Source organism: Mustela putorius, unplaced genomic scaffold, assembly GCF_011764305.1.
Source record: "Mustela putorius furo isolate JIRA1106 unplaced genomic scaffold, ASM1176430v1.1 tig00003845_pilon_pilon_pilon, whole genome shotgun sequence".
Classification (NCBI taxonomy): domain Eukaryota; kingdom Metazoa; phylum Chordata; class Mammalia; order Carnivora; family Mustelidae; genus Mustela; species Mustela putorius.
Window position 1 is genome coordinate 78,077,131 of NW_025421998.1, and position 982,836 is coordinate 79,059,966.

General features: G+C 38.9%; 6 protein-coding genes, 3 non-coding genes and 4 pseudogenes across 34 annotated transcripts; 4 read left to right on the top strand and 9 right to left on the bottom strand.

Annotated features, from left to right (window-relative positions):
* Positions 1–710: 710 nt before the first annotated feature.
* Positions 711–821, bottom strand: LOC123387128 (annotated as a pseudogene).
* A 9,156-nt stretch (positions 822–9,977) lies between these two features.
* Positions 9,978–186,881, top strand: PTPRZ1 (protein tyrosine phosphatase receptor type Z1). 4 transcript variants are annotated; one of them, XM_004741884.3, is made up of 30 exons: positions 9,978–10,516; positions 68,292–68,357; positions 103,639–103,818; positions 105,975–106,126; positions 109,229–109,324; positions 109,825–109,891; positions 117,551–117,708; positions 117,861–118,011; positions 127,343–127,527; positions 129,012–129,138; positions 136,450–136,496; positions 139,996–143,581; positions 148,358–148,502; positions 155,581–155,672; positions 158,337–158,422; positions 161,324–161,344; positions 161,523–161,619; positions 164,739–164,821; positions 166,104–166,238; positions 167,033–167,167; positions 168,720–168,883; positions 170,708–170,843; positions 172,294–172,440; positions 178,445–178,538; positions 178,855–178,928; positions 180,606–180,734; positions 181,526–181,672; positions 182,963–183,105; positions 184,056–184,191; positions 185,931–186,881. In XM_004741884.3, the coding sequence occupies exons 1-30, from the start codon at positions 10,459–10,461 to the stop codon at positions 186,069–186,071; spliced, it is 6,978 nt and encodes a 2,325-aa protein (XP_004741941.2). In that variant the 5' UTR covers positions 9,978–10,458; the 3' UTR covers positions 186,072–186,881. The 4 variants fall into 4 exon arrangements, with proteins under 4 accessions (XP_004741941.2, XP_004741943.1, XP_004741942.2 ...); XM_004741886.3 differs by having other exon boundaries at positions 139,996–140,995; XM_004741885.3 differs by lacking the exon at positions 161,324–161,344.
* A 10,442-nt stretch (positions 186,882–197,323) lies between these two features.
* On the bottom strand, positions 197,324–248,944 carry AASS (aminoadipate-semialdehyde synthase). 3 transcript variants are annotated; one of them, XM_045062920.1, is made up of 24 exons: positions 248,812–248,944; positions 241,621–241,845; positions 237,713–237,889; positions 234,554–234,638; positions 230,976–231,043; positions 230,729–230,875; positions 229,740–229,818; positions 229,486–229,613; positions 227,971–228,119; positions 226,432–226,554; positions 225,957–226,068; positions 216,443–216,502; positions 216,217–216,284; positions 213,700–213,821; positions 213,385–213,511; positions 210,878–210,988; positions 210,676–210,784; positions 208,958–209,098; positions 203,432–203,599; positions 202,096–202,191; positions 200,402–200,517; positions 199,625–199,713; positions 198,970–199,146; positions 197,324–197,764 (listed from the first exon to the last, which is right to left on the bottom strand). In XM_045062920.1, the coding sequence occupies exons 2-24, from the start codon at positions 241,828–241,830 to the stop codon at positions 197,646–197,648; spliced, it is 2,781 nt and encodes a 926-aa protein (XP_044918855.1). In that variant the 5' UTR covers positions 241,831–241,845; positions 248,812–248,944; the 3' UTR covers positions 197,324–197,645. The 3 variants fall into 3 exon arrangements, with proteins under 3 accessions (XP_044918855.1, XP_044918857.1, XP_044918856.1); XM_045062922.1 differs by lacking the exon at positions 241,621–241,845 and having other exon boundaries at positions 248,812–248,834; XM_045062921.1 differs by lacking the exons at positions 241,621–241,845; positions 248,812–248,944 and adding an exon at positions 239,129–239,286.
* Positions 248,945–316,453: 67,509 nt separating this feature from the next.
* LOC101682234 lies at positions 316,454–317,892 on the top strand (annotated as a pseudogene).
* A 57,690-nt stretch (positions 317,893–375,582) lies between these two features.
* Positions 375,583–378,910, bottom strand: FEZF1 (FEZ family zinc finger 1). Its single transcript, XM_004741882.3, has 4 exons — positions 377,803–378,910; positions 377,434–377,568; positions 377,060–377,192; positions 375,583–376,630 (listed from the first exon to the last, which is right to left on the bottom strand). The coding sequence occupies exons 1-4, from the start codon at positions 378,601–378,603 to the stop codon at positions 376,272–376,274; spliced, it is 1,428 nt and encodes a 475-aa protein (XP_004741939.1). The 5' UTR covers positions 378,604–378,910; the 3' UTR covers positions 375,583–376,271.
* Positions 378,911–393,398: 14,488 nt separating this feature from the next.
* On the bottom strand, positions 393,399–918,577 carry CADPS2 (calcium dependent secretion activator 2). 21 transcript variants are annotated; one of them, XM_045062923.1, is made up of 32 exons: positions 918,125–918,577; positions 793,032–793,145; positions 729,411–729,743; positions 705,579–705,659; positions 697,499–697,735; positions 692,502–692,623; positions 648,135–648,246; positions 624,142–624,281; positions 577,524–577,590; positions 554,914–555,022; positions 553,689–553,889; positions 549,965–549,973; positions 544,366–544,502; positions 541,921–542,108; positions 520,653–520,754; positions 514,893–514,956; positions 511,137–511,260; positions 509,153–509,173; positions 485,126–485,229; positions 483,464–483,472; positions 472,625–472,781; positions 458,647–458,788; positions 458,402–458,521; positions 453,567–453,722; positions 451,664–451,811; positions 450,970–450,984; positions 445,334–445,408; positions 435,198–435,281; positions 435,059–435,091; positions 421,191–421,298; positions 399,763–399,867; positions 393,399–394,399 (listed from the first exon to the last, which is right to left on the bottom strand). In XM_045062923.1, exons 1-32 carry the CDS (start codon positions 918,461–918,463, stop codon positions 394,229–394,231), a joined length of 3,927 nt encoding a protein of 1,308 aa, XP_044918858.1. In that variant the 5' UTR covers positions 918,464–918,577; the 3' UTR covers positions 393,399–394,228. The 21 variants fall into 21 exon arrangements, with proteins under 21 accessions (XP_044918858.1, XP_044918860.1, XP_044918863.1 ...); XM_045062925.1 differs by lacking the exon at positions 549,965–549,973; XM_045062928.1 differs by lacking the exon at positions 509,153–509,173.
* LOC123387098 lies at positions 439,497–439,600 on the top strand. The gene has a single exon (XR_006601460.1). It is a non-coding gene; the product is annotated as a U6 spliceosomal RNA (small nuclear RNA).
* Positions 470,137–470,272, bottom strand: LOC123387122. Its single transcript, XR_006601479.1, has one exon.
* LOC106004346 lies at positions 612,765–614,204 on the bottom strand (annotated as a pseudogene).
* Positions 613,908–615,052, bottom strand: LOC106004652 (annotated as a pseudogene).
* LOC123387108 lies at positions 649,975–650,081 on the top strand. The gene has a single exon (XR_006601466.1). It is a non-coding gene; the product is annotated as a U6 spliceosomal RNA (small nuclear RNA).
* On the bottom strand, positions 747,337–750,522 carry RNF133 (ring finger protein 133). Its single transcript, XM_004741879.3, has one exon. It carries the CDS (start codon positions 748,877–748,879, stop codon positions 747,749–747,751), a length of 1,131 nt encoding a protein of 376 aa, XP_004741936.1. The 5' UTR covers positions 748,880–750,522; the 3' UTR covers positions 747,337–747,748.
* RNF148 (ring finger protein 148) lies at positions 751,175–754,017 on the bottom strand. The gene has a single exon (XM_004741880.3). It carries the CDS (start codon positions 752,257–752,259, stop codon positions 751,348–751,350), a length of 912 nt encoding a protein of 303 aa, XP_004741937.1. The 5' UTR covers positions 752,260–754,017; the 3' UTR covers positions 751,175–751,347.
* Positions 918,578–982,836: the final 64,259 nt, after the last annotated feature.

A 982,836-nucleotide genomic window follows, 5' to 3' on the forward strand; every position in this document is an offset into this window, starting at 1 on the left:
CAACTTCTCAAAGAGTGACGGAGGGTACAGGTTAACATTTGGTGAACTGTTTCAACTTTAACAGTGGAGATGTATGTACTTTTGCCCTGAAAGACTGTAGAACAATTTTCAACATTCAGAACCTAAGATAGAAAAAACAATTATCAAGGCATTATGCAATCATAAAACAGTATACTCTACTGATGTTCTCTATTTTCTTTCTTTCTCTTTCTCTTTTCCAAATTTTGCTCTGTGTAGGAGACATCTCTATTACACACCCCTGTTTGTTTCTCTTTTCCTTCTAGGCAGATTGGAGAGCCAATGGGCTGGAAGTGAAGTGATACACGTCATGTCTGTGTTGAGATATTTAAGTTGGCAGTGCAAGGCCCCACCAGCACTCTCTTTCCCTGAAATTGTAAAAATGCATGTTGAGAAGCAGTTGGCAAAAGCTCAAAGCAGACTGGACTGTCAAACAACAACACTCAAGGCAGACAGCCTGGACAGGTAGACAACCCTCAACTGGCTTCAGGTGAGCAAGAAACAAAGCTTTGTCTGTTCACAGAGAGTTTAATTTTTTGTTGTTGTGACTGTATTATAACCTTGCCCATCCTGACTGATATACTCACTATGCATAACCTATTTCTCCATTTTGGTTTTCATCTTAAGTTGCCCTTAGGCATTTCTTTCTCTCTCTTCTCTCTCTCTCTCTCTCTCTTTTGTTCTTTTTCCCACATCAAACTGGTAATGTGCAGAGGTGGTAACAAGGTTTGAGGGAGGCACATGTCACACAGTACCATGAATACCCCATCACCCAATCATCACATTATGAACTACAAAAGGATCTATCCATAGGCCTTTCTTCACCCTACTAAAAATGTGCTTGATCAATCCTCCAATTTCCGTGTGTCAGACATACATATATGAAGAGGTACAGGCATAAACACGATAAAGAACCAGTTTCTTTGGAATATAAAGCTAGCAAGAATCTTGTCGACTCTGTCTGCACCACGAATCCTCACTAGGTGATAACAGTAAGTATTGCGCTACCGTTTCTTGAGAAAGATGCCTTCCTATGACTGACAATTCAAAGTAGGGTAATGGAAAAAGCACAAACACTGGAACCAGAGAAACTCAGTTTTTCATTCAATTCTACTACCACAAGTTCTTTGATTCTGAGTAATGCTAAATTCTTGCAGCCTTGGAAAACATCTGCAAAATGGGGAATGAGACATCTGATTTGTGGGGTTTGGGAGTGAGTAAAGATAATGTACAGGCAAGAATATTTAACATAGAGTTAATGGTCAAGAGGATAAATATTACTGTCATTATCTGTTTTCTGGTAAGATTTTGGAAACTTACCAGGTGGTAGGGGCCTCGGGTTAGAAAACAAAGTTCCTAATGATATTCCCTTGTTCTCTAGTTTTGATGTCTCCTTCTGCTCAGTTCTCCTACACTGATTTCCCAAATTTCTGCAGGGATTAGTTCCCAATCAATCTAGATAGGTAACCGAAGAGAAACAAGCTCGTACAGCAATCCCCACTTCTCGGCGGGAGAGACAGTCCAAGCCCCCTGGTGCCTGGACAGTGCTGAACCTTACCTAAGACTAGGCTTTTCCTGCACCTACACACCCATGACAACGTTTATTTTATCAATTAGGCACAGTAAAAGAGTAACAATAAGTAATAAGCAACGAGAACAATGATAAGAGACTGTAATAAAAGTTACGTGGATGCGGTCTCACTCTTAAAATCTTACTGCCCTGTACTCACCCTCCTTGCGAGGAGGGATGATAAATCGCCTCCAGGAGACGAGGCGAGGTAATGACCGAGCGTCCTGACGTAAAGTTAGGCTTCTTTTGACGTTCTGCCGATTCGTCAGAAGGAGCATCATCCATCTGCAGACCCCGGTTGATGGCTGGGAAGTGAAACTGCAGAAAGAGAAACTGCAGATAAGGGAGAGTTACTGAATTCTTCTCACGCTAATAATAGGTTTTTTTTTTTTTTCTGGGTTTTTTTTTTTTTTTAAGATTTTATTTATTTATTTGACAGACAGAGATCATAAGTAGGCAGAGAGGCAGGCAGAGAGGGGCGGGTGGGGGTGGGAGGGGGAAGCAGGCTCCCCGCTGAGCAGAGAGCCCAAAGCGGGGCTTGATCCCAGGACTCTGGGATCATGACCCCAGCCGGAGGCAGAGGCTTTACCACTGAGCTACCCAGGCGCCCCTATTTATTATTTTAGAGAGACAAAGAGGGAGCTCCTGAATAGGGGGAAGAGTAGAGGGAGAAGCACATTCCCTACAGAGCCAGGAGCCAGACACAGGACTCGATTCCAGGACCCTGGCATCACAACCCGAGCTGAACGCAGAGACCCTCAACCGACTGAGCCACTCAGGTGCCTAATAGTAGTCTTTGGGCAAACAGCACATTGGAATTCCTGAAATGGCATGTGCTCTCACATCACACGTTGTTCATGTTACTGACACCGACTTGCGGCAAGCTTTGTGGAGTGTATTATGTATCCGGAAAGCAAAGTAGGAACACGTCTCTGGCCATGTAAGGCACCGGTCTGAGTGTGGGAAGGAGTTACTTGGCATAGGATCTCTTGATTGTCTTCAGGGAGAGGTGGTGTAGATTAATAATTAAGTATATGAGTTCATGCCGGAGGTCTGTCAATTACAATCTATGTGACTGGACAAATAATTTTGCCTCGTGTTTTTTTTTTTTAATGAGATTAGAAAAATGGTAATGTCACACACCTTTTGCTAGGGGATTGAACAGTTACATACAGCATCTTTACAGCAATGCTCAGCACCTAGGTACGATGTTAGTGTGGCTATAATCACTATTGGGTTAAAAGGAGATTCGGTAGAGGGTTGATCATAGTTTTCTAGAACTTTGATTTATGTTTACACCAGCTTCTCAACTGCACTTTACCTGAGTTATATCCTTTCTTATGAGAATAATAAGACAATCCTCTAGGGCTATGGGACTTCTCAGCTTCTATTCCTATTTCTGCTCTTTAGAACAGAAGAAGCTGTCTAGAAATAATGCAAGTAAAAGTGCATGCTTATCGGGAATGGCCAATGGCAAATGTCAGGGTTTTGTAACAGCCCAGAAATACAGATATTTTTTAACTCTCCAAACTTAAAATAAGTACAGGCCAAATACTGCCACTGGAAACACTGGGGAAATTTTGAAGTTCTCAGGCATGGCTGGTCTTCTGCTTGAGTAGAATCAGCGGAGAAGTTAATTGTGAAGGAAGAGGAGAGGATAAGATTATAATAGGCTAGGAATGCATGGGGGTGTTCTAGGTCTTCTAGCCACATTGTCAGTTGAAGAACAAAAACTACCCGTGTAAGTTCTAAGTCACGCAAATACATATAAAGTCTAAGTCTGTCATCAAGGGAGAGGGGAATGCCTCCTTAGTCTGAGGGTTAGTCTAAGTTAGTGACCAGGAACTGACAAGGGAACATCAAGGAGCTTTCTGGAACCTCGTTATAAGCAGCCACGAGAAGCAGTTGGTAGAACTGGCCTAAGAGCTGTCCTTCTTTGACAAGTTAGTTCATATATTTAAACATTTATTAATCACTGGCTATAAATTCCAGCCCCACTGATTATGTGAAGCAACAATGATAGAAACAGAATAGAATTTAAGAGTAAGCTATGGAACTTAGTGACTGATTAGATTGGAGAGGTGAGGAAAAACAGCTAAGGAGACTTTTCAGTTTTGTGGATTCTAGAAAATATCATTTGGGGAGGAACGATGAGTTTTTAGTTTGGGGTGCACTGTAATTGCAAGGTATTAGAATGTGATTTTTCTTACCTTTTAAAGACCACTATAAATGGAATAAGGAAGGCAGAAACCTAATGTTAGTGCTTCAAGAGAAATTGGAAGGTAAGGAAATGGAGATAATGATTATGGTCTATTCTTACAAGAAAATTGTGAAGGAAGACACACCTGGTACTATAATTATATAATGAGACATGCAGCAAAGGATTTTTTTTTATGAAAAAAATAGTTTAATAGCTTGATGAGAAGAATAAACTTGGAGACAGAGATTCAAAGAAATGATGGATCATTGGCTCCAGAAGAGTTGGGGTTCAGATCAAGTTTATAAAGAGAAGGGAAATCTCATTATTTGGGTTTAGAGGAAAACAGAATTTTTTTCTACAAGGGAAGGGAAGGAAAGAGATTTGTTCTGGGTCCCTAAAATCAAATGGAGGGCTCTTAAAAAGAGATCATATTTTGGCTAAAAATATAGACAAACAAAGTGGTTTTTAATGTCAAAAGTATAATGGATTGTCTAGAGTGGTTTTACATTATTTTTGATTGGAGATAGGCAAGAAACACCTAAATGACTAATTATCAGAAATGTTTATACATTTGAAATACAGCAGCTCATTTGAATGACCCAGTCCAGTGCTGATTTTCTGATCTGCAGAACTTGTTTTACATGTTTGCTTTCTACTCTAACACCATCTTGGAGATTTTTCAAAGACCCAGAGAGCAGACAAATATTGATTTTAAATTAAGCTTGTTGGAAGACTTGAAATCCCATGCTTATATCTGGTAGGGGGAAGTACATTTTCACCTTTAAGTGGCAAGGAAATCGAAGTAGCATTTAGGTTTTTTAAACCTAAATTCAACCATCTGGGCCTTTGTAATGTAATACAAATTTGAAGACACATGCCCTTGGAACTTACTTGAATAATGGAGTTCAGATGATGTTGTTGGGGTAAAAGAAAAATATGATTATGCTGTTTCATAATAGGGATGGTTGTGAGGTAGGGAGAAGGGAGCCAGATTTGTAGATGTTGAAATATCAGTCATCATAGGACCAGCACGGTGCAGAAGAGGAATCATGTCTTCTAAAGAGTACAATGAACAATTACCTTAACACAACCAACAATTAACAACATGGCACATTTCTGACTTACATTTAAGCAATATTCATCCACAAATAGTTTTCAAAGTGTATGGTTATGTTTTGACTATAATTTTAATTTTAAACTATTTTAAAGTGAGAATACATAAAATATGAAAAAAGATTATTCTATTAATATACAGAGGAAGAATTGTGCTGAATCTTGTACTATGCTAAATCTTTCTGACATGGACAAAAAATGATTCCTACCTTTTTGTATTTTTATTACAATTTTAATCACTGAATTATAGACTTTGCACACGATAAGTTATTTTGTAGTCGATCAAAATAAGACACTAAAAGGCAAAGTACGTAATATACCTATGGTATTCTCTTAATCATAGTTATGCTTCTTTCAAATGGACTCAGACGACCACATCACACTCAACTCTAAACTTATCACCAAGTAGCTTCCTACCAGTTTTCAGCCTAGGAAAATGCAGAAATGGGCCATCTAACTAAACTCCTGAGAGTCATCGGGCAGGTAGGAAATAATTGCTTATTAGGTAGAAAGTTACTAGTAGGCCAAATCCAAATAAAAGGATTGACTATGTTACAGAAAGTAAAATTACTCTGAACTCTTTTCAGAAATTTCACTGTAAGTTTCCATAAGTAAATGCCATTGTGTCTATCAGAGTGAACAAAATTTGTTAAGATACCAAACACAAGGTAAATCTATCTACACAATCTAAAATACAGAGCTTCAAGTAACATGATCTCCTTCTGACAAACATCTTATAATTCCAGAAACTGTCTTTTGCTTCAAAACAAGTAACAATTACTTTCTCAACCTGTAAGCATTTAAGCAATCCAACCTAATTACGTCGACTCAAATATATTTGTCAGTGACAATGAATAAAAATAAGCAATAATGTATGTGAGTCAAACAGGAACAACTTGTTACAACCATAGTATAGGAAGTACAGATACTTTACTTCCCCTTTAATTCCATTTTTTATTTAGTGACTGTACAATATTCTTAGTTTCCTAGCACTTTTTTTGAATTTATGAGCTAAGCAGATTCTGCAGAGAAAGTACTCTCCTTCTTTGCCCATCTGCCCCTAACTTTATTCATATTAGAGATACTTTGGAAATAATTTGTAGAGTAAGGAAACTAATGGGAAACCTGGACATTTCACAACCACAAATGATTAGCTCTTACATTAGACAATTCCCAGACACATCAAAGTGAGATGGTCAGCTTTAGCAAATAAAAATACAAGACACCAGTAATTAAGCTTGAATTTCAGATAATAATTTTTTAAAATAAATGTGTCCCAAATAGTGCATGGAGTGCACTAAAATATTACCTTGTACTAAAAAATTATTCATTATACCAAAAATTGTTCACTAAATATAGTACATCATAGTGCGCTAAAATTATTTTGTACTAAAAAATTATTCACTTTTAACCAGGCATCTTGCATTTTACCTGGCAATCCTCCACAGAGACATTTTGTAGTAGCAATATCTTTTTTTTCCTATTAGACTGTGTGTTCCTTTATGGTAGGGATGGAGTAATTCGTACTTGAACAGTCAGCCCCTAAAGCAATGTCTGATACATAATGGTTATACAATAAAAATGTATTGAATGAATGAATGAATGAATGAATGTAAAGGATGAATTTAAAAGAACTGATATTGATAGATATAAATATTTACTTTGTAGCTTATTTTGTTGGCATAGCTCAACAAAATAACTATTAGTGGTACTATGAAAGAGTGAAGCCAGAGTTGCAGACCCAGCAGAGTTACCACTTTAGCCAACTGGTATGAGAAACAGCACACCTGCTATTCTCTTTCTGGCTACAGCTGTGGCTGTGCAGTAAATGGAAATGGACATAACCTTTCTTTTATGCCTGTGACCACTGGATGCCCAGCTGAAACTTTGGCTACACCTGAGAAAACCACAGCTCTAGCCAAAAACTAAGATGAAGACCCCCCTAGAAGATCCACATCTTCATTTGCATATTGGAGGATTAAGGAGCTTATGGTGAAAACTGAAGAAATGAACAAGTCTCCCATGAATTGCCACTGGCTGATTCTGGATGCAAGTCACTCAAAAAATCCCAGATGAGACCTCAAAAAGCAAGATTTCCTTCCATTCATCTATGCAACCATCATATTGATTGTATCCTGGTTTGTTATTGTTTGAGGGGAAGAAAGTATGTCCCAGGAATGTGCAAAATGCTTGCATGTAAATACAAACTCTCAGGACTGAGAAGTGATTGACATGATAGAGCATAACATAAATTAACTTTACCAGCACTCGTGCACACACCCACACACAGGCCATGCACAGAGTATAAATATATATTTTTAAAAGATACAATTATGTTTAAAACTTATAGGATATATATCTTCATATTTTTATCTGTTGATATATGGAAAAATAGTTAGATAAAAAGATAAATAAATCTAAACTCTGAATAAAACCATGTGGTTTTCAGGTTTATAACTTTAACTCACAATGGCTAATGCATATTGACTATGATGTGTCATAACACAACTCCGGAATGATCATGACCCCCAATAAAGTTGTGAAATGTGAGATATAATATGTTTTTGTTGTTCCCGCCCTTCTGATACCTTCTCTTCTCCCATACTTGGACTGTTGCAGTGACCTAATTTTCTAAGGACCTGAGCCTCTGGAGCTTCCCACTCCACCACCCTCCCCAGGACTATCAGATCCACATTGGTTGGTCCTCCAAGTCCATTTTCCATCGTCACTCAGTCACATGGAATTGGTTGCCATTCCTCTCCCTGTACAAACCTTAATAGCACTTTGACCACTCCCCAAGGTGACTTTTGTGCCTTTCCAGGTAAATAATCTTTTTAAATATGGGAATGAAATTAGCAGAAACCACAGGATCTACCTGCCCCTTTTACCAGGATAGCCTTGATTTCAACAGTATCTTTGTTTTGTGATCTAGCTCAAAAGAGTGATTAGTGATGTGACGTTTTGACCAAGTAAGGGGAGATGGGAGGATATTTGTTATTGTTGGATTCTTCTGGAAGGCTGCTAGCATAGACTTGATCATTGAGACCACTTGGAACACCATGCATGCCCCTGAGCAAGCCTACTTTCTAAACAACTGAAGTTCTTGGAACTTCACTAAGTAAATATAGTGCATCATAGTGCGCTAAAATTGTTTTGTACTACAAAATTATTCACTTGTAACCAGGTATCTTGTATTTTACCTGGCAATCCTCCACAGAGACATTTTGTAGTAGCAATATCTTTTTTTCCTATTAGACTGTGTGTTCCTTTATGGTAGGGATGGAGTAATTCATACTTGAAGTCAGCCCCTAAAGCAATATCTGAAGTTTCTCCTATGTTGGAAGTTTCTCCTATGGCTCTTTCTTGCTTATTACTTCAGATACCATCTCCTCCGCTAGGAAATCAGTGTTTCCCATAGTCTGACTCCACTCAATCTGCTCAAATTTAATTCACACTGTTTTTATAGCTCATGATATCTGCTTTTCACTTCCACCTCCACCCCCAGGTACATCAATTTTTCTCCTGGCTTGTCCTTCTCGATTAATTACACATCTCTAGGAAACCTTCTCTGCCTACTCCAGCTCATGTTAAGGCTTTCTTTAAGCTCTCAGCACGTTTCTAGTTAATATCTACACTTTTTGCTAATGGTAGCAAAAATTTTCTTCTTAGGTGGAAACTCACATGAGCAATCATCAATCCCCATTATAACGCTTAGAAAAGTTACAGCATTTTTATGATAATTCGTGGGAAAAACAAGATCAAGGCTCAATTCCTTAGTACTTAGATGTACTCCTGAATAAACATTCCAGACAGATTTGAAATTTGTTATTACATGGCTGTAATCAATTCCTGAAGCAACAGCAAATGACATCATTAGCTCTGAACATTCAAACTAGTGTTCAGAGGCTGTGTATTTTAGTGAGAATTGGTAGTAATACTCCAAATACATTCAGAACTCAATTTTGTGTGTGATAAGCTTTCTTTAAATATTTAAGCTGAAATACTATTTTAGAACCAAGAACAGGACACAGGAGTACACACTGTACCGATAACCTACATCAAATGGTTCCTAAGAATAAGGGATAATTCCAGAACCTGACTTTCAATGCCTTACAGTGGATTCCTAAAAGGCTCCAAATTCGGTCTTACATAAGTAGAAAAACGTACTTAACGCCTAAAGGATATATAAATGAAAAGCTCGGAAAAGCACACAGATTTTCAGGGCTCTGGGCAGTCAGCCTCATGGAGGATACCCGTTGTCTTATCTTTTCATTTAGGCTTCAGATTAATCCGACAAACATTTAGGGTACACCTACTGACTATTTTGCCTTTGTGCTAGGAGCTGGGTTAGAATGATGAATAACGCGAACTCCCTGCCATCAAGGAGTTCAGTCTAGTTAGAGAGACCACTATAGAAACAAGCAATACGGCGTGACATTTCCAGCTCTGAGGCAGCAGAACGCAGGTGTTATAGTTCTTGTGTATATCCATCAATCACGCAATTAAAAAATCTTTCCGTGCAACCCTGTGCGAGGAGTTACTTGGGTAGTGCCCTCTGGGAGGAACATTCACGGAGTTGAAAGTTCCTCCAAGCAGCTGTGCACAGCACGACAGTTTGACTGGAGCCTGAGGAGGGGGCAGGGTCTCACTGGTCACAATCAGGGCCGGAGATTATTTGCAGTCAACTGCCCCAGAGGTAATGGGGTTTGGAACTACTTTGGTGATTTGGTAAAAGAAAGAAAACCGAGAGGGGAACCCAGCTTACCCAGGAGCCCCCACCACTTGCTGATTGGACCCACTTAGCATCTGCAGGAAGGACAACAATAAAATGAAAAAAAAAAAAAATTCCAGGAGTGAACCCCAAAGGTCAATCTCTGGCTGTGCGGGACAATGGGGGTCTGGCCTCCTCTTCTCTTCCCAAAGGGTGAAGGAGTCTTAATGAAGAGACATTTTCTCCGCGAAGATTCTAAACCCCAGCGGGTTCCACTAACTCCAGAGCAGCGAAGCCACCGGCAGGGACCCGGGGAGGCGGGGGGGAGGGGTGTCGCTACGTAAAACGCTACTCTGGGGCTGGGACTCTGAGCAACAGCCGTACCCCTACACCCCTCCGCCCGCCGCGCGCGACCCCGGGCCGGCTGCACGCTCCCAGCGGCGCGGTGCTGCGCCCCCGCCCCCGCCGAGCCGCGGCGCGCACACCCGGGCCGGAGCGCGCCCCCGGCACTCGGCTTCGCCGCTCTCGGAGCGCTCAGACCTCGGCCGCAGCGGGCAGAGGAGACCAACTCCCGCGCGCCCGCCCGCATGCGCCTCGGGTAGCGGCACCGGGTTCCCGCGACCACCGCGCGTCCTGCTTCCAATTATTCCCGTCTCAGTCCCTCTGCTGGCGCTCTCTCTCTCCCTCTCTCTCTCTCTCTTTTTCAGACACACTCACACACGCACACACACACAATCTCACACCAATCTATACACTGGAGAAGAAAACACTTCCTTCGCGCCTCCTCCCTCCCCACCCCAAGAAGCCGAGCAGCCGCGTGGTGGGGGCCCCCCGGACCGTCTGGAAATGCTAATCCTAAAGCGCTTCCTCGCTTGTATCCAGCTCTTCTGTGTTTGCCGCCTGGGTGAGTGATCAGACCTCAGTGGGGTTTCATCTCCGGGATCGTTTGGGACGCGGTGGGGGGGATTGGAGAGCCTTAGGTGCTTGCTGCCGCCGCCGCCATCTAGCAAGGAGGGGAAACGCACGGTGGGCTGAGGATCCCACGGAGCTGGCGGCGCCGCGATGGGTGTCAGCGGCTTGGGAGAACGCACCCCCTCCCCACCTCGCACCTCCGCCACCTTCTGTCCGCCCGCGGGGTGCTGGGCCAGAAGAGAGCGGCTTCTCATTCTGGGTTGCTGTCCGCACAGCTCTTGTCTCTCCTGTTTTGCAAAGTGTGAAAAGAGCCTTTTAGGTACACAGAAGAAGAGAACTACAACCAAGGTGCGGGGCTACGTCTTAGATAATGTTTTGCTTTTAGATTCATTATGAGCTTGAATGAAAAATACACGTGCCCTATGCGAGTTACACACACACACACAAGCACACACGCACTCCCAAAAGGTAGTAACAGGAACAAGCACCAACCTGACTTTTCAGTGTTTTCCTGTACTTTTAATTTAGTCACATTCAAGTCTGGGCAGTTAGGTTAAAAAAAAAAAAAAAGTTTCAATCAAAATTTCTTTCAGTGTTCTGCCACTGCTGCCAAAGTCAGAGGAAAGCTGCAGGTTGATGTGTTTATTCATGGATTCGTCTTTCGTCCACCACCTTCCAGGTTACACATTCAGTAGTGAAATTGTGCTTTGAAACAGCCAGTCAGAATTATTTACCTGGAATGCAGATTCAAGTGTTCCAAGTTATTTTCCAGAAGGATTGTAATATTGGATTTTGACATTTTATTTTTAAAAAATCTTTTTTCCTTCATGAAGATTTTCTATTACGATGGACTATAATAGGTTTGGAGGTATTGACCTGAAAGTTAGAAAATGTATCTTAACTTGTGAATACACATATTTTTCACTCTTTTCATTTTGAGGATCCCAGGTTTTTTTTTTAATTTTAGATTATTCATTGTAGATATTAACCTACATTTTTATTCAATATAGATGGTGGTGCTCTTGGCACAGTAAGCTTTACAAGGAAAAATCATCCTCATAGTCTAACTATTGAGAGTTACATTTCAAATATGGTGATAATTGCCACCAGCCCCACCACCCCGCCCCCCGACACACAGATACATGGACATAATTTAAATTCTGAAAGCTTTACAAAAATACTCGGGGGTGATGTGATACACAAGGTTGACATTTAAGACTAGCAGGAGAATCTGGTCTTGGTTTTCTCTAAAACCACAGAGTTGAATCTGGGGTGTTGGGGGCCGGGGGGAGTGGGGAAGACATTTTTTGGAAGTGCTGTACACGTCAAATACACACCTGTTGAATCTGCATTTCTGTTATAGATCTATTTTAACAAGGAAGCCAGATCCTTTTGTTATTTGGATTATTATTTAAAATAAATCTCACCATAGTACAGATATAAACCAGAGAATATTGCTTTGTATGCCATCCAAACTACTGCTTTGAATATATTGTGAATTTTTTAAAAATTGAACTATAATTTGCATAGCACACGGCTCATCTTTTTCAAGTATACAGTTCAGTGGGTTTTAATATACTGACAAAGTTGTACAACCATCACCACTATCTAATTACAGAACATTTTAATCACCCGGAAAAGAAAATCTATTAACAGTCATTCCTTATTCTCTCTGACCCCAGCCCTGGCAACCGCTAAGCTTTCTCTTTTTGTAGATTGGCCTATTGAGCATTTTTATATAAATAGAATCATACGATATGTGGCCTTTGGTATCTGACTTCATTCACTTAGCATAATGTTTTCAGAATTCATCCCTGTTGTAACCTGTATCTGTACTTCATTCCTTTTTGTGGCTGAATGATATTCCATTCCAGTATAACATGGTTTGCAAAGGCTTTTCTCAATAAAGCATTATTTATAACCTATTATTTTTGGTTATACAGATTTTGATTTATTGGGTGTTTTCTTTAATGCTTTGATGATATAAAATTTAAATGTAAAGAATGAAATTGTTTAATAGTATTACAAGTTTATATAATGATATTGCATGTAAGCCTGTATTAGAACTTAAAATGTGCTTGTGTGTGTGTGTGTGTATGACTGAGAGGTGACAACTTTTGTGTATCCCTTTCCATTTTAACAAAGTTGACCTCTTACATTGTTGTCCGCATGTTGACCAAAGGGCCTTGTCCATCTCAAATCACATGACTATCTTGATTTCAAGATAATATGTTTTGAAGCATATTATCTACAAATAAAACATGCAGCCTCCATTTCAATTATTTCTCCCTCAACAATTACTGTAGCATTTGTAGATATATTTATTGCTCATCTTAAGCATATTATCTACAAATAAAACATGCAGCCTCCATTTCAATTATTTCTCCCTCAACAATTACTGTAGCATTTGTAGATATATTTATTGCTCATCTTCAGTATTCCTGGGGCCCATGAGGTGGCCTGGTACAGGTAATAAATGCTCAGGAAAGGTCTGTCAACTGAGAGGTACCATGTTGGATGAGCTCTCCAAGACAGTTTAAATGAACGTTAGGCTGCCATGCTTATCATTATCCTGGAACGAGTTGCAGCTTTCACTAAGGTGTTCCTTGTTAGCAATTAAGAATGAGTTAGCAGTTAATGACTTTACCACTTTTTGTGTTTAAGATGTCCTGATGTTTTGAACTGGACATATAGACCAATTGTTTCTTTCAAATAACTCTCCAAATGGGGAAAAAATAATTAAAGTATTCGGACTGGCACAAATCCTTTCTTTCCAAATTAATATCAAGGATAACTGGAGACTAAAGAGGAACAAAATTGTTTTTGGTTTTGTTTTTGTGGGTGGGGGTTAAATATATTTTGGGTCCTTCTGTTTGGGTAATTCTGTCTGGATTGGCTTGTGGTCTCAACACTCTTCGCCAGAACGAGCTAGATCATGGATCTCACACTTGAGTAAGCATCAGAATCACCAGGAGAACTTACTAAAACACGGATTTAGGAACCCACTCCTTAGAGCTTCTGATTCGGTAGTCTGGGATGAGGCCTGAGAATCTCATTGTCTAACAGATGCCTAGGATATGGTCATGCCATTGGTCCAAGTCCATACTTTGACAACTGCTGAGCTAGTTTGCATTTAAATGTTAACAAAGTTTCTGGATTACTAACGAGGTTTTATAGTGGACTTGATTTCCGATACCCAACTTAATAATATTTTAAAAAATTCTATGAGTTAGACACATTGAATGTTATTCAGCTGAAGGCGATGCTGAATCAGAGACGGAGAAATTGAAGATGACTCCAGGATAATTCCCTAAGGGAATTTCAACCTTCTTAGAATAATTAAGAGGTTTTCTACTAGGTGGAGAACTAATCTAATGGCATTGCAACTCTCATTATTTAATCTTGACCCACTGAACAGGTAATAGGAAAAACTGCAGTGGCTTTCCTGTAAGGAGGCTTAACTATGAGTCATAGAGGAGAGGTAGGTGTTTTAAGAGCTTTTAAGGAATAGTTTCTCTCAACTAATGAGAATTCAGCATCTTTGAATTAAGGGTGTTATAGCCTTGCAAGGTACACTAAATTTAAGTCTTTAAACACTGTTGTGAAATATGTAATGAATCAGATTCTGAACTTTTAGGTCATATCTTAAACTGCTTTAAGGAACACATTAACTACAAATTATACCCAATTCTTTTGCAAGAATTAATTGCTTAATTTGTCCTAAGTATGGAAGCATCAGAATCCAAAATGTTGTGACTCTCAGCTTGGTCTGTTTATTCTCTGAAAACAAATTGTAACCAGGAATAGAAAATATTCATGCTTTTTTTCCCCAAGTAATAACTAGTCTCCATTCAGAAAATTAATTACTTTTGATTTGCAGAGTAGCAATTTTCTTTATTTCATCTGTCTCTCCTTTTTATGTAGACTGTACTTGCTTTCATTTAGGGAAGTTTGCCAGGATAAATCATTTTATTGACGAATTCATTTATGTTCTCATGTCTGCACTAAATATTTGGGAACGTGCTTAAAATTTTATGTTGTGGGAATTTTGCTTCTGGCAGAAATTCAGGTTTTTCTGGAAACATGATCTGTGTTTCCCCATTCCCCTTACTCCAACAAGCTTTGAATTCTGTCTAACCTGGTAGCTTTGCTTGACCACCCGTTTACCAACCGTTCAGACTGTGGTAAGGAAACGGAACCCCCTCATTCAAAACCAGACGATCTCGAAAGAAGGGCTTGGTCAACACAAGCTCCTCTTGTGTTTTATTTCCATTTACCATCTACTCAGTGTTTGCCAGCTGCTGAATATTTTATGTACATTTCGTTCTCCCCCAGACTGTTGGAGGTAGGTGTCTTCATTTTACACATTTTATGCCTGAGGAAAGTGAAACACAGAAAAGTCAAATGGCTTACCTAATTTCACACAGCCTATCTTAGTCTGTGCATTCCTTCCGACTCTCGAGCCTGAACCTTTTCCTCTTTTCTTTCCTAGGAGACCAGTTTCCTGTTTGGAATTTACTAGCTTGCTTCCTAAGAGATGTGATGCTACATTGCCCATTCCATGGGCTTTCTTGCAGTTCTCTATTCATGATTTTCTTCGTGTGTTCCCATATTTTGTTTTTCCCCCTTTAAAAAACAAAAACAAAAACAAAAACAAAAAAAACTAAGGCATAGTTTACTCTAGAAAGTGTACCATCTTGAAAGTTCTGACAAATGTGTGTGGTCACTTAACCAGCGGGATCCAGATGTAGCACGTTCCTGTCCATAGTATTCTAACTACTCTTGGTACATGTTTACTGAGTGCCTGACATCAGCTAGGCAGTAAAAATTAAGCAGTCCTAACATTCATCATGCCTCCAGTCCGGCTGATCTGATTCAATCTCCACAGTGAAAACCCTCCTTAAATCTCACTTTTAAGATACTTTCTACATTTAGAACTAGTTGAGAATAACAGGCTTTCTGAAATATCTCTTAATGTGTTAAATATCTTAACTTTCAAATATTTTAGAACGTTTCCCACTTCATCAAGAAAGCCTGTGGTGAAAGTCAAAGTCAATTTAAACAAGACATAGACATGTTTAGATTGTGCTTTCAACTTTTAATGTTTTATTGGGAGTGAGCCCTAGCCCAGTTTCAGGTTATGAAGTAAATCAGTTTTTATCCACGTTTGTAATTCTTCTGAGACATGTATAACATACTGTTATAGGCATTAAGGGCAGAATTATTTGATCATATTTCAAAATTCTAAAATACTTATATTTTGGAACTATGATTTCTAATGCCATAGCCACTAGGCATATGTGACAGTTCAATTTTAAGTTTATTAAAGTAAGTTAATTCAGTTCCTCATTCACACTAGCCACATTTCAAGTGCTCTGTGGTCATATGTGGCTTGTGGCCACTGCATGGTGTGGAGAACATTTCTATCACTGCAGAACATCAATTGAACAGCTATTTTAGGATCACAAAAAAGTGGATAAAATGTTGAGTGTTAGTACTGACGAGAAGTTGTCAACAACGAAAAATGCTTCTAAAGTCATTAAAATTATTTAAAGTGTTGCATTACTTTTGTCCTGTATTGCATCAGCCATATAAGAACCACAAAGAGGTTCTGGTGGCCTTGGGTAGAGAGCAGCAATAGAAGAAGAAAATTCAGTGACCGCTTGGTGGTCTTTATGGACTCAGACTTCTAGTTCAGGAGTGAGGGTTCTGTCCTCACAGCTCACGTCCCACAGTTTGTTCTAGCATTCACTCTATTGTTTTTGTTGTATCTGTCTGTCTCCCGCACTAGACTAGCTTCATGAGGGCAAATACTTTATTTCATTCATCTTTGGACTTAGTATTCTTGGCCTTAGCACCTACAGACCATGCTTACTAAATCTTTAATGCACAAGATCATAGAGAAGTCTGTGAAGCTTCTTAGCAGGACCTTTTTGCTGTTGGGATCAGCCAGTTTCCTCTGGTCTTTCCTGCTTCTGATTCTTATCCTGATCTTTTGAGTTAGGTCCACATTCACCTTGACCCATCCATCTTTAATGCCACTTCTAATGGCACCAGGGCTTCTCTTTCTTTGATTGTCCCATGAATGCACATGAGTATCACATAGATTCAGGAACTCTCTGCATGGAAAATAAAGTCCCCATGATTGATACTGCATGTGTAGTGACAGGAGCAATTTTGACATTTAATTATAGATGTCTTGATACTGGTGAAGCTTGGCTATGTCCCAGGGGGCAGGGCATCAGGTCAGTGCATGTGTGCACACATGTTCACCTGTTACAGAGGATAAGATAGTGGGGGTTAAGGGCTGGTCAGTAATGAGAAACGAAGTGTCTTGAATCCATGCAGACTGTATTTTCAGTCAGTCAACTGCCCAAGACAGTTCTGGAAACTGGACAAGGGACAGGAAGTGCGGTTTTATCATGTGGCTATGCATGCTTTTAGAATGTGTCTATAGTTTTATCATTAATCACGGAGATGATGTGCTGCGCCTAGCTTAGCCCCGCATGTGGATGTTCAACAAATATTTGAACTGAGTTGAATGCAAACGGAACAGATAATGGGATGAGTTAGAAATCCTCACAGGAGTTAAAAACAGAAAAAAGACTTGCTCTTCTATTGGGATATTTGCTTTTTCTCTCACTCACCATCCTTCCTTTCTTTGGGGGGATTGTATATGTGTATGCCTTCTTTATTCCACCTTCACTTTCTTTAAGTATGAATCTAAGATTAACAACATGGATGGAACTAGAGCATATCATGCTTAGCGAAATAAGTCAAGCAGAGAAAGACAACTATCATATGATCTCCCTGATATGAGGAAGTGGTGATGCAACATGGGGGCTTAAGTGGGTAGGAGAAGAATAAATGAAACAAGATGGGATTGGGAGGAAGACAAACCATAAGTGACTCTTAATCTCACAAAACAAACTGAGGGTTGCTGGGGGGAGGGGGTTTGGGAGAAGGGGGTGGGATTATGGACATTGGGGAGGGTATGTGCTTTGGTGAGTGCTGTGAAGTGTGTAAGCCTGGTGATTCACAGACCTGTATCCCTGGGGATATAAATATATGTTTATAAAAAATAAAAAAAATTAAAAAAAACAGCAACAACACTCCACATTGCTCAGCATCTTGATGAAGAGTTTGATAAAGAGGAGACTGATACTATTTGATACCATTATTTTAAAATATTTTTACTGTGTTAATATAATTTGGGGAGCTTCATAGTTGACATTATTTTTTTTTTCTTTTGGTTCTTATGTATTGATTGAAATAATCTCTACACCCAGCCTGTGGCTTGAATTTACGACCCTGAGGTCAAGTCACATGTTCATCCAACCGAGCCAGCTGGGCATCCGAGTAATTAATACGATTTTTAAAGTATGGGTTAACATTTCCTTCTTCCTAAAAATTCTAATATGTTAAAGTGGGCAGGTTGCTTTGGATTCTTTGGGGTTTTTCCTTCTGATACTTGGCAGAGATATTAGAGTAAATTCAGTTATTCAGGGTCCTTGTTAATGTGAACCTTCTGGTCTCATTCAGTAAGCATGGGTCAATTTATGTACACATTGGAGAAAGATAAAGCTTTTACAAGTTTCCTTGGAAATATAGTCTTCATATATTTGTAAAGAATAATTTATTAATTAGCAATAAAGAAGGATTTTCCATTAAAATATCAATAACAATGACTACAGATAGCTTTCCACTCTTGGAGTATTATTCTTTCCTTCTCTTTCTCTGCTTTTCCTGTTAACATTTACTCCATAATTTTTCTGTTCTTTCACCGTCACTGACTGGACCGCTTGTTTCTTAAATTCTGAAGCTCTAATATATTTAACTCAAGATAGGGCTTGATTCTAGACCTTTCCTCTGAAGTGATCAACTCAATACCATGAATAGGAATAAAAGAAAATGTTGCCATTTTAAAATGACCTTTTCTGGGATGCCTGGGTGGCTCTGTCAGTTAAGCATCTGCCTTTGGCTCAGGTCATGATCCTGGGGTCCTGGGATCGAGCCCCGTATTGAGTATAGGTTCGGTGGGGACCCTGCTTCTCCCTCTTCCTCTGCCTCCCACTCCCCCTGCTTGTGCTTTCTCTCTCTCTTTCTCTTTCTGAAAAATAAATACATCTTTAAAAGAAAATTAAATAAAATGACTTTTTTTAAAGCAGAGATCATGATCACCACTGGAGTCCTGATTGTGTGATTATCATAACAAAATCCTGCCCAGATATAAAGAACTTTCTAGATTTTCTCATGGTTTTCAATCACATTGTCATCAGAAAATTGAAAGTGATTTCCGTAGGGACATTTTCACCCTCTTGGATTTCTGGAATGGGATATATAAAAGGGACATTCCCCATTCCCCTGACACATGACTTGTACAGACTCTCGGTCTGCCCATAGGAGCATACTGCACGTGCAATATGGTTGTTGTGTTTGTTTCAATGCAGAAAAACAAAGTGATCACCACTGATCTCGGTCAGTGGTTCACAGTCCTGGCTGTATTGTGGAATTATCTGGTGTCGTGAACTGAATGTTTGTGTCCCTCCCAACTCCTGTTTTGAAGTCCTACCACCCAATGTGTCTGGAGTTTGGAGGTGGGGCCTGTGGGAAGTAATTAGCTTTAGAGGAGGTCATGAGAGTGGAGTCCCCATGGTCGAATTCCTTTCCTTGTAAGAAGAGAGAGACCAGAGCTTACTTTCTCTGTTTCATGCGAGGACAGAGTTAGAAGGTAGCCATCCATAAGCCAGGAAGAGCTCTCTCCAACTAGCCCCTTGATCTTGGACTTCTTAGCTCTACAACTGTGAAAACGAACATTGTTTAAGCCACTCAGTTTACGGTATTTTGTTATAGCAGACCAGGCTGACCCTGTACCTGGGAAACTTTTAAAACATACTGATGTCTAGGCTCCACCCTGGATCAAGTATATGCGTGAGTGCAGAGCCCAGACATGAATATATCTTTTGAAACTTCCCAGGTGATTACAGAGTAGCCAAAGTCTGAAAAACCACCATTCTAGGTCAGCCTCATGATACTGCTAATCTTAGTTCATTTGTCTTAAGGTAGAGATACTGGCAAGTTTCATGCTGTCCTAAAACAAAGCTAGTGCCACAGGACAAAGGCCCTGGAAGATTTCCCATCCCTCTCTCCTCTTCTTGAGGCAGTTTCAGTTTCAGGGTAACCTTAGAAGGAGGAGTATGGACTACAGTGGTTGACCTCATAGCCTTTGCAAGCCAGAGAAACTTCAAGAGGCCAGGCGTTCTTGGAGTTGGTCCAAAGATGGGAGTCTGTGAGGACGTGGGACAATAACTGAACCAGACTCTGAATTGGGAGGCAGTTGGCATTTATCAGGACATGGGCACATGACAGCTTTTATTTTGTCAATGATGCATATTCTTGTTGTCCCCTTGTCTTGTTTATTCTCTTTCTCCATGTAGAATTTGTTAGAATCAGAGTCATTTTTGGTTATGTAGTAGATTCAAGATTTAACTGCGTTCTGGGAAGGTTTCTAGGAGGAGATGGGGTTGGATGTAGACCTTGCAGGGTGGCTGGGTAGGGCACTAGTAGGGTGGAAGGCATGGAAGGGTATTAGTGGCAAAAATAACAGTATACATAGAAGCATGGACTGGGAATGAGGGTGCTTTTTAGAAGGAGGCAAAAATTGGGAGACGTGTATACTAGCGGAAAAGTACCAAATAGTAGGAAGGATTTCCTATGGCTAGTTGAAGGGTTTGGAGTTTGGAATTTATCCAGTACATAGTGGGAGACTCTTGAAGCATTTTGAGTCATGGGATGACTTGAGTTGGTCTCTTTATTTTAGGAAGATAACTGAAGTATCAGTATAGGATGGCTTAGAGCAGCGAGACTGGGTCTCAGGAAGCTCAATTAAAAGGCTTTTACCGTGTGACAGTCAAAGGGAAATGTGATGGATCATTTGGAGACTTAATAGTATCATCTTTATATAACACTTCAGTGCTTAACAGATACTTTGAAATGCATGATCCCATTTGATATTAGTGAAGTTGGTGTAGTTGCTGGGAGTTGGTGCCACTCTTGGGAGAGCGGGTCATTGGTAGTCTTCAAGGGAGTGTCTTCCCTGGAAAGGTGAGGGTGTAGCAGGGACCACTTAGGGTCAAAGAAATAATCCAGGAAGGAAAAATAGAGGCAAGAAATATGTGAAAGTCCTACAGAAGTTGATAATTGGGAGAGAAGAAAAGAGAGAAATAAAGGTGGGTAGCTTGAAGATTGCTCATTTACTGAATGGTAGAACTCCAGGTTTGTTACCAGAAGATGAAGGATTTGAAGCTAAACATTTCTTCTGAACTGATTAACTCAGGGCTTTGAGAATTCATAAGAAGAAATAGTGCCACTTACAATGATCTGTTTTTATCTCTTTTAGTAGAGGTCTTAGTGATAACAACACCACCAAAAAACCCAACCTTTTTTCCCCTAAGTTTGTGAGGAATCTTGAGTATATTCATAGTGCCAGCCTAATTTTATCAAGTCTTATCAAAATTATTTACTTCACCTCTAAAATTCTTGTATTTGTGCTCTTAAAAATGAGCAGCAGGTACCACTGAGGCATTTCAATCAGCCGCCGGCCAATAAATAGGCTTTCTTAATATCCACAATTTCAGATTGCTTGAAGGTATCATATTCCCACTGCATAAACTGGTATGTTCGTAAATTGCCTGCAACTTGTATTTTCCATAAAAGCAGTGCAATGAAAATAATCCACAGAATAGGCTTCCCAGAATTCTTAAAATTGATTTTAGCAATTTTTTTAATCTGTGAAAAATGCAGTCAGATTTTGTTATCTACTTTATGTCTCTTAACGTATATTAAGGATATGTGAAGTGATAAATTAACAAATCATTAAATTTAGAAAAGGGATAAAGTGGTAGCTGTCAAGAAATAAAAATGTTGGCATGTATTAACTTGTGTCATGAAGACACATATCTATATTATGCTATATAGAAGTTGGATGCAAGACTTTAATATATAGACCTAAATAGATTCTTAATGAGTAATATTTGCTTATGGTAGTTTCCTTTGCTGGCTTTCAGAGTGAGGAAATGACATTTGATCTGTATACACACACACACACACACACACACGTACATATATAATGCAAATATATGATATAAACAAAATATAAATATGTATTTAAGTATTTTTATATATTTACATGTATATATGCATATATTATGTATTGTATCTATATGCATATATATATATACTCACACATAAATAAGGATATATATGTATGTTTTTCTACATCTCAGTGCTTTTATGCGTTATTTTGAGCATTAAAAGATTAAATCCTTTGGGAAAATTATTACTCTTAATGGTGCAGATTGTCCTGGATGTTTTTGACCTAACTTTTTCTTGCCTCCAACATAAAGAAAGGAGAGGCGGAAGGTCTGCTTCTTCTGTGAGCTGAATCCAGTGCTTTCCTTCTTCAAAGAGGTCGAGTCTGGGTGAGATCAGTGAAACTTATTTCACCAGATGATTGAACAGCCACTGTGTGCTTAAAACTGTGCTTGGACTTCGCTGGATTTTTCTCTTCGAGGAGCTAATCTGGTTACAGATATTAAATGAACACTGGTGGGAGCACACCAGGATAGAGAATAATGAAGTAAATGTTAGACTCTGTGAATCAGTTTTAAGTCTTTGGAAAGTCGTTAGGGGAGGCCAAGATGTAAATTCATCTTTAAAATGTCTCTGTGAGCATATGAGCATCACTTCCACCTTTTGAACATGGAACGTTTACTGTTTCGTTCAATGATTGAAGCCTCTTTTGTGTTCTCTCTCACACACACGCCTCCTTTTTTTTGCTCCATGCAAAAACAAGAAGATACATCTATATTACTCATTTTAGATTATTCACTCAAAGAGAAGCTTGAATCCCCAAATTGGTTGGATTTTGCAGCTCTAATCTGAAATGCTTTAAACCATTCTCCTCACTACCCTACACTACCACATTCAAAATAATACTGGAAGCAGCAAAATGTCCAAGTAAAATGTGCAAGTTAAAACACTCCTCTTGTGTGTTCAATTCAACACCTACTGCTATGAAAATGTCACATAATTTCCATAGTGGAATTCTGTCCCAAATTGAGGCTTAATTTTGGTGGTGGCAGCAGCTATTTTGTGACAAAGGTAAACTCGTGGTGCTAATATTTCAAAGAATGACTCGATATGCATATGATTCTTGGCTAAAAGTCTATCAAAATGGGACAAGAATTTTGGACAGGGATGTCAGTGCTGTCTGCAACATGGATTCCTGGAAAGAAGCACAAAGGATAAAATGAAATCACTTTTAATTAGCCAAGAATGACTAGCACATGTTGCCCTGAAATCCTTTAAGACACAGCACAATCTGGGCGCCATCCATCCCACCAGAGAGATGGCATGGTCCGTCTCATCAGCCTTCTTTCTTGCCTGTGATTCCAATTTATTTTCTTCCCAACCTTTCATTGCATTTTAGCTATTTAGTATTCTTGGCAGAAGAAATCAACAAAACACAAGATGCTTCTTTGTTCCTCAGTAATTTATTCAAATTTTTATACTAACCTCCACCCCCACCCCCGCCCCAAAATGATAAAACAGTATTCCAGTTCCCTGTCTGGCAGGAGCTTTCCAAGGCTGCAGCTTCTCTCTCTCTCCTTCCCCTCTCCCTCCCCACCCACCCTTTACATATTTTAATTAGAGTTTTACAGCATCTGTCAATTTGAAAAAATAAAACAACTTAGTTTTTACAAACATGATGAGAGATTAAGTCGTATTAGACTCAATGGCATTCAAGCAGGTGAGGATTCAAAATTCTGTAGCCTGATAATCTCTGCACTGATGATAATGGCATTTAAAAACCCTTTTCCTGTGAGACAGGTTGGGTCTTCTCTGAATGCAGGCAGAGCAAGTATACCCCTAGTCACCCAGTTTTCCTTTAAAGATACATGGGGAGTGCTGGTTAGTTTGTTGGTTTTTTGTTTTTGTTTTTGTTTTTTTTTTAATGTGAGGCTTTGAGACTTTAGTACACAGTCTGCTGGAGATTTGTTTGGGTGACTGCATTACTGGAGAAAATGCACTGAAAATAGGTCATCAAGAAAAGATTGATATAGACTTTCTTGTGTGGAAGTAATTATGCTTGCTTATTGCATTCTGCTTACAATCCAGTATGCCAGACTGTGCAGTTTCAGTGAGAAAATATGTTCACATATAATCCCAGTTAGGGTTTTTAGACTGGAGTTTAAGGTCCCACTGTTTAACCCTCTCAAGATTCTACTGTGGTATTCAATAGTAAAGAACGGAGAGTTTTTGCATGTTATGTATGTTCTTGCTTAGTTACCTGTGAACCCTATACACACGAATTCGTTGGAAAGTTGCATCTTATTAAATATCATCCACACACATGTACAGAGCCAGGAAAACAGCACAGACACATCCCTGTCAACCTAGGAAATCCTTACCAGCCTGTTCTCTTGCCAAAATGTATACAATTCAGTAAACACACTATAGTCATTACGTGTTTGACATAAACTATTGCTTGCCTCAGGCCAATGTTAAAAAGGCATTTTGCCAAACTGAGGTTTGCTGGAGGTGGGGGGGGTGGTACATCGGAGGGAGGGGACAACTGGTGATGGACATTGGGAAGGGCATGTGATGTAATGAGCACTGGGTATTATATAAGACTGATGAATCACAGACCTGTACCTCTGAAACCAATAACACATTATATGTTAATTAATTGAATTTAAATTTTAAAAACATTTAAAAAAAATAAATCTAAAGGGGAAAAAAAGGCTTTCGCAAACTCATAGCATTGGATATTGGAATGCTTTTAGGAACTTGCATCTTAGGAGAAGGACTTTTCCTCTTACATGGTGTATCCCTGTAATTGTCAGAAAGAAGTTCTTCTGCAAACTGACAGGTAATGAAACACAGTAGAGGAATAAGGGTCTCCATCCATGGAAACCATTAAGAAAATAATGGTTGGGATTTTGTGTTGTTTCTACTCATCATTAGGAAGGACCCATAGGTTCATGTCATCCTTGATGTCAGTTGATTTCTTTACAAGGGTATACAAGGTCCTTCAAAACCTGAACTCTGGCTTCCTGTCTCGCTTGACCTGAAAGTCCACATCCATCCTCCTTTCATTTTGGCTCAAGCCTTTCCTTTTTCTTTGGTGACTTGTGGTCCCTTGCATTCCCCCTTATCTTTCACCCCGGCTGTGAAATCTTCACTAGTGTATCTCTGTTCTTTGCCAGAAAAGGGGAAGCATCACTCACCTTATATTTCAGTTGTTTTCATAGCTCTCTTCCCTGAAGGAGTCTGTCTTCAGAAAGAAATGCACTGGGCTCTAAAGACCCCTGTCCCACATAGTAGGTGCTCAGTGAATACTTACAGCATAAATCAGTAAGTGCAGTGCCTTCCAACGCAGTCACTTTTCAAAAACAGGAAATCCGGTAGGATCTGTCCTGTCCAATGTGAAGTGTTGCCGCCACCTCAGCCCTCTTTAGCCGAAGAAACTTGGGATCGCGTTTCCAGCATTTGGAATTAGAATTCACTTCACCCTCAAATTCACTCAATCCCTCTTATTTTAAAATGGTAAACTAAAAGTAGGTCAATCAAATTACATTCTCATTTTAACAGGTCCAAGAGTCTATATAGATTTTGAACTGAATTGGCACACGATCATGGACAACTTCCTAAGGGCTTTTCCTCTTGGCATTCAGACTTTGAAGAAAGAAAATTAAGTGATTGGAATCGAGTACAATAGTGAATACAGAAGAAGGGAAGAAAGATGACTGTGGCCAGAAACATGAGAGAAAGAGAACTATAAGTTTCTTTATCCGGAGTAGCGGTGGGAGAATCTACTGGTTGCCCTGCACAGTGGATACACCATTTCTGTGGCTAAGTTTTCCCTATGTTTCCTGTCAAGCCCGGGTTTTCATGAAACAAAAAGATACCGGATCCTTCTCGCTAACACCTCCTCATCCCTCCAACACTCCAGCCTGGGCCAGCCAAGAGCATTTCTCTCAGTTCCTTTTATCCTTCTTTTATTTATTTATTTATTTATTTATTTTGCCAAGAACAAGATCTGAGATAACGTGAGATCCTGTTTGATTCAAGCTGGGAGAAAGCGCTGTATGTGTATTTCACAGCAGCTGGTTACCTGTCGCTGTCAATCGCTCCATTGTCAGAATTTTTCTTGTGGATCCAATGCATCAACATTTTTGAACGGCAGCAGATCTGTAGAGTAAGGCTACTTTCCTTGGAAAAGACACCAGTATTCTTGATACCGTCAAGCTTTTAAAAAAAAAAAAATGCTAGAAAAGCAGAATTATGCTCTACCCTGTGGGGAACCAAGAGGGACATTCTAAAACTACGTCTTGTGACAAGAATCAGAGTTTGTTCTCTTTGGACCACTGGCCTCGTTGGCAGCGTAGTTGGAGAGGGCACAATAAGACAGGCAAAACATGAAGAGATTATGAAGAAATAGATGGATAAAAACAAGAGTCACGATGGGGCCAAGGTTTAATGAAATGTTATAGAAGCTAGCATTCTATGCAATAAAATAATTTACTTAGGAGACTAATAGGCAGATAAAAATTATTCACACAGACTTCTTTGACTTCCCAATTCTATGGATAAGAAGGGTGAGAAACCCAATTCAGGAAAACCAGTCCTGGTTAGAATAGGACAAAAGATGCAAGGAAATACATAATCATGATACTGAACAAAAAGGTCATTATTTTAACTTAGTGCATATTGTACTAATATTGAATCATAGATGACTTAAATTTTTTGAGGGGTGCCTGGGTGGTTCAGTGGGTTAAAGCCTCTGCCTTCAGCTCCAGTCATGATCCCAGGGTCCTGGGATCGAGCCCCACATCAGGCTCTCTGCTTAGCAGGGAGCTTGCTTCCCTTCCTCTCTCTCTCTCTGTCTGCCTCTCTGCCTCCTTGTGATCTCTGTCTGTCAAATAAATAAATAAAATATTTTAAAAAATAATAAATTATTTTGAAATGTTTGTTTTAACATCTCCAGGACAAAATGGAGTCATTATAATTGAAGAAATACAAAATTAAGAGAAAACATCACATCTGAGGAAAATAATGATAATATGCAGGGACGCCTGGGTGGCTCAGTTGGTTAAGCGGCTGCCTTCGGCTGATGTCATGATCCCAGCATCCTGGAATCTATCCCATGTCAGACTCCTTGCTCAGCAGGGAGCCTGCTTCTCCCTCTGCCTCTACCTGCCTCTCTGTCTGCCTGTGCTCACTCTCTCTGACAAATAAATAAATAAAATCTTTTAAAAAATAATGATAATATGCAGATGTTTGATTAGAAGATGCTGAAGAAAGAAGATGTTTGTTGAGCTAAATAGCGATGCTTGGTAGAATATTAACCAGGCTATTATAAGTTTTAAAAGCTAATATTTTATTGTATAATAGCTAGAGGCAGCAATGTGAGATCTGATGAAGAACTGACAAGTGGCCGTAAGCCATGATTAAGATTCTTGTGGGACTTCCTTTGGGAGAATCAGATTTTAAAATACAATTACATAGGAAATGAATTAAATTATTGAAGCACAGACAAAAAAATGGGTGGATTTAACATTAATTTTTAAGGGATATTATATTTTCATTCTGCTGTTTAAGGAGACTTTAACTATTTTCATTATTTAAAATGAGGTGAAACATTCAGTATGAGAAGCCTGGCAAAAAAAAAAAAAAAAAATCTGCCATTACAGTCATGGTTCTTTGGAAGTAATATTAGTCATCCAGTATGTGTAGTCTATGTTTTTGGAAAAGCATACTCTGACTCCAGAAGTTTTTGGTAAGAAATTGTGGATGGCTCAGTTGGTTAAGCATCTTTCTTCAGCTCAGGTCGTGATCCCAGAATCCTGGGATCAAGTCCTACTCAGCGGGGAGTCTGCTTCTCCCTCTCCCTGCCACCCCTGCTCGTGCTCTCTCTCTCTCTCTCTCAAAAACAAATAAATAAAATCTTAAAAAAAAAAAAAAAAGGAGGAAGAGAAAAGAAAAGAAAAAAAAAGAAATTGTCTTCTGGGCAAAAGCAGCATTCTGTGAGTGACTCTGGAAGGACTTCTTCCCATCGTGACGCAAGGCTCTGTGTGAATGCTTACAGCTAAAGCTCACATGTTTCCATATGAATCCAAAAGAATCCAAAAAAGAATTTTTTTCTTTTTTTGTATTATATCCATTCACAATTAAAGTGTTGGTTTCAAATTATTAGCTTAACATATGATAATACGCATTAATCAGTAAATGTGGTTAAAATAATGGGTGTTTGTTCACATACTATTGTTTTTACCATTTAACAAAAATTTTCTCAACTTCTGCTCCTGTTTCTCTCCTTCCACTGACAGCTGAACCTTTGAAAAGTGTTTTCTCTACTCACCATCTCTATTTGCTCTTTTCCCATTTGCCCTTGAACCTTCTCTAAACAGGATTTTGTTTCTACCATTTCAAACAACTGTTCTCATTAATCTCACCAGGCTGTCTACATTGCTACATCCAATAGTCCGTATTCATGGTGCTCATTTTATTGATCTATGAGCAACTTTTGACAACTCTCTCTTTGTCTCTGCTGACTCTCTGTCCTCTTGGCTTCCAGAAAGTCGCACTTGCCTGGTTTTCCTGGCTGTCTGACTGGCCACCTCCTTCACTTTTGCTGGTTCCTTCTCATCTTTTAACCTCTTCATGTCGGAGTCCCCGAGACTCATTCCTTGGGACACTTCTCTTTTCTGTCTACATGACTCACACTGCTATCGCTTCCCTATAGTTGGTACGTGAGTGATTCTCAAGTTTGTATGGCTAGTCCAGGACTTCTGCCGGAATCGCGGTTACATAGCCAACTGTCCCCTGCTCAAACTCAGCCTGCCCCAACTTGATCTCCCCCTCTTCCTCCACTGCAGTTCCTAACTTCCTCTGGCTTCTTTCTCTCAGCAAATGACAACTTCACATTTTAGTTGCTCAGGCCAAAATCTTGGAGTCCTTTGGATTCTTCCTCCTCTCTCACAGCCTACCTCTCGTCCATGGGCACACTTCAACGTGTCTCTTGGATTATCTTTTCTCCAGCCACCACCGCCATCTGTCCAAGCTGCCACCACCTCGTACCAGGGCTGATTCACTAGCTCTCCACTGGCCCCGCTACGTTGTCTCACAAATCAGCCAGGGTGGTTTTGTTCAAATGTAAGTCAAATTGTGTCACTCCCCAATTTCCTGCTTCATTCAGAGAAAAAGTCCTGATCTCTACAGTTTTCATGAAGCCGTGAATGACCTGGCCCCTTGTTAATTCTCTCACGGCCTCCCCTGCTCCACACCCTCGTTCTAGCTTCACTGGTCTCCTTGCTGCTCCTCTGGGCTGTGTTTTTGCCGTTCCCTCTGTTTGAAATGCCCTTCCCTAGTTCTTCACGCGCCACTTCCTTACCCTCTTTGGTTTTCATTCAGTGTCACTTTTTTATTGATCACTTTGTTGTAAGCTTGTGATCACCTCCCCCTACCAGATGCCTTCTGTCTACCTCCTTTTCATTTTCTTCCTTGTGCTTAACACTTAGGTATTTTCCTAAAGGATGTTTTTTATCCCTTCTCCTTAGTAAGCCTCAGGAGGGTCTGTGTCTTTGTTCGCTCCGGACCCAGTCGCTAGCACAGTGCCTAGCACAGAACAGGAGCTCAGTGAGTATTTGTGAAACGAATAAATAAATAACACAACCCCTATTTTGTTTTGTCTCGTTTGATTTTCCTTGAATTCTACTTTGGCTGGTGCCATCATGTCATTCTTTCATTTGCACTGTCATGTATTTTTTTTAAGATTGTATTTATTTATTTGACAGAGAGAGAGATCACAAGCAGGGAGAGAGGGGGAAGCAGGCTCCCTGCTGAGCAGAGGGCCCCATGTGGGGCTCCATCCCAGGACCCTGAGATCTGGACCTGAGCTGAAGGCAGAGGCTCAACCCACTGAGCCACTCAGGTGCCCCTGACTGCCATATTCTTAAGCTGTTCTTTTATTGTGCACATTTCATGTATCTTTCCATTAAACGACCCTTACATGTCATGTAGTCAATTTTGACTTAATCTGAAATCTCAAGGTTTTTTTTTAAACATCTTTCCTTCATCTTGTATCATTCTATCATATTTATGTTCCCTCATGGTCTACATCCTCTCTGATTTTTGTTTTATGCACTGTCTAGACTTCGCATTTATCTTTTCCTGGGTCAGATTTTAAATTCTTCTTTCATGTAACCAGCAGAATGTTTTAAAACCTTTTCTTCTCTGACTGGCCAGAGAAAAACTGTTGCTCTGAATCCTTCACCACAGCAGACATGAAATGCATTCCCCACCACCAACAGCCTGTTTCCCTCTCCCCCAGCCGGCTTCCTTCCACTTCTCTGTGACTGGTACTTGGTGTCAAAAATACAAGTAAATATATATTAAATATAGAACATTGTTATTAATATACAAGTAAATATATTTAAATATAGAACATTTCATTTTTTTAGGCTTTCATAATTTAGTTCAGCAAAGAGCTAAGATACATTTGGAATGAGTACTTCATATGCCTCAGAGGTTACAGTTTTGTTGTTTTATACTGATTTTATCATTCTTTGTTGGGTTCCTCCTGGATGTCATTGTTTAAAGGAGACTTGGGTGACTTGTCTTCTGTACCTAGATATATACATTAAAATCTCTTTTTTCTTCACATTTGAAAGACAACCAGGATGGGCATGAAATTACTTGATTGCAACCTTTTCTTACAAAACATGCTTTCTAATATGATAGCCCTTAGTGTTTCTGAGAAAAGAGTAAAAAGTTCCACAAAAGACCCCTCCTTTTCTAACAGAACTGCATACTTGACGGCTGGAAAAGAAGGCAGGGCTGCTGGGAGTGGAGCACCCTGGTTTCCTCAGAACCTAATGCCAGCTGTCAGAGGAGGGGACACAGACGTCTGATTGGTTGAGACTTAGATCTGCAGAATGTATCATCTCTCCATTGTCAAGATATTTAAATACATGAAAAATTATGTATTTGCAGGGCGCCTGGGTGGCTCAGTCAGTTGAGTGACTGCCTTCAGCTCAGGACATGATCTTGAGGTCCAGGGATGGAGCCCCAAGTCAGGCTCCCCAATCATGGGGAGTCTGCTTATCCCTCTTCCTCTGCCCCCTCCATCCATTTGTGCTCTTTCTCTCTCTCTCTCTCAAATAAAATCTTTTAAAAAATCATGTATCTGTAGCACAATACTTAACATGGCTATTTCACAAGTATTAAATTTGGCTTTTCTGTGTCACCATTTGAAAGGCAAAGTCATTCTGCCTGGTAAGTCATGGAGTTCTACAAGCATTTCTCATACACACCCACACACATAAATGTGTGTATACGTGTGTGTATAAATTTCATGTAGTAACCCAAGAAAACAATCCAGCCTTTCTGATAAGGCACTTGGGATTTGCCCCAAATAAAGATAATAATCATTTTAAAACTTTTCAAAATGTGCTAACCTTTCAACAGTGTATAATATTTTCTGCATGAGAGTGAGTTTCCTTGTTCTTTGCAAATATCTATTTCGTGATTATGATATTATCATTGCAAATATTCAGAAATTGCCTAAATATATACAAACAAGGGTCCCCCATAATTCCATCATTTTAGTTTACCTCTTTCCTGACATTCTTCTATGTCCATACGTACACAGACCACACACAGAGAGGGCAAGAAGGAGGAAAGCATGTGTTTTAAACAGGTTTGCCTTAGGGGGCGCCTGGGTGGCTCAGTGGGTTAAAGCCTCTGCCTTTGGCTCAGGTCATGATCCCAGGGTCCTGGGATGGAGCCCTGCGTCAGGCTCTCTGCTCAGCGGGGAGCCTGCTTCCCTTCCTCTCTCTCTCTGCCTGCCTCTCAGCCTACTTGTGTCTACTACTACTGTCTGTCCAATGGATAAATAAAATCTTTAAAAAAAAAAAATGTTTGCCCTATACAAATGGCGTGTGCCTTTTGAATTTAATATATAGCGGATAATTTGCCATGTGATTTTAAATTGCTGAATTAGTTAGAATATAGTTTTATTATGCAGGAGAAACCCCAAGCGACTGTGGGACCCAAACAAGAGTCCTTATCAGTCTTGTCCTTGTCAGTGCAGACTTGACGGGGCTCTTTCACGTCCGGTCATTAGAGATGGTTGGTGCCACACAAGGTCAGAGCCCAGAGTCCTTTCATCTTGTTCCACCATCTCTGGGGGATTATCCTCTTCCCTGTGTCTCTGGTGGTTCCCAGCCACGTGGGAGTTCCAGCCGGCGGGAAAGGCAAATAGAGAAGTGGCATGGTCTGCATTTTTCCTTTAAGGATACAGTATGGAAGTTGAACATTTACTCTGCCAAATGTACCTATGTTTCCACAAGGGAGACCTGAACATTTAAGGTGTCTTTTGGATGGCTGGATGCTCAGCAAGACATTTTGCTACTGTAGGAGAGGGGGAGAATGATTGTTGGGGGGTAACTAACAATCACTGTCAAAACAGTATTTCATTCAACTGTGTTCTGACCAGTTCTTTTGCCATAATGACAATGTATTAATGAACATTCTCATAATTCCATATCCATTCCCTTCTTAATATTAACATCTTAATGATAAGCAAGATTTTCTATTTATCAGGTGCTAGATAATATGCTAATAGATTATATACGTCTTCTCAGCTGAATGTAATAATCCTATTAGGCAGCTACCCTTCTTTATCCTCATTCAGGGATAAGACTGTAAGGAAGTTGAGAAGAGTAAGCCTTGTGTAGGATTCATAGAAAGGGAAATGAGGTGTTAAATAGCTTAATCAAATTCACAGACTAATAAATGGCTGATTAAAATGCAATTCAGATCCAGGACTAGCTGACTTCTGAATCCAAGTCCTAATAGCTACTGTCTAAATACTATTTTAGGGTAAACTATTGGAAGAAAAGGTTCTACCACAAAGGTGTGCATATGTCTAAAATTGTTGATGCGGACTGTCAGACTGCCCTTGGGAAAGCAGGTGGCATTTGGTGCTCCTGTCAATAGTGGATAAGAGGGTCCCTTTGTGGTTAGATATTTAGAGGATTAAAAAAATAATAATAGGGGCACCTGGGTGGCTCAGTGGGTTAAAGCCTATGCCTTTGGCTCAGGTCATGATCTCAGGGTCCTGGGATCGAGTCCCGCATCGGGCTCTCTGCTCAGCAGGGAGCCTGCTTCCTCCTTTCTCTCTCTCTGCCTGCCTTTCTGCCTACTTGTGATCTCTGTCTGTCAAATAAATAAAATCTTTTTAAAAAATTAATAATAATAATAAAGGAAAGGAAAAAGAAAAGAAAGAAAAAAAGTCCTATTTTTGTTTTAGTTTACATTTATTTATTGATGAGGAAGGTTAAACACATTTGTATTTATTATTTATTTTAGTTTTCTTTTGTTGTGTTGTCTTTGTACAGATCTTCTGCTCTTTTTCCCATTAAGAGTTTGTTCTTTTGCTAACAGAGTACTAGAATTCTTTATGTTATATATATATCTGTATCAGATTTTCCCCCATATCCTTGGATCTTGATATACTCCATTGGATTTGGGGGGGAAGAGTATATTGTTTACATTCATTATTGTTGTTATTTAGCTTCTAGACTAATTTTGGGACTTATCATTCTGAAAGTGAATGGACTCTAAAAGCGAAAAATACCCTAAATGTCATTATAGCCAACTCTTCTTGCAAGTTATTTATTTATTTATTTATTTATTTATTTATTAAGCTTTTATTTATTTATATGACAGAGAGAGAGAGATCACAAGTAGGCAGAGAGGCAGGCATAGAGAGGGAAGCAGGCTCCCCTTCAAGCAGAGACCCCAATGTGGGGCTCGATCCCAGGACCCTGAGATCACAACCCGAGCTGAAGGCAGAGGCTTTAACCCACTGAGCCACCCAGGCACCCCTCTTGTAAGTAAATATTTTGGAAATTATTTTAAAATTTATAATAATTACCAAATTATTACCAAATAATTTTAATTTGGTAATTATTTTAAAAAATAATACCTCTCTCCTAGAATGTGGATGGAAGTGAAATATATTCTTATATGTCTTTTATTTGCATAAGTTGATTCTCTCCTTTATTTAAATATCTTTATCTGTTTTGAGATCTAAATGCTTAGAAAAGTTATGTTACTTCTCTTTGAAAACAGAGGATGCACTCTTGGCTTTAGGTCCCATAAAAAAGCCATTGGCCTAACACAAGTCTGGCTGTGACCCCTAGTGAGAAAAATAAACAAGACCTGTGTCTCCTTGCTGTACTCCTCTAGTCTGTCTTGTTATGCCCCCCACTCAGAGTCTGCGGGTGTAGGATAATCAGATGGTATTTTTTGGAGACAGGTATTAGAATTCTAGTGTAAGAAAATGAGAGACTATGGACTCTGAAAAACAATCTGAGGGTTTTGAAGGAGCGGGGGTTGGGAGGTCGGGGTACCAGGTGGTGGGTATTATAGATGGCATGGAATGCATGGAGCACTGGGTGTGGTGCAAAAATAATGAATACTGTTATGCTGAAAATAAAAAATAAAAGAAGAAAAAAAAAAAGAAAATGGGGACATGTAAGAAGTTGACATGTTGGGTGGGATTGATCCATAAACTGATTAGAATTCTTTCCGACATTTACAACAAAAATAGCAGTGCTCATTTTTCTTTTTCTTTTCTTTAGGTATTTATTGAGAGATATATTAAAAAATAGTATTTTTTTTTAAGATTTTATTTATTTATCAGAGAGAGAGGGGGGAGAGAGCGAACACAGGCAGACAGAATGGCAGGCAGAGGCAGAGGGAGAAGCAGGCTCCCCGCCGAGCAAGGAGCCCGATGTGGGACTCGATCCCAGGACGCTGGGATCATGACCTGAGCTGAAGGCAGCTGCTTAACCAACTGAGCCACCCAGGCGTCCCTAAAAAATAGTATTTTAAGGACATGTGAGCTATTGGCAGAGAGGAGAGATTTTTATATATTGCATGTTGGAGTGAAGGCTTTGTGTGAGAAGTTGTTTATATTAATTGTATCATTGCTGTACTTTCATGAATGTTCTAGTGTTGCACATGATTAATCGCAGAAGTAAAGACCTCTTGGTCTTTACTTTACTTTCTCATTCAAGAGTCTTCGTGAGGACACAAACGGACTTTCTGAGGATAGGATATACAAAGAACTATCAATCTATAGTTTGCATACCAAAAAGTTTTAAGAAAATAATTTCTAAGACCAGGTCTTTCAGACACCCAGACAAATCTTTAAAAAAAAAAAAAAGAAGAAGAAGAAGAACAAGTTTAGCTTAGCATCTTTCTTCACCCTTGACTTGTTCTTCTCCCCCCCTCCCAGATATATAATGCTTCAGGCTGCGCTTGGAAGGCCAGGGTCCACTCTTGCTACACCTTCTCTGGGTCCTTCTTGCCAAGTGTTTTGGCCTTCCTAATTAGTCAGTTGTTCTTCCTCTTTTCCCTATGAAGTCTCGTATTTCTTTTTCTTGACTACTCGGTTGCATATGTCTTCACTGGTTACCTGATCAATATGCTTAATTGTAAATAACCAAAATTAATAAGGACATACATACACTTTAAGAGAGAAGCACATTAGCAATGATGATTCTGTAATTGGTGTAAGTACCAGGTAGTATGTTGGAGGGGTTGAGGCATAAGTTGAGGTGGAATGTTTTCATTGCTCCATACCTATGCAGCCAGTCTTTTTTCTCTATTGTTCATTTCCCTTAATCTCCAAATTGGCAGTCGATTTATTTAGTAATCAGCATTGCCAGTGAAGGGAGACATCAGCTTAACATTTTCATTATTGATAATAACCAATTTTTGAGACATACATGGGACCAGACACTTTGTGTGTTTCTCATATAATTTATAATGCTGTGATAGACATTACTGCTGTTCTTCACCTTATTCATCTTTAGCTCCCTTAAATGCATACCTGGAAGGTGGTAGACCTAAGGTTTGAACCCAGTTCTGCTGATTCCAAAACTTCTACTTTGAACCCCTGTATCATCAGTAAACATGGCTTTACTCATAATAGTGATAGGAATTAATGTTTGAAATTTCTTAGCATACACAGTTCAAAGCACTAATTCCCTTAGAGAAAAAAATGGAATACTATTTTTTCCAAAACCAGAATCTGGAGTTTTTTACATAGACACTTTTGGTTTCAGGCTTTACTGCTGCCATGGTGCTTTTGGAAGTACGGACATTTGTCATTGTCATTCTTCTACCTCCCTTTGTGTATTCCTCTCTCCCTGGAGAGAGGGATAGCCCTGGAGCACAGCGCAGTCTGGTGTCTCTGTCACTGCCTGTCTTACACCTGTATTTCACCAGGATCCCTCCGTTTAGTTAGCTTACAAGGTCTTCCTCACTTTCCTCACCCAGAGGGAAACCTGTCACCCTCCTCCTGCCTGTCTACAGTATTCCTTCCTCTTGAGCTGTGCACGCCGTCTTTCTCTGCCTCTTTCACAAACAACGTGCAGTGGATATTTCTGCTCACTGGATAAAAAGTGCAAGTGATCCACAAACACTAAGCAATTGTGTTGGCCAGAAATACAAAGAGGCATGATGGTATGTATAAGGCAAAGTTATCCATTTCCTGCATTTAGTATTCCTCATTCAGTATTCAATTAGAGTTTTTAAACAGTTGTCATTTCCCTTGGGTTTTATGGTTGACTTAGATCAAGGGGAAAAAAAGAGAGAGGAGGAGAAAGAGGAGGAGGAGGAGGAGGAAGAGGAGGAGAAAAAGAATTTTTTTCCTCAGTAAGTGGGAAAACAACATTGATTAGTGGTATATTTGATAAAGTAATAGCAGGGGCGCCTGGGTGGCTCAGTGGGTTAAAGACTGCCTTGGGCTCATGGTCCCAGGGTCGTGGGATTGAGCCCCTCATCGGGCTCTCTGCTCAGCAGGGAGCCTGCTTCCCTTCCTCTCTCTCTGCCTGCCTCTCTGCCTACTTGTGATCTCTGTCTGTCAAATAAATAAATAAAATATTTAAAAGAAAAAGAAAAAGAAAGTAATAGCAGAAAGTAATAGCTGAAAATGTGTAGAGTCGGTACTGAAAGAGTGAGCTACTTAAGCATTCAGGGACATCCAAGAATATGTGCAGCTCTCACAGATTTCCCCCTACCTGTTGAATTCCCTCCAGAGAAGATCTCCGTTAACCGTGAAAGTATTTGATGGATTTTTCTCACGTTTTGTGTGGTGTTGTTATGAGACAAATTAAAAGAAGCAGGACATAGATGTTTCCCTCAATCCCAAAATGGTATTGTTCCCATACATTTCAGAATGTGTTGTCTCTGCAATTAAAGGAAGTTCTTGGAAGTCTTTTAATCTGCTGTTTTGAGTAATTATACTATACATGTAATAGCGATCATCTCTGGCATATTCAAATAGTAATTTCCAGAGCATGAGAAACTGCAGCTTGTTGTCAACCTCTACTGTTTTTGTTTTTGTTTTTTTTGTTTTGTATTTTTTTAAAGATAGAGACCACAAGCAGGCAGAGCAGCAGGCAGAGGGAGAGGGAGAAACAGGCTTCCCCACTGAGCAGAGAGCCCGATGTGGGGCTCTATCCCAGGACCTGGAGACCACAACCTGAGCCAAAGGCATCCGCCCAACCAACTGAGCCACCCAGGGGCCCCTGTTTTTGTTTTTTTGCATAGTGTTTTTCTTCCTTAATAGTGGCAAGTTCAATTTTATCACCATACTCCCTTTGGGTAGATGAAGGAATATTTTTTAATGTGTTTCTTTTGAGTAAATTGAGAAGTCTTTCCAAGAAGTGCCACTGATTTATTCATCAGAACAAGGTGAATGTTCCTCAAAGAATAAGCACATCTTGCTACAAAGGGAAGTATTTTGTATACTTATAATCTACCAAAGAGTGCAAAGGAGCTGTTGGCAAGTGGTTCTGGTTGGTTATGTTTAGGAGAGAACTAAGGCGGAGTCTATGTGTGAGAAGTAGAACTGAACAGCTCAGGAGAATTCAGGAGGAATTGCTAGGAGGTGACACTGCAGAAAGAATCCAGAAACCCAGTCTAATGCTTCTGTTTATTCGTTATTGTAAAGATGCAAATCATTGTTGTATCTTAAATTGTCTTAGATAAAACCTGTCATCACTGCTTTCTTCTCTCTTTCTCTCTCTCTTTCAGCTTGTCTTACCACTCGAGTTCCAGAGTATTAAAAATTCTTAGCCTCAAAGGCCCTTCAGTACTCTTGGCTTTCATTGGACTGAAACAGCGGGGTTGAGAACGTATCTCCATTTTTCTTCCTGTTCTCTGCAAATCCTGTTAGGCATTGCAATTCGCAGCCTGATTCAAATTGATTCCATTTATTTTCAGCCATGACTCAAAATGTGTCTAAATTCCAATGCTTAGAAATCTATTCATAAATGATTTCCAGATCTCTTAAATACGTTTTCTGCATTTGCTTTGCTTTCTTTTTTTTTTTTTTTTTTTTGGACAGAATTGGTATCTTTATAAGAAGAGGAAGAGATACCTTACAATTCTCTCACTCCACATATACACACACACAAGAGGAAAGGCTGTCTGAAGACACAATCAGAAGGCAATATTTTACATATAATGCTGAATATGTAGATGATAAATTCTGCTATCTGTACAAGTTCACATGATGTTAGTGAAGTTTTGTTTTATTTTCAAAGTTACTAAAAGCTCAGATTTCATTTGAATGGAATGATCATTTAGAAACTTGATCTAGTTTCTTTCAACTCTCTCCCTTCTGAGAGAGCTTAGATCCTGGAGCTCTTAGGAGTTGGAACTGAGGCTAGGAGATGGTGGCGGCTGTCGACCCGGGGCAATGGAGACCCAGGCCTTTGCCCAGGCAAGGACCAGATCTGGCTGGAAAGCCCTGAAACTCTGTACAGGCCAGGCCCAGGCTGTGGAGCAGCTTTCAATGGGAGCTTGACCGATCCCCTGAAGTAGTGTTACATGGAGCATAAGGATTGAGGGTTCCTTTCATGGTTTATTGAAGACCACACTTGGGACCTGAGACAAGAGAGAGCTTTTAAAATGCAGGCAAATTCCAGAAATATCATTTGTGACTCAGGACCTAGTTGTGTGACCACAGTGACATCTGTTTTGTTTACCCATCTCCATGGGTAAATACTGGGACCTGCACTGATCTTGGAACAGACCCAGACCCATTTTCTGAAGAAAATTCTAGGGGCACCTGGGTGGCTCAGTGGGTTAAAGTCTCTGCCTTCAGCTCGGGTCGTGATCCCAGGGTCCTGGGATCGAGCCCCACATCGGGTTCTCTGCTCAGCAAGGAACCTGCTTCCTCCTCTGTCTCTCTCTGCCTGCCTCTCTGCCTACTTGTGATCTCTGTCTGTCAAATAAATAAATAAATAATCTTTAAAAAAAAAAATTCTAGAAAAAGCTTGGTCGATAGATACTCTCCTGGCAAAGTCTGGGTAGAGATAAGACTGAGGCAGTTCCGAGTTCACTGAGGGGGTACGGGAAATAAGAACAAGCACTGAAACCTGAGAGACAAGTGTCAAGAATCCGTATTTGGTTTACAGAGTGCAGAGGTCAGGCTTAGGACCTGGAAGGAAGGAAGAAACATGACCGTGGAGAGGGTAAATAGAAGGGGTGAACTGAAACTAGATCCACACAGTCATAAATATGAACGAGGTCAAAGCCTTGGCAACTCAGAAAACCACGACAACCCAGGAGAGGCCTCTCACCCTTCATGACAGACACAAACATGGTGTATCTCTGATTCCTTTCTCAGGGTCCCAAGAGGGTCACTGCCTCTTCTGTGAAATCGTATGGTTCTGATGTACCTCCTATTGTTTGGATCCCATTATATAATAATTGTACATTTCTTTTCTTGTTCTGGGCTATGAATTTCTTGGTGCCAGAGACTAGTTCACCACATGGCATAGGAGTGATTCTGAATTGTCAAAAATACGTGGAGAGTATCTGTATCTGTTTGTAGAGAAAAACAGCCGATAGCCTGATACGTTGGTTCATTCTGGGATATAGGTAAGGTTAAGCCATTGTGCCACAAACCATTTAGATGTCTCTGCCTGCTCTCAGTCTTTGCATTGGTGGAAGGGCATGGGAATATACGAATATACCTAGCACCAGAAGGTGTGTTTATTTTTTTGAGAGGCACTATTGTCAGTGTTTGAGATACAAAATGAAGATGATGAAATCATTACCTGTAAGGTCTGATAGTAAGCACGATGACCACTGTTTCTTGCACATGACCCTCGTGTTAGGCACTACTAAGTGGTTTTCATTTTTTTTTAATGTAATTTCACTTTAATGACAGACCAAAAGCTTTCTTGTATCCATTTCACAAAGGAAGAGGACGTATAGAGAGGTCAAATAACTTGCCCAGTGTCATGTAGCTAGTAAGTAGGAGAGCTTGGACCAAAGTGTCTGAACTCAAGGAGAAGGGAGGATCTCAGTATAGCCCTGTGTATGCATCCCATTCTCTGTTTCTAATATTTACCACCGTGCATGCCCTTAGATTTTGAGTAATGCGTCTTTCTTAAGAATGAAAGTAGTAACAGAGAGCGGTATTTTAAGAAGTCCCTTCCATAATTCAGGCAAAGACATGATGCATGCCAGTAATCTTATTTTCATGTTCACAACCTACTCAAAGTGAGAAAGCAAAACTAAAAATAGGGATGAGGCAATGTAATGTAAAGTTCCTGAGCAATATAATAAAAGCTAAATTTAGGTAAATATTATTGCAAAAAGAGATGTTCTTTGTTGAAGTCGTTAGTAATTGGGAAAACAGAACAATGAGCCCATAAAATCCTTTCTGTGTGTTTCTCCCAGGATATAATAGAAAACATAGATCATTTTTTAAATGATTCCGTGAATATAAAGGAATTGTAGAGTGACCAAAAAAATTGTAGAGTGACCAAAAAAATGTTTCTAAAATTTGATGAAGGAAATATTTCACAAATTAAACCAGAATTTGTTTATAATTAGGCTTTTGAAAAATTTTTTTAAAGATCTTATTTATTTATTTGACAGACAGAGATCACAAGTAAGCAGAGAGGCAGGCAGAGAGAGAGGAGGAAGCAGGCTCCCCAGCGAGCAGAGAGCCCGATGAGGGGCTCAATCCCAGGACCCTGGGATCATAACCTGAGTGGAAGGCAGAGGCTTTAACCCACTGAGCCACCCAGGCGCCCTGGCTTTTGAATAATTTTTATTGCAGGGGAGTGTTTTTAGAAAATACCAGTTACTTGGCCTTTGACTTCATTTACTGAAATTGTTGTAGGAATTATTCTGTAATGCACACCAGAGCCTGAAAGATTCTTTTGTCCTTGTCATCTGTCCTCCTAAATTTTCTTTCACCTTTTCTAATTCAGTGTCACGAAAAGGTGATTATTCATTTCTTTATTTTGTTCATTTATAAAGATTTATTTGTAATATCCTTCTTGCATTCCCACAGTGAAGCAAAAACCTTAGAATATCACTTTCTGTATTTCTTCTAAATTCCATAACCACGTAAAAAAATCAGCAGATTTACTTATTAATGTGGGAGAAAGAAAAACTAGAGCAGCTTCTCGTAGATTCCCTGTTTTGAATGCTCTGTGCGTTCATTCCATACAGAGCACTTATTCGTGTCAGGCTCTGGGACTCAGTGCTGGGAATACCAAGGAGAACCAGACTGTCCAGTCCCTTGCCACAGCAGAACAGTACTATTGAGCATACTTTCTACTAATACAGTGCAATTATGCTAGCATCACTTAATTAAGGTTGGGCAACTGTTCTTTGTGGCTAAGTATCCTGTAATATATTGAATGGTGTTTTTAAAAATGAATGTATTAATTTGATAAGAATGCATACGTAGTTTTTTTTTTTTTTTTCTGGCAGGTATGACTTTGCTAGGACTTCTCTAGTTACCACTGATCAGTTACAATATTGTTTACTTACTTAAAAAGTCATTATCATGCTCATATTTTTTAACCATGAAAAAAATGGTTATGATAGACTTTTCCTGTTGTTAAAGCACAGATTTCTGTTTTGAACCGTCAAAGATCACTAGATTTTGAGACAAGTTGAAGGAGAGCGAAGGTTCTGTGGTTCATTTTGGAGTAAACTTGTAACTCTTGAGTATCAACTCAGTGGGGTACAGATAAAGGCATGTTTCTCTTTGATCACGTCATTACGTCCAAGTAGGCTAGGCTGAATTTCACTTTCCCATCATATAATGACATCTTGGGCAGGCTCCACAATTTTCTGGTCACTCTTGATTTTTAAAGGTCCAGTTCTGTTTTAAAAAATCTATTTCAAACTCAATGCCAACCCCATCTTTGACTCATTCCTTAGCTCAGACCTGCAAAATGTGAAGGATAAAGGGAGATTTAATCCACCCGTTAGCTCCTTTCCCATCCTCCCTCTTGAACACTGCTCTAATCTGAGAATCACCGAGGAGGAAAAAGAAAGGATTATTCTAGGAATCCTCTCCTTGTTAGTAGTTGCTCATTCTCCATGCCCCCATGGGTGGGGCCCAAAAGCTGAATCTCTTTTGGGGCAAGTGTACATTACTTTGCAGGCTTCTGAGGGCTTGCACAGATCCTTAATATGGGAGACCTGGGTTCAGACTGTTGTCTTCCTCCCATCTAAGCGTTGGAACAGTGATCCCACTCTTCCTTCTGGGCTGTCCTCAACAGGCAGGAAGCCACTTGAGAGGGACACCGGAAAAATGACTCACCTTCCCTTATCTCCCCAAATCCCTTTTCCCCTGCTCAGGGGGGAAGTGGAAGATCAACACACCCTTTTTCTAAACATGCCCAACAGACTGAGAAGCTTGGAGATCTATCAGTGAAGGCTTTAAGGCATACACATTTAACAGAATAATACAGAAAAAGTAATCTGTAGTCGAAGGATGGCTTTCATTTGGATTTCCATTTTTACCTTTTTTCTTCAAACTCTTAAGGTCCACACACCTACTGCTTTTGTGACTTAAAGACTGGAACGCAGGTAATGTATTTCAGAATAACTTTCAGCGAAACCTTGAATTTAATTTCTTCTGCTTATTTTATTATTCATTTATTCATTTCTTCAACTGATATTTAGAGAAATCTGCTATGTATTATATCTTTGTTTTTTTTTTTTAATTTTATTTATTTAAGTAATCTCTACACCCAGCTTGGGACCTGAACTCACCACCCCAGCAGCAAGAATCACAAGCTCATTGGACTGAACTACCCAAGCACACCTATATTTCTTCATGTACTGGTTTTGTGGTCTCATTATGTTCTTAGATGACCATAGGTAATATAATAATTGTTTTGAACTTTAACAATTTTTTATCCATTTTAACACAACAAATAATTTTAACTCTTTGTTCCCATGAAGCAGGAAATGTATTTTAATTCTTTACTAATAAAATTTTAATGACATAATAATAGAAGATACTCAGATAATTTTGTTCCTATAAGTTTGGAAAGATAGTTTCCAAAGTTTCTAGAATTTGGAGAAATAATTTTATAATTTCTAGAATTTATGGTTTGGTGTTATAAATAATGAGAACCTGACTTCGGGAAGGAAAACTAACTTTCATGTCAAAGCTATTTTGATAAATGCAAGCACAATTTGTTCAACTACTTAGAAAAATAACTACATTATATAATCTATAATATTTCAGTTTTTAATGTACCTAAGAACTACAGGTTGGTACTTAGCTTGACTTTGATAGATTGAAAATAATTTCATTTTTTGCTGCTTATTAAAGTTATTTAGTGTATTTAAAGATTTTTGAAGTGAACTATGTTTCTGTAGATACATCTAGCTTTAAAACACTTGATCTTTTGCTGATTTGAGCTTTAGTATATACTTTCATGTTAATTTAGCCAAAGACACCATAGATCATTTAATTCTGCAATAAGATGCTGAGAAAGACATTTCCTCTTGCCAGGGAATTGCTGATATTTGTGATATTTGGGTATTGCTGATATTTGGGTAGAAACAAAGAAAAAATTGGGAATTGCTGATATTTGTCACTGGGTAGAAACAAAGCTGCTTGAGTTCCATGTTCTATAGAAAACCAACAGCTGGAGGCAGCCCCTTCCCCAGAGCATATAAAGAGAACAGAGTCTACTGAGGTCAGTTATCACCCCCCCATCCTTCACATTACTTTCTAGCCTTTGTGAGGACAGTCCTGGAGGGAGAGAGAGAAGGTGATTCCTGGTACTAGGCTTGCTGTTAAGGATGCTTCTCCTTGGGTCACCTGGGTGGCTCAGTGGGTTAAAGCCTCTGCCTTCAGCTCGGGTCATGATCTCGAGGTCCTGGGATCAAGCCCAATATCGGGCTCTCTGCTCACTGGGGAACCTGCTTCCCTTTCTCTGTATGCCTGCTTCTCTGCCTACTTATGATCTCTCTCTCTCTCTCTTTCTCTCTCTCTCTGTCAAATAAGTAAATAAAATCTTTTTAAAAAAATTTTTTTTTAAAAAAGGGATACTTCTCCTTACTTCCCCACCTCAGGCTGCAACAAAACCTTATAAATATGGAACCCAATCATTCAGAACAACCTGTGATTTCTAAAAGAAACTAACAGTCACAACTTTTATCCTGTGTATTTTTTTCTTGGAAGCCATTGGAGGATGTGCTTCAGTACTCCACCAAAAACAAGGGAATGAATCAATAAGGGGGAGTCATGAAATTCAGGAGACCAGGGGTGTAACCAATGGAAGAGCGATCAGAAGGAAAACCTGAGGATGCGGAGTGGGCAGCAATCTATGGTGCCATCATTTGGAACAGAGGGATTTCAAAGGAAAAAATAGAAATACTGTATGACCTACTTCATTGACCACATCAGACAATGTTGAAATCTATAGGTGCTTTGGTGATCTGGAGAGATCTTACAGATTTGGGGAGAATTAGCAATTGGTACTGAGAAAATGAATGAAAATTTTTTGAAAAGGCATTAACTGCAGGAGAAAGAAACAGCTGATTAGAAAGTGTAATCATAGTGCACTACTTTGCTTGGCAGTCATCAGTATTTACATAGTTTTAATGCTGAATATTCTAAAAGATGATCTCCATAGCGCCAGTTTGGAGAGGATGGAGGGGAGTATTTCAATTGGAAGATAAACACATCATCAAAATTAAAAAAAAAAAAACTTTCATCAGAATAAAAAGCCAATATATAATACTTAAAATTTATAAGATAAGAAATCACAGTTAAACTGTGACAAAATTATGAAGTTAAATTACATAAGAGATAGCTGTAATGATGAAGGTTAGTTGGAAAAAAGCCAGACAGGGACCAGGGCCACCCTCTTCCCCAGCCCTAAGAGAGAACCACCCTTAAAAGGATTTTACACCACCCTGGAAGGAGCCCAGGTTATAGGTAGATGGCAAAAACCTGATTGGATGACAGGCGCACGGAGGGTTAATCGGATTAAAACAGTCCACCAACAAGCCCCCAAAAAACCCTAGACTTAGAAACTACGGTGGCAACCCTTTCGGGCCCCCTGGGTCTTGGAGAGCTTTGTACTATCACTCAATTAACTTTGTGCTATCATTCAATAAATTTAACTTTGCTGCCCACCACTCTTGGTCTGGTCTACCTCATCATTCTTTGAAGCCTCATGACCAAGAACTGCGGGCACTTTTAAAAAGGAAAAGAAACCTTTAATAGTAAGAGTTGAAAATTGTGGTCTCAGGGAAACGAGATGCGAGAGGTTGAGTGAGGTAAAGTAGGGCTGTTTCTCATTCTCAGAACTTGACGTTTTAAACTACATTTATGGATTACTTGATAAAATCAGGTGTTTTTTTTTTTTTTTTTAAGAAAAAAAATTTAACTGTGGTAACAGCTGGAAATTTTTAGAGTAGGCGAGAATAGGCCATTTTTGTCTTTTCCTTTTTTTTTTTTTTTCAAAAGATTTATTTGCTTCTTTGAGAGAGAGAGAGAGAAAGAGCGTGTGTGCGGCGGGAGGGAGAAAGGCGGAGGGAGAGGGAGACTCCCAAGACTTCTGAGCTCAGTCTCACAACCCTGAGATCATGACGTGAGCTGAAACCAAGAGTTGGATCCTTAACCAACTGTGCCACCAAGGCACCCATCCTAATTTCTGACTATTCTTCTCTGCCCTTTCTCTGCCTTAGCCATTCTGGCTCCTTACTGTTCCTCAGATCCCCCTGGCAGCATCCTGTCTTAGGGGCTTTGCACCAATGCTAGGACTGCCCTCCCCTTAGGTATCTGCAGGTGCACTCACGCATCTCCTTCAAGTCTTTGAATGGCATGTTCTAGCAAGGCCTTCCTTGAGCATCCAGTGTGAAATTGTATCTGCTCAGTCATCTGCCTTATTCCGCTCTAATACTTTTCTCCAGGGCACTTACCACCTTCTTAAATACTATATGACTAACTTTCTTTATTTACTTTCTGCCTCCCCTTACTAAAATGAGAGCTCTGCAAAGACAGGATATTGATTGGTTGGTTGGTTGATTGTTTGGTTTTCCACCAAAGTATCCCGGGTATCTAGGATGTGGGGCTCAGCACGCAGCAGGCAATCAGTATATATTGGGTAAGTGAGTCCATTGACTAAATGAAGAGATTGAAGGAAGGCAGGACAGAAAGAATGGAGGGCTGGACAAAACAAATGACACTGGTAAGGAGGCAGTTACAGTAGTTCACAGGCAATGGTGGCAGTTTGAGTCTGGGTAGAGGCAAGGTAAGTGGTGAGAAGTAATTTGAAATAGGTTTTGAACATGGAATTGACAAAATTGTTGGAAAATATGTAGTATGTCTAAAACCAAATTTCAGCAAGTTTGTGAGAGAAAATACCTGAGTAAAATACCAGAATACTAATATTTGTTATTAAAAATGAACAGCATTCATAACCATGCAGAAATGAAATAAGAATAATTAAGTTATGGGGCGCCTGGGTGGCTCAGCTGGTTAGGCGTCTGCCTTCAGCTCAGGTCATGATCTCAGGGTCCTGGGATCAAGCCCCACACTGAGCGCTCTCCAGTCAGCTGGGAGTCAGTTTCTCCCTCCCACTCTCCCTCTGTGCTCTCTTTCTCTCTCTTAAATAAATAATATCTTTTAAAAAAAGATTAATTTTTACTTAAATCCATGGAAGTTCTGAATTCGGAATGAAAGAATGGTATAATAACTTAGCTAATAACAACAAAAAACTTTTGTCAAAAGTTTTCCAATACATTTCTTAATCTATTTAGCTTGGATGTATTTTACAAAGATGATGACTTTCCTGCTTTAGGAAGTAAAAGTTCATACCTAAGGTTAATGAAAGGTTGGACTTATTATGGTCTTTTTTATTAAAAGGGTCAGTTCTTATTGATGACAATTTAGGGAAACAAATTATTACCTATAACCATCTATAACATTTGCTTAGAGAAGAAAGCCTATACATTTCTTGATAATTGTATACACAGTTATGACCTACACTGATTTATTAAACTGTGAGATAATTAGAAAAAGATCCTGTTTTCATTTTGACTATGTAAATGAAAACACTGATTATGGATTAATGTGATTACATTATAATCAGCCAGTTTAATAAAATAAACTCCTTCGTTTTGTTTTTGTTTTTGTGGGGTTTTTTGCCCCAAGGATAGTGATAACTAGTATATATACCTTATGGTTTTCTTTCATATGAAGAATAAATGCTCTAGGGCGCCTGGGTGGCTCAGTGGGTTTAAGTCTTTGCCTTCCACTCAGGTCATGATCTCAGGGTCCTGGGATCCAGTCCTGCATCGGGCTCTCTGATCAGCGGGGAGCCTCCAAACCGCCCCCACCCTGCCTGCCTCTCTGCCTACTTGTGATCTCTGCCTGTCAAATAAATAAATAAGTTATTTAAAATAAAGAATAAATGATCTATATTGAAAACATACACAGTATTGCCTAAATTCTCATGCACACCCTGAGCAGATAGATATCCGCAGCAACCCTCCCACTATCTCTGGTTCTTAACTTCTTCCTTTTCTTGTCCTTTCATAGTCCCTTCCTTTTCTGGAACCTCCCTCTTCTGGAACCTGGGTAGCAGGGGCTGGTAGGAAAGTGGTAAACTTTTCAAGGCCTCTTCAAATTTTTCAAGCCCCTGCCAAGGGCTTCTAAGAAGTTTCAAAGTGAAAAGAAAAAGTTACAGGGGAAGTAATCCCATTCTCAAGTGTTTTGCAATATAAACACAGTTGTTTTCACAACCAACTGATTGTAGCTTTTCTTCATGACTGTCCCTTTCAGGACCTAAGATCTGTCATCTCATGTGTCATACATCCTATAAGAAAAAGCATCTTCCCCCGTGTGTGTGTGTGTGTGTGTGTGTGTGTGTGTATAAACTCTTATATACACACATACATAAATACTTTTCATTTTAAGGAGCTATTCAATATTTCGATAAGCTATTCAATATTTTAGGCACCTCAACCACTGGAAAGCAGTCACTATCATTATCTCAGTGACAAATCCACACAGAAAGAATTTAATGGTAAAATTCATTAAAGCACTATTAAAGACTTGGTAATAAAAAATAGAGCTATTTTGGAAAGGGAAATGTCTGTTTCCATGTTATATTTGAAATAGAAAACTATAATGAAACATTTTTCAGTAGTATGAACACAAAGATTCTTTTATCCATAAAGGACTAGTTTATAATGAAGGATTTCAATAATTGAATAGAAATATTAGATAAATTTAAAAAAAAAACTTGCCAACTCTGGAGCGAGTATGAAGGAAATTTTATATGTATTTTTAAATTTTATATATTTACTTTAAATAGCAGCCATTTTCCATGAAAATAATGACAAGGCAAAGTTTGCATATTGTTATCATTGTTGTATCCACTGTTCTTCGAGAGTAGTCAAGTACGGGAAACAGAAAATAAGGGATATTTATAACGTTGATAATGTGTTTAGCACTGCTTTGCTCAATTCTCTATGCAGGGATTTAAAAAAAAAATAATTTGTGTTAAATATGTATTGAGCACTTATTCTGTGCCCGGTACAGAGAGGATCTAAGGATTCACTGATTTCTGCTCTTCAAGTAATCACCAGACAGAAGAAGTAGAGCCAAGTATACATTCATTGAAGGAGGGTGACAGCTGCCATTACAAAAGTATATGCAAGAGCAGATGCTTAGTACGTTTGGTCAAGAGGAGCCAAGGGAAGGGAAATTTTTAGGGTACCAGATTTGAGTGTGTTTTAAGAGCCCAAGGAAACAATCCAGTAAAGAGGGAGAAAAGTTCAAGAAATTTTGTAGGAGGCAGTAGGATGGGAAGGTGTGGGGACACCTTCTTCTGGGGGAAAGACGTCTAGGAGTGAAGCTAAAAACTAGTTATCAAGTGGAGAGAAGGGAACTTGCAAAAATTCCTATGCAATGGCTTCTGTTTTCTCGGTGCTAACAGGATGCTGGGTCAGCACCAAATAGCAAAGGGAGAGACTCAGCACAGTCCCTGGAAAATATTGATGACTAGAGAGAGGTAATAATTACAAATAGCAGGGAATAATCCTCTGTGATTGTAAATCTTAAATTTTTGTAGTTTATTTACCCAGTGAATATTTCTTGAATACTACTGTGTGCTTAGTTTGGGTACTGATCATACACCAGAACAAGCTAGGCGCATTTCAAATTCTCGAGGAGTTCACAGCCTGGCACAGTAAACAAATATCAAAAAAGTTATTACACAAATTATTGTTCAGTAATAATTGTGAGAAAGACTGTGTAGGACTCCTAGAAGAACTTCTCCGCAGAAGTGATATTAAGATGCTCCATGAAGGATGAGGAGGATTGGGTGTGGGAAAGGAGACAGAGAAGGGAGACAGTAGAGATATGCAGGCAGAGAAGTGGCTGAGCAAAGGCCCTGAGGTAAGTTGTTTGAAGGTATTAGTGCCGTGCTTCCCACCTGTGATGCCGCCATACCTGTAGCAGGTGATGAGTGTGCTTGATATTCATCTGTTCAGTTCTAATGTGCTACTTCTGCACACTGCAAAATTATCGTTCTCTGAGTCATGGCATGAAAAAGTTTGATAAGCTCTGCCTTGACCCTGAAGCGTGTTCATCTGTATCACCAGCAAGATGCCTGGAATAAATGAGGTATCTGACACTTAATTTGACACTTTTCATGTTTACAATCATTTAATTCATTTATTTGGCAAATATAAATTTGATAAAGTGATGCTAAATTTACCCTGTGCTAATCTGATAAATGTCTCCACCCAGATGGCATGTAAAATGAAAGTTTATTTTGGGATTACTTACAAAGAGAATAAGAATTCTTCTACCTTACACAATAGGTACGGGGAAACTTTTTCTCTCATTTCCTTTTCATTGAATACTGTCAGTACAATAGGATAAGACTGAGCGGAATTTCAAATTATTAATATTTAACCAAAAGAATCCTGAATTTATTTACACAGACTCAATACATTCAGGAAATTATTCATAAAGTTTGGACGAAAGTAATCCACCTCCATTGCTTGAAAACATTGGCACTGTTGCCGGAATTATCCAGCTAAATAGACTCTATTTATTTTTAAAATTGTGTATTTATCTTCTTTACCTCTCTCTACAGTGCCTATTATTAAAAAGTAAAAACCTGGCATTGCTTTTCTTAGCTGCAGGTTGTTATACCCCTGTGAAATCATTTATGTTTACCACTGTCTTAAATCATTGGTTGGCGGTTGGTTGATATTATCTGAATCTTTAAAGCATCACTTTTTTTTTTAATTTGCATAGAAAAAATTTTGAGTGTACGTTAGAGCTCTGGGAGTGATTTTGCATTGTCCCTTACAAAGGTGCAAATCGTTTAAGGTCCTAAGTAAGTAAGCTCCATGCATAGAAAAGATCCACTGCTTTTTCTTCTTGTACCCAAATGTAAACTTCTGGAGACCCACCGAGTGTGAAAGGCATGGGAGTGTGTGTCCATGGCAATTTGTTAGCTGTGTGCAGGAAGTTACAGAGGCATTAAGCCATGAAAAGGATCAATTGTTTTTGTGAAAAATCCTCAAGACATGCCTTGAATTCAAAGAATCAAGTTCATTAAAATCATAAATCGTCTACTAATCTTTCTTTTTTTTTCCTTTTTGCTGAAACATCCTTGCTGGTCAGTGACGTTTTAGAGACCCAAAGAAACAATAATGATTGAAATCAGAACATAATAGGATTGTTGAAATCCATGGAATAAAATCTTCAGTTCCTTTTCTTCTTGAAGAGTTGTTACAGGATCCTTGCTGTACGTCTCCAAACTGTAGAACTGACCCCTGTGTGTGAGGTTTATAACTTTCATTCGTTTATTTACTCATATGCCAGGCACCGTTCTGGTTTGACACATTAAAAAAAACCCTGAGGTTTTCTTGTTGTATCTTAAAGCACTGCTGCTAGGTCTTCCATAAATAATTCAGTGGATTGGGCATTCAGAGCAACATTATAGGGGCGCCTGGGTGGCTCAGTCGGTTAAGCATCTGCCTTTGGCTCAGGTCATGATCCTGGGGTCCTGGGATCGAGCCCCACATTGGGCTTCCTGCTTTTCCACTTTCCACTGCTTTCCCACTTTTCCTCAGTAAGGAGCCTGCTTCTCCCTCTTTCTCTGCCCCTCCAAGCCACTTGTACTCTCTCTCTCACTCTCTCTCAAATAAATAAATAAAATCTTAAAGGGGGGGAAAAAAAAGAGCAACATTATACAAGGGACTAATAAGATAATGTTGGTTCCTATTTGATGTTGTTCCTCCCCAGGGAACTGGGGGTCGTCTCTCACTCTTTGAGGAGAGATGCATAAGCAAGGCCTACCAGGGCATCACAATACACTGCCCACAGTCTCCTGCTGACGGATGGGGCTGTGTGGGGGATAGGAAAACTGTGTCAGGGTGATGGTATTCCCAACAGTTTTCCTCTGTGGACCATCGCCACAAGTCACCAGACACTCCTTGATCAGGAGGGAACCGTTCATTCACTGTGATAACTAGGGGGTTTCAGTGGAAAGCGAGGGCACCGTCTCAAGGAGTGTGGCTGGGATGTCCTTGGAAAATGCCAGACTTCTTGGCCTGCTAATGCGTCTTGCTCTGATACCAGAGAGGCTTTGGGACATTCCATCCTCACAGGAAATATTCCTTCCATTTAAATGTTATGTGAAGCAAACATTTTAGTTAGGTGGAGGTACATAGATACTACTTAAAACTGAAGGAGCTGACTGTGTGAGCTGGTTGTTTTTTTGAGGTTAAAAAAAGTAGTTTAAAGGAGTTCTTATTTCAGGGGCGCCTGGGTGGCTCAGTGGGTTAAGCCTCTGCCTTTGGCTCAGGTCATGGCCTCAGGGGCTTGGGATTGAGCCCCGCATCGGGCTCTCTGTTCAGCGGGGAGCCTGCTTCCCCCTCTCTCTGCCTGCCTCTCTGCCTACTCATGGTCTCTCTCTCTCTCTCTCTGTCAAATGAATAAATAAAATCTTTTAAAAAAATAAATAAAAAATAAAATAATTATTATTTCAATAATTTCGATTTTCTTGTCCATGAGTTTGAATGATGTGTTAAAGAACTTTAGACATTATGTTGCTAATTTGTGGCCTCCCTTGAAGAGGCCCTGTTTTGTTTTTTTGGTTTTTTTTATAAACATATAATATATTTATAACCCCCGGGGTACAGGTATGTGAATCACCAGGTTTACACACTTCACAGCACTTACCATAGCACATACCCTCCCCAATGTCCATAACCCCACCCCCTTCTCCCAACCCCCCTCCCCCAAGCAACCCTCAGTTTGTTTTGTGAGATTAAGAGTCACTTATGGTTTGTCAGGAGGCCCTGTTTTATTTAATCTGTGCAACCCTAGTGCATGGAGTTTAATAAAAGTCACTAACTGCTAATTATACATGACATTCCATTTGGCATCATTCTGGTGGAATGGGGCATTCTCCAGAACTGAATTTTTTAAATAACTAATGTGTATCCTCTAAAACACAAAATATTTGTTTAGAAATCTCCCCAGTTTATGATTAAAAAGTCTTTCTAAGATAAAAATGGATTTTCCCACTTTGCTAAAAATATCTTTAATGTAATGTAACTTTTTAAATGACATCTATAAGGGTATTCTCAGCTGTAATAATTCCTTAAGACACCATTGAAGAATGAATGTCATTTTTCATGTCATGGAAGAGTCCATTACTATTCTTCAGGTTCTCTTTTTGATTTGTGATGGTTGTTGGGTCAACTTCATCAGCCATCTGCTGTCACTTTTTGATGCTGTTTGAATTTCTTGCCTTCACATTAGTTTCCTATATTAGATCTTTTTCTGTGGGATAGTCTTTGTGACTCTTACTTTCTTCTGGATTCATTACACACACACACACACACACACACACACACCCATAGAGAGAGAGAGAGAGAATGTCAAAATCTAAACCCCAGGTATTGCAAATGTGATATAAGGGGGAATCAATGTACTCATTTGCTCCGATGCTATTTCTATAACTATTCATCTTTTGAAATGAATTGATTTCAGTTTACTTAAATGAAAATTGTATATTATTGATTGTTTCTCCTTTGGATCTTTTCAACTAGATTGAGTATGTTACAGAGGAAAACTGACTATATTAACATAGCGGAAAAAATGTGTTCTTCTACTTGTATTGAAATTCAGTGAACATACTCCTGAAAGTGTCTTCATGTAAAATGACTCGCCACTCCCTATTTGTTGGCAAATTAAGCTTGTTGTTTTGCACAGAGAAGAATGAATCAGTGAAATTGCTGAAACTGGGGGGAGAAAAGCAATAGCAGAATGAACTCTAAGTGAAATGCAAATATATAATAAATATATATATATAATTACTTACTTATATGTATAATTACATATCTAACATATATTAATTAATTATAAATTAATATAATATATTAACATAATGTATATGGACTAATGGCTATATGTGCTTTATTCCAAGCATATGTTAATATAATTATTATGCCTATTCTGTAGGTGTAGGAATTGAGACTTAGAAACTTTGGCTTGCCCACAGAGACGGTAAGCAATACAAGAGCCATTTTAAACAATGTAATCAGGTACTAGCTCACATGGGACATAAAAGAAAAGATAGAGAACACTCCAGTCTTAGCAATACATTAAATAACCATTGTTCATTTTAGAAAATTATTTGTAAATAATTTCAGCTTGCTTCCCAGATGAAAGCATTTTTGTTTATGTCCGTATACAGTCTTATCCTTTATAAACACATTCAAATTAATTAATTTGAATTAATTCATTTAATTCATTCATTCATTAATCAATTAATTCATTTGATTCTAAACTCACCGATAGAGGAGGACCTTATATTTCAAATAGAGGAACTGAGATGGCAAATGACTCTTCTGAAGGTCCACAGCTGGGAATTTTTAAAGCCAGGGTTTATATTCCGAGTTCTTCTGGCCCCGTCTCCCATACCTATCTCTTTTCCCTACGATACACAGCCCTTAAGAGTATCACAAAGGAAAACCAGCTTTGGTTTTCCAAAGCTGGTTTTGGGAGAGCCACCCTTGACTGGAGACATTGAGGCATTACAGGAGGCAAGTGGCTATCAACTAGATAATGTGAATGTAAAATCTTTAATGAAATGTTAGAACCACATGTTAAAGACACAAGGTCACTGATTATTCTGCTCTTGACTTTTCTTTCTATAATCCATATTCAGTCAGTATGACCATTTAAATAATAAATATGGGAGAAGAGAAAAGTATTGTTTTTAGACAAAAGTTTACCATGGTTATACTTTATCTTTTTGAGGGGGGAGGGGCAGAGGGAGAGGAAGAGAGACTCTCAGGCAAACTCCAGGCTGGGTGTGGAGCCAGACATGGGACTCCGTCTCACAACCCTGAGATCATGACCTGAGCTGAAATCCAGAATTGGATGCTTAACTGACTGAGCCACCCGAGTATCCCCCATGTTTATGCTTTACACTTGGAGTAGCATGTGGAGCATTTCTTTATAATCAGAGATCTGTTCAGTCACTCCATTGTTTTCTATTGCAAAAATTAAGACATCAGTAAAATATCATTCCCTTGAAAACAAAATGGGTATCATGAGATTTTATTTTCAAGGTTAAATCAGGATGTTTTTGGCTAGACAAATGAGAGGTGACCAATTAAACGTTTTCCACCAAAAAATATTTGTCGTTAGTGAAATTAATGGCAAAAGTTATAAAAGTCACAAAGGTATAAAGTCACTTAGGTGTTTAAATGTATATTAAAGAAAACACAAGTTTTATTTCAATATCTCAAGCCTTCATGATACATCATATGTAAATCCAAGGCTAAATCTCTTCAATAAGAAAAACACCTTTTCTTTTCCCTTCAGGTACAGAGGTCCTACCCTTGATCTATTGTAGGATGTTCTTTTTTCATTTAACCAGCACGGTGAGCACATCAGACACTGCAGGAGTATGTTAATTATCTTGAGGTGTCCCAGTGGCCCAGTAACTTGAGGGCGAAATGCCAGCAGAGGCCTGGTTGCTGTCCAGGTTGAAAACACCGCATTAACTTGTTCAGTCTCTTGACATCTTCACAAACAGAAAGGTAAACCTGGAGAGAAAACATATTCATTCCAACTGAGTTAACTGTTCCAAAATAAATAACTTCCAACCTCTGGCCAGCCATTTGTGATTGTGTATAAAAAGTAATTAATGAGATGCATTCTCCAAGGCTATTAATTATGTACTAACAGGAATGCTTTTTAAATACTGTTCCTCTGAGTGCAATGAACCTGGGCCATCTAGGCAACCTAATGAGCATCTTTGAGCATCTGCCGCTGCAGAGAACTTTCAGGCAAAAGTTGGGAAAAGCTTTTGCAACAGTGGTCGAGTAAGACCCAGTAGTGTCATTGGTGAGGATAGGTCACCAGGGCAAGACTTGAAGATGAGTGTGTTGTGATTGATGGTTGAACTGACTCCTCTTTTTTAGACTTTGGTGGTTCCCAGAATGAGCATCGTGGAGACACCAGTTTCCAAGGAGAATGCACATATCTACACGAGAAAGATAAGAGAACACGTAGGGGATGCTTTACAAAGAGTAGAGGCATGGTGGTGGTGGGAGTGGGAGGAGCAGGGTGAGGGGCATAAAAGTATCAAGCAGAAGAAGGTAAAGCCAAAAAACTGATCCTGCTAGCCAGGATGAACACCCCTACATTATGCCAGTCAGTTCAGCCACTAGGATTTCCACAGTTTCCACTCACTTCAAATAACTTTTACAACACAACAAATAAGAAGATGCGTGATATGAAACAAGATGGGATCCGGAGGGAGATGAATGATAAGAGACTCTAATCTCACAAAAACAAACAAACAAACAAACAAACAAAAAAACCTGAGGGGTGGGGTGGGGCAGTGAGAGGGGGGTGGGGTTATGGACATTGGGAAGGGTATGTGCTACAGTGAGTGCTGTTAAGTGTGTAAACCTGATGATTCACAGCCCTGTACCCCTGAGGTTAATAATACATTATATGTTTGTAAAAAATAAAAAAATTTAATGAATAAAAAAAGAAGATGCATAACAATTATCACCCAATAGTCTAGTGATAATGAAACATCTATACCAAAAAAGCAACCATGTAATCATCTTCATACAGTTATGAACAAAATCAGTGACTAATATAGGTGACTGCTTATCAATTAAAAGTCAGTAAATTAAGGATGTCATCAAAGCATTTAATTCCTTAAAATTGGTATTGGGGATGGTGGTTCTAAAATGAAGAACTTGAAGGCCTGGGTGGCTCAGTCGGTTAAGCGTGTGCTTTTGCCTCTGTACATGATCCAAGAGTCCAGGGATCTAGTCCTGCATCACGCCCCCTGCTCTACGGGGAGTCTGGCACTCTTTCTGCCCCTCCTGCTCATGCATGCTCACTCTCTTTCTTGCAAAAAAAAATTTTTTTTAATCTTAAAAAAAAGTCCTTTTAAAAAATAAAATAAAATGAACTTCTTTAAAATGTAAACAATATGAACTTCTAAATAAAAAATGATCTTAAACTGCCTTAAGTCTTATGAAACAAGGAAAATATAAATATTCTGAAAACTTTGCTTTTAAAAGTGTATTCATTTTGGAATATAGCTAGGAAATTAGATGATGGTAGTCTCTTTATGTTTAATTAAAATTAAATATTATGGGGCGCTTAGGTGGCTCAGTCATTAAGCGTCTGCCTTCAGCTCAGGTCGCAATCCTGGGGTTCTGGGATCAAGCCCCACATAGGGCTCCTGCTCAGCAGGAAGCCTGCTTCTCCTTCTCCCACTCCCCCTGCTTGTGTTCCCTCTCTCTCTCTCGCTGTCTCTCTCTCTGTCAAATAAATAAAATATTTTTTAAAAATTAAATTAAATATTATGTTTTTCACCATTCACATTGTTCTTGGAGGACTCAGTTCAACATTTGAATATAGGGAATTGTATTTTCCATCTGCACTGAGGATCCTTACCTATCTTTAAGACTAGTATCTTTAAGAATAGTATCATCTAAGAACCAGACAACAACAGTAAACAAATAAATAACTTGGTAACTGAACAAGCATATGCTGTCCATATGACATGAACATCACATTGTTTTTTTTTTTTTTTTTTGAATTTTGCTTCACTCTTGAAAGAAAAAGGAAATACTTGAAAAATAAATTCAGGAAGTGATATGAGAGAATATAAGCACGTATTTTACGAAGAGTGCAAGTGGTTTAACATATGCCCTATCTTTTGTTACAGTATCCTTGTTAGCAAACAGGAGAAAGCTGTTATCATTTTATAGTTGTAGATAGACAGTTGTTTGTCCTAGGTCTGGACTCAAAGGGAGAGTCTAGATTTCTGACCGTAAGAATTAGTGAAAAGAGGCACCAAATACTGATACTTGTTTATAGTTTAAATTAGATCTACCATGCTTACCCTGATTTATCTTTGAAAGCCTGAGTAGTCTTAATGAGCAATGGCATGTGGCTTAGTTCGCTTATAAAATATATTGGCAAATTGAAAATATTTTAAATCATGAAAAATCCATTTAAAAATATCAGTCTGCTTATTCAAAGAACTGTTTCTTGTAAATAAAAGTTTTCTTTTCCTAGAGCATTAAAAGAAAGTCTTAAAAAATTAAAAGACAAAAATGAATTTTCAGTCAATACCCTGCAAAGTAGTCAAGAACATTTTTTGACCTTGCCGGGACATAGCTACGTAGAAATCAATTATAACATAGGATCCACACCTATTTCAGAATAGGTTGCCAACCCATAAAGTTACCAGATTTGCCTGCTTAATGGATAGATACTTATATGGGCTTAATTTTAGCTTAGCAAAAGAACATTGTTTTAGAAATAAGGCACAAATAAAAATGTCTCTTTATTTTTTTTTTAAAGATTTATTTATTTGCTTATTTGACAGAGATCATAAGTAGGCAGAGAGGCAGGCAGAGAGAGAGGAGAAGCAGGCTCCCCACTGAGAAGAGAGCCCGATGTGGGGCTCTAGCCCAGGACCCTGGGATCATGACCTGAGCTGAAGGCAGAGGCTTAACACACTGAGCCACACAGGCGCCCCATAAAAATAAGGCTTTTTCAAGGTTTACCCCAAAATAGATGATTCATTCACTCTGATCATCACGGCCTATAGGATGATCTGTGAGTTTGCTGCATTAGACAATGTACGGCTCTTGTGTTTCATTTTCTTAGGAGCCAAAATGCTCAGCCATATGTAGACTTGGCTATGATTTCCTAAACTTAAGTTAAAATGTTGTTAATACTAACTACTGCATGCAGTCTCTTGTGAATAGGAGAAGCTTTTACTGCAAAATCCAAAATAAGAAATGGAGCCACCTGGGTGGCTTAGTGGATTCAACATCTCCCTTTTAATTTTGACTCAGGTCATGGTCTCAGGTTCTGAGCTCGAGCCCTACCCTGGGCTGTGGGTTGGGTGTGAAGTCGGCTTGGTATTCTCTCTTTCTCTCTCTCTCCCACTCTCTCTGCCTCACCCACATGCACATTTACTCTAAATAAATAAATTAAGAAATAAGAAATGGAAAATGGATTTTTAAGTTTTTCTTTACCCCGTCTTCAAATGTTTATATATTTGTCTCTAATCTATTTGACTGTGGAATCAGATATTCCTTTAGAAGTGCATATACACTTTAAAATTTTTTTTTAATTTTTAACTAACATGAATTGGTAAGATACATTGAAAGCATAAGAACTTATGAAAAAAGTAAAAACCACTCCCAATGGCACTACACATAGAAATTTGCATTTCTAAACAAACAATAGATTTAAAATTGTATCATAACTGTTGGTAATGTTTTATATCGTGTGACTTTCTCCACATCTATAGTATTTTGAGACATAATTTTAATGAACTTATGTTATTTCATATTGTGAACAGTATGTAATTTATTTAACTTGCCCCACTTTTTGTGCACGAACATATTTTCCAATTACTGACTTTTACTTAAACTATTGTAAACATCTTGGTTTATGACACTTTGTTCTCATCTCTTAATATTTGACAGCATATTCCTGGAAATGAAATTACTGTTTCAAAGATGAAGCACTTCAAGCCTCTTGATAATTCTTGCTACAGCTTACTTTTCAGAAACTCCATACTAGTTCCTACTTTCACCTTTCGATAAAGGAATGTCTCAAGATATTTTGGTCATTATTGAAAATTTAAAAAAAACAAATAACACTAATAAAACTTGGCCAGTTTCATAGCTGGAAAAGATACTATCTGAGTACCATTTTAATCTGTTTCTTTGATATCCACTAAAGTCTAACAGTTCTTTATAAGTTTATTAATTAATATGTCTGCATTTTTAAAGCTTATCTGCTTGCATATTTTCCTTTATTGATTTGTAAAAATTCTATACGTTTGTACTATGTCGTATTTATTTGATGCATTTTAGCAGTTACCAATAGCTTAACATTTGTAATTTGCAGTTCATTAAGATTTTTTCTGTACAAGTTTTGAGTGTTGGTTAATCAAAGCTATAAATATTTCCTTATGATTTGTTTGTGTGAAGAAAGGTCTTCCCCATTTAACAATAAATTAAGCATTCACTTATATTTTTTCCAGTAGTTTTGTGTGTCCTTTTTTATCAGTCATTTTAATCTGCTTGGATTTAATGTTGATGTATGTATGAAGTGTGATTTTTTCCCCAAATAACCAGTGTCCCCAATGTTGGTTGACCTTTATACTTTCCTTATCTGACCATGGTATTTCCCTTATCTTGGATTAAACTGATATCTATCGTAGGTCCGATTTTAGTGCTCTATGCTTTGTTCCATTGATCTGCCTGTCAGATTGTCTTTTCTAACTGGTTAACCAAGCCCCATTCTTTCACTCTTTTTCTAAACTTTCTTATTGTGTATTGTTTTACATTTAGATTTGTATATAAGCTTTAGAATAATTTTGCCAATTAAAAATACCTCATTGAGATCTGACCGATATATCCATTCTATGGAAAGAACTGATATTTTCCCCGTATTTTAGCGTTCCCATCTAAGGATAGGGATGGGTCTCTTTATTTATTCACATTTTCTTGTATATTAATAATAGTTTATATTTTTGCTTATTTACGCATTTTATTGGTGTTTTATGCTTTTCAGAGTAATGTTAATGGAATCCCATCATGTTCTCTAATTAGTTATTTTAGCATGCCAGTTGTCCAGAACTTTCCAAGTGATCCTAACCATAGAGCTATGGAACAGACATCCTTGTCGTGCTCCTGATTTCAGGGAAAGTGCAAGGACATAAGACTTTACAACAGAAACATTAGTTATATTGGCAAATAAGAGCACACTATTATTGTATGGGTAATAATATAACAGTATAATAATACATAACAAATATAATGGCACATTATTTTTGTAATTTGATAAATTCCATGTTTTCTATCCACTTTTATCCGCTTTTTCCTATACAGATTTGGCTGTCTGCTAGCTCAGTATTTTTAGCTCTTTTTCTAATAGTTGTTTTTAAGCACGTTGTTATTTCTGTCTCTGCGGCCATCATCACTATTTTATCAACAACTGGGTTTTCTCTTATGGTGGAGTAAATTTACTGCCATGCTATAGCAATGAGTTCGTGCCATTTTAGTGTTTTCTTGGTGTTGTGGAGAAGATGGATAAGGGGAGAAGAAGGTGGTCCTTAATCTCCTACAGACTTTATTGTCTACATAAAGCTCATACTAGCTTAATGGGAACTTTCATTCCTCATATCATTTAAGGCTAAGGAATAAATTTTCTAAGATTAAATCAACTTTTTATTTTAATATCCCAAAGCAGAGAATTATTTAAATGAAACTCTTATGCTGGGAAACCATATTTATTAACTTGAGAAGATATCAGTGATTTATCATTAGATAGAAAATGTGGGTCAGCAAATAATTAAATGATAAAATACAATTTCTGTAAAGTGTAAATTTTCTATAGTGCATACTTGAACATCCAGAAAAACATACATATGTAAAAAATGGTAAAGAATGGTTACCTTTAGGAGACCGGATTATATATGATTTTCAAAATTATTTTTGCTTATCTTTGTTTTTCTAATTTGTCTGAAAGAGGCATGTATTATTGCTCATGTGATCAAGATCCAAATTATTAAAATGTTTGTAACAGAAAATACCTCAATTTAGGAATATAGACAAATCATATCAGGTCAACATATATATCTAAGTATTAGAGGAAAAACACCGGCTGCTTTTCCAAGACAAGCCTGTGAAAAATTTTGAGCTTCATTGAAGTTTTGAATAGGTTTTGGTAGACATCCTGTCAACTTACAAATCCTCTCTGTGAAAGCATACACCTCTTCAGTGTTAAAGGACAATAAAAATCTAATTGCTTGCCTCTAAGCTCTTCCTCAGTCCTATGAGAAATATGTATTTAATTGGATGTCTGACTATTAAAACAAGCATATGGAAGAAATGGCTTTTGCTTTCTTACATCGTCCATATGCTCAGTGTTTCCATCTGCTTTGATAATTTTCCATTCGACTTTTTGTTCATATAGTGCCTCAAACACCTACTTTTTTCATCTCTTTAACCTTATCCTTGAATAAATCACTTGGACTCTAGAAACTCGTCTCTTCCCAGAATTCCCTGTCCTTAACAATGATTTCACGTGCTGTTGTCTTTGGCAGTAAGTTACAATTTAAGTTTCGAGACTGTAAAAAGTACTTTTATTTTTAATCCTTGGTGGAGGGGAGAAAACCAATAAAACTCTTCTTCGAACACTAGAAATCAAAGGGCATTAGAAAACAACTTGGGGGAAATTAAATGCATCTGTTTTAAAAGCAGTATGTTTTTAGGACATTCGGTTGTATCTGAAGTGACTAACAGTAAATATGCTTGAGCTGTAACTGTGTCCTAAACAAGCCTGTCCTTTGAATTACCATAATCAGCTAAATTATGTTTTGCAAATGTCTTTGCATAGATACCAGAGAAAAGTGTGTATTCCAGATAGGTAAAGACAGGATCTATTAAGACACAGTTTGACAGCAAGCTAATGCTTAACATTTGATGACAGGGAAATCCATAGAGGACAAATCTGCCCGGTGTGATAGTATAGACTCTATCCTATATGCATGGACAGATATAATTTTACTTGGAAAGTTTGCCTCCATTCACCAGACAAGGTTTTGGGTGAGATCACTTGGATCCTAAACTCAGCTCTCCTATCAAACCCAAGGAAACATTTGCAACAGAATATCTGCAGAAGTAAAGAAGCTTCCATAGCCAGGTTCTGTGTCCACATGGGTTCTTCAATCAAAAGCTGATTCTCTTTGTAAAGGAACGCCTATTTTTGGTTTTATCTTTTGTTCTCTGAGAGAGGTCTCTTACGGCTTTTTTTCAGTAAGAGACGGTTGTGACTGCCATGCTGTCAGCCTCTTTCATCACAGCCACCTCAGTCTTGGGCATGTCTGTACCAAATGATTTAGTGGATGATAACTGCTCTGATGCCACTATAAACAGTCTCCAAGGCTTTCCAAGCCCTTCTCCCAAGTGGTCAGCAACTGCTTACCTTTCTTCACCCACCCATCCCCAGCTCTCTCCCTTCAATTTCATTCATTCATTCATTCATTCATTCATTCAATAGTCTTCCTTAAAATTTTGAAAATATACTTAAATATGAATAGACACACTACTTTTTTTTTTTTTTTATCAATTCAGCAGACTATCTCCTTTCCTTTTTCAAAAGAAATCTAGGTTAAGAGGCAACAGGAGGATGAAGGCAGAAAGTGTGAAAATTGATGTCACCCTTGTATCTTGGTGAGCTGTCACCAAGAAGTCCCTGATGACCTATATACAGACTACACAGGAGAGCCCAACTGGCACCTCAAACTTTCGGTTCCACACTTTGCCACTTGTTAGTGCACATGCTTTTCCTCCACCTGGAATGTTTCTGTCCTTCTCCGCAAGTCTGTCAAAGTGTTATTCAAGGACTTTAAAAATTCATCTCTAATTCTGCCCCTTCTCCTCTGCCTTGCCAGAGTTCTATCATCAACTAACATCCTTTTCTCGTTCTCGGTAGTTCTTTAGTGAAATATGCAAGTATCATTTATGACAGGAAAGTCCATTTTGAGAAATCTAGTTTTAAATCCTCATCTTCAAATGTTATCTGTGATTAATTTCTACCTGAAGTTTCTTTTTTAGAGAACCAGTCTATTTCTTCTCACTGTCATGTTTGGCCACATTATAGCATTAAAATGTGTGTGTGGGGGGGCGCCTGGGTGGCTCAGTGGGATAAAGCCTCTGCCTTCAGCTCAGGTCATGATCCCAGGGTCCTGGGATCGAGCCCCACATCGGGCTCTCTGCTCTGTAGGGAGCCTGCTTCCTCCTCTCTCTCTCTGCCTGCCTCTCTGCCTACTTGTGATCTCTGTCTGTCAAATAAATAAATTAAAAAAAAAAAAATGTGTGTGTGTGTGTGTGTGTGTGTGTTGTCAAAGTACTGTACTCAGAGTACTCTAGATTATAGAGTAGGATGCCTGTGAAATTATTAATCAACATGAAGCAGAGACTTTCTTTAGGGCAAATTCAGAGGCATTTTTATAATTCAAAAATTTTTAATTTTTTTTTTGTTTTTTAATTTTTGTTGAATTTTAGGGAGTCTCAAGGTCCAACAAGGGGCTTGAACACACAACCCTGAGATTAAGAGTCACATGCTCCACCAGCTGAGCCAGCTAGCAGCCCCTATAATTCAAAATATTTATAATGATATTTTTAGTAGGAAGTAAGCATCCAGATTTTTTTTGCTGTTGTTTTAAAGAGAACTTGAGCAAAAAAAAAAAAAAAAAAAAAACGAAAGGAAAAAGTAGGTTAATCTATATCTTCTATGTGGTAGACTTTGAATTCCATTATCTGAATGTAAGGAAAAATAAAGGACACACACACACACACACACACACGCATATTTGCATATCTGTAGGTGCTTAAGGTAGGAATAAGATGGAATATGTTCAAACAGGAACACTTAAGGGTGCCTGAGATTTCTTCTAATTTTGGTAGCAGATCAAAAGGCCACTTCATGAAGAATATTTTTTCAGAACAAATTTTAGGGTAGCCTTAAGAAATTTAATAATGTATATTTGCTTGTACATTGCACGTACAATTCATTCCTGAAATTTCTTTTTGAGTTTTATCACTACAAAACACTCACGCCAGAACAGACCTGACAAATACTTTTAAATTGAAAGAAACAAAACATGAAAGTGAAAGAAACTAAAATTCACAGAAACCACAAAAAACATTCTATATTTCATCATTTTAATTGATTTAAAAACATGTAAGCACTTTGATAGTTTTATTTTATATAGGATTTACTGGTTTTCAAAGTATATAATACAACAACAACAAAGTGAAGCTAGCTTCTTTTTTCTTGTTCATTGAAGCTATCACATCTCATCTATCAGACCTCTAAGTAGAATTTTAAAAGTGGGGTACTCTCTCACGCCCAAGGACTGTGTAATTAGCATATGAATGTGCAACGGATTGTTTGAAGTAACAATTAAAGGAACAATACATAAAGGAATTGAAGAGAGCTACCAACACCTGGGAATCCTGTATTGAATAAAGCTTTCTTAATGTAAGTAATTAAAAACCAAGGACAAATGCTCATTGTGTAGCGATAAAGCCCTACAAGGAAAGCTAAAATCTGCTGATATTTTGCTGTCATCATTTAGACCAAATCATTAAAACAAGAGCTTACAGTTTTATTTATTTCAATGGATTAGCTGTTAAATGTAGGTTTTGATCTTCAAAATGCACTTGTTTGACAAAAATGTCTCGCTTTTAAGAAATATTTATATTTAAAATATATAATAAATGACAATACATGTTTTCCTTCTGGCCAGTGCAAAATTTCAGAGGAAAATTTCAACTCACAGCCAGGTCAAAAAACATATAATCAATTCTCTATAATTTGTTTGTTCAGTTAATTTCTTCTGGTTAAAATCCACGCCACTGTATTGTTTTGTTTTACTTTGTTTCTCTTGAAAGCATACATATTATAAGGCTTTCTCTTCAGGCAAAGCACCTTAAAAGAGTAACCAATCGGTCAAGATTGTCAGGGATCCTTAATATTGGGGAAGGCTCCCTGAAGTAGGAGCCAGAGTCATCCCTTATTGCTTCCACTTTTCACTTACTAGCTGTACAAACCATTTACATTTTGGCTGCATGAATTACCTTATCTCTAGGAATTATTTTTTTGTAGACTGGTAAAGTCTCGGTCAAATGACCTTTGAGCCCTCTCTAACATCTAATTGTGTATATTTCTTGATCATGAAGAAACACTTGCTCCCAGAATTTAACCTTAAATGATTATCATTTTATGTGACAACTGTATTTGAAAAATAAATTATGAACCTAATATTACTTTTTAAGCAGAAAAACAAACATAGGCTTGAATATTAATAGTGATATTCATAGCGGCGCCTGGGTGGCTCAGTGGGTTAAAGCCTCTGGTTTTGGCTCAGGTCATGATCCTAGGGTCCTGAGATGGAGCCCTGTATCCCGCTCTCTGCTCCGCAGGGAACCTGCTTCCCTTTTTCTCTCTTTGCCTGCCTCTCTGCCTACTTGTGATCTCTGTCTGTCAAATAAATAAATAAAATCTTTTAAAAAAATAGTATTATTCATAACAGCCAAATAGAAGAAAAAAACCCGCGTACCCATCAGTTGATGAATGGCCAAATAAAATGTGGTATATCCATTGTCGAAACAAAAATTTCACTGGAGAAAATTAAACAAGAGGGTTGCTTTATTCAGGGTTGTTGCAATGAGGAGAGAAGAGAGAACCGAGTCAGAACTCAACTTTGATGAAGTAGAAGGGTAAATTTTTTTTTTTTAAGATTTTATTTATTTATTTGACAGAGAGAGATCACAGGTAGGCAGAGAGGCAGGCAGAGAGAGAGGAGGAAGCAGGCTCCCTGCTGAGCAGAGAGCCCGATGCAGGCCTTGATCCCAGGACCCTGAGATCATGACCTGAGCCGAAGGCAGAGGCTTTAACCCACTGAGCCACCCAGGCGCCCAGAAGGGTAAATTTTTTGAGGGCTGATGTTGAGCCTCCATGAAACAGTAAGGCATGATATTAGAAGGTGGTCATAGGCCATTTGTTTGCTAATTGGCTTTAACCAAAGGAAATATAAATTCATATTTTCATTACAGGAGATAGTTTTTGCACCTTGGAGTAAGATACCCTACCAGAATAAAGCTCCTCCCCTTACACAGAAACTGGGACATAAGGGTCCTATTTCCTGTCAAAGAGATGGTTCCCATGTCCTTGAGTAATACATTTCTGGTTGTAAAACTGGCACGTGGCTATTTAAAAAAAAATTTACATCTCAAAGAGGCAGAGAAGGTAATGTACAGTTATAAGTTTTCTAAACTAAATGCTCTGAGGTAAGGGGGACCAGCGGCCTAGAGTCCGGAAGAAGCCTGCCCAAAGTTTAATCAAGCTGAAGAAAACGTTAAGAGCATCTTGGTTACCATACAATGGAGTACTATTAGGCAATCAGAAAGGATGAATTACTTGTATATGCTACAGCATGGATGAACTTTGAAAACATTAATTGTGCTAAATTTAAGAAGCCAGTCACAAAAGGCTGTATTGTGTGATCCTGTTTGTATGAAATGTCTAGAATATCCAATCTGTAGAAACAAAGTAGATAGTGGTTGTCTAGACTCGTAGGACATGGGGGTGGTATTGGGGGTGGCTTGGGGCAGCTAAAGGTTATGGAGTTTCTCATGGGGGTGATGAAGATGTCCTAAAATTGTGGTGATGATTGCATAAGTCTGTGAACATACCGAAAAACATTAAATTGCATACTTTAATGGGAGAGTTGTAAGATGTGTAAATTATATTTCAATAAAGATGTTATAAAAATAAATATATGCTATAATGTGCTATACAGGCAATAGAATATTTACCTATATTTATGAACAAAGTTTTACAACAAAAAGAAAATCCTTATTACTTAAAAGTAAGTTTTGGTTTTGAATGATCTGTAGATTCAGAAGATGTATTTCTGATAGCATATCTGCTTTCTAGCTTTTATGAAATAGTTTAGCAGTTATTTATTATCATGCTGTACTAATCAGAGAGTGTATAACATGGGTGAATGGAAAATAATTTCTGCAGTGTCCTTGGATATTTGCATTCCTGAAATTGAGAATTATCAGTACAGAGGAAAGCAACTGTGTAGCAAGAATAAGAAGAAATAGAGAGTTTCTTTTCCCAAATGATGAGGGAGATCATACCTATATTTAAATATAGGGATAGCATGATCTGGTTTAAAATTCTTGTATTCAAATGAAAGCTATATTGATAGAAACTCCATTTATGAATAATGTTCCACACCTTTATTTGTAAACTAGCTAGTTATTCTGCAGCCTTTTCTACAGAATGTTTTGTCAACAGTGATCAGGTTTTAAATCTAGCTCACAAAGATTTATTTTGCCACAGTATAGCTGAACTGGAGTGGTAGTTTTAGTACAGCCTGGGCTTAACAGGCAACGGCACAAAAAGGAGGACGAGTTACCACATCCCAATTTCTTGAGTGTGGGTGTGGCTCCTGGCAAAATTTTGAATTATGCAGAGTAAAACTTTGGCTTCCATCCATTTTCCTTTCTGTCTCACTTGCCCTATGTTCTGATCTAGAATCACTCTCTTGGGGTCCTGAGGCATCCACTTTTATGATGCCTGCACTCCCCACTGTATTACCTCACTTGGGCATCTGGGTTTCTCTAGGAGACAAAGTCACCTACGCGGTTTAACACAGCCTTTCTCCCAACCAGCATTTACACATTTAAATTCTCATTTTCTCAAAGTGGCTAACTTCACTTTTTGGCAAAAGGAAACAAATTTTGAAAAAACATCTGGGTATCCTAGATGCACTGATGGCTCAAACTTGGTTTGTAAACCTTAAAGTATCTCTAATCAACAGGATCTCAGATATTTGACTTAGGGAATGCTGTAAGAAAAATTTAGAGATAGGACAGATGGTTCTTTCTCACCCATCTTTCTTTGGGATTAACCCCCTCTAGTCTGCTCCTGCTTTCCTCAGAATATTTGCTTTGTCCCCAACTCAGCTTCAGGATTTTTTAAATGTGTCCCCTAAAATTTATACTACTAACTATGAGAACAGGAACAACAGAGACTATAGTGATGGTGGTTGGCATTGAGAGGAGTCATTGGGAAGGTGACATGGGAGATAGTAATTCCGGAGCATCTGTGGTATGAATGATTTGGACATCTGATGTATTTTTAATTTGGACACCTATATTTTTCTACCCATTGATCAATTGATTTTTCTTGGTTGTAGATTGGGCTTATGGATACTACAGACAACAAAGAAAACTTGTTGAAGAGATTGGCTGGTCCTATACAGGTAAACATATATTGAGATTCGATAGAAATTTTTATTGTTTTGGTATCTTTTTATGTGTAAAAGAGAACTTTGTAATTCAACACATCGTTTTTGCTTAGCTTCATGGATATTCAGTTAGATTAATTAATAAAAATATATTACAGGCAAAATGATTTCTAGTAGACCATCCATTATTAGCAAATTTGGTAGTGTAGAGCATACTGGGATCAGACACCTCTGGATTTGAATCCCAAGTCAACATTGGCCTAACCGCCTTGAGAAATATACATAACCTACCTGAGGCTCAGTGTTTTCATCTGTGAAATGGAGGATTGTTCAGAGCATTAAATGAGATCAATGGAGTTGACATAGTGCCTTCTTATCAATACAAAGCTCTAAATCAATGTTACTTGCCATTGCTGTTATGATCACAGTAGTGGTTGTGTTCATTCATTTAACAAATACTGATGAGATTCTTGTTTTCCACAGGGCTTCCTTCTAAGTTATTTCTGCTGAATTAATTGGAAATCAGGGTCCAAAATGATTTTTGTATGATTGCCAAACTTGGTTAAGAGCATCATGAATCTCTGAAGTTGGCCTAAAATGGCTACAGTCAAGAATTAGGATAGCAGAGGAGAAGCTCTAGGCCTGATAAGAAGAGCCCGAGGCAAATCTAGATGGCCTGTGACAAGCCTGGTGACTTTATGAAACAGAGTTGGGTATTCATTAGAAATACGATTGGGCTGATGTGACGGGATTACAGGGGCTTTAACTTGAGCCTAGCCAACTTGGACTTTATTTTACAAATGAAGGGCAGCTGCACAATGGATTTAGTAGATAAGCATGCATTTCTTTTCTCTCTCTTTTAATTCTTGCTTTAAAAGTAGTGAATGTTGGGGCACCTGGGTGGCTCAGTTGGTTCGATGTCCAATTCTTGATTTCTGCTCTGGTCTTGATCTCAGGATTGTGAGTTCAAGCCCTATGCTGCACAGAATGCTTACTTTAAAAAAAAAAAAAAAGAAGAAGTAGTAAATATTCACTGTGGAAAATTTAGAAAATACAAGCACCAAAACAAACAAACAAACAAACAAACAAATAAATAAATAAAAATCACTATTCATTTCATGGCTCTTCACTTAAAGAAAAAAGGAATATTCCTTTCAGGCCAGTTTTTATTGTATTATATTTGTATATCTTATATGTAGAATTATGTATCCACTCTACTCTAGAAATTATTTTGAACATTTCCTCATTTCAATGATGATTCCTAATGGTCATAATCCTTAAGGTATGCCTAATATTCCATTGAATAAATGTTTTCTTTTTGAGCATCTATATTTTTAGATATTTAAGCTACGATAAACAATGACAAATGGATGAATAGTTAGATGTGTGTTATTTGCATGTTTCATACATATTATTTTAATTTTTATTGTTTATTAGAGAATCTTTGGTAGGCACTTACTAAACAGAAAAAAAAATAAATGCTTTCAACATTCTTGATACTATGGTTTAATTGCATTTTAGAGAGATTATACTAAGTCAGTGGCTGCCCCACTGAATACTAACCAGGATTTAATGATTTTCATTTTGAAAATCTTCACTAATTTGATAGGTTAAAAAAATGACACTTTGTTTTAATTTGTTCTGTTTGATTATCATTGAAATGGCAAATTTTATGTACTTTCATATATAATATAAATAATATTTATAATAAAAGATAAGTATTATATATATAATATATATATCATATATACTTTGTAATTTTCTATCTGACAACTATAACCTGTTTTGTATTTCTTTTTATCCAAAATAGAAATTCTAGTATTTTCTTGGAGTTACAGCTAATTTTTGACCCCCCATAACTACAAGAATCGTATTAGTTAAGATTCTGAAGGCTTGGAGTTCATGCCTAACCATGGAAGATGGTATCACAATGGCCAGCACCGTGGTTCTCCTGGAAATTACTTGCTGTTGTCACGATCTGGGCATTATTTATGCATCTTCCATTCCCCCAAACCTAGAACTAGAAAGTGGACCTAGAAAGAGGGAGGGTTAGAGTTCTCACCACCCCAAGCAAGGGCCTACATGTGGAGTGGTAGAGGCACGCGTTTTTTGGCAGCCCTGTCTCCTTGAGCTGCTGGATGTGCCCCATCAGGTCAGGAGAAGACAGCAGTCTTCCCAGGGGGGTTAGGCACATGCTGTTGAGTGTATCTTAGGAGGAGGCCACAGGGCTCTTCCTTTTAATGGACTAGCTGTGTTTGGACATGATGCTTCTGGAGCAAACAGGATTTCGTAGATGGGTCTGTGCATAAACAAGTCACAATTCTTTGCTTCATCATCAGGTTCATCCTCCTACTTATAACTTGGGGCCTCCTGGCTTTAGCTCCTTTAGAGGACAGTCTAGTGATCAAAGGGATGGACTCATTAAGAAGTGCCATTTGGTGGCGGGGGAGGGGGTAGAGATTGTAGGTCTCAAGAGGGGATATTCCAGAACGGAGGTGAGGGTGAAAGCTTGTCAGAATTTTAAAGAATGGATTGCTCTTCTTACGCTGGTGCTTCTTGCTGGGTTGGAAGATTATTCGTTCCTAGAATATTTGAGGATCCTAGGAAGAGACTAGAAAGAGTTTCAGGGGAGGACATTTTACAATTGCTTAGCCCAAAGTGAGCATGGTTGAATTATTTTGTCTGAATTCTTAGAGTGTCAGAAAGAAAACAAATGAAAGCCATTATCCAAATGAACACATCTCTTCTAAGCAGATCACAAGAAAGCCAGGCATTGAAAATGTGGATGCTTTGCCATAAATTTAATATCTCTTTTTATTTTTTAATACAAGTCATCAAAGCTTGATAGTATTTTTTTTTCTTTCTATACTTATTATTCCACCTAGAAAATGAAAAACCATATTAACTGTATAAAATTTCAGGATAAATTAGTTTTAAGATTCTTTTTAAATTTTATTTAATTAATTTATTTATTTTTAAAGATTTTATTTATTTCTTTGAGAGAGAGTGAGAGAGAGAGCATGAGCAGGGGAGCAGGGGCAGAGGGAGAGGGAGAAGCAGACTCCCTGTTGAACGGGGAACCCAATTGGAGGGCTCGATCCTAGGACCCCAGGGTCATGACCTAAGCTGAAGGCAGACACTTAACCGACTAGTTTTAAGATTCTTAAATTTAAGTAATTTTATGAATGACCCAAGTAAGTTTGTTTTGACCAGATTTTCGTCCAAGATCTGTTCGTAACAGCTTACGTTTTGGGCTCTGTGTTTCTGTTCTTGCAGTATTGTTATCCCTTAAATTTGTCAGATTAGCTGCAGTCTCAGAAGGAAGGACTTACCCTTGAATATTTGTACATGTATTATTCGATTAATAATAATTACTAAGAAAATCATAACATCTGTCTGTAAGAGAGCTCATGGCTTTACCCTAAGCCATTTAAAAATACACGGCAAATAGCCAACATTATTGAAATGGAATCATTACGGCTAAGGTTGTTTGTGTAGGATTTTGCAATTATGTGAAGAAACAATGCAGATCCTCTCTGGCTATTGAAGGGGCGGAGAAACAGTGGCTGGAAGGGGAGGAGAAGGTATTTACTCATTCAGTTGTGTTTTTTAACATAGGTTAAAAACAACTTTTCTATTTGGGACGTATGCTGTAATTATGCTGGGAAATGACAGGGTTGGTAAATACAGCCGACTATCCCATTTTTAAAGTTATTACAGGAAGGTGAGCAAGGTTTGTTTGTCACGCTGCTATAAGAGAGTGAATTATAAATCTGGGAATGTCAGCACTAAAATCTAGTTCTTTCCATAGTAACTGCATTTAATTTAAGGATTTCAGAAAATGAATTTCCTTCCTATTAACCTTAAATTTTCTGTGACAATGCTTAAAAAAAGACAGTTCAGTGAAAAAAAATGAGTCATTTGGTTTTTCTTTTTCTTGTTTCTTTTTTGAAATCATGAACACATAGCCCGCAATTACATGAGATGCTAAAATTTGCCAGAGAATGGGCAAAATGGGGGAAGGGGTGTGGGAGATACAGGCCTCCTGGTAAGGAGGAATAAGTCACAGGGATGAAAGGTACAGCCCAGGGGAGATAGTCAATGGTTTGTAATAGCATTATATGGTGAGGGATGGTAGCTACATTTGTGGTGAGCTTAGTGTAATGTACACAGTTGTCGAATCACTGTGTTGTACATCTAAAACTAAAGGGATCTTTTCTGTCAGTCATACTCAAAGGCAATGCATTTGCCTTCTGTTTGTGTTGTTAGACCTTTCTAACTTCAAGCAGTAAGATCATCTCAAATGGAGGGACTTCTACCGCTTCCTCCTAGAAGTAGTCTCTATTGAAATATAGTCTTTAGTTCCTGGACCTTAAAAAATATTCTGTTGTTTCCTCTCCAACATACATTAAAGCAGCTTGAAATTGAAAATTTTCTATTGATGTATCTCAACTGTTCTTAAGCCTACACACCTTTTAAAGGTTAGCTGAAGAGTCCCATGGGGTGAAAGCAGGAAGTCACTATTAGACGGGAGTCACTATTAGACGCTGGGCTGAATATACCAAAGTGCAAGAGGCTTTAAATACTGAATTTATTCTGTTTCCTTAAATAGACTATTCTGTCTAAATAGTATTTCCATTCCAAGAAGTATATAGACTAGAAGATACTACTTACGGAAAACAAAAGAGCCATAATATAAGGTGGTGTATAATGTGATTAGATGTTTGGCATTTATTTTTGGATATAGTTAGGCTTAGTGTTTTACTTCTCTCTCTCTTTTTTAAAAAATTTTATTTATTTATTTGACAGACAGAGATCACAAGTGGGCAGAGAGGCAGGCAGAGAGGGGGGGGAGAAGCAGGCTCCCTGCTGAGCAGAGAGCCCGATGTGGGGCTCGATCCCAGGACCCTGAGACCATGACCTGAGCTGAAGGCAGAGGCTTAACCCACCGGGCCACTCAAGTGCCCCTCAGCACTCATTATATTAAACAGACTGTTCATGTCTCATTTCCAACTTAGGAGTGAAAAAGCAAGTTCCAGAACTCTACACATAGCATTATGTCAGTTCTGTAAAAAACCATGTATTTATACAAACACAGAAGAAAGGACTGGAAGGAGACACACCAACCTGTTGACATGGGTGACCCCTGAAGAACGGGACTATGGAAGGCCATTGGAGCCGGGAGATTTTCACATCTTACTCTATGCTGTTTGGATGGTATTAATTTTTTTATAAGTTGGTCAAAACCAATGTTCTCAATGTACGTAGATTAGTTTTCTGAGAAGGGCAAGCTAGCTTAACAAGAACCACAGTACTGTGTTGTCAGTAGTCAGAATGTAGGGCTGCTTAGCTGCGTGGAGGTAAGGGGGTGTCACAGACCTCAAACCAGAGCACAGAATGCACTTTGCAGCTGACTTCCTGGACATCACTAACATCCCAAAAGATCTGGCTACACCACTGCTGTGTAGTTCAGTTTTCTTACCAGTTAAAAGCCTAGGACATTAGGACTACATGTAGGGCTTAATGTCCTTGTACATAAATCAGATACCTGTTTCAGAGGAGATCTCCTTGAGCACGTTTACTACAAATCCAAGTGATAATGATTTGACAGGGTCTTAATTTGAGCCTAAACAGATTAAACAAGTCTGGGTGTATCTGATAATCTCATGAGAGGATTTAGGAGTTGACTGGCTTGAATGCGTATATTAGAGACAGGTATTTCCTATCATCTGTATATTTTTAAAAGTTTAACAAAGATTTTATATTCTGGGCAAACTTTCACTAGGCTAAATGTGGTAAGTAGAGCGTGCCTCACTGCAAAAATTGAATAGAGTTCAGTTAAATGATGTAAAATTCAGAATTTATTTCGATGCAACTCTCACTTAGTATAGAATGGAAAAAAAAATACACAAGGCTGCAGAATAGCATCACAATTAAATAATCATTGCTAAATTTATCTAATAGTAAAACTGTATACTCATGAGTATTTCCCAGCGAGTAAAGCTGGAATTGCCTAGATTCTCTGGTGCAGACTCTTAGCCGCACCTGCCGACAGTGTCTAGTAGAGTTGGATGCATTGGACGTCATCTAGCAGCTCAGAATGAGAAAATCTGTTTCTCCTTCTCTCTGTGTGCAGACTTCTGGGTGTGTGCCTGGATGTTCACCTTCTCTTTTCTGGACTTCCTTTGCCTCACTCTGTGTTCTCTACTCTGGCGTGCTCTAGTCCATCAAACACATCTTTCAGCAAAGGAAAAGGAAAAGAGAGGACTACATGGTTCAAAAAAAAAAAAAGTCCAAGATTAGGCTACAGTTTGTGCTGTCACACAAAGTTCATTTAAATGTTTTCAACTTTTAGGCAAAATACCATTACAAATATTTTAAGGTGGCCTTTGTCACCCTTCTGTTCTATGACTCAATAAAGGCAAAGTGCAAGGCTTACTTAAGGTTTCTTATTTTTTTCTGTATGGTAATTCTGACTCTTCAAACCAAGGATTTTTAAAGATGAAAAATATGTGACTCATTTCTTAAATGCAGAAGGATTTTTTTTATAAAGTGAACTATATTTTTATGACTGAAGCACAGAATTACAATAATGACCTTGAAATATATTCAGATCTGTTTAAGATTCATTGACTTTATTTCCTTTTTCCTTTGAATATATCTATATGGTTGTTTCTCTACCCTGCTACCTATGAATCCTAAGTTTCTGTTTTCACCATGAAGTGTGTTTTGTTTGGGTAAGGCACCCCTGGACTGCAGGACTGGCATGTTTCCTGGCTGGAATGCACAGAATCCTACAAGTCCTCCATGGCTTCTGCCATACCAGCCTGTGAACTGTTGTAGACTGCAAGGAGTTTCTTAACTATCATAGCATATTCTGGGACGCTTTTTAAAAAAAATATTTTATTTATTTGACAGAAACACAGCAAGAGAGGGAACACAAGCAGAGGGAATGGGAGAAGGAAAAAGCAGGCTTCCCGCCGAGCAGGGAGCCTGATGCTGGGCTCAAACCCAGGACCCTGGGATCGTGATCTGAGCCGAAGGCAGCCGCCTAACGACCGAGCCACCCAGGCAACCCTGGGACACTTTTGACAACTGCTCAGGGTCATTGCTCAAACTATATAAGCCTCAGATTCAGGGGAAAGGGAAGGGAACTCGAAGCCTATTTAAAGTTAGGTTCAAAGAAGTGTCTGATAACCTAGGGAAGGTGTGCCAGATGGACGCCAGAACCTAAAGAGAGGCCATAGGGAGCCCCTGAGAGGCAGTTATTATGACTGGGGAGGAAACCTGGCAGCAGATGCTGAGAGCAGAGCCATGTCCGGGAGAGCGGGTTCCAGGTTCCCTGTGATGCTCCTGGTTGCTTTGCTGGGCCACTCTCCACCCAGAGCCTCCCTTGCTCTTAAATGTCTGTAGTCACTGGGCTGGGAACAGAGGCCTAGCAACTCCATTGCGGGCACCTTCTCAAAGAGCTTGAAATGAGAAAAGGAGAACCCTGGGGATTCCCAGGCCGACACAGGGGGCTGATCAGCGGGGTGCAGGCATCCAGTCCAGTCAAGTGGCTGCCATGGCCAGGATGGCAACCGATGGTCTAGAGCCAGGAGCAGCAACCTTGGACTTAAAAATCAGATTCTGACCTACATGGGCTAAACTTTATTCCCTTAGCGAATGCTATTCTGGTCTCTAATTTAACAGAATAACTTGTGATGACAAATGGAGAAAGAGGAGACTGTACCCCTGCTGAGGACACCAAGCATGACTGGACTCTCTAGATGACTTTCTGATGAGTTTCCCCCAGCGATGAGCTCTACAAAGTCTTGAGTTCTGGGCCATTATCTTAATGAATACCTAAAGTGCCAATTTGCTATATGTTCTTTCCCCAGGTGAAAACCACTGCATTTATTTCTGATTATAAGAATAATACAAGATCTGGGGCCCCTGGGTGGCTAAGTGGGTCCTGGAATCGAGCCCTGCATCTGGCTTTCTGCTCAGCAGGGAGCCTGCTTCTCTCCCCCTCTCTCTGCCTGCCTTTCTGCCTACTTGTGATCTCTGTCTGTCAAATAAATAAATAAAATCTTTTAAAAAAAAGAATAATACATGGTCATTTAAGAAAATATCATATCTATGTAATTTATATAAAAATACACATTGACTTGCACATAAATATTTAAAATACATGAATATGTATACATATATATTCACAAACATAAATATGATGTCAATATAACAAATATATATATGAATATTTTAAAATGTATTTGTGTGAATATATTAAACATACAAAAATTTTAATTTAGGTAAATATAGATTTTAGATAGGTAGTTAGAATTTCATCCTTCAGAGATAACTGCTATTAATGTCTTCTGCTGGGGAAATACAATTAAAAACATAATCCCCCAACCCATAAATGTTCTTTTTGAAGATAGTAGAGAAAGAAAACAGTTTTATTATTGAATAAGCATTAAACCAGAATGTGATACGCGTTAAGACAGTCCACTAAGAGATTGCAGAAACAAAAGGCGTCTCACCCCCTTATATAGCCAACCAGATACAACCCATTATATACATGTTTTCCAGATAAACAATGACTGTTCTTCAAGAAGAGACTTGACAGCAAATTTGGTCACACATAGTTCATCCTAACCTAATTTTAACCTGGTAATTGGAATGGCTACATGGGTTAGTTTACTGGCTTTCTCCGGAAGAAAAGCAAACCTCACATTTTTATGATAGCAGGTAGCTTTGCAACTTGGAACAAGGCGCCTGCCAAAATTAGACTCCTACCTTTCCAAAGAAACTAGGAGATTGGGTGTTATCATCCTCCACGTTTACACTTCATCCAGGATGGCTCCCCGGTCCTTGAGAAAGATATTCCTGGATCATAAAGCTGACAAAAGACATACCAAGTTCTCAGAAGGATTTCTATATATTTTAAGGAGAGGCTAAAGTACTTCGGACAGTGATAATTTTCTAAAGTCAATGCTCTACGAAAAGGAAGGGGAGAAATCTCTTCCTGATATTCAACAAGGAGAATTATCTCTAATTTTTAGAATCTATTTGTCCTTCCTAATTTTATCCTTTCTGACATTATATGGCTTCTTACTACATGTACTGCTCCGAGACCTGCTTTTATCTTAATAATAGTTTGTGATTATCTTTCTGGTATTGTAACCAAGTCTAAGTAACTAAGTGTAGAGGAAACAGAGAACGAGGCTCCTTTTAGAGCATAGTTTTATTTTCTTCAGTGTATCTCTATTCCTAAAGCAGACCTCGTATGTAAGTGCCCAGTAAAAGTTAGTTTTTATCCAGATTTGTTCAGTCTCACTAGGACACAGAATTAATTTTACCTGGGAGGAACTGTGATTAGTAATAACACAATTTTAGAGAACCCAAATCTTTCTTGCAATAGATAGGGAAACACAAAAAATCAATACCATGGTGTGAGGTCAGAGAAAGTTCTAGTATATGAGAAATAGCTACTGGAAAACAGGAAAGGCTGTACTATAAAGCCCTCTGCTACCTGGAAATAGAAGCAATAAGCAGAGCCACCCAGAATCGGCATCAGAGCAAATTCAAAAAGTTGGCATATGCCCAACTAGATATTCTCTAAACTGGGAATGACTAATCTAGCTTTTTCATAAGTGTGTTTCCTGACCTCTCATATTTCATAAGCATCCCTAGGAAGAAAGAGCCGCTTGCAGCAATTTTTTATAGGTAACATGTAGTTTTTCATTTTCAAAACCCCAGAAGTTTGTTCTAGAAGATCAGTTACATTTATGGATATAGTGCACTCCCATATCCTTGAGAAGATTTTTAGGTTTAGTTAAACTGTGTTAGAATGTGAAGGAGTCAGTTTCTTATCACTTCCCTGACTTGCCCCCTACCTGAAATAGACTCTATATTCTTCAGTAAAGGAAAATTTAAAGTTTTGAGGTCATTTCTTTTAATTATCTACTACTGAGATTATAACATGAGCCAAACACTGTGCCAGTCTCTGGGGATGCCGTGAAGAATGAACAGTCACAAGCATGCCCAACGACAATGATTACAAAGGATGATAAATGCCTAGTGGTAGATGGTGGTGACACAAGGTCTAGGAACGCCTACATAGCTTAAGAGGTTCAGGGATGGGGCTCCTGGGTGGCTCCGTGGGTTAAAGCCTCTTCCTTTGGTTCAGGTCATGATCTCAGGGTCCTGGGATGGAGCCCCGCATGGGCTCTCTGCTCAGCAGGGAGCCTGCTTCCCCCACCCCCTCTCTCTGCCTGCCTCTGCCTGTTTGTGATCTCTGTCTGTCAAATAAATAAATAAAATCTTTAAAAAAAAAAAAAAGAATTTCAGGGACAACTTCCCAAAGAAAAGTATTCGAAATTGAGATAAAGTGTGAGGGGGTTCTAACCCAACAGGGGTGAAAGATTATTCCAGGTAAAGGGGCAGCTTTGCTAACCTGTGAGGTGAGGGGAAAATATGTAAACTTCTTCCTGCCTTTAGACAGAAAACTAAGGGTGTGATAAGACAAAATTCTTAGAACTAATTCTGACTTAGCTCAGGTATCCTTGAGCTAAGGATATCCTAAGGATAAGCTAAGGTATCCTTATCCTATCCAAAATTCTGGGTAATAAAATGTACACTGTATTTTGAATGAGGATACTTAAATTTTTAGTTACTGACTTATTTGCGTTAAGGGATATTAGACAGGATTTTACAACAACATTTTAGTTAATAAACCAAAGAAGAGGAACTAGTGAGAGAGACCAAAAGAGGTGGGTATGAGGAAGGGGAGACTTTTCAGAATCCAAGTGGGAGTTTCCAGCAGACAAGACTAATCAGCATTATCACATGACTCCACAGGGAGTTCTCAGTGAAGTAAAGGTTGTAGGACTGACCACATTGTAAGGAAGCAGGTTTCACTGGGGATTCTTTTGCTAGTGTGTCTGATGAAGGACACACTCTAGGGCTGGACTGTCTGAATGCTTGGCTTCAAATCTGGACTCCATAGATTTTCCCTCCTGTCAGTTTCCCCATCTGTAAAAAGAAATAATAATAGTACCCACCTCAAAACGCGCAGCGATGATGAAATGAGGTAGTATATACAAAACACTTAAAACAGTGCCTGGCACATATGAAGGGATCAATAAAGGTTCGAAAGTCAGACGAATCTTCTATAGTATCAGAAACTTATTTGCTATCAGGTTTATATCCATCACACTATTACCTTTCTGAGGTCAGTTGTGGTGATATTACTCTCCTTTTAAAATTCCTTCCATTGACTCCCCGTCATTCATACAGAATGAAAAATGGACTCTTTAGTCTAGCTTATAGTGGCTCTTATGATCTGGTTCCAGCCCACACATCCATCCCCCATAATCTCCTTACCCTTTGCCTGTTGCTATACCAGGCTTTTCTTTACTTTTATTTTTTTTTAATTTGATTTTTTTTCATTGATCCAAGATTCATTGTTTTATGCACCACACTCAACGCTCCATTCAATACTTGCCCTCCTTAATACCCACCACCAGGCTCACCCAACCCCCCACCACCCTCCCCTCCAAAACCCTTAGTTTGTATCTCAGAGTCCACAATCTCTCATGGTTCGTCTCCCCCTCCGATTTCCCCCAACTCACTTCTCCTCTCCATCTACCAATATCCTCCATGTTATTCCTGATGCTCCACAAGTAAGTGAAACCATATGATAATTGACTCTCTCTGCTTGACTTATTTCACTCAGCACAATCTCTTCCAGTTCAGTCCATGTTGATACAGAAGTTGGGTATTCATCCTTTCTGATGGAGGCATAATACTCCATAGTATATATGGACCATATCTTCTTTATCCAAAAGCAGGTCTTTCTAATTGTTCTTCCCTGTTTTGCCTGAGTAACAAACCTCCGTAACCTCCTTCAGGATGTCAAGCCTTCCTGATTACTCTGCCCCTCAGGGCTGGTGGGTATCCATCACTTTTGTGAACTATCCCTGTGCCCTCCTCTTGAGTACCTAACACAGGAACATGGGCAGTCAGTGTTTATGGCATGAATGAACAAAGCTGAGAAGACAGAGTTTACATTTTGCAAGTGTAGAAACAGAGAAATGAAGTCTCTTGCCCAGAAGCACCAAGTGAGCAGAAGACTTACTTGAACCTGGGTCTTGGTTCCCAGCGCTCTTTCCTGAGAAGCCCGTGGGCGCATCTCATTCCTTTGTTTCAGGGATATGGCTGATAACATAAGCACGACGCTGTTAGATTTTTGAACTTTTGCGTAGATATTAAAAAATGTTGACCCCAGAGCCATTGTGTTTGATATGGTCTTTTTTGTTGTTGTTTTTCTTGTGTGTGTGTGTGTGTGTGTGTGTGTCTTTTCAAGGAATTGTGTCACTCTTCAAGGAATGTTTGAAGAGCAGCCACTCCTGAAAAGTGGGAGCCTGTTATTTCATCTCTTTGCTCGTCCATATCTTCTAGCCTGTCTACACCAAACGTGTGCTCGTTTTATAATCTAGCTGAAGAAAAGAGAGCTTAAATGTCTAGTTAATATAACATAAATCTATTTGAATTAATTTTTATTCCACGGGGGTTAACAAGCGGGTTTGCCCTGCAGGAAGTCTTCTCATCCTCACTCTGTAAAGGTCTTATGGTTTATGTATCCAAGGGGCCTATATATCTATGTGACCATAGTAGGTGAACTTCTTTCCTTTCTCTTCTTTACATTATCAGTAATAGCAGAAATACGGTGTTAGTCATCTGTACCCTGAAAGGGGAGATAAATTATAATTCATGTGGAAAGAGATGATATTGCCTTAGAAAAATGGTCATACGATTGTACATTTGCATTTCCCCTGGACTTCACCTCGCCAGGGTTCCACAGAGGGCGCTTCAAGGATCACACGACTTGAGTTTCTTCTCTGTTATGGCACATAATTTTCATTTCACAATCTGGAATCATTATTCCCGTTCAGTGAGAATCGATTTCTCATAGTTGACTGTCTGAATCCCTGCCAGCTCGGTCCCATTTTCTACATCATTTTCCAGAAAGTATAGTTTTTTTGTTTTGCTTTTTAAGTCAGAACAATTATGCAGGTAACCTGTAGCCTTGATATGCCCTCCAAATTCTCTTCAGAGCGGTCGCCCACCCCTAGAGCTCAAATTCTTCTCCCAATTGATCTGCGATGTTGCTGACCTGTAGATCAAAGTAGTCCCCACCCCAGTGCACCATTTTCTAAGTGCGTCTCAATGGACATGAAAGAGCTCATTCTCTTTTGAAAGGAGAACAGTTCAGTTCGTCTTTAGAGAACAGCCTCCATTGTTTCCTTTTAGCAGAATAATTACATCTCTAATTTCTGTGGAGATAATGAAGAAAGAACACATCCCATTTTGGGATGTGTTTATGTGGCTTCAGAGTAGATGAGAAGAGAAGGTTCTATGACTTTTAAGTATGATCTTTTACCCCCCAAAATGTGCATGTTTCAGGAAATTACAATAAGTCTCCTACTTCTTCCATTTATGGTGATTGCTTCTTCATGTTTAAGCATGAGAAAGAAAGCTGGATTTAAAATAAAATCTAAGCTCTACTGATGTGTTTTTATGCCATCAACATTTTTAAAAGTAAATTGAGTAGAAAATTAAGTTCTGGCATATTGTGCAAATTCCTCTAATGTATCTGGCCTTTGTTTAATCATTTATGAGTTATCACTGCAAGAGAGTTATATAGATTAGATACCACAGAGATCTAAGGAACTATATTTATTTGATCCTAATTAATATTTGGCCTTAAGTAGACAATCATACCACTTTCCAATTTCCTAATGTTAAGCAATTAAACAGCAAGCAGCTGTTGGCCAGATAAATGTTAAACTTTGCCAGATATATGCAAGTTTTTCACCACATCTGGACTATAGTAGGATTAATTAGAAGACATGTTGAAAATTCACGTACCTTAGATTGTATGTTCTAAATAATCATTGAAAAATTATGTTTCCCGGTGTTAAGATTCGTGCTAAGTTATCACAGATAGTTCTTTTTTTTTTTTTTTAAAGATTTATTTATTTATTTATTTGACAGAGAGAAATCACAAGTAGACAGAGAGGCAGCCAGAGAGAGGGGGGGGGGGGGGAAGCAGGCTCCCTGCTGAGCAGAGAGCCTGATGCGGGACTCGATCCCAGGACCCTGAGATCATGACCTGAGCCGAAGGCAGCGGCTTAATCCACTGAGCCACCCAGGCGCCCCTCACAGATAGTTCTTTAGTGCATGTTTGCTCACAGTATATGAACATACGTCAAGTAAAAATAACTTTTGTAACAATAAAGTGCTGGATTAGTAAGGAATTCTATTTTCTCCATTGGAGTGCTTCTAAGCCTTTACATTTTGCTCCTTTGAAAATGAAATCACCAAAGCAGCAATTGCAACAGTGAGGAGTAAAGGGAGCAGTAAGTGTTGATGGTCTGTAATCTAGAACAGTGGTTTCTAAACTTTGGTGTGCATCAGAATTACCCAGAGAGTTTACCAAAATAAGATTGCTGGGTGTGACTTACAGGATTTCTGATTCAGTAACTCCGAGGCGGAGGCTACAGATTGAACATCTAGCAACTTCCCAGGTGATCCTGGTGCTGCTGGTTTGGGAACTCTTCCTTTGGGGGTGTCCAGAATCTACCCCAGTCTCTCCTTCCAGTGCTTTAATTGGTGGAGTGAATGGAGGAATGGTAAGAGTCATATACTTAAACAAATTAATATTTGTGAAAGCGCTTTAGTTCTCCAGCTGTGATGCGCTGATGCGAAATGTGATGGCTTCCATTCAGTGTATAGTCATATTACATAATAGTGCTAGTTTCAAAACCCGCTATCTGTATCAGCAAAGATGTGAGGTCATTGAATAACGGCGAATACAGCTTCCATTACTTTGCTTATCTAGACAGGGGCCGCTTTCCCTGCATAGGGAAGTTCCTGGCCTACGTGGGTCCACAGGGAATCCCCTCACCAGTGAGTCTGGTTGCAAGATCTCTTCACCTTGAATTATTCTAGACACATTCATCTCAAGCAATTTGCAAGGAACATTCTTTCTCATAACCTTTTTAAAATCACTTTTTAGGGGCGCCTGGGTGGCTCAGTGGGTTAAGCCTCTACCTTCGGCTCAGGTCATGATCCCAGGGGCCTGGGATAGAGTCCCGCATAGGGCTCTCTGCTCAGCAGGGAGCCTGCTTCTCCTCATCTCTCTCTCTGTCTGTCTCTCTGCCTATTTGTGATCTCTCTCTCTGTCAAATAAGTAAATAAAATCTTCTAAATAAATAAATAAATAAATAAATAAAATCACTTTTTATTACCTGGCTCCCAAAGGTCCTGGGTCCTGGTGATAACAAGATTATCAGTTCTTCCGTCTTTCTTTCTTTCTTGTTTTCTTTCTTTTTTCTTGTTTTCAAATTCAAATTTCAAATTATAAAGTGTTCTAGCCCTCCTAAACTCTCTTGTTAATAATGACTTTCTCCACGTTTTTTTGGCTGTTGGTAATATACATTAGTCCTACCTTCAAAACTGTTAAATTGGATAGAAATATTTCTGGACTTCTTTTTAGTAACGGTTGTTATCCATTCATTTTTCTTTTTTCTTTTCTTTCTTTCTCTCTCTCAAATATAAATCTTTAAAAAAAAAAGGTCTTATGTTTGGCTCACCCTGCCTGTGACAATTCCATCTCCCAGTACTTGTTCTCAGATCCTGTTTTTCTGGCTGATGAACTTCACTCTGGTATGTTACTAAGAACTCATGCGTTCATGGAAGCCCTTTCAGGGAAGATGTTTACCCTTCAGATTACCTTTATAGGTAGAATCCTTAGAAGAATAATTTCATGAGAATTTCAGGCAATGTGTCAGTTTGTGAAGGGGATAATTTTGATCAGCAAGCCTTTTTGTGCCAGTCAAATCATACCAGATAAAAGAATAGTTTCATTTTTTTTTCCGACAAGATTGGACATTTTGCTTGTTATTTCATGCTTAAGTGGCTTTCTAGAAGCCATAAATCAAAGAAGTTATTACTGCCTTATAGTTTCTCTAACATTCGTCACTCTTTTAATGTGATGAGATTTCTATAGTGAGATTAAAAATATAGGTGTGGAAAAGATGTTAATTGAAGTTTGGGTTTCGATGAGGAAAATTGGAATCAGTCAAAATGTCGAAGACTAGAAGAGGGGGTGACCATACTGTGTGCGTGTGTGTGTTTGTAAGATAAATTACAGCAGATTCTTCCTGTGGAAACCATGCAGCCACTTTAAAAAAAATGTGGCAGTGATCTCAGAGACATTAGTACTGAGAGACAACAAGTACATCATATTGACATACTTAACATGATCTCATTTATCTAGAAAAATAAGAAAAATGATTATAGGTATATACACACCTATCGCAATATAAGTGCATGGGCAAAGATCTGGAGCTCCTCCTCTCTTCTTTCCTTCATTTCCCTTCCATGTGACTACTTCTGTCTTAAAGCCATCAGGAGAAGCCAGGCAAAACAAATGCCTTTGGCCCAGGAATGGGCAATGGTGGCCCAGAGCCAGGTGCCAGACTCCAGGCATGATGAAGAAGGCTCCCACGAAGGAGGACTGGCCAGGGCGGAGTGTAATATAGGAGGGCTACTTGGGGTGGGGTGTGGGAACCCACATAGGGTGAGGAAGGTGTCATCTGGAGTGGTGGCTTGGCATTAATGGGATATTCCATGACACGGAGGGAGGCAGATGTGCACACTAAGGGTGGCTTGTGGTGGAATGTCAGAGCAAGGTCACGTTTAGAAGGGCGTGAGGGCGAGGGGAGCCCTGCGTGGGTGTCAGAACCTGACAATGGAGGCAAAGGCATCTCCACAGAGGCACCATCCTTGCAGATGGTTCAAGAAAAAGAAAATGCTTTCTGTACTTGAACCTTTTCTGTTAAGTTTAAAATTATTTCCAAAAAAAAGAAAGAAAAAGAAAAAAAAAGGTTATACAACAACCAGTTAATAGGTGGAGGTGCTAGAAGTTCATGTGTGTTGTCTACCTTGGATTCAGCTGCCTTTGCTTTGGTGACTCCAAATATATATATATATATATATATATATATATATATATATATATATATATATATATATATATATTTCTGAGCTGAACAACATTGACCCATAGATAGAGACATCTCTGTACCCCTATTCAGCAGGAAGAGATATAGAAGTTAAGACTCTCCAGTCTCCAGGACCTTAAAGATGTACAGGTCAGAATTGTTCAGGGGAGAATGATGAGAAGAACAGACAAAAGGAAAAGTAGCTAAAATTAAACTCCCTTACCATGTGCAGCCCATTCACAAATACTTAAAACAGGCAGAGTACGACCTTCCTCCCCAAATTCCCAACTGTCTAAATGTTAATGTTTTGCTGGAAGCAAAAAGCAGTCTTCCCTTAACAATAGCCAGGCCCCTAGGATCCTGCGAGTCTCCTTTAACATACAAAAATCCTTTTGGAAACTTCCTTTGTCTTTGCCCCTCCCAACTTAAAAGTTCCTTTCTGCCCCCCTGGCCCTGTCCCTCCTTGCTTTAAGAAGACCACGTTTTTTGTACCAGGAAGAAAATAAATTATAAAAAATAAAAGAGGAGTAGCTGGTGAGGAAGATTAAAATGGAGGCTTTTGCTGTTTTACTCGTGTTGCTCTTTTCACTTGAAATACATGCAACTTTTAATTGTTTAATTAAAAAAGAGAAAAATAATATCATAGAGCCTGCAAATGTGTGCCTACCAAAGCAGAAATTCAATTAGTTTCAACTATTGAATTACCGTCTAGTTTTAATTGAAAAACAAAGATAATTGAATTGGTAATTCTACATTGAATTTAATGATTTTTCTATAGAAATAGTTTGGATTAGGAAATAATACTGGAGCCTCAAAAATATGTCATTTAATGTGAGCGGCCCTTTATTCAAATCTGCCAAGGATTCTAACCGAAATAAATGAAAACAGGATGTTGCAGTGAGAACTTGTTTTGTAACTCTTTAAGACTTTGTTATTTAGCCTCTGTTCGAAGAATTTTGTTTGTCAGGCGAAATCCAGACTAAATTAAAATGATCTGCCACAGTTACATTATCATTCTGGGTTCCAAATAAGTGTTTTCTTTTCATCTGCATACGGAAACTTCCTAATACGACTGACTGGGGCACATGAAATGGAGTTTTATGCTCCATTGATCTGGATTCTCTGTAGCTGCTTAGAAATATTTGGAGCGTTTTAGTGGATTTATTCATTGTAGTGACCACATTTCCCCTTACCTTTGTGAAATGCATTTTGCTGCACCTTTTAGTTATTCTAAAATAAGAATTCGTTAATCTGCCTGCTGCAGAGAGCACTCTTGAGAACTAAGAGAAATGATAAATGCTCACAAATACCAAAAAAAGTACTAATTGTAGGTGATACTCATCAGTGCGTTCAGTCGGTAGTAGTCTCTGTAAATAGAACTATTGACAGAGCACATAAGGTACCTGCTCTGATTAAGCTTGCATTCTATTAGGGAAAGAAAAACAACTAAGTAAGCAAGGTAATTGCAGAGTATGAGAAGTATGATGAAAAGAATAAACACAGCAAAGTAAGTAGGTAAGAGCTTAGCCGAAGTGGGAGGGCCTTTCCAAGAGGGGGATATTTCAGCTTTAGATTTGAAGAAAGGAGGAGCCAGCCGGCGACGCACAGGGGAATGCGTGTTTCAGGCAAGGGCATGGCAAGTGCAAAGGCACTGGGACAAAAACAGAGTGTATGGTTGAGGAAGATTGGAGTGTGGTAAAATGGAGAAAGTACATAACCCCTTATTTTGTGTCAAGCATTGTGCTAATGGTTTCCTCTGTCTGAGCTCATTTAAGCCTCATAGTAATCCTATGAGCCTCATCCTATTATGGTCCATATTTTTAAGTGGGTGATACTGATGAACAGAATGGTAGAGAAACCTGCCTGGGATTCGTCAGCTGGTGAGTGCTGGGGACTGGATTTTCACCCAGAAAGTCTGACTTCAGACCCCATGCTTTCAGCCTTAAACTATGCTATTTCCCAAAGAAAGCATCATACAAAAGTAAATCATTATTGGTATTACTATGATAAAGTTCAGTTACCTTTTATAGCTTAAAAAAAAACCCATCTATATTTCCACCTTTCATTCCCTAAAGAATGTTGTGTCCTGCTCCATTTGCGAAGCTTTACAAAGAAATGTAGACAAATTGGAGAGTATTTGGAAGAGTTAGTGAAGAGTCTTGACCCATGTGAAGCAGTGTGACTCTCATGAAAAAGATGAAGCTCCCGAGACTATTTGTCTCTTTGTCACTATTCATATATTTTCAAGGCCATTGGGTGGAAAAATAACTAAACATTTTGTTGGCTCCCCCAGTAGATACAATTTGGGGAGAAATTACTTTTGGAGAGGAACTTACTTTCATAGAAGAAATGACTTCTAGCATCAAAAAAACATCTAAAACTGGAATAAGCTATGCTGGGCGAGATCAAGAAAGTCCAACATCAGAGGCATTTAAGCTGAGGCCAAAAACAACAACAACAACAACAACAACAACCTGTTAAGAGTGTTGTATAGAGGATTCAGGCAATCATCGGATAATTGAACTTAGGTGGTTTTTCCCAATCCTGAGATTCTGTGATGGATTGATCAGAAACCATGAGAGTCAGATGTGGCAGAGCAGGGCATGGATGACCTCCAGTGCCAGATGCAGCTGAAGAAACAAAGTAAGATCCCAAACAGGAGGGCTCCACTTAGATATGGAAACCCCATTGTCTTCTCTGGTTATCAAGGGGATTGGTGATCTGGGGGGACTGAAAAGCTGGAGTAATCCTGTGTTAGTGAATAGACACTCAGCTTTCTACTCTCAATATCCTAAACCAATCCTGACACTCCAGGGAACAGATGCTATTTAATGTCTTTCTTAGATTCACCTGTAATTCTCAATGCATTGATTTATCTATATGTCTTCTAGACCTTAGGTTCAGTGAAGGAAAATTCGTATTTTTGTTTTCAGATCTAGAGTATTAAGAAAAAGTAACAGACAGTAAGTAGCAAGCCCTTACAGGTCCAGAGCATTGGATCAGAAAGTCAACTTGGAGTTAGAAATGTATTTGTGGCCAGCGTTCACTTTCCAATTACCCACCAAGGTCCTAGATGGTGCTCCTTGAAGAGAAGACTAAATCACAAAGTACATTTTTCATTTAGAAGATTATAAAATCCAAGTGTTTCAGTAAAAGACATGATGAGTTGTGATAGAATTAGGTCTTAGATCTGGAAGACTTTCTTCATTTGGTGTTCTAGAGTTCTACCAAATGAAATTACAGTGAACTGGTTGAAAATAAATGTGTATGCTAAGGCTGTTTGTCAATTTTTATAGAGATATGGCTTAATGTCAACTTCTTTGAAATTCCCAGTTAGATTTCATAAACACGGAATAGCAGTGGCTTCTTAGAGTTGGGATGATTATAACCTCTTTGCTACCTACCCCTGAAGAAAAACAATGCTTTGTATGCAGTACTTTTGGTATTACTAAACTTCTTCAAGTTTGGTGTTTGAGCAGTGGGAAAGAGTGACTTATTTGAAGAACTTCTTAAATGTGACTGTCTTGAATACTTTCTAGAAGTGGTGTTTATTATTCGGTAGCAGCATTTGTGAAGATGTGGTATTGCATGAACTAAACCAGAGCAAACAGGAATTGGCTCCTCTGAGAGTGCATTGTTGACTTGCACCTTGCTCTTAAGTTGGGCCGTCTTTCATTATCAGATAGTTAAAAATGTCTAAAACAGATGTCAGCCAGCCTTCCAGCCTTTCAAAGATGTCGGTAATGCTGACTCAAAAGCCATTCTGCCTCTTCATTCCCTCATCTTCCACTGCCTTTGTAAATCTTAAACTCTCTATAGGCCTTCTATACCTTCTCAAGGGGTTTCCCGTCTCTGTGCCTGATTCCCTTCCTTTGGCCCAGCACTATGCAATCAACCAAGGGCAAGGAACCTGCTCATCCAAGAAGAAAATCTACTGGAATCTGTCATTACTGGAAAGGTTGTTAAGGAATCTTCCACTGGCTGGGCCCAATTTAAGATACATTTGAATCCATGCAGTTTTACCTTTATTTTGCATAAGAGATAAAACCTTAAATAATCAATTTATTAAAAATCAAATATACTTGTCTTGCATGACAATTTTATCTTTATTTGGGATTGATAGTCCCTTGGCAGGGACTCATACCTTCTAGGTTAAAACCCTTTCTCTTCTTTAGCCTTTTTGATGTTAGATAGAAAATAAGTCTGGTAAAAAAAATAACTCAAAAAGAATACCATCATCAAGAACTCATGTTCCAGGAGAGCCTGTGTGGCTCAGTCGGTGAAGCATCCCACACTTGGTTTTGTCTCAGGTCATGATTTCAGAGTCATGAGATGGAGCCCCAGGGACGCTTGCTAATTTAATGGACTATTGCAGTAAATCTCTTTGCAATGTAAATTGGTTGCCAGCTTGTTTTATCAGATTTACAAATTGCCATGGACTGGAATTATTTATATTCAAAAATTTTTTTATTTAAACATCATCGGTAAGAAATACATTAAAAAAAAAAAAATGAAAGAGCCGGTGTTTGGACTTTTGTTCTTTTGCAGGAGTTTCCTGACTGAGACTAATCAAAAAATAAGTGGAGATTTGAGAAAACAGAAAGGCTGGAAACATAGCAATAGTCTCTGTCAGTCTCACAAGCTGCTTGATGCCATGTTTTTTAAAAACCACTATAAATTATGATTCAACTTTAAGATTTTAAGAACCAAGCAATAAATTTGCTCTTAAAAGAGAAGTTTGGTTTCATTGTCACTTACACACTTTTGTTTTCTTGTTTCAGGCTTTTAATTTAGGTGATATTTTTCATTATCTATTTCTTTTATATTTCAGAGGTTCTGTTTGCTCTCCCTTTGGACTGTTTATTACAAATTGCTTGTGAAGAAATACATTTGAGTTGTCATTTCCCTTAAATAATATCCTTAAGAGTGTCTGTCTGTAGAGTCCTTTCCCTTGCTGTGGAAGGACCATGATACAATATAGCAAGACTGAGGAAAGGGAATTTTTGCCAAAAGCAAATAGACTCTTAAGATGACTTGAATAAGACCATGCCACCTGCAACTTAAATCCCTTCCAAAGCCCAGCAGAAAAAGTTCAACCTCCTTGTCCTGGCATTCAAAGCCTTTACATGTACTTGACCTTAACCTCTTTCCTTTCCCTAACTTGTGCCTTATATGTCAGCACGTAGAACCCCCTACTGCTCTTCTGAAATAGCCGTTCTTTCTTTTTCCTGTGCTCATGCTGCTCCCTCTTCTCAACTTTCTTCCCACCTTTAATTTGATAATACTAGCCCATGGTTAAGACTTATCTCAGGCATCTTGTCATTCAGGATGCCTTCTTTGTCTTTGGTCCTGTCTCATTCAGAACAACTCTTTTGGGTCCCTGGAATATTCTGTGCATATCTCTGCTCTTGTACTTACTAGATTATATTCTAATTCATACTTGAAATGCCTTGGGTCCTAACTAGGACTTGGAGTTCTTTTTTTTTTTTTTTTAGATTTTATTTATTTGTTTGTTTGTTTATTATTTATTTATTTGAGAAAGAGAAAGAGCACGTGCATGTGAGTAGGGGAAGGAGGTAGAGGGAGAAGCAGAGAATCTCAAGCCAACTCTGGACTGAGTGCAGAGCCCGACACGGGGCTCCATCTCATGACTCTGAAATCATGACCTGAGACAAAACCAAGTGTGGGATGCTTCACCGACTGAGCCACACAGGCTCTCCTGGAACATGAGTTCTTGATGATGGTATTCTTTTTGAGTTATTTTTTTTACCAGACTTATTTTCTATCTAACATCAAACAGTCCATAAATATTCGATGAATGAGTGAACAAATGAACAAATAAGAGCTGTATTTAATGGAATGAAGTTTTGACGGGAGATAATTCCTGGTGGGAACAATGGATTTATGATATTTACCCACAGGTTCTTTCTTAGTCCTTGCTTGTGATGGTGCATCTGGGAGATTCGACTTCTGAGAGTATCTTGTGATAGATAGCATACAGAGAGGAGGAGCTGATGGTTTTGTACAGGAAGTAAAGCGGCTTCTTTGGTCTTACAGACAGTATGCTCTTTAACCAAAAGAGTGAAACAACACTATAGGAAAATTGGTTTGGAGCTCTATCACAAATAGATGGATATCAGGTTATAGCCATGCCTCAGACTTCAACTCTGAACCCCCGGTCCTCACAGCAAAAGTAGGAAAAAGACAAAGAGTTGTGGTTTTTGTTGTTGTTGTTGTTTTTTATCTTCTATTGCAAACCAAGGAGTAATTTCTGGGGCTCTTTTTTTTTTTTTTTTTTTTTTGATTCTGCATTTGTGATGTCATCAGTAGTAGCCAGACTATCGCAACAAAGAAATCTCTCTCTGTGAGTTTCTCCTCAATCAACATTGAGGTCAGTTCGTTAACAACAAATGCTACACAGAAATCGTGCAATTAATCAGCCTACATTGCGTTCAGTCTCAATCCTGAATATTAAACGGGGGACTGGTTTGGAGAGGATCAGGCAAATATAAAGGTCATAGCATTAATCACAGAGTTACCTAAACCCTCAGACTTTTCTTTCTTTGAGAAGTGGTGGCTTGTGAAGCGATGAAGGAGCAACAAGAAGTTCCCACAGTTTTTGGTCAGTGTTACATTTCAACAAGGATTTTTCTGATTTTAATTAGTTAAATATTCCATACCAGCCTCTCACAGTAGAAACACTGTAGCATGGGACTTCTTGTCACTCTTATCATTTTCTAACTTAAAATGTAAGATGGCAGAAGATGCTGTGATTGTAACTGTCAAGTAGCTTTTTTTTTTTTAAAAATGACCTTTCCTGGGGTGCCTGGGTGGCTCAGTGGGTTAAAGCCTCTGCCTTCGGCTCAGGTCATGATCCCAGGTCCTGGAATCGATCCCCACATCGGGATCTCCGCTCCGCAGACAGCCTGCTTCCTTCTCTCTGCCTGCCTCCCTGCCTACTTGTGATCTCTCTCTCTGTCAAATAGATAAATAAAATCTTTTTTTTTTTTAAAGATTTTATTTATTTATTTGACAGAGAGAGATCACAAGTAGGCAGAGAGGCAGGCAGAGAGAGAGGAGGAAGCAGGCACCCTGCTGAGCAGAGAGCCCAATGTGGGACTCGATCCCAGGACTCTGAGATCATGACCTGAGCCGAAGGCAGCGGCTTAACCCACTGAGCCACCCAGGCGCCCCAATAAAATCTTTTAAAAAATGACCTTTCCCCATATCAGATTTGAGATGGGGGGGCGGAGCTTCGGGTTCTCTGATCTTGAGGATTCCTTCTCACCCACGCTCCTGTTGGCTACTACAGGACTGCAGCTCCCTAGTCTCTGTGCTTGCCCATCAGGACTACTGAACTGGGGAAAACAAAACACACAGGGACACACTTTCGAGAGGTGCCACTGCAAGTTCATGGCCTCCCCCATCAGCAGAGCCAGTGGGTGCCTTCTATCAGTCTTATCTGCCCATTATTGCATTCTCCACGATTTTCCTCAAGCCCAGTCCCCTCCCTGGCTCTCCCCGCACAGCGGATGATCCTATCTCCCTAACAGTTTTCTTGAGAAAATAGGGAAAGGGGGTAAGGAGATTCATATATCCTCCAGTCCATGCACATATAGTATCTCATTCAGTTTGCACAGCCTGAGAGTGAGAGATTATGATCCCTGTTACAGGTAAGGTCACAGGTGTGTGGTGCCTCTAAAAAGCGGGCTCCACTCCCACGCTTCTTTTCCTTGCATGTGATGTGATCATGCTTTACAGCGGAAGCTCTGTGCTATGAACTCTTTTTCGTATTTCTAAACTCTTAGATACAAATCCGTATTTCTTTGGTAATTGTTTTCTGTTTCTTTGCCTCTCCTCCATCTTCTCCCCTTGCGTGGACCTTGATCACGGACCTCCCTTAACTTCAAACTCTTTCTTGTAATCATTGTATCCCCTTCACGCATCTGCATGCTTGAATCTCTTTCTGCGTTAAAATCCATTCCACACACCCCTGCATCTCCGGATGCACCCCGATGATTGTTCTTTCCTCCACAGGAAGCTTTTAGAAAGCATTTTCTTAACTCTGCTTTGTCACCTCCAGTTCACTCTTGTACACACTGCAGTCTGAATTCCAGGCCCATCATTTCACTGAAGTTGTTTTGTTCCAGGAATATGAGATTTGCAGTTTAAACAAAATCACCAAATCCAGTAGTTACTCTTCAATCATGATCCTTCGGGCTCTCAGGTGCTATGATCTCTACTTCGGGATAATCTCTCATTGTTGAAAGGATCCTTTGTGACATTCCCAACGTCCTTTTCTCCTAAATTCGCAATTCTTTTCCGGGCCATTCATCCTCAATATCTTTTGCTGCTGTCCCCTCCCCTTCTGCTCCTTCAGTGTTAGCGCTCTCCAGGGTCTTATCGTTGATCCTTTACTTCACCTGTCAGCTCAAAATGAAATATATCCACATCCATTAAATTACCACCATAGAGAGAGACAGATCAGAAACTTACTTCAAAGTTCCTGTTTAAAATTTTAGGACTTTTTCAAGTTAGAAAAATTCAAAATGATGCTGTTCCTCAACCTCTACCTCTAGTCCTCTTAATGGCTCCCAGACCCATATTTTTTATTGCCTCATGAACATCCGTGGGCATCGCAAAGTCTGTAGGCCCAAAACCAGATGCAAAGTCTTTCTTTCCATCCGTTCTCACAACCAACATTGACTGATGCTGATGAGGGAGCAGGAGGCTGACTGAGGACAAAGCAAAAGCTGGCACCTTGCACCCCCTCTCCACCCGCTCCCCTCGGTAATGTGTGTCACATTCCTCAGGGCCCCCTGACCGCCATATAGTTACCTTGCAGAGATCACAATCCTGTAAGACAGCAGTCTCCCAACTATCTTGATGTGAATGGCTTGCCAAAAGACAACATTGACCAAGCCTCCAGACCTCTGATAAGGACACCTAGTAGGCCCTCTTTAGCATACAAAAGCTCCGTTGAAACCTCCCTTTCCCTCACCTTCCCCCAACCGCAGGGTACGTAACCTGCCGTCCCTCACAACCCAGGGCAGCAGCTCTTTCTGCCCATAGGTCCTGTCCCCGTGCTTTAATAAAGCACCATTTTGCACCAAAGATGTCTCAAGAATTCTTTCTTGGTCTTCGGTTCCAGACCTCAGCCCACCAAACCTCACCTAGGTTCTAGAACTTCATCGGTACCGTTGTCCACCCAAGTGTGCTCTGGTCAGAATTTTGAAAGTTGTCATCCTTTGCTCTTCTCTTTTGCTCACTTCCAAATAAGAATCCTTTAAAATAGTCCTGAATCCTCAACACAACATTCTGCTTTTAGTTGTTTATTGCATCAGCTTGTAACCTCTCCCCCCCCATACAAATTTCTTGCCTTAAATAAATTCTTCTTTACTTCTTTATAGGATTTATTTCATTTTCGGATTAAAGCAGTGGTTAATTGTGACCTTTTGTGAGCAGCATCCTCTTGTTCTACTTATCGATTTCATTTCCACCCACCACAGATTAAGAGTAATAGTATTTACTCTTCTATATTAAGAGTAATAGTATTTTGCTGTGTCAGTGTCCTTAGATCTTTCCAGTTTCTATTTTTATCTTTTCCCTGTGGTCTACAAAAACCCAAGTTTATTGTTCATTGCATTATAGAGCAGTAGTTTTTACTGTGAATTGTTTTTTAGGGTTTTTTGTTTGTGAATTTTGGATTTTTCTAACTTGAAGAAGTCCTAAAATTTTAAACAAGAACTCTGAAGGAAGTCTCTGATCTTTCTGTCTCTATTTATACTGAACGTCAGTTAATAATTTCTTTTTTTTTTTCCAAGAAAAAGTTATGCTATGCTCAAGCTACCATCTGTCACCATACAGTACTATTATAATACCACTGACTATATTCCCTGTGCTGTATGTTTCACCCGTGACTTCTTCCTCCATTACTAGAAGGCTGAACCTCCCACTGCCTTTCCCTCCTTTGTGTCCATCTCCCCCCCTCCCTTCCCTTCTGGCAACCACCAGCTTGTTCTCTGTATTCATGGATCTATTTTCTTAAATATTTTAATGCTTAAGGAACATTTGTGCTAGCATTTTTCTAGATCAATTGGTATCTACCTTCCCTGACATGTCTCAACTGGATATATGGACCAGGCTTGCCAAGATTTTCTGCTATCCTGATGTGAGGGTCCCATCAAGACAGAAGAGAAAGGAAAATGAGGTCTTGACTAAACAGCTTCTCATTCTGAAGTTGTTTGCATTTGATCTGCTTTCAGTCCAGTTCTAATAACAACCATTATCTATATTCGCCAACTGCTTTGCTCTTGGGAGCCCCAGAAAACCTCTGTTTGGCCAGGAACAGAAACAGCCGTGCTAATGTGTGCATGTAAATGCATCCTCATTCTTGCTTCCACCATGGGAAGTTAGCTCAGACATCCTTCTTTGCTTTTAGTTTATGTGATGACATTTACTGGTATGTTCTTGTTTCTTATCTTTGAGGAAGCCCCCTTTCTCAAGCAGATGACTGCAGCATCTGAAAAGTGTCTCCTTAAATAAATCATCTTTCCTTTGTGCTGGAGTTCTAAGTTCTGTACTGAATTTTCATTGATAATAACACTGATTTGTTTCATTTTTATATTGGATTTACCTGATATTTGACCCAAGTCATTCACTACCAATAGCTTTATACTATTTCAGTGACTTATATTTTGGTTTTTATTAGATTCTTTAGCATATAGGAAGGAAGCTCCTAGTAATTTATAAAGCTGCAACTTACAGTGTGTGGAATTTCGAGTGGAGTTAATTCAAGGCAATTAATAATAGATGCTACAGTCCTAACCACACTCCACACTTCAATATTACATTTCTATCGGCTCGTTAATATTTTTATATGTAAATATGAAGACAGGCAAACATTTTCTTACATCAAAACTGGGCTAGAAAAGTAATTCATTAAGATTAAAAGAAGTATATATTTTTATTAACAATTTTATGGTCTTTAAAGAATCAGTTCTAAGTGTCCTATTGTTCAAATCTTGGTAAACATCAGCAGTTTACGGTAACCTTAAAAAAAAGTAAATGTTGGGGGGCACCTGGGTTAAAGTGTCCCATTAAAGTGTCCAACTCTTGGTTTCAACTCAGATCTGATCTCAGGGTCTTGAGGTCAAGCCCCAGCTCGGGCTTTGTGCTTAGCACAGTCTTTTAAGATTCTCTCTTTCCCCTCTCTCCCTCACCCTCTGCCCTCAACCCCCCTGCTCGCTTACTCTCTCTCTCTCAAATAAATAAATCTTTAAAGAATAACAAGTAAACGTTGGGATTTTTATCATTTCTAGGAATTTTCAGTGGCTCTCTGCTCAATACTTTACCCAATACTATAATTATTATAAATATATGTATTAAAATTATTTTATCCATTTTTCTGATACTGGAAGGTAGGATTCAACAGGAATAATGCACAAAGAAAGCAAAATGGTTTTTTCTTTGAATTTCCTTTCATTTTCATCCCTTTCTCACTTTCTTCTCCAAATATTAAAAACCTGCATTGGCTTTTTGTTGTTGTTTGTTGTTGTTGTTGTTTTTAACTCATTCCTCTTTATTTTAAACTTTGGTTTTCTTCGGTTGATATTTTTATACCAGGTACTGGTGGACTAATATTTTTCTACACAGAATGTATTTAAAACTGTGTTTCAAGTTAGAGAGCTCATTGGTCAAGATGTGTAGTACAAGAACACCGAAGGGTAGGTAACTGCAGAGATCTTATCTGAAGTACGGATTCATTCGAGAAACAATTATTTAATCCCTAAGTGCCAGATTCTAAGAAAGGTACTGAAATTACAGTGTGATTAAGAGACAGACAAATAAGTATAACAAGGTGTTTTAGCTGCTCAGGCAGTTATCACAAATACCAGGGACTAGTAACTTGTAAACAACGTAAGTTTACTTTTTATGGTTTTGGAGGTTGGAGGTTCAAGATGAAGGCGCTAGTGAGGGCTGCTTCCTTAGATCACTGTCTTTCCACAGTAACCTCACAGGGTGGGGGGAGGGGATGAGCGATCTCTCTGGGATCTCTTTCATAAGGGCACTAACCCCATTCAGAAGGGCTCTGCCCTTGTGATCTGATCGGCTTCTAAAGGCCCCATCTCTGAGCACCATCACACTGGGGATCATGTTATAATTTTTAACATGAAATTTGGGGCATTCAGTCCATTGCCCAGGGATTCTGTAAGAATGAAGACAATAGAAGATGCGTTTGAAATTGCCCCAGATTAAGAAGTGTCTCTGTTTCTTCCTTTCCCGCCTTCCTGCTGACTTAATCTAATCTCTCTGATAAGGCAGCTGTGAGCTCCTGACTCTTCCTGAGTCTCTGTGCTTCCCATTGGCCTATCTGGGGACAATTGATCAATCTGCCTTTCCTCTCCTTCTAGAATTGCTTGATGTCCACGCTTGCTCATTGGACCAAGCTAGATGGCTCACTTCTTTCTGCGCACTGCCCGAACTTTTCTACCACCCTGGTTTGATCTTGGTTCCTTCTGCCTGTCAATATTCTATGTTTCCCTCAACGCCTCCATTATGTGCTTTTGATCTCACATTTATTTCCATCCTGTCTACTCCTTTAGGCATTTGTCTACTTCAGACTTCACAGGCCTCCCCCCGCCCCCACCTTCTGGAATGCAAGAATAAACAGACCATCAAACAAACGTGAACTCCTGCAGATCTCCCACAGAGTCTAGAATTACTTTCCATTCTGTTTGGAATAGAGAAGGCACAGAATGTAAATATTGAATATATTCATTTGGTGCACAAGGACTATATCACAAGCATTTTATTTATTTCTGCTATGTGCCAGACTCAAAGTTTGGCAATACCATATAGATGAGTTAGATAAATTAACAAACAAAATACAGTCTGTGAAGTGCTCCCATAGAGGAAAGCAACAGGAAATTTATAGGAATGATACTAATTCAGATGAGGCAATATGTGGATGAAAGAATGTATGGGTATGTGAATGAGTAATTTATTTTAATTGTCTAGAGCTGACATTTAATACTCTGCAGTCTTCTATGGGTAATCACCCTGATAATCTTCTGTTGCAACCACAGTGAGTCCTAATTTCTCCCTTCACAATAGTTGCTAATAACACTCAGGTGGATACAATCTAGTTCTAATGAATTCTGTCTGTACACCTGCTTCCTCAGGTACATCAACCTGCCTTTAACCGCTGACGTTTCCAGTTGTGACATTAAACCTATTAATTTGGAAATTTAAAAAATAATGTTTAAGCATAAGATTAATCTAATATTTCATTATTAAAGATAGGTAAAATCTACTTAGTGTTTCTTTGATCTATGCTTCATTCTTGTGCACAATTTTAACACTTCATTAGTTTACCTCGTTTAGCTTTCTACTTATAACGATTTGAAACAACCTTGTTTCTAGAGTCCTTTGCAAGAAGAACCTCAAGTTATTATTTTTATGAACTTTTTCTGTGTTACAGACTTTTGCCGAAAAAACTCTGGATTTTTTTTTTTTCATTTTGGTCTTTTAATCACAAAAATTCAAAGGTCTTTGTTTTTTTCTTCTTCTTTTTAGTTTGTTTGGGGTTTTTTTTGTTTTGTTTTGTTTTGTTTTTGAGTGGGTGGAGGAAGGGGAAGTGCTGGAGAAGGAAAAGGTCGGAGGAAAGCCAGGTGGGAGGGGTGATGACTCAGTCAGGACCCAGTGCCATGAGGCGGGTGACCCTGTTCTTAAAGGCAGCCCTAAGAATGGAAAGGTAAGGGGTTCAGAAGGAGGCAGGCCGCCTGTGGGGGGAGATGGCAGCAGAGCGCGGAAAGGGCTGGCAGGACAGAGGGCTGATTGGGGAGAGGGGCTGGGAGGTGGGCGTGCGCCGAGGTTGGGGGCGACCCAGAGGTGAACGTGGGGTTCCCGGAGCCTCGTCCCAGCCTGCAGGATTCCTGGCCCGAACCTGCCCTCGCCTGCCCTTCCACTTCCCCGCTGCCCTTCAGGAGTCTTCTTGAATGTGTACTGTCCTTGGCACCGTGATCTAGTTGGTGTGTTAAACTGGGTCCACACTCAGTGTAATCATTTGATACACTTCAAACATAATCCAGTCACTTAGCATTATTGGGATATAAAATGTCTAAATTTACAGACCTTGAAGTTTATTAGGACTAGCCCACAAAGTTGTCATGTCATGAATGGTCAAATATGACTTACCGCTGATTTTAGAAATGTTTCTTTAATTGTTTATTTATTTCTGTTGACATTTCATGTTAGATCTCTTTGAGGTTTTACACTTAGGAAACAAAAGCAATGATCATTTTTTATTTGTCTGATTTTAGGCATTGAGCCAGTATTTATGGAACATGTACTATGTCCCAGGCTTTTTTTTATTTCTAGCTTCTGGGGTGTGGAAACAAATAAATAAACATAATATTTTAAGAGAACAAAAATAAAGTAAAGAGAGAGGATTGAGAATGACCAAGGGAGGGAAGTGTTTTTTTATGCAGGACATTCAGACAGAGTCTCCCTGAAGAGATGCATTTGAGCAAAGACCTGATAGAAGTGGGAGAGTGAGTGAGTGGGCCTTGTGGGGAGGGTGGGGGGGTATTGGGGGGTTGGGCAAAGCAGTCCAGGAAGTGTTCCTGGAAGAAGTGACAGCAAGTGCCAAGAACCATGGCTTCCCACGCTCCAGGGAAAGAAAAGAAGCCTGTGTGACTGGAACAGAGTGATTAATGCTGGGGGCTAGGAAATGAGATGGGAGAGAATAGGAATGATGGTATCTTAGAGAACCTCTTGGTCCTGGTAAAGAGCTTATATTTTCTTTTGAGTGGAATGAAAGGTATTAGAGGGACCCAGATCAGGAAGTGACACATGATCTGATATATATATTAAAAGTTTACTGTAGATACTAATTGTACTAGTTTTCTGCATAACAAATTCCTACAAATTCAGTGGCTTTTATTTTATTGTTTTAAAAGATTTTATTTATTTATTCATTTATTTATTTAGAGAGTGCAAGCAGGGGGAGGGGCAGAGAGAGAGAGCGAGAGAGAAACTTAAGCAGACTCTCCATTGAGTACGGAGCCTGACACAGGGCTCCACTCGGGGTTCAATCTCACGACCCTGAGATCATGACCTGAAAGGAAATCCAGAGTCAGACGCTTAACCGACCAAACCACCCAGGCACCCCAAATTGTGTGGCTTTTGAACACATTTATTATCTGCTAGTGTCCATGGGTCAGGAGTCAGAGAGAAGGGACTACTTAACTGGGTCTCTGCTCAGGGTCTGCTAAGTCTACAGCCAGGATGCTAGCAGGGCCATGTGCTCCTGCACGGCCTAGGGCTTATACAGCTTGTCGACAGGAGTCACTTCTTTTTTTGCAGGATTGAGATCCAGGTCCCCGTCTTTTGTTTGTTTGTTTTTGCCATCTTTACCATTTTTTCCACTGTGGTAAAGAACATAAAATTGTCTATCTTAGCCGTTTTTTAAGTATACAGTTCAGTAGTGTTAAATGCACTCACACTTGTGAAACACATCCCCAGAACCTTTTCATCTTGCAAATCTGAAATTCTGTACCCATTCAACAGCTTCCCCTCCCTGTCTCCTGGTAACTATTCTGCTTTCTCTCTCTATGAATTTGGTGACTTTAGCTACTCATATAAACGGACTCACACAGCATTTGTCTTTCTGTAACTGACATATTATATGTTTGTTTTTCTGGGCTGTCAGCCTGGGAGCGCTCTCAGATCCTAGCTGTATGTACCCCTCTTCCAGCCTCGCGGCCTACTGCTTCAGAGCCAGCAGGAGAATCTCTCACACTTTGAATCTTTCTCTCCTGTCTCCAATTTGCTGTGACTGAGCCTTCTGTAACAGAACATTATCCGCAGCAGGGACTCCCATCACCTTTGTCATATAACGTAACCCAATTAAGGGAATGACTATCCCATTATATTCACAGCCTGCCCACCTTTGAGTAGAAGAGATTAGACAGGACCTGTACAACCGAGTGTGGGAGTTGGCCAGGGGCATCTCAGAATTTTGCCTACCATGTAGGTGGAGAACGGATTTGGAGATGGGGGACCAGAGAAGAAGCTGGAGACCTATTAGAAGGCACTGGAGATGTCTAAGCCATTGCTTCTCAAAATTTAATGTGTATATGAATCTTCTGGGGATCCGGTTAAAATTAGATTCTGACTTAGCAACGTTAGGATGGAGGCCTGACGCTCCCTAACAATCTCCTAGGTGATGATGATTCTGCTTGTGAGATAGCAAGACAGAGACAGGCTCACGGGGAACTGTGGCTTGGATGAGGCTGGAGACAGTCGGGATGAGAAGCTGGCTGATAAGGATATAATTTGAGAGTCGACCCAAAAGGGCTTGGTGGGAAGGAACCAGAGGCACGGGGATGACTTTCATGTTCAGAGGATGACCGAGATCGTAGGAGGAGTTTACTTCAGGGCAGAAATCCAGGTGTTTAGTGGGGGATATGCCAGATTCGAACACACACAGAGATGAACACTAAATGATGTGGGAAATAGCAGGCTTATTAATCATATGCAGTGTTACTAGACACTTTACAGTGTTTGTGGCACCACAACCATGAGACTCTTCCTAAGGGTCCTTGAAAATTTCTTGCAGCGCATTAAAAAATGTAAGCAATACAAAGGGTCTTGTTGGTGCATGTGTGGTTTCTCCGCTTCTCTTGCACTGACATTAGTGAAGCAAACAGTGTTTTCTTTCCCGCGTGCCAGAGTTCTTTACAGTGAAATTAACATATCATTACTCAAATCATTAAAGCTGTTCCTGGAAGCCAAAATATGCACCCCTGGGCAAATTTAAAGCATACCACATTCCAGCTCTCTCTAGGAATAGAGCTAGATTTTAAAATAAAATGAGTTTTCAGCACCTATTGATTTTTGTAGATGCTCACAAGGAGATGAATTACCTCATTTTTCCTGGCTATCTAGGCCATTTCATGGCATGACTAATTAACATTTCTTTCCTGGGCCTAAATTATGCAAAGTTCACTTTGTCACTTTGCATGGAAGTGAAAATCTTCTCTGAAGCCTTTATCAAAAAAACAAGATGGCAGAGTCTAGGGCTTTGTGGAGGATAGGCTTACTTCTAATTTCTCTAAACATTAACCATGTAAAATCGTGGCTTTACCCACACTCATTTTCTGGTTTTTGTTTATTGTTTTTTAAGATTTTATTTATTAGAGAGAGAGAGTGAAAGAGACCCTATGAGTGGTGGGGAGGGGCAGAGGAAGAAGGAGAAGCAGACTTCCTGCTGAGCAGTGTGCCCGGAGGAAGAGCTTGATCCCAGGACCCTGAGATCACAGCCAGATCAGAAGGTGGAAGCTTAACTGACTGAACCACCCAGGCGCCCCACCCAGACCCATTTTCTAAAAGAGAAGCCTTTGAAAGGGAGATAAGCCCAAAACTGCTACCACCCTGTTCTTGGGTGGGATCGCGGGAGACAGGTAGAAAGAGAAAAGTTTAAGACTTTTAAATAAAACATACCTGTTCTTTGTGTTGCTTGGGCTCTAGCTAAGGTCATATCCAATGACAAGGTTACAAGAGATAACCTTCATTTCATAACCTTTATTTCAGGTAGCATGAAATAAAGGCAGCATAGGCAAAATCTTTATAGAAACCTTGTTTTCTGTTTCATAAAACCTGGTAGACTTCATGACCAAAAAAAAAAAAAAAAAAAAAAAAAAAAAAAAACCCAAAAAAAAAGAGTGAGAGAGAGGAGGAGATATTTCAAGGAGAGCATGGTGATTATGTTTTTATAAATCAGACCCTGAGCAGATGACAGTTAAACCAGATCATTGAAAGGCAGGGGTGACAGAAGGTCTGAAGGAAACGACTCCCATTGAGAGTGCTAAGGAAGTCAGAATTTAACACCTGCCATCTGGACACATTTCAGTCTGGAACCTGGGCTCATCCAAACTACCTGATACAGCCGTTAGGCTTTCTGTTGATTTGGAAGAGTCTGATGGCTAAGCAAAGCCATTGTTGAACCCTGAACTTGACATAGCTTCTCTTTTAGTCCTCTTTTTATAGTGTATCCCAGTAGAGCCCAGAACCCATACCCATGCACATTTGTTTAATGAACTGATTCAAAGAGATTCCATTTTTTTCTACTATTGTATCTATTTTTATGGAACATATGAGCAACTCTATAATATAAAATGTAGCTTTTGCATAGTAATTTAAGAAACTAACTTCTTACTCTTTCCTTTCCTTAGGAGCACTGAATCAAAAAAACTGGGGAAAGAAATACCCAACATGTAGTAGCCCCAAACAGTCTCCTATCAATATCGATGAAGATCTTACCCAAGTCAATGTGAATCTAAAGAAACTTAAATTTCAGGGTTGGGATAAAACGTCTTTGGAAAACACATTCATTCATAACACTGGGAAAACAGGTAAACTGTTTGCATTTTGTTTGTGACTTTAATATGTTCATTGGGCTTACAGTATGTTTATATCAGTTTCATTTCATTTTCATGTCCTTCATTTTATTTCATTTCATTTTCTTTGTGTGATATTCTATGAACTGCATAGAAGCTAAAGGTAGAAGAAACCAAATAAAACACAGTAAATGGGAAGTTTCGATAACATTTTGAAAATGTGTATAAGAATAAAATGACCACAGTCATCACATCGTATTCTTCAATAATAAAACAATAATGATGCCTCCACCAGAGGGTGTGGTAAAGATAATGCAGTATACAGCTTATATCTTCCATCTCTGGTTAAATCACTTAGTTAATCAGAATTTCCTTTTCTTGGACAACGTATTGGCTCTGGTTGCTCAGCAGTCATGCTACATTCAATACTAGGGTACAAAAAAAGGCAATCATCTATAATTAAATATTAACAAAGAAATCAGTAGCATTTCTATATAGAAAGTTTAAAATTATATACTGTCCTTAGGAAGCACTCTGTAACTGCTTTTTTTAAAAAGACTGTCTTTTTTTTTCTAAACATGCAAATTATAATACCATAAAAAATTCCAGTGAACAGTAGAGGGACAAAATAGTCTTGAAAAGTAAAGAGCATTCCTTCTCTGATACCATATTTTAAATAAAATTGTATGTATATCAGGAAGTTATAGAATAAAAACAAACTCATAGGAAAAATATTCTAAGTTATAATAGGAGTTATGTTGAGTGGTTTTATCATTAGTGAATTCTTTCTCTGTTACTGATATTTTGGTAATGCAATTATTTGAATGTAGTAATTTCATTTTAGGTCCCATAAGGCTAAGAATTTTTCTATATCAGTTCCTGATACATAATAAACATTCATTGTTTCTCAATGAATAATTAATAAAATTATTATATATTGTAAGATGTTAATTAAATTCATAAAAGCATGTTGTCCCAAATCTTGACATTTTCATTACCAGTTTCGAAGGATGTTACAGAGATGTAAAGCGTGTAACCTCTGCTTTATTTTTCTTAGTGGAGTGTGGTCAAGGTCAATTTATCCTTAGAACATGCTTTTTAGGTTCACTACTGGCACTTTAAAGTGGAACTATGAATTGTGGAAACTTTAGCAAATTATTTAAGCTCTCTCTGATTCAGTTTCCTTATCATTAACATAGACTATAATGGTATCTCTTTCTTCATTGTGTGAAGTTCTATAAAAATCAAATGTTTAACACATGTAAAGTACTCTGTGAAGTATAGCACATTGGAAGTGACCCATGAATGTTGCTGTTGTGCTTGTTGTTGTTATTATTACTGAGGGAAGTTTAGACCTTTAGCTAGCTAGCTGCAGTGTTGGATTCAGTCCCTAATGAAACAAGTGGTTCCTGCCTGATAGAACAAAGACTATTTAAATCTGATGGAGAGACATTAAAATCTAGCATAAGGCTCTCAAAAGAAACATTAATCTTTAGATCATTTGTAAAATAAAGTCAAAATATCTGCTGTGGAACTCAAATAGGAGAGTTTAAGATTCTGAGTTGCCAAACATCACATGGCCAAGACCCATCAGTGGGAATGGATTTCCCACCTGCTTTGCCACGGTGTGGGACAGAAGTTCCAGAGCCTGATGAAGCCTGGGATGATGCTTGCTTGTAGGGATCAGGACATGGGACGAAAACACCTGCCTAATAAGGAGTAGGAAGGGTTGAAAGTGAGAAGTGGGGGGCACTCCCAAGAGATGATTTCTCCTCCACTATTCTGTTCCTTCTCTCTTTGCTGTGTCCCCTCACTACCATCAAATGCCTTAGGAAAGCAGAGCTCTGGGGTAATGGCAGTCTTAGCACACCAAATGGAAGAGGGCAGGTGGACTGGCGTCTTCTGCTGTTAGAGTCAAATCGAAGTTTGTTTTAGTTTATATTTGGGGCAATAAGATACACAGAATGTATTTTGCAGAGTTACAAGTTCAGCTTCCAAATGGTGACTTCTTTTGTATTTATTTTATTATTATGATTACTTATTATTACTATGTTATTTATTTATCAAATAAATGACTTTCTTAGTGTATCTTTGATAGGAGAAAATTTAGTTGAAATTTATAATTTTGATTTTCTGAAGCATAGATACAACTTTGTGTTTTTTCTTTTAAGTGGAAATTAATCTCACTAATGACTACCGTCTCAGTGGAGGAGTTTCAGAAGTGGTGTTCAAAGCAAGCAAGATCACTTTCCACTGGGGAAAATGCAACATGTCTTCTGAAGGATCGGAACATAGTTTAGAAGGACAGAAGTTTCCACTTGAGGTAAGTCCCTGGTTCCACTGGCCACTGTTTCATTTTCTAAATCATTGAGATTTTATGTAGCATATAATTTGATTAACTTCTAATCCAATTTTATAATTTATAGTTATATTTTGTTTCTTGTTTAGCATCTTCCTTTTTCATTAGACTAAACTCAATAACGATCATACTTGATTTTCCACTTCCTGGCAACTCAGAGGGCCACCCTGTAGACATCTGACCAGCAAATGCTGATGAGTGAAGAAATAAATGAAATTCCTTCCACAGCTCAGGAGGGGAAAAAAGGGGAAATTTTATCAATTTACTGGAGAATCAAAGAAATGCTAAATAAATGAGAACATTTTTCAACTTTAAAATTGGTTATATACATGTATATAATTCTAATAAATAATGAGTATGCAGTAAAACAAACACTTTCATACATGTGTGGAAAGAGTATTAAATTGGTAGTTTGCTTGTTTTTATCCAGAACTTTAAATGTTTCATTCCCAATGCCCACCATTTCCACTTTTAACAATTTAGTCTAAAAAATAAGACATGCTCAAAAATGTATGTGCCAAGATTTATTTACAAAAATAACAAAAAGTTGAAAGAAAAGGAAATGATTATAAATACATTATGATGGAAAGGCTCCTGGCTGGCTCAGTTAGTAGACCCTACTATTCTTGATCTCGGGGTTGGGAGATTACTGAAAAATAAAAATATATTTTAAATTCCATTGGGATGGAATATTACAGGTCTTATAAAAACCGTATGTTTGAATAATTTATTTACACAAAAATTCATCAAAATATATTAATGGGTTTTTCTTTTTTAAGATATTACTGCTTTTTAAAAGCAGGATGTAAAATAGTATGCACAGTATTTAATACTCTGATTTTGTGAAATGTGAAAACTAATTAAATAGTGACTGAGGGTCCAGAGTCTAAGTTGAATGGACTAGGTTTGAATACTGACTTCACCATTTAGGTGTTATAGACGTAACGTTATACAAATATTTAATTGACCTAAGCTTCCGTGTCTCGCTTGTGAAATTGACATAAGAGTAGCACCTGCCTTATGAAGTTATTATGAGGATTAAATGAGAGAGGGAATTATTACTGTTGTAAAAATAATTGAGGGAAACCGAGAAGACATGAGTAGTGATTTTTCCCTGGGTGATGGCATTTTAGGTACCTTTTCTCCTATCCTTTAAAATTCCCATGTTTTTGAAATTATTTATAATAAAACTGTATTACTTTTATAGTCAAAATAGTTACTGATAATAAAAATAAGACAAGTGAATTATCTGTTAAAGGACTAAAAATTTTTGATGTGGATAAGCACATTCAAATTTATAGTTTATAAATTTATGTTTTTCAATATATTAAATATCCTTAAGGAGAAGCACATTTATCAAATTTGGTTTGTCAAAGAAATAGAAGTCAATCCATTAAACATATAACATTGTCACTTCAGGGAGTTTGCTATGTCACAATACTACTTATTGAGAGCAAAGAGGAAAAATCAAGAAAAACCCTAACAACAAGAAAAGCCCTAAACCAGCCAAATAAATGGTACAGAATCTGTGCATTAAACCTCAGATATTTTTCTTATTTAAAAAGCCTCTCAAGTTCTCAAGAACTTGAATCTTAAGAGGGATTGTTTGTTGCTTCTCCTTTTTTAAACTCTCTCCATGTAATTGTGCAAGCAGCAGAACTCGGGGATATCCTTGACTTGGTCTTTTTTTTTTTTTCCTGGTCTCCTGCATCCTACAAGGAGGTCTTCTCAGTTCTGCTCCTAAATGATGTGGGAGGGCAGAAGAAAGTTCAAATTACCTTCGTCGCTAACTTAGATTGTTAAATGTCCCCCAGCTGGTCTCCCTCTCTCTCTAGTCGTCTTTTCCTCCATTCTGAGCCCCCTTCCCCGAAAGGCCTGCCACCTCCCACTCCTGTTAAGCGAAGTGCATCCAGTGTTCTCTGACGCTCTCAGGAGCAAAGGGTTGGGACTATCTCATGGGCTTCCTGGCGGGGCCCCTGCAGCCCCGTCTCCTCTTCTGTCTCACGTGCTCAGCCGCAATCACAACCAATTACTTCCCGCTTCCCACAGTTCTTCTTTCTGGCCTACTGGCCCCACTGACTTGAACATACATTCACCTCTTCTGCTTTTTCATCGTTCAGTTTTTATGCTGCTTATCCTTTAGGGGTTAGTTGAGCAGTCCTTTCTCTGAAAAGGCTTTGCGATCACCCAAGGCAGGAGCCACTGCCATTCTCACAGCAGCCCAACACCTGCTGTTTCTGCAGTCATAGCCCCCCAGCCACGCATTGGTCTTCACAGAGGCTTTCTGCTCTCCCCTTAATTATTCTCCTAACTAGCTACATTACCTGATTTCCAAGCTCATGACATGGGGAGCACCGAATTATAAGCGAGAGTAGGAGCCATTGTCAACAGACACATGGGCTGAAGTAGAAATTAACAAGGAATATAGTCCGGCAGGAGAAGAGGACACTTAAAATAAGGAACTTAAAATTCTTCTTGGTATCTTTTTAAAAAGACACCAAGTGAAACTCCTTTCGAGTTTTACTATTAATAGCATGTACCTGGGGGGTGCATCCGCTCTCACTTCCTCTCCCTCTGCCCTGCCTCGTGCTCTCTCAAATATATAAATAAATCAATCTTTAAAAAAAAAAAAGAATGCAGTATGATAATGTCCAAAAAAGGTAACTCAGACCCTCAAGAGAGGTGTGTCCCATCAAAGAATGAAACCATATTTGAAAGAATTCCAGCAAAATGGTTAAAATAACATTTGAGAATTTATAACATTAGATAATTGTTCTAGTGTATTACTACCCCAGTATGCCCTGGTAATGTCAAAGTGGCCATTTCTCTCCCAGATGTGTCTAACTTTGCATTTCCCTCCTCACTGAGGATGATAAGTGATAGTAAGTACAGTTGTACATACATGGAATTCATAAAATATTTTGAAACTCTACAGAATATAGGATTATACAGTTTACAGAATTTTTCAAATAGTATTTACTGAATTGATAAATTATTTTATTGTCTCTTTGGTGACTTTTGTGATGTCTTTGTGTATGATAAAGCTATCATTGTTATATTTCATAGATGCAGATCTACTGCTTTGATGCGGACCGATTTTCAAGTTTTGAGGAAGCAGTAAAAGGAAAAGGGAAGTTAAGAGCTTTATCCGTTTTATTCGAGGTAATCATTATATATAGATTTAATGCTAACTTAATTTCTTCTTTAATCACACGATGTGACATAACAAGGCATATTTTTTAACAAATACAAGTGCTCGCAGGTGGAATAAGTTGTGATCATTTTCAAACAGAACCACTCCTTGGCTGGTGTGTTTTTAAAAGGGGACCCTTGCATTCATTAATTGGGTACGTCACTTCCAGCTGGAGCAAATGGTTCCGGGAGTGCGCAGATTTGCTTATGTGTACATGCAAAACATCATAATGATATAGAGCAGAGACTGGGAATCAGCATTTTTAAAGTGTATTTTTCGCAGTGGAAAACTTCAAAGGTAGCTGTTTTTTCTTTATTTGTTTTTATCTTGCTGTGGGGGGGAAAAAAAGTATGCCTTGGGAGGATTTTACTTTTGGAGACTTAAAATGGAATTCACTAATCTTTTCATTTTATTGAAGAGTTAATCAAATATTTTATTCCATTCTTAGAGTGTCTCTTTTCTTTAATAGGTTGGATTAGAAGAAAATTTGGATTACAAAGCAATTATTGATGGAGTCGAGAGGGTTAGTCGTTTTGGTAAGCTGTTTGGAGAAATCTTTTTCTTCCAGATTTCTGTTTCAGATGCATATGAATTTTTATTATATTACAAAAATCAGTAATTCCAAAAGGAGGAAGGAAGGACCTTTTCAAAGAGGACCCATCTTTTTATACAATTTATACATGTCTCACTAAAGAACATTTTATCCGAAATTTTTGTCATGTAAAAATCATAAAATGTCAGGGCGCCTGGGTGGCTCAGTGGGTTGAGCCGCTGCCTTCGGCTCAGGTCATGATCTCAGGGTCCTGGGATCAAGCCCCACATCGGGCTCTCTGCTGAGCAGGGAGCCTGCTTCCCTCTCTCTCTCTGCCTGCTTGTCATCTCTCTCTGTCAATCTTTAAAAAAAAAAAAAAAAATCATAAAATGTTAATGTAAGTAGGAAGTCGAAGTTTTCTAGTTTTATTCTTGAAAATAATCTAATTACATCGTGCATTTAAAATATGTTTCTCTATGTCAGGTGCCTGGGTGGCTCAGTTGGTTAAGCGTCCACTCTTGATTTTGGCTCAGGTTATGAGTTCAGGTCTTGGGATAGAGCCCCAGTTAGGCACCATGCTCAGCGAGGAATCTCCTTAGGATTCTCTCTCTCCCTCTCCCTCTGTGCCTCCCTTGCACTTGCCTACATGCACATGTGCACACGCTCTCTCTCAAATAAGTAGATCTTTAACAAAATAAAAAGTTAAATGTGTTTATCTCTTCTGCCTGCACTATCCATTTGTTAAAGACTCTAATTTATAATCTGAAACCAGTTAATTTTATAAAAATCATGTCTTAAAGTGAAAGGAGAATTGATACTCGAGTGAAAACTTATTTCCTGGTGGTTTCCTCCATAGTCCCTTCGCTTTACCATTATGACAGGGGTTTTTTGAAGAAGGCAAACACTTACACAGAAAAAAGATGCCATGTGCTCTGATACTGTTCTGCCTACTATGTCATGGATCTTGTCATTTGCCACAGCGAATGCTTGTAACAACATTGGCAAGAGACAGCAAACCTGTTATTATTGTTATTTTATCTTTCATAAGCATCCACATACGCAGTATTAATGTGGCCCTGAGTTATTAACAAAATAAGGATTATTCATCTCCAGGAAGCTGCAAACTCCTAAAATTGGGAACCAAATTCATATAGATCCTTTTGGAAAGCTAAAGCCGGGTCTAGGATTGATTCATCTTTGTCGATCACATGTAAGGACCTTAACTGACAGAGCTTTTCAGAAGTCAGGAATTTCTGAGCTCACGCAGCGCTGCTCTCATCGGGTTTTTATGAAAGGTACAATCGACGCAAGATAGAAGCTGTTCTCTCCCTCCGTCCATGAGATTGTAAGGCTCAGCACTGAATGCCGAAACCACTTAATCTTTCCCTCGTTTAGTCAGGTGGATTCTGTCAAGACTGAAAAGAGGCAGCTGGCTTGCATTCCTACACTGAAACTGGGGTAAAATATGAAGCCTGAATGTCCCCGGGCCTCGCATCAGCCTGTGGGCCCAACGAGAGGGGTGTTAACACTGGTTCGTTAGTCCCGACTTGGGGCCCTGAGGCATCGTGGCCTTTTCTTCTCGAGGCTTCTTCCGTGATTCCTGGGGCTCTCTAAAAGGGTCCTCTGAGGATCGTGTGAGCTGAAGAACCACTTTGCTCATGTTCTTCGGCTAAAGTTTACTTGTTAATATTGACTCTCTGCCAACCATTGAGAGAGACCCTTCATCAGAGCCCCTGCTGCCACTGAACAGCCTCGCTGAGAATCTGGATGGCCGGCAGCGCGCCTCTGCCTCCAGCCTGGCTCTGCACGTGGAAGCAGAACGTACAGTCTCGCCGCCTGCCCGGGAACACACCCTCACTGGCCTGCCTTCACTCTGTGTTCTGTCTCCCCACCCTGCTACTTGTGCACCAACTTCTTCCTCCTCTTTCACCAGAAGATAGAATAACCCTCCCGGTGTGTCACCTCACCCACTAAATACTTACTATTGCGACATATTTGGCGAGGACACCTAAGCGTCTACCGCTGGTCAGTGGGAGTGGAGCCGGGATCGAGCTCCTGGTCTGCCCACAGAGTTGTTCCACCACATTGTGGAGATGTGTATTAGTGTCAGTTTGATTTGAGTGGTTGTTAGATACGATCTGGACAAACTAAATAAGTCCTCCTCAAGGTAAATGTTTCTATTTTGACAGCTCTTAGACTAAATCTATTTCAGAGTCTAGAAAATCCGCTCATGCCCAATAAACGGAAGGCTTCCCAGTATCAGCCCTCAGCCATTGCTGCTGGGAGCCAAGGGGACTGAAGGCAGAGCTTCTCTGTAGGCAGGGACAGCGGAACTGTAGCAAAACTCCCAAACCCTGCTTCATATTCTCCATATAACGTGAGTTGTTCAGCAAACCACACTTCAGCCATCATCAGGGTTACAAAATCTGTCTCATTCCAGTGTGGGCTGATTACTCATTTCCTATATTCCTCTCCAAGAGACAAACCCATTTCCTGTTGCTTCCCTCCCTCCAACCTTTCATTCCCTTCCTTCCACCGCACCTGCTCTATGTTAGGCATTGTCCTACCCTTGGAGCGGAGAGAGAGAGAGGGTGAGGTTGTATCAATACAAAGAGAGCATATTAATGTCCCATAAGCAGAGTCCAGAGAGAAAGAGAACTGTTGGTTAAATTCTTTCCAGTCACAAAGGAAGAAACACACCCCAGGTAACATCGTCGGTGATTCTCAAATGGGAGTTGTCCTTAGAATGGTTTCTGGTTGTTTCTTTTCTTTTTTCTTTTCTTTTTTTTTTTTTTAATATTTTAATTATTTGACAGAGAGAAATCACAACTAGGCAGAGAGGCAGGAGGAAGCAGGCATCCTGTGGAGCAAGAGCCCAATGTGGGGCTCGATCCCAGGATCCTGAGATCATGACCTAAGCCGAAGGCAGAGGCTTTAACCCACTGAGCCACCCAGGCGCCCCACTGGTTGTTTCTTAATTACAAATTCAACCCAGGAATTTGTATACCGAAAAGCCCTCTCAGACGGCGTTGACATGGCACCATCTTAAATCTTATTGTCCTAAGTAGGAAGAGTTGTCTTTTTTTAAAAAAAAACTTTTTAAAATTTAAATTCAATTAATTAACCTATATTATTGGTTTCTGAGGTCTGTGATTCATCAGTTTTATATAACACCCAGGGCTCAATACATCATATGTCCTCCTTTAAAGGTTTTTTTTTTTTTTTTTTTTTTTTTTTTTTAATTTACTTGACAGAGATCACAAGCAGGCAGAGAGGCAGGCAGAGAGAGAGGAGGAAGCAGGCTCCCCGCTGAGCAGAGAGCCCGATGCGGGGCTCGATCCCAGGACCCTGGGATCATGACCCGAGCGAAGGCAGAGGCTTTAACCCACTGAGCCACCCAGCCACCCCTTCCCTCCTCCCCTCCTCCCCTCCAGCAACCCTCAGTTTGTTTCCTCTGATTAAGTCTCTTACGGTTTGTCTCCCTCTATGGTTTCTTCTTGTTTTATTTTTCCTCTCTTCCCCTAAGATGCTCTGTTTTGTTTCTTAAAATTCCACAGTAAACGTTGGTTTTAACTATTTAGTGGCTCATGCCAGGTGCTTGACCCTGTTGTGGTCTTCGCCTTTATCTCCTTGACTCTCTCCCCACTCATCTTCCCCCTCCTGCTCTCAGCAAGCTATAAAAGCGGAGCGCTGACTGACTGGTTAGTCACCAGCGTACGTTCAAATGAACAGTGACTGAATGATCACAATTCAGCAGCATCGAGTCAGGTGTGATTCTAGCCCGTGTTCGCTCACAGTACTGAGGTGATTCAGATGAAGCAAACGTTTTTGCTAGACACAGATTCAAAAAATCATCTTATTCCAATTTTCACGGAAGACGGGAGTCTAATCAAAAAGCTCTACTGTAACTGAAAAGTCCTGTGTTATTCAAGTCAGAAGACAGACATTTAGGACATGTATGTAAATGACATATTATTTTATTTTCATTTTTTTAAAAAAAGATTTTATTTATTTATTTGACAGAGAGATCACAAGTAGGCAGAGAGAGGGGGGAGGCAGGCTCCCCACTGAGTAGAGAGCCCGATGCGGGGCCCTATCCCAGGACTCTGAGATCATGACCTGAGCTGAAGGCAGAGGCTTTAACCCACTGAGCCACCCAGGTGCCCCTGTAAATGACATTTTAAAAATAAGATACAAAACAGTTAGCATTTCAAGAAAATTCTCTATTTCACCATCCCTATTCAGGTCTCACCTCTCCCTTTTCTGGCCTCTAGCTTTCCTGGTGTCATTTCATTTCCCGCCTAATTTAGCAGTGAGTCAATGTTTGGGTCCTTACTTAATTAGTATTCTCCACATCCACATTTCCACAGAACATTTGTAGGACAAATTTTGTCTTCAGCAGAAAAAAGAAACAATTGTAGCACACTGATGATTAAAGAGGTTATTTAATCACAACATTTTTCACATATTAAAAGCATAAATCTGAAAATGGGAAATTCACGTATTAAAAATATTTTTCTCAGTTTCAGGGAACTTGAATCCAAGTCTGAATTCTGATCATCTCAGGATGATTAAAAAGAGAGGGGGACATACTTTTGGAAGTTACTAATTAATCCATGAAATGGAGCATAATCTGAATTTTCTAATGGATTAAAATTAGATTTAGGTTGTATATACATGACATTATCAATTCGGCCAAGCAGATTTTTAAATTCAGACTGAAAGCAGTTATCTATAATTTTAATTATTACCAGCATCCCTCCTTCCTTCAAGAGTTTCTGGATTGTAGAAAAATGGAATTTTTCTTTTCTTTGAGGCTTTCTGGATATGTCCAATCTTCATGGAGTTTAGAGCTGAAATTAAAATAATATAATATGGAAAGTGGATTAAAAAAGACTAACATATCCCAAAGGCTTCCCTCTACTTTGGGGTTACAACGCTGGCTGCAAGGTTAAATCAACAGAGGATGCTTTCTTGAAAATGTAAATGACCAGGCCCTACTGCAGGAGATTTAAATTAATATGGTCTGGGGTGGGGTCTGGAACACTGATTTGTTGTTCTGTTTTGTTTTGTTTTGTTTTGTTTTTTAAATCTCCCCAGATTATTCGAATAGGGATGCAAGTGTTAACCTGCAGGGGGTTCTGGAATTTCGCAGTTCTTGTCTTCTTGAGGGAAAGAATTCAGTCAAGAGACCCAAGAGAGTTTTGAAGTAGCAAAGTTTTGTTTTTCACTTCGCAAAAATCGACAGTACACCCCTGAGGCAGAGGAGCGGGCTGACCCGAGGATGGGTGGAAACAGGCTGAGTTTCTCACTGTGCCCTTCTAGGGGGGTTATCGGGTCTCTTCGCTCCCTCCCATCTCATCATTATCCGTCCACCCTTGGACCCTACTTGGTTTCCTCTGCTCCCACTTTTCCCCACCGTTTAATCATTTTCCCCTGAGCGCCTAAACTCAACCCTGGACCGCAATGCAAAGGGTATTATAAAGATATTATAATAGCGTCAGGGTTCCTAGCGGAGGTGGTCTTTCGGAAGTGCGCATGCTCCTAGTTGAGGCGGTCCCTGTAGCAGGTGTGTCCTGCTTATCCGTCTGTGCAGTAGAGCGGGAGGGGTTGGTGTGCGAGGGATGGGGTGGTTCCCTGGGCGGAGGAGACCCCTCCTGGTCAGGACTAACTGCCCACTCTAACAGAACTGCTCTGCACGGTGCCAAACGCTAAAGCTAGATTAAATTGGATTCAGAGACTACTTCTTAATGACTTAAGTCTCCTGGAGGGAACAGAGGACATGCATTGGACTAGATAGAACAGGAAAACGAGTTACCCCCAGATCTCGCCGGCAAGCAGATTGCTGCTGAGACGAGTGAGGGCTGGTGCACAAAAAGCTACGTGGCGAGAGGACAGTGCTTTTGAAAAGTGCCGCGGGAGAGGTCCAAAAGCAAATACGGGACGACTTAAGGAGAAAGACTGTTTCAGAGTGTAAGGCCACATGGCCTTCGTAGGAAAGCTCTACTAATTTTTTAATAGGGATTTTCTATTCTGGATACAAGATAGAAAATAAATATTATTGTATCTATAAATAAAATCTATTTATTATCCTATATATTGTATCCAGAAGATACTTTCCACTCATCTTACCATTTATTTCCTTAATAGTAGCTGTTGATAAACAGATCTTAATTATCATGTATTAAAGTTTGTCACTTTTCTCTTTACGATAAACACTTTTTGTGTGCCATTTCAGAAATCTCAGCCTACCTTATGGTTATAAAAAGAATTTTCTGTTTTCCTCTAAAAGCTTTAATATTCTGTTCACATTTAGATCTGTGATCTATTTAGAACTCACTGTTTTAACCTTGTGAAGTAGGGAACCATGATTCTCTTTTTTCCATAAGGATATCCAATTGATATATCACTGTTTACTAAAAAGGCCCTCCATTCCAACTACATAATAATTTCTCCTGTCCTAAATCAAGTGACCATATAGGTATGGGTCTGGGTTCCCTATTCTCTTTCATTAATCTCTTTGTCTATCTTTGCATGAATATTTCATTATCATGATCTCTATAGTTTTATATAACAGATCTTCCTACCTGTCATGAAAGTTCTCCAGTTACTTTGCTATTGCTCAAGATTGTCTTAACTTTTATTTCCATTACCATTTAAATTTTAAAATCAGCATGTCAGTAAATACACACACATACGTACATGTACAAAAGTCTCTGGGATTTTGATAAGATTTGTTGACTCCATAAATCAGTTTGGGGACAATCAACACCTTCACGATACTAAATCTTCCTATCCATGAACTTGGCATTTCCTATCATTTTAAGGTTTTTTCTAATTCTTTCAAGAAAATTTCATAATTTTCAATCTAGATGTTGTACACATCATTTGTTAGATTTACTTGTATTTGATATTTTGTTGTTATGAAATATATTGTTTTAAATTTCATTTTTTACTGATTGATATTGGTACATAGAGATATAATTAATTTTGGTATATTGATCTTATGTACAGTGACTTTACTAAATAAATTTACTAATTCTAAGCCTGTAAATTCTTTTCAGTATTTTACATGCACAATCACGTATTTTTAAAATACAATGGTATCATTTCATCATATCCAATCTTTATGACTTTTTTCTTTTTCTTACTATATTGTGCTGGCCCAGTCCTCCAGTTCAGTGTTAATTAGAAATGGTGATAGCAGGATTTTGTTTTGTTTTGTTTTGTTTCATTCTATATCTCTAGGGGGAAATCTTGCCCAATAAGTCATTTTTAAATATATCATTTATTATAGGCTTTGGAAGATAATCTTCACCAGAATAAGGTTTTATTTTTGTTTTCTTCAAACTAATATTAAGTCTTCTCAAATGATTTTACTGTATCTCTTAAGATGGTTATATGATTTCTGAATATCTTTTTTTCTGAATATCTTTTGTATTGAAAATAATCTCTCCAGCCTCCTGCTAGTGTAAAGTTGTACATATAAGGAAATTCAGAATATGTTGGTTTTATCACTATTTTTGAATATATCTAAAATATTCTTAAAATTTCATTTATTAAATTTATAACAAAACCGATGTCTCTGTTTCATAGAAGCTTTGAACTTCTAAGTTCCAGTATTGAGATTCCAACTGAGATATATGTTTTTACTTCTTTTTAGGGAAACAGGCTGCATTAGATCCCTTCATATTGCTGAACCTTCTACCAAACTCAACCGACAAGTATTACACTTACAATGGCTCATTGACATCGCCTCCCTGCACAGACACTGTTGACTGGATTATTTTTAAAGATACAGTTAGCATCTCTGAAAGCCAGGTAATCTTGGAATTTCAAACAAATGCAGAAATTTGAAGCAATTTAAAAATAATTATTTTCTAAGCTTTACTACTGAATATCTATTTTAAAGCACTTACAGATGCCTTTGAAGCAGATACGTTAAATTGTATGTTAAATGATCTTTTTTCCAGTTGGCTGTTTTTTGTGAAGTTCTTACAATGCAACAGTCTGGTTATGTCATGCTGATGGACTACTTACAAAATAATTTTCGAGAACAACAGTACAAGTTCTCTAGGCAGGTGTTTTCCTCATATACTGGAAAGGAAGAGATTCATGAAGCAGGTATGTATTGAAATATAATTTTTCTAACACTTTTATAGATTCAGTGTTATAGGAAGTAATTGCAGAATAATGGAAAATACAGAAAACAGATTTTTAGAAAAATTTGATTATTAGCTTTATAGCTTTAGGTAAGCTGTTTTACTTCTCTGAATCTCAGTTACCACATTTATAAAATAACGTTTAAAAACAGCTGTTCTGGGGCACCTGGGTGGCTCGATCCGCAAAGTGACCTTCTGCTCAGGTCCTGATCCAGGATCCAGACAGTAAAATCTGCATTCTGGGATCAACCCTCATAGTGAGCTCCCTGCTTCTCCTTCTCCCTCTGACCCTCTCCGCTGCTCGTGCTCTCTTTCTCACTCTGCTCTCTCTCTCTCAAATAAATAAACAAAATCCTTAAAAAACATTAAAAAATAGAAATAAAAACAACTGTTCTTGGGGGCGCCTGGGTGGCTCTCTCACTTAAGCCTCCCACTTTTGTTTTGGCTCAGGTCATAATCTCAGGGTCGTGAGACTGAGCCCGACGGCGGGGTCTGCACTCATGCAGCCTGCTTGAGATTCTGAATGAATGAATGAATGAATGAATGAATGAATAAATAAAGCTGTTCTTCCCCACACATATAACCCCATTTTGCAGGTGAGAAATACTGAGATTCAGTAAGGAAAGTGATTTTTTAAAACACATAGTAATAGATGGCAAAGCCACATATGCCAACCTCCAAATTCATGTTATGGTGTTTGTGCTAAGAGCTCTAGGAAATGAATGAATAAGGGGCAGAGGTGTACAGAGTTTGGGGAGATCACTTCTGCTTGGGCTGGGCAAGAGCCTGTCTGAGAGAACGACATTTGAGCTGAGTTCTGGCGCATGATTGAGGTTTTAAAGCCTTATCTTTATGTGGGCAGCTCTGAGGGGAGAGCGTAACACGCAGCAGTGATTGAGAGCAAACACACTGAATCGTTAATGAATAAAAAGGGAGTCTTTTTTTCAGTTTTTCTTCAGGGGAAAAGAAGTTTGTTAGGCCCAAGCATTGGAGAGGACACGAGGGGCAAGTCTCCACACTGCCCTCAGTGTCTTTTGAAGTTGACCCACAGTCAGAAGCCTTTGAAAATGTCCAGAGGACACGATCAGATGCATCTACTGACTTCTCCTTTATGGTTTACACGGAGCGTGTACTGGTTGATGAAAGAAATAGGCGAAGTGGCCTTTGCTTTGTGGACTTGAAATATTTCCAAGGACATGGGCTTCTTTGATCTCAGCTGTACAGTGAATTCTTGGCCATCTATAATATTAATCTAATAGTCATCTGCTTTTGAAGATTAGCATTAAAACAGCATGCTTTTATTATTTCAATGTAATGTTTGTGAGAATTATTTATCCTTTAACAACAACAACAAAACAGAGCACAAGATAACAGTGATGACTAAGCTACATTTAACATGACCATAAACTTCTAATTGAATTGTCTCAAAGTGAAGAAATTTCATTGTATTTCTACCAGCAATACTAAATACTATAATATTCTGTCTGGTAAATAATAGACAATTGTTTAGGGGGAAAAAAAAACCCAGCTACACTTAATCATCTCCTTTTAGAAAATACAGTAGATCAAGTAGCAAATGAAATAAGTTTGTTTGGGGCGCCTGTGTGGCCCAGTGGGTTAAGCCGCTGCCTTCGGCTCGGGTCATGATCTCAGAGTCCTGGGATGGAGTCCCTCATCGGGCTCTCTGCTCAGCAGGGAGCCTGCTTCCTCCTCTCTCTCTCTGCCTGCCTCTCTGCCTACTTGTGATCTCTCTCTGTCAAATAAATAAATAAAATTAAAAAAAAAAGAAAGAAGTTTGTTTGTTTTTAGATTTTTGTTCATTTATTTGACAGACAGAGATCACAAGTAGGCAGAGAGGCAGGCAAAGAGAGAGGAACGGAAGCAGGCTCCCCACTGAGCAGAGAGCCCAATGTGGGGCTGGATCCCAGAACCCTGGGATCATGACCTGAGCCGAAGGCAGAGGCTTAATCTACTGAGCCACCCAAGTGCCCTGAAATAAATATTTTTATTTGCTATGTACTTTTGTCAATTGTATTTCATTAAAACTCTTCGATGGCTTTCCACTGACTCTAGAATGAAATCCAAACCATTCAACATTGCAGAGCACTTCCTAGTCAGGCTTAATTCTCTGCCACGAGCTTCCTATTCTTGTACCGAATGAACTGCCTGATGTCCTCTGAAGATGGATGACCAGCATCTCCCACGTTACATATTACGTGCTATTTCCACCACGGCATGTTCTTCCCACCTATCTCCACTTGCTTGCCTCCTCCTCGTTCTTCAAGACTCAAGCCAACTTTGCATCACCGAGTCTATCTCTGAGTCTATCTGAGACCATCTCTGAGTCTATCTCCATCCTCATCAAAAGGGATGGGCACTCATGAAGGTCATGGCCACAGAGTACAAAGTCAGTGATGCTCGTCTGGTGTCGTGTCATGTTCTGTGCATCTGAAGTGCATAGCATTTGCCACAGTATGACAATTGTCCATTTACTTACTCGTCTCCTCCATTGGACACTAAGCCCTGTAGAAGAAGTAAATAAGTCTTTACCTCCATTGAGGAGCTAACATAATGCTCTCATTCACCAAATACTCACTGAATGATGGAAAGAATCCATTTTCATATAATAAAAACCTAGCAGGGGTGCCTGGGTAGCTCAGTTGGTAGCGCATGCAACTCAGTCTCAGGGACTTGAGTTCAAGGCTCATATTGGTCATGAAGCCTACCTTAAAAAAAAAGAAAAAGAAAAGACATTGGCCTTTTTCACAAACTGAAACGATTGAATTCTTAGTTTTCCCATCATGAGTATTTGCATTCAAGAAATCTTTATTATCTTTTGCCATGGGTATATTATGATGGTTTTCTTCTTAATAGACATATTATCCCACTTCTACTTTTGGGGACTAAATTTAAGAATAAAAATTAAGGAATTGTGTTTATGTTCAGGATTTAATCTTTATTAAATTTAATATGAAAATAAGTTTTTACTACATGAACATTATTAAAAAGGCATGAAACACAGAAAAACACACAGGAAAAAATTAAAATTCCCTGTAATGTCACCACTCAGACCTAACCACTCTAAGGATTTTGGTGAATATCCTTCTAGGACTTTCTCTTAAATCAAAAATATATTCTTCTATCTCACAGAAATGAGACTTACTATCTATATGTTTGTTGATTTTTTTTACTCGATGATACAAATATATTATGCACCATTCTTAATTTTGTGTAGTATTCCATTGTATTGTCATAAGAATTTACTAAACCAATTCCTCAATTTTGAGGACACTCAAGTTTTATTTATATAGTTTGATTTTATAAATATCTAGCATCCTCATTTTGACTGGGAGTGAAGGGGTGACATGAAAATTGTCACAATTCAGCCTTCAGTAAATACATTGTGGAAAAATATATTTTGCAAAAAACTTTGCAAATAATTGCAAAAAACGTGTGAGGTCTGAATGTCTATGTAAGCTTCTTGAGGGTAGAGATTAAGCCTTATTCATTTTTGTATAGCAGGAACTCAATGAACTCAATGTTCCTGTATAGCAGGAACTCAATGAGTGTTTGGGAATGAATGCATATTTTACCAGCACTTCAGTCCTCTATTTTTGCATTTTTTAAAAAGATTTTATTTATTTATTTGAGAGAGAGACAGTGAGAAAGAGCATGAGAGAGGAGAAGGTCAGAGGAAGAAACAGACTCCCTGTGAAGCAGGGAGCCTGATGTGGGACTCAATCCCAGGACTCTGGGATCATGACATGAGCTGAAGGCAGTCACCTAACCAACTGAGCCACCTAGGCGCCCCTATTTTTGCATTTTTATGTAGAGCTGCCATTTATTAGAGATATTTCTTTTTGGCACGATGGAATGGACACTGACCATTCTAAGAATCACAGAATTTAACAGAATCTTAAAGGAGTTAGTAAAAACTGTCTTTTAGATAATGAGGAGCATGTGTGAATCACCATAAAAACACAGCATGAGTGTAAAGTAGGTGAGGTTCAAGGTAATCTCATATTTCCCAGGCACCAGATGCTTTCCTGCTGCCTTCTTAGCAAACCTCTCCCACTAAGAAGCAAGGACATCCTGCAGCACAGCGGGTTTTGAAGTCTGGTAGACTTCTGATGTCAAACCTTGCTGGCCAGTGTTTATTTGTTAAATAAAATTTGTCAAGTTATAGGACGCCTGGGTGGCTCAGTGGGTTAAGCATCTGATTCTTGATTTTGGTTGTGGTCTTGATCTCTGGGTCGTGAGATTGAGGCCCCCCCTTCGGGTTCAGCGCTCAGAAGGGAGTCTGCTTTCCCTCTCCCACCGCACCTCCCCCCTGCTCAGGCACACGGACTCAAATACATAAATAAAGTATTAAAAAATTGTCAAGTTACTTCACCTATAAAATTAGAATTAAAAAGGCCACTTTGTTGTGAAGTTTAAGTGGGCTAAAGTTTGCAAAGCAGTACAGTCCCTTAAACATAATGTGTCCCAGACTTAGAGCTATATTAATATAATGTGTGTATATACACACTTGTGTGTGTGTGTGTGTGTGTGTGTGTGTGCACATACATATGGGGGCAAGCAATCACAGCAAGTTGGGGGTGCCATTCAGTTTTCCATGTTTAAGGCTTTTGCTTGTTGAATAAAATCATAAATGCAGTTCAGATCTCATTTGCTAGCCTTGCAATATATTCAATGCAAATTTTCTTTTTCTTTTTCAAGATTTTATTTATTTGTTCATGAGACAGAGAGAGGGGGGAAGAAGCAGACTTCCCACTGAACAGGGAGCCTGATGCGGGACTCGATTCCAGGACCCTGGGATCATGACCCGAGTCAAAGGCAGACACTTAACCGTCTGAGCCACCTAGGTGCCCCAGTGCAAACTTTCTTTAAAAAAATAAAAAATAAAAAATATATATATATAAAATGCTTTTCAAGACAGATTTGCATGAAAGAGTGTCCCTGTAGCCTAATATTGTATTTGAGCTGCGAGAAATTTTCTGTACTTTCCTGAAAAATGTCATGATGAATTAAACATCAGTAGACTCACCTTCTTGAAGGTCAGTAATTTTAAGTAGCATTCGTTAAGGTCACGTGAATGTTAACACTGTGCTTCAACTACTGCAGAAAAGCGACCTGAAGATTATTTACTTCTTAGACGGTTGTATATTTTGTTGATGAAGTTACAATGTGTCCCTAGAAAAGACTGACTGAATTAGGTAGAGTCTGAAAGATTCCTTTTGGCTACTTGTCTAAAGTGAGTAATGCAGTCATTGAGAGGTACAGATCAATGGCGGATCATTTCTAGTTATTGTTTTTAACATTTGTGGCAATGTTTACATGTAGTTTCATTAAGATCTGCTGCTGCCTGAGGGGAAATCACAACCTTAATATTGGTTGTCTTCTGAGTCTGTAAATCTTCAAGTTCTTTGTAACGAAGTCATCAAAACACCTGTCTCAGTATTTTTTGAATTAAGGCTCGTCCACCTCAAAGGAGGATATGGTGGGTTTATCAGTGTGTATCACAGAGTTCTTTTGTCTTGGGCTGTGTTGAACTGCACCAAACGTCTGCTCATTGGGAACTAACTGGGTAAAATCTAGTGACATCTTAGGTGATTGTGACCTTTTCTCTGCCACTCCCCAAGAATCACCATTTTGTCTTTTCAGCTGCATCCACAGTCTTACCCTTAGTCCGTGGAGCTAAGGCTGGACCTTCTCCATCAGGCAATCTGTCCTTCCTCTAAACCAGGCACTTAGAACAGCAAAGGTGGAAAGAGCCTTGTTGTCTCCCTTGGCCATCAGCATCAACTTTTGTGCTTGGCTGAGAGACTTGTCACAGCTGGAGTTGTCTATATGCTCTTCATCTGTATTTCTCCTTCTTTAGTTTCCTTTTCTTTTTCCACGTTTTCCTTTTCCCTTTTAAAACTCAGTGCTTCAGTCTTTGGTACCCGCTCTGCAGGTCTTGTGTGTTCCTCTGTGCGGCGCATTCACTCTCCATTTAAGCTCGCAGAAGTCGTGAGAAAACACATGACCTGGTATCAGCTGCAAGTGTGTGAAGCTTTTACAACTCTTAAGTGGCAAAAACGTGTAATTTTGAAAGCACAGCCAAACTTGGTCTCAATGGCATATTTCTTTTACAAGTTTCCTTTGCATTCTTTTAGAATGGGGTCTAGGACATAGAAACTCAAAGCACCCATTACATTTAATAGCTTACTAAATTTAAAGGTTAGCAGCTGTCATAGGACTGAGTTTCCTAAAGGCAAGAACAGTGCCATCTTTATTTGTATGTCCAGAGTGCCTGGAACCAAGGAGATGAGCATTGAATGTTAAAAATCGGTTTTGAAGTCAGAACACTTATAGCTCCCTTAAAAAGAAAACCACATCCTCGTTCTTTCCATGTGAACAGACTTTGCATTTGTACTGAGGCACTTACTTGTATTCTGTGTGACTTGACATGGACCCCAGATTTGTCACAGCCTGGCTCATTGCCAAGGGCTGCAAGAACCAGATTCTCCTTCTTGGCCAGTGTTCTTGAAAAAATCCATCACTGTGACCCAGATCACGTGCAGCTTGTGGAAAGGAATAGGGCATGGGATTTAGTCTTAAAGAAAGAAATGAAGACTCAGTATGGATCTGAACTCCCCATAATCAAGGAAATTATTTTTTTGTTACTGTCTTATTATATCACTCAGTAGCTTGTATTTGGTGTCTGAGTAAATGTTGATCTGGAAAAGCCTTCCTTCATTTTCAGTCCAGATGATGTGATGTATAGAGTATATATCCTTCTAATATGATAAGCAAATTTTAATAAGAAATATATAAGGTAAACCTGGAAAATTTAGTGCAAATTAATAACTTATTCCACGGTCATTACCCACTTTTTTGTATGAACACCAAGTAGTGTATATGAAATGAACTAGATTATTATTTTAAAAAATCCATTCCTACCTTATAGAAAGGCAGCCCTTTGGCAAGATCATAAACAATATACAGAAGTACCGGTATTTCTCTTGAATACGTTCTGAAGTATATTATCTTTTTTCTGGAAGATCCCTATTTCAGCTAGCATCTAAAAGATAAAATTCAGCTGCCATTTTATAACATGTTGCTAAGCTATTGATTATCACAAAAGAAACATATAAAAAAGTAAATTTCTCATTAAAATGTGAAATCTCAACTATTAAACAAATTACCTGTAAGCTCTAACATATTTATAAAGCAGAAAGCTAAGGAATAATAACTCAGTGACAAGGAAATACAAGTTTCTTTTTAAAGCCCTACTTTATATTAATGCTGATTCTTAAAATTTGAAACATCTGCTGATTTCAACTATTAAGGCGAAATAAACACAGACATCCCACCAAAGTAATTTTCTGCTAATTAGGCAGCAGTCCTTTGGGTATTTTTGCAGCTAATAATTTTATATTTTCTCGAGAGATTTTTGCTTCGTGTGCATGCATAAAACTTTAATGCATTTTAAGATAGTTTCCTACTCACTAAAAAGAGGGATTGACTTTTGTAGGACAAAATCTACAAATGATATTGTCCAGAATTGCTTTCAACCTTCTAAAAATGAGCACGGGGTTCATTAGAAGCAAGATTGAGGCAATCCTGTTCCTCCAATGATATAGCTCACGTGAGTAGCGAGCTCACTTTTGAGATGCTCAATGATCTTCTGCCATCTGGTGGCCACCAAAGAAGGGCCACTGGACAGAGTGACAACGATGTAGTCTAGACCTAAATTAGAATGCATTTTCTTATTCTACATTCATGCCTCTTGAAGAATTCATGTTTTTGGAGAATTATCCTCTTACTCCGAAAGGAACACCTCACCCTAAATCCTTAATAAACAAACTAAAAAACCCGTAGTTTTTACAGTGAATAGTCCTGTCTCTAATTCATATAAGATTATACATGTATTATTTAAAGTATATATATTCATATTTTTCTGGAACATTTATATACCATTGCTGGCATAACATACATAGGCTAAAATTCCTATTATTAAATACTGTAGATACAATTTAAGTTACAGTTGACGAGGTCACTTGTTAGTTTTGGCTGCCCTCTTGTGTTCACAAGCGAAACTACAAGTTAGTATAGACAAAAGGCTTTTCGGTCCCATTCTGATGATGCTGTTGCAATATTTTCACTGAGTCTTTAGCAGTTGACCATTGGTTGACTTACGTTAACTGCATGGTCTCATGTAGTGTCTTTGTAACTTCAGGTATCTCCTGGAAACAAAGCTTAGACTCTGTGAGCATATCAATCTTTAGCTTTAGAGAACTTTCTCCCTCTCTTTTGCCAATTTATCTGGCCTATGAAAAGATTATACTTATTGATTTGCTCCATTAGCACAATATCATAAAATTTTATAATTTTCATCCTCATAATTAGCCCAAATTACCACAGTATGAATGTATTTCAGAAAGTATCAGAATACTCTTTTTGATGGTATTAAATCTTTGGCATGATTCCCAGCATGGGCTTGAATTTGCTGTAAGAAGTCCCTGAACGATTTTCAAAGTATTTTTTCAGATCAGTCAAACAAATCTCCTAATTTCCTAAAATTAATTGCTTAATCTATTTAAAAATGCCAAAGTGGGATTTTTGTCCTCAGTTTCAAAACATACAGAAAGGATAGTTTTAGTTGTTCTCGTATGGTTTTCTCTGATAGAGAATTTTACATTATTTCCAGGATTTTGAAACAACATAATGTTTGGCAATAGACCCTGTGTTATAATTTTAAATGCTCTTCATCCTGAGCCAAAGATACCTGTCAGGTACCAAACAAGAGAAATAAAAACATCATGGGATTGAAGATACCCTTTGAATTGGCATGCCAAATGTATTCAAGACAGTGTTCTAAACAATAGAGAAATAAAAAGCTGTGGCTCTTCTGTTTATAACCTGCTGCAAGATGCAGGACCTGTTCAGGAAAAAATAATATAAGAGAACATGCAATTAATGCAATAGTAGTGCTAAAGCAAAACGTACAGTTGAAAATGACACAGCTCACTTCACATTGATCAGAGCATGTGTAGCAGGAGGGAACATTCGACCTAGACGTTTCCTGAATGGGAAGGTAGGAAGCAGATAAAGGAAGGAGGGAAGGAAGAAGTGTTTCAGATCTACGAAATGGCATAAGCAAAAGCTCCATATTGGAGAAGTGTTAACTTTTTACCTTCTGTTAAAATAAAAACACAACAAATTTTCGTAGAATATGTGTTTTTCCTTGTTAAAAGGCTAGAGGCTGACATTGTAATAATAACTGGACTTTTTGTCTCTCTCTGAAGTCTGCAGTTCAGAACCAGAAAATGTTCAAGCTGACCCAGAGAATTATACCAGCCTCCTTGTTACATGGGAGAGACCTCGAGTAGTTTATGACACCATGATTGAGAAATTTGCGGTTCTGTACCAGCAGTTAGAGGGAGAAGACCAAACCAAGCATGAATTTTTGACAGATGGCTATCAAGACTTGGTAACTACGAAGATCAGTTGTTTTGTGTATTGATAACATTGTGGTTTAATTTCCATGGAAAGAACTTAGAAGACTTTAATTATATCATGTACTGATAGCACTAGAATTTAATGTTCAAGGTAAAAATTAGAAATGATTACATATTGTTGCCCTAAACTTTGTGTGAAACTCTCCAGTGCAGAGGAGAGGAAGCAGAAACTATACTAAGGTCAAAACTTACAGGGAATTACACTAGGTTCTTATTTGTCTTCAGTTACAGAAAGGTCCCAGCTTTGCCAACAACAGCATTATAGAGTAGACACTTATACAAGACTTAGGACCTAGAGTTCCTCTAGGGTAGTCTCTCTTTACAAATAAAGGGACTCAGAGAACAGTTAAATACCTTGACTGTGATCTCACAGTTGTGGAAATAATTGAACCTGGAATCTCAGTGCTCTGATACTGTCATATATCATTGCCCCACCATACTCTATCAGCACGAGAAAATAGAGTAGGGGACTCTTTGCAACAAATTCCCAAGTAACAGATGTGAAGTCAATTGAGTTGGAACTTTTGGAATCTGAGGCAGATTCCAAAGGAATCTGATCCACTCCCTTCTCCTCTCCACCCACGCACACACACTAAAGAAAATAAACTACAGTATGAAATAGGTGAATCACTGTATTATACACCTGAAACTAACATTGTATATTAACTAACTGGAATTAAAATTAAAACTTTTTTAAAAAGTTCAGGTTCCTTCTGTGACCTGATTAGCTCAGTATTAAACTTTGTCTTGATAGGGAAACATTGGCCATAGATTGGGATCTAGTTGAGAACACCTTATCTGGGTATGGCCCTAGGAGAGCCCCAGTGCAGGCCAAAGGCGTTATTGAACTGTGCATTCACACAGCTGGAGTCCCACCAGGCCGAGGAACCTGCATTTAAACAAAAACTGTCCTTGATACCATGGTGTTGAATATCGTATGGAAAAAACTGATAAAATGCCTAATGACTTTTTAATCCAGGTGTCTAGAACAGAGATATTATGAACTATGCATGTCATGCAATTTTGAGAATATGCGATTTTTTCATTTCATAATGATGTTAAGAAAATAATAATTCTATTACTGTTTGGCTTATATATTGTTATGACAAAGAGATAGATTGGTTTTTCATTGTATTTTTCACATTTGCCCTTTGCAAATGGTACATGTTTATTTGTCTAAGATATTAATTTGTAGTTTAGGGTACTCATTTAAGAATCTGATGAGTTCTAGTTGAAAATAAAACTTTCTAAAACTAAAATTGATTTTTCAAAACAAACAAAAGCGTAATTCGCAAATATCACAAGTTCAATTTAACAACATTGTGGTTCTTCTTAGATTAATAAAATATATTTTCCATTAACAGATGAGAAAATGTTTTCTAAATTCAGATGTCTGTTATGTAAGTGTCCTGTTGAGAATAATACATCAATATAACTACTGACATCTTTCTTTTAGGGTGCTATTCTCAATAATTTACTACCCAATATGAGTTATGTGCTTCAGATAGTAGCCATTTGCACTAATGGCTTATACGGAAAGTACAGTGACCAGCTTATTGTTGACATGCCTTCTGATGACCCAGGTAAGTCCCCTGTTATGCCTTTATATCTACATCAATTGAGGCTAGTTTATTTAGAGGATACAATGGTGCTTTATCTCTGAATTTGTATTGTTTTGGCCAGAAGGCAAAATGATTTTTTTTTTTTTTTTTGGTCTGGATCATCAGCTAATTTTTTGAAGCATGGAAACCATTTTCATTCAAAAGATCTGGTGTAGGACAATAAGTAAATTTATTCTAAATGTTGACATTTTCTGTTTGTGAAATTTAAGAACAGCAAAATCTGTTGTTATGTCTGTAATGGTCATCAAGTGAAAATACCCATGTAAATGTTAAGACTTCTAGTTTGATAATGAAGAATTGATTTCATTTGTGTTCATTTCCTTTTTCAGCCCCCAAAGCATTTTGTAGTAAGTATATACGTGATCATAAGATCATGTGAGGTACTTTGACATATCTATACAAAACATCTAATAGTTTGTCTTGGGTCCTTTCTTTTTTCTTTCTTTTTTTTAAATGATATGTGTATCTTAGGTATTTTCACCCACTTTCTATAATTCTGTGTGAAGGGGTTAGAGTGCTTTCCTCTTAGTTGGTTTGCCAGGATTGTTTCACAAAGCGAAGCAAAGATGTTGCTTCTAATTGTATTTTATTTGCATGCATTTTTCTATAAGTATTATGGGAAAATCTTTTGATCTAAAACCTTATGCGATAATTAAAGAAAGTGCAGACCATGATAATTTGACAATTTACAAATGTATATAATTAAAGCCTTCCTTTTGTTAGCATAAACAGTTTTAAGGTAAGAGAATGGAATTATGTATGTATGTATATGTATGTATATGTGTATATTTATATACATATAGACCTCATGCTTATGCATATTCATAAATACATGCAAACGTGCATACACAAATGTAAATATTCTGTGGTCATCCTATCATACCATGAGTCAACTCACTGATATTTTTATACATTTTTAATGGATGGTAATATATTAATTAAAGCCTATTCCAGTTTGATGTATTGAAGAAAACACTGGTATGCTGATGAGCCTTTGTGGTCTCCATGATACAGCAAGGACTTTACTCCATTACAAGCTTGTTCATGGATTACCTCAACTGAGGTGTTCTCACTAGTTAAATTTTTAAGCTAAAGTATGTTTGTCAGAGCATTAGATGATAGATTATGTATCCTCCTAAACTGTAGGCTGCAAAACTTGCCCAGATATTTCCCAGATTAAAATGTGGATGGCTATTGACTATTATGACTATCATGATGGCAGTGTCACTATTTAATATTTCGTAGGGTCTGCCTCATGACCTGGGTATAATGTATTGTTTTTATTTAGCATTGATTTTCAGAAAGAGGTTATTGTTAAACAGAATGTGAGCTCCAGATCTTATGGAAACTTGAGCACCCAGTTTATTGGCCCGTTAGCAGTTATCCATACCGTGCACCCCCACTGGCTGTCCTCCCTCCCCAAAGTTCCCCACATGGATCCACCCAGAAAATGACGTGTTTAACAGAGCAACGTTGACTATATTGGGCCAATGTCATATGGGAATTGATGAAATCTGGCGTATAAAAATCCCCGTGAATGCTGTTGTGTATTTTAGGGTATGAATTATGTTAAATACATTCACTTAATTTGCTACTGTCATTTAATTATACCACTCTCATTTCTGCCCATAAAACAATTTCCCAGGAGTTTACAAAAAATAATTACTTCTAGCTATTTGTGGCATGTCTTTCGGACTCTATCCACCCTGTCAGAATTTTAAACTTTAGGAATTTTTTTCTCTTTTTATGTTGGTGAGATGCTTATTGCATAAAGAAAAACAGACTGAATGTTTATTTTCTGCAGAAGTGATTTCTGAGTGCTCCTGTCCAACTGAGTCTCTATTGGCCCAAAGTACAACATCCTTGTATCATATGTAGCATTTATATGTAATAACAAACATTGTAACTTGATTTCCATTTATTCAAAGGCTGAGGACACTGTTGTGTCCTCAGATATGAGGATTTATTATGAGATATGAATTTGGGCATAGCATTTAATCTCCATGGATATCTCAGTCCCTTAAAGCACTTTGTACAGTAATGATGTTTTAGTAAAAGATGGTATTTGATTTGATGTTCCACTATGATATTCCTCTTCCAAGCTAATGTTAAAAACTTACATAGGTTAGTCCTTAATTATTTCTACCAAAAAGCCCTCCGTCAAAAGCCAACTTACCCAATATTTGGGGTCTTCTTATTTTTCATAAAGAAGACATTTGTTCTTTTAGAACTCATTTTTCCTGATCTAAAAGGTGGTAATGGCATTTCAATTCATATATTTCCAATTTGTTATTAAAATTACATTATCTTAAATATTGTTTCTGTGGTAAATATATCACAGTAAAAATCTTGACCAAAGTACTCTCTTGTGGTTTAGTGTGATGATACCTACAAGATTTGTGAGTTTTATGATTTATGTGACTAATGGAGATATAGGTAGCCTTTGAGTTTGCTGCTTATTTCATCGTTTTTATTAGTACCATTTCATCCTGTTAATCATGTTGTTCATTAACTTAGTACTATTGTAGTGTATCCTATTGAATTATATATTATTATTTCAGATAAGCTTTCTTCTAAATACTGTATGTAGTTTTTTGCTTTTGTTAAGAAGAAATGAAGGAAGTCATTTTATAGTTGCCTCATTCTTTCAATGGTAGATTTCAAATATTTTAATCCATATCCATGAAAGAAAACTCAACCTTCCAAACTGTGAGTTTAACTTGGGCTAATTTGATTGTTGTTTGTGCATTTTAATTACACTTGTGTACCGCAATGTCACCATAAGACTAGTGGCCATGAAACATTACTACAAATTGCCATTTTCAAATACATGCATAAATTTATATTAAGAAACAATTTGATTTTGTCCAGGAAATCTTGTTAAGTTAAACTGAAATGTATATTCTTTGTAGAAAATTATATTTATGAATAAGTAATTCATAAATATATTTATGTCATTATAACTAAAATAATTGTGTCATTTCTGCATAGAGTTAGTTATTATACAATTATAGAGGAAATTATTTAAGTACATGTTGTAGGGCCTTGATAATTGTATGTGTCAAATTTAAATGCATGGTGAATTAGATCAACACATTTTTCTGTTGTTGTATGCTTTTCAGTCATATTATAGTTGTGTTTGTTCAATCACTATACATTTGTCCTTGCTCTGCTGTACCATCCTGTGCTATGGGTGTTATTATATAATAATATTTGAAATCACAGTTTGAAGAGATTGCAGTCTACATTGCTTTGCCCTTTTGCACTGTGAAACTTGGCTTCCTTGAATTAAATAAGCCTTGCCTGCCAACCGACATCAGTGTTGCTTTTTTGTGTTATGGAATATTATTGTGTGACTAACATGTCCTTTTAGAAAACTTAACATTACATGTGCCTCCAAAACCAGAATGAACCAATTGCTTTTGTTCAGTTATCACACTTAACGTGAATTTTAAGTGTTCACTAGAAAGAAAAAATATTAACCATCTTTACTGTTGGACATTTTATAGCCTGTTTGCAGTCTGTTTTGAGACGTGAACGAGAAGACTGTAAACTAGTATAATTTTAAACAACATAATGTATCAGTATTGCCTGAATCAGGTCAGTGGCTACTGAAACACCAGTTGTTTGTGAGGAAGCAGCCGGCCATGAGATCTTGTGCCCATCACCAGAACGACACCTTGGGTGCTGGGAACTCTCTGAGTTAGAAATATGACCTCAGAATCTCCAGGAAGAGAGGAAACATTTTCTAAAATTATTTTATTTCCAAATTGTTCTGAAGAGGCCCAGGAGCAGATTTTTGGACTATAATGGGGAAGAAGTATTCCAGGGCAACCCCAGAATTTTGGTCAATTTGAATAATCAAATTGGAAACCAAAACGAAGATCCTTCAAAGTGGGTTAATACTTATAGATATGAAGTCATCCACTCTTGGGGTATTTACCCATGACAGTGCCATGAAGCAGAGAGGGATCCAAGGACTGCTTGGAGCCATACATTCTGCCCCTCGGGCCTAAAGCAGGCCCAGAGGAAATGTCTCACTTCTTATAGGGGTGAACCGTAAAGCTAGTTTTTGTAGAACTCATTGATACTCGTCAGGGGAAATGACTGGGTAAAATCATATATTCTAACTTATAAGAACCCAAATCCTTATAGTCAGTTTGTGCTGTGGTGAAGGGATAAAAATAGATCCCATGCAATGACATACTCTGAGAATATAGAAAGAAAAGGAAGTCTGTCCTCAATGTGGTAATTATACATACCCTACCCCAGCCTTGACAATCAGTAAGAAAATGTTTTTGCCCATTAGAAATATGAAGTTAGGTAAACTTAGATCATGGTTTGCTTGCTTGTTTTTTTTTTTTTTGTTTGTTTGGTTGGTTGTATTTTTTTTTTTTTTTTAGATTTTATTTATTTATTTGACAGACAGAGATCACAAGTAGGCAGAGAGGCAGGCAGAGAAAAAGTGGGAGGGGGAAACAGGCTCCCTGCTGAGCAGAGAGCCCAATGTGGGGCTCGATCCCAGAATCCTGGGATCATGACCTGAGCTCAAGGCAGAGGTTTTAACCCACTGAGCCACCCAGGTGCCCCATGCTTGCTTGTTTTTGATTTTTTAAACATTTCCTTAAGCCTGTTGAAGAGAATGGATTATCACTGAGACTTTTTTCCCCACAAAGACAAAATTTTTTCCCACAGAGAAAAATTGACAGTATCATATAAGTATCACTAGCAAATATTTGTTAAAACTTGCCCTTATTAATATTAAAATATTTTAAAAGTACATGAAAAGGTGTGACTCCATTTAGAAGCATTTCAGTAAAATTATGCATTGTGTTACAGGCTGAATTTGAAGGCTTTCATATCCATGAACTTCTCTAATTGTAGTTTATAGAAAATCATATGAAGGTTCTTGTTTGTCTTTTACAGTTTCACCGCATCCATCCCGTCTTTAAACTCACCTGTACTGATTTCCTTGGAGGTTATAGAGACACAAATGTTTAAAACTATTGAAATCAGTTTAATTTTAAAACATAAAGAATAAAGAGCATGAAAAATAGAAAATGGAGAACATTAATGATCCAAATAAAGGATCCAGACTCTTTCATGGTTGGTTTTAACAAGAAAGAAAAAAAAAATAGAGTATTGAAATTTAACTCAGGGCTAAATTAACATTGTTCAGGGTAAGTAACTTTGAGATAGCCGAAGAGTCAAAGGTATTAATTTTATCTAACTTCTCCTGAGAGGGTGAATCACTTCTCAATTTTTCTTGACTCCTCTAAGTACAATCCATGCTTAGGACTACGTGATGGTCTTATATTTCTTGCTTTCTTTCTTTTTTTTTTTTTTTTAGGGTCTTACATTTCTTAATGCCTAGAAATTTTCTGATAAAAATAAACTCAAAAAAGTCTGTGGGTTTTTTTTTAACTTTTCCGTATGTATATTTTATTTTATTTTTTATTTTTTTATTATGTTCCATTAGCCAACATATAGTACATCATTAGTTTTTGATGTAGTGTTCAACAGTTCATTAGCTGCATATAATACCCCGTGCTCATCACCACACGTGCCCTCTGTAATCCCCATCACCCAGTTACCCCATCCTCCCACTGCCTTCCCTCCCATAACCCTCAGTTTGGGTCCCAGAGTCTAACGTCTCTCATGGTGTGTCTCCCTCTCTGATGGCTTCCCGTTCCGGTTTCCCTCCCTTGCCCTGTGATCCTATTCCTAATGTTCCACATCTGAGTGAAACCAAATGATAATTGTCTATGATAATTGTCTCTTTCTGACTGACTGACTTCACTCCGTATAATCCCCTTCAGTCCCGTCCATGTTGATACAAATGGTGGGTATTCATCCTTTCTGATCGCCGAGTAATACCCCATTGTGTATATGAACCACATCTTCTTTATCCATTCGTCTGTTGAAGGACGTCTCGGCTCCTTCCACAGTTTGGCTATTGTGGGGGGATGGGGGTATAAAGGAAAGAAAGGAAGCCTGTGTTACAAAACAGGCCTGGATGTGATCAACATTTCATGTTAATTCACTTTGAAAACTTTAGAGCTTATGCATTTCCCGGGAGGATACTTAGAGGTATAAAGCCTAGAACAGAAGCAGCCTTGGGATAGTGAAGAGCATGAATTTTGGAGATGGAGTGAGATGCTTTAGAAGCTTTCTTGTAATAATGCTCAGCTCAAGCTGAAGCCATTGCAGCCCGGATGAGGCGTGAGGAACAGTGCTTCTCTCGTGGGCCCCTCCGTAATTTGGCATCGGGTCTAGATTCCTCGTTGGAGAGAGAACCAGCTCCTAATCTTTCCTCACATTTGCTGACAGGTTCTGTTTCCGGACTGAGATATCCATGTCCTGGAGATAGACTGATTCTGGTCATTGGGAACTGCAGGCTTGAACGATCCTGGCCAATGCGTTGTTTGCGTAGACAGCACTACTGAGTTTCCCTGGGGAGGAGGGCCTGGAGTGACTCTGGCCAGTCGTTCCTGTCCATTTGGTGTGACACCCTGTGTACATATATATTAGCGTGAGCCCAGATTCACAGTAGTAAAGGAATCATGTGACCCTCAACCAGAAGAGGAACTGAAGGAATAAGTAGCTGAACAAGAAAATAAATCGTGTCAATTCTTTTTTGTTGTTAAGATTTTATTTATGTATTTGAGAGAAAGAGTGAGCGAATGAGAGAGAGAAAGAGCACACATGTAGAGGGAGAGGGAGAAGCAGGCTCCCCACCAAGCAGGGTGCCCGATGCAGGGCCCGATCCCAGGATCCTGGGATCATGACCTGAGCTGAAAGCAGACGCTTAACCGACTGAGTCATCCAGGCGCCCCTAAATCCTGTCAATTCTCTCCCTAATCCCTGGCATTGGCCAAACTATCAGCCCTGCTAAGGATGAAGCTCTACACTGATGAAAAATTATTTCAGTTTTTTATACTCAGTAATATCAGCCTGTCTGCCTCTCCCTTCTTAGCTTTACTCCCACACAGAGGGGAGGGGGTAGGAGAAGGGAGTTGGAGTCGAGGATAGAGATGAAGGTTTTGAATGCAGTTTCAGATAGCTGTGTGTAACAGTCTGTTATGTAGTGTTCAGTAGTATTGAAACCTAAAATCTGAAATTTTTATTTTTGGAGATTTTGTATTTTCAAAGCTAACAAGTCTTTTTTTTTTTTTTTTTCCTCTCTCTCTCTCCCCTTTCCATCCAAAGGTAAACCTGCAGGGTTGGAATTGTTGGATAAACATTTTAATAATTTTGTTTTTGATTTCATAGAACTTGACCTCTTCCCTGAATTAATTGGAACTGAAGAAATAGTCAAGGTATTGTAGCTATTTTTATATTAACATGTTATAAAATTAAAAAGTCTTTTTTCAGTTATTGGTTAAGTTTCAGATGTTCCATCAATCAAAGTTCGTGATGCATTATTCATCGTAAGGTTAGCTGCTGAGCTCTGTAGACGGCCACGTAATTGATACACAGGATTCTTCCCTGGAAGAACTTTGATAGAATCATAAAAATAACAAAAAGTGATGATGATGAAAAAAATGAACTTTAAAGATAATTATAGCATAAACTAAATCTATAATTTAGAATTTTTTCAGTGTTCAAGTTTTTTCTGAAAGACTAATATTTAACCATTTCTTAATATTTCTACAGATTATTTATAAATACTTTAATGATTGACAGATTGATAATAAATATGAGCACAAATACAAGTTGTATATGTTCTTTTGCCCATTCAATATAAATAATTGTGTTTGGATTATTCATCTGATGGGTGTCTGTTGCTAGCATAATGTCTTATATGTAGGTATTCAAGAATATTTATAAATTTTAACATCGTCTTAGTTTTTAAAATAGAGAAGATATTGTGGATGCACCTTCTGTTTCATCCTCAGCCAAAATGTACTGTTCATCCTAACTGAGATTATATGTTAAATCCAGGTGCTATTCTTAATGTCGTATGAATGTATGCATATGTACACGTGTGCATGAGGTCACAGAGTGTGGTAACTAATACTTCCATCTGGCAATAAATGGCAGTTAGACTGTGTTCTCACATGTATAATTGTCTCAATAATTTACATATCTTATGGCACTTCCCTCCTGCAAAGGATTATTTTACCAAAGTGAGCCATCTACCCTTCAACAAGAGTTCACAAAATTCAGCTAAGGGTATCTTTGTGTGTGTGTGTGCATGTGGATAGGTGTCTACCCAGAAATGATCACCAGGTTGCAGACTGACAGCTTCTCATAGTATCTTCACATGGCAGAGAACAGAGCAGAAGAAGCAAGCTCTCTCATGATTCTGACTATAAGGACATTAATCCCATTCATGAAGTCTCTACCCTTAAGACCTCACTTAATTTCAGTTACTTCCCAAAGGCCCCAGTTCTACTACTGCCACCTTGAGGGATAGGATTTCAGCATAAAGACTGGGGGGAGGACATAAATGCTTCGTCCATAATACTAGTCACTACCATTGATTCATGCAGGCGTGAATGATGGAGGTTGGCAGATTCCTGGAATGTATCTGTAATGGTTGCTAAAACTGAATTTGGAAGTGAATAGTTTGGGGGATGTTTCTTAGATTGCCTTCAAATAAAAATGCATTACTTTGAGGGAAAAAGTATCTCCAGCATGATCAAGGCCTTACAGTAAAATTTTCTAAGTGGAAGCTGTGAAGAATAACGGGTGTGACACAGTTCAAAACCATAGTGGAAGAGAGATTCACAGTAACTCTAAGAAAATGTAGGGAGTATACATTAAAATATTTGTGGTTTCAGGTATGTATAAAGTAATCATAGAGAACGAATAATCTGTTCTTCTTGAAATGTTGACATGAGGTCACGTGACTTCATAGGTAGCATTAATAAATGGTGCATCATTTTCACCACATTCTTTTTTTTAAGACTTGTTTATTTTAGAGAGAAAGAGGGAAAGTGCGCATGCGCGAGTGGTGGTGGGGGAGGGGCAGAGGAAGAGCGTCTTAGGCAGACTCCCCACTGAGCATAGAGCATGGTGTGGGGCTCGATTCCATTACCCTGAGATTACAACCTGAGCCAAAACCAAGAGTTGAGCGCCTAACTGACTGTGCCACCAGGCATTCCCATCTTCATCGGATTCTGAGAGTTATCTGAACATGGTTTAAGATTCAGATTCTTTCCATGATACTGGTTTAGCTCTTACCAATTTGTACTCTGTCAGCTTTCTTCTTTTAAGAGACATGACTTTAAAAGATCTGATCAATGACAGTGCAAGCGAACTGGCAAAATCATATCCCACGTGGACTAAAAAATGCCATGTCTTGGTATCTTTTGCAGTTTCATTTTCTTTCTTTTTTTTTTAATATTTTATTTATTTATTTGACAGAGAGAGATCACAAGTAGGAGAGAGGCAGGCAGAGAGAGAGGGGAGGAAGCAGGCTCCCTGCTGAGCAGCGAGCCTGATGTGGGGCTCGATCCTAGGACCCTGAGATCATGCCCTGAGCCGAAGGCAGAGGCTTTAACCCACTGAGCCACCCAGGCACCCCTGCAGTTTAGTTTTCTAAGCATATGATTAGATGTATTATAAAATGCACAGTTAAAAAAAGAAAAAAAAAAGAGCAGAAAGCATGGGTCTTGACTGACCTTTAGCTGGAACGCTCCTGGGCCATTACAGGGAAAGGTGTTCCCAGAAGATCTGGGTCACCTGAATGGTGTTTCTAAGGAAAACGCAAAATTAAATAACTAGTGCTAGAAGCATACTTTGACAATTTGTCTTTAACAAAATGTCTGCCCAGGGGGGCGCCTGGGTGTCTCAGTCAGTTAAGCGTCTGACTCTTGGTTTGGGCCCAGGACATGATCTCAGGGTCCTGAGATCAAGCTCCCTGCTTGTCTCCTCTCCCTCTGCTCCTCCTCTCCACCCTCTCTCTCAAATAAATAAATAAAAATTTTTTAAAAAAATAATATATGTTAATTCATTGAGTTTAAATAAAATAAAAAATAACTATAATAAAATATCTGCCTATGTCTTGAGTGGAAACATTTATTTATTACGTTTTTAAAAGATTTTGTTTATTTATTTATTTACTTACTTACTTATCAGAGAGAGAGACACAGCAAGAGAGGGAAGGCAAGCAGAGAGAGTGGAGAGGGAGAAGCAGGCTTCCCGCCAAGCAAGGAGCCCAGTGCAGGGCTAGATCCTAGGACCCCAGTATCATGAGCTGAAGGCAGATATCCAAGGACTGAGCCACCCAGTAGCCCCAGAGTGGAAAATATTTAAAACAAAATGAAAAACCAAAACTTCTTCTAGTCTTAAGTCTTCCTTTTGACATTAATCCCATTGTGAGGGGTTAAAAATTACGATTTATTCTGAATGTAAACAGTGAAATATTCTGAATATGCAGCTCATTAGATCTTTGAAATAAATTGTTTCACTTCATATTATGAGAAGCTAATTGCTATTCAATTTGTTGCTGGGTGAGCTGAAAAGAGAAACATAATACAAAATAAGTACCATTTTAAGTAACACTATCAATAAATAAATTATAATGCACCTTTCTTTCAAAGCTGTGGTACCTACTAATTTAATTACTTTCACAGCATTAAAATAAAGACAGTCATAAATAGGAAGTTTTCATTAAGTTTAATGAAAACTAGTGTCTGTAGAACGTGGATGATAAAGGTTATAGGATAGAGACATGGCTTCTGTGGGATGGTGCTTTATGAGAAGTTTCCACAAGTGAAGATGAACAGTATAATGCAGTATAAGCTTTATTAAGAAGTCTTTTTTTCTTATTTCCTTATGTTCCATTAAATCTTGTTTGCCTTTCAAAAGGAGGAAGAAGAAGGAAAAGACATTGGAGAAGACACTGTTGTGAATCCTGGTCGAGACAGTGCCTCAAACCAAATAAGGAGAAAGGAACTCCAGATTCCTACTACAACAAACTACAATCACGTAGGGACTAAATACAATGAGGCCAAGACTAACCGGTCCCCAACAAGAGGAAGTGACTTCTCTGGGAAGGGTCATATTCCCAACATATCTTTAGATTCCACTTCCCAACCAGTCACTGGATTAGCCCCCGAGAAAGATGTTACTTTGACTTCTCGGACTGTGACTAAAATGCCACCTTACCCTCTGGAAGGCAGTGCAGCCTCTTTAAATGACAGCTTGAAAACTCTTCTCAGAGTTCCACAAATGAACTTGACTGGGACCGTGGAATCTTTAAATACAGCTTCTATAACGGAATCTCAAGAAGTATCTACTGATATCAGTGAGGATGAGAGTTTATTGACGAGTTTCAAGCTCGATACAGGAGCTGACGATTCTTCGGGCTCCAGTCCGGCAACTTCTTCTATGCCGTTCCTCTCTGAGAACATATCCCACGGGTATGTGTTTTCTTCCGAAAACCCAGAGGCAATCACATACGATGTCCTAATACCAGAATCTACAAGAAATGCTTCCGAAGGGTCAGCCTCTTCGGGTTCGGAAGAATCTCTGAAGGATCCTTCCATTGACGGAAACGTGTGGTTTGTTAGCACCACAGATGTGGTAACACAAGCCGACGCTGGATCGGGCAGAGAGAGCCTTCTTCAGACTAACTACACCGAGATACGTACCGACAAACCTGAGAAGACAGCTGAGTCTTCATCTCCGGGCCCGCTGGTGTCACAGGGTGCCCGGGTCACAGATCTGGAGATGCCACCTTATTCTACCTTTGCCTACTTCCCGACTGAGGTAACACCTCACGCGTTTACTCCATCCTCTGCGCAACAGGACTCGGTCCCCACTGTCAGCTTGGTACAGTCGCAGACGACTCAACCGGTATACAATGGTGAGACACCTCTTCAACCTTTCTACAGTAGTGACGTCTTTCCTCTAGTCACCCCTTTGTTGCTTGACAATCAGAGCCTCAACACTACCCCCGCTGCTTCAAGTAGTGATTCGGCCTTGCATGCTACGCCTGTATTTCCCAGTGTCGGTGTGTCATTTGACTCCACCCTGTCTTCCTATGATGGTGCGCCTTTGCTTCCATTTTCCTCTGCTTCCTTCAGTAGTGAATTGTTTCAGCACCTGTACACGGTTTCTCAGCTCCTCCCACGAGTTACTTCAGCTGTTGCGAGCGATAAGCTGTCCCTGCATGCTTCTCTGCCGGTGGCTGGGGGTGATTTGCTGTTAGAGGCCAGCCTTGCTCAATGTTCTGATGTGACGTCACATCAGCCCACTGCTCACGCTGCTTCGGAGACCTTGGAATTTGGCGCTAGTGAATCTGGTGTCCTTTACCAAACGCTTATGTTTTCTCACGCCGAACCACCCAGCAGTGATGTCGCGGTGCATGCACGTTCTTCGGGGCCTGAGCCTTCCCGTGCCTTATCTAGTCAGGAGGGCTCCCCACACTTCTTCACGGTGCCCCGCAGCTCGGCAGTCCCCGTGCATGGTTCTATGGGTGTCTCTCTCCCGGCTCCCCCGTTTAGCAGCCCTAGCCACGCTCCGGCGCCTCTGTCTTCGTTCATAACCCCGACCGCGACCGCGACCGCGTCCTTGCTGTCACCTCCTCCTGGCCCCTCCGGGGATGGGGAGTGGTCCGCAGCCTCCTCCGATAGTGAATTTCTTTTACCGGACACAGATGGCCTGACAGCCCTTAACGTGTCTTCACCTGTTTCTGTAGCTGAATTTACATACACAACATCTGTGTTTGGTGATGAGAATAAGCCGCTTTCGAAAAGTGACATAATGTATGGAAATGAGACTGAACTGCAGATTTCTTCTTTCAGTGAGCTGGTGTACCCTCCGGAAAGCACAGCCCTGCCCGACCTGTATGATACCCCAAATAAGTTGACCACGTCTTTACAAGAATCCCCTGTTTCCTTTTCTAGCACAAAGGGCTTGTTTCCAGGGTCTGTCGCTCCTCCTGCCACTAAGGTTTTTGAGCATGAAATTAGTCAAGCTCCGGAGAATACCTTTTCGGTTCCACCTGCCCATGCCGCCTCTCGAGCGTTCGGTGACACTTTGCTTAGACCTGCGCTCAGTGCGAGCTCAGAGCCAGGCTCCTCTGACCCCGCTTCTAGGGAAACATTAGCTGCTTCAACTCAGCTCTTCCTTCACGAGCCCTCGGCTCCTTTCCATGCTGACGTGTTGCTGCAGCCCTCCATTCAGGCTTCTGGTGTTGACTCATTGCTTAAAACCGCTCTGCCCCCTTTGCCTAGCGAGCCACAATCGATCGAGACCCCCAAGGTCGATCCCGTTAGTTCTACGGTGTTGCGTCTCCTGGCCTCCAGCTCTGCTTGGAGCGAGAACACGCTGCTCGCTACGTCTGTGCCTGTTGCCCATGTACTGTCTGCTTCTAGCACACACGCTGCTTCACCTCAAGGTTTAACCATTTCTTACGCGAGTGAGAGATACTTTGAACCAGTTTTGCTTGACGGCAAAAGTTCCCAGCAAATGGTACCTGAGTTGTTCCCAACTGCCGATCTGGAGATGAACCAGGCCTTTCTCCCGAAAGGAAGGCATGCGTTTGCTACTCCTGTTTTATCGATTGATGTGCCACCAGATACGCTTATAAATAAGCTCACGTATCCCGATGATGATTTCACCTCCAGCAAGGGGTCTGTCACTGACGAGGTGTCAGCTGGTAGCCCGGCCGCTATCTCTGATACACCCGTAACTGCCGCTCGTCCTGTCCCTTTAGGAAGTGTGTATGTTTCCGTTCCAGCGGTTCCTCCCATCGAAGATGCCTCTGTCCCCACAACCAAGTCGCTGTTCCCTTCTCAGACAACTTCTGAGCTGATTCAGAGCGCCAGATCTGACGCTGATTCGGTGGGTGGTGGTGACGATGGTGATGTTGATGATTATGATGATGATTATGATGACAGAGCTAGAGACGGCTTATCCCTAAATAAGTGTATGTCGTGCTCCTCCTATAGAGAATCGCAGGAAAAGGTCATGAATGATTCAGACACCCAAGAGAGCAATCTTGTGGATCAGAATAACCCAAGCTCATATTCACTATCTGAAAATTCTGAAGAAGAAAATAAAGTCCCAGGTGTCCTCTCAGCCAGTCAGACCGAGATGGACAGGAGTCCCGATAAATCACCACCAGCAAAGGTGCTGCCCCAAAAGCCCAGTGATGGAAAACAGCACAGTGACCTTCAGACGGGTAATGCCCTGCTTCCTTTCACTCCAGAATCTGAAGCGTGGGCCATTGTTGCAAGTGATGAAGAGAGTGGATCAGGGCAAGCTCTCTCAGATAACCTGAATGATAATGAGACCTCCACAGATTTCAGTTTTCCAGACATTAATGAAAGAGATGTGGATGGGGTCCTGGAAGCAGTTGACTCAGAAATCACTCCCGGATCCCCACAGTCCTCGACACCGACTGTGACTAGCAGGCACTCAGACGTATTCAACATTTCAGAGGCAGGTTAGTTACGGATCCCAGGGATAGACCACGGTGTGGTGGTTTTCTTCCCCCAAAATAGAAAAATCACGGAAGGAGAAATTTGGTAAAGTGGCACATCACTTTGTTATTTTCATCAAGACACTCAACAAGGCCATTTACAGTTTTTTAAAGTGTGATTTTACTCATTGTGAATATTCAACACGTTTTGGTTAGTGGCTAGTTAAACACTTTTTATTTATTGTCAATTTTTCATATTCTGCAAGATGCTAGTTACACGCGGGAACAATTATGTGTGCGTAACGCATTTTTAATATACTGCTTTTTAAATGATAGATTGGAGTGTGCTGTTCTGAGACAGTTTTAATTTTTATAGTCACTTATGTTCTAAAATAAGTTGTAACCTAATTTCATTGAATTATAAAATGGATTATTAAATTCTGATAAGTAATATGTCATAAATACCTCTCTGACCCACCCCACAGTAAAGGTATGATAATTTGCCTATCCACCTCAGCCTGAGGACCTTTAAAAAAGCTCTGTTGCTGAGTTTTGAGAGTTAGTGGTAAAATTTTTATTTTTTTTTTAAAGAACATTTTAATTTTTGTAGGTTGTCTTTGTTGGATTATCTTAATGTTGCCTAAAGAGGGCAGTGTGAACTAACAAGATACTTTCTACTTCGTACTTGTGTTTATACACCTTTCTAAGAAGTTAGATAACGGTCATTAATATGCAGAGTCTGTATAGGTATTGTATGACAAGATGTAAAACACTAGAACATTTTCTGTAGACATGCATTTCATTTGTTAATGTATCTTATGCAAATTAGTTTGTTGGCCAGATGTTTCTTCGAGTAGATTCCTTGCAACCTATATATTACAGATGTTTGCTTTAAATGCCAATGGGGAGGAGAGGGCAATTCAGTGCCATTAGGCATAGGAAATACTAGATCGTTTCATTGACTTGATCATAAGAATTTTATAATATGCTTTTATTAAATTTTAAGGAATTCTTTAGCGATGAAAACATTTCATTCTTAACATAGTAAGTCAAAAGATAGGTTCAGGTAACATCTTGCAATCTTATTGCATAAAAGCAGATATGTGCAAGCCAGATCAGAGAGATCAGTCTCATTAGGATTATTTTTCTCTTTGTTATTTCCATCCTTTCTGTTAGTCATGTATTTTTTTCCTTCAGTCAGTGCAGCAGCAATTAAAAGTTTGTACCTTTTGATAGAGAAGTTTTTCTACATTCTGACTTGATCCTATTTAACATTGCATTTCAGTTTAAACACACTCTGATATGTGAGAACGAGTAATGATTCTACAGGTCACTATATTCATTAGTGTTGCCATATACGTAAATTATTATCTGGCTTCAATTATAGTACTGTTTTTTTTATTTTTATTAGATTTATTTTAAAGACATATCAGGAATTCATCCTTTTTTTTCTGTCTTACTAGGTAGTGACATCATGATTGCATCCTTGCTACGTTATGCTTTTACGGAGAAACTATATTGCAAAATGCCAACCCTAGAATTATGAATTCAAACTTTGTGATCTCTTATCATTGCACTAACTTGATTAATTATTAAGAGTATGTTCTCCCACTGATGAGGAGAAAAACAGTAGGAATATAATTTCCAGTATCATCAGGTAACTTAATTAACAGCATAACTAAGATCAGACAAGATTAGGGAAGAATTCTTGCCTGCTTTTAGAACTGTATCTACAAAAAATCATCTGTACTCTCTCTTACAAAGTAATGGAATATGGCTCTTTATCAAATGCGTACAGACTAATTCTGAAACTTATTATTTTATTATGTACTTCAAGAATGTAGGATAATTTACAATACATGTTCCCTAAAACAAAATAGATAAGGCAAATACAAGTATCTGCAATTTATGAATGCATAAGCTGAGACCCGAGACACTAAGTTACTTGATTTAGGTCCTGTAGGAAGTTAACACAAAACTGAGACTGGAATCATGTGTTATTGGTGTCTGTCTCTTGGAGACTTTGCTTTCGTTATCGAGGACAATAAAATATACATAATGCTTAATTTGTCATACCAAAATTATACTGTTTTATTCTAAAAATGTATTTTAAAGAATTAATCTTAACTTTGTTTACTGATCATCTATCACTAGATTCTTGTCTTATCCACATAGCTACTGGACCATATTGAAATAGGTCTTTTAGTCTCAGCTAATGACTCTAAAGATCAGTACAACTAGTTGTTCCTCATTACAGTATGTAAAGCAACCAGTTGATTGTACTTCCTTTTTTATGAATATATATTTTTTAATTTGGGGAGATATATTTTATTTTTTATTTATTTATTTTTTTAAGGTAGTCTCTGCACCCAACCTGGGGCTTGAACTCATGACCCCGACATCAAGAGTTGCATACTCGACCGACTGAGCCAGCCAGGGGCCCCTGATTATCTATACTTTCATGTGGTATCTCATCTTGAATAAAAAACCTAGGTTTCCTAATATGTAATTACCATGGGTTTATCATTCTAACTCCTCAGTGAAAAGGTTTATTTTAAAATCAGATGTCCCAGAGAACTTACGAGTAAAGTCTGTTGCAAGTTTATGTTGTGTGCATGTGTGTATATAGTGCATGTGTATAGTATGTGTGATATATATGGTAATTTGTTACATATGTTACGTGTTATATATCTCACATAAATGTCACATATGTGATCAGACCTATCTCATATATGTGTATGCGCATACATATACACAAATGGTATATGTGTCTCCATGCATGCATGCATATATATACACATATATACCTATATACATATTTCTATAAATATTTGTGGTCACTGAAGACCACCGTAACTATATAAGCTCACTTTGTATGTAAATTAATGTACATTATTGGTTCTCAAACATGAATGTGGATCAAAATCACCTGGAAGACTTGTTAAAACACAGATTGCTGGGTCCGACCCACAGAGTTTCTGTTCAGCAGCTTTGTGATGGTTGGCATGGGGCCCCAATTGGCCCCTGGCAATGCCGATGGCAATATTCTAACAAGTCCCTGGCGATGCCGATGGCAATATTCTGGGAACCACATTTCAAGAATGACTAATGATATTAACCACCATTTGTAATTTCTAGGTGCCCGGGACTTTACTAAGTGAATTAGTTCATTGTTTAGCCACAGAATTTCCATTGAGGTAACAATCATTTTAATAGAAAAAATGTGAAGACAGTTATGTATTGAAACAAGATGCTTTCCTAAATTTTATAAAGAAACTTTCAGTGCTTTCACCATCAGAGTTTTTAGGCATCTAGATGAGCCTCATCGCAGTGCGTAATGACCAGAGCATCTGACTGACAGAATAGAAGCTGAAGTCTGGTCTCTCTCACGAGAGTACTAACTACAACTCAGGGAGCAGTTGATTTACAATATTCCCATTTTTTATTCAGTTTTATGATTTTTAATCACAGCTTTGGATTCTACTGTTTTCTAGCAAATGCATCCGTCATTGAGAACAAATGTCTAGGGAAATTTGGGTGTCATTTGTCACAAGAAATGTATCAGTGGATTAAATTCTTGACCTTTTCTGTTTCATTTTTCAGGAGGAAGCTACCATTTTAAATCTTAAGTTCTCTGCCGATAGATATACTTCAGAGTTGTGTTGAGGAATTTGTTACTCTCAAATGTATCCTTAGATCTTTAAATTAAACCGATTCCCTTTGTCTCCTATCACTAAAGTGAGAAGCTTGGTATAAAAGCACCTCATGTGCCAGGAGCCTAGAAAGCAGTGTAGACTCCCATGGGGGCACTAGGTAGTTCTTCCCGACTTTCTGCAGACACTAAGAGCACTTTGTCGCAGTGTCAGCATCTTGTGGCAGAGCCGTTCTGATGTCCAGTTGTCTGGGCTCCCCACTGCCCACGCTTCACAGGAGAAGGGAAGCATTGTGACTAGCCACAGATAATCTGAAGTTCTGAAACTCTTTTGAGCAACCTGGAAGGATGGCGCCCATTGCAATGATTTTGAAATCATTGATATCGTGTGATAATGCATGATAATGCGTCCAACTGGTCACAAAAACAGTCATTTGTTCTCTTCAAAATTACCCAAAGACAGAATTTAACCTTTTCCATAATTTACACTTGCATATTGGGAAAGAATTTCTTCCTTCCATCTATGTATTCCTTCAGTTTGCATGCAATAGTATTATTTTTGATAGAGAAAAATAGTTGATAAGAAGGGCATTCAAAGTGACTCTGCAAAAGCAACCCACATTTAAGTTTTTAATAGTTTTTAATAGTGGTCTGGGTTGAATGGTTATCCTAATGTAAGAAGGGTTATCCTAAGATTCCCTCTTTGTGAAATTATTCATTAATTATTAATTGCTCTGAACTACTTATTTAATTGGAGGAGTAGAAACATTAAAATTAAGTTTGGAAAACCAAAACTATATATGGTGCAGTAAGTAGCATTGTTTTTCCTGATCATTTTATTTAAAAACTGGACAGTCTTCTTATTTTAGTAGTTCTGTTTTCCTTTAAGCAAGCTTTTCAAGGCAGTTTTATGCTCATTTCTTGCCACAGCACCCATACCTAGATGCCAGTCTCTGCTCTGATAGCCTGACTTCCTTTTATACTTTGTTTTACTTAAACTGGCTTGTAATTGTAGACTTGCTTTGTGTCATAGATTTGAAATTGTCAAGGTAAGCAACAGCAATGAAGGTTGCAATTGCTCGGTTGAAAAATGTTGTGACTTTTTCTTAAGCTTAAATATCAACTCTCTCAATTTTCTCCGACTACAGAGGCCAGTAATAGTAGCCATGAGTCTCGTATTGGTCTAGCTGAGGGGCTGGAATCCGAGAAGAAGGCAGTTATACCCCTTGTGATCGTGTCAGCCCTGACTTTTATCTGTCTAGTGGTTCTTGTGGGTATTCTCATCTACTGGAGGTAAGTTGAGTGCTTGTTCTAGACATGTGTTTCATAAAGCTTAGATTTTGCCTGTTTTTTACCTGAAAGTTCTTCAAAGCGTATTCAGAATTCATTTTACTTGAGAGCGCTGTTAATTTAACTATGAATAAGGTGATTTTGTAAATCCCGAGACATAAAAGATTTGACTGTTCTTCATACTTCCGTGAAACAAAGTTAAAATGGAGGAACTCTGGCTTCAGTTATTATATAATCCAGTATTTTGGCAGCATACTTTCATATTAATCTCATTAACATTCAGACATTATCATGACGTTTAACGTAAATCTAAGCTTCTCAGCCTAAATGCTCCAGCTGTTAATAATTTCAAAAGTTACTGTTTCAGAAAACATAATTCTTGATATAGTAAAAACATAGTTTATTTATAATAGGATTTTATCACATCAAACCTCATACTGATAACCAAAAACATTTTATGATTACATAAAAGTGAAAATCAAGTAATTAAAATATGAATATAATGAGAAAATAAAGTTGATGGCTCTATTAAGATGCATGGAATTTAAAAATTAATTATAATTTGCCTTGGGGATGAAATACAGCTTTTCTATCATTGATATCCTATTAAGACATTTAAAGGACAAAGAAAATTGCACCCATCAGAAGCTTCCCTTCCCATAACAAGCAGAACACACTGCAAATTAGGGAGTTTACTGGGGAAACAATGAAAGTCAGTAGAACTATTATAACTGTCTCTAAGAAAACAAAAACTTTATGACAATATAAGGAATCATAGCTTAGTAATTTCTTCCTATGTTTTAAAAGAGAATTTTGTTCAAAAGTTTTATAATTAATTCCTTTCTTTGCAACATCTTTCTATGAGTTCATAAGACACTCTTTATGTGTTATCCTAAAATTGATTCCCTCAGTTTATTCAAAAATATTTACCGTGTTTACTATTTCCCATGTGTGCAGTACGATGTTGACTACTATGGGAAATATAAAAAATGAATGAATGAATGAATGAGTGAGTGAATGAGAGTCACTATGGCTGGGAAATTTATGCTATTGAAAATTTTCCATGAAAAATTTATAACATACTATATCAATGAAAAGCTAATGGGAACAGTAGTCAGAGAACAAGGGATCTTGATAGTCCCAGAAGACAGCCCCAGCTGGGTAGGACGCAGAAAGTGGAGACAAAGGAGACCAGCCTTCTGGGCAGAAACACCGCAGGCCGGAAGGATGGAAAGCAGGGGGCAGCAGGGTGTGTCTGAGACAGTGAGATCTGGAGCATGTCATTGCATGTGGTTGGACATTGGTTGGCGAAGGTAGAATGTTTCCATGACCAGCTGTATTTCATCTCTGACTACCTTGACAGAAAAGAGTAAACTGCAGAGTACAGAGAACAGATCATACTTTTGTTATCATACATGAGTTGGGAGTCCGTTTTGTGTAGAACGTGATGCAAACAAAGCTGGTTTCTTCACTGATTCCTGTAATTGCCAGTGACTCTTTTTATGGAAGATTCCGTGCTCAGCAGAGTAGCATGAACCCCGTACACAATCCATAAATGCTTGCTCAACAAGAATTCATATTGCTTTTCTCCCTACTCCCCACTAAGTTTGTTGGCCAAACTTTTTACCAACACTGATTTTGTGTTTGTTCAGATTTCTGGTTTCTATCTCATCTGATTTTCCCTGCCAAACCAATTTTTGAAGTTAATTGGAATTAGAGTTAATTTTAAAAAATAAGTTGGAAAAAAACCCCAAATTATGCTTCATTAAAAATGGTATTCTAATAAATTTCTAATAACAATTTCAGATGGTTTGCCGTTATAATGTTGCAATAATTAGAATGAAAATTTTAATCTTTTTTACTTAGTATTTCAAGTTTATTTTTTGCAAATTTGAAAGTGTCTTACTTAATATGATTTGGCATTTCATGGAAAATTAAAATCTGTAATGGTTTTTATATTTTATTCATAATGGGTCACCTCATCTGTGTTATGTGCAAAGAAAGGATAGAAATTACTGGTTGAAAATATTAAGTTGACTTTCGCCAATAAGATGTTTCTCTTTTCCTTGCAAATAACACTTTCTGTACCTTGAATTCAGTGCATTAGCTTAAAATATGAGCACTCTGATGATTTCATGTGTATATTTTATATCTCTCTATCAAACAGTTTGATAAAACCTGTCACTTGTTTACTTATCTATTTAAAATTTAACGTAACTGCCCTTGGCACATCCATTTGAAATTAACTCACTTCAAAATGTAACTTTTTAGATCAGTAATACACCAGGGATATTACTTGGTGACACAAAATGACAATGTTAGTGCATTCTTCAAGGTTTTTGTGAGATATTCAAATTCTGGTGTAGACCCATATGCTTTCGCTAGCCAGTAAGAAAATGCTTTAGACCTTTGTGGAAAGAACAGCCTGTGGAAAAGTTACAAAACAGAATGGCATACCAACAGAAGTCCTAGTAGTAAACAGTCCTTATGAGTTTTTCCCGAGCTGATATATTTAAATGTTTTTCTAACCTAATTTCTTAGAAAAGGTGATATAATGGGTCTTTTGTCTCTTTACCTAACTCGAGCTGGTCCCCTAAGTTTTGAGAACGAACGAGAGGTGATAAAATCTGAGTCCCTTTCCCAGTTCTGCCGGCATTAGTTCTATGATCGTGGGCACGTCACTTAGCCACCTAGAAACTGGTTTTCCTCTCTCTACCATATCACGGGAGGGTTCATTAGATCATGTCTAAGATTGCAGTCAGCCCTTCTTTAGGATTTCTGTGATGAATGCAGCATAAAGAATAAATATGGTTATAATTGTATAAGGATACAAAAAATGGAATTATAATTACACATTTCTAGCTTTTAATTTTAAGTACTTACTGTGATGAAAAGGTGTAAATCAAATAATCAGATTAACATTGATTGATAGGACCTATGTCTACAAGTTTAAAACAGTCATCACTTTTTTCATCATGGCTGAGTGATAATTAGCAAGAGACATAGTTATCAACACTTAGCACATAGACGTGAAGACATTCACTGCTTATACAGAACAGATGGACTATAGATACTGAATCTTGTCATACATTAAATAATATGCCTTGAAATTATTTTCCAGATGTTTTAAGGTAGAATTTACATGAGCCAAATCGTTAAGTTTCTAAGTTGCAAAATGACTCCAATATGGAATATTGTCAAAAAAGTTCTTTTTAAAGAAGACAAAGGACAAACTTTTGAGAGCTTTTTAAATAGTTGGAACCTAAAAAACACCAAAGGTATAATCAACAAAATAGCACTCTATCAAAAGCAGTATTGAAAAAAACTTTATGTGGACAGTTGCAATAATTGGCTTTGGGAAGTGGGAAGACAAGCAATATGAGTTCTCTCTTGATCTTAAATTTGAATTTATGAGTCTCTAAGGAGAGCCACCAATCCAGAATGGAGGCCTACCAGTACCATGCTGTCTCTATTAGAAAGTCCCTTCCTAGGTGAAACTGCACAATACAATACACTGAAGCAATATATTTTTACCTTCATCAAGAATTTATGCTACGTATTTTCACTTTTCCCACTTACAGATTTTTTGGTATGATTTCATAACATTCTTTGGTGGCTTGTTAATACAAGTAACACCAACGGGCCACACTTAGTTGCTGGACCAACAAATACTTGCTTATATAACTAAAAAAGAATAGAGTTGCTATTTACCCAGGTCCCACAATGAATATTAAATCTATTAAACCCTAATGCCTGTAAGTTTTAGTTTACCTTTTTCTGTTCTGTGAGGTGCTGCCTTCTTTCCGTTTTCTCTGACCCATCCTCTCTCTATGCATCCATCCGTCCATCCATCCGTCCATCCATCTTCCTCTGGATACATATATTTCACCGCTCCCTTCCAAATGTTTTGAGATTTTACGTTATCCCATTTGAGGCCCAAGTAGGCAAGAAGTCTAGGATGCAGCTGAATAGCCTATGGCTAATGGGGTTTAGTTACTCCTGGAAATCCATCTAATCATTCAACATTTAACCCCTTGTACTCTTGGTACTGTAAACGGAGCATACACTATTTGATTTTCATAAATCAAAAGACATGGGCCCATCTTTTAAAAACCATAATGAGTATACAGGCACAAAACAAGTATATTGCAAAATAATAATCCTAACTAACAATTAATTTAAATTTTTTTTAATTATGTAGAATAGAATTCAGAAAGCAAAGGTCAACCTTGGATTAATTGACCATATTTTTCAAAACAGTCTTTGTGATCAGTGGAGGTTTGTGTTGGGTGAAGTGAAAAGAGAGAAACCGGAGTACTGGAGGCTACTTAGAAATGAAAAGCTTATTCACAGAGAAGATACCGCCAAGCTGGTATCTCAGGGAGATGGTGTTTGCCTGGCATATTCACGAGTGAAGCGTCTTGGTCAGGAGAACCATGTTTAAAGCAGGGTATAACATAGTGAGGACAGGACAAGGCATGTTCAGTGATCTGCAACTTGTTTGTATTATTGGAGCGTAAACTTCAAGGAGACAGTCAAAACAGGTGAGGGCCATAGCTAGGTAGCATCGAAGTACTGAAAGATCTTGGGTGCCAGTATCTAAAAATCTGTCAAGTACAGAACTTGAGCCAATATATCAATGTAATAAGAAGATAGATTTTTGGCTTGATACCAAAAAAAATATCAACAAGTAAGAGGCATAACAGTGGAATAAAAAAGGCCTTCTCTCTGGGTACCACTTAGAGGTACTTAGAACGAGTTTTCAGTTAGTCTGAAAAGGAAATATCTAGCAGCTAAAGATGACTCATAGAGGAGCGAGGTTCTTGTCACCGGTGATAATCTTTCTATGTCAGAGAGATTCTTAGATCTGTGATCTTGCACTCGGTCCCTTGAGACATTTTACCACTTTAAGATTCATTGAAAAAATAAGCAGAAACCCGTTTACCAGCTTGTGTGACCCCATTGTAAAGGAATCAAAGAGATTTAACTGGGATCTTAAGAGAAGTATCAAACCCAGTGTTTTCCTATCGGTGTGGCAGGACCTGCTACTTCGGCGGTTGCACAAATAAACCAAGTCCCCCGCCCCCCGCCCCCCAAACTGTAGTTTCTGCTCCGGTCTGTCTCAGTTATGCTCAAACGCAGACTTCCAGCTGGGTAGTTCCTTTATCATGAGACCTGTGGCCCTCAGCCCTCCCGTTCTTCATAGTCTGCTGTACTCTTTCCACTTTCCAGGATGACCTAGCTCAGGTCCCTCTGACACTTGATGCCACATCCATTCATCTTCCCCCTACACCACTTGTTCTCTCTTGAAGACGTTTCTATGTTCTCTTGATTATCTGTATCCTCTTTCAAAGGCTTATATGATCACAACAGAGGGCTGGTTTTTACAACACACATCATTGCTTTTGGTTGTTGTTGGTTGTTGTTTTTTTTTTTTTTTTTTAGCTTGTGATATTAAGGTTACAAATAAACTACATAATTTTTTACTACTCATACTTATAGCAGTGAACTCCTTGAGCAAATATTTTGGGGCACCTACCACTTTCAGATGGGGAGACACCTACCACTGCTCTTTGCACTGAAGACTAACACTGCATTTAGACAAAGCCCCTTGCCTTCGTGTGGCTTACATTCTGATGAGGGCAACTAAAACCATGTCAGACAAATATATAAGTAGGGAATTTTGGAATGCGGTAAGTGACACAACGCCAACAAAAGGGAAGATAATAGTGACTTGGAGGCATGAGCTGGTACTTTTAGCAACATGGTCAGGGAAGGACTGTCACAGGAAGTGGCATTTGAGCTAGTGCAAAAATGATGGGAAGGAGGCAGGTGACCAGAAGGAATGTCAAGAGCCAAGGCCCTAACGTGAACTGATGGGTCCTCTTAGACGGAGAAACAGAGGACCAGTGTGGGCCTGGGCCTAGTAGTGGGGGGTGTTAGGAGAGGACACCCCGATGTAGGTGGGGGACCAAGTCACAGAGGGTCTTATAACCCTCGCTGAAGTAATCAAATATCATTCTAATTCCATGGTGAGGCCACTGAAGAATTTTATGCAGGGAACTGATTACTGAAAGAATTTTACAATTGAGGTGTGTCCTGTAAGAACAAGTGTTATGTTAAAGCGCATTAGAATAAATATCTTGTAGCTTGAATCTTAAATGGAAAAGGAGATTGGCATTTTTACCCAAACAGATATTTCTATTTAAGCCTAACCACTCATGAATAATATTTCAAATAAATTAAATGACCCACATCAAAGAGTGTCATTAGCAGTTCTAATTATCTAAGTTTTTTTAATTAAGTATGGTTTGCATTAGTTTAAAGCAGCAGTTGGTTCTTTGCTCTTCTCAATAGTGTGTGGTGTGCTCTTACCAGATGTTACTCTTATTATCTGAATGAAAATAGATTCAGGTGACATTGCAGGTCATAGTTGTCGTTGATTCCCAATATATTCATTCTCAAAACCCTCGTCAACAAGGCTAGCATCTGTTGGAAAGAAAATCACGCCTCTTTTTGGTTATAGGCTCATTATTTCCTCACTTTGTTCTGTCGTTACTGCATTACCATACTCACAGTGCAAAGCTGTCTTCCTTTTCCATCAAAAGATTACCACTGTGGAATTACATCTCTGCATAGTCATAGCTACCTTTTGCTAGCAGCTGAATATGCTCAAAAAGGTAGAGTCACTTAAATAGTGAATGAAAAAAGCTTTAGGCTTTTTTCCACTCCAGTCCAGTCCAAGGTGGCGGGACACACTGGTAGGTCACAACCGTGGGAGAGTAACCAAGGTGTTGAAGTGTCCTTAGCCCGGCAAAATCTCACTGGGTGCCAACCAACTACAACTTCAATTGCCATCTCTGCTTTCAGCGTGTCTGATAGTTCCTCACACGGTGGCATCTGACACATGTAGAATTGAGATCCATTTGGAGATCATAAAAGTCTTTAATACTTCGTGTTTTGTAAAATAGAGATAGCTTTCCATTTATGTTTTAATTCTGGCAACTTCTGCCATAATTTTCAAGCAGCTCAGAAGGTGTCTTATGGCAGCTAGTAAATAAATTGCTTTTTTTCTTTCCAGGAAATGCTTCCAGACTGCACACTTTTATTTAGAAGACAGCACATCTCCTCGAGTAATATCCACACCTCCAACACCTATCTTTCCAATTTCAGGTAATAGCTTCAGGTGTGACCACGAGTAGCAGTAGCGGCTAGATGTTGAGTGAAAAGGATAATGCAGGAAGGTTTGTCCTGACTGAAATACTTTGCAAATGGCTCTGAAGGAGATGCGTAAATACTTCAGGTGCCCAAAGCATTTATTACTGCCATGTACCAGGCATTAAGGTTTCTATCTTATTCTCATTAATTTTGAACATTCTTAACCATATAGATGATATGGCAAAATAACTCAATATTCAGGTATAGTCTGTTAACCATAAACATAGCAATAAAATATTATTTAGGAATAAGGCTGACCTTCAGTCATTTCTAGTATTTTAGTGGAAACCGGAACCATGACAGTCAGACTAAACCAATGCAGTAAGGCTGCATAGGACAAAATAACAAAGATAAGGATAAAGCTCAGTTTCTTTCCCATCATCTGAATTTATGTGAGAAGAGTTTCCTTAACTACCGTAGGGGGAAAAAAAATTATAAAAAGAAAAACACGAGTGCACAAAGAATGTGTAATTGCCTGAAATTCTGAAAGTCACAATGTCAAACAGTTTGAAGACTGTCTATTTTTAGCAGAACTTACCTGGTTAACAATATTGAGGAATTAGCCAGGGTCATTTTGACTGAGACATCCGTTGACCCTCGAGTTCACCCTGCTAAGATCACAGACACTTATTTGATTAACATTTTATAACATTTCAGAATGAAAAGTGGTAACAAAAAAGGAACTGCCTAGAAATATGTGAACCACGGATGAAGCTCTGGAGGGTAGAGGATAAAACAAAGACACAGAAAACCACCGAACCAGGGAAAACAGAAGGAAGTCTTTTTAAATTGACTGAGACTCTATATGTTATTGGTAGAGGCCCAAGTTCCACAGGATGTTATCTTCTGAAATCTTAAGATTTAAAGGACATTTTAAAAAAAGAGAGAGGGAAGCACTTTCTGTGTAATTTCAGGGGGGCATAGGAATTAGAAGTATTTGGCTTATTTCTTTGATGCACTCTGAGCCTAGCCACCACTTATTTCTGTTTTTCTAGAATATTTTAAAACTCTGTACCGTTATTCTAGTACAGCACACTTTCTCATTAACACCTTCAGAATTCTGAGGTGGGCAGCTCTCAGGTGTCTGTTGCATTTTGGTTCCCTTCCCCTTCATACCTCGTCTACAGACGCCGTCAGCATGGGTAAGCAAATTAACATGCTATCACCCCAAGTCCCATATCGGTAATTATTATCAATAAATAATCCCAAATCAGGACCTTGGCCAGGAACTCCAAGAGAAGCCCCTGTCTTGCTTCTCATAAGAGTTGGGATCAAGGGCATTTCCTCATGTCACCTGGGCTGCAGGTCACCCAGAGACCTGCCTTTTCATGTAGAATCAGAAACTAAAAGCTATGTTAGTCTCACTTGCAGACCAGTTCGTGAAAGAAATGACCAAACCACGTGACTGTAACTAAAAAGTAGTCTGTTTGGTTGTGAAAAGAGGTTCACGGTGCAGGATAACATCTATGGGATTGAAGGACCCTTTTGAGAAGAGCTAATGATTTAGATGTGACAAGTTATTTCTGTTTTCTTGTCTAATTATAAAAGCTACTTCCAGGCAAGATCCTTAGGCAGATGTGAAAGCAGAATTACACCTTTGTCTTGTGTTTCTCAAGCTTAACTGGCTAATTCAATTTTAGTATTCAGGTACGCTTATCTAAGAGAGAGAACAGATGGAGCCTACTTTTTAAAAAAATCAACAAATTCTTGGTAACTGAAGCTTAAAAATATTAAATGGCCTAGATGCTGAACATCTGTTGATGTAAATAAGTGTTTCTAGTGAAATGTGTTTGATATTTCCTTGTCAGAGAAATCACTTGTGAAATTGCATACTGTGAACCAGTAATATGTTTAATCTAAGAAAGTCTTTCCAGAGGGGTGGGGGAGAAAAAAACAGAGCCAGTAAAATAATTTGGCCCCTTCACAATTAATTAACAGATCCAATGACTTTGTTTACATAGCATATTTTCAAGTTAGAGTTCTTGAAATCTTACATATTAAAAGTCCCAAAGGTTTTTGGCATAATCCTTAATGAATAGTCTGCATATCAATGTTTTATTTATAGAGAGAAGGAAGAAATGTTTTCACATGTAAACATCTGACTAACTGTAAAACATTAAATTATGTAATTTTATAAAACTGAAATTACACTATATATTAGGTCTAGTTCATGGTAAAATTGAAAATATTTCTACTTTTTTTTTTTTACTCAGAAATCATATTCATGTTAAATGTGTTAACAAAAATGCAACTCCTACTCATGTTAAAGAAAGTTACCCAAAAAAAGATGCACTCCCTTGATAAGATGTGACACTTTGGTGGTATTCATTATTTAACGTTAAAAACTAATTCTTGTTTCTTCAGAGTGTGAACGGAAAAGAGATTCAAGATCAAATCAGAATTATAAAATGCAAGTTATGATGGATAATAAATTTGGAGGAAAATTGATCATTGTCGCTTAATGTTTCATTGAAAGCTGTAATTACCTTGGGATTGTAGGAATAATTGAACTTTGAAGCTGTTTGAGAAGAAGTCACTTTATAAATTGTATAAGTGAGGGGCATATTCTTTTCTGTTGAATTATCCTTTCCAAACTAATTTTTTTTTTAATTTACTTAGATGATGTTGGAGCAATTCCAATAAAGCACTTTCCAAAGCATGTTGCAGACTTACATGCAAGTAGTGGGTTTACTGAAGAATTTGAGGTATGATTTTAATATGCCTATTTTAAATAATATGGAAAATAGCAAATTTAAAAGATTAAACAGTAGGCTATTTCTTGACTTAAAGACTATTTTCACTTCTAGGAAGAATATTAGTTCTGTAATCACTTATGTGTTTAGATGTGTTATGGTTACCGTATAATTTAGAAAACTGGTTTTCCATTTTAAAAGCCAAGTTATTGTTGTAGATAAAAAACTGCTAATTTCCTCCCATAAAGTACAGAATTCCACTATTCCTCTTTTAACCTGAATTAGTAACACTGACTCCTTTTAATTTTTAAACTATATAAATTATACTAAACTACTAAATTTCATGATTTTCAACCAAAGTACATTTAAACTCTTAGTTGTAAATATTACATCAGTATAAATGCAGAAGCATTTATTATGCAAGGTCTAATAAATATTATTCAAGGTAAAGTCCCATCTTATCCTCAAGAAAATATGCATTTCTAAAAAACATTTGAACTGCACAATCAGTAAAAGTTTTTCTAGTAATATTCCATAAAATGCTTTTCATTAGAAGAGGCAGAGAAATTTGCTGCAAATTTATCATGGCCCACTAAACTATCAGTTAATTTCAAAATGAGGAATCATAAACCCAGAGTTAACAATGACAACCGCACAAACATAAAAAGTTACCATTTTTGAGCACTCCCTAATATGCCGGTCCCCACACTAAACTGCTTCTATATTCAATCTTCACCCAGCTCTGGAAGTTGATTTTTATTTCTGTTCATATTAATGATAAAAATCCGCTTCCGTAGAAGTCAGTTAACAACTCCAAAATGGCAGAGCTGGGACCCTTATCATGATGAGCCTTGAGCGATGTCTAGAATCAATGAATCATTATACTGTACACCCGAAACTAATATAACCCTGCATGTTAACTCTACTTCAATTTAAATGAAAAACTAATTAATTTTAAAAAATAGCAGGGCTTGGGATTCAAACCTGGGTCTGTGATTTTCAAACATAATACTTTCCATTCCACCAAACAAGGGATCCTGAGCCTCCCCTCCAGCCCCTCCCCTCTAGGAAACATCACATTGCTTTTCTGTCCACACCACCCCCACAACCCAGAAGTGTTCTACGGACTTCCCTCTTCGAAGCACTTGGAGCTCTGATCCTGATCAGAGGGTGTCCCACTCTCTCCCTTGCACCCAGCAACTGCCTCCCAGGAGTCACAACAGCCAAGATATGTTTAGGGAAGGAAAATGCCATAAATTAGAAAACTTTAAGAAATCAAAAGAAATAGAAGTGAAATGTGATACATTTTCACTAAATTAATAATAATAGAAGCCAATTCATAATTTTTTTTAAGAGAATTGATTTATTTATTTGTCAGAGAGAGAGACTGAGAATGTGAGCACAAGCAGGGAGAGCAGCAGGCTCTGCTGAGCAGGGAGCAGGACTCGATCCCAGGACCACGGGATCATGACCTAAGCTGAAGGCAGACGCTTAAACAACTGAGCCACCCAGGCGTCCCAAACCAATTCATTTAATCTTAAAAGAAATCTCAGTCATTGAGATAGAAAGCAGTATGAGGTAATGACTAAGTAAAATGGAATAATATAAAGAATTACATATTTAAAACATCAAATTATTTTTTCTTACCATAATAGAGACCAGAGGGTAGGTGATGCCGTGTTAACTTACAAAAACTGTTAGACTCGCATCAAACAAATCGTAATTGAAAGAGGGAGAATGTGTCAAGGAGGGGTTTCATTTTCCAGATGTTAAAAACCACAAGGAGAAATAGACAATTTATAATAAAAGTTGCTGATAGCCCATGCACAAAGGCAAATTCAGAGTTTTAATGACTATAAAATCGTTTTCAATATTATTTATCAGTTCACAATAATTAAATTAATAAAATAACCACATTTTTACCACATTTTACCACATTTTATTCTTAATTCCATTGCTTTTAACTCACAGTCTAATTCAAGAAAACATTTCATTAACTTAATAATTAGCTTAATAACTAATAAAGCTATGCCTTTTAAGTGGTTCATAATATTAAGTTGTATTTAAATCTAGAGTCAGAATGGCTAACTGCAAAAAAGGCCTGAAAAGCTTATCTATAGGAGGTCTGGGCCATTTGCCGATGAGTCAGATTCACGTTTGGGTTATATGCTTTCTCAGAAATTATAAAGCTTTCATGTTATTATCTTAATACTAAATAATCGTAAGTTCCTACGTAATGTATTTAGATAGAAAACATCTCTGAAAAGGATTTTAATTCATTTAAAAAAGATAATTGGCAGAAATAATTTCTCTGAACCCCTCAAAGTTTGAATTAAAAAGAGGTCTACTAATTAAATATGTTGAAAGTAATGCTATCTAAATTTTGTTTCAAAATGATATAGTATATGCAATTTAAAAATTTTTATAAGAATTTTTAATGTTCTGACAGCTCTAAATCTGTTACAAACCACCTAATAGGAAGCTGTTTACTCTTTAAAATTGCTCAAAATAAATAAAAAAATGTGTCACTAATTCAGAGTTTCAAATAGTGCTATAGTGGCCAAATAATACTGTATTTGGATATCAGCAAATCCGATTAATGCAACAAAATGTGTCATCAAATATATGGTGTTTCCCATCTGCATTTTTTATATTCATATTATTATACCACTGTCCCCTTTTAAAAGTGTTATTGTTTTTCCTTTTTACATAATTTTAAGGTTCCCAATTGTTAGAAGTTTTGATTTGCATGCAACTGTTTGAAACATTCCGTTTTGTTACAATTTGACAAATGTATATATTGCATGATCATAGTTTTCCATTGTAAACCTAATATGAACGCTTTTTTTTCTCATTTGTCGTGTGCTGTGGAATTTGATTTCTTTACTTTTTTGGCATTCATTCCCTCATTAGACACTGAAAGAGTTTTACCAGGTAAGGCATTATTTCACTGCATTTTATTTTAGCCAAGAAATAGTTATAACATGTAAAAAAAAAAAAAAGTGTTTTGGGGGATAGCCTGATTTGTTTGTGTTGTCTTCTATGTTATATTTTTAAGGCACTTTGTCTGCAAGGGTAGGTGTTCAAATGTCCTACGTACCTTTCTTTACAGGAAGTGCAGAGCTGTACTGTGGACTTAGGTATCACAGCAGACAGCTCCAATCACCCTGACAACAAGCACAAGAACCGGTACATCAATATCGTTGCCTGTGAGTGTTTTCTCAGCTCTGTCCGGGCTCTGTTAGCGTTGCCAGTCTCAGGGTCTTCCACGCTGTCCTCACCTCTGCCAGAAGACCTCGGTAGCGCTGTTCTCGGACCTGGGGATCAGGGAATCGGGCTTGTGTGAGCGAGCACGTGGCATTAGAGTCCTCTAACTGAATTACAGCCTGCAATTAACGACAGGTCTCCTTTAAACAAAACAAACTCCAACTGTAGTCAAGGCACTTCTTTAAGCCCCGTGGGCTCTAAATCTGTTCTTAGGGTCTCGCTTGTCCTTTCTAGTCCCGAGTCCTGTTTTCACTTGAGATCTGTTTACTTCTAGGTGAATTTACTAACCCAATAGATTTTCTTTAGAATTTATTTTCCCTTCTAGCCTTTTCTTCCCTTTCTTGCCATTCTTCCTGGGGTCTTATAAACGGCGAGTTGTTCTTTTTTATTTCTGCTTTCCCTTTATTTCTTGGCTGTTCTCTCTCTCTCTCTTTTCCCTAGGAGCAGCTGTCTCTTTCGCTTAATACAAATTTATCTGTTTTTTTCCCTATGAAATTTACCGTATTTTTCCATCTTACAGCATCTCATGTTTACTTATGTTCGCTCTTATTTTCCTATATGGTCCCCTCCATCTCTAGAAATCCATCTACAGCCCCTCCCCCAAAACTCATACTCCTCTCCTTCCTTACGGTGGGCCTCCCTGAAGCCTATGAACACAGTGTTACCAGCTTGTTTATTTAAGTTCTGGTTCCATCCTGGAAGCCAGTGAAAGTGAAATTGCACTCCTTTTTTTTTTTTAAGTTTTTATTTAAATTCCAGTTAGTTAACACACAGTGTGATATTGGTTTCAGGCGTATAATACAGTGATTCAGCACTCGCACACAACACCCAGTGCTCATCACAAGTGCCCTCCTTAATCCCCACCACCCATTTAAGCTATCTCCCCTCCACCTTCCCTGCGGTACCATCAGTGTGTTTCCTATAGTTAAGAGTCTATTTCTTAGTTTGCCCCCCCCTCTCTTTTCTTCCCTTTCCTCATTTGTTTTCTTCCTCATATTCCATTTATGAGTGAAACCGTATGTATTTGTCTTTCTCTGACTTATTTTACTTAGCATAATAATTTAGTTTCATCCGGGTTGTTGCAAACAGCAAGATTTCATTCTTTTTCTTGGCTAAGTAATATTCCTGTGTGTGTGTGTGTGTGTGTGTGTGTGTGCGCGCGTACCATTTTTTTCTTTATCCATTCATCAGTCCATGGGCACTTGGGCTATTTCCATAATTTGGCTATTGTAGATAATGCTACTGTAAACCATTGGGGTGCATATATCCCTTTGAATCAGTATTTTTGTATTCTTTGGGTAAATACCTAGTATTGCAATTGCTAGATCATAGGGTAGTTCTATTTTTAACTTTCTGAGGAACCTCCATACTGTTTTCCAGCATGGCTGCACCAACTTGCATTCCTACCAACAGTGCCAGAGGGTTCCCCTTTCTCCACATCCTCTCCAACACCTGTTGTTTCTTGTGTTATTGATTTTAGCCATTCTGACGTGAGGCGAAATCTCACTGTAGTTTTGATTTGCATTTCCCTGATGATCAGTGACAATGAGCATCTTTTCATGTGTCTGTTGGCCTTCTGTATGTCTTCTTTGGATAAGTGTCTGTTCATGTCTTCTGCCCATTTTTTAATTGGATTCTTTGTGTTTTTTGGTGTTGGTTGTTGTTCTTTATATTTTTTGGATACTTCCCATTTTATTATCACATTTTCTTAAGCAGTTTGGATAGTTGCTGCTTCCTTTCCACAGGGATGACACAAATTTTTATTAGAAGGGTTTGGTAGGACATTCTGCTTCATGTTTGTCTTCCTCAATGGAAGCAGCTTTCCTGGCTGCACATAAAAATTCACCGGCTGCTTGGACAGGGTGAGGTTGTTTAACTCTTCCCTCTGCAAGCTAAGTAGAAAACACCTACCACGGAATTCAGAAGGGGATGGACACTAACATTTGTTGCACACCTTCTATGGACCTGACTCTGTAAATACATGATTTCATTTAATCCTTGAAATGACCTGGCACATAGATAATCACAGTCCTATTGTAGAAATGAAGAAAATTTACCCAGTAATACTTCTCTAAAAATTCTAGAACCAAAATACACCAAAAAATAGGTCAGCCTGGCATCAAACCTATCTTTCCATTGCCATATCTCGGTTGCTGCAGCCGTTCCCTGCTCTCCGAGCTGCTGTTGTCCTAGAAGCAGTAATAACCCAGGATGTCTCTCTACTGTCCCAGTTTGGACTGTAGTCACTTTTTTTTTTTATATTCATGTCTTCATTCTTGAAAAGAATAAATAAATTCTGCCCCATGAAACTACCAATTTTCCTTCCAGAAGCACTTCCCTTTCTTATTATGTCATTCCTCCAAATGCATATAATTTCTCTGTAGAACTGAAGTTAATCTCAAAGTCCCCATTTCAGCTCATTTCCATTTCCACAGTTCACCGGAGTTACCGTCCTTTCGCCGGACAGCCATTCTCCTGCCTCACTGTGCGCAGCAGCTCTTTGAGGTTGTGCTCTTGAACAAGCTGTTGGCTAGAACCCTTTACAGAAACTTCCCAAGTCCCTTCTACTTCCCTCTCGACTCTCTCTTCCTCCACCAGCCTCCAGTTCGGGAGTGTATAGGCTGCCATCCTTCCTTAGCTTTCTGAGACACCCTCCGACACGCTTCTCTCCCTCTCAGTGGCTCTCCGCTGTTCACAGCCCCAAGATCCATCCTTAGAAACGCATCTAAGACGCCAATGTCACCTTCCAACCTTTATGAATATGTTTATTATCATCCCAAAGCCACACAATCTCTGTCTTCAAGTCCCCCCTCATGCTTTTCACCTCCCTTGATGCCCAAGCGTTTTTTTCTGGACAGAAGTCCATGCTCATGATCTGGATTAGACAACTTGCTGAAGGATTGGTCTTTGTCATCTCCGTATTGCCATAAAGCCTATGAAAAGTAAATTATATTTGCACTTATTTTAATTGTATTTGAGGTATTGTTATGTAAACATATATGACCTTCATGCTGAAAAGTAGTCCATGGTATAGTGAAATATTTTCTTTTTCTTATTACAGATGATCATAGTAGGGTTAAGCTTGCACAACTTGCTGAGAAAGATGGCAAACTGACTGATTACATCAATGCCAATTATGTTGACGTAAGCATGCTTCAATTGAAACATTTATGAAATTGTGTTGAACTATGAGTTTACTATACCACTGAGTTCTACTTACATGGTGCTTAATGCATGGGTTGTATGATAGATAATAGAAGATGCAAATCAGCAATAGGACATTCCATGGGTAATGGATTTCCGATTGAACCTTGCCCTGCTTCCTCTTGTGGGTGAGAGGTCATTCAGGTTGGAAATGAATGTTCAAGGTAGAATGTTTATATATGTTTGGATAGGTTTAAAACTCCTTAAATGTGAGGGATAGGACAGCCACTTATTTTGAATGTCCCACAGTTCCCAGCCAAATATTGTCTCGATAGCACATGATCAGCAAATCCTGATGGAGAGATTCCCAAGGCAATCCTGGCCAAAAGGCAAACATGTGATCACTAAACCAGCTATCGACCTTATCATCTCTGGCACTTCTCAGGATACCAAGTTATGTGGGACTTATTAGAGCTCTCCGGGGACCACAGACCACTGACTAAGTTGACTGGTTTTTCACTGTGATCAATTGCATGTCAGAAGAGCTCAGTTATTTTCCTGACCTGACCTCGCAGTCTAGCTGCCTTCGAGTTCAGTCTGTGTGGAACAGTTAATTCGAAGTGAGCACCACATAAAAACATACAGCAGATTTGGTAGAGGCAGCCCCCCCTTGTTTCCGGAGGGTGAAGTGTGTGCATCACATCCAACATGGGCTTTGGGGGTTAGAACCAGTTTTGCATTCCACCCTGTCCCTGAGTGGCCAGGAAAGCTCGGAAAGCCGCTAACTCCCCTGAGCTTCTCCCCGTCTCCAGATCAAGGGTGATGCTTCCATTTTGCAAGGATTTGGGTAAATGTCTGTAAAGCATCTGGGGTGCCAGTGAGAGCTTGGTGGAGGGTAGCTGGCAGTGATCAGCCCGGCTCAGAACCAGCAGGGAGACGGGATTTCCCAACTCTGTAGACTGCTGAGCCGCAGATGCCTTTCAAAGCATCACAATTAAAGACCCGCGTAGTAGATAGACTTAGATTAAATGTACTTAGACTAAAGGTGTAGAGAAGAGTGTCTGTATCAAAGCAAAGACAATTTTTTTTTTCCAAAAGGTCGTAGTTAAAGAGTTGCTGTCTTTGCTAGTACTACCAAGTTTCTCCACCATTGCAGGATTCTTTTTTATGGTTTCTCTTTATAGAAGAAAATGTACTGTCCTTAAAAGCATATATATTGAACAGCAAAAATGGTAGAGAATCAGTAATTTAGTAAAAAAGTGATTGTCATTTGTTTCTTTAGGGTTACAACAGACCAAAAGCTTACATTGCTGCCCAAGGCCCACTGAAATCCACAGCTGAAGATTTCTGGAGAATGATATGGGAGCACAACGTGGAAGTTATCGTCATGATAACCAACCTCGTGGAGAAAGGAAGGGTATGTAGGTAATCTATTATCTCATCCCCCAAATAGTACTCAGAAGTGCTTTAAGTTGCTTTTAATAGAGTCAACATCAGGAAGCAGCAGAAGTTAAGAAAGCTAATCAGGATTCCTTTCTAGTAAGTACGACAGCTGAAAGGAAACTTAACGTTGTAGGATGGCAAGTTTCATATAAATCAAGCTATCTGCTATTTATTTTTTTTAGTATTTATTTATTTTTAGTAAAAGAGGGAGTGGGGGGGCAGGGTGTAGGGGAGAGGGGGAGAGAGAGAGAGAGAGAGAATCCTTAAGCAGACTCCCCACTGACCATGGAGCCAGATGCAGGGCCTGATCCTAGGACCATGTGATCACCACCTGAGTGGAAATCCAGAGTCCAACAGTTAACTGATTGAGCCACCCAGGCGCCCCCTAGCTGTCTGCTACTTAAATGCATTCTTCATACAGTGAGAAAATGGGGCTGGTTGCAAAGCAGTGCAGAGTGAAATAGATTTTAATTCCCTGCAGCTGGATTCTAGTTCTGCTTCATAGTGACTCAGTACATCTGGCCTCCCTTTCCTCATCTGAAAGGGGAAGTTTGGACCAGATCCTTTCAAGTCTTTCAGCTCTGTAATTCTCTCCCCAGTCTCCCTAAAAATCCCTAAAACTCTTTTCACATAGAGAGAAAAGAAACTGTTTGGAAGAGCGAGGGAGTCCATTCCTGTCCCGCTGTTAGACTTCTGCTGATTTCAGGGACAGCTCTTACATCGAGCATCTGAAATAGGGAAATAGCATCTTTACTTTCTCGTTTACAGAGAAAATGTGACCAGTACTGGCCTGCTGATGGTAGCGAAGAGTATGGGAACTTTCTGGTTACTCAGAAGAGTGTTCAAATGCTTGCCTATTATACTGTGAGGAGTTTTACTTTAAGAAACACAAAGATAAAAAAGGTGAGTCCACAAATGAAGGACATCATCAGTTGAGTAATACATCTGGTGTTTTTTTAAGTGAGCCGGTAGTACAAGCAGACAGGCAGAAAAGGTAGAGAATTAAAGGCATTAAGAGTTCTTATCACAGCCACATCTCATCCTCAGAGGCGTCTGCGAGGTCCTAAGGGCCCACCAGGGCTTTAGAGCCACACTGGTCATGGTGCCGGTGGTTGCTGTCAGTGTGAGGCAAAAATGAAGGTTCCTGCTCCTCGTGAGAACTGCACCTCCAACTAAAACTACCACAGATGGAAACAAGGAAGGAAAGAAAAACAATGACATAAATCAGAGTTCTGCAGAGAAACGTGTTGTTGTGTGTGTGTGTTTGGTATGTGATGGACATTGAGAGAGAGGTTTTTTTCTTTTTTTAAAGATTTTATTTATTTATTTGACACAGAGAGAGAGAGCACAAGTAGGCAGAGAAAGGAGGAAGCAGACTCCCTGCTGAGCAGAGAGCCCGATGTGGGGCTCGATCCCAGGACCCTGAGAATATGACCTGAGCCGAAGGCAGAGACTTAACCCATTGAGCCACCCAGGCGCCCCGAGAGAGAGATTTTTTTTAAGGTTTTATTTATTTTATTTTAGAGAGAGAGAGTGTGTGTGTGAGTGGGAGGAGGGAAAGAGGGAGAAAATCCCCAGCAGACTGTGTGCTGAGCTTGGAGCCCAGCACTGGGCTAAATGACTCGGAGATCATGACCAAGAGTCAGACACTCAATTGAGCCTCCCCGCACCCTGAGAGAGAGAGATTTTAAAGGAATTGACTTCACGCCAGAAATTCAGGCAACATTTTTATGTTTTAATCACAAAGAAAATTCCTTCTTCAGGAAACCTCAGTCTTTATTCTAAAGGCCTTCAGTCAGTTGGAGAAAGCCTACCCACATCACTGAGTGTGACCTGCTGTGCTCAAAACCTATTAATTTAATGTTAATCACACCTAAAAAGTACCTTGACAAGGAGGAGCCTGTGGCTGGCTCAGTCAGTAGAGCCTGCGAGTTTTGATTTCAGGGTTGTGAACACCCACATGGGGTGTAGAGATGACTTTTTAAAAATAAAATCTTTAGGGGCACCTGGGTGGCTCAGTGGGTTAAAGCCTCTGCCTTTGGCTCAGGTCATGATCCCAGGGTCCTGGGTTGGAGCCCCGAATCGGGCTCTCTGCTCAGCAGGGAGCCTGCTCCCCCCCCACCCCCGCCTGCCTCTCTGCCTGCTTGTGATCTCTGTCTGTCAAATAAATAAATAAAATCTTAAAAATAAATAAAATAAAATCTTAAAAAAAAAGAAGAGAGAAATCCTGATGGGAACCTCTGGCATGACTGGTATTTGGCCAAACTACTAACCACCATAGGCTAGTCCAATTCACACGTGCAAGTAACCATCACGAGCGACCGCGTATTTTTGTACCTCCCTCTGTGCCACCGAACTCCGGCTGCTGTTCAAGGACCGGTGCGCGTGCATGTGTGTGTTTGCGGGCGCGCACCTCCGCGTGGGCTCCTGTGACCAGCTCTCTGAACCCTTGCAGGGATCCCAGAAGGGACGACCCAGCGGGCGTGTGGTTACACAGTACCACTACACTCAGTGGCCCGACATGGGGGTGCCGGAGGACTCGCTGCCCGTGCTGACCTTCGTGCGAAAGGCGTCCCACGCCAAGCGCCACGCGGTGGGGCCCGTCGTGGTCCACTGCAGGTGAGTCTCAGAGCCACGTTTCAAAACCCACACAGTGGCTTCTGCTAACAAAGAGGGAATCGAGGAACAAAAGTTTTACCAAAATCAGGATGATTTTGTGGAGTGAGGGCGGTGAGAGTGCATGCCCATTTTCAAAAGCTTTGACCGTTAGGACATGATATACCAGACTCAGAGTTTGATTGCTGAACATTTCAAGGCACCAGATACTTTTTTATGATGTTTATTATTCTGTTGAACTGTTGAATTGGATTTTAACGTATTAAATGTGTGAGGCAGGAGGAACAATGTTTTGTCATTAAAGAAACGTTTATTACGACATAATGTCATAGGATAAAAGTGCTTGGGACATTCTCTTGTAGAGTTGTTATGTCAGGTTTATATGAGAGAAACCAAAAGGCACAGAGGGTGAAGAATTTGGCAAAATACTTTTAAGTTGTTTTTAAACAGTTTGGGATCAAAATTCTTTTCTCATTTTTTGAGTTCTCTCCAATATATTAAGGTGTTATCAACTCATCTGTACTCAATTACTTTATTTCCAAGGCTAATTTGATGAAGAGATAGAAGGATATTTCAGACAAGGAGAAAAAAATGTGTCAGAGGTTTTAATCAAATATTTTTCAGTTAAAATAAAAATAACAGGGCACCTTGGTGCCTCAGTCATTAAGCGTCTGCCTTCAGCTCAGGTCATGATCCCAGGGTTCTGGGATCAAGCCCCGCATCAGGCTCCCTGCTCAGTGGGAAGCCTGCTTCTCCCTCTCCCTCTCCCCCTGCTTTTCTCTCTCACCATTTCTCTCTCTGTCAAATAAATAAATAAAATCTTTAAAAGAAAATAACAGTTAACATTTCCTGATTGTGTGCCAAGCTTTCTGACCACACAAATCAAGCTGATTTCTATGTACACTATTTTTATCAAAGCGACGTGTGTTTTTACAGAAGTAAGTGTTTTCCTTTGATAAACAGCTTATCTGACACATTCTAATTATCTATCTCAGGAGTTATCCTCAAAGTTTGAGAGACCTATCTTGAGTTTTTTCATCTGTTAGCCTCATGATAAGCTGAGAGAAGGAGGAAAATGCAAGAAGAAGAGCTCTGAAGGTCAGGGATTGTTTCTTAGCAAATGGAGGAGGACCAGGGTATTGTGAGGAGCAGGTGCTAATTTTCCACTCTAGCACTTCCTACTTGTCGGGGATTTGAAAAGACTCCCTGTCTCTGAATTCCGTCCCTCCGGTAGAGGCTTTGAAGAAGTCCATAGATAATGGCCCTTTAGAAATGACTGAAGTTATGCTTTATTCCTCACGATCTCCCTGAAACGATATTTTCAGCTGAAAGCCTTATCAAATTCTTTTTCCAATTAATGTGAAAACCTTTACACAAACATGTCTGCCCGGCAACACAGACCCAGGACCTCTTCTTTTCAGAGTTGGGTGAAGCTGATGCTTTCATTTTCCTCAGATGAAGTGTCTAGTTGCTGGGCTCTGATACGGAATGTTTGCATTCTCTATCCTATATGATGATTAATAAATGCAATTACTGAAAACCTTAGACTCTCGAAGGAGTGAATGAATGAATTAAAAATCTCCCACAGAAATAGGCTGTTTTACAGTTTGACCTGTAGCCCCACATTAGAAAGCAAACAATTCGTTACTTGAGGCATTGTGCTTAACAACGAAACCGTTTGGTTTGGGATTGCTAAATTATGTATTATGTGGCTCAGTCGCTTGGGGAAGAAAATCATTTTAATTTCCAAGATAGCCAGGAGTGACCTGTCTTCAAATGTACCTAATGCTTGACGTTGAAGCGGTTCTTGCTTTGCGTCCTCTCCAGCGCCGGGGTAGGAAGAACGGGCACGTACATCGTGCTAGACAGTATGTTGCAGCAGATTCAGCAGGAAGGAACCGTCAACGTGTTTGGCTTCCTAAAGCACATTCGTTCGCAAAGAAACTATTTGGTGCAGACCGAGGTATGAGAAAAAGGATCCTTGTTCTTGTTGTTGTTGTTCTTCCCCTCCCCCAACGAGAAGGACACTATTTATCGAAGGGCTGGAGGTGTCACAAGATGCTAAGCCTGGATGGACCAGACTTTGTTTTACTGGGTTGAGTCCTCTCATAGGGCTTCTGTATTAAAGTACTGCCAGGTGGGGGTGCTGACAACAACGGAAACGTCCTGCCTTACAGTTCTAGGGGATAAAAGTCCAAAAGCAAGGTGCTGGCAGAGCCATGCTGTGTCTGGAACCTCGAGAGGATGATTCTCCCCGGTCTGAGTTTCTGGTAGCCCTGCCTGTTCTGGGCGGTAGCAGCCTGCCTTCTTTCCGTCTCTGCCTCCATCTTCCCAGGGCTGTCTTCTCTGTCTGTGTGTCCAAATTCCTTTTTCTTAGAAGAGCGACAGTCACTACCTCATCTTGACTAGTTGCATCTGCGGCAAACTTGTTTACAAACACGGTCACATTCTGAGGTCCTGGTTGGGGGTGGTTAGGGCTTCAACATGTCTTTTGGGGGGACACAATTCAACCCATGACACGAGGTAATCGCAGTATATGTCCTAGATGGACCAGCTACATTTTGTCTATTTAGTGACCAAAAGGGGAATAACTCTGAAATGACACTGATGACAGAGAAGATTAAAAAAAAAAATGAGTCAGTGGATCAGGTAGCGCCCCTCCCTGGTAGCAAAACCTCAGATTTTTCCTGAATATAGTGAGTAAGTACATTCACTTTCATATTTTAGAAGTATGAGTTATGCTTAAATTATATCCCTTTTTAAGCCCATATAGTGTATATGATGCAGGACAAAAGTCTGTATATCTGTATTTTTTCCTCCTGTTTCTAAATAAAAATGAATTTAAGTTGGAAAGTATGTATGGCAGCTTGAGAGCAATCAGAGACAAATGGCCATGTGGGTGATAATCAAACCAAATAAACTTCATTCCATGGAAGAGATGACACTGTAGTCAGATTAGACCAGGGAAGAGTCCCATACAGGAAATAAGCGACAACTATTAAAAACTGTACGTAAAAGTGCAGTACGTTATATAGGACTGGCTAAAAGGAGACTTGGAATGGACAGAAGAAGAAGACCCATGAGAAACACAGAATCAGGAAAGTCCTCATGCAAAACATGGAAGCAGGTGGCAGGTTTGAAGGCTGGGCAGAGTGCATTGTTTTCTCTCTTTCCCACCAATGCCAATACACACGAAGGAAAGAAATGAGGGGTGAGAAGAGTTGTGTTGTCTCTTGACTGCTTCCTCTCCTACATCTGATTACCTGCCAGGTCCAGTAAGCAATCTTCTGTGGGTCCATCCCTGCCATTATGTAGGACTCTTTTTGTCCATCAGTGAAAAATATCAAGTTTTGTACTTCAGTATGTTTAAAGAAAACCTGAAATAATGTTCCCCTTTGTCATTGTTTTGCCAGGAACAGTATGTCTTCATTCACGATGCTCTGGTTGAGGCCATACTTAGCAAAGAGACTGAAGTGCCAGACAGCCACATTCATGCCTATGTCAACACGCTCCTCATTCCTGGACCAACAGGCAAAACGAAGCTGGAGAAACAATTCAAGGTGAGTTCTCTTGGAAGCCTCTTGGATGCTACCATTCAATTAAGTGTTCCTGCATCTTCTTATTTGAGTTGACAAGGCCATGTGGGTGGGTTCAGAGCACAGTTGGTGCAGTGCCTTTGTGGTGTTCTTTATAGTGGGCAACAAAGCCACGTGGTGAATTTCAAGGAGAATCTTAATTTTGACTAGCAAGAAGAAAAGTTCTCAAGAACTCTAGATTAATGTTTGCAACGGCAAACTTGGTCCAAGAAAGGAGGACACAGAGCATAACAGAAGGGACAGGCAGACCTCCTAATACAGACTGCAGAAGTGCTCTTTTCCCTTTGAAAAACCCAGACCACTTCACAACGAGTGATCCGGCTCAGGCTGTTCATGCCACTCGTGGGGAAAATTCTGTCTCACTTGAAGGCTCTAGACTAGAGAAGAGGCCACCCCAGAACAATAGCTCTTCAACCCCAATTTCTCCCACCTACCTTGTTACAAGGTAGTGAGCTAGAGAAGGGAGTATGTTTTGTTCGATACCATACCTTCTACAATCCTAGTTCTCTGGCTTCCAGAAATCTGTCAGCAAAGAATTCAGAAAGTAGATCTTACGGGACCCTGTAGCTATGCTAGGGAGATTTGCCTAGTTGTGGTTTGCCCACAGAATGGATATCCTAACCTCTTCCTTCCCAGGATTCCCAGAGAAACAGGGCCAGTTTCTGAAGAAGGTATATCTAGGAAAAAAATCGAAGGACCCTGGAAAAACCCAGGAGAGTGAACAAAGCTTGAGATCTCAGGGTGGTGGTTTTCATCTTCTCTCCACCCTACAACATAAAAGATATTAGTCACTAAGAATTCCTTTTGATTTTGTGTCTATCAGTCAGCACCTCTTGTGCCTTTGGAGAAGTAAAGAAAGATGAGAGGTGAATGCTGTGCTTTGAACCTCCCGACAGGAAGATATAAATGTTTTTATTCAGCAAAGCTTATCTGAGTGACAACGGAACACTGAAGAAAGAGAAAGTATGAAGTTTGGCTTCCAGAAATAGATAATAAAGGAGTATAAAACATAAACATTAGGTTGTTAGGATAGCTTTCTTCTAAATTAAAAAATGTAAATTTTTTTTTCATTTTCAACATAATTCTTTTTAGCATGACTTACCCCTACGCAACCGCGTAAAAGAATTGATATGGCTTATGTTAGATAACCCAGGATCAAAATGGAAAGATCAACTCTGAGGCCAGAAGCTTAATTAAGAGAGGGACATTTGACTCTTTCCTCTTCACGCCTAACTGCGGAGATACAGAGTGTGTGTGTGTGTGTGTGTGCGCACGCGCGCGAGCATAAGATATTGGTCATTCAGGTTTCTCCACAGATACAGTTCCTTGAAGTAAGTTACATGTCTGTTTATTTCTGGGTATTTATCTGCAGAAAACAAAAACACTAACTCAAAAGGATACCTGCACTCTTATGGTCACTGCAGCATTATTTATGGTCGCTAAGATATGGGAATAACCTAAGTGCCCACTGATGGATGAATAGATAAAGAAAATGTAGTGTATTACTCAGACATAAAAATATAATGAAATCTTGCCATTTGCCACAAGATGGATAGACCCCGAGGGCATTATGGCAAGTGAGGTAAGTCAGAAATAACTCAGGGAAATAAGTCAGAGAAAGACAAACACCATCTGATACCACTAATATGTGGAATAAAAAAAAAAAAGTTCATAGATGCAGAGAAAGGACTGATGGTTGCTGGAGGCAGAGGGTAGGGGATGGGCCAGTTGTGAAGAGGGTCAAGATGTACAGACTTCCAGTTATAAAGCAAATAAGGCACAGGGATCTAAGGTACAGCATAGTGACTATAGCTAATAATACTGTATTGCATATTTGAAAGTTGTTAAGTGTGTAGATCTTAAAAGATTTTGTAGCTATGCATGGTAAAGGATATTTATTAGACTTATTGTAATTATTTTTCAATGTAGACAGATACCAAATCATTATGGTAGACAACTGAAATTAATGTAATATCATATGTCATTTATACCTCATTTTATTTTTTAATTTTTAAAATTTTCTTAAATTTAATTTCAGTTAATTAACATGTAGTATATGATTAGTCTCAGATGTAGAGTTCAGTGATTGATTAGTTGTATATAACATAATGAGTTGGCTTTAAAAAAATAAAACAGAGATTACTTTAAAAAAAAAAAATTAATGGAAAGAGATCCCTGGCCGTGGGTACATGGGGGAGGAGAGATTACTAGAGGGAAAGGAGATCCTGAGAAGGGGCAAAGGGGCGGGATTCAAGATGAGGGATTGGGGAAAAATGCAGGGACACCTAAATGGGTGTGGATAGCAGGAAGTGTATGGGCTCCAAAGCTGGAGACTGAGGTAATTATTAATTCTGAGGTAATATTAATTCTGCGGCTTCTATTCCCTGTGTGACATAGAAGGGGTGGGGGGGTATGTGTGTGTGCATGGGCATGGGGTGTACCTGGGTGTTTGTACACATATTCTAAAATGAAGATGTTAAATAGCTACTGGAGGCGGAAGAGTTAATGTCAAGCAATCTGTACAGAGCTAACCCTATTCTCAGCACCTAATCCAGTCAAATTAGAAATTGATCATGAAAACCTGCCCAGAAAAGAATTCAGATATTTGGACAATGAAAATGTTCTTTTAAATAATTGACCTATTACAGAGCCAATTATAAAATCTTTAGAATTTAAGGTCAACAGAAGCATTACATGGCACAACTTGTACAATACAACTGAAGTTGTATCTAGAAAGAAATTATAGCCTTAAACAATTCATTTGAGAATAAATAAAATAAAAGCAAATGAAATAGGCACATCATGTAAAAATGAGAAGAGAAACATGGTACACCCTAAGAGAGAGACAGAAAAATTTTAAGAAAATTAAAGCTTTATTAAATTAAATTAATATAGATTAAATTAAATTAAATAGAAAGTTAAAGTAATTAAATAGAAACAGAGATGAAACAAAACCAGATGTAAGTTCTGTCAAGACTGTAAAACAAAGAAACCTGTGGCCAGATTCATGATAAATGAAGGAGAGAGTACACAGAAATAAATATTAAGATAAAAAAACAGAGATGTAATTATAAATATTTTAGAAGTGTTTTTTCTAACTTAAAAAGCATAGTATGAACATATTTGTGACAATACATTTGAAAACCTACATGAAATAAATTTTTTTTTAAGAAAAGTGAGCAAGATATACTTACAAAGAAATGAGAACTCCAACTAGACCAATAACCATTAAATAAATTGTATCATTGGCCAAAAATCTCACCTCCAAAATAAAATCTGAACTGAAATAATTACCAGACTTTTAAGGGGCAAAAAATTCCAAACTCTAGGGTAAAATATCTAGGTAGAAAACAAACCCATCTATTTTACTGGAATAACTTTGGTACCAAAACTGTACAAAGATAGTATAAATAAGGAAATGTATTGGCTAGTTTCATTTATGAACTTAAATACTAAAATTCTATTTAAAAATATTGGGGTGTTTGGGTGGTTCAGTGGGTTAGGCATTTGCCTTTGGCTCAGGTCATGATCCCGGGGTCCTGGGATCCGGTTCCCTCCTCAGTGCGGAGCCTGCTTCTCCCCTCTCCCTCCCCCTCCCCTGCCCATGCTCTTTCTCTCACACTCTCTCTCTCGATAAATAAATAAAATCTCTTTAAAAAATCAGCAACTCAAATCCAGCAGTGTGTTTTTCTTTTTGAATATTATGACCAATTAGGGTTCACAGAGTTTGTTTCAAGAATGAAGTGAAGATTTAACATTAGAAAATATGAACAGGGCGCCTGGGTGGCTCAGTGGGTTAAGCCGCTGCCTTCGGCTCAGGTCATGATCTCAGGGTCCTGGGATCGAGTCCCGCATCGGGCTCTCTGCTCAGCAGGGAGCCTGCTTCTCTCTCTCTCTGCCTGCCTCTCCATCTACTTGTGATTTCTCTCTGTCAAATAAATAAATAAAATCTTAAAAAAAAAAAAGAGGACCTTTCATAGAGAAAAGGTTTTAAAAAAAAAAAAGAAAAAATATGAACAAATTTAGTTACGAGAATTGTATAGCCCTCTCAAAAGATGTAGAATACACAGTAAATAAAATTAAGTGCTATTCATAACAAAAACTCTTAGTAGGTTAGAAATGGAAGCTTTCTTCATCTTACAGTGGCTAAAATATATATGTCACACACAAAATTTAAAGTTGGAAATTTTCATAGGTTAAAAAAAACAAGAAATGCCAGCTGCTGACATTATTAGTCAACATTCTACTGGAAATCAGGTTAAACAAAAACAATGTATAGAAGTAGAAAAGAATTTGCAGATGATACACTTGTCTATATAGAACATCAAGAGAAACAAAAGTGAAGATATTTCTTATTAGAACTCAACTCATTACAGGTCAACAAGTATATATGAAAAACAATAGCATTGTAACTCATTAGCTATCAGTTGTTAGATAAAATGTTAGAGCAAAAAGAGCCAATTCAACAACCACAGCAAAGAGAAACAAAAATTCTGTGGTCTCAAAAATAAATTTAACAAAAGATGCAATGAATGTGTAGATGAAAAAACTATAAAACTGAAATGAAGAGCATAGAATTAGACCCAACAAATGTAGATACAATTTTCCTGAATGGAAATATTATGAAGATGTTGGTTCTCCTAAATTAAGTATAAAAATCAGTACCGTACCAGTCACATTTCCTCGAGATTTTTCATGGGAAATCATGAAGTGATCTTAAAATTAACATTTAGAAAAGTAAAGAGCAAATACATCCAAAGCAATACTAAAAATAAAAAATAAAATAGAAATGTGTTATGCAGGTATGATATGATATGATCCACTAACATTGAAAGACAAATCAGCCAGAGGAACCATGCATATGTGGAAAGGGTTATTGGGTAGATAGGACACCATAAATCAATGAGGGAAAGACAGACTAACCAGTAAGGGAAATTGGGACTGTTTCCATGTGGAAATAAGTAAAATTAAGTTCTTACCACACCTCAAACACTAAAATTATTCAAGATGGATTAGTACCTAAAGGTAATAGCAATGTTTTATAACTATTTTAAGAACACGATCAATATGTATTTTTAAGACATCAGGGTAGAAAAAGACTGCTTAAATAAAAACATAATTTGCAGAAATCTTAAAAAATTATTTGGCTCTGAGTGTCTCTGTGATTAAAGAGAACAAAGACCTTAACAACTTTTTAAACAGATTATAGACTTACATTCAAGACATCAAAACCCTCTACAAATTAATAAACGATAGTGAAGTAGAAATACAAAAAGGCAATCATCAAAGAAGAAACCTAAATGGCTAACGAATGCTACAATTCACAATTTCACAGTAGTGAAGAAAATGCAAATCAAAACCATGGTCTACCACTTATCATCTATCAGACTGTAAAAAATTAAATGCTGATGACTCCTAATGCCATGTGTGGGTGTTAAGAAGCATACAAGAGATGCTCATTGCTACAAAGTTTAGAAAAGCAAAATATTGGAAATAATCCTGACATTTGCTAGTTGGGGGAATAAACATCAAATAGATTATTTGTGACATGGAGTACGAAAAGAACGAATGAAATCCAACTATACACACACACACACACACACACACACACACATATATATACATATATGTATACACACACACACACACACATACATCTACACACATCTCATGCAATTTACCCCCAAGTGCAGTGTGAGATGTAAGTGGAAGGCAGAGTGCCCACCTATAGAGGAAGCCATGGGGAAGATCCTGCTAGGGCTGGACATCAAACTAGAGGACGTTCTGTGCTGCTTCTGGCTCCCCTCATGTAGAGAACATCGATGTGCTAGGGAGTAAGTTCAAGGAATTCTTGCAAAACCAGATATAGGCATATTCAGTATCTTAGCTTGGTTTCTTGGTTGGGTCACATGTGTGTGTGTTTGGGTGACTTAAATAATCTATATTTTTCCTTGACTTCCTTTCTCAGCTCCTGAGTCAATCAAATATACAACAGAGTGACTATTCTACAGCCCTGAAGCAATGCAACAGGGAAAAGAACAGAACTTCTTCCATCATCCCTGGTGGGTTATACTGAATCAGGGGGGGGAATAAGTCTTTTTTATAATAGAAGCTTTGAGGCAATATGACAGTATTTTTACATCTTGAAGTGAATTGATTCGCTCAGTATTTTTCTAATTTTGCCTGATAATGTATCTGTTTAAAAGGACTCTTAAATCCTGAAGTCCATCTAAAAAATGTAAAACACATAGAAAAACTACCTTACAGATCAAAGACACTCAACTTGAGACATGCAGCTGTGCTTTGCAATGTGGGGGGTGGGGGAAGGGGTATGGAGCCGTGAGCATGGTGGTTCATGATGCATGTTCTGTGTTCCAGTGGAAAGATCAAGGGTTGGCATTTCATCTCTGAGTGGGGAAGGCACAGACTACATCAATGCCTCCTATATCATGGTAAGTCAGAGGAATCACTGGAAAGCTACCTACCAGCTTGTGCTACCAGAACCCAAACCAGCATGGGCTTCCTGAAGCAGTGGCTGCAGATATATATAGGTTAGCACCACTGGTGGGCGGAAGTCAAATCTAATGGCCGCAGACCACCACCTGTACGAGCAGATAGAACAACAGCATTCCTTGATGTTTTTATGTGTGCTGGGACTGGAGAACCCTCAAGCAATTCAAATCAGTAAGTGCAGGAACCAAACTCCCTATCAAGGACTGATGAGAAGATAGAATGCGTCCACTTAGCCATCTAAGAGGCTCCATTTCATTTACCCTGAACAGACCCAGGACAGGGCAGCTTCAGAAAAGCCTGTCTCCCACCATAACCCAGGGATGCAGAAGTATTGACCCAGCAGACTGGGCTCATTTGGAGACCAGGATTTCTAAAGACACAATCCTTTCCTTCTGTGTGTAGATTTTCTATGAGGAAGGGGTGGGTGGGTTTAGTGGGCTGTTTTGTGCCCATCGTTTCCATTTCCAGTCTTTCAGTCATAGAGCTTGGCCTCAGAGGAAAAGGTTGTAATTCCCATGCCAAAATCACTGTTCCGTTTATCCAGCAAAGAAAACATATAGCACTATTCAATTAGAGAAAGACAGTTATCTTATGATCTCTCTGATGCGAGGAATTTGGGAGGCACACCAGGGGGTCATGGGGGGTTGGGAGGGAAAATATGAAACAAGATGGGATCTGGAGGGAGTCAAACCATAAGAGACTGTTAATCTCATGAAACAAACCGAGGGTTGCTGGGGCGGTGGGCGGGGAGGGATGGGGTGGCTGGGTTATGGACACTGGGGAGGATATGTGCTCTGGTGAGTGCTGTGAAGTGTGTAAGCCTGACAATGCATAGACCTGTACCCTGGAGCAAATAATACATTATATGTCACAAAAAAGTAAAAAATAAAAATAAATTTAAAAAATTAAAAATACAGACTATTTAGGACTATCCATGCAGAAAACAGGGAGATGTGTGGGCGTGGCATCTGAATACATGCCACATCCAATGAGACCATGGGAAGTAGGGACAGGAACTCAGAGACCCAGAGCAGAAGAGGTCAATGAGCCATGGTTTTAGTGAGCAGCAGCATGGAAATCATGACCAATCCAATCGCCCCAGGTTCCACGTTTCTGCAGCAAAATCTGCAGAGTGCCTCCTGATTCCTCTCCGATGGAGGAAGGCAGGAACCCAAGGGGGTTCTGTTGTCAGTAGGTGTATGATCTGGCATCTTGCCTTGGGACTTGTGGAAACTGAGAAATATAAACCCCCCTCCGGATTTCCATTCTGTCTAGTGTAGGAGACGTGGTCCATGTGCCATCTTGGTAAGTCTGCTCCTAGACATGGTAGCTAGGTAGACTTGGGCACAACATGTAACTTCTTAAGCCTCAGTTTTTGTCACATAGTACTTCTGTGAGACGTAGGGGACTCAGGAAGAAGAAAACGCTAGTCCTGTGCCTGGTGTATAGAGGCATATAGAGTGCCTTGTAGACATCAGCTATAATGATCACGTTGTTATTTACCGACACAATCTAGAAATAAAAAGACTCCCTTGAGTTAAGGTCCATTAGCTTAAACACATATTTGGAACATTTAAAGTCATATGCCAGACTCTATCTTCTTTTTGGTTTCGTAGGGTTACTATCAGAGCAATGAATTCATCATCACCCAGCATCCTCTTCTCCATACCATCAAGGATTTCTGGAGGATGATATGGGACCATAATGCCCAGCTGGTAGTTATGCTTCCTGATGGTCAAAACATGGTAAGCCCCTCGCCCCCAGTGACTTTTGGTACTTGCCTTATAGGAAGTAGCAAGTCACAACACCCAGAAGGCCAAGCATACCAACAAATTAAGTAATTTTTTTCGGCTAATTAACTAATGTCACTGGAGTTGCACCTTGTCTATTATTGGGCCTCATTTGGTTATGTCACCTCCCAGGTCTGACATTGTTGAATGACAGTTTTTAAAAACAGTAAGTTGAAATGAACTTACATTTAAGTATTCTGTGATACTGCTGAAGAAAAAATAGAATTGCAACATGCCGTCAGTCCATATGCTTCTGTTTACATTTAAAAAAAAAAATAAAACTCGGGATATTTGGAGAGTCCCTCAGTTTAAGGAGATCTATAGAAGTACAAAAAAAAAAAAAAAAAAAAAGGCCTACTTTGTTCAGGCTTTGGACATATACTTAACTGGGAGATTTATTTCTTCGCTCTAAAGTTAGACTGACCATTCCAGATGACACAGGAAGCTGCCGAGCTCTTAAAATCACTTGAATCTTCTCTACTCAGTTATCGTTTACAGAAGTAACAACTTACCATTGTTACTGATGGGCTAAGCTCAAAACAACAAAGCAACAGTTTGGTTTCTTAAGTGCGATATTTTATTCTCCGCATCAAACTTGTGTAAGCCTCAGTATTTGAAGGGTATGTTTTGAGATCCAAAGAAAAATTCGAGTTGAATTTTCTGTGTCAACCAGTTAATTTCATTTCGCAGTCTGACCTATTAAACATTTGATGAAAATCCTACTTCTTTGTTATTTAATCCTCTAGGCAGAAGATGAGTTTGTTTATTGGCCAAATAAAGATGAGCCTATAAACTGTGAGAGTTTTAAGGTCACTCTTATGGCTGAAGAACACAAATGTCTGTCTAATGAAGAAAAACTTATAATTCAAGATTTTATCCTAGAAGCTACACAGGTATGGACATAATTGACAAATTTTCATCTTAAGCTTTCAAGTATGTTAAATATATGCTGGTTTAAGGGTCTTCCCTAGAAATAAAAAGGAACCTAATTTCTTACAAAACTGATTACCCAAATAATCAGTTTTACCTTACTTTTCACTTTCATTTTGAAAATCCTATAGAATCATTTAACATTCATCGCCACTGAACTGCACCATTCACACACGGGAAATCAATGATTTCTCTTTGACTCCAGAGTAGTTCTGACAGAACTTAAATTGAGAATAAACTCAGTAAAAAAAATAATAATAATAATTTCATTAATCCTAATTCTCATGTTTTAAGGGAAATTTTTATCTTGAATTCTTCTAAGTAAAATGGGAAAAATATTATCTACCAAAGTGAGCTTACTGCTTTCTACCAAGAGACAGTGTGTTATAAGTGAAGAAGCGCTCTGACAACATGTGGTATAACGAACTAGGATCGTTTTGCTAATTCTTGGTTATCTGCAAGGCAGCAATCTGAATTCCTTGTCAAGAATTCTTCTTAGAATTCTAGTACAGTACATAATTTATTATACAGCTACAGTAAATTGCTAACACATACTAATAATAGGGAGTAAGGCATGTGAGATGCAGAGTATCCCCAGTCGGAGAAAGGTTAAATCATGTCTTAGATGATTTCAGTGTTGCACTTTACTATACTGGAGTTCTGAAAGTGGCAAACTGTATAGAATTTAGGTTCCGTCACTTATTTCCCATGCAGCATCTGACTGAGTCCACTTTAGGAATCTGGGGGTCGGAGGTCGGAGGGCTCTAAGGCCACGCAGCCTGGGCTAGGCCCTGATGCGCGAACCGGCAGACTGGATGTCCTTCCCCCTTGCCAGCATCTTCCCGCCCTGTCATAGAATCCCACCGTCCCCTCCACTGATGCTGGTATTTGTAGGGATCTATGCTATTTTTAAAACAAATGTGAACACTGAAGATGTCTTTTTTGTATCAAGTAGTGGCGCAGAGACATCTTTGGTACATGGTTTCAGAGTTCGATTACCATCATGAACTCACCAATAAGACTTATTTTTAGAATGAAAAAGAGATTACATCTACACATGGGAAATGAGGCATCACAGCAGTTTCTTCCCTCCAAGACGGAGGATGGGCCGTAACCGCTGCTGTTCCCCCGTGCGTGTGATTCGGTTTTATTACCTTCCTGTCATTCCTGATTTCCCCAGTTATTCCACTCGTCATAAACTGTTTCACCAATAAGACTCTTCTAAAAATATTGATCTTTCTCTCTTCTTACAGGATGATTATGTACTTGAAGTGAGGCATTTCCAGTGCCCCAAATGGCCAAATCCAGATAGCCCCATTAGTAAAACTTTTGAACTTATAGGTATTATCAAAGAGGAAGCTGCCAGCAGGGATGGGCCTGTGATTGTCCATGATGAGTAAGTTCCTCTCTGCCAACTCTTTCACGCCTGAGCACTGTCCAAGTGGTCAGATAATTGTTTTCTTGGTACTAACATAATGCTCTAGGCCAATTGTGGTGACTCAGTCAGGGGAGATGATCAGCTTTTTAAAAACAAGGTTAATATAGAGTCCGTTGTTTTGTTTTGTTTTGTTTTTTCACTTCTGTTGGAGCTCCTGTGGAAGGCAGAAGATGGGTACCTGATCACAGGAATGCGCTCTTCCCTTTTACGCTGAGAACCCTTTGTGTGATGAGTCAGTGTTTTGGCACTTGGATTTTCACAGGTGCTAACCAGAGAAACATTTCTAAGTTATTGACGTACCAGATAGGATTAAAATTGATACAGATTTTATTTACCAGGAACAGCAATCTGTCCAATAGATCTTTCCAGGCTCCTGTTATGAACAAATAAAATAAAAGCCTATGCTAGGATTTCATGTTATAGATATATTAGATATTAGTTATAACTTGTCAGATCATTGTGATTTATTGCCAGCCCCTTCCAGAGTATAAAAATAAATGTAGGGGTGCCTGGGTGGCTCAGTGGGTTAAAGTCTCTGCCTTCAGCTCAGGTCATGGTCTCAGGGTCCTGGGATCAAGCCCCACATCGGGCTCTCTGCTCAGCAGGGAGCCTGCTTCCTCCTCTCTGCCTGCCTCTCTGCCTACTTGTGATCTCTATCAAATAAATAAAGAAAATATTAAAGAAAATAAATGTATAAGCAAACGTTAAACTTCTATAAAGGATCCCGTTACTAATATCATGAACACTTGCTAATGTTTCAAATTAAACCTTAGTTCTCTACAAGATAAAGAGACTTTTCATTAAAAATTTCTGTGTTCCCACTACGAAGTGGTCAAGGCTTTGTGAGTTCCAAATGTGAATGTTTGATGCATCTGAATGGAGTCTTTGTCCCTTCCCTTTGCTTCAAGGCATGGAGGAGTGACGGCAGGAACTTTCTGTGCTCTGACAACCCTTATGCACCAACTAGAAAAAGAAAATTCCATGGATGTTTACCAGGTAGCCAAGATGATCAATTTGATGAGGCCAGGAGTCTTTGCTGACATTGTAAGTAAAAGAACAGTGAACCAAACTTTCACTGTTAGAGTGCTGCTTACTTTCTAGAGGCTGCCAAAATCATTTTATCTTGTTTCCAAAAAACTCACATATTGACTCATAAATATTACCAGGTAGTATCTGAGCTGAATTACAAGTTAATCAGTCCACAGTCTATGGAACTGGAGTAATAATAAACATTTAAAGTTTATCTTCCAGAAAATGGATGGATAATTTTTTTTTAATTTGACATGTCTCTTTTTGCAAGACTCACCATAATTCTGAAAAATACCCTCAGTAGAACCACCGACTAATCCAACTTACTCCCCAAAATAGTTACCTTGAGGCGGGGTTCAAGTTCTGGAAAGCCTGAGCACAGTCAGAAGACAGATCTCGAAGACTTAAACATTGTAACTGTTTACTTTTTTTCTGAAGCCGAATTCAATTTTGGTACTTAACATGTGGCTAATTCCTGGGTACTTTTTAAAAAAAAAAAAATTTTATTTTTACTGAATCTTTTTTTTTTTTTTTCATTTTTTAATGTCCTATTAGCCAACTGGGTACTTTTAAAAAAGATAAACTTGTACAATCAAGAAAGACAAGTCTCAACTCTGAAAATAATTTGGAAGTTTTTAATATCGTAGAAAGAAGGGTTGGAAAGACCATAGGGAACCTCATGCAAATGCCCCAGCGGGAGACCCGTAGGTGGATACAGTAGTCACAGACACAGCTCCGGCTCCCTGGTCTGTGGACATATAAGGGCCCACCTCTAAGGCTTCATTCAGTCCAGACCAGTTGGCCAGGAAGCACGGTAACCCTTGCACACACTGCACTTCAGAGGAGCACTTATTAAAAGTCATTCAGGCCAGTTGAGTTATATCAAGCTGCTCCTATGTGGAATTGTTTTCCAGAGACTGAACTTCCAGCTGGCTCATGAATGCATTGAATAATGCACTGATTCACACGTGGGCCCATAGATTTTCCACTATGATTTTCCACTACTGCCTCACATTCTCTGCAACTGCCTTTGTCCCCACCCCCAGGCCCCCATAACCACCTGAATTGGCACCTGTAAGAGAACTCCTTATTCTTCTGTGTTTCTACTCTGAGACCATAGCAGGGCGCACGCTCACGTTTGCTCACAGCAGGGCATAGGACGAGGCTGGTAGAGTATGAAGAATATTTGGTAAAAAGAGGGTCTGGTATAAAAAAGAAGAGAAAAAGATTCTGCATGAGCCCCTGAGATGACAGTTCAGTCCTTTCTGGGACCTCTCCATAAACAGAGAAACCCAGTGGATTTCACCACAGCTGGAGAAAGGAGAATGAGTAAGTTATGATGAGTAAGGCTTATTATGAGTAAGGCTTATAGGTGAGTAAGGCTTATGGGTAAGGCTTACAGGTGCCTCGTACCAAAGGGTTACACTCAAGCTGATAAATCAGAAACAGTAATCTGTCACATCACCTTCTGGGTCCATGACAGACATGAGTAAGAATGGAGCGCTTACCTTTGCCAAAAGCATCTTGGCCAATTTTCTAGGTCAATGAATATTGGCTACCTGAAAAGCTACTTTAAATTTCATCTGAAAGAGATAGTAATGTAGATTATGTATCTCTGCAGCCTGCAACAGACCCCTTAACACAATGCCCTTCCCTGAACAGGGCCAAAGCGTGACTGAAAACATTCCTTCTTTTCACAAACGTCTGTCTTCAGTGAGCCGCTTGTTTATAACCTCACATTCTCTGTCCTCCAGGAGCAGTATCAGTTTCTCTACAAAGCGGTCCTCAGTCTTGTGGGCACGAGGCAGGAAGAGAATCCATCCACCTCTCTGGACAGTAATGGCGCAGCACTGCCCGACGGAAATATAGCTGAGAGCTTAGAGTCTTTGGTTTAGCCCAGAGAGAGGTGAGGGGAACCCTACCTGAGCATTGTTTTCCTCTTTCTAAAACTGCAGTTCTTCTGTTATCTGTTTACTTTCCGTCACCTGACAGTAATTTTCATGACATAGGATTCTGCTGCCAAATTTACATCATTAACAATGTGTGCCTTTCTGCAAAACTTCTTGTAATTCACTTCTTGTGTTTAAACTAAAATGGTTGAATTTTACAGTATTTCTAAGAATGGAATTGTGGGTTTTTTTTTTTCATATTGATTTTAACAGAAAATTTCAATTTATAGATATTAGGAATTCCCAACTACAGAAAACATGTTTGTTTTTAGTGTCAAATTTTAGCTGTATTTGTAGCAATCATCGGGTTTGCTAGAAATATAACTTTTAATATAGTAGATTGTAAATAAAACACTCCGTTCCCTCTGATATTCAATGTTTTACAACTGCAGTATTCACCTAAAGTAGAAATAATCTGATACTTACTGTAAATACTGCTCTAGTGTCTCCATGGACCAAATTTATATTTATAATTGTAGATTTTTATATTTTACTACTGAGTCAGTTTTCTAGTTCTGTGTAATTGTTTAGTATAATGATGTAATTCATTACCTGGTCTCACTCTACAAGTCTCCTGATATCCTTTCATGTTATCTCAGTAATTAACTCTGTCTTAGCATGTGACTTTAACTTTTATGGAAAATAGAAATACATCTGTTTTGAAAGATGTTTTTATGAGAATAACACCTTACCCAACATTGTTTAAATGGTTTTTATCCAAGACATTGCAAAAATAAATATAAATATTGCTATCGACTTGCATTTGTTTGTTGTGTGTTGTGCTGGGGCATGTGTAGCAGAAAATTGTAGACACTGGTCCCCTTTGGATGTTGAAAGTGAAAAAAGATGGATGGAATGCAGCAGCAGAGAGAGCTGTGTTCCCAATCTGTGCATTGAGGCACACAGGAAACTCACTGATGCTGCACAATTACTATGATTAACTAATTTGGACCTAACTACTTACCATGTACCAAGAAATGTTGGGAAACTTTTGTCTGGAACCAAGCTGGGACTTAGAATTAGGCAGATTTGCTTGTCAGGGGAAAAAAAAAAAAAAAAAAAGCTGACTTGGAAGCCAGATGAATTGACAAAGACCAGGAACTCTTAAATCCCCAAGTGGAAAGAAGGTAAGATGCCCTATGTTAAGGCAAATTGTCGGGATCCAAAAGCTGTGTGGAGCTAAAATGCAGGAAAATGGAGTCAGAGTGACAGGCCTCCTGGGAGACGGGAGGCAGTTCCTCGCCTCATCTGGGACGCATAGCACTGCCTGATGAGGAGGGCACTGGGCCTCAAGAATGCCCAGAGCAAGAGGTCAGGACAAGTTTCCTTTCAACTCATGGCTCTCAGAGTATGTGCCCAGACCAGCAGGAGCAGTCAACCTGGGAACTTGTGAGAAATGCACATCCTAGAGCTCCATCCCAAACCTAACATATCAGCAACCCTGAGGCTGAAGGTCAGTGATCTAACGCATGCTAAAGTTCCAGAACCGCTGCTCAATAACAATTCAGGGAGCCTCTGGTTTCCTTAAGCACTATCAGGAAATGGTCACCAAATCCTTCAAATAGAACGAAAATTAATTAACTTTCCTTTTAAAGCAACAGTCATGAAGAGAAGTGAAACAGGAAAAGGCTCAAAAATAGTGTCACCAATCACATAATGTTGATAAGCACGGCTTTACCAGGCATAAGAAAACAAAATGTGCAGCTTTCTCACCTTCCCTTCACCTCACCTTCCCACAAAGTTACTTTTGATTTCTTGGTTGCTTTTCTGACCTTATCTCCTAGTCCTCGTATTTTTATTCTTTCCCTCATAAGCCACAATGTTTATTTTTTTAAGATTTTATTTATTTGACAGAGATCACAAGTAGGCAGAGAGACAGGCAGAGAGAGAGGAGGAAGCAGACTCCCTGCTGAGCAGAGATGCGGGGCTTGATCCCAGGACTCTGAGACCATGACCTGAGCCGAAGACAGAGGCTTAACCCATTGAGTCACCCAGGCGCCCCAAGCCACAATGTTTAATCATAAGCTGATCTGAACCAGGAGTACGTGTCACCTTAATTATTTTGTCTGTTTCTCCCTGGGCCTTTGTCCCAAGAACACATACCCCTTGTGGGGATATGGAATTTATTTTTTGCCTTCATGATTATTTATCAATAAGGTGCCTTGTAGAATCTCTTCCAAAGCAATTATGCAAGTAACATGTACGGTAAGTCAACATTTCATAGACAAAATCTAATTAATATACCAGAACTAGAAGGTCCATCACAGTTGCAGTGTGACACTCCCTGAGAATTTATGGCAGCTCCTCCTTCAGATGTAATTAATACAAACATTTCATACATACGTATTCTACTCATTATTCCAGCATAATATTCTTCATTTTCTTATTTCTGATCTAAAACTCCCTAATTTGTTAGCATATAAAATGCCTGAGACTATTTCTCTAATATTCAGAACTTGGAAATTAAGATCTCTTTATATGCAGATCTATTTTTAAATATTTCATTAGAATTGAATTCCACTTGCAGATAGAACACAGAATCAGAAGTACTAATCATTTATTGGATTAAAGTGAACTTCTTAGGGAAAATTGGAAAAATCCACATATTTGTCAAAATAAAACACATTTTTTATTATTATTATAAACCATGACTGAATATCATCCACTAACTTGCTAATTGCAAAATATTCTGGTGCATCAGAGGTCTTCTCTTCATTAGTACAGTATTAGAGTGTTAGAGTAGGTGGTATTAAATGGTAACGCATATAAGTGACACATTATACACCAGCTTGAAGAAATTAGACATCCTTCGCATTAAATTAGAGTTAGTCAGGTTTTCTTTACAGTAATCATTTTTTAAATGAAAAACAAGATATGAAAGTGGGAGTTAAGAACGGCTGTGGGTGTGAATTGGAAACTTCTCATCGCGTACACAACAATAAATTCTGGCTCAGTCCATCCGTGGTGACACATTCTGAGCAGGCCACAAGAGACACAGACTGACCTTTGAAAAACTTCTCAAATGTGCTAATTTGCAATACGTTCCTCTCCGACTCTGGAGGTGCCATTCAGCCTATCTCTCAGATTCTTACGGTCCTGCTTCAGCCTAGAGGAGTCGCCTCAGTTCTGACTTAAACACAGAGAGAAATGAACAGATGTAAGACATGTCTTCCTTGCTGCTCATTTGTTTAAGGAAGCCATATACCCAAAACTATAGCATTAAAGTTCCTAACGAAGCTTGTTAGACCAGAAAAGACTTTCATGGCACATTTACTTCAAGTAAATGTTTTAATGGACTCAGGAAGTTAAACCTGCCTTTCCTGGACTTTTTAGAGAGGAAATGAGAAAGCTTGCACCTTTTTTCATTACAGTATGTCCAGGTCTAAGCTCATGGGGAGACATAAAAAGGATTTGAAGAACTAGTTAGAGAAAACATAAAATGGTTAGAAAATAATTAAGGTCAATGAGGAAAGATTGATAATTGGGATCATTACCATGTCTTTGCAGAATCCCCCCACATGCCACTATCCTTCTAGGGTGCCTTTCTGTGGCAGATGGCCTTTTCCAAAAATAGCTCAACAGTACCTTCCATCCCATGTATGACTTTTTGAAACCCATCCCGTTAAGCAGTGGCGGTCTGTGGTCCCTCCCCTTGAACGTGTATGGACTTGTGATGATGAGGAAAGTGATGAGATGTGACTTCTGAAGGCTAAGTCTTAAAGGGCAATGCAGCTCTGCCTAATTCCTTTGGTATGTTCGCTCTTAAAACAGTGCCACCATGCTGGGACAAAACCCTGGCATCTAAAGATCCGCATGGAAAGAAGCCAAGGTCCTGGTCCCCTGCCCCAGCCGAGCTTTCGGCTGACAGCTAGAACCACCTTGTCAGCTATGGGAACAAGCTGTCTTGCAGGGGATCCCCCAGCTCCTGGTCGACACACCCCAGATGAGACTGTCTGGAGCAGAGATAGCTGTTCCCCTGAGTCATGCCCAAACCGCAAGCTGATGAATAAAATAAATGACTGCTGTTTTAAGCTACTACATTTTGGGGTAGTTTGTTATGCAGCGATAGTATTTAGAACACTTCTTACACTTCAAAACCAAAAAAGCTGTCATGTACAGTCCCCTGACTCCATTGCAGTTACGGGTGTGGGTATGAATCACATTCCAGCAAATTCAGGGAGCCATAAAGTCTGGCAACATAGACAATACTGTTTACCATGCACTGTAATGTAATTTTAACCGATTTATTATATATTTGCCCATACTTCTTGACTATCTGGCCACTCTCAAAATACAATCACAAGATTTAGAAGATAGAGATAAGGCAGAGGCCATCTTCCTACGTTCTTTGACCCCGCTGATAAAAGGAAGCAAGGTTGTAGAGACAGATGTGGCTCTCTGCAGCCGAATTCCAGTGAATTGAGTTGAGAACCAGTAGCACCCATGACAGGACGACCAAGTCCTTTTTTTAAGAGATAGAGACGGAGAGTGTGAGCAAGGGGAGCAGGGAATGGGTAGAGGCAGAGGAAGTGGGAGAGAATCCCAAGCAGATGCCATGATGAGTGTGAGCCTGATGAGGGGCTTGATCTCACAACCCTGAGATCATGACCTGAGCCGAAATCAAGAGTTGCATGCTCAACTGACTGAACCACCCAGGTGCCCCTCGACCAAATACTTCTGATTCATGCTTCCCAATACATGGGCCCCAGCTATGAGTGTAAGATCTTGCTCCTACTGCCTTGTATGTCTTTCTCTTTTAAAATGTCTAGGGTAGTTTCTGTTTCCTCTTTTAAACACTGATTCAGTAGCCTGGAGAAATATCTACATGATGTTCTTTTCTTTTCTTTCTTTTTTTTAAGTAACCTCTTTCTTCAGGTACTGAGTGGCCTCTGGACATCTCACCCTCTCACTCTGTCCTGAATCCCTCTCAACCCTGGAGCCAAAGCTAACTTTTAGAAGCACAAATCTGACTTTACCAGCCTCCTGGATTATGACTGACATAATCTCAATCTATTGTGCCACAATGATTGCTACAGTTGGGGCTGATTCAAGTATCACAAAATGATGCCCTCTACTCATCCTTGTGCTTTGGGGAAATTTCAACAAGCACTCTAAGAGGCAACAAACGAAAGAGAAAAATATGCTTCTTCAACATTACTAGCTAATGTTCAAAAATAGACTAAAACTGCTTTATATACAAGCAGAGCTTATAACCACCTTCCCTATCTACACTTCCACCTCTACCACACCTTGCCACCATATTGTAAATATGTCAGCACATGTACATATCTCTATATACATATATATATATATATATATATATATATATATATATACACTACTACATGCCAGACCTCATGATGGGTGCTAAAGATATACTGGAATCTTAGTTTGAGTTCCCACAGAAGCAGGCCCTGAGACAATGTTTCAAGGACAAGTAGTTTATTTGGTAAGTGATCCCAGAAAATGTAATTAGGAAAATGAGTCAAGGAAATATCATAATCATATTTGTACCTTTGAAAGACTAATGTGTCTGCTGAGGAGAATGGACATTGAGAAAGTAATTCTGGATGAGGCTAGCTGTACATGCGTAGAAAGACAAGGATGGATTCAGTGGAGAAGATGAAGAAGTCCTGATTTGCTGAATATGGGAGTAAGAGAAAGGAAAGCATCAAGGGTTGCATCCCGAGCAGGAAGAGGATAGTGGTCGCCATTTCCTGAGATGGGCAATGAGGAAGAACTTCTTTTGGGGGCAATTCCTAGACTGGCCCCACTGAGAAACACTAGTTTATACTACAAACTCTTGAATCAACCCTAAGTTTAAGAAGTCAGGGAGATACCCCAACAAAGATATTGGTAGGTAGTTGGATCATACTCAGCAGCTCAGATGAGCAAGTTGGGGATTCCCTAGAGATAGTGATATTCAAAGCCACAGGGTGGGATGCATACATCCAGAGAGAACATACAGAGGGAAAGAGAACAGAGGCTGGGAAAGAACTCTGAAGACTGTCATCCTCTAACATAAGGACAGATGAATACGACCCTAAAAAGGACCACTATCCTCATTAAGCTTTTTACAGATTGAACCATTTGCATAATGGTTGCGTAATTCCACCAACATTAAATTATAGACCAGAAACTAAATGGAACTACTCTGTGCCAGGCAACATTTTTTAGTTTTTTTTTTTTTAAACATTATTACAGTATTTTAGTAATCCATGCCCCTCATCTTTTCTCTTGATCTTCTGTTTTATAGTCTATTCCAGTTTTTTCCTCTATCAAATCCCATTTCATTTAAGTATTTTCCTTTAAGTATTTTCCTCAACTTAAGAAGAAAAAGCTCCTTTTGTCAACAGTTTTCTAATACGACAAGCACGGTTTTTCTTTATTGGAGTTATTGTGTTCTGATCAAGTATGGGGGCTTGCTTCACCCTGTGCCAGCTTCACCAAGAACCTGGCTTAGAAGTAATGAACTTCAAAATGAATTGAAGCCAATTGCTGGGCTGCTGCATTAGTTGTGCCTGGCAACAGCCCAGAATCATCTTCAATTGCACAAAGGGAGGGGCAGTATCAATGAGGTTTCATCAGGTTCAAGGCTGGCAGTGGGATTCTCCGGGTTGATGCAGTGATGTAGCATATTTTATCAATCAGCAGAACACTGGAAGGACACCAGAATCTTTCTTTTACTAACCCAATAAAGTAGAGGGTCAGAACCTGTCAACCTTCAAAGTTAGGACTCAACACTGTTTCATAACTCTTGTTAATTAATAAAAATTTAAAAATCAGTGTTAGGACTAAAACAAAATTGGAAAAAGGAAGTTAGTAGATGAGCTGTCAGTGACTAACAAGCATTGCTCTAAAACAGGGAGCTTTCCTCACTGGGTCCTTCCCAGTGGAATTCATGTCTGGTAAATGTAGTTTCACTGCAGACAATCCACAAATGTAAAGCCTTGTAGAGAAAGGTGATCGATACAGTACAGAGAATATTGGCTACTTGTGTGGTTGTGCAAATTGTGCACTGCACCTAAGGGAGAGCTAATCACATCATAGGCAATGAATATTATGCCATGTACTTAAATGATCAATAATGACGGTAGTAAAGTGTTTGTTCTGATAGATTACATGTTTGACAATAATTTTTTGACAGAAGTGTCTTGAGAAGAAGTGCCTTTCTCCAATTCTCAAAAAGGCACTAACTGGTCCAGTGGTGGTCCTAATAACCCACCATAAGAAAGGTTTTATAAATTAAAATGCTTTCCAAATTTTATCAAGTATTTTGAATGACTTCAAATGATCAAATTTCCATATTAATTCTTGTCATCTTAGGCAAATCATTTAACGTTGTGAGACACATTTTCTCTTCTGTAAAATCAGCGGCCCAACCAGGTGATTATTCTGGTCCTTTCCATTCTACTGTTTTAAGATTCTTATTATGGAACAGAAATATCTATAGTTTGTTTGAGCAGCACGGATCCTTGAGGATTCTTCCAAAGGTATCCAAATGATTGAAAAAAAAAATCTCTAAGCTAAAATTTCATTGAACATAAATGTCAGGCAAAATGTTACCGCAGAAGAGGGAAGAACACTAGTTTTGAACATCTACGAGATACCACCCTTTCCTTTACATTTGCTCATTCATCTTTATCATCATCCTACAAGTTACAGTTATCCTTATTTTATGGAGAAGAAAATAGCTCCTTTATCATAGAACCAACCAAATTACTCTTTAGAAGCTCCTAGTATCCACTTTGTCTAGGACAAGGAAAACCGGAAAACATATATATGGATTCTGTATGAGAGAGACCAAAAGAGACCTGGAAGAAGTCTCCTATAATGGTAGGGCCAAGGGTTAACAAACTATGGCTCAAGGGCCAAGTCTGCCCGTTGCTTGTTTTACTAGAACATAGCCATGCCCATTCATTTATGTAGTCTAGGGCTGATTTCCCACTACAAAGGCAGAAATGAGCAATTATGGCCCCTGCTGGCCTACAAAGCCTAGAATACGTTATATCGAGCCCTTTATAGTAAAAGTTTGCTGACCCCTGAGCAAGCCGTGTGCTTATAACTATAACCTGCTCATTCATCCCCAGATCTTACCACCATCACCTTCATTTTTGAAAACATTTTTTGAAGATTTATTTATTTGACAGACAGAGACACAGTGAAAGAGAGAACACAAGCAGGGGGAGTGAGACGGAGAAACAGGCTTCCCACTGAGCAGGGAGCCCGACGCTGGGCTCGATCCCACGCACCTGGGATCATGACTTGAGCCAAAGGCAGATGTTTAAAGACTGAGCCACCCAGGCGCCCCTCATTTCTGAAATTTCTGCTAGAAAACTTATTGAGAGCCAATGAAGTGCGTGATTACATCCATCTTTACTCAAGCTTACTGACATTCCTTTTCTATCACTGACAGTAGACTAGTTCCTTAATCATATCTCCTTTAGCATTCATTGTTATTAAGAAGCCAAACCAGTTAATTAAACTGAGCACTCAACACTCTTCCCTCACTCACCTGAAGTGCTAGCTCCCTAGTTCCCACCGCATCTGGGCATTGTTCCAGATTGGAGGTAGAATCAACGTGACACTCCTATTTCCTGACTTTGTTGAACTCAGGGTTGTGATTTAAAAAAAAAAAAAAAAAGTGCCATAACACAAATATTTTTACTTATTAATATTGATCTACATATATTATTTTTGACAGTCAGGACTAGGCCTTCATCAACCTAGATCCTTTTCAAATATCTTAGCTGTTTTCTGAACTTCTTTATACCCCATGCATAATACCTGCTTATTTCAAGGGCAGAATTCGTTCCATACTAGGATATGTGTATAGTCCTAGAATGGCAAACAAGGGTTTATTCTATATTTCAAAGGAATATTTAGTTCATATTTTTCCCCAAGGAACAAAAAGTTTTTTATTTATAATCATTTTATAACTACTTGAGATATAATTCATAACCTATATAATTCACATGAAGTATACAGTTTAGTGATCTATATACTTTGTGTAGTATATACACAAAGTTGTGACACTGCCACCTCAATCAACTCTACAACATTCTTATCACCTTAAAAAGAAACCCCAATTCATCAGGAATCAGTCCCACTCTCCCCCAAACCCCCAGCTTGACTATCTGGACAATTTCATACAAATGAGATCATACCATACTGTGGACTTTTTGTCTGGCTTCTTTCACTTAGCATAATCTTCTCAAGGTTCCTCCATGTGGTATCAGAACTTCATTTCCCTTTTATTACCAAATAATGTCCCATTGTATGGATATGCCACATTTTGTTTATTCATTTATTCGTTGATGGCTTGTTTTGATATTTTGTTATTGTGAATAAAGCTGCCATAAACATTAACTTACAAGTTTTCATGTGGATGTATGTTTTCATTTTTCTTGGGTATGTACCTAAGAATGGAATTGCTGGCTCCTATGGTAACTCTATGCTTAACTTTTTTTTTTTTAAATAACATTTTTTTTTAAAGATTTTATTTATTTATTTGATAGAGAGAGATCACAAGTAGACGGAGAGGCAGGGAGAGAGAGAGAGAGAGAGAGAGAGAGAGAAGCAGGCTCCCCGCTGAGCAGAGAGCCGATGCAGGACTCGATCCCAGGACCCTGAGATCATGACCTGAGCCGAAGGCAGCGGCTTAACCCACTGAGCCACCCAGGCGCCCTATGCTTAACTTTTTGAGGAACTTCTGTCGTCCCAAGTGGCTACATAATTTTGCATTCCCACCGGCAGTTTATGAGGGTTCCAATTTCTCCACATCCCCACAAACACTTTCTATCATTTTCATTATTAACTATCCTGATGAGTATGAAGTGGTATCTCATTATACGTTTGATTTGCATTTCCCTGGTAGCTCATGGTGTTGAGCATTTTTCCATATGCTAATTGGTTTTGTGTATCTTCTTTCGAGAGCTGTCCATTCACATCCTTAGTCCGCTTTTTTAACCGGCCTCTTTGTCTACTTATTAAGCTGCAGTCGTCCTTTATGCAGGTTCCTCCCTTACCTGATTCATGATTTGCAAAAATTTTTTCTCATTCTACGGGTCGTCTTTTTGCTTTCTTGATGGTATCCTTGGAAGCACAGAAGTTTTTAATTCTGACAATGATGTGCAATTTATCTATTTTTTTCCTTCTATTGCTTGTGCTTTTGGTTTTAATTACTTGAGAAACCATTGCCTAGTCCAAGGGCATGAAGACTTCCATCTATGATTTCTTAAGTTTTATGGAGTTTGCTCTTATAATTAGGTCTTTGGTCCATTCTGAGTTTGTTTTTGTATATGCTGTGAGGAAGGAGTCCAACTTCATCCTTTTGTACGTGGATATTCAGTTGTTCATTTGATGGAAAGACTGTTTTCCTCTATTGAATTGTCTTAGCACCTTTTTCAAAAATCAACTTGACCATAAATATGAGGATTGTTTCTGGACTCACAATCTATTCCTATTTTTTTGTGTGTGCTATGGTAAATTGAATTGGTTTTGTTCCCCAGTATCATTTTTGTTTTGTTTACTGATATTATATAGAAACATAATCAATTTTGTACATTACTCTTGTGTTCTGCAACTTTGCTGAATTCACATACTAGTTCTAATATTTTCTTAAAGTATTCTTTTGGATTTTCTCTGTATAGGATTATACCATCTGCAAATAGAGATAGTTTTATTTCTTCCCTCCAAATCTGGATGTATTGTATTTCATCTTTTTGCCTAACTGCCCTGGCTAGACCCTCTGGTACAAGTTGAGTAGAAGTGCCAACAGCTTCATTTTCTTGTTTCTGATTTCAAGGGGAAATCTTTCAGTCTTTAAGTAAGTTATGATGCTGACTATGAGTTTTTCATAGCTGTATTTCATCAGGTTGAAAAAGCTCCTTTCAATTCCTAGTTTGTTGAGTCTTTTTTATTACAACAGGGTGTTAAATTTTGTTAAATGCTTTTTCTGCCCCTAATGAGGTCATCATGTGGACTCTGAATTAATCCTATTTTCTTTTCAAACACTCAAGAGAAAACTATAAAAAATGTCATTTACTAGATAAATCATAATTTTACCGAAAAAACATAAAACAGAATTATTGCAAAGGCTTATAAGATGGGTAATCTAAGAGTATCTAACTGAATCCATTTGAAAAATACAAAAATATAACTGTGTGAAAAAATTTTTCTTACTAAAATGATAAAAGTTTATCTGCTGATCATAGGAAAATATATTCTTATAAGAAAAAAGTTGCACAATAAATTAACATACAGCACAATCATCACTTTTGCATACACATGAAAAAATACATGTAGAATTATTAAAGTTTTCTTATAATTACTGGCATCTCCTGCTCCCGATGTTTTCATATTAAAATAGAGACTTACATTTTAAAAACATCATTGTATTGACTGACTCAAAAAATATCAAGCTTTGTATTTCAAAGTAGCACATTAGCAAGTAGGTTTGTTGCACAAATGTTCAGAGCTATGTTGCCTGGGAAGATAAAAACAAGATATAATTCTTAATTACAGTTTGATTGTGCTCTGTGTTGTATATATAATGCCTTCTGCTTTAATTCGCTCCAATATTGGTCCATAGATGTCCTTTGAAAAGGGCCCCATCAGGCCTTTAGCTTTAATTTCACCTAGAAGAAAATAAATTTGTAGTTACCATTTTAGAGGTATTATTGAGGTTCATTTCCATAGCAAGAGTCTCCATACCCCAAACAGGGAAAGGTGTTAACTATAGATTGAAAGCAGAGCTGGACTAAGGGATAGTATCAGAATTTGTATTTAACTGTATTAACTATTGCCAAAATGATCAGAGAATCAAGTGAATCAAGAGTAGTAAGAGAATCAAGTGTAGTAAAAAAGAAAAGTAAACCTAACTTATCTGCTTTATTTGCTGATGGTTTAAAAAAAAAAAAAAAAAGGCAAAACACCAACAGAATGAATTAAAACCAATCTGATTATCTGGGCACAGGCTTTTGTCAAGATGACCGAAACAGAAAGTCTGAGTACTTTCCTTAAAGCCCGTGATGACCTCACCCCTCATCACCTCTTTACTCTGGTTCCTCAATAACTAAGTTATTCAATCATTTAATCAATATAAGGTCATTTAATTTGATATTAGTTGATATGCTATTATAGATACATTTTTTTCAGTATTTCACATTTAGTTGCCTGATGTTGTTACTCCCTTCACACACTCACAAGGACCAAAAGAAGGATTATACTCAGAGGTAATGCTTAAAAGGTACAGATGACCTTAAGGGGAGAGGCAAGAGTTGAAATTTGAATTCACTTCATTCAAAATATTTATTGAGTGCTGATAACATACTGAGAAATGAAGATTAATAAAACATGGTCTGTATTTCTGGGCATCTGGAAGCAAATACCCTCTGCTCTTTCAGTGTTAGCACCCCTAAAATATGAAGGGAAATGAAGGGAAGAAAGGAAGAGTTACCATTGCCTGGGGCATCATGTATGTGGTAGGAGCTTTATGTATTATTTCATTTCAGCATCACAAAAAAGCCACAAACTATGAATTTCTATGACAATCCCCATTTTAAAGACAAGGGAGCTCTAGAGTTCAGATATGCTGAGTAACTTGCACTGCATCACGCTGCCATCTTGTGAATGAACTGAGCCAAAAATGGGTATAACTCTAAAACCCATGGCTTTTACTCACCATCAGGTGACCTTCCAGTCAAGTCAGTACTTAAACTTCTGAGACAGCTCACTTTTAGTGAACACCAGTCTCATACTCAGGAGTAATTATTTGATATCCAGGCACTGAATGACTTGGGGATGAATGGAGACAGAGTCAGATCTCCAAAAAAGAACTTACCATCAAGTAACATTTTGGCTGCCATGGCAGTGGGTAACCCCACAGTTTTAGCCATGGCTGAAAAGCCATTGATGTCCCCATAAACCACAAGATCGATAGTTTTATTTTCCAAATGTCCAGAAGGATGTCTGATTCCAAAACTGTCTCTCATCACAATCATATCTTTCTCTCCAGGGCCTTAAAATGAATAAACAGACATTCTTAAATGTCATTATCATTACAACTCCAATAATGAAATTCTTCTGCTCCCATCATATGTGGTCCTTAGACAATTATCTATACTGCTCTTTAGCCCAAAGGCCAAGAGAAAAACTCAAGAAATGATAACTCTAGCCATGTTCCCTTGTCTAGGTTGGTATCACTGTTGCCAGGCTATAGACATGAAGGTGCCCACTCTTCCCCCAAAAATGTCCCTTCAGCATTTTCCTAATGCATTAAAAATATTTGTTTGTTCCTTTCCTATACCCCCCAAGTTCATTCCTACTTGATAGTTCTCTTATTCTTCCCTCAGGAAAAATAGCCCAAGTGTTCTTTCCCTCCTAGCATACTTCCCCATCCTTACTGGTTGGCTCCAGCCCTCCCCTCATATTCACTAGTGGCGCTGACTGCTTAGGATGCTGTTTCTGGGATGTGTAGCTAATACCCCACAGCCTACCATAGGAGAGTTTCCTGGCCAAATGCTTGGAGAGGGCATCCACCACAGACTCTGCTTGAGGGACTTGTTCATCCCCAAGTAAGCCCAACCTGAGAAGCACAAGAGGTAGCTGTGTTAGGTGAAGTCCTACACAAAATCCCACTTGGGAAGAAGAAGGGAGCTCTTTGGATTTTTATCCTGACAGGGAAGAATCACAAGATGACAGTCCAAGTTATAGGACTCTCCTCACTGTAAATAACAGTACAATAGTAATGTTTTAATCTTTAGAATCATCAGACACTGTCCCCCAAAGGCAGTGCTCCCTGGAGCTGAACTGACACACTATAAATTCACACTATTGTAAAACTTCTCATGAGATTAATTTGCAGGTTAGTTCTCCCACATTAAGGAGACCAGCATAATGCGCCAAAGCTGTGTGAATGAACATTTTAAAGTAGTTGCAGAAGACCAGGAGAATCTCCTATAAGGGAGAGAAAAAACATCCCATGTTACTTGGGAACTGAGGAGTCAAGTGCCTCAAAATAAGCATTTCCCAAGTTATAACTGCCACTGAAGTTCTCTCTTTATCTACCTTTTATCCCCACATGAACACAGTATATGCAGCAATCTCTCTACAACAAGCCAACATTAGAGCAGCAAATTAATCAAAGACAATGTAAAATGTCTGGTTCTATCTTGACCCTTTTTGACTAGAAAGGGCTGAAAAATCATTGATCTTTGTATTGATATTGAAGGAATTCAGTATTTTGCTCTCTAAGTCAACTGGTGGGTACCTACCCCTCAGCGGCCTCCAGCTGGGTGTTGTCTCTTCCTAGTTTCTCAAAGACAGCTTCCTTGAGCACATCATGCTTGGAGGAGGGGGAAATCCCAACCAGATCACAAAGGAGTTCTTTCTGGTCATAAAAATAGAGATAAAATTCTAAGTTCCTAATAAATAATCAGTTGAGAAATTATTGTATTAAGACATCTGTTCACAAAGGCACCTCAAACTTTAAATTAGAAATGACTAGAAATAGTAAACTGTAATACTTACACATACATACACACACGTCTACACACTCACCCATCAATAAATGATATTCCAAACAGTTTTCAGCAATGAAAATGGATCATAACATGAAATCAATACTAAACAGGTGGCACCATATTTACCATCACGTCCTCTCCATTACTTTTTCACCCATTCTCCCTCACCTTCCAGTAGTCCATTTCGGTCAGGATCAAGTGGAAGGGACTCATTGCTACAGTTACCAGTAGCAACCAGAGTTCTTTTGTAGGTTCAAGAGACGAGAAAGACCTTGCAGATAATAAAACCTCAAAGCAATAACACTTAAGCTATGATCATAGCTTTTTCTACTTTCTAATTGAGACTTTTTTTTCCAGGATTTCAAGGGGAAAAGTTATGCTCTTGATTAAAGAAAAACAAACTGGTTCACAGGCCAAATTTGGCTCATCACCTGGTTTTGTAAAGAAAAAATGTATTAGAAGACAGCCGTACTCATTTATGTATTTGTCTATGGCAGAATTGAGTACATATGACTTATGAAGCCTAATATATTTACAATCTAGTCCTTTACACACACACACACACACACACACACACACACACACACAATGTTTGCTAGCTCCTATTCTAAACTGTAGCTACCAAAATACTGTGACCACCCCCCTAAGAACACCTGTAAAAACCCTCCCAATCCAGCTGCCTCGAACTCGAAATTCACTCTATAGATGTTTATTCACTCCTGTCCAACCTATATATTTATGGAAGGTAAAAAGAATTGGAAGGCTCTCAGATACATGGAAAACTGAATCTAAAGCAATGGTTAGCAAGAATGCCAAAATTAGCAACACTGATCTTTTTCTCCTTGTGGTGAACTGCAGGCATTTCCACTGGAATACGAGCACACTGGTTCAAGTTGGATGACCAACTATTAACAGTTAACAGTAGGGGAAGCTCCGCTTTACGTTTAATTCCAAGTCTTCGAAGTCCCTTCCAACCTGGAGACTAAGATTTTAATGCAACACAAATACGGGCATCCATTCTATAACTGAAAACTCAAATTACTCATGGCTAAAAATGACCAACAGAGAGAACTGATGGGATTTGGGGATAGGGAGTCCAGTCTGTGATGCCGCCAATAGCTCTCCTGGGCTATCAGTTGTAGGAGGCCCCAGTGTATCTCCTGTCACTGGGTGACCACTGTGGTTGACAAGTGGCAGAGCCCAGAGCCCAAATCCATCTCTTCTCAGGGCTGAGGAAGGGAGCAATCTAGCAGTACAAGCTGCTACAGGAACTAAGCCCAGTCGGTGCGGCCCATGATCTCCCCATCCTTCCACAACAAGGAAAGACCAAGGGTTTGGGAGGGTTAGGGTTTATCTAAGCCACAGGTACCTTTGCTAGTCCAAACCCAAGTGCAAACCTGAACATTTCTGAAGAACTGCAAACATGTAATTCTGGAGTCACTCACCCAAGTGAGAGGGCTGGCCTCAGGTCGAAGAGCGGGAAATGCATTTCTATTTATAAGACCCAGTTTTACAAATCCATTCAAAGCTTTGGCATACCCCTAAAACAAGAATTATTAAGTAGAATATGAAATATTTCCCTTCCACGAAAAAAAATTTAGAAGTTTTATTGAAAAGAGGGACCTGTCCTTGTAACTCATATAAAAGACGGGCTGAAAGTAGTCATCTGACTTGCTTACTGGACGCAAACATCTCGTGTTTAGACCAGAATCAAAAGTGTCACAGCAATTCTGCTGCTTTACGTAACAGCTCTTCAAAGACTCAGATCTTTACTTCTGTTTCTGGGCAACATGGGAGGGGTATTCCTGGCAGCAGAAGTGTAAATGTCCTCCTATATTATGTACTTCCAGTTCAGCAGAATAGTATTTACTAGAACAGTTCCCTCTCTTATAATGGAAGAAGGAGCTTGTAAGAATATTAAACTCCCCCAAACAGATAAGCTATTCTGCTGATTAGGAGCCACTATCCTAATGCATAGACCAGGCAGGGTAAGAGGTAGGAATCAGAGAGCTTCTTCTGAAATCACATGAATGTGAGGGAGGAGAGTCAACTTGTGACCCGAGAATGGTGAGAGAACCAATTTCTGTTGTTGTAAGCTACATGGTTTGCAGTAATTTGTTAAAACAGCCCTAGGAAACTATTACACTGATGGTCTTAAACTGGTCATACTTGTTACTACTCCTTTGTCATTAATCCTTAAATGTGTGGTGGATATTTGTGCTTATGCTCCAAGAATCTACACCCCATTTTGTGGTAAAAACATTTTAAGATTTTCTCTGGGTAAAATGATGCTGACTACATCTTCAGTTTTAGGGACATGAAACATAACACAAAAGCTAATTGCATTTTTTATCCCACTGACCTCATGGGCTAATGAAACAAAGATGGTATTTTTAACCACACTTTCTCATTCTCACTGGATTTGAACCAAAGAGACTGGGGATGCTGCCATCACCATGCCATCACGTAGAGCCTGGGACTGTGGTCAGCACTCAAAGGAAGAGATAAGAGTCTCCATGAGGTCACCTGACCCCAATCTTACTCCACCTGAAGGTGACCCTTCACCTCCCCCGCCCCCGCGGCCCAACTCCTCATTAGTCAAAAGCTCTCTTTTGGCTCAGGCCTTCCTGAGTCGTCTCCTAAAACCTTCGCTCAAAAAGTCTTGAGAAAACAGACTCCAACCTGGTTTATTATCTTATTTTGATTACCAAGATAAATTAAGCGTACATATCACTTACATCAAAGCAGGAAACATGTTTCATCTCAAATACAGCTGCTTACCTTGTATCTCAGCGTCCCCCGCAGCAAAGTGTGAGCTGATGGAATGCCATATATCTCGGCGTATTTTGTACTGTCTCTGTTAGGATAGCCTTCCAAATTCAACCCGGGGAAATAATCCATGGGAGTAACCGCATCAAGAAAGGAGATGCCCCCTGCAACATTCACAACCTGAAGAACAATGGAAAGGCACAATGGAGTTACAACACTGTGCTCCCCTCAGGACTTAACATGGATTACTAGGATAAAAAATAAATCAACATTTTAAAAGAAAGCAACAGAGGATTTGAGAAAAAAAAGCTAATGAAACTACCATAATTGACATCCCATACTCAAGCTATTTCACTAACGACTCAGAAGGCCATGATTCTCCCAAGCTCTAAAATCTGACTTAAATCTGGTAAGATGTCACTGAATTATGTCTCATTAGGGGTTTGCTTTTAAATAAACAATAAGCTCAAAGAAACAGACACATTTAAAAAGCTGTGCTCGGGTAACAGTGGCATCTTCACTTCATTCTCCACTTACACACCCCTCTGAATGCTGTCTGTTGGGCACCAGTCTTGTACATGTCTGTCACAGCTCACATAAATGGGACACCTACCACCTATGTGCCAGGATCACACTCATTGTGGAGGGAAGGAGAGTGATGAAGTTGCAATCTCTGTCTTCACCCCATCCTTCATCCACTGAACACACATTTACTGAATGTCCACCAAGTGCCAGCTGGGCCGGAACAAGCGCGAGGAGCTCGCGGCCTAGACTAGTCAGCTTACAGGCGTATGCTGGGGATGGCAGTGGGAGAGACGTCCCCTTACAGGAAAGACAGCATAGGAACAGACCACGAAACTCAAAGTTAAGTGCTACCCATGGTCTTACTGCTGCTGAGAAATCAATTCCCAAGCTCTTCTGATTTCTCAGTAATCCTCTGACTCACTCCCTCCCTAATCTCACACTCAAAAGGCACCGAAGCGTGTTTTTCCCTTTGAGTCTGATGAAAGGACTAATGTGTTCTTTGGGTGTGTGAGGTTTATGAGATGATGGAAAACACCTTCGTGCGATCAAATTAGGGCTGAGAATCTGGGGGCTGCTGGCAGAACTGGGTTTGTCCCTCCTGCACCACTGGAAACAGCTTCTGACCATGTGTCTGTAGCTGCACAGAACCACGAACAGGAGTCTGCTAGAAGCTCAATCCCATGAGCCCTGGAGCTTATGTATAGATGGGTTCTGCGAGTACGTTGTCCTGAGAGAGGAAAAGGAAAGAGCTGTGGAGGTGGCTGCAGGCCCAGGAGGGATCAGGCCTTGGTGGCATGTCTGCAGTTAAAGGCTTAGGTTTGCAGAGCACCAAGCCCCACTACAACTCCAGGAGGGAGAAGCCAAAGGACGCCAAGGGCTTCTCATTTAACTTTCTTAGGAAACTCTGCTAGACTGCACAGTGAACATTTCCAGAGGGACCATTTCTGCCCTAGTGCTTTCACACTCATCTCTTCTATCAGAATAGTAAAATTAAAAAAAAAAAAATCTAGCAAGAAGGCAAACGTTAACTTTTAGGGTCTCCACATACATCTCACTTCTAGAACTCATAGCAATTCTAAAGTTTGCTTATTTGTTTTTTACTTATTTGGAAATAGTTTTAAAGAAAAATTCAGTAGAGACTACTATATTCCAGCACCTTACTAATCAGAAATAAATCAGCTGGATCATAAGTTTATCATGAGATCCTTGGAAGAAAAGAGGGAAATACCAGCTGAACAGTAATGATTCATTTTGAGATTGACAGCTGCCAAAACAACTTGTCCTCCAAATTACTGGGTAATCACTGTCATCTGGCATCAATACAGAGTTCAATACAGAGATACAATACAATTAATACAGAGATACGTGGTGTATCGTGGGGTTCACGAATAAGCCCTATCCTGTTTACTATTTTATTAATGGTTTGGATGAAGAAAGACATATTTATTTATTTGGCAGACAATATGCAGTTTTTTCTTACTCGACAGTGGCTCACTCCCAACACCTACTGTCAACAGAAACAGTGGCCCATTACCCACTGTGGCTGCCCTAAGTCCAACTCTTCCCACACCCACACGTCTCCCAGCCACTGACTGACAGTAAGCTTGATTGATAAACTGACAAAACATTTAAATAAAGGAAATACAGGACTCATTCTGTGCCTGGTGCCCTATATACATTACCTTTAGTTCACACAAACCCATTTTTCAAAGGCGGAAACTGGGAGTCCCCCAGAGGAGGATGTGAACCTGGTCTGACTCCAATGTCCATGTGCTTTCTACTAGACCATACTGTCCCCCTAATTGTGCTTATTTGTGTATCAGGATTTTGAGAAGGTTACTCGTTGACCAGGTGTGGCATTCCAGATCACGACACCAGTGACACACCTGCAAACTGCACTCAAAATGCACTGCAGGCAATGGAGAGCAGCGGCTCTTCCTACAAAGGAGGGCTGGGCGCTGCCCAGGTAGGAGCAGGCAATGGGAAAAAAGCTACAAAACCTATCTCAGGGTTGTGTTTTCAGAGCAAGCAGGACCCGCAGAGTATTTGTTTTACCAGGAGTGGCTTGGGAGTGGAGGCTGAAGGAGATGATGGCCAAGTTCTTGCCACGTCGCTCCTCAGTGCCACCAATGTCCCACTACCCTCGGAGAGGACAGAACTAAAATACGTGGAAGGGAATCCTAGTTGCTAGAAACACCATCAGAAGTTAGAAGTTAAAAATGGTGCCAGTGGCTGGAACAATGAGCTACATCCCAGATCACAGGCCACAGCCTGAGTTGCTGGAAAAGTTTAAGCCTTCAACTTTAAACAGAAACCAGAGAGGTCACCTGACCCTCCATCCCTGAATCATATGCTGCTCCGTGGCGGGGGTGACAGTGGCAGCGGGATGGACGGACAAGAATACAAGAGAAGCTTTAAGAAGTTTAACTATCTGGGTTGGGAGACAGACAGATGCACTTGAATTACTGAGCGAATAATACAGCATCCGGAAGCTTCTTACACACATACAAAGTGTAGGAGTCTGGACAAAAGAATAGTGAATGGGGGCTGGAGTGGTCAGGAAAAGCTGCATCCACAAGAGGGAACTCGAGTGGGACCTTGAAAAAAGTATCATTTTAGCAAAGCAAAGCAAAGCATCATGTTTTCTCTCAGCCTCCTCCGCAGTGTCAGGGAGATGCAAAAAGCATTCCTTTTTTACAAAAGGAGTTTGGGATAAAAGGGAGAAACTTCAAATTCAATACACACAACTTCTGCTGCCTGAAAATAACCTCTTGCTTCTCCTGAGTACTCACCACTATCGATGTCTTTACATAGCTAATTTCTGCTGGAGACTTAGGCCCTGCCGGAGAACCCGCTGTTGGGCAGACTGCCATCTATGGGAGCCCAGCGGCCCCACTGCAAGGACCCCACACGGCCTTATCTTCAGACAAGGAACCCAAAGCTAAGAGAGATTCACAGATGGTTCTAGTGCCACCCAGCTGGTCATGGTAGAGTTAGAGCACAAAGCCAGGCCCACTAACATCAAAGCTCCCACTCTTCCTCCCACGCCGGCTGCACTCTGCTGACCCTTCCATGCTTATCCCTTTCTCATTGATATGGCTTCCTGAAAACAAGCATTTGCCCGATGCAAGCAAGAATGTTCCCTGCATTCACATGTTAGTGTACACCCAATACGGGCTAGTCTCTTTTTCAGGATCGCTAAAAGGAAGGAGATGAAGCAGGAGCTGAAAGCAGGAAGATGCTGCTACCCGTGACAGGAGGCAGAAGTGGATCTAAGGATGTGCTTTGTAGAACATCAAGACTGTTTCAGGCCCAAACCTTCATGATTCTTAGAACTGAAGAACTGGGTGGGATATCGGTAGCCACATCACCATCAGGAGTTAGTGCCCAGTGGACCTTTATCATTGCCCGGACTTAGGTGGTGCCATGAGGAATGTCAGCACTTGGACCAGCACTCAGGGGTCCTGGTTCGTATCCTGAAACACATGCATGTCTTTCCAGCATCAGTGTCCTGCCTGTTTGCTAGTGTTTTAAGTGCAGCCAGATACGGTCCTCCAGTTGCTAAATCAGCTCTTCTCAAAGTCAGCTGCACAGCAGAATCATTTGGGGAGTTTCTGAAGATCCCCAAACCTAGGCAAATCAGCATCTCTGGGGATGGGCCCAGTCCTCATTATTTTCTAAAGTGCTGGTGAGTCCAATTTGAAGTTAAGGCTACAACATACACTCTATGCATTGTAAGCACAGAAGACCATGCCTGATAAGAATGTTCACTTCGTGTCTTGAGAACTTCTTTCGATTTACTCCTTTGAACACAAAATATGTTTAAATTCAGATACACTGGGAATTAATAATACTGCTGCTTGAATAATCTTTGTAAGACACACAGCTGATTCCACCCTGCACCACTCCCTGCAGGGCTAGGGAGAGGTGAGGTGCCCAGAGCACAAAATTTCAAGAGAAGCTGACAGTCCAGTTACACATGTTCTTCAGGGGAATCCTTCCTTATAGCTACAAGCATGAACTAGGAAGGCAAACCGAGTGCTCTGGGCCCCACCTGTGCCTCCTGTGGTCTCGGGGACTGTGGCTGAGTTAGCCATGCTTCCTTCGCTTCCTACTGAGTTGGCCAGGCCACCCACTGGGCGGTCGCAAGGATCAAATGCAGTTGGCGCTCAGCAGCAGGGAGGCCGTGTCCCTGCCCACCCGGCACCTGCTTACCCTCCCAGGCTGAGCATGTCTCCTGCTGCCAACTTTCTCCCCCAGCCCCGCCAAGGTCACATCAACTGCTCTTTCCTTCGTATCCCGTGGCACTTTAGCTCCCTCTAGAACTTCTCCCACTGGAGCTTAGCCGTTTATCCCAGTGCGTCTTACCTCCCATGAGGTAATCTGGTAAAAGAGAAAACACTTTGGGATTAGTCAGACCTGGGTTTGAATCCCAGCTGGATGCCTGAGCATTCTCTTCGAGCCATGGCTTCCTGACCGCAAAATGATGAAAATTACACTGAATGCCAAGGGCTCTTGTATTCTGGCACATAGCAGCTGGGAAAGAAAGTTAGCTTCTTTCCCTGATCCACTAAACCCTCCATTCCAAGAGCCATTCCAGCTATGAGTCCTTCGAGGTCAAGGACTTCGTTCAGCGTGACCACCTTTGGCGCCTTGCACTTAGTAGGGACTCAGCGCATATTTAGGACCCAATAAATGTTTGTCCTGCTGAAAGAAATCACAAGACAACCTGTATTTATACATGCAGACAAGCTGAGAAGTAAATTTTCAAACTGCAGGAAGAACTTGGAAGAAGGCGAAGAAGAAAGAATGAGCATAGGCTTTGCTGGGAACAGCCGGCAGACCACACTAACTGGAACAGACAAGACCCACGGGGAAACATTGGTGGAGGAGAGAACGGAGGACACAGCACAGCCAATAGCAAAGGCCTTGGTTTCAGGGAGGATGAGTCTGGACTTTCTGAGACAGTTACTTCAGGTGTCTATCTCTAAAGCTTTGTTGGTAATCCTGTACCTTTCCATTGAGCAGGTAGGTGGCAGGCTGTGTTATGTTCATCAGAACTCCCACTGGACTCCAGCTGAATTTGTATCTCAAAGGATTGTCTGAATGTTCAGGGGCTGGAAGCCCACCACAGTAGGAAATGTAAGATTCAATCTGAAAATAGGGATGAAAGACAATGACAGAAATGGGATAAATGAGGTGAACTTGCTGCGTTTTTTCCCTGACATTTACAAAGGCTTTCAAAAGCCTTTCTTAAAGCCTTTAACCCTTCCTTAAAGCCAAACTCTATTTATTAAGTCAGTTATATTTATATATATACATATCTGTGTATATATGCTATATATGTGTGTATATATACATAAAATCTTTAAAAATTTTGTAAATATTTAAAAAAAATTTTTAAATCCACTGGAGATTATGACTAATATTTTGCTAGTTAAAAATCCAACTATTAATTCAATTCTGCTTGGTCAGTTCCTCCTGACTTTTGTGTTCAAATGATACATTTGATTATAATTTTTTATATATTTGTAATATGTAGGTATAAATAGTATTAGTAAAGAATTAATAGACAATATAATTAGTCTTTATATAAAATATAATTCTAACTAATTTGATTCTATATGTGATTGCATACATGTTACATATATATAACCTAAAGTATTTAATCTGACTCACCACATTTTCCTTCTCATGAATAAAGGATACTTTATATACCAAAGACTGAAAATATTCCAAAGAATTTTTCCCACTTTTAAAAGTTAAGCCTTTATCCATTCATGGATGAAGAAGATATGGTATACATATACAACGGAATACCACTTAGTCATCCAAAAAAAAAAGAAAGAAAGAAAGAAAGAAATCTTGCCATTGCAATCTTGCCATTGCAATTGCCATTTGCAATGACATGGATGGAGCTAGAGGGTATTATGCTAAGCGAAACAAGTCAATCAGAGAAAGACAATTACCATATGATCTTACTCATATAGGGCATTTAAGAAACAAAACAGATCATAGGGGAAGAGAGGGAAAAATAAAACAAGACAAAATCAGAGAGGGAGACTAACCATAAGAGACTCTTAACTATAGGATTAAGAGTTTGCTGGGGGAGGAGTGTGGAGGCATGAATGGGGTTGCTAGAGGGGAGGGGAGTGGGGGGATGGGTAACCGGGGGATGGGCATTAAGGAGGGCATGTGATGTAATGAGCACTGGGTATTATATAAAACTAATGAATCACTGAACTCTACCTCTGAAACTAATAATAAACTTTATGTTAATCAGCTGAATTTAAATTTTAAAATAATTAAAAATAATAAAAAACAAATCAAGTGGGAAAAAATTAAAAATTATTGTTCTTAAGGCTACTTTAAAAAAGAATTAAAAAATAAAAATCAAGCCTTACTATCTCCAAAAGCTGTCTAAAATCTTTCATTAAAACAAATGTTATAGTAGCATCTATTTCTCTAAAAATCTATTGTTAAGCCTTGGACACTGTTTTACCACATAGATATTTCTGCAGTTAAAGGATTTTACTAGAAACTTCTAGTCAAAGTATGCGTTAGAATATAGCAGCTTCCTTAATTAAAATTATAAGGAGACTATTCTGTACATAAAAATCTGGACCTTTTAGTATTTTCCTAAATGGAAAGTATTTAGTATTTAGTATTTTAGAAAGTATAAAGTACTTAGTATTTTCCTAAATGGACCTTTAGGTGTAAATTGGGCTCACCGTGGCTCCCACTTCCTTGGCCTTATCTATAGTTTCCATTGCCAGCATATGATCAAGACCAGGGTCCAATCCCAGTTCACCAATGACTGTGATGCCAGCATCTTCCACACTACAACAGGCAAGAAGGGGAGGGAGAAAAAGTTGGATATAAAATAAAAATAATGCCATGGAGCTAATTTGCTGAAAATGACTTGAAACTTACCTCTTTTCTAATTCTTTTAGTGCTGGTGTGATGTAGCTTGCAGTGATCATGTTAACTTTGCTTGTGATGCATGCCTTCGCCACAAGAGGATGCAATGCGTAAGGCAACAAGCTTAAAAATAGAGAAACTAATCAGAAACTTTCCCAACCCTACCTTTCAAAGTACCTTGAATTGAACTAAAGCTGAGACATCACTCTGATTATTCTCTCTAAGTGACCAATGACTCTTTGAGAACTACAGAATAAATTCATCCTGTTATCACATTTAAAACCCTCCACAATTTGACCTTCTCCTAATTTTTCCATTATTCTCCCTCTATCTTCTTCATAAACCATATATGGGAACCAAAGAAGTTACCATAATTCTCCACTCACAGTCTGTACTTTTCCAGCTCTGGAACTTTACTATCACTGTACCTTCTACTTGGAATATTATGTCCACCCACTCACCCCCAACCAGGTCATACCCTACTTAAAGAAATGTCTGAAAAGGCATCTCCACCAAGAAGCTCTCCCAGATTTCCCCAAAGCCAGATATTCTTCTGCATTCATTCAGCTTTTTCTTTGCAACATTTGATGGAATTTATTCCATTCATCCTTATATTTCTATGATTTTCTGTCTTGGTTCCCCTACTAAAAGAGAAGGTTCCTTTTCTTTTTCTTCCATATTTCCCAAATGGTTATCAGGTTGATTAAACTAAGTCAAAGTGACCCATATGTTACACTACAGAGTATAATCTAAGAAAGTCCAAAAAAGCAAATAAGCTTTAATGGTACTGACCAGTGTAAAAGCTATTGAAACGGTTAGAAATCTATATGCTAAACAAAAAATGAAACTGTGTTCAAAATTTAACTTCAATTCGGTTTTCTTAAAGTCTGGCTTTGGTATTTTAATTTGGCACTAGGACTACACAATCACAAAAAATGAATTTCCATAAATGTTAATATAAATGAATACATTCATGTTCTATCCAAGGAATAATAAAACATCCTGTCAACTGCATAACAATATTCAAGTTCCACGAGCTTCATAGTACAATGAAAATATAAATACAACTATAAACATGATCACACTTTATCACTGTATTCGTCAAATTCATCCTGCAAACTTTTTTTTCGAGGCCATCGCTTTGCTAAACTTCCAAACTATGCACGTATTAACAGATTATTATCTTGTCATATTTTGCTTCGGATTTAGTTTCAAATGTGCCTTATAATGTTTTCTTTTTTTTTAGGGAAAAAAAAAACAATGTTTTATTTAGGTACCTATATGTGGTGAAACAAACTCCCTTTGTTTTATTCAGGAGGCTAGAACATTCCATTATGAATCATAATCATATCACTGACAGGCAATTTACTGGGTCACCAGTAAATTCTTGCTGCATAAAAATTATTGCACATTAAATTTATATAAATAGAATAACATTCTAAGTGCCTAAAGTGAGCCTATAATTTAAATACATCAAGAAATATTACACAACTTTCCTACTGTATGTTTTTGAAACCTATATTGTTTTTTGTTTCTTCTTTTAAAGTAGGACATCACAGAACTTCCTCCAAGATATCATTTCAATCTGATATAACTATGAAAGTCACCTAATTATGGATAAGCAGGTAGTTTTTTTCTTTCATCTTGGAAAAATTATATTCTAACAATAAGTGACTATTCTCATCACTTTGGTATTTTAAAACCCAGTTTAATTACAGCATACCCTCATGTAGCTCTGTACCTACAAGTTACATCTGCATTTTTATCAGTAGTAAACACTATAGTTCAAGATCTGTTCCTCCAATAAAATTAAAAATAGTCATAAGGCTAGAGAATCTACTCATTTTCACTTAAGCTTTATAAGTCCAAACAACAAAAGAGCCACCGAAATATATGAAACACTAATAGTTCTGACACACCAATTCCACCTCTAGATAAATATCCAAAGGAAATGTGTATATATGACAACCAAAAGACAAATACTAAAATGTTCATAGCAACACAATTCATAATAGTCAAATTCCAGAAACAATCTGAATATCCAACAGTCAAAGGGATAATGAGGGTATATTCACACGATGAAATGATACATGGCAATGAGAATGAATAAACTATAATTACATGCAACAACACAAAAAACTCTCACAATCACAGTATTGCAGAAAGAAGGCAGCCACAGATTAGAACATACTGAGTTGTTCCAATTGTACAAAGCTGAAAACTAGCAAGAATTAATGTACGCATGAAAGGCCAAGATAGTGCTTACCTTTGAGGGATAGGGCTACTAGTGGAAACAGACACACGGAGGGCTTCTGGGGTACCGCTATTCTGTTTCTGGATGTGGATGATGGTTATGAAGTGGGTTCACTGTGAAAATTCACTGAACTATATACACTTATGATCTGGGCATATTTCTGGGTACATACTTCAATTGAAAATTTACTTAGGAGAGAGAGAAAATAAGGAGAGACATAACAATAACAACAATACATGGCAATCATCTCTTCCTAGATACTAACCTGATGACAAGATCCTGTTTTGCCACCAAGGAGTTCAACTTCTCTTCTTGTTTACTAATGTCCACGCTAATAGGATTAATATTATATTTCTTGCCTAACTGTTCAATTTGGTTCTTCATGTCAGAGCCTATTTCGAGGATACGAAAGTTCAGTTTTTAGATTACGCTTCACTAGTCAGAGAGTAAAACACATTTTAACATCTCCAAAAATAATTTCTCAAAGTTTAGAAAGAAGATAGTCATCTAAAATTCACGGAGTAAGCATGCACTGAAATCAGTTTCCCTTCTTCTTCTTTAAAAATCAGGGCTTATTTACCTACTGTGATTTCGATCTTGTTATCTCTTGACAGATATTCCAACACAGGTTCAGATACATAACCAGATCCAAGAACCAAGACCTTTTTCTTGGTGCCCATTGAAAGTGACTGAGCAAGTTCCCTATAAATAAAAGAGGGGAAGGGGAGAAGAACTGAGTAACAAAAACATATTTAAGTAACAAAATCTTGCTGTCCCACAAACAAATCAAACCTTAGACTATGAAGCAACATTTCATATAGTAAGAACCTCAACAGGAGTTCCCCAGACCAACACTTTTCATTAATTATTTTAGATTTTGTACAATGATTAACAGACCTGACTTCTCTGAGGTATACATCCATAGATTTCCATGAATTCCCAACCAATGGTGAGATGCACATGAAGGACCACTGCCTGGCTTACCCACAATTGAGTAACATGGTTTCACACTTTATCCTTCCAGGGGACATGATTCAAAATCATGCCAGGGGCTATGCATCAGAAACCTTACTCCTCACAACAATTTAAGGGGACAACCATCTGAGAAGGAGATTATTATTTGCCACATCAGGTATCGTTTTGTCATTTGTCATTAGGGTCACTTGAAAACAATTAAAACCAGACTTTTGAAATCACAAATGCCATGGGTTAAATATAAAAATTTAAGATGAATTACTAGGCAGGATTTTAATGCTTGCAACAATTTATTCTGTTGGAATCTGTCCCTTCCTGACAGATTAACTCTCTGCCTTTCCTACAAGCTATGGCCTCCAAAACCATGACTATCTTATTAATGTTCAACAAACTTTGTCTTAAATATGGAAGATATTCATTAAAACTCTGTTCAATCAAATTCACAGATATCGATGCAAGACCATGGGAATGGCTTGGTGCCAGGGACATAAACAGAAGGCTCTGTTGTTGCAATCTTTTTGGGCAAGATGTCCTCAAACTTTAACCTTTCCATTAATTCTAAGTGAATAAAAATAAATTTAAATACAAAATGTCCCTGTTCCTCTTCACCCTCAACACTCATATTACTGATGAAGTGAGTCTCCTTTAATCTCCCCTCCATCCATTTCACCTGACAGAAAAGAACACAATTATTTGTTCTTGTATATGTTTTCTAACAACATTTTCTATAGTTTATGTAATTAAACTATATTCTTTTGATGTCCAAAAACACAATGTTCAAAATACATTTTTTAAAACTCTCTCTTAGATTTTAATTCCGTCCACCCCATCAGCTATTTCAAACACTCGAAGTTAATAATCACTTCACTAAGTGATGAAGAGAATATTCACATAAGGCAGATCTTTAAGGTAACTTAAATTTCCTTTCAATATATAATCCTCCTTATCGGTCTCTTGACAGAGATTCCACCAGGAAGGAACGTTGTAAGTCCTAGTAGATTTGCTGCTACAAGAAATATGGTGTGTAAGAGTGAAAACATCATCATGACCAGTCATGTTAGACATGTTATTAGGATTAGTAATATAAGAGATCATCAGATAGTAAGAATCAAAAGATACAGAGAGTTATGAAAAATGAATATAGTAAAGTTTCCCCTATAAGAAACACTCCTACAGGACTACAGTGCTAGCCAGTTTAAAAAACAAAAACAAAAACAAATCTCTCTTGATATCTTATGCCAGAATATTTCACCAACACTTCAAAAGTAACTGTAAGAAAACGAACACAGATGGACAAGCACAGCAGTAGTATACTTGATCCAAGCAGATCTCTTTATTTACTTCTTACAGATAGAAGAGCTGAGAAAGAAGATAAGGCAGTTTGTTCGCTTCTTTTTAATTGTCCCACTCTGGTCTCTCCTGAGACTTCAGTGCATGGGTTATTTTGTTAAATGTGAATAGACCAATGGAGCAGACATAAACATAAATCAAGTACAATCAGCTGAAGAGGACCAGAACATTCCAAAGAAATGTCAATGTTTTCAAACTCTGAGTAGTAAAATCAATTAAGGAAACAAGGGCCTTAGCTAAGTACCTTTCTAAGAGAACTATTCTCTAGGGTACATTTACCACATTACTGTTTGGCACCTTCCTCCTAAGAACTCCCAGGGAAAACTGACCTCTCACCATTTTCTTTCTTCACTACTTCTCTTCATTTCTAAATAAGAGACCACTTGCCTAAACATTATACTAAACAAAATAGAGTCCAAACCCTCAACTAAAAATCAAACTGAAAGTACCACAGGAAGGATTAGTGTGCTTATTTTCTTTGAGAAAATAGCTGATATTTGTATATCAATATACAAAATGCTAGCGAAAGAACAAGGGGTTACCCAAAAGACAACTTTTTAGACTCCTGCTTGCTTACACCCAAGTCCACAACAGGAATTTAGCAAGCCAAAATGATGTTCAGAGAAAAATAATTCCCAGTGGTTTCAGCTAGTCACATAGTTTGGATTGCCTGTATCTAAAGACATTTTCAAAATTGTGTAAACCTAGTATCATGAACTCACAAAGAAACATTTAAAAATACTAAAAAAACCAAGATAGGAACAGTGCTTACCTGCTCTCTCGGAGTTTCTGGATATATTTATACTTATCAGTCAATACACCATTGGATGTAATCACTGCCTAAATGTGTATGACACAAGATATTTTAGTGTCCATATATTACACCCACAACAGGGGCTCATGTAACAAAGATGAAGAGAGGAAGGAAAAGGGAGAGAATGAGAGAGGATGGTAGTGGAAAAAATACAACCATGGAAAAAACTATTTTCATAACTTACATCTCGCACCACAGGAGAAAAATTCTGACTTTCAAGAGGCTGTGTGGCATCTGATAATATCTGAAAGGAAAATGAGACTGGTAAGAGACAAATGACATTGCAGAGAAGATCTTGGTGTTTATTTCCATATTAAAATATTAGTCAAAGGAAAAAAAGAATTTACAGGAGTTTTCTGAAGATCACTGAATACAAATAATTGGTAATTGAAGTCTACAAGCAATGAATTGTCCCTCAAGAAGCTACAATTTCAGCACAAGCCCCAATTTTAAAACTAAAACTTGATTACAATCATCTTTGCTTGTTAAAAACACTAAATGGTTTATCTTTTCCCAACAGTTTGATGTGTCATACTGAACATGCTGGCAAACATCACCATAAGTTTTACCCACTCCAAGGGCCTGAATCCCACCCCAAAGGTTCACACTGTTCTATCAGAAGAGAGAATGGGCCTTTCAGACAAAAAGCCGTTAACCCTGCAATAGGGAGTCTCCCTCAGGTCCCTTCGGTTCTAGTATAGGCACATCAGCATTTCAAAAGCATGGAGATTCCCATTATCTCACAAGAATGAGTCCTGTGGAAAACAACAAAAGCCACATCTCTCAGATTAACACCCACCATCCTTCTAATCCTCCTCTTTTCTTCTAAGGTATCCAACTCCTGAATAGACTGCCTAGAGTAAAGTTCATGTCAGTTAGTAGTATTGCTTCTGATGGTCAGGACCTTTGGATCAATGGGACAACCATTCCTTCCTTACCCTTGTGGGTTAAAGTCTAGAGTGGTCACCCAGCTGAGAAAGAGCAAAATTTACCTACCAGATAATGGCAGACAAATATTTATTTACTGTATTAAAATAAGTATCAGGGGCACCTGAGGGGCAGAGTCAGTTAAGTGTCCAACTCTTGGTTTCAGCTCAGGTTGTGATCTCAGGATTGTGGGATAGAGACTCCTGTCGGGCTCTGTGCTCAGCATGTAGTCTGCTTGAGATTCTCTCCCTCTCCCTCTGCCCCTCCCACTCATGTTCTCTCTCTCTGTAAAACAAATAAGTAAATCTTAAAAAAAAAATAAAACAAATATCAAAACTACTTTCATGTGTCTAAAACATACAACACTTATGCTATCTATTCCAAGCATATGGGCATTTAAAAAAAGATATCTATCTATAAGACCGGTAGAGCATCTTTGGGGAAGCTCATGGAATTGGCACAACTGGTGCCCTCCACTGCTTCTTTCACCCAACCACCTATGACTATTCCCTCATCAAGCTGACTCCCCCACCTACCAACCCCGCCTCCTACCAGGAGCCATCAGCAAATAACAACATGTGATTCGAATTTTACTTGGCATATGCCTAAACTACCGAACTCTTATATATCCTTCCATTTTCTCTGTTTATACGTAATTCTGCGGCCTTACTCAGGTCTTTCTGAGTCCAGGGGAACTACCTCCCACCTCTCTCCTTCCATTTATCTTCAATCTAAAACACAAACCTGATTGTTTCTTCTGTGTCTATTTAAAATAATCCAGTAGCTTTCTAATACCCTCAAGATCCAGTCTCTAGTTCCCTTTGTGGCCCCCAGACTTTCCTACAGTCTGTCTCTGCCTCTCCAACCTTAATTCTCCCTTCTGTCTCATACCCAAAACTCTAGTCCTATCAACTAGACTAAGGCTCATCTGCATTAGCATTCCCATGCCTCTGTACTAGAGCATGCGGATGCTTCACATGCGATGCCTCTGCATGGAATTCCCACTCTTCATCCTCCATGATACAGCTGAAGAACTGCCTCCTCTGGGAAGCCGTTATCAAAATGCGCCCCTAAGCAGACTGAAGCTAAGAACTGCACTTGGCATCCTGCCTGTGCAATAAAATGGTAAATATTCAATAAATATATAAATGGATATATGCAATAATTGCATGGATTTTTTCCCCCAAGAAAATGAAATAACTATCTTGAGTCCACCCAAAGAAAAGCAAACAGGAAAGACAACAAAAGGCTGCTGAATGACTGCATTTAACCTGCTGGGGTTCAACCATGACAAAAGTGCAGGCACAAGGGTCCTTGTCACTTTCACATATACCACCTTTGAGAGCTCATCACTTTTTCCTAAATCAATTTCAAGCTCTTTATGCTGGTATCAAGACCCCTTCTAATGTAGAACCAACATACTTCCCTTTATGTACCTTACTTCACAGCTCACAGAAACCCTCTGTTAAATTAACTCCCACCTTTGCTCTCCTGTCTCCATCACATGCCTCTTATTCCCATGCAAATGAACAGATCCTATACATCTGTCAAGAGCCAAATCAAATGTCACACCTTTCATAAAACCTTTCTGGACTTTACCGAACAAGACGGAGCCTCTCTCTCCACAACTTCATTAGCATGTTCCTAATGGCTGTTGTATTCCACCTTATGGCAGGGTTGCACACTTGTCTCATCCCTTCCTAGACCTCATGCCTCTATAGATCAGAAGGTGTATTTTAATTTTCTTCATCCATATGTGTGCCTTGTTCCAGCAGACAAAAAATATGTAACTAATTCAAGTGAAACAAACTTCTCTATTGGTTTAGAATGATAGCCTTTAATGCTACAGGGTCTGAACCTTATGTCAAAAAGGAAAATCTAGGGGTAAAAGACAGTGCATATACTTTTTTAAAAAAATATTTTATTTATTTGAGAGAGAGAGCGGGGAGAGAGGCAGAGATGGAGAAGCAGAGCCCCATGAAGGGCTCGATCTCACGACCCTGAGATCATGACCTGAGCTGAAACCAAGAGTCAGATGCTTAACGGAGATGAGCCACACAGGTGCCCTGATGGTGCATATACTTTAAATACAGTTCCCATACAGTTATCAGAGGAGAACACAGACAACTTAATTTTTTTAGTGGTAAGCAGAACACACGTATCGAGACTACAATATAAAGCCATAAATTTTCAAAAATGTCCAGTGCTTAAAGACTGTGCTGACAAAGATGCCCCCAAGACAATCCCACCACACTGTTCAGAGGACTATCATGATGTATAAAAGGAAAAAGGTGTGACAATTTAGAGAAGCCAGCTTAGTCATCAAACATCTAAGCAATATCACCTGTTTCAGTCTGATCAAAAACCTCCAACACTTCACTGTCAGATAATTTTAACCTTCTCACATTGCCTAAGAGTCTATTAACTGCCAGTTTATGTAAGCAAAAACATACCACCTTTTTAAATGTACATTTTCTCTCCAGCAAAGGTGAATTCGTTTTTTCAGACCAATCTTCCCATTGAGTAAAACCAGGTAAAATGAAAAGCCTCAGTTTTTCGCTTCAAAGGGTAGATAAGACTTTTTTTGCTCTAGGGAAAATAGTGGAAAAGGAGGACCCTAAGTTCACCTCTTACCACAGACACAATTAGATGACAATCACATCAATTTAAATAACCCAGAAAATGACTTTAAGACTGGCGGAACAAACTCTCCACAGCTAAATGAAGAGAAGGTGCTACACTGAAGAGGGTAGGAAGGGCTGAGATGAAGGGATTTGAAGGACTTTCCACAGGAGGGAGGGACAATACAGGCACAGGGAAGGGAGAGAAACAGACTTTCACATGGGGAAACCCACACAGGAAAGATGAATCCCCCTAATTTTTGCTTTTAAAACTAGAAGGACTGAATTTTATAGCTTTTTACAAGCACCGGTACTTAAAACCTGGAACTTTAAAAATCTACAGGATTTTTAAATCTCTGGGAGAGCGCAGAGGCCAAGATGAAACTGAGTCCCTACCCTTAAAGAAACAGCATAAGAAAAAGCCCTACTGAGATATAGTACAGAAGGAGCAGTTTTAAAAATGCCTGGGGTATATGGGAGGAAGATATGTTTACTAATCTCTGAGCATGTGCTGGGGTGCAAGGTTCCATGAGAGACTTCTCCAAGAATAAAGAAGCTGGCCTGCACTATTTCCCTGCCCCACCCCTCAGCCTAAACACATGCCACAAGCTGAAAGCAGCAGAGGACCTACACTCCTACCTAACTTGATAACAGTGTGTCTACCCGTGTGTTCCCCTATGGACACACTCCCTCAAGCCAGACCTCAGCTCAATGTCTCCTCCCATGGAAGACCTTTGCAAGTTTTGTTAACACCCCGCAAGTGACCCAACAGTCTTCTGCAGATCAAACCCCTCTAATACACTCTTGGTCTGAGCCCATCCAATACAGTGCCATAAGACCGCCAGTATGCAAGCAGCCCTGATGGACCTGCACCACTCCAAAGTGATGCCTGCTCCAGGGAGAGGGACAGAGAACTACACACACCAGTCAGACTGAACCTCAGCAGTGGGCTGGGGACAGATAGCTGATCTGAGAGCAGGCCCCACTTACCCACAAAAGCTTTACAGAAGACAAAACAGGGAAAGCAACCTACACCTCAGTGCTACTGCATCTATGGAAAATGCCAGGTCTGACACAACTTAAACCCAAGGCATCCCCAGACCAACCTATTAATGTCACAGGGACCAAACATTGCCCATAATAGGCAAATAGGGCCATTGCAGATGATGACTGGAAAAAAAAGTGTCTCGGCCACAATAGCAGAGTGCACACAGCACATAGAGGAGACACCCCTGAAGTACCAGTTCTGATGTACAGGGAACACAGCACTGCAGGGCACTGCAGGGCCTCTTCTTCATAAGGCCACTACTTTCCAGAGCAGGAAATATAGCTGATTTTCCTAACACATGGAAACAGACACAGAGAGTTACACAAAATGAGACAGAGGAATATGTCCCAGATAAAGAACAGGACAAAATCACAGCAAGATACGTAAGTGAAGTGGAGACTACCTAAGTAAGATGCTCTTGAGGAAGGAGTGGAGGGCTCAGCGCAACCCTTAACAAAGAGAGAGAAAACATAAAAGAACCAATCAGAAATGAAGAACTCAATACCTGAAGTTAAAAATACACTAGATGGAATAAATAGTGGGCTAGAGAAAGCAGAAGAAAAGATCAGGGACCCGGCGAACGGAGTAATGGAAAACAATCAACCTGAACATGAGAGAGAATAAGTAACAATACAAAATAAAAACAGCCTTAGGGAACTCAGTTACCCAATCAAGTATAATAGTTATATTACAGGGATCCCAGAAGAAGAAAGAGAAAAAGACACAGAAAATATATTTGAAGAACAGCTGAAAACTTCTTTCTTCTGGGGAAGGAAACAAAAATCCAGATCCAAGAGACATAGAGAATCCCCCAAAAAGCTGACCCAAGGAGATCTGCACAAAACCACATAATAAAATGGCAAAAAGTAGTGATAAAGACAGAATTTTAGAAGCAGCAAGAGAAAAGAAAACAGTTACATATAAGGGTAACCCCACAAAGCTATCAGCAGATTTATCATCAGAAACTTAGCAGGCCAGAAGAGAGTGGCATGATATATTCAGAGTGCTAACAGAAAAAAACCTGCAGCCAAGAATTCTCTATCCAGCAAGAATATAATTCAGAATAGGAGGAAAAATAAAGTTTTCCAGACAAACTAAAGGTAAAGAAATTCATGATCACTACAACAGCCCTACAGGAAATGTTAAAGGAGACTCTTTGAGTGTGAAGGAATGACCATAAGTAGGAGTAAGAAAAGTAGGAGGCATAAGAGCAGTGAAATTAAGTATATCTATAAAAATCAGTCAAGGGACTCACAACATAAAAGGATGTAAAGTACAACTTCATGGACCTAAAATGTGGGAGGAAGAGGAGTAAAGAATGGGTTCCAACTTAAGCAGCCATCATTTTAATACAGACTACCATATGCAGATGTTATATACAAACTGAACAGGAACCAAATATCAAAAATCAGTAATAGATATGCAAAAAAATAAAATAGAAAGGACCCAAGATCACCACTAAAGAAAGTCAACTAATCATGAAAAACCAACAGCTAACATCATACTTCATGGGAAAAAAATGAGAGCTTTTCCCTAAGGGTGCGAACAAGACAAACGTGTCCACTTTCTCCATTTTTATTCAAGATAGTACTGAAAATACCAGCCACAGCAATCTAACAAGAAAGGGGATAAAAGCCATCTAACTTAGTAAGGAAGAAGTAAAACTTTCACTATTTGCAAATGACATCATGCTATATATAGAAAACTCTAAAGACTGCCATAAGAACTGCTGGAACTGATAAATGAATTTAGTAAGGTTGCAGGATACAAAAATCAATGTACAGAAGTCCACTGCATATCTATACACTAATAATGAAGCAGGAGAAACAGAAATTAAGAAAACAGTCCCATTTACAATTATACCAAAAGGAATAAAATATCTAGAAATAAATTTTAATGAGGAAGTGAGAGACCTATACTGTGAAAACTATAAAACACTGATGAAAGAAACTGAAAATGATACAAACACATAGAAAGATATTTCATGTTCACTGATTGGAAAGACAAGTATAAAATATCCATACTACCCAAAGCAATCTTCAGGTATAATGCAATTCCTATCAAAATACCAAAAGCATTTTTCACTAAAGTAGGACAAACAATACTAAAGTTTTAGTACAATACAAAAGATAGTACAGTACAATAGTACAATTTAGTACAATACAAAAGACCCTGAGTGGCCAAGCAATGTTAAAAAAGAAAAACAGGGGTGCCTGGGTGGCTCAGTTGGTTAAGTGTCTACCTTCAGCTCAGATCATGATTACTTGGTCCTAGAATGGAGGCCTGCATTGGACTCTCTGCTCAGCGGGGAGTCTGCTTCTCCCTCTGCCTCTCCCCGTGGCTTGTGCTCTCTCTCACTCTCACTTTTTCTCTCTCTCAAATAAATAAGGAAAATCTTAAAAAAAGAAAAAGAAAACTGGAAGTATGACAACTCCAGATTTCAATGTATAGTACAAAGCTGTAGTAATCAAAACAGTATGGTACTGGCACAAAGTAGACAACAGATCACTAGAAAAAAAGAGAGAGCCTAAAAATAAACCCACAATTTTATAGTCAATTAATCTTTGACAAGGGAGGCAAGAACACACTATGGGGAAAAAGTCTCAAACAAATCCTATTGTGAAAACTGAACAGCTACATGAAAAAGAATGAAACTGGACCACTTTCTTACAACATATACAAAAATAAACTCAAAGTGGGCTAAGGACCTAAATGTAAGACACTAAACCTCAAAAATCTCAGAAGACAGCACAGGGAATAATTTTTCTAGCATTGGCCATAGCAACATTTTTCTAGATATGTCTAGATACATTTTTCTAGATAGGCAAGGGAAACAAAAGCAAAAATAAACTATTGGGACTTACATCAAAATGAAAAGTTTCTGCACAGTAAAGGAAACAATCAACAAACTAAAAAATGGGAGAAGATATTTTTAAGTGATCTATCTGATAAAGGATTAGTATCCAAAATATAGAAAGAACTGATATAACTCAACACCAAAAAACCCAAATATTCCAATTAAAAAATGGGCAGAAGACTTGAACAGACATTTCTCCAAAAGAAGACATACAAATAGCAAACAGGCACATGAAAAGATGCTCAGCATCAGTCATCTGGCAAATGCAAATCAAAATGACAATGAAACAGTACCTCACACCCAACAGAATGGCTAAAATAAAAAATACAAGAAACAACAAGTGCAGGAGAGGATACAGAGAAAAAGGAATCCTCTTGTACTGCTGGTAGGAATGCAAAATGGTACACTTGCTATGGAAAACTACATGGAGGTTCCTCAAAAAACTGAAAATAGAACCACCATATGATCCAGCAATTCCACTACTGGGTACTTACCCAAAGAATATGGAAATACCAATTAGAAAAGGTATATGTACCCCTATGTTTATTTCAGCATTATTTACCATAGCCAAATCATGGAAGCAGCCCAAGTATCCATCAATAGATGAATGGATAAAGAAGATGTGGTATAAACAGATATGTGTGTGTGTGTGTGTGTATACACTCATACACACACACACACACACACACACACACACACACACAATGGAATATTATTCACCCATGAAAAATGGAATCTTGTCATTTGCAACAACATGAATGGAGCTAGAGTGTATACAGTGCTAAGCAAAAGAAGTCAGTCAGAGAAAAACAAATACCATATGATTTTCCTCATATGGGCAATTAAAGATACAGAACAAAGGAACAAAGAAAAAAAAGAGACTCTTAACTACAGAGAATAAACAGATGGTTACCAGAGGGGAGGTGGGTAGAGTGATGTGTGAAACAGGTGATGGGGAATAAGGGTACACTTTTCACGATGAGCACTGAGTAATGTACAGGATTGTTGAATCACTATATTGCATACCTGAAACTACTGGAATTAAAATTTTTTAAAAATAAGGTAAAAAAGACTTGCTCCACCATAATTCTGGGGAAGAAAACCCAAAGAGATGAGTCTAGCATCTGGCATGACCTTTCATGGGTATGGCAGGAAGAGAACCTAGAGCAACCACAGCCTCCAGAATGTGAGTGGAAAATGCCAGAAAGGGCAGACTCAGAAAAAGCAAAGCCCAACTTTCATGTGAACTCTGTTTAAATCTCTGGATAAGCCCCCAAACTGAGTGTGTGTAGGTAAGCAACCCAGGTAAAGATGAAAGAACTGAATTTTTATTTGAGCTACCCCCAACCTTAGATGAGGCAAAGTGTTCAATTTAAGTCTAACTAGTCTAAGTCTAACCTCTGCTAATTAAAAAAAGAGAATCAACCCCTTCCAGGAAAATGTAACAATCTAGAATCTCCACAGCGTAACTATTCACATCATCCAGGATACAATCCCAAATTATGCAACTGGAAAAAACCAGAAAACTATGATCAGACCCATTTTTAAGGAAAAAGACAATCCATAAGGCTCAACCCCAAGCTGACATGGAATTTTGGAAATATGATGCAAAGACTATAAAGAGACTTTTCTAACTCTGTCCATATGATAAAGAACAGTACACTCAAAGTGTATGAAAAGATAGAAATTCTCAGCACAGAAAGAGAAGAGTATGCCTAACATAAATACTGAAATAAGAACACTTATTTCTGGCAAATGAAATAGCATTTAGATAACACAGTCTTTTGGCAGTCAATCACTGATCACAATGAAAAATACAGGACCAGAACAAAAGCTGTCACTTTACTAAGCATTAGTGACAAACATCCAATAAAATTTTCTGTATTTCTGATTTTTCAAATCTGTTCATCACAGCACAGTAAGAATGTTCTAACATGAATTGACCTAGACAGCAGAAGAGTGAAAAAAAGGAAATCTTATCTCAATGTCATGAACATTCTTAATAAAATATGCATAATGAGAGATAAATTCAATTATAATTAATCATGAAGGCAGTTATATAATCATATTTCCCATAAGACAAGTAAGCAGAATATATAAATGTATGTCTATAAAAACTTTTGAAGGAGGGCTGGCATTTCATTTTACAGCAGATTTCTTAGGTATTGGAGACCAGAACATTCCCAAGATCCCTCCACAGTTCTATTTAAAGCCACAGAATTGTGGATGCTACCAGTCAGCTTACCATTTCTTCAACGTAAGGGTAAAGCATGTCTCCAAAGTATTCTGTAGCTTCAATCGGAAGCTGTGCTGGCAAATTGTCAATGGAACACATCAGAATCCCAGAACCTTCAACACTAGGAGAAGCAATACGCTTTATTCAGATGTATAAAATGTTATTTGTAAGCTCTAACTTTTCCAGGTGTCCACTCCATTATGTGTTTCATAATAATTTATAATTGTGTACCAAAGTATAAAAGAAAATAAGCAAGACTTTCTTCAGCCACCCATCTCCCATTTAAATATAATTTACATGTTTTTAAGTATTTGAATTTGCATGTAGTTTTTCCTACCATATTTTTAAATATATTTGAGCAAAGCTCTGGATATTTGTATAGCCATCATAAAAATGTAAAACATTGAGATTTTAAACTACTACATCAAGGTTAAGTGATGTATTACCATCTACCTCTTGCGATCTGCAGCCTTAGCAAACTCACCTGTCATGAATGATATGCTGGTCTGCATCATACATACAAAAGGGATGTTCTATTGTCGTACATTCAGTCATAAACTCTATAGATCCTCCTGTGTCAGCTGAAATGTCACATATCGCCACAAGTCTGAAAATAACATGAATACTCAGATCAGAGCATGGAACTTCTCAACAAGATTAAAGATGAATGAAAATGAAAGGTCCTTGAACAACTTTCAGTGTGGGAGCCAAATATTTCCTGGGCTCTTCAGTTCTTTTTCCTACAGTTCACTGTTCAGGACACTGTATTCTTCTAGGATATGGACAATCTTCCCAATACAAGTTTTAGTATCCATACACAAAAGTAAGAAGAAAAAGAAGAGCAGGTGAAGAAAAAAGGAAATCAAAGTGGAAAACCCCATCCCTAGAGAAATCATAAGAAACAACCTCGTTAAAATTAACCTATTCAGCCAACTCTAAATAATTTATGAAGGTTTGATTACACTACCTCCACCCTGCTTAGCGGCACAAGGTTTATTCTAAGGGGGACTCTGCATGACCGAAGACTACAGAACACACAAATACGTTGTTCTTCATACAAGGTGAGGCCAGTGTGTCCCATCAGAAGGTTTGGAATTGTAGGTAACTTTTTGTATCATGGAGATAGGTCTGTGCCTATCTAGCCACATAAATCTCCAGAATTATGAACAGAAATATCAGCCCAGCTTTTGAAATCCTTTAGTGGTTGACCAAAAATGTCCTGCCCAACCTCCAACTACCACTTGCCTTTATAAACCCTGCACTAGAGCTAGACTGTTAGACTCGCTGTGTCTTAAATTGTGCTTTGGTGGTTCCATACTTATCAAGCATCAATCCTATCCACCTGCAATTAATTCTCTTTCTCCTCAATCTTCCCTTTCAAGGCTTTGCTGAACCCAATGTTCCTACTTTCTTCTAAATTCTTGAGCTATTTATTGCTCCTAAGTATTCCCTTGGCATTTACATCATGCCAGCTGCATGCCTGAGGGTAGCAATCATATTTTTTCTCTATACTTTAGCTTAGCAGAGTGCCAGGTAGATGAGGTATTCACAATTTACTGTGATTAATTGATTTATTTATTGACTAATTATGTAATTCAACATTTAATAATTATTTGAATATAAACTGTATGTCGGGCAATGTACTGGGTACTTGTCGCCAAAATAAATAGGACCCCTATCCTTAAGATTAAATTTTAACGGGAGGGAAAAAAATAATAAACATAAGAAAATAAATAATCATGAATTTCGGGAAGGGAAAAAGTAACAGACTAGAGAGAGATGGGGAGAGGGACATAGAAGATCTTTCTAAGGAGTTTACCTTTGAGCTTCATGTAGAGTTGAGAAGAGAGTTTTAAGAAGAAGGAAGGTGAACTGTCAAATGCAGCAAAGAAATTGAGTGAAATAAAGCAGACCACTAGTCTTTAACGGTCAAGTCCTGTGTATGTGAATCCCCTGTAGATGATACCCTAAGAGTGGGCTCTGCTGCTGAAAACTGCCATCCTTACTGAAGTAAAGTGCTTACTTGTGCGGTAATGCAGGGCAGCCTTCCACACCGGCAACAGAGGACTTGCCTGGAACCAAGAGAGTCTGGACATCTTGGCGAGTTAGCAGACGAGGGGTGTTTTGCTCCCAGTAGATTCCGTTAATTAAACAAGTTGTATAGGGTGCAATCTGTAAAGCAAGTGCCGACTTGAACAAGATAGGCAATGGCAAATTTCAAAGCAGCAGGCTGAAAGAGAGCTATCAGTAAAGTTCATGAGAAATAATTTAATATTACTTCAAACTGACTTTATTATTTGCCACATCAGTGGTCATTCTGGGAGGTGAGGACAATAAATACCCACCCAGATTTCAGTGTAGAATTACTCCATGAAAGATAAGTCTATGAGCATAGATATATTAATATTTCTGTTTCCTAAGGTAGTGCATGGCCAAGAAAAGGAAAAGGACAGAATCAAGTGACCTAGCCCTCTATTTCCAGCTCAACCACCAGTAGTGTGATCTACATCATGCTACTTCAACTTCTCTGGTCTCTATTTTCCTTACCTGCCAGACTGGGATAACATGTACCCCATTCCTCAAAGGAATGCTGTGAGGACTGAGTCAGATAACATCTATAAGCTCCATGGACAAACGTGCTACACACATGTATACATGGTAACTAGGTCATTATAAATTTTAGGAGGCATCCAATCACCAATATTTCTGTGACTGGGGGAACAACAAGGGATGGGAATGTACGAGATTTTTAATTTTTCAGTCTGAAACTAGTTTCATAATTTTTCTTTCCCAAACATCTCAAGCATTCTCAAGCTACAGGTAAAAGTCCTTCTCTACGACATGCTCTACATGCCATAACAGCTGTATTTCATACCAGAATCTGCTATCTTACTGTTCAAACGTATTTCTGAACTTTTTATTTTGAACTTTTTATTTTTTGGTTTGCTGATTTTGAGGACGACTTCACAGTGACTCCTACATACATACATTTTTCTTCTTAGAAGATACAGCCAGTATGTCCCCATCAGAAGGTTCTGTATTATAGGAAACTTTCTGTACCATGGGGACAGGCCTGTGCTTATGTAACTGTGCTGTTTCACTCTAGTCCTCTGTAATCAATGCCATGGATTCCAAGACAACTGTCTGAGGTTATGACTGCAATTTGTGTCCATAGAAGGGATGACCCTAGGTTGAGATGAAACCTCATAGACATTGTGCTTTGCCAATTGCACTGACCAGTCCAAGGTAAATACAGAAAAGAGTATTCCACAGGAAATGATTTAGAGTTATTGGGCACATGCAGACCTAAAGCAGAAATAGAGATATTGAAACTAAGGGCATACCCAGCAAAACCACTAAGTAAAGCCCGCTCCCAACATCAATAAAAGCCAACAACTTCTAAGGCCAACCCAAAGGATTCACAAGTCAATATGGGGAACTGAAAACCACTATATACATTAGTAATCTCTCTCCTTGAAAACAGCCTAACTATAGCATATTAGGAGCAACGAAGTGAGAAGCTGAGTGTGATACTCACGTCAGTATTAAAACGACTTATGTAGTGCTCAGGGTATTTGTCATACTCTACAGGATCATACACACCATCTGTTTTCCTGACAAGATGATGATGGCGACTTAACACCGTCCCATACACTTTTCTCAGGTCTTGGAGAGGAGAAAGAAATTAGTAAAGTAGGTGACAAATGATAAAGATTTATGGTGATAAAGTATTATAACACAGAAACTGTTAAAAACAGTAAAAGATACATACAGTCATTCCCCTCCCCTTACCTCCATTTTGGGAAACTTCTTTTAATTCATGTGGTTCCACATATTCACAAGGCAACTCATTGAAGATTTCTTGGGCTCCCTGTAAATAATGCATGAGTAAAAATCTAAAAATCAATAGGAAAGAAGCCAACATGTTTTCCTGCAAAGATTCCAATTCACTTTTCCCACAATTATTAGCTCCATTTGTCCTGCCCAGAGACGAAGTGTGCAACACAGAAGTACAGATAAGCTTCTTTCACACAGCCTACAAACCAACTTTTATTCCAGTAGGAACAGCATCCATTGGAAGGAGCTTTCATTTTTTTTTTTTAACTAAAGTTACTCAGAGTAGACACAAAGGTGTTTAAAAATGAGGGCACAATAAAATATTTCTATTTACTTTTTGTTTCATTGCAGAGCTATTTCAAGTGACAAAACTGTATTTCCTCTGAAAAAAATCAGATGCCTATCTCACAGTATAATACAAAGAGTGATGTCCTATTAGTAATATGTTTTCATTGAGAGAAGATCCCTGCAGGATCACAATCGCCTTCTCAAAACCATCCCAGAAGGAAGAAAAAGTATGAATTCTGATCCTGTATTAAGCTTCCTAAAATCTTCTGGGCAAAACTTCAAATCATTTTTTAAAATTTACATCCTGTGCTCACTTCCAAATTTCTGGCTATCTTTGTGATGAAGGTAAAAGAGATCACCTTAAGAACAGACCTATGTACCACTAACAATGATTTATTTCTTTAGAAAGAAAAAGTGTTCAAATACTGTGACAGGTTGGAGTCAAACGACAGCAAAGAAAGTTAAGTTTGGACCATTACTGCTCTATACTGGGGAAAGGTTACCTAGGTAAAAAAAAAAAAAGTACCAAAAACAGAACGCCTACTCATCCAGAAGCAAGGCTCTGAGATGACCAAAAATGTTCACATTCCTTGGGCTAGTTTCAGAGTTCGGGCTGCTTTCCAGAAAGACTTCCTTAGAAACATCGAAGAAGTTACCTTAGATACATTACCAGTCCCTGTGAACACAAATGTTAAAGGCCCTATCGACTTTGGCATCAAACCCAGAGATATTTCATAGCCAGCATCGCGGACAGCTTGCACGGCCTGGCTGCTGTTCCTGTAGTTATGGGCCATGCCAATGTGCTGCAGGCAAACACACAGGAATTAAATCAGTCAACTGCCTGAGACATTGTCCAAAAAATGATACACATTTTCCAAAAAATGAACAAAATACACATCTCACCATAAAAGGTGTGTGATGTCCCAAAGCGAGGAGCCTTAGCCCCATTCCGTGTAAAATGTTGATCATCCCTATTGCAGAATCAGACCAACAGAAAAGCCATCAGTCGGGGGTTGAAGCTGCTCTCCCCCTCTCTGCAACCTGCTCGGTGCTCTGATGAAGCACAGACTGCAGCACCGTGGATTCGGAAGGGGCCCAGTGGTCACCGTATCCGTCCCCTCCATCGTCTGCCATCGAGAGCACTACGCAGCGGCATCCCTGTCTAGTCCCTTCCACTTTCAACCCTGGCAAATGAAAAGTGTCCTTCTTCTTTTCTAAGGTTATTCTCTCCACCTTTGCTCCAAATTCCATGCGGGGCTCGATCCCATTCCTTCTCTAAGGAATTCACTTTGGAAATTATTCCTTTCACTGTCCTTCCTTATTGGCTTACTGTTTCTTTTTAAATTAGCATACACTGTATTATTTGTTTCAGGGGTACAGGTCTGTGATTCATCAGTCCTACACAATGCACAGCCTCACCATAGTACATACCTTCCCCAGTGTCCATCAGCCAGCCACCCCATCCATTCCAACCCCCTCCCCTCCAGCAACCTTCAGTTTGTTGCCTGAGATTAAGAGTCTCTTACGGTTTGTCTCCCTCTCTGGTTTCATCTTGTTTCATTTTTCCCTCCTTCCACTATGATCCTCTGTCTTGTTTCTCAAATTCTTCATATCAGTGAGATCATATACTTGTCTTTCTCTGATTGAGTTAGTTGTCTTAGCACAATATACTGGCTCACTCTTATCAACATTTAAAGACACTTAGATTCCTCTCAAACCAAAACTAATGAACAAACAAATACAATGTCAGCACTGACCTTATGAATGCCATTGGCAATTTTAGTTATCTAAATAGCTAAACTCAGGGAACAACTGTCAGATCTTGACTTACCTGTCAGTGGTATCTGGCAACGTGGAACCCTCACTTCCCCAAGGATCCCTAACTTGAAAATTTTCATCCTACATTTCTATAGGTACCTCTTCTCATGCCCATTTCTTTCTGTATTCTCTGCCCTTTCCTTAAGGTCCTTTTTAAAAATTAGCTGGCCTCAAGATTCTGTCCAGGGACCTACTCTCTTCAATCCCTATATTTTTTTTTCCTTAGCTAATTTTATCCAGTCCTAAATTTCAAGTATTCTGTATACACTGATGACCCCAAGTCTGTATCTCTAACACAGGTTATTTTATTTCAAGACCTGATCAACTATCTTAACGAATTTCTCAGTTTGGACTCAAATAGTTAAAACTCAGCATACCCACAGCAAAGACCTCAGCATCCATTCTCCTCTTCTTCTTTTTAGGAACAGAACTTTCCTTCTCTGTATCCCTTCCAAATGTTCTTTGATCTTTTTTCTGAAGTCAACTTTTTTTTTTTTAAAGATTTTATTTATTTATTTGACAGACAGAGATCACAAGTAGGCAGAAAGGCAGGTAGAAAGGGAGAGAGGAGGAAGCAGGCTCTCCGCGGAGTGGACAGCCTGATGCGGGGCTCGATCCCAGGACCCTGAGATCATGACCTGAGCCGAAGGCAGAGGCTTTAACCCACTGAGCCACCCAGGCACCCCTGAAGTCAACTTTTAAAAGAGTAATTTATATTCAACAAAATGCACCAATTTAAAGTGCATGGTTTGATAACCGTGAACATATGTATGCACCCGTATTACCACCAACATAACTGAGATATACAATATTTCCATCACCCCAGTCAATCCTCTCCAGCTCTTTGCCCCAGAAAAGTACTCGTTTTACTTCTCTCTGTACAGAGTAGTTAATTCTACAGTTTCATATAAGTGAAATTATTAGTATATACTTTTTTTATGTGTCTGCTTTTACTCAGCATGTTTTTGAGATTCACACATAATTCAGTGTAGTTTCAGTATTTATTCAGTAGTTTACTTCTTTTTATTGACAAGGAGCTTCCATTTTATGGGTATATCACAACTTATTTATCCATTCTTCTGCTGATAGACATTTGGATTATTTTTACACTATTAGAATGAAGCTACTAGAAATAAGTCTTTGTAAAAAAAAGTAATTCATTTCTCTTGATAAAAGCCTATGAGTAGAATTTCTTATGTACATTGATATTCAAGTTTTTTATTTCTTGAGTTGGTTTTGGTCATTTTCATCTTTCAAGGATTTGTCTATTTGATCAACACTGTCAAATTTATTAGCCTATTCATAATATTTTCTTTCCCTTTTAATGTCTATATGAAATATAGTGATGACCCCTCTTGTATTCCTAATATTGGTAAATTGTGCCTTTTTCTAATCAGCCTAACTGGAGGTCTATTGATTTTAGTGATTTGCTAAAAAAAAAAAAAAAAAAACTAGCTTCTGATTTCATTGATTTTCCCTCTTTATTATTCTTTTCCTTGTATTTGCTTTGGGTTTAATTACTTCTTCATTTTCTTGCTTCATAAGATGGAAGTTTAGATCACTAATTTGTGATCTAAATTCTTCATTTCTAATAAAAGCATTAAATGTTATAAATTTCCTCCCAAGCACTACCTTATCTGCACCCCATAAATTCTGGTATGCTGTTTTAAATTTTCATTGAATTCAACGTATTTACTTATTTTCCTGTGATTCCTTCTTGATTCATCAGTTATTCAAAAATACATTGTTTACCTTCCAAATACCTGGAAATTTTCTAGGTATCTAGAAAACATCAACTTTATTATAGTCAGAGCACATACTCTATGATTTAAAACATTTTATGTTTATTAAGAACTGTTTTGTTCTTATGGGCCATCTGGGTGAGTGGCTCAAGAAGCCTCAATTATATCAGAGTAGCTGATGGTGTTTTACTGTTCTATATTTCCACCAATTTTCTACTTGTTCTAACAATTACAGACCTTCGAATTCTAATCTGATGTAGAGTTATAACATGAAGTGATGTTTCTTCAACTAAAGAAGGCTCAAAGTACTAAGTGGGCCAAAAGTCAAGAGGACTTTCCCCCCAATTCCAGTTCTTATCCTTTCTTCTCTTGATTCCTGCCCCTCTATCTTTTCCCTCTCTTTCCCCCCTTTTCTTCTCCTCCACAACTTCTCACCACCAAACTGACCTCTCCGAGTCTTCCAGATAGAGCTACCTTCAAAGTCAGATCCTATTCATAGTTGTTCTCCTTTTCCCTGCTTTTTCTTTCTAACTTTTGTAATAAAGATATGTAATGATTTACTTTTTTATTCCCCTAATATTCATCACCCTTAGCTGTATCCCTATGTTTATTTTTTTTTTCTTTTAAAGATTTTATTTATTTATTTGACAGAGAGAGATCACAAATAGGCAGAGAGTCAGGCAGAGAGAGAGGGGAGGAAGCAGGCTCCCTGCCAAGCAGAGAGCCCGATGCGGGATTCTATCCCTGGACCCTGAGATCATGACTTGAGCTGAAGGCAGAGCCACCCAGGCGCCCTCCCCATGTTTATTTTTATCGGTGGAAATGAACACTTCCCTGCTCTAGCCATAGAAAAAAAGAAAACACAGTTACTTCCCAGGCAAATTTAAAAAGTGGGTGCTGTAAAAACCCTAGCATACCTACCTGCCACACCTGCCCACTGTCCAAACGCCACTACCCGTGTTCCTCTATGATCCACCATTTTCTCGTAATCAATAAGTCGGATTTCCTGAAGAAAGGATAAAAAATTTTCACCCAGACCAACTAAGCTTAATCTCAATGAGTAAAGCATATATATGAGAAAATAAATATATCACATTTCTTCCTCTTATAAAATATATCTTGACTTTGTAAGTTACCATCAGGTGCACCATGAAATATCCAGAAAATGCTGGGTCACAAACTACTGATAGGTCTGTGATTAGAGATGGTCCCAGTAGGGTGATAAATGCCCCCTGAATGTGGTCAATAAAATTGGAAAGGCATGATTTCCTTTACGTTTTAGGCCAGCACAATCTACATATCTATCTACAGTCCACTCATCCCCACATCCTTCCCTCTAGTCTCAAAGAAAACAAGTCCCTCCCAAGGCTAATCCCTGTAAACTGGATCCCAGCTTTTCCCCATGTCTTCCAAGACCACGCTTTCCTGCATTACCCCTTTGTACACTGCTCCTTCCTACCTTAAAAATGACAACACCCCCTTCTCAAGTCCATACACACAAATCTCATTTTCTCTCTCCCTTCCACCTTCCCTCTTTGTTCTCTCTTCATCCTTTTATAAGTAAACTTCATTTACAAAGTAGTACATGCCACCTGCTTTTCATTTTCTCACCTTCACGGAAACCACATTCTTCTGTCTTTGGGAATCTTCCCTCTCAGCAATGTTTTATTAACTCACATTAAAAGCTACTGATATACTGTAATTACAGAATGTCTTAAATAGTCACTTTATCTCCTCAAAGAGCATATGATTTTTACCATGTGCCTGAATATAAGAATGTTTACTATTCATCCAACTCTAAGTAACTGGTTACAAAATACTGCCAAAAAGCAGTTGTTTTTGTTCAGTTCTCTTGTAACAAACAAAAGTTCATGTAACAAAAAAGAAAATCCTTCCTAAGTACTTTTATTTATTTATTTTTAAAAGATTTGTTTTTAATTTATTTGATGGATAGAGATCACTAGTAGGCAGAGAGGCAGGCAGGGGCGGGGTGGGGGGTGGGGGGAAGCAGGCTCCCCACTGAGCAGAGACCCTGATGTGGGGCCTGATCCCAGGATCCTGAGATCCTGACCTGAGCTGAAGGCAGAGGCTCAACTCATTGAGCCACCCAGGCGCCCCTCCTAAGTACTTTTAAAGGAGTTTATCTGCTTAAGGTGAAACCTTTTTCTTGTAGCATTATTTACATTAATTACTTTTTGAGTTTGTTTTTCAAAACCACTGGGAATTCACTAGCAGAGGTCTTGTAAATTTGAAATGATAGAATGTATTCTATAGGCCCATACAGAACACAATTTCCTCCCTTCCTTTTACAGTTTGTGAGGTCTCCTGTCCTCTGCCTATCCTTAGATTCTAGTCTAGTTTCTAATGCTCTAATCTAGCATTCTTACCCCAGGGCTTATACCTTGGACTTCTCTATCTACACTTACTGCCTACCCTCATCATGTCTCCCAGTCTTAGATGCCATCAAGTCTCTAACAACCGCAAATATGTATCGGGAGGAGTCGCCTGGAGCTACAAACTCATTATCAATGGCTCCCTCTTTAAAATCTAATGTCTAAAGTCTGAAATCTGCTTAGATGTCCAATGGACCAATTAAACTCAGCAGCCCTAAACTCGACTCCTGTCTCCTGGTGGACCCACCCAAGCCTGCTCCCTCTTGCAGTACCATCATCTCAGTCTGTGGACACTCCTTCAAATTGCCCAAGCAAAGACCCTGGACTCCTCTCATTTGCTCTTTCTCTCATATTCCACATTTGTTTCACCTGTAACTTCTGCAGGATCTGACTTCTAAAATACAGTCTTTGTATCACCACCTCTACTTCCACACTTCCACTCCCTTGTGCAAGCTACTGTCATTTGGAACCTGGTATCCATACTAGTCTAGACTAACAATCTTATCAATTTTCTCCTCCCATCTCCAATATTATCCATACGGCAGGCTGAATAAGCACTTTAGAACATGATTTACTGGGGCGCCTGGGTGGCTCAGTGGGTTAAGCCTCTGCCTTCGGCTCAGGTCATGGTCTCAGGGTCCTGGGATCAAGCCCCGCATCAGGTTCTCTGCTCAGCAGGGAGCCTGCTCCCTCCTCTCTCTCTCTCTGCCTGCCTCTCTGCCTACTTGTGATGTCTCTCTGTCAAATTAAAAAAAAAAAAATCTTTAAGAACATGATTTACTAATCCTCCACTCAGCCAGACCCACAGGACCTTGCACTAGTATGCTCTCCGCTTGGAAAACTCTTACCTGACAGATATGACTTGATCCTTCACATCCTTTGAATTTCTGCTCAATGCCAAATTTGCAGTGAGGCTCTCCCCGATCGTCCTATTTAAACTATCATCCACCCACATTGCCCAAAACCCCCCTTTTCCTTCTGTATTATATTGATGTCCAACACACATATCTCCAAGTGACAGATGAGATATCTTATTTATATATTTATCATCTGTCTCCTCCCACTAGAATGTAAGCTCTGTGAAGACAGAGTTCCTTTATTGCCACTGCAGTGAAGAAGATCAGTCACAATGCAGACACTAAGTATTTGTTGAATTAATACTTTAGAGTTTTTGTATAGTACTTATATCTCAAAAAATGATTTCTTCCTTCATGAATGATAATAAATGTAAAAATAATTCCCAGTCCAGTTCTGGCACTACAGAGCTGTGCAACCTCAGTCTAGTCACTTCACCTCTCTGGGCTCCATCTGAGAAATGAGGGAAGTGGATTTTTTTGATCCCCGAAGCTCTTTTCAGCTCTCAATTCTACTTGGTAGTATCTGACCAATTGGCATTATAAAATGCTAATCATTTGGGGGGAACACTTTTATCATTTTTTTTCCATTTCAGTACAAAAGGAATGAAATGTTTGGTTTCTCTTATTAAATTCCAAACATGCACAGCAGAGAAGCCCTAAGAGCAGCAGAACTATTCAAGCACTAATTCACAGATCACCTTTCCTACTGAGGTGAATAACATGATGTATTTCCTACATGCTGAAAGGAAACTAAAACTCCACTTGACATTTAAAGATAGAAAAAAATACTCTTTCTATATTAACATTTATGATTACTGGTCACTAATTACCTGTCTCAGAATCTCATCCAGCAAGCCCATATTGGCCTCCTGAGCCTTTATTGTGTGGGAGAAGAATGCATAAGTCTTCTTAGACATTAATTTTTCCTCTGGGGGTCTTTTAACTCCCAAAATTAGACAAGCTTCAGAAATATCCTCCTGAAGAATGCCACCAGCTTTGACATATTCCTGGGAATGCAATTTTGGTTAAAAGTTATTTCCCTAATTTGTTATATTCTTATTTTCTTTAATAAATAAGTGTATCAATTAAAGGCACAATCTTTTGAAGGCATAAAATCTGTATGGATCAGAACAAATAGTAGAATAGCTACTTCTAGTATTTTACTTTCTTGCTGAAGATCAATTTAACAAGTTTGACTTTTATAGCAAAAAAAATTAGAAAATTCACCACCTACTCCTATTTAAGAGCAGAGAATACTGTGTCATAACTACTAGCACATATGATTTTAAAATATTTGTGAAATGTATATTTTGTATCAACAATGCACTGAAATGTTAAATGCAAAATAGCAATTTACTACTCAGGTGTATTTTGAAAAGAAAGACATATATCTGCAATATTTACTTTTTACTTTTCTTCTTTTCTTTTTCTTTCTTTTTTTTTGGGGGGGGTTCAATTAGTATTTATTACTGCCCCACTCCATCCAGCAGACTGTGCTAGAGATGAGATGGTAAGACACACTAAAAAGGCAGACAACATCCTTCCTATAAAGAAGCTCATGAAATACAGTAAAAAGAAGTTAGGAGCATAGTAAATGAGGCTGAATTCAAAAGAATTATGAACAGCAGAATCTAAGTGATACATTAGTTTAATGGATACTGAGATAATTCCTGGGTGAGATTATCAAGGAAATATGAAACTTTAAAGTAATCTAAAAGGCTAGGTAGGATTTGGAGAGATGGGAGATGCAAGGTGGTAGTATCAGTAGAAAGAATTGAAGAAATATATACAAATATGGAGGCAGGAAAGTAAGGAGATATTTAGGGCATAAGGGATAAGTCAATTTGGAAAAGAAGACTATTACGGTGAATATGGTCTTTACTGGATAAAAAATTAAAATCATCATCAACATTTATTAATAAATTAGTAGTTGCTTTCCTAAGCTGTTTTCAGGAATTATCTCATATAATTTTCCTAAAACTCCCATGAGGTAGGTATTATTATTACAGCCATTTAATCAATGGGAAATCTGAGGCTTACACATTTAACTGAGATTGGGTATCTAGCACATGGAGGCAATAGAAGTCATTTCAGACTTCTAAATAAAGGGTTAGCATGATCCAGGCAGAATTAAAAGAGCATCAAAAGTGGCAGCTGAATAAGAGGAAGATGAATCTAGTTAGGAATCTACTTTAAAGGAAACTACAGATGGACAGATACTACAAGAGTGAACATATGATTCATACCTGGTTTCTTTGAAAACAATCTATTTGTCCATTTGTAGTAGACTGGTTAAATAAATCACAAATCACGGAGTAATTATGACATTAAAACACAGCCATTAAATAGAATGAAGCGGATCTCCATGAACAGACAAGGAGTGAGTTCCAGGACATCTCACTGACTAAACAAACAAGGTAAGATAGAGTATGTATAGTTTACAACCTTCTATGTAAGACTAAGGGGGAAACTGAGAACACACACACACACACACACACACACACGCTCATTTTTACAGAAAGAAACATAGGAATAATAGGTCAGAAACTAATGACAATGGTAAACTATGGAGAGGGTAGGAACAGGATGTAAGGGATTAAGATAAGAAGACTTTCTACATTGCATCATTTTACATAGTTCAAACATTTGAAACTTTTAAATGTTTCACTTATCTTAAAAACATAATTAAATCAAAAACGATTTAAAGCAACCTTGAAAATGTATAGAAAAAAATATATAAATCCAACTGAATATCACATAGACAATATAACTATATAGAAAGAATAACTCAAATAACTTTAATACAGCAATCTGAATATTCTTTGTGAGATATATTCTAAAAGCAGAAACACTTTGTTTATTCAAAAAATACTAAACTCCATTTAATAGGTTTATTTTTTTATTGAGGTATAATTGACATACATTATATAGTTTCACATATACAACATAATAATCGATATTTGTATGTATTGCAAAATGTTCGCCAAAATAAATCTAGTTAACATCTGTCACCATGCACAGTTGCATAAGAACTTTTAAGATCTACTCTGTTAACATTTATAGGTTTATTGTTAGTTATAATAATAGCTATCATGATTCCAAAACTATTTTATGTATAATACAAGATAAAACAAAAAGCATGCCTTAATATTATAAAGAATTAAAATTTTCACTAGTGGAGAAAATATATGTAAATATAAAATTTTAAGTGTTTTTAAGAAAAACCTGCAATGTTAAAAATTTTAGTTTGAAATATCCGTATGGATTCATGATGAAGTAATATAAAGTAATATATACTATATGTATGTGTAATCTTATTTCTTAGCTCTATTCACTAAAAGTGCTAAGAGAAACAATATCTCAGTAAAAATAAGCACACTTAACACCAGATATCAGATCTTGGTTTCTATATACTAAAAGAAATCAGAGCTCCCTGGTGAGATAGTTGACTAATCCCAGGTGCAGGGCAAAAAAAGCACAAGGTAAGACTAAGACCATTTGTTGGTGCAGGAAACAAGAAAGCTGAAAGATCAAGTGCTCCAAAGGACAGAGGAGCACCCTTAAAGGAACCCTCTATCTCGAATTTGGGATAACTGGGACATTAAAAAAAAATGGTTAATAGATTATCATACATTAAATGAAAAAAGTCCATACAGCCATAATGATACTCAAAAGAGCAAGACAAAAAAAGTAAGGGCAATCTCTTTTCTATAGAAGAAAATCAGCAAGTAAACTTAGAAGAGTGAAAAGGTCAGAAAATCATCACTTCGCAAGCTTCCGTGTTAAAAATGATTCAGGAAAGATCATCAACGTATCCTAACATCTTTAGCAAAAGGTAGCTGAGAAACAAACACAAGATTCACAGGTCTCAAAACATCACTCCGCAGAAGACTCAGTAATTACAAACAGAAAAAGGTATGTAGAGAATGGAGAGACCTGGTGGCAACTACCTCAGCCAAGTGACCACGAATTCCTAACCTTGGGACAACCTGGTATTTTGTGTCTGATGTGATAGAGTGGAAAGAACACGCACCACCTGGGAAATATTTGTATCAGAAGTGTTTTAACCTGAATATAATCGCCAGTAACACCCAAAGCAGACCATTCTACAAGTCAAGTAGTCTGGACTCTTCAAAAAGAGTCAATGTCTTAGAAATAAACAAATCAAAAGGGCGCGCAGATCTAAATTAAAAGAACTAAAGAGACATAACAATAAATGCAATTAACCTTAATTAAGCCTCAATTAAAATAAAAGACCATAAAGACATTTGAGAGAATGGGGAATTTGAAATGGGCTATGTGAGATGATATTATGGAATTACTATTTTTTTAGGTCTGATGGTTATGCAGGAGAATGATTTATTCCCAGGAAATGTAGTAATGTGTTAGTGGCCTTAGGCTCCCCAGTCCTAGAACCAGGGCTGCACATGGACATAATGACTAAAGGACATCGCTCCCTTCTAAAGGCAATTCCTCTATCCCTTACCTGGAGAAAGCACGGAATAGGGTGGAAAAAAAAAATACTTAACTCATTAAATTCTGGACTCAAGTAAAAATTCTAACTAGAAATCTCATTATAATCAAAACAAAGGAATATCATCATGTGGTGTTTAAGTACATTGGCAAACATTTCATTTTTATTCAGATGTTCCTTGATTTCGTAAACATTGCATTTTTACTCGGATGCTCCTTGATTTTCATTTTATTCCCACATATTTAAAAAATAAGAAATATTTACCTTGTCATGAATGGCTCGCCTATTGGAAGGCTGTATTAGGACTTTGTATCCCAGGTTGGTGATCCCTTTGATGTGCCGGGGAGCCAGAGGCGCCCTCCTCTCCCAGGCATTCACATCCTCCCTCCTCAGGGCCACCACCGCTTTGTGGTGAAGCCCTTTGGAGAAGCTGAGCCCCAGCCTGCCCAGTTTGGTCCTTTGTACTCGCAGCATCTTAAAACCTGCTGACTGTAAAGACATCATAAGAGAACAGGACAACAAAGGCAGGAGGGCTCACAGATCATTTCTGGTCTCCTGAGAAATCTGCTGTAAAATCCAACCAACTTAGATATAACTGAGATATAACAAGATAGAGAAAAGGGGAGGGAAACCTTGGATGACGTGAAGAGCTCCCTTACCCAACAAACCCAAATTTCCACAAATGAAGTTATTTCCAAAATAAAAATGTACAGAGTAAATTATAGGACACTAGCCAATATTTGCCAAACCAAAAGAGTTTTTGAAATATGTTTCGTCAAACATGTATTCAGCACAAAAGTTTTAAGCATGTTAACCTATGATGCAAATACAAAAAGATAATTTATGCCTATTTTGATGGCACAAAGGCTGGAATCCTTTAATCGTGTGCAAGATTTTTGACAATCCAGCTCCAACCTCTTTGGAGTTTCATCTCAGACCATTCCCTAAACTGGTGCTACTCCAAGTGTGTCTGGCAGCCTGTTGGCAGTCGGTGACCTGCTCTTTACGGGTCCTGGATGAGCAATGCACAGAAATAGAAAGGGAGTTCTTGGAAACCTCTATACCACATGACCATTTTTCTAGTAATTCAATGTTAATGAATTTTAGAAAAGTATTGGTCCTGGCAGATTGGAAATTTAAGAAAACAAAACAAACATGCTTCTCCATAACAGGTGTTGAAAGGTTAAGAAGCACTGTCCTAGCCCCCCCCCCTTTTGTTGCTATAAACATGCTGCTCCCCTTTTCAGGGTTTCCCCTCCATACCACTTCCTCCTGCTATTATATTAAACCCAGATCTGCCTCAACCAGTTTTCTGCTACTCCAGATTGCATAACTCATTTATTCAATCAAGAAACTGAATAAACAAGGGGCTTACTATGTGCCAGCACAGAGTCAAATTTATATAGATTTTTAAAGCATAAATATCAAACAATAGTCTGTCCCTCTTCAAATGGTTACATATACTTGATAATTTCAGAGGATAATCTGCTGGATCATTTCAATGCTAAGCCTTAGTTTTTTATGTTTAAGGTTGGCATCAAAATACAAAAATTGAATTTCACGCTTCTAGAAATTTCCTACCAATCACTACTAACATACACCAAAATTCTTATGAACACATTTCTGTTACATCAGATTGCAATCTCTACACCAGACCCACTTTACAGATGGGGAAGTTCTGTCTAAACAGCGGCATATACAAGTGGATTTTCTGGGAGCAACTACTTGCCATTTGAGATAGAAAATTTATAGGTCAAGTCCCAACACAACAGACTAAAAGAACAAAGCAAACAGCAAGGAGATCAGCTAAGAAGACTTTAGAAAGAAGAAGGACAGTAAGAAAAATGATGCACACAGCAAGCAAACACACTGATAAAAAAAAAAGCAGCTCAGGCTCTTTCACTTGGCCAAAATACTAATGAGCAATATTCTGGTAAAAGACTGCTATATACACTATCTGATTCTTGTTTTTTTTATACAGCTTTGTTTTTTAAAATTCGTCTTTTTTTTTGAGAGAGAGAGAGAGAAAGCTAGAGAGCATGTGTGAGCAGAGGGGAGGGGCAGAGGGAGAGAGAGAATGCCAAGCAGCCTCCACACTCAGCACAGAGCTCAACACAGCTTTATCTCACCACCCTGAGATCATGACTTAAGCAGAAATCAAGAGTCAGAGGCTCAACCAAAAGAGCCACCCACGTGCCCTTATACAGTTTTGTTTTTAAAAGATTATATCAGGCCCAAACTCAAGCCCAAGTCCATAGCACTCATTCTTCCCTAAACCAGAGGAAAAACTGCAAGAATACCATAGGACTTAAATCCCAATGGTTCTTAAATAAAACCAATTCCAAAGATAAGTGAGTTTTGTTTCGTTTTGTTTTTAACACACAGATAAGCCTAGAAATGGTCCCATCTTTCCCACAGGGCTCTATTTCACATACTGTAGGTGACCAAGTGACCCTGCATCCTCTATTCTTAGCAGCAATTCTTGGAGCCAATATGAGGGAACACGTTCAGATAATTTGGTGTCTCTCCTCCGCCCAAACTTGATTTATAAGCACTGCCTCACCTCCCCCAGTGACCATCATCCCACCTCTTCCTCCCTACCTCCCTTGTCCAGGATAGGGAATATGGTGTGGAGACACAGACACATACACACAAATAATACACACATATATATTTGCAAAGGCAGACTTTTTTTTTTTTTTTTTAAAGATTATTCATTTAAGAGAGAGAAAGAGAGACAGGGAGGGCAGAGGGGAGGGAGAAGAAGACTCCCTGCTGAGCTGGGAGCTCAACTGGGGACTCCTCCCAAGACCTGGAGATCATAATCTGAGCCGAAGGCAGCTGCTTAACCACCTCCACCACCCAGGTGCCCGGCAAAGGCAGACTTTCTATGGAGACTAGAAAAGAAGCATAGCAGGGAGTAGATCCTCTCGTTTCTTTGGGAAGCTGCTTTCACTTTCACTTTTTGTAGGGAATTCTCAAATCATAATTCTAACTTTGTTTTTAAATAAAGATAACAATAGACACCATGCTAAACACTATGCTGAACACTTTCCAGACATTATTTCATTTCCTCCTTGCAAAAACCTTAATCAGTAGATACTATTACTATTTTCATTTTACAGGTGAAAAAACTTAACTGGAATCTGCCTGGAGCTGCTGCTTCTAAGTAGAAGCAGGATTCCTGGGTTAATATTTAACACTCAGGATTTTTCTCTTAGCCAAAGCCTACAGATCCACACCATGTAGATCTGATGTATGTTAACTGCTGCCAGCTCATTTCTGAAATAAATTAGATTCATATGGCCTCGACTTTAAGTGATCAGTTCTCTCCCCAGCATGGGGTGCTTCTACCGATCCCTTTCCTATGGGCCACGGAAAATCCTTCCTGAGTCATTGCCAAGGTAAATTCTCGGTTTCTGGGTACTTAGAACAAGAGATTTAATTGCATCAGGTATTAATGCGTTAGTAATTGCTTGAACTTCGAAATTTGGTCTCAACGTGGTAAATCTCCAGGCCCACAATTCATTTCATTCTAAGGTCATCAAGAAACTGCAGCAGTGAGGATTTCTTAACTGTTCTTAGAGCATGGTGGGTGTCTATTTCATGGAAATGTCTAGGTGGGCTGTGTTAGATTTCCCTGTCCTGAATTTTGTGGGCCTTTCCAAGAATATCAGGCAGTAAATGTGAGGTATATTTCTGGCAATGCTTTCAGTGAAACAATGCATGAAGACCCCTGGTTTACCTACTGGTTCTAGTGAGATCACTTGTCAGTACTAAGGACAGTTTGTAGGATGAGCGAGGAGGAGGTGGGAAAGCAAGAAAAGGAGATGAAGAGACAAAGAGCGAGCTAGGGAAGATAAGGAGGAGGATCAGAAGAAGAGGAATAAAGGGTAGAGAGAGAAGTGTCACATAGCAGAGGGAAATAACTTCCCCTGCCAATTTCTAAACAGTATGTTTCCTTCAACACATAAAAGGCCACTGTTCCAAATAGCACGAAAATGAAATTTAAAAGATTCTTCTCTATGTTTTGTAAACCAAGAACAGCACTAAGGTATACATTTTTTTTAAGGTATACATTTTTTTTGTTTGTTTTGTTTTGTTTTTATTAATTTTTTATTTTTTATAAACATATATTTTTATCCCCAGGGGTACAGGTCTGTGAATCACCAGGTTTACACACTTCACAGCACTCACCAAAGCACATACCCTCCCCAATGTCCATAATCCAACCCCCTTCTCCCAAACCCCCTCCCCCCAGCAACCCTCTGTTTTGTGAGATTAAGAGTCACTTATGGTTTATCCAATTAAGGTATACATTTTTAATCAGGAATTTGAAATAACTCTAAAAAGTCACGGGAGTATTACAGTGAATTGCACAGGCATGCACTGAGATAGGAGGACGATGAGTGGATGCACTTAGCAACAGAACATCTCTATGATACCACCATACCACTCTTCCCATCTTTCAATGGGGAAAAGACTTAAGAACATCTTTTAATTTACAAATTATCGATCTTTGCAATGTATTCATGACAATGTGCCCCAGGGAGGACATCTTTAAATGTTCTTGGTATTTTCTACCCTTTTCAGAAGTGAAAAGGAAAATGGTCATTAGAGATAAAGATGATAGATAGATAAATAGATGGAGCAAGCCCAGAATTCCATACATACCCCACCACTTTCTTTCAGTTACTATGAAATAAACTATGATCACTGATTGTACCACCATCCTAAATCACATGAAGGAAGCAAAGATTTTGTGAGATGTATTCATAAAAGATTATATCTAAGTAAAAGCTGCCTTCAAGAGCAGAAGCCACAGCTCCACCATGAGTCGTGACCCACAATACATATTTGGTTTCCAGACCATAATAATCCCAGAGGCCCAAAAGGGTTCCAAATTAACAGAACACCTGGTGATGGCCTAGAACAAATCCAAATGCCTCCCAACCCCAAGGCTTGCCAGAACAAGCCTTGGGCAAGCAGCAACACCATCCTCCAGACTTTCACTTCCTGTTGCATAGGTACATTCTTTTAATGCTTCCATGTTAAATTCCTTATAAAACAGTTAACCATATGTTAAAAAACAAACAAAAAAAACAGCAGACTTGGGGCAGGAGGAATCTACTAATATTAATTAATCTGGTCTAAGAATATTCATGTTTTCAAGCAGCTACTCAAAGTCATCCAAAGATCTCTAAAACCCATGACTCTTCTGGTCTTTAGCCCACAAATTTAGTATCATTGAGATGGACTGCAAAGTTAATTTTAAATTGGACTCTAATCCAAAAAGTTTACCTGCTTATTTGTCTTTTTGCTAAACTATGAATGTTTACTCTGTGACCTTGGTACATAACTGGGCCTGTTTGTGCCTCATCTGCAAAATGGATTCAGATTAGTATCTACCTCGGAGGGCTACTGTGAAGTTTATCTGAGCCAATATGCACAAAATACTGAGTACTATCTTGCACACCATTAATACTTAATAAATGTCAAGAAAAGAAGAAGGCTCCAAGCCTGCTTACTCCTTGAGGGGGGGACAAGCACACCACTAACAGAAAACACTACCTTCCCTTTCTCTTTGTCACAGTGTAGTAAAACCTTCACAATGGCTCCACATTGACCCCCTCCCTCCTTCTTTTCATTTGTCAAGGAAAACAAAATGGAGCCCGGTAAGCCCTCTCCTCAATTTTACCCTTCAGGCCTCGGTGTTCAAAATATATATAACTTAGCATTTTAATACAGTATTTCATTAAATTTATAACACATTTTTCATATTTTAGCCCTAAAATAGGGATGTATTTTATTATGGATGGTATCTTAGATTCAATGAAAACAGTAATGTTATTTCCTATGCCAAATGTACAGTTTCTTAATTCCATAGAATTTTCTTGTGATCTCACCAAAAATACTTGCCACTGTATGCAATGTTATTTGTATAAGATAATTAATAAGGGATTGTCTGGAAAACTTTTCTGTTAAAGGAGGACTGCACACATGCCAAAGGTCACTTCCAAAATCCTGAGCTGTTAAGGACTGTTAAGGCTTAAAAGCTTGGGAGTGGGGGAGGAGGCGGGTAAAAGGGCTCCACTGCAAATAAATCCAAGTAAAGTTCTGATAATGCTGATACCAGTAACAAGTGAGACTGAAAACAAGTATGATTTTCTGGAGAGTGGTAAAATCACTAGGGCAAATTGGCCTAAATCTTTGTCCTCTAACTCACTTTGCAGAATGGCCACAAACTTTACACTGCCAGAAGGTCATATACCCCTGGATTCACTCATCTATGGGGAAAAGGCAGAGGGAGAGTGCAAGTGACAAAACATACACGCAGAGACAGAGAGGCATCTATGCAAAGTGCTCCTGCTAACTTTTTATTTCTACCATAAAATATGTGAAAGTTACCGCCTGAGTAAATGACCTTTCAGTCCCCTGAGTAGCTACATGGGCATAATTATAGCCACAACTTCCCCACATTCTGATAACTGATTGCCCACAATATCAAAAAATGTCCACCTTTGTTCAGGTTACTGAATGCTCTCTCTCCCTTCCTTCTTTCCTCTCTCCAAGCCCACCCCACTCCCACTCCCCTAAAATCAGTGTCTGAAAAACACATCACTTCTGGAAGTTGTTAGGGCATTTAGCGCAACTCAGTCAGGCAGAGGAACTGCGCCTGCTTGTGCCCCTTCCCAGCCTAAGTGCTCACACTGGACACGCAGGCCCCACAAGGTCTCAGGAGTTGCTGAGTGCCCAAATTTCTTAAATCTTCTTTGTCCGTTAGAGTATAGCCAAGCAACAGCAGTATGCTGGGGGCGGGGGGAGTGGGAGGGGGTGTTGGTGAGAGGAGTCCCCACCTCAAAGAGAATGACCAGCCCGAGATGGTCAGGTTCAAGAGTCTGTGATCAGAGTTTGTCTAAGCAGGCCAGAGCTGGAAAAGTCGACCGGCAACCGCATACAGAGAAAGCTGGGGTTAAGGGAGAGGGCTGCCCCCCAAAATCTCCATCAACCACACCCCGCCGCCAGCCAACCCAAATAAATATACAGTCCGAGAATTAACAGGGTGTTCGTTCTGCAGCTTCCACATCTATCCTTTATTCCCCAACGACTGCTCCTGCTTCCCCGGCCAAAAAGAGAGAGAAAAATAATAATAATAATTGCCATCCCTTGCCTTTGCTATTCAAAATTCTAGGACTGCGCTGACAGCCCTCCCTCGCTCCAAAGGAAACGCTCGCAAGGGAGGCCGAAAAGCTCGCCACCCTCTCCCTGGGCCGGTCCGGGAAACCACTGAGTTGCGCGGAGTCGCCGAGTGGCCCGCGGCGCAGGGCGTGGGAGAGGCAGAGCTCGCCCGCAGCTCTCGGAGGACAGTCGGAGCTCGCGGGCGATCTCCAAGCGCATCTCGCCGGCTGAGCCCACCGCCCGGCGGCTCAGCCCCCTCCGGGCGGCCCTCCTCACCTCGTCCCCGCTGAGGTGCCGACGGGTCCCGCCACCTCCGAGCTCCAGAGAGGGTAGGTTCCGAATTCCCAACCGAAATTGGGATGCGGGCCGGGAGGAGGAGGTGTTTGCTCAACTTTTGAGGACGTCATGCCTCTTCTTCCCGCAGCCAATCAGCGGCCGCCCTGAGGGAACAACCTTCTCCTGCGCCAATCGTCGGCGCTGCCAGGTGCTAGGTCATGCCCTGCCCCTGCTCCTCCCCGAAAATCCCTCTGCCTTCTAGATCTCTGACCTGCGTGCGTCCTTAGCTGGGGGCATCACGTCCTTCCAGGACAGTTATTGACCACGTTTGTAACTGTCCGTAGCAGAGGACAGGCGGAAACGCAGGAGGACGAAAACAGTCCGGGCATTACACACTAGAGAGGTGTGTGTCTCTCCCGGAAAAAAGTTGTGAGCTCTTGTGTATTACGTTTGTTTTAGCGATACACACTTTTCAAAGCATTTCACAGCTTCATAATAAGCCTGTGAGGCCAGATGACAGTTCCTAGAACAGTTTTAGAGTCCAACAAACTGAGACTACCAAATTAAGTGTAGTGTATCTATATCCAGTGAATATTAAGTGTAGTAATATTCACATCCAGTGAATATTAAGAATCTATGTGGCAAAGTCTACTAGTCTTAAAAAGTCCTCAGTGGCCCTACAGGGACAGGAGAAATGCGCTTCATAAAGACTAGCCTCAGTGCTAGAGGCTGAAGAAATGCCAGATGCCCATCTGTGGTCCTTCTAGGAAGTCAATGGCCTAACGGTAATTGTCCCTCCTATTCTCATAACTTTCTCCAACAGACTTTTCTTATACCTACCTTTTCTCATACCTACCACTGAAACAGATGTGTTTCACCATGAAACTCTTGTGTCAATAATCTAGAGCCTAGAACATTCTTATAAACTCCAAGCGCAGAGAAAATTAAAATCTTTTCTGGAAGCTGAGACTGTCCTCTGTATCTCTAGATTCATATTCCTAATGACTCCTCTACAGCCTTCCCTTTGTATTAGGTTTCCCAGCTCTATTCTTGATGTCACCAGCTTCCTAATTACCACTGAGCCAGGCCTGAAACACGAAATTTGCTTCAGTTCTTCCTCCATCTGTCAACCCTACCTCTGGTGTTGACTCCGACCTTTAAAATCCCTCTGTGATCTGTCTCACCCAAACCCCTTTTATGCACTGACTAGGTCATGTTTCCTTAAGCACACAACTCTGATCATCTCATTAGCCTGAGCAAAAGCCCCTGGGACTATCCACTATTTGTAGACCACTGCCCCAAGTCCTTCACACGGCATGTGATTTGCTTCAAGATTCGGCCAAAATCAGCCATCTCAGCTTTATTTCTATGGTAGAACCAGCCTTAAACTGACACTGAAAGACAATCCGTGCTTTGCTATATCGCTAAGGGTTAGGAGTCTGAATCAGAAGCCTTAATTTCTCCCTCAAGTGGTAAATCATGAGGAATTTACTTCATTTTCAGAAAAGCCCAGGTTCCCTTATCTGTTAATAGAATAATAATAGGAACTACTTCGTGGGGTCATTATGAGAATAAAATAAGCTGACATCCAAAGTTCTCTGCCAAGTGTCTTAAGAAACAGACAATTATTATTTCTCTCCCCCAGTATCTCATGCTGTCCACTTTTCTGTAATTCTCATTTACAAAAATGTCCACCTCTCCAAAACTAATCCATCCTTTAGGGTTCAGCTCAATGAAGCTGTCCCTAAATAACAAAAAGATAAGATCTTTCCCTTCTCTGTGTCTGCCTCTCTTAATGTACTTACCACTGTTCTCCTTATACAATAGCCATTTGTATCAAGCCTATCTCCGTCCCTTACCTGTTGTCACTGCCAGCTCACAAAAACCTTAATAAAAGCAATACATATGTGAGCTATATATATCCTTACTCCTTTTTTCCCCATTTTGCTTCTAACACAATACTATGCATGTCGTAGATCAGAGTCTCAGAAGGAAACAGATGGCACAATCCAACCGAGTAAGTTAGGAGACAGAGAGGCATGAAAGGAGTAAGTGTGTGCAGCAATAGAGGAAGGCAACAAAAAGATGCTGCCCTCCCTCTCACGCCCCAGGGACTAGCAACAGTGAGAAGTACCCACAGGCCTTCATGTGACCGGGTAAGGGATGGACACCAGAACTCAGAAAGAGCTCAGAAAGAGCTCTAGCTAAAGCTATGGGGGAGTGCCACTTGATAGTGGTGGCTTTAAGCCATCACGGAGGGAGCTGCCTAAGAACAAAAAACTCCACCTAGAGGGAGCTATCTAAGGCAGAAGTCAATAAACTTCTTTTTGCAAAGGACCAGAAAGGTCTCTGTCACAATACCTCTGTCATTTGGAGTGTAAAAGCAGCCAGAGACAATACTTAAGTGGATAGGCATGACTATGTGGCAACAAAACTTTATTTATAAGAACAAGTTGCAGGGCAGATCTGGACTGGGGGTCATAGTTTATAGACCTCCGGCTTAAGGAATGAATAACCTCCCTTCATTCTCCTATCCTCCCATCTCCCGCTGGTGCTGTCTACAAACTGAACACAAGAAAAACCAGAGGGCTGATGCAGTCCACAAATGTTAGTCCCTCAGGGATAGAGCAGGTAGAGAAGGGGGCAGAAATTCTAGAAGATTCCAAGGAGAATATTCAGCAAAAAAAGGAGTTCAGCAAACGCTTGTTGAAATTAATGATTCATATTGACTGGTTACTGTGATCACTCTGCAAATGGTTGAACACTCATGGGAAAGCTATCAAACTTGCTTCCCTGAATGCATGAATTTGGGAAAGGGCCCTGGGCCATGGTGACTCCACAAAGGACCCATGAGGCTCAGTCAGCTTCCCTCCTGCTTTACTTTGAAACCTCATCACTTCTGACCTGCCTCCACCTTGAAGAAATATTAACCTGGCCCAAATCCCTCCTGTGTAAATTCCAAACTACTGTTCAAATGCTTATGGTATTCAGGAATTTTGCAAAGCATGTGAATGAGAAATACTGTTCTTAAAATGGGGAATTCAAATGTTTTTCATCATACTAATATTTGTTATAATAAATATGACAGTTCTCATAAAGAGGAAGAGCAACACATGAGATTAAAAACAAGACTTGGATTCACCCCAAGCTGGCTAGCTCCCACAGTCAACCCCTCAGACACCTTCAGTATAGGAGACCCCTGCCACCCATGTGGGGTGCTAAGTTGACACTCCTAAATTGGAAAGCTTGTTTGGGGGCATTCAAGCTGCCTCTCTTTCTCCCACCATCTTTGGCTTCTCTCTTCCCTAATTGTTCCTTACTTTGGTTCTGTCTTTCCTGAGACACTATGAGGGTAGTTAGGCATCTGAACACTGCAAGTGAGCAGGACCTAGACTTAATCCCTCCTTTTCCACTCACTAACAAGCTATTTCGTCTCTTCATTTTTCTTGTTAGGACAGTGGTATATATCATAGAGTTCTCAGAAAGATTAAGTGAAGCATGTTCTCAATATATGTGAACTATTTTTAGTGCTTACTATTTTATTCTGTCTTATCTTCTCCTTAGAATCCACTCTCGATCTTAAGTAAACTCTGCCATAAAGAGAAAACCGATGGATATTTGGAAAGAGGAAGTGGGAGCAATCTAGCGTGCAACTAAGTTTGCTCTATTTTGCAAGACTTTATATTTCTTACGTGAATGGCAATTTTTATTATATTATCTATAATCGTCCCACCCTAGTAAATTATTCTATTACAAAGACAAGTTTCTTGTAGATAGTGCAAAATCAAAATTTAAAAAAAAAATAGTTTAAGAAGGCAAAGTTTCTAAATGACAATTACTATTGTTGCCTCCCCAGTTATCTTAGGTATGAAACATACCTTCTTTATCTTCAAGCAATTTAAAACTCTGATCAAGTAAAGCAGAAGCAGGAACCACCCACAGATAAACCGTAATTCCTGCAAACAGGCTCTGGATGGAGATAGAGATGACCTGGGTCATCCTTTTATAAAAAAGCAGAGAAATCTAATTCCTAGTTTACCTCCTCCACTATTAGCAGTCCTTAACAAGCATTCCTGACAAAAATAAAATTCAAGAAAATGGAAGTTTTCAGCAGTTCCAGCATCAACCTTTACTGGTTTTTAATGTTTCACAGAGTCATCCAGGGTCTTGGCATCCTGTGAGAGTTACGCGTGTGTAGGTGTACCTCACTGCGTGAGTTTGCTGCCCATCATTGCTTGCTTAGTAACTGGTATTAGAAGTCTACTAGGACTTGTAGTTTTCAGTTACATACCACTGTATATTATAAATTGGTTCAGAATTATAAGTTATAATAATATTAGAAAATTTGAGGAATGCAAATTTTGGAGTATATGTCCCTGACAAATGATGGACCTAATAAATCTAAATCAAGGAAGAAAACCCAGTGCTTTTCCTCTGAGTCTTGTCTGAATGAAAGTCTCAAGAGAAAAGGTGACTGAGGGACTGAGAAAAGACTGGAGAAAGAAGGGAGGAGGTCATCAAAGCAAAAATAAAACCCAAGTATAGTTTTTCTGGAGTACTTGTAAATGTAATTAAGCCAGAGACAACTAGCAGGCCAGGTTCAGGAGTCAGGACCTTCTCATTCTAGTCCTAGTCCTGGTGAGGTACTGTATGAAACCAACCTCTTACTGTTGTCATCTAACCATAGAACTAGGAAGGAGAAACACACACACACACACACACACTCTAAAATTTGTGGGTTTTTGCAATATAAGAAGTAACAGCTAAGAGAAATAAGCTCAGCATAGGCAAGGTCACAGCAGGAAGCAGAAAATCAAGTGCAGGAAGCAGAAAATCAGGTGCAAAAAATGTCCAACATTGAACTGACTTTCATAATTTCCATTTGTATAGTTACTCATAAAAATGTAGACAAATTTCAAAAGAACAGAAAAAGAACACCAAAGGAGGATATTCCTGTTGGATGGTATACTGTTGACATGGCCCATGGTAGGCACAGGCCTTTTTGTCACTATCACTTACTAGTACCAAAGGACCCCAACCCTCTGAAATAAAACAGATAAAAGGCAAAAGACAAGAATTTACAAAATAGCCATACAAAATAGCTGCCCAGACTAATATACATAGACTAACTCCAAATGTTTATTAGGTATTTTGTAAACATTTACTTTAAATAAACACTTCCCTACCCTAAGAAATTAAATGCCCGCAATGCCAAAGATCTGTCAAGACAAACACCACACCAGTGTATAAACTCCTAGGAGTCAGAGACTCGCTCTTTGTCTTTGGAATCCACCAGTGTCTACTGTTCACACCACACACACCATGCTCAAGGAATCCATGCAGTAACGTGAAAGACATAGGCCTGGACCACCGGTGAAACAGGGAAATGAAAAGAACAAAATGAGGGAGAGTGGAAAAAACAAGGATAAAGAATGAGGTGAGTGAAGGGGGCCAGGCTTCCAGCAGAGAATTAAAGCAAAATGTATTCACTGTGTGCAAGTCCAGTGCAAGGGAAACAAGAAAGAGCCGCCATTGAGAATAGGAATGTATTTCAGAAAGGGAAAAAGAGTCAAAGGTTTTGTGAAAACACCCAAATCTTAGAGTTTCTCTACTGAATTTTAAGAAGGGAACTAGTTTGGGGGCACCTGGGTGGCTCAGTCTGTTAAGTGTCCAACTGTTGGCTTTGGCTCAGGTCATCGGCAGTGAGACTGAGCCCCACATTGGGCTCCTTGCTGAGCTTGAAGCCTGCTTAAGGTTCTCTCTCTTCCTCTCCCTCTGCCCAGCCACTTGCTCACACTTGTGCTCACTGTCTCTCTCTTAAAAAAGAAAAAAAAGAAGGAGGAGAAGGAGAAGCAGCAGCAGTAGCAGCAGCAAATTAGTTCAGGAAACCTTTCACAGCTAGCAATAACTTCCGCTCCTTAATACCCTTCTTTCTAGGGCACAGGCTGCCCTTGCCTCCTTACAGCCTCAGCCTCTTTCTGGCTGCTGGGAAGTCTCCTTGGCTTGGCTTGTGGAAGCATGGCTGTGCTATCCGCTGAGCCACAACGCTGAACCTTCTCACCTGAAAGGAAGGGAACTGCGTCCCTAAGCACCTAATGGACTTCCACGCCTTTATATTGAGTTGAATAATGTCTCCCCAAAATTCATGTCCACCCAGAACATCAGAATGTGACCTTGTTTGGAAACACAGTCTCGGCAGATAAAATTAAAGTAAGAGTTAAGATAAAATCATATTGGATTCAGGTGAAAATGCCATGATAAGAGACAGAAAAGAACACACAAAGGCACAGGGAAGATGGCCATGGGAAGACAACACCGAAGACTGGAGTTATGCTGCGCCAAGCCGAGGAACCCTAAAAGCACCAGGAACTAGAAGAAGCAAAAAAGAATTCTCTCCTTCTCCCCCTCAAGACTACAGAGGGAGCATAATGGTGGCTCCCGAACTGTGGGCTCTGGGCTCCCGAACTGTGAAATAATAAATTCCTGTGGTTCTCACCCAGTGTGTGGCACTCTGCTACAGCAGCCCTAGGAAACTAATATACTTGCAAATCACCAAAGAGCCAGGCTGCCATCCACTGTTCGGGTGATTATTCGTGTACTACTATCTGAAGACACAAAACAAAATCATACAATGAATAAAAAATTGTAAGATTAAATAAAAGATTAAAACATACAATAACCGCATAAGCAGGAATTTAAAGTCAAGATCACTTTGTTAGATTGATCTTTGAAAGACTATTTGCTCTAAATGTCTAGAAAAACTGAAGTTGACTTAGAGCTCCACTGTGAGCTCTAAAATCATTTTGAAATATAGGTACAATGAAGCTCTTTGATCCTATTTTTAGAAGACCTCTGCCAAGGGATTTTGGAGAAAAGGCCTTATCCCTTCAATTTCTACAGACCCATTTAGCAAGAGTACCTCACTTACAAAAACCTGTGAAAAGAAAAGTGGTGGAAGCAAACTTGTTTTTATCATTTCATTCTTGACAACTTGTCAGTAACTTACGCTCCCTCATTAGGTAGGCTGAAAAAAAGCTTATCAGAGAAATGGTGAATTCTATCTTGAAAACAGCATCAGTGTTACTATAATACATGGTACACTGGGCACAATAACCCCCAGAATGTGAGAAAGAAGTCAGAAAAGTATCACCATCGAATGAAACAGACGAACAACAGTAAAAAAGAAAGAAGTGGCCAAATTTAGAAATTGTTTTTTAAACAGGTTGCTTAAAGACTAAGAAATTTCCCAGCTCTTCTTTAGGAGACCCTGTTGTCTTCTCATGAAGATCTCTATGGGATACAATAATATAAATGAACTGTACCTTAATTGCTTGTTTTCTGCCTACAGGAATAATGTGATTAACAGAAGAGCAGTGAGATACATGGAATCGAAAAAAAGGTAAACAGGATCTTGTGCAATGACAGCATGTCCTCTGGCCAAGCCAGCAGAATGTCTATGTCCCTACACTAGAGACACAGGGGTAGATCCAGACTTAGAGGAAATACAATTTGGAGGACCTTCTTTTGCTTGCTTGCTTTTTTTCTTTCTTTCTTTCCTTTTTTTTTTTTTTTTTTAAAGTAAGCTCTACACCCAACATGGGGCTTGAACTCACAACCCTGAGATCAAGAATCACATACTCTATCAATTGAGCTAGTCAAACCTCCTCTAGGGACCTTTATTTTTTCTTTTCTTTTTTTCTTTCTTTTTTTTTTTTTTTTTTAGATTTTACTTATTTATTTGACATAGAGAGATCACAAGCAGGCAGAGAGGGGGTGGGGAAGCAGGGTCCACACTGAGCAGAGATGTGGGGCTCGATCTCAGGACCCTGAGATCATGACCGGAGCTGATGGCAGAGGCCTTAACCCACTGAGCCACTCAGGTGCCCCTAGGGACTTTTCTAATATAAAAGGCAAAATTGTGAATTCAAAATTAAATACAAAAGTAAATATTTATACAAAGACAAGAATTCACCATGAATTATTAGAGACTTGCAAATTCAAGTCCCATTCTTCTGAAATCTCTTTAAGCAATTTACCAAAAATGTGTCTATAAAAAGTCTTCTGGCTTCCCCTCTCAACCTAGAACACACTACAGCTCCCAAGAGTTCCCAGCACTTACATTCCTCACGTACAGAAGGGGCCAAAGCTGGAGGGTTTCTACGTTATGTTATATCTACCTCTGTAGAAGGTTGCATCCAGACTGTATCGTAACACAGACTTCCCTGAGCAGGAGAGAATGCACTGTCAAGCGATGGCATGTACTTCTAATAGCAGATTAATAATAAACAGACATTTTGGCTTTCAATCTTTTTTGAGTTCAATCTGCATAAGATAGTCCCTAAGAACAAAAAGTGCTGACAACAATGAGGGAAGTTGAATATTGGGGCTCCTAGCAAATAACAGCATACTGAGATTCATAGTTGGCCAGCCAACCACACTGAATTTTTGACATCTTTACCAGTCCCACCAACTTCCAAGACCATATATCCACTTAGCAAGAAACACTTGATTCTTCCCCTTCCCAGACACACACACACACTCCTCACAAGATACAGCTCACTTCATTCCCTAAAGACTATGATCTTGGTTTAGGGTGAATTTATATCTAATACAGTGGTTCTTGCCCTTGCCTGTGCATGAGAATCATAAATAAGAAAACAATTCTGATAACAATATACAAACAGATTTTTTAAAAAGAGTAATGCCATTGGACCAAGGGATAAACTAGTGCCTTTGTTAAAAAGAATCACATCTTGCTTCCCTGGTCCAAGGTCACAGCAGTGCTGTTTATGACATGGAATGGTAGAGAAGGGATGGGCTAAGAACAAGAGTTAAGTTTCATGCATATTTCATTTGCGATACTACAGAATATGTCTAGCCACAGATATCTTGTCACCATGTACTGCAATTACATTCATGCGTGTCTTTACCTTCTGGTATACTGTGAGCTCCATGAAATCAGATAATGTATCTTATTCACCTTTATAATCTTGGTGTCCATCTCATAGCCTACAATACAGAAGGAGCTCAATAAATAGTTTATGAATGGATGAACAAATACACAGACATATGAAGTAAACAAACCAGTGTTTGATTATCTGTTTAGGAACTGAATCATCTAGACTGAAGCTTTTCCGTGCACTAGCCAAGCCCCAGAGACAAGAACTCTGGCACCTGAAGCCTTGATGTCTGGAAACCCTGATTCTCTCATTCTGTCTGCCTGGTCACCAGATTCTCCCAAAGACTACCTTCTCTTAGAGTCTTCACTCCCCTACTCCACATGCTCATCAATTCACACCACTACTCCTTGCTATTACTCTGTAATGCCAATTGCTCATGTAGAATGCCAGCTAGTTACCTGCCCATATTCTCTGTATTGTGTTCTGCCTTCCAAGCTGCATGTCCCCTACCACTTGTAACTGTGTCCCAATGCCAATGGCCCTCCTCACCCAATCCCTCTCAATTTGTCCTTCTTTCCATGGTGTATCAGTCCATGTACTAGCAGGAAGGAAATGGTAAGCACAAAGGCTATACCTGAAAGGGTTTAATGGAAGTATTATTTAAAGAACTATAGACCAGAATGGCTAAAATTAACAAGACAGGAAAAAACAAATGTTTGCAAGGATATGGAGAAAGGGGAACACTTTTATACTGCTGGTGGGAATGAAAGCTGGTACAGCCACTCTGGGAAACAGTATGGAGGTTCCTCAAGAAGTTAAAAATAGAACTATCCTATGACCCAGCAATTGCACTACTAGGTATTTACTTCAAAGATACAAATGTAGTGATCTGAAAGGGCATCTGCATCCCTGTGTTATAGCAGCCCTGTCCAAAATAGAGCCAAGATGTCTATCAACAGATGAATGGATAAAGAAGCCTATATATATATATATATATATATATATATATATATATATATACACACACAGAAGCCTATATATATATATATATACACACACACACACACAATTGAGTATCACTCAGTCATCAGAAAGGATGAATACTTACCATTTACACTGACGTGGATGGAACTGGAGGGTATTATGCTGAGCAAAATAAGTCAGTCAGAAAAAGCGATTATCATATGGTTTCACTCATATGTGGAATATAAGAAACAGTGCATAGGATCATAGGGAAGGGGAGGGAAAACTGAATGGGAGAAAAACTTTGAGAGACTCTTAACTATAGGAAACAAACTGAGGGTTACAAAAGGGAGGGGTGGAGGATGGGGTAACTGGGTGATGGGCATTAAGGAGGGCATGTGATGTGATGAGCAGTGGGTGTTATATGCAACTGATGAATTACTGAACTCTACATCTGAAATTAATTATGTACTACATGTTGGCTGATTGAATTTAAATAAAATAAATAAATAAATAGATATGGTCAAGGCTAGGAGGAGCAAAAGGCCTAGAGAAACACCCAGGGAACAACAATAGTGGGAAATCATTGTCAACCCCAACTGAAGAGGCAAGAATAGGGAGCATTGTTGCCAGAAACTGGAAGAAGTTTGGAGCCATAGAAGAACTGCTAATAGAAGCTATAATCTTAGAATACAGCCTCTGCCAAAACTGTGGCCAAGTAAGGGTGGGAGAGGGGAAATAAATACTTTAACCTCTTTCTCTTCCAACCTTCCAACACTCCATGGCTCTCTTCCTTCAACCAACCAAACTGCTCTAGAAGCCAAAGGGCAAGGGGACACTTGTAATGGAATCCATAGAGGTTGGTGGTCTAGGGCACACAAGGTGAAGGGCATGGTATGAATCAAGATATGGGTGGGGGGAAGAAAACTGAGAGTAACCAATACAGTCCATCTCCCTTTTGCTACTCTGATCCCATCACAGAGAAACACAGTCTCATCAGCTACAGGCTCATTGTTGAGTGATGTCAGTTATGCCATACTTCCTACTGGAACCTAAACTGTAATGTTAGCCACCATTAGCACTCTTCTTATAATGTAAGGGGAAAAAAAAGAAGAAAACAGTTAATGAACTTAAAACTAGCTTCTACAGTGCTCTGAAGCTGGTCATAAGACCTAAACTGATAACAATAGCTTCCCTGTTTTATCACTCATTTCCTTGCCCACTACCAATACTTGACAGTACAGAATATCTTTTTTTAATTTCAGTATATTGACACACAATGTTATTTTAGTTTCAGGTGTACAACATAGTGATTCAACTTCTCTGTATGTTATCTTACATATACAACTTACATATAAAACTTACATATACATATTACATCTTACATATCATACATCTTACATATACAACTTATATATACAAGTGCAACTACCATCTGTCACCATACAATGCTATTCCATTATCATAGACTATATTTCCTATGCTGTGCCTTTTATTCCCATGACTTATTCACTCTTTAACTAGAAGACTGCATTTCCCACTACCCTTCCCCCATTTTGCCCATTCCGCCAAGTCTCTCCCCTCTGGCAACCATCTATTTGTTCTCTATATTCATAGATCTGATTCTGCTTTTTGTTTGTTTAGTCATTTGTTTTTTTAGATTCTACACATAAGTGAAATCACAAGGTACTTGTCTTTCTCTGTCTGGCTTATTTCACTTACCATAATACCTTCTAGGTCCATCCACATTGTGATAAAGGCTAACCTTATCCTTTTTTAAAGCTGTGTAATATTTCTCTCTGTGTGTGTGCGTGTGTGCGCATCTGTGTACATACCTGTCAGAGTGACTAAAATAAAAGACACAAGAAGTAAGTGTTGAAGAGGCTGTGGAAAAAAAGAAAACACATACACTGTTGATGGAAATGAACAGAATTCTTTATCTACTAAGTTAATCAAACATCCTTTACTGCAAATTCTGAGTCCTTAGTATTTCTGACTTTATTAAGCTATTGCAATTTCTCACTAACTAGTGCTTTGAGCTGGGAATTGTAGAGTTTAGGTCTATCCCTTTTGTACACTCTCCAAAGCAGCCAGAAGTGTCCAATCCGTTTCACAATTTAATTTCATGGTTGCCACGGCAACTAAGTGCCACAGTTATTTGATCTCTCTTTAGTCCCCTCCCGGTATTCCATCACATCCTACCTTCAATAATAATTTGAGTAATGTGATGTCATCACGTGATACAGTATATCCTATTTTGCCCCCCAAAGGAAGTTCTCCATACACTCTAATATGTGAGCATTGCAATCCTACAAAGCCACTTTGAGGATCTGTCTCCTGGGGTCACTTCTCAGAACAGTATCAGCCATGGTCTCAGTAGAAACATGATAGTTCACTCAAAGAGTCCCTCAGCATTTTTTTCTTCCCATACTCCAAACTTTGGCAAGAATATCTCATCAACCCAACAAGAAAACTTAGGGAAAACTCTGGTGATGCAATCCATAAAGGTCACAGAACAAGTCAGAGAAACCTGGAGGATGGGTGGGGTGGAGCAGTCAGATAATAATGAGACATTTTTTAAATGGTAACTTAATGTTATTTTTGTAAGTTGTAACTCCTGAATTATAAAATTTAAGCTTAAGAAGATTTTTAAATCTTCTTTAGTGGATAAAAATATCAATATCTGTTTCTTTAAATCAATTGATGTATGAGACTACATGTGTATAGAAGACACTCTCCGTTCTAGAGGCCTGGGATCCCACTATCTAAGTCTGTATGTTGGCAAACCATAAGAGACTCTCAACTATAGGAAACAAACTGAGGTTTGCTGGAGGGGAGGTGGGCAGAGGGATGAGGTAATTGGGGGATGGGCATTAAGGAGGGCACTTGATGGAATGAGCACTCAGTGTTATATGCAACTGATGAATCACTTAATTCTACCCCTGAAACTATTAATACACTATATGTTAACTAAATTGAATTTAAATAAAAAATTTTTTTGAAAATCCATTTCTTAATGGGAAGATTACTTGGCGAATGCCAACATGACTTATAATTATTTTCCTTTGATTATATTTTCCTTTTGAGGTTTAATGAGTTGAATAATTTGTTGGTGCAATTTTGTTAAAATGAAATTTATCAGTTTTAGAATATAATTTTATTACAAATTATATTTGATATAATTACAAGTAGAAATATTCCTTCAATAATACTGTACGTGTTTGCCAATGCTATTTAGAGCAAATAAAATTACCAGAGCAAATGTGACCTTTTTTAAAATTTCTCATCACCTGGCCAGAACGCCTTTATTCCCACCCAGTCATATCCATTTCATAGAGCCAAAAACAAATCTGAGGAAGAGTGGGCAAAAACCTTCATTTCCTGCATGTCCTTCTCTCAGCCTCTCACCAGCAACACCTATTATTGCTTCCCATAAACTTTCCATTTTGGATGAAGGAGAGGAACAGGAAATAGGTGGCTTGTGTTCAGGCTTTCCTGTTGTTGCAAAAATAAATAGATTCATTTCAACATATGTATATTTAAAATTACATTAGCATGATTTAATGACTCTTGTGTATATTATCATCTCAATATATGATGAAACTAGAGAAATGACATTTCCTTTTTTCTCTACTTCATTATGATCACCAAATTTGTCCAGGGTCTGTCTCACTGAAGCTTGATCATGAATATTGATGTCTTGTGCCATGAATACATTTTACTGTTTTTATTGATAATGTTACTTTATTGATAATGTTAGCTTCCTTGCTAGCATCTCTATTACAAAATACCATAGACTGGGTGACTTAAACAGAAATTTATTTTCTGGGCACCTGGGTGGCTCAGTTGGTTGAGCAACTGCCTTCAGCTCAGGTCATGATCCTGGACTTCCAGGATCGAGTCCCGCATCGGGCTCCCAGCTCCTTGGGGAGTCTGCTTCTTCCTCTGACCTTCTCCTTTCTCATGCTCTCTCTCACTCATTCTCCCTCAAATAAATAAATAAAATCTTTCTAAAAATTTTATTTTCTTACATTTCTAGAGGGCACAAGTTCAAGATCAATATGTCAGCAGATGGGATTTCTTCCACGGCCTCACTCCTTGACTTCTAGGTGGTCAGCTTCTCAGGGTATCCTCACATCCTTCTTCTGAGCTGGTTCACCCCTGGTGTCTGTATGTACTAATCTCCTCTTTTTATAAGGCTGCCAGTCAAAGTGCCTCATTTTATCTTAATAGCCTCATTTTAACTTAATCACCTCTTAAAAGTCTCTTCAATAAATGGTGTTGGGAAAATTGGACAACCACATAGAGAAAAATGAAATTGGACCATTTCCTTAAACCACACATGAAAACTCAAAATGGATGAAGGACCTCAATGTGAGAAAGGAATCCATCAAAATCCTTGAGGAGAACACAGGCAGCAACCTCTTCGACCTCAGCCGCAGCAACATCTTCCTAGGAACATTGCCAAAGGCCAGGGAAGCAAGGGCAAAAATGAACTACTGGGATTTCATCAAGATCAAAAGCTTTTGCACAGCAAAGGAAAGAGTTAACAAAACCAAAAGACAACTAAAAGAATGGGAGAAGATATTTGCAAATGAAATATCAGATAAAGGGCTAGTGTCCAAAATCTATAAAGAACTTATCAAACTCAACACCCAAAGAACAAATAATCCAATCAAGAAATGGGCAGAAGACATGAACAGACATTTCTGCAAAGACATCCAGATGGCCAAGAGACACATGAAAAAGTGCTTCATATCACTCAGCATTAGGGAAATACAAATCAAAACCACAATGAGATAACACCTCACACCATTCAGAATGGCTAAAATTAACAAGTCAGGAAATGAGAGATGCTGGTGAGGATGTGGAGAAAGGGAAACCCTCCTACATTGTTGGTGGGAATGCAAGCTGGTGCAGACACTCTGGAAAACAGCATGGAGGTTCCTCAAAAAGTTGAAAATAGAGCTACCCTATGACCCAGTAATTGCACTACTGGGCATTTACCCTAAAGATACAAACGTAGTGATCCGAAGGGGCACGTGCACCCGAATGTTTATAGCAGCAATGTCTACAATAGCCAAACTATGGAAAGAACCTAGGTGTCCATCCACAGATGAATAGATAAAGAAGATGTGGTATATATACACAATGGAATACTATGCAGCTATCAAAAGAAATGAAACCTTGCCATTTGCAACGACGTGGATGGAACTAGAGGGTATCATGCTTAGCGAAATAAGTCAATCAGAGAAAGACAACTATCATATGATCTCCCTGATATGAGGAAGTGGAGATGCAACATGGGGGGTTAAGGGGTAGGAGAAGAATAAAAGAAACAAGATGGTATTGAGAGGGAGACAAACCATAAGTGACTCTTAATCTCACAAAACAAACTGAGGGTTGCTGGGGGGAAGGGGGTTGGGAGAAGGGGGGTGGGGTTATGGACACTGGGGAGGGTATGTGCTATAGTGAGTGCTGTGAAGTGTGTAAACCTGGCAATTCACAGACCTGTACCCCTGGAGATAAAAATATATTATATGTTTATAAAAAATTTTTTTAAAAAGCTTATCTATATATACCTTATATGAGGTATTAGTTTATAATATCACATAATATGCATCCTTAACTGCTTGTTACATGAACTGTCAGTAATGTAATAAGTATAGCTAATGGATATATTGGTATTAAAATAAGGAAGAGAAAGATAAGTACACAATATTATTTAGGATCCAGTTGATAGAAAATTAAAGTAATATCAAAATGTTCCATGTTCCTGGATTGGAAGAATAAATATTGTGAAAATGTCTATGCTACCTAAAGCAATCTACACATTTAATGCAATTCCTATCAAAGTACCATCCATCTTTTTCAAAGAAATGGAACAAATAATTCTAAAATTTATATGGAACCAGAAAAGACCTCGAATAGCTAAAGGGATATTGAAAAAGAAAGCCAACGTTGGTGGCATCACAATCCCGGACTTCAAGCTCTATTACAAAGCTGTCATCATCAAGACAGCATGGTACTGGCACAAAAACAGACACATAGATCAATGGAACAGAATAGAGAGCCCAGAAATAGACCCTCAACTCTATGGTCAACTAATCTTCGACAAAGCAGGAAAGAATGTCCAATGGAAAAAAGACAGCCTCTTCAATAAATGGTGCTGGGAAAATTGGACAGCCACATGCAGAAAAATGAAATTGGACCATTTCCTTTACACCCACACACGAAAATAGACTCAAAATGGATGAAGGACCTCAATGTGAGAAAGGAATCCATCAAAATCCTTGAGGAGAACACAGGCAGCAACCTCTTCGACCTCAGCCGCAGCAACATCTTCCTAGGAACAACGCAAAAGGCAAGGGAAGCAAGGGCAAAAATGAACTATTGGGATTTCATCAAGATCAAAAGCTTTTGCACAGCAAAGGAAACAGTTAACAAAATCAAAAGACAACTGACAGAATGGGAGAAGATATTTGCAAACGACATATCAGATAAAGGACTAGTGTCCAGAATCTATAAAGAACTTAGCAAACTCAACACCCAAAGAACAAATAATCCAATCAAGAAATGGGCAGAGGACATGAACAGACATTTCTGCAAAGAAGACATCCAGATGGCCAACAGAACATGAAAAAGTGCTCCATATCACTCGGCATCAGGGAAATACAAATCAAAACCACAATGCGATATCACCTCACACCAGTCAGAATGGCTAAAATCAACAAGTCAGGAAATGACAGATGCTGGCGAGGATGCGGAGAAAGGGGAACCCTCCTACACTGTTGGTGGGAATGCAAGCTGGTGCAACCTCTCTGGAAAACAGCATGGAGGTTCCTCAAAATGTTGAAAATAGAACTGCCCTATGACCCAGCAACTGCACTATTGGGTATTTACCCTAAAGATACAAACGTAGTGATCCAAAGGGGCACGTGTACTCGAATGTTTATAGCAGCAATGTCCACAATAGCCAAACTATGGAAAGAACCTAGATGTCCATCAACAGATGAATGGATCAAGAAGATGTGGTATATATACACAATGGAATACTATGCAGCCATCAAAAGAAATGAAATCTTGCCATTTGCGACAACATGGATGGAACTAGAGCGTATCATGCTTAGCGAAATAAGTCAATCGGAGAAAGACAACTATCATATGATCTCCCTGATATGAGGAAGTGGTGTTGCAACATGGGGGCTTAAGTGGGTACGAGAAGAATAAATGAAAGAAGATGGGATTGGGAGGGAGACAAACCATAAGTGACTCTTAATCTCACAAAACAAACTGAGGGTTGCTGGGGGGAGGGGGTTTGGGAGAAGGGGGTGGGATTATGGACATTGGGGAGGGTATGTGCTTTGGTGAGTGCTGTGAAGTGTGTAAACCTGGTGATTCACAGACCTGTACCCCTGGGGATAAAAATATATGTTTATAAAAAATAAAAAATTATATTAAAAAAAAACAAAAAAACAAAAACAAACAAACAAAAAAAAATCATTCTTTGTGTTTTCATTTAGGGAGGTAGTCTTAACAGGATGTACCATCATCACTTTCTTCTAATTTATTGCCATCTTTGACAGAATTACTTTGCATTAGTGTTGAAGTTAAAATTTGTCTTATGAAGTTATAATTTCTATATCATTTTGACGATTGACACAAATATATTTAGATTAGAGAGATGAGGGTAATAGGTTAGCTGAGATACAACGAAAAGTTTTCTGATTCTATACATAAACTTTTGTTGTCTGAAGACCTTTTGATATTCCATCTTGTCTGCCTCAGGAGAGAAAGACCTTTTCCATTCTTTCTCACCAATAGCTTATTTTCTGTCTTAAATGTCTCTTATTTGAGCAAATGTAAGCCATAGTCTTTAAGGTTTCAAGCTTAAAAAAGAACACCAACAAGCAAAGATAAATAAAGAAATGAAAAAAAAATGCCTAAAACCTATAAACAACACCTCAACTATGTTAACAAGGCAGAATATAAAAAAAAAAAAAGTAATATCAAACTAATACTTTTATTTCTTATCTATAAAATATTGTGGAAAATTTAAATACTATATTCAATATAGTATATATATACAATAACCCTTAGTTTTATCTGGCATTTTACTAATTTGACAATAAATGTATAAAATGGTTATTGAATTTATTTTCAAATCATTTTCTAATGAAGTGTAGTTTTAAGTAACACCTATTAATGTTTATAGCTGTCATGTGATCAAACTATTTTACAATTGAATTTAGCATTCATTTCAACTAATTTGGTTTTACCTTGTTGTAATTTCAACATGATACACAAAATCATTTTGTCCAAAACATCAGATGTACTATCTTTTTCATTTATTTACTATGGTTAGCATATGACTCTGTGGGATTTACAGGTTATTTTAACAAATTATCCATAGTTACAACAACATGGACTGTCAATATACTTAAATTTTGTTTCAGTTTCAAGCATCAGCTTTTTACATATAACTACTATTAGAGCTTTTTTCCCCCCAAAATACCATGTTTCTTTCTCAATGTAATAATAAAGCAAATACAATAAATATCATTTTATTAGAAAAAAAAAGTCTCTATCTCTAAATACAGTCACGTCTGAGGTACTAGATGTTAGGGCTTCCAACATAGAATTTTGAAGGCACACAATTCAACCCGTAACTGATATGTTTATACTGCAACATCAGCCTTGCACTGTGTACAAGCCATATTCCTCCTTCTCTGTCAACACCAGGCTAACATTTACCTCCTTTTCTTTCCTCCTTGCACTGACTGACATGCAGTTCTTATTTTGAAAGCATATGATGACAGCCTAGTAACAGGTAATAAAAATAAGACTCTAACCCCATGCCAATATTTTTATAACTAAGTGATTCCAGAAAGGTATCAATGTATCTCAAAAGACTAGAGTCTGACTCTGTAGATAGTAGAGAATCCTGGGGACTACATGCTGAGGTAGTGAAGAAGAAAAAGGGTAACTAACAGAGTATGACGTGAAACTAAAAGGGGCAATACAAGGGGAATTTTAATGTAAGAAGAGTAAGAGAGTGTTTGAAGAAGTTTCCAAACCAAAGTGTAGGCAGTTGAAGAGACTTTTCAATTTTCATGACCATTGACATCGCTGTGTCTGGACACTTGAAAAGCAGAAAAAGAATGTATAGGCATGAAAAGCAAGGTTCATATTGATAAGAAAAACAGTGCAGTGCTACAATCAACAGAACTTTGAGGATGCCTGGAAACCAGGGGAAGACAGGGAAAGAATCAGCAGAACTGAAAACAACTGAGTAGGAGGATAATGCCTACCACAGCAGACAGAGTTGAAGAGTTGTACTAGAAAATCCAAATGCAAGGGCACCTGGGTGGCTCAGTCAGTTAAGCATCTGCTCTTGATTTTGGCTCAGGTCATGATCTGAGTTGTGGGATGGAGCCCCATATCAGGTTCTGCGCCCAGGGGAGAGTTGGCTTGAGGATTCCTTCACTCTCCCTCTGCCTGTCTCCCCATGCATGCTCTCTCTCAAATAAATAAATAAATCTTTAAAAAAAATCCAAATGTAATGCTCCAGCGAGATACCTACCTGACCATATACAGGGAAATTCAAGACTAGAATTAGAGAACTTAAGGCTGTTGATAAGGATTTGGTGTGTGTATACAAGGCAACACAAACCAGGAGTTGGTGAGGATACTGAAAGCAAACAAAAAGAAAAGTAGAGGACACAAACTCTTCTGGAACCCTTTGGAGTGGACTATGGTTCCATTTATATGTAATTCTTGAAAAAAACAAAACTATAGCAACAGAGGAGAAATCATGGGTTGCCTGGGGTTAAGGATGGGAATAGGATGTTATTACACAGTATGTCACTAGCATGAGGAAGTTTTGTGGATGATATAACTCTTCTGTATCTTGACTATGGTGGTAGTTAGGGTTTAAGAATTTATACATATACTAAAATCCATAATTTGTTCTTGAAAAAGGTTAAATATTACTGTATTTTTATTTTTATTTTTTGAGAGTGTGTACAGTAGGGGGGGGCAGAGGGAGAGAATCTTAAACAGCCGTCACAACCAGTGGAGAGCCCAACACCCCGTTGGATCATACAACCCTGAGATCATGACCTGAGCAGAAACCAAGAGTCAGATGCTTAAATGACTGAGCCACCTGGGAGCCCCATGTACATTCATTTTTAAAATAAAGTAATATACTCAAGTTCTTACTTTGATTTTTTTCTTCCCAATCAGGTGAAAGACACTGATTTTCTTTCACTTGCTGACAAACTTCTCAAGACTACTGAACACAAGAACTCCCCAAACTGGTTTACTCAGGGAAATGATTCAAGAGAAATTAATAGCTTTGAATGTGGGTGGGGGTGGGGGGGGTGGGGACTGGGGAAGAAGGGACTTTCTTGATGCAGTCAAACAGGTTGCTTTTCTTTTTTATTATGATGAAGTATTTCCTAGATTCTTTAATATCTCATTGTTTCTTGTGAAGCTCTGAGAGAATAATTTACGACACATTACCCAAACTTCTATGACTAGAACATCTATTATTCTTGGTGTATTAACATATCCCTGAGGTAGCAGTTGTCTTAGCTAAATCTGCTACAGCAAAATACCATGGACCAGGTGATCTAAACAACAGAAATTTCCCATAGCTTTGAGGGCTAGAAGTCCAAGACCAAGGCACCAGCAAGTTCGGTTCCTGGTGAGATTTTTCTTCCTAATATGTTGTGTGTTCATTTGCTACTCAGGAGGGGGATTATGAGGTTTATGGGAACCTTAACTTTATAAACAACTGCCAATCTGTTTTCCAGAATGGCTCAATCATGTTTTATTACCACCAGGAAGCCAGAAGAATTACAGTTTTTCTGCATCCTCACCAGTACTCAGTATGTTTAGTCATTGTAATTTCAGAAAGTCTAAGACATGTATTAAAATTGTGTGGTTTTTAAAAAATATATATTTATTTATTTACTTGAGAAAAAAACAGAGCAAGCAGGAGAGACAAAATGGTTCTATCATGGTTTTAAGTTTTACACTTTAACTTATGACCCATTTTAAAATGATCATGTAAGATGTGAGGTTATATCAAGGTTTTTGTTTTTTGTTTTGTTTTGTTTTTTGCTAATGGTTATCTAATTGCTCCAGCATGGTTTAAAGGTCTACCCCTTCTCCACTGAAATGCCCTTACATCTGTGTCAAAGATAAACTGACAACACTTGTATAACTCCATTTCTGGACTATATATTCTGCTCCATTGATGTATGTGTCTCTTTGCCAATATCACACAATCTCAATTGCTCTACCTTTATAGTAAATCTTAAAATCAACTATTATAGTTCCTCTGATTTTATTCTTCCCTTTTAAAGTGCTTTAACATCCTAGTTCTTTGGCCTTCACACACAAATGTTTATATATATGTATTTAAAAAAAAAACCTTGTGATTTTCATTTGAATTACATTAAATCTATAGATCAATTTGGGAAGAACGGATATCCTCATTTTTAAGTTCTTTAATCCATGAGCATTTATTTAGGCCCTCTTTGAGTTCCTTCCTCAAAATTTGCAGTTTTCAGCATACAGATCCTATACCTTTTTTCATTAGCATCGTGCTTAAAGTTTTGTAGTTATTAAAAGGCAATTTTATTTTATTTTTTTAAGATTTTATTTATTTATTTGACAGAGATCACAAGTAGGCAGAGAGAGAGAGGAGGAAGCAGGCTCCGTGCCGAGCAGAGAACCCGATACAGGGCTCGATCCCAGGACCCTGGGATCATGACCTAAACCGAAGGCAGAGGCTTTAACCCACTGAGCCACCCAGGCACCCCTCAATTTCCTAACTTTTAAACATATTACAAAGCTACAGTAATAAAAAAAATATGGTACTGGCACAAAGACAGACATATATATCAATGAAACATAATAGCACAGAAATAAACCGACACTTCTGTGGTCAAATGATCTTTGACAAGGGTGACAAGACTACACAATGGGGAAAGGAAAGTTTCTTCAACAAATAGTGTTGGGAAAATTGGATACACACATATGCAAAAAAATGAAACTGGATTCTCACCTTACATCAAACACAAAAGTCAACTCTAAATCCCTTAAAGACTTAAATGTAAGATCTGAAACTTAAAACTTCTAGAAGAAAATATGGAGAAAAAGCTTTATAACATTGGGTTTGGTAGTATTTCTTGGATATGATGTCAAAATCACAGACAACAAAAGAAAAAATAGACATATTGAACTATATCAAACTAAAAAGTTTCTGCACAACGAAGTAAACTGAGCGAAAAAAGAGCTATGGAAAGGGAGAAATTATTTGCAAACCATGTATCTGCTAAGAGGTTGGTATCCAAAATAAATAAGGAAGTCCTACAACTCAAGAGCAAATAAGCAAATAACCCAATTTAAAAATAGGCAAAGTACTTGAAGAGGCATTTCTCCAAAGAAGATATAAAAGTTCAACAGGTATATGAAAAGATGTTCAATCTTACTAATCACCAGAGAAATGCAAATAAAAACTTTAATGAGTTACCACCTCACCTCACTTGTTAGAATGATCATTATAAAAAAAGAAAACCTCAAAATAGAAAATAATGTGTTTGAGAGGATGTGAAGAAATTGAAATCCTTGTGCACTGTTGATGGGAATGTAAAATAGTGGATCTTCTACGGAAAATAGAGGGAGGTTCCTCAAAAAATAATAAGCATTATTACCATATTATCCAGCAATCTTATTTCTAGGTATTTATCCAAAAGAATTGAAGAGAATCTCAAAGGGATACCTGCACTGTCATGTTCATTACAGCATTATTCATAATAGCCAAGAGGTGAAAACAACCTAAATCTCTATTAGTAAATGAATGGATAAAGAAAATGCCACACACACACACACACACACACACACACACACACACATCCATGCATGCATGCAAAAACAAGAACATTATTCAGCCTTAAAAGAAGAAGGACATTCTATCATAAATTGTATCATGAATGGACTTTGTAGACAATCTGCTAAGTGAAATAAGTCAGTCACAGGAGGACAAATACTGCATGAGTCTATTTTCATGACGTATCTAGAATAGTCAAACATTCTCAGATGAAGGAATACCAAGAGACTTTGTTGCCCCTAGAGCTGCTCTAAAATAATTGCTAAGGTACATTTTTCAGACAGAAAGAAAATGATACCAGGAGGAAAGATGACATATCAGGAATGAAGGAGCAGCAATAGAAATGGTAAACATGGGGCGCCTGGGTGGCTTAGTGGTTTAAGCCTCTGCCTTCAGCTCAGGTCATGATCTCAGGTCCTGGGATAGAGCCCCACATCAGGCTCTCTGCTCAGCAGGGAGCCTGCTTCCCTCTCTCTCAGCAGGGAGCCTGCTTCCCTCTCTCTCTCTCTGCCTGCCTCTCTGCCTACTTGTGATCTCTCTCTATCAAGTAAATAAATAAATAAATCTTTAAAAAAAAAAAAAAGAAAGAAAGAAATGGTAAACATCTGGAGGCACCTTTACCTTGGTGGCTCAGTTGGTTAAGCATCTATCTTCGGCTCAGGTCATGATCTCAGGATCCTAGGAATGAGCCCTGCATTGGGCTCCTGCTTGGTGGAGAATCTGCTTCTCCCTCTCCCTCTGCCTCTCCCTCTCCCTCATGCTCTCTCTCTCTCAAATAAATAAATGAAATCTTAAAAAAAAAAAGAAATGGTAAATATCTGAATTAACATAATAGAATGTTTACCTCTTTTTGAGTTCTGTAAAATAAGTTAGATGGTTGAAAACTGAATATAAGACCAAAGAAGATAAATGTTCAACAGGTATATGAAAAGATGTTCAATCTTACTAATCATCAGAGAAATGCAAATAAAAACTTTAATAAGTTACCACCTCACCTCACCTGTTAGAATGATCATTATAAAAAAAAACAACCTCAAAATAGAAAATAATTTGTTTGGGATCCCAATACAAAAGTATTGATTGTATTTCTACATGTTAACAATAACAGTTGAAACTGACATTTCATTTTATTTTTTAAAATATTTGATTTATTTATTTGACAGAGAGAGTACTGAGTAAGGGAAGCTGACATGGGGTTCAATCCCAGGACTCAGAGTTCATGACATGAGCTAAAGGCAGATGCCTAACTTACTGAGCTACCCAGGCATCCCTGAAACTGACATTTTAAAATTGCCTTTAAAATTGCTCTCCGCTCAGCAGAGAGCCTGCCTCCCCCCCTCTCTCTGCCTGCCTCTCTGCCTATTTGTGATTTCTATCTGTCAAATAAATAAATAAAATCTTAAAAAAAAAAAGTTAGGAAATTGAGGCCTCTAGTTTTATTCTTCTTTCTCAAGATTATTTTGGTTATTTGGGGTCTTTTGTTATTCCATACGAATTTTATGATTTTTTTTCTATTTCTATAAAAAATGTCATTAGGATTTTGACACAAATTACACTATATATCGAGTCTGTAAATTACTTAGGGTAGTATGGAAATTTTAATAATATTTTCTCTTGGAACACTTCTTTTTTTTTTTTTAAAGATTTTATTTATTTATTTGACAGAGAGAGATTACAAGCAGGCAGAGAGGCAGGTAGAGAGAGAGAGGAGGAAGCAGGCTCCCTGCTGAGCAGAGAGCCCGATGCGGGACTCGATCCCAGGACTCTGAGATCACGACCTGAGCCGAAGGCAGCGGCTTAACCCACTGAGCCACCCAGGCACCCCTCTTGGAACACTTCTTAACTCATTTTGTGAGCTCAGTGTTACTTTGTTATGAAAGCCAGGCAGATGTTACAAGAACATTACAAGTCAATAGCTCTTATGAATATAGATGCAAAAATTCTCAACAAAATACTAGCAAGCTGAATCTAATAGCACATCAAGAAACATATACCAAGACACCTGGGTGGCACAGCAGATTAAGTGTCTGACTCCTGGTTATGACTCAGGTCATAGTCTCAGGGTTGTGAGATCAAGCTCCATGTCAGGCTCTGTGCTCAGCATGGAGTCTGCTTAAGACTCTCTCTCCCCCTCTACCTCTTCCTCCTCTAAAATAAATAAATAAATCTTTAAAAAAATAAAAGGAGTATACACCATGATCAAGTGGGATTTTTATGAAAAATGCAAGGATGGTTCCACATATGGAAATCAATCTGATACATCACATTAATAGAACAAAGGATAAAAATTACCCAATCATCTCAACAGATGTAGAAAAGGCCTTTGACAGAATTGAGACCCTTTCATTATAAAAATACTCAGAAAACTAAGAGTAGAAAGAAATTACCTCAATATAATAAAGGCCAAATATGAGAGGTCCACGGCTAACATCATTCTCAATGGTGAAAAACTGAAAGATTTTCCTCTAAGATCAGGAATAAGATAAGTATGTCCAGTCTGGGCATTTCTATTCAACATAGACTGGAAGTCCTAGCCAGAGCAGTTAGGCAAGAAAAAGAAATAAAAGGCATCCAAATCAAAAAGGAAGAAATAAAATAATTCCTGTTCACAGATGACATAATCTTATATGTAGAAAACCATCAAGATTTCATCTCAAAAATTGTTTGAACTAATATACAAATTTAGCAAAGTTGCAGGCTACAAAATCAACCACAAGTATGTATACACTAATATCTCCATACACTAACAATCCAAAAAGGAAATAATAAAAAAAAAAACCAGCATTTACAATAGCACCAAAAAGACTAAAATGTTTAGGAGAAACACTTAAGCAAAGAAGTGAAAGATCGGTACACTGAAAACTACAAAGCATTGATAAAAGAAATTTTAAAAAACACAAATAAATGGAAATAATATTTTGTGTTCATGGACCAGTTTTACTCTAAACACTGCACCTTGTACTTGTGACTTCTTGTCCCCCTTTTGTTCCATCTTACCATATCATTACAGAATATCATCTTTTTTAAAAGGATATTTATTTATTTATTTATTTGAGAGAATGCAAGAGCAAGGGGTGGGGAAGAAGAGAGGGAGAGGAAATCTCAAGCAGATTCCACACTAAGCATGAAGCCCAGTGCAGAGCTCCATCTCAGGACCCTGAGATCATGACCTGAGCTGAAATCATAAGTTGGATGCTTAACTAACTGAGCCACCCAGGCACTCCCAGAATATCATCTTTTAACGATTTATTGCACCCATGATTTTTTGTCCCTTCCTGTTCTCCAGTTCTGAAAATCACTAATGACTAGAATTGCTACTTTAGAATGAAGGGTTATAAACTTGTGCTGGAAATGGTTAAAAGGAATAATAAAAGTAACTTCATGCTCTTTTATCTCCATCCTGTGATAAAGGGCTAAAATATCTAATAAGGTACCCAAAGTACTATAAAACATAAATATAGTTTCATCAGACAAAGCCAGGGTTTTGTTGAGTAGAAAAGTAATAGGATTATTAGGAATATTTTGGAGTTTGGTAACAACAGAAATATCAAAAAAGAAGAGAGCTGTTGTCAAGAGGGAAGGTTCAAGGAGCTGTAGGCCTGGGCAGAATTCACATGAAAAAATCAGGTTGAACTGGATAGGACGAAAAAATGGAAAAAAAGGATGAAAAAAAAAGCAAGTGTTTCAGTGGCATTTGAGTTCCTATAACTTGTCCCTCCTCCCTTCTGAGGTACCTGATGGAAAGAATATATTCTAAAAATCAGTAACTAAGCAAAAATTTATTGTCAACTTCTCTAATACTTGGTAGATGTCCTATATCTCAACAGTAAGTAATAAATAAGAAGACACAGCTGAAGCTCAAATCTAAAGGGAGATCTACTCTCATGAGTACTGGAAGGAAGGGAAGGACAGTTGGAGGGAGGGATGATAGGCAAAGAATTAATCTAATTCCTAATCCAACAAGCCACACGAATGAGAAGGGTAGGCCTATTTCACTTACCCAGTCTTCTGCTTGTTGTGAAGACACTACCCAATTTATCAAATTTTCATTTAAGCCCAAGAGTATACCAGAGTCCAAGAGTCCATGTCACCAAAAGGCACTGATGTAGCATAGTGACTCAGACTCCAATGAATCAGGATTGTAATTTCTTCTCCCATGACAAGGGGTGAGAAAAAAGAAGGCAGAGAGGGTCACTTCAAATTCCTTTAAAATGTGAGTGTGGGTTGGACCCCAAGTCTCTTGGTTATGGATAGACACAGAAACATAGGAAAGAAAGGGAAATGTTTTCCTTCTTCCACAGTAGTTAATTAACCCAAAGATTTCAACAGGACCACTGGTGTCAGAAGAGTACCCTGTACAAACAGAATCATAGGATCATTTTAAACATCAAGGAAATAGAATTAGTTATGGGGTTCTAGTGTTTTTTAAGTGAAAACAAGGTCAGCTGACTTGATTTTCAAGGAAACTCATGAATTATGGAACAATGAGAACAGTAGCCAGATGTTCACTGCAATTTATTCTTTTTTTAAAAGATTTTATTTATTTATTTTTGAGGAGGGGAAGGACAGACACAAAGGGAGAGAGAATTTTAAGCAGACTCCACATCAAAGGTGGTGCCTGATGTGGTGCTCAATCTCACAACCCCAAGATCATGACATGTGCTGAAATCAAGAGTTGGACTCATAACCAACTGAGCCACCCAGGAACCCCCATTGCAATTCATTATTGAGAAATGAAAGTTTCCAGACCTTACTTCATGAACTGGTACAAGCTTCCCAAATCATAAGATGCTATCCCTTATCTGTCCCTCAGTTTACATCCCAAATTTTAAGTAACTTCTTCAAGAGTGAATGATAAATTCCTTGTGGACCAGAACATATTAATTAATCTCTTTATTCTCATGAACATCTAACATGGTGGCGAACACAGAATAGATGTTCAATAAATGTTCATTCAATTAATTAGAGAAGGAAATGAATAGCAATGTACCGGAACCAACTGGAGCTGGATATCACTGATGGTTAAATATTTAGACATTTTGAGAGCCACTGATAGCTTAGAAGCCACCATGATGGAAGTATTTACACCACAGAAATCAGCAAACACTGGGGCACATGGGTGGCTCAGTGGATTAAGCCTCTGCCTTCTGCTCAGGTTATGATCTCGGGGTCCTGGGATTGAGTCCGCATCAGGCTCTCTGCTCGGCAGGGAGTCTGCTTTCCTCTCTCTCTCTCTCTGCCTGCCTGCCTGTCTGCCTACTTGTGATCTCTCTCTATCAAATAAATAAATAAAATCTTAAAAAAAAAATCAGCAAACACTATGAAATCATGTTTGTTTGTTTATTTATTTACTTACTTACTTAATTTATTTAGAGGGCTAATTTTTCAGCACACCACTGCCCATCTCTATCACTGCCACTCACGCTAATCTTTCCATTGTGAGAGTATCTCTCTTCCAGACCTAAACCTAAGTTTATTAACTTCTGACAGACGGCAATACAGCCAAATATCTTTCTATTTTGCATTATCAGGTATACTTTGTTTGGTCACATCTTAAGGAAGTGTCAAAATATGGATGTATTAAGAGCTTTTAATCAGGATTTAAAGATATATGGATGTGTATTCTTCCCTCTTGGTTTTAAGTATATATTCATGTAGACTTTTTTGAAAGCCTAATAGTTAAAAGTTAGCATTGGTCAAGGGAACCCAAGGCAAAAGCTAAATAAACTCTGGCAAACTAAAAGAATTTATGAAATTACAAGTACACATAAAGATTTACTGACAAGGGGCGCCTAGGTGGCTCAGTGGGTTAAAGCCTGTGCCTTTGGCTCTGGTCATGATCTCAGGGTCCTGGGATCAAGCCCTGCATCAGGCTCTCTGCTCAGCGGGGAGCCTGCTTCCCCCTCTCTCTCTGCCTGCCTCTCTGTGTACTTGTGATCTCTCTCTCTCTGTCAAATAAATAAATGAAATCTTAAAAAAAAAAAAAAAAAGATTCACTGACATGATGGAGAAAACAGTGAAGCTATTTGTTCCCATGCAGTAGCAGCCTGTTTTGTGCCTTGAACAAAAGGAATAAAAATTAATCCTTCAAACACTTTTACCAACATTTCAAAGCCAAGGTCCAAATATATTGAATACTGCCACTTATAAGCATTCCTGAGGCTCTTACAAAATATCACTCAGCCTAAACTCTATATATATGAAGGAAAAAAGGAGAAATTAAGTGCCTAACCCTAATGCACAATGTTTCAAAAGCATTATTTGTGTCTCTGGTATTTATTTGAAATGACTCCTTTTTTTCAATTCAATGAGAAAATGCAGTCAAATAGATTGATTTTGAAAGATCACTAGTCTCAGAACCCTGGTAATTTTTATTGCCTTCCTGATATTGAAAATTCTTTATTTTTTCAGAAAACTCGACCCAGGCAGAGAAGAGTGAGCATTTAGAACTAACAAAATTTCTCACAAGTTAGCTACTCATAGGTACTGACCTTTATTATTCTTAAATACATAGCAATAGAAGCAAATGACTCTATTTACCCTCCCTATTTGATATGCTACTTCATATAACCATGAATTTCCCATTCCTCAGGGGTAAAACACTGGATCATCTGGAGCAATCCAATGTAATTCCTTCTATAAATTCAACCAAGAGAAATCACTGAAGACTAATGGAAATTTATGAAATAAATGGCCTAAGTAAATAAATGAGTTTATAAGGATTATCTGATCCAAAATTGTGAAGTTTTTCTGGGTAATCTTCTTCATGCCTTCCTTCTCCTTCTCTATGTCCTCCCCAGGCAGAAACTTATCTAAAGTGAATGAAGTATTTTATTTTAGCCAATCTGACAGGTATGAGGTGATATCTCATTGTGGTTTTAATTTACATTTCCCTGATGATTAGTGATGTTGAGTGTATTTTCTGTATCTGTTGGCCATCTGTATGTCTTCTTTAGAGAATGGCTAAAATAAAAAAGACAAGAAAAAACAGAGTTGGTGAAAATGTGGAGAGAAAGGAACTGTCATACACTTTTGGTGGGAATGTAAATTGGTATAGCCACTGTGGTAAACAGTATGGTGATTCCTCAAAAAATTAAAAGTTGAAGTAACAGCCTAGAAATAAACATACGATTATGTGGTAAATGAATCTTTGACAAAGGAGGCCAAAATGAACAATAAAAAAAAGACAGTCTCTTCAACAAATGATGCTGGGAAAACTGTACAGCTATATGCAAAAGAATGAAAATGAACCACTTTCTTACACCATACACAAAAATAAGCTCAAAGTGGATTAAGGACCTAAAATGTGAGGCCTGAAACCATAAATATCATGGAAGAGAGCTACAGGCAGTAATTTCTCTGACATTAGTTATAGCAACATTTTTCTAGATAGCTCCCTTGAGACAAAGGAAACAAAAGCACAAATAAACTTGGGACTACATCAAAATAAAAAATCTAAATACAGCAAAGGAAACAAACAAAAATAAAAGATAAAAACACACTGAATAGGAGAAGATATTTGTAAATGACAGATCCGATAAAGGGCTAGTATGCAAAATATTCAAAGAACTGATACAACTCAATACCAATAAACCAAATAATCCAATTTAAAAATAGGCAGAAGACATAAACAGACATTTCTCCAAAGAAGAAATACCATATTGTATACCTGAAACTAATACGACACTGTATGTTAACTATACTGAATCAAAATTTTAAAAAATTTAAACAAAATTAGTAGAAAAATCAATCAATTAATGAAAATGAAAATAGAAATACCATATGTTCTAGTAATTCCACTACTGAGTACTTATCAAAGGAAAAAAACTCGCTTACTAAAAATATATATGCACCCCTAAGTTTACTGCAGCATGATTTACAATAGCCAAGATATGGAAGCAATCTAAGTGTCTACTGATAAACAAATGGATAAGTAAAATGGGAGATATATACATACATAATAAAATATATATATATGGAATTGAATACGAAATAGATAGATAAATAACGAAGTATTACACAGAACATAAAAAAGGATGAGATTGCACCATTTGCAACAACATGGATGGAACTAGAGGGTATTATGCTAAGTGAAATAAGTCATACTGACAAAGACAAATGCCATAGGACTTCACTCATATGTGGAATCTAAAAAACCAAATGAATAAACAAACAAAAAGTGGGATCAGACCTATAAATACGGAGAAGTTATGGTTGCCAAAGGGGCAGGGGGTAGAAGGATGGGCAAAATGACAGAAAGAAAATGAGAGTACAGGTTTCTAGTTATGAAGTGCATAAATCATAGGGGAAAAAAAGGTACAGCATAGGGAGTATAGTCAATAGTATTGTAATAGCAATGTATGGGACAGATAGTAGCTACGCTTGTGGTAAGCAGGGTGTCCAATCACCCTGTTGTATACCTGAAATTAACAGAGTGTGTCAATTATACTCAGACAAAAAAAAATAATAATAATAACAAAGTAAATGAAACTTAAGCTTCAGGGTCTCTCTTACGTGGACCATGCTAAAGGCTGGAAATGTTCCCTTCATGGTTAAGCTTTTTGACAACTTTGCTAGGCTACAAACCCAATAATTCAATCACACACTAATCTAGGTATTGCTGTGGACATACTCTGTAGATATGATTAAAGTCCACAATGAGCTGACTTTAAGTAGGCATTTTACACATTGAAGGCCTTAAGAGCAGAGCGGAGGTAACCCTGATGAAGAAGAAATTTTACCTCTACAGAAGTTTCATGCCTGAAAGCTCCAGCCTGCTCTAAAGATTTCAGACTTACCATAACCATATAAATCTATTTTTTGTAACCACTCTCTTGCTATACCCCCTACTGGTTCTGTTTCTATGACTGAACACTGACTGTGTGCATATGTTTTTTTCCAAACACAGTATGTAAGATATTTCAATCACACCACATTGCAACAATGATCTCTTTCCACTCTGACTTGCCTACCACACTGGTGGAGCGGTGGAGCAGTGTTGCAATTGCCATAGGCATCTGGGGGATCTTGCTAAGGGGAAGATGAGCTGGAGATATATTCAGTTTGAGTTTAGTCAATATATTTATGAAGCAGTCACTTCCATAAATCATTATTTCTAGCTATTGCAACACAGGAATGCCTTCCTAAAGATATTCCTAAAATTTCAATGTTGCAACATGTCTGGCATCTGATAGAAGAGTGAAGAGCCAGAGGTCATATCAGATATAGATGTGTGTCGCGGCATCTAGGACAAGATACATGTGGGTAGCAGAGAGTTAGAAAGCTTGAAATGTGTGCAGCCAGAAGCCAGTGAGTGAAAAATCCTTCCAAAGGTAAAACATGTAAAATTTCAGCAAAGGAGATGATTCTCACTGACATCTATGTATATGGAAGCTCCCTGAGTAATACTTTTATGTACCATCATAATAAATGTACTGAACAATGATTTTTTTTGATGGAAAGTACTTAAAACAGAATTTATTATAATCCCTATGATTATAGTGTACAAACTTATAGCAGTACTGTAAATGTTACATGTTTTATGTTTCTCAACAGTCAAAATACAAATTTCAATTAACCATGTTAGATGAAAGACTGGACTAATTTTCTATTCTCTTTAAACCAAATGTATTTCATATGAAGTGATTAAAAAATAATAACTATGGGGAAAAAGTATTAACAAAGTGTGTCACTTAGTTTTTCTTAATTTTGTTGCATTTACCACCTTTGAATGTATAACTTGTTATTTCTTTTCTCCTTCTAAATAAATATTAACTTTTGTACCTAATTGTGCATTTATAATTTTGTGTTATTTTTCTTAAAGAGGGTCCTTCAAACTGTTTAAGCTTCAGACCTCACAAAACCAGGATCTACCGAATCCATAACCACGTTTGTGGTTTGTCTGTTTTGGGGTCTCTCAACATTTTTCCCACTTCATCATGCTACTCAGAGCTCTCAGTAAGAACACACTTCTCCTTCCTTAATTCCTATTTCCTTTTCCTTCCCCAAACAAGAAGAATTTGCCAATATTCATGCTACTGTAAAAAATCTCTTGGTAACAAATACTATAGGACTGGAATTGTAGAAAAGATGGTTATAAATGAGAGCCATGCAGTCAGGTGATCAAGCATTCGATAAAGTGTTTGGACTTGATCACAAGAAAGGATTTTCCAAAGTTGAGATTTCTACAATTACAAGAATCTTTATTCTAACATGCATTCTCTTAGGATTCTCTTCTCTGTCAGAGACTATAATAAACAGTTTGAGCTAAAGGCTTAAAGATAAATGTGCTTCAATGTATGCTATAATAACATAAACACAGAGAACAGCTCACATTAGGATACAGAGATGTGCCCTTATTTCAGAATCAAGAGATTCTCCTAAGAATAAATTTGTTTTGGGTAAATGGCACATGGAGAGAAGAGCACAGAAGCATGAAAACTGATAGTAGCTGAGTTTCCCTTTTTTTAAAAAAAAAGGCGTAAAATAGTCTATGTAAAATATGAAATTATATATCCTCTAGATTTTTTTTAAGGATGATCTTAGTGAAGAAAGCGTAGTAATTAACAGATTATAGTAATGAGAAAGTCTAACCTGTTCCAGTATGATGGGATGGATCCTCATACAACAGTTGAATTTCATTCAAAATAATATTTAGGTGATACTGTCTTGCTGCTATGGTTCATTCAAGGAAGTAGTGGCTCTGAGTTTGACACTATATATACCACTAAGTGGATGCTCTTAGGAAAACCAGGAATGACAGTCTTGGGAATAAGGAGATGCAAGGCTCATGATGCAGGCCTAGAAGAGCTCCAGTAGGAGAGAAAGGGAAAGGTCAGGAGAAATTTTTAAAGTTTAAGGTCGTAATGATAGAGCTGTCCCACTCATTCTTGCCCACTCTTCCTATGTACCTACTGTGAGCAGGTCATTGTACCAGACATGGGGAATTTCAAAGAAAATAGAACCTGCCCTGAGTAAGAGGAACAATAACACCTTCAAACATCACTAAGTTAAGTATGTGCATATTTCAGGGAATGGCAGTATGCAAAGGAATTTCAACATTTTATGCCCAGCACCCAGGAAGTTAAAATCTGAAACAAAACCAAAATGCTCAGTTTTTCAGGATGAATTACATCCTCCTCTTCGGGGGTCGTGCATGATTGATTTTCTATTATCTGCTCTGTGCTATTGCTGTGTCTATGGAAATCAACTTCCTTCTAAAGAAACAGACTGTGTTTTTTTCACATTTCCTCATACCAGGCCGCAGAGTATCTATGGCAAAGATGGCTAGCAACGACATTTCCTAAGGGCCCTGAATGGGCATGTGACCCATGTGACCAGTTTGTGGAAGAGTCCTGCTCGGTGCCAAGGCTTTTAAGAAACACACGCACCTTTACCTTCACCAGCTAGATTCACATGACTACAAGTGTCCAGGATGGTGAGGTCACAAGATGGAGTTTGGCTTCCTGACTCATTGCATGAGTGAGAGTCAGCTAGGAACACCTTCTTCAAATTATTATGTCCCAAGAAATAAATGCTATCATGTATAAAAAGCAGACATGCCCAGGTCTTCTTGTTCTGCAGTCAAGCAATCAGATACAGTGCCTATATAAATGCACCTAATATAAATTTACTGAATTAAAAGTGACAGGCTAAGACAAGCATTCAAGTTCTTGCATAGAGCCACACACACATCCTATTTCATGCTCTGTAGTTACTCAAGGGAAGGAAAAAAATGATGGAATGCATGATCTGTAAATTAAGGCCATGGTAAAAACAGAAGGTAGAAAAAGATGCAATGGCTGAGTTTTAATTAGTCATGGGAGGTGGGCCGTTACAGTTTTGCCAGCTGACACCCACTCCCCATTCCCATGATCATCATCTCAATTGCACTTGGCAAGCCCAGCTTTTCCTGCCCTCAGTCCAGGAGCTTAAGATGGGGCTCTACTTCAAGCTCCAGGGATTTCAATGTGACTCATACCAAACCTATCAGAATTCCAAGTTCGCTTTGTCACAGTGACTGGTTCAGGAATGAATATGAACCCAATTAGTACAACAACTTCATCTCACTAACTATAAAAGTTGGCTCAGGGATAGGCATGTGACACAAGTCTGTCCATTTCTCATGAATACATGGAATTACAGGGAAGTTAACAGGAAGAGAAGTCCCTGGCCACTTCTGGGTGACAATATGAAGTTGGAACTGCTGTAGCCATCTCCCTGTGGCAAGGTGAGAGCCCATCTGAAAATGATATTAACCTGTGGAACAGAACAATGCCAAGGGACAGAGATAGATCACGTTTAGCCTTTGAAGCAATGTGGACCTAAAGCAGGCACTATCCCTGTACATGTCTCTCATAGTAGATAAAAGCTCTGACAAATATATCATAGAAGGTTTTAGGGTATAGGCAATATACTCTGCCATATCTGGGTGCAGCTAGCAATTTTTTCAGATCTCTCTCATGGGCAATCAAAAGCCTAAGCTGGAGAACAGGGTACTGAAATCTGTGGTGCTTAAAAATGAAGGTCTGGGGCTATGCCACAGTTTTATTCCCCACTCCCATATGATTTCCATTAATCATCTATCTCTAAGCCATCACCAATATTAAAATAGACCAGAATTCCTGGGTCCAAGTATTTTTCCCGATTTTATCCCTAAGTATCTTTTTAAAACTTAGCATTTTAATTGCTCTGTAATAAAAAGCTGAATCAAAACAATGTGTTAGTCACACATGAGCAACTTGTCTACAGCACCCAGCCCCTACTCTTCTACCTTCTCGCCACCCCTATGCTTTTCCCAAAGAGAAATTCCAGAATTACACCAGCTTAAAGGGAGTTGAAAATTTTGCTCAGTAGAAAAAACCAACAGCAGGGCCAAAATGGCTCTTCAGCATCTAGAGGAAAGATCTAAGATTTTCAGTGAGATTGGCACTGAGTGCCAGGACCAGGAGCTGATGACCTGATAAAGAAGACATGGGTAGCGAGAAGGAATGAATGGGATGCTGTCTGAGTTGCTTTGGAGACAGTCAGTAATGAGAGCAGCCAGTCTTTCATGTGATTTTTGTGACATGTCCCATTTGTTGCCTTGATCCATTTAAAGAAAAAAAGAAAGTGACCAAAACTGGGGCTTGGAACATTCACTTGAAGTTCTAAAGACACAGTGGACAACCACTATTTATATCAGCATTGCTAAATCAAATACTCAGACTTTTCACAATTTTGTTTCTCTGCCTCCCCACACCTTATACTGAAACCCTATGTAAGCATTAACAGGCAGCACAGTCTTGGTTCAGCTCCCCCAGACTTTGTTTAATGGACCCCTTCCAACTACCAACCCATATTCTCACAGATTCATTTTAGATAACCTATTGAGAAAGGTCAGGAAAGAGACCTGCTCTAGCTACAATGTAAGGAGTCACAAGTTCATATTCCATTTATGACTCCAGTAATTGTATTTGTTTCTATTGCATTAGATGTTCCAAGATAATGAATACTTCCATAGCAACAAAAGTCGACAATAAACTGTTACCTTGATTTTCACATTTTCCAAGAAAAATCCAAACCAGAAATCTCAGCAATGAATGTGCAATAATGGCTACAAGGTGAACAGTTTTTCTATTCCTTTTTCTTAGCAACATCATTGATTGATTCTCTCAGAAAGGAACATAGATTAGATTAGATGATTTTTTTTTCAGTTGTAGAGCTTGTCACTAGCAATTAAAATATGTAGTCTCTTTTGAACAGTACAGGTGACATCAGTGAGATTTATTACATTCTAACAGAAATGATTTACAAATGCAATTTTATTTTAAAACTCCCATTCTTTCTGTCTCTCTGGTTACAACTGTCAAAGTATTCCAAAAGCAGAAAGTATGTGTGTAACTGAAGAAGAAGTACAAAATATTTTAGATAGTAAATGCTTTACAGGCTGAATTCAAAGGACTGCTATGGCTATATCTTTTAATTTTTTTTTTAACCAATCACCTTTCTTCTTGGCACAACATGGGGGGGGGGGCAACCTCCTTTACATTGTGGAAAACCAGGAAATACTTTGTAATGAATTATAGTCAAGGGAAGACTAAGCCTGTCAGCCACAAGGAAACTGAATTCTGGCACCTGGAATTTAAGTCCTGGAAACGTTGAGGTGTCAAGACTCCCAGAAGCAGCAGCTGCCTTTGTAAGGGTTAGACTGGACCCCCATATAGAACACAGGCATGTCCAAGAGAATCCCTGAAGATTCAGAGCTTCAGTGAAGTCAGCATAAGTCCTAAAGTACGGATTCCTAAACATCTACCTTAAATGTTTCTAAACCAGCTTTACTAGCTCACTTAAAAAGTAAGGATTTCATTTTTCTGGACCTTGTGATTGCAGTTTTAGAGGGCCAATAAATTGCACTTCTCTCTTTCCTAACCCAGAAAGATGCAGGATTCTGACGAAAGCATGAATTTCATTTTTTTAAAAAGATGTCTTTATTTGAGAAAGAGAGAACATGAGCAGGGGGAGGGGCAGAACGAGAGGGGGAGAGAGAGAATCCTCAAGCAGACTCCCCACTGAGTGGGTATGCCAGGCTCCTTCCCAGGAGATCATGACCGAAGATGAAGGTAGACGCTTAACCGAATGAGCCACTCAGGCACCCACAAAGCATGAACTTTATTAATGATAAAACTACAAGGATGAGGCTTAAATGATCAGTCTCAGGGCACCTGGGTGGCTCAGTTGGTTAAGCAGCTGCCTTTGGCTCAGGTCATGATCCCAAGGTCCTAGGACAGAGCCCTGTGTCCAGCTCCCTACTCAGCACGGAGTCTATTTCCCCCTCTCTTTTTAGCCCTCCCCCTGTTTGTGTGTGCGCTCTCTCTCCCAAATAAATAAATAAAATCTTTTTCTTTTTTTAAAGGTCAGCCTCAATAAATTTCCCAACACTGCCACCATATTGAGCTTGTGCTTAGGAATATTCCAGTGAACTCACCATACTGGGATCTGAGACAAGCACCTACTCCTTGCCTGAATCAACAGGCAAAAGCGGGGATGATCACACAGCTAGGGGTTGATTGGTGAAAATGGGGAAATTGAGGTTGCTAATACATGAAAGAAATGAGTTTGGAAAAGAGAAGTTCCTGTAGGACACTTCTTAATAGTATAATGTCCTGTGAGTAAAGTTCACCGAAAACAACAATCAATTTAAGTAGAAATGTAATGGTTCAGATCCTTCAAGGATGAGAGTTAGTGTCCCCTCACCAGGCAAAGAATCAAAACTATGGAGGTAAATGGTCACAGCAAAGGAAATATTGAAGGGGTAGTAGAAGGCAGTTATAAATATTAGCTACATCCATGTGACCTGTTGCAGAAATGAGAACTGCAATAGTTACCAGTGTTTTTACTTAGCTTTATATGACTATTTTTGTTTTCTTACCTCCTTCCCCTCGCATTATCTAATATGAGATGTGTTAATAGTAGTTAAATACATACTCAAATTAACAGGATATCAAAAGGAGAGTGTAAACCAACTAGGAGAAGAATGAACACATAAAAAAGAGACTTGTAGAAATGGATGAACTCACTTAGGGAGCTAAAGAGAAGAAAGTGATCTGAGAATGGAAAATGAAAGAGGACAAAGAGTTGGAAAAATGAAATTGATCTGCCAAAAGGAGATTAAGAAGGAGCAACCAGTGATGTAGAGAAAATGGTGTCCAACTGTGTCAAATGCTTCTATAGATCAAGAGAGATAAGGACCTAAATATACCACTGGATTTAGCAATGGAGACGTAATTTCTCACTTCAATTAGAACAAAGTGATAGAGATGGAAGCCTGACTAGAGCAGATTCATGAGGAATGGGAAGAGAGAACTGGAGACTGAAAACATGGTCTACTTTTCTGAGAAAATCTGCTGTTAAGGGGAGCAGAGAAATGGTGGAAGCCAGTGGGAGGGAGGGGGTCATAAGAACATTTTTTTTTTTTAGGTGAGAAACGCTAAAGCACATGTATATCCTAATCTGAATGATCATATAGATCAATATAAATTAATAATTGAAGAGGGAGGGGAGAATTTGCTTGAGCAATGCCCTTAGGGAGGTGAAAAGCAATGGAATCCAGGGCACAAGTGGAGAAAGTGGCCTTAGATTGGCACTTAAACTGTTCATCTCCTTTAAGTGGAGGTAAGAGTGTTATGTGGGTTTAGATATAGAGGCTTTGGTAGATTAGGTAGTGGCATCCTGTGCAAGTTCCTTGCTAATAACTTCTATATTCTCAGCAAAGAAAGGATAAGCATCATCACTTGATCCTGTGGTTCAAGGAGGGGAGTGCTGGAAGTGTAATGAGATAAGAGAAGAATGGGGTATTCATCTGGGGAAGTAGGAGTGGGACAGAACTGGAAAACTGTGGTACAGTCACTGGGAGGCACTTGAGCTTAGTTAGCAGACATGAAGATAAGGACACAGTCCACGTCAGACTGCTATACTATGCCTCAAGGACCAAGATAGTTTCTTTTTGCACAAACAGAACTCAGAAGGGGGAGAATGGGAAGGAGCAGAGCCAAGCATACTCAACTTCTCCACATCTCTCCACTCAGGTAATTCAATCTTCTCAGAGGGAGAAGAAAGAAACGGAATAGGGAGAGGATGGAAGTGTTCCACTTGTAGGCTTTCCCTCCTTGGGAGGAGAATGGAAATTCCCTTCCTTCTAAGAAAACATGAGGAGTTAGGGGTAGATGGTCCCCTAACCTGGAGGAGCATTTAACAGTATCCCAGTGGGATATAACCTTCTGCATACTGGGCTAAGGGATTTCTTTGAGACATTTCTTAAAGAATCTAGCCAAATTTATGCAAATACTAGACAGATCTCACTGTTGAGATTCATTTTATACCATAACAGAAAATTTAAAAAAAAAACCTTTGACCCCAAAAGTGGAAATCTGGAGCACAAAGAAATTATTGGTTCTAGTAGGTATGTAGCCAACAACTTCCTGGTCAAATTGGATTACAAATTGGAGCTTCTGAGGCTTCCAGTACAACCCAGAATAGCCTATGTGTTGGCAACAGTAGAGAAAGATTATGGTTTCTGAAGACTTTTTCCATCAATAAAATTGCCTCTCTCTCAAATCTTTTAATGACAAAAGAAAGTTTTAACCATTTAACTGTAATCAAGTTATTTAAAGCTACCTAACAAGTGAAAATGTTAGGAAATTATATACAAACACAGGTGTGTAAAATGGTAGTTAATTTTATTGCTGACGCTACTTTAACATACCAGTTGAAGTTGGGGCAAATTTGAGATTCAGTGAAGTGCTCATATGAGAGGACTAAATCTACAACATAGTTATAGTTTCTTATCCCAGAAACTGCTCTTTTAATCTCACAGAAATGCTCTATAAATTCGAGTATAAGTGTCAGTATGTAGAGTGGCCAAAAAAAAAAAAAAAAAATCACAGAAGAAACTCTTTTCCATCTTGAGCAGAGATGTTCAGCCCTGCTTACAATTAGAATTACTTCAGAAACTTTTTAAAAACACAGATGCCTGAAATCCACTCCAGATTAACTTCTCAGCGTAATGAAATGAAGGGTGGGATGGGGGATGGGCACAGATACGCTTTTAGAAGTCACTCATGTGATCCTGAGATACACCAAGTTCTAGAACAATGGTTCTCAATCTTGATGCAGTTAGAATCACCTAATGAGGTATTTATTGAAATTTGTTGATAGCAAAGCACACCTTAGACCAATTAGATTAGAACCTCAATTGCTTGATTCAGGCATCAGTATTTTTCAAGCTCCCTTAGTGATTACAATATGTAACAAAGGCAGAGAACACTGCTTTTGAACCATTGGTTTAATGAAACCAGTTGCATTGGTTTACTTTCTTTCTTAATTTTGGTATAATTAAATTCATTAAATTAATGTATACATGTATATTTCATAAAGAGAAGAGTATATTGGCTTGTTTTGACCAGATATTCTATTTTCTAAGAAAACATGAACTTATGAGGCACAGTAAGTCTTGAACCATACTAGTCCTGATAACTGTCCTCTGTCCATTTGCCTCCTATGGCTTTAAAGATGGAGAAGTATAGAGAAAGCCATGGATGAAAAAGGAACAAGGCAGCCATCATAGACGGAAGCTGCATGTTCAAGATCACAGATAAAAGAAGCCTGGGTCTTGATATCCAGGATCTATAAAGAACTCCTCAAACTCAACACACACAAAACAGACAATGATATCAAAAAATGGGCAGAAGATATGAACAGACACTTCTCCAATGAAGACATACAAATGGCTACCAGACACATGAAAAAATGTTCATCATCACTAGCCATCAGGGAGATTCAAATTAAAACCACATTGAGATACTACCTTACACCACTTAGAATGGCCAAAATTAGCAAGACAGGAAACAACATGTGTTGAGGGGAATGTGGAGAAAGAAGAACCCTCTTACACCGTTGGTGGGAATGCAAGTTGGTGCAGCCACTTTGGAGAACAGTGTGGAGATTCCTCAAGAAATAAAAATAGAGCTTCCCTACGACCCTGCAATTATACTCCTGGGTATTTACCCCAAAGATACAGATGTAGTGAAAAGAAGGGCCATCTTTACCCCAATGTTTATAGCAGCAATGGCCACGGTTGCCAAACTGTGGAAAGAACCAAGATGCCCTTCAACGGACGAATGGATAAGGAAGATGTGGTCCATATACACTATGGAGTATTATGCCTCCATCAGAAAGGATGAATACCCAACTTCTGTAGCAACATGGACAGGACTGGAAGAGATTATGCTGAGTGAAATAAGTCAAGCAGACAAAGTCAATTATCATATGGTTTCACTTATTTGTGGAGCATTACAAATAGCATGGAGGACAAGGGGAGTAGGAGAGGAGAAGGGAGTTGAGGGAAATTGGAAGAGGAGGTGAACCATGAGAAACTATGGACTCTGAAAAACAATCTGAGGGTTTTGAAGGGGTGGGGAGTGGGAGGTTGGGGGAACCAGGTGGTGGGTATTAGAGAGGGCACGGATTGCATGGAGCACTGAGTGTGGTGCAAAAACAATGAATATTGTTAGGCTGAAAATAAATTTAAAAAATTAAAAAAAAAAAACAAAACGAAGAAGCAGCAGCAGCCTGGGTCCTGGATAATGACAGACATTGTAGAATAGTTCCCTAGTCTTAAATCACCTACTCAGACTTTAACATGAGAGAGAATTTATCTCTATCTTATTTAAACACTGTTATTACTGGATGACTTTCAACAGCCAAAACTGCATGCTAACTAATAAAAGTTCTGACCTGTCAGTCTTGCTATAAAAGTGGATCTCCTGTTCAAGGAAGTGTTTTTAACCCATAGGGTTGTCATTAAACTGGATGACAAAAAAACTTCCCAGTACTGCCACAAAATACATCCATTAGCAGAAAGGGTCTCTTACACAATGAGTATTTTCACTCTTAATTTTGGCACTTAGAGCAATATTCCTCATATTTCACCTGTGAATGACTTTCAAAAGTTCAGACTTTTACAAGGCTCTTATAAGTGGAATAAAACATTTAAAAAATCTTCAGGGGTGCCTGGGTGGCTCAGTCAGTTAAGCATCAAACTCTGGATTTTGGCTAAAGTCATACACAGGGTTGTGAGACTGAGGCCCCCCCATTGGGCGAGGGGTTGGATGTGGAATCTGCCTAAGATAATCCTTCCCTCTCCCTCTGCCCCGTCCCCAATATTTTTTCAAACATGTAAATATAAAGATGTTATTTAACAGAGTGTGATACACAAACCTTGTTTATAATCAAATTCAGTCAATGCCAAAGTATGATATGTAATTGTAATTTATATCTTAAAAATACAAATTGTCCAGCTCTCTGCCATCATGTAGGTAACATTCCGATCTCACAAATGAAACAACTCCAGAACATGTCTCCAGTCTCTTAATTCCAAGTTTTAATTTTTATATTATATTATGTTGCAGTTAAATGTAATACCAAATTTATGCTATTTTTCTTTTATAATTATTAATATCTCTGTGAATTACAGGATATAATAATGAGCCAGTTACCATTTCAATTTTAAATCCTTTCTTCACAAGTGAGCTTGTGCTGCAATTTGCAATTTTGCCACTGGATGGCACCAAATTTTACCTTTTAAAATCAACTGACTCCATTGAAATGGAGACTGGTGCACAGCAGTAAATATTTAAATTAATCAAATTAATCAAGCACTAAATGCTTTAATCAGGTAAAATCACACCCTGATCCCCAAGTCAGTGCTAAAAAACAACACTGTTTCACCACGTTTGTAACTGAAGAAACAAAGTATGTGTATAGTGAACATTTCAATTCCAGAGTGCTGACTCAAAGTAAATTCTATGTAACAACACTAATGAATGTTTAAACTTGAAATTAGATTAATCCAAAGGAAAACTGTTCAAATATGTAAGTCACAACAAACTCTAACTCAGTACAAAGACACATTAAGTAAAGCAAATATGCTCCAACTTCGTGAGTTCAGGTTGGAGAGTATCTAAAGCTTATGATAACCACCTATTTTCTTGAACAATCTGCTCTAAGAGTTCTCTCCCATGTTTTGTGCCCTTGATAGGTTTTCTCAGTCCTTCTGTGGTCTGACAAGTCATCTTTTGATTTCCCTATCAAAGTGGCCTTCTCTTAAAGGGAGTAAACCTTCTGATCCTTCCTCTCTTCTCTGATGGTAATCTATACATTTAATCCAAAATTATATTTTAATAATTTCATAATATACACATGTATCAATAATTTCATAATATACACATGTATCAAGTCATTACATTCTGCACCTTAAACCTTCAAAATGTTATATGTCTATTTCAGCTGAATAAAACCAGGGGTAAAAAGCTGTACTTTGTATATGGGTTGGGCTGGGCATGGTAACCAGCCTTCTCATACACTACCGAGAAAAACCGTGCACAGGAGAAAAAGAACACCAGAAAAGGACAGTTCACAGGAGACAAGAGAGAAGTCCTGCAAGACAGCTCCTTTCTCCCAGTTGCCTGGACAAGAAATACATGGTATTATCCTTGACTCCTCTCTATTTTTCACACTAATCCATCAGCTCTATTTCCCAACCTGCAGGACTGCTATGGGATGAATATTTGTGTCTCCCTAAAATTCCTATGTTGAAATCCTAATGCCCAATGTGATGATATTAGGAGATGGAGCCTTTGAGAGGTGCTTAAGTCATGAGGGTGGAGCCTTCATGAATGGGATTAGTATTTTTCTTTGAAGATTTTTTTTTTTTAAGTGATCTCTATGCCCCACATGGGCCCCAAACTCACAACCCCGAGATCAAGGGCTGCACGTTCCACTGAGCCTGCCAGGTACCCTGGGATGAGTACTTTGATAAGAAGACCCCACAGAGGCCTGGTCCCTTCTGCCACATGAGAATGTAACAAGAAGTCAGCAAGCCTTCACCAGAACCCAACCATGCCAGTACTGTGATCCTGGACTTCCAGGCTCCAGGACTGGGAGAACAGATTTCTGCTCTTTATAAGCCACTCAGTGGGAGGTGTTTTGGTATCAGCAGCCTGAAAGGACCAAGACAAGGACTCAGTCACTTCACCCTCCTCCTGTAACCCTGCGCTGAGCCACCACCATTTCTTGCTTCCATTTATCAACAGCCAAATAAGAGCCTCTACCACCACCTTCCCTCCCTGCAGCCTGTCAACACAGCTGCCAAGGATCCTGCTAAATGGGAAGTATCACTCTGCTGCTCAAAAGCTTCCAATGGCTTTTTGTTCTTCATTGAGTGCGAAGGTTGTGATTTTTAAGGTAAATCTTTGTATTTCCTAACAGCAAAATTTACCTTCCTGAAGCAAACCTGTAAAAAGTCAAGCTACCTTCAGCACAGCCCCTTCCTTAAAGCATCTGTCTATCCTACTGTAGTAAAACCAACATCAATGATGAAGAGAATGGTAACAGCATATATATATATATATATATATATATGCCCGGGCTCTGTGGTATGTGGTCAATACCAACCAAATGTTCTCAACATCATTTGAGATAGGTATTATTATTTTCTCCTTTCACAGAAGAGGATCCTAAAGTCCTAGTAACTGCCCAGATAAGCAGTAAGGTCATGACCCAAACCTGGATCAGCCCATCTTTTTTTTTTTTTTAATTTTTTCAATTTATTTATTTTCAGAAAAACAGTATTCATTATTTTTTCACCACACCCAATGCTCCATGCCGATCTTTATGCCATTGTCCTCATAATGACCTCTTGCACTGTTGCAGCGGAGGGGGGGGGGCAGTGGGCAGAGGCCACAGCAGCTGGTTCTTCTCTGTGTTTCAGATTCCATCACTCCTTCCACCTCACTCAGATCAGAACTCCCTAGCTCTGCCTCAGCTCTGGGCTGGGAAATTTTATTAACTGATCTCAATGACAAAAACTTGGTTTATGAATTCTAATGTTCATTTTTAAACACAATTATATGTGTTTGGTATAATTCTCTTGTTGTAAAGATAAAATGTCTTCAAGCAAAAGAGTGGCCTTGGTGCTGAGCTCTGTGGTAGAGGCAGATATGTGGGGTAAGAGAGGTTATTTCCAATGAAAGGCAGGAAGTTGGGGCACCTGAATGGTTCAGTGGGTTAAGCTTCTGCCTTTGGCTAAGGTCAAGATCTCAGGGTCCTGGGATTGAGCTCCACATTGGGCTCTCTGCTCAGCAGGGAGCCTCCTTCCCCTTTCTCTCTACCTGCCTCTCTGCCTACTTGTGATCTCTCTCCATGTCAAATAAATAAATGAAATCTTAAAAAAAGAAAAGAAACGAAGTTGAGGGGCAGAAGAAAACCCCCTCTGCAGGACACTTCCTGTCATGCCTAAACATTGCCCACTAATCTTAATCTTTACATCAAAATGAATTCTCTCCATATTTTTTATTAACTTCATTTCACTATTTACCTCCAAGGAAATATGCTGGAAATACTCAGGAAATATACTAGAATTGCACGATACATAATACAGACGAGTTATAAGAAGGAAAGCCCCAATATTAAGTCTTGGGTTCCATTATCTTTGAGGGTCAGTGGAACCCCAATCTCTAAGGGTATTTTTAAGAATTGTAGCAATGCCTATCATCTACTTCCAAAACTCCTCTCCAGCATGTATGAACCAAACTTGGAACAGTTATGCCTGGGAAGAATAATGAACTTTCAGATTTCTCAGGGATTGATTTATGTTATTTCATAAGCTTCCTTGCATGTTTTTCATATATGTATTATATTTCATATATATCATATATGTTGGTCAGAACTGTTAGTTGAAAATAACAGAAAGATACCTCAACCTGTGTTTTCAAACCAAAACTGTAATTAGGAAGTTCAAACACAGCGAATTTGAGGGCCCCAACAAAGGCATTAGCCTTGGTGTCTCCTTCTCCTATCTCTCAACTCTGTGCTGCCTTCTGTGCTGGTATCCTTCTCAGGCATGTTTTTGTTGCTGTAGTTACTTTGCCTTTTCTGATGACGTTTGGTTTTGGCTTTGTTTTTTTGTGGCTTTTAAAAAAGATTTTGTTTGTTTGTTTGTTTGTTTGTTTATTTGAGAGAGAGAGAGAGAGCGTGCGTGTGCGTAAGAGCAGGGGGAGGGACACAGGGAGAAGGAGAAGCAGGCTGCCTGCTGAGCATGTAGCCCAACATGGGGCTTGATCCCAGGCCTCTGGGATCATGACCTGAGCCAAAGTCAAAAAGTTAATTGACTGAGCCACCCAGGAGCCCAGGGTTTTTTGGTTTTTTAAATGATGGTCCATGAGTAGCTTTAGACTTAAATTTCCTGGGGTAACAATTTATACAAAGAGTTTCTTTCCCAACCCCTCCAGCAAACTCTCAGTTTATTGAGCTGATGTAGGTCTTATGCTCAGTCTTGGAGCAATCATGATACCTTGGAACTGGTCATCTCCAAAAGGCCCAGCCTGTGACATAGATGCCTACCTCTGAAGAAGCCCTAATCCCACATACAAATTTAGAGTAAGGTGGTCAAGTTCTGAAAGGGTGAGAAAAGATGCTGGACAGGAAGAGAAGAAGAAGAAAAAAAATTGTTTTAAGATTTTATTTATTTGACAGAGAGAGATCACAAGTAGGCAGAGAGGCAAGCAGAGAGAGAACAGAGAACAGAGAGAACAGATGAAGCAGGCTCCCCTGCATCAGGCCTCGATCCCACGACTCTGAGATCATGACCCAAGCCGAAGGTAGAGGCTCAATTCACTAAGCCACCCAGATGCCCAGAAGAAAAAAAAATTTTTTAAAGATGTCCTTAACTCTACAACATCTGTATCTTCATCAGGCTATAAACTTACCAAGAGTAAGGACTATTTGTGACAATTACTTGTACTCCCACGATAGTACCCAAAAGCATAAAAGCTTATAAATAAATGTTTATTTAAAAATTCCCTAGGTGCCTGGATTTAATGGGTTAAAAGTGACCTTTCTCTAGATCAAAAGATGTGTTTCCCTCCCTAAGTAAGTTACTTCTTAAATTCCACCATCTATGCAGTAAAAAACACGCACAAGACATACATATGCTTAGTGTTTTGATGCGTATTATTTCACGTAATAATGAGTCCAACCATACGCTAAATACTTTTACAGAATAAGGAAACTGAGCTTCTGAGAGGTTAAGCAATTTGTTTAAAGCCTCCCAGTTTATAAATGAGGAGGGCCTGGGGAGGTTTTTCATTCTAATACCAAATTATTTCTACTAGACTAGAGGTAGACATTTAAAGGTGACAGAATTGTGTGGACAGAGAGTTATGTTAAATAACTGAAATGGGATGCTTTTAGGAAAGACCTGTATTCATGTTTATGGTATAAATTGATCTGAAGTCCTCGTACATTTGATACTTGCCTGGTTACCAGAAGCATTTGAGTTAGGGCTCTCTACAGGACCATGAGGGGCTTAGAGAAAGAAGCCATTCGTGCTCTATAACTTCACATCAATGTTACTTCCTTGTTAAAATAAACAGTATTTATACACATTTGCAAATTACATCTAAATTATCCAGTATTGGAGGGCCTGGGTAGCTCAGTCAGTTGGGTGACTCTTGATTTCAGCTTGGGCCATGATCTCCGGGTACTGGGACTGAGCCCTGTGTCTGGCTCCGCGCTCAGCAGGGAGTCTGCTTCAGAATTCTCTCTCACCCTCTATCCGCTTCCCACTAACTTGCACTCTCTCTCTCCCTTTCTAAAATAAATAAACAATTTTTTTTAAAAAAGACGTAAGCTGTCTGATATGAAATAAACTAATAAATAAATAACAGTATTGACAGAGTCAAAGAAAAACAGAACAAAATGGTGAGTACAAAAACATACAAATTTATATGATAAATGTGGCATTCTAATCAGTAGGAAAGGATTGGCTATTCAGTAAGTGGTACCATCATAAATGGCTATTAATGGGGGGGGGGATTAAATTTGGTTTATATGACACATAAAAGGAAATTCTAAAAGAAATATAGTACTAAAAGAAAATATATTCAATAAGAGATATTTTCATAATTTGGTGGTGATGACTTTGTAAGCATATTATGAATGTCACAACCACAAAAAAAAAAAAAAAAAAAGAGTGAAATATTTGACTAGAGAAAGTTAGGACCTTCCATGTGATGGAAAGAATTACAAACCAGTAGCAAACTATGGGGGCCAAAGAGTGCTTGTAAAACTGATGAAATCAGAATAAACTAGGTGGGATGTGCCAATGTCAATTTCCTGGTTTTGACCGTGTACTATCATTACACAAGATGTTACTATTGGCAAGTCTGGGTGAAGAGCACATGGTGTCTCCCTATGCAGTTTGTGTGTGGCAACTTTGTATGTATCCCTCTTTTTTATTTTTTTAAGATTTTATTCATTTAAGTGACAGAGAGAGACACAGGGAGAGAGGAACACAAGCAGAGGGAGTGGGAGAGGGAGAAGCAGGTTTCCCGCCAAGCAGGGAGCCCATTGTGAGGCTCAATCCCAGGACCCTGGGATCATGACCTGAGCCGAAGGACACTTAACAACTGAGCAACCCAGGTGCCCTTGTGTATATCTCTAAATAATGGTTAATTTTATGTATCAACATGACTGGGACATGGGGTGCTCAGATTAAACATTACTTCTGGGTATGTCTGTTAAGGGTATTTCTTGATGAGATTAGCATTTGGAATAGTGGGTTCAGGAGACTGTCCTCCTTAATGTCCTCCTGTCATCATCCAATCCATTGAGGGACTGAATAGAACAGAAAAGCAATGAAAAGAAGAGCCCACTCTCTCTGCCTGACTGGCTGAACTGGAATATGAGTAGTCTCCTGCTCTTGGATCAGGACTTACACTACTGACCCTCTAGTTCTTGAACTATACCACTGGCTTTCCTGGGTCTCCAGCTTGCAGACAGCAGTTCGTGGAACTTCTCAGCCTCCATAATCACATATATATTTATATCCTCTTCCTGGTTCTGTTTTTCTGGAGAAATCTAACATGCTGTAGTTATTTTAAAGTAAAAAGTTTTTAAAAAGCTAAACATGATGAGTGTGTGAACTGAACAATTAAAAAAAAAAAAAACTTGTGTTTAGTTGTGATAAATAACATGAGTATCTGTAGAGAAGATAAGCAAACACACTTAATATTTCCCTGGAACAGCACTGTCAAGGGAAGTCCAGGCTTGACAACACTGGAGCCCAGCATCCTCTACTGGGCAAGAGTAGGCAAGTTCCTCAATCTCTAAATGCTTCTGTTTCTTATCTATAAAATGGACCTCAAAATAGCTATCACATTGGGGCTGTTGTGAGAACTGAATAAGCTAATATCTGTAAAGCACTAAGCCTAGTGGCTGGCAAGTTGTAAGTAATATTCGCTCAATACATAAGTAGTTAACAATTAAAATTATATTCATTCATATTTAACTATGCTGTATAAGTGTCAATACCTACATAATTTGGGGTTTTGTCACAGTTCTAAACCTAGTACAAGTCTAAAAAATGATATGAGAGTTATTTTCAAACTCATTTTTGTATTAGAACATAATTTATAAAATCCTTATACAAGACCACTGGAGCTTTAATTTTCTTCACTCTCTAATTCTCAGCATGCTAGAGAGTGTATTATCCTATGGGCTATTTAGACTTGGGAGTCTCGTTCACACTGTCCTCAGGAACTGTTGCCAAGGTGCACAGAAAATCAGAATTGTGAATCTTTCTTATCCAAATCTCACTGCTAACTCCACCTCTGATAGTTGGTCATGTTAAAAACTAAAGTGAGTTGTTATAATGCGACCTTTAAATTGCATAATCCTTTTATTCAAAAAGCATTATTTATTCAAATGGCAGCAGAGAGCCCAGAGTCCACATCTGCTTACAGAGTTTTTGAATAAATATAAGTGATTTTCTGTTCTGGGGAGAAAACATGAAAGGACCAGATATTGGAATGACTAATGAAATGGGTGTGATAGACAACTAGATAAAGGATAAAGATACAATTAAATGTCACTGACCAATCTCATTACCACTAGGACATCACATTTTTTGGAGCATTGTTTTTACAAGCAAGTACTGAAAGCTGTTTGGGTGAAAACGATCACCATTGGGTGAAAGCAAACATAAGGAAAATTCAGGCTTAAAATTCTTCACATAAATCAATCAGTTCATCATTTCAAACTATTTAACTGCTAAATTTTTAAAAATCAGAATTTGTATTTCCATTTAAAACTTTAGATGTGACCTGCAAAAAAATGAGTAAGATTTAAATTTAAGTAGTTGTCAAACAATACATTCTAGTTAATTGAGAGACAGAATTATATAAGCTTTTGTCAGGAACATAAGGGATTCTAACTAAAATGATTAGTTCCATGATTACATGAAGAAGGACATTTGCTCTGAAACCTGCAGGCTGCAGCAAGTATTCAGGAAGCAGCTTTCTCTAATAGAAGGAAGAAGTTGTAGACTCTAACTTTTTTTTTTTAAGATGTATTTATTTATTTGAGTGAGTGAGTGCAGGGAGAGGAGAGGGTAGAGAGAGAATCTTAAGCAGGCTCCACACTTAGTGCTCAGTGTGGAGCCCAACATGGGGCTCGGTCTCAGGACCCTAAGATTACAACCTGAGCTGAAACCAAGAGTCAGACACTTAACTGACTGAGCCACCCTGGTGCCCCTGCAGACCCTAACTTTCTTTTTTTTTTTTTTTAATTAATTTATTTATTTGACAGAGAGAAATCACAAGTAGTTGGAGAGGCAGGCAGAGAGAGAGAGAGGGAAGCAGGCTCCCGGCTGAGCGGAGAGCCCAATGCGGGACTGATCCCAGGACCCTGAGATCATGACCTGAGCCAAAGGCAGCGGCTTAACCCACTGAGCCACCCAGGCACCCCTAACTTTCAATACCAATTATACCAGCATCCAGGCATTTGAAATTTCCCAAAGCTGACTTGTAAAAATTCTTAAGAATTAATTCTTAAGAAAGTATGGTTTGCCCAAAATGAACTTCATGTTATGGCTTTATTGAGGATCCTAATTTGGCCTCATTTTGATTCGCACAACATTTATGGTTAAGCAGCCCTGGCTACTTCTCCCAAAACCCACTGTACAGTGTCTCCGGACATGGACTACATTTATCATTTCTTAAGATTGGTCAGGACTCTTCTTATTGTGAGTGACAGAATTCTTACTCAAATCAGCATAAGGAATAAAACAAAAGGAAATATATGGGCTCATATACTCATTAGTTCCATTATAAAGTGATGTTTACTTAACACTCAACCCATTTTCCCATTCTTTCCCTCTTTAACCCATAAAATGTGATAAATTTCTTCATTTTTATTTATTTTTATTTGCATTATGATCTAAATATATGAATGACTACAATTGCTACATTAGGCAACTATTTTAGCTAAGGAAGATCAAAAAGGCCTAAAAGTAACTGATCCAGCTCAGTCACTTGTTCAACTTAAACTATTGTGATAATTTGGGACATAGGCTATGCACAAATTATGTGCCCAAATCTTGTGCTTTCTCAGATGAAGGGGGAAGGAGGGTATAGGTACTAAAAGCAGACTGGGGCATCTAGGTGGCTCAGTTGTTAAGCATCTGCCTTTGGCTCAGGTCAGGATCCAACGGTCCTGGGACGGAGCCCCACACTGGGCTCGCTGCTCCGCGGGAAGCCTCCTTCTCCCTCTCACCCACCCTGCTTGTATTCCCTTTTTCGCTATCTCGTTCTCTGTCAAATATAAAAATAAAAATCTTAAAAAAAAAAAACTAAATTAGTGCCCAACTTTTAAAAATTAAATATCTATTAGGTATTTAAAACATGCCATGCACTATAATTATGATAAATATAATAACTATAATTATAGTTATATATACTCATAAATATTTATATATGATAAATACATGTTAAATTGAGTAAATAAAATAATGCAATGCACATTTATTTATGTATCAATTATTGATATACTTAAAAATATAATTATATATTTCAGCTTATACAATTTCATATTATATAACTATATAATAATATAGATATAATGCATGTATAATTATGATTATATATATTTATATAAACATTATAATTATAATTAATATAAATAGTAATCCTCGTATCCCTAGGGTTGCTTCTCATCCATTCATCACCACTAAGAATTAAGTGTTACTCTTAACTTATAGTCAATAACACTAAGGATTCAAGAGTTACTAAGTAACTTCTCCAAAGTCTCACAGCAAGTGGAGGTACCTAGACAGTCCAAGTCCCTCTGGACTATTACACTGTGTAGTTAGTAGCACAGCTGCAGCCCTCTTTACCTTCTGGTGTTTCCTTATCTAGTAAAATATGCAATCCCTTTGGTTTTCAAATATCTGGCTTTCACCTTTTTCCTATGAAATACGAAGTACTAGGAGAGGCCAGATGGCAGAGGAGTAGCGGACTGAAATGACATCAGGTCACAGGAGTTCAGCGAGATAGTTACCAAACCACTCCGAACACCTACAAACTCAACAGGAGATCCAAGAGAAGAGCAGCAATTCTAGGAACAAAAAATCGGCCACTTTCTGGGAAAGGTAGGACATGTGGAGAAGTGAATCCGAAGCAATAAGAAGATCAACCGCGGGGGTAGAGACCAGCTCCTGGCAAGCGGCAGAGCAGTGGAGCACAAAATCAGAACTTTTAGAAGTCTGCTCCACTGAGTGATATTGCTCCAGAGGCTAAGTGGGGGTGGAGCCCTTGCAGGGACAGTGTGGTCTCAGGACGCACGGGGTCAATGAAAGATCACGGGTGTCTGAATGTGGCAGAGCTCCCAGGTATCAGAGCAGGTAAACTGACTCCAGAGACAGAGCAGAGGAGTGAGCTCTCAGCTCGGGGTTACCTTAAACCGTGATCTGTGGCACAGTCGGACCACTGCTCTTTGAGCAGGGATCCCACAAGTGGCAGATTCAGGGAGACTCATCTTCCTCCTCTAAAGGCAAGAATCTGTTGGGTTTGGAGACTCCAAATGGGGCTGTGCACCAGAGAGAGAAACGCTCAGTCACAGGCCCAGAGAGCCCAGAGCGTGGCCGGAGAGACCAGGGAGACAGGAGTGATTGGCCCCTTTTCTCTGAGAGCACACTGAGGAGTGGGGCCCCGAGCTCTCAGCTCCTCTGGGCTGGAGACTGGGAGGCCGCCATTTTCATTCACATCTTCCAGAGCTCCATGGAAAGCATTCAGGGAACAAAAACTTCCCAGAGCAAACTCGAGGGGATTTCTTAGCCTGGCCCCTGGCAAGGGTGGTGCAATTCCACCTGGGGCAAAGACATTTAAGAATTACTACAAGAGGCCCCTCCCCCAGAAGAATAGCAAGAACATCCAACAAGACCAAGTTCAGTGATCAAGAAAAATCAAAGAAACACATTCACAATAAAACAATAATAGTAAGGAACATTAATACCACCCTCACTGAAATGGACAGATCATCCAAGCAAAAGATCAACAAGGAAATAAATGACACATTGGACCAGAGGGACATCACAAATATATTCAGAACATTCCATCCCAAAGTAACAGAATAACATTCTTCTCTAGTGCACATGGAACATTCTCCAGAATAGATCACATCCTGGGTCACAAATTACGTCTCAACTGGTACCAAAAGATTGGTAACATTCCCTGCATATTTTCAGACCACAACACTCCGAAGCTAGAACTCAATCACAAGAGGAAAGTTGAAAAGAACTCAAATACATGGAGGTTAAAGAGCACCCTACTAAAGAATGAATGGGTCAACCAGGAAATTAAAGAAGAATTGAAAAAATTCACGGAAACAAATGATAATGAAAACACAACTGTTTAAAATCTGTGGGACACAGGAAAGGCATCCTGAGAGGAAAATAAGCCTTTCTCAAGACAAGAAAGGTCTCAAGTATACAACCTAACCCCACACCTAAAGGAGCTGGAGAAAGAACAGCAAAGAAAGCCTAAACCCAGCAGGAGAAGAGAAATAATAAAGATCAGAGCAGAAATCAATGAAACAGAAAAAAAGAAAAGAAAAGAAAAAAAAAACAAACAATAGAACAAATCAATGAAACTAGGAGCTGGTTCTTTGAAAGAATGAATAAGATTGATAAACCCCTGGCCAGACTTCTTAAAAAGAAAAGAGAAAAGACCGATAAACCCCTGGCCAGACTTCTTAAAAAGAAAAGAGAAAGGACCAAAATAAATAAAATCATGAATGAAAAAGGAGAGATCACAAACAACACCAAAGAAATACAAACAATTATAAGAACATACTATGAGCAACCCTACACCAGCAAATTTGACAATCTGGAAGAAATGGATGCATTTCTAGAGACCTATAAACTACCACAACCGAAGCAGGAAGAAACAGAAAACCTGAACAGACCCATAACCAGTAAGGAGATTGAAGCAGTCATCAAAATCTCCCAACAAACAAGAGCCCAGGGCCAAGACAGCTTCCCAGGGGAATTCTACCAAACATCTAAAGAAGAATTAATTCCTATTTTTCCTGAAACTGTTCCAAAAAATAGAAATGGAAGGAAGACTTCCAAACTCATTTTATGACACCAGCATTACCTTGATCCCAAAACCAGACAAAGACCCCATCAAAAAAGAGAATTACAGACCAATATTCTTGATGGACACAGATGCAAAAATTCTCACCAAAATACTAACCAACAGGATCCAACACTACATTAAAGGATTATTCACGTGACTAAGAGGGGTTTATTCTTGGGCTGCAAGGTTGGTTCAATATCCACAAATCAACCAATGTGATACAATACATTAATAAAAGAAAGAACAAGAACCATATGATACTCTCAATAGACGCTGAAAAAGCGTTTGACAAAGTACAGCATTCTTTCTTGATCAAAACTCTTCAAAGTGTAGGGATAGAGGGCACATTCCTCAGTATCATCAAATCCATCTATGAAAAACCCACAGCAAATATCATTCTCAATGGAGAAAAACTGAGAGCTTTTCCACTGAGATCAGGAACATGGCAAGGATGTCCACTATAATCACTGCTATTCAACATAGTACTAGAAGTCCTAGCCTCAGGAATTAGACAACAAAACGAAATTAAAGGCATCCAAACCACCAAAGAAGAAGTCAAACTCTTCACTCTTTGCAGATGATATGATACTTTTTGTGGAAAACCCAAAAGACTCTACTGCAAAACTGCTAGAACTTGTATAGGATATAAAATCAATGCACAGAAATCAGTTGCATTTCTATACACCAACAACAAGACAGAAGAAAGAGAAATTAAGGAGTCAATCCCATTTACAGTTGCACCCCAAACCATAAGATACCTAGGAATAAACCTAATCAAAGTGGCAAAGAATCTGTACTCAGAAAACTATAAAATACTCATGAAAGAAATTGAGGAAGACACAAAGAAATGGAAAAGTGTTTCTTGCTCATGGATTAGAAGAACAAATATTATGAAATGTCTATGCTACCTAAAGCAACCTACACATTTAATGCAATCACTATAAAAATATTTTCCTTGGGGCACCTAAGTGGCTCAGTGGGTTAAGTCTCTGCCTTCAGCTCAGGTCATGATCTCAGGGTCCTGGGATTGAGCCCTGCATCCAATTCTCTGCTCAGCAGGGAGCCTGCTTCCCCTTTCTCTCTGCCTGCCTCTCTGCCTACTTGTGATCTCTGTCAAATAAAAAATAAAAATCTTTAAAAATAAAATACCTTCCTTTTTTTTATTTCAAAGAAATGGAACAAATAATCCTAAAATTTATATGGAACCAGAAAAGATCATGAATAGCCAGAAGAATGTTGAAAAAGAAAGCCAAAGTTCGTGGTATCACAATTCCAGATTTCAAGCTCTATTACAAAGCTGTAATCATAAAGACAATATGATACTGGCACATAAACAGACACATAGGTCAATGGAACAGAATAGAAAGCCCAGAAATAGACCCTCAACTCTGGTCAACCAATCTTTGACAAAGCAGGGAGAATGTCCTGTGGAAAAAAGACAGTCTCTTCAACAAATAGTGTTGGGAAAATTGGAAAGCCACATGCAGAAGAATGAAACTGGACCATTTCCTTATACCACACATAAAAATAGACTCAAAATGGATGAAAGACTTCAATGTGAGACAAGAATCCATCAAAATCCTTGAGGAGAACACAGGGAGCAACCTCTTCGATCTCAGCCACAGCAACTTCTTCCTAGGAACATCACCAAAGGCAAGGGAAGCAAGGGCACAAATGAACTATTGGGACTTCAACAAGATCAAAAGCTTTTGCACAGCAATGGAAACAGTCAACAAAACCAAAAGACAACTGACAGAATGGGAGAAGATATTTGCAAACAACATATCAGATAAAGGGATAGTATCCAAAATCTATAAAGAACTTATCAAACTCAACATCCAAAGAACAAATAATCCAATCAAGAAATGGGCAGAGGACACAAACAGACATTTCTTACAAAGAATACATCCAAATGGCCAACAGACACATGAAAAAATGCTCGACATCACTTGGCATCAGGGAAATACAAACCAAACCACAATGAGATACCACCTCACACCAGTCAGAATGGCTAAAATTAAGAAGTCGGGAAACAACAGATGTTGGAGAGGATGCAGAGAAAGGGGAACCCTCCTACAGTGTTGGGGGGTGCATGCTGGTGCAGCCATGCTGGAAAACAGCATGGAGGTTTTTCAAAAAGTTGAAAATCGAGCTACCCCACTACCCAGCAATCACAGTACTGGATATTTACGCTAAAGATACAAATGTAGTGATCTGAAGGGGCACGTGGACCCCAATGTTTATAGCAGAAATGTCCACAATAGCCAAACTATGGAAAGAACCTAGATGTCCATCAACAGATGAACAGATGAAGAAGATGTGGTATATACATATAGGAATACTATGCAGACATCAAAAGAAATGAAACCTTGCCATTTGTGATGATGTAGATGGAACTAGAGGGTATTATGCTGAGCAAAATAAATCAATCAGAGAAAGACAATTATCATATGATCTCCCTGATATGAGGAATCTGAGAGGCAGAGTGGGGGGTTTGGAGGGTAGGGAAGGAAAAAATGAAACAAGATGGGATCAGGAGGGAGACAAACCATAAGAGACTCTTAATCTCATAAAACAAACAGGGTTGCTAGGAGGAGGAGGGGTATGGAGAGGGTGGTTAGGTTATGGACACTGGGGAGGGTATATGATATGGTTGAGTGCTGTCAAGTGTGTAAGCCTGACAATTCACAGACCTGTACCCCTGAGGCAAATAATATATTATATATTAATAAAATTAATTAATTTTTTTAAAAGATATTAAGTAATTTTGACAGTCTGATCTATTATTCAGGATATCATGGCAAGGAGAGGGGCCTCAATTTACACAAGTGAGGAAACCAGAACACTAAGATACCTAGTAAAGATTGGACAGCTCAGGGCACCTGGGTGGCTCAGTGGGTTAAACCTCTGCCTTCAGCTCAGGTTATGATCTCAGGGTCCTGGGATTGAGCCCCGCATCGGGCTCTCTGCTCAGCGGGGAGCCTGCCTCCCCACTCCCTCTCTCTCTGCCTGCCTCCCTGCCTACTTGTGATCTCTGTCTGTCAAACAAATGAATAAAATTAAAAAAAAAAAAAAAGATTGGACAGTTCTGTCTTTAAGCAGAAAGCAACCTAGAACTAGGAGCTCACACAGCCCTGAAGACAGAAGTATCCCAACAGCAAGTCCCAGTTAGAGATGAAACAGTCAAAGGTAAGATGGTGGAGTGGTTTTCACTTTCTGATATAACTATTTGCCCAGCACATCCATTCAGGAAGATAAGAACACTTACACTCTAGTTTAACTGATATCAGTAATGCTGCTCAGAATCTGCAAGACAAATAAGCTTTAGTCTTCTTTTAAAGCTATCTGAGCTCCCCAAATTCATGCCTACTAAAAATGCAATCAGCATACTGATGTCCCCTTGCCTTGTGTGAATCAAAGAGCTCAAGAGTAGCATAAACAGTACAAGAAGAGAATAAATACAACCAGACGTCCCTTGTTCTCAGTCTTTGATCCTAACAATGAAATAGTCCCTAAATGATATGTGAAGGGATTATACTAAATTCTTATTGAAACTTTCCTTCATTAACCAATTCTGAATTGGTATTCCAGTGATGGTAGTATATTTTATTAAAAGCTTATATAGAAGCATAAATATTATCCAAGATATATGCATAGTAAGGTGATAAATGACTTCTCCAGAAATGCATGCAAATTAAATTAACATTGGGAGTGAAGTTCTTCTTTTTCAAAAGAATCCCACACAATCTACTGCTTTCTCCCCTGCTGAGAGTGCTAATTTATTTTTTCTTAACTAGAAAACCAGGAGAAGATCTCTCTTAAGACTGGGTTTTCTGTTTATTAATTTCTTTCATTGATTCTAAGATACTTTAACAACAACAGTGCATCAATGGTTACAGTATTTTCAAGCTATTTAATATAATGTCAGACAATATGTTTCATAGCAGAAAGAGAATCCCTTCGGAGTGTTATGCAGTTTGCCTCCTTGTACAAGGCATCAAAAGACAAACAGTAGCGAGTGTTTATCACAGCCTCAGAAGCCTAGTGATTGGACAGGATTTTTTGGTCAAGGACAGATACGGAGGTATTAATATCGACTTTCCAAGCATTTTATTTGTAAAGCACTTCAGGCAAACATGTTCTGTTAAATAGTATTAATACTGGCTGTTTATGACTTTTCCCTCTGTTCACAGGAGCCCAAAAGCTTAGGAAATTAAAAAACAAAAACAAAAATCAGCACTGCTCTGTTTGTCAAATGTAATTTATATGAGAGGTAGTTAGTGAAGACACCCAGGTTAAATGATTTATATGTGTCTCCAAAGCCCAAGACTCCAATTTGAAAACTGCTTCTGTTCTAAACATCAATCTGTAGCTTTACACAAGTGAGGGAAACCAGAACACTAAGATACCTAGTAAAGATTGGACAGCTCTGTCTTTCAGCAGGAAGCAACCTAGAACTAGGAGCTCACAGAGCCCTGAAGATAGACACATCCCAAGAATTAAATATTGTCAGGATAGGACATATAGTTGTGTGATCTTGGTCAAAAACTTAGTTTAACTGAGTTCAATTCTTCATATACAAAATGGACCTTATTTGGGGTGCCTGGGTGGCTCAGTGGGTTAAGCCTCTGCCTTCAGCTCAGGTCATGATCTCAGAGTCCTGGGATTGAGCCCTGCATTGGACTCTCTGTTCAGCAGGGAGCCTGCTTCCCCCCACCCTCTATGCCTACCTCTCTGCCTACTTGTGATCTCTCTGTCAAATAAATAAATGAAATCTTAAAAAAAAAAGACCTAATTTCTAACTTATAGGATTATTGTGAAGATTTAAAATAATGAATGCATAATATTTAGTACACTTCCTAGGAAACAGTAGATATTATACAGAAAATAGCCCAACAAGGCCAATTTAAGCCATTTTAAAAACTGAACACAAATATTAAATATGTTAGTATCAAACAGTTATCAAGAGCATACAGGTTGTTTTTTTCAACTTAGCTTCCTACTGAAATATAAATATGAATAGCAACATACACAAGTAATAAGTGAATTACTCAATAAGTATTTAAAATATACATGGACCCAAACTGAGAAAAAGAACATTACCAATATTTCAAAAGCCTATTCTTTTGTTTTTTTCTTCCCTGTCACCGATTCCTTCTCAAAGGTAATCGGTGTTCTGACTTCTAACACCACAGTTTAGTTTTGCTCATTCTTAAACTTTATTGAAATGGAATATACAGGGGTGCCTGGATGGCTAAGTGGGTTAAAGTCGCTGCCTTTGGCTCAAGTCATGATCTCAGGGTCCTGGGATCAAGCCCCACATTGGCCTCTCTGCTCAGCAAGGAGTCTGCTTCTTCCTCTCTCTCTGCCTGCTTGTGATCTCTGTCTCTGTCAAATAAATAAATAAAATCTTTAAAAAAAAAAAAAAAAGAAGAAGAAGAAGAAAGAAAGAAATGTAATATACAGTATGTACTGTAGTGCCGGGCTTCTCCGCCTTCAGTATTATGTCATGAGATTAATTTCTGTTGCTGTGGTGTCACAGTTCTTCATTTTCATAGCTCCATGTATGACTATACTACAATTTCTCTCTCCATTTCAGAGTTGATGGATTATTGGAGCTATCACTGAATAATGCTACTATGAAGATTCTCTGTATGTCCGTTTTAGTGCATATATATCCACTTTTCTGTTGGGAGTGGAAGTTCTGGGTCATAGGGTATACACATGTTTATTTTCAGTAGATATTCCCAAACTCTTTTCCAAAAATGTTGCATCAGTTTACACTCCCAGTTGCAGCATATAGGAATTCCACATGTTCACAAACAGTTGGGATTGCCAGTCTTTTTTATTTTAGCCATTGTGTCAAATGTATATTAATTATTTAAGTTTTAATTTCCCGGCATCCTAGTGATGTTGAGCACCTTATTATAGGCTTACTGACCATTTGGAAACCCTCTTTTGTGAAGAACCTGTTCAAGGTCTTTGCCCAATTATCTAATGGCTTGTAATTTTCTTACTGATCTAGAGGTACTTTCTTTCCCCTTACTCTAGATATGTCTTTAAACAGATATATGGGTGCAAAAATCTTTCTAAATATTTACTTTTAATTTATTAAAGGATTTGCTTTAGATTATATTTATTTATTTGAGAGAGAGAGAGAATAGGCAGGGGGTTGAGGAGAGGGAGAAGCAGACTCCTCACTGATTAGGGAGCCCAATGTGGGTTTCTATTCCAGGAACCCCAGATCATAACCTGAGCCGAAGGCAGACACTAAATTGACTGAGCTACCCAGATGCCCCTTAATGGCTTTTCTCGATAAATTAAGGTTCTTGATCTTAATGTGATCCAACTCATCTATATTTTCCTTTTTAGTTACAAGACCCATGAGTAACAAATTGCATTAAAAACAAACAACAGAGGGGTGCCTGGATGGCTTAGTCAGTTAAGCATCCAAATCTTAGTTTTGGCTCAGGTCATGAACTCAGGGTTCTGAGATTGAGCCCCACCCCACATGGGGCTCCACATGCAGTGGGACGTCTGCTTGAGATTCTCCCTTCCTTGTCCTCTGCCCCTCCCCCCCAATAAAAATAAATAAATCTCAAAAAAAAAAAAGATTCAGGAAACTAAAGGCTTCAGATATTGAAATTAAGATACATAATGTCAAATTACTAGATGGAGAATATTTTAAAATAGAAAACAAATTTTTTTTTAATGAGAAAAACAATTATTTAAAACTTCCAACTGCCAGAAGAGAAAGGGTGGGCGGATGGGCAGAATAGGTGAAGGGGATTAAGATGTACAAACTTCCACTTATAAAATAAATGAGTCACAAGGATGAAAAGTGCAGCATACAAATATACTTAATAACACTGTAATAACTTTGTATAGTGACAGATGATAACTATATTTATCATGATGAACTCTGGGTAATATAAAGAATTATCAAATCAGTATGCTGTACACCTGAAACTACCATAACACTGTATGTCAACTACAATAGAAAATAATAAGAATAAAATAGCCCCAAAATAAAACATCTGAGGTAATTTGGAAACTTTTATTATTTTTATTGGAAATTAGGTGTACAGAGTTGGCTTAATCATAACCCTTAACTGATGACACATTCGAATCATTTGCCAAGGGGCACCTGGGTGGCTCAGTCAGTTAAGCGTTTGCCTTCGGCTCAGGTCATGATCCTGGAGTCCCAGGATCGAGCTCCACATCAGGCTCCCTGCTTAGCGGGGAGTCTGCTTCTTCCTCCCTCTGCCTCTTCCCTAGCTTATGCTCGCTCTGTCTCCCTCACTCAGTCTCTCCCAAATAAATAAATAAAATCTTTAAAAAAAAAAAAAAAAAAGAATCATTTGCCAAGAATGGCCTTTTAAAATTTTGTTCTATTTTAAAAATATAATGAGCACTTGGAAATTCACCACTAATCTAAGAAGTATTAACTTACATTTATTGCTGCTATTACTACTACTAATACTACCTCAGTAGATAGGTTAAGTACAGTTGAAAGCAAACTGAAGAACCAAAAAAGAGAGCTTTAAAGTTACCATAATGCAACACAAAAAGGCAGGAATATGAAAAATATGAAAGAAATTTAAGAGATAAGAAAGTTCAAATAAGATGGTCTAATTGGAGTCTAAGAAAAGATAAGAGGGAAGACGGAGAAAAGGAACTATGAAGAGGTAATGGCTAGCAATTTTCAGAACTAATAAAAAATACCAAGTCTCATATTTTAAAAATATCAAAACCAAGCAGACTGTATAAAATTCACACCTAGAAATGTTGTAAGGAAACGAGAAGTTTGAGGGAAACATTCCCAATTTAAGACCTTACATTTTTACAACAGCTGGAAAGCAAGGGCTGATGGACAGACCAACAGTCACTATGCTAGTATCCGTAGTTGCTAAAAAACAGTAAAATATATATTCAGAGTCCACTGAAGAAAAAAACTAGAACCCTCCACCTAAAAAATAAAGGACACATATTCTGTCCACTACACAAGAAACGAAAAATTGACCACAAGCCATAAAATAAGGCTCAAGAAACTTTGTTATCATTCAGACCATGATTTCTAACCACAGTACAAATACGTTGGAAATTAATAAAACATTAAGACCATGTTTTCTAACCATAATGCAAATATTTTGGAAATTAATAAAACATTAAGACCATGTTTTCTAACCACAATGCAAATATGTTAGAAATTAATAACAACAAAAAGCTACAGCCACAAGGCAAACTTAAAACAATTCTAAATAACTTCTGGGGTCAAATATTTTGTTATAAGCACTGAATCTACTCTAATATAGAACTAAGACAAACAACTATGGAAATATGATTGCAGAAAATGAAGGCTTTAAATTTGGGCACTTATAAAATAGTAAGTAACAATTTGGAAGGTACATGGGAATAAATACAAATTTTACACTTTTAGCACTTTTCTTAGTGAATAAAAATATTCTTATTGTGATAAATGAAGATTCATTTTTTTAAATACTACCAAACTACCAAAAGTGACTGAAAATAAGAATGTAAATAATAACATTTGGAAAGTGGGAGGTAAGAAAAGAGCTAAAAGAATGTGTAATCTGCTGGTTTTCTTATTTCCTACTACAAAGAATACTACTGTCTAAAGTTGCTAAATTTAAAAATAAAAGATTAAATGTAATATATAAAGTTATAAATGTAAATAGAGTTTTAAAAATAAATAATAATTGTCCAAATTATAAAAAACACACACACATAAAAAAAAAAAAATCCATGCAGCAAAAGACAGACTATGGAGAAAGCATTAACAACTTAACATAAAATAACAATAAATAAAACACAATATATTTGTTATATCAATAAATACAATGTATAAGAGATGAATCACTAAATTATACTCCTGAAGCCAATATTACACCAAATGTTAACTAACTAGAATTTAAATTAAACTTTGGAAGAAAAGAAGAAGACAATGAAAAAATAAATATAGTATAAATTCATTGGCTAAAATGAAAAATTCATATTGATAGTTTTTAAAATTATATATTATTTATAAGAACACATTTAAAACAATGTGATTCAGAAGAAGTTTTAAAAATGAGAATATATAAAAATGGTTACAAAAAGGTAAATAAAATAAAACAGGAATTAAAATATAAACTGTTTTGTCATTGTAATTTGAAGTGGTACATGCACCCTAATGTTTATGGCAGAATGTCCAAGTAGCCAAAACATGGAAAGATGTTTGTCGACAGATGAATAGATAAAGAAGATGTGGCATATATATAATGGAATATTACTCAGTCACCAAAAAGAATGAAACCTTGCCATTTGCAATGACATGGATGGAACTAGAGGATATTATGCTAAGCAAAATAAGTCAGTCAGAGAAACAAATACCATATGATTTCACTTGTATGTGGAATTTAAGAAATAAAACAGATAAACATAGAGAAAGGGAAGGAAAAATAAAATAAAACAAAAATAGAGAGGAAGGCAAACCATAACAGACACCGAACTCTAGGAAAAAGACTTGACAGTTGCTGAAGGGGAGATGGGTGAGGGGATGAGGTAATTGGGAGATGGGCATTAAGGAGGGCACTTGAAGTAATGAGCCCTGGGTGTTGTATGCAACTGATGAATCACTAATTTCTATCTCTGAAACTAATAATACAGTATATGTTAATAAAATATAAATTTTTAAAATAAAAAAAGAAAATATAACCTGTTTTGATAATGAACTATCAGAGAGAGAAATTAACAATCCCATTTACAAAGCATCAAAAATAATAAAACAGGAGTAAACTTAAACAAGGAACTGAAAGACCTATACACTCAAAACTATGACACTAATGAAAGAAACTGAACACACAAATAAACAGAATGAGATTCTCGGTTCATGGATTGATAAATGCCCATATTATCCAAAGCAATCTATAGATTCAATGAAATCTCTATCAAAATTCCAATGGCATTTTCCACAGATATAGGAAAAAAAAATTCTAAAATTTGTGTGGAACCACAAGACTCCAAACAGCCAAAGCAATCTTGAGAAAGAAGAATAAACCTGGAGGTATCACATTTCCCGATTTCAAACTATAACACAAAGCTAGAGTAATCAAAACAGTATGGTATATCTTCTCCCATTCCATGAGTTGTCTCTTTGTTTTGTTGACTGTCTCCTTGCTGTGCAGAAGCTTTTGATCTTGATGAAGTCCCAAAAAGTTCACTTTTGTTTCCTTTGCCTTTGGAGACATGTCTTGAAAGAAGTGGCTTTGGCCAATGTTGAAGAGGTTACTGCCTATGTTCTCCTCTAGGATTTTGATAGATTCCTGCCTCATGTTGAGGTCTTTTATCCATTTCAAGTTTATCTTTGTGTATGGTGTAAGAGAATGGTCAAGTTTCATTTTTCTACACATAGCTGCCCAATTTTCCCAGCACCATTTGTCCAGTGTATATTTTTTCCTGCTTTGTTGAAGATTTTTTGACCATAGAGTTGAGGGTACATATCTGGGCTCTCTACTCTGTTCCACTGGTCTATGTGCCTGTTTTTGTGCCAGTACCATTATGTCTTGGTGATCACAGCTTTGTAGTAAAGCTTGAAATCAGACAAAGTGATTCCCCCAGTTTTGTTTCTCTTTTTCAATACTTCTTAGCATAAGGAGTAACATGGAAGACATTGGGAGATGGAGAAAAGAAGTGAGTTGGGGGAAAATGGAGGGGGAGACAAACCATGAGAGACTGTGGACTCTGAGAAACAAACTGAGGGGTTTGGTGGGGATATGGTGAGCCTGGTGGTGGGTTTAATGGAGGGCACATATTGCATGGAGCACTGGGTGTGGTGCATAAACAATGAATTTTGGAACACTGAAAAAAATTAAAGAAAAAAACTGATCTGGGAATTTCATCACTGACCAACCTAATGTGGAATTTTGGGAGTAGATCTCAGCTATATAACTCAACACCCAAAGAACAAACCAATTACAAAATGGGCAGAAGACACAAACAGATATTTCTCCCAAGAAAAGACATACAGATGGCCAATAGACATATAAAAATATGCTCAACATCACTCATTATCAGGGAAATACAAATCAAAACCACAATGAGATTTCACCTCACACCTATCAGTGGCTAAAATCAAAAACACAAGAAACAAGTGTTAATGAGGATATGGATAAAAAGGAACCCTCTTGCACTGTTGGTGGAAATATAAACTGCCATAACAATATTTTTCTAGATATGTCTCCTGAGGCAAGGGAAACAAACAAAAGTAAAAATACACTACTAGGAATACATCAAAATAAAAAACTTCGGCATATCAAAGGGAACAACCAACAAAACTAAAAGACAACCTACTGAATGGGAGAACATATTTGCAAATAATACATCCAATAAAGCATTAGCATCCAGAACATATAAAGAACTGATAGGGGTGCCTGGGTGGTTCAGTCATTAAGAGTCTGCCTTCTGCTTAGGTTGTGATCCCAGGATCCTGGGATTGAGGCCAGAGGTGGGTTCTCTACTCAGCAGGAAGTCTGCTTCTCCCTTTCCCCCATCCCTCCCTCCCCACTTGTGCTCTCTCTCACTCTCTCTCAAGTAAATAAATAAAATTGTTTAAAAAAAAAACAAAACCTGATACAACTCAACCCTCACCCCCCATCCCCAATAATTGCACTGCTGGGTATTTACACAAAGAATACAAAAACTCAGGACACCTGAGTGGCTCAGTTGGCTAGGTGTCTGCCTTTGACTCAGGTCATGATCCTAGGATCCTGGGATCAAGCTCCACATCAGGCTCCATGCTCAACAGGAAGCCTGCTTCTCCCTCTCCCTCTCCTCTGGGTTGCGTTCCTTCTCTCTTATCTCTCTCTCTAACACATAAATAAATAAAATCTTTTTAAAAAAGATATGGTGGGGCGCCTGGGTGGCTCAGTGGGTTGGGCCGCTGCCTTCGGCTCAGGTCGTGATCTCATGGTCCTGGGATCGAGTCCCATGTCGGGCTCTCTGCTCAGCAGGGAGCCTGCTTCCCACTCTCTCTCTCTGCCAGTCTCTCTGCCTACCTGTGATCTCTCTCTGTCAAATAAATAAATAAAATCTTTTAAAAAATAAATAAATAAAAAAGATATGGTATACGGAAATATACATATATATGATAAAATAATCTTCAGCCATAAAAAAGAATGAGGTCTTGCCGTTTGCAACAATATGGATGAAGCTAGGGAGCATAATGCTGAGTGAAATAAGCCAATCAGATAAAGACAAATACCATATGACTTCACTCATAAGCGGAATTAAACAAAACAAATGAACAGCAACCAAAAAGAGACAAACCAAAAAAGCAGACTTTTAACTGTAGAGAACAAACAGATGGTTACCAGAGAGGAGGTGGGTGGGGAGATGAGTGAAGTAGGTTATGGGGATTAAGAGTACACTTATCTGGGTGCCTGGGTGGCTCAGTTGGTTGAGCGACTGCCTTCAGCTCAGGTCATGATCCCAGACTTCCAGGATCGAGTCCTGCTTCGGGTTCTCAGCTCCTTGGGGAGTCTGCTTCTCCCTCTAACCTCCTCCTCTCTCATGCTCTCTCTCACTCATTCTCTCTCAAATAAATAAATAAAATATTTTTAAAAAAAGAGTACATTTATCTCGATGAGCACTGTGTAATATTTGGAATTACTGAATTACTATATTATACACCTGAGACTAATATAACACTGTGTGTCAACTACACTGGAATTAAAATTTTAAAAATTACATTCTGGTTATAAACCACATGACCTATTTTTAGTAAACATAGAAATGAGAAAATTCAGCTTAAGATGGTAGAGGTCAGATAGCATTGCTGTTACTCTGCAGAGAGAACAGTCAGTAGAGGAATGCAAAAATGCAACAAAACCTTTAACTCAGAGAAGCAAAGCCGTACTCCAAGGAAGCATCATCAGCATCACCAGCAGCAGCGACAGCAGCAGCCACCACCACCACCAGGACCCGCAAATGGACAACAAGCCAGTAGCCAAAATGAACTCTTGACTATTAACCTGAAGAATTTTAGGAAACCAGGAGAGAAGACCTTCACCCGACACAACCAGCTCTTTGTGGGCAGTCCTCCTCCTGACCTCACTGAGGATGAGAGGAGGAAACTCTTTGAGAAATATGGGATGGCAAGTGGAGTCTTCATTCCTAAGGAGAAGGGCTTTGGCTCTATCCACTGGCAAACAGGAATACTAGGGGAGATCTCGCACGCAGAGCTGGACAATGTGCTGCTCCATGGAAAGCGGCTGAGTGTGTGCTCTGCCTGCCGCAGCGCACCCAGTGCAGTCCGAAACCTTCCTTGGTGCGTTTCCAATGAACTGCTGGAGGAAGCCTTTTCCATGTTTGGCCAGGTGGAAAGGGCTGTCATTACTGTGGATGATCAAGAAAGGCCCCCAGGGGAAGGAACTTGAATTCTCAGGGAAGCCAGCTGTTCGGAAAGCTCTGGACAGGTGCAGTGAAGGCTCCTTCCTGCTGACCGTATTTACTCAGCCTGTGACTGTGGAGCCCATGGACCAGCTGGATGATGAAGACGGAATTCCCGAGAAGCTGGTGATAAAGAGTGAGCCATTTCACACGGAGTGAGAGCAGCCACCCAAATCTGCACAGCCTGGCTCCTCGGAGTATGAGTATGCCACGTGCTGGAAGGCACTCAGAGACGGAGAAGCAGCAGCAGGACCAAGCGGACCGCAGCATCAAGGGACTTGTGAGAAGCTGGAGACGGAGGCTGCCCACCGTAACACCAGCTCATACTCATGAGACAGAATTCGATGTAGCATCAAGAACTTTGGGGGATGGAAGCGCTGCACAACCAAGAAAGGCAAAAACGGAAGCAACTGGAGCTCAGACGGGAGGAGGAGCGCAGGCGCTGTGAGGAGGAGATGCAGCGGCAACAGCAAGAAATGAGGCAATTACAGCGGGAAGGATTCAAGGGAACGTGCCCTGATGCAAGAGAACAGGAGATACAGATGGGCCGGGTGGCAATGGGAGGTGCTGTGGGCATCAACAACAGAGTCACTGTGCCCCTGCTCCAGTGCCAGCTGGCACAGCTCCTCCAGGACCTGTCACCATTATGCCAGATGGAACCTTGCGATTGACCCCACCAACAACTGAACGCTTTGGCCCAGCTGCTACAGTGGAAGAAATTGGGGCAATTAGTGGAACCCCGCCTCACCCCCACCCTGCGTTCAACCATGCAGCTCCTGGAGCTGAATTTGCTCCAGACGAACATCTCTGATACTAACAAAAATCTCCATGTCTAGTTTCCCATAAACCCTTAAAAGAACGACCCTAGCCTAGCCTGAATTCTGCCATGGAAAAGTGTTAGGGGTTTCTCCCAATAGTTGGGTCTTCCTTGCCCGCACTACTCTGAGGGAGTTTGGGGGAGGCTGAGGGTGAGGGAGGGGCGATATTTTAACAAATCAGTTCTGTGCAGTTTATCATTTAACAAGTTGATTCTGTGTGGTGCATTCCTTAAGTCTCCCTTGATTATTGAGGGCCTGGGGGTGTGGGTGGGGAGGAACTACGGCAAAATGGATCCAGTTAGAGCTCCTATTAATCTTGATCATTCCAATCTTTACTCATCCTGTTGTATTTGCTTTCTCATTCTTATATTCTCCAAACCCAGGGGCACTGCCACATACCAAAAAAAAAAAAAAAAAAAATCCCATCCCAAGGACCTTAGTCCTATTGTCCCATTCACCTGCAGGTGGGAATTCAGGCAAATGTCCAGAGAGATCACAGACAACAAACATAAAGTTCTATTCTACCCCATGCATCACCCCTTCATGTCCTAAGGAAGACATTTTCTCTTAGAGATTTTCATTTTAGTGTATCTTTAAAAAATCTTGTGTTAAGTTTCCTCCATCTTTTTTCTTGGTAAGGACAACCCAGGAATGGCCCTTTTGTGTCTGTGATGTTGCTATTCACATATTTTCTTGATAGGTCTAGTACAATCTTGGAAACAAGCTTACTACGTGCTGAAGGTCAGACAGTCACTCTTAGCCTTGCCTATCTTAGGTAGTTATGCTGTGCATTATTTTTTACTTGTATACTATGTTTGACTTGTCCCTGATATCTTTGGAGTTTTCTGAGAAATGGAGCAGTAATGCAGTGTCTACTTATTAAAATACATTTTAAACCTTTAAAAAAAGAAATGAGAAATTTTGTGCATTAGATATTATCATTAATTTTTGCAAAAATTCTTCCATCAAGTTCATAATTTTATAATATTAAGTAAATTGTCAAAGAAATAAATTTACCCAAGTCCCAGTATCTTAAAAAAAAAAAGTATGGTACTGGCATAAAGGCACACAGATCAATGGAACAGTATAGAGCACAGAAATGAACCTGTGCTTATATGGTCAGTTCATTTTCAACAAAGGAGCCAAAAATAAACAGTAGGGAAGGACAAGCTCTTCACCAAATACTGCTGGGATAACTGGATGCCCACCTACAATAAAATGAAACTGGACTCCTATCGTATACCACACACAAAATCAACTCAAAATTTTTCCAAAGAGGACATACAAATGACTGACAGGTACATCAAAAAAATGTTCAGCGTCACTAATTATCAGAGAAATGCAAATCAAAACTTCAATGAGGTATCACCTCATGCTTGTTAGGATGGCTCTTATCAAAAGGCAGATAACAAATGCTGGTATGGATGTGGAGAAAATGGAGACTTTGTGCTTTGTTGGTGGGAATGCAAATTGGTACAGTCATTATGGAATACAGTATGGCGTTTCCTTAAGAAATGAAAAATAGAACTACCATGTGATACAGCAACCCCACTTCTGGATATATATCCAAAGCACACAAATCTATTTTCTCAAAGAGATAACTGTACTTTCATGGTCATTGCATCATTATTCACAATAGCCAAGATATGGAAAGATATGGAAACAACCCAAGTGCCTATTAATGGATGAATGGATCAAGAAAATGTGGTATACGACCAAACGGGATTTTTTTCCTGGGTTGCAAGGTTGGTTCAACATCCAAAAATCAATCAATGTGATACAATACATTAATAAAAGAAAGAACAAGAACCATATGATACTCTCAATAGATGCTGAGAAAGCACTTGACAAAATACAGCATTCTTTCTTGATCAAAATTCTTCAAAGTGTAGGGATAGAAGGCACATTCCTCAATGTTATCAAAGCCATCTATGAAAAATCCACAGCAAATATCATTGTCAATGGAGAAAAATGGAGAGCTTTCCCACTAATATCAGGAACATGGCAGGGATATTCACTATGACCAATGCTATTCAACATAGTACTAGAAGTCCTATCCTCAGCAATCAGACAACAAAAAGAAATTAAAGGCATCCAAACCACTAAAGAAGAAGTCAAACTCTCACTCTTTGCAGAGGATATGATATTTTATGTGGAAAATCCAAAAGACTCCACTCCAAAACTGCCAGAACTTGTACAGAAATTCAGTAATATAAATCCAGTACAGGAATTCAGGATATAAAATCAATGCACAGAAATCAGCTGCACTTCCATAAACCAACAACAAGACAGAGGAAAGAGAAATTAAGGAGTTGATCCCATTTACAATTGCACCCAAAACCATAAGATACATAGGAATAAACCTAACCAAAGAAGCAAAGAATCTGTACTCAGAAAACTATAAAGTACTCATGAAAGAAACTGAGGAAGACACAAAGAAATGGAAAGGTATTCCATGCTCATGGATTGGAAGAACAAATATTATGAAAATGTTTATGCTACCTAAAGGAATCTACACATTTAATGCAATTGCTATCAAAATACCATTCTTTTTTTTTTTTTTTAAAGAACTGGAATAAATAACCCTTAAATTTATATGGAACCAGAAAAGACCTCGAATAGCCAGAAGAATATTGAAAAAGAAAGCCAAAGTTGGTGGCATCACAATTCCAGACTTCAAGCTCTATTACAAAATTATCATTATTAAGACAGTATAGTACTGGCACAAAAACAGACACATAGATCAATGGAACAGAAGAGAGAGCCCAGAAATAAACCCTCAACTCTATGGTCAACTAATCTTCAACAAAGCAGGAAAGAATGTCCAATGGAAAAAACAGTCTCTTCAACAAATGGTGCTGGGAAAACTGGACAGCCACATGCAGAAAAATGAAACTGGACCATTTCCTTACATCACACACAAAAATAGACTCAAAATGGATGAAAGACTTCAATGAGATACAAGAATCTATCAAAATCCTTGAGGAGAACACAGACAGCAACCTCTTCGATCTCAGCCGCAGCAACAACTTCCTAAAAACATCACCAAAGGCAAGGGAAGCAAGGGCAAAAATGAACTATTGGGATTTCATCAAGATCAAAAGCTTTTGCACAGCAAAGGAAACACTCAACAAAACCAAAAGACAACTGACAGAATGGAAGAAGATATTTGCAAACAACATACCAGATAAAGGGCTAGTATCCAAAATCTATAAAGAACTTATCAAACTCAACACCCAAAGAACAAATAATCCAATCAAGAAATGGGCAGAGGGGGGTGCCTGGATGGCTCAGTGGATTAAAGCCTCTGTCCTCAGCTCAGGTCATGATCCCAGTGTCCTGGGATCGAGCCCCACGTCGGGTTGTCTGCTCTGCGGAGAGCCTGCTTCCTCCTCTCTCTCTCTGCCTGCCTCTCTGCCTACTTGTGATCTCTGTCTGTCAAAATAAATAAATAAAATCTTTAAAAAAAAAAAAAAGAAAGGGGCAGAGGACATGAACAGACATTTCTGCAAAGAAGACATCCAGATGACCAACAGACTCATGAAAAAACACTCCACATCACTTGCCATCAGAGAAATACAAATCAAAACCACAATGAGATACCACCTCACACCAGTCAGAATGGCTAAAATTGAGTCAGGGAATGACAGATGCTGGTGAGGATGCAGAGAAAGGGGAACCCCCCTACTGTTGGTGGGAATGCAAGCTGGTGCAACCACTCTGGAAAACAGCATGGAGGTTCCTCAAAAAGCTGAAAATAGAGCTATCCTATGACCCAGCAATCACACTACTTACTAGGTATTTACCCTAAAGATACAAACATAGTGATCCAAAGGGGCACGTGCACCCAAATGTTTATAGCAGCAATGTCCACAATAGCCAAACTATGGAAAGAACCTAGATGTCCAGCAACAGATGAATGGATAAAGAAGATTGGTATATATATACAATGGAATACTATGCAGCCATCAAAAGAAATGAAATCTTGCCATTTGCGATGATGTGAATGGAACTAGAGGGTATTATGCTGAGCGAAATAAGTCAATCAGAGAAAGATAATTATCATATGATCTCCCTGATATGAAGAAGTTGAGAGGCAACATGGGGAGCTTGGGAGGTAGGAAAGGAATAAATTAAACAAGATGGGATTGGGAGGGAGACAAACCATAAGAGACTCTTAATCTCACAAAACAAAGTGAGGGTTGCTGGGGGGAGGGAGGAAGTGTGGGGGAGGGTTATGGACTTTGGGGAAGGTATGTGCTATGGTGAGTGCTGTAAATTGTAAACCTGGTGATTCACAGATCTGTACCCTGGGGCTAATAATACATTATATGTTAATAAAAAAATTAAAAATTTTTTTAAAAAGAAAACATGGTATATACATATATAATGGAATACTATTCAACCTTTTAAAAGGAGGAAATCTTTTCATTTGCAACAACATGGATGAAACTGGAGAGCATACTGCTGTGTGAAATAAGCCCTACAGGGAAAACAAATGCCACATGGCATTACGTATGTATGAAATCTAAAACAAACAATCAAACAAAAAAACAGTAAAAAAGTGGTTTCCAGGGGCTTCGGGGTGAGACAAATAAGTACAGGTTGATAAAGGGGTACAAACTTGAAGTTATAAGATAAATAAGGATTAAGGATCTAATGTATGACACAATAACCATAGGTTGGTGACACTGTATTGCACAACTGAAATTTGCTAAAAGAGTAGAACTTAAACGTTCTCACCAAGAAAAGGTAATTATGTGATGTGATGGATGTGTTAACTAATCCTTTCACAATGTATACATATATCAACTTTGTTTTGTACACTTAAATATCTTAGAATTTTATTTGTCACTTATACCTCAATAAAACTGATAAACAATCTGTTTGGCATAAGCAGTAATTGTAGTTTATATTTCCTTAATGCAATATGCCAGGAGTATGTTTAACATAACACACCCAATCCTAAAAGTAACCCTCTAAGGCTTATTAGCTCCATTTGACAGATGAAAGTACGGAAGCCACAGAGAGACTAAATAACTTAAAGTCCCACAATGTCATTGGAGGAGACAAGATTCCAGCCTAGATTTTCTAGTTCCAGAACCTGACTCCCTGGCAGCCTTGCGCTGTTTTTACAGTCCAATAAAAGGAATATGTACAATATATATTTTAAATGCTTAGAACATTTTCAAGAAAGATATACTAGAAAATGACAAAATAGTAGTTTCCTTTAAAGAGAGTACCTAGGGATAGAAGTTTTTACTTTTCATTTCAGTCAGTTTTTGTTGTTCATTTATTTTTATTTATTATTGTTGTTGTTGTTGTTGTTGTTGTTTTAGAAAGAGTGCATGGGCAGGAGATGTGGGGCAGAAGGGTAGAGGAAGAGGGAGAGAGAGAATCTGAAGCAGACTTCATGCCCAGCACGGAGTCTGACATGGGCTCAATCTTACCATCATAACCTGAGCAGAAATCAACACTCAGATGCTTAACCAGCTAAGTCACCCAGGCACCCCATTTCTTAATCATTTATTTGAGGGAGAGTTAAAGATTGGCCCCCGTGTAACACTGGATGCATACAAAACTACATACGAAAAATTTACATATATTTTGCAGCACAATAATAAAATGAATTCCTGTGAATCACACATTGTCAAACATTACCAATACTATATGTTACCAATACACCAAGAGCCCTATTGTAACTTTCTAATCGTATCACTGTAGCACTTTGTCTTTTTTATTAAAAAATTCTACTGGAGATACTTGGATGGCACAACTGCCTCACTTTTGTCTACTTTATACTTGTCCAAATATTTAAGAAACTAAAAAGTAAAGTGGAGAGGTAGATTAGAATGTTACATTCTCAAAAACGTAATAGCTGTGTACCCCAGTCACATTGTATGTGAGAGCATATTAAACCTAGCAATGCCCTGATTAAACCCGTATATTCCTTTGGGTGCCTGGGTGGCTCAGTTGGTTAAGTGGGTGCCTTTGGCTCAGGTCATGATCCCAGGGTCCTGGCATCGAGCCCCACAAAGGCTCCTTCCTCAGTGGGGAGCCTGCTTCTCCCTCTCCCTATGCCTGTAGCTCCACCTGCTTTTGCTCCATCTCTGTCAAATAAATTTTTTTAATTAAATTTTTAAAAACCTATATTCCTCACCTGATGCAATGTGAGACACTACTGAAATATCTACCATAAAGTTCATATAACAGGTTATTCTACAACCTCTCAAAGGGTAAGTTAGTTCCAAAGGGAAAAAAACAATTTTATGCAAGGACTTTTCTTTTTAAAAAATACGTATATGAAAAAAATTGCCCATGTTTAAAGACTGTTATCACTATTAACGATAACATGAGAACTTATCTCCACAGGTACTATCTGCTTTTGTCACTCTACTCATTGTCATTGCCAACATCACTTTTCATTTAAAAAAAAAAAAAAGAAGAAGAAGAAGAAAAGAAAAAAGCAACTGAAAACCTTGAAACCCAAAGATTTTTCTTATGTGATTCTGGGATGAACAAACAAGTATTGTTCAACTGTTCCATAATAAGGTTAAGGACCTTCAATAATGTCAGTGCATTGATGATACTGTCAAAAGCTTTATTCTAATTCTGAACACACAGGAAGAATAAACTGTTCACTGGTGCTTTTAGGTGTTCTTTTAAAAACCTTTAAAAACCTGGTGCCATATGAAATCCTTAGCACTTAATGGAGAAGTTTCAATTCTTGAGAAAGCAACTTATATGAAATAATGTGTTTTTTTTCATTAGCAAATTGAGGCCCAGCAAAATTTTTCAAATAAATTCAAGTTTCTTAGAAACACATTTTATATAATACATTCTTTTCAAGTGATAGTTTACTTCTTTCACTGCAAAGTGTTAAAATGACAATTCAGGAAATTGGATGTAAAGATGCTATTTGAAACACTACACACAAAAAAAACATATCCTTCAGCATAATCTTGGCATTGCTGGTGCAGAGATGATTTCAGTGGAAGGATCTTAAAAGTATGAGCCAACACAAGCCATGTTTCTAGAATAATCTATATACTGTTATGTTCACTTTAGAATACATTTTAAATATACATAGGAGTCACTTGAAATAATTTATCACTCTGCTCCCAAATAGTTATTACTGTTACTATTTATATTATCATTACTGTTTTCTGAACACAATTTATTTATGTTCTAGTAGATGCCAAGCACCTACTAGGGGCCTTATATACACTTTCTCTAACCCACACAATTCTACAATTCTCTCTTGAGGAAATGAAAGGTGTCCCAAGGTCCCACTGCTGGAAATGGCAGCACTGGCTGGTAGCCCGAGCCCAACCACCTCAAAAGTCTCTCTTTAATGACCTATAAATCCTCGCATGTTTCTGTATATAAACCATAGTTTTTCATCTGGGTTAAAAATCAGCTTACACTGCAATTTTTAATAATAATTTTATAACAATTTACAGAGAAAATGATGCTTTCCAACCAGCTGGCATTTTTAACAATTGAGGCAGCTGATCAATTTGTAATAAGCTGGCATTTTTATTTCTTACCACTGTGCTCTCCATCGGTCTTCCTTCCCTCTCTGCATACAACACTTCAAATCCACCTATCCACACACTTTTATGATAAAATCAGATGCTATGAAGTGCATTAGGGATGACCCAGATAGCAAGATAAGAGACTGATATATTCGGCGATTTGAAAAGTGATAAAAAAAATTATCTGTGGCATAGGCCAGCTTTATACTTTATGCTCAGTTTTTTTTTTTTTTTTTTTAATCCAGACTGCCCTATAAGGAGCCAGATCGCTGGAGAGGTCGTTTTCTTCAGATGATGGCAATGCCAGGAAGGTGTGATGGCTGCATACCCTCTTCCAGCAGTATCTTCAGCAGCTGAAAGGGGTCAGGGCAGCCTATCACAAGTTCATCACATGTTATCGGTTGAATTGTCATTCTCCATTTATGTTGAACCCCTATTCCCTAGGACCTCAGAATGTGACCTTATTGCAAAAGTAGTTAGTTGAGAGGAGGTCATAGTGGAGTAGAGTGGGCCTTTAATTCAATATGACTGGTGTCCTTACAAGAGGGAATTTGGAGACACACACACTGGGAGAACAAGTTCTCACTCAAGACCCACAAACCCATGTATAATTCAGTGATTCATCCCAGATATAGACCTATACACAGGTGCATAGATAAGATGTAAAAGTTATAGGGGTGCCTGGGTGGTTCAGTTGGCTAAACAGCTGACTTCATCTCAGATCCTAATCTCAGGGTTCTGGGATTGAGCCCCAGGTCAAGCTCCCTGCTCAGCAGGAGTCTACTTCTATCTCTCTCTCTCCTTTAGCTTTTATCTCCTGTTTGGGCCCTCTCTCTCTCTCTCTCTCAAATAAATAAAATATTTTTTTAAAAAGATGTGGAAGTCATAAAGGGGCTTTTCCAGACATCTTCTGGGATTCTTTTTAGCTAAAATTCAGAATAACTGCTGTCCTGACTTTTAGAATGCTTTAGCTTTCCAAAGAGAACAAAAACTGCTTCTGATGAGAGCTCCTAGAGTAAGCACATAAGGCTCTGACCAGCCTTTTCACCATTTGTTTTAATAATTTAGGTAAGACACTGATATCATGTTGTAAGGACCTATTTAGTTAGAGCACTTCCATCAGTTAAATGATAACTTTGTTGTCTAAAACTTAAACTGTCCCTGCTCTCCTTCCCCCCCAGGGGACTTAAAAACAAGTCCCAGAAACCAGCCCCAGGTAACAAAGCCCAGATACAAGGGTGGGTCAGGCCAGGTGGAGACATTCGATCAGTGGGGGGATGCATACTGTCTCCCTAGTTATTTACCAAGGAGTATGGGCCCCGCCCTTTGGGCACCTTTTGGGTGCCAATTCTAACCAAGGTGATAGGCTAGGTCAAATGTCTACTATAGGGTAAACTGTAATTCAATTGGTCACTTATGTGTGACCTAACATGACTGTGGACTTTCCTCTGTGTGTTACAATCTCATTGGCCACCTGTGCGTGGCCAGGCCCAACCACATGGCCTTTGCCCTTAAAAGTTAGTCTGTGAAACAGAGAAAGGTCGCCCTCTCTTGTAAGAGGTGCAGCCCCGAACGTTTGGTTTGATTCTTGATGCTTGGCACGAAATAAAGCTTTGCTTGACCTTCGCTTTGTATCAGTCTCGCTCCTTTAATCATGGACTCATTATTGGGGGACCTATCATTTCTACCAGTGGAGGGAAGGGGCATCCCTGCATCCTCTCCAGCCCTGGGGAGCATGGCTGTGTCCGACTTCTCCCTGGTGGGCTATACCTTGGAGCTCCGTACCCAGACAGACAGATTGATCTCACAGAGTAAAATCTGGAGACCTTACCTCCAGAGGCTTTTTCCAGAAATTCTGATGCTGGCTCAGTTCTCGTCATTTAGTCTCAGACGAGCCCCCAAATGATAGGTCCCCCCAATAATGTATAACTTCCCTGTGTCTGCTCTGTCATACAGAAAAGAGAAATTATAATAGTACCTACATTACAGTACTATTATAAAGACTGAATGTGTTGGGGCACCTGGCTGGCTCAATGGAAGAGGTGCAACTCTTGATGTTAGGGTTGTGAGTTCAAGCCCCATATCAGGTGTAGAGATAATACCTAAGTCAATATTTAAAATAAATAAATAAAGATTAAATGTGCTAATACGTGTAAAACACTTGAAACAGCACCTGCCAAGTAAATGCAAAGTAACTGTTAGCAAATACCACCTTACATACACTTCCTTCTCTATCCTAGGCTTCATGTTTTCCGCAACTCCTTGTGCTTTTTATTCCTCTTCCCCCCACAATATATTCACCCATAACCTTAACTAAGGTGCTACCAGGAATGGTTTTGAGTATAGGGAAGAGACGCACACTATGGTGAAGCTTGTTCCCTGTTATTCTTCCATCTGGACGATTTCCCCTACTGCATCTTATAAAAATAGTAATAGTAAAAATAGTTTCCAAAGGCCCATTTCCTGAACTAAATCATGTCACAGCACTGGTAAAATAACATTCTACAGGAGAAGTAGTGATGAAAACCATCTTCTGCTCGCTCGCTCTCTCTCTCTCTCTCTCTCTCTCTCTGCCAAATGTCACCTTTTCATTCATGCTGCTGGTGATAACATTTCTCCAGTGGCTTATTGTACCAGCAACCTTCTAAACCAACCATCAACACGTAGACCACAAGCCCCCAAATCAATCAGCCTTGTGTGATAATTACTTTGCTAGCCTTTACAAACCCATTTCTATCCCCACCTTTACCCCACCATTCCTGAAAGATCTAAAAGGATAGGAAGAGACTGCCCTGTTCAATTGCTATCATTATGATCACAAGTTTATTAGGAACCACAAGGAAAAGGTGTCTTTCGTAAGAGAAAATACAAATAACAGCACGAACCTAAGTTATTGCCATCAGAAACTAAAACTCCCCATGTTGCTAGTCTCTCCCTCTCCTGGATGTCGTTCACAGCCAGCATGCTCCAGGCCCACCCGCATTTGCTCCTGGCAGCTACAGCCCCATTCCTTCCAAGCCTTCAGCTGGATGCTTGGTTCCTTAGATTACTTGAAACCCATCACTTATTTTCCAGAGCCTTAAAAATTTCTTTGCTGTGATACCATATGCCCTGTCTTGCGCTCACCACACTTCCCCATTGTAGGTCCCTGGTTGGGGAGGAGGTGATGCAGGGGCAGAGAAAAAAGTTGAAAGGCAATCACCAATCACCCTTGGCAGGAATTCTGCAACTCACAGATTCCACACCGACACCACCATAAGAATAGTTCTTTCCAACTCATCCCAGGTTATCAACCAGTGACAAGCCACATATGAACTTGTTGTTTACAAGCTGTTAATTACAATACAGCCTAATTCTGTTTCTAACATGGCCCTGGCTTGGTATGCAGACCATCTCCTATTATGCCCTTGAGAGAGAATGACTCAATGGAAGAAGCCAAAGAATCTTTTATTACAATTCATGATGGTTAATTAAGACAACCTTAGGAGTGATGGAATAACCTTCCTGCTTACCTACAAATTCTAGGCCTATAGAAAATTAGAATAAACCTAATCTTTGAATGGTGCCTGATTCCATGGAGCACAGAAAAATCCTTTCCCCCAGGGGATTCTGATCTAGATGCAGTTAGACCTGTTGGAGATTATCTTGAAACAATTTAAATAATGTTTCCAATAAAAATCCAGTAATGATGTACATAATTTTAATTGATAAGTCTAGGTATTTAAGACTTTTAACTGTAAGTAGTTAATTAATTCAAACCCCCAAATCAGATACTTAATAACATCTTAATAGGAAAATCTAGTAGACCACAAATGTCTCTCAATTAGGAAATGTGGAACATGGGGGAAATTATGCATATATGTGTATGTGTGTATGTGTGTGTGTTAAGAAGTAGGACCCATGGGGCCCATTTTAGGTTAACTGAAAAAATAAACCAGGAATGGAATAAGCTTAAAACCCCAAATATTAAGTTTTTTTTCTTTCATTTCAGGTAGGCTCCATGCCCACTTGACTGAGCCAGCCAGGCATCCCAAATGCTAAGTTCTTATCACTTTCCAAGCAAATGCTTTTTGTAACCTCAAAGACAGTCACCATTCTTTTTCTTTTGATAATTCCCATTAAACAGATAACAGGATGGAGGGGGAAATGTTTAAATGTGCCAAAGAACTTGAACTGTTGTAAATATATTTCTTCTTTAAAACTGAGTTGAAAGTAAAGTCAAACAAACTAAAAAAAAAACAAAAACAAAACAACAACAATAAAAAACAGAACTTGAGATTGAGTCTTTTTCAAGATACCAAAGACAAATACCAGATTGCTTTAATGATATTTAAGTTTTTATGAAAATATAAGGACAGTCACTGGTTTGGCTGATATGTCCTTAATGGAATTGTTTGATCAAATAAGCAGCCTGGTTTGCTACTAAGTAGATCTATCTTAGACTTTCTTAATTTATTCTTCTTTTACTGATACTACGTTTTAACACCTTTTGAATTACCTATTTGTTACTTCTGGCACCCGGGTACACAATATAGGGAGGTTTCTAGCCACTATTGTTCATGCAGTATAAAAACTAGAATCTAAAATAAGTACTTGCTCTCCTGAACATAATGACAGCCTCATTTCTGCAGTCCAATTAGGTAAGTCATGGTGCTTGATATAAATTCTCCTTCTGCTAGATCTAATTGGTAACGATTAAATTTCACCAGTAGGTCTATTCCATATTATTTTAAGAGGTACCATCCCAACTTAGCCACAGGTAATAGATGCTGTTCTGAAAAGGACTCTCAAAGGTAAGGCTACTTTGCAATTACAGGACAGCATGAAACTTCCATCTGTCTGCCCTTCTGAATTCAACAACCACAGTCCTTGGGTTACAGCCAGCTAACAAAAGACAATATATTATCATCCTTCTTATTAGATTATCCTGTTGACAGTATGATAATCCATGTGTGTGAGCAAGGCTGAAAAGAAGGTGAGTGAACAGAATTGCCTTTCTTCACAGCAAGCCTGTGGAAAACGTCATTTGGATTTTGGCAAAAGACACTGCCCTCAGAGCATCCCTGGTTGTAGCTCTGCAACTGCACTGTTGAGATTGTATCATCAAAACATCTGCTTGATTTGTTTGTGCTTTGCCCCATCCCCACCCCATGTTGTCAGCTTATTGAAGGCAGGAAATCCAGTGTGTATTTCTCTGAGATCCCTAGGGAAACTGTGATCTTCTCTGAACATTAACTAATCAATGAGGACTTGTTTAACTAATTTGTTTGCAACTCCTGTTTGCCAACAGTTCACAGCTACACTACATTACTTGATATTGTGCTTCAGTGAATCCCATAAAGGTCCTCAAAACAATGTCACATAGTGGAGAATGTGGGAGACAAGGGATCCTAATACCTGCATTTGGGTCCCTCTTTGCTGCTAAATTAAGTGTAATGGGAAATGTTTGGAAAAAGTCCCTTCGTTGGACCTTCAGACTCCTTGCCACCCTCCCACAGAGAATCTATAATGTCACCTTTTTCATGAGCTCTTTCCTAACTACCTTAGTTAAAATCACAACTACCACCAGTTCCAATCCAGAAGCTCTATCCACTGTTCTTGTTTTATTTTTCTCCATAGCACCTAACACCATCTCACACATTAACTTATTTATTGACTGTTTCCCCTCACTAGACTATAACCCCCATAAAAGCTTTTGCCTCTTTTAACAAAAGTATCTCCACTACTTGGAACAATGTATGGGTGACTATAGATACTCACTGAATGTTTGTTAATAAGCAATATATAACTACCCTTCCCCCCTGGGAAGGAGATGGAATTAATAGATTGGGACTGGACTAGGGTCCATGGCTTTAAGATTTGTGGGCTCTTTCCCAGAAGACAAACTACATATTGCAACAAAGAAAGAGAACATATAATATTTCTAAATTTCCTATTATAAGTCCCTCTTTGTTTAGAAATTATGCAAACCCATCTTTGTGTTTCTTCTGGAGAACAGGAAGAGACTTTCCCTCTAGTGTCCTGTTTAGTAGAAATTATCAAGAAAAAATGAGTGATGACTAGGTCCCGGGTTATGTAAAGCATTTGCTGGAATTTGACATCCCAGAAAAATTCAACAAAAGGGGTCATATCTCTTTTGGGAGACAGCACTTCAATACAGCAAGGACTCAGTTGCAAGTTTCAAGAACCTCTCTGCTCATAGCCCATTCCCAACATGGTGAGGGTAATGTCAATTCATGGCTCAGAATTCTTCAAAAACTGAAGAATCCTACCTTTAGGCAAAGGACTGGAAGCAGTAATGAAACATCTCAGTACTGCTCAGTATTCTATTTGATGGTATAAATGGATTGAAAAGATCTTTAGCATGTTCTGTCTCTTGGCATCCTGCAATTTTCCATTTAATGTCACTTTAAAGAGTTAGAGAATAATGTAACCTAGAGAGAGAAGTGCTGTGAGAAAGAGCCATGCAAAGTCTGGCAAGTATATATGATAAGAATTCTTCTAATCCTTCCCCAAAGGCTCAGAAGCCCACATACTTGGGTAACAGTAAACTTGGGAGAGGGAATACACAGTTTGATTTGTTGTTTTTGTTATGCTTTGTTTTAGGACTGTTGGATAAATGGCCCAAGTTGAAACTGATACCCAGGGACTTGAAGTGCCATTAGAGTCCAACTGTTAGAATGGAAGCATATGGGAATTAAATAATACATGGTGTTCTGACCTAGATTTGATTCATGGCAGATCCACTGAATCCAGTTAATTCATGGTCTCATCAAATGGTCATTTCTCTGGACCATGAATGAATATACTTAGTGCATGGCACAATAAACACATTAATTCTTTATATAAGAGCAGTTACATTGAAGGAAACCAGGTGGAATCTTCTGAATCTTCCCTTACCTATCTGAGATAATGAACAGAAAAGCAAAAGACTTTCACTTCCAGTTACATACAGTAATGAAACCACTGCTCCAACATCATTGCCAACAAGCTAAAAAACTAAATTATGGCTTTATTCAACTGATGAAAGGGCTCAGAACACAAACTAAAGTAAACTAAAAAACAGAAAGAGATGAGCTACTTCTGTTTCTGACAGAGCAGTAGAAGAGGAGGAATGTACCCTCAATAATGGCAAGGGGACTCCAAACAAACCTTTAACAAGCCTCTGATAGCAGAACATGTGGACTGGAATCCCAAGAAGTTCCCAGCCAAGAGTGAATCTGCACCTACCCTAGGCTAATATTTTCCCACAGGTTTTCACCAAGTGCATAAGGATTATAAATCAAAGATTGGTGACAGTGTGGCGGAACCAAGCGAAACATTCCCTGAAGTCCTCTTCAGCAGCACTGACACCTGGCAAATAGGCTATGGAACCTAAAGACTCTAGAATCTGGGCAGAACTCAAATACTAAGCATGGCTGAATGAAAACTCCTGATGTTGCCCCCCAAAAAAGAAAAAAAATTCAAAACAGAGGTGAATTGAATTTAACTAAATCCAGATTCAGTTCAAAGTCTAGATTAGATTGCCTAACAATCTTACACTGATGACCTACCCAAAGAAGGATCACCATAGTATCTACTTCAATCTCAGCTATTCTCTTACACACAATGTCTGGCCATATAATCCAAAAAACATAAGATACAGGAAGAAAAAAGAAAATCTGATTCACGGCCAAACAAAACAGATTAAGAGATACCTCCTACTATAAAATATCCCACAATTAAAAGCTAGTGATTTTAAAGTACTTGTAATAGAGGCCCTTGGTGGCTCAGTTAGTTAAGCATCTGACTCTTGATTTCAGATCAGTTCATGATCTTGGGATTATGAAATCAACCCCAGCATTAGGCTCTGTGCTCAGTGGGGAGTCTCCTAGAGATTCTATCCCTCTTCTTCTCCATCTCCCCCGCCTGCTCTCTCTCTCTCTCTCTCTGAAACAAATAATCTTTTAAAAAATAAATATGATATTAAGAAGAGATATAGAAAAAACAAAATATGAAAACAGATAAAGAATTTTAGAAGATATGGAAACTATAAACAAAAGTTTAAAAAATTACTATAAAAGAAAAATATGGTATCAAAATTAAGAATTCAAGCAATAGACTTAACAGCACAATGGATACGGCAGAAGAAAAAATAAGTAAACTTGAAGATAAGTCAATGACAATTACCTGAATTGTAATGTCAAGAGAATAAAGAATGAAAAATGAAATAGAACATCTTAAATTACTGGGACAAATACCTAGGACTCTGATATACATATAAGCAGAGTGCCAGAAGTAAAGGAGTAAGAAAGTAGAACAGAAGACATTAAAAGAGATAATGAAATTTTTCCCCAAAATGATAAAAATACATCATTCCATGGATCCAAAAATTTCAGTGAACCACAAGTGGAGAACAAAACACACACACACACACACTCACTTATGCACAACATAGTCAAATTCCTGAAAAACAAAGATAAAGAGAAGATCTAAAAAAGCAGACAGAACAAAAAGCACATTATATACAAAAGAAATCTGGTATCACTTCTCATCAGAAAAAATAAGAAAACTAGTGGAAAAGACCAAAAGAGAATGGAAAAATATTTGAAAATGCTGTAAGAAAAAGAAAAGGCCAACCTACAATCTCATACCCAGCAAAATCATTCTTCAAAGATGAAGATGAAATAAAGACGTTCTCATTAGTGACCACCTAAAAGATTTTTTTCACCAGAAGATCTGTATGGGAAACATTAAAAGAAGTTTCTCAGGCTGAAGAAAAACACTATCAAATACTGGATATGAGGAAAGAAAAAAAGCACTAATATATAATCACATATTAAATTTTTATTTAAAAGATTATCAATTATGAAAAATAAAAACAGTAACATTAGTAATGTAAACTTTATAGCAAATACAGAAGTAAAATATGTAAGAATAAGAGAACAGAGGTCAGGAGAAGGAATAAAAGTACTTGCATTGTTTTAAGATTATTATAGTTTTTATGAGGTAATAGGATATTACTTAAAGATAATCTATAACAAAATACATACCATAATCTCTAGAGAAGACACTAAACTCAAATGCAGAGATAGAGCTAAAAATAGAGGAGATAAATGAAGTTTCTAAAAAATAACTTCATCGAAAATAAGGCAGCAATGGGGAGTAAAAGGAAACAAAATACCAATGGTAAAATTAGGGAAAGAAAGTAGACAAATTCATAATTATAGTCGGAGATTTTAACAGTTTTCTTGCAGTAACTGCGAGAAAAATTATACCCCTCCAAAATCACTAGGGATATAGAATATTTGAGTAACACTATCAACCAATTTCATCTAATTAACATTAAGACTAAACCACAGTCAAAATTTCATAATACACATTCACATGCATAAGGCCTGTATTTAAAATGATAAATATATAACAAAGTATGTTCTCTAACCATGATGGTTTTAGATCAGAAATCAATAAAAAAATAAGACACACAGAAAATCCCTAACAGTTGTAAATTAAGCAATACACTTCTAAATAACCCATGAGTCAAATAAGAAAAAATTATAAGAAATACTGAAAAATATTCTGTACCGAAATATCATGAAAAGATTATATTAGGATAACAAAATTTGTGAAATACAGCAGAAGTAGTGCTTCGAGAAAAAATGTATTGGTTTAAATACTTAAATTAGAACAAAAAAGTAAAAATCAATTAGCTAAGATACCACTTTAAAAACTTATTTTTTAAGTAGAATAAATTACATCCAAAATAATGGAAGAAAGAGGATAATAAAAAGAATGAAAATCAATACAATCACAAATAGACAAAAAAAAATCAACAAAATTTTTTAAAAGTTTAAAAGTCTAACTGAATTTATAATCCTCTAGTATGATTTATTTAAAAAAATAGAAGACACAAATTACTAATAGTAAGATGAAAGGGGGGACTTCACTATAGATGCTACAAATATTAAAAAGACAGTAAGTGGATATTGTGAATAACTTCATGCCAAAAAATTTGACAACATAAAGGAAATGAAAAAATTCCTTAAAAAATACAACTTTCCAAAGTGGACAGAAGACAAATTAGAAATAAAATAGCCTTCTATCTATTAATAAAAGTATATTTGTAACCAAAATCTGGTAACAAAACAGCTGCAGGCCCAGATAGCACGACCAGTGAATTCTATTAAATACTTAAGGAAGAACTCATTCCAATTTCACACAAACTATTGCAGAAAATGTAAGAGGAGGGAACACTTATCAAATCAATTTAAGAAATTAGAGTTGAAAAGATACTAACAAGAAATGAAGGCTACAGGGAACTTTAACACTCCCCTCACTGAAATGGACAGATCATCCAAGCAAAAGATCAACAAGGAAATAAAGGCCTTAAATGACACACTGGACCAGATGGACATCACAGATATATTCAGATCATTTCATCCCAAAGCAACAGAATACACATTCTTCTCTAGTGCACATGGAACATTCTCCCGAATAGATCACATCCTCGGTCCTAAATCAGGTCTCAACCGGTATCAAAAGATTGGGATCATTCCCTGCATATTTTCAGCCACAATGCTCTGAATCTAGAACTCAATCACAAGAGGAAATTTGGGAAGAACCCAAATACATGGAGACTAAACAGCATCCTTCTAAAGAATGAATGGGTCAACCAGGAAATTAAAGAATTGAAAAAATTCATGGAAACAAATGAAAATGAAAATACAACGTTTCAAAATCTGTGGGACACAACAAAGGCAGTCCTGAGAGGAAAATATATAGTGGTACAAGCCTTTCTCAAAAAACAAGAAAGGCCTCAGGTACACAATCTAACCCTACACCTAAAGGAGCTGGAGAAAGAACAAGAAAGAAACCCTTAACCCAGTAGGAGAAGAGAAATCATAAAGATCAGAGCAGAAATCAATGAAATAGAAACCAAAAAAACAATAGAACAAATCAACGAAACTAGGAGCTGGTTCTTTGAAAGAATGAATAAGATTGATAAACCCCTGGACAGACTTATCAAAAAGAAAAGAGAAAGGACCCAAATAAATAAAATCATGAATGAAAGAGGAGAGATGACAACTAACACCAAAGAAATACAGACAATTATAAGAACATATTATGAGCAACTCTATGCCAACAAATTTGACAATCTGGAAGAAATTGATGCATCCCTAGAGACATATAAACTACCACAACTGAACCAGGAAGAAATAGAAAGCCTGAACAGACCCATAACTAATTAGGAGATTGAAACAGTCATCAAAAATCCCCAAACAAACAAAAGCCAGAGGGCTTCCTGGGGGAATTCTACCAAACATTTAAAGAAGAACTAATTCCTATTCTCCTAAAACTGTTCCAAAAAATAGAAATGAAAGGAAAACTTCCAAACTCATTTTATGAGGCCAGCATCACCTTGATCCCAAAACCAGACAAGGATCCCATCAAAAAAGAGAACTACATACCAATATCCTCGATGAACACAGATGCGAAAATTCTCACCAAAATACTAGCCAATCGGATTCAACAGTACATTAAAAGTATTATTCACCACGACCAAGTGGGATTTATCCCAGGGCTGCAAGGTTGGTTCAACATCCGCAAATCAATCAATGTGATACAACACATTAATAAAAGAAAGAATAAGAACCATATGATACTCTCAACAGATGCTAAAAAAGCATTTGACAAAATACAGCATCCCTTCCTGATCAAAACTCTTCAAAGTGTAGGGACAGAGGGCACATACCTCAATATTATCAAAGCCATCTATGAAAAACCCACTTCAAATATCATTCTCAATGGAGAAAAACTGAAAGCTTTTCCGCGAAGGTCAGGAACACAGCAGGGATGTCCATTATCACCACTGCTATTCAACATAGTACTAGAAGTCCTAGCCTCAGCGATCAGACAACAAAAGGAAATTAAAGGCATCCAAATCGGTAAAGAAGAAGTCAAACTATCACTCTTTGCAGAGGATATGATACTATATGTGGAAAACCCAAAAGACTCCACTCCAAAACTGCTAGAACTTGTACAGGAATTCAGTAAAGTGTCAGGATATAAAATCAATGCACAGAAATCAGTTGCATTTCTTTACACCAACAACAAGACAGAAGAAAGAGAAATTAAGGAGTCAATCCCATTTACAATTGCACCCAAAACTATAAGATACCTAGGAATAAACCTAACCAAAGAGGCTAAGAATCTATACTCAGAAAACTATAAAGTACTCATGAAAGAAATCGAGGAAGACACAAAGAAATGGAAAAATGTTCCATGCTCCTGGATTGGAAGAATAAATATTGTGAAAATGCCTTTGCTACCTAAAGGAATCTACACATTTAATGCAATTCCTATCAAAATACCATCCTTTGCGGAGAAAGGGGAACCCTCCTACACTGTTGGTGGGAATGCAAGCTGGTGCAGCCACTCTAGAAAACAGCATGGAGGTTCCTCAAAATGTTGAAAATAGAACTACCCTATGACCCAGCAATTGCACTATTGGGTATTTACCCTAAAGATACAAACGTAGTGATCCAAAGGGGCACGTGCACCCAAATGTTTATAGCAGCAATGTCCACAATAGCCAAACTATGGAAAGAACCTAGATGTCCATCAACAGATGAATGGATCAAGAAGATGTGGTATATATACACAATGGAATACTATGCAGCCATCAAAAGAAATGAAATCTTGCCATTTGCGACAACATGGATGGAACTAGAGCGTATCATGCTTAGCGAAATAAGTCAAGCAGAGAAAGACAACTATCATATGATCTCCCTGATATGAGGAAGTGGTGATGCAACATGGGGGCTTAAGTGGGTAGGAGAAGAATAAAAGAAACAAGATGGGATTGGGAGGGAGACAAAACATAAGTGACTCTTAATCTCACAAAACAAACTGAGGGTTGCTGGGGGGAGGGGGGTTGGGAGAAGGGGGTGGGATTATGGACACTGGGGAAGGTATGTGCTTTGGTGAGTGCTGTGAAGTGTGTAAACCTGGTGATTCACAGACCTGTACCCCTGGGGATAAAAATATATGTTTATAAAAAATAAAAAATTTTTAAAAAAATGCCATCCTTTTTTTTCAAATAAATAGAACAAATAATCCTAAAATTTATATGGAACCAGAAAAGACCTCGAATAGCCAAAGGAATATTGAAAAAGAAAGCCAAAGTTGGTGGCATCACAATTTCGGACTTCAAGCTCTATTACAAAGCTATCATCATCAAGATAGCATGGAGCTGGCACAAAAACAGACACCTAGATCAATAGAACAGAATAGAGAGCCCAGAAATAGACCCTCAACTCTACGGTCAACTAATCTTTGACAAAGCAAGAAAGAATGTCCAATGTAAAAAAGACAGCCTCTTCAATAAATGGTGTTGGGAAAATTGGACAGCCTCATGCAGAAAAATGAAATTGGACCATTTCCTTACACCACACACAAAAATAGACTCAAAATGGATGAAGGACCTCAATATGAGAAAGGAATCTATCAAAATCCTTGAGGAGAACACAGGCAGCAACCTCGTCGACCTCAGCCACAGCAACATCTTCATAGGAACATCGCCAAAGGCAAGGGAAGCAAGGGCAAAAATGAACTACTGGGATTTCATCAAGATCAAAGCTTTTGTACAGCAAAGGAAACAGTTAACAAAACCAAAAGACAACTGACAGAATGGGAGAAGATATTTTCAAACAACATATCAGATAAAGGGCTAGTATCCAAAATCTATAAAGAGCTTATCAAACTCAACACCCAAAGAACAAATAATCCAATCAAGAAATGGGCAGAAGACATGAACAGACATTTCTGCAAAGAAGACATCCAGATGGCCAACAGACACATGAAAAAGTGCTCCATATCACTCGGCATCAGGGAAATACAAATCAAAACCACAATGAGATATCACCTCACACTAGTCAGAAGGGCTAAAATTAACAAGTCCGGAAATGACAGATGCTGAGAAAGAGGAACCCTCCTATACTGTTGGTGGGAATGCAAGCTGGTGCAACCACTCTGGAAAACAGCATGGAGGTTCCTCAAAATGTTGAAAATAGAACTACCCTATGACCCAGCAATTGCACTACTGGGTATTTACCCTAAGGATACAAACATAGTGATCCGAAGGAGCACGTGCACCTGAATGTTTACAGCAGCAATGTCTACAATAGCCAAACTACGGAAAGAACCTAGATGTCCATCAACAGATGAATGGATAAAGAAGATGTGGTATGTATGTATACACACACACACACACACACACACAAAATGGAATACTATGCAGCCATCAAAAGAAATGAAATCTTGCCATTTGCAATGACGTGGATGGAACTAGAGAGTATCATGCTTAGCGAAATAAGTCAAGCAGAGAAAGACAACTATCATATGATCTCCCTGATTTGAGGAAGTGGAGATGCAACATGGGGGGTTAAGGGGGTAGAAGAATAAAAGAAACAAGATGGGATTGGGAGGGAGACAAACCATAAGTGACTCTTAATCTCACAAAAAAAACTGAAGGTTGCTGTGGGGAGGGGGGTTGGGGAAAGGGGGGTGGGGTTATGGACATTGGGGAGGGTATGTGCTATGGTGAGTGCTGTGAAGTGTGTAAACCTGGCGATTCACAGACCTGTACTCCTGGGGATAAAACTATATTATATGTTTATAAAAATTTTTTTAAAAAGAAAGAAATGAAGGCTACAGAATAACATTCTTTAGGAATACAAGAACAAAATAATCTTAACAAAACATTAGCAAATCAATTTGGCAGTATATATAGATATAGATATAGATATAGATATAGATATAGATATATGGTATATACATATATAGGGTAATACAACATGATCAAATGGGATTTTTTTAAAAGATTTTATTTATTTGACAGAGATCACAAGTAGGCAGAGAGGCAGGCCCAGAAAGAGAGAGGAGGAAGCAGGCTCCCTGCTAAGCAGAGAGCCTGATTCGGGGCTCGATCCCAGGACTCTGGCATCATGACCTGAGCCGAAGGCAGAAGCTTTAAACCAATGAACCACCCAGGCGCCCCCATTAAATGGGATTTTAACCCAAAAATTCAAGGTTAGCTTAACATTTTTAAATTAGTCCATGTAATTCACCATATTAATAGAACAAGGGGGGAGGATCATATTATTATCTTAAAAGATGGAAAAAAGTATTTGACATCTTAATAGATGAAAAAAAAATTATTCATGACAAAAACTTTTAGCAGAGGTACCTGGGCACCTCAGGCACTGGCTCAGTCTGACTCTTGATTTTTTTTTATATATTTTATTTATTTATTTGACAGAGAGAGATCACAAGTAGGCAGAGAGGCAGGCAGAGTGAGAGGGAGGAAGCAGGCTCCCCGCCGAGCAGAGAGCCCGATGTGGGTCTCGATCCCAGCACCCTGAGACCATGACCCGAGCCGAAGGCAGAGGCTTAACCCACTGAGCCACTCAGGTGCCCACTGACTCTTGATTTTGACCCAGATCATGATCTCAGGGTTGTGGGACTGAGCCCTGCGCCAGGCTCTGTGCTCAGCATAGAATCTGCTTCTCCCTCTCCCTCGGCTCCTCCCCTTGATCTCTCTCTCTTTAAATATTTAAAAAACAAACAAACAAAAAACTCTTAGCAAACTAGGAAGATAAGGAAACTTCTTTTTGATAAAAGGCATCCATGAAAAACCATAGCGTAACATTACACATGATGGTGAAACACTGAGCTCTTTTTCATTAATATAGGAAGAAGTACAAGGATATCTGCTGTCACTTCTTCCCTTCAACATTATAATGCAAGTCTCAGCTAATGCAATAAAGCAAGAAAAAGAAATCTTAAAAAATATTAAAAAGGAGGAAGTATAACCATTGCTATATTCCAACAACATGTAAGTATACATAGAAAACCCAACTGAATCTCCAAAAACACTAATAAAATTACTAATAAAATAAAATATAAATAATACTAGTAAGAAAAATACTAATACTAATGAATTTATTAAGTATATATACTAATAAGTACTCTTACATATAATACATGTATAATATATAAATATTACTAAAAAGTATACATATTTTTTTTAATTTTTATTTATTTATTTGACAGACGGTGCAAGTAGGCAGAGAGGCAGTCAGAGAGAGAGGAGGAAGCAGGCTCCCTGCTGAGCAGAGAGCCCAATGTGGGGCTCGATCCCAGGACCCTGGGATCATGACCTGAGCTGAAGGCAGAGGCTTTAACCCACTGAGCCACCCAGGTGCCCCAATAAGTATACATATTAATGGATATGTATTATACATACTACATACAATATCTAAGTATATATACACTAATGAATATATTAAGTATATACAGTATGTAAAAATTGACTGTAATCCAACACACTTCAAAATAACATTTGAAAATATATAGTATATAATTCCATGGAAAACATCATACAATTAAGAGTAAATCCAACAAAGGGTATTTAATACATCTACATTGAAAACTACAAAACACTGCTGAAAGAAACTAAAGAAGACATAAACAAATGGAAAGATATATGCCATCGTGTATTGAAAGAGTCAATGCTGTAACTATTCCCTGTCTTTCCAAATGCAATGCAATCCCAGTCAAGATTCCAGTAAGGATTTGCATAGAAATTTATGAGCTGATTCTAAAATTTACAAGAAAGTGCCAATGAATTAGAATATCCAAAGCAATCTTGAAAAAGAAGGACAAAGTAAAACACTTAAACTGCCTGACTTAATAATTTTACAGCTACAATAATTAGGACAATGTTGTATTGGCGCAAGCATAGATGAATATATCAGTGAAACAGAATAGAGTCCAGAAATAGACCAACATACATATGGTCAATTCAATGGGAAGAGAAAAGGTTTTTTCCCTAACAAATGATTCTTTAACTGCATAAACACATGGAAAAAATGGACCCAACCTCTATGCAATCTTACACAAAAATTAATTTGCGATGGATCACAGCCTAAATGTAAAAGCTAGATTCATAAAGCTTTTAGCAGAAAAGTAGGTATGTATCTTCACGACTTCAAGGTAGGAAAAGGTTTTTGTTTTGTTTTTTTTTAAAGATTTTATTTATTCGACAGAGAAAGATCACAAGTAGGCAGAGAGGCAGGGAGAGAGAGAGGAGGAAGCAGGCTCCCCACCGAGCAGAGAGCCCGATGCGGGGCTCGATCCCAGGACCCTAGGATCATGACCTGAGCCGAAAGCAGAGGCTTTAACCCACTGAGCCACCCAGGCGCCCCTAGGAAAAGGTTTCTTAAATCACGGAAAGCATTAACATAAAAGAAGTATTTCTGCTCATCAAAGTCACCTTAAGAAATGAATAGCCAAGGGGCACCTGGGTGGCTCAGGTGCTGATCCCAGGTCCTGGGATTGAGCCACACAGCCCTGTCTGGATCCCTGCTCAGTGCGGAGACTTCTCCTCCCTTCTCCCTCTCCCCCACGCCCCCCGCCTTCCTTGCTTTCTCTCACTCAAATAAATAAATAAAAATCTTAAAAAAAAGAAATGAATAAATAGCCTAAACAAACAAACAAAAGAACAGACTCTTAAATACAGAAAGCTAGTGGTTGCCAGAGGGGAGATGTATAGCGGAATGATAAAGGGGATTAAGAGATACAAACTTCCAGTTATACAATAAATACGTCATGGAGATGAAAAGTACATCATAGGGAATATAGTCAATAACACTGTAATACCATCTTATTGTGACAGATGATGATTATACTTACTATGGTGAGCACTGAATAACGCATAGAATCATCAAGTCACTATGTTGTACACCTGAAACTAATATAACATTTCATGTGAAATATACTTCAATTTAAAAAAATGAAAATCAACCCATAGACTGGAGAAGATACAGCATATCCTTAAGAAAGAACTCTTAGCAGCAATGTACTTTTAAAAATGGTTACAAACTAACTATTAAACAAAATCTTTTTGACGGACCATAGAATTAAACAGACACTTAGTAAGAGAAGATTAGGTATAGCCAAATTACATGAAAAGGTGTTCAAAATCATTAGTCACGGAAATGCAAATTAAAACCACAATGAAATACCATTTCACACCTCTTAGAGTGGCTAAAAAATACCATCCCAGTGCCGAATGTTGATCAGCATGTAGAGCAACTGATACACTCATATATTGCCAGTGGGAGTGAAAAATTAGTACAGTCTCTTTAGAGAACAGTTTGCAAGGTAACTTTTTAGTTAAACAATTTCTCTATGACTCAAAAATTCAAATTTTAAAAAATTTATTCATTATAAATGAAAACATATGTACACACAAACACACACACTAGATAGGAAGGTTAATAGCAGCTTTACTCACAATGGCCATAACTGGGAGATAATTCCAGTGTCCATTAACAGGAGGATGGACCAAAAAATTATGATACATTCATTTACTGGAATACAACTCAATTATAAAAGGGATAAACAACTGATACCAGGAACAATACGAATGAATCTTAAAACATTTCAGTGAGAGAAAGAATCCAAAAACAAAATGGAAAAAAAAAATCATACTGTATGATACCATTTATATAAAACTCTAGAAAAGCCAAATATAATATATAGGCAGAAAGTGAATCAATGATTGCCTGGGGTCAGGGTTGAGAGGACAGGCAGAGTTAACCTGAAAATGGTATACAAAAAACCTCTTTAGATGTAGAGTTGTTTTATATCTTGACTGTGGTAGGTTGTACATAACTGCCAAAATTCACTGGATTTTATTGTATGTGAATTATACTTCAGTGAGAATCAACCAACCAAAGTAACTGAATATACACTGTTTTGAAAACAGAGTAGAGATTTACAGCATCCTTAAAAATCTAAAGGTTGTAGGGGTGGCAGTGTATAGCCCATTTTCATTTAATTCACTTGTGTAGCCCCTATAATATGATGGATCCTAAAGAATGACAGTAGATATGTTCAAGTTCAATCCAGTAGTAGCCCCGAATGTACTTACGGCCCCAGATATTAAATACTTTCTAGAGAAGATTAACATGATTCCAGATATATGATATGTAACTATTGGTCTGGCAAATGCTTTCTTTTCCATTCCTCTCAAGGAGGACAGGAAACAATCACATCCACACAAGACAGACAACAGTATACCATTACAGTCTTTCCCCAAGGCTATATTAACTCTCCTGCTCTCTGTCACAGTATAGTCCAAAGAAGCCTAGATCATTTGGATACTGAAATTCAGTGTGACATAACACTGACCCACTCCACCAATGGTATCATGAAAATTGGACCAATTAAGCAAAAGCAGCTAGTATGTCAGAGACATCCAGTAAAGCTGTTTTTTGTTTGCTTGTTTCTCAGGATTTCAGTGGTCTGAGGTATGCGAGGATTATCACACATGAAGTTCTGAAGACAATACACTTCGCACTTATAAATACTACTCCAACCTATTTACCGAGTGATGTGGAAAGTTGACAGCCTGTAATGGCATCCAGACATGTAGAGGACTCTGTGGCAGGTTTAGGCTGTAGTACAAGAAGCCCTATCAGTCAGCCCATATAATCCAACAGACCCTAGAAGAATCTGTGATGAGAAAAGTATGGATTTCATGGCAAGTTCCCATAGAAGACACAACATTAGATATCTAGAGTTCTGGAATAAGGCCATGGCATCTGCAGGAGAGAAGTGGCCACAGTAAGATATAAGTGGTACTTCAAAATCAATCACAAGCAAGACCAGAGAGCACCAGTAAATGTAGGAGCAGATGAGCCAGATTCCTATGACATCCATTAATACTGCAATTATGCCTCCCCTCCGCTCACAACTATAGCAAGTATTATCTTAGACCCAGAGTCCAGAGGTGGAAAAAGGCCATGCTGAGTTCACAGATGGGCTGGCTCGGTACATTTGTACAAGCCAAAAATTGGCTGCTACTGCACTGTATCCTGACTTGGGGGAGGGAAGGTGTCCGAGAGAAAATGGCCCATGCAATATAGAACATCCTCCTGAAAGGCAGGTTTGGACCTGGACTTCCCCTGGAGAAGGGGCGATTCAAAGGCTCAGCCCCCTTGCCTCACTTGAGGACCTCTCTGCAGAACTATGCTAGCTTCTTAGTACACCAGGGGTTCAGCCAAGGCTTTTGTTATAATTGCATCACCGTTCAACTTCTCCCTCTGCCCCATCCTGCTTCCCTACATGCTTACAGATGTCTTTCCCAAGAGCATATCTCAGTAATCTCCAACTCAGTCTGTTTCCCAGGAAACCCAACTTGCAACAATTAACACAAAGAATCAATGTAATAAGTCAGAATTAAAAGTTCTACATTTAGAAAGTTTGTGGGAGTCAGGGAGGAATGGCTGTTCTGCTTGGAAATCCAAGTTCTCCATTTTCACACTTAAGTTTTTTAGTTCTTTTGTTCTGACAGGGGAGACACATAACCTTGTGCTGCAGCCTAGACTGGTGACACTCAAAACAGGACTGTCACACCACTCTCTGAAGGCAGAGGGCGCTTTTGCCTGGAACATGTGTGAACAAATTACTTTCTCACTATTTTTCTGCAGCAAGGGGAGAGTATCTCCCAAAAGGCTAATGCTTGCTGGTAGAATTGAGAGTTCTCTAGAGAGATTCACTTATTATACATATTTATCTGTATTTAAAGACAGGTAGAATAATTAATGTTCAATATTGGGTGAAAGAAACATACCATACAGGAACAGCCATGCTTAGAGTCTGCTACTCAAAGGACAAATATTTCTTTAACCCTTTCCTTCACTGTATTTTTAAAACTGGACCTCAGGTGCACAGAACTGCTTTAATCATAACCCTAAATTCATAACAGGCTTCCATCATTTATACATAGAAGGTTCTTATTTATTTATTTGTTGTTCATTTGGCTTGTTGATTTTAATAATAAACAATTGTGAAATCAGCACCCAACAAAAATTAAAATGATGACAACAACTGATCATCAGATCCCTGACCATCCTATCCCCCTGCTCCTCACCTCAAAACTTGAGTTCATTGTTGCCTTGCTTTCCTTTGGATGTTGTTATATTACACTTACATGTAATGTATTTATTAATAGCATATACTCTCGGTTTCGTTGTTTTTAAATGTCTAAAAAGGGTATCTCTATACACTTTCAGTGTGTTATATCTCACAATAAAAAGGGTTATTTAAAGGTATCATGCAGGATGTAATTTCTGGGGACTTTTCACCTAAAATTATATTCTTAAAGTTCTATTATATTATTATCATATGTAGCAATATTTATTCATTTTGTTTATTGACTTCCTTTCCCACTTTTTTTTTTCCTTTTAAGGATTTTATTTATTCACTTATTTGAGAGAGAGGAAGAAACAGACTCTGCACTGAGGACAGAGCCCAACATGGACCCTGAGATCATGACTTGAGACAAAATCTAAGAGTCAGAGGCTTAACCAACTGAGCCACCCAGGTGTCCTACTTCCTTTTTCATTTTAAAGACAAACTGTTAACACAGAGCAACAAAAAAAACCTCACCCATTTCTGGAAATGCATCTATAGATATCACCTTTTTTTTTTTCATCTCCTCCTTTAAAAACATTAAATTTTTGTTCTTTACTTCCTCTCTTTTCAACAATATTCTCATTTCACTTTACTCAGTAGCATGTACATGCCTTGCTTTTTCTTTTTCCGACGTAGTTTCAAGGAACCCTGGAACCTGTTCTTCAGTCTCAGGAGGAAGGGTGCTTGTTTTTTAAAAACTCAGAATAGAGAAATTAAAAATGCCTTTAATATAATGCCCCACTTGAATATCCCCTGTGCCTATACATAAACCTTGTTCTTGTGGGTCCCTTAAGCCCACCTGAGGCCTTACACCAGTTGAGCTGTTTATAAAGATTCATTTGGTTGGGCATAAAGAAATCTCCTGTGGTATTGAAAACACATCCCTCAGAGAATAAAGGACCAAGCTGTTGGGCATAATGAAAATCAAATATAAACCTAAGCCATACTGGCACTTCATACACCTGGAACAACAGCCTGATGCTTTGGAGAAACAATGGCAGAAAACGAATCTCATGTGTATTCCAGATGGTTCTGAAGGATCACAGACAAAAAGCATTTGTCCCCACCCCCTTTTCAGAGCAAGTCCAATTAAAATTTCCTCCTACTCTCAACTAATACTAAAAGTTAATAAGCTCCAAGGATGTGACAGGTGATCCTTGTCCCACTGACTTACATGTGAATGTGAAGTCATCTTGCAGGAAGAAATGACAAACACCCCAACTGTAAGGTTACACTGACTTCTTCTTTGTGGATGTAATGACCAACAGAATACGCAGATTTCCACACTGAGATGAATGCAGATGAGAGCTGAAAATGACCTGAGCTCCCAGTGCTGGAGAGGCTGGGCAGGACAGAGAAAGCCCCAACTTGAAAGGGTGGCAGCAGTGGACAGCTCAGCCACATTTCTGCAGATACAGAAAGAATACACTTCCACCATTCACAACAGCTTTTAAAAGAGCAAATATTTTCTATTCATTCTAAAGAAAATTATGTTTGTGAGACTAGAAAATTGTGTGGATGCAAATTCTCCAACCTGGTAATTATCTCTGATCCATTTCAATAAGCAAAGGTTTGGGGGAATTATTCACATATGAATCATTTTCACTGTTTTTTATTTGCAGAATAGATTGGAACTGTATGAATAAGAGACCTTCAACTCCTATTAACATTTTTGCATGCAATTGAGGCTCTCCAGAAATTGAAAGACAAACATTGGTAAATCAATAAAAGAAAACATTATTTTATTTCACCTTGGGCTCAGCCACCCACTGCCTATCTTCTCTCCGTCCCTGGAAATTTTTCTATTGAGCCGACCCAGCTAGAATATAGACAGGTGGTGAGGAGGTAGGAGTGGGCACTGCAGGTAAAGGGAGCTCAAGTGCTTGAGCAAAGGTGAAACTTCATGGAAGGGGGAAAAAAACCAAAGTGACTCCTTTAGCTGGACTGAAGGGTTCATGTGGGGAAGTGGTAGCTTGTAGAGGAGGATGCTATTTGTGGATGGATTTGAATGTCAGGAAATTGGAAGCCAGAGAGGCCAGTGGAGTGAGTAAGGGGGGGGGGCATGAGTGCCAGCCAAGGACTTCGGCTAACAAGGGACAGCTGGAAGTGCCAGTAAGTAGAACACCACAGTGAAAACTGAAGGACTGGTGTCAGACCAACCACAACTAAAATATTGGTTCAGCTACTCCCTAACTCTACCACCTTGGGCAAGTTACTCACCTTGTCTAAGTCAAAAATTACCTACTTTCTAAAATGGGGATATTAGCAAGTCCTAATTCATGGATTGATTGGAGAATTAAAAAAAAAAAAAAATCATGTGTAGAGGGGTGCCCAGGTGGCTCAGTCAGTTAAGCATCTGCTCAGGATGATGTCAGGGTCATAAGGCTGAGCCCCATGTAGGGCTCTGCTCTGAACGAGGAGCCTGCTTAAGATTCTTTCTTTCTCTCCTCCTCTGCCCCTTCTCCCTGCGTGCGCTCTCTCACTCTTAAAACAAACAAACAAACAAACAAACAACTATAGAAAGTACTGATCACATTGGAAGATTAAGTATAAATATCAGACACCATCATTATTATCTTCAGTATTACAATTATTATTTCAGGAAAATTAATTCTACGAGATTAGTAGAAATGTCCATCCATACTGCATAGCAGAAAGAACCCAATTATCAGCAATTATATAAAGCAACTGTTTTCATTTTGAATAGCCTTTTTAAAAATGTACCTTTCTTGGAATAAGCTATTACAAATTCCATATTTAAAATGTCCTTAGGGTAAAGTGAACTTTACCACTTTAAATTACAAACAATAAACACAGGTGAACTTCAACTTAAATTTCTCTGTAAATTTTCTGTGGGAAAAAAATTGGCCCAAATCTAGAAAAAAGAGCTAACTCACATGCGAAAGGCAAGTCTGTGCAGAGAATATACAGTATTGGCTACATCAGCCAGGAATCACCTCCCTCGGGGAGGAGCAGGGTAGCTACAGATTGTAGCAGATGGGGATTATGTTTTCTTTGTTTGGCTTTATGGGTCTGAGGCACAAGAACACAGTGGAACACAACTGCAGAATTAGGCAATTCCATACCCACCTAGTGACTCCAGTTTTCTTTTAATTGAAGGAATGAGGAAATTCAAAGGAACGGCCATGCTCCTTTTCTAAATAAGTTACTTAAAAGTCAAGATTTATGTTACTTATTTTAGTGGGTGGGTGTGTGAGGCAGAAGCAAGCTTGGTGACATAAGGATAGGATAACTCAGGTCAGATCCCTGCTCCTTACTTAGGAGGGACAGATTATGTACTACCTGATCCATAAGAAAGGAAGAGAATTTGAATTAGATGATCAAAAAATTTCCTCCAGGTCTCAAATTCTGATACTACATTAGCCACAGTTTACATAGTAATGTCTCCTAATTCCTCTAAACCACTTATGATCTTTCCCTCCATTAAAAACCTGTAAGATTTTCCTCTTTTTTAGAACACTTGCTATGTTCCACCTAGTTAAGCATGTGTCTGTCTCTTTAGTCCCCTCTAATTAACTATAAGATTCTTTAAGGCAGGAGGTTTTTTAAAAAATTCGTATTTTATTAATCCAATAATGTATAGAAAGATGTACCACAGCCAAGTGGAATTTATTGCAAATGTCCAAGGCTGGTCAACTTTCAAAAATCAATTAGTTTAATCTACCATATCAGTAGCATAAAGAAGAAAGGTCATATGGGCATATCAGCTGATGCAGAAAGAGCATCAACTTTCTACTTTAGAGAGAAAACAGGAACACCCAATAGTGATAAAAACTCTCAGCAAACTAGGAATACAAGAGAACTTCCTCAACTTGATAAATAACATTTATATATATTAACTAAGTGTAATTAAAATAAAAACTTAAAAAATAACACTCACAAAATATCTACAGTTAATATCAAGTTTATGGTGAGTGACTAGATGCCTTCCTCCCAAGACTGGAAACAAGACAAAGATGTTTTCTCTTACCACTCCTATTCAACATTATACTAGAAATCCTAGCTAATGCACTAGACAAGAAAAAGAAATAAAAAGATATACAGATTTGAAAAGAAGAAATAAAACTATTTTTAGTGATAGATGACATGATTGTCTAGAGAGAAATCTCCAGAGATTCCACAAAGAACTTCCGGAACTAGTAAGTCAGTAGAGCAAGTTCAGAGGATACAAAGTCAATGTGAAAAAGGAAATTTTTTTTATGTACCAGTAATGAATATTTATAATCTAAAAATGTTTCTTAATACTATTTCCAATAACATCAAAAACATATATACTCTGGTATAAATCTAGTATAATATATACAGAATATATATGTGGAAAACTAGAAAAATCAATGAAAGAAATTTTTAAAATCTAAAGAAATGAAGAGATGGTGAGAGAGAGAAGAGATCCCCATGGATTAGAAATCAATCACGGATTCAAGGGGAGAGGGGCTGAACAGATGAGGCACAGATTTTGTGGGGTGTTGAAATAATTCTGTGTGGTACAACAATGGTCAATATATGATACTATGTATTTGCCAAAACCCACAGAACTTTATAGCACAAAGAGTAATCTTTAATATGTACACGTTTTTAAAAACATGACTTAGAAGATCTTGGAATCCCAAGAAGGAAGGCAGACTGGGCGAAGATCATCTTACTATATTACAAATACATAAGACAACCTCACTGAAAGGAAAGGGATAAAACCTGCTGACCTAAGTAATCCTGGAAGTAAGTGGTCAGTGTAAGACAAAATTAACTGTACATAAGTGCTATATTCTAGCTGATGAAGGTTTTTTCCCCCACAGGTGTACAGGCTACCAGTTCAGAAACCATACCTGAATAAATCAGTAAGTGGATAATAGAAGGAAGGAACCAGATTTCTCACTGTTTGAATGGAAGATTATAAAGACGGTGTAGAATGATCACTGTGCTACTTGACTCGAGTTTGAGACATCAGTACAAACTCATGTTTCACTTCATATAGATACACATAGAAATACTTGTAAGTATGTATATATATGCCAGTTATTGTAACACCCATATATCCTTGTTCTGACAGCTCTCAGGGACTGAAAGCAATGAGAGCCCAGCAGCAGTGCCCAAACCTTGACTTCTTTCTCTCTTTTTTTAAAGATTTTTAAATTGATTTTAGAGAGAAAGAGAATGAGGACAAGGGAGAGAGGATCTGGAGCAGACCCTGTGCTAAGTGTAAAGCCCACTGTGGGGCTCAATCCACAATCCTGAGATCATGACGTGAGCTGAAACCAAGAGTCAAACACCTAACTGACTGAGCCACCCAGGTGCCGCACACCCACCCCCAATCTTGATTTCTAATGTCATCATCCCCCCCCCCAAAAAAAAAAAAGAACCAGGGATCCTTGGGAAAATGATTGCATTTATGACTAGAGAATGAAATTTGCAAGATGAGCCTGGAACATCTTGCTGTGCCAGCATATAAGGGAATACTGAAACACACACACACACACACACACATACACAATGATGGGGTTATGTTAAAGGGACATGGGAGCCGACTGAAAAAGTTCCCAACTGCCAAAGCTGGAACAATGGAGCAAAAAATAATGATAATAATAATAAGTAAACTAGTATTGTATTACAACCCAAGATATAAAGTGAATATCCACGAGGTCATACTGATATACATAGATGATTAAACAAATAAATGAAAAAAAGGCAAATCTCTCATGCAGAAGAATTCCAAATAATTTACGTAGATGCTCTGCCTTCAGAGAGGTGGAACTCCTCAGCTGAGATTGAAACCAGTCATATTAGTGGCATAAATCCATTCAGTTTTGTAGTTTTTTCCAGCAGCATGTTAGCAACCTATGTACAGTATGAGAGAAAGCAGGTACATGAATTGATTCAAGACTGAAGCTCAAGGTGAGAGGGCAGTAAAATCAGATTAGGATGCTGAAAATACTGATGAGCAAGTGGCTGACATTGTGCACTGTGAAGCGTAGGCCAATTAGGGAGGGAGGCAAGACCATGGGGTGGCAATGACCTAGATGAAAAAGGATGAAGAGGCCTCAGGGAAATGTAGTGAAGAGAGGTTAGCAATGGAATTGATGAATGGCTTGAAAGATGACAATTACTTTGTGTAAGAGCAAAACTGACCAGAGAGACCTGCATTTTGGGTGTGGCACAGGATTCAGGGATAAGAAGACAGCAGGACTGAATGGTCTTAAGTCTCATATTTTAAGCAGGCTCATTGGAAGCCCGTAAGGGTGTCAGCGACTATATTGTCCCTAACCGAGTAGAGTACCTCAGATGTTTAATGTCACAAATGAAAGGGCAGTAAGTAACTACGTGGCTGCTTTTGAAAGGCTGAAATTGGAGACTGCCTATTTTTTATCCACCTCTGAGAAGCTGATTATTTCTCAAAAGCATTGGCAGTGTCCTTCATTGACTAAGAGTCTCAGTCTTTTTTTCTCCCAGCTTTATTGAAGTATGATTGACAAAGCTGTAGACATTCAGTTTGTACAATGGGATGTTTACACTGTATACTTTGTAACACATATTGCAAACATTACATTGTATATTTACATGTGGTAAAATGATTACCACAATCAGGCTAATTGACACCTATATGCGGTGACATCCATCACCGCATATAGTTACCCTTTTGTGTGTGTGATGAGAACACCTGAGATCTACACACTTTGCAAATTTCAAATATATCATAGATATGATTAACTATAATCATCTCCAGATGATTATAGTCCCCAGAATGTATTCATCTTTTTTCTAAAGATTTTATTTATTTATTTGACAGAGAGAGCACACAACTAGGGGGAGCAGCTGGCAGAGGGAGAGGGAGAAGTAGGCTCCCCACTGAGCAGGGAGGTCAATATAGTGCTCAATTCCAGGACCCTGGGATCATGAACTGAGCCGAAGACAGACGCTTAACCAACTGAGCCACCCAGGTGCCCCCAGAATGTATTCATCTTATAACTGAAAGTATGTACCCTCTTACCAACATTCCTCCTTTTCACCCACCCTCTTGCCGTATGTAGCCATCACTGTCTTCTCTGCTAGTATGAGCTCAACTTTTTTCTTCAGATTCTACATATAAATGATACCTTTCGGTATTTGTCTTTCTGGCCCTGTCTTATTTCACTCAGTATACTGTCCTCCAGTTTCACCAATGTTGTTACAAATGATAGGAAGGCTGAAATCAAAAGATTTCCTTCTTTTGAGGAGCTGAATAATATTCCATTGTGTATATATATGTTCATCTGCTGATGGACACAGATAAATACATTCGTCTGTTGATGGACACTTAGGTTGTTTCTATATCTTCGCTATTGTCAATAATGTTGCAACAAACATGGGAGTGCAGGTATCTCTTTGCGATAGTAATTTTATTTCCTTTGCATATACACCCAGAAAAGAAATTGCTGGATCATTAGTTCTATTAATTCTATTTTTAATATTTTGTGGCACCTCCATACTGGCTATACCAATTTAAACTGCCACAAGTAGTGCATAAGGGCTTCCTTTTCTCCACATCCTTTCAGCAATTATTTTCTTGAGTCTTTCACTTTCAAGAGTTGAGGTGCATCCAGTCCCCAAAGAAGACACAGGCTGATGTAGCAAAGGCAGGACATTGTAATCCCTGAAGAAACCAGCAGTACCCACCTAAACAAAATTCAAGCTCTATCTTCCAAAATATTCTCAGTCTATTCCACCACAGTCCTGATTCTTTCCCCATTTTGGAATCTGAGCTTCTCTGACGTGAACTTCATACCAGGTTCGGCACTGGCTGGATGGGTGGATAGATGGATGGATGGATGGACGTATGGAAGGGTGGGTGAGTGGGTGGATAAACATGGATAAATGTTTATTTATCCTGTGCTTTAAGGACCTGTGCTTTAAGGACCCTCTTGAATACTATCTCTTCACTGAATGTCTCCCTTATTTCCTCAAATGAAAAGCAACCTCTCATTTACCTGTAAAACTCATGGAAAAATTTTTTGTCTTACTTATTCAAAAGAGTACTAAATAAGCCTTGAATTAAATAAGCCTTTGATTACACTACCACAGAATAGGTAACAGTATATATTCAATTATAGTTTATTCTATAAATAAGTATTGAGCTGAAATTTCTATAAAGGCAAAACTCACATTTGGTCCTAATTTTTATTTCTTTTGGCTCTTACCACTATGTTACCAGTAGTAGATGTTCAACTAATGTTTGTAGAATCCAAAGGTATTAAGAATAACATACCTGTGACACCTGCATAGCTCAGTCAGTTAAGTGTCTTGATCTCAGGTCAGGTCTCACTCTCAGAGTTGTGAGTTCAAGCTCCGTGCTGGGCTCCACACTGGGTGTAGTGCCTACCTTAAAAAAAAAAAAAAAAAATGACACACTTGTCCAACTTTTCTCCAGGATCTGCAAATCAACATCCTATAATATTCCTCTAGAATTTCCTGGTATAATTTAAGGGTCTGATACCAGCCAGTTACAAATTTGGAAGAAATATTTCTGAGGTTTTCAGGCTGTAGAAGTGACCACTGTTAAGTGAGACCTAAGCAGATTTGAGAGTTCATCAATAAGAGAAATGTGCACTAAAAGAGGGTTTCCTTATGCTCATCGTAAGGAAGAATAGTTAAGGATCATAGTCCAAAGGGGAAGTCAATGCTGACTAGACTCATGATAGGGAAGCTTCAGATTATTAATTTTTCAATCACAATCACCAAGTCCAAATGCCAATAACGAGGACTAAATGAGGGTTTATAGAGAGGGCCTGACCCAGCAAGGAATCCCCAAACCCCTTTCCATATTTATGCTAGAGATTTCTGTCCCTTAGCCTATACTAAGCTATTTTAATTGAATTGACTATATTCACATTTATTAATTACTTTGCAAGACCAATACTACATAATATCTTATTACCCTTGACTACACCTCTTCAAGGTTTCTTGATTTCATAATTTGCCCATTGCAGCGCCCCACCATGATACATTGCTGCTTCCTCTGCTCTAGACCCAAGACTGAATGCCACCAGGTGACCTCCAATGCTATTGTCTGAATGGGTTCTTGGCAGCAGTTAATCAAGGAACAAAAAGCAAGAAGCCTGGTAAAAGAACTGCAGAACTCATGAGAGACTGGTGCTTAGTGAAGGAGAGGTAGAAACAAAAGACTCCAACGGAAACCAAGAGAACAGCAAACTCCAAAGCCACACAAATATGCAGAAAGCAAGACTGATGGAATTGGAATGTGCTGAAAACTGGGAACATGCTGGCAGATGGAGATAGCTAGCAGCACAAAAAAGAAGCTTGAAGGAAGAATGTGTTGACCCTCAGTTGATTCCTCATTAACTCAGGAGAGCATCAGACCTAAATAAGACTGGCTAAGCGGACTATGGCAAAAGATTGCAGATTGCCCCTGGCTTGGGAGGCAAGAGTCCTGCCCTCTAGCAGAGTCACTCCTTGGAAACATAGGCAAGACCAGCAAATGCTCAGCAGCAGCAAAAAGCCGGAAGTTCTACTGAAAAAGAGACTCCAAAAATTAGACAAAGGGGAGCACCTGGCTGGCTCAGTCAGTAGAGCATGTGACTCTTGATCTCAGGGTTCTAAGTTTGAGCCCCACTGTAGACATGGAGCCTACTTAAAATCAACAGACAATGGACATAAGCAGACAATGCACTGATGACAAAAATTTATCAGTGGTTAATGAATATGCAAAAGCTATTCAAGTTCATTATCAATAAAAACACATCAAAATGCCTTTTTTTTAAAAAAAGATTTTTTATTTATTTATTTGACAGAAAGAGATCACAAGTAGGCAGAGAGGCAGGCAGAGAGAGAGGAGGAAGCAGGCTCCCCACTGAGCAGAGAGCCCGATGTGGGGCTCGATCCCAGGACCCTGGGATCATGACCTGAGCCAAAGGCAGAGGCTTTATCCCACTGAGCCACCCAGGTGCCCCTCAAAATGCTTTTTATTCTGTCATTTAAGTTTCAACCTTCATGAAAATGGTACTTAATGTTGGATAGGGTGCTGGTGAGAGTATGAAGGGAAATATCTCTGAAAAGCAGTTCCATTATCTTATATACATATATTAAATACGGAATAAATTCACTTACTCATTAATTACACAGTTTTCTATTGTATGCCCTGTGATAGGTATTATAATCAGCACTATCCCATTAACCTTGCCATTAGAAGCCTGCAGTGTAGTAGGGAAGAGAGAAATTAATCAAATAACCACAGAAATGTATCACTTCACTCTGTGATTAGTGCTATAAAGGAAAATTATAAGAAGCTATGAAACCATAGAAGAGTCCTGACATAGACTTAGTGAACCAAGAAAAACTTCATTCCTCAAGGAATTGATATTTAACCTGAGATTCAAAAAGTTGAATCAAAGGAAGTGAGGACTGAGGGTCCCTGCAGAGAAGAGAATGAGAGAGGATACAGCAAAAGATTTAGAGGTGATTACTCCACCTTTGACCTGAAGAAGAAATTTGTTAAGAATGACCCAAAAAAATTATTCTGAGACCTCCAGAATATCTATACATCTATGCCCATATATTTATATCAATATCTATATTGGGATGAAAATGTTCTAAAGCTAGATTTTAGTAATGACTGTACAACCTGGTGGATTTACTTTAAAAAATTAGGCTGTACACTTTAAATGGATGTTTTTTCTCATATGTATATTATACTTCAATACAGCTGATTTAAAACTTGCTTTGGGCTTTTCCTGATCTTGTTCCATGTTTTAAATTTACAGAGAGGAAATGATTTTAAGACAAGTCCCACCAACTCTCAAAGCCATGACGTTCATGTCCAAACTTTAGGGTCATGCTGGGTGGCAGGTGTTATGCAAAACAAAGATTTCTTTTCTCTCCCTTCTACTGTAATAACTTGCTACAATTTGAGCATGGCAGCTCCCCAAGCTAACAGTATAGCCAATTTACTCTCCTAATTGGCTATATATTTACAACCAGTTTATCTTGGAAAGTTCATCTATAAGCAAAGTTTTATCACCCAATGTTATAGATTATAGAATAATCTGAGGTTTCATGGGGGCAGGGTAGTTGTTTGTTGTGTGTATGGGGGTTGTGTGAATTGCTGTTGTTGTTTTATGGCTGAGGTGAGTATTTGGTTACAATTGCTTTGAAATTTCTCTAGGCTAAACCCAAAACAGCTCTGCCCTATAAGAGAAAAAAAATGGATTTCAATGATTCATTGTAGGTAAGAGCAAAGTCTCAATTTAACATCCTACAGGAATCTTGTCCCTGTATAAATGTATCCCTCAGACCTCCTCTATGCCATTGTAGTGTAGCAATCTATTCCATCGCGTAACTTAATCCGATTCCTCAATTTTCATAATGGGATTTTAATGCAATCCTCCATCTCTACTGATATTTAAAACATCGCTTATTGATTTAGTTAGCAATACATATTACAGGTTATGTAACCTTAACTTAATTTTCAGTTATGCTGAAAATATTTTCAATCTCCATTAGGGGAGACTCAACATTCATGAAAAAGTACCTGAAATACAGTCTAACTATACCTACAGAATCTCTATTTTGGGGGGTGGGGGTGGGGAGAAGAAGAAGAACCGAATTCCTGAATCAAAGGGCTAGGCCCTCCTGTGGATGTTCTGTTAAGTTTTACTTTCACATCTCATCAATGACCCAAGTGGAGCAAAGCAGTAGGACACACTTTTTAAGAGTTGGGTGTTTACGGTAAGGGGTAAGGGACCCTTTGAGGATGAAATTCCCTACCTCCACTCTATGGCAACCTTCACCTTGCCTCACTCCAAGTGTAGTTTACTTCTTTGCGGCAAATTTTGGTATAGAGACAGTCAGTCATATACCACTGATGATTTCTCCCTTTTCACGTTTCTTTTCGAACACATAAAACAAAACTTGTGTCTCACTGCCCGTAAAGCAACTAACATTTGCCAACACAGTTTAATGTCTGAAACCCAGTTCAGGCTTGATTTTATCCTTCCTGGCTTCATTTTCTCATCTGTTAACTTTAGACTTTATTTTCTTATTGTATTCATATATTTTAGTAACCTATTTTACATTCCTCCTGAAACAAAAAAAAATCATTTTTAATGCTCTTACAGAAACTTTTCTCAGAATATGTTTCCTTCCTAAAATTCTGAAGGCATTTCAGATAACCAAGTAGGAAAAAAAAAGTTGTATTTTATCAGAGGGGTCCTCCCTTAAATGCTCCTCTTCAATATACTCTACCAGTCTGCATAGAATGTTGCCGTGGAGGAAGAAAAGAAAGGATCTTTTGTAACTCATTTTTGAGGAGTTTTTAATGAGCCTTGGATCTATAACCTGGGGAAGCTCAGGAGGACGAGTGGAGTAAATATCTAAGCACGGTTCTCTGAAAGGCCAATGTAGTATTTCTGGCCAGGATTCTTTGTTCTGCGATATTAGCACCGGGACCCACGGCTGTGCTGGTGTTAGGTATCCAGCGGCAATGGTGCCTATGACATTCTCCTGTGCCGAATCTTGACTACTCCTTGCCTCTCTTTGCTTCTGAGTTCAGTTCAAAGCTCTGTGATCCAAACTGTGAGCAACTGAGTTGTAAGTCAATTTCCACTCAACAAATCCCTTTTCTTCTCAGATACACAGATCCAGTTTTATGGGTTATCCTCCAAAATCCTAATTAATTACACAGGGCCAATCACTTTCTAAAGGAGAGAGGTCCCACCCTCTGATTCAAAAGTAAATATGATGATGATGATACCTGGCTAGTGGGTCCCAATTGTGAGACTATGCTCTGACAAAAGAGGGAAAAATAAAGAAAAGAGAATTTATTTTATGTCAGAAGACGCTAAAGGATACAAACACCACATTACCTCTTCATTTTTAAGATGCTTTTAGCTCCAAATAACAGAAATCACAAGTGAAAATGACTTCAACAGGGGAAGATCTTAGGTATATACAAGCATTAGGAAAGCAAAGCTTCTACCATTTTTGCAGCTCTCTCCACATTTGGCATTGTGGTGGGCATGTAGTGGTATCTCCACTACATTACAAATTTAATACTGCTAGGCCAAGGGCGCCTGGGTGGCTCAGTGGGTTAGGGCCTCTGCCTTCAGCTCGGGTCATGATCCCAGAGTCATGGGATCGAGCCCCGCATTGGGCTCTCTGCTCCATGGGGAGCCTGCTTCCTCCTCTCTCTCTGCTTGGCTCTCTGCCTACTTGTGATCTCTGTCAAATAAATAAATAAAAATCTTAAAACAAAGAAACAAACAAACAAACTCCACTGTGCTTTTATAAGCTAAAAGTAAACAATTAGAAAGTTAAATTTAGAAATAATTCAATCTACAATAGGACCAAGAAAACATGAAGTATTTAAGAATAAATTCAACAAAATATGTAAGACCTCTGTACTGAGAACTGTGAAACATTTCTCACAGAAATTAGATACTCTCTAAACTGGAATGCCTGGGTGACTCAGTCAGGTAAGCATCTGCCTTCAGCTCAGGTCATGTTTCCAGGGCCCTGGGATCAAGTCCTACACTGGGCTCCTTGCTCAGCAGGGAGCCTACTTCTCCCTCTGCCTGCCACTCCCTCTGCTTGTATGGTCTCTCGCTCTACCTGACAAATAAATAAATAAGTAAATAAATAAATAAAATATTTTAAAAATAAAATAAATAAAGAGATAAACCATATTCATGGATTCGAATTTTTGGTGTTGTTAATATGTTAATTCTCACTAAACTGATTTATAAATCCAGTATAGTTCCAGCCGTACTTCCAGCAGGTTTTTGTAAATAACAAGTGATTCTCAAAGAGGTATAAAAATCTAGACTTGCCTAGAATAGTAAAAACAGTCTTTAAAAAGTAATAATAAATACTATAAAGCCACAGTACTCAAGATGGTATACTGTTAGAATAAAGATAGTCTTTGGAATTAATCAATGGAATAGCATACCAACTCCAGCTATAGACCCTCAACTATATAGTTATTTTATTCTTAACAAAGGCACCAAAGAAATCCAGAGAGAAAAAGAAAGTTTCTTGACAAACAGTTCTGGGAAACCTGGATATGCATATGGAAAAGAAGTGATCCTCAAATTCCTGCTTCATATCAAACTCCAAAATTAAATTAAAATGGATTCCAGACCTCATCATAAAAGCTAAAAAAAAAAAAAAAAAAAAAAAAAGCTACAACCATCATACTTCCATAGAAAAGCAGAAAAAAACATCATGACTTTGAGGTAAAAATACATCTCTTAGAGAGAATGAATAAAAGAAAAAAATTCATAAATTAAGTTTCATCAAAATTAAAAACTGCTTATCAATAATCACCATTAAGAAAATGGATATGGAAGCTACAGGCTGGGAGAAATACTTGCAAAATTATTTCTGAAAAAAGACTGGCATCTAGGATATATAAATAACTCCAACAACTTAGATATAAAAATGAGCAACTAAGTAAATAGATAAAATGTTTCAATAAATATTTCATTAAAAAGAATGAATAGCTAATAGGCACATGAAAAAGTGCTCAACATTATTAGTCCTCAGGGAAATGATATACCACTACATGCCCACCACAATGCCAAATGTGGAATACTTGGGGCTTGCATTATTTTTAAACACCTTATTTTATTTTTAAACACATTATTATTTAAACACCTTGGAAAACTTTATTATAAAATTAAAACACATTTTCCTTTGGCCCAACAATCCCACTTTTAGGTGGGTACGCAAGGGAAATAAAAAGATTTCCACAAAAAGATTTTTTTTTTTTAAGATTTTTATTTATTTGATAGAGAGAAATCACAAGTAGACGGAGAGGCAGACAGAGAGAGAGAGGGGAAGCAGGCTCCCTGCTGAGCAGAGAGCCCAATGCGGGGGACTCGACCCCAGGACCCTGAGATCATGACCTGAGCCGAAGGCAGCGGCTCAACCCACTGAGCCACCCAGGTGCCCCACACAAAAAGATTTATATAAAATGTTTATAGCAATTTTACTCAAAATAGTCAAAAACTGGAAAAATCCCAGAAAGCCACTAATAGAACACACAAACAGTGGAATATTCATACAACACAGTATTACTACTAGTAATTACTACTAGTTACTAGTAATTACTAGTACAGTAATACTGCAGTATTACTACAATTTAAAAAGGAAGAAATCATTGACACATACAACAATGGAGATAAATCCCAAAAACCCTATGCTGACTGAGGAGTCTTACACAAAAGAATACATAATATATGATTCTATTTATACAAAATTCTAAAATAGGCAACATTATAATAAAAAAAATAGAAAGATGCTTCTTGGGGGAAGAGGTGAGGATTGACTTAGAAGGAGAATAAGGGAACTTTCTTGAGTGAGAACAATGTTCTGTATGTTGGTAAGAATTTGGGTTACACAGTACATATGTTTATCACTTGAGATTTTTTACATATCATTTGTAAATTTTATTTCAAAAGAAAAAAATTATAAACAGATAATGAACTCTAGTTAATTTTATACATGCTGATATATCTAGTGAGAAGGGTATTGACATCTATAATTCACTCTGAAGTGCATTAAGAAATAAGACAGATCAATGGAGTTATAGATGGGTAGATATATGATAAACCAAATATAGTAAAATATTTTTTACTATGAAATATTTTGTACTATCTATCATCTAGTAAAATCTATCATTTACTATCTATCATCATCTAGTAGAATCTATGAGTATATATGTTTACTGTAAAAATCTTCCATCTTTGCTAATTGTTTTTTCACAATAAAAAGCTGGAAAAGCCCCCAGAAGAAAAAGGATTGTTTTGTTCTTCTGAATCTCTTTTGATGAGTAATGAAAGCTTTTCCCCCAATAATTCCCAGAATAATTTCCCTCATTTCTCACTGGCAGAAACAATCAGATGTTCACTCTCAGGGGTGTGTTGTAGCTGGCTCATACTGGTTTGCAAGAGTCAATTGTTAAATTTTCAGGAATTCTGTGAGCCAGTTGATGTCACATTGGTAGACTCAATCAGCCACAGTGGGAGTATTTACACCAGGGAAATTGTTTAATGTTAACAAATCAGGACTTTTTTTTTTTTTTTTAAGATTTCATTTATTCATTTGAGAGAGGCAGTGAGAGAGAGAATACAAGGGGGGGGGGGGAGTGGAAGAGGGAGAAACAGGCCTCCTGCCTTCTCCACTTGCGGGGTGTGGGGGTAGGGGGGATCTCAATCCCAGAACCCTGAGATAATGACCTGAGTAGAGGCAGCTGCTTAACTGACTGAGCCACCCAGGGGCCACTGGCTTTTTTTTTTTTTTTTTTTTTTTTTTTGAAAGCCAACCACTGCTCACTCTTAAAAACCTCTGACAAGGTGGGGGGGGGGGACCACCCAGTATGATAAGCACAAATTAAGCAAAATATACGTAAGTAAAAAGTCAGACTCTGATGTCACAAGTCAGAATGTGAACACCTGTACCCAATCAGGTCTATTCCAGCGTGGAAGAAAGGAAAACAACCGATAGGCTAGGAACGTGGTCTGCCACACACATACAGGGACTCACAATTCGAAAGGGTGTACAGTGCCCTTCCGGTTCAAAAGAGGATACGGTAGGGCCGCCTGAATCGCTCAGCCATTAAGCATCTGCCTTCCGCTCATCTAGGCCCCCATCCTGCTCCCTGCTTGGCTGGGGAGCCTGCCTCTCCCTCCCCCCTGCTCATGCTCCCTCTTGCTCACTCTCCCCTTCTCTCTCACAAATAAATAAATAAATAAAATCTTAACAAAACAAAACCGAAAGGATATACAGTAGTCTCCCCTTATCTTCAGGATATAATATTCCAAGATCCTCAGGGGGTACCCACAACTCGATGATGAGTCTAAGGTACCCAACCCCGTAAATACTCGGCTTTGTCCTATGTATGCACACACCTATCATAAGATTTAATTTATAAATTAGGCACAATAAGCGATTCATAACAATAAATTAGTAAAAGAAAACAATTATAACAACAGACTATAATAAAAGTCACGTGAATACTGTCTCTCCCTCGGTGTCTCGAAACACCCTGCTGGGCTGTACTCACCCTTCCGGCGGTGACGCGACAGGGTAAAATGCCTACCTGAGGAGATGAACCGAGGAGAATGACGTCGCATCCTTGAGGTAAAGTTAGGCCGTTATTGACGTTCTGCAGATTCGTCAGAAGGAAGATCCTCTGTTCCTGAGTTGCCTTGGCCAAAACCGCAGAGAGTGAAACCGCAGGTGGGGGGTGATGATGTAGGTAAAACGGGCCCCCCCCCCACTTTCCCACCCTTACAGCTGCCCATTCTCGGATAAATTACCAGTTTCTTGCATATCCTCCCAGGAATATTATGTTCTTGTACAAGTAGAAGACATTTATTTCCCTCTCACGATGATAACTGTAAAACTTTTATTTGGTTTTTATTTTTTTAGTTGGTTAAAAACTATCCTGAAGGGGTGCCTGGCTGGCTCAAAGGAGCATGTGACTCCTGATCTTGGGGTCCTGAGTTCAACCCCAGTGTTAGGTATAGAGATTGCTTAAATAAAACTTTAAAAAAAACGGTTTTGGGGTGCCTGAGTGGCTCAGTCAGTTGAGTATCTGCGTTCAGCATGGATCATGATCCCAGAGTCCTGGGACCCTGTCATGCGAAGGGCTCCCAGCACGGAGGGAGTCTGCTTCTCTCTCCCTGCTGCTCTTTCTACTGGTTTCTCTCTATCTCTCTCATAAAAAAATAGAATCTTTTTTTTTTTTTTAAAGAACACAAAACTATCTTGAAGGTAATTTTTTAAAGATTTATTTATTTATTCATTTGAGAGACAAAGAGACAAAGAGAGCACAAACAGGGGGAGGGGCAAAAGGAGAGGGAGAAGCAGATTCCCTGCTGAGCTGGGAGCCAGACATGAGGCTCAGTCCCAGGACCTGGAGTTCACCATCTGAGCCACCCCAAAGATAATTCTACTCTCATTATATATTTAAAGCCTTGAATTGTCCTCAGATTTAGATGTATCCTAGAGGTTCCAAAATGTAGTGATTTTTCTAAATCTTTTTTTTTTAATTGAAACTGAGAAGGGGAGAGAGAGAGAGAGACAGAGGAGGTGTGGAGAGCATCTTAAGCAGGGTCCACACTAGACACAGGACTCAATCTCAGGTTCCTGAGATCATGACCTGAGCCGACATCAGAAGAGTTGTTCACTTAACCAGATGAGTCACATGGTGCCCTAAACTTTTTCTATTAAGTATGAATCAGATGGAAAATAATAGCTATAAAATCTATCAGGAATTCATCATAGCAAACATCTCTGTAATAGTCTATTTGAACAAAAAGACCTTAACTAATAGCATTGATACCTCCTGCATATCCTTCCTCATTTGTTTATTTCCTGTTATTCCAAATTTCAGTTCAGTTATTCCAAATTTTTTGTTCTTCATTCCTGGGGCTTATTGGTAGCTTTATCACAGATGCTTTTAAAATTTTTTATTAATGGATTCACATAGTGTGCATCCTTCAGTAACCTACATATTTACTCAAACTGTGTTCCTGAGATTTATCCATGTTGTTACATGTAGTAGTCATCATTTATTTTCACGCTGTATACTATTACATTGTGTAAGCGTACCACAGTCTTTGTATTTTCCTGTTAATAGACATTTGAATTGTTCCCAATTTTTTATAATTATAACAGTGCAATTATGAAGACTTCTACCCTTGTACCTACATGTCCCTGGTACCATGTACAAGAAGTTCTCTAAGTTTCACAGCTAATGGAAAAATTTTGAGGTGATAGGAAGTGTACAGATAAATTTGCTAGATAATGCCAATATGCCTTCTTTAAAGTTATTTCTAAAACTATTATGGGTTCCTTCCCCCTCAAGAACATGTAGGTATTGTGGGTGCTATTTGTGCTCACCATTCTTGCTGTTGTAAAAATTTTAATTTGTCCAATTGGTTAAGTATGAAACTGTATCTCACTGGGGTGATAAATTTGCATTTTGAGGATTGCTAAGAAGATTAAGTATCTTTTCACATGGATACGAGCACTTTTGGTTTCCTCCTTTGTAATTCCTTGTCAAGTTTTTGCTTGTTTTTCTATTAGTTTTGTCATTTCTTTTTTTTTTTAAGATTTATGTATTTATTTATTTATTTGACAGAGAGAGAGAGAGATCATAAGTAGGCAGAGAGGCAGTCAGAGAGAAAAAGAGAGGGAAACAGGCTTCCCACTGAACAGGGAGCCCAATGCGGGGCTCGATCTCAGGACCCTGAGATCATGACCTGAGCTGAAGGCAGAGGCTTAACCCACTGAGCCACCCAGGCACCCCTGTCATTTCTTTTTAATTTACAAGTTTCTTTATATATGTTGAATAGTATTAGTCGGTTATGTTTGTTGAATGGTTTACCCATTTTATTCATTGCAAATACCTCCCATAAATTCACTACATATTCACAGGTTCCATTTTCTTGCTATAATAGTTCTTGATCTAAAAAATTCATGTGGCATGAAGGTAAATGAGGAATTTAGAGATTTCATGGATAGAAGTGCTGGCAAAAGAACACCATGTACAAGACAGACAAACTGCTATACATGACAAATGTCTACTCCAGCAAGGACAACACTCCCTCTATGAGGAGGGAGTCCAGTGCAATCAGTATATCTCCATGTAGGCAGTTGGTCCTGTAGTACCATACCAAAAGCTCTTCATTAGATACCACTATTAGCAAGGATGTCATTCATCCACGAAAGCCACATCAGTCTTAGTGACAAGGAAATCCATTGAGCCCATACATAACTTTCACCCTTGTCATCACGGCCACTTTGGGGTTTTTTTGTTTTGTTGTTGTTGTTGTTGTTTTTAAGATTTTATTTATTTGACAGAAAGAGAAAGAGATCACAAGCAGGCAGAGCAGGCAGAGAAGGGGGAGGAAACAGGCTCCCCACCGAGCAGAGAGCCTAATGCAGGGCTCGATCCCAGGACCGTGAGATCATTACCTGAGCCGAAGGCAGAGGCTTAGCCCATTGAGCAACCCAGGCGCCCCCACAACGACTTTGTTTTTGAGTCCAGTGGACAGGTATGGGATCACTGGGGAAAGAGGTAGTCTTGTCTACCTGATAATAATGATGTTTCATCACAGTTGTGGATTGTCCCAATCATATAGGACAGAAATATCCTCAGATGTGGGGCTATTCAGAAAGGTCCATTCACATGTCTGTTTCTGGGGATTATAGTGTTCCAGGTTTCACTTCTGACTAGTGTCAGCTTATCATGTGGAGCAATCTTTATACTAGTCTCATACTTTTCTTTTCTCAGTCAATTATTATAAAGAATGCTCCCCAAAAGGGCATTCTTTATAATAGTCTTATAGACTTGCAATTTCCTGCTCAACAAAGCTAGTCAACATGATATAATCAATACAGTGGATCAACATGATTTCCTAAGGGATAATTAGACTCAAATGTCTAGTAGTTCAGGTTGTGCAGAGAACATGAGAAATTACATAGCTCAAAGGTAAGACAAAGTATACTGCTATCCTTTCCAAGTGAAAACAAATGGCTTCAGGCCATCTCTACTCATTATTACAGAAGAAAGGAGTATTCGATAGATAGATAGTGATATGCCAGCCCAAGGTACATATTTATTTACTCCCCAAGACAGTCAATGGACAACAGCTATAATTAGAAACAGCCCCGATTAAGTTTCATAATCCAAGTATCATTCTCCAAGATCAACCTATCTTTGGCACAGCCAAAAATTGTTATAGAAATGCTTATATTCCTTATCTTTTGTATGTTTGAGATTAATATTTAAAACTGCCCCCAAGATATCCAGGACTAAATGTGGATTTTGAAACTAAGAAAAGTCATTTGTTTCTTGAAAAAGCCTAGATTTTAAGACTTGTCTCACCATAGATTCTAAAGACCAACTCTGAGGTTCAAAGTAGAATGGTAAACTTTTCGTTCTAGAATTGTATTTTCTTCCATTCTCTAAGATATGTCTCTTGCCAAAAAAGATAGGGTTTATTTTTATTTTTATTTTTTTAAAGATTTTATTTATTTATTTGACAGACAGAGATCACATGTAGGCAGAGAGGCAGGAAGAGAGAGAGGAGGAAGCAGTCTCCCTGCCGAGCAGAGAGCCCGATGTGGGGCTTGATCCCAGGACCCTGGGATCATGACCTCAGCTGAAGGCAGAGGCTTTAACCCGCTCAGCCACCCAGGCGCCCAAAAGAAGGGTTTTAGACAAGGAAGACCCATAAGGTGGCAAAAATGCTCCCATTAAAATCACTTCCTCAGGAAAGCTTTTTCAAATACCCTCTTCTCCCACTCCAAAACTTTGTTATATCCTCTTCAAGAGACTCTCAGTTCTCTCAGTTCTTTCCCACAGTACTTTTTGTACTTCTAATTATTTTTAGTTACTTCTAAACACATATTTATTTCTAATATTATATTTTAAACTCACTTTATGAAAATGTTGTGCTTAATTAAACAATATATATGCATGTATATTGTATAAATATGTGTGAAACTGCATCATGGATTACGCAACATTTTCTGCCAGTTTGTATGAGATTAAGCGTCATCCTGAGTCCTGGTCCACTTCTCATATTACTTTTCTAATTTTTAATATAAATGATTATATAAATGAAAGAGTAAATTTCCTCAAAGGTAAAAATACCCAGCGACCCCACCAACCACATGGTGTTCCATCTTCTACCTTTAGTAATGGAGACTTTTTACAAAGCAAGGCACAGGGAAGTGAGTCCAAATAGAAAGCAACCATCTTGGGGTGACTGGATGGCTCAGTCATTAAGCGGCTGCCTTTGGCTCAGGTCATGATCCCAAGGTCCTTAGATTGAGCCCCGCATTGGGCTCTCTGCTTGGCAGGAAGCCTGCTTCTCCCTCTCCCATTCCCGCTGCTTGTATCCCACCACCCATCTTTCAAATAAATAAAAAAATAAAATCTTAAAAAAAAAAAAAAGAAAAAGAAAGAAAGCAAACATCTTGCTGGATGGAGAAACATACCAGACTGTGGGACTGCTGAAGTGGCTGGAAATTGGAGAATAGAGTAAGAACTGTATAGAGGGAGGCTCTCCAGAAATATGCCTGAGGTCTCCTTGAGTCTTTGGCCAAATATTAAGCTCTATATGTGTAAGCCTGGAAAAGAATAACTGGGGGACTCTGAGCTGCACAGAGATTTTATAGTTTGCCAATGCTGAACATTGTTGGAATTCTGATCAGCAAGAGTGGAGAGACTTGCTGAATATCTAAGCCTTTAGCTGAGAAAACTACATCTTAACTATGGCTACTACGCACTATTCTAACACAACATAAATCCCAGCTCCAACTGGATCATGCTGATTCACCAGCAAATTAACTGTGTATTTTTAAAAATATACATCACTATTTAAACATATAAAAACTAATAATATAATAACTCATATTACATATCTAGTAAACAATAACAAAATTAATATACCTAGAAGCAAAAAAAAAAATGACATAAGATCTGGAGAATAAGCTACAGAAACATATCCCAAGATGACAAAGATATTGGTATTAGCAGGAAAGGACTCTGAAACAACTATTATAAAAGTTTTCAATAATTCAAAGAAAAATATTAGGCATAATGAGCAAATAGATGGGGAATCTCGGTAGAAAAGTACAGGAGATTACAAAAGAAGAATAAATGGATATTCTAGAACTTAAATGTATAATATCCAAAATAAAATTTTTACTGAATGGGCTTAATAGCATACGAGACACTGCAGGAGAAAAAATTGATACTTTTGGCCCCAATGTCGTAGACTCATGAATCAATAACCAAACAAACAGGTCAAATGAAGACACTGAATTGACCCCATCAGAACCTAATCTGAGGAATTAGAGCCTCTAAGATCAGTTTCTCAATCTTGGCACTATGGGCATCTTGGACCAGATAATGTTTTGTTGAAGGGAAATGTCTTACACATTTTTAGGATGTGTAGTGGCATCTGTGGCTTCTACTCAATAGATGCCAGTTGAACTACCTTTGCATTTGCAGAAACTGCAATGTCCCCAGACATTGCCAAATGCCCTCTAGGAGAAAATTGCCCTCAGATTGAAACCACAGCTCTAAGTGAATGAAAAGAAATAGAACGTTAGATTTCAGTCTGCTCCAAAGATCAGTCTTGTTATCTGAACACATAGTACTCTGTTCACACTTATGAACAACTTAAAATCATTGTTGACTTCTATTTCCCTTGCTAGAATATAAATTCCAGAAAGATAAAATAACCTGAGTCTTATGTTCTATCACACATCTAAGCTGGTGCCCCTTGCACTTTGAATGAATTGATGAAATGATGAATGTGGAGTTTATGTTCTGTTTTTTGGGGACTCAGAGTGACTATACAATGCTGAGATAGTTTCCCTTTATGTATCACCTTTCAATAAACCCCTGAATATTGGGACACCTGGGTGGCTCAGTTGGTTAAGCACTCAACTCTTGATTTTGGCTCAGGTCATGATCTCAGGGTTATGAGTTCGAGACCGCATGGATCTGGTCAGCCAGGAATCTGCTTGAGATTCTTTCCCTCTGCCCCTCCTCCTTCAATTGATGGCCAATCTGATTGATCCAGACCTAAATTCACTTCCCTTCTCCTGTATTATTTTTAAGCAAGTCCCAAACATATCATTTCACCCTTAAATAGTTGAATATATAGCTCTAAAAAGTTTTTTTTAACAAAACCAAAATACTTTCTTCACATCTTAAAAAGTCAACATAATTCCTTAATTTCATTAAATACCCAGTCAGTGTTCAAATTTCCAGTACTCTCAAGTGTCATAAGTGACTTTTATTTTTACAGTACATTTGATTGATTTGGGATTGAAATGAGCATCATATATAGCAATTGGTTATTCTGTTTTTATTTAATTTAAATTTATTATTATTATTATTATTATTATTTTAGAGTGAGAGGGGAGGAGGCGGGAGCAGGGGGAGAGGAAAGATAATTTTTAGCAGGCTCCATGCCCCATGGGGAGCCCTATGCAGGGCTCCATCTCACCATCCAGAGATCCAGAGCTGAAATCCAGAATGGAACACTTAACAGACTGAGCCACCCAAGCGCCCCAGTATTCTGTTTTCAAAATCTCTTTTAAATGATAGGTTTTCTTGTTCTCCCTGTCCTGGTCCCCTCCTCCTCCTTTTGCCCTGCCTTCTTCTTCCCCTTTTTCCTCTTCCTCTTCTTCTCCCTCTCCCCTTTCCTATTATTCATTAAAGAAATTGGGTTCTTTGTCCTGTAAAGGTTTGTCCCAAACTCTGGTTTTTGCTGAAATTTTAAAGACGCAAATATTTTTTCAGGGATTTGTGTAAAAAAAATTACATTTGTAGAATGTCTCACCTACTCCAGATTTGGTTCATATTTAGTGGAAAAATTACATTTCTATGGTATGTTATCAGAAGATGTCACCATATTTGTTATGTGATCTGAGGGATCTGCATCAGAAGGGTCTGAACTTTTAGACTGTTTGCACACAAAATGTCTATATTATTGTTACCAAGAAGAACAGTTAAATCAAGCTGAAGATCTGTTCTTCCTTTTGTGATAGATTTCCAGCTCCACTTAGGAGCTGTTACATGGTGTTTTCTCTCCCCACTCCTACCTTTGTGCCCAGGAGCAACATTTGTTTGTTTAACAGAAAAATACTAGCCCTGAAGACTTGTATTGACAGAATTTTATTCATCTTTATTTAGTAACTTGATCTGCATAAGACCCATAGCAATTTGATTTCATTTGATACCAATGTCACCTCAAACTTGAACGACAATATACATGGGTATTTGTAATAACTTAGTGCCCGTTCAAGTGTATGAAGGATTCTGACTTTTGCTTGAAGTTCATTATGAGCAACATGTCACAATACAAGCAGAAAAATATAATAACAGAGGCATATTTTCCTGTCAAGGTCATTTAAACACCGGCTTTCTCCTCTTGTCTATTGCCTGGAGTAAGATAACCTACCATGGTTTGAACTAGCAAATTGCTTCAGCACTAGGAGTACACAAATGACGAGTGTGTTGATTAATATATCTTTATACTATCTGCTTTTAGTTAGTATGCCCTGGAGCTGAAATGAACATATACATTGATTCTCAAAACAATGAGATTCATAATAAGGTATCTTCTACTTACAAATATGGTTTATTTTTTGGTTTAGTTAACCTAATGGAAGTATATAATTTCTTGTGTGAAAGTAATCTGTGGTTTGGCAAAAATATACCAGAAACACAGTGTTTTATCTGGTTCAATTTTTTTTTTTCAGGACTAGTCAACAACTTCATATTCTTACCCATTAAAATTTAGGATTGTCTTTAATTTTCATGCTTTTAAATATGTACTGTTTGGTAACAGAGTAAGTCATGATTCCTTAAAAATCATAAACCTGAAGTGTAACAGAAATTGGCAAAGGTTTACAAATGTGACCAAGAAAACATTTTTTGTTTGTTCCCCAATTTTGAATTTAAGATTATTTATATTTTATATTGTCTATTTGGGGATGAATGCTTTACAAAGACAAAACATACCCATTACAGTTATAATTTACTCAGAGCTTTGAGTTGTCACCGATTCTAACAAAATTATGATTTCTGACATTGCTAACTACCACTAAGAAAGAGGCATCTATCAGACAGGGTGCAGAGATTCTGAGAATCATGACTCCGTTACACCTTTGAATTCATTTCTTCCACATTCGTACAGGAGCAAATCTCTATTAAAAACTCATAAACCGGGGCACCTGGGTGGCTCAGTGGGTTAAGCCGCTGCCTTCGGCTCAGGTCATGATCTCAGGGTCCTGGGATCGAGTCCCGCATCGGGCTCTCTGCTGAGTGGAGAGCCTGCTTTCCTCTCTCTCTCTCTCTCTCTGCCTGTCTCTCTGTCTACTTGTGCGCTCTCTCTCTGTCAAATAAATAAATAAAATCTTTAAAAAAAAAAAAAACTCATAAACCTTCAAACTTCACTAACAAGTAACTCCTTTGATTAGGGCCCTAACTAATACTTTCCTTTACTACTGGAAAAAAATATAACACCTTAGTTCTAAACTTGCACAATAACTTGTTCTCAAACTAAAATTTTGAGTCTAAACAAATTATATCCTTTGGGAAGAGATATTTGGAAATAAGGATTTGCACTGAGTTAAAATTGGTGGGAATTAACTACTTACATTATTAGTTCTGTTCCCCATTACTTCCAAAACTGACCAACACATAAAACTTCAGGTGAGTAACTTTTTAAAACTGGTCCTTGAAGACCTATGGTCAGCCTTCCTTTGTACCAAAAGTCAATTTCAACAGAGAGAGCTGAAGATAAACCATTTTCCTCAGCAGATAGTCTGAATGTTGGCCACTCTTCCTTATTAAACGTGAGTAAGTTTTCTGGTAAAAAGAAGGTGGGCTGGGATAAGCCAATTTACTATTCATACTTTTATGATACGTGTTTCATGAATGAACATCAACATTATGTAAGCACGTACAGACACACACACACATACAGGTTGGACAGCTAAGGGGCAAAATCACCTTTTAGTATTTGTTGGAAGGGGCAGAATTGTAAGGTCTTCCATTGACTATTGGCCAAGTATCCCTCTTCACCAATTTCTATCTGCCCACCCCCCACTTAATCTCTAAACTCCTACTGTCTTTAAGGAGATTCTCCTTGATGTTTAGTAAGCTCTAACAGCTTTGTCATAAACCAAAGTTCATTGATAATTCGCGTCCTGACAAGTAGTTCTCCTGAGTGCTTATTTTAGAGAATTTACTTCTGGCTTCTTCTACTTAATCACCACCACTTCAAGCTACTCAAACCTGTAAGCAGACAGACAACCGTTTCCTTTTGCCTGCTTTCTCTGGAACTGCTGTACCATCCCAAATTAGACCTATACAGTCATTCTGGTTCACAATAACAGACCCCGCCCTCAACACACACACACACTGTTCCTCTCTCTCTCTCTCTCTCTCTCTCATTCTTTCCCCCTCTCCCCCACCCACTGAAACCAACTCTATCCTTCCATAGAAGACTTCTGTTTTCAATATTAAGTCAAAGCACATTAGCATGGGTTTGAAGGTGGGAATACCACATGTAAGTACTTCCTCATTGTAAGTATTTTATGGTTTAGTAATTTTCCTCAACAATGTTCGGCTTGCTTCTTACCAGGACAATCGTGTCACCTTGAAAGTCTGCAAGAATTACATCCTGGGGTTTTGAGAATAAGTTGAAATACTTACTGAGGATAAGTTCACGAAGCAAAGGCTATTTTCTGCACTTTAAAATGACCCCTGACCTCATTATGTTTACTCAAGGAGAACAAATGCTTTCAAGATCCACCTAAGCCACCTCCAGAAGGTGGTTATCTATAAACTACGACATTTCCAGAAACTCCCTCTCTGTGGCGCGGGCTGCTGTGAGGGAATGTAGCCAGCGCCTAGGACGAGAATTTTCCATCGGCGGCGACATTCGGAGAGAGGCTGCACTTCTGCCAGCCCCGTCGATTCGGAGTCCACCCAACCACGGAATTCCCCAACTCTCCATCACTTTCTGAGTCAAATCTAGCATGGATCTGGTCGCAGCAAAGGATAAGATGAGGTGTGGGGGTGTCAGGAAAAGAGAAACGTGGGGATTCGATGTAATAATCGCTGGGCCTGGCCTTAGAAGCCCCAGTGCGCGAGACCTATGGGATGGCGAAGGGCGTGCGTCCTAGGGTAAGAGCGGGGGGCTGGTGGGCCCCAGTCCTGCGCGGAGAAGCAGTAATTCCCTGTTCTCCGAACCCTCCGGTACGACTCCGCGCTCCGCGTCTTGGGCTTCCCCAACCCGAGAGGGACCGGGGTTGGACTTGGCGTAGATATCCAGCGGGGCCCGCTCACCCCCTCGCCCTCTGTCCTCTCCGGGGCTGTCGCCTCCTTGCCCTTTGGGCCGCGGAGGAGCCCCTCAGGTCATGGGCGCGCGGCACCTGCGTCAATCTTTCCCTGCCTTGAAATGCGGATTCTGGTTGCTAAGGAAATCGAGGCCGTGCCCCTGCGGTGCCCCTTGCCCATCTTCGTCCTTCGTCCCGCCTTTGGCTGATAGCGCCCCATTTCCTTGAGCTCCGCAAGACGGCAAAAGTGAGGCGGGACAGCAAATCTTAGACTCGTTCCCCGCGCCTCCCTCCTGCATCCGTCGGGGCGCTCCAAGAGTTGGCGACGCTGCCCTGCCCCAGGCGCAGGAAGGAAGTCTTGGGTTCTCTGGAGCCTAAACCCGTCGCCTGGAACTGCGGCGGATAGTCGGCGGCGGCCAGGCCTGCCGGGAGCACCAGGCCGAGGGAGGGGCCGAGACGCACCCAGCAGGCCGGCAGGGGTTCGGGGACCGTGGTGGCGAGGCGGGGACCCCTGCGGCCCGCTTTCCCCAGCACCTCTCCCCGGACGTGGTCCCGCTGCGGTGGGATGGCTGCGCTGCGCTGTGAGTTTGTCTGGCAGCTTCTACTGAGCAGCTAATAGTATAACAACCCGGCTTTGATAAATCTGAACTAATTACCCCTCTTAATTAAAGTCTTTAGCAGTTGTTTCACTGTTTTGGCAAGAAAACAGGAGAGACTTGCAGTTAGAAAACACCAGAGCCCGAGCTCACAGCGGAGCTGCTGATTAACACTTGAAGCATTTCAAGGACCTGGCACCCTCCACACTTTGGTTTTCATCCATGTTTGCTCCTTGAATGGAAATATATTCGTCTATAAACACATATACACACATAAAAACACGGAGGCTCTTTTTGCCAGCTGCATAGAAGTCAGTCTGTGCCTTCAGGATGCAAACAATAGACATCCTTCTGAATGGTATTGTCCTAAAGCCTCTTTGGTATGTATATTACACACCTCTCCTAGATACGTTGTTTCCGTTTAACTGAGCGCTACAAACGTGTCAGATGGCCCAGACATGTTTCTATTAGAAAATCCACATCTACTGTCTCTGAACTTTGTCAAATTTCATTACTTTACCAAAGTTATAACTGTTTAAAAAGACTATTGTTTGTTCTTGGTGAATTTTTCAGATCAAACCTTAGGTGATATTAACCCAGAGTTGGACTTTTAAAAAATATGAAGGATGAGGGGGTCAGAAAAGTGATCTCTAGTTGGATCATATGAACAGAACCCTAAAGTTTGTTGATTAAATAAGCATGTTCCAAGTCTTTATTTCCAACAGTCAATGAATCAATTCTCACGTGCAATAATCAAAACCGAAATTCAAATTCATCCATAATGAACCACCTTTCTCTAATGTGTATTTGTGTGTATGTGCTCACGAATGTGGAACGTGCCTTTACAGGCACACACATCTATGCGTGTATATATAACATATACACAGTGTCTCGTTACCTCAGGGAAAGAGGAAATGATAATAAACAATCGGCAGGCATCTTGAGACAGCAGAATAACACAATGGAAATATATACAATCATAAAATTAAAATGGTGCAGCATTCCCGGGTAGGATAATACAGATCTCAATAAATACAGCAGAATTTTGTTTAAAAAAACAAAACAAAACAAACACCATCTCTCCACCCGAGATGAAGTCTTTCCAAATTAAAAAAAAAAAAATTGGAAACAAACCCCCAAATTTTCTCATAATTGTTAGTGCCTATATAGGATATAATACACAAAACCATTTAGCAGGTGCATGCAAGAGGCGAAAGGCCAGGAAATGCAGAGGCTTCTGATCTGCTTTAACATGTGGGGCCCAATATGCCCAGGGGTCTGCAGACAAGCTTGGATCTGCATGACCCAGCTCTATTCCCTTGTTGCCTCAGTAGTGGGGACCCTAAAGGGGCTGGGAAGGGACTTTGGCCTTGATCACTGATGGGCCGGGTGGAGCCCGGGCTGCAGGGGCCCAGGGGGTGGCAGCGGTGGTGGAAGTGGTGGCAAGGTCGCAGGCGGCATCTGCTGTAGAGGGGGCGATGGGTCGGTGCCGGGCTCCCCAGCAGACGTGCGGGCCAGCCCCAGGCTGCTGTCATGCAGCTTGCGGACGTGCTTCTTGAGGTCAAAGTTCCTGCAGAAGCCCTTGCCACACGTGGGGCAGGTGAAGGGCTTCTTGTCATTGTGAGTGTGCATGTGGAAGGTGAGGTTGTAAACCTGGTGGAAAGCCTTGTTGCAGATATTGCACTTGAACTGCTTCTCCCCGCTGTGGGTCAACTTGTGGTTTTTGTAATTCCCTGAAACAGACAAATGACAGGGATGTGGATCTGAAAAGAGAGCTTGAAAAGAGAGGAGTGGACCCTTGGAAAGCAAGAGGAATAGCAGCCACAGCTCGGACAGCAGGTGCAGGGCTGCCCTCCCGCCTGCACTTCTCTCCCCAAGTTTACTTGTAAATATCAACAATGAGGCCGTTCCCTCCACATATTAAAACATATTTATTAATCCAATTTTATAAAATGAGAACAAGCAGTTAGGAAATACCCTCTCAGTATATAAACTATGCCTTTCTCTAATATTAATCAGTCACACAGCTAAGAGGTTGAAATGTCAACTTAGGTGCCAGTAACCACCAACACTTCAAAACATCATGCCCCCCCCAAAAAAATATTTGGAAAAGATTAGAACTTTCGGTAAGACTGCCATGAAAGGCCTCCTGGGTTCTATACCTTTTTGATGAAATCCTTTGCCACAGAATTCACACACAAACGGTTTGTAGCCTGCGTGTATTCGGGTATGTGTGTTTAAAGTGGAACTTCTATTAAATGCTTTGCCACACTGGTTACATTTGTGAGGTTTTTCCTGAGAGAAAGGAAAGAAAAGTAGGAAGTTAAGGTATTTTGTTAAGGGGAGCCCTGCAAACTCAAAAACACAGTAATGCTGTCTCTCGTGCTTTTAAGCAGAACAAAGGCAAAAACATAGCATTTCCCCCGTCCAGCTAGCACATTTCAAACCTTATGCTAAAGAATAAGAGTTCAGCAGCTATTTTTCTACAAACTGTTTGGAAGTAAGCCAGGAGAAATTGAGACAGATGAACACACACCTGGGTGTGAATGATCTTGTGCCTGCACAGGGTGCTGGCTTGCCGGAAGCCCTTTCCACAGACTTTGCAAACGAAGGGTCTGGCTCCTGTGTGCACTGGCATGTGACGGGTTAAGTTATAGTGTGCGTTAAAGACCTTAAAGTTAAACACACAGAGAACAAGTTAGCCCAACAAGCACTTTGAAATCAAACCTGGCAGGGTGGGGGGCGGTCCGGGGAGGGGGTAAGGAAATAATCTTATAGCAAACGTCTACAAATAATAACAAAATAAAATGAAATTTGAAAGGAGGGAAGGAAAGGGGTAAGAGCGAAGGAAAGAAAGAAGTAAAGGAAGGCAGGCGGGCAGACCTTCCTTCTACAGAGTACTTGCCTTTCCACACACTTCGCAAGTGAAAACTTTGGGCTTGGTATTAGGAGAGCCTCGGGTGAAGTCAGAGGTTTTGAAAGCGATTTTTTCCGACAGAAGCTGGGCGCTTTCTTTCATATAATGCTGCAGTTGAGCCTGGGACAAGTCTTTGAAAGCTACTCCCGAGGGGTACTTCTCCACCGCCGGGACCACCAGTTTATTCCTTTCAGCTAAATACGTTTTTGGCTGAGGGTGCAGAGGGGAACTGAGGAAGTAGGAGGCCACCGGGTGGATGTTAACGCCGGCCGCCGGGTGGCACGGGCCATCACCTCGATTCAGGTAGCACAGGGCTCCCATGGCGTGGAAGGAAGAATGGTTGACCACGCGCGGCCTTACCAGCTTGTACTGCTGCAGCGGCAGCGCGTCGCGGGCCAGGTCGCCCTTGAGGCTCAGCGCGCAGTTGAGCAGGTCGCTGCAGCTGAACGCGGGCGCTGCGGGCGCCGCCGCCGGGGCCGCCGGAGCCTCCAGGCTCGTCTTCCGCGGCTCCGAGCCAGCCATGCCGGCCTTGGAGCTCGTGTCGTACGCCACAGGCACGAAGGGGATCATGCAGGGGATCGACGAGTTAAGATGCAGAGAGTGCTTGGGGTCCCCCTTGGGCACGGCTCCCTGCAGGAAGTGAGGGACGGGCAGGGCCTTGGGCTCGGGAGTGCGCGCCATGATTCGTTCGATGGAGAAAGCCAAGGGTTTGGAGGTGCTCATCATGTTGCCCCGGGCCGGAGCAGTAGCTAATATTTTGGCAGTCGCGTTGTGGCAGGTACTGTCCATGACTGAGTCGCCAGCGTCCGTCAGCCGGGGCCAGGCTGCGCCGTCGTTGCCTTGTTCCCTGCTTGTCACAAACCTGCGGAGAGGAGGACGGGCACCATCACCACCAGCAGCCTCCTCCTCCGCCTCCCCAGCATCACCAGCCGAACCTGCCTGCCCAGCCCAATGGACTCCTGCCAGCCCATCGCAGAGTTCTTGGCGCACCAATGACTCGAGGACAATCACTACTTATTTCTATCAATAGAAAGTGTTGTGTCAATAACGCAGCCAAGATCTCGCCAATCGTTAACTTCCAAGAGGAGAAGGTAAACTAGATAATTGCTCAATTCGCTTCCAACAGTCAACAGGAAAACTTTTTTTTTTTCTCTGCAGTCAGTGACTACTTTTCATTGGTGAGTGAAGTTCCCCCGCCCAGAAGAGGCGGGGGCGCTCTTCGCCGCGCGGCACGCCCTCCCCTCCGCTCAGTCTTTCGGGCGCACACCTCGCCATCCTCCCCCGCCCCTTTGCTTTTTCCTCTGTCTTTTTAATTCTCAATCTGCTTAACCAGGCTTTAAAGGCCAAGCAAATCTGAGATCAATTTTCTCGTTTAGCTCTAAGTGACATCATCTAAAATCATTGTGCAAGGGCTAAATAAGGAAACAGAGTCTAATTCAGGGGCAAACGCCAGGCTATATTTATGAAACGCCAGGCTCCAGAAAGCCACGGCCAGGAAGCCGACCTCAGCGAAATCCGAGCTTTCCCTGCACGGTTCCGCCGGGCAGAAACTGGGCCCGGGTCAGAGCAGCGCCGCCTCCTCCGCAGCCCTCTTTCTAGGGCTCCTCTGGGGCGCGGGGCTCGGGACTACCGCATCCCAGGGTCTCTGGCCCGAACCGAGTCTGGACCACTTGGAAGACGCCAGCAGGTAACTGGCCTCACAAAACGTCCCTGAGTATTAAAGGCCTTGGGAGGCTTGTTATGTGTTTGTGGTTTTGTAAATGCGGTGTCACGACAGGAGCTTGGGAAAGACGCACTCCATCCACAAAGTTGAGGAGGAGTTGCCAGGAATAAGCGGGTGTCACACCAAAAGAAGCCTCGGCGACGGCCGGACCCCACCCCTGATATACACCAACACACACGCGCGCGCTTCCTCACCCACTGAGAGCCCGGAAAATGTATTTAAATACCTGCTCTCAGAGCTCTGTCGGAGCATTTTAAACATTGAAAGTTGAGCTGAGAAGGGAAACAACTAGGTGATCCCACCCCCAAGCCCCCATGTTCCTACTAGTGGAGTCCGAACTCCTCCAGCCAGCGGCGCAGGAGGCAACCAGGGGTGTGTGTGCACCGCGAGGCGGCGAGCACCGGGACCTGCGGGAGGGCGAGCACGCGGAAACCTATCCCCTGCAACTCCCGCGTATGCAGGCGCCCGCGGGTCTAGCGCCCGGGTCAAAACTCTCCTCCAGGAGTGGTAGAGCCTAAGGAGTGTTCCGGAAAGATTCCTCTGGCTGCTCCTCCGGCTGCGCGGGGTCTCGAAGCCTAGGCGGGCGCAGCCCGGAGCGCACCGAGAACAGCCGCACCCAAGTCCGTGGTTGCTCCCCTTTGCGAGCCTGCAAACAGGCAGAGCATAGCCCCGGACTAGAGGCAGCGCAGCGAGGAGTCGGCGGCCGGGAGCTCAAGCCAGCGAGTTAAGTGGAGGAAGAGCGCAGAGGTGCCAGCTCAGAACCTGGCGGCCTGCACGCCCCGGTGAGTGGTCGCCCGCAGCAGTCCAGGGTGCCATCTACCTGGTGAGTTACCCTCAGTGAGTGCGCGCAGAACAGGTGGTGACGGGTGCCAGACATCGGGTGGGTGAGATGAAAAGGAGGTTTGCAAGAGCCCTGAAAAGGAGGCTGGATGCAAACTGACTAGAAACCCTGGGATTGTTGAGCCCCTGAGGAATGCCACCCCAAAACGCGAAATTGGACCTCAAACGGAGGAAATTAACCTCAACACAATCCCTCCTCCCTACCCCATTGCTCAGTCCAGGCCACTCACACGGGCTCTTCGGGAGGGTCTGCTCCGCCCCCGCCCGGCGAGCCCAGAAGGGCAGAAACCGCAGAGAGCCGGGGCTGGGAAGGCGCCCTAATGCCCAGAGGCAAAGCAGGGCAGCTAGAGGGGTGGTGGAGAAACTCAATTGCTAAGGATGTGGGGGAGGAGGCGTGAGTCCTATTGGAAGTTGAAGGCAGCCAAAGGGCTAAATGAGGAGAAAGGTCTGGATGCGACTGGCCCTAACAACTAGGCCAGGGAAGTGCCTCCTGTCAGGTCTTGGGGTGGCTTCGGGCTAGGAGGACAGATGCAGGGGTACAGAAGTGCCGACTGACTGAGGCGAGCGTAGGGCACTAAAGCGCCACACCACTTTGGGGCAGTTCTTGGCCCGGGCTCGGTCACCCGGGGTGCGTCCACCCTGCAAAATCGTCCTTCTTTTTGCTGTTGGGGCCTCAGAACCTGCCTCCCGGCTCAGACAAAGAGCGCGGGACGGCTTTGCTAGGCGAAAAGGCAGGGTTGGGGGTAGGGTGCGCCCCACGACAGATGGGTCGTGGTTAAGACTTTAATTGCTGCCTTTTGGGGCAGATCAGATTTCCTCTCCTACCTGCCACTTCCCAACATCGAAAAATCCCCCTCATGCCGCACTGCTCCCACATAGGGCCAGGTTTAAAGAAAAAAGCAACGAAGCACGAAACGGCCTGGCTCTGGAAAGCTTTGGAGCCCCCAGCTGACTTGTACAACTCACCCGCTTCCGGAGCGTTACCTGCCTTCTGGACTGAATGCCACCAGTTTGTTTTACGTTCGTCGCGTGTCCCTCCCTTTCCCCTTTTTTCTCCCCTCCCCCACTCCCTCCTCCTTAAGGGCAAAAGAGCCTTGCTTTAACCTCAGTAAATTTCTCCTTCAGTGGACACTTAACAAAAAGGGAAAATTATTGGCTAAGGGGTATAAGTGTTTTGTATAGTTAATATTTCAACTATTTGCAATTCACCGGTCTTTTCGGGATTTGCCTTTTTGACAAGTGTTTGAAAGTATGGTGTCATTCGAGTAACACGAACATCTCAAAGTAGCAATTACGCCCTTCCTTTAAAACATCAGACCCGAGCTTGCTAATCCTGAAGACTGAAGAGGTGCTTTTATAAATCAAGGTCTTGATATTCCAACATTTGTTAATGAGTATTTTCTATTCAAAACCTAACCTAAAACTGTTAATCTAAAAAAAAATCTCTATTAACTAAGGATTACCTTAAACAAAATGCAAAATGTATTTACAAAAGGCTTCCGTCTTATTGTCAAATCTGTCCAGTACTTGGGTTCTTTCCCCCCCAAACACATTTGAAAGATAAAAAATGAACAAACACCAAAAAACAAACCAAAAAAACCACCCAAGAAAAGCAGAGCATATTTGGCAAATTTAGAAGCTTCTAAAATGGTCCAACCCTTTAAAATTGTTTATTCAAAGAATGCAAGAGAACCTTGTTCACTTCATTAATGGCAAAATAGAAACTCAGTTGTAGTTTCTTTGGATTTTCTCGGAGAATCTTATAATCCCCTCTCTCTTGGTCAGAGCTGGTGATTTAAGTGTCCTTCCTCTCCCAACCACAGAAAGGAAGTATTTATTTGCCTCACTTTAAATCCTTATAGGAGGTGAGTATTAAGTGTGGGGCTTATCCTGCATGAGATGTATTGAGGAGAGCAAAGCATTCCTCGATATGAACAGACCAGATAAACTTTGAGTTAAGAACTTTTGAGAAAATAAAAGGTGCTATTCCTCTAAAATAATTTAAAGCTGTCGTGGTGGTTTTTTGTTTTGTTTTGTTTTGCTTTTGTTTTTGTTTTTTGTTGTTGTTTTGTTTTGCCTACAGAAGCTAATTTTTATTTCAGTGCTACCTAAACTGCATTCTTGATTGCTCAAGAACTTGCATGATTTTCACAGGCTTATTATTTACAACCCTATCCCAAGCAAATGCAGTTTTTGGTCAAGATTATTGCAATCTGAAATAAAAGGCAATACAGTGGAGCCTTCACTGACCAAATAATCCAGAATCTTTTATCTCTTCTTCCTTAATAAGTCACAGAATATCCTGAATTTAAAAAAAAAATGGATTGAGAAATATTACAACCTATCTCACCTGCCAAGTGCATTACTTCATCTCTGGTCATGCTTTTAGGATTATCAGACCTTTCTAACATCCATGACCTCTGCCTCTTCATCAAAAATACCAGTCTGATTTTTTTGCTTCTTATTAGCTGCTGTGAGCTAAATGGGGGAGACAAGATTATTATTTTGACCACCCCTCTCCCCAGGCACTCAGACCCATCCACATTTCTTCCTGTTTAATAAATAGCAACCTACCTTCCTTCTAGAGAGGCAAAAACATTCCTAAATTCTCCTACAGTTTTGCTCAGTCTTTATCTCTGACTGGTCTTTTGTTATTTCTTGTGGTGTGTGATGGAGGCAGGGTGTTGGAGTAGGCCCCAGACAGGAGGGTCTGCAAGGTTCAAGGAAAAAGTCTTGTTGAGTACTTCAGATTAGCTAATGAATACACAGTGAGAACTAACTTTCTAGCACATCAACCAACACTTAGGCAACAAGTTCAAATTTAAGGCTGCTAGTGTACTTTTAGTATGGAAGCAGATAAAGGGTTTTTTTTCTCCTAATTTTGTAGAGCTTGTGAAGGGCAGTATCACTGGTTAGTTGTAAAGGAGGGGTCGGTTACCTCACAGAGCCCTCCTTTCTTTTGGGGGAGGGGAGGCAGGCCAGTGGTTCGTTGTTTATCTTTAGACCTTTATTTTTACCACTGTTTCTTCTTTAGTAGGGCTTCCTTGCAACCTAGTGAAATTATTGTCCTCAGAACAGTATTTACATATAAAATCAGTTTGTAAAAGTAAACGAAGAGCCCCAAAGGTGAGAGCTGTTAATGAGCCCGCAAACATTACAGACAGGAATCACCTGCCTGGGTTTGTTTCTGCCCCTGCACTAATGCTGGGATTTTTCTCACCCGTTCCCACAGGCCTGTGAGGTGTGTTCCCTACAGACTCGACTCAGGGCTGGAATTGATGGAAAAAGAAGTTTATAAACAAGCAACCCAATTTCTCAACTTATTCGAGAAGCTGCCTAGAAGTGAAGCTACAAAAGCCAGACGAGTTTGGCTTGCAATTTCCAACGGTGTTGTTGAAACCTGGGACGTGATCAGTTAGAAGAGGACGCCCCAAATATGCGCTCTCGTTCTACACCGAGAGCTGGTTGTGCAATTGGCTGATTAGCGTTTTTGCGCCAGTCCCCAGATAATTTTTTGTGGGCAAAATAAAAACTACATTCAACACAGCGCGATTCTTTCCTTGATAACTACCCAAGAGGGTTAGAGCAGTTTGGGGGGGGGTTGTTGTTATTTTCAAACGTTCTTCCTTATTTCCCGCGAAATAAATGTCTATAATAGATATTCAAATAATACAGAGCAGAGCGTGAGGTTAGAGCAATGGAGAAGCAGAAGAAGTAAATCAAAATCCTTGAGCTAGAAATCTCTGAGAACCGTTTAACAATGTAGTTACCTCCCGGCCCCCGGTCGTCGGCGGCTCCCGGCGGGGAGCGCCCCGCGCGGACCAGCTGCCCTCGGCCGCGGGGGCCTCCATAACCGCGGCGACCTCGGCGGCCCCGGCCCCGGCCTCGGACGGGAACTGCGTTCCCGCTGCGGGTGCCGGCGCAGAGGTGCCTCGCCTCATTCAGGATGCGTTGCCCGGCGCAGAGCCATTTAACGGAAGCCCGAAGTGGAACAGAAAAGCTGATCCCTCTCCCCCGCTGGATTCTCCACTTATTGGTCCTGGCTCAGGAGTCCCGAACAGTTACAAAGGCGTTGGCGAGGCCGAGGGCGACCGGGCTCTGTGACACTGCCTTGGAGGGGCTGCGGATGGTGACTCAAGCAGCTTAGAGGGGACTGGGAGCTGGGCCGCCGCTCCCGCAGCCCGCGGCCAGCCAGACCTCCCCGCCCGCCCCCTGCGCCGCCGCGCGTCCCGCCGGGCTCTGGCGCCCACGCGGGGCCTCTCCCGTGCCCCGACTGCCTGCGCCGCGCGGTCGCCACCCGCGTCCCCCTGACCTCCGGCCTCCACACCTTCGCCCCCCGCTGTCCTTTGGGGCGCGATCGCGCTCCTCCCTCTCCCCGCCGCACCCCCGCGGATCCTGCGGCGGTTCTGTCCCTCCCCTCCTCACCTCACCCCGGGGCTGGGAGAAGGGGGCAGTCACCAAAGAGTTTCGGGAGGGGGTGCGGGATCGGGTTTAAAGACCAAGTAACAGATGGCGGAGGACTCCCGTTTGAAAAGTTTTTGAACGGAACAGTCGCTAATAGACTTGCTTTGACGACTCAGAGTGTTACTGAAGGGTCATTTAATCTAGATGTCAAGAGAAAGAAAACAGGGCTGACGCTGTGGCACGCCCAAGAAGCAACTGGAGCATTTTTTTTTTTTTTTAAATAAGTTTTGCCTGTCATTTTCAGTTTCCCGGAAAACACTTTCTTAAACCGATGTTTAACGGGGTTGGGGTGGAGGGTCGGGTTGGTGGGGAGGATCACCTCTGAGTTCTACTCCAAAACCCTTTCATTGTCCGTTGTCATATATTTCTGTACCCACCCCTGCCCCCGTCGAATCCTCCCTTCGGAGCCGTTTGGCTTGTGCTTAGAATGACTGGGTATCTGCTGACGGTCTCGGGGAAAGCGAGAGGATTTTCTAACTAGATTCTTCTGCTGAAGAGTTTCCTTTTACCTCCCCCTTGGGGCCCCACCCTCCAATTTGTCCTTTCATTCCGCTTCCTGAGCTCTCCCGGCCAAGCCTTCTTCTTCCTTGCTAAAGGGGGAGGTGGGATGGCTGTCCTCCGCGCACCGTACCCCTCGGCCACCTCCAGCTGGCTTCCACAGTCCCTGAAAGAGGGAGGGAGACCCTCAGCCACTGGCCGCCCCCCTTCTCCTGATGCAGGTGGGCTCCCGTCTCCGATATAAACTCCGCTACCCGCCAGGCCTCTCTCAGACCTGATCCCACAGGCATCGCCCACATTTCAAGAGTTGAGATGTAAATGCCAAGAGATTCGATCCGTCTTTAAGGAACCTTACTAACTTTGACCATGTTAAATTGTTGCTGCCTTGCTTTGAATTAAGTTGGAAGTCATTTTCCTTTTTCTCTCCCCTCCGTGTCCTCTTTAAGCTCAGTTCACTCGTTGACTTTCACTAACGGTAGGTCTGCCCTCCTAGTTTCCCACTAGACTCGGACAGGAAGAGGGTGCTGGAAACACTGCAGAGCGTCAATGTAGACGCGGGCAACAGGGGAGCGGCACCTCGCGGCCCGCAGTGACCTCGTGGGGCCGGCCGGCTGATGTCACCAACGTGCCTGCCGAGGCTCCTGGGGCCTGCGTGGCAGCTCTGAGGTCCTGCAGGCCGGCGGGGTCGGCGCTGGGGAGAGGGGCTGGGTCTGCGTTCAAAAGCCGGAAGAAGAAGAAGGCGGCTGTGCGCGTCATTCAAAGACTGAATGGGGTCGGTTCCTGCTGCCTGTGGAGGGGGGGAGAAACCCCTCCTCTACCTAACCCTGTGATTCACAGCTTCTCACAAATTTACATAATACAAAGGCGTGGATGTAAACCTAAAGGACAAAAATAATAATTCAACAGCACATATTCCATTTTCGCACCGTGGGCCTGGATATGTTCCCGGTGTTGGCACATTAGCTGATTTCCAAAGCTTTTTACTCATGACAGAGAATAGCTGAACTTTCACACCACTGTTGAAAGAAGAGGCAGAGAGGGAGAAAAAAGGGAGAGAAAGAAATTGGCTTTAATGACGCCGATTTAGATTTCTTAGGAACGGCGAAAAGAATTTTAAAAATTAAGAGCGTATTCTGTGTTCACAAGGCTTGATGATAACTGGGGTTCCTTACTTTCCAAAGGCTCTCTTCCCCTTTATTTGGCAGATACCGACGTTTTGTTTGAAAAGCCAAATCATTACCCTCTAGTATTAATAAGACATGCCAATTTATTATTTCTCAAGATAACTGAAGGCCACAACATTTACTGGCAGAGTGACCCCGCTGTCCGCCGGGCTCCCACTGGCCAATTGAAATATAAGATGGAAAAGCGAACCGTGGCAGCTGTACGATACACGTGATTGCTGTCGTTGCCGTTCTAGGGTTAAGGTTTTTTCTTTCTTTCTTTCTTTCTTTTCTTTTTCTCCTGAGTTTGAACTTAGATACCCCTGGTAAATTCAAATTCTGGAGTTCTCTTTGAGGCATTTTCTTAGTGATTCCCTGTGGAACGCAGGGCAAGGGCAAATCCAGACGCAACATCTGTGGGACACTAGCGTCCCCTTATTTTAGCCACGATGGCCGCGGTGGTGATTGTCCTCGAGTCATTGGTCTGGCGCTAGGCCTCGGCCAATGAGTCTCCCGTCCAGCCGCGGGTGAGCAAGGGCGCCCTCGTCCCCCTGGTTGGGTGCGGGGCGGAGGAGCTGGTGGTAACTGGAAATCCGCAACACGGAAGACCCTCTTCTCTACTCTCTCTGTCTCTTACCGTCGTGCTCCCGGTTTCCCTTTTCTCTGCAAAACTGGCCATATTCTATAACTTGCAACCAACCCCTCCGAAGTTTGCAGTTGTTGTTTACATTAATTTCCAGAGCTTTTAATTAAACCTGTAAGGGCAGGAACTTAGGAGGAGAAAACATGCACTTTTTCAAGTAGGCAGTGAATTCTGCCCCCACTTACCCCACAATTGCTGCCTCATAAAAAATACATTGTAAACCCCTTGGCTCCTCCAGGTGCCTTACTATCCTTTTAAAGCTGGATTCTTCAATTATCCATTGAAATGGAGAACAACCTCTCTCCCTTTCTAAGAAAGTTCTTCATAAGTACTTTTACCACCAATTCGTCCAGACATTTTGAGGGCTAGAATAAATGATGCCAGTTTCCTGCCCTGTTTTGGCCTCCTAAACTAGGGTGCCTTCCTCTGGGGAAGGCCACACAGCTAGTGGGCTCCTTGTTAACCAGAACAGATGGTGGCAGTTCCCTTTGCCTTGAATTGTTTTTCTGTGAAATGGGACTAAATCAAAGCCCACTTCATTCTTGGGAGGCTTGGAGATTGAAAAGAGATTTTAAAATTAACTACTTTACATATGAAAAGCTACCTATCATCTTGTTAAAAAGTTAGGCTATAAACTTTTCCAAAATATTTTTCAGACAACTGTATTTAAAAAACAACCCTTCTGCTCAATGATTCAGGGTTAGATACATAGACCTGTTAAAATACATACAAAGAATCACATTTGTTAAATTATTTTTCACAACTTTGAGGATTTTCCTTATCCTCGGGGGCCTGCTCTCCCACATTCAGTCCTGAGGTCCCCAGGGGACACTTTCTTCTAAAGAACGACGAATTAACCTTTCACAAAAGCTTTTCAAAAATCCCAGTTTGATTAAAGCAGATTTCATCTCTTTAGAGGCAGTTATGCATTTCTAAAATTAATCAACTTTCTGATAGACTATCCTAATTATACGGAAGAACACACCTAGCAATCACACAATGTAACAACAATTAAATAAGAACTGGGCAGTTTGAATGAATGACAATGAAAGCAGTTCTTCAATACAGCAACTTTGAAGTGTGTTTTAAAATTATTACCAGGCTTTGGGGGGTGGGGAGGTTCTAACAAAGCTCTCCTTTGCCACAATCTGCCTACCCCAGCCTTTCCGTGTTTCACTTTCCACTTTCTGAAATACAGTCCTGTTGGGTTCTGACCTTTCCCTAAGTAACCACCCTTTTAATGAAACTTTTCCTACTTCCCTACCAAAATCTTGTTGCAACGTTACAATTAGTTTTGCTTCCTTGGCGTTTTAGGGAAATGCCCTAAACAACAAATTTCAGCATTTAAATGTTTCTTTCTGCCAATCACACCCAAGAGAGGTGTTGACTTGTTGGGTGTTAGTAAGGAAATAGTGTTAAAAGACAAACTAGAACTGATTTAAAGCAGAAAAGGACATAATGGGACATACAACTCTTAATTTTTGCAAAGGTACACAGACTGTGTAGGGGCTCCATAAAGCAAGTATATGCCAGAGCCCAGGAAAGGGGAACTACCCTGCCTGAAGATTCTTGAATTCGAGATCAACTCTTCACTTCCGCTCTTGACTTGAGAACCACGGATCCTAGGGATGGAAACTTAGACAATTTGAGAATGTATTTGTTACCTCTTAAAAGTCACCCACAAATAAGCACATAAATACAGTCATACAGCCACTTTTAATGTAAAGTTGCAAGTACAGGGAGATTAAGGGCATCTGTGGTATTCCGGAGTGGGGTGTGTGTGTGTGTGTGTAAGTAAGTAAGTTAAAATTCTTCCCTGGATCTGGAACTCAGAAGCTGAAGGCAGCCTACCTTAAGGGAATGATTAAAATGAGAGACATCCCTTCGGTTAAAAAAAAAAAAAAAAGTAGCTCTAGTTCCAGCCCAAAGCTGGGCGAGGCGTCTTCGCCTCTCGTAAGCGATGGGTTTCTGCCTCCCCGAGGCCACCGAGTGCCTGGCCCCAGCACCACCAGGGCACGCTCTTCCTCGTCACGGACACGCTGGGATGTGACCCTGGGGCGTGCCCTCGGCCCTGACCCGTCTCCAAGTTACTGGCTTTTTCCTGACAGCCTAGTAGCGCTGTCAGTTCAGCACTTTGGGCCAAGACTCTGCGCTGACTGTGGCCCTCAGTGTCCGGGGTTTTTGCTCGGCTTCCGCGGCTGAGGGCAGCTTGGGGCACGCAGCGACGGTTTGCTTTCCCTTGCTTCTCTCTCGGTTCCGCTACGCGTTTTCCAAGCGCTTCTTGCGTGCTCATCTCTGGGCTTAGACGCAGGACGCCAGCCTAGGTTTCCTTCAACGTTGGGAAACGTTAACGAACACTAATTTGCCCCTTAAATTCTCTTCAACTTGACCTACTGGGTACGGGCCGAGGTCTGAGTCCCTTGCTTATACGTCTAGCATGTCTGGATCATACCTGTCCGGTTTCAGAGCCCCTGACCAACATCAAGCCCTCGCGGCCTAAAGGCACGTCTCCAGCTGCCTCCCCTCCAACCCCTGCTCCAAGGGCTGCTCTCGGCACTGCCGGCCCTCGCAGCAGACCCGAGCAGGTTTGCCCCTCCCCGTCTACTCCTCTCCTCCCACTTGGCCGGCCTTATATATAACCCAGGAACCGGACAATTCTAGCCAGTTCACGGACACGCCAAGGTGAGACCGGGCTGAAGATCCGCGGAGCCGGCTCTGATATCAAAGGACCCTGAAACCACTCCGGGGAGAACGGCCAGAGAGTAGTGGTGCACGTTGGCAAAGGCAGGCCTACCACGATGTCTTCTCAATCCATTCCTCACGAAGAGCTCGTTAGTACTGGCCACAACTTGCTACACGCCTCTAATTCTCACAGTCACCTCCGTGATTAATTGGCCATTTTACGGAGAAGTGAAGTGACTTGTCCAAGGACACAGAGCTCAGACGCAGGCAAGAGTGTATCAGTTAGGAGGCAAATCCAGGGTTTTGTGCCTCCAAGGCCCTGCTCGCTACGATTTACCAAACTGTCTCATGTACACCTGGTTCTGGGGTATTTCTCTAAATCAGGGGTCTTCTTCATTTGGGAAGCACATCGAATTCTTCTACCCTCACTTCCTCTTTTCTCAGTAGTAGAGTCTCACGCTCCAGAGCCTATTCCCTTAGAACGATCACAAATTGCACACGGACTAAGGGCGCGATTGACTGTCAGTCCTGACTTCGGGAACCCAGGCTCGGAGCGCTGAGCTCACGGTCTGTATCCGCTTCGGTTCCTTTAAGTATCTTAGTTCAGCGTCACAGAGAAGAACAGATTAAGTCCTCTTTGCCCCCCATCTTTCAGCCAACGCTGGGGGAAAGCCTCACCCTTGGAAGTGGGTGGAGTGGGCAGACGCCGGCCGTGCGCTTCGGGGACTGCGGGGTTCCCAATCCCTCTTCGCCTCCTCCCTGCTGCCCGGGTCCTTGGGCTCCACTCTACTTGCCGCAAAGGACCAGAGCCATCTGAGCCGTCCGCTTTCCCCAAGGTTCCTGCCCGGCCCGCGAGCAGAGCTTGAAAGAAATAGGAGACCGGTTCCCGACCGCGGCTCCCCGCACAGCAGTCGGGCAGGGGGTGGGGGTGAGGTAGGGGGACCCCATGCAAAGGTAGGATGAACACTGTCTTCCCAAACTGCCACAAATCAGGCCTCCAAGCTCTGCACACAACTAGTCCACTTTTTTGTTTGTTTTTTCTTGTCCCCGGTGGGACGCGCGGGGGGCTGCAGGAGGGGGTTCCGGCGGGCGGTGGAGGCAGAGCGCGCAGGGGCCCACCCGTTTGCTCTCCCCGCGAGCGCTCGCCCCGCCGGCGGCGGCGGTGACCGTCTCTCAGGAACATCGATCTATCGCTTCCCTTAAGGGACCCGGGCCGGGAAATTCCCATTTTCTGTTTGGGGAGTAAGACATGAAAGAGACCGAGCTCTCGCTCCAAACTCCCCGCTCTGGTTCTTCCACGAAACGCGTGGCGGGAGGGGCTGAGAAGGCAGGCGCTGGGCTCCGGCTCGCGGGGAGCCGGCTCGCTTGGCCCCTGCGCCCAGGGCCGGCCCCGGATCCCCGCGGGTTTTCGCGGCGGGTGGTTGGGGGCACGCGCCGCCCGGAGGGCAGGCGGTCGCGGCAGGGGAGGGCTCCGTGAGCAGCCGTGGCCGGGTGACCTTTCTCACCAAGCGCACCTTCCAGGAGCTCACGGACCCTTCACCCGAAGACTTCGCGGGCCAAGGAGGGCGACGCCGGGCCAGGCCGGGCTCTGACCGTGGGGGGCGGGGTGGGAGCCCTAAGACACTTTGCACCGGCGGCGTTTACTGCAAAAGTAGCAGGAAATCCTTTCTGCAGAGCGAGGGACAATGAACAAGAACTAAGGGGAATTCAAGTGGAAAAATCCGTGAACACAAGAACGACCCACAGCTGGAGCTGAGAGGTTTACGTTAAGCTCTGCGTGGTTCTTTCCCTTTCCGGGAAAAGGGGTTATTATTATTTTTCTCCATGAGTTTGGAGAAACTTTCCTTTTAGACGTGTTATTTTAACAGACCCATTCCAGCTGGATATTAGACTGCATTATTTTCTCATGCAACACTTCCTAAAATGCCCAAGGGATGCACTTTTGGCCCTTCCCCCAAGGAAGGTAGAGCGTTTTCTCTACCATTTAGGAGGGTAGAGCTATTTCTTTTGAGTTAAAAATGATTTTCATTTTTTAAAAAATTGTAAGATTTGTTAGGCTTTCAATTAAATCCCTTTTAATGAACTAATACTTGAAAAATAACACTTGGCTTCATTTAATAGACAGATGCTTGGGTATTCACCCTAACAGTTACACAGACCAATGAACAATTATTAAGTCATTTCAAGCAATTTGCAGTTATGTTGAAGAGAATTCCTGGGCAAAATCCCAAAAATGACTTTTTATTCTTTTTCAGTTACTTTATAAATTTCTCTTCATACACCTTTCTGTGGCTCAAAGGCTGGTCCACAAAGTCGTCGTATACCTGTGAGCATCTCCACTACCTGCTTTTGTTGCTGTTCTCTCTGTGGAAGCCATTGGACATTGGACTGGGGAATGGAGCTTTTAGAGATCTCCTGGGCACAGAAGGGAAAGAGCAGAGAATGTTCAAATCTGGAGAGACACTACAGAAGGCTGACCAGCAAGGAGGGCCAGTAGGCAGTTGAAATAGTTCAGATCAGCAGCAAGGCCCTGCTGACCCCAAGTGCTTTCCCCTGCATATCTGAATTGGATTAGCTAGGTATTTCCTCGAGTATCTCTATATATGGCTAAGGGGGGCCATCAGTAATTCATCATTCATAGTTCAGGACAACATGGGCCAATTACTCAGAGATGAGCTATATCAAAGACACAGACATTTAGGGAAAACAAGGGTGGGTAATTTCAGAGTCTACAACCGCTTGAGCTGTGCAGCAGCAATCATGGGGAGGGTACCGCTGAGTTTAGGGTAGCAGGACTGGACATCTGGCATCCCGAAGACAGGGTGCTATTGGATGTGAGGGCAGAGAGAGGAAAAGAGAGCATTTCAGGGCAAACTGCCTTCCCACAATACTGAGTTGGGAGACTTAGTCTCTAATCCAGGAAAGGTGAAGAAATCTCCTTTCATGTTTATCTTGTGTCATAGGGGGTCTTACCCCTAGGACCCAGATTTGCGCCCAAACCAGTATCATATAATAACTAATCAAATGGATTTTTGTGGACAAGTCCAGCTCCTGAGGCATCATTTACAACACTGTCAGAGAATGAATTTGGAGGTCTAAGAAGTTGTTTCACTTCCAAAATTCCCGAACTAGAGTTTACACAAATTCAGGGATACCTCTAGTTATTCTGCATTAACTTACCTCATTTAAAAATTACTATGAATGAACGGAGTAGCACAACATGCCAGGATATTTTAGGGAAAAAATACAAGAATTAAAATTCATAGAGAAAGTATACAGTGTAATCTACTTTCAGAATTATAGCAAGAAAATACTGTGGGGGGGGGGAGAAATAACTAATACGTCAACTGCTAGTTAAATCACTAGCACTCCTAGTATTATTAGTTAACACAAATTGCTAATGTTAGTAATATATGAGTACGTAGTCAACATTACTTTTGCTATGGAACTATGCTTTTGTAATTATTCTTTTCAGAAGTGTGCGTGCCGATTAGGTGCAAAGCAGTGTTAGTATCTTTTACTCATCTGATTGTAAACAAAACAAAACAAAAAGGAAAAACACAGAGCCAAATTGTTGGGATGTTTGTAATACTGCAAACATTTTTTACTGCATTTAATTTATATAAGTCTAATAAATACAGAGGTGGTTTGACCAAATACATTTTTATTGCCTGCAAGCTGTTACATTGAGAAGTAGGAGAATGCGGTATGTTGATGGCAGCACACTTAATTACCTTACGCTTTGGGATTTTTTTTTTCCCTAAACTTGAAAGGTATGTTCAGAATAGAACGGGACACAAGCTGACGGAGGATCTCGTCTATATTTGGTTTGGCAGTCCTTTAAGCCTGCAGATGAATTCAGAGTACTAAGAACCAAGGTTAAAGTTTTTACACACATTCCAACTATGGCAAATTAACTATGAAAAAAAACAACAAACCCTGACACATAAATGATAAACTATTAAATACACACCATTTTAACAAGGGTACAAGAGAGCTGACACAGTGATCAGGAGTGGTTTCTTCTCACAATATCATACTCTGAGAAATGCAGATCTCATTACACACAGAGGACATTACTTTGACGGAATCACAGAAGAAAAAGTCAAAGCGTCTAAAAAAAAAAAACCCCAAAAAATCATGTTCCAATCACAAACAAAGCCAAAGCTCATTTTAGGTCCAGCTGCACTGGAGAGGCTGGTCCTAAAAACAAAAACCAAAAAAAAAAAAAAAAAAAAAAACTTGGCATTTTCCCCTTTCACTCTGCTTCCTGGTTGACTCCTTGCAAAGTGGAGCGAAATACAAGCATTTTTATTTGGTCCAGACAATCAATGTAATTACAAAGACAGGGTACAAAATAAACGGGGTCAACATCTGCCTTCCTCCTAAGTGCCAGGGTTATCAGCCTTCTTCTTCATCACTGTCTTTCATGGTGATGCCCTGAAGTCCTCCTCCTTCCGAGACAGAGGCTGTAGCCTCCTCCACTGTTAACCGCCTGTGCAGAGTATCGTAGGTCTTACTGTTCAGTGTGCCTTCCAACACACCCTGCAGTCGGAAGTCCCTGTACGTTTTCTGGAGGAAAAAGAGAGAATCTGCTTAGAGAACTTAGGGGTTGTATGTGTGGATGTCAATATGGATGTCTGTATGCATATATCCTCGGTTGGCATTTCAGAAATGATCTTGGACAAATCACTAATGGATCCCAATCCTAGCTGCCCATGTCAATCAGCTTGTTGGTGTATTTCTGGGGAGAAAATGAAATGAGACTTTGGATACTATTTTTCAAGCTAGGATCACTCTGAATAGATCAAAATGTTGTGACAGATGACAAATGAGCTTTCCTCCCAAATATTCCTGGTTGCAGACTTTACTATTTGAATGACTTGGAACAAAGGTGAAATGATATGCACTAATGTACATTTTTAATAGAAAGGAATTCTTGGTTTTTCAGTTCCTTTAATACCAAAAAAATATATTTTATAAAATGCATTAGCTTTTTGGAAGGAGATATGGATGGAGAGAGTTACTCCTATTATTGGTAAAAGAAATGTGCACTTTCAGTATTTCTGAATTATAACATTTATTATATGTACCATGGGTAAAAATGTGTGTACACCTAAAGTCTGTATGAATTCTGCCCTTTCCTTTTGAAATTCCCTTGGAATGTGAAGTGTCAGATTCTGGCACAGAGCTTCCATAGATGGGCTAATAAAACATGTATTTGTATTTTCTGTGAAAAGTATATTTTGATGTATTATCTGTCAAAAATAGGATGAACACATTAGTGTTTGTGTAGTGATCCCTAAGAACAGTGACAAGAACAACAGAATGCTGGGCTCTGTGGCACAGAAGATACATAACCTATAAATCTTCCCTTATTTCACTCATCCCCTTAAGGCCAATCTTCCTCGGATATGACTTTTCTTTGGCAAACAAGACTGGTATCTTATTATTGATTTTTTAAAAGAAGATATCCATTGTATGGATGCACTTCTAAGGCTGTTTTTAATGCTATCTTTCAAAATTTTGTTTCCTGTCCTAGGTTACATTTAGAGGTCAATGGACGGGCCCTCAAGTACCAGTATCTTGTGCCGTTGTTTTGTTCTAAATGATTTCTAGTGGGCATTTTTTTTTTTTTTTTTTTGCTGTTTGCTTTATACTTCATAGATGAAGAAAGTCAAATAAGAAGAAATGTTGTACTTCCTGGCCCCATACTCTAACTCCAGTGGCAGAAAATTAACATTAAGAGATGCTTGGTTTCCCTCATCTATGGAAGGAAACTTTTAATATTCACATGGTTGAATTTTAGGTACTTATTTGTAGGAGGTAGGAAATGCTGCTGATGAATGGCATCTTAATCCCCTTGATATACACACCTGGCTTACTAACAGACTTGGGGGAAGGGGTAAAACCATAGAAAGGACGCGGAACCCCTGGCATTTCACATATCTTCCTGTCTTCTTTACTCTGACTCATGCTCCCAGTATCATTCCAGGTTTCAGAGGTGATATGCCAAAAGCAGTACAGAAGGTGAATAACAATTTTTTTTCATTTGGATAATCACTTGTTATAAATTAAATTTATATTTGAAAAGTTCATCCCCACAGTTCACCAAAAATAAACTGAACTGTGAGAAATGTTATACACAGTATCAGATGCAATATCTTAACCGCAAATAACAATTTGATTCAGAGATCGTTTTTTTTTTTCTTAAATGATCAGAACTATTTTTTACTTACATTTTAAGACACCTACACCCACCACCCTCATATTCTCTTTCTAAGCTCTTTCTAAGCTTATTATGACTAAGGTGGTACTCTTTTATACCAAAACTTACGTAATTTGCATCAAAACCCATCGAAATAGCTCTGCAGGGCAAGTTTTGTCCCGAAAATCTGGTAACTGATACACATGGTATTATTACCACAGATTTGTGTGCAAGGCTGTAACTGTTTAATAGTTTGATTAAAAATATAACTAGCCCACAAAATATTCACGTACAGATAACGCATTGGACACAAAGTATGATTGTTCCGCTGATAATCATACCCTGAGTTTGTGAGTCCTACTTTATTATTAGAACTGACTTTCCTTAGACTTAGCTTAATCGTCAGTACGTTGGTGAGTTAGACGTATTTGTATTGTGGATTTACAGTCCTGAAAGCTTTCTAATTGACATGTTGTTAGGACTCTACTTCCTTATTTTATCACCAGGCAATAAGCAGCTAGGGGAGCTGCAGGACAGGTACCCCTGCTATCTCCTCTCTTTTTAGGATTCATAAAATGTTACTGACTTTGGGACATCCTCTGTGGCTGCCAGTGAAGGTCTGCTAGGTCCTACTTAAGACGAGGGCCTGCCATGAGGGTGCTGCTCACTTGTCTTCTTTTTCTTAGTAAGAGGCAGCTGGGGCGCCTAGGTGGCTCAGTGGGTTAAAGCCTCTGCCTTCGGTGTGGGTCGTGATCCCAGGACTCTGGGATCAAGCCCCACATTGGGATCTCTGCTCGGCGGGGAGCCTGCTTCCTCCCCTCTCTCTGCCTGCTTCTCTGCCTACTTGTGATCTCTGTCAAATAAATAAAATCTTAAAAAAAAAAAAAAGAGGCAGCTGATTTATGTTCACTGCTTTTAAACATCATATGGCCACTAGGGAGAATGCAAATCCATCAGTCATTTTGATTTCTGGAGGAGTCTATTTTTCTCCCTTTCTCAATGCCTCATTCTGATGTTAAAACCTTGTGGATAATTTCTTAGTCCTAAACTCTTTGTGAAACTCTTAGGGGAGTTTGTTTTTTCTTAGTGAACAACATGAATGAACTGATTACTACCTAAGCATCTTTGTGGGGCCAAACTGGCTGTCACAGACAGCTTGATGGCATCTGTGGGCACAGATGTCTCCGGTGGGCACAGAAGATTGACTATGCCTGCGGAGTAGTAAGGACGAGATTGCCAGAGTTGTGCAGCCCGGCTCCCGCATGGGATGACCTGCTGTGCGGTGACATGCTGGCTTACTTTAGGTGATGTGGACGGGAGGAAAGCCTATGCAGGGACCTTCACCATTGTACACATTGCTCTTTAACAGCTTCTTAAATTCACTGAGAAATGAACATTATAAATAACCATATAGGTTCTGAAGAATTATAAATCTATATATGAAATTGGTTAAAGTCTGTTTACATTCAAGGTAGGAAAAGGAACAATTAAAACATTAAATTATTAATTCATCCTGATTTTCACTGTGAAAATAATAATTTTTAATTATTAAATCAAGCTCTATGATTTGATTAGGTGTATCAGGCAAAGAAAGCATTTTGAGTCTGGAGACCTGCTTGTGAAAAACAAAGCATGGAAACTCAAACATACTCATGAAACTTATTTTCATATTTGTCAGTCTTGACTACTGGTAGCCCATAATGAAGACTATGTTAAAATAAGATAGCTGATTGGCTTAGAGTACAATGGAAATGTCACCGTATAGTTCATGACACTGCCATTTTATTCTGCTAAAATATTCATTGCTGCTTGATCTTTAATTGTAATGACAATATGGATATGAGAAAAGGAATAACTTCCAAAGAAACAGATGATGGGCTGGTAAACAACGGAGACTTTTATTCTGAAAACAGAGAACTTAACAATCTATCAACGAATGTCAATGAGCTGACTAGGTCCTTTCTGAAAAATATGGCTAATTGTAAGGGTAAGCAGTTTATCCCAATATTAGTCACAGTACAGACTGCAACCTTAACATACACAGATATATAGAAGGTATACCACAGATAACCCGATTCTCTTTGATGACAAACAAACTTCATTTGGAAGCTCTCCAAGCCACATTTATAGAAACAAGGAAGAAACACTGCAGAAATGAAGGCAAATATGAATGGATGATAGTGTGCTTTCAGTTTCTTTGTAAAATAAATAACACCTGGTAAGAACAGCTCTGGACCAAAGACATTCTATCCAATGAAATGCAGTATGTTTAGTAGTATTAAAAATGAGTGGGTGGCTATCATTTTACTTGTTATTTATGACTAATCGTGATTGCTATTACCGTGACATGATGGTCTGGTTTTATGTTCCAGCGGACTGGCCGATTTCTCACTTTAGAACAGAATTTTCCTATTTATGGTTCTTTCTAATTTGTGATAACCTGTGTGGCTATGGCACAGAAGAACTTGTATTCTAATTAAACTGTAGGAACCTAGAGAATGCTGGAAAATATTTTAACGTGGATAAAACTTAATGATGCAATGCAATAATAGTTCTTCTCCTACTCTAACATCAGAATCATCTGGTGGGCTTGTTAACATATAGATTGCTAGTTTCTCATTCAGTAGGTCCGGGGTGGGGTCTGGAAATTTGCATGCCTGACAAGTTCCCAGGTGATGCTGATAACAGCAGGTCAGGAATGACATTAAGAACCACTGAGTGTGTGTGTGTGTGTGTGTGACATACGTACATACATACACATAAATATAAATATATATATATATGCCTATTAGACATATACATATATGGGCACATATATATACAGATCTGGATCTATACATATGGTATATATATCCCATTCGATAAATGACACTAAAATGGATGTGAAGGTCATCTTTTTTTTCCTTGAAGGTCATCTTTTTAAAAGAACAGCTGACTCTCAATAACTTAGAGTTATGTTTTTAGGCATAAGGTAGGATTTGCCTCAATTTTAAGAAAAAGTTATACTTGTGGCAAATTCTGTGTTTCCACTAGAATTTACAAAGTGTGAAAAATCATGTTAAATAAATATATGATTTTAAAGTCCTTACTTCCTAAATAACCGTAACTGTTATTTAGCTGTTAACTGTAGCTGTTAATGTTTTCTTTCAAAGAGCAAATGTCAAAATGACCTTGCTTAAGTGATGTGACACCTGTTGGTTGTCTGGGATCAAACTGATGATCAAACTGATCATCTCTTACGTGTAAGATGGGGCGTGCTTTCAAAGGAAGTCAGGCAGTGACTGTGTGACTTTCGTGTCAGGATATGACTCTCCTTATGCTGTGGGTAAATAACATTCAAAAGCCTTCATAGATATATGATCCTAATAAATATGAAGGAAATGTATTAGGAGAAAGTATCTCTATAATCAAGAAAATTAATACCAAATTCCTGTGGACCTACTATAATCAGGTAAATGTGTCTGAGGCTTTCTGTACATTATCTTAAAGTGTGATTACTGGACCAAATATATTTCATTAGGGAAGAAAAGAACGATTAGCATTGACTTAATAATCTAACTGAAAATGTAAGTGAAGAGTAGCCTGTCATTGCAGAGAGTGATGTTTTTAAAGTACTTATATCCACCCAGTTACATCAAACACCATTTTTTTTTTTTTGTATGTCAATATCTAGCCATTACCCTTCATAGCTTGGTGGGCAATTCACATCCAAACACATTTTGTTTACCTTCACAATCTTGATGAGCGTCTTCAGTTGGTAAATATGAAGCTGAAGGTCTAATCTATCAGCCAACCAGACACAAATGACTTTCATGGAACTGCTGTACCATTGCTGGAAAGAAGGATGGGGGCACAGGGGAGGAGAACAAAACAGAAAAACAGCCTCTGCAGTATTCATGTAACAGATTCGGTAATGAGGGGGTAATGACACACTCTGGAATGACCACAGATCAGCACTTGAAGTCAATAATGCTATAATTTCCTGTTAACAGAATTGTATGTTTTGCTAGGAAATCTGCTACGTTGACCTGGGCTGTTCTCTACATGAATTAACATGAGTCTTTCAGCCGGAACATATTCATGGGAAACCGTGTTCCCGCACTTGTAGCCTAGTGGCCTGCTTTGTAATCTGTAGGTAACAAAGGGCACTAAATACACGTTACGGGTTGAATGGGCTCCCGAACAGCAGGACGAAGCAGGTGAATTATTTTCGGAGGGAAATTTCTTATTAGCCTGTATATTATGTAAAAATCGAAGAGTGGATGCGTTATGCCATGACACACGCAGTCAGTACCCAGAAAAAACAGGCTAGAGAAGCGACGGAAAGCCCTGCCACGGCTTAGGAGCCAGGGATCTGCAATCACACCCCTACCTACTAGTGGTTGCGGAGTATTTGCCAAGATGTTTTAAAACTACCTAAAATAAAGATTTTGGATCTTAGGAAGGCACTTTATCAGGATGGAATTGCTGTCTATCAGAAACGAAAAGAAGAGGTTGGTTGACTAAATCGTGAAAGAACTGGTTTCATTTTGCTAGTGTTTTTGGAGGGTTCCTATTTTTTCTTCTTTATTCCCACTCTTTTGAGGGGAAAATCAAAATTCTTCTCTCATGTAATTTCCTGCTCCTAGGTAATGTTTAGGAGTATAGTAAAAGAAGACTTTTTTTTTTTTTTTAAAGGGCTATCTACCATTAGTGGTAGCATTTTAAGAGATTCGCCACTCCATGCTAGAGCTAGGTTTGGGTGATACTGTAAAAATAATAATGCTCCTTATTCAGATTACCTTGAGAAATAGCAGTCCATTCAGCTCGTAGGAAATGACAAAAGTTTTTGGAAAGAGAAGGGATTTTGAGTCCCTTTTGTATACAGAAATATAGTGACACTAGAGGTCATGAACATGGGATGCGTGTCTGTTTAGGTATACAAATACAGGAAAAAAAATCTTAAAAAATATTTTTCCTTCATAATTAAATAGTAATTTCAATCGTTAAGAGAAATCTTATTTGCTACGAATAAGTATGAAATTTATCTGGACTTGTATCTAACATTGTTCTGATAAAATTTAGTATAAGAAATGGTATTTTAAGCCTAAATGAAACATGAATCAGTGTCACATTTCATAAGACTTATTTCTATTAATTTGTTAGTACACTGAACAAACAGATAAAATGAGATAAGCTAATTAAAAGGAATAACTGATTTGCTAAACATTATGATAGCACATGGATGAATGAAAATTCCAGGTTTTTAAAATGTGAGATAGGCTATGATTGTTTAAAAAATGTTATTCATGTACCTAATTTTGCTCTTTCCTAAAGGTTGTTTTCTTAATTTTCTGGACATTATAAAAGTATCAGAAACAAGTTTTACAAAAATAAGATATACCCTTAAATTCTTAAAAAAAAAATTGCTAATGAAGTCATGACACAGTAATTGCCAATGGTATTTCAATCCTATACTTCCCTATTTCAAATTATGTATAGTCTCAACCTCTTGAGTTCTATTTTAATATAGGTAAACACTCTTGGGTATTGGTGATAGCAAATATGAGATACTAAGTTAAGACTCTCACCCTATAGCAGTCTCCAGATAATTTGAAAGCTAAAATGCAGTCATCATGGTTATGACTCTTAAATTATAACCCTTCTGTAAGAGATAATTTTTTTTTTGTTGGGGAGCAAAATATGATATATGAAGTCTAGCATACCTTACTAGTTAATCTGTCTGTTAGATTATAAAGTTACTATATCTATGGTAAGTTGTATGAATTTGAGGGAAATGAAAACACTTTGAGAATTTCTCCATAGGCACCTTTATGTTTTTAAAAAAATCTTTACACAATTTAAAGTTAACTCCTTTTCCCATTACACATGATACTTCTGATTAAGTGATAATCAAAAGGACATCTAATGTAACATAGAAATTTATTATTAACAGCATGTCTTCAACACAATGCCAAAATTGTAATTTTAGAGAAAAATCAACTGGGGATAAAATGATCGTAAGTTAACTATAAAAACAGAGAAGAAAAGAGAACCATTGTGAAGTAAAAACTTCAGCTACTTTACCATCATCTTAGTTTGAAAGGCAACCAATTACTCGATAAGGAAAGTTCTATAAGAAAATTATTCTTTTCAGGTAAAAATGCATATTTCTTGGTTTCCGAGGCAAAGCATTTTGAGGATTTTCAGCTAAATCAGGTAATTAAAGGAAAGCAGCACTTTAGTTCAGAGTTTATGTTGTTACTAACAACAGCACAAAACCCACTAGGACTGTTTCTTTCTTGTATATGGTGAAAGAGACACACAAACACAGCCACACACACTCCATGCAAACAAGTAAGCAAACAAACAAAACCACTGAAAAGAAATCTCCAGCACTTTCCTATTTCTGGTGCTGGAATTGATATGTTCCTCTGTTGGATGCTGGCATATGGTAGGTTCCATTTTTTTTTTTTTTCATCTTAACACAAAACTCACAGGTAGATCCGCTTCATTTTCACCCACCCAAGCAAAAGCAACCTCCCCAACACAAAGGACAGGGGAAAAAAAAAAAAAAAAAAAAAAAAAAGAAAAGAAAAGAAAAGAAAAAAGAAACATTCAAAAGGGCAAATGTGCAGGAAAGTCTGAATGTTAGCAAATGTCCTTTCATTTCGGGAAAAGTGAACTTTATAAAACAATCTGGTTGACCATTCACTTTTTCCCTTCGGGGGAATGACAAGGAAGGGGCACTGCAGATTGCACTGAAGTCATGGGTATGGCATTACCGCTTCATTCTTTGCTTTGGTCTACTTAGGAAGAAAGCAGTAAGTGTATATTCTACACTCCCCCCACCTCCACATCAATCCATGACAGCAGCCTACTACTTTAAGAAAAAAAAATATATTTTTTTTTCTTCTTTTTGTGGTTCATTCAACTCCTGTAAGGGCATGCATTACTCACTTCATTTTCTTGAGATATTTCTTTTAAAGCAAAAAGAAAAGAAAAGGAAAGGCTAGGGTTGACTCTGTGAGACCCCTGTATTTATTCACACTTATTGTGCATGACTGTAGACTGGTAAATCATATTAGCAGCCCGTCTCCCCATCAAGCTGCTACTTGCTTTCCAGCCCTGGGAAGGTTCAACAAATCAACAGGAGCACGGAAAACAGAACATCAGTCTAATCTAGTGTTTAAGGTGAAGTTTTCAAACCCAATCTAAGAAGATCTTTAGAGCAAGCAACAAGCTGAAGGGCTCAGAAGGTGGTATTGACAATGAAAGAGTGTTGAAATATTGAGAAGCGTAGCACTTGTGCATTTTTAATAACAAGAGGGTCAACAAGAACACAGCTCCCTCAGTGCCAGGAGTTACCACTGACTATGGAAATTGCCACACCAGGGCTATAAACGCTCGCAGTTCATCAGCTTTCTTAAACAGTTCATCAGCTTTCTTAAACACCCTGAACCCCCTCAGTGGACCTTTAGTCTTGAATTAACAAACCAAAGCAATGAAAGAGGGTGCAGTCTGAATGGCTGGCATTGATCCCCGACTGTGTGAGCACTGCTACAGGCCCTGAAAAACTCTCTCCATTGTCAATAGAAATTGACAAACCTCCTCTCCTAAATAGTGCAGCTGAGCCGGGCGGGATCCACGCAGCTGTAAAGGGCTCTGCTCTTGGGGCCAGGGAGCACTAACAATGGACCAAGCATGAGCTCTTTGTCAGTCCCAGACTCGGCAATTTTCTAACAAGGATTAAAGTTGTTTCTCCGCGGTGCCGGTGAAAAGAGATTTAGCAACATACCGTGCTTTCTTCGTGCAAGTTAAAGAGAAGTAGTTAAGGAATTTCATTATTCCGTTGACTAGGGGAAATATAAAACAAATATATTAAATACGCACAACTCCCTTTTCTGCCTAATTTATGATGTTTTTGAGGATGATTCAATTAAATAAAAGACTCGCTGCCTGGAAACAAGCGCTTCCCATTTATTTTGGAAATTTTGTTTTTAAAAAGTCCAGCTGCTGGCCACCTGGAATGAGGTCTCAATACGTACTAATGCACAATGCCTTTAGACCCTCTGTGGCTGATATTCCTAAATCTGAATCACGAGACCACATAGGGTTTATATATCACGGCTGCTTCAAGCAAATGATTTCTGTCAGAATGTGGCTTCTGATGATGACGGCAAGGCAGAAATAGCTGCTTTGCTAGGAACAAATCTGTGATAAATTTTCTGCTTAACTGTTTAGCTTTTTATTGATTATGAATTGGTACAACTAGTTGATATATTTTCATTCTTCTCCAGCTATGCTTAACTCAATAGGTGAACAACAGAAAAAAAACAAACAAACCAAAAAACACAAAAAAACAGAAAACAATCTAACACTTTTTTTAGTGCACTAAGATCTGGAATGGCTCAATTTCCATAGTCTATTTCTTCATTTATTTCAAGGGAAGCTGTCTGTTTTAGAAGTACTGAAGAACCAAGTTGAAGTGAAATGCCATCTGGAAAAGGTCATCTTGGGAAACTACCTTTCAGATGCTAGGTTGAATCGTATTAAAGAACAAATAACATTTTGAAATGCTGAAGGTTGACTTGATAAAAGCATTCTTTAAGATCATTTTGTAGCTTTGGAGAGTGACAAAATATTTAGAAACATTAATGCCCTACAGTTTCACCAGTATATTAAAAAGTAAATGCAAATGTTTCATTGTACATTGTGTGTTCCTTTTGTCGGCAGCATGTCTATTCCACATAGCTAAACTTGTGGCCAGTCACTTCCCATTTCCAAACACTAAAATGCAAATTTTATATTAATGGTAAATTTGAAACAGTAACACCAACATCACTACTCCCCCCCCCACCCCCGGCCCTTCATGAGGTATCTCAGAAATGATGTTATATGTTTCCATAAAACAGACTCCCGAAACGCAAGCATCTATAAAGTTTAAAGTGTGCTTTTTTTGTGGGCTTGGAATAGGAGTAAGGGCTACATTTCAGGAAAACTGAAACCAGTGTATTATGGTGAGAATTATGGGAAGTGTTCAACCCAACCTATACCTATCAACATTCCCAGCTAGACCCAGAGCCTGGTTCATGCCAGAAGGACAGACCTGCCTCTGAATATGGCAGCTGAGGGCTGACTGTCCATACCCCGGAGAAGGACATCAATATCGAAGCTGAGAGGGCAGAATGGCCAACACCTTTTATGTGGCTAGTTGACTGACTGAGCCTGTCAAAGCTTCTTCTCTCAGTTTTCTCTTCTGTCAGATGAAGGACAGATGAGGTGAATCTAACTTTTAAATAAGATTTTGATGTTCTCCAGAAATCCTATGATATTAGGTTTAATTATCAGAATAAATGGCATGATTGGAACCGATACAGCCTGTGATTGTTATAAGAATGAACTGCAGGGAAAAGCCAAACTATCACACCTTTTCCCTTTTTCATGGTGTGTAAATACAGCTTTATGGGGGGGGGGGGAAGCTAGAGTTCCAGAACTTTCTATCACCTGTTATTTTGTCTGTTTTAAGCTTATTCATTTTGGCCTTTTAAAAAAAAGATATTTATTTATTTATTTGTCAGAGAGAGAGAGAGAGACAGAGCATAAGCAGGGGGAGTGGCAGGGCAGAGGGAGAAGGAGAAGCAGGTTCCTTACTGAGCAGGGAGCCTGACATGGGACTTGATCCCAGAAAACTGGCATTCATGGCCTGAGCCAAAGGCAGATGCTTAACTGACCGAGCCACCCAGGTGCCCTCATTTTGGCTTTTTAATGAAGAACAAACACATTGTAAAAATGAAACAATCACATGTCATGAGGAATGAATGAGATTCCTAATGAACTGTAAGGTGCAGTTTTCATGTAATTATTTTTATGGATTCCGATTACAAAGGCATCTGATATACTTGCTAAGTCTTCCCTGGGAAATTTAAGTTCATCAGTTAAAATTTCATTTAATTCTTAAAACAACTAGGGGTGCTGGGTGGCTCAGTTGGGTAAGTGTCTGCCTTTGGCTCAGGTTGTGATCCCGGGGTTCCGGGATTGACCCCTGAGTCGTGCTCCCCACTCAGTGGGGAGCCTGCTCTCTGCCTCTCCCCCTGCTTGTGCTCTGTCTCGCTCTCAAATAAATACATAAATAAAATTTAAAAATAAAATTATTCTCACAACAGACTTCATGAGATAGCTATTATTCCCATGTTGCATATGTGGAAACTGAGCTTATATGGGTGGAAAACTGAGTTTAGATAAAGCATGTTAGTCAGGTTTATACACTAAGTATAAGTGGGATTTATATTTTATATCTTATTTATAAGACATAATTTTATATCTTATATCCATACTTTAGAGTCTGTACTTATGACTGCTAGGTTTATTCCATTTCCTTCTAGAAACCAGTCTGTTCTGTCAATAAAATCAAGATTCTTTAAGGGTAGTTCCCTACTTCCAGCAGACAACAAGAAATCTGTATTCACTATTCTTGGGGGTTCCTGATAGTCTTGAAACACAGGACTGTGAAGTAAACAGGAAATTGCTTATTGTTTCAAAGAAGTCTATCACATTTGCTAGCAAGTTAAAACAATCTACATTTCCAAAGACTAAAGATATTTGTAAACCTAATAATATGTAATGCAAATAAATTCTTTCAAGAATCATACTCTGTTAGGATAACCAGCCAAATGGCCCTTGCATTATGCCATCCCCACGTATCCCATTCTTAAGATTTTTTTCAAAAAATCTTGAGCCAAGCGTGGGGCTCAAACACATGACCCTAGGATCAAGAGTCTAACGTGTTCCTGAGCCAGCCAGGTGCCCCTGATTCTTAAGATGCTTCCAAGTGCTATACACTTTAATGCTTAGGAATACTGGGAAGGGCTCTTTTTTTTCAACTGTAACAAAACAATGCAAGGTGGGAAAGAAATCCTTGGTTCATTCATAAGGGGGCTCGATCTATATATACTACTTTCATCATTTTTTTTTTTTTTAAACATCGAACCGAAGAGCATTTGATTCATGTTTTTCTTTTTCCATGTTCAATAACCTCATACTCAGGGTGGTTTTCATTTTCTACCTCTATCAGGAAGTCTGCAAAGGAGAGTTTATGGGTGCTTTGATGTCTGTTAAGAAAATGTAGAAAGTGCTAATAACACAGGAGGATTGACATACAGTAGGATAGTAGGTACCTAGTATGTTTGTTGAATGCTGAAAAAGCTTTCCTATTCTTGAAGTTCAATTCTTCTGCTCCCACACTTTCTCTTTTAAACAAAAATGTAGGGGTGCCTGGCCAACTCAGTCAGTAGAACAGCTGACTTTCTTGATCTCAGAGTCATGAGTTTGAGCCCTACATTGGGAGTAGAGATTACTTTTAAAAACCTGGGAGACAAACCATAAGAGACTCTTAATCTCACAAAACAAACTGAGGGTTGGGGGGGGTGGGAGTGGTAGGGAGATGGTATTTGGGTATGGACATTGGGGAGGGTATATGCTATGGTGAGTGCTGGGAAGTGTGTAAGCCTGAGTATTCATAGATCTGTACCCCAAGGCAAATAATACATTATACATTAATGAAAATAATAATTTAAAAAAGTTCAGTAAAAAGCAAAAACAACAACAACAAAAAAACTGACCAAAAAATGTATAAATACCAAGCTATTTCTAGGTGAGTTAGATCCTGTTCAGTTACAAAACAGAGTAAGTTACAGAACAGGATAAATTCCGTAATCTGGGAGTTGTAGAAGCTCTTTCTTGCTACTATTTCATTCATCCAAAATTCCTGTCATTCCAAAATGTCCTGAAAATAATATTATTAAGCTAGCCTATCTTTACCTCCACTACACAAAGTCATTAAAGTTTATACTGTTCTGGGGGCACCTGGGTAGCTCAGTCAGTTGAGTGTCTGACTCTCAGTGTCTGCTCAGATCATGACCTCAGGGTCCCAGGATCTGGGGCTCTGTGCTCAGCAGGGAGTCTGCCTCCTCCCTCTCCCTCTGCCCCTCCCCATTCTTCCCCTCACTGATGAGCATGTTCTCTCCCCCAAATAAATAAATCTTTAAAATCAAACAAAATCAATACTGCCCTTTATTATTCATGGTTATCAAGCAGGTAAGTGCCTCTGTCGTTTTATTCTGGGACTCTTCAGCTGGTGTTAAAAAGATTATAAGTGAGGCACCAGGTGGCTCAGTGGGTTAAAGCCTCTGCCTTCAGCTCAGGTCATGATCCCCTGAGAGTCGGGCTCTCTGCTCGGCGGGGAGCCTGCCTCCCCCTCTCTCTCTGCCTGCCTCTCTGCCTACTTGTGATTTCTGTCTGTCAAATAAATAAATAAAATCTTTAAAAAAGATTATAAGTGAAAATTTCAGATAATCAGTTGTTCTCCCTCTCTACTACTTCGTGACAAATGATGGGATGTGGGCTGGTTTGACTAATTTTTTGACTAAAATGACTAATCCCAGTTACTGGTTTGGCCAAACTCGGCAGTCAGTCCAGTTATCACTGTTGTGGAGAGCGGTCTGGGGCCCATCGCCACTGCATGGTTCACGTGGGCACAATGACTTTTTCATCATGTTGAATGACTCATGTTAAACACTATATATAGGGCACCTGGGTGGCTCAGTGGGTTAAGCCTCTGCCTTCGGCTCAGGTCATGATCTCAGGGTCCTGGGATCGAGGCCCGCATCGGGCTCTCTGCTCAGCAGGGAGCCTGCTTCCTCCTCTCTCCCTCTCTGCCTGCCTCTATGCCTACTTGTGATCTCTGTGTGTCAAATAAATAAATAAAATCTTTAAAAAAAACCACTATATATAAAATTTTGGTCAATATTGCATCTAAATTCATACATAGGATCTGAATAAAAATAAATCAGACTCCTGGCATGGTTATTGAATGGCACAGTTTGAGAGAAAATCTAGGCCTGAGAATTAACTAATAGCAGGTCTTCCTGTTTCAGTTTCCTTATAAAAATGGAGAACAATCATTCCCAAATTACTTTTTGAGAGTGCTGGAAGGACTGGACTAACTAGCTACCGTTCTGTCTCCACCTCATGGGCCATGCCCATAGGATCCATTCTCCATAAGCTGACTGATCTGCTCCTCTGCTCAATGTTGGGTTTCTCTAAATCTAGGATTTCTGGGCATGTCAGTCTCTCCGCCTAGACTTTTATCCTGAGGTATGTTTCCTGGCCAGATCTATGTCCACCTTTGAGATTCATTTCAACCACTATTTCTGCTAGGAAGCCACTACTATCTCTTATTAGGCAGAATCAGATGCTCCCATATTTTCTGCGCCTCGAACTCTATAAGGCATCTATGAAAATATTGCATGGTGTGCTGGTATGGCTGCAAAGGACGGGAAGCATCCAAGGATTATTTTTATTGCTATCTCCAGCCCTTAGCAGATTGGCACATATCATGCATTGCCTATTTGCTTTTGAATATTTGGAGACAGTGGGGCGCCTGGGTGGCCCAGTGGGTTAAAGTCTCTGTCTTCGGCTCAGGTCATGATCCCAGGGTGCTGGGACTGAGCCCCGCATTGGGCTCTCTGTTCAGCATGGAGCCGATTTCTTCCTCTCTCTGCCTGCCTCTCTGCCTACTTGTGATCTCTGTCTGTCAAATAAATAAATAAAAATCTTAAAAAAAAATATTTGGGGGCACCTGGGTGGCTCAGTGGGTTAAGCCGCTGCCTTTGGCTCAGGTCATGATCTCAGGGTGCTGGGATCGAGTCCCGCATCGGGCTCTCTGCTCAGCGGGGAGCCTGCTTCCCTCTGTCTCTCTCTGTCTGCCTCTCCATCTACTTGTGATTTCTCTCTGTCAAATAAATAAATAAATAAATAAATAAATAAATAAATAAATAAAATCTTAAAAAAAAAATATTTGGAGACAAAAAGTACTGCATGTATGATGATGACAGAGCATTTTTTTTTTTTTTTTAAACATAGAGAGGAAAGAAGAGTATGAGAGCCAGGTTGTTGACTTGATTCACATGTTTCAATAATAGAAAAAGTAGTTGAATAGATGTGAAAGTTGTAGAAATCACCAAAAGATAAACAATGGCATCTGGCTAAAGAAATTGAACATAGGACCTAAACAGAGCTTTAAACGTGGCAGTCTGATTTCATTTTAAGGGATTAATTGAATAAAGGAGAATGTGTCCCCAGGTCTAGGTCATACATCAGTATCCACATACATAGTCTTACACATAAAGACATAATACTACGTGCTCAGATGTTGATGTGCTCAGCTCTGTCACGTGAGCAGGGAGCTGGCTCTCCAGCATATGCTTAGGGGCACTGGTCCCCACTCCTGGGGGTTATCTAAGGCTGTGGGGGGACATCTGGAATAGGGCTGGCAGTGCTACCTGTGAATTTTCACCGCCAAGGGACATGTCCTGTGTGACTTCTATACTTGTTGGCTTTATGAGCTTTTTTTTTAAAAATGCAGAAAAATATCACCATTATGGCATTGTTGACTTCAGTAAAAGGGCACAAGAGAACTCTCCTGGGATTTGAAGTAAGCCTGGCTTTGAGCAAGGAACCCATGAAGGGTAGAAAGGGAGAGCATATCTTTCCCTTTACATTACCTCGTAGTTCTGGAGCTAGGTACAAACCTTGCATTGGCCCTAACTTTTGGCAAGTTTCCAGTCTTCCATCTGAAACAGACAGACAAATAAATGAATTTTATGATCACTGTTACCCCTTTTGAAAGGGAATTAGATTTTACTTCTCCATAATACACCCATTTGAAAGAGAATATGTTCATATCTATTCCATAGACGAAAATGTAAAGCATTTTAATGAGAAGTTCACTTTTTCGGTAGTCCCATTTGATCATAAGATTGTAAGTTCCCTTAAATCAGGGACTTGGTATATCTTCTTTGATGTTGCCACATAGTGTGTGGCCTCTATGGAATAAATATTGGCTAGATGAACAAATGGTTAATAAGGGGAGTTTCAATTTCCTATTTTTATTTTATTTTTTTAAAGATTTTGTTTATTTATTTGATAGAGAGAGAGATCACAAGTATGCAGAGAGACAGATAGGGGTGGGGTGGGAGGAAGTAGGCTCCCCACTGAGCAGAGGGCCTGATGCAGGACTCGATCCCAGGACCCTGGGATCATGACTTGAGCTGAAGGCAGAGGCTTAACCCACTGAGCCACCCAGGCACCCTCAATTTCCTATTTTAATTAGAATCCATTGTCCCCGTGACAGAGATACCCAACTCTGTGGGACAAAACAATACCAAACCTTTTTACCCCAACATTCCCCACCAGGCTTTACACATAGTAATTGAACAGTGAATTGGAGGTTTCCTTATGCATCTAAAACATCAACTGGGGGCGCCTGGGTGGCTCAGTGGGTCAAGCTTCTGCCTTCAGCTCGGGTCATGATCCCAGGGTCCTGGGATCAAGCCGCACATTGGCTCTCTGCCCAGTGGGGAGCCTGCCTCCCCCCTCTCTCTGCCTACTTATGATCTCTTTCTGTCAAATAAATAAATAAGATCTTTTTAAAAAAATGTTTAAAAAAAATCAACGGAATGGACATTCTCCAACAATAAACAAATACATTATTTGCGTATAGTGCAGGCAGTTAACTGAGGGGAACGTCAACACGTTGACACAAAAAAATGTGGGGAGTATATGGAACCATATTTATGGGCATCTGTAGAGCCAAAGTATGGGAATGTTATTTATCAGAATGCACAGAAGGAACATGGCCTGAAAGAATCTTGTCCAGCCGCATTCAAACACTGCATCTGATTCCTGAGTCAAAACCCTAAGCCATGACAGAGAACGCTTAGAGAAGTTTCAAAGGACAGCCACAAAGATGATTAAAGGGCTAGGAAAGGGGCCTATGAAGAGAAGTGAAACAAATAGGGATTATTTATCCCAGAGTGGACAAGTATGACAAGCGCCTTAATAACAGTCTTCATATACAGGAAGGATTACTCCCTAGAGGATGCTGGCTACCTGTTTTTTTCGCCACTGAGAGGAAAAGGGGAAATGGGTTTAAAAAATAGCATGAAGAATTCAGGGGAGATGGGGTTAGAACTCTATTTCAAATGAAATATTTTGCCCAGATTAATACAGGAAAATTTAGATGGACTCTTACCTAGTGCTGGGTCATCATCAGGAAATTAAGGGTCTCTCTAGGTGTTTATAAGTACCTTTGAACACTTCTCTTTATAGAGTTTCCTTTCAATCCACTCAATAAACACACCCAATCATGGTTTTACCACAATAGCCACTTCCTTAAACAGAGTTTTTTTTTTTCAGCTGGACTTAGTCTAACAGTGGTGTTCTCGCTGCCATATCATTGGTGAACATAGACAGGGATGCAGGGGAAGACTTGTAGATGGGGTGGCTGACAGAGGAGGACTTGAAAAAGCCACCACAGGAAATGGCTTCAGGTCATGTGTCATATGCTGATGAAGTTAGGTCCAAAGGGAAGGTGAGTAGCAGCTCCCAGTTCTATGAAAACTTGGCACTGGTCAACAGACCGAGATGCTGGTCTCTGGAGAAGCCCAGGTATTTTCATGAATGAGTTACTAGTGGCCAGTTGCTGTACAAGCATGCGGAGTTGCTGTGGAAAAACCAGGGTCTGTGTGGGGAAGTCAGATCTTCCAAAAGATCTTCAATGTGGAAGTAGCGTGAAATCAATACTAATGAACTTCGAAAATGCTCAATGTGTTGTCCTCATTTTAACTATCTTTTATAAAATCAGTCAAGAGAATATTCTACGTTCTTCAGTGACTATAAAGTCATTGATATTGGCTTGGGTGAATGAATGCCAATGTACATTTACACATTTGCTGTGGAGGAAAACTGCTCGATGGAAATGAACGTTTTGTCATCTTCCATTCCTCAAAGACAATTTTACCACTGCTAAGGGATTTTAGGTGCTCAACAACAATTCCTTTCCCCCTTCTTCAAGGAAAAACCTCAGATCATTTCACATGTGTGATTTTCTTTTTTTTTTTTTTTCCTTTCTTTCTTTCTTCTTCTTCTTCTTTTTTTTTTAAATTCTGAGCACAATTAAAGGTGAGTTAAGGCTCTGGTGGAAATCTAAAGAGCATCGGCAAATCTGAGCACTGCTCAGCTTTTGAATTGCTTTTCTACTCCTCAGTTCTTTTAAATGGTTTTCTATGGCAGGGACATTTTTCTTAATTAGTCACAGCTAATTAGTGTTCTGGCATAGACAAGTAATCAGAAATGTCAGAGCTGCAAGGCTACATCTCCCTAATCCTTTGATAATAATTTAGCCTCCTGGGAGGGCCCCAAGCTGCGGTAAGTAGTGACTGACAATAAGGCAAAATTAGGTGGGCAGCAGACCATTAGGATAGAAAAATAAAAAGCACTACCCAACCCTGCTGAGCACCATCAGGCAACTGGCTGCATCGCCAGATGAGGTGCCTGTTTAAGCCTGTGTTGTTAATTAGCTGATTCTACCAGACCTGCCACATATGTCCAGGTGCCTCATGCAAAGATGCGTATTTCTGGGAATGTGCCAAATGACAATTGTGTTTCATGATCACATTTCAAGAATATAAGTAAGAAGTCCACATAGTTCTTGAAGATCCTTTTGAATTATCAAAGAAATCAGATCAACCTGCTACACGACATTTTCTTGCTGAGTTTCTTTTAGGCGATTAGGCACGCGTAGCTCAAGTTTCTCAGGTTTTTAATTCACCAACAGCTTAGATTCAAATGAGGGCCTTTGGCTGCCCTAAGCTGCGTCTGGACTTGCCAAAGCTATTTTGGCACCCACCGTACATCAAAAGTAGATCCTTTTATAAATTCTTATACTTACAAATAATAACTTCACATTAAAATAAGGATTATTAACAAAGATGAACCAGACAGCTTAATTCGAGAGGGGAGGTTTTAAAAAGAAACAAACTTTGACAGGATTAAAAAAAAAAGTCAAGGAGCAAGGTCTGTATGGCATTTCCTGAGGCAAACAAGGCAATCTAGGGAATGGGTTTGACTATGACTATCTTAAAAGAGGTCAAAGGACTTCAGTGTGAGTCCAAGTACTGTAGGTAAGACGAACCAGAAATTCAAACAACTAAAAAGACAGAACAAAACCCCCAAACACTTTGGAAACAATGTGTCTCAGCAGCTAAATCACACAGTGCTAAAGGTAACACAGATCAAAAATGGAGATTGAACTTTTTATCTGCCTTTAGTACACAGAGAGGTACCAGCGTACATAACATCACCATGTTTAGAAACATGTGATCTCAAATAGCCGCCAGTATATCGATGGATCTACATCATCCATCCCTTTCTATTGACAAAGAAGGAAAATAATGGTAATGACACGACAATGATATTCACTTTTCGCTTTGCATGTTGACAGAAAAACCATGGTTGGGCATAACGGTCTAACAGTTAATGTCTTACATCTGAATTCTTTTGCTATAGAGACAACACCAAAAAGAAAATCCTCTGTAATGGGAATCTATACTAATTTATGTAGTTCATGTAACAACTTCAGAGTCATTTGAAAGTGGAAGATTACTGAAGAGAAAAACCATTTTTAAATCAACATTAAAAGAGAATATACCTATAATATCCCAGAATTGTAAGAAATGCAAGAAGACAAAGAAGTCTTCAGGCTTAATGGGCTGCAGCCTGCATTCCCAATAACGAGGCTGATTACACACACAAAGAAATTTATCCAAAGGAAAGGACTGAAAGAGTAGACATTCGATTCTAAATATATACCACCAAGGGCATCCTGGAAGGAAAGTTGTATCTAGCAGCTACTCCTATCCATGCTCTGTTGATTTCAAATACTCTCATGAAATCAACATGATAATAAACTGAATCTTTAAATAAGTTAAAGATAGTAGTGTTGATCTTACTGAGGATGGATAAATTCCTGAGACAGAAAGTTTGGGCACTGGTGTAAAACACTACACTTAAAAAGTCTGAGCATTTCTGCCCTTTCTTATTTGAGAGTCCAGAGACAACAGCACAGAAATGGAAAATGAGTAGTATTTTGAGACACATATTCTCTTGTAACAGGTTCAGTTTTTTTCTTTGTATGTTACTGTATCTTAAAATGGCTACTGAACTCATTTATATAGTTTAGGCCAATTTTACTTAAAGTGTTTAATTTAGAGTTTCTTTACTGAAAAGAATTCTTTTCAAGGAAAGTCCTGAGAAATTAATCCTTTATAAAACACTACTTAGATGAATATAACTGATTAACTATCATTTAAAGAATTACTTTTAATTTCACAAGACATCACAACAATATTTAAAAAAAATCTCGTTGAGATGAAACTCTTCAACAATTAAATATTTAATCAGTTTATAACACAAGAGAACGTTTAATCTGCATGATTTACCAATTAAAGGCTGCACCCTGATGTGTCTTCAGCAACATGAGAGCTGAAATGAAATTGTTTCAAAGGGACTCAAGAAGGGTAATGCCCAATAAATGTACAAAGGGTAGAGGGGTAGGCAGGTTTAGTATGCATCCTGGACAATAAGATGTATTTCAGTCAACCTCTAACTACCTTCAGGTTGTGATATTCTTGGACATTATGAAACGACTACAGAGGGTGCTCTTGGGAAATTACTGCAGATGCCAGTTTTGACTTTGGAGATATCCCCGTGATCCAACCCAGGGATCCAAAGCTCTGAAGGGACTGTCCAGCATCTCTCGTGACACACAGGCGTCAGTGGCTGCCACTGTGTGTCCTGAAGCCTGAGCATGAGGGAAGAAATATCATACCATAGTAGACATAAAAAATGGAATTTAAGCATTGGAAAATCTTTGTCATACTTCTGGATTGGGATCTGATGAGTTGTAGATGGTTCTGGTTTGATTAAAAACTATCAAAGGTTGCTGACAATGATATTTCATATAGAAGAAAAAGAACACACTGGGGTAAGAGAGATTGCATACAAAGCAGAGAAACATTTTGGGTGAATCTATGATCTTACTACAGGAAACTTCCTTAAGATTTCTCTTATCCAGAGAAGACACATTTTTCTAAACTGAAAATGTGAATTTAACATGTGGATTTTAAACTTCACATGTGTAACGATGACCATTTGAGAGGAAGAGATAGTCTCTGTTGAAAATATTCTGGTCACTCGGAAAGATTTAGCATGGATATGAAGTAGCGGAGTTCCAATCAATTTTCTACATTGGGGTTCAGAGCCCTTGTGGTAGATACAGAGAGTGTCATGTGGCACAGCATTTTTAATCTCTCTTCTACCTTATCTACTGCACTCGCTATTGCTTTGTGGCGGGGATACCTTCCTTTACTCAGCTATGACCAAAAAACTTACTGATGGTTACCGGGGGTACAAGCCTTAGCATTCAACCACCCACTAATTTTTGTCACCACTGCTTAAATTAAAATGAATTTAATCTAGTTGGTTTAAAATCTGGAAGATATCTCAGAAACCATCTGGAGTTCTAGACTAATTTCTTCAGTTTACACGTACCAACTCTACTGTGTCTGAAGCAGGGGACATACCTTCTTGAAACTCACTCTGACAATCCATGGTGGAACTGTGGCTGGGAATCAGGTTTGCGGATTCCTGGTCCATGGCTGCAACCCGCAGCCCCCCCCCCCTCAGTACTGTTTTACCACTTCAGATTTTGTAAGTCTAAAGGATGGTAGAGATAGCATAGACTTTGAAACTGGAGAGATGCAATTTTGAAGTCTGATTCAACACTTAACAAGTCACTTACCTTCTCTGAGTGAGTGGGAGAGTGTCCTTAACCTGAGAATGAGGTCAAGTGGGGATGATGGCATCTGGACAGCAGGTTAGAAATGATGAAAGTGAAGCGCCGAGCTCATTGCCTGGTACATGGAGGTGCTCTGGGAATGGTGGTAGTGACAGCTCGGGCTTGGATTACTATTTTGATAATTGGAGATTACGGATATACCTTAAAACAAACTCAGTTCCTTCCATGAATAGCATGAATCTGCTATTGTTTATTTAGACTTCTAGAAAATTATTTCTGTGTTATGCAAAAAAAAGTTTCAGAAGGTTAACCATTTATGGAATGAAGTAGAATGTCTTGGTTATTTGCCTTAATATTAACTTTTTTGGTCTTCCAAGGGTACATTTAGCTTTACTATTTCAAGATTTAATGTAAAAGTATAAGATTATCCTATTTTAGGGCCTTGCAGGGAATACAAATTTTAATCCTCCCTAAGACTTTGGCAATAAGGAGCACAAAGACTATGGGCGGAGGCCAGAACAATAATACTAGCTGTGCGAGATGCTCAGGACCTGGGTCATGGCTTGTGGTTCTGTGGGTTGTATATGGACAGCTGTAGGAGCTACATTCTCTTTGTCGGTGCATCCCAAATGGGATGGACACAAATCTAGGGTAATTGTCATTATGTGGCCTTAGTCACTGGTATAGTTATTTAAATAGAACCCTAAAGTATTTCACTACAAATATCAGGAACAATTAAGATGCTTAGTGGATCAAAAAGTTTTTGAGATCAGAAACACCACAACTAATTACTATTCTCCAGGTAAGTTTGCCAGAATTTTCAATAGTTTTTTTTTTTTTTTTTCCCCATGAGTAGAGCACCATGCAGAAAAAAGATTATTTAGTAAAACACACAAGTGTTAAAGTGTTGGTATTGGAGGTAGGATGGATAGGTGTCTTCAGAATAACTGTTTTATATAAAAATGTTGCAATTTGTGGTATTTCCAAAACTGAGCAAATCTTATTTTGGCTAAAGGCCTATCCTTTTGAAAATGTTTTGAATTAAAAAAAAATTTTTAAATTAACATATAGTGTATTATTTGTTTCAGGGGTGCAGGTCTGTGAATCATCAGTCTTACACAATTCACAGCACTCCCCATAGCACATACCCTCCCCAGTGTCCATCACTCAGCCCCACCCCAAGCCCATCCTTCATAGCCCATGCCCAGAAACTGGATGCCCTATGCCCTTATTGGGGTTGGTTAAGCCACTAAGTGTTGACTTGCTGTGGGGCATGTGCAGGTATGTGTGTGTGCGCGCACATTTTCCCCTGCATCTGAAGTTATGAGTCTCTGTTTCCTTCCTTTCTTTCCTTCTATTTACGTCTTACTTTAATTGGAATAGCAAAAGTTTGTCATGATGCCTGAGTAAAATCGTTCTCATCAATCTTTTTCCTCTAATAGACTAAGGTTGCCAACAGTATTTATAGGGTCATTATTTTCAACTGTTTCTTGACACCTAACAATATTATTTTAAGCTCCAGCCAAGAGGATTTCCAATAATTATATAATGCCTCTCAGTAATGATCTGTTGCTTAAGATACACATTCTACTTTACCTTTCAACACATACTTGATAACCTCTCATTTACTAACTATAATTGAGGCAAATTCAGTCTTGGCTAATTAGGGGCTCTTAGTACCCCCTCATACATGTTATTCTTGATGACATATCAATAGAATTAGGGTCTACTTTTTATTTTTAATTACAGTAATAAAAATGTGCAATTTAAAAATATTAGAATGTTTAAGGACATTATTACTATTTCACAAATAATAAGTCCAGTATCCTACTGGGGATATGCAAAATGACAGAACCTTCACAACCAAAACAGTATTGCTTGTCAAGCGTTCCTTTCAATAGCTAACTTACAGCCATGTCAGATGTTTAAGTATCAAAGAAAAGTATACCTAACCAGGACAATTAAACTAGACATAATTTTGTGTTTTTCTTTTTAAAGTAAGCTCTACGCCCAACGTGGGCCTTGAACTCACAATCCTCATATCAAGAGCAGAGAAAGACAACTATCATATGATCTCCCTGATATGAGGAAGTGGTGATGCAACATGGAGGCTTAAGTGGGTAGAAGAATAAATGAAACAAGATGGGATTGGGAGGGAGACAAACCATAAGTGACTCTTAATCTCACAAAACAAACTGAGGGTTGCCGGGGGGAGGGGGTTTGGGAGAAGGGGGTGGGATTATGGACATTGGGGAGGGTATGTGATTTGGTGAGTGCTGTGAAGTGTGTAAACCTGGTGATTCACAGACCTGTACCCCTGGGGATAAAAATATATGTTTATAAAAAATAAAAAATTAAAAAAAAAAGAAAAAGTTTTATGCTCTACCAATGAAGCCAGCTGGGTTCCTCTAAACTATACATAATTTTAATGTTGACCTCCTTGCATCCACTTTAGTTAGCTCTGTTGGTTCCTATGGCCACACCAAAAGTCTTTGAAAAAAGTTTGGTAAATGGGAGGGAGTTGAAGTAGGTTATATCTTTTTTTTTTTTTTTAAGATTTTATTTATTTATTTGACAGACAAAGATCACAAGTAGGCAGAGAAGCAGGCTCCCCACTGAGCAGAGAGCCCGATGAAGGGCTCGATCCCTGGACCCTGGGATCATGACCTGAGCTGAAGGCAGAGGCTTTAACCCACTGAGCCACCTAGATGCCCCAAAGTAGGTTATATCTTGATAGAGAAAGAAAGTCGACCTCTGTTATGAATTGATGGCAAGCTTTGTAGTAAATAGATCACCAAGATGAAAAATTGAACATGTTAAGAGAAGACAGACAGACACACACACACACACACACACACACACATTCACTCTCTCTCTCTCTCCCCTACATACAATGGCCTATTTCCAGATGAGTCTACCTTTTTCTCATCATAGAATACATGCTTTAGCTATACAAAGAATAAACATGAAAGGTATAACATCAATCCAATTTTCTTATTCTGTTCAGCATTTCTGAAAATTACCACATAAGCAAAAAAGACTCAAAGAGGATCTGGAAGTAAAACATATGCTTGTACATTCAGAGCAATACCAAATGGAAGCAGAAGTTGCTAATATGGTTTCAGTATTTTGTAAAAGAGCCAGCTGGATAGATGATAATTTTTCTACCCCTGCAGGGCATCAAAAGCTTTTAGGAAATCATTTTTTTCACACGTATTAACACTTAGCTTATTAAAACAGATGATACTTTTATTGTAAAACAGCCCCGGTAGAGGCTTGAAGCACAAAATCTGAGAGGGAAGACTCCTTTTGACCACCCGACCTGACAAACAGCGAACACTGACGCCACAGACCATGGCGGAGAGGGTGACGCAGCAAGACCTTCCGTACGTACCACTGCGGAGTGTCACCACGAAGCCCGTGAATTGCTGTTATGAAAACATTTGCGGTAACTTGCATAATTAAATGAAACTGCCAGAAAAGCATTTCTAAAATGCAGGGGAGATGCGTGTAAATAAATACAGTTCAAAGCCAATATTCCGTTTAAGAACCAGCGCTGTGCTGAGTTACGTGAAATTACATCCCGGCAAAGCACCCTTTTCCTTGGACTTGACTGTTAAATAATTATAAATGAGTGACAACGTCGTGATGGAAATGGGTTGCTCTCTTAGTTTCCTTTGCAGGTACTCGACAAATGAAACTTAATGATCATGCTCTTTAAACAACAATCCCCCATTTCTGGGAGTTGCCATGGGTCAGTGAAGACTTCTGTCCTGATAAAACTACAGGGTTATGCTGTTAGCGCGCCATCAGCGCTGTAAACCAAGATAAAAAATGTTCCAGAGGGCGCCTGGGTGGCTCAGTGGGTTAAGCCGCTGCCTTCGGCTCAGGTCATGATCTCGGGGTCCTGGGATCGAGTCCCGCATCGGGCTCTCTGCTCAGCGGGGAGCCTGCTTCCCTCTCTCTCTCTCTGCCTGCCTCTCCATCTACTTGTGATTTCTCTCTGTCAAATAAATAAATAAATATCTTAAAAAAAAAAAAAAGTTCCAGAAAGGAGAATGGCAGGTACTTGCCTTTACTGCCGCTTTGGTCTTGGTTTAACTAAAGAGCATCCTATCGACTCAAAAAACTTTTACAGTTAGAGCCAAATCCGTTATAACATGATTCTGTTTATGGAATGCGGCAAAGGCGAGTGAAAGAACGCTGTACACAGTGACAAACTGGGTATCATCTTGCTTGTTAAAATTAACCTTCGAAGGTTTTTGAGACTCTCATTCTAACAGTGACAGTTTTCATGTACAAAAGAAGCCAATTAGGCTTCTGTCAACAGTCAGAGAAATAAAAATATCAACTACATTAGCTGTATAGAAGAAAAAGGATCGGAAAAGGAGTCTGCTTTGCAAGCACACCATCAAAATGCAATTTTTTCTGCACCTATTTCTACGATGCCAGGAAGCCTTGCAAGGACAGTTACTTACATCAAACAGCTTTTCTATATACATTTCCTCATTGACCTTTTCTCGAAGAATATCCTGGTTTTGCCGAACAAACATAATGTAGGTGTCTGCTAGATCCATTCCCGGTTTCTGTTGTGAGGGAAAAGCATGGGGAATAAAAGATCAGGTCTCAGTTGTGAAAGCATTATTTATTTAATCAGAACCTTAGAAAATAATTCCCAATATCATTTCAAAAATTACATTAGTAAAATATGCTCAATACCAAATCGACAATGAGCACCTTCGGTAAATTCCATAATTTAAATAAATAAAAGTTTATTATTGATGACTGTAATTTGAGGTCATTAGTAAAAGAAGTAGAGATGTGTGGTTATAAACTAAGGGCTATCTTGAAAGGTTAATACGCCAAGTATAAATGAATGTATTTTTTTTTTAAAGTCCCCACTTGAAATAATGATTTCCTAATTGGCAATATAAGTTATTGTCACTATTTCTGGCTGGTTATACATATATGTTAAAACCCAAAATGCTAGTTTTCCTTGGACTGCCTTCCTCAACTACTGTAGGTGTTCAAGGCATATAAGCTAAATTTTCTTATTAATTTGAATAAAAGATTATTAGGAAGATCTTGGGCAAAACAATTTAATGGATTACAAACTGAAATGGAAACCAAAATTTTGAGGATCACCCATTGGTTCTGCTCATTCCTATTTATCAATACTAGCTCAAAGATCTGTTTTATTTTAGAAATACAGTAGGAATACTGATGAACCGATTTCATAGGAAGAGTTTAAAGTGTGAATTAGGTAACCTTCTGAAGTTATCCAGCATCTGGTGTCTTGTAATGTTAGGGGAAATAGAGCAGAGTCTACAAAGCCAGTACCAGGAAGGGACAAAAACCTGAATGGCTTCTAAAGGGTTTTCCTTCCAGACTTATCTTTAGTTCTTTTTTGAGTTTCGAAGAGATAGACTAGTTATTAAATGATTTGAATGATCTCCACTTGGGGTTGATCCATAATCTGTATTGAGTCATTCATTTGCTTAGAAGATGGCATTAACAAAATGGTGGAACTGATGCCCAAATGAGCCAGTCTTGTATCATCTCCTATCCATAAAATGTACTGACAACCTCCATCAACAGACTCATTTTGCTAAAATCTTGCAGAGAAATGAGGTGAAAGGGAATCTGGGCCGTTTCACTATTACCACTGCAGGAAAAACAAGGCATACCTCTGAGTGTTGTGGTAGCGCTTCTCCTTAAAAGGACAACGTTCTTATTGTTTTTTTGGTGAGGGGAGTGTATTTTATAAACCATGATAAAACTGCCCATCTCTTTAGCAGTGCCCAGTATAGGAAGTACACATCTCATTAATAAAAATTACTTTGATTTTTTGGTAACAAAGTTAGTTCTGGGTAATGAGAGTCACAGGAAGCTCTTACTGCTCTTATATTTGGCCTAAAGGGAAATATATACCACATAAATTCAAAGATCCTTTCAAACATGACCCAATAAAACAAACGGTTATTAGCTATAATTTGAAACAACTACTTATGTCTTCGTAAGATGTCTTCACTGGTCTTCCCTTGATGAACACGCACATACAAGGTAGGGAGTATGTTTCAAACCTAATGGAGGCAACTTCTATTCATTTCTTCACTATTTTTATGCATAATTCTCTTAAGCAATGTCTGAAAGTTTAAACAAAATGACAAGGCTAACCAAGAGAGAAACCTAGGTTGTTTCTTCTTTTTTTGGGGCAGGGGGGGAGGAGGTGTTATTAGATCAGTTTTTCCCGTGAAGAGGCAGGGTAATTTGCACAAAGTTTACTACTATTAATACTTGAAGACAGCTAACCCAAAAGATAAATACTTCTCTCCATGTTTCTCAAACTTTGTCAAAACACCAAAAAATGAGAACATTCAGAAAACATACTGCCACAGGATGAAAAGGAAAAAGAACATTTTTCTACGCATAATGGATCGTGTACAGGAAGGTAGCTCAGCATCAGAGGTTCCATCAGGTGCCTGGAAACATACTACTATGATATACATAATAACAAGGCAGTTGGGCACAGCTTAGCGAAACTGGGGGTTAAAGAATATGCAAACAAGAGGCTTGCTTGTTCTACTATTTCTCACACCTGCCAAACCCCATTTTTATTTCTTTCGCCAGAAGAGTAGGCTTACAAATTTAATCTAGTCAATCACGTGACCCATCAGACTCATTGGAAACCAAGCTATAGCTTGGAGGACTGGGGAATAGTGACTTTAAACACTTGCCATAGATTCTAAGGTCTTTTGTCCTATTTCTTTAATTCCTTTCGAGATAACATTCGACATAATAAAACCCCATCCAGGAAGAGTTTATCTTCTAACATCTAAAACTAACAAACACTTTATGGTTTAAGCCTAAAAGAAAATTAAATGCTGTTCCCTTTGGCAGACCCAAGAGAGAAGATACTGAAATCTGTAGGTTGAGACAGTTCTACACTTCCTAAGGAAAAAAAGAATCTCTGGTTGAGGGTGTGAAGTAAAGCTCATTTAAAAGTTTATTTCAACAAAATTAAGGGCTTATCTTTTTTTTTTTTTTTTTTTTTAAATTATGTTCTTCCCCTTTTGGCAAATTAAGATCCACTTGCCTGGAAAACAAAACCTTGAATTCTTACATTACTCATTAGCATTATTTCTTTCTTTATCTTTGAGCTGTTTACCTATTCTTGAAACTGTGACATATGGGAATTTCACACCTAGTGAATATATTTTCATGTAGCTGTGGCATGAGACTATAATCATTAAAAGAATATACACAAGTAAAAGTAACTGCAACAGTTGGTGACATTTACCAATTAGAATTATAGTTCTTTATCCTTCCTTTAGTGTATGAAGGGTAATTATCTCTGATAAATTGCTGAAAAAGATGTAATTTTCCTTTTAAACAGTTTCTACTTATAGTACAAATGTGTTTGGATAGAAGACATTATTGCTGGTTCAGTGCTCCTTTGTGCAAAGACTCTGTTTTATGGCAGTAAAATTTACATACTTTGGAAGTCACTGCATCTAATTCCATTATTACATGTTATGCCTTTGATTCCATCATTCCATAGAGTCTTAGTAGGAAATGAAGTTCTGCTAAAAAGCAGAAACTGAACATACTCTCTTAAGGTTTGGGTTTTTTTGTTTGTTTTGGTTTGTTTGGTTTTGGTTTTTTTGGGCGTGTCAGTGAATGGGATGCCTGTCACTGCCCGGCAGAGATGACAAATTGTTACATGTGCTGGTGCAGGTGGGTGTCCACTAGCCTTAGCAAACAGATACCTAGTAAACTTCAGGAACTGTTGATTTGGATGAGTTTTTATCAAGAATACTGTATTCTGCAGACCTATATTTAGAAATCTTTTCTAAATGGTAATTATAGTTTTCTTAATAAATAGGAGAGGAGAACAATTAAAAACCAAGTAGCAAGCACTTTATGGATTTAACGCCACTTAGAGTCCATGTGTTTTTTTTTTTTTATTCCCTCATTTAAAGCTCTGAGATCCATGGTTCACCAAGCACTAACTCCTCCATCTTGTTTATTAGGATAGTAATCTCTAAATCAAAATAGGAATTCTCGAATTCTAATTTGATTTAAAAAAATTTGGCTAACAAAGTTATAGTAAAAGGACACAAACATCTAAAAACTTCGCCCATGAGCATCAAGAAATCAATAAAAGAGGAAGGAAAAGAAGGACCTTCAGGGGAGTGCCCCTGACATTGGGTGCGAAAGTAAGAGAATAGAACAGTGATTGACTAAGTTTGGGTAAGGGTGTAGGCTCCAGTAATTTTTTTTCAACCATTAATCACCAGTTAACCTAGTGAGATGAAAATGCTGTTGAGAAAGAGAGAAAAAAAATTCCTTGTTAATTACACGCTGCAAATGCTCTTACTTCCTGCTGCTACACCTAATCCCACAGGTGCAAGTCTTCACTCTCCCTATTCACGGGTAGGTATGTGCAATGCTGCAGTCATTTTCCACAGCAACGGATTTAGATGCAGAGGAAGCCGCTTAACCTTCCACGGGAGGTTAACAAGACACTATGCAAACACTGTCATGGTGTCTATTTAACAAGGAGACGATTTCTTAACTATTCTATTCCAGTCTCAAGGATGAACTAGAAGCTACAGTATAATTGACTTAATTTGAAAGTGCGCTTCTCATAACCTACAAAAGCTTGCCTCGAAGAAACAATCAAGAGTGGGACTGTGATATCCTGGTTTATGATAATCTGTGCATAAGAATCTTCAGAGATTTAAAACAATGGCAGGTCTCCTCAGTTCGAAACCGTAATAACAATTTCTACTTCAGCTCCAGCACTGCAAGTTCGAAGTCAGTCTGTAACTGATCATCAGAGAACGTAGGGCATCATTCTACAAACACAGGACTTATCCCAGGTTTTTTAATTTTTTAATTTTATTTTTTTAAAAATATTTTTTACTTCATAAGACCACATTTTTAAAAAAATATTTTATTTATTTATTTGACACACAGGGATCACAAGTAGGCAGAGAGGCAGGCAGAGAGAGAGTGGGGGAAGCAGGCTCCCTGATGAGCAGAGAGCCGGATGTGCAGCTCGTGACCTGAGCTGAAGGCAGAAGCTTTAACACACTGAGCCACTGAGGCACCCCTTATCCCAGGTATTTTTAACAATACATATCTTCCTTTCACTGTGTAATATATTCTTTATTACTTGGGCACTTATGCAGAAATTTCTACAGTTTTCCATTTGAGTGAAAATGTTCTTAAGGTGAAGCTTCTCAAAAACATTTGCAGTAGGTTAAGTGAATTATATAGTCTCAAAAACCTAAAAAAATAGGTTTGAGTACACCTGTGATGATTAGGTTGCAAAAATATGTATTTACCAATTTTGTACAAAGTAGAATAATTATATTGTATTCACATAGAAAAAGCAAAAGCAAAAGGAAATAAACAGAACTAGAGCCTTCGAACTAGAGTAGCCCATCTTAAATATTACCAAAGCCCAGGAAGAGGAATAATTCATAAGTTGGGGTGGGAGAGAAATGTGAACAATGAAAATGTCACAAAGATATAAAATTTTCAAAAGCTTCTAATAATAGTTTATCTAACTCTTTTAAAAAAATGAAAAAAAAAAAAAAAACAAAAACCCAACCCCTCATTGTTCTAGAAAAAACAACCCTCCTATTATTTCCAAGCAGTGAAATGGCCACAGTCATCTTTCTCTTTGTTAAATTCCGAAGTATTCAAAATTCCCTTAACTCTATTACACATTTTGACTCCAAATTGGAAAGCAGAAAATTCTGAATTAAAGGCAACAGCGCCCACATCCATTCAAAAACCTCTTTTAGATACAGAACATATCATAAATGTTTTAAGTATGCACGTTTCCTTCATTCACACATTTCTGAGGGAGAGAGTTCCATTACTCCAGCTTTCTTGCTCTGGATAAGGTTCTTCTGTCTGCCCCTGGGAGTATAATTAGTAGAAAGCACATTCTGACCATAATGCTATGAGAGTAGATCACATCAGAATCTGCTATCCTCGTACTCACACTAATACTCATACCTTATGTGATCATATTGTTTTTAGTCCTAAATTCACATGGATGCCTCACACTATGTGGTGATATATTTTACTATTCACAGATCTAAGCATTTGCATGTACACTTTGTTGTATCACTGGGGGAAAAATCCTTCCAAAGAGGAGGTTCTTTTAAGTACTAAAAGGGATACTGAATAATAGTTTAAAATAGCAGCCTGAAATGCTCAAGGCAAAGAGGCAGGTTGACTTTGAACTGAGATTTATGGGCTCACAGTATTTCTCTTGCTAGTTCTAATCTGCAATGAGGATCACTAACATCTCAGAGTTTGGAGGAACAGGTGCTGATACAGTACCACCATGCCAGGAAAGTGCTAATACGTGTAGCACATGATTCCTTTCTACTCTTATTTTCATGAGTAATGATTGTAATGATGATGAAGGTATTCGATTCTCAGTCTATAACAGTGTTCACTAACCTCTCCCTCATCTGGCTACAGTTGTTATGAGGAAACTATACTGAAGACTTGAAGACATGAAATTAAAATGTTGTGGGTATTATTTCATTTAGCTTTTAAAATTTAGATTGACTCGGACTGATTTACTCAGTCCCAGTTTGGAACATTTCAGATTTTGGCTTAAAGGAGCCTTGAGGATGTACAAATGTCAAAGTCCAGAGGCAGTCGGTTGGTCTTCCCTTGTATGAGAACAGCCAGCCAGCCAGAACAGAACAAACGAAAGGAAAAACAAAGGAAGAAAGATGGGAGAAGCAAAATGCTTATCTAGGAAGGGCAGCAGGCAACCTCCTCTGTTCCTAATATGGCGAGACTTTAGTCTGGTCCTGGTGTGCATCTCTCCCTCTGGGGGAGTATTTCCCAGTGGGGAGGGGCTCCATCCTCGGGGTTCTGCCTGGCTCTCATTCTGACAGAAAGCACTGAGTATTCAAGTGGCCTTATCTAAGAAATAAACAATATCTGAAGCAAAGGAAGGAAGGAAAATACCATTGTCATTGAACTGACCAACTATATTTTTAATTAAAAAAATCTTTATTCAACTGTTAACCATGACCAAAGGGTACTAATATATTTTTTTAAAGTAATCACTATACCCAACGTTGGGCTCAGGCTCACGACCCCAAGATCAAGAGTCATATGCTCTACCAAGTTGGCCAGCCTGGTGTCCTGTGACATGGTGGTCTAGTTGGTGGTCTAGGTGACCTTTAAAGGTCACCACTGACATGGGGCACTTGGGTGGCACAGTCAGTTAAACCTTCAACTTGTAGTTTTGGCTGGTGCCTGATCTCTTGTGGTGAGACTAGCCTCCATATGGAGTGCGTTAGGCACAGAGTCTGCTTGGGTTTCTCTCTCCCTCATCCTCCCTCCTCCCCTCAGCACACTCTCCCTCTCTCACTGAAATAAATAAATCAATCTTGAAAAAAAAAATGTCACCACCGATCTATGCAAAGTGCTTAACATTTGAAAAAAATGAAAACAATCTGATTTTTTTCACTCTGTTGAATGCAAATGATTTTTCTTTTAGAAAACAATCATGTTCTGAAGCAAGGAATGATAAATGCACAATGTATAAAAACAGGAAGCATCATTCCAGGTAGAAGCAGTAACAATCCCATTTATTTCAATTGTGCTTTACCTTTACCATGAACTTCTATACTAATATGCCTGTTGGAACTCCTAAGAACCTAGTGAGGGAGACAGCACAGGGATTATCCATTATATTCAGTGTACGGTGGGAAAATGGAAGCCCATGAGTCAGACAGCTAATAGCAGGCAAAGGGTGGGATGTGAACTAAATCTTGGACTCAGAGCAAGTCTGTACAGTATAGAGTTGAATTTAAGCCACACTTGGCAGATTAGACATTTTTGGCTGTGTCATAAAGAAGAGACAGCATTTGAAAGAACTATTAATGAAGACAAGAGAAAAATCATCTCCATTTCTCAGGACAGACAACCAGGCTTGGGTATCAGCACTAGGAAGCACAGCAGTGGAGCGTTTCCCCTTTGCTTCCTCCTTGGTCTTGGTCACAGTCATCCTTGACATGCCCTCCAGGTCTCTTGAGCTGTGTCATCTCACTATCTAGCACAGAGGTCATATGCATTGTGTGTGCTAATGTTAAGACAATTTTCAATAGGCATTGTACACCTATCCCTCACCACCCAACATGCCCCATAACTAACATGACCTATAATTTAGTCGTCCATAGAATGGGTATGTTACAGAAACTGCAGGAGTCCTGCTAACTGTGACATTTTATCATTCTATGAATTCTTTTTTTTTTTTTTTTTTTTTTTTTTTTTAAAGATTTTATTTATTTATTTGACAGAGATCACAAGTAGGCAGAGAAGCAGGCAGAGAGAGATGAGGAAGCAGGCTCCCCGCTGAGCAGAGAGCCCGATGCGGGGCTCGATCCCATGACCCTGGGATCACGACCCGAGCCGAAGGCAGAGGCTTTAACCCACTGAGCCACCCAGGCGCCCCTCATTCTATGAATTCTTAATATCTGTCCTGTTCTATGCAAGAAACAGCAGAGACCGAATATGTCACCTGGAAAATGATGAGAAGTTGAGGAACTAGGGAAGAAATACTGTGGACAAAAGGCGCAACACCTATCACGATTAGACCAGAGTTAGAGGTTTTTTGGAGGAAACCATAGAGTATTTATTAAGAGAAAACACTATGAACATAATTTATCACTCTTGCTGTTGACCTCAATCAGTTGACTGAGGGAGTATTCATCAGGTTTCTCCATGATAACCCAATGACTTCCTCCCTCGCCCCCACCCCCCTCCCATCCTCCTCATAGGCAGTCACTATGCACAGCCTTTGTGGTGGCGAATTAAGCTGTCTCCTTGCAAATAAAGTATCTACACTAACTATTGGGAACTCTTCTGTAAGGGAGGTTTATCTTTCTCATCATGTGTTTGCTCAAACATTTACTTGTATGAGTGTGGACTAATGGATGTTTATTTTATACTTTGGGTTATACTCTAACACTACCTAATTTACTTACTTGTTCAAATGATCCTAGCTCAGGCCATTGGGAGCTCTTTCAGAGGCCTCCTGTGTCTCTTAACATATCCCCTATCGTTGTGGGTTATTTTTTTTTTTAAACACCTCCTTACTTTCTGTCACTATAAGATGCTCCAGGCTCATCTTGTGTCATTTCTGCCCCAGTCCTAGTATCTGCCATTTCTCCAGAGAGTCCTGGTTCACTTTATGTGAGATCAGATACTAAGGGCTGGGCACTAGGTATGGTGACTGCTACTGGGGTATCGTTGCTTCTGGGCTCTCTCAGTTAACAAGCCAAGGAAATATATGCATATATTAATATTTCTACATGTAAACAGCTCTATGTTAAGTTCAAGACAAATTTACACTAATGTCTCCAACTCTAACCCATTACCACACAGACTGTTCTATCCGCCTCCTTGTTTCCAACCTCTTACTCCAACAGGGAGAAACTTGGCTTTCACCAAACACCATCCCTGTACTTAATCCTTCACTTCCAGTGGATAGGTGTAATGGTTTCTGAATTGTTAACCTGTGGGGAAACGCTTTATCAACTAGACCACCAAGCTTATGTTCAGTTTCTTTCTCCTTTATTATTAGAGACTCCAGTCATTTCCAAAGTCACTCAAATCAGCACTTTTTCCTCCACCTTTTTCAGTGACGTTATTCCACACATTTGCAATAGAATTTGATTTTTAAAAAATCCAAATCTTCTTTCTGTCCTGGGATCCCAGGATATCCTATTTGATCTTTTAAAAATTGGCCCATGTTCAGGTTCGATCGTTGCTGCAAAGTTAGGTTTTGACAAGTACATAATATCATGGAACCATTACAGTGTTGCATAGAATAGCTTCACTGCTCCTAAAAGTTTCCTGGGCTTCACCTTGTTGTTTCACTGACCTTGAACTTATGGCAACCACTGATCTGTTCTATAACCTTTATAGATTTTGCCTGTATTAAGAAGGTGATACAAATGGAATCATAGCCGACTTCTCAGACTGGCTTCCTTCACTTGGCAATATGCCTTTAAGATTCATCTTTATCTTTATCTCTATGTGGCCCATTAGCTGATTTCTTTTTCTTTTTTTTTCTGGATAGTATTCCAACTGTTTCATTCATCTATTGAAGGATATTTGGGTTCCTTCCAATTTTGGGTGATTATGAGTAAGTTTGATAGGAATATTTGTGTGCAGGTTTTGGTGTGGACGTACATTTTCGGATCATTTGGATAGATACCTATCCAAATAGGTATCTGGTGGGTTGCATGGAAAGATTGTTTAGCTTCTTACTATTTGCGATGACGTGGACAGAACTAAAGGGTATTATGCTGAGTGAAATAAGTCAGTCAGAGGAAGACTATTATCATATGATCTCCCTGATATGAGGAAGTTGAGAGGCAATGTGGGGGATTTGGGGGGTAGGAAAACAATAAATGAAACAAGATAGGATCTGGGGGGAGAAAAACCATAAGAGACTCTTAATCTCAGAGAACAAACTGAGGGTTGCCAGGGGGAGTGGGGTAGGGAGAGGGTGGTTGGGTTATGGACATTGGGGAACGTATGATCTATGGTGAGTGCTGTGAAGTGTGTAAACCTGGCGATTCACAGACCTATACCCCTGGGGCTAATAATACATTATATGTTTATAAAAAAATAAAAAATTTTAAAAAAGATTGTTTAGATTTGTAACAAACTGCCAATCTTCCCCAGTGGCTGTGCTGTATTACATTTACACCAGCAAGGAAAGAGAGTCCTTTTGCCCTGCATCCTTGTCAACATCTTGACAATTTTTAGGCAGACCAGGACAATACTTCGCCAATTTTTAAAAATTAAAATTAAAATTTAAACCACACTAATAGGCATGTAGGGGTACCTCATTGTTTAACTTGCATTTCCTGGGGCGCCTGGATGGCTCAATCAGTTAAGCATCTGCCTTTGGCCCAGGTCATGAACTCAAGGTCCTGGGATCAAGCCCTGAATCAGGTTCCCTGCTCAGTGGGGAGCCTGCTTTTCCCCTCTCCCTCTTCCTCTGTGCTTTCTCTCTCAAATAGGTAAATAAAATCTTTAAAAAAAAATCCTTGAGTTTCCCTACCAACAAATGACATTGAGCCTCTTTTCATATGTTTATTTGGTAGCTATATGTCTTTGTGATAGTGTCTTTTCTGATTTTTTTTTTTTTTGCCATTTTCCAAATTGGATTGTTTCCTTATTGCTGAGTATTAAGAATCCTTTGTTCATTTTAGATACAAGTTCTTTACCAAATATGTGTCTCTGGCTTATCTTTTCATTCTCTTACCAGTGCACAGTAGTTAATTATTAAGTCCAATATAGAGACTTTTTCTTTCATGGAGGTTTTTGGTGTTGTACCTAAAGCCTCATCACCAAACCCAAGACCACATACATTTTCTCTTACATTTTCTTCTAAAAGTTTTATAGTCTACCTTTTACTGTAGGTTTTTGATCAGTTTTGAGTTAGCTTTTGTGAAAGATGAACTAGTGTTCTTTACCCTCATGAGGTTCTCCTTAAAAGACTGCTTTAGAAAGGCATAGTTGTTGGGGTTTTAGCATAAAAAATAGTGTACAGTCAACAGCAACTTCTGGCTGCTGAAGTTAATCTTCACCGGCATCAGTAGTAGAGACGTAGTGTCAGGTCTGAGCGAGAAGCTCCTCCATTAGTAATCTGCCATGGCCAGACTGTGTCTATGGTTGAGTATGCTCTGCTGGAGCAGGGGGACAAGGTGATTTAATGACACTGGTAAGCTGAATCCATCTACACAGTGATGAGTGACTGGCATGATAAAGGGCTTGGGTACAGTTGTTGTAGCTGTTTTAGTGCATGTCTATTTCTCTCTCTCTCTCTCTCTTTTATCCTGGACACTGATTGGCTTGTGGGCTGTCAATGTATAGTTTCATCATGTAAGCTTGGGACCTAGCACTTAGTGTTAAATAAATATTTAATTAGTGAGTTCAGTGAAGAAATTGAAGATGTCTAATATAGAAAGTAAGAATTCCTCAGACAATATATCTCTTTCAATAGCCACCACATCCTTTGGGAAGAGGAGACATGATTAATTATCATCAAATATTTGGAGGGCTGTCATGCAGAAGAGGGATTAGAACCAAGGTAGAATTCACAGAGGTACAGAATTTCAACTCATTATACGTCAGAGGAGGAAAGCCTGCAATCACTGAGAAAATTAAAAAAGCCTGAATGAATCTTTGTAAGGGATATCAAGAGAGGAACTTTCTGCATTGAGAAGGAGAATGAATGAACCACTTTCTATATCTTTCAACTCTGAAGCTCTATAAGGCATAACAGGTATAGAACAGGGTCAAATTAAGAACTTCAAAAGCCCTGGAGCGCCTGGGTGGTGCAGTTGGTTAAACATCCAACTCTTGGTTTTGGCTCAGGGAAGGATCTCAGGGCTCATGATACTGAGCCCTGAGTCAAGGTCCTCCACTCAGTGTGCGGTCTGCTTGAGATTCTTTCCCCGTCTCCCTCTGCCCCTCCCTCTTGTGCTCCCTCCCTCTAAAAAAGATGTAAAAAAATCTTTAAAAAAAAAAAAGTCCCAAAACTTCAAAAACCCTAAGAACAGAAATATTTATATGGTGTCCTAGTCCACTTGTATTTCAAAATAAAAACAAAGCTGTATTGTAAAATATGTTAGGAATGCCAACGAATTTCACATGTTCCTATTACGATCAGTTTCTTTCTTTTTAAGACATATGTTAGGAATTCCAAAGAATTTCACATGTTCCTATTACGATCGGTTTCTTTCTTTTTAAGACAGAAAATACAAACTCTCCTTAATCTTTCCTCCCTCTCTTTTCTGCTGTCATTTTTGCAAGACCTTATATCTGGGATTATTTCTGTTTATCACCCAGTGCTGATTTTCTGATTCTAGGTACAAGACAAGGAGTATACCAAGACTTCTTTGGGAATCATCTGTGAAATAAAAAAGCCTTGTTCCAAAGAAACCCAATGCAAAGGCAGCAAAGTCCATGGCCTTTTCATTTAAAATATCCATGTATACTCTTAACTATAGGGAACAAATGGATGGTTACCAGAGGGGAGGTGGGAGAGGATACAGGGATTAAGGAGTACCTTTATCAGGATGAAAAAAGGTTAAAAAATCTATTTACAATAATTATGGCAGCAATAAATCTGGGGCTATTCAGTCCATAGTATAAAATGTGGTTCTGCACTTTAAAACTCTAGCACTCTAGAACTGCTATATATAGCTGGTCAGCCCTTAAACCACCGGCATTCACAATGACAGTCGAGATAGGATGCTACCCAAGCACAGTGTTGAGCAAAGATGAGATGACTTATATCCCATCTAGTTTTAATTTGTAAGTTTCATTTTCATTGTGCTTAAATTCTTTGAAAAGTGATACATATGCCAAGATATATGGTTAAGCAGAACATACTAGGACTTGATCACATAATGTGATAAGAGGATGAAGGCAAAAGTAACTTGTGAAGATTACCAATTTAAAAGACTGCACTAACTTGTTGATTACATTTACCCTGTGAATTTTCTTTCTTTCTTTCTTCTTTTTTTTTTTTTTAAAGATTTTGTTTATTTATTTGATAGGCAAAGATCACAAGTAGGCAGAGAGGCAGGCAGAGAGAGAGGAGGAAGCAGGCTTCCTTCTGAGCAGAGAGCCTGATGTGGGGCTCAATCCCAGGACCCCGGGATCATGACCCGAGCTGAAGGCAGAGGCTTTAACCCAGGTGCCCCTATCCTGTGAATTTTCTAATTGTAGCTCATGGTATCTTAATCTTTGAACAGATTTACAGGCTACAAATTATTTCCCAAGAACTGTGCGAAACACCAAATGCTAAGACAACAGAATATTGGCTTATAACACTTCTGTATTTAGAAAAGTTGTTTTTTAACTGGTTCATCTTTTTTGTCACTTTAACTCCTATTAGAAACCTGTTACAGCTTCCATACAAAGGGAAGAGAGAGTGAGAATTTTTCTATAAATGGTACGAGGCATTCACTACCTGGTCCTAGAGTATTAGAAAAAACTACCCTCTGCAATTGAGCTGACATGTTCTCATAATGACTTTACCTCCATAAGAGTTCCCAAGCTAAAACGGAAAAAGTACACTGAAATGATCATGTCAGGCCTTCTTATGAGGGTTAGCACTTGCTTAAGGAAAATAAACTGCTCCTTGAGGGAATGGCACTCACTGCTTTAAAGATCTGAAATAAACCTTTGGTAAACCATAATTATTTTAAAAAGAATTATACACACATACACATACAGAGTTTTTAATAGCAAATAAAAAAATACTTACTGGAACATCAACATATTTTGCAGCTGCTTTCACCTTAAGTGGAAAAGAGATAATTATGAGAATTATTTTCTTAACTGTGAGATAAGTACTTTGACAACAGTCAAAAGACAACAGAAGAGAATCTCATGCAAATACTTACAGTGAATGACAGAATGGATGAAAAGAAAGTGCCTTCATCATATCTTGACAGCTTAGATAACACCCCTTCCAACACTGAAACAAACTGTAATTGTTTATAGTGAGTATTTAGACTATTAAAAAAATTAATAACAGGGCACATAATTTCTGGACCAACTTCTCCCACAGCACAAAAAGCCACAATGAATAAACTGATAGTCAAGGGGCTGACTTGTAATGTTTACTCTTTCATTTTGAAGGTGGGCTCTAAGGTCCTTTTCCATTGCTTGACCAAGTGTTTTTGTTTCTTTGTTTTTTTAAGATAAAAGAATAACATGTTATAGGATCCTGATTACCAAACATGTGAGATAATTTAAACCACTGATAAATAACTTGACATTCCTGAGACTTCCTTAAAACGACTTTCAACTTCAGTAGAGATGTCTAGAAGCAATGATGGTCAAGTGTAATCAGATTCCTTTCTATCACAGATCACTTGACCATTCCCCAACTTCTATCTACAGGAGAGTTTGAATCAAAATGACCAGATAATGGAAGGAATGTGTAACATCCGAGGCTCCTGTGACCCTGCGACCAAGTCCCACATTAGTGAACAGGCATTTATGGAGCAGTTCTAATGAGGACATACAAGGATCAAATCTGCTTTCAGAGGCTTAGGAAGCACTTGGAGATCTAAGACATATGAACACTCTGTAGGCTACGAGGGAAAGAGCACTAGAGTGAACTTAATAATAAGCTCCTGATTCCACACTACTGTGTGGGTTCAGGCCAGCCACAGCACCAGTCAGTTCTTCTATCAGTTAAATAGTGTGTGTGTGTGTGTGTGTGCGCGCGCGCACGCGCGTGTGTACTGCAAGTGGTATGGAATTAAAATTTGTCTCACAAGTGTTTTACATTTTTAAAAAATATTTTTACTTATTTGACAGAGATCACAAATAGAGGGGCAGGCGGAGAGAGAGGAGGAAGCAGGCTCCTCACTGAGCAGAGAGCCTGATGTGGGGCTTGATCCCAGGACTCTGGGATCACGACCTGAGCTGAAGGCAGAGGCTTTAATCCACTGACCCACCCAGGCGCCCCGTGTTTTACCTTTCTACCATTTTATATTTCTCTGAAGTTAAAATTAAGATGTGTATACCATAATATGATTAAAAATGTGGAGAATTAAATTTCATTGAGTGGAAGCACTAAGATCTGGCACCAGAAATTAGTAGAAATCTACTGCAGTGTATCTTTCCTCTTTAGAACTAAAATAATACGCACTATTGACAAATTACATACTCCCAAAGGGAAAATACTGACAAGGTTTTTTAAATACGAAAAGGGAAATTAACGAAGGCTGGTTTTTGTTCACATCGCAGCTTCTTCAACAAAGTGATAATAGTTCCAGGGACAGAGCTTATTGGTCTCTGGTGACCAGAGAACTCACTGAGAGCACACAGGAGATAATCTTTTCTCTGTGGCTGGTCAATTACTGCAAAATAGTTTATGCAAAAGAAACAAAAACTTCCCTATAGGTTTCTCCATCACATCATGTGCGACATGATGTAAGAACACAGAAACAAAAGCACGCGAACGGCTGACTAAAATCGTATTTTTAAAGAATGAAAACTATGTGTGGCTCGTTAGTTATCCTAAGGGATACAAACAGCAAAAAACACAAAATTACAAATTGCTCACAACTAAAAGTCAATTTAGCGCTTCCTTCTGCCCATTAGGATTTCTTACCAGTCACAGCTGGCTAAACTCAACTTGATGTGGTTTGCGAAGACCCAGAAGACCAATACCCCAGGGCTCGGTCAGACCAGGGGAAGGGAATTCCAAACTTAATGGCCCTCTGTGGAAAATGCCTCATCTCCTCTAACTCAAACCTTGAGAGTCAGTGTGTGCTGGGTGATCTCATTTGCCACAAGGAGAGCGACAATTGCTATGGTTACCAGACTACCTGAGCCAGGGAAGGCTCTAGCACAGCACCTGGATCTTGGTGCCCTCAAGTGAGTATGTGTGTACACACGTAAGTGGTGCTGAGGGACCAGGCAAGGTAGAGGCAAGAGCGCTGTGGCTGGAGTTAGAGGGTCTTAGGTCAGTCGCAGCCCTGACCTGACAATTGCCATCTCTGGCTCCAGGGTGATGGTGAAACCTTGAGCTTCTTTAGTGTTAGCACATTCATCAGTCGAAGGGGGAAAACGCCAGCCATCCTGTCTGTCTTACCAGGGATCAGTGAAGCTCAGTTGAGAGGATTTATGTGAAAGGACTGAGAAAATGGCAAAATACTAAAGAAATGTGAAGAATTACTATTGCCCATATGATTAGCTAAATCACTATCCATTATATAGGTCTAAACATCTATGCATGTTAAGTCACAAATTCGTGGGGAAAGCCTTGGGATTGCTTAGTGATGAGGAGTAATAATGAGTTGGGCTACTGGCGAATGGGTCTAGTTCAATAAAAGAAACCTACTGAGGTAGAAGAGAGTTGAGGATGTCAATCAAAGACCTGCGTTCAAGTTCCACCTGCTTCAGGGCTGTTGGGCTCACAGCACGGGAAGGTGGCTTTGAACACAGGGGGTCTGGCTCCAAAGCTCATGTTCTTTACCATTAGGGGGACACAGTGGTAAGCATCAAATGAAGTAAGTCATGTGCCCAACCTATTTGTACTCAGTAAATGTCATTTTGTTATTATTGAGCCCCTAATGTGGGAAAGGAAGACAATACGAATCTTTGATCTTTCCTTCCAGGAAGACGCAAACGAGCGAGAGAGACAGACATGCACGCTACCGGTCATGACAGGCAGCAAGTTTGAAGGGCCAGTAAAGATGGGCAAACAGGGTGACTGAAATGCAAGGAGGGAAGGCATGACTTCTAACTGGACATGTTGGAAAGCTCCCAGGTGGCCCAGGAGCTGACGGGCTTCAGGATGGCAGAAACGGAGGGGATAAAGTGACAGTCGGGGGAGCCTACTGGTGGGTGGTTTTAGGGCAAAAGTCCCCCACAACAGCAGCCAGAGCTTGTCTGGCTCACCTTCTCTTGCGAGCACCTTCCAGCACCGGGTTATATCCATGTAGGTCCTACACAAGGACTAGTGGCCTGCTGTCCCCGTGTCACAACATTCTTTGCCTCCATTTTAACAATAGCGGAGAGCCTCTCCGTGAGTCCCTCCCCACCCCACAGGGTCTCTGGGGAGACATAACCCGGTGGGGACCCTGTGCTTACATGGCAGTGAACTGTGTCTGTACCCCTGGGATCAAGCAGCTGAGCCATACCGTTCCTCCAGGAAGACTGTCTTTGTGAGATTTCTCCGAGGCACACGCAGCAGAAGAGTGGCCTTAAAAACCAAACTCTATTAAAATCAAGATTGACTAATAATGATATATTTTCCATCTGGCTGTTAATTGCACAAAACAGCAAGATTCCAAAGAAATCCAGTTAAACGCTGGGTTTAGTTGCTGTGTCTTTAACTGCTTCCTGTGAACTTTCTCAGTACAGCTCGGGGAGGATATAAATACTTAGGGGTTTGCCTTGTGCTCTCTGTTCTCCTGAGGGTGTCAGGTTGGAATGAAACACTGTAATCTCTTTGTTTCCCTGCTCTTTATTGTAGATGCCATTTACTGGGTTTGTTTGAATAATATTTAACACCTAAAGTCTGTCTGGGTAATTACCAACTTTACCCCACTATGCACACTCCCAAGGAAATTAAAGATGAAAAGCACTTTGAAATGACGAGTAGAACGAAACATGCAGTATGCCACAAGGCATGGCGGTTTCAATTTCCTGTTGAATTTTAACAGGGTATAAGATTCATTTTCCCACATGTCTGGAAAGTAGACCACAAATTCTAAAACGTTACTGGGAGGATTCCAGCTACAGATCGCTGGGTTCCAAACACAGTTCCTGCTTTTTCAGCGGTGACCCTGCACGAAGGGATATCTGCCTCATTTATACTGCAAGTTGTAACATCTTCCACAGAGAAGAGATTCATCCAAATAAGACCGATCATGAAAAACTAAGTTCTTTCCCTTCCTTCTCTTTTTTCTTGGAGGGGAGGGTTAGTGGTGCTGGAGATATTGGCAGATGTTCTATATTTATCTGGTAAGATCAGGACTAGCAAGTATTGTTAAAAATCCACATGCACACCATGGACTGGAAAAAAAACCAGGCTTCCTTCCCTGAATCAGAATCTTAATGTTATAATACAATGCAATTGTCCCTTCCTCGCCCACTTTTCTTTCAACCTTTCTTCCAACTGATTGCCAAAAGGTCTTTCCAGATTTTCTGTATCTGTGTTTGGGAGGCATACTATTTGAGTGCTTGCTTCAACAGCACATATACAAAAACTGGAGTGATACAGAGAACATTAGCATGCCCCTGCCCAAGGATGGGTAGTATTTGGCAGCAAATATTTATTTGTAACATACCACGTTCCACAAAGTACCTAAGACAACCTCCGAAAGGACACATCTAGCCCAGACACTAGTCAATTCTCCACACTCTTCTCCTTGTTCCTTTTTGCATTGCCCCACAAAGAGAGTGATCTATAGTATTTTGTCTTTCCTTTCTCCTAGTGGCTCCTAATAATTCTTTTAAGCATTTAGTTGAATTTGGACAGGTATCTCCTGAATATATACCCTTGATCTAAATGAGCAAATTTAGGGGCGCCTGGGTGGCTCAGTGGGTTAAGCCGCTGCCTTCGGCTCAGGTCATGATCTCAGGGTCCTGGGATCGAGTCCCGTATCGGGCTCTCTGCTCAGCAGGGAGCCTGCTTCTCTCTCTCTCTCTCTTCCTGCCTCTCCATCTGCTTGTGATATCTGTCTGTCAAATAAATAAATAAAATCTTTAAATAAATAAATAAATGAGAAAATTTAATCAAATTACTTTAGGATGAGTTGGAATCTACGTGGTCAGGTGTGATGTATCCTCTGCCATATCTTATTCTTAAGAAAAATTTAGGGGAAAATATTCTAGGTTATCAGAAAGAATATACATATATGTCTGTATACGTTTACACATACCTCTATACCTATGAACTCAGGAAGGTAGTGTGTTCTCTTTCCTAAATCCCTTTCTGCAATAATCAAGGATTTAGTAGGTTGAATATATTACTATGCTCTTTTATTTCATACCTGGAATTTACCGAGCCCCGTTAACCAGAGTATGTCATGAGAGTGGTCACGCTCTCATTCTCTGCTCTGTTAACCACTTCCCCGATCTGTTCTTTCTCACAGCTCTCTCAGCTTTTCTTAAGCATCCTCCTGTTACAGCCATTGAATTCCATTCTCCTCCAGCTGCCCAGGGTGGTACCACAGCCTTTATGCCTCAGTGGGACGACTGTCAAAGACAACTGTCAAAGAACGGACTGGTGGGTACAACCCAGGTACAAAGGGGACCCCAGGAGACTGGGAGGTGAAGCTCCCACTCTTTCCTCTCCACTCTTGCTGCATTCTATGTAGCGTGATGGAAAGATGACAGGCCTAGGGACCATGAGGGCCAGGTCCTGGCCCCACAGCTACCGACCGTCTGACCCAGGGCCTCTGTTTCCTCGTCTGTGAACCACAGAACTGGACTCTGGGGTAAACTCTGGTTTACCCTGGGAGTTGCCTTGGGAGACGAGGCCCCACAGGCAGAGCTCTAGGCCTCCTTCCTCTCTTCACTCAAAGCAGCTTTGCACTGATCAATGTTATACTTTAGGGTGCTACCCACGATATATTTGAGAACATTAAGTGTATCTTCTAAACATTATAAAAATATTTGAAAAGTCCTTGCTAGAGGATCTCAGGGTTCCAACTCTAGCACTGTACGTGCCATGGAACTCTGGAACCTGGGGAGAAATGATGTGCATCCCCAGAGCCTTCTATAAGGAAATGTATGTAAGGATTTTTGTTTTAGATTGACAAAAGGCTATAGATACTTTTTGTTACCCAATACTCATGCTTTTTTGATGAGGAAATGAAGTTGTATAGGGAGACCCAGATGGTAACATGAAGGAACAGGACCAGAGTTCAGATCCTCCGACACTCCCACATTTTGGTCAACTAAATTATAAGGTAGTGATAAAAATGGCATTTTTGGTATCCTTTCCTTGGCAAGATTTAATGTTCCCACTATCATTTTCTTCCCTTGGTAAAATTATCTAAGTCCCTTTCTGGCTAGAAGCATCTTTACTTTTTTCCCTTTTAAGGTTGATTTTCATTTCTCCATAGGGTTTCGAGTTATGGCACATCTGCCTAAGAACAGCAGCCATTGATATAGAATCATTCCTAATGGTGAAATCTTATAATAGCATTGATAGTTCGGCTCCGTATACTTCCTCCGAATTCCAGACTCAACTATCTGATGGTCTCCTTGGCCTTCCCTCCTTCAGATATCAGTCAGCTCACTCTCCACACGTCCAGTATGACATTATGGTCTTTCCCTCAAAATCTGTTCCTCTTCCAGGCACCCTGTCAGTCGATGGCTTCAACACGCACGTTGTGCTTCCAGCCATACTCCTGGGAGCAAGCTAGGTTTTCCCTTCTCTCCCCATTACTAACCTTGGGGCTGCTGTAATAGGACACCCTAGTCTGGGTGTCATACAAACACACTTGTATTTCTCACAGTTCTGGAGGCTGCGAAGTCCACAAACTAGAGGATGGTATATTTGGTGTCTGGTAAGAACCCCCTTCCTGGTTTAGAGATGATGGCTTCTGGCCACATTTTTACATGGCAGAAGGAGTTAGGGAGCTCTATGGGGTGTTGTTTTTTTTTTTTTAAATAAGGGCATTAAATCTATTTATGAGGGTTCCATCCTCGTGACCTAATTACCTCCTAGAGGCTCCATCTCCTAATACCATCACCTTTGGGGTTATTAGGTTTCAACGTATGAATTTGGGTAGGGAGACACAAACATTTAGTCTACAGCACTCTTTAAATGTCTTCCGTGTCTTTGGGTTAGTCCACCAAAGACCAACAGAACACTCTCCACAGTACCCTCTCTGTAATCTATTTGCTACAGGCAATCAGATGGATCTTCTTATAATGCAGATGTGATTAATTCCTCACCTTTACTTGCTGCCTCCCAACCCTTCCACAGCTTCCCAATGTTCTGAGATGAAGACATTAGGTTCCTCAGGTCTGAAGTTGGGCTTTTCACCACGATTCCACTCTGCCTCTTAGGCACGGAGTTGGGCATCGTTAGTACACAAAATCAGAAGTGTGAAAGTGACAGAAATTTGTGGAATGAGCTCAAAAAAAGATGGAAGATGGCAACCCAAGGGCTACCAGCATTTAGGTACTAGGTGGAGAAAGGACACAGAGATGGAAAGCCAAGTTCTTTTCTTAGCATGGAAATGTACATGCAGTTGGGGCACATACTGCTGAGTATTAAGTATGATCTAGAGCTCGGGCTCATTCTCCAATCATTTGTGAAGATGTGTGTAGTAAGAAGAGGATATGGAGGTGGGATTGAGGAGAGGAGGTAAAAAGAAGGACGTATGCTTTCTAACTTAACCAAACGTAACAAGCATATTCATCACGATGCATAGAATAACTAAAACGTGGGAAGAAACATTTGGGATACAACGCAAGTAATTCACTGTTCTACTCTATATTGAGTTAATTATTATGCTAGGATAAAATAAAAATGTCTAGGATATGACTCTTGAAATCTGACAGGGTAAAAACAGTAAATGTAGAAGTTGCCTGTATTAATTTTTAGAGTATTTTGCGTTTCACTGATTTCCTAGACATCTAGAATCGGCATGTACATTGGATTAGGAATCTGAAGCTCAGAAGTTTGGTTCCTGACTATCTTACTTAATTGTGTGTGTGGTCGGTTTAGTAGACTACTGTGAGGATAATGTTTGTTTCTGTGAATTAGGGTAAAACTGCCCATCCCATCGGAGTTTCACAACTGGTACTTCATAAATATCCCCCTTTAAGATACCATTTCTCCAACAACAACAAAAATGTGAACATACTATCTTAGAGGGTTGTTTTGTTTTTAAATACAATAAACTGGAGTTTAAAGATCTTTCACATGATAGCGTGGATAGTGATTCATCAGAGCAATGTTTCCCAAAGTCCGGCTCACTGAACCCTTACGTCAAAATTACCGTGGTATCTGATTAAACATGTACCTTCCTGCTCCCCTTCTCAAACTTCTAATTCAGAACTGCTGGAAAGTAGGCATGGAATCCACATTTTAAATGGACCTCAAGTAATTTTGGCTTGCTAACATTTAAGAATTGAATTATAGAGCCTTATTTTCTTTGTTTAATAAAATTTTTTAAAAAACCCACCATTTATTGTCATTTCCTATCTGCGTAAACTCTCCCTGAATGACTCATAGACAATGAAGGCACCAAGTTCACTTCATCTCACTTTAGTGGGCTGTCTGTGCAGTACGGCAAGCCACTATGCTGGGCCCCTAGGAGGACGGAAACCTGCCCTGCTCTGCCTCTGAAGCTTTGTTCTCCAGTGGTTTCCCCCTCCCCCACCCACTGGATGCTTTCCCTGTTCAACTTTTCCCTTTCTACTTGTTGGTGGGTGTGTGTTGTATGGAAGGGGCAGGTATTCCTGTGGGGGTGGAAGTCAAGAGAATGGGAACAAACTGGATGGCTGGTGTTATGCTGAAATCTTCCTTGTGGCTATTTTCCATCTCAAGACTTGCTACCAAGGAATTTGGGAAATATACAAACAAACCCTCCCAAACCCTGAGAATCCCCCTGCCTCCAAAATCAAGTATAATCCCACCATCCAGAGAAGCTCTGCCAACTTTTTGGTGTTTAGCCTCTCTTTTCTCTATGTGATGCAAATTCAGATTTGAGTTTCTAAATATTTCTATTTCTGAAATAGTTTCCATTTCTAAAATATTAAGCTTTTTTTCCCATTTCATATTATATTATGAAGCCTTTCCTTTATCAATAGTCTCTGAAAGCATGGTTTCTAATTATAGATGTGTCATAGTTTACCATTCCCTTCATGTTAGATATTAAAGTTGTTTCCAATTTATCATTAGAAGTAATGTGACCATATCAACATATATATATTTTGTGCATCTCTCTGAATCGGAAAAAAATGCAAAAATACTTGTTAGGTAGAAGGGTGTTAATGTACTTGATATAGTTCCAAACTATCTCTAGGAAGGCTGTAATGAGTTATACTCCCGCAGACAGGAAGTGTGAGTGTCCCACCTCACCTTTTCTAAAACCAAGTGTTAGTTTAAAAACATCTATGCTAATTTGCTAGAAAAAGTGGTACGTTAATTGTAGTTTTTCTTCATTCCTTATAAATGATGAGTGAGGCTTAACATTTTTCATGCCTCTTGGGCATCTCTGCTTTTTCTTTTCTAAACAACATGTCCTTCATTTATTAAATTGGGGGCATTTCTTCCCTTGCTTTTTTGTACGTTCTTCTGATTGTTTTATGAGGCCTGTTTGGGGGTTCTCTGACCAAGCCTTGCAAAGAGCAAGGGCTCCATCTGCTCCTGTGAATGTATCGCTGGACCATGCCCATTCTGACTCCTCACCCTCCTGAGTTCCATTTTCTGTCTCTTTCCCCCAGACCCGGATCTTGACTGTTAGCTCATGGTGGTCTGTTCCACCTTAGTGGGATTTTAAATAGTCTAATCATTCCATGGAATACTCATTGATGCTTCATCTCTGCTTATACAATGACAGGCCATAGCCTTCGTCAGAGATATTTAGAGCATCAGATCGGAAACCATGAGAGCCTCCCCGGACTGGGGAACCTCAGACTGTCATCCTTCTCAGTCTGCCTGGGACCAGCTCTGGAGCCTTGGCACAGTCATCCCCATGACTGTGTCCCACTCAATGACCGGTGACAACTCGAATCAGCCAAACAGATAGACACATAAGAAGAGAACATAAATGTAAAATAATAAGGTCTTACTGGAAGACAGAGTTATTTTTAAAAGCCAACAGCTGCAAGAAAAGCCAAGATGAACTGTAAACACAAAATCAAAGTTGCGGACAAACAGTGTCCACATTTTGTTCAGAACTCTTCTTGAAATCTGAACTTTTCTTGCATCTCTTTGTAAAACTGTTTTTCCATTAGGTATTTAGAAACATGAGACAGATTTTTCTAAAAATTCTCAGCAAAATGATTTTTGAGTCTGACTTAAAAAGATGAATAAATAATACATTACCTTTGAAACTAGCAGTGAAATGATTTCTTTTACAGCGTTGTCAATCAAATCATCTATTTTTGAATGGTATTGTTGCTGGATATTAAAAGACAAAGATGTATTAGTTGATGTAGACACAAAACTTTTGTCCTAAGTCATAAATGCTTTAAAGCTCCTAGTTATCACATATCAGATTTACTTAAATTGATCATTTTGAACATCAGAAGAACAAAACCTTGAAAACGATCCACCCAATCAACACTTTTTACATTGTGGCTCAGAAATTTTCCCATGTGCACTGTTGAGTTAAGCAGCTAATGGGGTTATTATATAGATGAATTGGGTTCTTATTCTTATTCAGGCAGAGGAATGTGAAGGATACTTTTTGTCTTCTCCTCTATAATTAAGGTGGCCGTGTATTTTTCTAAAGGGTTGGTTTAGCTGGAGAAGCAAAAAGACTAGAAAAAGATTTAATTAATACAGCATTTCATGTCTGACAACTCTCATTCATAAGTTATTTTAAATGTGCTCCAGAAATAAAATGAGCTCCCAATTGTTCAGTCTAAAAGGACCGTTTTTGTCAGCGCGGGGAGCAGCAGTTTATACAATCCTTACAATATGCTCAAGCAAGGGCAAAATTAAAATTTCATCAACAAAGGTGAATAGATGGTAACAAATTAATAAGCCATAAAAGGTATAATGAAACAGCACTCACTCCCCACAGTTTTATCACTGCTTCCTCATGAAAAAGACGCCTTCAAGTAAATATAAAAAAGATGTATTTAAAATAAACCTGAAAGCCTCCTTTTCTGCTCTTAGAGAATACAAGAGAGTTGCATTCTTAAATTAGCCGCAGCTTCGGCAGTGTGTGAAGGCACATTCATTTAAACAGTAATTCTTGCTTTAGAAGCATTTATCTGACAGCCGATTGTCCCCAATAGCCACTTCAGAGAAAATGTGACTTGTAAAGACTAACCCTATCTTGATGGTTCAAGGCTTCTCAGAACAGCTAACATAATGCATAGAGTAAAAGTACTCAGGTCAGTATAAACATTAGACCAACTTAACAGCTGCCGGATGAATGGTTTCCTAGGATGTAAGTTTTGGAAAGCGATTTTTTTCTTCTGAAAACATGTCTCAAAGTTTCCACACACAACAAAACATCAGCGTAGGTCTGCTCTGGAATACACAGGAATGATTTCCCCCCCGTAGGCTCCGACCGTTACCAGCGGCTGTCTACCTGCACACACAGAACAGGAAGGCCCGTTCTGGGGCATGGGAATTCTCTGCTCTGCGTGTGTGAGTGTGTGCTGACAAGTGGTCTAAAATCAATAGCACACACATCAGTGTGGAACTTTCTGGGCATGTATTTCACCTAGTGAAGGGAAACATTATGTGACTGTTTTCCTGAAAGACTTACTGATTCCCAAACTTGTGCTCCCCACAGACGACTAGAAAAGAAACACAGAGCGTGGATTTCTATTAGAGTAGGGCCATGTCCTTTGCTTTTAGAACAGCTTGAAGGAAAAGGGAAGACAGTAAAGAAAAATGACAGAGAAGAGAAAGAGCCTGGAGGTCTGGCTGCTAGTGGAGGTGGCTGGGAAACGCCCTCCAGACAAAGGTACCAGAAGTCCGGGGCTCCAGCCAGTTCTACAACTGACCTGGTGTGAGGAGCTTAAGCAAATGAGGTCTGCCCACCTCTCCCTCCCTGCCCCTCTCTCTTCATACACGTCTCTCTCCGAATCTGTGTCTGTGCAGCAGGAGGAAGTAAAATACCAGACTGAGGCTCCTCTTTGGGGTAGAATAGAGGTGATGGGCTCCAAGCTTCTCACTTCCCTCTTCCCTGGAAAGTGCCACAGAACACACACGGATCAAGGTGCCCAGGCCTCGGAGTGATTAAATATATACTTGATATATTCAGGGTTTCTCTGTATTTTCCATAAGTTTCATTTTTTAAAAGATTTTATTTTTAAGTAATCTCTGTACTCAATATGGGGCTCAAACTTACAACCCTAAGATCAAGAGTTGCGTGCTCTACTGACTGAGCCAGCCGGATGGCCCTGCCCTATGTTCATTTTTTTAACTCAAGAGTAATCAAATGTCATCAAAAGGCTATTGGATATAAAACTGTTGAGCTTCTCCATTTTAAACGTTTGGACTGGATCAATTGGGACATATCCTAAAATCAAGAGATGAGCTACTGAAGAGGTTCCTTCGACCCTTTTTATCAAAAGGCAGGGAAAGGCATGGACCCCAGGAGCCATCACGTTTTCCTATAATATACACCTGTAGACTGCTGTTTTCTTTGACACCTGATCGGGCCAAAAGCAGTGAGAAGAGAAGGATGGAGGGAGGGAGTGGAGAGGGGACAGGGAAAGAGGAGGAGAGGGGTAGAGAGAGAAACGCAAAAAATTAAAAAGGAAGAAAAGGATACTAAATGTACCATCCAAGGGGCAAACACAAATAGCATAAGGGTTGTGAGGTTTTTACGACATGAGATTTTGCTGTTGTTGACTTATCTGATTAGCTGGGACTTTCACTAATGTTAAAAGTGCCAGGAGCTTCCAGAATCTGTCCTAGCTGCACAGTCCGTGGCGGTGGTCTGGAAGCACTGTGGGTGGGAGTGGCCCGCTGGCCTCAGAATTCATATTTCTTATGTACATTCCACAAAGAGAATAGCTCACATATGCCACACAGAGATGCTAGAAGGTTAGCTAGAATGAGTTATAGCTTCCAAAGACAAACACAGACACACCAATAGAGATCAGAGAAGAAAAGACTTTATCTGCATATTTACATTACTTTACCTGAAATTGGTATATTTTATTTAGATCAACACATCTAATTTTTGATAAGAATCTGCCAAGTTTTTTTGTCTGATAAAAACCCATAAAATTTCAAGAATATTTCAAGTCAGGTTGATAATCCTATATACCAGGGCTTTGGCAAATCACAGCCCATTTCTTTGACTAATTCTCCCTACATCTGCCCCCAAAAGTAAAGCGTATGTGCTCCTCCAGCAGCGGATGCTGACTTTAGATCAAGATTAACCTTTAAGAAGTTCGTACTTCATGGAGTCCAGGGAATTCAGCGATCAAACACGGGTGTGAAATCCTGGTGTCCCTATACTCATGTACCTATCCTCATGGCCCGACTGTGGTTAATATAAACACTCCAGAAATGGAGGCTGACAAGATGCCAGTACAATCCAGCATTCTTAAAAGATTTTGGTCCTTCCCTTGGGAAGAACTTTCAAGGTACTGGATTGTCAGTTCTGGAAATGGGAGCATTCTACTGTAGGTGAGAACAAATCCTACACAAGGAGCATTTACGTACTTCCATCCTCAATGGATGGGCCATCGGATGTGGGGGCATCTAAGTGAGACCCATGCAGTTGGTAGAGAACAACGATTTCTAAACACGGGTGGTTTTGTGGTCCCAACATCTGTCCCTGAGGAACTGGCCTGAGACTGCTGACTCATTACACACAGCTGTCGCGCGAGCAGATCATTCGCTCACTAATGACTCCATTAAACACCATTCCGGGCTGCGGTTGAGCACATTTTCCTCAGGTGCCATGTGAGAAAACAGAATCTTAACTCAGGAGCACAGAAGGGGCTGCCTTGTGGAAAAGGAGTTGAGAAGGCTTCATCTCAGCAACGACTTGTAACAAATTTACTGAAGATGTTGGAGAGAGAATTCCTTAAAATTCGGAAAACTATCCCTACTGGGTTTATCTATAGAAGCATATATTTTACAAGGCTCCAAATTCTGTAATAATCTAGTTTTTAATTTGTTGCTTACTACAGAATGAGGTCACTGGCTCACCTCTGCATGTAATGCATTTGCTAATTTGCCTCAATTCCAAAACTTATCTCAAGCACAGAGAGGGAAAGCCTGTGCAGTTATGTGGGTGTATTTATTGGTGATTAAAAGCAAAGTATAAAGTCCTTTTGCACTGAAATTCTTGCTAACCACTTTTCACAGTTGCTAATGGGTTTTACACCTGCACATTTTGAATTATATTAATCGTGTGAAAGTTGTGGGGAACTAATTGTCTCTGGTGAGAAGGTACAGGTGCGAATATAATGAACAGTAGCAGATTACTTTTCAAAGCCATTTACCTATTAATATAAAGAACCATTTGACAATGCAACAATGTTTTGTCATTCGTTTGTGTGCCTGTTTTTCTTCTGAGGTACTATCGAGAGTTGTTTCTTAAAGGGGAGGATTTTTAAAGTGGTGACAAGAAATCAGTCTGGTCATTCAAGCACTACTTACTAAGTGCCTATTATGTGTCAGGTACTGCCATGTATATTAAAACAGATGGATAAATCCAATATCAACAGGAATAGGCAAAGATGATCTTATAAACCTGATAAGAAATGGATGGACTTATGGAGAGACTTAAGACAATATTTCTGAGTAGACCATCAAAGACTTACATCTGGATATCGAAAAACATGAAAAGATAGAGATATGAGCCATTGATATCCAAGCCAGCTGCCTCTTCAGATGACTAGAGGCAATAAATCATGTTGCAGGCATTCAGAATGATAATTATTGAACATTCTATAACATGTATCAGTTACTTAATATATATGTAAGGTTGTATGCTACAGTATTAGAAATACATCTTTTCCCCTTGAATTGCTCAAAGAATGAAATATGTGTGCATGTGCATAAATTATGGCCAAATAGCTAATGTCTACATCTGGGTTAGAGAAGTATGACATTCACAAATAATGGGCCCTCTTACCCTCTTTCAGAGCTACCTAGCCTTTCTGCTTGGATGAGAATTGTCAGCCCAGTAGAGTCACCCTGAGTGTCTTACTGCATCTTACTACAAGACTTGTAAGATTTAACATATCCATAGAGCACAAAACACTGTAACATATCAAAACACATATATAAGATGGGTAAGTATACATAATATCCAGTTAATTTAATATGCATAAAATTTTTCATATCACGTTCCTCTGAGGTTCTGGGTGGCAATTCAAGACAACTTTGTTCTCTTAGGAGAAGAAAGGCTCCTGACACAAAGGCCTGCCTCTTCCCCATCTCTGAGAATGGTTACTTCCTAGGCCACGAATAGGAAGAAAGAGTGTATCACTGGTGGGCATGTACCTTATTGAGATCCACAACTGGGGACTTCTGCATGAAGTGGCCTTAGGAATGGTCTCCTGGTCCTCAAATTTAGAGGTACCCGAATAGTATATATTTGTCATCCAGAGCTCCAAAGTTTTCTAGTATCGGTGAAAGTATATACTATAGGTATATGCATCTTGAAAATATTAATAATCATACTGCTTCTGAATTTGTTTAAAGGAGGGTGAGTTCATTTTGTTTTAAATAATTTTATCCTTAAAAAAAAAAAATCTAAGAGCAGTTTGCAGATCCTGCAGCCTAACAGGAAAGAAACATTCCCCTGGCATTATTTAGGGCATAAGTATTTATATTTGTTTTAATGTGTCTCTGGGTATTGCTATGCTATAATAAGCTATTAGTGTTAAAAACATACATGGAAAACATAAATCTGAAAATGGAATTAATTATATTAATTTGAAAGGATGAAAATAAAAAGGGCACATTTACACAAATAATAATTCAAATAAAAGTGTGTTTTTACGAAAAAAAAAAAAAAAAGGACTTACCCATTGACTACCAAACTGGATCATGCCATGGAGAAAAAAAAAAAAAGACGATGAACATAGGGGAAGAGTAAAGAAATGATGAAACAGTAATTACAATGAACAAAATGTCAAACAGATAATCTAAGAAAAACTGATCCACTTTCACCCAATCAACACTCTTAACAAAAATAAATCACGGGGTAAAGTAAGCTGTGTTTCTGAATATAGAACCAAACAAAACATGAATCAAAGTAAAAAAAATGGGACATTTATTTAAAAAAATAAGTAATTTTTTTAGCACATTTCTACTTGATCTTTAAAACACAGAAACTTTTGTGTAAATAAAAATATTTCATGTGCTATTTTCTGTGCCTTGTGTTTTGAATGCAAACTCTGGGTACTCTAGATTTGTCTAAACAAAGCAGGTAGCTTTCCAGCCTTCTTATTTGCTTGTGAAAAGCGAGGTTTATGTAAATACACAACACCTAAGCCGTTAAAAGCCTCAATGGACACGTGTAAAATTTGGGGCAGTCTTCATATAAGACATGAGCAAAGGGGTAAAGGGCCTTCCATTATTACAGTCCAGAAAAGCTCAAACACCTCTATTGAAGGACTTGGGTCTTTTCATCTAATCAAGCGAGAGACTTCCGGAACCCGCCTCCAGCACCCTCCTCTGTCAGGGTACCTATCTGTACCTGACACTCAGTTCACTCACCTCTTGTCCTCCATCCAGGGCACAAAGCTTGGTGCTTTGCTTTTTGGCATCGACTAACACATTAAACATTGTACACACGGAAGCCGGGATGCGCAACTCGGTGGTTTTGCTTGCCTTTTGCAGCTTGGCTTCGAATGCAGTTCTTGTTCTAGTCATTAAAACACGAATTTGGAGTAAGAAATTCAGAAATATGTCTCACCTGTTTAGTAAAAGTGAAATCAACACTACAAGATGCTGATTTAACACATGCAAATAAGAAGTGTGGCATTGCTTGCGAGCGAGGGGCTGAGATGCTCTTCTTGTCTCAGGTGTCTCATGTAAAAGACCAGGGAGCTGGGGCGCCTGGGTGGCTCAGTGGTTAAAGCCTCTGCCTTCGGCTCAGGTCATGATCTCAGGGTTCTGGGATCGTAATCCCGCATTGGGCTCTCTGCTTGGCGGGGAGCCTGCCTCCTTCTCCTATCTCTCTCTGCCTGCCTCTCTGCCTACTTGTGATCTGTCAAATAAATTAAAAAAAAAAAATCTTAAAAAAAAAAAAAAAAGACCAGGGAGCTATTTTATATTAAACAGCTTTGGCAGTCATGCAGACAGTATCTCTACCCAAAGGAAACTATTCATTACAGCTAGTGTAAATCTTTTTACGGAAACACCTCTTAGTTTTACTTAACTGCCTGAATTAATTTCCAAGTATAAAAACCACTTGCGGGGTGCCTGATGGCTCAGTGGGTTAAAGCCTCTGCATTAGGCTCAGGTCATGATCCCGGAGTCCTGGGCTCTCTGCTCAGCAGGGAGCCGGCTTCCCCCTCTCTCTCTGCCTGCCTCTCTGCCTACTTGTGATCTCTCTGTCAAATAAATAAATAAAATCTTAAAAACAAAATGCTTCTCCGCATTAAAGCAGAACAAATCTGAGCAAGGGGTTTACCACATTTTTAAAAAAGTACACGTCTGGAAAACTCTAAAACATAATGAATGTACAATAGAGAATGCGTCATTCTTTCGTGTCTCTTAGGTTTTCTTTCAAATACCCAAAGTTGTAGGTAGGCATTTGAAAGAAAGTGTGTTGCAATTGTTTTTGTGGAAGTAGCCAAAGAACACCCACAGATTTGAGACATTAGAATCGCATAGGACAGTAATGATATTTTTAAAACATTAGAAATCTAATTGGTGGCCTTGCTTTAGGAAGCCATTAAAAAGACAGGATTTTTCTTAATTTTGAAGAATTCAGGATTATTCCGTTGCTCCCAGCAGTGTTTATTCCAATACGCCGCCCACATCGTTCCGTACCTATCATGAAAGAGGACAACGGGAAAACACTGCTTGGCTAATTAGAGATTCGGTGCTGATTTTCTAAGAACTACTAAAGAAAATGAAAGCCCTTTTGGAGAAATTCAAAGCCTCCTAACTTATTTCGGGTTCAGTTCTGAAGAATATAACTGGATAGTTGGAACTCATTCCATGTGCGAAGGGAATACCAGAAAATAGAACCATTGATGGCACGGATCATAATCTGGGTTTGCCACGCCATTTCACAGCAGACACTGCGCATAATGCATCAAGTACTTAACAGACCTTTTCCATATGTCTCAGCAAGTACTGCCTCGGGAATTGAAAGCACAGTATTCCCAGAGAGACAACCATAAGCACCAAAGAAATGATTAATATAGTATGGATGTTACTGATGAAGGCAATGTGAGAAGGTGTGTTAAAAAAAAAAAAAGTTTCAGGCAAATTTTATCAGTTACAAGAGGCCCCAGGATTTAGGTCTGAGAACGCAATGTTCATTAAATTTTGCAGTGGTAGTACATATCGAAACCTTCCCTTGCGACAACTAAGTAACAGGTACTCGGCGAAAAGCGCTCCTCTGGGTGCTGGTGTGCAAAGCAGCAACTTGAAAACACAGGTCTACCTTTTGACACAGGCCTCTATCATATCACTGGCCATTAGTTTAAGTCTTTGCTCTAAGTGGTGGGCAAATTCTTGTTCTGGCCAGTGCAGATCAAAGACAAACATCTGAAGGGCATCGAGTTTCCAAAAAAGGTCTTCTGATGTTGCTGAGCCATTGCTAGAAGAAAAAGGAAACATGAAAAACATCGTGAACTTCCACTGTTCGCTGTGACGATCACCAACACACTGTTTTTTGCCTTTCTGTATCAATTGCCATTAATGAAAAAGTATCACATAAAATCTCTAATAATTGGTCATTTCTTTATTCAACCTTCTGAATCTCTTCCTTTTCACTTCTTAATGAATATACGGTGAAGCAAAAAAAAAAGCGCAAATAGAAATGAATATAGTAAGGTTTCATAAAAAGGGGTAGAATGTATAAGGGTACTTGACTAAGGAAAAGAAATCAAATTATATACAGAAGAACAAACACGTTTATCTATAGGATACAGATAAATACAGAAGTATTTCTTCCTGGAAATTCAAAGAGTGTGTTTTACGTAAGAAAGTCCATCTGACTGCCACCAGGAGGTTCACTCCTTCGTGCACACACACGTGCCTCTGTCCTCGCAGCGCCTTCTGTCCGTCTGCAGACAGGTGCACAGTGTACAGATCGCAAATCTCTCAAGGACAGGGGAAGTGGAAGTAGAGTAACAGGCTGAGGAGGGAAGCAAATCTCAGGCCCACTTTGAAATGCTTTGTGACTTTTCCAGCTCATAAGGAAACCGAACAGTACAACACACAGCCTAGCAAGGAAATGATATCCACGGTGCTCGGAAGGCAGAACATTCCATCTGTCTAACTTGGGGCCTGTGGCAAAATCACTCTAGGAGACTGAAGTTTCATACCGTGCATGAAGGTAATTTGTAGCAAGATACATATATTTGGGCAAAGGATAATAACTACTGCTTTCCATTATGCAAGTAGAAAGCCCAATAGGGAAACAGAAATTTTGAAAGTAAAATAATCCTATGTTCAAACACACTGAAACTTAATAGTAAAAGAGAACAAAAGGAGAAAAAGGGGCTGTGTGATTCAGTTCTCCTCAGCTTGCCTGTAAGTGCTTAGCATAGACTAACCTAAAAATTGTATTGTTAGTGTGCAAAAGAAAAATAGAGAGATGAAGTAATTTATCACGAGAGCACAGTGGAAAACTTTCATAAAAATAAAATTCTTAAAAAAAAAATTCTTTAAATACCCACTTTGTTTAGCCAAATACATCTTGGTTAGTGGCTTAAAAAAACAGCTCCTTCCCTGGCGAATTCAATGTGTACTTCCCTCCCCCACCTCCACCTCAGTATCTTTCCTGCATCACCAACCTCCTTTGTGCTCCTCCTCCCAACCTGCCAGTAACTCCTCATGGTCTCCTTGCCTAGCCAAGACGTGCTCAGAGTTCACTTCTCAAAGGACCATCCACAGCTCCTTACTCAGTATCTCGTAACTTTAAAAATCAGTGCCCCCAAAGTACCATTAAACAAAGGAAATAGTCAACACCATGTTGACGTTGCTGTAAAATGTCAGAAAAAAACACATTTATTTTTCCCTTTTGCCACATACATAATAAAAATCAGAGGGAAAAAAATGTCCAGGCAAAATCCTCTTATTTGTCCATAACCATCACTATTTATAATATTATAATATTTATAATATTATTTATAATATAATTATTTATTATAAATAACCATCATTATTTCATAGTGTGCAATGTGGTAAATTGGAGAACCTATATTTTAAGAGTAATTGAACCTAATTAGTTAAAAAAGCAAATCTACTAATAATTTTTTATTTTGGAGAAGGAGAAGGTCACTATTTGAAGCAGATATGTAGTCTTAATAAAGTAACAAAACAAGAAAAACCATCATCAGAGCAAAACCTGAAATAGTGAAGATGGAATTCGATTGAAAATGGACTCTTGTAACATGACAAATAAGTCTTCACAGAGAGTATGGATATATGTTTCTTTTGTTTTTGGATGCTATGAAATGATAAATGTGCTTAATTAGGAATATAATTAAGGTAACAAGTGTTTGTTATAATTAAATGGATAAAAATGTAAATAGGTTTTCTGTTGAGCTAGAATTTATAGCCTTCAATTTACTCAGAAATTTTCATCTTAAATTTACTTTTAATCCCTGACCTATGCAGAAAGTATCATTAACAGATTAAAGAACTCAAATGTGAATAATGGATCCTGAGATAACTTCCTAAAATACCAGTAGGAAACTTATCTTAGTGATATCTACTTTTAGAGCTAAAGAACAAAAATAACAAAAAACAAAAACTGCGAGGGAAGAAATGGAGAAGCACCTTGTAAGGTGATACTGATATATAGGTAGGTAGGAATGTACCTTTCAAGCTGTGGTTGTGTTCTGTTTTTAATTCCTTACATGTGAAACAGGCTTCTTATTTATTTATTTATTTATGTTTTATAATTTAATGCTTTATAACATAATTTCAAAAAAACTAAGGATGCCTGGCTGTTCAGCCCGTGGAGCAGGAGACCCCTGATCTTGGGGTTATGGGTTCAAGCCTTGCATTGGGGTTAAAGATTACTTAAAAATAATAAAAATAAAATCTTTAGCAAAAAAAACCCCACTCAGAACCCCAAAAAACTAGTGATTACATCATAGCACTATAAGTAATTTTGAGCACCCTGTGAAGAGCCTAATGTTGATAATCTTAGCAGGTAAAGATAACAGTGATTAATTTGTAAAACAGGTTTTTTATTTACTCAGAATGCTGAAAGTATGAGCACTTTATTTACAAAGCCACAATCTGTCATGATTCCTGTCCTGAGATGCAGGTCATTTTAAGATGGGGCTCCCAACAAATGAGATTCAGGCTTCACACATACCTCAAAGCCAAAAAATGACCCCCCAAAAATCTAAATATCACAAGGTAATGCCCAAAATAATGTTTCTGGTTAAAATCGAGGGTGTTAAACAGAGGAGGAATGAAGAAGGAGAGGAATTAAATTATAAAACAGTGTTAAGGAGCACAAAACACATAAACTTAGAAAGATACATTATACTTCCCAGATAACTGCCAAGCACACACAGACATGACTCTATACACTAAAGCTGCTCAAAGCATTTGCCTGAAAGAAAGAGATTCACATGTAACCTAACCTCCTGGTAGCTATTGTGGGCACAGCGATGACGTTTAACTTGGAGAGATCTCGCTAAGCTATTTCACAAGTTATTCTGGTCTCTTTTTTCTTGAGGGTATGTAGCCTTGACTGGGAGCAGATTTACCAGTGGTGGGAGGACAGGGAGAAAGGATGCTGGGCAAGTTCTTAGCCAGTATATTCTCTGGAAGCCGAATACATGAATAAGGAGAGAGAGCTTTACAGTCCCCCAGACCTGGGTTCAAAGCTTGCCTCTTTCACTGACTTACTGTAGGACCTTGGGCAGGTTCTTTTCTTTTTCTTAAGTTCTTTATGACTTAGTTTCCTTATTTGTAAAATGGGGACAATGACATTTACCTACCAGGGTTGTCATGAGGCTTAACTGAGATAAAGGATTTGGCCCTTAACCTGGAATATAGTAAGTGCTTAATGAGTGGTAGCTATTTTTCTTCTTCTAATTATTATTTTTTCTAGCTGATGTCATATGAGACCTTGGGCAAAGCATGGACCATTATTGAGTTCATTTGATTGCTCTGAGGCTCATACATTTGAAAACTATACAGTTAGGAATAATGATGATTGATGATGTAATAATGATAAAAATCATAATGTAGCATAGGAGTAGTTATTATTTATTGAGAGCCTGGGATGTGCCACGCACTTTTCATCACTTTTTTTTCTTTTTTATCCTCACAAGAATGTCTTTAAATTAGGAGTCATAACCTTTTTAGCATTGGGGAAACTGAGGCTAAGGAAGATTTAATGATTACTAAACTGGGACCTAAAGTCGAATTTCAAAGCCTGTGTCCTTTTTGTTCTAGCGACGTTTAGTTACCGAATCTGCAATAGGCGGGCTGAATCACAGGGTGGAACTAACAGATATAGATTTTATGATATAAAGATTATTTAAAAATAACAAAGTACATCAACTGATAGATGAAAGGACAACAGAGGAACTTGGTGGTGTTAGGAAATAAAGGACAGTCACTTCTCTACAACCGGAAATATTATTTAAAAGTGCAACTAAGGGGGCGCCTAGGTGGCTCAGTGTGTTAGAGCCTCTGCCTTCAGCTCAGGTCATGATCCCAGGGTCCTGGGATCGAGCCCCGTATCAGGCTCTCTGCTCAGCAGGGAGCCTGCTTCCCTCCCTTCCTCTCTCTCTGCCTGCCTCTCTGCCTACTTGTGATCTCTGTCTGTCATATAAATAAATAAAATCTTTAAAAATAAATAAATAAATAAAAGTACGACTAAGATAAAATAGAAAAACATATCCTTGACCTGACTCTTAATGATGGTTTTCTACGTGTACAAGAGAAACTATGCGGGTAGTAACAAAGCTGAAGCCAACTACGGTTCCAAGACACACTGTTACCATAGCGATTGCCTGAACAACCTGGGTCACAAAATGACCTCTCACCTACAGATCCCATATGAACTACATTGAACCAGTGAGTGGGGTTGTTTTGTTTTTGTTTTTGTTTTATCTGTATCATTTATTACCAATTTGCTCAGCTTCGCTTAATAGCTTAAAAAACTCACACAACACTAAAACATAGGATTCCTCAACCAATGATGATAAATGCCATGCAATCTGAACACATGTGCACAGAACACAGCCCAGGCCATGCACTAGCTAACACACCACCAGGAAATAAGTGAGGGATACACACGTGGACTCATATAAAGGAGCCATCCACGAAGGAGTAGAAAAGCTAGGAATCTGTGGAAGATTAAGAGGCAGACTTGGAACTTTTGGAAGAGCTACATTGGGAAGACTGTTGGCGATATTCCTGTAAAGAAACAGACAACGTGGGAAGGGACCACCATAAGCAATAACTACAGATGGCCATGTGTAAAGTCATAAGGTCAGGACTGAAGAGACAGATGCTCTATGGACACTAGGCAAGATACCTACTTGACAGGCTGCCATGTCTCTTGCTCAAAACCTCTGTGAATTGACTGGGCGATGGAGGACTCCATGAGATCGACGTAGCGGACAACCAAGGGCACAAAGATTTCTTGCAAATGTTTGTGAAATTTTCCATTACACAAAAGTGCTGAAATAGTCAAGCAGAAACAGTGTTCGTCAGAGGGATCATATCAGGCATTTGGGAGACAGGGGTGAAAACACGTTTCCTGAAAGAGTCTGACACAGAAGGACGGGTATAAAATACAGATGATATCGTGTTGAATATATCATGAAAGCTTATCAAGAAGTAAAATTAACCTCCTAGGTATGGCTGTCAGCATGTAAACAGATTATATCTCGACAAATTCTTCCTGGCAGGTGGGCTGTCTTTACTTTCTAAGAGGTTGAACACATGAGGCACATGACCACTTGCTAGAGACTCAACGGAGCTGCTGGATACCCTGAAGGTCTTGACACATGTAAATAGAGCAATAAAGAGAGTTACAATCCCTGGGCTAGATGGTATGTCAGGGAGAGCTAAACCCATTCAATTCTAAGAGCTAAGCTTGATGAATTCTAAGAGATACACTTATTTAATTCAGCAGCAGGATGACTGTGGCCTTGGGACTACCTATTCAGATTCATGAACTTCTCAGTTATTTTTAGATTTTCTTGTTAGTCATCCAATTTTCTACAAGTATCTTTCGAAACAGCATATTATATGCATTTTTTGGGTGTCCATTTGTCTTTAATGAAATGCACTGTGGTACATCTTACCTAAAGCAGTTGTGGAAGTCTTAGAATTTCTGCTATTGGGATAGGACTATCAAAGAGGTAGGTAATAGTTAAGGGGCACCTCCCTATACCAGGAAGTGGGTGCTTTCTATGCCCAGGATGCAATTTCATTAGAAAAAAGTCAGTGCTAGCGATAGACGGTGTCACAACCACCCACGCCCCTGTCAATTCATATGTTGAAATTCCAACATCCAATGTGATGGTGGGGTCCTTGAAGGGAAATTAGGTCATGGGGGCAGAGTCCTCATGAAGAGGATTAGTGCTCTCATAAAAGAGATCTCAGAGAGATCCCGCACCCTTTCACCATGTGAGCACACAGTAAGAAAACAGACATCTGTGAAACAAGCTCTCACCAGATATCAAATCTGTGGGCACCTTGATGTTGGACTTTTCAGCCTCCAGAACTGTGAGAAATAAACTTGTAGTTTATAAGTTACCCAGTCTCTAGTATTGTGCTATAACAGACTGAACGGACCAAGATAGTCAGTATGTGTCTATGCTGTACCATGAAAGAATAGAGAATCTGTAGGAAAACACTAAGTAATGTTAAGTAATTTCAATAAGTCATTTGTAACTTTTAAGATGATGGCACATATTTGTTTCTCAAGGGAACATATCTTAAACCCAGCGGTAATTTTTCTGGACTCTCAAAGTGAGAACAGGTTCATGTAAAAATATACATCATGGCTGAGAAAGGTATTTCTGAAGAGATGGTATTTTTTTTTTAAAGATTTATTTATTTATTTGACAGAGAGAGATCACAAATAGGCAGAGAGGCAGGCAGAGAGAGAGAGAGGAGGAAGCAGGCTCCCTGTTGAGCAGAGAGCCCGATGCGGGACTCGATCCCAGGACCCTGAGATCATGATCTGAGCCAAAGGCAGCAGCTTAACCCACTGAGCCACCCAGGCACCCCTGAAGAGATGGTATTTTAATCAAGCCTAAGTGACAGGGTAGCCATTCACAGGAGATTTGGAGGAAAGATCTCCAAGCAGAGGAAATAGCTAGTACGAAAGTTCCAGGCAGGGAACAAGCTGGTGTACTTCCAGAAGGACGAGAAAGCCAGTGCGGCAGGAGTAGAGTGAGAGAGGGGAGAGAACAGTCAGAGATTATGTCCAGAGAGTAGGACATGGGGAGAAATACGGGGTTTTACTGAGTACACAGGGAAGCATCATTATGTTTAGTATTATTAAGCAGAGGAGTACCATGATATAAAATATCTCTCGCTGCTGTGTGGAAAATGGAGTAGGTGACCAAGGGCGGAAGCCCAGAAGACGGTTCATGCTCAGTCTTGATGGCAACAGACCAGGTAAAGGATGATGAGGATGATGACGACGGTGACGGTGACCTGGATTAGGGCAGCAGAGGCGGAAGATGGGGAAAAGTCTCTCAGGGATCCCATTCACTTTTATGACTTGGAATTGCTGTATATGCTTCCGTACGAAATCTAGTCACTAGAAATTTTAAAGTAAAACCTCATCAAACACGCAGCTACATATGCCACTTGCCCCACATAATCTTCTTCAGGGCAAAAATACCCCAAAAGCTAAACAGTGTTTTAAAACTTGGGCAAAGTGTATGATGCTTACCACAGTGGCATGACTATTGTTTTAATGGATTCTGAAATTTGTGAGAGGCTGGAAAACTACAGACACAAAGAAGTGGGGGTAGGAAGCAATTTTAAATATAGAGGAAAAGACAACACTTCTTTTTTTCTAATTCTAGTTACTCTAGTTTAGTATTTTTTGTGGTTAAATCATTTTTTTCTGGCTTATCTACATGCTAAAAGATTTCCTATTAAAGTGGGAATGATAATCATAATTAAAGATAAATGTCTTATTTAGGAGACTCATGTTATCTTTTTAAAATCATTTTATGTTTTTATTATTTCAGGGCCTTTAAACACAAATAACCTGTTCTCTTTTCTTGGAGTACTTTCTTTTATTTTCTCTTCTTTTATTTTATTTTTTTTTCAGTGTTCCAAGATTCATTGTTTATGTACCATACCCAGTGCTCCATGCAACACGTGCCCTCCTCTTAATGATGTTTTCATTAGCACACTGAAAGGAGCTTTATTTATTCCTGGAGATTCAATCACAGAGCTAGAAGGTACTGTATAGATCATGCAGTTCAGTTTCTTTTGCCAAATGTCACCTAAATAAGATGCTGAACATTAAGGATGAAATATTCTCACTCAAACCACCTCAACCATTGTGGTAAGCAAATTAAAAAAAATATGCCCATATCTGAATTTATTGGCTCTCCACTTCAGAGCTCGCCCTTCCTCCTTGCGTATCCAATAAATATGCATTACTCTGTATCTTAGACGAATTATGTTTCTACAATTAGAATTTTGAAAAACTCAGTTACACTATGAAAAAGTCAGGAGACTGAAGAAAACTATTATATTCAAAATGAATGAATGCTGTGAAAATATTTAATGTGCTTATAATATATATTGAAAGCTGGACAACGTTGCATTGCTACACAGCTAGACTATAGCCTAACTCTTAATTTATGTGGCCTACTAATAATAAAAACAGAAAGACCAAAAGGCTCTACATCTTGATAGGTGCCATTAAGCACTGTCATTATTTCTAACTAGTCCAAGACACACTCACTTAAGAAATTATTACATTTATAAATAAAAATGAGTATTCTACCTCATCAATTCAAATGCTTCTTTATTATACACTTAGAGATTATGCATGTTGGCTATTAAGTCATACTTAGTTTGTTAAAATGAAGAAGCACATAGGAGAATCAACACTCAATGTGGTTATTAAATGTTATAATGATTCTAAGATTAAGTACCAGTTGACTCAAATGTAATTCTAGCAAGAGCTCTCTTTTTTGATCTGCTTGATAAGCACTGAATTCATCAACTTGTCAAATAAGCCTCCTTCTCTTGTATTCCCACCATGGGAGTGAAAACAGATTGTCCACTAGATCACTATATATCAGTACCTGGTGATTATACCACAGGCTTGGCCTTTAGTTCCTATATCCAATTAGTCATCCAGATCTGTGTATTTTTTTTTAATTTAAATTTAAATTTAACATACAGTAGCTAACATACAGTGCAAAATTGGTTTCTGGAGCAGAATTCGTCGATCATGGCTTACATAAAACACCCAGGGCTCATCATAACAAATGCCCTCTCTAATACCCATGACTCAGAGTATTTTGTATCCTTAACATCCTTCTTCACACGTCCCTTCCTCTTCAGCACCACTGCTGTTGCTCTACTTCTTTTTTGAAGATTTTATTTATTTATTTGACAGACAGAGAGATCACAAGTAGGCAGAGAGTCAGGCAGAGAGAGGGGGGAAGAAGCAGGCTCTCGGCAGAGCAGAGAGCCCAATGCGGGGCTCGATCCCAGGACCCTGAGATCATGACCTGAGCCGAAGGCAGAGGATTAACCCACTGAGCCACCCAGGCGCCCCTGTTGCCCTACTTCTAATCTTCTCATCTCCTGCCTTGATTAGTGCACTAATCTCTTTAGTGGTCTTCAGGATCCCAATTTTCCCTTTGTCAACCATCTTCTTCAAATCTCAAAGCAGACAGGCTGGCCAAAATATGAAACTCATTGCCCTTCTGAAAGATTATATTTTTTGGTGGATCATCACAACAAATGCAAACAAACTTTGCATGGTATGAAAGCCATCTATGATTTATCTTAAAAAGGAGCTTGGTGGCTCATCTCTGTGTCCTGACCTCCATATTTCCTGTGGTCCAGCCATAATGACTCACATGGTTCAGTTCAAGTCTACACTTAACTCCTCCAAACTCTTCTGGAAATGCTTTGTTCTCCTGTCCCCCTGCCCAGTTACTGGTTTCAACTGTCTACTCTCTACCCTGTGCAGGCTTCCACTGTGGTCCAAAGCATGCTTCTGCACCTGTTGACGCTTCTGCTTCTTCCTACAAGTGTGTAAGGTCTTTGAGGGAGGGACCGTATCTGTATTCTTAGTATCCAGCAAAACGCCTGGCTCCAAGCAAGTGTTCAAATGTTTGTTGAATGAATAACTACATGGATACAACATTAAGATGACCGCATTATTTTTCAGGAACATACTGAAGCCTGCTAGTTCTTCATATTTTCTATGCATATTTCTTCATAGAATATGCAGTATTAAATAATATTGGCATGAACATCTATTTTTGATCCATGTCCAAGATCAGACTGCTAGAAATTCTGCTGGATATGAATGTTGGCTATTTTTAGGTCTCATATTTTAATGAATGTGGCAGAGGGAGGTTTTTTCTGCTCAGTCATGACCCTTGACATCAAACTTTCACATCCTGAAGATAGGGGGAGAAAACGGAATGTTCCTATATTTCCTAAGGCCGGTCACAAATGCTTAATTCTGGCCAAATTCTGCTCATGTTTCAGCAGTGTTCCTTTTTTACTTTTTTTTTAAAAATTAAATTATAGACCCGTTTTCCAAAGTCTCAGAAAACTGGCAACTGGCAGTATTATTTCTTTGGTAATTAGACTCATGAATGGGGAGGGAGGGAAGGAAAGAAAGAAAGAGGGAGAAACAGAGAGAAGAGGAGAAAAGAGGAGAAATAAAGAAAATCTGCAGAGGGGCGAGGAAGGACAAGAGAAAGCATGGTGTCAAAAGGCAGGGCGACGGGAAATACACACGCGCTGTACTTGTGTATGGAAATGTATGCTCTTTTTCTCAGTTGCCCATATGCCAGTTTGCATTCTGCTCCTATCACACACTGTCAAAAGCCCTCTTACTACTTAGCCCCAGGCACCAGAATGAGTGCTTCTATCTTCTCCATCTGGTTTAGTCAGGATAGGTTGTGATTTGGGCTGCCACCTGTCCCAATCAAGCCTCTCCAAGGCACCCATTCTCACAGTTCATTGGAAGAGGCAAGTTCTCAGTGCAGCCTTATGCAAGAATGCTCCTGACCTTCTACCTGAGGTGTGGAAGTCGAAAGGACTGCTCAGAAGGAGTCTAAAACAGTGGCTGGCAAGAACGTAAGCGGGGGACCAGCATCCACTTTGTTAAATCATCTTTTTTTCCACCCAAAGATTCCACGTTTCCATATATCACCTTGTCAGAAAAGGAAGCATCAGTGAAGCATCAGTGACATCAAGCCCGAGAGTGCAATTAGAAATGGCAGAAGAAAGCAAAAGGCTTAAATAAAAGGTAAACTAGGAATGCAGATGTGCCCAATTATTTTGAGCATCCCAGTAATTAAGAAATTAGTGTTGATTATTTACATACCAAAAAGAGCCTTACGTTTACAAAAGTACTTGTCAGAAGCTTCTAATAGTAAGAGTTCGACTGAGAATTTAAACTATGATCCAATTAATAATAATTACTGAGATAATAATCATGGGATAAATGAAGAACAAGCAGATAAAAGAGTTCCTGTATACTTTTTAGGGTAAAAATATGCTGTTGACTCCTGAGCCCATGTAACCCAATTTTATAGTATGCCACCCCTTTCCAATTAGTCAGCATTAATGGATTACTAGAAAGAATGACTTTCCCACCTAAATTTCAGAAGAAACTAGTAATTCGTGACCAGCAAAACAAACAACACCAACCACACTAAAAACAAGACTTGGCCACAAAACAACAATTATTCAAGGGATTACAAACTGCAGGGATCCTGCACAATGAAAGCCCTCTGGATAAAGATATAAAATTAACAGGCCACTTTCCATGTTGACAAATGCTTATAATGAAGATTCCTATCACTGAAAATATGAACATGGGTTTCGCGAGAAAAGTCAGGAAGATTGCAGCCTAGAACACACTTAAGTAAAAGAAAATTCATACAACCAAACAAAAAGATCTCCTGAGATCTAGGAGCAGCCTCCAGCCAAGAATCTGGCACATTATTTAGGCGCTCAATACACGTGTGTTTACTGAATAAATACCAACAAAAACCCACTGCCTAAAGGAGACTTAGAGAGTATGCTTTTTAAGTAGAATAGAAAACTCATTGAGTTTTATTTTCCTTTTAATTAAAGCCTTAATAGGTAAATTTATATAGTTTGGTAATATTTAATTTGTATACTTACTAGTATAACAACCTCCTAAAACCATGTCCACTTCCTCCTTTCGTGTTCACTTGTTAAAAATGATCTACCTATTGGGGTGCCTGGGTGGCTAAGTGGTTAAGCCTCTGCCCTTGGTTCAGGTTATGATCTTAGGGTCCTGGGATCGAGCCCTGCATCAGGCTCTCTGCTCAGCAGGGAGTCTGCTTCCCTTCCTCTCTGCCTCACTGTCTACTTGTGATCTCTCTCTGTCAAATAAATAAATAAAAATCTTTTTAAAAAAATGATCTACCTATTTACCTACCCACCCACCCACCTACCTAAGGAACTGAAAGCCCTGGTATTATAATGTTTCCTATATTTTGGACAACGACTCAAAATCCAAGAAATCCAAGTTTAAAACTATAATTAAAAAATCCTTAGTACAGTAAAAGTAATCGAGTTATATTTTTATAAATTATTGCATTATAGTAGGTAGGGTATATATGGCCATACGCGCTACTAGATGATAAGCTTTTCAAGGGTCAGAACTGTTTTTAATCCATGTTTCTGCAAGGTGATTGGGATTCATAAATTTTAGGCATTCAGGGCTTATTTCTTACAGAATTAATTCAGTAAAAAACAACATAAACATTAACCAAGGCTTAGCGTAAAGATGGAGAAGTCTCACAGTCCTATAGTTCTCATACTGTCTTTTATGAGATTAATATAAAAGCCAAAGGGGTAAGTCTAACATTTTAGTCCAGTTATGTACAAACTTCTGATTGGGATTACGTTCTGCGCTGCTTGCTCTAGACGAGGCAAACAATTGAGAATGGCTGTAACGTGATCAACAGCCCCCAGACGTAGGATCCTTGATGCTCACAGCCTCCAGGACCAATCAGAAGTCTCCGCGAATCTGCTGTGAAGGACACGTAGGCCTTCTAGAGCAGGTTATTTTCCTGAAGGCATTTAATTGTATGAAAATATAAGAAGCAGACTAAGAATTTAAAATATCCACATGTCAGAAAACCTAGAACAACACTGTGGAACTCAACGAAAAAGAAAAAGCTAGCGACTCCTCGTTTTCCTACTGATACACTCTGGCAAAACAGATTCTGATGTACAATTTTGAATTCAGTCAACCCGGAAATCGGAAGTAAGTACGTTTTCGCATTTTTGTGGTCATCTCATCATTTAAAGAAGGGTCTATCTATAAAACGAGGCTGGTTCACAGCCCTGTGGTAGTCTAGAAGTCCTATCCGTCCTGCATTGTTCCTAGTAGATCTACGTATAGATGTATCTATAAACACCGCCTCGTGAATTTCAGAGGCACAGCTCATTTAAGCGCTCGAGGTGGAGGAATATGCAGGTGTCAGCCCTCCATATTTCAAAGCTTGAAGATTAACCTCATATACAATATGGCGACCTAACAGTTCCTCATTTGAAAGAAATCTGAAAAATAATCTCTGATACAGCCCGAGTGTGCGAATAACCCAGCGGGATTTCCACTTCTTCATTTCTTAATGAGTTTTTTGATAATGAGAGGTGACTTTGCCAGTCACTCTGGGCTCTATTATGGCTAATTTGACTCCACTTCACTCTCCTTGTTAATTATTAACACTAGCCTTTTTATCCTCATGAGACCACATTCCCATTTTTCTTTTTTCGATCTTTATGAGCCCATCTTTATGAAGGTGAAAGTCTTGGAGAATAGGTTTTCACTTAGTGTAGAGCCCGAACATTTATTATTCGTTTAGGCAGGGACGCTGTGACATTGATTATATAAGCACGGGTGTTCTTCAGGATGGCTTTAATGTGCTAGCAATGTGAAAAGGCTGTTAATTAAAGAAGAAGCACCGTGGTTATTTTTCACTTGGGAATCCGTTCCCCAAAGAATGGTCATTTGCCACTTGCTAACATATCCACAGATTAAAAGGTGACTAGCTCCAAGGGTTTGCCTTTCAGGAGTGCTGAAAGAAATGATCTGTGCCATTTGCAGATGGCTTTCGTTTGTCAGAAGCAGTCACTTGCCATATTTATTATCGACAGGACAATTGCAGAAGATGGCAGGCAAGGGTAGAATCTTTTTGTGCTAGCTTTTGAGTCACACAGCACCATTTAGCTAGCATGCTAATTGCTTCATTATGAAAACATTTATTTTCTCTCAATTTTAAGACATCTCTTTCTCAAAACTGTTTCCTTAGATACCATTTAAAGTGATTACCCACTTAATTATCTCTTTAGTTGGGGGTGGTGGATTGGGGTCGATGGAGGGAGGACGGAGGGACAAGCAGGAGCTGTCTTTTCTGGATGGAAATCAAGGAGCTGGAGTTTGTTTTCATCATCAGTCCTGCTCTGGGAATCAGTGGGTGAGTCTGCGAGGGGCAGGAGATTGGGGACACTTGCTAAAATTATGGTGCAGCAGGTACTCTTCCCTTGAGGAAACACCACATTTCATCTCCAAGGGTTCTTAAGGCTAAGACTTCCCTTAATCATGACCAACTCTAAGGAAAGACGTAGGCCACCGGCAGAATTTTCTTCTTCTTAAAGTAGAAACTGAATCTGCTGTCTTGAATCTTTCCGCCGACTCATTGGGTTAGTTCCTGGCACTCTCATCACGGACGTTTTGTCATGTACTTGACAGGACGATATATACCATTTTCTGGTTCTTTCTGTACCTTTTAACCATCTCTCTTCCCCTGCCCCCATAACTCAAGGACCTTCCGAGAACTTTCTAAGATAAAAATACAACTTCAAGGAATATCCTCTCTTCCTTGAAAAGACTATATTGTTTTATAAACACCCCAGAATCTGCTTTTTTTGTGCAGAGCCAGACTGAACCGGAGACCACCCAGGGATCCTTGCCAGCGAGCTCAGACCCAGGCACATTGCCTCTTAGGGATTTAGTTTCCTTGGCTGGAAAACGAGGAGCTTTGTCAAAAATCCTGTCCACTTTCCAAAAGATAAACGCCTATTTTAAAATATCAAAGCATCATGATTTCAATAAAAGAAAGATGGTAAACCACCAGCGGGGGACATCTGAATTATTCGTTAAAAAACAAAACCCCAAACTACTCGGCTACCAAATTTTCGAGGCACAAAGAAAGTAAAAATTCTAACTAATGCCTCCAACTACTTGGAGATGTTGTTAGTAACTTCTATTTTGGAAAAGCAAACATAAGCAGGAACATTGTCATAAATCAAAGCCATTTAAAATATATATAATTCATTGTGCACTGCGTGTGAGGTTATAGCAAACATTGTTATCTAGCAAAATATTTCCTCTTCCAAGACTGGACCTTGCAGAGCGGTCCGTTTCTATTAGTCGTGGCTAACGATGTAATTAATTAGAATTGGGGCTATAATGTTATTTGGGTCAAGGTGGTAAAAGCCGTCATTCCAAGGCAGTGAGGTAAGACTGTTTCCTTCTAGGTGGGATTAAACGGAGAAGTTTTATGTTTTCCTAAAGCTTTCCAAAAGGTCAATATGGGGGCAGCAATAGGGTGACATTTAACATTTGGATTGCATTCACTAAATCGCTATTTGAATACTTCAGGAATTTAATAAAACAAGCACATAATTATTAAAAAAATTCTTCATTATTATCAAGAGTGATATTTATAGCAAAAAAAAAAAAAAAAAAAAGAAGTATGTTTTACCGGTCATTAACATATTCAGGGGCCTTGGTTTTTGGATAGTAACTTGTGAGTTTGAGATGAAAGTCACTACATTCGATTTCAATTCCCCAGACTCTCCTGTACTCCCCATACCAAAAGGAAATTATGGCACTGGGGAACTTTTCTATTTACCTCACTACATGGAGGAGCTGTTTTTCTCTGAAATAATTGATGTTTTCTCAAATCTGTTAATTACTGCAAAAATCAAAGCCAAGATCTAGACTTACCCCAAAACTGACATCGCTCCAAAAGGGATCAGTCATAAATGCTTCCATGTTTTAACTGAATCACGTGGGACAAAACAGCATACAATTACACATTAAGAGTTTAATAGCAGCTGATGTTACATTGGTTTAAAACAGGAAAGGGAGTAAGCACCTCTTTTGAATTAAATATTTGCAGGTCTAGATAAAAACTAAATTTCTGCTCTTCTCATTTTAGTGGTTTTTCCCCCCACCCCCCAACAGTCCCACAGAAAGTGATTTATTGCTTTCAGAACAAAGTAAGATATGTCAGAACTTTAGTTAGTGAAGAAAAACTGTTTGACTTGAAAACTTGTCTCAAGCATTATTTTTTCGGAGGATGAATATAGGCACTTCAACACAGCAAACTTTCCACTTGGAACCGTGTGGAGCGCAAGCTGGCCAGTTTGACACAGCTAAGGGCCGAGAAGTGGGGTTTGCACTCACAGCTGGCATCCCCGGTGTCAGGGCTGACCTCCTTGGCTCCTGATGACCATGGTGCTCCTTCTCCTCCAGCACCTGTTCCCAGCTCTTCCTTACCACCCCACGCCTTGCAATCCTGTGCAGAACCCTGCTTAGGTGTATTTGTTAGGTGCTGTCTTTGGAGCAGGCAGGAGGCCAGGCTACTTTTGGGGCAATGCAGGTCAGCATCAGCCCAGGGGAGTCTGGCACTATCCCAGGAGAGCCAGAGGTCTCATGTCCAGCACTGCCACTTCGCACCCTAGTTTGGCTGTGGGGTCAGCAGCCCTGCTATAGACCAAGTGGGGCTCCCAGCAACTACAGAGGTCTGAGACAGGAAAACAAAGCCGCCCGCTCATGGACACCCAATAATGATCCTCAAGGGCTGATCTTGGCCTCCAACCCTGGCTGTGGAGAAAGGGGAGCCCCCCCTTCCACAGCCCCATGGGTGAGAGGTCCTCATTTTAGTGTTCTTAGTGATAAAAATCTCATAAATTTACACTTGCAATGCAAGAACTCTTCTTAAAAACAAATATTAAAGGATGCTAATTCACTGGAGTTGTAGTAGAGGGTCCCCGAAACCCAATTTTTAAGAAGTCCACACTTGTTTTCTCCATAAATTCCGAAATGTTGAATAAGTTAAATGACTCATCATCTTTGCTGTTTGAACATTAATAAATGCCCCATCTTTGAATAAACTCTCCAATAAATTTAAATATGGTCAATTATTGAGTTCTCATGCAAATGGAGAAAGCAGTGCCAGAAATAAGCCTATGTTTATTTACTCTCAGTTAGGGACCTAATGCATAATATATGTATTTATTTTCTGCCCAGGTTTATGGTCTTAAGACAATATTAAACCTGAGTTATAATTCTTAGCAGAAAACTAATGATGCTAAAAGACTGAGAAAAGAAGAAGGTACCTAGCTGGCAGGAGGGAACCAAAGTACAACTTAAAAGCTGGCTGGTCATCGTTTGCAGAACAAATGATCCACATACAGATAATTCAGTGTGGGGTTAGTAACTTCTGAGAGTAGACACTGGGGATAAATCTTTAAAGTAGGAAACGGAGCTTAGTTCTCTGGCTTTCTAATAGGATCTTTTGGAAACAGAACTGGATAGGAGATGAAACTGGTCAAAAGAGGCAAGACTGAAATTTTCAGTTAGTTTCAGACTAGTATCTATAATATTTATTTTGTCTTTACTACATGTGAGCTGCTATGGTTATTAATCCTCACCACCAATGACACCGTAGTACTATTATTTTCCTTCCCTTATAGATGAAGAACCCAAAGTCCACAGAAGTTGAGCCATTGTCAAAGGTCAAGGTGCAAGTGGCAGAAACAGATGTGAATCTGTCTGGCATCAAAGTTCATGCTGTTGATTACTAAAAAATGATGCTTCTCTTACCATAACAGAGGTTCTTGACCAGCTCTCCTAAATCTAATGTCCATGGGAAGTCTAATACTACACAAAATCTAATATTAGTATGGCTTCCCCCACCCCACAATAAAACAGTAGTTTCATCAGAGGTTCAAAGGGACGAACAACCAGAGAAAAGTAAGAAATAATGGAGGGATGAGCAAAACCAAAAAAGTAATTTTTTAAAAAGCAAAAACAAATGTATAGACCTGGATTTAAGTTTAAACCCAGAAGTATAGAGTAGCGGTTCCCCAGAGGGGAAGAGAGCAGTTAAAAAAAGCTCTGGAGCTTTAAAATATAGCAAGTTTGAAATGTATCACAGGTGAGTCAGAGCAGCGTGAGGGCCCCTCTCCCGGGGGGCTGGGTAACTCGGGTCACACTGTAGGCACCATGTCCTCCACAACACCACGGTCCAGAGCAATATTGAAAACTGGAGGGAGGTCGGGGCAGGGGAAGGTGAATGGAAGGGTAATGGGCCCAGAAACCCCACCATGTGGGGAAGAACTGAATGACCTAGCAGCAATGACTTAGAGAAGAAAACACACACTGGGAGAAGGCTGTTCTATCCATCAAGCAGAGCAAGTCACAACCAGAGGTCAAGAGGAGGGCAGAGGTCAACTTGGAATAATAATGGGAAGGACTGTATAGAATAGGTAACTGGAAATTCCAAGATCAACGCAAGTGTTAAAGCAAAGGCTGTAAGCAGGACCCAAGGTTGAGTTTAAGGGAGACTTTCAAAAGAATCATCACAGGAAAAGCCCAAGAATCTGTATGCTAAGAAATATCCCTATAAAATCCTGTTGTAAAGTTAGGTCTGTTCTGGCTGCTAGAAGACCATGCATCTGAAAATTCGTAAACCTTATTGCACCGGGAAGAAATGTCTCAACAGAGGACCTCTACATTCTCTTAAATGTCTCAGTCCTGAGAGAGCATCCCATACGGCACAGCAATACCACACCATCATCTGTGGAAGCGAATCCCTTATCAGAATGCGTATGAGTAGAGAAACCTTAACAAAGCATGAATTCCTAGAATAATGACACATTTCTAAGGTGTCTTTCAGAGACGTAAGTATCTCAAGTGCTTTAGAAGTGCTGACCTTTGAAGATTTTTCTGATTCACAAGGTGCAATGAGAAAGATGTCCATGTTAGCAGGAGGCTGCATATAATAAGAGAGCTTCAGAGGCCCGTGGAGCAATGTGGGCATGTTCCTGGTGTCCCCCAGAACCAGGCCTGAAAAAGTCAGGGAGCCTGAGCAAACACTGATGTTATCTATGTCCGCCTCGCCGAGTGAGTGCCAGAGCTCTATACACATTGCACATTCACACCACACAGCACTTTCTCCGTCCCGCCCCATCTCATAGACTAAAGAAAATGCAAGTGCTTACTGTCATTTCTGAGGAAATTATTGAGTAGTTGGAAAAGAGGAAAACTATCCCAGGAGTCTTGTGGTTGGGCCTCCAGTGCAGTGTCCATATCTACTGTGAATAAAGCCCAAAATTTCTCCGCGTGCTCTGCCAATAAATCAGGCCACCAGGCAAATGCCTGTAAAAGGACAAATAATGTAAAATTAGATTACTTCTTAGAAATACACACAAATATCGTGCCACCTGAAAACATGTCACTGAAAATGAAATTGTAGAATGTCTTTGAAGAGGACACCACATTTAAAAACATTTCTATTCACAGAAAAAAGGAAATATTAAAATATATAAGATATAGTAGTTACGCTTAAATTAAGAGATACTAACATTTTTTCCCTTTTTTTGTTTTATATATTTTGCAAATGTTCTAAATTAAACCTGTATTTTTAAAGTAAAGTAATAAATGTCATTTTGCATTTTAATTCTGCTTTAGATTTCATATGTTACTCAATGACAAATTTGCTTATTTAAAATTTGTGTATAAAATTTCTTCTCACATTCAAAAAATGTTATCTTTTATTTGTAGTACTTTAAAAAATAAATCTAAGGTCTAAAGCTCAAACATGCTCCAATGTAAATTAGGTACTCTGGTAGGTAGGTAGTCTTATCAAATCTTACATAGTCTCTCTGATGCTCAGCATTTTAATTTCACAAGTCTTGCTATTGCATATATGACTACATATGTGAATATTTTAATTTTTGCCACTTAAATTAGACTGTAAACACTACAAAGACAAGTCTGTACATGTTGCTTATTACTTTATACTCAGCTAGGTATTTTCTAATGCCTTCTGCTAATGGCAATAATCACCCTAAAAAACCTGCTGCTTAGATGAGTGAAAATACTATTTACTTTTTAGAAAGTTCTTGAAAACCATGTAGTCTGATAATGGATCATAGCCCCAACACCACCTGCCCATGGAACCTAGCAGCAGGCCCAATTTCCCATGGTCCCTGCCAGCCAGCTGGCCCAGAAATCCTACCAACCACAAAATTGCCAAATTGTTCCCTAAACTACTAAGTGGATAAACAGGACTGTAATGAATAAGTTTGGGTTTTGTAAAGAAAAATCAAATCCAAATCAGATAACTCATACTGAAATGCAAAGTTTTAAGTGTCTTTTTCTCTCAGATCTATTTGATTTATATTAAAGGAACAAACTGTAATATAGGAAATTATGTGACTTTAAATGTGGCATGCATTTTAGAAGTTGGTACAAGTAAATAAAAATACCTTTAACAGAGAGTCAGGTTTCCTAAGAAATCCATATTTAGATAAATAGAAGATATTTACAGTCAGCACTTTTCCCCCCCAGAGCCTTCACTGGGACGAATGTCAAAAAAAATTTAATATGGCAGTCTTGTATTTTAAGCTCAAGCTTTTGGGGATACATTCTCAGGTCTTCTTCTTCTTCTTTTTTTAAGATTTTATTTATTTATTTGACAGAGAGAGACAGATCACAAGTAGGCAGAGAGGCGGGCAGAGAGGTGGGCAGAGAGAAAGGGGGGAAATCAGGCTCCCTGTTGAGCAGAGAGCCCAATGTGGGGCTCAATCCAGAACCCTGAGATCATGACCCAAGCTGAAGGCCACCCAGGCGCCCTCATTATCAGGTCTTCTTTAATGTGCAAACTGCAAATGCAACTGCCAGTATATGGTAATGGGAGTTAAAGAAAGTAGAGTTCTTATGGAAAGATTACAATATAATTTTCTCTTAGCTCTTCAAGGACAGACTTTCAAAATGCTTGATTCCACTAATCCCATGCTTCAGTGAATAGACTGATTATTCCCCACTTTATTAATATGGCTGGGCTATGTGAAATCTGATATCAATTGATCAAGATGTTAGATTCAGTTATGGATGAAAATGGTCTCAATTCAACTTTTATGACTCTCATCATGAGAATGCAAGGTGTTAACGAAGGCTTTTTTTGAGTCATAAAAGGGAAAAGTATTAATAAGGACTATTACCAGAAAAATTTGTTAATGGATACACAGTATAGAAGAAGTAAATTCTCACATCAGTAACATAGCTTGTGTGTGTATGTGTGTGTGTGTTTGTGTGTGTGTGTGTGTAGGGGGGGCGGTAGTAAAGTGTAGTGTTTCTGTATGTGATTAGATTTAAGTTATTACTTTAAAATGGACTGTTAAAAGGTCTGGATTCCAGTTAAAAGATAAAGACTTGCCTAAGAATAGTTTAAGTGTAAATGAATTAAACTCCCCAGTCAAGAGACACAGACTGAATAAGCGAATAAAACAAGATCCCATTATATGCTTTTGAGAGACTTTAGCTAAAGGACACACATAGGCTGAAAATGAAGGAATGGTAAAAAATATTCCATACAAATGGTAACCAAAAGAGAGCAAGGGTGATTATAGTTACAGCAAACAAAACAGGCTTTAAGTAAAAACTACCATAGGAGAAAAAGCGGGTCGCTATATCATGATAAGAGGGTCAATTTACCAGGAAGATAAAACAATTATAAATATATATGCATCTAAACAAACACTGACAGATCTGAAGGGAGAAACAGAAAGCAATACAATTATGACAGGAGACTTGGATAGTACACTTTCAATTATGAACAGTTCTCATCCAGATGGAAAATTAATAAGGAAACAGCAGACTTGAATAACACTATAGACTAAATGGATCTAAGAGATAGATATATAACATTTTACCCAACAGCTACAGACTGCACATTCTTCTCAAACATATACCCAGCATAGATCTCATACTGAGTCACAAAAAACTTAACTTCTGAAATCGCCCCAAATGTCTTTTCCAGCAGCAGTGGAATGAGATTAGAAGTCAGTACAAAAGAAAAACAGAAAAATTTACAAAGACATGCAGGTAAACAAGACATTCTTGAACAACCTTTGGGTGAAAGAAGAAACAAGGGAAACAGAAATATCTTGAGACAAACAAAAATGAAAACACAACATACCAAAATTTATGGGATGCAGTAAAAGCAGTACTAAGAAGGAAGTTTATAGCAATAAACATCTATATTAAAAAAGAAGAAAGATCTCAAACTATCAACTCGTGTCACACCTCAAGAAACTAGAAAAAGAAGAACAAACTAAGTCTGGAGTTAGGAGAAAAAAGAAAATAAGATGAGAGCTTAAATAAATGAAATAAAGAATACAAAACAACAGAAGAGATCAATGAAACTAAGAGTTAAGTTTCTTAAAAAATAAGTACCAACAAAGCTTTTGGCTAATAAAAAGATAGAAAATGCAAATAAGTAAAATCATAAATGAAAGAGAGGACATCGCAACAAATGCCACAGGAATAAAAAAGATTATAAGGGACCATTAACCAATGACTTATTGAATATGACACAAAAAGCACAGACAACAAAAGCAAAAATACATAAGTAGAACTACATCAAACGAAAAAGCTTCTGCATGGCAAAGGAGACCATCAATAAGATGAAAAGGCAACTTATGGAATGGGATAGAATATTTGTAAAAAGTTTATCTAATAAAAGGGTTAATATTCAAACATGTGTAAAGAACTTCTACAACTCAATAGCACGAGAACCTCAAATAACTTGAATAAAGGATCGGCAAAGATCTGAATGGACATTTCTCTGAAAAAGCCTTACAAATGGCCAACGGCTATATGCAAAGGTCCTCAACATCATTAATCATAATTTGATTTTTCAAATGCAAATCAAAACCAAAATGAACTATCATCTCACATCTAATTAGGATGGCTATTATTAAAAAAAAAAAAAAAACCCAAAGGTAAGTTTTATTGAAGATGTAGAGAAAAGAGAAGTCTTGTATACTGTTGGTGAGAATGTAAATTGCTACAGCCATTATGGTAAACAGTATGGGGATCTCTCAAAAAATTAAAAATAGAAGTACCATATGATGTAGCAATCTCATTTTTGAGTTTATATCTGAAGGAGTTGAAATCAGAATTTTCTTTCTTTCTTTTTTTTTTTTGAAATCAGAATCATCTTCTTTTATTTTTTTGAAACCAGAATCTTAAAGAGATATCTGCATTGCCATGTTCACTGTAGCATTATTCACAATAGTTAAGACATGGGCGCAATCTAGATATCCACCAATAGATGAATAAAGAAAATATGACATTTATATACAATGGAATATTTTTCAGCCTTAGAAAAGAAGGAAATTGTGCCATTTGCAGCAACATGGTTAAGCCCAGAGGATGTTATGCTGAGTGAAATACTCCAGACACAAAAGGACAAATACTAAATGACCTCATTTAAATGAGGGATCTAAATAGTCAAATCCCTAGGAGCAGAGAGTAGAATGGTGGTTTCAGAGGGTTGAATGCTTGGGGTGGGTGGAGGGGAGTGTGAAATAGGGAGGTATTACCGAAAGGATACAGAGATTTGTTATACAAGACAAACAACTCTTCGAGATCTGTTGCACAGAATAGGGCCTATAGTTAACTGCTATTATTACCTACTCAGCATTTTGCTTACAGGTTACATCTTCTGTTAAGTTAACTCACACAAGAAAGTAATGTGGATTTCTCTGGCTGTCTGATCTTAGTTTTGTTTTAATTTGCATTTCTTTAATTAAGAATGAGTCGGAACACATTTTTCAAATGAATAAGGATCCCATACTGTTTTTAGTGAATTGTTTTTCAGGTTTTTCCCCCTTCCCTTAACTTTTTTTTTTTTTTTTTTAAATTAAGTAAACTCTACACCCAATATGGGTCTTGAACTCATGACCCCAAGAGCAAGAGCCACAGGCTCTACAGACTGACCCAGTTATGTACTCCCTTCCTCCCCTTTTAAAACTTATCTTTTGCTGGTGTTACAACTTTTTAACCAAATAACTACAAAAAATTCACACTTCTGGGATATAGAATTTTTTATTATTCTTCCAATCAAAACTAATCACTTAAAAAAGGATTCATTATACTATAGCCAGAGAAGTCAACATTTACTTTCAAGAACTTTCTAAGAGATACATGGTTGTAAAACTTCCACTTAATTTCTTCAAAGGTAAATTACATTAAAACCACATGATAGTCAAACCACAAAACAAAATGGATTATAAAATATCAACACACTGGGTATTTTCTTTCTTTTTTTCTTTTTAAAAATATTTTATTTCTTTATTTGATAGAGACAAAGTGAAAGTTCAAGCAGGGGTAGGGGCAGAGGGAGAAACCCTGCTGAGCGTGGAGCTTGATGCAGGGCTAGACGTGGGGCTGGACTCAGGGCTTGAGCCCAGGACCCTGGGATCATGACTCGAGTCAAAGTCAGATACTTAACCAATTGGACCATCTTGTTGCCCCATCACATTGGGTACTTTCTTAAAAACTTGTATCACAAGAATAATGTTCAACATATTAATAAAAAAATCACCATGTGATGAATTAATGGATGGCAAATATAAGAAAATATTGCCTACTAGGAAGAATACTGATATTAGATTTAGGGACATTCAATGCCTGGCTCAAGGTTTAGGACTTCGACTTTGGGGCTACAAATATATAAATGTGCAAAACTGCTGGAAATGGTATGCGCTATGTCATGAGCTATTGCTCTTTCAAAATATTATCTTTGAGTCCTTTTAAACTGTCTACTAAAATGGGTATATGACAAGTAATACATAAGTAAACAAATAAAACAGTGTAATTCCATGACATGGGTCTTACTCTTGTTTTTTAAAGCTATAGCAGTGACTGACCTGACACTCTAGGTCAAGCAGGATAGAAATTCTAGTAAAAATACAGCATGAGGCACCTGAGGGACTCAGTTTGTAAGTGTCTGACTCTTGACTTTGGCTCAGATCATGATCTCAGGGCTGTCAGACTGAGTCCCATGTTGGACTCCATGCTGACTGTGGAGCCTGCTTAAGGTTCTCTCTCATTCTCCCTCTGCCTCTCCCTGCTGGAGCTCTCTCTTAAAAAAAAAAAAATGCAGTACTGCAAAGACAGTTTAAAGTCTCACCTCTAGCTCATTATGCTTTTTCAAAAGATTAAAATTAAGAACATAGGGGTTTCTGGGTGGCTCAGTTGGTTAGGCAACTGCCTTCGGCTCAGATCATGATCCTGGAGTCCCAAAATTGAATCCTGCATCAGGCTCCCTGCTCAGCAGGGAGTCTGTTTCTCCCTCTGACCCTCTCCCCTCTCATGGTTTCTCCCATTCTCTCTTTCTCTCAAATAAATAAATAAAATCTAAAAATAAAACTAAATAAAATTAAGAAAATAGCAGTTATGTTAGGTCAGGATTGTTTCAAGACTTGGAAAAATTTCCATAGCTCTTTTTTTTTTTTTCCCATAGCTCTTTTTAAAGTGAACTTGGAAGACAAAGCCACAAGGGCAGAATGAAATAAAATGGAATAGAATTTTCTTTAAAAAAAAAAAAAGTATCTTCAGGATAGCAAAATTTTGCCATCAATTCAAAATTTTCATCCTGTTTTGCAGAAGTATACATCTGTGTGTAAAACTGTATTCCTGATGAATGTCAGCCGGTCTGTGATGAAAGCTTATCATTCTCCTAGAGGTGAGAGAAAGCTTTCTGCAATCACAGTCTTTGAAAAGGAAAAGCAAGGGTCACAGTCTGCTGCCTTAAGAACATAGGGTGGATTCTACACCTATCCCCTCATCTTTTCTGCCATCCTGCTGCGGGGCAGTCCTCTTCCTTTCGACTGTCAGTAAGAAGAGAGGCTGTGTGATGTCCTCCCTTGAGGACCACTTCATGGGAGATGGTAGAGGGTCCAGAGCACCAGGATCTCCACCAGGGTGAAGGAAGCCCCACTCAGAAATGCATCCAGCTGTAGTGCACTAACTAAGTCATGATCATCTGGGTTAAAGTCACCCTGGCTCTAATGCTAAGCCACTAATTAGTATATTGAGATGGCAGAGGCAGAGGCAACGTTTAATTTGATTAAGAGGAAAATACAAAACAAAACTTGATGAAAAGTCTTTAGCCAAATCATTTCTATCAAAGTTCTAACAATAAAAAGAAATGAAATCTTGCCATTTGCGACAACATGGATGGAACTAGAGTGTATCATGCTTAGTGAAATAAGTCAAGCAGAGAAAGACAACTATCATATGATCTCCCTGATATGAGGAAGTGGTGATGCAACATGGGGGCTTAAGTGGGTAGGAGAAGAATCAATGAAACAAGATGGGATTGGGAGGGAGACAAACCATAAGTGACTCTTAATCTCACAAAACAAACTGAGGGTTGCTGGGGGGAGGGGAGTTGGGAGAAGGGGGTGGGATTATGGACATTGGGGAGGGTATGTGCTTTGGTGAGTGCTGTGAAGTGTGTAAACCTGGTGATTCACAGACCTGTACCCCTGGGGATAAAAATATATGTTTATAAAAAATAAAAAATTAAAAAAAAAATCTTATATAGTGAAAACAATATCCGTGGCCGGGAGACAATACTTTAAAGCTGTGTTTGTTTTCTGAATGTTATTGGAAACAGTGGCAGCTAAGAAGGCACCCCGAACCTGGCAGTGAGTACTGAGCTTCTGCACTTAGTGGGGAGACTTGAACGCTCCTGGGCAAATCAGGTCCCTGGGTGGATTTCTATTTCCTCATCTGCAAAATGGCAATAATAATACTTGTCTGAATATCCCTTCGCATCGTAATGAAAATTCTATGAATATGAAAATCTCCTGATCTACAAAAGTAAAAAACTAATCACTATCAGTAATTACAGACATGAGCTGAAATCCATACAGATCTTATAATGTGAATTGAGATATTTTACATGCCAAGTATTGTTCTAAATGCTCCTTATACGTTACATTATTAACCCTCCAAATAACCCTTCCAGAAAGGTAGATGGCATAATTATCCTTAATTTGTTGGGTGGCAAATTCAGGGAGATTAAACGAGTTGCCCAAAGTCAAATAGTTGGTAGATGACAGAACAATAATTTGAATCCAGGTCAGCTGGAGTGCAGAGATCAAGCTCTTACATATGCAGACTCTTCTTAATTAACTATGTATAGCACATTACCTGTCTGTCCATCTGTGTATCTATCATATTTTGCAGCTCAGACCACTGGTAATGTCCTGTTTTATTTTTCTTCCTGCAAGAGCATCTATTAATATCTTATTTCTTTATATATTTTCTAATTTCTCTGAGGGCAGAGGCTTTTCATTACTTTTACACTCACTATCTAGTTAAAATTTATAATTTACAACCATAAAAAAGAAAATGGCTGCCTAAATGAGGAAACCTGTGAATCTGGTTTTGGGCTGCTGTGTGTGCTCATTTTTCCCCAAGAAAAGATCAGTTTGCAATCCTGTATTTTGTAGATGATCCTGAAAGTTCAGGAGATAGTTCAGTGTCTTGAATAACCTCTAGCCCCAACACACACACACACACACACACACCCAGGCAATGTAACACTGATGGGCGACATTCTAGAAACATGTAAGCTCTTCTGAGGAGCCAGGAGAATAGACTAGAGGGTGACAGCTAAACCACTGTCAGGCCAACCATCAGTGTTTTACAACTCTTTCAATTCAACAAAATCACTCCCTAGTTGGGTTCATACATGAATGTAGATATTGAAGTAACAGGGTGTGACGATAAACGGAAAATATCTTAAAGCATAAGTCAGGGTAAAATACCACTCTTATTGTTATATATTATTATATATACTATATATATATAGTATTAAAAATTACTAAATAATTAACAAACATTTTTGGTGGGATATTCATACCCATGGAATTTCATTTGAGAGTTACAGTGGCAAATGCAATTCTGCCTCTCTAACTCTCCCATCTCAAAACCACTTGATGGTCTTCATTTTCCGTGATGAGGGGTATTTGTTGGACGAGAGGCTAATCTAACCCTAAACTTAAAACCACCCCTAAAAAAATGCTGGTTTATCTAAATGGCTATCTACCTGGCTGTCCAGATATAAATAATATGTAATTAACAGTAATTCAATTGTTGAGATTACTGAGATTTAGTTAGTAGTAGATAATAAACAGACCTTATTCATGAACAAATAACCAGACTTTAAGATGTTCCTTAGATGTGCATGCTAGTGAGAAAAGAAGGTCACAGAGAAGCAAAACACATGGGAAAAAAATATCAAATACCCCTTCTCTTCGTGTTAGAATCTCAACCAGAAACATAACCCGGTTCAGATGCTGATGTTTATGTGCGTGAGCAGATGTGCAACTGTGTGTATCCACAGTGAACTCCTTTCCTGTCCTGCCTCTGTTGCTGGAGGGTCTGGGGCACAGGCAGCTGAAGCGCAAGGTGAACCAGCTGCGTGCACTGAACTTGTGATGCAAATACCAACTTGCTGCCAAGCATCGTTTTTGCTTCAGTTATCACCGACATGGTGGACAATATTACATTTAGACTATTTTAGGGACTTAAGTCAAGAATCTGCTGTCATAATAACCAACAAAGAGGCAACTTGAGCTGTGCCTGTATTGATCTTATTGATCTTCTGATCCTTTCAGGACTCCATACCCCTAGGCAGGGACCTAGGCTACACCAGCCAGCAAGGAAAGGAAGAGAATGAATGGAAAGGGACACCTCCAGGCTTGCACCATAATCATCTGCTCTGCATTTACATCCCTGCTATGATGCCTGGTATGAAACTTGGCAACAGATCCAGGGTCAGACAACCCCTGCCCCCTTCTACTGAATGAGAAATAACAGTGTGGTTCTCTGCAAAGCACCCAGGTCTGGAGTCCCATCACTAACCACCTGTGCGCATGTGGCAACTTGCTCAACCTTTCTGGGTCAGTTTTCTTATCAATCCAATGGTGTATGTGGAGACGGGGTGCTGGTGAGAGCCCAAGGCTTTCTCATCAGCATCTGGGACCTCCCGCCACCATCAAATGGAGAGGCCTTTGGATGGACGGTATACAGATCTGTTTGCCTAAATTCCTGGTCAGGCACAGTCTAGTCGCTGGAATGTGGAGACAGCCTTAAAGATCTTCTGGAAAGGATCTTAAGTGATCTTTTTAAAGAGAAAACAAGTCAGAAAAAAGCCTGAGAGAAGAGGTTAAGAGGCCATCCAAGAGAAGGGAGGGAGGACTGTCTTCTAAGCCAGTCACTGTCAAAAAATGTGAGGACACAAAGATTGCTTGACCGGGAAATTGCTGAAAGATCCAAACAACCTCTTAGCCCCGAAAGTAAACTGCCCTTGGGAGACCGGTAGAATGAAAGTAAAAGAAGCCTGAGCAGGAGCCAAAGGGAGGGCTCTGTGAGGCAGACGTGCTGACCTCCACCAAGGGAGCCGAGCCCAGTGCTCTCTCACAGAGTAAAGATACCCCAGCTTGAACATCCAGCAGAATAAAGATCAGTGCAGAGTTCAGTCTCCTAATTCACTCTGGAAATGACTTTAGAATCAGACCAATTCACTCCTCAGTATTGTTTGGAAAAGTTGGATCTTCTGGTTAAAAAAAGAAAAAGGCAGGGAACTTGGCTGGCTTAGTCAGTAGAGCATGTGACCCTTGATCTTGGGGGTTGTAAATTTGAGCCCCACGTTGGGTATAGAGATTACTTAAAAAATAAAATAAAAATCTTTAAAAAAAAGAAAAAAGAAAATGACCAAAAAAAGAGAGAGAGAGAGAGAGAGAAAACTGCATTGTCCTAATCCTTTCAGCTGGCCTTAATTATGCATGCAATTATTAATAACACACAATTACCAAAACACAACAATTGTAAGCCCACTCCAAGAAATAGTCTTTAATTGGAAGGAGAACTACATTGGCTTTAAAATTAACTATCGTCTAAGTGAGTTCTAACTTATCTTGACTGAAAAAGTTATTCCATACTAGAATAATAGTGGGAACAGTTTTACTCACCTCTCTTCCCTGATGGATTCCAAGAATTTGGAAGCATTGGGGGATGGAAAATGCCATAGTGTTACTAAGCATTTTTAAATGAGGTTATTATAACAGTTCTATAGTTATAGTAGAATATTTATAAGTTATGATTATCTCTGTTCAGTAAAGTCAACCACATTTTTGTGGAGTGGAAAATATTATTTACGGTTTAATTGTGTTTGGATACATTATCTTTAACAAGCATGTAGTCATTGCATGGCATGGACAACATTTAATAATTATATTTAAAAACAGGAAAGTAATTATTTTCCTTACGAGGGCAGGAAAATTAAATAGTGTTTCTGTGAATTGTATGGGAATATTAGGTGTACCTGTTTAGGTGAATTATACTGCAATTGCATATCCAATCAGAAATAGTTTTTAATTCAAAAGGTCTAATACTCTGATGATAATGGCTTTTAATAGAATACAAAGACAACACATACATATATTTTATCACACAGTCATTCTCATTGTAACATAGCAGTGGTACCAGCCCAGAAACTATCCTCATGGGGATTCATTTCAAATTATTGAAGCAGCTGTTTCTTCAGTTTAAAATACAATATCCATAACAAGTTCACACATGACAGATGCAAGGTAAAAACTAGATTCCGTAGTGTGAGCTAAAAGCAGATGTTTTGAATGATCATATTTATAACCAGATACAATAAATCTTAGTAGCCTATAGTAAGGTTTCATGAATATTCTTTTTTAAGAATTTGCTTAAAATGTACTTCCTATAGTTTCTTATATTTTGGGGAACTTGGCTTCATTACATATAAATATTGTATAAATTCTTAAGTATCTGGGCTTAAAATTTTTTTTTTTTTGCCCATTTCATGTGCTTCTTCAGGAATAAGAGCACTGTTAGAACAGTGAAATTTGTTATATTTACTTAATTCCATATATTTTCCCCATCCAATCTGTTCCAATTTTAGTATACATGCTGCCAAAGTGAGCACTCCCCACCCAATTCTAAGTGCCAAAAATTCCGTTTTTTTTTTTTTTTTGTTTGTTTGTTTGTTTAAATAAACTCATGACTATTAGAAAGAGGTTTGGAAAGACTATTAGAAAGACTTTTAAGTCTTAAAACAAGCAGTTGGCCTGGGGAAATACTACTCTACAGAGGGAATGTTAATATCTAATGAAAACTTCAGAAAACTATAAACAATAAAAGCTTAGTGAAAATTTTAAGAAAAGTCTGATGGTAAGAATAAAAGACTAGTTCTCAGTCATACAGTTACGGATGTCTTCTATTTGATTTTGTTATAGCGGATCACTACTTTTCCTTTTGTACACTGATGAATTTACATTTCCAAACTAAAGCAATCATGGCATCAAGAGATGGGGTTTGTGCTCTAGCTTTGCTTCTTACTACTGGTACATCTTTGGCAGACCCCATAAGCTCTCCCATGTGCTGGACTGTTGTCAGCAATAAATGACAAATCATACACACAAACGGCCCCTTCGTAACATATAGGAATTGTGTATCAGGGAAATGCACATATGGTCTCAGTTTTTTACAGGTAGATGGCCACACGTATATCAAATCTATGGGCAGGCCACTCCCTCAGTGTTGTTCCCACTACAGCAAAGCATTATATGAAGCTTTATATGACAGTTAGAGCAAGTCATCACCTCTGCATGATGCTCTTCATTCTGCTGTAAGACTTCTATGCAGAGCTCTGCTAGATGAAGAACCTCTTCCAGCTTTCTAGCAGGAGGTGCCTGGTTCATGGTCTCTATGTTAAAAAGAAATCATAATAATGTGACCTTGAAAATAAAGAGCCAAACATATTCCAGTTTACAATGAGGAGACCAAGGGGTTGAAATAGAATAGAAAGCATATTTTTGAGAAATAAGAGATGCAAAATACACAAATAGATATGTTCTTAAAAAAAAAATCACAACAAACAGTTCACCAGATTGCAGAAAATATTTCACCCACAAAGCGATCCCAGGAACTGCAAGTGCTGCGACATTTAATATATAAGAACGAACAGGTGAATCAGCACATCAGATGCTCAACTTCCGCAACAAACAAGTTATAATTCTCCTCAAGGTCAAAAACACAAAGAGAGCAGATACCACAGTCTTTTCCTTCTCTCTGTATTGTATTACCAATACAATAGCATTCTTACCAGATGAGTCATTCCTGACAGCAAAAACCATGGTTTTCTTTTTGTTGTTGTTGTTGCTACTTAAATTCTCAGCCTGAAATGTCTATATAGTTTAGGTTGATTAAATCAAGAAGTATAAAGTCACCTAAAGTAGTCTGACAACCTTCGATGAGCTGATTTCCTCCCTTCCTCCCCTATCCACCTTTATGTCACCCTGTCCCCTCCTCTATCTGCAGAGGGCTGGGGAGGCATTCTTTAAAGCTGAAGGTTCTTTCGGCATCGAGGCAAACTGGTATGAAAAGGCCAGGCCACAGATTAAGTACAGCTATCCTAAATTCAGCAACAGAGAAGGAAAAGCAGTTGATTTTAGAGATACAAGAAACTGGCAGAAATTAGAGGTGCCCTATGTAATGAAACCATTTCAAAATTGAATGTGAAGAACACTGTTTCCAATAAAGACACAGAAGATAAACACTGTCTTATATTCATGGACTCTCTCTTTGTTCCAGGAAGGAGGTTGTAAGGAAGAGAAGTAAAATATTCAGAAAAAGAGCTTTTGCTGTGGAACCTAAGGAGTTTTGTTTTTTGGCAATGCATCTTTTCCTTTAACTTCTTTCTAAAACTTCAGCCTTAAATTTGGAGGATGCTCTTGCATTTGCTCGTTTCCGAAGGATATGCAATGATGCAATGAAACATTGCTTATGGCTGGTGCTTGTTCATTAAACATTCACTGTAAGTTTACTATAGGTCCCGGTGTGATAAACATGGGGGTTTCCACTCCCTAACCCTGCACTCATCCTCCTAAACCTCCCTGCAGGATGGAAAACCACTGTTTGTCTGCGACAGGGATCAAGAGCAGAAAACCAGTCTGCCAAACACCACGTAATGGAGTGTGCCTACAATGTTCTTAACTGTGAGAAGTAGGAGGTATAAGCCATGCCCCTGATCTTAAACAACTCAGACTCCAACAATCACTACTGAAAGGATCCTTAGACATCAACTATCCAATCTTCCATCTGTTTCATGATCACTTCAACATCCTCAAAAGAGGGTGAAGTCAAGGAGGCTCATGACTTTGCAAGACAGTCTACTCCACTTGGGGGCAGCTCTACTTACTTAAGTCTGGTGAGGAAGACAAGATCCTTAAGAAGAGTTTGGAAACATTGTAAAGCAAATATGGCAGTAATGTAGGAGAGGTGAGAACGGCTGAGAGCAGGTGGGTTTGGGGAGAGGAATCAGCAGGAATGTAAGTAGGATCTGAAGCAGGTCCTAAAGGAATAACAAATGACCTGGGTAAGTAGAGGATGGGTTTTTAGAAATGATTGTGTGACAGAGATGCAGTGCATTCCAAAGGAAGTTGATGATGATGATGATTACAAATGTTACCATTTACTGAGAGCCAATGAATGTGTCAGGCATAGCACCAGGCACTTTCCATGCATCATCACACTAAATTCCTCAAAAGCTCTAAGTTGTTTGGTTATTTGTCCATGTAACTTGTAGATAAGGAAACAAGCTTGGACAGGTGAAGTGCAACAGCTAGCAAGAGGAGTAGGTGAGACCTGAGCTTAATGTGGGCTCTTACCATCTCTGCCTTGCCCTTGGCTGGCTGGAATACAAACGTGCTGGAGAACAATGGGTGATGAGCCCCAGGTCAGACTGTGGCAGGCTTTTGGTGAGATGATAAGTACGCTGTGTAACTATGTCCTGTGTCTAACTTAAAGTAAGAGTTTCTTCGTAAGGCTTCAAACTAAATTCATTTTAGGAAAATGCATCTGTGGTTGTGTAGAAAAAAAGGATTGGTGAGGTTTTACAACACGGGTCAGGTCTAGAAAACAGAGAACTATAGGAAGATGATAGTGGAAACAGAATAGGGAGGTGCAGGGATGCATTGAAGAAAGAAATTGCAAGCCCTTGTGAGTAACTAGAAATTGCAAGCCACAGAGGAGAATGACCCCAAGGTTTGGAGACTGTGGCTCTAGGAGTGAGGGCGCATGGTTGATGAAGCTAGGGAATGGGTCTTCAGTGGGACATTCCATATATTTTAGGACTAATTTCCATATATGTATAAATTAGTTATTCTAAACTAAAAAGATAAGTAAGCACTGCAAAATCTGCACACACACAGGGAATTAAGATATTTGGATTCTCTGCCTACGAAACTCCTACTTATCACCGAAGATACAACTTGAACGTTACCTTAAATGTGGGACCTTTTCAAAGTTGGTGGTCTGAATGAGTTGCTCCTCTCTCTGAGCTTCCCTCTTACGCACTTATGAGCCTGTTTACTCCACAGTGTCCAAATCAAAGTCAGAGACGGGGTCTCGATATCTTGCACTCTCAATATCACAGGTACCTAACGAATGTTTACTGACAATACAAGAACACTTTCTTTTTTTTAAAGAAAAACCCTGTTAAAAGTAAAATCAATACCCAAACTATTTCAAGTAACTGTGTGTGAGATGGCAAATAGCTCTTCTGTCACTAACACACCAATGGTGGACTAGTCAGCAAGTCCACCAATAACGTGCAGCAGCAGTCCGAGAACGATGCTCAAAAAACTGATGGGCGCTGTGTTCTTAAAGGATTTGAGAAAGACTTCTTTGTAAAAGAGTTCTTAAAATCATTTTTAATTCTCAAGAGCATGCCACTTCTATGCCTTAATTTTTCCATCTTGAGATGGAAAGTGGTGAATTACATTGTGAACTCAGAGCCCATGGGATTTAGGGATTAGGAATAGGTTTTAGGGTGTGTCCTTCGAATTATATGCTAATTTCTGTGTAGAGAGGCATTTGGAGGTGAGAAGGATTATAACTTTCAGGTTTTCAAAGTGGTCCATAAACCAAATACATGCTAAGAGTCCACTGAACTGTAAAATTTCTACACTTCTAGCTAGTGAATTCTATGCCTCCTATAAATATAAGTGTTGGGCTTTCTTGACATTGTATTATATTGTTTAAACATATTCCTATGTTTATTTTACATCATGTTTCATAAGCAAATAGAGGCAACAATCTTCATTTTTGTCACAAAACAATTTATTTTTCCTACCTACTTCAGTACATTATTACTGAATCCTTACAAGCATTCTGCCAGTTAGATAATCATGGCCCTCATTTCCAGATTAGGAAAAAGAGTTCTTGGGAGAGGTTAAAGAATGTGTCCAAGGTCATATAGGGCACTAGCTGAGAGAGAATTAAAATCTTACCTCTGATGCCAAGTAAGCAGCAATAAGACAAACACTTGAAATCTTTTTCACTTTCAGCTCTCGGAATAACATACACACATACACACATGCTAAACTGCCCGTATATATTCAATAGAAAATTCTGAAATGGCTGAATGTTTGAAGAGTTTATAAAGTCACCATATCCTTAGCCACAAGAATGCAATAATCGAGACTAATCACAGGAACAACCTGAAAACTTATTTCTGTGTACATGTGAATATGTCAAAACTAGCTTTTACGTTTGACACTAGCTTAAGTAAAGCTCTGAGAGGACCCTGTGTTCTACTGAAACTTAAGAACAGTCGAAAACGTTTTATTTTTCCTAGACTAAATTTATTGAGAGGAGCAGAACTTTGTACTTAAACATAATGGCCACTCTAATCCTTTAAATAAATAGCATTTTTATCAAGTACACTGTGTACACCATCTCTGGCTGTCACTCATTTGACTATCGCCAAGAAGTTTAATGCGTTCTGTAGTCAGAACTCTATTAGACAGCAAGGTTATCAACAGCCCTTTAAAAAATCTGAGCACTGAATATTTGAGAATGCCTCCTTAAAATATTCACTTTCACTTTTTTAACATTTTTACAGTGTTACAGATATCTCTATATTCTACAAACTTCACACCAAGTTGCTGATTGTTGTAATACATTTCAAATAATAACAGTTACAGTGAATATGCCCAGAGTAGTGAGGCTTCTTTACGACTTTCAATGCATTGCTCTTAGGTATGTTTCTTCATTTTGGAACACTTTTACTGTTTTACAATAACACTCCCCAGCTGCTCAGAGCAATTCCTTTTAATTATACCTCTGTACACTTAAGAAGAGGTCTCACTGGAGAAAAGGTAGGGAGGTGGGGAGATGTAAGAAGAAAGCTTGGTAGGTTTTAATTCTGTTCCCCCATTGCATACTTCCAGCACTTTCTCCCCAGCTACCTCCCTTCCAGCCACTTCCTGTCAAAATCTCTAGTGGTGGATACACAGTAATGCTCAGAGTGAAGGTTGTGAGGGGACCTGGAAAAAAGACCAATAAGATAATTTCAGTCCTTTTTTTCCCCCCATTTAGGATATGGAAAAATTTATAGGGTACTTGACCTTAACTCTTACAAATTCATACCTATACTTGCAACTAAACAAAACACTGATACTAAAAAAAAAATAATTAAAAAAAAGTTTGAAAATTCCAATGGCGGGGAAAAGAAAAGAATTCAAGATGGTGGATTGAAGGACCATGGCAACAATGCCATCATAATACTTCTCTCCCTTGCATCTAGGTCATGATAACCAGCTAGAGTGCATCAAAAAGTAATTCCTATATATGCACTAAGATTTCTTGCTTGGTTCTTCAGTATCCCGATTTTGTGACCCTGAATTTGATTCAATAAACACTTTTGCCTGGAAGGTAATGTACTAACAACTGAGGGGATACAACGATGAACAAGGTAATATTTCTGCCTCCAAGAATTTCTGTATCTTTCTCCCTAACCAGATTATAAGGTAGAAGATAGATGCATACTGTTTTTGTTAAGTATGAGGAAGTCCTGCTATAAAGCTCTGACAGAGACTGAATTAAATGCACTCAATATGCAAGAACAGCATTATTATTGAGCATGAGATAGGATCAAAGATAAGTCAATAAGAAGGCTTTAAATTGCTCATGGATAACATGGGGATCTTTAGAAAGAAACGCTGCTTCTTTTAATGGGTATGTGTTTGAGGTCGAAATCTTAGATCAGAGAAAGCTAGCAGCAGTCTAACACTGAAGGCTCCCACTTTTCTATTCCTTCTGTCTGAAGAAAAAAAAGAAAGAAAAGAAACACACTCACTCTTTTGCTTCTCCCATCCTCTAACAAACATCAATCAGATGGATGAGGAGAAAGCCCTGACATTCAGGACACTGAGGTGAGAAACTTGTAAGACTTAGGGAGGAACTGTAGGGTTAACTGTGGGTCCTGAGGAAAAAAAAAAAAAGAAAAAGAGGAAAGGCAAACATGAACACTTTGTAGGGAAAGGAGACGAAGGACCCCAGCTTGGAAGGAGTAGGGAGATCAGCAACATGGAAGCATTCCCCTGGGATACAGGGAGGGACTCAAGCAGTAAGGTTTGGCCTTACTGGGTATAAAAATTCAAGAGAGTTGGGTCAAAGGTATGACATCTGATTTCTTCTACCTGGAAACCCCGAAGGTCATCCAGAGGCAAGGACGATCAGCATCCACTCCATGGACTGCTGGTTAGAAAGCTTACCTACCTTCAGACCTGGCTGAGCAATGGATCCCTCCATTTCCTTGTGCTGTCTCCCTCCACCAAAGCAGGTACTGACTGCTTCCTCCTTTCTCGCCTTACAGAAATATAAGGCACCACATCTCTGTCTCTCTCTCTCTCCCTCGCACACACACACACTGCACACCGCTACAGGTGTGTAAAGGATGTGTTCCTATTAGATCAGAAAAGGTTCCATCCATGAACAGACATTTCTGCAAAGAAGACATCCAGATGGCCAACAGACACATGAAAAAGTGCTCCATATCACTCGGCATCAGGGAAATACAAATCAAAACCACAATGAGATATCACCTCACACCAGTCAGAATGGCTAAAATCAACAAATCAGGAAATGACAGATGCTGGCGAGGATGCGGAGAAAGGGGAACCCTCCTACACTGTTGGTGGGAATGCAAGCTGGTGCAGCCACTCTGGAAAACAGCATGGAGGTTCCTCAAAATGTTGAAAATAGAACTGCCCTATGACCCAGCAATTGCACTATTGGGTATTTACCCTAAAGATACAAACGTAGTGATCCAAAGGGGCACGTGCACCCGAATGTTTATAGCAGCAATGTCCACAATAGCCAAACTATGGAAAGAACCTAGATGTCCATCAACAGATGAATGGATCAAGATGTGGTATATATACACAATGGAATACTATGCAGCCATCAAAAGAAATGAAATCTTGCCATTTGCGACAACATGAATGGAACTAGAGCGTATCATGCTTAGCAAAATAAGTCAAGCAGAGAAAGACAACTATCATATGATCTCCCTGATATGAGGAAGTGGTGATGCAACATGGGGGCTTAAGTGGGTAGGAGAAGAATCAATGAAACAAGATGGGATTGGGAGGGAGACAAACCATAAGTGACTCTTAATCTTACAAAACAAACTGAGGGTTGCTGGGGGGAGGGGGGTTGGGAGAAGGGGGTTGGGGTTATGGACATTGGGGAGGGTATGTGCTTTGGTGAGTGCTGATTCACAGACCTGTACCCCTGGGGATAAAAATACATGTTTATAAAAAATAAAAAATTAAAAAAGAAAAAGAAAAGGTTCCATCTGAGCTACTGCTCCATGTTACATGTCTTCTTCCACTTATAAAGCCCTTTAGACCAGTCTAGCGGGTTTAGGGAATTTCTACTGGCCCCTGATTCTGTCCTAATTTTAATCTTAATTTCTGTTGGTGTCAATGTTCTCCCCCTTTGCAGGATCCAGACTGATGACTCAACTGGATAGTCGAAACTTTCATTGAGGTGTTTCTCTGACCCATCGTTTGGCTCTAGCCACAGCAACCTGTGGTGACACAGCACCAGAGGCCAGCCCCACCAGGCCCCTTAGGGTGTCCCAGTCCTGACCAGATCTCAGTGCTCGTGGGACTTCTCATCCCAAAATGGAGAGGAGGGTAGAAGATCAAATACTTTCTTTCCCATTAAGCAAAACCACCTGTCTCTCTCCAAGCCTGCCTGCCACTGTCCAGACGTATGACAACCTAATTTTGGGAGCTCTCCTTTGACTTAGTCACCTAGAAGGAACAGGATGTAATTTGCTAAGAAGGTTGCCTCAGGATCTAGAGGAGAAGTGGTTTCTAAAACTAAACTCCATTTCCCCAACTCTTCAGGGCCAACCTGACTCCAACTTGCCCAATATCCCACCCTCCAAGACTTGATACTATCAATTAATGCAAGAGAATAACCTCACATTGACCTGTTCCTGGTCTGAATGAAACCTAAATGCGAGCATAGTTCTCTGAGTGCTGGAATATATATTCCTTTAATCAATGAACGGAATATATATAATTCCCAATAGGCTTGTCGTTCTCAACTCTAGCAGGCACCAGAACCTCCTGGAAAGCTTGTTAAAGCACAGACTGCCTGGCATCACTCTCAGAATTTCAGATCAAGAGCTCTTGTTTGGGACCCAAGAAGTCACCTTTCTAACAAGTTCCAGGGAAACGCCAATGATCCTTGTCTTGGGTATGCACTTTAAGAACTACTAGTGTTTATGGAAAAAGAGCTTACATACAAAGGCAACCTGTTGAAACTTCAGGATACTTCCTCCTTTCCCTGAAATCAAGCTACATCATTGTATAAATTTCGTTTTAGAAGAAAAAGGTGACTTTTTCCTGTAGAATCTGAACACGTTTTACTTTTCTGTAATGTTAATTTTAGACAGGATAGTATCCATAGTTGAACAATTCTGTATGAATGAAAATATCTAGATGTCACAGCCCCCCTACAACGGTTTAAGATCTGTGAGAATACTAATACTGCAGATGTTTGGAAACAAATAGGTCTGTGGTCTGCTAATTCCTAGCACCCCTTTGGGACCAGCTCACTGAATGATCCTGTCATTGAAAACAAAGTTCCAGTTAATACCCCTTTGGAATTAACCAGGCTAATGATGTAGTACTTTGGAATAATTGTCCTGTGGTGATGGTCACATTAACTACTTTACCTGGATTATCTTACCCACCAATAAACTCATACTTAAGCAAGTGGTCAACTGTGGAACAAAGGAGAATTGGCCACTGGGGTATATAGGCCAATAGCAGCCAGATTGGACCCAAATGGAATAATCTGTAGAAGCCAAGAACAAGAGAGATCCAGGACATATGATGGGCCATAAAAAGCCAGATACATACGTGAGGTAGATGTCACTGATGTTTTGTGAGACTTTCTTCGGGAGGAATATGGAGACACAGTTTTCTCTTAAGATCTTAAAATAAGGAATGTTGGTGATGGAATTAGAGAAACATCAGTAGGCTTTAATATGTAGTTTAACAGTTGTCACAGGCTTTTCTATGATTTTATGAGTGGAGAAACACAGACAGCTTGGTTTGAGTTTCATTAAAGTTGTCCTTTTAACTCCTGAGACACTGGCTCTCAAGTTTGTGAAGGAGGAAGATCCAAGATCTCACAGGAAAAAAAAAAAATCATTATAGTGTTGCTGGCTGCAAGGACTATGAAGGCTTGGAAGAGAAGAAAACTCTCTCCAGTGGATATTTAGCTAGCTCTGGTTGGCCCTGGCTGGAATATATACCGCAGGATTCTAATGAGAGCATAAAAACTTTCCACTGGCAATTCTACCTGCTAATTGTATAACAGGGGTTTTCCCAATGACTGGTCTTTAGCCCTGATATATATCGATATATCCTATATTATCATTCATATATAAATACACACACACACCTCACACTGCTGCATATTTGGCAGCTGAAACTGACAAATGGTCTCCTTGATATTACTGTTATATATTACTTGATATTACTTGTTATTACTTGATATTACTGTTCTTTATACATACATTGTATATTTCCTCTCAATATAATTCTGATTCAGGAATTAAAAACCCTCAGAATCATCTCGGTTATAGTGACTGCCAGCCAGTACTAAATTATAATATAATTACGGTCTATAGCATCTTAAATTTCATGCCTAGTCCTTCTTGTCTTCAAACTACATTTACTTAGAACAGCCTTTCCATGGCCATTTGTTATATTCATGCTTCAAAGAAGTACCATCACACCTCCACAGGCCCATTCTCCACCTGCCCCTTAAACTCTCTTTCATTCTCAAGGAGAAGGTCTGCCATAAACAATGGGAGTCAGGTAAGGCAGGATCCCAGGAGGTGGTGGGAATGAAGGTGTGAGGACATGGGCAATGGGAGGGTGAAAGGGACTACAGAGGCTGCCCAGCTGGGGGACAAGCTGAAGGAGAAGGAAATAAAATAATGGAAAGATATACTTTGAAAGGATTTGTAACCCTGGGTGTTAAGAAATGAGTTCAAGATCTTGCTGTCTTTATGTAGCTCTGTTTCCTTTGACATGGAAGAAAGATGTGTTAGGGCAGCCAAGTGATGTGTTAGTAGTGATTTTTAAAGAAATTTTTAAATTAAAAAAAAAAGATTTTATTTATTTGATAGAAAGAGAGAGATCACAAGCAGGCAGAGAGGCAGGCAGACAGAGCGGGGGAAGCAGGCTCCCTGCTGAGCAGAGAGCCCAATGTGGGGCTTGATTCCAGGACCTTGGTACCATGACCTGAGCTGAAGGCAGAGGCTTAACCCACTGAGCCACCCAGGCATCCCAGTAGTGATATTTGATGCGTAAATTTGGACAATGTCTCCTAGTTGGACAGGTGTAAAGACCAGGTGTAGAGAGGAGGGTAGGGCTTAGTGATATTTTGAATATTTCTACAGTTTTAACATCCCAGGTTTGCTGGCCACAATGAACATATGTTTAACCAACATACCGCAGGAATATTTTACAGGTTCAATTTTCCGAAATTAAAAAAAAAAAAATCTGACATTCCAAACACTGATCAGGTCTTTTCATTTAGTGCTTGAAGCTATATGGCCACTTAGTTATGGGCCCATAAGTAATGAACTCTCATCTGCCCAGGCTGTGAGTCCTAACAAACTCTGGGGAGAATAAAGAGGCGAAATCTGTCAGTTTGCATTACTCTGGTTTTGTCCAATTGGAAAAGACTTTTGAATACATCTGAAGTACTCAGATTAACAAGGTGCTGCACGAGCCACACTGGTCTAGGTCACTGGGTTTACCTGCCGACACACGTTAATAAATAAATGAAAAGGTCACCAACCAGTTGGTTTCAAACTCTGGATATGGAGGATAATAAATTCTATCAAATTGCTCATGAAAGAAAGAAAACTTGCCACGTCAAGACTGCATTTATCTGTGCATCGCAATCCATATACAAGTAAAACACACACACACACACACCCCACAAATATATGACACATTGTCAAGTGAGCGGAGTAAACTGACATCCTTTCTGAGACCTTTTAGAGAACAGGTGTTGAACGCTTGTAATGAGATTTCTATGCATCTTCAGAGGAAAGAGACAAGATTGTAGCAAGAGCCATTCAGAGTGTGACAGATCATGGCTGAGGGAATAATTCCCAGTCAGGGGCATGACAAAGGAGACATTACATAAATGCTCTGTTTTCTCAGGAGGTGCTTATGTTCTTGCTTAGAATCCCTACAGAAGACAAATATTCACTGAAGAAAAGATTCGGAAGAATAGATTTTTCCAGATCCTGGGGAATCTGGGATATATTCAATTAACTAACTCCTGATGCACTCTTTTGTGATTATTTTACGAATCTTTTCCTCTTGCAACTGGGAATTGATGGGATTCATAGAGCTTTCAAGGCATCACTTCGGAGGGGGCTAAGAATTTTTTTTTTCAAGCAGAGATGGTTAGCTGACAATTCTATGTAGAGAATGAAGTAACTAAAATGGAACATGTTATGTTTTACAAGAAAGTTAAAACAATTTTGCTTCAACTCAAATAGGTATCAGATAAGCTTTGAAAATCAGCACGGAAAATGAAAAGGTAAAAACATTCGTTGGGGATAGTCACCATAAAGAGAAATACTAAATCCATAGTGGTTGACATTTACTTCATTACACTGATCTCTGGTCTCTGATCGCTCTGGAGACCATGTTTCTGTCAGAGGATGACTTAGTTTTTTTCCATGTAGAAGTCCTTTTTGAAAAACAGATCTTTAGGGGCACCTGGGTGGCTTAGTGGGTGAAAGCCTCTGCCTTCACCTGGGGTCATGATCCCAGGTTCCTGGGATGGAGCCCAGCATGGGGCTCTCTGCTCAGCGGGGAGCCTGCCTCCCCCTTTCTCTGCCTACTTGTGATCTCTGTCTGCTAAATAAAATCTCAAATAAATAAATAAATAAATAGATAGATAGATAGATAAATAAATAAATATCTTTAGGGAGAGAGCATGTGCACACGCACGTGCAGTGGGGAAGGGCAGAGGGAGAGGCAGAGGGAGACAGAGTCTCAAGCCTACTCTTATCTCAGTGCTGAGCCCCCTGCAGGGCTCCCTCCCAGGCCCGATATCATAGCCTAGGCCAAAGCCAAAGTCAGGCTCTTAACCCACTGTACCACCCAGGCGCCCCCGTAAGCCCTTCTTTCTAATTTCATCTCTGAAACAGCCCATCCTTTCCCCACTGACTTATGTTCCCACTTTATCAGAGATGAAGCATAGCAGGCTTTTCCCATTTGTACATGAGTCTACATTCTTCTTCACAGGCTTTGGTGAAGGTTTTGTAATTGTAGTGTCAGGACAAGACAAGCCTTCATTCTTTTCCCCTTAAAGTTGATTTATTCAATATCCTCTATTCTTCCATTTAAATTTGTCATGTTCTTAAAAAAACAAACAAACAACTCTGGAATTCTGATGCGACTCCGCAGTGAATTATAGATTAATTTGGGAGTGAGCTTATATATTAGGCTATCAAGTCATCCCTCTTAGGGCATGAACCATCTTATATTGATTTTTTTTTTTTTTTTTTAAGATTTGAGAGAGAGAGAAAGAGATATAGCATGTGTGAACAGGGATGGAGGGGAGAGAGCAGGACAAGGGAGAGAGAATCTTAAGTAGGGTCCACACTGAGCACAGAGCCCTGACCAAGGGCTCGATCTCATGACCCTGAGGCCAGGACCTGAGCTAAAACCAAGAGTTGGTTGCTTAACCTACTAGACCACCTAGGCGCCCCGTCTTGTATCTACTTAGATTGCTCTCTATAACCTTTGATTTTCAAATGTTTCTTTAGAGATCTAGGAAATTTTACATGCTTTTGGCAAACTCAATTCCTGGTTGCCTTGTAGTTTGGTTACTGTAAAAGACACTTTTTGTTTATATTTTTTAGCTAGTTGGTCTATGGTGTGGAGCAGTAGTTCTCTGACTGTGGTCCATGGACCAGTGGGGATCCTCAGGACTCTTCAGAGATCCGTGAGGTCAAAATTATTTTCATAATACTAAGATTGTTTTTTGTCTTTTTGGCTCTGTTGATATTTACAGCGATGGTACAAAAGCAACAGCAGGTCAAACGACTTTATGTCAGCATGAACCAAGGCCATGGTGCTAAATTCTACTCATTGCTGGGTTCTTTACCCCCTCACACACACCAGAAAAAAGCCAGTTTTCTATGCGAAAGTCCTTGATAAAACAGTAAAACAAGCTTTGTTGAATCTCTGTCCTTGAGTATACATTTTTAAATAACTGACAAAATGAAAACTTTGCACAAAGCATGACTACATACTGAAGTGTAATGATTGTCTAAAGGAAAAGTGTGTCATTGTTTGAGTGGGGAGGGGCACTGTTCTTTTCAGAGAACCATTTCTAGTTGAAAAGACTACTGATGGACAAAGTATGCTTATTTAGACTTGAGAATATTTGGCAGCATTTTCTGAAAAAATGAAATCAACCCGTTGCTTAAAAAACCAGTATTTGTTGTAATTATAAAATTAAAGGTTTCAAAGAAAACTAGAATTTTAGAAAACTTCTGTCATGAACTTGACAGTCTCCGAAGACTTTAAGTCTTTCTGATGAGGCAGGTGATATTAATAAAGATGACTTTTTGATATATTAACACTAAGAAGATGATCTTGGGCACCTGGGTCACTCAGTTGGTTAAGCGACTGCCTTCAGCTCAGGTCATCATCCCAGAGTCCTGGGATCGTGTCCCACATCGGGCTCCCAGCTCCATGGGGAGTCCGCCTCTCCCTCTGACCTCCCCTCTCATGCTCTCTCACTCTCTCTCTCTCAAATAAATAAAATCTTAAAAAAAAAAAAAGGAAGATCTTAACTCAGTGGATCAGTAGTTTCCAAATGATTACTTCATTGTGTTAAAAAAAATCATGCATGGCAAAAGATCTATTCAAAGCAGATGATGCACCAACCGGATTGAATAGTATGAAAAATTCACTGATAAGCTTTCAGATTCTACATTGCAACTAACCTGGAAGAAATTACCACCTGCCAAGCTTTGGTATAATATCACAGAGGAAAACCCACAATTACTTAAAAAAGTCTATTTAAATACTCCTCCCTTTCCAACTACATATCAGCATGCGGCCAGATTTCTTAAACTATATATCAACCAAGATAAGATATTGCAGTAACTCAATGCAAGAAGCACCTATGAGGATCCGGGTGTGTTTAACTAAGACAACCATTAAAGAGGTGTGCAAAGAATATTTTTTTTCAAAAGCGATTTATGTTGATGAGTTGGCGATTTAGGTGATGAGTTTCCTATTGTTAATTATAAACATCAATATTTCATAAATTTCTCAGTTTTAAGTCTATTATAATAAATATTGGTAGGTACAATCCATCTAAAGAAAAGTTCTTTGGGGGGCGCCTGGGTGGCTCAGTGGGTTGGGCCGCTGCCTTCGGCTCGGGTCATGATCTCGGGGTCCTGGGATCGAGTCCCGCATCGGGCTCTCTGCTCATGGGGAGCCTACTTCCTCCTCTCTCTCTCTCTCTCTCTGCCTGCCTCTCTGCCTACTTGTGATCTCTCTCTGTCAAATAAATGGAAAAATCTTTGAAAAAAAAAAAAAAAAAAAAAAAAAAAAAAAAAAAAAAAAAAAAAAAAAAAAAAAAAAAAAAAGAAAAGTTCTTTGGGATCTGAATCTTGACTAGTAGAGTGTACTAGTTTGTGAGACCAAACATTTGAGAACCACTAGTGTAGAAAAAGGGTATTCATTTTAGCAGGTTGACTTTACATCTGGCAACCTTACCGACCTTTTACCTAAAAGGTTCCATGTAGGGGCGCATGGGTGGCTCAGTGGGTTAAGCCTCTGCCTTCAGCTCAGGTCATGCTCTCGGGGTCCTGGAATCGAGCCCCATATCAGGCTCTCTGCTCAGCAAGGAGCCTGCTTCCCTCTCCCTCTCTGCCTGCCTCTCTGCCTGCCTTTCTGCCTACTTGTGATCTCTGTCTGTCAAATAAATAAATAAATAAATAAATCTTTAAAATAAATAAATAAATAAAAGGTTCCGTAGATCCTATTGGATTTTCTAGAGAGATAATCATTTCATCCTCAATGATGGGCTTTTTATTTTTTTCTTCCATCTGCAACGATAGCTTTATCTCCTCTTCCCATTCTTTGGAATTACTTTTTTTCATTTCTTTACTGTTGTCCAAGACTCTCAGTGTTGTGGCAATGATTCTGTAAGTACTCGTCCCTAATCCTAGGGGGAATGCCTCTAAACTTTCTTCATTATGTAAAATATTTGCTTTAGGTTTTTTTCTATATGGGCTTAATAAAGTTAAGGAATTCTAGGATGCTAATAATGTAATTTTTAATCATGTTAGCACTGAACTGTTTCACGTACTTTTTTTTTTTTTACATCTCTTGAAATATGAGTTTTGCTTTTAGTTTGTTAGTTTCCTGATCTCCATTGATTATTTTCCCAAAACACTGCTGGATTTTTGTGAGCTTTTACTTAGTGATTTTGCATATATGCTCATAATGAAATGGGCTTATATTAATCTTCCTTTGTTCAACTCCCTTTATCAGATTTGGGAATTAAGATTGTATTTGCTTGATGAAATGAACGGGACAGCTTTTACTCATTTTCCATTTCATTGAACTTATTTTGGATAGGATCTGCTCCTTAAAAATTTGGTAGAACTCACCTCCAAAACCAACCAGGCTTACGGATTTCAGAATGGCAGGGTTCTGACAACTATTTAAATTTCTTTAAAACTGATGGGCCTGAGATTCATTTCTTGTGTTGATCACACAGACACAGTTTTTTAAGAAATGTATCAATTTCGGGATGCCTGGGTGGCTCAGTTGGTTAAGCAGCTGCCTTCGGCTCAGGTCATGATCCCAGCGTGCTGGGATTGAGTCCCACATCAGGCTCCTTGCTCGGCGGGGAGCCTGCTTCTCCCTCTGCCTCTGCCTGTCATTCTGTCTGCCTGTGCTCGCTCTCTCCCCTCCCCCTCTCTGATAAATAAATAAAATCTTAAAAAAAAAAAAAGAAAAAAAAAGAAATGTATCAATTTCATCTAAATTCTTGATTTTTGTCTTTGTTCATAATACTCTTCCATTATTTTCTACATCTCATATCTTGTTATTTTTCTTTCATACTCTATTTACCTGAATTTTTTTCTTACTCTGATGAAAGTCGATCTGTTTCTATTCTCCACATCACTTATCAGCATGAGGCCAGATTTCTTAAAACTATATATCAACCAAGAGAAGACATTGCATGTAAAAATTCCCTTTTACATTGTCTACACCTTTTGCCTTTCCTGCTGCCTTCACTCTCATCTCCCAGAGGACCAATAAGTTCTTCAGCTGTATTCATCCTGTATCCAGTGTTTCTTACAACCATTTATTACTTTCATACCTCCATTTGGTTTTTCATGACTTCTGGCCCCTGATCATATTGCTAGACTCTTCCTACATGTCCTTGAATATATGTATCATGTTTAATTTAAATTTTCACTCTTAAGGATAATAAATTCTAGAGGATAGATATCATCGGTCTTTTATAGGGGCTGTACTCCTCAGGAATCTAATTATTTTGACCTGAGAGCTCATGGCCATTTGGAGAAACTCAGGATGAGATGATGGGCGGGAGCTTGCCTGTGTCCTTTAAGGATAGAGGAAAGTTCAGCATTGGAGCACAGGATCCTAGAGTACAGAACCAATATGGATAATTCCCTTTTGCTACTAACCCATTCGGCAACTCCTAAGCATAGGGATTCACTGTTAATCTGTTAGATTCAAAGCTGCAGCACTTGACCAAGAGTCCCCTTAGGTTGTAATTCACTAGGCTGGAGGTTGGGATGCCGAGGAGGGAAGGCGTGCCTGCCTGAGAGTGGCGAGGCCCTTCCCAGTTTTCATCTTGTGACAGCAAAGCTGGGCCCAGTCTTGATGATGCCACAGATACCAGGCCCTGCAACCAACTCGAAAGGCAAAAGGAAAGGAACTGATGGTCTCAAGGCAATGCCCCAGTCACTCTGCTCAGGCATACTCCTAGCTAGTGTAACTCCCCATGAGACAGGCTGGTGAGATTGGAAACCAAACTCCTTTGGGCAGACAAGCGCAGTGAAGGTGAGGAAAAATAAAATGGAGTATATGCTGCTCTTTGGGTGGAAGATGGAAGGCAGTGGAGAGGCCAGGGTAAGGCAGCTTTATTTAGGGAGACACCAGGGTTATAGATGGAAAGGAAATATGTAGAAAGATGGAGGAACAGGAGAAAGAAATACACGATAAAGTAAATTCCATCAGAAAGGAGTAGGTGCAGTTGAGATCAGTATCACAGGTGGATGAGTCAGCCTTGAAGAAGATACCTCATCCCTTGATGCTGGGGAACAGGAGACACAGGTAAGCGGCGATGTTGAAAAGTGTGTAGGGGCGGAGCTACAGAGCTGAGGCTTACTGTGTTTCCAAGGTGGAAAGGAAGGGGCTGCTCTTGAATACCCTAAACTTACTTAAGACCTAGAGCTTAAGTACTTAAGATCAAGTTCCTGTGAGAGCTGGATTTGGAAAGAGAACATCAGTCAAGATTGCATCCAGGTTCATTTTGAATATGGGACTAGCTATGACCATCCCTGATGGAGACGGTCCTCATCTATTACAACTCACACTACAAAAATAAAGAAGGAAAGGGCGGATGACTCATGACAGAGACTGTGAGTCAAGGAAGTCAAGGAAAGGTGGCACTACTTGAGGTCACAGAACACCTCGGCACCTCCAGTGCTGGCAACGTTAACGCCAACATGAGGTATGGAAAGCCCAAACCAGAGGTAGCAGCAAAGTGTTGTCAGCAGCTGTTTTTAATCGAGTGACAAATACTAATGCCTCCTCACAATTAATCTCAGATAAATCAGGAAGGATGGTAATGAAATGCAGATTTAGAACCAATTTCAGAAGTGAGGGCACTCAGCGTCCTTAAACGTCTCCACAGTTTGTCTGGAGCTGAGACTCCTCCTCGTCCTTCCTTCGGTCACTAGAGCTGAGGGTAGAGAGTGCAGTGGCCCCGAGACTGTTCCCAGCATTACCATCATGTTGCCACTGGTATCCCGGGTGCTCCTATGGCCTCACTTGACTTGTCCTGTCATTGGTTACCCATGTGTTCAGAGAGTGAATGTACACTTGCACAACACACTTCCAGCTTCTGAAGTCTGCGATGAGCTAAACGAAGGTACACACACACAGCTCCAAAACCCTGTCAGATGGAAGCCAATGTCTTCCTTTGCCTCTTCTAGTCAATAGTCCCTGCAACTCCTGTTTATTATGTCCCAACATCTCCTGATTCATAGGAATTAATCTGTCAACATTATCATGAGCTAACACATTGGTGTGAACACAAATTATACACTGGGGCTTGCCATCTTGTGTGAGGTGGTGAGGAAAAGAGCCGAAGCAAACAAACATACTACAATTGCTCATTCATTCCAGATCAGCTGTGGAAATGGCCAGAGCAAATTCCTATCACTCATAGAGTACATAAAAGAGCATATGGTTGTAATACTCTCTGGTATATACATTATATAAACTAAGGCTACTGGTGTAGCAAGGGAGTGGTGTGAAAGACATTTAACTCAATATATTGATGAGAAAAAGATAGTTTAAAACAAACATTTCAAATTGCATATTAGATGATGGAATAAAAGTAATTTATGGCTGTCAGAAAAAAAAATTTATCTTCTTAGGTAATTTAAAGCATCCACTGATCATCTGAAAAATATCCAGTTTTTCTTTGCATATAGGACAAAAATAAATTTTAATTTGATCCCTATCCAGATGATGCAGCTCAAGCAACAAGTTTTTACTCTATATACACATAATGGGTTTTTTTTTTTTAAGGTTTTATTTATTTATTTGACAGAGAGAGTGAGTTAGAGAGGGAACACAAGCATAGGGAGTGGGAGATGGGGAAAAAGCCTCCCCACTAAGCAGGGAGCCTGATGCAGGGCTCTGATCCCAGGACTCTGGGATCATGACCTGAGCCGAAGGCGGTGGCTTAACAACTGAGCCACCCGGGCACCCCAATATATACGTATTGTTTTATAAACTAAAAGCCCTTTATAGAGTTATGATTTTCTAAAAAAATTTAAAGATAACAGTAAGTCATTCTCTCTCGCAGCCAGAAATTACATTTATCAATTTGTCTCTAAATCATCAGGTGACTTAGAAGCAGAAATGGTCACAGAGGTTTTACTTTCATGCCAAAGTCCCACTGTCCAAGCAAAGCTGTCCAAAAAGGCTGCAAAGAAATTCTTTAAATCTTCCATTTTGCCTTCTAGTTTTAAACCTGAGAGGTCTGTTTCTTCCAATATGCAAATTACCTCCGTCCAAGTATCATCAATTCTAATGGGAGTGCATAATTGCAGGTCTATTACTTAGACATTAGTAACCTGAATTCATTGTAACATAGACTACTCAAAAAAATTTTAAATCAAATTTATAACACATACAACTTTTATGAGAGAAAAGGGTCATTCTAAAAATATTAGTAAGAAATTATTCACTAACAAAAACTATCCTCATCACCGTGCAGTTTTTTATCTACTCACTGCTATACAACAGATTTTATTTATTAGTTATCGTTACACTCTGACAATGGAGTGCTAAATTAAAATGCTACCTGATGGCAAACACATCCTAATGACGTAAGGACTGCCAAAGTACAACTTCTCTCAAAGAAAGCAAGCAGTGTGGCCCTCTGGGAAAGCATCTCTACCTGTTCAACAGAGACTTTGAAAATGAGAGCACTTGGGGGTTAGACCTGGAAACCTGGCAACCAAAGGGCCCAGACAGATCCTCAGTGTACAAAGACTTTGCCTGTTCATTCCATGCTACCTTTTGTTTAGGGCACCTCCATGTTTTGAGATTCACCACAAGTCTAATTCCCAAATCTATGCAAAAGATCTCAGGTCAAGGCAAGCTGTAGGAGCCGTCTATCTCTTTTATCGTAAGTCCTCATATGGTGCATAGTTTTCAGAAGAAAGCAGGGACTGTTATTAGATGTATTACTGCTGTTCTGGTCTATAAGAAATTCCTTGAATTAAGGAATTAATTCTCCTTTAAAAGGACCTACTTTGCATCAACAAGGCATACAATTAAAAAAAAAGAAAAAGGAGACACAATTAGGAAAATGAAGTTTCAGTACTTTTTGAACCCCATATTATAAATACTGTAAAAAGGATCTTACTATTACATAAACAGTAGTGATAAAATTAAATCAAGGAAGAAAACTAGCTGATTCTGCAGCCATGTAAATCTCAAACATTTCTTAAAATTAAAAAAAAAAAATGCTTTCTAGACATTTTAAGTTCTCAAAATGAACTACCTGTTCTCCTGAAACAAATGCAAAGATTTCCCGAGGAGAGAAGACATTAAGAAAGAGGGCATTTGTTTTATTTCATTTATTACAGAGTTGTAAAATCCCTTTATTCTGCAAATTTGCGTTGCAGATGGAGAATGCGAAGAATTCCCAAGGATGGAAGAGAACTAAGAGTCCAACTGAGCATCCCGCTGAATGATAAAAACAACTGAAACAGGTTAGACTGCTAAATACTGCTAATGCAATTGTTCTCTATAACCTCTGGGTTCTGTGATTCAGATTTAGTCTCACCGCCACCACCTCCCCCCGCCCCCCCCCCATGATAAGAGCATGAAATTCGGGTTTAATTTTTCCAATATTATTATTTTTAAGTGGTTAGTTTTTGCTTTTATATTGTTAATTATTCAGTGATTGATTTGAATGACCTTTTGCAAGCCAGTTTGCCAGTTTACAGATGTTCTCTCTGCTATAAATAGCCTGATCACTCTCTGCCATAAACTCATTCATTTATTCAATAAATATTTACCGAGTACCAAATACGTGCCAGGCGCGGTCTTCAACACAGGAGATAGAGCAGTTATTGAAATACAGAAGTCCTGCCCTTGTGGAGCCAACATTCTAGGATAATCGAAGGATGAATGAACTATACCATGTGTTCGATCGTAAGGGCCACAGAGAAAAATAAAGTAGGGAAGGGAGGGACATGGTACGGGTTGGGGAAGAGGGGAGGTCACTTTTTTATTCACTTTCAACATCTGACACTGTGAGATATGTTGTGTGTGTGGGCGGGGCGGGGACAAAAAGATTCAGATTCTCGAGTCCAACTCTTAGCCTTACGATAGGATCTGTGTTGCCCAATTAATTCAGCAGCCACCAGCCACAGGTAAACAAGTACTTGCAATGGGGCTATAAAATGTGCTAGCAGAGTAAAATACACACCAGACTTTGAAGACGATGTATGAAAAACGAACGTAAAATATCTCATTAATAATTTTGTATGCTGAATACATTTTTAAATATTTTGGATATATTGGGTTCAATGAACTATTATTAAAATTAGTTTCTCCTGCTTCTTTTTTACCTCTTTAATGTGACCACTAGAAAATTTTAAGTTACATCTGTAGCTTTCATTATAATTCTATGGGCCCTACGGTTTCCGACTTCCTTTCAAATGCCCACGTATCTTAATCAAGTGCAAATTTAACTACCCAAGTTGCCAAGAAAAGGGAGGGAGGGAGACTCAGGAAAATAAGACAACAGCTCAACAGGTAGATAGTGTGTTGTAACTGCCTACTTCCTAGCTGTCTCTGGGCCGATGGCTAGTAACTTCCCTGCTTCAGTTTCCCGGAAAAGCAATAATTGAAACATTTATTGGAAAGGGTAAATAGATACATGTAAAGTGCTTAAAACGGCTCCTGGTAATAAGCGTTTGCCCTCCTTAAATAAATATCTGTACTTTTGGCAAAAGTGACCCCGTGGCCCTTGCGACGTGCCTGAGGTGTTGAGGTCAGCACTTGGAATCAGATAGCCCCAGAGGCAGGGCACCCCGGAACACGGAGATCCAGGGGTGCAAATCCCACGTCTGCCGAACTGAATAACAACGGCACATCCTTGGGCAGCGTACTGGCTTTTTTCTGAAGTCCTGGTTACCTCTTCTGTAGAGTGTCTGTTTTGTAGAGTTGTTTAAGGAGCTAATGAAGCAGAGTGAAGAAGAAAGCCTCTGAGGGAAAAGGCAGTCAATAGATGACAAAATCATGACAAATCTTGGGCAGAATTCGACTCCTCTCTAGATGGTACAAACTGACTGAAAAAAAGGATCATATTGCCCAAGAGAATACTGCTTGGAAGTCTTATCAGGCATTCGAGCTCTTGCACATGTAACCGACTTTCTCATTTTTAGTCACTTTTAAAAGTGCCTCCAAGAACATTTACTAGGTAACCCTGTTAACTTGCTACCAAATGCAACCAAACAAAGAGAACTACATTTCTTCAAAACCTCTCCTCTGTTACTTCAGAAGATTCTTCAACGGAGATTAGCTTTCCCCTTCAATCCACTTAAATCACCTAGACGACACTGATTTTTTCCCTCTTTTCTAGTTCTTTATATTAAAAATTTAAAGATCTTTTTAAAAGATTTCACTGAGAGAGAAAGAAAAAGCAAGCAAGCGAGCAGTTTTTTTTGGGGGGGTGGCGTGCAGAGGGAAAAAGATCTTTAAGCAGGCGGTACACGGAGCATGGAGCCCAACCCAGGGCTCTATCTTGTGACCCTACAATCACGACGCCAGCCGAAACCAAGACTCGGATGCTTGACTGACTCCACCATCCTGGCACCCTTTAAAGATTTTTAAGTAATCTCTACACCCAAGATGGGGCTCGATACTCATAACCCCAATAAGAAGCCTCCCACGTTCCACCGACGGAGGCAGCCAGGTGCCCCGGTGAGCATTTAATTTTAAGGAAAATATTTCTCCAAGAGTCATCAGCCTGTACCGTTGAGCAGCAGTATGAATGTCAAATACGTGGGAAGGGAAGGTTTCTGTCTGGAAGCGAGGTACGTGGGAGACAGCAACTCTCCCCTTCTCTCCTCTCTCTAATGGGAATGTGTGCAACTTTACACGATGCCTTTGCCTGTCCTTCCTGAAGGTGCTCTGTGACCCCTTCACACCTCACAGGGGAAGGAGCACAGCCTTGGCAGGCTGGGGATCAGGACACCCAACCCAAGCCCCGGTGGGCTTACTTGTTTACTGTGTATCAGTGGGAAAGCCCCTAACAACTCTGGACTTACTGTGGGTCAACTACATACAAACTATCTTTACGACAGAAACACTGTGAGGGGGGAAATGCCCTGAGAGACTGTGAAGAAGTTTGTCACGGAGCACTGGATGGCGGCTGTTACGACGCACTGTCAAAAGACGCGATGGTGTGTCTAAATGGCACTTCTGTGATCACTGCCGGTGTGTTCTTTCCCCTTCTCCCGGCTCAGAGCTTTTTGTGCCTGATGCTTTCTGGGGTCAAATACTGAAACACAACTGAAAAAGTTAGGAAACATAGGAATAGAGCCCTTCAGTCGAAGACTTCAGTGAAAAACAAGCCAAACTTGTCTACGGCCTCCCCATGCAGGGTTTGAAAGAGGGTCGGGAACTTGGACTAGGCAGGTTCATCTCTGGTCTCTTGTCCTGTGGTTTGCAGATAGAACTAACTAGCTAAGCTCTCATCCCTCTCCAGAGTACTGAGAGCCTACTTGGTGCCCGTGGCGCGGGGCTGGGTGCTGGGCCCCAACAGTGAACCTGTTCCAGCTGTACCCTGCCTGACAGGTAGGATAAACAGATAACAGCACATGCAACTAAATTAATTGCAATGGTGATAAGTGGCATAAGAAAAAAGTAACAAAACCTTTACAGATTCAGAGACCCAGAGAAGAACGGCTTTCCTAGCAACTGCCTGAGGTTGGGATTTCAGAACTCTTGTTCCTTCCTTGCATGAGCAACTTTGAGAGTTAAGAGCGGCTTAGCGGCTTACTTCTTATTTAATAGCATTTATGCTTGTTACTGTTATTTTTCAGGAGTGATAGAGGAAAGATGGTCCTCTTTTCTAGTTGTAAGAGCCCTCCAAATATTGGCAACAGCTTCCAACTAAGACTAGTGTCCCTGCTTCAAACATAAGGTATAACATCAACACAGCCTCAGGTTTTGTGCTTTGAATTTATGTAAAGAATATCGCTGAACTTTTACAGAGATAAACGGCCTGAAGTTTCCCTACAAAGCATTAATAATAGTTCCAACAAAATCAAAGTATTGTCAGTAACTTAACCAAAGTGCCTAACAGGAGCCCTGAAAAGCAGACAGCTACTCATCTCTATCAAACATCACGCCACCGCAACAGAAATCACGACACGTGCATGCACAAACATTCATTACCTGCTTCCTTTTCTGCTGGGCCTAAAACATAAGAAAAGACAATTTAGGAGAAAAACGCATTCTACGCTTGCTGCTCACATAATGCAGGCAGAAATCAAGCAAAGCAAAGTGGCCCAATTTATATTTCTAACTTAAGAGTTTGTTTTTGGTCTGGTCCGGAGCATAAGCAGTAAGTTTATTTATTTATTTTTAAGGGGGTTAGAAGAAAGGAAGATAATGCATAGAAGTTTTCTCATATAATAAACATGCATTTTTTTTTTTTAAATGGAGACCGTTCAGCAGTAGTCCCACCCAATTAGGTTTCTAGGATCCATTTTCTAGAATATTCTCATAGTCAACTAGATGTAAGAAACAGATGACTCCAGAAGGGAAAGAGGAGGGAGAACTCCCTGCCCACTGTCCATTTAGTCCTATGATAGGCTCTTCTCTAACACAGACTTTTTTTGTGTGATCCAGAAGAACAGCTATGTCTTTTGACCACCAGTGTTAACCCGCCTAACTAATTAAAAAAAGCTACCCATGGTGGTGACAAATAATTTTATTTGTCCACATTAAAATGGACTATGACTAGAAAATAGAAATATTCTGCATATATTTTCAGGATTCTTGGACAAGACAACAGTCAAAAATGTTAACCAGAATAGACCGCTAAGAACAAAAGGATTCTCCTAGGTTTTTTGGATCGAGTTTAAACATTTGGGTAAAAAAGTATTGTGTTTATTCAAGTTATGCACAAACTTTTTTCCCTTTATCCAATTCGAAAGGTTTTAATATGTCTATTTTTGTGTCAATTCTTTCAAACCATGTTCACAACACATAATATTCCAAAACGCAAAAATTGTTTGAATGAGTATTCAAGATGTGAAAACCAATCTGTTTATCTTCCACTTTCTCCAAATGATCTAATATTCATTGCTTTTGCTTTAACACAACGTGATATCATAATTAATGATGTTAAACTGGTAGCTAAGGAGGTTTCATGTTGTTACTCTCGTGATATAATATTGGTTGCTATAGTGATGGGATGGCTTTTTTGTTAATCACTCAGGAGGTTGGTTATTGCATGCTTGTTAGAAATCTTGATCAGATTTGGAGAGAAAAAAGGATATAACATAGCCAATTATAATCAATTTTTTTCATTGTCTCAATTTTGATAAAACTATCCTAATGTCAATAATTGAAAAATTTATAATTAAGTACAATTTTAAAGTTACTAAAATTTTTCTAATAGAGGATTTGCTTTTATTTTTAGATTAAGTATTTAACACTATAAACTTTTTTCCTAAGTTAATGCTACATGTACTACAGAAGCCATTTGTATGGTGATTAAAGCAAAATATTTGAGCCTCTTCCTATTTTTAAAGGATTGTTGAATAAAGCTGATTTGGGGATTTTGCCACAAATTTTAATCTAGCTATTTCTAAGCACCTTAAATTTCATCTTAATGAATGAAACTGGAAGGAAGAAGAAAAAATGTGCAGTCCTCTCAAGAGGTCTAATCTTTCAAGTGCATTAATATTGCAAACCATGAAAAGTTGAAGGGACTTCTATCAGTTTATTTTGGCCCTCACCATAATCAAGTTTCCTCCTTCTCTGAGAGTGTTGAAAAGAAAATAAAATTATGTAACACTATACAGTTACTGATCAGGAACTACCCATAATTTAAATGTTAGACATACTTACGGTAATATAAAAAAAATACAGCCCGTGAAAACACCTTTTGGTTCCTTGAAAACTCAAAATAAGAACAAAGGACAACTTAAGCACGAATCCTGGGTCTTTCATTCAAGCAGAGTCCCAGGAGGCATATTAAAGCAATGAATAGGAAAAAGCTCTTCAGTTCACCAGCTGAGATTTTAATGAGACATTTCCCTTTGCCACGGTACAGGTTTGCTCAGGAAAGGAAAGAACTTCTCACAGAAAATTCAGTTAATAGGCATTGTTGGTTCTCACTGCCACTTGGGCAATTGCTCAGTGCACTGACCTTCTATTTTGGCATATTCTGTGAGTCTAGTGTAATTGATCAAGGCCGCTTTCTCGAGACATTTTCTGACCACTTTTTTCACCTCTTCTGCTGGTATGGGAGTGGCGATATCTTTCATTAAAACCTAAAGCGGGGGAGAGAAAGAGACTGTGTAAAACAGATACTGCAATCAAATTACACAAACTGTCCTAGATCTGTTAGGAGGAAGGGGTCCTAGGTAATACTGGGGGAAAGTAATGAGTCGGCACTTCACAACCGGGATGTAATCCTCCCTTCTTGGCTCCTCCTGTCTAAGCCTCATTTATGCACATCAAAACCTCGCATAGGCCAAACCACCATTCAGTGTGATGACTGTCACTTTTCCTCCAGGGGCCCATGACACCATTAGAGCAGCTGTTTCAGATCAGGATTAGAGTGCTTGGGACAAGTAATAAAGTTTGTCTTGCACATCCCTAATTTAAGAGCTTTAAATCTTTTGAGCAATATATATGAAAACAGTAACAAAATTCTATGAAGAATAAGCACTGTTTTTGAAAGATATAAAAATCAAGATCTCTAAATCTCACAATTAAACTTTAATCTGTTGAGGGGGGAGAAAATCTTTTCATGAAATGAATGGAATATCAAATGTTAAAATACACAGAAACTTTCTGAAATTAAAAAACAACAGATTATTTTCTGTTGAGTTCCTAAATATATATATTTGTTTTTTTTTGTTTTTTTCCCCCCATTAGAAGTATTACTATTACCAAGGGGAAAATACAATTACATCCAGAATTTAAAACATAATATATTTAGGCACTTTTATAATTATTTACTGATAATTTTCCTCAAAACTTTCTCAGTGATAAAACTGCTTACAGTCAGTTTTGATTATACCACTAGTTAACCTCTATCTTTTCCATATAGTTAGTTAATGCAGCTTTTCTGGCTTTACTTACATTCAAATTATAAAATAGAAGGCAAAATGTGAATATAGAGAAGACAAGAATGGTAAGAATTCTTACCACTCTATTAGTCTTTTAACTTAAAGTTTCATCTAAAGATTATGAAAACATCCATTTCATGCTTTATTATTTCATTCTCTTTCAATCAACCTTGGTACGAAGGATTTTTACTCAACCATTTAAGCATCAAATTTACTCAACCATTTAAGCAATGGTGATCCTTTACATTTTAATTTTGTTAGTCAAGCTTTCTTTTTCAAAACAGCAAACCTTAGCACTTAAAAATTTGCTTGCCATCAAATTCAATTATTCTTCATAGTCTCATATTAAAAATCTTTAACACAGTTACATATATTTGGCACTTTAATTAGAAATGCACTTAGGGGCACTTGGGTGGCTCAGTGGGTTAAAGCCTCAGCTTTCTGCTCAGGTCATGATCCCCCACATCGGGCTTTCTGCTCAGCAGGGAGCCTGCTTCCCCCTCTCTCTCTGCCTGCCTCTCTGCCGAATTGTGATCTCTGTCTGTCAAATAAATAAATGAAATCTTAAAAAAAAAAAAAAAGAAATGCACCTTAGAATCTTAATAGGTAAAAAAACAAAACAAAAAAAGCCCAAAAACCCCTTCTGCTCATAGTTAAAAAAAACAACAACAAGCATTAATGTACTATTATTTTTGTTTTTAAATGTACAATCATTTTTAATGTGATCATTACTACAGTTTAAATTTAAAATTAATTTTGTCCCATATACAGAACCGGGAACTTTACTACTAGGCCTTCCCAGGGTGACACGCATTCCTTCCTTCATTCATTCAGAGACAGTGTGAGCACAAATTGGGGGGGGGCGCGGTCGGGGGAGAGAAGGATGAGGGAGAGAATCTGAAGCAGGCTCGATGCTCCAATATGGAGCCCAAAGTGGGGTTTGATCCCACAACCCTGAGATCATGCCCGGGGCCAAAATCAAGGGACAGATGCTTAACCAACGGAGTCATGCAGGCACCCGACACACTTTTAAATAATAGAAATAGCTGTTAAAATTAGAATGTATATATCTGTTACAGAGGTGAGTCCTGGGTCAAAATATTTAATTTGGAATTGGGGGGAACTGTACCCCCTTTCCTGGCAAAATACAGATTACGGGCTGCCAAAAGCAAAAAGGGAGACACAGCTTCTTTCCTGTGTCCCCTCCATTTCTTCCAAAGCATACTAAGTATGAAGGATTCACATGCAGATTTTGTTTTCCTAAGATGTCAATAAGTACTGAGATGTGAAAATGAAGAAATGGCCCTACCATTTCTCTCTCACTTCAGCAAGAGACATGATAAGTGACGATAACTGGAAAAAAGGTCACTGTTGATCTCGCCACTTGTCAGTGCGTGAGGGCATCTATGCTATTATGAGCTGATCCTTGCTGGGGGAGGAGGGAAGCTCTACCATGGAAACCAGCACACAGAAGGCTGCATTAGGTAGGATGGGATGCCATTCCCAAAGTAAAACTCTCTGTAAAGATTTCATCTTTACCTTGATACCTCAATGGATTAGATGAAATGAATACTTTCGACAAGCCTGGTTGACATGCAGTTTTATTATAAAAATTCTAATATAACAGGTAACTACTACAATCATAGTTCTATCACATGATGCATAGGAATCAAGGATGATGCAATCAATGTATACAGTCATCAGTTCTCGCCCTCATCTTGCAAGTCCTTAAATCACTGAAAAAAAGTATTTTCTTTTTGCTTTTAGAAGACGTGTTAATAAATAATGTAATATAGCTAGACTTCTTTGGCAGAAAAGTGGACAAGACCAAGTGCTTTGAAGTCAATAAATCAGAACCAGATGGGGCTCCTGGGTGGCTCAGTTGTTAAGCATCTGCCTTCAACTCAGGTCGAGATCCCTGAGTGCTGGGATCAGGCCCTACGACATTGGGCTCCCCGCTTGGCGAGGAGTCTGCTTCTCCCTCTCCCTGCTGTTTGCCCTACTTGTGCTTGCTCTCTATCACATAAATAAACATCTTAAGAAAAAAAATCAAGACCAGAATAATCAAGTCATGAGTTTTATATGATACTTAGATTTTTTTTTTAAATGTTTATAAGGAACAGGAATTGTGCACATCACTTACCTGTTAGGCTCCAACTAGCATACGAATAGTTCTACAAATAAATTAAAATGATATTTCCCTTTCAAACCTTGTCTGTTACATAAACAGGAGTGGAGAATGTACTTTCATTAATAAATTCTTTTAGCATGGATAGGAAAGCCTTGAGCTATTTATTTTTTGAGGGAAAACGAATTTCTACAATTCATGAATCCATTTAAAGTAACACAAGTTGAAATGGATTCTGAGATTGATTTCGGATGGAAGGAAGGATACGTTTGGGCATGTTAAGTGATAAACCTTTATAGGTATGAGAGATGGGAAGGTAGACAGACAAATAAGTCGGGGGAGGTGAGGGGGGTAATGAAAGACAACTGTGAAGTCTGAAAAACAGATGATTATACTTAACTGGAAAAAAAAAAGACTATTTCATGAGGGAAAGAAAGAGGTGGGGAAAAGGGTACTAACAATAGGACATCAACTCAGCCTCAGATGGCAGGGGCGGGCTTCAGGAAAGCTGCGGGGGAGGAGGAAGTAGGAGGTAGGGAGAATTGGAATGTAGTTAGGAGTAGGTGAGAAAGTGATAAGATGTGAACAGACAGCCCCACAGGACACACTCTTTGTGAGGAATGAGCCTATCTGGCTGGCTCACTAAAATACACAGCCACTGCGCGTGCAAAAGCATTTATAAAGTAGTGTTCAGACGTACCCTTTCAAGTAATGAAAGCGTAGCTTTGAGAGCACCTTCAGGTCGTCCAAAGGGAAAACAGTATCTTTAAAAACAAGAGGAGGAACAAAAACGTCAAACATTTACTATCTAAGACTGCTCAAAAATTCTATCTTCTACTATGTGGCATTATGGAAGACCAGCGAAAAGTGGTTAAACTAGCATCAGCCCATCTGGGAAAATCTTAACGGCAGAAGTTTACTTAGTTCCATGCTTTCAGTTTCTTTCAACAGTAAGGGTATCAACTGTGATGAAAACGTTCTAAAATTTTGATGATGTATGTTCAGAAAGAACAGGGTAAATTAAGAACAACAACAAAAACAAAAAAAATCTTCAAGAGTCTACTAGTAAAAAGATAATTAAAATACATTTCCTAAAACCTTCATAAGGTTTGCTGTTATTCAAGCCTTATGCTAAAAGAAAGGACCCCCCCCCCCGCCCCATTTCCTCCTGTGTTTATGTGTGGCTTGAGATGGACACACACCCCGTAGACGTAACTGCTAGTGCAAAACACGTTCCAGCTCCCTCCTTTCCTGACACCTGCCTATTAACGCCAGTAGCTAACTCTACACCCTCTCCACACAAAACACCAACTTTCCAGAGCTCAGCCACTTGCCAGTGGAGATGGTCATCCTCAGTCTTTCTAATGTCATGCATTCCTAATAGACACCAACAACCAGAGGGCAGGTCACGCCAGCGTTCTGAAATCAGGGTCAGAGGCTGGACGAGTGAGTGGGCTCCTCGGAAGTTAGCTGACACATGGTGGTAACAGATTTATTGCTCTTTACACGGGTCCCTGTTCAGGTCACTTTCCACTTAAAAAGCAGAGAATGTCAGGGCCTCTTCTTCCTGCTAGAGCTGCTCACTCTCTTGAATCAGGCTCCATAAAGCACCTCCTCCCCAACCACCACTCCTAGTCTCAAGATCAAGGGCTGCAGGAGGCTGAGCTGTCCTTGGGCTGCTGCTTGGCTCTGGACTAGAAATCTCCAAACCAGTAACTTGAAGTTTATATATTTCTATGTCCTTTGCCATTATTCAGGGGCTTGGTAAACACATCTTCTAAGATGTAACTCACAATGAAATTTTTTTTTTTTTTTCCCACAAGGCAATCTGAACAGGTTTCCCTAAAAACACACATTTTTAAAGCACATATATTTTAAATTCAATTTCTTCTATAGCAGCAAATTTTAAAGACTGATTAAAGAGGCATTTTTCACAAAGCAGTTGTTAAATCCATATTAGGACAGGGTTTTGATGTTATAGACTTTTATTAGTGTCAGATAATCGCAAAAAAATCGTCAGTCTAGTCAAATTTTTCTTCAGAAGTCTATTTCATTTGCTGTTAAAAATTTCCTTCAACTAACTCTTACGTCAATGCATTCTCTTCCTCCTCTCCTCTACCATGCACAAAAGCAACAACCAATTTATTTTTGATAGTTTTTTTTTTTCCCTGTGTAGTGTTGCATCTTGGCGCATTAGCAAATTAGCAAAGTAGCTTTCATCATCTTGTATACCATAAACCTTAATCCACGTTTAACTAAAACACAAATTGGGTTCTTCTAGTCCCCTCCCCCTGCTTAAATCTTTTCAGTGTATTTGCATAATCCACCCATTGTCTTTCCTATTGTTTATTTCCATTAACCTGTGGGTGACACATTTTATGAATGGAATGTTACTGATCCCCAGATTACATTTAGCATTTCAGGGCTCTGAGGTCCCACTGGGTATGTTCTGAATTAGCATTAGCTGCTCATGATGTGTAAATAATTCAACACATTTACAGAGTACAAGTAATCCTGAATCAATAAAGTACAGAAAATAACTACACAGAAGCCTAATTAATCTTTACAAAACGAGTTTTAAAAGAAAGGAATAGTTTTGTTCTGCTTTCAGGATAAATATTTTAGGTTGTTACCACTTTGACAGCTCTGCAATAACAAAGCAAAGTGGAAAATACTCCACCACCAAATAAAATTCAACCAATCTTAATATCTAATCTGAATAAATTAAATCGTCTTGATTCCCATTAGTAAGTTGATTACAGATAGATGAGCCTGCATAGACGTGTCTCACAATTAAACTTTTTTCCTTTATCATTTTAATATACAGTATTTTTAATCAAAATTATATATGCACAAGTCTGAAAGGAAACTTCTTCTAAAGCTTTATTATGAAAAACAGAAGTTCTTTATGTCAAGTCCACCCCACTCCCCAAGTAATTTCTCCAGAAAAACAAAAGTCTTTTACTTTAAGCTCTTTCTTTCTGTATTTAAACATTATATTCCTAACCTACATGCTACTATTTCTAATTCTCGATTTTTCAGTTTTATATATCCTTCTACTAACTTCCCACCATAGAAGTTAGACTCAGAGGTATAAATGACATATAACTGCACATATTTAAAATACGTAATTGATAAGTTTTGACATAGGTATATACCTGTGGAACCATCACCACAATCAGTTTAATATACATATTCATGACAGCCAAATGTTTCCTCCCCATCCCATGAGCCCAAGCAAGCATGGATTTACTTTGTATTTGGATTGTTTGTATTTCCTATAATTTTATGGAAGAGGGATATTATAGCACATATTTCTTTGAGTCTGATTTATCTCAGTATATTTTGATAGTCATTCATGCTATCAACCATTCATTCCTTTTTATTGCTCAGAAGTATGGGAATACACTGCTTATCTTTTCCTTGTTGATGGCCGTCTGGCTTGTTTTCATATTCTGGCTCTGATGAATAATGCTGGTACTAACGTTCATAATAAGAGTCTTTGCGTGGACATGTGCTTGCATTTCTCTTGGAGAATACCTACAAGTGGAATGGCTGGGTCATATGTTCGGTGTTTGAATTTTTAAAAACCTGTGAACTGCCTTATACAGTGGGTTGTACACTTCTATACTGCTATCAAGAGTATATGTAGAGTTCCAGCTTCACATCCATGCCAACACTTACTGGAAGGTAATTATTTTTCTAATTTTAGTTATACTAATAATGTAGTAGTACTGCATTGTGTTTTAGTTCATATTTCCCTAAAGAATAAGAATGTTGAGCACCTTTTCATATGTCTTGTTATCATGTGTCTTTGGTGAAATATCTGAAACAATTTTTTATTGGGTTCTTTTATTTCTTACTAATTTTTAAGAGATACTTAAATATTCCGGATAGAAGTTTTTTGGGGGGTATCTAGTGTGCAAATACTTTTTCCCATTCTGAGATGTGTCTCTTTATTCCCACATCAATGTCTTTAGAAGATCAAATGTACTTAATATTGATAAAGTTCAAGGTAACATTGTTCCATTTATGAATCATGATTTTGGTGTTTTGAAGAATCTTTGCTTAGTCAAAGAGCAAAGAGATTTTCTGTTTCCTAGATCTATCCATTTTGAGTTAACTTTTTTATCAGGTATGAGGTATGGGTCCAGGTCAGTATTTTGCATTTGGCTATTTAATAGTTCTAGCACCATTTATCGAAAAAAAGTGTACTTTGCAAACTATCTTTGTCTATCTTTGAAAATCAATTGACCGTGTATGTGTGAGTCAGTTTCTGAACTGTCCACACCACACAACCTTGATTACTGATTTTTGAGCAGATATCCTTGCCTTGCTCTTGATCTTAGGTGAAAAGCATTCAATCTTTCACTGTTAAATATGAAGTTGCAGGTTTTCCACAGATGCCCTTAACAGGTTGAACATACATTTGGTAAGAATTCTTTTAATACTATTGTTTGCTAATTCTATCTTCTGTGTCACTTCCACTATTGGCTATTTTCAAATCTCTTCATTGGTCATATTTTACCATTTCTTTGTATGCCTAGAAATTTCTGACTGGATGCTAGGCATTATTATTTTACATTATTGGTGACTCAGTACTTTTGTATTCCTTTATTCTTGAGCTTTGCTCTGGAATGCAGTTAAATTACTTAAAACAGTTTGATTTATTTGAAACTTGATTTTAATCCTCATTAGGAAAGACAAAAACAGGGTTAATTTTTTTCTGTTACTGAGGCAAAAATTCTCTTGAGTATTTGACCCTCTGTCCATGACTTAGGAGCTTTCCACCCTGGGTGGTAGAAACTGGTACTCCTCTTAGCTCTGGATTATCTCCTGTAATCCTACAACAGAGTGAAAGGATTATTTGTCTGACTTTAGTTTCCATATATACATGCTTAAATCAATACTGAGTTGAATACTCCAGGGGGACCCTCAGCAAATATCTGCAGGTATCGCCTCTCTTTTCTTTAGATGTTTGACCTGCAAACTCTGGCTGCCTTCCCTGGACACCCATCTCTGTCTTGTCAAGGCGGCGGTCCACTAGGATTCTCCTCCCTGGCCATGGCCCAGAAGCACTCTCGTGGTGCCAAGCAGAGACAATGAAAGGGCTTAGTCATTTATTTTTCATCTCTCAAGAATCACTTTTATTCACTGTCTTATGTTTAATGTGCTTTAAGAGCATTTTTCCACATTTTAAAAAAATTAAGAAGTTTATTTGTTTCAGATGGGAGGGTAAATATAACCCTGTTACTCTACCTTAGACATATGTAGCTTTTTTTTTTTTTTTCCTTTTTTGGACTACTTTCCCCCATCCTAAATGTAATTCCTATCCTTCCTATCTTTCTAACAGAGTTATGCCATTTTGGGATGTTAAATTCAGTATTTATATTATGTAAATGTCCTAGATAAGTGAGATACAGTATATACTATGATTTATGTGCCATTATTTTGTTTATAATTAATACTTGTCTTTGTTTTTAATATCCTCTTTTTATATATATGTAATCTAATGTAACTAATATAATTAATAGAACTCCAAACTCAATTCCAGGTGAGTAAATCCTCTCTCAACATACTAAAACAGCTTAGTATTTTGTCAATTTGATTTACTTGAAGAATTTTTCTGATCTGCTCTCATCAGAACTGGTTGCTTTCTAAGCTCAATCACCACTTGGGGTTTCTATTAACTATCACTATGAAGACTCCCTCCTCTTTAACACTGATTTTCTGTTCAGGGATCTTAACTACCCCTCTTTCTTTGTTTCCCTTATCTTGAATTGTATTCTCCAGAAATATTTCTGTTTTTAACCATTAGGTTCTATTGAGCTACCTGTAATCAGGGGAAAAATACCAAGATTTTGTTCTTTCATTCTGTATATGGTTTTTAATATCAATGGTTAATTTTTTTTTTTTTTAATTTTGAGCAAGGAAATGTGCCAGGCAACATGGCCCTTGTTCTCATATAAATAATGTAAATTAAATTACTAATGACTTAAGAAATGGACATTATAACTATGTGATAAGTTACTAGTGATGAGTACAGATGATAAATGCTGAAAGACATCAGGTTTTCTAGTCTTTGCTAGAATGATCGAAAAACAGCTCTACTATGAAGATAGGACACAAGAAGCTCCTTGCCTGGTGACTCGGAGAGAGGAAGGACTACTCACCAGAGCTGGAAGAGGCTCCTCAAGGATGAGAAATGCACGAGCAAGTGAGAGAAGCATTCCACAAATTGAAGGGGTAAGGGACCTACCTTAATGAATGGTGGAAACTGAATGGCAGGCTTAGAAAGAGACCATAAACTGAGGAATATGGATCTTACCTGACAGGCGATGGAGAGGAAGATACTGATAGTTCTTGAGTAGCCACAGAAAGACATAATAAACCTCTATAGGGAACTGGAGTGTTGAGTGAAGAAAGCAAATACTGAATATTAATGAAAAGAGTATAATACCTGAAATGGCTTATCTGGTTTTCTAAAAGGGAAGAGAGTCTTTCTTTTATCTCCTCAAATCTCTCTTTTTCTTCCACTGAAACAGTTCCAATTCCATCAGGCCTGGAAAACAAAAATCAGAATCAATAATTTATACTGATAGAATGTTTGCTTTCATATATTTTATATCTTTATATATCTTTATTTATATATATTTATATATTCATTTATCTTTATATCTCTATTTCTCTGCAGAATAATTAAGGAAAATGCATATTGGTCCACAGAAATCATATTACTTGCCCCTATAATGGAAATTTATTTAAAGGGGGTATTTGTAGCCATTTGCTTCATATTTTGACCTGGAACAAATGGAATGAAATTATTCTGTTTTAGACAGCTTTCAAGGTAAAGGATTACCATAAATATTTTCCAGATCTACTGAAAACAATGACTAGTCCTTGAGAATGGTAGTGAAAAGTATTTTATGTGGTACCAAACATTTGACAAATTGAATAAATATTCCATGGATGAAAATATTATAAAAGCATACTGAATGCAAACTAAAATGTTTTAACTACTTTTCTTCCAAATAAAAATTAAGCTAATGTGAGGCAAGAGATTTCATTCTAAGTGTAAAAAACACAGAAAATTTGAATGCATTTGGTGACTTATTGCATTATTTTTTCACTTAAATGTGTGGGTTTATAATTCAAAACAAATAGCTGAATAAAAGCTTATAGAGAACACAGATTAGCTACATTTCTGGAGCTTGTGCTCAGCCAAATATCCCTGTGCAATCAAGGCAAGTTTTACAAGGACTTTTAGAGGTAGTAATGAAGACTGAACAGAAATCTTCTCTTACTAAGGTCAGGATTAAAAGAATAAAATATTTCTAATAATGGATTTAGAATTTATTCTGTATCAGTGTAAGTACCAGGTTGTATAACAGTCATCAACAATTTTTAACAACAATTTTTAACACGTGAACTATAACTTTGTTAATGCAATGAGAAAGACCTATTAATCTCATATTCCAAAAGTGTCTATTTCAATGAATCTTTTGCAGTTGATAATTAATACCAATCACTTCTTCCTCTATTAACTTATTTTTCTAAAGATTGCATTTTAGTTCCCAAAGACATATATTATAATTTAACTAATTTTTAATATTATGGGTAAAATAGGTAGAAATGATTATGAAAAATAAAGAAAAATGAATGCTTGGTATAACTTTCCTTGGAAGATTTTTATTTGGTGCTCCTGCTCTTTTTTTCATCTATATATAAACATGTATGTGTGTGCATGTGTATCTTTGATGCTTGCACCTAGTCAATTAGGATAAAAGCAATTAATTTTAAAGTTATATCTGAATCATAATGACATAAAGACCTTTTATACATCTCAAATCATCATTTCAGTCTGAAAATTTTTTTGCCATTATAGAGAACACAATGTTATTTCAGATACTCATATGCTGCTGGAATTTATGCTTTGAAAATCTTACAATTATACTCTATTCCTAAATAGGGAAACATCAATTATTTTATTTCATAGTCAGAATAATACATCCTACCAGAATGTATTTTCAATGTGAACCGCAGCAAAACTAATGGCAAATACTGGTCTTTCAGATACTTTAGGAAGGAGAAAAGAAAATCTGATCTATAAATTACAAAATAATGAACTCTGAGCTAACCCCCATAATTGATAAAAATTTATATTACAATAATTTATAATATAATGCATTTTATCACATATTACTTCAGAGTCAATTCCCACTGAGCAAATGATAGCACAAAACCAAGACTATAATTTAAGTATAATAATGATCACAAAACTTCAAGTGGAGAGTTCTATATACATCATTAACTTGGGAATTTGAGCATTCAGATGCAAACTATGACTACATTATGTTATCATATAGGTAGCATAAAAACTCACCACTAAGTTGTGGGTGGGTATTTTACTCTATACATCTATGCAAACTTGATGAAAAAGAGCAAGGAACTTCTATTTATTATTCTGATGACTGATACGGTTCTGTGGCTTTGCTCTCTGACAGACACCACGTGGTTATATTAGAGTGAATTTTACTGTTTGCTTCAACGGTCAAAGGAGATTGTGATTCACAGAGATTCAGCAAGTCATCCTGTCATATTAAACTTCACTGGGGCCCTCGCCTTCCCGACACAACAGAGCCAGGGGTTCAGGTGATGAAAGCGAGAAAGGTAAGTCAGAGGAACATCATTTGTGTCAACTTTCACTAAGACAAAGACTGTTGTATACAGTGAAAAGCCATCATTTTACTGAGTTTATTATTAAATTAGGTATACATCTGACAAGTTAAATACAATAGTTCGTATTTTGGACCAGTCCTTATTTACATGTCTTTTAGTGCCTACACCAGACTATGTACTGAATATTAGGTATATGAAGTGGATATCTAAACCTAAGTGATTGGGAATAAATAACAGCTTTGATGCAGTCATGCCTAAAAGTAACAGCTCCTTCTAATATTATTTTTCCCGGGGTGCATGGGTGGCTCAGTTGTTCATCAGCTCAGGTCATAATCCTGGGGTCCTGGGATCCAGCCCCGCATCAGGCTCCCTCCTCAGCAGGGAGTCTGCTTCTCCCTCTCCCTCTGCTCCTACCTTTGTGCCTGGCTCGGCCAAATAAATAAAATCTTTTAAAAATATTAGAATTATTCTTCCCAATAAATGCAAATATGTCCTGTGTCATCAATATCTTATCATAACCATTTATTAAAATTTACATAACAATGATCAGTAACAAAGTTCTAAATATGCTCCTGGTACTGTGCTGTTTTATATGCATAACACAGCATGCTCACAGCAAACCATTTTCCAGCATCCAAGAAAGGAAGCTGCTGAAGCTCAGAGAGGTTAGGTAACTTCCTCAAAGATGCACAGAGAGGTTAGGTAACTTCCCCAAACAACAGCCAGAGCCTAGACTTGAACCTACGTCTCTTGCATTCCAAATCTAGGGCTCTTAGAGCCCATGTTTTATTCTCTTTCCCCAACACTTTCAGAGAAAGTAATAAAGAGGGGGAAAAAAACCCCACCTCTATTAAAAAATGTGAACTGAATCTGACAAGCAATGTGTAATATTTTAAATATACTTATATCAGACATTTTCCATATTACTTATATAAGGCAGAGGGCTTAAATAGCTATAAAATTTAAGATAAATGACATTGAATAAGTAATTCTTTTTTTTTAAAAAAATATTTTCTTTATTTATTTGAGAGAGAGAGAGCACAAGTAGGCAGAGCATCAAGTAGAAATTGAGGGAGAGGCAGGCTACCTGCTGAGCAAGGAGTGCAATGTGGGGCTCAATCCCAGGACCCTGGGATCATGACCTGAGCCAAAGACAGAATCTTAACTGACTGAGCCACCCAGGCACCACTGAATCAGTAATTCTATTAAAAACAAAACAAAACTCAACAAAGTCAGTCCTTAAAATTTGTACTTGCAGAAAGTAGCTTTAAGAGAAACTTAAACTATTCATATTTTATGAACATCCATCTCGTAGACCCAGGGTAACAGAGATTTAAAATAATAGCTTTATAAACTCAGCTTATAAATTAATTTCTGTTACCTGTACCCTTCAAAATATCCCAAGTATGGTTACCGCCTCCTTAGTCTCCTTCTTCTAGTCTTTTCTGAGTCAGAGTATCAGCAACACACTACAGTGAGCTTATTCCAAGCCTAAGCCATACCTCGTAATTCTAAAACTCATTCCAAAACTGAACATTCTTGGAACTATCTGCAAGACCTTGTAGGACCTCCTCCTTACCCCATACACACCCTGATCTTCTCTACCCCTCATAGGTTCCTTCACTCTAGCCACTCTGGCCTCCTAGCTTTTCCTTAAACACAGGACACATCCTCTGCCTCAGGGCCTTTGCACATGCTGCTCCCACTGCCTGGGATGGAATTTTCTGAGGCACACAGAGTTTTCTCACTACCTTCTCATCTCTACCCACATGACTCAGGATTAGTGAGGTTATCTCTAACCACCTGCTGTAAAGATGTAATCTCCCATTCCCACAGGTCTCTTCTCCTTTAACATGCTTTGTGGCTGGTTATTGTACATAATGTGTCATCACCCCACATGTGTAGATCTGTTTATTGTTTGCCTCCTTTGTGCTGCACCCCTGGTACCCAAACAGTAGCTGGCAGATTGATGCTAAATGGCAATTAAATGCTAAAGATGTGAATAAATGATACACCAAATATAAAAATACCAGCTATAGCAGATAGTAAAAACTCATGAATGAGTAGTATCACAAATATTATTGCTTATTAGTATTAATAGGGCATAAATTAATTGGAATGTTTTAAATCATATAACAGTAGGTAAAACAGGAAATTTTTTGAAAAGCAAACGGTACAGGAATTATAGTTAAGTAGTCTGGGTAAAAAGATCTCTGACAAAAGTTAGCTGTTTTTATATTTAACAGTAAATTTTTAGTATTTACCTGCTATTTTAATTATTAGTGAAATCATTTGCTTTAAATATCAAGGATAGAATTTTTCCCCTGAGATAATAAAAGTAAAATAACGAATGCCTCTTTGATACTGATAAAAAGACAATATTAAAATATGGTTATTGGCAGCACCTGGGTGGCTCAGTGGGTTAAAGCCTCTGACTTCGGCTCAGGTCATGATCTCAGGGTCCTGGGATCAAGCCCCACATTAGGCTCTCTGCTCAGCGGGGAGCCTGCTTCCCCTTCTCTCTCTGCCTGCCTCTCTGCCTACTTGTGATCTCTGTCAAATAAATAAATAAAATCTTTAAAAAACATATGGTTATTGAAAATTCTAAGGTAAGAGACCAATTTTCTGATTTAATGTTAATTGGAGCTTAATTCTAAGACTGATAAATAGCAAAGTTGTTCTGATGCAAAAAAGGGCATTTTCATGTACTGAGATTTAAATTTTTCATTTTTTTTCTGGGGCCTGTAGTTATTTAAAATCACAGGATTTTAGTAGGAAGTTTTCCATGAAAGTTTAAGAGCAAATTGTAAAATACAGTTTAAAGGTAGATGCATTCTTTTAATTATAGATAAAAACAAGTAATGATATAAAACTTCCTTCTGGTGTTACATAATGAGCAAAGGGACAGCAAATATATTTAGGCCTACATTAATTATACTTGATTCTTAAAAAAATGAATTTGGACCCAGTGGAAATTCTGCCACTGATGCTTACCAACCGTCTCTTCTATCTGCCTACGGGTCTCAATCTGCTTCTAGAGAAAGCATCACACATAGGCACACATAGGCGCGCGCGCGCACACACACACACACACACACACACACACACACACAAAACCTTCTTCTGAAAGGCAGATTTGTCCAAAAATAGTTCTTATACATATTAGGGCCTATACATATTAATCTCACGATGGATTTTTGAACTTGTGTTATTCATCAATCTGGCAGAGTAGGCGTTTAAAAACAAACAGAATCCATTCTGTATACTGGACATCTTGTCATCACTATCAACTCTTTCTGTAAACAGTACAATATAAGCTTTAAATTGAGAAGGCTCTTCTTGAAAGACTACTCAGGAACAAGAGAGAGAAACTGTATCTTCTTCTCCATCTTCTACCTCTCACGGCTTTTGAGGTGTTTCTGATAAGAAATTAGTTTCTATGAAGGGAACAATCATTTTTCGAGAAAGATCTAAGAGGAAAAGAGTGTGAAACTGGGTTGCAGAGTCGGGCAGAAGAGTAAACATCAATGGCAGAATCTGCTTAAATATTTAAATATGGACGAACCCCATAGCTCTACTTCTCTTGAACAGTTTACAGTTCACACATTTTATGGTCTTTTTTTTCTAGTATAATATAACCTTTCAGAAGCCCACAAAGAACAAATTTTAATATCCATTTCATCCGGCTGCCAACAGGTTTTAAAAAACAATTCTCCTGAAACATCCTCCAAAAAAAGCCCAAGGATGTTTTCTGAACATTACAAGACCTTGCTGGAGGTCCATAATGGAAGCAAGGCATATATTAAGGAGCTTGAGAAGTCTGATAGTAAAGAAATCTGCTTAACATCACTTCTCAAAATTATTTAATCATGGGATCTCCCCAATTTCCACTTAAAAAGCATCATTTTGTGCTGACAAGCCATCTATTTTATTACTTAATGAAAACTGTACCATATTCTGTGATTATTTTCTCAATCATTTTATCAGCTAGACACACCTCTAGATACTTGAGGGATATAAAAGTGTCCTTGGTTTTATAATCTCTAGGAGCCTGTGTGTTGCCTGGAACAGAGTGCTCAGGAAGCCTGTGGGTGGAATAATACCCCAGGAGTGAACACTGTATAGAAAAGTCTGGTAAACTGATGAGTTTGATTTCCTTCACCACTCCATAGACCCCCTGACTCCCCAGTGCATCAGGTGTGACCCCCTGTCCTGACACTTTGGAGGCTTGCAATAAAAGCTATTTTACAAGCAGAGACAGGGCAGAGGACCAAGTTCATGGTCCTTTGAGTTTCTTAGAGGCTTCTTTTCATGTGCCCTCTCCCAGGAGGAATATAGAACATCTTAGCTTCCTCTAGACAAAGTGAGAAGGGGACAGACACATAGGGAGTAGCATTTCTGAACTGTCAATTCTGCCCACAGCGCAGCAGGTAAAGTCACTTTGCACTTCGTGTCTTTCCCACCAGTACCCATTTGTGAACAGAATAACAAGGAGAGAAAGACACAGCATAAGAATAAGAAATTATGGGAAGAGGAAGCAGAAACAACAGCCTCATATTTCTGTTCCCTAACCTAGAACACTTCTTACTGTTCCAAACAAAATGGTACTTCATTTGGATGGTCATGTATTGGTCACAAAATCAGTGTCCTTTCATTTTCCTTGAGATTTTACTTATCCAGAAGAAGTTAATTTGACCCATATAGTTATTGAGCTAGAAACAGCATTTTCTTTGAGAAAATATTTTGCAAATAAAATTTAAAATTCCTGTTTTGTTTCTAAGCACTCCTTCCTCCTAATTCTTCTATGTGTTTCCTACTATAGTCTATTTTCTTTGGTGGTTGTAAAAAAGAAAAAAGATACTTCTTTAAAAAAATGCAGTAATTGGACTTTTTGAAGATATGAGATCTTGTGACTCAGTTTTTGTGTTAAGTTGCTGACGAAACACAGGTCATGGACAGTAATCAAGGTGTTTGATAACTGGCTTTTCCTGGAATCAGACTAAATTCACTACCACACATCATTCTAGAATTCAAGAGAAATAGAACATCGAGGTGATTTTTAGATAAAAATAAAGAGTATTAAGATTGGTAATACTTCTCTGATAGGTCATCTTCACCCCATACCTAATATTATTTTTAATAAACCAGCTTTTAGTTCATGTCTTTGTGTTTTTCTGAATTGCTCTCCTAAATTACATATATATAGACCTTTAACTAAAAATCTCTTTAAATGTCCCAATCATAATAGGTAATATTCTTTTGTAAATATAATTCCACTTTTCATTCTACAAAATCTAATCATGTTTTAACTGATTTTCAATTTGATTCTTTTAATTTTTTTTATCCTTTTAATGAAGTATCAACATCTCACATTATTCAAATATCCTAATATATGCTCTTTAATGGAAGCATACTTCATTTTGTCATGTACCAGAATTTATTAATCCAATATTCCATTAGAATTTAGACTTTTCCCCTCTATTTCTTCCTACCATATATATACATATATATATGTATACATAATATACTTATCTTCTTACAGATATATAATCTTACACTATAATTTTCTATAATTTTTTTAAGCCATCTCTTACTGTTTCATTGGAGTAAATTCCTTTTTTTTTTTTTCAAAGGATTTTATTTATTTGTCTTACAGAGAGAAAGAGAATAAGAATGAGCAGGGGGAACAGCCCAATGTGGGGCTCGATCCTAGGACCCTGGGATCATGACTGAGCTGAAGGCAGGTGCTTAACTGACTGAGCCTCCCCAAGTCTCCTCTTGGGGTAAATACCTAAAAGTATATTGTTAGTTTAAGTGGTGCTGTGGACTAAACTGTGTGCACCCTGAATGAAAATTCATACATTAAAGTCCTATCCCCCAATGTTACTGTATTTGGAGATGAGACATTTATGAGGGAATTAAGGTTCAAAGAAGTCAGTCATTAAGTATGGGGCATGAATCTGATAGGATCGGTGGCCTTATGACACAAGGATAAGGCAGTCATCTGGAAGCCAGGAGAAGAGTCTCTCTTAGGACCGTACCATGTCCGCACCTTGATCTCTGACTTCAACTGTCCAAAACTGAAAGAAGATACATACCTACTGTTTAAGTCACCCAGTTGATGGAATTTTGTTACGGCAGCCCAGGCTAAGGCAAATGTAATGGTATTCTCAATATCTGATAGATACTACAAAATTGCTTTTTAAGAAAGTACTTATCAGTTTGCACTGTGACCCATGTGCATGAAACGAATAATTTCCCTGCAACCTCAACAACAGTAGTTTTTATCATGTTTTATCACTTTCAATTTTATACATAAAAAATGTATTTCATTGTCTTAATCTACTAACTTCTCTGTGGTAAAACCATACAATTTTTCTCATTTACACAGGGTCTTTCCATGGGTTATAAAAATCATCACACTTGATAAGAACATTATTTAATTGTGAACTCTACCTACCAAGGGTCCCAACATTTCACCCATAAAATCTGTAAACCAATGGTCCCACATCATTCATTTCCTTACTTACCAGATATCTACCGAGTACTTACCTAGTCCTGGGGATAATACAAGCACAAGAGAAATGTCTCCTGCCCTAACAGAGTTTATAATAGGGAAAGGCATAAATAAGAAGAATCAGACTATAATGTACAGTTCCACTGAAGAAGGGCGAAAGTACAAAGCTGTGAGGTAGTATGGCTTTCCAGGGAAGGAGTCAGTTGGGGAATGGTACTGGAGTTGAGCTGTGCTAGACGAGCAGCAGAGAATCAGGTGGGACCTGAAGCAGAGGCTATGGAAAGTGCGCCAACAGGCTCTCCAGAGAGAGGTTCAAAGATTTCTTTCTTGCTTTTTTTTTTTTTTTAAGATTTCTTTTTCAAAATGCAAATTTCGTCATGTGACTTCTGCTCCGAGTATAGATTGACTGGATATCCCCCAAATCCCTTTTCACTACAAAACGCCTATGGTGTAAATTATAATAAGCATACAGTTAAATGCTGTGCTAAGCTTATAAAAGAGTCAAAAAAATTCTCCCAAGGCCAGGAAAATGAAAATGAACCAGACACTGAAACCAAAGTAGGGATGAATGTGAACACCAAGGCTGCCTTGGGGGAAAATGTAGGAACCAGGGAAAATGTAGGAACCAGCTATATTTAAGAGAATGCCCCACTGGGTCAGCGACCTCACAGACTTCTGAACCTGAGATTCCTACATTCGTGAATGGGCTGTAGGATACGTTAAAGGATGGTCCAGAAAGGGTCAATATTCTCATAATGGGGAGCCAACAAGAAAATCTGTCCGTTCTACAACATCTAAAGAGAGAGTGAAGGAGTCTTTCCTGAGAATATGCACCACATGCCTGGCCTCATTAAACTGGGTACTGCCAGTGCAATCAAGAAATCATGAAGATAAGAAAATAAAGTAGCTCCGGTAGCACCTCCATCACCAAATAAAAGAGCAAATCCTCTTTAAAAGAAAGTATTCTCAAAACAGGCCTTGCAGAATTCTCATAAACTTTAAGTACATGCGCTTACTAAAACAACAACAACAACAAACAAACGCTTAGCTGAGTAAGAAAACAGTGACCACGGCAAAAATGTCAGGGTAAACAAGACAAACACCTAGAGAATTTAGTTATTAAAATTGATCTGAATTTATACAAGGCCTAAGGAAAAAGGCGGGGAGGGAGGGATAAAAACCAAGAATCAGAGATGTTCAGAAATAATCAGATGAGTTTTAAAAAGAACCCAACAGTATTTCCAGAACTAAAATATCAGTAATTGAAATTAGCAATATGTGGTTTGGAAAGTAGGTGTTATAGCTACAAAGAGAATAAAGTAGAGAGAGAGTTGGCAAACTATAGCCCACCACCTGTTTTTACGAATAAAATTTGATTTAGAACACAAGCCACAGTCATTCACTTACATCTTGCTCATGGCTCTTTTTGAACTAAAACACAGAACTGAACAATTGTAGCAGAGACCATATAGCTCACAAAGCCCAAAAGAGTTATCGTGGGGGTGCCTGGGTGGCTCAGTGGGTTAAAGCCTCTGCCTTGGGCTCAGGTCATGATCTCAGGGTCCTGGGATTGAGCCCCACGTTGCTCTCTCTGCTCAGCAGGAAGCCTGGTTCAACCCTCTCTCTGCCTGCCTCTCTGCCTACTTATGATCTCTCTCTGTGTCAAATAATAAATAAAATCTTTCTAAAAAAAGATTTATTGTGTTTACTATCTGGCCCTTTATATAAAAAACTTTGCCAAGTTCGACTAGAAGAGAGAACTGAAAATATAACATAGAATGTACCTGGAGAAATAAGCAGACAGAATTTGTATTACAGACAGTAAGAGAGATACAGAAGATAAAACGCCTAATATATGATATGTGGAATTGTAGAAAAGAGTAGGGTTATAGGAGAAAAAGTATTTAAAGAGATGACAATATTCCAGGATGATGACAAACGTGGATCTTCACATGCACATCCGAGTAAATTCAAAGAAATCCACACTCACTCAATAGCAGGGCACATGGGCCAGAAATCCCCAGGACTCCCAAGCAGAATCCATGAAAAAGAAATGCACATGTAGCTATGTTACAGCGAACCTGCAAAGCACTAAAGCACAAAATAATCTCGAAAGTATCTGGAGAGCAAAGATAAATCCCCCTCAAAAGAATGGCAATCCGACTGTGAACGGCCTTCCCGCTGGTAACACAGGAAGCCACAAGAAAACGGAGCACTACCTTCAAAGTGCTGAGAGAAAGTAACTGTCAATCCACAACCATACGCCTACCAAAATTTTCTTTATAAAATGTGGATGAAACAAGCACAATTCCAAATAAAAATTCACTATCTATAGGGTCTCCATGATAGGAAATCCCCCAGGAATATATTTTAAGGAAAAAGGAAAATAATTTCTAAATCTAAGCAGGTACGGGGCACGCATTTGAAAACAGAAAATAAATAAACAAGGATACAACTAAAATATCAGACAAAATAAGCCTGTGAGCAAGGAAGGGCATGTCTGGAGCGAAGTGTTCCAAGGTCTCTCCACTCTTTAGAAGGATAGGAAATGTGTTGATTCGCATAAAGCTTAAAAATTTAAGAATATGCACAGGAAAATCTTAATGTTGGAAAATGTAAAATATTGAGGGTGGAAATAGAAGATCCTGGATGAAATAAGAAAGCAAGATAAAACAAAAAGCAGGGCACCTGGGTGCCTCAGTGGGTCAAGCCTCTGTCACACAAATACGTATCTTCTTGGGGTGCCTGGGTGGCTCAGTGGGTTAAGCCTCTGCCTTCGGCTCAGGTCATGATCTCAGGGTCCTGGGTTTGAGCCCCGCATAGGGCTCTCTGCTCAGCAGGGAGCCTGCTTCCCTTCCTCTCTGTCTGCCTGCCTCTCTGCCTACTTGTGATCTCTGTCTGTCAAATAAATAAATAAAATCTTTAAAAACAAAAACCAAAAAACAAAAAGCTTACAAACATGAGTCAAAAAAAAGAAAGGCCAAAATTTGAGCACCTTAAAAGAGTTCATCAAGAAGAGAGAATGAAGCTTGAAGAGAAAAGAAGATTCTTGGAAGAAGAAATAATAGCTTTCTCAAAAAAGAAAGCTACGTCGGAGATATACCAGAACCAGTCCTACCTGGCATCAGGCAGCAACCTGAAGAAGGACAAGGACCGTAAGAACTCCAATTTTATGTAAAACAAAGGTTCCAGATCACAGAAGGTCATTACAAGCAAAAGTTATTAAAATGTTAGAAGTATGCTTTGATTTTCTTGCTGTTTTTATTTGCTGTATCAGTTATTCTATATCTGGCAAATGGCTATAGTAATTGCCATTTATGGAAGACACTCTTAAGTATAAGGTTAATGCATAAACCACAGTGTATATCACTTTTATATTCGCTGTTAGAAGTTTTCAAGTTGCTGGTTTGTGAGGAATCTAAATCATTTCTCCTGTTACCCATTTATTGTCACTTACATGCATTGTACCACAAAGTGTCAGTGCCCTTGAAAACACAGAAGTCATTCATTATATGGTTATCTGATTGCATTTATATTTCTAAGATGAACTCCTTTTTTTGTACATAAAAAAGGTAAATTTTGGGAAATGTGTTTTAAAACATATTACCCACCTGAAGCTCTAACCTCTTGATAGTTTTATAGAACTTCTTAATTTTTGATATCATTATCCAGTTGGTAACATGATCCTAAGATTTGTATCAGATTATGTAACATGGCCTTCCATGCTTCAGTGTGCCTTACTATCGTTGATGTTTTGTGATGAAACAAGTTGTGTTTTAAGGTAAAAACATGTAGGTATAAATCCCTTTTCTAGTGATGAGTACCTTTGAACCTGAGGTATTGCCACTCTATTTCATTAGAATGTTTTACATACTTATTGTTTAAAACTCTGTCTTCCAGGGGAAAAATCATAAGGTAGAATCATCTTATTACAAATATTTTTTAAGACCATAATTGTGAGCAACTGAATATTAAAGATATGAAAACTTAGGTAATTCATATATAAGGGGATATTTGGATTCAGTGCCTTTGTAGTATTCTTAGGACAATTTAATGTCTTTTAACTTTTTCTTAACAGTCACTGGTATATAATTTTTCATTTTTTTACTTGAATATCCTAAATAAAATTGACATTTACTCTTGATAAATAAAATATTTATCTACATATTTACTTAAAAAAAAAAAGGCCAAAATAAAATGGTAGAAACGAATTTAATCGTATCAACACAGTGCTAATTGTGAAAGTGTTAAGTGGATTAAAAAACAGAATTTGTCATAATGGAAAACTAAATCAGAATCTAGCTTGTTATTTATAAGGTACACTAAAACACAAGAGTACAGAATGGCCAAAAGTATGAATAAACATATCAGACAAATATCCACCAAAAGAAGGTTACGTTAATAACCATCTCAGTAAACTTGAATGCAAAATGCATTGTTATTTATGAAAAGGGTCATCAAATAATAATAATTTCCATTTACAAAGAAGATTTAACAATTTAAAACTTGAATGTACCTAATAAATAATCTCAAAATATCCAAAGTAAAAATTGGCCTAAGTAGAAGGAAGAAACCACCACGATACCAACAGCTTTCCACTCACCAGTCAGGGAAAATACAAGAGGAGTTTGAAGCATGTTTTAGTACCAGAAAGTAACAGGTGCTTTAAAGTAAAAAAAAAAAAAAGGATGGGGCACATCACAGGGAGTCCGTCTAAAAGAGATCTCAATGTCTCAAGCTGGAACGATTTGAGCAACAAAATAAAGCCGCATCAGATTACAATGCAAAGTACCAAATAACTACAGATGAATCCAGACTGATATAAACAAATGGTTGATTAAATAGAGCACAATTTTCCTTGCAGAAGAATTCCAAATAAAGTATGTAACTGGTCCTCCCTCAGGGAAGTGTCATTTAATTCCACTTGAGTGTGAATGGAACCTAGTAACTTACTTCCAAAAAAATATACAGAAAGCAAAATACTATCTTTACAGTGGAGAAACCTGGCATATATTACCTTGACTAACATGACCAGTGGTGTCCTATGGATATCACGTACTCCCTGACAGGATGAGGGGAGAGAGCATTTCATCTCTTCAATAACCCATCACCTCAGTCTAACCATGAAAATGTCACACAAACCCAAATTGAGGGATGTTTGACAAGATACTTGACCAAAACTCTCCCAAACTAACAAGGTCGTGGAAAAACAAGACTGAGGAATGGCCACAGATCAGAGGAAACTTGACAACTGAATGTAGTATGAATGGCGTCCTGAGTTGGACCTTGGAATAGAAAAAAAGGACATCAATGAAAAAAAATGGGGGTGCCTGGGTGGCTCAGTGGGTTAAGCCTCTGCCTCTAGCTCAGGTCATGATCCCAGGGTCCTGGGATCGAACCCCACATCGTGCTCCCTGTTCAGCGGGAAACCTGCTACTCCCTCTCCCACTCCCCTTGCTTGTGTTCCCTCTCTCACTGTGTCTCTCTCTGTCAAATAAATAAAATCTTAAAAAAAAAAAAAACGGACTGTGAAATCCAGATAAGAACCAGTGGTTAACAGTAACATGCCAATGTTGGCTTCTTAAGTCTTGACAAATAGACCTTGCTAATATAGGATGGTAACATTAGAGGAAACTAATACAGAAATTCCCTGTAGTATCCTCACAAATTTTCTGCAAATCTAAAATTACTCTAAAAAAGTTGATTTAAAAAAAAAATTAATGAAAAGGAGAAGGAGTAGTCTTGTTTAACAAAGCCAGAAGTTATATGATTGAAAAGACTAATAAAGTTTACATACTTCAGGCAAGATGAATTGGGGGGAAAAAGAGAAGTTAAAAATAAACAATATTAGGAAGTGCAAAAAGCTGGTGGAGCAAAAACTACAAAGAGAACAATGTGAAATTAATATCAACGCATTTGAAAACTTAGGTAAAATGCACTATTTCCTGGAAAGCCGAAACCCTACAAAACTTGCTCAAGAGATAAACGGAAAGCTTATACAGTTCTTTAACCACAAAATTAACTAATGCAGTAAGTAAAAATCTTTCCACATATTAGGCTCAAAGCCCTGATGGCTTTAAAGATGAGTTATTGATAAATATTAAAAAAATAAGTCATTTGACACTTATCCAGAGCAAGCTAGAAAACTCTCCCAACTCATTTTATATGGCTATGATAGCCTGGATGGGAGGAGTATGAGAAAGGGAAATAACTGGCCAATTTTGTGTATCAACATGGATCTAAAAACCCTAAACTGACTGGTAACAGTAAGTGGTGTGGATGTGCATAGATGGCTTTTTATAACATTTTTAAAACTTTTATGAACATATAATGTTTTATCAGTCCCAGGGGTACAGGTCTGTGAATCGCCAGGTTTACACACTTCACAGCACTCACTAGATAGCTTTTTATGTAATAGCATTACATACTACCTTCTTAAAAAACTTTAATACATTAGAAAGTCACATGGAGATCCAACTGAAGACTCCAAACTTCTTCACACCTAATTCCAGACTTAGAAGGCTCTAAATGCTTAAGAAAAGCTACACTGAGGGGTGGCTCTTGTTTCTGTTGGTAACCTGATCTGAATTCTAACACACATCGAGAAAACCCTTTGCCTTGCCTCTTTCTCAAGGATGTACCCTCCCATGGTCAATCCAGTGACCTCTTTTATATATTATTTCAGAAAAATCCCGAGTTTTATGCTGCGAATGAATGGCATGCAGGGAAAACAGAGGCAAATGACTAGTGACCTTCAAAAGCAGTCTTCGGGTCGCAGTCTAGTGACTGACCTACCTTGGATGACGGCCTTCTTGACTCCTGTTTTGGGCCATGTCTTTGCCACTGTCCCATTAGGCCCACAGGATCTTCCAGCAACATGAGTTATGCAGCATTGATATAACTATTCATAATGAACAGACGGGAAACTGAGGCTCAGACTGGACCAACTGCTCAAAAATGAAATAGCTCCTAACAGGAGAGCCAGGACAGGAAGACAGATGTTCTGACTCCTGGCTCAGTGCTACCGGCAACACACTCAGTCTCTCCGCCTACCGCTCACTTCCTGCTTTTGTCTGTCTCGTTTTGAAAGGCACAGTTCCTTTACTCCAGTACTAAACTCCCCATCAGTGGGGACAGATGTTATTGCTAGGCAAGCTTCACTGAGGCAGATCTGAGGTTGCTCTATAGGTTCTGACAGAATCCAGAAAGCAGCCTCAGGGTATACTGAAAAGGTACTCAGTAACCACTGCCCCTCCACCTTTGCGCCTGGCAGAGGAAACCTGTTTAACAAGCCCCATGACAGGAAAACCACCCTTGCTCCTAGCAGTTGATCGAGCTGCCCACTGGTCCCAGAAGCGAGTCTCCAGATTCACAACTGATAGAACATTTAACTTATTTTCTCTATGTCCTATATCAAAGACTAGGATTAAGAAGCAAGTGGTAAGGGGGGGGGGAAGGGGGTAAGGAAAATCGTTGATGAGCCTATTGGGTGCAATTCTCTATGATTTTACTCAAAAATGCACCCGGGTCTCTAAAACTAGAGATGGGAAAAGTTGAGGCCCAATTTCTGCAGTGATAAGTAAGAGGAAATGTTATCATCTGTGAAGACAGGGACATCATCCTATCATAGCACGAGGGATCCCGTGAAGGCCACCTACTGCTCTGTGACACAAGCTGGAGTCCAGAGAAAGTAGGGATGACCTTAAGGATGCGCCCCAGTCGTGTCCCAGTCCTGGGCCCGGCCCGCCTTCGCCAGGGTGCTGCATCCACACCAGACAGTCGGCCCAGAGGTGCCAGCCATTCTGTACTGCTGCTTTAGCTCCCTCGCCCCCTGCGACGAGCGAAACCAGATTGTATAACCGCACACATCGACCTAGAACTTTGCCCTGTGGTGCATTGTCTCCGAAAGGCCCTTTTCTGGCTGCTGTGGGTCCCCAGGGGCGCGCTCGCCCAGGGAGTGGCTGTGCTATTCACGGGCGCGTGCGGCCGTCCTCCTGCGGGAATGTGTCTCTGTCTGTCCTTGACTCGCTTTTTGCTTTCTGCCTTTCTTTTCCTCTCTCTTCTCAGTCTTAGCACCAGCCAGACCTTTTCTGTTGAACTCTCTCTTCTTTCGTCGCTGAGACGCTCCGAGAACTATTCAGGGGAGACGCGGCGGCAGGGAGCCCCGGGAGAGCTCGGAGCCTGCAATAGAATGTGCTCCCGGAGACGTCGCCGCCCAGACAGCACCGCTGTCCTTCACTTCAGTCGGTAACAAAAGGCAATCCTTTCTCCTTTTGAATTTTCGACAGAGGTAGCTCAGGTAATGAGCCAAACGGTGCTCTGAATGTGTGTCTCGACAGACATAAAAATGATCCTAAAGAGAGACATGCAGGGACTGTGGAAAAGTCAGACTTGATGCGGACGGTATTTTCAACAAAAGTCTCTGGGAACAGCAGATACCGCAGACCTGGGGAAGAGAAGCTTAGTTCCCGAGGCCAGGTTGCAAATACCCGAACATTATATCAGCAAAAAACTGAAGAGTTCTAATTACGTATGCGCCACAGTCTTTCCACTTGGCATGAGGTGTTACAGCTCTAACATGCTTGCCTTGGCCACCCAGCCACCGGGATGTACATTGTGAGATAAGAAAACCAGGAAAAGTAGGTAGAGCTGTCACTATTGCCCCTTCTACATATGAACCTTGGAGGTTCAGAAAGGTTAAGTGATTTGCCCAGCCTAGGTCACTTTGCAGATTTCAGAGTCAGATTCAAGTAGGGATCTTTTGTCTCTTTTTGATTCTTTTACGGTGACAGCATGACATTTCCGAGTGATATCTGTTAGACTCTGAAGATGACAGGAAACACGTTACCCTTCACTTTATCTTAGATAGCCTCTACTTTAAACTAAGGTTCAAATTTCCCTAAGACCGGCATTTCTCCTTTTTTCCTTAATCTATGTGTCATCTAAATGTTGAATCCCATACTGACTCAAATTTGTTTACCACCACCCAGCGACTCCGAAAAATGTACACATTTTAACCTAGAAAATGGATTTAATGTGTAATATTAGGTATAATACATACCGGAACATATAAACACAGCTGAAATTATACTTTACAGTGTACCATTATAAAGGAAAACAATAGTTTTATAGAATAAAAGTAACTATGGCAACCTATAGATTCAAATCAGGCTGCCTCCGAAGCAGCAGTTTCCAGGTGCCTCAGTAACTTTCCATTAAAATGTGTCTCAAACACACACGTTTTGGGGAAGCATTAGCTGAATTTCCTACTTAATGTTTTCAATTTAATTATCCCTTCCAGTGTTAATGACTAAAATCATCTGATCACACTAAATTCTTAGGGCATGTCTGTTTCACTGCCATCTTTTTAACCTCTTGCATTTCCGAGTCCTGCCTAACGTCGACAGACCTATCTTTTGATATCCACTGGTCAGGGGGAAGTCATCCACTGGTCAGGAGCTAAGAAACTGGTTGAGCAAAAAAAACGCCCAGGTTAGTTGTCGATCAGCCATACCAACTGTCCCCTGTTCTTGCCACTCTCTTACTGCTCCCTACCCCCCAGTAAAGTTTGTGGAGTGGAGATGGCTTACTTTGGGGTAATGGGAAATGGGACTATGATCTACAACTACTCTCTCATTCCCAAGTAAGGCTCAGTTAAAACCCTGAACTGAGGTAAAACCCGAGGTAAAACCCTGAACCTTTCACTGAGTAAAACCTTGAACACATCTTGAGACTAGGATTGGTTTTATTTTACGGTGGGATGAAAAGTGGCAACAATGATGACTTCAATTCAACAAATACATATTGTGGCCAAAACATGCAAGGCAATATGGTCTGTCCTACAGAGCGTAACAGGTGACGAGAACCAGTTTTTGCTTTCAAGATAGGACCTTGTGGGATAGAAGCAGGGGAATGTGTGTGGATTGATTTAGCGTGTAGGTTTACATGAGAAAGTTTATAAGGAAACTACAGATAAAAGGTATTTTGTGTTTGAGATAACAGAAGTCCTCTTCAAGGAGTTTTATATCAGACTACCACACACTTGGAAAAAGAGAAACATTATGTGGAGAATAAATGAGTTGCCTGGGGTAAAGATTATTTGGGGAGGGATACTTGGAGAGAAGTCTGGGCAGATGGGACAAGAACAATGTTGAGAAAGCCCACATACTGTAGCTTGGAACTTATCTTTAATTTCATAATCAAACAAGAACCACTGAAGTTTACTAAAAGGAGTATAAGAGAAGTTAATCTGTAATTCTGAAGCTGATTGCTAGACTGCTGTAGGGAGAAAAAGTAGTAGAGAGATATACAAAGATCCATTAACAAGAAGAAAAAGAAGGCTCGAATTTGGATAGTGCAATGGAAGTGATCAAGTCTAACATGAGGGGTGCTACGAAGGCAGAACACTGGCACGGGCGACAAACTGGGTCTAGGAGATAAAAGGAAAAGATGAACACAGAATGAAGAGGCCACAAATGGACGTGATATCAACATTAACTAATGCAGTTGTTCATTCATCAATCGAATGTTTATTGAACACCTATTCTGTGCCAGGAGTGTTACTTTTTGTCAGGCAGCCTGCTACGAGCTAAAAAAGGTACAGGAGCCAGTTTAGTGAGATGATGGACTTAATTTTTTTTTTTTCTAACATTTATATTTTAGAGAGGGGAGGAGGGGCAAGGGGAGAGGAGAGAGAGAATCCCAAACATATCGTGCACTGAGCCTGATATGGGGCTCAATCCCCAAGACCCTAAGATCATGACCTGAGCCAAAAGCAAGTCAGATGCTTAACCACTGAGCCACCCGGCGCCCCAAGAGGATGGGCTTCATTTTATACCCAGAGGGTTGAAAGTGCCAGACCATTCAAGCTGTCAATTGTTGATAGAGACCTATAGCTTAGGAGAGTAATTGGTTTGGAATTATCTGTATAAAGACAGGTCACCAAAGCTGTGGAAAGGGGCAAGATCACTGGAGTACAATTTTTCTGTGAGGTAGAAAAATCCTCAGAACAGAGCAAGTTCAAGAACACACGTGAGAAAAGAACTATACTGCACTTGCGGTCTGGAGGAAAAAAGTTATTAGCAAAGAGAAGGGCAAAAATAAATAAGAAGGGAGCCAAGATGAGACAGTCCTGCTTCCGGGAAGACGAGCAGCCTCTCAAGTGGCACAAGCCCTCAGAGAGTCTGCAGCATGAGCTTTTCAACAGGAGTAAGGAGGGCGAAGCCGGAGAAGAGGCTACAGGACCAGGTCCTTACTCAATCTATTTCAAGAAGCCTTCTTGGCAATCCAGGAGCCGGAAGCCCAGTGAGAGGAATGGAGAGCGAAATTTGGTTGGGAAGATAAAAGAGAACAATGGAAAGGTAGGCTGGCAGCTTGACAATACTTACGACAATGGGAACTATCAGTTAACTTGTTTGGACTATTCATGTGCAGGGCACTGTTCGAAGCGCTTGATATACATTAATGCATTTGATTCCCATGATGATTCATGGATTCCGAGAGAGATACCACGTTTTATCTTCCTTACAGATAGGGTAGTTCAGACAAGACTGGAGTATGAAGCTTGCCCTACACCTTACACCATGAATTCGCATTCCTTTGAACCCTGGCAATCTGACTTCAGAGTTCCTTGACCACTCTGTTCTGTTGTGAGGCTAGGAAAAGCTTACACAGGGTTGTAGAAAGAAAGGAAATACACAGAGAGAGAGAGAGAGAGAGAGAAGGAATAATGATTGAAACAAATTAAAAGGGGGATGGGAGAAAGGGTACCTCCTTTGTGGGAGGAACCCCAGAAAAGGTTCCCTGGGAACAGGATTAGGCGAAGAGAGGGATTAGAGCATGGAGAGATTTTAAGCTTAGAGGCACATGATTGTGAGGGCCTGCATTAGATGATTTTTTACCTCTTTGGCTCAAAACACTAAAAAGGGACACTTGTTCCTAAAGTACGGATCGGGAGGATCAGCAAGGAGCCTTCTCCCTCTGCCTGCTGCTCCCCTGCTTGTGCTCTCCTTCTCTGTAACCAATTAATAAGTAAAATTAAAAATAAAATAAAGTATAGATTAGGGAAGGGGCTAAGAGAAGATTCCACATAAACCTCCCTGCTCATCTTGCTTGATCAATGAAAGCTTATTCCACAGTGGAAAAGGAAGAATCATTGGGCACACACAAACCCGCTAGCAAGCCTTACCCTGACACACATATGCATAACAATAGAAATACAGAGGACACTTAAGCTGTGCAGCCCCTAGTACTAGGTGGTACCTAAGAACTAAAAGGCAACTTCTAATCTCACAGATATTCTCTCCCTTTCTCTTTCAAGTGGCTTTAACGGCAAAAAGAAACATAAAGTGCACCCAACCTAAATCAACAGCATATTGATGTACATTTTTCCTTTGTGGGTTTTTTCCCCACCTCTTGCAGGAAGTGTTTGCTATTTAAAATCTGTTACTAGGTGATAGTGGCAAAGCACATTTTTCTCTCTTTCCAAGTCAACCCTACCCATTTCACACTGTGTGTTTGCAAGTAAAAATACCTGTTGCCATGCACATGAGAGGCGCAGAATGCAAAACTGTAATGGAGCAGGGTTGGGTCAATGACAGCACCGTTTTCTGAATGTTCCATCAGTTCTGTCAGGTAGCAGAGATGTCTGTGACAGCCTCTCACACCATAACGGGCACAGTACTCATCTAACACAAAGACTTGGCCAGGACTGAACCAACCCTGCAAAAGAAAAAAAAAAAATTTTTTTTTTCCTTTCTGTTCTAGGATTTGCTTTTCTGCAGGCACTCTTTGACATTATAAGGAGAAGCTGAATCCAAGTGTCTTCTGATATATTTTTTTAAATTAGTGGTATGTTTTATGTTATTTTCATAAAGCTAATGTCATCAATTTTGGACCTGATCTGGGACACTCGTAATCGAATACGATTCTCTTCACTGCTGAGGCAAGGCACAAACTACCTGCTTTTCTCCACTGTCATTCAAAATGGGCCAAATTTATTCACGGTATCTAAGTTGTCAGTCCCAGAGAAGAACATTCTGACAAACTTCAATCCCTGAATGAGTCCAATAAAAAGAGAATGGTTAAAGCAGACACTATTATTGAAATTGCCTAGTTGCCAACGACATGTTATAAAGTGAACTAAGACAATTCCAGTTAAGTCTAGTGGTGGTGAACATGCAGTATTTGGGAATTTGCATATTTGGGACACTGTTCTCATTCAGTTTGTCCTTCTAGGACCAATATAAGCAGAGCTAATGCCTTACAATAGCTTTTTTGTTCTCTTGAAATGAGACGAAAAGGGTGCGTGTGTGTTCGTGTGTGCCTGTGAGCCTGCTCGGCTGACACTGGAGGTCAGGGTTAAGCAGAGTTGATTTATAAAATGTTTCGATGAATCAGATGGACTAAAAATAAACAGTTTTGAAAGGAGGCAGGAAAATTATGCAAGGGAAAGAAAAGACTGGTGAGCCACGTAGAAAGGTAAGACAGCAATAACACAAAGAAGAGGAGGGAAAAAGAGCACCTAAGGACCATGGTGATGGGGCAAGCCCTCGGCTGGACAAACAGCACGTCTGTGTCGTATCGGAGGCACCATGCCTGTGAGTTACTATGATCTCCATGTAGTTCAGTGACCTTCAGTGAATGGCTCAGGACACTGAAAATCACTTGTTGAGTCACAATCTACTTCCAGGACCATCCTGTCTCCAAACACTCCCATGACACCATGTTCTAGATACAGTTGAAGACACGGTGTAGGTGAGAGGTGTTTTCAGACCTCTCATGACACGTGGGATGGTTCACCCAACCCACCAACTTCTAATCACTCATCAACTAACTCCACTGAGTGGAATCCACCAGGGAAACCCCCCTACTGGTGTCCCCTCTAGGTGTGCTTCCCCCTGGGAAGATACCACAGGGTTTTGTGATGCTCTTACTCTTCACATAAAGTTGGGGCTGGAGCGGGTTTCGGCCATACAGTGACATGTTGAGTAATAGGTACTTAATAAAGAGTCTATGAATGATTTATCAGGAAAAAAAATTCTTCTAAAAAATGCTTTATCAGGCAGTAAGTTGTGATCACAGCAGTAAGTGGTTGCAGTTCTTCCTGTCTATGCAAACATCTCCAGTGAGCTTAGAGCACATTCTGTCTGAAATCTTAAAGACAATGTAGCTGTACTGTCGGTAGCTGACACATTCAGGAGCCAAGAGACTCTGTGGTGATAGAAACAGGGAAAGTCCGGCTGGATACATTTCAGAGGAATTGTCACCGACAATATAAATCCTTGGAAGGGCCTATATGGATGCTAGGCTTCAGTTTAATGTCCATATTCTGAGCAGTCAAGCATTCCTTCAGAAGGTAAATTATACTTTCTATCCCAAATTTTGTCTGGTTTCAACCAGAGAGAGTAGCAGTTTTCTTGATTTAATTTAATTTTTTAAGGAATCCAAATGATCTTTTGGAGGGCTAAATGAAACCAAAGGTTTCCTCTGTTACATGTAGCCCTGTCGTATCATTTCTCACACTGTTTCCTTACCCGTCACCTGGGTTGTCTCTCTAGGAACAAAAGAGAGAAATGGAGAATAGCAACATTTGGTAAGCAGAATTTAAACCTCCACATGTCTATATAGGTCTTAGTAAATCCTTTCCCAGAGGTTTTTTTTTTTTTTAATCTTCATTAAAGCCTTTATTTTCATTCAGCCTTCTCCAGAGGGACTGATAACCCACAATTCAGTGTCTGTTTGAGTCTCCTCTCCTGTCTATTGAGTGGCACAGCAGTGGTCTTCAAGTGTATAATTTTCAAATTGGGAAGCAATCGATTGGAATCCTTTATCCTTAACTCCCAACTACAGTTATTAAAGGAGTCAGGAATAAAATACCGCTTCATAACAAGTGTTTCTCACTTAAAAAAAAAAAAAAACCAAAAAAAAAACTTTCATTCTAACCTATAGGAGACTGGAGAGACAGAATTGTACTTACCAAGCAAGAATAGGAATCATTCAGTCTGTGATCCAAAGTCTGCCTCTGGAGTATTCGAAAAAGGAAGGCGTGGTCAAGCTTGCAAGGATTAGCAGAAATAAACTCATCCATACCATGTTTCTGAAAACGGTCTGCATCTGTAAATTCAGAAAAGGATGTACAATACATTTATTTTTCTGGCTTAATAATGGGCAAATACAGTTTTTGAACACAAAATGCATGCCTCATGATACCAGACTGTTTTGTATTATAAAAAATACAATGCCAAGAATTCAGCATAGTAACACAAATTGCAATTTTTTGGGAGCCTAATAAATGAGGAAGTTTCTATATTCCCTCTAAGCTACTTCTAATATTCATCAGAGAACTAATCTTATTTTCCAATTTTAAGAAAAAGAGATGCATTTTAGGTATGCATTTACAGAAGGAACCAACTGGAAAAGAACCCAGGTCTTGTCATATAAAAACAGCAAGGATGGGTAGAAGCTTGCTTCTCAAATGGCAAACTAGGGCAGAAATGAACACACAGGCTTCCACTGGACCACTTCCAGTCTTTTTTTTTTTTTTTTTTTGAGTCTTTAATGGGACCAACCTTAATGTAGAAATGGCAATGAATGCTCTCAAGCTTCAAGTTTAAGAGACATGAAAAAGGGAGCATCATGTTTGTGCAAATATGCAGACAAAGCACAAAGTCCCAAATGGCACTTCAATCAAAGGTCCAAATTTATTGTTCTTTACAGATTGCATCTTTCAACGCCTGTAGACCCTGCGGGTTTATCAAAAGGCAAGCTTTTATGATTGCTTTCATTAATGGTATGTTTTGTCAAAGTCTTCAATGCGAGTTATTTACTAAGTAGAGAGAGAAAAAGCCACACACCACCCAAAAGGAGTGCTGGGGTGTTACTACATTAGCTCGGTTAGAAATGAAGCATGCATTGGGCAAGCAATCAGTTATCGGGATAAAAGTGGATTCTCCTGACAATGGTAGAGCTGAGGCTCCATTGTTCCTTAAGATTCATAGATAGATCTCATTCTGGTAATTATAAGAAGTAGAGTCTTAAATGTAAACTGAATGTAGTTCTTAAAACCTATATGGTACAATCCTAAAATTGCAAAGGAAAGGAGACAAAAGTTTATTGATTAAATGCAATTATAGAGTCAGGCTCATAATAAAACTCAGTATTGATCTGTGGACATGATGCTAACATAGTCAGTCACATTTAGATATTTAGCCCAGATCATATTGATCCTATGTCAAGTTCAACTTTCAGCCATATTTGTGGATGGAAGAATTATGTAATTCAAGCTGAAGGGTCTTCAGAATCACATTAAAAAAAAAAAGATCTCACATCAGTGACAGCTATCAAAAGGTGAACATAGCATGTAAGCAACGAATGGGCATTCATTGATGATGGAAGGTATGAGATTATGATCCATGGAGAACCTGGCATATGTATTCCTTTACATTCACTAATTACTTAACTGAACAATTAAATGCATTACATGTGGTAAATTAGTATTAATTAGATGAACACTGAATGTTATTAAACTGCTTTTCCTAAACTGAGAAATGAGACAATTCAACTTCTTTTATATTTCATTCTTATGTCTGACAGTCTTTTGAAAGAAAGTCTTTCAAAGTTACATATATGATAATGTGAAATCATATGAGTAGACAGGAAACTGAAAAATGCAAGGCATTTTGTATTTTAAATAATCTTAAAATCTTCATTTATCCATTTAATTGAGTAAAAAAAAAACTTTTAGTGTCACCTTTATGTAATTACTAGTTTTATAAAACAAGTGCTGAATTTTATTCATTATTTCTTTCACCAGAGAAGGTCATAACAAGAAGTTAAAAATAACACCCATTAATGACTTGTCTGTTGAAAATAGGATATATAAGAAATTCCACAGAAAATCCATAATTCTTTCATTCTACAAAATACATATGTTACAATTCATATAGTACCTGCTATATAATTATCTTTTTACCTTTATCTTTTATAAAGCTTTATAGAAGCAAAATTTTTATTTTAAAGCAATGGCATATAGTCTTTAAATATCTACAAGTTCCTGAAAAAAAAAATCTGTTTCATTTCTATAATTAAATCATATTTTCAAAAATGAATATATTTTATGAAGCATTTTCCTCAAGAAATAGAATTCTAAACTATATTTTGCTAATGTGTCAAGACTTTTGGAATCATACATATGAATGAAAAATTACTTTGCCAATGATTACCTTTAGTGATAAAAAATATTTGTAATAGCAATTTAAGCCATAAAAACAGACTCCATATTGACAGTGATAAAACTTGTAGGTGAACAATAGTCCATTAAAAAAACAAACAAACCCTACAATCTCTCTGGTGCTATAATTCTATGAAAGTGAAATGTATTCTTAGGGAGTATCCCATCTTCAAAAGACAGGCTGTAAAGACCAAGAATCTCTATCTCGTTCTTTTTAGGTCTGATAAGCACAATTTAAAATATTTTATGTAAATATACTTCACCATGAACCACTGGTTCATTAGTTTCCATGAATTTATAAAGAAATAAATTTTGAAAAAGCAACAGTTTCGAGCTACCTGTGTGATAAATCGCTCACTTTAAAATCCTCTCATGAACTCAAGTAAACTAAGAAAACATCTCTTGTTAAAATATTATCTACTTTTTTATTTCTGTGAAATATAATTTTCTCTTGGCATAACATATCTACATCGACTCTTAGAAACCAGAGATATCATCTGGATCAAATGAATTGTGTCTTTAATCAATTATAACCAAATACAAGGCTTGGAGACTTGCTTTAAAACTGGGTGATGCTTGATTACCTTCAATTAATGTTTATTAAAACACAAAATTGTGATGACTAGTTTTAAATGAAAAATCATTCATGGCACTAATCAAATGTTCACTGATAATGACAAATTTCAGTTCAGTTTATCTTCCAAAACGATATAAGAAAATTATCAAAGGAAACCAACAAGATAGGAGCTTGAACAATGCACTGCAAAACTGTCATAAATTGTGATGATTAACCTATGGACTAACTACAGATGTGGGACACGGTAATTGAGGAGACTAGTGCAGGGTTTCTATGGTAACAGCTGGATATATGCTCCAGTGTCTTTAGGGTGGTACTGTCACCAGGTGTGGTAAAAGTGGATGGAATAAAACCCAAATCGAGAAAGATTATTATTTGCTATAGATTTATGGAATTATAGAGGCTTATTCAAATGCAACCTGAAAATTTATATTTTTCATTAGGGTAATAGCTGTTGGAAGTCAGGGGAAACGAATAAGTAGGCTGATGGTACCAATTTAAACAGTTAACACTGACTTGCAAATAGCTAGCCTACAAAACAACGTGAGGACTATTAACAAGCTAGTAGGCCCCGCTGTAGTATGTGCGAGGGGGCTTTTTGGTGGGTACGGACCACATCCAGCCCCTATGTGCTCAAGAATCCAAGCCCCAGGATAGGTTCCAAATGTGAGATGGGGAAAAATTTAACTGAAATGTTTTGTCTTCCTTTGCAACTAATTCTAAGAATGCTGCATTTTTTTCCTTTTTCCTTCCTTTCATTTTTTTTCCTCTCTTGCTCCTGGTGTTGAGAGAAATTAGGGACATAAAACAGGGGAGGAAAAGGAAGTGGGGGAGAGGCAAATGGGATGTTGCAGAAGAGGTGGCCGTTCATAAGCATCCTGAGGCTACTCAGGGGTCCAGGTCCAGGACCCAAGTACCAAAAAGCCTATGAAGAAGGTGCTGTTACCTAAGAGCTCATCCTCTTCTCTGCAAAATCCTGAGCTGAACTAAGCAGCATATGAACCTTCTGAAATACAGTAACTTGGTTTAAAATGGTCCTACGGTTTAAGCTTGCCCGTAGTGGCATTTACTGATACCCCATCTGATTATACTTTCCTTGTAGCTCAAACTCTCATTGAGCTTGAAAATTCACAAGAAGTTAAACATGGCACAGAGAAAGACCTCATGTATTTTTATATCACCGATGTGGCCACTAATAGGAATTCTTATGTTACAAAATTTTCTGTAGATTATCTTGGTTGATATTCTTTGTTTCATGTACACATTTTATGTTGAGCACCAAAGAGAAACATCAATACATACATTAATTAGGAGTTTGTTCACACCTCTGTTATTGATCCAGATAATTTCTTAGCTTGTTTTTGTTAAATTGACTAAAAATGGATGTATGAATGTACACATCTTGCTTTCTGAGGCAAATAACAAATAAGTAGTATTTTCACATGACAATTTTAATCAACACATACAGACGTAGAATTGTAAGCAAAGCAAACCAATATTCAACATTTACTTGAAATTATATACTAAACGTAAAGTAAAACATACCTATGAAGTGTGAAATTTAACTTAGTAGGTTAATCAAGAAAATAAGCTCATAAAATTAAATGTAAAGTCCTATTCCGATTTAAGAATTTTTTAAAAAATTTTTTGACTTAAAAAGAAGGTAACTTTTCTGGTTTATTTTTGACATTTTTTTTTTAAAGATTTTATTTATTTATTTATTTGACAGACAGAGATCACAAGCAGGCAGAGAGGCAGGCAGAGAGAGAGGAGGAAGCAGGCTCCCCGATGAGCTGAGAGCCCGACGTGGGGCTCGATCCCAGGACCCTGAAATCATGACCTGAGCTGAAGGCAGATGCTTTAACCCACTGAGCCACCCAGGTGCCCCTGACATTTCTTTATTATGGAAGTCAACTAGTACTGTGTTGTATTTTATTATGTTACATACAAATTGTATGACCTTATATACCTAAGAGAGAAAAATAAAAAACAGGTGCTTCGCATAGTGAAGAATAGTTTAACTGAAGAATGTCTGTCAAAAGTCTGCCAAAGGCAATGTACTGTTTGAAGCAGAAAATTTGGATAGCAAGCAGACCCCCTACCCACCCATTCAGTTTACCGTATTTTCTTATAATTTCTAAATATCTTCAAAATCAAAGAAATAGTGAAGTCAAATAGATTCACATACCAGAAAAATCTATAAATACATATCATCATTTATATCCTAAAACAGATAATAAGGTTGTCTTCAAATAAGATAGACTTTAGAAATCCATTATTTCATTCTATCTCAACATTAACTCAGTGTGTTTAATTTTTAAGAGCTTTCTTTAAGTTATAACATAGATACTTCAAAGATATGTCAGAAAACTGGGGAAATGAACCAGTAACTAATTCCTTTGAACTCATCCACTGTGAACAGTTTAGGTATAGGTCTACCTATATTTATACAAATTTTTAACAGTTAAAATATCACATACATAGTTTAGTATTTTTCCAGTTAACATTACTGAGTATTTCTTTTCCATGCTATATAACACCTTCTCAGCCATTATCTTTATGTCCACGTGATTGGTAGATACTGTTTTTCCTCTTGTGGCAAAAATAGACTTTTGTTTCATAAATGGTAAAGTTAACCTAAACATTCTCAGTTTGCCTAGGAAATAGGAGACTAACATTGTAAACAAGATCATGATATTCCTTCAAATATCATATTATTATAAAAATTTTGATAAATGAAGCAAAGAAAAAAATCATGACAATACTTACCCTTACCAGCTATTGGTCAGCAAAGGAAAGAAAAAGCATATTTAAATAGATTAGGAGCATACTGATTCCTATAACTAGTCATTTTAATTTCATATCATTTTCTTACTTTCTACTAATGACTCTGAAAGTTGTTCTTCCTAGAGATGATCAAAAAAGAAGAAAAGGCAATGCCATGGAAATCGCAGAAGAGAAGGAAATACCAAGGGCTAACTGCTCTCTGAGAAGTCCAATGGATGGCTTCTCTGATAGAGGTCAACATCAGTATTCTCATTCAATGCGGTAGAAACTCATTTTTGTCCTTCCTCCCCTCCCCCCACCTTTTTAAGAAAGATAAAACAGCAGGGTCTGCAGGGATAGGAAACTTTACTAAACATCTGGAATACATGAAAGCTGTTGGCAACATAACCAAAACAGTTTGGCTTTTTAGAACAAGTTTGGATATTTTGGAACAAGTGAATCCAGAGGCTAAAAAACCCCATTCCACTTAGCCTAATCAGCACTGCTTGGACAATAGGCTGATCTCTGACAGTAGAAAGGTTTTGTGAAAAAGAGATTACCATGGCTATTTGAATCAACTGATTACTAGATCTTCTGTTCATTAAATCTGTATTGTGTAGTCCTGGCCTTCATGTTCTAGGCCAGTGGTTCCTGACCACTTCTCTTGCCACGACACAAGATGGATGATATCTGTAACTCAGTGCACTCCTTGGGTATTTCTTGCACTTAGGGTGTGAAAAAAATACTGAAATACAAATGAATGAGGAGACCTTTTCACAAAAATAATTTTCAAGTCACTGTAACTCAGTGGTTCTCAAATGAGGCATCTTTAACTCTGCACCCACCCCCCTTGACATTTGACAATGTCTGGAGATATTTTTGGTTATCATATTGTGGGAGTATGGTTTGCTATCAGCATCTTGTGAGGGTAAGCCAGGGATAAAGCTAAGCATCTTATAATTCACAGGACAGCCCTCCTGTCAACCTCTGAAACAAAGAATTACCTGGCCCAAAATATTAATAGGCAGGGCTGAGAAATCTGGTTCTAACTTACAAAAAAACACCATTCTGTTTCTTGTCAAGAGGTTGTTGTGGAGCACGGATTTACCTTCTATCTGAAACAGCTACAAATTCACAAAAAAAAACATTTAAAAAATAGTTCTCAAAATACTGAACAACCCAGGAGACAACCCAGGAGAGTGATTCTTGAGAGACAGGAAACAAATGTGGTGAGCTGAGGCACAGGGAACGAGAGCCCATAAGCACTAGTGGGCTCCCCAAGTTGCGAAGACAGACCTGACAATTCAGGAAAGCCAAAATGGCTATTGTCCGCCTTCAAGAATACAGTTTCATCCCCCTTCCTCTTTCCATACTCAGCTGAATAGTGACCCCTTCACACATGTGAGGAGACTACCTCTGGCCAGGGCAGAAATCATCCTAAATGATGAGAGGCGGCAGAGCCCACAACTCACACAGAGCTTGGAGCCTACAATAGTACATGTTCTCAACAGCCTACAGGAAACCTTAAAATTCATGGGTCTTTAGTTAGAGTCTTTAAGAAGAACCCTGATCCAGAAATGGGGAAAATGGATTAATCCAAGACTAGACACTGTTTAGCTCCATCTAAGAAAACTTAAGAGTAAAACCTGAAAAGATTGAACTGTTTCCAAGTGACTTAATTGTGTCTTAGAATAAAACTCAAGGACATTTTCAGAAAGAAAACTACATCAAGCAGTTATAAGCTAACTGCTCAACACCAGTGTTAGAAGATCTTTAAAGCAGCTAGAGGGAAAAAAAAAGATACATTATGTATAGAGGAACAGGCAAAAATGAACACATTTCTCGTTACATAAAAAGGTGTTAGAATGTAAGGCAAAATCTTTAAAGTACTGAAAGAAAATTTTTTTCAAAATGAAGGTAAATTAGGTTTTCATGTATAAGGAAGCTAAAAGAATTAATCATCACCAGACTCACACCTAACTCAAAAGAAGTCTTTCAAGAATTTTTTTAGGATTTATTTGACTCAGGAAAAGAATGAGAGAGAGAGAGCAAAACCCAGGGAGCAGCAGGCAGAGGGAGAAGGAGAAGCAGGCTCGCTGCTGAGCCGGAAGCCCGTTGCAGGGCTCGATCCGAGGACCCTGAAATCCTGACCTGAGCAGAAGACAGACGCTTAATGGACCGAGACACCCAGGTTCCCCAGGAAGTAAAAGATTTCTACAAGACAATGGAGAACACTGGAACTGATAACCACCTGGATAAGTATATAACAAACGTTTTCTCATATTATTTAAATTTCCCTAAAAGGTAACTGACTGTTAAGGCAAAAATTATAATAGCAAAACATTGTGGATTTATAATATGTGTAGAAGTAAAGTGTAGGACAAGAATAGTCTAGAGGCTAGAAGCGGAGAACTACTATTTACAGGTTCAAACACTATTTGATGAGGTGCTATGAAGATGGACTGGGGTAAGTTTTAAGATGTATACTTTAACCCTGTAACACAAAGGTAGCCGGACTTGAGCTCATCTTCCATCATTAACTGTTCAGCTTACTATGCCATTAAGGTGCCCAGATGCGACAGTGAAAACAGAGCAGTTATCTGATACAAGAGAAGTACAAGAACAAAATATTGCATGTCAAGATATTACTCTCCCGTAGAAGAACCTTAATAGTAGAACCTTTTGACCAGGAAGTCAAAAATTGAATTTAAAGTCAAAGAAAAAAGCTGACTTACTATAGAGGAGACCTGGGAAGTTTTGCAAAGGAGTATAGTAAGTTAGGATATTTGGTTTAATGATTATTAAAGCTGTGCTTGAAAATGTTTCTATGATTATTACATCATTTGTTATTAGTCACTTATATATTTAAAGGAAAAATAAAAATTTTAAGTGATTTAAATTAGCATACAAAGGATGACAGGAATACTAAGGTATTTAGATAAAAAAAAGTTGGCTTGATGACTTATCCTTTTTTAAAATGAATCTACAACAGAACATATAGCCCTATTATCCTTCTGGGGCATTAAGAACAAACCTAGGAAGGGGTGGTTCAACACTTTGGTGTTCTGGAGTCTTGTCAAGGCCTATTTGTTTTCACAACACTTTTCCCATTTTTATAGAACACATAAAGTAAGATGGTATTTTATTAATTTTTAGTTAAAATATTTATTAAATTTATCATATAATATTATATAATATATTATAATATTTTATTAAAATGAAACAAAATGTTAAATATTATGTTTATTATTATATTATAATATTTATAATATAATATGTTATGATGTTATAATAATTATATAATATATAATTATATAATATATAATATTATAATATATAATATATAATATTATAATATATAATATATAATATTATAATAAACATTATATAATTATATATATTATATAATTATTATAATATAATAATAAACATGTTATTTAATTAAAACAGTATTGGAGAAGTTTTGGAGAGTTTTCTTATATGGTCTTAAGATTCCCAGAGATACCCAGTGCTTGGCAAATTCATAACTGAAAAACCCAGGCAATATTTATTCCAGAACTGTGTGAAAAAATTAGAGTGCTGATTCTATGGCTACTAACACAAATGATTTTTATTCAATTAGGAATTCATTAATGATCTAAACTATGATACTGAACAAATGTGTCTCAATTTTATATCTTATTAAGGTTATTAATTGATAATCCAATTATTTTTCAACACAACTTACAAAGCTGAGCATCTGCATGGAGAGTCCCTCCTTTAGGATTCAGCTTCTGGGTTTGAATCACAGGAATGGGTTTATAGGACTGACCTGTGGCCCTATACATGGCCTGAACCCATAATACTCTATCTTGCTCATCGTCACTGGCAAATATCACAGTGTCTCCTTCTTTAACTGCATTAAAGAACATCTGACCACCTTGAAGGCCTGTGGAGGAAGAAAGACGTCATTAAAAACTTACATACTTGGCAGATTTCAAGCTCATTCACTCAACAGTCAGACGGAAGAGAATCAGTTTGACATTAGTAGCTCAATGCTATTAATAAGAGAAAGGCTTAAACTTCCATGTCACTTTAAAAATTAAAAACAGCTTAAGGAAATGAACAGTTCATGACATAGTTGTAACATTCTGCAAGCCGTACAAACCTCCATAGACATATATAGCATGGTCTGCAAACTTATGTCAGGAAAGAAAGTCTTATCTTTCGGCACATTTCTCACTCTATATGCAGGAGAAATACATGGTGATTTTAGCAGAAACAAAAGGCAGGGCAAAAGTGATACTTGTATCTGTATGGTATTTTATCCTTTGAAGAATTCTTTCATAAAGAAGATATTTTGCATTTTTCTGTGACCAATTAGTGAATGCAAACACAGATTCCTACTTTTAATCTCTCCATATTAAATTCTTAATCTCTGTATTTATTAAATCTCTGTATTTCTTAATATTGCTTTATTAATTTCATTAATCTCCACATAGTCATTGATTCATTCCCTCACCAATGATATATACCAAGCATCTAGTACATACCTATATTAATATGGAAGTAAGGAGAGAATTTAAGAATGTGGTACTGGGGAGAAAATTGGTAGAAAATGCAAAAAAATTCATTTGCTACTTCTTTCCCTATTTCTGTCTCTTGTACCTTTTGGTTTCTAGTACAAAAGTTCATATGAGCATTGCCGATGTTTCTTATATAATTTTTCTATTATACTAAACTTTCACATATTGCACCCTTGTCCTAAAGAGAGCAGAAATGATGAGTTATGCTAAAGCTAAGTAGCCCTCAGGAAAATATAGTTTGAATCTCATGAAGTTTTCTCCAGGTACGTAAGTGAAATATGACCCCTATTCATTCAACAGAGTTTGAAACCTAGAACAGAGAGAAGATATTTATGAGAATTTCATCAATACATGAATGACGGAGAAAGTGACACAGCTTAGAATTACCGGGGTGGGGATCCGTGTAGTCCACAGTGTACCCTTCCAGCTGCATTAGTTCTTGTGGTTCAGACTTTTTCTCTCTATAACTGCACATAGCAAATGTGTATTGGCTAACCTGCACAAGAAAAGGTTGGCAGAGTGCTTGTGTTAAATTTATTTTTTTATAAGACTCTTTGCCAAATTTGAAAGACAACATGCATTGTTCATACATTAAATGTCAGCATTTTTCAAAACCTAGCTCAGAGATAAAAGCACCTTTCATCTGTCAGCTTGCCGTGAAGCTTGCCACACCTATGATCCAGCATTTCCCAAACCAATGACCTGCTGGCCGAGAGTCTGTGAGGTATTAATAGAAGCACCATAAGAAAGCATTCATGTTAAAAATAAGTTTGAGAATTACTGAGTTAAATAAACAGCTTCTTCTACTGCATGTTTTCTTATGACCTTAATAGGCTGACATACTTTGTGAATCTCTAAAATAAGACATAAGAGGAGCATTCTCAAACTTACATGGTCATGGAACTACATTTTTTTTTTTTTTTTTAGACAGAGAGAAAGAGAGAGAGAGAGAGAGAGAGAGAGCGTGTGTGCACACGAGATAGCAAGGTGGGGGGAGGCAGAGGGAGAGACAAAATCTCAAGCAGGCTCCAGGCTCAGTGCAGAGCCCATATGGGGCTTGATCTCAAGACCCTGAGATCATGACCTGAACTGAAATCAACAGTCCAACCCCTAACCGACTGAGTGACCCAGGGGCCCCATGGGACTACATTTTAAAGCAGGCTTATTTTAAGCCTTTAACTAAAGCAAAAAACAAAAACCAAAACAAACCAGATTTTAATAAAAGTTGAGAATTTCCTGGCCTACGTAACCACAGCCACAGGAAAGTTCAAGGTGGAGTGAGTTTTAGGCAGCCTGTGACATAACACTGCCAAGATCTGCTACCTCTCCATTCTACTTCTCTTTTGGAACTGGCTTCATTTTCACGGGCTGCAGTCTGAATGACCTAGAAATAGAGTTGCAAACAGCTATTGGTCACCTCCCTGACTGTCGCACCCCGGGTCCTAAGGCCATATTTGCACCAATCACTGTGGCGAGGGGTAAAAGTAACATTAGCCCAGTGTGGGTCAAGAGCTTATATCTGTGGCCAAGAATATGACATGCTACATCAGATAGGCTCTGAGAAGTTCCCCCAAAATAGAGAGAGGAGCTGCTGTTCCCAGCAGGAGATAAGAATGTTTGGTGGGTTAATACCTAACCTTCAAAATACCTCACAACATAGGATCCACGGAAAACCGTTCTGGGTAATGTGAATTACGCCCCCTTTCCACTTTTAAGTACAGATGAAACTAAGGAAACATAAAAAATAGCTTTTAAGGGGTGCCTGGGTGGCTCAGTGGGTTAAAGCCTCTGCCTTTGGCTCAGGTCATGATTCCAGGGTCCTGGGATTGAGCCCTGCATTGGGCTCTCTGCTCTGCGGGGAGCCTGCTTTCTCCTCTCTCTGCCTGCCTCTCTGCCACCTTGTGATCTCTGTCAAATAAATAAATAATAAATCTTAAAAAAAATAGCTTTTAAGAGACAAAGATTAAAGAGGACTCAAAAGGGAGCTAATTATGAGAGAAAGAAATTACATGGACTACGGTAAAATTAAGAAATTCTCATTAAAAGATACCACGAAGAAAGCAAAAAGGCAAAGCCAGAAACTAAGAGAAGATGTAGGCAAAATACATATTCAACACAGAACGAGTATCTATCGGTATGGAGGGGACAGGTAAGAGCAGCAAATGAGATTACCTAGAGAGGGGGCGATTCTGCTTTCAGACTCCACCACTAGCTCCTGCCTGAGTCTCCAGACTGCTGGAAACTTATAATCGGTAAGCCTCACAGTGTATTACGCATCCCCCAGATCCAGAATAGGTCCTTCTAAGAACTTATTCCAAATAAACAAGTGGACAAGGATTCAAAGACGTGTTCACTGCAGTACTGAATAGAAGCACAAACTGGAAAAACCAACGGTGGCTTGGTTAAAGACACTGTGGCACGACCACACAGTCAAATATTATTCAGCCATCAAAACACGTATGGCAGATTTTTTTTTTTCCCCCAAGACACGGAACTATTTCTAAGATTACATCACAACATAAAAAGTAGGTGAAAGACAAAAATGTAGCATGTGCTCTTTTGGGTAAACACTATACATATGAATAGGATACAGACGAAAATATCTGTAGTAATTATGAGAAGGTGCCATTGTGGGTGATTTAATTTTTTTTTAGTGTTTGAGTTTCTCTACAGAGTAGATTAATCTCTACATTGAATATGGGGCTCCAGCTCACAACTCCAACTTAAGAGGCACATGCTCAACTGACTGAGCCAGTCAGATGCCCCTGAGTTATATCTTAATGAGGAAAAAGGAGTGCAGCTATTTCCATTTTGAAAAAACAAACAAAAAACCATGAAAAGTTGTTTGGGAATAGTGAGGCAAAACCCCCAAAACACGTAGAAAAATATTCTACAGTTTTCCAATATTTCTTCCAATGTGTCAATTATTGAGAGGTATGTTAAAATTTCCTATCAGTGCTGTCTGTGAATTCTTCATATGATTCCCTTGAACGTTGCTTTATATCTTTCGAAGACACAATCTTACACATATATGCCTTTGTTATACCTTCTATGTCTGTTCCCTGTTGCAGGTAAACAGCTTCATTTATACTTATGTAGGTTTTTAAAAATATCTAAAAGGGGTTTTTTTGTCTTGAAGTTTATTTGTTGGATATTCACCAAGCTATACAACATTTCTTTTGGTTAGTATGTGCCTGAAAATGTTTTCATCTTTTTATTCTCATTTACACTGTGTTCTATTTTAAATTTCTATTAACAATATATAGTCAGATTTTTTAAATCTCCAAAAATCTAATCTTTTTTTTTTAAAGATTTTATTTATTTATTTGACAGATAGAGATCACAAACAGGTAGAGAGGCAGGCAGAGAGAGAGGAGGAAGCAGGCTCCCTGCTGAGCAGAGAGCCTGATGTGGGGCTCGATCCCAGAACCCTGAGATCATGACCTGAGCCGAAGGTAGAGGCTTAACCCACTGAGCCACCCAGGTGCCCCCCAAAATCTAATCTTTTAATAGGCAAGTCAAGATCATTTATATTTTTATATTCTGTAATATATTCGGAATTATTTCTGTTACTTAACTGTGCTCATTAACATGTTTACTTTTCTCTTATTCCTTGTCTTTATTAAACATTAACAAAATCCCTTTCCTCTGATAGTGAGGAAACTACACATTCTGTCTTTATTTTTTTTTTTTTTTGGTGATTGTTCTCTCAAATCCTATTGTGTTCTTAACTCATCCCTCTTGAATACAGAGAACTTTGAGCACTCCATTATCATTACCTCCCCTCTTATAATAAAATCAGGGCTCGTGTTAGTTTTCCCTTGTTTTAGTAATATTTAGTGTGTTAACATTTAGTAAAAGGAAACATTAAAATATGTTATCTGATACAGTCAATATTTATAGTGGCCCTTGTCTTTACCCATTCTTTTGGCCATTACTGTCTATTGATTCACACGCCATCACTGAGTTCAATTTCTTTCTTTAGTAAAACCTTTTTGAGTCAGTGTTTATTTTAAAGTAAGTCTAATTCTCCCTTATGAATGACTGGTTGGTTCTATAGTATTCTAGGCTGGTAATTCTTCAGCACAGTGAATATATCATTCTATTGTCAGAAAGCTTATATATCCATATTGAAAATTTGGATTAAAGTCCAACTGTGGTCCCCTTATAGTTAATTTGCCTCCTCTCTCTGGTTTCTCTTAAGTGTTCTCTTTATCTTTGTTATCCTGTGTTTTAATTTTTAATCTAAAAAAATTAAGTAAACTCTACCCCCAATGTGGGGCTCGAACTTTCAACTCTATGATCAAGAACCACTGACTAAGGCAATCAGGCACCTCTGTTATCCTGTAGCTTTACTGTGACATTTGGAGGGAGTTTTAATGTTTATCCTGATTGATAGTTGTAGTATTTCTTGTATCTGAGAATTCATGACTTTTATCAGTTTAATAATCTTGTTCATTATCTTTCCCAATGATGACTCTACCTTCTATCCCTTTATCCTTTCTTCAAATTCTATCAGAAGTATTTTTTTTTAAAGATTTTATTTATTTATTTCACAGAGAGAAATCACAAGTAGATGGAGAGGCAGGCAGAGAGAGAGGGAGGGAAGCAGGCTCCCCGCTGAGCAGAGAGCCCGATGTGGGACTCGATCCCAGGACTCTGAGATCATGACCTGAGCCGAAGGCAGCGGCTTAACCCACTGAGCCACCCAGGCGCCCGTATCAGAAGTATTTTGAAACTTCTGATCCATTCCTCCCTATCTTTTAAGCTCTCTGCATATTTTATGCTTCGTTATTTCTCTATGCAGATTACAGAATAATTTCTTAAAACTGTAATATTCCATCATTAATTACATCACTAATTTTCTCTTTAAATGTGTCTAACCTATTATCTAACCTGTCCAATAAGGGTGAGATCATGACCTGAGCTGAAGGCAGAGGCTTTAACCCACTGAGCCACCCAGGCGCCCCAATAGTGTTATGTTCTTTGTTTTGTTCTTTTCTTGTACTTTTGAATCAATTTATAAATTTATAAATTTCATCATTGTAAATAAAATTATTTTATAGTTTATATATATGACAATTATTACTGAAATTCTTGGGTGTGCAAATAATTCTTTTTGTAATTTTTAATATGAGCTCATATCCGGCACTGGTACATCTGTGGATATTTTACACAACCCCTATTCAAGGTTCATATCTCCAAAAACAATTTTTTTTTTAAATGCCAAATGCCTCAGACACATCATCAATCCAGAAGTACTTTTTATGTTAATTTCTTAACTTGGGTGTTCCCCTTATATTAGTATAAAATAAATTAGAACTTCAACTTTCTCTGAGTATAGGTTAATAGTTACAAACTCTCAGGAGTAATTTTTATTCCATATTCAGAGCCTAAGGCCGAATATAGATTTACAAGCCTGGAGGCAGATTTTCTTCTAGTCCACATTTCACAGAGATCTAGCTCTTCTAAGTCCTTTATGAGAAGATCTCATCCAAACCCCCACTTTGAGAATGCCTCTGGATATGTTTTCCTTCTCTGAGTGAACAATAAAATCCCTACACAGCAACATCAACACCTTGTCCCCATACTTCAGCCTGAATACAGCTACAGTTTCAATGCACAAGCTTCACTATTTGGTCCTAAGGTTTTACTCCTTGCAGTACAGCTATGCATTTAAAAAGATGTGTATCAGGGCGCCTGGGAGGTCAGCCTCAGCCTTTGGCTCTGGTTATGATCTCCAGCCCCGCAGGGGGCTCTCCGCTCAGCGGGGAGCCTGCCGCCTCCCCCCACACTCCCCGCCACCTGCCTCTCTGCCTACTTGTGATCTCTGTCAAATAAATGGATAAAATCTTTAACAAAAATAAAAAGATGTGTATCGTACCATACCCAGCATTTCTAGGTGTTTTCCACAAGCGAATTCTTAGCATTACCTTATGACTAGCCAAGATCACCAATTCAAATCCTTTGGCTAATCTTTCCATTTCCTTTCTCCTTTTTTATGGAGATTCTTAGTAACAGGTCTAACTTTCATATGTATGAGAAAAACTACACATTTCCACCACATTTCACTACATTCCAGGGGTGAGTATATGAAACCAAAATATGTTCAGATTTGTCTTATTAAAATATAATTAGTGGACTCCATTAGTACTTCAAATATAATTAGTAGACTCCAGGAGATTACCAAGTAATACTTTTGTGACCAGTTATTAACAGAAGAGAATAATATACTGAGCCAGTAATCCAGAAGTTTCCTGTTTTGTTCTTTCTTTTGGAAGAATCTTAAAAACCTGGCTGAAAGAAAGTCTCTTGACACGTCACCACACGAACAATCTGGAATCTGCTGGGAGGGAGATGACTAACACAGAAAGGTCTGCCTTCCCTGCATGGCTTGCAAAAATCTCCCGCACACAGTAGTTGGAATTTATAGCTACCTCTGTGTTTAGTACTCCAGACAGGTTCTCCAACAAGACTTGCCCATTTTTATTCATTTTTCCACCTGAACTCCCAAGCAGGAATATATCATCTTCACTTTTAAAATGGCATGATTCATATTTCCTAATCTAGTAAGCCCCCCCCTCCTTCCAGGATCCTTACAAATGTGTCCGCTTTACATCGTTTTTAAGTGCATTTACTAGTATGTGTTCTTTCTTTTTGACTCACTGGCTCCCACGGTGTCTGGCATATGGCCCCTGCCTTTTAATTCCTCCATGAAATTAAACTTATTTCAATTCAATAAAATACTCAGCCACAAACAAAAATCTATTTGACAGTATAGATCACATACTTACCTTGTTTAGAAAACATACTAAGAGTCCAGCAGTCCAAATTACCCAACTTGTATTCTTTAATGAAACTTCCTCCACTTACAAATAATATTTGATGTTTTTAAAAAAAATGTCAAACACATCAATTAAAATGTTCAAGAAACGATAAGCATGAGGCTAAATTCATTCCTTTTTCTAACTAGGTTGTCTTAAGCATCCTTCGTGTGATGGACCCAGATTTAAGAGCCGTGGAGGAACCAAGTCTTATTCTTTCAAGTATACTGGTAGCTGTGATGTGATCACAGTCATAAAAAACGCATTAAAATGCTAAAATATTTTTTAAAAAAAGGAAATAAATTAAAAAATGAAATAACAAAACAAAAAATAAAAACAAATCAAAAAAGTGATTATGGAGTGATCATAATAAAAAGAAAATCCTACTTTCTCAAAAACATCTGATTCACTTAAGTGAGCTCTTGCTGTATTTTATATGTTTTTATTTCGAGAGAAAGGTAAAGCCAAAATATTAGAAAGAATTGCAAATTGAAAACTGAACAGGAAAAATAATAAGCAACTTTGGAATTGTAATGGAACTTAATAATATAATTTCATTCATGTACATGAATGAAATTATATGATATATATCATATATATCTTGTATGTATATATATATGTGTGTACACACACACACACACACACCACAAAATACATATTATGTAATTGCAGAGATAGGACTGGATTCCATAACAGTATGGGTTTACTTTCTGATAGTACTATCTTAACACTCTACAAGGTATTTATTTAATCAGTAAAAATTAACAAATGAAATATTGTTACGTTTGATAGAATTATAGATTATGTGTGGTAAGGACCTTAAGAAAACACATTTGGAAACTGGAGACTACGATGTCTAGGGAACTCAAGTCTCACTGAATCACAAATAGTTAAACCCAGAGCTAAGCTTCAATGAAAAGAAGAGATTATTCTCTAGAATACAGTGGTATTAAGGGATCAGGGTGCTGGGCCCTTGAGATCATGATCTCAACTCCAAAATTCACAGATGAGGAAACTGACTTTCCCAAGGTCACCTAAGAGGAAATCATTATCTTAAAGCTAGAAACACAAGTGTCCTCAAATGTAGTTAGATATATTCCTTCTAATATACTATTATTTTATAATTCACATTCTGAAACTTATATTGCTTTTCTAAATAAGGCAATTACCTTATTTTCTGGCAAAGTTATTATTTAAGATAGCTGTAAGATATATATTTATCCATAAGAAACTACATCAAAGACTATTAAGACTACTATGGGTATGGGAGACAAAGGAAAGTGAATTGAACAGCAAGTAATTTGAGGCATTATCCCTTTATTTTCTTCTCTCAGATATATATTCAATAAATCACCATCATTTGTTTTATCATAATTATTGATTACATTTTCATTGAATATAAAGTTATCATCCTTTGATGGGTTTAATACTGCTCTTAAATTTTCCTTGGTCTGAGTACTGTCATGCTACTTTCTCTCCATATTCTTGCCTTTATGGTGTAGCTCTTAAGATCACCAAACAAATGGATTTTGTTGTTTAATTCCATTCTGAGAATTGGACTCTTAATGTGTACATTTAATACATGTATAGTAAGAACAGGTGTCTTCTGCTTTAGGTTTAAAAAAAAATTTTTATTATGTTTAGTTAGCCACCATAGAGTACATCATTAGTTTTTAATGCAGTGTTCAAAAATGTTTTAGGTTTACTGAAGTTTCCTCAACATCCCATTTTTATTCTCTGCCAATTACTTTAAAACTTTTCAAGGACAGAGCTAACCTCCTATTATCTCTATTTTCAAAAATCATTTTTGACTGTTTCTTATATAACCTGAGGAGTACAGCCCGTTTTTAATCACTCCATTGATTAACTTTGACAAAAACCTGGAATTTAGTTTCACATTTTGTTATAATTCTTCATCGGGTGCCTGGGTGGCTCAGTCAGTTGAGCATCTGACTCTTGAGTTCAGCTCAGGTCAAGATCTGAGGGTCCTAAGACTGAGCCCTGCATTGGGCTTTGTGCTCAGCAGGGACTCTGGAATTTTCTCTTTCTCCCCCTCTCTCTGACACCCACCCTTCTAAACCAACCCCTCCAACCCCCACCACTTCTAAATTAAATAAAATAAAAAAAAAATTACTTCACATGTCCATAACTTGTTCAGGAATCATTTTTCATGTTTATGTTTGACTCAAATATTTTATAACCGTTAATAGAGATTTAGCTCTATTATCATTACTCTTTAATTCTTTTATATTTTAATTTTCATATTTCTGAGAAACCATACTCATTCACCTCAAATACCAGGAGTTTTGCTTTAAATATTTTCAGGAAGGTGACTTATGGAACACAGATGTTACTCGATTCTCAAGTCCCACACAATTTCCCATCAATTCTCTATAGGTGTAACTCTACTGACTTCTGTAGTTGAGTGTTAAGATGTAGGAAGCAACACATTTTTTAAAAAAGATTTTATTGGAGACAGAGAGCACGGGGAGGGGGTGGGTTTGGGGGGTGAGGGAGAGGGAGAAAGCAGACTCCTGGCTGAGCAGGGAGCTCTAGGTAGGGCTTCATCCAAAGACCCTGAAATCAGGACCTGAGCCAAAGACAGACCCCTAATGCACTAAGCTATCCATGCATCCCAATGCACATATTTTTAATTGAAAAAAATATTTTACAAGAAATATTTGAAGGTATCTTCTCACTAAATTTCCTGAAATGTGGAGATTTGTTTATCTGCACTCTTCTAAATACCAGAAAATGTTTTTGTTTACTTTCACTGTTGCTTTTATTACTGTTTCTGTTTCCAGGAAAATGGACTATTCTCTTTCCACTTCAATAAGCAGATTTTTTTTTTATCATATTGGGTATTTTCTTTCTTTAATATTTGCCACTGTGTGTAGAGTTTTCAGACTTAGAGCTTCTCGAAGTCTTCTATGTTACTTATTCTGTATAGTGTTCATTCTGTACATTGTTGCCTAAAATGTGGATATCAAAATTTTTGTTTGTTTGTTTTCCTTCCTTATTTCTGTCAGCTCTCTTCTATTAATTTCAGGGAGCTCTCATTTCCATATACTTTTCAATGGAGTCCATGTTTCTTACACATTAAGCAAAATCAGGATTAACATTACAGAATCCCTTCACAGGTCTCCATTATTCCCCTTCCTCCCCACACCACCTCACCTTTCCTCTATCCTTAAATAACAGGGATCTTTCCAGGTCTGAGTTTGCTGAATGACAGGAAAGTCTCATTGCTTCCCCTTCGTATCCCACTAGAGAACTTGACAGGATTTACCCCCTCAGACTCAAGCTGGAGAGAAAGTCGAAATGAACAGCTCTCTCTAACCCAGCTTCGATTTTCTAGCAGGCATTTATGTAGTGAGGTTTGGGTAGGAACTCTTCCAGTGGCAATGGTATGGTTCTCTACATTCAGAGGCAAAACAAAGTATTTAAATATTAGGTGGTTTTGACATTTTATTTGCTTTTGGTGAAATTATAGAAGGAACTAATTTAGTTATAAGATGATGGAAGAGTAAAAATATTTTAAATGCTCCAGTGCTATGTGTTTGGGGCATCTAACTAAGGAACTTAAATATATAACCGAAAACCAGTTGAGAAAATGAGTGCTTCTGTGACAAAACTGTTCCCACCGACGTGCTTAGCTGGGCCAGGGTTCTCCATGCTTACATCTCTAAATAATGCTGTACATAAGGAATCAATCTGAAATTCTTTCTCATTTTAGAAAAATTGCTCATTTACAGGAAGATTGGGCAGGGAAGCCACCAGTCCATGAAGAGGGGCATTTCCAATAAAATTTTACTTTTTTATGTTTAATAATGGTTCTTCAAGTTTTGTCACTTATCTACTTTTATTAGTTGTCTGCTAGTTATGATGGCAAATGTACATCAATATAAAATAATTTTTAATACTTAAAGCCTTTATTTATAAGAGTTTGTTTTCTCCTTTTCCTTCGGTCTTATTTTTATTCAAGTGAGGTAGTTTAACTAACTTGGTTTCCTCAAACAAAGGGAAAAGGGGAAATAAATCTGAGTGTTCAGCAAAAGAAGTAGTAAAGAAGAAGCTGTTTTCAGGGAAAGGGGCTTTCTGTCTTTCCTATGTTATTTTTTGTCTGTCAGATAGGTTTGTTCTCTGCTTAAGTTTGCTTATTTATGTGGCATAAACAGAAGTTTATTGTCTCCCTGTTTTGGAGGCTTGAGGTTTAAAATCGAGGTTGGCTCCTTCTGAGGGCTGTGACGGGGACTCTGTTCCTGGTCTCTGCCATCACGTCTGTCAATGTTGGGCACGCCGTGGCTTGCAGAAGCATCATGTCCATTTCTGCCTTCACCCTCCCATGGCGTTCTCCCTGGGTGCCTGACTACTCCCCAAACCTTCTTCTTTAGAAGGACAGCAGTCATGCTGAACTAGGGGCCCACCTTTTTCCAGTAAGACCGCATCCTAAATAGGACACTTTTTCCAATTAGGGTCACATTCTAAGGAAGGTTAGGACTTCATGGGAGTTTTTTTTTTTTTTTAAAGTCCCAACTTTGTACACTTCTTTTTACTTTCAGAGAAGCGTGACAGGGTGATGAAGGAGGATTCTGACACATAATACTTACTTCCTAAGAGTAAAATTCTGTTGGGGAAGACCCAAGGAAATAAGAATTCAAGGAGAAAAAGCTAATAAAACACAATTTTCAATGGTTACAGGTAGCCATAGAATCACGGTGGCACTTAGATCCTCTTTGGCGTGCTTATAATTGATTAATGGTTTTATTTTAAAAACTGCATCCATTATAACTATTTAAATTTATGATGAAAAGTTTACGGTGACCTGGGGCACCTGGTTGGCTCAGTTAAAGCAACTGGCTCTTGATTTCAGCTCAGGTCATGATCTCAGGGTCGTGAGATCAAGCACTACACAGGGCTTTGTGGGGGGCATGGACCCTGCTTAAGAAGCTCTCCTTCCAGGGTGCCTGGGTGGTTCAGTTGGTTAAGTGTCTCCCTTTGGCTCAGGTCATGGTCCCAGGCCCCTGGGACTGAGCTCCACATTGGGCTCCCTTTTCAGTGGGCAGTCTGCTTCTCCCTCTGCCTGCTGCTCCCCCTGCTTGTGTGCTGTCTCAGTCAAATAAATAAATCAAATCTTAAAAAAAAAAAAAAAAACACAAAAAATCCTCTCCTCCCTCTCCCTCTGTCTTCCCCTGTCCTGCCCCCTGCTCTCTCTTAAAAAAAAAAAAAAGTTTACAATGACCTATAAGTTGTACAAAATTATTTACTGGCAAAAGAGTTTGAACAGTAGCATGAATGTAATCTGGTCTTTTAGAAAGATATATTTGGTCATTCTTTGATACCTTGCACAGATCTGAGAATTAGTCTCTCTTGGCTTACTAGTCAGAACAGTAAATAACTGCCTTTAGTTCCACATGCATTTATAATTTTGATATACTTTCCTGTTCTTGTGGTATTTTCCCCTCCATTCTTTCACTCGACACATATCTACAATGAGTATTTCTAGGTCAGGAGTATTATAACAATGTCTTCAGCATCAGAATCAGAAAAAAATAATCAGAACAATAAAATCAGTCTCAAAGAGAATGGAGAAGACTCCACAAATGAAGTATTGTCAACGACTTTGAGTGTGAATCATTTCTGAAGAAAAATAAAACCGTAAAGAGAATGATATTAAAGGGGGTGTATATTTGATAACTGGGCCAGAAAAGGGCTCTCTGAAGATCATCATATCAAGGTATTTCAAACAGCAGGAAAGGGGGATAAAGCCAGGTTTAGTAGGAGTCTGCCACTGCGAAACAGAAGTCCCACTCTCATTTGCCCTCACCTACTCTTTCCCACTCATCTTAGATATGACCTTGGGGAAGTCACCTTAACTCTTCCATATCTCAGTCAATTTCCTGTCAAAGGAGACAAGGATGATGGCCCTCCAGAGCTCTGAGAGAATCAGAGACAACAGATGTAGGGCGCCTGGCCCCCACTGGCCCGTGGCGCAGGAGTCCTCAACCAACCACACCCCGCCATCAGGAGATCACCTCCCTCTCTCTCTCCTCCGTTACCACTTCCAAGAATCATTGCCTTGGGGTTCGAGATGGGTCTTATTGCTGTAACAGAGTGAAGGCGCCTGGCCGATTTTGATTTTGGGGACCATATGCTTCTCTGCTGTGAATGACTTGAGGGCTTTGGCTTTCCTCTCTTGGCTTCCAGGTCCCAAACTCACTTGGTTCTGCCTGCACCCCACCCCTTCCCTAGGTTGTTTCTTTCCCATCAAGATCACAGACTTGTCAAATGAATACGTAAATGAACAAGAACCTGAGAAAGAGAACACGGAGATGCCTCTGAATGTAGTTTTAGATATGATCCCCTTTATTTCTAATGGATATCATCTTGATTATACATTTCAATGTAGCTTTTTGGAAATGGTTACTCTTTTTAAAAGCATTCATCTCTAAAGATCTCTATATTATTTATGTTCATGTGGTTGTGCACTACAGAACCCAGATATGATATGTAACCCACCTAAAATGCTAAAAATTTGTTTGACATTTAAGATCTAGTTTTTCAAAATTACCCATCAAAAGGCTTGTTTTTTTCACACGCAATGTAAAATGCCTAACATCAGTGTTGTTTCTTTCTTTAATATAACTTGATACAGGTCCAGCTGCTATTTTATGCTTTAAGCACTTATATTTCTAGCTCATTTTAAATTATTATTTAACATGATGGGTACATAAAATTTTAAGTACCAAATTCAAGATCTTTAGAAATAATAAAAAAGCACAACACAAACAAACAACAAACAAATAGCCCTTCACCCTCAAAGGAATCACCTACTTTCTAAAGCCATGGTGATTTAAATGATAAAATATTAAACATGTGTTTTATTTTGTACATCTTTTAATATTTTACTTAATGCTTTACTATCTCAAAAGTCACTCACCGGACTCAGACTCTGTCATGGATTACTGGGCAGTGGGTTTAACAAAGAGTACAGATGGAAGAGTAACAAAACACCAACGACTAACAAAGCTATCACTGAGAATTAGGAAACCCAACCCAAGAGACAACTGAAAAAAAGTACAGATTGGCTTTTGAATACACTGGTTCCAGAAACGAAGGACTACGAATACCATCCTTTTAACTCCCTGCCTCCTGGTTCTAGTTCCATAAAACGATGCTGCATTTTACACTTCCCTGGAGTTCTTTAGTATCCCCAAGAGCTTTCACATTCCCCATCTCTTTTGCAAGGTCATATTAAAGCACATTCCTGAGGCTAAGTCTACAATGAACCTGCAGGATATGTTCTAGTGAATGCATTAACACCTTATACCTACTGGTTCTCTAGCCAATATCCAAACTGAGGGTAATTGGGAGAAGCTGGAGTCTGAAAAACGTGTCACCCTCAGTTGGCACTAAGTTAAAATACGTCACTGAAAGAGAAGATATGGGATCCAGGAGGGGGTGGTGGGAAGGCGGTTATCCTGCTCCCTGGGCTCCCAAGGGAGGTATTCTGCGGCCTCTACTCTGCTTCATCACCACATGACAGGGAATTACACAAAAACAGGTGGTCTGACCTAGTATTTGTTTTCACTTATAAGCCTCCTTGTACATTGCCGAATAAAGCTGATATAATGTACTGTATTGCAATTGAAAATCCTTCCCGTGGAAAGATACAGCAATAATAAACATTCAGTATACTTAACGCAATCCACTCTTAACTCCATAAAGAATGGATTTATTGAGAGCTGGGGGATAGAAACAGACTTTAATCTGAGGACAGCGTTAAATCAGGTTTTGGCATCACTACCTTGGACAGGGCACCCTCATTTAAGTTGCTCAGGTCCCACGAGGTCTCTGCATCTGGTCTGGGAATCCGCCCATGTCATTTTCAACGGCCAGCCTGTACAACACCTGTCTGTGTCCACGTGTAGGAGCGCTAACGACGAGTTTTGAGAGACCACAGCATCCACGTTTCATGTTGTATTCCTACTGCAGAGATCATGTTAACAGCTGGCAGCTTAGCAACTGCCACCATCTAATTTCAGTAAAGATTAAGGCTTAAAAAATCCTTAGCTGGAAATGCTCTTGGTAGAGGCCAAAGGTGCTGCTAGAATTATTTAAAAAAAAAAATCCCTATCGCTTAATTTAATCAAGGAAAAGGAATATATCTTCAAGATCATGATGGATTTGAGGGGAATATATATTTATTGTCTTGACCAAATGGCATAAAAAAGATTTAGCAATTGGTGTATAAATTAAAGAAGAGGAAAGGCAGTCTTTTAAAAACAATGGTCAGAGTGATGCCCATATATTAAATTATTTCACAAATAGTTTCTACTCACAGTAGATTATAAGAAAGACTAGGTCCTTGTTTTCATGGAGCATAAATTCTAAAAGGGGTAAAGAAATAATAGGAAAATATATACATAAAAAAAGGCTATTTTGATGAGAAATACATGCCCTGAAAAATATAAGATTGGGACAGGGGGTGAGTTGAGGGACACTCTGGATGGGGGGGGGGCACACAAGGTCACGTAAGGTGACATTTGACCTGATACTCCAATGGGTCAGTAGAATGAGCCAGCCGTGGGGAAATGAAAGCAATAGACTCTTCAGAGTTCTTATAGATGCACTAGATGAAGAAAAGGCAAGGGACTTAATTCAAAGGGATATTCACATAGCAATCCCCCACTAAAAAATAAGCTCATATTAAGTATTTATTTGAGGTACATTTGGAAAGGGAGGCTCGTGACGCTGAAGTACTGAACTCCAGTTTTTGGCCCTGTAACTAATCTGGGGCAGAACATGCAAGGTCAAGTGCTGCTCGGTGGGACAGAGGACTCGCCAAAGAGGAAGCCAGGGGCCAGAACATGTAAGATCTTCTCCGGGTCATGGTCGGGGTAATTCTATGCATAATGGGAAGTCATAGAACGATTTAAGCAGCAAGTGGCAAAATCGGAGGTCCGCCTCAAATAGATTATTTTGGCCATGCAAACAAGAGTTTATAAGGAGAATGGCAGGAAGCAGAAGTCGCTAGGATGATGCTGTATATGAGAGCCGTGTAATGATACAAGTAGTTTCGGCTAGCACAGAGGCAGAGGCAGAGAAACTGGAGAAGGTGCATCTAAGTGGGACTGTTCTGGCTGTAGTTCCAACAGGACACTGAGGCTTGGTCATGTGTGCCCAAACAGAAGTCTGTGTTATGTTCCATATAGAGGTGTGAAAAGGAATCCAAATTAAGGGACAGATAGCACTTCCTTAAATATTTGAGTCTGTACTACGTGGCAGGCATACATGTAGGTACGTAGAAAGATCTATGTTGACTATAAATACATACATACACACAGGCTACACACACACAAATTTAGAAATTGAGACTTGTAAAGCAATTTTCAAAAAAAACCCCAAACAAACCCTAAGCCCACCAATGTCTCATTCTGACTTCACAATATTGCACAATTCTCATTCATAGGTTCTTCATGCTTTTTTGGTAGGTACAAGCTCTACAAAGAGGAATCAGGCATTTCCCTGGAGTCAAAACATGAAGATAATAGCAAGTTTTCAGGGACTACCGGGTGTTCCCGAATGCAATGAATGAAAGAGGCATTTTGCATTGGGATCGCCACGGGGTCCGCACCAGATTCTCCTTACAAAATCCAGCCCCATGTTCGCTTCACCTTTTATATTTTAGCTCTGGAGATATAGGTAAGGGATCATGTAATAGCTCATCTTTTATAATTATTTTGAAAAGTAAATGTACTGTTGATGTCCAGGGGTAAACTGTATAATTAATATGACCGTTGTTTTCTTTACTATGGAAAATTCATTGGTCACAAAGCAAGAGTTATCTTAAAAAATACATTCTAAAGAAAAAATTCTTGTCCGCTAACATTTTGTTCCAAATAAGCCCCACAACCCAGAGAACTTTCAATTTTCTTTCATGTTGGAGGTGTGCATCTTAAAAGATAAAATAATTTTGCTGACACATAATGACTATTAATTATAAAAAATGACAAATGAAAAAACAAGCCAAAGTTCTGATGACTATTTGCGTATTCCTGAGTCATCTAAAGCTTTATAATCTTACATATCTTAGGTATCCATGCCCTTTGGCCCAGTTACTCCATTTCTATAAGAATATTCCCACATACACACAAAGCTTAACATATAGGGGACACACACACACACACGCATGTATATATACACACACACATGTAAATACATATGTTTACATGTACACACACACATACACAGATTGTACCAATGCTTATTTTTTGAGGTAGAGAGGAAAAGGGAGGGAACACAGAGGAAGGGGAGATGGAGAGAGCAAGAAAGAATCTTATGCAGGCTCTACACTCACTGCAGAGCCCACCTAAAGCGCTTGATCTCATGACCCTCAGATCATGACCTGAACTGAAATCAAGAGTCAGATGCTTAAGGGACTGAGTCACTCAGGTGTTCCCACCATTGCTTATTTAAAAAAAAGGAAAAACTTCAATGTCCAAAAAAGGGGAACTGTTACATAAATTATATTAAACCCATACTATGGGATCCAATCATCAGTCAAAAGAATAAAGTGGATTTTTATATACTGACATGGCACCTCATCTATAATATTTTTAAGGGGGATCAAAGCAATATACAGAATATATATATGGAATGATGCCATTTAGAAAATAAGCAAACACCAATAGAAAAAAAGTGTGCATGTGTGTGTGTGCATGTGCGCGCGCGCACACACACACACACACACAGATAGAATTTCAGAAAGCCATTCTAGTGGCAATGGTCTTCTGAAAACAAGAATGGAATAAGGTGGCAATGCTGGCAGGGGTGTTGTTGATGAGGGCCTTTCATTTTCTCCATAAATAATTCTGTATGATTTGATTTCTTCCTACATTGAATATGCCTTCGGTTTGCAAATTTCAATCAAAGACAGCCACTATCCCATGACTTTCTTGATCTGACAAACAATATACTTCTTCACTTCCCATTGCTCTCAGCTAACAGCTGATGTCCGAAGACTGGATCTAGATCATATAATTTCATGTCGTAGTGGTATTCTCAAACACATGAGAGCAGCGTGCCACAGTGGGTCTCCCCGGGTACTGATGAGTTCAGAGAGCAACAGGCTGGGGCAGCCACTTCTTTTAAGTCTCAAGCAGATTTCTGATGGCGTCTCACTAACGGAGCGCTTCTCCCGTGTGTGCAGCACGTACGGATCCCTCAGTGACACGGCTCCCTGTTTACATCCTGTGCCAACTCAGCTGATGTGTAATTAACATTACGTCTTGATGGCCTGCTGTTGTTTGCAGCAACTTCAAGTCATGATTCTGACACGTCGACAACAAGCAGTGAACACTTTGAGACAGGGCCAAAAAAACACTGATGTCTACTTCAGTTTCCAGTGATGTCACACAGTAAGTAGCCTTCACCAGCATGAGAGTCTCCATGCTTTCACTTACTGGCCGGGTCTAGTCAAACTGTCTTGTACCTCATGAAATCAGTGATCCACAGTGACTATTCCTATAGCTATCTGTCTTCAGACCAACACTATTCGTGTGCATCAACTGAATCGTACCTTTAGGACAGGGAACATGAAAGTTTACTCTGTTGACTGAATTTGGATTTAAATGCTTGACTCTGCCACATACTAACTTTAAAATTCCAGGTAAATGATGTAACTCCTTCATATAACAGGGATCCTATTTATTACCTATCCCTCAAACATACCTTATTTTGAGGATTAAACAAAATGATGTGTTAAAAGTGCTTCACATTGGGGCACCTGGGTGGCTCTGTGGGTTTAACCTCTGCTTTTGGCTCAGGTCATAATCTCAGGGTCCTGGGATTGAGCCCTGCATGGGTGTGTGGGTGGGTGTGGGGGGGGGGTCTCTGCTCAGCAGGGAGCCTGCCAGCTTCCCCCCACCCCCTGCCTGCCTCTCTGCCTACTTGCAATCTCTGTCAAATAAATAAATAAAATCTTAAAAAAAAAGTGCTTCACATAAATGCCTGCTACCACTGCTTAATAAATATAAGAAAGCAGTAACTGTGGTAGGTGAGTGCTTCGAACATACTGGATTTATCACAGAATATGCAATATGTGGAGACATACGGTTATTTGAATAAACATTAGCAGATTATAGATTTAGGAAATAATTCAGTTTGATTAAATCAGAGAATTTTAAAGCTATTAAATGCTTGTACTATAGTGAACAAAAATGTATTGTTGTCCTAAGTACTTTACAACAATGATATCCTCCAAATCTAATACTAGAACACTGAATAAGCATAAGAAAAATGAATCAGAAACACTTAAGTTTAACTTTGGTAAGATTTCAAACATATTCTTCAAAATCAATTGCTCTTTGCATTTGGCTTGGACCCACATTTACCACCTTCACTAAACAAACAAACAAACAAACAAAACCCAGCCTCTTAAAAACACATGGATATCTATTCAATACTGTAACTACACTCACTTCAGAATCTAAATGGGGACCAAACCTAATCTTACTTACAATCTTACCTGGAAGTTCAATAAGCACCCCACGTTAATAAATAATTTATTGTCCTATTTTGAACTGTGCTTTAAATGTTTATATGGAAGTCTTTTCACCTCAGCAGCTCTTCGAGTGTTCACTTTGAACAATGACTTTGCAGCTGGCCAAACCGGACTCTCAATCAATTTTTATGAGGACAAATTCTTGAGCTGATGGCTACATCTCCGGCTAGATCACTCGTATAATACACACTCGCAAGTGGTGATGAGATTCCCATTATCGCCCGAGCCCCATTCTGCCCGTGGCAGCAGCAGACACAGCAGGGGGAGAGTGTCCTCCCTCGAAAAATGACTCCTTCACCTTTCAGTAATGCAGCCTGCAGGTATGAACCTCCAAGCTGCGTGCCAGGAGAATGACAGCCCTCTTTAAAAATACTAATAAAAACTACCCAGGTCTTCCTGATGGGCCCTCTCACTGAATCTCCATACGCATCCATCTTGATTCTGAGGTGTGTGCATTCCATTTGTCTTCCTGTTACATTTGGAATTGAAACGAAGATTCAGTTGTATTTAAAACTTCAAAAAGTTGCCAGAGTACTGGCGTGTTTATCTCAATACCTTTGGCGTGGGATTCTCTGTAGGAGGGCATGTATGTACATATATTTGTGCAAAATTATAATGCTTAAATAGGACTTCAGATTTTAAGATGATACCTCAGATAGAATAAATATGCATTCATCATATTCTGGTAGCGTTTTTTCTAAATTTCAATTATGGGGTATATAGGTTTACATTTAAATTTTAATTATGGGTTTAAACTAAATTTTGCCCTCTAAAATGTTACACTTAGGATGTCTGGGTGGCTCCGTTGGTTAAGCATCTGACTCTTGGTTTCGGCGTGGGTCATGAGATCAAGCCTCGAGGTGGGGTCTGTGCTCAGAGGGGAGGCTGCTTGAGATTATTTTCCTCTGCCCCTTCTCCACTCAGTGCACATAGTTTCTCTCTCAAATAAAAATCTTAAAAAAAAAATGTTAAACTTATTTTTGTTACTGAGAGAACTTCATAGCTTCCTAAAGACATGGTTAATGTTCCTCAAAGACATAACCAATTAATGATCTTAAAGAACTCTAATTCTTTCTTTCATTCCTAAACTCTTTTATAGGGTGACCATCAAAGTACACACATTTGTTCTGTAACTTTTGGTTAGTTTACTCCTTACTTAGGTAAGGAGCGAAGGATTACCTTAAAACTCACCTGGCTAAAACCATGAGGTGATCATCTGATCTCTCAAGACTGACCTAATAAAGCCAATTTTCACACATGTAGTCAACACAGTTGAAATTCTCTTGGCCTGTCACTTAACTAGATCTCCAGACTAATGAACACTCTGATTCATTCTTTAAAACATAATAAATATGATCCACATACAAGTAATAAATATATACTCTTTGGTATTAACCCAAAGGAGTTGAAAATGAAAATCTACATAAAATCTTGCCCAAGAATGTTTATAGCAACTTTATACACAATTGCCAAAACTCAGAAGCCACCAAGATGCCCTTCAGTAAGTGAATAGATAAACTGATTCACCCAGACAATGGAATATGGAATATTATTCAGTAATGAAAAGAAATGAGCTCTCAAGTTATGAAAAGACATGGAGGAAACTTACAAGCCTATTACTAAAGTGGAAGAAACCAATCTGAAAAGGCTATGTGCTGTAAGATTTCCATCCTGGAAAAGGTGAAGCTACAGAGACAGTAAAAAGATCAGTGGTTGACACGGAGGAGAGAAGGGCCAAATTGGCTTGGAACAGGATTTTCAGGTCAGTGAAAACACTGTGTGTGACATTTCAGCGTTGGATGTACGCCATTACACATTTGTTCAAACACATTTAATATACAACACTATGCGCACTGGATGACTATGATGTACCAATGTTGGTTCATTCTTGGTAACAAATGTATCAAGTGATGTTGATGATGGGGAGACCATGGCATGTGTGGGGGGTAGGGGGTGTATGGAAAAATAAAGTCTTTAAGAAAGTAAAAATTAAAAAAAAGTGTCATGACTAATATGTAAAACTCTGTGCTTACTAAGAGTCAGCTAGGTTTGTTTGTGCCAATAACATCAGCTATTAAAACTATGAAGTTAAAAAAGAGTCTGCATTATAATGCATGAAGTAGGACAATGAAAAAGAAACTGCAGTTTCTATGAAATATCAGTTGAATGACTTAGAAAGATTTGATAAATTTGCTAATACAAACCTGTTAAATTATATGTGAGACATCTATAAATAGGAATAAAATCAAATGCCCAGAAAGATCTGCATGAAAACTGCCTAGTCAATGCATTTAAGTCCTTGTAATGATGTAAAGAAATTAAATATGGAAACTAAAAAAGAGGTCTTATGGGTGTGGTTTTGGAGGACATATCACCCAGAACTCCAAACGGAAGACAATTACCCAAAGCAAATGTTTGGGCTTTCTATCAAGACTGCCAAAGTACTTGCATACAAGTACATGTATCTTTTGTTAAATTAGTTGACCAAATATTGGTTCTAATAACATAAGGCTACATTTTAACGAAATAGGCTGGCTGGCTGCCATGCAGATAAAACTACTTTTGATGGAATTTTTATACTTTTCATGAAGTTACCATGCATTGTGGCACATCCAACAATGGATAGATTACTTTACACCTGGAAGACAGCAAATGACAGTTATCCTTCCTTGGCATTTCACCATATTATTCTGATAGACTCCATTTAAAGTTTGCTTAATGCATGGGTAGGAATCAACAAGATTTTAGAGACTTTTTTAATGTTAAGAATACCAACAATTATTTTCTTTTCATATATATCCATTGGGGATAAAATAGCTTGGATTCATCATAGAATGGAATGACTGCTACTTAGAAAGTATTCCTTACTGTAAATTGATTTTGATGAGTACATTCTATGAGCAAAGGTTATCTGTGATTAACAAACAAACAAAACAGAGTCAGTCAGAATAAATATCCCAGTAACCTGTCTATATTCAGAATCCTATTGCAAACCAATCTACCAGTCCAGGTAATTTACCGATGTAATTATGTGAACAGGCGATAAAAATGGAGTATCTGTAAAAAAGTGGGAGCTTCTAAGTATTATGGTTTATTTATAAAACATCAGAATGATGCAGTTTTTCCCAAGGTATGGTCCTGTTATCCTGAAGAATTTAAGATCTTTTCATGGAATCTGTGAGGTCAAAACTATTTTTGTAATAATATTTAGACATCATCTGCCTTTTTCACAGCTATCGTCTCACGTGCGTATGGTGGAATTTTCCAGTGGCTAAATTTCATCTGATATTGCAACAGATTGAATGAGGAAGCTGATATGAAAATACAGCTGCATTCTATTAAGCTAGACATTAAAAAGATGTACAAGAGTGTAAAATAATGCCTCGCACTCACCTAAATTGATTCAGAACAGTTATTTTACATAAAACTGTTACTTGTGTTAGCATGTAAAAAATTGCTACTTTTATTTTGAAATGAAGTATTTAAGGATATTTTTTTTTTTGGTTTAACTTCTAACACAGTGAATATCAATAGATTTAACCCACTAAACAAAAGTTTGAGAACTGCTGTCTTAGATTCATTGTGTAACAGGAAAATAATTTACTAACCTGAACAAGAACAAAGTAACGTTTTTTCCATCTTTTCCAAACCTTCTGTCCTAGGGCATACAGATATCTGGCAAGAAAAACAAGCAAAGAATATTTTAGATGAATAACGTTGTGGCTCTGTGTAATCGTATTTCTTCCATAGGTATTTAATCTTGAGACCAGCCTGCTAAAGGCAAAGTTTAGTTCATTTGGAAGCTGAGACAACATGTAGCTTCTGTGTTACAAAATGACTGAGCTTATTCTAGGTTCTTGAAAGGGAATTGATTTATGTGGCTTATCAATTTGTCAGTTCTTACTACAAATTGAGCGAAGTTGGAGCTAGAAAGGATAATCAGAGAACCAGTGGGAATTTTATTCTTAACACACTCTTCTTAGGAGAGACAAAGGCTATAACGTAGGGATAGAGGATTCATGTTTCAGCTCTTAGATGACCACGGCTGAGAAGTGTGGCCTAAGGGGGAGGCATCTGTAGAGTCAAGAACCCAGAGGGAAGGGTCACTGTCCAGTTGGATGACCCCAAGTTACGTTGGCATCGATCTCAGTTTCTGTTTCTTCACCTATAAATGGCAGGAATGGGTTTGCTGATTTCTAAGGTCTCTGCCAGCCTCAGAATTTGGTGGCCTAGCTGGCTTACGGAAGTATCTTGCTGCAAATTTTCCTAACTATGGAATTCAGGCAATCATGAATGTGAAGAAGACATAGCCCAATTCAACATAGTTACCGCCAGCGCTTTTGTTTAACTTTGCATTGTTGATAGGAACATGAATCAAGAAAACTAACATGCATTTCCTAAAATGAATAAAGCAGACAATCATCTGAGAACAAAACTTTTCTTCTTACTGAATATATAGATGTAAGCATATATATCAAGGAGGAAAAGGAAGATATTAAACATTAATGAAGTAAAGCATATCATGGAGAGCTATTTTGAAATTATACCATAGAAACTTATACACACCTCCTACAAAAGTAGAAAAGATTGTTAGATGCTTGAAATATGACAAATACAGGCCTAATTTTTAAATTAAAGATTTTAAAATATTTTATCACTGTCCTTTTCTTCTGAAGTGAAGGTTCATCTCTGTAAAGTCTACTCTAATTTATATACAGTTCTGAGTATTAAAAAAGTACTATGGTTATTCATTTATTTGGGGGCTTAAAGTCTTGAGACTTTCACAATGTTTATTTTTTATTTTATTTGTTTTCAAATATTTATTATTCAAAGAGCATGCGAGATGGGGAAGGCACAGAGAAAGAGGGAGAGGAAGAGCCCATATGGGGCTCCATCTCACAACCCAGAGATCATAACCTCAGCCTAAACCAAGAGTCAGATACTCAAGCAACTGAGCTAGCCAGGCACCCCAGAGACTTCCACAATTTTAAAAACTAAAATCTTAGCTTGAATTTTTCATCGCTTATTAAAATAATTTTCTTTTGTGAAGCAAAGCAAATGCTCTTGCCCCCTCTTAAAAGAAATTCAAGATATTGGCTAAGGTATGTTGAAACGAATGGGTACACTTTAAAAAATTTTTTTAATACCCCTTCCCTCATGTGTCCCACCATAAGCTTTCCCTCCTCTGGCAACCGCCAATATATTCTCTGTATCTATGGGTTTGATTTCTTGGGTTCTAAATTTTCAGAATCAAGAAAACTAACATGCAGTTCCTAAAAGTCAAAATAAAAACTAGGCTTTTACATTGGAAATCATCATCCACACTGCCTAAATTACTTACTTTCTTTCAGACACATCAGCTAGCTAGATGAACTTCTCTTTGGCTCGCACAAAACCCTTGATACCACATGGCCTGCACTCCTGGATATGATGTGAATTCATTTAGTGACCCATAGAGACATCCACAGTTCCTGTTCTCACCTGTTCACCTCTCGAGGTCCCGTTAAAACCTTTTGCCCCACCTTTGCTCCAGCTTCTCTAATTTCTTCTTTGTGGTTTTGGTGAGAGGTGTTTAGCTGCTCTCTTTCTGTCTGTCCTAGGTAATTTCCCTCTCCTGAAATGCACACACCCGAACTTCTATCACAGGGTTAACAGCAAAGACCTCAGGGGCCAGATACAGGAGATAAGACCGATGGCCTGTATGAAGTGCACAAGCAAAATGTGCACCAAGGCTGCCTGAGAGCCAGAGAAAATGTGGCATCACCTTTGCCAGTGACCACTGCCTGCTTCTGAGCTCCTTCAAGGGTCTCACTTAGCATGCTGCTGGGCAACTTGCGTCATACATAAGTGAAAGTGAATAGTAATCCACAAACCATCAACACCATCAGCAAGTGTAAGTCTTGCTGAGAGTGAAGGTCCTACATAAGGAATACTACTACCTGCTACAACCATCACTCAAAGCCATGGATCAACACACTGGGAACGACAGGGTAGGATGTCTCTGAAAACAGCACAGCAGTGAGTGGACACATGCATGTGTCTACTGGAGGTTGGGAGAGGATATAAGAAATTGAAAAAAGACAATTTGAGACAGGAACCAAGGGAAGCACGTAACGTTCAGTTGGGCCCCGAGGTATTCTGGGGTGATACACGTTAAGGAGGAATTCAATCAACCATACACGGGAGTCACAAATGAACAAGTGTATCTCGGAAGTAGCTGGGTGGCAGAGTTTTACTCTCTGCCTAAGGAAAAAAAAATTACATTCAACAAAAGATCGATTGCATAAAAGAAATAGTATAAATGTTATGTAGCAAGAATAGATAGTTTCTGCCCTTCAGTTTTCACATTAACCAGACTAAAATTTTATAAAATAAAATGGACACGAATATATCCGAAAAGCTAACTATCCTGGATAAGAACACATTAAAATTAATTTCAACAAATTTGAGGGTTTTTTTTTTCACTCTAAGAATAATTTCTGGCATTAGGTATCTAGTATCACTGTCTTGCTGCCTTTTCACTGGTATAGAATTAGATTCTGGGCATAAGAGATATTTAAAACCGAGGGAAGTATGAGAACAAGATATTCATCAATATTGTTTAAAATAAAAAACTCAAAACTGCCTAAGAATCAAATGGTAAGGAAGGAGTTAAATTGCTATTAAAAGTGATGTCAAAAAGAATGATGTGAGGGGTGCTTGGGTGGCTCAGTGGGTTAAAGCCTCTGCCTTTAGCTCAGGTCATGGTCCCGGGGTCCTGGGGTTAAGCCCTGCATCGGGCTCTCTGCTCAGTAGGGAACCTGCTTCCTCCTCTCTCTCTGTCTGCTTCTCTGCCTACTTGTGATCTCTATCAGATAAATAAATAAAATCTTAAAAAAAAGGAATGATGTGAAAAAATTATTATAAGGCTAGGTTAAAAAAAAAAAAAAAAGCAGTTACCTGAGCTTACAGTACACGCATGGAGAGAAAATCCAGAAAGACACATCAAAATATTAAGCCTGCAATTAATACTGGGCTGAGATTAAAGATGAATTTCATATTTTTAAAAAATAATCTCTATGCCCAACATGAGGCTTAAACTCACAACCTCAAGGTCAAGAGTCGCACGCTCTACTGAACCAGCCAGCTGCTCCTCTGTGTTGTTCTTTATGACTTCACGTTTTCACCATTTCTACACTAAGCAGGTCTTCCTTTGTTTTTTTTTTTTAAAGTAGGGTTTACTGGTATGGTTTACAGAAGGTAAGAACGCTCCATTTCAGGTATATAATTTGGTGAGTGTTGACATCGCAATGGAAGTACCAACACCAGGAACCTACAGAACATCTGCCCCCTCTGCATGCCCCTCCCCCACCAGAACCTGCCCCGCCCACCCCCGAAGTTCCTTCAGGTCCTTTCCTGATCAGTCTCTTCCTCCCATCCCCCAGCTCTGCAACAACTGTTCTGATTTCTGACTTTTCGTTTGTTTTCCAGAATGCCATAGAGATGGAAAAAAACAGAGTACGGAGCCCTTTTGTGTTTGGCTTCTTTCATTTAGTCAATGGCTTTTGAGATTCGCCACTGTTGCTTGTATCAGGAGTTCATTCCTTTCCGTTACTGAATATTATATTTCATTGTATGCAGTCACTTCAATGTGGTTACCCATTCGCCAGTTGCCGGACATTTGGATTGTTTTCTCTTTTTCTAGCAATCATAAACAAAACTGCTAGAAATATGCATGTAAAGGTCTTTGTGTGGGCATGTGTTTTCACTCCTCTCAGGTAAATATCTAGGAGAGGGATGACTGAATTGTATTTCAAGTGTGTGCTTAACTTTATATGAAACGGCCAAACTGGTTTTCCAAAGTGGCTGTACACTTTTGTATTGCCACTAGCCATGTTTGAGATGATGTCATTTCATTAACAGAAAAAAAATATTATGAAGGATTTGGGAGACCTAATCACTATAGAGCCATAAATCATATTTTCAGTACAACAAAATCAAGTACAGTGACAAATATCCTTATCTTTAGTCTATAGGTATCATGAGTACAGTGGAGGATCCTACAAGCTTTAATAGTTCAATGGTTTACTGGTTTTCAGGGTGATTTCCAGGTTGTGGTGTGGTGCTCTTAGCTGTAGGAGGGTTGAACTGTGGAGAGAATAAAGAAGAAGTCGAAATCATTTGAATATTTGTCATAAGCACAGATCCATTATTAGAAACGTGTAAAAAAATCAAAATGCATTCTCGCCACACTTTTTTTTTTTTTTTAAATGTTGTGTAGGGTACAAATTCTCTTTTATGGATAAACTGTAGTAAGATCTGCTAAGATTTTTTTATTTCAGAAAAATATACTAAAGTTACATTTAACACATATGTTCTACTAGGCAGTAAGATTCAGTTCATTACACTTCCATAGCGATATTTGAGTATCCTTAATTACTAAAAATTGAGTTCCTCTATATAGAGACTATATCCATAACAAATTTTTGAAGAATTTGTATACATAAGCCAACTTGATCATTATTATGAACATCAATTATAACTGCAAGATTCTGTGAAGGAGAAGGTATGGTTGATAAGGCTAAATCTAGTGATGAAAGTTATTTTACTTGTCATCCATTTCTGTTTCATAAAAATAGAATTTTTAAAAATTCTATTAAAGTTTAAAAAATATGTTATTAATATTTTCCTTTCTGATTTCTGAACAAATTGGTTTTTTATCGCTTGATGAACTCTGATTCTACCCAATAAAGGTGTGTAGAGAAGATCTTCCAGGAAGCATATTTGTCATTCTGGACAGAGACTATCTTGGTTAGTCTGTCGTTTGGTCTGCATAGCAGCTGTATTCTCCCTGAATGTTCTGTAACCTGCTGAGTCATTGTTAGCTTCCTCTCAATTGACTGTATGATTAACTCAAATAAAAATGTCATTTTTTTTTTTAGGGTATGTAAATCAGACCTGCCAAATACCAGTCAAACTGGGAACACACAGTTAACTGGGCTTTATGTGACAATTTACAATGATATCCAGCAAAATAAATATTCATCGTATAGCCCAACAGTGACATTCTCTATGGCATACTGCTAGTTTCTCTCACCTTATTATGAAGAGGTCTTAAATAGGAAAGTGAGTTTTTTGCTTTTTTTGTTTTTCTTTTTTACATGAAGCTTTCAACATTTTCATCAAACTAGAGAATCTGGTTTTAAACAAAGTGTTTTTACTCATCCTTGTGTATTATCATCAATAAAATGGTCTCATCAACAGATTGAGAAAAGTGGAGTTTGGTGAAAATGAGCTTCAAGCAAACAAAAATCAGTTCTATGACTATGCTTATTTTTGTTGAATTTTCTAGAGAGATTTACATTTCATTACATGTTCATACTGCAATGCTTGTGAAATAAAATTATCTCAGCTAAGTAACAAATGGATGGAAAATGAAGGAACACAAATTAGCAATTTCCATAGTCCTACTACATTCTCCAGACCTCAGAGTATGGCCCCAGAGGGGATAAAAATCCCTAATCAAAATTAAATTTGATCCAATAATTACTTGAATGGAAATGAGAGAATCTACTGTATATAACATACTTGAAAAGGACATACTTCCAATCCTCATTTGTACTAAATATAGAACATTTTTTTCCACTGAAATATTTTCAACACAGCACAATACTCATGTAACTAGAGTATTTTGGATTACTTAAAAGTAACTGCTCAGATACTATTTAATAGTGTTTGCTTTCATCAATACATCCAACTTAAGGTATTAAGAAGTTGTTCCCTTTGAACAAAAAAAATTGCCTGCTTAACTTTAAAATCTTCTCTTCTTACATGGGATTAGGTAACAAAGAAATTAGCAGCACTGACACAAAGCTTGGATTTAACACATAAGGCTTAAAGCCTTGAAGCATTTGGTTTTATAGATCAGTATAAACACAGCAATAATCTTAAAGAATTAATCCCTCTTCTAGGGCAGCTCCTAATGGGGAGTACTATTTGCTCCAAAGAGACAGAGCATTCATTGCTAGAAAACAAGACACAAAACCAACTAAATGTGTATTGATGTGTCATTTGCCTATGACTATTTTTCTTTTTTTTTGGTGTTATCGTTTTTGGGTCATACTCTATCCTCAAATATAGAAGATATGCCTCCCTGAATTTTAAGATTTTTGATTGCATCTTTAAAATAGGATGTGAATGCTGTTAGGTAAACTGTCAAGTGAAGAGAAGAAAGGAGAAAAAATTAAAGAACTTCAGTAAGGCCAAAACTCAGGTTACATTCAACAAGACAAACAGAGCACTATTTTTCATCTTCTTTATCACTAACTATAGTCAGGAGAGAATCTCCACACTAAAAATGGTATTATCTTCATGACATCACTATGATCCTTAAAAGAGTTACGTGTTAATAACCCAAGTTGCTTCTAAAAGTTTTCATTTGTGGACAAAAGCAGAGCCTTCATGAAATCTGTCAGAATGATCTATGACAACAGGAACAGACACTTTTCTTTAGATAAGTGTGGCTCATTAGCAGTGTGTATTATCATCAATAAAATGGTCTCATCAACAGATTGAGAAAAGTAGAGTTTGGTGAAAATGAGCTTCAAGCAAACAAAAATCAGTACTATGACTATGCTTATTTTTGTTGAATTTTCGAGAGAAATTTACATTTCATTACATGTTCATACTGCAATGCTTGTGAAATAAAATTAGGTTAAATGCTTGCTTTTACACATGCCCCCTTGAATGTTTTTTTAAAAGTAGATTCACATATATCATTCTGTGATTTGTCTCCCTTTAAGCCAAAAACCCTCTCAAATTAGTTTTAATAATAAGTTAAACCATTTTCTGTAAATGATATAAATTCTCTGCTAATATATAGAAGCACAAAAGTTAATGAAATTTCAAGAACTCATTTTCCGATTAGTTTTCAAAATTGAGATTTAACTCAACTTTGTAACACAGCATGTCTGACCTCCAATATATCCTACAATATTCTGGCAAATAAACAGCTAATATTCTCTAGGCCATATTTGAAATGGAAAGTGGGAACATGAAATAACTAATTACAACTACCCAAACACTTTAAAAGCGCTTTATAAAACCTAAAGATTGTTCAGAGAATACTTCAACATACAAAAATTCTCCAAACATACTACTAAATATTGTAGTTAAGTTTCAATTAGAGTGGTGGCATACAGTTCTAATAGAAAGGAGGCTATGACAATTTATTTGCAGGGAGTACATGCTGTGGGAGTTCACGGTTTCACTTTATGATGAAAAATCATCACTAATGAATATTTGAAAAACATAATTGTATACAGAATATGGGAATTACTCAGTGCTTGGAAAAAAGGACCATTACTTTTCTCAGATCACTTGAGTTTAGCTTTTAATTCCAAGAAATGGAACAATCCATCTACATGTTGAATGATAAAGTCTTCCTTATCCAAGGTTTCGTTTTTCAAGGAAAAAATACAAAAAGGAAAAAAAAATCAATATATAGAGTCGTTTAGTCCTGGAAAGGGCTTTCTTAAAGAGAAACCTCAGTCAAGGTTGAAGGAGCAATTAATGCAGGCTCAAAAATCTGGGCCATTCTGATAGAGTTCGGTTAACATGTGGCAGAAGTAATCATCCACTTGTGAAAATGATTTTCGGTTCATTCTCAAACACCTTTCAGACACTCATGATCCCATTTAACTGACAACAATACAGGCTATCTGTGGGCACCATTGCATCTGATGTGAAAACCAATAGGGACCAAATACCCTCAGGCACTTTCAGTCATCCTGCACGGTCTCTGCTGCCTGTAGAAAAGAAGTCTTCCTTTCACTGCATTCTTTCTTTTATTTAACCCTGCCAGATACGCCTTTTTTTTTTTTTTTTTTTTGGTTTTATTTTTCAGCTAAGGACGACAGAAAGAAACTGATTCAAGACAACAGTGTGACCTGGGCATTAAGAAATCTAGAAATAAATACTTTCCAATTGGCTTTTATTCTGCCTGAATTCTTGTGGAAAACGGTACGGGAGGTGGGGAGACAAGGAATGGATACCCACCAAGCAAAATTACTTCACATTTTGAGAGAAATTGTGAATGAAGAAAATCCGAGACTCCGACGGCTGAACAAGAAGTTGAAATGCGTGTGCTGTAGAAACAGACTTACAAAAGCAAATGAGTAAAATGTAGAGCCCTTCACTCATTTTCTGGATCACAGTTTACAGAATTGGTAACATGAAGAGGGTCTCCCCTCCTGGGCCTCAGGAGTCCCATCTTCTGGTAGTTCACACTCAAGTTAAATCGGAGTTAAATCTCAGGCCGCGTCAGCATTATCAGAGTCAGGAGAACAGCCTGAGGTATAAAAGCTGTGTTCTGGAAACTGGCCTGCCACTGCATACTCTAGGATGTGAACAGAGGCACACGGACAAGAGGCAAAGACTCTACCACCCCAGACTCAGCCAAGACCCTGAGAACTATGAGCAGCCGTTCCTAAAGGAGTTCTGAGATAAAGGACAATGCGCTGTCACCTAGAAACAACACTGAACTGGTGAAATTACAGACGTACTGTCCTACGATTAGGACTTTTAAACAATGACACACAAGCCAAACAACGTAAATCAAACCGTACCCAGAAATCTGTGAGCGAGGCAGTTTTTCCTATATTTATCTTTCATAACTGAGCAGCAGCATTCTTGTATATCTCAACAGAAAACATGCCCTAAAACCGTTTTCAGATGGTTCATGGTCTCATCAATACTGATATTCCTTAAGTTACACGAATATGGTAGGGTCTCATGCGCAAAACCTCTAAAACGGATGGTAGATTTTGTAGGCGTGGTTGCATGTTTTTCTCACTTCAATGTCCTTCGAGATAAGCAATGCTTTTCTGCATGTGCAGAAGCTTTACTGCTTTGTTAGAAGTTGAAGAAAATTAGCTTTCTCAGTGGATTATAAAATATCTCAGAAGGGGATTAACATAGGTCCAACCAAGGTGCAAAGGAACCCACTCCGACCAAGCTGCCTTGCACAGAGGCAAGTCTGTGCCTCCATCCCCTGTGAGGAGGGCACAGGCTGGGAAGATGGGACTCTCTGGGGGGTCATGCTAGGGACACATTCCAAAAGGAAGTGCACACCACACTTGGTGAAGCAGCTCTGGGGCACATACCAATTAAAATGAAATAATTCAGGGTGCCTGGGTGGCTCAGTGGGTTAAAGCCTCTGCCTTCGGCTCAGGTCATGATCCCAGGGTCCTGGGATGGAGCCCCGCCATCGGGGTCTCTGCTTGGCTGGAAGCCTGCTTCCATTCTTCTCTCTCTGCCTACTTGTGATCTCTGCCTGTCAAATAAATAAATAAAATCTTAAAAAAAAAAAAAAAGAAATAATTCACTTTGGCAATCCTAAATGTTTTTGTGAGATAATCCATTAAACTCTCCTCTTTTTAAAAATGTAAGTGGTTTGGTGATAAGGAAAAGTTTTAGCAAGGGGTTTCTATGTATCAAATTGTATCTTTTTAAAAAATGTCATTTATTTGAGAGACAGAGACAGCATGAGCTTGGAAAGGGATAGAGAGGGAGAAACAGACTCCCTGATGATGAACATTTTTTCATGTGTCTGTTAGCCATTTGTATGTCTTCTTTGGAGAATTGTCTGTTCATGTCCTCTGAACATTTTCTGACGTAATTACCTGTTTTGTGTGCGTTGAGTTCGAGGAGGGTTTTTTTTTTTTTTTTCAAGATTTTATTTATTTGACTGACAGACATCACAAGTAGGCAGAGAGGCTGGCGGGGGGGGGGGGAGCAGGCTCCCCGCTGAGCAGAGAACCCAACGTGGGACTTGATCCCAGGACCCTAGGATCATGAACTGAGCTATAGGCAGATGCTTAACCATCTAAGCCACACCAAGCACCCTGTATCAAACTGTATCTTATGACTACTGGAAATACCTTCCTTTTTGGGGCACAGTATTCCCAAGGCAAAGCAAAATAATCACTTTTAAACATTATACACAATACAACTAATCCTGAGTTAGCAGAAAATTTAAGGTCTGTAACTGGGGTTATCTCCTCTACCTCCTTCATATTTAAGATATATTTGAGATGAAATGTGTACACAAAATGCCCATTTATAAACTATAGACATTCTAAAAAGGAAATCATCGAGAAAGTAATTTGACATTCAGTGTTTTCCACTGTGTGTCTTGGGACATCTGGATACAAAGCAGTATTAGGCAGAAAAAGAACAAATTTGCTGGGTAATATAAGCTAAATGGTCTGTATAAAGGGATGAGTAAGAGCTTGTAGTCGATGTGGAAGACACACCAAGAAGTACGGAGAGGAGAAAAGAAGAGCAGATGGAACATCTCCACAATTACAGACTCCTCTTCCTAGAATATCTCTTAGGAGTCCTGTTCTCCAGCATGCACTTCGGAAGTTAGTTAAACCAGGATACTGATAATGAGTGTTTAAGCAATAAAATTATACAACTCAAATTTTTACATGTTTAAAATTAATTAAAAATCCTAGCTAAAGTATCTTCTTTGCTTCTAACATCATTCTAACTAGGGAGTCTATACATATTTGTTTGGGGGTAAAAAAAATTTTTATGTAATATTTGGATCGTGATGTCCCTGGATTATACTTGATTTCGGAAAGATCTCTCGTTCTCTGATGTTCAGTCTCTGGTCTTGGTTAATGAGAAGAGTTTTGGAGGACTCTGAAATTTAGAAAACAAACTCTATCTGTCTTCCAAGTAACTTACCCTCATGGGAGTCATTTACAAAGACATTTGAATTCCTTCTGATATCCAGCAGGTCTCACAGATTCACTTCCCGGACAGCCTTGTTCCAACTACACTGGGACACTGGAACGTCAACATTGGGTCTCGTGACCAGTCTTATCTGTAGTCAGGGAGGACGGCGTGGAGCTCTGGTTCGCAACAGGAGGGACTATCCCTCCAGCTCTGATGCTGTACCTTGGACTCAGTGTCTCATCCCCTGCCCTCATTGTTTGGATAAGCTACCTGAGACACAGGCCAAGGATCCAGCTTTGCTCTTGTTTGTTTTTTAAGATTACTTATTTATTAATTGGAGAGAGAGAGAGAGAGAGAGTGCGCGCACCAGCAGGAGGCAGATGGAGAAGCAGGCTCCCTGCTGAGCAGAGAGCCCAATGTGGGAATGGATCCCAGACCCTGGGATCATGACCCAAGCTGAAGGCAGACGCTTAACTGACTGAGCCACCCAGGTGTCCCTGCTCTTGTCCTTGCTCATCTTCCTCGGACACCGTGGCTCTTGAATTCTGGACCCGTGCATTGGTCCTAGGTCTCGGTGATGGCTCACATCTGTAAACATTGCCTTTGCTGAGATCCGTGGATACATTTCTTGACATCATGTACTCCTCCTCTGCACAGATACTCTATTCTCCCTGCTTCTCTAATAGTTTGTGGGTTCACGGTCTTATCCCGTCAGCTCCACGCTTCTTATAATTTCATTACTTTCCCACAATTTAAATCAATTTAGTTCTTGAGTCTCACATTGCCAGTTGCTTCCCATCCCTCAAATCAACTATCGCCTTTCTCAGAGAAGCCCTCCCTGATGTCCCTGATAAGGTCATATTCCTTTATTTTATTTTATTTATTTATTATTAAGATTTTATTTATTTATTTGACAAAGATCACAAGTAGGCAGAGAAGCAGGAAGAGAGAGAGAAGGAAGCAGGGTCCCTGCTGAGCAAAGAGCCCGATGCAGGGCTCGATCCCAAGACCCTGAAACCATGACCTGAGCTGAAGGCAGAGGCTTTAACCCATGGAGCCACCAAGGCGCCCCCTTTATTTTATTTTATTTTTAAAGATTTTATTTATTTGTTTGACACAGAGACAGAGAGAGAGACAGTGAGAGAGGGAACATAAGCAGAGGGAGTGAGAGAGGGAGAAGCAGGCTCCCCACTGAGCAGGGAACCATACATAGGGCTTGATCCTAGGACCCCCCCGGGGATTATGCCGTGAGCCGAAGGCAGACACCATTTAACTGAGCCACCAAGGTACCCTGGTCATATTCCTCTATTGCATGTATTGGGCAGGATGTGACCCCTTCTCCCATAGCCCTGCCACAGACTATGGCAAGTCATATTGAATTAGTTCGTTTCTAATAACAAGACCGTAAGTCCTTGTAAGGGCAAGGGCCACATCAGCCAATCCCCACCACTCCAGCCCACCACTGTGCCTTCTTATAGCCAGCAGTCCATAAACATTTTTGGAATGACTAAATGGCTTTTCTAGGTCTGTCATTAGGAACAATCATAATAAAAACAGAAAGAAAGTAAATCTTCAGCAAAAATTTATATAATATGTATTAAGGTAAAAGAAAAAGCCTTGGATAGACTTTGGATAGTCTATAAAGCTGATATTTTTATACTTATTTAATCATGAGTATTCAAATAGTTTTAGCAGAATATTATTCTCATATTTAACTTAATATGGAAGATCAAAACCTAAGGGGAGCAGGAAGCAGCTGCTATGAAACGCAAATGCAGAATTTCAAGAGTCCGGTCCACACACCTCGTCATCCAAAAAACGGAGTTCTGAACTTTTTTTTTTAAAGATTTTATTTTTTTATTTGACAGAGATCACAAGTAGGCAGAGAGAGAGCGGAGGAAGCAGGCTCCCTGCCGAGCAGAGAGCCCGATGTGGGGCTCCATCTCAGGACTCTGGGATCATGACCTGAGCCAAAGGCAGAGGCTTTAACCCACTGAGCCACCCAGGCGTCCCTGAATGGTTTTTTTTTAAGGTGCAACATGGGGCTTGAACTCACAACCTTGAGATCAAGAGTCCCATGCTCTACCAGCTGAGCCTGCAGGGTGCCCTGATACTTTAGGTAACACAGTTTGAACCACTGCTGGAAAGGGTCCTGAGGCCACACTATCACAGGGGCCTTTGAGTTAAAATGGAACAGAATACATTCTATGTCTCGCAATCTCAAAATCCCCCCAGATTTCTAGCTCTACTAATATTCTTAAAATTCTTTAAAAAATTTTTTTTGCTGATATATGGACATTGTTGGAATCTCTCAGAAGCCCCAATACTTCTTCATAAAGCATTTTTCTCTTTGTCTTGGTTCTGAACAAGTTGGTTCAGAGAACAGAGGTAACAAGTGGCAAAAAATATCATCACCTTAGTCAGTACTATCATCAGACATTCTTTCTGAACTGCAGTCACAGACCTCGCTGAATGGTCTGTCTGTGTGAAGATCCTGCCACGGACAGAATTATTTAGGGAGAAGCAGAGAAGGGGGACTCCCTATGGACAACTGGCCTTCAAAGGACAGAGTGGAAAGGGCTGGTCTATGCATGCCCTGTTCCTGCCTCCCAGCTAAGCCGTCAGGTAAGTCTGATAGAGGGGTAGAAAGAGGCCAGGAGTAGGAACGTCATGGGTGTCCCCTCATGTGGAGGCAACTATCAGACATGAGCAATAACTTTTTCAAAACAGAGACAAAAAAGTGAAAATATTCAGAAAGAGACAGAGACAGGGAAGGAAAGGGGAAGAAGAGAAAGCCAGCAAATGCTATTTTTAAGTCTCTTTAACTGCTGTGTGCCTGGTAGGACTTTCCCTTTTTTCCCATTTAAAACAGGAACAGCAGTACTTGCCCTGAGTATCAGCAACAGTGTCATTACAAAAACAGTGTGGTGATGGATGTAAAAGGGCCTTTGGAACTACAAAGCACAATGTCAATCAAGATATCATCATTATAGCAGTAGTAGTAAAACATACTGAAAAAAAAATTCAATCTAAACTTTTTTGAAGGACTTTCTGGAAAGTGTGGGGGAATGACAATAAATTTTCCAATTCTGTCCATTAACAAAACTTTCTGGAAAGTGTGGGGGAATGACAATAAATTTTCCAATTTTGTCCATTAAAAAAACTTTCCAAGAGTGGGGCAAAAATTTGTCCATTTTCCTAAAATCAAGTATAACTAGGATATTGCACAAGTTACAATAGAACTAGTTTTTCTCATTCATCAAATAAAAGTATTATTTCTATGTAGTACATGTATGTTTCCCAGTTACTGAAATCCTTAAGTTCTGAATAAATTGCTATTTATCAACAAACAAATTCTAGAATAATATGGAAAAATGCACTTTGATGTAGTTTTTTTTCCTCACCTCTATCTATTTATTGGGGGAGAATAACAAAATGAAGGCAAAAGTAACAAGGGGGCCATGTACAGTGACGCTGGTATTTTAGGGCTAGGCTTGTAAAATGTATCCCATTCTCCTTTAATTTTAAAGCTTAAGAATTTCATTTATTTATTTGCCTCTAAAACTATATTCACAGTACTTCTGCCTATGAATGCAGGATAAAAAGAAAAATGAAATCAAGACAGTTAATAGAAAAAAAAACCTTTGACATTTACAAAACATTTTCAGAATTTCAAGTTACAGGCATTTTTGGTTAATACTGACCTTAGTGATATCTTTGATCATTCACCTACTACTAAGCATTAAAGTTTTTCTACATTAATTTGATAAAATGTCTTGACAGGTTTGATATGTCCAAAATGAACTACCACTTCACCTCCTTCTAACCTTTCTTCTTACTTTTTTTTTTTTTTTTAAAGAAAATGGCCTTAAGGTTGCTTCATACTCCTTAAAAAGTGCCACCTTTATTACAAGTTCTCAAAGGACAAAAATATTGTTCTGTTTTCAGGGAGTGCTTGCGCCATCTACTGGAGGAATATAGGACTACTTCTGTCAAACAAAAAACTAACTCTTTCAAAGACATTTTCCTTTAAAATACAACTTTGGAACAAAATCCTGTCCTTTTCTTTCTTGCATTTGAAGGCACGTTATCAGTCTAGGAGATCATGGTTTCCCCCAGGGTTAGCGTACATTATTTCAAATGTATGCAAATATACATTAGTTCAAATATCTCAATATTCCCTTCTTCATGGAATCATTTGAGAGTTATACATTCAAAGGCAGAACTGTATGAAAAATAGAAAAATACATACGAAGCAAAGGAGATAAATAACCATTTTACTACTTATTAAAAAAATATACCAGCATCTAGTTTTAAAACAAATATAAGCAGAAGCCCTCTGCCATTTAGAATGATGTTCCATAAATTTGTAGAATATCAAGATTACGTCACAGAGAAGAATTAATAAAACCATTCCAAAAGTATCTTTGATTTTTTTTTTTTTTTCAGAGACACAGTGAGAAAGCATGAGCAGGAGAAGGGCATAGGGAAAGAGAATCTCAAATAGGTTTCATGCTCACGCGGGGACTGATACCATGAGACTGACAGACTGAGCCACCCAGATGCCCCATTCTCTGACTTTTTCTTGCTAGTTAAAACCCCAATAATAAAACAATGAAAAAAAAAAGTAGTACATAGAAGACCCTGACCTGTACCTTTTTCCCCCCAGTTCTTTTTATGGTGGCACTAGCTAAACAGCAGAAGAACCACAAAGAAATTTGAGATTCGTTCATTTTCCATTAAGGAGGTATATTTTTTCCTAGGAAAATTAAATGGGAGGCTTGTTTGAAGGTCCCTATCATAATTACATCCTGGGGTCTGGGGGTTGACTCAGTTGGTAGCACATACAGATCTGCTTTTCAATAGGATGCAGGAACTAGAAAGTTATAAATTACAATGTAACTGTAATTGACAAGGATCCAGATAATTTTCAGTTTATCAGAGGACTTTTCCTGCTGGCCTTTTCTCTACAATCAGAAGGAAATAGACAAGAAAACAAACTTACTTCAAAGATTATAAGACCTATCTTGAAAATAGTGCTCTTTAGTGATATTTAATATTTACTTTGTATAGTTCAGGATACCAGATATGCTCCCCAGAAATATTAACATGATGTAGAAAATACTATGAAAAGTGAAGATAAGTTATCACAGGAATTCTCACAAGTCTGAGATTTTCAAAAAGCTGACCATAGGTGAATAAATGCTCCTCAATCATCAACTAAAGTTAAAATATATTTATAAACTCTAAAAAGCAACACAAAATTCTAGTAAATATTAAGGGAATTTTCAACAATAGAGTCTGAAATAAGGTTTCTGGTCAGACTTCCTCCGCTAGCATTCAAGTTAATTACCCTTTCTGTTCCATCAGCAAGTAACAAAAAGTCAAAACAAAACAAAACAAAAAACTGAGTAAAATGGCAGACTATAATATTACAATAGACTATATTGTCATAATATACATTCTACACAGATATTCATCAACTATTATCAATTCATTTCATTGTCTCTTTGTAAAAGGTTACATTTTATCTTTTGAGGTTTATTAAATTGCTGGTACTGTCCATTGTATTTCACATACCTTATCTCAGTTAATACAATAATCCTATAAGGTAGGTGTAGTTATTGCTGTAAACCACAACAAAGATAGTTTATAAGCCACTTTTGATACTTTTAATACTACGAAGACTATGTTAAGGACTACCATTAAGTATTATCTAGCAATATTCATTGAATATTTATACTTTCTGACTTTGCCATGAGATTCATTTTGATTATAGTTCATTGTGAAGGAAAGCTCCCCAGCTGCTATATCCTTAAAACGATGATGTTCATGGAAGAGTTTACCTCTTACCTCTGGAGGATGTGGTCTTTAGCTCAGATCAGTAACATCAAGAGCACCCCTTGAAAACTGGCTGAGAGGCATCCTGATCTGGTTGCTGGCTGGGTTGTGAATAAGACAGTGCTTCCTTACACAGGAGGCCGTCCCCCAGATGCAGGTGTTAAGATGTGAGTCTTCATTTGGAGCAAAGACAGAGAGCAAAACAGTAGGGGACCCTCAAAGGGTGCCATCTAAGTCAGGTCAGCCTTTTGGGGAGAGGACGTTTATGAGACGATAGCAGGTGAGCTGTCAGAAGCCAAGAGAATGATGGCAAGCTTTAGAGGCAGCTTCTCCTATTCTTTGTGACTATATCATTTGTTCTCTCAGCATAAAGACTTTCAGAAGTTCTACACTACCTTAACTGAACAAAGAGAAACAAGGAAGGAATGTCTACAGTGGCAGAGAAAAGAAATGAGGCGGAAACAGGGCATATCACAGGACTCGCATAGTTTGAAGGATGTGAGAGATTCTCTTCAGGAAGGGAAAACTCACAGTCCCAATCCTGCCATCTTCCCTCCTGACTAAAGCATTAGAGGTCTGGAGTTCTTCTCTTAAGTGCAGCAGTATTTCCTTCCAGTAGTTTCCACGAACTCTCAGGAAAAGAGGAACAAAACTACTTACTAAAAAAAAGAATTAGTATAGTTGCAATATGAAATGTTACACTTAGATGGATAAGAATTCTAAAACTGGTCTCAGCAGAGTCTATTTTTACTAACTGTAAGTAGATTAAATGATTTTTAAAAAACTTTTCTTATTTTTTGGATTGTTTTTTAAAGTAAATTCTAGGCCCAGCGTGGGGTTCAATCTGACCTTGAGATTAAGAGTCCACTTGGTCCACAGACTGAACCAGCCAGGTGCCTCTAATGATTGGTGTCTTAACTGCCTCACAGGAGAATCTGATAACCCAACCATTGATAGATCTTTAAATGTAAAGATACTTATAAACTGGAAAGAAATACTATCAGCAGCACGATGTTGAAATCTAGGCCATGTCTGAATGTCATCACACGGAGTTAAATTTGAGAAATTCCATTAACTGACTGATTAATTTATATAAAGTAAGTGGTATTTCAAATTTTCATTTGATTAAAAAAAATTGTTGGTGGGGGTGGCGGGGCGGGGGTGGGGTGAAAGTGATGTATCAGCTAACTATTCTGATTCCTATGGACCCAAATATAATCATGGGCCAAAACCAGCTAATTTTTTCAGACTCATTTACTTGTGGTGTATTACTTATAAAATATATTTCCTGGAAATATATTTTCACAATATTTCAGGCATATCTGATACACAATTTTTAACGTAATAATTTTTGAACAGTTAGAAATTCAAAAACACGTCAAAACCCACTTATCTTAATTCAGTGGTTCTCGAGTGTTAGCCAACGATGAAATCTTACACAGAGAGCTTGTGAGAATACAGACTGCTGGGCCCAGACTAGAACAGGCCTGAGAATCTGGCCAGAGACCAAACATTAACACACTTACTCCTCTATACCTGTTGTGAAACTTCAGCAAAACAAAGACCACAGCCATGCCTGTTTATCTTAAAATATATTTTTACCTAAAAGTATATAATCAGTTAAGATTTCCTTTTCTAAGTGACAGAAATCAAAGTAACTTTTCTGTTCTTCTAAAATTTGATCACAGTGCCCTCAAGTGGATGAAAAAATTACTGACAAGAAAGGAAAAGGGTTCTCCCTGGGACGGACGGAGCTTAAGTAAATTTATCTTTGTATTTGCCAGAATGTCCACCCTGGTGCTCTGCCCAGCATACCCTCAGCATGGGTCAGCTCTGTAGTAAAACTGGAGCCTACTGTAGTGAGACCTACCCCTCTTGCCTTCTGGGTTTTCCTTATACAACATTAATGTTGGGCCAAGTAATCCCCAAATCTCTTTTAGCTCTTTAAATTTATGATGGTATGATGTAACCCCAAATCCAATTTAGAAAAAAATAGAATATAAAGAAATGACTAACAGGAAAACTAACTTTATTCTGTGCTCTCCATTCTCACCATCACATTATTTCCTCAAAATTGTGATAATAATTTAGGGTTTAGGGGAAAAAAGTGATTTGTACTTAAATGATTGAATATAAGGCAATAGTTAGTTAGCAGTTAGTGGTGAAATGGGCTGTGGCCCCACATCGGCCTCCGCAGTGCAGGAGACTGGTGGCTGTCTGTGCCATATCCTAGAGGACGTCTTTGGAAGGAAAAAACTTTTCTTCTTAGGTGTTATAATATCTTTACATACACGCCATAGATATTTGTGGATTATATTCTGTAATTCATTTAAAAATGCCTCAGCTTCTACTTTTTTATTTCTTTCTTTTCTTTTTTTTTTTTTTTTTTTTTTTTACTTCGATGACTATATATGAAATCACTAAACTGAGGGGCTTGAGCTACAAAAAGAAACTGCTGATATGCCAAAATTATTTAAAACAGAAAACACTGGCAAAGAGGGCTGGAGCTTAAAGGCTTGATACTGACTGAATCCTAAGAACTTTCTTACATGCATGTGTATCTTTCTGCCTATATCCCTCTCAGCTACTACACCTTCCATCTCTTCTTCACTTTTTAATTAATTAATTTATTTTTTAATTTTTATTTATTTATTTTTAAAGATTTTATTTATTTATTTGACAGAGAGAAATCACAAGTAGACGGAGAGGCAGGTAGAGAGAGAGGAAGGGAAGCAGTTCCCTGCTGAGCAGAGAGCCCGATGCGGAACTCGATACCAGCACCTTGAGATCATGACCTGAGCCGAAGGCAGCGGCTTAACCCACTGAGCCACCCAGGCGCTCTTCTTCACTTTTTTAAAAGAATTTATTTATTTGAGAGAGAAAGAGAAAAAAGAGCAGTAGCAGGGTGAAGAGCAGAGGAAGAGGGAGAAGGAGGCTCCCTGCTGAGCAAGGACCTGGGGATCACAATCTGAGCTGAAGGCAGATGCTTAACTGACTGAGCCACCCAGGCAGCCCGCTTCTTCACTTTTTATTATTCTCTTAATTTCAGAAAAGAACCTTCTATTTCAAATGTATAGCCAGGGTCTGCACATTTTTGTTACTACTCAAACTAACAAACTCGTTCAACATACTAGAAGAACGTTAATTTAAAGGGCAGAAATACAGGTTTCGGTGACACCAGCAAATGCTGTGAGGGGACTAGTGAGTACCTTTGCCTCCCTGCATTTCCCGTAACTTCCTTACGCACACTAAAATACCCAGTAAAGTCTCATGTTATTTCATGCCAATTAACAAATTGCCAACACGTCATGCTAATAAAAAAAGCAATTGACCTAAGTAGAGGGGCTAATTAAATGGAGTAAGATAATTAAACGATTCTCAATATGTAATCAAAAATTATGGCTGGAAGTGTTTCACAATGTTGTCTTTTTGTTTTCAAGTATCTGCCTATCGGCAAAATCCTAATCACTGTATCCATATGCATAAAAGACAGATCCAGTGCAGATGTTAATTTGTTGCATGATAGAAATCAGGTGTTCAATTACAAATAATGGAGTGTATGAGAGAACGTCCAAGATTTCCATTTAGCTGAACACACGCATCTCAACCGGCAAATGATTGCAAAGCGTTCTTATTGGAATTAGCTACTAACGTGCACCCGAGGCAGAGCACATTCAACTCCTTTATTATCCTCATTATATAATATTCACATCTCCAGCCCCGTGAATTACCTAATTTGCCATTGATTTAGGAGTGGTAAGAAATTCTATTTATTGAACTCTTTTAAAGGGATGATTTTGATTTTTATCTAAACTCTAGAGCATTTAACGGGAGGACTTTTGTTACCTAATGTTATATTTAAGCAATCTAAACCATTTGCTTTGTTCTAAGGTAAATTCCTTGAACTAGGAATACTGTAAGCTTATAACATGTAAAGCCTATTTCCACAAAGCCCTCCCCACAGAGCATCTAAATGTTATTTTAGCAAATTAACTACATAGAGGCGATCAAGTGTATTCACTTGGCTAAAAGGTTTTGCAGATTTGCTTTTTTTATTTATGACCACGACACAGACTTAAAACATACTTACGAATTAAGATATTTATCATTCCAAGCCTATGGATGGACACAATTCTGAGAAGATGAATAAATATATTAGACCAATGTTGGAGTATGTCCTAAATCAAGACCCTAATATTGGAGTGCCTGAGTGGCTCAGTCATTAAGTGTCTGCCTTTCGCTCAAGTCATGATTCCGGGGTCCTGGGAATCGAGTCCTGCATCCAGCTCCCTGCTGGGTGGGAAGCCTGCTTCTCCCTCTCCCACTCCCCCTGCTTGTGTTCCTTCTCTCACGTGTCTCTCTCTGTCAAACAAATAAATAAAATCTTTAAAAAAAGACCCTGATATTTGGGATTTTCCAACTAGTTATTCAGTAACCATGAGTGCCAAACCTCTAAAACCTTAATATCAGGTAACCACAATAGAGACAATGGAAAAGATAATTTGATTAGATGGCCGAGTAAGAGGGATGTTCATCATTGAGGACTTCATTATTTTAAGTGAACATATGAAAGTTTCAAAAATATTATAAAATTCCTTTCATTCTCTTACCTCAATGAAATCAATGAAAAAATATGTAACTCCTTAAGGTCCCCTACTCATTAAAAAATAAATGCTATTTCTGAGTCTGTGGCCATCAGCAAAGCCTTAAAAAATTTTCAAAGGTAAGAACAGAGAGAGATCATTTCCATAAACCAAGAGATGCAAAATGGTGACTTTATGGGACAAATCTGGCCTGCAGATGTGCTTTGAAGGCACAGCATTAAAAAGAGACGGTTTGAACTGCTTTTCATGTTCTCTCAATTCCCATAATCCAGATTTCTCCACTCTTCATGACCTTATTCTAAATGGCTTCATGCACTTACTTGATTGGCCTGGCCTTTGGCAGCATTTGACTTCTGTGAACTCCTAGTGTAATCCCTTGAGAAAAGTACTCTGTGTTATTAGGCAGTGTTGTCTAATGGTTTAGGAAACAAGCTCTGGAATCAGACAAATGGGGTTAAACCACAGTCACTAACAAGTTCTAGGACTTTCATCAAATTCCTGAACTTCCTTTGCCTCAGGAATCTCTCTGTAAATTGATGTAATAGTGACTTCAATATCATCTAAGTGGCATATATAAATAAGTCAAATAAATTATATCATATATATTCTCACATCATACTGTAAGAACTAAATAAGATTATATATAAAGGGCCTAGCTCCTTTAAATATATTGAAAGCAATTACTTTGCTTTATTTTGACGTCATGGGTATAAGAAATCATATGCTTTATCATCTTGCAAATTAGTAGTGTAACAGATGTGTACTCTAAAAGGGTAATATCCTACCAGATTATGGATACATGTCCTACTTCAACTGCTGCTTGCTGCGGTCAAGGACTCCTTCCAGTACACTCACATGACTTGACTTGTACAGAAGGGGCACAAGCTATTACTTCTATTGACCATATATTCCTTTCAGAACTAATGAAGAATATCAGTGCATCACTGATGAAATGTTGACAAGAATTCCATGGCAAATAGACCTTGTTTTAAAGGGTAATGGTGTGGGGCGCCTGGGTGGCTCAGTGGGTTAAAGCCTCTGCCTTCGGCTCAGGTCATGATCTCAGGGTCCTGGGATTGAGCCCCGCATCAGGATCTCTGCTTGGCAGGGAGCCTGCTTCTCACCACCCCCCACCTGCCTCTCTGCCTACTTGTGATCTCTGTCAAATAAATAAAATCTTTAAAAATAAATAAATAAATAAAAGGTAATGGTGAGATTGCAGGTTGATGGGATGCAATATTGAAACCATCACCACCAAAAATGACTCTCATGTTATTTGGAGCTTTTTAGAACTTTTTCAAAGAACTTCACCGTAAGTCTTACTCTTAATTTCCAACCAGAACTGAGGATGAGGGGATAAGAAGACCTTAGAAGAAGAAACCCTAGACCACCTCTCACTATTAGAGAAAGGGAGAAAATCCGTAATAGGGCAATCCTTATAGAAATCATGTTTGTAATTGGGTTTCTCCAAACCCAAATTTTATAATATAATCTCCACAGAACAAGCCAGAAGACATAAGACAATATTAGACAACATTTAAATATTTTCCAAAACTTAAGAAAACGGCTAAACTTTACCAAATGCAAATACTTTCCCGTATAAAATTAGTAATACTTTTTTCTCCTTTAACCATCAGCATGGTGATTTACCTTGGTGGGTTTTCTGATGTTAAACACCCTTACATTTACAGAAAACAATGTTTTATTAAGTTAAATTAGATATAAATATTCTCCACATTGGCAAAGAACACAAATCACCAAATTCATTATCTGTAAATTGATGATGATTTATAACATTCACACACAGACACTGAATGACTTTAACAACCGTAGTCTGCTTCAAAAATGGTATATACCGAATAGTGGAGTGAGACAAGAAAGGAAATATTTGTTTTAAAATTCCAATAGATACTATTTTTTGATGCAACATGGTACACATGCCATGTTAGGATCTAATTCTTTCATATCTAGTCAAAATTATTTTTCACAGGTAAAATATTAAATATTTAGGCCATGAGTTTTAATTTTTGGCCACACATTTTTTTTTTTTTTTTTGGAATTGTGAATCTGTCAGATTTCTTTGTATTTATTCTCCTTGGATGTACCTGAACGTCTTTGATGTAAAAACGAGTATTCCTCAGGGCCCCTGGGTGGCTCAGTGGGTTAAGCATCTGCTTCGGCTCAGGTCATGATCCCATCCTGGGATCGAGCCCTGAGACGGGCTGCCGGCTTGACAAGGAGTCTGCTGTTCCCTCTCCCTCCATCCCTTCCCAAAGCTCATGTTCTCTCTCGCTCTCTCAAATAAATCTTTCAAAACTAACAAAAAACCATTTCTCATCAAATTTGGGAAGTTGTTGGCCATTATTTTCAAATTATTTTTCTGGCTTTTCTTCTGAGAGTTCCATTGGGTGTCTGTTGACGGTGCTACACGGATTTCCAGCCATCTCTGGACAATCATTGTTCCTTTTTTCTTCCCCTCCTTTATTTCTGTTCCTCGGACTGGATAGCCTCAATTGCCCATTATCATTTATATGGATTCTTCTGTCAGCTCCAATCTCCTTTTGAGTCCCATTAGTGAATTTTTAATATCCATTTAAAATTTTTTTTTAAAAAATCTATTCATTTGACAGACAGAGATCACAAGTAGGCAGGAAGAGAGAGAGGAAGGGAGGCAGGCTCCCTGCCGAACAGAAAGCCCGATGTGGGGCTCGATCCCAGGACCCTGAGATCATGACCTGAGCCGAAGGCAGAGGCTTTAACCCACTGAGCCATCCAGGCGCCCCTATTTTTTGATTTTTACATGCCAGATTTTTAAAAATAATTTCTTTCCTTATTGACATTCTCTTTCTCTCTTTTTAAAGATTTTACTTATTTATTTATTTGTCAGAGAGAGAGAGAGTGTACAAGCAGATAGAGTGGTAGGCAGAGGCAGAGAGAGAAGCAGGCTCCCTGTCAAGCAAGGAGCCCGAAGGGGACTTGATCTCAGGACCTGGGATCATGACCTGAGCTGAAGGCAGTGACTTAGCCGACTGAGCCACCCGGGCATCCCGGCATCCTCTTTTTTTTTTAAAAGATTTTATTTATTTATTTATTTATTTATTTTTTATTTATTTTTTAAAATTTATTTATTTGACAGAGAGATCACAAGTAGGCATAGAGGCAGGCAGAGAGAGAGAGAGAGAGAGAGAGAGAGGAGGAAGCAGGCTCCCTGCTGAGCAGAGAGCCTGATGCGGGAATCGATCCCAGGACCCTGAGATCATGACTGAGCCGGCATCCTCTTTTTGATGAGACATTGTTTCATAATTTTTTCTATAGTTTGTAGCTTTGGAAAATATTTAAATGTTGTCTAATATTGTCCTGTGTCTTCTGCCTTATTTTATGGAGATTATATTATGATAAAATAATAGCCACACTAGGGTTGAACTCAAGACCCTGAGATCAAGACTTGAGCTGAAATCAAGAGTAGGATGCTTAACTAAGCCACCCAGATGCTCTTTTTAAATTTAGACAGTATTAAGTAGAATAAAAAGGTTGGCTCCTCAGTCATGCTAGCCACATTGTAAGTATTTAGAGCCACATACAGTCTCCACATTGTGATAAATAAAATAATGAAAAAAAATCAAGACTCCGTGGAGTTTAAGACCCTGTGGAGCTGAAAGAAACTGGGAATTCAAGTTAGATCATAGCAGTTCAACCTACTGGATGGTTCAGGTACCTATTTCCATCACTGAAGTTCTACTAGACAGTGTTGATACAGAGAAAGAACATTCACAAAACAATGAAAAGAATTTAAAATGGAAAGTGAGTTGGCAGGGAAGAATGAACACATGAATCACAAAAGAAGCCTGAGTAGTAGAAAGGCATAGGAATAGACATTCAAACGTAGGAAACATAATAAAACATTATTTCCCACTCATCAGGAAAAGCAACAATTAGAAATGTACATGTACTAATTTTGGGTAATGATACAGGGAAGTAAGATTGTAATAGGAACAGATAATCTGGAAAGCAATCCTGGAATACTTAAGTATGTATATGTCTGATTCCTGGCTACATGTGGTGGACAAATTTTTACATAGGCCTACAAATGGACACAAAGGGAGACAATTGGGAGTACTACTTATTATGATGGAGACAGTTCAGGTGTTCATCATTAGAAGACTGCATAGATAAATGTGATAAAAACTATGGAATGTTACATAGTAAGAAGAAATGACCTAGAATAATATGCAACAATGTATAAAATCTCAAACTTACTATTTTATTCTTGAATTTTAAAAGTCTGTTGAATCATAACTACATTTATAAGTTGCCATGTAGTGTTAAGAGACCTTATAATTCATACATTATCATGTAACTTTGTGTTGACATCATTTATTCATTAAAGGTTTTTCCCGAATTGTGATACATGCCAAAACAAAATATCAATATCCCCGAAACCCGAAAGGAATTTAGGAATTCAACTTAGTGTTACAGCAATATAAAAACCATGCTAAAGTTTATGATTCTATGAATTCCATTCTTTCAAGTTCAATAATCCAATAAAGATTAAATTGTACCAAATTAAAGAAACATTAAAAATTTTATGATTGTTAACCTTTCTTAACCATAAATCATTTTAACAAAGTCTGTTGTGGGTATGCTGTTGAGTTTGGAACTAAATTTATATCTCAGCTCTTACAAATAGTCAAACTAATTATTTCAGAATGAATGTAGAATGACACTTTAATTAGTAATGCATCTCCTGGCAATTAAGATTCTCTTACTTGTCTTAGCAATTAAAATGGCAAGACATATTATTAAGGTCCCATGATTCTTCATACCTCTTCCTGACAATTACTATGAGAAACATTAAAGGGACGATCATAGCTATAATCCATTCACCGAATATTTGGTAGCAGGATAAACACTTACTCCTCTCTGCCTCGTAATTTTTCATTTCATGCATATTACCTATCAATCATTAATGCAATTTGTGCTCTGTATCATAAAGTTAAATTTTTCATTTTATATAATTACAACCAATTGATTTTATAGAAATGTAAGTTGCAGGAATAATTTTAATTAAGAAATAATTTTTAACCCATTTATTCATGAAATGACTTTAATGGTCAGAACATTAATGTGGTTGATGGGAGCAAAAATATCAGAGCTGAAAATGAGACCTCTAAAACTACTCTAAATCAAATATATTAATATAATGAAGATATATGCATAAAATTGATATTGCTGATAGGATCAGAGAATAAAGAAGGACTTTCATTTCTAACTTTTAAATATCTAAACTTTTAAGAGTATGAGGTAGACTTTTATGCCCTCTTTGATGATTCCCTTATAACTCATTTTTTATAATGCCTGCTACTACTATAATATGAAAACATCTCAATGTTACACAGACTATACAATTCTATGCCATAAAATTAAAACATGGTACCTAACACTTCATTCTCTCAGATCCACTTAGAAAGTCTAATGGTCAAACCTTTGAACAATAGAGATGTCTATAATTAAGTGCAAGTTTTGGAAATTGTAAACAGAACCTATCAAAAGTCTACAACTGTGCCTTAAGGTCAAAGCAAAGGCTAAACTTATGGGAAACATGTCCTCCTTTGAATAGAAAGGTGTATTTGTGTCGGGGTGCCTGGTTGGCTCAGTGGGTTAAAGCCTCTGCTTTCGGCTCAGGTCATGATCCCAGGGTCCTGGGTTGAGCCCCACAACGGGCTCTCTGCTCAGCAAGGAGCCTGCTTCTTCCTCCCTCTCTGCCTGCCTCTCTGACTACTTACGATCTCTGTCTGTCAAATAAATAAATAAAATATTTTTTAAAAAGGTGTATTTCTGTCTAAAGCTAAAGTGGTAATGGCAAAGCATTATTAATTTTTAAATTTCAGATTTTAAAAATAATTTCTTGCCTTATTGACATTCTCTTTTTGATGAGACATTGTTTCATAATTTATTCTGAGAAGCTTATCCATACTCTCTGAAGTATTTCCAACCTGAAACATTACCTTCCTGTTCTCTTGTAGCTATCGTGCTCATCTTACACTAGTTTACTCATTTCAGGTCCACTCCTTATTCATTTTTGAAATCGGGGTATGAAGGACAGACAACATTGGTTTCAGGTGTACAATATAACAATGCAATACTTGTATATGCTGGGAAACGGTCACAGAAAGTCTGGTTAACATCCATCACCTCCCAGTCATGCATTTTTCCCTTGTGATGAGAGCTTTCAAGACCTTCTCCCCTTAGCAATGTCCAAATATGCAACACAGTATTATTAACTCCAGTCACCGTGCTGTATATTATATCCCCATGACTTACTTACCTTATAACTAGAAGTTTGTACTTTTTGATTCCCTTCACTCAGTCAATTTTTCTGCCTTGGTCATCATAGTCTATATCAGCCTGGAGATCTAGATGATCAAGTTTGATTAGCTTTCCTCCTGTAGCTTTTCACATTTCATGAGAATTCTTAAATATTTGCCATATTTGTTTCATTCAATATTCATAAAAACACAGTTCTCACAACCACGACCGACTGGGATAATATTTTTCAGTAAACAGATACTGTTTAAAGTATCTGTAAAGAATATGATACTCATATTCTTGTTCTTTCACTGACCAATGAAAATTATACTCCACTGACTCGAGCAACACTTCTGTGTGTCTATCAAATACCCACAAGGAGTTAAAAAGCAAAGATTGTCTGTTTTTGAATTCTGGTATAAGGGCTTTTGGAAACAGCTTCAAACCACCATTTAAAATAGATTTTGTGAACCACTTATTTAGGATCTTTTTTCAACCGGGATAGCGAAGTCATTGAAGAAGCATCACCTGTTAGACCACTGTATTCTCTCTGTATGATTATGCTCTATTTTGCCAGCTTGTTCCCCATTTTACAGTTCTCTTCATTTTCTTTTTTAAAGATTTTATTTATTTATTTGACAGACAGAGATCACAAGTAGGCAGAGAAGCAGGCAGAGAGTGAGGAGGAAGCAGGCTCCCTGCTGAGCAAAGAGCCCGATGTGGGGCTGGATCCTAGGATCCTGAGATCATGACCTGAGCTGAAGGCAGAGGCCTTAACCCACTGAGCCACCCAGGTGCCACTTCATTTTCTAAGCTTATGCTATTAGGTTGACAGCTGTTCTATTTCAATGGGGGAAGTGAGGAGCTTTAATGTATTTCTCCTACTGATTAATATTAAATATCACTTTTTTTTTTTTTAAATAATCTCTACGTCCAACATGGAGCTTGAACTCCTAATACCGACAAGAGGCGTGTCCTCTGCCAACTGAGCTGGCCAGGCAGCCCAAACACCACTACTCTAACAGCAGATTTCACCCATCCATTCTTTCTCTCAAAGAGTCTGGCACACGGTTATCAATAAATGCTGTGGAATGACTCATTTGGTAAAACCACACCTGACCAAAAAACGGTGACTAATACATTCCAGTCTACAAGAAGCTAATCATAACTGGCCACAGTGTGAATGATTCTAATTCTATGATAGAGGATGTTCTGGGCATCTGTACATGCAAGGTCAGGATATCTAAGTCAGCCTGAAGTGGAAATAGGAGGAGTATCAAGTAATTTTTATAATTGCCTCTTAATTTGAAAGTACATAAAAATCAACCAACTGTCATTATTTAATTTACGTCGGCCAATGTTCTGAAGCCTAGATGCAAATGAAATAACAGTGAAAGTCAGGATTCCTTCCCTGTCTTCAGAAGAATATATAACTCTACAAAGAAAATAAAATTTTTGAAAGTCTATCTAAAGAAGACAGTATGGTAAAAGCCAAAGATGACAAAAGAATTTTACAGCTGAAAGCAATGCATATTGCTACAACTGTTGGTAGAACTTGAGAAAGGGTAGCATTATCTTGTAAAGGTAACATTTACACTGTCATCAATTCAGCATTTTTACTCTTAGGTAAACTCTCAAAAGAAACAGCATATATGTACCAGGAGAGCTACACAAGATGCTTTTAGTAGCACTGTCTCAAGTAGCCAAAATCTGGAAAATCTGGAAATCACTAAGATGCCCACTTTGATAAAATGGATAAATTACCATATATTTATAGAAGGCATACTATACATAATATACAGGAAAGATCACATACATAATTACATGTGTAGATAACTATTATAGACTATAGCAATGGCCAAGGATTAGGACTAATCCAATTCTGTGCATCTGATGTGTAGAAGAGGGGGAAAAAGTGAATAGGCTTTGGCAGCAGGGTAAGAGTGTACATGTAGTATCAGCCTTTGTTATGTAACATATCACCCTAAAACATCAATCATTTATTATTTCTCATAAACCTATTATTCGCTGAGCATTATTATGGATCTGATCAAGGCTCTACATGACCCACTCATCAATCTATGGATCAGTCCTAAATTGGTTAGCTGGCTCTGTTCATTTCGTTGGAGCTTACTCACGTCTGAGACCTTGGCCAGAACAACTGGACTTATTCCTTTCTGCTCCTGTAGTGATCGAGCCTATATGTCCTCATGATGAAGGCACAGAGCATGACAGGAAGTAAGAATTCCTTGAGTGCTTTCTGAAGCCTCTGCCTATACCAAGTTTGCTACTGTTCCAGGGGCCAAAGCAAGTCACGTGGCTGAGCCCCATGTTGGAAGGAATATATAGGGCAAAAGATGAAGTTGAGGGAGTCCATTTATTGGATCCATTTACATAATCAACCCACCACATGTACAAAGAATGAATTTTCTAAATAAACCTGTCTCTTCTTTCAATACAGCAAAGGCCATTTTGGCTGACTAAAGGGTTTTATGTAAGGAAGGTGCTAGGCAGACAGAATGAAGGAAAGCCCATTCTTCTGGTATAAGATGACCCATGAGAAGATGACCAGTTCCCTCAAAACCAGGGGTGTGGGGACAAAGTTATTTGGCAGTCAGTGGACAGTCTGCTCCTGAAAAAGCCTCCAGAGGAAACAAAAGGCTTTTCTTGGCACACCATACTAGTGCAAGAAAACATGTAACCTCGTACTAGACCCATGCTAGTTAAGTATGAATGGAAGAAATAAGGTTGAGTTGGTAAAAGCATGGTTGGACATGTGAACAGACTGATTTTCCTCAAGCTAGAGGTTTGCACTGAGTAGCCGAAGGGGAAAAGTTTGAAAAAGATTACATGGTGGGGTGAGGGGGCACCTGGGTGGCTCAGTTGGTGAAGCATCACCTTCAGTTCAGGTCATGATCTCAGGGTCCTGGGATTGAGCCCCACATCAGGCTCCCTGCTCAGAACAAGGAGTCTGCTTGTTCCTCTCCCTCTGCTTCTGCCCCTCCCCTGGCTTGTGCTCTCTGTCTCTCAAATAAAAAAATAAACTCTTTAAAAAAAAGGCTACATGGGGCCAGATTTTTTGAGGAATTGGAATGCTAGGCTAAAGAATGTGAATGTGATCCCATTCGCAGTGGGAAGCACCGAAATTTGGGGGCAGAAATAAAAGTAGTATTCTGAAATCCTGAACAGTTTGGAAAACAGATGAATACAAGAAGATCAGTATAAAAGTGTTGAAATAGGGTTTTTTTTGTGGGGGGCGGGGGGGGGGTAGAGACTGAATTAGTGTTGGGAGAAGGAATGGAAAGAGATTTGTTGTTGGAAATACTGTGGAGAGAGAGGGATTAACTACCGAGTGAGGAGAAAGTGGTTAAAGACAAACTTAAAGACCTAATGGGCCAAAATGTTACCAATCTCACAAAGGCAGAAATAGCGGATATTCAGATTTTCTGGCTGATGTTTTGTCTACTGCTATAGCTCTCTAACACAGAGTCATTTTAAAAATTTCAGAAGTATGGATATACGAAATAAGCAAAGGCACTAAATTATATATTCACATTTTGTAAAAAGATTTTATTTATTTGACAGACAGAGATCACAAGTAGGCAGAGAGGCAGGCAGAGAGGGAGGGCGAAAGCAGGCTCCCCGCTGAGCAGAGAGCCGGATGCGGGGCTCAATCCCAGGACCCTGGGATCATCATGAGCTGAAGGCAGAGGCTTTAACCCAGTGAGCCACCCAGGCACCCCTATATTCACACTTTTTAAAGGCAACACTGATTTTCTAAATCATGAATATAAAATTTTCTTCTGATGTGGAGACCAATGTACTATCCTTAAGGATATGAAGGGTCCCAGGATGAGTGATTAGACATTTTAATACTTGGGAACTCTGTGCTCTCTCTCTTCATGTCATTAACACTGGTATTAATGTTAAAGCTATGTGATATTAATGTTAAAGTTGTGATGATTCTTTTTATAATCAGAACATCCATCCATCCATCGAGCTGAAACAAGTTCATTTGCTAACTTCCTCATTATCAACTGAATGATTTTCAGACATTTCAAATAGAGTCTTGATATGAAACCATGGCTGTGATGTGATTTTATGTCCCATTACCAATGCCCCATTTTGTTAAACTCTAGTATGATCACACAGAGGGGATTTGCAATACTTCTTAGGACCGGATATTCTTTGTGAAAAGAATGCCAGGACTAAATACACTCAGAGAAGAGTTAGGATTACTTTAAAAGAGATTTCATTTAATCGATTCTGTATTCCCATGTGCTGTTCTACCCATAACTATTTTCCACTAACACCCATTTTCTTCACTTTGGGTCAGTCATTAACAGCACCCCTCCGCCCCAAACCTACTGTGCTCTTTTGTCCAAATGAGGCCAGCTTTGCAGCAATGAATATTGACTTAGTTTTTTTTTTTTTTTTTTTTTTTTTTTTTTTTTTTTTTTCTGACATGGTCCTTAACTACTGCCTGGCTTCATCCTGTTTTCTAGTTCATGCACTCTTCAGGCTCCTAAATTTCTTCCTATTTTGGACCCACACTAGGCTCTGACCTCTTTGCAATCTTTACACAAGCTGACCGCACTCACAGGTTCTTGGCTTGGCTTGGTTCCTCCTCCGTGCCACTCCCTCCCCTCTGATGGACCCTTGAAGCTTCCTGTCTCTGACAGTCAAGGCCCTGGTCTTTCTCTTTGTTCTTCTTTGTCAGTTGTCGGGGAGAGTATTTTCATGAAGTTTTTTGGGGGGGGCAATGTCAATGGAGTTAAAGTGTTCATGACACAGAACTGACAGAATAAATTCTGAAATAAATATGACTTTTATATCAGGAATTACTGTAGAAAGAAAAAAGCAAAAGACTTTTACTGATTCCAAAGACAGTCTAAGGACTTTGAATTTCAAGTTTTTTAGACAAGAATACATTTTTTCATAAGTCTCTAGATTTCTAGTCCTATTTAAGGCTTTGGACTACTAAAACCTATTGTAATTCCTCTGGAGAAATATCTTGAACCATATTCCAACAAAGAGTGGCATCAATTAGATAATGGCATAATTTGAAGTTTATATCCAATCAATCCAATGCTTCTTTCAAATACAGAAGAACAATGAACATAAATTCTGCATTCTGTTCTTTCTTTGGAAAGAGAACACTCTAATATTTATTTAGCTTCTACTAATCAGTAGGCAGTTTTCTAAACAACTAGGTTTAAAAATAGCAATAAGACAATGTAAATTTTCCTCTGGAAATTAGACTTGGTTGGGGGTGGGGCATTAGTCAACAGCAAATCACCCAAACGGAGATACGGCTCTAGTGATAAGACAAACAACAGCCAGTAAATATAACATCAGGTAATGAGAAGAGCTTAAAGAGTGAAGCCCGTTGGAAGAGAAACCCGGCAGCGAGGAGAGAAAGGCACTCTTTGGTGGAGGGTGGGAAGGATGGGCACCCCAGCCCGCAAGCGCAGAGAACCAACAGGTGTGGGGGCAGAGGTTATTAGTGTCCACCACTGGGAAGGGCCTGTTACAGGAACCAGCTGGGAACACTCAAGCAGCACCTTCAGACCCCCCATCTCAATGACGCCAACCTCTCCCAGAGATTATTTTCATAAAGCATCAGCATATTTAATCAGAGGAATTATTCAACTACATGAATGTCTTGGGTGCTATGGTAACTACAGAGTGCACGGTTTGGAATCAGTAAGTGTTGAGTCAACTTTTCAATCCCTCCTTAAATGAGGCACATAAAACCAACTTAAAACACACAAATTAAAACTTATTTGGTATGTAAAAATAGAGATCAACAACTTATTGAAGAGTGGACAGATTTGAATACCACAACTAGCAAAACCTGACAGACTGCTTAGACCTATAAAGGATCCGTGCTTGTCTAATGAATTAAGCAAGAAAATTAAAAGTAAAATTAGCCGCTGTCCTAAAAACAGGTAAGACACCACTAGTTATTTAAGATAACGGGCTTTAAAAGCTTTTTCCCTTTAAAAAAAATAAGTTTAGAAATTTCCCCTTTATTTTAGCCCAGTGCAGTCATAGTAGCTTACTCTTCTCCTTGCTAAGAAATAATCTCCAGGTGTTTGGTTTTTTTGTTTATTTGTTTGTTTTTTGTTTTGTTTTGTTTTTAAGAACTTGAGCTTATCTGAGTGCTCATATATATTATTTCCTTTTTTCTTCCTTTGGACAGAGAGAAGGCAAAATAAAGTTAGTAGCAAAAAATATACACACAAACCACCACTACCACCACCACCAGCTACATCCATTGTAGTTGTGAAATAAAAACACATTAAAGCCTAACAATTAAAGCACTGGGTCCTAGTGGGAGACATAATTTTTATATTCTGAAGGTATCAGGATATATACACCATTTCCCCATCTGTCTTTGAGAATTTTCTTCCAAATAAAATCTAACAATGTGTTTAAAACTAGAAGGTTTTATTACAGCTCATGGGACTATAATTTCTTAAAATAACCTTCATTCTGATAACCACCATTACTAGTTGACGGCGCATCTGCAGGGAACAGGCACTGTGCCACACGCTTTAGGAGTACATCTCATTTCTCGCTCGGGACAATTCAACTTTAGAGTTCAGAATAGTGAGGCTATGAGAAGTTAAGGAATTTGACTAAGTTTGCCTAAAAATGACAGGGCTCCAGTTTGAACCCAGGTCCAACTCCAAAGCCTGTGCTCTTAACCACTCTGTACCCTGTGCCTGTTTATGGAGATGTCCTTAAAGAGAAAGAGGTGGCTTGCAAGTCATTTACCTGTTTCCATCCTACCCGAAGAATGTGAACTAATTCTACCTTATTTTCCTTAGGACATCAAGTTTTAGGTTTAAAATAAAATTGAAAGAAATTTCAGAGCTGGAAAAAAACAAAACATTTTTTAATGAGCTCAATATTCTGTTTTCAAGATGAGGAAACCAGGAAGGTACGTGACTACAGACCCAAGGCAACCTGCAGGCAGAGCTGGCTAGAGCCTAGGTCCCCCCTGCTACTCGGTAGCAGTCCTCATGGGTGCCTGAGAAGGAGCAAAAGAAAGTTGTCAAAGGTTGGGGGTGAGTTGGAAACGGTGCCTTATTTTATTCTTTATCCATTTAATTGTTAACGGGATTTCTTGCACAGCTAGTTAAATCACAGTGTAACAGGCTTAGTGTTTAAATTCCCAGAAAGACTTTATTAGAATCACATGGAGGACTGCTGCTCAAAAAGATTCATTTTCCCTTTTATGACCACTTTTAATCTGGGGGGCGCCTGGGCAGCTCAGTCATTAAGCGTCTGACTTCAGCTCAGGTCATGAACCCAGGCTCCTGGGATCAAACCCAGCAGCAGGCTCTGCCTCTCCCACTCCTCCTGTTTCCCTCTCCTGCTATCTCTTTGTCAAATAAATAAAATCTTTAAAAAAAAAAAAAAGGACTCCCTTTAATCTTTAGAGCATCCTTTTGGGATAAGGCAGGAAGAAATAGAGAAGAGGAATAACCTAGAGCCCAGCAAATTTCTCATCAGCTCAACTTATTATCAACTCATTTCACAGCCAGAGGAAGCTTAGTTTCTCTGCCATCCATTTCCGGACACGCACTTCTGAATGATACTCTTCCAAGTGCAATGGTTGCACGATGGGTGAGAAGTGCTTGAATAGTGAGAAGGCTAGTCTATCACATTCTCACAGAAACCTCAAGGACTGAAGGACTGACCCCCTCTCCCCTAGCCAAGATCAAGTACCAGGTCACCTTCAACTCTAGTATTGAACAAATTGTAGATAATGCCTATTTCTCCAATAGTTTTTTTTTTTTTTTTAAAGGAATGGATTTTGAGAAGATAACCTTTGGGGCAGAGAGGTACAGAACAGAAAATGCAAATGCAAGGTGTTTTACTAATTGTTTTATTGCCACAACTAATTTGTCCGGATACTGACCTGTACGAAACACAGTAAACGTTCAAAGATTGAGGGGTTCCCTGACACAAGGCTAAAGATTTCAGTCTCTGGTATTTGGAATTTGGGTGGCAATCCTTGTTTTTGGCTGGATCACGGGTATGTGATACAAGCCATGCTTTTAACCAGACTGAAATAGCAGAATGGCCAGTTGGCCCAGACAGAAGCGGATGAAGTGTTTGGTTTCATGTGTCACCCAACTACTGAAGTTCCTCCCTCCTCACCATGCAGGGCCGGGGGGGAGGGGGTTGTACTCCTTAGTACGGTCTGCAGGTGCCTTCTCTACATCCTGTTTCTCTAATGCCTGAGCTGCACACTCCACGCAGTCCTGTTCTGTTTCCTCTGACATACTGGCATTGTTGATCATGGCCTTTTGGTCTCTCTCTCTTTTTTTTAAAGATTTTATTTATTTATTTGATAGAGACACAGGAAGAGAGGGAACACAAACAGAGGGAGTGGGAGAGGGAGAAGCAGGCCTTCTACTGAGCAGGGAGCCCAATGTGGGGCTCGATCCCCGGACCCTGGGATCATGACCTGAGCCGAAGGCAGACACCTAAAGACTGAGCCACCCAGGCACCCCTGTTCTGTTTCATCTTTTAATTATTTAATATTTATTTTTCCTTCTTTTAGAAGTGTCTCAACTCAATCATATACTTTCTTTAGGGTTTTATCAATAGTTAAAACACATTATTGCTGTGAGCTGGCCAGCTACTCCTGCCTGCACGCTGTACACATTAAGATACTCCTTCTCCAAATATGAAAACCCACAGCAAACACCATACTTGATGGTGAAAACGGGAAGCTTTTCCTGTAAGATCAGGAACAAGACAAGGACGTGTACGCTCACCACTTTTATTCAACATAATACTTTTTTTTTTTTCCCCAGAATAAAAGCTGTATTTACATGACACGCAGTTATATGAGGATTTAAAAAACAAAACAAAAACATGGCACCGGAAGGAAAAGAGCTGGCAGTCAGGAGGGGCCTCAGTGCTGGCTCGCGGCAAGACCCAGGATGTTCGCCTTTAGGAATGACTCCATCTGTTTCCCGGATATGCCCTCCAAGCATTCCGGGCCCTCCAGCTGGCTGAAGGGGCCATGGAGCTCCCTCTAACCCACAATGAACTGGGCCTTCTTTTGGCCAATGCGCTGCAGGCTGCCCAGATCCCGGGCAGAGCCTTCATTCAGCAGATCTAATATTTTTTGGCGCCCATGAGCCAGTAGCTTCGGCTGATCTGTAGCTCCCAGTAGTCCTCAGCCTTCTCCTCTGGCTCTGAAGCATCCAGGGACTCCAGCGTTCTCTTCCAGCTTTTCTTCTTCAGGATGTGGATCTCAGCATTTGGGATGCTGCCTACTCCTGAATCAGTTGTAAGGGCATCACCACAGCATTTTTGAGGGGCTTTGCTACCATGTCTGTGCGGCGGGCAAGCAGTCAGAGCATTGTGGGAGACGAGTTCTCTTTATCATTTGGGTCTACAGCCTCCTGGGCCAGAACCTTGGCTTCCAGTTCTTTTTGCTTCATCTTAAGCCTCTCAATCTCAATATGTGTTTGTCTGTGTCATCTTCAATCTCTTTCATGGTCGTTTGATAGTTCTCAGAGTACCAGTATTCCACCTCCTTGGTTGTTTATTTTTAGGTATTTCTTTTTTAAAGATTTTATTTATTTATTTGAGAGAGAGAAAGCACAAGCAAGGGGAGTGGCAGGCAGAAGAGAAAGGGAGAAGCAGGCTCCCCGCTGAGGAGGGAGCCCAATGTGGGACCTGATCCCAGGACCCTGGGATCATGACCGGAGCCAAAGGCAGTCACTTAACTGATTCACCAGGCACCCCTATTTTTAGGTATTTCTGATGCAATTGTAAATGGGATTGTTTTTTTGATTTTCTCTTTATACTACTTGGTTTTTGTGTAGAAGTGCAGCAGATTTCTGTGTATTTTGAATCTTGTAACTTTACTAAGTTCATTTATCAGTTCTGATAGTTTTTTGGTTGAGTCTCCAGGATTTTCCTCAATGTAGTATCATATCATCTGCAAATAGTGACAATTTTACTTCTCCCTTACCAACTTGGATCCTGTTCATTTCTTGTCTGACTGCTGTGGCTAGATATTCCCTGCTGATGAATTAGAATATTGTTGAACTAACCATACTACAAAAAAATCTACAGTTTCAACGAAATCCCTATTAAAATACCAACAGCATCTTTCATAGAACTAGAATACTAAGTTTGTATGAAACCACAATAATCTTAAATATTAATAATTTTAAAATGGACCTGAACAGACATTTTCTAAAGATACGAAAAGATGCTCAACATCACTCATCATCAGGGAAACACAAATCAAAACCCCAGTGAGATAGGACCTCACACCCCAGAATGGCTAGTATCAAAAAGGAGTAACAAGTGTTGGTGAGGATGTGGAAAAAGAAGCTGCACGCACTGTGGATAGGGATATAAATTGGCAGAGCCACTGTAGAAAACAGTATGGAGGTTCCTCAAAAAATTAAAAATAGAAATATCATACAACCCAGTAATTTCAGTACTGGGTACTTACCCAAAGAAAATGAAAATAGTACTTTGGAAAGATTTATGTAGTCTAAGTTCATTGCAGTACTGCTTATAACAGTCAAGAGATGGAAGTGACCCAAGTGTTGGATAAAGAAAATGTGGTATCTATATACAATAGCATATTATTCAGCTATAAAGAATGAGATCTTGCCATTTACAACAACATGAATGGATCTAGAGGGTATTATGCTGCCAAGTGAAATAAATCAGAGATGGTCAAACACCGTACGATTTTACTTCCATGTGGAATCTAAAAAAAAAAAAAAAAACGGAAAAAAACCCAGATTCTAAAATACAGAGCACAAACCGGTGGCTCCCAGAGAAGATGAGTGAAATAAAGAGGATTAGGAGGTACAAACGGCCACTTATAAAATAAATAAGTCAGAGGGGAAGAGTACAGCATTGCACAATATTGTAATAACGTTGTATGGGGACAAATGACTACATTGATCATGGTGTATTATTGATTTATACATTACTCCATGCTCTTCATGATTGGGTAATGTATAGACATGACTATACATTACTACACATTACTCCAATCATGAGGAGTATGGAGTAATGCATAGAATTCTGGAAGCTATGATGTACACCCGAAACCAATGGACTATTGTATGCTAATTATATTGCAATTAAAAAAAAATACTCCTCCTCTAAAAAATTCTATGAGGTAGGCTCTACTAACATTTTCATTTTGTAGGTGAGGAAACCGAGGCACACAGAGGTTTTATAACTTTCCCAAGATCCCACAGTGATCAAGTGGCACAGCCAGGATGTGAAGCCAGGTGGTCTGGCTCCAGAGTTTACGTTCCCAAGCCACGCTGACTCTTTAACTATCGGATGGACAAGAGTCCTTCAAAGCTCACCTTAAAGAATCCTCTCAAACGATTTCCCCAAAAATCAGATGTTTGGTACAACAAATTTACCTGTTTTTAATTAGAAGAAATTATTTGATCTTTAGTTTGATAACTGCATTCTTTCATCGTAACAGTAAAATCTGGAAAATAAAGTTTCACCTATAGATGCATTATTCTATTTAGTATATTTAGTGTATTTCATTTCTGAAGTTGCATACATACCTTGTTTGTTTGTTTGTTTGTTTTTTAAGAGAAGGAGGGGGCAGGGTCAGAGGGTAAAGGAGAGGGAGAAACTTAAGCAGGCTCCACGCCAAGTGCCAGGCCTTACTCGAGGCTTGATCTCACCATCCTGAGATCATGACCTGAGTCAAAATCAAGAGTCGGACACTTAACTAAACCACCCAGGGGCCTCTATATCCATCTGTTTGTTTGTTTGTTTGTTTCTTTTTTTTTTTAGTACCACTACTATAATCAGATTAGAAGCAATTCCATAACTATAGTGTATTTTTTTAATTAATTTTACATAAAAGCAACCTAGTGTTTCAGTCTTCGCACTTCCTTTTCTTGTCTTGAGAAGATTCAAATAAATGTCAAATAAATGTCTTATCTTCCCAGGTGTCCTTCCTTCCACCACCTCTAGTCACTCTAAGCTCCGCACAGCGTCTCTGTGCAGCCACACCATGGGATGGGGGGACTATGCTCCTGGAGGGGCGAGGGAGGAAATGATCGCAAATCATAAAGTTCTGGGGACTCAAGGGGCCATTCAAATTCCCTAGTCGGTGTCCCCTTTAGCAACTGATGAAAGCAGGCCAGGACAGGTGTGATAACTCACCCAAATTAGTGATAGAACTGAGACAATAGATACAGGTGTCCTGGCTCCAACAATGGACTCGTTCTATGCAAGGATCACTGTCTGTCTGTCCTCCACCGCACCACCATTCAGCTACACCTATCAGAGGAAGGAACTAAAAGCAAGTATCCCTATAAAGTCCAAATTTTTCCTGACCTTCCACAATGCCCACTTTACAAGCCCAGTATTTTGGCTTTATAAATTCAGTGTTAATATTTTAAAACTTCTGGATGCATGCAAAGAAACAAAAAGTACTACTTCGTCAGTACATATTACAAAAAGTTTATGGTAAGGCATCAATGGAGATGGAACAGACCTATTATAATTCTGTATTTTAACTGTTTATAAAATTATATAGTATTCCAAAATAGTTTTCACTATAGTTTTTTAAATGCCCCCAAATAATTAGGATAACCTATGGATATGGTCTGTGGCTCCTGAAAGAAAATTTTAAAAGACCTCATATTCCACTTTTAATTATTTGGCCTGATTTCCAGACAGGACACTGAAGGATATTTAAACAGCTAAAGAGCATAGTTATTGGATGCATGAAAGAGAAGAAAGTAATGTATGTTAAAATTACACCCTGGAAAAAATCTCAAGAATAAAAGGGTGTTGAGCAGAAAGTCACATTTAAGGTTAAAGTTAAAGGCAAACTAACTTATTACAGGCGAAATCAGAGAAGTTTTACAAAAGGAGTATATGTAGTTTAGTGATCATTAAAGCCATGCCTGAAAATGTTTCTACCATTATTACATAATTAGTCCCTAGTAAACTAAAATGAAAAATAAAGTTCTTGATGTAAATCAGCATACAGAAAGGGACACAAATATAAGGCATTTGGAAAAACAAAGTCAGCTTTATGGCTTATTCGTTTTATCATTCTACAACAGTTACACTGAGGTTTATAAAGCATCACAGACAGACTTCTCTTCTGAAAGCTGAAAGCTGCATGTGGGAAGAAAAGATTTATTAAGAACCTACCAAATACTTGGTCAGAAGTTTTGGCAAGGCAGTAAGAAGTGGGATTTCTATGAAATTAAAATAAGTCAGAATAAGGTAAATTCATATTGGGAAGGCAAACAGACCTACATGTAGGTTCAAATGTCAAAACATGGTTATTTTAGACAGGGACATGTAGGAAAATCATTCTAAAAGGTCAGCTTAAATTGGGAATCAATTTTTTTCCAGGAAATTAAAAAAAAAAAAAAAAACTAGACCCATCCTTTCCATAAGGCCTGGACTCTCTAAGCAAATGTCACCTTGACAAAAGTTTAGATTTTCCTCCCTCTGATCATGAGACTATCCCCTAACCTAATTGAAGATCATAAACCTTGAAATCATCAACAATGCAGTTTTATTAAGAGTACGGTCATTTCATTTCATGAACAAATGTCACATTTGACAGCACGACACCCCAGCGCCTAAATGCATGGCTGGTCAGCTCTCTGGGAAACAGGGGACCATGATAATGCAGCCAGCGTGGTGTTCAAGCCCTCCCTCCTGCTGGAAACTGAACTATGGTCTCTCCCCTGCAGCAAGAAACAGGACTCGTGCCTTCTTTTTTTTTTATTTTTAAAGATTTATTTACTTATTTATTTGACAGATAGAGATCACAAGTAGGCAGAGAGGCAGGGAGAGAGAGAGGAGGAAGCAGACTCCCTGCTGAGCAGAGAGCCCAATGTGGGGCTTGATCCCAGGACCCTGGGATCATGACCTGAGCTGAAGGCAGAGGCTTTAACCCACTGAGCCACCCAGGTGCCCTTGGCCTAGTGCCTTTTAAACCTTTATGGTATAAATTAAAGAGAGACTTTTGTCAATGACAATTACGAAATATTTCAGTACCTCTGTTTAATCAACAAATATTTAAATAGCCAAACATGACTCTGCACAGAGAGAAACAGGAGATCTACAGGACAGTACTTTGGCCAACATTTTATCTTACCAGTTCTTAACTATGACGAAACTCTCACACAGTTACACATTCATTTTTTCCCCATAAAATAATCAGTTGCATGAAGACCTCGGCTAGGTCCACGCTGTCTCCCTCTACGTATTTGCAACCATTAAATTTTCTTCTCTCTCCTAGAACTGTCCTAGGAGTCATTTGTTTTATTTAGGTCCATTTTATTTTACCTTTCTTTTGACTTAAAAAATTACATTTGAATTAGGAAAATGTTATTTAATAAAAACAGGAATAGTATTCTGAGATTTAAGTTAATACTGTTCCTCAGCCACTAGGCTATGCTAAAGGACAGTCCATTTGTTCAAAACAGTTCTGTCTTCAGGTATCCAAAAAAGGAGGAAAATAAATTCGAAAACTGAGTATGAATTATTTAACCTACCTAGTTACCTAGCTGGTAAGTCATTTAAGAGATGTATATGAGTTTATATAATTAGTTTATAAGACATATTCCAAACGAATAAGTAAAAGCCCTTTTTAAAAAAATCAAATCTATGTCATGTGGTAATGTACAGCTTGGTTTTAAAAACATGAAATCATCTTTGTTTATTTTTATACAAACTGAATGTATTTTCATTTACATGTAGTCAATCCTATTTTTAAAAAACTATAATGTCTAGTCATGGACTGATTAGTTATCAGAAACATGAGCTTTTTATCAGATATATTATTCTGCTTATAAAAAGGTTATTCAAAAATGCAAGAGAACCAAACACATTTATTTTAGATATTTTTCACATTAAATTTATACTCTATTTATATATATAAATTTATATCTTATTAATATAAATCGTTAATAATTATTAATTATTAATAATATATCAATATATAATTAATATAGATTAAATTTACATCTAAATTTATACTCTAATTTGTGTTTAGAACCCTTTGCATTTCAACTTAGGAATGCAACTTACTGCTATTTTTTCCTTAAAACTCTAAAGAGCATACTACTATTTTTATCATCATTATTACATTAATACCTATCCTTGACTGCATACTGCACGGGGCACTGGGATTTAAATAAGCCTTAAAAACTCACAGGGTGGTTGGGGGCACAAAAAATAAACACTGATAAAATATATTGAGGGTGGGGCATCTGGGTTGCTCTGTGGGTTAAGCATCTGCCTTCGGCTCAGGTCATGATCTTGGGGTCTTGGGATCGAGTCCCACATCTGGCTTCCTGCTCAGTGGGGAGCCTGCTTCCCCCCTTCTCTCTCGCTGCCTCTCTGCCTACTTGCAATGTCTCTGTCAAATAAATAAACAAAATCTTAAAAAATATATATATTTAGGGCCCACACAGGTGCTATATATATGTGATAAATATTCATTTACATGTTATAATAGTTCACATAAGAGATGCCATATTCCTAGAACATCCAACAGGCTTTTTTTTTTTTTAAGATTTTATTTATTTATTTGACAGACAGAGATCACAAGTAGGCAGAGAGGCAGGCAGAGAGAGAGGAGGAAGCAGGCTCCCTGCTGAGCAGAGAGCCCGATGTGGGGCTCGATCCCAGGACCCTGAGCAGAGACAGAGGCTTTAACCCACTGAGCCATCCAGGTGCCCCAACAGGCTTTTTAAATTAAAGACCCAGAGGATTTCAAAGTCTGGTTCCCAAAAGTGCTTTGAAGATAAAAATCCATAACCTGCCCAATTTACTGTTTAATCCACTTGACAAGTCTATCTAAAAGAGGGGTTTGCCATATTTTAAAGATAAATTAATCTTTTTTTAACTTGACTTGCCTCTTTTTCAATTATTCATTACTCATCTGTTAATTATTCATTATAGGATGAATTATTGACAAAACACAATCCAGCCCCCAAACTAAACACTATTAATCTACTACTCATATTCTATTATCGCTTTGGCATATGATAGAGTACTTGGAAGAAAAAGGTTAGTGGACTTTCTCTTCTTAAATGTAATTAAATTCAGTAAAATCCATTTATGAAACACTGCAGAAAAAAGATGGATACAGTTATGATAGAGGTCAAATCATGTTTGCCCATATGCACAGGGGTGATATTTAAAATATTTATGTGTTCCCACAAGCTCTAAGGAACCCAAACAGCTGTTTGTGCTAAAGCACCTGTAGCTGCCATAGGGAAACACCACCATCACAGTTTGGAAACCTTTAATTCTGGTTGATCATCGTCATTATTATTATGTCCAAAACAGATATTAAATTAGTTTTTACAGAATTGCTATTATAGAATATGATATTCTTAATTAAGCCACATAAAATACCAACCAGCAGAATAGCACCACAGGTATTTTCAGTTCTAGAATTCCTTCCTTTTACATACTATAAACTAAAAAGATACCCGAAGGTCTAGAATTGCCTGTTGGTATCTTTTAGGAATGGCAGATACTAATTCATGTGGCTGGATCTAAAGCATTCCTGATCTGAATCCAAGGTGAGTTCTTGGGCTTTCCATATTAAATTGAGAGGCTATGATATATTCTCCTTAGTGATCCCCGTCACTGTCTAGTCTTAGATAGAAGTTAACTCCAGACCTACCTTGAGGTTCCTGACTTAGTCAAGGGCTTAGAGTTAAGATCTAAACCTGCTCTCCTTCAGTGCAAAGGATTCTTTAAAAAGTTTTTTAAAAAGGGAAAAACCACCCAAAAATAAAGTCTTAGCAGGGGGATGGATGGACCCACCTGCCCTGGAACATTCTATAGGAAGGAGTTGCCAAAGAGAAGAGCAAGGATTTCCACAGATGTGAAAGGCTGTAGAACTTGTCATGGGCCTAACCTCATGTTTAATCTTGGGCCTTGGGATACTCTGAAGGCTCCTGGGGTATTCACCAGGGTACAGGCCATTTGCAAATTAAGGACTGTGTTGGGATTATAATACACAGGTTCCAATGTCTTAAGGTGCCATTCATCAAAAGAGATGGATATAAAAACAGTAGCAAAATAACTGAGTGCCTGGAATTTATGTTCCTTTATGCCCAACTCTAGACTCTACTAGTTTCTAAGCACTTTAGAGTAGTAGTATTCTAACTTTCGATTCTCAAACCCCTCTAGGCCAGCTGCACCCAACTTGTTTTCATTGACCTGAAAATTCTTTCCAGAGCTCTTTCTTGCCTGTGAATGTGCTATGTCCCATGACTGGGGTGCCCTTCCTCTTCCTTGTCTACTTGAATTCATACTTCAAATTTTATCTCAAAAGTCAGGTGTGTTGTGAGATTTTCATGACTAACTGCAGCTAAAATCAGGTGTTTTTCCACCAGCTCCCATTCCTCTCTTACAGCACTTACTGTTCACTATCATAATTATTTGTATACAAGCCTGAATCCCTGACTAGCCGCTTCCTTTAGGCCCGAGAGGGTCTACCACTGAGGTTTGTTCTGGGAGGAACACAGTAAGTGCTCAATCCGTGCCTGCTAAAAAAATCCGTGGTGAGCAGGAAGACGGAGTAATGAGAAGAACTCTAAACATTAAATCCCAGAACTCCGTCTGCATTATGAGCTGACTCATGTTGGCCTTTAGTCTGCATTACTGCACCGAGTAATCTGCTACCCAAATTACGGTTTTCTTTCAAACAGTCCCCCTGAGCTGTTCTTCCGTCAGTGAACCTTGTTCTGACTCGGCTTACGTTGCCCATGCAAACCAAGGAAGCAATGTGGTCATTAGGCCCCGCTAGTCATCCAAAAAAGCCTTATCTTATTGACTGATCTGTTCACTCTGCCACAGGGCTGGTGATTCGGCTCCGAAGCCGGCAGACGACACGTCTCCGTAAGGGAATGGACTTTCTTAGGCTCTTGGGGTGGCTGCGAATCTCAGAGGGAACCACTTCAGACGTGCTTCTCTCCACTGTGAAAAAAGGTCACGTTCCTCACAGCCCTGTGCGGGGGTTTGACTGCAGTGAGTCCTACAGCGTTAATCTGAGAAAGACCCAGGGTTTTTGTTTTTTTCTTTTTTTAAAAAACCAAACTCATTTTATTGTCTTGAAGAGTTCAGACTTGTTACGTCACCAACTACAAGGGAACAAGAGCCCTGGGTGACATGAGGGCTGACCCCCGCCCATGGTAGTTCCCCGCCGACAGGCCCTGTGGTCCGGCTTCCCCCTCAGCGTCGGCTCCTCCGTTGTCGATGTGGCTTTCCACTCACACATTGCATGGACACTACAATCCTCCCTGAGAAAACTTTTCAGAGCCTCCTGAGTTAGATCTGAATGACATTTTAGCTTTAATATGTAAGTGTAACCATTTCCGGAGACCTGAATGCTATGCTTGTTTCAACCATCATTATATTTTGGAAAATATCTTTTAGAGCTTTCCAGCTATCACGACTCTTCATCGATATAAATGGGGTAGAATCCCACTGGGATCGATGACCGACATTATGTTAGCATGGACACCGTTATTTTAACTAAATACCCATGTGTTTAGATATAAAGCTGTCTGGGAGTTTAAAATAGTAAGTTGTCCCATAAATGTCATTTTGGGGGAAAATTCCATGATATACTGGCTCTGTCAGTAAATGGACAAAAGGGATACATTGAAATTAAACTCAGTAATTCAGGAGAAAAAGATGTCAAGTCCACACTTACCCACTATGTTTCATATGTGCTGGTTTATCCATTCGCACTGCTAATTTGATTTTTAAATCAGAGTCCTGGCTATTTTTTGGAACTATCATACGGTGAAACTCCGCTGACTTGGAGCTATTAGAAGTTGGGTATAATATCACCTGTAAGAGACCAAAAAAAAAAAAAAAAAAAATTAAGTGCACAATCTAGTGTCTAATGATCGGAACGGAAATCTTTTCTATGTTTTCCTGTTTAAAAAGAAGGTATCGTGCCCAGATGTGTCTAAACCATTTGACTCCCACCACAACAGATGGGTTTTCAATACAGACTCATTTATCTTTTTGACAACTATGTGTTTTCATATTATCACGTAATGAGTTTTCTTCCTGTGTCACTTCATAATGAGGTAAGAGCGCAGAGGCTACAGTTGAATAGACAGTTGTGAAATACTTGTTAGACACCTATAATTTCAAGCTATTCTAAACTCCTCGGGACAAAAGTTCAGAAAGAAATATTTTCTGAAATGATAGATAGCATGTTTAAAAAAGTAAAACCAATTATTTTAGGCAGCAAAAATAGAACTCCTGTTTTAATATTTTCATTGTAAAACAGTATGAAAGGAAATCAACTCAATTAGTGATGGAGAAGACTGATATCCTAGCACATTTTCTGCCTTAGATCAATACCAAAGGATTTTTTTCCCCTGATGACATGTTTTCAAAACCATGAAGATAATATTAGGACAGAAACAAAGTAATTATTTTTAGCAAAACTTCCAAATTACCAAATGATTATTTCATAACTCGACTTGACTCTACAGCTTCACAAAGCCAACACAGAAGAAAAGCTTACTCTTCAGATATTACATGCCATAGACAAGCATACATCATCTTACTACACGTCACTTCATTGTTCTTCACAGAGCCTGCATTTTACATATTGAAGGACTGTGGGACCCTGCCTGAGTAGGCCTCCTGGTGCCGTTTCACCAACAGCATCTGCTTACCTTGCGTCTCTGTCACCTTTTGGTAATTCTCAAAATGTTTCAAATTTTTTTTTTTTTTTTTTTAAAGATTTTATTTATTTATTTGACACAGAGAGAGAGAGAGAGAGATCACAAGCAGGCAGAGATACAGGTGGGGGGTTGGGGAAGCAGGCTCCCAGCTGAGTAGAGAGCCCAGTGTGGGGCTTGATCCCAGGACCCTGGGACCATGACCTGAGCCGAAGGCAGAGGCTTAACCCTCTGAGCCACCCAGGCACCCCAAATTTTAACGTTATTATTCAATTTGTTATAGTGATCTGTGACCAGTGAAAAACTATGATGTTACTACTCTAATTGTTTTGGGGCTTCACTAATCATGTACCGGTAGGACAGCAAACTTCAATGTGTGTTTATAAATGTGCTTTCTGACTGCTTTACCAATTGATTATTACGCTGTATCCCTCCCTCTTCTTGAGTCTCCCTGTTCCCTGAGACAAAACAATATTGAAATTAAGGTAATAACCTTACAACAGCCTCTGAGTGTTCAAGTTAAAGGAGGAGTCACACGTCTCACTTTAAATAAAAAACTAGAAATCACTAGGCTTAGTGAGGAAAGCATGTCAGAAGCCAAGACAGGCTGAAGGCTAGGTCTCTTGGGCTAAGTTATCATCATCAAGGAAAAGTTCTTGAAGGAAATTAAAAGTGTACTCTAGGGCATGCATAAGTGATTAAAAAACAAAACAGCTTTATTGCTAATATAGAGAAAGTTTTACTGGTTGGGAAAGAAGATCAAATAAGCCACAGCATTCCCCAAAGCCAGAGCCTAATCCAGAGCAAGACCCTAACTTTCTTCAATTCTCTGATGGCTAAGAGAGGCAAAGAAGCTACAGAAGGAAAGTCTGAAGGTAGCAGAGTTGTTTCACGGGGGGTTAAGGAAAGAAGTCGTCTCCATAACATAGAAGTACAAGGTGAAGCAGTTAGTGCTGATGTAGAAGCCCCAACAAGTTATTTGAAGATCTAAGTAATAGAAGTGGCAACACTAAACAACACATTTTCAATGGATACTAAACAGTCTTATGTTGGAAGAAGAGGTCATCTTGGACTTTCATAGCTAGAGAGGAGAAGTCAATTACTGGCTTTAAAGTATCAAAGGGACAGGTGAACTCCCTCTTATTAGGGGCTGATGTAGCTGCTGACTTTAAATTGAAGCTAAAGCTCATTTACCTACCCTTCCAAAAATACCTACCCTTCCAAAAATTCCAAGAATGATACTAAATCTGCTCTGCTTGAGCTCTATACCTGGAATAACAAAGCCTTGATAACAGCACATCTGTTTACAACACGGATTACTGGCTATTTTAAGTTCACTGTTGAGACCTACTGCTCAGAAAAAAGATTCCTTTTGGAAAGTTTACTGCTTAGTGGCAATGCACCTGGTCACCCAAGAGCTCTAATGGAGATGGACAATGAGATTAGTGTCCTTTCCATCCTTGCTAACACAGCAACCGTCCTGCAGCCCATGGATCGAGGAGTGATTTTCACTTTAAAGTCTAATGCAGGAAGCACATTTTGTAAGGCTAAAGCTGCCATAGAGAATGATGACTCTGATGGATTGGGGCAAGGCAAAGAGAGAAAAGCTTTTGGAAAGGATTCACCATTGTAGATGCCATTAAGAACATTTATGATTCATGGGAAGTCAAAGTATCCACGGTAGCAGGAATCTGGAAGCAGCTGATTCCAATTCTCCTGGATGATGTTGGGAGATTTCAAGACTTCAGTGGAGGAAGTACTGCAGATGTGGTGCAAACAGCAAGAGAACCAGATGTAGAACCTAAAGATGTTACTGAGCAATTGTTCCTTGAGATACAACAATATTGAACTTAGACCAATTAATTACCCTGCCACGGTAAATCCTTCCACTGACTTCACTTAGAAGTACCCATTAGGAAATTAAAATGTGGCAGGAATGATGATATTCAATAGTGAGATGATCCTTAGTTTGTGGATCAGATGCTATTACTTGTTTTGGGACTTTATTCAGTAACCTGTCATCAGCATTTAAAGAATGAGAAAATTGTCCAATGTCTTCATTTAAGTATTCTCATCTGTATAAGACTTTTGGAGTTTGGAACAGTACCAATTTTTGTGTAAACATAGAAGAAAGAGTTAAAAAGGGATAAAGTCTGTAGGTCACTCATGCCAAAATAAATTTGGAGGGAAAAAGGGTGTGGTAGGGAGAACAAGAAAAAGCTTCCCAGAATTGCTAGGGAAATGGCAGCTCTAGCTTCAGGGGTGATGATACAGCTCTTGATCTTTGTTTTTACTTGTTGTGTTCAAGTGACACAACAAATGGCTGCAGTCTCCTGGTAACCCATTAGCAGGTAAGGAGGTACTTCTTGTGGGCGAGTGATGGAAGTGGTTTGAGATGGCAATTCCTCCTGCTGAAGATGCTGTGGAGACTGAATTCACAACAAGGATTTAGACTATTACACAGACTTAGTTGGTAAAGCAGTGGCAGGGTTTGAGAGGACTGAAACTAATTCTGAAGGAAGTTCTACCGTTTGTAAAATGCTAGCAAATGACAGCATCCCAGGCTAGGGAAATCATTCGTTAAAGGAATAGCCGATCGATAACGGCAAACTTTGTGCGGTCTTAATTTAGGAAGGTACCATGGCCGACCGAACCTTCAGGAAGCGCCACCCTGGTCAGTCAGTAACCATCGACATCACGGCAAGATCCTCCACCAGCGAAAAGATGACAATTTCCTGAAAGCTCAGATGTTGGTTAGCATTTTTAGCAGTAAGTATTTTTTAATGAAGGTTATGTACTTTTTAAAGACAATGTTATCACACACATAGAAGATTACAGTATAGTGTAAATATAACTTTTAGATGCAATGAGAAACCAAAAAAAATCATTTGACTCACTTTTTCAGGATATCCATTTTATTGCAGAACTCTGGAACTAAATTCACAGCATCCCTGAGGTTTGTCGGTACATAAAATGATGTATTTCCCCTCTTTAGTCAGTCATAACATTATTTAGACATGGCCTGTATCCAAGCCTTGATATTTTTAAGTGGGAGGACTATATTCTGAAGGATAAAGATATGAAAGGCGGTGTGTATTTTAAGCTGCTCTTATTTTATAGCAGTGTGAAAAGTAAACAAACTTGAAATTTCTGTGTAAATAAAAGAATTATAAACATGCTCAGGTATGCTAAAATATTCTGAAAAACAAAACACGGCAACTGAGTTCGGCACGCTTTGCCAAAAAACAAAAGTCTTCATTTCCATGTATAAGTGGAACTAGTCACAGAGAAATTTTGAAGCAAAGCTCCTTCTCTCTCTAGGAAAGACAGCAGTCATAAAAGCTTCTTAAACTATTCTCAACTTCCAACTTGTTAAATGCAACTGCTATTTTGAGCCTTTCCTCAAGCCTATCCTAAAAGCCACAGCTGAGTTGAATCCAGCATGTCTATACACTTAAGCATATAAAGGCACATCCAGTAATAGATAAAATGGCATTTGTGATATTTTAAAAAGTGTTATTATAGAATTAATCCCTTGTGACAGCTAAAATAGCCAATGGAATATTTTATAGATTCTTTCTTAAATGACAGTTAAAAACAAGTGATAATTTTTGGCTCACACCAGTAGACAAAACAATGTCATTATCAACTTAGAGGATGATGCAAAAATAAATAAATAAATAAATAAATAAATAAAATAAAATAATGAAAAAACAAAGGTGAAGAGCTGTATATCCTCCCTCTGAAGCTAGAGCTGCCATTTCCCTAGCAATTCTGAGAAGCTTTTTCTTGTTCTCCCTACCACTTCCCCCACCCCCCACCAAATTTATTTTGGCATGAACCACCTACAGACTTTATCCTTTTTTAATTCTTCTATGTTTACACAAAATTGGTACTGTTCCAAACTCCAAAAGTCTTATACAGATGAGAATACTTAAATGAAGACATTGGACAATTTTCTCATTCTTTAAATGCTGATGGCAGGTTACCGAATAAGGTCCCAAAACAAGTAATAGCTTCTGATCCACAAACGAAGGATCATCTCACTATTGAATATCATCATTCCTGCCGCATTTCAATTTCCTAATGGGTACTTCTAAGTGAAGTCAGTGGAAGGATTTACTGCTTATCTCTGTTCATTTAAATCTTTGAAGGCCCATTATGTGGGACACTCCAAGATGAAAACTACGGATGGTTCAGATCCCTCAGGGAGCTCAGAGTTTGTTCTTACCAGAGCGAAGAGCTCAGATACTCTGATGATCTTACTTCCTCTTGCTGCCCTTCTATCCCTGCGATGGGCCAAGGTTTTCTGATTCTGTCAGTCTCTGGGTTTCTGCACTGTCAGTTCTTTAGTGGCTCTGTTCTATCACATGTGAAGCTGATCCCCTGGGTTACATTTCCTCCTTTTGAAAGACCTAGTATTGGAATTGTCTGCTTCTCCAGACAAACACTGAGGCATGTAACAAATGGAGGTCCATACCTATGAAATACATTGTTTCTAAAAGAACTGTACTGATGGATAAACCCTGAACTTAGTCTTAACAATGACTGTAAACAGGGTTCCAGGTCCCCAAATCGCACATCTGTGAAGTGGTAATGGTCATCCACATGATGGTGCCACAGATGGTAACAGATAAGCCGCAGCTCCCAATGAGTAGAGGCCAAAGGGCCAGGAGAAATAAAGGACAAAGGAGTTCTTTTTCAGAAGTAGAACAAGGGTCTAATCAAGAGATCCTGAACACTGCCAGGACAGGATTTCAGTCTTGTCCCTGGACAATTATTCCTAGGTATTTTCCATTTTACCTTTCTTTTTCCCCCCTTTTCCCCAAATGGGCTACTTGGTTGTAGTCTGTTCCACTGCTGTAGAGTGGATTGCTGCTAGGGCAGGGTGGGGAGGGCAGGTGGAGTAGTAAGTAGTTAACATGAATTTTAGTTCATAGGTCACTAGGCTGTAGAAAGAGCCAGGGCTGGACCTATTGGAGATGCTGGATTCTGGCCTGGAGGAGACTTCCGGTGGATTCCCTTGAGTTGAAGTGAATGTGTTCTACGTATAGGAGGAAGGGTAACACAACTATTCTCATATTTGGCTACAGGGGCAAACTAGAGCTGGTCTTCTGTTTACTGGGATTCGTGCTTTCACTAGCATAGAGCTGTTGCTAGAATCAGTCAGTAAGGCAGAGATTGTATTTTCTAGCTCCTCTTACATCTAAGTAGGGATACATGACAGTTCTAGCCAATGGAACATGAAGAGAAGTGGTAAGCGCCACTTTGGGCAAAAATAATGAAGATATAGGTATGCCTTCATCCCTTTTTGCTCATCTGCTAGCCAAATGCAGAGAACTCCTATGCTTAGAAATGAGAGCCATAAAATAAAATGGAAGAAACTACAGCCCTGAATCACCAAATGGAGGAAATCTACCCCATCTATCAGGAACACCCAATGGGAACTGTTAGGCAGGTGTTACTCTTTTGAACAAGTGAAATGTTTGTTGCAGCATTTAGTAGTAACCTAAGTAGTATATTAACAGAGTTTGGCATCATAGGTCTTTTTTCACGGCTAAGTGCTTAAAAATTTTAAGAATGGCAGTTGTACTTGACTAGAACTTGGCACAGGAATTAAAATATTTAACAGATATAAAAATTAACTAAGGATACTGCTATGTTCCAGGTTTACATCTAAATTAATTATAGCTCTGTGCAAAATATTTAGCTTCTTCTATTATTTAGCAAAGTTGCCTATTCTTTGCTATTCATTTCTCTGAACTTTCTGTACATATTTCTGCTTCTTCTAGTTTATTTTTGTCACTAACATTTTAAATGTCTTGTCACTTAGCAGGACACATTTTATGATTCTTTATCTTTTTTTTTTTTTTTAACCTTAGATATAAAACCAACCTATCTTCTTCATAATAAAATGTCAACATTACTTGCCATCTTTGCTGAGGTGTAATGAAAAACACAACTTTTTTTAGGCTTTGTTTAAAATTCTGTCAAATTTAATATACAAAAAAAACCCCCTTAAGAATGAAGTGTTATATATATGTGTGTGTGTGTGTGTGTATTATACATACATCATGTTTAGAGTAATATGAGGTTCATGGGATCTGAACACAAGCTGACACCCCTATACTGTTCTTCTATTAAAATATTAAAGTTCAAGCCATGTGCATTTGTGCACATTTCACATTATTTTAACGTTGTGACCTATATATTTAAGGCCTTCTAAATTTCCAAGTGATTTCAATAAAGGTCTGAAAAATGTAAAAACTAAGGGAGGAAAAATCCAGAACTAGGGGAGCCAGATAAGCCCTGGGGCTAGGCAAGAAAGTCATTGCCCTTTTCTATAAATATTTGTTTGCCTAGAGGAAGAAAAAAATGTATGTGACCACAATACTTGCATTTTAGTCTTAAGATAGAGATACATACTTGATACAATTCTAGCTCAAAGATGGGTACAACCACCAATTCTGGAAGAAATCAGGACAAAATGCATAGGGAAATTATTCCATTTGGGAGTCTCAAAGAACACGTAAGAATTACAAGGCAAGACATGGGGAAGAAGTTGAGGCATAGAAATGAGGCTGTTGGCACTGAGTCACCTTAAGAGTGGCCCTCTAGGGGCACCTGGGTGGCTCAGTGGGTTAAGCCTCTGCCTTCAGCTCAGGTCATGATCTCAGGGCCCTGGGATCGAGCCTCAGATTGGGCTCTCTGCTTGGCAGGGAGCCTGCTTCCTCCTCTCTCTCCTCTGCCTGCCTCTCTGCCTACTTGTGATCTCTGTCTGTCAAATAAATAAATAAATAAAATCTTAAAAAAAAAAAAAAAAGAGTGGCCCTCTAGAAAAAGGCACACAAAGCTATGCTAATATTCTTAACTACTATCTTTAGTTCTCAAGCCCTTCCCCAAGCTTAACTGGCCAGATCTTTTTTTTTTTTTTTGTTCCCAGAACCTACCCCCAGTCAGCTACTATTGCTTGCCCCCATAAGGACTTCAATCAATACAAATGCTCATCAGATCTTCTGCCACATCAATTCTCTATCTCCTCAACATATAAGAACACCAACAGACAGATGAAAAGATCCTCAACATCACTAATTATGAGGGAAATGCAAATCAAAACCACAATGAGATATCACCTCACACCTGCCCGAATAACTAAGCTCAAAAAGATACAACGTAAGTGTTGCTAAGGAGGTGGAGAAAAGGGAACCTTCATGCACTGTGAATGTAAACAGGTACAACCACTGTGGAAAAGAAGACTGGCAGTTCTTCATAAAAAAAGAAAAATAGAACTATCATATGATCTAGTAATTCCACTACTGGGTATTTATCCAAAGAAAACAAAAACACTAATCCAAGAAGATATACTTATCCCTGTATTTCTCGCTGCATTATTTACAATAACCAGGATATGAAAGCAACCCCAGGGTCCATCAACAGATGATAGAGAAAGATGCAATATAAATACATAATGGAATATTACTCAGTCATAAAAAAGAACAAGAGCTTGCCATTCAAACAACATGGGTGCACCTAAAAGCAATTATGTTTAATGAAATAAGTTAGAGGAAGATAAATTCCTTATGACTTCACTTACATGTGGAATCTAAAAAAAAAAATGAACAAAGAACAGAAAAAACCAGACCCTCAAATACAGAGAACTGGTGGTTGCCAAGGGGTGGTGGATAGGGATACAGACCAAAAAAGTGATGGGGATTAAGAGGTACAAACCTCCAGTTATAAAATAAGTGCCAGAAATAAAAAGTACAGCATAGGGAATATAGTCAACAATACTTTTCAGAAAAGAATGTGAAACACTAACTTTTGAGAATTAGGCAGAGAACTCTATAATTGAGACTAGAGGCCAAAGAGGCAGAAAAAGCAGAATGTGATGTGCTGTGTTCAAGGTAGACAGTGTTTCAGGGAGAAGGAAATGGCCAACAGTACCAAATGGCAAAAGAGAAAGTAAGCACGGTATACACGGAAAGGGTATTGCTTGATTTAACAGAGAAACCACTCAAGATCTCAGCAAGTTATGTGAGGCCAGACTGTGATAGTTATAAGAACAAAAATCTATCTGAGGAAGAGGAAAGCACTTCCTTTAACTCTTAGGTGATCAAGATAGGGCAAGTTTGGCAAGATCACTTTGCCTAGAAGAGCACTGTTCGCAAAGGTAGGGGCAAGAAAGCCAGAGAGGGTGCAGAGGGTAAGGAGATAGGAAGTGGTACTGACAGATGACAGCAGAAAGGAAGACTGGGGATAGGCTGTGGAGGAGCGTGTTTTGCTAAGGAGTTTATAGGTTATCCCATAACAAATAATTAAAAGATGCTTTTCAGCCAGGGAATGACAATAAAATTTTTATACCCCTGAATGGAGAATAATCCCGTGTCACCCGGCTGCATACATCCAGGAGCAGAAGAGTGGGGAGGTGTCCTAGCATCCAACTGAGAGATGAACTGGACTTAAAAATACATCCTTAAAACAGAGAGTAAAAATGCTATTAGCTAGAATCCTGTTTCAATTTGTGATTAAAATCCTTTTTGCTGACAATCAGAGATGTCCTTGAGACACAGAGTTCTTTAAGGGCACATGTAAAGGAACATCTCAGATAAGTAGAGCTATCTCTATGACAGACCTTGACTTTTGGGGTTCAGACCTTGACTTTCTGGGTTCAGCTGACTTTTTTTTTATCTTCTTCCTTCAAATGCTGGAGCCTTTACACTTTAGCTAAGATTGGCAATGACTAAGCTTTTATACTTTAGCTAAGGTTTAAACGTGAACTTTTCAAGTACCAAGTGCCTTCCTGAGAGCTATGACCTTGAGAGACAGACTAACTGAATTTACTTGATTTCAATAAATTTGTATTTAGCACATGTTAATAACTAAGATATATTTTCCCCAATATCAGAGCCTCTGTATTTTAAGTGTGAGAAGATAAATCAAAAGATTTTTCTGAGAGAAATCTACATCCTTAGTAACAATTTCCAGTGTTTTAATACACCTGAGGCTGCTTTGTCTAAATTATTTCCCCTTCGATTTAATATCAGGGCTTCCTGTCCCACTTAGTTGAAACAAAGAACACCTGCTCACTCTAACTAACACAATGCTCTTTTGTGTACCGAAAGATTAGCATTAAGTCTTCCGTCAACTTCATTGTCCGTAGGCTAAATCCAGTTTCCTTTATTTTCAAAGTTGGAAAGAATCCTGGAATTTATAATACGGAACTGAACCAAACTCCCAAATCCTTACCTAATGTGCAGTTGGTTTGACAGAGTACCATTCAACTCCTTCCTTCCATATAGTACTTTTTAAAAAAATTTAACTATATAGCCCTTTTCAAATAAAACAGTAAAAGAAAAAAATATTATCTAGATTCAGTACTTTCTCCTGACATTAACTTGTTAAAAGATAGAGATTAAAAACCTTGTTATTTGCATGATGGTGGCTGCGGAGAGCGTACGGAAAAGAAAAACCAAAGTGAATAATTTATTCCTAAAACTTTGCTGACATCTCTATTTCATAATGGACCATTTTATGATGCTCTTAGAATGCATTTAGGAGACTATGCTCCCTGAAGCCAGGAGCTATTCTGTCTTCAAGTATCTCATTCGTGGCTTCTAGGTTAATGTAAGTCAGTATCTTCAATTAAGCCTTTTTCACCATGACTCCTCTTCATATCCTAGAGTAGACACTTATCAAGTATTTGTTGGTTGGCTGACTGGATAGATAGATGCTCAGAGAAGTTAGAAATAAAAATGCAAACCTAAAATTGATATTTCACTGAGGTGAAAAGAGAAAAAGGCTTACCAAATTTGATAACAGAAAATGATGGTAGTAATAATTTTGTAGGCCAGATTTTGCATGCCAATTACATGTGGCCAGTCTATAAAAATTTATTAAAACTCCCATCTTTCCAAAAATTACTGTGATAGGTAGAGTAAGTTTCCCAAAGATGTCTCTACATACCTAATCTCCGGAAACTATGAATAGATTACCTTAAATGGCAAAAGAAAATTGAGGTAGCTGGTGGAATTCAGATCGCTAATTAGCCAACCTTAAAATAGGAAGATAATCCTAGGATATCCAGGTGGACCCAATACAATGACCAGAGTTATTAGGGAGGAGGAAGGTAGAAGAGTGGGTGTGAGAGCCATGAGTTGTGAGAAACGCTCAGTTGGCCAATGATGGCTTTGGACATGGAAAGGGGCCATGAACCAAGGAATACAAGGAGTCTCTAAAAGCTAAAAAGGTAAGGGGAGCCTGGGTGGCTCAGTGGGTTAAAGCCTCTCCTTCGGCTCAGGTCATGATCCCCAGGGTCCTGGGATGGAGCCCCACATCCAGCTCTTGGCTCAGCAGCGAGCCTGCTTCCCTCTCTCTCTCTCTGCCTGCCTCTCTGCCTTCTTGTGATCTCTGTCTGTCAAATAAATAAATAAAATCTTTTTAAAAAAATAAAAGCTAAAAAGGTAAAAATAAATTTCATTCTCCCTTAGATCCTCTGGAAAGGAACTCCACTCTGCCAACATCTTGATTTCAGCTTACTGAGATTCCTTTTGGACTTCTGACCTCCACAAATGTAAGAAAATAAATTTGTCTTGTTTTTGGTAATTTGTCACAGTCACAATAGGAAATGGATACAGAAAATAAAGGCTGAGATTTGATCATAAAAGAACATGAAATGTGGAGATTTGATTTTAAAAAACCCCTAAATTTACCTTTTAAATTTCTTCTGCCAAGTATGTGATTCAAAGATACTTTTAAATAGACTTCTATCAGTAGCTTTGTCTGATTAACAAGAGGTTTTTGTGTGTGATTATTTCTCTCATACCCATAACCATTCTGCTTAGATAAAATCTTTTGAATCTTTATTTTGCTAAAGTTTTAACTTTCCTTATAAATTTTTTAAATGATTAATAATGAGGCTGATTATTTTGGTTTCATGGTGATGAAAATCACCATGCATGTATTTCCAACAAATTTAAAGTTTCTTATACCCAAATGATCAACGATTATTTCTTTTATTACAACGTCTTTCTTGAAGATTTTGAAAGACATAGTCAAGGCTGTCACTATATTTTTTATGGCTCAATTAAAGATAGTGGCCTTTATTCATCTTCATACATCACTTTTATTGCTTGTAAGGTGTCGATTTCCTACCTCTCCTTGGATGGAGCAATATATTCCATCACAGCTCATCTGTGTTTTTTAAGAATTATCTAGACAGAAAAGCATCATTATTATTCTTGATCTATTCCCCTCCACCATAAATTATGAATAGCAGTAACCTTTATATTTCCTTACCAATACAGTTTCTATTAGAGGATACTGCATGAGTAGCTTTATCGCATTCCTTTTTACTAGCCTGGTTATAATAATGCCTGGCATTTATAAAGAATCTTTCAACTGAATGCCTCAAAATGCTTTGTGAAATTTAAATTAATTCTCACATCACCCTTAAAAGATAGGCATTACTGTTGTTATGTAAATAACTGGACACTGAAGTTAAATGAGACACTTCCAACGCTATATCCCCCTTCTTCAATCCAACAAATTATTCCCTTAATTATTTTACAAACATTATAATAACTAACGTAGCTTTGTTCTTGCTTGGGTTATTAAATACTGTAAGAATACACATGTATGTATTTATCTATCTATTGATTGAAGTACTGTAAGAATTTTTAGAGCCCACTCAATTTTATCTCTGTTAATCCAGAACATATAATGGAAGGATGGGAAGAATAAGTTACAGACTATGTCTAAACTTCAGTAACTCCAGCTGCATCCTTAAATATATTTGATACATAACTTAATATACGGTAAGGTAAGACAGAGGGTAGTAGGGAACAAAGGTCAGGGCAGAGACTGAGAAGTTCCGTGACTTCTCCATTTGTTCTCATGGCTATTTTAACAGAGCCAATACCAGAATCAAGTTCTTCTGGAAGCAGGTTTTAAACTTCTGAGTTTCAGATGCTCAACCATCTGAATCTTATACCTTTTACTTAAAACAATTTGTTTTTTACTCAAACACTACAGGTAATAAATAGTAGGGAACATAAGTACTTAGCTTTTGTGTAGGAGTGCTAAAGACCATGAAGGTGAATATTCTTAAGCAGCTTTGAAGCGCTCCAAAATGCACAGGAACTTCTTTTCTTAATGCAGCAACTTGAGGAAGTTCTAAACTGCTTCCTCTATGTATTAAAAGAGAAGGGTTGAACTTACTAGAACCTCACTCTGGCTGTAGGGTCTAAACCAGATTATTATCCTTCAACTGTTTCAGTTTATCACTTGGTAAGGAAGCTCAGGCATTCAAACAAAGGGAGTTGTGCTAGAGTCTACCCCAATTTTGCTCAGGAGAAATGAAACTGAATCAGGCAAAGTTCAAGAGATTCATTGGCTCACTCATCTTCCCAACATTAACTGGACATGTATTGTAGGTCAGAAACAATTAGATGTTGTTGAAAGCACTCACCTTCAACAAGAAATGGAAATACATCATTGTAAGTTTTTTAGACTCATATAGTCTAATATCACTTAAAGTTAGGCTGTGATGAGTTAAAACAACACCTAGAGTAAGTTATTGATAATAAGTCAACAAAGAAAAAAACAGAGCCATAAAAATATTCAACTAGTCTAAAGAAAAAAAAAGAGGGGGAATAAAGGACAGGAAAGACAGAACAAATAGCTAAATGACAGATCTAAACTTAACCATACCAATAAATTATAATAATGATTAAAAGATTGCCAGATTGAATAAGAAATAGAAACCCAATATATGCTGCTTAAATACACATATAATATGCTAACACTTGTTTAAAAGTAAAGAAATCTGGGATGGCTAAAATAGATTTTATTTTATTTTATTTTTTTAAAGAGTTTATTTGTTTATTTGACAGACAGAGATCACAAGTAGGCAGAGAGGCAGGCAGAAGGGGAAGGGGAAGGGGAAGCAGGCTCCCCGCTGAGCAGAGAGCCCCATGCGGGACTCGATCCCAGGACTCTGGGATCATGACCCAAGCCGAAGGCAGAGGCTTTAACTCACTGAACCACCCAGGCGCCCCAGGGATGGCTAAAATAGATTTTAAACCAAAGTATATTACAAGGGATAAGGAAAGTCGTTTCATAATGACAAATCAATCAGGAAAAAGGATATGGAGATCATTAATATTTAGGCACCTAGCAACAGATCTTCAAGATACAAAAAGCAAAACAATGATAGAGCAAATACAAAAGTACACCCAGAGATTAATAACAATTTATCAAAAACTGATTTAAAAAAGTAGATAACCAATAAATATATGTGAGATCTGATCAATAATGTAAACTCTTTGACTTTTCTGAAACACCCTATTAAACAATGGAGAAAAACAGTCTTTAGAAATGCATGTGGAACATTCACCAGATGGACCATATTGTGGGTGATAAACTAAGCCTCAGTAAATTTTAAAAGGATCAAAGTTCTCTAAGTATATTCTCTAATTGTAACAGACTTCAATTAGAAATTAATAACAGAACTCTGAAAAACCCTAAAATATGTGGAAACTAAATAGCACATGCTTAATAACCTAAGGTCAAAGGAAAAAAAAAAAAAATAAAACTTAGTATTTTCAAAAGGATGAAGGTAAAAATTTGTGGGATGCTACTAACACAATGACTAGCAAATGGGTATTTATAGTACCAATATTTAGTTTAGAAAAAAATAGATTTTTCTCAAATCAATGGCTCCCACCTTTTAGAAATAGAAAAAGTATTGTAAATTAAACCCGAGATACCACAAAAAATAGTAAATATCACAGCCCAAATAAATAAAAATGAGCAGAAGGAACTTTATCAACTTGATACAAGGATCTTCAAAAAACCTTATACAGCTAATATTATACTTAATGTTGAAGAAAAAGACTGGATGTTTTTCCCAAAAGATTGAGAAAAAGACAAGGATGCCCATTTTCACTACATCTTTTCAACACTGTATTGGAGGTTTTAGTAGTACAATAAGGCAAAAAGAAATGGTTTTAAAATCTGCTTAGAAATGAAAAACAAAGTGTATTTTTACACAACAATATTGTTTATGGAAAAATGATCTACAAAATAGTACCACAAGTAGTAAGTTTAGCAATACTGCAGGATACAAGATCAATATTGAAAAGTCATCTGTATTTCAATATACTGACAATCTAATTTAAAAAGTTAGAACAAAATGATACCATCTAGAATAGGACCAAAAATATGAAATACTCAATGACAGATCAGACAAAAAAATGCAAAAACTTGTTAGGAGGAATGAAGAAAGACCTAAATAAAGGGAGGGATATAATATACTCATGGGTCAAAAGACCCAATACTGTTGATCAATTCCCAAATTGATCTACAGATACAATGAAATCACAGTCAAAATAACACTGAGTGTTTTTTAAAGAAAGCTACAAACTGATTTCAAAATTCAAAGGAGACAGCAAAGAACTTAGAATAGTCAAAAGAATTGGAGGGGAAAAAAAAAAAACCAAAGCTGGAGAACTACCAGTCCTTGATATGACATGACAAACTTACGATAAAGCTTATCAGAGCAGCACACCTTTGGCACTAAGACAGGAAAACAGATCAATGGAACAGACTAGAGAATCCAAAAATAGACCACAGATACATATACAATTGATTTGTAACAAGAGTGCTAAGGAAATTCCGTGAAGAAAGTTTTTTCAATAAATAGTACTAGAACACCCAGATATTCATACATCAAAAAATGGGACTTTGAGCTATACATAGCTCTAGATATAAGAAATTAACTAGAAATGGATCAAAGATCTAAATGTGAAAATCTAAAACTATAAAACTTCTAGAAGAAAACAAAGAATTCTGACCGTGGGTTCGGCAAAGATCTCTTAGATACAGCACCAAAAGCATGAGCCATAAAAACAAATTCACCAGTTGGACTTCATCAAAATGAAAAACTCCTGCTCTTTGAAGCACGTTGTTAACAGAATAAAAAGACAAACTATAGACCCAGAGAATATTTACAAAACATATCTCTGATAAAGAAGGTGTAAATAATTTATTATGGTCTTTCTAGACTCGAGAACAACAGGCAACTCAATTAAAAATTGGGTATGTATGGGGGGCACTCAGGTGGCTCAGTTGGTTAAGCACCCAACTCTTGATTTCTACTCAAGTGATGACCTCAGGTTCGAGAGAGATCAAGCCCTGGGGTGGGGTTCCATGCTGGGTGTGGAGCCTGCTTAAGATTCTCTCCCTCTGCCCCTGCCCCCCAGCTAATGCATGCACACTCGCAAAAAAAAAAAAAAAAAAAAAAAAAAAAAAAAAAAAAAAAAAAAAATTAAATTAAAAATTGGGGATTCATCAAAGAAAACATACGGTTGAAAAGCACGCAAAAAAATGTTCAACATGATTACATTAGTTGTTAGAGAAGGGCAAATTAAAACCATACTGAAATAACACCTCACCTATTAGAAATAAAAGATAAGTATAATGTGCATGTGTCTAATATCTGTTTTGTGTGGGAGAGAGCCAGACCTCTATTACTATAGGGAATCTGAAATGTCAACTTCTGCTAATATTACCACCCACATGGACCCACCATGGAGGATGCCTATTTATATCCTCTGCAAGAAAATGCTTTTCTTCACTGCTACACTGAAGAGGCCAGCCAACTGCTTAGAGAGGGCCTGAGGTAGAGACACTAACAACTGAAGTCAGACTCTGAACCATAAGTCCTCACAGTACATGATTAATGATCCAGACGTAATTAATTGCAGTGAGAAAAAGTATTTAGAAGGAATGTGCGCCATGTATGAAGAATTATCTCTGGCTCTTTCCACCTCTCTGCAGTCTTGCCTCTTGTCACTGGCATGGCTCTGGAGATAGGACAGCAGGGTTCTGGGACAAACGGCTACATGAGTGGACTGAAGGAGGAAGGAGACCTTTTCTGTGACTTGTAGTTTCAGAGACGCTACACTATTCACTAAAACTATAAAATGTCCACAGTATAGGGTGAGTTGAATTACACACATAAGATGCAAACGAGTCTCCATTCTACTTTACAGTAGAGGATGTGAATTTGCTGGGCACGGTAGCAGTCATCCAATGCTGGCAATTTCCATAAAACTAGATAGTAAGTTCTGCTTGCAAAGTGAAGAAAATACATACTACGTATTTATGTGTGTGTGTGTGTGTGCGTGTGTGTGTATACAATGTACATATATATATATATAAATGTATATTTATATATACACATTTGTTATAAATACTATGTAAAAATACATACTATGATTTCACTAGTAGCTTTTCTAAAGCTTGATTCATATGTAGATGAATCAAGTTCACATAATGCTGGAAACTTTACTTTTTAATCCTCAAATATAAATTTTGACTGTTTGAGTAAAAAAAAAAAAAAAAAGTCCCAAAGTGATTTTTATTAAGTTAACTGTATATTTTTTAAAATTTAGGATGCTTACTCAAAACATCTGTAGTCTACTCATAATTTATTACTTTGTATATTGATATTGGAAGTTTGATGACTGTGTATAAACCAAGCAATTAGAGAAATGTTTAAACTTGATGGGTTCTAACCAGTTATATAGGGGATATCCCATTAAATTTGCTAAGTTTGGATAAAATAATTAAAGTGACTCCTAAAAGTTTTAACATTAATGAAGAACTTAGAGAATTCAACTCACCCAAAGCTGTACGAATGAGAATAACAGAAAAGGATATACTTCAGAAAAACTAGAGGGACAAGAGAGAATATTAGATTGACCGATTAACTGGTTAACTGACACTATTTCTCTTCCAAGAAGATAGATCTTTTAACACACCACTGTGTCACTTCTTTCTTGTCAAGTTTCAAAAACAAAAATTGTGCATTTTCTGATCACTCTTCAGATACATCTCCTTTGATGCTTCATAAAGCAAACAGAAGAAACAACTCCGCAAAGAAGGCAAATATATAAGTTAATTTTTACTTGCTACACTAAGCCATTACAAGCTGCTTGAAAGGTAATAGTTCATTTTAATGGACTAATCAATTAAGCAATTCTAATGCATCTGAAATTAACGGCCAGCTGCTGTTTCCATATAGTATTTGTATTTGTGAATCAAGCATGGTGACTGTCACTGTGAATTATCAGGGATGAACATCTCAAGAAATGTTACATGGAAGTACAGATATTCAAACAGAAAAAGTGAGAGAAATACTCAAAAACCTTAATTTCAAGAATAGGACTACTCTCAAAACGTGTATCTAAGAGGTAAGCAAACTGTTAAGTCTTTTGCGATCTTAAAATATTGTCTAATCAAGTTGGAAGAAAGATGCTCTGGCTCCACGGTGTCGCAAAGGAAAACAGATTCTCTGATTTGCAGGAACCTCCATCCTCAGAGAGGCAGGAGGACCAGCACTCTCCCGTGTGTCCTGAAGATGTAGGAATAAGGCTGTCAACTCAAAGCGAATGAATAGACACTAGGCTTTTTCTAACAACAGTGAGAATGTCTTAAGAGCGATGCTTCTAAAACTAAAAAGTTACTTGGGTGTCAACTTTTAAAAATTCATTTTGGGGGTGCCCAGGTGGCTCGGTCCATTAAGCCTTCAACTCTTAATTCACCTCGTCATACTCTCAGGGCCCTGGGATCGAGCCCTGCATCAGAATCCACACTCAGCAGGGAGTGTGCTTGAGGATTCTCTCTTCCTCTCCCTCTGCTTCTGGGCTCGCTCTCTCTCAAATAAATCTTTAAATATGGAAAAAAGTAAATAAAAGTTTATTTTGTATTCAAGAACATCTTTCAGCAAGTTTAAAAGTTACTAAGGAGTACAAGAACTCCTTCTGAGAGACTCAGTGGAAAACTTGCTGTCTACAAAGAGATGTCCTGTGACATACTTATTTAGATTTTTCTATGGCTATGCTAAGTAAGCCTCACTTTTGAAGTTTTAGGAACAAAATCATCTTTGAATTTCTTTTATTTGAACATAGTTGACACAATGTTACTGATCTGACAAGTTGATACCTTATGCTCTGCTCACAAGTGTAGCTGCCACCTGCCACCACCCAGCACTATTACAGAATCACTGGTGAGCTATATAATTTTGGGTGCTTGACTGGTCAACTATGTGCCTGCTAGCCCAAGCTCATAATATGAAAAATTTGTTCTTCTGCCTCCAGGTTTTCCCTAAGGCACCCGGTGGAGGGTTGGCCACCAATTCAGATGAAAAATCTCCATATGCCACCTCCATTTCCATAAATAGGTGTTTGCACCTGCCCTCTACAAACAAAACCTGCATCACAAGCACTTGCCGAAGAATATAACCTTCCATTGCCTACTTAAACTCAAACCACCATTTTGCAAAACTATATGCTATAGTAGGTTTTTTTCTTATCCCTGTGACTTACTAGGTCTCAACCCTGGCTGCCCAGTGATACTGTTGGCACCGGGCTTCTCAACCTTACATGCACATACGGTCTCCTGAGAAAGTGCTTAAAATACTCCTGGTCTGGGCTCGCCCCAAACCAACTGAAAAAAAAAAAAAAAAGTGTGGGCTCACAGGTTGAGTCCTTTCACACACTCCCTACAGGGGGTTCTTACGCACACACAGAGTTGAGAAGCACCGTTACATTAAAGAGCAGCCCCAGTGTACTGTAATAAGATGCAAACCATGGCACAAATTGATATGAAATGTATTAAAGGACGATGCATAAAATGACATTAGCTTAAATAATACCCCGTTCCTGCTTTAAGCCATGAAATTAAATCGGCTCACACTCATACCATAATTTGTACAATACTGCCAAATTTCGTCATCTCATCCGGTGTACTAGTTAATGATTTAGAACATAGGCTTTGGGGTCAAAACACCCGAGTTCAAATACCGACTCTCCCACTTGCTGAGTGGTCTTAATCGGATTCTCACTTCTCTGTCTCAACCCAGAAATGTCACCACCGTTCTCAAAGAGGATTAAATGGGGCGAAGGGTCTGATTTCTTTCTCTTGCATTAAAGTTTCATCTATCTTGTTGCATGACTTAATAGTTAATTTCTTTTTATCACTGAATAGAATTTTATGCACGTACCCCAGTTTGTTCAGCCATTCCTCTGTTGAAGGACCTTTACTGCTCCCGGTTTTTATCTTATTTTTTTAAAGATTTTATTTATTTGACAGAGAGTGTCACAGCAAGAGAGGGAACACAAGCAGTGGGAGAGGAAGAAGCAAACAGGCTTCCCATGGAGCAGGGAGCCTGATGCGGGGCTCGATTCCAGGACCCTGGGATCATGACCTGAGCCGAAGGCAGATGCTTAACTGACAGAGCCACCGAGGTGCCCCTGATTCCCAGATTTTAGTGATTATGAATAAAGCTGTTATAAACATTCCCCTAGAGATATTTACTAATAAACCCTTGTGTAAATACCTAAGAGGGCAACTGTTGGGTTGATACGGCGTGTCTATGTTTCACTTAAAAAAAATAAATAAATAAAAACCACACCTGGCAAATTGTATGCCCGAAGTGGCTGTATAGTTTTGCACTTCTACCAGCAGATATTAAGTTTCTGTTGTTTTGCATCTTTGTCCACATTCGTTATTGTCAGCTTTCTTCTCCCTTAGCCATTTTACCAGCTGTACAATGGCGCTATCTCCTTCTGGTAGGGATCTATTTCATGGACAGTGTTGCTCCTCTTTGAATGCAACTGCTATGCAAAATTTTTATTTTTTTAAAGATTTTATTTATTTATTTGACAGACAGAGATCACAAGTAGGCAGAGAGGCAGGCAGAGAGAGAGAGAGAGAGAGAGAGAGAGAAGCAGGCTTCCTGCGGAGCAGGGAGCCTGATGCGGGGCTCGATCCCAGGACCCTGAGATCATGACCCGAGCCGAAGGCAGCAGCCCAAACCACTGAGCCACCCAGGCGCCCCAGAAAACTTCACTTTAAAACTCAGATCCCCAGATATCTATTTCTAAAAGTTTAGACTATAAACTTCAGATCATGTAAGCCCTTTTCCTTCACATTAAAAAAGCAAAAAACCAAAAAAAATGTTCCTGCTTCCCAGTATAAAAGTAGTTAAATATATAGCAAATATTACTAGCAGCTCTATGACCCAGAGAGGATCACCAGTTTCTTCTGTGTATGCGCATGGGCTCAGACTATAACCCGTCCCCAAATCCCAAGTTTAAAGCAGGAATGAATCAGGTATGTTTGAGGCACAGAAAGAATGCGGAGTCTGAAGGAAAGATGAGGGTAAGCAAGGTGGTTGAGACAGGGGATGAAATCAGAAGAAGAAATCAGTGCACGTACAGTGACGGACTTCAACGCTGGTGAAATTACCAGGAAGCCTTGATAAACGGACTGCAGCCCACGGCCTTCAGAGTTTCTGGTGCCGCAGAGCCAGTGTGAGGCCTGAGAGTCTGCATTTTGAAAAATTTTCCAGATGCTGCTGTTGCGGATTCAGGGTCCCACCCTGAGAACCATTCTTGGATATGCTACACTATGATGAGGAGTCTGATTTTTATTCCAAACAAATGAGAAGACTGGAATCTTTTAAGGGAGAATGATGTGATTTGCTTTGAATTTTAAATAGATAATAGTAGCTGAAGTGTGAAAGCTAGCTCAGAGGGGACAAGATGATAAATGGGGAAGTAATGAGGAAACTATTACCAGCACGGAAGGATGGTGTCCTGAATCAGGGTACAGGAGATACTATGACGTGGATATAGTCAGAATAAATTTAGGGAAAGCTGACAGAACTTGCAAATAGATAGGAATATTCTATGTCAAGGTCACTGGCTTGAAAACCAACTCTCTGAAAAACTTTATGGGGGTGCTAATCGTAAGTTCTATTTTAGAAATATTTAGTTTGAGATAACTGTTAAATGCCACTAGAAATACCAAGGATGCAGACTGGATATACAAATCCGAACACTGAAGAAAGAAAAATAAAAAACTGGAAGTCATTAACACATAAATGATAATTATCATCACAGAACCTACTCAGATCATTAGTATAGTTCAATGGATTTCTAAGTAGGGTGACGATGCGCACGTCCCAGCGGATGTGTGGCAATGTCTGCAGACATTTTGACCATCTTGACTTAGGACTTGGTGAACTACTGGCATCTGACTGCAGGTTACAGATGCTGCTAGAAAAGCTCCTAGCAATAAAGCATTTTCCTGCTCAAAATATCAATAGTCCTGGGGTTCAGAAACTCTGGCACAGAAAGAAAAGTGGTCTTGTATGAAGGGAGCAAAGGGGCATGAGGCTTTTCTCAGACATACAACTAACTGGAAAACATACCATTTACATAGCTAACTTAAAACCTGCGTATATATGGCCAGTGGAGAAATGAATTAAAAATATCTAAAGCATGGGGTGCCTGGGTGGCTCAGTGGGTTAAAGCCTCTGCCTTCAGCTCAGGTCATGATCCTGGGGTTGTGGGATTGAGCCCTGCATCCGGCTCTCTGCTCAGCGGGGAGCCTGCTTCCTCTTCTCTCTCTGCCTACTTGTGATCTCTGTCTGTCAAATAAATAAATAAATAAAATCTTTAAAAAAATAAGTCTAAAGCATTACATTAGAGCTTTAGAGTTAGAATGGCGGCTTTTAAGGAAATAGGGTAAAATTGATGGAATAATAGTTTAAATGAAAAATCCCGATTCATAAATCCGTAAGACCAAAGGTAGTATCCAGGGCTCTTCTGTGAGATTATGCTACCTGTATGCTATCTGATGAATGGATCAGTGCACAAATATGTAAGCACATGAATGAATGGTATGGCCTAGCTCCTAAGTCTTAATAAATACACGTAGCAAGGAAGCAAAAAACAATCCAGAATGTGAATACTGACTCAATCTCTAGAGTGTGGGTACAGATTCACAAAATTCCTAGAAATGGAAATAATCTCAAGAAGGCAGAAGAGAAGGTTTTGCAATGAATAGTCACAACTTTAGGGGAAAAAAATTCCAATATACCCAATGATCCCAGTATCTTTCAACATCTAGCACTACATAAGCTGTCAGTCTTCACAAGAAATTTTCAAGGAAGATTTGCGAAGGCTTTAACCTCTGGAAGACACCTATGAATTCAGTCTTCAGGTCTAGGTAAGAAGAGATCCATGTTACAGAAGATAACTTCATAGCCTTCGCACTGAAGTCCATCTACTTTATAAATGAGACTGCAGATGAACTTTCACACAGAAAGGTGTTAAGATCACAAATCTACCCTAATCTGAATGCTTTTTTAATTGTCAGAAGAAGCTGAGTACAGTAGAGAAATACTGGCATTAGAGGATATATTCTAGGTATGAAGTGAATGCAGCATAAAAAATTCAATGTTTGGGGCGCCTGGGTGACTCAGTGGGTTAAGCCTCTGCCTTTGGCTCAGGTCATGATCTCAGGGTCCTGGGATCAAGCCCCTCATCAGGCTCTCTGCTCAGCAGAGAGCCTGCTTCCCCAACTTGCTCTTGGCCTGCCTCTCTGCTTTCTCGTGGTCCCTCTCTGTCAAATAAATAAATAAAATCTTTAAAAACAAAATTCAATGTTAAAAGATGTGTGGAAAGGACCTCACAGGGAAAATAGGAGAGGTAAGAGAGATGTAGCCTTAGGTATTCTGTAATCAGTCTGATCATAACGGACCCAAACAGAGGATTCCAAATATCAAGATGCTGCTTTTAACTCATCGACACAAATGTTTAAATGAGAATTCTCTCTCACCAAGAAGGACTAGTTGGCTTGTCCTTCGCATCCACTGACCAGTTCGTGGTAAGAAAAGTGGGTCTCCGACTGTGATCTTACATACACAACATTTTCAAACCCAAAGCCTGTCACACTACTTTCTATATTATTGACAATTATGTTTAATAAATTGGAGCTGTAATCTGGGACCGTGGAAAACTACAAATACATTGTTTTACACAGTTTATGAACAGAAAATTCACACACTACATACCAGTATACTTTAACTATGACTCGAAAGAAGTAAAAATTGTGTGACCTTGAACACACAGGGTTGAGCACAACTCACCCTTCCCAGCTCTTTATCTTCGAGGGCCAGGACCCCAGTGCTTTCCGTGAAGAGTTTTACTTTGACCACAGGCCGAGGATGGGTGGTGGTAAAATCACCTTGAGTTCCCCATCTGCAATAAAGGAACAAAGATTTTCTTGAAGATGCAGCATTAATATTTTTTCCAGCCAGATGTATCTCCTTAGAAGTCCCATTAAAGCAATACAGAATCTTTCGCAGCTCAATGAGATTTTTGTCTTTGCTTTTGTTTTTGACAGATGGCACAGTCAAGAAGAAAAATAACAGTAAGTTTTACAGCTTATAATAATTTCAAAGCTGTTCTAAAAATTAGCACATTAGAGTATAAAAGACAGTGTGCAGTGAGAATTTAGGTTAAGGTAAAGATATGTAGCCACTGAAATGTCTTATTTATTCAAATATAAATTATAACCCCATTATTACAGATGCCTGGGGGAAATTACTAAAAGTTTGTTTATATAGGAGACGGTTTCGCGGAAACCTTTGTTTGCATGCTGAAGACTTTACCCCAACACTTCTTGGAAAGTCTATTAAGTTATATGATTTTTAAAAGCTCCTACCAAAAGGAAAGAAATAGGCATTATAAAAATATGAACGTTTTGCAGTTAATTTCCCAATACACTCTCCCAGGCATGGAGTTAGTCTGTCGACATCTGGCTTTTCAAATCATCGTAACAAAATAACATTTTTCTTGGCTTATCTTTTAATTAGTAGCATCTCAGCTTTACCACACACCAATTCATCCTAGCGTATTTACAAACACAACTGGCACACACCTGATATTAAAAAATCTTATCAATACTTCTCCTAACTCTGAGATCGCAGACATGCGATGCAGCACAGCAGCAAGAAAATGCCATTGAGGAAAACACACAAAAGTGGGATTTAACAAAATAAGGAGCCCCGCTACAAATAAATTGCCATATAAAAATATAAATTTTCTTATATTGTTTTTTTAAAAAAATACATTTACCCTTTTCAAGGCATTATTTGAACTTTATTTTATAAACCATATTCAGAAAGCTTGGGATAGACAAAAAAATGGGAAAAAGTCTAATAAAAATTGAGTAACTGTGACGTCTTCCTCTCCTACTGCGGCAGTGATAACAGCATAATGTGAGCATAGTAAAGCAGAGGCCATTTCAGGGACCGAGGAAACTAGTATCCAGAGGCAATTTGTTCTCCTGAAATTAAAGTCATGTGCCAGAGGGAAAAGAGGGGTTCAATTAGGATGGAAAAGAGGCTTAATTTTTATTTGAGATGTCTAGAAAAGGTTTAGCCAAGAATTTTTGCCATTTCTTAGAATTAAGATGGTCTGAGATAAAGTAGAGCTGAAACAAGACTATAAATGAAAATGGATTCGAATTAAGGGAGAAAAATTCTCAATTCAGTGTGTGGGATCTTTAGCCTTGAACGGTCAAGGCCATCCAGGTGACAGCTCCGGAATAGATTCCCGGGACATATTCATCTTTATTTGGAGCCATGTGATTAAATATGGCAAACCAATCCTTTGCGACATTGTCTTTCAAATCAAAGATCTGTCGTCGTCATGTGCACACAGCCTAATAGGTCTACACAGAATTTGCTCATCTTTTAAACTAATTCTCTTCATAAGCATTCCTTTGTTGGCTTTTTCCTCTAATGCCAAAATCCCTCAAAAGTACTTATACTGTATTCTACGATTATTTGCAATTCCCCATCTACATCAAGGCGCAGTTCTCCAAAGAGAAAAATACTGACGACCCCGCGAACCATCACTGGGGGACGCAGTGAGTTTCATCTTTTACCCCATCTCCCTGCCACTTTACATGAAGGGAAAGGCGTGTTCTCTTCTGCAGCACCGATACTAAAACTGGAACAATACAGACAGGATTAGCGAGGCCCTGGCGCAAGGACAACACGTGAAGGGAAAAGTGCTGCCAGTTCCATTAGAGTAAGACAAATGAAAACTAATATGTATGTAAAGAACTGTGCTCACTCATGATCCTGTGAACTCCCAGGAAACTGCCTTCCATCTCAGATCCTTCAAGAACACACATCTTCAACAACTATTCTTTGATAGTTCCGGACGGGCCACTCCAATATATGCCATTTTAGCACAGGGAGTACAGTAAGGAGAGTCTGACTCTTTCTTTGTGCCCCTAAAACCAGGAAATACATCTCCCACATGAAAGGTACCTTCCCCAGCCATCCGTACGGGAAGGTAGAAAACATCCTTATTACGAGAAACAGGGACTTTAAGGCCAAAGAGACTGTATAAGCAAACCTCATTACTTCTTTACTAACTTACCATCCCCAGAGCTCAAGCTTCTGTCAATTCTTCATAAATTTATTGTTTGTCTAAGAAATATTAAAGCAGCTTGCTTTGGTCACTTCTTGGAGCCTCATATTTCATGTACATTCAAATTAAATTTGTTTTTCTCCTGTTAATCTGTCTTACGTCAATTATTAGACCAGCCAAGGAAACTAGAAGGAAAATTTTTCCACCCCGACATCTCTAAATCTTTATTCACTAGATATCGCTTGTTTACTCACTAAAAACATTTAATTATGTAAATAACACATTAAGGGTCCAAAATGAGTGGCAGTTTAAAGAATAAATATCAGCATTCCCACTACTCAGAACTACTCAGGTTCAGAGGAAGACCATAACCAGTATATCAGAAGCGTCCTCTTTGTGCCCAACCCCCCCACACTACCACCAGAGTAGCTAGGATTCTGGGTTCTATATTGATAATTGTCTTAAATTTCTTTTTAGATCTCCTTTATCTAGCAAGGTAAAAGTACTATCTCCCAACAAGATAGAGATTTTGATAACTTCCTTTCATATTTTTGTCAACATTTGGTATCCTATTTGGTGATGTAAAATATTTAATAGTAACCACTGGCCTTTGAATATGCACTATCTTTTATCACTGAAGGCCATGGTTACATTTCTACCATTAGACTTGTGTAAAATTAGAGAACATTGTGCTAGGAATGGTAATAAGGTACAAAACATGCTTAGAGAAGTCACACAAGGGACCTAATCAACATATTCCAAGTATACCAAGAATTTATTAGAAAACAGAGAGCTTAGAAGTTACCAGGAAGATATAAGTAAATTAGAACTTGAAAAGCAATCCAGGATATCCATTCCGAAAACCTATGCCAACAAAGGCAGGCTACTGCTGGACTGTCACAAGCCTCAGTAGGCAAGCCACAAGAATTTGTTGACCTATTAGGTCTGGGACTAGGAGGTCTGGGACCTCCTGAGACAAGGACAAGCAATGTTAATGGCCAGCTCCTGTGAAAGAAGGGAGAAACATTTAAAAACATGCTTTCAGGCAGAGAGAAGCAAAGGCGCAAGGATCCCGGCAGATCCTAACTGTAAAAGCCAGAGGACTAAACTTTTATGATATTTGACAAAAATGTGCAGTTTTAAAGGGGTGCATAAATATAAGTATAGTGGTATTTAATAGTCCTTATAAACCCTGACATTCTAGAATACAAACTGATAGCCCCTTGATAATTTCTCTTATAAAAGCTAAAAGTAAAAAGATATATACAGTTAGAAAATGCTTATGAATTCTACAATAAATGAATTAAAAACAAAAGTCCTCCCTCCCACCCCATCCCCCAAAAAGGCAAGGAAGGAGGGAAGAAGGTAACAGGTGAATATTTTCGGTATTCACCAAGATATTTCCTTGTTTTCTACCTAATTGGCATGTTTAAACACTTTCAGGAATTAATACCAGTCATTATCTTCCTACTATTTTTTCTCTGTATTCTGTGATAAAAGAATACATTACCCTTGCTGTCAATTTGCTTTGACTCAAAATACATTGCTTTTTTCTACTTCTGTGAATGTATTATTTATGAGGATTCAGACTTCCAATGTAAATCTTCAAAAGAATAAAATATCTACAAAGCACCTTTATGAGGACAGCAGGACTTCCTGGCTATGAAAACAGAGTGGTTCACACACCGACTGAAATAACTGACATTAACTATGTATTTGCTATTAAATTAAGTGTACTGGAAATTCATATCATGCACTAAAATATATGTACATGTCTATTCATCCAGTAAGGCTGTTTCTAGGAATGTGCCCTAGCAAAATAATCATAAGTACTGGAAAAATAAGCAGGAACATATTCAGTACAGCATTATGCGTAAAAGCAAAAGCAAGCAACTGAACTATCAAAGATGAAGGGAAGATTATATAAATTTTGTGGCATACAATGGCATATTTGCTGCTCCTTAAAATAATGCCTATGGAGGTGATGTAAGGCTAGGAGTGATGTAATGTGGCGGGGGAGAAGGGGAAGAACATAAAACAATCTGGGCCTCTTCTTTCAAAAAACTGAGTACTTTAAATTTGTCAGACCATAGTCTAGTTTCAGCGACCAATGTCCCTAGTCTCTTGGAATTGACATTCTAATAGCTGATAGGCAACAATAATTTGAATATATACTGTAACATATAACCTCTGAACTTTGCCCTGCGTACCTGACATGCTTCTAAGAGTATCTATAGGACTAGATTCGAACTGTGACCTAAAAGGATTCTCAAAACTTACTAGCATATTGGTTTCAAAGTATGTTGAAAGTCATTAACAGTGCAATAGTTATCAAAAGTCATCCAAATCCCTTGGTTCAAAATTGTTATTGAGCACGTATAATGCAAACATGATAACAGAAGCTACAACTTCAACCTACATTCCTTGTCTATGACCAGCACTGAAGAACAGGGCATATGGAACTTCAAAAATTATTTCATCTATCTATCTCTCCATCCTTTTATCCATCCAACTGTGACAGGCATTGGGAAAGGGCAGGCATTAGAAAAATAAGAATGATAAAATTATCAAAACAACAGATCCTGTTCTAGATGACCTCAGACTGGCAGGGAAAAAGACATATAAACTCATAAATATAATAAATCCAATCACACAGAATTGAACAGGGTTCTAAACTGCACTTTTAAAAATTACTTCAGAGACTGAGCCTTTTCTCTTTATTAGTCAACTGAATTTCTTTTATGACTTGCTCTTTTATTATAGTTGTCCCTTTATATATTACATTAGGCCTTCTTTCTCTCTAGTAGAGAGAGATTAAAAAAAAAAAAGATTAAAAAAAAAAAAAAGAACCTCTAAAGATAAAGACATGGACCGTTTCTGATACCATATATGGGAAATATTGTCACAGCTGGTTACTTTCTATTTAACTCTCCTCGTGGCTTTTAAAAATATATATATAGTTTTAAAATATTAGATAGCCGCATTTTAGCACTTTGATTTATAGTTTCTGATTTTGACTTCCTGCTTAAAGAGTCTTTACTTAACCAAAGATTATATAAATATTAACCTTATTTCTTCAACATGCTTCTACTGTTTAAATCTTCAAGTTGTCTAAAATTTAACAGCGATGTTAAATGGCATTTTACCTTAATTTTTCATCTATCTGGAACTCATTTACTTTAGAAGTCAAATTATATTTATGCTATTATTATAAAAACTATTATAATAAGAACTGGGGTTTGATGCTGAAATTTGTCCTAAAAGTCCATCTCCTGAGCTGTACTATACCGTCTGAATTCTCATGGCTTTACGAGATGTTAGGATACCAGTTAGAACAAGAAGGAAATAGATGTTTCCAACTTACTATATTTCTTTTCAATAAAAAGGGAATTCTCTCCATTTATTAAAACCTATTCTAATATCTTTTGATAAAGTCAAACTTTTTTCTACTATGTAGTTCCTACACATTCTGTGTTAAAATCATTTCATAGTATTTTATATTTTGGGCTTCTAAAGAATATGTGTCCTTTATACCGATGATTGCTGGTATACAAGTTAAAAACTTTTTACAAGTAATAGTTTTGCCTTATTTTCAATCCAGTGATTGCTTTCAAATGTTTCTTTACCAAATTACCATTAATTCTATTATAAAAATTGAGTCATTAAAATCAACAATGATCTATAATTCCAAATACATCACTTATTTTGTAAGAGAAAACATGAACTAAGGATCTAACTACAGGGGCACCTCTGTGGCACAGTCAGTTACATATCTGACTCTTGGTTTGGGCTCAAGTAGTGATCTCAGGATTGTGAGATCAAGCCTCTTGTCCGGCTCTGTGATCAGAGGGGAGTCTACTTGGGATTCTCTCTCGCTCTCTCCCTAGCCCCTCCTGCTTGTGCTCTCTCTCAAATAAATAAATCTTAAAAAAAACAAAAAACAAAAAACAAAAATAAACTCTAACTACAGGGTAAAATAAAATTCTTAAAATTTATACAAGATTATTTGCTTCAGTAAAGTTGAGGCTCATAACTTCAATATTCCAACACCAGATTCTGGTGGCACTGACTTAGATATTCACTTAGGAAGTAGGAATTCTTCTCAAGTTTTCAGCAATCGTGTGGGTCTAAGGTCTCTTTCTGATGCCCACAGGGGATTTGTCCCCCACACTGATTTAGAGTCACCGCATTCATGATAAGCCATCAGGATTGCTTTGTGTTACTTTTAATTACTCGTATATGGTGACAAGGTGGATGGACACTCTTCCCAAGCTCTTGAAGAGGGACCAAGAGGGAAAAGCTATGCTTGAGAATGGAAGGCAGCGAGTCGATCAGGAAGGCCTGATGCTAGGTATCTTCTGGAGCATGAACAAGTCCTGTCTGCTGCTGAGTGCCTTCCTGGGACCCGGATGCAGGCAAACCTGCCTGGATGACTGAGAGCCCACAGCTGTGTCCTAGCTCACGTGGCTCTACGTAGGGGAGCTTTAGCAGGCTCTGGATGCGTAAGGAAAGCTGCACCCCTTGCCTGTATCTGTGGGTGTCTTTCTGTCATTGTCCTGCTCACAACAGTCAGGAAAATGCTAACACTATAATGAAAAAGAAGTGTAGGCAAAACAGGTACATTAGTAGGACTTGTAAAATATACAAATAAAGGCAAGATGTCACTATAATCTACATACAGGGCTCTCCCTCCTTCACTGAATAACTGAAAATTGAGACGTTTAAAAAGAATTACCAAGAGTCTCTTAAAAAGTACAAATTAACTACGACCCTGAAAGCAGTCTCAAAATCATATTAGGCACTGAACAAATTCTTTTAAACACAGCATTTCTGGTTAATAGGAATAATGAAGGCAGCTTTATGGAAAGCTCTTTCTCAGCAGAAGACACTTTTGGAAGAGCAGCTTTTGATATTTAAAAAGTTCAACACTTCTGTGCCATTTCCCAGGGCCCTGCTGTATCCGTTTATCAATTACTGGTGGACTTAAACCAAAGAAAAAGGATAGAAGGTGGAGGATAACGACATCCTACAGATACGTGCACAGATGGCACAAGAGGTGAAGGGACTTATTTGAAAACTCAAGCATCTGATTGCAATAAGTTGCTGGAAATTCAGTCTGGACCTTAACTATAAGGCCGCAAATATAGATACAGATCTGAGAGTTATCCACAGAGTTGACAGTAGAAAGGATGAATGTACCTATGAAGAGTGTCCTTTAAAAACTCCATGACGATAGGAATTTGTATCTTAACAAATCCAGGCCTGTCTATACTATGTATTTCTATCCATGTGTGTGATGTGTGTACCCAAACACAGGTTTTTATTGATTTTTAAATAAATGGGATATTCAGATTGTTCTGTAACTTGTGCTTTTGCATAACACTACATATTGATCTTCTTTACACAATTTTTAAAAAAGATTTTATGTATTTATTTGACAGAGAGAAATCACAAGTAGGCAGAGAGGCAGGCAGAGGGGGAGGAGGAAGCAGGCTCCCTGCTGAGCAGAGAGCCCGATTCGGGGCTCGATCCCAGGACCCTGGGATCATGACCTGAGCCAAAGGCAGAGGCTTAACCCACTGAGCCACCCAGGCGCCCCTTCTTTACACAATTTTAAGACAGTAAAGCATTCCCCCACCCTTGTATGGCTGTGTCAGAATTTATTCAGTAGCTCTTCTACTGATGGACCTTAATGTTGTTTCTAACTCTAACTACTACAAAAGTGCTGCAATGACACCTTCATATATTACAATTGTTTTTACATAAATATTGAAAGGACAAAAACCGGGGCACCTGGGTGGCTAGGTCCATTACGTATCCAACTCTTGATTTCAGTCCAGGTCATGATCGCAGGGTCATGAGATCAAGCCCTGCACCTGGCTCTGCACCGGGCATGGAGCCTGCTTGGGATTCTCACCCTTGGCCTTGGGCCTGCCCCCACCCCCAACTCACGTGCGTGCTTTCACACATGCTCTCTTTAAAAAAGGAGAAGAGAAATCAAGGACAGAAATCTAAGATAGCCAAGATTTTAAATTATTCTTAAATAGAAAAGAATATACTAAGTCATTCTAAAAGTTGATTCATAAAATATATACCTATGTAAATAAAATGTAGTATAAAGAGCCCTGCCCAATAAAAGTACAAATTTTAAAATAATTCACTGTAATATAAAATCCAAGTTTGTTAGGATTTCAAAATTTTATTGTAAACATCATTCACTTTCAGTTTTAATAACCTGTAGGACAGATTTTAAACTTCCTTTAAAAAGACATCGAGTGTATCAATAAAACAAATTTCCTATATACACTGAATGAAATTAGTTTAAGTTGGGTGATCAATAGTGTTTATAAAAAACTGTTTTACTTATTGCTATTACTGTTGTTGACATACCTTAAACATACTTGAAATTTCAATTTGGTATCAAATTTGAACCACAGAGCTCCAGTAATATGCCCAAGGCAATATAGCTATGCCAATGAATGAAATCATGGCATGGCTTTCTAGGTCATAAAGATAACAATTACTTGACAAATTACATTATTACTTAGGAGAAAGTATTCCATTCTATTCTTTCAACAAAAATCAAAGGAATTACTCTGTATAGCTATGCAATGATAGCAGCCCTCAAGGAAATTAATTACACAAATATAGCAAGATTCTGAATAGTTTCAGGTGAAGATGTGTGTGTGTGTGTGGGGGTCAGATCAATTAAAAAAATAATAATAAATCAGAACCAGTACCAGAGTCCTTGCCCACAGCAGAGTATAATGGTGGAGAGACAGTTAAACAGGGCAGACACCAGAGAGAGTTTCGGGACTCAAAGACCAATTCCAACATGCACAGGGAGCCTGGGCAAGCACCTTCAGCAAACTTGATACTAGTTTCCTCACCAAAGTGATGAGGTGCAAACGAAGGCAATTATGTTAACACCCACAATGGCACAGCGCCTGTCATACAGAAAGTGTGCATGGAATGACTATTATTATTAGTATCCAGGGTAGTACTATTTTAGCTTTACTGCACAAGCAAAATGATACGTACCTGGAAAAAAAAAAAAGGATAGTTTGGAACATGAAAGGTTAATCAACTTTATAAAAAGGCAACACTAAAATCCCAACAATGTAAGAAACTACAAAGAGAGAGGCTTCCACTAATAACAACATGTGACAAAAAAGAGGACACAGAGAAAGAAAGACAGAGGGGGAGGCAAAGGAAGAGATGAGGGGGTGGTGAGGTGAGGGGGAGAGAGATCGGTAAGAGGCCAACTCAGGATAAGGAGAGTTATAATCTGAGTGTTACTCTAAATCTTAAGTTTTTGCACATTACTTTATTTAATCTTCCTTTAAAAAATAATTCAGTCATTGGGGCGCCTGGGTGGTGCAGAGGGTTAAGCCTCTGCTTTCAGCTCAGATCATGATCTCAGGGTCCTGGGATCAAGCCCCGCATCATCGGGCTCTCTGCTCAGCAAGGAACCTGCTCCCCGCCCTGTCTCTGCCAACCACTCTGCCTACGTGTGATCTCTCTTTCTGTCAAATAAATAAAGAAAATATTAAAAAAAAGATCATTCAGTCGATAATGCTGACATGATGCAAATTTTAACAGAAAGACTAGAAAATATCCTTTATTTTTAACCAAGTATTATCACTAGACTGATGGGACGATCTTTCAAAAATGCTACATTCAGGGGCGCCTGGGTGGCTCAGTGGATTAAGCCGCTGCCTTCGGCTCAGGTCATGATCTCAGGGTCCTGGGATCGAGGCCCGCATCGGGCTCTCTGCTCAGCAGGGAGCCTGCTTCCTTCTCTCTCTCTCTCTCTCTGCCTGCCTCTCAGTGTACTTGTAATTTCTCTCTGTCAAATAAATAAAATCTTAAAAAAAAAAAATGCTACATTCAAACTTCTGATTAGGACAGAAAGACAGTACAAAGTCATTTGGGGATGGCTTGCGGTGGGTACTGACTGACCACTTTCAAATTAAGAGAAAAAATCCCAGGGGCTTCACCTTCATTCTCTCTTGTTATGTCCTGGACATTTCCATTTCCCTTCAAAGAGACAGCTCCCATTTTGCTGCTCTGAAGATTACTAAAGCCTCAAGAATAACAGGATAAAATTATCCTCTAAAGTCTGTATTTCATTTATGAAGTATTCATGCCATTAAACCTCTATATCCAGAGTGATCATATTATACTTATACCATTTTCTTCTGGGAAAGTCTAGCAAGCATGTGAGCACAAAATCAGGTTTCAGGAAATATAATCCCTCATAAGCATTTTCCTTTCTCTCCTTCATAGCAGGGTAGTTCAAAGATATTAGCTTGAAGCATCTAATTTTGAAAAGAAAACCATTTGTCATATCTTGTATTACAATTTTACTTGGCCAAGGCAATACAAAGAAAGCGTAACTTTTTAGAAGATGGAAACCAAGATTTTAAAGCACTTAGAGAAATACGAAACAATGGATATAAGCTACAATAATTTAACTTTAAAGCATGAAGTGTGTTATACAACAGATCTCCTAAAAGAGGTTCAAATAATAAAATGGTGCAGAAATGAGTGCAACTATACTGAATAAACCAATAATTAATCACCTCACCTGTACACACAAATCAACATACGCTCATCCTGGGGTTATAACCTCAACTTTGAAGTAATAGGAGAATATGAGCCTGGTTTGTTCCTGGCTTTTTGGTTTTTGTTTGTTTGACACAAAAATAAAATGTGATTGTGTTATATGAACTGGAAAAAAAAAAAAACGCTTTCAACTGTGAAAGGATGCATTATCCTTCAAAGATAAAACATACTACAGAAATTTAAAATATAGGGCTTCAAACTATTACAATTATCACTAATCGGTACAGCATAGTGTTACTAGTAAATTGGAAAATTCATCGGTTACCAGTACTCCAGTACTTTTTTACCAGATATATTCCAATGGTTAATTCTCTCATGTGATGGAACTTCAAGGTAGGCTAATGCTCTTGGAAGCCAGACATAGGAGCGTAAAAAAGCTTTCCTCTATATCTTCCTAATTTGAAGACCTTGGAATTGCCAAGGTACTATAATGTCAGCGCATCTATTCTTAATGGCTTACATTTAAAAGCAAACGCTCCTCCAATGTTTCCGGCTTCTCCCAAGGTAAAAGTCTCTTGGTCCTTAAGGCAGTAACATGGGGGCTCTCAAGAGAGAATACCAGACTGAATTACCTTTCCTGCTTCACTTCATTTCTCCTAGGAATTGTCCTCCTGGGGGTCTCCCTGCAGATAAAACTTTCTCTTTCCTAAATGACAGTTTCTTTGGGCAAAATAAAAAAACTTTTCAACTGCACAGGAGCAGCTTGGGAGGATAGGAGTTTCTGAATTACACAAACATCTGAGATTTCCAGAGGCTAGAATTCCTTGAGATCATTCCTGAGGGGGTTGAGAAGATCATAAAAAGCAGGAGGTGCTCAAAAAAGGCATAATGCGGGGAGCAGAGGCAGGCAGACGCTACAGGATGCCAAATAAGGAGACGCGGCTGAAAGCAGCCCCTAGAGCACCAGCTGAGCACACAGCTGAGCGGGACACCACAAGCTGCCTCCAGAGAAATCCGGTCAAGCAGTCCTCCCAAACTAAGCAGCCACTGCCAGCACTTGCTGCCCTGCTTCCTCAGGGACCAATCCCCATGTTATTCAGGAAAAGAATAACAGATCTCTGCTTGCAGATCTCTGATGGCCAGTGACTAAGTTTTGAGATAACCCTACAACATCAATGCAACACAGACATGCCTTTAGAACTTAAGGAAACTCACACTGTTACTTTGGAAAATTTTAGGACTCATGAGTTAAGAGAAGAGGAGAACCTGTTAGGGTTTTAAAGAACTGGAAACTGCTGCCTTGATCTGGGTTTCTCCAACATTTACCTTCCCGGCACTTGAAGGAACCTTTCTGTAATCCTGCCCTCGCTTGTGACAACCTCTGGAATGGCTCTGTAATAAGCACTTAGTCCGTGCCCATCACGGAGCTGACTGTGAAGAATACAAAGATGAAGGAACACAGACTCCAGCCCCCAGGGACCTGGGCTTGTAGGGAAAGGGAGAAGCAGGAAATGGAATAAGTATTATCCTGTTGAGGAAAGCTGAGGAGTGACCATCACTTTAAGGCAGAACGCTCCCTGTACTGCTTTTCTACCTTGAGGATCTGTCTTAGCAGCTCCAGCTGTCCGTCTACAGCTGTGTTAAGCAGCTCGTCCCTCATCGCAGCCACCCATGGTGGCTCTGGATGTAACCGGCACATACTCCGGAGACAGCCTCAAACGGACTGTTACCGGGGGAAGTGAGTGGGAGGCTGACTTAAAACAGGTGATAGGGATTAAGGTGTGCACTGGTTATGATGCACACAGGGTAACGTATGGAACTGTTGAATCACTGTATCACACACCCGAAAATAATATAGCACTGTATGTTAACTGGAATTTAAAAAAAATGCAAATTAAAAAAAAAAGTCAAAACAAAAGAAAACAGAACAAAACATAGTACCCAAGGGAGAAGACTGTGTAGGAAGAATGTGGACTTCGGAATCAAAGAGAACTGGTTTTGAATACTGGTTGCTCCACACAAACCATGGATATGCTGGTTAGTATTTTTCTAAGGATCCATTTCCTTATCTAGAAAAGAGGAATAGTGGTAAGTCCCACCTGACATAAGTATTTAGAAGAATAACTGAAACCAATACAAAAATATCAGAATGCCCGGAAAATTAGGAGACATAAAAAAATAAATGCTTGTTCTTAATTTACTTGGGTACGCCATTTTCTTGACGTCAGGGATGGAGGTCCAAATGACCAATTCCTGACTGCTTTCCCATACCAGCTTCTCTGCAGGGAAGGAAGTCCTGGGAGTGATCATGTATGCTCTTTTCTGCAGAAAGGAGCAGCAAACTTATCAAGTGTGATAGAAGACAGGTCCTCAAACTCTCTAGGTGTAAACCATATTACTTGGTAATAAGCTATGGCTAAAGGTTGACCTTTGGGAAGCCCATCACTGCTAAAGGAGCGCCAGCAAGCCTGGCTAGTGCCAGTTTTGGTTTAGGCACTCTTCACTCGGTGAATGGAAAGCACCGCTATTTGACTTGTGGTACTCCAATCTTAAGGTGGGAAGAAGCATTTTGGAGAATATTATGTCAAATATATTTGGAATTCTTGAAATATTTATAAAATCTTCACAGGTCCTGTTCAGAAGAGATTCTGAAACCAAAGAATTCAAGATGCCAGTCCTTATAGTATTTTGTAGCGGCATAAAGCTGGAGCTTATCTGGGTCCATCTCAGAACCTCCTGTTTCAGGTGGGGCTTTGATCAGTATATTTGTGGAAAGTCTAGTCTAGAGATGAATTTAAACTATCTTAAGATGGAAGACTCTAGCCCGAAGGTCTCTTCTCTTCTGTTTTGTTTGGTATCCAAAAAGGAAGACCCTTCAATTTTCTTATTTTTGTTTTCTTTTTTTCTCTTCACTTACTCTGCCTTTGAGCTATAATTGTTACCAACAGTCTTCTTTTCAAAATGTGGAGTGAAAAACAACAACAACAACAACAACAACAACACCACAAAGAATGACTAAGTAGATGAGCTGACTAAAATGACCAGAGAGTCAAGAAACATGGCCTCCACTCGCCTGTGCCCTCAGGAGTAGCAGCGATGACTTCGTCCTATCTCCCTCACCATTGTTTGGGAACTGTGCATCTTTCTGTTGAAAGCTCAAGGGTTCCTCTCAGAAAGACATCCTTAACCATTCCCACCTGCTCCACTGGACAATCCTCCAAACAAAGTCCACTTTATTTCCATAGAATTATATTCATTTCCTTCAAAGCAGTTACCCAGTTTGTAATGGTATGTTCGTGCTTAGCTATGGACGCCTGTCTCCCCCGCTTTAGAGAAGTGCCACTGGCTGTAGCTATGTCTGACTTTAGTCATCATTTCAACCCCAGGACCTGTGCAGCACGTAGCAGAGCTCAAAATGATTTAATAAAATGACACCATCTACTTTATCCTAACAAGTCCTCAAAGGATGATGAGAGGAGCTACAGTACATGGATGACCAAGTTTTCTTGACAAGTCTATTTTACTATGCTAAATACAGGAGGGGAACCGGGTCAGATGAGGGACTGTGCTTCTCTATTCTCCCACACAGGATGACTGCACAAGTTCCATGTGCAATAGCTCCAGATCAGACTGTCAGGGATACAAACACATGCAACATTTTTCATATTTATAGATGAATCATTTTTATGGATAATGCAACCAACTCTACGGAAGGGGTGGGGGTATATTGTTAAATAAAAGCAATCAGCTGAATTTGAAAGCCACTTCTGTCTTTTAAAATCTGACATCGCTTTTAACTAATATCTGTGGTTTTAGCATATTTATAGTGGTTAATATTCTAAAGCAAGTGGGTATCTTCATATGAGAACTGTCACAGCTGATAAACGCAAGGATACATTTAATTTTAAGGTTTATTTATTTGACAGAGAGAGGGAACACAAGCAGGGGGAGCGGGAGAGGGAGAAGCAGGCCCCCGCGTCATATGGGGCTCAATCCCAGCACCCCGGGATCACGACCCAAGCCGAAGGCAGACGCTTAACTGAGCGAGGAGTCCCAAGGATACGCTTTAATTGTTTACCTGAGACTACTATTCATTGCTTACCCAATCTGTCTCAGCAAACAGTGAAAAAGTAGAGCTTTCTTTAGGCAAAATTTGTTAATGAGTAACAGGTGGTTCTTAAATTATTCATTAGGCATCTATTTTTGAGCACGTACATTTTTCCTTACGCTTTGCAGTGACTGAATAAAACTATTTCGTGGTTTTTTATTTTTTCAGTTGTTTGGGTACTTTTTTTTTTTTTTTTAAATCCTACCATCATTCATTGTACCTTTGCCTGGCCGGCTTAAGTAGAGAACACTCCGCAATAATTAAATGCTACATGACTGCTTCAGGAGCAGCCACAATTTTCCCTAGGAGGTAGATCTCTGGTCTTTTTATTCACTAAAGTCTTTTCTGGCAAAAAAAAAAAAAAAAAAGAAAAGAAAAAAGAAAAAAAAGGAGGCAAAGACTACTTGTACATATTATAAAACTAAATATTAACTTCAGATGAGAAAGGTGGTGTACTTCTAATTTCCCTTTTAATACCTCAGAAACATTAAGTTAACCAAATATGTCTGGTATGTTTATAATGTCAGAAGAGTCATCATATAATTTTTTTAAAGATTTCATTTATTAATTTGACAGAGAGAGATCACAAGCAGGCAGAGAGGCAGGCACTCGATCCCAAGACCCTGAGATTAGGACCTGAGCTGAAGGCAGATACTTAATTGACTAAGCCACCCAGGCACCCCCAGAATCACCATATTTAACTGCGGATTTGTATTCCAGTTCAAACCCTGTAAGAAACATTTGTCATGTTTTTCAATGGAAGCATACAGAAGTTGTGACGAAGCCAGACTTGGCATCCTAACATTTCTTGTAATAAAGGGAATAATTTGGAGCGCCTGGTTGTTTCAGTGGGTTAAGCCTCTGCCTTCAGCTCAGGTCGTGATCTCAGGATCCTGGGATCCAGCCCTGCATCAGGCTCTCTGCTCAGTGGGGAGCCTGCTTCCCTCCTTACCCTTTCTCTCTGCCTGTTTCTCTGCCTACTTGTGATCTCTCTCTGTCAAATAAATAAATAAAAATCTTTAAAAAAAAAATAAAGGGAATAATTTGTTTTTAGAAGACAAAATATTATCTGGGTCCTTTGATCTCCCAAATCCTGTATTTACAAAATAGAGCTTAGCTGCTTGGTTAGATATCTAATTATTTTGGAATTACAACTTCTTTTCCTTAATTACCTATATGTATATATTTTTTAGTTGTCACTTGTTAATACTTACATATGCGAAACAAGTAAGCAATGTGGGTGGAAAATTTTTAAGTGAAAACAAGCACAGTTGTGTATTTGGTTAAATAAAAACATTCTACCTTTGTTAGAAAGATATTTTCGAAAAATACTTTCATACTTAAAAAAATTAGAATATTATAATAACTTTAAGGAATGTTAAAATACCAGCTTAAATTTAAGGGGTGCTTTCCCCCAAGAAACTGCATGTGATTTACAGAGGAAATTTTAACATACACTGTCTAGTCACTGTACAAATGTTCCAGATATAAAAGATGAGATGTCACTGTTAGATTATTTGCAATTTAAGAAGGAAGTTGTGGGACACAGAAAGTGATCTGTACAATGTCACTTAGCAGATTGTATTTAACTGTGTGGTGGGTGGAAATTAGGATGCAACTGGCTCCCAGCTGCTCATTAAGTCCAGACCCATGTTTAACTTTCTTATGCATGAACACTAGAAAACTTGTTAGCGTTTAGCTACAGTTTCATAGGGGTATCTAGTTCTTGTTAATCAGTATGTTCCCTGTAGATGACTTAATCTCAGTGGTATTCAACTAATAGATTCTAGAGAATACTGTTGCCCGTTAATCCTGGTCAAATGTGTCATCCACAGAGGTCACAGAGCCACTGAGAATGCAATGCTGGACAAGAGCCAACTTCTGCCTTCAAGGAGCTCACAGCTTTGGAAGGGGGGCAAAGAGAGGAAACAACAACACACAGAGCTTGGGGAGGGGGTTGCAAAGTACGCGCGGTGCAGAGGAAGCCTGCTGGGGAATGTGAGGGCAGGGGCTCGAAAAGACTTCAGAGAGGAGAGCACCCTAAATTTACCCTAGGGGAGACAGCCAGGGGCAAAAGACAGGCAGGCAGACCATGCACAGGGACAGAGACTGGTTCTCCCCACAAACAGTACCTCTTCCTTTTCAGGGCATTTAAATATGTGTATGGGCAGAGGCTACGGGAGCTAAATTACCTAAGATGCAGGGACAGTTCCACTGGTGAAAACTGCTCCCAGAAAAATGCAATATCCCTCCTTTTTTTTTTTTTAATTTTTTATTTTTGATAAACATATATTTTTATCCCCAGGGGTACAGGTCTGTGAATCACCAGGTTTACACACTTCACAGCACTCACCAAATCACATACCCTCCCCAATGTCCATAATCCCACCCCCTTCTCCCAAACCCCCTCCCCCCGGCAACCCTCAGTTTGTTTTGTGAGATTAAGAGTCACTTATGGTTTGTCTCCCTCCCAATCCCATCTTGTTTCATTTATTCTTCTTCTACCCACTTAAGCCTCCATGTTGTATCACCACTTCCTCATATCAGGGAGAACATATGATAGTTGTCTTTCTCTGCTTGACTTATTTCGCTAAGCATGATACGCTCTAGTTCCATCCACGTTGTTGCAAATGGCAAGATTTCATTTCTTTTGATGGCTGCATAGTATTCCATTGTGTATATATACCACATCTTCTTGATCCATTCATCTGTTGATGGACATCTAGGTTCTTTCCATAGTTTGGCTATTGTGGACATTGCTGCTATAAACATTCGGGTGCATGTGCCCCTTTGGATCACTACATTTGTATCTTTAGGGTAAATACCCAATAGTGCAATTGCTGGGTCATAGGGCAGTTCTATTTTCAACATTTTGAGGAACCTCCATGCTGTTTTCCAGAGTGGCTGCACCAGCTTGCATTCCCACCAACAGTGTAGGAGGGTTTCCCTTTCTCCGCATCCTCGCCAGCATCTGTCATTTCCTGACTTGTTGATTTTAGCCATTCTGACTGGTGTGAGGTGATATCTCATTGTGGTTTTGATTTGTATTTCCCTGATGCCGAGTGATATGGAGCACTTTTTCATGTGTCTGTTGGCCATCTGGATGTCTTCTTTGCAGAAATGTCTGTTCATGTCCTCTGCCCATTTCTTGATTGGATTATTTGTTCTTTGGGTGTTGAGTTTGCTAAGTTCTTTATAGATTCTGGACACTAGTCCTTTATCTGATATGTCGTTTGCAAATATCTTCTCCCATTCTGTCAGTTGTCTTTTGATTTTGTTAATTGTTTCCTTTGCTGTGCAAAAGCTTTTGATCTTGATGAAATCCCAGTAGTTCATTTTTTCCCTTGCTTCCCTTGCCTTTTGCGTTGTTCCTAGGAAGATGTTGCTGTGGCAGAGGTCGAAGAGGTTGCTGCCCGTATCCCTCCTGCTTCAAAGTAAGGTGGCTGGCCAAATGCAAGGGAGGGCGGGGTGGAGAAGTGGAAGCCAGGCAAACGCAGAGCCAGGCAAAGGGAAGTCACCCAAACACACTGAGGGCAATGACATAAATCTGGTTTGTTTTAGAAACTGGACTACAGGGGAGGCAAGAAGGGAGGCAGGGAAACTAAGTAAAGGCTCATGAAATAAAGTTATCAAAGGCTGAACCAAGCTGCTGACCACGAAGGTGTAGGAAGGGAAATCATTGTGTTGGGCACCGAGGAGGCACAAACAACAGGGTTTAGACATAGGACAGGAAAGAGGAGGCAACGTTGACTCCCAAATTTCTGACTTGGGCACCTGTGTAGACGGAGGTACCACACACAGCAACAGTACACAAGAGGAGCATTCAAGGTAAAAAAATAAGTGTTCCTATTTTGAATGCATTCAATTTCAGAGTCAGATACCCAAGTGAAGATATCCAGGCAGAAGGATATGCTAATCCAGTATCAATCTGGAAAAAAGGGATTCTGTCCATTGTAGAATTACTTTCAGTAACAGCCTTCTGAACCTAAAAGCTCTTTTTCTTTGTGTTCTATCCCCAGGGTTGGCCCACTGTAGAAGTTTCTTTCAGAAGAAATAATGCCACATACAACATGAATTACTCACATTGTATCTGTCTCCTCTCTCATAAAAGAGAATGATTATATTCTACTGTGAAATCCTTGCTCATCCACACCATATGGATAAATATTTCTAGATCAGATCAATTATCCTCCTGGTAATATATCTTAATTTACGTAAGTAGTGCTATGAAAACTGAATAATTGTGATCAATTTCTAAGAAGGTGGTGTTTGCGTATTACATCTTTGCACTGACTTTAAGAAAAGAATAATTATAAACTGGATGTACACTTTTGGTCCAAGCCATCGCAAGCTACATGATGGCAAGAAAACAAAGCAAACAACAGAAAGGAGCTAAGGAAAGGAATTAGCCTCTTTGTGAACAGAAAGAGCAACCCCATGGAGTCAAAGCAACAAAGCCAAGCTCAGCTTGAAGTAAACAAGCTTTCTCTTTTTAAAGATCCCACCAACGGAGGGGAAATAACAAAGGTCACTGGCTAGGTTGGGGACCTTCTCTGAAAAATGAAGCTATGAAACATTCACAGATATGCCTAAGAAAATATTAATGATGAAATTTTAATGTAATCACCAATCTGTCTGATTATGGGAGAAACAGGTCCATCTGTCAGTAAGTCTCATCACAAAAGTGACTAATTGCATTAAGTCCACAAACCTGTTCTGAGCCTTCCAGAAATAGTTCTGCAATTTTAATGAGTTTGCCACAGAAATCGAGTCACTTAGTCTCAGCCGTTTATAATTCTAGTCCCACCATAAGTAGGATGTGGGCCTAAGCAAGGAGCTCACAGAAATACTGAAATTCACCAGAATCTATGACATAAAGGCATTTGGAGGGGAACTTAAAAAATGTACAATTGTTTTGGTCCTATTTCTCACAAGCCTAATTTACTAAACAAGTCTCTCTCCTAGAAGTTAGCTCGGCAGCCTTCACCTGGAATCCAGTATTGCAGAGAAAACAGGAGAACAAAGTGATCCGAAACACTGGCCCCTATCTAAAATAAGGAACTGGATGCAAATGTTTTGAATTTTTCAAGGGAATCTACGGGAAAGTTGTCTGATGTTGATGTGAATATTGACCTACAGTTACTGATTTTGACAAAGACATAAGATGCCACTTTATGAACACAGTTTTTAAATATGGAAGAAGAAAGGTTAAGCTGTTTTATCCCTAAAATTGTATTTGTAATTCCTACATTCACTTTCTTCCTAGACATTTACCTTATTTATTTTATCTTATTTTTTTTTTTAAGATTTTATTTATTTATTTGACAGAGATTACAAGTAGGCAGAGAGGCAGGCAGAGAGAGAGAGGGAAGCAGGCTCCCTGCCCCCTTTACCTCATTTAAATATGAAGTAATACAGGGTATGAAAATAAGAAAAATGCAGAAGACTTTGCCTCTACCATTCTGGCAGAGCTATGTCAAATTTGTGGGTGTTTTCACATGCAAATATTAAAATTTTTGAAGAGTCTTATGAGAATTTGCCAAGTTCTGTATGATCCAAATGTTGCCATCTGCCAGCAAAGCTATATGATGGTAAAAAGAGGAAAATTAAACATAAGAACACAGTCAGAATTTCAAAAACTTGCTCCAGGTAAAATCTTGCTGTTTTATAAAAGCCAAAAGATATCACATCTTTGCCAAACAAATCCATCTTGCATTTTATATAATGAGGAAATCAGAGCCAAGATAACAAAAGTGTTACTTGTCTAAAAATTGACTAATACTTCACTTTTATTTCTTTTGCCAAATTACCATCACTGTGGTTTCTTTTGGTGGTCTTTTGTCAAAGAAGCCTTTCCAAGAACAAAAGAAACTTAAAAATTGGCTTCTCTCCCAAACTTTTAAAACCCTATTTAAAATGTTAATGTCATTATCCTTGCTGCAATATTTCTGAAGCCTATAGTTTTAATTTGGAAGATGTTAAAGTGTAAAAAAAAATAAAGCCCACCAACCCCCCCCCCCAAGTTTACAGAAGACTTACTCTTTCCTTAAAACAAAACAAAATTTAAGAAAAAACACTGTCCTATCTTCTAGGTAATAGGGTTCCTACACTTAAAGATTTCTTCAAGTTGTATAGAGTCAGAACAACTATGATGAATAATAAGTCTCATTCTGCCAAAGTCGCCTGGTAATTGACAATACTATAGATATATTCATGTGTCCCCTTTCTTCTAAACAGGAAGGCTTAAAAATTATGTTTTAAAAAATTATATAAATTTTAAAATTATCAACTTATTATTAATAAATTAGGAATAAAAAGTGTTAAAATAGAAAGTCACTGTCATGATACATTAATAAGGGTGCCTTGATAGGGGAAGAAAACATCACTTCTGTGCCTGGAGCAGAAATTTCCTTTTCTTTTTTTCTTTCTTTCTCTCTTTTTTTTTTTTAAGATTTTATTTATGTATTTGAGAGAGAGAGAGAGAGAGAGCATGAAAGGGGAGAAGGCTGGAGGGAGAAGCATACTCCCTGAGGAGCTGGGAGCCTGATGCGGGACTAGCCCTGGGACTCTGGGATTATGACCTGAGCTGAAGGCAGTTGCTTAGCCAACTGAGCTACCCAGGTACCTAAGGAGCAGAAATTGCCTAAGGCAAATTGTCCAACCTTTAGCTAGATAGGATAGTACAGAGAAGACTCAAAATCAGAAGCAAAAGAGAACTTACAACTGAAGCCACATAAATAAAACCATGTAAGAGACTGTTCTGAACAATTAATGCCAACAAATGCAATAACCTAGAATAAATGGATAACTTCTTAGAAACATACAAGACGGATGAAGAAATTTTTAAAAAATCTATCACACCTATAACTAGCAAGGAGATTGTCTGAGTAATCAAAAAGCTATCAACAAAGAGCCCAAGATCAGATGGCTTCACTGGTAAATTAAATCACAATTTTTAGAAAGAACTAAGTACTAATCACTTCTTAAACTCTTCCAATAAACTGAAGAGAACACTTTCCTTTCTTTTTTGGGGGGGGAGTGATGCAAGTGAGCAGGAGGTCGGACGGGTAGAAGGGAACGGACAGAAGCTTAAGCAGACTTTCGCCCATTGTGGGGGTCCATTTAACGACCCTGAGACCTGAGTGGAAATCAAGACTCAGACGCTTACCCAACTGAGCCACTCAGGCGCCCCTGAAGAGAACACTTTCAAATTCATTTTAAAAGAACAGCATTCATTGGATGCCAAAACCAGACAAAAACATATGAAGAAAAATTACAGACCAATATACTTGGCATATATAGAAACAAAAGTCCTTTACAAAATACCAGCAAAACAAAACCATTAAAAGGATCATACACCATGACTAAGTGAGTTTATTCCTGGGATGCAAAAATGGTTCAACATATGAAAATCAATGGGATACACCATAGTAACAGAATAAAGAATAAAAAATGACATGATCACCACAATAGAGAAAGTATTTGATAAAATTCAACATCCCTCATGATAAAAATCTCTGAGAAAATGAGGTATAAAAGGAATTTAACTCAATAAAATATTGGTCATATATGACAAGCCTACAGCTAACATCATCCTTGATGGTGAAAAGTAGAAAACTCTTCTTCTAAGATCTGAAATTAGGCAAGGATGCCCACTCTTAACACTTTATTCAGTATAGTACTGGAAATCCCAGCCAGCACAATTATGAAAAAATAACTTAAAAAGCATACAAATTAGAATGGGAGAAGTAAAATGATCTGTTTGCAGATATTATTCTGTATGTAGGAAACACTAAAGATTCCACAAAAAACTGTTAAAACTGCATAATAAATTTAATAAATTTGCAGGACACAAAATGAATATACAAAAATCAATTGCATTCCTATACACTAACAATGAATTATCCACAGAGGAAATTAGGGGAAAAAAATCCCATTTATAATAGCATCAAAAAAATATTAATTTAGGAATAAACTTAACCAAGGTGGTAAAGACTAACAGAATTAAAATTACATGAAATTGATGAAAAAACTTAAGAAGCATTTAAGAATAAGTAAACAGAAAGATAACCCAGGTACATGGATTGGAAAATTTATTATTGTTCAATTATTCCTACTATCTAAAACAATCTACAAATTCAAAGTAATCCCTATCAAAATTCCAGCAATTACAAAAATTTAAAAAATCCTAAAAAACAAATGAAATCCCTAGAGACCCTAACAGCCAAAGCAATTTTGAGAAAGAAAGTATCACACTTCCTGATTTCAAAATATACTACATGAAGCTATAGCAATTAAAACAGTATGATACTGGTTAGAAATAGACATACACACCAGTGAGACAGAACAGAGGGCCTTGAAATACACACACATCTACAGGATATTCACATGCAAAAGAATGACCCTGGACCCTTATCTTAACACCATGCTCAAAAATCAACTCAAAATAATTATTTAAATGTTAAATCTGAATCTATAGTTTCATAGAAGAAAAGATAAGGGTAAAGTTTCAGGACATTGATCTAGGTAATGATTTCTTGGATGTGATGCTAAAACCACAAGCCACAAAGCAAAAACAGCATAGTGGGACTACATCAAAGAAGCTTCTGCGCAGCACAGGAAACAATCGACAGAGTGTAAAGACAACCTACGAATTGTGAGGAAATATATGCAAATCTTATTATCTGTTATTAGTAATTTTGGTTAATACCCAAAGCATATAGAGAACATGACTCCATAGCAAAAACAAACACAAACAACAAAAAAATTAGAAAATGGGTAAAGGATTTATACAGACACAGCTCCAAACAAGATACACAAATGGCCAAAGACACATGAAAAGATGCTCAACATCTGTAACCATCAGGGAAATGCGAGTCAAAACCACGATGGAGACTACCTCATACCTGTTAGGATGGCTCTTAATCTAAAAAACAAAAGATAACAAGTGCTGGCCAGGATATGGAGAAAATGAAACCTTTACTAACAGTGCTGATGAAAATATAAAATGGTGCATTCAGTATTGACAACAGTACGGAGGTTCATCAAAAAATTAAAAAAAAAAAATAGAAGCACTACACAATCCAGTGCAATCCTACTTCTGGGTATATACTTAAAAGAACTGACATAAGGATCTCTAAGAGATACTAGTACTCCCAAGCTTGTTGCAGCATTATTCAAAATACTTAAGATATGGAACAACCTAAAGGTGAAATCAATGGATAGATGCATGAGGAAGGTGTGTAAAATCACTCCATCTTAAAGAAGAATGAAATCCTGCCACATGTGATAACAGGGATGAACTTTGAGAGCCTTATACTGTGTATAAGTAGCTAGTCACCAAAGGATAAATAAAGCAGAATGGTGGTTGCCAGTGGCTAGGGGGAGGTGGAATTGAGGACGTGCTGCTTATGAAGTAAAAAGTTTCTGGGGTTCCTGCGTGGCTGGGTTGGTTGAGCGTCTGACGCGTGGTTTCAGCGCAGGTCACCATCTCCGGTTCATGAGGGGGAGCCCCGTGTAAGGGCTTCGCACTCAGCAGGGAGTGTGTTCTCTCCCTATCCAACTGCCCACCCCACCCACTCTGCATGTATGCACATCCTCTCTCTCAAATCTTTAAAAAATAATAATGGGTAAAAAGTTTTAGTTACAGAAGATGAATAAATTCTAGAGCTCTAGTGAAAATCATTTTGCTTATAGTAAAAAATATTGTGCACTTAAGAATTTATTAAAAGGGGAGATCCTATGTTGTGTTCTCACCACCGTAATGAATAAATTTCACTTGCAAAGAATGTCAGCCTTCATCTATACTGCAACTGTATTTCATACAGTTACCAAGCTGAGAAGAGTATCTATATAATGTATAAGCATTAATATACACACTATAGATATATCCCCAAATGAGTCATTAGAATGAATATAAAAATTTAAAACATTATGATACATTGCATTAATATCTCACTATGTTTAAGTAAAAAACAAAAATGCTTTAGTAAAGAAAAGACTGTGCTGAGATCAGTCTGTGCAAAACCTTCACCCAGCTCAACTGGTCTTGGAACAGTACTTGGATTTCTTAGAGAAAAGGAAGCGCCTTGCTCCCATGTGCAGAGGCATGGTGGAGTACGGCATTTCTGACCACAACTTAGCTGCATCTCCAGGTCACTAAGGCCATTTAAACACTCTGATTGACACAAACAACCTCCTGTATTCCCTTCTTCCCACTAAGGACCCACAGAGGATTCCAAGACAGTTTTACAAATTGTTTCAGATTGCCCTAGAGCCCACACAATCCCAGTAATAGAAGGTTGCACTGAATTTAGGATTATCCTTTCTTTGGCGGACCACATCTCAATGGTAGTGGGAGACCCCAGCTGCACAGCAGTTCTGCAGCCCCCGCACAAGTCACAGCTGAGTACCCTGCACATAATGTAGTAACAGGTGCCAACATGGAAAACGTGGCGGCGGGGTTACCATCAACAACTCAGAATGCTCTGATGCACAGCGCTAGCAATCCTTTGACAGCTGCATTTTACCAGAGCAGAGATAAATCTTCAATGACGTGAACTGAGAAACAAAACCAATGCTGACAGTAAATATAGGATAACCAAAGAATGCTGTGCCTTCGTAACTGACACTAAGGCCATTATTCATGTTGAAAATTGCCTACAGTTGATTGAAACTAACTCTCAAATCTTAAAAAAAAAAATGGTCATAGGATTCTTACCAAGTAAATATTAAAGGACAATAAAAACGCCCCAGTCAAGAATTTCAGGCAGGACTCTGGGGACAGAAGCTCATTTTGCTTCATAAAATAAATTTCTTTCATGCTGTCAGGAGTGCTCAATCTTTCATCAAGTGTGAGGTGTGAGCCCCCTTCTGCTAATTCCCTGGACTTTAAACAGAATGCTAAGAAACCATGTACACATTTTAAAGCAAGAAATATGTTTTTTAAGATTTTATTTATTTATTTGACAGACAGAGATCACAAGTAGGCAGAGAGGCAGGCAGAGAGGCAGGCAGAGTGGGGGAAGCAGGCTCCCTGCTGAGCAGAGAGCCTGATACGGGGCTCGATCCCAGGACCCCTAGGTCATGACCTGAGCTGAAGGCAGAGGTTCTAACCCACTGAGCCACCCAGGTGCCCCTAAAGAAAGATTCAAAAATTCAATGACAAGCACATAAAACAAAGGCTGAAAGAAAAAAATAGTATATGGAGTGAAGTAAAAGCAGAAGAACGTGGTGGAAAGTTCCCACACCCATTATCTCACTTCACGATATAATCCTTGATACAAGCATATTGCCCCATTTCACCAATAAAGACACACACTAAAGACAACCAGCCATGATAACATGGGCCCATCAAAAGATTAGCGCACCTATAACCAGCATCTGTGGCAAAGCTGGGATAATTTTATATTCTGGTCTCTCCTATTTTTTCCTGAAAACCATGTTGTCCTGACAGATGCCCACTATAAGCACTCTGAAATTATCATTTTAAAATCTTGAAATCTGAATTCTTTAAAAACTCCACCTTCTTTACTCTTACTTCCAATATAGGTCTTTCTATGTCTAATGTTTATAAAATCTGGTCATTTCTGGAACTATGAATTTATTCACCACTTCACATTACATGCTGTTCAATTTGGTTGCCTAAAATGTCTTTTCTACTTCTTGTTATCAACATCATCATTCTTCATTCATTGTTCAAGGATCTCGGCAAATCCCTTGTATGTGCTACCCCAGCTCTCTCCTCACAGCAGTTTTCTAAGCAGTTATCACCGCACAGAGAAGTCTCCAGGGAAGTCTGGTCCTGTGTTGCACGCTCCGGGTTGGGCGAGGATCTGCAGCAGCCTCAGTAGAGGCGGGTCCCAGGGACCTCTCCAAGAATGCCCAATTGAATTCTTTTTTTTTTTTTTTTTTTAAGATTTTATTTATTATTTATCAGAGAGAGAGAGGGAGAGCGAGCGCAGGCAGATAGAATGGCAGGCAGAGGCAGAAGCAGGCTCCCTGCTGAGCAAGGGATCATGACCTGAGCCGAAGGCAGCTGCTTAACCAACTGAGCCACCCAGGCATCCCGCCCAACTGAATTCTTGATGGAAGGACAGGAGAGGCATCTAAGGGCATTCTTCTGACCACATGAGTTAATTAGTTGGCATCTGAAGCATATCGATAGTGTTCATAGTAGTATCTTCTGACCTCTGGACTCAGTCTGACTTTAATGCACGGCATGCTTGAAAACTTACATACATTCTTCGCCCATTTTCAAGTTCATATCTAGAAATTTTAAATTGAAATGTTTAGGGTTGCAGAGGGTCTGATTCCTGGTACACCGTAAGCAATGATATTTAACATACAACTGTGATGTTGTTATTAAGGGAATTCAGTGGACTCTACTACGATAGATAGCAAGATAATCCCACCACCATCCATGTTAAAAACACCATTAAAGAGTTAATAACTCCTCTTTAATAGAAATTTGAGGGGCCCCTGGGTGGGTCATTCAGTTAAGCATCCAACTCTTGATTTTGGCTCAGGTCATGGAATCAAGCCCTGTGTCATGTCAGGTCTTCGCACTCAGCAGCAAGTCTACTTGAGGATTCTCTCTCTCTCTCTCTCTCCCTCTCTTTCTGCCCCTCCCCATTTCTCAGACTCTAAAATACACAAATTTAAAAAAAAAAAAGAAAGAAATTTGACATTATCTTCTTTTACCTTGAGATTCTACTATGATTCCATTTCCTGCCTCAGAAACTTAGTTTTATTCTACTGTGTTTTAATACCTGAGTATGTTTTATTGAGGACCCTATTTTAATCATCTGTACCAAATTTATATATAAATTTTAGTTTCTCTGATAATGCTCTGTAAAGAAAATATATATTAATATGTATAATGCCGTGTCTATAAAGGTACCTATCTATAAAATACTTATTTATATAAAAATACACAGATTCATCTCCTTCAGGAATATACCTGAATATAAAAGTCCCATGTGACAAGCGCCCAGCTAACATCACACCCAACAGTGGAAAACACAAATCATCTAAGATTAGGAACAAGGCAAAGGTGCACATTCTTGTCACTTATGCTCAAGATAATACGGAAGTCCTAGCCAGAGCAATTAAGAAGGCAGAAGGAAGGAAGGGAGGGAGGAAGAGATCGGGAAGGAAGAAGGAAAGAAGGAGGGAGGAAGGGAGGAAAAGGAAAGAAGAAAAAGAAGGAAAAAGAGGAGAGAAGGAAAGGCACAAAGAGAAAAAGAAAGAGGCATGCAAACTAGAAAGGAAAAAGCAAAACATAATCAAACATATAGAAAACCCTAAAGACTCTACCCCAAAAAACCTTCTAAAAGTAATGAATACTCGGTATTTACCCCAAGGATACAGATGTAGTGAAAAGAAGGGCCATCTGTACCCCGATGTTCATAGCAGCAATGGCCACAGTTGCCAAACCATGGAAAGTCAAGATCTCCTTCAACAGATGAATACATAAAGATATGGTCCATGTATACAATGGAGTATTATGCCTCCATCAGAAAGGACGAATACGCAACCCTTCTATCAATATGGACAGGACTGGAGGAGATTATGCTAAGTCAAAGAAGTCAAGCAGAGTCGGTTATCATATGGTTTCACTTACTAGTGGAGCATAAGGAATAACACGAAGGATTTTAGGATTTTAGGGAAGGTTAAAGTGAACTGGGGTAAATTGGAGGGGGAGATACAGCATGAGAGACTGTGGACTCTGAGAAACAAATTGAGGGTTTGGGAGGGGAGGGGAATGGGGGTGATGGGTGAGCCTGGTGGTGGGTATTAAGGAGGGCACATATTGAATGGAGCACTGGGTGTGGTCTATAAACAATGAATCTTGGAACACTGAATGAATAAATAAATAAATAAAAGTAATGAATAAATTCAGTAAAGACGCAGGATATAAAAATCAACATAAAAAACCACTTGCATTTCTATACACTAACAATAAAGTATCCATAAAGGCATTAAATAACAGTCCCGCTTACAACAACAACAATTAGAATAAAATATGTAGGAATAAAATTTAACCAAAAAGGTGAATGATCTGAACACTGGAAACTGTAAGATATTCATGAAAAGCACTACAGAAAATACAAACTGTAAGATAACCGGTGTTCATGAATCAGAAGATAATTGTTAAAAGGTCTATTCTACCCAAAATAATCTAACAGAGTCAATACAATCCCTATCAAGATTTCCATGGGGCAGTTTTCAAAGAAATGGAAAAAAATTCTAAAATTAGTTTGGAGTCACAAAATCCTTGAACAGGTGAAGCAATCTTGAGAAAGAAGAATTAAACTGAAGATATCCCACTTCCTGACTTCAAACAATATTACAAAGTTATAGAAAAACAATATGGTACTGCCAAGAAAAAAGACACACAGACCAAGGGAACAAAAAACATGGCCCTGAATCAAACAGGCATGAGTGTTCAACTGAATTTCATCAAAGGCACCAAAAATGTACAATGGGAAAGGAGGGAGTCTCTTTCATAAATGATGCTGGGAAAACTGGACATCCATATGGAGAAGAGTAAAAGTGGATCCTTATCTTATACCAAAAAAAAAAAAAAAGGATTAAAGACTTAAACATAATTCCCGAGACCATAAAACTGAAAGAAAATGCAGAGGAAAAGCACCCTGTGTTGGCAAGGATGTTTTGGATTACACCAAAAACACAGGCAACAAAAGGAAAAATCAAACTAAAAAGCTTTTGCACAGCAAAGAAAATAATTAACAAATTGAAAAAGCAACTTCTGTAATATTTGCAAAGCATACATCTGATAAAGGATTACTGTCTACAGGGTGACGGATGTTGGGGAGGGTATGTGCTGGTGAGTGCTGTGAACAGTGTAAGACTGATGACTCACAGAACTGTACCCCCAAAACAAATAATACATTATATGCTAATAAAAAATAAAAAATGATTTTTAAAAAAGGATTACTATCTAGCCCATATAAAGAATTCCTACAGCTCAATAGCAAAAATCAAATAACTTTACTAAAAATGGGTAAAGAACTGAACATTATTCCATAGAAAACCTATAAATGGCCAATACGTATACAAAAAGATGTTCAACATCACTCATCATCAAGGAAATGCAAATCAAAACCATGAGATATTACCTCACACCTGTTAGGATGGCTATTATCAGAAAGTCAAAAGGTAAGTATTGGTGAAGATGTGAAAAACATTTGCACTTTGGTAAGAACATAAACTGGTATAACCATTATGGAAAACAGTGTGGCATTTCCTCAAAACATTAAAAATAGAACTACCATATGACCCATCCATTGCACTCCTGAGTATATACGTTATATATTATATATACAGGATAAAAGGAAATAAAAACACTATCTTGAAGACATATCTGCATTCCCATGTTTGTTACAGTATTCTTCATGTTAGCTATAATATGGAAACAACCTGAGTACTCATCAATAGTAGAATGGCTAAAGAAAATGTGGTATATACATACAATGGAGTATCATGCAGCCTTAAAAGAGAAGACAGTCCTGTCATTTGTAACAACATGTAGGAACCTGGAGGGTATTAGGTTAAGTGAAATAGGCCATATGCAGAAAGAGTTACTGCATGGTCTAGCTTATATATGGAACCTAAAAAAAATAAGTCAAACTCATAGTAACAGCATGAGAGTGATGGTAATCAGAAATGTAGGGTGGAAGAAATGGGCAGATATTAATCAAAGGGTACAATGTGTCATTTATGAGTAAGTTCTCAAGAACTAATTACAACATGGTGACTATAGTCATATGGTTTACAATGTATTATATACTTAAAGTTTGCTAAGAGTATAAGTAGAACTCAAGAATCTCAACACACATACACAAAAGGTAACTACGGGATGTGAAAAATATATTGGTTTGATTATCATAATCATCTCATAACACATACCAAAACATTTTATACTTTGAATATATACAGTTATTTGTCAAAAACCAAATACAACTCTAGGAAATAAAATTTTTCGGAATTTAGTTTTTATTATAATGACTAATAATATTCAAACGATCCAAAATAAATACGACAAGTAATTAATAGTAAAAATGAAAAAAAAATTTTGATGTGCGTCTTACTGAAATGGACAGTGCTTCCCCCCCAACAATTAGTTAATATATCTAAAAGGTGACTCCTACTTAATTCTAGATTGAGTTCATCATCAATTTCAACTGATCAACTACTAGGATTTAATTTTACTATTATAGATACGAAAAACAAGTACACAGACATTATTATAGCAATTTCCATCAACTTATTTTCTACTTAAATGTAACCAAATACAGTGATTGATAAGCAAAAATTATTTTTCAATTATATAGCAGTTGAAAACAAATCCTTCATCTTTGTTGAAAGCAAGGAAGTATAAGCCACTTAATTTACAGAAGGGTTTGTGACATCATTTGTCCATCATTTTCTCAGAACTAACACATCACAAATTTTCCTTTTGAATGGTAACATGAAGGTTTTGCACTCTGGGACAGTAATCATGGCAAGACTCAAGTTGGTTGAGAGATGTGCCTTTCGTCTGAAAAGTCAAAGTAGAGAGCCTATGAAAAGGGAGTGGAGAAGGAACTTGCATATAGCAGGCTCTATTTCTAGAAAGAAGAGCTTTAGGAATGAGTACTTAGGATCTAAGGAATCATATATTGATTCTATTAAAATTATACTGTCCCTGTGTCTCCCTGGAGAAGTGGTCTTGCTTACCCAGAAGGTCCCCAATGTCAGGATAGCCAGGGTCACAAGAGTGGGAAGTGATCCTGAATTCTAGTTGCCACTCAGCATGCACAAGCAGAAGACCTGGCTCTCAAGAGCATGTTTTCCAAGGATTTTTATAAAAAAATGGAAGCTTGGGATGGGAAAACAAGGAAATGGGTATTCTGATTACAAGCTGTGCTGTCTCAGGTGTCCTACCATGAAATATACTGGAGACTGTATGTTTCACTCTAATGGGTAAATATATAGATTACTGAGCACTATGTGTCCATATTCCTGCAGCTGGTGCTAGACAGAAACCAGGAGGTATAATACACAGTCCCTGTCTCCAAGGAGCTTCGACCTCATTGGAGCCACCTGTTAAGGAAATGAAGTGCAAGCAGGAAGAGGCTATGTGGGTAATAGTGTTAAGTGGGTAGCTCAGGGAAGAGGAAGAGGGCCGCTACAGGATGCATCATTCTAGGAGGGAGCAGTGTGATGTCCCAAGCCCCTGCTAGCAAGGAGAGCTGCATTAGAGTCCGCTTCTGTGTGGACGTGTGCCGTAACAGAAAGCATTTGCTAATGGAGAGGACTACAGAGAGCCCGTACACACAGAAACATGGTGCCCCTTCATCTCTTCCCCTCCTCCCAACCTCAACCCTACCCAAAAGTGGTAGAATGAGTATATGAACAGACAAAAGAAGAGTGAACAGAACGGATGACAGCAACTTTTCCCTCCCCAAAGGTTTCTGGATGAGCTGGAAGAAAAGGAACAAGTTTTGAAAAGGCTTAAGCTGTGACTTAAACTGTCTGAAAATGTCAATACCTGAAACATCTTATTTAATACCTAGCGATGAGCCGAACAGCCATGGTTTCTGCGAAGACACAGGATCCATATCAAAGGACATGGCAAGTGAATCCTGGAGCGTGTCTGAGAGTAACCCAGGGATAAAAATTAAGTTGTTTGCTACTCACACTCCCCCACATTGAGCCCATTCAATACGCTGGTTACATAAATCGAATGGACCAATAATGAAAACAACTACAAAAGGTTGCTCTAAAAAAATAAATAAATAAAAAGTCACAGATTATAAAGGGAAGTTATTTACAAACTGTAAATCTGTCCTAGAGATGTTGATAATCATAATTATATGAAGTTTCTCCCAAGCCCTCTCACTCTCATTTTCTGTTTTAGCTCACTAAGGCTGTTCAGCATCTGGAACCTTAATCTAGCATTTTTTTCCCTTTAATTGGGATATCACTAATTACAAGGATCCCCAAATCATCTTCCTTTACTTCCAAGTAAATTCTTAGTGAATGTAATTTCTGTATTTGGCCAATGTTTATCTCGTTAGGCTTCATTTTGTTTTGCGCCAGTAGCATCAGCTTAGAGAAATGTTACTTCTGGTGAATTTATTTATATAAGACGAAGCAATCTTGTGTTTTTAAAGATAGAAATGAGAAAAGGTGAAACTTACACCATTCAAGTGTTTACCTTTAGGTTCATTAAAACAAGCACACTTCTTGATAGATTTTAAAATGTAGTGTATTTGATCTCTGGTTCTCAAGAGTAGCAGGCTAATGAAAACTAACGCAGAAATAACTAAAATGAAAACTCTGCTTTTATAAAAAGCATGGCTAGATTCCTGTAGTTTTTATGCTGTCTGTATTTAATCTCTCAAACACTTGTCCCAGCACCTTGTCACTCTGATAAGCTTTCCATTTGTAGCTGCACTATTCTCTCCATAGTCTGACAGATTATTACAATTCTGATTCAGAATTTAGAGTTTCTAGAAACAGGTACTGGAGCCTCTATTTCCCATCATTTTCATGAGGTTGAAGAATGTTCTGTCCTCTTATCTGTAAATATATCTCGCCAATGATACAACTCATCAGTTTTTCCTACTGCTCCTTACCTTTCTATTTTATAACTTTCAGAGGGTGGGGAGTAGAGACTAACCTTCAAATATCTTTAATAAAATAGCTCTGTGCATCAAAGAGATACAGTATGGTAACAAACAGCAAAACAAGCCCTCCCCCAAACAGTGCTGCTTCCCTTTAAATTTTTTTTTTTTTAATTGTGGTAAGAACATATAACATGAGATCTCCCTCTTTTTTTTTTTTTTTTTAAGATTTTATTTATTTATTTGACAGAGAGAGAAATCACAAATAGGCAGAGAGGCAGGCAGAGAGAGAGAGCGGGGAAGCAGGCTCCCTGCTGAGCAGAGAGCCGGTATGGGGCTTGATCCAAGGACCCTGAGATCATGACCTGACCCAAAGGCAGAGGCTTAACCCACTGAGCCACCCAGGTGCCCCGAGATCTACCTTCTTAAATGTTTAAGTGTACAGTACAGTATTGTTCACTGCTAACCTAATATTGCACAGCAGGTTTCTACAATGATTCATCTTGCATAATGGAAACTTTATATGCCTTGAAGAGCAAATCCCCATTTCCCCTTCCTCTGAGTTCCTGGTTTGTTTTTAACAACCAATTTCTTTGCTTTTATCTCCCTGATACATAGATCTACCCTTGCCCTCCATGGGATATTATTAGCTCTTGTGTTTTTAGGCACTCAAAGGACGGTCACTATTGGCAGGCACAATGTTATCAAGAGATTCGTGGCGACTGCATGAGTCCTCCCTCATCAGTCTGTCATTCTTCTCAGGCTCCCTTTCCTTTCCGGTGGTATCATTAAGGGTATGGGCTAAAAGTCAAGTAACAAAATATCTGGAAAATATTAAAAAAAAAAAAAAAGCTATACAAGTGTAGCAACATGTTTTTGTACCTCTGTTTACAGAGAACAAAACCTTTCCAGGCTCACTGAGAGACTATGAAACAATGACTTAAAAATCCATGAACAATTTCCTCCCTAACTGAAATACAGTTTACCTACACTCCCTTCCCTCCATTAAATACTAAAACTTTAATAGAATAACTCATTACTACTCTTTATAAATCAAATTTGTCTATAAACATACTTTTATGAGATCTCAGATTCTCTATTCTAAGTTAATGTACCAAGCTCACATGCTGTTTCTACCTAATTGCTGGCAGGAAATAAGAACTACAGGAATGAAACAGGCAGTGGTTAGAAATCTTCAGTTTATTGGAAATATGGACTAAATAAGGCTCTTTAATTAGTATCAGACAGAAGGATGAATTGATCTCCAATACGACACAAACTGTTGAAGCTATAAAATTTAGAAAACGTGTCTGAGGCACAATTCACTATAATGATGGAGGAGATGAGTCTCTTTCCTGTTGTGCTAGAGGGAGAAGTAACCACACTGCCGGAAAGCGACAGTCGGTCAGCATTCAGAAGACACATTTTTAATTTAAAGTGGTCTGCCCCTGGGCTACAATGATAAATATAAATCATTTAATTCATTTTACAGTTAACTCAGTATTTGCGAGGAAAGAGAAAAGCTATTTTAGCCAAATTTCCTTGTGGTAAGAATAAAAAGGAGTACTGGAGATTGTGATCATATTTTCTAACTTGTAAGCATTTTAATACACTTAAATTATCCAGTTAGATGTTGTTCTCTATTATCAGAATCTCTTTACGAATACACCATAAGCTATATGACTACTGATAAAAAAAGTTAACTCGTTTACTGACCAAATACTTAAGTATCAAATAAATTTTGTAGAAATTATGCTAAATGAAAAAACCCACACTACAGAGGGCATGATTTCATTTATATGAAATGTCCAGAAAAAATAAAACTCTAGCGCTAGCAAGTAGGTGAGCTTTCTGAAACTGGCAGTTCCAAGACTGCAAACGGACGCGGGAGACATTCTGAAGTGATGTGTTTTAAAACTGAATTGATAGCAGCACAAGCTGATAGCAGCACAGGTGCCTAAATTTACTGAAAATCATCTACTTGACAATGGAAAAATTTCATGCTGCGTAAATTATACTTCAATAAAGCTTTTAAAAAAGATTCTCTAGGGGCGCCTGGGTGCTCAGTGGGTCAAAGCCTCTGCCTTCGGCTCAGATCATGATCTCAGGGTCCTGGGATGGAGCCCCGCATTGGGCTCTCTGCTCAGCAGGGAGCCTGCTTCCCCCTCTCTCTCTCTGCCTGCCTCTCTGCCTACTCATGATCTCTCTCTCTCTCTGTCAAATAAATAAATAAAATCTTTAAAAAATATAAAATAAAAAATAAAAAGATTTTCTAAAAAACAACAGGGTATTCGAATTCTTAGGGCATTCGCACGCCCTGAAGATTTCATGGACTACTGCTGTCCTAGTGTTTATGGCCCCCACTCCCAAATACCCATGTTGAGGCCCAAAACCTCAGTATGATGGTCTGTCTCCCCACTCTGTGAGGGTACAGGGAGAACTTAGCCCTTATAAAGCAAGAAGAGGCCCCTCACCCAGAACCCGACTCTGCTGCTGCCCTGATCTTGGACTTTTTATCTACAGAATTGTACAAGATAAATATTTGCTGTTTAAATCACCCAACCTATGGTATTTTTATTGTAGTAGCCCAAACTGAAAAGTGTGGTGCTGCTGTAACAAATAGCTAAAAATGTGGAAGCAGCTTCGGAATGGGCATAAGCGCTAGGGGCGGGAAGAACTTGGAGATCCGGGCTAGAAAGAGCCAGTATTACAACAAAGGGCTTCTAAGGGAAGATCTGGTGAAGGTTCAGTAAGAGAAGAGCTATAGACGAAGCTTCCTTCTTCTCAGAGAAGACATATTATGAACAGAATGTTGGTAAAAATACGGATGGTGAAGGCTATTTTGATGAGATCTCAGTGGGAAAGAAGAACATGTTACCGGAAACCGCAAGAAAGATTATCTTTGTTATAAGGGACAAAGAACCTGGCTGAATCATGTTCATGTTCTAGTGTTTTGTGAAACATAATACCTCTGTGCAATGAAACTGGAGAATGACCTGAGGAAATTTCTGAGCAAAGTGTTGAAGGAGCAACTTGGTTGCTCCTGACTGCTTACAATAAAATGCAGTAAGAGAAAATGAATGAAAGACAATTGTTATGTAAAAAGTTAGCAGATCATAAAGATTTGAAAGATTCTTAGTCTGTCCATAACGAGAAAGTGTGTTCAGAAAAGAACACTCAAGGTGTGGGAGACCAGCCATTTGAGGAGGAGGTAAGTGTAGGTATGAACCACGAACCTCATCAACCACCTCAGCAGGAACACTGTTGGTTTGAACTGAAGGAGATTGAAAGAAATGAAGGAAAGCTGCTGAACTTCTTAGACCCTATAAAACTGGACCAGAGGGCGCCTGAGTGGCTCAGTGGGTTAAAGCCTCTGCCTTCGGCTCAGGTCATGATCTCAGGGTCCTGGGATCGAGCCCCGCGTCGGGCTCTCTGCTTCCTCCTCTCTCTCTGCCTGCCTCTCCACCTACTTGTGACCTCTGCCTGTCAAATAAATAAATAAAACTGGACCAGAGATTCAGCTATGAACACATTCTAGTCTTTAAGACAAGGGAGGAATGACTCCAAAGGTGAATCAGAGATCATCAGGGCTACCAATCCCAGTACAGGCCTTTAGTACAACAAGCCTGCAAGGGTTTGGAGGAAGGCAGGGCACCGAAAGGACGATCTCCACCTCAGTTTCAAAGGCTTAGACCTCTGCCCAGCAGGCCTTGTGGATGGGCCCCTGCTTTTGTTTCAACATGCTGGGTGGCAGCCACCAGAAGCTGCAGGGGTTAAACACCCAACCAGCAGAGCCATGCAGGTGTGATCACTGGCCTGGTGGGTCCAGAAGGCACAGCTTGGAACCAAAGAAGAGCACTCCTGAGGCTTCATGTCTAAAGGAGTTTATGGTGCTAGGCTTTAGATTTACCTGGGACTTGTCACCTACTCTTCCATTCCTCATTTCTCTGTTTTGAGCTGGAATATCTCTTCTGTGCCTCTCCCACCACTGTTCTCATGAAGCATATAACTTATTTGGTTTCATAGGCTCATGGCTGGAGAGGAACTTGGCCTCAGAATGAATCATCACTCACTTTACCCATATCTGATTTGGATAATATTTAGATGAGTCTTTGGATTTTAGACTCCAGAACCGATGCTAGAATAAAGTAAAACCCTCAGGGGCCGTTGGGATAGAATTAACCTATTTTGCAGGTGAAAACATGAATTTTGAGAGGACTGGTCGTGTACCCCCAAAAGTTCAGATGCTGAAGCTGTAATCCCTAATGTAATAATGTCTTGAGGTGGGGCTCTGGGAGGAAACTGAATGTGGATGAGGTCATGGGAATAGAGCCCCCGTGATGGAACTGGTGCCCCTATAAGAAGATGAAGAGATGCAAGAGCTCCCTCTCCACTGTGGGAGGACCCAGGAAAGACCCTCCCATGTGGGAGGACCCCTGAAAGAGGGCCCTCCCTATAAACCTCAATGACTGTGCTGGCAGCTTGATCTCACACTTCCAGCATCCACAACTGTGAGAAATAATGTTTGTTGTTTAAGCCGCCCAGTGTTAAAACAGTATTTCTGTCAGAGCAGCGTGAAGTAAGATGTCTAGAAAAAAATATAATTGCCATAAAAGAGCTTCCCAACCAGTGAGTGGTGATATACTGTTGTGTTCCTAGTGGGTTTCAGGAGGGACTTCTGTTATCCTTGTCACTGGGGTGACGTGAGAGGATCTGAGTCTTTTACTTTCTTGCTAATAAGAAACTTCTTCCATTGACTGTTTACTGTACAAATAACACATTTTCCGGATCCAAATTCTCCTTGCTGAGTGAAAATGTAGAGAACATATTGATATTTATGGGATGCTGCTCAAGCAGTGCTTAGGATATTTATAGCTCTAAGTACCTGTCGTGGACGATCTCAACACAAAAATCTAACTTTCCACCTTAAGACACTAGAAAAAGAGGAGAAACTAAACCTAACGGAAAAAGGGAAGGAAATAAAGAAGATTAGAGTAAGAATCAATGAAACAAAAGTTGCGTATTTTAAAGATACAATTTTTTTTAGCTAGATGGACTAAGAAAAAGGAGATTCAAATACTAGAATTCATTGAATTCATTTTAGAATTTGAAGAAGGAATATTTTATGAAAATAAAAAACATTGTAAATGAATACTATAAACAAATGTATGCCAATAAATTAGGCAACTTGAATGAAATGGACAAATTACTCTAAATACACCAAATCCCAAAACTGACAAGAAACAGGCACTCTGAATAGATCTACAAGAAAGAGATTAAATTAGTAATGGAGACCTACCTACAAAGAAAGCCCAGCCCCAGAGGGTTTCTTCAGTAAATTCCAACAAACATTAATGAATTAATACTAATTTTCCATACTTAAAAAAAAAGACCACTTCCAAACTCATTCTACGAGACCAATATAAAATCAGATAGGTCTCTGCCTGCCTCTCTCCCTACTTGTGACCTCTGTCAAATAAATAAATAAAATCTTAAAAAAAAATTAAATAATGTAATGCACCATGTCAATAGGATTAAAAGCAAAACCTACATGGTCCTCTCAACAGAGGCAGAGAAATCATTTGACAAAATCCAACACCTTTTCGCGATAAAAACACTAACAAATCTATAAATAGGAACTTCCTCAAATTGGCAACAGGCATCTACAAAAAATCCAGAGTTAGGATTATACTTAATCATGAAAAATACATGCTTTTCTACTAAAATCAGGAAGAACACATAAAGGTCTACTCCTGCCACTTGTACCCAGCACTGCAGTGGAAGAACTAGTCAGGGCAATTAGGCAAAAAGAAAAAAAAAAAAAAAAAAAGAAATAAAAGGTATCCAGATCAGGCAGAAAGAAACAGAATTATCACTACTTGCAGATGACATGATCTTAAATTAAAAAAAAAAGTCTAAGAAATCTCATAAAATAACAACCATTAGAATTAACAAGTTCAGCAAAGATGCAGCATGTAAGATCAATATTTAAAAAATAATCTTTATAAATGTACAGTAAACAATCCAAAATAACTTAAGAAAAGGATAGAATACCAGGAATAAATTTTACCTAAGAAGTTCAAAACGTACACTTTGGAAACTACAAACTATTGTTAAAATAAACAAAGGTCTAAATAACTAGAAAGACACTATGTTCATGAATAAGAAGACAACACCACTGATTAAGATGGCAGTACTCTCCAAGTTGATCAGATTTGATACAATCTCTAGGAGAATCCCAGCTGGAGATATTTGCAAAACCTTTGTGGAAACTGGCAAAGTTATCCTTAAGGTCATAGGGAAATTAAGAATAGCCAAAATAATATTGAAAATGAATAGAGCTGGAAGATACATACTCATGAAATTAAAATGTTACAAAAGGCCAAAAAAACCAAAACCAAAAACAAAACCCCCAAACAAAACCTACTTCATAAAAGGCAATGGTAAGCAAAATATTGTGGTATTAGCATAACAACATCAATGTAATACTATTCAGAGTCCAGAAACAAACCCATGTTATTTATGGTAAATTGATTTCCAAAAGGGAACCTAGAATATTTAATGGGAAAGGAATAGTTTCCTCAACTTAAGAACTGGACAACTAGGGGCACCTGGGTGGCTCAGTGGATTAAGCCTCTGCCTTCAGTTTGGGTCATGATCTCAGGGTCCTGGGACATAGCCCTGCATTGGGCTCTCTGCTTACTCCCCCACCCCCTGCTTACTTGTGATATCTGTCAAATAAATAAAATCTTTAAAAAAAAAAAGAAAGAACTGGACAACTGAATTGTCACATGCAAATAAATGAAGTTGAACCCTTACATCCTACCACAAATAAAAGTCAGCAGCTGACTCTTGGTTTCTGCTCAAGTCACAATCTCAGAGTCATGAGATCAAGCCCCACATGGGGCTTGAGATTCTCTTTCCCTTTTCCTCAACCCTTCTCCCTGCTTGTGCACATGCGCATGCAATCTCTTTCTCAAGAGAAATAAATCTTTAAAATGGGTTAATGACCTAAATATAAGAGGTAAAACTATGAAAGTCTTAGGAGAAAACATGGGGCTAAATTTTTGTGACCTTGGATTGACCACCAGATTCTTAGACCTGGCTCCAGAAGCAAAGTAGCAACAGCAAAATAGACCGAACAGTATCAAAAGACAATATCAAGAAAACAAAAAGATAATCTACACAAAAAGAGAAAACATTCACAAATCATATATAAGAATCTAACATCCAGAATATAGAAATAGCTCTTACACTTAAAAAGATAAACAACTCAATAAAAAAAGGAGGGAGAGACTCAAATAGACATTCCTCTACAGAGATATACAGATAGCTAATACAACATATGAAAATATGCCCAACATCATTAGCCAGGAGCAAAGCATAGATCAAATCACAATGAGATACCATGTCCCCCCTACTAGAATGACTGTGTATAGGGCAAATAATAAGTACTGGGAGAATGTGAAGAAATTGAAACTCTTCCACATCGTCGATGGGAAAATAAAGTGGTGCTATCACTGTGGGAAGCAGTTTGGTGGATCCTCAAACATCTAAACATGCAATTATTACCCAGTCCAGCAATTCCACTACAGACAGACTTAAACCAACCGAAAACAGGGACTCAAACAGATATTTGCACAACTTTTCTTGCAGCATTCCCAGCAGCCACAAGGTGGAAACAACCCAACTGTCCTCAATCTAAATGAATGGATAAACAAAATGTGGTATATCCATGCCAGGATTTGGTCATAGAAAGAAATGAAGTTCTGAACACGCTAGAAGTTCTGAAGTTCTGATACATGCTAGAAGTTAGAGGAAGCAGAAAACACTATGTTAAGGGAAAGAAACCAGTCACAAAAGAGCACACACTATATAATTTTATTTATTTGAAATGTCCAGAATAAGCAAATCTATAGAGACAGAAAGTCACTTAGTAGTTGGTCAAGATGGGGGTAATCTGAGGTTGATAGGTAAAGGGATGTGGTGCTTCTTTTTAAGGTAATGAATAGGTTGTAGAATTGCTGATGATTGCACAACTCTGTGAATATACTAATACAGACTAATATAACTGACCTTTAAAACAAAACCACACCTCTCCCTTGACTTCATATGCTCTGCCCAAAATAGCCCCAATTTCCTTCTGTCTCATGGCCTCCTCCTAGGTCTAAAGAATCTCTTGAAAGAGTTGTTTATTCTCTTTATTTTCACTTATTGTCACACTGTAACTCAACTCTATTTGCCTGCACCCTCCAATATTTACTGTGACTACGTCATAAAAATAAGCATAAGCAACTGAATCAATTCTGACAGCCTACTGGATACTAGAAGATCGAACAGGACAAGATACCTACCTTTTTCTCAAGGGGGAAATACAAAAGGAACAGAGAAGAAGCACATTAGTCTAAAGATTAAAATGAGCCAGAAAGTATCTGCTTCATAGTGGGTTATCTATTTTTTTTTTCATATTGGGTTATCTAAAAGAGGTCTTCTCAGCAAGTGAGGTTTAAGATTTTTTTTTTTTTTTTTTTTTTTTTTTAAGGTAGGCTCCATGCCCAGAGTGGAGCCCAATGCAGGACTTTAAACTTCATAACTCCAAGATCAAGACCTATGCTGAAGTCGAGAGTCAGATGTTTAACTAACTGAGCTACTCAAGATTTTTTTTTTAAGACTTTTTAAAAAATTTAAATTCAAGTTAGTTAACGTAGTGTATTATTAATTTCAAGGTAGAGTTTAGTGATTCATCAGTTGCATGTAACACCCAGTGCTCATTATCATCAAGTGCCCTCCTTAATGCCCTTCATCCAATTACCTCCTCCCTCCCACCCACGTCCCCTCCAGCAACCCTCAATTTGTTCCCTATCGTTAAGAATCACTTATGGTTTGCCTCTGTTTTTATTTTTCCTTCCTTTCCCCTGTGTTCATGTGTTTTGTTTCTTAAATTCCACATGAGTGAAATCATATGGTATTTTTCTTTCTCTGACTCAATTCACTTGGCATAATAAACTCTAGTTCCAGCCACATTATTGCAAATGGCAAGATTTCATTCCTTTTGGTGGCTGAGTAGTATTCCATTGTATATACATACACACATCATCTTTATCCATCCATCTGCCAATGGACATCTGGGCTCTCTCCTTATTTTGGCAGTTGTGAACATTGCTGTTACAAACATTGGGGTGCATATGCCTCTCCAAATCACTATGTTTGCACCCTCTGAATAAATACCTAGTGGTGTAATTGCTGGGTCATAGGGAAGCTCTACTTTTAACTTTTTGAGGAACCTCCATTACTCTTTTCCAGAGTGGCTGCTCCGGCTTGCATTCCCACCATCAGTGAAAAAGGGTTCCCCTTTTAGTGCATCTGCACTGACATCTGTTGCTTCCCGAGTTAATTTTAGCCATTCTGACCAGTGCAGGGTAGTAACCCATTGTGCTTTTGATTTTTATTTCCCTGATGATGAGTGATGTGAAGCATTTTTTCATGTGTCACTTATTAGTCATTTGTAGGTCTTAACTTTGGAGAAATGTCTAATACCAAGGATCCAGCCATACAAACATAAATGGAAGGCAGGCAGAGGGAAAAACAAGTGTAAAGATATGTTTGAGGAATTATAGGAAGCCCTTCTGACGAAGGGCTAGGGGAGGTCCCAGAGGTAATGAGAGTCTGGTTAGGGGTAGACCTGTAGGACTTTTTATTAGGCACGGTCAGAAATTGCTACTTGCTTCTTCTCTATCTCATAATGCCCTGTGCATATCTGTCCTATTACACTCGTATCTCTGTCCCCACCTTAAACTTGTGCCTGCCCTAAGGAAAATCAAAGTTTTTGTTCACCTCTATCTACCCACTGCCAACCAGGATCTGATTAGACACTTCCTGAATGAACAGGCCACATTATCATGCTGTGATAAGACAAAAATCCCAAGTCCTGAGGAAGGAAAAATATCTTTTCTAAAGGCAGTGTACAATACCTAGTGTTTCATGCAATATGTGCCCTACATAAACAATGAATCTTGGAACACTGCATCAAAAACTAATGATGTATTTTATGGTGACTAATATAAGACATAACACAGCATAACACAATAAAAAAAATTAATTAAAAAAAATAAAGGCAGTGTACAAATGAAAGCCAAGCAATTTTCACTCAGCTTCCTCAGGCTACCTTGGTTATTTCTACCAGACACTGTGATGTTTCCCAAGTTTCAATCAGTTAAAGAGAACATCTTCCAAACTTAATTAAACTCATTCGCAGAATTTGAAACCTAAAACTGCCAGCTAAGAACAGCTTTAGCTTCTCTGATTACTGTGCGGTTGTCAGTAATTGGTTCTCTAACTCAAGCCTATTCCCTAGGTATTCTACGACACTGCAAAATTATATCCACCTCAACATCATCAGTGTCATAGGGTCATCAGCAATACATGGAAATGGAAAAGCTATTAGGTTATAGTATAGGATCAAGCACTACCTTTTAAATAACACATGAAAACACATGCTTTCTTTTTAAATGACTTGCAAACATTGACTTCCCGAATAACTAGCTTCTCATTTGCAGGTTAGATTTTCTATTTGTACTACACAGGGAATCTGTTATAGTTCTAATTATAGCATCCTTATCTAGAAAGGCACACAATGATTCTAACACAGTTGAAACAAAGCTAACCAATAACCCTTGTGGAGTATAAAACCACACAATGCTACAAATGAATAAACCATGTTTCTTTGGAAGGGGAAAATTTTTTTTCAGCTGGCTTACTGTGGCCTTGAGGCTTCAGCCTGGTCTGTCTGCAGTTTTTCTCCTCCTTCCACTTCCATTGTACAGTAAACAATTCTATTGGGAGCAACGGACTTCAAACCTTGCACTTCCATTATGACAATCTAAAGATGAAAAAAAATTTTTTTAAATGATACATCAAATTAGCAGTCTTTAACAAGACACAGAAGTAGCAGCATTGACAACAATTAGAATGACCAACTGATAAAATTATCCGGCAACATCAATGGTATTTTATCTTCGCTAGAATCATCTGTATCCATGGAAGGTATAATAAGTAACTTTCTGAGGAAGTCTGATATTGAAGAAAAATCCCCTGCCAGCTTGTTAAAGTAAGGTTAAGATCTCTAAATATAAGCCTTACTGAGTTAAATGAGATATAAACTCAGATTCTTTAAAAATGTTGTTAAGTCTGCATAAGGTAAAGCGGAATCGCCCATGAAAATTCAGGGAATGTGCTAAAAGCAGTACCAGTTGAATTCCACATAAAATGAAATCCTATTCATGAGTGGTGTCCATCATCATCAACTCAATTCGTGGTAATCAGTATGTAACATCATCAGAACTTTATCTGTTCACTTATTTAGATACTATTAGTATTTATAAAAGAATATTCATTATAAAAAATGTATATCTTATTATGAAGTATGGGAGATACAACCTCCCAAAGACTATCTTACACTAACTTGGCAAGGGAAAAAGGACTTTTCCACCCACTAAAGGTATATGCGACTTTAATGCAGCACACTGGGAATGGGTGGAATGACTGATACTGTTTTATGCACTTATAAGTCCTGGAAAAAAGGGAAACAAATATTTTTCAAGTGGGCTTTAATGTTCATGTTTTTGCTTTTTTTTTGTTTTTCAGTCAAATCTTGCATCCTGAAGTTTCCCAAGCTTTTGAGACTCATAAAATATATTCAATGGCATATTTATAATATGCACAGGTTTTTGCTAATCTCATGTTGTATTTGTACAAACAAGATTAACAGCATCCATGCCATGTAGCTACAAAAATATCTACTAAAAACAGCATGTATTGATCATTTAATACATTATTAAAATCATTCCACTTTTCATTGAGTTGTGATATGAATCTCAAGGCAAAAGTTCTCCAAGAAGCCATCTTAAAAAAACTATCCTTCCTTTCACTCTTCAGCACAACAGAAGGGTTACATTTGTAAATACAAATGCCCATTTTCTTCCCCATGAAAATAATGGGAAACTAATCACTAAAAAAGAAAGGTCAAATTCAGAACCATTTTCCTTCCACAACCAAGACTTTTGGTATTTTATCACAGTGAAATGTATACCAACGCAGGAATAAAAATAAGGGCATAACAGAAAACAGACTAAGAGCTAATAGAGAGCAGTAACAGTAAGACATTCAAGGAAGTTAGAACAAAGCACTTCATCTTGTTGATGGAAAGTAAGCAAAAGGAGGTATGCATTCTTAATAAATCAACGTCGTTGTTAGTCATTTTGAAAGTCATTAGATCTTTATACAAATAAAACTAAGCAGAAGCTGAGACAAATGACTGACAGGATAACCATATCAATCACAAGCCAATTCCACAGGGACTTACCAACATGCTCAAAATGACTTAATAAAATTTTTGGAAGGTCACTTAAAATACGGGAAGCAATAGAATTGTGTATACATCATAAATGTAGATATCTTTAAGTTCATATGTGGGAATATGCTTACTTGCCCTGCATCTTTTTCTATAGTGTGTTCAGTAGTCAAAGTGCAAGAGAGAAGAAAGGAAGTACCTGCTTACCACTGTTTCTGTCACTCCTACAAACTACTGCAAACAGGACCTCTTGAAACACACAACTTGTGAAACAGTTTCCGAGTCCGCAAACTAATACTCCCGTCTGTGCTGGGAATGTTTTCTTCTGCAGAATTGCCACTTTCAAAAGAAGTAACTTCTGTTCTGAATCCATACATATAAATAAAATAACACAATTCTACAGATTTGATTTCCAAAAGGAATTAAAAAATATATATAGTTGGTCTCAATCTTTAATGATAAAGACAGCCAAGAATTCCGTGGACCATCAACCTATAGGACCTATTTCCAGTAACTGTTCCGACCAGTTCCCCACACCACCTGGTAAGGGAACATGGAAACCAGTCTCATTTCCATCTTCTCTTCCCCAATCTCTCTGCGACAGAATTAATAAAGATAAAATATGCAGAATTATTCTAGATGCAAAAAGAAGGGAGGCATGTCCAAAATATAAAACTTGGTACCATGCTTCTGAATGATGCATTGACCAGAGTTACATGGCACCGAGTCATGGGCAGGTTTGAGAAAATACAGCTGAGCTGTATGTGGGACATGGACTATCAGATAAAGAAGTGGTCACCTGCTTTGCCAACCTAATACCGATGAAAACTACGAAAAATCAGCTGTACTCATGCCAGTGACACCATCCCTCTTCAGACATGCGGACTCAACTTCACACATTAACCTTTGTCGTCCTCCCCTTACTCGAATATTCATATTCAATAACTGGCTTGTGGTTTTGCAGGTTAGCTTTGCTCTTGTTTTGTTATTCTCTCTGAAGCCTTCATCCACGGAAAGACCTAAAAGTCATCTTGTTGTGGCTACCTTCTGCCTTTTTATTTTTTTCACTGCTATTTCTTAATACCATCAAAGTCCCTAATTCAATCAGTATTTATCAAGTCAACTGTGTGCCAGGCAGTGTTTTAGGCCCTTTTGATACTTCAGCAAACAAAACAAGACTTTAACTTCCCGTAGCTTACCATTTAGTCGACTCTGTCAGATAATGAAAAATAAACAAACTGAATTAGGTGCGTTAGGTGGTAAGAGCTGTGGCAAAAATTCAGCTTGCTAAGAGAACAGGGTATGGTGAGAGAAGCGAGCGGTCGGTAGCAATTTTAAAGAGGTGATAAAATTTCAACAGTTTTTCAGATCTGCACTTGCTCCCTAGACTCAGACTTCAGTTTGTAGAAAAAACCTTTCCCACTGGACCAATTTTAAGCCTGACTGACTAAATGTGAGACCCTGAAATTGGATTAACTGCTTGCCTTTCAGAACTTTCTTAGGTTGAGAAGCAAGGCTTAGATAATGGGCCAGGGATAATTATGGAGTTCAGCTAGGCTGAGGTCAAAGGCCCTGGGGACAGAGGGGGACCTCATCTGTTCTCTCAGGTGTCCACAGGTAAGCACTGTGTAGTCTGCATGGAATGTGACTTCATTTTGCTGTTGAACATACAACTCCTATTTATAATACCAGAAGTACATCACAGAAAACATCTCTATTATGCTATGGAAGGAAAACATCTGCCTTACATAGACATAGCAGTAGAGGACTATCAAAAACAATTTTACAAATAGGCAAGCTTCTCAGGCCATGCAAAATGAAGTTTTAACTCATTTTCTCTTCCTAACACCATTCTGTGGTTAACTGAGCAGCCTTGTTCCATACACTGGCAATAAAGGACTGAACAATTCATAGTTTCACACCAACGCTAACTCATTAGGTAATTTTATTTTCAATGGGGAAAAGTGTTCATAAAAGCCAGTTATTTATAATTTTGTTTAAAAACTTTTAAACAACAGAGAAGAAAGAAGGTGTTTTGAATGGTCTCCAGTTCTGCTGGTAGATTTATACATTACAAAAGTAATTTGCTTTACAAATTATACTGTAACAGATTTTATTTCATACAAAGACTTAAAAAAAAAAATCACCTTGGCATTCTACACCTTGGTCAGTAGGAAAACAGATTTCTACATGTAAGATACTGTGTAGTTTTCCATTAAATATCTAAGATACTGAAGAGATTGGGAAGAAACCCAGAGTAACGGCAAAATCATTAGGTCATCCTAGAACAGAGTCTCAGGTCAGAAGAAAAACCATTTCTAACCTGATAGTAAATTTAATCTATTAACCTACAAAATAAATCATTAGCCTGGAAGGTAAGAGAGAGGCAGTTGGCTTATCCTCAAGCCTGAATTTATCTTAGAGTTGAACAGGTGGAATAAAGAACAAAAAGCACACACTTGCTTTTTCTGTTGCAAACTAAACAAGCCAAAAGACAGAAGTTATCAACAAAGAAATTTAAAACGGTGCCTCGTAAAACTCCATCAGTCAATCCACAAACTTCAGTAGTAGTACTGGGCACCAGCAAAGAGAATTTAACAAAGCAAGGAAGGAGTAACAAGCTTTCATTTTTGAGCGCGCTCTGAATTTAAGCTCGATATTGCAACTATATGTGTTTGTGCCATGTATAAACATGGATTAGCCCCAACACACAGATGAGCAAAGAAGAAATGTAATCATAAAAACAAAACAAACAAACAAACAAAAAAAAACAACAACAACAGGTGGCTGTGCTGAGTCTGCATATTTGGTTTCTAGTGCATTATATAAAAGGGATAAAACTCAGCAGTCTGAGAGAACACAACTTTAAATGTGTGACATTTGTTCCTATTCTTTATACTATGTACTGTATCTATAATGGAACTGGACATCCTGGAAAGGAAGAATTCTCTCCTTATCATCTCCATGCACCCAATATTGTGTTTCAAAGCTGGCTGGTGAGATTTGATTCTAGAAAAATACCATCGGTAAAGTAGGTTAAAAACAAAGAGAACCAAAACCCTGCAAGCAATTTCCAAGTTACAGAGAATTCGGTTATGTGTTTAAATACTATTTCCACCCAAATGTGCTTTTACTGATAAACTTACACCAAGATAGTTAGCACAAAGACAAATTTTCTCAAAACTTACTATTTTATTATTTAATCCTGAAACTAGGATTATGTTTAAAGAACAATTGTATTAGTTTGCATTCACAACCAGATTGTCTAGCAAATGAAGAATAAGGTAACTTCTTCAAAATATATCACACTGCTTTCAGTTCACGAAGTTACCATGAAGGTGAGCAAAAATTATTCTGCAGTTTCATTTACGCTGTAAGAGGTGAGCAGGGGATCACATCACTTACCTCTAAGGTGAATGACAGCACCACATCTGACTTTGACAGCTGAATCTCATTCTCATCGCCTATGTCCAGAAATGCAGAATTCTGTGAACGTTTTAGTTTTTGTAATTTAAATTCCGGACCACCTTTTGAAACTGGAAGACTTTCCAAATTGGCCATTAGCAAATTCACTGAAGACCGCAACTCTTCTATATACATAGTCTCCATTTCTTTTGTTATAAATTTGGGGAAGTTTCTCTCCTTGAAAATAATTAAAAAAAAAAAAAGTTACAAAAGTTACTATTTCAATTTTATCATAGAAGATTATACGATGTATATCTCTGATTGTCTTGGAAACTATGACATTCAACATAAAGGCAACTGCCCAGTTCTTCAGTCTCCAGGCTTTAAAATCACCAAATTATGTGTAAGAGTACATTACATCCTTTATTCAGAATCATTATGGAACAAAATAAGTAACATTTTCACATTAACTATTTTTGATAAGGTACTTGCTTAAGGAATAACTAAAAACCTACATGGAAGAAAATTTAGCGTCTAGATCAATCTTAATTAGTCACTGTTAACTTTGAATTGCTTGGGGTAAACGGGTCGGTAAGGAAAATCCAGTATATGAATGTGTTTGCCTGTTAGGAAACAAACATCACAAACATCTTTCTAATCACAAATATATATCAAGAGGATATCCTTTTATAAGTAAGAATTCAAATTAAAAAACACCTAATAGCAATACGCTGAAAATTCTAGAATTAATTTTCACATGACACAAATGTAACCAGATCCCTTATGACCATAAATTCAGTTTTTTAGTAAAAGGTTTAGAAATTTTGGGGATGCCTGGATGGCTCAGTGGGTTAAAGCCTCTGCCTTCAGCTCAGGTCATGATCCCAGGATCCTGGGATGGAGCCCCGCATCAGGCTCTCTGCTCTGCAGGGAGCCTGCCTGCCCCCCGCCCCCCACCACCCCCGCCTGCCTCTCTGCCTACTTGTGATCTCTGTCAAATAAATAAATAAAATCTTAAAAAAAAAAAGGTTTAGAAATTTTTATGTTAAAAGCAAAAGGCCAACTTATAAATAAAGCTACACCTGAAAAAGAATAACATCAATCTAGAAGATTGATGTTATATCAATCTAGAAGATTCATTTTTCTTTCTGAACTATATGAGCAATGCCATTTGGTCCTTGGATCTCTGTAATCAGATTTTGGTTTCTTTCAACTCGATGAGAAGGACATTCCAAATACTGGGATTTAAAAAAATACGGACAGATATTGGCAAATTGCCCTTAAAGCAGATGATAACCAATGACATTCTTACCAACAGCAAAAGCAGGCTTTCTCCTACTATTGGTTCTTTCTTAATCTTTGGAAACTTGGCATTGGGCCTCTCATTAAAGAAAGTTTATAGCTTTATGATATGAAGTAGGACATCACGTGTCAGCTTATTTGTACAAAACTGGCTGGGAATGAAAGCCTAAAGCAGCCACCTTGCAAATGACTGCTTAATGCTCCAGGAAAATTAGTACCTTTCTCTTAGTTTCCCTTGGCATCATTCGAAGCGTAACCTAAGAAATCCCTGTCTCTGGGATGACAGGAACACATCCCAAGTGCTCTCGTCGACCTGCACCTAACCTGTAACTCACTTCCACCTGTTTGCTCATAGGCTGGAAAGCAACATCTGGTACCACTTCACAAATCAGTCCCAGAGTCTCAGGCCACCTGTTTTCTTCTCCCCGAATATAACCGGCACCTATTTCTTTTAACATAATTTACATATAATCAATATTAAAACTGCGTATTTATTATCACATAGTAATTGAGTATCCACATTCATAATTAAGTTTCTTAAGGAAGACTCCTAAGTATCCTTTTAACATTCCTCTAGAGTTTGAAGCAACATTCCAAAAAAGTTTGCAACCTCAGAAAAAACACCTAACCAGTTACAGAATACCTTGGTTTCCTTTCCGGGGGCGGGGGGCGGGGGGTAGGGGGTGGGGGGAGGGGAGGAAACAAAAAAAAAAGCAATGTTTTGGAATGGTTTCTCAGAGCATGCAAGAGAAAAAAAAACAAGCAAAATAAGCTATAAAAAGATTTTTATATTTATGCACTGTCTTTATTTTTGTATTTAAATTCAATCAGCCAACATACAGTATATCTTTAGTTTTTCGTGTTTTTTTCTTTTTAAAAAGGATTTAATTCATTTGCGAGACAGAGAAAAGCATGAGCAGGGAGAAGGGCAGAGGGAAAAGCAGGCTTCCCACCGAGCAGGGAGCCCAGTGTGGGGCTGATCTCAGGACAGGAGCTTAAGGCAGATGCTTAACCAACTGAGCCACCGAGGCGCCCCCAAGTGCATAATTTTCCTTAGTTTTTGACATAATGTTCAAGGATTCACTGAACATACATGCTGTGTATAACACCCAGGGTATGTACTGACTTTAAAAGCTGTTATGAAAAGTATCCAAAACTCAAAAATAAGGCAAAAAGGTGAGGGGGTAGGTCCTTGCAATGTCCTACAGGGGCCAAGAGCATCCAAGGGTCATCTGAGGAAATATACTTAATTTACTGTTTATTGATTCAAGGTCCCAAACAGTAAAGTTACACGTTACCTTACAGAATTTTGTCTGGAAAAGATGCAAATAATGTGTGTCTGCTGAATAAGATAATCCAATGGTTATAGTTTAAAACCTTGTTGGAAACTGACCACTTTTAGATCTAATCCAGGAATCTTATTTTAACCTTTTCTAAAAACACCTAATTTTGATACGCTCTTTGGATTAGTTTTAACATGTAACTAGTTTGCTCATTCTTCATGCACTGAATGAAATCTTTATTGTGTGTTTATATTTGTAGGAGTCATAATTTTGCCTTTTTAAAATTTTTACTTTATCAAAGCAAAAAAAATATGTTTGAAAATATGTTTGGACGCACTAATTTTTTTTCCAAAATTTTAAGCTTACTTAGCATTAGCACATAAAGAGTCCAATTCTTATTTAGTTTTAGTTAAAAACATGTCACTCGCCATCACTGTTCAAGGAGGAGACTGGCAGGAATCACCAAAATTGATAGTCTTATTGGCACTTTCCAACTTTTCAAGAAATAGACTGTACTCAGTTTTCTTCCTCTCTGGGGGAAAGGACAGACAACTCTGCTTTAAAGCTCTGAGGTTTATTAATAGTATTTCAACTTTATTTAGCCCGCTTATGTTGCCTCTTTCTTGGAAACAAAAATCAACCATACTTCAGGCAACTATACATGTTAAATTTAATCTTTTAAATTAGAACAGACTCAGAAATAGGGTTATCCTCTAGTTTAACTGTGAGTTGTTCTTATAAACCATGGTTTGAATATTCTAATTTATTCGCTCATTAGTGGTCCTAAAGCATTATATACATGAAAATGTTAAAAAAAAGAAAGAAAGAAAGAAAGAAAGAAAGAAAAAGAAAATATTTTCTCCATAAAGAAAAAATTCTCACCATTCAAATTTAGTCCCTTTTTAAGTGCTCCTAACCTTCCACTAGATGAAGCCTTGACCAGACTGGTAGGTGGAAGATGGGGACAGCTGTCAGACTCTAGAAATACTCTGAAGACAAATGCAAATGGATTTCCTAATAAATCCGTCATGAGGCACGAGAAAAAGAAGAGAGTCAGGGATGATACCAAGTTTTTTTTTGGTGTAACTGACAAAGCAGTACTGCCAAGAAAGAACTGGCCTAACCTGACTTCTTCACTGAAAATTTTAAGCACCCTCCGTTCCTCCTGCACTCCTGATTCCCTCTTGTCTTTATTTTCCAAAATAGCAAATGATCACCTTCCATAATTCAGTTATATGGAACATTCTTTTCTTATTATTGGCTCTACCAAATGCAAGCTCTACCAGGGCATGGCAGAAATATTTTTGTCTGGTTTTATCCCAAGACAACTACACACTTGTCTGGATGTATTCTAAGTGCCTACAACATTGCCAGGTTATTTTAGGAGGTGTTCAATAAACATTTATTCATTGAATTTATAGATAGAAAAATTCAGGCTCCAAGAAGTTAAATAAACTTGCCTAATGTTCTATATCTAAGGAAACAGCAATCACGGATTTGCCTACACGTTTTTCTGGCCCAGTCCACATTTTTCCTATGACTTCCTAATAATTATGCCTTGGCTAAAGCATTAAAGTCAATACTTCTATCCTTTGAAAAAGATTTCTGCCCTGGGGCTTTGTTGTTATTATATTGTGCTATGAAGTATGATAGGAAGTGCTACTGATTACAAATTATTAAGGGGCCACACTTCTGGATTTATCAGACTGAAGGGGCAGCGGGGCCCAAGACAGCAAAGTCCAAAGACCAGGTTTTCGAGGCCAGCCTCCACCATGTTATTTGTTATGTAATCTTGAAGTCAGTAATCTTCCCTAAATCTCAATCTCCTAGTCTATACAATAGACTCATTCTGTCCTCTGTCCTTGTGGGTTCATAGGATTATTATAAGAATATAATGCAACAAGATCAGTAAATTATAATTAGCTTTATGAATATTTTATGCTGATGGCTTACAATTGGTGAAACTGAGTTAGAAAGCAATTAAACATGTATTATCTCCTATGTGAATATATTCACCAAAAGCCATCTTATGTTTGGTGCCTTTTTTCCCCTTCCAATTCCACTGGCTTCACTTCCTTCTCCACACTTCTTTAAACGTATCAGTGTTTGTGATGAAACCACTGGGGTGTGGTCAAAGTCTCTGTCTGTGCATCACTGATCCTTCCCTCTCAAGTCTGGAGGTTATAAACCCACACTCTCCTCCCAGGCATGAACTTGAGACACCCAAGACTCTCCCTCATGTTTCATTACCCTCCAGAAATTCATCTAAACTTTATTCTAAAGCAGCACATTTTCAGCCAGGATCTTAGAGAAACAAATCCAACTCAAACAATGTGCATAAACTCAGTACCTATATCTATATACATCTAGAAAATCTACAAATGTGGATCGCAGACCCAGAGACCTGCCCCCACGGGTCTGCAACATCTCTCTGGATGCTCTCCCAGTCTCAGGTCTTCAAAAAAAACAAATGTTTTTCCAGCCAGTTCTCCAGTTCATATTGGGGAAAGTGTTTTTTTTTCCTCTCTAAAGCTTCCAATAGCCTTAACCTACTTGACTTCCACTATAAATTTGACACTTGAATCTCCACAGTTCTTAGTGCCTCTCCAGATATCCAGAGGATAGTAACATGGCATGTTGTCCTCTGAACCACTGTCCTATGTGTGAATATAACTCTTTAGCCCCTAATTCATATCACTGTTGGTCTTTATTCATCTGGAAATTCCTCTTCATCTATCTCTGCCTTAGTTCTCACAACTTACTATCATCTCTGCTACCTTAATTTCTCATTTTCTCGACTTTCCTGCTTATCTCCAGTTTTTCAATAATTTCCCTTTTTAAAATTTAATATACTTCTAGATAACACAGTATTAGCTTCTTAAAACTTACGCATTATTCATAAACACATTTTTCCTTGCAAAACCAGAAATATTTCAATTGTTAAAATCAGCATGGGACGTATGTTCTTCTCAATGGCTGGAAAGTTCAATACCTTGATTTGGGAGATGGTTAACAAGGACAATGTACACATACATTCACTGAGCTGTAAACTAAGTATCTGTATACTTCACTATACACATTATACCTAAAAAGAAATGATGAAATTTCCCTCAAAAGGGAGGATTCTTCAGAAAGATGGAGGGAAGTAAAGGAAGAGTCCAAATATTCAAAGTTTTGATTAGCAGAAGGGAAAAAAAAAAAAAGAAGACATATCTCAGATTAACAGCATTATAACCTCAAGTCTATTGGGAAAGATAATTTTCTTTTACCACTATTAAATCAATGCATCAATTTACTAAAGAATGATGCAAATAATAAAGTTCCATGTACTCTAAGAAATCTTAAGCATTAAGAAGAATAAGTTTGAATTGTTATAATGTCTATACTGCCTAAAGCCATCTATACTTTCAATGCCATCCCAGTCAAAATTCCACTGGCATTTTTCAAGGAGCTGAACAAACAATCCTAAAATTTGTATGGAACCAGAAGGGACCCCACACTAAGGAAATGTTGAAAAAGAAAAAACTGGGGATATCATTGCCTGATTTCAAGCTTTAATATAAAGCTATGATCACCAAGACAGCATAGTACTGGCACAAAAACAGACAGACCAGTGGAATAGAGTAGAGAGCCCAGATATGGGCCCTCAACAATATGGTTAAATAATCTTTAACAAAGTAGGAAAAAATATACAGTGGAAAAAAGACAGTCTCTTCAATAAATGGTGCTGGGATAATTGGACAGGTACATGTAGAAGAATGAAATTGACCATTCTCTTATACCATACACAAAGATAAACTCAAAATGGATAAAAGACCTCAAAGTGAGGCAGGAATCTATCAAAATCCTAGAGGAGAACATAGGCATAATCACTTCAACAATGGCCACAGCAACTTCTTTCAAGACATGTCTCCAAAGGCAAAGGAAACAAAAGTGAAAATGAACTTTTGGGACTTCATCAAGATCAAAAACTTCTTCACAGCAAATGAAACAGTCAACAAAACAAAGAGGCAACCCATGGAATGGGAGGAGATATTTCAAATGACACTACAGGCAAAGGGCTGATATCCAAGATCTATAAAGAACTCCTCAAACTCAACACACACAAAACATATAATTATGTCAAAAAGTGGGCAGAAGACATGAACAGACAATTCTCCAAAGAAGACATACAAATGGCTAACAGACACATGAAAAAATGTTCATCATCATTAGCCATCAGGGAGATTCAAATCAAAACCACACTGAGATACCACCTTACACCAGGCAGGATGGCAAAAATCAACAAGACAGTAAACAACATGTGTTGGAGAGGATGAGGAGAAAAGGGAACCCTCTTACACTATCAGTGGGAATGCAAGTTGGTGCAGCCACTTTGGAAAATAGTGTGAAGATTCCTTAAGAAGTTAAAATTGAGCTTCCGTATGACCCTACAATTGCACTACTTTGGGGTATTTACCCCAAAGACACAGATGTAGTGAAAAGAAGGGCCATCTGTACCCCAATGTTCATAGCAGCAATGGCCATAGTTGCCAAACTATGGAAAGAACCAAGATGTCCTTCAACGAATGAATGGATAAAGATATGGTCCATATATACAATGAAGTATTATGCTTCCATCAGAAAGAATGAATACCCAACTTTTGTATCAACATGAATGGGAATGGGGGAGATTACGCTGAGTGAAAAAAGTCAAGCAGAGTCAATTATATGGTTTCACTTACTTGTGGAACATAAGGAATAACATGGAGGACATTGGGAGATGGAAAGAAGTGAGTTGGGAAAAACTGGAGGGGGAGGTGAACCATGAGAGACTGGGACTCTGAGAAGCAAACTGAGGGTTTGGGAGGGGAGGAGAGTGGGGGGGTTGGGTGAGCCTGGTGGTGGGTATCACGGAAGGCACGTATTGCATAGAGTACTGGGTGTGGCACATAAACAATGAATGCTGGAACACTAAAAAGAAATAAAATAACATGGAAAAAAAGGAGAATATGTTTGAAATTTATTCCTGTTACATAGAAACATGTGACTGTACAAATAAAGTATACTGGACACACTACCTGTGAAAGTCTTTTACTAGAAACTTCAGTTAGATTTTTCATCCATTCAAATATTAGTTGACCCCACTATATGCCAAGCACCATGTTAGATAGCTTGGAATACGTGATTTTGCAGAGACAAAATTTTACTCCCTGATTAGGTTATATTTAGCACAATATTAAAATTCTTTTAAATCTGGTCATTAGAGAAATTCAGGCATCGCTTTCAGAATAATCTACAAATGTTATTGAGTTTAAACATGTTCTATGTGTAAGAAAGGATGTGTAAAATAGAAAATACGCTCCATTTAGATAATATGCACTCTGATATTTGGGCTTAAGGAGCATGCACACAGAGAAGAAAATGACAGAATTATACTATCTATACAGAACTTTTTCAGCTCACAGAAATAGGAGTAAAAAGAAATGTACAGGATGTCAAAGTTAATAATTTACCTTTGCCATTTTCTCTGCCAGCTGTAAACGACCATCAAGTTCCCTCCTGATCTGGGCTGCTTGTTCATCTGCGTTATCCAGCTTTAAAAACAGAAATTATACATAAGTGATTACTAAATGACAGTGACTTACAGATTAAAGCAAAGATTTAAGGACTCAATTGTTTTTAATAAATTCCCTCAGCTACTTATTGAGAATACAGAATGATACTTAATTAGATTGGCAGTCCAATTAAATTTCTTGGGCACTTTTCATTTTGGTTTTGTTCACCAAAAAAACGTTGTTAAACTGCTAATGGTAATAGCTCAGTTTATCAAAAATCTAATTATAATAATTCCTGGTCCAGCCTCTCCACAACAACTCTAAAACCAGGAAGTCCTTATTTCCTTGAAATTACAGTAAATTGTCTGGAAGCTTTTTCAGTCCATCCCTCTGTCCTTGTGAAGGACAGTCCTGAGTAGTTCCAGATAGATAAATATCTTGTTTTGTTCTTTCAGATTTCCAGAGTGGTGAGATACTGAATAATGTTCTACTTCTTTGTCCTTTCGAAAACATTCCCTTCATTTTCATAACAAGTTTGTGTGTTCGTGCTAAGTGATTGAAGTATTATTTGATTAACTGATAGAACTTCCTACCATTTAAATCTTCATATTCTCCTCATTCTAGTATCAAAAGCTTCATGCTATCAAGAGACCTTCCACTCTCTTACAGATTGGCACCATATTTGAGTTCCATTCTCTTCTGCTAAATTTCATTGAAAGTAGGAGAAGCCTGCTACCAACATTTTTAAAGATGTTTACATGGAAAATTATTTTCACTGATCCAGTGAAATAATCCTTTTCTTGTATAATTTCTTTGAACTTTTCCTTATGATTCCCTTCTCTTCAACAATTCATAATCAATTTCCTTTACTAGCTCACCATAAAAACTGCTAAACTGAGGAGGTCCTATGAACCATGCACTGTGTGGGATGTACTGGGTGGGCTACAAATGTTTCTCTGGACTTCAATTCCTTTTCCTTTCTTACTTCCATCATAAAGTAACCTGGACCACAAAATACAGGTGCTATAATAAAGGTCCACCTGAAGACTGGATTAATACCGAGTACAACATTAAACACCCAGGAGAATACAGATTAACTTTTCTATTTCCTGAAGAACTTTAAATTGACCAGATTGCATTCTTGAAAGCAAAAAAAAAAAAAAAAAAAAAGTCTGAAAAAAATGAGTAGGGGCAATGCAGGTCAACAGGCTAGTAGGATCAGGACATATATAGTCAAGAAATGGGGAAAGGTGTTCTAGTAAAAGAGCACCCGGGGGCGCCTGGGTGGCTCAGTGGGTTAAAGCCTCTGCCTCCGGCTCTGGTCATGATCCCAGGGTCCTGGGATTGAGCCCCCCACCAGGCTCTCTGCTCAGCCAGGAAGCCTGCTTCCTCCTCTCTCACTGCCTGCCTCTCTGCCTATTTGTGATCTCAGTCTGTCAAATAAATAAATAAAATCTTTAAAAAAATTTTTTTAAAAAAACACCAGGACTTTAGAGATGAGATGAGATGATAGAAATGATAGATATGGGGGGGGGGCAGCGGAAGGTACATGGGAGATGGGGCTGGAGAGAGGTCAGCTACTTCATAAACTACTCTTCACAGCCACATTAGGGCATCTAGAGTTGATTCCCACAACAACAGGATTTCACTGAGAGATTTTAAATAGGATTTTGGAAAGATCACTCTGTCTCCAGCACAAACAACAGGTTAGAAGAATGTAGAAAGTCTGATATTTATTCATTAGAAAAGCAGATCTGGGGTTCTCTTCTAAAAAAAAAAATGTTTCCAGGTTGATTAAAAAAATCAAATTCATTTAAAAACAAATTTTAAAAAAGCCAAGATTTTTAAAAAAGGTTTTATTGATTTATTTGAGAAAGAGCACCAGAGTGTGCATGGGAGAGCTGAGGAGGGGGGCACTGCAGAGGGAGACTGAGCAGGACACTCCCTGCTGAGCAGGGAGCCCCAAGTGGGGCTCAACCCCAGGACATTAGGATAATGACCTGAGCCGAAGGCAGATGCTTAACGGATTGAGCCACCCAGGTGCCCCTACCCAAAATTTTCTTAAAACTAAATCACTAGTAAATAATTTTTTATGTCATCTCAAGAACAAACACAATTTAATTAACAGGATGCGAAGTAAAAGAAACAAAGTTTCTCTTCACTGTGTTCAAAGTCAAAATGATTTCCATTAAAAACTAACAAAAGTGTTAAAGAATGTGTGGCATATTTGTTCCAGGTAACTGAAATCAAAGTCCTAAAAGCAAAAATTATGTTTAGTAACCTGTAATTACAATACTTCAAATACACTAAAATAATAAGGAATATGATCTCATCTTTGCTTAAATGCTGATAAATATCTTTCCACAGAAAAATTAAAGTGGTTATGTGCATGCATGTGCATTTAAGGAGTTCTAATTCCAGTAAGAACTAGTATTTAACATCTTAAAACAGGTCATAGTTCAAATTCACAAAACACTATTTAACATCTTCAATAGGTATATCTTCATATTAACAGCTCTTAATATTAAGTGAAGTTATTTGACTCACTGCTGGGTTTTTAAGCATTTTCTTTGTAAGAGACATTTCCTACTACTTCTAAAAAAATATGCATACCCTAACTGCATTTGTCTGAAAAAATGCAGGCCGAGAAAAGCAGAGCCTTGTGGCACCAAATGACCTCTGAATAGCCTTCTCTCAATAAAATTAAATTTTCAAAAAGAAAATTAAATTTTCAGAGATTGAAAGCTTACTAAGTTTGCTGACTACTGGTATGACTTTGTGAAACTAGAATTGCATACTTTCAAACATGTCGAAAAAAAATGAAAAGCTAATACAGTAAAGAAAATAATTTATTTTTTATCCTTGTGTACTGTAACACTAGATAAACTTGAAGGAGGTAAATCCGTTGGTTAACTTTTTTTTTTACTTGTAAGAATGTTAATGTCCCATTTTTGCTTTTTTGGTTTGGTTTAGAGATTTATTATTTGAGAGAGAAAGTTGCATTCACAAGCAGGAGGGGGAGAAGAAGAGAGAATCTCATGCAGACTCTGCTGAGCACAGAGCTGCATCTGTCGTTCAATGTCATGACACCGAGGTCATGACCTAAGTTGAAGCCAAGAATGGTGCTTAACCAATTATCTCACTCAGGCACCCCTTGTTTTCTTGAGTGTTTACCTTTGTTTTTAAATTAACGGAAAGCTTATATAATTGTTTTCTTAAGAGTTGACTTCTCAATTGAAATTAGTTTCACGTGCAGTTTTAAGAAACAGATACACCCATTACAACTGCCTAGTGTCTCCGATGGCAGCATTTTATAAAACTATAATTGTATCACAACCGGGATCCTGACTTTGATATAATCATCCATCTTATCCAGAGTTTCTCAGTTTTATGCTTATTCATTTGTTTTATTTATGTAAATTCAATTCATATATTCACCACTACAGTCAAAACACGAATATTTTTTTTTTAAAGATTTTTATTTATTTATTTGACAGAGAGAGATCACAAGCAGGTGGGGAGGCAGGCAGAGAGAGAGGAGGGAAGCTGAGCAGAGCGCCCGACGCGGGGCTCGATGCCAGGACCCCGGGATCATGACCCGAGCTGAAGGCAGAGGCTTAACCCACTGAGCCACCCAGATGCCCCAAAACACTGGAATATTTTTTAAGATTTGAGAGAGAGCGAAGATGCGCATGCACGTGAGCATGTGTGAGTGGGGGAGGGACTCAGTCAGACTTCCCTGCTGAGCACAGAGCCTGACATGGGGCCCTGGGACCATGACTTAAGCCTAAACCAAGATCCCCAACCGACTGAGCCACCCTGGTGCCCCAAAACACTGAGGAGTTTTAACACTATATATTGCTCTTTTATAACCACACCCACCTCCCTCCAGCCCCCTATTGGTTAGTTTTAATAATGCACTGCTCTTCAAAATGTTTAAAAACAGGGGCACCTGGCTGGCTCAGTGGGTTAAGCCTCTGTCTTCAGCTCGGGTCATGATCCCAGGGTCCTAGGATTGAGCCCCACACTGGGCTCTCTGCTCAGCAGGAAGCCTGCTTCTTCCTCTCCCTCCCTCTCTCTCTGCCTGCCTCTCTGCCTACTTGTGATCTCTGTCAAATAAATAAATAAAATCTTTTTTTAAAAATGTTTAAAAATAAATTCTAATAAGGCAAATGAATTTTCCATTTTGAAGCTAGAGATGTGCTCCCATGAGAGGTTAACATTTGTAAATATTGGATGGGGTTCTCGGACTTCTTAATCCACAGGTTCATCACCTGGGTGCTCTCCTAAAATCACATGGTCATAAATACCATGTATCTATAGCTCCAACCCTTCGGAAGAGTTTGACTTATGCTTCCAACTGCTTATTTACCATTTCAGTTTGCATGAGGACAAACAAGCCCCAAATGCAATCCTGTCTTCCAGATCCCCATACCAGTCATTCCTTCAATGAATTATGCTATGTCATTAACAGCAATCTATTCATCCAGCTGCTCGAGCCCAAAACCTAGGGGTCATCTTTGGCCTTTTCCCTCACAGCCCACGTCCAATCCAATCTCGAGTCATGGAGAGTGAAATCTAGATCATGTTAAGCAGACCAGAATTCAGGTACTCTGATTTCTTGGCCAGGACTCTAGTCTCTTGGGAGGGTGGAGTGGAGGCTCTTCCTGGCCACTTCAAGTAGACCTCCTTTCACCAGAGGAGTTGTACATATGGTTATGGTACAAGCAATGCTTATTTCTTTTCTGAACCCTCCAGAGACTTGGGTTTTCACACCACTTCCTCCACCTCTCCCTCCTCAAAATAAGTAAGTAAAGTCTGGAAGATGGTTCACAGATGTGGGACATCAGATTTTAAAATGCTGGGTAACACATCTGTTGCTAATGTCTCATTTGGGGTAGGAGATAAAGAAAATGGAGATACACGGACACTGGAGTCCATGGTAGGGCCCAGAGACAAGCCTCACTCTATGGGGACAACTTCATTTTCTTTAAATTCTTGATTTCAACACATTGTGACAATAGATTACTTACTTCACAGATGTCCTTTCCTGGCACAGAGCATTTTCCAGGTCTTTTAAAGAGGATTATTCAACCCTGACCATAACAGATGCCCAAATGTATTTTTATTCTCTGCAATGCCCCCTAGTATCCATTGCACAGAGCATTTTCAATTATCAATTAAAAATTATCAATTTCAATTACCACTTCAGAATCAATTATGACTTCAATTATCAAGATATTTTTCCCGACTGACAAATATTTAAAATAAGAAATGTACTTTTATTTTCCTCCTCTTCATTACATAGGAAGTACAGTTTCCACATTCAAAATCCCGTCACAGGATGTTTTTCATGTCTTTTAAAAAGAGTCAATGGTCAGGGCCATAACAGATGCCCAAATGTATCTTTATTCTCTGCAATGCCTCTAGTATCTACTATACAAAGCATTTTTAATTATCAGTTGGAAAATTATCAATTTCAGTAACCACTTCAAAAATCATTAATTGTCATATTAAAAATCAGTGACTTCAATGATGAAAATATTCCACTACTTTGACAAATTTTTAATACAGAAATACTTTTTCCTCCTGTTCTTTACATGGGGCTTGTGGTTTCCACATTTAAAATTTTCTATGCTATGGAGCTCTTAACCTGGACCTTTGGGAATCTGAACCACTCAAGTTGTGAGCAAAATTTTGTGGAGTTATGCATTTTTTCCCTGGGGGAATGCTTTGAGTTTCATAGCTCAAAAGGGTGGCAACTCCCTAACTCAAGAAGAACCACACCATGGGGAAATCTTTCCAGAAGCCTCTATCCATTTCTTCTAGAAGAGGCTATGTTTCTTTTTAAAACATAAACCATGGAAGATGGTCACCTCAGACCTACACATCATTGACCTTACTCCATACAGCAATTTGTTAAATATTTGTAAAGGGACACTAAGACAAAGGCTCTCAACAGTGTTGGCAATGGTCTGGTTATTTTACTATTCACCCTTTCTTACACTGACCATGCAGCAACCACTCTAAAGGCTCTTCAGTAGCTGTAAAAGTAAGAGCCTTCTAAGAGCTTATACTTTATTTCAAAAATAACTGAAAATAGTACACAGAACAGGATGGAATTGCCACAAGAAAGCTACTGATCAGGTGCTGTAAGAATTCAGTGATGGAAGAGATAGGGTTCCCTGGTTGATTACATCATGATGGCTTTGCAAAGAGGGAAATACTAAAAAAAAATGGACTTGGAGGAATAGAGAAAATGCTGACCTGATGCAGCAGCCTTTGGGTCTGGACTTGCAAATCTCCAACCCTAGACTTTCCCGCCACATCCCCCACATCCCCCTCACATCACTGGAAACAAGCTCCAAGAGGCCACAGGGATGAGCAAATCCCTCTACAGAAGGGTTCAGGTGGACTAAAAGCCTATGTGGTATTCAACTCTCTTACAGTTAACGAAAATTTTAAACAGCATAAAGATAACTTTACCACATTGCACCCAACACCTCCAATTTTATAACTAGTGATATTTTTCCAATGCTTTAAAAACTACAAATATCAAATACTTGAATCATTAAATTTGCTCTTATCTTTAAAAAAAAAAGATAATTTATAAAAAGCACTTTTCACAGCACTGTTTAGCATCATTACCCTCTCTCGTTAATCTATTTTCTAGAACCAGAATAACTGTATTAACATTGTCAATCACTGAAAAAAGGAATTAATAGCTATTTTTCCATTATGACGCCTTCATACGTGCCGACCTCACTCTATTAAGTTCTTCTTTTTCCCACTGAAGAAATTAGTTTTTCCTCTGACTTCACACTCCAATTATGGTATATTTCTTTTCAAACATATTATATTCTGTCATTTTCTTGTAATACTCATCTTTATTCTTTAGTATGAAAAAGGCAACTAGACTAGGATTTGTTTATAAACAGTGTTTTCCCTGAGATTAGTTCATATGCTGGTCTACTGTATTTATATTATCTATAAATCTGGTCATTTACAAATAATATATCATAAGAAGTAACTGGCACAAACCTAATACTGATTCCAAAAGAAGACTTCAACCAACACTTATCATATATTTCTAGTAGCCAAGAGTTTGAGAGTAGCAAATATATATGAATTTAGCAACAGAACCTAAAACCACTGATCAAACGCTTTAAGTGTTAAATTAATCTACTTCACCAATAAGTTAATTCTCTATTATTACTTGAACCACAATTTATCATAAAAATAGAGCCTAACTCTACCCCACTGATTATTTCTGCTCTGTTTTCTATGCTGCCTTCCCATCCCCATATTACAAACACACACACAAGTCCTTGGCAGAGTATCTCCAGTTATTTCTCAAAACAATGTTTTAAATCAGTACCTACCAGTGGCCTTTCTCCCGAGTTCCAGCTCTCCAACTGAAGGCAAGGCCTTTCCTTTCAGGCACCCACAAAGCCCTCACATTAAAAGTGAACCTGTTTTTATTTTTTTGTTTTTTTTTTTTTTAAGCATCCACTCCTCATCATGACTCCCTATTTCTACATATTGTTCTCACTATCCTTGGTCAGTCTACAATCTCAGAGGAGGGAGGGAGGTAAGGAAAAAGAAAGGTGATGAGGAATTAAATGAATAAATGAACATGAATAAAGAGAATGATACCCAAACACCTTTAGTATTCTGGTCCTCCCAAATTTCATTCCATTCTCTTTCCAATCTCTTGGATAATTCCATTATCTGTACAGATTTGTTGTTCAATGTTTACTGAAGATGTTACATTTTCCCAGTCATGCATTTTGCTTGTGTTCCTTCTGCCTGGGACACTCTTCTTACCCTACCCTCACTGTCTCGATCAATCTCCAAATCTGAGATTGCTTAACCAATCATTCAATAATAAAACAGGTATCATCTGCTGATCTATCTTTCACAGTTTCCTCTTATCGTTGAACTTCAGACATTTATGACCTCTACTTCAACCTGCAATGTAGGTCCCCTGCCAGCTCAGCCTACCCTATCAAAAGGAGTAAAACAAATCCATCTTGAATGGTGGAATTCACATAACTGGTCTCAATTTTAATGCAAATATAAAGAATAATTATAAGGCTCTTGGACCCTAACATCCCCTCCAAGCTGATCCACCTTGTATGAGTCAATCTCCCTCATAAAACAAAAACTCCATTTCTCCCTTTTAATGCAAATATAAAGAATAATTATAAGGCTCTTGGACCCTAACATCCCCTCCAAGCTGATCCACCTTGTATGAGTCAATTTCCTCATAAAACAAAAACCTCATTTCTCCCTTTTTCTTGATCACAGAGATGAGGCAACAACACAGTAATAAACTTCTTGTGATTTCATACAATAAAAAGAAGGTAATAAGATGAAGTTATTCCCAATGTGTTTCAAGAGAAACACATTGCATATTTGATGTTATGTATGATTAAAGTAACATTATGTCTGCTAGATGCAAAGCATTTTTAAAAAATTCCCTTAGATCGATCTAATCTTCCAGATTATATGTATAAAAAAACCTGACACAAATATCAGTTCTGCTATGCCCCTTGTAGAATAATTCTAAGAGTCTTAAAAATGCATTTCCAGAAGGAAGAAGGAACATACTTATCTCAGCATAATAAACCAGCCCACAGCTAACATCAGATTCAATAGTAAAAGGTTAAAGATTTTTCTTGAAGATCAGGTGTAACACAAGAGTGTCTACCCTCAACATTCCTATTCAAGATAACAATAAATGTCCTAGCTAAACAAACTAGGTAAGAAAAAGAAATAAATGTATTGGAACTGCAAAGAAGTAAAATGGTATCTGTAGAGAATATGGTTTTACATAAGGAAAATCCTGAAGACTCAACCAAAAGAACTATTAGATCTAATCAATGAATTCAGTAGTTACAGGATACAAAATTAACCTCAAAACTAGTGGCATTTCTGTACACTAACAATGAATTTTCTAAAAAAGAAATAAAATGCATTAACATAGTATCAGAAACAATAAAATACTTGGGCATAAATTTTACTAAAGAGGTGAAAGATCTCTACTCTGAAAACTAAGACACAGATAGATAAAAAAAAAATCAAACATATATAAATGGAAAGCTATCCTATGTTCATGGACTGGAAGACCCTATCAAATTCCAATGGTATTTCTTCTTTACAAAAGTAGAAAAAAACACTCCTGAAATTTATACAGAACCATAGAAGACCCTAAAAAGCCAAAACCATCCTGAGAAATAAAAGCAGGGGCCATCACACTTTCTGATTTCAAGATCTACTATAGAGCTGTAGAAATATAGTCATCAAAAATAGTACAGTACTAACAACAACAACAACAAAAAAATAGTAAGGTACTGACATAAAAACACAAAGACAAATTGAACAGATTTGAGAACCCAGAAATTTGAGAAACCAAGTACATACAGTCAATTAATATTTAACTAGGGAGCCAGGATACTCAATGTAAAAAAGAAAACCTCTTTAATAAATGTTGCTGGATAATTAGATATTCACATATAAGACAATGATATCTACCATTGTCATATATCCTATGCCCCTCACAAAATATAACTCAAGATGTATTAAAGACTTAAATAGAAGACCTGAAACCATGAAAATCTTAGAAGAAAACACAGGAATAAAAGCTCCTTGACCTGGGTATCTTGGTAATGATTTTTTTGAACAGGATACCTAAAGCAAAAGCAACAAAATAAAATATAAATAAGTAGAACTAATCACACTAAAAAGCATCTGCTAAGCAAAAGAAAGCATCAACAAACTTAAAAGAAAATCTATGGAATGAAGAAATATTTTCAAACTATACATCTGTTAAGAGGTTAATATGCAAAATATATAAAGAATTCATACAAACCAAAAGCAAAAAAAAAAAAACAAAAAAAAAAAAAAACAAAAAACTCCACACAATTAAAAAATGAACAAAGGACCTGAACAGATATTTCTCCAAAGAAGATATATGAAAGGCCAACAGGTACATGAAAAGATGCTTATCGGAAGTCATTAGGGAAATGCAAATTAAATCCACAAAAATAGCACCTTATTCCTGTTAGAATGGCCATCATCAAAACAAGATGTAACAAATGTTGGAACGGATGTGGAGAAAAGGAAACATAAATTGGTGCAGTCACTATGGAAAAAAGTATGGAGGACCATCCAAAAATTAAAAATAGAGCCACCATATGGTCTAGTATTTCTACTTCTGGGAATATATCCAAAGGAAATGAAAACACAAATCTGGAAAGACATCTACGCCTCCCATGTTCATAACAGCATTATTTACAATAGCCAAGATATGGAAACAACCTAAATGTCCATTAATGGATGAATAGATAAAGAATGGATAAAGAAATTGTGGTACACACACACACACACACACACACACACCAATATTATTCACCCATAAGAAAGAGGAAATCCTACAATTTACCATGGTATGTATGGACCCTGAAGGTATCATGCTAAGTAAAATAAGGCAAATAAGACGATAAATACTGTATGATCTCATTTTTGTGTGTAATCTAAAAAAAAAAAAAGCAAAACCATTTTTTTTTTCTAGCTTAAAAAATGAAATTCATAGAAGGAGATCAGACGGGTGGTTACCAAAAGACAGGCGGGAGGAAGTGAGGGAAAATGGGAGAAAGGGAGTCAAAAAGTCCAAACTTTTCCAGTCATAAGACAAATAAGCACTAGGGATACACTGTACAACATAAGGAATATAGCTAACACTGCAAAGAATATATAGAAAAACTGTTAGGGTTCTCATCACAAGGAAAAAAATATTTTTTCTTTACTGTATCTGAGAAGATGGAGGCTAGCTAAACCTATGTGGTAATAATTTCACAATGTATGCAAATCAAACCATCATGCTGTACATTTTAAACTTATACAGGAACATAGGTCAATTATTTTTTCAATAAAACTGGGGGGAAAAGTACATTTCCCAAGCCACACTTTCATTTGAATCCTAAAAAGTGGGGAAACGATGAATGAGTTAATTAGATGTAAAATTACCCTACGTGAACTGAATTATATTAAATAATGGATCAAAACGTTCAAAAGTAAGAACATAAGAATTTAACCTCAAACATAAAAACCATGGGACTTCAATAGCCTGAAGACAATGCATGCATATTCTCTAAAATGGTAGATGGCAAATTTTATACATTATGAAATCTTTAGTATTTCATTTGACATTAACATTTTCTCTTCTGGATAAAAGTAATGAGCTAATACTTTCAAGCAACTACTTACTAACTATTCACCTCCATAAAATAGTTGAGTACACATTCACATTAATAATTTAAAAATGCTGAAACTGAAAGGGCTTAGGATATTAGAGGGATCCTCTAATCCTAATATCCCTAGGATATTAGAGGGATCCTCAGGGATATTGGAGAACTTTGTCAGAGCACATTAGAACTCTAGCTTCATCAGGACTAGTAAGAATGAAATTTATCTTTAAAAAAAACCCACAAAATTTATCTATTTATTTATTATTTAAAAAATTTTTTCCCAAAGATTTTATTTATTTGACAGAGAGAGAAACAGAGCACAAATAAACAGAGTGGCAGGCAGAGTGGAGAGAGAAGCAGCGGAGAGCCCGATGCGGGGTTCGACCCCAAGACCCTGGAATCATGACCTGAGCTGAAGGCACCGCCTAACCAACTGAGCCACCCAGGCGCCCCAAGAACAAAAAGTATACAGCACTTACTACATGTACAGACTGTTCAGCACAAGAATGTAAACCTCTTATGGGACAGGTCATAACTTTATCCCACTTTAGTGATGAAAAATCTGAAGCACAGATTGCTTTAAGCAATTTTCCCAGGTCAAGGTCACACAGTTAATAAGGGGCAGGGCAGTTTGACTGTAGGAGTCAACTCAAATGCTTCACAGCTTTCTCAATGCCATACACTCAATTTCCATTCTTTCAGTCATTCGATAGATATCTATAGATACTCATAGATCTGTGAGTTTCTATAATAGGAAACACATTAAATATTATTATAGAATTAATGGTACAAAGATTAAATATCTTATACTCAAGCTATTAAAGTGAAGTAGAAGAATTTATTATATATAAATATAATACAAAGTTGAATAGGATAGGCTTTGGGGTAATGATAAGGAATTGTAGTTTCCTCTTTTTTTTTTCTTCTCCTCCAGGAAAAATACTGGGTATGGGAGCAGGGAATTTCTTTTGGGTCTTGAAGAACGAAGAATGGGAATTCCAAGTGTAGAGAGTAACAGAAGACAAAAACTAAAACCCAAGAAAATACAGGGAGTGGTTCAGTTCATACAGAACACAGGGAACGCAAAGAATTGCTACACGGGAAAGAACATAAGCAAGGTGAGGGTGGGGACAGATGGAACACCAACGGCTATGAACTTCATTCTGTAGACAGAGAGGAGCCATCTTTCTTTCTCTTTAAGTTGGGTCATGATGAGAACATGATGGTGCTCCAGTAATACTAATCTGGTCACAAAAACATGTAAAGTTGGAAGGGGGAAGCAGTTCAGAGGTTACCGCCATGCTCCATCTGGGAGGTAATAAAATCTTGAGCTATGGCAATGACCATGAACATGAAAGAGATGATGCAGTATTATGGAGAAAGCAGCAGTGCAGGTAATTGGCCTGGAAAACACAAAAAGACTGATGGTTAGGAGTCGGAAGGCTGAACACAAACAAAAGGAGAACCACTTTGGGATGAGAAAAAAATAGCATTTTGAACCTACTGTGTCTGAGAAGTTTCAGACTCATCAGTTTGCCCTGGGCTATTGTGAGACAGAACGGAAAGAGGGGAGCTGACCTAAGCAAAAAGGGTAAACTGCAGTGATACTCAACATAAGCAAAGGGAGTTTTGTTTTTTTGTTCTAATCACTGCAGTATTTTTTAGTGGCTCTAACTCAGGGCAACAACCACAGTAGCATCTCATTTTTCAAAATCAGGGTACTGAGCCTATCTCTATTTTTTAAACACTATTATTGCTCTTGGTACCATATTAGGTACAAAATGAGTTCGTAAACCTCTGATGAGGATTCACAGGCTGAAAGGCGAGCCTTATTAATCTGGAGATCTTCTTATCAGAATCATGAAAACACTCGCAAATAGAAAATGACATCATTTTAGACAGTGAACAATGATAAAGGTCTTTCTATAAGTTTGTCAGATAGCCAGAATCAATCACTGCCACCGACTACACAAGAAAATCTTACTAAGATAATGATCAGTTGGCCCTTCTCTAAAGTGATTAGGGTAAATGGAAATTTTTTATAGTCTAAAGCAAAGAGGATTTGGGATATTATGACCTTGATAATCAGCTCAAAGCATTAAGTATTACTGGGTACTCTTTGGTGAGAATGTGTCAATCTCTTTTCCTCAGCCTTTTGAAACCACTTTTTTAAAAAAAGTAAATTATAAAAACAGAGAAGCTGGGTCTAACCATCTACCAAAAGAAACAGGTGTTAAGTTTTCTGGGCCATACATTTCTAAAAGTCGAAAGATAATAAACGCTTAAGAAAGTCTGATGGTGTGAGCTTGGCACAGAGTAACTGCCCAATGAATTTAATAAAATGATTCAAAGTACTATATAGAAGGTTTTTCTTGAATATACAATATTCTTACTGGTTGATTCCCTAAATATTTTTCTGTTTATTCTTTCTTCTTACCTCCTTGATTCTACTCTTAACTGACTTCAGGACAGTCAAGAATGCTTTCTTCTACCATGACAAATTCAAGGGTCACTGCATTGTCATCTTACCTGACCTCTGAGCAGCATGCGGTGCAAACACTCTCCTTCTTTGACATGTCTTCTCTTGGCTTCCCTGACATTCACTCTGGTCTTCCTCCTACTTCACTGGCTCTGTCTTTTTTATGCAGCCTCTAAATCCTGGTGTCCACAGGACTCTATCTTGGGTCCTCTATCATCTTGAGCTCCAGACTCTCCTAATATGATCTCATCATGTCCCCTGGCTTCAAATACTAACTTTATCTAAATTATTCCCAAATCTGTATGCCCAAACCTAACCACGCACTGGAATTTCAGATTTACATACCCAACCACCACCTGCCATTTCCACTTGGACATTTAGTACTTCGTTTTCAGCAGGTACAAAAAAGAATTCCTGATTTCTCTCCTACAATTCTCCCTCCAAAAACGTTGCTCCTTGAGAAGAGGGAATGCCATATATTGAGAACCTAAAACAATGCTTGACTAGAATAGGCATTATCTTGAAAGAAAATTCTAATTACAGATGCCCCATCAGACCATGGCTAATGAAAGCTGCATCATACAAACATTAACAAATGGAAAGATAGCCATTAAGGCATACTACCTTTTCTATTTAAAAAAAAAAAAAAAAGAAAGAAAGAAAGACAGGGAGAGGAATAGGCAGTCTTACTCAAGGTTCTAGTAAACGGTATGTCTTATGCTATAGACCCAAGTGGACTCCCAGTTTCTGCTGAATACCTAGATTCCATCTTTGTCCCTTTCCAGGCAATCAGGAGTTCTACTGTTCTGCTTCATGCCAAAGTTGCCAAGTGTGGGGGGAGCCCAGCAGGATTCTGAAGCACAACACAGAGCACAGACCCAAGAGGACAAGAAAACAGACTCCTAGGTCAAATCCAGTAGTCCAGGAACTTCACAGGCAGCAGAAAAATAAAACAGGACCATAGCAGGGCAAGGAGCAGAGCGTAGAGATGACTTGAATAATTAACACACAGATCTTCTTCCACTTCTGTTTTAATAATGCTGGGTCAGGCCCAAAAGGTGGCAGGGTATGGAAGATATGCAATCCATTCTTTAGGCACCAGAGAAGGATCTTTCCAGAATCCCAAACTGTTCCTGTCATGTCACTGCTTAGGGCCTACCTGTGTTCCCTAGCTCATGATAAATTCCAAGCTCTTCTGGCTAGCATTTAGGCCCTTAATATTCAAGTCCTAACTCTTAGCCTCATCTCCTGCTACTCTAGCAACACATATGACATACCTTCTGAATAGATTCCAAGCTTTTCACTCTCCTTGCGCCTTTGTAAATGTTATTTTCCACCTGTCTTTTAAATTTCTTTCCATCTTCTAAAATTCAGGATTTGTGCTTTCTTAGAATCATGAAACTTTCATTAAAGCTCCAAGTGAAAATTAGGTTTTCCACACTGCCAAATCACCTCTTCTTCCTGGACACATGGCTGGATGGTTTCTCAGCTTCCCTACAGTTTGAGGTCACCATGGCATTAAGTCCTCAATGGACCATCAGGCCAGCGGTCCCCAACCTAACCATGCATCTTCATCAACATAATGTAGAAAGAAGGCTTTTAAAAAATAGACAGTGGGTCCCATTCCCACAGACTGTTTCACTTAGTAATGCCCAGACGTCCCATGGTTTTTAAAGCTCCTTAGGTCATTCTAAAGTGCAGCCAGGGTGAACACCAAAAAAATCTGTGCAAATTATCCCCTGTTAAAATAACTGTCCCCCACATGCTCACACCATGCTGTATACCTACCCTCAGTAACATACTGTTGAACTATACCATTACATTTTCTTTATAGGTTGGTCTCCTCACCACACGCAAATACCTTCAAAGAACCAAATCTTATCATTTTCCCTTACTGACATTTTTAAATATCTCATTTTTATAGAATATTTTCATGAAAAATCACAGAAAAGATATACTTATTATACTTGAAACAGTATATCCATATGATCCTTCTTCATTAAGAGGAGAGAAGCTCTCGAAGTACTTTAGCAAAAATACTCCCCACCCCGCTGGCCCCAACTAGTACTACTACCAGGATGTCTCATCTCTGAAGATATCTGTTCACTTATTTAAAAAATGGGGTGCCCTGAGTAACTCAGTCAGTTAAACATCTGCCTTTGGCTTATGTCATGATCTCAGAGTTCTGGGACCGAGTCCTCATCTGTTTCTACCTCTCCTTGCCCCTCTGTGTGCACACGCTTGCTATCTAGTAAATAAATCTTTTAAAAAAAGTTGAAAAATTTTCAAATTTTCAAAAGTTGGAAAAGTTGGAATACCACCTTAGTTTTCATAGGCTAGATCTGGGTAAAGAAAAATCTAAAAATAAATGTAAGGAATGTCTCAAGATATCTTATATTTGTGATCTAGTCTGATTTATAAAAAAGCAAATTTACACATTGTAGGAGAAATCTTACTTAGGAATATTCTTATGTAGTTCCCTTACATATAGGCTGTAGGTAAAAAAGAACAAAAAAAAATGCATAACCAAATGAAACAAAACTTATGATTTAAAAAACCCTATAATTTGTTTTAATATATTAAAATTATATTCACAAAAATTTTTAGAGAGGAAATTGATTCAACATTACTAATCAGATATCCAAATTCATTTGAATGAAATCAGTCTTCTAATTTATATCATGACATATTCATTTAAAAAAGTGAACATGGGGGTACCTGGGTGGTTCAGTCGGTTCAGTGTCTGCCTTAGGCTCAGGTCATGGTCCCAGGGTCCTGGGATCAAGCCCCACAAGGGCTCCCTGCTCCATGGGGTGTCTGCTGCTCCGTCACCCTCTGCCCTCCTCTCTCCTTCTCGTGGTACGTCTCAAATAAATCATTTTTTTTTTTTCAGTAAACATTTAGGGCGCCTGGGTACTCAGATGGTTAAGCATCTGCCTTTGGTTCAGGTCTTGATCTCAGCCTCCTGGGACTGAGCCCTGAGTAGACCTCCCTGCTTAGCAGGGAGTCGGCTTCCCCTTCCCTCAACCCCCGCCACTATTAGTGCTCTCCCATGTGTACGATCTCAAATAAAATCTTAAAAAGTGAACAGGTATATAAATATTATAGCCATTCCAATTATTAATTCCAGAATTTCAAAAATCAGGTACGATAAAATTTACTCATTCTTGAGGTCTGAAGTGTCTTCTTGCTGTATCCTAAAACATAACTGCCATTTCATGACATTTATTCAAATATTTTCCTCAAGCATTTTGAGCTAGAAAATTACCTAGATTTGAAAAATATAACCTTCTAATTGTCATTTCTACAGCTTTATTTTCTTATTTTGAAAATGATTTTTGTTATCAAATTTAACTGCTTCTGTAGTGTGTGCTTTATTTCTTCCAAAGTAGACAAGTTATATATATATATATATATATATATATATATATACACACACACACACATATATATATATACATATATATATATATAAATTTTTTTTAAAGATTTTGTTTATTTATTTGACAGAGATCACAAGTAGGCAGGGAGGCAGGTAGAGAGAGGAAGGGAAGCAGGCTCCCTGCTGAGCAAAGAGTCTGATGCAGGGCTCGATCCCAGGACCCCAAGATCATGACCTGAGCCAAAGGCAGAGGCTTTAACCCACTGAGCCACCCAGGCGTCCCGACAAGTTATATTAAATAAAAAGTATTATCAAATCGCGTGCTACTAGTTGAGAAAAAAAGAGGTGAAAGGTAGATAGTCATTTCCCCTGAGCATTCATATTTCCATTTTCCTTTGACTTCCTGAATGCAGATCTTCCAAAGGAAGACTGACAGTGAGAGGGGCAAGAAACACAGCAGCTGCCTAGATTTGCTGATTTTCTTAAAACTTGTAAACCCAAAGTACTTAAACTCCAAGGCTAAAATTCCTAGAGAAAGGGTATCATAAACCTACATTTAAAAAAATGTTTTTATTTAAGAGTGTGAGCGAGCTGCCCATGCAGTTGTGGGGGGAGGGAACAGAGGGGAAAGGAGAACCAGACTCCCACCCCCCCCACTCTGCGCAGGGAGCCGGATGCAGGGCTTCATCCCAGGACCCTGAGATCATGACCTGAGCCAAAGGCAGACACTTAACAGACTGAGCCACCCAGGTGCCCCCTGAACACTACATTTTAACTGTTTGTGAATTATCCTTGCTTATCCCTTAAAATATCCAACAGTTCTGAAGCATCACTCGGAGTTCCTGCAGTCTTCAGCGAAGATAAGAAATTTGGGTGGAGGGATATTTAGAGGAAGATTTCAGTTAACTTTGTTTTGACCCTTGGGTGAATATGGATGGATCACTTTCTTCGGTGAATGGAATGGGATTATGAAAGATTAATGAAGGTAGCCTTGGGCAGAAAAGATGAGGATTCAGAGAGCTGTCAAATTCAGTTACTAATTCTCTTAAAATAATCTTAATAACCTATTTTTGTTCAAAGGCAGCTGATAACTAGGACCATGGAAGTAGCAGCATTTTATAAGCAATAGGTGAAAAAAATTTTAATTTAAGATTATATAATACAGGGGTGCCTGGGTGGCTCAGTAGGTTAAATCTCTGCCTTTGGCTCAGGCCATGATCTGGGGGTCCTGGAATCAAGCCCCGCATCAGGCTCTCTGCTAGGTGGGGAGCCCGCTTCCCTGCTCCCCACCTGCCTCTCTGCCTACTTGTGATCTCTCTCTTTCAAATAAATAAATAAAACCTTAAAAACAAAAGATTATAAATACAAACCTTTAATATCAACTTTGTTTCTTTAAAGGTATAACTATATTGACTTGAAATTTACCACATTTCCTTAAAATGATTCTGAAATTAAACTTTTCACTAACAGATTGCTTTTCCTTCAGTTTCTGTTACTCTAGGTCTGGTCCGATTCAAGTAAATAATGGCTAGCAATTTCAGATTCTTATATTGTTATGTTGCTCATTTTAGAATGAGCTCCTTCCTTTTTTACCTAGTATTTTGTTCTGTAAATCTGCAACAATACAAACACATTACTCTCCAACCAAAGAATCTGAAGTGTGACAGGTAAGTTTTGCTACCACAATAGCTAATCTATGAAATATGAATGAGATTGTTCTCATTCTTTGTTTTTTAGTAACATGTAGTAAGTTTTCTTTCAATAATCCCAGTTTTATAATTTAATTGTGATATCTTCTACACTCATGTTTTACTTTTATGCCTTAATTTTGATAATGACAAAGTTCCTGGCTGCAATCAAAAGGAACGTAACCCCTATGCTTCTTTAAACGGCAGCTTCCTGTTTTTCCATTCCTGATGCTGATCCTACAGTTCCAGGACAAGAGTTATGACCACATGAAGCTCTTGTTGCCATCAGGCTGCAGCTCTGGCATTGCTCCCTTCACATTCCAGTTCTTCCTTAAGTAACAGGGACTCTGGTTGTTGCCATCCTGCACATCTTAGCAGAACAGCTCTCTGGGCAGATCTTCTGACCCTGAAGCGAGCACACATCTATGAGGTTTCCTAGGGGACCACTACCAGCAAAAAACAAGGGACGAGCTAAGGGTAAGCAAATATAGAAGAGTTATCAAATTTTAGTTAGTAAGTCTCAAAGTCTTTTTGAGATGTCAGGAAAGTGGAGTAAATTTCACCAACCTATAGATGGAGCCAGGTCCCAACAGCTCAGCTAGCTTTAAAGTCCTTTCTCTAGTCCCCCAACCTCTGCTCCACTATTCCTCTTCTTGAACTATTTCTTTCCTGTAAAGCACAGCCTATTGTCTGTGTTTTCTATCATCTTTTCTTTTGAGACCTCTGTTGAAAGACAATGGAAGAACAAATAAGATACATACGCCCTTGAGAAGGAAAAAAGAATCTCAGTTGTTTTCATCCATTTTCATTATTTCATTGATTTCATAAAATGATTATTATGCCAAAATAAAGCTGTTCCTTTATTTATTTGAGGATTTTTCTTTTTTTTTTTTCAAGTCTATCAAAGAAATAATGCTTAGAGCTTTTCAAATCTCAGAACCAAAGGAATTGCTTTGGTTTGAGCTCAGACCAGTAAAGAGAAAGGAAATTATCACTCCCATTCTTAAAATAAAGTGCTACACCAACTGAAAAGCAATGACTTTTCTTGGACTTGTCAGAGAACTAAGGTTGCAGGGTAAACTACTAATCCAACACCTGGAGACACAATCAAAACCAGAGAGGTGAATACCAAAAGCAGAAGCCAGGGGAGGTCATAAAGAGTTGAACTACTTACTTGACAGAGTAATTTGGACAAATTACTAGAAGCTGAGGGCAGAGAGTGAGAAACTCCTGGGGCTGCAATCAGAAGGGGACTCCCACTTCCTACAGTAATTCCACCAAGTTCTCGTTGTCGGGATCTAAGACTTAGCAGGAAGAGGGGAAGAAAAGCCAGTGTTAAACCTCCCACATTCTTCTACCTGACTTTGCAAAACGGAAACACTGAATAACTGTCCCAGCTGAAGAGAGAGAGGTCTGCCGTCTTTGGCGACCTTCTGATCTCTTCTACTGGGAAAAATAACACCTAAGTGAAGAGGAGGCACAACTTCAAGGAAATGGACTGGGGATACTTTAAGCAAGGAAGGGAATAAGGCACATGGTGAGGAGGGAAATCATGTTTCTAGACAAGGGACAGAAACACTTGTGAAGGCTACTGCCCCAAGACATAGGCCTACTAAAAATTCGAGATGCAGTCAGACTGTAGAACAGTCCCTACTCCCCAACACTCTACATCAAAACACCAACACCAACACAGCTCCAGTGTAGCAGCAGAGGGGCTGTAAGAGAGACTCATTCTCAAGATGAATACTTGTGAAAGCCCAGAGTCAAAAGACAAGGACATTAGAAAAATCTGAAGCTTCTTGTGCCTGCTAACATTACAATAAACACAGCCTACCTTCCAGTCAGATCAATGTAAATCCTCACACTAAAGGCAAATATATCTGATACAACAGGCCTGCCTTTCAAAAAAAAAACTTACAAAACACGCCAAAAGAGAAAAAGAAACACAGATTGGAGAGACAAAGCAAGCATCCCAATGGGATTTAGTGGTGACAGAGATGGCATAGGTATTAAAAAAAAAAGAGAAAAAAGAGTTTAAATAGCTTATATTAATAAATTAAGGGCTCTAATAGAAATATATTCATCAATATTTAACTGTATAAGTTAGTTATTGTTTTGTTAAAAATACAAAGTCCCTGTTGCACTTACCTTTTAAAACAGAAGATTGTGGTTTTATAGTCATCCTCCATTGTGATCAAATAACTACCTGGTTTAATAACAGTGAAAATAATTATGATGAATGCAAGAACAGATGGGTAATGTAAACAAAGAGAAGGGAAGTCTAAGAAAGACTCAAAGGGAAAGGCTAGGTCAGTAACACTAGCATAAATGAGCAGAGCCTTTGATGGGCTCACCAGCAGACCTGAGGATTTTGAGGAAGAGTTGGCGAACTTGAAGAAAGGTCAACATCAACTTCCCAATCTCAAATGCAAGGAGAAAAAAAAACTTAAAAAAAAAATAATCCCATAACTGTGGAATGATACCAAGTAGGGGTGACATAAACATAATTGGACTATCAGAAGGAGGTAAGAATGAGACAGAAGGAAAACCTGAAGTAATCACAGCCAAGAATTTTCCAAACTGAATGACAGACACCAACCCACAGATCCAGGAAGCTTAGAGAATGCTAAGCAAGAGGATCATAAAGCCTATCCCTAGGCATATCATTTTCAAACTCAGGAAAGTAAGATAAGAAGGAAATACTGAAGTCAGAACACAAAGGCATCAGACTTCTCATCAGAAAGCATGCATGCAAGAACAGCCTGAATTGAAACCTTCAGAGTGTTGAAAGAAAAAGAAAAAAGCTAACTGATAATCTTATATCCAGTGAAAAACTGAGGAACTCCTCACCAGTTGTCCTGCCTTGCAAGAGGTGTTAAAGAAGGTTTTCAGAAAGATTAGGAAAATGACATCCAGTCAGAAATGTGGGTCTACATAAAGAGTGTCAGGAGAAGAAATGAAGATAAAATATAAAAGTTTTTATTTTTCTAGTTTTCTTATTCTTAATATCTAAAAATTAACTATTTAAAGCGATAGTAGTAACAGTATACTAGATAAAAACATCAGGGAAATGAAGGATAGAAATATCAGTGAAATAAATGACAGATGTTACCAGGGATGGGAGGGAGGGATTGGGAATTCTCTTAGGACAGCTGTATTACACGTGAAGACTTTTAGTGTTATTTGAATATGGAGTTGAATATTTTAAAATGTAGACTGTAATCCCTAGAGCCACCACTAGACAACCCCTAAATAAGTTTTAAAAAACAAAACAGTAGTACATCAAAGGAAAATCCCATAAAATAGAATCACATAAAATACTCATTTCAAATGAGAGAAGGCTGAGAATAAATGCAAAAAAGTGACAACACTTACTAAGACTGTAGAACTTCAGCCAACTATATCACTTTAAATACAAATAGTCTACACATAGTCATTAAAAGACAGAGGATGGCCAACTGATTAAAAAGAAAAAAACAAGAGGCAATCTGATGCTGTCTACAAAAAATTCCCTTTAAACATAAGGAATTAGATAGGTTAACAGTAAACAGAGAAAGACACCAGGCTAACTAATCAAAAGAAAGACTGAATAGCCTTATTAGTTTAAGACAAAGCAACTTTAGAAAAAACAAAATTATCAGGGATAAAGAGGGATTATTATATCATGATAAAGGAGTTAATTACATAAAAAGACAGAAGACTATTTCAATTATTAAAAAAAACCTGATAGGTTCACTGATCAGATGTTATGACCCTGTAACACTCAGTATACGTTTCAATGCATTTGTAATAACTCATTTTAGAGATCCATCTGCTCTACTAGACTTTAACATATGGAGATATAGAGAACAAATATCTTCATTTGCTCAGCTCGGTTTCCCCAACACCCAGCAAGTCAAAAACTTGAATAAATACTCAATAAATACCAAATGTGTGAATCTGAATTTCACTAAGTTATGTTCATCAATATTTAACTGTAGAAGTGAGTTACTATTTCATTAAAAATAGAAAGTCCCTGTTGCATTTATCTTTAAAACAGAAGACTCTGGTTTTATAGTCATCCTCCATTATGATCAAATAACTATGTGGTTTAATAATAGTGAAAATAATTATTATGAATGCATGAATTGTTCACAGGGTTAAGATGCTACATTGCTTTACTATTAATTGTCAATTTATTCACTTGAAGTGATTCACAAGTTAGTAATGCAAAGCAAATGATACACATAGAATGCTGAAATTGAAATTTGTGGAAAGATTAAAAATACATGTAAATTATGTACATTATAGAAGTATAAGTCTAATGAATGCATGAATTTTTAAATGCCTGAATTATGTCTATTTAAATTGTATATTAGGGCATAGTTTAATAATTTATACCACTAAAATAAACAAAATGCAAATATGAAATGAATGCATTATTAGATAAATCATAGGGCCCAAGGATGAAAGATGTGGAATATGGTGTTTTATTCAATTTGTCCTATGTATGATTAGAGTAACAACTGAAGAGAAAAAATACTTTTTATTTGTTCATCTCTAAATTTCACAGTTCTGCAACATCTTTGCTTCTATCCTGTTGGGTTAAAGAAATTCTGAAGTTTCAATTACTTCCTCAGAACTTGGAAGACCAGCTTACCTTTAAGAAAAAAATTATTTTGCACTCAGGAATAGCTGTTTATTATAAACTGCTGAACTTTTTTAGATAATAGAGGATCTTCATTTTATTATTAGTGTACCAAACAGGTGAAAATCTGAGGTCCTAACATAGGACATATGGGAATGGTTATTTAGAGATAGAATGTACTTCTCCCTCTATTAAATAATTCTTTCAAAGTTTCTTTCAAATACCATGACTCAATTTATTAAAATTCATTTTCACTCAACTTTTCAGGCAAAGTGATTATAAAACATACATTTTCATAGGCTTGTAAATATTTGATATTCATTCTGAGCCAGGTGGCGGAATGGGAAATATGGACCACTTACCTGACATGCATTATAAAGGAGTTGGTGTTCTAATTTTTTAATACCCAGAATCTGCTGAAACATCTCATAGAGTTGTTCCTTGCTCAGAATAAGTTCAGACACAGCACTTAAGGCCATTCTATTGGACTGTTTGCACATGTCCTCTTCACCTCTGTAAATGGCATCATATTTGGCTATCCATGAACTGAGCACTGTCTCTTTGCTCAAGCCATCAATTTCTGGCAGACTCCGCACACGCTTTTCTATGTTTTTCTTAAACACCTCTCTGAAGTCGTTAGCAGAACATCCTCCACTCTGAACCATTCTGGCCACTCGATCACTCTTCAGAAAAACCTGGAAGACACACACAAAACAAAAACCCCATTTACAATTAGGCAGGAATAGTAACACTCCTTGTTTTTAGCAATCCAGCTAGAATTATGACACCAAATGTTCTACAATGATTCAAAATGTTTTATAACACATGGTAACTGGTGACATAAGAAGGACCCAAATCTTCTAAAAATGATGAAGTGTTTATAAAAGGCAGTAATGAAAGCCAGGAAACCATAAGATGAGCCAACTCAAACTACATGTGCCCCCACCTGAAGGTCATGGGCATCTCATGGGCATTTCATAGTTAAGAAAGTAATTGGAGATATAAACTCAACTTCTTTATCTGTACTTTAGAGTTCTGTTTAGTTTTTCAGCAGGGAGGGGGTTCCTGATTCTTTGAGTGAGGTTCTGAAGGCCAATATCCTTGTATCCAAATCAGTAGCCAACACGTATACCTTAAGCAAACCTGCTCCATGGCTGGGAGATCACGGTGCAACCATCCCCATCCCTGACTTCACCAGTTCCCTTTCTTCTTGCACATGTCTCAGAGTTGGTAAGAGTGGATGACAGAAAGGCAAAATCTTTAACAAGTATCTAGATGTTCCCTAATACTAGGTAATAACATACAAAGACAAGCACAGAGAGAGGGGTTCAGAAATGGATAGGAAGAGATGGGAATTAAGTCTTACTGTGCAAAACATCAGAGTTGGTCTTAAACCTCTCCTTTCTTCTAAGTTGTAGACCCAAATATCAACAAATATCAGTCAAGATTCATTAAATATCTATTCCATCAATAGTCCTAAAAATCCTCTGTGTAGCAGGTAAGATGGCCTTTATTCCTTTTCTTTACTATAATGACCAAAAAAAAAAAAAAAAAAAAAAAAAAAACAAAAAAAAAAAAAAAACCCCTTCCAGAAGAGCCTGTAAGATTATTCAGTGCAGACCCGTAAGTTCTGTTAAGTTTATGAAAAAAAAAAAAAAAATCAATGTCAACTTTTACTCTAAGAACTGACTTGAAATAATGGTACTCTAAGTTAGGACCCCACTACTTGGACTAGACTATTATCAGGTCTGTCTGGCATGTGGTTAAGCAGCACGCATGGTCTGTAGAAAGTGGTCTCACTGACCATCACCTGACCCCACACCTTCCCCCAATGTTTGATTTCTCCCCTTTTAGTGTCCTTCATACGAAATGTTGTTTCCTCTCTTTGCTCAATGGCCAGAGGACTCCTGACTTCTGAACATTTTAGCTAATATACTGAAATACGCGTTGTAAATTCTACATTAGGAAAACACTGAACACATATAGTGTTTCCGTTCTCTTTATCAGTTGGCCTCAGTCACTATAGAAAAGACTGATTCTCTATTTCTAAGCTGAAACTAATTCTTAAGAGACAGGTATAAGAACAATACCTTTACTTCATGCAGATCAATGAAAATAAAGGTAATCAATAATGTACTTTTGCCAAGAATACCGTTAACTACTTTGGGACACATTAGGGTGCCTTCATCTCCTTTGTCACCCTCTTCTAATTGTACAACTCTCACTGGGTACTAGAATTCAAGATAAATTTTATATATACCTATTTTTTTCCTAATTCCTATAAGACTCTTATATTGTTAAATGGGAACCTATGGAAGCTGAGGAATCAAAGTCGTCAACTTATCACTTTTATGTGCTACTCTTCCTAGTACCCTGCCTGTGTCAGTTAGTACAACTTTGCAAACTGTTGGAGGGACCCTGGAGGACAAAGGGCTCTCTTCTTACACCTGGAAGCATGGCCCAAATGTGTGGACAGCTTCTCCCAGCCCGACGGTGGCTTCCTAGTACACCACTCCCACTGGCAGACCCCCAGACCCCCAGCAAGTTCTACTGTGAGGCACCCCAGAAGCCAGACTCCCCAGGAGTCCCATTAGGGTGGCACTGCAGTCAAACTCTCTGCCACACAGTAGGACATGCCACATCTTCTCCAATGAGGTCTGGACCTCAGACTTCGAGATGTGGGGAGCAGGACCCTCTGCCTCGGGCTCCCTGCTCATGGGAAGCCTGCTTCTCCCTCTTCCCCTGCTTGTGTTCCCTCCTCTTGCTAGCTCTCTCTCTGTGTGTCAAATAAATAACATTCATTCATTTATTTATTTATTTATTTATTTATTTATCAGAGGGGGCGGGGAGAGCGAGCACAGGCAGACAGAATGGCAGGCAGAGGCAGAGGGCTCCTGCTGAGCAAGGAGCCCAATGTGGGACTCGATCCCAGGACGCTGGGATCATGACCTGAGCCGAAGGCAGCTGCTTAACCAACTGAGCCACCCAGGCGTCCCAATAAATAACATCTTTTAAAAAAAAATTTGGTAATTGCGTATGAAGCTGGAACACCAAGACAGGTTTAATTTGCAATATAAATACCTTAATGCTGGCTTCAGAAAAGCTTTTAATTACTTGGTATCTAATACTCTGAGTTGCCAGGGATTTTTATTTTTTCTCAACTTCCGCCTAACTCAGGGCTCAATTCTACCAAGTAACCCAACAATGTTTTTTGAAGCAAGGATAATAAGACTTTGTGGAGTCTTAATTCCCCTATAAAACCATACCTAGACCATACTAAGGCAGTCAAATTACATGTTATTTATGGATACTTAGGCAGTCTCTTGTGTCAAGGCCTTTTGCTAAGTACTGAAGGGACAAAAGAATGAATGGGCCAGAGAACTTGCTCTCAAAGCTCACACAACCAGAGACACGGGATAAATAATACAGTAAGAGCAAGAATGGCATGGGGCACCTGGGTGGCTCAGTGGGTTAAAGCCTCTGCCTTCGACTCAGGTCATGATCTCAGGGTCCTGGGATCAAGTCCCGCAGCGGGCTCTCTGCTCAGCAGGGAGCCTGTTTCCCCCTCTCTCTCTGCCTGCCTCTCTGTCTACTTGTGATCTCTGTCTGTCAAATAAATAAATAAATTAAAAAAAAAAAAAAGAATGGCAGCCTATGCAAGGGAGGATAGAAAAGGAAGTTATGAACTCCACTGTCTGGGGACAAGGCTGAGGACAAAGGGGTCACAAAACAAAGACAGGGACCTGTGATCTGAATGACTGCGGGTTGAAGGGGAAAAGGGAGAAAACATTTCAGGAAAACAACAGAAGTAAAATGGAGGGAGGCATAAACAGCATGACCTTTTGAGGGCAACGTAAAACTTTCATTCTGCAGAAGCATTAAATTTAAGAGAGAGGGGAGCAGAAGTTGTGCCAAGCAGACCAACAAACCGGACGGCAAAATGCAGCATGTGCCAAGCAAGTGATCTGAGCGCTCTATGACAAGTGATTCAAGGATGGCTGGGTGACCCAGGTACTAACGTGTTGAGAAACAGGAGTTACACAAAACTGGTGGCAGCATCCAGGGTAGACGACAACAAATCAGAACAGAGAATGGGATATCAGTTATGCAACAAGTACCGCAGACCAAAACAGGAAGGATTTGATTGGAGTTAGAAGACAGAATTAACATATGTTGGTTATTTACAGGATGTAGAAAGGCAGGAAAAATTTGATGGTTTTTTTTTTTTTTTTAACTGGGTTGCCTAGATTCCATTAACGAAAGAACAAAAGGATATGGTTGAACAATGTGTGTGTGTGTTGGGGGGGCAGTGTCGGTGTATGGTGGGGGGTAAAGGGGTCAGGGATTATCAGCTTAGTTTTGCGGGAGGTCAGCTTTGAAGACAAGGTAAACTAAAAACAAAGTCAAGAACATAACTCTAATAAACACCTAAAAGTAGAAGGTTGGCAGAAGCACTGGATCCAAGAGAGGCTGGTATGTCAGAGAAGGAGGCAGCAAAATGCCATATTAGCAATCAAGAGGGGTGATCATCTCAAGAGAAAGAATCAAATGCCACAAGAGGAATCAGCTATATTAAGAACAGACTGGGGCACCTGGGTGGCTCAGTGGGTTAAAGCCTCTGCCTTCGGCTCAGGTCATGGTCTCAGGGTCCTGGGTTTGAGCCTCACATGGGACTCTCTGCTCGGCGGGGAGCCTGCTTCCTCCTCTCTTTCCGCCTGCCTCTCTGCCTACTTGTGATCTCTCTCTGTCAAATAAATAAATAGATGTTTAAAAAAAAATACAGACTGGTCTTTCTCAATAGAGGTCACATTTGACAGATTTCCTGGTGTGGAAGAGAGTGGGAGCCCATCTACGGGAGAGGAAAGAGGACAAGTGGCAAAAATTAAGACCGCAAATACCTGTTTTAGGAAGCATGAATAAAAAAGGAAATGGGAGAGAAGCAAGAAGTTGGACTGGGAAACTGCATTTAGGCAATGAGAGAGACAAGTCAGGAAAGGGAGGTAGTTTAAGGTATGGAGGAAAAATGACAGTATGCCACTCCTGGGATGAGGACTGCGACTTCATGCGAGTCCCGAAGCAGAAACATCAGCTAAAAGCTACGCCCCGGTTCCTAATGCTGAGGTATTATGAGAGGACATGTGCATATTCATCATTTCAAGTTGCTCAATTCCAGGATAATTTGTTATATAGCAATACACAATACATTCATAGACCTACATGGTGTACTCTTACTTCATGTGGGTCTCCATTATATCATTTTCTGAGATTCCCCCCCACCCCACCTCCTGCCCCCTATTCGTCATTCTCACCCTTTTATCTTGCTCTAGTTTTCTTCTTAGTACATGGCTCCAGATATGTATTTGTCTCCCCAAAACAGAAAGTATGTACCACCAGAGCAGACACTTGGTTTCGTGTGCCTCTGGATCCAGTGCCTAATACAGAGCCTGTCCTATAATTAGAGCTGAATAAAGATTCCTTGAAGAAAGAAAGGACAATCTACAGACACTGAATGCTTTAAGACTAAAGAGGCTGAGAGAGGCACCTGGCTCACAGATTTCCTGACTTATGGATGCCTGTGTGAGAGGAACTGGAAGATGGATACACACTAAAAAACTGAACATATACGATGTGGTATCATTGAAAGGAATGTACACCAGAAGGCAAGAGAGATTTTGCATGAGGAAGGAAAAGCAATGATCTGAAAGCAGGAGTAAGCTACAGACCTCCCCTGATCCTAGGTGCAGGAAAGGCAGGCCTACCATCACAGAAGTCTGCTTTTCTCGTCCATGTTCTCCTTAAGGATTCCATGCTGACATGCATCAGTTAGGTCTGTGTTACTCCATTTTGCATGTGCTTCCGATTCTGACACCATCACAGAGTGCAATCCACCAAATGCTCCTGGTATCACTCAAGCTTCAGACATGGCTCTCTAATACCAATCAAGAGCTCCCCTTACTTGTAAGGTTAGGGTGTCAGTGGGACAAATGTCATGATGGAATGCATGACTTGATTGATTGTTTACTGCACCTCCTATACCTGCTTCAGTCAATGTCAGATCCTACTACTTCCTCTGAGACCTGGAAACCATTCTCAACTCCATCTTCTCCATGTTCATTTCCCAAATTACAACTTGTCACTAACCCTGTTGATCCTACCAGCCCCTAAACTCCTCTCAGATCATCTTTGCCTCTTCTTGTGCCCACAAGAGTTCTTCATGCCCCTTGTTCTGTCTCAACTGGCTAAGAGCATTAGCCTCTTTACTAGTCTTCCTGCCTCAGAAGTTTTCCTAAAAGCCACTCATCTCACTTCCCCCAATTTTTTCCTTTAGTATTAGTATTTTTGTATTCACAAAAAAAACTAGTATTTTTTTTTTAATCTGGTCATTTCAATTCTTCTCCAGCTTACAAATTCTTCACTGACTTTCCACCAAAATTGTCACCAAGGTCCTACTTCAAATAGCTCCAAACTACCACTCTGGCTTCATCACGAGGCATTGTCTCTCTCATTCTCCACACTCCAACTCCACTAGTCTTCTTTCCAAAACTTCAACTGTCCATCTCACCATCATCTAATTTTCTTAGTAATGCTTCAGATCCCCCCTCCATTAACGCTTCCTTAGTGATTCATTCCCAAATTGCCTTGAATCAGCACGATCCTGTTGTTTGTATGCAAACCTAGTACCACTTTTTCTCCTTTACAATACTCATCACTTTGTAATTGTGATAATTGAGTGAAGGTTCTAATGCCACTTTATTTTTACTCACTAGAGAGTAAGTTCCTTGAGGCCAAATATAGTTTCATTCTCCACTGTATCTGTAGCACCTACCACCAGTCCAAGCACAGGAGCAAGCACTTAGAAAATAGCCATAAAATGAGTGAATGAGGAAGGACTGAATGGTATCGATGGTTATTTCCCCATTCATGCACTTGCAAAACTTCAATTAACCACTGAAGTTTACCGATTTTTAAATACACGCTTAATCTAAGGAATGGACCTTGTCCACATGAATAGAAAAAAGACACCTCAGAGAGAAGCATGAGTGAAGTCACAGAGGAACATAAAACTAGCTTTGTGAAGAAAATAAAATGCATTTTGCCTAAAAACATAACACCTAAACGACAATCTCTGTAATTGCAGCAATGATAGTTTTTAAAGATTTTTCAGTTATTCCAAGTTATGAAACTAATAAGGATGGACTTAGTGCCAACAGATATAAACGATCTTAATCTTGTATCCTTTCACAATAACTATTAAGTTAAAGGCAGACAAAGTGTGGCCTCATAAAGAGGCTGGTCCTAGAAGTTGGTCTCCAAGCCTTGGGTGCACACAGACAGATTCCTGCTGTCCAGGATCCTCAAAGAGGTTTTGTCTGGGGTACATCTAGGGCACCATATTGGTGCTGAAGTGGCCATGGGAATTCAGCTCACCGACGAACTCACTGATAAGCAGGTATTCGGTCTCCCCACAGCTCTTCACAGATTATCTCCTTTCGTCTTCACATATTATCTCCTGTGCCACCTTTGTTATCTTTTTCTTTTTAGATTAAGTGATTTAGGCTGTGAAGTTCACTGACTGGCCTACAGTCACATATTGGAAGAACAGAAACTAATCAAATCCAAAAGCAACATTCTTCTCTCTCACTTCTCCCACTCCTATCAAAGGTTCACCCTCTGGCAGCCACATACTCTCGTTGGTAATTCCATACATGTTGGCCAGCACCCACCACCAGTGACCTTTATGTGAAAATGCCACTGAACACCCAACCAATTCAGTTTGGAGTTAGGAAAGGGACATCAAATAACATGGCATGTAGTCACATTTTGCTACATTTTAGCAAGTTTTATCTTGTATAGGGGCCCGCTGAGCACGCCAATGGTGCTTTCCATTCACCTGCACCGTCTACATACTAAAAACGTTATTGAATATCTTAAAGTCATGGTGAATAACAAAATTGAAATGTGATGACAACAGAAAACTCCATCTGCAAAAGGTAAGGCTGCTCAGCTGTCCAAATAAAACTTCAAATACACGTTGCCACAGAAGCCTTTATTGTTCACACATTACTTTTGATCTGATCCGTGTACTGCTTCTTTGCTTCAGAAGGATTGTATCATGACAAGAAAAACATTATCTGCTTGCCACATCATGGTGGCTATCCAGGAGATGGTTCCTGGGAAGGCTGCCAGCATGCGTTCAACCAGAGAAAAATACAGGGAAAGTATAAGAGCCCCACTTATAAGAGAGGACTTTTTCTCCTTAATAATGCCAACTACTAATAATTCCCTTAAGGTATGCTGTGCATAGAGAAACAATGACTGTTTTTAAAACTTTTTCAGTTGTTCCTAAATTCATGAAGCCTTTTTTAACAGTGATGAATTTAGTCCCACTACTTGTCCATTTCTCGTTTTCCACTATCAACACCAGAATTTATCGGCTCACTTCATACGCCCAAAGCCAGTCCTTAGTTAGGTTCCCTTTCGGGACTGTATTGTATCAGTCTCTTCATCCATCTGGGGCTCTTTCAAGTTGCTTTTCCAGTCTTCTCTTCCACCTCTCTGGAGAACATACTTTCTGTTCCACTAAAAGGGCACACTTTTTTGCACAGCACTTGACAAGTTTCCTCCCCCATACTTTACCCCTTTGTTCCATAAATACGTTATCAAAACATACTATGTGCTGGGCAATGTGCTCTGTTTTGGGAATGTACCAGTGAGCCAAAGACAGGGGTTTGCTGCCTTCATAGAACTTACACTGGAGGAAAACAAGTAATTACAGCAACTAAAATGACTGTAGCTTAGTGAATACTATTGGGAATTTCTGGAGCCATGAGAGTTTGTAACCAAGTTCTGAACTCATTTGAGGAGGGCACAGAAGATTCCCTGAAGAGGTGAGCAGAGTGATGAAAGTGGAGAGGAATTCCTTTGGAAATGTGAGGAGACCAAGGGATGATGGATGGGGGAACACAGCTGGTCTAAATGGCCTTGGAAAGGTCCTTGGGCTTCAGTAAAGCAACTAAGGATCTAGTGGAATGAGAAGATGCTAGAGAGGAGGGACAGGATTCAAAGGCTTTGGAAGGTACTTGGTTTTTATCTCAAGAACATGGAATACCTTCCAAAGTCAGGGAGTCATGTGATTAAAATAGCATTTTGAAAAAAGGGAGAATATATTCTAGGGTTTTACATATATTAACCTTCACAACACAAAATAAGTGCTAGCATCTACTCCAAAGTCTTTAAAAACAAACAACAACAACAACAATAACAACAAACAAACCCCACATTGGTGGGTAAAGAAGCATGCCAGGGATTACACAGCCAGGAGTGGAAGACTGGAAAAGTAAAAATGTAAGCCCAGATGATCTTACTCAAGAGCCCTCCTCTTCCCCACCATGCCATCAGATTTGAGGATTTACCAACTTGTGGTTCATTCAACTGAGGAACAGATTTGAGTAGATGAACAGAATCTGGAGGTAGAGCTTTTTCCTGTTACTCTCTCTGTCCTTCGTGAAGCTTCTCACTGCTTGATACCATTTCTTTATTCTGAGCCTCCAGGGAGGAGCTCCCCATCCTCTCTGAAGGGACCAAACACACCCTTCCTCATGCTGCAGCAAATTCTCTAGAGCATCACTGTATCTCTCTGTTGCTTAGGCTATGGATTTCATTAGACTGTACCTTTAAAGTTTCTGTAGGTCTGGTATCATTCAATACTCAAATTTTAAAGGAAATCAAGAGACCCTTTTGGTAATAATGGCCTTTGGAAAGCTACCGAATCCAAAAGGTACTGGTTTTGACCCCTGTGGGAAGCAATTATCCCTGACTCAGTGTAAATTAATGTAGATGGCAACGTAATTTCAGTAAAGCTACATTTATGCAATATTATAGTAGAAATCATAGGTTCAACAAGTCACTTATTTATAGTATAATGCTAATAAATTGTGGGCGTTTTCTTACTGAGGTTAATGATTTTTCTTGGCAAAAAACAGAAAGGCTATACTTGACCTTGGTGTTCACCAATCCATGAATTCCAAAGGCCTGGAAACCAATTAATTAACCAGTCCCATTCCCTTATCAAATGTAGAAAAGTAGGGGTTAAAGCCTCTGCCTTCGGCTCAGGTCATGATCCCAGGATTCTGGGACAGAGCCCTGCATCAAGCTCCCTGCTCAGCAGGGGGCCCCTGCTTCCTCTCTCTCTCTCTCTCTGCCTGCCTCTCTGCCTACTTGTGATCTCAGTCAAATAAATAAATAATCTTTGAAAACAAAACAAAACAAATGTAATAACAAAACTGATAGAAAAGTAATAACAAAACTGATAGCAAACAATCTCTTATTTGAAAAATAAATTAGGTAAGTGATACCTTTAGGCTTCTAACTTTAAACTAGAAAGCAGGTGCTCTCAAATGACCCTTCCTTATAACTAATCTAACGCCCCTACAGCAAATCTAAACCCTCCAAACTACAACTATCTTGAATCGTCTTGTTGTTTGACTGAGAAAAGTTTATAACCAAATAAACATGTGATCTGAAACATATGAAACTTCTTTTGAAAAACTATATGCATGCTCTTGTTACCATAATCAGCATTAGAGTTTTTAGAAGCTTTTTTTTTTTTTTTTAAATCTTATATCAGCTAGTAGCAGATCCTTTAGACTTCTTATAGGTATTTTCCAACACAATGATTTCCTTAAACTTCCCTAAGCCAATGGCACACTTTCCTTAACCCTATAACAACAGAGCCTGAAACTGAAAAATTTACTAAGCCACTCATTCTAAGGACAAACCTACAAAGAGAAGCAAGATCACGGCACCAGCCGGGCTTCCAATTCTGAGACTGGGATGGTTTAGGGTTAAGAAAAAAGATCATTTCTACAGTGGAAAGGCTAGGGCATAGCAGATGTGAATTTCTACCGTAAATTTCTATATGAATACATAAAGTGAAAAAAGAAGCTACCCTCTCTCAACCCTCTTATTTCATTCCACATTTCATGGTACCACTGAAAACACTAAGGAGTACCTGGCTGGCTCAGTTGTTTAAGTGTCTGTCTTGGGTCTGGGTCATGATCCCAGGGTCCTGGGATGAATCAAGTCCCATTTTCAGGCTTCCTGCTCAGCGGGGAGCCTGCTTCTCCCTCTGCCCCTCCCCACCACTCTCCTGCTTTCTCTAACAAATAAAATCTTTAAAAACAAAACAAAAAAAAGAAAACACTAAGTTCCTGGGTTGAGCTATTTTGTTCCACCTATTTTATAGAGTTTTTTCCCCCTCATGACGATAAAGAAAAAAATTTTAGTGTATTACTTCTGTAGTCTCATAATATCTAATGTTCAATAAATCCTTTATTATATGCAACAAAGAAAATGTGCTCAGTCTTCCGGCTTTACAATACTCCAAAGTCGATCCTGTAATTCTGTTCACCTCACGCTCACTTCTGTGCTACCCTCCTTTTGTCAGCAGGAAAATAATGTAACACACACTGGAGGGGAATCAGACCTGGGCTTTCAGGCTGTGACCCGAGCCGAGATCCCCTGCAGCAACCTGGCTCAGTTTCCTCCCTGGTGGAAGAGGGATAACTTTCTTAGCACAACTTTTAGTAGAATAGAATAAATTAAGAGTTGAATCGGTGCTATGGGAAGTGGGAGCCATGGACCAATGCCAGTACCCAAGTTATTAATATCTATCACTAAGTACAAAGAATTTTTAGAAACTTAAAGTGATGTAATATTGCCCTGACATCCGAAAGCAGAATTTTACACCAACATTAGGTTATGAAAGTGTCCACACAGAAAAACTGAATGAAAGGTTTGTAATGGTTTGAGAAATCATTTATGTAACCAATCTCATTCCTTTATCAAACATGAAATCGTGAGTTTAGACATGTAACTGCCCTTTGTCCTGACATGTACCTCCAGCCTAGATGCTACAAATGACATTTTAGTCCAGTGTTTCTCTCACCTACACATCTACACCTCCAGCAATCCAGATTATTTTTGTTATGCAATTCAGAATAAGCCAGACACATGATTTTTATTTTAGAAAATAACCCACAATGGATTGGAAAACGAATACTGGTCCCTTTGTTGCAGATTCAATACCTCAGAAACTTTTGAGAAGACGGGTGATATACTAATGTGGACACAGAAATTGAGAAAGAATATTTCTAAAAACTGGGCACACAGGTGGTTCAGTCAGTTGAGCGTCTGCCTTCGGCTCAGATCATGACCCTGGAGTCCCGGGGGAATGAGCCCTGCGTCAGGCTTCCTGCTCATCGGGGAGTCTACTCCTCCCTTTCCCTTTCACCCTGCTCTTATTCTCACTCTAACAAATAAAGTCTTAAAAATATATATATTTCTCAAAACCAAATCACTTTATTTTCTACAATACTGTCAGGACACCAGAGAATGAGCTATACTACCCTTTCATACTCTAGGTTTCTAAAGCATGAATCTTAAGGATACCAAGTTCTTCACTCTTGATAAGCCAGGAGCCTACAGCAGAGAAACGAAGTTCCAAAATGAAAATGAAAAAAAAAAAATTCTGGAAAGTCAATCTTCAAAGCAAACATTCTGCTAAGTCAGAGAAAAATGAACCTCCAAAATCACTGAACTACAATCTCTCCGGCATCCGCTGGCTCTCAGTATTTGTTGACTCAGTTTCTGCAGGTTTATACCTTGTAGTTATTTGTTTTTCCACCAGAGGGCCACGATGCATGAAACAATATTGGTTTTTAATCCCAGGATTGGGTTTTCAGTAAAGTGAGGGACTTGAAGGGTACAAACCTAAGAGCCCTTTTGGAACTTGGATACCCCTCGGGTGCCTGAGTGGCTCAATCAGGTTAAGGATCTAACTCCTGATTTTGGCTCAGGTTATGATCTCAACGTCGTGGAATTGAGTTTTGTGTTGGGCTTGTGCTCAGCAGGGAGTCTGAGGATCCTATCCCTCTGCCTTATCCCTTGTTGCCTGGTGGCAATGCTTCCCCTGCAGCAGTCATGCTCCCACAGACTCACATCTCCTATAAGAGCAATGAAAATGTAAGTTCTTCCCAAGGCCATTCTTCAAATTTTTAATGGCAGCTAGCATGGTGTTCAACCTTCCAGGTTAACCACTGCTCAAGGGACAGCCCCCTTCACTAAGCCGGTGGCTCTCCGCACATGGTGCACTCCCCAAGCATGTATTGCCGTGTGGAGCCTGCATTCTTTCCAGGTCTTTGGTTCACCTGTTCATCTTCTTAGTGAAGCCTCCTCCATTTAAAACAGCAACTTTGGGGTGCCTGGGTGGCTCAGTTGGTTAAGCAATGGTCTTCGGCTCAGGTCATGGTCCCAGAGTCCTGGGATCGAGTCCCGCATCGGGCTCCCAGCTCCATGGGGAGTCTGCTTCTCCCTCTGACCTTCTCCTTGCTCATGCTCTCTCTCACTGTCTTCTCTCAAGTAAATAAATAAATTAAAAAATCTAAAAACAAAAACAAAAAAAATAGCAACTCTGCCTTAGACTGTTCCTGTCCTGTTTTCAGTTTTTTCTCCACAGCACTTAAAACCATTTAAAGTATTGCGTTTTTACTATAACTTAATCCCACTAGAAAGCAAGCTCCACTAGGATCTATACGGTTCACCCCTGTATTTCCAGACCAATATTTGTTGAATGAATGAAATTATCAATGAATTTGCATTAGGGTAAGATCTCCCCATTAACATGAAAAGGAGTTAATTCTAGCTACAGAAGCAGTGGTGTTATTAACACAGATGCCATGCAGCTTTGGGTGGCCTGCTTAGACGTATTTCAGCTACGTTTTTATGGTCACTAGGTCTCCCTCCAGCATTTGTGAAGCTGAGTTTATGAACCCAAACCTAGGAATTTATAGAATTCCCTTCTGCATTTCATATATGCCCCCTGTTTTAATATGTTATTTTCAGAACTTTACTAAGTAGGTGGTGTCAGAAACCAACTTTACCCAGTGTGGGCTGCCCAACCTAGTATGTGGGCTGCCCTAAGCTCTTTCTGTTTTTTGTTTTTTTTTCTAATCTTCTACTTTGGGACTCCTATGTTTTCTCACAAATCCCCTGGCAGTGTGATAGTGCTGGTAGAGAAACCAGAACCGGGAGAGGAAAGGAATAAGCATTTATATGCGAAAGTCACGCATGAATCCGAGAAGTGGGGCACATAATATGCTTAAATTTGTCTTTTAATGTAACATAGCAACTTTTATCTGTGTAGCGCTTCAAGATGCACAATTATCTTCATTTATACTTTCTCCTTCTGATTACACCTGTGTGATGCATTCTTTTTTGAACATAAACTGACTTTGAGACCCAGTAGAGGTCCCTAACCTTGAATGTTCATCAAAATCAGCAGGAGGACTTGTTAAAACAGGTATCTGCCCCCCACCACAGTCCCCAACTTTCTGACTCCATAAGTTCTGCTGTGGAGCCTGAGAATCCGCATTTCCAACAATTTGGAGTGATGCTGCCACTACTGGCCTGCAGACTACTGTTCTGAGATGCTCTGCCTTGGGTTGAAAGGACACACAAACTGGTCATCTGATATAAAAGCATGGTGGCCTTTTCCATAGGCAACTGTGTTTATCACTGAACTTTCAAACGGGGAAGGATATCAATTGTTGGGGGGGAATTATAAAAATTATTTTTAACCCTCTCAAACTGCAAAGGAAAAAGGTTACACAGACAATCCCCACCACACACACAAATTCACTCTTTACACAAGAGATCAATTCCAGAATCAGTACATCCTAATTGTAAGCAGGCTTTCCCCTGGAGCTCAACTCTCCCTTCTCAGATACACCCTGCCCACAAACTCACCCACCAACCCCCCTTTATCACTAATTACATTGAGCTTTCAACAGTTACCACTTCTACCCTCCCTTTAGCATTCCCAATATCTTTTAGCTAGAGGTTTTCTTCTAAGGCCCAATCCCTAAAGTCCTTTAAACAGGCCTCCTCTCAACACTCTCTCCTTAAACACTACTTTTCAAGCTAATTGTAGGGTAGTGGTGAAGACCAGGAGCTGTGAAACCAGACCAAGGTCAACCACACATTTTGCCACAAACTGCTTAGCCTCTTAGAGAGCTTCTCTAATATTCTCGTCTAAAGAATGGGATACTGTTATTATATTAATAATCATTTATTAAGTAAGTTCTATGCAGTTATTGATGGGTACGTGTTAAACTGTTATAGGTCATGTCAGCAGCTGAAGTCATCAAGCAGCAGTATCCTGGAGGTCAAAGATGACAGCACAATTGTGAAGCCACATGTGATGTTTATAGGTGGTCTCTCTATGAAAAAGGGCATTTTCTGTGGAGGGAGGTGATGTAGAGCTTCGATACCTGTGTGCACAGGGGTCTGCGCATTTCAGGTGCATCACGCCCTCCTCTGCCAAAAATGGTCTTTTAGTTTTAGAAAGCCAGGCATATATTAAGTCATATGTTGGTAATCGTAATAACTCATAATCCTTATTCTCCATCACTAAGCACTAAGTACTAAACATTTTAAAATGCACTAAATACAAAGCCAAATAAATGATAAAATCCAGAAACTGGGGCACATAGTAAATGGTGGAGCAAGAACATGGAGTTGTTGTGACTCCTTCACACAGTAGCAATAGGTGAAAGCTTACTCTTTTTACATCAGTGTTTCTCCAAATTTTGATCCCCTCCCCCACTCGATTACTGTGTGCTATTTCAAAAACCAGTAAGTTTGTAAAAGGAGAAAACACTAACTAGACACTAAAATACAAGATCCCAAGATGCCAGATCCTAACTCACTAAACCGTCTGAAGTACTCACACTATGGTAAATATTATGGCTGACCAACATCTCTCTAGAGTGCAATTGCCTTGTAGTTCACCTATGGTAAGAGACAGGGATACAATCAGTTTAGTGTGTCCTGTAATACAAGGAAATGTATAGATAAAATCACCTATTGCATCACCCAATCAGTAGTCGCCTTCTTTAGAATCCTTTTCACTTTACTAACATTAAATCTAAATTGTTCCAGTAATTTTAAAAAGTTGCATTTTTATAAGGAATATCAACCCCCATTAGAGGTGAGTGTGGGGAATCAAACTACTAGAGAATGCAAAAATATACAAAGAAGATATACAGGGAAATCCATTGCAACACTGGTGTTAGGGGCAAAACACTTCACATTATAATCCCATGCCATTATGACAATTTATTTACATCACTATGTGTAAGAGAAAATGATGTAACCCCAAAGTAGGTAGAAATCTACTACAATGAATACCTTACATTGGACATAGTAGTCTTATTTCCAGGTCCTAGTTATTAAACGCAGACTAAAAGTGGTTTATTGATCTGTTTACAACACTTTAAGACAAAACTAAAACTGTTTTGTTCTGACGTAAGAAAAAGCAATGGGAAGCACTCAGTCCACTGCCTGCTACATGATAGGCACTCAGCGATATGAGTTCCCGAACTCACTGACCCAAACATAAGTTCTAACACCCTTCAAAGGGCATCCACTGAAAATCGTCAAATGGAGGCTAGCACACATTGGATTAAATGCCCTTATTAACAAGACACTGAATTATTAAAGTAAGTAAACATTCATTTCGTACACATGATAGGTCAGGTTTTAGGCTGGCAATGATGAACCAAGGAAAGAAACCAATGAAGCTCCGGAGAGGACAGAAAGAGAAGCCAAGAGCAAGGTTAGTGTGAAGAGCAAACAAAATATTCTTCAAGTTCTGGGTCTGTCAGAGAACACACACCCCAGGTTAATTTGCTAGGACGACAAAGAATGACAATGATTCTAGAACCTGGATTCGGGGACTCCCAGCACTGCCAGATACATTCACTTCCAGTCAAACTCTTGGACAGCTGGTGGAAGCCACCCTAGCCACCCCATGAGCTGCTAGCCCTGGGGGCAAAGATGCCAACAGTGGCCAGTCTGACAAACTCAACTTATCTTGGTTAAGCCTCAGATCCTACTAGATGTGGCCCCTCAAAGCATCCTCAGGGTTGTGCCTTTTCAATGCAATGCTTAGTACCTCAGAATTTGACTTCATTCTGCCAGATAAACTGAGCTCCTCATAACCGCATTCCTACTAAATCCTCCACAGTATGGGTGCTCTATGGTTCTTTCAAAGGACATCTCCTTTGATTAACTTAGTCCAAGCTCTCCAGGATTGGGTATTAAAAAGCCTGTGTGTACCCAGTCAGGTTTCACCCACCTCTCACCATCACCCCCGCCCCCCGCCGACCTGGTCGTCATGGATGCACTGTGCTGTGTGGCGATTCTCCCCAGCCTTAGAAGATTGATTCTCCCTCTTTCAGTCTTGCTTGGTGTTATACTTAGAACCAACAGTGGCCCATCCACCTGTCTCTGAATTCCAGTGTTAGCCTTAAACTCCAGAAATCACTCCTAACAGATCTCTCTCTAGCGTTGCACAAGAACTAAAACCTCACTATTAGTCCGGGAGAGTTCAAAGGTCCTTGTTAAAATTATGCACGCTCTGGAGCACTGGGTGTTAAAATGCAAATAATGAATCATGGAACACTACATCAGAAACTAATGATATACTGTATGGTGACTAACGAGATAAAATAAAATTATGCATGCTAAATTGAAATAATGGATTCTGAGCTAAAAATCATAGTTTTCCATTTTGTCAAGGAGATTTAGGGTGAAAATTTTCAGGATTAACTTCCCATTATTGTGTATTGTGGGGATAAACTGCCCCAGTTTTTCATATTAACACATATTTACATTATGAGTAAAGTACTCATTCCTTCACCAAAAGTATTTGAGTGCCCAGCACTATGCTAGATCCTGGGAATACAGTGAACAAATCCCAAGTAAACACAATACAGCAGACACAATCCCAAGATGTCATAATTAACATCTACATTGTGATACCTATCACTCCAAAATAACCTAGCAGATTTTGAATATTTAATGGCAAAACAAACTGGATAGTATGGTGGAACCCATGGGAAAACTAAACATCGGAGGATTTATCACTTAAATCTTTCTACACATTATAAACATGTATTAATTATAAGCAACACTGGATGTAGAATTATTTAAAAGAGCTAATGTTTTACTTTTAAAACTGCTATTATTATGCATATACGAATCACATAAAGGGTACTAATAGCTTGAAAAGAACTGCTTGTTAAGAGTAACAGTAATAAGATTCCATACAGCATAATTTTCAGGCTAAGAATGAAAAAACACAGCACAATGACTTCAAAAGTAATATATTGCACTATATATATATTTATACATATAAATATATATATAGTCTCAAAGCTATTACTCTTCCTAGCATATAAAGGATAAATTTTCTTTTCCAAACTTAATTGGTGGTTTCTGTATAAGAAACATGCAAATATATTAATTTTCTTACCAAAATAGAGCCCAATATATGAACAAACATTTAGGGGGGAAAGATTTGTCCATGATTTTAACATGCACCTGTATGTAGAAACAAACATATATACTCACAGGAGTGACAGACAGACAAAAGGTTAACATTTAGCAAAGGCAAAAAAAGGAAACAAACAAACAAAAACCCTGCTAGGCCTTTTTTTCTGCTTGACAGAGAATGGAGAAAGTTAGCAAAGTAACAGAAAGGGACACAAAAACCACACTTCAAACAAACCAACTGCTTGTCAGTATTAGGACTTGAGTTGACAAACAGGTTTAATCCACTTCCTCAAAGGCAATGCTGTCAAGGTGAAGGAGGAACGTCTTCTGCTACTGCAGGAGGCTGGCTGTCATTCCGAGGAGTGGGCTCCTCCTCCTCCACCACACTGGTCACTTTGTCAGACTCTCTCGCAGGAGGAAGTTCGTTGTTTGTCCCCTCTTCACTAGGGAGGTTACCAGACAATTCATTCGACATGAGAACTTGCAAAGATTCTGTTCCATCTTCAACATCCACCTGAATGCCCAAAGCTTTAAGAATGTCGCATTTGCACATAGGACATGTCCCATGGGCCAGAAGCCAGGGGTCGATGCAATTCTTGTGGAAGAAGTGTTTACAAGTGAGAATACGAACTGTATCGTTAGGCTTATAGGGTTCGAAGCAAACTACGCAGCTATCTCCGTTGGGACTGATTTCCGCGTCCCCCTCCTTCAGCACCCGAAGCTGGAGCTGGCCAAAGGCTTTCTTGAGATCGGTCGTTAACCGCTGCCATCTCCGGTTCTGAATCCTTGCTACCCAAAGTCTCCAAATATGATAAAAGATGAAATATGCTAAAGTAGCAGTTGTGACAATCACAAAAGACACAAAATAGTGATTCATCCAGATGATGTGTTTTCTCCCCACCTCAACTATAGCTGTGACGTGAACTCCCTTCTGAATTAAGTGTAAAATCTCCATGCCCTTCAGGTTACCGATCATCACCACGACGATGTCTTCAAATGCCTGATGAGACATGGGAAAAACCTGATTACCAGTTCCGGGAAAGTTGTAGATGATCACGCCACTGGCTCCCTTCTCCACGGCTACCTTAACTTTCTGCGTGAAGGTACAACCTCCCCGTTCAACGAGTGCGAGCCAGGTCTCGGAGTTCTTTGATCTTCTGAAACTGGTAGTGGGATTACACGCATTTTGAGTTTTCCCTTCTGGTGGCACGATAACTCCTGCCACTCGCTTCAAAGTGGAGCTTCTTCCGAAGACTCCGGTTTCCCCCAACTCCGACAACATACGATTCCCGACATGAAAGGATATGTTCATGTAAGCAGTCCAAACAGCACTAGCTCTGCAACAGTTCTGACAAAGAAGCCAAAGAAAACCGAGTTTCACAAGCCAGGAAGATGCAGGGTTGTTTCCGTGAGTGCCAAGCCTGAGCAGATTCATCTCTCTCCTTACCTAGAGACTGAAGTGCCAACCCAAAAGAAAGATGTGGCTTCCACATCTGTTGACAATCAATGGAGAATAACAACATGAGAAAAATCTTCTGGGTGAAAACAAGTTTCACAGTCTTCCAGCATGTTTTTTGTCAGAAATTTTTAAAGATGTCTTAGGAGGTTCAGATGTTTTATTAGAGAGAGAGAAAGAGAAACACTTTAGATTGAAAAAAAAAATCGCAGTCTCACTAATGTAACTCCAGATGCTGTTTACAGTTGGGTAATGTGATTATGACATAAAAGGCAACACAGCCAATTAGAGAAGAGCTTTGAGCCTGCTAGAAATGTACGGCCTGAATGGTTCAAATACTGTTATGGGTGATTTCTAGGTTGTAAGGTCAACTCAATCCTTGAGCTACATGTTAACAGGTAGCACTTTCAACAAAAAAATATAAAATTCATACAACACGCGCACATACAAAACTTGAAAGCATATGCAAGAAAGCCACGGGATTGCCATTTTTCTTGACAATACATCAAGGAAACGTAATAAAATGGCAAGTTTTAAATAATTAGAAATTAGTACTAGGAATAATTATGTGGTAAAAGCAGTGGACTCTAATACCACTTTTGACTCACATTTGAGTCAGTGAGCCTATGAGCCAGTGAGCCAGTGAGCCTATAAACCATTACACTAAATTTTTTTAATGATTGCTTGCTCAGGTATGTTGGTTCACTTTGGTTTTGATTCTGATTTTTAAAAGGAGGATTTTGATTTCCAAATCCTGTTAGATTACTTCAGCTCCCCTTCTTCACTCTTACATTGATTCTCCATAGGGATGACAGCGGTAAAGAACACTAATCTCTTTTCTCCGCAGATCTTGGCATCTGCTACTGATCTAACAGTATTTTGAAGGAAGAAAGGAATAGAAGCAAAAAATTATATGTAGCAGTCTAGTTTAGCATAATTCATTTTAAGCAAAAAGGCAGCTATTGATTTTAAAAAGAAAAACGTCAAGGTTCCCATTTAGAGTTAACCAGCAACAGCAGTTAAAGGTCATAGATGCATGGAACAAAACCTTTGTCAAAATCAACATCCCTGGTAGACCCACCCTCTACACACACACCCATTGTCACCTCTGCCTTTATTTTTGCTGCACTTATATCAATGGCACAAAATGACTCGAGACCAAAACAACGTGTGAGCTAATGAATATGGCCAACCCCTGGTGCTGTCACACACTTTCCTGAGGGTATCTCAGTGGTTCTTACCCACTAGCTAGGAAACCAAGAACTTTGACATTGAACACAAAGGTCTGACCTTTACACACAGGACACTAAGAGACCATTTTGGTTGGGTCTTACCAGGATTAAGGAAGCTAGTTCTTTTTATGAAATGTGAATCAAAATAATTTGAGGCAGGAAAGGCGGAGGAAAAGGCCCTATAGACCTAACCAAAACAGAATAAAAAGAAAATATTATCATGTAAACTATAGCTCACCACGGTCCATTTTCTTTCCCAAAGGCCATTAATCTGATTTTATTTCCGTACAACGCATTCTCCCAAGTGTGTAGTACATGTTTGTAGACTCAAAGTGCCATCCAAATTGGATATCAATGGTTTAGCATTTCACCCAAAAATATTTGTCAAAATTAGAACTCAAATCTTTCAGCCGCTTATTGTTACACATAGGTGTTTGTGTTTATCTACTCAAATAGAGAAGCAAAATACAGAACTTGAAATGCTAATTAAAATTTTAGTTCCACTCTAGATCTATATCAAAATGGCCCGAAACACACTCACCACACACCACCAGTATTTTAAGAAAACAATTATTTACTAACATCACTTCTAGAAAGGAAATCTGCTACCGCAGCTAATTCACTATACTAGGATTTAAAGGGCTTTGGCAAACAAAAGTGATTTTTTTTGGTGTGATCCTGCCCTAAATGAAGCTTATAATCATTTAAAATATTTTAGTTACATAACCAGAGGTGTTATCATCTAAAATAATTACTTACAACACATTACTCAGTACCTCTGAAAACCATTTCCTGATATTAATTAACCATGGAGAATTAAATCAAGATCTAACTCTATAATCAAAGTTAACAGCAATATGTTATCAAAAATATGGAAATAAAATATAAAAAAGAAACCTTCAAGTATCACGACTCCCTGTGGCCTCAATGTCACAACCATTTTAGCTTGCAGATTAACTTGCTTTTAACATATACTAATATTCTTACTTGGATATGGGCAAAAACGTAGCAACCTAATGAAAAAACAACAAGTTCAAATAACTGGGCATGATATGGAGTTTTATTTTTAAAACACACAAGTGTCATCCTCTTTAGTACTTAGGTAGAGAAGATGAAGTTGTTTTTTTTTTTTCTCTACATAAAGTGCTAAAAGAGAATTCATTTCATTTTAATCTTTGGAAAGACTTGGTTACATCTTCGGAAGCTTCTCCAGGTTTAAGTTTTCAAAATATCACACTTGCACATGGGGCATGTCCTATGGGCTAAAAGCCAGGGGTCAATGCATGCCTTATGGAAAAAATGTTTGCAAGTTAAAATACGTACTACATCTTGGGGTTTGTAAATGTCAAAGCAAACAACACAACTGTCTTCATCTGGATCTAGTTCCTTATCCCCTTCTTTGAGCACGCGCAGTTGAAGCTGACCAATAGCTTTCTTCACATCTGCTTTTATCTGTCTTCGCCTCCTGGTGGAAGAATTGGGCACCCTAGGTCTCCACGCACAGTACAAGAAAAGGTAGGCAACTGTGGCAGCCAGGAAGGTGAACAGAGACATGATATAATGGCTCAGCCATGGCAGATGCATTCTCCCCACTTCGATGATGATTGTCACATAGACTCCCTTCTGAATCAAGTGCAAAAGTTCCATGCCTTTCAAGTTGCCTATCATCACAGCAACTATGTTTTCTGTTCCCTGATGAGACATAGGAAACACTTTGTTGCCTGTACCTGGATAGTTATAGATGATCACCCCATTTGCTCCCTTCTCTGCTGCCACATTGATCTTATGTGTAAAAGTACAGCCTCCCCGTTCGATGAGGGCCAGCCAAGAGTCTGCCTGTTCAGGCCTGCTGAAGTTGGTCATAGGATTACAAGCATTCTGATTCCATCCTTCAGGAAGTACCACCGCACCAGACACCCTTTCCAAAGGAGAATGATTTCCGAAAACGCCACTCTCTCCTAATTCTGATATAATCCGATTTCCCACCTGAAAGGTTATATTCAGGTGGGCTGTCCAAATGGCTTTTCCTTTAGAAGCAGGAAGGCTAAGTAGTAGAAAGATGCTAAGCCTCAACAGTTGGGATAAAACAGAACTATGAGTTGAAGGAGTAATTCGAAGTAGGCTCATTCCTCCATCTGCCTAGTAATTGACGAACGAAAACAAAAAGTCAATCGTAAAACAAAGAAGCTAACTCCAATGGTTGGCAGTAGATATCAAAGCACATTAATGAAAAAAGGTCTGCGCCGATCAAAGGTATGCTGCTCCTTCCAGCATTTTTATTTTTGGTACATTACGTTTCTTATAATGAAACAGAATAACAAGAGCTGTTATTACTACAATGTGATTTCAAGAAAACTATGACTTCCTAATGGGGAAATTGTGACATCAGAGGTAGTTAAGCCAATCCAGTTGCTTATATTAGAGCCTTGCATGCTGAAATCCTATTGGCCAAAAAGCTACTAAGCTAGGACTCATGGGATAGAACAATTTGAATAAACTCTAAAGCAATAAATGGGGAAATTTATTATTTTTAAGCCTTGAGTTTCTTCCCCAGTTCTGGATTAAATGAAAAACTGCCTAAAAAATACTTTATATTCATTGTTTTTCTGTTAAGCAAAGTATAAATCATTTATGTATTAGTGTATGTGGTTGGCCAGTCACCAGTTTTCATGCATGGTTCTACGCTATCCAATATGCTAATCTTTGGACAGTAGGAACAACTCATTCTCACTCTCTTCCAATATTAAATGCTTATCCCAGATTCAACATTAAATGCTTATCCCAGATTCAACATAAGGACAATAAACATGCTGTAAGACTGATACATTGCTAACATACAAGGGGAATTCAACTTTTCACTAAACTAGTTACTAAGAACCCACTGTGTGTTAGGCAAACACTAAGTCTGGTTCATACAGTGGAGAAGCAAATGCACACACACCTATTGGCGCGCACTATCTCGTGGGGGCAGATTTAAACACAAACCAGGTGTATAGTTGAAAGTTGAGACAGTATGGTTCTGAGAGGAAAACCAGAGTATTAAGAATAATATAAAAGGAGTCAGACTTTGATTAGCCGTCCAAAGCATTGCTCCCCTAAGGAAGCGGTACTCAGTCTAAGACTTGAAAGACACATCAGAATTACCCAAGAAAAGAATACTATTTCAGAGAGAGGAAATGCCAGTTTCAAGACCCCAGCACAGCAAAGAACACAGCAAGTAGAAGGATCAGAAGCGATAGGTGTTTGCCAAGATGAGAGGAGAGAGTGCGAAAGTTAATGAGAGAGGAAAGCAAATAGCAGTCAGCTTTCAGGGACGAAAATGTTACAACCAAGGGCTTCGGATTAGGTCCCCAGGACAAGAGAACCATGCTGGAGGGCTCCAGGCTGGGGAGGCCACTTATAAGCATTTCAAAACATTCACTTGTTATCCACTGCACTTTGGCTGCCCTCTGTGGGAAGTGAACTGGAGTCGGAGAGTAGAGCGGTGAGATGAGCTTAAGTAGACAGTGGCTTGGACTCCTGAAAGAGCGCAGAAGAGAAGCAGAGGCACAGACAAGTCTCCGAGTTACTGCAAAGGTTGAATTAACAGGTGTGGTAACTGGAAGGGTAATAGCGGATTGAGGAAAGGAAGACCACAACCGTCACCTATCACTGTATTATTTCATTGTTGCAAACCACGGCATCTCTACTGCTTTAAAGATTCTTTAATGCTGGTTTGCTTCTATTTGAAGTCTTCACCTGAAGTCTGTTTCAAGGCTCCAATAAATTGGCAACACTCAAACATTTGTTATTCACTTTACAGAGGACACAGTGTATGCCCTTAGGCATGCTCTAACACCCTGGGAATACAACAACAACCTCACCACCACAGACAAAAAGACAAAGAAACCAGAGTCATGTTGAAAGAATTTTTCATTTTGATAAAAACATTTAATTGTACTCCCCTGCCCATAATATTTAATATTCATTTTTAAAAATAAAATTGGAAACAAACTTGGATCGTTCCTACCATTTTCTTTGATCGTCATGTCGTAAAGATAGATAAAATGTAGACTTTTCCCAGCTTCAACCCCAAGTGAATCCCTGGCCCATTCTATTAACAGCAATGAAGAAAAGCCTGGCTAAGACAATGGTTTACATCATCACATTGGAGGCTGTTTACACCTGTGATTATTTAGCATTTGGGGGTAGGATTTTAAGAAGTCATCTCTAAGTCATGGGTATAAACACCACAGCATAAGGAATATAGTCAATGGTATTGTAACAGCATTGTGCGGTGACAGATGGGAGCTACGCTTGTGAGCAGAGCATCACGTATAAACTTGTCCAAACATTATGTGTACGCCTGAAAGTAATGTAACATGGTGTGTCAGCTGCACTTGAGGAAAAACACCACTGGAATAGAATTTAAAACACTGGAATTACCTCCTTCCAAATGAGTTTATTAAAAAAATAAATCATTAAGTTGTAGAGACCTAATGCCCAGCATGGTGACTATAGGAAATAATAATGTACACTCAAAATTTGCTAAGAGAGTAGATCTTAAGTGTCCTTATCTCTTACACAAAGGGTAACTATGTGAAGGGATGGGCATGTTAATTAGCTTAATTGTTGTATCAAAATGTATACATATATCAAACCATCACATTGTACACCTTAAATATATACCATTTTTGTCATTTATGCCTCAGTAAATGGTAAGAAAAAACAATTCTAATTTTTAAGGGTAAAGAGTTTAAATAGTAAATATATTTTGGCTCAAAACATCTCAAATCTCAAGGTTCTTTGGATGTTTGGGAAGATTTGACAAATTTACTAATTCATTATATTTTTCTCACCATAAGGTGAAGTGATTAAGGCAGTGAGAGTCTGCGTCTTAGAACAAATGCAACCATAAGAATCCTTTGCCTTCAACACAGTGGTTTCCGAATGGGGGACAATGCTCCCTTCTGAGGGACACTTGGCTATTTCTGTAGATTTTTTTTTTTTTTTTTTGGTCTGGAGATATTTTTGACTGTCACAATATAACAGTACTACTGGCATCTATCTATTGGTAGAGGCCAGGGACACTTTCAAACATCCCCAAATGCATATGATGTTCTGTGAATTAATTAGCTGGTCCTAAACGTCAATACTAAGGCTGAGAAACTAACGGAACAGGCTTGGGAGGAAGGAACCATCCCAAAACTCACTTCTTCATGAAAAACAACCACATCTGAGTTCGTATCAGGGAGTAAGTTTTTATAACTGACAATACATCTATCAAAAATGATGCCCTCATCTTATCACCATTTCCCATTTTCCTTGGAATAGAAACAATGGAGACTTGCACAAGCAACCTATCGGTCCATGAAACCTCATTACAAACTGCATCTATTTTATCAGGACCAGACCCCAGAGTCTTCTATCCTGGGGCTGGGACAGTTGAATAGAGAAGAAGCAGAAGGGCATGTGGACTGAAGGACTGATGCTATTCTAATCTGTTCCTTTTAGACTATTTATTCAATCTATAGACGTCCTTTCTTTTCACCAGCAAGGTGAAAGAAGTTTTCACTCTGAACTCTGCAGGACAATTAAAGAGAACTGACTTATACTTCTATGGCCGGCTGATCCAGGGGTTCAAAACTCCCCTCTGCTTCCATCTTGTTGTTCTCCCCATGTACGCTGCTCTTCGTCTTACGTAGGCTCACCTCATGATCCCTGAAGGCAGCTCCTCTTGTTCCATATATCAACAGGCAGAATGGCAGACCCTCTAGAAGCACAAAGAGACTCCTTCTGCCACATCTCTAAAAAACTTGATGTCACTCTGGCTAGCAGTGCTTCACAAACCCATGCCTAACGGATCCCTTAGAAAACGTAGTAGAAACTCAGGTTAATCATGGTTTACCTTGCTGGGGAGAACAAGTCCCCTAGCAGAGCACGTGGTAAGGGGGACTGCAAACCTCACTGGTACTCTGCCACTAAGGGAAAAAGGTATAAAGTGGATGTGAGTAGGGAAACAAAACAGTTACAGGCTCTAAATTCCTTAGTTTTACCCAAAGGAACAACATTTAAATTATCTTTAACCATAACAAACATGTAATGCACACTCCATACTCTGTACTGACAGGAGCCAGGGCCTATATTACAAGGAACACAATATGGCTCTTGTATTAAGGAGGTCATCGTCTAGTAAGGAGAAAGGAGTTATACACAAATTTGGAATGTGCATATATGTATTTTAACTTCCAGGTTCCAATAAAATTTCGAGGAAGGTTATAATTTTCATTAAGTTATGGGTGAGTAAAGCAGGTGACCTCTCTCTATCCCTCTGCTCTTCATCAACTTCTGTTAAGAATGCTCAAACTTCCAGAAATCTCTACTCTGATGAGAGAAATAGCCAAATATATTCACATAGCATCACTCCAATAGTATCTTAAAGATACAGGGAATATTGAAAAAACATTGTTCAATTAATTATTTCACAAGTCATGGTACCCCAGGCTATGATATTCGAGATCTCCAGGAATCTACAAAACACACTGGATGTTCATTTAAGCTAGCTAGGAAACTATGTAGCTTTTCTGCAAGTAATTAAATGTAGCATAATGGGATTTGGCAGAACAGATTACTGACCCAAAGTAGTTCATGGAGAATCACCAAAAAGAAAATAAGGCTCATATTTTCTGAAAGTAGTTATCTTAAAAGATATTTAAAAATAAAACAATCTTAGCTTAACATTTTATTTTATATACATACATTATATATATACATATATATATAGTTTTTTTTTTAAGATTTTACTTATTTACTTGACAGACAGAGATCACAAGTAGGCAGAGGTAGACAGAGAGCGAGGAGGAAGCAGGCTCTCCGCAGAGCAGAGAAGCTGATGTGGGGCTCGATCCCAGGACCCTGGGATCATGACCTAAGCCGAAGGCAGAGGCTTTAAACCCACTGAGCCACCCAGGCGCCCCAACATTTTATTATATTTTATTGTAAACTGTAAGTTCTAAACAATGTATTTTCTCAATTTCTCCCATAAGTTAATCACTACTCTTACATATTCTCAGACATATGCAAGAAAAGATTAACATACAAATGGACCTCCTCCTCTTAGTATTTCTCAACCCAGAAAAGAGTTCTGAGTATGGTAAAGTGAAATACAGTATGGTTTTAAAATAACATAGGTTTCTGAATTACCTTGCAAGTCACATATTATGTACTAGGGCAGGTCCAGATGTATGAAAAAAAAAAAAAAACAGAACTTACTCAGGCTCTTCATTATTCTTTATATTAACCAACATAATGACTTTCAGTATCATTAAAGCTCTGGTAATTAAGAATATTAGAAAAAACAAACAGCCAAAGCACACACATTTTAAATCACCACATCACTAACCATGATTTCTTCACTACTGTGAGCCAGGATTACTATTCCTTTCTATTTACTGCATGCCTAACAGTCAGATGCATGAAGAAGCTTAGTTGTATAGAGCTCCAAAGCTCCAAGATGCCCAGAGAATACTCACATTTCTCAAACACTTAAGAGCACTGGCTCAAGAGAGCTTGTTTGAATGAATGATTAACATTGGTCAGGTTCACCACACTTGAATGAGTACTTTCCCACTGCTTCAGTTTAGCCTTCAACATTATTCCCACAGTGTACAGTTCTGCAATAGCATCTTATCTCCCATCACTGTTTTGCTTACCTTGGATTCATTCTGTTGCCAGAGCAACCTATAGACAAAAAGTAATGAAGTTTACAATGGCATTCATGTTTGCTGAAAACCTTAGATGGCTTGCTCTCACCAAAGGATAACACCCAAATGTCTAAGGATGGAATATAAGCCTCTCCAGCTTGGTCCTCTTTCCTGAGATCCAGCCTCATTTTCTACCATTATCAGTCCTGAAATTTATGCTCTCTCAATTCAAACAGCTTATGGTTTCCTGAACTATTGCAGCAGTCACTATATAAGACCTTACAAAGGCTTTATTCCTTGTGCAAAACTGTCTGTCTCTATAGTAGGTAAGCTGATTGCAAATGACACCAATTACTTCCCTCCCTCTAGCAACACCACTTGTAGGTCCTTCCATCAGGAGATGGGATTTATTTCTAAACCCCTTGAATCTGGAGGGACTGGTGACTTACGTAGGTGAACAGACTAGGACAGAAGTACTAGTGAACAGACTAGGGCAGAAGTACTGATGTGTCAGTTCTGAGCCTAAGCATCAGGAGGCCTTATACTCTTCCCTATTCCCTAGCTTCTAGAATGCCAACACCCTCAAGTAAAGAAGACTAGCCTAATAGATGAGAAGAAATTACTTGGAAGAGAACCTAGGTATCTTCACTAAGACTACTCTAGATCAATCTACAAATGGGCCAACATGTGCAAGAGCCCAACACAAGTAAAGATGTCTGTGTGATCATAAAAACGAAGTCTAGGCAAGACCTTTAGACTCACCTAGTCAACCCTAGACTTCTGAGCAATAACAGATACTGGCTCTCATTTTTTAGTTTATGAAAAAAAATCGCTCTGATATAGAGTTTTGGGGTGGTTTATTATGTAGCAGTTGATACAGCTCCTCTAAAATATTATCTATTAATCTCCTTGAAGGCTGGGACTCAATCTTACTTTTTTTCAGTATTCATCCTCTACTACAATATCTAGCACATCTTAAGTTCTCAGTGAAGGTTGAATAAATTGTTAGTGTCATTATCCTCCATATTCTAACCTATACTGTTCCTTATGCAATAATACTTAGTTTTATCTTTATAAGGGTGATAATTATAGAGCATAATATAGTTAGAATATGCATCATGAGTTCAATCTTTAATTGTTCTGTAGACTTAATATTCCAAAGTGGATTTCCTAAAGCCATACTTGAACACAAAGATAAATGAGCATTTAGGATATGACCAAATCCCTTGAAAATGTAATGGGTGTAAACCAAACTAATTATATTCCATTGTACATTCAGAATTTAAGGTTCACATAACTAACACTAAACTGAAGGACAATTTTTTCTTCTCAGTCTACCTAGTTAGAACATAGAACAGTAATCAACGGAGAAGGAACACTTTACTAACCAAATGTGAGAAGTAATTGGGGAAAACATTTACACTGTAACCTTTGCATTTAGAAGGACAGAGGGAGGAGATGAAGGCCCTTAAGTAAACACAAGACTAAGGAAAATATATGATGGTATGGTCATCTTACTTTGATCCCAGGACAAAAGACATCTTAATATTAACTTAATCATTCAGACTGGATTTTTGCTTGAAAGGCTGGAGAATAGGCAAAATATACTCAATAAAGGGGGGGGGGATACCAAAGCAGAATCTTCTGAATAACCACCAAAACTTGTCCTGTTGTCTTTTTTTTTTCCTCAAGATTTATTTATCGGGGGGGGGGGGGAGCGAGCACAGGCAGACAGAATGGCAGGCAGAGGCAGAGGGAGAAGCAGGCTCCCCGCCGAGCAAGGAGCCTGATGTGGGACTCGATCCCAGGACGCCGGGATCATGACCCGAGCTGAAGGCAGCTGCTTAACCAACTGAGCCACCCAGGTGTCCCTGTCCTGTTGTCTTAATAGACTATTTTGCTCCTGTAGTTAACAAAAGTCAACAATGAAGACCAAATGTATATGAAAGGCTGCTTTTGAGGCTCTGCCTTTTTAAAGTTGTTCTAAACCCTAAAGTAGTTTCTAGACCTTCCTAAGCCAAAGTCAGTCATTGAAAGTTTCTATGTTTTGCCTTCCTAAGACCAGTCCCACTGAGCACAGTTAACTCTGAGTAAGCTCTTAGCAGTCAGAAATAGCAGGGTAGAGGTGATTAAGAAGATTTTCCCACTTAGATCAGTTGTATTTTTCCAGGTCACAAAACCTTTCCTCATTTATGAGGTAACTGAATTCCTCCTGGGAGGCAGCAGACAATCAACAACAGGAGAGTGGAGTCATCATACCCACAGCAACTGTGCTGAAGCCCCCAGCTGCGTGACAGACCTGCTAGGAATCCCAGTCCTGACCACATGCTAGCTGAGTGAGGGGAGCCACACTGTGCCTCCGTTTTTTCATTTGTAAGGTTGGAGAAGTACCTTCGGCCTCCCAGCACCACGGAGGAGCATCAGATGACCACGTCCACATTATTGGTAAATCACCAAGTACACTGCTGGCATGGCAGGGGCTCCCCAACTGGGCCCTCCTTCCCCTTTCCAGTTCTCTACAGCCTATTCCCCTCCATTTTCTATCAAATAAAGTTCTTCTCAACCTTCAAGACTCATCTCAGTCTTTCCTTTGCAATCTCCCCAGATGAAAGCACCTGCTTCTATGACCCATTGTTTTTGCATCTATTTGACAGTCAAACTTGCCATATAGTCCACGTAGTTAGAGGCCTGCGTCTGTTCATACTTTAACTTGATTTAAAATGTCTTGTGAGGAGCAGTGTTCACTTATCGTTGTAAAACCTGTGTTCCTCCCCTCCTTGCTGCTCTACTAGTACAGGAGCTAGTACTCAGTCTCTGTCAAATGTTTGACTTTTCAAGCATTTATTCTTCAAAGGATTAAGATATACCAGCAGCTATGGCAATCTCTGTTTTGTAAAGCCACCCATTAAAAAAAAATTTTTTTTAATATATATATATTTATTTATTTATTTTCTGGACAACTGTTGTCAAGGTCATTCTTAGTGGAGGAAAGACTTGTCAAATCACCTCTTTTTAAAAAAACAGGTGATGATTTGACAAGTCTTTCCTCCACTAAGAATGACCTTGACAACAGTTGTCCAGAAAATCCTTATTTAGTACCATAGGATCATTTTCTCTCCAAAAGAATTCCATCCACATGTCTGTATTTGAAAAATGGAATAATATACAGCCATATACAACACTTTCTATTGTATAAGTAGACTCTACTGAATTAAAAATCCTTTAGGCTGTGTATCAACATATCTATATATCTCAGTCATACCTCAAACGGTTATAAGAAAACTGTATGAGATTAATTTTGTTACATTTCAGCACCTCAAAGCCCTAAATCATATCAGCAGTAACCCTGAAAACACAAAGTTCTAAATGAAATCAACTTTCTCAGCAACCCAGAAGGCCCTCTATTATACCCCCAGCCAAAATGCAGTCAAATCCTCTAATCCCTAGAAGCTTTCTGATTAAAATCCTAGAATTCTAAGAAAGTCTCTATATTGACACAGAACATCTGGTATCACTTTTCTACATATAACACTCGCTCTTAAAAACTAGAGAGCTATTACATAAATGCCTCTTACCACCTCCAACTAAACAGCTAATATGATTGTCCATTAGACTAAGTATTTTGGGATTCACAAAGGTGGGAAGAAAATAGAATTTGCTTATTTTGATTATTATTGTCCTAGTGTACATGATGAACTTCAAACAAAATGTCTTTTTTGTTCCCTCATACCCAGAAACCTCCCATAAAAACAAAATAAAGTAGCAAACCTTTTGATAACTTCTCCTGGCATGGTATTATTCAGTATGATGAAAAGGTGTCTTATTTTATCAATTAATTGTTGCATTACTAACCCACATCAAATCCCAAGAACATTCAGGTCACCAATGAATCAAAACTTAATCTGAGATTTAAGGAAATGAAGGGTTTGTAAAATCCACATAAAAATTCATTCTATACAAGATATAGAGTTGAATTATTTATGCTCCACTGTCTTTTATTGGGATGATATTAAAATTATGCAGGTGGGAAAACCAAATGATTGACATTCCATATAAATCAAGAGGGAAAGTAGACTGTGGAAAGATGGCAACGGAGCAGGATGACCCTAGGCTTGCCTTGTCCTAGGAATATAAGTAGGTAACTATGAAATCATAGTAAATACCCCAGAAATCAATCTGATGACTGTCAGGACAACTTCTACCTACTAAAGACAGAAGAAGCCACATCAAGGAAAGTGGGAAGTGCAGAGATGCAGATTGGGAGAAAAAGATTGTGGACCCTGTCATGGGGAGAGAGCTGTGGTTGCAGGAAGGGTGAGAGACAGACTAAGGATAGAGTGGAGTACACGGAGAAAAATGAACCTCTATGGCAACTGGCTTGGAAAGTGACAGGGTCCCAATTTCTTGAGGTCTTGCAACCAGCAGGGCTAAAAGCCTGGAGTTTTAAAAGTCAGCACACTTGGCTCTGGGAGAACTCAGAAGATACTGAAATTGCTATTTGCAAGAAGGAAGGATAAACAGCCCATAGGCATACGAGGTGGAAATGCCAACCTGAAGAGCATCTGGGTCATACAATGGGGGAATTTAGTTGCTCATCTCAGAGGATGTCCCAGAGAGGAAGCATGAAGGGAGAGACCCCCGCCCCCACCCCAGGAACAAAGGAACCAGTAGGTACCATTTCCTTCCCCACCCTTCATACCACACAGGGCCACCAGCAGGACCTAGCCAGCACCCACACTCACTACTGAATTGCTTACACCAAGCCCTAACCCCCACACTCTGGTGGAACTACCCTTCCTGTCACACTTGCTTCAGTCTTGGCCCTGGCAGGACCCTCCTCTCTCAGAAGACTGGCTCAAACCCTCTACCCACATTGAAACTCCCACCCCAGAAGTTCTTCCAAGTCCTGCAAGTCCTCTGTTCTGGTGGCAGCAGAGAAAGATCTCATTTCACAAGCAAATCAGAGCATACCTAGTTAAAATTTGCCACATTCAGACCAGGGACCAAATACTGCCCACAACACAGACAGCCTCTGCCCAAGACTGACCTGAAGGAAAAAGCGGTCAGGACACGATAGCAGAGTGCATGCAGCACACATTGAAGACAACCACAGAAGTGCCAGGCCCTGGGGAAGAGAGGACACTAAAGTGCAGGGCATTACAGGACCTCTTCTTCATAAGGCCTTTACTCTAAAGAACAGGAGAAGCAAATGACTTTCCTAACACAGAGACACAGGCACAGACTTAGACAAAATAAGACAGAGAAATATTCCAAATGAAAGAACAGAACAAGGCCACGGCAGGAGATCTAAGTGAAACAGATATAAGTAACATAACATGCCTGATGGAGAATTTAAAGCAATGATCATAAGGACTTGAGAAAAGAGTGGAAGACACAAGTGAAACCCTTAACACAGAGATAAAGAATAACACAGCAGAGATAAAGGGCTCAAAACACAAAATGAGAAACACATTTGATGGAACAAACAGCAGGCTGGAAGAAGCTGAGGAACAAATTAATAACCTAGAAGACAGAGTAATTAATGAAGAGAAATCGAGCTTAAAGAAAGAGAAATGGAATTATGCAAAATGAGAATAGAGTTAAGGAACTCAGTGAGTCAATCAAACGTAGTAATATTCATACTATAGAAGACCCCCAAAAAAGGACAGAGAAAAGGGAACAGGGAATCTGTTTGAAGAAATAATAGCTGCAAAATTCCCTAATCTGGAGAAGGAAACAGATATCCAGATCCAGGGATCCAGGAGGCACAGAGACCTCCAACAAAATTAACAAAAGCAGATCCACACTAAGATGTATTGTAATTAAATATGGCAAAATATAGTGATACAGGAAAAAAAAAAAAAAAAAAACACCAAAAGCAGCAAGACCAAAGATCCCCCATGATATACAAAAGAAACGCCATAAGGTTATCGGCAGATTTTTCAGCAGAAAGTTCGAAGCTAGACAGGAATGGGAGGACATATTCAAAGTGCTGAATGGGAAAAACCTGAAGCCAAGAATTCTACAGTATTAAGCAGCAAGGTTTGCATTCAGAACAAGAAAGATAAGCAGTTTCCCAGATAAACAAAAACTAAAGGAGTTCATGCCCACTAAAGCAGCTCTGCAAGAACTATTAAAGGGGACTCTGAGGAGAAAGGGAGACCAAGTGTAAAGGTAGAAGACAGTGTAAAGGTAAAAGTGACAGTGTAAAGGTAGAAGACAAAAAGCAGTAAAAATTAGTATTTCTGTATACCTAAAATGTGGGGAGTAAAGAATAGGTTCAAACTTAAACAACCATCAACTTAGCTGCTGTTTCTGGTCTGACTCTGGAATCTCTGCTAAGGATCTCATTGAGTTAGGAGGTGTTGCTGTGATGTGTTTAGAGTCAGCACCATGGCAGAAGACATCAAGACCAAAAGCAAGAACTACCAGACTGTCCCTTTTGACAGCCACTTCCCCAACCAGAACCAAACTAGGAACTGCTGGCAGAACTATCTGGATTTCCACCGCTGTGAGACGGCAATGCTGCTAAAGGGGGCAATGCCTCTGTGTGCAGATGGTAAAGGGATTGAGCCCCGCATCGGGCTCTCTGCTCAGCAGGGACCCTGCTTCCTCCTCTCTCTCTGCCTGCCTCTCTGCCTACTCATGATCTCTGTCTGTCAAATAAATAAAATCTTAAAAAAAAAAAAACAGCAAAAAATGAAAGAGAAAAGGTAATAAAATGGCTCTCTTTTTCTCTCTCTCTACATATATACACATATACATATATCAATAATTACTTTGAATGTAAATGGACTAAAAGCTCTAATCAAGATGACATAGGGTGATGGAATGGATAAAAAATAGGACTATCTATATGCTGCCTACAAGAGACTCATTTCAGACTTAAAGGCACCTGCAGAATGGAAATGAGGGGATGGAGGGAAGCCTGGGTGGCTTACATGGTTAAGCATCTGCCTTTGGCTTAGGTCATGATCCCAGAGTCCTGGGATCAAGTCCTGTGTTTGGCTCCCTGCTTAGCAGGGAGTTTGCTTCTCCCTTTCCTTCTGTCCCTCCCTCTAGCTTATGTTCTCTCTAAAATAAAATCTAAAAAAAAAAAAAAAAAGAAAAGTTAGAGGATGGAGAAGCATTTATCATGCAAATGGATGCCAAAAGGAAGCTGGAATAGCAATTCTTAAACCAAACAAAACAGACTTTAAAACAAAGACTGTAACGAAAGACAAAGAAGAACACTATATAATAAAGGACAATGCAACAAGAAGATATAGCAATTATAAATATTTATGCACCCAATATGGGAGCACTAAAATAGTTAAAAGAGTTAATAACATAAAAGAACTAATTACTAATAATATAGTAATAGGGAGCTTTAACACATCAACAGACAGATCATGAAAACAGAAAAATCAAGGGAAAACTGACTTTGAATGACACACTGGACCAGATGGATTTAACAGATATATTCAGAACATTCCATCCTAAAACAACAGAATACACATTTTTTTTTTCCAAGTGCACATGGAACATTCTCCAGAATAGATCACATATTAGGTCACAAAACAAGTCTCAACAAATTGAAAAAATCCAGGTGATAGCATGCATCTTTTCTGACCATAATGGCTATGAAACTAGGAGTCATCCACAAGAAAAAAATCCAGAAAGACCACCCCACCAAAAAAAAAAAAAAAAAAAAAAAAAGTGGGTTACTACTAAATAATGAATGGGGCAACCAGGAAGTAAAATTTGAAAGTACAAGGAAACAATTGAAAATAATGGCCCCAAACCTTTGGGATACAGACATATATTGATGGAGGAAATAAGATGGTAGAAGTAGTAGGGAAAACCTAAGCTTGCCTCATCCCTTGAACCCAGATAGATCAGCATCAAATCATTTTGAAATACTAGAAAAATGATCAGAGGACCTTAAAAACAACAACTGGCCCAACGGGAATGAGAGAACATGGACAATATGAGTTCTGGAGACATGAATGGGGAGAGAAAAGCCACAGTGCTGTGAAAGGGAGGGAGCCCCTTCTGTGGAAAGAAGTCAAGAAGAGCAGTGCATAGGGCTCAGGCAAGATGCCTCAGTGTGTGGGTGTGCAGATTCCCTGGGTCACACCTGGTCTACTTTCCTGGACTACACTGGAAGAGGATATTTTCCCTCTCAAAGGACAATAGGCCTGCTGGGCACCATGGAACAGCGGTTCAACAGTAGGAGACAGAGATGTGCAGAAGGCAGATAACCTGGTTGCAGTTTTTGTTATTCCTTCTTATAGACTTCAGGCACTCATGCAGGCAGGAACTGCTTTTCTCAGACAGAAGGGCACCAGGAACAGCTTTGTGAGGCTCTCCTCCAAGGGAGGGGGATCCACACCTAACTGAGTCCATTAAGATTTGGAGTTTGAGGGGCACATGGGTGGCCAGCTGGTTAAGGGTCCAACTTCTGAATTCCACTCAGGTCATGATCTTGGTGTTGTGAGATCAAGCCCAGCATAGAGCTCTGTGGTGGGCCTGGAATTCTGAATTTCAGCTGCTGGCCAGAGATAAAACACAGAACTGTGACTGTGGAGCCAGGCAAGCCGATGGCTTGGCACAGACAAGTTGAAGGCAGGAATCTGATGAAAGCCTGGGACACAAGAGGGGAGACTATTTGCTTTTTTTGTGAAGGCCTCCTGAACAGCAGTAGCCAGGAGTTCCCCCTTCCCAGGGACAAGAAGGCAGAGTGACATCATTTTTCACTCCCCTGCCCACCATCACAGTCAGACTTCAGAGAAAAACACAGTGCCTCCAGGCTAGAATCAGTTATACCAAACCCTGTAGCTCTGTCCCCTACCCCGCTGCACCCCCTGACGGGGGAATAAAGAACAGGTCTGATTGTGAGCCAGTGCAGCAGGCCTTTCCCCAGCAGTCCAACACAGCCCCCCCCCCCCCCCCCCATATGTACCAAGTCTATGGATCATAGAGTGCTCCAAAGTATCAACTTCAGTTCTGGCAGAAATAGGGTCAGGCTTTCCTCTTCCTAAAAAAAAACTTCATAAAAGTTTTATGCTTTTTTTAAAAATTTCTTTTTCTTTGGAATTACAGGTCTAGTTTTTTGTTCATTTGTTGGTTTGTTTCCCTTTCTTGTTTTTTTAGATCAGGCTTTTTTTTTTTCTTCTTTATTTTTCTTTGGAATCAGGATTACGTTTTTTTGTTCACTTTTTTTGGTTGTTGTTGTTGTTCTTTTTTCTTGGACTAGTTGTTCACCACCTTTTTTTTTTTTTCTTTTAAAGATCTTATTTGAGAGAAAGAGTATGTATACATGAGCAGGGGGAGGGGCAGAGGGAGAGGGAGAAGCAGACTGTCCCCCAAACCCCATTGAACCAGGGAGCCAGACACAGGGCTCAATCCCAGGACCCCAAGATCATGACCTAAGCAAAGGCAGATATTTAACCAACTGAACCAGCCAGTATCCCATTCACCCTTCTTTTTAAAATCAGGCTTATCTTAAAGAAACCAAAGCACACCTAGTTAAAGGTCCAAACAATTCCCAAGGAGGAGGAGCAAGAAGGAACTCTGTAGAGGACTGACATGTAAAAAAGAATGACAAAATAAAACAGAGTGCACCCTGTGTACACCAGAAGCACTTCCTGAAGCACCAGGACCTGCACAGTGTATGAACCCTTCTTAATATACTATTACTTTCCTGAGCAAGAAATATAATGACAAGACAGAAGAATTCTCCACAAAAGGAAGATCAAGAAGAAATCGAATTTTTCCCAAAATAGATGTAAGCAATGTATCTGAACAAGATTAGAACAACAGTCATAAGAATACTAGCTGGGCTTGAAAGAAGCCTAGAAGACACCAAGGAAATACTGGCTGCAGAGATAAAATACCTAAAATCTAGTCAGGCGAACATAAAAAATGCTGGGATGCAAAATTGACTAATGTTATCACAACCAGGATGGAAGAAGAAGAGGATTGAATAAGTGATATATAAGTTAAAATGAAAGAAAATAAAGATGAAAAAAACAGGAAAAGAAAACTATCAGATCACAAATATAGACTTAGGGAACTGAGGGATCCCACAAAACGCAATAATATAATAATATCCGCATCATAGGAGTCCAAGAAGAGGAGCAGCATGGGGGGAAAATGGTTAGAAGGTATACTAAGCAAATTATAGCTGAGAACTTCCCAAATCTGGGGAAGGAAACAGGCATTTGAGTCCAAGAGGCAAAGAAAATCCCCTCAAAAATCAATAAAACTGGTCAACATGAAGACATATCATAGTCAAACTTGCAAAATACAAAGAGAATTCTGAAAGCAGCTAGGGAAGGTCCTTAACCTACAACGGTATACTCATAAGGTTAGCAACAGACCTGTCCACAGAAACTTGGCAGGCCAGAAAAGAGTGGCATCATATATTCAATGCGCAAAAAAAGGAAAAAATATGTATTCAAGAATACTTTATCCAGTGATAAAGCCAGGCCTGGTTTCCCTGTCTGGACACCCTCAGCCCAGGGCTCCCCAGCGTGGGTACTAATAAACCACCTTAGAGTGCGCACGTGCACACCAACACCCCACACACACACACACACACACAAGGTTTCTCCTGAAACCAATACTACTACACTGTATGTTAACTAACTTGAAATTAAAATTAGCCCTTTGGAATGCAGCAAAAGCAGTTCTAAAAGGCAAGTTTATAGCAATACAGGCCTATGTCGAAAAGATAACTCTCAAACAAACCAGCTAACCTTATATCTAAAGGAACTAGAAAAAGAACAAACAAAACTTAAAACCAGCATAAGGAAGGAAATGATAGTTTGGAGCACAAATGGGGCGGGCAGAGATTAATGAAACCAGGGGCTTGTTCTTGGTGGTGGGGGGGGGATCAACTGATAATCCTCCAGCAGACTTATTAAAAAAAAAAAAAAGTAGCCAAATAAAACAAAAATGAAAGAGAAGTAATATCACATACAAATGTTATTATGACTGCATGTAAGCAATCTAAAGGAAATGGATAGATCTCTAGAAATATAACTTACCAAAACTGAAACAAGAAGAAATCAAATATTTTAAAAGACCAATTACAAGCAAAGAAATTAAATCAAAACAAACATAAGTCCAGGACCCACTAAGGCTAATTCCATTAAACATTTAAAGAATGGTTAATACCTTTCCTTCTCAAACTATTCCAAAAAATAGAAAAGGGAAATTTCCAGCTTCATTCTATGAGGCATTACCATAATACCAAAATTAGATAAGGACACCAAGAAAGGAGAACTAAACGCTAGTATGTCCGAGGAACATACAGAAATTTTCAACAAAATATTACCAAACTGAATCCAACAATACATTAAAAAAAAAATTCATCATGATCAAGTGAGATTTATTCTTCAATTGTAAGAGTGGTTGAGTATTCACAAATCAATGTAACACATCAATAGCAAATGATAAAAACTGTATGATATTTCAATAGACACAGAGAAAGGATTTGATAAAGTACAATATCCATTCACGATAAAAACCCTCAGCAAAGTCAGAAGGAACACACCACAACATAATAAAGGCCATCTATGAAAAATCCAGAGCTATCATCCTCAATGATCCCTAAGATCAGGAACAAAAAAAAAGAATGTCCATTCTCACCACCATTTTTTGTTTGTGGGTTTTCGTCTTTAAGATTTTTCTTAAGTTATCTTCACACCTAATGCAGGGCTCAAACTTACAATCTTGAGATCGAGTCACATGCTCTGATGACTGAGCCAGCCAGGTGCCCATCCCTCTCACATTTAGTCAACATAGTACTGGAAGTCCTAGCCATAGCAATTAGACAAGAAATAAAAGGCATCCAAATCAGCAAAGATGAGGTCCAACTTTCACTATTTGCAGATGTCATGAAACTATCTACAGAAAACTCAGAGGACTCCACCAAAAAACTGCTTGAACCAATGATAAGCAAATTCAGTGAGGTTGCAGAGTACAAAATCAATCTACAGAAATCTGATGCATTTCTCTACACTGACAATGAAGCAGCAAGAAATTAAGAAAACAATCCCATTTTTAATTGTACCTAAAATAATACCTAGGAATAAGCCTAAATAAAGAGATCGAAGACTCTGAAAACTATAAAAACACTGATTAAAGAAACTGAACATGATATAAAGAAATTGGAAGACATTCCATGCCCATGGATTGAAAGAACACATATTGTTAAAATAGCTATACTACCCAAAGCAGTCTACACATTTAACACAATCCCTATCAAAATACCAACAACATTTGTCACAGAGCTAGAACAAACAATCCTAAAATTTGTATGGAACCACGAAAGACCCTGAACAACCAAAGCAATCTTGAAAAAGAAGAGCATAGCTGGAGGCATTATAATTCTGGACCTCAAGTTATATTACAAACTATAGAAATCAAAACAGTATGGTACTGGCACAAAAAGACACACACGGACAAATAATAGAAAATCCAAAAATAAACCCATAATTATATGGTCAATTAATATTTAACAAAGCAAAAAACAATATCTAATGGGAAAAAGACAAGTCTCTTGAACAAATGTTGGGAAAATTGGATGGCTATAGGCAGAAAAATGAAATTGGACCACTTTCTTACATAATACACAAAAATAAACTCAAAATGGCTTATAGACGTAGATGAGACCTAAAACCATAAAAATCCTAGAAAAGAGCACAAGCAATAATTTCTCTGATATCAGCCACAGCAACTTTTCTCTGGATAGGTGTCCCAATGCAAGGGAAATCAAAGCAAAAATAAATTATTGGGACTATATCAAAATAAGAAGCTTCTGCATAGTGAAAGAAGAAATAAACACAACTATAAGGCCACCTAAGAAACGGGAGAACATATTTCTAAATGACATATCCAATAAAGAGTTATTATACAAAATATATAAAGAACTTACACAACTCAACACCTCAAAAACAAAATTTAAAAATGGGCAAAAGTCATGAATAGGCATTTCTCCTAAGGAAATACATAGATGGCCAACAGACAATGAAAAGTTGCTCAGAGTCACTTATCAAGGAAATAAAAATTAAAACTACAATGTTATCACTTCACAATTGTCAGAATGGCTAAAATCAACACCACAAGAAACAACAGGTGTCACTGAGGATGTGGAGGAAAAAAAAAATCTTACACAGTTGATAGGAATGTGAACTGGCACAGCCACTGTAAAAAACGATATGGAGGTTCTTCATAAACTTAAAAACAGAACTACCCTACTCATCAGCAATCACATTACTGGGTATTTACCCAAAGAAAACAAGAATACTACCACCAAGGGGTACATGCGCCCCTGTTCATTGCAGCTTTTTTTTTTTTTTACAATAGCCAAGATAAAGAAGCAGCAGAAGTGTCCATCAACTGATGAAGGTGTAGCATTTATGAAGGGCACTTGTGTGTGTGTGTGTGCCCACGTGCGCGCGCACGCACACACACACGCACAGGAATATTATTCATAAAAAAAGAATGAGATCTTGCTATTTGAAATGATATGGATAGAGACAAAGAGTACCACGCGAAGTGAAATAAGTCAGGAAAATACCATCTGATTTCACTCATGTATAATTTAAGAAACAAAGCATAAGAGCAAAAGGAGGGGGGAGACAAACTAAGACACAGACTTCACTATAGAGAACAAACTGATGGCTACCCAAGGAGAAGTGGGGGTGGGTGGGTGGTATTCTTGTGATGAGCGCCCAGTGATTAAAAGAAAACTTTAAAAAAGAGGGAAAGTAATAGTTAACCTGAAAATATAGTGAGTGACAGTCTCTTTACCTCCAAGTATATAAAGTTAACACTTTCTATCCTCTCTACAACTTTCTGAATTATTTCTAGTGGTCTTATTTTCAATTCGATTTTCTATATTGCAGTATTTCCTTTTAAGTTCTTTGGAAAACTTAACACTGTCCTTTCATCAATCATGGAATAAAATCAAGCAAAAAGTAGGGCCATAGGTGAAACAATTATAGAAAGAACCCATGAAAGATTATGAAGACTGAGACACACAAAATTTGTGGGGTTTTTACATTCTTGTCTCAGAAATATGCAGGATGGGCTACTGAGTTTGAGATATAGACTGAGAGCAAATTAGACAAAACTCACCTCCGCATATAGGAATAAAAAGTACTCAAGGTTATTTGTGTAGTTTTCTTACAAACTCTTCTAGCTAGGATTTCATCTATAGTACTTTTATAATTTGTTGAATTATAGCGATTTATAATCACTATATATGAATTTATACATGAACAACACAAGTTCCAATTTGAGGCTTTACTAGATATTGGTAATTAATACTTTATATATTTTACTGTTCACAACACAATTAAATAAACCACTTAACAATCTCCATGCTATAAATAAGAAAACTGAAGCCAAGCAAGGATTCTATTAAACACCATAGAGCTAGGTAAGTAGATCAAGTGGGATTTGACCCCAAAGTCCATCTCAATGTCTCATAGCCCAATTACTTGTTTTTATAACTAGGTCTAGATACATAATTATTTTCCATATTGGATACTGGTCAAGAGCAACTTTTTCTGATGTTGAATTAGTCCCACCACTTTAATATTTAAAATCTTAATGGACTATAGGAAACATTCTGTTTGGGTTTTACTAGAAGGATTAGGCAGGATTCCATCTGTAATATTTGGAGCACAGCTCACTGACAATTATGTACATGTTTAGTTTATCCTTCAGCTCCATCAAAAAGGTTAATTATAGAAAATTCAATCAAATTTTGGGGGAGTTGTTTAAGTATTTTTAAGATGCAATAGTAAATACAGGATTTTAGAATACTCAAGTATTCATCACCCAACTTTAGTGGTTCACTCCCATGGCTGCCCCGTCTTCATCTTCTCAGGGTGGTCCCTCCCCATAGCCCTTTTTTATTCTGACAATAGAAATCAAGATTTTTTTCTGCCACAGAAATTAAGAGCACGCTCTACTCCAGTATGCCCTCACCTTAATTATATCTGCAACAATCCTACTTCCAAATAAAGAAATTCCGAGGATCTAAATAATCTGAATTTCGTGGAACACTATGCAACCCAGTATATATGTTTATTTTTAAGGAAAGTAAATTAGAAGACCTTTATATACCATCTAGTAACTTAGACGCCCTTTATATGTCATCCTCAAACCAATAATCCAGAGTTCCAGAGATAAACCCTATTCCGAATGTGCTATTTTAGTAAGCTTTATGTGCATGTATTTATAGAAAACTATACTACATATTGTAAAACTATATAAATAGAACTATACTATACAAATCATTTTGCAATTTTTTTGATCACTGTCTGAGATTTACCAATTTTATAGTATTCTACTGTATAAACAGGACCTGTTTTATATTTATTCACTCATCTATTGATAAATATTTGAGCTGTTTTCACTTCTTTAATGCTGTAGACAATGTCACAATGGACCTTCCTGTATGGGTTTCCTTGTACGTGAAGTTCTCTAAAATATACCCTGGAAGTTCAATTTCCAGGTATAAGGTATAAGCACTAGGCAATTCCAGAAACTGAAAAGAATGTTTACAAAGATTTACAACTTAAGCCAGAAGCACGTTAAGTCCTCATTCTCCTATACCCTTATTAAAGTTTCATTTTTCCAAATTTGCCAAACTGAAAGACAAATGGTAGCTCATTTTAATCTGAATGTCCTTGATTACTAGGGATGTTAATCATCTCTTGATTTCGTAGTGAGTTGAATTATTCCAAGATATATTTGACATCCCTGTCAAATCCCTGGAGCTTGTGAATCTTACTTTTGTTGAAAAAAAAAAAAAAAAAGTCTTTGCAGGTAAAATTAAAGATCTTGAAATGAAGAAATCATTTTCGATTACCCAGTGGGTCCGAATCCAATGACAAGAGTCCTTATGAGACACAAGGAAGATTTGGCAGACAGAAAGAAAGGCAGCAATATTAAAAGGAAGGCAGACTCTGGAGTGACAGGATCAGAAGACTAAGGAAGACAATGCCAAAAGACACGAAAAGCAAGAAGAAGCTTTTGAAGGAGTCTCCCCAGACATTTCTGAAAGGAGCCTTGCTTACATCTTGATTTCGGATGTCTAACCTCCCAAACAAAGAGAATAATTTTAAGCCAGTTTGTGGCAACTGTTACAGCGGCTATGTGAAAATGTTACAGTTTATTAACCACTTAGATTTCCTATTCTTTGAATTGTTATTCATCTCCTTTACTCATTCTGTTCAGGGACTATTTGCCTTTTCATACAGATGTATAGGAGTTATATATATTTTAGGTATTAAGCCTCTGATGATCATTGGCTTGTTGATCATAATACCATCTGTTTAATCCCCCCTTTGTCTTGTCCTGAATTTCAATCACTTACAGTTTGTGCCTTCTTTGCCTTAAAAATCCTGTCATCCTTTGTTTTCTCATTTTTCTCAAAGTTCTTTTAGCATTTCCCTATATAATGTGTAGAATCTTTTTGTGCCGACTGTGAGGGCAGAATGCAAGATTATATTTAACGTTCTATGTGTATCCAATTATTCATTAAAAGTTTGATGTTTATCCATCATTTCATTAAAAGTGTGTAATGCCACTTGTGAAACCTGTTTATATCTATGCATGGGTTTATTTATGACCTATGATGGCAGTATGAATAGTGAGGGAAGGTAAATAAGCCATCTCTAATTACAACCACTTGTCCCTGGTAGGGCAAATCTCATGCCCTTTCTCCCCTTCTACATAATCTTGGCTGTTCTTGATCCCTTGCCTTTTCCATATAACTTTCAGTATCAGTTTATCAGTAATCTAAGTAATGTAAGACAAAGCACAATCCTGTTGGAGGTTGTAATTCCAATGATTTCCTCATTACACTGAGGTTAACTGACAAGTCAGGACATCAAATCTTCCCACTCAGAAACAGGTCGTGTATGTTCAGTAATGTTTCATAGTATTTCTCCCCTGGGGCCTTACAGTCAGCTTTATACCTAACAGGCACTTTGTTTTAATGCTTTTGAGAATTATTTTTTCTTACTGCCATCTTCTCCTAGGCTACTTAATAAAGTGCGACAGGTCTCTGTATGTCTGTCTAGTTTTCATCCAGCAGTCTTGAAGTTGTTAGTTTTAGTAGTTTCTCAATAGCTCATCCTGAAATGGTCTAGGTGGAAAATTTAGCAGCCACCACTCTGGATAGTTTACCTTTACAAGTTTATCTTTCCCATTTGAAGTGGCTAGAAGTACATTATGTTAAGGGAGGATAGTAAGGGAGAGTAGCCTTGTCTTATTCCTGATTTTCTTTTGAAAACTTCAAGTCTTCATCATTAGCTAGGTCACTTTTTATAAATTTCTGATATTCAAGAACCTTCTTTGTAGTGGCCATTTTAATCCTGGATATTTTTACCTTGAGCACATACTGAACTGTATTAATATTATTTGTTATGTTAATATAATCACGATCTTTCTATCCCAATGATATCAGTAGTTCTAATATTGACTCATTCACACACACACAATATAACATACTTCATGATACACAGCACTGAAATTTATTTACTAATATTCTATTAAGGATTTTTGTATCCATGTAAAAAGACTGATATTTAGTTTTCTGTTCTTATATTTTCCAAATTTGGTTTGTACAAAGGTATACTAGCTTTATCAGAAAAACATTTCTTCTAACTTCCAGAATACTTAACAATAAGAATTTATTTTTCCTTGAAGGTTTGGTAAAACTATTTGAGCCCAGTGTCTTGGTACCACAGACATCACTTCACTATCGTAATAACAGATCATTCAGGTTTTCTATTTCTTCTTGAGTCCATTTTTCCAAATAGTCGCTTCATATAAGTTTCCAAATTTGTTGGCATAGAACTGTTCAAAGTAGTTAAAACCCAATTTAACTATAACTGTACTATTTGTGCTTATCTAGCTGTTATTTTTTTTTTAAGATTTTATTTGTTTTTTGACAGACAGAGATCACAAGTAGGCAGAGAGGCAGGCAGAGAGAGAGAGAGGAGGAAGCAGGCTCCCTGCTGAGCAGAGAGCCAGATGCAGGGCTTGCTCCCAGGACCCCAGGACCCCAGGATCATGACCCAAGCCGAAGGCAGAGGCTTTAACGCACTGAGCCACCCAGGCGCCCCTATCTAGTTGTTCTTATTCATACATTTGTTTTTCATTTATCTTGGTAACATTCGTCTCACAAGACTACTATAACTAGACTTTAGTGTTAGTTTTACTATTTTCATCATGTTTACTACTTTCAAGTTTATTCTTTGTGGCTATTATCTAAAGAATTAAACACCCAGACACAGCACTACAGCAATTACTTCAGGCAACGGTATATTCAGCAAAGACACAGTAGAGATAGAAAAGTAAAAGTTAAAGGCTTAAGGAAAACAAAACAAAACAAAAACCCCAAAGCTTTGGTTTTAGTGTTTCCAAGATGCTCTCCAGTCCATGGCAGATGTTCTGACTCAGACCTGTGAACCTAAACACTCTCATTACAAGGCTGATGTTAACACTACGAATTTACTAATTGGGTGGTGGAAGAACCCATCTTCACTTTGAGAATGCCACTGAAGACACTGCTTCCTTCTTAGCGATAATGAAGGCCTCTCAGCAGGTTTTGAGATTCTTGAGCTCTTCCATTATATATAAGGCCTTTTTACCTGCATATACCCTTTACCCCCCAGTACTAAATAGCATGGGTGTCCTCTCCAGTGACAGGGCATTAACCTTTTGCAAACAAACACTCTTGGACTGTCCACTGTTACTAGTTAGGATTAATTAAGCTTTATAATTCTGCCTCCTGGAGAAGGTTTCTCTCCTCACAGCCAAACTGGTGGGGTTCAGAACCTGAGCTCATGGACAAGGAGCATGAATCCAGATTTGGCTCGTCTACAAGGCACACAGGAATCCTTTGCCCTGCAATTAAGGATCAGCAGATGTTCTTCTGCCTCTACCTAAAAGACGTGAAAAGATTATTTCACAGGAAAACACCAGCCCTATTCTAGGCCTGTGTACCAGGGCCACCTGTGTGGCCCGCCTGCAGTTCAAACTGAGCGCATGCTCCTTTGAGTAAGGTGCAGAGTGTAAATACAGACCTGCCCCTAATACAGAGATGCTTTCCCATGGACAAAGCCAGTCACCCTCATCTGCCACGGTCAAAAAACTCTCCTTGGTATAAGGCTTAAAACTTTCACACAATCTGTGAGGGAAGGAAAGCAAGTTCAACAACTATAAAACTGAACAGTACGCCAATTCCAAAGTAAAACCCCAAATTGTCCACTCTTAGTAATGTACCACTGAAGCTTAAAGATCCCTGTGACCCTAACAGAAACATGAACAACATGATTGTGTTCCCCCAGATTTTACGAAGGGCTGTATCTTTCATACACATTTCAACATGAAAAATTACATTTTTCCTCAAAAGTTTACAATAAACGCATTTGGAGCAAATCTGAAGTACTGTGAATCTATTTAGAGCCACTCCATGCTGAAGAAAATGTTTAGTTTCTACATGGTATGTGAACATGCTTTTCATTCTACTAAGAAACCTTTAAATTTTGTCAATCTAACACAGGTGTTCTGATTTTTTTTATATACCAACAAAATTTGCCACTTACGGTAAATTTATAATGAACAAAAATGACAAAACAAAGATTATTTTATAGTGCAAGTTATCTTTTCTAATATTAACTGTTCTGTACATTTAATATTTTTGAATTCAGACTATGACAGATTCCCAGCTTATTTTCATGTCTGGCGTTATCTATCACATTTTTATCACTTGGCATTAATTTTCCAAATAGCTTGTCAAGAACCCAATTAGGAAGTTTTCTCCTCTTCTCAGTTTGGTCCCACCAAACAAGCAAAATAGGACGGATATTTAGTAGCGATGCCTAAATAGTCTGGCAGCTTCAAAAAATGTGTAAATTGAAGGTACAAAAACATTTTTCTTTTAGAGAGCACACGCACGGGGAGGGTACGGGGCAGAAGGAGACCGAGTCCTACGGGGCAGGAGACCAAGTCCTATGGGGCAGAAGGAGACAGAGTCTTAAGCAGGCTCCGCTCCCAGCATGGAGCCTGACAGTGGGGCTCCATCTAATGACCCCAAGATCACGACCTGAGCCTAAATCCAGAGTCCCCATGCTTCACCAACAGAGCTATCCGGTCATCCTAATGGTACAAAGACATTAAAAAAAAAAAAAAAGGCAAATAAAATAACCCAGATTCTTGTAGATAAGTTTTAATGTTTAAGTGAAAACATAAAATGGGTGAGACCATATAAAATTTTCTACACAAATTATAAACAACATAACAAAGAAGTGGCAGAGACTTTTTTCTCCCAATGAGACTACAAATTGGCTTACAGATAATATTTAGATTTTGCATGTGGAAGTTATCTTATAAATGAAAAAGTGATTAATCTTCATACCCTAAAATTAATAGCAATAATGAAGTAGCTTTAAAATAAGGAGTAAACAACACTCTGCTATAGAAAATCTTATAGAACACTTAGCAACTGAAATCTTACTATCTTTTAGTTCAAGGACCTTAAATTTAACAATGCACCCTGGAAAGAACCATTTTATTCACATAGTAAAAGACTGGGCAGAAAATAATGAAATACTACTTCTCTCTAGTATATTCCACATTTTCTGATACACACTTAAGGTTTACTAAGGTAGAAACTGAGTAGCTTATGTGACAGTCACTGTGCAATTTGATCATGACCTCTTCATCTGACAACACCAGCAACTTTCATTTTCCATGTTCTCCATTATATTCCCACATATCTGTAAATCTTCTGACATAGAAAAATCATGTGCAGATAAGGGAAGAGGAAAAAAGGGAGAGAGACGTGGAAGGAGGCTGTAGAGAGGAGGAAGGTCACAGGACAGAAGTCCCACAGGACAGGTCATGCTCTCTGGATAGAGGAACGTGGCAAGAGCCAACAGGGCATATAATGAAAGGCAAGATGCACACATTACCCTCACCAACTCCTGTTTCTCTCCGCATTGAGGACTAGTCAAGTAGTCAAGAGGCAATTTAGTGAAATGAGGTGCTATGACTTGAAGGCTTCGGTCCCACCAAATTCCCAAGTTGAAATCCTAGCACCCAATGTGATGGTATCAGGAGGTGGGGCCTTTGGAAGATACTTAAGTCCTGAGTGTAGAGCCCTCAAGAATGAGATGAGTGCTCTTTATAAAGACTCCATGGTAGCTCCCGGGCCCCCTGACTCGGCTCCACGGCAAGAAAGCACCATCCATGAACCGGGAAGTCGTTCCTTGCAAGCCACCCCTCTGAATCTGCCAGAACCGTATCTTGGACTTCTCAGTCTACACGACTTTGAGAAATAAGTTTCTGCTGTTGTAAGTCGCCTAGTGGATGGTGTTTTAGTCCGTTCAAGCTGCGAGAACAAGACAAAGATAAAAACTGTCAACGAAGTGATCAAACACGCAAGCATTACAACACGACACTGAAAAGAATGAGAAAACAGTATGGAGCGGAGAAGAGCAAAAAGAACCACAGACTACCAGTCAGAGACAATGCGGGGAGCCAAGCACCTGGACTGTCCGTGAGTTCCATAGAGCAGTCAATAGAGGCTAATTAAGTCCTTTCTCAAACAGAATTCCGTCAGGAATCTAAAATCAGGGTGCATTTGATCTTGCTTTTACCTACAACATGCTGCATTTACGATAACCACTTGCCACTTACTGTTTCAATAGTAAAACCTTCCTAAGTGTAATAACTTTGAAGAGATTTAAAAAAACAAAAAACAAAACAAACAAACAAAAAAACCAGCCCCAGCCCTAGCCAAGATGCAAATCTCTCTCTGTTCTAAGGACTCAGCCTCCTTTGCATACTGGGTGATAGCAATGGGCAAACCAGGATCTGTGTATGTGTGTGGAGGCGGGGCCAGCAGTCATTCCAGGGGCTGGTGTGGGGTGGGGGGCGGTAGAATATACAGAGAACTCTTTAAAGGCAGCGGAGGAAGTGGGGGGGGGGGGGAGGAGGAAGAATGGCAAGGGAGTGAAACAGAGAAGCACCAAATACAACTGAGGTGTGCAGCTCTGGGAAGCCAGCAGGGACGTCTCCCAAACACAGCCCTTCCTCCCCGCTCCCTAGCTTGCTCAAATCATCTACTTTCTCCATGCTGCAAGGAAATCAGGGGCACCAAGATCACACTACCCCTCATCACTCTCAGTGCCCAACCAACTCTCAGTGCCCAACAGAGTGAAGCCAATTTTAAAAACAAAGGCTCCCAATCAGAAAGAGGGAGGGAAGCTCCCTTCCTTTTCTCCCCGACATGCATGGAAGAGAGGTGAAGTCTATTTTAATGCCTTACCCCTTGAAGGACCCTTCCTAATCCACCTACAATGATCACAGCTTTAACACCTATCCCTGCTATTCCAGATGTGCATATAACCTTATAAAAAAAGTAGAAGGTAGGGGAATTTAATTCCCATCCTGGTCTATGTGACATAGAAACCTGCAGAACAGAGAAAACTAGTTAAGCTAAAACCCCAGCAGTATATGAAAGACTAAACATAATCCAAGCTGACTGGGGTGGGGGGGGGGATCGCAGAAGTAGGAAATCGTCACTTACTTTTCATCAAAATCATGTAGCGATTAAAGGCCACTGGGGAAGGAAATATTTCCTCTGCAACTATTTGTTGTAATTAAAAAAATGAAAACACGAGCATACCATCTCAAAATGGAAAAAACTTACTGAAAAGGGAAGGTTCCTACAATAGAGAACTACAATTACTAAAATGTTTCCTAAACATTATGTTTGAATTCAGCAGTTCACAATTTTCCCCTAATCCTGGAGCACAGGCAGGGCTACTCCAAATCCACATGATCAAGGGACACCGAAATGTTGCTTGAATAGAAATAAAACAAATCAGAGGGTCATGCTGAGGGTGTCCTGCCAAACGAGTCCGTGTTAACTGTTTTAGAGACAATAAATGTGTGCCACAGTGAAAACACCATCTCATTGAATTAAGGAATTTAAGCATATTAACTCGATTTGGAAGAACATGCCAGACATTTGGAAACAAAATTAGGAATGCATACAGAATGTTTTGGTTTTTTTTAAGATTATTTATTTGACAGAGAGAGAGTGCAAGTAGGCAGAGTAGCAGGCAGAGGGAGAGGGAGAAGCAGGCTCTCTGCAGAGCAGGGAGCCCAATGTGGGGCTCCATCCCAGGACCCTGGGATCATGATCTGAGCTGAAGGCAGCCGCTTAACCAACTGAGCCACCCAGGTGCCCCACATACAGAATTAATGCTGTTAAAATCGTAGATGCTTACATAGACCTTGACATTAAGTGTAAGGTATTATAAAAGTACGTATCACCATCGCATGAAGAACCTTTGGGCTCTTCTACTTTGTCCTCTAAATGATCTCTCATCCTGTTCTTAAAAGTGAACCATGTTTGATTCTTGCTCAATAATTAGATGTTCCTAAGATTACTGCCACACGAATAGCAAGTAGAATTATTTCAACTTTAAATACTATTAGGTGTATCCATAGGAAGCTCTTTTTTAGCACATCAAAATCTTTTTTAGTTGGTTCTTCAACTGAAAAGTTACCTTTTGAAATGCATTATGTGCCACACGCTGTAGCAAATGAACATGCTTCATCTAATTTTCACAGCTTCATAAGAAATCCACAGAATGTCAACTTCCACGGACATAAGATTTTCATGTTGAGATAGGTGCCGACACATTCCAATCTTCCTGGGTTTGCTCCATAGAGAAGGGAGAACTTTAGAAGAACCATGTGGTTTCAGGCATCCCTACTCCATGCTAGTGAAGTGGGCCAGGATGATTTTCATCATCAACCACTCATGCATCCCTCTTTCCCGACAGACTGGACTCTTTGAGGTCAAAAGACCTTGACTTATTCATCTTTTAATTCCAGGGCTTAAGACAGTACCTGATTAGCACTTCAATAAATGTTTATTAGATGAGCTGTTTAATTCAACATTGATTACCTAGTGTCTAAATGTTCAGGAGCATATAAACCATGATTTCCTGCTCTGAAAGAGCTTTTAATTAGGAAACAATACACATGATAATATGAATTAAGTGCTGAACTGGGCAAAAAAAAAAAAAAAAAAAAAAAAAAAAAAAAAAAGGCCAGGTACTTTGGGAAAGCAATGCTCCAGGTAATAATAATGCTCACATTTAGCACTGCGCTTAGCGATTTAAATTCATTAATTGGTTTAATCATCAATAATCCTGGGAGGTAGATGCATTTATCACTATTTTACAGATGAAGAAAATGAAGTAGCAGGGTTCAGTTCCAGAAGTCACATAGATAAAAGGTATTAAATCTGCAATTCCAACACAGAAACAAAACACCATTTTCTCTGCCTGCTATTACCCCTTGTGCTTTAAACTATTTCCTCTGTGATGAAGCCTTCAAAATTCCTCTAAGTCAGATTTCTAACCATTTTGGTAACAGGAACCTTCTGGCACTCTGGCAAAGCCTCTGAATACCCCCCCTACCCCGCCCTGAATAATGTTTTTAAGAACAAATTCATAGGATTACAAAGGAAAGATGTTTTACTGAAATACAATTATGATAATATTTTAAGAATGTGTACCACAGCAATTTATGTGCATCTTTAATAACTCATTAACAAGATGTACTAAGGGATTTAAAAGTACTATAATTTCAGTGTAGTTCATGGGCTTCCCCAAGGTAACTGCCATCAAATATGTGATATGAAAATAAACAAGTTTTGAATCCCTGAATTCTACCTCTGAAATGCTGCACTGTATGTTAACTAGAATTTAAATAAAAAAAAAGAAAATACATGTATTTTGATAGGGGGTAAAACCACAGATATGGCTAGTACTACTGTACTGTGTTGAATACATTTATTAAATAAATGCTAAATTTCAATTAGCGGTTAGTGAAAATAAAGGTGTAATATTTTCCCATCTGCACTCAGATTCCCTGAGTTCTTTTCTTTTCTTTTTTTAAAGATTTTATTTATTTATTTGATAGAGATCACAAGTAGGCAGAGAGGAGGCAGAGAGAGGGAGAAGCAGGCTCCCTGCTGAGCAGAGAGACCGATGTGGGCTCAATCCCAGGACCCTGAGATCATGACCTGAGCCGAAGGCAGAGGCTTAACCTACTGAGCCACCCAGGCACACCCCCTGAGTTCTATCCAGAATAAGAACCACAACTGTAAATTACAACTAATCAGTTTCTCTCTGAAATCATCTCTTTTGGCATTCTTCATGGTCCTTCCTCTCATCACAGCCAGGAATGTTGGGAATGTGTCTTTAGCCTCAAAAGCTAGTACTTTAGAGCAAGGTAGAAGCTAAGCAACTGGAGGGCACCTACACAGCCCCTCAAACACAGTGGAAGGTCGAAGGATTACGGGATAAATGCTAATCACTTTCTTTATTATCCCTTTGGCTAATAGCAAGTACTTCCCAAGCAGCTTCATTTTTTTTTCCCAAATAGCTGTCCTTTATCAAGACAACACATGTTATTTCACCAGCTCAACTACTTAAATAAAACTCCCATCAAATACCTAGATTTGTATGTAAAAGAATGCTCTTCCCAGTGATCTTCTGAAAATAAGATTTTTCCATCCTAGAGGTACCTTCAACTGACAAAATAGTTTCTTCAACTGTGAAGTACAGAAGAGTAGGGACTATGTCTATGGTGAGTTTGGGGGGTCCCAAATGAAAACAGGCCTTTCCATAAGCACTCTGAAAACAAAGGTTAAAAAAAAAAAAAAAAAACGAAAACAAAGGTAATATACCAAAATGTACTAAGAGATGATCAATGACTATCTTAGCCAACAGCATATTTTATTGCATATTTTACCTGTTTAATACCTTATGCTTTAAGAACTTTTTTCTGATCTTTTTTTTAGGACTATAGGAGAGAAAAATTTAGACATATTAAGGTGAGACCAGCACCCACTTGGACTAGGCTAACAAGGGTACATGTGATTCTTCTCAAAATCTCAGCCCTGAAACCACTGAACAGACAAGAAGCTTTAAAAATAGAAGCTCAATGCAAAAGACTCTACTGAGCAAACCTGGCAGAAGATAAGCAAAGGAAACACTTCTGAATTAGGACTGATGTACAAAGTCGTGACACTTTCAGGGTCGAAAAGCCTCAGGGAAACCATTTACCCCTGAAAACATTTAGAAATTGAAAAATGTTTCAGGAATCAAAGAAATTAACTATAAAATCAGAAAGAAATTTAAAAAATCCATGTAAGATACAGCTTGCCTCATGAGGTAGATCAAAGAATGATGGTTTTTCAAAGAAATGTTACTCTTAAGATAACAAAGTAACAGGAATGAAACTAAGTTCTCAAAGAAAGACACCTAAAGAGCTTTTCCCTTATTAATGAAGGACTATACTTATAAATGTGACCTGCAACTCAACAGCTCACCCATAAGAAAGCTGCCACAGGGTGACCATACAGATTCTCTAAACACTAACATGGTATTTTTTTCCAGAAGAAGATATGGCTTCCTGACTTGGATTTTATCTAAAGAACCAAGAGTGCCTGATAGCAGGATAGACCAAGATAGGTCTAAATTCTTCCTGAATCATGATGTCAAGTTGAAGTGTAACAAGACTGTGGCACCACTCAAAAAGAAGCATGTGAGGGGCGCCTGGGTGGCTCAATGTAACCCATTGAGCCTCTGCCTTTGGCTCAGGTCATGATCCCAGGGTCCTGGGATTGAGCCCCGCATCAGGCTCTCTTCTCAGCAGGGAGAATGCCTTCTCCTCTCTCTCTGCTTGCCTCTCTGACTACTTGTAATCTCTGTCAAATAAACAAATATCTTAAAAAAAGAAGCAGCACCTGAGATATGACAAAGGCCTTCCCTTGCAGTGCAGTAACCCAGCCAGGAGAACGTGAATACTGGGTCTGGGGACTAGAGGAAGCTGAACTGAGTAAGCCACATGTGCTTCTGTTCCTTGTGGCTACCTGGCTTGGGTTAAATTTCCAAATCCCTGGCCAAACTGGAACATTGCACTAGATCTACTAACCTGCGGCTAGTCTAAGATATGCCATCCTTATATGAGAATGCAGATAGAGAAGACTAATGGTTAAAGAGAGAAAGGTAGAACCATGCCCTCTGCCACAAATATGTCATGTAAGCCTGAAAAACTCAATCACCAATTCTTCTAAAAATATGTGAAAAGGAAGAAAATGCTCTAAGTGACTTCCTCGGCTGCTTTCAACCAACAAAATCCTACTACCTATGGACTACGCCTTCCTCACCACAAAACGGAAGCCATCAAGAAGGCAGGCAAGGCTACAAAATGCATTGACAGGCAGCATACAGCAAGCTCCCTGAAACAGAAATAGGAATCTCAGACATGAAAACATTTCCCAGATTCTTACAAAATGCTTAATTGAAAATGCCATCCTTAGAATTTAAGAAAATGTGATGTGAAATAAAACCACTAATATCAAAAATAACAAACACAATGTGATCTGCAGAGCTCAATGCAAATTTAAAACCTCACTTCTCATTACTGGTTCCTGGGATTTCATCTATGAATGTGCTGACCTTTTTTTACACCCTCCTGTCACAGGCTGCCAATCTTGGTTTACTCAGCATTCATCAATTCACTATGAAAAAATAGGCCTTTTCCATGGCATTATTTCAAATTTTAAAGGATTCTGACAGGTCAAACATCCCTTGGAATATGAAAAGTAAATCTTTCTATCCCAAAGTAAAATGATACAGAAATTTTCATCAAAATATTTAAATGCAGACCTGCTCAGCCTCTCTCCCTCAAGCTGGCACACACAAGACAAAATAACATTCAAGTAGTGCCTATTAATTCTAAAAGAATGACTACATAAAGCAAAAACAAAAATGCATTAAAAGGTTCTCCGTTTTCACAAACCAAACAACTGCACTTTTTTTAATTAACTGATAATTTTATTAAGGTTAACACAAGGTAGCAGGGGATAGAGATCAAGGTCAGAGACTAATCTCTATCCTCCAAATATATGCCAGTCATCCCATTGATCTCGGTTTCCAAGGCTCTCATTCTACACCGTATGTCACTGTCACCTGGACCAGCACAGTAGGTGACCCTTGAGGTGAGCTCTTTTAAGTAAGCTCTACACCCAATCTGGGGCTTGAACTCATAACCATGAGATTACTATTCATGGTTACTGAGTAGTATTGATTGACCACTGACTACTGAATGAGCCAGTCAGGCACCCCTGCACTTATTTTTATAATGTCAGGGAAAGACAGTAGGTAAAAGGAAGGATACCAAAGTGATTGCTGGTCCTAGGAAGCTGGAACAGATATCCCAATTTCCAGCCACGCTTTGTTCTTTTCATCTTCAAGATGTGAGAGTACACAAGACAAAGAAGGGAAAAGTGCCAAGACACAAACTACCTCTCAGAAACTCATGCAATTAGAGACAGTTTGAGATCTTCTTCCCCCTTCAGCAGATGAAGAAACAGGTCCACAGCTATGACATGAATTATACCAACCATTAGTTATCTCATCCCAGAGCTCCTAATCCAAGAAGGGTGGTAGCTGGAAGGGTGGAAACATGGGAGGAAAGCGTCCTCACAAATCGTTCGTGAACAAGAACATCCAAAGCAGACAAATGGATGCAGTCCTATTTGGGATGTGAATGCGTCTTTCATTCCACCAGAATAGGAAATGCTGCATTGTGGGTAAGGAAATGTGCAAAAGAAGTAACCACAGGGGCGCCTGGGTGGCTCAGTGGTTTAAGCCTCTGCCTTCAGCTCAGGTCATGATCTCAGGTTCCTGGGATCGAGCCCCACATCGGGCTCTCTGCTCAGCAGCGAGTCTGCTTCCCTCTCTCTCTCTGCCTGCCTCTCTGTCTACTTGTGATCTCTATCAAATAAATAAATAAATAAATAAAAATCTTTAAAAAAAAAAAAGAAGTAACCACAGCATAACAAAGTCTCTTGGTCTATAACAAACACTTATAAATTAGTGTATTTTTTTTTTAAGATATTTGAGAGAGACCAAGAGATTAAGCCAGTGTAGGGAGAGAATCCCAAGCAGACTCCCCACTGAGCAAAGAGCCTCATGCAAGGCTGGATATCATGACCCTGGGATCATGATCTGAGCTGAAACCAAGAGTCGGATGCTTAACCAACGGAGCCACCCAGGTGCCCCTATAAATCAATGTTTAAAAGAAGAATATTCAAATGGAAAAATGGACAGCTCATTCATAAAGAAACAAGAATGACCAATATATAGTGCTATAACTTCCCAAAAGCAGGAACAAGTGAACCAAATAGTTGGGATTTATTTTATGTTTTAATACTGTTTTTTAGCACCAGCTTTAGGATAGCAAGTTTTCCTCCTTATTAACTCCCTAACATAAGTATGTGTTAATTCTCTTTAAAACTGTTCTTTAATAAGGTAGAAACCTTCTGAATCCCAGAATTTAAAAATTTATTTTAAGTATGTAATAAAAGGGCCTAAATAAGAGTTCGAAATATTTTAGGATTCAATTTTTCATTTTTTTTTAAAGATTTTATTTATTTATTTGACAGAGAGGGAAATCACAAGTAGGCGGAGAGTCAGGCAGAGAGAGAGAGAGAGAGAGAGGGAGAAGCAGGCTCCCGCTGAGCAAAGAGCCTGATGCGGGGCTTGATCCCAGGACACTGAGATCATGACCTGAGCCGGGCAGCGGCCTAATCCACCGAGCCACCCAGGCGCCCCTCAATTTTTCATTTTATATGAAAATTTGAGAAACACTGAAAACATTTTTAATTTCAATTTAATTTAGTCTTAAGACTCATTCTGTCTTATTAGCACAAGAAAATCTGAATAGCAAATGGTGATGGTGGGGGTGTGACTAATGACAATATACTTTTGGCAGCTTTTAAAATGCTAAACACCCCTATAATCCTCATCTGTTCTTCAAAACCAGAAGAATATAAACCAGTGGAATAAGAAAATCACACCTTTTCTCAGAAATTGTGAACAAAGCCAACCCCACCACCACCACCAGCAGCGAAAAAACTTTTAACTTTGTTATGCTGAAAGCTACTATTAAGCAATTGTATATTCTTTTGGAAATCTCTGAGAAAGGCCATTTACTTTCCTACATGTCCGTTATAAATCACACTGTCATTGTTTATATTTGGATGAAGCCCACTTGATTTTTGTGGAATGAGCCGGTACCTGATGGCAAGAACAAGTTAGAGAGTATTAGGTTGCAGTAAGACCTACGTTTCCCCATTTCCAGAATCAGCTCAAGTTTCCTATATTGAAAACTTGTAAAATTAATGTCCACTTTATGCTTTCCTCCCAATAGCAAGTTATTTATAGGGGATAAAACACACATACACACACACACACACACACACACACAAACACTTGGAAGGAAAAATATTTCAATTAAAAAAGAAAGTGCAGCAGAATCTAACAACCAACCATTAGCAACCATAAAATAACCAAGATTATTACTGTTAACTTTTATTAAGTAGATATGTGTACTACCTGCCCTTTCTTCTTTTCCTGTTCTGGTCCCTCAGTACCACTGTGGTTGCCTTGTTAGGTGATTTACATGCTTGGGTCCATTTTTTTTTTCCTATTATTCTTAACTTTATGGGAACAAAGACTGGTGATATTTCACCAAAAACAGACTTATGTTTAGTACACCACAGGCTGATATTATAGCCAAACTTTATATATCTTACCAAAATGCATGTGATAAAAATTATGTTGTCAAAAAAAATCATTACCTTCACCACACATAGAGCATTCTGCATAGTATTCATGATAAATATTAAAACAAAGACACATGAATGCACCCCTAAGAGGGCACCACATAATCCCAAAATCTAATCCTCTCATGATCTACTTGAAAGATGATCTCTTAATGAATGCACCTTGAAGAAATGCTTTAGGTCAAATAACATGGAGGAAAACTGTATTTTAAGTGTTATAATTAAGATCCCAAGTGTAAAGGAACCAAGAGGTAATCCGAAGTTATAACCAATAAAATACACACCAGTAACTCTTTATTGTCTTTAGAAACTAGACATTCAACCAAGCTGGAAAAGACATCATAAAATCACTAAACGGCATTTATGAAACTAAAAAACAAACAAAAAATCAGTAGTCTACAGACTTTGGGAGAACTTGAGAATATGAATATGTATTGTTGTGTCAGTAATACACACTTACCAGGATTTTTCATGTCTACCATTACAGTTAGAAATGGCCATCACAGCTAAAGGCTACAAAACCTAATAAAAGAGAAAACTACTACTGATAAGATTAGTAGTAGTTGAAAACAGTTGTATAAAAGCAAACAAAATATCCCTGAAAAAAAATAGACCTCAAAGGATGTAAGAAGCCAAAAAAGATCACAGAACCATAGGCTACTAAGTTAGAGAGAACACAAAAGCTCAACCATGCTTCTGAAATGTTTCACTCTTTGAAGAAACAAACCATGAATGAGAACAGTTACGATCAAAACAAATACCATACATTTACAAACAATACCTTTAGAAAAAGAGTTGTGGGGGAAAATAAACAACCAAATAAACAATTTCCACATAGAGAAATAAGTGCAACAGGCCTCAATCACTTAGTCAACAAATATCTGCTGAATGCATTATTGTGCTACACACCAGGGATACAATAACCGCCAGGACAAAAACAGCTCCTTCGGAGAACACCTCTGCCAGCAGTTGTAAGATCTAGTTCAACGTGTTTCTCAAAATAGGGTGAGTCGAAGTCATCCAGATCCAACTTCAAAATTCAGATGCTCTATCCTCAGGAATTGTGACTCAGTAAGCCTTGGGTGGAACCCAAGAATCTACTTTTCAGAAGCTTTAGTGGAAAGAGAAATTTTAGCTCTATTAATTAACTGTACAGATTTTAGTACTCTTGTTTTAGAGATGAAATAGACAAATCTGTTTAAAGGGTTTATTCTAAAGAATGAAATCTTTTTCAGCATGCTTGGCACATACTACCTGACACAGGTGTATTCAAAAAGGCAACTGTGAAACAGCTCCATGAGAATGAGTCTGAAATGTACACTCATATTTAACTCAGATGCTTCCTCAATATATAGAAGCAGACAAGTCATTTAACATCTGTGAGCATTAGTTTCTGTCTCTATAATTTGCGAGTAATACTTGAACTCTTTACCCGGAGATGCTGGAGGAAAAAACTTGGGTATTTTTATTAGGCTGTTGAGAGAGACTACCAGCACTGTTAGTCATAGCGAAGTATACAAAACTGTAATCCTAATATAAAGGGAAAAGTCTTATAAGGAAGAAAATTGAGATGCAAAAAAATAAATAAATAAATACCATATTTATCAAAAAAAAAATGTCCTTATTCAAGAGTTTAAGTACCAACTGTGTACCACCTAGAAAGTAACTTCCAAATTCAACTAGAAGTATAACCCCATAAACACATTATTGATATTACTAATCTTAATACTGCTTTGAGGGTACCACAAAGACAAGGTAGACATAGTCTCAGAAATAAACACTGGCCAGAAAGACTAGATCACCCAGTCCAACCACCTCTTTAGTTCTTACAACTCTTTCTGTAACAATCCCAACCCATAATCCTCTAATTCCACTGGTGAGAAACCTACCAATTGTACAACAATCTGAGGAGCTTTGATAAGTACAGATTCTGAATTTCTGATTCACTAAGTCCAGGAGAGAGTTTCAGGACCTGTTGGGGCAATAGGCTTTCCAACTGATCGTGGAGTGAAGCCAGAATCTGGCCTCCAGGGACGCTGCCCTCACCAACCAATTCTGCATTTGGACAGTGCAACAAAACTCTGATGGTGGATTGCAAACATCCCACTTTAGTGGCCATCTTAGTCCTAGTTTTTATTGTAGTTTCCAAAAACACAACTTAATCCATCTCCAGATTAAACATCTATTCCTTCAAATAACCTATATATGATATGTTCCAAACCAGATTAACCCTGAGTTTGTCTTTTTTTTTAAGATTTTTATTTATTTATTTGACAGAGATCACAAGCAGGCAGAGAGAGAAGGAGGGGAAACAGGCTCTCTTCCGAGCAGAAAGCCCGATGTGGGGCTCGATCCCAGGACCCTGGGATTATGACCTGAGCTAAAGGCAGAGGTTTTAACCCACTGAACCACCCAGGTGCCCCTGTCCACATTTTTATATATGGCCCCCAGAAGAGAACACAATCCTCATGTAGAATACAGTGGAGATGCTCTTTCTTCTAATTAAAGTTAGAATCTTTTCATCCACATGGATTAAGTGTGCCTTTTGCGAACATATGGCCATGTCACATTATGCGTTTAATGATTTTGTTTTGTTTGTTTTGTTCTTTTAAGAGAGGAGTGAGCAAGCCAGAGCAGGGGTTAGAGGGTGAAGAGAGGGAGAGAATCTTCCATCCAAGTACTAACCAGGCCCGATCCTGCTTAGCTTTAGAGATCAGACGAGATCGGGCGCATTCAGGGCGGTATGCCCGTAGACGAGAGGGAGAGAATCTTAAGTAGGCTCCAGTGCCCAGTGTGGAGCCTGATGCAGGGCTTGATCTTGTGACCGTGAGATCATGACCTGAGCCAAAAATCCAGAGTTGGAAACTTAACCAACTGAACCACCCAAGTGCCCTACATTAAGTCATTTAATAAGCATATTAAAAAATAGTTTGGAATATATTTTGAAATAATTTTATATTTAGACAGATATATTACTGGCAGATATATTACTGCAAACTCCCACACGTTCCCCTCACCCAGTTTCAGTTTTCCTAACTGAAACATGCCCAGGGTCCCTAATACATTTACCCGAGCCAAAAATGAGCTTTTTAATTTTTTAAATTACATCTTTTTTTTTTTTTTTACACAAATTACTTTCCTCAACCCCATTTCCTTCTTCCTGAACACAGACATTGAGCTTTTCTTTCATTACATGACACTAGGATAGGCCCTCATATTTCATCTTGTAAGATTCAAGGCAAGATTTCACCTTGGAAGACTGACTAAAGATGAAATGAAATGTCCTATACTTAAGAATCTTTAAGGGGTGCCTGTGGCTCAGTGGGTTAAAGCCTCTGCCTACGGCTCAGGTCCTGATACCAGGGTCCTGCAATTGGGCCCTGCATGGGGCTCTCTGCTCAGCAGGGAGCCTGCTTCCTCCTCTCTCTCTGCCTGCTTCTCCGCCTACTTGTGATCTCAGTCTCTCAAATAAATAAATAAAATGTTTAAGGTCCTATACTTCAGGGATTTCGAGTCAGGATCCGGTTAGACAGCATCACTTCTGTCGTGAGACTCATGCCATTCACATAACTGGTAAGCAAGACTTCTCTGCTTTCATACAATTCAACGGGCCAACTCTTGGCGTAATGTAAAGCCCTCTTGGGTTGCACGAAGTAACTTCTAAGGCATATCATCAATCAGTTACAAATCCAACCAATTATCTGTATATACAGTTATTCTCCATGCAAAGATATTCCCTGTGTCAGGGAATATCTGACCTACAGCATTCTCCACATTTTCTTTTTATGAGTCGAATAGGTTTGCCTGTTCTGGTTCTACAGGTAAAGATTTAGACTGTCCACCCTATACAAAGGAATGCATTCCCCCCATGGCTCTGAGACACTTAGGATAAAAAGGTAATTTTCTACATTTAACACCCACTGGCAACTCACTGAAGCAGTGAATGACCACGTGTGGACACTGGTGCTCATAGAGAATCTATGGGGAATTCCTGACGAATCACAAACTAAAACCACAGCAAACAGCAAGGTGGTATTGATAGTATTCCTCCAGGAAGAAAAGAGAATTCAGTTTATCCTACTGAAATTAGCACTCGTCTTAATTACAAGCCTTGCAGAACAAAATGGCACAAGATAGCAATTTACTATTGAAATCCTGATTAAGAAGGATAATTCAGACACGTTGACCCAATGACAGCTATACTCAGCTGTATCCATCACTGCCAGAAGATTTTTTTCTGAACACTTTACTTCTCCTCAAAAAATGTCAATAACTTCCCATTCTGTTTATCTCTGGAAACCAGGTTGTGGAATTAGAGTTTGTAAATTGCAAAATAAAACTGACAATGCTTTCAGGAAGGCTGCAAACTCATTGCCTTCCTATCATACTAGTGAGTTCCTTAAAATGGGAAAGACACTTTTAAAAAAACGTTTAAAAAGCATCATAATGTCAAAAACAAAACTCTTTAAACTTACCTCATAGTAACTCCGAACTGCATTGCAAAATGCTTCATCGGCCACGATTTGGGTCTCTCCGTTGAGGAAGGCCTGGAACCTTTCTTTCAGTAACTGCAATTGTTGCTTGTTAAGCTGTAAGAAAAAAAAGGGAATTAGCCAAAACATTAACAAATCAGAGAAATGCCATGATTCTTAAAGATTATGATTGCTTAAAGCTCACTTAACACCTAGAACCAGATTTATGGTAAAGAAAAAAAAAAAGCTAAAAAGCTACTTGTACTATGGCTCAATTTTAAAAGGTTTCCAATTCACTTCTTATACTCTGGAATCCTAATATTGCAAGGCAATATAAATTTCTACAGATGGGAGTTCCTGTGTTTACTGCCCCAGTCTCTTTATAGAAGCAGGTACACATCTAAAATTCGGAAGAGGAATGAACTGTTGTTCAAAGTCGCCAACTGTCCTGAACAGAAGAGCCAAAAGGACAAATATCCTGGGAGATGAGTGAACAACAGCTGCCTTAGATGAAGGAAAATAGGAAGAAAGAGCACAGAGGGCCCTGAGAAAGAATCCTCTGGAAAGAACACCTTTTGAACCCAAAGTCTGGGTTCCATGCGCATTCCTCAATGCTCGAGGTGAGGCAGAGAACTGATGAGACAAATCCTGAGAACAGAGAGGCCACAGGCAGACAGGGAAGGAATATTTAAGCACACCAAAGGAAGAGCTGTACAAGAGGGGAGGGGAGTTCGAGTGCACAACCAGATTTCCTCACCCTAGATCTGAGAGCCATCACTATTACTGAAGGTGGGTGGGACATGAATCGTGAGTTACCAACCATGTCCTCTGGTCACCAGCAACAAGCAGTGTCGGCTACTTAATCTGTAGGGCTTGGTGCAATGTGAGAATGAGGAGCCCCATGTTAAAAAAATTAAGAATTTGAGATGGTAGGAACAGAGCCTTACACCAAGCATAGGTCCTTCTAAGCATGGAGCCCTTGCAACTGTCCCTGAAGTCAGCCCTGACCATGGGCGCAGACTTCAGCAGAGGTGGGCCACAGGAGGTCGGGCACCAGTTTAAAATGCTCAACTGTGAGAGCACAGTGTTGCTGATAAAACAACACAATCCCAAGATACCATAAGGAACAGGGAAGGAGTGATCTTTCCATTTAATTTGATTGTCCTCCCACTACTGAAGAACTCAGTCCAGTTCTGGATTCTACAGAGAGAAACGTGAAGCATTTGGAAATATGCTGGGGAGAAAATGGTGAAAAGATCCAGAAGGAAGATGAACTGGTAGGATTTGGCTTCAAAATGAAGGCTGATGTGACCTCCGTTTAAATCTGTTCAGAAGACTTATTAAAATGCCATTCAAATAGGAGAGACAAGAGCTTTCAAAAAAAAAAAAAAAAAGAGCCCCCCCTTTTTTTTGTTTGTAGAGAAACTGTTGCTGGTAGTAACAGACCAGTAGAGAACTGCCCTACTGTACCCCAGAGTAAGAAACCTCTTCCCCTGCACAGTGAAGGGAAAAGACCACTCTGTGTAAGGTCATTGCCTTCATTTTTGGGAAGCTAAACCAAGCTCAAGAGCAGAGCCATCACCGTTATATTACACTTTCTGCTTCTGTGGAAACGGAGAGCATCGAAGCAGGAACCTCGTGTGTGTGTGTACTGGCAAGGTCAATTAAGTCCCCAACTTCAGCTAAGCATGCTCAGGAAAGGACCAGATGGAAACAGGACAGCAGTGGCTGAGAGCAAGACAGCTGAGAACGGTTTAGCTGCCAAGCCCAGGAGCTGCTAGGAAGGGCTTCAATTTGCAAACCACGTGTCCAGGTAACATAATGGACATGGAAAAATGTAGAAATAATGGATTGGAGGGGATCTTACTAAGCCTTTGCCCCATCTCTGTCATTTGATTAAAACAAAAAATATAAATAGCTTTCAAAACCTGAAAACTTCCATTTTCTTTCATCAGATGCATTCTGTTCTTTACAGTGTTTGTTTCACCAATGAGTTACTTTTTGAGGATTATGGCACGGGAAATTCATGAATGCCAATCAAGGAAAGAAGATCTGCGCAAACCATTTTCTTGGAAACGCCAACAATGTTAGTATAGTTCAAAAATGTGCCAGACTTCAATACTTTTATGAACAATTACTGCAGTTACATTTAAGACCTAAAATGTCAGCCAATATTATAGTGATAGAAGTCAATCAGTAAGTACTTTTAAAGGAGAGACATCTGTATTTCCACAGAAGATTGGGAGGGAAAACATTAAATTTTAAATCTAGCTACAGGGATAGCCATTTAGAATGCAGAGTTCCCTGAATTCTATTTGCATTATGAAAATAAACCATATTATACATCAACAGAGAGACTAATGGAATAGATCCAAGAATTAGATCCAAATGCACTCAGAAACGTACTAGTAAATATCTTTATAGCACCTCAAGTCAGTAGTAAAAGATGGCCTATTTAATCAATGGTGTTAAAGTAACTGGGTAACCAAGCAGAAAAAAATTAAATTGTATGACACATGACAACATGTGTTACATTAAACAGTATGACATTAACAGTATGACACATACTGTTACATTCACTGGAACGATAAAGATGAAACCATAAAGGTACATGATAAACATAAAAGTTCTCCTTTTAACGCTAGTATGTGAAACACCTTTCTAACTGAACCCAAATCTCCAAGTCATAAATTTAAACATTAAAAAAAAAAAATCGTTCATGGAAGAAATATCATAGGCAAAATCATTAGAAAAAGACCAATGAGGAAAAAACATAGGTGTCTAACTTCCATCTTTAAGAGCTAATTTCCAAACATAGATCCCAGAAACTATTAGGTATCTGACCAATAAGTCAATAGAAAAACGGACAAAGTGGATATATTTAAGCTAGGATAGCATGCCTAACTTCATTCATAGTAAGTAAAATGCAAATTAAATCTGCATAACAGAGGAAGGATTCTGGGAAGATGATGGAGTAGAGAGCACCAGAAATCTCTCTCGTACCTAGACTACAACTGCATTGGCAGTTTCTGCCTAATGTAAATATTTTGGAATTCTGGAGTGTACTGAAGGCTTGCAACTTACAAGTAAAGGTTTAAATGTAAACTGCAGGAAATTTTGGCCAATTTTAGCTCCTAGCACAGTAGCAGCTAGTCATCTCCCAGTCCTAAGCTCAGTGGCAGAAAAAAAGGAAAAAAAAAAAAAAAAGCTAACAGCCCAAATTTTCATAGATAGAGGGCTAATAAATGCTACATTCAAATACTGGCAATACTATTAGCTCCATAAAAAGAACAAACAGGTTCCCTTATGTATGGATATGAAAGCATCTTCAAAATACCTATGGGGAGGGAAGTTAGTTATAGAACACTGGGTAAAAATAAGCCACCACTCCCATAGAAAGGGGGCAAAACAGAACACGTATGTGAATTTGTTTCCATGTGCAGAGGCAAGCTATGGAAGAAGGATGGCTGTGCGCACTGGACAGATGGAAAATAAGTGAAAGATTTTCCAACCTATTCTGCTATATTCATTTTAGAATTTTAAATCACAGGCTTCACGAAAATTTTCACTTCAATTTAAAATAAGCTATGATAGTCACTTTGCAAATCTTTTAACTCAGAAAAATTATGATCCATTGCATGAAGGTTAGATCTGATCATCCTGCAGGGAGACTGGACAACAGATGAACTGACTTTTCAAGTCTCCTTTCAAGTAGAAGATGTGAACTTGACAGTGCCCCACTTTTTTTTTTTTTAAACATTTCAAGGTTGATAAGATCTTTGATATTCAGACTGATTTTAGTATATGACTAATCCTGTTTAATATCCTAATCAACGCAGTAATCTTTACAAAATCCCTATGAAGTCCTCTCTCAGCCTTTCTTTGAGCCTATTAAAACCGACACACTTTCATTACCTCACAATAAAGCCTGTACTCATTTTCAAGAATTGAAACCTGTTGCCCCTATGACTTGCCCACAATCTGAGTTCTAACACCAAGACAAAACATTTTTTTCCTTCTTGCACAAAGCAGTTCAGAACCTGGAAGACAGGGGGTGGCTTGTTGGTGAGTCTTCTCCTTCCCAGGATGAACTCTGCCAGTTCCCCAACATACCAATGGTACTCTCTAATTTGTTCATAAATTAGGCATTCAACTGTTAAGTAAAACTTAGTTATATCTAAGTACAAAAAAGCACACTGAAAGCTGTAACATACAAATGAAACCCATTACAATAGGGATATCCCTCGTCAAATGTGCTGGGTAGACCCGTCCTGAGTCTCTGAAGATAGGGTGGCCAACACAGACAAGTGGGAGGGCCACTTCCCACATTCCAAGAACTATTAATTCACACCAAAAACAAATGAACTCTTCTTGGCAGTCACATCAACTGACTCCCATCGTCCTTATCAACAAAAATTTCTAAAACATTCTTATATGTTTCATTAAGCCACATTTCATCTTGCTGGAGTTGGTCTATTGTTCCAGTTGATTAATATTTTGGTAGAATTCGAGTTCCTTCACCTAATGACCCAGAACTCTCCTAGCTTTATGTCCACTGACTTAACATATTATCCACAGGTCTTTGTCCAGGTCATTGGAAGAAACTTTCAGTTCAGATTAAGAAACAGGAAACCTCTAATTGCATGGATTCATCCAGTTGGACGCAATTAACATTCTTTGGGGCAGTTAACTTGATCATGATTTATCCTGTATTTTTGTTTTCCCCATATACTGTCTCTACCCTAGTATGTTTACCGATGAATGCATAACATTTTTCAAATACAGAGAAAATTTTAGACTGATTTTTTTTTAAGATTTTATTTATTTATTTGAGAGACAGAGATTACAAGTAGGCAGAGAGAGAGGAAGGGAAGCAGGCTCCCCACTGAGCAGAGAGTCCAACGCAGGGCTCTCTCTCCCAGAACCCCGAGATCATGACCTGGGCGGAAGGCGAGGCTTAACCCACTGAGCCACCCAGGTGCCCCAAATACAGAGAAAATTTTAGTGTGGAAATTATCCAATGGGAATTTTTAGAGAGCTTTTTATATGCAACTAAAATGCAGAAACTTGAACATAAATATCCTTGCAAATATCTAAATACAGCCAAGAGATTAGCCTTATAAACAAACACTTTGAATACTGACAGTGAAAGCTAAAATTTGGTGAATCTTGGCTGGCAGGGATCAGTTATGAATAATAACTGCCACAGGAAAAACACTTAATTTTCAAAGTTCAGAGATGTTTTAGGTTTCTTAGGTGTTTGTGTGTTCAAGTTAGATTCTAGCCTTTTCATTCTAAGTCACAATCAACTAAAGACTTATGTCAGTATCGTGACTAGCAGGACACCAGCCACTTAGGATAGTCGGGAACTCAGGAACCCAGCAAGCACTGCTGTGCGAAGCCTGCCCTGACCCATGCTCCCTCATCCCAAGTCTTCACACTTGTGGTGGGGGCTGTGTGACACCCCAGGAAGTAAAGCTGATCACAGCAGCCCCAGCAGAGTGTCAGGGGACTAGAAGGTATGGGACCTTCAGGGTTGGAGGGTGGGTGATGGTGTGTGCGTATACCTCAAAGATACTGACAAATGGTTTTCAAGGAATTAAAAGGCCTTACTCTAGGGCACGGATGGTCTCTGAAATCTACAAGCATAGCTTTGATGCCTGCTCATGAGATAGAGTAAAAGATATTAATAGGGAAAGATTCAAGTACAGGTGTTATTTTCATCTTCCCTCCTTAACACTCCATCAAAAAGATCTATACAAAACCATCGGGGCAAAATAATCAGTACCTTCCATGTTTCCAAACCAACAAACTTCTCCAACTGCCCTTCAGAACAGAACAACAAAGGAGTTGTGACCATGTCTCCTACATTATAAATCCTGTGGGAGGTGTTGCTCTTAGTAGTTACCTACCCAGGTAACTTTTCTTGCACTTTTCTGTAACCAGGTAACTGGGATACACTTATCTAAGACTACAAGTAATAGTCTTACTTGGTATTTCCAAGTTAGGGCCTAGGAGACAAAAGCAGTGTGACTTGCAGGAAACCCTAAAAGGTAGCTGAAATCCAACACTTTTAACTCTCTCCTCTTCTACTAGCTGGAATTTGAGGAGTTTGGTGGACCACTCAGGTTGCCCCATAAAGATGGGGTAAGATAGAGCCTGATGTCCTTTCCAATGCGGAGCAGCCATTGTAACCCTAGACCACTACACCCCCCACCATTTCCTTTAATAAAAGAAGAAATAAACTTATGCAAACATCACTCTTAATTGGAGCCTATTACTGACCGAACCAAATCCTAATGCATACAAATCCCAATGAGGTACCCAACCAAGATAAAAATGCCATTGGTTACTACCATCCCTTGCTGGTAAGGCTACCTTAATTCTGAGATAAGGCATTCATTCCATAAGTTACTTTATATGAAAAACTCCTGATCCAGTAAACTTGCCCCAATGAACAGTGAACACCACGGTTTAAGTGCCTGAGGCAGAGTAAAAATTATTCTGGCAGACAGAATTCTATTGTCCTACAGTACTGAAAGTGGGGATGAAAAAGTCCCAAATTTCCAAGTACTCCTTAAACATTTTATAATGAAAATATATACTGTGATGAGTACAGAACAAAATGCCAACATCATGAACAATTGGGCTCCAGGCTAGGCTTACTCAGCCACTAAGTGAGCTACTTCTATCCATCTTTTCAATGGCCTCCTAGTCCAATTCAAGCCTCAGCAAGATTACATGCCATTATGTGATTGGTGGGTGGGAGAGGAAACCTGCTGGTGAATACTGCAACTAGGAATGTTCAATCCATTAATTCTATCAATTTCCTTGCTACATTGTACTAAACACATTCCACCCACGTCCATTAAATCTTCCTTGGTCTGCTACAGATTGTTGATCCTCATTTTATAAATGAAGGAATTAAGCTCCAAGAAGTTAGGCACCTTACTTCACTTCACATCTGGTAAGAGCCAGGGAAAGATTCTAAACCAGAATCCTGATCCAAAGCCTATATTCTTTCTACTCACCATACTATGCTGGTTCCCTCATGGTCACTGCCCCAGCCACACCCCAGTAAGAGGGGTTTTGCCACCATCTGATGTGTCATAGATGGCTTGTATATTTTGCTTTTTACATATCCCCCCTAGAATAAAATCTGCATCAGGGTAAGAACACGATTTCTAGCTCATAAAATATGCTCAGTTTTTTAAAGGATGAAAAAGTGAACAAAGGACAAAGGCCAGTTGCTATGAAACTATTCCTCAGTAGTACAGCCACGACTTCCGCTCATACTCACCGACCCCCACGAAAAAGTTGGTCTAGCATGCAATTATAAAACCTCAAGACTACCTCAGTCCACCACAATGTATCAGCAAACAGCTATCAGAGGTGTTCACCGGTTCATTAACAAGATTAGAAGTGACAAATGGGGCAGTAATGAAGAATACTGCCTCTGGTGTCAGACCACCTTTGTCAGTTTCCAGGATCCCCCCAACAATTTGTAGGGTCTTCGGGTCACTTAACATCCATGTCTCCATTTCTTATCTAAACAGTGATGATAGTAATAACATACAATTTAATAAGGCTGTTGTCAGTAAGATAATGGGGGGAAAGTGCTTAACGCATTAAATGCTTTAACTGCTATTTTAGTAATACACTGTGAAACAAAAAAAATGATTTCCAAAATTGCAGAAGTCAAAGACAAAAACCAATCTTAAGATGGATGCAGATGGACAATTAATGAGAGACTGCCCAGAGCTATTCTGTCCAGTGCACAACCATGCCTGATCACCAAGCCCTTGAAACGTGGCTAGTCCAAGGTGACATGTGCTCAAAGTCTAACATACCAAATTTCAAATACTCAGTACAGTAATATGCAGCATCTCACTAATACTTATGTATTGGCTATATATTGAAAAACATTTTGTATATATAGGGTAAGTTATTAAAATGACTTTCTTCAGTTTTATAAAGGGCCCCTAGAAAATGTCATATTACTTACATGGCTCACATTTTATTTCAATTGGCTGGCAGTGGCATCGAGCAATGCGTGTGGTGATCAAACAGCCACTGAAGGCAGATGAACAGAGCCACGCTACATCCCACCCAACAGGTGTGGCCTCACTCACAGCAGTAAGACCCACAGTCTACAGCTTGTAGCCAAGTCCTGTGGTAGGGATGACTGAGGAGAAACTGAGCAAGAACTGAAAGGCAATACCTAAGTATTTATCAAATGTTTTCCATTGCCAGAGAGTGAAGTGGGTATTCTTAGTCTCACGTTATGGAGGAGAAAACAGGCTTAGAGGTTAAGGTACAAAACCAGTTAGGTCATAGGACCCAGATCCTACCCTAGCCATCTTCAACCCAAGGTCATGATTTTTACCCTATCACTACCTGCTGTCTATGCCACTGGCATGATCTTATTTGACAGTCTTCATTCGGTTTCATCTTACAAAAGACAATCTGGTCTAGTGCGGAGCCATTATCCAGTAAGACTGTTTCATGTTCTGAAAGCGAAGACAAGTTGAGAGCAAACTGGCAAATCTTGCCATTATCCTCCAACAACCTGCATTAAACCCACCTTATTCATTCCAGCATCCACCTCACCCACTACTCGGATGGAGATGGACCTGTGAATGCTTTTAATGGTCCCAATTAATAAGCTCATCAAAAGCAAATAAAAATTATCACCCTTGATTTGCATCTGTCCACTTACTAGAGCTGGTAAAAGACCGTTTCTCAGTACGTCTGTGGAGGCATTCCTAGAAGCGATTAGCACTTTGTTCAGTAGACTGAAAAAAGAGATCCACTGTCCCAATATGGGCAGGAATCATCTAATTCATTGAGGGCCCCAACAGAAAAAAGCTGTTAAAAGGTGAATTCTCACTCTCCTTGAGCTGTGACATTCATCTTTTCCTGCCCTTGGATATCAGAGCTCCTGGTTCTTGGGCCTTTGGACTGAATTATACCAGCTTTCCAGGTTCTCCAGCTTGCAGGAGGACCGTGGGACTTCTCAGCCTCCCTAACCATGTGAATCAACTCCTATAATCAATCTCATAGGTCTGTGTCTGTATCCTATTGGTTCTTCTTCCTCTAGGGAACCCCAACGAATACTCCGATGGTCATATGTGACAGTCTTAGCAATATGCTGCCGTCAAGCATGTCACAGAGGACTATGGGTGTACAAACCTTATGAGGCATTCTGAGATGTTCTCACTGCCATCAAGATTCACCCTCTCCTCCATTAAGATCTGACAAAAATCATTAAGGTTTCCCAAAAAAGTCATCTTGGAGATGAATGATGTAAAAAAAAAAAAAGGACAGAAATAGGAAGCAGTCAGCACACATTCTGCTACCTCACCACTTGCAAAGTCAGAAGCAGTCAGTCAGAAGCCAAAGGTTCTAGTCCCAGCTTCCTACAAACCTGGTAGACCATGTCAAAGTAGCTAACAGGATTGCCCTTCTGAAACAATAGGACTTTCCCCTGACCACCCTTAATAAATGTGTAATTCAATACTTAGTAACAGGTAATACTAATTGACCACTGACCAAATGGAGATCCTCTTTTCTTGCAAAAGCAATCCCAGAGCCCTTACCAGCTACTGGAAAAGGCCATTGTGTGGCTTGGAGCTGGTCAGCGTGTTTAAGCTTTTAGACAAGTACACAGTTGTCTGTTGCCGAGTCTGTCCAAATTCTTTGTGACGAATATAAAATCACTGTTTCTTCAGCATACGGAAGTGTGCTACCTCTGACCACCGTTTTGTTACTACTAGTGGTGGTAACCTCTGACCTCTTTACAAGGATTATTCTAAGCCCCCACAAGGTAGGTTCCTTATGTCAAATATGAAGCTAAGACCCAGGTACCTCGTCTAGCACACTTAGCCACTGGCTACCTTTGGGGTTTCTTCTTGAGCAAATCATTCTCCACACCCAGCTCAAGATGCCAGACCATTAGAGCCTTATAAAGCTTTCACATGATTTGATCAGCCTGACTAGGTAAGTAAAAGCTCTTCTCCTTCACTCCAAATCCTTACCCCATCGTGCTTGTTCAATGTGTGTTAGTAACCTTTCTCTAGATTTCCTTCCTTCCTTTAGAAAGTAACCCAAATAAAACCTCCAGGAAAGCTCCTTCCTCCTGCCCCCTCAAATGAAGTCATCCCATCCCGTGTGTCACTCGTACATCCCAGATGTACCCTATCATTTGCGTAACAGGACTTTCTCCTTACTAATGTACGTGTTCCTTACACAGGGATGCCAGTCATTTATAACCTCACCCACACTTAGTATTTGCTGATACGAATTCATCTACAGTGGAAGAAAATCCAGAGTGGAAGAGGACATCACCATGCACTACTGCTTTTCTGGGCACGCATCCTGTCCTAACCACCACTAGTAGTAACAAAACGGAGTGAGGAGTTGGGAAGGAACAGTCTTAAAATTCCAAGATAGACTGTGCGTTGTCTAGGGAAATTCATGACCAGACTCAGGGGGGCCTAAGAAACAGCAAAGGATTTCTTTGCTGAACCGCAGTGTAAGTAGTTCTGTTTTGCAGACGATATTGTTCTCCAGCAGGAAGAACTCTGTGCCTCGGCACCATCTGGTATTTCATGGCAAAGTTCCGTATGCTGAAGAAACAGTGATTTTATATTCGTCACAAAGAATTTGGACAGACTCGGCAACAGACAACTGTGTACTTGTCTAAAAGCTTAAACACGCTGACCAGCTCCAAGCCACACAATGGCCTTTTCCAGTAGCTGGTAAGGGCTCTGGGATTGCTTTTGCAAGAAAAGAGGATCTCCATTTGCTTTCTTCAGAAATGTTTTCAGTTTTTGGTTTCCTTCCAATGCAGATACATCATGGATGAGAAACGGCTATCTGTGAAAAGTGGAAAGGACATTTCAGCTTGCCGTCTTTGTCACCCCATCTCTCTGACACACACAGTGGCAGATTCTAGGGAGACTGCATCTACCTTACTTCTTTAATTTGGTTCCAGTGCACTGGACTGAAAGTAACAGAAGGTCCAACTCAAAAGGGCCTAATAAACAATAAAGGGGTTGACTGGCATATCTCAAGAAAAGAATGTTCCAAATCAGTTAATTCAGTTACTCAGTGAAGTTATCAAGGAGTTATCCTTCTCATGCTGGTTTGTCCTCAGTTTCCCTGCCTCTGAAGAAACCCATATAAACTCTATCAAAACATCCTCCCATCACAAAAACCCAAGATTGAAGTATTTTTACTCAGGAAAGTGGGTAGAATGAGAAAACTTCCCCAGAATCAGCACACCCCTACATGTGGGATTTCTCCCTACGTGTAATTATCCAGAAAGGATTTGTGGGTCCATTCCTAAAGAAATCTAGAAGTCAAGATCAAGAAAATAGAGTGTGACGACTGACAAAACCAAGAGTCACTATCGGAATTCAAGAGAAATCCAGCTACTCCTGAGCAATGGTGGTCTGGTATCTGAATAAATACAAGGGTCTGGTTAAGGAGAAGGACAATTATGCGGGCAAACTAGCAGTGCTCTTCTGTCCTGACCTTTCCAATAAGGAGGCTTAGACTGGAAAATTGCATCAAAGAGATAAAGACTAATGTTTCCCAATGCCTAACAATATTTCCCTAACAAATTCAAGCCTGTACCTAAACAAATCTTAGCTGCAATTCTTAACTTTAAGAATTCAAATGAATTAACTCAGGTTTATTACTGCAAAGATCACATCATCCCTTTAAAGGGAAATATTTCCTTCTTTAACCTAACAAAATTTAATCCAGCAAAAAATGCTGATACTTCCACAATGTCATGGCATAACATCTGTATCAGCAAATTCAAGGATCTGTGAAGATTAAACAGATAAAAGCCCTTCAAGATTAACATTAAAAGAAGTGAATACCTACACTAGAATGACATAAATATTTTTAAAATTATTTGTATTGACATATAATGTATTATTTGCCCCCGGGGTATAGGTCTGTGAATCGTCAGGCTTACACATTTCACAGCATTCACCACAGCCCATACCCTCCCCCAATGTCCATAACCCAATGACATAAATATTTGCTTTAGTTTTTTAGATTCTAAAAGCAATGCTCAATTCCTATACAGAACACTGCTGGTAAGTAAAGGCAAATGTGTAGTACACTTGTACAGAAAGTGAGGTCAAACCAGACTATATAAACATTTCCTGACTAAGAAAAGCAAATAGTTTATTCTGTCAACTACAAAGCTAGCTTTCAAGTAACTGAAAACAATAAAATATTTTAAAACACAGCCTTCTTCTAGAGCTAATTTAGTCAAATGGCTACTTTTTGCTACACTTTTGAGTCTAAGCAAGATACCATGGCCTCCTTTTACACCAGTGGGCTTCCGGGTAAGGCTGCCAAATATAGGCTGTCCCAATAAATGTGACTTTCAGATAAGCAATAGACAATGATAAAATATTTATGCTAACCACGCATTGGGGGTAGTTTTTCGTGTAAACACATCCCATGAAATACTTAGGATATACTTACGTTAAAGATTATCTACTGTTTACCTAAAATTCTAATGTAATTTAGGTATCCTACACTTGTATTTGTAGCCTACCTTCTGACTCTCTGAGGCTCTGTAACATCTTCACTTTTTGTTCTCTGCATTGCCTTGTGTTTCTCTGCCTCTTAGGACCTGACAATGTGTCACAGTTACAGTCACTTCCAACCCCTTTATCTTTTCAGTGCTATCTGAAAAGGAAGCTCAAAAAAGTTTTTTTCTCAACACAACTCGATATGCTATGTAAGACGCAGACTGGATAAATAGAGGAGATACAACTAAGGTAAGTGCGATGGCTCTTAAAAGAATGAAAAGAACAGTGAGTTCTCAAACCTGGCTCATCGCAGTTTTTGAAACTTTTCCAGAAATGCAGATACTAAAGACCTACTATGCCAGAGTTCTGAATACAGTAACCTAGAAAGTTGGTCAGTGAAAGTCTGCAGGGTTTAATGTGCAGCTCCGTTAGAGAATTGCTGGGTCTGGTATCCACAGGTTAAGATAGCAACCCAGCTAAACCACGTAGAGAGAGGCATCAGTGAATTGATTTTGGTTTACGGAAAATGCTAATTAGTCAAAAATCCAAATTGTAGAGTTGAAGCTAGCATAAAATGGAAAAACAGAAGCCTGATCCACAGAACTAACAACTTTGAGATTTTTGACTCATGACAAAGAAACGAGATTTGTCTTCTGTAATGATGAGTCATACTTTAAGATACAGGAGCTCCTTAGATCTGAAATCTTAACTGCTTGGAGTGCACATAACACAAAATGCTTACCTATAAAGGAAACTTCTCATTAGAAATGATACAGGATATTTGCAGGGCATGGGGAGTTTAACATACAGAACCCAGGAGGTTCAGCCTCCTACGCTCCTGAGGCAGAAGTCTCAGCACACAGAGTGTGGTAGAAAGTTAGAAGCATGCCCAGGAAAGTTAGGTCCTCACATGCCTAAATCTTATAGGAGGTGGTGACTTTATACACCAAACCTACAAGGTAACATACAAAATAGAATGCCAGACACATTGTAAGAAATGAAAGTAATTCAAATAGACATGGAAAGACTTTGGCCACACAGAACTTCCAAATACAACAAAAGCCCCAGGGATGGAGAAGGGTCACTGCATAGTACCACTCGTTAGTGACCACACGTCCTTTATATTGCCACATAATACATTTTTCTCAAGAGAAAACCTACGCTCCAGCAAAGGCATGAAAATAAAGGCTGCTGAACAGTGAAGTGCCATGTAATTCAGGCCATAGCATTTGCATTTTGGTCCTAAAACCGTCTCTTAGGACTGCCTTTGGCTTTGCTCCATTTACTGCCCACCTAAAGAGCTAGAGCCAAGTCAACTAGAAGAGTCCTTATTTACTCTTCGTTAATGTTTAGGACTATTATCAGTTCCATTTTACAGGAGAAAATGTAGATTCACAAAACAGATGTCCAAGAAAACTCAAGATAACTCAAGAGGGATTCAAGATGCTAAAAACTGAAAGATAATCTAGGATGTGAATATATAGAATAGAAAACTTAAATATTTTGTGCTAAAGTACATTTAAAATTTTTTTCCATATTGGAAGACATTCCAGTGTTAGTTTCTGTTTAGTTTCTCACAAAAAATTCTATGAACAAACCCTACTTATCCTATAAAATATCTATTGACTTTGCTAAACTACAATACCATCCAAATTACTTTTGTAGCAAAGAATAGCACATTCTCGTGCCTTCTGAAACAGTTTTCTAAAGGCCTGAGTAGTATATATTTGTGAAATGTTCCTGGATATCACAGCAAAATTTGTCTCCAAGACAGAATTATAAACATCAATAGAGAAATTAAAGCATTAATAATTTAAGATATAATTTTGCATTACAGTCATTAGTATATTGCAAGGAATTATAACAAGCAGCTAAAATGAAAAAATACTGGGTATGTTTCATACAACTCAAAAGGCTTCCATGTGACAGTCCTGTGATTTGTCTCATCTTCCTAAACATTACTCACATACCCTACCTTTGCCTACTAAAATGGCAAATTCTTTGAGTTATAGTATCGTTTCCAGAACCCATACCTTGTTAAAAGTTCCTGCAGCAGGTCAGTATTTAGACCCATTAGTTTTTTAAAATGCATGGCAGCTTAACATTGGTTCACTTAAGCCAACAGTCTCTTCCTAAAGAATAGGGCACAGATAATTTTCCCTCCTGCTTAGGAAAGGAGCCAGCAGAGGAGGAGAAGGAGAAGGAGAAGGAAGAAGGGAGAGAGAGCAGACAGAAGGCTGTGGGAAAGCAGGGGAAGAGGGACGAATAGGGAAGCAGAATGTGATACTGAAATTGCAACTTCTACTCCCCAAAGGGAGTCATCGCAACGAAGTGCCCAGTGGGTGCTCTGGTAGTTGATCCCTTAGCAGCAGTCCTCAGGAAAAAAATTACTTGTCACTGGAATTAACTGGTACCTAGACATTAGTCTCTTATTAATATACAGCTTAAAAGCACATTTTTAAAAATACAATCTTGTATAATTAAGTCAAAGCTAACTTATCTAGGGCAACGAGATATATTTTACGCTGCGTACATACAAAGCACAAAAATTCATTCTCACATTATTGTTTAAGCCTAAAATCCTACATATCACTTCTCAATAACTACATTGCCCTACCATTTTCTACATGCACACAAATAGGAAACTTCAAAGCAATAACTGCCTCAACTTTTATTTAGGAAGACTTCATATTTAATGTTTCTTCAAATATTCAGTAACTCAATTCAACAAATATTCAAGAACCTGTTGCATACCACATACTGTGATGAAGATGGGTAAAAAAGAATTAAGCCTACCTTCAAAGAGTTTAGTGATCTTTTAGGAAAAATACATCATCTTTTCCCAATTATTTTGTAAAATGAACTATGATACTTTGAAATACAGTTGCGATTTAAGGAAATTTTTTTCTTCCTGTGATCTTGGTTTGCAAAGATACACATTAGTTAACAGTTATGACTACCAAAAAATAAGACTTAGAGCACAACTGTATACATATTAACACACAGATGCATACGAATACGTGCAGAATATACACATACTCCCTTACCCACTCACAGGAGGGGGGGTGTGGTTAACAAGTTTATAGAGCAGAGCTTCCCAACTAAATGCTGCAAGGACACCAAAAATAAACTTTTCAAACTACTATTCAAAAACTTTCAACAGAGTCCTATTTGAACATTATTTATGTGGCTCCTTCCATGAACTGTCTTTGTGACGTCCTGGTAATTTTAGCAAGGAAGGCTTGATGCAGAGCACTCCCAACCAAATGCACACCCTACCCCCCTGCCGACTTCCAGCTAAATCATTCAATCAGTAGGATTACCAACCTCAGTGTATAACCAGAGTTTGGTTTAGCATACACCTGCAAGATATTTAGTTTTCATTCTGTTTAATTTGCTTTTGTATTTCAGTTTTTCCTACAAACCTAGAAAGTAGCACAGGTTATCATTACTACTACTATTCCTATTACTGTCTTTGTGTGAACTTCATCAACTGTTTACAAATTTATCTACTATTGCTTTTATTAGTTAGCCAAAGTCTGATTCTTGAAGGAATCTTTCTTTCCTTTCCATAGTACCTTTCCATAGTACAACGACAATCAACATTAAAAAGTGAAGGATTTTACGAACTTTGAAAATTTTATGAGCTAGTTGATGTATGTATCAAATTGGACTCTAGAACTCAAGGTCATGCAATTAAAAGCTAAAGCCTAAACGGCAAAATCAGTTACATGTTAATATTAGACTGCATACGGGACGAGCGAAGCGAAGGATAGTGAAAAAGATGTCATTTGCCAAAATCCTTAGCGATGAAGAGGTCAGGAAAGACAATTCTAAAGATTATTAAAAGAATTTTCAGGGGTGCCTGGGGTGGCTCAGTTGGTTAATCATCTGCCTTTGGTTCAGGTCATGATCCCAGGGTCCTGGGTTCAAGTCCCCAAGCAGGCTTCCTGTTCAGTGGGGATCCTGCTTTTCCCTCTGCCTGCAGCTCCCCCTGCTTGTGCTCTTGCTCTGTCAAATAAATAAAATCTTTAAAAACAAACAAAGCTGAAAAGAATTTCCAATACATATTAACGAATCTGCAGCTGTTTAAATGGTCTATTATTTACCTAAAATTCCAGAACAGTCATGGTTAGAAAGACACTATCTGTTTTGTAGAGAAATCCCCTAACAAACAACAAAGGACAAAATATCCTCTGTAGTAGAAGAAAACCGAGGAACAAATGAGACATTTCACAAACAAGGCCGGTGTTTATGCTCTGCACTGACAGGAATGTGTAAAGGCTTCAACATCAAGCATGTATCCTGAAAACATTGCAATTTAATTAACACATCATTTTCTTCCAAAGAACCCTTCCTATAGAAGCTTGCCTGGATTCCATATTAAATTATGTTAACAAAATGGTGAAGATAATCCAAGTTGCGACTGTCCCATCTGTTTTCAGCTTTTATGTGAACCAACAGGATCAGACCATCATTTGGTATTGTTTCCTGCCACAACACCCTGATGGCACAGAAAAGTTTGTCTTTAAAAAAAAAAAAAATCACCTTTTAGTTTCCACTTTAAAGAGAACTGTCAATGCTGAATTCTCATCTTGCAGATTTGCTGTTGGACAGTTACTGGCTTCAAAAGGTGGATGACACTGACTTTAATGTGGATGTACTATGTACTATTATTATGTATTATTCCTTCTGGAGCACCAGAAGGAACTAATGGAAAATTACACTGACTGGATGAATATATATATTAACATGTACTGACAAAGCTGACAGATTCAAAACAATTCAGCTTCAGAGAAGTGGGGTTAAAACAAGTCACTGGCACTGTTCAATTGGTATTATCCTTTATATCCTAATACTGAAGATCATCTAATTATGCACAATCATTTTGAAGTTCTTGATAGAAGTTCAACTTGAAATTTGTATTACATAAGTATACCTACATTGATCAAGGATGTTACATTTAAAGAGTATTTGTACTCTTAATAACTGAATTTCAAATACTTAATGTTTCGTACATCATAGTCATTCATCGTAAGAAAGTGCCTTGAATAGTTTCCAACCCCTACAAATGAACCCTCTAGTTCTCACCCTACAATGCAGCATACATGCAGCGAACTGCTATATTGCAAAACTCTGGGGGGGGGGGTATCTTCTATGTTGAATAAATGTGAATGGTACTTCCTAAAATTCTGCTAACAAGGCAGCCCTTGGTCATACACATGATGACCATTTTTAGTGTGTTCTGGCATGTAAGTGAGAAACCTCTGAAATATGGCCAAAAGGCAATGTTTTGAAAGACTGCTGATCAGCTTCTGTTAAGTTGGGCATATTTTTCAAAGTGCTCCTTACTATAAATGTGGCAATAGAGAAGATGAACCCTCTAGGTTCTCAAGATAACTTCTAACTCCTTTTGGTGTCATGCACTCAACCTCAGCACAGCAAGAAAGTGGTTAGGCTGCAAATAAAGCCAACTTTTCACTGTTTGTCACTTCAACCTCTAAAATCTCTGATCATTCACATTAAGACTCATAAACATTCTCATACATACTGTAGTGGCCAGACAGATGAAGCAAAAGCAATCTTGCACCTTATTTTGAAAGCCCCTACTGGATATAAAATATAATGAATGCATAATGTAATTATTTTGAGACAAATTAAGAGCCTGATTTGGGTATAAACAACATGAATTTTAGCACCTATAGTTATTAGGTTTCCTATTCAAGATAGTCTAAGTTCTTATCACTTTTTAAACAGGGATACATCAAATCATCTGTATTTCTTAAAATGCGAAATCAGACTTGCAGGGACATGGGGGCAAAAGCTACTTAAAATCAAAGGAAGATGTGATTAGCATATGTTTACTGACCTTTCTCTAAGCAGTCATCAGAGCGGAGGCTAAATCACCTTTCAGAATTAAAAAGAATCAAGTTCATTCAATTATTTCCTCTACCATGAAAGCCTTTGGGATTTAAAAACAAAACAAAGCAAAAAACAGTGATAGCTGCAAACCATCAGTGTTTCTTAAACCAATCTTTAAGAAAGTTCAAGGGGAAAATGACTAGGAAAAAAAAAAACAGTTTAAGGTTAACACATTTCAAATAGCGCATTTGTTTAGAAAGGAAAATTTTATTTAGCACAAACTAAAAATTGTGTCTGAGGGCTTTCTTATTTCAGGGGAGGGGAGAAAATCAAAGTCCTTAAAGGAAAAAGAAGAGGCCAAAGAATCCATGTAGTTTCAGAGCAGTAAACCATATTTTTATGAAGCTAAATAGGACAAAAAATTCACTATTTCCTCACCAAATGGATAACCACAGTCTCAGGAGATATTGCCAAAACCATTAAGATTATTATGGCTCTGAGTAACCATTCTTCTACTGAAAAAGCATATATTCTGAAGAGTAATGAAGCAGATGTGAGTAGACAAAAAGAACTGAGACACATGACAAAGGGTGGATTGAAATGCAAGGTTAGAAAAAAAAAAACTTCATGAAGTTATGTTTCTGATTTTTCAGAAACACAAAGAGAAAAATTACTACTTTGGTACATTTTATCATGTGAATCACCTTGTAATAAAACAAGGTGGTAGAGATAGAGTTTCTGAATTCTGATTATGAATCAAAGCACAACAACTGTAACAAAAAGATGAATTAGAATGGCTTCAGACTCACCAGGAATAAAGACAATGGAGCAAAGTCTTTTAAAAAATGAGGGAAATGGATTTCTACTTAAAATTCTTTACCTAGTCCTACTATCAATTGAGTGGGTCAGTGAAATAGCCTTTTTCGAACTTCAACAATTTAAAAAATATTCCTCTTATGAACCACTATCTCTCAGGGACTTATTGGAAGATCTACTTCATCAAAATGAGATGCTCTCCCATGAAAGAGGACGTCCTCCAAGAGAAGGGAACTTTCAACCAAGGAGCAAGGCAGATGGCATTCCCAAGATGGCGGAGGTCATAGGATGACGGGTATTCACCAGCCACAAAGGGCAACGCTGTCCAAATTGGAGGGCTGTGAGTCAAAAGGCAGATTTGTTAGGGACTGTCATCACAGTGCACTTTGCAGCTGTATATTTTTGGGTTTGTTTTCACTAACCTGATAAAGCTATTAGAGAACATGTTTGGCCAAAACAAGAGATCTTGGTAAGAGGGAAAATGATTCAAAAGACAAAGGGTGGGGCACCTGGATGGTTCAGGTGGTAGAGCATGTGATACTTGATCTTGGGGTTGCGAGCTCGAGCCCTTCCTTGGGTGTAGAAACGTCTGACAAACTCTTTTTTAAAAAAGCAAATGGGGGAACCCCTGCAATATGTTAAAAAAAAAAAATCCCTCAGGGACACCCAGCCCTCCAGAAGAATAACAATAGGACTGGAAGCATCAGAACCCTCTGTCAGAAAAGTAATAGAGGCCCTGAGAAGCAGCACACCTAAGTCAACTTTACCCAAGAAGCCGGAAGCAGCTCAAGTATGCTCTCTCAAGACAGAGAAAACTTACCTGGTGGTTACTGGTCTAAGTTCTAAACCAAGCCAAAGGACAAAGGTTATTTTCAAAGTGACATTACACATAAAAATTGAACTTCTGGATAACGAAGGAAGGGGGGAAAGGAAGAAAGAGGGCAATTTTACTATACTGGGATCGTAACTGTTAGCTGCAACAGAGAAGTAATGGACTCCTTCATAGGACACGTGCTCTTGAGCTATCCTTCATTTTCACCATGCCCTGTTGTGTCTTAGTTGGTTTGTCCATCCACTCATATTTTCTGATTACATGAATAGGTTATTGAACAAACCAGTTAACAAAGACTGAAAAGCAAGAAAGAAGGGACTATCAAAATAGTACTTTCCTACTGTCTTTTAGTAGAATAGGAACACTGACTGCATATGTGGGCAAAGCAGGCAATGGAAGATTTCTAAGCTATGCTGTCATAGGGAGTCATTTGTATCTTGGTAGTCATTGGTGATCTAGTCAAAGCATCTTTACCACCTGTGTTTTAGTTGGCCCGAGAACTTCCAAGGTAGGGGAAAAAAATCAGCTAATGACTGATTTGCAATCTCATTACGAGTGAACTCTAAAATGTCAAACCTATGTGGCTAAGTGTAGCTTTACTAATGAGATGTTAATTTTAACCCTTGTCAGTTTTTTTTTTTTTTAATACAGATTCGGCACTCTTATTTCTTTGAACATCTTATTTATTTTTCTCCCCACAAAAAAAAAAATTTCTTTTGCTCTTGGTTCAAACCATCTAAATGTCTGTAGTTCCTAAGATAGTCAAATGATGACTACATCGAGGCATGCTCTATGTCAACCCTCAATCTAGTACCCCAAAGCTCGGTGAGCTTCTACACTGTAGTTTGAACTTCTGATATTCCTGTCTTAAAAAGGAATACCTAGGATAACAGCAGAAGGAAATTCTGACAAAACCTAAAAGCAGCCTACAGAGCACCCAATCCACATAATCAGTGGAGATCTCTAGAGAGATGGGACCATAAATAAATAAGTAAACAAATAGATAATCAGAGAAGAGGTTTCCGTTCCTCAAGATGATCAACTTGTGGAGAGCTGTGTTGAGAAGCTTTTAGATAGTGAGGGAAAGTCTGTAATTAGAAGTTTTAAGTAAGAAAATGAATCATTATTAGCTTCAGGAATACTGAAAGGACAACTATTATAATTCCCAGTTTTGAATACCACAAAAGCAAAAGTTAACAAATCGTGATGTAAGAAAAATATAACCTTATGCCAGTAATAAGACAGGGAAGCAAAGGGGATATAGGATAGGAGGTAGGACAACAGCACTAAATCCTAAACCAGAATGACAGGAAGCCAGCTGATAATGACTAAATGGATTTTTATCAATATATAAGCATTAATATGGCTATGTGTAATTCTAAGAAAAAAAAAAGAAAAAATTATTTTCTTTACATTAACACTAAATCTTTGTCCATTTTCAGTCACTGTGCCTGGCACAAAGGAGTTGCCCCACAGTGTTTATCACTGTATAACTAATGATGTTATCAAAGTAAAAATCAGCAGCTCTGGAAGACTTTGTTAGGTAACCCCAAAGGGGTTCTATGTATGACCACACTAACACGGAAGATACATGCTAAAACTTTGAGACATGTCAAATATTACAATAGGAAAAGGCAGGATTTTTATTCCTAGAGGATATAGGATTTAATATACCAATATTTGAGTACATGTACTTGACTATTTCACCAGTATATCTACAAGTTTATATATTCAAATGGGTCAAAAAATTTTCCACATCTTCTCATCCAAGCAACCTAACCCCTAAAATGCTCTCAGGTCCCCTATTTCTCTATACATTTCCAACTGGAGCTCCCTCTGCCTGGTATCCACTGCCCCCAGCCCAACACCCCCACACTTCTAAGACTCAGACGATCACATTCTCAGGACACCCCTCTGATCTCTAAGCCTGGAGACCCTCCTTTCCTGCATGTTCTTTTATCACCCTACCAGTATGCCTACCACAGAATATCACACACACTAAATTTGTTTTGTCTCTCTTCCACTGAAGAGTAGGATCTTGACAGAGTGACTATCCTATTTATAACTGTATCCTCGGCAACCAGCATAATACTTGGTGATTGTAGACATATAAGTGCCTGATTAACAAGTCTGTTCCTTAAGTAATATCTAGCACCTACTATGTGCCAGGCTTTTCCCAGGCACTGAGAATAAAACTGTGAAGACTACCCATAGTCAGCCCTTGTGGAACTTACGTTCTAGATGGAAAGATAAAGATGCAAATAAATATATATAATTGTGTAAGATGGTGCGGAGTGTTATAAAGAAGGAAAGGAGGAATGCTATTTTAGATAAGATGGCAAGGGAGGGAAGAACTCTTAAAGCATTTAAGACTGGAGACCTCACTGAGAGAGTAAGTCATGGAAGTTTCAGTGGGAAGTCTGTCCCAGGTGGAGGAAAGAGCCCAATACCAAAGCCCAGAGAAGGGCCAGTACTGGGTATGTTCAAGACAGGTATGCCACTGATTAAAAATAATCGGCAGGAAATCATCCCACCCCTCGAAGCCTCATTTCTCCACCTGCAAAACCCAGAGACTGTTACACTAAAAGCAAGATTTGCAGCCTAGGCATCCTACTATACTTGCCTGTCCTGCTCCTGTGCCCCCTCCCACTCACCTCTGCTCGGGGCAGAAGGCAGGCCAGGTCAGCTGACTCTCAGAGGTACACAGGGTCACACTCCATGGCTTGTATGCTCATCAATCCAGACCCACCGCAGGGGCTCTCAGACACCGTGATGGATTATACCAATTGAATCGCACATGTTCTGCCATGTAGCAGAGTTCAGGAGCTCCCAACAATGCATTGGCCAGATCAGGGCTTTGAAGGCTTAGAGCTGGATTTTACTCCAGCACAAAGTCAGGGCTCAAGTAACAACAACATCAAACGGGGTCTCAATTGGCGGGTTTATCTCTAAGCCAAGAATTTTTAAGCTGAAGTCCAATGGTATATTTAATTCTCCCTCCTAGAAGGCATTAGAATGGCCACAGAAAATCTGGTCGCTTTCTACTGCTTACTGTTGATCTATGTGGGGGAAAAAAAAGATTAACCCTGGCAGCTAATGGGGGTTTTAGCAAGCACCCGGAAGAGTACCCAGAGTACAGTAAGAAACTATTATTTGCTAAGTGCATGGACCGATGACTGACCAGTGATCAGTGGGAGAGGGCAGCAGGAGTGAGGAACTCATGAATCCCTAATTCTCCGGCTCTCTACACCTGAAGGACCATCATTATCAACTTTTGCCTCAGCTTCTTACAGCACCCACTCCACTAACAGTATTACGATGTCTATTCAAAATAAAGCTGTCTGTAATATTGCTAAAACTCAAGTGCCCTCTTTGTTAGGGACATTAGGTCCTTTGGTAGAAGCATTAAAAATCAGTTGAAGGAGAGCCTTCAATAACTAGAAGTGTCCTGTGTAACTATGCTGCCTGAACGAAAACCCATTTAATCATCTAAACAAACCTATGGTGTCATTTTTATTAACTCTCCCTTATAGTTGGAACAAAACACTCCAGATGGGGGCAAGTTTCCCAAGGTCACTCAAGAGCCCGCAGTTTGTGGAGCCACTGTGCCAATTCTCAGCTGTGTTTGATTTCTGGGTTCACTTTCTCTCATGAAGGTCAAGGACAGTTTTTCAATTACTTGAGCCATGGTCATGTAAAGTTAATGCAGAGTAATTGCTAGCCAGCTGTATCTTTAGAAATGTTTTCTACTGATTTAGTATTTTTTTTTTTGCATTTGTGATCCTTTTACCCCTTTTTGTTCACGCTCTTCCAAACAAACCCCCAAAAGTTACCGTTCTGTGTCCTACAGTCTACATGGTTCTTTGAACCATGAGGCAGGGAGAGAACCATTCTTTCCCTTTCGATATACAGATTTGGCTCAGAAAAAAACCTTCAACACGAACCAATATCCTTCTGAAAAGCTATCTTCCTTACACCTAAGACAAGGTATTACAAGGGCATATGCCAGGGAAAAAGGCTCAGCTACGTCTGGGCTATTTCGAAATCTTTTAAAAGGACTTTGTGGCACTGAAGTGTGGGAGAACGTTATTTCAGCAGATGACGACACCTGAGCTAACAGGATGAGGAGCGCCAGGTAAGCAGTCAGACCCTGTTGACGGAGCCCACGTTAAATGCCAGCTACGCCATTTGCTCGTTATTGGGAAAGCAACGCACTCTTCAGAGCTCGCTTTCTCATCCGTAAAGTGGGGATAATAACAGTACTTCCTTCACAGGACTGACATAAGAATAAGATGACTAATACCTACAAAATACAAAAGCCAAATAGAAAAGACAAGCATTTAACCCTTATTAGCTACTTAATAAGAAGTCATTATTCCCCTAGAAATATAAGATTCAGGAGAAGGCCTCCTGCCAAATTGTGTTTTCAATGCTATCAAATTTAGAATGCTTCTAAGCAAACACTCTCAGAAACTTTAATGAGTTTTTAAGTGTGCATGTAATGTCATTTTAATTTTTTCCTAGATAGTTACAAGATCTTCCTTTATTGAATGCTTCCTAGGTTTTAGGTAATAATCTCACTCATTCAATGACGCAGAGCCTGGAAGTGACAGAGACAGGATATTCCCAACCCCGGTCTGTTAATTCCAGACGAGATCGGGTGTGTTCAGGGTGGTATGGTCATAGACAGTTCTGCTAATTTCAAAGTCTACACCTTTGAACACTATATGTCATCCTACCCCTTTATTTCCTCAGAAAATACCAGAAGTGCCACCCACTGTGCTTTTCAAGAAACGAAAACTCCCCAGTCAGAGAGGAATTACAGTCTGATTATTTCTACAAGGAAAAGTGAATAGATGAGAAGACATTCAAAAGCATGCAGGGAGACCCACGAAGACCCTAATTCCAAACAGCTGGCACACACACCCACTGTGCCTGTGACTTACTCCCTGTGCCTTATCCCTCCAGTGTAGTAGAGTGTGTAAATGATTTTAGTAACTGTAAATTAGTCACTTAACTCCAAGCATTTTTAGTAAATATGGTGAAGGGGACTATCAGTGATTGGAAGAACTCCCAGATTTTCTATCATTTCACAAGATTATAGTTAAATAGGGTAGAAAAATGTTTCATAAGAGAACTTAGATAATGTTGAAAAATTTGGGTTCCAGAATGCTGGTTTCCTGTAACTGATCTGCCTCTTACTATTTCACAGAGAAGAAGAAAGTCAGTTGGTTTTGGGTTTTTTTTTTTTTTTTTTTTTTTTTTTTTTTTTTTTTAAACAATTCTAGAAAAATTAGGCCAGGTGGCAGTTATGGCTAAAATGAGTTTCTGGCCTTATATATACAGCTTTTATTATAGTCTATAGCCAGGTGTCAATCATAAAAGGAAATGTGAAATTAAAGCCAAACTGTCCCCTAATAAAGGAGGGCTTGTAGTAGGCACCTTCAAATGTCTAATCACCAATTTGGCTGAGTGACACAAGTACCTGATAATCAGAGAAAAACTGTGGATATTACCAAGCCTAAATTCAGGTTTAGGACTTTCATTTCCTAGCTACTACTCGAGGGCTTGGTAGAAAGTATGACAGTAACATGAACATTTGGTTAGTCTCATAAGAAATATACAAAGGCATATATGAATCTGAGTAAGACCACCCTATTAGAAAATTTTAAAGGAAACGTAGGAAGCAAAAAGAGGATAAATCAATCTTAGGGTCAAGTAAAAGCACTACCTCAAAGGTTTTCAGAAAGGTCACCTTACCTTACCCATTGATCATTCAACAGCGATCTTTAAAACACTATCAGTCATAGAAGACTAATTTGTTTTTTTTTTCCCAGACTGAAAACAAAATGCCTAAAGAGGACACAAAATACTGTCTTCAGTTTTGCAAAAGATATATGCTATTTTTAGTTTCTGCATAGATGTGAGGAAAATCATATTGCAGATAATTACATAAGTAATAACGTTCCATCAGAAGCCACATGTTTAGACTTAAATGTTTTCCCTCTTAGGTTTCATCTTCAAGTACTGAGTGGCCCAAAGATCCCATGCATCTAAAGTCTTAAGAGAGTATAGAAGATACATTTTACTCTAAAAAGAAAACCCAAATGAAGAACCATCACCATGCTTCAAAGCAGAGCATATGATAGAAAACAGATAACCTGAAAGATAGCATATGCTAAGTACTACCCCTCTCCCCCAAGAAAAAAACCCTCACAGCTGCCTTAAGTATTTCCAGATCACACCAAGGCTGCCATTCAAATTGCACGGTCAAATCTGGTCTACGTTTCAAGTGAGATGCATACCAGCACGAGAGTTACAGAAATGGACTTTTTGGTGTTTTATTAGCACTGCCCTCAAGACAACTCCAGTCAAGTCTTGTGATTGGATAAGACCCCTCTTATTCCTCTGCCAGCACATGGTTTTACAAGTCAAATATTCAAGTCCAAAACTCATGTTCCTCCTTTGCAAAGGGCCTCACCAGCTTTTCTCTTCCCTCCAGATTCCTAACATGGAGTTAGTTGTTTTTTGGGAAAGCAGCAGCTGGGATCCATGGGCTACCACAACACTACTGAGGACTCGGGGCCCCACAGGCCACAACACCAGCAATGCTCCCTGCCTCTGCTTCTGTTCAGACTTTGTCACCTTACATTACCCAATCTCTACCCAAAGACCCCTCTCCTCAAAATCATTCCCTATGTGCAGCATAACTTTCTGGAATGACATGAATCCCTTAGTCAAAGGTCAATATTCTCAGTGGTTCTCAGATCAAGTAAAAATGGCACACTTCCTAATTGAAGACTTCTAAATACTTACACGTGGTTCAAATACCTTCCTCTATTTCAGGAGCGATATGCTATAACCCAAAGTAGAGGTTTCAGGCTGAGACACACATGAATCTGAATCTGCTGTTAAATCATAGGTCTTGGGTTATTCAGTTAACATCTCTCAAGCTGGTTTTCCCCCTTTCAAAATGGTGATAGTAAGAGAAATCTCAAATGGCGGCTGTGAGGGCTACAGTCCGTAAGTATAGAAGTGTTTAATGAATGTTAGCTCTATGTCAAGTACTATTGTAAGTACTCCACATAATTAACTCCACCTACATAGCCACCCATAAGAGCTGGTATCTGTTTTACAAATAGAGAAACTGAGGCAGGAAGAGGTCACGTGGCTACCCAAGGACACCAACTATAATGGATGGGTTAAAAACGGGAACCCGAGGGCACCTGGGAGGCACAGTCAGTTAAGCGTCCAACTCTTGGTTGTGGCTCAGGTCATGAGGTCACGGTCCTGAGACTGAGCTCTGGCTCCATGCTCAGCACAGAGTCAGCTTGAGATAATCTCTCCTCCCCTCTGGCCCTCCCCCAACTCATTCTCTAAAATAAGCCCTTAAAAAAATAAAAAAATAGAGCCCAGGTGTGTCTATAGAACTCCTCGCCCTTCAGGACACCTTGTCTCAGTAAGCACACAGTGTCATCAGTCTGTTCACAGCACCAGCCGCACAAACGTTTTCCTACACCAACCACACTCCACCCTCCATCATGCAGATTATAAAGGCAATACCTTTTTTTTTTTTAAGATTTTATTTATTTATTTGAAGGGGGCAGGGGGGAATACAAGCAGAGGGAGTGGGAGAAGCAGGATTTTCCCACTGAGCAGGGAACCTGATGTGGGGCTCTATCCCAGGACCCCGGGACCATGACCCGAGCCGAAGGCAGACGCCCAACGACTGAGCCACCCCGGCGCCGCAGTAAAATCAGTACCTTAAGAAAACTCAAAAAAGGGGCACCTGGGTGGCTCAGTGGGTTAAGCCGCTGCCTTCGGCTCAGGTCATGATCTCAGGGTCCTGGGATTGAGTCCCGCATCGGGCTCTCTGCTCAGCAGGGAGCCTGCTTCCTTCTCTCTCTCTCTGCCTGCCTCAGTGTACTTGTGATTTCTCTCTGTCAAATAAATAAATAAAATCTTAAAAAAAAAAAAAGGATAAGAATGTGAGGGATTAACAGGGTCCCCCACTTTAAAAAAAACAAGAGATCCCTTTTAAAGAGTTTGGCAGACCATTTTGTTATGTGAAAAAGTAACCTTCTGCGAGTTTAATGGACACACAAAACATCTGCGACTCAGGGGCCACTGGTCCCATGTTGGAGAAAGTTTGTGACCCTCCCCTCAAAATTAGCATTTAGAAATCCTAATCCCCACGGTGAGGGTCTATGAACAAGGAAGCATGCTCACAATACAGAGGTTCTGCCTCTCTCTGATCTTGGACTCCCAGATCTCCAGAATTGAGGAATGTTTAAGTCTCGCAGATTACAGTAAGTATTCTGTTACAACCACCTCAGGGAAGATGCCCCACAAACTTGGTACATACTGGGCTTCAGGTAGCTTCACTTCTTCTGGTGGCCATTTAATAAGGAAGAATGACAAAGACAAGGATGGCAATCTTTCTCCCCCCCCACCCCCCCCCCCAAGTGCCCAAAACAGATTAGGTAGAGCAAACACAGAAACAAACCCAGGAGAGCTGCAAAGAACAGGGCCCACTTAGGCTCAGGTCATGATCCCAGGGTCCTGGGATCGAGCCCCACATCGGTCTCTCTGCTCTACGAGAGCCTGCTTCCTCCTCTCTCTATCTGCCTGCCTCCCTGCCTACTTGTGATCTCTGTCTGTCAAATAAATAAATAAAATCTTAAAAAAAAAACAAAAAACAAAAAAAACAAGACCCCGCTTTGGCACACGGAGGACGTGAGGTGCCTGCCGTGTGTACAGTGGACCCGTGGGGCAGTCCTGAGAGCAAGCCTGCTGCTGCACAGTAAGGCAGCAAGTGCTACCACTGGCTTGCAGAAGACCGGGGGCATCAACGCCTTGAGGAGCCAGTCTCCAAGCAAGGAAGCAGGGATCAGCAGAGAAGTCAAACAGAGCCAGGAAGAATTCTCAGTGCTCCCCCAGGCCTTGACGCAGGTCCTTCCAGATGAATCGAAAGACTGGACTAGAGGCTGCTGGAAATTTTCAAGCGATGAGCTGGGCAAATATCTTGTTGCATATTAGAATCAAGGGAATTTGGGAAAATACCCATGTTGAGGCCCAAACCTCAGGGATTAATATATTTGGTGTGGGGCAGGATGTAGACCACCCCACTGCTTTTCAAAGTTCCCTAGAAGATCTAATGGTCAGAAATTCAGAACCACAGCCTTGGGCTGTTGAAGTCCAGAGAAACTGCTTATGGTCCCTTATAATGTGGGTGCTGAGAGTCATTAATGGATATACAGAGCTGTTATAAAGGAATTGGATTTATCTTCTAGTAAGTCTACTATAATGCAGGCCACAGGTAGTCTTTCCATCCATTTACTCATAAATATGGAGCCTCTATAATTAAGGAGGCACAGTCAGATGGGCAAGGCCAAACATGCTAGCTCTCCTGTATAGTGATGGAAAGGCCAGAAAAATAATTAAAATACTGTGCAATAGGTAGAATATAAATGTGAAGGATATTAATGGGATAGAGCATTATGACACCCAAGTTTCATATGCACAGCTAAGGTATCCTAACACTTCCAGGATGAAGAGGATTCTGAGCCTACGAGGGAAGCTGCAGTAGTCACCAGGCCAGCTAGGCAGTAGGTCATTCCAGGCTTGCAAGAACTTCATACCCTGCATCTGGAAAGTGATGCAGCTAAGACAGGAACAAGGGCCCCTGTGGGAACCTTGTCATCGAAGCTAGAAGTGATTGCACTGAAGAGCTTCAATTTCACAATGAAGGTAATGGGGGGCACCTGGGTGGCTCAGTCTGTTAAGCATCTGCCTTTGGCTTGGCTCATGATCCTGGGGTCCTGGAATTAAGTCCTGCATTGGGCTCCCTCTTTAGCGGGGAGCCTGCTTCTCCCTCTCCCACTTCCCTTGCTTGTGTTCACTCTCTCGCTGTGCCTCTGTCAAATAAATAAATAAATATCTTAAAAAAAAAAAAAGGAAAAAAGGTAATGGGACACTACAGGCTTTAAAAATTGAGCTGATGTGATCAGATCTGTGTTTTTAGGGCAAAGAAGGTGGGGAAGGCAGAGTCCACTACTTTAAGGGTAGAACTGTGCTGATCAATTCACTGCAGAAGAGTGAAAATGATCTGATGCCACGAAGGGAGAACAGAACAACGAGCAGACGGAGAAGGGGAGGCACATGAAGAATTCCTGAAAAATGTGATTTCAGGCATTTGGGAAAATAAAAGTGGCTCAATTTCATTCTTACCTTAAAATAATAATCCATCAAGACTAGGTCAGATTTCTTCAAGAATGGTTTAAAATACAAATTTGAGTACTAGGTCACTTCAACAGGTCAAAGTCTCCAACACCATATAATGATCTTACTATGTGTTAGGAAGAATTTGTCAGATTCTATATGGATTCCGAATTTTAAAACTTAAGTAAATCTTGGGAAGAACATTACAACCTGCATCTCAAAACAACGAACAGCATTCTTAATGGGTGGAAAACCAAGGACAATCCCAACCAAGAACATCGCCTTACCGCTGGTTACTACTTTCTATCTTGAAAAGCTGAATTCGGGAGCTTCTGGGACTTAAGGGAGTTCAGGAAGTTCAACAGACACAGCTCGATTTGTGAACAACAAATAATTCCTGAGGAGTAAAATCGTTTGATGTAATAGAAAAATCCAGTGGCCAAAATAATCCCAGAGTAAAATACAGGAGAAGGTATGTAAGATTCAGAGTCCACACAAAGGAACATCTTCACTGAGAGATTTAAAGTGTAAATATGTGGAGAAACCCACCATACATTTCTGGAAAGTTGGACATCGGTTCTTCACAAATCCACAGGCTTACTTAAGGCAAATCCGGTAGATACAAAGCACTCTTCTACACCTAGAAGAGACACTTAAACCATGTAAAACTACAAGACTATCAAGGTGAAAATAAACCCTATTGATATGACTTTCCAAGGCAAGGAGAAGACAAAGAATCCATAATCTTCAATACATAAAATTTTTGTATGTCACAGATGTCCCATAGGAAATAAGCAAAATGTTAACCTTATTAGAATTAGATCAAGCAGAAGAGAGAAGACAGGAGTAATTCATAGGAATTAAATACTTCTAAAATGTCCAATTGCTCTAGTAATAAAAAAAAAAGCACACTGAATAAATTATTAAATTAACTAATACTTCAAAGTTGTAATGCTCAGTGCTGGAAAGGATTTGGTGCTATGGGAACTTTTAAACCTAAATGAGCACAAAAATTGGCAGCTGGCATTTCTGAAATGCTAGCTGGCCTAAGACCTACATATTGCGTGTTCTGCTTAAATAAGCAACTCTTCTATAATCAATCCTAATAATTGGTTCAAAAATCGGTGTTCATTTACTGAGTGCTGCTCTTGGGGACAGGACCAAACTGCTGACGTGAAACACTGTTTAAACGTCAGTGCTACCTACACTAATAAACCTAGCTGAACTACAGTGCATGAAACACCATGGAAAGAGTGGCTAGAGGGTACATCTGGGACAGAAGAACAGAATCCAGCCCAGAGACCTGGAAAACACGTCACAAAAGAAACGTAGGATTCATACTGATTCTTTTTATGTTTACACATCCTAAATGTTAGAACATGAACAAGTCTTTCTGGCACTGCTTTAATATCAGAAAAAAGGTTGGCATATAGAATACTTTTTAATCTTTACTACTGTAGCAAACTACTTCTCTGTGACAGCACTTCAAATTCTCAGTCCACTTCCCTTGTGAAGCTTTCCTCGAATCACCTTTTACATTTTAAAGGAATGAAGACAGATCAACAGTTTTGCTCTCTGATGTTTGGCATTCATATTTTCCTTCACCCTGTTTGTTCTGCATGCTCTGTGGATTATAAACTTATGTTTGCTTAGTTCTGTCTTGTGCAAACTTTGTGTATTATAGGTCAAATTTTTTATTAACATGCTGTAAAAAGGAAAAAAAAAATCAAATAGCCAGGAAAATCAATGTAGTTCAGAGGCTGAATTAAAGTCTTGTAAGCATTTTAGATTTAAGAAAATAACTCTTCAATCTCATTTAAATTTCAAGCACTACATATTGTCATATGTATTAATCTCTAAAAGGTAGGTGTAAGTTATTGAAAACTGCTTTTGAATATAAAAAACTGGCTGAAATTTATTCAAGTCTTCCTATAAAAATAAAAATACACACTCTGGAAACATACTAGCTGACAAAAAAGCCTTCTCAAGCCAATTTCTTTCAAAGCTAAAAAGCTATTTTCTTTTCTAAAAATGGAACAATGTGTTAGCACAAGCTTATATTTAGCAGGAAAAACCAGAACCATTTCCAAGGCAAAGTTAGTTAAGACTCCCTCGTTTCTAGGTCTGAATTTTTCATTTATTTTCATATCCCTTTGTTTAATCAAAGCATAAGGTTATGCATTTTCTACCAACGATGGTTTATCCACTTACCATAACCTTTGCTATAGAATAGGTCTCTTGTCAAGCAGTGTAATTTTACATTAGATATTCTTTTTGATCCTAAATTTATTTAGAATAATGTTTTTCTGTTTGGTTAGGATTTTTGGTCATTTCAAGTTTCTTAGTTTAAATGGATTTAGGAAAGCAAATAAAACTGAATTGTTTCTACTTTTTAATAGCAATTCAACTTTCTTTGGAAGGCTACACTGTAAGTATTTCAGGTATTGTTTTTTTTAATACCTGGGGTGTGTGTGTGTGTGTGTGTGTATCCATAAATATTTTTTATCAGCAAGCTTTTGGAAGGTGATCAATAAAAATTGGGGGAGATCTGACCATCTGTTATATTTTGAGAGAACTGTGGTAATGTCTTTCAAATAGGACTTCTAGAAATTTTAGTTTTTATAGATTCAGTTATTACATTGTTTTGGATTATAGAAGTTCAATGACAATGATACTCTGCACATGATGTACCTCTGATCCAGGAGTGATATGCAAAATATTTGACACAGAGTACAGGAAAATATCTGAAAAGGCTGAGATTTTATTGTTTGCAAGGTAACAAATAGGCTTGCCATTATTTTATAGATGCTGGCACGGGAGAGGAGACTCTTGGGTCAAAGATTAAAAGAGATTATTCACAACACGAAAGTTAGCATTAGCTTCATGTTCCACGGGTTCTCCTTGCTAAGTCCCATAGAGGCGATGTGAGGTAGCTTGATGCAAGAGGCTTGCATGCGCAGTGGGTCGGTGTCAGAGCTAAAGAATCCTGGAGTTTAGGAAGTGTGTGTGTGTGTGTCTGTGTGTGTTTTAAGATTTATTCTATCTATTTGACAGAGAGACTTCACAAGTAGGTGGAGAGGCAGGCAGAGCAGGGGCGGTGGAAGCAGGCTCCCTGCGGAGCAGAGATCCTGATGCAGGGCTCAATCCCAGGACCCTGAGATCATGACCTGAGCCGAAGGCAGAGAAGGCAGAGGCTTAACCCACTGAGCCACCCAGGCGCCCCTGTTTTGTTTTAAAGTTGCTGCTTGCACAACTCTCCAAACTTCCTCCCAGGAGGAGGAAAGACAATACATTTATTACCCTGGTTAGGAAACATAGTATCCCTCTGTCACACAGGGCAGATTTTTTTTTAATACTGCATTTTCTTCTTATCTTTAATTGAGCCTACTTGCACCTATATTTGCTTATCCCCATCAAGAATCAACTCTATATGATCTTCCCCCCCTAGTAAAATATGACTGTAAACAAGTTTTTAATTTCCCTTCTCCAGTAGCCTCCTGAAATTTACCGAGCTTAGACTCCTGATACTTTTTTCAACACAAGAGCTCTTGAGTTTTGAAAGCCCTTTCCTCACAACTGCTTTAGGATTCCCAGCCTTCTTATGAAGTAGTATTTCAACTTTTATGATACATTTTACTAATTTTGGTGATCACGCCTTCTTCCATTCCACCTCCAAGCTTCTATTAGGATTCCTTTTCCACTTGGGTGGAGTACTTTTTCCTCAAGCTCAAAAAAAAAATTTTTTTTTTCTAGTGAAGTTAGAAGAGCCTATAGTTCTTAGACCTATAAAACAACAACAGGTTCTTCCTCTCTACAAATGGCCTCATTCAGCTATTGCCACAACCAACCAGAGAACTCTAGTAAGAAGTATTTGTTCTCACTAGTTTTCAGCTGAGGTAGCTCTGCTTCCAACTACTGGTCAACCAGGGTGACTCTTCTACTGGTCTCACTCTGGGACGAGGCTGAGGAACAGAAGGTACACCAAGACTTTCTTCTCATAGTGGAGGCTGGTAGCTCTCAGAAGTCCAACCCCAACCCGGTAGCACATTTCGAACCTCTGCTCAAGTAACACCCCAAACACTGCATTTGCTGAAGTCAACAGCCAAGCTCAAAGCAAAGGGGCAGGAGAGTAAACTCTGCCTAGAATGAGAAAGAAAATCAAGTATTTGCTAGACAATCTAAACTAGGATGCTCGTCTACAAATATACAATGGACTGTGAACCTTGGTTCACATCCCCACCCTGCACTACCCTTCTCAGTCTTCAATTGAGTGTCCACACAAACCCAATGCAGTAAGGGTCCCATCTGTTTTTCAGAATAGTCTTCAGTGAGAAAGTCAGGAGTCACACAGGTAAAATTAACTGATACATGATCATTGTGTTACCCTGTGCACCACTCCATCACCTACCCATCATGTCTCACTATCCTGCTCCTCTGAAACTACAGACTTACTGAAGCTTTTTGGGTGAACCCCACTGACGAGTCCCTTCCTGGAAGTCCCACTCTTCCGTGTTGAATCACCTGCTTGCCAGCACTACTGGACTTTTCTCCTTACCTCACCCTGTCTGCTGCAGAACTGCTAGAAATTCCTCAATGGCTTAGGCTACTGAGTGGCAGCCTTCTGTGTTTTCTTGTTGTTGTTCTTATTTCTTCATCCTTTTCATATTTTTAGGAGAAAAGAGGTGGGCTGGCTCAACTTATCTTAAGGTCAGATACAAAGACTGATTTTAAAACTATCTAGATATACAGAGTTGTAAATAAACCCCTACATATCACACAATCTTTCATTTTTTTTTTCCTGCTTGAGTCCATACTCTTCCTCACTAATCTTCATTTAGTCTTACAAAGAAACTCAGAACACTTCTACTACAGATACTAAAAACTGATGCATCTTTGGCTATTTTTCTCCATATTCAATTATGTAGATACAAATATGCCCACAACTACATAAAGTACCCAGGTATTTTAAGTCATAATTGTTTTATGAGAATGGGAAATTACAGTTTTTTTTTTAAAGATTTTATTTATTTATTTGACAGAGATCACAAGTAGGCAGAGAGTCAGGCAGAGAGAGAGAAAGACAGAGAGAGGAGGAATCAGGCTCCCCACTAAGCAGAGAGCCCGACTTGATTCCAGGACCCTGGGATCATGACCTGAGCAGAAGTGCAGAGGCTTTAAACCACTGAGCCACCCAGGCACCCCGGGAAATTACAGCTTTTGGTAGTCTACATTTCAACCAGCACAAACGACGACTCTCAACCAGTACACCTCCAGAGAAACCTCCCCTCCCAAGTAATCTGATTTAGCTCGGAGCCCTTCTCTTAGGACCTGCAGACTACTGCACGATACTTGGCCGTGCCACAATTCATATGGCCATTCCTTCTGACAGCACTAAGGTTGTTTCCACTTTTGTATCTCTACAAACAGTGTACCAAGAACCATTCTCACACATGTATCCGTACTTAAGGGGGTACTTTTATTCTAAAGCGTAGCCCCACATGTAGAAATACTGAATTAAAGAATATATTAAATTTTTAAAAAGAACATATTAAATTTTAATTAATAGATCACTCTAACATGTTATAAGAATACCCTTCCTGCCATATCCATGATAACATGTTATTTTAAAGTTGGTAGTCTTGAGGGGCACCTGGGTGGCTTAGTTGGTTCGGTAGCTGACTCTTGATTTTGGCTCTGGTCATGATCTCAAGGTCATGAGATCAAGCCCTGCATCAGGCTCTGTGTTGGGTGTGGAGCCTGCTTGAGATTCTTTCTCCTTCTCTGCCCACTCTCAACCCTACTCCTTCTCACTTCCTCTCTATCAAAAATTATTCTGATAAGTAGAAAGCAATATTTTAATTTACATCTTTTCATCAATTTGTTGATCATTTGGATTTGCTCTTCTCTGAATTGTCTGTTTCCTTACTCATTACCCTATTTTTGTCTATTATCAGGTCCTTCCACATGAGGATGTAATGGATTACATGTATGTATCATATTCTGTATTTTACTAGATTGAGTTTCCTACGTTTAAATTGTACTATATTTGCAAGGTGGGGAATGGGGGTGATTTTCCCTATGGTCTCTTCTGCTATTGAGAGAACTTATCTTTTCAAGTTGTTTTTCTCTTACAGCTTGTGCTGCTAGTCTTGGTTATAGAATCCTCTACTACTCTGGACCTTTTATGTCTTATTTCATTTGTTATTTTATCTTAATATAAAAATTCTCATTTCCTTCAATTATGTCAGTGCCATTCAGTAAAGAATATCCTTTCCTAGTACATCCTTCTCATAAAAAATTATCACCATGTGTTAAATTCCTTTCTACTCAAGCAATTTTTAATGTTATTCCACTGTTCTCAGCACAATACTGTATTGATTATATAGAGTTTGTAGTACTGTATTTAGAGAATACTCTAAGTAAGCCAATTTCCTACTCAGCAAATTTTCTATCCAAGCACTTGTTCTCCATAAACCATTTCTTCCAATTTAAAAAATAACCATGTTGGGATCTGAAATGAAAAGGCTTTAAATGTGTACACTGAGTGACTTGATATTTATTGGTATTGAACTTTCCATCTTAGGACAGTGTAAGTTCATTTGTTCAGATCTGATTTTACGTTGGGAAAAACTTTGGTTTATTTTCACATATGTGGGTCTTATGCTTATCTGGAATTTGTCACTAAAATATATGGTTCTGTCACTCTAAATTACTTTCATTTTTATTTCTAGGTGCTTAGTGTGTAGTGCAGACCATTGATATTTGGGTATTTACTGTGTACCTACCAACCTTATCATATTCTGTATTTTACTAGACTGAGTTTCCTACGTTTAAAATTGCATCTCTCAGTAACGGGGTAACATCTTTCAATGTCTTTGCTATTTTTACTTTTCGTTTTACTAAGATTGTTCAAGTAGTATTAGATAACCTGGTTATTACTGAAACTGTACTAGTAACCATTTACTCTAAAATTTTACCTAGTGCCTTGAAATTAGTTTTCATTGGAAAGGACCTATGAAGTTCTAGCCCATCAGTATAGCTAAGGAGTTATTTGGTGCTGGGAGGTGGGGCAGGGGTAGGGATAGGGTGGCGGAGTTATGGACATTGGGAAGGGGTATGTGCTATGGTGAGTGCTGTGAAATGTGTAAGCCTGATGAGTCAGACCCGTACCCCTGGGGCAAATGATACATTATGTTAATAAAAAATAAATGAACCAAAAAATAAATAAAAGAATCTTCAAAAAAAAGTAGTAGTAATATTTGGTCCTCTACACCAAACATGAGGATGTAATGGATTACATGTATGAATTTCCTGTTCTTTATTTTTTCTTTTTTTTTTGCTTTACAGTTTAACTGCTGTTTGGTGTCTATTTTTACCTTGTCAAAATAAGTGTCTTTACTCAGTATCTGTTTTTTCCTATCCTCAATCCTATTCACCTTTTCCATTAATACTGCTCTGACTGATTTTGGATTTTCTAAAATGGTAACAATGATACTTCATTTTAATGTCTCTCATTCAAAAGTTCTTAAAACCAGTTACAACAATGGCAATAAGCCATAAACAGGATCTAGCTTGGTTTTACTCTTCTAATTAGTCTCATATCTGGCTTTAGTTTTGTCATCATTCTGTTCATGTTTAATATAATGATTAATATTTTAGTCCTTTATTCCTTTATGTTGTTTTTTTTAAAGATTCATCAATTTCTTATTTACCCCTCCCCCTTATTAATTTAGACATTCTACTTTCTTCCATTAGTCACCTTCCTTTTCCCTGTTCTCGACCAATGATAGGGCTCCATTCTTTGAAAACATTACATTCTTTGAAAAATTACAACTACTTCCACGAAGATAAATGGAGTTTTCCCTCTATGCCCTTCTCTTTACCCTTTCACGCCCCTGGTAAGCTCAGTGTGTGTTTTGTTTTTAATTTTCCCTCAACATTCCTATGATCTTCTTAGAATGCTTCCACTTCTCTGCCCACCCTTCTCAACTTTAAAGTTATCCGATACAGTTTACTTTTAGGTTTTTCCAGGAAAACTTAATGTGTTCCTATTTTGCACTTCAGTTAACAAATTCCCCAGACAGCTATCTCCATCCATTTAGGTTTAATTTCCAACTGTCCACACACAAATATGTTATGGTTTATGGTCAATATATGCTCTATCTTATCTTGAGCTTCCCCTTCAGTTTCATTTAGAATTTGGTTAGCACCTAAGTTATGTATGGGTCCTTCTCTGAATTTATGCATATGCTCAAGCATCTTTCAGGTAGGCAGGTAAGTTACATAAGTTGGTAATAGGACTCTGGGACTCTGGTCCATTTCTCTCAGTAGTCTGTGGTTATCCCCATCTCCTCTCTTCCTGACTTGCAGATGAGAAAGCCAATGCCAGGCTGGTTCCCACCTCCCACTGTTTTCTAAAGTAAGTGGATTTTTTTTTTTCCTCCCGGGAGCCATCTATAGCCTTGGAGAACATATTTTTTTACCAGAATAGGTCTAGACCATAGGTCTTTATCAGGTGAGCCTAGACCTTAGTAAGCCATTTATATTTGCTGGCCCAGATCTTTCCTATGCTCAGGTCAGGAAGACTGTTTACAATGACGTAATTCTCATCTTCACGATTTTTCTTTTTTCACCATCACTAAAACTTGTTCCTTTCACTTCAGACCTCCGGGATCTACTCTCCCATTCTCCTAATTTTCCCTCATGATTTTTATCTTTTTAACATCTTTTAATACTTCTGTAATTTGAAATAATTTTGGTACTCCATCTTCCAGAACACTAACTCAGGCCTCAGTAGTGACCAACTTCCCTTTTATTCACGAACTAAGTAACTGGGAATCACGCTTAAGATTTTTAGGTGCTGCAAATGAATCACCTTAGGTTTTGTTTTGTTTTTAGTTTCTTCTATTTTTAAGTATTTAACAGATCTCCTGCAGTAAAGTACTTCACTCCCAATTTGTTGTGATTTCCCTTTCCTGGCTGCAGGTTCTCTTACATAGATTCTTATCTTTGCTGGTTCCAGTCTGGTGGTTCTCTGGTCTGGCTGCACATGAGATTCACTTGGGTGGTCAGGGAGTTGAAAATTCCTGAAGTCTAGGGCCTATTAAATAATAATTCCTGGAGTAGTTACTCAGGCATCAATACTTAGGTCAATTGCCCAGGTTAAGTGTGACAACCAGCGCCCTAACTTAGTTCTAAGTCACACCCATGTGAGCTCTGAAGAGGTTATCAAGCCCTTGCTGAGAGCAGAGGGAAGCCTCTTTGCTTTCAAGTCTATCATCCTCTCAGGCGCAAAAACATGGATGACCCAGTCTCGTTATTCAGCTTCCTCCTGGGCTTTTGGGGGTTAGAGACATCCAGCACATTTTCATACTCCTACTCCTAGTAACCTTCAAATCTCTGAAGGCCAGGCTTTTTCCAGGATCTCTTCGAAGATCATTATCCTGCGGTACCAATACTACTCCCAGAACAAGGCTCAGATTATTTAGAGAAAGCCTCCATCAATTCTTTTCCTTGAAGCGCCACCCTTCAACTTGCTGCCCAAAGGTCCTTGTAGCTCAGAAGAGCCAGGTAACAAGGTTCTAAAGGAAAGAAAACATACCCAGAAATACCCAGACCTTCTATACCATCTGAGGAGGGATCACAGGGACTTTCATCTTTTACATTTCCTATGTTACAGTCAAGATCTACATACAGGTTTTGTTCATTTAGGCAGTAAATCAGCAGCATTGGGGAAATACGGGGGAGAGGCCAGGCAGAATGGTAGGTCAGCTAATATTGAGCATTAGAATGCCAACAGCAAATTTCAAAGGGGAGGGAGGATGATTAAGCAATCAAGAAAGTAGGAGAAAGAGGACTAATCAGAATGCCTGCAGCAAAGCCGAAATGATTTGCAAATAAATAAGCAGCACATTTATAGATTAGATTTGTATAACAAGGCTGTTTAGCAGAAAGTGGGTGAGCAGGGAGTGGACATTCTTGTAGCACTTCTAGCATTTGTCAACGTTGGCAAGTTCTGCTTGTAAGAACTTAATTTTGATATTTATGGATTTAGCAGTGTGTGTGGTACTCAGTAGTGAGATAATATACAGCACAACTTTTATGAGTAATTTTGCCTTCTAATCTTCAGGTGTAAATGTTTTTACTCACGTTGTGAGTCCCAGGTTTCAGACAGGATTACAACTGGTATTTTCAGATCTTTACTCCATGGGAAGTAGAGAGCAATCAAGCATCACCAGATTCCACTTTTTTCTATAAAAGTGGTTTTGTTTTCAAACTGATTTTGGCTACCCTCTATTCCAAAGAAAACAAATTTGAAATAAAAGCTCACACTAGAGAACACATGAAAGGAGAATCAAGATTGCTTATGACTCCATCTTCCCAGCCCAAATCATCCTCTCTGCTAAAAACCAGGTTCCAGGAGAATGAGGTGTTGGTGTCTCTCACAGCCACAGCCCCAGTGCTAGAACATGCTGGGTAAGGCTGCCTATATGCCTGGCATATGAGAAGTAACTCCCTTAAGAATGCACAGGACTATTTGGAAACAATTCCTCATTCCTCTGTCTAAATATTCTCTGGGTAAGTCATTCCTAAAATAAAACTAAGCACCAGGAACAGCTCATGTTCTTACTAGTTGAGTGATTTGAGATATTTAACCTCCCTGTATCTCATGAAAGTTTCGCAAGGTCTCTCTTCCCATTCAGAGGCATGATGTCACAAGGTGTCTCTCCCCACTCAGAGGGGAAAGCCAAAAGTTTAATTACCCATTTTTCATGCCATCTGACAGCAGGGTCAAGTATCACGAACTTACACACACCCTTTCTTGGGGCATCACAGAAGAGTCCATGAAAACTACAGGCCTACCTGCTATTTTATTACAACACTCATGGATGATGTGTTCTCCAAACTGTTGGACTCCGTGGCCAGATATATTACAAAGTAAGGCCCAAATTCCAGGTAAATCAATAGTCATTTAAGTTCAAATGGCAGTTAGCAACAGGCATGTCACCAACACCAACTCTGTATCCAACAGCCCATCTTTACTGTAACACCTGGTATTACATATCCATTTGCTTCCATATCCATCTCCCCCAACAGAGCTCCCAAAGGACAAACACACACACACCTTGTATCAACGTTAAGTGCCTGGTCAATTACAGGGCCCACTGCAGGCTCCCAACTGTGTGTCTGGGGCAGGAAAATGGGAGAAAATTCAAACCTAACAAAGTAATCACTTTCTGGGAAATCTGACATTAGCAGAGGATCCTTCAGGATTATCTTCCACTGCCCACAGAAATCCCTATTAGTCTGGGGATGAGGCAATGCAGTAATGAATATGTGATCCACCACCCTCCCCAACCCCTCACTAGATACCTCTCAAGGTCCAACCAACAGCCTCAAACAACTGGAAAGGTGTTCGCACAGGCATGGCCCATCCAAAGAGGACAAGGAGTCCCTTATGAACAGTACTCAGGCTAGATGACAAATGTCCTTTGAGACTGAGCACACACTACTGAAGAATGAAAAAGTACAAATAACTTGAAGTAAAAATCTGCCCAGCCATTCAACAGGCTGGAGCAACAGACATGGACAGAACCACCTTCTAAGTTAATAGGAAGTATTTTCCTCAATGACCCCTACTTTACAGTAACTCTTTACTGTAAATAATACAGGAAATAATATAATATAAATATATTATGTATTATTTAATAAATATTGTATATGTTAACATATAATAAGGTATTTTAATCTTATCTAATAACCCCCTTTGAGTGTACATTTTCTTACTCATGATGAAACTTAGTTCTCTAAAATTAGACTATCAAAAATTTTGCTGTTTGAAATCGTAATGATCAGAATGAAGCATTTATTTCACTTTTGCCTGGATCTAAGGATCTAAGTCACTTGGACAAACAAATAAATCTGGTTTACAACACAGGTGCAGAACTTCAGAAAGGTCTATGGATATAGCACTTGACATCACTCAACTTTGTAGTTTCCAAGGAAATCGGACGTTGGTCCACTGTTAACCTATTTACACATCATCATGCTCTAAACCTATCGCAAAGTTTATTTACATTTCCCCTAAACTTCACTATTCTCTAGAATCCTGTAATAACTCTGTATTTTCCTTTAATTGTTGAGAAACTGAGTGGTTCCTCTGCTGTGTCATCTCCTTCCTTGCAAAGAATAAACATGACTTTGTTGTACAGCATCTTTGTCCCTAATGGTTTTAGGCTGATCTGGCAATGGCGAGACCCTCGGGAAGGCTTTAGGTAACCACCCTTTCTATGACTGAGATGAGCGTCTAGCAAAACTTATGAAGTCTGGTCTCCCCGAGGTCACAGGGCTCCACTTTGCCACTTGTATTCGGTCAGACTTAGGTGGACTTGGTCTCCCCAGGGTTCAAGTCCTCAAACCATCACCACAATTAAGGAGTTGCCTGCTTCAGCAGTACAAGCAATCCTGTATTTCACGAGCCCTTACTCTGAAGGCTCAAAGCACCCTGGCTGTCATCACTGACCACAAAGGAAGAAGCAGAATTTGCCTGTGTCCCAGGCCTTAAGACACTCCAAGTCCACAAGTTCTCAGAGATGCAAAGTGTCCAATGGCAAAGGCAAGGAGATTGGTGTTTCCAGGTCCTCAGTTTGTTGCACTGGACCCATGTGTGACAAAGAAGGATGGGAGTGGAGGGTGTCATCTGGGCTGGAAGGATGTGGAACACCCGCTGTAGCATGGAGAGTCTACTCGGGACTTCACATTTTTATAACCCCTTTTCTGTCAGAAAGGCTGTCTTACTGCTTTCCTAGCCCATGTCCCCTAAGGCCAATACATTTCAAGGAAAGGTTAGTCTCTAATTGGTTCATTTACTCCCAAGTCCCAGTAATCAGTAGTGAGAGCTCTTAATTGCCTCAACCACTTTAGAAAGCACTCAGAAGGCAAGGTCTTACAGGGGATAACTGCAAACGAACAGAATATGCTCAACCACTTACTACAGAAGCATTGCAACCTAACCCCAAAACATCCTCGGTCTCCAAACCCACAGAACGTCAACACAAATTCCCCTGCTTCCACAGAAATGCTTTAACTTATAGCTAAAAATGTCTATAGATAAGTGTGTATATTCAATAAATCCCTTTCAAAATTTTTTATACATAAAACCTAGAAGCCAAAAGGAAAACATGGTAATTTGACAACGTAAGATTTTTAAAAACTTGTTCATGGAAACACAAAACAAAAACAAACCCAAAAAACACCAAACAGCCAACAAAACAGAAAACACCACCATTTATGAAGGCAAACTGTGTGGGAAAGTATCGGCAATGCTAAGAGCTACAGAGCTCATTTCCTTAACAGAGCATGGACTTGACTACAGAGTTCATAGAAAATTGAAATGGCACTTAACCCATTTTCTTAGAAAAATAAACTGTAGGGTTACTAACAGGATGCCTGGGTGGTCCTGTCAGGAAAGTGCCCAACTCTGGGTTTGGGCTCAAGTCATGAGCTCAGTCAGAGTGGTGAGATCGAGCCCAGGGTCAGGCTCCATGCTCGGCAGAGAGTCCGCTTGAATGCTCTCTCCCTCCCATGCTTGGGCACACACTCTTGCGCTTCTTTATGGTAAGCTTTGAGGGTGCCTGGGTGGCTCAGGTGGTTGGGCAAGTGCCTTCAGCTCAGGTTATGGTCTCGGAGGTCCCAGGATCAAGTCCCACATCAGGCTCCCAGCTCCACAGGGTGTCTGCTTCTCCCTCTGACCTTCTCCCCTCTCTTGCTCTCTCTCAAATAAATAAATAAAATAATAAAACAAAAACAAAAAAAAAACACCCCAAAATAAATCTCTGGAAACAAAAAGGTATGGTGCCAAAGGAAGGAGGTAAAATGTATTCACATAAGAATAAAAAATCCTATCATGCAGGTTTTGGGGTTGTTTTTTTTTTCCCAAGAAATATAGATCCCAGTTTCGAAGTCTGCAATACGACTGTGGATTAAAAACAGAAGAACTGTCAGAGTAGATGAGTTTTCCCTTAGATGCAATTTTATTAAAGTTATTCTCTAACTCAAGAAAATGCTCCTAATCCTCCTGCATCCAGTTTAGTTTTTAAAATAAAGACTGTAGAAACGAGTGTAAAAATGCAGGAAATAGAGCACTTTAAAATATCAAGACAAGGATTAAATGAACTCGTATGAAACATTTAACTTAATCTATATGAAACTGATTTTTTTTTTTAAAGTATCTACATCTAGTACTCTGCCCTTCATTCTCGAAATTATAGTTCATGAATACCAGCTAGGACTGATATCTGTTTAAAGACAGCTCTTAAAAGATACTCCAATGTCTGACTAGTTCTGCTTAATTGAGCTGCTACTTGAAAATTCACAGGCAGAAAAAAAAAATGTAAGCCTTCTGTAGAAGCAAAGTCTCCCAGGAGCCCATCTCTAACTTTTCCTTGGCTCTCATGCCTGAACACTGAAGGATTTAGGAAAATCAACTATGAGCAAGTACAAAAGCAAGTGGGAGCACCCGAAGTAAAACAAAGGGGAAAACGGTACAAATCACTTTAAATGCTGAGCTCCAAATGCAGGGTTTCCACAGTGAAGGCAAAGGTGCCTCCATTTTACCTGTTCTTCAACACTGAAGACCATTTTGACCAGAGCAGAATTAAGTATGCTGTATGAGACTATTCTAGTGGAATAAGAAAGTATAAATGACCAACCTGTAATACAGGAAGTTCAGAGGCCGAAATTCTTACTTTTACGTCACAGAGAAATTATTTCACATAAATTATTGTTCTACTTTGGTTTAAAATATTACCTAACTTTTAAACATTATAGAAACACACTGGGGAAACCAGAGATGGGGATGAGATGGTGTAATGCAAATTCTCAAACTTTACTATGCTTGGTTCTTCTTTTGAACATTCTTCATCTCTCTTGGGTTATTTGATACTCAATGTCAACTAAATCTTGAGTATGTTCTGAATTGGGCAAAGGGGAAGAGTGAAACACATAGTGAGATATACCAGCATAGTAATTAACAGCATCCGCCAGATTAACAACAGCTTTTCAAACACTATCTGGAGAAAAATTATACAGGATGCCATTAACAAGTACATTGTGATTTACCAACTTTATCAACATATTTTATTGCTATTTATTCTCCACATAGCAAGACGAAGAATTTTTGTAAAAAGAGGCTATCTTGGAAACTTTCCAGTTTGAGTAAATTTTTAAATTAAAAAAAAATGAACTTAGTCTAATTATAAACCACAATCTAAAGTGTGTGTTCAGAATTGAAGGCATTTAAGCTTTAGAAATTACCAAATGGGCTGATTAAACCAAATAAATGCATCTTTATCTCAATGTTATCATGAAATGATTTATATACATCTAATTATTTCTCAAAATCTGATGAAGAAAATACATTTTATATTCATGTGTGATGCCCTAAAGGAACTAAATCAAGTGGCTATGTTCGTCTGTAAGCAAGAGCCCAAATCCCACGTATCACATTTGCCTTCGTATACTGAATATTAAAAAGAAATGAACCTAAAAAAAGCAGACTCAGTGTCTATCAAATAACAATCTTGTCCCAAGTGAAATGTATTTCCAAGTATACCCTTTGGGGAACAGAGATCACCATTCCTCTGGTAACAAACTGTAACAAAGAGTCCAGAAAATGTATCATTTTAAACTACCTTTGTTAAAATTCAATAGCCTTTATAGAAGCACCCATTAGATTCTCAAAGGTATTTACTAGCATGAAATTATGGATTTCAAGTAAACTATATCTGATGTCTTTCAAGCAGCTTATTTTATAAAGCAAAGACATTTAAACATAAATGGAGTGAACAAATAAATGTAGATCATTCCCCCCAAGCCAGAAAATTAATAGGAAAGCATCTGGTCTCTTAAGATCAATGGATTACCCTAATAGCACCATGTTTATCTTAGGTCAACCTCTAGTCAGTACAAGATGGACAGGATTTGCACATTTCCAGTGTGATTCTTGACTACATGTCTGAACAATCCATTGAATACTTTAGTTCACCCAAAGAGTACTGAGTGCAAAGGAAGAAACCTAGAAGCTATACTCTTCAGCCATACCATGTACATACACTAAAAGCTTGCCTAAAAGCAGCAGAGATTCATGGTGTCAAGTGTGCAAAAAGATCACTCAGGCCCTTTATGATTTCCCATATCTTTCCACTTCCACTGTTTAAAATTCCTTGGTCCATCCCTCCAACCCCTAACCTTTGAACATTATTCTCTGACTGAAGTTCAGACATGGACCCCTCATCTTCACAACACCTTCAAGAACATCTATAAAAGCACTCTAACTCCACAGTAAAGCTTTAATGAAAGAATTATTTCCTTCCCTAACTCCTCATTTTAACTATTGAGAGTAAATAAGGTCAGAAGACACTATGAATCTCCGTGAACACACCATCCTCCTCAACTTAACCATCATTGCTTGTTCAAGGCTGTAGCTCACACTTCCTCAGGCCCTGGGATCAAGGTAATATGCTCCTCTCCTTGATGGAAAGCCAAAATAAGCATATAAACATCCCCACAAAGTTATCTAAGATAGGAATTACTAGCTGAAACAAGGATAAACTCTTAAAAGTAGAGCCACTGCTACCTACATGTTATGTATGGCCTCTGTCTCCACATCAACCAGACACATGTTCTTTATTACCCCAAATCCTACGAAGCCAATCCAAAATTAATCTTCACAAAGCTTTGGTCAATGCAAAATATTACAAAACCACCTTTCAAACCAAAGACTTGACAAGGATCTCTTATTAAAGTCATAAATTCTACCACGGTCTCCATCATAAGCTTTTTTGGAGACCCCATGGTACTGGGTCCCTAGAGAATTCCATTTTATTTTAAACTCTACTTCATGAAACTTGTTCCAGGAAGAAAATAAAAGAGCTACATTATGGGAGGAATATTTCAGGTTTCCCGAGCTCAACGATATTTATATAAACTTGTCTTAGAAAAGTTCAAGCAGCAGGTAAGACAAGACAGGGAAAGAGAACTCTCCCCTTTACAGAAAGTACTCGATGGTTACTTTGGGCAGCTAAGTGTGCTGGGCCACCCCCCACCAAAAAAGCTATCAACAGCAAAGAGTACTAGACCATTCATCTGTTCAGGTGTAACCCACATTTAAGAAAAATGGTCTTCCTCTATGAAAATGCTGGTCACATTTTCAGTTATATATCTAATGGCTTTGTAAACTAAATCAGATTCAAGTTTCACATCTTCCTACCATTCGATGATTTAGCACTTAAAATACCAACCCTGAGACATTGCCAATTTATCTGAAAATATTAACTACAAAATAGTGGCCAAATAATTCAAGAAACGTTTTTTTAGAGAAGACAAAAATGTTTTGAATATAGCTCATTAAGTAAATGTGTAACACATAGTTAACCTAAAGAATTAAAATGGAACCAAATTAAACAAAAATCTTTTCATCAAAAACTCTGAACAAGGAGATAAATAGAACAGTGGCACTTAAATTAGTTAACATAGGCCTAACACTCCAACTCTTTAAGAATATTCAATTATTCACTTTCTCTTCTAGAGGATTTGGTTTAATGCCTAGTACTTACTCACTTGTCCCCCAATTAATACATTTATTGGTGTAGGAGAAAAGTCACTGAAACTCAAAATCGGGGGAAATAAATCTACAGCTCCTGGCCATGCCACCTACAAGCCAATGAGCCTTGAAAAGTTGCCTTTGACTTCTCCACAGTAAATACAAAACACCTAATATTCCCTTATCTTGGGAAGTAAACACTATCACATGTAAACAGTGCCCCATAAATACCATTTACACAAAGATTATTTCTCTGTCTATAGTCTAGTTCAATACCTGGAATATATTACACAGTCTCAGTAAATGAACAGATACATGCAGAGCCATGATACTAGTTCTATTCTTGTTAAACATTTGATTCCCAGTATTAGAAATACTTTGATAAATGTGGTCATGTTGGAAAATTTAACATCTCGAAGCACAGTGCTCAAGCTGTCAGAATAAGTGAAAATTTTTCACCTCACAGATTAATACTTTTTAAAAATTAGTATGTACCCTTTATAAACAATCATCAAATGCCAGGAAAATGATTCTTCAACTTTAACACTCACATAAGTCACCTGGGAGTTTTTTGAGAGAGAGAGCAGGGGGTAGGGGCAGAGGGACAGGGATATGTGGGGCTCCATCCCAGGACCTGAAGTCATGACCTGAGCTGAAGGCAGATGCTCAGCCAATTGAGCCACCTGGGTGCTCCATCTGGGATTCTGGTTCAGTAGCCAGAAAGGACCTGAGAACCTACATTTCTATCAAGCACCCAGATAACAATGTGCCTAAACCCACTACGGTTTATGCCAGGAATGTGCAGTTGGTTCAGTGTGAAAGAAATATCCTAGAGAAATCTATTAACAGATTAAATAAAAGCCATGTGATGATATTAAAGCTTAAAAGGATCTAAGTCGTCTTTTGCTAATAAAATGTTTAGCAAGCAAGGAACAATATTCAAGTTTCTTTATTTAGTAAAGGGTATCAAAGTGCAAATTCCTGCACAATATTTAACTGAAACATTAGGTAAGCTCCCATTTAGATCGGGAAAAAGACAAGGACACCTAGTACCACTAATACTACTTATATACTGGAGATTTAAGTCAATGCAATACTACTACTAAAAAAAACTTACATTTTTAGAAAAGGTTGGTCTTTACTGGAAATCAGATCTATCTACATGGAAGAGCCAAGAGAATTAAAAAAAAAAAAAAAAAAACGATTAGACTTTAGGAAGGATTTAACTATATAGACTTACAACAAAATTTAAGTCTCATAATAGAAAAAAAAAAATGTCTAAGTGTCAATATGGGTAAAATCTTAAAAGTTCCCAGACTTAATAACCTGAGTTATGGTTCTATTATGAAGAATCTATACCATGAATGCCAACTATCCCCCTGAAATTTCCCTATATACATATATATATAAAAAGAGGCTAATTTAAAACTGACGCTGAATTTGTAATTCATCTTCAAAGAGGAGAAAGAAATAGATGCTCAAAGATCTCTTTCTTTTTATAACAAGCTGAGACCATTGCTGCCTCAGGGACTTAGCACTCCTTATTCTTTCTGCCTCAGATGCTCAACTTCATTTCTCTAACAGCTGGCAGGCCTCACTTGGACTTCAGCTCAAAAACTTCCATTCCTAATAGCATGGAGGTTCCTCAGAAAGTTGAAAATAGAGCTACCCTACAACCCAGCAATCACACTACTGGGTATTTACCCTAAAGATATAAACTGATCCGAAGGGGCACGTACACCCAAATGTTTATAGCAGCAATGTCCACAACAGCCAAACTATGGAAAGAAACTAGATGTCCATCAACATATGAATGGATAAAGATGATATGGGTATATATATATACAATGGAATACTATGCAGCCATCAAAAGAAATGAAAGTTTGCCATTTGCAACGATGTGGATGGAACTAGAGGATATTATGCTGAGCGAAATAAGTCAATCAGAGAAAGACAATTATCATATGATCTCCCTGATATGAGGAATTTGAGAAGCAAAGTGGCGGGGGGGGTTTGGGGGTTAGGGAAGGAAAAAATAAACAAGATGGGATCGGGAGGGAGACAAACCATAAGAGACTCTTAATCTCAGAAAACAAACTGAGGGTTGCTGGGGGGAAGGGGGTTATGGAGAGAGTGGTGGTTATGGACATTGGGGAGGGAATGGGCTATGATGAGTGCTGTGAAGTGTGTAAGCCTGACAATTCACAGATTTGTACCCCTGGGGCTAAGAATACATTATATATTAATTTAAAAAAATTTTTTTTAAATAAAATAAATTTAAAAATAAAACAAAAAACTTCCTCTCCTGATTTCATCTAATGTAGATTTGCACACCCCAGGTGTAGGCCTAGCCCATTATAGATCTCAAACCATAAGGATCTTGTTTGTTCCCATCCACCTGCCTACTTTTTAGCACTTCCATCAGAACATAAGCTCCTTCACTGAAGAAATCGCATCTCATCATCTCCAAGGACTGGCATCATGTCTGGCACAGAGGTTTGTTCTTAGAAGAACATGTTCCTCAAAAACAGTTTTTTTTTTTTTAAACTATTAGCCCTCCAAAAGTCTAAATGGTTGGTTAAATAGTTACACATGCTTACAATGGAATAACATACACCATTAAAACAGCATTGCTGATGAGTGGTTAAGGGTAGCTGGTAAACTGGGACAATGCAGACCACAGTGCCCATATTGTGATCAAATGTATACATACAAAGTGATACAATTCTTACCATGACTACCTTTGATGAGCAATGTTTTTCATGTTTATTTTAATGTTGTTTTCATTTCTGTATTTCTATAACCATGGTTTCTAATAAGAAAAACCCAATATGGGTGTATTATTAGATGCATGTATTTTAAGGATATAGACCTCTTCACTCCCCAACTCCTTTATTACCTTATCAAACTGTTTATGATCTCAAACACGAAAAATATTTACCAGGGAAAAGTCATACAGCTCAGTGCTGTCTACAAAATCCACTTAATCCCTTATCTTGCTGCTTTAAACAAATATAAATCTTCAGGGAAATAAACACATATTGCTAGTATTTTGTGACGAGTAATCACAACCCGGGGAGACCCATTTCTTTAACTTTGCAAGGTAGGAATAACCACCTCTCTCAGTTCCTGCCTGGGGAATGTAAGAGGAAGAGTAGGGAAGCCATCACTTTATTGTGGAGTCTCACCTGGGGATGGGCAAGAATGCTGGATCGCTACCGCCATGCCAGAGAACATGGTGGGAAAGGACCAGCTGTATCAGAACCATGTATGAGAATGTACCTTTAACCACTAGATGGTGATCTTGTGGCTTCAGAGTCCAGGTCTCTGACATCACTGGTCTCTTCAAGGGGAAAATGTTGGCTAAAGAAGATACTCAAATTCATCCTTAAGAGTTGTATTAATTAAGAAAACCAGACATAGTCCACTGAGAATTATGCACTTCAAACAGAGCAGTTTTAAATAACCAAGATTAATGCTTAAGTCCTGGTTCTTCTAGTACATCTACACTCAAATTTAACTGAGGTGGGGGACGGATTACTTAAAAGACAATTCCTAGCCTTAGGCTTTCAGATTTTGAACTCTGTCTGACCTGTTCTTTTTAGCCAGTCTTGAATGGGGGAGGGGACCACTACCATGCTCACACTAAGTCTTTTGCTCCCAGTAACCAACAGCTGTATTCTAGCCAAATGATGGGAAAGGGCCATCAGTCCACGGTGGCCCCATGTTCCCATCCACCACAATGCTCTTGCCAGTCTCTTGACTGAGGATGGGACTGGACCCGAACTCAAAGTTTTCTTGGAGAAGTCGAGGGCAAAGCTTCAACGCTGACCCCGGCATTTCCTTTCCTTCCGTCAGTGCACGGCACTGGCACAGCTCTTCTCTAGAAGAGAAGAAACAGTGAACATTCTTTAAACTTTTCAACTTCCTTGGAAATGGTTTTTTATGTGAGGCACCTGGGTGGCTCAGTCACTTAAGCGTCTGACTCAATTTCAGCTCAGGTCATGATGGCAGGGTCATGGGATTGAGCCCTGTATCCTAAGATTTTCTTCCCCCCACCCTGGCACCCTGCCCCCAGCTCAAGCTGTAAAAATTAAGGACTTTATAAAACAATGTTTGTTTGTTTGTTTTAAGGAATAAATTTTTAAAGAAAAAAAAGGGTTTTTTTTTTTTTTTTTAAAGATTTGAGAAAGATTGAGAGAAAGAAAGCACAGAAGGGGGAGGGTGAGAGGGAGAAGCAGACTTCTCCTCCCCCCATCCCCACTTCCCCGTCCTTAGCAGACAGCCTGATGTGGGACTCAACCCTGGGACTCTGGGACCATGACCTGAGCTGAAGGCAGACACTTAACCAACTGAGCCACCCAAGCACCCTAAAATGACTTCTTGCATGACAAAACGAGGCATATCTCTAGGTATTTACATGCATGTGCGCACACACACACACACAATGAATTGGAATATAAACACTCACAACCACAGGAGACTTTTTAACAGGCACAGACATAAATTGAGTTATCTTTCAGGAAAATATTTGATGTAATAGAATATCTGCTCTGAAATCCTGTTCAGATGAATGGCTGACAGTTTTAGAATCATTGATAGTTTCAGTTAAAGCCAAGAGATCGATTTACCATTTTCATAGATTTCTTCTAATGGCATTTTAAGGAAATGCCAAGCATTTTTGGTTTAACTAGATACGGTATTGAGTCAATGAAGCAGAAAACACATAAGCTTTTCTTAAACTTCTGAATTACTGTGACTGGAGGCTACTACTATAGGTTACAATAGAGATGTCCCCAGGACACCATGTACCATGAAGGGTCAGTTTCCCTGTATTTAATGACTGGACTGACATACCTGAAATTCTTATACACCTGATAGGATTTTTCTAGGTCTTGCCTTGAAGTCAACTATCCTTTTTCCCCCTTATAATCCCTACACTACCTCTACAAGTTCTTCTTGTCACTTACTCACGGTTTCTAATACACTTAAACTAGAGAAGTATGATAGAACCTTATGGAAAACAGCAAGTAAACCCGAGGGATCGGTAAGGAGCATTCTTATCAAAAGCTTGTGTACTTCAGGAGGACTGTTTTATTTAACAATGTCATCTAGTTAGTATTAATAGTAGTTAACAATGGAACATCCAGGCCCAGTTTCTTGAGGGCAAAAGCTACATGATTCCTCTTTATTTCTCCATAGCTAAGACCCAGCACAGGGACTTGCTAAGTACAGGAGATACTTAGTTTCTTCTTCCTCTTTCGTACATTCCAGAGTAAAACACAATTTATCTGAACCTAATTTTAAACTGTGGAGGCAGAAATCAAAACCCTCCATACTTCTTTCCAAGTATAGTCTTCCAAATCTTTTATCCCAACAGGTCATAAGCTTCTTCCCTGGTTATGTATGATTCAAGCAATTACACTATCAGGACAGGTATCAGAAGAAGCCACAACAAAAGGTCTCAGAATTACCAAGGGCCGATGAAAGCCAACAATGACAAGTGGCAACATTACACACTCCAGAGTTACAAAGAATAACAGAGTTGCAAGTTACAATTCACCCCTCACCTTAAAGACTCTTCCCCAAACACAACAAAACAAAAAGAGGAAGAGAAAAAAATATGTATATGGATAACTACGGATTCGCTTGCAGCCCTTCCCCTGCTTAAACGTGAATGGTGGCATAAAGGGACACAGGCACACTGACCCAGAACACTAGCTCTTTTGGGAGGTTTGTTAGGTTTTGACATGTGAACTCTCCAACAAAGCAGTACTTTCTTCTTTAAGTCAAAGTCATGCCTTTTTCTCTGTAGTATTTATGTTAGAACACTGGATATGCCAACTGTTGCCACAGGATCCTTTCTGAAAGTATAATTAAGACCTACTAACCCCAGTGACGTCAGGTTTTCAGATATTCTTATTGTGGCAGAGCCACGAGATGGAAAACTTGAACTGTCAGAAGCAACTCATAATGTAGGTCATTTAAAGATTCATAAATCAAAGCTACAAAAATTTGTCCCACGCAATTGTTCCTAAGGATGTAGAAGATTTGTGTTCCCTTCTGAGTAAATAAATCACTTTTGTGACCATCTCAGTTCTACACTGAAATAAATTTGCTTAGAACTGGCAATAAAAATTTGACCTGTCATTTCTTTTCCTACTACTGCACCCAAACGAAAAGAAAACACATATAACAAAGTGTTCTGATTGGTAAATAAAGCCCAAAATCTAGAAAGTATTGCCTAATTTCCCCTAGTGACTTCACTATCTTGGCAAGGACAATTAATGGATTTATAACATAAATGGTGCTTTAACACAGACTTAAATAACTTCATGTGTCTATAGCGTAAGTTTCCATCCAGATTCCTGTCATCCATTAACAGCAACACTAATGATTTCTTTCTCTTGCAGTTTACCTAATACAGAAATTTCAGTGAATATAACACAGATTAAAAACCATGACTTCCTTAAGTCAGCACTAAGCATTTTTGCCAAAACTATCATGACCTTTTCCTCACAGTTAACATAGTTATACCTAAGTCTAGCAATCTGTTTAGCCTGTTATTTGAAAATTGCCCATCTTTGCATTTTTATTTGCAGGGTAGTTAACTTACGGTGTTATGTTTTAGTCTACAGTATAGTGACTCGATTCCAAGCATTATTCAGTGCTCATCGACGTGGACTCGATCCCCCTCTCCTATTTTCCCCCTCTTCCCCCTGGTAACCATTTTATTGTCTACAGAGAAGAGTCTGTTTTATAGGTTTATCTAAAGATGGGCAATATTAAGAAGTAAAGTAAGTCAGTTGGAAGTTTCATTCCCAACCAAGGTTAAAGACTGTTCATTTATGGAGAAGAGGGAGAACATGTAGGACAGCTGACCTTCTACTGCCCCTTGGCTCCAAATCCACATTTTGCCTACTCTTAGAGAGATGACCACACAGAAATCTTCCTCCTTCGCAGTGAACATGGCATTAAATGGTAGGTGGAAGACGCTGGTGGGACACTGCAGGAGGAAGGGGCATTCTTCCCTGGTTCCAACCTGTCTGTGGTTCATGGCTTCTTGGTCCTATTCCCCAACTGTAAGCAGTGTGAACAGGGAACACAGTGCTCTACCCCAGTTGTATGCCCCAAACTTTGGCCCAATGAACACTCTACTACAGTCCTCAGCCCTGGACATGATACACCCTAGGCCTCACTCCACTTGGCCAGTGGGCATGCTTCCATTGCTAGAATCCTTCTGCCTCCTTCTACCATCTGGGCACATCTGAGCTCCTAAGAAGCATTCCCTGTGTGCCAGACTGAAGCGGTTTCTAATCTGGAGGGGTAGTATCCCTGCTTGCCTGGCAACCATGGACCAGCACTGGCCTGGACAATTCCATAAACTTCTCATCCACTGTGGACTGTAACATACTTCCTAAAATGAGCGCTCACTTCTAGCCTTGGACAGGGGGCTCCCTTCCTAACTTTGTTGCTTCCTCACCCTATTAGGTTGTTAAAGCTGCCATAACACCACCATAGACTGTCTTGAACAACAGGAATTTGTTTTCTGGTAATTTTGGAGGCAGAAGTCCAGGGTCTAGGTGTCAGCAGGTTTGGATTCTTCTGAGGCCCCTCTCCTTGCCTTACAGATGGCTGCCCTCTTTCTAGGTCTTTACATGATCTTTCTTCCAAACACATGCATCCCTGGTGTCTCTTATGTCCTCATCCCCTCTACTTATAAGGACACCAATGAGACTGGATGTAGGCCCACTGTAACAGCCTTATTTTAACCTGGCAACACCTTTAAAGAACTTATCTCTAAAGAAGATGACATTCTAACATACTGGGGTGATTAAGATTTCACCATATGAATTTTGAGGGAGCGCAGTTCAGCCTATGACACTTGGATGGGCTCATGTATCCCATGAAGGTATCATTTAAAGTTCTGTTTACTCTCTTTGTGGTAAAGCGTTAATCTCAGTAAGCTTTTCTTGTTCAAATTACTTTTCAAGTTTCTGCCTCCAGATTGAACCCTTTGATACTTGCTTGAATGGAGCGGTCATGTTGGGACTGGAACCCTACACTCTACATTCATGTTTCACTGCACCATTCCTATGGTTACGTACCTTTCTGATCTAGAATTAAGTATAGTTTTACAGAATTCTAGTATTGTTCTGTTGACTTCCCTGCCACTCATTCTTAACCATCAAGAGAACTTTACTGATGAAGGTCCTGGAGCATACCATTATGAAAATGAGTAGCAGCAGCTTCAGCTAGTGCTAAAGTGACAAAACCTAACAGTTTGCTTGATATTGGACAAGAATGCGGATACCGGGGTATTGTTTTGAGGGATACGGAGTTTGAGATTAAATTTCTTAGATTGAAACTGAAGTTCTCATTGTAAGTATAAAGCAAACCAAATTCACAAAGCTCTGAACGCAGGCATACTATCCACCTGACATTTTCTGAAGCCCCAGAATCTGCCACAAAAATGTTCTGTTTCAGTAAAACTAAAATACTGGATAAATTATGAAAAGCAGTATTTCAAGAACTCAGTCTTGGCACGAGGGGTATTCATTAGTACTGGATTATGGTTTCTATGTATTTTCAGTAGAAAGGAAAGCTAGGTTTACCTTTAACTTTATATAGAGATGGGATTTTGATACACAGGCATGCATACATACATATGGAATTTGATAACTCCAATTTAAGTTTAGGACCTCTGGTTACTTATATTCTTAGAGAGGACACTGATGGACTTCTCAAATACTTGGCAAGTCTCTACCACCTTGCCACCAAAACAAGGCTGTGTCCCTTTAATAAGGCATTAAGCTGTTTCACATGGTTTCTGCATGAATGTTGTATAGTTCATACCACAAAGATTTTTTTTAAAGATTTTATTTATTTGACAGAGAGAAACCACAAGTAGATGGAGAGGCAGGCAGAGAGAGAGAGAGGGAAGCAGGCTCCCCGCTGAGCAGAGAGCCAGATGCGGGACTTGATCCCAGGATCCTGAGATCATGACCTGAGCCGAAGGCAGCGGCTTAACCCACTGAGCCACCGAGGCGCCCTACCACAGAGATTTTTAACTAAAAATTTCAAATGACAGCAAGTGTCTAAGAAATGCTTCCTTGCATCTCAATATGAAATAAGGTTGTAATGTATTTTAAAATACCCACAAATATCAACTATCAAGTCATGAAAAGACACGGAGGACTTTTAAATGCATAGTACTAAGTGGTGTTTTTATACACAGAGATAAAACATCCTTGGAAACCATGGTTTTATTACATTCCCCACTGCTAGGCAAGACTACTCATTAGGGAAATTATTTGCTAAACTGAGCACACCCTTATTTATTCAACCACTTCTATCAATTGTTGTTGCTTTTTCCTCTTTTAAAGATTCTAGTATTCTAGGTCCTCAGCTAGTTGGGCATTTCCCTTATTTCTCCCCTTCCGACCCCAATTCATGAGAGGAAGTAAAGTCCTCAAAGACTAAACGCCCTACCTGTGCCAGTGTTCCAGAACCTGCACTGGGTCCTGGCGGAAGAACCAAGCGGCACTCAGAGACCTTGGAGGATGGGAGGTTTATTGAACACCAGTGGGCTCAGAGGAGGTAGTTCTCCGAAGGTCTGAGCCCCCAGCACAAGCAGGGAGGGGAATTTATCCCCTTCTCTTTCCACATACATGGTACTATTGGCGCACGCGGGAAACCAGGTAGGAAAGAACCCAGAAGGGCTTTGAGACAGGGGCTAGACTTCCCTTGCTGGTCTGGTCGGCCATCTTCGAGCGCAGTTTTTCCCTATCACCAGTATCTTGCTCAGGGATACCTGGTAACATGCCAGTTCCCCATATGTATGATGCCATACATCCATGAATTAGGACTAGATTCCATGAGCTATTCAAGAATTTTCATGATATACTGACACAAAATAGAACTTCAAAAAAACAGAAGCAGCATTTACTTCTAGTCAGTTATAGATCTAAAATACTGAACAAATGCTAAAAGCTAAAAAAGGTCTCTCAGATGGTAAATGTTGTAGGAAAAAAAGAAAACTGGTGTAAAAGAACTTTTTAATGTGGGAATTGCAAGTATGAACAGTCTATGGGAATGGGTATGGAGGGCATCATCTTTATGCTAGATCCAATACCTTATTGTCTTCAGGATCTCTCCCCAGTACCCAGCACATACTATCTATTCATTTAATATTTCAATCCTTAGCATCTTCCAGTTATTGTAGTTTGGATGCTAAAAATATCTAGTTCCAGGATGCCTGGGTGGCTCAGTCAGCTGGGCAGCTAGCTGCCTTTGGCTCAAGTAGTGATCCCAGGGTCCTGGGATCAAGCTTTATTTTAAATTATGGTCGCTTTATTTTTTTTTAAAGATTTATTTAACAGAGACACAGTAAGAGAGGGAACACAAGCAGGGGGCCTTGGGGGAGGGAGAACCAGGCTTCCTGTTGAGCAGGGAGCCCAACATGCAGGGCACTGTTTAATACACAGAGAAAACCTAGTGGTTATTTTCAGCTCAATCTACTGTTGGTCAACTGCTCCTTGGACCTCAAAGCTAGAAATCAAACCTTCTGGTCTTACATCCAATATGGAACACAGCAGGAAAATATAGGAAAAAAGAGACAAAGGTCCTACCACTTCCCGTTCTTTTTCCACTCAGATTTTAAAGCAGCAGGTAGGAGGAAAGATTTTTCAAAGTCAACATTAGAGAAAAGCACAAGCTAATTATGTCTTTATCTGTACTAAGTCCCTTTTGACCCTTCCTGCAAGATGTAAATCAATACCTGCATTTATAGGGTTTTTCTTCTCTTCCTACTCACAATTAAAAAACAAAGTAAAATCACGAATAAGAACACTTTCATTTTCTATTCAAGTCCAAGCTCCAAATTATATCAACAGCCTATAATAATCATATTGCTTAATTATGCTAATTTGTGATAATTACATTTAAGTCCTTTCGCTAAAATGTTATTGTTATATAACGCATCATCTCTAGCTGTTAACCATAAATAAAGTGTTTACACTTCTACGGTCACAAAAACAAGCAAAACCACCATCACCTGTAAATTACCTTGCTTATTTAGGTTAAGAACCTTTTCAGATCAGAAATTCTCTTAAAAACTGAACTTTAACATCAAGAAGTTTGACTTGAGTAAATGCCTGGAAAAGCATGTAGGCTATAATACCGTATTCTGACAAGAGCACTGCATTAAAACTGTACAGTGTTAAAGAACAACTTTGTCTCAGTTACTTTTCAGAGATTTGGTAATAACATTTTAAGTGCTGCACAAAAACAAAGCAAAACTAAAAACATAAGCTGGGTAAATTGGGTAATAATGGGAAATACTTAAGTAACTGAGGATCCTTTTGAAGTTACAGATGTACTAGCTTTCCCTTTCCACGCCTCTCCACCTCCCCCCAAAGGCCATCCCCTCTGAACATTGAAAAAGGAGTATGGCCCCTAAAAATGGGAAGCAGGCTGTTGAGGACACTTGTTATTAGCAGCATTGGGTGTTGTTATATGTGATGAATCACCGTTTCTACTCCTGAAACCAATAATGTACTATATGCTAAATTTAAAACTTTACAAGGGAAAAGAAAGTTCGGGGCGCCTTTGACTCAGGTCCTGGGATCAAGCCCATGTTGGGCTCCCTGCTCGCTGGGAAGGCTGCTTCTCACTCTCCCACTCTGCTTGTGTTCCCACTCTATGACTCTGACAAATAAATAAGAAAGGAAGAGAGAGGGAGAGAGAGAGAGAGAAAGAAAGAAAGCATGCAAAGTTTACCAGGGAGAAGGGAGGTCTGACCTAGGTTTTTTAATTTTTATTTAAATTCAATTAATGTATAATGTATTATTGGTTTCAGAGGTAGAGTTGAGTGATTCAGTCTTATAAAATACCCAGTGCTCGTTACATCACATAACCCCCCCACAATGTCCACCGTTACACCATGCACCCCCTCTACTACCCTCCGGCACCCTCAGTTGCTTCCTACAATTAAGAATCTCTTATGGTTTGCCTCCCTCTGATTGTCATTTTTTCTTCTCTTTCCCCTAGGATCCTGTTTTGTTTCTTAAAGTTTTAAAAGTAATGTTATCCATGCTAGCTTTTAATAAAAATAAAGGTAGGTTTTTTTAGGTTAACAAAATAAAGGTATAGAGATTTCCCAGAGAAACCCCCTCCCCAATAAAGGCACAGCCGGCCTCCTCATCAAAATCCTCCCGAATAGTGTATTGGCTACAGTTGATAAACCTACACTGACATCATAATCATCTAATGGCCTTCATTTGCCTGAAAATTCATGGTTGGTATTATCCAACCTATGATTTTGGACAAATGTATAGTAATCACGTGTACCCGTGATTATGGTAGATTTTCACTGCCCTAAAAATCCTGCTCTCTGCCCATTCATCCCTCCCCCTTCCCTATCCCTAACCATTTATTTACTTTCTCTCCAGTTTTGCCTTCTCTAGATCATAACTGGAACCATACAGAAGCCTTTCCAAATCTGTTCCTTCACTTAGTAATACACATTTAAGCTTCCTCCACATTTTTCATGGCTTGATAGTTCCTTTAAGCAGTGAATAATATTCCACTGTCTAAATAAACCAACTTATCCACTCACCTACTGACCACTACCTCGGTTACATCCATGTTCTGGAAATTATCAATAAAGCTGCCAGTGTGAACACAAGTTTTCAAATACTCTGGGCAAACACTGATGAGTACAATTGCTGAACTGTATGGGTAAGAGTTATGTTCTTTTTCTAAGAAGCCATCAAACCGTCTTCCAAAACAGCTGTTCCGTTTTATATTCTCGCAGCCACGGCAGTTCTTGCTATGCCCCATCAGTACTTGGTGTTGTCGATGTTTCAAGTTTGGGTCATTCTAATAGGTTTGTACTGAGAGCTCATGGTTTTAATATGCATTTTCTCCAGCTTCAGTTTTGAAATTCCTTCATTTGTGTCTAGGGACATGAGGGCAAAGCTAGTCCTATTATTCCCATTTTAAAGCTTAGTAAAATGAGGCTGAGGAAAAGTAAGCCCAAATCACACATAGCTAGCCTGTGGAACCTTGTTACAAGGTCTAACTACATCAGGCTATTCTGCCAATTAATATGCTGTTAAGTGTTTTGAAAAACAAGCACAGAATATTCTAGGTGGCAGTATCAGCAAAATCCTCAACAGACAGGAGACATACTAATCCTAATACACAAGCAAAATGACAGGAAATCTTCTCAATTTAGTGAAGACTGAAACAAACGTACAATTTTGAAATATCCAATGAAATACTCTAAGCAGTTTTTTTTTACATTTTTTTATTAACATATAATGTATTATTTACCCCAGGGGTACAGGTCTATGAATCGTCAGGCTTGCACACTTCACAGCACTCACCATAACACATACTCTCCCCAATGTCCTTAACTCTAAGCAGCATCTTAACAGCACCACCGTAATCATAACGGTGTCAATAAAAACTAGAAAATCTGTATTATAGAGCTTAGCAAGCTTTGTCGGTCCTACCAAAATGGTATTCTAGTATTAACTGTTTTTTTTATTAAGACCCATATACTTTATTATTATTTATGTTTTAACCTTAAAAATGTATAAAAAATCATTCCATAAGATGAAGTAAAAATGACTAACATTTAACATACAATAATATATTTTACATGATATACTATATGGTATAAAAGAGTACTTCTAAAATGTGATATTCATATAATTTACATTTTAAAAATTATGGTTTCCAGATTTTTTTTTAATTTTTTATTTTTTATAAACATATATTTTTATCCCCAGGGGTACAGGTCTGTGAATCACCAGGCTTACACAATCAAGTATATTATTCACCACATACCAAAAATTTTATGAAGTTAAAACTTGGGTCCACAGTTTTGTTGGGACATAGCCCTGCCCATTCATTTGCACACCAGGACTGCTTTTGCATTGCAAGAGTTAATACAGAGACACTATGACCCACGAAGCCAAAAATATTTAGTATTTATACCATAAATACAAATTGAGTTATTTTATTGGATGGTTTTGAAGATAGTCAACGTTTCACTATTTTTATTATAAGCCCCTGTGAATCAAGAAACTATAATGTCTGTTCACATACAGTTGTCATCTTATTAAGCTGATTGTATTTTGGTTAATGAAAACCACCTTTACACACTTGATTCAGGGTCTGTGCACTGTAATGAGCGAGTGGGAATTATTCCTAGGTCAATCCCACAGAGCTTTTGCACAAAGCTTAACACTCAAATTAGAAAGCATGAAGGAAAATAAAACCGAAGCTGGTCATTTTTAAACAGGCAAAAGCCAAGATGTATTTAAGATGTAAGGAAGGCTTAAAACAAAACAAAAAAACCACTTCTGCATAGACTTTGCAACATAGCTACAATAAAATGGTTTTAATAGGTTACTTCTGCAACTCATTAAGTTATTCCACACATCATGTATGCTTTCCTTAATCAAAAGTGTTAAGAGTATCTGCAAAGCTCACCTACTAAACATGTCCTCCTAAACTAAGCCAACATGCTAGCTAATTTTCTTCTAGAAAGGAGTGTGCTCAAGGTCCCATACAATGCTCGAGAATAAACTTCAAATGATTACACTTTGACCTCACATCTGGAGAAACTGCTGATCTCACAAAGCTGTACCCCAGCAAAGTTCCTCTACAATTTTTAAACAAAAGATCAAAACATTAACCCCCTTTTAGAAATAAAATATGTAATTCTAGAAGTTATTCCCTGGCTGCAGGGTAAGCAAGGAATATTCTAGGCAGGTCAGACCACAGAGGAATGCAACAGAAATAGACCTCAAAGGGAAAAGAAAATGAAAAAACCTGCCATAACTAATAATGAAAAATGACAATTCCTAATTCATAATAAATTCCAGAGCATCATTAAAATTTGACAAAGTAAACACATTAGAATAAACTCACCAGTTCCTGCATGATTATGGAGCTACATCAATTACCACCTCTAACCCACCAGTCTCTGATAGCAAAGTTTCCTTTCATCTCTCAGACAGCAGCTCTAATTGCATTCATTCTGCTTAGGAATTAACCTAGTTATTGTTAGAAGATGAATTCTACTGTCTCGAAATGAAGTACTACTTCCTAAATTTTTACATTTTATTTAGCTTTCTAAGATTTTTTTTTTTTTTTTTAAATCAAGGAGTGTGCTCCAAACTATTCAATCCTTTTCAGGTGAGAAACACCTGATGCTCATCTCACAGTGAGGTCTTAAATGCACAATACTCTATTTCAAGGAAGAAGAGGCGGGGGGGGGTGGGGGGGCTTCCCTTGTCTCAGTTTCCCCCCACTGTAAAACAGCTAGACTAGAACCTAACTCCTAAGCTTGAGGTATTAAATGACAATGATGGACCTTGTTTAAACACCATCTTAACATATAAACGACTAATAGATTCGGATACAACCATGTATCAATACTGGGAATGAAAAAGGAAACCAGTCAGGTAATAAAGTTTTAAGTCGTTAGTATAGTCCCTTTCTCCCTCTAGGAGATAGCTCTCCTCTAAGAGTCTCAAGTAAAACAGTGCTTCTGATTTTGAGATACGCATACAAATACCTTAGAAATCCTCTTGAAATGCTTGGGGTGGGGCTAGAAATTCTGAACTTCTAAAGGTAACTGTCCTCCATGTCCACAGTCTGAGCAGCAGGACTTTCTAACTATGGATGGAGATCAGTTGCAATTCAAAGTTATTTTCACTGCAAGATATAGACTCCACCAAGTGCGTTCACTCAGTAATTTTGACAAAATAGAACCTGTGACAGACTTAAGCTTTGGAGCTGGGTCTCTGAAAAAGTCTCTTCCCCACTTTGCACCAGGTTCTGTCTTCTTTTTTTCTACCCAGGTCCCTCACCATCTACTCTGCTAGGTGAATAGCCTGTCCCTAGAAGGGCAGAGGTGGTTCAGTGTTTTCAAAAAAGCACTCTGAAGTTTTGCTATACCTCCCCGCTTGCAAAGCTCCAGTTCCACACCTGATCTTCCCAAACACTGTGACTTGTACAGGCAAAAGGCACTGGTTTGCAACTACTCAGTCCCAACCTACAAGTAACTTCTTGTACTCCTAGATTTTCAGCTAACGAGTTACTGTAACAGCCATGTAACAAAAATTAGGTTGTGATAATACAAGTAAGGGGGGGGGGGACTATTTCTTTCAGTGTATCCTTCTCACAGAAATCACAAGATAAATGTTTCTTACCATTCCTAGTGCATCAACAAGATCAGCAAGGGGAATTCAAGAAATTTGTGCAAGGATATGTAGCTAAAGAAATAATTATAACACCTCGTAAGTGTTCATGCTCTTAATCGCACCTTGAAAAACCTTCTGTACAAGCACTGAATTTGAACCACTAGGCAATGTCAAAGTGCGTTTCTCAGTGCTTTGCCAGCAGAAGGATAAACTTGTAGAGTTCTGCCACTCTGATAGTTAAAACAAGGAGAGGTCATTTCTTCCTTAACAACTGCTCTTCTATGTTTAAGGGCCACTTTTACCCTTTTTTCTTTTAGATTATTACTTTCAGTTTTTAGTAGCTCCTTACAAATCAAGATTAGCCCTTATTCTGTGGGACATGTAGTGAAGATTTCTAGTTCGTCTGATTATTTCAACCTCGCTTCTAATTTTTGGCAAAGGTACTAACGTCTTAACCACCTCTGGGTTTGACTCTTGTATAGGAATGTTTCCTCCCCTCCTAAGTGCTTGGACTATTTCATTTTCTGTGTTCAGAATGTATTCCTGTGCATTATGTGAGGAACAAATCGAACTTTACCTTTTTCCATCTGGCTATCAAGTTGTTTCAACGCTATTAATAAGTCCATTTTTTCCTCACTGAGTTTATATGCCCTCCTTTTCATACACTAAGCTTTATGACCAATGAATTATAGACATACTCCAATAGCAAACAAACAATGCAGGGCCCTTCGAGTGTTGACAGAAAAGTTCAAAGTAGAAAAATAGCAAGAATAGCTAGAAAAAGTACCGTAATTGGGTGAAGGGGAGGATTATCCCACCCTCGTATTACGTATTGATTCCCTAGAATTAAAAGTTCTCATAAATTGGCCAATATTTACACTTAATCCAGAAATCCCATCTCTAGTGTATTCCAAAATACATTCATGAATACAAAATTACAAAATAACCACTACTCAAAAACCGTGTCATTATCTGTAAGAACAAAAAACTATGATTTACCCATGCAATGATAAAGAGCTCTAAGAGACTGGTCTACAGATCGATGAACACAGAGAGATCCAGGAAAATTAAACAAAAAAGCATGACAGACAATCTTTCAATAGGATTCTTTGTAAATGGGAACAGCAAGGGAGCAAAGTTAAAATGGACATAAAATGTATTTCCAAAGCAACAGAACAGCAGCAACAACAAACAAAAAGCATTGACATGGTTATCTAGGGAGAGAGAGGGAGGGAACACCACTGAAAGGAAGACTGTGTGGATATACCTTACCCTATAGTTTAGCTTTGGGAAACAAAGTTTTGTGTTTTTCAATGAATCTGTGTTCAATTAAAATGTTTATGGAGGTAACTGCAGGATCACACACAGCTGAAATAAAGAAGTGCAATGTCTGGTTTTTTTCCATGGTAATAATTTGCAAAGCTAGAGTGATAATAAAGCCAGTATACGGACCCTGACACAATCCTCTAACTTAGATTTCTCTCGCTTTGTGTTCCTTGCATATGAACATTAGGTCATAAATAATTTTGTCCTCAGTGATGGTTCCTGTAATTCAACACCATCGATACAAACCAGTGAGGATTCTTCACACTGCCTGCTTAGACCACCACCCCACCTGGTCCTAATGCCGTGAAAGCTAATCTCTGATTTCCAGAATTTTATCCTTCAAGTCGTGTTGTAAAGCACATTTTTGCTTCTGGGAAGCGGGAGTAGATGTACTTTTCCTTATTCCTCTCATTAAGTAGAACTAAAAATTGTGGGTATCATATATAAAAATAAGGACCAGAGTATTTAAGAGAAAAAGGCTGGAAACCAAGAAACACTAGTTGGTTCTGCCTCATACATTCCCGATTTGGAGCTGAAGACATAGGATGCCCAGAAACACCAATAGGTCCAAACAACAAAAAGGTTTCTCCACCTAACAAGAAACTAGCAGACAGGCCACTTAAGATGATTAAAAAAAAAAAAAAAAAAAAAAAAATTAGACCATAGCCACTCTATTCCAAACACACACACTCTCAAAAATAAGACACCAAGAAAACCCCACAAAACTACCATCTTTACACCAAAACCTCCTTATCTTCACCTGTGTCAGCAAAGGTCAAGTGGAAGCCTAGAATTCTACTTTCTCTAGAGACTAACACTTTGAACACACCTGCCTGGGCTGTGCCAGAGACTGCCAAGTAGCGAAAGAAGCTAGGATTATGGTCCCCGGGGCAGTAATGAGCACTCCCCACTCCCCTCCTAGGTCGCTGGAGGCAACATGGGGAGTCTGGAATTCAGCCCCCACACAAGGTGGCATCCCTCCCATGTAGGTGGGGACAGAGGAGGGCTAGTGGAGACTGAAGACTTTCACCATCACCCAGTGGGAACACCGTGGGGTCCAGGAAGAGAAGGAGGAACAAACTCCACTCCAATCCGCAATATTTAAGAGTCTATTTGCAGGTCAACAGCTTGAATAAGAACCTAGACTTCTATCTCTTCCTGCCAGTGATGAGGCAGTTCCCCCCCCACACACACCACTTTGCTCCTACCAGCAGCAAACAACCAGTTTGAACACAAAGTTTAAGAAACACCCAGAGTTTGATACAAAAATATCTAGGTTTCAATAGGAAAATCATCATAACCAAGACCCAAGAATATCTCAGACTAAATAAGGAGACAATCAAATGTCAACACTGAAATGATTTATGTTAGATTTATCGGACAAAGATTTTAAAATAGCCATCATTAAAAGACTTCCTAAAAACAATTACAAATGTTTAAAACCCCAAAAAAAAAAAAATAGAAAGCCTCAGAAATAAAAAGTCTCTGCAAGGAAATAAGGGGGAAAATAGATTTAACCTATGTAAGAACTGATATTTTAAATTCAGTGAATGAGTTCAGTGATAGAATGGAGGGAACATAGAAAAGAACCCGTGAACTAGAAATCAGAACAGGAAATGTCCAATGTGAACAAGAAAGGGAATATAAACTGAAGAAACTAAACAGAGCCTTGGCCCAGCTATAGGATTATGGTTAACTTCTGTGTTATTGGAATCACAGCAGAGGATAAACAAGGTTGAGTCTGAGAAAGGACAGAATGGTGGCTGAAACTCCAATTTTGGGGGGAGACATAAACCTACAGATTCAATCAGCTCAGAAAACCCCAAACACAATAGCCCCCCCAAAATCCATGAGTTGAATCCTCATAATTGAACTTCTGGAATCTTAAAATCTTTAAAGCAGGTAAGAAAAATTTCTCATTGGAAATCCTGGAGACTAGAAGTGCCACAATGTTGTGCAAGAGGGGTTAGAAACAGTCAACCTACAATCCTATATCCAACAAAAGTATCCTCAAGAAATAGAAGGGAAGGGGCACCTGGGTGGCTCAGTCATTAAGCAGCTGTCTTAGGCTCAGGTCATGATCTCGGGGTCCCAGACTTTCTCCAATAAAGAAAGACTAGAACTTTTCACAATCAAACCTACTTTAAAGCAATGGCTGAAGTGTTTTCTAAGCAGAAAAGAGACCAAAAGAAATTATCCCAGACCATCAGGAAAGCAGAAAAACAGAATAAACCAAAATACAAGTAAACAGAGAAGTTTTCCTCCTTTTCAGAGTTCTAAATTATATTTGATGGTTGAAGCAAAACTTGTTTCATACCACTCCAATAGTAGGTATAAGAATTTACTATTTCATCCATTTTGTTTTTCAGTATAGTTGACACACAATGTTACCCTGGTTTCCAGTGTATAATGATTTAACTTCTCTATGTATTATGCTATGTTCATCACAAGTGTAGCTAGCACCTGTCACCACACAACACTATTACAGTATCACTGACTATTCCCTACTCTCTGTACCTTTTATTCGCATGACTTATTCATTCTGTAACTGGAAGACTCTTTCCCACTCCTCTTCACCTATTAGCCCATACCTCCATGCCCCTTCCTTCAGGCAACCAGTCTGTTCTGTGTTTATGGGCCTCATTCTGCTTTTTATTCTGTTGTTGTTGCTTGCTTTTAGAATCCACATGAGTGAAGTCACATGGTATCTGTCTTTTTCAGTCTGACTTATCAGAATACCCTCTAGGTCCTTTCAAGTTATCATAAATGATGAGAGCTCATTTTTTTTTTTTTAATGTCAGTGTAATCTGTTCTATATAGGAAAAACCCAAAACTCCACCAAAAACAATATTGAGAGAGTAAATGGATTCAGTCAAGTTGCAGAATACAAAAATTAATATCCAGAAATCAGCAGCATTTCTATACACTAGTGACAAAGTAAAAGAAATTAAGGAAACTATTTCATTTAAAATAGTACCAAAAAAGAGTAAGATACCTAGGAATTAACATAACAAGGAGGTGAAAGACCTGTACCCTGAGAATTATAAAAACACTGATGGGAGAATCTGAAGACTACACAAAGGTATTCCAGGCTTACGGGTGGGAATACTGTTAAAATATCCATGTTACCCAAAGCAATTTACAGATTTAATACAATCTTTTCTCAAAGTAACAACATCATTTTTTCACAGAACAAGAATACGAAGATTTGTATGGAACCACAAAACACCACAAACAGCCAGAGCCATCGTGAGAAAGAACAAAAGCTGAAATTATCAATTCCAGATTTCATAATCGACCACAAAGCAGCATTACTCAAAACAGTCTGGATCTGGCACAAAACGGACACAAATCCATGCGTATATGGTCAATTAATCTATGACAAAGGAAGCAAGGTGATACAACTGGGAAAAGACAGTCCCTTCAATAAATGGTGCTGGGAGAACTAGACAGCTACATGTAGAAAATGAAACTGAACTATTTTCTAATAACCTGCACAAAGGTAGACTCATAAAGGATTAAAGACCAAAAGGTCAGACATAAAACCACAAAACTAGCAAAAATAAGCAGGAACTTCTGACATCAGCCATAGCAATATTTTCCTAGACAGGTCTTCCGAGGTGAGGGAAACAAAAATGAAAATAAACTATCAGGACTATCAGGACTACAACCAAATCAAAAGCTTTTGTACAACAAAGGGAACCATCAACATCACAAAATGGCAACCTACTGAATGGGAGAAGGTATTTGTATAGGATATATTTGAAATAGAGTTAATGTCCAGAATCTATTAAGAACTTACATAACACCAAAAAACAATCCAATTAAATAGGCAGAGGACCTTATTAGACATTTTTCCAAGACAACATACAGACGGCCAGACACAGGAAAGAACACTCAACATCACTCATCAGGGAAATGCAAATCAAAACCACAATGAGATCTCATCTCCTATCTGTCTGAATGCCTAAAATTTTAAAAAGTAACAGCAAGTGTTCACAAGGATGTGAGGGGCGGGGACAGGAAAGAGCCCTTGTGCGAAGGGAAATGCAAAGTGGTGTAGCCACTATGGAAAACATATTGAGGTTCCTCAAAAAATTAAGAATAGAAATACTCTATGAAAGTTGAGATGCAATGTGGAGGGTTTGGAGGGTAGGAAAAGAATAAATGAAACAAGATGGCATTGGGAGGGAGACAAACCATAAGAGACTCTTAATCTCACAAAACAAACTGAGGATTGCTGGGGAAGGGGGTTAGGGAGAGAGGGTGGTTGGGTTATGGACACTGGGGAAGGTGAGTGCTGTGAAGTGTATAAACCTGGTGATTCACAGACCTGTACCCCTGAGGCTAATAATACGTTATATTAAAAAAATTTTAAAAGTTAAAATTAAAAATTTTTTAAAAATTTAAAAATTTAAAAAAATTTAAAAAAAATACCCTATGATCCAATGATTGCATTACTGTGCATTTATCCAGGGAACACAAAAACACTAATTCAAAAAGATATGTATACCACTATGTTTATTGTACCACTATCTGCAACAGCCAACATATAAAAGCAAGCTACATTTTCACTCACAGATAAGATATGGGGCACGTACACACAGGAATATAGGAAATGTTTGGGGTTTCTAAAGTTTTTTAAAAAGATTTTATGTATTTATTTTACAGAGAGAGAGAGATCACAAATAGGCAGAGAGGCAGGTAGAGAGAGAGAGAGGGAGAAGCAGACTCCCTACTGATCAGAGAGCCCAATGCGGGGCTTGATCCCAGGACCCTGAGATCATGATCTGAGCCAAAGGCAGAGGCTTAACCCACTGAGCCACCCAGGTGCCCCTAAAGATTTTAACAGAGAGAGAGACACCAAGAAAGGGAATACAAGCTGGGGGAGTGGGAGAAGAGATCCCAGGACCCTGGGATCATGACCTCAGCCAAAGGCAGATGGTTAACAACTGAGCCACACAGGTGCCCCTGAATTTAGGAAATATTTAGAACACTATAAAAATGAGAGTCTAAATTTCAGTGGGACTGGTAAAAAGGTAGATTATCACAGGTTATGTGTGTTTAGGTAATACCTAGAGCTACCACTTAGAAATCTGTCAAGACTCATATGTAGGTATAGCATGACTTTAAAACATATTAAAGAAATCCATAGGAAGGCTAGACCAAAAGCGAAGTGAAAATGAGGAAACAAAATGAAATGACAGACTCATACCCTAACATAGAAATGGCTATATTAAATACATATGGCTTAAACATACCAATTAAAGACAGATGGACAGCACATTAAAAACCATGACCCAATTATATACTGCTTACTATAAAAGGACACAGATAATTGAAAATAAATGTAAGGAAAAAGATATCATGCAAACACCAATGAAAGGAAATTAAGACTCAAATAAAACAGACTTCAGAACAAAGAAAATTAGTAGACTGATATTATATTGGTCAATCCACCAAGATGTCATCACTAACCTAAATGTGTTTGCAAAACACAAGGCTGTGAGATACGTAAAGCAAAACTCAAAACTGAAAATATACTATTCTACATTTACGAACTTCAATACTTCAAATTACTGGGAAAGCCCATCAGCAATAACACAGTATTTGACACCTTCAACTAACAATCCAATGTTATCACTCTGCCCAGCAGAATATATTCAAGGGCCATGAGCACACACCTCAAGACAGACCATATTCTAAGCCACAAACTTCAAAAAAAAATTTTTTTTAACTGATATAGTGTGTTACCTGACTAGAGTGGGACCAAACCAGAAATCTGTGACAAAGACAACCGGAAAATGTCCAAGCATCTGAGAACTAAGAAATGCACTTCTACATCATCAGTGGGTCAAAGAGGGTCTCAAGAGAATTTTTTTTTAGAAACATTGAATTGAATAAACATGAATATATGATGTATCTAGATTTGTAGAACACAATCTAAGCTCTCAGATCAAGAACCTAGAAAAAGAACAAGATAAACAAAATTTAAGCAAAAAAAATTGAAAATAGGCTATCAACAGAGGGTGGGGAGGAAATACATCAATGGAGCAAAGTGCTGGTTCTTGGGCAAAAATAAGTCCGTTAAATTTCTAGAAATAACCATAGCGAAAGACACATATCACCATTATCAGGAATGAAAGACAACACTTTTGATCCCACAGCTATTAAAAATTATGAGTGAATACTATGAACCCTATACTCATAAATTTGACAGCTTACCAAAAACAATGTGTCAATTCCTCAAAAATCAACCTACTACAAGTCATCTAGGAGGAAACCAATAACCTGAATAACCCTGTAATTAAGAAGTTTGAATTTTCAATTAAAACCACACGAAAGGGGCGTCTGGGTGGCTCAGTGGGTTAAAGCCTCTGCCATCAGCTCATAATTCCAGGGTCCTAGGATGGAGCCCCGAATTAGGCTCTCTGCTCAGAGGGGAGCCTGCTTCCTCCTCTCTCTCTGCTTGCCTCTCTGCCTGCTTGTGATCTCTGTCAAATAAATAAAATCTTTAAAAATAATAATAATAAATAATAAAACCACACAAAAAAGTGTTCTAGCGTAGATGGTTTCACTGGAGAATTCCAGCTAATGTTTATAAAGAATTAACCACAGTTCCATACAATCTCTTCTGGAAAATGGAAGGAGTATATCTATCCCCTTTTAGAAACTTGTCATTTGGGATGCCTGGGTGGCTCAGTCGGTTAAGCAGCTGCCTTTGGCTCAAGTCATGATCCTGGGGTCCTGGGATCAAGTCCCACATCTGGCTCCCTGCTCAAAAAGGAGTAGGTTTCTCCCATTCCTCTGCCTGCTGCTTCTTCTGCTTATGCTCTCTAAATAAATAAAATCTTTAAATAAACAAACCTGTCATTACCCTGGTACCCAGAGTGGACAGATCATGCAAAAGAATTACCAGATGCAAAAATCCTCAAAGTATTAAGGAATACAATTCAGCAATACAAAGAACTCTCAACTATGATCAGGCCGGGTTTATCTCAAGGAAGTAAGTATTTTGACATTCATGGTGGTGTTCAGCTTTTCTGAAACCTTTTTGACTTCTGTCTAGGTGCTCTATATCTATGACTAGAGTGATGTGCTTATGTCCAACTAAAATGTGGAGGTCTATTTCATTTCTACCAATTTTTGCTTTATTGAGGCACTGTTTGGTATGTACACATTTAAAAATCCTGTCTTTCTGTTGTAATTACCCTTTTACATTAGGTAGTGTCCCCCCTTCACAACAATTTTCTTAGCTCTAAAGTCTAACTTATCAGATACTGAGAATCACTCCTACTGGGTTTGTTAAGAGGTTATGAGAGCAAGCAAACTCCAGCGAACAGGAAGAAGGGCAGAGGGAGAGGGAAAAAGCAGGCTCCCCGCTGAGCAGGGAGCTGGAGGCAAGAACCCTGAGATCATGACCTGAGCCCAAGGCAGATGCTTAATCAACTGAGCCACCCAGGTGCCCTGCTCTTACTGTTCATTAACGTTCACAGGCTCCCTTTACTTTTTATCAAGCAGAATGTACAATTATAAGGGGTACAATTGGGGAATTATGATCTAATATGCTAAGTTGGTTGAGACAACCCATTCTGTTGGTCAAAGTCACCCAGACGCCCCTTTCGTGTGGTTAAAGCTCAGACTCTTGATTTCTGTTCAGGTCATGACCTCAGGGTTGTGAGGCCAGGAGGGCTACAAGGCCCCATACACTGGGTGTGGAGCCTGCTTGGGGTTCTCTCCCCCTCTCATGCTACCCTTCCCCTCACCACCCCCTTTTATCTCCCTCTCAAAAAGAAAACAAGGTAATTGAGATGTTAGTGCTCACGTCTGTTATTTGTTCCTTTGGCTTTTAGCTTGTTCCTCTGATCTTCCTTCAGGTTACCTGAACATTTTAGAACTCCATCTTGATTTCTTTACTGTTTTCATGTATCTCTCCATATAGTTCTCTATGGGGTGTTCTGCATATTAGGACTTAAATTAACTTCTGGATATCAGCATTTTATTACCTCCAGTAAAGTATGGAGTTCTCACTTCCACTTAGATCCTTTTACCACCCCAACTTTTTTTTTTTTTTGTATGGTTTTGACTATTATATGGTGATAATTTGTGCTCACCAAATACTGGTTATGAAAGTCATAAGCAAAAAAGATTCATCTCTTCTCTATGCTCATACTTATGTTCCATTGCTTTTTCCTTACTGAGGTACCAAGTTTTTTCTTTTTGAAGAAATTCAGCAAATCCTTTACAAAAGTCCATTTGGCACCAAATTATTTGTTTTCCTTTAAGATTTTATTTATTTGAGAGAGAGAGAGAGAGAGGGAACAAGCAGTGAGGACAGAGGGAGAGAGAGAAGCAGACTCCCTTGTTGAGCAGGGAGGCCGATGCTGGGCTCGATCCCAGCACCCAGAGATCATTAGCTGAACTGGAAGGCAGGCGCTTAACCTCCTGAGCCACCCAGGTGCCCCAATTACTTGTTTTCCTTAAGGAAAATACTTTCATTTCCCCCTTTTTACTTAAGGATAGCTCCACTGGGTATAAAACTTGAAGTTAGTGGAGTTCTTTAAACACTTGAAGATATTCCAGGCTGCAAGTCAGGGGGTGGTAGGTGTGGCTGGTATTCTGTGGGAGGAACCCAAAACCTCCCAACACAGTGCTGGCCCAACCTAGCTCATCTTCCCATTTTACAGTTCTCTGTCTCTGATGCTATCTTTTCTTGAAAATTAAGTGTGTAATTTTTTTTTAAGATTTTATTTATTTGACAGGGATCACAAGGAGGCAGAGACGCAGACAGAGAGAGAGCAAGGGAAGCAGGTTCCCAGCCAAGGAGAGAGCCCGACTCGGGGCTCGATCCCAGGACCTTGGGATCATGACCTGAGCCAAAGGCAGAGGCTTTAACCCACTGAGCCACCCAGGTGCTTCCCCCCTCCTTTTTTTTTTTTAAATTTTATTTATTTGGGGGCGCCTGGGTGGCTCAGTGGGTTGGGCTGCTGCCTTCGGCTCGGGTCATGATCTCAGGGTCCTGGGATCGAGCCCCGCATCGGGCTCTCTGCTCCGCAGGGAGCGTGCTTCTCTCTCTCTCTCTCTCTCTCTGCCTGCCTCTCTGCTTACTTGTGATCTCTGTCTGTCAAATAAATAAATAAAATCTTAAAAAAAAAAAAAAAAAGATTTTATTTGACAGATCACAAGGAGACAGAGAGGAAGGAAAGCAGACTCCCAGCCAAGCAGAGAGCCCGATGACAGAAGTGTGTAAATATTTTATTAAACACTTTTTGTTTAAAAAAAAAATCTGTTCATCTCCAAATCACAATTTTAAAAGACAAATAACAAAAATATCATGGTCCTATCCTGTCCTCCAAGAAGGAATAGGGCCATACTGACTGTAAGCTCATGGACCAAGGTCTGCCATGATAACACCAAAGTATTTTTTGTGGTCAAAGAGCACTGTTCTCCGCTCTCCAATCCAACCCACCATATTTTAAAGTAAAGTTTACACAACTTGCACCAATTCCAATGTGTTCTATTTTCTTTCAACAAATGGGGAATTCAGAGAATCCAAAAGCAAAACTTAGAAATTTTCTTCCCTCTACACTTTGAAGAGATACATCAATTTTTTTAAATGTGTTTTAAAAGAAAAAACCTTTGTGAACAGCATTACAAGGTCAATGTCCTGCATTTCCGCCCTTGCAACAGGCAAAAGCCACACCCAATATTTTCAGTTACCCTATGAAGGAAGATTAATGTTAAACTGGTAGATGGACTCAGCTTTCTTTTAGATCATGTGAAGAAGGTTTAAGTTTTGTAGGAAAAGCTTACAATATAGTTAAACGGGTACATTAATGGTATACTTCACTCTAACCTTAAGCCTTTACCTCCTATCAGTTCCTGTAGGAAGTGTATTTTAGAACTGTTTAAAAATATAACTTGAGGGGAGACCTGGGTGGCTGAGTCCTTAAGCATCTCCCTTTGGCTCAGGTCATGATCCCAAGGTCCTGAGATCGAGCCCCACATCAGGCTCCCTGCTCAGCAGGAAGCCTGCTTCTCCCTCTCCCAATCCCCCTGCTTGTGTTCCCTCTGTGTCTCTGTCACATAAATAAAATCTTTTCAAAAAATTTATATATATATAAATATTTTTATATATATTTATATATATTATATATATTATAAAATATATATAATTATATATTATATAATCATATATTAAATTAAATTAAATTGTATAAATTATATAATTATATATTATTAAATTATATATATTAAATTATATATTTATATATTATATAAATATTATATATTATATATATATATTTTATATATATATATATAAAATTTTCAAGTCTTAACCCTGCAGAAAAGATGCCTTTTTAAAAATTGTTTAAAAACCTTCGACAAAAATCTTAACAAAGATGGCTTTAGTATCTCAGAAGTTGACAGTAAGAGTAAAACTCATCCAGGCCAACCCAACTCACTCAAAACAGAAGAGCAGCTACCTTTTCAAGTATTATGACTTGCAGGAAGACAAAAGCCCTTGTGCATTCACAGAATGAGGCATACAACTGTATATATACAACTATCCAGTATACTTCACTGCAGTGATCACAATATAAAAAAGTACAAGAAAAAACCATTCTCCCCATTTCAAGGCGAGAATACTTTATACACAGGAAGGTTAACTAGTTTGGCCAAGGTGACACAACCAGTAAGGAGACCCATCATTCAAAATGTGGACAGTTTCCCTCCACAGTCCCTGCCATCAACCCAACACTGCAGAGAGACTCCAGTCCTGGGAAATCAAAAGTGTGTCTACTGCAAAATTAAAAGGCAAAGTCAGTGTAAAATCTATAGAATGAAGATTCTATTTTTTTTTTTTTTTTTTTTTTTTTTTTTGGTGCAAAATGGTAGTTTATTAAAGCACGGGGACAGGGCCCGTGGGCAGGCAGAGATGCGGCCGCCCCGGGTTGTTAGGAGTGGTTGGTTATATACACAGGAGTTGGGTAGGTGAGGACAAAGGGGTATTCAGAAGGGCTATTGGGGCAAAGAATACTATCAGAATATTGAAGGCTTAGTTACTATCAAGTAAAGACAATTGAGAGTCTCCTGGTGGAATGTTACATTCCTGCTATCAAGCATCCCTGTTAATGAGATTTAGGTTTAAAGACAATTGGGAGTCTGGTGGAATGTTACATTCCTGCTATCAAGCATCCTTGTTAATGAGATTTAGGTTTAGAAGAAATTTAACTTTATTTACTTTTCCTTCTACCTCCACCTCCTTCGGTCGTTTTTATGGAGGGGAGGGTAAACATTAGGCTTGAGGAACTGAGTTCTGTGTCTTTGGAAAATGGGCTATTGATATAAGGTAACTTCTTTGTTGTAATCTCAAGGACATTTGCAAACCAAGGGAGACTCCTGTCTTGTAGGATTGTGATCTCAGCAAGTTAACCATTTATTTTATGGCAGTCAGGGGTGCCTGAGGAATGCCCACACATATGGAGGGGAGCGGGCGAAAGAGGGGGTGCAAGGCGCCAGCCCCTGCCCATTGTCCTCAGCCAGCCCCCTGCTCCCTCATCATTCCCCCCTGAACAATTTTGACCCTTAAATCTTTAAGGTGGTTGAAGGTGGAAGGTCTCATCTTCTGTAACTTCTTCGTGCTGAATAGGGGCGTAGAGCTGTCCCTACCTGCTCGGGTCAATATTGATCAGGGTAGGAATGTATAGGGGAGTTACGAAAGGTGGAGGCAGCTGAATCCAGCGCTGACAGTGAAGAGGCGTCCTCGCGTTTGTGTGACAAGGATCGTCTGCCGTGGTGTAGTCATTGTAGCAATGGAGTCTCGGCACCAAGTAGAGAAACATCAACATATTAAGATTAATAAGGCGATAAGAATAAGAAGCCCGAAAAAAAGGGAGATTCGGCCATAGTCCTCCTTCACCAGGAACTTAACCATTCACTGAGAGAGAGAGAAGGATCTTGTAGGGCCTTAATCTGGGTATTCATGTCTTTTTATTAGTCCTGTGACATTTTTGTGATAGTCTGGAATGTACACACAATATTCTGTCTTGATATTTGCACATGTGCCACCCTGTGCTGCTGTCAGAACATCTAAGGCCATCCTATTCTGTAGGACTGCCTGGCGTATTTGTGACACTTCGGTATTAAGCAGGGAGATGCTATTTAGTGGATCATTAAGTGCCTTTGTAGTATATTTATTAAGCGCTTCTACATGCCACATGACATCCTCTAGTCCCGCAGATGGAACAAAAATGGATGCTAAGTGATCATACCCATTTAAAAACAGATCGTGTCCATCTCTGTTTCAAGTTGGAGAGATTAGCTGGAGTTGTAATGGTTTTAGTAATGCGCCCATGGATCCAGGCAAATCCTAAAGTACAGCGACCTATCCACCCTGGAGGAAGCCAGGGCCACAGGTTGGTTCCACATATCCAGTGGGTTCCGTTTAGAGCTGGCCATCTAATGCCAGGTCGCCTTACCCCATCAGTAGCAAAACATTCAGTAGCCTGGAGTACTATTATTTGGGAACACATTTCTAGTGATAGCCATCCCAGATATCGTGTGTTATTTGCCCAAGTACCACTCGTATGATTCCTTTATTCCCAGCATAAAAACTGCCTTTTAACTGAGCTGTCCAATCGTGGGTGTGAACCACAAATATGTATCCCGGATCTGATATATGCCATCTTCAGTATAGCGATAAGGAGGGTTTTTGTAACTTAGGCCCATATTTGATTGGGGAGTTATGGCTTGATAGCAATCCCCCTTTCCTTCCAAATAGCTCCATGGGCATGTAATACCAGGAAAGCATACTTGGAGTCAGTATAAATGTTAATTCTTAGACTTTGGCAATTGCAAAGTGCTAGTGAGCACTATGGCACACCTAGCTTTTCTTATTTTTTTCTATGAAAACTACTGTCATCAGAAAACCAACTGTCATTCATATTTTTAACAGGGGGCATCTTAAATCTGGACAAATAGAGTAAGCAAGATTAAATAACCTTTTTTGCTCTATAGAGAAAGAAGTACAGTGGTCAGGTTCAGGCATACAGGTAACTAGGTTTAAAAGTTTGACAAGTTTTAAGTATTATTTCTGGCATATCTGTAAGTATGGCCCAATATTTAATTAGTTGGCCTCCATCACACACTGGTGGCCTTTGATTTCTAAGACAAATCTGGACCTGATGTGAAGTCATTACAGTCAGGGGACTGTCCCATAGTGAGCTTTGAGGCTCTTTTTATAGGAGGGCTGTTCTAGGTTCGCTAAAGCATCTGTTTGCAATTGCACCTCAACAGAGGTGGCCTCTAGGATAAATATGACTAAGGGGATGAAAACCAATAAGAAGACCTTTGAGTGGTCCAGCCTTAACAATATCCTGATTACAGAGGATCACTGGCAAGTGAGAAAACTTGTCAAGAGATAAGGGGAGCCCCCCATGGATCATCCAATCCACTCATAAAGAAAGTGGGGGTCATCCATTATCTCCACAAGTCCATAGTAATCCTATGGAGTGTGGTATGGTGGTTTTTAGGCAATTTCATTATCCCAGCCACACATAAGGTGTTAGTTAAGTTATACTATTGTAGGGGGAATCAATCCCATTTTCCAGTTGTTTAATCATGTGCTGTGGGGTCTGCTAATATCCCCACAAAATAATAAGATCGACTAAAGAAGCTATTGTGCAACTTCTCTGAAGTTTACCTCAAATTGTTTTAACTTAGGTAAACAAGCATTTAAAGACAATCAAATCTAGAATTTAATATCCATGAAGGTGTGTTACCCGAAACATAATTTTTCTCTCTAAAGTAACCCTCATTTCCAGTGATAGCCAAATCAGGACTAATTCACTTGTGACACAGGTCCAGTTTTAACAAACTTGGCCTAATTATTTACATAAGCTCAGCAAGAACAGTGACTGTGATCAAATAGATCTTTTAGAATCTGCTTTGCTGGAACTTTGTATAAGGAATCTCTAGGTTGAACTTTTAGTAGCCTCTCCGGGCCAGAAGCCAAGCCCTGTACTTGCCATGAGGCATGCCTGCAATACCTTTGGGCGAATTCCTCTTCCCAAGATTCTATTTTAAATGAGAACAAAACATGGCATTCTATTCATGGAGTGCTATAGAAATAGCATGAAATCAATGAAGCCTTCTTAGAGTCAGAATGTTGCTAAAAATCAAAGGATGAAAATCCCACCGGTAAAAGATCTGCAGAGACAAACTATTCTGAATATGCGACAATTTAAAAATAAGCAGTAAGTACCAATTTAAGAATTTTAACTACTCCCATATACTGTGCATTAGAAGAGGATAATCTAAACACTAGGGGATCTTCAATTTCTATTTAGTAGGTTATTCAGAAAACAGACCAGAAGATCATGGAGTAAACAATTTGTTGGCTATAAAAATAAAAGGTTAAAAGACAGTTCCAATTCCAATAATTAAATATCCCCCCTCAGCTATAACTTCATTTTGTAAGAAAAATAAAGTTTCAGGTTTTTCATTTATAAGTTCCAGCTATAACACCATGAAATTTAAAAGATACTTTAAAAAAGTATCATTAAATGAACACAATCACCACTTCCAATGAACAGAAATTATGATTAAAAAAAAAACGAACCAGGGACTTTCAGTGGAAATAGAAAAAACCCAGCACCAGTTTTGGGGGTGGGGCAGTGGGTGTTTTGTTTTGTTTTTCTTAGTAGGCTCCACACCCAACATGGGGTTTGAACTCACAATCCTGAGATCAAGAATCTCATGTTCTGGGCGCCTGGGTGGCTCAGTGGGTTAAGCCGCTGCCTTCGGCTCAGGTCATGATCTCAGGGTCCTGGGATCGGGTCCCACATCGGACTCTCTGCTCGGCAGAGAGCCTGCTTCCCTCTCTCTCTCTCTGCCTGTCTCTCCATCTACTTGTGATCTCTGTCAAATAAATAAATAAAATCTTAAAAAAAAAAAAAAAAAAAAAAAAAGAATCTCATGTTCTACCGACTAAGTCAGCAAGGAACCCCCCAGAATCTTTTAAATGACAAAAACATTTGAGGGACATATTATTAGGCTTTTCTAGGAGACATTTAGAACCTTTGCTGGAGGAAGTAGTACTACCACGAAAAATTCAGTGACATACTAGGAAGTAGGCCTCCTCCTTTTCTTTCTTCCCCTTGAACATGATCAATGGGGCTATTATTCAGATGTTCTTGTAATAAAACCAAGTCCAAAATTACAATAACATAAAGGACTCAGACCTCTATTACTTCATCACATCAAGCAGTATTATGCCCTACTTGGTATTATTTTGGGGTTCCCAATAAAATACGAAGGCAACCCTGCATCAGTCCAAAACAACAACAAAAAAAAATATATATTCTAATTTGCAAAAGTAATCAGCATCTTCAATTATGGATTTGCACCACAACCTATGATCACATTTATATTTCCATGAGAGTTATACAGAATAAATTTTTTAAGTAAGAGGGCCTGAGATTTGGGAGTTATTTCCCAAATAAGGAACTACTTGGGTTCCTGTTGGGATGTGTATGGTGGGGGGGCGTGGGGGGCAGGAGGGTGTTCTACATGAAGTCCCTGGAATTACTACCAGTAAAATTTCAAATCACAAACTTCATTAACACTCTACCTCAGCAGGGGCTAAAGCCTCAATGATAAAGTCCTCTCACACTAAAGCAATTTTACCAAAAATTGGAAAGCCCTTCCCATTGTTAGTACTAAAGGAAGAGGTGAAGAGGCACCCCACACACACCTCACCCCTAACCCCACAAAGCATACATGGAGATTGCCACCGTAGCTCTACTCTCAAATAGAAGAGACTGAAGTTTGTAACAAATTATGGTATCTTCCCCCTCTAAAAAAGGAAACTCTATCTAGAAAAAGGGATGCTTTTGTATGTAACAAAAGCTCCAGGTCAGCATCCATAAAGGAATGGTTCTGCTTAACGACTATGAATGCAACATAAATCATGCTACAAAATGCTATCACTTTATGTATAGACATATTTATGTGCACATGCATATTTCACTCTAAGAATCATTCAAAAACATCTCACTACATGCCAAGCATCATTAAGATACATATATGAAACAGAAGTCCTGTCCTTAAGGGAATTCTAGTCTAGTCCAGTGGAGAACATGTAAATAATTCCCTCAAAACATCAGGTTCTTTTAAGTCTGCAGTTTGCAAAATCTTAGTCTTAAACCAGTTAAGCATAAAAAGCATGTTAAAACTCATATACAAGGCGCTGGGGCGGCTCAGTGGGTTAAGACCTCTGCCTTCAGCTTGGGTCATGATCTCAGGATCCTGGGGTTGAGCCCCGCATCTGGCTCTCTGCTCAGCAGGGGGCCTGCTTCCTTCTCTGCCTACTTGTGATCTGTCAAATAAATAAAATCTTTAAAAAACAATAAATAAAACTCATATGTGTGTACACATGCTTACTTAAATGAAAGTGAGAACAGACAAAAGAATATTCACTCTTATACAGAAATCTAGTCTTCTAGGTGGCTCTTTATTAATACTTTTATTAATACTAGCTCAGGAAAACATGACATAGATTTTCCAAGTTTATTTACCCTCAGGTAATGATATCCTATCATGCCTGATCAGAAATCATTTAGAATTTTAAGGCCTTATTTTCCTGGGTCTAATCTTCCATCTGCAGTAGGGAGAAAGAGAACATAGATAGATGACCCCTGCGTGTGTAACCAGAAACACACCACTGTATCCATGGCAATACAGGGCAATACTGTGATCAGGTTCCATCTACCACTTAAAGGAAACCAAACTCAACACCATTTATGTAAAAATGTTGCTATAGGAATTAGTAATTCAAAACCATAGCTTGCTATACTGTAGAAGCCAAGAAATCACAGTACAATATGGGAACTGCCACAGTAGTGACCTCTACATGAGCACTACCCAAATCTTCCTTTGTCATGAAACCAAGCCATTCTGATATGGAAAATGACAGACTACCAGATTCTAAAAAGGCAATTTTGGCAACAAACTAAGCATCATACCGTAATACATATTATACATTTGTCCAAACTCTTAGAATTTACAACTCCAAGAGTGAATCTTGTGTGATTATGATGTGCCAAGGTAGGTTCATCAATGGTAACAACTGTATCATTTGTTGGTGGGGATGCTGTTAATGGGGAAGTTATGTATGTGTATGGGCAAGCTCTACAGCTTCCCCTTAGTTTTCTAAACCTAATATTGCTATAAAAAAATTAAAATCTTTGTTTTTTTTTAATAGAAAAGTAGTTTCATGGGGCACCTGGGTTCTGGTGGTTAAGTGTCCGACTCTTGATCTCAGTTCAGGTCATGATCTCAAGAGTTGTGAGTTCAAGCCCTGCTTTGGGCTCCACACTGGGCATGGAGTCTACTTCAAAAAAAAAAAAAAAGAAAGAAAGAAAAAAGAAAAGAGAAGAAAGAAAAAGCTTTCATGATGAAATAAACCATTTCTCACTTTTTCCTTAACTCATATGAATACAACTCTTCCTCTAAGTACAAAATGACAATATTGTACTTATACATCTATTTGTATCAAAAAATTTGGGAAATTACCTAGGGAGGGAAGGCAGTTGTCCATGGATAGTGAGGCTAACATTTTCTTATTTCTTTCTAGTGTTTGCTCTGTCCATTACATTTCTATTCTATTTTACCTAATTGTGATCATAGGAGATAGTATTTTTAACAACAGGTCATGACAGGATTCAAAATCCTGAACAGATAAAATGGCTATCTAATGGTGTGCACTGTTTTAATTCCTACTGAAATGGACCTTTCCACCCTATAAAAATTTTGTGAATCAGATCAAAATGTACATGTATCATTTTTTAATCTTTAAATACTAAACATGAGGAAATGGTTTTAAGAATTTATACCCAAAAAGACATTTCCTTTAAAAATTTTTACTTCAACAGCTTTAAGGTTTTTTAATAAAAATTCATTCACATTAATAAAGTCCTTGATTAATTTATGGACTTTATAAGAATGTACCATTTCAGGAAATATCAGATGGGAATTCAGATGGGAAACAGATTTGAGCTGGTTCTTAAATAAGTAAGGTTTGACCTGTTATGGAAAAATGACAGCCAGGAACCACAGAATACCTTAAACACATTTGGCTACAATAAACTTATGAACTGCTCAGGAAGGAGTGTCAAAGATAATGACCAACACAGGCCTTCGAGAGCGGAGGTGACAGCTAATATCATGGGAATAGGTCAAATAGTAAGGTAGACTAAACAGGTAATAACTGAAAATCAAGGTCTAACTCTTGGGAAATTACCCTGAAAGAGATGAAAAAAATCCCAGATACAAAAAAAAGAAAAAAAAAGAAAACCAAGAACCACCAAAGCATTACAAACTTAGGGTAAGAGCAGAATTACCAAAATTCAGCGAGGAGACAGTTTTAAGCAGGGCAACATCCCATACTACAAAGGGGCAGGAAACCAGATGAAGAGGCCAGTGGATTCAGTGGTGAAGACATTCAAGAATTCAGTTTCGACAGGAAGCACAAGCAGAGATGCCTCCTAGATTGTGCAGTTTACCTTTTCCAGAAAGACCAGCACACACCCAAGTTCCCTCATTAACTAAGTCGATAATTGCATAGGGAAACTGAAAATCCAATCCATTTTTTAAAGGATGATCAGGTTTGTCTGAGGCAAGGTCATATATATCCCTGAACACTTCAGGGCAACCAGCACGGAGAGCCTGCTTAACGTGCAGAAGGCAGTGTGAAGAGACTGCGGGTGAGTACCAAAGAGGGAAGCGAGGACAGGAGAGACAGGACAGGAAAGGGCTGACAGCGCAGATCGTGCAGGTCCCTGTAAGAACCTGGGCTTTTCGGAATTCGGGAACCACCAACGTTTCAAGCAGAAGAGTGAAAAACCACCTGACCTAGAAGCCCTGAAACACGGAAGGACAGCAAACCTGAATGACCAGGGCGGTTCCTGCAGTGTTTTGTGGTTTGCAAGAGCAGGACTGAAGAACGATTCCTTGTGCTGCCTAAGTCTGTCCTGAGCTCCACACGGAGCCCCTGGGGCACATGTGCCACGAACCAGGAACAAAGCTGGGACCACGGCAGCAAGAAGTCAGGTTCCAACGACTCCTAAAGAGGGAAGCACCTGCCCAGTTACCAGGAAATACTAGAAAATGACCACTTCTCTAAGTGTGCCAGGACACGGGAAAAAAAAAAAAAAATGAGGAAGTGCTTCTCTAGAGCATTAGTTATGTAAGCAAGTTAGTTACAATTTTAAAAGGAAAAGGAACCCAGGGCACCTAGCTGACTCAGTCAGTGGAGCATGGGACTCGATCTCGGAGTTGGGAGTTCGAGCCCCACGCTGAATATAGAGATTACTTAAAAATAAAATCTTGACAATTTTTTAACAGGAATCCAAAATAAGATCAGATTACATTTTTATAAGTCTTTTATAGGGCAAACCAATCCCATAAGTGTGAGAATTCAAATTACCTTTGGATTTACATTTTGACAAAATAGGAAATGAAGATAAAAGGCAAGCAATTGAAGCCTCAGATCTATTACTCAGATCTACTCATAAGTGGAAATTTTTGTTCCTTGCATTCCATGTCTGTTCAATGATGCCTTCCAAGTCATTTAAGTATTGAATATTGCATGTGAAAAAATAAGTTATTACATAGAAGGTAATGTTATATAAGAATCTGGGCACCTGGGTGGCTCAGTCATTAAGTGTCTGCCTTCAGCTCAGGTTATGATCCCAGGTTCCTGGGATGGAGCCCTGTATTGGGCTCCCTGATCTCAGCGGGAAGCCTGCTTCTCCCTCTCCCACTCCCCCTGCTTGTATTCCCTCTCTCTCTGCCTCTGTCAAATAAATAAAATCTTAAAAAACAAACAAAACAAAACAAAAGAATCTAACATGTATTAGAATTTACTTTCTATGGAATATAAACCATTCTGTTTTTCAGGTTTACTGACACAACTTGGTTGTAAAGATTCAAAGCATCCAAGCCCCTAAGAATAGAATTTTATAGTTAACAATTTGGTTTTATTAGTTGACTTACAAGATTACAACACTTGGCCAGCTCCAAGAATGTATTTATCACATGCATATGCATGTATACACGTTTACCATGCAGGTTTCATTTGTGTAATAACATTGACTTTATAACTACAGATCTGCTTTCTGTTTGTAATGCCGACCATTACCCCGAAGTATATCCATCCTCAACAATTAGTTTCAAGAGTTTTGAACAATTTAAACTCCAATACAAGCATCAAAAGGAGTTTTTTTATCCTGGCTTAAAAAAAAAAAAAAACACTCTGCTAAGTGATCCTCTTAGATCACTGCATATAGCCTCTAGCAGGGCGGTCTACAAAACAGCATTGGAAAGGAAAATAAGCAATCTACCATCAACTTCTAGATTCCTTCTGGCTTTCTTGCTGTCTTTTCTGTTCCACTGTATACCAGAGCTGAGAGAATGAACTCAAGGGTGCCAGAGTCACAACAAACCTCTTTAAGGGGCACAGTGGTCCGTGGCATAGATGCCCAACATAGTCTGAGAGACTAATACCAGCATATCTAAAACCAATGAAACAATTACCCCAAAACATCCACATATTACAGACTGAGAAACACTAATAGTGGCAGCCTCCAACTTATAAGGGATCTTATTGCTATATCAAGTATCAAAAAAGATTATAAAACAATTTTTCCATTTTTTTTTGAGCTAAAACATTTTAGCAACAGCAAGAAGTTGATAAACATGATAAAATGTACCACACTAAACAGAAGCCACAATATTCTTCAAGGTAAACTGGAGAACTTCTCTTCAAATATATCAGATACTTAAAAAAAAAAAAAAAAACCATCATTAATATCCCTTTGGAAATTCTTAGTGTGATATGAAATGGATGGCAAGTATTATATAAATTGCTCTGTTATTTGCAGATCCACTATCTATAAAAAAGATTTTTTACTAAAGCCGTATGTATAATAAAACTTACAGGCTCATACAGCAAAAAAGTAGAAATTTTGAATATAAAGGTATGCAACATTACTATTCCTTTATGAAAAAGCTAAGTATTGCAAAACAATGTCTTTTTTTAAACTAATATTCCAAAAAATGCACGTCTATCAAACTACCCCTGCTGTTTCACAGACTGCCTATGCTAGAGGTTATATGCAATGATCTAAGGGTAGCATCATTTAGCACTCCTTTACCCACGATAAATTCTTTTCAGTGCTTGTACTGGAGTCGGAACTGTTGAACTCTTTCAACTGTTTAGGGTGGAGATTTTGTGGGGGTAATGGTCAACATTACAATTGGAAAGTGGATCTACAGTTCTCAAGTAAACGTAGTACACAAATGAGACACACAAGGTACATATATACTTGCATATTGAAGTGATAGACAAACTGAGTAGAAATTCGTTGACAAAGCTTATTTTGAAAGAATGTCTGATACAAAAACAAAAGGGACAAGTCAGTTTAGCCCTACCTTGTACATTACACAGCACTAACAGAGCAGATGGAGGCAAAAAAAAATTAGAAGTGTAGGATCTAATTACATGGAACGTATGATAAATTTACTATCAAGTTCAAGGATTAGGAAAAATAGCTAGGTAACAGCACTACAGAAAATTTTCCATTTAACTCTACCTTGTAGCATAACGCATGCTACAGCAACCATAAATTTTAAGCCAATTTATTAAAGTAGAAGTGAAGATGAAAGTTGAGGATATTAATTTTTCTCAAAGTTTGCTATAAGAGTAGGGAGAAACATCAAAAAAAAAAATCTAACAATCGGATTATGGGGAGAAAAAAGAAAACAGAACCTCTGCCTACCATAAAATAGCCAAAGGAAAAAAAAAAGTGGACTTGAATTCTCAACTATTCTTTCTAAAACCATTCTAGAACTGAAGATCTTCAGGTCTGAGTCAACTGAATCCAAATTTCTAGAGCCTAATTCCTACCAAGTGTGGTACTCAAGAGTTTTCTACTCCAACCTAAATATCCAGGACGACCAGTCCTTCAGAGTCCCAGGAAGAGATGGGACACTCAGACCGAGATAAAAGGAACTTATTTACAGTAGAGTGATTTACAAGGTGGGGATGTAACAGAACCCCAAAGAATGGAACTCTGACCTAGACAGCAGTGGCCGAACTGTTACCACTCCTAGACCAGAAAGAGGTGAAGGAGCAGTTTACCACCACCCTGAGAAACAGCCATACAGTTGGTTGCTTTGTGGAGAGCAGTGAGCTCCAGCTCCAGCAGAGAGAAGCACACCAGATCCAGATAGTCCTGGAGGACAGAGATAGGGGTTGAATACTCAGACTTCTATCTTCCCCCTCCATCTCTAGCTTCAGCCAAGCTCCCCAGGGCCAAACCTAACCAGAAGCCTGAGGCTAAGAGTCCACACAGGTCAGCCTCTGGGGCTGAAAACAGGGCAAGAAGAGATCAAAAGTAGGTCTAGAGGAGCAAACAAAAAAAATCTGCTATGACAGGGTGAGCCTAGTCTCCTGACCTCTATTCTTTAATTTTAGTTTGAAGCTTTGTTCTTGGCAGTTTCAGACCATGCCCTAAAACCCAGCGGAAGGTCCCCTGACCATGTGCAACCTTCCTCCATTCCTCTTTAACCATCTCAAACTGACACTTATTAATCCTAAGTAACAAAAATGAAAAAAAAAAAATCACTAAGATTATAAACTCCAACAACACAGTGCTTATGAATGACATAAAAAGAAAAATAAGCACAGAGCCTTTGTATGTTGGAGTTATAACCATGTGAATCTACATGTTGAAAATGGTAGGTGTTAACACTCTAGAAATTCAAAGACCACTATCTAAATAGAGGTAGGAAAGGGAAGAAAGACCACAAGAAAAACAGGTCTCTTACATCATCCAGTAAAGGGCCCAGGCAATGTTTCATTTGAAAACAATCATGATTTTTCTCTAAAGATAATTAAAGGAAATTAGAGAACTTGTTAATAAGCCTTTCAGTAGCCACAACACCAAGAAGTTTTTTTGGTTTTGTTTTTAAAACACCTCATAAACAAAAACAAAAACAAAACAAAACAAAAAACCTCTAGTCAGGACAGAAATCAAAACCTTTATGTGGAAGAAGGCACAAAGAAACACAATGCTTTAATATCCTGTGATTAAGGTACTTAGAGATTATGTTGCTTTTCATAACTAGCTAAGGATACCAAGTTGGAAAAGAAGTCTTCCTTCGAGCTCTGTGACTGCTAGACTAACTCCCATTTCTGAAAGAACACCAACAAGAGAACATACTCCTTTACTAAATGGGGTATTTTTCTTTCCTACCAAAAGAAGGATGAAAGTTTCCCTCAATACCGGAGGATGAAGAAAGCAAACCACAGGTGGAAAAGGCTACCGAAACATCCAAGTGTTAAGTTTAGAAGGAAGGGAACTAACCTGCCCCTACCACTACTTTGCCTTTGACCTGGCAGTCTGTCAAAGAGTTACCCTCAAACTTTGAAATGAAGAGATATTTGAGACAAATAGGAGACAACTTGAGAGGGACTATCACCGATAGCAGCTGGGAGCCTCTGGGCAAGCTAACTCATATGAAGTGAATTCCCTCCTCGAGCCAAATAAAAACGATTTCTTTTGAAACAGGATCCTATCATCATCAATTGCCCTGGTGACCCTTATCAAAATCTGTTTACAACGCTATTAGCCTCTGAACCTTCCCGAGAGCTCAGTCTTACTCAGCCCAGACCTCCAGAGCCAAGAGGCTCATCAAGGTACCTGTATCAGTCATCTCAAAGGCAACATTCTTCACCCAGTCACTCACGTCTGACAGGTAGGTTGGAAGCTCACCTACAAGTGTGCGTCACCAGCCCAATGACTAAGAAAGCCACATGCCACCCTCATTGAGGGACACTCTGAAAATCTGTGTGCTGATTTATGTTGTCCCAATGACAGGCAGGTGAAGGGACACAGCTGGCATCAGAGGAGAAGGACCTGATTATGCTAAATGATCCAAACAAGGGGTGGTCCAGGGTCTTTAAACACCCTCCAGGACATCCACATAAATGAAAGACATTTATCTTTATGAATGAACTTCATGAACTTAACTTTATCAATTTACGAGCCTAATGCTAAGTTCATATAGAGGTATTTGTGTCATTTTAAACATATACACAATTCTTCAAAAATACAACTACTATGCAAATCCAGGAAAGACTATATTTTTACTAGAAATCTTAACAGTTATTTACTATTTGGAAAATCATACTGCAGGCCATATTCTTGGAATCAACCAAAAGACTTACATCAGTCGGCCTTGGTGATCGGTACATTCTAGACAGCTGTACTCAACGATTTACACGTTGATTTACACGTTCGTTTACTACAGTTATTTTTACTTCGTGTTATATATAGGGCATTGTACTATCATCCATTTGTTATAAACATGTAAATATAGCTATGTGATCAATGAGTTCTGTTTTGAGACACAAAACGTGGTATTACACGTTACTGGTTATAAAAAATTTTTTTAAAGTGCTGGTCCTAATAGAATTAAGAACAAGTAATTCAGTGTCCTCACTATGGAATTTTAAAATGCACATATTTAAAAGAAGTTTGTGCCCTAGTTCTCCAACATGAGTTTTTTTTTGATCCTTTTCTTGAACGTTTAGGTTGTCATTCACATATTTCAAATCTCCTACTCTCCTGACCCAAGAAGTCTCATTTCCTTATAATCCAGCTTCCCTAAGCTCCCAACAGCAATTACATCAGCCCTGTAGCAAATAAAGTCACTTTATGTCCTATCCAGGCTATGTAACTAGAGACATCTTCCTGAGGCAAAAGACAGGGAATCAAGATCAGCTTCACCACCACCCCCACGTTATGAATTTTTGCATTAACCTTTTTAAAGAGGGCTACAGGAATCAAAGATCAGCAAGAGGTAGGTCCAGTTCTTGGTTTCATCTCTGGCTTTCCAATGTGTTCCTGGATGAACTATATAATATGTAAGCTTTAAATTCTTCAGCTGTCCCTCAGGCTGTACATCAGTATATATACCTAAATATGAAATCATGAGACCAGTTGTTACCAAAACAAAGTGATACCCTGGAGAGGGAAACAGGAGGAAGCAAAGTTGGAGCTTTGATACAAAGGATCATATTTTAAAATGCACAGCCAGTGACGCACGTATGAGGTCTCTAAAGAAGAATCGAGTTCCTTGGGGGGGGGGGGGTTACTCTATCATGCCAGATTAGGACATCTGACAAAGGAAAAATAATTTCACCATAAAATTAAGCAGTCTGACAAAACAGACTATGGAAGGCCTGACTTGAAATTCCACACTGATCAGAGGACAAAAGCAAGAGAAAAAGTCAGTTAATGAAGAGTGTAGAGCGGGCCTGGTTGTAAGGGATCTGAAAGAAGAGGAGTCTACAGGATGAAAAGGTCGGGGGGGGGGGGTACAGGGACGCCAACGTTTGAAAGTGAAAACAGAATCCAGGAGGAGGACAAGTTAGGAGGCATTGTGAGCACGTAGGTCTGATGAAAAGGTGAACAAGGAATTCAAAAGTAGTACACTGTGTCTGAAAGGAAACCAGAACACCCAGCAGAGAAGCCATCACAGCTGGGCAAGGCAGGAATTCAGTTTCCAGGCAACGAAGGCACCAAGAGAACACCAGCCCAGCAAAAAACTGAATCTATGGCTTTCTGCTTCCAAACTCCTCATACAGACCCCACTCAAGACAAAACTAGCCCTGCCTAGGGGCAGGGAGTGAGGCTGAACCTGCCAGATATGGTTAAGTGTCAGGGCTTAAGTTGGATTTCACACTCATATTAAAGTTCACCTTCTAAGATTAGTGGCAAACTCTTTCACAGCTTCAAAGCTAAGACAAATACCCTGCTTGCCCTCTCGTCTAAAAAGGGATACTTCATAAAATAGGAATCCTGGTCAGCCCTGCTATCTAGATTGGTCGTCAAAGGGACATGTATCTGCAGTCATTCCTGTGAGTTCCCCTCTCAAAGAATATACCGTAACAATGCATGATCCCCAGAAAGCCTGTATCCTATTTACACACCGGGAACAATTTAGAAGATTGACACTCAAATATTAGAATGGAAAATATAGGTTAAGTAAGTAGAAAATACTCTTAAAATATCTCTGCAATGATGCATCCCAAATTACAGTTTGGGGACAAAGATTCAGGTATAATGTATGCAATCATGAGACAACACTACCCAAAGCCACATCAAATAAAGGATTGAAATCAGAGGTTTGGTCTGGTTAGAGAGGTCAGCTATATGAGTTTAAAATACAATTCAAGAAATTGAGGAAAAACTCAGATGTACAGACATGTGGCCTAAAGTAATATTTAAATGAAAGATTTACCAATATTTTGTTCTGAGGTTTCATTGCCAAGTCCATATATATGCATGTGTGTGTATGTGTGTGTGTATATATATATTGTAGGTCGTTTTCTCTAGTTTTTCTTAACCCATAAGCTCATAGCAGGGCAAGATTAAGGTGCTTCTGAGATTTAAAACTTCAAATTAGGCTTTTTAATCACCATTTCCCCACTGATAGGATCTGAGCCAAACAGATATCCTCAATTTTTTACCACAAATATTAGGAATGAGGGAGAAGAGGGGTTTATCACTGTCCATCAGAAGCAGGATAATGGCCCCAAAAGACTTGAGATGATTAAGAGCTTTATAGTCCTTGGATTGGTTGCTGTGTGACATCACCTAAATCCTTTATCACATCCTTGAAGATCATTACGCCCAGCTCAGACCTCATGCTGGGCTGAATGTGTACTGAGTTATAACTACAGAGTATTCCCAGTTTCTTTGCATGGTACTCAAACATCCATAAACTGGCCTTTCCAACTTTATCACCACCCCCTCATGTCTGTTATACTGCAAATCCTACAGATTATACCAACTGCTCTCAACATACCTGCCACTCTCCTATTCCTTCAAAACCAACTCCTTTCACCCTTAAGACCTCATTTGAATGCCATCTCCTTGGTGCCTTTTCCAATCACCCAGATTAAAATCAGCCCTCTTGCATAAATGTCCCACGTGTTTATTTCAGATTTGTTCCCCCCCCCCCCCCCAGGGTTTTGTGTTGCTTTTAAACACATGAAGCTTCATTTGTAAATCTCTCCCACTGCACTAACTATCCCACTGCAAGCTTCAGCCTAAAGCAGGCCCTCACATAGGAGGAAGATCTTCAAATCTCGAAGTTTGGGGGTTTGACTACAACTTAAAATTGAATATTAACTACAAAAATAAGATTTGTAGGACTAAGGGCATCAGAACTGATCTATTACCCAAGTTATGGCCCAGGAAAAGTTACAGTACCTACTGGAGATTCCATGGTTGGGGGGGAATAAGAGTTTGAAGGAACAAAAAGTAGTTTTGTTTTTGCACATCAACACAATTGTTAAGATATCCAAAGAGAAAACTGGCACCTGTATCTCTATCCTAAAAATCCAGGGGTAAGGAAATACACTGAGTTCTGTTTCTTTGCAGGGATTTCACGATTATGTTTGAGACATTTCTTATAATGCAAGGTACTAAATGGTAAGCACTGCATCTTACATATTCCATTTAGTCGTATTAAAATTAAAGTGCTGAGGATGTTCAAATATTAAGTGATAAAGGTACTATAAAACCTAGTAAGCAAGGTTTATTCATCTCCACTCTAAGGAATAAAAAGATGAAACACTGATTTAACAAGTCTGTGCAAGAAAAATTGCTTCATATGCTAGAGAGATTGTATACTCAATTGTAGCCTAAAGCACAAGGTACAAATCTCTCAAATATCAAGAAAATTATGGTAATTTTTTAACCAGTGCTGAGAATCTTTATGAATGTGTTGAAGTCTCAAAAGTAAACTCTAGGTAGAGTTTAGTTAGATGCAAAAGTCGCCTAACATAGAAAATCTAAAGCCAAGGATGAGGTATTTGAAGTACCACCCTAATTTTAAAGTGAAATACATTCAGGGATTCAACATGAGAATTACAGAAATAAAAGTTGTGATAGAAACTATGAAATAGAAGTCTGTGTTGCTAACTCTAACAGCCAAAAACATGAAGGCAGACAGATCAGTTATTTACATCTGGGTAGGGAACAACCACGAATAGGCCCAAACACAGTCAAAACTCAAGCTCCAGGAAACAAACAATAAAGCCGACGTGAGGATTTTATGCATCGAGGTCACTGAACTAAAAGGAGGCCCAGAGAGCTGGTTAACATTTCTGGGTGTACAGGAGGGAATTTCCCCAGAGACTAGCATTTGAATCAGGAGACAGAATAAAGTCTGTCCTTCCGCGTGCTGATGGACACCATGAATCTAGTGGGAATCCAGTTAAAACAAAAAAGGTGGAGGAAGGTTCCGTTTGCTGACTGTGTAGCAACATGCATCTTCTCTTGCCCTCAGACATCAACGCTTTTGGCTTTTGCATCTTCAAACGTGTATGAGGACTTAAACCGCTGGTCCTTCAATTCTCAGGCCTCTGGAATCAGAATGAATGACATCAATAGCTTTCCTGGTTCTCCAGGTTGCTGACAGCAGACTGTGGAATTTCTTAGCCTCCATCGTCAGGTGAGCCAATTCCCTTACTAAATCTCTTCCCTCCTGAGCATTCCCCCCCTCCCCATCAACCACAAAGAGGTTCTAGTTGTCTAGATAATCCTAATACAGGTCCTTAATAAGGTGAAAGTCAACTGAAACTTTCACATCCTGAGACAACCCTCAAGTTGGCATCCACTGCCTTCCAGCAGTAGGCCAGGCTATGCACGGCCTTGCAACACCTGTCTACCAGAGACTGCTCACATAAATTCCTGTGCCCTCTCCCACACGTGTTGACCCAGAATGCCTGGCAGCAGGCTCAGGAAGGAGGGTGCATCCAGAACGTTCCTGTTTGGTGGCTAGCACATGCTGCAGTCTGAGAACCATAGCTTTAAAACCTTGAATTTAATAAAAAGTAAAAATCTGAAGTCTCTCTAGTCCATTATTCTTTTTTTTTTAAAATATTTTAGAGAGCATGCCCACACACAAGCAGGGATGGTGCGGGGGGGGGGGTGGCGGTCACGAAAGCAGAGGGAGAGAATCTCAAGCCGACTTCTAGCCAGGGCAGGAGTCAATCCCAGGATCCAGAGGTCATGGAGCCTGAAACCAAGAGTGCGATGCTCAACCAACCAAACCAACCAGGTGCCCCAGCCTCCTTCATCTCTTCTGATCTAGTCCAATAGTTACCTCCTACCCAAAGTCTTCAGTGATAAACTGATGGGTCTTTTGCTTTCTTTGATAACTGTGTGTAGCTCTCTCTTTTTCCATTTTATTGTATTTATGTGATTTCGCTTGTTTGAAAAACAGGCACCACATTCTCTATATCTAACTCAAATTTTTCTTCATTTCATCATTCAGAGCCCCCCTGGGAGAGATACTATTCTTTTGCACATTTAACACAGGGGAAAACCAATTTTCATTACTTTGCTTCAGCTCACACTGCTAGGAATTAGTGATGTTGCCATTCCAAGCCCATAGCCTTTATCAGTTATTTAACTTCCCTAAAGCAAATATTTATTTCATAGTCTAGAAAAGAGAAAGTGTTCCTGGCATAGAATAACTAACAGTAGTAACAGTGATAGAAGTATTATAATAGTGCTGGTTAATATTTAAGACTGAAAGCAATTAGCAAAGCCAATAAAAAACATCCTGCCTTGATCAACTATTAGGTGGAAACAAGAGGACTTGTTACAGAACAACCACATGAGAACCTGACAGAAGTCTTGAGCCTTCTATCTAAGGAGATGATCTCCTTAGAATACCCTGTATCTTCTGATAGCCATGCTCTTGCAGTTTTAGAAATGGCCCTGACAAAAGCAATGCCCGTATGCTCAAGCCTTGTAACTAGGACTAACAGTGAAGTCCTCCCTACTGAGGCAGTATTCCAAGGCAGACAAGCTCTTCCTCAGATACCAGAGTCACTGTGGGAATGAGGACAATCTGAATCTCTCAATTTACATGGAAAGAGTCAAAAGGAAAAGTCTCCCCTCAAATTGGCAAACACCTGCAAAACCTTACAGAGAAAAGGCCATTTCTCTACAGTCTACGATGTGCCAGGTCTATGCCGAGTGCTTTCCTGGATGAGAAGCCAGGGACTCACAAAGGCTCTAACATCAAAATCAGATGTGAGCAAGGGACAGAGAACACCACCTCCAATGCCTCCCCCAGCATGGCTCTTCTCAGTGGTCACTGCAAATTGAAGTATTTCATGTCAGTGGACTTATACAGCTCTGCATCTGTGTGCAACATGGAATTCTAACTTCTCCCTCAACAATTTTGGACTCCCAGGCAACAAAAAGCTTCAATCACCTTGTACTAAATTCAGAAGCAGTGGAGCCAGAAAGGGGAGAGAAACTGCATCTCAGATACCTCAAGGTTTACACACCAAAGCTACAGGAAGGAAATTTGCCACCCCCAAATCATGCCTCTTTGGCATAAGGATTATCTTGAGCTCATGACTTCCAAGAGCAGACACAGGAGAAGCTCTGAAAACCTAGTGCGAGTTACCCTTCCGAAAGAGACCGTTAAAAACATTTCTAAGCAAAGTCTCCATTCCTAAGTGTATGTCATTGATACCAGAAGAGGGGGATGATTCAGTCTCTAGAAACTCTTGACAAAGGAGAAGGCAACGGACTTAGATCTGTAACCACCCCACGTCCTTGTTTACAGTGCTTTGCCTGATAACCTCCCATAACTGGCTTTTCCTCCCCGCTTTGTGCCCGCACCCAGACTACCATCTTTTGTTATTAGCTGTAGATGCTGTTTAATGTTCTGGCTTTAGCCACTGAGGCAATTACTGAGTCTTCCTGGGTCTTTCCCATGTGTAGGAGGCATACAGAATATTAAACCACTGTTTCTCTTCTTTTAATCTTTTATTATAGGGGGGAGGTCTCAGCCAAGAACCTAGAAAGGTTAAAGCAAAGCCATTCTTTTCTTCCCTACATTTTTAAGACTTCACAAGGAAGAGAAGTTCCTGAAGCATCTTGGAACAGCTTTTCATGTTCTATTAAGAGAACAGATGCAAGAGCATGGAACCTGCTTTCCAAAGTCCCAGGCAGGTTAAAGAATAATTACTAAACCTCTCAGCCTTCTGCATCGAACAGTTTTCATCTGAAGGCTAAGAAATTCAGCCTAAACTCAGCCTCCTTACTAAGCTATCTAGAGACAACTCAAAGTCCTAGTTCCATCAGCGATTAGTAACTGTTAGCTGTCCACTATTTGATAAGCATGAATAAATCACATTTGTGTTTATCAAAATTTTGCATAGCTCTATTGAAGAATGTTGGTACATTCTGAATTTCTCCTCAGTCTGTAAGATGCCTGGGTGAAACTTATTTTCATGATGTTTAATCTGCTTAGTCAAAATTCATCTAAAAAAAAAAAAATCACATAAACCTCCTAGAAGAAAACATAGGCAGTAAGCTCTTTGATATTTTGATATTGGTCTTGACAAATTTTTTTTTTTTTTTTGGACCAGTCTCCTCAGGCAAGGTCAACGAAGCTAAACAAATGGGCATTACATCAAACTAGAAACCTTTTTGCACAGGAGCCAAACGGGCAACCAAAAGAAGATATTTGCAAATCACATCCAGGTAAGGGGTTAACATCCAAAATACATGAAGAATTTACATACCTTAATATAAAAAAACAATTAAAAGATGGGCAGAATACGTGAATAGACATTTTTCCAGAGACCTGCAGATGGCTGACCGGAACATGGAAAGATCCTCAGTATCACTCATCAGGGAAATGCCGTCAAAGCCACAGTGAGGGGGGCGCCTGGGTGGCTCAGTGGGTTAAAGCCTCTGCCTTCGGCTCAGGTCATGATCCCAGGGTCCTGGGATCAAGCCCCGCATCGGGCTCTCTGCTCAGCAGGGAGCCTGCTTCCTCCTCTCTCTCTGCCTGCTTCTCTACCTACTTGTGATCTCTTGTCTGTCAAATAAATAAATAAAAATCTTTAAAAAAAAAAAAAAGCCACAGTGAGGGACGTCTGGGTGGCTCAGTCATCAAGCGTCTGCCTTTGGCTCAGGTCATGAACACAGAGTCCTGGGATCAAGCCCCATGTCAAGCTCCCTGCTTAGTGGGGAGCCTGCTTCTCCCTCTCCCTCTGCCTGCTGCTTCCCCTAGTTGTGCTCTTTCTCTGACAAATAAAATCTTTAAAAAAGTCACAATGAGGGACACCTGGGTGGCTCAGTCGGTTAAGCCTTGGCCTTCAGCTCAGGTCATGATCCCAGGATCAAGGGATCAAGTCCCATGTGGAGCATCTTGCTCAGCAGGGAGCCTGCTTCTCTCTGCCTCTTGTGCTTTCTCTCTCTTTCTCTCTCTCTGACAAAAAAGCAAACACATAAAATCTTTAAAAAAAAAAAAAGTCACAATGAGCTATCACTTTACCCCTGTCAGACTGGCTCTTCTCAGAAAGACAATACGTGTTGGCAAGGATGTGGAGAAAGAGAACCCTCGTGCACTGTTGGTGGGCACAGGTGGACATATAAATTGGCACAGCCACAGTGGAAAACAGGACAGAGTATCCTCAAAAATTTAAAAATTGAATTGCTAGATTGAATGGTAATTCCATTTCTAGTTATCCAAAGAAAATAAAAGTACCAATTCAGAGATACATGTACCCCTCTGTTCACTGCGACATCATCTGCAATAGTCCAGATAGGGAAGCAACATTAAGTGTCCATCAACAGATGAACCTGTGGGATATATATGCAATGGAATATTCCTCAGCTAAAAAAAAAAAAAATGAAATCTTGCCATTTGTGACAGCATGAAGAGACCTAGAGGATATTATGCTAAGTGAAATAAATCAGAAATACCATATGATTTCACTTATCAGGAGACAGAGTGGGGAGGAGGGAGACAGGACAGGGGGACAGCCTCACAAGGTAATGCTATTAGTAGAAGCTCCAACATAGCCAGTAAAGACAAGTTTATTAGATGCTCTCCATTCACCTTGGCAATATTCTTAGTCTGTCCAAGAGCGTATTATAGCTAGTGGCCCCCTCACTGATCATCCAAGCATTTCTGCTCTGACTAGGACAAATTATAAGTCCGCAATGAAATGGTTGTTTTTCAACTAGCTAGATTACCTCTTTGGTGTTCTAGAACATGCTGGCATTTTCTCACATCTGCCCCTTTGCTCTTAGTGTTCCTTGAACTTTGAATGCTTTTCCTCCAGAGAGCTCTCCCTCCCCTGACCTCCTTTGCCTTTGGCTCAACAGCGAGGATTTTATTTCAGTGTCATTTGCATTAGTTTGTGTCCATCAAGAAGCCAATATTAAACATGTAAAAGATATGAGAGTAGGGTCTCAGTCCATTCAGACTACTATACACGAAGAACAGACTGGGTGACAAGCATTATTTCTTAGAGTTCTGGAGGCTGGAAAGTCCAATTAAGGCACAGGTAGATGTGCCATCTGGCAATGGCCCACACTTCCTGTTCAGAAGTGGCCGTCTTCTTACTGTCCTCACATGGCAGAAAGGTGAGAGCTCTCTGGAGGGTCCCCTTTTATAAGGCCATTAAGCCCATTCATAAGGATTCTATCCCCATGACCTAATCAAATTCCAAAGGCCCCATCTCCTAATACCATCACATTTGAATTTGAATTTCAACTTACCCATTTGGGTGAGACAAATATTCATCCCAGAACAAAGGACAGCAGTTAAAGACAAGGGACATCCTCAGATGAGACCAAAGGAAGAGAGGATGACTGGACTTTTGGCAAAGGTCCAAAAAAGGTTCAGCCAAGCTGATGGGAAGTCCTTAAGCCCAAGTCACCTGATAACAGTGGCACTATTCAAAGGATTTCCTTAGGATTTTTTTTGTCCCCGTTCAACTGGCTAGACAAAGCCCATGGGAAACCTGGCCTTCTAGCACAAGCGAAGCAAAAAGGCAGCAAATGGGCTATCGATTATGCCCTGTGGCAGGATCCTCAAGAGGGGTATTTTCCCAGTCACTCCAGCTTGTAAATCCATTAAAATATCTAAGATTTAGCGAGCCCTTAGTATGTGGACTAAACTTTACGCCTTAATAGTCACAGCCCTGTAGCAGGGGCGCTATCACCAGAAGTTACAAAGGAAGCAGAAACACCCGGAACAGACCGTGATCAGCTCGTGTCAGAAACAGGATTTGAACCCATTTGAACCTTGAGAGTTTGAAGTTTTCTATTGAAAAATTAAAAAAAAATACTCGTTGATAATTGGTAAAATTTTGTCTCATTAAATCCAATATAACTGAAAAAGAAATCCTCACAATCTAGGAAGATTTTTCTTGCCATTCCTTCAAAGACTGCATGTGCCAGATGTTGTATGACCAAAACTGGTATAATTCCTTGCCCTCACTGAGCTTATGGGAGAGAGAAGGTAAGGATTACTCAGTATTATATACTGGGTGATCAGTACAACAGGGAAAATTCAAACAGAGGTCGAGGAGAAAGAGCAGGAAGTGTGTAAATAGAAGAGGCAATTTCAAGTAGAGCTCAGGATAACTCTACTGAATTGATGGTTGAGCAGATTGATGGAGGGGAGGGAGGGAGATCTTAGAGGAAAAGCATTCAAGGTTCAGGGAACAAAGAACATAGGAGAAATAAGAACATGCCAGCACATTCTGGAACCGCAAGGAGGTAGTTTAGCTAGAGTAGAAAGATGAAAACGGGGGAAGAAGGTCTGAGAGATAAAGGGGACACATCAAGCAGAGCCTTGCAGGCCACGGTAAAGGTGTTCTAGGAGTGCAGTGGAACCCAGTGGAGGTCCTGAACAGAGAAGCAATCGTGCTTTTGTTACAAAGGAAACATGGACTGTAGAGATCAGATTCAAGTTGGAGGTGGTAAGCACAGAAGCAGGAAAACAAGTTCTGAAGGCTACTGCAGAATCCTGCATTACAACCTCCACTCCAAAAGTCGGAGGAAATTAAAGAACTAGCACCAATTTAAAGAATCTAAAGCAGAGACATAGACGGTACATTAAGAGCGCGCCTTATGCTAGAGAAGTAACAGGACTACAATTTTTAGAACCATCCTTGAGGAAAAGACCCTGGCCTTTGTGCCCATCCTTGGCCTGTCTGCCTTCCCATCTATTCCTGTCTTCCCCTTCACATGACTAAACCCCCCAGACTCTAGTGCCCAGGCTTCCTGGACAGCCGGCTGAAGACGGACTAGCCAGAAACTGGACATCATGAATAGGAAGGTCAAGGTATTTCTCACCCAACCACTTCTATGTCAGGTAGCATCTCCAGCAGTATCACATCTCCACTGTTCCACGTTCCCAAGGGCAGCCCCCTCCCCGGTTGCAGTAACCACTGGGTGGCCCCAGATCCTGGGTTCTGCTCTCACCAGGTAGCTCTTCTGCTACAGTTCAACTCCCACCAGGCAGCCTGCCCCATCCCTGACTCTAATTAACACCAACCTCTTCTTTCCCCCACTTTAGCCCAAGGATTGGGAGCTGCTTTCTGAAGCTGATAACCTCTGTATTGCACAACAGATTCCTATTTGCTTTTTTGGCTTCCCTAATACCTTTGCAATTAGTTCCCTATGTTATATCCTCTCTCTTAAACCACTTTGAAGGTTTTTCTGACTAGATCCTTATGTACTTCTCCATCAAAACATACAAATAAATGCTTATACGTTGTGTTAAGTTGTGTTAAGTTAGAATCTGGAAGGTATGCACATATTCTGTAATGATTTACACTATTCATATACCACATTTCCCAGGAAATCAGGCTGAAGGAATATCAAGGGGGTGGGGATGGAAGAAAAAGGGAAGCAGAAGGGAAAAGGGCAGTGGGGTATGGGAGGAAGCAGAAGAGGTGGGGGACATGTACTGCCCTGCCACTGTTCAGTGCATTACAAACACTCTGAAGAGTGTTTGTAAATGCTCCTTTACAAAGAGGCTCCTCATGGCATACAGCTCAGAAAACCTCATCTCAGTCCTTCTGGAAAACCTGCTGCTATCAGCCAACACCACAAGGCTTCAGGCATCCCTGGAGCCATGTCCTAGGAGCTGCCAGAAAGGAGCCTGGCTTTCACCCACCCTTACTCACAGCATGTAATTATTGAAAAGTAAAAGGAGGTGAAGTCTACACGCACAGGAAAGTCAATAGAGAAACTTGAACTATTAAGATGCCAAGACAAAGGTACCACCCACATTTGCTACAGAACACGGGCAAACCAGACCCCTCCATCACACTGCTCAGCTGGGTTGGAACAGGGAAGTGCTGTACACACAAGGATTAGGGAGACTTGCACGAGCAACCTCTGGGTTAACACTTATTATCCTTGCAGATAAACAGTATGCATAAACAAGGATAGAAAATCTAGCTTCGAGTGCCTGCGAGAATAACAATTTCTACAGAAAAAAAACACTTATGGTGACATTGTGTTGCATAAGCGGCGTTTGGTATAAAGGGAATGTGGGACTGACCCCAGGGAAGAGAGGTACCCTCACAGATCTGAAAACTTCAGCACAACTGTTAGTCACCACCAATTCAAAAATGAATCATGTCCTTGAAAGTCATAGTATAAAGGGACACCGCCACATTTGCATCAGACCGAAAAAATTAGATAATGTTTACAAACTTGTTATATATGAAAATACAACCCATGCAAATATAACCTATAAAAGCTTTGAATTGCTTAAAAGCCTTTCTCCCCAGAGAGGTAGTAGTCTGGAAGCTTTTTAAGTGTCACTTTGATCCCCCATATGCTGTTGTCAGGACAGAAAAGGACATGGAGGGGAAAACAAGCACCATCCTATGAAAAGAGATTGCAAACTCCCTAGAAGGCTCACTTCCTTTCATTTAGTATCGCTTAGCAGGTTCTCCCTTAGAATGGTGGAGACAGTAAAGGATCCTTGGAATTTAGAGTTACTACACACATTTAGTCTTGGAGCAATCCAATTCCCCAGCTTTGTAAAGGTATAGACAGTGAATCCTTCAACAATGCATGTGTTAGGGGCACCCACGGCTGTGTAGTCCAAAATCCAAGTATAACCTGACTCCCCCAAAACTTAACAGCTTCCTGTGGACTGGAAGTTTTACCAATCATTAACACATTTTATAGGCTTTTATAATATACTATACTCTTACAATAAAGCCTAAAAAGTCATAAAATCACAAGAGACCCTGAATTTATAGTACTTTAAAAAATCCACAAGTGGACCGTGCAGTTCAAATCCAGATTGTTCAAGGGTCAACTGTATGGACAGAAGTTGAAAAAATGTTTGTCTTCTGATAAACCACAGACTGGAATTCAAACTCCAAACATGGATAAAGGACCCTCCCATCCACACTATAAACATACCAAGAATTGAGGGCATTTAAGGAAATAACAGCACACTAGACCAGGATAAGAGGTCACAGGGAATCCAGCCTTGCAGCAGGAAGGTACAGGGTGTGGTCTTGATACAGCCAACGGACAGGAGACCTACAAAATGGAATTTAGAAGCCACAGAAAAACCTTAAAGTCCTTTCTTTGTAAGACTAAATATGAAGGACAGACTGCACCTAGGTCTAGACCTCAAACCCTGACAACATCTGAATTCTAGGTAGTATTTTCCATTGCACAGAAGTCTTCTCCATAAACGCGGCCACAATCTAGTTTATATTCTGCCCCCTTGTTGGCATACACTCCGTGGCTTCGCTACCATTCCAAATCCCTCCTCCTTCGCTTTCGTCTCGCACAGACACTGGTAAGAAAAACTGAACATCTCAGCCTCCTTAGAGCTACGGTTTGCCAAGAAGGTAGAGAAAGTCAAAGTGGGGAGGAGATCTCCTTTCCGGAACAAACCCTACGATGAAGCCCACGGCTCCTCCTTTCCTCCCACTTAGAACATAAATGCGTCGCGTGGAGAAGCTGCAAACACAACAACGAAAGCCGCAGGGCAGGGATGAGCGCGCAGGTGAGCCATGTCGGCACGGTGTCCTCGGAAAGGGAGAGCAGAGAAGCCCAGGGGCTCGAGCTGTCAGAGGGCCAGCAAAATCCTGACTGGAATAGCCCCACATCCTTTTCTCCTGTTTCATAACCCACAGGTGGCACCAGTGAGATCCTATCGTGAAGTCCCCATTCATCTCGGCCCTTTGGCTTCTCAGTGTTCAACATCCTGCAGCCCTCCGAGTTCCTCCACTCATGCTCTCCTCCTCCTGACCTACGGAGACGCCCAGCTCCTCGCTGCCACCAGCACACTCCTCTTCAACACACACTCCTCTCCTGACAAGCTTTCCAGACACACCAGCGTGGATTCCTGGGTCCCTCCCTGTCTCACAAGGTGCTTCACAGTAATGGGCCCAACAATACCTACAAGAACATGTGAGAAGCCAGCATGTCAACACTGTTAAAATACAAAGAGGTCTAACTCCTCAGAGCATAGTAAGGCTGTCTCTGTGTAACCAAAAGAAACCAACTTTACAAAGACACATCTTTAATAGGACAGTCAAGGTTGTCAAGGGTGCGGTGAGACTGGTACCCTAGACTCTTCCTAGGTGTATATGTATAGATCAGTAGAATTATTCAACACAGGCTGACCCTTGAACAGGAGTTTGAACTGTGTGGGTCCACTTGTATATGGTGTGTTGTTTTGGTTTGGTTTTTTTCCCTTTAAGTGCAGCTAATGTATTCTCTTAGGATTTTAACGTTTTTCTCAAGATCTTAAGAATATAGTATACCATATACATAACCTACAGTATATTGACTTTTTTTTAAAAGATTTTATTTACTTATTTGACAGAGAGAGAGCAATCACAAGTAGGCAGAGAGGCAGGCAGAGAGAGATGGAAGCAGGTTCCCTGCTGAGTAGAGAGCCTGATGTAGGGCTCGATCCCAGGACTCTGAGATCATGACCTGAGCGGAAGGCAGAGACTTAACCCACTGATTGACTTTTTATCAGTAAGGCTTCCAGTCACCAGCCAACTATTAGCAGTTAAGATCTGGGGGAGTCAAAAGGTACACAGCGTTCACTGCATGAGGTGCAGGGGGCTTGGCGCCCCAACCCTGTACTGTTCGGGGTCAACTATATATTATAAGTCTCAAACGTGCACACTCATAACACTCAGTCTAGAATTATTATGAAATCTAGCCCTTATCCCTATATGCCAAGCTCATCATGGCATAAACATTAAGTGAGAGTGTGTAGGAGGAAAGAGTACATGAACATAAAGATTTTCCAATAGGGAGTGCCTGGGTGGCTCAGTGGGTTAAGCCTCTGCCTTTGGATCAGGTCATGATCTCAGGGCCCTGGGATTGAGCCCTGCATCGGGCTTTCTGCTCAGCAGGGAGCCTGCTTCCCCCTCTCTCTGCCGCTGCCTCTCTTTGTGATCTCAGTGTCAAATAAATAAAATTTTTATAAAAAAAAAAAAAAAAGACGACCTTTCAATAGGAAAATAATCAGAATATTATGCTGAGTGGCCAAAAAAAGCCAAGATACAGAATAGTTTGTAGCACTGATGAATGGCAAAGTAGGCACAGCAACAGTCATGATGAATCATTCAGCACTCATCACTGGAACCTCTATTCAGATCCTTAGTAGTTCCCCCTAACTTCTGTTTCTGACTTAGCTACAAGCACATTATTTCTATATTCAGGAAAAATATATGTTCTGCAGATACAGGAGAAAAGAAACAAGATAGTTTAAAAAAAACTAATAGTACAAAAAATCCAGGTTGAGCTACCACTAAGTGATGACCGCTTTCCATAACCAGATTCAAGGTTGCTTTGTGAAAGGAAATGGAGCCCTCATCCACATGCCCATAAAGCATGCACTTGGAATCAAGATCAAGAACCCTCTTAGCAGTTTGATAGACTCCATTACAGTTTATGAGAATTGAGAATTCCCATTATGAGGTCCTGACATTTTAAGATCTCTTACTCAAACAATTTCCGATACAAGCTCAAGTAATTCTCCTTATAAAGCCACTACAGAAGATCACAAAACTTTCAAGGCCCTTTCGGTCAGGCTGGAACTGGAGATAGTAATGCGCTATCCTGACTTCAGTGCAATCCAACCAGTTTTACGTAAGAGCTCTTATACCAGAAATACAACTCTTATTTTGAAAGGGGGGAAAAAAAAAAAAAAAAAAAAACCCTTGAGAAGTCCATGAATTCAAGATCCAAGGATGTGGAGACACAGATCAGAGAATTCTAATACCATCGTTACAAATTGACCTAAGACAGACTGCTTACATTCTGAGCAAATACAGAAATAGAAGATGGGCTCAAACGTCTAATACATTTAGTGTGCACACTGTAAAGTGACATTTAATCCTACTCATTTATTTTAGAAAGCCGTTATCTATTTTATCCCTTTTTAACCTTCCTGCTCTGAAGAATACCTTCAGCGCCTGGTCAGCAATGTTTTGGGCCCCTTATAGACAGCTGACATTTTAAACTATTTTGGTGAAGATAGGCAGACTCTTCTGCTGTCCGGCCTCTGAACAGCAATATGTAATTCTGAAATTACTGAAAACACTAGGGGTCTTATGTGCTTTCTCATCAGGGACCTCACAAGTAAAAAAAAGGTAGGATTTAAGCAAAACACTTTAATGAAAAATAAAAGTTAAAGTGTTCTCATTGTCACACACTGGGCTCTTAGGGAAAAACACTGATGTGACTACCTACTGAAACCAATACAGACTGAGCTTGTCAGGGAGCACGGCCTGAGGGCCACACACTATGAATATAACTTCCCAAAGTATTACTGATAAAATTCACATCTCTTCCTGGACCATAGCTCATATCCCACAAATTCTTTTTCAGAAAATACTCCTGATTCCCCTTCAATAGTCCCTTATTCGTATGCTCTTAAGACTGCTTAAAAATAATCAGGCCAGAGGCTCCTGGGTGGCTCAGTGTAGGCTAAGCCTCTGCCTTTGGCTAAGGTCATGATCTCAGGGTCCTGGGATCAAGCCCCACATCGGGCTCTCCGTTCAGCAAGGAGCCTGCTTCCCCCTTCTCTCTCTGCCTGCCTCTCTGTCTACTTGTGATCTTTGTCAAATGAATAAATAAAAACTTTAAAAAAATAATCAAATGAACTGGTTTTGGTTAAAGTTTACACTAAAATCCCCAAAGACTCCATTTCATAAGTGACTGACTAAACATGGAAATCATACTACATGTGTTGAAAAAGTTGGTTAGGTCACAGTTTAACCTTTGCAGCAAATGGTTAATGCCCCCATGCAAGAATAATGCTGAGTGACCAGTCAGTTTCTTCTGAAATCCTTTCCTCAGCCACATGCTTCCATTTCATCATCAGGGTCATTGGAGACCCACATGCTTCCATTTCATCATCAGGGTCATTGGAGACTATGGGCCATACCCTAGTTAATAGTTCCATTAGTCCACATGGAAGGGAAAGATAGAACTAGTAAATCATAGGAAATTAAATCAGAAGATAGGGAGTATTTTAATTACACACAATATGAATACACTCTTCTGTTCTTGGATTTGCTGAAGCTAACTTTGTATTAATGGTGCTTAAAGCAAAGCCAAGAGGTGGCCAAGAATACTTCAAAAAATCTCAAAAGTAGGATTAGAAAATTCATCCACATAGAACCCTCTGAAATTTCTAAGTATGCTAAGACAGTAGAGTGACTCCAAGGAGCTGCTTCACCTTCAAGAAAAGCAACCACCATCCTTTATAACCCAGACTTTGTCTACCACAAGTTCACAAAAAAAGAATTTCCTTGTGTTAAAAAGTGTCTATAGACGGATTGAATTAACAAGTACCCAGCACAGACATCCATCAACAGATGAATGGATAAAGATGTGATACATACACAAACATACACACACACACACACACACACACACACACACACACAGGAATACTACGCAGCCATCAAAAAACCAAAATCTTGCTATTTGCTTATTTTGCTAAGCAAAATAAGTCAATCAGAGAAAGACAATTATCATATGATCTTACTGATAAGAGGCATTTGAGAGGCAGGGTGGGAGGGGTGGTCTGTGGGGGATAGGAAGGGAAAAACGAAACAAGATGAAACCAGAGAGGGAGACAAACCATAAGAGACTCAATCTCAGGAAACAAACTGAGGGTAGCTAGAGGGGAGGGGGGTTGGAAGGGATGGGGTGGCCGGGTGATGGACACTGGGGAGGGTATGGACTGTGGTGAGAAAATTTAAAAAATAGTAATAAATAAATAAACAAGTACCTAGCACAACAAACTTTTAAAGCTAAGATATTGTAACATTTTAGAATCCTCTAAAGTCAAGGCCAAAAGCATGAGAAAGGAAAAAACCGGTCTTCTAAAAATGAAACCAGACTTCAAACTTTTCACTGGCAACACTGGAAGCTGGAAGAATGTGCATTAATGCCTTCAAAGTTCCAGAGGAGGAGGATTTCAACCCACATTTCAATGCCCAGTCAATTCCTCTATCAAAACAAAGAAAATTTTAAACCCACATAGATTCAGAAAATTTGTCACTCTTTCAAAGGTGCATGTGAAAAGGTTCAAACAGTATTAGGAAATAAGAACATAAGATCTTCAACTTACAAGAACTATGAAAAGAGAATCTTAACTTTAATTCTCTTGTTCAGCTAGGAGTTCACATTAGAGTAAACCAGAGCAATGTTTTTGGGTGGGGGGGACAGATGTGGGGGTAGGGGTGCAGGAAGAGGTAAAGAGATCAACATTAGCCATTACAATGATCTCCAAACCTAATCAGGTGTCCCATGTGCTGGGTTCTCCCTTTGCTCTCCATACCCATTAGGCTCTCTCATCTACCCAGCTCTGTGTTTTGTAGGACTAACAGGCCCAACCGCCATGCATGTCTGCTCTTCAGCTTCTCTTTGGGATTCTATTTTCATGAGGGAACTGCACAAAATCAGAGAGGGAAATACAAGCCAAAAGGAGACCATCTCTGGGCTCACTCACTACTACACACCCTTTTGGCCATGACTCGATTCTCCTCCAGCAGACCAGAGCCTCTGAGAGAGAGCTTACTCCCACTCCTTGGTTCCTGGTCAGTTCTGGCCCAAGTCCCCTTCTTTTGCCCACAGAGGCCTACACACATTAAGGCCTTCCCTCTGTTTACTTTGAAGGCTTCCCCATTCCTCAACGGTTCCCTTAAAGCTGCATGACCCTCTCATTTGTGAGTTGCCCCTTGGTGTGACAGCAATTTCCGACTGGTCCCTAATTCATAAGTCTCCCCCCTTTAGAAAAAGATAACCCTTTTGCTACACAGAAGTGAAGCTTATCACTAGGTTATAGAATTTGCTCATATTTTCACAAACACAACATCCTAACTAGAGTAAGAGGAGGGGAAATAACATGTATTTCAGATATAAGTGCTTGGGCATAGCTGGTCTAAGAAAATAAACTAGACTCACACATACACATATCTAATGTGAAAGTCTGTCTAAGGCAGATGAGCTAGTATTTAACTGAATGTTGTCAACATTACTTCTTTGATATTTTGAAGGGTTCAATAGTTCACTTATCCATAAAATCCAGGAGAATAGGACAACTCAAAAGCAGACACAAGCATCCTGCATCAGAAACAAAATCACAAGCACCAGTGCTGTTGGTGACATTTCTTCGCTAGAGAGAGCAATTCTCGGGAAAGTTCCTAAAAAAATGAAGTTGAGTCTTTCCCTGAATTTACCCAAAAGTTGCATTTCTAGGAAGATCATACATATTAAACGCACACAAAAGATACTTTGTATTTTATAAAAAGTTCTATTCTAGGTTCAAATAACTGAGGACAGACTTTACCTACATAAACCCAAAAGGACATTCGAATGCTATGTAGGATGAAAGACAAACTGTTGTGTATTTCAGGTTTTCAGAATCCCTGGACCCTACCCACTAAATACCAGTAGCGACTCCCTAGTCATGGAGAAAACCAACATACCCATGGAATTTTTTTCAGATATCTGCTGGGGGTGTTGACCATCCCCATTGAGAATCACTGGTTTATAATTTGCAACAATTCAAAGAGATAATGAAGGGAGACAAAAATAGAGAAACAAGAACTCCAAAAAAAAAAAAAAGTATTTTTTTCAAGTATTATAAGAATTGCAACCAACGCATACTAGGCGGTTTCCCAGTAAAAGAGTCTTCATATAAACTCCACTCAGTATCTTTCAGGTTCTAGAGTCACCTACTCAAACAGAATCTTCAGGATTCTTAAAGATAAAATTAACCCTCGGAGGGCATTTTACTCACAGAAGGGTCTAGCTGCAGGTGTTGCTGGCAATGGATTTAAATTCCAGCGTCTGAAATCCCTGCAGTCTCTCCCCCATGGTGACAAGAGGAGCGTCTCCTGCCTCAAACACCAGGACAAGAAACAAAACAGCTGGTTGTTTCTGTTAACGGGACTAACTGTCGTTAGAGCATGGACAGAACAGCCTACCTTAGCAAGCAAAAATCAAGTAGCTTGAAGAATACACATGAACAGAAGTTCACTCCTCACTCTTGCAGAAGAGTGAGAGGTGGGGTCTCTCTTGCCCAGCATGGCTGCTGTGCTGTCCTCAAGTAGAACCAGGTCTTCATCCAAATGTCTACTGTAACTGCCAGAGAGAGCCGGCTCCTCCGGCCAGTGGGCAAGGACAGAGGAGACGGCAGTGGGGACATGCCCCTCTTATTTTAGGTGTAGAGCCCAAGAGGCAGGCTGCCCCAACATGAGCCACTCTGGCATTTTTTTAAGGGAGAGGGGCATAGGGGAAGAGAGGATTCCAAGCAGACTCCCCACATAGCATGGAGCCCCCACACGGGGCTCAGTCTCACAAGATCAAGACCTGAGCCGAAATCAAGGGTCAGATGCTTAAGCAACTGAGCCACCCCAGATGCCCCTGGCATATTCAAGTTACTTGAGACAGCCTCTGCATGGAGGACAATCAGACTTCTTCTATCCCCTTACAGCAGGAAGTCATCTCACCCAAGATGTAGCCTCCCTGTGCCAGGAAGTAAACATAACTTTATCATTAGAGATGAGAAATTTAGGGCCTGGAAAGCTATACAAACAACCTTTTTTTTTTTTTTTTTTTTTTTTTTTTTTTTTTTTTACTAACTTACTACCTTGGCCTGAATTCTGTTTAGAATTCCTTACTAATTGAAGCTCCCTGAGTTCATTTCTTTGTCCTGTCAATTCCTCCAATTTATCTTTGGCTAAAAAATGAAAAACTGCCCTAGTCATTTATGTCTCCAATTACCTTTTTTTCTCAAGATTGGTCTGCTACATACTTGTCTTATTTCCTAAAAGTAGCTGGTCTTCCGGTGTGTTTACCTTCCCATCAAAACCCCACTCTCGCTCCTCCAGAAGCACCCAAACTACACATGAGCAAACTTCTTTGCTGTTCTTCCTAATTTTATTCCACCTCAAAGCTCTTCATACTTGCTGGTAATGCCACCCAGATGTTCTTTCTCACCTACACCCCATTTTCAAGTGGCTCAAACACTCTGGCTTAATTCAACCAATTTCTGCTCCTCAGGGAGCCTTTCCCTGAACACCCTAAAGTAGCCCAGATGCCAAACCCCCTTCCACAGTGACCATCTCTCAATACTTACGTATGCTCTTGCTGATTATCATCTACTCTACTAGAACTTTCATGAGGGCTGTTTTGTCCACACCTACATTCCCAGTGCCTAACCTAAAGCCTAGTACGCAATGCCTGCTTAAATATTGCCTCAATATTTACTGCCTAAATGTAATAGGCTTTATAGAACGTTTTTCTAAGTGAAAATGAGAAAACAGAAACAACCACCACCTCCACCCTTTGAAGATCAACTCCATGCCAGGCACTGTGCTAGGTACTTTTCAGAAGGTTTCTGTGATCTTCACAGCATCCTGAAGTAGCTATCCTTTTGCACATCAGACAGCAATCTAGAGAGGACAACGGCAGAACCCTGCTCTGCTACAGCTAGTGGCGTCCCATAAACAAGAGTGAAGGTTGTAAAAGCAAAGAGGAAACTGGAGGGGAGAGAGATTGCCAACAAGCTTAGAGTATTAACCATCTTCCATCCCACTTTTTCTAGCATCTGCACAAAGTCTTTGATAGTTCTACAACCCATTGAAATTAAGAACTACTAAACTCAGTAAATGCCAACTTACATCTAAAAATCTGCTCTTCGCAGCATACTTCATGTAGATCTCAGTTGTACCACATTTGAAACCTGTGCTTATCATTTTAATCTCACTTTTATAAAGCACAATACATATGCATGTACATCTATACGTTTATATTTATATCGTTGCTCTACACAACAGTTTATACAAAGAACAGCACTGGAAGCTTAGTTTTGGGTGGCAAAGCTACCATGTAGAGCTCAAGCTGTTCGTCAGATAATCTAAGAAAGGCTGAATTCAGCATATGAATTACAGCTTAGAAATAACATGAAAAGTGGGTTTTGAAATTAAACCTAAAACGAGCTGGTAGTGTCAGCTCTATATTGTTGAATCCAAATAGCCTTTCCTGTCCCCATCCCACTTGACCTCCCAGTAGCACTTGTCCTTGTTGTCTACTTCATTGTGTTAAATAGTTCTTTCCTCAGTCTGTGAGGTAGACCACGCTGGTTTTCTTCTGTATCAGCTGCCCCTTCTCCATCTCCTTTATCAACTCAACCTTCTCTCCCCCTTAAACCCTAAAGTTCTAAGACCAAAGCATTAAAACCTCCTTGCTGGATTCATTTTTCTACCACATCATCCAGGCCCACGCTTGCAATTAAAATACACAAAACAATTCTCAAATTTACCTCTTGTACCCAAATTACTCCTTAAACTACAAACAAGTGTCCTTTTGGTCTCTACGTTATTTGAAGGACATGAAATTCAACATGTCATGTATTAGATTTTAGCTCCGTTATGGCATGATCTGTCCTAGATTAAACAGTGTATCCCCACACCACTTCTCTCACATATTTGTAAGAGTAAGAAGGAAATAAAGGCCAAAATCTAGGATTTATAGGAATTCTTATGGAATTATACACTTGAACCAAAATTATGAAAAATGAAGGTTATTTGGACATTTTATCCTCCCCCAGTCATTTCAGGCATACTGTTCTACCATGGAAGGCATGGTGGCCCTCTAGTTGAAGCAGGGTTGAGAGAACAAGAACATGCCTTCTAGCTCCCTACCTCCCACTGCTCAAGAATACATAAGTCCTTCTGGTTAGGAAAACCAGAGCTTCACAAATGTAGCCAATAGTGGTCTTGTTACAGTTCAGAATGGTTCCTGAGGACACTCAGCATTTCATAAGCCTTTTTGGCTAAAGCAGTGTTTTGAGTTTTAGATCATTTTCTAGAAAACTAAATGAAAATAAGATTCTCATCTCTTTAAATAAAATTTGGAATATATTTCCTTAAAATTTATGAAAGTAATAAAAATACAGGTTTCAGAGCAGAATTTAATTTTCCCATCTTCCAATATTCATGCAGATACATAAAAGTATCTTTAAAGGAAACACCGCCAACTGAATATAAAACTGAAACCCATTCAGAGGAACGTCCACTAACTTCATAATCCATGAAGAAAACCAGAGACACATAAGCTACTTAAAATACACACATGCTCTGCCCAGTGAATCAAAACCGTAAGCACAACCATGAAGAAGGCATAAGATTTATATCCTGTCACTCTGTGTCCCTGGCTCCAGGATGGGAGAGTTCAAATGTCATAGAGTAAAGACAAAACAAAAAGGAAACTGAAAACAAAACAAAACAAAAAAACAGAAAAGATGGAAACATTGCTTTTATAAGAGCTTGAAATCGTCATTGCCAAAGACTTGGCAAAAATTGTTGTATTCATTCTTCTCAATATAAAATAACCTCAAAATGTGTATGCATGTATGCATATGCAGATGTATGTGTTTACATGTACATACAGGTGAACAGAATCAAGTAGATTATGGATATCCATATCTGAGACTCCCAACAGTTTAATTTCAACTTTAAAGGTGGACAAAGAATTCTTGTCTACCACCGCACTAAATGAATCAAAATCAGTGATAAAGGAGCTTCCTTTAATTATATACTTTACACTATTAAGAATTTGGGATCAACAGCCCAGTATTCATGGCAGCAATGTCAGTAGCCAAACTATGGAAAGAGCCTAGATGTCCATCGACAGATGAATGGATAAAAAAGATGTGGTGAATATATATACCATGAAGCTATAAAAAAAAAAAAAAAAAAACAAAATTTGCCATTTGCAATGACGTGGATGGAACCAAAGGGTATTATGCTAAGCAAAATAATCAATTAGGGAAATCAGGTATCGTATGATCTCACTGATATGAGGAATTTGAGAAACAAGACAGAGGATTACAGGGGAAGGGAGAGAAAAATGAGACAAGACGAAACCAGAGGGAGAGAAACCATAAGAGACTCTTAATTTCAGGTCACAAACTGAGGGTTGCTGGAGGGGAGGGGGGAGGGAGGGATGGGGCAGCTGGGGATGGTCATTGGGCAGGGTATGCGCTATGGGGAGTGAATTGTGCAAGACTGATGAATCACAGACTTGTAGCCCTGAAACAAATACATTATATGTTTAAAAAAAATTGGCATCAATATATAGGAGTTAAATACTTCTGGAAATAAAGTAAAGATACAATTATAGCAGAGTAATGTACTCACTATAAAAATTATAAGAAAAGGGCACCTGGGTGGTTCAGTCATTGGGCATCTGCCTTCGGCTCAGGTCATGATCCCAGAGTCCTGGGATCAAGCCCAGCATTGGGCTCCCTGCTTGGCAGGGAGCCTGCTTCTCCCTCTCCCGCTCCCCTCTGCTTGTGTTGCCTCTCTTGCTGTCTAAGAAATAAAATCTTTTAAAAAATGACAAGATAGGAATGATTACTATAAAGCTAATTATTAGATTTATAAAAAAAAATCCCAAAGTCAGAAAATTTGCCACATCATTTGTAATATAAAATATCTTAATAGTAAGTGGGGGTGGTTGGATGGCTCATTTGGTTACACATCAGAAGATTTCAGCTCAGGTCATAATCTCCAGGTCATGGAATCAAGCCCTTTGTGGGGCTCCACAGTGAGTTCGGATTCTGCTCCGGGTGCTCTGCTTTGCCCCCACCCTCACTTACACTCTAAAAAATAAGGGGCACCTGGGTGGCTCAGTGAATTAAGCCTCTGCCTTCAGCTCAGATCATGATCTCAGGGTCCTGAGATCGAGCCCCACATCTGGTTCTCTTCTCAGCGGGGAGCCTGCTTCCCCCTTCTCTCTGCCTGCCTCTCTGCCTACTTGTGATTTCTGTCAAATAAATAGAATCTTTAAATAAATATTTAAAATTAAAACCTTATTACTAATTATACTACAAAAAAAATTGTTCACTGAATCGCACGGTCAACATAAAATCAGAAATTAAAGAGAAAACCTCAACACTAGAAATTTTTTTTAAGGCTTTATTTATTTGACAGAGAAAGAGATCACAAGTAGGCAGAGAGGCAGGCGGAGGGAAAGGAGGAAGCAGGCTCCCCGCTGAGCAGAGAGCCCAATGTGGGCTCGATCCCAGGACCCTGAGATCATGACCTGAGCCGAAGGCAGAGGCTTAAACCACTGAGCCACACAGGCGCCCCAACACTAGAAATTTTTTTTAGTATTCTAGTTAACTATGCTAATACCAGTTCAAGAAAAAATAACATTTAGCAAAAATTTAATATTACAGACAATGCCAAACTGTATCTAGAGATAAATTCATAGCTTCATATATTTTCATTACAAAGCAGAAAAGGATCCTAATTAAGCTGCCAGATGAAAGAACCACCTTATAGCTCTCCTTACTTAGCCCTCCCTGCCACAAAAAAAAAAAAAAAAAAAAACCACCCTTAGGCAAATAGAAACTATAAAACAAAATTTATGAAGTTAACACATATTTTTGTAAAAATATCTGGGCTATCCAATTTTTATTAAAGTTTTTATTTTTTCACTGAGAGAGTATGACCAAGACACAAACAGGGGATTGGGTCAGAGGAAGAGTGATAAGGAAGCTCTCTGCTGAGCAACTCGGGGCTCGATCCCAGGACCCCGGGATCATGACCTGAGCCCAAGGCAGATGCTTAACTGATTGAGCCACCCAGATGCCCTTCAAGCCAATTTTTAAAGAGAATAAAATCTGAAGACTGAAAACTGTAAAGAAAACAAAAGAGATATGTCCAACTACGTTAATATACTTGAAAACCAATGGCCAATTTTCTGAAGTCATAATGTTCACATTTGAATGTAGAATAAGTAAAATATCTCATAGGATAAAGAGGAAAAATTCAAAATAGATTCTATTAATTTCATGAGTGAATTCTTTCTTCTGTCAAACAAGCATCTGCTACCTTACATACAAAAAAAAATTCTTGAGCAAAATTAATATATTCAGTACTATTCCTTAAAAATAAAACCTGTTACAACAGCCAGCATAGAAAATGAAATACCTTTCTGAATAGAGGCAAAAAAATAAAGTGGAAGTCTAGGGAATGGGAAATCAAGTGTTTTAAAAATCACAATCAGGGGCACCTGCGTGGCTCAGTCGTTGTGTCTGCCTTCAGCTCAGGTCATGATCCCAGAGTCCTGGGATGGAGCCCTGTATGGGGTTCCCTGCTCAGAGGGAAGCCTGCCTCTCCCTCTCCCCTGCTTGTGTTTCCTCTCTTGCTGTATCTCTGTCAAATAAAATCTTTAAAAATAAAAAGATAAATAAGAATCACAATCAGGGAGCAATTATCCTAGAAATGTAAATATGATTTAACAATATTAAAACTAGTCACAGAGTAATTTGATAACATTCAAAGTCAATTCCTGATAGCTTTATCCTTTTAATGTAATGAAAAAATAGAATAAAGAACATCCTAAAATACAGTATATTCCTTGGTATAATACCAGAAGCACTCCTCCGTAAAGCCTGGATCAAGACAAAGGTATGGCAAAAAATAAACTATTATGAACATTTTTACTAGTGACATCAACTAAAAGGTAGAGCTATTTGATAGGACAAGTCATTACTATCAGGATTCAAGCACCCACAAAGACCATCTAGAAGGATCAGGTAATCATTACTGAAGCCATCAGTAGTATAGAGGAACATGATCAGTAAAAACGTAGTTTAGGAGCACCGAGGTGGCTCAGTTGGTTAACGGTCTATCTTCTGCTCAGGTCATGATCCCAGGGTCCTGGGATCCAGAGCTCAGCAAGGGATTCTGCTTCTCCCTCTCTGTGCCCCCCAAACCCCTGCTTATGCTATCTCTCATTATCTCTCCCTTTTTCAAATAAAATCTTTAAAGAATATTAAGTTTAAAAAAAATTTTAAAACAAAGTTAGTTTATAATAGTAATAGAAAAAGATAAGCCACAATAAAAAAATTTTTAAATGTTTCAAGATAACCTTGATTATAAACCTCGGTCTATATAAGAAAACCTACAAAACATCACAAAGACATAAGAGGCTTTACTAACTGAGGTGATGTTTATGTTGCTCGAAGACTGAATTTAGTGTCATAGTTTCCCCCAACTGCTTTAACAAAAAAAAAAAAAAAATGCTAGCACGTAGCCTAGAGAATGTGCATCAGCAGGCACTAAACTAAGCACTTTTTATAGGTCATCTAATTTAATTATAACACGAATTCTATGGGGCCATTATCTCCATTTTACAAGTGATAAAACCAGGACCCAGAGAAAGGAAAAACCTTCCTCACACAATGTATGGATACTACTGAAGAATGAAGCCCAAGCCCTCTGAAGACATGATCTCCAAAAAGCTGCTCTACTGCTACAATTTTAAAAGGGGGGAGAAGGGGGAGGGTGGAATAGGATGAAAAGAATTTGACAAATGGGAATTAATCCCATCAGGTTATTAAAATAGGATTATCCTAAATCAAAGTTACATGGTACTAGCAATACGAAGAGCTAGATCAGTTAGAATAAGTAACCTAGAGAAAGATGTAAAGAAAAAACATACACAGCCTATAACACTAGCCTGTGAGCGGGATTTTGGCTGGTTTTGTTCTTTACTGAATTTCCAAAACATCTGGTAGTGTTAAGTAGAGGTTCAATAAATATTTGACCAATGAGTTAACGAAGGAAACAATGTGAACTTGCCTTATAGCTCGGTAATAGAAGTAGAGCATAATCAATTAGGCTGCAAGAATTGCTTAGCTATTTGGGGGAATAAGTCAACTCCCTGCTTCAAACAATTCTAGATGGGAAGTTGTTGAAGAGAATAAATGTTAAGGAAAAAAAAAATAAACTATATCTAAAAACAGTAAGAGACCTATTAAAGAAAACCTTTCCACAATGGAACGCTATCCTCAACATACTGATAAGCGTTCCCATCAGGAAAACCAGGATCTCAATAAAAAAATGTGAAAAGGATGTTAGACCATACATTCATTCATCCTCACAATCAGCAAAGAGCAAGTTAACAATCGTCTCAGCTACCAGACTGGAAAGATAGTCTTTAAATTGTTCATAGCCTTTGCCCCAATAACATTTTCATTGTAAAGATTCATCACTAACCAGGTTAGAAAATGAAAATATTCAAACCATAAGGTTTACAAGGTGAGGATATAAAGTTTCGAGAAGACCATCCATGATACTCTACAAATAAACTCCCAAATGCAAACCAACTTAACCCATTAATGCTATTTTTTTAATCTGTTATTTATTATAGTTGATACACAATGTTCATTTCAGGTATACAACACTGGCCTGACACTTATATAACTTGAAATAGGTTTTCTACACTAAGATTTTGCCAAAAGACTGCACAGAAAAATATCAAAAGACTTAGAACTGTTTAAACAAGAAATTTAAGCACTTCACTCAGAACACATTTAGGAATGCCTTAGGAGGTTCACTTTTTGAAAGATCTTTATGCACTACTACCGCATACACAGGGGAAATATTTCTCCCACTAATGATCTTGAAAAGACCTTGGTGAATTTACTCTTCAGTTAGACATTACTCATGTCAACTCCTACTCAGATTTCACTCTACTCTCCCAGTTTATTTCGGGATGGAAGGCAACACTCAGGCTTACCCTGAGCATCCTACATTTTCTGTTGCTAATTCTGTGATCTGTGGTTCTACAGTGATTACACAATTGCAATTTAATTGCCTCTTGTATATTACCTAATTAAAGACCTTTTAGAAGTCTCATATGTACTGATCTCCCACCGTATTGATTCAATAGAGTCTAGAATATTCGGATATTAGAGCATCCCTACTGCCTTTACCTTAATATGGAATATGGGTTTAATTACACAGTAATCTCATTACTGCAAATACTTTCACCTTGCCTAGATTAAAATAAGCCCAGTAGTCTTAACAAACAGTAGCAGTTTTCAGCCTTGTTTTTATACTGGAATCACCTAGAAAGCTTTGAAACTACCACATTAGGGAGCCTGGGTGACTCAGTCAGCTTTCAGCTCAGGTCAAAATCCCAGGGTCCTGGGATCAAGCTGCATATTGGGCTCCTTGCTCAGCAGGGAGCCTGCTTCTCCCTCTCTTCCTCCAGCTCTGTGTCTCTCTCCAATGGAAATCTTTTAAAAAATAAAACTGCAACCTCAGAGATTGATTTCATTAGTCAGGGGTGCAACCTGGTTGATGGGATTCTTAAGAGCTCTCCAGATAATTCTAACACACTGCTAAAGACAGAAATCACAGGTTTTTGGTTTTGGGGGGCGTTGTTTTTAACGAAAGGAAATCCCACCAAATTCCTTAGCTGACTTTGAAACAAAGGGACCAATACAGCAGTCCTAAAATGAAGTGTTACCAATTTAGGACAATAGTTTCATAATTTGATTCCTGAACATTTTTAACTTTGGGAAGATGTCCTTTGTTCCAGTGATTCATCCACTGGTCATTAGATATAGCCTAAGAATGGAAGCACCCAAGACTACATGACCCACCACTTCTTCCAAAGAGCTAAATCAACTTGAAATATTATATAAAATAGCACAACCACTCAAGAGGCCTGCCTCACTACCAAATGGTAACTGGTGGGATTTTCCACTCAGAATTTCCATATTTCATAACCTGGCAATTCGCTTTCAGTTTAAAGTTCTTTAATGACCTTACAAATCATGCTATTTATCTTGTGAGTGTACAGGGAAACGGTTTCCATTAAAAGGAAAAAAACTAGAGAGGGAAAACAGGGTTACGTTATTCTACTTCAGTTTATAAGCAGTCACTATATCACAATTGCCTCTGATTTCATTTTTGAAAGCAGCAAAGGCCAGTATCACTTAATCCACTGGCATTCTCATTAGCACAACTCATTCCATTAAATTAAGTGCAAGGGTCTCAAGATACCCTGGGGAGGGTTAAAGGAACTGAAGCAACACACGCCTGCCTGAGACGCTGAAGTCAGTCTGAGGTTCTTCAGTGCCGTTCCCACCTCGTTCCCCAGAGGACCACGTATTTCCGATTAAAAGCCAACATAACCCAACCCTTCAACATTTGTATCATCATGTACCAAAGGCTGAGAGCACATGGAATGAATTATCTTAACTCCCTGAAGAGGGTGGCTTTTTAAGACTTTCACATCATCTGCTGGAAATCTGCAAACAAGAAAGCAAGGCATACAACGGGGCTCCTACATGGTCTCTTGGGTTTGACAGAGGCATTAACAAAGTTTTGCTTGGCAATCCTTTGTTCTATACCAACAGGTATAACCATTTTGATGGCTTTTTTATGGGCAGGGTGGGGTTAGGGGAGGGATCCTGGAAATCTCAAAAACATGGAGGGTTGGGGGAGTGCCTGGGTGGCTCAGTGGGTTGAATGTCGACTCTCAGTTGCAGCTCAGTTCAGGGTTTGAGTCATGAGATTGAGCCCCTCATTAGGCTTCACAGTTGGGGGGGGGGGCTTCTGCTTGGGATTCTCCCTCCTCCTCTACCCCCCCCATGCACATTTGCTTTCTAAAATAAGGCAAAAAAAAAAGGTTTAAGAACATTAGTTTCCAAAGATGAGTTGACTTTACTTTTGTTCCCTTTCCCCAAACTATACCTAATTCTTTGAAACTCGAGTAAATCCGACACGTCCATGTATACAGACGAGGTTTTTATAAGATACACTCTAAGAATGCATCCAGGCCACAGATGTAGCTCTGGCACCAAAGAGGGGCAACACTAAGACAAGGGCTCTTAGTGGAAGGTAAGGAATTTTCAACCTTTGTAAACCTATAGGGTTTTTTTCCTAGAAAACTGGTTCTTTCCCTGAACTTGGTGTGGGGGGGGGGGGGGTGATCAAAGCAATCAATGTTAAAAACCTAATGGACTATCCAGAGATTAAAATGGCTGTTTTATTGTAACGGAACATGTCAGTTCTAGGAAAGCCCCCTTTTTCACCTAATACTATTTCCCTACAATGCACTCTTCCTGATCAGTTTTACCTAATGGCTTACTTCCCCCACAACCGTGATTTCACAGTATTTGTATACACTCCTCAAACTTAGAATTAGAGGTAAATTATGCAAAGTGGTGGGAATGATTATTCCCTGTGAAGGTTTAATAAGTCACAATTTATTGTGAGTACAGTGGCCATGCACACAAAATGCAAAGAACAGAAGTATATGATTCATATACAAAATGATTACACATTTTTTTTTTAAAGATTTGAGAGACACACAGGGAGAAGAAACACAAGCAGGGGGAGTGAGAAAGAAGCAGGCTCCCCGCTGAGCAGAGAGCCCAATTCGGGGCTTGGTCCCAGGACCCTGGGATCATGACCTGAGCTGAAGGCAGAGGCTTAACCCATTGAGCCATCCAGGGACCTTTTTTTTTTAAGATTTTATTTGACAGATCACAAGGGGGATAGAGCAGTAGGCAGAGGCAGGGGGGAAGCAGGCTCCCTGCTGAGCAGAGACCCTGACGTGGGGCTCGATCCCAGGACCCTGAGATCAGGACCAGAACCAAAGACAGATGCTTAACCCACTGAGCTACACAGGTGCCCCCCCCCGTGTTTTTTTCTCCCCCCCTCTAAGAATTATTTGACAGAGCACAAGCAGGGAGAGTAGCAGGTAGAGGGAGAGGGAGAAGCAGGCTCCCCACTGAGCAGGAAGCCAAATGTGGGGCTCAATCCCAGGACCCTGGGATCATGACCTGAGCTGAAGGCAGTCACTTAACCCAGCCACCCCAGCAACCCAATTCCTGTTCATTTCTAACTAGCTGGCTACTTCAACAGCTGACTTTAGTAAATTCAATAAAAACAAAAACCATGTAACCACCCAGCTAAACTATTAGTACATTAGTACATTAAGTCCTATACATTTAGAATGTAGCTCTAAATGATGGCCTGTAGTCTAAGTCCATATCTGTATGAGTGAAAGTACTTAACCTCTGTTATGGTGGCCATTATGTTTGTCAGACTCTTCCTACCTTCTAATCACCATGGACACCACCGGTTTTCTCCTGTGCGGTCCCCGGTTTTCCAAAGGCTTGACAAATTGCCTTTTAATTTGCCTTATAATGAAACAGATCTGATTATCTGTGTTATTGTTTTGTAGCTTCAACACTGATCCCACCTGTAACCAAAGACCTAGAGTAATGCAAGGTCATACAAAGTCTAGATCTTCTAAAAAAAGATCTAGAGTCCTATATACAGGCTCTAGTATTCTGATGGTGCAGAAGTAACCAAGGCAAAAAAGCATCAGGCTTAGGCACTTCACAGCTGAAATCCTTTCCCCATCAGTGGTTGCATCATATTTGTATCACATGTGAACCCCTGGATATGTTCATTCAGGTGGTAGGACCACTGGGTACAAAGCTTTGTCAGTATCTGGGTCCAGTCATCAGTAGTCAGGACCTAAGTGGCATATGCCAGCCACTCATTCCTCCGAGTTGAAGTTTTCTGGCCAAAAGCAAAGAAAGGCAGGTTTTAGTCAACTGAGTTTAATGCTACTAAGCTTTCTCAAGTAACTCATGGATAAAACCCCTAATTCAATTTGTGGGCCTTAGAGCCAAGAAAGGGGGAAACCACACTCTCTCTGCAGATCAGCTGCAGTTCACAGAAACTCACCTGCCCTTAACAGAGGGAGGACAGTCCAGGTATGGCTCTTCCGTCATTTATAGACACTTTCAGATCTTAATCTGAAAGTTTCTAAAATTCTCAAAGTTTTAAGTAAGCAGCAATATGCATTTCAGGAACATTTGAGCCTTTAAATCCTTTTACTAGGTATCTGACTACTTGAAGATAGAGAATAAAAATATACGATGGATTAGTGATTTTGCAATTATGCTGTTTTTATACAACCCAACTGTGTAATTCAAGACTTGAAGATTTTGGCATTAATTGACTTGTGCATCAAATTCACAAGAATATAAATTCCCACTTCACTGTCCTAGGAGGAAAACTACTGCCAAGAAATGCTCCAGCTCTCTTTAGTAAGCAGCATGTTAGGAGGGAAAAAAAATGTGGAGCCTTTTAAATACGGGAAATACAGGGCGCCTAGGTGGCTCAGTGGGTTAAAGCCTCTGCCTTCGCTGCCTTCGGCTTATGTCATGAGGCTCTCCCAGGGTCTCTCTCTGCCTGCCTCTCTGGTGATCTTGAGCCCAAATTGGGAAGCCTCTGCCTTCTTAGGTCATGATCCCTCCAGCCCATTGGGAATCTCTCTGCTCAGCAGGAAGCCTGCTTCCTCCTCTCTGCCTACTTGTGATCTGTCAAATAAAATCTTTAAATATATAAATATGGGAAATACATACTTCGACTGTTACATGGCATCCCCCTTAATAAAAACTCAGGCTAATCTGAATGCATCGTGCAATGCTCTCCACATTTACAGAATTCAAGTCTTCAAACATGCCGAACATTTTTGCAGAGATCAGACACAGGATTTTGTTTGGATTTGGTAACACCTGGATAAGGTTATAGCCGTTTCCTTCATATTGTGAATGTTTCGAAGTTCAAGTTCTGCAAGAACTTTTTAAATAGGAATCAGATCTGCAGCTATGAACAAGTTTCAGTAACAAAATGCGACAAATACACACCTTAAAGATCAGCTACCACTGACTTTTTACAGAAGAGTCAGAACAGGCATACCCTTAGTCTAACCATAGTCACTTTAATACACCAAAAATAAGCTTAAATTCTGCATGAATGATCAACGTGATGACTGGATGACATTCAGAAGCATGCTATAGGACCAGAGAACATAGGTCAATACTTACACTTAGTTAAGGACTACTGAGGTTGAAAGCTGCTTGACCTATGGAGTGGAGAAGCAACAGGTGACAGCAACAGAAGCAGCAGTGAGGAAGTACTTAGCTAGGAGTGGGATGGAAGGTGCACAAGAACTCCATGGGGTAGCCACAGCTGACCTGACCCTCAATTGGTCTGAAATTAGGAAATGGTGCTTGGATATACAGCTCTCCTGCAAAATGAGTCGTCTGCCTACAGGATACATCTTTTCCAGCTCCAGCCTTGTGACTGAATTACCTACAGGGTTAGGTTCTGGAAGGATCTGTATAATTAGACCACAGCTACAGAGAATCATCCCATAGGTACTCCCAGAGAATGACAGGTTCAAAACCGCTTCTTAGTTTTAGGTGTTTTTAAAGGCTGAATAAATGAGGGTGGCGGGAAGACTGTTTAGTGAAAGCTATAGCAGTGTTTCAGAAGGCAATTCACAAGCTCTCCAAATTTAAGAGATTGCTCACAGGCTTAATACTTCAGAAAACACCTATGCAGCTAGATATGCCTTGGGCAAATTACAAGCTCTCTGGGTCCCCACATATTGTCCAACTAAGGAGATGGTTATATTTTTCCTGAACATTTAGGTACAGCATTCTATTAGATTTCCTAGACAGGTTTTATTTGGAACATTTACCCGATTAGGGCAATTTGAGTCATGACTTTCATCTGTTACAGTACGTTAGACCCCTGGAAACTGGTTTTAAAACTAAAGTTGGCAGACATTACACCTGAAATTCCTTACCACTTTGGGATTAAAAAAAAAGAAAAGAAAAAAACCCGCATTCCTTACTGAGGGGCAATGTGCCAATCCTTTGTTTTTCATCAATAGTGCGTTTCATTAGGCCGACTCAGACCAGGAACTACTCACCTACAGCAACTCTACAAAACTGCGTACCTTCTCTAGGGTTTGGATTTGAAGTCCTAGTTTTCCAGCGGTATAGGAAGCTTAACTTTTTTATTATTATTCACGAGGAAAATTCCTACCCCTTCGCCCTAGTGAAGACTTCAAACAGAAGTGTCCAGATTTCACCCATTTCGCCTAACTACACAATCCTTTACACCCAGAGCGAAGCCCAGCTCCAGCTGAAGCAGGGGGACAGGAATGCACCATGGCCGTTAGAAATTAAAGTTTATGGGAGTTGCATACTAACCTGGCCGAAAGGGAGCCCCACCGGGTGCAGCCACCGCACAGCCGGCGCCAGCGGTGAGTCTCACTCCTGCCAAGCTGACAGCTTCTCCCGACGGGAAAGGGGGCTGGGGGAGGACGCGTCCTCTGCAACCCGAAACCCAGCCGGCTCAAGCACGGTCTCCCCCCGCCCCCGAAAATCCCCTTGAAGCTCAAAGACCAACAAAACTAGTACCCACGTTGAACAAGGGCAGAGGGCAAGCGACCCGGAGCTCTCCCGGGAGAAAACTCCGGAAAGGAAGAAGTGGCGGCCGGAGGCAGCTGGTCCTGCGTGCAACTCACCTTCTGCTGCCTCCGGGCCATGTCGGTGGGCTGCTTAGCATTGAAGGGGTACGCGATGCACCTCACCACGAAGACGTAGAGCTGCAAGCGGATCCGCCGCTCCTGCTCCTCGTCCAGCTGCCTCTCGGGCTCATCTCGCCCCTCGCTGAGCACCGAGGGGCTGGGGCTCACCGGTCTGGCCGCGCTGCCGCCGCCCGCGCGCCCCGGCGCGTCCCGCCGCCCTTCGCGAGCCGGGGCCGGCGGCGCCCGCTGCGAGCCGCCGGCCGCCACCAGCACATCGCGGCTCTCCTCTTCCAACCCTTCGTCCGACTCCTCTTCGCTGGAAGACGGGTCCAGCATGGTGCTCGGGGCGCCCCGCCGCTCGGCCCGCGGCCCCCAGGCGCCTCAACCCCGCGGCAGCTGCGCCTGCCGGTCGGAGGGAGCCGCGCGGCTCGCAGCCGCGGTCGCGGTCGCAGAGCGAAAGGGAAACTGGCCGGAGCTTTCCGGACACGTCGAGTTGGAGACGGAATGTTTCCTTCCACCAGGGCGAAAGGGGCGGGCAGCAGCCAGAGGAGAAGAGGGGGAGCCGCCGGGATTAAATAGGCGGAGTTAGCGTTGGAGGTGAACGTGAGCGCCTCGTGAATTCCTCTGCCCGCCCGGGGCCGGCCAACCCCGTGATCCTGCCGCGCCGGTGGGCAGAGGCGGGGCGGCTCGAGGGCCCGGGCGCAGGTGGGGAACCTGTGGCTCCCACAACAAGCAACACGTGGAATAAAATGTTGAGCGGGCGCGGGGTCGTGGAGTGCTCGCGTGCGCGCGCCGCGGCTGCTGCCAGGGCCCAGGTGCCGGCTACCCGGGCGCGCAGTGTGCACGGGCGGGGAGGGGCTGCGTGTGCGGGCTCCGAGTGCGCACACCCGGGGGTGCTTGCACGGCTTTGACCCCCACCCCACGTCCTTTTTCTTCCACCAGACTCCCGATGGACGGGTGGACGGGGGCCGGACAGCTTCCCCCACCCTCCGCCCCGCGCAGGTGAGGAGAGGGGACAAAACGTCGTTCAGACCAGAACCGGATGTCCAGGCTTGAACCCAAGTGCGTAAAAGTGGGACCTGAGCCGCTCGCCTCCACATAACGTTGGGAAGAGACTTTGAAAAGTCTCTCGCTCTGCTCAGTTTGACGCTTCTGCTGTTAGTCCAAATTATAAAGTCAGAGGAACGTTCTTGACAAGGGGAAGGGGAAAAAAAAAAAAAAAAAAACACGCCAGGCTTCCTTTTTAAATTGTTTTTATTCCCGCAGATGCATGAACAAGATAGATTTTGTATTTGCGAAATGGCACTCGGGTTCAGCTCACACATAACCGGATTATAGTGTAGGTTGGGATGCGGTTGACGCAAAACAGGTTGTGCAGCCGCAGACATATATCCAACAAATATTTGAGCCCACGCCCGGTATCCAGTACTGTTAGCATTTGGCCGAGCCCGCGGAGCACACGGACAAACACTTGGTCGTTGTTGGTTCTGGCCTCAAGTGGGCGTCTTGAGGCTGCACCTGAAGCCTCTTATCTGCACAGATTTTCGGTCCCACTGCCGGAACCACCCGGGAGTTTGTTCTGGTGATTCTGTTTCTGATGTACTTAATCCCGAGAACGGGGAGGGGGGGCGGGTAGGAAATCTAGTGAATTCAACACAAGGTGCGGGTGCTGTAGCCAAGCTGGCAGAAGGAATTATGGAGCGAAGGGGAACCTCTGAGCTTGTCTACTCTGTGGCCAAAAAAGCAGTCTTTCAAGCCACTTCCACCGTTAGGTACACAAGAGAGAGGCTTTCCTTCTGCATTTACTGACATTCTCCCTAGATGGGGGTTAAAAAAAAAAAAAAAAAAAAAAAAAAGAAAAGAAAGAAAGAAAGAAAAGAAAGAAAATGAAAAAAGCGAGGAGGTATTTACTCCTAGGGACTCTTGCCTATTTATCAATCCTTAATGGATGCCCACAGTGATAAAATGTTCATTGAGGGCATTACTACTGGCGGTTTTCCAGCTGCTGAGGAAGAGGAAATCTCAGAAACTGGTTTAAAGATAATGTTTTATGCTTGGTAGGGTGAATAATAAATGGCAAGCCTACCCATTGAAGTGATAGTATCTACTGCTCATATACACAGCAAATTACTTTTGCGAAGTTTTGTAAATGTGCCCATCTAATATGACCAAAGTAACCTTTGGTTAAAAGGTGATGATGGGGGGGGGGGGCACCTGGGTGGCTCAGTCGGTTAAGCATCTGCCTTCGGCTCCAGTCATGATCCCAGGACCCTGGAATCGAGTCCCGCATCCGGCTCCTTGCTCCACCGGGGACCTGCTCTTCCTCTGCCTGCTGCTCTCCCTCCTTGTGCTCTCTCTCTCCTCCCAACAAATATATAAAGAAAATCTTAAAAAAAAAAAAAGTGATGATGATGGTGATGATGACAATTACCTTTTATGGGCTTTGTAGCCATGACTGCACAAAACCCTTTATATACATAATGTCATTCATGTTTAGTTCCTTTGTACAGATAAGGAACCTGAGACTTAAAGAATCCTCTTCCTACACAGCTAACTGTTGGAACAAAGACTCCACATAGTGAGTCCTTTCTAGTTCCAAATAGTGGCTTTTTCTATTATAATCTGATTATAAGTCAGTATATTAAATGTATTATTTTTTAAACTGATAACTAAATAAGAGTATAATTTCTAGCAACATAAAAGTATAATTTAAATATAGCAGCTTTATTGCCCTTATTTTTTTCTTACTAAGAAAGGTATATTTTTGTTTCCTTTTTTAGTTAGTTAATACTACTTGATGTGTTAGCTTATGATTCTCTTCCTACCAAAAATAGTTATCAAATTAAGGGTTTTTGAACCCTTGAGGGACCCCACTAGAAAATATCTAATAATTTTTAGAATAAGCTCTACAGTGTTTTCTCTATGAAGATGAAAATGGTTTAATGGGCATAATTAAAGAAATATCCAAAAAGACAACAAAGGACATGTTTAAGGATTTTGTTAATTAAACATACATTGCTTAAGAAACTAGCATATGTTAAAACCATGCTAAGTATATTTAGAAGGACAACATATAGTCTTGGACCTTAAGTTTGTAGATTGAAGAATGACAATTGAAAAAATAACTTATTTTAAAAAACAAAAAACACATGTTGATATTGCAATCTGATGATTGTTCTAATAACCCCAAAGATATGGTAATACAGAGAACTACCTCATACAGGACAGAGTAAGGGAAGGATGCTGACATACGTCTTGAAATATGATTCAGAGCTACTGGGGTGAGAGCACTGGAGGCAGGAGGAGCCACGTTTGCAAAGGGGTGAAATTGCTCGCACATTTGGAGAACAGCAAGTAAAGTGGCATGCCTGAAGTGAAGGATATATATGAAGATGGAGAGGGTGAGCCTAGAGAACAGGCAGAGACAAATTCAGCATTGAGCAGGACAGTGGGCAGGCATCTTGTTCTTCTATGTCATGCTTTGGAATTTAAACCATATCCTGATGGAATCAGGGATATACATAAAGGGTTAAGTAAGGTACAACCTAAGGTGATCTGTAACTCGTAAGAATCAGTCTGGAGCACGGTAAGGGCAGTGAAGTTAGTAAGAAAATCTGGTGGAGAAACAATGAGGGCTTGAGTTTAAACAGGAGAGAAGGGGAAGAGGGAAGCTTCAGAGATCGGCAAAGGAATGATCAGAACATGGATGGGAAGCTGAGGAAGAGGGTTAAGGAAAGAACATGGTTCTCAGCTTGGGTAATCTGACTGATAATAGAGGAAATATGGACTTCTACGAGACATATAGGTTTGGAGAAACACGAAGTTTTGAAGAGCCTATCACAAAGATCCTAGGCTCAGCTGGAGATGCAAAGCTGGTACTCAAACCTATTAGGGGAAAAGGGAATTGTCAGCATATTAGTGCTCGTGGAAGCTACAGATACAGATGATTAGGGCCAGAAATCGTGTATTCAGAGTGAGAAGAAGGCCAAGGATGTGTCTCTGAGGAACCCTCCCTGCCTCGCCTCCAATTAAGGGATGGCTCAAGAAAAAGGAACCTGAAAAGACGACCTGATCATTAAACATTAATTGTTCATGATTAATATTTTTAATTTTGTGCTTACAATTTCTACCTTAAATATTACCTTTTCAGGTCATTATAAATCAACTGATGCTCCCAGATAATTAAATAAATGATGACTGATTGGTTTGTACGATTTCATAAGACTATGGTTTGTACAATTTCATAATATAAGACTATGATTGGTTTATACGATTTCATAAATATACAAAATACATATGAGCTTATTCAATGATTCATTTTTACTTTTTTCAAGGTGAATATAAAAACAAATTGAACTTTTACTGCTTTTTAATGAAACACCTCTAATGCTAGGGAAAGATGGATGCACAGTAATAAAATAGAATATAAAATGTGTTTTGGCAATGATATTTAAAGAAACAGGTGTGTGACCTGAATAGCTATAGGTGGCCTGTTTCCTGGTAGAGAGTTGATTTGTGCATTTGACCTGAAAGGAAGATATTAACTCTTTCAAGTCACAGATGAAATCATTCTTTCATTGAACAGACATTTTTGTGGGCACCCACTCTAAGCTATTCACTATTCTGAGTAGATAAAAACAATAAAAGTTAGTCCCTGAGGCAATGCATATGAAATAGACATAAGCAAAATAAGAAATTATGGTAATATATGCTCTTACAGTAATAATGAAAAAATTCACAAAATATTCCCTTAACTGTTTTGGAATGGGGCAGTCTATTATTTTTTTGTAGTCTAGTTCTCGCTAAAATATTATTACCACAGAGAGAGGAATCTTTTTCAAGTCAAATAGAAAGACCAGTTTTACAAATATGCATGGGCAAACTGTCAACTCGCAAACCCAGCTAAGAAAAAGAATATGCATTTACAGAAGTCAGAGAAGAACAACAAATTTAAGGTGAGTATTTACATTTTATGAGGCAATAATCCTCCTGGCAACCTCATTTAAATCCCTTTCCTCTCTTTGCTCAGCTTTCCCTTTCTCTCCTCTCTGGTTAGAATTCAAGTCTAGCAGAGAATTGTTCTAGGACTCCCCTTTTTACAGATAATGGGTTAAAAAATATGCAAATGATTAGCACAAATGGACCAGGATATGAGTAGTTCACACTGATTGATACACAGACACATGCACACACACACACACACACACACACACACACAATATAGTCAAAGGATTAATTTGTGAAGATTAAATAAGCTAATGCTTATTTAAAAACTCTTTGATACAGAGCAAATGCTGAGTATTTTACTGTTATTAAATTTGCTTTATTGTTTTTTAATTTTTTTTCTTTTTTTAAAATATTTTATTTATTTATTTGACAGAGAGAGAAAGCACAAATAAGGGGAACCGTAGGGAGAGGGAGAGGGAGAAGGAGAAACAGGCTACTTGCAGAACAGGGAACCCAATGCAGGGCTCATTCCCAGGACCCTGGAATCATAACCTGAGCCGAAGGCAGATGCTTAACAGACTGAGCCAGACAGGCACCCTAAAATTGCTTTTTTCTTTAGCTCACTGCTAACTATAGAACTACAGAAACAAACTGTAGATAGGATAGTAAATGATTCTATGCATTTTTATTGGGTTTTACATAACTTAGAATTTGTATTTCTAAATTATTTGTCTTGAAACAACCAGAATAAAGTAAATTCCAAATATGTGTTAAGGTTTTTTGTTTGTTTTCAGAAAGAGAGAGAGAGAGGGCAACCATGAGAGTGGGGAGGGGTAGAGGGAGGAGCAGACATCCTAGTGATCAGAGAGCCTGATGCAGGACTCGACCCCAGGACCCTGAGATCATGACCTGAGCCAAAGATAGATGCTTAACCAACTGAGCCCTCTTGTTAAGGTATTTTATTAAGATCTCAGAGATTTCATAATTTTTGTAAGAAGGTCTGACCTCACAAGCAGCAGCTACTTTCCTTCTGTTCCTATTCAATCTGTGGGCATTCATTAATGATTGGTTACAGTTTTGTTCTTTAAGTTTCCATTTTGTGAGAAATTTGGAGGAAGTAACAGAAATGAATTGGTTGTGAAGTACAGAGGGAAAAAGGTAGAAGCATATTGTGACCTATGTGCTCAAAATGTCATGAGAAAAGTCTTACATTAACTCAAGATATATAATGTATGTGGTGATTATGTTTTCCTAGAGAAGTGGGCATTTAGCCTAGAAGACATATTTGTGTTTTAAATGTTAAGAAAGACACAAACTGAGTTTTTTGTGGCAATGGATAAAACCTAGGAATTATGCCCACAAATGGATAAAGCAATAAGTAGAGGTTTTTTCCCCCTAGCTTTCATAGTTTTTTTTGAATTTACATTGACTTTGTTGCTAAACGCATTTTCTGCCAATCAATAATATTTATTGAGTGCCTATTCTATATTAAGCACTATACTAAGACACTGTAAAGACAGCTTTGCATTGATTGACTAGAAATACAGCCAATGTCTCACTTAAGAGATGAAAATTCTGCTACTGTAAAAAAAAAAACTTATACCATTTCAATAATAATGCTCAAAATAATCAAACCAAATTGAGATAGTGTTCTTATTGGAGACAATTATAAGTGACAGTCAAATTATATTACATGGGAAAAATAAAGATATTTTTACTAAATGCTATTACTCTGGTCTATGGCAGAGATTAACAAACTTATTCTCAGGACCTATTTACACTCTTTTTTTTTTATTTATTTTAGTCACCATACAGTACATCATTGGTTTTTGGTGTAGTGTTCCATGATTCGTTGTTTGTGTATAACACCGAGTGTTCCATGCAATATATGCCCTCCTTAATACCCATCACCGGACTAACCCATCTCCCTACCCACCTCCCATCTAAAACCCTCAGTTTTTTTCCCAGAGTCCATAGTCTCTCAAGGCTCATCTCCCCCTTCAATTCCCCCCTTCATTTTCCCCTTCCTTCTCCTAATGTCCAGACCTATTTATTTATACTTTTGAAACTTGCTAAGGACCCCAAGACCTTGTGGTTATGTGGACTATATTTATTAGTATTTTTAATATTAGAAAAAATAAAACTAAAAAAATTTAGAAATAGTTCTTAATTCATTTAAACACAATAATAACAAACCTATTATATAACATAGGTTACATATTTTTATGAAAATTACTGTATTTCCAAAATAAAAAGCTGGGTGGGAAGAGTGGCATCGTTTTACACATTACAAATCTTTTTAATGTCTGACTTAATAGAAATCATGCAGATTCTTGTATCTGCTTCTACATTCAACATGTTGAAGTATATTATCTTGTTTGAAATAGATGAAGAAAGCACAATCTCACATAGATATGCAATTGACAAAGGAAGGGGTATTTTAATGGCTTTTTTATGTAATTGTGGCTATTCTACTTTGATATTACCCCAAAACTCAACAAGCGGTTGTTTAAGATTAGTTGCAATGTGGAATCCAAAACCACATCATTAATAAACCTTTCTTACACTGGTTCACTGGGTAATGTAAATTGTCCAAAAGTCAACACGTTTTTGTTAATTATATAGCACCCCTTAAAAATTACCTTCATCAATAACCAGCAATCTCAAAAAAAAAAAAAAAAAAAAAAAGTCATTAAGTACCAGAAAACTACCAAGCTCACAATTGCAGACAGAAGTTTTCCAAATTCTCATTTTTGCTTGAAAGCTTGCATTTTATCACTGGCAAAATACTGTCAGTTGTGACAAGCTCCCTTCACTCATGTTTGAGCAAATGTGCCCAATTATCTAAGTATGGATAATTATAATTTGTTTGTCAAGTTGTTCTCTCCAGTAAAAATTGTGTTCTAGGAAGAAGCAGCTAGTTCAGCTTGCAACTCGAACAGTCCCTTCTCCTCCAGATGACTTCATTAAGATGCAGAGTTACTTTTAGGTATACCTCTCATTTCACATCACAGAATATTTCTTTAAATGCATCCCCAGGGGTGAGATTGAACAAAATTAATACTTTTTACTTTTTCATCAGGAATATTTTTTTGTTTTGTTTTTTAAAGATTTTATTTATTTATTTAACAGAGAGAAAGATCACAAGTAGGCAGAGAAGCAGGCAAAGAAAGAGGAGGAAGCAGGCTCTCCGCTGAGCAGAGAGCCCAGTACGGGGCTCAATCCTAGGACCGTGAGATCATGACCTGAGCTGAAGACAGAGGCTTAACCCACTGAGCCACCCAGTCACCCCTCATCAGAAATGTTGTTAAGTGATACTAGTTTTTGTTTATCTTCCTCCTGTGAGTGTATGCAGGTCACGAACACCATGATTACTGGTGGATTTTGGAGCAATGGCCTTAATTCACACTAAAGCTCCACCACAGATCCACCATCACTTCAGTGGCATTTGTGTGATGTCAACCTGGTGAAAACGACAAGTGACATTTTAATATTCATATGAAAACATTTTCAATCTCTTTGAGAGGCCATTAGGGATACTCAGGGGCTTAAGGACCATATTTTGAGAATGTTTAGTCTTCAAGTTTCTGATTTTACTATTGTATAACCCACACGTTGTTACTCAGCAAAATCTACTCACAAATATTCTTCCCTCTGCCTGATTTTAAAATAAAGTAGGTATTACACTATGTTGAACAAATGTACCCCATGGATCTTATTACAGGTAAAGGTATTGCATGTGAAAATATTTAAAAATATTTTAAATGATCAGATCTTTAAATTTTTCATATATTTTATGCAGTCTCTCAAAAATTAAAGCATTGTATTAGCAAGATATTTCTAGAATATTAATAAATAGTAATTTCTATATAGATAATATAGATATATAGATATATAGATATAGATATATCTATATAGATAATTCTACATTTGATTTAAAAATTTAACATCTAATATAGTGTCTTGGATTTAAATTTTAACATCATACTATTATTATAAGTCCTTTAAATTTCCCTGGGTTTCTTATTAAGCCGTAAAATATCTGTCTACATTTAAGAAGTAAACATAAAAATATGTATGTGGTATGCTTAGAATTTTTCTACTTTATGTTCTATTTTTTTCCACTAATGTGGACATCTAGGAATAAGTTAATTTTATTAATTGGTGACAAGTTTCCATTTGAAAAAAAATTTAAATATTTAGATTCAAGAGTCTGCCTTAAATAGAAAATGATTCTTAACAGCATATTGTCAAAAACTATACTGTTTGGATAAAGCCAAAAATTCTATATTATTTGTCATCATCATAGTTTTAGATCTCACTCTGAAGTAAATAGCTTAAAAATAAAATCTATATAAAAACAAACCAGTAAGAACCTCTTTGCTTACACTGATCTTTCTATATAATTTAGTTGTGGGGAGAAATGTGTTAAAAACCAAATAGAGAGAGAGAGTGTGTGTCTGTAAATTATAGATCCTCTCTACTATAAGATTTCATATTTTTAAAACTTTTTAAAAAGATTTTATTTATTTATTTTATAGAGAAAGAGAACAAGCAGGGGAGAGGGAGAAGCAGGCCCCCGCTGAGCAGGGAGCCTGACATGGGGCTCGACCCCAGGACCCTGAGATCATAACTTGAGCCAAAGGCAAACGCTTAACCCACTGAGCCACCCAGGTGCCCCAAGACTTCATATTTTTGCAATTAAATTCCTGTGGGGCTTTTGCTTATTAAAATAGGTCCTAAAGAAATAAATGTTAAAATCAGAAGAATATTATTTAAAGTCATAAAGCATGGATGAGCACCAAGGAGTCCAGAGCTCCTAAAATTGTAGGCAAAATGTATCGTATCTATGGACTGTTTTCCTAAGAAGAGGTTCCAAAGCTTTTATCATGGAGTTCAAGACACCAAAAAGCAAAGAATCACTGAATCTCTATTTTATAGTAGAGTAATTCTGTAAAATATGAACAGGATAAATCATGTAATGTCAAAGGCCCATACTTGATAACTAAGGTGAACTTATGTTATAGATATAAACCATGCATACCTAACTATATCTTAACAATTAATTGGGGAGTTTTGTTCATCATTTTTTCTGTAATCTCCTTAAACTGGCTTTGTGTTCCACATTGCAATAATAAGGATTGTTAAGGAGCATTTATTCAAGAATATCATCTAAAACCTAAACATAATAATGGATATACATTACTTATGAAAACATTTAAATACTAGATAAACATAAGGGACTTTATTACCAGTTACACAGTATGAGCAGAGAGTTAAATAGGTTTATTATCACCTAAACTTGGCATTCTTTAGGAAGTGTGACTCATGGCTCGTAACACTTCTACTTCTGAGTAGTTCTGTAGTTTTAAAGCATCTTTGCAAGGTGATAATCAGTGACATTGCAGTGTCATTTAGAAACTGACAGTATCCTGGGCTTCATGTCTTATTTCACAAAGTGATGAATTTAGACTGTAATGAAAGTTGCTTATTTTCTTTTTATTAGAATTCCTAATTTGGGGGACACCTGCGTGGCTCAGGTGGTTAAGTGTCTGCCTTCAGCTCAGGTCATGATTCCAGTATCCTGGGATCAAGTCACACATCAGGCTTCATGCTCAGTGGGGAGTCTGCTTCTCCCTCTCCCTCTGCCTGTTACTCCCCCTGCTTGTGCTCTCTCTCTCTGTCAAATAAATAAATAAAATTCTTTAAAAAAAAATTCCTAATTTTGAAAGGAAAAAGAATTACAAATCTCAGTTTGTAACTTCATTTACCGTGCCATCAGAAACACACATATTCATATATGCACACATACATTCAGATTATTCAATTCTATATCATGTTTCTTTGTTATGTTAAAATAGTCTTCTTCTACAGTTTTTTTCTGGTAAAGATTTCCCTTCACAAACTCAAAATGATTTGTGCATTTCCAAATTTTACAAATATAGAAATATCCATAAGATGGTGCTGTATCTTTAATTTGGTCAAACACTTGAATGCTAAAATACATCTTTTACAAATATGGTTAAAAGACTAGGTTATCATTTAACCTGTAGTAAGTCTTATTCTGTAGAGATGTCAGGCTAAGTGTAACCAGAATCTTTACATACTGATTTTTCATATATCACACAATTGCTAAAATAACTTGATCCCAGATTTAGTCACCAACTCTGGGTGAAAAAAATAATTGAAATTCTCATTTCAACAGACATTTTCTGAAGAACAGCCACTTCTCACATACCATGTTAGACAAATGAAGGAGTTGAATTATATACTGTATCAATTTCTACAAGTTTAACAATAGTCTTTAAAAGTCCTCTGAAATATCCAATTTGATGGAAATTAGAAATGACATCACATGCAAGCACTTCCTTTCAAATGTTGAAGGACTATAGAGGAACTAACTCAATAATTTTCTCTATCTAGTAAGATTATTTACCCAGTAAGGGAAAGGTAATTTAAGATGTGCTAATTGTATAATGTGTTTCTGATTTAGGGTGATGTGATCAGGAGAAGTAATAGCTCATATCCTATCTAATTATCACTCATAAGCAGATTTAATAAAGAGAGTACTTAAAAATTGGTTACAGGATCCTTTGTGTTTAAGATAAACAATCTTATGCCAAAGGAATAGAAACCATTATAGATAGGGGAGATGAGTTCCTGAAAGGAATTATTTGAAGTCTTGAAGGGCAATAATGTAGGTATATTAAGGCAGGAACCAAGTCTCCTTCACATAACCACACAAAAATCTCAAAATATTTACTGCTATAATTTGGGGGCATATTTAATTTTATGGATTGGCTTTTCTGTCAGTTGCTCAAATTTTTTTCTCGCTTTGAATAGTGCCATCTTCTGATTGACACCATCATTACACCTTGGAATCTAATACGATGCTGGAGTTTTTTTAAAAAAACTTTGAATAGATTAGTCATCATCATGAAGTTCTGTACTAGTAAAAAGAAGACAGCCTGAGACAGGCAGGTATGACCCATTCCGACAGAGGGATGAGGGAAGCAGGTGGTGCTTGAGCTGAGATCATAAGGATAAGCGTGAATTAGGAAGTGTCTTTCATAATATGTTGAGGACTTGCTTCAAAATTATCTGGGCTGGTGATGGGGTGGATGGTGCCATAGATGAAATAAGATTAGTATTGCAAGCATAAATATGTTTGAGAATTTCAATAATGGGTGTGTGTGTGTGCGTGCGTGCGTGTGCGCGCCTGTATACATCTAGATCTCTATAGTATTTCGGGCAGAAAGGGGGATGTATTTAAAGGCTCTGAGACAAGAAGGAATCTGGTTCGTTCCAAGTCCCTGAAAGAAGGCCAGAGTGGCTGGAATGCCCAGAACTGAAGCCAGATAGCCTAGGGCACTGTGGACCGTACCCAAGATTTTGGCCTTTATCCTATGAGCAATGATGGGTGTTAGGCATCAGAATTATATACATATGTTTTATTTTTATTAAAAAAATCATGCAGGCTGTACTCTAGAGATGACAAGAGGGCAAGAATAGATGAAGGAAATGACAAAAGGGGAAAGGAAATAATTGGAAAGAAATATAGGAGTTACAACTGAAGTAACTTAAAGAAGAAATGGGTATTACACAAAAATGAGAGGAAGCTGTTAAGGTGTCCCAAAGTTTTGAGTCTGTACAACATTAAACTTGAGAAATTCTTTTAATTAAGACAATTATTCTTATCTGTGGTCTTGGTCTTTCTCAAACCATGGAATCTTGAACAATTCTGTCCTTTATTTTCTTTTTCTCTCTTGAAAAAAAAAAAAGTTCAAAGTTTCTACTGAAAAGCTAAATTCTTCCTTTTTAGTTTCTATTTCCTCCAGAGTCTGGGGTACCTTAAAATAAGTAAGTTTTTTTGAATAGACTGAAATCAGCTTTAATACTCTGGATCCTGTCCAAAAAATGAGAACATCATAAAGTCATATTTCTGATGTTTATTTCCCTTATCTCAGAGAGTGTCCAAGTCAAGAATTGCAAACATGTGGTCTTCGAATAGATAGCATAGATTTTCAAGAAAGGAAGCAAATCTTTATGAAAATCTACAGCAAGAATAATGAGAAAATTGATCTCCTTTCTTTCAATACTAGGATTAGTTTAAACTCTTCACATACTACTGGTACTGATAGATTAATTACATTCCTAATGGAGGCCAAAAATGGTTCAGGATTAGGAGTAGCTATTAAAGGATTTTTTAGCTGAGACAGAAGGACTTTCACTCGAAACCCTCACTGGAGACTCTCATAGGGTGAAGCACTCACTACAATGAAGGATACTTAAGTAAAATTTATTGCTTCCAGATTGTTAGTCAGTTTCATGGTGGTGATATAGTACTGTTCAAATGTTCCCATTTAATATTTTAACAGGAAAGTTTGGAGCTGGTGTAACCCTTTATCTACACCACCAAAAATTTTCCTGGGAAATCATTGAAGTTTGGGGATAAAAAGGCCGTCTGTGTTATGGTAGAAAACAGAGCAAGATAAATAACATTTCTAGTCCTTGAATTTTCTTGTGATGATGTAGGGAACAAACTTCTCACCTAATCCAAACCAAACTAACCATGGTCATGACCTGAATCCTACAGTGATTTAGTGAGATGTCTCATCTGGTTAGAGCTTGCTTTGTTTGTGGCAAAAAGAGAAGGAAAGGAGGTAAATGGACATTTTCTATCTATCATGGTGACGCAACTTTCAAACCTTTCAAATTTTCTGACTTATTCTAATTCTAATTCTAATTCAAAACTTTCTGAATTACTTGTATTTTATAAATAAAACTCAATGTTTAAAACTACAGAACAAATACTAAATCCAACTATTTTCCCATTAATAAAAAACCACTTTGGGGCAGAAGGTATCCTAGTATAAGACTTCAAGAAAATTCTCACTTAAGGTGAGGACTTACAGAGCATTAGTTTGGATGCCATTAGTTGGGTGGTGGGGCAGGAAGCAGACAACCTCTATACAGTCCATTCCATACAGATCTGCTATAAGAGGAAATGAATTCCTTGACTTTACTTCCTTAATGATAAACATACTTTGTGTTTTTGTCATTTACAAACTGAGAATGCTATTCTAAAAAAATTCACTTTAATTTCTCTCCACAAATATTTAATGAGTGCCTATTCTAGGCACTAAGAAATAGCAAGAAAGAAATAGCAAGATTTTATTTATTTATTTGACAGAAGAAATCAAATAGATTTAAAGAGAGAAAAAAGCAGGCTTTCCATAACACTCGATCCCATATTCTGAGCCGAAGGCAGCGGCTTAACCCACTGATATAATTAAAAGAGCATTTATCACAGCATTTTCCTTTTTCACAATGGTTTTATAAGGAAGGCAGAGAGGGAGTCAATAATTTGCCAAGGTTTATTTCTTTAATTGATTAAAATATCCTTTTAATTCCAGACCCATAAATTCTTCCTGATTGTCATTCATCCTCCAACCAATTATCTTTGCCTAGATACCTGAAAATAACTGAATAAGTGGTAGTGTGGTTTAGATTCCGTGGCCATATTGTCAAACCTCAATATCATTTCCGACATTTAGGGGGCTGAATAACACACCACACTAAAATTCTGGGGAAAGAACAATAACCAACTATTCTTCCTCCTTGTCTGTGGGTTTGCCTGATCTAGGTAAGCTGGGCTGTGCTCTAAACTACAGGTTGGTTCCAGGACTGCTCCAGTTCTGCTCTGCCTGTCTTTTATCCTCTTTGTACCAGTAAGCGATCAAGGGCAAATCCATTTCATTGTGATAGCAGAGGTTTTAGAGGAGAAGGCATCCCTGCACACATATTTTAAGCCCTCTACTTGTGTTATACCTATCAGCATCCCATTGGCTAAAGCAAACCTTTGAAAGACTTTGGCCAAACCTAAAGTCTTTCTAAGTGAAGGGACAGGGAAGAACACTCTGTCTGCCATGAAGCCAAAGCCAGTCACAGGACCAAACCAAGTATCAATGGGGTGTAAAAGTAAGGGTAGGGGGAGTGAATTTTTTAAAACAATCATTTAATCTACCATGGTAGCCCTAATACGTCTTACCTCAGCTTCTCTCTATGAAAAACCTACCTAACGTTGCCGTGAGAATTCAACAAAACACCTGGGGCGCTCTTCCTATGGTGAGCTCTGGGTGAATAGTAGGCACTATTTCTGTATGTCTTTGCCTACCTCCAGGTTTCTCCTACCCATCCATTTTCTCTCAGACCCATTCCCTTTTTCCCAGAAAGCACTTTTGTTTGATACAGGACAATAGGTTGACACTTGAGTGAGGCTAGCTCTAGTGATCATATCCATATATATGGCTCATCTGTAAGGAAGGACTATCAGGCAAGTCAACCAGGTTTCTTCTTATTATTTAAGGCACATCTCCTCGTTCAGGTTTTTTCGTCCATATGAGATTGCTAGCATCCAAAATATAGTTTGAAGAAGTAAATATTTTTTTTTCTAAATTTTCTGTTACAGGGGGTGCCTGGGTGTCTCAGTCAGTTAAGTGTCTGCCTTTGGCTCAGGTCATGATCCCAGGTCCTGGGTTTGGGCCCCACATTGGACTCCCTGCTCAGTGGGGATCCTGCTTCTCCCTCTCCCTCTGCAACTCTCTCTGCCTGTGTGCTCATACTTGTTCTGTTAAATAAATAAATAAAATCTTTTTTTTAAATAAATAAAATCTTTAAAAAAATAAATTTTCTGTTATAAATGAATTTCCTTTTCAAAAGGAATTATAATGGAGATAACTCAATTTGAGCATCACCACATCTGTGAAATCTTCTCCAACTTTTCTTTCTTCCTCTGTGACCATCAATATATTTTTCTAAACCTTTACTGTGGCAGCACATAGACTGTATATAACATTTTTTTTTTCATTCCTGTCTCATGAAGTGAAATCTTTTAGGAAACAGTTTCTTATTCTCTTGTCTCTTTCCTATCACAGTACATGACACAAGGTAGATGATCAATTAAACTTATTAAATAGAATTAAGGATAGGGCAGAAATGCAACCTAGCAAAAGACAACTGAGTTTCACTTCTGCCCCACTTCTATTTTTTTTTTTTTTTAAAGATTTTATTTTTGGCGCATCTGGGTGGTTCAGTGGGTTAAGCCTCTACCTTCAGCTCATGTCATGATCTCAGGGTCCTGGGATAGAGCCTGGCATTGGGCTCTTGGCTCAGCAAGGAGCCTGCTTCCCCTTCTCTCTCTCTCTGCCTTTCTCTCTGCCTACTTGTGATCTCTCGCTCTCTCAAATAAAAAATAAAATCTTTAAAAAAGGATTTTATTTTTTATTTGAGAGAGCGAGAGAGCACAAGTGGGGGGGGGGGGTGCAGAGGGAAAGGGAGAAGCAAGTTCCCCACTGAGCAAGGAGCTTGACATGGGGCTTAATCCCAGGATCATGGAATTATGACCTGAGCTGAAGGCAGATGCTTAACAGACTGAGCCACCCAGGGATCCCTCTGCCCCACTTTTAAAAGTGATGTTCACTAAAGTGATTAAAACCACAATAACACAGTCCTATATACTCACCTGAATTAACATTAAAAAGACTAGAGGATGTGGAGCACTGGAACTTACACTCTACAAAGTGAGAATGTAAAATGGTATACTTTGAACAACTGCTTGGCAGTTTCTTATCCATTTAGACATATAATTACCATAGGAGCCAGCAATATTATTTCTAAGTATGTATTTACCTTAGAAAAGTGAAAACCCATGTCTACACAAAGACTTGTAAATGAGTGCTCAGATCAGCATTAATTCACAATAGCCAAAGGCTAGAAGCTATCCAAACAGGTGAATGGGGAAAAAAAGTATGGCACATGCATATAATTTATTACTACTCAGCAATAAAAAGGAATGAACTACTAATGTATGCAACATGGATGAATCTCTGAAATTCCATGATGAGTGAAAAAAACCAGACACAAGAAGTACATACGCATAATTCTATTTATATAAATGTATAGAAATTGCAAACTAACCTGTTATAACAGAAGGTAGTTTCCCGGGACCCGGACTCTCTCCAGAGGGAGAGGTGGATTGCGAGACACCATGGGGAATATTTGGGGGTTATGAAAAGCATCTTCTGTGTCTTGAGTTGCAATAGTAGTTTCACAGATGCATACGTCTGCCAAAGCTCAACAAATCGTACAGTTTATATGGACGTAGTTCATTATTTGTAAATTATAACTTAATAAAATAGATTTAAAAAATAAAAAGTTTTCCAAAAGGCGTGCAAAAAAATGACCTATAGCATTTTATTAGCAGATGATAGTCATTGTAAGATACAAGAAAGTAATATGTCCGAAGTCTTGTAAATATCTCCCCTTATCTGCAGTTTCACGTGTCACGGTTTCAATCACCTTGTGTCAATGGGCGGAAGCAGATGATCCGGGGGAAGAATCTACGATCTGCGGAAGGTCAATAGTAGCCTAGTTTGGACATGATGCCCGAGTCATCCTCTCCGTTTCATCTCCTCACATGGTCATTTTGCCATCTCAGGTCATCACAAGAAGGGTGAGTACAGTACATTAAAACATTTTTGAGAGAAAGACCACATTCACACAATTTTTTATTATAGTGCATTATTAAATTGTTCTATTTTATTATTAGTTATTGTTATTGACGTCATACTGTGCCTAATTTTTAAATTGAACTTTATTATAGCTTTGCATGTATGGGGGGAAAAAGTATATATAAGGTTCAGTTTTATCCACAGGCATTCACTAGTGGTCTTGGCACATATCCCCTGAAAATAATGTGTGTGGGGGGGCTATTGTAATAAACTGTAGCTAGTGCTATTAGTTAGGCACTGCTGATACACAAAAGCTTTTTTTTTTTTTTAAATTTGGGAAAGAACTTTCAGGTGTAAAATTAAATAGTAGAGGTAGTACCTATAATCTCATTAAAAGAATTAGAAGTACTGACCAAAAGATGAATTAAACATTTCATACACAGTCTCCAGAATTCAGAGAAGGTACTTACGAAGTCATGGTAATGTATAAGTGTTTACAAAAGCTTACAAAATTTGGACCCAATTTAGTGCATCTCTGAGGAGACTGTTACTGGTTTCTCATTGCTTTCCCTCTTACTGTTGGCACATTTGAATCCACAAGCTGATCTTATATTTGTTTTTTTCTTTCCTGCATATGAAGTTTATAAAGCACAGAGTAGAGTTTCAAGGGTCAGTTTCCAAAATAAGCGCAATTTTTCTGTTGTCCAGCCAAAAGTCAGTTAAGCTTTTAACAAGACAGTCTCTATTAGGTCCAACTAATTTAGTTTTTTCAACTTGAATATTTCAAAGAACAAATAATAAAGAATCACAGTAAACAGTCATGTGAGTCTCTGAAACTTTAATATACTACATATTTGGGGATATTTCACCAAGAAACATTGCCATATACATAAATAAATTTTCCTCTGGCAAACATATACCTACACATATTTCCACCACACACAAGTTTTCAAGAGCTGGAATTGGGAAGAAAAAATAAAGAGTTAGTGGGAAGATACTAAATAACCAGAATTTTTAGTTAGTTGTCTATTTTCCAAATTTCTTACAACCCATGCCTTTCCAAAATGATAAAGCATGCAGGGAAATACAACGAAGTTTGCAGCATTTTGCATATATAGCAAAGTGCTATTAACATTCCCCCCCCATCACTATCAAATGTTTATTTGAACTCTAGAGTTTGTGTAATAAGATATCCACATGCTAATGCTCTGAAGATAGTAACCATTGAATTCAAATCACAGGTGGAATGCTGACTGGAAATATAGACTGACAGGAATATAAAACTTGTTTTCTTGTAAAAAGATAGCCTATGGAGGCACCTGGGTGGCTTAGTCATTAAGTGTCTGCCTTTGGCTCAAGTCATGATCCCAAGTCCTAGGATCAAGACCCACATCAGGCTTCCTGCTCCTTCCCCCTCTTTCATTCCTCCTGTTGTGTTCCCTCTCAATCTGTGTCTCTCTGTCAAATAAATACATAAAACCTTGGGGCACCTGGGTGGCTCAGTGGGTTGAAGCCTCTGCCTTTGGCTCAGGTCATGATCTCAGGGTCCTGGGATCAAGCCCTGCATCCGGCTCTCTGCTCAGCAGGGATCCAGCTTCCTCCTCTCTGCCTACTTGTGATCTCCCTCCCTCAAATACATAAATAAAATCTTTAAAAGAAGAAGAAGAGAAGAAGAAGAAGAAGAAAATCTTAAAAAAAAAAAAAAAGGTAGCCTGAACAATGAACTTCTGGCATGAATGCTTCTTGTTGATACTATTAGTTCTTAGCTATAAAATTGCCAGGAAAATAAAATAAAATAAATTTGCCTGGAATTTTTCCAAAGCTACCTTCTCATAACAGAATTTCATTACTATTTGAAATGTAATATCCAATCACACTGAAAGTAAAATATTTAGGTAGCTAATAATAACAGTAATAATAATAGCTAATGTTAAACTCAGGAGCCCTTGGCATATATATAAGGGTAAAAGTGTGCAGTACAGGCCAGGCATTGTATTAAGAGCTTTATAAAATTTTTTTCACTTGATCTTCACAAAACCCCCATTAAGTATGCTCTATTATTATGCCAACTTTACAGCCAAAGAAATTGAGACTTGGAGATACTAAGTAACTTCTTCAAGGTTGCTCAATTACAAAGTAACAGAGCTGGAGTTTGAATGCGGACAGCCTAACTGGAAAACCCAGCCCCTTAACCTCTATGAATCGCAAATATTTCATTATAGAGAGGAGGTGAAATGTAACTGTCTCCAAAGTTTAGGTAAAGAATGGCAGAAACTAGGCACATTCCTTAGAAGACGGTAAATGAACCAAGGGTGGCTATAGAGGATTCTAGACAGCCTTACAAAAGAGGTAATAATATCTAAACTCACCCCTAATCAATGAATAATTTTCTTGTCAAATAATTTTTAAAAACATGGCCAAACACTTGTGAAGCAAGCAATATAGTAGATGTGAAAGATTCTTTGTAGTGGGGCTTGGGTACAAACCCATGGTCCAGGGACACAGTAACTAAATAAATTCTTAGTAGCCTGAAATTTGAGATTTGTTAAAACATGTTAAGCATGTTTTCTCCTAAAGCTAATTTCTGGAGAGTAAATTAACTAAGTACTGGTGAACAAATAATGAGGGGGAAAAAAACAAAACACCGAAGTAAAAGAAATGGAGTACTACTTGCACAGATTGGAAATCAAATGCAGTTTGAGAGGATAGTGATTTGAAGATAAAGGCCACAAAAAACTGTTAGACTTTTGAAAATGGTCACATTAGTTTTGAATTTTTTTCCTCCAGTGTACATTTCCTTGATTACCAATATTATTCTGTATTTTTAAAAGGGTAATAATTTCAGAATATTTAACATAACATGCAAATTATACTTTCTATACATTAAAATATAGTATAAAATTCATAATGCATTCAGTTTAGTTTAATTTTTATTTGTCTCATTTCTTTTCATTTAGGCAAAACTGCCTTGGGTTAGAATCATCTCATTTTTCTTTCTTAGCAGCCTGCTTCCTATGAAGGACAGTTCTGAATAGAAGACCCATGTTACCCATATACTAATCTAAGAAAAGAGGACTCAGAAATCACTGGGTACATCTCTTGGCTTTGTACTACATTCAAGCACTACTTACATTACAAAAGAAAGTATGAGAAAGAAATCTATTGTTTTATATGTTAATCTGGAACCAAAGGATATACCAGCACAAACAAGTGGAAGATTTTCCTGGAAGAACGGTATCTAAGAAGTCTTTAATTCTTTGGTACATTCTGGAATTGATCAGGAGATCCCCCAAGATTTTTATGACCTGAAGTTCTTCTGGCTAAAATACAGTAATTTGTAAGGTCAAGCGAACTGGATAAAGGGCACACTGGTCAGAGGATGAACCAAAGCTCTCTTGATACAGAAGCCAATTCACACAGAAGTACCTCAAAATCCCATTCCAACTGGCGGTCACCTGGGTGGTTCAGTGGGTTAAAGCCTTTGCCTTCAGCTCAGGTCATGATCTCAGGGTCCTGGCATCAATCCCTGCATCAGGCTCTCCGCTCAGCAGGGAGCCTGCTTCCTCCTCTCTTGCTTCCTCCTTTCTCCATGCCTGCCTCTGCCTGCTTGTGATCTCTCTCTCTCTGTCAAATAAATAAATAAAATCTTAAAAAAAAAAAAAGTCCAATTCAATCTGGCTTAAACAGTAAGAAAATTTATCATCTTATATGACTGAGAGTCCAGAGGCCTAACTCTAGGTCTGTTTATTCAGAAATTCTGGTTCTGTGTCTTTCATAGTTTCCCCCTGCCTTCCTCCGAGTATTGGGTTTTTCCGTAGGCTGCTCTCTACATAGTAGTGAAAATGCTATATTGCACGGTGCCTGTTACTACACCAGAGAAAGACACAAAGGATGCAGAGAACCATCTTATAACACCAAAGGTACTTCCCAACCCCTCCCCCGCCCAAATCTCTAGTAAATCTTTCCTGATTAGCCAGAATTTGGTCATATATCCTTTTGTGACTTCGCAGCCTAAGGTATGCTACGTGCTGATTGGCTTAGGCCTAGATTCCTGAGCCAATCACTAGAATTCACCTTCACTCTTAGACCAATCAGGCTAAGCCCTGGAGAAGAAGGGACAGTCCCAGGATCAAAGAAAGGGTTTTGCTAGGAAGGAAGGAAGAGACCCAGATTGGTAGGACTAATAAACTTCATCAACCACAAACCTATCAATATAATCAACTAAATGTTCAATGGAATTGTGAAGAAATTAGTGGAAAAACTAACTCCCAAGAATGCATGGTGTAGGTATAGTCAATAGAAACTCTGGATGATTCTAACCTGTGTAGGAATGAAAAGGAATCAGTTAATAATATTTATAACTCTACGATGAGAAGGATCTGCATTCTCTTCAATTCCCTCTAAATCTTGGGATTTCCAGGCTCAAATGAAAATTCTTTTGAATACTATTCCTGGTTGCAACACTTCTCTTTTCTCCCTTTGGTTTTTGCCATAATAATATATATAAGATATATAATATGTATATTCATGCTTAAATGGCTGAATATACATACTGCATATTGTTATGGCAAAAATCATACATAGACATGAATGATCCTTAGAGGGTCACTTAGAGGGTCACACAGCCACTTGAATAGGAGAGTTAGGATGCAAACGCAAGCTAGCAAGAGACTGTTCTCATCCTAGATTATACCTACTGCCTTATGGAATACTTGCTTCTTCATTCTGGGGGGTTCTCTTCCCTTTTTTCCTACTCTTATTTCCTATTATTTTCGGAATTTATTCTGATGTTTTCATTACTATCCTTCTTTTGCAATGAGCTCCTCAAAGATCTCCTGACCACAGGACAGCTTTCCACTGGTTTTCTTTTCTGTTATTCAAGATCTATTCCCTTACCTATTTGATTCTGCCTATTACAAGCATCTATAAATATTTTTCAATGTTAAGTTTTTGTTCTCTTATTTTGGGGAGTTTATTATAAGTGTTCTCTCCCCATATCTTCTAAATCAGAGCATAAGTGTTAATGCATGGACTTACCTTCTCTCTTAGCTTTATATTAATATATTGCTTTCAAGTTCATGCTATTTGTTACATAATTCTTTTTAAGAGCATTTAATAGGAGCGCCTGGGTGGCTCAGTGGGTTAAAGCCTCTGCCTTCGGCTCAGGTCATGATCCCAGGGTCCTGGGATTGAGCCCCCGAGTTGGGCTCTCTGCTCTGCCTCTCTGCCTACTTGTGATCTCTGTCTGTCAAATAAATAAATAAAATCTTTAAAAAAATTTTAAGAGAATTTAATAGGCAACTACTTGCTTCTTTACAATATTCTTTAAGTAGTTTAATGTACCATTATTTTTCTGGTTGTACTTTTAATTTCATTGTAGTTCTTATATTACTGTTTGAATGTATTGTTCATTAAAATTTTTTCCTGTATTTTGTCTAATTGTACTGCATTTCATATCATGATGTTCAACATTTTTAGCCATTTTTTTTTTGACTGAAATAGACTAGGACTGCAACAAGAAGGAACCAATAATAAACTCAGTAGGTTTCTATTTATACTATAAATGCTAATCATTTTTATGATTTTATTTCATAATATGGTATCCTCATGATAGTCACTAAATTTCTTGAGGAAATATTACATTTGAATTTCCATATGTTTTCACAAAAGGTGAAGGTTAATTGAAGCTATAAACTAATCAGGCAGATTCTGGCTTATTGCATTATTGCTTTTCAGGGTGTATCTAGAGTCCGAGTCTAGCTGCAGCCTGAGTAAGGTTTTTTGTTGATATAAAGAAAAAACCTTCTCTTTCTCAAGCCTTGTACATCCATCCTGACAGATCACCTGATAGACACACAAGTCCAGGGCAACGATGAATGTGAGTGGCCCTCCCTAGAGCTGTGCATAACCAACCATATACCCTGCCCCCAAGAGAAACCACGTCAATGTTCTATTTATTCACTGAACTTTTCCTGGCATTGCTCAGCCAGCACAGCAAAGTACTAAAGTAATCAGACATGATTCTTTGAATTCTTTGCAACTGACAAGCAGATATGCTAAGATAAAATAAGAAAATAATTTGATCTTTTGATTTTCTTGGCATCTCAGATTCTGCTGAGGGCCAACGAATCTTGCCATTTATCAAATTTTTGCCGTTTATCAGAATGGCTTTATCAGACTTATTAGAATCTTGCCATTTATCAATTTAAATCCAAATTTTCCATGTTCTAATATTTTTGAATGTAGCATTTAACACTCTCTCAAACAATATTAAATGAAATAACATTTTAACTGCTAAATATAATGGCTAAATTGCAAAATTTTACTATATTTTTTAAGAAATCACATTCCTAATGATATGATAATATATCATATTTTAATTGGAAGAGTCATGTTCTCCATTTGTAATTTTCTTGATTACCATTGAAAAGGGTAAGACAAAGTAGATGTTTAAGGCTATTATTAAAATTCTTGAGGGGTGCCTGGATGGCTCTGTCGGTTAAGCGACTGTCGGTTAAGGTCATGATCCTAGGGTCCTGGGATTGAGCCCCACATCTTCTCTTTGCTCAGCGGGGAGCCTGCTTCTCCATCTGCCTGCTGATCCCCTGCTCGTGTTGTCTTTCTGTCTCTCTAATAAATAGAACCTTTAATTAAGAAAAAAAATGTGGGGTGCCTTCGTGACTCAGTGGGTTGAGCCTCTGCCTTTGGCTGAGGTCATGATCTCAGGGTCCTGGGATGGAGCCCTGCATCAGGCTCTCTGCTCAGTGGGGAGCCTGCTTCCTCCTCTATCTCTGCCTGCCTCTCTGCCGGCTTATGATCTCTGTCTGTCAAATAAATAAATAAAATCTTAAAAAAAAAAAAGTTCCTACACTTGATGGGTAACTAAAAATCAGTTGGGTTTTTTTGGAAGTGGAGGTAAGGATATGCACGTGCTTTATTTTAAATGAGATTTATGATAGCTTACCATGAAGCAAAAAGCCACCTCAATAACTAATTATTTGTAACATACAAAGAGAATATTCTTTAACAAGTGAAATAACAAGTGAAAATTATTAGAAAGAATTTAGAAAAAATTATAGAAAGAAAACTTCAGATATTAATCATAAGAGAGGTACAAAATAGTACGGAAAATTCAGAAAATAAAGGAGAAACTGTGTGTGTGTGTATGTGTGTGTGTGTGTGTGTGTACATGTATGTGTGTATATATAGATGTTTATATGTGTATGTGATATTTGTGGTTAAATTCAGAAGTACTGTTTAAGTTGTACCTTGAAATATATATTGAGTTGTTAATATTCATTATTTTCTTTCATTTTCCTTGCCTAATTTCCACCGAAATTATATATGGAACACCGAAGAAATTCTACAGATTAATTATTCTTTCTATTATCAAATGTCCATTTTTCACTACATGTGTTGTTTTTAACCCTGGATGAGGGTTAAGTGAGTATGACAAGGATTACATATTTTATGCATTTTGGGGTTAAGTTGGAATAAAGTTTTGAGATTAGTAAACCTATACATCTATTACCCTTTTTCTTACAAAGCATGGAAATGAGAGATGAGACATAACTAGCCATTATATTCACAAATATTTTCAATTTTTGAATGAGGTTTGTAAGGTTTTATAGGTGAGATAAACATGACACCAGGTGAGGGAGGCACAAGGCAAGATTTATTAAAGGCACTCTCCGGCGAAGTTTCAGGGCTCAGGAGAACGGGAGCCGGGAGGAGATGGGCACCCTCGGGCGAGGTTCTACGACTCTGGAAAGTGGAGTCGGGGAAGTCACACTGGGAGGGAGTCCGCGGGGGTCTTTTATCGGCCAAGGCAGGGCATGGGCTCACATCGATATATGGTAGGGTATTTGGTGATCGGAGGGTATGGGGTGGGGGTCCTGATACTTCTGTTTCCTGCATAGGTATCAGGTTACCTATGGAGACGTGACCTGGGCATACATCCTTTTGGCGGGAGGGTGAAGGGTTGAGGAAGGGGGGAGGGGGCTGGAAGATGGCGCCTGGCGGTCATTTCTATTGTTCCTTCTGCATTCCCGGAGCCACCGACCCAACAAGGTTCAGATGAATAGTTAGTTTGATCAATAAAATTAGTTCAGGACACACCACCAATATGTATCATAACCATAATTCAATCTAATCACAACCATGAACTCACAACCTAAAAAGTTTGTTAGTAAACAAATGAAAACTGAAATGCTAGAGAATAAGGTAATCTAAAATCAAAACTAAATCAAAACTAAGTGCCCCAAACTTCAAATGAATACAAATTTCAGTAATTTCATTTCATTTTATCTTTAAAGGTTTTATTTAAGTAATCTCTATACCCACCGTGGGACTCGAACCTACAACCCCAAGATCAAGTGTCGCACCCTCCACCAACTGAGCCAGCCAGGTGTCCCTCAGTAATTTTATATCTTAAGCAATTTATACATGTGTAGCCTGGCTATAGTTAGGTGAAGTATATATGTAGTTTTAAGTTCTATATAGTACAGAGAAAAACTGATATACTAAAAAGGAGTTGTTCCGGATAAAAGTGTACCAGTGTATTAAAGGGCTGAATGACAAAATGAGCATAGAAGAAATAAATAGAGATGGGAGCTTGTTATTAGAATTTCACATGAGGGATCAGGGACCAAGCATGTTCTTGAGTGAAAAGGTCAGCAGCTCCAGATCGTCAATGGCATCTTGAAATTTCCCAGAAAACTGATATTTCTTTCTATGTTAATGCTAACTAAGAGCATCTACAACAAAGGTAGAATAAAATGGGCATTTGATAATAGAAAGACTAATTAGCCTGTAGGATTTCTTCAGTCTTCCATATTTTTTTAAATAGAAATTAGGCAGAGAATGGTGTTCTCTACCTGCCGTCTACCAAACCCTGCATCTGAGAGATGTGCAGAAAGAAACACTGAAACACAATGTTTTGTTTTCTTTCCTTCATTCCTCTGTAGAATACCTATTTCTTTCTACCTTGATAAATTCCCTTGGAAATCCCAGAAAGAAATGTAAAGGCATCCCAAGACTAACCTCTTTTTAGTGCAAAGCTAAAAGCAAGACCTAAACAGACAAAATGTGTTTTATCATTCAGCAGTTTTTTCTAGGGAGACAAGTTTTTCCAATCTGTTGTCTTCTTGTTTCTGAAGAAATTTTGCATGAAAATGTGTGTGTCTAAAGTAATTCATTAGGGAAAGCCTGCTGGCTATTTGCTAAGAGTCTAAGCAGAATAGTATTCATCTTGGCAATTCATCAGAGATTGGAAGTTGGTTCTCAGATTTACAAGCCTAAAAACTTGGTAGCATAATTAAGAATGGACTCCTCTTTAAAAGAGTACTAACAATAATCACAGTCGCAGAGACTGATGTGTATAATCAAATGCTTATTATTTTATAAGGAGAAAAATAATAATGCACGTCAAAAATTCTTGCAACTATTTAAAGCATTGGATGCAGATTGCTAAAGGAAAGCCATTTATAATCAAGAATTTAGAATAAGCATGGAATTAGACCAAAGGGAGTTGTGTTGGAGAAATATAATTAGAAAGTAAGTCTTTCCCTAGCCCAGAAAACCTTACAACAAAGGTAGAAGAGAAGGTAAACAATTTTATTGTTGAATAAGCAGTAAACCACAATCTGATACACATCACAGGCAATCCACCAAAGGAATTGCAAAAACAAAATGTCTCACTCTTATAGAGCTAAGCAGATACATACATTATATAAATGTTTTCAAGATGAACAATAACAATTTCTTAACAGCACCATTGTCACATATAGTTCATCCTTAAGTAACATGGTAATTGAGAGGACCACCTGTGTTAGCTAACTGGTTTACACAAAAGAAAAAAAAATTCTTATATCTTTATGACAGGAAACAGTTTTGCTGCTTGGAATGAGACTCTCACTGAAGTTAAGCCATGAACCTCCCATAGACACTAGGAAATAGGGGTGTTATCTGTCTTGATTATTACATTTTCAAAGAGAAAGACTTTTCTAGCTCTTAAAACTAGCAAGAGTCTTATCTCACTTTTTTGTTTAAAGATTTTATTTAATGTAAATAAATGTAGGGAGCCCTACATGGAGCTCAATCCCAGGATCCCGAGATCACGACCTGAGCCAAAGGTGGAGGCTCAACAGACCTAGATCTCCAGGCTCCCCTAGGTTTATCTAGTTTTTAAGTTTTTAAAAATTTATTTATTTAAGAGAGAGAGAGAGCGTGAGAACATGAGAAGGGGGAGGGTCAGAGGGAGAACCAGATTCCCCATGAGCAGGGAGCCCAATGCGGGACTCCATCCCGGGACTCCAGGATCATGAGCCCAAGGAAGTTGCTTAGCCAACTGAGCCACCCAGGCATCTGGTTTATCTAGTTTTTAAAAGAGTATATACCATATGATCTCGCTTACATGTAGAATCTAAAAGAAACAAAACACACACACACAAAACCCTACAAAAACAAAAAGCACAAAAAACCCTAAGCTTATGGATACAGAGAAGGCAATGGTGGTTACCTGAGATAGGGGATGGGGGTTAGGAGGACAAAATGGATACAAAGGGATAAGAAGTAAAAGCTTTCAGCTATAAAATAAATAACTCACAGGGATATAAGTTACAGCATGGAGACTCTAGTTAATAATACTGGTTTACATATTTGCGAGTTGCTAAGAGAGTAGATCTTGAAAGTTTTCCTCACAGAAAGAACAGTTTGTAACTATGTATGGTGATGGATGTCAGACTTGGTGCAGTGAACATTTCACAGCATATACAAATAGCAAATTGTTATGTCATACACCTGAAACTAATATAATGTTTCGTGTCAATTATATCTAAAAAAATAAAATAAAAGACATACTCATTTCAAAGAGGAGAGAAAGAACTTACAAGCTTTCTAAGTAAATTCTCTAAGAAAGGAGAAGTAGGAGAGAAGTTCTCGTATTTTCAACAGGGAGAATTCAGCCTCTTATTTTTTGTTTTTACCCATAGAGGTACAATATTCCAATGCTTAATTTATATCAGGCTTGTGTTAGCCTCATTCCTTTTTTTTCTCCCCTAGATACTTGGATTTTCACATTCTTTCTCTCTCTCCCCTCACTTCCTCTCTCTCTCTCTCTCTCTCTCTCTCTCTCTCTCTCTGTATCTAGCACTAAATCTTTCTCCAGTCTTTAACACAGGCTTCCTTTACATATGCTATTTCGTTCAGTCAAGTTACCATTAACCAGGGGAGCCATTTACTCTCTGAGGCAAATCTGCTTATTGCTGCTTTACATGTTCATTTCAATGTTTGTCTCTTAAAGCAAACTCATTTCCCCTTCTTCCAAATTTTGGAAAGGCATTCATAGCTATACATAGAAAATCTAACGACACAGAGTTTACCTGGAAAAGTGCACCCCTAGAGCAGGCAGTCAGCAACTATTGCTGATTGATTGAGAAACCCCATTAACTGAAAGCCTGGCATAGCTTCCACTCCAGTAGGGCGGGTGTCTGTGTAGTGTACTGGCAATTACACCAAGCTCTCACATTTCCCTTTTCTGCTGGAGGAGAGGAAACCTCTCTACCTCTCTACTTCCTCTCTACTTCCCTTTGAGGTGCTTTGGCTGGCCTAATAACTAAATTGACATAAGACACAGATTAGCAGGAAAAAAAATTTAATTTCATATGTACAGGAGCCCATCAAAATGCAGTACTCAAAGAAATAAGCAAAGTAGATGTCTTTTATGCCTTTTACACAAACCAAAAATATGTGAAGAATTGACAAGAGAAAGAAGTTTGGGCTTGGGGAAGTGAATTAGTGAAGACGCAAAAAGGTTTGTTTATACATCCTTCTCAGTCCGAAATTTCTTGTCTCTGGTGATAAGGATGTTTTTCTTCCTCCTGGTATAGGGAGGATATCTTTTAGAGGGAGATTTATTTTCTGCTTTCAGGGGAACAAAGGAGCGTCAGAAACAGTTCAGAGTGTCCTTACTGTTTCTTAACTTTGACTCCAAATAATCAATATGCCAAAATGGCATATTAGGGGCAGTGGTCCTTACTACCTGTTTGCAGAAGTTTTTTTTTTTTTTTAAAAACTTTTATTTACTGACCAAGAGATCACAATAGGCAAGAGGCAGGCAGAAAAGGAGGCATATTAGGGACAGCCTGATGTGGGTACATGAGATCATGTACTGAGCCTGAGCCGCAGGCGGCTTAACCCACTGAGCCACCCAGGCGCCCCTGTACCTCTATTTAAAAAAAAAAAAAAAACTAGCAGCATTAAGCAATCAATAGCATTACCTAAAATAATGACTACATTTATATTTCATTATATATGACTACTTCTTTTTTTTTTTTTTTAAGATTTTATTTATTTTTCAGAGAGAGCGAGTGAGAGCGAGCACAGGCAGACAGAGTGGAAGGCAGAGTCAGACGAAGAAGCAGGCTCCCTGCAGAGCAAGGAGCCCGATATGGGACTCAATCCCAGGACGCTGGGATCATGACCTGAGCCGAAGGCAGCTGCTTAACCAACTGAGCCACCCAGGCGTCCTATATATGACTACTTCTTAAAACTTATTTAAGTCATCTCTACACTCAATGTGGGGCTCGAACTCACAACCCCAAGATCAAGAGTCGCCTACTCTACTGAGCAAGCCAGACAGCATCCATTTTTATGACTACATTTCAAGTGGAAACATTCCAATGGGCTTGTGAATCATTATTCAACCTCTTGAGATTTACCGGAGCTTGCATAACCACTTTGTTGTGAAAATGCAGAATAGAAAGAAACCTTGTGGTTGAACTAGACTCTTTCCCCACCTGTACATCCAGCCACTTTATTAGCATGCTCATTGCTGTGGGATCTGTTACTGCCTTAGGCACTGTGAGACGTACTCAAATTAACATGTGTGTAGGAAACCATTGCCTTGATTCCCTAGGGCTTGATTCATCTGAAATTACTTTTGGAGGCAGCCTTGCTGATCTATGACCACTGATTTAATAAGGAACAATCACTACTTTTAAGAGTTAGAAACTTTGCGCTGCTTTGTTGTGCTTCTTGTCTCAGAAGCACCTTCCTCCAAATAAGGTAATTTATTCTAGATAACAGAGAAAACAAAGAGGGAATTAATATTGCTATCCTTAAACAGATCCTAAATTAGTAACCCAATATCCTATTTCTGCAAGAAATTCTAGTAAGACAGTTTTTATAAGACTACGACCAACTGAATTTATGGCTTTAGAAAAGAGAGCACCAAAGTGTACACAAGCACATGCACACACATGGGGAGGAGGGGCACGGGAAGAGGGACAAACAGCTTCTATGCTGACCACAGAGCCCTCTGGGGGGCTCATTCTCATTGATCCTGAGATCATGACCTGAGCCCAAATCAAGAATGGGACACTCAACTTACTGACCCACCCAGGTGTCCCCAATTTGCCCTTTTTTATGTCAAGATTTTATACTGTTCACCAGATAATAACAATTTACTTAAAAAAAACCCCACAACTTCTCAATATTATTTCCTGCATTTCTATAGACTTTTCCTCATTTGCTATATATTTTCTTCAGATTCAAACAGAATCTGAAAGAAACATTCGAATGTTTCATAGGGAACAACTTTCCTGATGTGAAATAAGAATGCAAGGCATTATCTTTCTGGAGATTGTAAATCATCATAATCTCAAAGCGGGAAAGACAATGATCTCATAAAGTCCAAGAGACTTGAGAATGGATCCATTCTCACTGACCAGATCAGTGAGTTTAGGTAAATTATTAATCCTTGAGCCTCAATCCCCTTATCATTTCCCCATATATATTTTATCTCATGGTCACTATGTACAACACTATAGTATGGTTTATAAGAGTGTTAGAGAAAACACACAAAACAGCTGACACCTAGCACCTGTTCAATAAAGGGTAGCTACTATGATCTTCCTACCCAAGGTTCTATAGCACCCTATTTAAAGATCACTGACAAATGACAATTGTAATTTGTTTGGCCCTATTCTTTTTTTTTTTTTTTAAGATTTTATTTATTTATTTGACAGACAGAGAGATCACAAGTAGGCAGAGAGGCAGGCAGAAAGAGGGGGGAGCAGGCTCCCTGCTGAGCAGAAAGCCCGATGCGGGGCTCAATCCCAGAACTCTGGAGTCATGACCTGAGCCAAAGGCAGAGGCTTTAACCCACTGAGCCACCCAGGTGCCCCTGGCCCTATTCTCTTGGACTCAAATGTATCATTTCTGTACCCGATAAGAGTGCAACCTGTTTTCATAATGAACTCTAATATATTCCCAACACATTATCCTTGTCCTGCAAAAATATCCAAATCATGCCTTAGAGCAGAAAAACAATTCCATCAAAATATGTATGCATGCTTCCATGAAAAAATATTCCTTATATATTTGTGATCAAATACTGCAGTTTTGTTTTTATTCAAAACCCAGTACCAGACAGTGAAATTATTACCATGGCACACATGTGAATAAAAACCATGAAGCATGAGATGTTAAAAATACCAATTTCTTCAAGGGAAAAGAGGAAAATGAGGTTTTGTCTAATCAATTATATTAAAAGATCAAGAAGCATAGACTTTTTAATAGTATGGAACTCATCTTACTCAAGTCCCTCTCTCTCCTCCTCCTACATTTTTTGAACAAGGAAACTTGTTCATATATGTGTTCATATATATGAAATAATTTTGTTCTGATATTACTAAGATAAAGCTCAGATTCCTGACATTCTATTATGTCATGATGGTCATTTTCTTCATTGTTGATTTGTATCATTCTATATCTTACTACATTGTATCTAAGTGTGTATCAATTTTCATTTATCCTCATTCAGTTCTACCTTCTGTATTTTTTTTTTAAGATTTTATTTATTTATTTGGCAGAGAGAGACACAGAGAGAGAGAGAGAACACAAGTAGGGAGAGTGGAAGAGGGAGAAGCAGACTCCCCACTGAGCAGGGAGCCTGATGGGGGGCTCAATCCCAGGACCCTGAGATCATGACCTGAGCTGAAGGCAGATGTTTAACTGACTGAGCCACCCAGCTGCCCCTACCTTCTGTATTAATTTTTCATATTTTCTACCTGTGCTATATTTTTTGGTTTTTCAGATCTGTCTTCCAGTCAACACATTATTACTCATCTGTGTCTAATTAGCTGCTTAATCTTTCCATTCAGGTTTGTTAATGTAAATTTTATTGGATTATAACACACATTTTAAAAGCACACAAATCATATGAGTAGCTTAATGTGTTTTCACAAAATGAACATGCCCATTTAACCAGCACATTACGAGCACCCCAGTAGGTCTCTTTATGCCCCATCCTGTCCTTCTTCTTATTTCAAGGTAACAAATATCATGACTTAATGGAATTAGTTAGTTTTGCCCATTTAAAAAAAAAAACTTTCTGGGAATGGAACCTTGAAATATATTCTCTTTTGATTATGGCTTCTTTCTTCTCACAGTATATTTGTGCTATTATATGAAACTGTAGTTTGAACACTGTCACTAATTTATAGCGTCCTGGGTTTTTTAAAAATCTCTTTTCTTTTTTTTTAAGATCTTCATTTACTTTAGAGGAAGAAAGCACAGGAGGGAGGGGCAGAGGGAGAGGGAGAGAAAATCCAAGTAGACTCTGTAATGAGTGCAGAGCCCATGCGGGGCTAGATCCCACAACCCCTAGATCTCATAAAATCCAAGAGACTTGAGAATGTATCCATTCTCACTGATCAGATCTGTGAGTTTAGAAAAATTATTAATTATCTTTAAAATTATTAATTATATTTTAAAAGATAATTATTAATTATCTTTTAAAATCTTTAAAAAGATTTTATTTATTTATTTGACAGAGAGACTCAGATCATGACCTCACCTGAAACCAATTGCACAATTTACTACCTGCACCACTCAAATGTCCCTACAGCATCTTGTTTTCAAAAATATGCCACCATCTGGGGTTCCTGGTTGGCTCAGTGGCCTCTGCCTTCGGCTCAGGTCAGAGTCTCAGGGTCATGGGATCAAGCCCCACACTGGGCTTTCTGCTCAGCAGGGAGCCTGTTTCCCCTTTTCTGTCTTCCTGCCTCTCTGCCTACTACTCTCTGTCAAATAAATAAATAAAATCTTTAAAAAAAAAATTGCCACCATTTATTGGCACCTGAGTGGCTCAGTTTTGATCCTGGGTTCAACAGAAGGAAGGCGGGACACCTGAGTGGCTCAGTCAGTTAAGCGTCTGCCTTCTGCTCAGGTCATGATCCCAGGGTTCTGGGATCAAGTGCCACATTGGGCTCCCTGCTCAGTGGAGAGCCTACTTCTCTCTCTGCCTGCTACTCCCCAGTTTGTGTTCCCTCTGTCAAATAAATAAACAAAATATTTTAAAAATAAATATCACAATTTACTCATCAGTTTTACTGTAAGTAGACATTGACATTAATCCAGTTATGATTTATTCAAACAACACTGCCATGAATATTCTTGTATATGTCCTTATTAACATTTGTAGGCATTTCTCTTAAGTACATATCTTGGAATAGAAACTTGATAAGGGGAAGATGACAGAGTAGGAGGACCCTGGACTTACCTCTTGCCACGTGGCTGCCTAGAGAGCACCCACAAATGGCATAAATAACCGGGAAAGCTGGCCAGACTCTCCTTGGCATGACATAGATAAGAAGCTGCAGCAAAGCAGACTGACACTCTCTGATCTGATGGTAAGACCCCATCAAAGCAGTGCCACAAGCCTGGCAGTGTGTATACAGCCCAGACAAAGGCCAGCACCACTCCAAGTGAGTCCTGCTTTGAGGAGAGGGGGAGATAACAACATGCCAGCCTGACTGTGACCCCAGCAGTGGGCTGGGGGCAGGCAGCTGGTTTGACTGCAGACCTCACCCACCAACAAAATCTTCTTGGGGACAATACAGGGAAAGTGCCTGCAGTTGTGTGCTACTTCATCTCTGGTAAACACCTGGTCTGACTCAACTCAAGATGAGGGCAGCTCTCAACTGGCCCACTAATACCACAGGGACCAGACTCTGCCCACAACATGCAGAAAGCCATAGCAGGCTGGACTGAAGGCAAACGCAGCTCCACCACAACAGTAGGAAACCGCTGTAGCAACACACATAAGAGATACCTCTGAAGTACCAGGTTCTGGGGAACAGGGGACATTGCACTGCAGGCCTTTTTCTTCATAATGCCACTACTGTCAAGTGTGGGAGAGAAACAGACCCAGAGTTAGACAGAATGAGGAGACAGAAGAATATGTTCCAAATGAAGGAGCAGAAGAAAATCAGAACAAATCTAAACACAATAGAGATGAGTGCTATGTCTGATAGTGAATTGAAAGTAATGCACTCATAAAGCAACTTACTAGAATTGAGAAAGGAGCGCAGAACTTCCCTGAGACCCTCCACCAAGAGATGGTAGACATAAAAAAAAAAAACCAATTAGAGCTCCTGGACTCACTGAATGGAAATAAAATAGACCACCTGGAATAAATAGCAAACAAGAGGAAGCAGAACAGATCGGCCACATGGAGGACAGAGTAATGGAAAGTAATTAAGCTGAGCAGATAAGAGAGAAAAAATAGACAAATGAAAATAGACCCAAGGAACTCAGCAACATTGTCAAGCATAACAGTGGCATGATAGGGATCCCAGAAGGAGAAGAGTGAGAAAAGGGGACAGATGATTTGTCTGAAGCAATAATAGCTAAAAACATCCTGAATCTGGTGAAGGAAAGAGAAATCCAGATCCAGGGGGCACAGAGAGCCTCCAACAAAACCAACCCAAAGAGGTCTGCACCAACACACAAAGTAAATAAGATGGCCAAAAGTAGTGACAAAGAGAGAATTTTAAAAGCAGCAAGAGAAAGAAAAGCAGTGACATATGAGGGAAACCCCATATGGCTATCAGTGGGTTTTTCAGCAGAAACTCTGTAGGCTAGAAGAGTGCAGCATGATAAATTCCAACTGCTAAAAGGAAAAAATCTATAGCCAAGAATACTCTACCCATCGAGGCTTTCATTTATAATAGAAGGAGAGATAGAGTTTCTCAGAAAAACCCTGCAATTGCACAGCTGGGTATTTACCCCAAAGATAAAGATGTAGTGAAAAGAAGGGCCATATGTATTCCAGTGTTCATAGCAGCAATTTCACAGTCACAGCAAGTTCACAGTCACCAAACTGGAAAGAATCAAGATGTCCTTCAATGGGCAAATGAATAAAGAATATATGGTCCATATTTACAATGGAATACTATGCCTCCATCAGAAAGGATGAATGCCCAACTTTTGTATCAACATGGACAGGACAGGAGGAGATTATGCTGAGTGAAATAAGTCAAGCAGAGAGAGTCACTTATCATATGGTTTCACTTACTTGTGGAGCATCAGGAATAACATGGAGGACATAGGAGAAGGAAAGGATAAGTGAACTGGGGGAAATTGGAGGGAGAGAAGAGCCACGAGAGACTGTGTACTCTGAGAACCAAACTATGAGGGCTTGAGGTAGAGGGTTAGGTGAGCCTGATGGTGGGTATTAATGAGGGCAGGTATTGGATGGAGCACTGGGTGTGGTGCATAAACAATGAATCTTGGAACACTGAAAAAATTTTTAAAAATTTTTAAGAGATTATTAAAAAAAGAAAGAAATAAAAACAAAAGTTAAAAGCAAAACCAGCCACATCCCTATCACACATGATGCCATCAGCCTGTGGGACCCAAAAGCACCAGCTGCCCTCCTGCCCAAGTCAGCATGCACTGCCTACCACCTGCTCAACGCCAAGTCAACACACCTTCACTGCAGATTGCCAAGGGCTCAAACTGATACTCTTCCCCTCAAATTCCAGCCCCTGTGCTCAAGTTTGTGCACAAAAGGGGGCATAATTATAACAGCAGAATGAAGCAACCCAAACAGTGACACTAATTCTGTGGAATATATAATGGATAAAAGGAGTGTGGTAGGCTGAGAGCATCTCCAACACACGCATCAAAGAACAATACATACAGCATGATTCTGGTTCCTAAAAGAAACAAACCCTGGAAAAATAAAATAAGACAAAATCAGAGAGGGAGACAAACCATAAAAGACTCTTAAGGATAGGAAACACACCGAGGGTTGCCAGAGGGGAGAGGGGTGTGGGGATGGGATAACTGGGTGGTGGGCACTAGGGGGGCACATGATGGAATGAGCACTGGGTGTTCTATGCAACTGATGAATCACTGACCTCTACCTCTGAAACTAATAATACACTATATGTTAATTAATTGAATTTAAATTTAAAAAGGAACCCTCCAAAACTTGATAAGGTGTGTGTAATGTTCCACATGAGTAGATATTGCCAATTTTCCCAAGTGATATCAATGTAAATAGACATATACTGCAGTGTATGAGAATTTCAATTGTTCTACATCCTTGTCATCTTTTTTTTTTTTTAAGATTTTATTTTTATTTATTTGACAGAGAGAGAGAGACAGTGAGAGAAGGAACATAAGCAGAGGAGTGGGAAAGGGAGAAGAAGGCTCTCTGCCAAGCAGGGAGCCCAATGTGGGGCTCAATGCCAGGACCCTGGGATCATGACCTGAGCCGAAGGCAGCCGCTTAATCAACTGAGCCAGCCAGGTGCCCCAACACATGCTTGTCATCCTTGTCTATTCTTCTCATTCTGATATTTTTGTGGAGTTTGGTCGTACAGTAAACTTGAACATGTTTTTATGTACTTATTAGCCATTTCACTTTCCTCTTCTTTGTAATGCCTGTTACTGTTTTGGGCTCAATTTTCTCCTGTGTTGTCTTGTCTTTTTAAATGGATTTGTGTGAGTTCTTAAATATCCTGGGCAATTGTATAAACTGTTATATAAGCCCTTGACAGTTGCAGAAACTGCAAATATCATTTCCTGGTAACCTTTTCAGACCCAATAATGGTGTCTTTTAATGAAAAGAGGTTCTTAATTTTAAAGCAGTCCAACATATCCATTTTTTATTGCTACTGCTTTTTGTGTTCTGTGTAAGAAATATTTGCCTATCCCCAAATAATAAAGATATTATCCCCTGGGTTTTCCCCTCTTCTTTTTGCTTCATTTATTTACTGTTCACATTTGCCTTGAATACACCTCAGTTTAATTTTTGCATAGTGCATGAAGTAAAGAGGCAAGCTCCTTTTTATTTTTCATAGATTTTCAATTACTGCAGAGCAATTTATTGAAAAGCAATTCATTTCTCCATGAATTGCTGTGGTGCTTTTGCCACTTAGTTCAATCATTCCATTTACCTATCCTTGCAACAATGCTATAGTATTAATTATTGTGGCATTATAACAAGTTGTGAAATATGATAGTCTAAGTCCTCCAAGTTTGTTTTTATCTAAGATTGTCTTGGCTTTTCAAGCTTCTTTGAATTTCTATGTGACTCTTAGAAATATCTTGTCAGTTTACATACTCACAAATACATGTCTTCTTGAATTTTTAGTTGGAATTACATTGAAACCAGAAGTTAATTAGGGGAGAACTGATATTTTTAAAAATATTGAAGCTGCCAAGCCATAAATATGGTCAATGTTATTTTATTTACTTGATTTTTTCTTAATAAGTTTTTGAAATTTTTATTGTAGAGGCATTGCACATTTTTTATTAGATTTCGTTTTAGGTATTTGATGATCTTGATGCTATTGCAAATGACAGTGATTTAAAATTTTATTTTCCTTAGAGGGGGCTTGGCTGGCTTAGTCAGAAGAACATGTGACTCTTGATCTCAGATTCGTGAATTCAATCCCCATTTTGGGCACGGGGCTCACATAAAAAAGTAAAATAAATCTTTCAAAAAATAAAAAAAATTAAATTTTACTTTCCACTTATTCATTGCTAATATGTAGAAAAAGATAATTTTTTAAAAAAGATTTTATTTATTTATTTGACAGAGAGAAAGACTCAGCAAGAGAAGGAACACAAGCAGGGGGAGTGAGAGAGGGAGAAATGGTGATCAGGGAGTCCAATGCAGGGCTTGATCTCAGGACCTTGGGATCATGACCTGAGCCAAAGGCAGACACTTAAAGACTGAGCCACCCAGGTACCCCCCCAAAAAAAAAAACCCAATTTTATATATTAACCTTGTTAATAACTTTGTTATTGATCCTGTTAATCCTACAGTTTTGTCAATATCATTTATTATTTCCAATAGTTTTCCTGGCTTTTAAAAAATATACACAATGTCATAAACAAAGTTTTGCTTCCTTCTCTCTGATCTTTTTATCCTTTATTTTTTTTACTTGTCTTATACCACAGGCTAAGACCTCTGGTACCATGTTGAATAGGAATGGTGGGTGTTGACATTTGAGTCTTGTTCTTGACTTCAGGGTGAAAGTATTTACTATCTCATCAGTAAGTATGATGTTAGCTACGGAGCATTCATAGACAACCATTATAAGAATACCATTAGTCCTTTCTAGTCCCAATATGGAAAGAGTTTTTGTTATTGTTTTCTTTTTTTAAATTATGGGTAGGTATTGGATTTATCAAATACTGTTTTTGTACTTACTGAAATGATTATTTTTCCTTTATTCTGTCAATGTAAAAATTACACAGGTTAATTTTTGAATGTTTATATAACCTTATATTCCTGGGATAAACCCCAGTTAGTTTTGATACATTATCCTTTTTATATATAGCTATATTTGACTTGACAGTATTTTAAAAGGATTTTTGCCTCTGTATTAGCAAAAGGGGGTGGTCTGTAATTTCTCTTTCTTGTAATATCTATGTTGGCAAAAATGAAATAGGACGTATCTATTCTTCCTCTATTCTTTGAAAGAATTTATCTAGGAATCCTCTTATTTGTTATGTCAGTGTTTGGAAATTTTTACTAGTGAAGTTTTTAGAGAATGTGGCTTCCTTTGTTTTATAAAAGTATATTTATTTTCTTTAATAGATTTAAGAGTATTTAATTTTTCTATTTTTTAACAAATAACTGTATATGTTTAAGGTATACAATGTGATGTTTTTGATATAAGCATACATTGTGAAACGATTAACACAATCAAGTTAGTTAACGTATTCATCACCTCACATAGTTACCATTTATTTTTATCTTTCTATTCTTTCTTACCTTAGGTTTTGGTACTGTCAAAATTTAATATTTTTTAATAAAAAAGGGTACTAACAATTTCTCATTTTTGTTCAACTGAAATATATAAAATTGCTCCTAAATTCACAAACTTAATTATATGTAGGACTGAACAAAGCTAATTAAAAGACTTTTTTTTAGCAGAACACAGGCTGCCAAAATAGCAAATTTGCCAGAATTTGCTAATTTATCTATTGAATGGTTTCTATGGTTTCTCTACAGTGCTATTCATTCATTTGGAAAGTATTTTTAGACTGTGTATTTGGCATAAACATAGAATTAAGAAGTAACATAGAATTTCCTTCTACCATATTTGCTTGTTATTAAGCCATTTTCTTGCTGCCTCAAACCTACTGTTTTCTATTCTGCCTTGTATTACTAGGGCTGGGACTATGCAAACTGCATTTCTGTTTTGCCAGTTGCGTCTCTCATAGACTTTGACAACTGAGAATTCTAAAGGAAGACTGGAGACTGAAAAAGGGAAGAGGGTTGTGTTCTTTCCTGCCTTGCCTCTTGTCACCATCAACACCACCTGAGCAATGGTTATTCACGCTGGAAGTGGCAGAAGTTAACAGCAGCAGTTGGTTCTGCTTTTGACTTCTTGCCCCAGACTGCTACCAGCACCATTGACTGGCGTCAGATTCTCAGCTGTCTGAGTCCCAGGTCCTTGGGGCCTCTTCTCTAAAATCACTGAGTTACAAGCCCCAGGTAGCAACCTGTTTTCAAACTTCTAGTTTTTGTAGTATTGCTTTTTTCTTCCCCACAGGTGGTAGCTTCCTACTGCACTTGCTACCTCTACGATACTTCCAGGTTCCTATTTTTCTCTTTTTGATCCTCCTGTAACAGTTAAATCAATTCCTTCTATTCAATTTTCTGGTTAAAATTGTTAGTGCGTTTTCCACTATCTTAACTGGTAGACTATTTCTTAATCTATACTTTTTCTTTGCAAATAACAGAACCTTACTTAAACTAGCTTATCATAGGATTTAGGTTTCTCCTGGAATCCTGAGACAGGAAGTACAACCAGGCCTGGTAGATTTAGAAAGAGCTCAGAACTAGGATTACTCCTTTTCCTCTTTCTGCTACGCCACGTTCTGTCATCTTCTCTGTTCTTTCCTCACCTTCTTTCTATCCCTCAGGAGGCTAATTCCCTCTACCTTTCTCTTACAGCATTACCATAGCTCTGGGCTCGTTTGTTTCCTTTTAAGATTTTATTTATTTATTTATTCGACAGAGAGAGAGACAGAGAGAAAGGGAACACAAGCAGGGAAAGTGGGAGAGGGAGAAGCGAGCTTCCTGCTGAGCAGGGAGCCCGATGCAGGCCTCAATCCTGGGACCCCAGGATCATGACCTGAGCCAAAGGCTAATAATGGCGCCACAAGGAGCCCCTGGGTTGGTTTGTTTTCAGTTCGGGCATTGCTCACCAGTCGATCTGAATTTCAGTTCTAGATACAGGGAAAGAGACATTGAGTGGCCTTGTTTGTACAAACACCCACCTCTGGTTCCAACAGCCGTTATAAACACAGCGGTGGGGCTCTTCCACCAGGGTGCAGAGGGGCAGGTGTCAGAGAGGGGGATGGATGGCTCAACAGGTTTTTATATCATTACCCAATTTTCTTTCATTAAAAAGGAGATTTTGGGGGATGATATATTTGAGGCATAGGCCATTTTTGTAAAATAATTAGATTATTTTTAAAAACTGTATTAAATACATGATCACTGCAAAAAAATTATAAATGTAGATGAACAAAATAGAATAGTAAAATAGAAATAATAGAATAGTAAAAAATAGATATCACAGACGTTTCCTGGTATATATTCTGGAAATTACATATATTTATATTTATATATGCATATACATTTTTATTCTTTACAAAAATGAGCTTTCTGAGTAGTGATAATTTTGAGTAACTCTACATATCAATTTGTGAAACATGAGTACTTAACCTAGATTACTGGACATTTATAGCCCTTAATGCAGCTATGTTTTTGCAAATATCATTAAATATATCCCCTGAACGACTTTTTAGGAGAGGTCTTTCTAAGTTGATAAACATATATTTCCAGATGTTTGGTATATATTTTTTTAATTGCCAGAAAATTTGGGTACATGTCACCCAGTTGCCAGGAAGGCTATATCAATTGATATTGCTTCCATCAATATAAGGGATTAAATTTTTTTTGTATTCTTAATGCAATTGCTGTTATTAATTTTTAAAATAGGACAATTTGAGGGGCTCCTGAGTGGCTCAGACAGTTAAGTGTCTCACTTTGGCTTAGGTCATGATCTCAGGATCTTGGATGAAGCCTCCTTTTGTGTTGGGCTTCCTGCTCAGGGGGGGACCTGCTTGTCCTTCTCCCTCTGCCTCTCCCCTACTTTCTCTCTCTCTCAAATAAATAAAAGCTTTAAAAAAATAGGACAATTTGGGAGTTGTAAAACAAACAAACAAACAAACCCTAGTATCACACTGTTGTCTTAACATATTTTTTTTTTTAAAAGACTTTATTTATTTGACAGAGAATGAGAGAGCATGTAGGGGGAGGAGCAAGGGGAGAGGGAAAAGCAGGCTCTTCGCTGAGCTGAGCAGGGAGCCCAACGGGAGATACAGGACTTGATCTCAGGACTCTGGGATTGTGACCTGAGAGGAAGGTAGGTAATTAACTGACTGAGCCACGTAGGCACTCTGACATACATTTTATTTGTAAATATTTAGTCAAAGACCTTATTATGTGTTGGTCATGTTTTTTTCCTTTGTGAGTTGCTTTCCTTCTGTAGAGTCATTCTTTAACTGGTAATTTGTAACTGCTGGGAAGAGTTTATTAAATTACCGTTTTAGTTGATAGTTTTGATCCTTGAACCCATCAACTTTTTAAGTCCACATAACATTTATTTTGAAAGTACCATTTAGGTTTAAGCTAATTTCTCTGCCTCCTTGTCTCAGTCTCTTATTTCATTAAAAAAAATTTCTATCACTGAAATAAGGGTTGGTTAACATGTATGGAATTGTGTATTAACCTACTTAACCTGGTCAGAAGCTAAAATACAGTTCTCTTAATAAATAGCACTCAAAAATAATAAATCCATGAACAGAGGAATTAGTTATAAAGAATACCTAAAATTCAACAAACTATGTATATTGACTAATTTGATTATAAAAAGTATTAGTTATAATGAGTGGCTCAGTGAGTTCAGTGTCTCACTTAAATAATAAATGTTATTTATTCCAAGTATGACATTTGAATTTTAAAGATTTTATTTATTTATTTATTTATTTTAATCTTTTTTTTTTTTAATTTTACCTATTTATTTGATAGACAGAGATCACAAGTAGGCCGAGAGGCAGGCAGAGAGAGAGAGAGAGAGAGGAGGAAGCAGGCTCCCTGCTGAGCAGAGAGCCCGATGCGGGACTCGATCCCAGGACCCTGAGATCATGACCTGAGCCGAAGGCAGCGGCCTAAACCACTGAGCCACCCAGGCACCCCTATTTATTTATTTTAAAGAGAAAAAGGGAGCATGCAAGTGGGGGTAGGCAGAAGGTCAAGCAGACTCTGTGTTGACTGTGGACCTGGATGTGGAAATCAAGCTCCTGACCCTGAGAGTACAATCTGAGCTGAAACCAAGAGTGTGACACCCAACTGACTGAGCCACCCAGGTGCCGCTCACATGTAAATTTTTTTAAACAAAAAAATTAAAATATTTTACTTATTTATTTGAGTGAATGTAAGAGAAATAAAGCGTGCATGCACAAGCAGGGGGGAGGGGCAGAGGGAGATGGAGAAGCAGACTCCTTGCTGAGCAGGGAGCCCAATGTGGGATTTGATCCCAGGATCCCAAGATCATGACCTGAGCAGAAGGCAGATGCTTAACTGACTGAGCCACTCGGGTGGCTACATGTGAATTTTAATAGGACATTTATGAATCTAAATATTTTAATTTAAAAGAATGAAAATTTCATGCAAGTAAGGAATATTTTGGATATTTATGAATTCTCTACAGTTTAAATGTCATCAGCAGTCATTCACCAACCTCACCTGGAAGTGACAATGGAGTAAGAAACTGCGTAAACTCTAAACACAGGAGATGGAAAAAAAAGGTGAATAGTAAAAGCTAAGTAAAATTCTACAGAACATGAAATATAAAAACAAGCTTATACTTAAAAGATTTCAAAATGCAATGGAGACATCTTAAGCTCTTGCAGTTACTGGAAGATTACTGCAAAGTTATAATTCAAATAGTTTGTAGTCATTGTATTCTAATTTTTAATTTCACATTGTATTATCCTGAGTACTTTTTTTTTTTAAGATTTTATTTTTAAGTGATCTCTATACCCTAAATGGGACTCAAAGACTCAACCTTGAGGTCAAGAGTCGCATGTTCTACTGACTGAGCCAGGCTCCCTGATCTTGAGTGCTATAAAACTCTTTGCCTATTTCCTAAGTACATAAAGAAGTAAAAAAACACTGAGAAACGTTTTAGACTTTTTAGGAAAAAAATCACCCTGAGTATACATATTTTTCAATTCTGTCTTGTGGGAAACAGCAGAAGAATTACACGTATTAATGTTTAATATGTAGAACATATCCTGACACTGCTTGAAAGGAAGAACCCTAAGCCTGTGATGTCAATTGCTCTGATTTGTTATTGGCATGAACAGAGTCTAATGAAACAACCTTAGAACTTAAAGAGAATAAAAAGAAATCTGGGAAGGCCTGAGTGTGGTATTGGTTCAGTGGTGACAGATGACAGAGATTATGACACCAACCCAAAGCATATTTTCCAATTAGGGAAGGATCTGTATGAGTTAACTATATGTTCAAGAGTGATGCCAGCAATATGGCTGAATAAGATGTCCCTTGTTGTATCCCGCATTCACAACAACAATTTAGCATCAATCCACAAAGTTTATCTATGGGAACACTTGGATCCAGCACAATATACAAAAAAACCGAGAGGAGTCTCACCTACCCATGTGTTGAGTAGTAGGTATACAGACCTTGGACCTGTTGGTGGGCTCTGCAGTGGCCTGTGAGCTGGCTGTGGACAGTCTTGGAAAATCATCCATGGATGGGAGAAATTTTGTGGAAGACCAAGTTTTCAGTGAAGAAGCTCCAGCCCAACATCGGAGGGGGAAAAAAAGTACAAGTTTAGATGCATTAGAGAGAGTAAGAGGAAGAGTTTGACTTCACCTGTGTTATGCCTCCCCAAAAAGGGGCACAGCTCAGTGCCAAGCGAGAACTTCCTGGCCTGTGATCTCTCTACCTAGGGGACAGTGAGTGCATGGGACTGTCCCCATGTGAAGCTTCCCCAGCCCTGTGGCATGTTGCCATAGAGGCCTAATTCCTTCTACCGTATACAGAGTACTGAGTCCTGAGCTGCAGGAGGAGAAAGAGGAAGGAGTCCAAGAGAGTGGCTGATCAGAGTCTCAGAAGACATTAAAGGGATGCAGATCCTGCTAACTGAATCAGGAAACGTACCCATGAGACACTGGGGACACCTCACCCATGGATCCCCCAACTGGAATATGAGCAGCCCTAGCACTCATTAAAGAAAATGAGCTTTAACATCTATTTACTGTCTGTCTGTACTGTTTGAAGAAATAATATTTATTGAATGTTTATATCACAGTGTAATATTCCCTGGTTGCCATTATGTTCAATAAACAGAGCTCAGAATTTAGTTCCTAAATTTCTCATTTGTCCACTATGGACTCATTGAGCACTAACACTTAGTGAACACTTGTAACTGGTAAACCATTGGCTAGGTTTTATGAAATTTTGAATTTCGTAAAATTTGAACATGTGTAAATGATATGACATGGTATAATAAATGGTAAATGGTAATGGTCTGAAATGGTAAATGGAATGAAAATTTGAATACGTGTCAATGGTGTCCTTAATGTTGTTGCTTAAAATAGGAAACTAAAACCAAGATTAGGATAAATCAAAATCATATGTTACAAATAAATACTCTGATATCCTAATGTGGAAACAGAACGTAAATCATTCTGATTTGCTACATTAAATCTTTCCCTAACCTTTAATTTTAGCCTCAAAATATAGTAAGAAGTGTAGATGTAAGAAACCCTTTCTTACCCCTCCTTTGAACATCAGTGATTTTCTCTCCAAGCTTTACTGGCCTAAAGAGGGACTGAAAGACTTTCTCTAAAGGGCTTTGATTTGGACTGACCTCGTCGATTGTTTCCTTCCTGACATTACTTTGTGAAATTAGATTGGGACATGCTTTTTCCCTGAAGAGCTCTACATCCACAAATGTTTCCGATTACATGAAATCACTCAGAGTGTGAAGGATCATCATACAAAGAAGAGTGTCCAGCTCCTCCCCGCTGTCATGAATGACAGAATAAGAGAAGAGGAGTTTAAACTGAAAAAGAGGAAGGATTTGGCTTACCTGTGGGAAAAGTTTTATTATTTAAACCCTTCTGTCTTAGAGCAGCGTGACTCTCCTGCGGTTAAAAATAAGAGCCAAGAGCTACTTGGAACTTGCTATGTGCCAGGTACTGTTCTACGTCCTTTACCTATGGTAAATTATTGTCTCTTTCCGACAGTCTTCTTAAAGAGATACTGTTATTATCCCTTCTTTACAGATAGAAAAGGGTTAAGATTACAAGCCTAGGCAAAAAAAAAAAAAAAAGAGAGAGAGAGAGAGCAAGAGAGAGAGCGAGCGCGCATGCACAAGAGACAGAGAAGGAAAGGTCCATGCTCTCAACCACTCCATTATTTGGCCCCTTGTCCTGTCTTAGTTCTTTACCTAGCCCAGCTTATCTCCCGTTGTTGTAATTTTTTTCTTCTGTTGTAATTTTGTTCCTTCAGAGCCGATATTTCCTTTCTTGCTAGTTGACACTGCTTCTCCAAATTCTGTATGCTAAATTATGTAGTTTTAATTAAACCTCCCATAATATTTTAGAAGCATTATCCATATAATCTTTCCAAAGGGGGCGCCTGGGTGGCTCAGTTGGTTAAATGTCTCCCTTAGGCTCAGGTCATGATCCCAGAGTCCTGGGATGCAGCCCCGCATCAGGCTCCCTGCTTGGTGGAGAGCCTGCTTCTCCCTCCCTCTGGCTCTGCCTGCTGCTCTGCCTACTTGCGTTCTCTATCTCTCTGTCAAATAAATAAGTAAAATCTTTAAAAAAAAAAAAAATCTTCCTGAGGGAGGTACATGTAGAGGAAATTGGCCTCTATTGCTTCCAGATAAAGTAGTTTATAAGTTTTTTTTTTTAAGATTTATTTATTTATTTGACAGAGAGAGATTACAAGTAGGCAGAGAGGCAGGCAGAGAGAGAGAGAGGAGGAAGCAGGCTCCCTGCTGAGCAGAGAGCCCGATGCGGGACTCGATCCCAGGACCCTGAGATCATGACCTGAGCCAAAGGCAGCGGCTTTAACCACTGAGCCACCCAGGCGCCCCTATAAGTTTTGTATTGTAAACCCAGCAGCAAAATTTCCCAATGATGTTTTATGTCTCTTTCTAAATTAATTCACAATTCATAAACACCTGTTGAATAGAAGTCATGAATTGAAAAGTATTTCAAAGAAAGCTTTGCAATGAAATTATCTCTCCGCCAATATAAGAAGATAGATGATTATATTTAAATTTTCTATAAAAGAAATGGTCTATTCATGTTAGGCAAAAAAGGTTTTCTAAAAAGCTCCCACTACCTAATACTGAAGGCTTGGATCAGCTTAGTAAACTGAACTTAATTTCTCATTAGATAAAGATTATGGTGTGTTCCCTCTCAGTACGGATCCTCATTCCCCTGCTCTCATTTACTTGTGCGTTGCTTTATTTTCCCAGCTACCATCTGCCACTGGGCTATGATCTCATCAAGTTTCCAAACCCAGCTGGGTAGAGTCTTCGAAGAGCCTCCATTCTAGCAGCGTCTAGCAGTGTAGAAGGGAGGATGGTGGGGAATTACAGGCATTTTGCAGAAAATAATTTCTGATACAGCATTTTTTTTTTCTTATTTTGATGTGATCGGGTAACTTCCAAAGCTACCTTTGTCCCTAATGAGTTCTCTTCTTCTATGGGTAGCCTGGTCTGATTCCGAAACATTTAGAGTTTAAAGAACCTTCCTGCAAGATTATGTGACCAGGTAAAACCCTGAATAGCCTCAAGTGACTCCGGAAAAAGCAGAGCAGACGGAGAAAACATCAATTCCCAGATTTTCTCTCCACAGGATTTCTCAAAGTGCGATCCTCTACCACTTTCTTCAGAAACACAGAAGGTGCTTTTTTAAAAATGGAAGCAGTAGTCTCTCTCTAGATTTATTTAATCAAAATATCTAAGCCCTGTGGATCGAAAGCTCCATTTTAAATAAGCATCGCAGGTTAATCTTACATACTCACATTTGACAACCAATGTTTTTCTATTTAGGCAGGACCTACCTACAGAAGCAATGATACCAGAAAGGAGCTGTGGACAAGGGTGACCTTCAGAGCCTTTATAAGGAAATGAGGCTCTGTTGTAAGTGACTGTCGCTTATGGCAGGTGCACAAAATGAGATACAGGGATCCAGCTATGAATAGGTGTCCTGTATAAAGTAAACTTGGACATAAAATATAGACATAAAATATGCCATCTTATAGACGTAAGGTATGCCATCTGCTACTGAGATGACTTGATGCGATATTCAACCAAAATGGGATGTTCCATAACGGATGGTCTGGGTAATGAGAAGTTACCTCAAGAGGAAGTGGGGTCCTGGGCCTTTGTCTGAAAAATCCTGGGAGAAAATGGTCCCTTGCTGGTTTGTCATGCAATTCCATGCAATCCTGTCCCTGGAGGTGATGCCCTTCTGAACAGGAGTATGGCTGCTGAGATGGTTTTCCATGCTTCTTTACTTTTCAGGGCCATCCTTATAATAATGTAACATCATCTCACTTGGCTTGTCTTTCCCTTGCAACCTCAGAGAGCTTAGTAAAGAATTAGTATTAAAACCTCATTTAATAGTTGCTACTCAATACCAGCAAAGGGAGAGAGATCATCAGTAATAGGAGCAAGGCAATTTTCATTTTATTAAAAACACCCAAGCTCCTTATGACTAGCTATGTTTATGATTGCTCTCTCTTGGTAGTAAAAGAAGAGAACTGCAGAATTGGTAGTCTAGAAAAAAAAAATAGTCTTGAAAATCTTTCACTGAACATGCTTACTGAACATTTTTCTTAATTAATTTTTTTTTTCAGGAGGATGCACATAGGTTTGGGGTTAGGTGCCAATTAATTGAAAGTGATTCGTTGAAAGCAACATTAGTATAGGAGTTTGAAGGTTACTCTTCCTCTCCTATTCCCTTGGAATTCTTAAACAAAATAAGGAAAATAAACAAAGTAACAAACATATAAATTCCAACTATCCTAGGGCTATATTGAGTTTTTAGATTGAAAATAGGAACAATGAAGTAAAAGGAAAATATCCAAGATAATAAGGTTCACTTCAATGGGAAGACTCTAAAAGTTGGTTTACTCTTATGGGGCAAGAGTAAAGAGCACTTCTTATATCTATGTCTTCTGAACCTAAGATTGTATGATATATATGATTTTCATATTTAAATTTGGATTTATATATATATAGGTTTGTAAAGATTCTGTTAATGGACACGTACTTTGCTACTGAACTAGAACTGGAACATTATGTCTCAAAATTGAGGTTACTAAGTACATAGCATAATTTAGCACCTAAGTCATGAAAAAATTTATTGTTACATATTCACCAATCCAAAATGCCTGGCTATAATCAAGCAGTCCAGTGTATTTGGAATACAATTAAAATGAAAGCTTATGAGACCCCCAAGGCAAATCAAGGTGAAACAATGCATATTTTTCTATAATGTTCACCTTTTTATTCCTCCTTTCTTTACCACTAATGAGCACTCACAGTTTTGAAAATCTGTTATTCCCCGTCAATCATTTCTTCCCAGGCCCTGTGAGATGGACTTTTGGGGAAACATCACTGACTGTGATACTTAATCTTTTTTCACTTTTCCCCGTCACCCAATATCATAATCACAAGCCAGCTGTTCTTCACAGACATACTTCTTCTTCACCTACCCCCCTGCCTCAGTCCCGTCCCCACGCCTGTATTACTTGCTTTCTTTCTCATTGTTCACCCTCTCCCCATTGCTTCCAGCCTGCTGTATGCAAACATGGGAGGAGGTGTGTCCCCTGCCTAATGCGCACTCACCCTGAATGCTTCTACATCCTCTCTTTGTCTCATCTTGGTCAAATAGAATATCCCTGCAGCTTTTCCCTGCTGGTTTTTTGGTTTTTTTTTTTTTTTTTTTTTTTTTAATTTTGTGGCTTTCTGTTGTGGTTTCCATTATTTCCATTTCACTGAAATCATTCCAATTAAAAAGTGACCAAAGATATCTAAAGCCAAGAGTCTGTTCTTTTCCTTTTTGACTCCCTATTTGACAATACTGTGAGACGTGCCCAATTGGACACAGCTACATTATGCTTGTTTCTCCATTGTTCACTTTATTTGCTTTTGAAGTTTCTTCTTTTCTTGCTTCTTCTTCATGACCCTCTTTGATTTGATTATGATCCTTTCTGGAGGACCTACTATTTCCTTGGGATGTTAATTGCCTTGAAGAACTCCTTGTATCTTACCTTCACAGACACTAAACTTCATTGCATCATTATGGCATTTCTTTTTCTGAAATTTCTATTTATATCCTCCAGTAAAATTTCATTTTTCTGCCCCAGGTTTAGTTAAAAAAAGCAGAATGCTTACTGTCATTGTCCATGCTTCCCATGCTGCCTGACTGTTCCCCAGCTGTTCTCGCAACTCTTCGTCTCCAATACAACTTTCTTGCTAATTTAACTTAACCCATTAATTCCTTTGTGCCATATTTCCCACCTTCTATGTCTAGGCCTTAATTATTTTATGTTTGAATCTAGTCAATGAAAATGTGTTGAAATTTGCTGGGAATTTTTCCAATCATCACAGATAAAGAGATTAACACACCATATTCTCTGTTTTCAAGGAATTCTTGACATAGCAGAGAAGGTAGTAGACTTTTAATGAACTACTTTTTAGGGAATCTGAGCCATTTGATTGTTGTTACTTGTGCTTCAAAACCCATCTGACTCTGATCTCATTTATACTACTTTTTCCTGATGAGGGAGTGTTACTCTTACTATGATGTAGGCAGCAGACAACTCCCAGTTCATCATGGGCATCTCAGAAAACATATTAACTCAAGGGCCAGTGGTCAAGCACTTGGTCTCTATTTACCCTTATTGGCAAGTCATAAACTGTTTTTCCAAAGGGGAATAGTTCTCTGCAGATGATAGCATAGCTTTGCCCTAAAATATATTTCTGTGATGTATTTCCCCTACAGGGACTGGCCAAGACTCCATACAGCATCCTTATCTGCCCAGACATTTCAGACATTACGGGATCTACTGGGTCATATGACTCAGATGGCAGAACAACTTGTACAGCATCCTGGAACAGTGGTAGAGCTATATTTTGTTTTGGGGCCCATTTAAAATTTGCAGCCTTTCAGGTGTTTCAGTAAATGGTTTGTAGCAATTCACTCAAAGTATTTGATGACCCTAAACTACAAAGAGACTATCAGGCCTCTTTTTTTTTTTTTTTTTTTTTAATATTTTATCCATTTATTTGACAGAGAGAGGATCACAAGTAGACAGAGAAGCAGGCAGAGAGAGGGGGGAAGCAGGCTCCCTGCCGAGCAGAGAGCCCGATGCGGGGCTCGATCCCAGGACCCTGAGATCATGACCTGAGCCAAAGGCAGAGGCTTTAACCATTGAGCAACCCAGGCGCCCCCAGGCCTCTTTTTTAGTAGCTGGCAGGACTTTTAAACTATGGAAGGGCTGTTTAAACATGCCCCAAACTACTGTACTCCTAGGAATTTCACTAGGAGTAGACCCTTGAATTTTCATAGAGGTTATTCCCTACCCCCTAACCTATATGTGACTTACCAGGGTTTCTATTTTTGCTTACCAGGAAGGTCCAATTAGTGTAATACCACTGTATTAGACCAGCATCATATCCTATGGGATGGATAGGTTATCGAAATGTCTGAAGACTAAATATGACAGAGAGGCAGTAGGTTGAAAGCAAACTCCACTCGGTTGTTTCTCCCAAGTACAGAGGAAAAGATATTCACCAGTTTAATAGATGTACACCAGGAACCAGGGACTATGTTGATTTATTCTAGTCAAGAAACACATCTAGAGGGGCACCTGAGTGGCTCAGTGGGTTAAGCCGCTGCCTTCGGCTCAGGTCATGATCTCGTGTCCCAGGATCGAGTCCCGCATCGGGCTCTCTGCTCGGCAGGGAGCCTGCTTCCTCCTCTCTCTCTCTGCCTGCCTCTCTGCCTACTTGTGATCTCTCTCTGTCAAATAAATAAATAATCTAAAAAAAAAAAAGAAAGAAAGAAACACATCTAGACTAGCACTGCAATAGGCGTCACCATCTCATTAAATTTATGATAATTCAGTGCAGTTCTAGGTGCTTCCACTTGGCTTTTCTTACTATAATTCCTGCCTTACTCTACAGGTCAGGGAACTACTATGGGGATTCTGGCAATTGTTAGGTATGTCTATTTCAATTCTGTTTTCTGGGATTGGAAAAATTACTACAGTGGATAAAAGTCCTACTGGAGTTGTATGGGGCAGACATGAACAAAACCCTTTAGTCACCTGACTTCCATAAGCCTCTTGGCCTGACTGATATGGTTTTGTCCTCCAAATTAGCTTTAGTTTATAGCCGGGGCTCAATAATTCCCTCAGATCTGGGTGTTTCCTTTTCCTCAATGCAGTCACATTGGTAAATGTCCATAATCTCTTTGGAGAAGGCTAAGAAGTTTTATAAGATAATTTGCTGGTAATGGATGAGGGTCCCTCCTCAAGGAATCCCAGTCCTACCATCATTCAAGGGGCTTTCTATCTATAAATTGGGTTAAATCTGGGAATTGGTTGAAGGACCAGGACTCTATTGAGATGATTTTAGTTAGATTTCTGTTCACCATTATTCAGTTATTAGAGCTGTTCTGATTATTCAAATAAAGCACAGCTTTTATAGGCTGCTCATATATTTCAGACCTAGAATCGCCATAATCAATTTGCCATTGCCAAAGATCACCCCTGGTCAAATTAGTCTGCTTCCTGTTATGGTAATTATACCTTCTTTGACTGACAGTTACAACCTGGAACTTGGTTCATAGTACACTGCAGTTGCACTCTCCCACATGGAATTCAGAGAACTTATTTTATTTTATTTTGTTTTATTTTATTTTTTATTTTATTTATTTGAAAAAGAGAGAGAGAGCATGAGCAGGAGGAGGAGCAGAGGGGAAGGGAGAAAGATGGGGAAAGAATTTCAAGCAAACTCCTTGTTGAGCGTGAAGCCCAATATGGTGCTTAGTCTCCCAACACTGAGATCATGACCTGAGTCAAAACAATGAATCAGATGCTTAACCCACTGAGCCACCTTGTCACTCTGAGAGATAATTATTTTAATAGCAGCATTGCCCACTGTTATTCCTGGCCTCGAGCGAACAGCTGTTACAGAGGTCTTCAAGGATACTGGTGATCCCTTCACTAGTTTACTTCTCAAAGCCTTTATTTATAAAGGAAGTGTCCATCAAACCTTTCTGGGGACATAATTTAATTGGTGGGCGAGGAAGTCACGTGTTATAAAGTCATTATAGGCTTCCAATAACTGTTAAATATTTGATACATTTCTCTGCAGAATATCAGGGTAATTTTGGTTTTTCAACTTCAGTCAGCATAAACCACATTTAACTCCAAATTTCAGGCATTGAGCCCATAGTGCCAATTCAAGCTACTTTAGGTAACACATTAAATTCAAAATTTCTCATTAATCCCCATACATCAGGAAGTTTGGCTTTGGCCAATATTTCATTCCTTCTACCTGATTCCAAACTCTTAGAAGCTGTTATAATAAATATTCATCAGGTTTTAGTTTGTGTATATTGGCAAAATATTGCAATATTGTGTATGGTACTTCTTCTCAGGTCATACTTTATTCTCAGTGTCCTGGATTTTAATATAGCTATAGGTCAGGAGTAGTACTAAGAAGAAAATTAAGATTTCTTGCATTGGTCACTCTCTTGGGAAAGTCATTACAAGTTCTATAGTCAAGAAGAGTCTAACCTCCTTCTACAGTGAAAATAAGCTACTTTTCCCGGCAAAGGAGACACAGCAGAATTTGGAAATTCAAGTTCTGGAACTTACTCAGTTTTCAGAGTTTCCACTTTTCTAATCAGTTCTATAACTTTAACATAAAAAGTGTCTGTGACTGTGAATTCTGTGTACATTATAATTAGCCACCCGCAGGATTGGACTTTGGGTTTATTTTCAGAAATCTCAACCATTTAGCTATAGGATGTGAGGAAGCTTTCTAAGTATTCCCTAGACGTTGACCTGGGAATTTGAAGCTCTAAACTCATCATTTTTTTTTCCCCCCAAGTTTTTAGAAGTAACCAACCAACTCCACAGTTTCTATACTCTTTATTTCTATTAAAAACCTAGACTTCTAGAGGCACTTGACTACAGAGGACAAAAGGCAATCTCATGGCCCAACCTTAGAGCTGGGAATGGTTTATCCAATCCAAATGACATGACCAAAAGTGAGCAGGGCATGACTTTTTTCATGGGAAACAGGGTGCTATTTGTGGAAAAGAGCAAAACTATCCAGCCATCCTGTCCTTTTCTCTTCAATGTTGAATATGAGATGTAATGTACTATTGCTATCATGTAGAAGGTCCTTCTCTGAGAGTAAGAATAGCATGGAGCGAGTCAGAAAGAGGAAATTGCAAAACAGCGAGGCTAGAAGTGAAGACAGAGGTTCTGCCTACTTTACAGTTTTGTTTAGAGCTATACCTAATAACAGTTAGGCTAATTACCTCCGGTCCAGTGTAGCATTAATTTTTAAGACTAGATGGACACAGTTCTTTTCATACTACAAATATTCTGAGATTTGAAAGAGAAGTAGTGTTAGGTCATATAGGCTTAAATGAGAACATGTTCTGCTCTGATATATGAGCGAATTCTTACATTCTGATATCATTTGAGTAATAAGTGATAATACTACTCTATTATATTAATGATTTTTTGCACTCAGTTATCACTGTTGTATTGGAATGGAATCTGTGTATCTCTCAGGGAGGGTGGGCAGGATGTCCCACTAAACTTTCTGCTTACCATGTGTTGCAATCATTTCCAAGATACTGAAGGTTTATTTATTTACTTATTTATTTTAATTCAATTAGCCAACCCATAGGACATCATTAGTTTCAGATGTACTGTTTAACCATTCATCATTTGTATGTAACACCCAATGCTCATTACATCACGTGCCCTCCTGATAATGAAAGTTTAAAAGTATTTCCCCAAAGGTGTTATCTTGATTTTGAAAATGATTTAAGATCCTTAGATTTAGGACAGATTTCATGGGCTTCCCATAACTCAAGTTACATGATTTTGGGGGGCCTCATACAAAATGCCCTGGAAGCAGCAAGTGCTAACCACTCTTCCTGCCACTCCACAAACCTTGGGCATTTGCTATGAAGTCTTAGAATAGGGTTTTTTTGATGCTTGGGTAGACTTAAATTGGATGAGCTGTGGAACAGAAGCATCTGGCTTTAACTTCTGTTTTTCTGAAGTTTTACCAGAGGAATTTTTATAATGATTCTGTTTAACCTCATTTCCATTTATCAGTGTCAGCCTCTTCTGTGGGAGTCTTAAGTTTACCTTCTGTGACCTGCCGGTTATTAGCAGAGCTAAAAATATATAAATACCTTTCTAGGCTTTAATGTCAGTTGATATCATCAAGAAATAAACCATACACATAAGCTCTTAAATGCTCAAATTCCCATCTTGCTTAATTTTCAGATTTGCCCAGATAAATTCAGTCACATTGAGTGTTTTTTTTTTTTTTTAAGAAGCAACTCTAATATGTTGCCATTTCAAACTGTCTTTGCAATTTAATATATTTTTTTGTTGTAGAAAATTGTGAAGGTACTTGAACTTTAGGCCAAGAGGTTTGTATTTAACTTAGTATGGATTAGAACCATAAGATACAATAAAACACTATAAAGATAAAATAATACTAAATATAATTTCATCTTTTCTGTATTAAGAAATCCCTTAGACCTTTAAACAGACTGCTCTCTGCTCATTAATATCCGTTCTCTTTTTCTATATTAATGGGTTTTCAGTGGACCATATGACCAACCAATCAACCTCCTTTATATTGAAAAGTGGCCATAGGTTTTGGCCCTTACCAGGATAGAGCCTAAAAGGGGCGGAGCTTTCCCTTTGGCCTCTTCCTTCATCCCGTTACGATGAAGCATAGAACATGTGCCAAGCTGCTCCAGCAGGGCTAGAGAAGCAACAAGAGAAATGGGAACATCCGGGCTACTTGCAATATACCTATTACAGGAGAAAGAAATACAGATTCTATTTTATCTGAGCCATTTTTAACTCGGTTACCAGTAATAGCAGTTAAACCTGCATCATAACTAATTGAGTGTGGTTTTACACATGTAACTGTTCTTTACAGTGGAATATCCCTTGTGAAGAACAATTCAAAGTATAAATACAATAGCTTCAGTAGACAGCAAATAACCTCTCATGATACTGCCTGTTTCTGCGTGTCACTTACAGCAGTGACAACCAGTTTGGGTGCATGTACGCTGCAAGATTTCCCCACACAGTTTCCCTAAGCCCATTTGTTTTTGTATTAACTTTGTAATACTTGCCACATCTACATCCATTTTTAATATTACTTATTGATCATATTCCTTAACTTGGCTTTCTATAACTAATATGAGTAGAAATTGATATGATTTGGAGTAAGCAGAAGACATTTATAAAAGTAAGTGCATTGAAAACAATAAGCAAATTATAGCAAATCCTACTGCCTGCCAAAGGCCCGTGTCCTGAGGTCTGATCACTATTTACTTAAAGAGATCAGTTTATTTTTTTTTTTAATTAAAAAAAAATTTTTTTTTTTTTTTGATAGAGAAAGAGTGCACAAGCAGGGGAATGGCAGAGGAAGGGGGAGAATCGGGCTCTCTGCTGAGCAGGGATCCTGATGTGGGGTTCAGTCCCAGGTCTCTGGGATGGTGACCTGAGCAGAAGGCAGACAATTAATGGACTGAGCCAGGTGCCCCAAGTGATCAGTTTATTTAAAGTATGTTTAAGATACTACCAAGAGGTTGAGACTTCCTCTTTGCTATAATCAATGGAAAGATATTTGGAAAGGGAAGATCTTTATCTCTGTGTGATTAAATTTTTTTTTATAATGCCGCAGGAAACTTGAAATCATTCAGGAGTATGAGTCTTGCACATAGGAAAATGCTGCTCTTTGATTCTGTTTTTTTAAAATATAAATAAATGAAAGATAGTAATGATCAGAAAAAAATATTGGGTGGTGAGTGTCAGCTGTATCCCACACATAGCACAGTTTTACTGTGATCCTATGTAGTCCTTCACTCTGAAAGTAGATCAGAAGATAGACAACTACCTAAACACTAGCAGTCCTTGTTACTTGTATCCTCTCAAATTTTTGTCTGGAATTAGACATTAAACAATTTTAAGAAGTAACTTCATTTTCCCCAATATGTGTTTACAAGAGTAAATTCATGACCTCATTCCGGTATAAGCCTGAAATGGACGTCAGGATCTAACTGGTTAAACTTGAATGGACATGTAATCTTGGACATGAAAATAATAAGCATCATTAAAGAACAAGATAAAAAGAGAGTAGCTCATTTTACAAGCAAATACAGATTTGTTTAGTTTGAATGGTTTCTGATTACAGAGCAATTGTTCCAAACCTCTGAGGTTCTTGTTTGGAAACCTCAGGCTACTCACGTGTTGGCTTCCCGACCACATCAACTTGGTTAAGCTGGAATTACTTTTCCTACAGTCTGCTTTCTTACATGGTTTTAGGTTAGAGCTGGACAGAAAAGGAACTTTTGCAAGGCTTGGGAGGCAAAAATGGAGCGGTCATCTCCCTCCATCGCTTCCTGAGGCGGCTGTCATAAAGCACCCCAGACTTAGTGGCTTTAAACACCAGGAAATTATTCTCTGAGTTCTGGAGGCCAGAAGTCTGATATCAGTGTCAGTGACACCAAGGTGTCAGCAGGGCTGTGGTCTCTGGAGGTTCTAGAAGACTCTGTTCCCCTTCTTCCGGCTTCTGGTGGCTGCCGGCTTCCTTTCCTGTAGATGTGGCCCCATCACTCCAGCCTCTGCCTCTACGGCCACATTGCCTCTCCCCTGCCACATGTGTGGGGCAGGTCTCTCTTCACCTCTCTCTTCTAGGACATTCATGGTTAGATTTCAGGCCCCCCTGGGTAACCCGGGATCATTTCTCCCTGTCAAGATCCTTCACTTAATCACACCTGAAAAGACCTTTTTTCCTTATTAGGTAGTATTTGCAGGCTTCAGGGACTGAGACCTAATATTCTTAGGTGGCTATTACCATGATATTCAATTCTTTCCTCTATGCAACGAATAGATTTTTCAGCCGTGTCCCTTCTGTTCCTTGCTGATTCTAAGCTATTGGTTAGTTCTGAAATAATGTGGGTTTTCCCCCCCAATACTCTTTATAGCTGTTTATATAGCTGCTTTATCTTCTTCTCCTTAAGTTTATATTTTATTGAATTCCAATCCATATTCTATTTTTCCATGGCTCAAATCATTCTTGGAAGATTTTCTTTCCCTTGGATAATACCGTCTTCTGTAACACGTTCTTCATCTCTGCATGCTTTGCTCTCATCCTTCTCTCTCTGTTTTCTTATTTTTTCCTTTATGGTGGTTTTTGCCTTTTTTCCCTCAGCTTGCTCATGTTTGATGTGGCTGTATCTAGACATTCTCAAGGTTTTGATGTTAAGTGATTGAATTCTTTTGAGCAGGCTTAACTTTATCTAAGACTTATCATCTGCTTAAAAAGTGGGGATTACATGGGGCGTCTGGGTGGCTCAGTGGGTTAAGCCTCTGCCGTCATGATCTCAGGGTCCTGGGATTGAGCCCTGCATCGGGCTCTCTGCTTAGTGGGGAGCCTGCTTTCATCTCTCTCTCTCTCTCTGCCTGCCTCTCTGCCTACTCTGTCAAATAAATAAATAAAATCTTAAAAAAAAAACTTTTATTAAAAAAAAGTGGGGATTACATTTTATTCACCTTTCTGAAAGATGAAGTGTGTATGAGAGCTGGAACTAGAGTATCCTTCCTCACTGGACTTAAGTGCTGACTTGTTTAATATTTTCTTAATGGCCCTCTCCAGTCTTTATAGGATCTACACCATCTAGTGCAAGGTATGCTGTATTTTTAAGAAGACAATGGTTTAAGGCTTTATATTCGTCCTCTATTTTGGGATTAACCCCTGCACAATGGTAATCCTTAACAACATATTCTGCCTCTGCTGAGCTTCTGAAAACCTGGAAAAACATATTGCTTTCTACTCATAAGGTTTCCCCTGCTTCCTACTCACCTTATAGTACATTTCTCTCCACATTGATAGTATTAGTAAGACATTAAGGATTACAATTCACCTTTTCCTTTAATACTCCTTGGGATTTCAGAGCCATGTACAAAAGCCCCAGAATTTTCTATTTTTTTTCTTTGATTGCAATATATTTGTTATTTTGGATTATTGTTTATTTCATTTGTGCTTGGGAGAGGGAGAGCTTGTAATCCAGTTTTGCTTTGTCCCCACTGAAAAGACATTTGACAACACGTTTGAAATAGTGTGATCAATCTGAAACTGATTTAGGAGAAAACAATGGAGATAATAAAGCATTTCAATTTTGACAGTTAAGAAACACTTAAAAATTGTCATTTAAGAAGGAACAAAAGATCTTTACTTACAGAAGACTCAGACACAATCAGCCGTAATTAAAAGCCTTCTTTTGAAAGAATGAATAGGCCTAGTGTGTGTGACCCCCAGAGGCAGGAGAAATATCAGAGGGATGGAAATCACAGAGCATCTGATTTCAGATGGAAACAGGAAAGAATCTTCAGAAATAAGCGATGCCTACTTCTGGGTCTTAGCTCTTGTTTTTCACCTTCTTTTCAAATTTTCTTTCCCGGTGATGTCTGTGGAAGGCACTGCATTATTCTTACCAGTCCACGGGGAATTCTAGATCTTCTCATCATTATTTTTATCTCTCCCACTTCTGATCTCCCACTGTACTGTTGAACTATTAAAGTATATATAAAAGCAAGTATGGTTTTGTAATTACTTGTATTTTTGTTTCTCGCTTAAAATATTTGGCTCATCTTGGTCCCTAGTACAGCAATTTTGACTGAATTAACTTAGAAAATGTATTTTGAAATATATTTATCTCTACAAATGATTAAATTAGCTTGCTCTAACACAGTTGTCCTGCTACTAGAATTTAAATTTATTGATTAGCCTCTTTACCTATTATTGTATGTCTTTAATAAAAAGTTTCTTGCCTGGTTATTATTCTACTTTTGTAAAAATTTATTATTTAGAATTTTCAGAAGAAAATTGGACATAGAACAATCCAACAATCTGTTGGGTATGATCATCAAATTTAAAAAAAAGGTAAAACCTTACAGGATGTATAATATTGAGTACAAATAAATATTTAGCAATATTGTAGTCCTTGGTTTTTGCAATCTAATAGATTTAGTTTTGCAATCTAATAGATTGCAAATCTCATCTTTGTTTAAATTTAGAGGATTTTAACACGTTCTATAAGAGCATCTCATAGAAAGGGACCAATTTGAATGCCTTTTTATCCCACTATCAGTCTTCATAATTAATGAAGTCTTTCATTATTTAAATACATACGCTAAAACCATTTGTCTGGACTAGCAGCTACATCTTAAGTTAAATTATTAATACTTCTGAGTGGGCAGGATTTAAGAATTTATGTGTGCTATAACTTTTTAAGTGTTAACTAATATATTTTTTCAACAATGTCCTTAGCCATGATTTTGCTTCCTACTTCCTAAGACCTTTGATACTGTTGAGACAAAAGCCTTTCTCATGGATTATCCTACTTTTGCTTTAACTAACTGAAAGCACTGAATAGATATTTTAACAATCCAATTGACTCACTTTGTTTGTTTGTCTTGTATTAGCCACTGATCCTATTTCTTTCCACATTAGCACCCTCTCTTGCTCTTTCTTCTCCGTTGAGCCCGAAGGTTACTAGAGATTATTTGCGGAAAACTTCTTCTCCTTCTTCTTTCCTCCTCGCTCTCCATCTCCTCTACCTGCCTCTCCCCCTCCTTTTTCTTTATCCCGCTTTTGCGGAGAGGAAGCAGAATCGAACGGATTGCCCAAATGTCCTGTTGGGTTTCTTGACAGTTTTCTCCATTTTATTTAAAAGAAGCACTTCTGGGGCGCCTGGGTGGCTCAGTCAGTTAAGTGGCTGCCTTCACTTTAGGTCATGATCCCAGGACCCTGGGATCCAGTCCCACATCGGGCTCTCTGCTCGGTGGGGAATCTGCTTCTCCCTCTGCCTCTGCTGCTCCCCCTGCTTGTTCTCTCTGTCAAATCAGGAAATCAAATCTTAAAATAAAAATAAAAACAGTATTTCTGTATTGCTTTACAACTTGCCTGTCTCTTGCTCCTGGGGAAGGGGGAGGGGAGGGAAGATAAGCCAGAAAAGAAGTAGAGGGAAGAAGAAAAGAAAAGGGATAAATATGGAAATGTGAAGGGAAGAGGAGGAGAGTTTGGAGCGGTGTTACAAGGCAGACAAAGATTATGTCTAACGTGAGAGTCAAGAGTTGTGATAAACTATTGGAAGAATCAGAATAGAGGTTGGTAACATCCCCATCCCAACCCGGTTCTTTGTAGATTTTCTTTTATTATTTTAATCTCTATCACATTTAGTTTTCTGTCTCTAACATTTTTATTTTATAAAATTAAGACATTTTAATACCCCTGACAAGTTAAAAAAAAAAATAACACAATTTGTCATACTCCAAAAGTTCTCTAAATCCAAGTTATGTGCCCTAAATCTCCCATGCTTATGCTGGTCCCTGGGCCCAGTGCTCTCTACTATACCATGGACAACCTGCTCTGCCCATAGACACTGGGAGATAGAATAAACTTAATTTCTTTTCAGTCTTTTTATTTTCTTTGGTAACTTTTTTTTAAGTTTTTTTTTTTTTTTTTAAATTTGTCAGATAGTGAGTGAGCACAAGAAGGGGGAGTGGCAGGCAAAGGGAGAGGGAGAAGCAGGTTCCTTGCAGAGGAAGGAGTCCAATGCAGGGCTCAATCCCAGGATGTTGGGACTGACCTGAGCCCAAGGCAGACGCTTAACTGACTGAGCCGCCCAGGGGACCCTTCTTTAGTACCTTTAAACACAGTCTTAACTGTAGATTATTATTACACACAGCTTTATAAGACAGAATTTAGTATTCCTTTTTTTTTTTTTTTTGATGTGACCAGACATCCCTTTCCCCACTTCTGATTATAAGGTAAGAATGGTTTTCTTAATACAAATCAGTATTCCTAAAATTTCTTTGTGAATTAGAGTTGGTTATACGGTTTAAGTCAGTAGCATTCCCTTTTTCTTCTTTCCTTTTTCTTCCTTCCTTCCTCCCTTCGTTGCTTGCTTGCTTCCTTCCTTCCTTCCCTTGGATAATTTTTCTCCAACACAGCGGAAAGCTTCCTAGTCCCTCAGCACAAAGGAAGTAGGTGGTATTTCTTGAGGGAGAGGCTGTAGCAACTTCTAGTGTTTATACATCAAGACCTTCCACTGTATATAAATACAAGCTGTGCTCCACGTAAAAACAAGGATCTCTCCCTGCTCTTAGAGTTCTTTATTTTAACAATTCACCAAGTATGGGTTTTTAGATACGAGTGAAAACTTCAGTCATGAATACTCCTACTTTAGCCGACACTATAGCCCTGCCCTTAGCTTATAATGGTTTTTTTCCCCTCTCCCCCCCCAACTCTCCCCCATATAGGTAGGAAGAGAGGATGAGAAAGACTGTTTTCCCCACCAAATGCAAATACCGAAACTAAATTATAAAGCATATAGGCAAAGTATTGATAATACCGTACAGGTGTAATCTGAAACAAAATTTAAAGGAGTGAACCATAACAGTTGAAATTAGTAAGGTTAGAAAATGCTGTTGTATTATAATAATCCTGCTGCAATGTGAAAAAGCAAATTTCAGCTGGAGAATAAAAATCTCAAACACCAGAGTAGAAGCTAATCCCAGCTTTCACATATAAAATATTTATGTGTTAGTAAAAGACAAATCCTTATCTGGCCTTTCCTCTCAGCCTTTCCTGTCCCCACAATGTTTTATCTGTGAAATTATTTTTTCTAAGAATGGAAGAAACGAACGTCCTAGAAAAATCTTTCTAATATGGGTTGTTTCCTTAAACTATTCATTCTGTAAGACCCTTAGGTTTGTGGAGATTGTGTTTCATGCGGATCAACCTGTAACATGAGCAACAGCATAGACAGCCCACCATGTGCTCTTATGGGACAAACAGTGGCATTCAATGGCACAGCTCCCCTTAAAGAATAGCTTACAGGGAATGGAACGAGGGGCGAATGGAACTTCTATTGTTTCTCTGGCCAACATCAGCCCAGACTAGAGGAAAAGCAGCTTAGGAAAGGGGATTGTAATTCAACACAGATATGTCAAAACTCTATTTAACCTGCTATCAAATCACGAACATGGGGATCTTAGTTTGTATCTCTAGATGGGGAAGCATAGAATAGGACGGCAGAGCCAGTGGCCTTAAAAGTTAGGGAAGGGTAGAGATGAAAAGTTACGGAGAAACATAGCAAATGTTTAGAAATCAAAAAAAGTTGCCGTATGCAGGCCAGTTTATTTTTCTGAGGTGTGTTTTCAAGAAGAACTAAAAACCTAAAAAGAATTGACAGTTGTGGAGGAGGTGATTGTATGTTCTCATTATGTGTAAGAGTAAGAAAAGGGATGAAAACATTCAGAATCCTGAAGAGAATGGGAAGAGATACACAGCACAGGGGAGCTTGGGGATTAAGAATGGTCAAGAGGACTTTTTTTTCTTATTTTTTTTCTATCTCTCCAAGTTTTTTTTTTTTTTTCTCTTTCTGGTTATGTAAACAATATCTACTCATTGTTAAAAATTTGGAAAATAGAGAAATGTTAGAGAATATGTAAGTCAATACATAAATCCAAAATAAAATCACTTACAATCTACCAATCAGGCAACCGATACCATCATGAACATTTTGGTGCATTTCTCTCTTTTTTTTTCTTTGGCTTTTACATTTTGAGATGTAGTTATAGCTTTTATCCAAGTTACACATGCAAAAGACTGAGAAAATAAGAGTTCTGTAAAGATTGTTAGGAAAAGTGACACTTTCAAGTTTTAATGGATTTTTTTTTGACATTCACTCCCATTCCTCTAAGTAACATGTTTATTTTGTCTCCCCCCACCTCCCCACCACCCAGTTTTAGGCATTATCTTAACTTGAGAAAAATGGAGACTGGCTTTTGCTAAAACATAGTTGTATTTATTTATTTTTATTTATTTTTTTAAAAGATTTTATTTATTTATTTGACAGAGAGAAATCACAAGTAGTCGGAGAGGCAGGCAGAGAGAGAGGAGGAAGCAGGCTCCCCGCTGAGCAGAGAGCCCCATGCGGGACTCGATCCCAGGACCCTGAGATCATGACCTGAGCCGAAGGCAGCGGCTTAACCCACTGAGCCACCCAGGCGCCCCTAAAACATAGTTTTAAAAAGGTAAGACCATGATTCTCCTGCAGTCTTAAAGTGAACACATGTCAAAGTTGGTGGTTTGAAACATTTTCATTTACTATTTCTCATGATTCTGTGGGTTGACTGGGCAGTTCCTGGGTTCTAAGAGGGCAAGAGCAGAGGCCTTGAGTCTCCCTTGACACACTCTCAAAGTACTTCACCAGCCTTCCCAGATTCAAGGGGGTAGAGAAATGCACTCCCTTGATGAGAGGAGAAGCAATAACCCCCTTGCAAAGGGGGTGGCCACAGAGAACAGGGATTTACTAAGGGAGGTTCACCACAAAGTCCTTTCAAATTTTTGTTTCCCCGATGTTACTGTTATTTCTCTGCCTTTCCTATTAAAAGATTTCTTCAACTATCTGGAGATGCTATTTAATTCAAGACTGCTCATATCCTTTA

Bases quoted from the DNA above. Each gene is read 5' to 3' on its own strand.
- FEZF1 (XM_004741882.3), bottom strand. From the start codon at position 378,603: ATGGACAGTACCTGCCACAACGCGACTGCCAAAATATTAGCTACTGCT. The intron at 377,569-377,802 runs GCAAGTACTCTG...TTTAACTTTAAG, and splicing joins CTTGCGAAGTGTGTGGAAAG to GTCTTTAACGCACACTATAA. The intron at 376,631-377,059 runs GTATAGAACCCA...TGTCTGTTTCAG, and splicing joins CAAAGGATTTCATCAAAAAG to GGAATTACAAAAACCACAAG.
- RNF148 (XM_004741880.3), bottom strand. From the start codon at position 752,259: ATGAGCCTACTTCGAATTACTCCTTCAACTCATAGTTCTGTTTTATCC.
- PTPRZ1 (XM_004741884.3), top strand. From the start codon at position 10,459: ATGCTAATCCTAAAGCGCTTCCTCGCTTGTATCCAGCTCTTCTGTGTT. The intron at 109,892-117,550 runs GTAAGCTGTTTG...ACTTCTTTTTAG, and splicing joins CGAGAGGGTTAGTCGTTTTG to GGAAACAGGCTGCATTAGAT. The intron at 183,106-184,055 runs GTAAGTTCCTCT...CTTTGCTTCAAG, and splicing joins CCTGTGATTGTCCATGATGA to GCATGGAGGAGTGACGGCAG.
- AASS (XM_045062920.1), bottom strand. From the start codon at position 241,830: ATGCTGCGAGTACAAAGGACCAAACTGGGCAGGCTGGGGCTCAGCTTC. The intron at 213,512-213,699 runs GTAAATAAGCCC...TCCTCGAAATAG, and splicing joins CAAGATCGAAATCACAGTAG to GCTCTGACATGAAGAACCAA. The intron at 210,989-213,384 runs GTTAGTATCTAG...TCTATTTTTAAG, and splicing joins AAACAGGATCTTGTCATCAG to CTTGTTGCCTTACGCATTGC.
- CADPS2 (XM_045062923.1), bottom strand. From the start codon at position 918,463: ATGCTGGACCCGTCTTCCAGCGAAGAGGAGTCGGACGAAGGGTTGGAA. The intron at 435,282-445,333 runs GTAATGTATTAT...AAACAATTACAG, and splicing joins TTTCACTGCTAGTTTCAAAG to TTTGTTTCAGTGTTGGAAGG. The intron at 435,092-435,197 runs GTAAGTATTTGC...TTTCCACTTAAG, and splicing joins CATCCATTCTGTCATTCACT to GTGAAAGCAGCTGCAAAATA.
- RNF133 (XM_004741879.3), bottom strand. From the start codon at position 748,879: ATGAATCTGCTCAGGCTTGGCACTCACGGAAACAACCCTGCATCTTCC.